This window comes from Melospiza georgiana, chromosome 25 (genome assembly GCF_028018845.1).
Source record: "Melospiza georgiana isolate bMelGeo1 chromosome 25, bMelGeo1.pri, whole genome shotgun sequence".
In the NCBI taxonomy this organism is placed as follows: domain Eukaryota; kingdom Metazoa; phylum Chordata; class Aves; order Passeriformes; family Passerellidae; genus Melospiza; species Melospiza georgiana.
The window spans coordinates 2,048,002-3,198,274 of NC_080454.1; the positions used below are offsets into that span (position 1 = coordinate 2,048,002).

Here is a 1,150,273-nt window from a genome sequence, read left to right on the forward strand (position 1 = left end):
CCTGAAACTGATAAGACCACAATTACTGAATATTCCTTTTGGGATACAGTTGGAAACACCATTTATATGTCTCAAACAAAACAGGACTTTTCTGTTACTAACTTCTTACCTTTATTTCATACAATAACAAAAACGATTGAAAAATCGAACTCTGAAAAAAGTTCCTAACTAACAGATCTTTCCTCTTCATATGCTAATTGTGCTGATAAGATAACAGGGGAATGTGCCTTGCAGGCCAGAGAGTCGCTGGCCTCTGCAGAGCTTTCTGAAACCCCCCCACCCCCCCGGCTCCGCTTCCTTCCCGTGTCCGGCCCCGCGGGCCCCGCTCCCTGTCCCTGCCGCCATACCCTCCGCTGCGACCACCCCTCCCCGTGCGCCGCTCTACCCCCTCCTCCCTCCCCCCGCGCCCGTGCTGCCGTTGCCGCCTCCCGCCGCCGCGATCCCGGTCCCCCCCACCCCCGCGCCGCCGTTCCCCGCCCCCGCTTGCTCCGTCGCGGTATCCCCCGCTCCCGCTGCTGCCCCCGCCCTGCCCCCCGCTCCCCCCGCCGCGCCTGCCGCGTTCCCCGGTCCCGTTATCGCCGCCACCCCACCCAACCCTGCGCTGCTATCCCCCGCCCCCGCGACCGCCCTCCCCGCCGTCACCGCCCCCGCTCCCGCCCCCCCCGAGACCGCCCCGGCCCTCCCGGCCCCTCCCGCCGCTTTCCTGAGCCATGCCCACGCCCTGTCCTCCTGCGCCGAGCCGCACACATGTGCAGTAACACCAGCTCACCCTATACCTGTAGTACCCCAAACCAGCGGCATTGCTTGCGTACCCCCAAACTCCCCAGGCGTGCATCCACAGCCCCCATACCCCCCCTGCCCCCATCCATCCCTCCAACCCCTGACCCAACCCTCCTGCCACCCGAACGGATCAGAGACCACCTGTGGCGTCACCCCCCCACCCAATCCGGTCCCTGCTGTCTTGCTACCCCTCATCCAATAGCGCCAACTTCTGACCAGTCACTGAAAACCATGAAAAATGCTTCTAAACGAAGAAAAAGGAATTCACGGGTAGCATATCCCTCACAGTGTTCCTCAGACAATGAGAGGTCTTCTGATGAATCTGATTTCGATGCGATTAATATAGACCCATAGGCTCTTATTAAGATAGAAGCTACAAAGTCTGGGAACTGGGACCTAGCACAGAAAATCACAGCCTTTCCAGTCAAGTACAGGCAAGGAAGGAATGGTGGGGAATCTAATATCAAGGCATGGAAACCAATTTCTAATAAAGAACTGGTACAATTGAGAAATATAGCCAAGGAACATGGACGTAGTTTACATATCTTTAGAAATTTCCTAGAAGCCATGTTCTCTGCACACGTCTTGCTTCCTCACGATGTAAAAAATATTTCACAATGCCTTCTGTCACCAGCAAAATATTTGTTATGGGATAGGCATTGGAAGAAACACTTAAAAACGTTATCAGATTCATATACTGCCGATGCTACTAAGACCAACTTCACAGTAGAACAATTGGCCAGTGAAGGAGACTTTCAAAAGCCTGCAGAACAAATGGAAACACTGAATAAAGAAGTGCTGCAGGATGTAGCAATTGCAGCGAAAACCTCCTTGCTTCTTATGCAGGATGAGTCAATGCCAACAATGCGTTTTTCTACTATAAAACAAGGTATTGAAGAAAGCTATATAAAATTTGTGGACAGACTTAGAGATGCTTTGAAGAAACAAATAGAGAGTACTGAGGCAAGAAAGGAACTCTTATGTAAGCTTGCTTTCAGCAACTCAAATGAGAAATGTAAGGCCCTTTTGAGGTCTTTACCTGTGGATACAGACCCCACTATAGAGCAAATGCTAGAATGCTGTACACGTCACCTGTCCACTGAAAATACGGTGGCCCAAGCAGTAGCTAAGGGTATTGCTGAAAGAGTTTTGGGTGCATATGCAGTCATAACCTCTAAGGAACAAGTTAAATGCTATCACTGTAGAGAGCTAGGACATTATATAAAGGACTGCCCGGAGAGAACACCCCCCCAATACCATTGGAATTATAATCAAAGAGCCCAACATCAGCAACGCTATCAATCGTGTCCTTTAAACCCCTTGAGGCACCTGTTCGACCTTCGGGCGCGGAATACAAATCAAAGGCCACCAAGACCCAATCATGCACAAACCCAGGCTGCTCCAGACCCAAAAGAGAAGCCCCAACCCACGGGACAACCCAGAGAGGTACCCGCCGGCAACTGGTAACTGCTTTGTCCATTGACTTTAATGATAAGAATGTTCACCATGTTCCTACAGGAAAATATGGATCTCAAGGGAGTCCTTTAGACATTTTAATTACAGGTGATTTTGTTAATACTCCAAAGGAAATCTTCATTGTTCCGGAAGTGCTGACAGTGCAGCCGGGACAAGAGATCCTCGTGCAGGTATACTGCATAGACTTACCATTTTTTCTTTCTAAGGGAACTCCAATAGCTCAGGCATTTTTACTCCCAAAGAATCACAGGGAACAGATTCCTCTCAACCCTACAGGTATGTGGGCACAAGTCATGGGACCATCCAAGCCTACCATCGAGTGCGGCCTCTCCCACAAAGGAGAGAAGACCCACCTGCCAGGGATGCAGGACACCAGTGCAGATGTGACCATCATCGCCCATTCAGATTGGCCAGCACACTGAGATCTACAACCTGTTGCAGGCATGATATCCGGGATTGGTGGAACTACAGTATCCATGAAGAGCAAGAACAACATCCTGGTTGAAGGGCCAGAAGGAAGCTGGCAACCACCCGTCCATTTGTGTTAAGGGCCCCCATCACCCTTTGGGGCAGAGACGTTCTATCCCAGTGGGGAGCTTCCATACGTATTCCCATTCAGGATTTCTGACTAGGGCCACTGAGTTGAGTGTGCTGCCAGAAATACCCTGTCTCACCTGGAAAAGCCACAAGCCAATCTGGACTGAGCAGTGGCCCCTAAAGAAAGCCAAGCTGCGCGCCCTAAACGCCCTCATGGAAGAACAGCTCAAAAAAGGCCACATAGTGGAGTCCAACAGCCCTTGGAACTCTCCAGTCTTTGTTCTACCAAAGCCTGGTACAAACAAGTGGAGGCTTCTCCACGACCTTCGCAGAATCAACGAGGTTATCGAGGACATGGGCCCTCTTCAGCCTGGCCTGCCCTCCCCATCAATGCTGCCTAGAGACTGGACACTTGCTATCATAGATATTAAGGACTGTTTCTTCAGCATACCACTGCACCCTGAGGATGCTCCACGGTTTGCTTTCTCCGTTCCCTCTATTAACAAGGAAGCTCCGCTCAAAAGATATCATTGGCGTTTTCTTCCTCAGGGATTAAAAAACTCACCGACTGTCTGCCAGTGGTACGTGTCTCACATCCTGTCTCCCATTCGGAAACCATTTCCAGACACCATCATCTATCACTATATGGATGACATTCTGGTGTGTGCCTCAGACAAAGCTTACTTGGACAAAACGGTCAAAAAGACTATTGAAGCCATTGAAAAGGCAGGAATGGAAATTCGTGAGGACAAAATCCAGTACACCAAGCCATGGACTTACCTTGGAGTCCAGATCCAGGAAAGAACCATCGTACCTCAGCAGATCGTCATCAACGACGACCCAAAAACCCTCAGGGACTTACACAGCCTGTGCAGATCCATCAACTGGGTACGTCCACTGCTAGGAATTACATCAGAGGACCTTGCTCCCTTGTTCAATCTTCTTCGTGGACCCAAGGAACTGGACTCTCCCTGCACTCTCACAGAGGAAGCCAGAGGTGCCATCATCAAAGTCCAGGAAGCCCTGTTTTCACACAAAGCCCATCGCTACGACCCCAATCTGCCTTTCCAGTTCATCATCCTGGGAAAAGCACCCAGATTCCATGGACTGATCTTCCAATGGGACCCTAAGCTGCGAGATCCTTTGTTGATACTGGAATAGGTTTAAACAAGTAGCCAGCCTACAAAGACAATTACCACCTACCAGGAGATTATAGCACACTTAACAAAAAAGGCTAGGACTTGTCTTTGCTGTCTTTCAGGTTGTGATTTTGAATGCATATATTTGCCAATAACCCTTAAAGACTTTGAGGATTTGATCAAGACCAATGTGAGTCTACAGTTTGCTCTGGACAGTTATACGGGTGAAACTTCATCAGACATCCCAGAACACAAGCTTTTCAACCAGAATGAAACTTTCCATTTGATTCCAAAACAAATACAAAGTAGAAATCCTCTCAAGGCTCTAACCCTATTTACAGATGGCTCAGGGTCATCCCACAAGTCGGTGATTACTTGGAGAGAACCCAAACACAAGAATGGCAATCTGACATGCAGACAGTAGAAGGATCACCACAGATTGCAGAACTAGCAGCTGTTGTCAGAGCCTTTGAAAAATTTAAAAACGAGCCTTTCAATCTGGTCACAGATTCAGCATATGTTGCGGGAATAGCTATGAGAGCAGAACATGCTCTTCTCAAAGAGGTCTCTAACCCAAAGTTATACCACCTGCTCTCTAAATTAATACACCTGATCTCCCACAGAAAGCAACCTTATCACATAATGCATGTGAGGTCTCACACGGACCTCCCAGGTGTTGTTGCAGAAGGCAACAGGAAAGCAGATGCATTAGTAATGGCAGCAGAAACTGCTAATGTTCCTAACATCTTTGCTCAGGCAAAGCTGTCACATGCGTTCTTTCATCAAAATGTACCTGCCCTTATGAGAATGTTTAAGCTCTCAAAGGATCAGGCAAAAGCTATCGTGGCTACCTGTCTGAACTGTCAAAACTACCAGATACCATCAATGGGTACAGGAGTCAATCCCCGAGGTCTGAATTGCTGTCAGCTGTGGCAGACAGATGTAAATTACTATGCACCTTTTGGAAGGTCAAAGTACGTGCATGTTTCGGTCGACACGTTCTCAGGAGCAGTGTTTGCATCATCACATGCAGGAGAAAAGATCATGCACACAATAAAACACTTTCTCCTCACTTTTGCCACCCTGGGTGTACCAAAGGAGATTAAAACAGATAATGGGCCAGCCTATACCTCCCACAAGTTGAAGGAGTTCTTCAATGAATGGGGCATAGCACACAAGACGGGCATACCTGTAAACCCCACAGGACAATCCATCGTGGAAAGGACACATCAAACCCTCAAAAGAGTCCTCGAGCAACAGAACAGGGACATGAAAATCACATCTCCAGTGGAGAGACTTTGCAAGGCTCTCTATGTCATCAACTTCCTGAACTGCACAGCATCAGACCCTGACCCACCAATACTTCGCCACTTTGCAAATACCACACAAGCAAAGCTCATGGAGAAACCACCTGTGCTTGTGAAGGACCCTGAAAAACACCAAATTTCAGGGCCTCATCAGTTGATTACCTGGGGTAGAGGTTATGCGTGCGTGCTACTTTGATCAGGTCCAAGGTGGTACCCAGGAAAACACGTAAAACCATACTCAGGCACAGTGAACACTACTGCAGACGAGGACAAGAACTGTCCTGAGGCAAACACAAGACCACCTCAAAACCAAACCAGCTCAGCCTGGAGACGAAGGCGTCGCCAAACGCTCACAAACACAAGAAGAGACCTGTGGAAGGGGCTAGCAGCGGTCCTGTTAGCTAAAGGAGCGAGAAGTAAGAAGAAGAAGAAGCTGATAAGGAGCTTTCTCCAAGGCCGTAACCAAGGAGATCGAGAGAAGGAAGATAAAAACATTCTGCAGCTGGATGAAGCATTTTTAGAAAGTTAGGTGGAGTCAGAGTAACTTTTCACCAATGGCATGGTATTGAATTATTGTGGCCAATAGCTAAGGTAGAGGAAGGGTAAACAACTGGAAAGTGTATAAAAGATCAGCCATTTTCATTAATAAACTGTTGCCAAGTGTCACTAACTGAGACTGCTTGTGGTCTCTGCTTTATGTCGTGACCGCCTTGACTGCGACATTTTGGTGACCCCGACGTGATAAGAACATAGTCGGTGGGGGCCCATACGGGGTCCTAGCAATTGGCAACCGTGACCCACTGGGACGTAGTGGGGGAGGCAGTGTTGGTGCAGCTGAGAGTGGCAGGTGGAAGCCACAGGGAGGTCCGGACCTGATTCCCTTCAATCAAGACACCTGGAAGTAGGTGAGCCACCAACTAGTAATAATGGGACAAAATTTATCTAAAGAGGAAGAAAGTGTTCTGTCTACATGGAAAGTTTTGTTAAGAAATAAGGGAATTAATACGTCAGACTATGAGCTTCGTAATATATTGCTGTGGACTAAATCACAGAATTTTGGCACTGATCCCAACACAGCATTTAGTGTTAAGGCATGGAAGAAAGTCAGGGACAGACTATGGCAAGTTATTCGAGCGGGAGATAAAACAGCTGTTGATTTAGCAGTAACCTGGAACTCGCTCTTTGACGTTTTAAAGGAATGGAGAATAGAGAGAGAAACGGAGCAAGAGGCGGACGAAGAGTCGGGGCTGATATCTGACGGGGGGGCGGAGGTAGAAGGGGGCCCTGATGGGGAACTTGGTGAAGAAAGTTTGGATGCCATGGGAGTTACCTGGCATGCTGCCAGAGCTTCTGGGAAAGCTGCCAAAGCTTTTGGGAAGGCTGCCAGAGCTTCTGGGAAAGCTGCCAAAGCTTTTGGGAAGGCTGCCAGAGCTTCTGGGCTGGGTGCCAAGGCTTCTGGGAAAGCTGCCAAAGCTTCTGGGAAAGCTGCCAAGGCTTCTGGGAAAGCTGCCAAAACTTCTGGGCAACCTGCCCTAGCCTCTTCTTATCAGACTCCTAAGCCTCCTTATCTCACACCTGTGCAGCAGCTCAAGATGGTGCCTGTATATACTACACCGCTACGCCAGTTAGCTGAAATGTCTTTAGCAGAGAGAAAGGTCCAGCCATCTGCCCCCCCGCTTCCCTCCTCTCTGGTCCAGCCATCTGCCCCCCCACTCCCCTCTGAGATGCTTGAACAACCTGCAAGGCTATATCCTCCTTTACCTGACAGTGACAACAACAGTGAGTCAAGTGATGAGTCGCCCGCAGTAACACCTGAGTTGGGGCAGGGAGCTCTGGTCTCTTCATCTCCTAAGAGCTCTAGTCTTACTGCCCCATGGACTTTGCCTCCATGCCAAGTCACTGTGCTTCCTCGACACCCTCAGGAGTTTTGGGAATTTGTTAGGAGGAAAGCAGTTGAAGAAAAGAACTGGGACATCATAGAAAGGTTAGGTGCTCCAAGAGTACCTCAGGAGAACAGTGCCATTGCAAATGTTGCTTGTGATAACCCTATGGCTTTTCCAGTTTTCAAAGCAGTTCCTGGAACAGGACAGAACGACAGTCATCATGTCTTCGCCTGGAGGGTTGTGCAAGACCTCCAATCAAAAGTAGCTCAATATGGTATTAATTCCTCAGAGGTAATGCAATTAATACGTGTGATTAATGCAGATTTGCTTGCACCTTATGACATCACTCATCTTGCTACAATTCTATTCCAGCCAGTACAATTTGGTGTATTTCAAGAAACTTGGAGGCGAGTGGCTGAGCGCACTGCTTTAACAAATATGCAGTTGCCTCAACACGACCCTCGTCATGCTGTGGGTGTTGATGCCCTAATGGGCTCTGGGCCTTTTGCTAATCCAGATTTACAGGCAAGGTGGGATCCTTCGATTTTGGCACAAGCTCAGCAAATTGGCATGAGTGCCTTAACTAAAACAATGGAAATGGCAGCTCCAAAACAGAAATATGTTACTATACAACAAGGAACAAGAGAACCATTTTTGCAGTTTGCAGAAAAACTTGCTGCCGCTATTGAGAAAGAAGTAGATGATGAAACTTTGCGAGACAAATTGTGTGTACAATTGGCTAAAGAAAATGCAAACCCAGATTGCGGAAAGATTATTGATACTTTGCCTGGGGAACCCACCTTGTCTGAGATGGTTACTGCTTGCTCGAAAGTTGGTTCAGTCGAGCATAAAATGGCAGCTCTTGCTGCAGTGTTAAGACCTTCAGCGAAGTGTTATAATTGTGGACAACAAGGGCACGTAAAGTCACAGTGTACTGTTGGGAAAACAACATTTAGGCCAAGTGCAAGTAGCGATGTTGTATGCAATCGTTGTGCTAAATCTGGGCACTATGCTAAGCAATGCAGAAGTAGATATCATGCAAATGGTCAGCTATTGCCGGGAAACCCAAAGAAGAGCGCGAAGGGGCGCGTGGGGAAACAAATACCCCAACAACCACAACAGCAAATGCGGGCCTTCCCAGCCCTGCAAAGCCACCCATTTGCGAACAATTCTCAGGGGCAACAAGCGGGTCCGCAGGGATTGATATACCCACCGCTGACACAGTAACCATTTTAACAAAAGAAATATGTAAAGTGCCTCTTGATGCCTATGGTCCGATAGGACGGGGATTAAGTGCGTTTTTGACAGGGAGATCAAGTACTACACTTAGAGGTATTCATGTGCGTCTAGGGCTTATTGATGCTGACTATTTAGGGCAGATTCATGCTATGGTATCCATTGATGACCCTCCTGTCACTATTCAGAAAGGAACTTGCATTGCTCAGCTTGTACCTTTTGTGAGTTCTGTTCCAAATGCAGTGGACCGAAGTCGCGGCACAGGAAGCTTTGGATCGACAGGAGTACCTCAAGTGTTTTGGACTGAGAAAGTAACAGAGAGCCGTCCAGAAAAGACATGCACTCTCACCGCCAGTGGATGTCATCCAGGAACTATATCAGTAACAGGTTTGATTGACACTGGAGCAGATGTCACAATACTCTCACGACTTTGCTGGCCTCAATCGTGGCCTCTCACTCATGCAAGTTTTGGACTCCTCGGGTTGGGTGGTGCTACAACAGGTGGCCTGTCAGCCATTGTAATTAATGTGAAACATCCTGATGGCCAACAAGCTAACATCAGACCCTATGTTGCCGATGCTCCTCAAAGTTTGTGGGGACGAGATTGTTTATCTCAATGGGGTGTCAAAATTACTACGGATTTTTAATGGGGGCCACTGTGTTGCAGGGCAATGAACGTCCAGTTGTACCCCTGACATGGTTGACAGATAAGCCTGTCTGGCCCCTGACTACTGAAAAGCTTACTGCCCTGCAAGAATTAGTTACAGAACAATTACAAGCAGGACACATTGAGGAATCATTCAGTCCCTGGAACACCCCCGTTTTTGTAATAAAAAAGAAATCGGGAAAATGGAGACTTTTACATGATTTACGGCAGATAAATGCTGTAATGGCAACAATGGGAGCCTTGCAACCAGGCCTTCCTACACCCACGATGATTCCACAAGAATGGCAAATAGTTGTCATTGATCTAAAAGATTGTTTCTTCACTATTCCATTGGCTGAGCAGGACAAAGAAAAATTCGCATTTATGGTGCCTTCTATAAATAATGCTGAACCTGATAAAAGATATCAATGGAAGGTACTCCCACAAGGCATGAAAAATTCACCAACTATTTGTCAATGGTTTGTGGCACAGGCCTTGTCAAAAGTGAGGGAGCAATTTAAAAACTGCTACTGCTATCATTACATGGATGATATCTTGTTGGCATCTGACAACAAACAACAGTTGTCAGCTCTTAAACAATGTGCTGTGACAAATTTGAAAGACTTTGGCTTGATTATTGCTCCAGAGAAAGTGCAGGAACACATGCCTTGGAAATACCTAGGTATGTTGGTGACCAACACTCAAGTTATGCCTCAACCTGTAAAGTTAGACATTGATGTTAAAACTGCTACTGATGTACAGAAATTGGTTGGTTTAATAGGTTGGATTCCATCATATTTAGGCATAACTAATCATCAGATGCAACCATTGTTTGATCTGCTGTCAGGCATCACTTCTTTCACTGATGAGAGGCAATTGACCTCAGCGGCAAAAAACACCCTAGAAGAAGTTGAATTAGCCCTAGCACACAAATTTGTTAACAGGATAGATCCCTCTGTTGGTGTTCAATTGTTTATTTTGAAAGACCATGAAATACCATGTGGAATACTGTGTCAATGGAATGATACTTGGGAAGATCAATTGCATATTCTGGAATGGATATTTTTATCTTTCAGATCCCGGAAAACAGCTCCAGGACTTTATGAGCTCTTTGCAGATATTATCATCAAGGGTCGCAGGCGTTGTCATGAGATTTTGGGACAGGACCTGTGACCATTGTGATACCTGTGCAACAGTGGTATTTTGAATGGTGCTTTCAAAATAATCATGAATTGCAATCTGCCTTATCTTGTTTTACAGGCCAAATCTCGTATCACTTGCCTTCTCATCCTGTTCTAACACTGACTAAAGAGATTCCTTTTGAAGGCAAGCAAATTTGTTCTCCTGTTCCGGTGGAAGGTATAACGGTTTTTACAGATGGGTCCAGGAAAACCAGAAAAGCAGCTGTGGCTTGGAGAAAGGATGATCACTGGGAATATCAGACAGTGATTCAGCAGGGATCTCCTCAACTGGTTGAACTTTCTGCTGTTCTTTTGGCTTTTACTTTGTTTCCTGGTTCTGTAAACATAGTTACTGATTCAGTTTATGTTGCAAATTTGGTTAAGCATTTAGATCAAGCAGTGTTGTATAATATTCAAGAGAAACCATTGTTTACTATATTAGTGAAGTTGTGGACAGTTATTGGTGCTCGAAAACATTCTTACTTTATCATGCACATTCGCAGCCATACATCATTACCGGGATTTTTTGCTGAAGGCAATGCCTATGTAGACTCTTTAGTAGCTGCTGCTGCAATCAAAACTGTACCCAATGTGTTGCAGCAGGCAATTTTATCCCATCAATATTTTCATCAGAGTGCTCAAGCTTTACAGCAGCAATTCAAATTGTCTACTGCTGAAGCAAAATCTATTCTTTCCTCTTGTCCCGACTGTCATATGACTCATGTCACTCAGTATTGTGGTACCAACCCTAGAGGTCTTTCTGCATTAGAAGAATGGCAAACTGATGTTACAAAAATGCCAGAATTTGGTCACTTTAAGTATGTGCATGTTTCAGTTGATACTTTTTCTCACGCAATGGTTGCTTCAGCATTCACAGGAGAGAAAACTCGAGATGCTATTCGTCATTTTTATCATGCCTTTTCTATTCTAGGTGTTCCATGTCATGTAAAAACAGATAACGGCCCAGCATATGCTTCGCGGAAAATGCAAGCATTCTTTCGTGCTTGGGGCATTGAGCATTCAACAGGTATTCCACATGTCCCCACAGGCCAAGCAATTATTGAAAGAGCTCACGGACTTCTTAAATGTCAGGTTCAAAAACAAAAAGGGGGAATGCAACAGGAGTCACCTGAAGTGAGATTAGATAAAGCTGTTTATGTGTTAAACTTCTTGCGTCCCCTACCTGACTCACAGTTATCTCCAATCTTTTGCCATTTTTCTTCTTTGAATTCTAAGCAACCAAATTTCCATAGAAATGTCAAGGTATGGGTCAAGGATTTGATTACTGGTATATGGTCTGGTCCAGTGGAACTGGTAACCTGGGGAAGGGGTTATGCTTGTGTTTTGACAGATAATGGTCCTCGATGGGTTCCTGCTCGCTGTATTAAACCTTACCTAGAGCGTGCAGGAAAGGACAGGATCGATGGCTCCGCAGCTGAAGCAGAACGTGCGGATGACACTGGCTAAGACCATACATCAGTACTTAAAGATGGATGAAGGAAGAATGGGAATTTTGTTGATGGTTGTGATTGTGATTTTGTGTGTCCCCTCTCTGCTTGGGTTTTTGCAAAGGGCCCTGCAAAAATCCATAGCAGCTGTATTTACAGGTCAAAAACAAAAAAGGGGGAATTGTGGAAGGGGCTAGCAGCGGGCCTGTTAGCTAAAGGAGCGAGAAGTAAGAAGAAGAAGAAGCTGATAAGGAGCTTTCTCCAAGGCCGTAACCAAGGAGATCGAGAGAAGGAAGATAAGAACATTCTGCAGCTGGATGAAGCATTTTTAGAAAGTTAGGTGGAGTCAGAGTAACTTTTCACCAATGGCATGGTATTGAATTATTGTGGCCAATAGCTAAGGTAGAGGAAGGGTAAACAACTGGAAAGTGTATAAAAGATCAGCCATTTTCATTAATAAACTGTTGCCAAGTGTCACTAACTGAGACTGCTTGTGGTCTCTGCTTTATGTCGTGACCGCCTCGACTGCGACAGAGACCGCCCCATTACATAGCAGCAGACAAAACAGAAAATTAAATAACAGACTGCTGTAATAGGCCACAGATAGCCTTAACAAAAAAGTGTTCTCTGAATTATGTGTTATTACACTGTGTTGTATTGTAAAAAACATTATTATTCCCTCTTCCTAACCTTAAAACCCCTTAACCTTCTACCCACTCCTCCTCCCGTAGTGTAGCTTAGAAATGAAAAGAAAAAAGGGGGGAGGAGGGGAACGCAGAAAAGAACAAGGCAGAAATCCCTTTCATCATAAAGATAACAAATTGTGCTTATATTCCCTATCAGAAGCCCTAATTCTGCCCAAAGATGAAAAATATTTCCATCGGTGCTGTCCTCACTGCTGCCTGGATGCTCTACACCGTACCACGTGTCTTTGGCTGGATTAGCCCTCAGCCCAGCCATAATGTTTGGGTAACCTTAGCAAAAACATTAAAACAAGACAACATGTGCTTGTCTATGGGAAGCATAGATAATCCACTTTCTACATGTCTAGTAGGAATTCCCTTTGTAGCAGACGATTGGCCTGTCTATAACTCAGAGGTTCTCCACACCACAGGTAAGAGACCCAATGGGGCTGATACTTGGGACGAGTGGACGAAAATTCTGCCAGATGCTCGAGAGGAACCCCAAGAATTGGATCTATTGGGATTCTCCAAGGCCACATATTGTGTCAAATTTTACTTTAGGTGTCCAAAAAACGATTGGCCAGAAATTGACCAACACAAAAACACATATCGAAAAGATGCGCCACCAATTAACAAAGCCTATAACCCATATGATTGGTGCAATTACACCGCTCGTGTAATTTCTGTGTCCTCTCTCCATCCCAAAGTATTACCCAAGGGATGGGATCTTGCCGCAACCAGGTCTACTGGAAAATGTTCCTTTACCTGTCCTTGACTGGGGGTGAAATGAGATGATCTTTTAGGTCCCTTCCAGCCCATGCCATTCCAAGACTCCATTAATCTATGACTTCATGGGACCCACTGGCTCCCAGGAGTGGAGTGGGGTGTGTTGCCTGGAAACAGGAGTTGTGTTGAGGAGGGGCCTCAGTCCTGCAAGGGATTCGGAAGGAGAAGGAGCCTGCTGGCTGCTCGTCCTTTTTATCATCGCTTTGCTCATTGCTTCTATCAACCCTTTTGTTCACCCTGTTTGTCATCCATTTTGCTCATCCCTGACAGACCCAACTGGGCAGAAGGCTTGTGACAAATCAGGGACAGAGTGTGTGCAGACATGGCAACATGCCAGGACCCACTCAGCCTCTCCCAGATGCTGGATGTCGCCATTGGGACACCAGAGAAGGGAGCCATTCACTTTGCAGCCATGAGAAAACTGCTGCAGGCCGTGCTGGAGAACCTGAACGTGCAGTATCTGACCAGTGAGGAGCCGTGGCCAGGGCAGCTGAGTGGCTCCTCACTTGCTGATGTTAATTATGAAGTGAAAGTATTTAAGAAAGAGATGGAAAACTACGAGAAACACATGTCCAAGGTAGAGGCTTTTCCCAGCCCCCCAGGCACTCCCCCACCAGACAGCCCCTCCCTGCTCCCTCAGACAGCAGTGCTTGGCTCTGCCCTCACTGCCCTGGCAGAGCCGCTGGCAGGGGCTCTTTGCTGTCTGGTCGGGCTGCAGTGCTCTGGCACTGAGCCCAGCTGGGGCAGGTGGCACTGGGACTCTCCCTGCTCACCTGGCTGTGCCAAGGGCTGCCCATGGCAGGATGGGGCTCTTTGGGGTGTTGCTGCCCTGGCTATCACCTCTGACATCCCTGTTTCTGGGCCTGTTTCACAGGTTCTTCATGAGGAGATTGGTGGGATAAAGGCAGAAACTTCCTGCATATCAGAGGACTTGAAGAAGTTCCAGGAGGCACAGGTTTGTGCAGATCACTGTGGTTCTAAGGTCATGTTTCCTAAACACCCTCACCAGAGACTTGTCTCTGACAATGCTTTCCCCTAGACCATGGAGATTTCCCAGCATCTTGAGGAGCTTTAAAAGTTAAAGTCTGGCCAGCGTCACATGGCAGGGGAAAGGAACAAGGTCCAGATGTCGCAGGACCAGGTGAACTGCTGCTGGGAGCAAGTTTTGGGTCTGAGACAGCAGCCTGTACCCTCTGCTCTGCTGGCTGGAGGCTCAGCACCCTTGGCCCTGCTTGATGCATGGACCGTGCTGCCTGCAGAGCCCTGCCAGCCTGGCTGAGCCTGGCCCTGCCCTGTCTCCAGGGCTCCACAAACCCCAGCAGGGGTCAAGGGCTTGCGGGTCCCCATTGACCCTCCCAGAGGCTCACTGCTACCACTGCTCTCCCCTAGGACATGGCTGTCACCCAGGATCTCTGTGAGGAGGTTGACAAGTTAAAGACAACCCACATCCTCATGGAAGAAGACATAAAGAAGCTTAAACAGTCTCTTGCCTTAGTGAGCTGTTGGGTCATGTAATCTTTGGGCTCTCATGGGGAACTTCAATGTGATTCCAAGAGCAGGTTTTGGGACCAGGGTCTCAGGACTGGGTGGAGGACCCTGGCTCTGCCCATGCAGCTAAAGGGCCCCCATGCTGGGACAACATGATGTCTGTGCCCTGACTCTACCGTCACTGACCTTTCCAGATGAAGAAACTGGGGGAGGACCTTAAAAAGCTGAGGGAGGATTTTGCCAAGTGGAAAGAAGAGAGCAGGAAGTAGATCTCTCAGCATATTGAGTAAGGGGACAGGAGTGGGTTTCATACCCTGGGGGGCTGGCAAGGGAGCCCAGGGGGTCTGGAGCATCCTGGTTTGTGGGCATGGGATGCCCAGCAGCCCTTCAGGGGTAACCCTGCCCTTGCCCCCATCCCGCTAGCCAGGGCTTTGGGGCAGGAGACAAAGTCACAGCTGAAGAAGATGGGAGAGCATCAGGAGATGAAGAATGCCATGCTGGAGGAGCTGGTGACTGAGACAGCCGACCAGCTGAACATGCAGGTGAGGAAGCATGAGGAACGTGCTCCTGGGGAAGCACTCCCACCACTCCTGGCTCAGTCCTGTTGGAGGTCCATGCCACATCCTCATGCTGTCTTGTGCTTTGCTGTAATCATTTGGGAGACCCAAACTGCCGAAATTGGCCTGGATCAGTCAGCAGCATGGACAGAAACTAAAGCCTTGATGCAAACGTCCTCTTGACATGGTGGGTTCATGGCCAATGGCTGAGTAATTGTCACAGTGGTTACAAGGGTCTTCAGGGTGAAAAGAGACGAGAATGTTGACTTCATGTTCAGAAGGCTTGATTTATTATTTTATGATATATATATTACATTATAACTATACTAAAAGAAATAGAAGAGAAAGTTCTCAGAAGGCTAACTAAGCTAAGAACAGAAAGGAATGAATAACAAAGATCTGTGTCTCCGCAGAGAGCGAGACCCAGCTCTGCCGTGAGTGGTCAGTAAATCTAAACATCTACAGGAGACCAGTCATGGATTCACCTGTTGCATTCCACAGCAGCAGATAACCATTGTTTCCACTTTGTTGCTGAAACTTCTCAGCTTCAGCAGGAAAAATCCTAACAAAAGCATTTTAATGAAAAGATGTCTGTGACAAGTAATGCGGGTCTTCCCCTGTGGAGCAGACAGACCCCTTTTGGTCAGCACCTTATGTTTTTTCATCCCGGGAGCAGGATCAGAAGCTGAGACAGGACATGGAAGCCAAGTTTTTGGAGATCCAAAGAGACTATGAGAAACTCAGCTTTGCCTCAAAGAGAATCCAAAAGGACTCTCAACAAAAGCAAAAAGATATCACGGTGTGTGGGTGAAACACCTTTTGGGTCAGAGCATCCCCCAAGATGATTCCAGGCAGGAGACAAAGTCATATCCAGGCAGGGATCACAAGAAATCTCCTACTGCCCTCCTCACAGCATTGTTCTGGTCCCAAGTGCCCTTCCTCGAGGTTTTTGGGCAAGGGGAGAGGGGTATGCTCCTACATCCTGGGGTGTGCCCCAATCTTGCTGTGGTGTCATGCATTCCTTTCTGTGCTGAAAGTTGCTGTTCCAGTCTCTGGAGAAGCTGCAGAAGGAGAAAGCAGATCAGCAGGACATGACGGTTGCAATGGACATGGTACAGTCTAAGGGGCCTCTGTGCCAGCCCAGAGCTTCCCAGGCAGGGTGACAAATGCCCCTTGTCCCTTGGGGTCTGGGTGGCAGAAATTGTCCCCTTAGGAGAGGGAATTTCCTGAGCTCATGGGGTCCCTCACCCTTCACATGGTGGGACCAAGCTCACAAGGGTGATGGGGCAAACGGGGCCACAGCAGCCTGAAAGGGGCATGATGGCCTGGAGGAAGCACTCCTCCCTCTGCCCCTCACACGCTGGCCCTGCCTGGCATTCCTCATCCCTTTCCCCACCGCTCTCCTGCTGTTCCACTCTGCCAGAAGGCAGACAAAGCTGCCTTGGACAGCAAAGTCGATTGCAGCCAGTTTGAAGAGAACATGGAGGAGCTGGATGAGAGGATGCAGGAGTTGCAGAGCCAGATTTCAGGCCAGGAGCAGCACTGGAACAATATGCAGCAGCAGTTCAGCAATGCAACTGAAGACAAGGTGAGGGGTACCTCGTTCCCACCATGAGGAACTGGCACCTTTGGGACTTGACAGCCTGCAGCAGCATCCCTCTGAGGATCCCTCTCCAGGCTTTTCCCTGGAGAGCTCCATGTCACATCCTGGAGCAGCTGGCTGAGGCTGTGCACCTGTTCACAGCTGGATCGCCTGGATCTGAAGACTTTCTGTAAACACCTGGAGGACTCCTGGAACAGGAACATGGAAGAACTCGAGGATAGGCTGTTGCGTGAAAACGCCGCTGGTATTAAGAAGTGAGTGCGATGGAGATTCTGATGGCTTTGGCAAACAACTGTTTCTGACAGCGATGGCAACTGCTCCTCCCAGGCAGGGCTGTCAGATGCAGTGACCCAGAACTGGGTCGTGCCCTGCCCTCCTGGCCGTGCAGACAGGGGGACTTTGGTGCCAGAGAGGGGCTGAAAGCGCTGCAGGGGCTGCTTGAGATGGTGGCATGGGTGCCTGTGCCCTTCACCTGGCATCAGCCAGCACCTTGGGGATGGGGAGAAACAGGCTCAACAGCCCACGGTTCACCCTGCAATGGCCGTGACCCTGTGCAGTGACCTGCCCAACACCTGGCTGCTGCAGGGAGCTGCTGCCTGTGTGCTGCAGGCCTGTGGCCCCAGGAGCTCAGCCAGCCCTCTTCCCTCACCCTCCTTAGGCAGCTGCCAGTCCCTTTCACGTGCCTGTCCTGTAACCGCATGCTCAGCGTGCAGGTTCCTGGCCAGTGAGTAGCACCCGTGCATCGCGGGCAGCGGGGCTGGCATGGGGGGAGATGGGTGCCAGCAATGACCCGCTGTGCTGGGCACATGGGTGACAGTGTCTGCTTGGGAGGGGCTGATGTGGGGAGCCCTCTCTGCAGCCCTGCCCATCAGCAGAGCCTGTGGGAGCTCATCCCAAGCGCTACAGGCAGCGAGATGCCATGGGCTACAATCCCATGGCTTTGGGGGTGCTGCCTCCAACAGGAACAGGTTCGTTGTCCCCGGCCACACACCTGTGACTCCTGCCCTCCCCAGGTACCCCAAAAAACTCCCGTATTTGCAGCCGATGCCCCCTAGCAAGGAGCCACCGCCCAGCCAAAGGTAAGGGCTCTGAGGACACATTCCCCGCGCCTGGGGTGCAGGGTAGCTCTGACACGGCAAGGAGGGCTCTGCACCTGGGCTGGGGCAGAGGAGCCTGGGGGGATGGGGCAGGGCAGGGGAGCAGAAGGCAGCTGTGGAGGGCCAGTGCTTGCCCCAGGGCTGGGGGCTTTTGAATTCCTTGCCTTGTACTGCCCTGTCTGGCCCACCTCTCTGTCCCAAGGTTGCTGAAAGCACATCTGATGAGCTGTGTCTGTTTTCAGTCTGAGCTCAGGCTTGCTGGGGAGTTGTGTGCCTCCTGTGAAGGGAGTTGCCAAAACTGATCCCTGCAGCTGAGACAGCCCAGTTCCTGCCAGCTGGTGTCCTGTGCACAGGGACCTGCCATGGCCATGGCCAGCACACCTGGCTGTGGGGACAGAGCCAGCAGATCAAGCCTGGTGGGATGGGCTTGGGGCTCCTGCAGCAGGTGGACAGGAGCTGGCAGGGACATGCCCCTGCAAGCAGCACTGCCAGTGCCCTGCCTGTCACAGCAGGGTGATGCCCTGCATGCCATAGGGCTGGGCACTGAGCCTCCTCTGTCCCATCACACAGGAGGCTGCTGGTCTGTGCCAGTGTCCCCCATATGCCGCAGATCTCTGGGGACCATCAAAGCAGCAGTTTCACGACGCAGAACATCAAGGCTTCCCCACATACAAGTGCACAGCTGCAGCCTCTCCTGGTACAGCTCAACAAGGTAGGTGTGATGAAAGTGGGGACACAGAATGGTAACTGAGGTTTGATGGCATTGCTGACTGTCCAGGGGGAATCTGTGCCTTCAGTGCCCAGGGAGACCTGGGTTAGGAGGATTATTGGGGGGTGCTGGATTGGGCGCTGCATTGCAGCCAGCTGCCCCCTCCTCCTCAGCCTAGTGTGACCCTGCTGCACGGTGATGGACACATCTCGAGGGGCTGTAATGACCAGCATCGTACGGCGATCAGGACACAGGATGCGTCAGACATGGCCCTGTCGGGGCAAGGGGGTCAGTGACGACAGGGGGCTGATTATCTGCAGGGTGCTAGCTGGGGGATGACTAGGGCTTTGCGTACAGAGATGGGTAATGTGGCATGGGTATTTTGTGTCTGGGGCAAGAAGGAAGGGACAGAATGGAGCAGGAGGACTGGCACATGGGGCAACTGAGCTTGGAGCTGGAGTAACGTGGGAGAACGGCCATGCCCAGTGTGGGACAAGAGCTTGAGTCCTGGTGTGGTGGGGCCAGCACCTGTGGCGGCTCACCCTTGTCCTTCACCGCCCAGACCCTGCCGCCTCAGGAGAGCACTGGCCAGGCACAGCTCCTCAACAGGTCTCATGGGCTCCAGGGCTCGAGCAGCCTCTCCAGCCTCGCCAGACATCAACAGCCCCCGGCCAGCTGGAAAGGACTCAGTGCCCAATGCTCGACCTGGGACATCTTGTCCAAAGCGAGAAACGCCTGCGACAACTGTCATAAGAAATTTGGCTTTTTACTTGTATATCGTTATTAAGTTAGTTGTATATAGTTATTAGGTTAAGAAAAACTGTTAAAATTAGGGGCAGAGCCTTGTCTCACAGCCTGTCTCTCCCCGGGCTCCCTGGTGCTCCTTCAGCTCCTTCCCCCCTGCTGTGGCTCTGCCCCCGGGCTGAGCAGATCGAGCCCCGGGCCAGGCCCTGAGGCCGCTGCTGCTCCCGCGGCGCCTGCGGGGCAGCCCTGAGGCTCCGGGCCGGCTGTGGGAGCAGGAGCCGCGCTGCAGAGCCCGCGGCCCTCACGGGCTGCGAAGGCACGGGCAGATGGCCATGGGGCCCGGCTGGCAATGCCGGCGCTGCTGCTCTCGGCTGCCGCCTGCAATCCTTACAGGCAGCCCTCATGCCGGCTCAGGAGCCGCTCGGAGCCGTGCCCAAGGGCTGGCCCCGACCCGCGGCCCCCAAGGGCACTTGTCCCTTCATCTCTGCACTGCCACATTCTGAGCTCATTTGTCAGTTCCCTCCTCCCCTTCCTTTCTGCGTGGCAGTGTTAGGGGAGGGCCCAGCGGCTTTCCTCCCGCACAGCCGGCAGCTCCCGGCCCACAGCTCCCTGGTGGGAGCCAGAGCTGCTTTCCACCCGGGCAGCCCCGCCGTGTCCCGCAGCCTGGGCCGGCTCCTGCCCACTGCCGGCGAGGCCCAGGGCTGGGCCCGGCCATCCCGGGCCAGAGCAGCTCCCTGGCCGGGAGAACACAGCCGGACATGGGGGGACACATGGCAACACACGGGGGACACACGGCGGGCACCGTTTCCCCGTGTCCCCATTGCCTCAGAGCAGCGCCGTGTGCGGGGCTGGCACGGACCCGGGCACAAAGGAATGTCTTTGCTGTCACCGGAGAAAGGACACGTCAGGGGTGCTGCTCACGGATGAGGTTGCTTGGGGCTGGGGGGGCTCTCCGACCTTCTCACACCTGCGGAGGTCGGGGCAGTCTCTGTCCCTCTCAGCCCTGGTGTGACCCCATCCGAACATCATCGGGGTCAGAGGGACAGGGACACCCCCAAACCCCCAGAAGGGCTGAACCCGGGATTTGATTTGGGGCTGAGGATTTAGGAAGGGGCTGGAATTGGGGCTGAGCTTGGAGATGGGGCTGAGATTTGGATTAGAGCTGGGATTGGGGTTAAGGCTAGACATGGGATTGGCTTTGGGCTGGGGTTGGGATTGGGTCTGGGGCTAGATGAGTGTGACACTGGGATGAGATTGAATACAGAATTGTGAGTATGTCTAAACATGGGGTGCGATTGAGACCAGGATCAGGGTCAGGTTTGGGACTGAGCTCACCCAGAACAGGACAGGGGGGATGTCACTGCAGGATGTCCCCGGCATCATCCCAGCCCTCCTCAGGCACCTCCAAACATGGCAGCTGGGTGCCCCAAGATCCAGGTGCTCCCACGCTGCCCCTCAGTACCAGGCAAGCATTCCCTGAGGGCAGCCCTGACTGTGACCACTGGGGCTCTGGGATCAGCCCTCACATCCCTGTGGGAGCAGCTGCAGACAGGATGAGAGATCCCTCCGCTGATTCTTGTGGAAAGGTGAAGCTCAGCTGCCCTTTTCTTCTGGTGCATCCTCCACTCCTCAGTTGAGGATGTCAAACTCCCCCGGAGCAGAAAAATCCTCATTCCCGGTTTTGTTGTGGCTGCAGCCTTGAACATCCATGCAGAATGAAGGGCTTTCTGACAGCCCTGCTGAATGACACCAGCAAGAGGTTTGTGAGAAGGGGAAGGAAATGTATTTTAATAGTAAATAAAAGGTGCAAAATTATTTCTTTCTGTCATATTCCTTTTCAGTCAGTTCCAGGTCTGTTTTCAGAGTGCCACCTTCTCAGCTGATTGTGTTTGTGCCCTCCTTTCTCCCCTCCCTTTCTCCGTCTGCTCTGCTTCTCTCTCTGTGTCTCCCTTGACCCAGGTCAGCTCCCACCAAAGACCCTGCCCTGATTTAATTCCCAATTCACGAGCTACAACAACCATGGGTGAAGTTATGAAGACTGGCAGTGAAATGTCACTGTAAGATCTTGCCCCATTTGGCTTTTCGCTTGTCCATAAGAGCTTTGTGTTCAAGAGCAGGAATATTATTTCCTGGCTGGGAACTGGAATTCCAGCCCCTGGGAGTTTGTGCCACTGATCCCAGAGGGGCATTCCCGAGGCTCCCAGGGTGCTGTTCCTGCCGTGCCGCCCAAGGAGCTGTGCAGGGCCAGGGCACAAGGTCCAGCAGCTCTGTTGGTTCTGCAGTGCCACAAGGGCCCCTGGTTCCATGAGTTTCTGTACTGTCAACAGCAGTTCCTTGGTTCCCATGATGCCCTGCTGTGTCACCATGGATATTTGGTGCCATAAAGTTCTTCAGTGTCACAATGGCCTCCCTCGCTGCATGAGCTTCCGCCGTGTCACAATGGCTTCCTTGGATGGGCATTGTCACCATGGACCATTGGCTCCATGCAAGCCTGCTGGGTCACCATGGACTCCTTGGTTCCATGAGGTTCTGGGGGTGTCTCCATGGTCTCCTTGGATCCACACTGTCACAATGGACCACTGGATCCACCTGGACCTGCTGTGTCACCATGGCCCCTTGGTTCCATGGGACCCCAGGGTCACAACTGACTCTTGCTTCCACGTCACCCCTCAGTGTCAAAATGGCCCCTTCCTTCCATGAGGAATATGAAAGTTTTGTAGAAACATTGAGCAAATCCTGCTCAACACACCTGGGAACATCTGTTTGCATTCAAGAGAGAGGTTAAAGGTGAGGATGGCACCAGCATCTTCCATCTGCAACAGAGATCCAGGGAAAGGACAGGGACAGAGAATTCAGCTGCAAGACTCAGAATTCTGCTTCCAGAGATCATTTCTGCTCACACTGTCCCTTGGAGAAAGGTGACACTATTCCAGGCAGCCTGGCCTGAGCAGGTGGTTCCTCAGTGGGGTTTGTTTTTTAGGAAATCTGCTCAGGCTTTTCCATTCTTTACTTTCCTTCAGCCAGGGCCTGTGTGCAGACAAAGCCCTGAGGAGAGCAGGGGGGACATGGTGCAATGGGCTGGGACATGGAGCTGCAGAACTCAGGGGAAAAGGTTCTGCTGCAGGGCACAGGGATGTCAGTGTCAAGTGGGCCATGTCAGACATGGTGAGGCTGGGGGTGAGGAACAGCTTGTCCAAACAGGGTCAGCCCTCAAGGGGCTCATTGTTCTCTGTGCCCAGACCTCCTAAGGAGACATTCAGCATTAGGATCACCTGGGGAATGTTTCTATCAGCTCTTCTCTGAACTGGGAAATAAAAAATACTCACTTGATTAAAGAAAACAAGTCAGGAGGTGCACTTTGAAATCTTCCTTCTTAAATGAACTCCAAACTGACTCCAGTGGGCTGCACTTGATCTGGACACATGAAGAGAGCTGAAGGAAGATAAAGAGCCCCCGAGGGCTTTCTGTATTTTGATGATCCCCGCAGTAGATTTGGGGCTGAGTCCAGGACCCTCAGGCACTGAGAGAAGACTGAAGAAGCATCTCAAGGAGTCAGAAGCAAAACTCCAAGTCCCTTGAAGCATCACTGGGTCCCACTGAGGGCAGGGAGTGCCAAAGGCTCCCCAGGGACTGCTGAGAGCAGATCCTTGAGGCTGGGATTGCAGGGAGTCAAAGGCTCTGAGCAGGGAACTGCAATGCTGAGCAGCAAGGCCTTAGATGGGTGGGGGAAGCAGAAAGGCCAAGCCCTGAGCCCAGCCTGGGACAGCAGGGCCTGTCCCTCACAGGGGGCTCGGGGCTGTTTGTGGGGCAGTGGGATGTGAGGGGCAGCAAGGACAAATGTCATAAACCTGTGTGGCGCTGCAGATCCTCATGGAACCAAGGGGCCAGTGGGACACTGTGGGGCCTCATGGAAACAAGAGGCCATTGTGAGCCTGCAGGGCTGGAACACCCCAGAACACTGAAATGCTGGGGGTAACCAAAGGTTCCTTTCCTTGAGTTTGGTGCAGAGGAGAAACACCAACCAGATGTTGTCAACATGGCCAGATGCAAAGAATAGTCTTGGTAGGAAGGGACCCACAAGGATCATCAAGCCCAGCTCATAAGTGAATGGCCCACACAGGGACTGAACCCACAAACTCAGTGATACCAGCACCATGCTCTAACCAACTGAGATAAGAGGTCAGAATGACACAAAATTTTACTGGCAAAATGTGGACAGTCAAGGAACTTTGGCAAAGGTTTTAATACAACATCCACTTCAACATAAACCTCTTATCATAGCATTAACTTCACTAACTTAGCCCATTTAACCTAAAAACCTTTAACTGTTGAGATGTTATGTTACCCAAAAATGTTCCAGGTAAGTAGGATTAGAAGGAGAAGAAATAGAGAACAACAGAAAGACAGAAGATCTTTAGAAAGACACACACATAGGAACCAGCTACTGGGGTTCCAGCATTGCTAACAGAGAAACTCCAGGAGAAGACAGGATCCAGATCATGGGCTGGCCTCATGCTCTGGCTTTTAAACTCCTTGGCCTTCATGGGCCCACCCCTGGGGTGGGACTGCCAATTGCTTGTCCAATATGAGCCAGGGTAACACCAGCTGCTACTGTGTGATTGATTGACAGCTCAGCCAATCAGAGTGGGGTTAGCACAGCATTTGCTATGTGATTGACAGCTCTGCCAGGCGAGGGCTGGGGGCGGGGCTGTGTCCCACCACAAACCAAGTCCTGACCCGGCCCTGGCCCCACACGAGCATTCCAACCATCCCAAGGTGTCTAGGGACATCGATGTCGTCCAGCCTCTGACAATGACCACGGTGACACTACGGAACCTCATGGAGCCATGGGTCGGTTGTGACAATGCGGGTCCAAGGACACTACGGAACCTCATGGAATCAGGGACACCATTGTGCAACTTAGGGGCAGTATGGATGCAAGGGTCAGTAATCAAATAGTTGGAGCCCATAGAAACAAGGAGCAATCGTTTCACAGTGGGGCTGCGTGGGGCCAATGGACCCTTGTGACTCTGTTGGGGCTCATGAAACCAAGAAGCCGTTGTGACATTGCCAGACCTCATGTAATCAAGGAGAATATTGTGACAGTGTGGGCACTCATGAAATCAATGGAACATGGAACCGGTCTGCCTGGTTTGGCCTCCTGGGGCCTGTCTGACAGGTCCCACTGAATTTGACATGTCAAGGGCCACTTCCCATCTGACCGTGAAGCACTGGGGCTCCATGATTTTATTCCTATGGGAAAGAAGTGTCTTTCTTGTCTAGGCACCCATGGCCAAAATTGAGATTCTGCATCTAAAATTCTCTATATCCAAGGGTTACTCCCAGACAAAATCTGCCTGTACAGTCCAGTCTGGCAAGACTTGGTGCCTGGTGACTGCCTCTAATCTGCCCCTCCACCACTGGGGCTCACTTGTTTCCTTCCTATGGAGACCATTGTGACACTGCTGAGGATTGTGGAAACGATAGGCCATGGTAACATAACGGGCCTTTGTGAAACCTGTTACACTGTAGGAAGTTGTGAAACCAAGGGGAACATTGTGACGCTGCAGGGTACCATGGATGCAAGGGGCCACTGTGACACTGTGGGGCCTCGTGGAACCAAGGACATCACTGGGGCTTTGTTGGGCCACATGGTCCCAGGGAGCCAGTGTGAAGCAGCAGGGCTTTGTGGAACCAAGAGGCCATTGCTGCATTTCAGGGCCTTGTGGAGCCAAAGGGCCGTTGTGATCCTGCGAGGCACTGTGTATCCATGGAGAGCATTGTGGCATTGCAAGGCCCCATGGAATAATGAAGACCATTGTGACACTGTGGGGCTCCATGGAACCAAAGGGCCACTGTGACCCTGCAGGGCCTCATGGAAGGAAGGGGCCATTGTGACATTGTGGGAATTTGTGGAACCAAGGGGATCATTGTGGTACCACTGGAGCCTATGGAACCAAGGGGCCATGGTGACACAGAGCGGGTTCATGGAACCAATAGAGCATTATAGCACGTGAGGCCTTGTGGAACTATGGAGACCATTAAGATCCTCAAGGACTTGTATAACCAAGGGGGCATTATGACACCAGAGGGCATCATCGAAGCAAGAGAACCATTGTGACACTGCAGGGCCCTGTGGAACCAAGGGAACATGAATAGGTGTGGCTGTCTTGGCCTCCCAGGGGTCACCTGACAGGTCTGGCTGACCTTGAAATGTAGAAGGCCACTCCCATGTGCCCCTGAAACACTGAGGCTCTGGGCTTTTCTTTGTATGGAAAAGAACTGTCCATCTTTTCCAGGCATCCATGGCCAAATTTAGGATTCCACTTCCAAATGTTTGTGTATACAAGGATTGCTGCCAGACAAAAGTTGCCAGGACAGACAAGTCTGGCTGGTCTTTGGCTCCTGAGGGGCAGCATTCACCTATTTTCCAAACACTGGAAAGGGCTCTGTGCTTTTCTTTTTATGAAAAAATATGCATCGCTCTTCTCCAGGCACAAATGTCTGAATTTAGGACTCCACATTCATAATTTCAAATATCCAAGGGTTGCTCAAAGCAAACCTGCCAGGACAGACAGGTCAGGCTTGCCTTGGCCTCTGGTGGTTGCCATTCATCAGCTCCTGAAACATGGAGGCTCCGTGGTTTCCTTCCTATGGAGACCAATGTGACATTTGAGAGCCTTGTGAAATGAAGGGGCCATCATGGCACTGCAGAGCCTCATGGAATCAAGGACATCTTTGTGGCTCTGTTGGGCCACACGGTCCCAAGGGGCCAGAGCAAAGCAGCGTGTGGAGAGTTTTTGTGCAGACATAGCTTGAGGGGAAAGGCCATGATCATATACAGCTGGTTAAGGAGTAAAAATGCAGCTGTAAGCAGTAAGTTCTCAGCCTTCTGATTACAAGAAAACAACAACACTGTGCCCTTGAGCAAGTAACTGTAAGACAATAATAACAGGATGTAAAAACAGGTACTAGTCTCAACAGAAAACCACAAAGCATCCTGAGACTATAGCTACAAAAAAGGAGCTGACATTTAACCTGTAGCCAATGATGAGCTTAGCTTTTGCAATATGTATGAGCTTAATTAACACTACTATAAAAGCATGTAAGACGGATCAATAAATTTGCGACTTGCTGATCATCGGATGTTTATGTCTCCCTTCGCTCCATCAGCAGCAATGTGGGAGTTAGCCCAGTTGCAACTCAGAATCAGCCAGATTTTACCCCAAAATAATTGGGCATGAATTTCAAGCCCTGGGAATCATCTGTTTAACTTAGGGTGAGCTTGAGAGTTCTCCAATAAGCCTTTAGTGTTGTTATGCTAACTTGTCTAAGTTACAGTCCCTTATTGGTTAATTGTTTCCCCTAGATGGTTATTGTTCTAGATGTTCTACCCCCAAGTGTGCATGTTGCTTCTCCTTTGTCTTTGGTCTTTGGATCCTCCCCCTCTTACTGTTCTCGATATCTCCATGTTTATTGTTTATCACCCTGTTATTCAAGTTCCTTTTAAAGAACTCCGTTGATGCTGCTCCTTTTCATTTTTGCCACCCTCATCCTGAAGTCAGGGAACCAGAGAGGTTTGTTGCAGCCACCTTCATGTGACATTTGGCACTCAAACAGGGACCATGACACTCAGGGCTCCTTGTGTCAGTCATGTCAGTTGGGGTTAGCTGATGAATAGGCCAGTGCTCCCCAAGATTTTGGATTGTACCTGGCCCGGCGGATTCATCGTTGCTTCAAGGGACCTTGCCCAGGATCAGCAGGGACAGCAACGGTTTTACCTGCATAGGATTGCAGGTGGGTTTGGGGAAATACAGGACATTTATTGCCTATTTTGCCGCTGTGTATTTACAATATGCACCCATGTCCCATAATTGATTTGGGGTGTTCCAGTGGCTCTTCCCCATAAGGCAGAGAAAGAGAAAAATGGGCAGCCAGATGTCAAAGTAAAAAAGGACCATATATGGATGCTTTAATTCTCACTGATCATGACATAATATTTTCAAAGAATGAAAAAAAATCAATCATGAGGTGGATCATTAAAAATTTTCCAGACTCAACTGCTGACAAAATCCATACCACTGAATTTTGGGACTCAGTGGGAGTTAAATGGTACAACCTTTCAATCAAAAGGGATCCCATTGCACCCCACATGCTCTGCATTTTCCACACTATCCTTGAGACCCTTCACCAGAAAGCAGTGTGTTGAAAATTCAATCCGATGGTCACTCCTAACTCAGGACCACCCCTCAAACCTGCCTTTCTCAGACCTTCCATGATGGTCCAAGATGGCAATGGCCATGCGGTCTTGGAGCATCATGCCCTGGAGACTCGAGATGAAAGGAGCCCAAATGGGGCTTGGGAGCCCAACCATCCTCCCTCCCTCTTGGCTCCTCCACTTCCTGCTACCACAACCTTCTCTTCCACCCTGAACAAACCTCCAGACTACACCCCCACAACTGCGGGTCATGCCCCACTGTCAATCATTCCACCTTCACCCTGGACCATGCCTCCAGTACTCCCCTCTGGAAGTCCGCAATCCTAAATCAAGGCCCTTCCTCTCTAACACCTGACAAAATGGCAGTGTCCTTTGCCTCACCCTCCAGCAACAATATAACCCCATGATCAAAGATACTAAGCCCAACTGTCACTCTATTTCTAATCCAAATGTTTCTGTTACAAGTTCTTCTTGCTCCCCAGAAGACAGTGTGGACTCCCCAGAGCCACTTTGCCCCTCAACCCCAGAAGATCCCTAGGAAAGGATCCGGAAAGAAACAGTTAAGGAAGGAGACTGGCAAATAGTCTTGAAACTCCTTGTTGCCCCTGTATGTTATGAAAGAAGGGGCCAGAATCCCAGGTATCAGCCATTTGTTTACGGGGAAATCTGTGTAGGGCAGCTAAAGACCATAGAAGGCATTTACCTTGTTTTAATGGCCTAATGAGGGCCATGTTTACAGCACATGTCTTAACCCTTATGATTTAAACTGTATTATGACCATGTTGTTGTCACTTACAGAATACACCCTGTGGGAAGGGGGATGGAAGTGTTTACTAAATCAATTAATAGCAGACTATGCTAATAATGAGGCAAGGGAAGAATTGACAATCAACCATCTAGCTGGAGAAGGACAACACAGCCTACAAGATGATCAAGCAGCAGGTATCCCCAGAGAATTATTGGATCAATAATATCAAAGAGATGGCTTTGAAAGCTTTAATCCAGTTATCAGATGGTAGCGCCCCCAGTTTGGACTATCTTGGGTGGCTGCAGCTAAAGCTTTAGGATAATTAGACCATATTGGGTGTCTGCTAAGTAAGCAAACCAATGCTAACTCCCTCGCATTGAGTGGCCTGCTCTCAGACATAGAGACCATCAGACAGGCCACCTTGCAGAACAGCAATAGAGTTTTTACTCTGGGCACATGGGCATGGCTGTGTAGACTCTGAGGGCATAGGTTGCCTGAACCTCTCCAGCCACAGCGAGTCAATCCACAAGAGCATTCAAGTACTGAAGGAAGGGTTCAAGAAGCTTCAAGTCAAAAACAAAGACTGGATCAAAAAACTCTTCCAATCCAAGGGACTAAAGGGTTGGATGATGTCGAGCTAAAACAGGACTATTCATTCTCTTAGTGGTTGTTGTTGTTGTATTGTTAATTGTCCCATGTTTGTTTGGATGCTTTTAGAAAGTCTTACAAAATTCTTTCAGTTCCATCTTTGTTGTAAAATAGAAAGGGGGAAGATACCCAACACAGGCTCCTCATGGACCCCTTGGAGGAGAGAATTGGCAGCCAGGATGGTACAAAAACCACTCAGTGTGGGAAGGAAACAAAAGTACCTAAAATTATTCCTAAATCCATTAAGTACCTTAAAAAACCTTGAGTATCTTTAGGCATTAATGAGCCCTACTGAGTGTCAGTAAAAAGCTCTCCAGGGACCCATTATAGCAGATAATTGGGGGCATGATTGCACAAACCTCTCACAGTCTGTATTAAATGGGAAACAGCAAGTAGCTTAAAATAACTGGAGTACCCTGAAGCATTAGTTAGCTCCACTGAGTGTTGTTACTGACAAAGCCTCTTCAGGGACTAATTACAGCAGATAATTTCAGGCCAGGATTGCAAAAACCTCTCAGAGACTCCAAGGCAAAAGCCAAACCCAAAGTCCTTTGAAAAACCTGCAGTCATTGCAGGGAGCATTCAGGAGCTCCCAGGGGCATTCCTGGCCAAGGCTCCCCAGCGACTCCTTCCAGCAGATCCTTGAGGCCACAGGGATGTGGGCTAGGGGGGGATGCTGAGGGCAGGACAAGGGGCTGACAGGTCCCAGCCTGGCTGGGGCTGTGCCAGGAGGCCCCAGGGCCTCAGCACAAGGTGTCTCATCACAGCCCTTGGTGGCACAGACCCTGCTGTGCCCCAGGGCACCAAGACTTGGCTTCTCTTTGTCCCCACCTGTCATCACTGCCTCCAGTTCTTGGCTCTGCCTGGGGCCTGGGGACACTTTCTCAGCGGTATCCCTCAGTGGGACCCATTAAAAATCCAAGAAACTTTGGAGTTGGATTCTGCCGTGGAGTTCTGGAGAGGTTTCTTCAGCTCCCTCTCAGGGACTGATGTTCAGGGCCTGAGCACAAAACCCCAGAGGCTCATTAAAGTCCTTGTGCTCTGTCTGTGCTGCTGAGCTGGGCTGGGCTCCTGGCACAGAGGAAGCTCCTGGTAAGCAAGAAGAGCTTCAAAAGCACATTTCTCTTGATGAGCAGCTCTTCTGCCAGCCCAGCAGGGCTGGGGCACTGCCTGCAGTCACCTCAGGCACAGCACAGAGGCACAGAGAGCTTCAATCAAGGGCTGGGAAGGTGCTGAGAAGTGCCTGGGGCAGAATCACTACCAGCCCTTGGCACAGGAACCTCTGGCTGCAGGACAATGCAGCTGCAGCTCCTGGAGCCATCTCCCAAAGTTGGAACCTCCCAATGCCTACAGACCCTGTGAGTACCTTCTCTGATTGTCTCTTGTGCAGAGCAGCCAGGGGTGCCCAGGGCTGTCCTGCAGAGCAGGGTCCTGCAGCCCAGGGCGCTCTGCTGTGGCAGGGACTCTGCTGCCTGCCAGGGACAGCTCTTAGCCAGCCCTGGCAGCTGCTCCCAGCGCTGGAGAGAAGCTCTAGGGGGAAGGAGCCACCCTGAGCAGGGCAGGGGCTGCTGCTGAGATGGGCTGGGTGGGGCAGGGCTGTTCCCAGCTCCAGACCAGTCTGGGCACAGCTCCAGAGGGCACTTCCCAAGGAAGGTAAGCCTGGGATTCCTGTAAAGATCAGGAGCTTTCCTGAGAGTGTTTTGAATTTCCTGCTTGGAGAAGGATGGAAAATTGGGGTGATGACAAAAAGATTTTTTCATTTTATACATTTTTCATATATTTGTAGCTCTATAAATTACTATTACATAGTATAAATCTATAATCCTTATTTAAGTCTATTCAACTCTTAATGAACTGTATTGCTATTATAATACTTCTATAGCTACAATCCTGTATTAACTCTATTATTTTCCCTAAGCTTTTTCTTTGATTTTAGAAAAATAAGCTGATTGTCTAAATGCATTCCTGAAATACATATAGTATACAATACATATAGTATCCTGTAAAGTCTTATTATCAGGAACAGGACCTACAAGAACATTGTGTTTTTTGACCAGAATGTGAGCAGTCATAACAAAAATTGAAGGCAAAGAAGCCCTTGGACTTACACCAATGGAATGAGCCAGGGCTATGTAACTGGGGTGAGTGAATCTCTTATTGGATGTTCCTGTTAAATTTTCTTTATTAATCAACCTTAATAAATTGTGTAAATCAGGGCCCGGGTGTGCCCCATCCCCACTGGGACACCTGGAAGCTTCCAGTAAGTGTCTGGTTTTTACTTTACTGTTCTAACACTGTTGCAAGGGGGTTTTTTTTGTTGTTGTTGTTTTTTTTTTTTTTTTGTTTTGTTTTTTTTTTTTGGTTTTTTTTTTTTTTTCTCTTTTGATTATAAAAAACAAGGGGATGAGAGAAGAAGAACAAGAATTGTAATCCCAGAATCCCAGGACATTCTGAGTTGAAAGGGACGCACAGGATCATACAACTAATGTTTGAACATTTACAGGGACTGCAGAACTGTAAATTAAGCAGGTCAGTCTCTCTGCTGGGAGCCTCCCAAAGGGCTCTCAGCCACTCCTCAGCCCTGGACAGCAGCAGCATCACCTTTGCAGGGCCCAGCAGGGCTCTCCTGAGCTGCCCTTGCCCAGCTGCACACAGAGCCTGCCCCAGCCAGGGCCCTGCACACAGGCAGGTTTCTGTAGGGCCCTGGCCAGGGCACACAGGCTGGGATGGGCTCTGTGAGCACTGGCAGGGACAAGGCTCCTCTCAGGAGGGCATGTCCAGGCCCAGGGAGATGCTCAGGGAAGGAGAGGGGGCTGAAGAGAGCAGTGCTGGGGGCAGGATGAGGGCACTGTTGGTGTGTGGGAGGTGCCGGGCACAGCTGGGCACAGGAACACTGTCCTGAGTGTCTGACTGTCTCTGTCCTGCCCTCTCAGGAACAGCACCACAACATCTTCTCTTGGTTCTGCATTGCCCTGATATTGTCACTGCTATCTGCTGCTCTCAGGGAGGCTCTGGGATTTGCAGCAGCTGAGTCAGGCACTGCCCTTGGCATTCTTGCCAGGCAGGGCTGTCCATGGGAATGGGGTGTCTGAGCTTCCTTGGCACCTGTGGGGCTGTGGGCAAAGCAGTCCATGGGAAAGGGGAATGAGCTGAGCCCCCTTCCTGAGATCCCATCATGGGCACAGCCAGGGATCTCCTTGCTGTGCCCTTCCAAGCTCTGAGTTGCCCTCCTGGGTGCAAATCTGTGCCAGAGCCTCTGGGAGTTCCCTGAATGTCACACAGGGAAGGGCAGAGCTGCCAGAGCTGAGGAAATGCTGTTGGGTTTGCCAAGGGAGCTGTGAGTGTCCTTGGCACAAGGGGGTGCTGAGAGCTTGCTCAGAGACCTTTAGAGAGGGTGAGATATTCGGGGATCCCTCTGCTCTGGGCAGGGTCTGGTTTATCCCAGGCTGACCCGAGAGTGTGATTGTGCTCTGATTGCAGCCAAAGGTGCAAAGCCAGGGCAGTTGGGAACAAGCCCATGCATCCCCTCACCTTCCCTGAGCCACAGGGAATCTTTGCCTCTCACATCTCTCAGTGGCAAACTCTGAGTGCAGCAGAAATGCTGGGGATTTCTGACCTCAGAGACCCAGGAATGATGTGTATATAGGAAAACAATTCCTAAAACCAACTTCTGCCATCTATTTCCATTAGAACTGGGAGTGCAGATGCTACCAAGCCTCTCAGCATTAGGAGTGATTTCCCGGACAAATCCTGAATATCCAGCCTTGCCCCTCTGCCACATGGCCACAAACCCAGGGCAGAGGGACAGGGATGGCTCCTTGAAAGGCCCCTCGCACAGACCTGGCTGCTCCTGGCACACTCAGCCAGCACAACTGGAGCTCAGGCAGGGACCTGGGTGAAGGATTTCCCAGAGCAGGAACAAGGGTGGGTGAGTCCCAGTGGGACAGTCTGCAGGGAATGGCCCAGGTGTGGCTCCAGGCAGCCTCTCCTGACTTTTCACTGTCCTTTCTCCATGAACAGTTCCCCATTTGCAGCCTCAGCAAATGTCCAACAGCAGCTCCATCAGCCACTTCCTCCTGCTGGCACTGGCAGACACGTGGCAGCTGCAGCTCCTGCACTTCTGCCTCTTGCTGGGCATCTCCCTGGCTGCCCTCCTGGGCAACGGCCTCATCATCAGCGCCGTAGCCTGCAGCCACCACCTGCACACGCCCATGTTCTTCTTCCTGCTCAACCTGGCCCTCAGCGACCTGGGCTCCATCTGCACCACTGTCCCCAAAGCCATGCACAATTCCCTCTGGGACACCAGGAACATCTCCTACAAAGGATGTGCTGCCCAAGTCTTTTTCTTTATGTTTTTCATTTCAGCAGATTTTTACCTTCTGACCATCATGTGCTACGACCGCTACGTGTCCATCTGCAAACCCCTGCACTATGGGACCTTCCTGGGCAGCAGAGATTGTGCCCACATGGCAGCAGCTGCCTGGGCCAGTGCCCTTCTCACTGCTCTCATGCACACAGCCAATACATTTTCTTTGCCCCTGTGCCATGGCAATGCCCTGGGCCAGTTCTTCTGTGAAATCCCACAGATCCTCAAGCTCTCCTGCTCACGTTCAAACTACAGGGAACTTGTGCACATTGCAGTTAGTTCCTGTTTAGCACTTTGCTGTTTTGCGTTCATTGTTTTCTCCTATGTGCAGATTTTCAGGGCTGTGCTGAGGATCCCCTCTGAGCATGGACGGCACAAAGCCTCTTCCACCTGCCTCCCTCACCTGGCCGTGGTCTCTCTGTTCCTCAGCACTGCTGTGTTTGCTCACCTGAAGCCCTCCTCCATGTCCTCCCCATCCCTGGATCTGGCCCTGTCAGTTCTGTACTCAGTGGTGCCTCCAGCCATTAACCCCCTCATCTACAGCCTGAGAAACCAGGAGCTCAAGGCTGCAGTGTGGAGACTGATGACTGGATGGTTCCAGAAACAATAAACGGCTGTAAAACTCTTGTCAATCATTTGCAATAAAAGTCATCTTTCATACTACTTGTTTGTTTAATTTTGGACGATGTGTTTCTTTGTTTCACTTTTTTTCATATTGTCCACAAAGAAATGTCATTCCTTATACCATTTCTCATTGTGTTTCTCTCCAAATTCCCTGTAGCCCCAGACTGTGTCAATGATGGGCCGCGCTCTGGGTGACTTTAAAGGAAATGAAGGATCTCCCAGCAGAGTTTGCACCAGAGGTGCCCCTCTTGCTGCCTTCTCTGGAGCTGCAGCAGCAATGTCTGTGTGCAGAGCTGGGGGCAGATCAGTGCTGGCCCAGCATCTGTGCCCAGCAGCAGCAGCACTTGGTGTTGCCAATGCTGCTGCCATGGCCCTGCCCCGCTGCCCTGGTGGCCCTGGTGTTGCTGCAGGGCCTGAGTGCTCTCGGGGCCGGGCACAGTCCTGGGGGTGGCAGTGCCGGGGCTGCAGCAGGGACAGGCCATGGGCACTGCTGGGGCAGTGCTGACGCCTCAGGCCAGGCCCTGGGGGCTCCAGGCTCCTTGCCCAGGCTCTCTCAAGGACACAGCCAGGCCAATGCTCAGCTCAGAAAAGCCCCGTGAGCAGCCCCAGGCTGGCCGGGGGCAGGCTGGGGGCAAACAGCATGGCTGGGGCTCTGCAAGGGCCTTGGGGCAGACGGGAAGGAGCAGCAGAGCAGGGGCTGATCCATCCCCAGTGCACTGGACAGCCCAGGGCAGCGTCCCAGAGCGTCCTCATGCAGCTGCCAACAACAATCCGCCTCTGCAGCCCTGGCCTCTCCTCCAGTTCACACAGGTGCCCCATCCTTGCAGGCACAGACACGGCAGCACTGGCTCAGCAGCCCCTGTTTGCATTGCATGCAGCAGGCAGGAGCACCCCCATGCTGTTGGTGTGGGGACATGAGCCTGAGGGAGCACAAATGCCATGAGGCCCTGGGGCCAGCAAGGGCTGGGGGTCACCAGGGAAACCACTCAGCTTTGTCCTGGCCTCTGCAGTCAGCCAGAACATTTGTTCCCATCAGCTGGGAGTTTCCTGTGCCACTGCAGACGCTGTTGCTCAGAGCCAGGGCTGCCTGGAAGCCACCCCCAAACTGCCCTGAGCATTTCCTTGGCTTCATCCTTGTTTTCTTTATTCTTCCTGCTACAAATTTCTTCCCATTGCCAACTCCAGTGGGCCCAGAACTGGACACAGCCATTGAGGTGCTGCCCAACCAGTGCCCAGCACAGGGGAAGAATCCCTGCCCTGCTCCTGCTGGCCACATCATTCCTGATCCAGGCCAGGAGCCATTGGCCTTCTTGGCCCCCTGGGCACACTGCTGGCTTATGTCCAGCCTGCTGTCCATCAGTGCCCCCAGGTCCCTTTCTGCCTGGCTGCTGTCCAGCCACTCTGTCCCCAGCCTGTAGCACTGCAGGGGTTGTTGTGGCCAAAGTGCAGGAGTCAGCACTTGGTCTTGTTCAACCTCACTGTGTTCGATTTGGGCCCTGGATCCAGCCTGTCCAGGGCTCTTTGCAGAGTCCTCCTATGCTCCAGTAGATCCACACTCACACCCAGCTTGGTGTCATCTGCAAATTTGCTGATGCTGGACTCAGAGATCATCAGTGCAGACATTGAAATCCACGCTGGCTGGCTCTGATCCCTCGGCCATCCTGTGGGCTCCCTGCGATGGCACTCAAGGTGATCTGTTCCATAACCTTGCTGGGCACCCAGGTCAGGCTGACAGGCCTGGAGTTCCCCAGCTCCTCCTTCCAGCCCTTCTTGGGGATGGGCTCACATTGGCACCTCCAGTCCTCTGGGACCTCCCTGGTGAGCCAGCAGTGATGGTGAATGATGGAGAGCAGCTTGGAGAGCTCATTCACAGCTCCCTCATACCCCTGGGATGGATCCCGTCTGATCCCATACACCCGTGAGCACCTGAGTAGCTCACCAGGTCACCAGGTGCTTCCTCCTGGATTACAGGGGGCTGTTTTGCTCCCTGTGCCCATTTACCAGCTCAGGAGAACTCTTGTCCTGAGGGCAACCTGTCTTTATATGGAAAATTGAGACAGACACTGTGTTCAGTAACTTAGCCATTTCCTTATCTTTGGTTACTATATTCTCCACTGCATCAAAAAAAGAGTAGAGGTTCTTCCTCTCCCTACTTTTGCTAAATTTTTTTTAATAAAAACAATTTAATATTCTTTTTTTTTTACAGAGGTGGCCAGGTTAAGCTCTAATTGAGCTTTCATCTCAGCTTTTCTTTCTGCATAATGTAAGGACATTCTTAAAGACTTCCTGAGTTGCTGGTCCTTTTTCCCCTGAGTTCCCAAAAAAGTTCCATGGGCAGCCAGGCCATATCGCTGGCCAGGGGCTATTTACAATTCACAAATAGGATGGGACAGCTAGGAACTTTCCTTGAGCTGTTTTATTTTTCAGCATCAGTCTCATTACATGGTTATGGCAATGGGAAGATGCCATCAGTCCACAGCCCAGGCAGTAGACAGAGAACTTAATGTTACAACTTATTTTAAAAGTTTTTTTACCAATCACACAAAGTAAAAGCATATTGACAGCAGTTCTAGCCAATCACTTTAAGCACATGTATCTTTGGTTAAAACAAAGCTTGCTTATTTCGAATACAATACCTGCATGTAAGCCTTAAAACACAATGCATAGAGCTCCATTATTAATCTTCAAACTTCCTAATATCTTGCTAGATAAACTGCTTTGTAGCTTAGGGAGTTATTCTAGACAAGCGTTAATACACAGTTCATTGTTCTATTTCTCCTTAGTTTTCTACTTTTTACATAATTTTCCTGCTGACCTATCTCATGACTACTGCTTAGCTCAAATCACAATTCTGCTGTCTCAGTGGCCTGCTTTTTGCAGCTTTCCAAAAACCCTCTGATTTTAAGGATTCCCACATGGCCAGTCATTTTCCTCACCAGCTCATCTTTTGCCACACTGGGACAGGCTGCTCTTTCCCCCTTATAATTACTTTCTTGAAATGTGTCCATCCTTCTTGGACCTCTTTTTTTAAGGGCTATTTCTCTTCAAAAATCAGGACCTGATTTGGTACTCCCCAAATCTGCATCCTAAATAGGCCAGAGTCTGCCCTTCCTAATTAAAGTGCAGAAATTTTATTGCTGCCCCTCCTTCTCTCACAGAAAATGGAAAACTTGATTATTTCATGGTCACTGTGCCCCAGGCAGCCTGCGAGCCCCACATCTGCCACCAGCCCTTCTCTGTTTGTGAGCAGCAGCAGACAGAGCTTTCCGTGGCAGTGGGAATGTTACCAAAATTTTGGTAAAACAGAAAATTACTTAATCCCAATGTAGCATAAAGAAGCAGCATTCTTTATTCAGCTAAATGCAAGGGGGATAGCTCCTCCCAAAGCCGTGCATGCTGAGTACAGGAAAGTTCTATTTATTTTCTGTATTTTGCACACATATGCATTGATTTTCCCTGACTAAACACACATTTAATAATAATTTCCCAAAATCATTAACATATTGCCCCTCTCCTTAACCCATGTGTTGTTCTGTCCTGGGGGTCTCTCTGGTGGTCCCTGGTGCTCGTGGGCCCCAATGTTCCAGTGGGCCTGGCTGAGCTGGCAGGACACTGAGGCTGCTGAACTTCCAGTTCCCCTTCTCACACTATGGGCATTGTGTGGTTTCCATAGGCCTGGGGTATTGGAGAACAAGCTCCAGGTGTAGGCTCAGCTGCTGGAGACAATTGATCATCTGGTAACATGAGGTCACAGAGGGCGCTATGACATCACAGAGCGGCTTATGTGAGGTCATGGAAAAGGTATGGCATCATGAACTGCCTCTGTGACATCACAGAGCCAACTGTGACATCACAGGGCAGAGGTCTGACATCACAGGTTCAACTATGACATCACAAAGTTGGCTGTGACATCAGAGACCAGCTGTGTGACATTAGGCAATGGGCTGTGACATCACAGAGCAGAGGTCTGACATCACAGGGCAGACTATGACATCACAGAGTTGGCTGTGACATCACAGAGCAGAGGTCTGACATCACAGAGCAGGCTGTGACATCCCAGCAGGGCTGTGTGACATCCCAGCAGGACTGTGTCAGGTCACTGGGTTGGTCACGCCGCCCCAGCTCCCCCTCACAGCTTCTCCCAACAACTCCAACGCTGTCCATGCCCAGCAGGGTCCCTGTCCCCCGGGATCCCCCCGGCCCACCTGGAGCCACAGCCTCCACCAAAGGATGTTCCACAGGATCCACCCCAGAGCCTGACATGGGGACAAGGGGCCAGGGCTGTGTGACCAGGACATCAAGGACAGGGATTATCCAGGTCACTGTGGCTTGGGTTGGGTTCCCCATGGCAGGAAAGATGTCTGGCAGCTGGAGCAGGGTCTGGGAAGGGCCTCCAAGGTGGGGCTGCAGCCCTTGCGCTGTGAGCAGAGGCTGAGGGAGCTGGGCTGGTCCAGCCTGGAGCAGGGAAGGCTGATGGGCTCCTCATCCCAGCCTGGCAGTGCCAGCCAGGAGGGGAGGGAGAACACAGAGCCAGGCTCTTCACAGGGGGCTGGGGGGAGACAAAAGCCAATGGGTGGAAGGGGAAAGAGGGGAGATCAGCCAGGACAGGAGGAGATGAAATGAGTCAGGCTGGTTTCAGCATTTCGTCAATACCAAGAGCAGCCTGACCTCCCTTCTCCATCCACCACTGACAGCTTTGCAAATCAGGAATTGTTGGAGCTGTTTTTCCCCCATTCCAGGGCGAGCATCCTGATACAAGAACTTAATTGTGTTTATATCTATCACACAGCCCCATTTGTCCAAAATTCCTTTTAATATGGAAATCACCTGTGGATGGTGCACTAATCAGACACTGCTAGGACATTGTACATAGCTCAGGAAAGAGGGTGATTGTTATTAAATTGTGTCCTGTTCAGCTGTGGTCTGTTGGCCAGGAAGAGAAACTTTGTGTGCCTCTGAGTCTCACCAGTTCCTAATCCCTCAAAAGACACAAACCTGATGAGTTGTGGTTCCCTCTCCAGTGGTGGCACTTGGACATCCCTCCATATCCAGAACAGAGCTCCCTTGTCCCAGAAAGTCCCTGGAAAAGGAAGAGTGAAGGAAACAGGACAGGCTGTGGGGATCAGGGACAGGGCAGAGCCAGGGAGAAGAATGATTTTTGCATTTGATGGAGCTGAGCCTTCCCTTGGCTTTGTTGGCTGGCAATAAATGAACATCCCTCTGTGTCTCGGGCAGCTCCTCCAAGGAAAGCAGGTGGGGGTTGGAGCCAAGGAGCTGAAAGCTGCAGGCGCAGCCTGGGCTGGAGGGAGATTTGCACAAGGCTGCTCTGAGTGCCAGGGCTTGGATGGGGGAAATGGTGGGGTGGGAGTAGGGACAGAGTCTGATTGACTGTCAGCCATGAAGGGTCTTGATTTTTATATCTATTCCAATTGTATGAGGAGGTACTTGGATTCAGTGTCAATTGGAGATTGCACATATCAGTGAATTAACAATAAAAAAATTACAGGACCTAAAAAAAATTTTCTTGCTGTCTTTTTAAATATAGTGTATTCACATTGAACAGGCCTCTGAAATCTGTCTAATCAAGATTTGGAAATTAAAATCAAATTATCCCCAGAGGCTTGGCTTGTGTTCTGAATGCTAATGAGCCCGGGGACACTGAATTTCTGCACTCAAGAGCTGAAGGCTGAACAAGCCTCTGCAGCAGGAAAATTCAGCAGCAGCCTCCAAGGTGCTGAGGATGTCAGCAGCCCCCACTGAGGCCATCTCTGCCCAGAGACCGTGGGGGAATGGGCAGACAAGGAGAGCGTCCCTGGGGCTGGGGCAGCACAACTCAGAGGCACCAGGGGCTCCAGCTGGGAAATGGAGTGTGGAATGTGTCTGGGAAAGCCCTGCCTGGGCTGTGCCAAGCAGGACAGACAAGACCTGACCCCTAAACGCCAAACAACTCTCTCAAGGTGATATTTAAAAGGAATTACAATTGCTTGTGTACTGTGAGTTGGACTCCCTAGAGATATACGAACTGGAGATTCTCAGGAACTCAAAACAACAAAACAGGCTTTACTGGCAACTTTGGAAAATCAGAGAAACTTTGGCAAAATGTTTTTTATGACACTGTAGTGCTTTTTGTTTGTTAATTATAGATCTTTCTAATCCTGAGATTTCTTAATTAATGTACTGATGAGTATGTTGTGTTTTAGTGCTGGTTAATTATTTATGTATTTATCTTGTTGTGAGATAGGACTACAAGAAAGGTATAGTAGGTTTAAAATTTTAAAAGGGTATAAATAAAAATTTATTAAAAGTAAAATTAAATAAAAGGTAGTAAGAATTAAAATAAATTTTTTAGAATACTTTTTTTCTTTTCATCTTCTTCATTTTACTGAAAATGTAAAGAAAGTAAACCAGAAATTTCTAGTCAGTTCACTATTTCTAGAATCGACTTTTTTAGTTTACTGTGGGGAGAAGGTTTCTTGTTAAGGTTATGGAGATTTTTTTACAAGAGGAAAAAATAGGTTGTTTTTTGTTCTTAGTTTTGTCATGGATAACAGTTGTCTGGGGATCTTTGTTATTGTGATGTTGTTTTTATTGCTACAAGCTTTTTTACAGCTTGTTGATGGGTCATGTCAACTTAAGGGGTATTGTTTTGAAGATGAGTTTTTTAAAGGTAAAATTTTTTATTATTTTCTTTTAAAATTATTTTTATATCTGACAATGGAGATCTTCTTTTGGGGACACTGGATTACTTTTTTCCCCCCTGTTTAAACTTTTTGTAAAATTACAGTTATTTTAACATTTATTTATTTAACATGCAGGTTTTTCTTTGATTAATTTGAAATATTTTGATTAATTTGAATTTTTTTTATAGTTTTATGTGTTATAAAGAAAAAGAGTTTTTCTTTATAGTTTATAAGACGATTTTAGTTTTAAGAGTAAGGTATTTTTTCTTCTTTTTTGGGGGAGGGATTTAACTTTTTACTGACTTTTATGGTTTTATGTTTTTCTTTTTTTATATTTATTTTTTTTTTTTTTAGTTGAGGGAGGATTGAAGTATTGAAAGGATTTACACCTGACCCACCAATAACTTGTGGGGGAAGTTGTGGTTGAGTTGTATTAGGATTGCTTTTATGACTATTTTGGGGCTTTTTATTGTGTTTAATATTAGTTGTAGGGTTATTTTGTATGGGTTGTCGGTTGTAGGAGTTTTTAGTTTTAATTGTGTTGGGGGAGGGGACTTGATGGTAAGATTTTAATTACTGTGGCCAGCTTTGTTCTGGTTGGGGTTTTGTAGCCTCTTTTGTTTTCCTGTTTAAGAGTTGTTGGGGTTTGGTTTGGTTAGAATAGGGCCAATGGAGGGGAGCAGTCTGGGGAGGGGGGAAGGGGCTCAGCCCATGGCAGGGTTGCTTGGTTTGGTTTGGTTTGGTTTGGTTTGGTTTGGTTTGGTTTGGTTTGGTTTGGTTTGGTTTGGTTTGGTTGAGATGGGGGCCAGGGCGAGGGCCCACTTCTTCTTTGTTGACTAGAAAAGAAAGAGGAGGTTCCTGGGTTTTTTAATCTTTAACATATGTGTTTCACAGAGGCGTGTTCAGTATCTCAGTGGTTTAACAGATTGTCAGTTACACAAAAAGTTTTGTACTACTTTTAAAAATTCTTCTCATGTCAAACTGCAACAGACATTTAATCAACAAAAACCACTTGTGAAAGCAATACCTTGGCCCATTCAACTTCACAAACTCAAAGCCTGTTCAATTTAGTGTTAATCAAAATTTGCAGGAGCACAGAAACAGAAGAAGATGACACAGAAAGAGAGCAAGGCAAAAAAGATACAGAGGAGCACACACGCAGCTACCAACTCCTGGATTCCATCAGTGTTCAGATGGAAATTCCAAGAGGAGGGAGGGTCAAGATGTGTGCTTGCCTTGTGGTCAGCCTTCAATATCCCTTGGTTTTCGTGGGCCCTTCCCCCAGGTGGGACCTGGGCTCATTTGATCCCTCAGGAGCTGGGCTGGGGCTGCAGAGGTGTCTGTGGAGCATTGCCTGTGCTGTGTCAGGGACTGGCAGACACTGCTGGGCTGGGACAGAGGCTCTGGGGGGATTGGGGTTCCAGGGCAGGGCAGTGTTGGGGTTCCAGGGCAGGACAAAGCTGGACCTGCTCCCTTCCTTCCCCCCACACATGAAATGTTTCGAGCCAACAATCTCCTCCAGTCTGTCACAATAGGGAATGTTGGAGGTGGAACCCAAATTCTGACCATGGGCACCTGGATGAGAAGGACAGTTCTTTTGCACAGGAGGGAAAGCAGAGACTCCCAGTGTTTGGAGAGCCTCACTAGGCCAAGTCCAGCCAGACTTGTCAGTAATGGCAGATTTTGTCTGGGAGCAGTCTTAGGATTTAGGGAACTTTGGAGTTGGAACCCTAGTCTCGGTCATGGGCACCTGGAGAGGCAGGACAGTTCTTTCCCATAGGAAGGAGGAATGGAGCCTTCCCCAATGTTTTGGGAACAGATGGGAGGTGAGTCATCTGAAACCATTGCCAGCCAGTCTTGTCCTGGCAATATTCCTGTGGGAACAATCCCTGGATAGAAGGAATGTGGGCAGTGAAATCCCAATTCTGGCCATAGGTGCCTGGAGGAGAAGGAGAGTTCCATAGGAAAGCATGGGGCCCCAGACTTTCAGCAGCAGATGAGAAAAAACCCTCAACATGCCAAGGTCAGCTGGACCAGTCAGGTGGCCCCCAGGAGGCCAAGCCAGCCAGACATGTTCTGTGTTCCCTTGGTTTTATGGGGCCCTGAAGTATCACAAGGGTGCCTTGGTTCCATGAGGCCTTGCAGTGTCACAATGGTCTCTGTGGTTCCCCAGGCCCGACAATATCATGTGACTCCTCTATTCCATGAACCCTGCAATGTCACAATGGACCTTTGGACCCTGGGGTTTTGCAGTGTCACGGTGGACTCTTGTGGCTCCTCAGTGTCACAATGGACCATTGACGACAGGAGACCCCTCTGTGTCACTCTGGAGCTTTGTTTCCATGCAGCCCTGCAGTGTCACATTGGTCTCCTGTAGTTCCCCAGTGTCACAATGGACCACTGATGACATGAGGCCCTGCAACGTCACAATGGACCTTTGGTTCCTTGCAGCCCTGCAGTGTCACAAAGGCCTCTTGGTTTCAAAAGGCCCCACAGGATCACAATGTTCCTCCTGGTTCTGTGGGGACCTCTAGGGCCAATATGTTCTCACTCGTTCCATGAGGCCTCACAGTGTCACAATGGTCTCCTTAGTTCCATGAGGCTGTGAAGTATCATAATGGTCTCTCCATGATTCTGTGAGGCCTTGCAATGTTACAATTGACCTTTGAATACATGGGGTGTCACAGTGTCACAATGATTCCTTGGTTCCATGACACTCCAAAGTGTCACAATGGTCCCCTTGGTTCCATGAGGCCCTGCAATGTCACAGGGCTCTCTATGATTTCATGAGTCCCTACAGTGTCACAAAGGTCCCTTGGTGCTGCATGGCCCCACAGTGTCACAATGGTGCCTTGGTCTTACAAGGCCCCACAGTGCCATATTGGCCCCTGTGTCTCAAGGGGCCCCACAGTGTCACAATGGCCCCTTGGTTCCATGACACCTCAAAGCGTCATAATGGTCTCCACAGTTCCATGAGGCCCCGCGGTGTCACAATGGACCCTTGGTTTGATGAGGCCTCACAGTGTCACAATGATCCCTGCATTCCTTGGAGCCACACAGTGTCAGTACAGTCCCCTTGGTTCCATGAGGCCCCATAGTGTCACAATGCTCCCTTGGTTCCATGGCCCTGTGCTGCTGCATTCCCCCCTCCCCTTCTCAGGCTGCCCTGCCAGCTGAGAAATGCTCCTTGGGCCTTGGCCTTGGCCAACAGCCCCTGGGCTCAGCTCCTCTGCAGCTCATCACAAACACTGTCTGCTCCAGGCACTGCTGCTGCCCAACCAGCTCCTGGTTCCTTAAGCAGCAGCCCTGGGAACTGTTTCTGTTCCCTCAGTGGCACAACATCCCTGTTCTCACACTGCCAAAGAAAGCTGTTGATGCCAAGTGTGACCAGGATGAGCCATTGCTGGGACTGCAGCCCCTTTCTTGGGGCCCGGCAAACAGCGCTCCAAAAGGAGCCCTTGAAGCTCTCCTGGGCCAGCGACTCCCTCTGACTGGGGCCTCTCCCAGCTGGGAATTCTCCTGTTTGCTGCACTCAGGGATCCTGAATAACGACGGAGCCTTGGCCAATCCGCCCACTCCTCCAGGGTCAACCCTTTGTCTGCTGGGGAGATGCCAAAGGATCCACTTTTGGCACTGGATTTAGTCAAATCCAGTGAGCATTTCCTGCCCTCAGGGGAATTGCTCAGAGGTGTCTTGCACTGACTCCTTCTGTCTGTGTGCACACAGGAATGCCTGTGCTGGGGAAATGTGGCAGAAATGCTGCTCTCTGAGGGATTTGGATAGCTGAGTCAGTCATGCCTGTAAGTAAGGTTAAGTCAAAAAGTCTAAGCTAAGGTAATTGCTGTGAAGAGTTGTTCTTTTGTTAAGTTGTTTAATATAAGTTATAAGCAGAGTTGAATACTTTTAAATGTTATTCCTCTGTTAAATGTCAAAGTCATAGGTTAGAAGTTAGGTTAAATACTGTTAAGTGCTGTTCTTTTGCACAATTGTGAAGTTTACAGTATCAGTCAAGGTTAAGTCCTGTTAAGTTTGAGCTCTCTTAAGTTTTTAGGAGGTATTCCTTTTATCCTTGCCCTGACTGCCCTTGTGTCACACACCACAGGGACAGTTCTCTGTTCATTTCTGGTTTGATTGCCAGGATTTGGTTTGGTTTTGTTGTTGCTTTGTTTCCTTGGTGTCCTAGAAGTCCAGTCAGGAGCAGAGTGACTCTCGCCAAGGAACTTTGTGCTGCTGTCCCTTAATATTAAACCTGTTTTTTGCTGATCCCTCGCCAGGGACTTTTCAGGGCTCTGAAGCCCTTTTTTGTATCAGAGTGAAGGAGCCCTGGCCCAGGCTCTGGCCCTGGGGGACATGGGGATGCTGCCGGGGGGTCCCTGTCCCCCTGTGCCACCCCCAGGGCCCTGGCCCCCATCCCTGTGTCAGGCTCTGGGGTCGATCTCATGGAACATCCTCTGGGGGAGGCTGTGGGGCCGGGGGCGGGGGGACCCGGGGGGAGAGGGGATCCCGCTGTGCACGCGCAGGTTGGACTGCTCTGGGGGGAGCTGTGAGGGGGGCCGGGGCAGAGTGACCTCCCCAAGGACCTCACACAGGACCTGTGATGTCACAGAACATCCTGTGATGTCACACAGCCTCCTGTGATTTCACAAAGCCTTCCTGTTATGTCACACCCTCCTGTTATGTCATGCAACCTGCTGTGATGTCACACAGCCCCTGTGATGTCACAGAGCCAACTCTGAGATGCCACCCTCTGATGTGATACAGCTGCTCTGTGATGTCACAGAAGTCTCTGTGATGTCACAGAGTCACCCTATGATTTCACAATCTGTACTGTGATGTCACCTCCTGCTCTATGACATTTCTCAGTCACCCAGTGATGTCACAACCCACTCTCTGATGCCCCAGTTCAACACTCGGTGATGGCAGAATTTGCTCTATGGCCTCATACCCTACTCTATGACATCACAGGCAGCTCTGTGCTGTCACAATCCCTTCAGTGATGTCACAAACCCTGTCTGTGAAGTGATACTGCCACTCTGTAATATTACAGCACACACTCTGACCTCACAGCCAGCTCTATGATGTCATACAGCCATGCCATGGTCTCACAGCCCGCTCTGTGGTGTCAAACAGTCCCCTCTATGATGCCATAGCTGCTCAATGACCTCACACAACAAACTCTGTGATGTCATAGCCCAATCTGTGACCTCACCCAGCCCACTTTGTGCTGTCACACAGCCCCTTGCTGACATCACAGCTGCTCTGTGCCTCTATGACACAGCCACAGAGGTGCTGCTGTGTCGGGACCATCCCACAGCCCCTGCCAGTGCTGAGCCCCTGTGAGCTCTGTCTGTGCCCTGCTGGTGTCCCTGAGGGGCCCTGGCAGTGCCCCAGCCCTGCTGGGCTGGGCACAGGAGCTGCTCCTGGCCAGAGCTGTCTCTCTGCAGCGCTGCCCTTGCCAGGAGCTGCCTCTGGGCCAGGAGCCCGGCCCAGCTCAGCAGCACAGACACAGCACAGGGACTTTAATGACCCTCTGGGGATTTGGTGCTCTTTGCATCAGACTGAGTCCCACAGACTGTTCCAAAAAAATTCTCAGAGACTCAAAAGGTAGTGAAACTGAAGTTTCTCATACTTTAAATAGATACATCTGAGGGACAGGCCTGGGAAAGTGTCCCTACATTCCAGGTACAGCAGAACACAAGTGGCAGGGATGACAGATGGGGACAAGCAAGGGAAAGGTGTCTCTGGTGCTGAGCAAACCTGCGCCTCTGTCCCAGCCCAGCAGTGGCTGCCAGTCCCTGGCACAGCACAGGCAATGCTCCACAGCCACCTCTGCAGCCCCAGCCCAGCTCCTGAGGGACCAAATGAGCCCAAGACTCACCTGGGGGAAGGGCCCAGGAAAACCAAGGGGTATTTGAGGCTGACCACAAGGCAAGCACACATCTTGACCCTCCCTCCTCTTGGAATTTCCATCTGAACACTGCTGGAATCCAGGAGTTGGTAGCTGTGTGTGTGCTGCTCTGTATTTTCTTGTATTACTTTCTCTCTTTCTGTGTTTTCTTTTCCTTCTTCGAATTTCCTCTTCTTGCCAATTTTGAGTAACTTAAAATTGATCAAGCTAAGAGTTTGTGAAGGTAAAGGGGCCAAGTTAAAGCTTTGAGAAGTGTTTTGTGTTGATTGAATGTCATATTAAACCTTTTCCCAATGTTTCTCTGATATTCTAAATTTTCCAGTAAAAGCTGTTTTGTTGTTTTGAGCTCCTAAGAATCTTTTGTTGGTATTTCTCCAGTGAGTCCAACTCAGAGTACGCAAAGAACTGTAATTAATTTTAAATTTCTCCTTGAGAGAATTGTTTGGGGCATGGGAGTCAGAGCTTGTGTGTCCTGCTTGGCACAGCCCAGGCAGGACTTTCCCAGCCACATTCCACACTCCATTGCCCAGCTGGAGCTGCTGGTGCCTCTGAGTTGTGCTGCCCCAGCCCCAGGGATGCTCTCCTTGTCTGCCCATTCCCCCACGGTCTCTGGGCAGGGATGGGGGAATGGGCAGACAAGGAGAGTGGGGGCTGCTGACATCCTCAGCACCTTGGAGGCTGCTGCTGAATTTTCCTGCTGCAGAGGCTTGTTCAGCCTTCAGCTCTTGAGTGCAGGAATTCAATGTCCCTGGGCTCATTAACATTCAGAACACCTTAACAAGCCAAGCCTGAGGGGAAAATTCGATTTAAGTGTTCAAATCTTTTGCGGTTAATTTGACAGATTTCAGTAGTGTGTTCAAAGTGAATGCATTATATTTAAAAATACAGTGAGAAAATATTTTTTACATCCTGTATAGGATTTTTTTCCTGTTCATAAATCGATCTTTGCAGTCTCCAATTGACACTGAATCCAAGTACCTCCTCATACAATTGGAATAGATATGGAAATCAAGACCCTCCATGGCTGACAATCAATCAGACTCTGTCCCTACCCCCACTCCACCATTTCCCCCATCCAAGCCCTGGCACTCAGAGCAGCCTTGCGCAAATCTGAGCTCCCTCCAGCCCAGGCTGCACCTGCAGCTTTCAGCTCCTTGGCTCCAACTCCCACCTGCTTTCCTTGGAGAAGGAGCTGCCCAAGAAACAGAGGGATGTTCGTTTAATGTCAGCCAACAAAGCCAAGGGAAGGCACAGCTCCATCAAAGGCAAAAGTCATTTCTCTGCTGGATATTAAATCCACTTTCCACATCAGGCAGCCTCAGAGCAATGGAAAACACCTTCTGTTCCTTGCACAGATCCCAATGTCCCCCCAAACCCTCCCTGCCCTGATTCTGCCCAGATTTGCTCTTTGCACACATGAGTCACAAGCTGAAGTCAGGAGCTCCCTCCATGCCCAGAGGGAGGAAAAGAGAGAAATAGGATGAAGAGCTCTCCTGTGCAGAGCCAAGGTCCAAGTGCCCCTGCAGTGGGAACCACAACTCATCAAGTTTGTGTCCTTTGGGCTCAGGGACTGGTGACACTCAGAGGCACAGAAAGGTTTCTTGCCAAAAAACACAAGTTGAACATTTGAACAGCTTAATAACCATCACAGCTCTTCCCTTAGCTCTCTGTGATGTGTCAGCAGCATCTGAAATGTGCCCCGTCCCCCAGGGATTTCTGTACATGAACAGTTTTAGACAAAGTCATAAGGTAGTTCTGTGATAGATAAAAACACAATTAAAAGGATATTTATTATATATTTATTTGAACTTCAGAAATATTGGGCAATTTCTTCCAGCTCAAAGCATGAAGCCAGTCAGTTGAGAGGCACTTGAATGACCAGAGAGCATCTAGAGGAGGAAATCAGCAGTAGAAGTACATAGATCCACCTGCTGTAAAGGAAGAGATGTTCTTAGTCATGGCCATTTCAACAGAAGAGCTGAAAACACCTGAAGGAAAATGGAGAGGAAGTAATAAACAGAACATTGGTCACAACAGTAGAAGACAAGATCAGTATTTTTCCTCCTGCCATCTGTACACCTCCAGGAAATTCCTGTTCCTGATGGGAAAACTGTTCCATTTCTTAACAGTACTTAAATGACCCAGATAATAAAGATTTGCTTGTATATTATGAAACTAACAGGTAATAAAAGCTGTGCCCCTATTCAGGCTGACATCAGTTATGTGCCCATGAACAGCCAGTGCCACTTGTGCCCTGAGGTGCCCAGCTGGGATTGGATCACTCAGAGAGCACTTGAGGGAGAGCAGAGCACCTTGTAAGCTGCAGGTCCCTGACAGCCCTGCAGGGCCCCTGTCCCATCAACATCTGCTCCGCTCCAGTCTGAAACAGGGCCCAGCATGGTGACGGGATCATCAGAGAGCTGAGGTGTGTGCTGGAATTACATCTGCTCTGCTCCAGTCTGAAACAGGGCCCAGCATGGTGACGGGATCATCAGAGAGCTGAGGTGTGTGCTGGAATTCAATGCCCTCCCCATTCCACAGCAGCCCTGCATTTCCCTCCTGCAGCCTTGGTCTCCAGCACAGCCATGGAGGCTCTTTGGGCTCTGGACTGTTGCTGCAGCCCCCAAGGGCAGCTGAGCTCTGCCTTTGGCACAGTCAGGCCTGGCCAGTGCAGGCCATGCTCAGCAATTGCTTGTGTGTGCCTGGCCTTGCTGTCAGCCCCGGCAGTGGCTGCATGGCCCCTTTGTGGCCCTGTGTTGGCCCACCCATGGTGGCCCAGCCCCTGTGCAGGCCCAGCCCAGGCCAGGAGCATTGCGGCTGGGAACGGCCCCTGTGCCGTGGTGCCCACAGCAGCCTTGGGGCTCTGTGCCCCATGACCTCCCTGCTGGGCAGCCTCTGCCAGCTCCTGCAGAGCCCCTGGCACCTGTGGGGCTGCACAGACAGCCCTGCCCCGGGCTCTGCCGGCCTCTGGGCCAGCAGAGAGGCAGCCAGGGCTGGCCATGGCCGGGAACAGGCCCTGAGCCCCGCAGGAGGATGGAGCTGGGTCACAGCCAAACTCAGCCCAGGCCAAAGCTGGGCTCAGCAGCCAGGGCTGCCAATGCATGGGCACAGAGGCTGGTGCTGACAGTTGTCCTGGGCCCCCTCCCTGCTCTGTCCATGCCTCCAAGGACACAGAGCAGCCTCCTCTCTGGGCCACTTGCCTGTTTGCAATGCCTTGCACAGGTGCTGGCCCTGCCCCACAAGGCCTGGCCTGAGTCCTGCCCCTGCACGCCCAGCCAGGCTGAGATGGACACTGATGGTTTCTGGGCCAGGCTCTCTGAGCCCAGCCCAGCTCCCTGCAAGCTCTGCCAGCTGCCCTGAGCTCTGGGCAGCACCAAGGGCCTCTCCCCAGCCCAGCCCAGCCGGCTCTGGCCCCACAGCTCTGCTCAGGCCAGGCTGCTCTGGGCACTGCCCCACGGCCTCAGCCCCTGGCAAGGGCACAGCAGCAGCTGCAGCTGCCACAGGACTCAGTCCCCGCCATGGGGGAAGGTGCTTGGCCAAGGCCAAAGGAGGCTCCCTGGCTGCCCTGCTCCCCTCGGGCTGAGGTGTTGAGAGCTCTGCAGCCCCTGCTGCCATCCCATCTGCCCAGGGCAGCACAAGAGCCCTGGCCTTGGGGCCCTCAAGAGCTGCTCCTGCTCCAGGCCCAGGGCCCATCCCAGAGCTGGGGCAGCCACAAAGCTGTGCCCATTTCTGTTCATTGCTGCTTTGATGGGGATGGATCCTCAGCCACTTGGAGGTTGCTGATGAATTTTACTCCTCCAGAGGCCTCTTCTTTCTTGAGCTACTCAGTTGAGGAATTCAGTGAAAAAGGCTATTAAACATTTGTTTAAAACATTTAAACAAGAAAACCCCGTGGGAAAATTTGAAGTTTTCAATTATTCTGTGGTTAATTAGTCAGATTTCAGATGTGTATTTAAAGTGAATATGGTATATTGAAAACTAAGCAGAGAGAACTGGTTTTGTCCAGTTTTCTTTTCTTGTTTATAGATTGGTATCAGCAATGTCCAGTTGATATTGACCCCTAACCCCTTCAAATGCAGTCTGAATAGATATGAAAATCAACACCCTTCATGGCTGACAATCAATCACACTTTGTTCCTACCCCCACCCCGCCATTTCCCTCACCCAACCCCTGGCAGTCAGAGCTGCTGAGGAATGGAGTCACATCCAGGGGTGTCCCCAGGGCTCAGAATTGGGGCCAGGTCAGTGAAATCTCTGTATTGCTGATCTGGATGAGGCCATCGAGGGCACCCTCAGTCAGTTCCCAGGTGAGCCCAAGCTGGGTGGGAGTGTGGCTGTGCTGGAGGGCAGGAAGCTCTGCAGAGGGATATGGACAGGCTGGAGCCATCCATGGGCCCAGGACAATGGGATGAGGTTCACCAAGGCCAATGGCCGGGTCCTGCCCTGGGCTCACAACCAGGCTCCAAATCCCTGGCTGTGTCCTGCCCCGATCCCCACAGCCTGTCCTGTTTCCTTCATCCCTGCATTGCCAGGGACTCTCTGGGACAAGGGAGCTCTGCTCTGGGGATGGAGGGAGGTGCAAATGCCACCATTGGAGTGGTAACCACAACTCATCAAGTTTGTGTCCTTTGGGGGTCTGGAACTGGTGACACTCAGAGGCACACAAAGTTTCTCTTCATGGCCAACAGACCACAGCTGAACAGGACACAATTTAATAACAATCACGCTCTTCCCTGAGCTATGTACAATGTCCCAGCAGTGTCTGATGTTCAATATCCACAAGTGATTTCCATACTAAAATGAATTTCAGACAAACGGCGTTTTGTGATAGGTATAAACACAATTAAGTTCTTGTATCAGGATGCTCCTTCTGGAGTGTGGGGAAAATGGCTCCAACAATTCCTGATTTGCTGAAAGCTGTCAGTGGTGGATGGAGAAGGGAGTCAGGCTGCTTTTGGTGTTGAGGAAATTCTGAAAGCATCCTGACTCATTTCATCTCCTCATGCCCTGGCTGATCTCCCCTCTTTCCCCTTCCACCCATCAGATTTTCTCTCCCACCAGCCCCCTGTGAAGAGCCTGGCTCTGTGTTCTCCATCCCCTCCTGGCTGGCACTGCCAGGCTGGGATGAGGAGCCCCTCAGCCTTCCCTTCTCCAGGCTGGACAAGCCCAGCTCCCTCAGCCTCTGCTCACAGCCCAAGGGCTCCAGCCCCACCTTGGAGGCCCTTCCCAGACCCTGCTCCAGCTGCCAGACATCTTTCCTGCCCTGGGGACCCAACCCAGGCCACAGTGATCTGGATAATCCCCGTCCTTGATGTCCTGGTCACACAGCCCTGGCCCCTTGTCCCCATGTCCGGCTCTGGGTGGATCCTGTGGAACATCCTTTGGTGGAGGCTGTGGCTCCAGGTGGGCCGGGGGGATCCCGGGGGACAGGGACCCTGCTGGGCACGGACAGCGTTGGAGTTGTTGGGAGAAGCTGTGAGGGGGGAGCTGCAGCAGAGTGACCAACCCAGTGATCTCATACAGCCCCCCCTGGGATGTCACACAGCCCCCCTCTGACATCACAGCCTTCTCTGGGATGTCACAGAGCGCCTCTGTGATGTCACAGCCTGCTCTGTGATGTCACAGCCTGCTCTGTGATGTCACAGACCCCCTCTGATGTCACAAAGATGCTCTCTGATGTCATACCAGAGTCTGTGATGTCATTGTATGCACTGTGATGTCAGACCTCTGCCCTGTGATGTCACAACCTTCTCTGTGATGTCACAGACCATTCTCTAATGTCACACAGCCCTTCTGGGATGTCACAGTCTGCTCTGTTATGTCACAGCCCACTCTGTGACCTCATGTTACCCGATGATCAATTGTCTCCACCAGCTGAGCTGACACCTGGAGCTTGTTCTCCGCAACCCCAGGCCTATGGAAACCACACAATGCCCATTGTGTGAGAAGGGGAACTGGAAGTTCACCAGCCTCAGTGTCCTGCCAGCTCAGCCAGGCCCACTGGAACATTGGGGCCCACAAGCACCAGGGACCACCAGAGAGACCCCCAGGAGAACAGGGGAGGGGAAATACATTAATGATTTCGGGAAAATGATTATCAGATGTATATTTAGTCTGGGACAATTAATGAATATGTATACAAAATACAGAATATAAGCAGAAACTTTCCTTTACTCAGCCTGCAGGGCTTTGGGAGGAGCTGTCCCCCATGCATGCCCCTGAATAAATAATGCTGCTTTTTAATGCTGCATTGGTGTTAAGGAGTTTTCTGTTTTACTGAATTTTTGGTAACACTCCCACTGGCAAGGAAAGCTCTGTCTGCTGCTGTTCACAAACAGAGAAGGGCTGGTGGCAGATGTGGGGCTCGGAGGCTGCCTGGGGCACAGTGACCATGAAATAATCAAGTTTTCAATGTTCTGTGAAAGAAGGAGGGGCAGCAACAAAACTTCTACACTGGAATTAGGAAGGGCAGACTTTGGCCTATTTGGGATGCAGATTTGGGGAGTAATGAATCAGGCACTGATTTTTTTTAAGGAAAACATCCCTTAAAAACAAAGGGGTCCAGGAAGGATGGACACATTTCAAGAAAGTAATCATAAGGTGGAAGGAGCAGGCTCTCCCAGTGTGGCAAAAGATGAGCTAGTGAGGAAAATGACTGGCCTGGCTGGGCGTGGAGATTTTGTGGGAACTCAAGGGTAACAAGAGGTGCATCAACTTTGGACAGAAGGTCAAGCAGCTTAGGAAATGTTTAAGGATGTTGTTAAGTCGTGCAGAAAAAAAACTTAAGAGGTGAAAGCTCAATTAGAGTTTAACTTGGCCACTTCTGTGAAAAAAAAATAGACAATGTTTCCACAATTAAATTAATAGCAAAACATGGGATAAGGAGAACCTCTACTCTTTATTGGATGCAGTGAGGAATATAGTAACTAAAGATAAGGAGAAGGCAGAGCTACCTAACATCTTGTTTCTCTCAATTTTCAATATTAGGGCAGGCTGTCCTCAGGACAAGTGCTCAGGTGAGCTGGTAAATGGGCACAGGCAGCAGAACAGCCCTTGTAATCCAGGAGGAAGCAGTTGGTGACCTGCTGAGCCACTCAGATGCTCACAGGTGTCTCTGGGAGCAGATGGGATCCATCCTAGGGGGATGTGGGAGCTGTGGATGAGCTCCCCAAGCTGCTCTCCATCATTTACCATCAGTGCTGGCTCAGCAGGGAGGTCCCAGAGGACTGGAGGTGCCAGTGTGAGCCCATCCCCAAGAAGGGCTGGAAGGAGGAGCTGGGGAACTCCAGGCCTGTCAGCCTGACCTGGGTGCCCGGCAAGGTTAGAGAACAGATCACCCTGAGTGCCATCACAGGGCACCCACAGGATGGCCGAGGGGTCAGAGCCAGCCAGCGTGGATTTCAGTGTCTGCACTGATGATCTGCATGAGGGGACTGAGTCCATCATCAGCAAATTTGCAGATGACACCAAGCTGGGTGTGAGTGTGGATGTGCTGGAGGGTTGGAGGGCTCTGTAGAGGGACCTGGACAGGCTGGATCCAGGGCCCAAACCCAACAAGGTGAGGTTGAACAAGTCCAAGTGCCGGGACCTGCATGTTGGCCACAACAACCCCTGAAACGCTACAGGCTGGGGACAGAGTGGCTGGACAGCAGCCAGGCAGAAAGGGACCTGCAGGGACTGATGGACACGAGGCTGGACATGAGCCAGCAGTGTGCCCATGTGGCCAAGTAGGCCAATGGCTCCTGGCCTGGCTCAGGAATGGTGTGGCCAGCAGGAGCAGGGCAGGGATTCTTCCCCTGTGCTCAGCACTGCTTGGGCAGCACCTCAAGTGCTGTTTGCAGTGCTGGGCCCCCAATTTAGGAAGGACATGGAGGGGCTGGAGCGTGTCCAGAGAAGGACAACAAGGCTATGAGGGGTCTGGAGCACAAGAGCTGTGAGGAGTGGCTGAAGGAGCTGAGGTTGTTTATCCTGGAGGAGGCTCAGGGGAGACAAGGTGGTGTCAGGGCACAGGGTGGACTTGATGATCTCCATGGCCTGTTCCACCCTTGCTGATTCTGGGATTCTCTGAAACCACCCTTGGAGCAGTTGCAGGATGAGCCCTGGGCCTCCTCTTCAGAAGCTCCAGCAGCCCAGGTCCCTCAGCTTCTCCTGCCAGCCCCAAAGCCCATCCTGTCAGTCCTGCAGAGCCTCTGCAGCTCCTCCTCACTGCTCAGAACAGGGAGCCCCAGAGCCAGACACAGCAGCCCAGATGTGCCCCCCTGGCCTGGGGTGCCTCTGGCAAGGGAGCAGCACCAGGCACTGCAGGAGCCTGCAGACTATTCCTGCAGAACTTGTAGGATGATCCTACTGCCCAAGGGACGTTCCCATATATAGTATAGGTGGCTTTTGAGTCCTACTAAAATATCTGTGTTGTACTTGAATATCTGTATATAGGCCTTGCCCAGGTAAGCCCCAGTTGTTCTTGATAGGTTGCAGCTGTGATGTCCTTCATTGGGCTGCAGCTGTGGCTAGTGAAGTTAACTGGGATAAAAGGGGGTGGGTTGGCCAGTCAGGGAGAGCCTTGTGGGTGCCCTGACTAAGAAGGACAAACATGCAGAAGGGGGAGTCTCTGCTGTGTAGATCTTTAGCTATAAGAAAACACCGAGGAGAGGAGGTATGGGACTTGAGAAATATGGGACTTTAGAAACAGTGTGGGACTCTAGAAATATAATAACAACACCCATGGGGCCAAGTCAGGAACTGCAATGGGGAGTGGGGCCAGAGAGGAAAGGGCAAATAGGGATGGGCTGTTTGCAGGGGAGGGAACAGGGGTGGGCAATGGGAAGACGTTTGTATCAGGAAGAGGAAAGAAAGCAAAGGTGAAGCCAAGGAAATGCTGAGGGCAGTTTGGGGGTGGCTGCCAGGCAGCCCTGGCTCTGAGCAACAGCGTCTGCAGTGGGACAGGAAACTCCCAGCTGATGGGAACAAACTTTCTGGCTGACTGCAGAGGCCAGGACAAAGCTTAATGGTTTCCCTGGTGTCCTCCAGCCCTTGCTGGCCCCAGGGGCTGATGGCATTTGTGCTCCCTCAGGTTCATGTCCCCACACCAACAGCATGGGGGGGCTCCTGCCTGCTGCATGCAATGCAAACAGGGGCTGCTGAGCCAGTTCTGCCGTGTCTGTGCCTGCAAGGATGGGGCACCTGTGTGAGCTGGGGGAGAGGCCAGGGCTGCAGAGGGGGGATGTTGTTGGCAGCTCCATCAGGACGCTCTGGGACGCTGGCCTGGGCTGTCCAGTGCACTGGGGATGGATCAGCCCCTGCTCTGCTGCTCCTTCCCTTCTGCCCCAGGGCCCTTGCAGAGCACCAGCTGTTGCTGTCCTCAGCTGCCATGGCAACCCTGGGACAAAGCAGTGCCAGGGCTGTTCCAGGTACAATTGCAGTGACACTTGTTGGTGCCACCAGGTGCCATGGCAACGGCCACGGGGACCCGTTCCTTGGTTTGGTGCCATGGCAACCAATGCCTGGCCCCTTGTGATGGTTGGTGGCCATGGAAAGCTGCCCTGGGTCAGGGCTGGTGTCAGTGCCCAGAGCCAGAGGGGAACCCTTGCTGGGGGCTGTGCCATGGCCACCTGCCCTGTGCCGCGCTGGCCGCTCTGGCACCAGGAACCAGCAGCCACCGGCACTGCCAGGGCCAAAGGCCAGGTCAGCCAGACAGAAAGGGGCAGGGCTGGGCACTGTTTCCATGGCAACTGGCACTGGGGGGGACACCTGGGTCACCTGGCCTGGCAGTTGCCATGGAAACCCCTGGCAGGGACTGAGGGCACAGCCCCTGGCACTGAGACACTGCTGGGCTGGGTGCTGAGCACAGGGCTGGGCACGCAGAGATGGTTTTGTTCTTGCTGAGCTGCAGCACAGCCAAGGCCTGTCCTGCCCCTCGTCCAGCCACGCTGGGGAGGGGCTGGGGCTGCGGGGGAGCTGGGCAGGGGACACAGCCAGGACAGGGGACCCCAACTGACCCCGGGCATAGCCCAGAGCAGAGCACATCATGCTTAGGGTGTGAAGGGGGGAACAGGGAGGAAGGGGGGAATTTTGGAGGGAGGGCGTTTGCCTTCCCAGGGAACACTTAGGCAAGAGGGGGCCCTGTTTCACCAGGGCCCGGGGTCACTACCAAAGACACAGACACCAACTGAAGGAATTGTGTCATTTATATCATGCAGAGCTGCCAAGATTTACAAAAGGATAAGCTCAGCAAAGCACATCATCATTAGCAAAGAATTACAAAAGAACCTCAGCAATCCCTCATAAGCCATCATTACATTTTTATGACCAATTCCTTGGTGAAACACCAGAGGTGTTTGTGGCAGACAAAGATTCTGGCTGACTATCAAGGTACACCTTACAGACATCAGCAGTACTTTAGTGACACCGTTCTTCATTCTTTTTTCTCAATCTCATTTGATTTAGGAACAAGAATTCTGTTGTCCATGGTGCTGGCACCTTTTTAATTCCAGAATAATGCCCCCAGACCCTTTGCTGTTCAGCTTTCCCATGCTGTCTGTGGCTAACAAGGCTTGGGGGGCCCTTTCCCCTCTGGCTGGAAGGGGCCGGGTCCCAGTCCCTGAGGGGCACCCAGGCTCCTGGATGGAATTCCTGTGCAAGTCCCTCAGTGTCACAGCAGCCTTCCCATGAAGCCCCGTGGATCAGAGCATTTTCCACAAGGGCCCTTGGGACAAACAGGGAGATTTGGTCTGGCAGGATGTGTAAAACAATATCCTGGCAGATATACTTGTTCTCACACAGAATCCCTGGCTGCAGGGACACATTCCCATTGTTCCTGCCCAGGGTTCAGGACTCAGAGTTGTCTTTCCTAGGAGCTGCTCCTTCAGCTGCCTCGGGAGGGCCTTTTGGCCTCTGGACCCACACTCTGGCTCCATTATTAGGGCTGCTGCATCCAAACCCTTTATCTCCACAAACGGTGGTGACTGGAGGTGGATCTCCTTTTTTCACAATCGTTCTTAAAATTGCAAAATCAATAATTGTGCTACCCTGTCATGGGGTTGAACAATCCAATCTTGTTTGTTATTGTTTACAGAATTACTGTAATTTCTCCTTGATATTCTGCATCATTTCCTCCTGCCATGACAGGAACACTTTGCAAGGCCAAGCTCCAAGGGAGCAGTTACCAAATTAAAGTGTCCTGGAGGATTCTGGAGTCCCGTTTCAGTACTGATAGCTCTCATTTGCTTTGAATTTTTCCTAATGAATTCCAATGCATGAAGGCCCAGCCCTGCAGCCTCTGGGCTGGCCCTGCCTGGGGCCATCACAGCCAGAACAATTTCCCAGGCAGCCCAAGTCTCACTGCCCATGGCTGGATTTGCAAACTGGGGGCAGCCGTGCACAGCCAGGGGGTTCCATTTCCCCAGTGGGCCATTGGGAAGGGCATGGAGCACATCTGGGAGATGGGTTCTCCATGGACAAAGGTTCCCATCTCCTCATTTTTCCAACTGCTCTTTTAACAACCCCTTCACCCGTGCAACCAATCCTGCAGCTTGTGCATAATCTGGTACATGAAGAACCCTGCAGGCAAAATCACTGTATTTTTCACAGGAACAGACAAAGCACTCTGCATCACAGTATCAGCAAACCCTGCAAAAATAGCCAATTTCCTCCCTTTCTCCCTTTTTCATTGTATACAATCTCAAAAAGTTGACCACTGACATTAGGGTCCTGGCCAATCCTGTTCTGTAGGGTATTTAGTGTTACATCCCTGAGCAGCCAAATCTACCAAATTAGTATTGTCAGCACTATTTCACATTATTATATAATTTTATACATAGATAGTGATATAGAAATATAGACAGATACAGACATAAATAAATATATATAAATAGATATATTGAAGTCCTATTATACTATAAATACATATATAATTATTATGTATATAGATATTTCACTTGCACAAATGCATCTGAGCTCAAGATTAAAACCTTCTTCTCTTGCTCCATGTGGGAGCATTCCAACCATAATTGTTTCTTCTGAAGGTGCTGTTTCCTATGTACTCACAACAAATTCATCTTCGTCTGCCCAAACCCACAAGGTCTTTTCAATTTCCATTTGCAATTTTTGGATGCATTTGAAGCCATCAATGAGTGCAGGTTCTTTTACCCGACTGCCCCACTGCCCATACAGGGATCCAACCTCAGCCCACTCCAGAGCCAGGGAACTCCAGGGAAGGGCTTCCCATCTGGGAATTTCTGATGGGACTGATTCCTCACACTGACACTGAACAAGTGACATTTTGTTGGGATCTGGCCAGACTGGGCCAGTTTTGTTTTACCAGTGGGCAGGGTCAGCACCAAAGACACAGACTCCAACTGAAGGAATCAGTGTCATTTCCTGCAGTTCAGAGCAGCAAAGAATCACAAAAGGAGCAGCTCAGCAATGCACCCAACCATCCCCACCAAAGATTGCCTGCAGTGATTAAGAAAGATCCAGCAGCATTTACCCTCAGCCTTTACCATCCCCCAGACCCACACAGCAGCTGGGGAAGCTGTCACAGCCAAGGGCTGCAGAGCCACTCCTGGGCACTGGGAATTCCTGCAGGTGCCTCCAGCCCCAGGTGAGGCTCCAACCCCGCTGGGAGAGGGCCCAGCTCTGACAGTGCTGAATGAACAAACTGACAGCACTGCTAGGGTGGCAACATCTGCTTTCATCCTCCTCTTGGGTCCCTCCCAAAGCCTGGCCAGGGCTCAAGGAGGAACCAAGGGAGCTGACATTGATCCTTCAGCCCCAAACAAGGCCAGATGTCAGATTTCATGGCCTTGTCTGGCTTCTAAATACACAAAGGTCAATACATGTCTCACTAATGAGTGGCTACATCTATTACAGGGCCTAATGACCATGCATATTTCATCAGGGAGCAGATACAAAGATAACCTTTGCTTGGAAGGTTCATCCAGAGGCCACCTTTGGCTCAGGGCCTGCTGTCCAGGCCTCACTCAGGGCTGGTGTCCAGGCCTTGGCACTTCAGGGACGTGGTTTAGTGCTGGGCTTTGCACTGCTGGGTGAGCGGCTGCACTGGGCGAGCTCAGAGGGCTTTTCCAAAAGAAAGGATTCTGTGATTCCATGATTCTATCCACTGCATTCAGCTGGGGCTATTTTAGCAGCATTACTTTGCTCCAAAAGTTCCCTCTTGCCCAGCTCCTGTGGCCTGAGGCTTCAGCTCCTTCAGCTCCTGGTGCTGAGCTGCTCATGCTGAACAAGACGACTCGGAGAGAAGAACACAGTCCTTGCAATTCCTTCTGGGACACGGAGAGGGGAGGCTGTGCAAACAGGAGCATTGTTTGCTGTGGCCTCCTCTCTGCCCTTCACACCTTTCACTGCTTTGAACCAGCCAAGAGCTTTCTCCAAGAGTGCAATGGAGCAGCTGTTCCTGCTCCCAGGCCTGGCTCTCTCCAGTCTCTGCCCTTGCCTGGTTCTGTCCCTCGTGCTGTGCCCTCTGTTCCCCCAGGGCTCGCTGGCTGCTGCTCAGGACTGTGGCACTGGCACAGATCCAGTGCTCCAGAGCCTCCTTTCTGTGCCCTTGGGGCTGCCTGGGCACAGCAGCCTTTTCCATCTGGAAGCTCCCCATGCACAGGGCGTGCCCAGCTCCGATCCCTGCACAGCCTCCAGGAGCCCAGGGCTGCCATCTCCAGTCCCTGCTGGCACTGGGGGCTCCCAGATGCCTCAGGCTGCTGTGACACCGCTGCACACGGGAGGCAAGAGGGGCAGGGGCTGTGTTCAAAGTCAGCTCCATCTGCTGCTGCTGCTGCTGCTGCTGCTGCTGCTGCTGCTGCTGCTGCTGCTGCTGCTGCTGCTGCTGCTGCTGTGGGGTCATTTGTGCAGCCCTGGCCCAGAGTCAGGGATCAGATCCTGCCAGTCTCTTCCAGCCCTGGCTGCTCAGAGTTTGGGCCTTGGAGCCTCAGGTGGCCAAAGGCAGCTGCTGCTGGTCCCTCTGTGTGCCCGTGTTCAGCAGTGCTGCTCCATCAGTCTGTACCCAGCAACGGGGAAAAGCCTCAGCCCTGCAGGGCCAGGAGCTGCCGGGCTCTGCCTGAGCAGCTCAGCCAGCAGGAAGGGAGCTGCTCCATACGGGAACCAGGAGCAAAGGACATTTCTTCTGTAGGACATGTTTTCTATTTAGAGGGAAAAAAAAGGAAAAAGGAAAAAACTAGGTAAATTGTAAAAGATAAGAATAAAATCCAAGTGCTAGTGAAAAAACATAACATAATATTAGTGAAAAAACCAAAACATAAATGCAAAGATACATTCTTTGCATTAAGAGGTAAATGATCTTTTTCAAAAGAGAACTCAGTTCTTTACATTGTATATGTGCTGATGGCATGGATCCATCTTACTGACCTCAGCAACCTCTTAAAAGATTTTGGGCTTTGTTTCCAACATTGGTATTTGAAACTGTGGTCGAAGCAAGAGGAAATTGCTTTGTGCCCTTCCAGCTCCAAGCAGGACTGGGAATGGAAACTCTGTCAAAGCCCAAATCCCTTAGAAGATGACCTTCCTTCTCAGCCTGGGAATGAGCTGCACATTCCCTTTGAAACTGTCAGGGATTTCAAAGAGAAACTAAGTCCCACTTACGGCTTTTTGCTCTGGTTTGGCAGTGCAGAAGGGCAATTCTCCATCCACCAGCTCCAGACTGCACTGCCTCAGGAGCACGGCCCACTCGCCAGCTTTGGCCCACTCGTGGCACTTCTAGAGAAGGAAGAAAGTGCAGTTGCACAATTCCAGCCAATAAAGAAGGAAGAATGGGACAGACAAAACACCCTGTACAGATCCAGGCATTCAGCTGGGACTGTGGAGAGTTTGGGTCCTTGCCAGTTGGATGTGTGTCCCCAGCTGCAATCTCTGGGCCTGCAGCAGAGTCTCACTCACCTGCCAAAGCAGAAAGCTCAGGCGCTGTGCTCGCAAGGGGCTCGTCTGATGCAGAGCTGTCAGAGCAATGTGAGGGCAGAGCCAGCCCAGCTGGGCCCAGGGCTGAGCCCAGCAGAGCCCTGGCAGAGCCCAGAGCAGCCTCAGCACCCGCAGAGCCCGGCTGCAAGGAGAGAAAGCAGAAACCGCCCGTCAGCTGAGGGCTCCTGTGCCCTTGTGCCAAGGCCTGCGGTGCCCAGGCCATGCTGGCTGTGCCCAGAGCTGTACCCAGAGCTTCCCATCCCTGCTGCCTTTGGCAGCAGAGCAGGAGGGCAGCACATGTGCCCAGCCTGCAGCCAGCCACGGCACATCCAGCCCTCAGCAGCTGCCCAGAGCAGGATGCTCCTGTGCTCGCTGCCATCTCCCAAAAGCTCTGATCCCACCCTGCCAAGCACACAGGGACCCACCTCACGCCAGCCACGTCTGCAAGAAAAGCTGCTCCCAAACCATGGCCCCAGCCTTCTCTAAGGGCACGGCCCATCCACGCCACAGCTGCTCCCCAGCACTTCCCCATCCACACTGGAACACCTGGAACGCTTCCTCTGGAAAAACAAACAACACATTATTGAAAAGAGATTAGATGCAAAAAGGGAAAACAAGGAAAAAGGGAAAAACTCTTATCTCTGTCGGGGCCTTGAGGAAGGCCCAACTCCTACATGGTAGGGAAAAACCCAGCAATGGCTGAGGGAAGCCCACATTTTCTCTCTTCCCCCCCTGCACTGCCCCCCAAAATCACAGTGATCCCAAAGCAAACAAGGGCTGCTTGTGGCCTCTGACAGCCCATTGCTCAGGGCTTGCCAGCGCCCCAGCCCCTCAGGGGCTGCCCCAGCCCGGCCAAGCTGCCCGGCAGCAGCGCCGCAGCCCCACAGCAGCTCCAGAGCAGCCCCACCCAGAGGCACCTGGGAGCCCTCAGCAAGGCAGCCAGCAGCACACGGGCAGGAGGATACAGAGGGTGGTTCCTTCCTGGCACAGGGCTTGTGGCCATCTCCGGGCACCGCTCTGGCTGGGATCCCCGCAGCCCCGGCCCCTGCCTAGCCGCTCTGTGGGCAGCACAAAGGCTTCAGCAGAACCATCACAGGCCAAGGGGCTTCTGGCCATTTCCCTTTGCCCACTGCACGCCTGGGCAGCTGGCTGAGCGCAAGCACCCTTTGCCCTCTTCGGGGCCTCACCACCCCTCAGCCTGCTGTGCTGCTGAGCACAAGCTCCCTTTTCACCCTTTCCTGCCTCTTGCCCTGCAGACCCTGGGCAGCAAAGAAAAGCTCCTGGCAGTCTGTGTATCATAACACAGTCTAGAATTGAGTTATTTACAATAATCTATAATATATACAAATACATATATAATGACATATACTCTATATTATTTATTTACAATCTAGATAAAAAATGGAAAAGAAGAAAAGAAAAATCTTCAAGAAAAGGAAAATTACCCCTGGCTCAGATTGCCCCAGAAAAGACAGCCTCCCAGATCAGCTCTCCTCCTCAGTCATCTGGCAGTGCAGCAGCCAAGCCCCGACAGGCGAGGCCGAGTCCGCCATGCCCTGCGCAGCTGATCGTGCAGCCTCCAGATGGTGGAATATTGCCCACGCTGTATTGCCCGGAGGACATGCAGTGTTTCAAGTGCCAGCTGTGACACGGCACTGCTCCTGTCCTCCGTCAGGGGTTCCAGGGCTGCAAGAGAGAGGAACAGAGGCACGGTCAGAGCCGGATCTGCGGGGAGCCCAGGAGAGCCCCCTGCCAGGGCCATCCCAGCCGGCTCTTGCCATGGCCAGGAAGGAGCAGGGAGCAAGGGGATCAGCCCAAAGCTGCTGGCCACCAATGGCCCACGTGGCCCTGAAAGCTCCGTGTGCTCTGCCCACGGGAGCAGAGCCCTCCGCAGCCGGGGCAGGGCTTGCAGCTCCCCCGGCAGCCCCCGCTGTCAGCCCGCTGCCCTCACTCACCAGTGCAGATCAGCTGCAGCTCTTGCTGCTGCCCCCTCAGGTGCCGCCCGGCCATGCCTGTGAACACAGAGCCTGTCACGGCCCCAGCAGCACAGCTCCCTGCCAGCAGCACTGCCGGTACTGTGGCCACACGGGCTGCTGGCCCGGCAGGGCTCAGCCCGGCCCTTGCCGCACGCTGCCGCCCCAGGGCACGGCTGCCAGAGGGCGGCAGCAGCAATGCCCAGGCCAGGCGGGGCTCCACGGCGCCCCAAGGCACGGCTGGCGCTGCCGGGGCAGCAGGCGGGGCTGGGGCCGAACTGCGGCGGGCCGGGGAGGGGAGGGGCAGCCCAGGCTCGGGACTCACCCATGAACCTGATGGCCGCCTCTCGCAGGGACTTCTGCGGGCTCTCCAGGTAGGGCAGGGCCCGGCGCAGGTGCTCGGCCGCTCGGCTCCTGTCCTCTGCCAGCTGCAGAGAGCGGCAGGAGGGAAGGGTTGGCGCGGGCTCAGCCCCTGGGCCGGGCGCTGCCTGCGCCCTGCCCCGGCCTCCCCTGCCCGCACAGCCCTGAGGCGTGGCCAGCAGCCGCTGGCCAAGTGCTCCCGAGGGGAAGGGGCAGAGGGCCGGCTGCTGCCCGGGGAGCCGCGGTGCCGCCCCGCTGCCCCGCCGGGCCGGGGCTCCATGGGCACCCGGCTCGGGCCCACGGGAGCCTGGAGAAGAGCCCACGGGGCCTCTGCGTGCAGTACCGGGCAGGGGCACAGCTGCCAGCCCTGAACACTGAGCACCGCCCTCAGGGGCCTTCTCCAGTCTGAGACTGGGGCTTGCAGGCCCTCCTTACCAGGAGCTCAGCGGACTTTGAGAGTTTCTCTTTCTTCACAGTTTTTTCAAGAGCTTTCCTTTTCAGGAACTTGACTGCACAAAGCAGCGTTTCCCGAGAAGTCTGGAGAGCAGCAGAGATGCGGAGATGGCCCCAGAGCCCAAGGCACAGGAGCTGCAGCCTGGAGGAGGCTGCAGTCCAACAGGCGCAGGGCAGGAGGCAGCCGAGCCCCCTGCCAGGGGGACAGCAGCAGCCCACGAGTCCTCACCTCTGCCACACGCAGATTCTCATTATGGCAATGGAAGAGCAGTGGGAGCAGGCTCTGCCACACTTGTGTCATCAGGGGCATTTTTCCTTCTTCTTCTACACCAGACATCAAGTTTTGAAAGACAGTCATGGAGAGCTGCTGCACCTGGCTGTCACCCTGTAGAACAGAAAGGCAGCAAGAGCTCAGCATCAGCTGGTTCTGGCTCACATTGGCACAGGCCTGCATCTCCACGGGGCACCAAGTGTGCGGGCAGCAATCAGTGGCCGTGGCTGGGGGCACAGAGCCTTACGTTGTCAAAGAGTGGCAGGAACACCTTAGCCAGCTGCAGGGCCATGGGGCTGGGTATCGGGGCACCATTATCCAGGAACAGATAGTCCAGTAGCATGGTGGTCACCCTGACCTGCGGGAGCTCCACGAGCCCTTCAGTCAGGCCCCGCATTCTTTCGGCCTGCGTGGAAGGCAAGTTTGTGAAAGGCCACCCTGCTGCCGCAGGGCCCAGAGGCCAAAGGCCTGTCCTGAAGCACTGGGGCAGCTGAAGCGGGAGGCAGGAGAGCTGGGAACAGCTGCCCCAGCGCCCGAAGGCCAGGCAAGGCCAAGCGACTGCGTTGCCCAGCCCCACACGGCCTGCACGGCTTCAGCCACTGCCCCCTTCTCACCAGCGGGGAATGGTCCCTGCGTGGGAGGAGGACCCTGAGCAGCTGGCTGCCAATGTCTGCACGCTCCCTCCGCAGCTGCCATGACAAGACATCCATGATGCTGTCCCTGCAGTCCCTCAAGTCCAGGCACTCGAGGACCTGCAAGGCACAGGGCAGTGACGGGGGAGCCGGCCGGCAGGAGCCCGGAGCCGCACGGGGCTGGGCCCAGGCAGCAGCGCAGGGCACGGGCACCGTCCCAGGCGTCTGAGAGGGCAGAGAGCTGGGAGGCAGCTCAGCCAGGTCATGTTGGCCTTCAGGCTCACCTCCGCAAGGAATGCCAGGGCAGGGAAATCCCAGTATGGCATCTCTTCACTGAGCATGTCAAGGAGGCAGCATAAGATGCTTTTACACAAGGGCCTGGATGCATGGCGCATCTCCCTGCAAGGCAGAAAATGGCATTAAGATCCTGAGCTGGGGGGCGGGGGGGGGAAGCCTCTCCCAGCACTGACTCACACGGTTCTTTTCTTTCCCCACCACCCACTGCCAGGGGACCTGGGCCCTTTGAGGTGTGGCCGCTCCTGGGCACCCCCTTTCCCAGCCTTTTCCAGTCTGCTTGGCTGTCCTTCGTCCCTTTGGCCCCAGCCATGGGGACTGTGTGGGACAGCCCAGGCACGGGGCACAAATGCCAGGAGCAATGAGGAGAAGGGGGGTCTCACCCGGCCAGCAGAGCCACAGCAGAGTGGTGGGTATCAACGCAGAGCAGCGTGTCCCAACCACGCTTGCCTTCCATTGACACCACCACCTGCTCACACTGGAGAAGGCAGAGCAGGGACTGCAGGGTCTGCACTGCAAACCTGTGGGCAGAGAGCAAAGCCCAGGTCACACCGGCAGCACTGGCTCCTTCACAGGCCACATGGCAGGGACAGGAGGAGTGGGATGGAACACCTGTTGGGGCTGGTGGCAAGGCCGTGCTCTTCCTGGCATTTCTTCCAAAAGGTATCCACCTCCTCTGGCATCTCTTCTGTGCTGAAGAACACTTGGAAGAGCAGATGCACAAACAGGTGGGGGAAATACAGGGCTCCTGGAGGATCTTCCACATCACCACGGTTGCCTGCAAGGGGCAAAGCCCCACGAGACAGCACTCAGTGCCAAGGTGTCCGTGTGGCAGAGCCTGAGCAGGGCAGGGAGAGACCCAGAGAGACCTTGGCAGGGGGAGCATGGGGCCTGGTGGGCCTGAAGCTGCCACTGGGCCAGGTTTCAGGCCAGCGCCTGAGGCAGGGAGATGCAGTGGGGGAAGGAGGAAGGACAGCTGCTGGAGAGGCAGCCTTGGGGCCAGCAAAGGCCAGTGTCAGAAACTCACAGCCAGGCCAAAGACACCCGTTTTGTCCCCATCGGAGGTGCACGTGCTGCACTTTGGCCAGCTCCCCAGCACATCCAGGAGTATCAGCAGCGCTGGCTCTGCAGTCCTGGGTGAGCACATGATGGTCTTCCACATGGAGATGGCAGCTCTGTAGGGTTAGAGCTCTGTCTCAGGGTGGGTCTCAGACACAGCACCGTGGCCTGGGCATCCCTAGGGGCCCGGGCTGAGCACCGGCGCTGCCTCTGCCCACTGGCCCTTGCCAGCAGCAGCCAGGCAGCCCAGCCCTGTGGGGACAGAGCCCTGAGGGCGGCAAGGCAGCATGGCAGCAGGCTCAGGGGCTGACATGCCAGGGCTGGGAAAGGCAGCAGCCAGAGTGCCCTGGAACTCTCTGTTGGTCACACACCTGGGCCAGGCAGGACAGGGTGATGGGCAGGGGAGGCCTGAGCCCTCTGGGCAGGTGGGCCCCATACCTGTCACAGGACGGGGCCACACGCAGGAGCGTCACCACTGCATCATCCGGGTGTGCTCTGGTGAGATTCAGCAGGGCCTTGTCCAGCCTGTCCTCAGCGGAATCATTGGCCACAAGCCACTGGTGGATGTACCTGACCATGGCGGGCACCTGGAGAAGGCAGGGGAGACTTGGAAAGCTGCCAGAGGGAGGAATGTCCCCAGCTGCCCCAGAGAAGTCCTTCCCTTCCCAGCGCACTGCCATGGCCTCAAGGCTTACAGTAAGCAGCAGGCGTGGCTTGGGAGGCCAAGCAATTGTTGGGAGGATGGAAGTCAGGCCACAGGATGCTTACTTGCTTTGCACGGGAAGGACCCTCCTCCACAAGCATATCCAGCAGGGCAGCACTGGTGTTGGTTTTGAAGATGGGAGGGTATGCTCTGAGCACAGTGCCCATGACGCTGGTCTCTTCCTCCCGAATCCTCTTCATGAATTTGACAACAATCTGTAGGAGAAGGGCAAGAAGCCAGGGATGTTGCATGGAGTGCTCCACACACGGTGCTGGGCTGAGCAGGGACAACAGGCCCAGCCCAGGTGGGGGTGGCTGCAGGTACCTGCGCTGTGCTGCGGAAGAGGCCACGGGTGCGTTCCTGCTCCTGTGTGTGCTCCAAGGCTGCATCTGGCAAAGAGCGAGCGCAGCCAGAGCTGAGGGGCTGCGGGAGAGGCCGGAGAGCACAGCCCAGCACTGTGCTACCCCGGCAGGGAGAGCTCCGGGATGCTCCAGGGCGATGGAGCACGGCCCCTGCAAGGTGTACACCCGGCCCCTCTTCTGTCCTGTCCGTGGGCATTTTCCCAGGGGATGGGATGGAATGGGATGGGGTGGGATGGGGCCAAGTTGGCTGCAGGCTCCAGCCCTGCAGCCCAGCTCTGCCACTCACCCTCCTGCGGTGGAATGAACGGCACCACCTCTTCAATCTCCTGAGCTGGGGTAGCTCCAGGGCCTTCTTCCTCCTCCTTCTCCACCCAGGCCAGCTTGGGCACTCTCGGGGCTCTCTGCTCCATGGCTGTGCCTGGAGCGCGCCCCAGCAGCGATCCCAGCCGGTGCCGCTCCTGCAGGGCCTCCTGCGCCTCACCTGCGGGCGGGACGCGGCGGTCAGCGCTCGGCCCGGGGCCAGCAACGGCCCCCGAGCGCCCCTCACCCGCCCCGGGCCGGCCATGCCCCGGCGTTCCATCTTCGGAACGCGGCACGGGAGGCTCGGGGCCGGCGGCCGCGCTGCCGAGCGGCGGAGCTCGGGCCGGGGAAGCCGCAGCGGAGGCGGCGGGAGTGGCCGCGCCGCCTGTGTCCTCCGCGGGCTCCGGGAGGAGCCGGGGCCGGGACCGGGGCCGGGACTGGAGCCTGCCTCGGGGCCGGGGCCGGGCTCGGGCCAGGCGGAGCCGAAGGGCGGCGGTGCCGCCCCGGCCCCCGGCACCGATGCCCGCCCGGCAGCGCCACCGCCAGCACGGCCAGAGCCGGGCGGAGGCGAGACCGCGGCGGGACGGCCGGGGCGGGGCTCGGGGCAGCCCCGCCCGGGGCCGGGGGCGGGCCGGGGGCATGGCCCGGCCCGGCAGGGGAGAGGGAGGCGGGGAGAGGAGAGGGACGCCGGGCAAGGGACCGCGGGAGAAGGGTGCCCGACAGCGGGAAAGGGAGAGAGAGGGAAAGAAAGAGAATAAGAGAAAGAAAGAGAGAAAACGAATCTGTTTTTGCTGCTTCTTCCGCTGCTGCTGCCGCCGCTGCTGCTGCTGCTGCCGCCGCTGCAACTGAGGCACCGGGGCCGTTCGTCCCCGTGTCCGTTCCCCACGAGCCCCACGAGCCCCACGTTCGAGCCCCGCGCGCCCCGGGGACAGCCCCTCCGTCTGCCCAAACACGGGAACTTTACAGCGCTGAGCCCGGATGCAGAGCCCTGACTCCTGCACGCTGGCACACCGATCCCCTCGCGTGCTGCTGTGCATTGTCCTTGCTGAGCGTCAAACACTGTCGGGCCACCTTCCCTTGGGGTAGGATTCCTACCTGACCCCAGCACTGCACTTACACCTCCAGTGTTGCTTTCCTGTAAAAACGGGAAGGAAAACTGTGTGTGGCTCATGGTATTTTAGAGCATCTAAAAATCACTAAGTCACCAATCTTAGAGGTGCAGTGCATCTGGAATTACTGGGATGGAGAAGTAGTGCAACATGGAAAAGGGGAGCATAGAAATTAATAGAGGAAAACATCTTGGATTGTTTGTTTCATTTTCATTTCCCTTCTGCAAAGCTGTTTCAGTTTTCCAGGAATCTTCTCCTGTCTGCTCTTCCCAAGAATCTCTCATGGAGAGCAATGTCGAGCTTCGGTCACAAGACTTTCCACCAGGAAATTATGCCACTGGTGAAATTTTCATTGTGACTGTTTGTGCTGGTTTAGGGCAAATTTTGGGAGGAAACCTCCAAAAGGGGTCTGTATAGAAAGCAAGTTCAAGCGACCTCTCCCCCTACTAGTTCAGGAAAAGACTTCCCTTGAGAAAAGTGAAAAAACCCCAGTTTATTTCACAAGTAAAGTATTCACAAGCATGAAAAATGAATAATATTAAATCAAACCTCTGACAGTGCTGAAGAGATGGCAAATTCAGAAAGTCCTTTTTGTGGGTTGTAGTTGGCTCACTCGGTCTCTCCTGAGTCCCTCTGGTGCTGGAATGCAGCGTCCCAGAGCTCGGGGGGCCACAGGTGTGAGCTGCTGCCGGTGTTTTTCTGGGTTTTCAGTCCAGAGCAGGTTTAAACAATTTCAAGAAAAAGGAAAGTCACAGTCCGTGGAACTTCTCTGCCTAAGCTAGCTAAAACCAAATTGCTAGACCTGGGCTGGGAAGGCAGAAAATTGCTGGACTTGGCTCTGCCAGAACAAGGGAATTTCCAGATCTGGGCACTGGTGGTGGCAGCAAACACCAGATCTGGGCAGTGCCAGGCCCAGTAATGTTGGAAATGAATTTGTAGAGAATTTTTAAGGTTTGATAGAAGGTTTCTATAGTATGTATACAAGTGTCATGATCCATCCTTACAAACGGGTTTTGTGGTAGTTTGTGGGTTGATCTCAGAGTGCAAAAAACACCGACACGGTGCAGGGAGTTGCTGCTATAACCAAAACAAATGTACCTTTATTGAATAACCACAGCAAAATGCATTGAGGAGGAACTGGGGGAAAAGGGAAAAATAAGGAAAAAGAGGGAGTGCAAAAAACACCGACACGGTGCAGGGAGTTGCTGCTATAACCAAAACAAATGTACCTTTATTGAATAACCACAGCAAAATGCATTGAGGAGGAACTGAGGGAAAAGGGAAAAATAAGGAAAAATAGGGAGGAAGAGAAAGGAAGGTATAGAGCTACCAACTGTTTTACTAGGCCAGGACTAGACCCAGAGCTAAGCAAACTCATTCAGCCAGGTGACATTCTGTAACATCAGAAGCTGGCAACCCTGAGGACTCGGCTGCCAAAAGGTTACAGTCTGCACTGGGCCCAGAAGTGTTTTTCCCTAAGGCAAAGCAAATTGAAATGTGAAGTTTAAAAGCTTCAAATGACTATGAAAGGAAACTGCAGAATAATTTCTGGAAGGGCATCATTGTCAATGATCATGCAGCCCACCAAGAGCTGGAGCTGAATCCAGAACTGCTTCTTCCAGCTGTGCAGGAATTCATTCCACTGGCAAGCACTGGTCCATGGGAACAAATGATCCCCTAGCTCTGGGCTGAATGGCACCCAGGCTGCAGTGCAGATTTGAGGAGCCCTTGTCACTTGTTATTGGCCTCCCAGTGCACTCATCCTTCTGCAAACAAGGTGCAAACAACACAGCTGGACTGCTGTTCCGGGTAAATATACATACAGGTGACTTTGCCAAAGCAGTGCATCATTTCCCAGTGAAATACACGACCTCTTCTTACCTATGGAATTGTGATTGAAGACACCTGTGAGCCAGATCTGTGGGAGATTGCAAAGGAGCAAAGCTTTGGGATTTGGGCACACTTCTCTTGGTTTCTTTGCTCAGGCCTTTGGTGAGCACAGAACACACCTAGGTAGAAAACCTTTGACTAGACAGGATCTTTTGGATCTATTGTCCCCCAAACATGTCAATGTGTGGCCCTGTTACAATGACAAGTTGAAAACAGCAGCACAAATGACACAAAGAAACCATGGCCAAAGAGGAAGAGGAGAGGCCCAATGAGGAAAGGATGTGGTGAGACACTGGCACACGGAGTGAGCTGCACTCCCATAATCTCTAGGCTAGCAGGTCATGGTCTCACATTCTCCTCCTGATTTATTTAAATGTTATTTATTTTTTTTTGTTTTTCATCATCAAAATAAAATATATACGATTAAAAATATGTCATCAAAACTTAAAGACAGAATCAAAAGACATTAATTCAAAACTACATCTAAAGATCAGAACATATGTACAGCTGTAACTATGAAGCCTAACACATCAATCCTAATCTGCAAACACTCTTCATACAGGCGGCAGCTTCTTCCTGAGCTTGGAGGAAAGAGAGCTCTTCTGGATGGGAGGCGAGGACTTTGTGGGTGAGGGAACATGGGAAGTGTCCGGAGAAAACTTCTCGGTAGGAATGTAACCAGCCAGATCTGCAAAATGGAGACACAAAGTTTAACAGAGAGGTAAAGTTTAACAGAGGCCACCATGTAAACCTAAAGCATCTGAAGCTCCATAATTCCTGGGACACATTTCCTGGAAATGTCCAAACAGCTGCACAGGGAAACATGCTCCTGCTGGCAGACACTGAGGCAGGCCAGGGCAAACCCTGAGCCACTTGCCCAGAGCTGGCACAGGCCCAGCCTGGCCTCTGGGCTGCCCTGGGACAGCAGGGAGCCCAGAGCCCTGTGCTCTCCAGGAATGGCTCAGCTGCACATGCACCCTCTTGTGTCGATGGAAGGAGACCCGGACACCAATTGGTTCATCGCAGGTCTGATTTATTGATCAATACAGCGGGTTAAATACAGTTCATGATAAGCTTCATACATATTGCAAAAGCTGAGCTCAGGATTGGTTAGTTACATATCAGCAACTACGCCTACTTGTGCATTTTTGTGGTTATTCTTTTGATACTTTCTGCATATTTTCAGCAAGAATCTCTCTTCCGTATCCTCATGTTGCGGCAAGGGCATCATGTCCTTGCCTATCATTGGTCACTGACTGCTGACTTCCCTTTCAAGCTTAACCAGCGGCATTATGTCAACATGGCCTTTCTCAGCTAACCAACTGTTAACAAAATCCTCCACACCCAGGCAGGACCAGAGCACGGGCAGGGCGTCGCGCTGGACGACTTCAGGGCTCCTGGCATGAACCCCCTGCACAAGCACTGCCGGGACAGAGACACAGCTCCTTACCCACCAGCCTCACTGCAAACAAGGATCTGCCTCTGCTTCTGCTTCTTGCCAGCCTCTCTGGCCAAGAGCAGCAAAACAGCACCCAGAGCCCCTTGGTCCAGAAACGGGCAAAGCAGCTGAGCATCCTGGAAACAGAACCACCCACCCCTCAGCACTAATTGCTCCAACCAGAGCCTTGTCCCTGCAGCAGACTTCCTACCTTTACTAAATTACTTCACAATCTCTTTCTGCATGAACAATGAATAAAATGTCCAATTGCCTTTGATTTCCATTAAGAAGTTGTCTAAACCCACACTGAAGATTTGGAAATGCACCATAGAGAGGAAATGGAGAGATTTCTAATAAAAGGGATGATTCAATTTTTGTAACTTTGATGTCAAGTACCAAATGTCTAATCTGGCTCTTCCCTGTGCTCAGTGGCACACAGCAAAGGGCAGGATTAGAACACACCTCTAAACTCCAGCCCACCAGAGATGGCTGCAGCCTGACAGCTGGATGAGAAACATCAGTGGCCAGCTGGGGTCTTTGGCAGAATGCTTTTGGGGCTTCCAACAAAGAGCTGTTTCAAACCTCAGGGCATCTCTAGAGAATTACCCAGACCCCATTGCCCTTGCATTTGGGCATCTCCACATTTTAATGCCATTTCCCCTCCCAATGTTAATGGCATTTTTTCCTATAATGTCCACTCAAATAGGGGCATAGAGAAAGAAAAATGCTACACAGGGGACTGAAATGTAACCAAAACACGAGTGTTTTTTCATATTGTCTCTGAAATCTCTCTGCCCATTTTCTGAACTGAACTGTATCAAACATAGACAAATGTTTACTACCAACATGATCCTTGCTTGGCAGATTTGGCTAAGAGATGAAAACCTGAAATGCTCTGGAGACCATTCTTATTTTCTGATCAGACAAAATGTTATTCAGCAGCAATTTAATATTCTGTGGCGGAAGAGACTTCATTTTCTCTACGCTGTTATTCCACCAGCAGTCATCAACATTGAAAGAGCTCCTGCAAGTACCCAAAACCAATTCTGCTAAGCAGGAAAGGGTTATGGTACATATTTTAAAATGGGAATGAATTTGAATTTAAATGCAATTAAAGACATCGGTGACTACTGAACGTGAGGAACAGCTGTCCGGTCCTGCTAAATCTCAGAGAGAACATCTGCTTTTTCTAAAGTAGTCCTAATTTATGGTTAATTCCTTTATTTGAAAAAGAGATCAAAAGAACTGCTAAACTTAATTCCCTATTGCTGGAGATCTACTTTATTCAAATGCTCTTTAAGGGCCTTTGACATTCCCAATCACTGAACATGCCCTTTTGAGATTCCTAATGAAGACACAAAGTGTATTAAGCCTTGCATTCAAAGATGTTGACATAGTTAACAGTGGATTTAGCCCCAGTTGAAGCAAGGCTATCTATCATTTTCTCTGCTATATATTGAGATTATCCTTTTTCCATTCTTTGGCTCTTGCTGACACAGCAAGCTCCTCTGAGGAATCAATTATCAGCTGCATGTGTAGCATTTTGGACAGCGCTGACACAGGCAGACACTGTTTGCACACCCTGAAAGGCTCAGTCCAAGGCCCCTCTGACAGCACAGGCAGGGAGCCTCAGCACTGCTTCTGTCCTGTGCCCCAGAGGCTGCCTTGCACTAAACCTGTGCCTCTGGTACCTCTGTTGAGTTCTGACCTAAGCTGTGACCCCCAGGCCCTGCACGGTTCAGCCTCAAAACTTTCCAAGAGAAAAACAAGAATTCTGTGAGGACAAAACAAAATGATGCCCTGAAACAGCATTTGCCACCATTTCCCCTCAAAGATCACAGATGTCCCTGAGCTCCCCAGAGAGGAGCCAGCTGAGGCATTTTTAGCCCTCCCTTTGCTGGAGGTGGTTCTGAGATGCCCCAGTGAGAGCTCAGCCCCAGGCCGAGCGCTGCCCCCATCTCAGGTGCTGCCCAGCTCTGCAGCAGCCAGGGAAAACCTGCCAAACCCACCTGCCTTGGCTATGGGGCAGCAGGGACAAGCTCAGCACCTCCTGGTTTGGAGGAGCTGCTCTGCTGTCTGCTCACAGGCATTCCCTGTAAATGCTCCCTGGGAAGAGCTCTGGGCTCAGAAGGGGAGGCCAAACCTGTGATACGCTCGGTGACATCCAGCAGGGCTTGGCCACTCAGGTGATTCCATTGGTAGCTGAACCCTTCAGCAGTGACACTTTATCTACAAGGGAAACACACGTTTCTGCTCACTTTTCTCAGGTCATAGGAGAAAGGGCAGGGCCAACCCCATTTTATAAAATTAAGTACATTTCTGCTGGTTTTTGAATCCTTTTCTTCTTTCCTTCCAGCCTACTTGGCCGGGTTTTAAATTCCAAAAGAAAAGCTCTCCTTTCACATTTGTAAATCCAAACTTGTCTGCTGTAGCAGGAGCTGTGTTAAAACATTTCACATCAGGGGCCTCAAGAGTTCAGTCACATGGAAGCAGTGAAAAGGTTTTGCATCCCAGAGCAAAAAGGAAGAGCCCCATACTTGGGACACAGAAAGGCACTGAGCCAGTGTGAGAGTCTGTCCGAATTTTCCCTCATCTCCGAATTTTCCTCAATTTTAAGAAAATTCAGTATTTTTAGTTCAAATTCACCCCAAAACCCCCAAAAAACACCCAAAAATCACCCAAAACAGCCCCAAAATCCCCCAAAACTCCTCCTTAATGGGGTCCCGGCACTCCCGCAGCCCCTCGGAGCAGCCTGAGGCCAGGCTGGGGTGAAAAATGGTGATTTTGGGAAAATTCAGTATTTATAGTTCAAATTCACCCAAAACCCCCCAAAAAACTACCCCAAAATCACCCAAAACAGCCCAAAAATCCCCCAAAACTCCCCCAAAATGGGGTCCCGGCGCTTGCGGAGCCCCTCGGGGCAGCCCGACACCAGGCTCGGGTGAAAAACAGTGATTTTGGGAAAATTCAGTATTTAGAGTACAAAATAACCCAAAAATCCCCCAAAAAACTGCCCCAAAATCACCCAAAACAGCCCAAAAATCACCCCAAAATCCCCTCAAAACCTTCCCCAAAGTTCCCTCCAAAATCACCCAAAACTCCCCCAAAAATCTGCCCCAAAAAACACCCAAAAATGACCCAAAAAAATCACCCAAAAATCCCCCAAAAATGCCCAAAAATCACCTGAAAATTTCCCAAAATCTGCCCCAAAACCCACCCAATAAACCACCAAAAATCCCCCAGAAATTGCCCAAAATTCACCCAAAACCTCCCCAAACCATCCAAAGACCCCCCAAATTTCGGGATTTCCCCCTGAATTTTGGGGTTTTTTATTGGATTTTTTGGATTTTTGGGGTTTTTGTTAATTTGGGGAGGGGTCCCCGCCCCCTCCCCTTTTTTCCCCCTAAATTTTGATGTTTTTCCCCAGAATTTTTTTGTATTTTCCCCCCAAATTTTGATGCTTTTTCTCCAGGATTTTGGGGGTTTTTCTCCCAAATTTCAGTTTCTTTGGGATTTTCTGATTTTTATGGTTTTTGGTAATTAGGAGAGGGGTCTCCGCCCTCCTTTACTGCCCCTATCTGCTCCCCTTTCCTGAGTGTTTCCCCTCCATTTTTGATATTTTTCTTCAGAATTTTTTTATTTTCTCCGGGTTTTTCCCCCAAATTTCCGTTTTTTGGGTTTGGGGTTTTTAGGGTTTTTGTTAATTTGAGGAGAGGTCTCTCCTCCCCTTTTACCTGCAGAGGATCCCCAGGCCGTGCTCGTGGGGCCCTCCCCTTTGCCCTTTCCCGTTCATTCTCCACCCAAATGTTGATGTTTTTTCCCTGTTTTTTTTTTGTTTTTTTTTTCCCCAAATTTCAGTTTTTTGGTATTTTTGGGTTTTTTGGGTTTTTGTTAATTTGAGGAGGGGTCTCTCCCCTCCTTTTACCTGCAGAGGACCCCCAGGCCGTGCTCGTGGGCCCCGTCGTGCTCGAAGCGCAGCAGCGCCGCCGCCCGTGGCACCAGGCCCTGCTGCACCAGGGTGGCTGCGGAAATTGGGGTGAAAAACGGGAAAATTGAGCAAATCCTGGAAACTGGGGGGAAATCTGGGGAGATTGGGGGGAAATTAAGGGGGATTTGGGGTGAAACCCGGGAAAATTGGGGTGAAATGTGGGGAACCCTGCGGCACCAGGCCCTGCTGCACCAGGGGGCTGTGGGAAAATTGGGGTGAAAAACGGGAAAATTGGGAAGTTCTGGGGAATTGGGGTGAAATTCGGGGATTTTGGGGCCATTTTGGGGGATTTTGGGGTAAAATTTGGGATGATTTTTTTGGGAATTTATGGGATCTTTGGGGTTTCCCTGCTGGGCTGGTGCTAAGGGGATTCCAGGGCTGGTTTTCGGGTGAGTTTGGGGCTTTTGGGGCTGGCTTTGGGGTGAATTTGGGGGTTTTTGGGGCTCTCACTGCTGGGCTGGTACCGAGGGCATTCCATGGCATTTTTTGGGGTGAATTTGGGGTTTTCTGGGGGGGATTTTGGGGTTATTTTGGGTATTTTTGGGGTCTCACTGCTGTGCTGGTACTGAGGGGATCCCAGGGCATATTTGGGGGTGAATCTGGGCGATTTTGGGGGGATTTTTGTGGGAATTTCCGGGATTTTTGGGGTTTCCCTGCCGGGGTGTTACCGAGGGGGTCCCAGCGCAGTTTTTGGGGTGAATCTGGGCGGTTTTGGGCTGACCTTTGAGGCGGGGGTGCTCCCTGAGCAGGCAGTGCAGCAGGAAGGCGGCGCGGGCCCTCGGGGGGGGTGGGGGCTCTGCAGGGCCCCCCCCAGCACCTCCAGCCCCCCCAGGGCCTCGAGCTGCTGCAAACCCTCGGGCTGGGCCCGCACCAGGCCTGGGGAGGGGAAAAAACGGCGTTAAAACAGCCAAAAACGGGAAAAATAGCACCAAAATTGACAAAAAACCACCCCAAAAGCCCCTAAAAACTTCTCAAACCTCCCCCCAAAAACATCCCAAAAAACCTCCAAAAAATGCTCCAAAAATCCCCTAAAATTTCCCCAAAAAAACCCCAAAATCCCCCAAAAATCCCTAAAAAATCCAAAAACTAAAAAAAAAAAAAAATCCAAAAAAGTCTCCCAAAAAATTCTTTAAAAAAATCTCCCCTCAAAAAAATCCCCAAATCCCCTAAAAATCCCCCAAAAATCTCAAAAAATCCCTAAAAAATCCCTAAAAAATCCCCCAAAAATCCAAAAAAATCACAAATAAATCACAAATAAATCCCAAATAAATCTTCCTAAAAATCCCTAAAAAACCTAAAAAAATCCCCCAAAAATCCCAAATAAATCACAAATAATCTCAAATAAATCTTCCTAAAATCCCTAAGAATAATAAAAAAGTCCCTAAAAAATGAAAAAGATCCCCCAAAAAATCTCAAAAAAACACATAAGAAATCACAAAAAATTCACAAGAAAACCTGAAACAACCCTAAAAAACAGCAAAAAATCAGAAAAAAAATTTTAAAAATCCCAGAAAAACCCTAAAAAATCAGAAAAATTCCCTAAAAAAATGGCTAAAAGATCCCAAAAAATACCCAAAAAATACCAAAAAAAAAACCCTTTAAAAATCCCCAAAAAAATCATTAAAACCCCCCCAAAAAAACCTTAAAATCCTCCCCTAAAAAATCCTCAAAAAATCACAAAAAAGTCACAAAAATTCACAAAAATATCACAAAAAAAGGCAAAAAACCCCTGAAAAAAATGCCAAAAAAAATCCCCAAATCCCTAAAAGATCCCAAAAAAACCCCAAAATGCCCAAATTCCCCCCAGACTCAGAGGAGACGGCGAAGAGCGTGGCGGGGCCCACGCGCGGGTCAGGGTCCCCCCGGAGCACTCCCAGCAGGGCAGGCAGAGCCCCCAGCGCCAGCGCCCGGCCCTGCGCTGCCGGAAGGTTCTGGGCACACGAGCCCAGGAGCCGCGCGGCCCTGGCGCGGAGAGGGGGCCAGCGGTGACCCAGCAGGTCCAGGACAACCTCCAGGCCCCCTAAAGAGCAGAATTCTGGGGAGAAACACCGAGAATTTGGGTTAAAATGGGAAAAAACGGGCTTCAAATGGCCCCAAACTCAGCCCCAGCCCAGCGGCCCTGGCTCAGAGGGGCTAGCGGTGACCCAGGAGATCCAGGACCACCTCCAGGCCCCCTAAAGAGCAGAATTCTGGGGAGAAATGGGACAGAAATGGGAAAAAACAGGGTTAAAACAGGAAAACGTGGGGCTAAATGGGGAAAAAATGGCACAAAATCCATCCCCAAACCAGCTATGAGTGACCCCAATGACCCCTGAGTGACCCTGAGTGACCAAAATGACCCCTGAGTGACCCCAGAGTGACCCCTGAGTGACCACTGAGTGACCCCAATGACCCCTGAGTGACCCTGAGTGACCAAAATGACCCCTGAGTGACCCCAGAGTGACCCTGAGTGACCAAAATGACCCTTGAATGACCCCAGAGTGACCACTGAGTGACCCCAGTGACCCTGAGTGACCCAAATCACCTCTTAATGACCCCAGTGACCCTGACTGCCCATCCCAGACCCTGAATGACCTCTGAATGACCCCAGAGTGACCCCAATGACCTTTAACCTCACCATTGGCATTGTCCAGGCTCTCGCAGAGGTCGCAGAGCTCCTCCAGGCCCTCTCGTGTTCCCCGGTGTCCCCCAGGCCCCGCTCGGGCGCCGCCTCCCCGGGACAGGGCCCGGCCAGGAGCCGCAGGCAGCTCTGGAGCTGAAAACCCCAGCCCGGGGGAGGTGTGTGGGGGAGGCAAGCTGACCAAAGCGAGATGTTTGCCTGCAGGTTGTGACCACTGGAGAAAGAAAACAATGGCTCTCACTTACTGCTGAGAACATGGACTACCTGTTACATCTGTTCCCTATTGTATCTGTTCCCCCCCCTCAAAATTTTCAGTAATAAAATCCTCTGAGTTAGCTAGAGCCTTTGAGATCTCCCCAGCGTAGCAGGCGGATCCTCGGCTGGACTGCACCAAAGGACTTCGTCTCTGCGTTGGTAGCTATATCCCCTCTCCCCCCCTCTTTCTCTCTTTCTCTATCTTTTCCTCTCCCTTAATCCCTCTATCGCATTTTTGCTGTGGTTATTTCAATAAAACCACATTGGATTTGATTTATCACTGCAAACCCCCTTGTACCGTGTTGGTTTTTGCACTCTGAGATCATTCCTATGAACCATCAGGTCATCTGTCTACTAGGACGGACCCTGACATTAAATTGGCATCACGGAAATGATTCTGATAGACAGAGGGATTTGCAGGCAAATCTCATGCTAAACTGAGTGCTCTGTCTCTGGAATTGGCACAAAAGGTCTCTCGATGCAAAACAGGGGTAACTGTCACTGTCACTACTGTTACTGATCTGATACCGGCACCTACACTGACACTGATACTGATCCTGATACTGATACTGATATTGATATTGATGCTGAACATGTCACTGTTATATTTGAATGAACCTGAACCTGTTACTGTTGTATTTGAGTTGAATCTGAACCTGTTACTGCTGTATTTGTGTACCTGGACTGTCTAAAAGGTAAGGGACAGACCTGAGGAAATTAAGCTGTAGCTTTTAGACAGATATTGTCCCTTCACCTACACAGGGGAGTGAGGGGAAGCCCAACGAGGCTGAGTGGCTTTCCCCCTGTTCTAAGTTCTGGTCCCCTCACAAAGAAAACATTTGTGTGCGTGTGTTCATGTGAGTGCGTATCTGTACTGTCTGGGAAGGAAGAGACAACTTGAAGCAACCAAACAGAGCCTCCCAGACTGATTCTGTCTCTTCAACTACCCAGGGAAGCAAGGGGACAGTGGAAAGACTGTGTGGTTTGTATAACTTAAGTCCCTGGTGTAGCTTTGGTCCCCTCACAAAATGACTAAGGACTTCAGTGCAAAAGGTAAAGCTGAATTTTATGCTCTGCTTGCTAAATACAATGCCACACCTTCTCCGGGGGGAGAAGAATGGGCAAGCTGCAATTGGTTTAACTTAGAAAATGTTATTGATAGAATATCTTCTTTGCAACATGAATCAAAATTCAAACTGGGCACAAATAAAACCATCCTCTGCTCAGTCTTGGGTGCCTGTCTCACAGCAGGCATAGAAACTCTCTTTAAGCGAAAAAGTGAGGAAAATGCTATCATAGACTCCCTCCAAAACCTAGTTGAAGTTTTGCAAAAACATTTGGATGAAGAAAGAAATGTAAATAAGTTGTTATGGGCTGCCCTGAGAGAGGAACATGTTAAAAATTCACAGAACTCTGATTCCTCAAAAGAAACAGAGGAGAAAGAAACTCCTCGCATTAATCAAAATTGCCCTCAAAAAGAATTAGCCCTGATGAAAAATTGCGGGAAACACTGCTGTAATAACATAAAACCTCTAATTAAAACAGAATGCAACTATATCAATAATGAAGATCTTAACCCGCAAAAAACCACTAAAGAAATCCCGTACACTGCTACTGAATTAAAAAAACTTGCAAAGCAGTACGGGCTTCTCCCCCAAAAATCTGAAACAGAACACATTTGTCAAGTGTCTCTCACTGGGGGAGATCAGATTCTCTTGTCAGAACAAGGAGCCGGCGGGTGCTGGGGATATGGGGTGTTCCTAACAACGGGAGACAGACACATCCCATGGTCCCTAACTCAGCACACAGCTCATTGGGCAGAGGGGCTTAACCCCTTGGCAAAAGGAGACCCTTTGGTTGGTACCCTTGACCAACTCCTGGAAAACATTCATAAATCCAGCTGCCTGCAAACAATCCATGAAAAGTAATTAATTCCTGGTTTTGAATCTCCATTCCAATCACCTGTAAAGCCTGAAATTATGACCTCTTTAACTCAAGGGCTTCCAGAAACACTTAAACCTACAGCAATTCTCCTCCAGAAAACCATAGTAGCTATGTCTCCTATAGAAAGACCAGAGAAACTTCTTAGTAACCAGAATGACCCTTTTGTTCCCCTTTATGACTTGCTGAGAAAAAGAATAAAATGGGATTGGACTTCTCAGAAGGAAACATTGCAATCGCTGATTCTTGAAGTGACAGCACACCAAGCACTGGACCCTATCCATCCCACAGACCCCTTTCAGGTGGAGTGGGGATTTCCCTCCTCACGGCTTTCCATTCCTATGTGGCAGCAGGGTCCTGAGGGTCGGACAAAGCCTGTTGGTTTTTATTCCCGTGGTTTCAAAGATGCTGAGAAAAGGTACACTACCTGGGAAGGGGGAGTGTTTGTGGTTGGCTTGGCTCCCAGGGAGATGGAGAAGAACTGGGCAATCCAAGAAACTGGGAGCTTGGGTAGCAGACAAAATAAACCTGCCTCTGTGACTAAAGCAACCCCTCCTCTCTCCCCCACTTCTGCTAACAGAGAGGAACAGGACAATGCCCAGGTTGGGGAACTGTTAACTGTTTGGTGTATTTTCCAAAGCGAGGGACAGAATTGCTTTCTTGTCTGTACTAACACCAAGTCCTATGCTATGTTTATACTTGGGTTGCTCCAGGCTGATGCTTTTAAAAGAGATACAGGAGATAATACTGTTAAAGCAATGCAAGGATGGTTTGGGATTTTCCTAAACCCACAGGAAATTCAACCTGACAACGTTTCTCACTCTACTGTCAAAAGTGTGCAGGATTGGGCAGAAGGTGAAAAGATTGAATGGACTTCTCACACCTCTTACTATAGATGGGGGGGTAAATGACTGTTCCAAAATCACTGCTTTTTGCCCGACAGCTCCAAGCATAATTCCCTCACTACAGGGACCAGATGATTTCAAGAACCCAGCACATTACCCTGGACAACCTGTTTTTGGTGGACCCTCTGCTGCTGTAGGGGAAGTACCACTGCTGTTCAAAACCTCTCTGACAATTCCATTGTTCTAACTTTTTCTGCCTCTTCATGGCAGTCTGTTGTGTTTACTTTTTCAGAAGAACTCCGAGGGACAAGAAGACCTGATAAACCATGATAACACTAGTGATGGACAACAGAAATAATGTTTTCCCTTCCCTTTACGGTAACACCAGGTGATGATATTATACATAACATGTAAATTACTTCAACTTGAATCAATTGGCTGTCACAATTAGAGATTTGATCAAATTACAGCAACCACTGCAGTCATTCTTACTGGCTTTTGTGAACACACCAGTGGTTGCTATCAAACATATTACCAAATTGGGAGAAGGTAAATCTAAATGATCACAAATTGATAATTGATGCACTTTGTGCTACACAAAACAATGTTTCTTTGGCTCTCAGCTATATCCAGACACAATTGTAGATGCAGACAGTTTTTGCTTCAATTATAAGAGAAGGTGAAGAAGGCACTTTTCCCACACAAATTTAGAAAATAATTTGGGACAGTGCCACTGACTTTGAAAGAGAATTCCAATCCTGGTGAAACCTACTGAATTTTACCTGTGACCCCATTTTAAATACAGCCACAGTTTTCGTGTTAACCATATGCAATACCTTAGTGCATTTAATTTTCCTTGTTATAGCATTAGAACTGAATTACGACTGAGCCATCTTTCTGAACATAGGGAATAGGCCCGTCAAATTAATAAGAAATGGCAAACTGGTAATTTGGAATCTTGTATTGTCTGAGAACAATAAGAGTTCATCTGTGAAAGCAATCCAATCATAGCTCAAGACATTTGTTAAGACATAGAGCAAAATATCTGTCACTTTGAGATTTGTCCTAATGAGACTTCTGAAACAGTTCTTATATACGTAGACAGTAGATGTGCATGTTTTAGAATTATTTGTGATTTTGTGCTCATATAAAATGTTATAGTAGATACTAAAAATCATTCAAAATTTTGTGCTTGTATCTTTACTAGGATTTCAGGATGTGATTTTTTCTTGTGAAGCTCCAGTCACTTCTCACTACCTATGGCAATCTAACTACACACTGATTCACAAACTGATGCCTACTCCTATTGAGCTGAATCTCACTTTGGTAAGACAACTGCTGCTCCATCAGAACTTGGTTGAAATCCTGGAGAAGATCAAGGAAAGTGGACAGGAGACCCTGGTGACTGTTCCTCATACCATGAGACAGATACACCGTGTCATGGAAAGAGTGAAGAAAGATGCTGAGCACAGGTGGTAGGATACTCTTTTTGGGTGGTCTCCTACTGTTATGAGTGTCCTAACAGTGTGTGTCATCCCATTGTTATCCTTTTAATCCTTTTGATTTTAATTCTGTTTGGTTTTATTTTTCTCAGCAATCCTAGTAGTTACAAATTAGAAGACGGTGAAACAGCTGACAAGATTGATGATATCTATAGTTGCTGCACACAATTTGGCTGATGTCCCCTGCACCGTGGAAATCCCCAAGACATTTGACACAAAGCAATTATGAATTAAGCATATGTGTGTTAGAGTAATCCAGATTTTCTTTTATGATTTTGTGAAAATTGTTTTTGATTTTTAGTGACTTCTTTTAGAAAATTATTTGAAGGTTAATGCTTATATGGTGATTTTTTTATTGCTTTGCTTTTGATTATTTGTGATTGTTTTAACCATTTCTTTGAAATTCTTATAAAAAGAATATTGTTTTAATTAATTAATCCTTTGTGAAAATTGTTATGATAATCAATATTAATTATGTTTGTTTATTGTCTCCCTTTTTCCCCTTCTTTTTCCTATCCTTTCTTTTCCTCCTTTTCTCTTTTCTCTCTGACATACTGTCTCTGCTTTTCCAGCAGAGACAGTACGGCAAGACTGATCAGCGACATTCTAGAGCTCTGCTGATGAAGATCCCTTCAAGACAATCGTGAGTCACGGGGTCGTGTGAGAGTCTGTCAGAATTTTCCCTCATCTGCCTCACGATCGTCCTTGAGAGACCACTGAAGAGAAGACCCCCCGTCTATATCTGGCTCTGAAGGAGAAAAGTCACACGCCATAGGCCCTGAGACCTGAAAGTTCAGTGTTAAGCTATTGTTTTCACAAGTGTGTTTGCTGTATGCTAAGAAGAGGGCACCGTGCCCCGTTTGCAACAATAGCAGCTTTGGAAGCTGTCCCACCTCTCGGCCTGGCTGGACTTCTCCTGAGTTTTGGGTGGACCCTCACCTGTTTTACAACCACCGTGACAGACAGACGGAGATGTGCGAAGCTTCTCCACCAAGGACTGAGACATGAAACTCCTAAAAGGCCCCTCTGCTCCTTCCAAGGACTGGGACTGAAACCCCCAGCCCGGGGAGGTGTGTGGGGGAGGCAAGCTGACCGAAACAAGATGTTTGCCTGCAGATTTTGACCACTGGAGCAAGAAAACAATGCCTCTAATTTACTGCTGAGAACATAGACTACCTGTTACATCTGTTCCCTATTGTATCTGTTTCCCCCCCCTCGCAATTTTCAGTTATAAAAACCTCTGAGTTAGCTAGAGCCTTTGAGATCTCCCCAGCGTAGCAGGCGGACCTCGACTGGACTGGACCAAAGGACCCAAAGACTTTGTCTCTGCGTTGGTAGCTATATCCCCGATATCTCTCTCTCTCTCTCTCTCTCTCTCTCTCTCTCTTTCTTTCTCTATCTTTTTCTCTCCCTTAATCCCTCTATCGCATTTTTGCTGTGATTATTTTAATAAAATTGCATTTGTTTTGATTATCACTGCAAACCCCCTTGTACCGTGTTGGTTTTTGCACCCTGAGATCATTCCTACAAACCATCAGGGTATCTGTCCACTAGGACGGATCGTGACACTCCCCCAGAGAAGAAGCTGAGGATGGAGACCAGAGAGGACAAATCCCCACAGCAGAACCTCGTGGAAGAGGCTGTTTTGAGTGACTCCACAGTGCAGAATTCCACTGGGGAGGAAAATCCCCAGAAATCCCCCATGACGATGGGCTCCAAAGCCAGCCCAGGGTGCTCCGAGGAGGAAAGACCCACCCTGTGCCAAGAAGGTGGACAAAGCTTCAGCCAGAGCTCAGAGCTGGTTGCCCCAGAGCAGCTTCATGATGGGGAGAAGCCCTACAAGTGCTTGGAGTGTGGGAAGAGCTTCAGGAAGAGATTCAACCTGATCAGCCACCAGAGGATCCACACTGGGGAACAGCCCTACGAGTGCTTGGAATGTGGGATGAGTTTCAGCCACAGGTCCGATGTGGTCGTCCACCACAGGTTCCACACCAGGGAGAGGCCCTACGAGTGTCCCCAGTGTCAGAAGAGGTTTCACACCAGCACCCACCTCCTTGTACATAAACGAATTCACACAGAGGAGAGGCCCTTCTGCTGCCCCAACTGCGGGATGGGCTTCAGACACACCTCCACCTTCGTCACCCACCAGCACATCCACACGGGGGAGAGGCCCTACGAGTGTCCCCAGTGTGGGAAGAGCTTCTCAGACCCGTCATTCTTTACCCGACACCAATGGAAGTACTGGTAAGGGAAGTCCTGCAAATGCCCTGACTGCAGGAAGAGATTCATGCACTGCTCCAACTCCATCCTCATCAGAGGACCCACAATGGTCAGAGACCTGGTGACCCACATTCCCTTTTATACAGTCAGAAGTGGCTGGTGTTCCTTTTATTTTGCCTTTAATTATCTTTGATTTATCTTCCTCCCTTCAAAACACAGAAAGTTGGAGTAAAAGTCAACAAATTCATCAAAGGCATTTAAAGCCTCACATTTTCCTTGTGTTTTGGGGAAATATTGGATTCTGGGAGACATCTGGGAGGATATGGCGGGGGGGTTTGGGGTATTTGGTTTAATTGTCTTTATTTCTTGGCACTCCAAAAGACGAGAGGGATTGATCTGTCAGCTCAAAACTGCTCAATGCCACTGAAAACTACTCAATCCCATCCTAGAATTCCTCGATTCCACAGCCCCTCAGGGTGGAATGGCGTTGGAAGGGGATTGGGTGAAGTGGGCTTCAAATCAGGAGGGGTGAGATGGGCATTAGGTGGGGCAGGATGGGTGGGATGGGGTTTGGGAGGTGGGAAATGGGGGAAGTACAGCTTGAGAAGGGGGTCTTGATGTCCAGGAGGAGTGGGATGGGTTGGGGTTGGGATTAGGACTGGGGAGGTGGGCTGGGGTCTGGAATGAGACAGCCAGAGTTTGGGGATGATGAAGGGAGGGCGAACCTGTTACTGAGTGAGTTTTTGAATAATCCACATTCCTGAAGAGATTTTGAGGTATCTCACATTTCTGAGGTGGTTTTGGGGCACTCCCCAGCTCTTGGGGGTTTCCTGAGAGCAGCTCCATGGAGCCCCATTGCCAGGGGTGGTTGCCTTGGGCCAAGCTCAGAGCTGTAGCCAGAGTCCGTTACCTCAGTGCTGGAAAGCAGAGAAATGATGAACGGCCCCAGACATCTCCAGTGGGTGTTTGGGGCAGGGAGAGTTCTGCATAGGTGGGGTGGTCACTGTCCCACCCCAGCCACTGCAGACTCTGGCCCAGCCCCAAGCTGTCTGCCAAGCCCCTGGCACCCCGAAAGTCACCCTCAGGAGTCACCCACCTGAGAGAGGGACCAGAGCAGGTCAGGCTGTGACACGGGTGTGACACTGACACATCCCACGGCCCCAGAGCTCACAGCAGCTGAGATCCAAGACTGACTGGGGATCTCTCTCTCCCTCTCTCTCTTTTCCTGACTTCCTTTTATCGAAATCTGGATAACTTGAAGTTGGACAAGTTAAGAGTTTGCTCAGTCAGTGCTTTGTCAAGTGATTTACTGTAATTCAATGCTGTTTCAGATCTCCCAAATACCTCATTCTCTGAAGTTTGCAACTAAAAGTTTGTTCTCCACCCTCCTGAGAAGTTTGCTGTTTTCTCCCCCTGGCCATCTGTCCTGCAGGCTGTGCCCCCTGTGCGTGCTGCTCCTCTGCCCTGGCCGGCTGCACTCGCCCATCTCGCTGTGCCCCAGCATTTCTCACCCAGCGTTTCTGTGCCCTCCCTGGGCTCCCTGCACCCAGCGCTGCCGGCTCCTGGCACACAGAGCCAGGGCAGGAGCCCACCCTGCCAAGGGGCTCTGGGGCAGGGTGGGGGCTGCGATGGCTTCTGAGCTTAGCAGCTGCTCCTGGCATGGTTCCATGGAGACCGAGCACAGCAACGCTGCTGAGCATTGTCCCTGCTGAGGGTCACACACTGCCAGGGCACATTCCCTGTCTGCAGGATTGCTGAGCATTGTCCCTGCTGAGGGTCACACACTGCCAGGGCACATTCCTTGCCTACAGGCTTCCAAGCGCTGCACTTGTGTCTCCAGCGTTGCTTTCCAACGAAAACAGGGGAATGCAAACTGTGCAGCTCATGGTATTTTAGAGTGTCTAAAACTTGCTAAGTCATTGATCTCAGAGGTGAGATGCATTTGGAATTAATGGCATGGAGAAGTAGTGTAAGATGGAAAAGGGGAGCACAGAAATAAATTGAGGAAAACATTTCACATTATTTCTTTCCGTTTTCATTTCACTTCTAGAAAGCTGATTCAGTTTCCCAGGAATCTTCTCTGTAATACTGTCTGCTCTTTTCAAAAACATTTCCTGGAGAATGAGGTCGAGCTCCTGTCACAAGATGTGCCACCACCTGCGGCTTCTCTTGGCTTTCCACACTGTGCCTGCAGCAGGACTCTTGCAGCAAAGCAGGACAAAGGTTTGGAGAACTTGACAACTTGTCTTTTCTTTTGCTGGTGGATTGGGGAGTTGTGCCATTGGTGAGGTTTTCATTGTTACTGTTCCAGGCTAAGAAAACAGGAGGTGGTACCAGGAATTGTTAGGGAATACAAGCCTGGCTGTAAACTGGGGGCAGCAGCACTGCAAAACACCTCTGGGCATCTCTGTTTCCTGCTGCTGGGAAGGAGCCGTGAAGCGAGTCGAGACGTTCTGGTTTCTGTTTCTCCTGGTGGATTTTTTAGTTTAATTCCACACTGCAGAGGCAATTTTTGTGATGGCCTCTGTCAGCTTATTCTATTTCATCAGTGCCAGCAACAGGGCTGTGTATGAGCACTGCAAATGTGGCCTGCGAGGCTTTAATTCCCCTCACCTTAGAGCTTGAGGTTGGTGAGCATTCCAGTATGTGTTGATCTTTATGCCTGCAACAAAAATACTGACATCACTGTCATGAAAGCACAGTGGGTAGCACCAACTGAAAGAGGCACTTGCAGTTTCATGGATAAAATTCAGGTGGCAAGCAGAAGAGGGCCAAGAGCAGCCATGATCCCCAATTCCCAAGGCAAAGGCACCAGCAGCCTCCTGCTGCCACCCCAGGGTGAGTAAAACAGTGCTGTGAACAGCTCTGGAATCCGATCCTTTCTTCCTCTGAGGGCTGGCTCGGGGCAGCACAGTCGGGCCCTGAGCAGTCAGGGCTGTGTGTGGGTGCTGGCTGCTCTGCTCCAGAATTGAGCTGGAAAAAGCTCTTGGGAGCCGAGGCAGGAGCAGGCGGGAAGGGGCCGGTGCTGCTGCTGCTCCTGGCCGGGAGCCCCGGCTGGGTTGCGCCGGCGCCCCCTGCGCTGCGGCTGCTGCTGCTGCCAGAGCCGGGCGGGACTCGGGGACAGGGAACCGACAGGGGGGACAGCAAAGGCCTGGCGGCTGCAGGGATGGTGGCGCTGGGGCCAGCGCCAGCACAGAGCTTCAGGCCACAGTTAACCCCGAGGGAAACGCTGGGGAAAGGCTCCATTTCAGCCTTTCTTTACTTGTCGCTGTAATGAAGGGACTGAAATGAAAGGAAAACAAGCAGGGCCCGACTCCTCCTTCTCTGGGAGGCGCCCCGCGTCTGGGGCTGTGAGGGGTTGTGAGGGGCCGTGAGGGGCTGTGAGGAACTGTGAGGGGTCATAAGGGGCTGTGAGGTGTCACTCTTGAGTCGAGAATGACACAGGAACAGGCGGGAGGCAGTTTGTAGAGAGAGCGAAAGAAGGTTTTATTCAAGAGAACCTTGTGGTTTCTATAGCGTGAGATGATTTATTCTGTTTGATTGGCTGGTTAACAAAAATACATTACACTGTGCTTGAGAAGAACAGAAAGACAAAGTAGAAGAATACCACCTGCAGATTGTTTATATTTTTTTTTTAACAAGTTATCACATCCCTACAACACCCTAAAAATTCTCACATGCTGCTGTGAGAAACACTTGCTGTTTCTCTCTCTCTCTCTTCCAGAGCATCCACAGTGAGGGGCTGTGAGGGGTCTTGGGGAACTGTGAGGGAGCCATGAGCTGTGGGAGGCTGTGAGGGGCCATGGGGAACTGTGAGGCAGTCATGAGGGGCTGTGAAGGGCCATGAGGGGCTGCAAGGAGCTGAGAGGGTCTGTAAGAGTCTGTGAGGGGCCATGGGGAACTGTGAGTGAGCCATGAGGGGCTGTGAGGGGCCATGGGGAGCTGTGAGGGGCCATGAGGGGCCATGGGGAGCTGTGAGGGGCTGTGGGAGGCCAGGCTCCTCATGGAACCAAGGATCCATTGTGACACTGTGGAACCAAGGAGATCCTTGTTGACAGTACAGAACCTCATGGAACCAAGGGGCCATTGTGGCATAGCAAGGCCTTATGGAACCAAAGGGACCATGGTGACACTATGGAACCTCATGGTACCACAGGTCCATTGTTACACAGCAGCCACAGCAGGGCTGCAGAACCAAGGAGATCATTGTGACACTAACACAAACTCACAGAATCAAGGCGTCCACGTTACACCAATGAACCTCATGGAGCAAAGGGTCCATTGTGACACTGTGGAACCAAGGAGACTGTTGTTGGCAGTACGAAAGCTCATGGAACCAAAAGTCCATTGTGACATTGTGGGGCCTCATTGAACCATGGAGACCATTAGGACACTTCAGGACCACTGGAACCAAGGGGCCATTGTGACACTGCAGGGCCTTGTATAACCAAGGGGTCCTTGTAGCATGGCAGGGCCTCATGGACTCAAGGGGATTAAAGTGACGCTGTGGGGCTCCATAAAGGGCTGTGGAGCTCCATAAGGGGCTGTGGGGGCTCCATGAGACCACAGGGCCATTCTGACGGTGGAATCAAGGATACCATTGTTACACTACAGAACAAAGGAGGCCATTGTGAACCAGCAGGGGAATCCACTGGGACTATTGTGACACTTCAAGGGCCATTGTGGAACAGCAGGGCCTCGTGGAAGCGATGAGACCATTGTGACATCCCATTGTGACAGGCCTCATGGGAGCAGGGGGCCATTGGGACACTGTGAGTCCCCATGGAAACAAGGGGCCAGTGTAACACATCCAGGCCTGCTGGAGCCAAGGGGCCACTGTGATCTCAGGGAACCCAATAGAACCAAGGGGCCATTTGGAGACACTGTGACCTCATGGAAGCAAGGGGCCATTGTGGCCTTGTACAGTCCCATGGCAAGAAGGAAACCATTTGGACACTGCAAGGCCTCATGGAAAGCAAGGGGCCATTGTGCCACTGCAGAGCCAAGGAGACCATTGTTATATCACTGGGCCTCATGGAAACAAAGATCTGTGGTGATCCTACAGGGCCTCATGAAACCAAGGGGCAATTTTGATGCTGCAGGGCCCCAAGGATCCAGGAACATGGAACAGATCTGGGTGGCTGGGCCTCCTGGGGGCTGCTTGACTGGTCCCGCTGGCCTTGGCATGTTGAGAGTTGCTTCTTATCATCCCCTGAAACCCTGGAGTTCTGTGCATTCCTTCCTGTGGGAAAGAACTGTCCTTCTCCTCCAGGGGTTCAAGGCTGAAATTGGGATTCCTCCCCCAAATCTGATTATATCCGACGATTATTCCCATATGAAACCTGACAGGACAGACTGCTCTGGCTGGCCTTGGCCTCTTAGGGGTCACCCCTCAAGTGCCTTCAAAACACTGGGGGCCCGTTCTTTTCTTCCCATTGAAAAAAACACTTTCAAGTCCAGCCATCCATGGCCAAAATTGAGAATCCGCCTCCAAAATTCTTTATATGGTTTTCCAATAGTACCTCCCAGACAAAAGCTGCCAGGGCTATCTAGATTCCCTTGGCTGCCCTGGTGGTCCTGGTGTTGCTGTAGGGCCTGAGTGCTCTCAGGACCGGGCACAGCCCTGGGGGTGACAGTGCCAGGGCTGCAGCAGGGACAGGCCATGGGCACTGCTGGGGCAGCGCTGAACCCTCAGGCCAGGGCCTGGGGGCTCCAGGCTCCTTGCCCAGGCTCTCCCAAGAACACACCCAGGCCGATGCTCAGCACAGAAAACCCCTGTGAGCAGCCCAGGCTGGCTGTGGGCAGGCTGGGGGCAAACAGCATGGCTGGGGCTCTGCAAGGGCCCTGGGGCAGATGGGAAGGAGCAGCAGAGCAGGGGCTGATCTATTCCCAGTGCGCTGCACAGCCCAGGGCAGCATCCCAGAGCGTCTTGATGGAGCTGCCAACAACATCCCCCCTCTGCAGCCCTGGCCTCTCCCCCAGCTCACACAGGTGCCCCATCCTTGCAGGCACAGACACGGCAGCACTGGCTCAGCAGCCCCTGTTTGCATTGCACAGAACAGGGGGAGCACCCCCATGCTGTTGGTATGGGGACATGAACCTGAGGGAGCACAAATGCCATCAGCCCCTGGGGCCAGCAAGGGCTGGGGGACACCAGGGAAACCACTCAGCTTTGTCCGGGCCTCTGCACTCAGCCAGAAAGTTTGTTCCCATCAGCTGGGAGTTTCCTGTCCCACTGCAGGTGCTGTTGCTCAGAGTCAGGGCTGCCTGGCAGCCACCCCCAAACTGCCCTGAGCATTTCCTTGGCTTCACCTTTGCTTTCTTTCCTCTTCCTGTACAAATGTCTTCCGATTGCCCACCCCTGTTCCCTCCTCTGCAAACAGCCCATTCTTTCTTGCCCTTTCCTCTCTGGCCCCACTCCCCATTGCAGTTCCTGACTTGGCACCATGGGAACGTCCCTTGGGCAGCAGGATAATCCTACAAGTGCTGCAGGAATTGTCTGCAGGCTCCTGCAATGCCTGGTGCTGCTCCCTTGCCAGAGACACCCCAGGCCAGGGGGGCACATCTGGTCTTCTGTGTCTGGCTCTGGGGCTCCCTGTTCTGGGCAGTGAGGAGGAGCTGCAGAGGCTCTGCAGGACTGACAGAATTGGCTTTGGGGCTGCCAGGAGAAGCTGAGGGACCTGGGCTGCTGGAGCTTCTGAAGAGGAGGCCCAGGGCTCATCCTGCAACTGCTCCAAGGGTGATTTCAGAGAATCCCAGAATCAGCAATGTTGGAACAGGCCATGGAGATCATCAAGTCCAACCTGTGCCCTGACACTGCCTTGTCTCCCCTGAACCTCCTCTTCTCCAGGATAAACAACCTCAGCTCCCTCAGCCACTCCTCACAGGACTTATGCTCCAGACCCATCACCAGCCTTGTTGCCCTTCTCTGGACACGCTCCAGCTCCTCCATGTCCTTCCTAAATTGGGGGCACCAGAACTGCAAACAGCACTTGAGGTGCTGCCCAAGCAGTGCCGATCACAGGGGAACAATCCCTGCCCTGCTCCTGCTGGCCACACCATTCCTAATCCAGGCCAGGAGCCACTGGCCTGCTTGGCCACCTGGGCACACTGCTGGCTCCTGTGCAGCCTGCTGTCCATCAGTCCCTACAGGTCCCTTTCTGCCTGGCTGCTGTCCAGCCCCTCTGGCACCTTGTTGAGGGAGGGAAGGGAAGGGAAGGGAAGGGAAGGGAAGGGAAGGGAAGGGAAGGGAAGGGAAGGGAAGGGAAGGGAAGGGAAGGGAAGGGAAGGGAAGGGAAGGGAAGGGAAGGGAAGGGAAGGGAAGGGAAGGGAAGGGAAGGGAAGGGAAGGGAAGGGAAGGGAAGGGAAGGGAAGGGAAGGGAAGGGAAGGGAAGGGAAGGGAAGGGAAGGGAAGGGAAGGGAAGGGAAGGGAAGGGAAGGGAAGGGAAGGGAAGGGTCCAGATCCAATCCTTCCTGAAATGTGGGGTTTGCTGGCACTGCCAGTGCCTTGATCCAAAAATTTCCCTATTCTGGCACAGCCCAAGTGCAGCAATTTGCTGGCACAGAAATCCAAAACCTGGCAACTTCCTGCTACTGGGTCTGGCACCGACCACATCTTGTGTTTGCTGCCCCAGTACCCAGATTTGGAAATTTCCTGGTGCCTGCACAGCCCAAGTCCAGTGATTTACTGGCACAGAAATCTAAAATCTTGGAAATTTTCAGGTTCTGACTCCAGCACCATCCAGATCTAGTGTTTGCTGGGACTGCCAGTGCCCAGATTAGGAAATTTCCCGGTGCCTTCACAGCCTAGGTCTAGCAATTTGGTTTTAGCTAGCTTAGGCAGAGAAGTTTCTTTGGACTGTGACTTTCCTTTTTCTTGGAACTGTTTAAACCTGCTCTGGACTGAAAACCCAGACAAACACCAGCAGCAGCTCACACCTGTCGCCCCCCCGAGCTCTGGGACGCTGCATTCCAGCACCAGAGGGACTCAGGAGAGACCGAGTGAGCCAACTACAACCCAAAAAAAGAACTTTCTGAATTTGCCATCTCTTCAGCACTGTCAGAGGTTTTATTTAATATTATTCATTTTTCATGCTTGTGAATACTTTACTTGTTAAATAAACTGGTTTTTTCCCACTTTTCTCAAGTCTTTTCCTGAACTAGTAGGAGGAGGGGCCGCTTGAACTTGCTTTCTAGACGGACCCCTTTTGGAGATTTCCTCCCCAAATTTGCCCTAAACCAGCACAAACAGTCACAATGAAAATTGCACCAGTGGCATAATTTCCTGATGGAAAATCTTGTGACAGAAGCTCGACCTTGTTCTCAATGAGAGGTTCTTGGGAAGAGCAGACAGAAGATTCCTGGAAAACTGAAACAGCTTTCCAGAAGCAAAATGAAAATGAAAGAAACAATCCAAGATGTTTCTCTTTATTTATTTCTGTGCTTCCCTTTTCCATGTTGCAACCCAGTAATTCCAGATGTACCTCACCTCTAAGATCGCTGACTTAGGGATTTTTAGACACTCTAAAATACCATGAGCCACACACAGTTTTCCTTCCCCTGTTTGTACTGGAAAACAACACTGGAGATGTAAGTGCAATGCTTGGGTCAGGTAGGAATCCTACCCCAAGGGAAGGTGGGCTGGCAGTTTCTGACCCTCAGCAAGGACAATGCACAGCAGCAAGCGAGGGGATCGCTGTGCCAGTGTGCAGGAGTCAGGGCTCTGCATCCGGGCTCAGCGCTGTAAAGTTCCCGTGTTTGGGCAGACGGAGGGGCTGTCCCCGGGGCGCGCGGGGCTCGAACGTGGGGCTCGTGGGGCGAGCGGGGAACGGACACGGGGACGAACGGCCCCGGTGCTTCAGTTGCAGCGGCGGCAACGGCGGCATCAGCAGCAGCAGCGGCGGCATCAGCAAACAGATAGTTTTGAATACTCTTTCTCTCTTTCTTCCTCTTTCTCTTTTTCTTTAATTTTCTCTCCCTTTGCCACTGTCGCGCACCCTTCTCCCGCGGTCCCTTGCCCGACGTCCCTCTCATCTCCGCGCCTCCCTCTCCCCGTGATGGGCCGGGCTATGCCCCCGGCCCGCCCCCGGCCCCGGGCGGGGCTACCCCGAGCCCGGCCCCGGCCGTCCCGCCGCGGTCTCGCCTCCGCACGGCTCTGGCTGTACTGGCGGTGGCGCTGCTGGGCGGGCATCAGTGCCTGGTGCGGGGGCGGCACCGCCGCCCTTCGGCTCCGCCTGGCCCGAGCCCGGCCCCGGACCCGACGCAGGCTCCAGTCCCGGCCCCGGCCCGGTTCCGGGCTCCTCCCGGGGCCAGCGGAGCACACACACGGCGCGGCCACTCCCGCCGCCTCCGCTGTGGCTTCCCCGGCCCGAGCTCCGCCGCTCGGCAGCGCGGCCGCCGGCCCCGAGCCTCCCGTGCCGCGTTCCCGGGAGCGAAGGCCTGGGCATGGCCGGCCCAGGGCGGGTGAGGGGCGCTCGGGGGCCGTTGCTGGCCCCGGGCCGAGCTCTGACCGCCGCGTCCCGCCCGCAGGGACGGCGCACGAGGCCCTGCTGGAGCGGTACCGGCTGGGATCGCTGCTGGGGCGCGGCGGCTTCGGCAGCGTCTTCGCGGCCACGCGGCTCTCGGACGGCGCCCTGGTGAGCGGCAGGGCCGGCGGCGGACGCAGGAGGAGGGGGCGGAGGAGGAGGGGATGCAGGAGGAGGAGGGCGGAGGATGCGGCTCGCAGTGCGGGCGGCGAGCTCACCCCGCTGCTGCCCTTGGCTTGCAGGTGGTCATCAAAAGGGTGCCACGGAACCGCGTCCGGCACAGGGGCGAGCTGGTGAGTGAGCGGAATCAGCGGCAGTAGCCGAGGCTGCCTGCCGGGGATGAGCCGGTGCCCGGCACGGTGGGAGACGGCAGGACGCCCCGAGGGAGAGCGGGCGTGGGGCCAGCACAAGGCGCAGGGCATCCCGGGCTGGCTGAGGGCTTCCCCAGGCCTGGCACGGCATCGGCCCCACTGACGGCATCGTGCTCCTCCCGCAGCCCGATGGCACCAGCGCACCCCTGGAGATCGTGCTGCTGGCCAAGGTGTCCACTGGCTTCCCCGGTGTGGTCCAGCTGCTGAAGTGGCTCAGGCTCCCCAACTACATCGTCATGGAGTGGCCAGAGCAGTGTCATGACCTGCAGCGCTTCATTCGGGCACGGCAGTTCCTGCCCGAGGAGGAGGTGCGGGAGCTGTTCCGCCAGGTGCTGGAGGCCGTGCGGCACTGCACCAGCTGCGGGGTCCTGCACCGCGAGATCAAACCAGGGAATATCCTGGTTGACCTGGACACCAGCCAGGCAAACTCATGACTTTGGCTGTGGCACCTACCTGCAAGACACAGTTTACACTCACTTTGCAGGTGAGCCCACGCAGGGCTGTGCTCCCACTGCTGACATCTCATGGCCCAACATCTCCCAGCCCAAGCTGGCTGTGGCAGCGGGGATTCTCCCTTTTGCTGCCAGTCAGGGCACTGTGTCTTCAGCTGAGTTGCTTTAGAGCGGGGCTGGGTGGGCAGCGATCTTCCAGCCCTGCTGGCAGCCTTTGCCAGCCACTCTGCCCAGGACTGGAGCAGCCAGCCCAACCAAAACCCCCGTGGGTGGGAGTAGCAGAGAGGCGGGGGCGAGAACCAAAGGTGGCCTCTGGCTGAATCTTCCAAGCAAAGGTTCTCTTTGTATCTGCTCCCTAATAAAATATGCATGGTCATTAGCAGTGTGATAGATGTAGCCACTCATTAGTGAAACATATATTGACCTTTGTGTATTTAGAAGCCAGACAAGGCCATGAAATCTGACATCTGGCCTTGTTTGGGGCTGAAGGATGAAAGTCAGCTCCCTTGGTTTCTCCTTGAGCCCTGGCCAGGCTTTGGGAGGGACCCAAGAGGAGCATGAAAGCAGATGTTGCCACTCTAGCAGTGCTGTCAGTTTGTTCATTCAGCACTGTCAGAGCTGGGCCCTCTCCCAGCGGGGTTGGAGCCTCACCTGGGGCTGGAGGCACCTGCAGGAATTCCCAGTGCCCAGGAGTGGCTCTGCAGCCCTTGGCTGTGACAGCTTCCCCAGCTGCTGTGTGGATCTGGGTGATGGTAAAGGCTGAGGGTAAATGCTGCTGGATCTTTCTTAATCTCTGCAGGCAATCTTTGGTGGGGATGGTTGGGTGCATTGCTGAGCTGCTCCTTTTGTGATTCTTTGCTGCTCTGAACTGCAGGAAATGACACTGATTCCTTCAGCTGGGGTCTGTGTCTTTGGTGCTGACCCTGCCCACTGGTAAAACAAAACTGGCACAGTCTGGCCAAATGCCAACAAAATGTCACTTGTTCAGTGTCAATGTGAGGAATCAGTGCCATCAGAAATTCCCAGCTGGGAAGCCCTTCCCTGGAGTTTCCTGGCTCTGGAGTGGGCTGAGGTCAGAGCCCCAGTGGAGCAGTGGGGCAGTCGGGTTAAAGAGGCTGAACCCCTGGATGTCTTCAAATGCATCCAAAAGCTGCACATGAAAAAGGAAAAGACCTTGTGGGTTTGGGCAGACGAGGGTGAATTTTATTAACAGCACCAACAGAAGGAAAAACTGTTGTTGAAATACTCCCACACAGAGTGACAAAAGGTTCAAATCTTGAGCTCAGGTTCATTTGTGCAAGTTTAATAATAATAGCAATACTACTACTACTACTACTACTACTACTACTAGTAATAACAATAACAATAACAATAACAATAATTGATTTTAATAGTTATATATAAGACAGTAATTTATATTTTTATCTATGTAATTAAAAGTTGACCCAGTGAAATATGGCTGACAATTATAATATGCCAGCTTTAGCCGCTCACTGTGACACTGAAAACCCCACAGAAAAGGTCTGGCCAAGACCCAAATGTCAGTGGTAAGCTTAGTGAGATTGTATACAAGGAATAAAGGAGGAAGGGATGAAATTTGCTATTTTTATAGGATTTGCTGATGCTGTGATGTGGAATGCTTTGTCTGTTACTGTGAAAAATGCAGTGATTAAGACTACTGGGTTTTTAATATCCCAGACAATTCACAAGCTGCAGGACTGGTTGAACAGGTGAAGGGGTTGTTAAAGGAGCAGTTGAAAAAATTAGGAGATGGGAACCTGTCCCAGATTTGCTCCATGCCGTTAACAATGGCCCATGGGGAAATGGAAACCCCCTGCATGGCTGCACCCAATTTACATTAATGAGCTAAATCAATTATTAGAAGAAATAATAAGTGATGCTGTTAAGATATTCAGTAGCACATGCTGTGAGCTCCAACAAACACAAATGGGGCTCTGCAGAACCTCACGGCCTTGGATTATCTGCTTGCTGGCCAGGGAGGAACCTGGGCTATTCCAGGACCGGAATGTGGCAGGAATGTCTATCAGTGCTCGGTTTGAGGTCCAACAATCAGGAATCACCTCGACAGAAAGATCAGGAGAACAGTGGCAGAAGGAAGAAAATTCTTCCTGGTGGGATTGGCTCCCAAATTAGAGGCTGCTGTGAAATAAATTTGCGGCAGTCACTGTGATCATTGCAGTGTGAGCACTTGGTGTGTTATGATTTAATGTTAGAGTTGTTGTGACACCTTGTGCTGGAAATGGAGTACTGAGACTTGTCTAAAGAGAGACACAGTCTCAAGAAAAATCAGAGGCATTTGATAAAGAACAGAGAATAGCAACTAATTAGGCATGTTTTAAAAGGAATGCAAATTATAGCTCTGAGTAATGAACTTGAACAGCACTTAATTGAAGAACAAGAGGCAATGCCTTTATACCTAATACCTAAATCTAAACTGTGTTATTGAAATTGTTCTGAAGGTTGCACTTCATCTGTAGGTCAAAGCACTGATTGAAGCACTGAGGCCTCACCAGGCCCTGACTGAGGCCTGAACAACGGGCCCTGAGGCAAAGCTGAGCTCCAGATGAACCTTCCAAGCAAAGGTTATATTTGTGTCTGCTCATTAATGAATTTATCTTAATGAATTTATATTTATATTGCTAATATTATTAGCAATGTGATCTCCGTAAGTGTTCATGGGTGAAATGTGGATTTATCTTTCTGTATTTAAAAATCAGACAAGGCCCCATCTGGCTTTGTTTGGGGCTGAAGGATCAAAGTCACCTCCCTTGGTTCCTCCTGGGCTCTGGCCAGGCTTTGGGAGGGACCCAAGAGGAGCATGAAAGCAGATGTTGCCACACCAGCAGTGCTGTCAGTTTGTTCATTCAGCACTGTCAGAGCTGGGCCCTCTCCCAGTGGGGTTGGAGCCTCACCTGGGGCTGGAGGCACCTGCAGGAATTCCCAGTGCCCAGGAGTGGCTCTGCAGCCCTTGGCTGTGACAGCTTCCCCAGCTGCTCTGTGGGTCTGGGGGATGGTAAAGCCTGAGGGTAAATGCTGCTGGATCTTTCTTAATCACTGCAGGCAGTCTTTGGTGGGGATGGTTGGGTGCATTGCTGAGCTTCTGCTTTTGTAATTTTTTGCAGACATACATCATATAAATTACACAATTTCTTCAGCTGGAGTCTGTGTCTTTGGTGCTGACTCTGCCCACTGGCAAAACTGACCCTGTGGGGCTTCACAGAACCAAGGGGCCCTTGTGACACTGCTGTGCCTTGTGTAACCAGGGGACCATGGTGACCCTGTGGGACTCCATAGAACTAAGGGGCCATTGTGACACTGTGAGCCCTCATGGATCCATGGAGACCATTCTGACACTGTGGGGACTTGTGGGGACAGGCTCCATTGTTTTCCTCTCCCTGGCACTGCCCAGTTCAGCCTTTCCCTGCCCCAGCCGCAGCCCAGCAGAGCAGCAGAGTCAGGTCTGGCCCGGCAGCAGGAACTGGAGGCCCTGGAGGTCAGGGACAGCCACTCTGTGTCTGGAATGCTCAGCAGATGCTCAGCTCGGGCAGCTCCTGCAGCCCCAGGGCCAGCCCTGCTGCCCAGCACAGCGCAGAGTTGGCCCCAGGGCTCCTCAGGCAGCTCCTGCTGGCCCAGGGACAGGGCAGCCTCTTGCCAGGGCTCCTCTGCACCCCCACGGGATCCTGCTCTGCTCCTGGCCCATGCCAGCTGCCCCCAGAGCCCTTCCCAGGGGAACACGTCTGCGCTGGCCCGAGCAGCCATTGCTGCAGCCCCTGCCCTGCTCCCCAGAGCCTGAGCTGGGGCTGCTGCTCCGCAGAGCACGGGAGCTGTGCTGCCTGGGGCCCTGGGTGCCTCTGCTGGGCTCTGCTGCTCAGCCTGGCACACAGAGGCAGGTGATGGTGCTCCCTGCACTGACCCCCTCCCACACAGGCTCTGCGCGGCCATGGAGGGGCTCAGAGGTGCCTGCCTTGTTCCAGGGCTGCCAGAGGGGCTCGGGGCTGCCCTGGATCCTCCTGGGGGAGCTCCCTGAGGGTCAGAGGAGTCAGTGCCCAGACCCCTTTCCCTGTGCCTGCTGTGTCCCTGGGCTGCAGAGCTCTCCTGGCTCACAGCAGACATTCAGTCCCTGATCTCAGGGTGACCCCACCCTGGCCAGGCCTGTGCCCAGTGAGCTCCACTCCCTGCTGGTCCCTGGCACACACACTGTCCCTGCCAATACTAACCAATAAGTGACCCTAAGGCATGGGGACTGGGGGACAGACATTTAGGACAGCATGTGGGGCAAGGCTTGGGGCACTGACCCCTGGCCGCTGGCTAATCACTCGACATTCTGGAGCAAAGCTTCTAGACGGAGGGGATGGGATGCTGAGTGATTGACAGAGAGCCAGGGTGGGGATTTGGGGATGATCTCAGCAAGGGAAAGGGATTATACAGGTAAAGGGAGGGAGGTACCATCTGGGATGAACCATTTGGGAAAAAGACGGGGATTCAAAAACAAAAGTATTGCAAAGTATTACAAAGTATAAAAACACACTATGAGACACCACCCAGATCTGGTGTTTGCTGCCCAAGCGCCCAGATCCGGAAATTTCCCAGGGCTGGCACAGCTCAAGTCCAGCAATTTGCTGGCACAGAAAGCCAGAATCTGGCAATTTCCTGATGCCAATACAGGTGCCCAGACCTGGTGTTAGCTGCCACTGCCAGTGCTCAGATCTGGATATTTCCCTGTTCTGGCAGAGCCAAGTCCAGCAATTTTCTGGCAAAGAAAGCCAAAACCTTGCAAATACCTGGTGCTGGCCCCACCCAGATCTGGTGTTTGCTGGCACTGCCAGTGCTCAGATCCAGCAGTTTCCCAGTGGCAGCACAGCCCAAGTCCAGCAGTTTGCTGGCACAGAAAGACAAAACCTTGCAATTTTCTGGTGGTAGCACCGGCAGCACCCAGATCTGCGGTTAGCTGGCACCGCCAGTGCCCAGATCTGGCAATTTCCTGGTGCTGGCACTACCCAAATGCAGCAATTGTCTGGCAAAGAAAGCCAAAACCCGGCACTGCCCAGATCTGGTGTGTTGGGGTTTGTTTAAAAGAGGAGGGAGACCTCGGCTTAAGGCCCTCTTTAGTTGGGGTCAGCAGGAGCTCCCGCCCATGATCCTCTTGTTCAGTTATGCAATTGTTACTAGAAAGTTCTGAGTTCTCTTTGCTACCATTGGTTACTTTATACTGCAAAAACTGTAAGATTCTTAATCCTTCCTTCCTCTTGGATCCTTCCCTCAGATCCCACCTTAACCCCTCCCCATAAATAAATGTATAAATATTCCTGCTAGACCCTGGACCCAGGCCTTTTTCTGCTTCTCTCTCTGTACTGTGTACGCCGTCCTGTTTGTTGTGTTTGCCTTCAGTAAAGTTCTGTTTCCAGACAACGAGATAAAAGCAGTCGCTGTCTGTAAAGTTGCCAGAGCTGGTTCTCAGGGAAACCACTGGTCAACAGTGCAGACGAGGACCAGAAGGTTTCACTGGTGTTTGCTGGAACTGCCAGTGCCCAGATCTGGAAATTTCCCTATTCTGACACAGCCCAAGTGCAGCAATTTGCTGGCGCAGAAATCCAAAACCTGGCAACTTCCTGCTACTGGGTCTGGCACTGCCCACATCTTGTGTTTCCTACACAGGAACCCAGATTTGGAAATTTCCCGATGCCAGCAGAGCCCAAATCCGGCAGATTTCTGTCACTGGCAACGACACCACCCAGATCAGGTGTTTGCTGGCAGTGCCAGTGCCCAGATCTGAAAACTTCCTGGTGCTGGCACAGCCCAAGCCCAGTGATTTGCTGGCACAGAAAGCCAAAGTTTGGAAATCTTCAGGTTCTGGCTCCAGCGCCACCATGATCTGGTGTTTGCTGGGACCGCCAGTGCCCAGATTTGGAAATTTCCCGATGCCTTCACAGCCAAGGTCCAGCAATTTGATTTCAGCCACCTCAGGAAGAGAAGTTCCTCGGACTGTGACTTTCCTTTTTCTTGGAACTGTTTAAACCTGCTCTGGACTGAAAACCCAGACAAACACCTGCAGCTCACACCTGTGGCCCCCCGAGCTCTGGGACGCTGCATTCCAGCAGCAGAGGGACTCAGGAGAGACCGAGTGAGCCAACTACAACCCAAAAAAAGAACTTTCTGAATTTGCCATCTCTTCAGCACTGTCAGAGGTTTTATTTAATATTATTCATTTTTCATGCTTGTGAATACTTTACTCGTTAAAAAAACTGGAGTTTTTTTTCACTTTTCTCAAGGGAAGTCTTTTCCTGAACTAGTAGGGGTAGGGGCCGCTTGAACTTGCCTTCTAGACAGACCCCTTTAGGAGGTTTCCTCCCCAAATTTGCCCTAAGCCAGCACAAACAGTCACAATGAAAATTGCACCAGTGGCATAATTTCCTGGTGGCAAATCTTGGGACAGAAGCTTGACCTTGTTCTCCATGAGAGATTTTTGGGAACAGCAGACAGGAGAAGACTCCTGGAAAACTGAAACAGCTTTCCAGATGTGAAATAAAAGAAACAATCCAAGGTGTTTTCCTCTATTTATTTCTATGCTCCCCTTTTCTATGTTGCATCCAGTAATTCCAGATGCACCTCACCTCTAGGATTGATGATTTAGTGATTTTTAGACACTCTAAAATACCATGAGCCACACACAGTTTTCCTTCCCCTGTTTTTACTGGAAAGCAACACTGGAGGTGTCAGTGCAGTGCTGGGGTCAGGTAGGAATCCTACCCCAAGGGAAGGTGCCCCGATAATGTTTGACCCTCAGCAAGGACAATGCACAGCAGCGAGCCAGGGGATCGCTGTGCCAGTGTGCAGGAGTCAGGGCTCTGCATCTGGGCTCAAGGCTACAAAGTTCCCGTGTTTGGGCAGACGGAGGGGCTGTCCCCGGGGCGCGCGGGGCTCGAACGTGGGGCGAGCGGGGAACGGATACGGGGACGAACGGCCCCGGTGCTTCAGTTGCAGCGGCGGCAGCGGCAGCAGCAGCGGCGAGAGCAGCAAAACACGCTTTCCCCTATTTTTCTTTCTCTTTCTCTTTGTCCCTTTATTTCTCCTTCTCTCCATTTCCCGCTGTCGGGCACCCTTCTCTCGGGGTCCCTTGTCCGGCGTCCCTCTCCTCTCAGCGCCTCCCTCTCCCCTACCGGGCCGGGCCATGCCCCCGGCCCCGGGCGGGGCTGCCCCGAGCCCCGCCCCGGCCGTCCCGCCGCGGTCTCGCCTCCGCCCGGCTCTGGCCGTGCTGGCGGTGGCGCTGCTGGGCGGGCATCAGTGCCTGGTGCGGGGGCGGCACCGCCGCCCTTCGGCTCCGCCTGGCTCGAGCCCGGCCCCGGACCCGACGCAGGCTCCAGTCCCGGCCCCGGCCCCGGCCCCGGCTTCTCCCGGGGCCCGCGGAGCACACCCGCGGCGCGGCCACTCCCGCCGCTCCCGCTGCGGCTTCCCCGGCCCGAGCTCCGCCGCTTGGCAGCGCGGCCTCCGGCCCCCAGCCGCCGGGGCCGGGGGCGGGTGGGGATGCCGGGCCCGGGGCGGGTGAGGGGCGCTCGGGGGCCGTTGCTGGCCCCGGGCCGAGCGCTGACAGCCGCGTCCCGCCCGCAGGGACGGCGCAGGAGGCCCTGCAGGAGCGGTACCGGCTGGGATCGCTGCTGGGGCTCGGCGGCTTCGGCAGCGTCTTCGCGGCCACGCGGCTCTCGGACGGCGCCCCGGTGAGCAGCGAGGCCGGCGGCGCGCAGGCGGAGGGGGCGGAGGAGGAGGGAGGAGGAGGAGAAGGTCGGGGCGCGGCGGGACGGGCGGCGAGCTCAACCCGCTGCTCTCCCTCGCTCGCAGGTGGCCATCAAACGCGTGCCGAGGGATCGCATCCGGCTCTGGGGCGAGCTGGTGAGTGAGCGGAGCCAGCGGCGGCAGCCGGGCCGTGCCGGGCGGCGAGGAGCCGGGGCCCGGCACGGTGGGAGCCGCCGTGAGCCCTGCGGGGAGAGAGGGCGTGGGTTGAGCGGGGCATGCAGAGCATCCCGGGCTGGCTGAGGGCTCCCAGAGCCCCAGCACGGCCTCGGCCCCACTGACGGCATCGTGCTCCTCCCGCAGCCCGACGGCACCAGCGCACCCCTGGAGATCGTGCTGCTGGCCAAGGTGTCCTGTGGCTGTGGCGGTGTCATTCAGCTCCTGGAGTGGCTTGAGCTCCCCGACAGCTTCCTGCTGGTGCTGGAGCGTCCGGAGCGGTGCCAGGAGCTCTCGGGTTTCCTGGCGGAGCGGGGGTTCCTGCCGGAGGAGGAGGCGCGGGGGCTGTTCCGCCAGGTGCTGGAGGCCGTGCGGCACTGCACCAGCTGCGGGGTCCTGCACCGGGACATCAAGCCCGAGAATGTCCTGCTCGACCTGGCCAGCGGGCAGCTGAAACTGATCGACTTTGGCTGTGGCGCCTTCCTCCAAGACACAGCCTACACCCAATTTGCAGGTGAGCCCTCGCAGGGGGTGCTCCTGGGCATCTCGTGGCCCAGCCTGGGTGCAGCACTGGGGCTTCCCCCTATTGCAGCCGGGATGGGATTGATGCTAGAGCCGAGTTGATTTGGGTGGGGTGTGAGGGCGGCCAGCTCCCAGCCCTGCTGACAGCCTTCAGCACCCACTGTGCCCTGGGCTGGGGCTGGAGCTGGGGCAGCCAGCCTGACACAAACCCCCATGGGGGCAGCAGAGAGGGGGGGGTCTGACCCCATTCCCCAGATGGTTTGGTGTGCAGGCGAGGAAGGGCTGGACTGCTCCGCTCTCCTTGTTCACCTTGGCTTATTAACATTTTTGGGGGCCATGCAGGTGGGGAGGAGAGTGGGTTTTCTCCACTACTGGGTGGGTTTTTCCTTTGTGTGTCATGGTTGGGCTTTCCCAGGGATTGTGCTGCCCTCTTCCAGTCCAGTGGCTTCTTTTCCAGCCACGAGTTAGTGCACAAGTCCCAAGTGCTGGCGAGAGGGCAGTGCTCACCCCGTGTGCCTCTGGGGCAGCCCCCACATGCCCAGGGATGCTGGAGCCAGGTTCTGGGAGCAGCAGCAGCCCCCTGCTGAGCTGTCTGTGTTCCACAGGAACCCTGTCCTACAGCCCACCAGAGTGGATCCAGCACCAACGCTACCACGGCGAGGCAGCCACGATCTGGTCCATGGGCCTCCTGCTGTGCCACCTGGTCATGGGGAAGCACCCGTTCAGGAGGGGCCAGGAGATCATCCGGGGGCGAATCTTGTTCCCACGATGGCTCTCTCGAGGTGGATCCTCATCTCTGGGCACGGGGGGAATACCAGTGCTGGGAGACAGCAGCGGGCTCATGGGCAAACCACTCTGGCAGCTGCTGAGGAGGTGGCACATGTCCTGCCCTCCTGCTGTCCTCCAAACAGAGCATCCATGGGGAAGTTTAGGCCCAGCTCTGGTCACACCCAGCATGACCTGGGCATGGGAACAGGAGGGCAACTTCTCCAACTGACTGGTGATTTCTGGTTTCTCTCCCCAGAGTGCCAAGATGTTATTAAGAGGTGTTTGTCCATGCAACCCTCGGACAGGCCATCCTTAGAAGAGCTTTTCTGTCATCCTTGGGTGAAGGGTGTTTCCCTGCCCTAGAAGACTGAAGAAATCCACGTGCACAGTTGGATCCAGGGACCTAGCAGGTACCAGCTCCACGCATCTCTTGGCAATCAGTGGGAAAGCAAACCAGGCTGGTTTTGTCCTGCCTGTAGCTCTGAGCAGGGGTCAGCAGAAGGGAGCATGCAGCTCTTGGGCTGGAGCTGAGCTGGAGACCCGGTGTGACAAGCACTGGTGGCCACCATCCCCCTGGTTTTGTTTGTATGGTTCATGGATGGCTGGGGCCCTAGGCAGAGCCCTGACAGCCTGGTCTGACCCCAGGGAAGGAGAAGGAGCCCCTGGAGAAGCTGTTCCAAATGGGGCTGGTGCTGGAGACACCAAGGACAACCTCAAGGATGATAATTTCTTCCTTGGCCTGGCCAGCTGAAGATGATGGACTTGGATTCTGGCACCTTCTTCAAAGCCAGGCTCCAGGTCCAATTTGCAGGTGAGTCTACAGGCATGGGGTTGCTCCCAGATCTGGGCATGGCACAGCTGGGCACCAAAGGTTCCCCCTTTGCTGGGGCAGACGCAATGAATTCTTCTGTCAGCTACCCAGCTGCTTTTTGACTCTGGGCAGCTGCTGAGGGCTGGATGTGCCCTGGCTGGCTGCAGGCTGGGCACGTGTCCTGCCCTCCTGCTCTGCTGCCAGAGGCAGCAGGATGGGCAGCTCTGGGCACAGCTCTGGGCACAGCCAGCATGGCCTGGGCACCGCAGGCCTTGGCACAAGGGGACAGGAGCCCTCAGCTGACAGGCACTTTCTGCTTTCTCTCCTTGCAGCCGGGCTCTGCGGGTGCTGAGGCTGCTCTGGGCTCTGCCAGGGCTCTGCTGGGCTCAGCCCTGGGCCCAGCTGGGCTGGCTCTGCCCTCACATTGCTCTCACAGCTCTGCATCAGACGAGCCCGTTGCGAGCACAGCGCCTGAGCTTTCTGCTTTGGCAGGTGAGTGAGACTCTGCTGCAGGCCCAGAGATTGCAGCTGGGGACACACATCCAACTGGCAAGGACCCAAACTCTCCACAGTCCCAGCTGAATGCCTGGATCTGTACAGGCTGTTTTGTGTGTCCCATTCTTCCTTCTTGATTGGCTGGAATTGTGCAATTGCACTTTGTTCCTCCTCTAGAAGTGCCACGAGTGGGCCAAAGCTGGCGAGTGGGCCGTGCTCCTGAGGCAGTGCAGTCTGGAGCTGGTGGATGGAGAATTGCCCTTCTGCATTTCCACACCAGAGCAAAAAGCTGTCAGTGGGACTTTGTGACTCTAAGAAATCCATGAAAGTTTCAATGGGAATGTTCCGCTCATTCCCAGGCTGAGAAGGAAGGTTGTCTTGTAAAGGATTTGGGCTTTGACAGAGTTTCCATTCCCAGTCCTGCTTGGAGCTGGAAGTGCACAAAGCAATTTCCTCTTGCCTCGACCACAATTAAAAATAACAATATTGGAAACAATCCTCAAAAACTTTTTAAAAAGACTGCCGAGGTCAGTAAGATGGATCCATGCCATCAGCACATTTACAAAGTAAATAACTGAGTTCTCTTTCAAAATATCAGTTGCCTCTTAATTCAAAGTTAGAGATGATTTTTCACTGCACACTTGGGGTTTTTTTTTATCTTTCACATTTTATATAGTTTTTGATTACTTTTTCCTTTTTTTTCCTGTCAATAGAAAACATGTCCTACAAAAAGAATGTCCTTTGCTCCTGGTTCCCATGTGGAGCAGCTCCCTTCCTGCTGGCTGAGCTGCTCAGGCAGAGCCCGGCAGCTCCTGGCCCTGCAGGGCTGAGGCTTTTCCCCGTTGCTGGGCACAGACTGATGGAGCAGCACTGCTGAACTCAGGCACACAGAGGGACCAGCAGCAGCTGCCTTTGGCCACCTGAGGCTCCAAGGCCCAAACTCTGAGCAGCCAGGGCTGGAAGAGACTGGCAGGATCTGATCCCTGACTCTGGGCAGACAGGGCTGCACAAATGACCCCACAGCAGCAGCAGCAGCAGCAGATGGAGCTGACTTTGAGCAGAGCCCCTGCCCCTCTTGCCTCCCGTGTGCAGCGGTGTCACAGCAGCCTGAGGCACCTGGGAGCCCCCAGTGCCAGCAGGGACTGGAGATGGCAGCCCTGGGCTCCTGGAGGCTGTGCAAGGAACGGAGCTGGGCACTCCCTGTCCATGGGGAGCTTCCAGATGGAAAAGGCTGCTGTGCCCAGGCAGCTGCAAGGGCACAGAAAGGAGGCTCTGGAGCACTGGATCTGTGCCAGTGCCACAGTCCTGGGCAGCAGCCAGGGAGCCCTGGTGGAACAGAGGGCACAGCAAGAGGGACAGAACCAGGCAAGGGCAGAGACTGGAGAGAGCCAGGCCTGGGAGCAGGAACAGCTGCTCCATTGCACTCTTGGAGAAAGCTCTTGGCTGGTTCAAAGCGCTGAAAGGCGGGAAGGGCAGAGAGGAGGCCACAGCAAACAATGCTCCTGTTTGCACAGCCTCCCCTCTCCATGTCCCAGAAGGAATTGCATGGACTGTGTTCTTCTCTCCGAGTCGTCTCGTTCAGCATGAGCAGCTCAGCACCAGGAGCTGAAGGAGCTGAAGCCTCAGGCCACATGAGCTGGGCAAGAGGGAGCTTTTGGAGCAAAGGAATGCTGCTAAAATAGACCCAGCTGAATGCAGTGGATATAATAATGGAATCACAGAATCCTTTCTGTTGGAAAAGCCCTCTGAGCTCACCCAGTGCAGCCGCTCACCCAGCAGTGCCAAGCCCAGCACTAAACCACATCCCTGAAGTGCCAAGGCCTGGACACCAATCCTGAGTGAGGCCTGGACAGCAGGCCCTGAGCCAAAGGTGGCCTCTGGATGAACCTTCCAAGCAAAGGTTATCTTTGTATCTGCTCCCTGATGAAATATACATGGTCATTAACACTGTGATAGATGTAGCCACTCCTTAGTGAAACATGTCTTGACCTTTGTGTATTTAGAAGCCAGACAAGGCCATGAAATCTGACATCTGGCCTTGTCTGGGGCCTGAAGGATCAAAGTCAGCTCCCTTGGTTCCTCCTTGAGCCCTGGCCAGGCTTTGGGAGGGACGCAAGAGGAGGATGAAAGCAGATGTTGCCACACTAGCAGTGCTGTCAGTTTGTTCATTCAGCACTGTCAGAGCTTGGCCCTCTCCCAGCGGGGTTGGAGCCTCACCTGGGGCTGGAGGCACCTGCAGGAATTCCCAGTGCCCAGGAGTGGCTCTACAGCCCTTGGCTGTGACAGCTTCCCCAGCTGCTCTGTGGATCTGGGTGATGGTAAAGGCTGAGGGTAAATGCTGCTGGATCTTTCTTAATCTCTGCAGGCAATCTTTGGTGGGGATGGTTGGATGCATTGCTGAGCTGCTCCTTTTGTGATTCTTTGCTGCTCTGAACTGCAGGAAATGACACTGATTCCTTCAGTTGGAGTCTGTGTCTTTGGTGTTGACCCTGCCCACTGGTAAAACAAAACTGGCACAGTCTGGCCAGATCCCAACAAAATGTCACTTTTTAAATGTAAATGTGAATAATCAGTCCCATCAGAAATTCCCAGATGGGAAGCCCTTCCCTGGAGTTCCCTGGCTCTGGAGTGGGCTGAGGTCAGAGCCCCGTGTGAGCAGTGGGGCAGTCGGGTAAAAGAAGCTGCCCCCCTGGATGGCTTCAAATGCATCCGAAAATTGCATATGGAAAAGGAAAAGACCTTGTGGGTTTGGGCAGACAAAGATGAATTTGTTAAGGGTGTATTGGAAACAGCACCTTCGGAAGGACAATTATTGTTGGAATGCTCCCACATGGAGCAAGAGAAGAAGGTTTTAATTTTGAGCTCAGATGCATTTGTGCAAGTGAAATATCTATATACATAATAATATATATGTATTTATAGTATAATAAGACCTCAATATATATATTTATATATGTCTGTATCTACCTATATCTATATTTTTATATCACTATCTATGTATAAAATTATAATAGTAATGTGAAGTAGTGCTGACAATACTAATTTGGTAGCTTTGGCTGCTTAGGGATGTAACACTAAATACCCTACAGAACTGGATTGGCCAGGACCCTAATGTCAGTGGCCAACTTTGTGAGATTGTATACAATGAAAAAGGAGGAAGGGAGGAAATTGGCTATTTTTACAGGGTTTGCTGATACTGTGATGCAGAGTGCTTTGTCTGTTCCTGTGAAAAATACAGTGATAAGGCCTGCAGAGTTTTTCATGTACCAGACTATGCACAAGCTGCAGGACTGGTTGAACAGGTTTTTAAAAGAGCAGTGTAAAAAATGAGGAGATGGGAACCTTTCCCCATGGAGAATCCATCTCTCAGATGTGCTCCATGCCCTTCACAATGGCCCACTGGGGAAATGAAACCCCCTGGCTGTGCACGGCTGCCCCCAGTTTGCAAATCCAACCATGGGCAGTGAGACTTGGGCTGCCTGGGAAATTTTTCCGGCTGTGATGGCCCCTGGCAGGGCCAGCCCAGAGGCTGCAGGGCTGGGCCTTCATGCATTGGAATTAATGAGGAGAAATTCAAAGCAAATGAGAGCTATCAATACCGAAACAGGAATTTAGATTCCTCCAGGACACTTTAATTTGGTAACTGCTCCCTTGGAGCTTGGCCTTGCAAAGTGTTCCTGTCATGGCAGGAGGAATTGATGCAGAATATCCAGGAGAAATTGCAGTAATTCTGTAAACCATAGTGACCAGGATTGGATTATTCAGCCCCATGACAGGGTAGCACAATTACTGATCTTGCAATTTTAGGAACGATTTTGAAAAAGGGAGATCCACTTCCAGTCACCACCATTTGTGGAGATAAAGGGTTTGCATCCAGCAGCCCTAATAATGGAGCCAGAGTGTGGGTCCAGAGGCCAAATGGCCCTCCCGAGGCAGCTGAAGGAGCAGCTCCTAGGAAAGACAAGTCTGAGTCCTGAACCCTGGGCAGGAACAATGGGAATGTGTCCCTGCAGCCAGGGATTCTGTGTGAGAACAAGGAGATTTGACAGGAGATTGTTTTACACATCCTGCCAGACCAAATCTCCCTGTTTGCCCCAAAGGCCCCTGTGGAAAATGCTCTGATCCATGGGGCTCCCTGTGAAGGCTGCTGTGACACTGAGGGACTTGCACAGGAATTCCATCCAGGAGCCTGGGTGCCTCTCAGGGACTGGGACCTGGCCCCTTCCAACCAGAGGGGAAAGGGCCCCCCAGGCCTTGTTAGCCACAAACAGCATGGGAAAGCTGAACAGCAAAGGGTCTGGGGGCATTATTCTGGAATTAAAAAGGTGCCAGCTCCATGGACAACAGAATTCTTGTTCCTAATTCGAATGAGATTGAGAAAAAAGAATGAAGAATGGTGTCACTAAAGTACTGCTGATGTCTGTAAGGTGTACCTTGAAAGTCAGCCAGAATCTTTGTCTGTCACAAACCCCTCCAGTGTTTCACCAAGGGATTGGTCATCAAAATGTAATGATGAGTTATGATGGATTGCTGAGCTTATCCTTTTGTAATTCTTTGCAGCTGTGCATGATATAAATTACAATTCCTTCAGTTGGTTTCTGTATCTTTGGTAGTGACCCTGCCCACTGGGGACACAAGGCCCCTTCTTGCCTAAGTGCTCCCTGGGAAGGAAAAAGCCTTCACTCCAAAATTCCCCCCTTCCTCCTTGTTTTCCCCCTTCACACCCTGAGCATGATGTGCTCTGGTCTGGGCTATGCCCGGGGTCAGTTGGGGTCCCCTATCCTGGCTGTCCCCTGCCCAGCTCCCCCGCAGCCCCAGCCCCTCCCCAGCGTGGCTGGACGAGGGGCAGGACAGGCCTTGGCTGTGCTGCAGCTCAGCAAGAACAAAACCATCTCTGCGTGCCCAGCCCTGTGCTCAGCACCCGGCCCAGCAGTGTCTCAGTGCCAGGGGCTGTGCCCTCAGTCCCTGCCGGGGGTTTCCATGGCAACTGCCAGGCCAGGTGACCCAGGTGTCCCCCCAGTGCTGGTTGCCATGGAAACAGTGCCCAGCCCCGCCCCTTTCTGTCTGGCTGACCTGGCCTTTGGCCCTGGCAGTGCCGGTGGCTGCTGGTTCCTGGTGCCAGAGCGGCCAGCGCGGCACAGGGCAGGTGGCCATGGCACAGCCCCCAGCAAGGGATCCCCTCTGGCTCTGGGCACTGACACCAGCCCTGAGCAAGGGCCCAGGGCAGCTTTTCATGGCCACCAACCATCACAACGGCTCCAGGCATTGGTTGCCATGGCACCAAACCAAGGAACGGGTCCCTGTGGCCATTGCCATGGCACCTGGTGGCACCAACGAGTGTCACTGCAATTGTACCTGGAACAGCCCTGGCACCGCTTTGTCCCGGGGTTGCCATGGAGCTGAGGGCAGCAGCAGCTGGTGCTCTGCAAGGGCCCTGGGGGAGATGGGAAGGAGCAGCAGAGCAGGGGCTGATCCATCCCCAGTGCACTGGACAGTCCAGGGCAGCGTCCCAGAGCGTCCTCATGCAGCTGCCAACAACATCCCCCCTCTGCAGCCCTGGCCTCTCCCCCAGCTCACACAGGTGCCCCATCCTTGCAGGCACAGACACGGCAGCACTGGCTCAGCAGCCCCTGTTTGCATTGCACAGAGCATGGGGAACACCCCCATGCTGTTGCTGTGGGATATGAACCTTAGGGAGCACAAATGCCATCAGCCCCTGGGGCCAGCAAGGGCTGGGGGACACCAGGGAAACCACTCAGCCTTGTCCTGGCCTCTGCACTCAGCCAGAAAGTTTGTTCCCATCAGCTGGGAGTGCCCTGTGAGTGCCATCCTGTGGGTGCCCTGTGATGGCACTCAAGGTGATCTGTTCCATAACCTTGCTGGGCACCCAGGTCAGGCTGCCAGGCCTGGAGTTTTCCAGCTCCTCCTTCCAGCCCTTCTTGGGGATGGGCTCACACTGGCACCTCCAGTCCTCTGGGAACTCCCTGCTGAGCCAGGACTGATGGTAAATGATGGAGCGCAGCCTGGGGAGCTCATCCACAGCTCCCTCATTGCCCTAGGATGGATCCTGTCTGATCCCATTCACCTGTGAGCATCTGAGTGGCTCAGCAGGTCACCCACTGCTTCCTCCTGGAATCCAGGGGCTGTTCTGCTGCCTGTGCCCATCTACCAGCTCAGGAGAACACTTGTCCTGAGGACATCCTCCCCTAATATTGAAAATTGAAAGAAACTAGGGGTAAAGTAGCTCAGCCTTTTCCTTATCTTTTGTTACTATATTCTTTACTGCAACCAATAAAGAGTAGAGGTTCTCCTACTCCTCCTTTTTGCTGTTATTTTTTTTTTATGAAAACATTTTTATTCTTTTTGCTGAACCCTCCAGGTTAAGTTTTATTAGAGTTTTCAACTCTCAGCTTTTCTTTCTGTATGACCCAGCAACACCCTTAAAGACTTCCTGAGTTGCTGGTCCTTTTTCCACCCCTGAGTCTCCAGAAAAGCTCCATGGGCAGCCAGGCCAGTCATTTTCCTCACTAGCTCATCTTCTGCCACACTGGGACAGGCTGCTTCTTACCCCTTATGATTACTTTCTTGAAATGTGTCCATTCTTCCTGGATCCCTTTGTTGTTAAGGGCTGTTTCCCTTAAAGCAATCAGTTCCTGATTTGGTATTCCCCAAATCTGCAGCCTAAACAGGCTAAAGTCTGCTCTTCCTATTTCCAGTGCAGAAGTTTTGTTGCTGCCCCTCCCCCTTTCACAGAACATTGAACACTTCATTATTTCATGGTCACTGTGCCCCAGGCAGCCTCTGAGCCCCACATCTGCCACCAGCCCTTCTCTGTTTGTGAACAGCAGCAGACAGAGCTTTCCTTGGCAGTGGGAGTGTTACCAAAAATTCTGTAAAACAGAAAATTCCTTAACCCCAATGTAGCATTAAGAAGCAGCATTCTTTATTCAGCTGGATGCACAGGGAATAGCTCCTTCCAAAGCCCTGCATGCTGAGTACAGGAAAGTTTCTGTTTATATTCTGTATTTTGCATACATATTCATTGATTGTCCTGGACTAAAAATACATATGATAATCATTTCCCCAAAATCATTAATATATTTCCCCTCCCCTTTACCCATGCATTCTCCTGTCCTGGGGGTCTCCCTGGTGGTCCCTGGTGGTCGTGGATCCCAATGTTCCAGTGGGCCTGGCTGAGCTGGCAGGACACTGAGGCTGCTGAATTTCCAGTTCCCCTTCTCACACAATGGGCACTGTCTGGTTTCCACAGGCCTGGGGTTGTGGAGAACAAGCTCCAGGTGTCAGCTCACCTGGTGGAGACAATTTATCATCTGGTACCATGTGGTCACAGAGTGGGCTATGACATCACAGAGTGGGTTAGGTGAGGTCATCGAGCAGCCATGGCATCATAATCTGCCTTTGTGACATCAGAGATCCAGCTGTGACATCACAGGGCAGAGGTCTGACATCACAGTGCAGACAATGACATCACAGACTCTGGTGTGACATCAGAGACCAGCTGTGCGACACTGGAGAATGGGCTGTGACATCCCAGAGGGCCTGTGTGACATCCCAGCAGGCTGTGTCAGGTCACTGGGTTGGTCACTCTGCCCCAGCTCCCCCTCACAGTTTCTCCCAACAACTCCAACGCTGTCCATGCCCAGCAGGGTCCCTGTCCCCCAGGATCCCCCCGGCCCACCTGGAGCCACAGCCTCCACCAAAGGATGTTCCACAGGATCCACCCCAGAGCCTGACATGGGGACAAGGGGCCAGGGCTGTGTGACCAGGACATCAAGGACTGGGATTATCCAGGTCACTGTGGCCTGGATTGGGTTCCCCATGGCAGGAAAGATGTCTGGCAGCTGGAGCAGGGTCTGGGAAGGGCCTCCAAGGTGGGGCTGGAGCCCTTGGGCTGTGAGCAGAGGCTGAGGGAGCTGGGCTTGTCCAGCCTGGAGCAGGGAAGGCTGATGGGCTCCTCATCCCAGCCTGGCAGTGCCAGCGAGGAGGGGATGGAGAACACAGAGCCAGGCTCTTTACTGGGGGCTGGTGGGAGACAAAAGCCAATGGGTGGAAGGGGAAAGAGGGGAGATCAGCCAGGGCATGAGACGATGAAATGAGTCAGGCTGGTTTCAGCATTTCCTCAACACCAAGAGCAGCCTCACCTCCCTTCTCCATTCACCACTGATAGGTTTGCAAATCAGGAATTGTTTGAGCTGTTATGTCCTCAGTCCAGGACAAGAATCCTGAACAAATACCTTAATTGTGTTTATATCTATCACAGAACCACCTTAGTCAAAAATTAATTTTAGTATGCAAATCAGTTGTGAACAGTGGAGTCATCAGACATGCTGGGACATTGCACATAGCTCAGGGAAGAGTTTGTAATTGTGTGATTGTTATTTTAATGGTGTAATTTTTATTAAGTTATATCCTGTTCAACTGTGGTCTGTTGGCTAGGTCCAGTGTGGGCTGGAGGGAGCTCAGATTTGCACAAGGCTGCTCTGAGTGCCAGCCTTGGATGGGGAAAATGGTGGGATGGGGGTAGGGACAGAGTCTGATTGTCAGCCATGAAATGTCTTGATATTCATACCCAGTCAAACTGCTTGAGGAGGTATTTGGATTCAATGTCAATTGGACATTGCACATTTCAATGAATTACTAGTAAAAAAAAAATTACAGGACCTAAAAAAATATTTTCTTGCTGTTTTTTTAAATTCAGGGTATTCACATTGAATTGGCTTCTGAAATATGACTAATTAACCACACATTTGATTTGAACGCTTAAATCAAATTATTCCCAGAGGCCTGGCTTGTTAAGGTGTTCTGAATGTTAATGAGCCCTGGGACACTGAATTCCTGCACTGAAGAGCTGAAGGCTGAACAAGCCTCTGGAGCAGGAAAATTCAGCAGCAGCCTCCAAGGTGCTGAGGATGTCAGCAGCCCCCACTGAGGCCATCCCTGCCCAGATACCGTGGGGGAATGGGCAGACAAGGAGAGCGTCCCTGGGGCTGGGGCAGCACAACTCAGAGGCAGCAGTGGCTCCAGCTGGGAAATGGAGTGTGGAATGTGGCTGGGAAAGCCCTGCCTGGGCTGTGCCAAGCAGGGCACTCAAGCCCTGACTTCCATCCAGTAGAAAACTCTGTCAAGGAGATATTTAAAAGGAATTACAATTGTTTCTGTATTCTGAATTGGACTTCCTGGAGAAATACCAACAAGAGATCCTCAGGAGCTCAAAACAACAAAACAGTCTTTACTGGTAACTTTGGAAAATCAGAGAATTTTTGGCAAAAGGTTTAATATGACATTCAATCAACAAAGAACACTTCTTAAAGCACTGACTTGGCCCATTCAACTTCACAAACACTAAGGTATTTGAATTTTACATTACTCAAATTTGCAAAAGGACCAAAATAGAAGAAAAGCACAGAAAGAGAGAGAGGCAAAAAGGATACAGAGGAGCATACACAGAGGTACCAACTCCTGGATTCCAGTAGCGTTCAGATGGAAATTCCAAGAGGAGGTAGGGTCAAGATGAGTGCTTGTCTTGTGGTCAGCCTGCAATACCCCTTCGTCTTCCTGGGCCCTTCCCCCAGGTGGGACTGTGGGTCATTTGGTCCCTCAGGAGCTGGGCTGGGGCTGCAGAGGTGGCTGTGGAGCATTGCCTGTGCTGTGCCAGGCACTGGCAGCCACTGCTGGGCTGGGATAGAGGCTCTGGGGGAATTGGGGTCACAGGGCAGGGCAGGGCTGGGGTTCCAGGGCAGGGGAGGGCTGGACCTGCCCCTTCCTCCCCTATTGGAATAAGATCCCAATATTACCAGGTAGATTGTGCCTGGGCTCGTCTGACCCCGGCTCCTGGGCCAAAGGCGGCAACTGTGGTGTTTCACCTCAGAGACACTTTTGGCTGGCTGGATGGTGTAGCTGAGCGCCGAAACAAGTCCAGGCTTGTAGAAACTCAGTTTGCCTCAGGTGCGAAGGCTTCAGGCTAAGGTGAGGAGGAAAAGGAGACAGATTCTGCTGGAGGGTTAATATCGAGAGTTTATTCCATGGTCACAGACGTCTGAATCTTAGGTAACATCTCCAACAGAATCCTGACCTCATGGCCTGAGTGACTTTTTAAGCTCCGGGGGAAGGGGGAGGGGAGGGACAGGTGAGCCACCAACCAGGTGGGAGGGGCAGGGTCTCAGGGAATGATGACACCCAGACAGGCCAATGACCTCTGGGCACAGGGGCATCTTTTGAACCTGAGCAACCACCTTGCTGGAATGTTAAGACTGATTGACAGCCCCGCAGGGGGCGAGGGGGAAGGGGAAGAGAGATATTGCCACACCTGGGAAGGGGCTGGGAAGTTTAAAACAGGAAATTGCAACACACTGCAACACTCCCCACACATGAAATGTCTTGAGCCAAGAAACTCCTCCACTCTGTCACAATAGGGAATACTGGAGGTGAAATCCCAATTCTGGCCATGCGCACCTAGATAAGAAGGACAGTTCTTTTCCTTAGGAATGAAAGCCCCAGTTCTCAGTAAATTTCTGGTTTGATTGTTTGGATTCTGTTTGGTTTTGTTGTTGCTTTGTTTCATTGTTGTGCCTGAAGTGTCCAGTCACCAGCAGAGTGACTCTTGCCAAGGAACTTTGTGCTGCTGTCCCTTAATATTCAGTCTGGTTTTTGCTGCTCCCTTGCTGGGGATTTTTTCAGCGCTCTCAAGGCCTCGTTGGTAACAGGGTGAAGGAGCCCTGGCCCAGGCTCTGGCCCTGGGGGACACGGGGACGCTGCCGGGGGGCCCCTGTCCATCTATTCCACCCCCAGGGCCGCAGCCCCCTGTCCCTGTGTCAGGCTCTGGGGTCGATCTCGTGGAACATCCTCTGGGGGAGGCTGTGGGGCTGGGGGCGGGGGGACCCAGGGGCACAGGGGACCTTGCTGTGCACGAGCAGGGTTGGACTGCTCTGGGGGGAACTGTGAGGGGGCTGAGGCAGAGTGACCTCCCCAGTGACCTCACACAGCCCCTGGGATGTCACACAGCCCCTGGGATGTCACACTACCCCCGTGATGTCACACAGCCACCTGTGATGTCACACTGCCCCCGTGATGTCACACTGCCCCTGTGATGTCACACAGCCCCTGTGGAATGTCACACTGCCCCTGTGATATCCCAGAGCCAACTCTGAGGCTCCACGCTATGATGTGATACAGCTGCTCTGTGATGTCACAGAAGTCTCTGTGATGTCAGAAAGTCACTCTATGATTTCACAATCTCTACTGTGATGTCACAGCCTGTTCTATGATGTTACACAGCCACCCAGTGTTGTCACAGCCCACTCCCTGATGTCACAGAGCCACCTTCTATGATGGCAGGATCTGCTCTATGGCCTCACACCCTACTCTATGATGTCACAGCCAGCTCTGTGATGTAACAACCCCCTCAGTGATGTCACAAAACCCTCTCTGTGATGTCATACTGACACTCTGTAAGGTCACAGCACATACTTTGACCTCACTGCCAGCTCTATGATGTCATGCAGCCATGCCATGATCTCACAGCCTGTTCTGTGTTGTCACAAAGTCCCCTCTATGACGCTGTAGCTGCTCAGTGACCTCACACAACAAATTCTGTGATGTCACAGCCCAATCTGTGACCTCACACAGCCCACTCTGTGCTGTCACTCAGCCCCTTGCTGACATCCCAGCTGCTCTGAGCCTCTATGACACAGCCACAGAGGCGCTGCTGTGACACAGCCCCCTCTGGGCCATCCCACAGCTCCTGCCAGTGCTGAGCCCCTGTGAGCAATGTCTGTGCCCTGCTGGTGTCCCTGAGGGGCCCTGGCAGTGCCCCAGCCCTGCTGGGCTGTGCTCAGGAGCTCCTCCTGTCCAGAGCTGTCTCTCTGCAGCGCTGCCCTTGCCAGGAGCTGCCTCTGGGCCAGGAGCCCGGCCCAGCTCAGCAGCACAGACACAGCACAGGGAATTTAATTAGCCTCTGGGGCTTTGGTGCTCTTTGCATCAGACTCAGTCCCTCAAAGTGTGCTCCAAAAACCTTCTCAGGGACTCAAAAAGAGGGTGAAACACTGAAGTTTCTCATGCTTTAAATAGATCCATCTGAGAGACAGGACTGAGAAAATGTCCCCAGGTTCCAGGTAGAGAAGAACACTGGTGGCAGTGATGACAGCAGGGGACAAGCAAGGGAAAGGTGTCTCTGCTGCTGAGCAAACCTTCGCCTCTGTCCCTGCAGGCTGTCGGCATCCCCCAGCTGCCCCACCTGGCTGGGCCCTTCCTTTGCTGACAGCTCTGCCTCCTGCCTGCCTCTGCCTGCCCACACAAAGCCTGGGGCTGCTCCAGGCTCCTGCTGGGGACATGCTGCACCACAGCCCTGCCCTGACAGGGAAATTCCTTTCTGCTGGTGTTCAGTCTGGACCTCCCAAGCTGCACTTGGTGCTATTACGTCTTCTTCAGTCTTATTCCTACTATGAAGAAAAGCTCCAGCCTCTCTGAAACCACCCATCCATCCCTCCCAGGCTATTCCCTTTCAGTCCTCAGTCTCTACACCACTGACCACAGAGGCCGCAGACTCTCCCTGCTGGTTTTGTGATGAGGCCTCCAAACCCCATTCTGGGAGATTTTTGAGTCCTCTCCAAGGTCTGTGAAAAGGGAAAAATAGCATTCGAAGTTATTTTCTCCTAAATCCTACAGTGACAGAAAACGAGTTAGTATTTTTAAACTGAATGGGGACAAATTAACATTTGTTAGAAGGAGGAAATATTTTACAATTAAGAAAGTGGCAGGAAACTGCAGCTGTTTTTCCAGAGAAGTGGATTCCCCATCCCTGGAATTGTCCAAGAGCAGGAGCTTTGTGCAACCTCTCCCATTGAAACCCGCTCATCCCCAGTGACAGAATTCCTGCATTGTGGGTTCTCTGATGTGCTGGGTGCCCTCACAAGGCTTCTGGACAGAATGTCTGCTGAGGGCAGCCAGGCTGCTGCAGGGGCAGTGACCTCAAAGCCATCACCATGGCAGCCCTGTCCCCTGGGCCTGGCTCTCCCCTTTTCTCTGCCCCTGCCTTGGCTCTGCTGCCATGAAGAGTTTTGTCATTAATATCTTGTCCCCAAGGTGCTGGGGCCAATGGCTTCCCAGTCAGGCTCCTGGGGCAGAAGTGGCTTTTCAGAGCCCAGCCAGGAATAAGCCCTGAGGCAGCAGCTCTGCGGTGGTGGCCACCAGGTCGGGCTGCCAAGGGAGGCTTCTGGCCATGGCCTGCAAGCAGCTGCTGCTGCCAAGGTGCCTTTGGTGCCTCAGGCTCTCCCTGGCACAGCTCCCAGCACGGCACTCTGCCCTTGTGCCCAAGCCCTTCCCTATGCTGGGGCTGGCCTGGGGCTTTTCCTGCAGCGGGACCTGCCCTGCTGATGGCACAGGAAAGGCAGTTCCTGCTGGAGCAGGAGGCTCTGCCTGCTATGGGCTCCAACAACTCCAGCAAGGCCCTGTTTGCAAAGCCCCCAGTAAGCAATGAAGGAGGGGTGTCATACTGCTTTGGGGGTGAATAATGCTGAAACCAGCCTGACTCCTCCATCTCAAAGTTCAACATCCTCAGAGGGAGCTGAAGCTGTGGCAGAGCTCGAAAAATCCCCAGAGAAAGGAACAACCAAGTGACACCACTGAGAGCTTCTGCAGAGCTGCTGAGCTGGCCCAGGCTGGGCACATCTGACTGACAGGGCAGCACCTCAGATGAGAAAAGCCCCATCCCAAATTTTAATGGCAGCATCTCCTGACATTTCCCTTCTTGAGGGGTGTGGGGATTCCTCCCAGTGGTGGGGACACCCTGAAGGTCACTGCTCCAGGCTGAGCCAAAGGGAATTGCCCATGGTCATTGGTCTGGGGGAGTGACATAAATCTCTGCTTAATTACAGATTTTCCTTAATACAGTTGCTTTGAAATAATTTCCTAGTGCTCTGTATAATATATTTTACGTCTCTTGCATCCTGGCATGAATATTTCTGGTTAAGGAAATTTTGTCTAATCATTACCATAATAGAGAAAATATATTTATATAAATATATCTGCCCATGACAGGAACCCTGTGAGTGTCTGGGACATCCCGGCTCTTTGACAGCCTGGGGACTCCTGGGATGTCACCATGGAGCCCCCATGAGTGCCTGTGACAGATCGGTGCCTTTGCAGCCCAAGGTGCCCTGGGATGCCAGCATGGAATGGCTGAGACTTCCTCTGACCACAGGGCTCTTTACCATCCCCAGAAAGCCCAGGGAGGTCTCCATGGAGCCCCTGTCTCTGCCTGGGACATTCCAGCTCTGGAACAGCCTGGAGACTCTTGGAATGTCCCCATGTGTTGCTATAGGACACAAAAGAACACAAGCGCACACCGCTGTTCTCATGGTGAAAAAAAAATGAAGTTTATTTTCTGACTCTGACATTTTTAGTTTCCCAAGAGTGACAGTGGATTGGAGGGTGACAGTGCCACCTCTCCAATGACACTGGACAAACTAAGAATCCATCAACTTTCTCCTCCTCCATAAAGGAATGCAAAACCAAAAGTTATTTACAGCAAGTGTGTGAGAAAGTTCGCTACAAGAATTTCAATATCTTAGAAAATCTTAAAAAATCAGGGCACCTCCCATGGAACCGCTCTGAGTGCCTGTGGCAACTCAGTTCTTAGCAGGCACCCATCACCAGAACGCATTGCTCTGGACAGCTTCCATGACAAACCTCCCCAGCCCCCTGTTGCTATGGTCAGTCTCTATGGCAACCCTCCCCAGCCCCCTGTTGCTATGGTCAGTTTCTATGGCAACCATCCCCAGCCCCCTGTTGCTATGGTCAGTTTCTATGGCAACCATCCCCAGCTCCCTGTTGCTATGTTCAGTTTCCATGGCAACCATCCCCAGCCCCCTGTTGCTATGGTCGGTCCCTTGGCAGCTCCATGGATACCCCATGCCAGGGATGGTTGCCATGGACACCAGCTCAGGCCTGCAGCCACAGCCCGTTGCCATGGCAACCATTGTCAGCCCCATCCCCAGGCTCATGGGATACCAGAACCACAGAATTGGCTGAGCTGGGAGGGACCCATCAGGATCCTCCAGTCCAACTGCTGGCCCTGCACAGGACACCCCAACAATGCCAGCCTGGGCCTGGCAGCGCTGTCCAAACGCTGCTGCAGCTCAGAGAGCCTTGGAGTTGGGACCCTTCCTGGGGAGCCTGGGCAGGGCCCCAGCAGCCTCTGGGCAAAAACCTTTTCCTGACATCCAACTGGAGCCTGCCCCGACTCAGCTGCAGCCGTTCCCTCCACTCCTGTCCCTGGGCACCAGAGGGAAGAGGTTCCCACAGCCCCAGCCAGGGACCCGCTCCCAAGGCTGTTGCCATGGCCACCAGGGCTGGCACCAGCTGGGATGCTCGGTTTTCAGGGGCTGGGGTTCAGGAATGGGATTCCCCAATTTTCTGCTCCTGCTAATACCGTGCTGCCCTCGCTGCCCTCCCACCTCCCATGGGAAGCACAAAAGGCAAAGATCCCGGGCTGGGATAAGAACAATTTATTGGGAACAGCAACCAGATAAGGAACAAACTGGAACAGCAACAACACTGGTAACAGAAAGGATCAGAAAAACTATTTACAGGGAAAACTACAAGACCACTGACTGTCTCTTTCCAGCCACATATTCACTCCTGCCTGGAAAGGATGCCCTTCTCCTCAGGAGAATTAGAGAGACAGTCCCTTTCCTGCCCCTAGCAATAACCTGATGTGGGAGTGAATATAATGACACAACCATGGCCAGACCCTCATGTTCTTGGACCCATATCATGTCATTGGCAGGGGCAGGAAAAGGGACAGCTGTCTTCCCAGCATTGATGACAGGGAACATGGATCACCAGGGCTCTTCCCAAAGGGGATCTTCCAATGGGGGATGAAGCTGGAGCAGTGCAAGAAGCTTTTCCTGCAGTGGGGGCATTTGCAGGGCTTCCCTTACCGATGCCTCTGTTGGTGTTTGGTCAAATGAGAGCTCTGGGTGAAGCTCTTCCCGCACTTGGGACACTCGTAGAGCCTCTCCCTGGTTTGGATGCACCAGTGGGTAACAAGGCTGATGTTTTCTCTAAAGCCCTTCCCGCACTCAGGGCAGCGGAAGGGCCTCTCCTCTGTGTGAATCCGCTGGTGCCTGATGAGAGTGGAAGTGGTGTGAAACATCTTTGGACACTCAAGGCACTCATAGGGCCGTTCCCCGGTGTGGATGTGTTGGTAGGTGACGAGCTCAGAGCTGCACCTGAAGCCCTTCCCACACTCCAAGCACTTGTAGGGCTTCTCCCCATCATGAAGCTGCTCCAGCTTCGGACCACCAGCTCTGAGCTCTGGCTGAAGCTCTGTCCACCTTCCTGGCCCAGGGTGGGTCTTTCCTCCTCAGAGCAACCCAGGCTGGGTTTGGTGCCCCTCGTCCTGTCGGACCTCTGGGACTTTTCCTCTCCATTGGATTCCTGTGCAGTAGAGCCGCTCAAAGTGGCCTCTTCCATGAGGTTCTGCTGTGGGGATTTGTCCTCCCTGGTCTCCATCCTCTTCTTCTTGCCTGCAGGAGGAAGGACAAGGACAGGATGGGATTTGCCTCTGTGCCACAGGGAAGGAGAAGGAGATGTCCCCTGTGCTTCTCCGGCAGGATGGCATTGGCAGCAGGGTTGTCCTGCAGCTCGGGGCCATGCTGGGCCGGGAGATGGAGCAGGAGAGAAGGGGAAAGGGGCACTGACTTCTTCCTCACCCGCCTGGGTGTCCGGGGGCATTGTCTCAGTTTAAATAGACAGGTGTCTTCTAAGGAAAGCAAGACCCTCCCTTGAAATGGAAAAAAGTAAACAGCCTCCTTCCTAACTGTTATAATTTTGAAATTATGGGGCTCTAAGACAACAGATATGGGACTAGGAATAACAGTTATGTAGCTGGAAAATTAAAATATAAATGCAATAGTACAGAGAAAAAACAACGACAGATTCAGAATACGACCTGACACCCTGTGGGTCACAGTGGCAGTGGCAGTCCCAATAAACAGTGGCTACAGTCCACCTGCAGTGACAGGTGTGACTCTGTTGAAGCAGGGATCCTGTAGGATGGTGGCGTTTTCCTCTGAAGATCCAGTGGTGGTGGTGTTTGGCCTGGTCTTCCTATGGGAATCCTGTGGAAAAGGCTGACTCTGGTCTTCCAGCCCTCTGATTATATCCAGGTAGGAATGCTTGGCTCCTCCCTCTGGGCGGAGCTTCTCACAATGGGATGATGGAATTTTAACAGTCATGCAGTGGCTCTCAATTGCCCATTAACAGAAGGTATCCCTGGGAGGGAGGATGGGTTTTGGAAGAGATAAAGAAAACTGCCCAATTAACAGAAGGTAACTGCCCCATCAGATAGGAATAGAATACACGCCCCATGTTCAACTTAAGATAGCTGGGAAATGCTTTGCAGCATTCTGTGTCTGTGTCTCTGTGTTCGTGTGTATTTTACACTCAAAGTCCCCCAAATTTCCAAGAAGTTTTCCCAGGGGTGTTGTCTTGTCCCTGTGTCCATCTGCACCTCCCTATGTCACTCTGTCACTGTCACCTCCACACACCTCTGAGCCCACTGGCGCCTTCCAGGTTTGCACTGAATCCCTCCCTCCTGCCCTCCAGCACCAGCAATGACCATGGCAGGGAGCTCAGAGCAGAAGCGCCCAGGCCAGGGCTAATGCCAGGATCAGAAGCACCTGGCAGAGGCAGGAGGAATCCCCCATTCCAGGGGGTGCAAGGGGGGCACCCGTGTCCCCTCCCAGCCCCAGGGCTACAGACCAGGGAGGAGATGCCTCTACTCTCTCAGCTGAATTGATCTCCTCAGCCCTTGGCCTGGGAAGTCTCTGGCTGGAGCACAATCTCTCGAGGAGAGTTCCCACAAGGAAGATAAAGAAAGGAATTGTTTCTTCCCTTTCTCTCATCCCTGCCCCGTGTGCTGATTTTCTTGTCATCTCTTAGCAAAACCAACAAAAAAGCATCTGCAATGAGGTGTTTCCCAGGGTCAGTTCCTAAATGGGGCCAAAGGAAGGTTTCCTGCCACAGAAAAAGTAAGCAATGTGGGATTTGTTCAGACAGTTGAAAACATGACAATTTCTAAGCACTGGAAATCCAGAGACTATAAAAACAGAATTTGCAGTTTTAATGGTCTCTCCCTCCTCCCACTGATTTGTCACATCCCAACTCCAAAGGAGCAGATTATGGAAAGAAGACTCCAACAGTGGGTGTTGGAGGCCTAATCCCAGAGACAGGAAGAAAGAGTTAAATTGGGAAAAGATCTCCAATTGTTTTCCTATCATAATGACGACAAATAGCTCTGTAGTCCATGTGCAATATCCAGATGAAGAGGCACGTTCCTGGTTTTTAATGCCAAATTGCAGTACTTTGGAACATCTTTCTGGATGAGAACAAACCACAGGCCAATAACTGACCCACTTTTTTTTTAATGATTTCCCAAATCAGAAATCATTAAATTCTACCAAGATGTCTTTCTCTGCAGGTGTCCCGGATTGCAAGGCAAGATGCATTCTATTTGCCATCTGTATGGCAGATTTCCTTATCACTTCCACAACCACTCCTCCCTCCTGGGGGGACATCTGCTGATAACAGGCTATTGAATGTCACTGCATGACTGATAAGAACTACAGCATCCCACTGGGAGATGCTCTGCCGAAAGGGAAGAGCCAAGCATTCTAGCCAGCTAGAATCTGGAGATTCTGGAATAGCAGCACAACTTCTCCACTGGATTTCCCAGAGGAACAGCGGCTGCCTCTTCTTCCACTGGATCCTCAGAGAAAGACTACACCCTTTTCTACAGGACCCCCTGCTCCAACAGAACCTGACACTCCAGGAGGACTGCAGCCACATTTCCAATTGGATTGCTACCAACACCCTGACCAACAGGGTGTCAGGTTGTGTTCTGACTCTCTAGGTGCTGTTTTAGTTTACTGCATTGTTTATTTTATCCTTTTATTTTCTTCTCTATGAAAGAACTGTTATTTCCTGCTCCCATATTTTTTGCCTGAGACCTCCCCTTAATTTAAAATTTCTAGCAATTCGGTGGTGGTGGGGATTTTACATTCTCCATTTCAGGGGAGGCTCCTGCCTTCCTTAGCAGGCACCTATCTTTCCAAACCAAGACAGCAGGACAGAAGGCACTTTGATTCCTTTTGTCCCAAGTTTCTCCTGAGTTCATGACTTCAGATGATCAGGAACAGCCACGACAGCACAAAAGCAGCTGCAATGAGCAGGATCAAATCCCCAGGTCACCATTAAATGCACTCGATCCACACCTGGCACAGCCCAGCAGCAATTCCTGCCTGTGCCCCCAGCTCTGGCTCAGCCTGAGGGGCATCACTCTGGTGTGTGCGGGGCCGGCTCCTGCAGGACACAGCGCTGGGAGCCGCTCTGTGTCCCGCAGCTTCAGCATCTCAGGCACCGCTCCACAGCTGTGGGGCTGTGCCACCACTGTTCCATGGCTGCAGTTCCTGTGCCACCACTGTTCCATGGCTGTAGCTCCTGTGCCACCACTGTTCCATGGCTGTAGCTCCTGTGCCACCACTGTTCCATGGCTGGAGTTCCTGTGCCACCACTGTTCCATGGCTGTAGCTCCTGTGCCACCACTGTTCCATAGCTGGAGCTCCTGTGCCACCACTGTTCCATGGCTGTAGTTCCTGTGCCACCACTGTTCCATGGCTGGAGTTCCTGTGCCACCACTGTTCCATGGCTGGAGTTCCTGTGCCACCACTGTTCTTCCTTTTCTATGCTCACTCCACTGCTGCTCAGAAGCTGTGCTGTGCTGTTTCAGCATGGTTCCTCTGCTCTTTCACGGCTGCTCCACTGCTGCTCCAACACTGCTCATCTCCCACTGTTCCACTGCTCCTTCTCTGATCCTCCCCTGCACCCCTGGTGTTCCACAGATGCTGCTTCTGTTCTAGTGCTGCTGCCACAGCTGCAGAGTCACAGAGTGGGGAACATTCAGGCAGCACCACTGTGGTGTCACAGAGACCGGGAAAATGGGACTGTCACAGCTGTGGTTTCTTAGAGAGGGGAACACTGGGGCTGCCACTGCTGTGGTGCCATAGTGAGGGGATCTTTATGGCTGACACCACAGTGGTATCATACACATGGGAACGCTGGGGCTTCCAGTGCTGTCTTGTCATTGAGAGGAGAATATTGGTGCTGCCTCTGCTCTAGAGTCATAGAGAGGAGAATGTTGGGGCTGCCAAAGCTGAGGTGTCACAGACAGGGGATGCTGGAGCTCCCACCACTGTGATATCACAGACAGGGCAATGTTGGGGCTGTCAAAGCTGTGGTGTCACAGGCAGGGGATGCTGGGGCTCCCACTGCTATGGTAACATAGAGAGGGGAGTGTTTGGGCTGCCATCCTTGTGGGCTCAAAGACAGGGGAACCTTGGGGCTGCTACCCCTGTTTTGTCATATCCCTGTTTTACATAGAGAGGGTAATCTTGGGGCTGCCACCGCTGTGGTGTCATACAGAAGTCAATGTTGGGACTGCCAACTCAGTGGTATCACAGAGAGGGGAATGTTGGGGGAGTCACTGCTGTGGTATCACAGACAGGGGAGCATTTGGGGCTGCCACCCCTGCAGGGTCATAGAGAGGGGAATGTTGGGGCTGCCACTGTGGTGCTGTCATAGAGAGGAGAACGCTGTAGGTGCCACCTCTGTGGTGTCACTGTCAGGGAAACACTGGAGTTGCAATTGCTTTGCTGTCATAGACAGGGGGACATTGGTATTGCCACTGCTGTCATGTCACAAACAGGGGAACTTTGAGGTTGCCACCACTGGGGTGTCACTGACAGGGAAACACTGGGGCTGCAAATGTTGAGGAGTCACAGAGAGGGGAATGTTGGAACTGCCACTGTGGCGCTGCCATAGAGAGTAGAACTTTGGACAACCATCCCTGCAGTGTCATAGAGAGGGGAACTTTGGGGCTTCCACTGCTGCGGTGCCACAGAGAAGGGGACATTGGGACTGCCACAGCGGTGGTGTCACTGGAAGAACTTTGGGGCTGCCACCACTGTGGTATCACAGACAGGGGAAGGTTGGGGCAGCCACTGCTGTGGTGTCAGAGAGAGAGGGATGTGGAGCTTCCACAGCTGCAGTGTCACAAAGAGGAGAAAGTTGTGGCTTCAACTGCTGTGGTGTTACAGAGAGGGGAACGTTGGGGCTGCTACTACTGTGTTTTCATAGACAGGGCAATGTTGGGTGTGCCACCGATGTGGTGTCAGAGAGATTGGAACATGGGTGCTGCCAGCACTGTTTTCTCATAGAGAGGGGAATATTTGATCTGTCACTGTGTTGGTGTCATACAGAGGGGAACGCTGGGGGTGCCACCTCTGTGGTGTCACAGAGAGGGGGAAGAGGGGTGGCACAGCTGTGTTGTCACAGAGACAGGAACACAGGGGCTGCAACCACTGTGGTGTCACAGAGAGGAGAATATTGTGGCTCTCACTATTGTGGTGTCACAGAGAAGGAATTTAGGGCAGCCACTGCTGTGGTGTCACAGAGAGTGGAATTTTAGAGCTACCACAGCTATGGTGTCACAGAGAGGAGAACATAGGAATTGCCACCCTTGTAGTGAGACAGAGAGGGGACCGTTGGAATTGTCTCTGCTGTGGTGTCACATAGAGGGGGACATGGTCCTGCCAGAGCCGTGGTGTCACAGAGTGGGGAACACTGTGGCTGCCACCCCTGTGGTGTCACAGACAGGGCAATGCTCAGTCTTGAACCGCTGTGGTATCATAGAGAGGGGAACATGTGTCACAAACACGGGAACACTGCCAAACCTCCCCTGGTGCTTTGCCCACTCCAGTGCTGCTCCTCTGTGACACTGCAGGGCCTCCTAGGGACATTGTCACACTGCAGTGTCTCCTGGGGACATTGTCACACTGCAAACCCTCATGGGACTATAGCGGCCGTGTGACACTCCAGGGTCTTGTAGAATCCAGAGACTCCTTTGGGACCATGGGCCTCCATGGAACCAAGAGGAGACTATGAAACTCTGGGGCTTCATGGAACCATCCATGGTGATACCTCAGGGCCTCATGGTTCCCAGGAATCCTTGTGACACTACAGGATGAAATGGAACCAAAGGGACACTGTGACACTGTGGTTCTCATGGAATCCAGAGGCCCTTTTGACTCAGTGAGACCAGTTGGAAACAAGGATCCTTTGGGATACCTCAGGGCCTTGTGGTATCCAGTGATCCTTGAGACATCATGAGGCCTCATGGAACCACAGGGACCCAGGAACACTGATGACAGAAGGCCTGACAATGTCACAATGGCCCCTTGCATGCAGCCCTGCAGTGTCACAAAGGCCTCTTGTTTCATGGTACCCCACAGTGTCACAATAGTCTCCTTGGTTCTGTGGTGCCCCACAGTGCCACAATGCTTTGCTTATTCCATGAGGCCTCATAGTGTCACAATGGTCTCCAGGATTCCAAGAGTCCCCTCAGTGTCATAATGGCTCCCTGGTTCCATGAGAATGTGAAGTGACTTAATGATCTTTCCATGGTTCCATGGTTGCATGAGGCCTTGCAATGTCACAGTGGACATTTGGTTCCATGGGGTCTCACAGTGTCACAATGGCCCCTTGTTTCCATGACAACCCAAAGTGCCATAATGGTCTCCACAGTTCCATGAGGCCCCTTGGTGTCACAATGGACCCTTGGTTTGATGGGGCCCCTCAGTGGCACAATAATCCCTACATTCCATGGAGTCACACAGTGTCAGTACTGTCCCCTTGGTTCCATGGGGCCCAGAATTGTCACCGTGGTCTCCATGGTTCCATGAGGTCCCAGAGTGTCACAATGGTCCCTTGCTCTCACAGGGCCCCACAGTGTCACAATGGTCCCTTGGTCTCACAGGGCCCCACAGTGTGACACTGGTCCCTTGCTCTCACAGGGCCCCACAGTGTCACACTGGTCCCTTGGTCTCACAGGGCCCCACAGTGTCACAATGGTCCCTTGGTTCCATGGGCCCTGTGCTGCTGCATTCCCCCCTCCCCTTCTCAGGCCGCCCTGCCAGCTGAGAAATGCTCCTTGGGCCTCGGCCTTGGCCAGTAGCCCCTGGGCTCAGCTCCTCTGCAGCTCATCACAAACACTGTCTGCCCAAGGCACTGCTGCTGCCCAACCAGCTCCTGGTTTCTGTAGGAGCAGCCCTGGGACCTGTTTGTGTTCCCTCAGTGGCATAAGATCCCTGTTCTCACACTGCCAAAGAAAGCTGTTGGGGCCAAGTGTGGCCAGGATGAACCATTGCTGGGACTGAAGCCCCTCTCTTGGGGCCCTGCAAACAGCGCTCCAAAAGGAGACCTTGGAGCTCTCCTGGGCCAGCGACTCCCTCTGAGTGGGGCCTCTCCCAGCCAGGAACTCTCGGAGCCTGGGCCGATCCCCCAACTCCTCCAGGCTCAGCCCTTTGCCCTTTGCTGGGGAGATGCCAAAGCATCCACAGGGAGCATTGCCTGCCCTCAGGGGAATTGCTCACAGGTGCCTTGCACTGACTCTTTGTGTCTGTGTGCACACAGGAGTGCCTGTGCTGGGGAAATGTGGCAGAAATGCTGCTCTCTGAGGGGTCTGAGTGCCTTGGATGGCTGAGCCAGTCAGGCCTGTAGGTAAGGGTGAGTCACAAACTGTAAGCTAAGTTAAGTGCTGCTAGGAGTTTTTCTTTTGCTAAGTAGTGAAGTTGAACATAAGTTATAAACTAAGCTGAATATTGTTAAGTGTTTTTCCACTGTAAAATCATTGAGTCCTAGGTTATAAGTAAGGTTAAGTACTGTCAAGTGCTGTTATTTTGCTAAATACTGAAGTCTAAGGTATCAATCAAGGCCTGTTAAATTTGAGTTCTGTTTAGCTTTTAGGCTGCATTCATTTTATCCTTGCCCTCACTGTCCTTTAGGCACACATTCAGGTGCACAAATTTCGACAGTTCTTAGTTCGAATTTCTGGTTTGATTGCCTGGATTTTATTGGTTTTGTTGTTGCTTTGTTTCCTTGGTGTGCCTGAAGTGTCCAGTCACCAGCAGAGTGACTCTTGCCAAGGAACTTTGTGCTGCTGTCCCTTAATATTCAGTCTGGTTTTTGCTGCTCCCTTGCTGGGGATTTTTTCAGCGCTCTCAAGGCCTTGTTGGTAACAGGGTGAAGGAGCCCTGGCCCAGGCTCTGGCCCTGGGGGACACGGGGACTCTGCCGGGGGTCCCTGTCCCCCTGTGCCACCCCCAGGGCCCCGGCCCCCCGTCCCCGTGTCAGGCTCTGGGGTCGATCTCGTGGAACATCCTCTGGGGTAGGCTGCGGGGCCGGGGGCGGGGGGACCCAGGGGCACAGGGGACCCCACTGTGCATGAGCAGGGTTTGACTGCTCTGGGGGGAGCTGTGAGGGGGGCCGGGGCAGAGTGACCTCCCCAGTGCCCTCACACAGTCCCTGTGATGTCACACTGCCCCTGTGATGTCACACAGCTCCTGTGATATCACACTGTACCCTGTGATGTCACAGAGCTCCCCTGTGATGTCACACGGCCCCTGTGATGTCCCACAGCCATCTGTGATGTCACACAGCCACCTGTGATGTCCCACAGCCTCCTGTGATGTCCACAGCCCACTGTGGAATGTCACAAAACCATCCTGTGTCACAGAGCCAACACTGGGATATCCCTCTTTGAGGTCATACAGCTGTGCTGTGATGTGACAGAAAGCTCTGTGATATAACAAAGGAACACAATGATGTCACTGTCCTGGGATGTCACAGCCTGTTCTGTGATGTCACTCAGACACCCAGTGATGTCACAACCAACTCTCTGATGTAACAGAGCCACCCTCCATGATAGTAGAGTCTGCAGTAGGGCCTAATACCCTACTCTGTGATTTCACAGCAACCTCTGTGATGTCATAACCCCTCAGTAATATCAGACAACCCTCTCTGTGATGTCATACTGCCACTCTGTAATGTCCGTGGAGCCCCGCCTGGCCTGGGCATTGCTGCTGCCGCCCTCTGGCAGCCGTGTTCCGGGCCGGCAGCGTGCGGCCAGGGCCGGGCTGAGCCCTGCCGGGCCAGCAGCCCGTGTGGCCACAGCCCCGGCAGCGCCGCTGGCAGGGAGCTGTGCCGCTGGGGCCGTGACAGGCTCTGTGTTCACAGGTATGGCCGGGCAGCGCCCGAGAGGGCAGCAGCAAGAGCTGCAGCTGATCTGCACTGGTGAGTGAGGGCAGCGGGCTGCCAGCGGGGGCTGCCGGGGCAGCTGCAAGCCCTGTTACGGCTGCAGAGGGCTCTTCTCCTTGTGCGGACATGGGGCGGCGTGGGCAGAGCACACAGAGATTTCAGGGCCACATGGGCCATTGGTGGCCAGCAGCTTTGGGCTGATCCCCTTGCTCCCTGCTCCCTCCTGGCCATGGCTAGAGCCGGCTGGGATGGCCCTGGCAGGGGGCTCTCCTCAGCTCCCCGCAGATCCGGGATCTGACCGTGGCTCTGTCCCCCTCTCTCTTGCAGCCCTTGAACTTCTGACCAAGGACATCAGCAGTGCCGTGTCGGATGTGGCACTAGAAACACTGTATGGCCTCCAGGCACTGCAGAGTGAGCGATATTCCCTCTTCCAGAGGCTGCAAGATCAGCTCCGCAGGACATGGAGGACACGGCCTCGTCTGTCGGGGCTCGGCTGGCTGCGCTGCTGCAGCTCTGCAGAGAGCTGATGCCAGAGGCTCTGTCTGCTGGGGCCACCTGAGCCAGTGGGAATTTTCCATTTCTTCAAGATTGTTCTTTTCTTCTTGTTGTTTTTTTTTCTTTAGTATATGAATATAGAGTGTGTTATAATACACAGACTCCCAGGAGCTTTCTTTTGCTACCCAGGATCTGCAGGGCATAGGGGAAGAGGGGGAGAAAGGTACCCTGGCTCAGCCAGCTTCCCAGGCATACAGTGGTCAAGGGAAAATGGCCAGAAGCCCCTTGTCCTGTGGTGGTACTGCTGAAGCCTTTGTGCTGGTGACAGAGCGGGTGGGCAGGGCCCGGGGCTGCGGGCATCCCTGCCAGAGCGGTGCGTGGAGATGGCCACAAGCCTTGTGCCAGGAAGGAACCACCCTCTGTATCCGCATCCTCTAGGTCCCCCCACAATGCCCCAGGACCCCTCCCCAGACCCCCCTGTGGAGAGCATTATTAATAATTGGTTAGCTGAGAAAGGCCACACTGATATAATGCCACTGGTTAAACTGAAGGAGAAAAGTCAGCAGTCAGCAAGCTAAAAGGAAGAGTCAGCAGCGACCTTGCTGCAACATGAGGATAGGGAGTAGAGATTAGTCCTGAATATATCCTAAGAATATGTAGAAAGTATCAAAAGTAGAACCATAGGAATGTAGAAGTAGGCGTAGGTGCTGATATGCAAGCTGACCAATCCTGAGCTCAACTTTTGCAATATGTATGAAGCTCATTATTAACTGTATTTAACCCGCCGTATTGATCAATAAAACTGAGCCTGTGATGGTCAAAATGATGTCCTGGTTCCCTTCCGTCGACAAATGGTGGAGAATGCGGGCATAACCGAATCTCTGCCCTTTTTCTCGGATTAAAAGAAAAAGGGATTACGCCACGGTCCGGAAGTTGGGTTTGGGTCCCAGCAGCCAGGACGGTGCCGGAATTTGAAGCACCCTAAAGGTTCACAACTGTGACTTAAGCCAATACGTGTCCGCCGGAGCCTGGAGAGCTGCAACAGCGCGCGCTGATTAATAGGTATGGATAGGCAAGCGGCATATGATTTATTTACCGCCTATTTAGAGCGGCGTGGGATAAAAGGGATAGATTTAAAAAGGGAGTTACCAGGGTTATTAGCTTATGGCCATGCTAAGGGTATCTTTTCTAATCCTCATACAGTTCATGAGTTATCAGAGTGGAGAAAGTTTGGGGAAATATTGTGGGATACAGTACTAGATGATGATAAGTCAGCAAAGAAATTCGGGAAGTTATGGCGGGTGGTGTATAACACGTTACTCCAGCAGGTCTCTGAGAGAAAGGCAGCAGAAAGGGCAACAGAAGCTCATAAGAGGAATATAGGGTATGGTCGTGAAGATGATCCCCTGGCACCTTCTGTAACTAAGGTACTTATGCCTAAGAGTCCCCAGCAAAGTGGTGTGGAGGATTTCTCTATAGGCGCAGTGGAACCGTCTGCACCTTTTCTGTCAGAGGGGGAGGGCGAGTCGGATGGTGGGGGGAGGGGCAAGCCAGCTTCGCCTCCTCCGCCAGCCTTGCCTCCGCCGCTTCCCCTCAATGAGCCGGCTCCGGTTACAGCTTCGGTGGGGGAGGGGCCCATTTCCCCGCCCGAGGCGGCTCCACCGGAGAGGCTGGTTCCTCCCCGCAGGTTGGCTCCGCTTGAGTCGGCTCCGGTTTCACTGTCAGCTCCAGCGGGGGAGGGGCGGCTCCCGCTTCCCCCGCGCGAGCCAGCCTCTGCTTCACTGCCCCCCCCGCGCGAAACCTCGGTGTCTGCACCGAAGCGCCAGCAGCATAGCACCCTTAAAGGGCCAGATCCCATCCCAGGGGCACACCGTGATCCATGGGGGGAGATGGCTAAACAGAGGAGGGAAGCTTGGGCTGCTTTGGCGAAGGAAGTAATGCAAATGGGGGATGGTGAGGCGGTGGAAATAGCTTCTAGTCTTGCATGTCCAGTTACATACACACCACAGTATGATGCACAGGGGAACCTTACGCATAATATAGCAGAATATACTCCCTTAGATTGGAAGCTGTTAACTCAGCTACGTTCTACGGTTAGTCAGTTTGGAGTAAAAAGTGAACCTGTTAAGCAAATGTTAGATTATCTTTTTAATACTCAGGTTTTATGTCCTAATGATTTAAGAGGAATAGTTCGGTTGATATTTACTCAGCATCAGCAGTTATTGTTTAATGCACATGACCCATTACATGGAGTAACAGTAAAGGAGCTGATGGGCTTAGAGGCATTTTTACGTACAGAGGCACAGATGATATTGGGAGCTGATAAACTTAGAGAGTCTATGTGGTTAGTGCGTGCTGCAATAGATATGGTTAAAGAGCCAGGAGGGTTACCAGCTTATATGGGTATTAAGCAAGGAAGGGAAGAATCATTTGAAAATTTTATCGATAGAACAGCTACTGCTATAGATCGGGCTGGTGTTGCAGGGCGCTATTGAAGCAGGTGTGCTTTGCAAAATAGCAATCCAGCAACCCAAAGAGTGTTAGCTAGTTTAGGGGCAAATTAGACTATTGAGGAAGCATTAGAGTGAATGGCATTAATGCCAACGGCTTCACAGGCATTTATAGCAGAAGCCTTAAAGGAATTAGGATTAGGGTTGCAAAAGCATAGTCTACTCAAAATCAGGTGTTAGCTGCTCTTGCTCCTCTCCAAAGCGGCTCACTGGCAGTCACGTAGAGGCTGGAGACCATTCATCAAGTGTTACCGATGCGGCAATGAGGGACAGACACAAGTTGCTGCCGTGACATCGGAGACACCAGCAGCTGCCGTGACATCACTGCTACCCCCTGTCTGCAACCCGCAACAACCGGGAGCCTCGGCTTGGATTTATCAGCAGCAGTAGACGTCACACTAATGACGAACCAGCCTGAGAGGATACCCACTGGAGTAAAGGGTCCTCTTATACTAAATGGACAAACATGTGGAGCATTATTGCTGGGACGTTCCTCTATAACTATGTTGGGATTATTTGTTTTGCCTGGTGTTATCGATGCGGACTTTACAGGGGAAATACAAATTATGGCTTACACCCTTTGTCCTCCGATTAAAATTACAAAAGGACAACGCATTGCACAATTGGTACCACTGTCACAAAAGACATCAGGAATACAATCATTTACTGGGCAAGCATGGGATGAAAAAGGTTTTGGCTCTACTGGTGTTACACTTTTAACTGTGGATTTACAAAATAGACCAAAACAAAAAGTTGAAATTACCTATGGGCATCAAAGCATAACCCTTTATGGATTATTGGATACAGGAGCAGATACTAGCATCATTTCTCCAGAAGCCTGGCCACAACATTGGCCTCTATTTCCCTCATCAAACATGCTCACAGGAGTGGGAGGATTTACATTGGCAAGCAGGTCGCCGTCTTTGTCTGTGTGCATTGAGAATCAACAAATATCTGCTGTGTTTTCAATTGTTCAACTGCCTCCTACAGTTTCCTGTTTAATTGGAAGGGACATTTTAACACAATTGGGAGTGGTGCTAACTAATCAGCACCCTTTGGGGTAATTGCCATTGCTTGGACTTTCCCCATTCCACTCACCTGGAAAACGGATACACCGGTGATGGTTAAGCAATGGCCATTAAAAGGGGAGAGTCTTATGCATGCCCATGAATTGGCACAGGAACAATATACAAAGGGACACCTGCGACTGTCCACAAGCCCTTGGAATACACCTATTTTTGTAATCAAAAAGAAATCAGGGAAATATCGTTTGATACATGATTTGAGGGCTGTAAATGACCAAATGGAACCAATGGGGGCCTTACAGCCTGGTCTTCCAAATCCAGCTATGATTCCAGAACACTGGCCATTTTTAATTATTGACCTAAAGGATTGTTTTTTCACTATTGGCCTGCATCCTGATGACATGAAGAGATTTGCTTTTACTTTACCAGCAATAAACCGTGGGGAACCAGATAAAAGATTTGAATGGACATCTCTTCCGCAGGGCATGCGCAACTCTCCCACTTTATGTCAGCTTTATGTTGATGCAGCATTACAGCCACTACGTCGTAAATGGCCAGCAACTATAATATATCATTACATGGACGATATTTTGTTTGCACAGCAACAGCCATTCTCCTCTTTACAGATTAACACCATTTAAAATACTCTTGCTGCATATTCACTTGTTATTGCTGCAGAGAAAATTCAGACTACAAAGCCCTGGAAATATTTGGGATGGACTTTGACGGATCAAATAGTGATACCACAAAAATTGGAATTACAATTGGACATTAAAACTCTACATGATGCACAGAAGTTGCTGGGAGACTTACAGTGGCTGAAGCCTATTGTGGGAATACCAAATCACTTATTAGAAGCCCTACGGCCTTTGTTAAAAGGTGTGGACCCTACTACTCCTGTACACCTGACAAAGGAGCATCATCTTGCCTTGCAGCAAATTAGTAACTGTGTACAGCAAGGGTATGTGTCTCGTCGACAATTCGACCACCCCATTGACCTTACTATTTGGAATAGCCCTTGCCACTTGCTTGGTGCTCTCTCTCAGCTGCAAAAGAAAACGGGGGAGATACGGGTGTTGGAATGGTTATCACCACCACTACAGCATAAGAAAACAATATCTTCAAAAATTGAACAATTGGCTGCATTAATCAAAAAGGGGCGTCTCAGAATTCTTGAAGTGGATGGTAGAGAACCTGCTACTATTAGACTGCCTATGGAAAAAGAAACCTTGGACTGGTACTTGATAAATTCAAAGAATTTACAAGAAGCATTATTGATGTCACCTGCTAAAGTAGAGACTAGTAAATTAGTGCCTAGAGTTTTGCAATGGATGACAGAATGGAACTGGATTACTCGACCTTTGAGAGAAGAAAACCCCATAGAAGGAGCTATTACAGTTTTTACAGATGCAGGAAAGAAATCAAGGCGTGCTGCTGTTACCTGGCAAGAAAAAGGACAATGGAAGCATCAACTCCTCACAGCAGACCTTGCAGATAGCTTACAAACTTTGGAATTGTTAGCAGTAGTATGGGCGGTGTCCAACTTACAGGAGCCTTTAAATGTGGTCACAGACTCTATGTATGTTGCAGGAGTAGTCAAACGAATAGAGGAAGCAGCAATTAAGGAAGTGAATAATAAACGATTGTATGAGTTACTGATACAGTTAAGGAAAGCTTTACGGGAAAGAGCAAACGGTACCCTTAAGCAGTATATTGAAAAACATCAAGATTTGACAGATCCACAAGCATGTTTGGCTAAGGTTTTGAATGTGATTAATCATTTATGCATTTTTGGGGAAGATGATACCCCCCCTGCAATGAAACATCATCCAAGGTCAGGTCAGGAAAATACTAAGGAAACAGAGGTCTGGGTTAAGTATAAGAACCCAAGCACAGGATTATGGGAAAAACCTGCAAAAGTATTATATTGGGGTCGGGGGTATCTTTGTGTTTCCTCACCTACAGGGCCTTTGTGGGTGCCTGCTAAGTGGACTAAACCTGTTTTTGATGCAGCCTCTTGTGGATCGCCTTACGGAGGAGGACAGGGAGCGACTGGGGAAGAAACTGCTTCTAGTCCTACAACCAATACTGTTTCAATTGAAGGGGTACTCGGAAGCGGTGGACAGAGCACTGACACGTCACTACCGGACGGTCCAGGAGTTGATTGGTTTCATTGACTCATTATCAACTTTTCATTTAACAGATCCAGCGAAACTACATTGCCTTGACTGTCACAATACACATTGTGCTGCCTGGATAGCTCTACGTTGTGGGGGTTGTAAAAGAACTTTTTGGATAGAACAATCATTATTACGGGATTTGTGGTGTCATACTTGTGAACACGAGCATACGTGGGGAAAAGCTGGCAAGATGAATTAAGGAGACAAACGGGGCAAAACACATATATAGCTTTAAATCTTTATGAGTCTCCTGAACAGAAGGTTCTTGCTTATTATCGATGGGAAATACAATGTATTGTAAATAGAATTAAGGTCCAAAGTAAATCACTCATAGTTTCTATAAGGTGTAGGAAATTAGTGCCTTTAACACAGCATTCAGTTGTAGGACCCTTCCAAGGGGATCCTGATAGAGCATTAGATTGCTGCATTGATAAGTTGCAAAAATTAAGTTTGAAAGTGGCAGGACCAGTGAAATTAGGAGCAGTAAGATTGAAGACAGATAAGAAAAAGAAGGCAAAAAAGGGAACGGTCTCATTTGAATAGGGGTATCAGTGATTGCTAATTAATTTTCTATGATTAGAACAATTTTACTGTTGTGGGACCCTCGGGAGGATATAGTTGTTGAGGAGGATAACGAACAAGAACTACGATTACGAAATAAGATACACCTTGTGTTAAAGAAAGACCTTGAGCTGTTAGCCTCATATAGTAAAAAGGCTGAAGAGGCTTTGCGATCACCACCATTGAATTGGTTGCTTTGGGTTGAAGATACACAATTTTATACTGGTCCTTACTTACATTCGCTTCCTTGTTATGTTTGCAAAAAGGATAAAGATAAATGCTATGCATGGGTAGCTTTGCATTGTGCAGATTGTAATCAGGTTTATTGGTATTCACAGAAGTCATTGGGATATTTATGGTGTACATCTTGTTTTGGAAAGTGGATTCGAAATCATATCTGGGTTAGAGCTCTTGAACAAAGTACTGGCCTGCCAGGACGGACAGGATTACAGCTCTTTGAGAGTGCAGAACAAGTGGTTATAGCATATCTTAGGTGGAAGTTACAGGAAAACCTTAGAATATTTGAAATCACTAGAGCCTCACGTATCATAGCAGCTCGCTGCAAAGCTGATTTGCCTTCAAACTTACCTCGTGCTATATTTGTGAGCAAGGATGCTGATTTAGAATTAGATCAGTATATTCAAGAATTGACTCAGCCTTACAATAGACAATCTAGCAAATCAGGGAAAAGACAGCGAAGAAAGAAAAAACAACGTAAGCAGAAGGAAGAAAAGTAGAAGCAAAGTAAGCAGAAAGAAAAATGAGGTTTGTTCTTGTTATACTGCTCAATGCTGTAGCAAGTGAAGCAGTAGGAGTAACACACTTTAGTCAACCAAGGGAAAATTTATGGGTAACACTTGCTAATCAAACTAACCAATCATCACTTTGTCTTAGTCTTGGAGGAGTCACTAACCCATTTCGAACATGCCTGGTGGGACTTCCGGTGTGGTCTCCTGGAGAATTTTGTAGTTTGATAAACAATCAAACCTTATGTATGTCTAACATGTCAAACATCACATTGCCAGTGCAACAGGGGTATACTGCAGGTCAGAGTGATGGCTATCATCAATGCTTACTAATCCAATCACTTAACACCTCTTTGCATTCTCCTCCTGAAGAATTGGATCTTTTTGGAAGTACAAATGCCAGCATATCTAACACTACAGCTGGTGGATGGTTTAGCTTCAAACTTTCGGGTGCTCAGAATTTAAACCAACCTAAAGAAACATGGGCCACCCTAGATTCATCCCTGAATGTGAGTGAATTCTCTCCACAGCATTACAGTCAATGTAACGGCACAAATATCACAGCACCAATGAAATTACCCACAGGAATATTTTTGATTTGTGGAGACAGGGCATGGAATGGTACACCAGCTAAACCACAAGGTGGACCCTGTTTTTTGGGAAAATTGTCACTGTTTCATCCTAATGTGTCCTTGCTAATGCAGCTGAGTCAAAATTCAAACAGGAGAAAACGTAGCATACATGACTTAGACTGCAACAAGATAGGAGATCCACGGTTTTGGGGCACATTCAAACAGGTGGTGGTTTCAACTATCTTACCAGGAGGATCTGCCAATAAAGCCATGAATTTAGCAAAACAATTAGGATGCTGGGCAAGGGATGAGCTGAACAAGACATCACAAATTCTAGACATGTTAACTGCAGATGTGCAAAGTGTTAACCATGCTGTTTTGCAAAATAGAGCTGCTGTAGATTTTTTGCTCTTAGCACAAGGACATGGATGTGAAGAGTTCGAGGGAATGTGTTGCATGAATCTGTCTGATCATTCGGTGTCCATTCACACTAAGATAAAAGAATTACAACAGGGACTTCACAAACTTAAGGAAGAAGACGGTTTAGGAATTGACGAATGGCTTAAAGGCTTAGGACTCGGACCGTGGCTGAGGAACCTTGTGATCTATGCTATAGGACTGCTGGGTGTAATTTTACTGTTTTTGCTTATTTTGCCTTGTATCTTTAACTGTATCCAAAACATGGTCAGCCGTACAATAGCAAAAACATGGCAAACTAATCTCCTTGCACAAGAAGAAAACGGGGGAAATGTGGAGAGCATTATTAATAATTGGTTAGCTGAGAAAGGCCACACTGATATAATGCCACTGGTTAAACTGAAGGAGAAAAGTCAGCAGTCAGCAAGCTAAAAGGAAGAGTCAGCAGCGACCTTGCTGCAACATGAGGATAGGGAGTAGAGATTAGTCCTGAATATATCCTAAGAATATGTAGAAAGTATCAAAAGTAGAACCATAGGAATGTAGAAGTAGGCGTAGGTGCTGATATGCAAGCTGACCAATCCTGAGCTCAACTTTTGCAATATGTATGAAGCTCATTATTAACTGTATTTAACCCGCCGTACTGATCAATAAAACTGAGCCTGTGATGATCAAACTGATGTCCTGGTTCCCTTCCGTCGACACCCCCCGAAACCCCCGCACTCTTCCCCGCCGCCCCTCGATCCCCTTTCAGGCCCCTCCCGTTCCTGTCCCGAGCCCGGCGGGTCCCGGCGGCGGTGGGGAAGGGAGCGCCGCTTCCGGCTCGCCTCTGATTGGCTGGGGCGGCGCGGGGGAGGCGGGCGTAGCTGAGGGGAGCCGCGCCGTGACTGGTTCGTTCGGGTACGTGCAGGGCGGCGATTGATTAGTTCGGCGGGGCGCGCCGCTATTGGCTGGGGGAGCCTGCGCACGCGGTGGCGGCGGGGGGGAAGCTTGAGCGAGTCTGGCGCATTCTCTGGTGGGTTTAGGGGGATCTGAGGGGAATTGGGAGGGTCTGAGGGCATTTTGGGGGATCGTGATAGGAACTGGGGGGGTTGTGAGTGCATCTGGGGGTTCTGTGGTTGGTCCGGGGAGAAATTTGGGGAGTTCGAGGAGATTTCTTAGGGTTTGGGGGAGATTGAGGGGTCTGAGGGGGATGTGGGGCAGTCTGATGGATTTGGGGGGGGTCTCAGGGGGTCTGGGGTGAATTCTGTGGGGAAATGGGGGGGTCTGAGAGTCCTGGGGAGGTTTTTGGGGTCCAGGGTGGTTCTGGGCCAACACTGGGGGAGCTCTGGGGGGTTTGGGGTTCCTGGAGGGGTCCCGGGGGAAGATTTGGGGGTTTCGGGGGGTCCCAGGCCCACCCTGAACCGGGGTCTGGGGGTTTCGGGGGGAGGGGGCACAGCAATTGTTCTCCCCCCCCCCGGTTTTTGGGGGGGTCTCCCATGGTGCCCCCTCCCCAAAGAGCTCCGAGGGCCCCCTGAAGTGGCTCCTGTTCCACCGGCTGGTGCCCCCTGATCCAGGACGTCCCCACTGAGTCTGGGGGGCTTCTGGGGGATTTTGGGGTTTTGAGAGGGTTTTTGGAGATTTCAGAGTTGCTATTTTGGGCTTTGTGGGATTTTTTTTGGGAGTTTGGGGGAAATTGTTGGGGTTTTGAGGAGAATTATTGGGTTTTGGGATGGTTAGAGGGTTTGGGGGGGTTTTGGATTTTGGGTGTTTTGTTGAGGTTGTAGGGGTTTTTTGGATGGGGAGGGGATTTATTGAAATTTTTGGGAGTTTTTTATAATTTTGGTGAGTTCCACTGGGATTTTCGGAGATTCTGTGGGGGTTTTGAGGGTTTTCTTGTAATTTTGGGGGATTTTGTGGGGTATTAGTGGAATTTTAGGGGGGCTTTGGGACACTGCCTGGGTGAGGGGAAGGGCTCAGAGGCACCAAAATCTCCTTGAAAACCCTGAAAGTCCCAATAAAACCAATTAAATCCCAAGTAAATCTCTCAAAATCTCATTAAAACACCTTAGAATCCCAATAACAGCCCACAAAATCCTTTGAAATCCCAATAACCCCAAAAATCCTGATTAAACTCCGCAAATCCCCCAAAAATGTCCCCAAAACCATAAATGTCCCACAAAATTTCCACCAAGATCAAAAAAAAATCCTGGCAACACCCAACCCCCCCCCCCCAAATCCCACCAAAAATCCCAGAAAAACCCAAATCCCCAACGAATCCCGCTAAATGCGACCACGATTCCAATAAAATGCCCCAAAATCTCCTAAAAATCCCAATAAAACCCCCAGAATTTCTGAGAATTCCAAAAATCCCAAAAAAATCCCAGTAAAACCCCCAAAATTAAAAACAAGCCACAAAAAATTCAATAAACCCCCAAATACCCCCAGAAAAACTCCCCCTCAAACTGCCAATAAAATCCCCCAAAATCCACAAAACCAGCCACTCCCAGTCCATCCCAGTATGATTCCAGTCGCTCTCATTGTGATCCCAGTGTAACCCAGTATGGACTCAGCTGCTCTCACTGTGATCCCAGTGTGATCCCAGTTGCTCCCAGCATAATTCCGGTTGTTCCCAGTTCCTCCCATGATGATCCCAGTTGCTCCAAGAATACTCCCAGTCCCTCCCAGCAGGGTCCCAGTTGTGTCCAGTTGCCTCCAGGGTAGATTCAGTTTCCCCCAGCATCGTCCCAGTTGCTCCCAGCATGATCCCAGCTGTTCCCAGTGTGGTTCCAGTCCCCCCAGGATGGTTAGAGACACTCCCAGTTTGTTTTAGTTACCTCAGAATGATCCCAGTCTTGCCCAGTTACTCCCAGTTTCCTCTAGCATAATCCCAGTTTCCATCTGTTGCTCAAAGGGTGGCCCCAGTTGCTCCCAGTTGCCCCAGTTATAGTCTCAGTCCTCTCAGCACGGTTCCAGTTCCTTCCAGCTGTTCCCAGTGTGTCACATTTTCCTCCCAACCTGGCCCAGTAGCTCCCAGTAAGCCCCAGTCAGGTTCCATTCACACCCAGTATAATCCCAGTATGAGGGTAAGCACTCCAGTATGAACCCAGTCACCTGCAGTCTAATCCCAGTGGCTCCCAGTCACTCCCAGTCTGATGCCAGTGCCCCCAGTGTGATCCCAGTTGCTCCCAGCATGGGCCCAGCTGTTCCCAGTGTGGTGCCATCACTCCCCTGTGGTTACAGACACTCCCAGTATGGTCCCAGTTGAACCCAGTTGTCCCTGCTCTAGTCCCAGTCACTCCCCAGATGATCCCAGTTGCTCCCAGCATGGTCCCACTCACTCCCAGTTGCTCCCAGTGTGGTCCCAATTCTCCCCAGCATGGTCCCAGTTGTTCCCAGTGTGGTTCCAGTCATTCCAGTATGGTTCCAGACACTCCCAGTATATCCCAGTTGTCCCCAGCATGTCTGTAGTCATTTCCAGGCACTGCCAGTGGCCCCAGTAAGGTGTCAGTTATCCCAGTATGATCCCCCAGTCATGCCCATTGTATCCCAGTTGCCTCCAGCATGCATCCAGTCCTTCCCAGTTCCTCCAGTTTGCTTGCAGCATCGTCCCAGTTTCTCTCAGCTGCTCCCAGTAGCACAAAGTGTGATCCCAGTTGCTCCCTTTCAACCCCAATAGGATCCCAGTAAGCTCCAGTTTGATCCCAGTCACATGCCAGCCCTCCCAGTGTTGTGCCAGTATAATCCCAGTTGCTTCCAGTCTCTCCCAGTATGGTCCCAGCTGCCTCCAGCATGGTTCCAGTTGCTTCCTAGATCAGCCCAGTCAGTCCCACTATGATGCCATTTGCTCCCAGTTGCTCCCGGTCAGGTCCAGTATGGGGGATGATGTGCAGGGTGTGTTCCCAGTCGCTCTCAGATCCTCCCAGTATTAGTCCAGTCCCTCCCAGTATGATCCAAAGATGAGCCCAGTGTGCTCCCAGTCCCTGCCACTATGAACCAGTTGTGCTCCACATGGTTCCAGTTGCTCTCTTTCACCTTCACTTTTGTTCCAGTCCCTCCCAGTATCTCCCAGTGTATCCCGGTTCCCTCCAGCATGTTCCCAGTCACTCCCAGTTGCTCCCAGTTGGGTTTTTGGGGGGATGTTTGGAGAATGAAGCAGTCCAAGGCTGAGCGGAAAAGGCCCCTTGGGGGGACATCGGGGGGTGCCGGTGGCGGCTGCCGGCAGAGGCAGCCTGGAGGAGCAGAGCCCTGTGTGCCCCAGGAGCCCAAAGGGGGGAGCCCAGAGAGGGGGGAGCGCCGCCATTGGCGGGAGCCTCAAGAGCCTGGAGAGGGGCAGGGAGGACTCCTTGGAGCCGCTGCAGCCCAGAGCAGAGAACGAGGGGAGAAGGGAGCCCGGGAGCCCAAACAGCCGCGGCATCCCGGAATGGGGAGAGCGAAGAGGGGGGAGCTTCTGGCATTGCTGGGACTGCCAGCAGCCTGGGCAGGGCGGGCACCGAGCACAAGGGGGACCCCGAATCCAAGCGTGACCCCAGCAGCTGGGACAGGGGGGAACCCCCGAACACCCGAGGGGAGGGACCAGAGGTGGGGAACCCCTAGGAGGCTTTTCCATGGCTGAATCTTGGTGTTTGGGAGGTTTTTATGGAGCTCAGATGGCCAGTGACTTGTAGAGATGGACTTGGGCAGAGGGAACTTCAAACTCAATGTGCCTATACCTTGTTGTCCTCAAACCAGGATTTCCCATTCGCAGTGCTTGGGAGGCTGCAAGGAAGAGGAAGATGCCCCAGGACACTGAGGCAGGTGAGGAGGAAGTCAGTGCCTCTTTCCCCTCTGTGCTGCTCCCTCTCCCAGCCCAGCACAGCCCCAGCTGCAGCTCAGCCCTGGGAGGATCTCCTTGCCCTTGTCTGTGGCACGGAGGCAAAGCCCATCCTGTCCTTGTCCTTCCTCGCCCAGAGCAGGAGCTGAGCATGGAGAGCAGGGAGGACAAATGCCCGCGGCAGAACCTGGTGGCAGAGGCCGTTTTGAGCGGCTCCATGGTGCAGGAAGCCAACAGGGAGGAAAAGCCCTGGAGATGCCGCACGAGGAGGGGCTGCAAACGCAGCCGGCTGGGATCTGAGGGGGAAAGAGCCAGCCTGGGCCGGGAAGGCAGCTGGAGATGGAGCCAGAGCTCGGAGCTGGTGCTCCATGAGCAGCTCCATGATGGGGAGAAGCCCCACACCTGCTTGGAGTGTGGGAAGAGCTTCAGGAGGAACTGCAACCTGATCAGGCACCAGAGGACCCACACTGGGGAACGGCCCTATGAGTGTGAGCAATGTAGGAAGAGGTTTAAGCCCAGTTCGAATCTCCTCGATCACCAGTGCACGCACACAAAGGAGAGGCCCTTCCGCTGCCCCAACTGCGGGCAGGGCTTCAGGTACAGCTCCTGTCTTGTTGTGCACCGACAAACCCACACTGGGGAGAGGCCCCACGAGTGTGAGGAATGTGGGAAGAGCTTCAGCCATAGCTCCCAACTGATCCGCCACCAAAAGATCCACATGGGGGAGAGGCCCTACGAGTGTTCCAAGTGTGGGAAGGGTTTCGGATCAAGTCAGATCTCCTCCGGCACAATTGGATTCTCACAGAGGAGAGGCCTTTCCAATGCCCCGGTTGTGGGAAGGGATTCCAGCACATCTACACAACTACACCCGCATCAAGCACCGGCGCATCTACACTGGGGAGAGGCCCTACGAGTGTCCCCAGTGTGGGAAGAGCTTCTCCAGCAGCTCTAACTTGACCCAACACAAACGGAGGCACCAGTAAGGGAAGCCCTGCAAGTGCCCCGAGTGCAAGAAGAGCTTCGTGCGCTGCTCCAGCTCCATCCCCCACTGGAGGAGGCACTTTGGGCACAGTCCTGGTCACTCACATTCCCTGTGATCCGTTTTGGGAACACACCTGGCTGCTTCTCCTTTTGGTTTGGCTTAAATTTTTTTCTCTTCTCCATGTCTTTGCACTCCAAAAGCCAAGAGGGATCAATCTGTCACCTCAAAACCACTCAAATCCCAATGAAAACAACTGCATTTTAACCCAACAGGGCTCAATCTCACCTCAAATTGCTTGTTCCCACCTCACAAAAACTCAGTCCTGTGCCAGACTCACTCCATTCCACAGCCACCAGGGTGAGTTGGGGTTGGGAGGTGATTGGTAGAAGTGGGATCCCAATTTGGAGCAGTGGGATGGGGATTGTGTGGGGTGGCTGGGTGGGATGTATTTGACAGTAAATAAAACTTTCAGAGTTACTGATTTCTGTCCCATTCATTTTCAGTCACTTCTGTGTGCAGAGTGCTGCCTTCTCAGCTGTTTCAATTCCTATAAAAATCTCATTTTTTAAATCATCTAACCCAAACAATTTAAAAACCAATATCCAAATAAAACCACGCACCCGAAATTAGAATTTTGAAAAAAAAAATTAATTTTTTAGAGTACTTAAGGATGTTGATAAAGTTTAATTGTTTGGTTCAAATGTGTGAGAAATTATAGTGGTGTTTGGTTTTGTGTTTAGTATATTTGTAATAGGAATTTTTTTTACTAAGGTGTGTTAGATTCTATGATAGTTTTTTAGATATTTTTTATCTAAAGTATATTGGTTACTGAGTTAAAACTTAAAAAAGGTATTTCTTTGTATATAATTTGTTTATTTATATTTTTTGGTAATGTTGTATTAATAGTTTACTGTTGTTTTGACTTGAGTCATTATTGGAGTATTGTAAGGAAGAGTTGAAATTATATTTCATTTTTATATTTCATTTTTATTCTGATATATTTAATTTTAATTATACTTTCTTCATTTTTAATTTGTTATAGTTTGCTGAGAGAATAGGAAGGAAGTTCAAGGGCAGGAACATTTTTTCCTGGCTGGGAACTGGAATTCCCAGGCGGCTGCAGGTACCAGAGGCCCGAGAGCTGGGAGGCAGCTCAGCCAGGCAGCGCTGGCCATCAGGCTCACCTCCACAAAGAACACCAGGGCAGGCAGATGCCAGCGGGGCTGCTTCCCGACGAGCAGGCTGAGCAGGTGCGAGGCCATGAAGGGACACAAGGGGGTCAAGCCACAGCGCATCTCCCTGCCAGGGGAAAAAGGCACCAAGGCCCTGAGCCTGGTGGGCAGACCTCTCCCAGGTGTGGTCTCACAGAGGTCTGATCTTTCCCCAGCACTCTGCAAGGGCACATGGGCCCCTTGGGAGATGGCTGCTGCTGGGCATCCTCCTCTCCCAGCCTGCTGCAGTCTGCTCGGCCCTCCCTCACTGACAAGGCCCTCTTGCTTACAGCCCCAGGGACTGTGTGGGCCACTCCGGGCAGGGGGCACAAATGCTGGTGGTGGCAGCGGGGACTAGGAGATCTCACCTGGCCAGCAGACCCACTGCATAGTGCTGGGTGTCGGCACAGAGCAGGCTGTCCCAGAGCTGCTTGTGCTCCAGAGCCACCAGCTTCTTGTCAAAGCCCAGGCCGGAGAGCAGAGCCTTCATGGTCTGCGCTGCAAACCTGTATGCCGAGCGAAGGCCAGGTCACTCTGGGAGCACTGGCCCTGGCCGCAAGGGTGTGGGAAGGGCAGGGTGACTGGCACCTGTTGGGCTTGCTGGGAAGGTTGTGTTCCTCCCGGCACGCTATCCAGAAGCGCTGGGTCTCCATGTCCTCTGGTCTCTGCTCCATGGTGGTGAAAATTTGCAAGAACAGAGCCACGAGCAGGTGGGGAGAATGAAGGAGGATTGCGTAGTGCCACTCGGGCATGCTTGCAATCTTCCACAGCACCAGAGTTGCCTGCAAGAGACAAAGCAGCCCGAGGCAGGACTCAGTGCCGAGGTGTCCATGAGGCAGGGCCTGAGGGGAGAGGCAAGGGGAGCACCCGGCCTGCTGCCCCTAGCCCAGCTTTCAGCCCAGGCAGGGAGCTGCAGGCCAGAGAGAGAGCATGGAGAGCTTCTGAGAAGGTGACCTGGAGGGCAAGCATAGGCCAACTCCAGAAACTCACAGCCAGGGCAAGGATGGCCTTCTTGTCCCCGCTGCAGAGGAAGCCGCCGTACGGTGGCTGCTCCTCTATCACAGAAAGCAGCACTAGAAGCACCTCCTCCACGGCTGCTTCTGAGGTCCCCATGGCTCTCCAGATCAGCGCAGCAGCTCTGTGGGACCAGAGCTGTGTGTCAGTACCAAGCCCTGTGCAGCTGCATGGGGCCGCGAGGGAGCATGGCAGCAGGCTCAGGAAACAGAGGGGCCCGAGGGTGCCGGTGCTCTCCGCCTGTCTGGCAGAGCCCACTGGACAGGCTGTACAGGGCGAGGGGCCCTACGGGCCGGTGAGCTCTGAGCTCTCGAGGCAGTTGTGCCCCGTACCTGTCACACGTTGGGGCACAGCGCAGGAGGCTCATCACCACGGGCGCAGGGTGTTCTTCAGTCAGGCTGACAATGGCCATTTGCAGCCCGGCATCCACAGACTCACAGGACGTGAGTCTCTGCAGCATGGCACTCACCACAGCTTGCACCTGGAGGAAGCAGCATGGGGAAGACTTGGAGTGCTGTCCAAGGGAGCAACTTGCCCAGCTTCCCCCAAGAAGTGCTTGCCTTCCCAGCACACTGGGATGGGGCTGAGGGGGCCCAGTGGACATGGCTTGAGGGGCCACGTTATCCTGAGAGGCCTTCAGCCCTGGCCCCAGGCTGCTGCAGAGAATAAAAACCCTTCTGGAATAACTCCAAAGTGGGTCCAGCACTCACAGTGAGCGTGGGCATGGCCTCAGTCTCTGGGATGCCCTGTGGGATGGTGTTGGTGGTGGCCATGCCCTCCGTCAGGGCCATGTCAGCCTCCTCCCAGCCCTCATCGGTTTCCCAGTCGGAGCTGGTAGCCAGGTCAGAGGAGGCTGTGCTGGCAGCAGCCTCTGCCCGCAGTTCGCTGGGCCTGGGGTCGGGCTCGGCCTTGCCCTTGGGTGCGGAGCCGCTGGCCTTTGTGTGCCGAAGGCGCAGGAGCCTCCGCAGTGTCTGCAGCAGAAGGAAGGGCAGGAAGAAAGGGACATTCCATGGCCTGCTCCAAGCGCAGGGCCCGGCCGAGCAGTGCCAGCAGGCCTGGCCCAGGGGGGATGGCTGCAGGTACCTGTGCTGCTCTGTGGAAGAGGCCATGGCTGGGCTCCTGCTCTTGAGTTGGGTCCCTGGCTGCATCTGTTAAAGAGCAAGCGCATCCAGAGCTAAGGGGCTGAGGGAGAGACTGGAGAACACAGCCCAGCCCTGCTCTGCCCAGGCAGGGAGAGCTCCACGGGAGCCCAGGGGATGGAGCACGGCCATCGAGGGGGCAGCCTCGGCCCCTGTCCCATCCCATCCATGGGCATGTCCACAGGGATGGGATGGGATGGGATGGGATGGGATGGGATGGGATGGGATGGGATGGGATGGGATGGGATGGGATGGGATGGGATGGGATGGGATGGGGCAGGGCCAGGCCAGCTGCAGGCACCAGCCCAGCAGCCCAGCTCCACCACTCACTGTCCTACAGCAGCTGCAACTGCTCTGGCTCTGCAGGCTTCTGCGCTGGGGCAGCTGCAGGGCCTTTGCTTTTCTTGCCCCCAAGTCCCTTGAACAGACTGAGCAGTCTGCCCGCTATCCTGCTGTCTAACCTTTCAAATGCCTTGGCAAAGGCCCGGGTAACCAGGGGCTGCAGTCTTGCCTTGAAGGCATCTGCAACAGAGGAGCCTCAGGAAGGCTACAGGACAGCAAGTCCTGCACTCGAGGGCTCCTGCCACAATGACAGGAGACTCCTGGTGAACAATGGAGGTCACCAAGTCCCACGGCCTGGCCACGAGGGCACCAGCCGCAGGGATGGGAGATGCCTCGGAAAAGCTCCGAGTCACCAAATGCCGAGGTCTGGCCGTGAGGCCAGCCGCAGGAGGAATGCCTTGGAAAAGCTCCAGGTCAGCAGCCAATGAGCCGGCTGTGCGGGGACACCTCACAGCACCGCTCTGTCACCTCCTGTCCCGTCGCGTGCACTGAGCACTGTGGCGTGGCCGTGTGGCTGCCAGCCCCTATGTCAGCGCATGCCACAAAGGGCTGCTAAGACACGCTGTCCCTTTCGGTTCCACAGGGAACCTGCTGCACTGTGTCACAAAGGGACATGCTGCCACATGCCCTGGGGCCACCCCCTCCCCACCCAAGGTGCCCCTGCTTGGAAGGAATCCATGGCCCCGAGTGTCTAACACAGCCCTGGACACACCACAACCCACCAAGTGCTCGAGGAAGGACTCTCCACGGTGCCCGCACAGCCCAGCTCGCTGCCGGCCCTGCAGCAGAGTGGCTTCTAGCAAGCAAAGGGCAAACGCATCTTGCCAAGAGTTAAAACACAGCAGATAGGGAAGATGGCATGAATGTGTGCATAAAGGTCTTTGAATTCATAGCTCTCTGAGAGGCATTTCGGGCTCTCGGCTGGACAGAGATGATCCCTCTCTGTCCTGTGCTCAAAGCGGGGGACACACCCTGCCGCTGTTGCTTGCCTTGGTCTCTGCAGGCCCAGGCAGATGCCAAAGCTGTTCTTCACAGCCTTCTCCCTTGCCACGCCCCTCTGCCAAGTGCAAGGGGCCTCAAGGACGGAAAGGAGCGCAGGGAGCCAAAGGGAGACAGCTGCACCTACCTCACTGGGGGCTCCTGGGGAAGCATTTTGCTTGAGAAGCAAGCCCCTCTCTTCCAAAGGCATTTCCCCAAATGTGTCCATTTCCCGGGGAACACCAACGCACACTTAAGAAACCCTGGCAAGGCTCTATTACTTCTGCACCTTGTAGCACAGGCACTCCAGCTCGAGCTCATCTTCCTTCTCCCGAGCCTGTTTCCTCGTGTCCATTGTGGCACGCAGCCATGGGCCCCTAGAAACAAGAACTGACCGCTGCCCCTTCAAGTGCCCGAGCTCCTGCCCGCACTCACGGCAGCAAAAGCAGGCTGTTCCCAGGCAGGGAGCAGAGCTCTGTTCCCACAGGAAGCTCTTGTGAGCCCCTTCCCCACTGTGCACGCAGCACTTCTGCCTGCCTGCCTGCCCAGAACGCTCTTGGCACAGCAGAGCACAAGCTGGCCGGCTCTGGGCTCAGCACAGCCCAAACACAGGCACGGGAAGACACAGCTGCGGCTGTTTTGCAGCCATGCCCCAGAGGGATGGGAAGGGGCCCCTGCCTCTGCTCTCACTGCCCTCTTCCTGTCCCTGTGTAGGGATGGAGCATTGCTGTGCTTTCAGGAAGCTCTTTGTGGAAACTTCCGCCATTGCAAGCTCCTTTGTCCTCCGTGGATGCCTGCACTGGAATCCCTCACGGCTGGGTTCAGAGCACACTCAAACTGGCTCTTCTACAACTCAGGGTCCTTGTCCCTTTCAGCGTGCTCAGCACGCCCTTTAACTCCACGCTACTGTGCAGCTGGAGCAGCGGGACAGGCACCTTTGCAGCCTGAGCTGCCCTTGTTCCTCTCTGTCCGTGCCCGGAACACAGCAGGCAGGAGAAGGGCAGCAGGGCCCTGCGTGTCCCCGGGCTCAGGTTTTGTGTCGCTTCAGCTCCATGGAGACGCGGGTCAAGTGAAAAACCCAAACAGTTTATTAAGGGGAAGCAAAGGGAAGGGGCGAGCTGGAAAATAAAATAGGGCATGGGCAGGGCCTGAGGGCTGCAGGGAGGGAGGTGCCAACAGGGAGAGAGATGGCAGGAGCTGCTGGAGCTTCGCACAGGCTCAGCTGGGAGCAGCCAGAGCCGTGCGTGGAGCTCCAGCTGGTCCCTTCTGCTCTGCAGATTCTCCCATCTTCGATGGGAACTGGAAATCATCGAAGGAGGCCCGTACAGGTATATCTGATGCAGGAGACAAATGAAGTTCTGCAGATCTTCCTTCGAATTTCATCTGAATCCATGTGTTCATGCATGATGGATTCTCATCTTCCTTCAGGGCTTGAAGAGCTGGAAGAGTGGAACAGAGCCACGGTCAGAGGCCAGATTGAGGGAATCCAAGGAAAGCCTCCTGCCAGGGCCATCCCAGCCGGCTCTTGCCATGGCCAGGAGGGAGCAGGAGACAAGGGCTTCGGCCGGAAGGTGCTGGCCACGGATCCCCGCCGTGTCCCCGAAAGCTCTCCGGGCTGTGCCCCTGCCACCCCTGGTCCGCACAGGCAGCAGAGCCCTGCGCAGCCCGGGCACGGATTGTAGCCGCGGAGCCGGGATGTGCAGCTGCCCCCGGCGGTGCTCGCTGCCACGCGGCTGCCCTGACTCACCCTCAGTGAGGACCCGGAGCTCCTCCTGCTGCCCCATCACGAGCACTGCGGCCACCCCTGGCAAGACAGAGCATGTGGCGGCGCCAGGCGGCACAGCTGCCCGACACGGGCGCTGCCAGCCCTGCAGCCGCACGCCCTCCTGGCGGGCAGGGCTGCTGCCGGGCCCTGCCGCGCGCTGCCGCCCCATCCAGAGGGCACGGCTGCGGGAGGGCGGCGGCAGCAATGCCCAGGGCGGGCGGGGCTGCAGCGGCCCGGGCGCGGCTCCCGCTGTAGCCGAGGCAGCAGCCGGGCCGGGGGCAGGGAGGGGCGCGGGGCTGCCGGCTCACCCATGGACCTGACGGCTGCCTCTCACAGGGGCCTCTGTGGGCTCTGCAGGTGCGGCAGGGCCCAGCGCAGGTGCTCGGCCGCTCGGCTCTCGTCCTGCAGCACTGCAGGGAGCGCCGGCAGGGATGGCTCGGCGCGGGCTCTGCCCCTGGGCAGAGTACTATACAGTAAACAGTACTATAATGTTAGGAATGAGAAGCATGACTAGGTCATTATTCAAGCAGCAATCAATTTATTAATTATTTTGGTAAAGTATGAGCAATACAGCGCTGAGTACAGTGGGGGAAGTTTTCCCTCCAACTGCACACGGATAGTTGAGGCTTACCAGTATTTATAGGGGCACTCCTAAGCTTTCTCAGCAGTTTCTAGTTCAAAGTTTTAGTCATCAGTAGTTTCTCTTCCCAATTTTTACATCACAATTCTATACAGTATTGTGATTATTTTTTCTCAGGATGTATCCCAGAAAAGGAATATCCCAGGTGGTGGGGGGTCCAACTTCTGAACGAAGAAAGAAGTCTCCCAGCTGGTGGGGTCCAGATTCCAGACATGGCTTTACCTTTTGATTGCAAGGACTATAAATCTCACAACAGTGATGTCCAGCTTCCCTTGGTCAAAATTGTTAGTCCTTGCGTTGATATTCATATTCATTTTTCAAGCTGCTTTTCACTGTTTTGTCAAGGCATAAGATAGGCATATTTCCTTTTTATATACTCTAAAGCTATAGTTTCAAAGATCCTTACTACAAGCAATATTCTGAAATTATACTTCAAAAGGTTATTATTGCAAAACTCTTTAAGGCTTAGCTACAAGCAGAAAGTTCCTGTCAAAAAGCAACATCCTCAAAGCTTTAATTCAAATGCTTCTAAATCAACTTAAGACTTATAAAAGCTAATTAGGAACAAAGGATAGGTTCAAAGGCTTTCTTGCATGCTTTACTTTCCTCAGTTATATTAGAATTCGTCTTTATAAGTGTCCCATGGTTGGTTTCCACACATATCAAAATCACAAATACACACGTTGCCGCCATGTACCTGACACAAAATACAGCTTTGTATTTGACAAAAGGAGAGAAAGGAGAGCAATTTAGAAAGATGCATCACCAATTGCCTAAATTGTTTATCATCTTGCAGATCTGCACTTGCTGGGGAGCCTGATTTTACACCAAGGACCTGGGGAACCATTCCCAGCAATTGGGAAAATCCGAGGTCGTCCACCCGCTCATAGATGAGGTCTCCAAATTTGCCCCGAAAGTGGGTCCAGCCTTTATAGGCCAAAAAGAGGAAGTACAAATGACTCAATTATATTTTCAGCCCAGAAAGCCCTGCAGCTGATGGCACACTTCACAATCAGCAGGGGACACAGCTTGGCCAAAGCCCAGACCTCTGCTGGGAGCCTTTCTCCTCAAACACCGTTCAGACAAACCTCCATGCAAGTCAGTTGGGAAAGTTTCTTCAAATGATCCATTTCTGGCACATGACTACACAGGGTTATGGGAAAGATTCTAAAGCAGCCGCTCTGGAGTCAAAGAGCCAGCACTAAGAGTCCTTGTCATCTCTTTGTAGCTAAATCACAATTTCGGGAGTTGAAGGAGTTTCGAACAAGCTAGAGAGCGGACCTCTGAGTGTTTTAGATTATGCCGTTTAATGTTTCTTCTCTTCTACACAGACAGGAAGGGTGAGTTTGGCTCACATGTCCACTGCATGGCTCAGAAGGTAACAAGACTTCAAGTTACAAGATCTTTAAATGATTTATTAGCCAATAAAACATTGCAACAATGATATGTATGTTTCTGACCCAATCCTTCAGTATTTCAACCCATGGACTCATGCTACAGTGTAAGATTTTTCAGCCAATCATGTTCTGACACACAAACCTACAGCACTGCAGTCTAAACTAGGTGTTTATGGTTGCAACTACTTTTATTTTCTCTATACCTTAAACTCTAAAATGATAAACTTTCCTCCACTTAGGTTAAGGTGTCTCTGTTTTATACTATGAATCTGCATTCTCGCTTCTAGCACCCAAGTTTGGAAGCCCTTTCCAAGGTCTCCGATCAAATCCTGTGTTTCATTCTAAGCTTTGCTGACAAGACCAAAGGTCTGAGATTTCCCTGCATTTGGGTTTCCAACAACACTGATGCTGTTAGTTCCAGAGTGCCCAGGATCCCTCTTGCAAGTCAACTCTGGCAGGAACAAGGCGGCTGCCGGGGGGCTGCTTGTGACCTCTGACAGCCCATTGCTCAGGGCTTGCCAGCGCCCCAGCCCCTCAGGGGCTGCCCCAGCCCGGCCAAGCTGCCCGGCAGCAGCGCCGCAGCCCCACAGCAGCTCCAGAGCAGCCCCATCCAGAGGCACCTGGGAGCCCTCAGCAAGGCAGCCAGCAGCACCCGGGCAGGAGGATACAGAGGGTGGTTCCTTCCTGGCACAGGGCTTGTGGCCATCTCCAGGCACCGGTCTCACAGGGATCCCCGCAGCCCCGGGCCCTGCCCACCCGCTCTGTCTGCAGCACAAAGGCTTCAGCAGTACCACCACGGGACAAGGGGCTTCTGGCCATTTTCCCTTGACCACTGAACGCCTGGGCAGCTGGCTGAGCCAAGGTACCTTTCTCCCCCTCTTCCCCTATGCCCTGCAGACCCTGGGTAGCAGAAGAAAGCTCCTGGGAGTCTGTGTATTATAACACACTCTATATTCATATACTAAAGAAAAAAAAACAAAAAGAAGAAAAGAACAATCTTAAAGAAATGGAAAATTCCCGCTGGCTCAGGTGGCCCCAGCAGACAGAGCCTCTGGCATCAGCTCTCTGCAGAGCTGCAGCAGCGCAGCCAGCCGAGCCCCGACAGACGAGGCCGTGTCCTCCATGTCCTGCGGAGCTGATCTTGCAGCCTCTGGAAGAGGGAATATCGCTCACTCTGCAGTGCCTGGAGGCCATACAGTGTTTCTAGTGCCACATCCGACACGGCACTGCTGATGTCCTTGGTCAGAAGTTCAAGGGCTGCAAGAGAGAGGGGGACAGAGCCACGGTCAGATCCCGGATCTGCGGGGAGCTGAGGAGAGCCCCCTGCCAGGGCCATCCCAGCCGGCTCTAGCCATGGCCAGGAGAGAGCAGGGACCAAGGGCACCGGCCCGAAGCTGCTGGCCACGGATCCCCAAGGTGGCCCTGAAATCTCTGTGTGCTCTGCCCACGCCGCCCCATGTCCGCACAACGAGCAGAGCCCTCCGCAGCCGGGGCAGGGCTTGCAGCTCCCCCGGCAGCCCCCGCTGTCAGCCCGCTGCCCTCACTGACCAGTGCAGATCAGCTGCAACTCTTGCTGCTGCCCCCTCAGGCGCTGCCCGGCCATACCTGTGAACACAGAGCCTGTCACGGCCACAGCGGCACAGCTCCCTGCCAGCGGCGCTGCCGGCGCTGTGGCCACACGGGCTGCTGGCCCGGCAGGGCTCAGCCCGGCCCTGGCCGCACGCTGCCGGCCCGGAACACGGCTGCCAGAGGGCGGCAGCAACGATGCCCAGGCCAGGCGGGGCTCCACAGACATTACAGAGTGGCAGTATGACATCACAGAGAGGGTTCTCTGATATTACTGAGGGGTTATGACATCACAGAGGTTGCTGTGACATCACAGAGTAGGGTATTAGGCCATACTGCAGAGTCTACTATCATGGAAGGTGGCTCTGCGACATCAGAGAGTGGGTTGTGACATCACTGGGTGTCTGAGTGACATCACAGAACAGGCTGTGACATCCCAGGACAGTGACATCATTGTGTTCCTTTGTGATATCACAGAGCTTTCTGTCACATCACAGCACAGCTGTATGACATCAAAGAGGGATATGCCAGTGTTGGCTCTGTGACACAGGATGGCTTTGTGACATTTCACAGTGGGCTGTGGACATCACAGGAGGCTGTGTGACATCACAGGTGGCTTTGTGAGATCACAGATGGCTGTGTGACATCACAGGGGCCGTGTGACATCACAGGGGAGCTCTGTGACATCACAGGAACAGTGTGACATCACAGGGGCAGTGTGACATCACAGGGATAGTGTGAGGTCCCTAGGGAGGTCACTCTGCCCCAGCCTCCCTCACAGCTCCCCCCAGACCAGTCCAACCCTGCTCGTGCACAGTGGGGTCCCCTCTCCCCCCAGGTCCCCCCTGCCCCTGGCCCCGCGGTCTTCCCCAGAGGATGTTCCACGAGATCGACCCCAGAGCCTGACACGGGGACGGGGGGCCGGGGCCCTGGGGGTGGCACAGGGGGACAGGGACACCCCCGACAGCATCCCCGTGTCCCCCAGGGCCAGAGCCTAGGCCAGGGCTCCTTCACCCTGCTACCAATGAGGCCTTGAGAGCGCTGAAAAAATCCCCAGCAAGGGAGCAGCAAAAACCAGACTGAATATTAAGGGACAGCAGCACAGAGTTTCGTGGCAAGAGTCACTCTGCTGGTGACTGGACACTTCAGGCACACCAAGGAAACAAGGCAACAACAAAACCAATCAAAATCCAGGCAATCAAACCAGAAATTCGAACTAAGAACTGTCGAAATTTGTGCACCTGAATGTGTGCCTAAAGGACAGTGAGGGCAAGGATAAAATGAATGCAGCCTAAAAGCTAAACAGAACTCAAATTTAACAGGCCTTGATTGATACCTTAGACTTCAGTATTTAGCAAAATAACAGCACTTGACAGTACTTAACCTTACTTATAACCTAGGACTCAATGATTTTACAGTGGAAAAACACTTAACAATATTCAGCTTAGTTTATAACTTATGTTAAACTTCACTACTTAGCAAAAGAAAAATTCTTAGTAGCATTTAACTTAGCTTACAGTTTGTGACTCACCCTTACCTACAGGCCTGACTGGCTCAGCCATCCAAGGCACTCAGACCCCTCAGAGAGCAGCATTTCTGCCACATTTCCCCAGCACAGGCACTCCTGTGTGCACACAGACACAAAGAGTCAGTGCAAGGCACCTGTGAGCAATTCCCCTGAGGGCAGGCAATGCTCCCTGTGGATGCTTTGGCATCTCCCCAGCAAAGGGCAAAGGGTTGAGCCTGGAGGAGTGGGGGGATCGGCCCAGGCTCCGAGAGTTCCCGGCTGGGAGAGGCCCTACTCAGAGGGAATGGCTGGCCCAGGAGAGCTCCAAGGGCTCCTTTTGGAGTGCTGTTTGTGGGGCCCCAAGAGAGGGGCTTCAGTCCCAGCAATGGTTCATCCTGGCCGCACTTGGCATCAGCAGCTTTCTTTGGCAGTGTGAGAACAGGGATCTTGTGCCACTGAGGGAACAGAAACAGGTCCCAGGGCTGCTGCTAAAGGACCCAGGAGCTGGTTGGGCAGCAGTAGTGCCTGGAGCAGACAGTGTTTGTGATGAGCTGCAGAGGAGCTGAGCCCAGGGGCTGTTGGTCAAGGCTGAGGCCCAGTGAGCATTTCTCAGCTGGCAGGGCGGCCTGAGAAGGGGAGGGGGGAATGCAGCAATAGCACAGGGCCATGGAACCAAGGGACCATTGTGACACTGTGGGGCCCTGTGAGACCAAGGGACCAGTGTGACACTCTGGGGCCCTGTGAGACCAAGGGACCATTGTGACACTGTGGGGCCCTGTGAGAGCAAGGGACCATTGTGAACACTGTGGGGCCTCATGGAACCATGGAGACCATGGTGACATTGCTGGGGCCCATGGAACCAAGGGGACAGTACTGACACTGTGTGACTCCATGGAATGTAGTGATCATTGTGACACTGAGGGGCCCCATCAAACCAAGGGTCCATTGTGACACCGAGGGGCCTCATGGAACTGTGGAGACCATTATGGCACTTTGGGGTGTCATGGAAACAAGGGGCCACTGTGACACTGTGAGACCCCATGGAACCAAATGTCCACTGTGACATTGCAAGGCCTCATGCAACCATGGAACCATGGAAAGATCATTAAGTCACTTCACAGCCTCATGGAACCAGGGAGCCATTGTGACACTGAGGGAGGGGACTCTTGGAATCCTGGAGACCATTGTGACACTACGAGGCCTCATGGAATAAGCAAAGCATTGTGACACTGTGGGGCACCACAGAACTAAGGAGACTATTGTGACACTGTGGGGTACCATGAAACAAGAGGCCGTTGTGACACTGCAGGGCTGCATGGAACCAAGGGGCCATTGTGACATTGTCAGGCCTTCTGTCATCAGTGTTCCTGGGTCCCTGTGGTTCCATGAGGCCTCATGATGTCTCAAGGATCACTGGATACCACAAGGCCCTGAGGTATCCCAAAGGATCCTTGTTTCCAACTGGTCTCACTGAGTCAAAAGGGCCTCTGGATTCCATGAGAACCCACAGTGTCATAGTGTCCCTTTGGTTCCATTTCATCCTGTAGTGTCACGAGGATTCCTGGGAACCATGAGGCCCTGAGGTATCACAATGGATGGTTCTATGAAGCCCCAGAGTTTCACAGTCTCCTCTTGGTTCCATGGAGGCCCATGGTCCCAAAGGAGTCTCTGGATTCTACAAGACCCTGGAGTGTCACACGGCCGCTATAGTCCCATGAGGGTTTGCAGTGTGACAATGTCCCCAGGAGACACTGCAGTGTGACAATGTCCCTAGGAGGCCCTGCAGTGTCACAGAGGAGCAGCACTGGAGTGGGCAAAGCACCAGGGGAGGTTTGGCAGTGTTCCCGTGTTTGTGACACAACAGTGGTGGCAACATCAACGTTCCCCTCTCTATGATACCACAGCGGTTCAAGACTGAGCATTGCCCTGTCTGTGACACCACAGGGGTGGCAGCCACAGTGTTCCCCACTCTGTGACACCACGGCTCGGGCAGGACCATGTTCCCCTCTATGTGACACCACAGCAGTGACAATTCCAACGGTCCCCTCTCTGTCCCACCACAAGGGACAATTCCTATGTTCTCCTCTCTGTGACACCATAGCTGTGGTAGCTCTAAAATTCCACTCTCTGTGACACCACAGCAGTGGCTGCCCTAAATTCCTTCTCTGTGACACCACAATAGTGAGAGCCACAATATTCTCCTCTCTGTGACACCACAGTGGTTGCAGCCCCTGTGCTCCCGTCTCTGTGACAACACAGCTGTGCCACTCCTCTTCCCCCTCTCTGTGACACCACAGAGGTGGCACCCCCAGCGTTCCCCTCTGTATGACACCAACACAGTGACAGATCAAATATTCCCCTCTCTATGAGAAAACAGTGCTGGCAGCACCAATGTTCCAATCTCTCTGACACCACATCGGTGGCACACCCAACATTGCCCTGTCTATGAAAACACAGTAGTAGCAGCCCCAACGTTCCCCTCTCTGTAACACCACAGCAGTTGAAGCCACAACTTTCTCCTCTTTGTGACACTGCAGCTGTGGAAGCCCCACGTCCCTCTCTCTCTGACACCACAGCAGTGGCTGCCCCAACCTTCCCCTGTCTGTGATACCACAGTGGTGGCAGCCCCAAAGTTCTTCCAGTGACACCACTGCTGTGGCAGTCCCAATGTCCCCTTCTCTGTGACACTGCTGCAGTGGAAGCCCCAAAGTTCCCCTCTCTATGACACTGCAGGGATGGTCGTCCAAAGTTCTACTCTCTATGGCAGCGCCACAGTGGCAGTTCCAACATTCCCCTCTCTGTGACTCCTCAACATTTGCAGCCCCAGTGTTTCCCTGTCAGTGACACCCCAGTGGTGGCAACCTCAAAGTTCCCCTGTTTGTGACATGACAGCAGTGGCAATACCAATGTCCCCCTGTCTATGACAGCAAAGCAATTGTAACCCCAGTATTTCCCTGACAGTAACACCACAGAGGTGGCACCTACAGCGTTCTCCTCTCTATGACAGCACCACAGTGGCAGCCCCAACATTCCCTTCTCTATGACCCTGCAGGGGTGGCAGCCCCAAATGCTCCCCTGTCTGTGACACCACAGCGGTGACTCCCCCAACATTCCCCTCTCTGTGATACCACTGAGTTGGCAGTCCCAACATTGACTTCTGTATGACACCACAGCGGTGGCAGCCCCAAGATTACCCTCTCTATGTAAAACAGGGATATGACAAAACAGGGGTAGCAGCCCCAAGGTTCCCCTGTCTTTGAGCCCACAAGGATGGCAGCCCAAATACTCCCCTCTCTATGATACCACAGCAGTGGGAGCCCCAGCATCCCCTGCCTGTGACGCCACAGCTTTGACAGCCCCAACATTGCCCTGTCTGTGATATCACAGTGGTGGGAGCTCCAGCATCCCCTGTCTGTGACACCTCAGCTTTGGCAGCCCCAACATTCTCCTCTCTATGACTCCACAGCAGAGGTAGCACAAATATTCTCCTCTCAATGACGAGACAGCACTGGAAGCCCCAGCGTTCCCATGTGTATGATACCACTGTGGTGTCAGCCATAAAGATCCCCTCACTATGGCACCACAGCAGTGGCAGCCCCAGTGTTCCCCTCTCTAAGAAACCACAGCTGTGCCAGTCCCATTTTCCCGGTCTCTGTGACACCACAGTGGTGCTGCTCGAATGTTCCCCACTCTGTGACTCTGCAGCTGTGGCAGCAGCACTAGAACAGAAGCAGCATCTGTCGAACACCAGGGGTGCAGGGGAGGATCAGAGAAGGAGCAGTGGAACAGTGGGAGATGAGCAGTGTTGGAGCAGCAGTGGAGCAGCCGTGAAAGAGCAGAGGAACCGTGCTGAAACAGCATAGCACAGCTTCTGAGCAGCAGTGGAGTGAGCATAGAAAAGGAAGAACAGTGGTGGCACAGGAACTCCAGCCATGGAACAGTGGTGGCACAGGAACTACAGCCATGGAACAGTGGTGGCACAGGAACTACAGCCATGGAACAGTGGTGGCACAGCCCCACAGCTGTGGAGTGACGCCTGAGATGCCGAAGCTGCGGGACACAGGGCGGCTCCCAGCGCTGTGTCCTGCAGGAGCCGCCCCGCACACACCAGAGCGATGCCCCTCAGGCTGAGCCAGAGCTGGGGGCACAGGCAGGAATTGCTGCTGGGCTGTGCAAGGTGTGGATTGAGTGCATTTAATGGTGACCTGGGGATTTGATCCTGCTCATTGCAGCTGCTTTTGTGCTGCCGTGGCTGTTCCTGATCATCTGAAGTCATGAACTCAGGAGAAACTTGGGACAAAAGGAATCAAAGTGCCTTCTGTCCTGCTGTCTTGGTTTGGAAAGATAGGTGCCTGCTAAGGAAGGCAGGAGCCTCCCCTGAAATGGAGAATGTAAAATCCCCACCACCACCGAATTGCTAGAAATTTTAAATTAAGGGGAGCTCTCAGACAAAAAATATGGGAGCAGGAAATAACAGTTCTTTCATAGAGAAGAAAATAAAAGGATAAAATAAACAATGCAGTAAACTAAAACAGCACTTAGAGAGTCAGAACACAACCTGACACCCTGTTGGTCAGGGTGTTGGTAGCAATCCAATTGGAAATGTGGCTGCAGTCCTCCTGGAGTGTCAGGTTCTGTTGGAGCAGGGGCTCGTGTAGAAAAGGGTGTAGTCTTTGAGGATCCAGGGGAAGAAGAGGCAGCCACTGTTCCTCTGGGAAATCCAGTGGAGAAGTTGTGCTGCTATTCCAGAATCTCCAGATTCTAGCTGGCTAGAATGCTTGGCTCTTCCCTCTTGGCAGAGCATCTCCCAATGGGCTGTAGTTCTTATCAGTCATGCAGGGACATTCAATAGCCTGTTATCAGCAGATGTCCCCCTAGGAGGGAGGAGTGGTTGTGGAAGAGATAAGGAAAACTGCCATACAGATGGCAAATAGAATGCATCTTGCCTTGCAATCCGGGACACTTGCAGAGAAAGACATCTTGGTAGAATTTGAATGATTTCTGATTTGGGAAATCATTAAAAAAAAAGTGGGTCAGTTATTGGCCTGTGGTTTGTTCTCATCCAGAAAGATGTTCCAAAGTACTGCAATTTGGCATTAAAAACCAGGAACGTGCCTCTTCATCTGGATATTGCACATGGACTACAGAGCTATTTGTCGTCATTATGATAGGAAAACAATTGGCGATCTTTTCCCAATTTAACTCTTTCTTCCTGTCTCTGGGATTAGGCCTCCAACACCCACTGTTGGAGTCTTCTTTCCATAATCTGCTCCTTTGGAGTTGGGATGTGACAAATCAGTGGGAGGAGGGAGAGACCATTAAAACTGCAAATTCTGTTTTTATAGTCTCTGGATTTCCAGTGCTTAGAAATTGTCATGTTTTCAACTGTCTGAACAAATCCCACATTGCTTACTTTTTCTGTGGCAGGAAACCTTCCTTTGGCCCCATTTAGGAACTGACCCTGGGAAACACCTCATTGCAGATGCTTTATTGTTGGTTTTGCTAAGAGATGACAAGAAAATCAGCACACGGGGCAGGGATGAGAGAAAGGGAAGAAACAATTCCTTTCTTTATCTTCCTTGTGGGAACTCTCCTCGAGAGATTGTGCTCCAGCCAGAGACTTCCCAGGCCAAAGGCTGAGGGGATCAATTCAGCTTAGAGAGTTGAGGCATCTCCTCCCTGGTCTGTAGCCCTGGGGCTGGGAGGGGACACGGGTGCCCCCCTTGCAGCCCCTGGAATGGGGGATTCCTCCTGCCTCTGCCAGGTGCTCCTGATCCTGGCATTAGCCCTGGCCTGGCTTCTCCTGCTCTGAGCTCCCTGCCATGGTCACTGCTGGTGCTGGAGGGCAGGAGGGAGGGATTCCGTGCAAACCTGGAAGGCGCCAGTGGGCTCAGAGGTGTGTGGAGGTGACAGTGACAGAGTGACATAAGGAGGTGCAGATGGACACAGGGACAAGACAACACCCCTGGGAAAACTTCTTGGAAATTTGGGGGACTTTGAGTGTAAAATACACACGAACACAGAGACACAGACACAGAATGCTGCAAAGCATTTCCCAGCTATCTTAAGTTGAACATGGGGCATGTATTCTATTCCTATCTGATGGGGCAGTTACCTTCTGTTAATTGGGAAGTTTTGTTTGTCTCTTCCAAAACCCATCCTCCCTCCCAGGAGATATCTTCTGTTAATGGGCCATTGAGTGCCACTGCATGACTGATAAAATTCCATCATCCCATTGTGAGAAGCTCCGCCCAGAGGGAGGAGCCAAGCAATCCTACCTGGATATAATCAGAGGGCTGGAAGACCAGAGTCAGCCTTTTCCACAGGATTCCCATAGGAAGACCAGGCCAAATACCACCACCACTGGATCTTCAGAGGAAAACGCCACCCTCCTACAGGATCCCTGCTTCAACAGAGTCACACCTGTCACTGCAGGCGGACTGTAGCCACCGTTTATTGGGACTGCCACCGCCACTGTGACCCACAGGGTGTCAGGTCATATTCTGAATCTGTCGGTGTTTTTTCTCTGTACTATTGCATTTATATTTTAATTTTCCAGCTACATAAATGTTATTCCTAGTCACATATCTGTTGCCTTAGAGCCCCATAATTTCAAAATTATAACAGTTAGGAAGGAGGTTGTTTACTTTTTTCCATTTCAAGGGAGGCTCTTGCCTTCCTTAGCAGACATCTGTCTATTTAAACTGAGACAATGCCCCCGGACACCCAGGCGGGTGAGGAAGAAGTCAGTGCCCCTTTCCCCCTCTCTCCTGCTCCATCTCCCGGCCCAGCATGGCTCCCGGCTGCAGGACAACCCTGCGGTCAATGCCATCCTGCCGGGGAAGCACTGGGGACATCTCCTTCTCCTTCCCTGTGGCACAGAGGCAAATCCCATCCTGTCCTTGTCCTTCCTCCTGCAGGCAAGAAGCAGAGGATGGAGACCAGGGAGAACAAATCCCCACAGCAGAACCTCATGGAAGAGGCCACTTTGAGTGGCTCTACTGCGCAGGAATCCAATGGAGAGGAAAAGTCCCAGAGGTCCCACAGGATGAGGGGCACCAAACCCAGCCTGGGTTGCTCTGAGGAGGAAAGACCCACCCTCGCCAGGAAGGTGGACAGAGCTTCAGCCAGGGCTCGGAGCTGGTGGCCCAGGAGCAGCTTCATGATGGGGAGAAGCTCTACAAGTGCTTGGAGTGTGGGAAGGGCTTCAGGTGCAGCTCTGAGCTCGTCACCTACCAACACATCCACACCGGGGAACGGCCCTACGAGTGCCTCGAGTGTCCAAAAATGTTTCACACCACTTCCACTCTCGTCAGGCACCAGCGGATTCACACAGAGGAGAGGCCCTTCCGCTGCCCTGAGTGCGGGAAGGGCTTTAGAGAAAACATCAGCCTTGTTACCCACTGGTGCATCCAAACCAGGGAGAGGCTCTACGAGTGTCCCAAGTGTGGGAAGAGCTTCACCCAGAGCTCTCATTTGACTAAACACCAACAGAGGCACCGGTAAGGGAAGCCCTGCAAATGCCCCCACTGCAGGAAAAGCTTCTTGCACTGCTCCAGCTTCATCCCTCATTGGAGGATCCCCTTTGGGAAGAGCCCTGGTGATCCATGTTCCCTGTCATCAGTGCTGGGAAGACAGCTGTCCCTTTTCCTGTCCCTGCCAATGACATGATATGGGTCCAAGAACATGAGGGTCTGGCCATGGTTGTGTTATTATATTCACTCCCACATGAGGTTCATGCTAGGGGCGGGAAAGGGACTGTCTCTCTCCCTCCCCTGAGGAGAAGGGCGTCCTTTCCAGGCAGGAGTGAATATGTGGCTGGAAAGAGACAGTCAGTGGTGTTGTAGTTTTCCCTGTAAATAGTTTTTCTGATCCTTTCTGTTACCAGTGTTGTTGCTGTTCCAGTTTGTTCCTTATCTGGTTGCTGTTCCCAATAAATTGTTCTTATCCCAGCCTGGGATCTTTGCCTTTTGTGCTTTCCATGGGAGGCGGGAGGGCAGCGAGGGCAGCGCGGTTTTAGCAGGAGCAGAAAATTGGGGAATCCCATTCCTGCACCCCAGCCCCTGGAAACCGAGCATCCCAGCTGGTCCCAGCCCTGGTGGCCATGGCAAAAGCCTGGGGAGCGGGTCCCTGGCTGGGGCTGTGGGAACCTCTTCCCTCTGGTGCCCAGGGACAGGAGTGGAGGGAACGGCTGCAGCTGAGTCGGGGCAGGCTCAGGTTGGATGTCAGGAAAAGGTTTTTGCCCAGAGGCTGCTGGGGCCCTGCCCAGGCTCCCCAGGGAAGGGTCCCAGCTCCAGGGCTCTCTGAGCTGCAGCAGCGTTTGGACAGCGCTGCCAGGCCCAGGCTGGCATTGTTGGGGTGTCCTGTGCAGGGCCAGCAGTTGGACTGGAGGATCCTGATGGGTCCCTCCCAGCTCAGCCAATTCTGTGGTTCTGGGATCCCATGAGCCTGGGGATGGGGCTGCCAATGGTTGCCATGGCAACGGGCTGTGGCTGCAGGCCTGAGCTGGTGTCCATGGCAACCACCCTGGCATGGGGTCTCCATGGAGGTGCGGAGGGACTGACCATAGCAACAGGGGGCTGGTGATGGTTGCCATGGAAACTGACCATAGCAACAGGGGGCTGGTGGTGGTTGCCATGGATACTGACCATAGCAACAGGGGGCTGGGGATGGTTGCCATAGAGACTGACCATAGCAACAGGGGGCTGGGGAGGGTTGCCATAGAAACTTTCCAGAGCAACAGGGGGCTGGGGAGGGTTGCCATGGAAACTGTCCAGAGCAATGGGTTCTGGTGATGGGTGCCTGCTAAGAACTGAGTTGGCACAGGCACTCAGAGGGGTTCCATCGGAGGTGCCCTGATTTTTTAAGATTTTCTAAGATATTGACATTCTTGTAGCGAACTTTCTCACACACTTGCTGTAAATAACTCATTGTTTTGCATTCCTTTATGGAGGAGGAGAAAGTTGATCGATTCTTAGTTTGTCCAGTGTCATTGGAGAGGTGGCACTGTCACCCTCCAATCCACTGTCACTCTTGGGAAACTATAAATGTTGGAGTCAGAAAATAAACTTCATTTTTTTTTTCACCATGAGAACAGCGGTGTGCGCTTGTGTTCTTTTGTGTCCTATAGCAAAACATGGGGACATTCCAAGAGTCTCAAGGCTGTTCCAGAGCTGGAATGTCACAGGCACAGACAGGGGCTCCATGGAGACCTCCCAGGGCTTTCTGGGGATGGTAAAGAGCCCTGTGCTCAGAGGCAGTCACAGCCATTCCATGGTGACATCCCAGGGGACCTTGTGCTGCAAAGGCACCGATCTGTCACAGGCACTCACGGGGGCTTCACGGTGACATCCCAGGAGTCCCCAGGCTGCCAAAGACCCAGGATGTCCCAGAAACTCACAGGGGTTCCTGTCATGGGCCGAGTGGGAGATTCAGGCAAAAGCTTTGTTTCTTCCTTGGAGAAATTCCTGCTGAGTCATGGGGTGGAGAAATGGCACACAGCAGCCACCATAGAACCCATAATACCCTCCAGAACCCCATGACTTCTAAAATTCCATCTCAGAGAGGAGACTGGGAGTGGATGGATCCAATCCCAGCCCCAGACATTGACAAAGGTGCAAAAGATTGAACAGGGGGAATTGAACTTGTCCCACAGGATTAATGATGGTATACCAGACAGATTTCTAGAAATTCTGATCATGCTTAGACAGAAAGATCTTGATCAGAGTTATTTCCTCCACAGCATTGGAGCTCTAACAATTAGAATATTCTTTCCTAGGAAGAAATTTTGAAGTCAACAGGGCCTGTCTGGAGTTGTTGGAGCCCACTGCAGGCAGAGTCTCCTGCTCCAGCAGGAACTGCCTTTCCTGTGCCATCAGCAGGGCAGGTCCCACTGCAGGAAAAGCCCCAGGCCAGCCACAGCACAGGGAAGGGCTCGGGCACAAGGGCAGAGTGCCGTGCTGGGAGCTGTGCCAGGGAGAGCCTGAGGCACCAAAGGCACCTTGGCAGCAGCAGCTGCTTGCAGGCCATGGCCAGAAGCCTCCCTTGGCAGCCCGGCCTGGTGGCCACCACTGCAGAGCTGCTGCCTCAGGGCTCATTCCTGGCTGGGCTCTGAAAAGCCACTTCTGCCCCAGGAGCCTGACTGGGAAGCCATTGGCCCCAGCACCTTGGGGATAAGATATGAATGACAAAACTCTTCATGGTAGCAGAGCCAAGGCAGGGGCAGAGGAAAGGGCAGAGGCAGGCCCAGGGGACAGGGCTGCCATGGTGATGGCTGTGAGGTCACTGCCCCTGCAGCAGCCTGGCTGCCCTCAGCAGACATTCTGGCCAGAAGCCTTGTGAGGGCACCCAGCACATCAGAGAACCCACAATGCAGGAATTCTGTCACTGGAGATGAGAGGGTTTCAATGGGCAATGTTTCACAAAGCTCCTGTTCTTGGACAATTATTGGGATGGGGAATCCCCTTCTCTGGAAAAACGGTTGCCATTTTGTGCCACTCTCATAATTATAAAATATTTCCTCTTTCTAACAAATTAAAATCTACCCTCATTCAATTTAGAAATATTGAGCCTGTCACTGCAAGATTTGGGAGAAAATGCATTTTACCACATTTTTCCATTTTCACAGTCCTTGGAGAGGAACCAAAAATCTCCCAAGATGGGATTTGGAGGCCTCATCACATAACCAGCAGAGATGGGCTGATGGCTCTGGGGTTGTTCCAGATTGCAAGGCAAGATGTACTCTATTGCCATCTCTATGGCTGTTGTCTTGTCAAGTGGACAGTTTTCCTTCTCTCTCTGACTGGACATCTGCTTATAATGGGCTATTGAATGTCACTGCATGACTGATAAGAACTACAGCATCCCATTGTGAGATGTGAGCCCAGAGGGAGGAGCCAAGCATTGCTACCCAGATATAATCTGGAGATTCTGGAATACCAGAACAGCTTTCTCCACTGGATTCCCCAGAGGAACAGCAGCTGTCTCTTCTTCCACTGGATTTTCAGAGGAAGAATACATCCTTTTCTACACGACCGCCTGCTCCAACAGAACCACACCTGACGCTGCAGGAGGGCTGCAGCCACATTTCCAATTGGACTGCCGCCAACACCCTGACCCACAGGGTGTCAGGTTGAGTTGTGACTCTGTCAATGTTTTTCCAATGTACTGCATTGTTTATTTGTTTAATTTTCTTCCCTAATAAAGAACTGTTATTTCCTGCTCCCATATCTGTGCCTGAGAGCCCCCTTTATTTCAAAATTATAACAATGTGGAGGGAAGAGGGCTTACATTTTCCATTTCAGGGGAGGCTCCTGCCTTCATTAGCTGACACCTGTCTTTTCAAACATTAACAAGGGGAAAGTTTCAAAGCCTCAGTTATACAGCAAATAAAGTTTGGAGGAACAAATAAAATGGGAATTGGGGATGTTCTATTAGTTCCAGAAGCAGGATAAAATTTATTAGGACAGGATTTACAGGTGCATTTTGACATTGTCTGGAGTGCTCCCAGAGAAAGGGAAAATGGTAGTTAAGCTTCTCCAATTAAGGGAAGAAATCGAGGAGAAAATCCAAGAGATGATTTGGGCAAAACCAAAAAACTGAGGTAAATTGAACATGAAACCTATAGTAATAAAAATAGTTAATGTGAACCATCCAGTTCAGCTATGACAATATCCACTCTCCCTGGAGAGGAGATGGGGACTGCAGCCACTGATCCTGGACCTACTTGTGGACAGGATCTTAGAACCATGTATGTCCCCCCATAATACACCCATATTACCAGTAAAGAAGTCAGATGGGACTTACAGGCTTGTCTAAGATTGGAGAGAAGTGAACAAAAGAACAGTGAATCGGTACCCAGTAGTGCCTAATCCCTATACACTCCTAAGTAACATCCCAGTGGTTTAGTGTGCTAGACCTAAAAGATGCTTTTTGGGCATACCCACTGGCAGAGGAAAGTGGGTTATATTTGCTTTTGAATGGGAGGACCCCGATTCTGGGAGAAAGCAACAGCTTCAGTGGACTGGGTTACTCCAAGGGTTTTCTCAATCCCCAAACTGTTGTTATCTTCTTCTATTTCATATTTCTAAAGTCCCATATTGCAACAAACATATTTCTAAAGTCTCGTACCTTCTCGGTGATATTTCTTGGGGGCAGTTCTTCACATCACAGACTTCACCTCCTTCTTGTTGCTGCTTCTTAGTCAGGGCTCCTTCCAGGCTCTCCCTGACTGGCCACGCCCAGCCCCTTTTATCCCAGTTTTCTTCACTAGCTACAGCTGCAGCCCAATTAAGGACATTGCAGCTGCAGCCCATCAAGAACAACAGGGGCTTATCGGGGCAAGGCCTATATACAGATATTCAAATACAATACAGATATTTTACTAGGCCTCCTACTATACCAAACCTCTTTGGTCAAGCCCTAGGAGAAGTAACACAACTCTTCTCCATTAAACCTGAAATAAAGCTCATCCAATATGTAAATTATTTGCTTCTCTCAGGATGGGAAGAAAAAGAAGTTTGGGAATCCACCATAGTGTTGTTAAATTTTCTGGGGCGCCAAGGACTTCAGGTATCAAAAGGGAAACTCGAATTTGTAGAAAGGGAAGTGAAATATCCAGGACATATGATTTGTCAAGGGAGCTGGGGGCTGAACCCTGAGAGAATTACAGGAATAGTCTCACTCCCACAGCCAAAAACTAAGAAAGAAGTCAAAAGGTTTTTAGGCCTGTTGGGATATTGTAGGCTATGGATTAGAGGATACACGCAGGCCATCCGGTTCTTGTGTGAAAAGTTAATTGGAGAGATTAGGTGGGAAAAAGACAATGAACAAACGTTTGAAGCTGTGAAGCAAAAATTAGTCAGTGCATCAGCCCTGAGTCTTCCTGCCTTAGACAAACCCTTCTATCTGTCTGTGGATATAGAAAAAGAGGTAACACATGAAGTGTTAGCCTAGGACTGAGGAGGATCCAGGAAACCAGTGGCCTATTTATCAAAATTACTAGAGCCTATCAGCCAGGGGTGGCCAGCCTGCATTCAGGTGCAGCAGTGACTTCCCTACTCATAGCAGAAAGCAAAAAATTAACCATTTAATTGAAAATTGAAGATATATGTCCCAGACTCAGTAACGAGTGTCCTGAGAAATGGCTCACTGATTCCCAAATGCTAAAGTATGAAGCCATCTTAATAGATGTTTTAGAGCTAATCGTCAGTAACCAACTCAACCCTGCCCCGTTTTTGTATGGAGAACCAGATGAGGCACTAATACATAATTGCCTAGAGGTTATAAACTGTCAGACTAGAGTAAGAGAGGATGTAACAGATCAACCACTCCAAAGTGAAAAACAATTGTACATCGATGGATCTTCACAGGTAATAAAGGGGCACAGGGTATTGGGGTATGCTATAGTGCATGAAGGGTTGGTAGCCATAGAAAAGATAAAGTTACTTTCCAACTGGTCAGCCCAGGCATTGAGTTGTATGCCCTAAAACAAGCTCTGGATATATTAGCACAGAAAAGGGGAACAATATATACAGACTGAAAATACACTTTTGGAATAGTGCATATATTTGGAAAAAATTGGGAAGAGAGGGGGCTATTAAATTCAAAGGGAAAGGGATTGATTCACAAAAAATTTCTTTTAGAAGAGTTAGAAACCTTACAATTACCAGAGGAAGTAGCAGTGGTGTATGTTAAAGGACATAAAAAAGGGGCAACTCAGGAGGAGCGAGGGAACAATTAGGCTGATCTAGAGGCTAAAAATGCAATTGAATCAGAGACAAAAGCACTAATAATAGTATTAACACCCATGAGAGAAATGCAAAAAGTCCCTGTATTCAGTGGGACAGAAGAGGAAGAACTCCTTAAAAGAGGAGCCAAGAAAGATAAAAAAGAGAAGTGGAGATTAGCAGATGGAAGGCAAATGTTGAATAAACTCCTGGCCAGGAAAATGCTAGAAGGCATACATGGAACAACACATTCGGGTACACAAGCACTAAGTGATCAATTTCTAAGGGATTTGGCATGCAAAGGAATTTTCAGAATACCTAAGCAAGTAACTGGAGGGTGTGTGATATGCCAACAAGTGAATAAGAAAATAATGAGGAAAACACCCAGAAGAGGGTGACAACTAGCCTTAGAGCCCTTCCAAAACATCCAAGTAGACTTTACTGAGCTTCCCCAGGTACAATGGTGGAAATTTTTGCCACTGATTGTAGATCATGTGACTCAGTGGGTAGAGGTGGTACCCACTGTGAAAGCCAATGCCAATGTTGTGAGTAAAACACTTCTAGAATCAATCATTCCCTGATATGGGATGGCAAACAGGATTGATTCAGACTGGGGAACTCATTTCACATTAAAGATACTGCAGAAAGTTGTTCAGGCCCTGGGAGTAAAATGGGAATTACACACTCCATGGCATCCACAGAGTTCTGGTCAGGTTGAGAGAATGAATCAAACTCTTAAAAGAGCTCTATTTAAGCTAATGAATGAAACCCAAGTGTCATGGATAAAATGTCTCCCTTTGGCCTTATTAAGAATTATTAAGAATTATTAAGAATTATTAAGAATTATTAAGAATTATTAAGAATTAGAACCCAACCCCAGTCAGATCTGGGGGTGTCACCCTATGAAATGATGTTTGGGTTTCCCTTTTGGACCTCACCCCAGAAGGTTGCCACCTATGAGGAAGGGGAAACCAATCCCAAGAAATTTGTTATGTCCATAGCACAAACCTTAGAAGGGCTAAGACATAAAGGGGCAATTACTTAATCTACCAGCCTGGATTGCAGAATCCATAATATTAATCCTGGGGATTGGGTGATGATCAAGCCACAGGGAGATCAGCCTCTAACTCCCCAGTGGGAAGGTCCCTTTCAGGAACTGCTCACCACCGAATTGGTCGTGTGAACTGCAGAGCAGGGATGGATTCATGGCAACAGAGTCAAAGGCGCAGTAGAAGAGCCCAAAAATTGGACTGTAACATCCAGGCCACGTGAAACAAGATTGACTCTCAAGCAGAGACTGAAAGACAACCAGAAAAACACCAAGACACCCAAAAAGTGGAGTCAAGCTTCCACCAACCAGCTTGAGAACTCTTCCTGTTTTAATGGATGAGAAATACCAGCATTTGTTGAGGGGAATACACAAGGGACTGTAAAAGGTAATGGGACAGCTTCTTTAAGAAAATAAGACAAAAGAAGGGAAACAAGACTGGGTTGGCCCCTTTGTTTGCTACCAAGAAGGCTCCATACCCCTGTTTGGGTAACAACCCCATAGGCATGGTAAGGTAGGGACAAAAGGCCATACCAGACCTCTATAATTCCTCAGTTGTCTTTTAATTCAACAGGGACTGGAGGGCAGGACTGAGTTGGCCTCTGTACTGACCCCTAAAATACACTGACTATGGAGAGCAGCCACATAGGCACGGTAGATGGGAGTCAAAGCCATACTGGACCTCTGGGATGCCATTTTGTGCATTCCAAATAAATGTGTCTAAGGAAAACCTGAGATTTTTTTCTCCTGCTCCCACTGTCCTTGGCCACATCAACAGATGCTGGTGTGACTCATTCAAGAGAGAGAGAAAATTTTTTTACTTAAATTGTTCGTGCAAAATGACTTCTACAAAAAGAAAAGGAGGTTTGTTATAGATGAGTAATTCTATGGTTGACTCTCACAGTTAAGGGGTGAATATTAAATATATGTTAAGAGAAGTTCTGTAGATGTATAATTATCCTTCCCCTCCCCCTTGCATTTTTATCGCAGGATGGCCTCAGTAGCTGGGGCATTTGGGAGGGTCAGCTTGTTACTATGGCAGCACCTGACCTCCAATCAAGGTGTAAGACAGTGATCTCCACCACTAGACAGAGAAAAAGGAGTTGATTGACAAGACTTTGGGAGGGGCTAGAGGTGTAAAAGAAAGAGTATCCATTTTGTAGATGAGCACATGGTGACTGAATTCTTTGCTTCCGGCACTGTATTCTTTTCTTTATTCAGTCTTCTGTTGTATTTGAAAAGATATGAAATCAAGAATCTTCTGTTGTATTTTGATAAGGACTTAATAAACCATTGAAAATATTGAAAGTGAAAATCATGTCTCACATGGGGTTGGGGAATCTGAGGCATGGCTGTCCACAATGGACTCCAGTTCCAATGTATAACTCTTCTGACATGGCCAGACCTCCTTAGGAGCAGCACTACATCAATATCAGGAACGGAATGCTGCAATCACCTCTTCTCAAAAGAGAAAAGTAATAAAAGACAGTCTTTAAAATAGGATTACATATTTCTTAGAAGCTCATTGAAATATTTCTCCGTAACTGTAAAAGGAAATCTTCCTGATGAACTGCTCCAGACCAGAGGGAAATCAAGGCAGAGCCATGGTTTGACAGGACTTGCCTGATCCTAATGAGTTCTGAGGTGCATTTCAAGCTGAGCCCTTGAACCTCAGGGCCTGAGAGGAGATTGCACAAACCTTTCCAGGAGTCAAAGTTAGAGGAAAGACCCAAAGTGTCTCAAAGCATGAATGGGTCCCACTGAGGTCCCTCTCCAACACAGGCTCCTCATGGACTCCTTGCAGGAGAGAATTGGAGGCCAGGATGGCACAAAAACCTCTCAGAGATGGAGAGTGGAGAAAGAAAAATCCAAAGTACCTTAAAACCTTGAGTACCTCAAAGCATTAATGAGCCCCACTGAATGTCAGTACAAAGCTCTCAAGGGACTCATTAAAATAGATAATTGGGGCCATGATTGCACAAACCTCTCACAGAGTCTGTATCCAAAGGGCAACACCAAGTATCTTAAAATAACTGAAGTACCTTGAAGTATTAATGACCCCCGATGAGTGTTGTTACTGACAAAGCCTCTCCAGGGACTTTAGTAGATAATTGGAGGCCATGAGTGCGCAAACCTCTCAGAGACTCCAAGGCAAAAGCCAAACCCAAAGTCCTTTGAAAAACCTGCAGTACCTGCAGGGAGCATTAAGGAGCCCCCAGGGCCATTCCTGGCCAAGGCTCCCCAGGGACTCCTTCCAGCAGATCCTTGAGGCCACTGGGATGTGGGCTAGGGGGGATGCTGAGGGCAGGACAAGGGGGTGACAGTGCCCAGCCTGGCTGAGGCTGTGCCAGGAGGCCCCAGTGCTTCAGGACAAGGTGTCTCCTCCCAGCCCTTGCTGGCATGGACCCTGCTGTGCCCCAGGGCACCAAGACGTGGCTTCTCTTTGTCCCCACCTGTCATCACTGCCTGCAGTTCTCTGCTCTGCCTGGGGCCTGGGGACACTTTCTCAGTCATGTCCCTCACTGGGACCAATTAAAAGTCTAAGAAACTTTGGAGTTGGATTCTGACTTGGAGTTCTGGAGAGGTTTCTTCAGCTCCCTCTCAGGGACTGATGTTCATGGCCTCAGCACAAAGCCCCAGAGGCTCATTAAAGTCCTGGTGCTGTGTCTGTGCTGCTGAGTTGGGCTGGGCTCCTGGCACAGAGGCAGCTCCTGTTAACTAAGAAGAGCTTCAAAAGCACATTTCTCTTGATGAGAAGCTCTTCTGCCAGTCCAGCAGGACTGGGGCACTGCCTGCAGCCACCCCAAGCACAGCACAGAGGCACAGAGAGCTTCAATCAGTCAGGGCTGGGAAGGTGCTGAGAAGTGCCTGGGGCAGAATGACTGCCAGCCCTTGGCATAGGAACCTCTGGCTGCAGGACAATGCCGCTGCAGCTCCTGGAATGATCTCCTAAAGCTGGAACATCCCAATGACTACAGACCCTGTGAGTACATTCTCTGATTGTCTCTTGTGCAGAGCAGCCAGGGGTGCCCAGGGCTGTCCTGCAGAGCAGAGTCCTGCAGCCCAGGGCACTGTGCTTGGGCAGGGACTCTGCTGCTGCCAGGGAACGCTCTCAGCCAGCCCTGGCAGCTACTGCCAGCACTGGGGGACAAGATCTGGGTGGGAGGAGACTGGTAAGGCTTGGAAGTGTTCTGCTTTGTGTGGTGAGAGGATGCTGCATTGTTCAGGGCCGCTCTTTGCATGGCATTTAACTGCAGCACATTTCCAAGTACATTATGCAGGGAGCATAGCAAGGCAGGGGCTGCGTAAAAGGGAAAATCCTGCTTTTTTAATATACTGCTCTGGGTTGCCCGGATGGAGCCTATAGATTTTCATCTCTCAGTTCAGAATGGAATAATAAAAACATTTTGTCTCAGATCTGAATAAAGCAGGCAGTGACAGATATCTGCACAGGGCCCCTTTGAGGCAGCATCAGTGTCGCTTTTCCAGCCTCCTCAGGGTTGCTCTGACATTCCTATCAGAGCCTGCAGAGCCAGAGCTGCCCCTGGGCAGTGCCAGAGCTGGGATGGGTCTTCAGGGCAGAGCTGAGCCCCCAGGGCTGGGCTGGGCTCTGGCAGCACTGGCAGGGCCCAGCCCTGAGCACAGGGAAGCAGCTGCTGGCAGGGACAGCTCTAGGCAGCAAAGCCCTGGGCCGGCAGTAGGGGGAAAGTGCCCCCAAGATGTGCTGGGATATTTAAAGTCCTCTCCAAACCCAACAATTCCATGATTATTTTTTCTTACAGATCCCCATGCCAAGACAGCTCAAATGTCCAACAGCAGCTCCATCAGCCACTTCCTCCTGCTGCCATTGGCAGACACGCGGCAGCTGCAGCTCCTGCACTTCTGCCTCTTGCTGGGCATCTCCCTGGCTGCCCTCCTGGGCAACGGCCTCATCATCAGCGCCATAGCCTGCGGCCACCAGCTGCACACACCCATGTTCTTCTTCCTGCTCAACCTGGCCCTCAGCGACCTGGGCTCCATCTGCACCACTGTCCCCAAAGCCATGCACAATTCCCTCTGGAACACCAGGAACATCTCCTACAAAGGATGTGCTACACAGCTCTTTTTCTTTCTCTTCTTTATTGGGGCAGAGTTTTATCTCCTGACCATCATGTGCTATGACCGCTACGTGTCCATCTGCAAACCCCTGCACTATGGGACCTTCCTGGGCACCAGAGCTTGTGCCCACATGGCAGCAGCTGCCTGGGCCAGTGCCTTTCTCTATTCGCTGCTGCACACAGCCAATACATTTTCCTGCCCCTGTGCCATGGCAATGTCCTGGGCCAGTTCTTCTGTGAAATCCCACAGATCCTCAAGCTCTCCTGCTCAAATTCCTCACTCAGGGAACTGGGGCTAATTGCAGTTAGTGCCTGCTTGCTATTTGGTTGTTTTGTTTTCATTGTTTTCTCCTATGTGCAGATCTTCAGGGCTGTGCGGAGGATCCCCTCTGAGCAGGGATGGCACAAAGCCTTTTCCACCTGCCTCCCTCACCTGGCAGTGGTCTCCCTGTTCATCAGCACTGTCATGTTTGCTCACCTGAAGCCTCCCTCCCTCTCCTCCCCATCCCTGGATCTGGCTGTGTCCGTTCTGTACTCAGTGGTGCCTCCAGCCCTGAACCCCCTCATCTACAGCCTGAGAAACCAGGAGCTCAAGGCTGCTGTGAGGAGACTGATGACTGGATGCTTTCAGGAACATTAAACTGCTGGTCAATTTCTGCAAATCACTTGTAATAAAACTAGTTTTTGATACTTCTTGTTGGTTTCATTTTGGAGATTTCTTTCCTTTGTTTTAGTTTTTCCATTCTGTCCACAAAGAAACATCATTGCCTGTGCCATTTCTCATTTTGTTTCTCTTCACGTTCCCTGTGGCCACAGACTGTGTCAATGGGGGACTGCACTCTTGGTGTATTTAAAGGAAGTAAAGGATGTCCCAGCAAAGTTTTCTGCAGAGATGCCCTTTTGTTGCTTTCTCTGGAGCTGCAGCAGCAATGTCTGTGTGCAGAGCTGGGGGCAGATCAGTGCTGGCACATCAGCTCTGCTCCTGCTGGCCACACCATTCCTGAGCCAGGCCGGGAGCCATTGGCCTTCTTGGCCACCTGGGCACACTGCTGGCTCATGTCCAGCCTGCTGTTCATCAGTCCCTGCAGGTCCCTTTCTGCCTGGCTGCTGTTCAGCCACTCCATCCCCAGCCTATAGCACTGGGGCCAAATTGCATGGCCTGGTACTTGGATATTTTAAACCTGAAATTGCTGGATTCAGCCCCTCAATCCAGCCTGTCCAGGTCTCTCTGCAAAGCCCTTCTATGCTCCCACAGATCAACACTCACATCCAGCTTGGTGTCATCTGCAAAGATGTCCTAGGTTCCAGGGGCCCCCTCAGTGTCACAATGGCCTCTTGGTTACACAAGGCCCTGCACTGTCACACTGTTCTCCTTGGGTCCATGAGACCATGCAGAGCAACAATGGTGTCCTTGGTTCCGTGGGGCCCCAAAATGTGACAATGGACTCCTTGGTTCCATGGGCCTTCACATGTTCTTGTTTGTGCTGCAGTTTCACAGTGGCCCCTTGGTTCCATGAGGCCCCAGGGTGTCACAATGGCCCCATGGGTACATGAGGTCCCACACTGTCACCATGGTCTCTGTAGTTCCACAAGTCCCCTCAGTGTCACAATGGACTCCTTGTTTCCACGAGGCCACACAGTGTCACAACGTTCTTCCAGATACCCTGAGGCCCCCTCGTGTCACAGTGGCCCCTTGGTGACACAGGATCCTGCACTGTCACAATGTCCCCTTAGTTCCATGAGGCCCTGCAGTGTCAGAATGGCCCCTTGGTTCCACTGGGCCCTGGAGTCTCCCAATGGTCTCCTTGGTTTTGCAGTGTCAAAATGGTCAAACCCCTTGGTTACACAAGGCCCTGCAGTGTCACAATGGCCTCTGTGGTTCCACAAGGACCCAGAGTGTCACAGTGCACTGCCTGGTTCCAATTGGCCCCAGTGGACCCCTGGTTCTGTGGGGCTGCACGGTGTCACCATGGTCCTCTTAGTTCCATGAGGCCTTGCAGTGTCACAATGGCCCCAGAGTGTCCCAATCATCACAGAATGACAGAATCAAATAGGCTGGAAAAGACCTTTGGGATCATCAAGTCCAACCAATGCCCTAATACTGCCTTGTCACACAGACCATGGCGCTAAGTGCCACTGAAGAGGGACAGGGACTCTGCCACCTCCCCCTGGCCAGCCCATTCCAATGCCCACTCACCCTTTCTGTGAAGAACTCCTTCCTATTTTCCAGCCTGAACCTCCCCTGGTGCCGCTTAAGACTGTGTCTTCTTGTCCTGCCCTCCAGCAGATCCACACTCACACCCAGCTGGGTGCCATCTGCAAGTTGTGAATGGTGGACTCAATGCCCTCACCCAAATCACCAGTGAAGATATTAAACAGGACTGGGCCCAGCACAGACCCCTGGGGGACACCACCAGTGCCTGGACACCAGCTGGGTGCAGCACCATCCCCACCACTCTCTGAGCCCAGCCTCCAGCCAGCTCTTAAATCTCCCAGCGAGGAGGGAACCTGCCCAAGCTGTGGGCTGCAGCTTTTCCAGGGAATGCTGTCAGAGACAGTGTCAAAGGCTTTGCTGAATCCCAGGCACACAACATCCACAGCCTTTCCTGCATCCACAGGTGGGTCACCTGGTCATAAAAGGAGATCAGATCACTCAGGCAGGACCTGCCACTCCTAAATCCATGCTAGCTGGCTCTGACCCCTTGGCCATCCTGTGGGTGCCCTGGGATGGCACTCAAGGTGATCTGTTCCATAACCTTGCTGGGCACCCAGGTCAGGCTGACAGGCCTGGAGGTCCCCAGATCCTCCTTCCAGCCCTTCTTGGGGATGGGCTCACACTGGCACCTCCAGTCCTCTGGGAGCTCCCTGCTGAGCCAGCACTGATGGTAAATGATGGAGCGCAGCCTGGAGAGCTCATCCACAGCTCCCTCATTGCCCTAGGATGGATCCTGTCTGATCCCATACACTTGTGAGCATCAGAGTGGCTCAGCTGGTCACCCACTGCTTCCTCCTGGATTCCAGGGGCTGTTCTGCTGCCTGTGCCCATCTACCAGCTCAGGAGAACACTTGTCCTGAGGGCAACCTGTCTTAATATTAAAAATTGAGACAAACAAGGTGTTAAGTAGTGTAACCTTTTCCTTATCTTTGGTTACTATATTCTCCACTGCATCCAATAAAGAGTAGAGGTTCACCTTATCCCATGTTTTGCTATTAGTCTATTTATAGAAACATTTCCTATTATTTTTCACAGAAGTGGTCAGGTTAAGTTCTAATTGAGCTTTCACATCTCAGCTTTTCATTCTGCATGACCTAACAACACCCTTAAACACTTCCTAAGTTGCCTGAGTTTCTATCCAATGCTGATGCTTCCCGCTTAACATTACTTTCTTGAAATGTGTCCATCCTTCCTGGGCCCCATTTGTTTTTAAGGGCTGTTTCCCTTAAAACAATCAGTACCTGATTTGGTATTCTATCGGTTTCTCGGCTGTTTTAATGACCTGGAAAGGCCCGGGGTGGCCTTGGGCAGCCCGCGCTCCAAAGGACGAGAAGAGGCTTCAGGTTTTTTCTTGGTCTTCAGTGTTTATTAGTTATTTATCTAAAAGATTTTCTCTCGGCCCGACAGAATCTGCACAGCAAGCCAGCCATGAGCACACTGAGAGCCCCCGGAGAGGTCACCTATCTTTATACTCAAAACTACGTATACAATATTTACCTATTTCCCCCAATACCTTTTACCCTTATTGACCAGTACACCTTTAGTAATAACCAATCCTAAAGTGCCAACATCACCACAGAAGATGGAGGCCAAGAAGAAGAAGAAGAAGAACAGGACACGCCCCAATTCCTCCATCTTACTTCTTTAGACCCCCCTGTACAGAAATCTTAAACCCTGTGTTTCACACTCTAATTAACTTATCCCTTCACCATTCACCCCAGTGAAATCCTCCCATCCTCATACAGGTGTCGTCTCTCGTGTAGGATCAAAGTCCAGCCACCAGACACTTCTGGCAACATTCCAGGACTCCCGAGCCCCCCCAAGGGTGGTCTCGGTCACTCTGCACATCATTCCTGAGGTGCTGAGATCCCACAGTATTCCCCAAATCTGCCTCCTAAACAGGCCAAAGTCTGCCCTTCCTAATTCCAGTGTAGAAGTTTTGTTACTGCCCCTCCTTCTTTCACAGAATATTGAAAACTTGATTATTTCATGGTCACTCTGCCCCAGGCTGCCTCTGAGCCCCACATCTGCCACCAGCCCTTCTCTGTTTGTGAACAGCAGCAGACAGAGCTTTCCTTGGCAGTGGGAGTGTTACCAAAAATTCAGTAAAACAGAAAACTCCTTAACCCCAGTGTAGCATTAAGAAGAAGCATTCTTTATTCAGCTGGATTAACAGGGGATAGCACCTCCCAAAGCTGTGCATGCTGAGTTCAGGAGAGTTTCTCTTTATTTTCTGTATTTTGCATACATATTCATTGATTGTCCTGGACTAAACACACATGTGACAATCGTTTCCCGAATATAATTAACATATTTCCCCTCCCCTTCACCCATGTCCTGGGGGCTCTCTGGTGGTCCCTGGTGGTCGTGGACCCCAATGTTCCCGTGGGCCTGGCTGGGCTGGCAGGACACTGAGGCTGCTGAACTTCCAGCTCCCCTTCTGACACAATGAGTGTTGTGTAGTTTCCATAAGCCTGGGTTTTTGAGAACAAGCTCCAGGTGTCAGCTCAGCTGGTGGAGACAATTTATCATCTGGTAACAAGAGGTCACAGAGTGGGTTGTGGCATCACAGAGTGGATTATGTGAGGTCATTGAGAGCTATGACATCATACACTGCCTCTGTGACATAACAGAGCCAGCTGTGACATCACAGGGCAGAAGTCTGACATCACAGTGCAGACTACGGCATCACAGACTCTGGTGTGACATCAGAGACCAGCTGTGTGACATTGGAGAATGGGCTGTGACATCCCAGAGCAGGCTGTGACATCCCAGAGGGGCTGTGTGACATCCCAGAGGGGCTGTGTGACATCCCAGCAGGCTGTGTCAGGTCACTGGGTTGGTCACTCTGCCCCAGCTCCCCCTCACAGTTTCTCCCCACAAGTCCAATGCTTTTCATGCCCAGCAGGGTCCCTGTCCCCCGGGATCCCCCCGGCCCACCTGGAGCCACAGCCTCCACCAAAGGATGTTCCACAGGATCCACCCCAGAGCCTGACAGGGGACAAGGGGCCAGGGCTGTGTGACCAGGACATCAAGGACTGGGATTATCCAGGTCACTGTGGCCTGATCTGGGTTCCCAGGGCAGGAAAGATGTCTGGCAGCTGGAGCAGGGTCTGGGAAGGGCCTCCAAGGTGGGGCTGGAGCCCTTGGGCTGTGAGCAGAGGCTGAGGGAGCTGGGCTTGTCCAGCCTGGAGCAGGGAAGGCTGAGGGGCTCCTCATGCCAGCCTGGCAATGCCAGCGAGGAGGGGATGGAGAACACAGAGCCAGGCTCTTCACAGGGGGCTGGGGGGAGAATAAAAAGCCAATGGGTGGAAGGGGAAAGAGGGGAGATCAGCCAGGGCATGAGACGATGAAATGAGTCAGGCTGCTTTCAGCATTTCCTCAACACCAAGAGCAGCCTGACCTCCCTTCTCCATCCACCACTGATAGATTTGCAAATCAGGAATTGTTTGTGCTGTTCTGTCCTCAGTCCAGGACAAGAGTCCTGATACAAGAACTCAGTTGTGTTTATATCTATCACAGAACCACACTAGTCAAAAATTAATTTTAGTATGCAAATCAGTTGTGAACAGTGGAGTCATCAGACATGCTGGGACATTGCACATAGCTCAGGGAAGAGTTTGTAATTGTGTGATTGTTATTTTAATGGTGTAATTTTTATTAAGTTATATCCTGTTCAGCTGTGGTCTGTTGGCTAGGTCCAGTGTGGGCTGGAGGGAGCTCAGATTTGCACAAGGCTGTTCTGAGTGCCAGCCTTGGATGGGGAAAATGGTGGGGTGGGGGTAGGGACAGAGTCTGATTGATTGTCAGCCATGAAAGGTCTTGATATTCATATCCATTCAAACTGCACGAGGAGGTACTTGGATTCAGTGTCAACTGGAGATTGCACATATCAATTTATGAACAGGGAAAAAAAATTAAACAGGATCTAAAAAATGTTTCCTCACTGTCTTTTAAAATAGAACATATTCAGTTGAATGCACTTCTGAAATCTCTCTTATTAACCACACAAGATTTGGAAACTGAAATCAAATTATCCCCAGAGATTTGGCTTGTTCAGGTGTTCTGAATGTTAATGGGCCCTGGGACACTGAATTCCTGCACTGAAGAGCTGAAGGCTGAACAAGCCTCTGGAGCAGGAAAATTCAGCAGCAGCCTCCAAGGTGCTGAGGATGTCAGCAGCCCCCACTGAGGCCATCCCTGCCCAGAGACCGTGGGGGAATGGGCAGACAAGGAGAGCGTCCCTGGGGCTGGGGCAGCACAACTCAGAGGCAGCAGTGGCTCCAGCTGTGAAATGGAGTGTGGAATGGGGCTGGGAAAGCCTTGCCTGGGCTGTGCCAAGCAGGACAGACAAGCCCTGACTTCCATCCAGTAGAAAACTCTGTCAAGGAGATATTTAAAAGGAATTACAATTGTTTCTGTATTCTGAATTGGACTTCCTGGAGAAATACCAACAAGAGATCCTCAGGAGCTCAAAACAACAAAACAGTCTTTACTGGTAACTTTAGAAAATCAGATAATTTTTGGCAAAAGCTTTAATATGACATTCAATCAACACAGAACACTTCTTAAGGCACTGACTTGGCCCAATCAACTTCACAAACTCTAAGCTATTTGAATTTTACATTACTCAAATTTGCAAAAGGACCAAAATAGAAGAAAAGGACAGAAAGAGAGAGAGGCAAAAAGGATACAGAGGAGCATACACAGAGGTACCAACTCCTGGATTCCAGTAGCGTTCAGATGGAAATTCCAGGAGGAGTAGGGTCAAGATGTGTGCTTTCCTTGTGGTCAGCCTTAAAAACCCCTTGGTCTTCCTGGGCCCTTCCCCCAGGTGGGACTGTGGGTCATTTGGTGCCTCAGGAGCTGGGCTGGGGCTGCAGAGGTGGCTGTGGAGCATTGCCTGTGCTGTGCCAGGGACTGGCAGACACTGCTGGGCTGGGATAGAGGCTCTGGGGGGATTGGGGTCACAGGGCAGGGCAGGGCTGGGGTTCCAGGGCAGGGGAGGGCTGGACCTGCCCCTTCCTCCCCTATTGGAATAAGATCCCAATATTACCAGGTAGATTGTGCCTGGGCTCCTCTGACCCCTGCTCCTGGGCCAAAGGCGGCAACTGTGGTGTTTCACCTCAGAGACACTTTTGGCTGGCTGGATGGTGCAGCTGAGCGCCAAAACAAGTCCAGGCTAGTGGAAACTCAGTTTGCCTCAGGTGCAAAGGCTTCAGGCTAAGGTGAGGAGGAAAAGGAGACAGATTCTGCTGGAGGGTTAATATCAAGAGTTTATTCCATGGTCACAGACGTCTGAATCTTAGGTAACAGCTCCAACAGAATCCCAACCGCATGGCCTGAGTGACTTTTTAAGCTCCGGGGGGAGGGGGAGGGAAGGGACAGGTGAGCCACCAACCAGGTGGGAGGGGCAGGGTCTCAGGCAACGATGACACCCAGACAGACCAATGACCTCTGGGCACAGGGGCATCTTTTGAACCTGACCAACCACACGATGGCCTTGCTGGAATATTAAGACTGATTGACAGCCCCGCAGGGGTCGAGGGGGAAGGGGAAGGGGAAGAGAGATATTGCTGCACCTGGGAAGGTGCTGGGAAGTTGACAACAGGAAATTGCAACACACTGCAACACTCCCCACACATGAAATGTCTTGAGCCAAGAAATTCCTCCACTCTGTCACAATAGGGAATACTGGAGGTGAAATCCCAATTCTGGCCATGCGCACCTAGATAAGAAGAACAGTTCTTTTCCGTAGGAATGAAAGCCCCAGTTCTCAGTAAATTTCTGGTTTGTTTGGATTCTGTTTGATTTTGTTGTTGCTTTGTTTCCTTGTTGTGCCTGAAGTGTCCAGTCACCAGCAGAGTGACTCTTGCCAAGGAACTTTGTGCTGCTGTCCCTTAATATTCAGTCTGGTTTTTGCTGCTCCCTTGCTGGGGATTTTTTCAGTGCTCTCAAGGCCTCGTTGGTAACAGAGTGAAGGAGCCCTGGCCCAGGCTCTGGCCCTGGGGGACACGGGGACGCTGCCGGGGGGTCCCTGTCCCCCTGTGCCACCCCCAGGGCCCCAACCCCCATCCCTGTGTCAGGCTCTGGGGTCGATCTCATGGAACATCCTCTGGGGGAGGCTGCGAGGCCGGGGGCGGGGGGACCTGGGGTGACAGGGGACCCTGCTGTGCACGAGCAGGGTTGGACTGCTCTGGGGGGAGCTGTGAGGGGGGCCGGGGCAGAGTGACCTCCCCAGGGACCTCACACAGGCCCCGTGATATCACACAGCCCCTGTGATGTCACACTCCCCCTGTGATGTCCCAGAGCCCCTGTGATGTCACACTGCCCCTGTGATGTCACACAGATCCCTATGATGTCACACTGCCCCTGTGATGTCCCAGAGCCAACTCTGAGACGCCACGCTATGTTGTGACACAGCTGATCTGTGATGTCATAGAAGTCTCTGTGATGTTAGAAAGTCACTATATGATTTCACAATCTCTACTGTGATGTCACAGCTTGCTCTATGATGTTACACAGCCACCCAGTCCCTGGGCACCAGAGGGAAGAGGTTCCCACAGCCCCAGCCAGGGACCCGCTCCCAAGGCTGCTGCCATGGCCACCAGGGCTGGCACCAGCTAGGATGCTCAGTTTCCACAGGCCGTGGTTCAGGAATGGGATTCCCCAATTTCCTGCCCCCGCTAAAACCGCGCTGCCCTCACTGCCCTCCCGACTCCCATGGAAAGCACAAAGGCAAAGATCCCAGGCTGGGATAAGAACAATTTATTAGGAACAGGAACAAGATAAGGGACAAACAGAACTGAAACAATATTGATAACCGAAGGGATAAATGAAACAGTTTACTGGGAAAACTAAAACACAACTCACTGGGTCTTCCTGTCCACAATTTCCCCTGTTTGGAAAGGACACCCTTCTTCTCAGGGAGAGAGAGAGAGAGAGTGTGTCCTTTTTCTGCACCTGGAAATTCTCTGAGGTGGGAGTGAATGTAATGATACTGCCATGTTAAGACCCTCATGTTTTTCAATGCCACATCATGACACTGGTAGGGGCAGGGAAAGGGACTGGTGTCTTCCCAGCATGGATCATGGGGACATGGATCACCAGCGCTCTTCCCAATGTGGGTTCTCCCATGGGGGATGAAGCTGGAGTGGTGGATGAAGCTGTTCCTGCATTTGTGGCATTTGCAGGGATCCCTTACTGGTGGCTCCGTTGGTGTCTGGTCAAGTGAGAGCTGGTGGTGAAACTCTTCCCACACTGGGGACATTCGTAGGGCCTCTCCCCAGTGTGGATGCGCCGGTGCTTGATGAGGTCGGAGTTGTGCTTGTAGCCCTTCTCGCACTCAGGGCAGAGGAAGGGCCTCTCCTCAGTGTGAATCCGCTGGTGCTGGAGGAGATTGGAGCTGCTCTGAAACCTCTTCTGACACTGGGGACACTCGTAGGGCTTCTCCCCAGTGTGGATGTGTTGGTGGGTCACAAGGTTGGATCTGTAGCGTAAGCCCTTCCCACACTCCCCACACTCATAGGGCCATTCCCTGGTGTGGATCATCTGGTGGCTGATCAGGTGGGAGCTCCGCCTAAAGCTCTTCCCACACTGCAAGCACTTGTGGGGCTTCTCTCCATCATGAAGCTGCTCATGGACCACCAGCTCTGAACTCTGGCTGAAGCTCTGCCCACCTTCCTGGCTCAGGGTGGCTCTTTCTTCTTCAGAGCACCCTGGGCTGGGTTTGGAGCCCCTCCTCCTCATGGGGGATGTCTGAGGTTTTTCTTCCCTGTTGGATTCCTGTGTGTTAGAATCACTTAAAGCGGCCTCTTTCACGAGGTTCTGCCATGAAGATTGTTCCTCCCTGGTCTCCACCCTCAGTTCCTTCCCTGGGGAAGGAAGGACAAGGACAGGATGGGATTTGCCTCCATGCCAGAGGGAAGGGGAAGGAGATTCCCCCAGTGCATCCCCGGCAGGATGGCATTGGCAGCAGGGTTGTCCTGCAGCCGAGGGCTGTGCTGGGCTGGGAGATGGAGCAGGAGAGAGGGGGAAATAGGAACTGACTTCCTCCTCACCTATCTGGGTGTCCTGGGGATCCTTCCTGTTCCTCACAGCCTCCTTCTCCATCCAATCAAGGTTTGGGAATGGGAAATCCTGTTCTGGGAAGAAAACAAAGGGTGCGCACATTGTCTTTTGTACTGCTTTGAAGGCAAACCTGGGGAGGATCTTAACCAGAATTACAATTTAAAAGGAAATGAAGATCAAGGCAATGATACAGAAACACTGCCTTAAACTGACCGAGTCAGGATATAACCTGACACCCTGTTGGTCAGGGTGGTGGCAGCAGTCCCAGTAGATGGTGGTGCAGTCCTGTTGGAGTGATGAACACGATTCTGTCGAAGCAGTGATCCTGTAGAAGGGTCTGGTCTTCCTCTGGAGGTCCAGTGGAGGTTATGGAGCTCTTGTCCTCTGGCAATCCAGTAGGCAAACTGCTCCTGGTGTAGCAAAGTGTCAGCTTATATCCAGGTAGGAATGCTTGGATCCTCCCCCTGGGCGGAGCATCCCACAATGGGAGGATGGAATTTTATCAGTCCTGCAGTGACACTCAATGGCCCATTCACAGGAGATATCTCCCCTGGAGGGCGTTGTGGAGAGCATTATTAATAATTGGTTAGCTGAGAAAGGCCACACTGATATAATGCCACTGGTTAAGCTGAAGGAGAAAAGTCAGCAGTCAGCAAGCTGAAAGGAAGAGTCAGCAGCGACCTTGCTGCAACATGAGGATAGGGAGTTGAGATTAGTCCTGAATATATCCTAAGAATATGTAGAAAGTATCAAAAGTAGAACCATAGGAATGTAGAAGTAGGCGTAGGTGCTGATATGTAAGCTGACCAATCCTGAGCTCAACTTTTGCAATATGTATGAAGCTCATTATTAACTGTATTTAACCCGCTGTACTGATCAATAAAATTGAGCCTGTGATGATCAAACTGATGTCCTGGCTCCCTTCCGTCGACAAATGGTGGAGAATGCGGGCATAACTGAATCTCTGCCCTTTTTCTCGGATTAAAAGAAAAAGGGATTACGCCACGGTCGAGGAAGTTGGGTTTGGGTCCCAGCAGCCGGGACGGTGCCGGAATTTGAAGCACCCTTAAGGTTCACAACTGTGACTTAAGCCAATACATGTCCGCCGGAGCCTGGAGAGCTGCAACAGCGCGCGCTGATTAATAGGTATGGATAGGCAAGCGGCATATGATTTATTTACCGCCTATTTAGAGCGGCGTGGGATAAAAGGGATAGATTTAAAAAAGGAGTTACCAGGGTTATTAGCTTATGGCCATGCTAAGGGTATCTTTTCTAATCCTCATACAGTTCATGAGTTATCAGAGTGGAGAAAGTTTGGGGAAATATTGTGGGATACAGTATTAGATGATGATAAGTCAGCAAAGAAATTCGGGAAGTTATGGCGGGTGGTGTATAACACGTTACTCCAGCAGGTCTCTGAGAGAAAGGCAGCAGAAAGGGCAACAGAAGCTCATAAGAGGAATATAGGGTATGGTTGTGAAGATGATCCCCTGGCACCTTCTGTAATTAAGGTACTTATGCCTAAGAGTCCCCAGCAAAGTGGTGTGGAGGATTTCTCTATAGGCGTAGTGGAACCGTCTGCACCTTTCCTGTCAGAGGGGGAGGGCGAGTCGGATGGTGGGGGTAGGAGCAAGCCAGCTTTGCCTCCGCCACCAGCTTCAGGCGGGTCGGATGGTGGGGGGAGGGGCAAGCCAGCTTCGCCTCCGCCGCCAGAGCTGCCTCCGCCGCTTCCTCTCAGTGAGCCGGCTCAGGTCACAGCTTCGGTGGGGGAGGGGCCCATTTCTCCGCCAGAGCTGGCTCCACCGGGGGGGCGGGCTCCTCCCCGCAGGCCGGCTCTGCTTGAGTCGGCTCCGGTTTCACTGTCAGCTCCAGCGGGGGAGGGGGGGCTCCCGCTTCCCCCGCGCGAGCCAGCCTCTGCTTCACTGCCCCCCCCCGCGCGAAAACTCGGTGTCTGCACCGAAGCGCCAGCAGCATAGCACCCTTAAAGAGCCAGATCCCATCCCAGGGGCACACCGTGATCCATGGGGGGAGATGGCTAAACAGAGGAGGGAAGCTTGGGCTGCTTTGGCGAAAGAAGTAATGCAAATGGGGGATGGTGAGGCGGTGGAAATAGCTTCTAGTCTTGCATGTCCAGTCACATACACACCACAGTATGATGCACAGGGGAACCTTATGCATAATATAGCAGAATACACTCCTTTAGATTGGAAGCTGTTAACTCAGCTACGTTCTACGGTTAGTCAGTTTGGAGTAAAAAGTGAACCTGTTAAGCAAATGTTAGATTATCTTTTTAATACTCAGGTTTTATGTCCTAATGATTTAAGAGGAATAGTTCGGTTGATATTCACTCAGCATCAGCAGTTATTGTTTAATGCACATGACCCATTACATGGAGTAATAGTAGAGGAGCAGATGGGCTTAGAGGCATTTTTGCGTACAGAGGCACAGATGATATCGGGAGCAGATAGACTTAGAGAGTCTATGTGGTTAGTGCGTGCTGCAATAGATATGGTTAAAGAGCCAGGAGGGTTACCGGCTTATATGGGTATTAAGCAAGGAAGGGAAGAATTATTTGGAAATTTTATCGATAGAACAGCTACTGCTATAGATCGGGCTGGTGTTGCAGAGCGCTATTGAAGAAGTGTGCTTTGCAAAATAGCAATCCAGCAACCCAAAGAGTGTTAGCTACTTTAGGGGCAAACTAGACTATTGAGGAAGCATTAGAGCGAATGGCATTAATGCCAACAGCTTCACAGGCATTTATAGCAGAAGCCTTAAAGGAATTAGGATTAGGGTTGCAAAAGCATAGTCTACTCAAAATCAGGTGTTAGCTGCTCTTGCTCCTCTCCAAAGCGGCTCACTGGCAGTCACGTAAAAAGGCTCGAGACCATTCATCAAGTGTTACCGATGCGGCAATGAGGGACAGATACAAGTTACCGCCGTGACATCGGAGACACCAGCTGCTGCCGTAACATCGCTGCTACCTCCTGTCTGCAACCCGCAACAACCGGGAGCCTCGGCTTGGACTTATCAGCAGCAGTAGACGTCACGCTAATGACAAACCAGCCTGAGAGGATACCCACTGGAGTAAAGGGCCCTCTTATATTAAATGGACAAACATGTGGAGCATTATTGCTGGGACGTTCCTCTATAACTATGTTGGGATTATTTGTTTTGCCTGGTGTTATCGATGCGGACTTTACAGGGGAAATACAAATTATGGCTTACACCCTTTATCCTCCGATTAAAATTACAAAAGGACAACTCATTGCACAATTGGTACCACTGTCACAAATGACATCAGGAATACAATCATTTACTGGGCAAGCATGGGATGAAAAAGGTTTTGGCTCCACTGGCGTTACACTTTTAACTGTGGATTTACAAAATAGACCAAAAAAAAAGGTTGAAATTACCTATGGGCATCAAAGCATAACCCTTTATGGATTATTGGATACAGGAGCAGATACTAGCATCATTTCTCCAGAAGCATGGCCACAACATTGGCCTCTATTTCCTTCATCAAACATGCTCACAGGAGTAGGAGGATTTACATTGGCAAGTAGATCGCCGTCTTTGTCTATGTGCATTGAGAATCAACAAATATCTGCTGTGTTTTCAATTGTTCAACTGCCTCCTACAGTTTCCTGTTTAATTGGAAGGGACATTTTAACACAATTGGGAGTGGTGTTAACTAATCAGCACCCTTTGGGGTAATTGCCATTGCTTGGACTTTCCCCATTCCACTCACCTGGAAAACGGATACACCGGTGATGGTTAAGCAATGGCCATTAAAAGGGGAGAGTCTTATGCATGCCCATGAATTGGTACAGGAACAATATGCAAAAGGGCACCTAAGACTGTCCACAAGCCCTTGGAATACACCTATTTTTGTAATCAAAAAGAAATCAGGGAAATATCATTTGATACATGATTTGAGGGCTGTAAATGACCAAATGGAACCAATGGGGGCCTTACAGCCTGGTCTTCCAAATCCAGCTATGATTCCAGAACACTGGCCATTTTTAATTATTGACCTAAAGGATTGTTTTTTCACTATTGGCCTGCATCCTGATGACATGAAGAGATTTGCTTTTACTTTACCAGCAATAAATCGTGGGGAACCAGATAAAAGATTTGAATAGACATCTCTTCCGCAGGGCATACGCAACTCCCCCACTTTATGTCAGCTTTATGTTGATGCTGCATTACAGCCACTACATCGTAAATGGCCAGCAACTATAATATATCATTACATGGACGATATTTTGTTTGCACAGCAACAGCCATTCTCCTCTTTACAGATTAACACCATTTAAAATACTCTTGCTGCATATTCACTTGTTATTGCTGCAGAGAAAATTCAGACTACAAAGCCCTGGAAATATTTGGGATGGACTTTGACGGATCAAATAGTGATACCACAAAAATTGGAATTACAATTGGACATTAAAACTCTACATGATGCACAGAAGTTGCTGGGAGACTTACAGTGGCTGAAGCCTATTGTGGGAATACCAAATCACTTATTAGAAGCCCTACGGCCTTTGTTAAAAGGTGTGGACCCTACTACTCCTGTACACCTGACAAAGGAGCATCATCTTGCCTTGCAGCAAATTAGTAACTGTGTACAGCAAGGGTATGTGTCTCGTCGACAACTCGACCACCCCGTTGACCTTACTATTTGGAATAGCCCTTGCCACTTGCTTGGTGCTCTCTCTCGGTTGCAAAAGAAAACGGGGGAGATACGGGTGTTGGAATGGTTATCACCACCACTACAGCATAAGAAAACAATATCTTCAAAAATTGAACAATTGGCTGCATTAATCAAAAAGGGGCGTCTCAGAATTCTTGAAGTGGATGGTAGAGAACCTGCTAATATTAGATTGCCTATGGAAAAAGAAACCTTGGACTGGTACTTGATAAATTCAAAGAATTTACAAGAAGCATTATTGATGTCACCTGCTAAAGTAGAGACTAGTAAATTAGTGCCTAGAGTTTTGCAATGGATGACAGAATGGAACTGGATTACTCGACCTTTGAGAGAAGAAAACCCCATAGAAGGAGCTATTACAGTTTTTACAGATGCAGGAAAGAAATCAAGGCGTGCTGCTGTTACCTGGCAAGAAAAAGGACAATGGAAGCATCAACTCCTCACAGCAGACCTTGCAGATAGCTTACAAACTTTGGAATTGTTAGCAGTAGTATGGGCGGTGTCCAACTTACAGGAGCCTTTAAATGTGGTCACAGACTCTATGTATGTTGCAGGAGTAGTCAAACGAATAGAGGAAGCAGCAATTAAGGAAGTGAATAATAAACGATTGTATGAGTTACTGATACAGTTAAGGAAAGCTTTACGGGAAAGAGCAAACGGTACCCTTAAGCAGTATATTGAAAAACATCAAGATTTGACAGATCCACAAGCATGTTTGGCTAAGGTTTTATATGTGATTAATCATTTATGCATTTTTGGGGAAGATGATACCCCCCCTGCAATGAAACATCATCCGAGGTCAGGTCAGGAAAATACTAAGGAAACAGAGGTCTGGGTTAAGTATAAGAACCCAAGTACAGGATTATGGGAAAAACCTGCAAAAGTATTATATTGGGGTCAGGGGTATCTTTGTGTTTCCTCACCTACAGGGCTTTGTGGGTGCCTGCTAAGTGGACTAAACCTGTTTTTGATGCAGCCTCTGGTGGATCGCCTTACGGAGGAGGACAAGGAATGACTGGGGAAGAAACTGCTTCTAGTCCTACAACCACTACTGTTTCAATTGAAGGGGTACTCGGAAGCGGTGGACAGAGCACTGACACGTCACTACCGGACGGCCCAGGAGTTGATTGGTTTCATTGACTCATTATCAAGTTTTCACTTAACAGATCCAGCGAAACTACATTGCCTTGACTGTCACAATACACATTGTGCTGCCTGGATAGCTCTACGTTGTGGGGGTTGTAAAAGAACTTTTTGGATAGAACAATCATTATTACGGGATTTGTGGTGTCATACTTGTGAACACGAGCATACGTGGGGAAAAGCTGGCAAGATGAATTAAGGAGACAAACGGGGCAAAACGCATATATAGCTTTAAATCTTTATGAGTCTCCTGAACAGAAGGTTCTTGCTTATTATCGATGGGAAATACAATGTATTGTAAATAGAATTAAGGTTCAAAGTAAATCAAATATAGTTTCTATAAGGTGTAGGAAATTAGTGCCTTTAACACAGCATTCAGTTGTAGGACCCTTCCAAGGGGATCCTGATAGAGCATTAGATTGCTGCATTGATAAGTTGCAAAAATTAAGTTTGAAAGTGGCAGGACCAGTGAAATTAGGAGCAGCAAGACTGAAGACAGATAAGAAAAAGAAGGCAAAAAAGGGAACGGTCTCATTTGAATAGGGGTATCAGTGATTGCTAATTAATTTTCTATGATTAGAACAATTTTACTGTTGTGGGACCCTCGGGAGGATATAGTTGTTGAGGAGGATAGCGAACAAGAACTACGATTACGAAATAAGATACACCTTGTGTTAAAGAAAGACCTTGAGCTGTTAGTCTCATATAGTAAAAAGGCTGAAGAGGCTTTGCGATCACCACCATTGAATTGGTTGCTTTGGGTTGAAGAACCAGAATTTTATACTGGTCCTTATTTACATTCGCTTCCTTGTTATGTTTGCAAAAAGGATAAAGATAAATGCTATGCATGGGTAGCTTTGCATTGTGCAGATTGTAATCAGGTTTATTGGTATTCACAGAAGTCATTGGGATATTTATGGTGTACATCTTGTTTTGGAAAGTGGATTCGAAATCATATCTGGGTTAGAGCTCTTGAACAAAGTACTGGCCTGCCAGGACGGACAGGATTACAGCTCTTTGAGAGTGCAGAACAAGTGGTTATAGCATATCTTAGGTGGAAGTTACAGGAAAACCTTAGAATATTTGAAATTACTAAAGCCTCACGCATCATAGCAGCTCGCTGCAAAGCTGATTTGCCTTCAAACTTACCTCGTGCTATACTTGTGAGCAAGGATGCTGATTTAGAATTAGATCAGTATATTCAAGAATTGACTCAGCCTTACAATAGACAATCTAGCAAACCAGGGAAAAGACAGCGAAGAAAGGAAAAACAACGTAAGCAGAAGGAAGAAAAGGAGAAGCAAAGCAAGCAGAAAGAAAAATGAGGTTTGTTTTTGTTATACTGCTCAATGCTGTAGCAAGTGAAGCAGTAGGAGTAACACACTTTAGTCAACCAAGGGAAAATTTATGGGTAACGCTTGCTAATCAAACTAACCAATCATCACTTTGTCTTAGTCTTGGAGGAGTCACTAACCCATTTCGAACATGCCTGGTGGGACTTCCGGCGTGGTCTCCTGGAGAATTTTGCAGTTTGATAAACAATCAAACCTTATGTATGTCTAACATGTCAAACATCACATTGCCAGTGCAACAGGGGTATACTGCAGGTCAGAGTGATGGCTATCGTCAATGCTTACTAATCCAATCACTTAACACCTCTTTGCATTCTCCTCCTGAAGAATTGGATCTTTTTGGAAGTACAAATGCCAGCATATCTAACACTACAGCTGGTGGATGGTTTAGCTTCAAACTTTCGGGTGCTCAGAATTTAAACCAACCTAAAGAAACATGGGCCACCCTAGATTCATCCCTGAATGTGAGTGAATTCTCTCCACAGCATTACAGTCAATGTAACGGCACAAATATCACAGCACCAATGAAATTACCCACAGGAATATTTTTGATTTGTGGAGACAGGGCATGGAATGGTATACCAGCTAAACCACAGGGTGGACCCTGTTTTTTGGGAAAATTGTCACTGTTTCATCCTAATGTGTCCTTGCTAATGCAGCTGAGTCAAAATTCAAACAGGAAGAGACGTAGCATACATGACTTAGACTGCAGCAAGATAGGAGATACACGGTTTTGGGGCACATTCAAACAGGTGGTGGTTTCAACTATCTTGCCAGGAGGATCTGCCAATAAAGCCATGAATTTAGCAAAACAATTAGGATGCTGGGCAAGGGATGAGCTGAACAAGACATCACAAATTCTAGACATGCTAACTGCAGATGTGCAAAGTGTTAACCATGCTGTTTTGCAAAATAGAGCTGCTGCAGATTTTTTGCTCTTAGCACAAGGACATGGATGTGAAGAGTTCGAGGGAATGTGTTGCATGAATCTGTCTGATCATTCGGTGTCCATTCACACTAAGATAAAAGAATTACAACAGGGACTTCACAAAGTTAAAGAAGAAGACGGTTTAGGAATTGACGAATGGCTTAAAGGCTTAGGACTCGGACCGTGGCTGAGGAACCTTGTGATCTATGCTATAGGACTGCTGGGTGTAATTTTACTGTTTTTGCTTATTTTGCCTTGTATCTTTAACTGTATTCAAAACATGGTCAGCCGTACAATAGCAAAAACATGGCAAACTAATCTCCTTGCACAAGAAGAAAACGGGGGAAATGTGGAGAGCATTATTAATAATTGGTTAGCTGAGAAAGGCCACACTGATATAATGCCACTGGTTAAGCTGAAGGAGAAAAGTCAGCAGTCAGCAAGCTGAAAGGAAGAGTCAGCAGCGACCTTGCTGCAACATGAGGATAGGGAGTTGAGATTAGTCCTGAATATATCCTAAGAATATGTAGAAAGTATCAAAAGTAGAACCATAGGAATGTAGAAGTAGGCGTAGGTGCTGATATGTAAGCTGACCAATCCTGAGCTCAACTTTTGCAATATGTATGAAGCTCATTATTAACTGTATTTAACCCGCCCTACTGATCAATAAAATTGAGCCTGTGATGATCAAACTGATGTCCTGGTTCCCTTCCATCGACAGGGCGTTATCAGGGCTGAGTCATGGAAGAGATAAAGAACACTGCCCCACCTGTTTATAGCAGTTGCTGAAGGTGGGGATTGAAAACATGCATTTGGTTACATCTTGCATGGGAACCTGAAACAGTGGGGTAATCCCTGCTCAGGGGGTGAACACCACCCCCCTTACCCAAACTGGCTCAGCTGTAAAACCCCCACCCTGGGAATGCCACGCATACAGGGGACAATGTCACACTTACCCTGCCCCAGGGGAGGTCTCTTTTTCCTGTCATTCCCTTCCTGTCCCCCCTTTTCCATCCCATTTACTTTTCAATAAAATTCATTTTGGGTTTGGTCTCATTATCACCTTAATTGGGGCAGAGGAATTTCTCTAACACTATTCTTAACCAGACTCACCAGACTGTGAAATTATTTTGGCACAGTGAGTTTAGGCACTGTTCTCTGATCCCAAGTGCCTTTGACAACAGCATGGTTCCTACCTCTGAGGAAGTTGTAGTTCTCTCTGGAGGAACTCTTTGAAACTGGGCTGCAGCTTCCTCTGAGTGACTTATGGGAGAATTGATGAGGTAAATCGCCTTTGTGGGCCTGGAGTGTAAAGAAAAGATTATGTTGTCCTTCTATTCCAGCGACATGATGAAGGTCTTCAGGGTGAGAGAAGTGGACGAGAATCTTGGTTCATGATCAAAAGGCTGGATTTATTGATATATGATATATAATACATTATAACTATACTAAAAGGAATAAAGAGAAAAGTTGCAGAGGCTTGCTGAGCTAAGAATAGAAAGAAGAGAATGAATAACAAAGTTCTGTGTCCAGCAGAAAGCAAGGACCAACTCTCCCGTGAGTGGTCAGCAAATCCAAACACTCACAGAATACCAATCACAGATGCTCCTGTTACATTCCACATCAGCAGATAATTATTGTTTGCATTTTTCTTCTGGGGCCCCAGCTTCCCAGAAAGGACAAATCCTAAAAGAGAGGATTTTATGAAAAAATGTCTGCAACATCCTTCCTTGAAATGTTTTTTCAAATCACAGGAGGAAAGGGAGCAAATGATACCAGCGAGACTGACAAGGTTCATTCACCCCAGGGTGAGGAACACAAGGCTGTTAAAAGTCCTACAAGAAGCTCAGCTCAAGTAGCTAAATTCCCAAATAACTCCTGAATTCCCATGCTTGAGTGCTTTGCGAAATGTGAGAATCATTTTTCTCTTCATCCCTGTCGCCTTTGTGACAGCTACAAAGAGTTTACTTTCCTTTTAATGATATCTGTCTTGGGCTGAATTTACACTTTTATCAGAACGTGCTAGCAGCTGAGCTGGAGCTGTGCAGGAACCAGTGGAACTTGGAATTGTCAAAAATTGCTTGCACAGTCAGTTTATTAATGTTTGGGATTTGTTTACATTTTCATCACATCTGACTTGTGGGAAAATCAAATATTCATCAAAGTAATTTATGCAGAGTCAAGTTTGATTTCTGCCAAATTATTTTGTCCAGTGCCCAGGGGATGCTCGAGGGGTCTCTGTGCCTCTCGCCCTGGGGGATGATTGGGAGGGGTTTGGGGGGCTTGTCCCTGTCCCTGTCACCTCAGGCCATTCCCCAGGGGGTCTCCATCATTCTCACCCAGAGAATGCCTGGAGGGTCTCCCTCCCTCTCATACCCTGTGCCAGGGGGTTCTCAGGACAGTCTCTGTCCCTCTCAGCCCAGGGGATGCTCTGGGGTCTCTGTCCCCTCACCCTGGGGGATGCTCGGGGGGTCTCCATCCCTCTGGCCTCAGGCAATGCCTGTGCAGGGCTGGGGACCAGGGGCTCTGTGTCCCTCTCACTGCTGAGGGTGCTCGGGGCTGGGGGGGCTCTCCGACCTTCTCACACCTGGGGAGGCCGGGGGGGTCTCTGTCCCTCTCAGCCCTGCTGTGACCCCACCCAAACATCATCGGGCTCAGAGGGACAGAGACACCCCCAAAGCCCCAGAAGGGCTGAACCTGGGATTTGGTTTGGGGCTGAGGGTTTAGGAAGGGGCTGGAATTGGGGCTGGGATTGGAGTTGTGTTGTGGTGTGCTGTAATGTCCCATTTTGGCCTTCCAGGTCACTTTCCCAGGTGTGCCAATACCTCTCTCCCTCCCCCCTTGCCCCCATGCTGAGTGAGTCCTGTCACTCAGACTTAACATTCCAGCAAGGTGTCGTGTGGTTGGTCAAGTTCATAGGATGCCACTCAGGCCCAGGGGTCATTGGCCTGTCTGGGTGTCATCTTCCCCTGAGACCCTGCCCCTCCCACCTGGTTGGTGGCTCACCTGTACCTCCCCTCCCCCTGTCCCTGAGCTTAAAAAGGTCATCAGACCATGCGGTCGGGATTCTGTTGGAGCAGCTCCTCACGTTCAGACTTCTGTAACCATGGAATAAACCTCTGGACATTAAACCCTCCAGCAGAATCCATCTCCTTTTTCTCTTCACCATCGCCTGAAGCTATTCCTCTTGAGGTAAACGGGGTCCTAACAAGCCTGGACTTGTTCAGTGCCCAGCTGCAACCACCAGCAAGCCGAGGTATCTCTGGGGTGACACACCGCAGTTGCTGCCTTTGGCCCAGCAGCGAGGGTCGGACCGGCCCAGGCACAATCTAACTGATAATATTGGGAGCTTTTTTTCCAATAGAGTTGGGGCTGAGATTTGGATTAGAGCTGGGATTGAGGTTAAGGCTGGACATGGGATTAGCTTTAGGGCTGGTTTTGGGATTGGGTCTAGGGCTAGACAAGTCTGGTACTGGGATGAGATTAAATACAGAACTGTGAGTGTGTCTAAACATGGAGTGAGATTGAGACCAGGATCAGGGTCAGGTTTGGGACTGAGCTCACCCAGGGCAGGACATGGGGGATGTCACTGCAGGATGTCCCTGGCGTTGTCCCAGCCCTCCTCAGGCACCTCCAAACATGAGGGGCAGCTGGGTGCCCCAAGATCCAGGTGCTCCCACGCTGCCCCTCAGTACCAGGCAAGCATTCCCTGAGGGCAGCCGTGACTGTGACCACTGGGGCTCTGGGATCAGCCCTCACATCCCTGCGGGAGCAGCAGCAGACAGGATGAGAGATTCCCCCGCCCCGTTTTTCCTGTGGAAGGGTGAAGCCCAGCTGCCCTTTTCTTCTGGTGCCTCCTCCTCTCCTCAGCTGAGGATGTCAAACTCCCCAGGAGCAGGAAAATCCCCATTCCCTGTTTGCTTGTGGCTGCAGCCTGGAACATCCACCCAGAATGAAGAACTTTCCAACAGCCCTGCTGAATGACACTGGCAAGAGGTTTGTGAGAAGAGGAAGAAATTGTATTTCGATAGTAAATAAAAGGTGCAAAATTATTCCTTTCTGTTATATTCCTTTTCAGTCAGTTCTGGTCTGTTTTCAGAGTGCCACCTTCTCAGCTGACTGTGTTTGTGCCCCCTTTCTCTCCTGCCTCTCTTTCCCTGCTCTCTTTCTCTCTCAGTGTCTCCCTTGACCCAGGGCAGCTCACACCAAAGACCCTGCCCTGATTTAATTCCCAATTCAGGAGCTACAACAACCATGGGGGAAGTTACGAGGGCTCGCAGTGAAATGCCACTGTAAGATCTTGCTCCACTTGGCTTTTGGCTCCTTCTTGACAGCTTTGCCCTCAAGGGCAGGAACATCTTTTCATAGCTGAGAACTGGAATTCCAGACCCTGGCAGTGTGTGCCGTGGATCCCAGAGGGGCATTCCCGAAGCTCCCAGGGTGCTGCTCCTGCCGTGCCTCCCAAGGAGCTTCTCTCCCAAGGGGAGTAGGTCCAGCAGCTCTGTGGGCTCCCAGAGCACACAGCAAAGGTGGCTTTGATGGACATTTTCCAGCACCTTCCCCTCTGGAAGCAGAGGGAGGGAGGAAATAGAAGCGACTCCTGGAAGGACTGTGGTGGGAAGGGACCCTGTCCATGGATTACGACCCCGCGAGGGAGAGACGCCTCTGCCGCACTGAAGGAGCGAATGAGAGCGTGGGAAAGCAACCGACGATTATTGAACGTGGACTGAACGGAACAAGAAATGGGGAGGAGGAAGGGAGAGAAAGAAAGCGGGAAGAGGTCTCAAAGAGACAAAGAAAAAGGAAAGAGGTCTCAGAGAACAGAAAGAAAAGGGAAAAGGCTCCCGCCCGGCCTCCGCAGCTCCCAGGAACACCCGCAGGGCGCAGCGTCTTTTACAATTCCAGCCAATCAGAGGACGCGGCAAACAATTTCCAGCCAACCAGAGCATTTCTCGCTGATGACTCACCGGTTGCCAGGCGGGCCCGCAGAGCCCGGCGGCCCCCGAGCGGAATTTGGGGCTCGGGCCGGGGGACGGATCCGCCCCGGGGGGGTCCCCGAGCCCCTGCCCAGCCCTGGGGCCGATCGGGGGCTCCCCCACCCAGCAGCCGGTGCTGCGGGGCCGCGGGGCAGAGCGGTGGGAAAGGGGGGTCCGGGCTGGCAGCGGAGGAAATGCGGGAGGAAGAGGAGAGAGAGGAGGAGCGGGAGCAGGAGCGGGAGAATCCCGGCACTCGCAGCGCCCGCACGCCGAGCCTGCAGCACCCCCTGCCCCGGGAGCATCGCCCCCAGCCCCGAGCCGCAGGTGAGGGCGGAGGCCGAGCTCGCCCCGGCTCCAGCCAGGGGTCTCCGGGAGGATTTTCTGGAGAGTGTTCGGAGCGGGCAGATCCCGGACTCGAGCCCCGGGTATCCCCGGGCTCCCCAAGAGGAGCTTTTTCGGGGGGAGAGGAGCCGCGATCGCCCCCCGGAGGGTCCCGGGAGTTCCACGTGGGGATGGCCCGGTACCGACGGGGCGGGACATTGGTTTTGGGGATCGCCGTGAGAGCCGGGGCTGTGGAACGGGGGACCCCCGGGGCGGGGAGAGGGAAAGGGGCGATACCGGAGCTGGGGGACCCCCGGCAGCCCGGAGATGAGGCCGGGACGGGACCCCCTGACCCTGACAGGGATGTCCTGGGGTGACTTCATGATGCTCGTACCCCATCGGTCTGTTTAGCCCAGAAATGAGTTCTGCACCATTAAGGCTGGTTCTGAGAGCAAAGGGGAGGAGGAAGAAGCAGCAGTTTGTTTTCATACACTGCATTCCTCTACATTCCAGCTGCTGGATGGACAGACAGCAGGACAGAGCTGTCCTTTGCTTTTAGTTAGTTTTTAGCTCGCTGAGGCAGAGAAGTTCCCTGGACTGTGGTTTTTCTTTTTCTTTGGAGCTGTTTAAATCTGCTCTGCACTGAACAGCCAGAACACCACGGGCAGCTTGCACCTGTGGCCCACCTGGCTGAGCCTGGGCCACAGCATTTCCAGTGCTGGAAGGACTGATAAGAGACTGATAAGACACTGATAAGACACTGAGTGTGCGGAGCTACAACCCAAGGAGGAACTTTCAGAGTTTGTCATATATTTTGGAGCAGCAAGAGGTTTTTTTGCTTAATATTGTTTAATTTTTGTGCTGGTAAATGCTTTGCCTGTAAAGTAATTTTTTTTTCCACTTTCCTCTAAGGAAATATTTTCCCAAACTGGCTGAGGGTGGGGCTGCTGAATCAGCATTCTAGAGGAAACTCCTTTTGGAGGGTTTCAACCAAATTTGCCCTAATCCAGGACAAGGTGGTAGAAAGAAGGGGGAACCCCAAGTAGCTGGACTGGGGTGAGGCTGGAGAGGGGAACCTTGGGACCCCAGAACCTCCCAGAATCCAAAAGCAGGACCCTGGAGAGGGGGGATCACCAGGACCCATGGGATCCCCACAAGCCCTGAGATGGGGGACCAACCATAACCCAAGAGGGATGAGACTGGAAATGGGAAACTCCTGGTGGCTTTTTTTATTTACTCTTTATTTTGGGACATCAGGTGACTTATAGAAATGGACGTGGGTGGGAGGAATCCCCAACCAAAGGCATTCATGTTGCCCGATTGATCAATGACACAAAACTCGGATAAGTTTTGTGGGTGCTTTATTAAGGGCCCGGGGAACTGGGGGACTCACGTCCCAAAGTCCGAGCCCCCAAATTCACATATGGGTGCTTCCCTCTTATACATGAGATTCACAACAAAGTCTCCAAGGAACAGTTTCCCGTTCCCCTTGCCTGGTCACAGACCCCTTGTGATGCATTCCTTGGTTCACAAACAAGATCATTAATCCTCTGCTTATCTTATTCTAAGAGCATTGTATGCTGCCTCTAGACAGGTTAGCATTCTTACTTTCTTGCACTAGTTTAATTATTATTAAATCTCTAAGACTACCTGCTAGGTAACACACAAAACCCAACACACACTTTCAATGGCTACAAAACTACTTTTTAACAAACCAGTTCACACACAACTCACTATAATTAAATATTTTGCTAAATTTCATTTCTTTTCCAACATTTCCCCCCTTTTGAGCATCCTTCAGTCCTGCTGCAAGGATGCTCAATCAACAGTAACATCTTCATAACGAGGTGGGGAGTGTTCCTCATTCTGCCGCCCGCGGGTCATCGCCTTCAGCAACCGGAGAGATCGCCTCTTTTCCTTTTCGATCACACCTAAGAGGCATCTATATACAATCCATATAGTCACTAAAAATACTAAAAACATTAGTACATACTGTATAGCAGACGTAATCCAGCCAGACAGGTGAAGCCCCAAAGAATCAAATACTGCTCCTATCCAATTATGCTGTGCTTCCCTTTCAATTTCCTTGGTTTTTGTTTCCACTTCTGCCAGTTGAGAAATATCTTTCTCAACTTCAAGTGTAACATTTGGAATGTGTACACAGCAATGATCTATTCTCCTACTCAGGTAACCACAAACTCCATGTTCCTTTAACAGTAGCAAATCCAATGCCATTCTGTTTTGTAGGGTCATTCTTGATGTAGCTTGCAATTGCAAATTTAGATCTTTAAATCCCTTCTTAGTAGCTGCTGCCAACCTTTCTGTCTGTCCTAACAAATTGTTGAGCATTTCCCTGTTTCGATATGTCGCTACCAGAGGGAATAATGACTCCAATATCCATCCAAATTGCACTCCTGAGCCAGGTTCATGCCACTGCTCCTCTAGGGATTCTTCCCTCTTTCTGAGTCCTTTCCTTTGGATCAATCTATTCTGTTTCCAGTATGGACACAATGTGGGAACCCCTAGGGTGATTTGTGTTACTGATCCATCTAGAGGTAAATGTGTGGTCCACTGTCCGTGTCCCAACACCCAGACTAGATTTCCAGGGCTATGCACAGTAGTATATCTGCAATCTATAGGTCCATCCATGGACTCTCTGCTAACCGTGTGATCATACTCCCTACACTCGCATCCCCACTTTAATGCCATTTTCACCGGTACCAATCCGATTCAGTCTTCCGGTGTATCACATGTAAAAACCTCAGTACAATTCCAATCCTCTTTCTGCGGTCTGAACTCTCGGGAAGATGTAGACGTGATAAGGGCCCTATAATGTGACTGATTCTTTACTCCTGACCATTGGATGCACCATTGTACTTCCCCAAGGTAATTATAGTGTTCCAAAACACTAGGTCCCCATAATGTCTTCCAACTATTCCAGGTGTCAAAATTCTGTGTGACATTCTGACAACTCATCTCATTTTGTTGGGATTTCGTTCTTATTCGTACTGTATTGCATGGCTCATCTATTGGGGTTGCAATTAAACACCTCCTGGTATTTTGAATCCAACCATAATGATTGGATTTCTTTTCACATTCCTCTCTAGTCATAGCCCGAATGGTCATACACGAATCCCTCCATACATCTACTGGTTTGGGAACTGACTGGCAGGACCATGAAACATTCTTGAATGTTTCAGGCATTTTGGTTACTGGTATTATTCCCCAGGGAATTTGTTCACCTGCAGCCTGTGGCAATGGCAGGCAAGCTGTTATTTTAGTCACATTCTGCATGATCCCAAAATCTCTGATTAATCCTACCACTAAATTTTCCTGCTCAGTATTTCGTTCTATTGTATCATTAACCTCCCGCCTACTCCTACCGTGTATCTGTAAGGATAACATCATTCTGTCATGCCTCCACCATGCATTTCCTATTCTAGGATTAGTGACACTCGACCACCCACAACCTTTGCCTTCCTTTCCCCACCAATTGGTCCCGTCCTCTATTCTGTCCCAGGTCAGTTCTCTATTTTGCTTCCACCATTTGACCCAAAGGTTCCTTTGATATCTTGATCTTACTAGGAAGGAACAATTTATTCTGAGAGGTGGCCCATCCCACATGTCCACTGCCATTGATACTGGATTAACCTTTATGTTTTCAGCACGATCCCCTGTCCATGGCAAAACCCTCATACTCACTCTTTTGTAATCAAAACTATCCCGTATTTTGACCAAACATATATATTCTCCTGTATCGTTTGTGGTTACCTTGGTAAGATTCAGTACCGTGTTTCCTTGTTGCTTATCCTGATCCCAGCCGACTCCTATCTTGCCTCGGCTTCTTTCAGACCCCCGTTGCCATATTGCAATAACTTCACCGGCCTCAACTTTCTGGCTGTCAAAGATAACACAAGTTAATTGAACATCCATCCCTTCCATGACTGTAACCTTTGTTTCTTCAACCTGTACTAGAGTAGACCCTTGAATGGGTAATACTCTCATGATCACTAGAAGTAATATAATTAAGAAGGCAGCTTTGCGCGGAAGATCATCCGGGTTGGAGACACTATCTGGGTTTCCCACTGGAACGGTGCCTTCTTTACCCTGGTGTAATGGATCCAAGCATCCATCCCCTGGACCTTCACCGCTGTGTAGGTCGTCATCATTACCTGGTGGGGTCTGCTCCATGATTCCCGTAGCGGATCCGTGATCCACTTCTTGACGTACACCTGGTCCCCAGGCTGGATGTCGTGGACAGAATTCTACAGCGTGAGCAGTCTATTCCACTGTAACGTATTTCTTAAAGAATTCAAGATCTTATTAAGTGACATAACATACTCTGCAATCGCCTGGTCCCCACTCACATGTACCTCCCCTTTTAATACAGTTGCATGATATGGTTTGCCATATAATATCTCATATGGACTTACGCCTACCTTTTCCCTTGGTTTAATTCGAATCCTGAGTAGGGCCAAAGGCAAAGCTTGAGGCCAGTGCAGTTTAGCTTCCTGGCAAATCTTTTGATTTGTCCTTTCAGGGTTTGATTCATCCTTTCCACCTTCCCACTAGACTGAGGTCTCCAGGGGGTATGCAAATTCCAGGTTATATCTAACATTCGTGCTAATTCCTGCACTACCCCGGCTATAAAATGTGGACCCCTATCTGATGACAATCCTAAAGGTACTCCAAATCTTGGTATTATTTCTTTTAACAAGGTTTTTACCACCTCCTTAGCCTGATTAGTTCTACATGGAAAAGCTTCCGGCCACCCTGAGAATGTACATACGTACACTAACAAGTATCTGTATCCCCGTGCCCTAGGCAATTCCGAAAAATCAACTTGCCAGTAATCTCCTGGTTGTGGCCCGACTTGCAACTTTCCCATTTGTATTTGTCTCCTAACTACTGGATTATTTTTCAAACATACTGGGCACATTGCATTAACTCTTTTTGCCATTGTTAACATCTGATTAGAGATTATCTCATTCTTCAAAAATTTTACCAATACTTCTGCCCCCCAATGACATTTATTATGTTCTGATTCCAAAATAAATTTCATTATGCGGGTAGGTACCACTATTTGTCCCATTGGTGTAACGTACTACCCAAGTTGATTCTTCTGTGCCCCTAGCAAGTTTATTAGTTTTCCATCTTCTATTGAATATTTGGGCTCCTGATTCAGGTATGGGGTAGCCGGATTTGTTCTTACCGGTACCTATGCCATTTGAGTCCATACTTCTCGTGCCACTTGCCGAGCTGTAACATCAGCAAATCGATTTCCTCTGTAAACGTCTCCTTCCGCAGTCTGATGTCCTCTAACATGCATTACTGCAACTTCTTTGGGACTGTGTACCGCATCCAGTAGCTGTAGCACTTCTTCCCGGTGCTTGATGTTGGTTCCCTGTGAATTCAAAAGCCCCCTTTCCTTCCATAACGCCCCATGTACATGAACCACACCAAAGGCATATTTAGAATCTGTCCAGATATTAACCCTTTTGTCCTTGCTCAAATACAGGGCTCTGGTGAGTCCAATCACCTCTGCCTTCTGGGCCGAAGTTCCAGGTAACAAAGCCTTTGCCTGTATTACCTGATCCAATGTTACCACTGCATACCCAGCATAGCGAGTCCCATTCTCGACAAAACTGGATCCATCAGTGTATAGTTCCCATTCAGGTTCTTCCGATGGTTCATCCTTTAGGTCGGGTCTGCTGGCATATACTTGTTCAATTACCTCTACGCAATCATGCACCAGTCCCTCAGCTTCCTGGTCACTGCGTAAAAACTCTGCTGGATTAACATGATTAGTAGTCCTTATTTCAATATCATCCTGTTCTCTCAGGATGGCCTGGTATTGCAACATTCGACTGGATGATAGCCAGTGACCCCCCTTTTGCTCCAAAACGGCCATGACCATATGGGGAACAAACACTTTCATTTTTGCCCCCAAAGTCAATTTCCGGGCCTCTTGAATAAGAATTATTGTTGCCGCCACGGCTCGTAAACACGAGGGCCACCCAGAACTTACCGAATCCAGTTGTTTAGAGAAGTATCCCACTGGCCTCTTCTAGGATCCCGCTTTCTGGGTGAGGACCCCCAATGCCAGTTTTTTGCCTCTCATTCACGTACAACTGGAATTCCTTGGTCACGTCAGGGAGTCCTAGGGCTGGGGCTTCCTTTAGTGCCTGCTTCAATTCTTGGAAGGCCTTCTTTTGCTGTGTCGTCCACTCCAACCGATGCTGCTTCAAGGCCTCATATAGTGGCTTGGCTAGGAGACGGAAATTCATGATCCACAGTCGACATCATCTCACTATTCCTAGAAAAGATCTCAATTCTTGATGGTTACGAGGCAAAGGAATAGCACATATTGCCTCTATTCGGTTTACTCTCAAACGTCTCTGCCCTTGTGTGATCACACAACTGAGGTAAATAATGCTATTTTTGACCAATTGAGCTTTTTCCTTAGAAACCCGATACCCTGCTTGGCCAAGCATGTTGAGTAATTTAATTGTTAATTCCACGCACATTTCCCTTTCCTTAGTAGCCAGAAAAATGTCGTCCACGTACTGCAGGACTACATACAAGGATGGGGATATTGTTACCTGGGTTATCTTCCATTCCTCCAGCTCCTTGGCCAGTTGGTTTCCAAAAATAGTAGGGGAGCATTGAAATCCTTGTGGGAGTCTCGTCCACATAAGCTGCTTCTTTCTCCCAAAATCAGGACTCTCCCACTCGAAGGCAAAATATTTCCTACTCTCTACTGCCAGTGGGATGCAGAAGAAGGCATCTTTAAGGTCAATCACTGAGAACCATTTAAACTCTTCTGATACAGATGTTAACAAAGTATAAGGATTAGCAACAACTGGATGTATGTCTTTCACTATTTCATTAATAGCTCTTAAGTCCTGTACCAAACGGTACTTACCATTAGGTTTCTTTACTGGAAAAATTGGAGTATTATACTCCGATTCACATTCCTGTAATATTCCTTGAACCAAAAATTGTTTAATTAACGGGGCTACTCTCCTCCTTGCCTCAAGCTTCAAGGGGTATTGCTTTATCTTCACTGGTCGGGCCCCTTCCTTTAGTTCCACCTTTACTGGCTGCGCAGCTTTAGATTTTCCGGGGACCCCTGACTCCCATACCCAGGGTACTACAGCCTGCTCAATTTCTTCTGGAATAGGAGAGGCATCCACTTCCTTGATTACAAAAATGCCTGCTATTTGTTCCTCAGGTATTTCTAATTTCACCTTTCCCCCTTCAAATATTATTTTCACATTAAGTCGGGACAACAGGTCTCTGCCAAGAAGGGGTGTGGGGCAGTTTGGCATATACAAAAATTGGTGATCTAATTCCTTCCCCTCAAACCTAAGATTTAAAGGTTGTAAAAATGGTTGTTCCTCTAGCTTCCCTGTTGCCCCCACCACCTGTACCGTTGTGTCACTCAAAGGTCCCAATCGTCTATTGAGTACAGAATAAGTAGCTCCAGTGTCTACCATAAATTCTTGATCTTTTCCATCTATTTCTAAAACTACCCTTAAATCCTTTTCTAGTTAGCTTTGATTCTAATAGTTTCCCAAAACTAGTGCTTGAGTGACTTCTGCTGGTCCTCCCGTGAATCCTCCCACAGGGGCATTTCCCATTGGGGCTGTCCTTAATCCCATGTTTCCCATGCCCATACCTCCTCTAACTGGGCATTCATTTTTCCAGTGTCCCAATTGTCGGCAAAATGCACACTGGTTTGGATCCAACCTCCCCATGTTAGGTGCAAACCCAAATCCTCCCCGACCTCTTGGCAACCCCCTCTGTCCGTGATTAGCTCTTCCCCGACCTCGACCCCTAATGGGTCTTCCTCCTGCCCCTGCCTGTTGCATTACAGCCAGACTACTAGCTTGTTGTCTTTTAGCAGTTTCTTTTTCCCTGTTGTTGTATACCTTCCAGGCTACCTCTAGCATTTTATCCAAACTTCTAGTATCCTCTCCTTCCAGCTTTTGTAACTTTTTCCTAATATCCTCTTGTGATTGCCCCATAAACAACAATGCCAATTGAAGTTTTCTTGATTGATCCTCTACATCTAAATTAGTAAACTTCCGAGCCATGTCTTTTAATTGTTCTAAAAAGGCAGACGGAGACTCATTCTTGTCCTGCTTGACCGAATACAACTTAGACCAGTTCATAGTCTTAGGTATTCCTGTCCTAATTCCTTCCACCAACAATTTCTGATATCGTTTTACAGCCCTTATTCCTCCCGTAGAGTTTGGGTCTCACTTAGGTTCCTCACTTGGTACCAATTCATCAACTGTCTCATTTAGTTGTCTCAACCGAATTTCCTCACGAGCCTTTTCTCTAGTGGCTCTAATACCATTTCCTTTTCCGTGGAATCTATTATAGTATCTAATAATAACTGTAAATCATTCCAGTCCGGATTCTGAGTCTTTATTACCATTTTAACCACCCTTGCCACCCTTTCAGGATCCTCCCGATAACTCCCCGCTGATTGCTTCCATATTACCAAATCCCCTGGGGAGAAAGGCACCTTTATAAGTATCCTTTCTCCCTGTGGTCCCACAGCTTCCTTCAACGGCGCAATTAACTGTGGCCCCTTCTGCCCCTTCCTTCCCTTGCGAGTCCGTCCTGCTACCGGAGTTCTTTTAACACTCTCATTCTTTTCAGCATCACCACCGTCACTATCACTCTCACTAGATCCCGTTTTTATAGCTATATCCGCAGGGGGAGCAGGGGGCACATTAGGAGCAACCGGAACCCTTGGAGGTGCTATACAATAAGACAAATCCTCCTCAATTGAAGGATACAAATTACGCTCCTTTCTTTCTTTACATCCCACACACTCCCTTTCACCATTCACTTCTAAAACAAAAATACTGCATTCCTTTTGCCATTCCTCTTTCCGATATAAAACGAAAAACAAATCCAAATATGGTATTTCATCCCATTTCTCATTTCTCCTTAAAAATTGCATCAAAGATTCCATTATCCCCAATTCCAGTGTACCATTCACTAGCCATCCCGCTTCCCCAATCTCATATTCAGGCCACCAATGATTACAATAATCTATCATTTTACTTTTATCCAATTCTTGATAATACCCTTCACTTTTCCACTGTTTCAATATACAACCTAATGGTGTATTTCCAGGTATTTTACCATTGGCTTGCACTAAGGTTTTAAAAGTTTTAAAAGACATCATATTACAACCTTTAATTCCACTATTAATCCCAATAAACCAATATACCTTAAACCAATATACCTTCTCGCCGTCCTTCCCTAAAACAAACAGGAGGCGAGTTCCGGTCCTGCGTCCTTAGACGTCTTATGGCCGGAGCCTAGGCTTTTTTTACCAACCACCAAATCCAAATCCAATTATCACCTTTTTTTTCCAATATAAAGCACCTTCGGGCTTACCTTAATGCAGTTTGTCCGACAGGCGCGGGGGGTCGGGCACGACCGATGACTCCCCGAGAAGTGCTCGGTGCCGGCTTGGAGTGGATCGGGACGTGAACCGCCCCAGCAGCCCTCGGAGTCCTGCCGCGGTCGCCAGAAAACTGTTGCCCAATTGATCAATGACACAAAACTCGGATAAGTTTTGTGGGTGCATTATTAAGGGCCCGGGGAACTGGGGGACTTACGTCCCAAAATCCCAGCCCCCAAATTCACGTATGGATGCTTTCCTCTTATACATGAGATTCACAACAAAGTCTCTAAGAAACAGTTTCCCGTTCCCCTTGCTTAGCCTCCAAGAAAGTCCTCCGTTCCCCTTGCCTGGTCACAGACCCCTTGTGATACATTCCTTGGTTCACAAACAAGATCATTAATCCTCTGCTTATCTTATTCTAAGAGCATTTTATGCTGCCTCTAGACAGGTTAGCATTCTTACTTTCTTGCACTAGTTTTATATTTATTAAATCTCTAAGACTACCTGCTAGGTAACACACAAAACCTAACACACACTTTCAATGGCTACAAAACTACTTTTTAACAAACCAGTTCACACACAACTCACTATAATTAAATATTTTGCTAAATTTCATTTCTTTTCCAACAATGAGACCAAACCCAAAATGAATTTTATTGAAAAGTAAATGGGATAGAAAAGGGGGGACAGGAAGGGAATGACAGGAAAAAGAGCCCTCCCCGGGGCAGGGCAAGTGTGACATTGTCCCCTGTATGCGTGGCATTCCCAGGGTTGGGGTTTTACAGCTGAGCCAGTTTGGGTAAGGGGGGTGGTGTTCACCCCATGAGCAGGGATTACCCCACTGTTTCAGGTTGCCATGCAAGATGTAACCAAATGCATGTTTTCAATCACCATCTTCATCAACTGTTATAAACAGGTGGGGCAATGTTCTTTATCTCTTCCATGACTCAGCCCTGATAACGCCCTCCAGGGGAGATATCTCCTGTGAATGGGCCATTGAGTGTCACTGCAGAACTGATAAAATTCCATCCTCCCATTGTGGGATGCTCTGCCCAGGGGGAGGATCCAAGCATTCCTACCTGGATATAAGCTGAGACTTGCCACACCAGGCGTAGCTTGCCTACTGGATTCCCAGAGGACAAGAGCTCCATAACCACCACTGGACCTCCAGAGGAAGACCAGACCCTTCTACAGGATCACTGCTTCGACAGAATCGTGTTCATTTCTCCAACAGGACTCCACCACCATTTACTGGGACTGCTGCCACCACCCTGAACAACAGGGTGTCAGGTTATATCCTGACTCTGTCAGTTTAAGGCAGTGTTTCTGTATCATTGCCTTGATCTTCATTTTCTTTTAAATTGTAATTCTGGTTTAGACCCTCCCCAGGTTTGCGTTCAAACCAGTACAAAAGACAATGTGTGCACCCTTTGTTTTCTTCCCAGAACAGGATTTCCAATTCCCAAACCTTGATTGGATGGAGAAGGAGGCTGTGAGGAAGAGGAAGGATCCCCGGGACACCCAGATAGGTGAGGAGGAAGTCAGTTCCTATTTCCCTCTCTCTCCTGCTCCATCTCGCAGCCCAGCACAGCCCCTGGCTGCAGGACAACCCTGCTGCCAACGCCATCCTGCCGGGGATGCACTGGGGGAATCTTCTTCCCCTTCCCTCTGGCATGGAGGCAAATCCCATCCTGTCCTTGTCCTTCCTTCCCCAGGGAAGGAACTGAGGATGGAGACCAGGGTGGAAAAATCTGCATGGCAGAACCTCGTGAAAGAGGCCGCTTTGAGTGATTCTAACGCACAGGAATCCAACAGGAAGGAAAACCTCAGACATCCCCCATGAGGAGGAGGGGCTCCAAACCCAGCCCAGGGTGCTCTGAAGAAGAAAGAGCCACCCTGAGCCAGGAAGGTGGGCAGAGCTACAGCCAGAGTTCAGAGCTGGTGGTCCATGAGCAGCTTCATGGTGGGGAGAAGCCCCACAAGTGCTTGGAGTGTGGGAAGAGCTTTTGGTGGAGCTCCCACCTGATCAGCCACCAGATGATCCACACCGGGGAATGGCCCTACAAGTGTGGGGAGTGTGGGAAGGGCTTCAGCTACAGATCCAACCTTGTGACCCACCAACGCATCCACACTGGGGAGAAGCCCTACGAGTGTCCCCAGTGTCAGAAGAGGTTTCAGAGCAGCTCCAATCTCCTCCAGCACCAGCGGATTCACACTGAGGAGAGGCCCTTCCTCTGCCCTGAGTGCGGGAAGGGCTTCAAGCACAACTTCACCCTCATCAAGCACCGGCGCATCCACACAGGGGAGAGGCCCTACGAGTGTCCCCAGTGTGGGAAGAGCTTCACCACCAGCTCTCACTTGACCAGTCACCAACGGAGCCACCAGTAAGGGATCCCTGCAAATGCCACAAATGCAGGAACAGCTTCATCCACCACTCCAGCTTCATCCCCCATGGGAGAACCAACATTGGGAAGAACCCTGGTGATCCATGTTCCCCATGATCCATGCTGGGAAGATACCAGTCCCTTTCCCTGCCCCTACCAGTGTCATGATGTGGCATTGAAAAACATGAGGGTCTTACCATGGCTGTGTCATTACATTCACTCCCACCTCAGAGAATTTCCAGGTGCAGAAAAGGGACACACTCTCTCTCTCTCTCCCTGAGAAGAAGGGTGTCCTTTCCAAACAGGGGAAATTGTGGCCAGGAAGACCCAGTGAGTTGTGGTTTAGTTTTCCCAGTAAACTGTTTCATTTATCCCTTCTGTTATCGATATTGTTTCAGTTCTGTTTGTCCCTTATCTTGTTCCTGTTCCCAATAAATTGTTCTTATCCCAGCCCGGGATCTTTGCCTTTGTGCTTTCCATGGGAGGCAGGAGGGCAGTGAGGGCAGCGCGGTTTTAGCAGGGCCAGGAAATTGGGGAATCCCATTCCTGAACCCCAGCCCCTGGAAACCGAGCATCCCAGCTGGTCCCAGCCCTGGTGGCCATGGCAACAGCCTTGGGAGCGGGTCCCTGGCTGGGGCTGTGGGAACCTCTTCCCTCTGGTGCCCAGGGACAGGAGTGGAGGGAACGGCTGCAGCTGAGTCGGGGCAGGCTCCGGTTGGATGTCAGGAAAAGGTTTTTGCCCAGAGGCTGCTGGGGCCCTGCCCAGGCTCCCCAGGGAAGGGTCCCAGCTCCAGGGCTCTCTGAGCTGCAGCAGCATTTGGCCAGCGCTGCCAGGCCCAGGCTGGCATTGTTGGGGTGTCCTGTGCAGGGCCAGCAGTTGGACTGGAGGATCCTGATGGGTCCCTCCCAGCTCAGCCAATTCTGTGATTCTGGGATCCCATGAGCCTGGGGTTTGGGCTGCCAGTGGTTGCCATGGCAACGGGCTGTGGCTGCAGGCCTGAGCTGGTGTCCATGGCAACCACCCCTGGCATGGGGTCTCCATGGAGCTGCCAAGGGACTGACCATAGCAACAGGGATCTGGTGATGGTTGCCATGGAAACTGACCATAGCAACAGGGGGCTGCTGATAGTTGCCATGGAAACTGACCATAGCAACAGGGGCCTGCTGATGGTTGCCTGCTTAAGATCAGATTTGTCACAGGCGCTCAGAGGGGTTCCTTGGGGACTTTCCAAGAGTCTCCAGGCTGTTCCAGAGCTGGAATGTCACAGGCACAGACAGGGGCTCCATGGAGACCTCCCAGGGCTTTCTGGGGATGGTAAAGAGCCCTGTGCTCAGAGGCACTCTCAGCCATTCCATGGTGACATCCCAGGGCACCTTGGGCTGCAAATGCACCGATCTGTCACAGGCACTCACGGGGGCTCCATGGTGACATCCCAGGAGTCCCCAGGCTGTCAAAGAGCCGGGATGTCCCAGACACTCACAGGGTTCCTGTCATGGGCAGATATATTTATATAAATATGTATTCTCTATTATGGTAATGATTAGACAAAATTGCCTTAATCAGAAATATTTATGCCAGTATGTTAGAGACGTAAAATATATTATACAGAGCACTAGGAAATTATTTCAAAGCAACTGTATTAAGCAAAACCCGTAATTAATCAGAGATTTATGTCACTCCCCTAGACCAATGACCATGGGCAATTCCCTTTGGCTCAGCCTGGAGCAGTGACCTTGAGGGTGTCCCCACTGCTGGGAGGAATGCCCACACCCCTCAAGAAGGGAAATGTCAGGAGATGCTGCCATTAAAATTTGGGATGGGGCTTTTCTCATCTGAGGTGCTGCCCTGTCAGTCAGATGTGCCCAGCCTGGGCCAGCTTAGCAGCTCTGCAGAAGCTCTCAGTGGTGTCACTTGGTTGTTCCTTTCTCTGGGGATTTTTCGAGCTCTGCCACAGCTTCAGCTCCCTCTGAGGATGTTGAACTTTGAGATGGAGGAGTCAGGCTGGTTTCAGCATTATTCACCCCCAAAGCAGTGTGACACCCCTTCTTCATTTCCCACTGGGGGCTTTGCAAACAGGACCTTGTTGGAGTTCTTGGAGCCCATAGCAGGCAGAGCCTCCTGCTCCAGCAGGAACTGCCTTTCCTGTGCCATCAGCAGGGCAGGTCCCGCTGCAGGAAAAGCCCCAGGCCAGCCCCAGCACAGGGAAGGGCTCGGGCACAAGGGCAGAGTGCCATGCTGGGAGCTGTGCCAGGGAGAGCCTGAGGCACCAAAGGCACCTTGGCAGCAGCAGCTGCTTGCAGGCCATGGCCAGAAGCCTCCCTTGGCAGCCCGGCCTGGTGGCCACCACTGCAGAGCTGCTGCCTCAGGGCTCATTCCTGGCTGGGTTTTGAAAAGCCACTTCTGCTCCAGGAGCCTGACTGGGAAGCCATTGGCCCCAGCACCTTGGGGACAAGATATTTATGACAAAACTCTTCATGGCAGCAGAGCCAAGGCAGGGGCAGAGGAAAGGGCAGAGGCAGGCCCAGGGGACAGGGCTGCCATGGTGATGGCTGTGAGGTCACTGCCCCAGCAGCAGCCTGGCTGCCCTCAGCAGACATTCTGGCCAGAAACGTTGTGAGGGCACCCAGCACATCAGAGAACCCACAATGCAGGAATTCTGTCACTGGGGATGAGAGGGTTTCAATGGGCAATGCTGCACAAAGCTCCTGCTCTTGGACAATTCCTGGGATGGGGAATCCACTTCTCTGGAAAAACGGTTGCAGTTTCCTGCCACTTTCTTAATTGTAAAATATTTCCTCCTTCTAACAAATGTTAATTTGTCCCCATTCAGTTTAAAAATACTAACTCGTTTTCTGTCACCGTAGGATTTAGGAGAAAATAACTTCGAATGCTATTTTTCCCTTTTCACAGACCTTGGAGAGGACTCAAAAATCTCCCAGAATGGGGTTTGGAGGCCTCATCACAAAACCAGCAGGGAGAGTCTGCGGCCTCTGTTGTCAGTGGTGTAGAGACTGAGGACTGAAAGGGAATAGCCTGGGAGGGATGGATGGGTGGTTTCAGAGAGGCTGGAGCTTTTCTTCATAGTAGGAATAAGCCTGAAGAAGACCTAATAGCACCAAGTGCAGCTTGGGAGGTCCAGACTGAACACCAGCAGAAAGGAATTTCCCTGTCAGAGCAGGGCTGTGGTACAGCACGTCCCCAGGAGGAGCCTGGAGCAGCCCAAGGCTCTGTGTGGGCAGGCAGAGGCAGGCAGGAGGCAGAGCTGTCAGCAAAGGAAGGGCCCAGCCATGTGGGGCAGCCAGGGATGCCGACAGCCTGCAGGGACAGAGGCGCAGGTTTGCTCAGCAGCAGAAACACCTTTCCCTCGCTTGTCCCCAGCTGTCATCACTGCCACCAGTGTTCTGCTCTACCTGGAACCTGGGGACATTTTCTCAGTCCTGTCCCTCACAGGGATCTATTTAAAGTACAAGAAACTTCAGTGTTTCACCCTCTTTTTGAGTCCCTGAGAAGGTTTTTTGAGCACACTTTGAGGGACTGAGTCTGATGCAAAGAGCAGCAAAGCCCCAGAGGCTCATTAAATTCCCTGTGCTGTGTCTGTGCTGCTGAGCTGGGCTGGGCTCCTGACCCAGAGGCAGCTCCTGGCAAGGGCAGCGCTGCAGAGAGACAGCTCTGGCCAGGAACAGCTCCTGTGCACAGCCCAGCAGGGCTGGGGCACTGCCAGGGCCCCTCAGGGACACCAGCAGTGCACAGACAGAGCTCACAGGGGCTCAGCACTGGCAGGGGCTGTGGGATGGCCCTGAGGGGGCTGCGTCACAGCAGCACCTCTGTGGCTGTGTCGTAGAGGCACAGAGCAGCTGGGATGTCAGCCAGGGGCTGTGTGACAGAACAGAGTGGGCTGTGTGAGTCACAGATTGGGCTGTGACATCAAAGAGTTTGTTGTGTGAGGTCACTGAGCAGCTACAGCGTCATAGAAGGGACTTTGTGACAACACAGAACAGGCTGTGAGGTCATGGCATGGCTGCATGACATCATAGAGCTGGCAGTGAAGTCAAAGTATGTGCTGTGACCTTACAGAGTGTCAGTATGACATCACAGAGAAGGTTTTGTGACATCACTGAGGGGGGTTGTTACATCACAGAGCTGGCTGTGACATCATAGAGTAGGGTGTGAGGCCATAGAGCAGATCCTGCCATCATAGAAGGTGGCTCTGTGACATCAGGGAGTGGGTTGTGACAACACTGGGTGGCTGTGTAACATCATAGAACAGGCTGTGACATCACAGTAGAGATTGTGAAATCATAGAGTGACTTTCTGACATCACAGAGACTTCTGTGACATCACAGAGCATCTGTGTCACAACATAGCGTGGCGTCTCAGAGTTGGGTCTGGGACATCACAGGGGCAGTGTGACATCACAGGGGCAGTGTGACATCATAGGGATCTGTGTGACATCACAGGGGTTGTGTGACATCACAGGGCCTTTGTGAGGTCCCTGGGGCGGTCACTCTGCCCCGGCCCCCCTCACAGCTCTCCCCAGAGCAGTCAAACCCTGCTCATGCACAATGGGATACCCTGTCCCCCCGGGTCCCCCCGCCCCCAGCCCCGCAGCCTCCCCCAGAGGATGTTCCACGAGATCGACCCCAGAGCCTGACACAGGCACGGGGGGCCGGGGCCCTGGGGGTGGCACAGGGGGACAGGGACCCCCCGGCAGCGTCCCCGTGTCCCCCAGGGCCAGAGCCTGGGCCAGGGCTCCTTCACCCTCTTACCAACGAGGCCTTGAGAGCGCTGAAGAAATCTCCAGCAAGGGAGCAGCAAAAACCAGACTGAATATTAAGGGACAGCAGCACAAAGTTCCTTGGCAAGAGTCACTCTGCTCCTGACTGGACACTTCAGGCACAACAAGGAAACAAAGCAACAACAAAACCAAACAGAATCCAAACAATCAAACCAGAAATTTACTGAAAACTGGGGCTTTCATTCCTAAGGAAAAGAACTGTCCTTCTTATCTAGGTGCCCATGGCCAGAATTGGGATTTCACCTCCAGTATTCCGTATTGTGACAGAGTTGAGGAGTTTCTTGGCTCAAGACATTTCATGTGTGGGGAGTGTTGCAGTGTGTTGCAATTTCCTGTTTTAAACTTCCCAGCCCCTTCCCAGGTGTGGCGATATCTCTCTTCCCCTTCCCCCTCGCCCCCTGCTGGGCTGTCAATCAGTCTTAATATTCCAGCAAGGCCATCATGTGGTTAGTCAGGTTCAAAAGATGCCCCTGTGCCCAGAGGTCATTGGTCTGTCTGGGTGTCATCGTTTCCTGAGATCCTGCCCCTCCCACCTGGTTGGTGTCTCACCTGTCCCTTCCCTCCCCCTCCCCCTGGAGCTTAAAAAGTCACTCAGGCCATGCGGTCGGGATTCTGTTGGTGCTGTTACCTAAGATTCAGACGTCTGTGACCATGGAATAAACTCTTGATATTACCCCCTGGCAGAATCTGTCTCCTTTTCCTCCTCACCTTAGCCCGAAGCCTTCCCACCTGAGGCAAACTGAGTTTCTACAAGCCTGGACTTGTTTTGGTGCTCAGCTGCACCATCCAGCAAGCCAAAAGTGTCTCTGAGGTGAAACACCACAGTTGCCGCCTTTGGCCCAGGAGCAGGGGTCAGAGGAGCCCAGGCACAATCTACCTGGTAATATTGGGATCTTATTCCAATAGGGGAGGAAGGGGCAGGTCCAGCCCTCCCCTGCCCTGGAACCCCAGCCCTGCCCTGCCCTGCCCTGGAACCCCAATCGCCCCAGAGCCTCTATCCCAGCCCAGCAGTGGCTGCCAGTCCCTGGCACAGCACAGGCAATGCTCCACAGCCACGTCTGCAGCCCCCAGCCCAGCTCCTGAGGGACCAAATGAGCCCAAGTCCCACCTGGGGGAAGGGCCCAGGAAGACCAAGGGGTATTTAAGGCTGACCACAAGGCAAGCACATACCTTGACCCTACCTCCTCTTGGAATTTCCATCTGAATGCTACTGGAATCCAGGAGTTGGTACCTCTGTGTATGCTCCTCTGTATCCTTTTCGCCTCTCTCTCTTTCTGTCCTTTTCTTCAATTTCGGTCCTTTTGCAAATTTGAGTAATGTAAAATTCAAATAGCTTAGTTTGTGAAGTTGATTGGGCCAAGTCAGTGCTTTAAGAAGTGTTCTGTGTTGATTGAATGTCATATTAAATCTTTTGCCAAAAATTCTCTGATTTTCTACAGTTCCCAGTAAAGACTGTTTTGTTGTTTTGAGCTCCTGAGTATCTCTTGTTGGTATTTCTCCAGGAAGTCCAATTCAGAATACAGAAACAATTGTAATTCCTTTTAAATATCTCCTTGACAGAGTTTTCTACTGGATGGAAGTCAGGGCTTGTCTGTCCTGCTTGGCCCAGCCCAGGCAGGGCTTTCCCAGCCACATTCCACACTCCATTTCCCAGCTGGAGCCACTGCTGCCTCTGAGTTGTGCTGCCCCAGCCCCAGGGACGCTCTCCTTGTCTGCCCATTCCCCCACGGTCTCTGGGCAGGGATGGCCTCAGTGGGGGCTGCTGACATCCTCAGCACCTTGAAGGCTGCTGCTGAATTTTCCTGCTCCAGAGGCTTGTTCAGCCTTCAGCTCTTCAGTGCAGGAATTCAGTGTCCCAGGGCTCATTAACATTCAGAACAGCTAAACAAGCTAAGCTTCTGGGAATAATTTGATTTAAGCGTTCAAATCAAATGTGTGGTTAATTAGTCAGATTTCAGAAGCCAATTCAATGTGAATTCCCTGAATTTAAAAAAACAGCAAGAAAATATTCTTTTTAGGTCCTGTAATTTTTTTTTTACTAGTAATTCATTGAAATGTGCAATCTCCAATTGACATTGAATCCAAGTACCTCCTCATGCAGTTTGACTGGGTATGAAAATCAGGACCTTTCATGGCTGAGAATCAATCAGACTCTGTCCCTACCCCCACCCCACCATTTTCCCCATCCAAGGCTGGCACTCAGAGCAGCCTTGTGCAAATCTGAGCTCCCTCCAGCCCACACTGGACCTAGCCAACTGACCACAGCTGAACAGGATATAACTTAATAAAAATTACACCATTAAAAAACAATCACACAATTACAAACTCTTCCCTGAGCTATGTGCAATGTCCCAGCATGTCTAATGAGTCCACTGTTCACAACTGATTTGCATACTAAAATTAATTTTTGACTAGTGTGGTTCTGTGATACATATAAACACAATTAAGTTCTTCTATCAGGATTCTTGTCCTGGACTGAGGACAGAACAGCTCAAACAATTCCTGATTTGCAAATCTGTCAGTGGAAGGGAGGTCAGGTTGCTCTTGGTGGAGGAAATGCTGAAAGCAGCCTGACTCATTTCATTTCCTCATGTCCTGGCTGATCTCCCCTCTTTCCCCTTCCACCCATTGGCTTTTGTCTCCCCCCAGCCCCCAGGTGAAGAGCCTGGCTCTGTGTTCTCCATCCCCTCCTCGCTGGCACTGCCAGGCTGGCATGAGGAGCCCCTCAGCCTTCCCTGCTCCAGGCTGGACAAGCCCAGCTCCCTCAGCCTCTGCTCACAGCCCAGGGGCTCCAGCCCCACCTTGGAGGCCCTTCCCAGACCCTGCTCCAGCTGCCAGACATCTTTCCTGCCCTGGGAACCCAGATCAGGCCACAGTGACCTGGATAATCCCAGTCCTTGATGTCCTGGTCACACAGCCCTGGCCCCTTGTCCCCTGTCAGGCTCTGGGGTGGATCCTGTGGGACATCCTTTGGTGGAGGCTGTGGCTCCAGGTGGGCTGGGTAGATCCCGGGGGACAGGGACCCTGCTGGGCATGGACAGCATTGGAGTTGTTGGGAGAAACTGTGAGGGGGAGCTGGGGCAGAGTGACCAACCCAGTGACCTGACACAGCCCCTCTGGGATGTCACACAGCCCCTCTGGGATGTCACAGCCTGCTCTGGGATGTCACAGCCCATTCTCCAATGTCACACAGCTGGTCTCTGATGTCACACCAGAGTCTGTGATGCCATAGTCTGCACTGTGATGTCAGACCTCTGCCCTGTGATGTCACAGCTGGCTCTGTTATGTCACAGAGGCAGTTTATGATGTCATAGCTCTCAATGACCTCACATAATCCACTCTGTGATGTCACAACCCACTCTGTGACCTCTTGTTACCAGATGATAAATTGTCTTCACCAGCTGAGCTGACACCTGGAGCTTGTTCTCAAAAACCCAGGCCTATGGAAACTACACAACGCTCATTGTGTCAGAAGGGGGAACTAGAAGTTCAGCAGTCTCAGTGTCCTGTCAGCTCAGCCAGTCCCACGGGAACATTGGGGTCCACGACCACCAGGGACCACCAGAGAGCCCCCAGGACATGGGTGAAGGGGAGGGGAAATATGTAATGATATTCGGGAAACGATTGTCACATGTGTGTTTAGTCCAGGACAATCAATGAATATGTATGCAAAATACAGAAAATAAAGAGAAACTCTGCTGTACTCAGCATGCACAGCTTTGGGAGGTGCTATCCCCTGTTCATCCAACTTAATAAAGAATGCTGCTTCTTAATGCTACACTGGGGTTAAGGAGTTTTCTGTTTTACTGAATTTTTGGTAACACTCCTACTTCCAAGGAAAGCTCTGTCTGCTGCTGTTCACAAACAGAGAAGGGCTGGTGGCAGATGTGGGGCTCAGAGGCAGCCTGGGGCACAGTGACCATGAAATAATCAAGTTTTCAATATTCTGTGAAAGAAGGAGGGGCAGTAACAAACTTCTACACTGGAATTAGGAAGGGCAGACTTTGGCCTGTTTAGGAGGCAGATTTGGGGAATACTGTGGGATCTCAGCACCTCAGGACTGATGTGCAGAGTCACCAAGACCACCCTTGGGGGGCTCGGGAGTCCTGGAATGTTGCCAGAAGTGTCTGGTGGCTGGACTTTGATCCTACACGAGAGACGACACCTGTATGAGGATGGGAGGATTTCACTGGGGTGAATGGTGAAGGGATAAGTTAATTAGAGTGTGAAACACAGGGTTTAAGATTTCTGTACAGGGGGGTCTAAAGAAGTAAGATGGAGGAATTGGGGCGTGTCCTGTCCTTCTTCTTCTTCTTGGCCTCCATCTTCTGTGGTGATGTTGGCACTTTAGGATTGGTTATTATTAACGGTGTACTGGTCAATAAGAGTAAAAGGTATTGGGGGAAATAGGTAAATATTGTATATGTAGTTTTGAGTATAAAGATAGGTGACCGCCCCGGGGGCTCTCAGTGTGCTCATGGCTGGCTTGCTCTGCAGATTCTGTCGGGCCGAGAGAAAATCTTTTAGATAAACAACTAATAAACACTGAAGACCGAGAAAAAACCTGAAGCCTCTTCTTGTCCTTTGGAGCGCGGGCTGCCCGTGGCCACCCCGGGCCTTTCCAGGTCATTAAAACAGCCGAGAAACCAACAGAATACCAAATCAGGTACTGATTGTTTTAAGGGAAACAGCTCTTAAAAAGAAATGGGGCCCAGGAAGGATGGACACATTTCAAGAAAGTAATGTTAAGCGGGAAGCATCAACATTGGATAGAAACTCAGGCAACTTAGGAAGTGTTTAAGGGTGTTGTTAGGTCATGCAGAATGAAAAGCTGAGATGTGAAAGCTCAATTAGAACTTAACCTGACCACTTCTGTGAAAAATAATAGGAAATGTTTCTATAAATAAACTGATAGCAAAACATGGGATAAGGTGAACCTCTATTCTTTATTGATGCAGTGGAGAATATAGTAACCAAAGATAAGGAAAAGGTTACACTACTTAACACCTTGTTTGTCTCAATTTTCAATATTAAGACAGGTTGCCCTCAGGACAGGTTGCCCTGTGTTCTCCTGAGCTGGTAGATGGGCACAGGCAGCAGAACAGCCCCTGGAATCCAGGAGGAAGCAGTGGGTGACCAGCTGAGCCACTCAGATGCTCACAAGTGTATGGGATCAGACAGGATCCATCCTAGGGCAATGAGGGAGCTGTGGATGTGCTCCCCAGGCTGCGCTCCATCATTTACCATCAGTGCTGGCTCAGCAGGGAGCTCCCAGAGGACTGGAGGTGCCAGTGTGAGCCCATCCCCAAGAAGGGCTGGAAGGAGGATCTGGGGACCTCCAGGCCTGTCAGCCTGACCTGGGTGCCCAGCAAGGTTATGGAACAGATCACCCTGAGTGCCATCCCAGGGCACCCACAGGATGGCCAAGGGGTCAGAGCCAGCTAGTGTGGATTTAGGAGTAGCAGGTCCTGCCTGAGTGATCTGATCTCCTTTTATGACCAGGTGACCCATCTGTGGATGCAGGAAAGGCTGTGGATGTTGTGTGCCTGGAATTCAGCAAAGCCTTTGACAATGACCAGGTGACCCACCTGTGGATGCAGGAAAGGCTGTGGATGTTGTGTGCCTGGAATTCAGCAAAGCCTTTGACACTGTCTCTGACAGCATTCCCTGGAAAAGCCGCAGCCCATGGCTTGGGCAGGTTCCCTCCTCGCTGGGAGATTTAGGAGCTGGCTGGAGTCTGGGCTCAGAGAGTGGTGGGGATGGTGCTGCACCCAGCTGGTGTCCAGGCACTGCTGCTGTCCCCCAGGGATCTGTGTTGGGCCCAGTCCTGTTTAATATCTTCACTGATCATCTGGGTGAGGGGATCGAGTCCACCATTCACAACTTGCAGATGGCACCAAGCTGGGTGTGAGTGTGGATCTGCTGGAGAGCAGGACAAGAAGACACAGCCTTAAGCGGCACCAGGGGAGGTTCAGGCTGGAAAATAGGAAGGAGTTCTTCACAGAAAGGGTGAGTGAGAATTGGAATGGCTGGCCAGGGGGAGGTGGCAGAGTCCCTGTCCCTCTTCAGTGGCACTTAGCGCCATGGTCTGTGTGACAAGGCAGTATTAGGGCATTGGTTGGACTTGATGATCCCAAAGGTCTTTTCCAGCCTATTTTATTCTGTCATTCTGTGATAATTGGGACACTCTGGGGCCATTGTGACACTGCAAGGCCTCATGGAACTAAGAGGACCATGGTGACACCGTGCAGCCCCACAGAACCAGGGGTCCACTGGGGCCAATTGGAACCAGGCAGTGCACTGTGACACTCTGGGTCCTTGTGGAACCACAGAGGCCATTGTGACACTGCAGGGCCTTGTGTAACCAAGGGGTTTCACCATTTTGACACTAGAACACCAAGGAGACCATTGGGAGACTCCAGGGCCCAGTGGAACCAAGGGGCCATTCTGACACTGCGGGGCCTCGTGGAACCAAGGGGACATTGTGACACTGCAGGATCCTGTGTCACCAAGGGGCCACTGTGACACGAGGGGCCTCAGGGGATCTGGAAGAACGTTGTGACACTGTGTGGCCTCGTAGAAACAAGGAGTCCATTGTGACACTGAGGGGACTTGTGGAACTACAGAGACCATGGTGACAGTGTGGGACCTCATGTACCCATGGGGCCATTGTGACACCCTGGGGCCTCATGGAATCAAGGGGCCACTGTGAAACTGCAGCACCAACAAGAACATGTGAAGCCCCATGGAACCAAGGAGTGCATTGTCACATTTTGGGGCCCCACGGAACCAAGGACACCATTGTTGCTCTGCATGGTCTCATGGACCCAAGGAAAACAGTGTGACAGTGCAGGGCCTTGTTAAACCAAGAGGCCATTGTGACACTGAGGAGCCCCCTGGAACCTATGACATCTTTGCAGATGACACCAAGCTGGATGTGAGTGTTGATCTGTGGGAGCATAGAAGGGCTTTGCAGAGAGACCTGGACAGGCTGGATTGAGGGGCTGAATCCAGCAATTTCAGGTTTAAAATATCCAAGTACCAGGCCCTGCAATTTGTCCCCAGTGCTATAGGCTGGGGATGGAGTGGCTGAACAGCAGCCAGGCAGAAAGGGACCTGCAGGGACTGATGAACAGCAGGCTGGACATGAGCCATCAGTGTGACCAGGTGGCCAAGAAGGCCAATGGCTCCTGGCCTGGCTCAGGAATGGTGTGGCCAGCAGGAGCAGAGCTGATGTGCCAGCACTGATCTGCCCCCAGCTCTGCACACAGACATTGCTGCTGCAGCTCCAGAGAAGGTAACAAAAGGGCATCTCTGCAGAAAATTTTGCTGGGACATCCTTTACTTCCTTTAAATACACCAAGAGTGCAGTCCCCCATTGACACAGTCTGTGGCCACAGGGAAGGTGGAGAGAAACAAAATGAGAAATGGCACAAGCAATGATGTTTCTTTGTGAACAGAATGGAAAAACTAAAACAAAGGAAAGAAATCTCCAAAATGAAACCAAAAAGAACTATCAAAAACTAGTTTTATTACAAGTGATTTGCAGAAATTGACCAGCAGTTTAATGTTCCTGAAAGCATCCAGTCATCAGTCTCCTCACAGCAGCCTTGAGCTCCTGGTTCCTCAGGCTGTAGATGAGGGGGTTCAGGGCTGGAGGCACCACTGAGTACAGAACGGACACAGCCAGATCCAGGGATGGGGAGGAGAGGGAGGGAGGCTTCAGGTGAGCAAACATGACAGTGCTGATGAACAGGGAGACCACTGCCAGGTGAGGAAGGCAGGTGGAAAAGGCTTTGTGCCGTCCCTGCTCAGAGGGGATCCTCAGCACAACCCTGAAGATCTGCACATAGGAGAAAACTATGAAAACAAAACAACCAAATAGCAAGCAGGCACTAACTGCAATTAGCCCCAGTTCCCTGAGTGAGGAATTTGAGCAGGAGAGCTTGAGGATCTGGGGGATTTCACAGAAGAACTGGCCCAGGACATTGCCATGGCACAGGGACAGGGAAAATGTATTGGCTGTGTGCAGCAGTGAATAGAGAAAGGCACTGGCCCAGGCAGCTGCTGCCATGTGGGCACAAGCTCTGCTGCCCAGGAGGGTCCTGTAGTGCAGGGGTTTGCAGATGGACACGTAGCGGTCATAGCACATGATGGTCAGGAGATAAAACTCTGCCCCAATAAAGAAGAGAAAGAAAAAGAGCTGTGTAGCACATCCTTTGTAGGAGATGTCCCTGGTGTCCCAAAGGGAATTGTGCATGGCTTTGGGGACAGTGGTGCAGATGGAGCCCAGGTCGCTGAGGGCCAGGTTGAGCAGGAAGAAGAACATGGGCGTGTGCAGGTGGTGGCTGCAGGCTATGGCGCTGATGATGAGGCCGTTGCCCAGGAGGGCAGCCAGGGAGATGCCCAGCAAGAAGCAGAAGTGCAGGAGCTGCAGCTGCCGCGTGTTTGCCAATGCTAGCAGGAGGAAGTGGCTGATGGAGCTGCTGTTGGACATTTGAGCTGTCTTGGCATGGGGATCTGTAAGAAAAGAAATCATGGAATAGTTGGGTTTGGAGAGAACTTTAAATATCCCAGCACATCTTGGGGGCACTTTCCCCCCACTGCCTGCCCAGGGCTCTGCTGCCTGGAGCAGTCTCTGCCAGCAGCTGCTTCCCTGGGCCCAGGGCTGGGCCCTGCCAGTGCTGCCAGAGCCCAGCCCAGCCCTGGGGGCTCAGCTCTGCCCTGAAGACCCCTCCCAGCTCTGGCACTGCCCAGGGGATGCTCTGGCTCTGCAGGCTCTGATAGGAATGTCAGAGCAACCCTGAGGAGGCTGGAAAAGCGACACTGATGCTGCCTCAAAGGGGCCCTGTGCAGATATTTCTCACTGCCTGCTTTATTCAGATCTGAGACAAAATGTTTTTATTATTCCATTCTGAACTGAGAGAGGAAAATCTATAGGCTCCATCCAGGCAACCCAGAGCAGTATATTAAAAAAGCAGGATTTTCACTTTTATGCAGCCCCTGCCTTGCTATGCTCCCTGTATAATGTACTTGGAAATGTGCTGCAGTTAAATGCCATGCTAAGAGCAGACCTGAACAATGCAGCATCCTCTCACCACACAAAGCAGAACACTTCCAAGCCTTACCAGCTGTCTCCTCCCACCCAGATCTTTTCCCCCAGTGTTGGCAGCAGCTGCCAGGGCTGGCTGAGAGCGTTCCCTGGCAGCAGCAGAGTCCCTGCCCAAGCACAACACCCCTGCTCTGCAGGAGAGCCCTGGGTACCCCGGGCTGCAGGACCCTGCTCTGCAGGACAGCCCTGGGCACCCCTGGCTGCTCTGCACAAGAGACAATCAGAGAATGTACTCACAGTGTCTGTAGGCATTGGGATGTTCCAGCTCCAGGAGATCATTCCAGGAGCTGCAGCTGCATTGTCCTGCAGCCAGAGGTTCCTGTGCCAAGGGCTGGCAGTGATTCTGCCCCAGGCACTTCTCAGCCCCTTCCCAGCCCTGACTGATTGAAGCTTTCTGTGCCTCTGTGCTGTGCTTGGGGTGGCTGCAGGCAGTGCCCCAGTCCTGCTGGGCTGGCAGAAGAGCTGCTCATGAAGAGAAATGTGCTTTTGAAGCTCTTCTTGGTTACCAGGAACTGCCCTGCCCAGCTCAGCAGCACAGACACAGCACCAGGACTTTAATGAGCCTCTGGGGCTTTGTGCTCAGGCCCTGAACATCAGTCCTTTAGAGGGAGCTGAAGAAACCTCTGCAGAAGTCAAAGTCAGAATCCAACTCCAAAGTTTCTTAGACTTTTAATTGGTCCCAGTGAGGGACATGACTGAGAAAGTGTCCCCAGGCCCCAGGCAGAGCAGAGAACTGCAGGCAGTGATGACAGGTGGGGACAAAGAGAAGCCACGTCTTGGTGCCCTGGGGCACAGCAGGGTCCGTGCCACCAAGGGCTGGGAGGAGACACCTTGTCCTGAAGCACTGGGGCCTCCTGGCACAGCCTCAGCCAGGCTGGGCACTGTCACCCCCTTGTCCTGCCCTCAGCATGCCCCCTAGCCCACATCCCAGCGGCCTCAAGGATCTGCTGGAAGGAGTCCCTGGGGAGCCTTGGCCAGGAATGGCCCTGGGGGCTCCTTAATGCTCCCTGCAGGGACTGCAGGTTTTTCAAAGGACTTTGGGTTTGGCTTTTGCCTTGGAGTCTCTGAGAGGTTTGTGCACTCATGGCCTCCAATTATCTACTAAAGTCCCTGGAGAGGCTTTGTCAGTAACAACACTCATTGGGGGTCATTAATGCTTCAAGGTACTTCAGTTATTTTAAGGTACTTGGTGTTGCCCTTTGGATACAGACTCTGTGGGAGGTTTGTGCAATCATGGCCCCAATTATCTATTTTAATGAGTCCCTTGAGAGCTTTGTACTGACATTCAGTGGGGCTCATTAATGCTTTGAGGTACTGAAGGTTTTAAGGTACTTTGGATTTTTCTTTCTCCACTCTCCATCTCTGAGAGGTTTTTGTGCCATCCTAGCCTCCAATTCTCTCCTGCAAGGAGTCCATGAGGAGCCTGTGTTGGAGAGGAACCTCAGTGGGACCCATTCATGCTTTGAGACACTTTGGGTCTTTCCTCTGGAAAGGTTTGTGCAATTTCCTCTCAGGCCCTGAGGTTCAAGGGCTCAGCTTCAAATGCACCTCAGAACTCATTAGGATCAGGCAACTCCTGCCAAACCATGGCTCTGCCTTGATTTCCCTCTGGTCTGGAGCAGTTCATCAGGAAGATTTCCTTTTACAGTTACAGAGAAATGTTTCAATGAGCTTCTAAGAAATATGTAATCCTATTTTAAAGACTGTATTTTATTACTTTTCTCTTTTGAGAAGAGGTGATTGCAGCATTCCATTCCTGATATTGATGTAGTGCTGCTCCTAAGGAGGTCTGGCCATGTCAGAAGAGTTATACATTGGAACTGGAGTCCATTGTGGACAGCCATGCCTCAGATTCCCCAACCCCATGTGAGACATGATTTTCACTTTCAATATTTTCAATGGTTTATTAAGTCCTTATCAAAATACAACAGAAGATTCTTGATTTCATATCTTTTCAAATACAACAGAAGACTGAATAAAGAAAAGAATACAGTGCCGGAAGCAAAGAATTCAGTCACCATGTGCTCATCTACAAAATGGATGCTCTGTCTTTTACACCTCTAGCCCCTCCCAAAGTCTTGTAAATCGACTCCTTTTCCTCTGTCTAGTGGTGGAGATCACTGTCTTAGACCTTGATTGGAGGTCAGGTGCTGCCATAATAACAAGCCGACCCTCCCAAATGCCCCAACTACTGAGGCCATCCTGTGATAACAATGCAAGGGGGAGGGGAAAGATAACTATACATCTACAGAACTTCTCTTAACATATATTTAATATTCACCCCTTAACTGTGAGAGTCAACCATAGAATTACTCATCTATAACAAACCTCCTTTTCTTTTTGTAGAAGTCATTTTGCACGAACAATTTAAGTAAAAAAATTTCTGTCTCTCTTGAATGAGTCACACCAGCATCTGTTGATGTGGCCAAGGACAGTGGGAACAGGAGAAAAAAATCTCAGGTTTTCCTTAGACACATTTATTTGGAATGCACAAAATGGCATCCCAGAGGTCCAGTATGGCTTTGACTCCCATCTACCGTGCCTATGTGGCTGCTATCCATAGTCAGTGTATTTTAGGGGTCAGTACAGAGGCCAACTCAGTCCTGCCCTCCAGTCCCTGTTGAATTAAAAGACAACTGAGGAATTATAGAGGTCTGGTATGGCCTTTTGTCCCTACCTTACCATGCCTATGGGGTTGTTACCCACAGCAGGGGTATGGAGACTTCTTGGTAGCAAACAAAGGGGCCAACCCAGTCTTGTTTCCCTTCTTTTGTCTTATTTTCTTAAAGAAGCTGTCCCATTACCTTTTACAGTCCCTTGTGTACTTCTCAACAAATGCTGGTATTTCTCATCCATTAAAACAGGAAGAGTTCTCAAGCTGGTTGGTGGAAGCTTGACTCCACTTTTTGGGTGTCTTGGTGTTTTTCTGGTTGTCTTTCAGTCTCTGCTTGAGAGTCAATCTTGTTTTACCTGGCCTGGATGTTACAGTCCACTCTTTGGGCTCTTCTACTGGGCCTTTGACTCTGTTGCCATGAATCCATCCCAGCTCTGCAGTTCGCACGGCCGATTCGGTGGTGAGCAGTTCCTGAAAGGGACCTTCCCACTGGGGAGTTAGAGGCTGATCTCCCTGTGGCTTTATCATCACCCAATCCCCAGGATTAATATTATGGATTCCGCAATCCAGGCTGGTAGATTAAGTAATTGCCCCTTTATGTCTTAGCCCTTCTAAGGTTTGTGCTATGGACATGACAAATTTCTTGGCATTGGTTTCCCCTTCCTCATAGGTGGCAACCTTGTGGGGTGAGGTCCAAAAGGGAAACCCAAACATCATTTCATAGGGTGACACCCCCAGATCTGACTGGGGTTGGGTTCTAATTCTTAATAATTCTTAATAATTCTTAATAAGGCCAAAGGGAGACATTTTATCCATGACACTTGGGTTTCAATCATTAGCTTAAATAGAGCTCTTTTAAGAGTTTGATTCATTCTCTCAATCTGACCAGAACTCTGTGGATGCCATGGAGTGTGTAATTCCCATTTTACTCCCAGGGCCTGAACAACTTTCTGCAGTATCTTTAATGTGAAATGAGTTCCCCAGTCTGAATCAATCCTGTTTGACATCCCATATCAGGGAATGATTGATTCTAGAAGTGTTTTACTCACAACATTGGCATTGGCTTTCACAGTGGGTACCACCTCTACCCACTGAGTCACGTGATCTACTATCAGTGGCAAAAACTTCCACCATTGTTCCTGGAGAAGCTCAGTAAAGTCTACTTGGATGTTTTGGAAGGGCTCTAAGGCTAGTTGTCACCCTCTTCTGGGTGTTTTCCTCATGATTTTCTTATTCACTTATTCACTGGCATATCACACACCCTCCAGTTACTTGCTTAGCTATTCTGAAAATTCCTTTGCATCCCAAATCCCTTAGAAATTGATCACTTAGCGCTTGTGTACCCGAATGTGTTGTTCCATGTATGCCTTCTAGCATTTTCCTGGCCAGGAGTTTATTCAACATTTGCCTTCCATCTGCTAATCTCCGCTTCTCTTTTTATCTTTCTTGGCTCCTCTTTTAAGGAGTTCTTCCTCTTCTGTCCCACTGAATACAGGGACTTTTTGCATTTCTCTCATGGGTGTTAATACTATTATTAATGTTTTTGTCTCTGATTCAATTGCATTTTTAGCCTCTAGATCAGCCTAATTGTTCCCTCGCTCCTCCTGAGTAGCCCCTTTTCTATGTCCTTTAACATACACCACTGCTACTTCCTCTGGTAATTGTAAGGTTTCTAACTCTTCTAAAAGAAATTTTTTGTGAATCAATCCCTTTCCCTTTGAATTTAATAGCCCCCTCTCTTCCCAATTTTTTCCAAATATATGCACTATTCCAAAAGTGTATTTTCAGTCTGTATATATTGTTCTTCTTTTCTGTGCTAATATATCCAGAGCTCGTTTTAGGGCATACAACTCAATGCCTGGGCTGACCAGTTGGAAAGTAACTTTATCTTTTCTATGGCTACCAACCCTTCATGCACTATATCGTACCCCAATACCCTGTGCCCCTTTATTACCTGTGAAGATCCATCGATGTACAATTGTTTTTCACTTTGGAGTGGTTGATCTGTTACATCCTCTCTTACTCTAGTTTGACAGTTTATAACCTCTAGGCAATTATGTATTAGTGCCTCATCTGGTTCTCCATACAAAAACGGGGCAGGGTTGAGTTGGTTACTGACGATTAGCTCTAAAACATTATCTATTAAGATGGCTTCATACTTTAGCATTTGGGAATCAGTGAGCCATTCCTCAGGATACTTGTTACTGAGTCTGGGACATATATCTTCAATTTTCAATTAAATGGTTAATTTTTTGCTTTCTGCTATGAGTAGGGAAGTCACTGTCACACCTGAATGCAGGTTGGCCACCCCTGGCTGACAGGCTCTAGTAATTTTGATAAATAGGCCACTGGTTTCCTGGATCCTCCTCAGTCCTAGGCTAACACTTCATGTGTTACCTCTTTTTCTATATCCACAGACAGATAGAAGGGTTTGTCTAAGGCAGGAAGACTCAGGGCTGGTGCACTGACTAATTTTTGCTTCACAGCTTCAAACGTTTGTTCATTGTCTTTTTCCCACCTAATCTCTCCAATTAACTTTTCACACAAGAACCAGATGGCCTGTGTGTATCCTCCAATCCGTAGCCTACAATATCCCAACAGGCCTAAAAACCTTTTGACTTCTTTCTTAGTTTTTGGCTGTGGGAGTGAGACTATTCCTGTAATTCTCTCAGGGTTCAGCCCCCAGCTCCCTTGACAAATCATATGTCCTGGATATTTCACTTCCCTTTCTACAAATTCGAGTTTCCCTTTTGATACCTGAAGTCCTTGGCGCCCCAGAAAATTTAACAACACTATGGTGGATTCCCAAACTTCTTTTTCTTCCCATCCTGAGAGAAGCAAATAATTTACATATTGGATGAGCTTTATTTCAGGTTTAATGGAGAAGAGTTGTGTTACTTCTCCTAGGGCTTGACCAAAGAGGTTTGGTATAGTAGGAGGCCTAGTAAAATATCTGTATTGTATTTGAATATCTGTATATAGGCCTTGCCCCGATAAGCCCCTGTTGTTCTTGATGGGCTGCAGCTGCAATGTCCTTAATTGGGCTGCAGCTGTAGCTAGTGAAGAAAACTGGGATAAAAGGGGCGGGGCTTGGCCAGTCAGGGAGAGCCTGGAAGGAGCCCTGACTAAGAAGCAGCAACAAGAAGGAGGTGAAGTCTGTGATGTGAAGAACTGCCCCAAAGAAATATCACTGAGAAGGTATAAGACTTTAGAAATATGTTTGTGACAATATGGGACTTTAGAAATATGAAATAGAAGAAGATAACAACAGTTTGGGGATTGAGAAAACCCTTGGAGGAACCCAGTCCACTGAAGCTGTTGCTTTCTCCCAGAATCGGGGTCCTCCCGTTCAAAAGCAAATATAACCCGCTTTCCTCTGCCAGTGGGTATGCCCAAAAAGCATCTTTTAGGTGATCACGCTAAACCACTGGGATGTTACTTAGAAGTGTATAGGGATTAGGCACTACTGGGTACTGATTCACTGTTCTTTTGTTCACTTCTCTCCAATCTTAGACAAGCCTGTAAGTCCCATCTGACTTCTTTACTGGTAATATGGGTGTATTATGGGGGGACATACATGGTTCTAAGATCCTGTCCTCAAGTAGGTCCTGGATCAGTGGCTGCAGTCCCCATCTCCCCTCCAGGGAGAGTGGATATTGTCATAGCTGAACTGGATGGTTCACATTAACTATTTTTATTACTATAGGTTTCATGTTCAATTTACCTCAGTTTTTTGGTTTTGCCCAAATCATCTCTTGAATTTTCTCCTTGATTTCTTCCCTTAATTGGAGAAGCTTAACTACCATTTTCCCTTTCTCTGGGAGCACTCCAGACAATGTCAAAATGCACCTGTAAATCCTGTCCTAATAAATTTCATCCTGCTTCTGGAACTAATAGAACATCCCCAATTCCCATTTTATTTGTTCCTCCAAACTTTGTTTGCTGTATAACTGAGGCTTTGAAACTTTCCCCTTGTTAATGTTTGAAAAGACAGGTGTCAGCTAATGAAGGCAGGAGCCTCCCCTGAAATGTAAGCCCTCTTCCCTCCACATTGTTATAATTTTGAAATAAAGGGGGCTCTCAGGCACAGATATGGGAGCAGGAAATAACAGTTCTTTATTAGGGAAGAAAATTAAACAAATAAACAATGCAGTACATTGGAAAAACATTGACAGTCACAATTCAACCTGACACCCTGTGGGTCAGGGTGTTGGCGGCAGTCCAATTGGAAATGTGGCTGCAGCCCTCCTGCAGTGTCAGGTGTGGTTCTGTTGGAGCAGGCGGTCCTGTAGAAAAGGATGTATTCTTCCTCTGAAAATCCAGTGGAAGAAGAGACAGCTGCTGTTCCTCTGGGGAATCCAGTGGAGAAAGCTGTTCTGGTATTCCAGAATCTCCAGATTATATCTGGGTAGCAATGCTTGGCTCCTCCCTCTGGGCTCACATCTCACAATGGGATGCTGTAGTTCTTATCAGTCATGCAGTGACATTCAGTAGCCCATTATAAGCAGATGTCCAGTCAGAGAGAGAAGGAAAACTGTCCACTTGACAAGACAACTGCCATAGAGATGGCAATAGAGTACATCTTGCCTTGCAATCTGGAACAACCCCAGAGCCATCAGCCCATCTCTGCTGGTTATGTGATGAGGCCTCCAAATCCCATCTTGGGAGATTTTTGGTTCCTCTCCAAGGACTAGGAAAATGGAAAAATGTGGTCAAAGGCATTTTCTCCCAAATCTTGCAGTGACAGGCTCAATATTTCTAAACTGAATGAGGGTAGATTTTCATTTGTTAGAAAGAGGAAATATTTTATAATTATGAGAGTGGCACAAAACGGCAACCATTTTTCCAGAGAAGTGGATTCCCCATCCCAGGAATTGTCCAAGAGCAGGAGCTTTGTGCAGCATTGCCCATTGAAACCCTCTCATCTCCAGTGACAGAATTCCTGCATTGTGGGTTCTCTGATATGCTGGGTGCCCTCACAAGGCTTCTGGCCAGAATGTCTGCTGAGGGCAGCCAGGCTGCTGCAGGGGCAGTGACCTCACAGCCATCACCATGGCAGCCCTGTCCCCTGGGCCTGCCTCTGCCCTTTCCTCTGCCCCTGCCTTGGCTCTGCTGCCATGAAGAGTTTTGTCATAAATATCTTGTCCCCAAGGTGCTGGGGCCAATGGCTTCCCAGTCAGGCTCCTGGAGCAGAAGTGGCTTTTCAGAGCCCAGCCAGGAATGAGCCCTGAGGCAGCAGCTCTGCAGTGGTGGCCACCAGGCCGGGCTGCCAAGGGAGGCTTCTGGCCATGGCCTTCAAGCAGCTGCTGCTGCCAAGGTGCCTTTGGTGCCTCAGGCTCTCCCTGGCACAGCTCCCAGCACGGCACTCTGCCCTTGTGCCCGAGCCCTTCCCTGTGCTGGGGCTGGCCTGAGGCTTTTCCTGCAGTGGGACCTGCCCTGCTGATGGCACAGGAAAGGCAGTTCCTGCTGGAGCAGGAGGCTTTGCCTGCCATGGGCTCCAACAACTCCAGCAAGGCCCTGTTGACTTCAAAATTTCTTCCTAGGAAAGAATATTCTAATTGTTAGAGCTCCAATGCTGTGGAAGAAATAACTCTGATCAAGATCTTTCTGTCTAAGCATGATCAGAATTTCTAGAAATCTGTCTGGTATACCATCATTAATCCTGTGGGACAAGTTCAATTCCCCTGTCCAGTCTTTTGCACCTTTGTCAATGTCTGGGGCTGGGATTGGATCCAGCCACTCCCAGTCTCCTCTCTGAGATGGAATTTTAGAAGTCATGGGATTCTGGAGGGTTTTATGGCTTCTGTGGTGGCTGCTGTGTGCCATTTCTCCACCCCATGACTCAGCAGGAATTTCTCCAAGGAAGAAACAAAGCTTTTGCCTGAATCTCCTACTCGGCCCATGACAGAAACCCCTGTGAGTGTCTGGGACATCCTGGCCCTTTGGCAGCCTGGGGACTCCTGGCATGTCACCGTGGAGCCCTCGTGAGTGCCTGTGACAGATCGGTGCATTTGCAGCACAAGGTCCCCTGGGATGTCACCATGGAATGGCTGTGACTGCCTCTGACCACAGGGCTCTTTACCATCCCCAGAAAGCTCTGGGAGGTCTCCATGGAGCCCCTGTCTCTGTGTGTGACATTCCAGCTCTGGAACAGGCTGGAGACTCTTGGAATGTCCCCATGTTTTGCTATAGGACACAAAAGAACACAAGCGCACACCGCTGTTCTCATGGTGAAAAAAAAATGAAGTTTATTTTCTGACTCCAACATTTATAGTTTCCCAAGAGTGACAGTGGATTGGAGGGTGACAGTGCCACCTCTCCAATGACAATGGACAAACTAAGAATCGATCAACTTTCTCCTCCTCCATAAAGGAATGCAAAACAATGAGTTATTTACAGCATGTGTGTGAGAAAGTTCGCTACAACAATTTCAATATCTTAGAAAATCTTAAAAAATCAGGGCACCTCCCATGGAACCCCTCTGAGTGCCTGTGGTAACTCAGTTCTTAGCAGGCACCCATCACCAGAACCCATTGCTCTGGACAGTTTCCATGACAAACCTCCCCAGCCCCCTGTTGCTCTGGACAGTTTCTATGGCAACCCTCCCCAGCCCCCTGTTGCTATGGTCAGTTTCCATGGCAACCATCACCAGCCCCCTGTTGCTATGCTCAGTCCCCTGGCAGCTCCATGGAGACCCCATGCCAGGGGTGGTTGCCATGGACACCAGCTCAGGCCTGCAGCCACAGCCCGTTGCCATGGCAACCACTGGCAGCCCCATCCCCAGGTTCATGGGATCCCAGAACCACAGAATTGCCTGAGCTGGGAGGGACCCATCAGGATCCTCCAGTCCAACTGCTGGCCCCGCACAGGACACCCCAACAATGCCAGCCTGGGCCTGGCAGCACTGTCCAAACGCTGCTGCAGCTCAGAGAGCCCTGGAGCTGGGACCCTTCCCTGGGGAGCCTGGGCAGGGCCCCAGCAGCCTCTGGGCAAAAACCTTTTCCTGACATCCAACCTGAGCCTGCCCCGACTCAGCTGCAGCCGTTCCCTCCACTCCTGTCCCTGGGCACCGGAGGGAAGAGGTTCCCACAGCCCCAGCCAGGGACCCGCTCCCAAGGCTGTTGCCATGGCCACCAGGGCTGGGACCAGCTGGGATGCTCGGTTTCCAGGGGCTGGGGTTCAGGAATGGGATTCCCCAATTTTCTGCTCTTGCTAAAACCGCGCTGCCCTCGCTGCCCTGCCGCCTCCCATGGAAAGCACAAAAGGCAAAGATCCCGGGCTGGGATAAGAACAATTTATTGGGAACAGCAACCAAATAAGGAACAAACTGGAACAGCAACAACACTGGTAACAGAAAGGATCAGAAAAACTATTTACAGGGAAAACTACAACACCACTGACTGTCTCTTTCCAGCCACATATTCACTCCTGCCTGGAAAGGACGCCCTTCTCCTCAGGGGAGGGAGAGAGACAGTCCCTTTCCTGCCTCTAGCAATAACCTGATGTGGGAGTGAATATAATGACACAACCATGGCCAGACCCTCATGTTCTTGGACCCATATCATGTCATTGGCAGGGACAGGAAAAGGGACAGCTGTCTTCCCAGCACTGATGACAGGGAACATGGATCACCAGGGCTCTTCCCAAAGGGGATCTTCCAATGAGGGATGAAGCTGGAGCAGTGCAAGAAGCTTTTCCTGCAGTGGGGCATTTGCAGGGCTTCCCTTACCGATGCCTCTGTTGGTGTTTGGTCAAATGAGAGCTCTGGGTGAAGCTCTTCCCACACTTGGGACACTCGTAGGGCCTCTCCCTGGTTTGGATGCACCAGTGGGTAACAAGGCTGATGTTTTCTCTAAAGCCCTTCCCGCACTCAGGGCAGCGGAAGGGCCTCTCCTCTGTGTGAATCCGCTGGTGCCTGACGAGAGTGGAAGTGGTGTGAAACATCTTTGGACACTCAAGGCACTCATAGGGCCGTTCCCCGGTGTGGATGTGTTGGTAGGTGACGAGCTCAGAGCTGCACCTGAAGCTCTTCCCACACTCCAAGCACTTGTAGGGCTTCTCCCCATCATGAAGCTGCTCCTGGGCCACCAGCTCCGAGCCCTGGCTGAAGCTCTGTCCACCTTCCTGGCCCAGGGTGGGTCTTTCCTCCTCAGAGCAACCCAGGCTGGGTTTGGTGCCCCTCATCCTGTGGGACCTCTGGGACTTTTCCTCTCCATTGGATTCCTGCTCAGTAGAGCCGCTCAAAGTGGCCTCTTCCATGAGGTTCTACTGTGGGGATTTGTCCTCCCTGGTCTCCATCCTCTGCTTCTTGCCTGCAGGAGGAAGGACAAGGACAGGATGGGATTTGCCTCTGTGCCACAGGGAAGGAGAAGGAGATGTCCCCAGTGCTTCCCCGGCAGGATGGCATTGTCAGCAGGGTTGTCCTGCAGCCGCGGGCCGTGCTGGGCCAGGAGATGGAGCAGGAGAGAAGGGGAAAGGGGCACTGACTTCCTCCTCACCTGCCTGGGTGTCCGGGGGCATTGTCTCAGTTTAAATAGACAGGTGTCTGCTAAGGAAGGCAAGAGCCTCCCTTGAAATGGAAAAAAGTAAACAACCTCCTTCCGAACTGGTATAATTTTGAAATTATGGGGCTCTAAGGCAACAGATATGGGACTAGGAATAACCGTTATGTAGCCGGAAAATTAAAATATAAATGCAATAGTACAGAGAAAAAACACCGACAGATTCAGAATATGACCTGACACCCTGTGGGTCACAGTGGCGGTGGCAGTCCCAATAAATGGTGGCTACAGTCCACCTGCAGTGACAGGTGTGGGTCTGTTGAAGCAGGGATCCTGTAGGATGGTGGCGTTTTCCTCTGAAGATCCAGTGGTGGTGGTGTTTGGCCTGTTCTTCCTATGGGAATCCTGTGGAAAAGGCTGACTCTGGTCTTCCAGCCCTCTGATTATATCCAGGTAGGAATGCTTGGCTCCTCCCTCTGGGCGGAGCTTCTCACAATGGGATGATGGAATTTTATCAGTCATGCAGTGGCACTCAATGGCCCATTAACAGAAGATATCTCCTGGGAGGGAGGATCGGTTTTGGAAGAGATAAAGAAAACTGCCCAATTAACAGAAGGTAACTGCCCCATCAGATAGGAATAGAATACACGCCCCATGTTCAACTTAAGATAGCTGGGAAATACTTTGCAGCATTCTGTGTCTGTGTGTCTGTGTTCGTGTGTATTTTACACTCAAAGTCCCCCAAATTTCCAAGAAGTTTTCCCAGGGGTGTTGTCTTGTCCCTATGTCCATCTGCACCTCCCTATGTCACTCTGTCACTGTCACCTCCACACACCTCTGAGCCCACTGGCGCCTCCCAGGTTTGCACTGAATCCCTCCCTCCTGCCCTCCAGCACCAGCAGTGACCATGGCAGGGAGCTCAGAGCAGGAGAAGCCAGGCCAGGGCTAATGCCAGGATCAGAAGCACCTGGCAGAGGCAGGAGGAATCCCCCATTCCAGGGGGTGCAAGGGGGGCACCCGTGTCCCCTCCCAGCCCCAGGGCTACAGACCAGGGAGGAGATGCCTCAACTCTCTAAGCTGAATTGATCCCCTCAGCCCTTGGCCTGGGAAGTCTCTGGCTGGAGCACAATCTCTAGAGGAGAGTTCCCACAAGGAAGATAAAGAAAGGAATTGTTTCTTCCCTTTCTCTCATCCCTGCCCCGTGTGCTGATTTTCTTGTCATCTCTTAGCAAAACCAACAAAAAAGCATCTGCAATGAGGTGTTTCCCAGGGTCAGTTCCTAAATGGGGCCAAAGGAAGGTTTCCTGCCACAGAAAAAGTAAGCAATGTGGGATTTGTTCAGACAGTTGAAAACATGACAATTTCTAAGCACTGGAAATCCAGAGACTATAAAAACAGAGTTTGGAGTTTTAATGGTCTCTCCCTCCTCCCACTGATTTGTCACATCCCAACTCCAAAGGAGCAGATTATGGAAAGAAGACTCCAACAGTGGGTGTTGGAGGCCTAATCCCAGAGACAGGAAGAAAGAGTTAAACTGGGAAAAGATCTCCAATTGTTTTCCTATCATAATGACGACAAATAGCTCTGTAGTCCATGTGCAATATCCAGATGAAGAGGCACATTCCTGGTTTTTAATGCCAAATTGCAGTACTTTGGAACATCTTTCTGGATGAGAACAAACCACAGGCCAATAACTGACCCACTTTTTTTTTTAATGATTTCCCAAATCAGAAATCATTCAAATTCTACCAAGATGTCTTTCTCTGCAGGTGTCCCAGATTGCAAGGCAAGATGCATTCTATTTGCCATCTGTATGGCAGTTTTCCTTATCTCTTCCACAACCACTCCTCCCTCCTGGGGGGACATCTGCTGATAACAGGCTATTGAATGTCACTGCATGACTGATAAGAACTACAGCATCCCATTGGGAGATGCTCTGCTGAAAGGGAAGAGCCAAGCATTCTAGCCAGCTAGAATCTGGAGATTCTGGAATAGCAGCACAACTTCTCCACTGGATTTCCCAGAGGAACAGCGGCTGCCTCTTCTTCCACTGGATCCTCAGAGAAAGACTACACCCTTTTCTACACGAGCCCCTGCTCCAACAGAACCTGACACTCCAGGAGGACTGCAGCCAAATTTCCAATTGGATTGCTACCAACACCCTGACCAACAGGGTGTCAGGTTGTGTTCTGACTCTCTAAGTGCTGTTTTAGTTTACTGCATTGTTTGTTTTATCCTTTTATTTTCTTCTCTATGAAAGAACTGTTATTTCCTCTTCCCATATTTTTTGCCCGAGAGCTCCCCTTAATTTAAAATTTCTAGCAATTCGGTGGTGGTGGGGATTTTACATTCTCCATTTCAGGGGAGGCTCCTGCCTTCCTTAGCAGGCACCTGTCTTTCCAAACCAAGACAGCAGGACAGAAGGCACTTTGATTCCTTTTGTCCCAAGTTTCTCCTGAGTTCATGACTTCAGATGATCAGGAACAGCCAGGACAGCACAAAAGCAGCTGCAATGAGCAGGATCAAATCCCCAGGTCACCATTAAATGCACTCAATCCACACCTTGCACAGCCCAGCAGCAATTCCTGCCTGTGCCCCCAGCTCTGGCTCAGCCTGAGGGGCATTGCTCTGGTGTGTGCGGGGCCGGCCCCTGCAGGACACAGCGCTGGGAGCCGCTCTGTGTCCCGCAGCTTCAGCATCTCAGGCGCCGCTCCACAGCTGTGGGGCTGTGCCACCACTGTTCCATGGCTGCAGTTCCTGTGCCACCACTGTTCCATGGCTGGAGCTCCTGTGCCACCACTGTTCCATGGCTGGAGTTCCTGTGCCACCACTGTTCCATGGCTGTAAGCTCCTGTGCCACCACTGTTCCATGGCTGGAGTTCCTGTGCCACCACTGTTCCATGGCTGGAGCTCCTGTGCCACCACTGTTCCATGGCTGCAGTTCCTGTGCCACCACTCTTCCATGGCTGCAGTTCCGGTGCCACCACTGTTCCATGGCTGGAGTTCCTGTGCCACCACTGTTCCATGGCTGGAGTTCCTGTGCCACCACTGTTCTTCCTTTTCTATGCTCACTCCACTGCTGCTCAGAAGCTGTGCTGTGCTGTTTCAGCACGGTTCCTCTGCTCTTTCACGGCTGCTCCACTGCTGCTCCAACACTGCTCATCTCCCACTGTTCCACTGCTCCTTCTCTGATCCTCCCCTGCACCCCTGGTGTTCCACAGATGCTGCTTCTGTTCTAGTGCTGCTGCCACAGCTGCAGAATCGCAGAGTGGGGAACATTCGAGCAGCACCACTGTGGTGTCACAGAGACCGGGAAAATGGGACTGGCACAGCTGTGGTTTCTTAGAGAGGGGAACACTGGGGCTGCCACTGCTGTGGTGCTATAGTGAGGGGATCTTTATGGCTGACACCACAGTGGTATCATACACATGGGAACGCTGGGGCTTCCAGTGCTGTCTTGTCATTGAGAGGAGAATATTGGTGCTGCCTCTGCTGTGGAGTCATAGAGAGGAGAATGTTGGGGCTGCCAAAGCTGAGGTGTCACAGACAGGGGATGCTGGAGCTCCCACCACTGTGATATCACAGACAGGGCAATGTTGGGGCTGTCAAAGCTGTGGTGTCACAGGCAGGGGATGCTGGGGCTCCCACTGCTGTGGTATCATAGAGAGGGGAGTGTTTGGGCTGCCATCCTTGTGGGCTCAAAGACCTTGGGGCTGCTACCCCTGTTTTGTCATATCCCTGTTTTACATAGAGAGGGGAATGTTGGGGCAGTCACCGCTGTGGTGTCACAGACAGGGGAGCATTTGGGGCTGCCACCCCTGCAGGGTCATAGAGAGGGGAATGTTGGGGCTGCCACTGTGGTGCTGTCATAGAGAGGAGAATGCTGTGGGTGCCACCTCTGTGGTGTCACTGTCAGGGAAACACTGGAGTTGCAATTGCTTTGCTGTCATAGACAGGGGGACATTGGTATTGCCACTGCTGTCATGTCACAAACAGGGGAACTTTGAGGTTGCCACCACTGGGGTGTCACTGACAGGGAAACACTGGGGCTGCAAATGTTGAGGAGTCACAGAGAGGGGAATGTTGGAACTGCCACTGTGGCACTGCCATAGAGAGTAGAACTTTGGACGGCCATCCCTGCAGTGTCATAGAGAGGAGAACTTTGGGGCTTCCACTGCAGCAGTGTCACAGAGAAGGGGACATTGGGACTGCCACAGTGGTGGTGTCACTGGGAGAACTTTGGGGCTGCCACCACTGTGGTATCACAGACAGGGGAAGGTTGGGGCAGCCACTGCTGTGGTGTCAGAGAGAGAGGGACGTGGGGCTTCCACAGCTGCAGTGTCACAAAGAGGAGAAAGTTGTGGCTTCAACTGCTGTGGTGTCACAGAGGGGAACGTTGGGGCTGCTACTACTGTGTTTTCATAGACAGGGCAATGTTGGGGCTGCTACTACTGTGTTTTCATAGACAGGGCAATGTTGGGTGTGCCACCGATGTGGTGTCAGAGAGATTGGAACATTGGTGCTGCCAGCACTGTTTTCTCATAGAGAGGGGAATATTTGATCTGTCACTGTGTTGGTGTCATACAGAGGGGGACGCTGGGGGTGCCACCTCTGTGGTGTCACAGAGAGGAGCAAGAGGGGTGGCACAGCTGTGTTGTCACAGAGACAGGAACACAGGGGCTGCAACCACTGTGGTGTCACAGAGAGGAGAATATTGTGGCTCTCACTATTGTGGTGTCACAGAGAAGGAATTTAGGGCAGCCACTGCTGTGGTGTCACAGAGAGTGGAATTTTAGAGCTACCACAGCTATGGTGTCACAGAGATGAGAACATAGGAATTGTCCCTTGTGGTGGGACAGAGAGGGGACCGTTGGAATTGTCACTGCTGTGGTGTCACATAGAGGGGAACATGGTCCTGCCCGAGCCGTGGTGTCAGAGTGGGGAACACTGTGGCTGCCACCCCTGTGGTGTCACAGACAGGGCAATGCTCAGTCTTGAACCGCTGTGGTATCATAGAGAGGGGAACGTTGATGTTGCCACCATTGTTGTGTCACAGACACGGGAACACTGCCAAACCTCCCCTGGTGCTTTGCCCACTCCAGTGCTGCTCCTCTGTGACACTGCAGGGCCTCCTAGGGACATTGTCACACTGCAGTGTCTCCTGGGGACATTGTCACACTGCAAACCCTCATGGGACTATAGCGGCCGTGTGACACTCCAGGGTCTTGTAGAATCCAGAGACTCCTTTGGGACCATGGGCCTCCATGGAACCAAGAGGAGACTGTGAAACTCTGGGGCTTCATGGAACCATCCATTGTGATATCTCAGGGCCTCATGGTTCTCAGGAATCCTCGTGACACTACAGGATGATGAAAGGGAACCAAAGGGACACTGTGACACTGTGGGTTCTCATGGAATCCAGAGGCCCTTTTGACTCAGTGAGACCAGTTGGAAACAAGGATCCTTTGGGATAACTCAGGGCCTTGTGGTATCCAGTGATCCTTGAGACATCATGGGGCCTCATGGAACCACAGGGACCCAGGAACACTGATGACAGAAGGCCTGACAATGTCACAATGGCCCCTTGGTTCCATGCAGCCCTGCAGTGTCACAAAGGCCTCTTGTTTCATGGTAGCCCACAGTGTCACAATAGTCTCCTTGGTTCTGTGGTGCCCCACAGTGTCACAATTCTTTGCTTATTCCATGAGGCCTCGTAGTGTCACAATGGTCTCCAGGATTCCAAGAGTCCCCTCAGTGTCACAATGGCTCCCTGGTTCCATGAGGCTGTGAAGTGACTTAATGATCTTTCCATGGTTCCATGGTTGCATGAGGCCTTGCAATGTCACAGTGGACATTTGGTTCCATGGGGTCTCACAGTGTCACAATGGCCCCTTGTTTCCATGACACCCCAAAGTGCCATAATGGTCTTCACAGTTCCATGAGGCCCCTTGGTGTCACAATGGACCCTTGGTTTGATGGGGCCCCTCAGTGGCACAATGATCCCTACATTCCATGGAGTCACACAGTGTCAGTACTGTCCCCTTGGTTCCATGGGGCCCAGCAATGTCACCGTGGTCTCCATGGTTCCATGACGTCCCAGAGTGTCACAATGGTCCCTTGGTCTCACAGGGCCCCACAGTGTCACAATGGTCCCTTGGTCTCACAGGGCCCCAGAGTGTCACACTGGTCCCTTGGTCTCACAGGGCCCCACAGTGTCACAATGGTCCCTTGGTTCCATGGGCCCTGTGCTGCTGCATTCCCCCTCCCCTTCTCAGGCCGCCCTGCCAGCTGAGAAATGCCCCTTGGGCCTCGGCCTTGGCCAACAGCGCCTGGGCTCAGCTCCTCTGCAGCTCATCACAAACACTGTCTGCTCCAGGCACTGCTGCTGCCCAACCAGCTCCTGGGTCCTTTAGCAGCAGCCCTGGGACCTGTTTGTGTTCCCTCAGTGGCACAACATCCCTGTTCTCACACTGCCAAAGAAAGCTGTTGGTGCCAAGTGTGGCCAGGATGAACCATTGCTGGGACTGAAGCCCCTCTTTTGGGGCCCCACAAACAGCACTCCAAAAGGAGCCCTTGGAGCTCTCCTGGGCCAGCGACTCCCTCTGAGTGGGGCCTCTCCCAGCCAGGAACTCTCGGAGCCTGGGCCGATCCCCCCACTCCTCCAGGCTCAACCCTTTGCCCTTTGCTGGGGAGATGCCAAAGCATCCACAGGGAGCATTGCCTGCCCTGAGGGGAATTGCTCACAGGTGCCTTGCACTGACTCTTTGTGTCTGTGTGCACACAGGAGTGCCTGTGCTGGGGAAATGTGGCAGAAATGCTGCTCTCTGAGGGGTCTGAGTGCCTTGGATGGCTGAGCCAGTCAGGCCTGTAGGTAAGGGTGAGTCACAAACTGTAAGCTAAGTTAAATGCTGCTAGGAGTTTTTCTTTTGCTAAGTAGTGAAGTTAAACATAAGTTATAAGCTAAGCTGAATATTGTTAAGTGTTTTTCCACTGTAAAATCATTGAGTCCTAGGTTATAAGTAAGGTTAAGTACTGTCAAGTGCTGTTATTTTGCTAAATACTGAAGTCTAAGGTATCAATCAAGCCTGTTAAATTTGAGTTCTGTTTACTTTTTAGGCTGCATTCATTTTATCCTTGCCCTCACTGTCCTTTAGGCACACATTCAGGTGCACAAATTTCAACAGTTCTTAGTTAATTTGTGGTTTGATTGCCTGGATTTTGATTGGTTTTGTTGTTGCTTTGTTTCCTTGGTGTGTCTGAAGTGTCCAGTCACCAGCAGAGTGACTCTTGACACGGAAATCTGTGCTGCCGTCCCTTAATATTCAGTCTGGTTTTTGCTGCTCCCTTGCTGGGGATTTTTTCAGTGCTCTCAAGGCCTCGTTGGTAACAGAGTGAAGGAGCCCTGGCCCAGGCTCTGGCCCTGGGGGACACGGGGATGCTGCCGGGGGGGTCCCTGTCCCCCTGTGCCACCCCCAGGGCCCCAGCCCCCCGTCCCCGTGTCAGGCTCTGGGGTCGATCTCGTGGAACATCCTCTGGGGGAGGCTGCGGGGCCGGGGGCTGGGGGACCCGGGGGGAGAGGGGACTCCGCTGTGCACGAGCAGGGTTGGACTGCTCTGGGGGGAGCTGTGAGGGGGGCCGGGGCAGAGTGACCTCCCCAGTGCCCTCACGCTACCCCTGTGATGTCACACATTTCCTGTGATGTCACACTGTACCCTGTGATGTCGCAGAGCTCCCGTGATGTCACACTGCCCCTGTGATGTCACACAGCCCCTGTGATATCACACTGTACCCTGTGATGTCGCAGAGCTCCCCTGTGATGTCACACTGCCCCTGTGATGTCACACAGCCATCTGTGATGTCACACAGCCACCTGTGATGTCCCACAGCCTCCTGTGATGTCCACAGCCCACTGTGGAATGTCACAAAGCCATCCTGTGTCACCGAGCCAACACTGGCATATCCCTCTTTGATGTCATACAGCTGTGCTGTGATGTCACAGAAAGCTCTGTGATATCACAAAGGAACACAATGATGTCACTGTCCTGGGATGTCACAGCCTGTTGTGTGATGTCACTCCGACACCCAGTGATGTCACAACCCACTCTCTGATGTCACAGAGCCACCCTCCATTATAGTAGAGTATGGCCTAATACACTACTCTGTGATGTCACAGCAACCTCTGTGATTTCATAACCCCTCAGGAAGCTCCCTCTGACCAACCAAAGCCCCCTCAGACTCCCTCATTCACCCCAAACCCATCGCACACCCCTGTGTTTCCCGTCGATGCCCCCAAAAATTCCAAATTTCCCCTCAGACACGCCCCAAACCGCCCCAGTTTCTCCCCGTCCCCACCTCAGCTCCGCTCTCCCCTCACAATCTCCCGCCCCTGCCGCGCGCCGGGACTCTCAAGAATGGCAAAGCGCCCCGCCCCGAGCCAACCAACCACCGCCCTGCAAGTCTCTGAAATAACCAATCACAGCATGGCTCCCCTCAGCAATGCCCGCCTCCCCCGCGCCGCCCCAGCCAATCAGAGGCGAGTCGGAAGCGGCGCCCCCTCCCCCGCCGCCGCCGGGACCCGCCGGGCTCGGGACAGGAACGGGAGGGGCCTGAGAGGGGATGGGGGGGGGCGGGGGAGGGTCTGGGGGGGCTTTGGGGAGGGGTCCGGGGGTTTGGGAGGGTCTGGGGGTCTGGGGAGGGGTCCTGGGGCGTTGTGGGGGGACCTGGGGGGTGCGGATGGCTCCTAAGAGGGGTCTCGCAGGGGGGCGGAGGGGTCGTGGGAGGGTCTGGGGGGGTTTTGGGGAGGGGTCTTAGAAAGGTCTTGGGAGGGTCTGGGGGTGTTGGGATGGTCCTGGGGGGAGTTTGGGGAGGGCTCTGGGGGGTGCTGAGGGTGTCCTGGGAGGGTTTTGGAGGTTTTGGGCAGGGGCTCTGGAAGGGTTTGGGGAGAGGGTCTGGGGGGGTCTCGGGACATCCAGGGCTGGGCCCGATTGGGGTCCGGGGGCAGGGTCCTTCCAGCCACAAGCATTCCAGCATTCTGTCAGGGACTCCCTGCCCTTCTTCCCTCTGCCCCCAGCTGCAGAATGTGCAGCAGAGCCACCTTTGCTGTCTGCTCGGGGAGCCCAGCCAGCTGCTGCAGCCTGACCCTGCCCTGCACATCTCCCCTGGCAGGCACGGCAGGAGCAGCGCCCCGGCAGCCTCAGCAATTGCCCTCTGACATCTCTGGCACTCACTGCCATGGGCTGCAATTCCAGCTGCCCGCAAGGAAAAGATGCTCCTGCCCTTCAAAGCCAAAGTCTGAAGGGGCCAAGACACGAGTGCAGCAAGATCTTACACAGACATTTCACTGCCAGCCTCCATAACTTCATCCAGGGCTGTTTGAGCACCTGGATTGGGAAGGGAAAAAAAAAATCAGGGGAAGGTCTTTGGCTGGGAGCTGCCACAGGTAAAGACAGACCCTGTGGAAGGGAAAAGGAGCAGACAAAGGAAGGCATGAGAGAAAGCAGGACACAAATGGCAAGCAGCTGAGAAGGTGGCACTCTGAAAACCAAACCTGGACTTATGGAACAGGAATGGGACAGAAAGGAAGAATTCTGAAACTTTATTTACTCGGCTTCTCTGAGCAATCTGTGAAGCCAGGACTTCACCATCCTGACAGGGAAGAAGCATTTTCTAGATCAAACCTGAATTTGATCCCTTTTACTCTGAGCCCAGTAAATCCCAAGGAAGTCATTTGTGGTCATTTTCATCAAGGGCCCAAGCTCTTGTTCCAGCACATCCAGCAAGCACCAGGCAGAACAGCACGGGAACCCAACTAACAGCTGAGGGACTCAGAACATGTCAACACCAGCAGGGCACATTGCTCATTTTTGCTCCAATAGAGTTGAGAAATGAAACCCTGGAGATGAGAGCTCTTTTTCAGAGCAGTAATTGCTAGTTGATGTTAATGAAGTTGATAGGGTCTGAATTTGAAGTGTTCGTCTGTTGTTAAACATTGAATGTTACACTTCTAGGACTTGCCTTTAGTCGCCGCTGTTCAGTGTTACCATTTTACCCTGTATTTGTATCTCTCTCCATCTCACTCTGTATTTGTGGCCCTTTCCGTCTCAGCCGGGTTTTGTAATCCCTTCCCATCCCAGACTGAATTTAAATAAGAGGCTGTGGGAACTCCATGAACCCTCTCCGAACAACAAACCAGCACATAAACAATGACTTTAACCTAGCAGAACCGCACTAAATCACCCACCCTTGAGCAGAGCCGGATTCCGCCCTGCCATCATAATTTTAATAGTGCTCAGCTTGGAGGATCCCCCTAAGCTCCGAGCCAACGTTGCCTTCCTAAGGACTCTGGTGAGGACGGAAGCCCCGGCTGTGCCGAGAGACAAAGCTGCGCTGCTCCTCCTCCTCCTCCTCCTGCTGCCGCTCAGCGCGGTCCTGTGGGAGCAGCGGCGCCGTGCGCAACCCCTCGGGTTCCGCACCCAGAGCTGTCTTTAATAATGGCCTTTTGAAAGGAGCTGCTCTCCTGGCCCTGTTCATCACACTGCCAGAGCCCCCAGAGCCCCTCCCCAAAACCTCCAAAACCCTCCCAGGACACCCTCAGGACCCCCCAGAGCCCTCCCCAAACTCCCCCCAGGACCATCCCAACACCCCCAGACCCTCCCAAGACATTCCTACGACCCCTCCCCAAAACCCCTCCAGACGCTGCCACGACCCTCCCCCCCCCCCCTCCCCGAGACACCTTTTAGAAACCATCCGCATCCCCCAGGTCCCCCCAGGACCCCTCCCCAAAGCCCCCCCAGACCGCCCGGACCCTTCCCCGCCCCCCCCCGATCCCCTCTCAGGCCCCTCCCGCTCCTGTCCCGAGCCCGGCGGGTCCCGGCGGCGGCGGGGAAGGGAGCGCCGCTTCCGGCTCACTTCTGATTGGCTGGGGGGCGCGGGGGAGGCGGGCATTGCTGAGGGGAGCCGCGCCGTGACTGGTTAGTTCGGGTACGTGCAGTGCGGCGATTGATTAGTTCGGCGGGGCGCGCCGCTATTGGCTGGGGGAGCCTGCGCACGCGGTGGCGGCAGGGGGGAAGCTTGAGCGAGTCTGGCGCATTCTCTGGTGGGTTTAGGGGGATCTGAGGGGAATTGGGAGGGTCTGAGGGCATTTTGGGGTATTGCGAGAGGAACTGGGGGGGTTGTGAGTGCATCTGGGGGTTCTGAGGTTGGTCCGGGGAGAAATTTGGGGAGTTCGAGGAGATTTCATAGGGTTTGGGGGAGATGTCTGGGGGAGAGGGGTCTGAGGGGGATGTGGGGCATCCTGATGGATTTGGGGGGGGGTCTCAGGTGGATCTGGGATGAATTTTGTGGGGAAATGGGGGGGTCTGAGAGTCCTGGGGAGGTTATTTGGGTCCAGGGTGGTTCTGGGCCAACACTGGGGGAGCTCTGGGGGATTTGGGGTTCCTGGAGAGGTCCCGGCGGAAGATTTGGGGGTTTCGGGGGGTCCCAGGCCCACCCTGAAGCGGGGTCTGGGGGTTTCGGGGGGAGGGGGCACAGCAGGGGTTTCCCTCCCCCCCCCGGTTTTTGGGGGGGTCTCCCATGGTGCCCCCTCCCCAGAGAGCTCCGAGGGCCCCCTGAAGTGGCTCCTGTTCCACCGGCCGGTTCCCCCTGATCCAGGACTGCCCCACTGAGCCTGGGGGGCTTCTGGGGGATTTGTGGGGATTTTGGGTTTTGAGAGGGTTTTTTGGGGAGGCTTTTTTGGGCTTTGGGGGATTTTATTGTGAGTTTAGGAGGAATTATTGGAGCTTTTGGGGGAGAATTACTGGGTTTTGGTGGGAGCTACGTGATTTGGGGAGTTTTAGATTTTAGAGCACTTTATTGGCGTTGTGAGGGGTTTCTTGGGAGGTGGGATTTATTGAAATTTTTGGGAGTTTTTTATAATTTTGGTGAGTTCCACTGGGATTTTCGGAGATTCTGTGGGGGTTTTGAGGGTTTTCTTGTAATTTTGGGGGATTTTGTGGGGTTTTAGTGGAATTTTAGGGGGACTTTGGGACATTGCCTGGGTGAGGGGAAGGGCTCAGAGACACCAAAATCTCCTTAAAAGTCCTGAAAGTCCCAATAAAACCCACAAAATCCTGATTAAATCTCTCAAATGCCACCCTAGACTCCCAATAACAGCCCACAAAATCCTTTGAAATCCCAATAACCCCAAAAATCCTGATTAAACTCCGCAAATCCCTCAAAAATGTCCCCAAAACCATAAATGTCCCACAAAATTTCCGCCAAGATCAAAAAAAATCCTGGCAACACCCAAAAAACCCCCCCCTGCAAATCCCTCCAAAAATCCCAGAAGAACCCAAATCCCCAATGAATCCCACTAAATGCGACCACGATTCCAATAAAATGCCCCAAAATCTCCTAAAAATCCCAATAAAACCCCCAGAATTTCTGAGAATTCCAAAAATCCCCAAAAAATCCCAGTAAAACCCCCAAAATTCAAAACAAGCCACAAAAAAATTCAATAAACCCCCAAATACCCCCAGAAAAACTCCCCCTCAAAATGCCAATAAAATCCCCCAAAATCCACAAAACCAGCCACTCCCAGTCGATCCCAGTATGATTCCAGTCGCTCTCAATGTGATCCCAGTGTAACCCAGCATGGACTCAGCTGCTCTCACTGTGATCCCAGTTGCTCCCAGCATAATTCCGGTTGTTCCCAGTTCCTCCCATTATGATCCCAGTTGCTCCAAGAATACTCCCAGTCCCTCCCAGCAGGGTCCCAGTCGTGCCCAGTTGCCTCCAGGGTAGATTCAGTTTCCCCCAGCATCGTCCCAGTTGCTCCCAGCATGATGCCAGCTGTTCCCAGTGTGGTTCCAGTCCCCCCAGTATGGTTAGAGACACTCCCAGTTTGTTTTAGTTACCTCAGAATGATCCCAGTCTTGCCCAGTTACTCCCAGTTTCCTCTAGCATAATCCCAGTTTCCATCTGTTGCTCAAAGGGTGGCCGCAGTTGCTCCCAGTATGATCCCAGTTGCCCCAGTTATAGTCTCAGTCCTCTCAGCACGGTTCCAGTTCCTTCCAGCTGTTCCCAGTTGCTCCCAGTGTGTCACATTTTCCTCCCAACATGGCCCAGTAGCTCCCAGTAACCCCCAGTCAGGTTCCATTCACACCCAGTATAATCCCAGTATGATTGTAGCCACTCCCAGTCTGATGCCAGTGCCCCCAGTGTGATCCCAGTTGCTCCCAGCATGGGCCCAGCTGTTCCCAGTGTGGTGCCATCACTCCCCTATGGTTACAGACACTCCCAGTATGGTCCCAGTTGAACCCAGTTGCCCCTGCTCTAGTCCCAGTCACTCCCCATATGATCCCAGTCCCCCCAGTATGGTCCCACTCACTCCCAGTTACTCCCAGTGTGGTCCCAGTTCTCCCCAGCATGGTCCCAGTTGTTCCCAGTGTGGTTCCAGTCATTCCAGTATGGTTCCAGACACTCCCAGTATATCCCAGTTGTCCCCAGCATGTCTGTAGCCATTTCCAGGCACTGCCAGTGGCCCCAGTAAGGTGTCAGTTATCCCAGTATGATTCCCCAGTCATGCCCATTGTATCCCAGTTGCCTCCAGCATGCATCCAGTCCTTCCCAGTTCCTCCAGTTTGCTTGCAGCATCATCCCAGTTTCTCTCAGTTGCTCCCAGTAGCCCAAAGTGTGATCCCAGTCCCTCCCTTTCAGCCCCAATATGATCCCAGTAGGCTCCATTTTGAACCCAGTCACATGCCAGCCCTCCCAGTGTTGTGCCAGTATAATCCCAGTTGCTTCCAGTCTCTCCCAGTATGGTCCCAGCTGCCTCCAGCATGGTTCCAGTTGCTTCCTAGATCAGCCCAGTCAGTCCCAGTATGATGCCATTTGCTCCCAGTTGCACCCGATCAGGCCCAGTATGGGGGATGATGTGCAGGGTGTGTTCCCAGTCACTCTCAGATCCTCCCAGTATTAGTCCAGTCCCTCCCAGTATGATGCAAATGTGGCCCCAGGGTGCTCCCAGTCCCTGCCAGAATAAACCAGTTTTGCTCTACATGGTTCACGTTCCTCTCCCACTCAGTTTTGTACCAGTCGTTCCCAGCATGTCCCAGTGTACCCCAGTTCCCTCCAGCATCTTTCCAGTTCCTTCCAGTATGATCCCATTTGCTCCCCAAGCACTCCCAGTCAACCTCAGTGTAGTGGCACTCACTGCCAGTATGATCCCTGTCACCTCCAGCATGATCCCAGTTCATCCCAGTATAAGCCCAGCAGTTTCCAATCACCCCCAGCATGCACCCAGTCACTCCCAGTTCCTCCCAGTTGCTCCTAGCGTGTTCCCAGTTGCTCACAGCTGCTCTCAGTCACCCTCAGCATAATCCTGTCACTCCCAGTATATCCCATTTGCCCATAACATGGTCTCAATTGCTCCCTGCCAGCTCCTACTCACTCCCAGTATGATCCCAGCATGATCCCAGTCTCCATCAGCGTGATCACAATCTGCCCTGGTATGGCAGTATGATTCCAGTATGATGTCCATACAAACCCAGTACCATCCCTGTCACTCCCAGTACAATCCCAGTATGATGTCAGTACAAAGCCAGCACAGTCCCAGTCACTCCCAGTACGATCCCAGTCCAGCCCAGTCCCTGGCAGTGCTGCCACTGCTGGGATCCCCCAGCCCTGTGTGCGTTCCCCCCTGGCGGATGTGCCAAGAGGAGCCCCAAGGGCTGGCAGTGCCCAGGTAGGGTCCCCAGCAAGGCCCAGTTGGGATGTGCAGCCCCCAGTGTGCCCAGTTTGCCTCTCCTTTGGCCCGGGCCGGGCTCCCCCCGCCCGCAGTGGCTGGGAGCAGCCGAGAGCCCCGCGCTGCCCATCCGGACCTGTCCCAGCTCCATCCCCGCTCTTGCCGCGGGCTGTGAGGGCTGCGGGAACGGGCACCGAGGGTGTGGCTGCTGCTGGGGGAGGAGGAGGAGGGAGGGAAGGGCAGGGATGAAGGGGGAGGAGGAGGTGGGGTTAGGAGGGAGGAGGAGAAGGGATGGAAGGGGAGGGACGGAAGAGGAGAAGTAGGTGGAGATAACACAGAGGAGCGGGAAGGGGGATGGAAGAGGAGGAGCGGGAGGAAGAGGAGGGGCAAAGGCGGATGAAGGCTGAGCTGAGGGAAGCACGCGGTCGCTCCGAGCCTGGCCTGAATTCGCAGCCCCCACCTGTGGGATCATCGCCCCAACCCCCCCCCTTCCCCATCGCGCAGGTGAGCGGGGAGGGGGAGTTCGGCCCAGATATCCCGGGGGGGTCCCTGGGTTGGGTTTTTGTGGGGATGTTTGGAGAATGAAGCAGTCCAAGGCTGAGCGGAAAAGGCCCCTCGGGGGGACATCGGGGGGTGGCGGTGGCGGCTGCCGGCAGAGGCAGCCTGGAGGAGCAGAGCCCTGTGTGCCCCAGGAGCCCAAAGTGGGGAGCCCAGAGAGGGGGGAGCGCCGCCATTGGCGGGAGCCTCAAGAGCCTGGAGAAGGGCAGGGGGGACTCCTTGGAGCCGCTGCAGCCCCGAGCAGAGAACGAGGGGAGAAGGGAGCCCGGGAGCTCAAACAGCCCCGGCATCCCGGAATGGGGAGAGCGAAGAGGGGGGAGCTTCTGGCATTGCTGGGACTGCCAGCAGCCTGGGCAGGGCGGGCACCGAGCACAAGGGGGACCCCGAATCCAAGCGTGACCCCAGCAGCTGGGACAGGGGGAACCCCCGAACACCAAAGGGGAGGGACCAGGGATGGGGAACTCCAGGGAGGCTTTTTCAGGGCCTAATCTTGGTGTTTGAGAGTTTTTTCTGGAGCTCAGGTGTCCTGTGACTTGTAGTGATGGACACAGGCAGAGGGACCTTCAAACGCAACGTGTGTTGGGGAAGATGAAACAAGGAAGCCTTATAAATATGATTGTCTCGCAAATAATTTTGGGAATATAGAAAGGAGAAGTAAGACTGGAATGGAAGCAAGCTTTTAGATACCTTAGTTAGTGAACAGTTGGAAAGCAATGGTGTGGCCTGACTGACGGTAATCCCCTTTGATGAAACAATTCCCTCTGCTTGCAGACAGGTCCCAGGGTCAGAGCAGACCCTACTAGCTCAGCAGAAGGGGTCCAAAGAGTAGTGTTCAGGGTTTAAAATGTAACACAGTATGGTGATGTCATGATTTTTATAGGATTTGTATCTTGTACTAGATTGGTTAGTGAGAAAGAGAATATTCAACAGAGAAGAAGATTTATTGTATTGTAACGGGAACCTTACTCTCTTATGCTCTTCCCCTCTTACTCTCTCACCCTCTCATCCTCTCTGCCCCTCTCTTCTCTCGGGCCTGCTCTGAGCTGTGCCTGGCAGCTCCAAGCAGGGCCCTGCACCCAGGCCCTTTGCAATAAACCGCAAGTTCCACGACCTGGCTGCAGAGATCTCTCGTCTCCGTCTGTCCCGAACATCCTACCCCCCGACACTCCTAGAAACGTGCTCATCCCTTATTTTCCACAAACCAGGATTTCCCATTGTGAGGAAGGCTGCGAGGAAGAGGAAGATGCCCCAGGACACTGATGCAGGTGAGGCGGAAGTCAGTGCCCCTTTCCCCTCTGTGCTGCTCCATCTCCCAGCTCGGCACGGCCCTGGTTGCAGCTCAGCCCTGGGGGGATCTCCTTGCCCTTGCCTGTGGCACGGAGGCAAATCCCATCCTGTCCTTGTCCTTCCTCGCCCAGAGCAGGAGCTGAGCATGGAGAGCAGGGAGGACAAATGCCCGCGGCAGAACCTGGTGGAAGAGGCCGTTTTGAGCGGCTCCACGGCGCAGGAAGCCAACGGGGAGGAAAAGCCCCGGAGATGCCGCACGAGGAGGGGCTGCAAACGCAGCTGGCAGGGATCTGAGGGGGAAAGAGCCAGCCTGGGCTGGGAAGGCGGCCGGAGATGGAGCCAGAGCTCGGAGCTGGTGCTCCATGAGCAGCTCCATGATGGGGAGAAGCCCCACACCTGCTTGGAGTGTGGGAAGAGCTTCAGGAGGAACTGCAACCTGATCAGCCACCAGAGGACCCACACTGGGGAGAGGCCCTATGAGTGTTCGAAGTGTGGGAAGGGGTTTCCAACCAGCTCCCGTGTCCTCCAGCACTATCAGAGTCACAGAGAGGAGAGGCCCTTCCAATGCCCCGACTGCGGGAAGGGATTCAAGCACAACTCCACCCTCTTCACCCACCGCAGCATCCACTCAGGGGAGAGGCCCTGCGAGTGTCCCCAGTGTGGGAAGAGCTTCTCCAGCAGCTCTACCTTGGCCAAACACCAACGGAGGCACGGATAAGGGAAGCCCTGCGAGTGCCCCGAGTGCGGGCAGAGCTTCGTGCGCTGCTCCAGCTCCATCCCCCGCTGGAGGAGGCACCTTGGGCACAGCCCTGGTCACTCACATTCCCTGTGATCCATGTTGGGAACACACCTGGCTGCTTCTCCTTTTGGTTTGGCCCCAATTTGGAGCAGTGGGATGGGGATTGTGTGGGGCTGGGTGTGTGGGATGTATTTGACTGCAAATAAAACTTTCAGAGTTACTGATTCTGTCCTATTTTCTGTAAGTTCTGTTTGCAGAGTGACGCCTTCTCAGCTGATTTAATTACTATTAAAATCCCTTTTTTAAAATCTAACCCAAGCAATCCAAAAACCAATATCCAAATAAAGCCACTCACCCACAATTAAATTTTTTAAAAGTAATTTTATTTGTTTTAGAGTACTTAAGAGAATTATTAAAGTTTAATTGTTGGTTAAAATTTCTGAGAAATTACAGTGGTGTTTGGGTTTGTGTTTAGTATATTTGTAATAGGAATTTTTTTGACTTAGATGTGTTAGATTCTATGTTAGTTTTTTAGATATTTTTTATCTAAAGTATATTGGTTACTGAGTTAAAACTTAAAAAAGGTATTTCTTTGTATGTAATTTGTTTTTTTTCTTTGGTAATGTTATATTAATAGTTTACTGTTGTTTTGGCTTGAGTCATTATTGGAGTATTGTAAGGAAGAGTTGAAATTATATTTCATTTTTATATTTTATTTTTATTCTAATGTATTTCATTTTAATTATAATTTATTGATTTTTAATTTATTATAATTTGTTGAGAGGATAGGAAGGAAGTTCAAGGGCAGGAACATTTTTTCCTGGCTTGGAACTGGAATTCCACACCCTGGGAGTGTGTGCAGGACCACAGACTGGGATCAAGTATGGGTTGGGATCAAATATGGACTGGGATCAAATATGGACTGGGATCCTGTGGGTTTGGACAGCACAGAGTGGGACCATATGGATCATGACCACACAGAAAGGGATCAAATGGACTGGGATCACATGGCCGAGGATCACGTGCACTGGGATCCTGTGGATCAGAAACCTCCAGACTGGGATAGGCTGGAGTGGGATCAAGTATGGACTGGGACTGTATGGACTGAGATCCAGTGGACTGGGACCACACAAACTGATCAAGTGGTCAGGGATCAAATATCGGCTTGGACCATATGGAGTGGGACCATATGGATCAGGACTGGGATAAACTGGGTTGAGATTTTATGGACTGGGATTGCACAGACTGGGATTGCACAGACTGGGGTCACACGGACTGGGAAAAAGCTTTGGCTGCCTTTGGCTGCCATGCACGTCGGAAGGCAATCACATCAAGTTGGCTTGATCCTGTTTGGGAGTCCCATTCCACTCTTCCCTCCGTGCTCCCGCCCCTTCCCCATCGTTCCCCCAGTCCCCAATCCCCTCCCCCGTGCTTGGTTTTGCGGGTTCCAGGCGCCTCCTGCTCCCTTTGGGGGTCCCGACCCCCCTTTGGGTTAATTTGGGGCCCTGCCCCCTTCTCACCGCGCCCTCCCCTCCCCCCGCGGCCGGGGGGGCCCCGAGCACCCCCAGTGCCACCAGTTCGGCCCCGGCTGCCCCCGCACGCCCCATCCCCATCGCCGGGGTCACCTCCCCCCGCCCCAAATTCCGCTCCTGGCAACTAATGAGTCATCAGCGACAAACGCTCTGATTGGCTGGAAATGGCCCCTGGAGCAGCGGCACAGGCACCTTTGCAGCCTGAGCTGCCCTTGTTCCTCTCTGTCCGTGCCCGGAACACAGCAGGCAGGAGAAGGGCAGCAGGGCCCTGCGTGTCCCCGGGCTCAGGTTTTGCGCCGCTCCAGCTCCACGGAGACACGGGTCAAGTGAAAAACACAAACAGTTTATTAAGGGGAAGCAAAGGTAAGGGCTGAGCTGGGAGGCAGAAAAGGGGATGGGCAGGGCCTGAGGGCTGCAGGGAGGGAGGTGCCAACAGGGAGAGAGATGGCAGGAGCTGCTGGAGCTTCACACAGGCTCAGCTGTGAGCAGCCAGAGCCGTGCGTGGAGCTCCAGCTGGTCACTTCTGCTCTGCAGGTGCTCCCATCTTCAATGGGCACTGGAAATCGCCGATGGACGCTGGTACATCTCATCCAGCTGATGAACAAAGTCGTGAACGTCTTCTTTCAAAGGTCATCTAAAGCAGTTTGCTCCTGCATGATGGATTCTCATCTTCCTTCAGGGCTTGAGGAACTGGAAGAGTGGAACAGAGCCAAGGTCAGAGGCCAGATTGAGGGAATCAAAGGAAAGCCTCCTGCCAGGGCCATCAGAGCCAGCTCTTGCCATGGCCAGGAGGGAGCAGGAGACAAGGGCTTCGGCCGGAAGGTGCTGGCCACGGATCCCCCATGTGTTCCTGAAAGCTCTCCGGGCTGTGCCCCTGCCACACCTGGTCCGCACAGGCAGCAGAGCCCTGCGCAGCCCGGGCACGGATTGTAGCTGCGGAGCCGGGATGTGCAGCTGCCCCCGGCGGTGCTCGCTGCCACGCGGCTGCCCTGACTCACCCTCAGTGAGGACCCGGAGCTCGTCCTGCTCCCCATCACGAGCACTGCGGCCACCCCTGGCAAGACAGAGCATGTGGCGGCGCCAGGCGGCACAGCTGCCCGACACGGGCTCTGCCAGCCCTGCAGCCGCACGCCCTCCTGGCGGGCAGGGCTGCTGCCGGGCCCTGCCGCGCGCTGCCGCCCCATCCAGAGGGCACGGCTGTGGGAGGGCGGCGGCAGCAATGCCCAGGGCGGGCGGGGCTGCAGCGGCCCGGGCGCGGCTCCCGCTGTAGCCGAGGCAGCAGCCGGGCCGGGGGCAGGGAGGGCGCGGGGCTGCCGGCTCACCCATGGACCTGACGGCCGCCTCTCACAGGGGCCTCTGTGGGCTCTGCAGGTGCGGCAGGGCCCAGCGCAGGTGCTCGGCCACTCGGCTCTTGTCCTGCAGCACTGCAGGGAGCGCCGGCAGGGAAGGCTCGGCGCGGGCTCTGCCCCTGGGCAGAGTACTATACAGTAAAGGGTACTATAATGTTAGAAATGAGAAGCCAGACTAGGTCATTATTCAAGCAGCAATCAATTTACTTTAATTTTTTCTATCCCTTAAACACTAAAATGCTAAACTTTCCTCCACTTAGTTTAAGGTGTCTCTATTTTATACTATGAATCTGCATTCTCGCTTCTGCCACCTAAATTTGGAACCCCTTTCCAAGATCTCCAATCAAATCCTGTGTTTAATTCTAAGCTTTGCTGACAAGACCAAAGGTCTGAGATTTCCCTGCATTTGAGTTTCCAACAACACTGATGCTGTTAGTTCCAGAGTGCCCAGGATCCCTCTTGCAAGTCAGCTCTGGCAGGAACAAGGCGGCTGCCGGGGGGCTGCTTGTGGCCTCTGACAGCCCATTGCTCAGGGCTTGCCAGCGCACCAGCCCCTCAGGGGCTGCCCCAGCCCGGCCAAGCTGCCCGGCAGCAGCACCGCAGCCCCACAGCAGCTCCAGAGCAGCCCCATCCAGAGGCACCTGGGAGCCCTCAGCAAGGCAGTCAGCAGCACACGGGCAGGAGGATACAGAGGGTGGTTCCTGCCTGGCACAGGGCTTGTGGCCATCTCCGGGCACCGCTCTGGCAGGGATCCCCGCAGCCCCGGGCCCTGCCCACCCGCTCTGTCACCAGCACAAAGGCTTCAGCAGTATCACCACAGGACAAGGGGCTTCTGGCCATTTTCCCTTGACCACTGTACGCCTGGGCAGCTGGCTGAGCCAAGGTACCTTTCTCCCTTTCTTCCCCTATGCCCTGCAGACCCTGGGTAGCAAAAGCAAGCTCCTGGGAGTCTGTGTATTATAACACACTCTATATTCATATACTAAAGAAAAAAAAAAAAAACAAAAAGAAGAAAAGAACAATCTTAAAGAAATGGAAAATTCCCGCTGGCTCAGGTGGCCCCAGCAGACAGAGCCTCTGGCATCAGCTCTCTGCAGAGCTGCAGCAGCGCAGCCAGCCGAGCCCCGACAGACGAGGCCGTGTCCTCCATGTCCTGCGGAGCTGATCTTGCAGCCTCTGGAAGAGGGAATATCGCTCACTCTGCAGTGCCTGGAGACCACACAGTGTTTCTAGTGCCACGTCTGACACGGCAATGCTGATGTCCACTACCAGCGGTTCAAGGGCTGCAAGAGAGGGGGACAGAGCCACGGTCAGATCCCGGATCTGCGGGGAGCCGAGGAGAGCCCCCTGCCAGGGCCATCCCAGCCGGCTCTAGCCATGGCCAGGAGGGAGCAGGGACCAAGGGCACCGGCCCGAAGCTGCTGGCCACGGATCCCCATGGTGGCCCTGAAATCTCTGTGTGCTCTGCCCACGCCGCCCCATGTCCGCAGAAGGAGCAGAGCCCTCTGCAGCCGGGGCAGGGCTTGCAGCTCCCCCGGCAGCCCCCGCTGTCAGCCCGCTGCCCTCACTGACCAGTGCAGATCAGCTGCAATTCTTGCTGCTGCCCCCTCAGGCGCCACCCGGCCATGCCTGTGAACACAGAGCCTGTCACGGCCACAGCGGCACAGCTCCCTGCCAGCGGCGCTGCCGGCGCTGTGGCCGCACGGGCTGCTGGCCCGGCAGGGCTCAGCCCGGCCATTGCCGCACGCTGCCGCCCCAGGGCACGGCTGCCAGAGGGCGGCAGCAGCAATGCCCGGGCCAGGCGGGGCTCCACGGCGCCCCAAGGCACGGCTGGCGCTGCCGGGGCAGCAGGCGGGGCTGGGGCCGAGCTGCGGCGGGCCGGGGAGGGGAGGGGCAGCCCGGGCTCGTGGCTCACCCATGAACCTGATGGCCGCCTCTCGCAGGGACTCCTGTGGACTCTGCAGGTAGGGCAGGGCCCGGAGCAGGTGCTCGGCCGCTCGGCTCCTGTCCTCTGCCAGCTGCAGAGAGCGGCAGGAGGGAAGGGTTGGCACAGGCTCATCCCCTGGGCCCGGCGCTGCCTGCGCCCAGCCCCGGCCTCCCCTGCCCGCACAGCCCTGAGGCGCGGCCAGCAGCCGCTGGCCAAGGGCTCCCGAGGGGAGGGGGCAGAGGGCCGGCTGCTGCCCGGGGAGCCGCGGTGCCGGCCCGCCCCGCAGCCCCGCCGGGCCGGGGCTCCATGGGCACCCGGCTCGGGCCCACGGGAGCCTGGAGAAGAGCCCGCGGGGCCTCTGCGTGCAGCACCGGGCCGGGGCACAGCTGCCAGCCCCGCACAGTGAGCACCGAGCTCGGGGGGCTTCTCCGGGCTGAGGCTGGGGCTCGCAGGCTGTCCTTACCAGACACTCGCTGAACTTCCACAGATTCTGCCTTTTCACCAGTCTTTCAAGATCCCTTCTCTTCAGGAACTCGGCCACACCAAGCAGCGTTTCCTGAGAAGCCTGGAGAGCAGCAGAGATGCGGAGATGGCCCCACAGCGCAGGGCGCAGGACCCACGTCTCTGTGCCATGGCCTGGAGGAGGCTGCAGCCCAGCAGGCACAGGGCAGGAGACAGCCGAGCCCCCTGCCAGGGGGACAGCAGCAGCCCACGAGTCCTCACCTGTGCCACAAGCCGCTTCTCATCATGGCAGTGGAAGAAGAGGGGCAGCAGGCTCTTGCGCAGGGGTGTCTTCAGGGCCTTTTTTTCCTTTTCCTGTGGAAGAGTCAGCAATGTTCGGAAGAGCAGTATGGAGATCAGCTGAACCTGCCAATTGTTCTGTATGGAAGGAAGAACAAAAGACCTCAGCATTGGCTGTACAGGGCTCAGCTTGGCACAGGCCTGCAAATCCACAGGGCACAAAGTGTCCGGACAGCACCCAGTGGCCGTGGCTGGGAGCAGTGAGCCTTACGTGGTCAATGAGTGGCAGGAGTGCCTCAAGCAGCTGCATGGTGATGGGACCAGGCATCAGCATGTCATTGTCCAAAATGATAAAGCTGAGGAGCATGACTGTCATGAAAACTATCTCTCCATCTGCATCCCACAGGAATTCCACAAGGCTTTCAGTCAGGCTCCACATTTTTTTGGTCTGTGAGGAGCACAAGTTTGTGAAACGCCATCCTGCTGCCACAAGGCCCAGAGGCCAAAGGCCTGTCCCAAAGCACTCGGGCAGCTGAACTGGGAGGCAGAAGAGCTGGGAGCAGCTGCCCCAGCACCCAAAGCCCTGCCAAGCCCAAGCGACTGCATTCCCCAGCCCAGCCTCAGCTGCTGCCCCCTTCTCACCATGGAGGGCTCCTCAATGAGCTCTAGAAGGGCCCTGAGTGCCAGGCGACGCCTCTCCCTGCACTCGCTCTGCAGCTGCCTTGACAAGATTTGCAGGACTCTTTTAGCACCACGTTCACTCAAGTCCAGGCACTCGAGGACCTGAAAGGCACAGGGCAGTGACAGGGACCCAGGCGGCAGGAGCCCAGGGCCGCACGGGGCTGGGCCCAGGCAGCAGCACAGGGTGCAGGCACCGTGCCAAGCAGCTGCGGCTCCAAGAGGGCAGAGAGCTGGGAGGCAGCTCAGCCAGGCAGCGCTGGCCATCAGGCTCACCTCCACAAGGAACGCCAGGGCGGGCAGCTCCCAGCGTGGCTCCTGTGTGCTGAGCAGCCGCAGCAGGTAGCGAGCGATCCGGGAACACAAGGGGATGGAGACACAGCACATCTCCCTGGCAGGAGAAAAAGGAGCCAAGACTCGGGCCCACGGGAGCCTGGAGAAGGGCCCGCGCGGCCTCTGCATGCAGCACCGGGCCGGGGCACAGCTGCCAGCCCCGCACAGTGAGCACCGCGCCCGGGGGGCTTCTCTGGGCTGCGGCTGGGGCTCGCAGGCTGTCCTTACCAGACACTCGCTGAACTTCCACAGATTCTGCCTCTTCACAGCAGCAATGGCAGCGCAGGGGGCGCCAGCCCGGCCCGGCCCAGCCGGGGCTCCCGGCCAGGAGCAGCAGCAGCGCCGGCCCCTTCCCCCCTGCTCCTGCCTCGGCTCCCAAGGGCTTTTTCCAGCTTTATTCGGGAGCAGAGCAACCAGCTCCCACACACAGCCCTGACTGCTCAGGGCCCGCCTGTGCTGCCCTGAGGCAGCCCTCAGAGGAAGAAAGGATCGGGTTCCAGCAGGGTTTTCAGCGCTCTTTCACTCACCCTGAGCTGACAGCAGGAGGCTACTGCTGCCTCTGCCTTGGCAATTGGAGATCAGGGCTGCTCTTGGCCCTGTTGTGCTTGCCACCTGAATTTTATCAGTACAACTGCACTTCCCGCTTTCAATCACTGCTGCCCACTGTGCTTTTGTGATGGTGAACTCAGTGTTTTTGTCACAGGCATCATGATTAGCAGAGACTGAAATGCTCAAAAGTCCTTGAGCACTAAGTCGAGGGGAATGAAAGCCTCACAGATCACTTTTGCAGCACTCAAACACCACCCTGCTGCTGGTGCTATTGAAATAGAATCAACCTACAGAGACCATCACAGAAATTGCCTCTGGAGTGGCAAATCAAATGAAAAAATCCACCAGGAGAACGAAAAAACAGAACTTGACTGCCTTCATTGCTTCCTTGGAGCAGCAGAAAATGGAGATGCCCAGAGGTATTTTGCACTGCTGCTGATCCCACTTGGAGCCCAGCCCTCTGCAGAGTCCCAGTGGGAACCTGAGCCTAGCCCAGGGAGCTCCCAGAGTGTCCTGGAGATTCTCTCTGCATTCGGTCAGGCTTGCATTCCCCAGCAAGTCCCAAAAAAAAACTCCTGTTCTCTTGGGTTAGAACAGGCACAATGAAAAATTCAGCAATGGCACAACTGCCCAGCCCACAAGGAAAAGTAAGAACAAGTTGCCAAGGAATCCAAACATTTGTCTTGCTTTGCTGCAGAAGTCGTGCTTCACTCACAGTGTGGAAAGCCAAGAGAAGCTGCAGTTGGGGGCACATCTTGTGACAGAAGCTGCGCCTCGTTCTCCAGGAAAGGTTCTTGAAAAGGGCAGACAGGACTGTGGAGAAGATTCCTGGGGAATTGAAACAGCTTTCCAGAGGTGAAATGAAAATGGAAAGGAACAATCTGAGATGTTTTCCTCTATTTATTCCTATGCTCCCCCTTTCCATGTTGCACTGCTTCTCCATGCCATGAACTCCAAATGCATCTCACCTCTCAGATTGGTGACTTAGCGAGTTTTAGACACTGCAAAATACCATGAGCTACACCCAGTTTGCCTTGCCCTGGTTTTGTTGGAAAGCAATGCTGGAGCCATCAGTGCAGTGCTCGGGTCGGGCATGAATCCTGCAGGCAGGGAATGTGCCCCGGCAGTGTCTGAGCCTCAGCAGGGACAGTGCACAGCAGCGAGCGGGGGATTTGCTGTGCCCTGTGCAGGAGTCAGGACTCTGGATCTGGGCTGAGCACGGCGAAGTTGCCGTGTTTGGACAGACTCAGGGGCTGCCCCGAGGGCAGCGAACGGGAGAGTTCCTGTCTGGGAGAGGCCCCAGCAAAAGAGGGGATCTTGTCCCTCCTCGAGGCCCTTTAAGGGTCTTCAGGTCCCTTTGAAGTGGAGGTTTTATCTTTTGAGGGTTTTTTGGGGGGGATCCCACCACTCCAAGGGTGTTTTTTCCTTCCCATTTTAGGGTGTTTGTGGGGCCGCAGCCACACAAGCCCCTTTCAAGGGGGGATCATGACAGCTTTAATTGGCATTTTTATGGGGCCCCCACTCCAAGCCCCTGTAGGGGATGTTTTGCCTCCCAGGGTGGATTTTTGGGGTTCTCTCTACCATCGCTGCTTTAAGGCCCCCACTATGGTCGGGTCCCACTATAAGTCTCCTAGAAAAGGCAACACTGCTCCCATTGATTCCGACAGTGGAGCCTGGGAGGGGGAGTTGGAGATCCTGGGAATGTTGGGGGTCCCAAGGGGATTTGGGGGTCCCGGGAGGGTTTGAGAGTCCCTGGGTGATGGCAATGGGGACTCAGTGCTGGATATAAACTGTTGTGAGGGGTTCCTGGGGAGGTTTTGTGTATACCGGGGATTTTGGGGGGTCATGGTGGATTTTTGGGGGTTCCCAAGGAGGGGTTTTTGGGTGTCCAAAGGGGGGATTCGGTGATGCCAGGGGGAACCCAAGGGTGTTTTGGGGTACCTGCCAGTGACAGAGATGGGGATCCCGTGCCAGGTATGAACCTTCTCAGGGGGATCTGGAGGGATGTTGGGGGACCTCCTGTAAGAATTTTGACGTCCTGGGAGGGTTTGGGGGGATCTGTATGGGGTTTTGCGGTCTTGGAGAGCTTTTGGAGAGCCCAGGGATGATTTTGGGGTGTTCCAGGGGGTTTGGGGTTCCTGGGAGGTTTTGGGGGTACCTAGGCAATGCTGGTGACAGAGCTGGGACCCCGTGCTGGGAATGAGCCCCCTCACTGAGCACAAGCAGCATCAGCGTGTTCAGGGGGATCCTGGGGGCCCGGGGGGTCACCCCAACCCCCAGGGGAACCCAAATGCAAAGGGACCCCCGAACTGCCCTCAGTGCTGGATCTGCTGCAGGCTGGGGGCACCAGCACTCAGCCCCCAGCCCCACCATCACAGTGGGGCTGTGGAAGAAATCTGGGAGGGCACGGACAGGTCGGGGGGGACCCCCCAAAATCCTGGGAATGGGGGAACACAGGGGAACTCCCAGGAATCCCCATGTGCGGCTTATGGGGGACCCAGGAGGAGTTTGGGGGGGCTGGGTGGGTCTTCGGGGACCCCCAGGCCTCTTGGGAGGTGGGAAAAACAGGGCGACCCCCCGGATGGGTTTGGGGGGAACCGGATTGGAGCCTCCAGATGCCGAATCCGATGTGGAGAACAACGCCGATGGCAGCGCTGACAGACACAGGGAGCACCAGGGTGAGATTCCCGCTGGATTCCGGCTCTGGGAAGCACGGCATGGTGAGGCGGGGAGGGGAACCCCCATCGCGCTGCTCCACATTCCCAAAGGGAGGAATAGGGGCCCAGGGGGTCTCTGGGTGAAGGAAAAGGGGGCTCTGGGGGCTGGGAGAGGCGGGATGGCCGGGAAGGGGCTATGGGGGTTGTTGGTGCCGGATAAGGGGGGCAGAGTGGAACCCATGCCCGGGAATGGGGGTGCGGGGGCCCCTCGGTGCTCCGGAACGGGCGATCACAGAGTCCCGGTGCCGGGGGTCCCCCTTAGCTCTCGCCGCCCCCTGGGCCCCAGGAGCGCCCCCAGCCCCAGCGCTGGAGCCATCGCGCTGCTCTGCTGCGGCCCCGCCCCCTGAGCCGCCTCCGGCCCCGCCATTGGCGCCGCTCTTTGCTGCCTGCCAATGGCGGCCCGAGTCTTTGGTGGCGTCACCGGTCACCGGGCAAAGGGAGGCCTGGGGGTGAGGTGCCCCGGGCTGGCCGGGAATGGGGTCCGGGGGTCCCCGGGCTCACGGAAACGGGGGATCCAGGGAGGATACCCGGGGAAGGGGGTGCAGGGGGTGTGGGGGCAGGATAAGGGAGTGCAGGGGGTCCTGCAGCTGTGGAAGGAGATGCGGGGGGTCCCAGTGCCCAGGAATGGGCATTCAAGGGGGTCCCCGGGGGGCTCCCCAAAGCCCCTGCCGGGGGGCAGCAGGAGCTGGCTCAGGAGCTCTGGGCAGAGAAAAGGGGGTGGCTCCGGCTTGGGGGGGACATGGGGGACTCACGTCCCCAGGGGGGACACGACCCCCGGGGACCCCCCCTCACCTTGTCCCGCAGGGGAGGCCGAGCCCTAGCCCGGGTAGACAAAGCCCCCGAGCCCTGGCAGCATCCTGGGGGCGTCCGGGTACGGGAGGGGCAGGATCCGGGAAACGGCGGCGGCTGCCGGGGGCCGCGGGTGCCTGGGAACCACGAACGCGGCGGCGGCGTCTGCGACAGCGGCGTGGCCTCAGCTGCCCGAGAACGCGGCCCTGGCTGGGTGTGCGCAGCCTGGGCTCCTGCAGGCGGCTTCAGTGGGCGATTCGCCAAGGGAGTTGTTCGCGGAGCATTGGCCTGCGCAGAGAATTCCTACACCCGCAGAGCATTGGCCTCTGCAAAGAGTTCGTCAACGTGCAGAGCATTGGCCACTGCAGAAGATTCTTGAATTTCCTTTGAAGATAAAGATTGACTAAAGTTGAGATTTTTGGTTTTGTCTCATCTGTGCTCTGAGAGAGAATGCCAAAGGGAAATACAGGACAGGATAGTGCCCGTCTTCTGGTGCAGCAGTTCAGTGGTGTGCCCAGCTGAGTGGATGAACAATATATGCTCTACTGATTGTGCTTTTTTTTGCACTGAAGAAATGTGACATTTTCTAAATGTACTAGTCTATACATTTTTTTCCTAAAACAATTGCTTAAACTGCTTAAAGATGAACAAGTTCTGTTCAAGTTTCAGTGGGTTGTTATCATCTGGTTATTAAAATTATTAGGGAGATGCCTCTGAATTGCTGCAGCAGCCTGGCTGCCCTCAGATGACATTCTGGCCAGAAGCCTTGTGAGGTCACCCAGCACATTAGAGAACCCACACAAAAGGAATTCCATCCTTGGGGAGGGAAAGCATTTCCCTATGTCAGGTTGCACAAAGCTCCTGCTCCTGGACAATTCCTTGGATGGGGCATCCACTTCTCTGGAAAAACAGTTGCAGTTTTGTTCCACTCTCATCATTGTAAATTATTTCTTCCTTCTAAGAAATGTAAATCCAGCCTCATTCACATTAGAGATATTGACCCTTGTTCTGCCCCTGCAAGATTTGCCTGAAAATACCTTTGACATCTATTTCCCCATTTTCACAGACCTTGGAGAGGACCCAAACATCTCCCAAGATGGGGTTTGGAGGCCTTATGACATCACCAGCAGGGAGAGGCTGCAGGCTCTGGGCTCAGTGGGGTGGAGACTGAGGATAGAAAAGGCATAGCCTGGCAGGGGCTGAAAGGTGGTTTAGAGAGGCTGGAGCTTTTCTTCCTGGAGGATATAAGCATGAGAAGGAAACAATGGCACCAAGGGCAGTTGGGGAGGCCCAGCCTGGGCACCAGGAGAAAGGAATTTCCCTGGCAGGGCAGCCAACTTGGACAGAACTTTGGCCATGGCTGCTGGCCCTGGGCCTGAGGCCACGAGGGGACAAGTGACCCTTCCAGGGCTGGGGCCTCATTGCCACCTTGTCCCTGCTCAGCAGCCTGGCAGGGGCCGCCCCATGCTCCTGCGCTTGCCATTGCACATCCCCACATGCCAGTGCCCATCCTGGGAAGAGCCCTGAGCAAGGAGGGAGGGACAGGATCTGCCTGGCCAGGGGCTGGGTCTCAGGCCTTGGCCTCAGCATTCCTCAAACACATCCAGCTTTGCTCAACATCAGAGACACCTTTGCCTTGTTTGTCCCCAGCTATCATCACTGTCTCCAGTGTTCTGCTCTGCCTGGAACCTGGGAACCCTTTGTCAGTTCTGTCCCTCACAGGGATCTCTTTAAATAAACTTCAGTATTTCAATCTCACTTTGAGTTCTTGAGAAGTTTTTTGAGCCCTCTCTGAGGGACTGAGTCTGATGCAAAGAGCACCAAAGCCCCAGAGGCTCATTAAAATCCCTGTGCTGTGTCTGTGCTGCTGAGCTCCTGGCCCAGAGGCAGCTCCTGGCAAGGGCAGCGCTGCAGAGAGACAGCTTTGGCCAGGAGTGGCTCCTGTACACAGCCCAGCAGGGCTGGGGCACTGCCAGGGCCCCTCAGGGACACCAGCAGGGCACCGACAGAGCTCACAAGGGCTGAGCAGTGGCAGGGGCTCTGGGATGGCCCCGAGGGGGCTGTGTCACAGCAGCACCTCAGGGGCTGTGTCACAGAGCCACAGAGCAGCGTGGATGTCAGGAAGGGGCTGTGTGACAGAACTGAGTAGGCTGTGTGAGAGCCTGGAGTGGGGTGTGACATCACAGAGCTAGCTGTGACATCATAGATGGTGGCTCTGTGATGTCACAATGTGGGTTGTGATGTAGAGTATGATATCGCAGAGGAGCTGTGTGATGTCACAGAGAAGGCTGTGACTTCATAGGGTGACTGTGACATCACACAGCAGCTGAATGACATCATATGGAGGCGGCATTACATACCAGAGTGGTTGCGTGACATCACAGGGGCTGTGTGACATCAGAGGGGCTGTGTGACATCACAGATGGCTTTGTGACATCACAGGGGCAGCGTGACCTCACAGGTGGCTGTGTGACATCACAGGGTCTGTGTGACATTGCAGATTGAAGTGTGACATCACAGAACAGCTGTGTGACATCACAGGGGCAGTGTTGCATCACAGGGGCAGTGTGACATCACGGGGTCTATGTGACATCATGGGGGCTGTGTGACATCACAGGTGGCAGTGTGACATCACAGGGGCAGTGTGACAATACAGGAAATGTGTGACATCACAGGGGCTGTGTGCTGTCACTGGGGAGGTCACTCTGCCCCGGCCCCCCTCACAGTTCCCCCCAGAGCAGTCCAACCCTGCTCGTGCACAGTGGGGTCCCCTGTCCCCCCGGGTCCCTCCGGCCCCAGCCCCGCAGCCTCCCCCAGAGGATGTTCCACGAGATCAACCCCAGAGCCTGACACAGGGACAGGGGGACGGGGCCCTGGGTGTGGCACAGGGGGACAGGGACCCCCCGGCAGCGTCCCCGTGTCCCCCAGGGCCAGAGCCTGGGCCAGGGCTCCTTCACCCTGTTATAGATAAATATCATAATATTGGCTTTTTGCAAATATTAAAATGGATTTCATATGTGTGATGTTAAAGTAACTTTGTTGTAAAGATATCGTTCTTATTTCTGTTGTTAATTAAGCTTAGTGGAATTGCTGCTTGTGTTAAACTGCCTGCTTGGATGGGATTAACATCCAATGCACACAGGACACCTGTACAGATCTGCCAACTATCAGCACTCACCGTCTGAAGGCAGAGTGGACCAAGGCCCAAAAACTGGAGGTGATAAAGAGAAGGAGCCAAAACCACAGCCAAGAAACACACATGCTCTGAAAAGGCAGACCCAAGGAGGGGCCATGTAAAATCTTTCCTGGAATATGTAAAGTAGTTTATGGATATGCATGAGGGTCTATGAATATGCAACAGGTTGATGTAAGGGGAAAGGTATTTCAGGGGGATCCCCGAAGGTAACAGGGTGCTCCTGGCTGAGTGCCAAGATGCACCTGGCCATAATAACCTTTGCTCCATGGTCCTGGTCTCCAATTAAGCTTTTAATAAACTTTGTACATTTTCACAGGAGAGTGAATGTTTTTTTCACAAATGGAATCTCAAGGAAACAAGGGTCAGTTGTTAAGCCAAGGCTCTGCTGTGACCAAGTGGGGCCTCATGGGACACAGGTGACACTGGGACATTGCCAGATCTAGTAGGAGCAAGGATCCACTATTGCACAGTGTTACAGATGAGTAATGTCATAGTTGGGTCTCACAATGAAGAGATAGATATCATGTGTATGTTGTGTAGTGTTGTTATTGTCATCTGTCTCCCATAGCACTCTTTCCCCTCCCCTTGTAATGGCCTTGGTGGTTGGGGCATTTGGGGAGGGCAGGTTTGTCACTAAGAGGCACTGCATGGCTGTTGAAGATTGCAATGCAAGTTGTTTTCCATTAGCATCTGTATGGCAGATTACCTTTGTCAAGTGGGCAGTTTGCCTTTATCTCTCTCTTTGAGTGACCACATTCACACCTCCCTGGGGAGGGGACATTGCTGATAACAGACTATTGAATGTCACTGTATGACTGATAAGAACTGTAACATCCCATTGTTAGATGCTCCGCCCAGAGGGAGGAGCCAAGCATTCCTACCCAGATATAATCCAGAAGATTTTGAGACACCAGCACGGCTTTCTCCACTGGATTCCCCAGAGGAACAGCAGCTGTCCCTTCTTCTACTGGATCTTCAGAGGAGGAATACATCCTTCTCTACAGATTACCCTCGCTCCAACAGAACCACACCTGATACTTCAGGAGGACTGCAGCCACATTTCCAATTGGACTGCTACCAACACCCCACAGGGTGTCAGGTTGGGTTCTGACTCTGTCAGTGTTGTTCCAATGTACTGCATTGTTTATTCTATAGTTTATTTTTTTTCTTATCTCTATTAAAGAACTGTTATTTCCTGCTTCCATATTTTTGCCTGAGAACCCCCTTAATTTAAAATTTATTGCAATTCGGGGACGTGGGGAGGGTTTACATTCTCCATTTCAGGGAAGGCTCCTGCCTTCCTTAGCAGACTCCTGGCTTTCCAAACCAAGACAGATTTTGGCGCCCAATGTGGGCCTCGAGGGCACAGAAACCAAAAGGGAATAACAGTTATTGAGTAATCTAATTTTTTGTGTGTGTGCTGCTATAGAAACCTCATTAAGCAACACCATGTGGTCCAGCTTGCCCTGGTTTGGGTGGCACGTGATCGTGGCTGTATTTCTGCCATTTGTAGGCCTTTATCTAAACAGGGTCCTATAACCAAGGCTACTGTGTCTGTTATCTGGCTTGTTTTATGGGTGAATAAGGTGAGGGATTCATGGATTTTTAACTTCCTCTGGAAAGCAGGCACATGGATTCATACCTATCACACACTAACTGTATGTTTTTAGGGTTACTTTAATAATGGCTCCTGCTGTAAAGAAATGACACCAGGAAAAATCTTCTCCCAACCCTTTAACCATCTCTTTGGGTCCGCCCCACCAGTTTTTGAAGGATTCAGATCCACTCTAAATACTAAAGATATCATACAGTGGCCAGTGTTGCTGATAGGCCTGTTCTATTTAGCATTTAGAGAGAAGGGAAGATTAACCTGGATAACTACCCTGACACCTACCCCAGAACCTAACAAAGCACCAGAGTCTAGGGATGCTGCTGCCCCAGAGCCTGACCCTGCTCCACAGCCCACCTCAGATACAAACCAGCCAGATTGGGTGGGGGGTTCGGTGAACGAGATACATGAGATGGACCAGATGCTGAAGGAATACACTTCCCCAGCTGGTGAGAAGCCCTCCCCCCACTTGGAAGAGAGAGAGTCTAATAGTGCAGCAGCAGAACCCACAGATGTTACAACTGTCCAGGTTCCAGCTGAATTGCAAAGGCAGACACAGCCAGCAGCAGTTGCCCCTGTGGAAACAAGGAGATTTAAGATGAAAGCAGATAGGGGAGGGCCCTCAAAACCCACCGAGGAACCAGAGGTTGTGATCATCACTGAGTCCCTGATGTACGAAAGTCTCTGTACTCTGCACAAAGACATTGTACAATGGGGATGTGAGGCTTATACAACCTGGTTACTCTGGGTCTGGGATCTTATGGGTACAGGCGTCCAGTTGGAGGGTGGTAAGGCAAGGAATCTGGGACCCTTTACCCAGGACTCAGGTAACAATCAGGTTTTTATAAGGGAGCCAGGGTCCCTTTCCCTCTGGGAGTGGCTTTTAATAAGTGTCAGGGAGAGGTTTGTTCACAGGGAAAGAATAGAGGACCACCGCCATAGAATGCGCTGGAAGACTCTTGAGGAAGAGATCCAACAGCTGAGAGAAGTGGCAATATTGGAGGTACTCTTTGGGAGGGATGGACAGTATGATAATGACCCGGACAAAGTCAGATGCACAGGGCAAATGTTGTGGAGCCTGGCAAATTTGGGGCCATCTCAATACACCACCTCTATTGCAATGATTAATGCCGACATCAACCGAGAGACAGTGGATTCTGTGGCCAACAATCTTAGGAATTATGAGAGTTTGATCAATGGCCCGATGCAGGCTCATATCTTTGTGCCATGGTACAAGAACTCAGAGAGGAGATGAGGGAGATGAGGGAGGAGGTGAGGAGGAACTATTACAGCGTCCTGAGTGGGTCGGTGCTGGTGAGAGAGAGACGGTGAATCTTGTTTCTTGATCAGAAGGCTGGATTTATTGATCTATGATATATAATACATTATGACTATACTAATAAGAATAAGAGGAGAGAAGTTTGCAGAGCTGCTAGGCTAGCTAAGAATAGATAGAAAGAATCCTACAACAAAGTTATGTCCAAGGACTCAGTCCCCAGCTTGCATTTTGTGATTGGCCCTTAATTATAAACAAGAAGCATGAGCCAATCAAGAAACCCCTGTTGCATTCCACAGCAGCTGATAATAATTGTTTACATTGTCTTCTGAGGCCTCTGCCCTCCAGAAGATGCAGAAATCCGAAAGGATTTCTGTGAAGAAATGTCTGCGACATCTCACCTTTCTAAATTGTATAAAATAAAAGAAAAATGCTGATGTGGAATGAACAGGAAATTCCTTCACCTATAAAATATAGAATACTAACAAATCACTAAGACAATCCTACAATATAAGAAAATTGCAAAAAACAATGCAAAGAGAATTTAAGTCCATGCAGCTGAGTTTCAGGAACAGTCCAAGAACCGAAGTTGTTTCCCTTGGAATATCTGAGAGTCCTTTTTGGTCCTGAAAACAAACTTGCTGCAAAAAGAATCCCATCAATAGTTATCAAAAAACCATTGACAGTCACAACACAATTTTGAACAATTTCAAACAATTTGAACAACCTTGGAATGTCCTTTTCTGGCCCTTCAATGCTTCAGTGCTTTAGAGCTGCTGCCCGCTATTTTCAATCTTTTTTATTTAATTTAAATTTTTTTTTTTTTGATTGAAAGCAAAAGAGCAGCAGCCGAGCAGAGCAGTGCCAGAGAAGGAAAGGCCCTGGGGGCCCTGGCCCATGATGGACCAGGAACCCCAAAATTGGCTCACAAAGGGGGACCAGGACTGGTAGGACAAACCAGAATCCCCAAAAACATAAGGAGGCCAGGCAGTGGGCCCAGCCCAGGAACTATCTGAGCCCAACGGCCCAAGCCAAACCCATAAAGCAGGCTCTGCATTCTCACAGGCCTGAACCCAGCTGCCAGCACAATGGCAGCATGGGTGGTGACACGCTTCCTTTCCCCAAAACCACTGAGGCATGCCAGCAGCAGGGAAATAGAAGCCTTCCCCAGCAATCCCATCTGGGGTCTGGAGACATTTGCTCCCCACAGCAAACCAGCTATGGTCTCCTCCAGCTGTGCCATCTTCCCCTGTACTGCATTGGGTTTGTCTCTCATCTGCCCCATGGCTTCATCATCCCCATCCCCTTCGGGCTGGGGATCAGAGGCAGGGCTCTCGGGATGCACCTGCCCCCCCATGCCACTAGAACACAAGAGAGGCGGCAGAGATGGCAGCCTCCATGGGACAGCAACCGACAAAACACTCTCCAACCCGCCGAGAATGCTGATCTTAAAAACAGGCAGCCGGACTGCCGCAACAGTGAGCTGGCAGGCAGCCCCTGCTCCATGGAAGGAGAGACCGACACCCTCTTCCCCTGTCCCAGCTTCCCCAGCAGGGGCAGCCCCGGGACAACCCAAAACACTCAGGCGGGAAATCACACTGGGTGTAGGCGCAGCCACGGGCTGCTCCGAGGGTCCTGCGGGTTCAGCGCCGTTTTCAGCACCATCCTGAACAGGGACCATCTCGGCTTGAGGCGATGAGGAGGCCGATGGAGGCGGCGGAGGGGCCGAAGGAATTTCCTCCTCCGCTGAGCCGTAAGCTGGAGACAGATCCTCGTCGTTGCCTAGCAAGAGCTCAACTGGAACTGGAAGTACTGTCCCTTCTGCCATGTCAGACGCAGGTGCTGGCAGGGGCGGGGAGACTGGTGAAGCCGTGGGCAGGACCACCTGGAGAGGCGGAGACGGGATCTCCTGGAGAGACGGCTCTGGCAGGGGCGGAGAAACCTCAGAGACCAGTACCGCCCCCATGTCTGAAGGAGGCAGAGTCTGAGAGGCCGGCTGTGTCTTGAGTGGCGCCGCCTCCTCCCATCCCCCCGGAGAGAGAGAAGGGGGAGGAGGAGAGCAGCTCATCTGCGCAGGCTCCTCCGGAGAAAGAGTAAAAAAAACTTCTTCGTGCGGCGAAGTTTCAGCCCCCCCCGCCATGAAGCAGTGGGGGCTGGGAAGCAGAATGTCCTCCCCCACTGGGTCTTCTCCCAGGGACGGTGGAAACGGGGCCTGTCATAACAGTTAGAAATCTATTGAAAGATAGCTGCTCTGCGTTTCAGAACTGGAAAAATCTTTATAAATGCTGAGTAGATAGAAGGCAAAACACGTCCCTGGCTCCAGACGAACTGAATAATCGAGTCCAGGCATTCCCAGACAAAAACATCCAAAGCATACAGGACATCAGTAAAGAACCCAAAAAGCTTTGCCCATCGAAAGAACTCATAGAGATCTGTTTTTGACAGAAAGAAACCATCTTCTCTATACCAGTGTTTCCAGAGGGCAATGATATTCTCCTCTGAAGGAGTAAAAGGAACCTCTTCCGGCAGGGCATGTGTCTGCCATACGAAAAGCCCCAAACTGCAAAGGGCTGGTTCATCAGGGATAGAAAACCCCACAGTACCTTTTGAAAGAGTCCAGCTTGCTCTGGCCAGCTCCAAAGGTCTGCTGCTCTTTTCCATCATCTTTCCTGAAGGTTTTCAAGAAGAAGGTTCTCTTTGTGGTCAGCCTTGGCTGTGAACTCTGTCCAAATCAGGATCTTCAGTTCTTCAGCTCCTGGCTTGAATCCACTTTTGTGGTCACTTCAAAGCAACCATCACAAGCTACACATACAGGATTTTTACCCAGTGCAGCAATTTTGCTCCTCTGGTCTTATCAAATTAATTTTTGCTCTGACACGAGGGGTCACCAGATATTACAGCGTCCTTAGTGGGTCGCTGCTGGTGAGAGAGAGACAGAGAATCTTGTTTCTTGATCAGAAGGCTGGACTTATTGATCTATGATATATAATACATTATGACTATACTAATAAGAATAAGAAGAGAGAAGTTTGCAGAGCTGCTAGGCTAGCTAAGAATAGATAGAAAGAATCCTATAACAAAGTTGTGTCCAAGAACTCAGTCCCCAGCTTGCATTTTGTGATTGGCCCTTAAATTATAAACAAGAAGCATGAGCCAATCAAGAAACCCCTGTTGCATTCCACAGCAGCTGATAATAATTGTTTACATTGTCTTCTGAGGCCTCTGCCCTCCAGAAGACGCAGAAATCCGAAAGAAAGGATTTCTGTGAAGAAATGTCTGCGAGAGAGGAACAGTACCCTCATTGCACCAGTGCGAGTCACAGGCCCCAGAGTCAGAGTCCAACGTTCCCCAGCTACAGAGAGAGGGTACACCCCATGAGCTGACCTGTGGTTTTTTCTGCGTGACCATGGGGAAGACATGGGAAGGTGGGATGGAAAACCCACTTCTGTCCTGGCAGCACGGGTGCGTCAACTCAAGGAGAGAAACACTAACCAAGGGAACTCCAGTAAAGTGAAGGTAGCCTCATCCTCCCATGACCAAGCTGCTGAGTATGATCTTTTAGATGCCCTGGAAGGTACCTCTACCATGTATGCCCAGGGTTAGAGGGGCCGTGCTTCTAGCCAGGGAGAGGCATGGGAAAACTGGATTTTCTGGACGGTGTTGGTCAGATAGCCTGGCACGTCAGAACCACAAAATTACAATGCTTTAGTTGATACTGGTGCACAGTGTACCCTAATGCCATCGGGACATGTGGAGGCCGAACCTGTTTCCATTGCCAGGTTGACAGGGGGATCACAGTAATTGACCCTGTTGGAAGCCGAGGTGAGCCTGACTGGAAAAGAGTGGAAGAAACATCCTATATTGACGGGCCCAGAGGCCCCGTGTATCTGGGCATAGATTTCCTCCGGAATGGCTATTACAAGAACACAAAGGGACTCAGATTGGCTTTTGGCATAGCTGCTGTGGAGGCAGAAAAACATCAAGCAGTTGAACACTTTGCCTGGACTATCAGAAAGCCCATATGCAGTAGGTCTCCTGAAGATGGAAGAGTAACAAGTGCCAATTGCCACCTTGACAGTGCACAGCTGGCAGTATCGGATGAATCAAGATACTGTGATCCCCATGCACAAACTGATCTGTGAGCTGGAGACCCAAATGGTGGTCAGCAAAACCCACTCACCCTTCAACAGCCCCATCTGGCCTGTGCACAAATCTGACAGAGAATGGACATTGACTGTGGACTATTGTGCCTTGAATGAAGTGACTCCACCGCTGAGTGCCGCTGGGCCGGACATGCTGGAACTCCAGTACGAGCTGGAGTCCAAGGTAGCAAAGTGGTACACCACTGTTGACATTGCTAACACATCTTTCTCCATTCCTCTGGCAGCAGAATGCAGGCCTCAGTTTGCTTTCACCTGGAGCAGCATGCAGTACACCTGGAACCGACTGCCCCAGGGGTGGAAGCACAGCTCCACCATCTGCCATGGACAGATCCAGAGTGCACTGGAGAAGGATGAGGCTCCAAAACACCTGCCGTACATCGATGACATCATTGTGTGGGGAACATGGCAATGGAAGTGTTTGAGAAAGGAGAGAGGATTATTCAGATTCTGCTAGAAGCTGGTTGTGCCATCAAGAAGGGCAAAGTCAAGGGACCTGCCCAAGAGATTCAGTTCCTGGGAGCAAAGTGGCAAGATGGATGGCGTCAGATTCCCCCTGAGGTCATCAACAAAATCACAGCTATGTTTCCACCATCCAGCAAGAAGGAGACACAAGCTTTCCAAGGCGCCATAGGCTTTTGGAGAATTCACATCTCCAAGTACAGCCAGATTGTGAGCCATCTTTACCTGGTCACCCACAAAAAGAACGCTTTCCACTGGTGCCCTAAGCAGCAACAAGCCTTCACCAAGACTAAGCAGGAGATCACTCATGCGGTTGCCCTTGGCCCTGTCAGGACAGGACCAGAGGTGAAGAATATGCTCTAGTCTGCAGCTGGGAACAATGGCTTGTCCTGGAGCCTTTGGCAGAAGCTGCCTGGGGAGACTCGAGGCCAACCACTAGGATTTTGGAGTTGAAGCTACAGAGCGTCTGAAGCCAAATACACTCCCACAGGGAAGGAAATCTTGGCTGCCTATGAAGGAGTTAAAGCCACTTTGGAGGTGATTGGCATGGAAGCACAATTCATTTTGGCACACCGACTTACCAGTGCTGGGGTGGATTTTTAAAGGAAAGCTTCCCGCTACCCACCACACCACCGATGCTACATGGAGCAAGTGGATTGCTCTGATCACACAGCTTGCCTGTATTGGAAACCTGAATCACCTATGGATTTTAGAGATAATTACAAACTGGCCAGAAGGGGAAAACTTCAGTCTCACTGATGAAGAAGAACAAGAGCACAGGCTGAAGAAGCGCCTCCTTACAACCATCTACCAGCAGAAGAAACACGCTATGCTTTTTTCACTAATGGTTCCTGTCACATTGTAGGGATGAACCGGAAGTGGAAAGCAGCCGTATGGAGCCCCACACAACAGGCTGCACAAGCTACCAAAGGAGAAGGTGGATCATGTCAATTTGCTGAACTCAAAGCTGATCAGCTGACCCTGGACATTGCTGAGAGAGAGAAGTGGCCAAAGCTCTACTTTTATACTGATTTGTGGATGGTAGCCAATGCTCTGTGGGGCTGGCTGGAAATGTGGAAAAAGACCAACTGGCAGTGTAGAGGAAAGCCAGTCTGGGCTGCTGATGAATGGAAGACATTGCCATTCAGTTGGAGAAGCTACCTGTGAAAGTCCGCCATGTGGATCATCATGTCCCCAAGAGTCAGGCTAATGAGGAACACTGAAAAAATGAACAGGTAGACCAGGCTGTAAAGATAAGGGTGTCCAAGATATATCTAGATTGGGAACATAAGGGAGAGTTATTCCTAGCTCAATGGGCCCATGATGCCTCAGGCCATCAGGGCAGGGATGCCACCTATAAGTGGGCACGAGACCGAGGGGTGGATCTAACCATGGACAGTATTTCTCAGGTTATCCATGACTGTGAGACATGTGCTGCCATCAAACAGGCCAAGTGAGAGAAGCCCCTGTGGTATGGTGGGCAGTGGTCCAAGTACAAGTATGGGGAGGCCTGGCAGATTGACTACATCATACTGCCCCAGACACACCAGGGCAAGTGCTACGTGTTGACCATACTGGAAGCCACCACTGGATGGTTGGAGACCTACCCTGTGTCTCATGCCACTGCCCAGAACACCATCCTGGGCCTGGAAAAGCAGGTCCTGTGGAGACATGGCACTCCTGAGAGGATTGAGTCAGACAACAGGGCCCATTTCAAGAACAGCCTTATCAACACCTGGGCCAGGGAACATGGCACTGAGTGGGTGTACCATATCCCCCATCATGCACCAGCTGTTGGGAAAGTTGAACAATGCAATGGACTACTTAAGACTACCCCGAAGGCACTTGGCAAGGGAACTTTTAGAAATTGGGAAGTGAACTTAGCATAAGCCACCTGGATGGTCAACACCCAAGGGTCAATCAATCAAGCTGGTCCTGTCCAGTCTGAACCCCTGCACACAGTGGATGGAGACAAAGTCCCTGTTCTACCCATGAAAGGTATTTTAGGAAAGACTATGTGGTGGATTATTCCCACCACAGGCAAAGACAAACCCATCCATGTGATTGTTTTTGCTCAAGGACCTGGTTACACTTGGTGGGTAATGCAGAAAGATGAAGAAAGCTGTTGTGTACCACAGGGAAACCTAGTCTTGAGTGAGAACTGTGTGTAAGGTTTCATTGTGATGCAGATGGAAATAGAATAAGGCGTGGATAATGTCCTAGACTGCAAGGTAATGTGTGTGTTCTATTCCTTTCTGTTAGAGGCGTGGCAGTTATCTTCTGTTAATTGGGAAGTTTTTCTTTATCTCTTCCATAAACCAGTCCTCCCTCAGAGGAGACATCTGCTGTTAATGGGCTATTAAATATCATTGCAAGACTGATATACATCATCCCACTGTGAGATGCTCTGCCCCAGAGGGAGGAACCAAGCATTCCTGACTGGATGTATTCTGAGATTTTGGGATGCCAGAACAGCCTTTCCATAGGATTCCCAGGGGAACAGCTGCCCCTTCCACTGGATTCTCAGAGGAGCAGCAGCCTTTTCCACTGGATTCCTACAGGAGCAGTTGCCTTTTCCACTGGATTCCCAGAGGAGCAGCAGACTTTTCCACTGGATTCCCAGAGGTAGACCAGACCTATCTACACCACCTCTGGATATTCAGAGGAAACCTACACCCTTCTACAGGACCACTGCTCCAACAGAACCACACCTGTCTGCCGAAGACTGCAGGAAGAATGCAGACACTATTTTCATTGCACTGCATGCAACACCCAGACCCCCAGGGTTTCAGGTTGTTTTCCAACTCTGTCAGCATTATTTTGTATTACTGCATTGTTTATTTATTTTTTTCTTCTTCAATAAAGAACTGTTATTCCTGCTCCCACATCTGTGCCTGAGAGGCCCCTTAATTTCAAAATGATAACAATCCAGAGGGAGGGGGTTTAATATTTTCCATTTCAGGGGCAGCTCCTGCCTTCATTAGCTGACACTTGTCTTTTCAAATCTTGACAAGGGGAAGGTTTCAAAGCCTCAGTTATAATGTAAATAAAGTTTGAAGGAGCAAATAAAATAGGAATTGGAGATGTTCTATTAGTTCCAGAAGCAGGGTGAAATTTATTAGGACAGGATTTACTAGTGCAGTTTGACATTGGAGTGCTCCCAGAGAAAGGGAAAACGGTAGTTAAGCTTCTCCAAGTAAGGGAAGAAAATGGGGAGAAAATTCATGAGATGATGTGGGCAAAAATGAAAAAGTGAGATAAATTACACATGAAACCTATAGTAATGAAAATAGTTAATGAGAACTATCCAGTTCGGGTACGACAGTATCCACTCTTCCTGGAGGGGAGATGAGGACTGCAGCCACTGATCCAGGACCTACTTGGGGAGGGGACCTTAGAACCATGTATATCCCTCCACAATATACCCATATTGCCAGTAAAGAAGTCAGATGGGACTTACAGGCTTGTCCAAGATTAAGAGAAGTGAACAAAAGAACAGTGAATCCGTACCCAGTAGTGCCTAACCCCTCTACACTACTGAGTAATATCCCCCAAGCACACCAGTGGTTTAGCATGACAGACCTAAAAGATGCTTTTTGGGTGTGCCCACTGCCAGAGGAAAGTAGGGGTATATTTACCTTTGAATGGGAAGACCCTGATTCTGGGAGGAAGTAACAACTTTGGTGGACCGGGTTATCCTAAGGGTTTTCTGAACCCCCAAACCTCTTTGGTCAAACCCTAAGAGGAGAAGTAATACAGCTCTTCTCCATTAAACCTGAGACAAAGCTCATCCAATGTGTAAATTATTTACTTCTCTCAGGACAGGAAGAAAAAGAAGTTTGGGAATCTACCATAGTGTTGTTAAATTTTCTGGGGGGCCAAGGACTTCAGGTATCAAAAGGGAAACTGAAATTTGTAGAGAGGGAAGTAAAATTCCTTGGACATGTGATTTGTCAAGAGACCTGGAGGCTGAATCCTGAGAGAATTATGGGGATAGTCTCACTCCCACGACCAAAACCTAAGAGGGAAGTCAGAAGGTTTTTAGGCCTGTTGGGATATTGTAGGCTATGGATTGAAGGATACATGAAGGCCATCCAATTCTTGTCTGAAAAGTTAGTGGAGGAAGAGATTAGGTGAGTAAAAGACGATGAACAAAAGTTTGAAGATTTAAAGGAAAAATTAGTCAGTGCACCGGAACGGAGTCTTCCTGCCTTAGTCAAACCCTTCTATCTGTTTGTAGATGTAGAAAGAGGGGTAGCACATGGAGTGTTAGCCCAGGACTAGGGAAGATCCGGGAAACCAGTGGCCTGTTTATCAAAACTGCTAGACCCTGTCAGCCGGGCGTGGCCAACCTGCATTCAGGCTGTGGCAGTGACTGCCTTACTCATAGCAGAAAGCAAAACATTAACTTTTTGGGGGAAACCTGAAGATATATATCCCAAACTCAGTAAGGAGTATCCTGAGCCAAAAGGCTGAGAAATGGCTCACTGATTCCTGAATGCTAAAGTATGAAGCCATCTTAAGAGATAATGGTTTAGGGCTGATTGTGAGTAACCAACTCAACCCTGCCCAGTTTTTGGATAGAGAACCAGATAAGGAACTAATATATAATTGCCTAGAGGTTATAAACTATGAAACTAAAGGAAGAGAAGGCCTAACAGATCAAGGACTCCAAGGTGGAAAGCAATTGTACATTGATGGAAATGATTGTACATTGATGGATCTTCACGGGTAATAAAGGAGCGCAGGGTATGGGGTACGCTATTATGCATGAAGGGTTGGTAGCTGTAGAAAAGGGAAACTGGTCAGCCCAAGGTGTGAGTTGTATGCCCTAAAAGGAGCTCTGGAAAGATTAGCATGGAAAAGGGGAACAATATATACAGGACTCAAAATACGCTTTTGGAATAGTACATACCTTTGGAAAAATTAGGGAAGAGAGGGTGCTATTAAATTCAAAGGGAAAGGGACTGATTCACAAAAAAATTGTCTTAGAAGAGTTAGAAACCTTACAATTACCAGAGTAAGAAGCAGTGGTGTATGTTAAAGGACATCAAAAACAGGCAACTCAGGAAGTGCAAGGGAACAATTTAGCGATTTAGAAGCTAAAAATGCAACTGAATCAGAGACAGAAAACTAATGATGGTATTAACACCTATGAGTGAAATGCAAAAAGTCCCCATGTTCAGTGGGACAGAAGAGGAAGAACTCCTTAAAATAGTAGCCAAGAAAGACAACAAAGGGAAATTGATAGTAGCAGATGGGAGGCAAATGTTGAGGCAAGCCCCTTGCCAAGAAAATGCTGGAAGGCATACATGGAACAACACATTGGGGTACACAAGTGCTAAGTGATCAACTTCTGAGGGATTGGGGTTGCATAGGAATTTTCAGAATAGCTAAGCAAATAATTGAACAGTGTGTGATAAGTTAACAAGTGAATAAGAAAATCATGAGGAAAACACCCAGAGGAGGGTGACAACTAGCCTTAGGTCCCTTCCAAAACATCCAAGTAGGCTTTACTGAGCTTCCCAAGGTACAATGGTGGAAGTTTTTGCCAGTTATAGTAGATCACATGATTCATTGGGTAGAGGTGGTACCCACTGTAAAAGCCAATGCCAATGTTGTGAATAAAACACTTCTAAAATCAATCATTCCCTGATATGGGATGGCAAACAGGATTGATTCAGACTAGGGAACTCATTTCACATCGAAGATATTGCAGAAAGTTTTCCAGGCCCTGGGAGTGAAATGGGAATTACACACTCCATGGCATCCACAGAGTTCCAGTCAGGGTGAGAGAATGAATTAAACTCTTAAAACAACTCTAGTTAAGCTAATGACTGAAACCCAAATGTCATGGATAAAATGTGTCCCTTTGGCCTTATTAAGAATTAAACCCAACCCCAGTCAGATCTGGGGGTGTCACCCTATGAAATGCTGTTTGCGTTACCCTTCCTGACCTCACCCCAGAAGGTTGCCACCTATGAGGAAAGGGAAGCCGATGCCAAGAAATAAGTTATGTTTATAGCAGAAACCTTAGAAGGGCTAAGACATAAAGGGACAATTCCTCAAAGTACCACCCTGGATTTCAGAATCCATAATATTATTCCCAAGAATTGGGTGATGATTAAGTCATGGAGAGATCAGCCTCTAACTCCTCAGTGGGAAGGTCCCTTTCAGGTATTGCTCACCACCGAATCGGCTGTGCGAACTGCAGAGCAGGAATGGACTCATGGCAACAGAGTCAAAGGCCCAGTAGAAGAACCCAAAGAGCTGACTATAATATCCAGGCTGGGTGAAACAAGACTGACTCTCAAGCAGAGACTGAAAGACAACCAGAAAAACACCAAGATGATCAAAAAGAAGAGTCAAGCTTCCACCATCCAGCTCGAGAACTGTCTTCCTGTTTTCATGGGTGAGAATTACCAGCATCTGTTGAGGAGAAGTACACAAGGAAATGAAAAAGGTAATGGGACAAAAAGGGTAATTATTTTCTTTAAGAAAATAAGACAAAGGAGGAGGGCAAGACCAGGTTGGCCCCTTTGTTTGCTACCAAGAAGGCTCCATAGTGCTGCTGCGGGTAGCAACCCCATAGGCATGGTAAGGTAGGGACAAAAGGCCATACCAGACCTCTATCATTCCTCAGTTGTCTTTTAATTAAACAGGGACAGGAGGGCAGGAACAAGTTGGCCTCTGTACTCACTCCTAAGATACACTGACTATGGGTAGCAACTACATAGGAGTCAAAGCCATACTGGACCTTTCCGATGCCCTTTCGTGCATTCAAAATGAGTGTGTCTAATGAAAAACTCAGATTATTTTGTTCTGTTCCCACTGTCCTTACCCATCTCAACAGATGCTGGTATGACTCAGTCAAGAGTGAGAGAAAATTTTTTACTTAATTGAGAAAAAAGACTTATAGAAAAAGAAAAGGGGGGCTTATTATAGATGAGTAGTCCTATGGCTGACTATCTCAATTAAGGTGTGAATATTAAATATATGTTGAGAAGTTTTGTGGATGTGTAGTTATCCTTCCCCTCTCCCTTGCATTGTTATCGCAGGATGGCCTCAGTAGTCGGGGACTGTGGGGGGCTTGGCTTGTTACTCTGGCAGCACCTGACCTCCAATCAAGCTGTAAGACAGTGATCTCCACCACTGGACAGTGAAGAAGGAGTCGATTGACAAGACTTTGAGAGGGGCTAGAGGTATAAAAGACAGAACATCCATTTTGTAGATGAGCACACAGTGACAGAATCCATTTCTCCCGGTACTGTATCCTTTTCTTTATTCAGTCTTCTGTTATATTATGATAAGATCTTAAAAAAAGCATTTAAATATTTGAAAGAGAAAATTGTTTCTCACATTAGGTTGGGGAATGTGGGGCAAGGTTGTCCACACTGGGTCAGGTCTCAAGGTGAAACTTCTCTGACCTGGCCAGACTTCCTTGGGAGTGGTACAACATCAATATCAATCACAGAATGCTGCAATCACCTCTTCCCCAAAGAGAACAGTAATAAAATACACTCTTTAAAACAGGATTACTTATTTCTTCTATGCTCATTGAAAGATTTCTCCACAACTGTAAATGGAAAGCTTCCTAGAGAAGAGCAGTAGAGCAGAGGGAAATGAAGGTAGAGCCATGGTTTATCAGGAGTTGCCTGATCCTTATGAGCCACACTGTGCATTTGGAGCTGAGCCCTGGAACCTCAGGGCCTGAGAGGAGGTTGCACAAACCTTTCCAGTAGTCAAAGTCAGAAGAAAAGCCGCAACGTGTCTCAAGGCATGAATAGGTGAGGACCACTGAGGTCCATCCCAAACACAGGCTCCTCATGGGCTACTTGGAGGAGAGAATTTGAGACCAGGTTGGCAAAAAATACTCAGTGTGGAAAGAAAAATCCAAAGTACCTTAAAAAACTAGAGTATCTCAAAGTATTAATGAGCCCCACTGAGTGTCAGTACAAAGCTCTTAAAAGACTCATTAAAGCGGATAATTGGAGCCATGATTGCACAAACCTCCCACAGAGTCTGTATCAAAAGGGAAACACCAAATACCTTAAAATTACTGAAGTAGCTTGAAGCATTAATGAGCCCACTAAATGTTGCTACTGACAAAGCCTCTCCAGGGACTAATTACAGCAGAAAATTGGAGGCCATGATTGAACAAAGCTCTCAGAGACTCCAAGGCAAAAGCAAAACCCAAAGTCCTTTGAAAAACCTGTAGTCTCTGCAGGGAGCATTCAGGAGCCCCCAGGGCCATTCCCGACCAAGGCTCCCCAGGGACTCCTTCCAGCAGATCCTTGAGGCCACTGGTATGTGAGCTAGGGGGGAATGCTGAGGGCAGGACAAGGGGCTGACAGTGCCCAGCCTGGCTGGGGCTGTGCCAGGAGGCCTCAGTACCTCAGGACAAGGTGTCTCCTCACAGCCCTTGGTGGCACAGACCCTGTTGTGACCCAGGGCACCAAGGTTTGGCTTCTCTTTGTCCCCACCTGTCATCAGTGCTTCCAGTTCTCTGCTCTGCCTAGGGCCGGGGACACTTTCTCAGTGGTGTCCCTCAGTGGGACCCATTAAAAGTTCAAGGAACTTTGGAGTTGGATTCTGCCTTGGAGTTCTGGAGAGGTTTCTTCAGCTCCCTCTCAGGGACTGATGTTCAGGGCCTGAGCACAAAGCCCCAGAGGCTCATTAAAGTCCTTGTGATATGTCTGTGCTGCTGAGCTGGGCTGGGCTCCTGGCACAGAGGCAGATCATGGTAACTAAGAAGAGCTTCAAAAGCACATTTCTCTTGATGAGAAGCTCTTCTGCCAGCCCAGCAGGGCTGAGGCACTGCCTGCAGACACCCCAGGCACAGCACAGAGGCACAGAGAGCTTCAATCAGTCAGGGCTGGGAAGGTGCTGAGAAGTGCCTGGGGCAGAATCACTGCCAGCCCTTGGACCTCTGGCTGCAGGACAATGCAGCTGCAGCTCCTGGAGCCATCTCCTAATGGTGGAACATCCCAATGCCTACAGACCCTGTGAGTACATTCTCTGATTGTCTCTTGAGCAGAGCAGCCAGGGGTGCCCAGGGCTGTCCTGCAGAGCAGGGTCTTGAAGCCCAGGGCGCTGTGCTGGGGCAGGGACTCTGCTGCCTGCCAGGGACATCTCTCAGCCAGCCCTGGCAGCTGTTCCCAGCACTGGGGGACAAGATCTTGGTGGGAGGAGACAGCTGGTAAGGCTTGGAAGAGTTCTTCTTTTGTGGTGAGGATGCTGCATTGTTCAGGACTGCTCCCAGCACGGCATTTAACTGCAGAACATTTACAAGTAGATTACACAGGGAGCGCAGCAAGGCATGGGCTACATAAAAGGGCAAATCTTGCTTTTTAACTAAACTGCTCTGAGTTGCCTGGATGGTAAATTCCACATAGATATTGATCTCCCAGTTCAGGTTGAGAATTAAAAAAAAAAAAATCACAGATTGAATACAAGAGGCAGTGAGAGAAATCAGCACAGGGCCCCTCACAGGCAGCATCAGTATTACCTTCCCAGCCTCCTCAGGGTTGCTCTGATGTTACCATCAGAGCCTGCATAGCCAGAGCTGCCCCTGGGCAGTGCCTGAGCTGAGATGGGTCTGCAGGGCAGAGCTGGGCCCCCAGGTCTGGGCTAAGCTCTGGCAGCACTGGCAGGGCCCAGCCCTGGGCATAGGGAAGCAGCTGCTGGCAGGGACAGCTTGAGGCAGCAGAGCCCTGGGCAGGCAGTGGGGGGAAAATGTCCTCTTTCTTCCCAACTATTCCATGATTACTTGTCCTCTCCAAACCCAACTATTCCATGATTACTTTTTTTACAGGTCCCCATGCCAAGGCATTGCAAATGTCCAACAGCAGCTCCATCAGGCACTTCTTCCTGCTGGCATTGGCAGACACGCGGCAGCTGCAGCTTCTGCACTTCTGCCACTTGCTGGGCATCTCCCTGGCTGCCCTCCTGGGCAACGGCCTCATCATCAGCGCCATAGCCTGCGGCCACCACCTGCACATGCCCATGTTCTTCTTCCTGCTCAACCTGGCCCTCGCTGATCTGGGCTCCATCTGCACCACTGTCCCCAAAGCCATGCACAATTCCCTCTGGGACACCAGGAACATCTCCTACTCAGGATGTGCTGCACAGGTGTTTTTCTTTATGTTTTTCATCACAGCAGAATTTTATCTGCTGACCATCATGAGCTACGACCGCTACGTGTCCATCTGCAAACCCCTGCACTATGGGACCCTTCTGGGCAGCAGAGCTTGTGCCCACATGGCAGCAGCTGCCTGGGCCAGTGTCTTTCTCTATTCACTGTTGCACACAGCCAGTACATTTTCTCTGCCCCTGTGCCATGGCAATGCCCTGGGCCAGTTCTTCTGTGAAATTCCCCAGATCCTCAAGATTTCCTGCTCCAAATCCTATATCAGGGAACTGGTGCTCATCACAGCTAGTGTGTGTTTAGGACTTGGTTGTTTTGTGTTCATTGTTTTCTCCTATGTGCAGATCTTCAGGGCTGTGCTGAGGATCCCCTCTAAACAGGGACGGCACAAAGCCTTTTCCACATGCCTCCCTCACCTGGCTGTAGTTTCCCTCTTCCTCAGCACTGTCATGTTTGCCTACCTGAAGCCCCCCTCCATGTCCTCCCCATCCCTGGATCTGGCCCTGTCAGTTCTGTACTCAGTGGTACCTCCAGCCCTGAACCCCCTCATCTACAGCCTGAGGAACAAGGAGCTCAAGGCTGCAGTGTGGAGACTGATGACTGGATGCTTTCAGGAACATTAAACTGCTGGTCAAATTTTGCAAATCACATGTAATAAAAGTCATCTTTGATACTTCTGCTTGGTTTCATTTTGGAGGTCTTTTTTCCTTGTTTTACTTTTTAATATTGTCCACAAAGAACTGTCATTGTCTGTGCAATTTCTCATTTGGTTTCTCTCCACCTTCCCTGTAGCCCAAGACTGTGTCAATGAGGGGCTGCACTCTCAGTGGTTTTAAAGGAACTAAAGGATCCCCCAGCAAAGTTTTCACCACAGATGCCCTTTTATTGCCTTCTCTGGAGCTGCAGCAGCAATGTCTGTGTGCAGAGCTGGGGGCAGATCAGTGCTGGCCCAGCAGCTGTGCCCAGCAGCAGCAGCACTTGGTGTTGCCAGTGCTGCTGCCGTGGCCCTGCCCCGCTGCCCTGGTGGCCCTGGTGTTGCTGCAGGGCCTGAGTGCTCTCGGGGCCGGGCACAGCCCTGGGGGTGGCAGTGCTGGGGCTGCAGCAGGGACAGGCCATGGGCACTGCTGGGGCAGCACTGACGCCTCAGCCCAGGGCCTGGGGGCTCCAGGCTCCTTGCCCAGACCCTCTCAAGAACACAGCCAGGCCAATGCTCAGCACAGAAACCGCCTTGAGCAGCCCCAGGCTGGCTGTGGGCAGGCTGGGGGAAAACAGCATGGCTGGGGCTCTGCAAGGGCACTGGGGCAGAAAGGAAGGAGCAGCAGAGCAGGGGCTGATCCATCCCCAGTGTGCTGGACAGCCCAGGGCAGCATCCCAGAGCATCCTGATGGAGATGCCAACAACATCCCCCTCTGCAGCCCTGGTCTCTCCCCCAGCTCACACAGGTGCCCCATCCTTGCAGGCACAGACACGGCAGCACTGCCTCAGCAGCCCCTGTTTACATTGCACAGAGCAGGGAGAGCACCCCCATGCTGTTGCTGTGGGGACATTGTTATGTTTTCCCAATTATCCCATCAAAAAAAACCCAAACAATATTAAAGGTAGCGACAATTTTGATTGAATAGTTTAGAAAATATATAAATAAGGGATAATTTGGTTCAAATAATAGCGCATAAGAAAAAACAACCTCTGGGTACAGAAGGCAGGGTTCAATGACCCTTGCCACTTCACGTACAAGCTTGCCAAGTAAAAGTTACCCCTTATATGCCATGTGTCAATACCATCTCCTCCTATTTTCAGTTCGTCACTTTTCTGTCTCCGCCTTCATTTCCACCTTTACCACGCATGCGCCACCACTCGGTTTGGTGGTCGCACAAGTCTTTGGGGGTCGTCACTAATGAAGGCCCTGTAGTCTTCTTCGTTGTCCATTAATTCACCTTTGGGTTACACATGCACACCAAGCCAGTACAATGTAAGCCAAGACTAACATATCACTGCATCTACATATCAAGGCAATAAATCCCTTGTAATTAGCATTTTCTTGGGACCGAACCAGGTTCTTGCTCATTTTTAGCAACTGTATCTTCAGCTTCTTTCCTGTGGTTCTCGAAAACATATGCTGAGAAGGGAGTGGGGGGTGGGTGGAGCCCCTCCTTTCATTCTCTTCTTTGGCATTACAACTTTTAACTATTAACTATTTTATTATTCTCAAATATTAATTACTGTATCAATATTGATTAATGTTTCAATTTCTATCAGCACGAATCATACCTATTTATTACAATTCCCCCATTTCTCTTTTTGATCATTATGATTCGTGCTGTATTTAAAAAGCTGTATCCTGATATCTTTTATATTTTTCAGAATTTTGGTTTTCTCGTTGTCTCTTTTCAGCTTCAAACTTTTCCAGCCTTTCTATTACTGTTTCTAGTCTTTCACACTCTCTTTCAAGTTTAGTTAGCATTTCCTGGTCTATTTCAATCTTTTTAGGTCCTTGTTCTTTAACAGGCATCAATTTAGCTTTTAATACCATTTTAGATCTTGGTTTTCCTTTTTCTGCTGACTCTGAATTTAGAGACATTGTTGTAATCTGCATCTTTTGAATCACTGAGTGAATTAGCCTAATAAAACACAAAATCAAACAAGGAAGAAACAGAAGTCTCAGAATTGAGCATAGCAACATGAAATCTAACTTTTTCCACCAAACATTTCCAAAGAGGTTACTCCACCAATCTGCTTTCAAGATTGAATTCCACTTCTGTACCGGCACATGAGCCACCCTTTTAATTTCCTGTGCAAATTCTGTGATAGCTTCCCCATAATCATCAATTTCTACACAGCATTCAAATTCATTAAGTCTTCCACAAACTCCTTCTTCTGCTAACAGATAGTCTAGGGTGATCCTGTTTTGGTACACAAATGCCCGCATTTGTGTATATTGCCTGGCCAACATTTTGAAAGCACCGGAGGTGTGATTTGACACCACCTCCACTACTGCTTGGAGCTTTATTAATCTATTCAACAGGTAAATTGGGGTCCTATATCCCCATGACCCATCCTGAGCCCATGTTGCTGGGTCATAATATGCTATAATTTGTTCTGCAGGCCATTCGTCCTCCCCCCAATTTTGATTCCCTCCTGCTGTTGGAAAATTTAAATTCAAATCTCCTTTATTCCACTGCAGGGTTTCATACAGTGGAGTTCCTAGCACATTGCTCCTAGACCTCAGTAAAACAAAGAAGGAGGGTTGTATTACTCCCAAAGTACAGGTTCCTCTCCATTTTTGAGGTAACTCTCTGTATGCTCGTTGCCCACAAATCCAATATATCCCATCTGAGGCTTTCCATTTCTGATCAGTTTTCTCCAGTTGTTCCAAATAAGACCTCAGGCTGTCGATGGATTGGCAGGGGTTAGCTGCAGGACTTTTGTACCAGCATAAATTAATCTGTTCATCCCATTCACAATTTATCTCTTTTATTGGTCCCCAATTTCTAACGGGATTTTCAGGTCGCCAAATTTTTGAACAATCATCCATATTAACCACCAATGTGGATTTACAAGGAGTGTGCCCTACTACTTTATTAAATTTCCTTCCTTCTCGAGTTATACAAATGATTCCAATTACCTGATGGCTTAAAATCCATCCTTCAGGTCACTTCAATGTTCCAGAAATTTGGGTGTGGTTCCACTTTAAAAATTGCTCTGGAGCTAAGCTCTCACCTTTCCACAGCCATCTTTTAGCCATTTTTAGACCTCCACAAATCCAACATTTGGATAATTCCAATTCCGTAGCAATCTCTTGCACCAATCCCGCAAACAGATTCTTATTCGAGGCTGGCAAATCCCAATCTTTGTAGTACTGTTTTAGCTGTTTATACAATTCAGCCAATGCTATTGACTCTTTTCTCCTGTTCTTTCCTCTATTCCCCTTTGATTCTTTTTCTTCTTTTATTTTCTCTTTCCATTTTTCTCTTAGTGCCCGGTTTCCCATGCCTATACTTGGATCATCTCCATTATCATTTCTTTCAAAACAAACGAATCTTTCATATTGAGGGCAGATTTCATCACCATGGGGATAAGGAGTTTGTCCATTATATCCCAAATTTTTCTCTACCCAATACATCTTTCCTTCCTTAATACAAACATCTATAACATTGCTGCGATTGTAGCAGGCAGAACTAACATATGGGTGTGTCACAAACACAGATTACATCTTGTCCTTAATCCACACAGAGTGATTGCAATAGTTGCAAATGTTGAAATTGCTGGGACTTGGTTTTTGCCTTGTTTGCTTTTTCATTGCCAAAACTCTGTCCAGTGTGGCTCTCTGGCTTTGGCCAACTGCCCAGGGTACCAGAATGATCACAGTGAAAATAATCCTCAGGAAATCTACCTTTCTACCTTTCTCAAGGCCCCTTGGGTTGCAACCAAGGGCCGAGATGCCAGTCTTCTTGGTAGCAAAGGTAATATCCCGGGATCTAGTCACCGGTGCTTTTAGTTTCCTCGGTACCCATAGCCCCACAGAGTTTGCTTGTCTCCTTTTAAATGCCATTTCCCAGTTCTAGCTGGTTAAAAAGCAATAATTAAAATGAAAAATAATTTAAATGAAAAGAACAGGGAAAAGGTTAGGCCGGAATACCATAAACTTGTATTTTCCAAAATTTCAGGGATGTGCCAACCACAATAAGATTTTTCTAATTATTTTCTGCTTCAAGGGCGGGGAGTTCATTACGTCGCCGCCTCCAATATGCAAACTCGCAGCACCAATATGCCCCTGCAATGTGCCTATTATGTGGCATATAAACTTCTTTTCCACAACAACTATCAATTTTGAGACACTGGTCTATAATATTATGAGTTGCTCCTTCTCTTATTTGTGCTATAGCCAATATAGCAAGAACTAATTGATCTAAGTTCCCTATTAATCCAATTGCTGCTGGAAGGGTCCCGTCTCCCAGTCTCAAAGGTATCAAAAAAAAAATCACTAGCAATGCGTTCTATAATTAGCTGGCTAAATACATAACCATAGCAAAGCAAGCAAATCAATTGTCTCTCCTTCTTCTCTTTTACTCTCCACCATGAGTTAAAACAAAGTGTGCAAACAATACATATGCGTGGATGACAGCCTAAACCATGTTTACCGCACTCCCAACATTTTACTTGTCTCTGAGCTCTTTTAACAACAGGTGTTATCAATCTCAGTTTCTAAAATTGCAGTTCTGTAATCAATTCTAATAATGTTGCTGGTGGGTGATCCTGGAGGAGATCTTCGATCTTTTTAGGCTATTCCCACCGATTCAGAAATTCTTTATTCTTTTTCCACCGGCGTTCTTCTGCCTCTGAGCTCAAGGGAATTGCGGTCCACAGCCTCTCCAGGATGCTTAGTTCCTTCTTAATAAATCAGGGTTAATATAAATCAACTTAAATCCCACCATATTATCACATTCTTGGAATTTCATGTTTCAAAAATATTTTAGCTATGTTTGAACTGTATTCCAAGTTGCTGGAAATGCTTTAACCCACTGAGTTAATTGATCCATTATAACTAACAAATATTTCCACCAACCCACTTTAAGCAAGTCTACAAAATCAACCTGGATCTTTTGAAATAGCGTGTAGGCTGTTTTGCATCTTCCAGAGGGAGGGCTCTTTAACACTTTCTTATTTACCTGTTGACAGGTAAGACACCCCTGGGTAATTTGTTTTCCAATTTCAAATATCCTTTTACACCCATAAAATTTTAAAAAGTAATCACAAAAGGCTCTTGTTCCCCAGTGTGTCCATCTATACAAGTTATCTAAGATCTAATGTGCCACTGGTTTTGGCATCATAATCCTGCCATCAGGAAAAACTCTCTTTCCCTCCTTAAATGTTACTCCTAATTTCCTTATAGCTGCCAGTTTTGCTAGCGGAAGGGAAAGTGTCGCCTGCTGAATTTCTATTTTTTTTGTAAGGTCATGATTTCAGCATGTCCCTTTCTTAAGGTCGCTCTTTTTGCTTCTTCGTCAGCCAAATTATTTCTCTGACTCTAATATCCCTCCCTCTCTGGTGTTCCTTTACATGAACTACTGCTATTTTCTTTGAGCCTTTTAATGCTTCAAGTATCTGAATTATCAATTCCCAGTGTATTAACCCTTTCCTTTCAGTGTTTATAAGTCCCCTTTCCTTCCAAATTTTTCTCAAAGTATGTACTACAGTAAAAGCATATTTGGAGTCTGTATAAATAGTCCCTTCTTGCCTTTTTAGTATTAATAATGTACGGAATAATGCATAAAATTCACAGGCTTTTGCTGACCAGGAGGGATGGAAGGGACCAGACTCCTTTATCCTAAACTTTTTCCTACTTCACTTGAATGCCAACCCGTGTCATTAATTTCTAGATTATCTTCTTCAGTTAAAGAATAAATTTTAAGTTTTCCTTCACAGGGTTTTATCTGTAAATGTAAGGCTATTATTAGATCTCTGCCTAACAAATTATTCTCGGCCTCTGGTATCAACAATAAATCATTTACTCCAAATTTGTCATCTGCTTCAATTTGCACTCCTTTTATTACAGGAACAGAGAAAGCCTCTCCTGTAATTCTGATTACTGAAACTTGCTCACAATTTATCTTGCATCCCTGGGGTAATTTTGTCACTGTCGACCAAGAAACTCCTGTATTTACTAAAAATACAACTTCTTCACTCTGAGGACCTACTTTTAGTTTTATTATCAAGGCCTCTTCTGGGTGTAATTCGGTCCTCTTCATTAAACAAAACTCTTGCCCTCTCTGATTCTCCTGAGAAGTTTTCTCATCTTGCTGTTTCTTTCTGCAATTTTTTTGCAGGTGCCCCTTTTTATGACAATAAAAACAGGTGGGTCCCGCACCCTTCAAAGTGGGGCAAGAATTTTTTAAGTGCCTTTTCTTGTGGCAGGAAAAATGCACAGGTCCTGTGTTCCTAAAAATAGATCCTGACATCCACTGCTTGTTTTTCCCTGCAGATTTTTCTGTATTCAAAGCTGCCTGCATTTCTTGAACTGCTGCCACCAAAATTCTGGCATCTGCTTTCTGCTTTTTTTTATTTCTCTTTACAAACACCCTTTGTGCTTCTCTCAGTAACTCTTGCAGTCCCCTGTCCTGCCAATCTTCTAATTTTTCCAGTTTTTTCCTGATGTCACTGCAAGATCTGGTCACAAACTGAATTTTTAACAGAACCTGCCCTACTGCAGTATCAGTATCTATACCTGAATATAATTGCAAGTCTCTTTTTAATCTTTTTAACCATTCTGCCGGCGACTCATATTTTTTCTGATGCTCACTCAAAACTTTTTCTATATTATGTCCTTTAGACACTGCCCTCTGAATTTCTTGATTTTCTTCCCTTCGGGATTCCCATTCATCCCAAAACCGTATTTTCATTCCCAGTGGGCTGTCCTGAGGAATGCTCTCCCCCTGAGAACCCCTCTCACGGTTCCCAGATACCTCAAACCACTGCGAATTTTTCACACAATCCGCAGCCCCTGGGTCAAGGAACTTACTCTTTCCCTGATCCATTTCTGGTGGCAACAAACTAAGAAATCTCTGGTACCAGGAGAGTCTTAGTTTCCCACACTCACCTCGTGGCTCAACTTCCTCAATTACTACTCTGTCACACTGCCTTTTCCATCTACCTGTTTTACTCCTATCTCTCCCTCTGCAATCTACTTGTTCCACTCCTCTCTCTCCCTCTTTCTCAATCTATTAGCCCCGTCCTCTCACCATCTAATCACATACTAAATTGCCTGCTACCAACCTCTCCAAGGAAATTGAACCTATTCATTCACTCTCTTTCTCAGTCTCCCTACTGAGTCAATCCCTCCAGCCCAAGGACCTTCCCACAGGTGCCTGGACCAGGGATCCCCTCATTCCCCCTGGGTCAAACACTCCCAGGGTCCCCACTCATTCACTTTTCTTTCGCTTTCCTCCTTTTCTGGCCGGTCTCCTCGCGGAGAACGTGAAAACGCGGTACTGGGAGGTCCCACTCCCTTCGGGAGCCCAGCCCCCATCTCAGACACTCCACACACACTCACACACACATACAGATGCCCCCCAACCCAAAACCCCGTGATATTCACAGCCTCCTTTTCTCACGAGGGTCTTTGTGCACAAAGCAGTTTTCTATGGGTACTCTCTCTCCTATAAGCAGGCACTCTAATGGGAGCCTCTCCTGTGTGCTTCCAATAACTAATTTACTTATGCGTTATTGTAAAAAGAACTCTCTTTTCCCAAGGGAGAGTGGTCTAGCCTTGGGACCACTTAAAAGTCTGGTGGGGAGCTTCTTCCCAGAAGCTATCCACCTCCCCGGAGTTAAAAGAGTTCCCGGGTATTGGCATCAAAATTGTTATGTTTGCCCAATTATCCCATCAAAAAAACCCAAACAATATTAAAGGTAGCGACAATTTTGATTGAATAGTTTAGAAAATATATAAATAAGGAATAATTTGGTTCAAATAATAGCGCATAAGCAAAAGATACTGCGAGGTACGGAGGGCAGAGTTCAATGACCCTTGCCACTTCACGTACAAGCTTGCCAAATAAAAGTCACCCCTTATATGCCATGTGTCAATGCCATCTCCTCCTATTTTCAGTTCATCACTTTTCTGTCTCCGCCTTCATTTCCACCTTTACCACGCATGCGCCACCACTCGGTTTGGTGGTCGCACAAGTCTTTGGGGGTCGTCACTGATGAAGTCCCTGTAGTCTTCTTCATTGTCCATTAATTCACCTTTGGGTTACACATGCACACCAAGCCAGTACAATGTAAGCCAAGACTAACATATCACTGCATCTACATATCAAGGCAATAAATCCCTTATAATTAGCAGTTGTTGGGACCGAACCAGGTTCTTGCTCATTTTTAGCAAGTGTATCTTCAGCTTCTTTCCTGTGGTCCTTGAAAACATCTGCTGGGAAGGGGGGCGTGGGTGGAGCCCCTCCTTTCCCTCTCTTCTTTGGCATTACAACTTTTAACTATTAACTATTTTATTATTCTCAAATAATAATTACTGTATCAATATTGATTACTGTTTCAATTTTTATCAGCACGAATTATACCTATTTATCACACCTTGATTTAAGGAAGTATCTTGGCAGTTACTCTTGGTGATATATCTTGCTTATTCTGCCCTTAAAGGAATGACTCAGTTCTGCAGTCTTTATTACACGCCCTATTCTAAAAGACTTTTATATGGTTTTCTCTCTCTCTGTGTTTTCACACTTGTTCAACAAGGTTTTCTTTTTAAGAATATTAGTCACAATATCCCAAAGGATTTAAAAATACTTAGGTATTTGTTCCATAAGTATTTACTAAAGAAAAATAATAATAATAAAAAAAACCCTGCATGCATGCTGGATATAAAATACAAACAGAAATAAACTTGAGAGTTCACCAAAAACCATAAGAAAAAAACCCATGTATTCTATAAAACCCAGAGTATTCATCTACAGTATACAAAAATGGGCATATTTTAGAAGAGAAAATTTATGCAATGGTTCTGCACAGAATTCTATGCTTTCAAGCTGTTTGCCCTTCAGGGGCAGTGCCATTCTCTGAACTGTAATGCTCTGAGCATGTTCTGCTCACCATGGCAGCTTTCTGCTCTCCCCTCGTACAGATCATCCTCCCAGCAAAGGGGGAGTGCAGCCACCACAACTCGCAGCACCTTCCCACACAGCAAGAACCTGAAGGACAGAGATGGCTTTCACCAGCTGCTGCGGGTTCTAATAGTGCCACCTCTCAGCTGCTGAAAGCCTGAATTTCTGTGTTGCAGTGTGTTAGTTAATTGAGTCAAATGTTCTGTTATACAGTGGTATGTTCAAATGTTCCCTGAGTTATTACAGTTAATTTCTCCCCTGTGTTATGCCCTCCTACCCAAGTGTCCCTCAAGGAATCCCCTCCCTCCTCACCAGATTTTTCCCTGTCAAGACAATACAGCCCCTTTGCCACATCCATCAGCCCAAACCCTACCCTTTGTTCCAGAAAGTTCCCTGTCCCTCACCGTAAGATCCAATCCCTATCCCAAAGCTCTCTCTTCCCCTTATTCTGATTTGTTGTAGCCCTCAAAACCGCACGCCAAGAGTCACTTATTGGTTACTATATGGTGTCCACCCCCTGTTTTGAAAGATTTTAAAATTCCGTGTACAGGGGTGCTGGGGATTCTTTCAACATTCCCTTTGGGAATTCTCACCTGCAGAACCTTCTCCTCGCCTCTCCTGATGAATTTGCTGCACTTTACACCACAGAAGAGCCTCCTCTGCTTCCTTCACTCGGCCCTCCAGGGGTCTCTACAGCTAGGCATTTGGCTTAGAGGTTCAGGCTCAGGCAAAACCCCGACCTAGCCAGGTCCCCACTCTTGCCATTGTCCCTGGAGCATCACAGAGCTAGCCAGGGCTGTGGAGAGCAGTGACAGTGACCCATGCCCTGGCATGTCACAGCCCCCAGAGCCACACCTGCCAGGCCACAAGCCTCAGCCCTGGTCCCCAGTGCCGGCCTCAGTGGCTCCTGGGCATCCTCACCCTGGGTGCAAAGGCAGCCTCAGGAGCCCCCAGGATGCTCTGGATTCAGGCTGCAGACACCCTAAAGCCAGCACTGAAAGGGACATGGATGGGGACTGCAGCTGGATCTTCCAGTGCTCACCACTCCTGACTACTCTCTAAGTGACCCAAACCTCATTTGCAGCACCTTGAGCGCATTGATCCTGCTTGCCCCTCCTGGATTGTGGTGTTCTCACATCATACACCAGCCCTTTGCAGGGAGTGACCAGCTCCCAGCTGCTCTGCTACCCTGGCCTTACTTTCTGTTTCCCAGGAATGAACTTAACAGATACACTCCTGAGAAACCTAGCACAACATTTGCTTCTCAGGAGCTCTTTGGCAAAAAAACTCCACTAATCCCTAGTTTTTGCACAGAGGAGGTCGTGACAAAGCATAAGGCACAGGCAGGACTCTGGCATACGAATTCCTGAGCCGCAGGATTCCACCCATTGTTGTTCCTAGCTGCTTTGCTGATATTTTAGAGCCAGTTCTGGACAGGGGCTGCTGCTGACAGGGTAGGAAAATTTGGAGAAGAAAAGGTGCAGCAGACAACCAAAAAAAGACAAGGGGGAAAACACTTAGAAATACAGAGCACCACAGAAGTCCTTGGAGATGGTTCAATAGAGAACGCCACCAGCAGTGAGCAGAGCCCGAGGTTGCTCCCTGGCACCCCAGGGGCTCCTCAGTCCCCTGCTGGTTTGTGTCTGATGCAGCCCTGCCTGGAAAGGGCTCCAGGCTCTGGTGTTCCCAGCTTGCTCCAGGCTACATTCTTAGCAGCACTGAAAGAAGAGGTGAAACAAAGACCCATTTTCTGTGCTGCCTGCAAACTCTTCTCCTTCAGTTCCACTGCCAGAGATCATCCCTCTGTCAGGTTGGCACTGTGCCTGCTGCATCCTTGTCCCTGTCCCTTGCATCAGCTCCTGCACATCAGCACTCGTACCCCACATCATGAATGGAGAGAGCTGTGTCAGAAGAGCAAGGATTGCATTTTTTTGGCCTTTCTAACAGATACAAGAAGCATGAGTCCAAATAACTTTCTTGCTTATTCCTGCCCTCCTTTTTGATAAGTCTTTTCTGCTTTAATGCAAAAGCCTATTTTCTTACATGGATGGAATTATCTGGAATTGGCAGTTGTTATGAACAAAAATTCAGTTGATTTTTTTCTGTGAGAAAAAAGTTACCACTACTGGTGGGCTGCTGCTTGTATTATGGTAATTACGGGTCGTTGTTGTTAATGGTTGTTTTTATATTAGTAAAAGCCCTGGCTGGGCGAGTTCATGGGCCTTCTCCGAGACAGTAACGGGTTGGGACCTTCCCGAACAGTGAGGAGAAGAGACCTGGAGGGGGGGGTTATGCAAAGTGACTCCAAGACCAGCATGCTGCGTAGGACCCCTACTCCAAACGCATGGAGAAAATCCCAAAAACAACGAGCCAAATAAGAGTTGAGAGACTGGAGTGATGTCTGGACATGAGGAGCCGAGCGCTGAGCCTGCAGAGATGCTGAACACCTTCGGAGCCCCTCTCGCCCTGAGCATGGGAGTCGTCCCGAAACCAGGAGCAGGCAGAGGAGAACAGAGGGAACTAACATCTGACGGGAACACCACGCTCTAAAGGCTCCCACGAGGACGTGATTGCCCAGCTCTGCCCCTAGTGGACAGAGCTGTGCTTATCCTCCTCCTCTGAGTCGCCCTGGGAGGGGCGATGGGAGACTGCAGCCCCGCCGAGCTGCCCAATCCTGAGCTGATCACTTTTAATAAAGGCATTAAAAGGAGAAGGAGTCTCCTGGCCTTGTTTATTTCAGCAGTAGCTTCAGGCTGTCAGGCACCATGAGAGTTTTCTCTTGTCTCTGATGAGGATTTGGTAAATTTTCCATTGGTCACTTGGTGGTGTCACCGTGGGCTTAGTTCAGCAGCCAGCTCTGCTGTCCCCAGGTGATGCATTGGGATGCCAAGTCCCTGAGGGCTGGAATTTGGGGTTGGGCGGGCTCGGAGCAGGCGGAGCCTGGGCCCGTGAGGAGCTGCTGCTGGCGCTGGCTGTGCTCAGCCCCCTGTGCCGAGCAGCTGCGGCCATGGAGACACAGGCGGGAGCTGTGGCCGAGGCCGGCAGGCTGCCCAGGCCGGCTCGCAGCTGCGAGGACGCCAGCAGCCTGTGCCCTGAGGCCGAGGCCATGGCGGGCTGTTTGCGGGCAAGGCTTTTCTGAGCCGGCTGCAATGTGCTGCCTCCCGTGTGGGCCCGGCTGCGGCAGAGGCAGGTGGGAGCGCGGCGGGGCTGGCAGCGGCGGGCAGAGGCTGCAGAGAGCAGCAGCCCGGCCGGGCCCGCTGCAGAGCGGCATGGAGCTGCCGGGCAACCTTCAGCCGTGTCTGTGTGCCCAGGGCAGGAGCAGAGGCCGCAGCAGAGGCAGGAGCCACGGCAGGAGCCGGCCATAGCGGCAGCTCGCCGTGCCCAGGGCCGCAGCCGCAGCTCTCCCCTGCCAGCCACAGCAGCAGCCGCTCGCCTCCAAGGCTCCGGCGCTTCCCAAAGAGGAGGGGCCCGGCCCCAGCACGCCCTGGAGCCCCGCAGCGAGAGCAGCCGCCGGCGCCGCAAAGGGCAGCGCAGAGGGCGCAGGGTGAGGAGGAGAGGAGGCTCACTCTAGGCCGGGCTGGGGCAGCTGTGCCCTCTCAGCCTTTGCCTTGAACCCTTTGCTTCTTTGTCATGAGCCCTGATCCCCGTCCTTGGCCAAGGGCCCCCACAGCCCTTTCCAGGGCTGCAGGAAAAGCTGCCTCAGTCACAGAATCACAGAATCACTGGCTTGGAAGACAGACACTTTCAAGATCATCGAGTCCAACCCATGCCCTAACATCTCAACTGAAGCACGGGACCGAGTGCCACATCCAGTCGTGTTTTAAAGGCTTGCAGGGATGGTGAGTCCACCAGCTCCCTGGAGGGGTCTGTCCCAGGAAGAACCAGGATAACACTGGGGCCTTCTACCCCCTGGAACTTGGAGCTCTGGAAGTTTGTCTTTCTGCTTAGGCAAAGGCCATGGAAAAGGACTGGGACAAGTAGTCACAAATTGAGTAGCCTACAGAGCTCTAAATTGATGTGCAAGCAATACAGAAAAGATAGAAAAGAAAAAAAGGCCAAACCCAAATGGCATCAGCAAAGCCTTGTGCATGAACACATAGCTGCAGAGGGTCTTCTCAGCCCTATTTCTTTGTATTTCTGGGAACCAGAGAAATCCTGCTTGAGCCTCTGGGGAGATGGGTTTGGGAGGTAAAAGTTCATTTCTTTTTTCTCCTTGGGGCAGCTCCTATTGCTAGCATCAGCTGAGCCTCTCTCCAGCCTGATGCCTGTTCTGATTGTTGCAGCAACACAACTGATGGCAGACAGAAGACACTGATGCTCGCAGAGATGTGACTTTTTCCAGTGCCAGCTGTTAGTGGCAGTCAGAAGAAAAACTCCTGAAAGCACAACTCCATTGGAAGATTGCCTTCCTTTTCATTCCGATGCTCTAGATCCACTTCTGAATTGTCAGTTGTTCGTTAAGGATGGGAAGTTCTCTTTCATTATTTTTTTCATGTGGTTTGGAACTGGAGGAAGCTCTCGTTCATTCACAAACTCCAGACCAAAGTGCCTTTGGAAGATGCCCCTCGTGGCAGTTTTTGCCCAGCCATGGTACTTGTGGATATAAGAAAGCAAGGGCAATGGTATTTGCAGCCAAAACCCAGCAAATCTTGGCTCAGCCAAAACATCCTGGGGAGATAGAGGCCTCCAGCTGTTCCTAGAAATTCAGCAGAGTTCCAGCAAATGGTTGTGTAGCACTAAGTGCAATCTCTTTGCCTGGATCAGAGCCTTGCTCAGCTGAAGAAGCAGAAAGATCAGCAAGGAGCTCCCAAAGGCCCCTCACATCATTTTGATTTTGCTCATCTTGTGTAAGTTCGCAACTAAACATGCATTTACATTTGAGCTAATGAGAGAAAAAAAAAAGTGAAAAGAGGCTTTATGGCAGGGCCATGACATTGCACAAGAGGAAGCACTGGTGTGCATTTCATTGGACCTCTCTCAATCCTATAAAAGTATTGTAGCCCTGATTTGAAATAGGCTGGTATGAACCAACTTGGAGAGACAGAGACTAAAATGGCTTATGGGTTTTTTTTTAAAAGTGAGAAAAACTACCCAAAGGGTGTTGTTTTGTGACATTTTAAAATATACTACCTCAAAATTACAAACTGCAATAAATTAGGAATTTAAAAAGATGTGTTTTGGTATATGAATAATAAAAACTCCAAAAATGTGCAGATATGAGTGCATGTTTTCATAAAAATCATGAAAATCTAGAGAAAAAAATACATGCCCTGAACTACAATACAAAGGCAGGTAGAACTGTACTTGAATGATCTCTTTTTAGATTGCTGGAGTTATTTCCTTGTGAAGAGGAGCTAGGGTATTGCTGAAGAAAAGTGGCACCAGCAGGAGGGGGCAGCGTGCCGTGCTCCGTGCAGAGGCTGCCAGGGGCTGCCCAAAGAGCGCCCTGCTGCAGCCAGAGCCCTCCTGGCCTGAGGCCTGGGAGCAAAGGGCCAGGGCAGGCACCTCCTCCTCGTCCTGACCCTGCCACTGCTCCCTGCTGCTGCTGCTGAGGGAAAGAGAAGACTCTCCTAAGGCTCCATGAACGAATGCACTTACACAGCCCTGGGGATGCCAGTGAAGGAAACCATGTGTCACATAATGCATGTGTGACCAGAGTCACCAAACACCACCTAAACATGGAATTGTTGCACCTCTCTAGGACAGGCAGAAATTTAAAGAATTAACTGGAGACTTCAGGGCACAAGAGGCCAGAGGAGGGAAACAACTCTGAAGGGAAAACCCATCATATCTGGAGGGGAAAACATCTCCGCCTGCTCAGAATCGGTTGAGGGAACATGTCTCTAATCCTCTCCAGAAAGGGATGCTTTAGGTGACCTTTGCACCTCCAACTGCCTTCGACCAGAGCCAGGAAGATTCAATTATGTAAATGTTACATAGATAGATAGATAGATAGATAGATAGATAGATAGATAGATAGATAGATAGATAGATAGATAGATTTAGTTACTGAAATCTGTCTTTACTGTCCTCTCTGTTGCTACAGATATCAGAACTTGGTAGCCAGTGCCACACTCAACTACAATCCTGAGATTGCTCTCCTGTTGCTTCAAAAAAGCACACTCTTGGGGAATGTGGAGCATGTAGGTCCTTACAGAAAGGGATCAGACCCAGAGCATTGCACTGGGAATTGCACTCTTTGTGCATCTGTGCTCGGGCAAGTTCTTCTCTTGGACTCGACCACACTGGTGGAGCTAAACTTGCTGGAATCAGAAATGCAGCCCAGCCCCTTCCAGCTCCTGTGACCTCTGAGGAGCAGCTGGAATGCAAGGGCATTGACCTTCTGCTGAATTCCCAAACACAACACACACTGATTCCCTGGGCTGCAAAAAGGCATGAGCACTACTAAGCTCAAAGTGATCTGTAAGGCCATACTGGCTGGCCTGGAACCACAACAGTTCCTTCTGCACCAAGGTCCCTGCACAGAATGATGTGTTCTCATGCAAAACTACTGCATTCTCCAGAAGTGATACCTTGGAAATTAAAATTCTAGCAGACCCAGTCCCAGTGCTATAAAAGGGCAGAAAATAATGATGAAAAGAACTAAAGAACTTTAGCTGGGAGAAGAAGAAAATGAACAGCCTCTTCCTCCAAGCAAACAAACAAAAAAAAAAAAAAAAAAAACAAGAAAAAAAAAGGGGGAAAAGTCATTTCCAAAAGTGGCTCAAATATTTGGATGCACTGAGGAGATGCTGAAGGCCCCTCACGAGGCTCCTGCTCCTGTTGTCCAAGCTAAAGCTTTCTCATCCTGACCAAACAAGCTCCCTTCTCAAACTTCTCAACATCCCTAGGATACTTTAACCCCCTATCCCACTGCCTAAGTATAACCAACTTCCTCAAAGGAGGACAGAACATCACATCCCACCTAATTGACCTCTCCTGATACAAAATAGTAGGTCCAGAGGGGCTGGCCAGCCTACAACTTACAGCAACGAAAACTGCCACCACCCTCCACTCAGGCCTAATCAAAGCTTGCTTAGGATCATTCACCTTATCCATTCTCATCATCCTCGTAGCCACATACAGAAATAACCAATGGCCCTCAACCTTCGTAAAAACCACCAAATCCTCAAAATCATCAACAACGCCCTAATCGACCTCCCAGCACCATCAAACATCTCAACATGATGAAACTTCGGGTCTCTAGGTAGGCGTTTGCCTAATTACTCAAATCGTCACAGGTCTTCTGCTAGCTATGCACTACACAGCAGATACCAATCTAGCCTTCTCCTCTGTCGCTCACATATGCCGAGACGTACAATTCGGCTGACTCATCCGCAACCTCCATGCAAACGGAGCCTCCTTCTTCTTCTTTTGCATCTACCCGCACATCAGCCGAGGACTCTACTACGGCTCATACCTAAACAAAGAAACTTGAAACATTGGAGTCATCCTCCTCCTAACCCTCATAGCAACCGCCTTCGTAGGATACATCCTACCATGAGGCCAAATATCATTCTGAAGAGCTACTGTAATCACAAACCTATTGTCAGCCATCCCTTACATCGGGCAAACACTAGTCAAATGAGCCTGAGGAGGGTTCTCTGTCGACAACCCCACACTGACCCGATTCTTCGCTCTCCACTTCCTCCTTCCCTTCGTCATCGTAGGCCTTACTCTCGTCCATCTCACCTTTCTCCCCGAAACAGCCTCAAACAACCTGCTAGGCATTCCCACAGACTGTGACTAGATCCCCTTCCACTCATACTACACCACAAAGACATCCTAGGATTCGTACTAATGCTCTTCCTGCTCGTCTCACTAGCCCTATTCTCCCTCAACCTCCTAGGTGACCCAGAAAACTTCACCCCAGCCAACCCACTAGTCACCCCTCCTCACATTAATCCCGAGTGATATTTCCTATTTGCTTACACCATCCTCTGATCCATCCCAAACAAACTAGGAGGCTTACTAGCTCTAGCCACCTCAATCCTCGTCGTATTCCTCACCCCACTACTACATACATCAAAACTACAATCAATACCCTTCCGCCCCCTATCACAAATCCTGTTCTGAACCCTAGTCGCCAACATCCTCATCCTAACCTGAGTAGGCAGCCAGACAGTAGGACACCCCTTCATCATCATTGGCCAACTAGCCTCATTCACATACTTCACAATCATTCTAATTCTGTTCCCTCTGATTGAGGCAATTGTCAGTGGGCTGTTGCACACTCACAGGAGCCTTGCTTTTTCCACTGTGTGAGCGCAGCCTGCAAACTTGCAGGGCAGTGTTAAAATGATTGAGTGAATTGCTCCTTTGGTTTTCGCTGCCTATGGCATTACTTATGGTGCCTATTTTATGACACATTTCACAAGTAAGTAGATGTTTCCTCTCTACTTAGGTTAGGGTGTATCCTTACCTGGCTTTTGTATGTCTTCCTGCTCTTTCTTAGTGACTGAATTTCTGATTTTGAAACAGAAAGAGCATTAGGATGCCACTGGTTTGGTAAAGCTCCTGTCAAGGCGTTCAGCTAAAAAGGGGGTGTCTGTAGCCACAGGGGCAGCTAGGTATATACATGCAAGTATCCGCGCTCCAGTGTAGGTGCCCCAGACACCCTAGTCAGGCAGATAGGAGTGGGCTCTGACACTCAGGGCTTCTGTGAAACAAGGCAACCTTCTGATGTCACTACGAGAAGGTGGCAACCTTTAAGTTTTTAAAGGTTTATTAAACCTTAAGAAAAGACTGTATAAGGAAAGATTGCAGCACTGGGAAGTCTCCATGATTAGCAGTCACATGCTCATCTACAAAAGGGATACTCTGCTTTTTTTACCCTTAGCCCCTCCCAATGTTTTGTCAGTCAATTCTTTCTCTACCGTCCAGTGGTGGAGATTACTTTCTTGCATCTTGATTGGAGGTCAATTGTTGTTACACCCCGCCTGCTGGTCACAAGCCAGCCCTCCCCAAATGCCCTGACTACCAAGACTATTACAAGGGGGATAAGAAAGAGGACTATGGGAGGACATATTACAATAACAGCACTTTACATTTGAACATAATATCTATCCACATAATATCTATCTCTTAATTGTGAGAGCCAACTATTACATTACTCACCTATAACGCACAGAAGCAGGAGAGAAGGCACTGGGTTGGCATAACAGCTGAAATCATTGCTAACAAATCTCCCCACATATTTGCACCTTTATTGGACATGGCCAGGACTCCTGTGAATGTACATCTCTGCCTTTCTTCCCCTTTGGAAGCAGTCAAACTGGCAACTCATGGGGAAACCAAGGGCTTTGTGGGGGCTGCATTGCTCTGTACACACCCAGGCCACCCGTGGAACAGAGCTTTGGTGCCTAAAAAGATCAACCAGAGGAAAACAGCTGGAGGAGGTTTCATTTGGACCTTTCTTAGCCGCTAACAGAAGTTGTCAAAATGAAAGTGACCAAGCAAGGCCTGATCCCTGCTGCCAGCTCAGGGTTAGAAAGGAGGCATTACTTGATTTCAGTGCTGGGTGCACAGGGAATCACTTCCCTAAGCCCTGCACACCCAGCAATCTCACCTAGTAGTTTGTATCCATGGAACTAAGACATATTCAATACTTTGCTGAAACTTACTGGCTAAACATTACCTCCAGTTTTTTGACATATTTCAATCACTTCTCAGAATTTATTGACATCAGAGTAGGAGTGTCCTGTAGCTCCCTGCTGGTCATTGTCACAGGTTCAGGTGACCCATGCACAAAATAACCCAGGACAAAACTGGGCTTGCAAAGCAAATTCATTCTATTAGTTGCAGGAGCATATAATACATACTGACCTCTGGATTCCCAAAAATCCACTGAACAGGAAAAGGAGTTGGAGCGTGGTGCTCGGCAGCAGGGGCAGGTAGGCAGTGCACTTCCAGGACATCCCCTGGATCAAAACGCTGTGCATCTCGTCCTTCTCAACCCTTCAGCCCAGAACTAGGCCTTGTATCGCCTGCTTAGGAGTGGAATTTTACAGCAGGAGTTAGAGCAGCAGCTCACACATGCCTGGCGTGTGAGATGAGGCCATGATGGCTCAGGATGACTCCATGACTCCCTGCCACCAAGGGCTGCATTGTGCATTGTTCTCCTTTCAAAGCTTGACTGCTCACCCATTGACCAATCCATTGTTTCTCTTTCAAGGGTCATGGTCCCACCTGCTAAACAAGACACTTTTCTTCATTGTCTTGTCAACCTGCTCAAACATGGATCAAATATGGCAGGGCCTGGGACACGACTTCAGTTCCTGACACAGTCATTTGGGAAATATTCCCATTCCTCAAACTCTCCTTTGGTGGTCAAGAGCCTCCTAAAACACTTTCTTCCTTTTGAATGCATTCCAGCTACCTTCTTAGCAGGACCACTCTCCTTATTCTCAAGGCCAAGATTGGCACTTGCACACAGTAAGCACGGCAGTGGGGGAATACATGGTTCAGCACTCCTGTTAAAGCTAAAGGAATTCAAAAGACTATGCCCTGTTTGTTAGACTAAATGCCTCTCCTTCCTATTCTGAGAATCAAACACCAGTGTTTCATCAATACACCCTGCAGGTGCTCTTGCTGAGTGAAGCCACATTGCTGTGTCAATAAAGCAGCCGGGACTCAGTTTCTTCATGCAGGAAAAGCCAATTCTTTATTCACATAACTCATTTTTATGCTGTTTTCACAGACTTGTGTTCAACTCCAGCTGGCTGGTAGTTTCCTTGCCACACAATTTATTGCTTAGAAGGTGTATTAGTGTGTACATGTTAAGACTCTCTCTTTTTAAGACTCACTGTTACTCAGGTGATTACATTTTTCTTTCGTGGATGCTCATGGGACAGGTTTCTTGTTTATTACAGATGCAAACAGTTTTCTTAGCACAATAGCTTGTGCTAACTGCACTCATGACTATTCCCATGGGAAGTTAGCTGGCTGCACGTAGAAGATGGAACAGGCCAGCTGGGAATTTACCACAGTGTGGTAAATAGGTATGATTCGTGCTGATAACAATTGAAACAAGAATCAATATTGATACAGTAATTAATATTTGTAAATATTAAAACAGGTAAAATTAGTAATGCCGAAGAAAAAGGGAGAGGAGGGGCACCATGCTCCCCCCCGCTCCGCAGATGTTCAGGAACAGGAGGAAAGCAAGAGATAATGGTTGCTAAAAATTAACAAATGGTTGCTAAAAATTAAACTCTCTGGTTGTGTCCCAGGAAAATGCTAATTATAAGGGATTTATTGCCTTGATACTCTGTCGAAGGAAGGAGACCAGGACACCAGATGGTTCATCACAGGTCCAGTTTATTGAAGAAAGCATCAAACACTTATACAGCAAATAATAAGCTTATGAATATTCTGTAAGCCAAGCAATCTATTGGTTAAACTATACCATCAGCTCTTCCTCATTCCTTTGGGCCTACGTTCTCTACTTCTCACATCTTGCTGTCCATTTCTTTATCATACTCAGCTAGGCCCAAGGACACGTTATCTTGCAGGTGCAAGATTTGGAATTAGCCACGGTCTTGTACTTTTCCATTCTCTAGTCAGCTAAATTCCCAACAGACACCTGCCTGCAAAAAGGCCTCTGCCCTAGTTAGGACATCTTTACCAAATTTATTCGGCTGTGTCCTCTCTCCTCAAGCCACTCTTTGACAAAACTCTCCACAATACTCAGATGTAGTAATTATGTTAGTTTTGGCTTACATTGTATTGGCTTGGTGTAACCCAAAGGTTAATTAAAGGACACAGAGGAGGACTACAAAATCTTCATCAGATGACCCCCAAAGACTTGTGTGACCACCAACCAAGTGGTGGCATATGGATGGTAAAGGTGATGATGAGGGCAGAGGTAGAAGTGTGAAGAATCGAAAATGGGAGGAGACGGCATTGACACATGGTATATAAGGACGAATATTCACTTGGCAAGCTTGTATGTGATGTGGCAAGGGTCCCAGAGGCCTGCACTCCGTACCCCGCAGTTATCTGTTGCTTATGCGCTATTATTAGAAACAAATTATCCCTTATTTTAATCAAATTATATTCTATCCAATTTTATATTTTTATATTTTAAATATTCAATTAAAATTGCTACTACTTTTAATATTGTTTGGGGGTGTTTTTATGACGGGATAATTGGGAAAACATAACAATAGGTAGGCCTGATTTTATAAGGCCTTTCTTTTCTAATAACTCTACCTGTGTGCAACACATTATGACTTTCTTTCAGAAATTAATGAAGAAAACACAAATTGCCTGCTGAAACCCTTCTGCCCCCTTCCAAATCAGTTTACTCCTCAAGCACATGCCTCAGGCACATCCCTGATGTGCCTCTCTCCCAGCAGCTCAGAGCTGCATTGCACAGTGCTTGCTGTGTGCCAGAGAGCACAAAGCAGGCTGGCCTGGTGGGCCTGAATATTTCTGGCAAACACTCTGCATCTCACACCTTTGCTCTGGCTCAGTGCAGAACTGCAGGATTGCAGGTGCTTCCTCCCAGAGCTGCGTGAGGCGCTGGCTCCTGCAGATGTGCCCTGCCAAGCTGTCCCTGCCTCACGCTGGCCTCGCTTCCCCTGGCACAAGTGCCAGGCCTGAAGGAGCTGCCCTGTGCTCCAGCCTGCCGAGCAGCCTGGCTCCCTGCCCCGGTGCCCAGAGTGCTGCACACACTGCTGGCCTTTGCCAGGAGTTGCAGGGCAGCCAGCAGAAGAGGAGGAATCCTCAGGCAGCCCAGCAGCCCGCGGCTGCCCTTGGCCTTTCTCTGCTCCTGGGCACACTCCAGACGGCCATGGCCTCCAGCCCAGCCACCTGCGCTTCCCCTTGGCAGCAGCCAGCTGCCACCTGGGCTCTGAGAGCGGAGGATTCGCCCGCTTCCAGCAAGAGGCACCCAGGGCCCGGCTGCTGCCTCTTGCAGCTCCAAGGGCCTCCTTCCAGCCTGCCTCTGCCGGGGCTCAGGCTGCTCCGGCCTCTGCCGGGGCTCTGCTGGGGCTCCAGCCCGGGCAAGGCCGGGCCTGCTCTCACCTCACAGGCACTGACAGCTCTGCACCACAGGAGACCTTCCCGAGCACCCTCTCTGATCTTTCTGCTTTCTCACTTGAGCAAGGCTCTCCTCCAGCCAAAGAGATTATTGCATTTAGGGAGCCCCAATGCTCTCCAGTCACAGCTGAAGGCCTGCATCTGTATAAGATGTTTGGGCTGCCCCATTCTTCCTGTGCTTTTGCCTTTAAATGCCATTGCCCTTTCTGCCTAAAATAGAAGTACCAAAGATGGCCAAAAACAGACCAGTGGGCCATATTCCAAAGGCAGTGTGGTCTGGAGAGGATGAATGAAGAACATCCTTCCCCACTTTCACACCATGCCAAAGACACTGTTTCTCTTTCCACCTTTAAGAAACAACAGACAATTCAGAAGGAATTCTCGAGTTTATTTGCAGAGTGAGAAGGAAGGGAATCTTCAAGGTGAGTTGTGGTTTCAGAAACTTTATTGATTTTCAATCCTACTCTGCAGTCCTATTAGACAATCCTACTCTAACCCTAACCCTTACCTTAACCCTTACCTTAACCCTAATCCTTATCCTTATCCTTATCCTTATCCTTATCCTTATCCTTATCCTTATCCTTATCCTTATCCTTATCTTTATCCTTATCCTTATCCTTATCCTTATCCTTATCCTTATCCTTATCCTTATCCTTATCCTTATCCTTATCCTTAATCTAATCCTAATCCTAATCCTAATCCTAATCCTAATCCTAATCCTAATCCTAATCCTAATCCTAATCCTAATCCTAATCCTAACCTACAATCCTACTCTAAACTGATTGAGGAATAAATGGTCCTGATGTGATTATCACATTCTTGTCTCCTTCCTCTTCTTCACTGAAACAATCAGTGGCACCAGGCTGGACGCAGGCTCAGCAAATCTTACAAATGGATGCTGCCCAAAGGGAAAAAAAACAGATCAACAAAAAACAATGAACCATGACTTTCCAAGCTCAGTGCTTCACAGGATTCCTCCTGCTCCTAGAAGGATGCAGGAAGAGGAACAATGGGACTGTCTACACCTCCATCTTTATGTGCAGACTTTGCCATCACAGGCAAACCTGGCCCAGAATCCCACTCATCCATTTATACAGGTGTCTTCATCTTGCTGAGATTTTAGCCCTGCCAGTGGTCTAGAAATGGTGCTTTCTGTCCTTGGAGTTTCTTCTTTTCAGGAAACTCTAAAGCCTCTCATTGGTCCCTCTCTTTGAAAGACAGGCACTGTGCTGATTCCCACAGGGACAGAAAGCAGTGTCTACCTTTCCATGCCCTGCCCCTCGTGTGCTGGATGGCTCCTTCCTTCCCAGCAGGGCCAGCCCAGTGGCACTGGGCCCTGCAGTTCCCTCTCTGCCACACAACCTGGCAGTAACCCTGGCACAGTTCCCGTCTGCTTGAGCGTGCCAGGCAGCAGATGGGGCTGGGACAAGTCCCTCCCAGCTGTCCCTGTTTGTGTGGCAGAAACCTCTGAGGGTGGGCTGGGGGGCACAAACCGGGGCCCCTCAGAGTGAGCCCCCCACAGCCCCTCCTGCCCACAGCCAAATCTCTGACTGCTCAGCTGTGACTGGCTTCCTTGGGTTCCTCCACCACCATTTCACGTCTCTGAACCCACATTGCTCTACTTCAATTCTTTTGCCATTACATAAAACTGAACACCCCACCAAATTACAAAAGAAGGTGACAGAAATAGCCAGAGGACCTCTCTGATTCAGGAAATGCAGAGAGAGGTGGGGTTGCTCAGTTTTGTCAAGAACAGGCCCCAGGGAGACTTTATTGCCACTTTCCAAAACTTCAGAGTGGCTTTGAGGAAAGTGGAGGACATCTTTTTAAACAGGGCCAGTTACAATAGGATGTGGGTGAATATTTTTTAACACAAATAGGATCTAATCAGAACTTGTTTACTCGGAGCATGGTGTGACCCTGGCACAGCTTGCCCCAAGAGCTTGTAGGTGCCCCATCCCTGCAACCATTCCGGCTCCAGTGGGAAAGGGCTCTGAGAAACTTGATGTCTTTAAAGATGTCCCTGCTCATTGCAGGACACTTGCACCAGAGGACATTTGCAGGGCCCTGCCAGCCCAGCCCAGTCTAGGATTCCTCACTGTTTTCATTTGAAGAGCACCAAGAGTGGAGGTGAGGAGGAAGGGGGCTCATCTGCTGCCTTGGACTTGAGTGGAGGAGGAGCCCATCCCTCAGAGCCTGTTTCACCTGCAGCCCCTTCACATTTTACCTGCAGGAGCTCCTTGGCAGACCAGCGCCGCACCTCGTCTCTCTGCAGGCAGCAGCTCAGGAAGTCACGCAGGCAAGATGAAAATAGGTTGGGCTGCTGCAGCTTTTGTCTTCCTCCTGTGGCTATCAGGAGTTGGGGCTGGGGAAAAAGGAGACACCAGGCTCCACCTGCTTCTTTCCCATCTGTCACTGCTCTCCCAGATCCCATTGATTAAGCTCCACTCTGCAGTGGCAGTTTCTGCCCTGGCACAGACCCAGAGATGTCTTTCCTTTACCAACCGAAAAACCCAAACCCTGATGCAGCCACAGCCTCTCCAACATCTCACAGATCTTGCCTTGGCAGCTGATTACATTGACTGACCTAATTAGTGGGAACTACATCAGCACAAGCACATTTCCTTCCCTGACGATTCATACCAGCTTGAGAGGCTTTTTGGAAGAAGGACTTTGCTATACTGACTCTACTGTATCCAAGGGTTAGTACATGGAAAGTATTTCTGCAGTGCTTCTTGGTCCCTTAAGCACCGCTGCCACAAAACAAACCTAATCAAGCTTTTTGCTTTGTTCTTGAAAAGAATGGGAATTGGAGGGAAAGAAAGGAAATCCACCAGGTATTCCTCAGGTAAGGAAACAAATCTTTGGAATCTCATCTTCAACACAGACACATTATGATCCATGCACAAATGTACTGGGATGAAAACGCCTGCTTGGACACACAGGAGCCACCTGCAGCTCTGTTTCTCAGCAGTCTGAAAATTTCTGCTTTCCTTACATGGAAAAGGAAAACCTTTCATGGTCAAATCAGAAGGAGAGGTTCCATCCCTACGGTCACCCTCTACTCATTTGGCTACTCGAGTCAATGCATGAATGGTAGGCCCATCCCAGAAAGTGCCAGGAAACAAATGGGAGGTTTTGGCAGGCTCTCCACATCACCAGGCTCTGGCTTGGTGACGGGCAGAACGTGACTTGGGCTGGGAGAGAAACACGGTCACTGAGTGTTTCAGCAGCACTGCACAAGAAGCAGAAGAGACTCTGTGGCCTTTACACCCTCATGCCCAGGTTTCAGGCACGTTTCCCAGTGAGAAGAAACTGCACAGGGGGTTAAGTTCCTCTCTAAAAACCAGTGCCTTAGCAACTTTCTTGTGTTTGGGCTTCGTTTCTTCATTTCTGGAAATGGAACACCAGTTCTGAGAGGCTTGCCTTCTGGTTTTAGGGGCATCTTCACAGACAGACAAGTGGGAACAACTTGAAACCCAAAGCAAATGTTGCCTGAGAAGAGCTGGGTAATGTTTGCCTGTGGTGAGGCTTGAGCTGTCTGGCAATCCCCTTCCATGATGTGCAGAAACATCCAGCTGCTCCCCAGAACTCAGTCCCTCTGGGCACGCAGGCCTCTGGAAACACCTGAGGATTCCAGCCTTTCTCCTGCTCAAGAGCATCTAACCTAAGCTGAGCTCCAGTTTCTTCAGCAAGGCCAAGGATGCTCACTTCCATGCAGCTGACAGTGTCCATGGAGCTCAGCAGGTCTTTCTGATACTCCTCAGGCCAAGGAATTACAGTGTAGATTGGCAAGACATCAGCTGATCCTTATCCAGCGTGGTTCATGTGGAACCAAGCTCTAACATGCTGACAAGTCAGGGGGAGAGAGCTCATTCTGCTTTTGCAAGATGGTATTTAGAAACATAAGACACCAACTTGGAACTATTCAAACCTCAACTTGCAGAATCCATCTCAAATAGACAAAAATAACAATGGCAAGAGGCCTTGGAGTCTCCATAAAAATGCCCACCACTGTCATGATAACTCTGTGCTCATGGCACTGAAATAGATGGTGACCAAAGAGACTTTGCTATTATCCTCTTTAACCCAAAGGAGAATTTCAAAGCCAGAAATGGCAATGCACTCCCCTTGTGTACAAATAATTTATGCGGCTTTCTGTCCTTTTCCCACATCACCAGAGGTGACAAAGAGGGTTTTATCCTGACTCTCCGCTGAGCTCAGCCACTGGCCATGGTGGGGAGCTGGAGCTCTCCCTGTCATTATAACAGTGCAGGCCAGGGATGGCCCTGCTCCTATGGTAAAGAAACACAGCACCGGTGTCAACTGCCCACGCTGGATCCCAGCCCAGGCACCTGCCTGCATCATCAACTTGTCAAAGTACCAAGAAACAGCCAAGGGTTTGGCAAACAATTCTAACTGCAGTTGGAGAAAAACACATCCAAAACTTATCCAGGCCACCCACACACGTGACTGAACAATGTACAGACGACTTGAAAGCCTGAAAGTTTCAACAACCACAGGATTTGGAAAAGATGCTACAGAATGGAAGAGAAGAGCTGCATTTAAAAAATGAAAAAGCAAGCAGAACTGCTTGGGCATTGCTTTGGTAGTAGGTTTTTTTCTCTTTTCCTTTTTTGTTTACTTTTCTTTTTCCTTTTTTTCTTATGTTTTCTATAAAATTGAAACTGGGAAGGTCTAACCTCTATTTCTCAGGATATTTATCACATGTCTCCCCTCTCCACTGAAAAATTCTTGTCCTTCAGAAACAGAGTTCCGACATTGTTCAAAAAACAAGTGGGAAATGTAAGGCACGGCTGGAGGCCAAAATGGCAGGTTTCTGAACTGGTTAGGTTTCTGAACTGCCACTTCCCTTTCTGATACAACCAAAGCTACAGCAGATGCTGATGTGTTGCAGGGGCATTTTTAGAAGGAGACCTTGGTGGAAGTGGAACCAGCAGATGGCAATGGGATTTTGTCCAATGTCACACAGAACATGGGACAGCTGAGAAAGACCTTGGGATCAGTGAGTATTTGCACCTTACCAAGACAGGAGTTGCATTCCAGGAAGGAACTTCTCGTTCCACTATTTCGATGCCCACGATTCCCAAAGACCATATGTCCACTTTGGGGCCACATGGTTGACCTGTCACCACTTCAGGCGCCAGCCACCCAGCAGCGCCGGCCACGGAGCTCCGTCTGCCCTGCTCAGGGCTGAGCTGAGCAAAGAGGCCAAAGTCAGCTGTGGAGAAAAAAACAAACCGTGAAAGCCAGCTCCAATTAGGAAACCAAGCAAAAGAATTCCCCACTCTCAGGCTAAGAATGTGCTGCTGGATCTCCTGGAGAACTGTCCACACTCGATTTCCTTGGGGCTTTAGCCAAGGGAGTATGGAATTGGCCACTTCCAAAAAAACCCAGGTTTCTTAATGCTGCTCACAGCAGTGGACTTCATTCCCCTAAAGCTTTAGATTGTAGATCCCTCTGTCTAGAAGGGACACACACAGAGCAAGGCCACTCTTGACTGCTTGTGGTTCCTTCTACCTCTGTGCACGTTGCAACTGTGCCCTCAGCTTGCAGCAGGGGTCCCTGCACTGCCACCAGCACCATTTTTGGGGAGCTGGCAGTCACGCCAAGCAGCCCCACACCCACATCCCTTGAACGCTGCACCTGACCAAGAATATACTGACCCAGCTTGACAGAACCGTCAGTTCTGAGAAGGATGTTGCTGCTCTTCACATCTTGGTGGATGACATGGTTTGAATGAAGAAAATCCAGTCCTTGCAGGCACTGAGCGAGAAAACAGAAACAGGAGGGCAAAAATGAGTGATGTGATTTCATCACAAAAGAAAGGAAACAAAGAATCGAAAAGATTGCCTCTCCAGGGGAATGGGGAGTAAGGGCAGAACAGTAATGGCCACTGAGAGGAAGAGCTTGCTGCTCCAACACCTGCAGAGCAGGACCTTTCTGAGAAAAGGCACGTCAGCTTTTGAAAGAGCAACAGCACCTGCTGTTGCAGACTGTTGCCTGCAAACCAGCCAGGACGACTCCTGCTGCAGTGGACCTGCTTTTTCCATGCAGAGGACAAAGGAGGGGTTTGGAAAGGAAAAGTCCCTCCCTTTGGTGTTTAGTGGATCACTTTTGGGTGGGAGGCTGCATGACAAGGATTTTCTTGCTGGCCTCAGCACAGGCTTGGAAGTATCACACCAGTCACTTTTGGAAGCAAAGAGCATTTTGGCTGCACTTCTATCCTTTTCAGCTGAGGACTCTGAGAAATGAGTATTTTTTCTTTTCTGGTCATTTCAAATCCTGCCACCAGCACCTTTCCTTTTACAGGCAAGGAATGCAGTGAAGACAGACTCCAGGCAAACATTTAGAGAGGCAAGGTGGAGAACAGCAAATACAAATACAAGAGACAGAGTGAGAATACAACAGCAGGAGATAAGAGTACTGGCACTGAGTACAGTGAGTACAGGGGCACTGGCAGGCCTTTCACTTGAGATGCTTTTACTTGCCCATAGCATACCAGCAACACAGAAACAAAGCTTGGCACAGGAAATCACTCCAGCTCTGAGGCCCTGTTTCCCAGACAATCCTGCCCAAGCCCTTGGAAACACAGATGGGATTGCTGACCTCCCGACTGATGGCTGCCATCTCATCTTCAGACAGGCAGGTCTGGCTGATGATGTCGCTCAGGACACCTCCATCCATGTACTCCATAACCAGGGACAGTTCCTCACCCACAAGGTAGCTGAAAGAGGGAAACAAGGGCATGGAGATGAATGTACATGGCTAAGTTGCTGTTTGGAAAAGACAGGTTGGTTCTTCTTTTCAGGTCCCTTTGAGACAAAGACAAAATAAAGGAAGAGACATTCCCTCTTGGCTGTGCATTGTTTGCCATCTGTGCAGTCTCAAGGAGAAAGGCGCAGCTGCAAAAAAGGAGATGTCTTAGATGGGCAGCAAGCAAAATGTGCAGTTTAGTAACAGCCCAGATAAAAAAAACCTGTCATGCATGGTGTTTCTGGAAAAAAAGCACCTAGTCTTCCTGGCATGCATAGCAATGGAAAACAGTGGCAACAATCCAAGGGAAATCCTTGTTAGTTTACCTGGACGTAAGAAGACACTTGAATAAAATCAAGCTCCAAAACAAAGTGGTGGCTGTGAATGTAGAGATCATTGATTTAGTAAGACACAACTCATCTGGGTTTTTGAACAATTTTCAAATACCATGTGCCAGCGAAGACTAATGCAGACAAAATGCAATCTCTTCCCATCCACTGGAGATGAAAAGAGCAATAATAATTAGCCAATAATTACAGCTCTATTTTCTGCCAGTGACCAAAGTGGGATTTTACCTTGCATGTTTGCAACATGCAAACAAACATTCATGGGACAAAAGCACAACTCACCTGTCTAAACAGTTGACCAGGTTGGGATTCCTGTTCACCTTCACGACCATGAGTTTGTTGACTTTTAGTTCCTTCTTCCTCAGTCCTTGAAGCTGTATTTTCTTGATGGCCACCTAAAACGACATTGAAAATCAGTAACTTGAGACGTTGGTGGCATGAGACCACAAGGCACGTGGAGCGAGTGATTTTGCAATGACACAGCTGAGCTGTGCCAAACTGCCTTGTGATTAGGCACTGCAGTAATCAGGAACTGACATTCCAACAGCCCATTTCTCTGCTCCCTTTGGAGCCAGTTACAGGACACGTGGGGCCACTGACATTTTGCCTTGACCACTTGGTAACAGCAATGTCTCAGTTATCACCCACAAACCTCTGACCACACTCTCTGCTGCTTTGTTTGGGACTCAGAAGAAGTAATCCATGCCTTAATAATCTGTGGATACATCTTGGGCTATGGGCAGGGCTTAGGGCTTTCAGGGACGCCTTGCTGATCTCTCCCTATGTGCAGTTCCCAAGTGCAGCACTGCAGGTGGCTAAGGAACTACCAGTAACTTTCAGATGGATTTGCTGGCAGCCAGAAATGAGAATTCAAGACTCTGAAGCTGTAGCCCCAAAGAACAGTGAGGTGCTCGAAGGTAGCGCCTTTGTTTTAGCAATTGAGAGCGAGTGAGCGCGTCCTTCTCTGAAAGGAACCGCTGCCCTCCGTGCCTTCCTTCCGGCAGCTGAGGAGGACAAAGTCCCAGATGTGTTCTGTGGGCTGGCACCAGTCTGTGCTTCTTGTGCCTTTTCAGCACAGCTCTGCCCAAAGCTCCAGCCACAGCTCACACCAGAGGGGAAAGCCCTCAAGTGCAGCAGAGTCTGCAGGGGCTGTTGACATTTACCTCTCCTCCTGTGGCAGTGTCGAGCGCTCTATAAACGTCTCCAAAAGTCCTAGAAACAAAACAGAAGCAGAGAGAGGAGAAGCCATTTAGATCTTGCAGTGAAAGCCAGCCCACACAGGTGATCTGTGCTGTAAATACCGCAGATCTGCAGGACACTGGAAGCAATGAGATGTGTTTGACAATGCCTTCTGAGCACACTGAGAAATTCTGATCAGCATTGAAAATCTAAGCCCAGTGCCTGAACACATTTGCAGCTTGTCTGACTTCACACTTGATACCTATTCCGCCAGCAAAACATCTGATGAATAGTTTTGTAAAATTAACATTGCTTGGACTCACCCACTGCCAATATTTTCCAGTTCAATGTATTTTAGAATAGGATTTTCCATCTTCACCATTCTCCCTGAGGGAAACAAAATGCAAGATGTTCACTTCAAAGCAGAGATCTCACCTTCTAGGAGATACAAAAGGCAGCCCCACTGTCTGGAGCTCTGAGCCCTCCCTTGGTGGACAGCTGGCTAACAACAACAGGAACAGGAACTGGAACACCAAGAAAAGAACAGCAGGCCCCCAGCACAAGTGGCTGGCACAGAGACTGATTTCCAGCATCCTTTTAAGTGAGAGACCTCTTGACAGCAGGCACACAGGGAAGCACAGGGAGATACATTCAGAGGAGACTGAGACCAGAAGAGAATACCTACCAAGGCAAGTAAGTTTGTCATCTAGAAACATTTAGGAGTGCTGGAACTAACAGTGCCTTTGTTTTCTTGGGAATAAACACTGTGAGATTTATAAAAGGTTTCCTACTTGCTAAGATTAAGTGCACCAGGACATCTAGAATCAATTCCTCTGAACAGACGCCAAGTTCAGAACAGGAGGAATATTGCCAAGTCTTCCCATCTTTTCCACCTTGCAGCAGTTTGCCAGAAGAATGCCTCTGTGTTTGTAAACCAGAGCAGCTCATGCTAGAACCTATCCCCACGGGGCTTTCAGCATCAGGACCCTCACCCTTTATGAGCAGGCTGAGCCCAAAGATGCCCTTGCCCGTGCCCCATGTGAAGAACCGCGCCGCTTCTCTTCACCCTGACAGCGCAGATCAGTCGCTCCCATTGCACTCGCCCTCTCGGCACCGCACACGTCCCCATCTTTTCAACTCAGCACAGCGGGCACAGAGGACAGCAGTGCTCCTCAGGCGTCCCTGTGACACAGAGAGCTGCCCAGAGGAGATGCTGACCCTCTTGTGAGTCCAGGCCGTGCGAGGCAGAAGCCGGCCCAGAGCAGGGGCTGCAGCCTCAGGCAGCTCCGCACTGCAGCAGCCGGGCAGCAGCGGGACCCTCGCAGCTAAGGAAGGCTCCAGCCTCTGCATTCCCACAGCCCTCAGGGACATGGCAGTGACCACAACAAGGCTGGCAAAGCCCAAGCATGAGCACTGACAGGCACTGATGGGAAGAAGCCAGAGTCAGCCTGAGCCCCGGACAAGCTGTTGCCCCCATTCAGGACACAACAGGATGTGCTTTGAGATCAGCCACACTGAGGCGCAGATCGGAGCCCTTTTTGTCCCAACAGGTGATGGTAGACACAGAATCCACTGGGCTCTCTTCTCAACCCTACCAGATCTTATCTGAGAACACAGCACTGGCAGCTGTTCAAGGCAAGAAGCAGATTCATTGGGTTGTGCTGCAGAATCACAAAGGGCTTGATGTGTTCTCCTAGAGACTGATCTCAGCAGGACTTCTGCCAGTGGCTAGGACTCAAGCAGTCACAGCCTTCTGCTGATCCAGGAACAATCCCTGCTTCTACCTTTGGCAGAGAGGGAAGCCCAGGCAAACTCCAGCCAGTCTAAGCTGCCCTCAGAGGCAGCAGGAACACCCAGAGCTCTCTCTTGCTGCCTCGGAGCACTGCCAGCACTTCTGTGACACTAAACTGAGGAGAACCTTTGGTACAGCTATGCTGACACATGCACACAACACACTGTCCCTCAGATAAGAAAGATACCAGATGTACTCTGCTGCTCCAGGGAGTCACTCACCATCTCCTGTCGCTGAGCAGCAGCTGGGTCAGCACGGCAGGTGAACCAAGGGCTCAGGCTCCATTTCTTCAGCTGGAGAGCACAGGTTCCTTGGGACAGCGCTGCTGCTTCTGCTGCAGCTTCAGTGTCAGAATCGGTGTAGATCTGAGACAAGAATTGAGTTGATGTCAGGAAGGTGTGGCAGAGATTGCCCTGAAATGCAAGAGAGATTGCCATTTGAAATGCAAGCCCTTAGGAAGCTGCTGTCAGCCACATGCAGAGCTCCTCAACTGGATTGCTTTGGATGTCCCCTTGTGAAACCAAATGGTCAAAACTAAAGGCTGCTTTTACTCGAGTTAATAGCCAGTTTCTTGTTCTAAAGGATGACTGCAGCAACGACCGCTCCATTTCCTCCCAAAGACTCCTTTCCCCCTCCTAGGTCTGCAGATACATTTGCAGCTCCTCATTCTAATGTTCTACCTCCTGCCATGAAATTCTCTTTTCCTGCACCTTCCTCGGGACGTGCTTATCCTGCAGCATCTCTGGGTGGGTCAGTTCCTGGGCCTCGTGCCAGCCTCGGGGCTCTTGGTTGCCTGTCATTTTCTGGAACTCTCTGCAGGCTGCCAGGTAGGATGGTGACACTTCCACCTTAAGTCAAACAGAACAAAGCAGTCAGAGACTACAGCTTGTCCCCGTCAGCCAGGAGACATTGACTGGGAAGAAAGTAAAGGACAGGAGCAGATCTGCAAGGGATACAGACAGCTTGTAGCTCGTATTCCAAATCTATGTGAGTGACCATGTTTGCCTGCAAAAACACCTCAAGAAACAAGGCCACCTGGAAGAAGCCAGCAGGAGTTCATTCGGATGACTGCTGGCTAAATGGCCAAGGGAGTAATGCCACTGTCTAGAGCATCAGCTGAGATCCAGCAGAGCAGGAAGTGTCCTTGAGAGCAGCTCTGACAGAGGCCTCATCAGGATGGCACTCAGAGGCATCACCCACCCCTGCTGCTCTGCACTGGAAAGGCAAGGAGGGCAGAAACCACCCTTGGGTGACTGCAGTGCTGATTGCTATTTCCCTCACTTGCTTTTCTAGAGCCTTTTGCTCCTGAAGGAGGCAATTCATTTTCTCTTTGATAATTTTAATTTTTTCGTCTGGCCTCTTCTTCCTTGCCTTGGTCCTAGCCTCAGTTTCCTGCAGCTGTGCCTGCATCTGTTTATCAATTTTCTGTAAACAACAATGGAAAGGATTCTCTCTCATGAGTGGAGTGGCTGCCATTCCTTCATTCACCTGTTTTTGATTACCCCTGTGCCTAGGGAGATTCTTCTCCTCTTGGATGTCTTCATTCCTCCTCTTCACTGCCATGATGGCACTCTGACCTTCAGGCAGCTCTGCTTGTGGCTCTGCCTTGATGTTCTGTACACACAAAAGCAGAGCAAGTGACTGAGAGCTGCCATCAGGCTCAGCTTTTCCCTCTTTTAGCCTCAAAATCACATTTATTCAGTCCCTTCTTTCTGCTTCCCTACCCAGCTCTGCTTCCGCTGTAACCATCCTGTCCCAGGGCTGATCTCTGCAGATTGCAAGGCTCTGTGCTTCCATTGCCTGTGGGACTCCTGGCCTCCTCAGTCCCAAGAGCTCTGGTTTATGCCCCTCTCCCTGCCCTTCCCTCTGTGCCCTGGCCACTCAGGCTTACCTGGCCATTCTCCTGTGGCTCTTCCACCTGCTGCCTGAGCTGCTCTTCCTGCTCTCGGGCTGCGAACAGCTCTCCCTGAGTCTGGCATGGCAGCTCAGATGAGGCAGTGTGCTCCTGCTCTTTCTCTAGAAGCACCTGCACAGAAAGCAAGAGAAGATGGGTTTCAGCTTCCCATACGCCCTTTGTGGGCCAAGACTCACAGGCTGCTGGGCTCACACGTTCCCAAAGCACTGTGCTGCTGCTCTCCTGGATCGTTCTCTGCCCGAGGGGAGGCACAGCTTCCAAAGTGACCCTGGCCCTACAATCAGGGGCCATCTGGGACTGAAGCTCCAGCAGCCTCTCAGGCAGCTGACAGGGAAGGGGTGGCATTTCTCAAGGGTCTGGTGAGGGCCTCCCTCTGCTTCTGCCGTGTTCTGTTTGTCTCTCCTGAAGGGATGCCTTTAGGTGAGCTTTGCATCTTCCACTGCTTTGGAGCAGTCAGGAAGATTTAAATAGATAGATAGATAGACAGACAGATCTCACTTTTATAATCTCTCTTTACTGTACTGTGGTATTTACATTCTTTGAATGGAGACAGATATAATTCTCTCTCCTAGGTTTTTTTTAAGGGAAGGTAGTGAGAAACTTAGAGAAGAAGAGAAAACAATTCTAATCTCTACTGGCTGTTCTTGTTTTTTAGTACATGAAGAATGTGTTTTAGTGATTGTTTTCTGAAAGTGATTTGTTAGTTGGATTTTAGTGATAGTTGTTTAGATTGATTAGCTAATTAGATAAAAGGCTGCCTGGAGACAGTCACGAGTTTTTCTTTAGTAGCTTTTTAGTGAAGTATCTCTTTAGTATAGTTTTAATATAGTACTAGTGTAATATAACATAGCTTAAGAAAGCATTTTTTTAACCTTCTAAATCATAGAGCCAAAGCACATTATTCCCCACGTGGGGGTCACCCTGAATCAATTCTGTCCTTTCTGTCGCTACACACATCAGCACTCGGTAGCAGTGCCCTGATCAGCAGCCATCCTGAATTTGCTCTCCTGTTGCTTCAGTAACCCACACTCTTGGGGAATCTGGAGCGTGTGGGTCCCTATGGAATGCAACCAGACCCAGAGCATTGCACTGGGAACTGCACTCTTTGTGCCTCTGTGCTCGGGCAAGTTCTTTGCTTGGACTCGCCCACACTGATGGTGCTAAAGTGGCTGGAATCAGAAATGCAGCCCAGCCCCTCCAGCTCCTCTAATCTCTGAGCACCAGCTGGAATGCAAGGGCATTGATTTCCTACTCAGTTCCCAAACACAACACACACTGATTGCCTGGGCTGCCAAAAGACAAGGGAGCTGTTAACTTGAAAATGATGGGCAAGCCCTACTGGCTGGTCTGTTGGAAAAGAAATGAAATTTAGCAAAATATTTAATTATAGTGAGTTGTGTGTGAACTGGTTTGTTAAAAAGTAGTTTTGTAGCCGTTGAAAGTGTGTGTTGGGTTTTGTGTGTTACTTAGCAGGTAGTCTTAGAGATTTAATAAATAATTAAACTAGTGCAAGAAAGTAAGAATGCTAACCTGTCTAGAGGCAGCATACAATGCTCTTAGAATAAGATAAGCAGAGGATTAATGATCTTGTTTGTGAACCAAGGAATGTATCACAAGGGGTCTGTGACCAGGCAAGGGGAACGGGGAAACTGTTTCTTGGAGACTTTGTTGTGAATCTCATGTATAAGAGGGAAGCATCCATACGTGAATTGGGGGGCTCGGACTTTGGGACGTGAGTCCCCCAGTTCCCCGGGCCCTTAATAAAGCACCCACAAAACTTATCCGAGTTTTGTGTCATTGATCAATCGGGCAACAGTTTTCTGGCGACCGTGGCAGGACTCCGAGGGCTGCTGGGGCGGTTCGCGTCCCGATCCACTCCAAGCCGGCACCGAGCACTTCTCGGGGAGTCATCGGTCGTGCCCGACCCCCCGCGCCTGTTGGACAAACTGCATTAAGGTAAGCCCGAAGGTGCTTTATATTGGAAAAAAAGGTGATAATTGGATTTGGATTTGGTGGTTGGTAAAAAGCCTAGGCTCCAGCCATAAGACATCTAAGGACGCAGGACCGGAACTCGCCTCCTGTTTGTTTTAGGGAAGGACGGCGAGAAGGTATATTGGTTTAAGGTATATTGGTTTATTGGGATTAATAGTGGAATTAAAGGTTGTAATATGATGTCTTTTAAAACTTTTAAAACCTTAGTGCAAGCCAATGGTAAAATACCTGGAAATACACCATTAGGTTGCATATTGAAACGGTGGAAAAGTGAAGGGTATTATCAAGAATTGGATAAAAGTAAAATGATAGATTATTGTAATCATTGGTGGCCTGAATATGAGATTGGGGAAGTGGGATGGCTGGTGAATGGTACACTAGAATTGGGGATAATGGAATCTTTGATGCAATTTTTAAGGAGGAATGAGAAATGGGATGAAATACCATATTTAGATTTGTTTTTCGTTTTATATCGGAAAGAGGAATGGCAAAAGGAATGTGGTATTTTGGTTTTAGAAGTGAATGATGAAAGGGAGTGTGTGGGATGTAAAGAAAGAAAGGAGCGTAATTTGTATCCTTCAATCGAAGAAGATTTGTCTTATTGTATAGCACTTCCACGGGTTCCAGTTGCTCCTAATGTGCCCCCTGCTCCCCCTGCGGATATAGCTATAAAAATGGGATCTAGGGAGAGTGATAGTGATGGTGGTGATGGTGAAAAGAATGAGAGTGTTAAAAGAACTCCGTTAGCAGGGCGGACTCGCAAGGGAAGGAAGGGGCAGAAGGGGCCACATTTAATTGCGCCGTTGAGGGAAGCTGTGGGACCACAGTGAGAAAGGATACTTATAAAGGTGCCTTTCTCCCCCAAAGATTTGGTAATATGGAAGCAATCAGCGGGGAGTTATCGGGAGGATCCTGAAAGGGTGGCAAGAGTGGTTAAAATGGTAATAAATACTCAGAATCCGGACTGGAATGATTTACAGGTATTATTAGATACTATAATGGATTCCACGGAAAAGGAAATGGTTATTAGAGCCACTAGAGAAAAGGCTCGTGAGGAAATTCGGTAGAGACAACTAAATGAGACAGTTGATGAATTGATACCAAGTGAAGAACCTAAGTGAGACCCAAACTCTACGGGAGGAATAAGGGCTGTAAAACGATATCAGGAATTGTTGGTGGAAGGAATTAAGACAGGAATACCTAAGACTATGAACTGGTCTAAGTTGTATTTGGTCAAGCAGGACAAGAATGAGTCTCCCTCTGCCTTTTAAGAACGATTAAAAGACATGGCTCAGAAGTTTACTAATTTAGATGTAGAGGATCAATCAGGAAAACTTCAATTGGCATTGTTGTTTATCAATCACAAGAGGATATTAGGAAAAAGTTACAAAAGCTGGAAGGAGAGGATACTAGAAGTTTAGATAAAATGCTGGAGGTAGCGTGGAAGGTATACAACAACAGGGAATCCCACTGGCAGTAGAGAGTAGGAAATATTTTACCTTTGAGTGGGAGAGTCCTGATTTTGGGAGAAAGAAGCAGCTTATGTGGACCAGACTCCCACAAAGATTTAAATGCTCCCCTACTATTTTTGGAAACCAACTGGCCAAAGAGCTGGAAGAATGGAAGATAACCCAAGTAACAATATCCCATCCTTGTATGTAGTCCTGCAGTACGTGGACGACATTTTTCTAGCTACTAAGGAAAGAGAAATGTGCGTAGAATTAACAATTAAATTACTCAACATGCTTGGCCAAGCAGGGTATCGAGTTTCTAAGGAAAAAGCTTAGTTGGTCAAAAATAGCGTTATTTACCTCGGTTGTGAGATCACACAAGGGCAGAGACGTTTAGGAGTAAACCGAATAGAAGCAATATGTGCTGTTCCTTTGCCTCGTAACCATCAGGAATTGAGATCTTTTCTAAGAATGGTAGGATAGTGTCGACTGTGGATCATGAATTTCGGTCTCCTAGCCAAGCCACTATATGAGGCCTTGAAGCAGCATCGGTTGGAGTGGACGACACAGCAAAAGAAGGCCTTCCAGGAATTGAAGCAGGCACTAAAGGAGGCCCCAGCCCTAGGACTCCCTGACGTGACCAAGGAATTCCAGTTGTACGTGAATGAGAGGCAAAAACTGGCATTGGGGGTCCTCACCCAGAAGGTGGGATCCTAGAAGAGGCCAGTGAAATACTTCTCTAAACAACTGGATTCGGTAAGTTCCGGGTGGCCCTCGTGTTTACGAGCCGTGGCGGCAACAATAATTCTTATTCAAGAGGCCCGGAAATTGACTTTGGGGGCAAAAATGAAAGTGTTTGTTCCCCATATGGTCATAGCCGTTTTGGAGCAAAAGGGGGGTCACTGGCTATCATCCAGTCGAATGTTGCAATACCAGGCCATCCTGAGAGAACAGGATGATATTGAAATAAGGACTACTAATCATGTTAATCCAGCAGAGTTTTTACGCAGTGACCAGGAAGCTGGGGGACTGGTGCATGATTGCATAGAGGTAATTGAACAAGTATATGCCAGCAGACCCGACCTAAAAGATGAACCATTGGAAGAACCTGAATGGGAACTATACACTGATGAATCCAGTTTTGAGTCGAGAATGGGACTCGCTATGCCGGGTATGCAGTGGTAACATTGGATCAGGTCATAGAGGCAAAGGCTTTGTTACCTGGAACTTCGGCCCAGAAGGCAGAGGTGATTGGACTCACCAGAGCCCTGTATTTGAGCAAGGACAAAAAGGTTAATATCTGGACAGATTCTAAATATGCCTTTAGTGTGGTTCATGTACATGGGGCGTTATGGAAGGAAAGGGGGCTTTTGAATTCACAGGGAACCAATATCAAGCACCGGGAAAAAGTGCTACAGCTACTGGATGCGGTACATAGTCCCAAAGCAGTTGCAGTAATGCATGTTAGAGGACATCAGACTGCGGAAAGAGACATTTACAGAGGAAATCAATTTGCTGATGTTACAGCTCGGCAAGTGGCACGGGAAGTATGGACTCAAATGGCATTGGTACCGGTAAGAACAAATCCGGCTACCCCATACCTGAATCAGGAGCCCAAATATTCAATAGAAGATGGAAAACTAATAAACTTGCTAGGAGCACAGAAGAATCAACTTGAGTAGTACGTTACACCAATGGGACAAATAGTGGTACCTACCCGCATAATGAAATTTATTTTGGCCTCAGAACATAATAAATGTCATTGGGGAGCAGAAATATTGGTAAAATTTTTGAAGAATGAGATAATCTCTAATCAGATGTTAACAATGGCAAAAAGAGTTAATGCAATGTGCCCAGTATGTTTGAAAAATAATCCAGTAGTTAGGAGACAAATACAAATGGGAAAGTTGCAAGTCGGGCCACAACCAGGAGATTACTGGCAAGTTGATTTTTCTGAATTGCCTAGGGCACAGGGATACAGATACTTGTTAGTGTACGTATGTACGTTCTCAGGGTGGCCGGAAGCTTTTCCATGTAGAACTAATCAGGCTAAAGAGGTGGTAAAAACCTTGTTAAAAGAAATAATACCAAGATTTAGAGTACCTTTAGGATTGTCATCAGATAGGGGTCCACATTTTATAGCCGGAGTAGTGCAGGAATTAGCACGAATGTTAGATATAACCTAGAATTTGCATACCCCCTGGAGACCTCAGTCTAGTGGGCAGGTGGAAAAGATGAATCAAACCCTGAAAGGACAAATCAAAAAGATTTGCCAGGAAGCTAAACTGCACTGGCCTCAAGCTTTGCCTTTGGCCCAACTCAAGATTCAAATTAAACCAAGGGAAAAGGTAGGTGTAAGACCATATGAGATATTATATGGCAAACCATATCATGCAACTGTATTAAAAGGGGAGGTACATGTGAGTGGAGACCAGGCGATTGCAGAGTATGTTATGTCACTTAATAAGATCTTGAATTCTTTAAGAAATACGTTACAGCAGAATAGACCGCTCACGCTGGAGAATTCTGTCCACGACATCCAGCCTGGGGACCAGGTGTACGTCAAGAAGTGGATCACGGATCCGCTACGGGAATCATGGAGCAGACCCCACCAGGTGATGATGACGACCTACACGGTGGTGAAGGTCCAGGAGATAGATGCTTAGATCCATTACACCAGGGTAAAGAAGGCACCGTTCCAGTGGGAAACCCAGATAGTGTCTCCAACCCGGATGATCTTCCGCGCAAAGCCGCCTTCTTAATTATATTACTGCTAGTGATCTTGAGACTAGTACCCGTTCAAAGGTCTACTCTTGTACAGGTTGAAGAAACAAAGGTTACAGTCATGGAAGAGATAGATGTTCAATTAACTTGTGTTATCTTTGACAGCCAGAAAGTTGAGGCCGGTGAAGTTATTGCAATATGGCAACGGGAGGCTGAAAGAAGCCGAGGCAAGATAAGAGTCGGTTGGGATCAGAATAAACAAGGAAACACGGTACTGAATCTTACCAAGGTAACCACAAACGATACAGGAGAATATACATGTTTAGTCAAAATACGGGATAGTTTTGATTACAAAAGAGTGAGTATGAGGGTTTTGCCATGGACAGGAGATCGTGCTGAAAACATAAAGGTTAATCCAGTATCAATGGCAGTGGACATGTGAGATGGGCCACCTCTCAGAATAAATTGTTCCTTCCTAGTAAGATCAAGATATCAAAGGAACCTTTGGGTCAAATGGTGGAAGCAAAATAGGGAACTGACCTGGGACAGAATAGAGGACGGGACCAATTGGTGGAGAAAGGAAGGCAAAAGTTGTGAGTGGTCGAGTGTCACTAATCCTAGAATAGGAAATGCATGGTAGAGGCATGACAGAATGATGTTATCCTTACAGAGACACGGTAAGAGTAGACGGGAAGTTAATGATACAATAGAACGAAATACTGAGCAGGAAAATTTAGTGGTAAGATTAATCAGAGATTTTAAGATCATGCAGAATGTGACTAAAATAACAGCTTGCCTGCCATTGCCACAGGCTGCAGGTGAACCAATTCCCTGGAGAATAATACCAGTAACCAAAATGCCTGAAACATTCAAGAATGTTTCATGGTCCTGCCAGTCAGTTCCACAACCAGTAGATGTATAGAGGGATTTGTGTATGACCATTCGGGCTATGACCAGAGAGGAATGTGAAAAGAAATCCAATCATTATGGTTGGATTCAAAATACCAAGAGGTGTTTAATTGCAACCCCAATAGATGAGCCATGCAATACAGTACGAATAAGAACGAAATCCCAACAAAATGAGATGAGTTGTCAGAATGTCACACAGAATTTTGACACCTGGAATAGTTAGAAGACATTATGGGGACCTAGTGTTTTGGAACACTATAATTACCTTGGGGAGGTACAATGGTGCATCCAATAGTCAGGAGTAAAGAATCAGTCACATTATAGGGCCCTTATCACGTCTACATCTTCCCAAGAGTTCAGACCACAGAAAGAGGATTGGAATTCTACTGAGGTTTTTACATGTGATACACCGGAAGACCGAATCAGATTGGTACCGGTGAAAATGGCATTAAAGTGGGGATGCGAGTGTAGGGAGTATGATCACACGGTTAGCAGAGAGTCCATGGATGGGCCTATAGATTGCAGTTATACTACTGTGCATAGCCCTAAAAATCTAGTCTGGGTGTTGGGACACGGACAGTGGACCACACATTTACCTCTAGATGGATCAGTAACACAAATCACCCTAGGAGTTCCCACATTGTGTCCATACTGGAAACAGAATAGATTGATCCAAAGGAAAAGACTCAGAAAGAGAGAAGAATCCCTAGAGGAGCAGTGGCATGAACCTGGCTCAAGAGTGCAATTTAGATGGATATTAGAGTCATTATTCCCTCCAGTAGCGACATATCGAAACAAGGAAATGCTCAACAATTTGTTAGGACAGACAGAAAGGTTGGCAGCAGCTACTAAGAAGAGATTTAAAGATCTAAATTTGCAATTGCAAGCTACATCAAGAATGACCCTACAAAACAGAATGGCATTGGATTTGCTACTATTAAAAGAACATGGAGTTTGTAGTTACCTGAGTAAGAGAATAGATCATTGCTGTGTACACATTCCAAATGTTACACTTGAAGTTGAGAAAGATATTTCTCAACTGGCAGAAGTAGAAATAAAAACCAAGGAAATTGAAAGGGAAGCACAGCATAATTAGATAGGAGCAGTATTTGATTCTTTGGGGCTTCACCTGTCTGGCTAAATTACGTCTGCTATACGGTATGTACTAATGTTTTTAGTATTTTTAGTGACTATATGGATTGTATATAGATGCCTCTTAAGTGTGATCGAAAAAGAAAAGAGGCGATCTCTCCAGTTGCTGAAGGCGATGACCCGTGGGCGGCAGAATGAAGAACACTCCCCACCTCGTTATGAAGATGTTTCTGTCAATACTGTTGATTGAGCATCCTTGCAGCAGGACTGAAGGATGCTCAAAAGGGGGGAAATGTTAGAAAAGAAATGAAATTTAGCAAAATATTTAATTATAGTGAGTTGTGTGTGAACTGGTTTGTTAAAAAGTAGTTTTGTAGCCGTTGAAAGTGTGTGTTGGGTTTTGTGTGTTACTTAGCAGGTAGTCTTAGAGATTTAATAAATAATTAAACTAGTGCAAGAAAGTAAGAATGCTAACCTGTCTAGAGGCAGCATACAATGCTCTTAGAATAAGATAAGCAGAGGATTAATGATCTTGTTTGTGAACCAAGGAATGTATCACAAGGAGTCTGTGACCAGGCAAGGAGAACGGAGAAACTGTTTCTTAGAGACTTTGTTGTGAATCTCATGTATAAGAGGGAAGCACCCATACGTGAATTGGGGGGCTCGGACTTTGGGACGTGAGTCCCCCAGTTCCCCGGGCCCTTAATAAAGCACCCACAAAACTTATCTGAGTTTTGTGTCATTTATCAATCGGGCAACAGGTCTGGCACCAGAATAGCTCGTTCTGCACCAACATCCCTGCCCCAAACTATGTGTTCTTGTGCAAAAATACTGCATTATCCAGAACTGACTCCTTGAACACTAAAATTCTAGCAGAATTTCTGCCAGTGCTGTAAAAGGGCAGGAAAGATTGAGAAAAAAGCTCCCTTGCTCCCTGGAGAAGGAGAAATTGCACAAGGCTTCTCCTTCTAGCAAACAAACAAATCAACAAAATATGAAAGTGTCACCTACTCCAGTGTCTAAAGCACTTGGATGCAGTGAAGGGATGTTTGGCAGGGAAACAGCCCTCGTGCTGAGCATTGGCTCTATGGATCCAAGGCAGGGATCAATGGCAGGCTGCCTGAAGGTCCCTCATGAGCCCCCATTGTCCAGGCTAAAGCTCCCTCAGCACCTCCTCCCTGGCCTTGTGCTGCACCCCTTGCCCAGCTCCCCTGTCCCTCTGTGCCCACGCTGCAGCCCCTCCATGACTCTCTGCTTCCCAGGGCCCACAGCTGCACACAGCACTCCAGCTGTGGCCGCAGCGCTGCCCAGCACAGGGCCACGCTCCCTGCCCTGCTCCTGCTGCCCCACTGCTGCTGGCACAGCCACCGTGCCCTTGGCCTTCTTGGCCCCCTGGCCCCACGCTGCCTCATCTTCAGCTGCTCACGGCCGCCAGCCCTGCGTCCTTTGGGCCCACGCAGCTCCCCAGCCACAAAGGTGCCCATTGCACTTCAGATACTGCAGGCACCATTGCAAGGTGTACATCCTGGGTTTAGCATTACAAGACAGCAGTCAAGGACTTGCAGCTTTGCTCCCACTCTAGGCTCCAATGCAGTTTTCAAATGTGGTTTTCAAAGCATACTACACAATAGAAGGTATCGACAGACACATGCAGTGTCTGGTTTTTGCCTCAGAAGAAGGGTTCAGAACTACTCCCTTTGTTTCTTTTGCCACGCCTGACAAGAATGCCCCCCCCCAGCTTCATGGACAACACAGTCATCTCCTTGCAGCTTATCAAAGACCAAGAAACAGGCAGACTCAGAGCACCTATCTGCTCTGCTACTGGCTGCTCTGCCTGAAGGGGCAAAAGAGCAACCTGGCAACAAAGGCACCAAAATCCCTGACTTCAGGCAGCAACTCTACATCCCCAGTGTGTCTCTGAAATACTCCCAAGTAAGCACACCCAAGAAGTTTGTGGAGACAAAGCACCAGAAAGAACTTGTGTGGTCAGATCAACATTTTTTTGTGCCTGCAGCTACTTGGCCAGTCTGTGCAGGGGGGCAGGTCTCTCCACGCCTCAGTGTCCCCTGTGTGTCCAACAAGGCTGAGCACAGTGTCTGACATGCTCCCTCCTCTGGGAACAGGGAGCCTTCATGCTTCAGGCTGGCCCCTATCAAAATGCCAGGAAGCTGGTGCCTAAAGGTGACAGACCAAAGCCCATTGTCCAGCTGTCACAGGCTGGGGGCAATCACTGGGTCCTGGCAGGACTCCAGCACTCAGCATCCTCAGCCAGCAACAGCAAGTGCTGGCTGGTCAGAAACTTGCAGCTCTGCCCTGCACTAAAGACAGCAGCACACACAGCTGGCACTTACTGGCTCAGAATGTTCAGGCTGTGCTGTGAGCACAGCTGGAGGCTGGCGCTCATCCACCTCATTTGCCTCCTCTTCGGCCTCCTCTCCATGAGCAGAGGGAGCCAGGGGAGAGACTGCTGTTGGTTCTGTGATCTGTGGACAGACAGCAGTGTGAGGGACATAAAGTTACCTATAATTTATAACCTTATTTCTATTCAGCACTTTATGCTATTCAGCTCTATTTCTACAACCAGCTCTGCTAAGGACAAATCAGAAACTTTGGTAACAATGGGATTCTAAGTCACTGCAACTAAATTTAAATGGGCTAATTCAACAGAATTGCTAATAGTTCTGAATTAGACATTCTGCCCTGGCTACTATCAAGAAGCAACATTCTCTCTGCAAAATGAGCTTTTCATTCCTTGAAAGTTCTGAAATGGAAAATTGGGAAATAACCAGCGATGCCTTTGTTATTGCTGCTGCAGACATGGAAATGGATTTTCTTTCAGCCTGCCCAGCTGGCCCTCTACACTCTACTGCCACAGGCCAAGCTCACAGCTTGCTCTACAATTCCTAAGCACCAGGAACATGAAATGCTCCTTTCTCACTCACCTCAGGATCAGCACCTCTGAATACACGCTTCAGGTGACCTGGAGTGGGCAAGGGAAAATGAACAAGTGCTGTGAGAAAACTGCCTGGGCTGCTGAATCCCACAGAAGAGAAGTCAACCCAAACAGAGAGTATTTTTCTTTATCAACATCCCTCCACATGACATAGTTCCTTCACACAGCCAGCAAGAGATCAGGACAATAATCTTGGTTGTGCCTACACTTTGGCCTGTCTAGTCAGTAAATGAATACAAACATGATCAAGAAAATGCAAATTGTTCTTCAACACTCAATGCTTCTGTTCTGTCCAACAGATAAAGCAGCTTTTGTTCTCTTGTCTTTCAGGTACTTTTTTAAAAAAAGAAGTTGCATGCACTAATTCCCATTAAGTTGCTGAAAACAGTCACCCAGAAAACCTTGCCCCGAATCCCCCTGAGCTGTGGCAGTTCTATTGTGAAACAGCACAGCAGCAGCTCCAGGCTCAGGAGCAGACACTCACTGCTTTGGCATTTGCACTTCACTGCAAAGGGAATCACTCTTTTAGCACTCAGTCAAGGGTCAAAACGGACAGTCAAATCCTTTCATTACAAAATTTAGAATAAAAGAAGCTTTCCCTGTGTTCTGGGGAGAACTACAAAGTCTTTAGAAGGCCTTCTGAGAAGGCCTCCCAGGCTGCATTTTGGAAGTTGTCCTGCTTGTCCCAGCAAACTGAGGAAATGACAGACTGTGCTGCCACAGACTCTCCTGTGGAGGGAATGGAGCCCTGCAGGTTCCCTTGCAAATGCTGCCCCTGTGGCTACAGACACCCCCTTTTTAGCTGAACCTCTTGACAGGAGCTTTACCAAACCAGAGGCATCCTAATGCACTTTCTCTTTCAAAATCAACTCAGTCACTAAGAAAGAGCAAGAAGGCATGCAAAAGCATGTCAGGCTAGGTTACACCCTAGCCTAAATAGAGTTGAAACCTCTACTTACTTGCCAGGCTGGTAATGAAATAGGTGGAATAAACAGTGCCATACATGGTGCAAACTGCAGCAGCAAGTTGCTCAATCATGGTAGCACTGTGCTTCAAGTTTACTCCAACCAAGACTCCGTCAGTGTGCAGCTGCACGCTGACAAATGCCACAATCAGGAGGATGCTCCTGATCTGAGCAACCCCTAGGACTGCTCTGGCACTGAGGCCTTCCATGCACCAAGGCAACCTTCTGATGTCACCACGACGATGTGGCAACCATGCCCTGATATCACAAAGCAAAGTATGACAAAGCAAAGCATCACAAAGCATGTTAGTCTGTGAATTTATGCAAAGCAATCACCAGCCTTTCCTACAGCAAACACAAAATGGCCTCGGAAGTTCTCCTCTGACACAAAGCAGCACAAACTCCCCCCATGGGCCAAACCCTGTTGTTCAGGGATCCAAGAGGAACTCCAAAAGTGCCCCAAGCACCTACAGCCTGTACCCCAACTGAGCACTCAGATGGGACACAAGAAAAGGAAACCAGACCAAGAAAATGGCCCACAGCATTGTACAGAACCAGGAGAGAAAGCACTATTGGCATAGCAGCTGAAGTAATTCCTAACAAATCACCCCATATATCTGCATGTTTACAGGATGTTTCCAGGGCTGCTGTGTATGTACAGCTCTTCCTCTGCTCCTTCTTCCCCTTTGGCAGCAGTCGAACTGGCAGCATCTGCCCGCCAGCAGCAACTGCTCCAAGCTGGGAACGCCACTGGCGGTGCTGATTTCCAGAGGCTTCTGTGTGCCAGGGGGAGCCAAGGCAGGAGCGAGTTGAACGGTGCTGGTGCTGCTGCTGCTCTGTGCCAGAGAGCCCTGGCTGGGCAGGGCACGGTGCCCACTGCGCTGTGGGCTCCTTCTCCTGCCACAGCTGGGCACACCTGGCAACAAGGCATGACAACCTGTGGGCAAGTCAAGGGGTTTCTGGGGCTGCACTGCTCTGCACACACCCAGCACACCTGCAGCAGAGAATTTTAACCCTCAAACAGGTAAACCAAAGGGAAACAGCTGGAAAAGATTTCATTCCAACCATTCTTTATGCTTCAATAGAAATGACCAAAATGAAAGTTACCGAGCAGGGCCGATGCACACTGCCAGCTCAGTGTGAGAAAAGAGGCATTACTTTATTTCAGCGCTGGGTGCCTGAGAATCACTGCCCTGAAACATGCACATCCACGTGTTGTTATCCATGGAACTAAGACATGACTTTCATTACTTTTATTCATTACTTTGCTCAAACTCGCAGGCTAAACATTCTCACAAAGTATTTGACATGTTTAAATCACTTCCCCAAAGTTACTGACATTTAGAGTAGGGGTCTCTTGAGGGTCTCTGCTGGCCATGTGGTGAACATCCCATTCCTCAAATTCTCCTCCCACGGTTAGGAGCCTTCTTCTCCTTGAATGCATTGCAGCTACCTCTTCAGTAGGCTCACTGTCTTTATTCTCAAGGCTAAGACATCCACTTGCACACATCAACCACTGGTGTGAGGGAAGGTACAATCAAGCACTGCCTGGAAAGCTTAACAAATTCACAATTTGTTGCAGGTCAACTCTTCCCCAATGTCTCCTGTTCCTTCTCTGGGAATCAAACACAAGCATTTTGTGATCCCTGAGCCCAGGGCCGCCTCCAGCCCTCCTGTCACCCAGCAGCCCTTCTCTCCTCACAAACAGCAGGCCCAGCAGTGCCTTCCCTCGCTGGCTCAGTCACCAGCTGTGTCAGGAGTTCTCTGTCACACACTCCAGGACCATCCTGGACTGTTTGCTCTCCGCTGCACTCTGTTGCCAGCAGACATCCCCACCCTGTTCCATGCCCCGTGCAGAACCCTGCACCTGCTGTCCATGGGCACCTGGCAAGGGAGGCACTCACGGCAGAGAGGCACCAGCTGCCCTGGGCAGGAACCAAAACCCTCTGGGGCACAGCTGCTGGCCTGTGTCTGGCACAGCTCTGCACGCCCCACTCCTCACGGGCTCTGGGCTGGAAATGCAATTGCACTTTCTGCCCCATGGAGAAACACCAGGGCTGCACAAACAACGGCCAGCAGGCCACATCCCAAAGGCACTGCAGCATGGAGTTGAGAAGGAAGAAGACCCTTCCCCAATTCCTAACCATACCAAAACCACCATCATTGGGACTTTTAATCTTCTGAATGTAGAGTTGATTCACAGGGTGACAAGGGAATCTTCCAATGGAGTTGAAGCTTGGTAGAGTTTGTATTCTGAGTCCTACTCAGACTGTTGACTTGAAAATTTATTTTAAAATATTTTTTAAAAGGCTGTGCAGTCATATGGTTTTTTTCTAATACCAAAATGCCTAGATGAAATGTACTGGCATTTTAATTGCATCCAAACTGATTAGTCGGTAAAAGCTTTCCTGCAGAATAGCCACTAAACAAGAAATTCAAATCTGTGGACTGTTGAATTTGCAAATTTCTACTAAACTTATCAGACAATGAGGCATTTTTAGGTAGATCATTAAGCAAATTAATTCCTATGGATAACTTGATTTGGATAAACCTGTTGATTTCAAATTAAATTCAGCAGCATCAAGTGAAAAATCCTTTGTTTGTTTGGAAGAGGATTTTTTTTTTTTTAATCGACATTTCAGAAGGGAGCCTGCCTTTGTGCAGGCACAGGAAGAGTGAGCATTGAACCAAATTGACTTCCAACACAATGGGCCAACCCCCAAAAGAGTCCAATTTTTTCTGTTGATTCCTTTCCAAGCACTTGTTGCCTACCAGTTTGCATTATTCCCATTTATGGTCAAGACTAAGGAATTTGGAATTTTGGACTGCTGCTCAGTGTGGTAGCACCCATAACCTGCCTTGGGCTATTGAAAACAAAGAGTTGGCATCACTGAATCTCTGGTCTGTTTCCATCTGTAAGTTAGGAAATGTTTCCATAAGCCTTGGTAGCAGTGATCCTGGTTCTAACTTCTGTTTTAAACAGGGAATTTCCTGCTTTATATTCTAAAGATTGATGAGGTTTCTCTATGTCTTTGTAAGGGATGGAAAACCAGAAGGCTGAAGGCCCATCTGTCAGGGAGCCGGTGAAGGAGAGGAACGATGGCTCAGAGGAGCCCCAGGCCACGTTGTCTGCTGGCAAATGGTACTGAGCAATTTTCTTAGATGTGACAAAGCGCATGACAGGCTTTACATGTCTCTTCGTCAGGAAAAACTTTCTGGCAGAAATGACCATTGCCACAGATTGTTTCCTTTCCCTACTCTAGGATAAAAAGTGCCTACTTCTGCATTGTGCTGAACACAACTTCTCTGGAGGGGTGTCCACAAAAATGGAGAGACAAAAAGACACCCATTGGCTGCAGCTCAGACGATCCAGTGCCGTGGCAAGGGCAGTGTTGTGGAGGCTGGGAGAGGGCCAAGTTTCTGCTACCTGACTTGGGACAAGTAAATTCAAACAGTGTTATAATCATATTGTTGTATATCATATTTCCAGAGTCTCATACCTTTTGGGCAGGTTTCTCACAGCAGCTCTTCACAGCAGTGTTGTTGTTGCTTCCCAGCCAGAGCTCCTCTGCAGCCCTCCCTGAATGCCTCATCCCCTTTTATCCCAGCTACCTCCACGGGCCAAAGCTGCTGCCCAATTAAGGACATCACAGCTGCAGCCCATTTACAATAACTAGAATCAGGGCAGGGTCACTTATACAATACAGAGATCCTATAAAACAGAGCTTTTTTTTCATCTGAATGGAGTAATTTTCAGATGGGTGTTTTGATGAGAAATCTCAGTCTGGAAGCAAGATGCTATTCCACAAAGATGCAGTTCTCATCTGTAAGGTTTGGCCTGGCTGAATCATGGTTTTCTTTCCCTCAAACAGTACCAAGTTTGAGTAGTAAGTAGCAAGGCAATTCCTGAACAACTTCAGTCAACAGGTGTCTCAATGTGGACTTTTTGCCTTGATATTCCTGTCCTTCGTGTAATTTGCTTGATGGACAGCATGTTTGGTTTATTTCCCCCTGTGCTGCAATCAGCATTTAAGACAGGAATTGCTCCTTGCTGTCTCTTCATGGCAGTTGCAGAGCTACTTGTACCTGTTCTCCTCTGATAGCAGAGAGGATTTATTTAGCTCTGTCCTGCTCAGCAGTGGCAGGAAAGTGACCACATGCCTCAGTAGCACAGCTGGCATCTTCCTGTGCTCATGGAAGAGACAGGTTGATCAGGAGAATTGTTCCCAGTGGGGTTGTGAAGCTGTGCATCTACTCTCCAGGGAAGTGTGAGCGGAGTTCTGGGATGTCTGGTTTTGTTTTTATCTCTGTTACTGATTTTCTGAATCCTTAAAATATGGCCCTGTTTATCTGTTCAGATGCATCTGAGCTACTTTTCCAGATTGTCATGCCTGGTTGTAGAGACGCTTCTCCAGAGTGATGAGTTTCCTTATTCTAAGACACACACGTCCCATATGAGGAGGCATTTAAACTTGGCGGTAGTGTCTCTCTTTCTCCACAAAGCAATGTGACCTGTGTGCCCTGGCAGCCATCTGAAGATAGATCAGATGCATCTCATCCTTGGTTTTCCTGAGTGAGCACTGGTGAGCATGTCACTGGCAGATTGTCTGCCGTAATGATTATAATGAGGTCCACGTTGTTCTTCAGAGCCTCAGGATTTTCCAGCTTGAAATCACATAATTAGGAAAGCTGCTCAAGATGTTTTGCTCACAATTAACTGAAGGTATTGTCTGTGGCTGCAGCTCTCTCCACAGAGAGCACCAGGCAATACTTTGCCAGGCATTGTCCTGGGGAAGATGTTAGAAGATCAGAGAAAAGGATGAGAAACAATTCTTATCTTCACTTGCTGCACCCGTTGTTGTGAACATGTGGAATGTGATATGGAGATTTATTTACCAAAGGGTAATTTCTTAATTGGTCACTGGTGATGGTGTTTTGGATTCAATTGACCAATCTGGTCTGTCTCTATCAGACTGTCTCTAAGGCCAATGAGTTTCAGCATAGCATAGCATAGTGATTGATCAGCCTTCTGGAATCATGGAGTCAATGCTAATTATTTCCTCGACAGGGATGCCATGCTACGATAATTATAACCAACAGGTCCTCATTTGGTTTTTTTTTCCAGGGTGAAATCTCCCTCTGATGGACACCTCCTACCCCATGCACAAGCCCAGGTCACATCACCTCCAGCTGTGGAAGAAACAGAGTTGCTCCAGAAGCTTTACCATCTCCTGGAAGCCAAGGGGTTTCAGACATGGATGGAAGGAGTGGAACTCCTCCAAGACCTGTGCAAAAACAGCCCCCAGCTCATCTCCACTAACATTGCCCAAGTATGTAGGGTATCTTCACTGCTCCTTTCCTTTAGCTCCTTTCCTAAGCCTGTAGCAGCAAAGTTAATTCAGTGTGTCTTGGCACTCTGTCCTGGCTGTTTGGGACACGCTGGTCCCTCTTACCCAGACAAATGTAATTCAGGTCCAGGCTTCAGGACAAGTTGTTTCAGTCCAGCTGTATTTGTCTGGCAGGTGCCTATTGATGCTGTTCATCAGATGATGGCAGAATTTTCTGCTGGCGTAACTGCTGCTCTCTCCTACTCCCAGCTGGGTGAAGTGAAGGGAGTCCAGCCCCTGAAAGCATGGAAATTGTTCTGTAGACCAAAAATGGGTTTGCATAGGGAAGAGAAGTATCAGGCTGGGTTGGTTTAAACCCAGCTGCTTTTTTTAAGAACACTTCTATATACTCCATCTTGTCTTACACAGGCACAGCTCTGGCTACTCATTTCCATCCTTGTTCCTTTTCCTCTTGGTAAAGACAGTGCTCACCCTTCTTGGGGGTCTGTTTTTCTCTTTGGAAAAGGAGGAAAACAGCTAAGGACTCATCTCTGCCTTGTCCTCCCAGTATCTGCTTTTTCCCTTTTTCCAGCAAAAGGTGCCTGATAATGAGGCTGTCAAGGGACTGAATCTGCTCTAATGAGAGCTGTACAGCACATGACATTTCAGAAGTCTACTTGTTACTTAGAGAAATGGTCTGGATCCTGGAAGAGTTGATCAGAGCCCTGCACTTCTCCAGACACTGGCTCTGAGACAAACAAAAGAAAACTTAGATCTCCTCCAGCCATAGTTTTGGCAAAATCATAATTGCCCTCAGTACTTGAGGCAACTGTATAGAAAAACAGGCATTGTAAACATCTGCTTCCATTCAAAGCAAATGTACTCTTTAGCATTAATAAATGGAATTAATTTAATGATTTATAGATGGAGAGAAATACCATAGGAACTATTCTGTCCCCAGCCAAACCTCTTAAAAACAGAAGAAAATCTTTCAACCAGCATGAGGTTGCACCACCATTCCAGTGAGTGGCCCACAGGAAAACAGTGAAATTGTGCAAGCGAGTGCTGACCTGACAGAAAGAATCACTTTCATCTTTGACATTGCTGACTGCTACATCCACTCTTCAAACAAGGACATTTGAATCCAGCTTTCACCTTGCTTGTTCTCTTCACAGATTTTTGAATATTTTGTCCTGAGAATATCTGACAGCCACAAGAAAGTGAAGCAGAGGGCGCTGGACATGCTGGCTGAAATCACAGGAGCCCTGAAAGATGCCTTGAACCCGGTGATCATTGGTTTGGTGAAGGGAATAACAAAGAACCTGAACTCAAAGGATCCCAGGGTTGGTGGGGCAGCTGTGAAAGCACTGGGAGAATCCACTGCTCATTTGGGTGAGGCTGAGCCCTGGCAGGGACTCTCCTCAGCTTCGTCTCTGTCCCTCCTGCACAAGAGAGCGCTGAGTGCCTTGACAGCTGCTCTTGTCTGTGGAACACTGCAGCTGACACCCACCAGAGGCTGTGCAGGTGCAGTCCTTATGCACCATCCCCAACAGGCTGGAATGGGATCAGCATTTCCCAACAGTCCCAGGAGCCCTTGGCTCTGTGCTGCTTGTCTGAAGAGCAAGTCCTGGACTGCAGCTCTGCTACAGTTCAGAGGCAAAGGGGGTTTGGAGTTTGCTTGGGCCCCGTCTGACTTCCCAAATGAACAGCTTTGCTGTTGGCATGAAGGGACACTGAGCCATCAGAGCTTCTGCAGGGCAGCCACCCGGGAGGCTCTACATTAGAGGCATTAGCTGTTATGAACAAAAACTCGGTTAATATTTTTCTTATGAGAAAAAGTTTTCAAAAAGGCAGCCAGACCACTGGCTCTGCCCAAGTTCTGTGTGTTTTGTTATTGTAATCACGGGTCGTTGTCGTTAATGGTTGTTTTTGTATTAGTAAAAGCCCTGGCCGGGGCGAGGTAATGGCCCTTCTCCTGGGTGGGGACCTTGCCCGAAGCTAAGTTGTACCTTTCCCAGAATAGTGAAGACACCTGAGAAGGTGGGGGGGGGTTATGCAAAGTGACTCGCAAGACCAGAATGCTTTGTGAGACCCCCATCTCCAAACTCATGGAGAAACCCCAAAAACAACGAGCCACAGAAGAGTTGAGAGACTAGAGTGATGTCTGGACGTGAGGAACCGAGTGCTGAGCCTGCAGAGATGCGGAACACCTTCGGACCCTCTCGCCCTGACCATGGGAGTTGACCCCGGAGCTGAGACCAGGCCGACTGAGTGGGAGAAATAACATCCGACACCATCTTATGGGATCAGGAGACCCAAAAAGGCTCCCAAGAGGATCTGATCCCCAGCTCTGTCCCTGGTGGACAGAGCTGCGCGTATCCTCCTCCTCTGAGTCGCCCTGGGAGACGACGGACGCTGCAGACCCGTCGAGCCGCCCAATCCTGAGCTGATCACTTTTTAATAAAGGCATTACACAGGAGAAGAAGTCTCCTGGCCCTGTTTATTTCAGCTGGGGGCTCTCGTCCGGGATAGCCACGCCGCAAGAGGACTCAGGACTGGCCATCTTGGATCTTCAGAGGACAGCTGGCTACCAGGACCAGAGGGACCGGCTCAGGACAGCGACGCAGAGGAGCACCGGAGCACCGGACTGGTGAGAAACTCGGTGGCGGGAGCAGGAGACGTGCGCATGTGTGTGTGAGTGAGACGAGGGCCGGCAGCCGGACCTTCGAAGCGAGAGTGGACCCCTCATTACTGCGGTTCCGTCTTTTCGCGAGAAAAGCGGCCAGGAACAGGGGGACGCGAGTGGAATTAGTGTGAGTGAGTCGTCTCCCAAGGGGGAATAAAGGGCCCCCCCACTCCGGGCGTGCGGAGTGAATTACTGTGTATGAGTGGCACGCACCCCAAAGTCCTGACAAAGGGAGGTCAGGCACTTTTGTAAGTCTCGAGAAGGATTCGAGTAAGATTTGTCAGTCCCGAGAAGGATTCGGGTGGTTCACAAGCCCTGCAGGCAAAGTAAGTCCTGACAAAGGGAGGTCAGGCACTTTTGTAAGTCTCGAGAAGGATTCGAGTAAGATTTGTCAGTCCCGAGAAGGATTCGGGTGGTTCACAAGCCCTGCAGGCAAAGTAAGTCCTGACAAAGGAGTCAGGCACAAACCCCAGCGAAGGAGGCTGCGGTTTGCTTTTAAGTCCTGATACGGTGAAGCCTAAAAATGGGCAGGTTAGGCAAACTAAAAATCAGGCAGTTGTTTCTCCTGACTGAGGGTGTCAGGCACGACCCGGATTCTTGGCCGTGGCTTCGTGTGTTTAAGTCCCGATAGATGTAAGACCTGACGCTGGGAAGTTGGGCAATCAAGAGATTGGGCAGTTGTTTCAGTATAAAGTCCTGAGCATCAGGCAGTAAATTTGAAGTTCAGTGGAGGAGGCTGGAGCTCCTCAAGAAAGGTTTTTTTTGAAATTCCCGGTCAGTAGAGGCACCTTCGGGATTTTTTTATTGAGACTTGAAAAATGGGATGTTGTAGTAGTAAAAAGACTGGCAAGAGACTGAGGGATATACCTCCTAGTAGTCCCTTAGGAGAACTGTTAGTAAAATGGGATTCTATAGAGGCCACGAAGGGATTAGATAAAGTGAAAATGATCCATTATTGTATGGAAGCGTGGCCAGAATTAGAGTTGCAAGGAGGATGGCCTTGGTGTGGGACAAAGGATAAGTGGATGTGCCAACAATTAAATAATTATCTGACAGCTCGAGGGGATACTGATCCTGAGCAATTATTGTATGTAGCTTGCTGGTTAAAGAGTGCTGTTGGGGATGAAGGGGTGCGAATTTGTAAGGTACAGAGGAAGAAAGAGGGGAATGAAGGAGGGGATGATAGAACTAGTAAAAGATGGGACCCCCTGGATTATTTGCCTCCTTCTACCCCTCCACCTTATAATCCTCTTCTTCAAGCACCTCAAATGGCAGGTCCGGTTCCTCCCCCGGCTGCCATCTCATTACCACCTGCTCAAACTCCTCCTTCTACCTCTTCAGCTTCTGCTATGATGAACCCAGTATCTCCTCCAGTTCCTTCTGCACCACCACAAGTGCCTACTCCACCTGCTGCATTCTCCACCCCTTCTCCAGCTCCGCTTAATATCTACTCAGGCTCTTCTCCCCCTCCTATTGCTGTCCCTTTACCTCCTTCTACCTGGGACACAAATGCCTCCTCGCCCAGTAGACAGCTATCAGCAAATACACCTGCTGATGGGCAGAAAGTTCAGGGTAACCCAGAAAACCCACAAAGTAGTTTGGCATCTGAAGATGGGCCATACTGTAGCACCAGATCCAAGACCTCCAAGGCAGAGAGACTCTTTCCCCTCAGAGAGGTTCCTATGGGAGGAGTGGCGGGAGGTGTTGGCTTTGTGAATGCTCCTCTAACTGCTTCTGAGGTGAGGGGATTCAAGAAAGAGTTGGGGCATTTAGTTGAGGACCCAGTGGGCATAGCCAAACAAGTGGATCAATTTCTAGGTCCAAATATCTACACTTGGGGGGAAATGAATTCCATCCTGAGTATATTATTTTCCCCAGAAGAGGTCCAGATGATAAGGGCGGCTGGCATAAAAATTTGGGAGAAAGATAACAGTCCAGGACCCCAGGTGCCAACAGGTGAACAGAAATTGCCACTAACGGAGCCCAACTGGAACCCTAATCAGGAGGAGGGTAGGAAGGCCATGATGGAATATAGGTCTTTGATAATACGGGGGATCAAAGAGTCAGTTCCCAAAGGAACTAATACCCAATTGGCATTTGAGGGTACACAGGAGAAAGATGAAGCTCCTGCTGCCTGGCTTAATCGCCTAAGGCGGAACTTTCAGTTGTACTCTAGAATAGACCCAGACACCCCGGAAGGTCAAATGCTACTAAAAGTCCAATTTGTTACCAAATCTTGGCCTGATATACGGAGAAAACTGGAAAAGATGGAAGATTGGCAAGAGAAGAACATTAATGAGTTATTAAAAGAGGCACTGAAGGTGTATTTAAGGAGGGAGGAAGATAAAGCAAAGGCCAAGGCTAAGATCATGGTTGCTGTAGCTAGAGAAAGTGCAGGGTGGGCGGGTCCACCACCAGGAGGAGGCAAGGATAAGTCAGTACTGTCAGGTACAAGAGGGATGGAGACACCTCAAGGCCCTTTGAGAGAGCGACATTGCTCTTACTGTGGAAAGGCAGGACACGTCATGAGGTTTTGTAGAAAACTCAGTCTTGATGAGGCAATAGCCAGGGAACAAGATAATTTAGGGAAGATCCTTAAAGGTGACGATTAGAGGGTCAGGGGCTTTTTACTATAGGGGACCTGATGTAACATCTAGAAGAGCCCTTGGTAAACTTTGAAGTGGGACCCTTAAATGAAGAATTAGAATTTTTGAGTAGATACAGGAGCAGATAAGTCCTGTCTCAACAAAGTACTAAGAAGTATAGTATAGTATAGTATAGTATAGTATAGTATAGTATAGTATAGTATAGTATAGTATAGTGAAAAACATCTGAAGTTAGACAAAAAACAACTAGGTAGAAAGGATATCCAATAGCACCAAAACTGGCCAGTAATACTTAACTTGTAATAAGTGATGTGAAAGTAAAAGGTACCTTATTGTTGTCTTGTTGTGTGCGTGAGAGTGAGTCACAAAGTCAGCCTCAACTTCCCGGGCACGTGGGAAGGGGGCAGTGGAAGTGTGTGTATGTGTGACCTGCAAACCAGGCTTGTGTCCCCCAGGCGGGTGGGGGCTGTGGCCAAAGAGTGTGTGTGACTTGCAAACGAGACTAGTGCTCCTCAGGTGTGTGAGGGAGCCGTAGCTGTGAGAGTGTGAGTGACACGCAGACAGCCTCACAGGTGAATGTGCACGAGAGGCAACCAGAGCCAGGGCCCTTCCAAGAGGCCCAGGGATACTGAGACCTGTGGGCCAACCCCAAGGTGAGGGGAGCCACAGTGATTTTCTAGCAATAATGATCCAGTTTGTGTCTTGAGGGTGTGAAGGAATGTGTGAGAATAAATATAGACAAATTAGAATAGAGGTAATGTAGATTGTGCATTATAAGTTTAACCACATCTCCTTAGAGGGAAGTGTATTGTGTAGAAGAATGGCGTAAGAAAAATTCAAGTGTAAGGGGTTGAAAGAAGTATTTAAGCTGTAAGTGAAAGTGAGAAACAGAAGCAAGAGATAAATAGATAAGATCTTGAAAAATAGAACAGAAAAACCAGTGAATTAAATACACAGAAAAATAGGGGAATAAAAATACTTTGGGAGTTAAGTTAGCTGAGAAATACAACTCCTTGCAAAATACAGAGTATGTAGAAGTTGATGAGAGAAACATGCAAGCTATGGAAAAAGAGAAATTAACCAATAACATTAAACAGAGAAACTGAGTTTTGATAAAATCATTAAATTGCAGACCACTAATGCCTGTGTTTGAAAGCCCGTTTCAGGTACTCTTCATTACTAACTCGACTGTGCAGACCAAAAGGAAAAGGTTGGACTCACATCACTCTCACCCCCTGGCATTGGACCAGGATTCAACACCAGTTTTTTTTTTCCCTCTGGCATTCTGGCACTGGACTAGACTGCATCCCATTCTCCCTCTGGCATTGGACCAGACTCCACCCCTTTCTCCTTCTGGAATTGGGCCAGAGGCAACACCACTCACCTCCGGGCACTGGATAAGGATTCATCCACATCACAAGCTAAATCACCTGAGTACACTGTGGTAAAAGGACCAAAAGATTTAAAGTTGACTCTCAGAAGGAAGAGTCAAAAAGACTGAACTGTGTGGAAAAAAAAAATTGTTAAGAGTTCGAATATTGCTTAAAATGTTTTAAGACTGTTCTGTGTAAACTATGTTGGTAAAAAGTTTGACTGTAAATAAGTAATTCTAGTTAAGTTCCCCAATTTATTTCTAAAGACTCCAGGTTAATCCTCTACAGAACACTCTCCTGGGAGGGGAAACCAAAATTGGTAGGGAACAGACCAAGAGAGGTTTAACCAGAGAAACGGGTAGAAGGGACTCTAAAGAGCTTGGAAGCTTTTCCTCAGTAAAATTCCCCTAGAGGCAAGGCCGGGTGGGCAGGCTGTGTGAGATGACCCATACCGGACTCTTGGGAAGGGTAGTGCTGATGGCTCTGATTGCTGGTGGTGCTCTGGGGAGCCCAGCTGAGCCGTGCAATGAATGCTACCAAGCCCGCTGTGAGGAGGAAGTGAGCTCCTTGTCGAGAGTCCACATCAGTTCTAACCCTGATTGTGTTAACCTCTCCCAATTGGTCTTTTATCAAAAAAATATGAGAGTGTATTGGATAATATACAATACTGCCACTTTTAGGCAGCCACTCCTAGGAGAGTGCCCTATAGGGGAAGCCTGGTTGTGCTTTAAATGGGATGCTGCTGAAACAAGCTCAGCAGATATAGTAAAAAGCAAAGAAATGGTGAAAATGGTAAGAAAAATTGTTTGTTACAAGTATTTATATGAGTGTACTGGAAAAGAGATAAACCCCTTTAGGAACACATTTCAGGGGAGCCTTAAACCCCTAGATTTGATCTTGTCTGGCAGCTGCACCGCTAGAGTGATAAAACCAATTTTCTTGTTGCCCAAAGAAACTGGATCAAGTTTGGGAGTTCCTATATATAATGATTTGGGAGAAATTAAACAGAACAGGCACAGTGAAATAGAAATTGAGAAAATCCAAAATTGTAAAAGCCAAATTCGGATCCCAATATCTATGTTAAACAAAGTTATCTGGCTCCAGGCAGTATTAAAAATAAAGAATTCAATTATTAAGAACATTTCAAACGAAATAAAAAGGTTAGCATGTGTAAATAATGAAGATCAAACTCCTACACTTGATCCCAGTGGGTGGGAGAACCTAGAGATATTCAAAAAGGATGTGTGGGAAAAGGTCGTTTTTCTCGCTGTGTGTGCACTTGGAGGATTGCTATTTTTACTATGCTTATTTATCTGTTTCACTAAAATAGTGTTTACCATGAAGACAAACCTGAAGAAACCAAAGAAAGTAACAAGGTTAAGTAACCGCGATTACCAAAGTGCACAAGAGATTTATAGTAGATTCAAAACAAAAATCGGGAGTTGATGCGAGCTTAGAGTTTAAGCTCGATCAAAGAAAAAGAGGGGGGACTGTTATGAACAAAAACTCGGTTAATATTTTTCTTATGAGAAAAAGTTTTCAAAAAGGCAGCCAGACCACTGGCTCTGCCCAAGTTCTGTGTGTTTTGTTATTGTAATCACGGGTCGTTGTCGTTAATGGTTGTTTTTGTATTAGTAAAAGCCCTAGCCGGGGCGAGGTAATGGCCCTTCTCCTGGGTGGGGACCTTGCCCGAAGCTAAGTTGTACCTTTCCCAGAATAGTGAAGACACCTGAGAAGGTGGGGGGGGGTTATGCAAAGTGACTCGCAAGACCAGAATGCTTTGTGAGACCCCCATCTCCAAACTCATGGAGAAACCCCAAAAACAACGAGCCACAGAAGAGTTGAGAGACTAGAGTGATGTCTGGACGTGAGGAACCGAGTGCTGAGCCTGCAGAGATGCGGAACACCTTCGGACCCTCTCGCCCTGACCATGGGAGTTGACCCCGGAGCTGAGACCAGGCTGACTGAGTGGGAGAAATAACATCCGACACCATCTTATGGGATCAGGAGACCCAAAAAGGCTCCCAAGAGGATCTGATCCCCAGCTCTGTCCCTGGTGGACAGAGCTGCGCGTATCCTCCTCCTCTGAGTCGCCCTGGGAGACGACGGACGCTGCAGACCCGTCGAGCCGCCCAATCCTGAGCTGATCACTTTTTAATAAAGGCATTACACAGGAGAAGAAGTCTCCTGGCCCTGTTTATTTCATTAGCTGCCTATTTTCCACTTTTCTTCTTTGTCTTCTATTTTCAAAGGGGAACTTGTGATTCACCAAGTTCATTTCTTTAGAACAAAGAGGTATAAACCCAGCTGTCAATGATGCCTTGTTCCACCTGTTGTTTTGCATGGGGCAAGATGGCCACAGCAATTAACTACATAGGCAAGGGCTGCTCTAAATTCCTTTGCCACACACATTTATGTCAGCTCTGAAAATTCCATACTGGGGGAATATGCCTGAAAAAAGGCGTGTTGAAGAGGCTGGTCTTCAAGAGGAGTTTCCACTTTCTCCTCCTCAGCTGCTCTGTGATCTCAGGAACTGCCTGACTCAGTGCCTTTCTATGTCCCAAGTATGGGGCTCTTCCTTTGTGCTCTGGGATGCAAAACCTTTCCACTGCTTCCATGTGACTGAACTCCTGAGGTCCCTGATGTGAAATGTTTTAACACAGCTCCTGCTACAGCAGACAAGTTTGGATTTACAAATGTGAAAGGAGAGCTTTTCTTTTGGAATTTAAAACCCTGCCACGTATGCTGGAAGGAAAGAAGAATAGGATTCAAACATCTGCAGAAATGTGCTTGATTTTATAAAATGGGGTTGGCCCTGCCCTTTCTCCTATGACCTGAGAAAAGTGAGCAGAAACGTGTGTTTCCCTTGTAGATAAAGTGTCACTGCTGAAAGGGTTCAGCTACCAATGGAATCACCTGAGTGGCCAAGCCCTGCTGGATGTCACCGAGCGTATCACAGGTTTGGCCTCCACTTCTGAGCCAAGAGCTCTTCCCAGGGAGCATTTACAGGGAATGCCTGTGAGCAGACAGCAGAGCAGCTCCTCCAAACCAGGAGGTGCTGAGCTTGTCCCTGCTGCCCCATAGCCAAGGCAGGTGAGTTTGGCAGGTTTTCCCTGGCTGCTGCAGAGCTGGGCAGCACCTGAGATGGGGGCAGCGCTTGGCCTGGGGCTGAGCTCTCACTGGGGCATCTCAGAACCACCTCCAGCAAAGGGAGGGCTAAAAGTGCCCCAGCTGGCTCCTCTCTGGGAAGCTCAGGGACATCTGTGATCTTTGAGGGGAAATGGTGGCAAATGCTGTTTCAGGGCATCATTTTGTTTTGTCCTCACAGAATTCTTGTTTTTCTCTTGGAAAGTTTTGAGGCTGAACCGTGCAGAGCCTGGGGGTCACAGCTTAGGCCAGAACTCAACAGAGGTATCAGAGGCACGGGTTTAGTGCAAGGCAGCCTCTGGGGCACAGGGACAGAAGCAGAGTGCTGAGGCTCCCTGCCTGTGCTGTCACAGTGGCCTTGGACTGAGCCTTTCAGGGTGTGCAAACAGTGTCTGTCTGTGTCAGCGCTGCCCAAAATGCTACAAATGCAGCTGATAATTGATTCCTCAGAGGAGCTTGCTGTGTCAGCAAGAGCCAAGGAATGGAAAAAGGATAATCTCAATATATAGCAGAGAAGATGATTGATAGCCTTGCTTTAACTGGGGCTAAATCCACTGCTAATTATGCCAACATCTTGAAATGCAAGGTTTAATACACTTTGTGTCTTCATTAGGAATCTCAAAAGGGCATGTTCAGCGATTGGGAATGTCAAAGGCCCTTTAAAGAGCATTTGAAAAATACAGATCTCCAGATAGGGCATTTAGTTTTGCACTTCTTTTGATCTTTTTTTCAAATAAAGGAATTAACCATAAATTAGGACTACTTTAGAAAAAGCAGATGTTCTCTCTGAGATTTAGCAGGAACAGACAGCTGTTCCTCACATTCAGTAGTCACCGATGTCTTTAATTGCATTTAAATTCAAATGAATTGCAATTTTAAAATGGGTACCATAACCCTTTCCTGCTTAGCAGAATTGGTTTTGGGTACTTGCAGGAGGTCTTTCAATGTTGATGTCTGCTGGTGGATTAACAACATGGAGAAAATGAAGTCTCTTGTGACAGAATATTAAATTGCTGCTGAATAACATTTTGTCCGATCAGAAAATAAGAATGGTCTCTAGAGCATTTCAGGTTTTCATCTCTTAGCCAAATCTGCCTGTTGCAAGGAGCCTGTTGCTAGTAAACATTTGTCCATGTTTGATACAGTTCAGTTCAGAAAATGGGCAGAGAGATTTCAGAGACAATATGAGAAAACACTCGTGTTTTGGTTACATTTCAGTCCCCTGTGTAGCATTTTTCTTTCTCTATGCCCCTATTTCAGTGGACATATAAGAAAAAGTGCCATTAACATTGGGAGGGGAAGTGGCATTAAAATGTGGAGATGGCCAAATGCCACAGCAATGAGTTCTGGGTAATTATCTAAGACACCCTGAGGTTTGTAACAGCTCTTTGTTGGAAGCCCCAAAAGCATTCTGCCAAAGACCCCAGCTGGTCACTGATGTTTCTCATCCAGCTGTCAGGCAGCAGCCATCTCTGGTGGGCTGGAGTTTTGACGTGTGTTCTAATCCTGCCCTTTGCTGTGTCCCACTGAGCAAAGGGAAGAGCCAGATTAGGCATCTGGCACTTGACATCAAAGTTACAAAAATGGAATCATCCCTTTTATTAGAAATCTCTCCATTTCCTCTCTATGGTACATTTCCAAATCTTCAGTGCGGGTTTAGACAACTTCTTAATGGAAATCAAAGGCAATTGGACATTTCATTCATTGTTCATGCAGAGATTGTGAAATAATTTAGTAAAGGTAGGAAGTCTGCCACAGGGACAAGGCTCTGGTTGGAGCAATTAGTGCTGAGGGGTGCGTGGTTCTGTTTCCAGGATGATCAGCTGCTTTGCCCGTTTCTGGACCAAGGGGCTCTGGGTGCTATTTTGCTGTTCTTGGCCAGAGAGGCTGGCAAGAAGCAGAATCAGAGGCAGATACTTGTTTGCAGTGAGGCTGGTTGGTAAGGAGCTGTGTCTCTGTCCCGGCAGTGCTGGTGCAGGGGGTTCATGCCAGGAGCCCTGAAGTCGCCCAGCGCGACGCCCTGCCCGTGCTCTGGCCCTGCCTGGGGAACAAGGCGCTGCCTGTGCGGAGCACCAACGTCCGCACCGTGGCCACCAAGCTGGCCTCTGCCCTCTGCAAGGTGATGGGCACCCAGCTGAAGGAATGTGCTGCCAGCAAGCCTCCACATGTGTGGGAAAACCTCTCCAGAATGCTGGGCTGGTGAAGGCGAGATGTTCTCCAGAAGGCTGAAGAAGCGCTGAGTTGGACACCTCTGGATTTGCCTTTTGAGCTGTGCCAAAAATGACAAAATCCTAAGGAAGGGTGTGCATCTGCCCCCACTCTCTCCATTGCCCTTCCTAGTCATGGCATGGGGGGCCTGAAGCAACTCCAGATGGAGGACAAGATGAAGGGCAGTCATGGCTCAGCCTCACACAGAGGTGAGGGGGGAGCTGGGCCAATCTCTGCTGGGAGGAAGGGACTTGTGGCAGCCCAGAGAGGCTGTGCACATTGCCAGGGAACAGCTGTGCCCTGCACGTGCCCCTGCAATGAGCTGTGCTGCTGCCAGTGCCCCTGGAGCTGTGGGGCTGCTGAGCTGTGGGGCAGGCACAGGAGCAGGAGGGTGCATGTGCAGCTGAGCCATTCCTGGGGAGCACAGGGCTCTGGGCTCCCTGCTGTCCCAGGGCAGCCCAGAGGCCAGGCTGGGTCTGTGCCAGCTCTGGGCAAGTGGCTCAGGGTTTGCCCTGGCCTGCCTCAGTGTCTGCCAGCAGGAGCATGTTTCCCTGTGCAGCTGTTTGGACATTTCCAGGAAATGTGTCCCAGGAAATATGGAGCTTCAGATGCTTTAGGTTTACATGGTGGCCTCTGTTAAACTTTGCCTCTCTGTTAAACTTTGTGTCTCCATTTTGCAGATCTGGCTGGTTACAGTCCTACCGAGAAGTTTTCTCCGGACACTTCCCATGTTCCCTCACCCACAAAGTCCTCGCCTCCCATCCAGAAGAGCTCTCTGTCCTCCAAGCTCAGGAAGAAGCTGCCGCCTGTGTGAAGAGTGTTTGAAGAATAGGATTGATGTGTTAGGCTTGATAGTTACAGCTGTACATATGTTCTGATCTTTAGATGTAGTTTTGAATTAATGTCTTTTGATTCTGTCTTTAAGTTTTGATGACATATTTTTAATCGTATATATTTTATTTTGATGATGAAAAACAAAAATAAATAAATAACATTTAAATAAACCAGGAGGAGAATGTGAGACCATGACCTGCTAGCCTAGAGATTATGGGAGTGCAGCTCACTCCGTGTGCCAGTGTCTCACCACATCCTTTCCTCATTGGGCCTCTCCTCTTCCTCTTTGGCCATGGTTTCTTTGTGTCATTTGTGCTGCTGTTTTCAACTTGTCATTGTAACAGGGCCACACATTGACATGTTTGGGGGACAATGGATCCAAAAGATCCTATCTAGTCAAAGGTTTTCTACCTAGGTGTGTTCTGTGCTCACCAACGGCCTGAGCAAAGAAACCAAGAGAAGTGTGCCCAAATCCCAAAGCTTTGCTCCTTTGCAATCTCCCACAGATCTGGCTCACAGGTGTCTTCAATCACAATTCCATAGGTAAGAAGAGGTCATGGATTTCACTGGGAAATGATGCACTGCTTTGGCAATCACCTGTATGTATATTTACCCGGGACAGCAGTCCAGCTGTGTTGTTTGCCCCTTGTTTGCAGAAGGATGAGTGCACTGGGAGGCCAATAACAAGTGACAAGGGCTCCTCAAATCTGCACTGCAGCCTGGGTGCCATTCAGCCCAGAGCTAGGGGATCATTTGTTCCCATGGACCAGTGCTTGCCAGTGGAATGAATTCCTGCACAGCTGGAAGAAGCAATTCTGGATTCAGCTCCAGCTGTTGGTGGGCTGCATGATCATTGACAATGCTGCCCTTCCAGAAATTATTCTGCAGTTTCCTTTCATAGTCATTTGAAGCTTTGAAACTTCACATTTCAATTTGCTTTGCCTTAGGGAAAAACACTTCTGGGCCCAGTGCAAACTGAAACCTTTTGACAGCAAAGTCCTCATGGTTGCCAGCTTCTGATGTTACAGAATGTCACCTGGCTGCATGTGTTTGCTTAGCTCTGGGTCTAGTCCCGGCCTAGTAAAGCCCAGGCAGGGTGGCACGTTGCAGGGAAAACTGGTCCATGAGCTTATGGGGTTGCCATCAGCAGCAGAGTGAATGTGCCCTTTGGGGATTCCTCTGGAGACAAAATTAGGGACCTACCCCATGCCACAATATTCTCTTAGATCTTTCTAAAATATCCTAGGAAAGGCTGTGAAACTTCACATCTCCTTGCACACCCACTGTTTGAAGAGGGGCATTTTGGTCCCTCCTCAAAGTCATTGCTCTTGCACATCAGAAACATGAACATCCACCAACAGGAGTGATGCATGGTCCTGCTGCTGCTGCTTCAGAGCTCTGGGAAGGTCAGACCGGGGAGTTACCAATATGAGCACTTAATTAGCATTTCATGCTCCTTCAAGCTGTTCAGATCTCAGGGCTCTTTGTTACAAAGCAGCCACTGCACCATCTCTAGGGAAGAACAGGAAATGGGAAACAGCCACTGCCAGCCTTGCAGGGGTGTGGGGGAAAACCTGAAGTGTCTGCATCAAAAGATGAATGGGAAGAGTGTAATTGCCAAAGCAAACGCTTCATTAGGATAGCAGGAGCAGTTCTTTACTGCATGCTTGCATGAAGATCATTTGGGATCTCCTTTTTGTATCTCATGCAGAAAAGGAGCTCTTAATAATACCACACTACTTAAACCAGATTGGGATGCAGCTCTGTAGTGGTTCACAATGAAGCAGACTGCCTGCTGTGTCACTGCCAGCCCTGCGGAGCCTGCGAGGGACCAGAGTGTATCCCATGCCTGTTTTGCCTCCAAGCAGAGCTTGGTTTTCCTTATTAGTGTGGAGTAAATACAAGAGTAATAAAATGGACAATTAAACTGGCCACTTTGGAGGATATGCTCATGCTTTCACACATCAGTCCTGTACCTCATGCTCCCAAGGCTTTTTACTCAGCATTAAATATTTTAACAAAAAAACATCAGCTCTCATGTTACATCTGAATAAAACTGCACAAGATCATCAAGAATTCTGCTGTCAGGAACAAGACAAGAGCCTTCCGACACTCACTTGCAGCTGTCCTGGATTGCTGCAGCCCTTTGTGAAAAGCTGCAGCAGACAGAGTGTTTGGAGTTGGTTTGGGCCTTTATGAAAGATCTGTGGAGCAGTGTGCAGGGCTCTCCTGGCAGGAAACTGTTTGTCCAAGCCCAGGGACACGGTGCCGGCAGGAGCGGAGCGGCCCCGCTCCCAGCCCGAGAGTCTGTGAGCTGAGCCACGCCGGGGAGAAAAGGCAGCGAGGGGCTCCAGCCCAGCTGCTTCACTGCCCTGCCCGCCCCATGGAGCTCTGCCGCGGGAGAAAGCCGATGCCGGACGAGCCCCCGAGCTTCCATCAGCTGCTGGAACTGCTCCGTGACAGCTCCCGTTCTTCCGAGAGAGACCCCAGCGCCTTCTTGTAACGCGTGTCATGGGGGGATTCTGTTTGTTAATAAACTGTTGGGGGTTTTCCACTTCCATCCATTAGTAATAATTTCCTATTGCTGGAAATGGACTGTTGGAACACTTCAGAGGAAATGATTTATTGCACAATATCCTGTTTGAAGTTGTCTGAGACTGTGTGAGACAGATGGCTTCACACAGGAGCATCCCCAAGGCTGCTGAGGGGAAGGCACAGAGGAAGACAAACCCAGTATTTCTGAGGGAAACTCCTTGACACCAAACCAACCTGAGTTGTCAAACAGCAGACCTGATGTTTCGAGACATGGGCCACAGGGGAAACCTTGCAGTGTGTTTGGTCCAGGCTGGGTTATGCTCGAGGCAAATGTGTTTCAGTGTGTTGGATAATACTCTTTTCTTGACCTAGAGATAGGGACACTGAGAGGTGTTTTAAAAACTTTTATTCCATTTTCAGTCTTATGAGAAGGGTGAGACAATACAGATGTTATAATTCACGCCATCACAATCAGAAGCCAACTATTTCCTAATTATAATACATTATAATTAGTTTTTTTGGTCTATCAGTCTTTTGCCATGCCACGTTGTGAATGCCTTAAAGCCTATTATTAAAACTGCCCCTCGTGGGTCCCACTATAATGCATCTTTCATAGCTCTGTTTTTCCAAAATCTTATTTGCAAGGCCATCTTTTGGAACTTTTTTTCACCTCCATTTGTCTCTCAACAATATCTGTCCTATTCCATGGCATTTTTAAGTCAGCATTTCTTGTCTCAAGGTTTATATACAGATTCATACTCTGTGGGCATTCTACTAGGCCCTAAAAGATTTCTAGATATCCATTTCCCACATCAGTGCACTTGGCTCCTTCTCTCCTCATTGTGCCTGGCAAGCACAGGAGCCCAGAGCTCCTGCAGAACCCATCCCAGCACTCAGTGGGAGCAAACTTGTGTCCAGTCCTCACCTGGAGCTGTGGTGCTCAGCATTCCACCACACTGCAATGAGGAACTGTTCCTGCTCTTTCAGAAGGAGCGAAGGAGCTTTGGCCTTCAGATCAATTGTCTGCAGGCTCCTGCAGTGCCTGGTGCTGCTCCCTTGCCAGCGGCACCACAGGCCAGGGGGACACATCTGGGCTGCTGTGTCTGGCTCTGGGGCTCCCTGTTCTGGGCAGTGAGGAGGAGCTGCAGAGGCTCTGCAGGACTGACAGGATGGGCTTTGGGGCTGGCAGGAGAAGCTGAGGGACCTGGGCTGCTGGAGCTGCTGAAGAGGAGGCCCAGGGCTCCTCCTGCAACTGCTCCAAGGGTGGTTTCAGAGAATCCCAGAATCAGCAAGGCTGGAACAGGCCATGGAGATCATCAAGTCCAACCTGTGCCCTGACACCACTTTGTCTCCCCTGAGCCTCCTCTTCTCCAGGATAAACAACCCCAGCTCTCTCAGCCACTCCCCACAGCTCTTGTGCTCCAGACCCCTCCCCAGCCTTGTTGCCCTTCTCTGGACACACTCCAGCCCCTCCATGTACTTCCTAAATTGGGGGCACCAGGACTACAAACAGCACTTGAGGTGCTGCCCAAGCAGTGCCAAGCACAGGGGAACAATCCCTGCCCTGCTCCTGCTGGCCACACCATTCCTGTTCCAGCCAGAAGCCATTGGCCTGCTTGCCCACCTGGGCACACTGCTGGCTCATGTCCAGCCTGCTGTCCATCAGTCCCTGCAGGTCCCTTTCTGCCTGGCTGCTCTCCAGCCCCTCTGGCACCTTGTTGAGGGAGGTGGGCAGGGAGGGAACAGGTCCAGATCCAGTCCTTCCTGAAATGTGGTGTTTGCTGGCACTGCCAGTTCCCAGATTTTGATATTTCCCTATTCTGGCACAGCCCAAGTGTAGCAACTTGCTGGCAAAGACAGTCAAAACCAAGCAAGGACCTGGTACCTGCAGCAACCCGATCTCGGATTTGCTGACACCCCCAGTACCCAGATCGGGAATGTTTCAGATGCCTGCACAGCCTAATTCCAGCAATTTGCTGGCAGAGAAAATAAGCATCTGGCAATTTCTCAGTGCCGGCACATTCCACACCAAGATCTGGCAGTGCCCACATCTGGCAATTTCCCTCTTCTGGCACCACCCATATCCAGAATTTGCAGGCAAAGAAAGCTAAAACCTGGCAATTTCCCCTTGCCAGCACCGCCCAATCTGGAGTTTGTTGGCAGCAGGATCCCAAGAAAGATGGAAGGAAAGAAGGAAAGAAAAGAGGAAGGCATCCAGACCCAGTCCTTCCTGGAGCCTGGAGCCTGAAATGGGCTGTTTGCTGGCACTGCCAGTGCCCAGATCTGGAAATTTCCCTATTCTGGCACAGCCCAAGTGCAGCAATTTGCTGGCACAGAAACCCAAAACCTGTGGCAGCTTCCTGCTACTGGGTCTGGCACCGCCCCCACATCTTGTGTTTCCTGCACCAGAACCCAGATTTGGAGATTTCTCAGTGCCAGCAGAGCCCAAATCTGGCAGATTTCTGTCGTTGGCAATGACACCACCCAGATCTGGTGTTGGCTGGCAGTGCCAGCGCCCAGGTGTGAAAACTTCCTGGTGCCGGCACAGCCCAAGTACGGGGATTTGCTGGCACAGAAAGCCAGAGTTTGGAAATCTGCAGGTTCTGGCACCAGCATCATCCAGCTCTGGTGTTTGCTGGGACCGCCAGTGCCCAGATTTGGAAATTTCCCGATGCCTTCACAGCCCAGGTCTAGCCATTTGGTTTTAGCTAGCTTAGGAAGAGAAGTTCCTTGGACTGTGGCTTTCCTTTTTCTTGGAACTGTTTAAACCTGCTCTGGACTGAAAACCCAGACAAACACCGGCAGCAGCTCACACCTGTGGCCCACCAAGCTCTGGGACGCTGCATTCCAGCGCCAGAGGGACTCAGGAGAGACCGAGTGAGCCAACTACAACCCACAAAAAGGACTTTCTGAATTTGCCATCTCCACCACTGTCAGAGGTTTTATTTAATATTACTCATTTTTCATGCTTGTGAATACTTTACTTGTTAAATAAACTGGGGTTTTTTCACTTTTCTCGAGGGAAGTTTTTTCCTGAATTAGTAGGGGGAGGGGCCATTTGAACTTGCTTTCTAGACGGACCCCTTTTGGAGATTTCCTCCCAAAATTTGCCCTAAGCCAGCACAAACAGTCATCATGCAAATTTCACCAGTGGCGTAATTTCCCGGTGGCAAATCTTTTGACAGAAGCTTGACCTTGTTCTCCATGAGAGATTCTTGGGAAGAGCAGACAGGAGAAGATTCCTGGAAAACTGAAACAGCTTTCCAGAAGTGAAATGAAAATGAAAGAAACAATCCAAGATGTTTTCCTCTATTTATTTCTATGCTCCCCTTTTCTATGTTGCATCCCAGTAATTCCAGATGCACTGCACCTCTAAGATTGGTGACTTAGTGATTTTTAGACACACTAAAATCCCATGAGCCACACACAGTTTTCCTTCCCCTGTTTTTACTGGAAAGCAACACTGGAGGTGTAAGTGCAGTGCTGGGGTCAGGTAGGAATCCTACCCCAAGGGAAGGTGGCCCGACAGTGTTTGACGCTCAGCAAGGACAATGCACAGCAGCAAGCGAGGGGATTGCTGTGCCGGAGTGCAGGAGTCAGGGCTCTGCATCTGGGCTCAGCGCTGCAAAGTTCCCGTGTTTGGGCAGACGGAGGGGCTGTCCCCGGGGCGCGCGGGGCTCGAACGTGGGTCTCGTGGGGCGAGCGGGGAACGAACACGGGGACGAACGGCCCCGGTGCTTCAGTTGCAGCGGCGGCAGCGGCGGCAGCAGCAGCGGCGGCAGCAGAAGCGGCGGCAGCAGCAAAGAGATATTTTGAATACTCTCTTTCTTTCTCTTCTCTCTTTCTTGCTCTCTCTCTCCCTTTCCCGCGTCGGGCACCCTTCTCTCGGGGTCCCTTGCCCAACGTCCCTCCCCTCTCCCCGCCTCCCTCTCCCCTGCGGGGCTGGGCCATGCCCCCGGCCCGCCCCCGGCCCCGGGCGGGGCTGCGCCGTGCCCGGCCCCGGCCGTCCCGCCGCGGTCTCGCCTCCGCCCGGCTCTGGCTGTACTGGCGGTGGCGCTGCTGGGCGGGCATCAGTGCCTGGGGCGGGGGCGGCATCGCTGCCTTTTGCCTCCGCCTGGCCCGAGCCCGGCCCCGGCCCCGGCCCCGGCCCCGGACCCGACCCCGGCCACAGCCCCGGTCCCGGCCCCGGTCCCGGCCCCGGCCCCGGCCCCGGCCCCGGCCCCGGCCCCGGCCCCGGCTCCTCCCGGGGCCCGCGGAGCACACACGCGGCGCGGCCGCTCCCGCCGCCTCCGCTGCGGCTTCCCCGGCCCGAGCTCCGCCGCTCGGCAGCGCGGCCGCCGCCCCCGAGCCTCCCGTGCCGCGTTCCCGGGAGCGAACGCCTGGGCATGGCCGGCCCGGGGCGGGTGAGGGGCACTCGGGGGCCGTCGCTGGCCCCGGGCCGAGCGCTGACAGCCGCGTCCCGCCCGCAGGGACGGCGCAGGAGGCCCTGCTGGAGCGGTACCGGCTGGGATCGCTGCTGGGGCGCGGCGGCTTCGGCAGAGTCTTCGCGGCCACGCGGCTCTCGGACGGCGCCCCGGTGAGCGGCGGGGCCGGCGGCGGGCGCAGGAGGAGGGGATGGAGGAGGAGGAGGAGGGCGGAGGGCGGAGGATGGGGCTCGCAGTGCGGGCGGCGAGCTCACCCCGCTGCTGCCCTTGGCTTGCAGGTGGCCATCAAAAGGGTGCCACGGAACCGCGTCCGGCACTGGGGCGAGCTGGTGAGTGAGCGGGGCCAGCAGCCGGGGCTGCCGGCCGGGGATGAGCCGGGGCCCGGCACGGTGGGAGCCGCCAGGACGCCCCGAGGGAGAGCGGGCGTGGGGCCAGCGCAGGGCGCAGAGCATCCCGGGCTGGCTGAGGGCTTCCCCAGGCCTGGCATGGCATCAGCCCCACTGACGGCATCGTGCTCCTCCCGCAGCCTGACGGCACCAGCGCACCCCTGGAGGTCGTGCTGCTGGCCAAGGTGTCCACTGGCTTCCCCGGTGTGGTCCAGCTGCTGGAGTGGCTCGAGCTCCCCAACTGCATTGTGATGGTGCTGGAGCGGCCAGAGCAGTGTCAGGACCTGCAGCGTTTCATTCGGGCACGGCAGTTCCTGGCCGAGGAGGAGGCACGGGAGCTGTTCCGCCAGGTGCTGGAGGCCGTGCGGCACTGCACCAGCTGCGGGGTCCTGCACCGGGACATCAAGCCAGAGAACATCCTGGTTGACCTGGACACCGGGCAGGCCAAACTGATTGACTTTGGCTGTGGCACCTACCTGCAGGACACAGTCTACACTCACTTTGCAGGTGAGCCTACACAGGGCTGTGCTCCTGCTGCTGACATCTCATGGCCCAACATCTCCCAGTCCAAGCTGGCTGTGGCAGCGGGGATTCTCTCTTTTGCTGCAAGTCAGGGCACTGAATCTTCAGCTGAGTTGCTTTAGAGCGGGGCTGGGTGGGCAGCCATCTTCCAGCCCTGCTGGCAGCCTTTGCCAGCCACTCTGCCCAGGACTGGGGCTGGGCTGGGGCAGCCAGCCCGACCAAAACCCCTGTGGGTGGGGGTAGCAGAGAGGGGGGCTGGAACCTGTGCCCCAGCCACTTTGGTGTGCAGATGAGAGGAAGGGCTTGGGCTGCTCCACTCGCCCTGTTTGCCTTGGCTTCATTATATTTTTGGGGCAATGCAGGCAGGGAGGATATGGGCAGGTTTTTTCCCCAGCATGGAGTGGGTTTTTCCTTTGCATGTCATGGTCGGCCTAGCCAGGGCTGCCCTCTTCCAGCACCAAAGGCTTCTTTTCCAACCCTAACTTTGTGTACAAGTCCCAGATGCTGGCGAGAGGGCAGTGGTCACCCTGTGTGCCCCTGATGCAGCCCCCGCACACCCAGGGATACTGGGGCCAGGCTCTGGGAGCAGCAGCATCCCCCTGATGAACTCCATCTGTATTCCATAGGAACACTGTCCTACAGCCCCCCAGAATGGAACGACTTTGGCTGGTACCATGGCGAGGCAGCAACGGTCTGGTCCCTGGGCATCCTGCTGCACCAGATGGTCTGCGGGGAGCACCCTTTCAGGAGGGGCCAGAACCTCAGCTGGGGCCAGCTCCCGCTGCCACAACGGCTCTCTCAAGGTGGATCCTCTTCTCTGGGCATGAGGGGAATGCCAGTGCTGGGAGCCAGCAGCGGGGTCGTGGGCATCCCACTCTGGCAGCTGCTGAGGGGGTGGCACATGTCCTGCTCTCCTCCAAAACAGGGAATTGATGGGAAAGTTTAGGCCCAGCTCTGAGCACATCCAGCATGGCCTGGGCATGGGAATAGTGGGGTAAAGCAGACAGGAGCCTTCTCTGGCTGACTGTCACTTTCTGCTTTCTCTCCCCAGAGTGCAAAAACCTGATCAGGTGGTGTTTATCCGTGAACTCCTTGGACAGACCCGCACTGGAAGACCTGTTTTGTGATCCTTGGATATGGGATATTCCTCTGCCATAGAAGAAGGGAGAGAGCCACAGGCACACTTTGATCCAGAGCCCTGGTAAGTTCCTACTCCACATATGCCTTGGCAATGAGAAGCAAAGGAACCCAGAGCTTTTTGTGCTGCCAGTGTCACTGCACCGGGGTCATGGGATGGGAACACACAGCCCTTGTGCTGGAGCTGAGCTGCTCTGCCCAGCACTGGTGGCCGCCATCCCAGCTGGTTTTGCTTGTCCTGGTTCCGTGACAGCTGGGGCCCTGGGCAGAGCCCTGAGAGCCTGGTCTGCCCCCAGGGAAGGAGAAGGAGCCCCTGGAGAAGCTGTACCAGGTGGGGATGCTGCTGCTGCTGCTGCTGCTGCTGGAGACAGCGAGGGTGACATCAGGGATGACAAGCTCTTCCTCAGCCTGGCCACGGGAGGCTGAAGGTGATGCACTTTGATTCTGGCACCTTCTTCAAAGGCAAACTCCACAGGGAATTTGCAGATGAGTCCCCACCCGAGGAAATTCTGCCAGATGTGGGCATGACCCTGCGTGGCGGGGAAACAAAGGCTCCCCCTTTGCTGGGGCAGATGCAGCTCATTCTTCAGTGGCTGCCCAGCTGCTTTTGGCAGGGCTGGGAGGATGGGCTGGGGTGGGTACAAAATGGGAGTGGGCTCCTGGCCCTGCCAACAGCCCCCAGCACCCACCGTGCCCCGGGCTGGGGCTGGGGCTGGGGCAGCCAGCCCGACACAAGCAAAGCCCCATGGTGGGAGCAGAGGTGGGGCTCCAGAACCTGTGCACAGCTGCTTTGCTGTGCAGGCAAGGAAGGGCTGGGCTGCTCCACTGCCCTTGTTTGCTCTGGAGTCACCGTGATTTTGGGGGCAGTGCAGGGGGGAAGAGAGAAAGTGTGGGTTTCTCACAGCCATGGCTGGGTTTTTCCCTACCATGTAGGGGTTGGGCCTTCCTCAAGGCCCTGACAGAGATAAGAGTTTTTACCATTTTTCTTGTTTTCCCTTTTTGTCTCTAAACTCTTTTCAATAATGTGTTGTTTGTTATTCCAGAGGAAGCATTCAAGGTGGTCCAGTGTGGATGGGGAAGTGCTTGGGAGCAGCTGTGGCGTGGATGGGCCGTGCCCTTGGAGAAGGCTGAGGCCATCGTTTGGGAGCAGCTTTTCTTGCAGCCGTGGCTGGCGTGAGGTGGGTCCCTGTGTGCTTGGCAGGGTGGGATCAGAGCTTTTGGGAGCTGGCAGCGAGCACAGGAGCATCCTGCTCTGGGCAGCTGCTGAGGGCTGGATGTGCCGTGGCTGGCTGCAGGCTGGGCACATGTCCTGCCCTCCTGCTCTGTGCCAAAGGCAGCAGGGATGGGCAGCTCTGGGCACAGCTCTGGGCACAGCTCTGGGCACAGCCAGCATGGCCTGGGCACCGCAGGCCTTGGCACAAGGGCACAGGAGCCCTCAGCTGACGGGCGGTTTCTGCTTTCTCTCCTTGCAGCCGGGCTCTGCGGGTGCTGAGGCTGCTCTGGGCTCTGCCAGGGCTCTGCTGGGCTCAGCCCTGGGCCCAGCTGGGCTGGCTCTGCCCTCACATTGCTCTCACAGCTCTGCATCAGACGAGCCCGTTGTGAGCACAGCGCGTGAGCTTTCTGCTTTGGCAGGTGAGTGAGACTCTGCTGCAGGCTCAGAGATTGCAGCTGGGGACACACATCCAACTGGCAAGGACCCAAACTCTCCACAGTCCCAGCTGAGCGCCTGGATCTGCACAGGGTGTTTTGTCTGTCCCATTCTTCCTTCTTGATTGTCTGGAATTGTGCAATTGCACTTTGTTCCTGCTTTAGCAGTGCCACAAGTGCACCAAAGCTGGCGAGTGGGCCGTGTTCCTGAGGCAGTGCAGTCTGGAGCTGGTGGATGGAGAATTACCCTTCTGCACTTCCAAACCTGAGCAAAAAGCCGTAAGTGGGACTTTGTGTCTCTAAGAAATCCCTGACAGTTTCAAAGGGACTGTGCAGCTCACTCACAGGGTGAGAACGAAGGTCATCTTCTAAAGGATTTGGGCTTTGACAGAGTTTCCATTCCCAGTCCTGCTTGGAGCTGGAAGGGCACAAAGCAATTTCCTCTTGCTTTGACCACAATTTCAAATACCAATGTTGGGAACAAAGCCCAAAATCTTTTAAGAGGCTGCTGAGGTCAGTAAGATGGATCCATGCCATCAGCACATTTACAATGTAAAGATCTGAGTTCTCTTTTGAAAAAGATCATTTACCTCTTAATGCAAAGAATGTATCTTTGCATTTATGTTTTGGTTTTTTCACTAACATTGTGTTATGTTTTTCAACTAACACTTGGATTTTATTCTTATCTTTTAAAATTCATCAATTTTTTTCCTTTTTCCTTTTTTTCCCTCTAAATAGAAAACATGTCCTGCAGAAGAAATGTCCTTTGCTCCTGGTTCCCGTGTGGAGCAGCTCCCTTCCTGCTGGCTGAGCTGCTCAGGCAGAGCCCGGCAGCTCCTGGCCCTGCAGCGCTGAGGCTTTTCCCTGTTGCTGGGCACAGACTGATGGAGCAGCACTGCTGAACACGGGCACACAGAGGGACCAGCAGCAGCTGCCTTTGGCCACCTGAGGCTCCAAGGCCCAAACTCTGAGCAGCCAGGGCTGGAAGAGACTGGCAGGATCTGATCCCTGACTCTGGGCCAGGGCTGCACAAATGACCCCACAGCAGCAGCAGCAGCAGCAGATGGAGCTGACTTTGAGCACAGCCCCTGCCCCTCTTCCCTCCTGTGTGCAGCAGTGTCACAGCAGCCTGAGGCACCTGGGAGCCCCCAGGGCCAGCAGGGACTGGAGATGGCAGCCCTGGGCTCCTGGAGGCTGTGCAAGGAACAGAGCTGGGCACTCCCTGTCCATGGGGAGCTTCCAGATGGAAAAGGCTGCTGTGCCCAGGCAGCTCCAAGGGCACAGAAAGGAGGCTCTGGAGCACTGGATCTGTGCCAGTGCCACAGTCCTGGGCAGCAGCCAGCGAGCCCTGGGGGAACAGAGGGCACAGTAAGAGGGACAGAACCAGGCAAGGGCAGAGACTGGAGAGAGCCAGGCCTGGGAGCAGGAACAGCTGCTCCATTGCACTCTTGGAGAAAGCTCTTGGCTGGTTCAAAGCGCTGAAAGGTGTGAAGGGCAGAGAGGAGGCCACAGCAAACAATGCTCCTGTTTGCACAGCCTCCCCTCTCCGTGTCCCAGAAGGAATTGCATGGACTGTGTTCTTCTCTCCGAGTCAACTCGTTCAGAATGAGCAGCTCAGCACCAGGAGCTGAAGGAGCTGAAGCCTCAGGCCACAGGAGCTGGGCAGGAGGGAACTTTTGGAGCAAAGGAATGCTGCTAAAATAGCCCCAGCTGAATGCAGGGATAGAATCATGGAATCACAGAATCCTTTCTGTTGGAAAAGCCCTCTGAGCTCACCCAGCGCAGCCGGTCACCCAGCAGTGCCAAGCCCAGCACTAAACCACGTCCCTGAATTGCCAAGGCCTGGACACCAGCCCTGAGTGAGGCCTGGACAGCAGGCTCTGAGCCAAAGGTGGCCTCTGGATGAACCTTCCAAGCAAAGGTTATCTTTGTATCTGCTCCCTAATGAAATGTGCATGGTTTTTAGCACTGAGATAGATGTAGCCACTCATTAGTGAAACATGTATTGATCTTTGTGTATTTAGAAGCCAGACAAGGCCATGAAATCTGACATCTGGCCTTGTTTGGGGCTGAAGGATCAAAGTCAGCTCCCTTGGTTCCTCCTTGAGCCCTGGCCAGGCTTTGGGAGGGACCCAAGAGGAGGATGAAAGCAGATGTTGCCACCCTAGCAGTGCTGTCAGTTTGTTCATTCAGCACTGTCAGAGCTGGGCCCTCTCCCAGCAGGGTTGGAGCCTCACCTGGGGCTGGAGGCACCTGCAGGAATTGCCAGTGCCCAGGAGTGGCTCTGCAGCCCTTGGCTGTGACAGCTTCCCCAGCTGCTGTGTGGGTCTGGGGGATGGTAAAGGCTGAGGGTAAATGCTGCTGGATCTTTCTTAATCACTGCAGGCAATCTTTGGTGGGGATGGTTGGGTGCATTGCTGAGCTGCTCCTTTTGTGATTCTTTGCTGCTCTGAACTGCAGGAAATGACACTGATTCCTTCAGTTGGAGTCTGTGTCTTTGGTGCTGACCCTGCCCACTGGCAAAACAAAACTGGCCCAGTCTGGCCAGATCCCAACAAAATGTCACTTGTTCAGTGTCAGTGTGAGGAATCAGTTCCATCAGAAATTCCCAGCTGGGAAGCCCTTCCCTGGAGTTCCCTGGCTCTGGAGTGGGCTGAGGTTGGATCCCTGTGTGAGCAGTGGGGCAGTCAGGTAAAAGAAGCTGCACCCCTGGATGGCTTCAAATGCATCCAAAAATTGCAAATGGAAAAGGAAAAGACCTTGTGGGTTTGGGCAGACAAAGATGAATTTGTTGAGAGTACATTGGGAACAGCACCTTCAGAAGAAACAATTATGATTGGAATGCTTCCACATGGAGCAAGAGAACAAGGTTTTAATCCTGAGCTCAAATGCATTTGTGCAAGTGAAATATCTATATACATAATAATTATATATGTATTTATAGTATAATAAGACCTCAATATATCTATTTATATATATTTATTTATGTCTGTATCTATCTATATTTCTATATCACTATCTATGTATAAAATTATATAATAATGTGAAATAGTGCTGACAATACTAATTTGGTAGCTTTGGCTGCTCAGGGATGTAACACTAAATACCCTACAAAAGAAGGATTGGCCAGGACCCTCATGTCAGTGGTCAACTTTTTGAGATTGTATACAATGAAAAAGGGAGAAAGGGAGGAAATTGGCTATTTTTGCAGGGTTTGCTGATACTGTGATGCAGAATGCTTTGTCTGTTCCTGTGAAAAATACAGTGATTTTGCCTGCAGGGTTTTTCACATACAAGATTATGCACAAGCTGCAGGATTGGTTGCACGGGTGAAGGGGTTGTTAAAAGAGCAGTTGGAAAAATGAGGAGATGGGAACCTTTGCCCATGGAGAACCCATCTCCCAGATGTGCTCCATGCCCTTCACAATGGCCCACTGGGGAAATGGAAACCCCCTGGCTGTGCATGGCTGCCCCAATTTGCAAATCCAGCCATGGGCAGTGAGACTTAGGCTGCCTGGGAAATTGTTCTGGCTGTGATGGCCCCTGGCAGGGCCAGCCCAGAGGCTGCAGGGCTGGGCCTTCATGCATTGGAATTCATTAGGATAAATTCAAAGCAAATGAGAGCTATCAGTACTGAAACAGGAGTTCAGATTCCTCCAGGACACTTTGATTTGGTAACTGCTCCCTTGGAGCTTGGCCTTGCAAAGTGTTCCTGTCATGGCAGGAGGAAATGATGCAGAATATCAAGGAGAAATTACAGTAATTCTGTAAACAATAACAAACAAGATTGGATTGTTCAACCCCATGACAGGGTAGCACAATTATTGATTTTGCAATTTTAAGAACGATTTTGAAAACAGGAGATCCACCTCCAGTCACCACCGTTTGTGGAGATAAAGGGTTTGGATGCAGCAGCCCTAATAATGGAGCCAGAGTGTGGGTCTGGAGGCCAAAAGGCCCTCCCGAGGCAGCTGAAGGAGCAGCTCCTGGGAAAGACAACTCTGAGTCCTGAAACCTGGGCAGGAACAATGGGAATGCGTCCCTGCAGCCAGGGATTCTGTGTGAGAACAAGTAGATCTGCCAGGAGATTGTTTTACACATCCTGCCAGACCAGATCTCCCTGTTAGCCCCAAGGGCCCCTTTGGAACATGCTCTGATCCATGGGGCTCCATGGGAAGGCTGCTGTGACCCTGAGGGACTTGCACAGGAATTCCATCCAGGAGCCTGGGTGCCCCTCAGGAACTGGGACCCAGCCCCTTCCAGCCAGAGGGGAAAGGGCCCCCAAAGCCTTGTTAGCCACAGACAGCATGGTAAAGCTGAACAGCAAAGGGCTTCGGGGCATTATTCTGGAATTAAAAAGGTGCCAGCTCCATGGACAACAGAATTCTTGTTCCTAACTCAAATGAGATTGAAAAAAAAGAATGAAGAACATTGTCACTAAAGTACTGCTGATGTCTGTAAGGTGTACCTTGATAGTCAGCCAGAATCTTTGTCTCCACAAACACCTCTAGTCTTTCACCAAGGAATTGGTCATGAAAATGTAATGACGGTTTATGACGGATTGCTGAGCTTCTTTTGTAATTCTTTGCTAATGATGATGTGCTTTGCTGAGCTTATCCTTTTGTAAATCTCTGCAGCTGTGCATGATATAAATGACACAATTCCTTCAGTTGGTGTCTGTGTCTTTGGTCGTGACCCTGCCCACTGGTGAAACAGGGCCCCTTCTTGCCTAAGTGTTCCCTGGGAAGGCAAAAGCCCTCTCTCCAAAATTCCCCCCTTCCTCCCTTTTCCCCCCTTCACACCCTGAGCATGATGTGCTCTGGTCTGGGCTATGCCCGGGTTCAGTTGGGGTCCCCTGTCCTGGCTGTCCCCTGCCCAGCTCCCCCGCAGCCCCAGCCCCTCCCCAGCGTGGCTGGACGAGGGGCAGGACAGGCCTTGGCTGTGCTGCAGCTCAGCAAGAACAAAACCATCTCTGCGTGCCCAGCCCTGTGCTCAGTACCCGGCCCAGCAGTGTCTCAGTGCCAGGGGCTGTGCCCTCAGTCCCTGCCAGGGGTTTCCATGGCAACTGCCAGGCCAGGTGACCCAGGTGTCCCCCCAGTGCCGGTTGCCATGGAAACAGTGCCCAGCCCCACCCCTTTCTGTCTGGCTGACCTGGCCTTTGGCCCTGGCAGTGTCGGTGGCTGCTGGTTCCTGGTGCCAGAGCGGCCAGCGCGGCACAGGGCAGGTGGCCATGGCACAGCCCCCAGCAAGGGATCCCCTCTGGCTCTGGGCACTGACACCAGCCCTGAGCAAGGGCCCAGGGCAGCTTCCCATGGCCACCAACCACCACAACGGGGCCAGGCATTGGTTACCATGGCACCAAACCAAGGACCGGGTCCCCGTGGACGTTGCCATGGCACCTGGTGGCACCAATTCCAGGTACAATTGTCACTGGAATTGTACCTGGAACAGCCCTGGCACCACTTTGTCCCAGGGTTGCCATGGCAGCCGAGGACAGCAACAGCTCTGCAGGCAAGTGGCCATGGAACCTGGCTTCAGAAATGGCTCCTTGGGCTGGTTTCCAAGGAAACCTGAACTGATAGGGGTTGCCATGGCACCCAAACCCAGCAGTGGGGTCATTGCAGTGTCCATGGCAACAGTCCCTTGCAATGGCACCACTGTGTGTTGGGATGATGATCCACCCTCACAGCTGGCCCAGGGCAGGTCTGGAGTGCTCCTGGTGGCACCTCGGGCTTGGCACACACTTAAGGAGGATGTCTGTTTGCAATGGGGAAACTCAGGAGTTTTAGATTGCTTCAAAAATCAAAGAAGGCAAATCCCTCTTTGGCTGTGTGCAGCCACTTCTCCAAGCAAAGCAGGTTCCAGGTGAGTGAGGAGAGACACAATGGGCTTGGGGAAAGTGGAGCAAGGTTGTCAACACTGGCTCAGAGCTCAAGGCACCGCTTCTCTGAGCAGGCCAGACCTCCTTAGGAGAGTCCCTGCATCAATATCAGTCACTGAATGCTGCAATCACCTCTTGTGTAATAGGAACAGCAATAAAAGACACCCTTTAAAATAGGAATACATATTTCCTGGAAGCTCTTTGAACTATTAGTCCATAACTGTCAAAGGAAAACCTCCTAATGAACTACACTGGAGCAGAGGGAAATCAAGGCAGAGCCAGGGTTTGTCAGGACTTGCTTGATCCTCATGAGCCTCACTGTGCATTTGGAGTGAGCCATTGAACCTCAGGGCCTGGGAGGAGATTGCACAAACCTTGCCAGGAGTCAAAGGCAGAGGAAACACCCAAAGTGTCTCCAGGCATTCATGGCTCCCACTGAGGCTCCTCCCACAGGCTCCTCATGGACTCCTTGGAGGAGAGAATTGGTGGCCAGGATGGCACAGAAACCCTTACAGACAGTGTGGAAAGGAAAATCCAAAGCACCTTCAACACCTTGAGTCTCAAAGCATTAATGAGCCCCACTGAGTGTCAGTACAAAGCTCTCCAGGGACTAATTAACGCAGATATTTGGGGCAATGATTGCACAAACCTTTCCCAGAGTCTGTATCCAAAGGGAAACACCATGTACCTTAAAAGAACTGAAGTAACTTGAAGCATTAATGAGCCCCACTGAGTGGTGTTACTCAGAAAGCCTCTGCAGGGAATAATTACAGCACATAATTGGAGGCCATGGCTGCACAAAGCTCTCAGAGTTTCCAAGGCAAAAGCAAAACCCAAAGCCCTTTCAAAAACCTGCAGTACCTGCAGAGAGCATTAAGGAGCCCCCAGGGCCATTCCTGAGCAAGGCTCCCCAGGGACTCCTTCGAGCAGATCCTTGAGGCCACTGGGATGTGGGCTAGGGGGGGATGCTGAGTGCAGGACAAGGGGCTGTCAGTGCCCAGCCTGGCTGGGGCTGTGCCAGGAGGCCCCAGTGCCTCAGGACAAGGTGTCTCCTCACAGCCCTTGGTGGCACAGACCCTGCTGCTGTGCCCCAGGGCACCAAGAACTGGCTTCTCTTTGTTCCCACCTGTCAGCACTGCCTGCAGATCTCTGCTCTGCCTGGGGCCTGGGGACACTTTCTCTGTCGTTTCCCTGTACACGACAGTACAAGAAACTTCAGAGTTTGAATAGAACTGAGTTCCTGAGGGTTCTTGAGGGTTCTGTGACATCACAGAGCTGGCTGTGACATCACAGAGCTGGCTGGGAGGCCATAGAGCAGTGTCTGCCATCATAGAGGGTGGCTCTGAGGCATCAGAGAATGGGTTGTGACATCACCTGGTGGCTGTGTAACATCATAGAGGAGGCAGTGACATCACAGAACAGATTGTGACATCACAGGGTGACTTTGTGACATCAGTCTTCTGCGATGTCACAGCACTGCTGTATGAAATCACAGGGTGACATAGAGTTGACTCTGTGACGTCACAGGGTCAGTGTGATATCAGGGTCAGTGTGACATCACAGGGGCTGTGTGACATCATGGGGGCAGTATGACATCACAGGGGTTGTATGACATCACAGGGGCTGTGTGAGGTCACTGGGGAGGTCACTCTGCTGTGGCCCCCCTCACAGTTCCCCCCAGAGCAGTCCAACCCTGCTCGTGCACAGCGGGGTCCCCTGTCCCCCCAGGTCCCCCTGCCCTCGGCCCCGCAGCCTCCCCCAGAGGATGTTCCACGAGATCGACCCCAGAGCCTGACACAGGGACGGGGGGCCGGGGCCCTGGGGGTGGCACAGGGGGACAGGGACACCCCGGCAGCAGCGTCCCCGTGTCCCCCAGGGCCAGAGCCTGGGCCAGGGCTCCTTCACCCTGGTACCAACGAGGCCTTGAGAGCGCTGAAAAAATCCTCAGCAAGGGATCAGCAAAAATCAGATTTAATATTAACCAACAGCAGCACAAAGTTCCTTGGCAAGAGTCACTCTGCTCCTGACTGGGCACTTCAGGCACACCAAGGAAACAAAGCAAAAACAAAACCAAACAAAATCCAGGCAATCAAACCAGAAATTAACCTAGAAGTGTCCCTCTGTGTGTGTGTGTGTGTGTGTGTGTGTGTGTGTGTGTGTGTGTGTATGTGACACAAGGACAGCAAGGGCAAGGATAAAAGGAACACAGCCTGAAAGCTTAACAGACCTCAAACTTAACAGGACTTTACTAATACATTAACCTTAACTGATACTTTCAACCTCACAGTTTAGCAAAAGAGCAGAATATAACAGTATGTAACCTAACTTAAACCTATGACTTCGCAATTTAATAGAGGAATAACACTTAACAATATTGAACTTAACATATAACTTATACTAGAGGTAACCGCTTAGCAAAAGCAAACTTCTCAGCAGCATTTTACTTCATTTAGGCCTTGTGATTTAACCTTCCCTACAGGCCTGACTGACTCAGCTATCCAAGGCACTCCAACCCCTCAGAGAGCAGCATTTCTGCCACATTTCCCCAGCACAGGCACTCCTGTGTGCACACAGACACAAAGAGTCAGTGCAAGGCACCTGTGAGCAATTCCCCTGAGGGCAGGAAATGCTCCCTGTGGATCCTTTGCCATCTCCCCAGTAAAGGGCAAAGGGTTGAGCCTGGAGGAGTGGGGGGATCGGCCCAGGCTCCGTCGTTGTTGGGGATCCCCGAGTGCAGCAAATGGGAGAGTTCCCGGCTGGGAGAGGCCCCACTCAGAGGGAGTCGCTGGCCCAGGAGAGCTCCAAGGGCTCCTTTTGGAGTGCTGTTTGCAGGGCCCCAGGAGAGGGGCTTCAGTCCCAGCAATGGCTCATCCTGGCTGCCCTTGGCACCAACAGCTTTCTTTGGCAGTGTGAGAACAGGGATGTTGTGTCACGGAGGGAACAAACTCAGTTCCCAGGGCTGCTCCTACAGAAAGCAGGAGCTGGTTGGGCAGCAGCAGTGCCTGGAGCAGACAGTGTTTGTGATGAGCTGCAGAGGTGCTGAGCCCAGGGGCTGTTGGCCAAGGCTGAGGCCCAAGGAGCATTTCTCAGCTGGCAGAGCGGCCTGAGAAGGGGAGGGGGGAATGCAGCAGTGCAGGGCCCATGGAACCAAGGGACCATTGTGACATGGTGGGGCCCTGTGAGACCAAGGGGCCATTGTGACACTGTGGGGCCCTGTGAGACCAAGGGACCACTGTGACACTGTGGGGCCTCATGGAATCATGGAGACCACTGTGACATTGCTGGGCCTCATGGAACCAAGGGAATTGTAGTGATACTGTGTGGTCCATGAATGTAGGGATCATTGTGACACTGGCAGGCCCCGTCAAACCAAGGGTCCACCATGACTCTGTGGACCCTCATGGAACCAGTGAGACCATTGTGACCCTGGGGTTCCTTACAGAACCAAGAGGACCATTGTGATACTGTGGGGCCTTGTGAATCCAAGAGGCCTTTGTGACACTGCAGGGCTGCATGGAACCAACCATTGTGACATTGTGGGGCCTCGTGTTATAATTGGTCCATTGTGACACTGTTGACCCAAAGGAGAACATTGTGACACTAGAAAATCCCAGGGTCCAAAGGACCATTGTGACATTTCAGGGCTCATGGAACAGAGGAGTCACGTGATATTGTGGGGCCTGGAGAGCTTCCGAGACCATTGTGACACTGCAAAGCCTCATGGATTCGTTGGGACCATTGTGACACCACTGGGCCTTATGAAACCTAGGGACCACTGTGACAATGCTGGACTTCATTAAACCAAGGGTCCATTGTGACACTGCAGGTCTTCTTGTAATCAACAGGCAATTGTGCCTGACTGGTCCAGATGACCTTGGCACATTGAGAGTCTCCTCATCTGCTATTGAAACACTGGGGCTCTGTGCTTTCCTTCTCATGGAAAAGAACTGGCCTTCTCCTCCAGACACCCATGGCCAGAATTGGGATTTCACCTCAAAAGTTCCATATATCCAGAGATTGTTCCAATAGGAAGATTGTCAGGACAAATCTGGCTGGTAATGGTTTCACAAGGGTCACCTTTCATCTGTCCCCAAAACTCTGGGGAAGGCTCTGTGCTTTCCTTCCTTTGGGAAAGAACTGTCCTTCTAGTCCAGGTGCCCATGTCCAAGATTGGGATTTCACCTCCAACATTCCCTGTTGTGAGAGACTGGAGATTGTTGGCTGAAAACATTTTGTCGGGGGTGGGGAGGGAGGAAGGGGCAGGTCCAGCCTTGCCCTGCCCTGGAACCCCAGCCTTGCCCTGTCCTGGAACCCCAATCCCCCCAGAGCCTCTATCCCAGCCCAGAAGTGTCGGCCAGTCCCTGGCACAGCACAGGCAATGCTCCACAGCCACCTCTGCAGCCCCAGCCCAGCTCCTGAGGGACCAAATGAGCCCAAGTCCCACCTGGGGGAAGGGCCCAGGAAGACCAAGGGGTATTTAAGGCTGATCACAAGGCAAGTACACATCTTGACCCTACCTCCTCTTGGAATTTCCATCTGAAATGTGCTGGAATCCATGAGTTGGTATCTCTGTTTGTGCTCCTCTGTGTTTTTTTGCCTTTCCCTCTTTCTGTCATTTCCTTCTATTTCTGTCCTTTTGTAAATTTGAGTAGTGTAAAATTCAAATAGCTTAGAGTTTGTGAAGTTGAATGGGCCAAGTCAGTGCTATAAGTGTTTCTGTGTTGATTGATTGTTGTTTTAAACCAGTTGCTAAAATTTCTCTCATTTTGTAAAGTTGCCAGCAAAGTCTGTTTTGTTGTTTTGGGGTCCTGAAAATCTCTTGCTGGTATTTCTCCAGTATATCCTACTCAGAGGACACAAACAATTGTAATTCCTTTTAAATGTCTCCTTGAGAGAGTTTTTTGGGGAATGGGAGTCAGGGCTTGTCTGTCCTGCTTGGCACAGCCCAGGCAGGGCTTTCCCAGCCACATTCCACACTCCATTTCCCAGCTGGAGCCGCTGCTGCCTCTGAGATGTGCTGCCCCGGCCCCAGGGACGCTCTCCTTGTCTGCCCATTCCCCCACAGTCTCTGGGAAGGGATGGCCTCAGTGGGGGCTGCTGACATCCTCAGCAACCTGGAGGCTGCTGCTGAATTTTCCTGCTCCAGAGGCTTGTTCAGCCTTCAGCTCTTGAGTGCAGGAATTCAGTGTCCCAGGGCTCATTACCATTCAGAACACCTGAACAAGCCAAGCCTCTGGGAATAATTTGAGTTTAATTTTCAAATCTTTTGTGGTTAATTAGATGAATTCCAGGAGTCTATTCAAGGTGAATAGATTCTATTTAAAAATACAGTGAGAAAAGATTACTTAGGCCAAATTTAGGGGTTTTTCCCTGTCAATTTATTGATACGTTCTATCTCCAGCTGACACTGAATCCAAGTACCTCCTCATGCAGTTTGAATGGATATGAAAATCAAGACCCTTCATGGCTGACAGTGAATCAGACTCTGTCCCTACCCCCACCCCACCATTTCCCCATCCAAGCCCTGGCACTCAGAGCAGCCTTGTGCAAATCTGACCTCCCTCCAGCCCAGGCTGCACCTACAGCTTTCAGCTCCTTGGCTCCAACTCCCACCTGCTTTCCTTGGAGAAGGAGCTGCCCAAGACACAGAGGGCTGTTCATTTATTGTCAGCCAACAAAGCCAAGGGAAGGCACAGCTCCATCAAATGCAAAAGTCATTCCTCTGCTGGATATTAAATCCACTTTCCACAGCAGACAGTCTCAGAGCAGTGGAAAACACCTTCTGTGCCCAGCACAGATCTCAAGGTCTCCCCATACCCTCCCTGCCCCGATTCTGCCCAGATTTTCTCTTTGCACACACAAGTCACAGGCTGAAGTCAGGAGCTCCCTCCATGCCCACAGGAAGGAAAAAAATGAAAGGGGATGAAGAGCTCTCCTGTGCAGAGCCCCTGCAGTGGGAACCACAACTTATCAGGTTTGTGTCCTTTGGGCTCAGTGACTGGTGACATTCAGAGGCACAGAAGGGTTTCTTGCCAAAAAACCACAATTTGAACAGGATACAGTTTAACATTGCAGCAAACAGAGTTCTCCATGATGTCCCAGCAGCATCTGACATGTCCACCATCCCCAAGGGATTTCTGCACAGGAACAGTTTCAGACAAAGACATAAGAAAACGCAGTTCTGTGATAGATATAAACACAATAAAGATGTTGATTATTGATATATTTATTTGCACTTCAGAATGATTGGGCAACTTCCTGCAGCTCAAAGCATGAAGCCAGTCAGTTGAGAGGCATGACCAGCGAGCATCTGGATGAGGAAATCTGGGAGCAATGGGAAGCATAAATATCCAGCTCGTCTAGTGAAGAGATGTCCTTAGACATGGCCATTTCAAGCTTGAAACCCCAAATGGAAAACAGAGATTTATATAATAGAATTGATACTGGTGACACCAGTAGAAAGCAAGATCAGTACTTCTTCTTCTGCTATCTGTACACCTATCTGTACACCTCCAGGAAAACCCCGTTCCTGGTGGGAAAACTTTGCCATTTCTTAACAATACTGAAATGACCCAGATGATAAAGTTGTGCCTGTATATGATGAAACTAACAGGTATTAAAACCTGTGCCCCTTTCCAGGCAGACATCAGCTGTGTGCCCGTGAAAAGGCAGGGCCACTTGTACCCTGAGGTACCCAGCTGGGATTGTATCTCTCCAAGAGCGCCTGAGGGAGAGCAGAGAACCTTGCAAGCTGCAGGGCCCAGACAGCCCCGCAGGGCTCCTGTCCCGTCAACATCTGCTCTGCTCCAGTCTGAAACAGGACCCAGCGTGGTGCCGGGATCATCAGAGAGCTGAGGTGTGTGCTGGAATTCAATGTCCTCCCCATCCCGCAGCAGCCCTGCATTTCCCTGCTGCAGCCTTGGTCTCCAGCACAGCCATGGAGGCTCTTTGGGCTCAGGACTGTTGCTGCAGCCCCCAAGGGCAGCTGAGCTCTGCCTTTGGCACAGTCAGGCCTGGCCAGCGCAGGCCATGCTCAGCAATTGCTTGTGTGTGCCTGGCCTTGCTGTCTGCCCCAGCAGAGGCTGCGTGGCCCCTTTGTGGCCCTGTGATGGCCCAGCCATGGTGGCCAAGCCCCTGTGCAGGCCCAGCCCAGGCCAGGAATGGCCCCTGTGCCGTGGTGCCCACAGCAGCCTTGGGGCTCTGTGCCCCATGGCCTCCCTGCTGGGCAGCCTCTGCCAGCTCCTGCAGAACCCCTGGCACCTATGAGGCTGGCACAGACAGCCCTGCCCCGGGCTCTGCGGGCCTCTGGGCCAGCAGAGAGGCAGCCAGGGCTGGCCATGGCTGGGAACAGGCCCTGAACCCGACAGGAGGATGGAGCTGGGCCACAGCCAAACTCAGCCCAGGCCAAAGCTGGGCTCAGCAGCCAGGGCTGCCAATGCATGGGCACAGAGGCTGGCGCTGACAAATGTCCTGGGCCCCCTCTCTGCTCTGTCCATGCCACCAAGGGCACAGAGCAGCCTCCTCTCTGGGCCCCTTGCCTGTTTGCAATGCCTTGCACAGGCGCTGGACCTGCCCCACAAGGCCTGGCCTGAGTCCTGCCCCTGCACTCTCAGCCAGGCTGAGATGGACACTGATGGTTTCTGGGCCGGGCTCTCTGAGCCCAGCCCAGCTCACTGCAAGCTCTGCCAGCTGCCCTGAGCTCTGGGCAGCACCAAGGGCCTCTCCCCAGACCAGCACAGCCCAGCCGGCTCTGGCCCCACAGCTCTGCTCAGGCCAGGCTGCTCTGGGCACTGCCCCATGGCCTCAGCCCCTGGCAAGGGCACAGCAGCAGCTGCAGCTGCCACAGGACTCAGCGCCAGCCATGGGTGAAGGTGCTTGGCCAAGGCCAAAGGAGGCTCCCTGGCTGCCCTGCTCCCCTCAGACTGAGGTGCTGAGAGCTCTGCAGCCCCTACTGCCATCCCATCTGCCCAGGGCAGCACAAGAGCCCCGGCCTTGGGGCCCTCAAGAGCTGCTCCTGCTCCAGGCCCAGGGCCCATGCCAAAGCTGGGGCAGCCAAAAAGCTGTGCCCATTTCTGTTCATTTCTGCCCTGATGGGGATGGGTTCTCAGCCACTTGGAGGTTGATGATGAATTTTATTTCTCCAGAGGCCTCTTTTTTCTTGAGGTCTTCCGTTCAGAAATTCAATGTAAAAGGCTAATAAATATTTGTTCCAAACACACCTGAACAAGAAAAGCCCTTGGAAATAATAAAATTTTTTTGCTTTTTGGTTAATTAGACAGATTACAGAAGTCTATTTAATGTGAATATACTGTATTTAAAACAATGCAGAGAGAATTGTTTTTTCCTGTTTTCTTATTTTGCTCATAGATTGATATCAGCAATGTCCAATTGATATTGATCCCCAGCACCTCTTCATGCAGTTTGAACAGATATGAAAATCCAGACCCTTCATGGCTGACAATCAATCATACTTTGTCTCTATCTCCTCCCCACCATTTCCCTCATCCAACCACTGGCACTCAGAGCAGCTGAGGAATGGAGTCACATCCAGGGGTGTCCCAAGGGCTCAGAACTAGGGTTAGGTCAGTTCAATCTCTTTATTGCTGATCTGGATGAGGCCATTGAGAGTACCCTCAGTCAGTTCCCAGGTGAGCCCAAGCTGGGGGGGAGTGTGGCTGTGCTGGAGGGCAGGAAGCTCTGCAGATAGATCTGGACAGGATGGAGCCATGGGCCCAGGACAATTGGATGAGGTTCACCAAAGCCAAGGGCCGGGTCCTACCCTGGGCTTACAACCACCCCAAATCCCTGGCCCTACCCTGCCCCTGATCCCCACAGCCTGTCCTGTTTCCTTCATCCCTGCATTGCCAGGGACTTTGTGGGATAAGGGAGCTCTGCTCTGGCTATGGAGGGAGGTCCAAGTGCTACCACTGGAGTGGGAACCAGAACTCATCACGTTTGTGTCTTTTGGGGGGTGTGGAACTGGTGACACGCAGAGGCACAGAAAATTTCTCTTCATGGCAAACAGGCCCCAGTTGAACAGGACACCATTTCATAACAATCACAATCCTCCCTGAGATATGTGCAACGTTCCAGCAGCATCTGATGAGTCCACCATTCACAGGTGATTTCCATACTAAAATTAATTTCAGACAAAAGAACAATTAAGTTCTTGTATCAGGATGCTCGTCCTGGAGTGGGTGCAAAACAGCTCCAACAATTCCTGATTTGCCAAGCTGTCAGTGGTGGATGGAGAAGGGAGGTAAGCCTGCTCTTGCTGTTGAGGAAATGCTGAAACCAGCCTGACTCATTTCATCTCCTCATGCCCAGGCTGATCTCCCCTCTTTCCCCTTCCACCCATTGGCTTTTGTCTCCCACCAGGCCTCCCTGTGAAGAGCCTGGCTCTGTGTTCTCCATCCCCTCCTCGCTGACACTGCCAGGCTGGCATGAGGAGCCCCTCAGCCTTCCCTGCTCTGGGCTGGACAAGCCCAGCTCCTTCAGCCTCTGCTCACGGCCCAAGGGCTCCAGCCCCACCTTGGAGGCCCTTCCCAGACCCTGCTCCAGCTGCCAGACATCTTGCCTGCCATGGGCAACCCAATCCAGGCCACAGTGACCTGGATAATCCCCGTCCATGATGTCCTGGTCACACAGCCCTGGCCCCTTGTCCCCATGTCAGGCTCTGGGGTGGATCCTGTGGAACATCCTTTGGTGGAGGCTGTGGCTCCAGGTGGGCCGGGGGGATCCCGGGGGACAGGGACCCTGCTGGGCATGAACAGCATTGGAGTTGTTGGGAGAAGCTGTGAGAGGGAGCTGGGGCTGAGTGACCATCCCAGTGACCTGACACAGCCCTGCTGGGATGTCACACAGCCCATCTGTGATGTCACAGCCTGCTCTGTGATGGCACAGCCCATTCTCTAATGTCACACAGCTGGTCTCTGATGTTAGAGCCAAATCTGTGATGTCACAGTCGGCTCTGGAATGTCAGACCTCTGCCCTGTCACAGCTGGCTCTGTGATGTCACAGAGGCAGTATATGATGTCATAGCTGCTCAAACACCTTACCTAACCCACTCTGTGATGTCATAGCCTCATCTGTGACCTCATGTTACCAGATGATATATTGTCTCCACCAGGTGAGTTAACACCTGGAGCTTTTTCTCCAAAGCCCCAGGCCTATGGAAACCACACAATGCCCATTGTGTGAGAAGGGGAACTGGATGTCCACCAGCCTCAGTTTCCTGCTAGCTCAGCAAGGCCCACCAGAACATTGGGGTCCACGACCACCAGAGACCACCCCAGGATAGAAGAACACATAGGTGAGGGGAGGGGAAATATGTGAATGATTTTGGGGAAATGATTATCATATATAGGTTTTGTTTAGGACAATCAATGAATAAATGTGCAAAATACAGAAAATAAACAGAAACTTTCCTGCACTCAGCATGCACAGCTTTGGGAGGAACTATCCCCCATGCATCCAGCTGAATAAAGAATGCTGCTTCTTAATGCTGCATTGGTGTTAAGGAGTTTTCTGTTTTTCCAAATTTTTGGTGACACTCACTGCCAAGGAAAGCTCTGTCTGCTGCTGTTCACAAACAGAGAAGGGCTGGTGGCAGATGTAGGGCTTGGAGGCTGCCTGGGGCACAGTGACCATGGAATAATCAAGTTTTCAATGTTCTGTGAAAGAAGGAGGGGCAGCAACAAAACTTCTACACTGGAATTAGGAAGGGCAGACTTTGGCCTGTTTAGGATGCCGATTTGGGGAGTACCAAATCAGGTACTGATTTTTTTAAAGAGAATCAGCCCTTAAAAACCAAGGGGTCCAGGAAGGATGGACACATTTCAAGGAAGTAATCTTAAGGGGGAAGGAGCAGCCTGTCCCAGTGTGGCAAAAGATGAGTGATTGAGGAAAATGACTGGCCTGGCTGGTCATGAAGCTTTTGTAAGAACTCAGGGGAAAAAAGAGAGAGCATCAACTTTGGACAGAAGGTCAGGCAACTTAAGAAATGTTTAAGGATCTTGCTAGGTTAAGCAGAAAGAAAAGCTGAGACATGAAAGCTCAATGAGAACTTAACCTGGCAGCTTCTGTAAATAAATGCAAAATATTTTTATAAAAAAAATTAAACCAAAGGGAGGGATAAGGAGAACCTCTATTCTTTATTGCATGCAGTGGAGAATATAGTAACTAAAGATAAGGAAAAGGCTGACCTACTTAACACCTTGTTTCTCTCAATTTTCAATATTAGGACAGGTTTACCTCAAGAAAAGTGTTCTCCTGAGCTGATAGTTGGGCACAGGGAGAAGAACAGCCACCCTGTAATCCAGGAGGAAGAAGCTGGGGACCTGCTGAGCCCCTCAGATGCTCACAGGTGTCTCTGGGAGCAGATGGGATCCATCCCAGGGGGATGAGGGCACTGGTGGATGAGCTCCCCAAGCTGCTCTCCATCATTTACCATCAGTGCTGGCTCAGCAGGGAGGTCCCAGAGGACTGGAGGTGCCAGTGTGAGCCCATCCCCAAGAAGGACTGGAAGGAGGAGCTGGGCAACTCCAGGCCTGTCAGCCTGACCTGGGTGCCCAGCAAGGTTATGGAACAGATCACCCTGAGTGCCATCCCAGGGCACCCACAGGATGGCCGAGGGATCAGAGCCAGCCAGTGTGGATTTCAGTATCTGCACTGATGATCTGCATGAGGGGACTGAGTCCAGCATCAGCAAATTTGCAGATGAGACCAAGCTGGGTGTGAGTGTGGATCTGCTGGAGGTAGGAGGGTTCTGCAGAGGGACCTGGACAGGCTGGATCCAGGGCCCAAATCCAACAAGGTGAGGTTGAACAAGTCCAAGTGCCGGGTCCTGCACTTTGGCCACAACAACCCCTGCAGTGCTACAGGCTGGGGACAGAGTGGCTGGAGAGCATCCAGACAGAAAGGGACCTTGGGCACTGTTGGACATCAGGCTGGGCATGAGGCAGCAGTGTGCCCAGGTGGCCAAGAAGGCCAATGGCTCCTGGCCTGGATCAGGAATGGTGCGGCCAGCAGGATCAGAGCTGATGGACTCAGCACTGATCTGGCCCATGCTCTGCACTCAGACAGTGCTGCTGCAGCTCCAGAGAAGGGAACACAAGGGGATCACTGCAGAAAACTTCGCTGGGAGATCATTTAGCTCCTTTAAAGACACCAAGAGCACAGCCCCTCATTGAAAAATACAGTCTGTGGACACAGGGAAGGTGCAGAGAAACAAAATGAGAAATGGCATAAGCAATGGTTTTACTTTGTGGACAATAATAAAAACTAAAACACAGGGGAAAAAAAGGACAAATCCAAAAGAACTATCCAAGATGATTTATATTAAAAATTATTTATATTACTTGGCCTGTCCCTGCTGCAGCCCTGACACTGCCACCCCCAGGGCTGTGCCCGGCCCCGAGAGCACTCAGGCCCTGCAGCAACACCAGGGCCACCAGGGCAGCGGGGCAGGGCCACGGCAGCAGCACTGGCAACACCAAGTGCTGCTGCTGCTGGGCACAGCTGCTGGGCCAGCACTGATCCGCCCCAGCTCTTCACACAGACATTGCTGCTGCAGCTCCAGAGAAGGCAACAAAAGGGCATCTCTGCAGAAAACTCTGTTGGGACATCCTTTATTTCCTTTAAAGTCACCAAGAGCGCAGCCCCTCATTGACACAGTCTGTGGCCACAGGAAAGTTGGAGAGAAACAAAATGAGAAATGGTACAAACAAAGACATATATTTGTGGACAATATGAGAAAACTAATATAAAGGAAAAAAAAATCTACAATCAAACCAACAATAAGATAACTTATATTACAAGTGGTTTGCAGCAATTGGCCATCAATTTTATGTTCCTGAAAGCATCCAGTCATCAGTCTCCACACTTCAGCCTTGAGCTCCTGGTTCCTCAGGCTGTAGATGAGCGGGTTCAGGGCTGGAGGCATCACTGAGTACAGACCTGACAGGGCCAGATTGAGGGGTGGGGAGGAGATGGAGGGGGGCTTCAGGTAAGCAAATGTGGAAGTGCTGACAAACAGGGAAACAACACCCAGGTGAGGGAGGCAGGTGGAAAAGGCTTTGTACCGTCCCTCCGCAGAGGGGATCCTCAGCACAGCCCTGAAGATCTGCACATAGGAGAAAACAATGAACACAAAACAACCAAATACCAAACAGACAGTAACAGCAAGAAGACCAAGTTCCCTGAGGTAGGATTTGGAGCATGAGAGCTTGAGGATCTGTGGGTTTTCACAGAAGAACTGGCCCAGGGCATTGCCATGGCACAGGGCCAGGGAAAATGTATTGGCTGTGTGCAGCAGAGCATTGAGGAAGGCACTGGCCCAGGCAGCTGCTGCCATGTGGGCACAAGCTCTGCTGCCCAGGAGGGTCCCGTAGTGCAGGGGTTTGCAGATGGACACGTAGCGGTCGTAGCACATGATGATCAGAAGGGAAAGCTCTGCTGAGATGAAGAACACAAAGAAAAAGAGCTGTGCAGCACATCCCTTGTAGGAGATGTTTCTGCTGTCCCAGAGGGAATTGTGCATGGCTTTGGGGACAGTGGTGCAGATCATGCCCAGGTCGCTGAGGGCCAGGTTGAGCAGGAAGAAGAACATGGGCGTGTGCAGGTGGTGGCCACAGGCTACGGCGCTGATGATGAGGCCATTGCCCAGGAGGGCAGCCAGGGAGATGCCCAGCAAGAGGCAGAAGTGCAGGAGCTGCAGCTGCCGCGTGTCTGTCAATGCCAGCAGGAGGAAGTGTCTGATAGAGCTGCTGTTGGACATTTTCTGTGTCTTGGCATGGGGATCTGTAAGAAAAGTAATCATGGAATAGTTGGGTTTGGAGAGGACTTTAAATATCCCAGCACAGCCTGGGGGCACTTTCCCCCCGCTGCCTGCCCAGGGCTCTGCTGCCTGGAGCTGTCCCTGCCAGCAGCTGCTTCCCTGTGCCCAGGGCTGGGCCCTGCCAGTGCTGCCAGAGCCCAGCCCAGCCCTGGGTGCGCAGCTCTGCCCTGCAGAACCCTCCCAGTTCTGGCACTTCCGGGGGCAGCTCTGGCTCTCCAGGCTCTGATGGCTCTGTCAGAGCAACACTGAGGAGGCTGAAAAACAAAACTGATGCAGCTTCTAAGGGGCCCTGTGCAGGTTTCTGTCACTGCCTGGCTTAGTAACATCTGAGAAAAAGCTATTTTCTTTTTCTGAACCTTAACTGAGAAATTCATATCAATGTGCAATTTTTCATGCTGGCAACAGAAAGCAGTAGATTAAAAAAGCAAGATTTTCCAATTTATGCATCCCCAGCCTTGCTGTGCTCCCTGTATAACCTACTTGGAAATATTCTACAGTTAAATGTCATGCTGGGAGCAGTCCTGAACAATGCAGCATCCTCACCACACCAAGAAAACAATTCCAAGCCTGACCAGCTGTCTCCTCCCACCCAGACCTCGTCCCCCCATGCTGGGAGCAGCTGCCAGGGCTGGCTGAGAGCGTTCCCTGGCAGGCAGCAGAGTCCCTGCCCCAGTAAAGCACCCTGGGCTGCAGGACCCTGCTCTGCACGACAGCCCTGGGCACCCCTGGCTGCTCTGCACAAGAGACAATCAGAGAATGTACTCACAGGGTCTGTAGGCATTGGGGTGGTCCAGCTTTAGGAGATGGCTCCAGGAGCTGCAGCTGCATTGTCCTGCAGCCAGAGGTTCCTGTGCCAAAGGGCTGGCAGTGATTCTGCCCCAGGCACTTCTCAGCACCTTCCCAGCCCTGACTGATTGAAGCTCTCTGTGCCTCTGTGCTGTGTCTGGTGTGGCTGCAGGCAGTGCCCCAGCCCTGCTGGGCTGGCAGAAGAGCTGCTCATCAAGAGAAATGTGCTTTTGAAGCTCTTCTTGGTTACCAGGAGCTGCCTCTGTGCCAGGAGCCCAGCCCAGCTCAGCAGCACTGACACAGCACAAGGACATTAATGAGCCTCTGGGGCTTTGTGCTCAGACCCTGAACATCAGTCCCTGAGAGGGAGCTGAAGAAACCTCTCCAGAACTCCAAGTCAGAATCCAACTCCAAAGTTTCTTGGACTTTTAATGGGTCCCACTGAGGAGCACAACTGAGAAAGTGTCCCCAGGCCCCAGGCAGAGCAGAGAACTGCAGGCAGTGATGACAGGTGGGGACAAAGAGAAGCCAAGTCTTGGTGCCTTGAGGCACAGTTGGGTCTGTGCCAATAAGGGCTGGGAGGAGACACCTTGTCCTGAGGCCCTGGGGCCTCCTGGCACAGCCCCAGCCAGGCTGGGCACTGTCAGCCCCTTGTCCTGCCCTCAGCATTCCCCCCTAGCCCACATCCCAGTGGCCTCAAGGATCTGCTGGAAGGAGTCCCTGGGGAGCCTTGCTCAGGAATGGCCCTGGGGGCTCCTTCATGCTCCCTGTAGGGACTGCAGGGTTTTTCAAAGAACTTTGGGTTTGGTTTTTGCCTTGGAGTCTCTGAGAGGTTTGTGCAATCATGGCCTCCAATTATCTGCAGTAATTATTCCCTGGAGAGGCTTTGTCAGTAACAACACTCAGTGGGGCTCATTAATACTACAGGGTACTTCAGTTATTTTAAGGTACTTGGTGTTTCCCTTTTGATACACACTGTGTGAGAGGTTTTACAATCATGGCCCCAATTATCTGGTTTAAAGAGTCCCTTGAGAGCTTTGCACTGACATGTAGTGGGGCTCATTAATGGCTTGAGATACTCAAGGTTTTTAAGGTACTTTATGGATTTAAGTATACTTTTAGGTACTTTTAAGGAATTTCCTTCCAAAATTGAGTGTCTGAGAGGTTTTTGTGCCTTCCGGACCTCCAGTTCTCTCCTCCAAGGAGTCCATGAGGAGCCTGTGTTGGGTATCTTCCCGCTTTCTGTTTTACAACAAAGACAAAACTGAAAGAATTTTGTAAGACTTTCTAAAAGCATCTAAACAAACATGAGACAATTAACAATACAACAACAACTAGGAAAATTAAATGTCCTGTTTTAGATAGACATCATCCAACCCTTTTATCCCTTGGATTGGAAGAGTACATTGAACCAGTCTTTGTTTTCCACTTGAAGGTTCTGGAACTCTTCATTCAGTACTTGAATGCTCTTGTGGATTGACTCGCTGTGCCTGGAGAGGTTCATGCAACACATGCCCTCAGAGTCTACACAGCCATTCCCATGTGCCCAGCGTAAAAACTCTATCGCTGTTCTGCAAGGTAGCATGTCTGATGGTCTCTATGTCTGAGAGCAGGCCACTCAGTGTGAGGGAGATAGCATGGGTTTGCTTACTTAACAGGCACCCAAGATGGTCTGATTGTCCCAAAGCTTTAGCTGCAGCCACCCAAGGAAGTCCAAATTTGGGATGCCACCATCCAATACCTGGATTAAAACTTGCAAAGCCATCTCTTTGATATCATCCAATACTTCTCTGGGGATACATGCTGCTTGATCATCTGGTAGGCTGTGTTGTCCTTCTCCAGCTAGATGGTTGATTGTCAATTCCGCCCTTGCCTCATTATTAGCATACTCATTGCTATTAGCATAATAAACACTTCCATCCCTCTTCCTACAGGGTGTATTCTGTAAATGAAAACAATGTAATATATTTTAAATCATAGGTGCCAGAATTTTGAAGCATGCTCGGGGTTCACATCGGTGACCTGAGCCATACGTGCTGCCGGAGCCTGGAAAGCTGCAAGAGCGCTCACGAAAGAGGTATGAAAAGGCAAGCAGCATATAAGTTATCCGCCGCGTATCTAGAATGGCGAGGGAAAAGGGGATAGATTTGTTATTAGCCTTTGGATACGCTGAAGAAACTTTCCTTAACCCACATGAACTCTCGGAATGGAGGAAATCTGGGGATATACTGTGGGAAGCAGTGTTAGAAGATGATAAGTCAGCAAAGAAACCGAGCAAGCCATGGCGGGTTATATACAATACACTTCAGCATGTCTCTGAGTGCACAGCAGCAGCCGTGGCTCAGGGCGGCTGCAGGGCTGTGCCGCTCCGAACTCCGCATGGGCGCAGCGGCAGGAGCGACGGCAGCCACAGGAGGGCTCGCTCCCTCCGACACAAGCGCCGCGGGACCGGAGCACTTCTTCCAGCGGGAGCACTCTCCCTCCGCCCCGCAGCTGGCAAAAGCTTCAGTGTGAGACCTAACAGCATAATAAATGTGACTCTTGTCAACAAAAGAAAGATTCCTACTGCAATTAAGAGACCAGTGAAAATAAACAAACGACACCAAGGACCGTTGCGGCAGCGTTTCTCACCCAAGTTAAAAAGACTTTTTGTTCTTCCTAGCAGAGACTGTAAAAGAGACTTTAAATATCAGAAGCCCAAATAACTCAGTCAGTGAAACATCAGACTCTAAAATTATATTTTGAAAAATTTAAAATTGTTAAAGATGTGTTAAAGTGATTGTAGAAATAAGAGGTAATGAGTGTGTTTTTTGTATTTTTTAAGCTTGGTTTAGATGTGATAGATATAAAAGCAAGCACTGAATTCAAAAGAATTTTTTCACAGGTATACCTTGAACAAATTTCTTAAGTTTAAATGCATTCAAGTATAAAAATGCTGCACCAAACACGTGAAGAAAGTTTTTTTAGCTTGGTATTTTAGAATCAGGCCTGTAAGTAAGTTATAGTAAATGCTATATTCTATTTCTATAGTAAGTTTTATCTGTTGTTAAGTAGTTAAAGTTAAATTATCTATTAAGTGTTATTAAGTTTAAGTAAAGCTAGATTCTGTTTAAATTATATTAGGTTTAAGTTATTTAGAATTTAAAGTCAGTTAAGTTTTGTAAAAGTTTTGTTAGATTTAAGTGATTTTACATGTAAGTTCTGTTGATTTAAAAATCTGTTAAGTTTAAGTAAAGGTAAGTTTAAGTAAAGGTAAGTTTAAGTACATGTTAAGTACTATTAAGTTTAAGTATTTTAAGTTTAGGTGTTATTAAGTTTAAGTAACGTTAGACAGATTTATGTTTTTATGATAAGCGTTTATTTTATGACTTGTGTGCAAAGTGTTGTTGTGAACATCAGAGAAACTCTAGTTAAAAGAGACAATCAGAAACATTTGTGAGTAAAGCTGTTCCTGTTTGAAGTATATCTGCTGTTTGAGAATAGAAAGCCAACGACGCAGATGAAATCTGTGCACATGTTACTCCTTTAGCTTACTTTTGTAGGTTGTATTAGCACACCTGAGTTTTGTTTGAGCCTTGTACCATATAGAATCCCTCGTGTATCTATCGTATAGTATATCCTATAAATAGTGACAGCCTTTTCGGTTTGTTTCCCTAGCTTAGATCCCTTATAAGAGAGAAACCTTGCTAGATGAGAATACTGTTTAGCTGTTAGAATTGCTGATTTTTGTGTTGTAAAGAGTGTGACACAGTTAGCCCATAGAATTTTGCTTTTCATAAAAAATAAAAACAGGGGAGATGTTGGGAATTTAGCTGCTAGAGACTGGAAAAGTACAAAGCCGTGGCTAATTCCAAGTCCTGCACCTGTGAGATAGCGTGTCCTTGGGCCTAGCTGCAGTAGGATAACAAATAGTGAAAGAGACATGAGAAAAGAGAGATGTAACCCCTAAAGAATGAGGAAGAGTTCATGGTATAGTTTAACCAATAGATTGCTTGGCTTACAGAATATTCATAAGCTTATGATTTGCTGTATAAGTGTTTGATGCTGTGATAAATAGGTATGATTTGTGCTGATAAAAATTGAAACAGTAATCAATATTGATACAGTAATTAATATTTGAGAATAATAAAATAGTTAATAGCTAAAAGTTGTAATGCCAAAGAAGAGAGGGAAAGGAGGGGCTCCACCCACCCCCCCCTTCCCAGCAGATGTTCACAAGGACAGGAGGAAAGAAAGAAGCTGAAGATACAGTTGCTAAAAATGACCAAGAACCTGGTTGGGTCCAAGAAAATGCTAATTTTAAGGGACTTATTGCCTTGATATGTAGATGCAGTGATACGTTAGTCTTGGCTTACATTGTACTGGCTTGGTGCGCATGTGTAACCCAAAGGTGAATTAAAGGACAACGAAGAAGACTACAGGGCCTTCATCATTGACGACCCTCAAAGACTTGTGCGACCACCAAACCGAGTGGTGGCGCATGCGTGATAAAGGTGGTAATGAAGGCGGAGACAGAAAAGTGATGAACCAAAAATAGGAGGAGATGGCATATCAGGGGTGACTTTCACTTGGCAAGCTTGTACGTGAAGTGGCAAGGGTCATTGAACCCTGCCCTCCATACCCCACGGTTGTTTTTGCTTATGCGCTATTATTTGAACCAAATTATCCCTTGTTTATATATTTTCTAAACTATTTAATTAAAATTGTTACTACTTTTAATACTATTTGGCCTTTTTATGATGGGATAATTGGGCAAACATAACAATGCTTTCTTTAATAAATTGGACCTGTGATGAACCACCTGGTGTCCTGGTCCCCTTCCTACGACATGGGCCCTGCCAAGCTGTCCCTGCCTCACGCTGGCCTCGCTTCCCCTGGCACAAGTGCCGGGCCTGAAGGAGCTGCCCTGTGCTCCAGCCTGCCGAGCAGCCCGGCTCCCTGCCCCAGTGCCCAGAGTGCTGCACACACTGCTGGCCTTTGCCAGGAGTTGCAGGGCAGCCGGCAGAAGAGGAGGAATCCTCAGCCAGCCCAGCGGCCCGCGGCTGCCCTTGGCCTTTCTCTGCTCCTGGGCACACTCCAGACGGACATGGCCTCCAGGCCGGGCTGTGCCTAGCACGGCTGCGCTTCCCCTCGGCAGCAGCCAGCTGCCACCTGGGCTCTGAGGGCGGAGGATTCGCCCGCTCCCAGCAAGAGGCACCCAGGGCCCGGCTGCTGCCTCTTGCAGCTCCAAGGGCCTCCTTCCAGCCTGCCTCTGCCGGGGCTCAGGCTGCTCCGGCCTCTGCCGGGGCTCTGCTGGGGCTCCAGCCCGGGCAAGGCCGGGCCCGCTCTCACCTCACAGGCACTGACAGCTCTGCCCCACAGGAGACCTTCCCGAGCACCCTCTCTGATCTTTCTGCTTTCTCACTTGAGCAAGGCTTTCCTCCAGACAAAGAGATTATTGCATTTAGGGATACAAATCCAAGTGGCAGGAGCCCAAATGCTCTCCAGTCACAGCTGAAGGCCTGCATCTGCACAGGGTGTTTGGGCTGCCTCATTCTTCTTTTGGTTTTGCCTTCAAATGCCATTGCCCTTTCTGCCTCAAACAGAAGTACCAAAGCTGGCCAAAAACAGACCAGTGGGCCATATTCCAAAGGCAGTGTGGTCTGGAGAGGATGAATGAAGAACATCCTTCCCCACTTTCACACCATGCCAAAGACACTGTGTCACCTTTAAGAAACAACAGACAATTCAGAAGGAATTTTTGAGCTTATTCGCAGAGTGAGAAGGAAGGGAATCTTCAAGGTGAGGTGTGGTTTTAGAAACTTTATTCATTTCCAATCCTACTCTGCAGTCCTATTAGACAATCCTACTCTAACTCTAACTCTAACCCTAACCCTAACCCTAAACCTAACCCTAACCTGAACCCTAATCCTAATCCTAATCCTAATCCTAACCTACAATCCTAGTCTAAACTGATTGAGGAATAAATGGTCCTGATGTGATTGTCACGTTCTTGTCTCCCTCCTCTTCTTTACTGAAAAAATCAGCGGCACCAGGCTGGACGCAGGCTCAGCAAATGTTACAAATGGATGCTGCCCAAAGGGAAAAAAAACTAATCAACAAAAAACAATGGACCATGACTTTCCAAGCTCAGTGCTTCACAGGATTCCTCTGGCTCCTAGAAGGATACAGGAAGAGGACCAATGGGACCATCTACATCTCCAACTTTATGTGCAGGACTTTGCCATCACAGGCAAACCTGGCCCAGAATCCCACTCATCCATTTATCCAGGTGTCCTCAACTTGCTGAGATTTTTGCCCTGCCAGTGCTCTAGAAATGGTGCTTTCTTTGTCCTTGGAGTTTCAACTTTTCAGGAAACTCCAAAGCCTCACACTGGTCCCTCTCTTTGAAAGACAGGCACTGTGCTGATTCCCACAGGGACAGAAAGCAGTGTCTACCATTCCATGCCCTGCCCCTCGTGTGCTGGATGGCACCTTCCTTCCCAGCAGGGCCAGCCCAGTGGCACTGGGCCCTGCAGTTCCCTCTCTGCCACACAGCCTGGCAGTAACCCTGGCACAGTTCCCGTCTGCTTGAGCGTGCCAGGCAGCAGATGGGGCTGGGACAAGTCCCTCCCAGCTGTCCCTGTTTGTGTGGCAGAAACCTCTGAGGGTGGGCTGGGGGGCACAAACCAGGGCCCCTCAGAGTGAGCCCCCCACAGCCCCTCCTGCCCACAGCCAAATCTCTGACCCCTAGGCTGGGACTGGCTTCCTTGGGTTCCTCCACCACCATTTCATGTCTCTGAACCCTGCATTGCTCTACTTCAATTCTTTTGCCATTAGATAAAACTGAACACCCCACCAAATTACAAAAGAGGGTGACAGAAACAGCCAGAGGACCTCTCTGACTCAGGAAATGCAGAGGGAGCTGGAGTTATTCCATTTTGTGAAGAACAGGCCCCAGGGAGACTTTATTGCCACTTTGCAAAACTTCAGAGTGGCTTTGAAGAAAGTGGGGGACATCTTTTTTAACAGGGCCAGATACAATAGGATGGGGGTGAATATTTTTAAACACAAATAGGATCTAATCAGACCTTGTTTACTCGGAGCATGGTGTGACCCTGGCACAGCTTGCCCCAAGAGCTTGTGGGAGCCCCATCCCTGCAACCATTCCAGCTCCGGTGGCAAAGGGCTCTGAGCAACCTGATCTCTTTAAAGATGCCCCTGCTCATTGCAGGACACTTGCACCAGAGGACCTTTACAGGACCCTGCCAGCCCAGCCCAGTCTAGGATTCCTCACCATTTTCATTTGAAGAGCAGCAAGAGTGGAGGTGAGGAGGAAGGGGGCTCATCTGCTGCCTTGGACTTGAGTGGAGGAGGAGCCCATCCCTCAGAGCCTGTTTCACCTGCAGCCCCTTCACATTTTACCTGCAGGAGCTCCTTGGCAGACCAGCGCCGCGCCTCGTCTCTCTGCAGGCAGCAGCTCAGGAAGTCACGCAGGCAGGATGAAAATAGGTTGGGCTGCTGCAGCTTTTGTCTTCCTCCTGTGGCTATCAGGAGCTGGGGCTGGGGAAAAAGGAGACACCAGGCTCCACCTGCTTCTTTCCCATCTGTCACTGCTCTCCCAGATCCCATTGATTAAGCTCCACTCTGCAGTGGCAGTTTCTGCCCTGGCAGAGACCCAGAGATGACTTTTCTTTACCAACCAAAACCCCAAACCCCGATGCAACCACAGCCTCTCCAACATCCCACAGATCTTGCCTTCGCAGCTGATTTCGTTGACTGATCTAGTTAGTGGGAACTACATCAGCACAAGCACTTTTCCTTCCCTGAGGATTCATACCAACTTGAGAGGCTTTTTGGAAGAAGGACTTTGCTATACTAACTCTACTCTATCCAAGGGTTAGTATACGAAAAGTATTTCTGCAGTGCTTCTTGGTCCCTTAAGCACAGCTGCCATAAAACAAAATGAATCAAGCTTTTTGCTTTGTTCTTGAAAACAATGGGAATTGGAAAGAAAGAAAGGAAATGCACCAGGTATTCCTCAGGTAAGGAAACAAACATTGGGAATCTCATCTTCAACACAGACACATTAAGATGCATGCACAAATGTACTGGCATGAAAACACCTGCTTGGACATACAGGAGCCACCTGCAGCTCTGTCTCTCAGCAGTCTGAAAATTTCTGCTATCCTTACATGGAAAAGAAAAACCTTTCATGGTCAAATCAGAAGGAGAGGTTCCATCCCTACGGTCACCCTCTGCTCAATTGGCTACTCAAGTCAATGCATGAATGCTAGGCCCATCCCAGAAAGTGCCAGGAAACAAATGGGGGGTTCTGACAGGCTCTCCACATCACCAGGCTCTGGCTTGGTGACGGGCAGAATGTGGCTTGGGCTAGGAGAGAAACACGGTCACTGAGTGTTTCAGCAGCACTGCACAAGAAGCAGAAGAGACTCTGTGGCCTTTACACCCTCATGGCCAGGTTTCAGGCATGTTTCCCAGTGAGAAGAAACTGCACAGGGGTTTAAGTTCCTCTCTAAAAACCAGTGCCTTAGCAACTTTCTCGTGTTTGGGCTTCTTTTCTTCATTTCTGGAAATGTAACACCACTTCTGAGAGGCTTGCCTTGTGTTTGAGGGGCATCTTCACATACAGACAAGTGGGAACAACTTGAAACCCAAAGCAAATGTTGCCTGAGAAGAGCTGAGGAGTGTTTGCCTGTGGTGAGGCTTGAGCTGTCTGGCAATCCCCTTCCATGATGTGCAGAAACATCCAGCTGCTCCCCAGAACTCAGTCCCTCTGGGCACGCAGGCCTCTGGAAACACCTGACGATTCCAGCCTTTCTCCTGCTCAAGAGCATCTAACCTAAACTGAGCTCCAGTTTCTTCTGTAAGGCCAAGGATGCTCACTTCCCTGCAGCTGACAGTGTCCATGGAGCTCAGCAGGTCATTCTGATACTCCTCAGGCCAAGGAATTACAGTGTAGATTGGCAAGACATCGACTGATCATTATCCAGTGTGGTTCATGTGGAACCAAGCTCTAACACGCTGACAAGTCAGAGGGAGAGAGCTCATTCTGCTTTTGCAAGATGGTATTTAGAAACATAAGACACCGACTTGGAACTATTCAAACCTCAACTTGCAGAATCCATCTCAAATAGACAAAAATAAAAATGGCAAGAGGCCTTGGAGTCTCCATAAAAATGCCCACCACTGTCATGATAACTCTGTGCTCTTGGCACTGAAATAGATGGCGACCAAAGAGACTTTGCTATTAGCCTCTTTAAGCCAAAGCAGAATTTCAAAGCCAGAAATGGCAATGCACTCCCCTTGTGTACAAATAATTGATGCAGCTTCCTGTCCTTTTCCCACATCACCAGAGGTGACAAAGAGGGTTTTATCCTGACTCTCAGCTGAGCTCAGCCACTGGCCATGGTGGGGAGCTGGAGCCCTCCCTGTCATTAGAGCTGTGCAGGCCAGGGATGGCCCTGCTCCTGTGGTAAAGAAACACAGCACCGGTGTCAACTGCCCACGCTGGATCCCTGCCCAGGCACCTGCCTGCAAGCTCATCAACTTAGTAAAGTACCAAGAAACAGCCAAGGGTTTGGCAAACAATTCTAACTGCAGTCAGAGAAAAACACATCCTACACTTATCCAGGCCACCCACACACGTGACTGAACAATGTACAGATGACTTGAAAGCCTGAAAGTTTCAACGACCACAGGATTTGGAAAAGATGCTACAGAATGGAAGAGAAGAGCTGTGTTTAAAAAAGGAAAAAGCAAGCAGAACTGCTTGGGCATTGCTTTGGTAGTAGGTTTTTTTCTCTTTTCCTTTTTTGTTTATTTTTCTTTTTCCTTTTTTCCTATGTTTTCTATGAAATTTAAACTGGAAAGGTCTAACCTCTATTTCTCGGGATATTTATCGCATGTCTACCTTGTCCACTGAAAAATTCTTGTCCTTCAGAAACAGAGTTCCAACATTGTTCAAAAAACAAATGGGAAATGTCAGGCATGGCTGGAGGCCAAAATGACAGGTTTCTGAACTGGTTAGGTTTCTGAACTGCCACTTCCCTTTCTGATACAACCAAAGCTACAGCAGATGCTGATGTGTTGCAGGGGCATTTTTAGAAGGGGACCTTGGTGGAAGTGGTGCCAGCAGATGGCAATGGGATTTTGTCCTATGGCACACAGAACATGGGACAGGTGAGAAAGACAGTGGGATCAGTGAGTATTTGCACCTTACCAAGACAGGAGTTGCATTCCAGGAAGGAACTTCTCGTTCCACCATTTCGATGCCCACGATTCCCAAAGACCATATGTCCACTTTGGGGCCACATGGTTGGCCTGTCACCACTTCAGGTGCCAGTCACCCAGCAGCGCCGGCCACGGAGCTCCGTCTGTCCTGCTCAGGGCTGAGCTGAGCAAAGAGGCCAAAGTCAGCTGTGGAGAAAACAACAAACCATGAAAGCCAGCTCCAATTTGGAAACCAAGCAACTGAATTCCCCACTCTCAGGCTAAGAATGTGCTGTTGGATCTCCTGGAGAACTGTCCATGCTCGATTTCCTTGGGGCTTTCCAAAAAATCCCAGGTTTCTTAACGCTGCTCACAGCAGTGGACTTCATTCCCCTGAAGCTTTAGATTGTAGCTCCCTCTGTCTGGAAGGGACACACACAGAGCAAGGCCACTCTTGACTGCTTGTGGTTCCTTATACCTCTGTGCACATTGCAACTGTGCCCTCAGCTCGCAGCAGGGGTCCCTGCACTGCCACCAGCACCATTTCTGGGGAGCTGGCAGTCACTCCAAGCAGCCCCACACCCACATCCCTGGAACACTGCACCTGACCAAGAATATACTGACCCAGCTTGACAGAACCGTCAGTTCTGAGAAGGATGTTGCTGCTCTTCACATCTTGGTGGATGATGTGGTTTGAATGAAGAAAATCCAGTCCTTGCAGGCACTGAGAGAGAAAACAGAAAGAGGAGGGCAAAAATGAGTGATGTGATTTCATCACAAAAGAAAGGAAACAAAGAATCTAAAAGATTCCCTCTCCAGGGGAATGGGGAGCAATGGCAGAACAGTAATGGCCACTGAGAGGAAGAGCTTGCTGCTCCAACACTTGCAGAGCAGGACCTTTCTGAGGAAAGGCACGTCAGCTTTTGAAAGAGCAACAGCACCTGCTGGTGTAGGCTGTGCCCTGCAAACCAGCCAGGGTGACTCCTGCTGCAGTGGACGTGCTTTTTCCATGCAGAGGACAAAGGAGGGGTTTGGAAAGGAAAAGTCCCTCCCTTTGGTGTTTAGTGGATCACTTTTGGGTGGGAGGCTGCATGGAATAGATTTTCTTGCTGGCCTCAGCACAGGCGTGTAAGTATCACACCAGTCACTTTGTGGAAGCAAAGAGCATTTTAGCTGCACTACTATCCTTTTCAGCTGAGGACTGTGAGAAATGAGTATTTTTTCTTCGCTGGTCATTTCATATCCTGCCACCAGCTCCTTTGCTTTTACTGGCAAGGAATGCAGTGAAGACAGACTCCAGGCAAATGTTTAGAGAGGCAAGGTAGAGAACAGCAAATAAAAAGACAAATACAAATACAAGAGACAGAGCGAGAATACAACAGCAGGAGATAAGAGTACTGGCACAGAGTACAGGGAGTGAAGGGGCACTGGCAGGCCTTTCACTTGAGATGCTTTTACTTGCCCATAGAATAGCAGCAACACAGAAACAAAGCTTGGCACAGGAAATCACTCCAGCTCTGAGGCCCCTGTTTCCCAGACAATCCTGCCCAAGCCCCTGGAAACACAGATGGGATTGCTGACCTCCCGACTGATGGCTGCCATCTCATCTTCCGACAGGTAGACCTGGCTGATGACATCGCTCAGAGTGCCTCCATCCATGTACTCCATAACCAGGGACAGTTCCTCACCCATAAGGTAGCTGAAAGAAGGAAACAAGGGCGTGGAGATGAATGTACATGGCTAGGTTGCTGTTTGGAAAAGAAGGGTTGATTCTTCTTTTATGGTCCCTTTGAGACAAAGACAAAAAAAAGGAATAGACATTTCCTCTTGGCTGTGCATTGTTTGCCATCTGTGCAGTCTCAAGGAGAAAGGCACAGCTGCAAAAAAGGAGATGTCTTAGATGGGCAGTAAGCAAAATGTGCAGTTTAGAAACAGCCCAGATAAAAAACCTGTCATGCATGGTGTTTCTGGAAAAAAGCACCTAATCTTCCTGGCATGCATAGCAATGAAAACCAGTGGCAACAATCCAAGGGAAATCCTTGTTAGTTTACCTGGACATAAGAAGACACTTGAAAAAAATCAAGCTCTAAAACGAAGTGGTGACTGTGAATATAGAGATCATTGATTTAGTAAGACACAAATCATCTGGGTTTTTGAACAATTTTCAAATACCATGTGCCAGTGAAGACTCATGCAGACAAAATGCAATCTCTTCCCATCCACCGGAGATGAAAAGAGCAATAATAATTAGCCAATAATTACAGCTCTATTTTCTGCCACTGACCAAAGTGGGATTTTACCTTGCATGTTTGCAATATGTAAACAAACAATCATGGGATAAAAGCACAACTCACCTGTCTAAACAGTTGACCAGGTTGGGATTTCTATTCACCTTCATGACCATGAGTTTGTTGACTTTTAGTTCCTCCTTCCTCAGTCCTTGAAGCTGTATTTTCTTGATGGCCACCTAAAATGACATTGAAAATCAGTAATTTGAGAGGTTGGTGGCACGAGACCACAAGGCACGTGGAGCGAGTGATTTTGCAATGACACAGCTCAGCTGTGCCAAACTGCCTTGTGATTAGGCAGTGCAGTAATTAGGAACTGACATTCCAACATCCCATTTCTCTGCTCCCTTGGGAGCCAGTTACAGGACATGTGGGGGCACTGACATTTTGCCTTGACCACTTGGTAACAGTGGTGTCTCAGTTATCATCCACAAACCTCTGACCACACTCTCTGCTGCTTGGTTTGGGATTCAGAAGAAGTAATCCATGTCTTAATACTCTGTGGATACATCTTGTGATATGGGCAGGGCTTAGGGCTTTCAGGGACGCCTTGCAGATCTCTCCCTATGTGCAGTTCCCAAGTGCAGCACTGCAGGTGGCTAAGGATCTGCCAGTAACTTTCAGATGGATTTGCTGGCAGCCAGAAATGAGAATCCAGGACTCTGAAGCTGTAGCCCCAAAGAGCAGTGAGGTGCTCGAAGGCACCACCTTTGTTTTAGCAATGGAGAGCGAGTGAGCGCGTCCTTCTCTGAAAGGAACCGCTGCCCTCCGTGCCTTCCTTCCAGCAGCTGAGGAGGACAAAGTCCCAAATGTGTTCTGTGGGCTGGCACCAGTCTGTGCTTCTTGTGCCTTTTCAGCACAGCTCTGCCCAAAGCTCCAGCCACAGCTCACACCAGAGGGGAAAGCCCTCAAGTGCAGCAGAGTCTGCAGGGGCTGTTGACATTTACCTCTCCTCCTGTGGCAGTGTCAAGTGCTCTATAAACGTCTCCAAAAGTCCTAGAAACAAAACAGAAGCAGAGAGCGGAGAAGCCATTTAGATCTTGCAGTGAAAGCCAGCCCACACAGGAGATCTTTGCTGTAAATGCCTGCAGGACACTGGAAGCATGAAGATGTCTTTGACAATGCCTTCTGAGCACACCTAGAAATTCTGATCAGCACTGACAATCTAAGCCCAGTGCCTGAACAGATTTGCAGTTTGTCTGACTTCACACTTGATACCTATTCCACCAGCAAAACACCTGATGCATAGTTTTGTACCATTAACATTGCTTGGACTCACCCACTGCCAATATTTTCCAGTTCAATGTATTTTAGAATAGGACCTTCCATCTTCACCATTCTCCCTGAGGGAAACAAAATGCAAGATGTTCACTTCAAAGCAGAGATCCCAGCTTCCAGGAGATACAAAAGGCAGCCCCACTGTCTGGAGTTCTGAGCCTCCCTTGGTGGACAGCTGGCTAACAGCAACAGGAACAGCAACTGGAACACCAAGAAAAGAACAGCAGGCCCACAGCACAAGTGGCTGTCACAGAGACTGATTTCTAGCATCCTTTGAAGGGAGAGACCTCTTGACAGCAGACACACAGGGAAGCACAGGGAGATACATTCACAGGAGACTGAGACCAGAAGAGAATACCTACCTAGGCAAGTAAGTTTGTCATCTAGAAACATTAAAGAGAGCTGGAAATAACAGTGCCTTTGTTTTCTTGGGAATAAACACTGCGAGATTTAGAAAAGGTTTCCTACTTGCTAAGATTAAATGCACCTGGACATGTAGAATCAATTCCTCTGAACAGATGCCAAGTCCAGAACGGGAGGAATATTGCCAAGTGTTCCCATCTTTTCCACCTTGCAGCAGTTTGCCAGAAGAATGCCTCTGTGTTTGTAAACCAGAGCAGCTCATGCTAGAACCAATCCCCACGGGGCTTTCAGCATCAGGACCCTCACCCTTTATGAGCAGGCTGAACCCAAAGACGCCCTTGCCCGTGCCCCACGTGAAGAACCGCGCCGCTTCTCTTCTCCCTGACAGCGCGGATCAGTCGCTCCCATTGCACTCGCCCTCTCGGCACCGCACACGTCCCCATCTTCCCAACCCGGTACGGCGGGCACGGGCACAGAGGACAGCAGTGCTCCTCAGGTGCCCCTGTGACACAGAGAGCTGCCCAGAGGAGATGCTGACCCTCCTGTGAGTCCAGGCCATGCGAGGCAGAAGCTGGCCCAGAGAAGGGGCTGCTGCCTCAGGCAGCTCCGCGCTGCAGCAGCCGGGCAGCAGCGGGACCCTCCCAGCTAAGGAAGGCTCCAGCCTCTGCATTCCCACAGCTCTCAGGGGCAGGGCCGTGACCACAGCAAGGCTGGCAAAGCCCAAGCATGAGCACTGACCGGCACTGATGGGAAGAAGCCAGAGTGAGCCTTAGCCCCGGACAAGCTGTTGCCCCCATTCAGGACACAACAGGATGGACTTTGAGATCAGCCACACCCAGGCACAGATCAGTGCCCTTTTTGTCCCAACAGGTGATGGTAGACACAGAATCCACTGGGCTCCCTTCTCAACCCTACCAGATCTTATCTGAGAGCACAGCACTGGCAGCCGTTAAGGGCAAGAAGCAGATTCATTGGGTTGTGCTGCAGAATCACAAAGGGATTCATGTGTTTTCCTAGAGACTGATCTCAGCAGGGCTTCTGCCAGTGGCTGGGACTCAAGCAGTCACAGCCTTCTGCTGATCCAGGAACAATCCCTGCTTCTGCCTTCAGGAGAGAGAAGGGAAGCCCAGGCAAACTCCAGCCAGTCTAAGCTGCCCTCAGAAGCAGCAGGAACACCCAGAGCTCTCTCTTGCTGCCTCGGAGCAATGCCAGCACTTCTGTGACACTAACCTGAGCAGAACCCTTTGGTACAGCTGTGCTGACACGTGCACACAACTCACTGTCCCTCAGACAAGAAAGATAGCAGACGTACTCTGCTGCTCCAGGGAGTCACCCGCCATCTCCTGTTGCTGAGCAGCAGCTGGGTCAGCACGGGAGGTGAACCAAGGGCTCAGGCTCCACTTCTTCAGCTGGAGAGCAAAGGCTCCTTGGGATGGCACTGCTGCTTCTGCAGCAGCTTCAGTGTCAGAGTCGGTGTAGATCTGAGACAAGAAATGAGTTGATGTCAGGAAGGTGTGGCAGAGATTGCCCTGAAATGCAAGAGAGATTGCCATTTGAAATGCAAGCCCTTAGGAAGCTGCTGTCAGCCACATGCAGAGCTCCTCAACTGGATTGCTTTGGATGTCCACTTGTGAAACCAAATGGTCAAAACCAAAGGCTGGTTTTACTCGAGTTCATAGCCAGTTTCTTGTTCTAAAGGATGACTGCAGCAACGACCGCTCCACTTCTCCCAAAGACTCCTTTCCCCCTCCTAGGTCTGCAGATACATTTGCAGCTCCTCATTCTAATATTCTACCTCCTGCCATGAAATTCTCTTTTCCTGCACCTTCCTCGGGACGTGCTTATCCTGCAGCATCTCTGGATGGGTCAGTTCCTGGGCCTCATGCCAGCCTCGGGGCTCTTGGTTGCCCGTCATTTGCTGGAACTCTCTGCAGGCTGCCAGGTAGGATGGTGACACTTCCACCTCAAGTCAAACAGAACAAAGCAGTCAGAGACTACAGCTTGTCCCTGTCAGCCAGGAGTCATCGACTGGGAAGAAAGGAAAGAAAAGGACAGGAGCATTCACAAGGGATACAGACAGCTTGTAGCTTGTATTCCAAATCTATGTGAGTGACCATGTTCACCTGCAAAAACACCTCAAGAAACAAGGCCACCTGGAAGAAACCAGCAGGACTTCATTCGGGTGACTGCTGGCTAAATGGCCAGAGGAGTAATGCCACTGTCTAGAGCATCAGCTGAGATCCAGCAGAGCAGGAAGTGTCCCTGAGAGCAGCTCTGACAGAGGCCTCATCAGGATGGCACTCAGAGGCATCACCCACCCGCTGCTGCTCTGCACTGGAAAGGCAGGGCAGGCAGAAACCACCCTTGGGTGACTGCAGTGCCTAGTGCTATTTCACTCGCTTGCTTTTCTAGAGCCTTTTGCTCCTGAAGGAGGCGATTAATTTCCTCTTTGATTATTTTAATTTTTTCGTCTAGCCTCTTCTTCCTTACCTTGATCCTAGCCTCAGTTTCCTGCAGCTGTGCCCCCAGCTTTTCGTCAATTTTCTGTAAACAAGGGAAAGGACTCTCTTTGATGAGTGGAGTGGCTGCCATTCCTTCATTCACCTGTTTTTGTGGATTGCCCCTCTGCATGGGGAGATTCTTCTCCTCTTGGATGTCTTCATTCCTCCCCTTCACTGCCATGATGGCACTCTGAGCTTCGGGCAGCTCTGCTTGTGGCTCTGCCTTGATGTTCTGTGCACACAAAAGCAGAGCAAGTGACTGAGAGCTGCCATCAGGCTCAGCTTTTCCCTCTTTTAGCCTCAAAATCACATTTATTCAGCCCCTTCTTTCTGCTTCCCTACCCAGCTCTGCTTCCACTCTAACCATCCTGTCCTGGTGCTGATCTCTGCAGATTCCAAGGCTCTGTGCTTCCATTGCCTGTGGGACTCCTGGCCTCCTCAGTCCCAGGAGCTCTGGTTTATGCCCCTCTTCCTGCCCTTCCCTCTGTGCCCTGGCCAGTCAGGCTCACCTGGCCATTCTCCTGTGGCTCTTCCACCTGCTGCCTGAGCTGCTCTTCCTGCTCTCGGGCAGGGAACAGCTCTCCCTGAGTCTGGCATGGCAGCTCAGATGAGGCAGTGTGCTCCTGCTCTTTCTCTAGAAGCACCTGCACAGAAAGCAAGAGAAGATGGGTTTCAGCTTCCCATACGCCCTTTGTGGGCCAAGACTCAAAGGCTGCTGGGCTCACACGTTCCCAAAGCACTGTGCTGCTGCTCTCCTGGGTCATTCTCTGCCCGAGGGGAGGCACAGATTCCAAAGTGACCCTGGCCCTACAATCAGAAGCCATCTGGGACTGAAGCTCCAAGAGCCTCTCAGGCAGCTGACAGGGAAGGGGTGGCATTTCTCAAGGGTCTGGTGAGGGCCTCCCTCTGCTTCTGCCGTGTCCTGTTTGTCTCTCAGTAGTGACTGACTCCCCGCCCTGTCCCACAGCTCCATCCTGGCTCTGCAGGGGCTTCCTGGGTGAGCTCACTCCTCGTGAGAGACACTTCTGGAGTTCACGTTCTCTTCAGGCCTGCGCCAGCATTTCTGCCTTCCTGACATCTACACTCTTGTTAGAAAACCGGGTCATTCAGGAGATAAGGATGCATGCAAAGATCTCTGATGGAAGTCAGAGAACCCCTATGGCCACCTCAGTATATGGAGGAGGACCAAGGTGTTTCTTCTCCCTCTTTTGTCGACTGAGAATTCTTACCAGCAGTAACAGAGTTTCTCATAGGGCCCCATTAATGAATTCACTCACACAGCCCTGGGGATGCCAGTGAAGGAAACCATGTGTCATGTAATGCAAACCATGTGTCATGTAATGCGTGTATGAGCAAAGTCACCAGAACCCAGCTACAGCATGGGATAGTTCCACTCCCTTAGGACATGCAAAAATTTAAAGGACAAATGAAGGCTTCAGGTCAGAAAAGGCAGGAGCAGGAAAACATGAGGGGAAAAAACAACCATCTCTGGAGGGGGAAACATCTCTCCCTGCTCAGGATCAGTCAATGGAACTTGTCTCTACTCCTCTCCTGAAGGGATGCCTTTAGGTGAGCTTTGCATCTTCCACTGGTTTGGAGCAGAGCCAGGAAGATTCAAATAGACAGACAGATAGACAGATCTCACTTTTATAATCTCTCTTTACTGTGCTGTGGTATTTACATTCTTTGAACAGAGAGAGATATAATTCTCTCTCCTAGGGGTTTTTTAAGGGAAGGTAATGAGAAACTTAGAGAAGAAGAGAAAACAATTGTTATCTCTACTTGCTGGTCTTGTTGTTTAGTACATGTAGAATGTGTTATAGTGATTGTTTACTGAAAGTGATTTGTTAATTGGATTTTAGTGATAGTTGTTTAGCTTGATTAGCTAATTAGATAAAAGCTGTGTTGTGACTGTCTGGAGACAGTCATGAGTTTTTCTTTAGTAGCTTTTTAGTATAGTATCTCTATAGTATAGTTTTAATATAGTACTAGTGTAATATAACATAGCTTGAGAAAGCATTTCTTTAACCTTCTAAATCATAGAGTCAAAGCACATTATTCCCCACGGAGGGGTCACCATGAATCAATCCTGTCCTTTCTGTCACTACACACATCAGCACTCGGTAGCAGTGCCCCAATCAGCAGCCATCCTGAACTTGCTCTCCTGTTGCTTCACTAAGCCACACTCTTGGGGAATCTGGAGTGTGTGAGTCCCTATGGAATGCAACCAGACACAAAGCATTGCACTGGGAACTGCACTCTTTGTGCATCTGTGCTTGGGCAAGTTCTTCTCTTGGACTTGACCACACTGATGGTGCTAAAGTGGCTGGAATCCGAAATGCAGCCCAGCCCCTCCAGCTCCTCTAATCTCTGAGCACCAGCTGTAATGCAAGGGCATTGATTTCCTGCTCAGTTCCCAAACACAACACATACTGATTGCCTGGGCTGCCAAAAGACACAGGAGCCATTAACCTGAAAGTGATGTGTTTCTGCCAGTGCTGGAAAAGGGCAGGAAAGATTGAGTAAAAGCTCCCTTGCTCCCTGGAGAAGGAGAAATTGCACAAGGCTTCTCCTTCTAGCAAACAAACAAACAAATAAACAACAAAATATGAAAGTGTTACCCACTCCAGTGTCTAAAGCACTTGGATGCAGTGAAGGGATGTTTGGCAGGGAAAAAGCCCTCGTGCTGAGCATTGGCTCTATGGATCCAAGGCAGGGATCAATGGCAGTCTGCCTGAAGGTCCCTCATGAGCCCCCATTGTCCAGGCTAAAGCTCCCTCAGCCCCTCCTCCCTGGCCTTGTGCTGCACCCCTTGCCCAGCTCCCCTGTCCCTCTGTGCCCACGCTGCAGCCCCTCCATGACTTTCTGCTTCCCAGGGCCCACAGCTGCACACAGCACTCCAGCTGTGGCTGCAGCGCTGCCCAGCACAGGGCCACGCTCCCTGCCCTGCTCCTGCTGCCCCACTGCTGCTGGCACAGCCACCGTGCCCTTGGCCTTCTGGGCCCCCTGGCCCCACGCTGCCTCATCTTCAGCTGCTCACGGCCGCCAGCCCTGCGTCCTTTGGGCCCACGCAGCTCCCCAGCCACAAAGGTGCCCATTGCACTTCAGATACTGCAGGCACCATTGCAAGATGGCCTTCCTGTTCTACCGCCTCATGTTCCAAGTAGATATCATAAAGTTTGATAGGAATAGGATTCTAAGTGACTCTGTTTAAATTAAAATTATCTAATTCAACTGTACAGGAAATCACTCTTAATTAAATTTTTCCTATCTGCTGTCAGCAAGCGTCGTTCTCTTTTCAAAACTCGGTTTTTAGTTCTTCAAACTCTGAGAAGGAAATTCAAAAATATCTATTGCTGCCTTTGTTACTTTTGTTTCAGGCATGAAAATGGATTTTCTTTCAGCCTCCCTAGCTGGCCCTCTACAGTCTACTGCTACTGGCCAAGCTCACGCCTTCCTCTGCCATTCTTAAGCACCAGGAACATGAAATGTTCCTTTCTCACTCACCTCAGGATCTTCAGCACTGCTGAATACACGCTTCAGGTGAGCTGTAGTGGGAAGGGAAAATGAACCAGCTTCTGTCAGAAAACTGCCTGGGCTGCTGAATCCCACAGAACAAGTCCACCTAAACAGAGATGATTTCCCTTTGCACAATGTTGCTCCAGGAGACACAATTAATTTGCACAGCCAGCAAGAGATCAGGACAATATTCTTGGCTGTGCCTACACTTCAGCCTGTTTAGCCAGTAAATGAATACAAACATGACCAAGAAAATGCAAATTCTTCTTTAACACTCAATGCTACTGTTCTACCAAACACATAAAACTGCTTTTTAAATCCTCTTCTTGAGGACGTTTTGTTTTTTTTTTAAATCAGTTGCATGCACTAATTCTCATCAACTTGCTTGAAACAGTTGCCTGAAAAAGCTTCCCCAAAATCCCCCTGAGCTGTGGCAGACACTCACTGCTTTAGAGTTTGCATTTCCTTGCAAAAGGAATCACTATTTAAGCATTGGGTAAGAGGTCAAGTTAGACAGTCAAATCCTTTCATGACAAAATTTAAAAAGAAAGAAGCTTTCTCTGAATTCTGGGAACAACTGCAGAGTTTTTAGAAGCCCTTCCAAGAAGCTCTGCCAGTCTACATTTTCAAAGGTGTCTTGCTTGTCCCAGCAAACAGAGGAAATGACAGACTCTGCTGCCACAGACTCTCCCGTGGAGGGAATGGAAGCCCAGAAGGTTCCCTTGCAAATGCTGCCCCTGTGGCTACAGACACCCCCTTTCAGCTGAACTTCTTGGCAGGAGCTTTACCAAACCAGTGGCATCCTAATGCTCTTTCTCTTTCAAAATCGGAAACTCAGCCACCAAGAAAGAGCAGGAAGACATACAAAAGCTACGTTAGTATACACCCTAACCTAAGCAGAAGGGAAAACTCTACTTACGTGCAAAATGTGTAAGGTAATACATGGAAAAAGAAATGCCATAGGCAGCAAAAGCTGCTGTGGCCAGATGGTGAAACATTGTCATTTTTGAAGGTTAGGTAAATAATAAAAAAACAAGCCTCTTGTCAATGGGCAGCTACCCACTGACAAATTCCCCAATGAGGAAAGTTCTCCTGATGTGAGGAAGGCCTAGGGCTGCTCTGACACTCAGGCCTTCTGTGCACCAAGGCAACCTTCTGATGTTACTACGACAAGGTGGCAACCATGCCCTGACATCACAAAGCAAACACTCCATGTTGGTCTGTGAACTTATGCCAAGCAATAACCAACCTTCCCTACAGCAAACACAAAAGAGCCTGGATACTACTTCTCTGTCAAAAAGCAGCACAAATTCCCACGTGGGCCAAACTCTGTTGTTCAGGGATCCAAGAGGAACTCCAAGGGTGCCCCAAGCACCTACAGCCTGTAACCCAGCTGAGCATTCAGATGGGACACAAGCAAAGGAAACCAGACCAAGAAAATGGCTCACAGCATTGCACATGTGAGAAATGACTCTCACTTTTAAAATTTTAAAGGTTTAGTAAACCTTAACAAAGGACTGAATAAGGAAAACTTGCAGCATTGGGAGTCTCTGTGACTATCTGATGTGCTGCTTATCTACAAAAAGTATGCTCTGCCTTTTATACCCTTAGCCCCTCCAAAAGTTTTGTCAGTCAACTCTTTCTCTGCTGTCCATTGGTGGAGATTACTTTCTTGCATGCTGACTGGAGGTCAGGTGTTGTTACACCCTGCCTGCTGGTCACAAGCCAGCCCTCCCCAAATGCCCTGACTACCCAGGCTATTACAAGGGGGACGGGAAAGAGGACTATGGGAGGATATATTACAATACCATCACTACACATTTGAACATCCACATAACATCTGCTTCTTAATTGTCAGAGCCAACCATTGCATTACTTGTCTGGAACACACAGAACCAGGAGAGAAGCCACTGTTGGCATCACAGCTGAAATGTTTCCTAACAAATCTCCCCACATATTTGCTCCTTTATTGGACATGCCCAGGGCTCCGGTGCGGGTACATCTCTGCCTTTCTTCCCCTTTGGCAGCAGTTGAAATGGGAGCATCTGCCCGCCAGCAGCAGCTGCTCCAAGCTGGGAACGCCGCTGGCGCTGCTGATTTCCAGAGGCTTCTGTGTGCCAGGGGAAGCCAAAGCAGGAGCGGGTTGAACGGTGCTGGCGCTGCTGCTGCTCTGTGCCAGAGAGCCCCGGCTGGGCAGGGCACGGTGCCCACTGCGCTGCGGGCTCCTTCTCCTGCCACAGCTGGGCACACCTGGCAACAAGGCATGATCACCTGTGGGCAAGCCAAGGGGTTTCTGGGGCTGCACTGCTCTGCACACACCCAGCACACCTGCAGCACAGAATTTTAACCCTCAAACAGGTAAACCAAAGGGAAACAACTGGAAAAGATTTCATTTCAACCATTCCTTATGCTTCAATAGAAATGACCAAAATGAACGTTACCGAGCAGGGCCCGATCCACACTGCCAGCTCAGTGTGAGAAAAGAGGCATTACTTTATTTCAGTGCTGGGTGTGTGAGGAATCACTTCCCTGAAACATGCACACCCACGTGTTAGTATCCACGGAACTAAGACACTACTTTCATTACTTTTATTCATTCCTTTGCTCAAACTCACAGGCTAAACATTCTCACAAAGTGTTTGACATGTTTAAATGAGTTCCCCAAAATTACTGACATTTAGAGTAGGGGTCTCTTGAGGGTCTCTGGTGGTCATGGGGTGAACATCCTGTTCCTCAAATTCTCCTTCCATGGTTAAGAGCCTTCTTCTGCTTGAATGCATTGCAGCTACCTCCTCAGTAGGCCCACTGTCTTTATTCTCAAGGCTAAGACATCCACTTGCACACATTAACCACTGCTGTGAGGGAAGGTACAACTAAGCACTGCCTGTTAAAGCTTAACAAATTCACAATTTGTTGCAGGTCAACACTTCCCCAATGTCTCTCGTTCCTTCTCTGGGAATCAAACACAAGAATTTTGTGATCCCTGAGCCCAAGGCTGCCTCCAGCCCTCCTGTCACCCAGCAGCCCTTCTCTCCTCACAAACAGCAGGCCCAGCAGTGCCTTCCCTCACTGGCTCCGTCACCAGCTGTGTCAGGGGTTCTCTGTCACACACTCCAGGACCATCCTGGACTGTTTGCTCTCCGCTGCACTCTGTTGTCAGCAGACATCCCCACCCTGTTCCATGCCCCTTGCAGAACCCTGCACCTGCTGTCCATGGGCACCTGGCAAGGGGAGGCACTCACGGCAGAGATGCACCAGCTGCACTGGGCAGGAACCAAAACCCTCTGGGGCACAGCTGCTGGCCTGGGTCTGGCACAGCTCTGCACGCCCCACTCCTCACGGGCTTTGGGCTGCAAATGCAATTGCACTTCCTGCCTCATGGAGAAACACTAGGGCTGCACAAACAACGGCCAGCAGGCCACATCCCAAAGGCACTGCAGCATGGAGCTGAGAAGGAAGAAGACCCTTCCCCAATTCCTAACCATACCAAAACCACCATCATTGGGACTTTTAATCTTCTGAATGTAGATTTGATTCACAGGGTGACAAGGGAATCTTCCAATGGAGTTGAAGTTTGGTAGAGTTTTTATTCTAAGTCCTACTCAGACTGTTGATTTGAAAATTTATTTTAAAATATTTTTTAAAAGGCTGTGCAGTCACATGGTTTTGTTCTAATACCAAAATGGCTAGATGAAATGTACTGGCATTTTAATTACATCCAAACTGATTAGTCTGTAAAAGCTTTCCTGCAGAATAGCCACTAAACAAGAAATGAAAATCTGTGGACTGTTGACTTTGCAAATTTCTACTAAACTTATCAGACAATGAGGCATTTTCAGTCAGACCATAGAGTAAATTAATTCCTATGGATAACTTGATTTGGATAAACCTGTTGATTTCAAATTAAAACTGCAGGCACATACTAAGTGGAAATCTGAATACTCACTTCTATGAGTTCTGAATTATTAGATAGTCATTGTCTGCCATATTAACAGAAATTATCATTCTGGCTATATTTTTACTTACAGTCAGCTCTTCAACACTCTTTGTAACACCAGAAAGAGAGTTTGTAGCAATGTGAATCATGGGTTGGTGGAGCATTGCAGAAGGCTCCTATGTCAGCACTAGATGTTCACATTTACCATGGCATCCCTTCTTGCCTTTAATTCCAAGCTACAGCTCAGTTCCTGCAGTATAGATTCACACTTGTAGTCTGTATTTGCAGCTGGTTCTTACTTCCCTGTCCAGAAATAAATCATGCTTGGATCTCAAATCAAAATAAAATGAGGAGAGAGTCAGGTTCTGGATAGGTATAGCAAAAACTAAGAGATTTTTTTTGCAAATATGTTGAAAAGTTGTTTGTACATGCTGCAAAAACAGCAGATTAAAGACTTGCACTCTAACTTGCAAGCTGAGGTTTGCCTGTTCTCTCTGGACTGATTTCTTGAGGCCAGACACTGAACCTAATCAGTAAGAAAATCAAAACCACAGGAGTAGTTTGGAGAATATTGTAAATTATTCTGTCATGATGTTTTTTGCCTAAAAGTTCTGGCCATCATCCAATTGGAGTAATTAGAGGAGATCGAAGCCATCATACTGTGCCTGTGCACACAATTCCTTCCCAGGAGTAATCCATGAAGCAACGCTGACAAATCCACACCAGCAGCTGCTGCCACACAGCCATGAAGCAGAGAATTTGTATTTCTGCTACACTTGGACAGCTGAAGATGCCTCTGCTGAGCTAATTTTAGTGACTGCCCACCACAGATGAGACCTTGTGGTCAGTCTCCAGCAAGTGAGGGCAGTTAATATTCTGCCTAGATGAAGTAAGTCTAGCAATACATAGACCATGGAGCCTGAGGAAAGCCAGCAGCTGTGGGAGATTTATTTTCTTTCCGTATCTTTCTTTTTACTAATTTATTGCAGGCAATTATTTAAAGAATGGAATCTTTTGGCATACCATTGGCTGGAAGGTTGGTCAATCTTCCGTTCATGACTCCTCTGAAAGCATCACCCTAGTGTTTTTATCAGTAGCTCTTCCATCATCATGGCTCACACAGCATTTCCTGCAGCTCTTGCTGGAGTCAGGGAAAGGCACCAGGAGAAGGGGGAGGAAGCTGTGTGCAGAGACTGTGTCAGCTGAAGAGACATTTGTTTCCTCTGATTTGGCTGAATGGCTGCAGGAACCTTGCTGGCACTGCTGGCGGGGTGGCCTTTGGCAGGGCTGGGCAGAGTCTGGGGCCCAGGATCCCTCCTCTCGGTGGGACACCAGGGTGAGCAGCCCCTGTCCCAGCCAGGAGCAGAGGTTCTGTGGCTCTGCCCTGGGCACAGGGACCTGCCACTGCCGTGAGCTCCTGCCGCGGCTCCTCTGGGGCAGCTCCTGCTCTGCAGCGATGATGGGCGCAGCTGGGGGGGGCTGCAATGGAGGGGGGCTTCCAATGGGCTCTGCTGGTCTGCCACACTGGAGCCAGCAGAGCTTCTGGAAGGAGTCTCCTCTTGTGAGCTGCTGGAGCTGGCACTGGCCACAGAGCCGCTGTGTTCATCCCTGACAGGCCCAGAGCACAGCAGCCTCTGGGCCTCCTTGCTGCACGATGGCATTGAGGAGGCCATGGACCAGAGGTTCAGTATGTGTGACTCAGTTTCCTGATAAACTGTGCTAAGAAAACCCTGCATCCCTCCTGCCTGATCTAAGACACTCCAAGAAATCTGTTGGCACTTTTGGAACTCAGAATTGTTTGAATTTTGAACAATTGTCCTATGAGCGCTTTTGATTGTTTTTGTCATTTTGTGTTGATTCAGTTGATCCTTCAGAGAAGCTTTCCTAATAATATAAAACAGGAGGAATTGTGGAGACCCTGGGGGGGCATTCCCTGGTCTAGGGAGGCACAAGAAGCTTCCCTCAAAAAGCTGTTAGACCCCATTGGCTCCTTCCCCTGTTCCTGTGTCTGTTCCTGTGCTCCTGAGCCACACCTTCCCTATTCCCTGATCGGCCCCCTTATCTTTGTACTGCCTCAAGATCAGGGTCAGCCCCCAGGCCCCTGTGGAGACAAAGTGAGACCCTCTGTGTGTGGGTGCTGGGAGCTGAACATCTCCCTGCATGGCTGAATAAAACATCTGTGGAGATTATGCAAAGGTCCTTTTTGCTTCTTTACCCTGGACTATGCTAGCAGCAATTCAGACTGCTAGAGAGGAGAAGCTGCAGTACTGGCACCAAGGTTTTGGCAACTTGACCATAGGCACAGAGGGCGTGCAGGATGCTGCTCTATGGATTCCTTAACCAGCCATCTCTGGTGCTGGCATATTCCCTGCAGCTTCTGGTGCAGCCAGGGCCACCTTTGGTCCAGTAGATGACATTGTTATTTGAAAAATTCGGCCCACTCCTTGGGCAGGAGGCCATCCACAGCTCTGGTCCTGCAGCCCCTGCTCAGCTGGGGACAGTGTTCCCTGTGGGGAAGATGGAGCAGCCATCACAGGGTCTGGGGGGCTGCTTTCAGCAAGGTGGCCAGGCTCTCTCCCTGCTGGACTCTAGCAATTGTTTGGGGGAGCTGATGGCAAATTGTATGTATTCCTGTTCATCCTACTCAGAAAACCTGACAGCTTCTATCATTCTTCTGCAGAGTGGGCATGCTGGATTTCTCTTTGTCTGCTGCAGGATGCAGCCCAGGCAGAACTGGTGGTGACAGGGCAGAGAAAAATTCACATCCTTCTTAGTGCCCTGGCAGATGGGGCAGCTCCGTTCTGTCCCCATGGCCATGTCTGTCTGTCACAGCAGCAGGGAAGAGCTGAGGGCCATGAGCTGCTCTCATTGGCAATCTTGCTTGGCCAGAGCCCAAGCTCCAGCCAGAGTGGTCCAGGCTCTGTCAGTGCCCAAACATGAGCAGAAAGGGATGTTGTATCACAATCTATTCCTTGGTGAAGGAGGTCCATAGCAGCCTCAAGAGGCACCTCAGACACTCAACAGTCAAGGCAGTAACATATGGACAGGACACAGATGGCAGTTCATGGCTGGGAGAGCATTCGTAGACATATCCAAGGACAAATTTCCCAGGAACTCTCCACAGCTCTGGGATCTGCCCATCAGCTCTGTCAGAAGCTTCAGCAGAACCACCAAAGTCCTAAAAAGCAGCTCCCAGACACTTTTCCTACCATCCTGCCTGAGTAGCCGGGTTGCTTGCTGCAAAACACTCTTTTTCTCCTCTTCCCCAATGCCCTGTGGACACTTGCGGCCAAAATAAAAAGCTCCTTGCCCTCTGTGTGATGTGATAATACAGTTTTTATATTTCCATGCTGGGATGAAAGAAAGCTGTGCTGTGGGTCAGGAGAGGCCAGGACCCACTTGTCCTTCCTGCAGGCTGAGGTGGTCCCAGCAGACATCCTGCTGCTTTTTTGGGAATGTGTGAGAGGGAGTGGAGGGGGTGACAGAGAGCCCGAGATCACAGAGTGGAAACTCAGCTCCAGAGTGGCAGTGCAGACTCTCCCTGCTGAATGCCTGCTGGGGCTGGCAAAGAAGGAAAATGCCCCAATAACAGCCCGGTGGCGCTGTGTCTCAGGGACAGGTACAGGGAGGTGACAACAAACAGCAGCATGGCTCCGTCGCACAGCTCCTAGGAAGCAGTGACACAGGGACCTCATGTGTCAGAGATTTCAGAAAGGCTGTCTTCTCAAATGGCCACTCTAAAACCCCTCTCTTTGCCTCTTGGGTTTGTGAATGCTTTTGACAGCCACAGCATCCTGGGGCAACGCGTTCCACGATTTCATTAAGCACTCCTTGAAAAGCACCTCCCATTGTTCAGCTGAGCTGCCAGCCTGGTCATTTCAGAGGGTGCTGCCTTGGTGGAGAGAAAAATCAATCTTCTGCCTTCCAGGGAGCTGAAGGAGAAGGGACTCTTCACCATCCAACACCTGGCTGGGTCCCATTCAGAGGTCCTGCTTTGTAGACTTGGTGAAGTTTGTTTGGCAGTTACCAGAGAGGTGAGAACATTGTTCTGAATTGTCCCCCATACTTCAGACACGGTGTGTAGAGTAGGTATGTGCTTGTTCATCTCCATGTGTGCTCAGGGTCTACCGTCATTTCTGGTTTTAGACCTGAGATTTCTAATGTCTCTCAGCTGTCTGTAGGATCTGTGGGTACATGCAGCTGTATTTACTGGCAGGTCGGGTATCTGACACTCATCTTTGAGTGTGGTGCCTTCATAATGCAATGTGCAAATGCAGAAACTGAGACACTAATGATGTTATTTGCCAGAGTCCCAGTCTCTGCCCAAGCTATAATTCAACACTGCAAATTATTCTGTAGACCTGAGCCTGTGTTTTCTGTTTCCTGGCTGAGTGTTTCAGCTGCTGGTGTTGATTTTTTGAACAGGAGCACCTAACTCTTTTACCTTTATGACTTTTTCCTTAATGATTTGAAAGCAGCTCTTTATTTATTTTCTAGTAAAAGGGCCTAAAATCGAAGCTCTGGACATTTAAGAAGGGTTAAGTAGAACCCCTAATGAAATTTTTATTTACGCCTGCAGTGAGCAGGTCTGAGGCCAGAAATTGGTGCCAGAGTAAGTACCTTTCTGTGCTTGTGCTCTCCTGCTCTTCCTGTCCTTGTATGCTCCCCTGGACACAGTGGGATTTGTTGTCATTTCCTGGGACTTCTGTTGAAGGCAACTGGTTTTCTTTTCAAGGTGATTCTTATGTTTCCCCTCCTGGCTTCCCCACGTGACCAACCTCCGTTCCAAGGTGTCCTCCTCTGCCATTGTCACTCTGGGAGAGCTCTCTGTGACCTTGAAGAAGGACATGGACTCTGAGGTGGATGAGGTTGCTCGGGTCCTTCTCCAGATGGTGTCCAACTCCCCAGAATTTGTTCAGAAAGCAGCCAGTCAGAGCCTGGGGATCATGGTGGAGAATGTGACTCCTGCACGAGCAATGACTGCTCTCATGGACATGGGAGCCAAGTAGGTTCTTCTTCTTTTAGTGATGTTCTTCACCTTTGTGTGTGTGGGAGGGAGAAGGGATGAGACAGAGAATGGGAATGCTGGGAGGGAAGGGTCCTGTATCTTGCATCTTCTGTGAACTCAGTGACTTGACTCTCAAACCAACCTCACTTCTTTCCTCTTGTCACCTATTTCTGCCCTCCTGCAGCCCATTAGTTCTCGGAATCACAGAAGTGCAGAATATGGGGAGTTGGATGGGCCCATCAGGACCATCGAGTCCAGCTCCTGGCCTTGCCCAGAACAGCCCAAGGGTCACTCCAAGTGCCTGAGATTGCTGTCCAAATGCTCCTTCACCCCTGTCAGGCTTGGTGCTGTGACCACTGTCCTGGGGAGCCTGTTCCAGTGCCCAGCCACCCTCTGGGTGAAAAACCCTTTTTCCTGATATCCAAACTAAAGCTCCTCTGACTCAGCTTCCTGCTGCTTCCTGGAGTTCTCCCAGTCTGTCAGATTTTCTTAGATGTAGTGACTGATGGGGAAGGGAAAGTGCCTGCAAAGGCCAAGGATAGAGCCTTGTGCTTTTGTGGGAAGAGGGACAATTGCAATTGCAGCTGTGAGCAGTGTTTGGTATTTCACAGTGCTAACCACAGAGGCCCTGGGAAAACCACGTCTCCTCATGATGCCACTAACTTGAGAAATGAGGAGGGTCCTTGCCCCCATGGAGCACATGGGGGACAATCTGCTGGGCGTGGCACAGCCTGCACAGAAGGTGCAGCTCCTGCCAAAGGAGTCTTGTATGACTGTCATGGCCTTAGAGCTCTACTTTCTATGCAAACTGATGTTTCATGTTAGCCTTGAGATGATGAATCAATTTACAGGCACCTTCACAGGCTGACTGCCATGGGACAGTTGAAGCAAATGCTGCCTTAAATGTTGGTGCTGGGCCTGATAGTTCCCAATAGACACTCTCTAGAACAGGACAGCCTGGCTAAACTGCCTGCCACACTTTCCTCAGCTTTGCAATAGGGTAAAACATTCAGATGGATCCATTGCCAAGCCCCACAGAAGAAACAGGCTGCATTGCTGGATATTCTGCAACTTCATAGCCCACAATGTGTTTTCCCTGCATTTGTTGTTTTCCAAAGTTCTGCAGATTTGGGGATACATGGGTGAAAAGAGCCTCAATCCTGCTGCAGGTCTCTGTGGTGTGCATCTGCCCCTGCTCTCTCCATTGCCCTTCCTACTCATGGCATGGGGGGCCTGAAGCTGCTCCAGATGGAGGACAAGGTGAAGGCAATCATGGCTCAGCCTCACACAGAGGTGAGGGGGGAGCTGGGCCAATCTCTGCTTGCAGGAAGGGTCTTGTGGCAGCCCAGAGAGGCTGTGCACATTGCCAGGGAACAGCTGTGCCCTGCACGTGCCCCTGCAATGAGCTGTGCTGCTGCCAGTGCCCCTGGAGCTGTGGGGCTGCTGAGCTGTGGGGCAGGCAGAGGAGCAGGAGGGTGCATGTGCAGCTGAGCCATTCCTGGGGAGCACAGGGCTCTGGGCTCCCTGCTGTCCCAGGGCAGCCCAGAGGCCAGGCTGGGCCTGTGCCAGCTCTGGGCAAGTGGCTCAGGGTTTGCCCTGGCCTGCCTCAGTGTCTGCCAGCAGGAGCATGTTTCCCTGTGCAGCTGTTTGGACATTTCCAGGAAATGTGTCCCATGAAATACAGAGCTTCAGATGCTTTAGGTTTGCATGGTGGCCTCTGTTAAACTTTGCCTCTCTGTTAAACTTTGTGTCTCCATTTTGCAGATCTGACAGGTTACAGTCTTACCGAGAAGTTTCCTTGGGACACTTCTCTCACCCACCAAGTCCTTGCCTCCCATCCAGAAGAGCTCTCTTTCCTCCAAGCTCAGGAAGAAGCTGCCGCCTGTATGGAGAGTGTTTGAAGAATAGGATTGATGCGTTAGGCTTGATAGTTACAGCTGTACATATGTTCTGATCTTTAGATGTAGTTTTGAACTAATGTGTTTTGATTCTGTCTTTAAGTTTTGATGACATGTTTTTAATTCTATATATTTCATTTTGATGATGAAAAAAAGTAAATAAATAAACAAAATTGAAAAAACCAAGAGGAAAATGTGAGACCAGCCGAGAGATTATGGGAGTGCAGCTCACTCAATGTGCCAGTGTCTCACCACATCCTTTCCTCATTGGGCCTCTCCTCTTCCTCTTTGGCCATGGTTTCTTTGTGTCATTTGTGCTGCTCTTTGTTACTTAGCATTACAACAGAGTCACCTGTTGACCTGTTTGAGGGACAATGGATCCAAAAGATCTTGTCTAGTCAAAGGTTTTCTACCTAGGTGTGTTCTGTGCTCACCAAAGGCCTGAGCAAAGAAACCAAGAGAAGTGTGCCCAAATCCCAAAGCTTTGCTCCTTTGCAACCTCCCACAGATCTGGCTCACAGGTGTCTTCAATCACAATTCCATAGGTAAGAAGAGGTCATGGATTTCACTGGGAAATGATGCACTGCTTTGGCAAAATCACCTGTATGTATATTTACCCAGGACAGCAGTGCAGCTGTGTTGTTTGCCCCTTGTTTGCAGAAGGATGAGTGCACTGTGAGGCCAATAACAAGTGACAATGGTTCCTCAGATCTGCACTGCAGCCTGGGTGCCATTCAGCCCAGAGCTAGGGGATCATTTGTTCCCATGGACCAGTGCTTGCCAGTGGAATGAATTCCTGTACAGCTGGAAGAAGCAATTCTGGATTCAGCTCCAGCTGTTGGTGGGCTGCATGATCATTGACAATGCTGCCCTTCCAGAAATTATTCTGCAGTTTCCTTTCACAGTCATTTGAAGCTTTGAAACTTCACATTTCAATTTGCTTTGCCTTAGGGAAAAACACTTCTGGGCCCAGTGCAAACTGAAACCTTTTGACAGCAAAGTCCTCGTGGTTGCCAGCTTCTGATGTTACACAATGTCACCTGGCTGCATGTGTTTGCTTAGCTCTGGATCTAGTCCCGGCCTAGTAAAGCCCAGGCAGGGTGGCACGTTACAGGAAAAACTGGTCCATGAGCTTATGGGGTTGCCATCAGCAGCAGAGTGAATGTGCCCTGTGGGGATTCCTCTGGAGACAAAATTAGGGACCTACCCCATGCCACAATATTCTCTTAGATCTTTCTAAAATATCCTAGAAAAGGCTGTGAAACTTCACATCTCCTTGCACACCCACTGTTTGAAGAGGGGCATTTTTGTCCCTCCTCAAAGTCATTGCTCTTGCACATGAGAAACATGAACATCCACCAACAGGAATGATGCATGGTCCTGCTGCTGCTGCTTCAGAGCTCTGGGAAGGTCAGACCTGGGTGTTACCAATATGAGCACTTAATTAGCATTTCATGCTCCTTCAAGCTGTTCAGATCTCAGGGCTCTTTGTTTCAAAGCAGCCACTGCACCATCTCTAGGGAAGAACAGGAACTGGGAAACAGCAACTGCCAGCCCTGCAAGGGTGTAGGGGAAAACCTGAAGTGTCTGCATCGAAAGATGAATGGGAAGAGTGTAATTGCCAAAGCAAACACTTCATTAGGATAGCAGCACCAGTTCTTTACTGCATGCTTGCATGAAGATCATTTGGGATGTCCTTTTTGTATCTCATGCAGAAAAGGAGCTCTTAATAATACCACGCCACTTAAACCAGATTGGGATGCAGCTCTGTAGTGGTTCACAATGAAGCAGACTGCCTGCTGTGTCACTGCCAGCCCTGCTGAGCCTGCGAGGGACCAGAGTGTATCCCATGCCTGTTTTCCCTCCAAGCAGAGCTTGGTTTTCCTCATTAGTGTGGAGTAAATACAAGAGTAATAAAATGGACAATTAAACTGGCCACTTTGGAGAATATGCTCATGCTTTCGCATGTCAGTCCTGCACCTCATGCTCCCAAGGCTTGTTACTCATCATAAAGTATTTTAACAAAAAAACCTCAGCTCTCATGTTACATCTGAAGAAAATTGCACAAGATCATCAAGAATTCTGCTGTCAGGAACAAGACAAGAGCCTTCCGACACTCACTTGCAGCTGTCCTGGATTGCTGCAGCCCTTTGTGAAAAGCTGCTGCAGACAGAGTGTTTGGAGTTGGTTTGGGCCTGTATGAAAGATCTGTGGAGCAGTGTGCAGGGCTCTCCTGGCAGGAAACTGTTTGTCCAAGCCCAGGGACACGGTGCCGGCAGGAGCGGAGCGGCCCCGCTCCCAGCCCGAGAGTCTGTGAGCTGAGCCACACCGGGGAGAAAAGGCAGCGAGGGGCTCCAGCCCAGCTGCTTCACTGCCCTGCCCGCTCCATGGAGCTCTGCCACGGGAGAAAGCCGACGCCAGACGAGCCCCCGAGCTTCCATCAGCTGCTGGAACTGCTCCGTGACAGCTCCTGTTCTTCTGAGAGAGACTCCGGCTCCTTCTTGGAATGCGTGTCATGGGGGGATTCTGTTTGTTAATAAACTGTTGGGGGTTTCCACTTTCATCTATCAGTAATAATTTCCTATTGCTGGAAAGGGGTTGTTGGAACCCTTTAGAGGAGACAACTTATTGCACAATATCCTGTTTGAAGTTGTCTCAAACTGTGTGAGACAGATGGCTTCACACAGGAGCATCCCCAAGGCTGCTGAGGGGAAGGCACAGAGGAAGACAAACCCAGTATTTCTGAGGGAACTCCTTGACACCAAACCAACCTGAGCTGTCAAACAGCAGACCTGATGTTTCGAGACATGGGCCAAAGGGGAAACCTTTCAGTGTGTTTGGTCTAGGCTGGGTTATGCTCGAGGCAAAGGTGTGTCAGTGTGTTGGATAATACTCTTTTCTTGACCTAGAGATGGGGACACTGAGAGGTGTTTTAAAAACTTTTATTCAATTTTCAGTCTTATGAGAAGGGTGAGACAATACAGATGTTATAATTCACACCATCACAATCAGAAGCCAACTATTTCCTAATTACAATACATTATAATTAGTTTTTTTGGTCTATCAGCCTTTTGCCATGCCACGTTGTGAATGCCTTAAAGCCAATTATTAAAACTGCCCCTCGTGGGTCCCACTACAATGCATCTTTCATAGCTCTGTTTTTCCAAAATCCAATTTGCAAGGCCATCTTTTGGAACTTTTTTCCAGCTCCATTTCTCTCTCAACAATATCTGTCCTATTCCATGGCATTTTTAAGTTAGCATTTCTTGTCTCAAGGTTTATATACAGATTCATACTCTGTGGGCATTCTACTAGGCCCTAAAAGCTTTCTAGATATCCATTTCCCACATCAGTGCACTTGGCTCCTTCTCTCCTCATTGTGCCTGGCAAGCACAGGAGCCCAGAGCTCCTGCAGAACCCATCCCAGCACTCAGTGGGAGCAAACTTGTGTCCAGTCCTCACCTGGAGCTGTGGTGCCCAGCATTCCACCACACTGGAATGAGGAACTGTTCCTGCTCTTTCAGAAGGAGCTAAGGAGCTTTGGCCTTCAGATCAATTGTCTGCAGGCTCCTGCAGTGCCTGGTGCTGCTCCCTTGCCAGAGACACCCCAGGCCAGGGGGACACATCTGGGCTGCTGTGTCTGGCTCTGGGGCTCCCTGTTCTGGGCAGTGAGGAGGAGCTGCAGAGGCTCAGCAGGACTGACAGGATGGGCTTTGGGGCTGGCAGGAGAAGCTGAGGGACCTGGGCTGCTGGAGCTGCTGAAGAGGAGGCCCAGGGCTCATCCTGCAACTGCTTCAAGGGAGGTTTCAGAGAATCCCAGAATCAGCAAGGGTGGAACAGGCCATGGAGATCATCAAGTCCAACCTGTGCCCTGACACCACCTTGTCTCCCCTGAGCCTCCTCTCCTCCAGGTTAAACAACCCCAGCTCTCTCAGCCACTCCCCACAGCTCTTGTGCGCCAGGCCCCTCCCCAGCCTTGTTGCCCTTCTCTGGACACACTCCAGCCCCTCCATGTCCTTCCTAAATTGGGGGCACCAGAACTACAAACAGCACTCGAGGTGCTGCCCAAGCAGTGCCCAGCACAGGGGAACAATCCCTGCTCTGCTCCTGCTGGCCACACCATTCCTGAGCCAGGCCAGGAGCCATTGGCCTGCTTGCCCACCTGGGCACACTGCTGGCTCATGTCCAGCCTGCTGTCCATCAGTCCCTGCAGGTGCCTTTCTGCCTGGCTGCTCTCCAGCCACTCTGTCCCCAGCCTGTAGTGCTGCAGGGGTTGTTGTGGCCAACATGCAGGGCCCAGGTACTTGGACTTGTTCAACCTCATCTTGTTGGGTTTGGGCCCTGGATCCAGCCTGTCCAGGTCCCTCTACAGAGCCCTCCTTCCCTCCAGCAGATCCACACTCACACCCAGCTTGGTGTCATCTGCAAATTTGCTGATGATGGACTCAGTCCCCTCATGCAGATCATCAGTGCAGACATTGAAATCCACGCTGGCTGGCTCTGATCCCTGGGCCATCCTGTGGGTGCCCTGTGATGGCACTCAGGGTGATCTGTTCCATAACCTTTCTGGGCACCCAGGTCAGGCTGACAGGCCTGGAGTTCCCCAGATCCTCCTTCCAGCCCTTCTTGGGGATGGGCTCACACTGGCACCTCCAGTCCTCTGGGACCTCCCTGCTGAGCCAGGACTGATGGTAAATGATGGAGAGCAGCTTGGGGAGCTCATCCACAGCTCCCTCATCCCCCTGGGATGGATCCTATCTGCTCCCAGAGACACCTGTGAGCACCTGAGTGGCTCAGCAGGTCACCAACTGCTCCCTCCCGGATTACAGGGGCTGTTCTGCTCCCTGTGCCCATCTACCAGCTCAGGAGAACACTTGTCTTGAGGACAGCCTGTCCTAATATTGAAAATTGAGAGAAACAAGATGTTAAGTAGCTCTGCCTTCTCCTTATCTTTAGTTACTATATTCCTCACTGCATCCAATAAAGAGTAGAGGTTCTCCTTATCCCATGTTTTGCTATTAATTTAATTGTGGAAACATTGTCTATTTTTTTTTTTTACAGAAGTGGTCAAGTTAAACTCTAATTGAGCTTTCACCTCTTGAGGTTTTTTTTCTGCACGACTTTACAACATCCTTAAACATTTCCTAAGCTGCTTGACCTTCTGTCCAAAGTTGATGCACCTCTTGTTACCCTTGAGTTCCCACAAAAGCTCCACGGCCAGCCAGGCCAGTCATTTTCCTCACTAGCTCATCTTTTGCCACACTGGGACAGGCTGCTCCTTCCACCTTATGATTACTTTCTTGAAATGTGTCCATCCTCCCTGGACCCCTTTGTTTTTAAGGGATGTTTTCCTTAAAAAAAATCAGTGCCTGATTAATTACTCCCCAAATCTGCATCCCAAATAGGCCAAAGTCTGCCCTTCCTAATTCCAGTGTAGAAGTTTTGTTGCTGCCCCTCCTTCTTTCACAGAACATTGAAAACTTGATTATTTCATGGTCACTGTGCCCCAGGCAGCCTCCGAGCCCCACATCTGCCACCCGCCCTTCTCTGTTTGTGAACAGCAGCAGACAGAACTTTCCTTGGCAGTGGGAGTGTTACCAAAAATTCAGTAAAATAGAAAACTCCTTAACACCAATGCAGCATTAAAAAGCAGCATTATTTATTCAGGGGCATGCATGGGGGACAGCTCCTCCCAAAGCCCTGCAGGCTGAGTAAAGGAATGTTTCTGCTTATATTCTGTATTTTGTATACATATTCATTAATTGTCCCAGACTAAATATACATCTGATCTGATATATAATATTTATATATGAAATATAATATTTATAATATATTATATTATATTATATTATATTATATTATATTATATTATATTATATTATATTATATTATATTATATTATATTATATTATATTATATTATATTATATTATATTATATATATGATCTGATAATAATTTTCCCCAAATCATTAATGTATTTCCCCTCCCCTGTTCTCCTGGGGGTCTCTCTGGTGGTCCCTGGTGGTCGTAGACCCTGATGTTCCAGTGGGTTCCTGGCTGAGCTGCAGGACACTGAGGCTGGTCAACTTCCAGTTCCCTTTCTCACACAATGGGCACTGTGTGGTTTCCACAGGCCTGGGGTTGTGGAGAACAAGCTACAGGTGTGAGCTCAGCTGGTGGAGACAATTGATCATCTGGTAACATGAGGTCACAGAGTGGTCTGTGACATAACAGAGCAGACTGGGACATCCCAGAAGGGCTGTGTGACATTAGAGAATGGTCTGTGACATCACAGAGAAGACTGTGACATCACAGTGCATACAATGACATCACAGACTCTGGTATGACATCAGAGAGCAGCTCTGTGACATCAGAGGGGGTCTGTGACATCACAGAGCAGGCTGTGACATCACAGAGGCGCTCTGTGACATCCCAGAGAAGGCTGTGATGTCAGAGGGGGGCTGTGTGACATCCCAGGGGGGGCTGTATGAGATCACTGGGTTGGTCACTCTGCCCCAGCTCCCCCTCACAGTTTCTCCCAACAAGTCCAATGCTGTTCATGCCCAGCAGGGTCCCTGTCCCCCGGGATCCCCCCGGTCCACCTGGAGCCACAGCCTCCACCAAAGGATGTTCCACACGATCCACCTCAGAGCCTGACAGGGGACAAGGGGCCAGGGCTGTGTGACCAGGACATCAAGGACGGGGATTATCCAGATCACTGTGGCCTGGGTTGGGTCCCCAGGGCAGGAAAGATGCCTGGCAGCTGGAATAGGGTCTGGGAAGGGCCTCCAAGGTGGGGCTGCAGCCCTTGGGCTGTGAGCAGAGGCTGAGGGAGCTGGGCTGGTCCAGCCTAGAGCAGGGAAGGCTGAGGGCTCCAGAGTGCTGGGTGAGGTCACAGATTGGGCTGTGACATCACAGAGTTTGTTGTGTGAGGTCATTGAGCAGCTATGGCATCATAGAGTGGACTGTTTGACACCACAGAGCGGGCTGTGAGACCATGGCATGGCTGTATGACATCATAGAGCTGGCTGTGAGGTCAGAGTGTGTGCTGTGATATTACAGAGTGGCAGTATCACTTCACGACAGGGTTTGTGACATCACTGAGGGAATTGTGACAGCACAGAGCTGCCTGTGATGTCATAGAGTAGGGTATGAGGCCATAGAGCAAATTCTGCCATCACCGAGTGTTGAACTGGGGCATCAGAGAGTGGGTTGTGACATCACTGGGTGACTGAGAAACGTCATAGAGCAGTAGGTAACATCACAGTACAGATTGTGAAATCATAGGGTGACTCTGTGACATCACAGGGGCTGTGTGACATCACAGGATGCTCTGTGACATCACAGGGCCTGTGTGAGGTCCTTGGGGAGGTTACTCTGTCCCGGCCCCCCTCACAGCTCCCCCCAGAGCAGTCCAACCCTGCTCATGCACAGCAGGGTCCCCTGTCCCCCCGGGTTCGCCCTGCCCCCAGCCCCGCAGCCTCCCCCAGAGGATGTTCCACGAGATCGACCCCAGAGACTGACACGGGGATGGGGGGCCGGGGCCCTGGGGGTGGCACAGGGGGACAGGGAGCCCCCGGCAGCATCCCCGTGTCCCCCAGGGCCAGAGCCTGGGCCAGGGCTCCTTCACTCTGATAAAAAAAAGGGCTTCAGAGCCCTGAAAAGTCCCTGGCAAGGGATCAGCAAAAAACAGGTTTAATATTAAAGGACAGCAACACAAAGTTCCTTGGCAAGAGTCACTCTGCTCCTGACTGGACTTCTAGGACACCAAGGAAACAAAGCAATAACAAAACCAAACCAAATCCCGGCAATCAAACCAGAAATGAACAGAGAACTGTCCCTGTGGTGTGTGACACAAGGGCAGTCAGGGCAAGGATAAAAGGAATACCTCCTAAAAACTTAAGAGAGCTCAAACTTAACAGGACTTAACCTTGACTGATACCGTAAACTTCACAATTGTGCAGAAGAACAGCACTTAACAGCATTTAACCTAACTTCTAACCTATGACTTTGACATTTAACAGAGGAATAACATTTAAAAGTATTCAACTCTGCTTATAACTTATATTAAACAACAAAAGAACAACACTTCACAGCAATTACCTTAGCTTAGACTTTTTGACTTAACCTTACTTACAGGCATGACTGACTCACCTATCCAAATCCCTCAGAGAGCAACATTTCTGCCACATTTCCCCAGCACAGGCACTCCTGTGTGCACACAGACAGAAGGAGTCAGTGCAAGACACCTGTGAGCAATTCCCCTGAGGGCAGGGAATGCTCACTGGATTTGACTAAATCCAGTGCCAAAAGTGGATCCTTTGGCATCTCCCCAGCAGACAAAGGGTTGAGCCTGGAGGAGTGGGGGGATCGGCCCAGGCTCCGTCGTTATTCAGGATCCCCGAGTGCAGCAAATGGGAGAGTTCCCAGCTGGGAGAGGCCCCACTCAGAGGGAGTCACTGGCCCAGGAGAACTCCAAGGACTCCTTTTGGAGCGCTGTTTGCCAGGCCCCAAGAGAGCGGCTGCAGTCACTGCAATGGCTCATCCTGGTCACACTTGGCATCAATAGCTTTCTTTGGCAGTGTGAGAACAGGGATGTTGTGCCACTGAGGGAACAGAAACAGTTCCCAGGACTGTTGCTAAAGGAACCAGGAGCTGGTTGGGCAGCAGCAGTGCCTGGAGCAGACAGTGTTTGTGATGAGCTGCAGAGGAGCTGAGCCCAGGGGCTGTTGGCCAAGGCCAAGACCAAGGAGCATTTCTCAGCTGGCAGGGTGGTCTGAGAAGGGGAGGGGGGAATGCAGCAGCACAGGACCATGGAACCAAGGGACCATTGTGACACTATGGGGCCTCATGGAATCATGGAGAGCACTGTGATATTGCTGGGCCTCATGAAACCAAGGGGACTGTAGTGACACTGTGTGGCTCCATGGAGTGTAGAGATCATTGTGACTCTGTGAGGCCTCATCAAACCAAGGGTCCATTGTGACACCACGGGGCCTCATGGAACTGTGGAGAACATTATGACGCTTTGAGGTGTCATGGAACCAAGGGGCCATTGTGACACTGTGGGGCCCTGTGAGACACAGGGGCCAATATGGCACTGTGGGGCCTTGTAAGACCAAGGCACCATTGTGACACTGTGGGGCCATGCAGCACCAAGGGACCTTTGTGACACTGTAGGGACTCATGGAATCATAGAGAGCCCTGTGACATTTCGGGGCCTCATGGGAACAAGGGGAACATTGTGACACTTTGGAGTGTCATGGAACCAAGGGATCATTGTGACACTGTGACACCCCATGGATTCAAAGGTCAATTGTAACATTGCAAGGCTTCATAGAATCATGGAGAGACCATTAAGATACTTCACAGCCTCATGGAACTAAGGAGACCATTGTGACACTGTGAGGCCTCATGGAACCAGTGAGAACATATTGGCCCTAGAGGTCCCCACCGAACCAGGAGGAACATTGTGATCCTGTGGGCCCTTTTGAAACAAAGAGGCCTTTGTGACACTGCAGGGCTGCATGGAACCAAAGGTCCATTGTGACACAGAGGGGTCTCCTGTCGTCAATGGTCCATTGTGACACTGAGGAGCCACAGGAGTCCACCGTGACACTGCAAAACCCCAGGGTCCAAAGGTCCATTGTGACATTGCAGGGTTCATGGAATAGAGGAGTCACGTGATATTGTCGGGCCTGGGGAACCACAGAGACCACTGTGACACTGCAAGGCCTCATGGAACCAAGGCACCCTTGTGATAATTCAGGGCCCCATAAAACCAAGGGAACACAAAACATGTCTGGCTGGCTTGGCCTCCTGGGGGCCACCTGACTGGTCCAGCTGACCTTGGCATGTTGAGGGTTTTTTCTCATCTGCTGCTGAAAGTCTGGGGCCCCATGCTTTCCTATGGAACTCTCCTTCTCCTCCAGGCACCTATGGCCAGAATTGGGATTTCACTGCCCACATTCCTTCTATCCAGGGATTGTTCCCATAGGAATATTGCCAGGACAAGACTGGCTGGCAATGGTTTCAGATGACTCACCTCCCATCTGTTCCCAAAACATTGGGGAAGGCTCCATTCCTCCTTCCTATGGGAAAGAACTGTCCTGCCTCTCCAGGTGCCCATGACCGAGACTGGGATTCCACCTCCAAAGTTCCCTAAATCCTAAGACTGCTCCCAGACAAAATCTGCCATTACTGACAAGTCTGGCTGGACTTGGCCTAGTGAGGCTCTCCAAACACTGGGAGTCTCTGCTTTCCCTCCTGTGCAAAAGAACTGTCCTTCTCATCCAGGTGCCCATGGCCAGAATTTGGGTTCCACCTCCAACATTCCCTATTGTGACAGACTGGAGGAGATTGTTGGCTCGAAACATTTCATGTGTGGGGGGAAGGAAGGGGGCAGGTCCAGCTTTGTCCTGCCCTGGAACCCCAGCACTGCCCTGCCCTGGAACCCCAATCCCCCCAGAGCCTCTATCACAGCCCAGCAGTGGCTGCCAGTCCCTGGCACAGCACAGGCAATGCTCCACAGCCACCTCTGCAGCCCCCAGCCCAGCTCCTGCGGGACCAAATGAGCCCAAGGCCCACCTGGGGGAAGGGCCCAGGGAGACCAAGGGGTATTGAAGGCTGACCACAAGGCAAGCACACATCTTGACCCTACCTCCTCTTGGAATTTCCATCTGAACACTGCTGGAATCCAGGAGTTGGTAGCTGTGTGTGTGCTCCTCTGTATCTTTTTTGCCTTTCTCTCTTTCTGTGTCATCTTCTTCTGTTTCTGTGCTCCAGCAAATTTTGATTAACATTAAATTGAACAGGCTTTGAGTTTGTGAAGTTGAATGGGCCAAGTCAATGCTTTCAGAAGTGTTTTTTGTTGATTGAATGTCTGTTACAGTTTGACATGAGAAGAATTTTAAAAAGTAATACAAAACTTTTTGTGTAACTGAAAATCTGTTAAACCACTGAGATACTGAACACGCCTCTGTGAAACACATATGTTAAAGATTAAAAAACCCAGGAACCTCCTCTTTCTTTTCTAGTCAACAAAGAAGCAGCAGGCCCTCGCCCTGGCCCCCATCTCAACCAAACCAAACCAAACCAAACCAAACCAAACCAAACCAAACCAAACCAAGCAACCCTGCCATGGGCTGAGTCCCTTCCCCCCTTCCCAGAGCACCCCCCTCCATTGGCCCTATTCTAACCAAACCAAACCCCAACAACTCTTAAACAGGAAAACAAAAGAGGCTACAAAACCAGAGCAAAGCTGGCCACAGAAATTAAAATCTTACCATCAAGTCCCCTCCCCCAACACAATTAAAACTAAAATCTCCTACAACCAACAACCCATACAAAATAACCCTACAACTAATATTAAACACAATAAAAAGCCCCAAACCAGTCATAAAAGCAATCCTAATACAACTCAACCACAACTTCCCCCACAAGTTATCGGTGGGTCAGGTGTAAATCCTTTCAATACTTCAATCCTCCCTCAACTAAAAAAAATAAAATAAAATAAAAAAAAAACCATAAAACCATATAAAAGTCAGTAAAAAGTTAAATCCCTCCCCTAAAAAAGAAGAAAAAATACTTTAATCTTAAAACTAAAATCTTCTTGTAACTTATAAAGAAAAACTCTTTTTCTTTATAACACATAAAACTATAAAAAAAATTCAAATTAATCAAAATATTTCAAATTAATCAAAGAAAAACCTGCATGTTAAATAAATAAATGTTAAAATAACTGTAATTTTATAAAAAGTTTAAACAGGGGGAAAAAAAGTAATCCAGTATCCCCAAAAGAAGATCTCCATTGTCAGATATAAAAATAATTTTAAAAGAAAATAATAAAAAATTTTACCTTTAAAAAACTCATCTTTAAAACAATACCCCTTAAGTTGACATGACCCATCAACAAGCTGTAAAAAAGCTTGTAGCAATAAAAACAACATCACAATAACAAAGATCCCCAGACAACTGTTATCCATGACAAAACTAAGAACAAAAAACAACCTATTTTTTCCTCTTGAAAAAAAATCTCCATAACCTTAAAAAGAAAAACTTCTCCCCACAGTAAACTAAAAAAGTCAATTCTAGAAATAGTGAACTGACTAGAAATTTCTGGTTTACTTTCTTTACATTTTCAGTAAAATGAAAAAGATGAAAAGAAAAAAAAATGTATTCTAAAAAATTTATTTTAATTCTTACTACCTTTTATTTAATTTTACTTTTAATAAATTTTTATTTATACCCTTTTAAAATTTTAAGCCTACTATACCTTTCTTGTAATCCTATCTCACAACAAGATAAATACATAAATAATTAACCAGCACTAAAACCCAACATACTCATCAGTACATTAATTAGGAAATCTCAAGATTAGAAAGATCTATAATTAACAAACAAAAAGCACTACAGTGTCATAAAAAACATTTTGCCAAAGTTTCTCTGATTTTCCAAAGTTGCCAGTAAAGCCTGTTTTGTTGTTTTGAGTTCCTGAGAATCTCCAGTTCGTATATCTCTAGGGAGTCCAACTCACAGTACACAAGCAATTGTAATTCCTTTCAAATGTCTCCTTGAGAGAATTGTTTGCCGTTTAGGGGTCAGGGCTTGTGTGTCCTGCTTGGCACAGCCCAGGCAGGGCTTTCCCAGCCACATTCCACACTCCATTTCCCAGCTGGAGCCCCTGGTGCCTCTGAGTTGTGCTGCCCCAGCCCCAGGGACGCTCTCCTTGTCTGCCCATTCCCCCACGGTCTCTGGGCAGGGATGGCCTCAGTGGGGGCTGCTGACATCCTCAGCAACTTGGAGGCTGCTGCTGAATTTTCCTGCTCCAGAGGCTTGTTCAGCCTTCAGCTCGTCAGTGCAGGAATTCAGTGTCCCCAGGCTCATTAGCATTCAGAACATCTTAACAAGCCAAGTCTCTGGGAATGATTTGATTTTAATTTCAAAATCTTAATTAGACAGATTTCAGAGGCCTGTTCAATGTGAATACACTATATTTAAAAAGACAGCAAGAAAATTTTTTTTTAGGTCCTGTAATTTTTTTATTGTTAATTCATTGATACGTGCAATCTCCAATTGACACTGAATCCAAGTACCTCCTCATGCAGTTTGAATAGATATAAAAATCAAGACCCTTCATGGCTGACAGTCAATCAGACTCTGTCCCTGCCCCCACCCCACCATTTCCCCCATCCCAGCCCTGGCATTCAGAGCAGCCTTGTGCAAATCTGAGCTCCCTCCAGACAAGGCTGCGCCTGCAACCTTCAGCTCCTTGGCTCCAACTCCACCTGCTTTCCTTGGAGCCAAGGAGCTGCCCGAGACACAGAGGGATGTTCATTTATTGTCAGCCAACAAAGCCAAGGGAAGGCACAGCTCCATCAAATGCAAAAGTCATTCTTCTCCCTGGCTCTGCCCTGCCCCTGATCCCCACAGCCTGTCCTGTTTCCTTCACTCTTCCTTTTCCAGGGACTTTCTGGGACAAGGGAGCTCTCTTCTGGATATGGAGGGATGTCCAAGTGTCACCACTGGAGAGGGAACCACAACTCATCAGGTTTGTGTCTTTTGAGGGATCAGGAACTGGTGAGACTCAGAGGCACACAAAGTTTCTCTTCATGGCCAACAGACCACAGCTGAACAGGACACAATTTAATAACAATCACCCTCTTTCCTGAGCTATGTACAATGTCCCAGCAGTGTCTGATTAGTGCACCATCCACAGGTGATTTCCATACTAAAAAGTAATTTTGGACAAATGGAGCTGTGTGATAGATATAAACACAATTAAGTTCTTGTATCAGGATGCTCGCCCTTGAATGGGGGAAAAACAGCTCCAACAATTCCTGATTTGCAAAGCTGTCAGTGGTGGATGAAGAAGGGAGGTCAGGCTGCTTTTGGTGTTGACGAAATGCTGAAAGCATCCTGACTCATTTCATCTCCTCATGCCCTGGCTGATCTCCCCTCTTTCCCCTTCCACCCATTGGCTTTTGTCTCTCCCCAGCCCCCCTGTGAAGAGCCTGGCTCTGTGTTCTCCATCCCCTCCTCGCTGACACTGCCAGGCTGGCATGAGGAGCCCCTCAGCCTTCCCTGCTCCAGGCTGGACCAGCCCAGCTCCCTCAGCCTCTGCTCACAGCCCAAGGGCTCCAGCCCCACCTTGGAGGCCCTTCCCAGACCCTGCTCCAGCTGCCAGACATCTTTCCTACCCTGGGGACCCAACCCAGGCCACAGTGATCTGGATAATCCCTGTCCTTGATGTCCTGGTCACACAGCCCTGGTCCCTTGTCCCCATGTCAGGCTCTGGGGTGGATCGTGTGGAACATCCTTTGGTGGAGGCTGTGGCTCCAGGTGGGTCAGGGGGATCCCCGGGGACAGGGACCCTGCTGGGCATGAACAGCATTGGACTTGTTGGGAGAAATTGTGAGGGGGAGCTGGGGCAGAGTGACCAACCCAGTGACCTGACACAGCCCTGCTGGGGTGTCACACAGCTCATCTGGGATGTCACAGCCTGCTCTGTGATGTCAGACCTCTGCCCTGTGATGTCACAGCCAACTCTGTGATGTCATAGTCTGCCCTGTGATGTCAGACCTCTGCCCTGTGATGTCACAGTTGGCTCTGTGATGTCACAGAGGCAGTTCATGATGCCATAGCTTTTCCATGACCTCACATAAGCCGCTCTGTGATGTCATAGCGCACTCTGTGACCTCATGTTACCAGACGATAAATTGTCTACACCAGGTGAACTGACACCTGGAGCTTGTTCTCCACAACCCCAGGCCTATGGAAACCACAGAATGCCCATTGTGTGAGAAGGGGAACTGGAAGTTCAGCAGCCTCAGTGTCCTTCCAGCTCAGCCAGGCCCACTGGAACATTGGGGCCCACGAGCACCAGGGACCACCAGAGAGACCCCCAGGACAGAACAACACATGGGTTAAGGAGAGGGGCAATATGTTAATGATTTTGGGAAATTATTATTATATGTGTGTTTAGTCAGGGAAAATCAATGCATATGTGTGCAAAATACAGAAAAGAAACAGAAACTTTCCTGTACTCAGCATGCACGGCTTTGGGAGGAGTTATCCCCCTTGCATCCAGCTGAATAAAGAATGCTGCTTCTTTATGCTACATTGGGATTAAGGAATTTTCTGTTTTACCAAAATTTTGGTAACACTCCCACTGCCAAGGAAAGCTCTGTCTGCTGCTGTTCACAAACAGAGAAGGGCTGGTGGCAAATGTGGGGCTCGGAGGCTGCCTGGGGCACAGTGACCATGAAATAATCAAGTTTTCCATGTTCTGTAAGAGAAGGAGGGGCAGCAATAAAATTTCTGCACTTTAATTAGGAAGGGCAGACTTTGGCCTTTTTAGGATGCAGATTTGGCGAGTACCAAATCAGGTCCTGATTTTTTGAAGGGAAACAGCCCTTAAAAACAAAGAGGTCCAAGAAGGATGGACACATTTCAAGAAAGTAATTATAAGGGGGAAAGAGCAGCCTGTCCCAGTGTGGCAAAAGATGAGCTGGTGAGGAAAATGACTGGCCATGTGGGAATCCTTAAAATCAGAGGGGTTTTGGAAAGCTGCAAAAAGCAGGCCACTGAGACAGCAGAATTGTGATTTGAGCTAAGCAGTAGCCATGAGATAGGTCAACAGGGAAATTATGTAAAAAGTAGAAAACTAAGGACAAATAGAACAATGATCTGTGTATTAACGCTTGTCTAGAACAACTCCCTAAGCTAAGAGAAGTTTATCTAGCAAGATATTAGGAAGTTTGAAGATTAATAATGGAGCTCTGTGCATTGTGTTTTAAGGCTTACATGCAGGCATTGTATTCGAAATAAGCAAGCATTGTTTTAACCAAAGATACATGTGCTTAAAGTGATTGGATAGAACTGCTGTCAATATGCTTTTACTTTGTGTGATTGGTAAAAAAACTTTTAGAATAAGTTGTAACATTAAGTTCTCTGTCTACTGCCTGGGCTGTGGACTGATGGCATCTTCCCATTGCCATAACCATGTAATGAGACTGATGCTGAAAAATAAAACAGCTCAAGGAAAGTTCCTAGCTGCCCCATCCTATTTGTGAATTGTAAATAGCCCTGGCCAGTGATATGGCCTGACTGCCCATGGAACTTTTTTGGGAACTCAGGGGAAAAAGGACCAGCAACTCAGGAAGTCTTTAAGAATGTCCTTACATTATGCAGAAAGAAAAGGTGAGAGATGAAAGCTCAATTAGAGCTTAACCCGGCCACCTCTGTAAAAAAAAGGATATTAAATTGTTTTTATAAAAAAATTATAGCAAAAGTAGGGAGGGGAAGAACCTCTACTCTTTTTTGGATGCAGTGGAGAATATAGTAACCAAAGATAAGGAAACGGCTAAGTTACTTAACACAGTGTCTGTCTCAATTTTCCATATTAAGACAGGTTGCCCTATGGACAAGAGTTCTCCTGAGCTGGTGGATGGGCACAGGGAGCAAAACAGCCCCCTGTAATCCAGGAGGAAGCACCTGGTGACCCGGTGAGCTACTCAGGTGCTCACAGGTGTGTGGGATCAGAGGGGATCGATCCCAGGGGGATGAGGGAGCTGGGTGATGAGCTCTCCAAGCTGCTCTCCATCATTCACCATCAGTGCTGGCTCATCAGGGAGGTCCCAGAGGACTGGATGTGCCAGTGTGAGCCCATCCCCAAGAAGGGCTGGAAGGAGGAGCTGGGGAACTCCAGGCCGGTCAGCCTGACCTGGGTGCCCAGAAAGGTTATGGAACAGATCACCCTGAGTGCCATCACAGGGCACCCACAGGATGGCCGAGGGGTCAGAGCCAGCCAGCGTGGATTTCAATGTCTGCATTGATGATCTGGATGAGGGGATTGAGTCCAGCATCAGCAAATTTGCAGATGACACCAAGCTGGGTGTGAGTGTGGATCTACTGGAGCATAGGAGGGCTCTGCAAAGAGCTCTGGACAGGCTGGATCCAGGGCCCAAATCCAACACAGTGAGGTTTAACAAGACCAAGTGCTGACTCCTGCACTTTGGCCACAACAACCCCTGCAGCACTACAGGCTGGGGACAGAGTGGCTGGACAGCAGCCAGGCAGAAAGGGACCTGCAGGGACTGATGAACAGCAGGCTGGACATGAGCCAGCAGTGTGCCCAGGTGGGCAAGAAGGCCAATGGCTCCTGGCCTGGCTCAGGAATGGTGTGGCCAGCAGGAGCAGGGCAGGGATTCTTCTCCTGTGCTCAGCACTGCTTGGGCAGCACCTTGAGTGCTGTGTACAGTTCTGGGCCCACTGGAGTGGGCAATGGGAAGAAATTTGTAGCAGGAAGAATAAAGAAAACAAGGATGAAGCCAAGGAAATGCTCAGGGCAGTTTACGGGTGGCTGCCAGGCAGTCCTGGCTCTGAGCAACAGCGTCTGCAGTGGGACAGGAAACTCCCAGCTGATGGGAACAAACTTTCTGGCTGACTGCAGAGGCCAGGACAAAGCTGAGTGGTTTCCCTGGTGTCCCCCAGCCCTTGCTGGCCCCAGGGGCTGATGGCATTTGTGCTCCCTCAGGTTCATGTCCCCACACCAACAGCATGGGGGTGCTCCTGCCTGCTGTGTGCAATGCAAACAGGGGCTGCTGAGCCAGTGCTGCCGTGTCTGTGCCTGCAAGGATGGGGCACCTGTGTGAGCTGGGGGAGAGGCCAAGGCTGCAGAGGGGGGACGTTGTTGGCAGCTCCATCAGGATGCTCTGGGACGCTGCCCTGGGCTGTGCAGCACACTGGGGATGGATCAGCCCCTGCTCTGCTGTTCCTTCCCATCTGCCCCAGGGCCCTTGCAGAGCCCCAGCCATGCTGTTTACCCCCAGCCTGCCCACGGCCAGCCTGGGGCTGCTCACAGGGGTTTTCTGTGCTGAGCATTGGCCTGGGCATGTTCTTGAGAGAGCCTGGGCAAGGAGCCTGGAGCCCCCAGGGCCTGGCCTGAGGCGTCAGCGCTGCCCCAGCAGTGCCCACGGCCTGTCCCTGCTGCAGCCCCAGCACTGCCCCCCCCAGGGCTGTGCCCGGCCCCAAGAGCACTCAGGCCCTGCAGCAACACCAGGGCCACCAGGGCAGCGGGGCAGGGCCACAGCAGCAGCACTGGCAAGACTGTGGTGGTTTGACCAGGAAGAAGTGGGAATTCTGGGATGCTGTGGTCAAACCAATGGGTGCTTGGATTTTGATATTGGTACCTGATGTAGCCAGTGGTATTTTGGACACACCTCCGAGAACACACAGGGGTTAAAAGCAGAGCTTCGGCCCTGGGAGGCTGTCTTGGGACTTCGAGGGACGGAGGTCGAATCTCTCTTCCCCCATCCAGCCGCTGCTGCTGGGTGGGGGAGGGGCAGCCATGCGGTAGGCCTGGGCCTGGACAGAGATGGGAGGTGAGGAGGCCTTGGAGGATGGAAGGGTGGAGGAGCCCCAAGAGACATCGGGCAGCCATTCCCCCGCCTTGGAGACAGACAGACAGACAGAGAGTGCAGCCTGTGTCTGTGTGCCGTTACCTTGAATTCAGTAAACATGTGCTGGCAGCAGGCAGCCCGGCTGAGGAGATGGGGGAGGGGGGGGGGGGTGCAGCCAGGAGTCCAGCCGCTTGGAGGAGTTTTTAACCCTTTTTTGGACAATGAAAACCTTACAGAACATTAACCCTTCCTAGACGAGTGATAAGAGTGGAGGAGGACGAAGGAAATGAGCGAGTGATGGAGGTCTGGACCGAAGAGAGAGAGAGAGTGAGAGATGAGGGAAGATTGGAGAAGAGGGAGTGGCATTTTATGCTGGACTGTTTTGTGTAGCCATGGACAGAGCCATGTTTCCGTGTGATACAGAGACTGAGTCCAGGGGGAGAAATGTCCCAGTGCCAAAGAAGATTCAGTGTGGGTACCCCTCGGCCCCAGGGGGTATATAAAATATGGGGGGGATAGATGTCCCAAACGTGAGAAGGTGAGATACTGTGCTTCTCTGGAACTGGACAAAGCATCCTTAAAAAGACAACCCTGGAAGCAGTCCTGATCCCTGTTCAGACGGAAAAGGCCACCACGACACAGGGAAGGACTCCCTCTCCTCTTGAGGAACTGAAAGTTTGATCATTCTAAAGGGTGGTGCTGGACCCAGAACTGTTGATTTTGGAGGATGTATTGTGTTGGGAATTTAGGGGGGAGGAGGAGGAGAGTGTTTTTTGGGAGGTTTTCATTTTCCTTGTGTTTCTTTTTTTTTCTTTTGTGTGTAGTTTAGTAATTGTTTGTGTGTAGTTTAGTTAATAAACTTTTCTTAACGTTTTAGCTGGAGCCTGCTTTGCTTATTCCTGGTCACATCTCACACAGACACCAGGGAGAAGGTGTACTCATGGGGGCTCTGGCTTTGCCAGGGCCAAACCATGACAAACACCAAGTGCTGCTGCTGCTGCTGGGCACAGCTACTGGGCCAGCACTGATCTGCCCCCAGCTCTGCACACAGACATTGCTGCTGCAGCTCCAGAGAAGGCAACAAAAGGGGCACCTCTGCAGAAAACTTTATTTGGAGATCCTTTAGTTTATTTAAAGACACTGAGAACACAGCTCCTCATTGACACAGTCTGGGGCTACAGGGAAGGTGGAGAGAAACAAAGTAAGAAATGGCAAAACCAATAGCATTTCTTTTGGACAATCTTAAAAAAAAAATTAAAATAATGAAAAACATCAACCAACCACCAAACGCAACAAGAACAATCAAAGATGACTTTGATTACAAATGATTTGCAGAAATTGGCCAGCAGTTTAATTTTTCTGATATCCTCCAGTCACCAGTCTCCACACTGCAGCCTTGAGCTCCTGGTTCCTCAGGCTGTAGATGAGGGGGTTCAGGGCTGGAGTCACCACCGAGTACAGAACTGACAGGGCCAGATCCAGGGATAGGGAGGACATGGAGGGGGGCTTCAGGTAGGCAAATATGCCAGTGCTGACAAACAGAGAGACCACGGCTAGATGAGGGAGGCAGGTGGAAAAGGCTTTGTGCCGTCCCTGCTCAGAGGGGATCCTCAGCACAGCCCTGAAGATCTGCACATAGGAGAAAACAATGAACACAAAACAACTAAAAGCTAAACAGACACCAAGCAATGAAATCCAAATTTTTCTGAAGGTGGAGTGTGAGCAGGAGAGCTTGAGGATCTGTGGGATTTCACAGAAGAATTGGCCCAGGGCATTGCCATGGCACAGAGGCAGGGAAAATGTATTAGCTGTGTGGATGAGAGCATTAAGAAAAGCACTGGCCCAGGCAGCTGCTGCCATGTGGGCACAAGCTCTGCTGCCCAGGAGGGTCCCGTAGTGCAGGGGTTTGCAGATGGACACGTAGCGGTCATAGCACATAATGGTCAGAAGGGAAAACTCTGCTGCAATGAAGAAGATAAAGAAAAACACCTGTGCAGCACATCCTTTGTAGGAGATGTCCCTGGTGTCCCAGAGGGAATTGTGCATGGCTTTGGGGACAGTGGTGCAGATCATGCCCAGGTCGCTGAGGGCCAGGTTGAGCAGGAAGAAGAACATGGGTGTGTGCAGGTGATGGCTGCAGGCTACGGCACTGATGATGAGGCCGTTGCCCAGGAGGGCAGCCAGGGAGATGCCCAGCAAGAGGCAGAAGTGCAGGAGCTGCAGCTGCCGCGTGTCTGCCAATGCCAGCAGGAGGAAGTGCCTGATGGAGCTGCTGTTGGACATTCCTTCACTCTGGGCATAGTGAACTGCTGAAAGAAGACTTTGACAAGCTTGGACAGATTTCCTTGAGTCCATCCTATGCTCTTTCATTAGGAATCCCCTCAAAATATTTATCTTGTTTTGAAGGAAATTTTCTTTAATTTCTTTTTTTTTGATTTTGGATTTCTGCTCCTTCTGAGTTACTGCTTTATCTTCAGCATTGCTCTCAGGCTGAACACTGGGGAGCACAGAGGGAAAACAGGCTCGCTGTGCCCTAGTGCAGTCAGACCTGCTGGTCCCACACAGGTGCCCTTTGTTCATTTAACCTGTCTCTATTTCAGCATGATCACACTTAAATCTTTCTTGAAAAATACAGTGGACTCTTGGAATTCTCCAGTTTAAAAATAACTTTATCCAAACCCTTCTCTCTTTCCCTATGCAGCTTAACAGGATGGGATACCAAGGGCTGGTCTGGCTCTCTGCTGCCTGGAGTTGTGCCTACTGGGAGCTGTTTCTCTCTATCCAAGCCTTGTGCCTGCCAGTGCTGCCAGAGCCCAGCCCAGCCCTGGGGGCTCAGCTGTGCCCTGCAGACCCCTCCCAGCACAGGGCACTGCCCAGGGGCATCTCCCTGGCAGCAGGGCCTTAAGGGTAGGGCAGACAAACAGAGATGCTGCAAGCCAAGGTGCTGCTGCTGCTGTCTTTAGGGAGAGGAGAGTGAGGAGGCACTTTCTGAGGGAGATCTGAGGCCCATCTGCTGATGCCCAGGGTGACAGTGCAGGAGTGTCAGTGACACAGCCAAAGCTGACAGCCCCTTTCCCTTCCCTTGAGGAGAAAGCTGAGAGCAGCCCTGGCCATGCAGCACCATCTCCAGAGCAGGAGGAATCTGCCCTGATGGGGGTGGCTCCTTCCACCTCCAACTTCTCCCCTGCAGCGTCCATGGGGAGCTGCCAGGCAGGCTGAGAGCTGCCCCTGGCAGGTGGCACATGCCCTGGGCTGGCCAAGAGCCCTGAGGGCTGCAGGAGCTGCTCTGCAGGACAGCCCTGGGAAGCCCTGGCTGCAGCCCCAGCTTAACCCCGTGCAGCCGTCCCTGGCAGCAGGAGCTGTCCTGCCCTGTCCCTGTGATGGTGCCCAGGGCAGCCCCGCTCTGCAGCACATCCTCCTCCTCCTCCTCCTCCTGTGCCACAGAGAAACTGGGATAGTCCTCCTGACACATCCCCCAGGCTGTGGGGTGTGCTGGCTTCAGGGGATCCCTCCAGGAGCACGGGGGACATTGCCCTGCACCCACACACTCACCATGCACAGGGCTGTGAAGATCTTTCCCCAAGTGAAGTCTCAGCTTAATGTCTTCCCAATCCTGATTGCCTTCAGCCTGTCTCTGCCTGGCTCCTGTCCCCTCAGTGCCTGCAGGCAGAGCCCTCAGCCCTGCTGGGCTGGGAGAGGAGCTGGTCCTGGGAAGAGCTGTTCCTTTAAAGCTCAGCAGCACAGACACAGCACAAGGACTGAAATCAGACTCTTGGGGATTTGGTGTTATTTACATCAAACTGAGTCCCTGAGAGAGTGTTCAAAAAACTTCTCAACAACTCAAAATTAAATTGAAACTCCAAAGTTTTCCAAGTTTTAATGGGTACCTCTGAGAGACACAAATGAGAAATTTTCCCCTGGTTCCAGTTAGAGCAGAACACTGGAGGCAGTGATGACAGCTGGGGACCAACAAGGCAAAGGTGTCTCTGGTGCTGAGCAAACCTGGATGTGTTTGAGGAATGCAAAGAGCCCAGGCCTGAGCCCCAGCCCCTGGCCAGGCAGATGCTGTCCCTCCCTCCTTGCTCACGGCTCTTCCCAGGATGGGCACTGGCATGTGGGGATGTGCAATGTCAGGGACAGGAGCATGGGGCGGCCCCTGCCAGGCTGCTGAGCAGGGACAAGGAGGCAATGAGGCCCCAGCCCTGCAAGGGTCACTTGTCTCCTGCTCCTGCCTCAGGCCCAGGCCCAGCAGCCATGGCCAAAGTGCTGCCCAAGTTGGCTCAGGCAGGGCTGTCTTGCAGCTGCTGCCCATCCCTGTGCCCTGTGCAGCCCAGGCTGTCCCACGGTGTCCCTGCCCTGCGCCTCTGTCCCTGCAGGCTGTCAGCATCCCCCGGCTGCGCCACCTGGCTGGGCCCTTCCTTTGCTGACAGCTCTGCCTCCTGCCTGCCTCTGCCTGCCCACACAGAGCCTGGGGCTGACCCAGACTGCTTGAGATGTGCTGTGCCACAGCCCTGCCCTGGGAGGGAAATTAATCTCTCCTTGTTTCCATTCTGGGTCTTCACAGCTGCACTTGGTGACATTATTTCTATCTCGGGTTCATTTCCACTATGAAGAAGAGGTCCAATATATTTGAATCCACCTTTGTCATCCTCACAGGCTGTTCTTGTTCTGCCCTCAGTCTCCACTGAACCCAGGACTTCCAGTTCCCATACAGTGATCATGTTCTTGGGGCCTCCAAATCCCATCCTGGGAGATCTCTGGGCCTTCTCAAAGGTGCTCAGCCCTGGAGATGTGATTTAAGTCCAGGAATGGCTGAGTACATTTTTGCCCAAGATTGTATTGGGGAATATAATACAGAATAATACACTGTATCTTTTAAGTGACTGAGGGCAGATTTAGATTTTCTGTAAGGATGAAATATTTTTTGATGATGGTGGCAGGACACTGGCATAGGCTGCCCTCAGAATTGAAACCCCATCACTGGATGTGTTTAAGGTCAGGGGCTTTGTACAACCTGAACGAGTGAAGGTGCTCCTGGGTAATGGGAGTTTTACCAGAGACTCTTTTCGGTCTCTTCTAACTCAAACCATTTTACACTTCTTTGGTTCTTATATCCCAACTGCTTCTCCAGAGGGCTGCAAATACCTATGCACACCCTGCCAGCATTTTAATGTGGCCTAATTCCCAACACTTTCATAAAAAGGAAAGAATTGCCATATTAGGGACATGAATTGCCATGTTTATGGAGGAATCATTAAAAGCCCCAAAAGTAAAGAAACTGAAAGGAAGGACCAAAATCTCAGTGTGAAAGATTCACCAAGTGGGATATTGGCAGAGACTCTGATGGTGACCTCCCAGCTGAGGATGGGGGTTTCTGTCTTGGGGTCTGAGTATCAGGATGGAAGGTCGATCCCAGGAGGAGTCCCTGTGCATTTTCCTCCCCCATGGCTCTGCCCTTCCTGATCCAGCAGCTGTGGGGCAGCAGAGCAGGGGCAGTGCAGGGACAGGCCTGGTTCTGACAGGGCTGTTGTGGTTTAGGAATGGTGCTCCCAATTTACTACACCTACTACCAAGACCAGGTGTCGCCCCAGATTTATATTCCCACCATTGCCCCCCCACACCACAGGGGCTTTGCCTGGCCTGGCCCTGATTGATCTCAGCCCATATTTCACAGTCAGGGATAACCTGGAGATGGTGTCCAGGGTTCACCCTTGTGTGGCCAATCCAGACCCCCCTGAGGCACTTTAATCCTGGCCGCCCCATCCTCCTGTCCGTTGTTGTGATGCTCTTCAGTGCCCAACTCTTGGGCACGTGAGCATCCACAGGAGCGAGTTTCACAGCCAAGTTCTCCCCCAGACAGAGATGTCTTACCCCAGTCCAGCAGCCCAGCCGGGTTTCCCTCTGTGCTCCCAACTGTCCCTTTTCCATGGTTCCAGCCACCCCAGAGAGCATTTCCCACCATCCCCGAGTCAGTGCAGAGGTGCAGCACTGGCCATTTCTCGTGCTCAGAGCTCCAGGGATGGTCCCAGTGCTGCAGTGACTGCAGGAAAGGGGACCCCACAATGGGACATTTCTTGGTCAGATACAGACAGGAAGAGTGACAAACTGTCTGTGACTCAGGTTTTGGCCTCGCAGCCCCCACTGTGGTTTGCAGGGAGCTGCGGTGTGGCTCGGCCCTGGCTGTACCCAGCAGTGCTGGCCTGGGAGAAGGTGTTGGTGCCAGCTGGCCCAGGGAGCTGCAGCGTGTGGGGAACGAGTTCCTCCTGGCCTCCTGCCTAGGGTGACACTGCAGGGCCTCATGGAGCCGAGGGGCCATTGTAGCACTTCAGGGCCCCATGGAATTAAGGGGACTCTTTGGACATTGTGGGGCCTTGTGCGACTGAGGCCATCGTGACACTTTAGACACTGTGAAACTACACGGCCTTGTGGAACTGACACTGAAATCACCCAAAAAGAAACTAACACAGTTTGAGTATCAAAAAGCATTCATTTTTATTGCAGCACTGATCACTTGGAGGAGCCTTCCTCCATCATGCGAACAGAGGTTTTATGACACACACAAGTTCCATATTTATGAGCTATTCCTCTGTGATGCTCTACATCTGGCCTGTAGGCCACACAGTATAAATAATTCCAACTTCATAAGTGATTTATTATATAATTACCTTGCTTATGTAATTCGACCAGTAAGAGCAGGCCCAGGCCATTGGAGACTCAGGCTGCTATTGGCTGGTTAGCTGAGTAGTAGCTGGCTCAGCCAATGAGGATTACCTTCATGGGCCTTCTTATCTATATAAGGAAGTTAGATCTCAATAAAGCTGCCTGTTGCTGCATGGACACTCACAGTCTAGTCACCGGTCTCCACGGGCAGGAGTTACTCCACTCTCAGCCATGCAGAGTGCTGCCAAAACCTGGCACCACTGAGCACCAAGATGGCCTCGCTGGTGCCAGGAAAGCTCAGCAGCACCTTTCTCTCCCAGCAGCACAACACTGGGACAGACACTGAGCAGCCACCAGCAGCTGACTACTGCTGGGAGACAAAAACCCCAGAACTGGGGGGTTTACAGTGCAGAAAAAACGTGGAGGCACTTTTCTGATGATGCCTACTCTCATCAAGGCTTCATCCAGGAAGAGGAATAGATAAGCTAAACTTATTTCTGGATAAACCATGTTATTTCCACCCTGAGGACCTGAGGCTAGCACAGGAGCCAGCAGAGGCCTTTTAGACAGCAAAACATTTTTGCCCATTTTCCCAGGCTGGCTCACGGTCACACCTCACCCATGTGGCTCCAGAGTTCTTGCTGTGTCCCACGGGCAGGTTATCCCTTCACATCTGCTCTCGCAGGCTCCAGTGCCCTCCTGGAGCGCCTCCCCGGCTGTCCCAGCACAGCTCAGCACAGCTCAGCTCGGGGTTCCACACGCCACGGGGCCGGGACACCTCAGAGCTGCTCCTTCAGGCGGGTCACCGCCATCGGTCATCGGCTGAAGGCCTAAAGAGAGGACAGCAGAAACATCACAAATAAGCCATTAGTTCCATCTGTATTCACAAAGCTCAACAGCAGCGGCCTGGCTTGTGGCAGAGGACAAAAGCCAGCACACCGAGCGAAAGGCTGAGGAATTAATGCTGAACCGCACAGCCGAGCAACATCCCCAGTCCCCCAGCCGAACAGATAAATAGGAGACAGTGAGTATTTCAGGTGGCGCCTTCCTGCCCCGGAGCCCCGGTCTCCAGCCCCGCTGCCGCCGCCACCCGTGCCCTGTACCCCGCCCCCCCTCACCTCATGGCGGTGGTGGCCCCTCATGGCGAGGGAGCTCGGCCCGCCAGAGCTGCTCCTTGCCCTCACGGCAGCGAGCTGAACGAGCCCAGCCCGCCAGAGCTGCTCCTTGCTCTCATGGCGGCGAGCTGAAGGAGCCCAGCCCGCCAGAGCCCCTCCCTGCCCTCATGGAGAGGGAGCCCGGCCCGCCAGAGCCGCTCCTGGCCCTCATGGCGGCGAGCTGAAGAAGCCCAGCCCCCCAGAACCGCTTCATCTCCACACGGCGGCAGGGGCAGAAAAGGCGCAGTCCTATCCACGCTGCCGGGGTGATTCCACAGACACCGCCCCGCTCGCTTCGGCCGCTCCCCCCGGGGCGGGGAAAAACCCTCGGTAATCAGGCACCGGGAGGGACTTTAAGATCGTCTCGTCCCACTCCCTGCCATGGGCAGGTACACCTTCCACTGTCCCAGGTTGCTCCAGTCCCTGTCCGACCTGGCCTTGGACACTTCCAGCATCCCTGACAGAGCCGGAGCAGGAACACGATCTGTGGAGCTGGGAGAACTGAACTCAAGCACCGGCTCATGGGAAGCAGAGGGCTGGTGAGCTGCCTCTGCTTGCCCCTGATGTGTCCCACTTCGGGCACAGGAGCTAGAAGTGTCAGCTCAGAAACAGCTGCCAGCAACAAAAATCCAGCCCTGAAATAAGCAGAGAAAAAGCTGTGGTGCTGCCAAGTGCCTTGCTGGGAGAAGCACAATTCCACACCTTCCCTGACCTCCACTGGATGCTGTAACATCAGCCCAGTGCTCTGTGTATCCATGTCTGGGCACAGCAGTGTAACTGTAACTCCCTCGCTGGGGATCCATTCAAAGGAAGTTTTTCTCTGGGCTTTGTACTCCATTGAGACGCTTGAAGGCCTTTCCAGAAAGCCTGGCATCCCTCCCCCATGCTCCTCATGTGCTTATGCTCTCAGAGCTCAGCAGTGAACTCAGCTGGAGCTGCGCCTTGCCTCAGGCAATCATCCACTCCAGCTCTGTCTTCTTCAAATGTTTCATGGTCTATTTTCAGCCCAAGCAGGCAGCTATTCTTCCTGGATGTCGGGTGCTCCTCTCCAGCTCAGCCTGACCCTGCCTTGTCCTGGGAAGCTCCGGGCTTGTTGTGCCCAGGACACTGCTGTGTGCAGGGACAGAGGCTGGTGCTGAGCAGAAGGAGCTCGGTGCTTCCCCTGTCACTGATGAACCTGGTGAGGAACAGGTTTCCCAGCTATGCCCAGTGCACACAGCAAAACCTGTCTGGGGAGAGACAGGTAAGAGCAGACACAGAACACTTCATGCTCTTGTTCCTGGGGGTCTCGCTGCCCATGGCCAAGGGCACATGCCCACACAGGCATGGATGATGACTCTGCCAAGACCCTAAGCCACAGCTTCAGTTTAGAACTGTTTAATTCATTAGCCCAGCATGGGGCCCAAATTAATATGCTTTGTGTCTTTAATAAGACATTTTCAGCAGGATTGGGGAGATACTTCAAAAGCTTCCTGAATGCCAAATACCAGAACTCAGCAACTCTCAGTGCCAGGACCAGTCTCTCACTTCCCAGTACAGATTCCCTCTGTGTGCACAGCTTTTTCTCTGCTTGCTGGCCTTGGAGGGGGGCTCAAACAAAGGCCTGCACATCATTTGTGAACTTTGGGTGAAAAGCATCAAACCAGATGAAACACAGCAGAGCCGCTCTGCCATGGGGGTGAAGCCCTTTTCTGTCACAGGAATGTGCTCTCTGCATTAGCTGCAGCCAGTCCCTGTTGTTCATCTTGGCTTGCTGACCACTAAACAGAGCCTCCTTTTCTCCTGCAAGTGTCCTGGCAAGGCCTGAAAGGACTGAGAAGCTTTGTTCCAAGCCAGATTAGAGATATGAGTTACTACAAAACAAAAGCCCAGCAAGCCTCCTGGAGAGTTCCTCTAGTCCAGACACAGCCTCCCCTGAGCTCCCTGCATCCCAGCACAGCCCTGCAGCTTGTGTTCAAAGCAACTCAACTGGCTCCAGAAGCCTGGGTAACCTCTGTCGAGTGAATGTTCAGTTGCAGCATAAAGGAGGAATCACATCTGAGTGATTTTGCTCCCATAAATTAGCAGGATGGGTTAAACCAGGACATGAGCACTGTCTGCTGGCACAGTGCATCCACTCAAGAGATCTGCACTGGCATGGAGCTGTAGTGCTTCAAAAGACGTGTGCTCCAAGCCTGGGGTGGGACATCCCCCATGTAGCTGATGTCTGCAGCTCCTGTGGCAGCAAGAGAGATCCTTTACTGTCACCTCAGCCCTGAACACACCCGTGCCCAGGGCTCACTGCCTGCCCCCCGTCACTGCTCAGCTCTGGCACTGCAGGGCTGCTACTGTGATCCTTCTGTACCAATCAGATTTTGGCTCAACACCATTTGGCCACACTGTCAGTCACTGGAGAAAAAGACAGAGTAGTACCGTGGGAAGAGGAAGAAAATTCAGTAAACCTATGGAAGAAAAGATCTGTGGATGTACATCATCATTTATCATGGTGGTCACCTCCAGCCCCACAGCCAAGCACGTTCAGGCTTTGGTGAGAAGAACTTTTATCCTCCTGGTGTCTGTCATGGCTGGGGCCCGTGATGATGACACCTCATGGGTGTTGGTGCTTGCACTGCCCTGTGAGTGACACCAGCCTTGCTTGGCTCCCACACAGCAGAAGGCAGGGCAGCCATGGCCTCGATGGTGCCTTTTCCTCTTTGAGGTGCTGCACCCAGGTCAGGGATACCCCACACATGAGCACAGACTGGGAGAAGAGCTCATTGACCAGCAAAGAAGGACTTGGAGGATATAATGGATGAAAAGCTGGACATGAGCCAACAGTGGCAGCCCAGAAACTCCCCTGTGCTGGGCTGCACCCACAGAGGAGTGGGCAGCAGGTGAGGGGAGGATGGTCCCCCTCTATTCTGCCCTTGTGAGATACCCCTGCAGAGCTGCTCCAGCATCAGAAGGACCTGGAGCTGTTGGAGCAAGTCCAGAGAGGCCATGGAGATGCTCCCAGGATTGGAGCCCCTCTGCCATGGAGCCAGGCTGGGAGAGCTGGGGGTGCTCACCTGGACAAAAGAAGGCTCCAGGGAGAGCTCAGAGCCCCTTCCAGGGCCTAAAGGGGCTCCAGGAGAGCTGGAGAGGGACTGGGGACAAGGGATGGAGGGACAGGACACAGGGAATGGGTCCCACTGCCAGAGGGCAGGGATGGATGGGATATTGGGAATCAGGAATTGTTCCCTGTGAGGGTGGGCAGGCCCTGGCAGGGTGTCCAGAGCAGCTGTGGCTGCCCCTGGATCCCTGGCAGTGCCCATGGCCAGGCTGGACATTGGGACTGGGAGCAGCCTGGGACAGTGGGAGGTGTCCCTGCCATGGCAGGGGGAGGAATAAAATTATTTTTATGGTTTCTTCTGACCCAACCCATTCTGTAATTCCATCATCTCCTCTGCCTCCACAGAGGGGCCATTTCCACTTCCCCACTGCCATCACAAGATGGCATTCCAGACCTAAAAGCTGAGCTGGCTCAGCTGATACTTGGAGATCTTTTCCAGGCCCTGGGGTGTCCAACCCCAGAAGAAGCTGTGGATTTAACCCTGCCTGCTGAGCTCTTCTGCCAGGTCTCAGCCCTGACACTGCCTTTTAATCACATTCTTTAACGCCAGGGCTGTGCTTTAATAAGCTGCACTGAAACACTGCTGCCGTTACTGTGTAACCTCTGAGCCATCTAATTGCACTGAGTTAAGCCAGTTACAGCTTTGACAGTGAATGTCATGCAGAGCACTTTAATCTTGACCTGCAATACCTCGGGCTCTTGCAGGGCCTCCTCTGCCTCCGAGGACACGCTGCTAATCAGACCGAGCCAGGATGTAGTTTCAGACATGGACAAAGGGAGCCAAGGGCAAATCATGAGCAAAATGAATCTGACTCATTTTGTTACAAAGCAGTGTTGAAGGTAGAGCTGCCTTTTCTTTGCCTGAGAATTTTTTGGGAGAGTAGTGAGAATAATTTGTTTCAATAATTTATAACTTCAAAATAATAACAAAAAAAAAAAAAAAGGAGAGAGAAAAATCATTCTTCTTAGATATGTTTTTTAAAAAGAAAGCTTATTTTGAGTTAGGTGCATAAAGCACTGGTGCAGTGTGTTATCCCCTGTGTCTGCTCCCATGTGTGAGTGGGTGCTCCAGGCTTCACCCACCAGTTGCTCCCTGCAGGAAGAACCCATGATCCAACCATCTCCCTACCTGGCCAAGGGCCTGCAGCCTCCCACCGGGGCTTGGTGCCATGTCCTGGGTGCCAGCTCTGCCAGCACAGCTCCCCGGGGGTGGCAGTGGGGCAGGATCTGCTGCTCAGCTGCCTCGGAGGCTGTGTCCCTCTGGGCAGCTCAGGAAAGGCTGCTCCGGCTGCTCCTTGCAGGGAGCTGGAGCAGCAACCTCACTTGATCGGGGGAAAGAGCAGTCAGGAAAGGTTACATAACCCCGATCAGGCTGCCAGAGGGGCGGTGCAGCAGCAGCAAGGGCAGTGCCACTCTGGATGTGGCTGGGCAGGAGCGTGCCCTGCCTGTGGGACCCTGCCTGTGGGACCCTGCAGCCCCTCTGTCCATTCACTCTTGCCTGGGTCTCCTGGCCCTGTCAGAGCTTGCTGGTTTTGTTGTTCAAAATGCCCTCGGGCAGCTCGAGGAGCCCGTGCAGTTCCCTCTGTTCTGGGCTGAAACTGCTGCACAGCAACTCCTTTTTCCATTTCATCTCTGGCAGAGCCCTTGAGCTTTGCTCCCTTCCTCTTCCACCCTCCTCTCCTCCTTCTGAGCTTCTCCTTGGCCCAGTCTCCTTCCCTGGAGTCCCCTTCTGCTCCCAGCTCCTATTTAACCCCCATCTTTTCTGTCCTCTCCTTCAGTGCTCCTTGCCAGAGGACAGATCACAAACCACAAGCTCTGCTATTCATCTACAAGATCCCAAGCCACTGTCTCAGATAAGGGTGATCTGCTAATCGTGTGGAGAGGATCCCCCAGGACGCAAACCCCTGCTGGGATCTGTGGCAATTCCATGGCATCAGCCACAGGGTCAAACGTACAAGGGGGGGTTGCAGCTGCCTTGCCCGACTGTGGGCACCACAAGCAGCCTGCCTCAGGAATTGAGACCTGCACAAGGCCCACCAAACACACCTGCGTCCTTCCAGTGCCCCACCAGGTCTCCTGGCAGCAAGGAATTTGCTTTAGTTCTGTGAGTTTTATAAAGCCTGACTCAAATCCCAGGGATTTCAGGCAGTGCTGACACGCAGAGTGGGGTGGTGTGAGCACAGCCCTGGGGTCAGGTGCTGGGGCAGATGGGTGGGCACGTCAACATCAACCCAATGTTTTAGAGCAGAGCTAACTAGGAACAGCTTATTCAATTAAGAAAAAAAGAAAACCAATAATCATTCTTAATTAGGACAGAAACCTCCAGATAGGCTTTTTTAAAGAAAATGCCTAAAAATACAATTTTTGCTTTGATTTGAAAACTATTTTTTGCTCTTCAGACTGTAAGATAAAACAATTTGAATTGATGATGCATTTCACAGCAAAAATACATCCCTTTTCATCTTGAAAATGCTGAAATGAGTTGTTACAAAATTTTCAACTTTTACCCCCTTTCTTAAAAAACAAAATTTTTAATTTAGATGAAATGTCTTTTTTTTTTTTTTTCCTAATGGAAACGCTTGATTACATTTTTACCCAACAGTTCTAATTAGAATTAACAATTACAGCTGATTCTTGGTGGGGTGATAAACAGCTGGACTGCACAGCCCTCTCCACTCTGGGACTTCCAAACAAGCCCCAGCCCTGGCAGTTTAGCCTTCTGCAACATTTTAGACTTGTCTAGTCACTGGAATTTATTTTTCTTTCTTTTTTTTCCCACCCTTTCTCCTCTGAGGGTTAGATTTTACCAGTGCAGCATCTCTAACAGTCAGGGAACTTCACAGTGAGTTGAGATCGCATTGATTTCTCGAGGAAGAAGCCGCATACTAATTTTTCCTGCTTTCCTCCCTTGAGGAACACAGGTAACAGCTCCAGGAAGGCAGCTGGGTTTGTAGATATTATGTTTACCCACTGGCTGACAGGGAATTCTGAGGTCTGTGGGACCATCATGGGACACAAGGAGACTTTGGCTGGTCTGGTGCAAGGCTGGATTTGCTGAGAAAGAACGTGGGATTAAAGCAGAACAGGTTAAACCTGAGAGAAGCGTCAGGTGAAGATCAGGGGATGGATCAGTCCATGCTATGCTGCCAGAGCTTCCCCCTGCCTCCAGGATGATCCTCACAATCCAGCTCTGCAGGGTGAGGAAAGGAACACTGGAGCAGCAAATGAAGAGGAAATGACTGTGGTGGAGGGGAAGGGAAGATGTCAGAGTCTGCTCTTAAACCCCCAAACCCTCTATTCCAGGCACGGAGGCAAGTTTGTCCAGCCTTTGCAGGCAACCTCCAGAGAGCCAAGAGGCACTGGGACATCCTCTTTCAGGGGACTGGTGTCCCCAGTGCCACTGTGACTCCTGGACTGCCATGTCCAGTGCTTTTCATGCCTGCTCATGCCTGGGCTGGCTCCATGCTGTTAATGGCTGATCTCTCCCTGGAAACAAGCCCATGGCCTTTGCCTGTCCCACCTCGCCCCTCCCACTCCCCTGCCAAACAGTTATGACCTTCTTGGACAAACCTGAGATAGTATTAAATGAGAGGGAGGTTTTCATACACAAATGTCCCTGTGATTAATGGATTAGGAGATTCTGTGCAAATTAAAGCCTTTCTTCATACTTTGCACATCCAGCCCTTCAGCTGTTGTTCTTTCCCTTCTAGTCCTTTACAGAAGTCCCTGTGGGCCTTGCTTGCCCCATTCTTTTTGCTGCAGTTTTCTCCCCACAGTGACCCAGGGATTTCCCCCAAATCCTTGTGCCCGCTGAGTCCTGGGCAGACCCTGCTGCTCCTGAATCAGCACTGTGGAGAGGAGGATGCTGTGAGCACAGCTTGTTTATACACAGAATCAGCCCAAGAGAGGGGCTGTAAATGCCTTTTTATTTCCATATTTATCATTGCAGCTCAGATGGATGAGGAACCCAATGGAAAGTTTAGATGAAACAGAGAAGAAATGAAAAACTGTTGGCAAGCAGCGGCTCAGCTGAGACTGGCAGCCTCAAGGGCTTCCAGAAGGAAAAAGGCTTTCAATTCCTGCACTGCTGCTCCGTAACAACCCAATTCCCCTGCCAGGCCAGGAGGAGTGGGGCAGCTGAGGAACCCTGCCCTCCTATGATCCCACCCCAGGGAGATAGACCTGAGACCCCAAAGCAGCACGTTTGGTCTTGCTGATGTTTGGCAGGGCTGATTTCTTCCCAGAGCAGCAGCAGAGTGTGGGTGTGGAGGCTCCGTGAGGATCTCCAGGTGATGGGCACTGTGGTCACCCATGCCATGGTGGAAAGGAGCCACAAAGGCTTTGCTGGACACCTTTGGAACATCCAGTGCTGGGTGCTGGTGATGGATGATGAATTTAAAGCCCATTTTTGCAGGGAATAATGGCTCATAACCATCCCCTCTCCTTTAGTGGTGTGACACTGCTGAGATGGGTGGTCTCATTTCCACCTTAGGGGAGGCGTTTTATTAATTGTCCCTGGCCTTGCTCCTGAGCCCGTGTGTGCTGTGATGTGGACGTGCTTCAAATGCAGTGACAAGGAGGTGGCAGCCAGGATGTGGCTCCTGGGGGAGGCAGCCAGAGAGGCAGGGATGGTGCTGCCCACAGCTGACCAGTGATCTGAAACCCTCAGCCCTGGGAGGGAGTGACTGCTCCAGGCCAAGGGAGTCTGACTTTGCTGGGGGATAACCAGGACTGTGTGTCTGTGACCGGGCTCTGTTCCATGGGGAGGAGGCAGGGGATTGAATTGTCCCCTTGCTGCCTGCATGGCCCTCTGTGCTGGCCAATTTTTCACCTAAATCCTGGCTTGAGCACCCATAAAGGCCCCTGCCCAGATCATCTGGCATGATGGCTTCTAGAAAAGCGTCCCTAGGGTCACTGTCCCTGCCTAGTCACAGCTGAGCTGGTGGCACTGAAAACTTGAGTTTCCATTCACATCCCTCCTGTACCTGCAGGTCCCTGTGCCCTCACTCTGGGCTTTATTCTCCTCCCTGCTTTCCCCTCATTTGTGCCTGGCTCTGGAGGAGAGCACTGGGAATTGATCACTGTGTTGGCTTCGCTGATTTAATCCAAATTTAACCAGGCGGGAGAGAGCGAGGGCAGCCCGGGGGCCCGGCATGCTGTGAAGAACCTGTCAGTGCCGAGTGGTGCCATTAATAACGGGGGTGAAAGGCGGCAGCCCCCCGGCATCGCCCCTCTCACCCTGGCACAGCTCCCACGGGGACAGAGCTGTCCTGGGGACACGGCACAGGCACTGTCAGGGGCTGTCACCCGGTGGGCGCTGAGCCCTTAGTGCCAGGACAGAGCTGTCCTGGGGACACGGCACAGGGACCCTCGGGGGCTGTCACCTGGTGGGTGCTGAGCCTGAGCTGTGCCAGGACAAAGCTGTCCCGGGGACGCGGCACAGGCACTGTCAGGGGCTGTCACCCGGTGGGCCTGACCCTGAGCTGTGCCAGGACAGAGCTGTCCTGGGGACATGGCACAGGGACCCTCGGGGGCTGTCACCCAGCGGGTGCTGAGCCCTCAGTGCCAGGACAGATCACTCCTGGGGACATGGCACAGGGACTGTCAGGGGCTGTCACCCGGCAGGCCTGACCCCGAGCTGTGCCAGGGCTGCATGGGCAGCAGCTCACCCGCGAACCCCGAGCTGCATCCCCGCCGGCAGAGCCCTTCTAGAGCAGGGATGGCCCCGGGCTCTTCTAGAGCAGGGATGGCCCCGGGCTCATTGCATCCCACTTATGGCTCCAGAGCCCCCGAGGGACTGATGGCAAAAGCCTTTGGATGAGTCTCTTATTTTGGCAGTGAATGAAACAGGATTTGTGCTGCTGGTGATAAGAGACTGCAAGATGGACTCATCTGATCCTCACAGCAATTCAGAGAGGCTGATGCTGACATGGCAGAACAGGTCCTACAATAGTCTTCACGTCCCAGCACACAAAATGGGTGAGAAAAAGCATTTTTAAAAGTGACTTGGGAAACTCTGCAGTTATGATGCTATCCTATCTCAAGCCCAGGGTTCCCCTCTGGTCTCTTTGGAGTCACAAGTACTTAAAAAATGCTCTGCTCTGAACTCAGGCTGGGTCATGACTCAGGTCTTGGGCTGTAAAAATGCATTTCATTGTGTCAGCAGGAAAGTGGCAACGGGCAGCGCTCTGGCAGCAGTGAGGCTGGCCAGGGCAGGCTGTTCAGCAATTACACCCACTGGAGCCCAAATTCCATTTCATATTTTGCTACAGCACACAAAAAAGGTTCAGGGGAAGGAAAGGCTGAAGGGGAAAAGTGTTTCACTTAAAAATCCTGGTAGGACTCTATGCAGTGGCTTGTCTGGCCACAAATCCATCTGTTTTGGTGCAAGTGCAAAGCCTGGACCTGCCACCTGGAAATGTGACCTCAAGAGTCTCCTGTAGCCTGTGGAGTTTGCTTTGTACCCAGAAGAGACACCTCTCATGCTCATCCTGGCATCCTTCCAGAGAGAAAAGAGCAACTGAACCCTCTGGATGTCTGTGCCTTGCTGTGGGCCTTGTCTCTGGGTCTTCCCCCAACCAAAACTACTTGCAGGTACTTTTAGTATGAACCCATCACCAAAAACTAAGTTACCTGTCAAGGGCAGCACTATGAGGCTTCACAGCATTGGCACCTTGGGACTTAATTTTGCTTGTGGACTTAAATGTCCAGTTATGTATCTGGGAGTGTTTAGCTGTTGTGACCAAATTTGGGACACATTGCCACAACTGAGTCACTGGAGAAGCCAAACAGCCTTGAGAGGAGAGGAGCCTGGTGGCTCCAGATGAGCATATGGCAGTCCTGGGAGCAAAAACACCTTTGCCAGAGGAACATCTGGATTCCTTAAAGGAAGGGGTTTAACCAGGAGGGATCAATTCCACAAAGAAAACTTGGATTGCTTAAAGGAAGGGGTTTAACCAGGAAGGATCAACTCCATGAAGAAAATCTGGATTCCTTAAAGGAAGGGGTTTAACCAGGAAGGATCAACTCCATGAAGAAAATCTGGATTCCTTAAAGGAAGGGGTTTAACCAGGAAGGATCAACTCCATGAAGAAAATCTGGATTGCTTAAAGGAAGGGGTTTAACCAGGAGGGATCAATTTCAGGAAGAAAACCTGGACTGCTTAAAGGAAAAGGTTTAACCAGGAGGGATCAATTCCATGAAAAGCAGCTGCCCTGTTCCACTGCTGTCCAGGACAGAGCAATGCTGTGGGATTGGGACAGGGGCTCAGTGCCTGTTAAAGCCCTGGGCACTAAGGAAGCCCAGGAGCAGCTGCAGGCAGAGGCAGCTGAGGGATTCCTGCTGCCTCCCACCAACGCTGCCGCGATTCATCAATTACCTATCTGCTCAGTCCTTTTCTCCATCCTTTTACAATCTAAATAGCACATTTTATAGTTGCTGCTAAGTGATGTGATCAACATCAATTACCTACTAAAAGAGAACCAAGTCTTGATTTAAAATTAAGTGCTGCATTTTCCCATGTTCTTTATATATAGCCAACAGAATAATTGCAGTGACATAAAAACTAATTTCACAACTCCACAATTAGGCCTCCCCCCTAGTAATGTGATTGTCTTTAAGTATACTGATGAAAAATTACTCCCAGTCCCAAATTACTCTCTCACACCCATCTTCTCTAATACCTTTTGAAAAAGCCCTTCATCCCATCAGACCAGAGAGAGGAACTCCAGATGCAGAAGGTGATACATGCAGAGTGTATTTTCTTATCTCTTAGATGTGGGAGCAGTTTCAGATGTGGGATTTGGTTGGGATTGCCCAGGGATGCAGCAGTGCTCCTCTCTGGATGGACTGAGCATCTCAGTGAGGCTTCCCAAAGTGCCTGGTGTGCAAGCAGCCTGAGACAAGCAGGGGGAAAATCTCCTTCTCGGTGCCCCAGCTGACATTTGGCTCCTGGGCTGCAAGCAGAGAGACCAGTCCTGCCTGGCTGCCAGCCTTGGCTTGGTGTGTGGAGCCCAAAAGGAGAAGGAAGAGGATGAAGTACAGCAGTACTTCCCCCATCCAAAAGCCAGGAGTTACACCCAGGCAGCAATCACGTAGCTGCCTGAGAAACTATAAACCTCAACAAAAATCATAAACATCTATAAAGCTCTGGTGTACTCCTGACAGGCTTTGAGGGATTTGATTCCAGATTATGTTTTTGAGATGTTTACAACCAACCTGGAAAGATTGAAAATATTCAATTACTGGCAAGGAGAGCTGAGATTTGCTTACAGTCAATCTCCTGCCTCCAGGATCTCTGTGGGTGCCAGCAGTGAAACACAGCTTGGGTGAGCAGAGCCGTGGGGACAGTGGCCCAGGGACAGGTCCCCTGATGTCACTGAGCATCTTTCACTAGATGATTAAGCATTGCAGGTTTCATTTTGGGGCTGGCACATTGGTTTTGGCTGCTGTGCAGTGGATCCCATGGCCTGTTCCTCAGCCACAGCCCAGCCCTCACCAGGGAGGGCTGAACAGCTCGTGGCTGATTTTCCATCATCTCTGCAATGCCATCACTCAGTTGCAGTTGGGAGAGGGGTGGGAAATGCTTTGGCATGATTTTAATAAGCAGAATGCTTTGAGTTAATGAGGTGAGGGGACCAGTGAGCTCCCTGTGCCTTCTCTGACTTTCTCACCTCATTTCAGCGTCAACCAGGGGTGCCAAGACTGAGAATTTACACCCTTGTGTTTACCTGAAACCTCACTACCTTCCTCAAAACCTGTGAAAAATAAAGGGGGTGCTGAAGTAGCCTGTGGCAGGGATGATGTGATGTGTAAAGCCAATATCTCCAGATCATTGCAAATATTCCCTCCTGATCCCAGGCATCCATCCCAGATATTCCCACCTTGTCACCAGCCCAGAGCACTGGGCGCCACCTCCAGCTCTTCCTTGGACATGTGCAGGGCAGGAGACTCCAACACCTCCCTGGGCAGCCCCTGCCAAGGCCAGACCACCCTTTCCACGGAGAAATTCCTCCATTAGTCCAACCTAACACGATGCACAGAGGCGCGCCAAAGGAGGCGTTCACTCCTGAGGGACAGATCCTCCAGGATGGGGTTGCTGCCCGGGACACGCCGTTCCCACAGCCAGAGAGGCTCCCACAGCCCAGGGTGCGGAAACGGCTCAGCCCGGCTAACCCAGCCCGGGACACGGCTCAGATCGGCCCGGGACACGGCTCAGATCGGCCCGGGACACGGCTCAGGCTCAGGCTCAGCCCGGGACACGGCTCAGATCGGCCCGGGACACGGCTCAGGCTCAGCCCGGGACACGGCTCAGATCGGCCCGGGACACGGCTCAGGCTCAGCCCGGGACACGGCTCAGGCTCAGCCCGGGACATGGCTCAGATCGGCCCGGGACACGGCTCAGGCTCAGGCTCAGCCCGGGACACGGCTCAGGCTCAGCCCGGGACACGGCTCAGATCGGCCCGGGACACGGCTCAGGCTCAGGCTCAGGCTCAGGCCGGCGAATCCAGTCCGGGACACACGGCGGGGCCGAGACAGCGCCGCCACCGCCGCCTCACAGGGAACAGGCGGGGCCAGGATCAGGGGGCGGGGCCAGGACCAGGGGGCGGGACCAAGGGCGGTGGTGACAGACAGGCAGGGGTCAGGGGGTGTGGCCAAGAGTGGGGCCGTGCTGAGTGAGTAGGGCGGGGCCAGGGGCGGGGCCAGTGGCAGGAGCTCGTGCAAGGACGGCGCTGATTGGCTAGAGCGGGGCCGGGGCGGGGCAGCTGGGGCCGGGCGGCGCGTGCGCAGTGGTGAGTCGGGGTGGGGGGGGTAGCAGGGGGCGGTGGTGCTGGCGGCCCGTGAGGGCCGGGGCGCAGCTCCGGGTCGAGGATCTGCGATCCGGGACGGAGCCCTGGTCCCGGTCCGGGGGTACCCACTGCTGCCTCCCTGCTTTGCCCTCGCGCGAGCGGACCCGGCGGTAAGGCCTTGCCGGGTGGAGGCTGCCCGCCGACCCGGTTCCCCTCATTGGCTGTGGCCGGGCCGTTGGGGACGTTGCGTGTGCGGCCCCGGAGGCTCGGCAGGACGGGCAGCCTGTGCGGCTGGAGTGCTGCAGCAAACGCGTGCCCTGTGAGGGGCACTTAGGCACACAGTCGGAGCAGGGCAGGTGTTCCTTACATTCAGGGCTTTTAAACAAAAATCTTACACGTGAGTTTCCCACAACGGGCACAGTTTGGATCCTGCCTGGAGCACGAGGCTGCGTGACCTCTGGCCTACTGTGTGCCCAGGCTGCTGTGGAATAAAAACGTGCTGGAAAAATTGAAGTAGCTCTGGGATATTAAAATGAATGTTTCTTCAGGGTGTGCGCTCTGTAACACGAGGTCTGAATTTTAAAACTGGTTTAATTGTTTTGGTACAAGCCTGTATATGGTTTTCTGGCAGGAGAACTGGTGAAACGATGCATTCCACAAGGCCAGGAAGGAGAACGCTGAGTAAATGGGATTTTGTATATAAACACTGTTTGGAATGTTGCCTTAAAATGTTTAAGTTCAGTGGTTGACTAACACTTGCATTAGGAGTGAGCTTTGACAGAGCTCTGATGCTGCCCACCTTCAGGAGGGTCTGGGTTTACACCAAGCTCTATAGACACAATTTCTTAAGTTAGTTATTCTGCAGTGTTTCTTTGCTAGAACTAACCCTGTCTGAGTGCAGCGCAGAGGCAGAGCTGCCTGCGCTGGTGCTGCTCAGTGTGCCTGCCAAAGGAGGGTGATCAGCAGAGGCATTTCTCTGGTGGAGCTGTCTGTGGAAGAGGCTGGTCCGTGCACAGCCTGGCAGGAGCCTTTTAAGTGCAGATAAGTGTCCAGAGGATGTTAGAAGATGGTGACATGCCCTGTCATTACCCAACGTGCTGCCGCAGTGCTCCTGCTCCCTGTGATCATTTGAATTCATTTGTTCTCTGGGAGTAGCACTGTTAAGGGATGCACTTCTAAGTTTCTGTCTTTTCTTTCCCCCAATCCTGCCTTAAAATGACCCAGCCTGATCCACTTAGTTTTTCAGCAGCCTCTAGGGTATTTCTGTGGTGGAAGTATCCAAAATGCTGTCCCAGAAACTTCAGTGTAGGAGTCCAGCTACCAGAGGTGGGAGAGCAGTGTTGCGAGTTCCTGGAGGCTGCAGTCTGTGTGACCATGTATTTACTAAATTTGAAAGGATACAAATATGATTCTTGGTAAGAAATCAGCTGGAAACAATTCCTGGTGAACTGTCAGAACAGCCTTTGAACCCACAGTGTTGTCCCTGTGTCCTGAAGCAGCACAAGAGCAGGGCTGGTGCTACTGCCACCACCTTCTTCATTTTTACAGTGGAGAATTCCTTTGGCCTGAGCAATAAAACACCTGGCAAACTCCAGCACCCCCACACCTGTCTCTGCTTCTGCTTGGGTTGAGCAGATGGGGTTGAATGCACAGCAGCCATACCTTGAGAATTTGTGAGGCAGTGGATTATTTGGATAAATTTAGGGATAATAGTCAGCCTTTCCATGTGCTAATCCTCTGTGCTACTGACTCCCTCCGTGGCTTTTGTAACCCATCTCAGCTCTTACACCCAGCATTCTCCTCTGAGAAATAACGCTCCACTTGGGCTCGTGAGGGAGGTGAATCAGCTTTAATTAAAATTTGTCGAGCACTTTGTTGATAAGTTCTCAATAGCTGGTTGCTATTTTTTATGAGCACACAGATATTCTTAGCACCTGCAGTGGGAAGTGACACAAGGCTGGGGATCTCTGGGAAGCAGCCCTGCCAAGGGAGACGGCGCCTGCTCACCGTGAGATCCATTCTGGCTGTGGTTCACGAGGCAGCTCAGCAATACCCCAAATCCCTCTGAGTCTTTGGGAAATGTGAAACGTTCCTGAGAGCTAAGCCCTGCTTTTGCATGAGATTTGTAGCTTTTGCCCCCTCGCTGGGTTTCTCCCAAGCTGCTGGTTGGGTTTGGTGCAGCTGTGTTCTGGTGTCACCTGCTTTGTAACACCTTGTGGCAATGGCTTTTAACAACTGTCCCCTCAAATTAAGGTGTCTGGGGTGGGCAGGGCTGAGTGATGGCCCCTGTGGGCTTCAGGCATTGCAGAGGTCAGTGGGGTGGAAGGGGAGGAGGGAAGCTAGGAAACCATGCCCTCCCCCAGGGCAGCATCCCCTTCCCTGCTGGCTTCTCTGCTGCAGCAGCAGGTGGCAAATGAAGCTTGATGAGCTCTGTTAGTGAGGGATAAGGAAGGCGTGAATGGAAACGGCCACAGCAGTGCTGGCTCTGTGTAGTGTGGGTGCCCCTCAGCAGGATGAGGAGCTCTGTTGTATTTTGGGGAAGAGAAGGCTGTTCATTTGGCTTTGTCACTGCTGTAGGAGTAGCCAGATGGAGGATGCTGAAAGGAAATACAGGGCTGGAACAGCCTCCTTGTCCGTGCCCCTGTCCTGAGCCAGGTGAGAGATGCTTGGCTCCAGGCTGGGCAGTGCTGGATGGTAGTGCAGATCTGGACAGGGCCCAGTTCCCTCTGGGCCTTGATGGAATCCCACTCTCAGAGCCTGACAGCCCATCTAACTTGTCCTTGCAGCAAACTGAGCAGCCAGTTTGTGTCTTGCCTTCATAGAGTGGGGAGTCCTGTGGCTGGTTTTCCTTGTGAGTAAACCCTGTTAAAATCTGAGAGCTGGGACTGGCCCTGGAGGGAGCAGGGATGGAGAAACCCCTCCACAGCTGGTGTAGGGCAGCATGTTTTATACTGCTGACTGCTCTGCTGGCTGCCCAGACCCTCTGGTTTGTGTGTACCTCAAAGCTGATACCAGCACAGAGCCCAGAACTGGGTATTTTATGTTTCTGGATCACAGAGGGGAGTTCAGCTCTTTGGAGCTGTGGTGTCACAGTGCTGGCACATTTCGTGTGGTCCCCAGTTTTCCCTAGGTTCCCTCTGTCTGGAGAACTTTCCCCTGGACTCTGTTTGTGTGCTTGATCTCTGTTTGTGCTGTTTCCAAGTACACTTCTTTGCATTGTTTTCTTAGCTTTTCTTTCTATTGATTTATTGGTGTTTTGGGAACTTTTCTTCAGTTTATCAATTCCGATCATGACCTCCAGAGTGCCTCCAGCTCTTAACTCCTGGGCATCCTTTCAGGTTTTATAAAAGTGCTTTCTCTTCTTTGTTCAAACTATTAATGGAAAGGTTGAACAGAAGCAGACCTGGGCTGAGCTCCCAGGGCTCATACACAAGGATTTCTCTTGTGGTGACAGGGAATTGCTGATGGCTACCCCTCAAATGTGTGGGGTTGAGTTGCTTTGGTTGGTCTTTTTTTTTCTTATTAATGAGCACTGAGCCTCGTGAAGGTGAGCTTGCCCAGACCCAGCTCCTCTGGCTATTGAAAGCATCAGATGGATAGAGTGAAAAACCTGCTTTGTGCTGGTCACAGGTGTGATGGGCAGGTATCTGTAGGGGAGGATTGTGTTGTGCTCTCCTTCTGAAGGCTGAGGTGATTTTTAAGAGCTTTCATGAACTTTGTTCACCTGGGGCTTCTTGCTGATGCTTGCTGAGGCTGTCACAGCTCTGGGACAATCCTCAGCCCTGCTTCCCACTCAGAGCTGCCTCAGCAGTGGGCTGTGCATGGGGGAAGTTGTGTCCAGCATCTCCTGCTCCCCTTTTCTCTCTATAAGTCTCTCCTCAGTGAGAGTTGGGCTTGTCTGTATGTGGCTAAGGTAGCAAAAATGCATTTTTCTCCTCAAGCAATTCCAAGTTCCTTGTGTGATTGCTCTTCTCTGGAAAAGATAAAACTACCTGCTCTGGAGAAATTAATGACGCTCATTTTTATTCCTAAATAGTGTGTCATGGTGGGTGTGGTTGCAAGACACCTCACTGCACCAGGCCTCTGCTGTCACCTCAGTGTCAACTGCTTAAGGAAGAGCTGAAATAGATTTCACTGGAGCAAACATCTCTGCCTAGCTCTACCCTCCCTGAGTTCTGTGAGTGCTGAGCTGCTGGGCTCAGCTGCCTGAGGTTCAAGAATTGGTCCTTTTCTGAAGTGCTATTCCATCTTTCTTTGCACATGGGTGTAACTGTGGGGCGAAATTTGGGCCCCACTGAATTTAGGGACAACACAGGATGTTCATGTCTTCCTCCTCTCCAGGCTGGTAACTTGTGGTACCCAGCTGTTCAATCCAGCTGTGCTTCAGGGACACCATCAACAGGATGGAGATGCTGTGCCCTCTTTCTGTTGGTCTGTGGCTGATGGTAGAGTCATGGAATCATGGAACATTCTGAGTTGGAAGGCACCTACAAGCATCATTGTGTCCAACTTGGTGGATGCCCTGACCTAATTTCAGTTCCAGGGCAGAAAATTCAGTCTCCCTAAAACCTTCCTATGGCTTCTGTTGGATTCTTCCTCACTTTTCTCCAGGGGACTGTGTGCTGTAGTTAAATATGGATGGAAAGGTCGTGTTCCACTCTGGATTACAGCTGAATCTCAGTGGTGGATAAATTGCATCCCAAGTCTAGCTTGCAAATCCCTTTGGGCTTCATGGGCTGCAGGAAGCTGTATTTTATTCTGGATGTGTGTTTGCTGATAATTCTATAGGATTTGCAGACAGCAGGTTGTAAGAGCCCTGATTATGCTGGTTCCCTGTGCAGTCAGACTCTGCCTAAATAATTCAAGTGCCTGCTGCAGAGAGAGGGAAAGGAAGATGGAAGGATGATTTAGAAATCTCTGGAGCAGATGGGAAAAAGATGCATATGTTGATCTGAAGGAGATACCAAGCCACATATATGTCTTCCAGCATCTAAATAAAAGTCAGGATTTTTTAAATGGTTGCCTACTTAAAGCCCAAATAATTCCTTTAACAGCAGGTTTTAAAGGTTTAACCTAATTTTAGAATTTTTATTTCAAGTGTCCTTCCATAAAATTAACTTTTTGAATGCAGAATGCTTTAACATCTTCCGTGTTGGTGCTCATTTTCAAGAAATCTCTGCACAGTTATTTCTTATGTACCAGTTAAATCTATCAGCCAACAGATGTCAAGTGTAGCAAAAATGCTATAATAATATTATGGTCTAATAATAGTTATAATGATTCTAATTACCTGGTGCAGCTTTAAAGAGAGGCAGATTCAGAGATGAGTGCAAAGGAGGTGTTTAACCTTGAACTGCAGAGGCAGGGCTCTTCCAGAGGTGCCTGTGCTGCGCCCTCTCCTCCCCATCAGACATCCCCCTCCCTCTATTTCCTCCAGCAGACTGGGAGCAGCACTCTGGTGTGTTTTTAATGTTCAGACCTCATTCTGGCTGTGCTCACAGAGTGCTGGTGAGCTGAGGATGAGCACGTTTCCTGCAGTACCTGGGAGCGTGAAGCCTGCTTGTTTTCAGCCTCTGTCTGCCCTGCTCCTGGCGTGCTCCCACAGCCTGATGATTGTGGCACTCGAGGATTGCTCCCACCCTCGGGAGCTGCAGAGCCTCAGCAATCTCCATCCTCTCTGCAAGTTGCTTGTGCTGCTCTTAACCATTAGGGGTGGCTTTGCCACAGCCTGGGAAGCACAAAGCCAGAGTCTCCTGATGGAGAGCATTGGGGGTGTGCAGGTGAGTGGCTGAGAGTTGTTGATCCCTACAGAGGCTTTGCTGTGGGGGTAGCAGAGCACTGGGCTGGTGCTTGAGTGCTGCGCTTGCCTTGCCTTCGACAGGCTGGCCCCACAGAGCCTGGTCAGAGTCTCCTTCCCCAGCTGCTCCATGTGCCAGCCCTGTTACATCACTCTGGGAGTGCCCTTTCACCGCTATTTTTCCTTTAGGAAGGATGCTGGGCTGCATTTGCTGTGTTCCTGTGGTTTTTGCCCAATGTTGCTGAGTGCTGTTAGTGCCTTGGGGTGCCAGTGCTCATTGTGGCTGCAGTGTAATGGATCCCCTTGTGTCACAGCTGCTCATTTAATCCTGTGACATGAGGGGTGAGGAGTCCCTGGCTCACAGACCAGCAGCCTTTCCACAGAGGAAGCTCTGTGTGGGCTGGAAGTTGACAGCTTTCAATGATTATATGCTGAACCTTCTTCCTATAAATAATTGATTCACAGGCTGATGAGAACTACAGGAACTTGTCTCTCAGTTGCTGCTCCCTGGCATGGACAGCAGCTGGAAATGTGCTGTTTTCCTATAAAATGGATCCAGAGGTGCCCTTGCTAGGTTTTCTTTATTTCCAGCCTGTTGATAGGCTGACCTGCTCTGCTTCTCAGGGACGCCCTGCCTGCCAACACCTGCAGCACACCTTGTGCCAGGCCTGGTGCTGCTGAGAGCTCTGCCACCTGCAGCCTTTCCCTGGGGGCTGTTCAGCCTCTCCCTTGGGCAGGATCAGCCTCTCCCTTGGGCACGTTCAGCCTCTCCCTTGGGCACGTTCAGCCTTTCCTTTGGGCACGTTCAGCCTTTCCCTTGGGCAGGTTCAGCCTTTCCTTTGGGCACGTTCAGCCTTTCCCTTGGGCACGTTCAGCCTCTCCCTTGGGCACGTTCAGCCTTTCCTTTGGGCAGGTTCAGTCTTTCCTTGGGGCACATTCAGCCTTTCCTTTGGGCACGTTCAGCCTTTCCTTTGGGCACGTTCAGCCTTTCCCTTGGGCAGGTTCAGCCTTTCCTTTGGGCAGGATCAGCCTCTCCCTTGGGCAGGTTCAGCCTCTCCCTTGGGCAGGTTCAGCCTCTCCCTTGGGCAGGTTCAGCCTTTCCTTTGGGCAGGTTCAGCCTTTCCTTTGGGCAGGTTCATCCTCTCCCTTGGGCACGTTCAGCCTTTCCCTTGGGCACGTTCAGCCTTTCCCTTGGGCAGGTTCAGCCTTTCCTTTGGGCACGTTCAGTCTCTCCCTTGGGCAGGTTCAGCTTCTCCCTTGGGCAGGTTCAGCCTTTCCTTTGGGGAGGTTTGCCTTCTTGCTGGAGTCAGTGTGTTTGTGTGTGTGTGTTGGTGCATCACCATGGAGATGAGGCCACAGGAGCTGCAGGGCGCAGCCTTTTCCAGGCTCACATGAAGAAGGATGCGTTAACGGGCTCCTCTTATTTAGGGAAAATGATTTCTTGGAGTAAATAAATTGTCAGAGAACACTTGGCATCAGCTCAGGTGCTATTAAGGAGAAGATCTCTTGAAGCCAGAGCTGTAAGGCTCATACAATATTCACCTGCTTTGCTGTGTTCCACATCAGGCATTGCTGCTGTGCCCAATGCTGACTCACTGACACACTTGTGCTTTTACTTACCCCGAGATAACAAAGCTCCTGTTGCTTTTCTCCTCCCTGTGTAGGTATTTGTCATCCTGCCACAACAGCACCTTCCTGGATCCCTTTCCTTGCCCACTGAGTGTCCAGGCTTTCAGTGCTTTGAGTGGTTACAAGGCTTCACCTCCCATGGCTGCTGCTGCTTTGGCCGGGTTTGGGGAGGATGGGGAGGGTGTGTGGCTGCAGTGAGTTCTCCCCCATGCAGAAACACCTCTCTGGGCTGAGCACACCCCAAAACCCTGTTCTGGTCATGCAGACATTCTTGGGGGGTTGGGACACTGCCCTTTCTGTGTGCCTGCCCTGGCACACTCTTTCCTTTCTAGTTTCTGGCACACAGAACCCTCCCAACAAGGTCTGGAAGGGCCCTGTGGCAACTCTGCCTCATTGCCTCCACGTCTTATTCCAGACTTCATCTGTAAACATCTCTTTGCCTTTGCTAAAAACACTGTCTCTTAATTTCTCTCTGCAGGAGTATTATTTAATTTGTAACGGTTTTAGGACGTTATTTGAAAAATCCGATATGAAGCTGTATTTCATTTACTGTAATGATCCACTAATGCAGGCATATTTCAAAGGCAGGCAATGCAGTACTGTGGGGTTTAATTAAATTTTGTTTTTCAACTGAGCATCAATAGACAGACAGTAACAAATGGTGGACAATATGCATACAGAACGAAATCTCTTCATTTTCCTTTTCAAGACTGTGGAGGTGAAAATGTATAGCCCTTAAAATGGACTTGGCCTGCTCACAACTGCTGCTTTAGTGTATTTAACTCACTTCAGGAGGAGTTTTTTCTTCTTACTCTGCCTTAATTAATTTTCTTGCTGTCTTCCTGCCCACAAAATAAACTCTCACACTGTGGAAAATTTCCAGCAGGAGCCGTGGGTGATCGAAGTGCTTCTGCAAGTTCTGCATGTAGTTTTGAATACTGTGTTGGTACCTAGTGTGTGATGGCTCCTCCAGATGGGCCCTCCTGAGGGTGACAGAACAGAAGGGCTGGGTGTGAGGTTCCTGTCTCTGGGAACTGGACATGGCATGTGCCAGCCTTGGAGAGGGAGGGAAAAATGGTGTTGCTGCCATGGTTGTACTCAAATCAGGAATCAGTCAGTGGCTCTGGAGTGCATTTTGTTCCTCTTCTCCCAGCAAGTGTGGGGTAATCAAGTACAGAGTGTATGTGGGGAAGCTCGGGCAGAGTGTTCCACATCAGCAGGAGGTTTCTGGGAACCATCTGAGTGCTCACAGCATGGCACTTGGACACGTGTTCTTGGGTAAAGAAATTTGTCACGGGTGCTGTTAATGGGCTCCTTTGTTCAGATTTGAGGAGCAGGGTGAGATGGGCTGGCTGAGGCAGATTTGGTTTCTCCAGGTGTCTGGAGAAATTACCATTGTTCAGGAACAGAACCAGAGTTTGCTGAGGAACCCGATGTGAGTGTGACTCCCACTGCCCTCCAGCCCTTTGATTCTCTCAGAAATCTCCCAAAGGCAGAGAGCTGAACAAAGCATTATTTTTTCAGAGGCAGAGTCTCCATTCAGAGATGTGAGTTCAAGCCATGTCCTGGGTTGATGCCTAAGGCTTTGCCTGCTTAACCTGCCTTCAAAGGCTGGGGGCAAGGGCTGTGCCTGGAGCTGGCACTGCTTTCCGCCGCTGAGCTGGGCTGGGTCACAGTCCAGAGAGCTGCTGGCTGGAAACTGGAGCGTGCAAAGGCTGGGAATCTGTGGGAACCTGACTCCTGATGTATGTGCAGCTGTACCTGCCTGAAAAGCATGGCTGGAAATGACAGACTGGAGGCTGTAACCTCCTCCTCCTCCCTGGGATCTCAGTGTAACACTTGCCGTTCCAGGCACAGCCTGTGTTGTTTGCTCCTTGCTGGAAGCAGCACTGTGAGTCCTTTGCAGCTCTCCTGGTGCCTGGGCCAGCTGAGGGTTGTGTTCTGAGCTGGTGAGAGGCTCCTGGAGCAATGGATGGGGTCCTGTGCTCCTGCCAGTCCCTGTGGCTGGAGAGGAGTCCTGGCACAGATAGAAGGGGTATAAATAGAACTCGTCATCAGGCACCAGATGCTGTTTAAATAAACTGGAAAAACCCCTCACAGCTGAGGTTTGTACTGGCCCTGCTAATGCTGGGGGAATGCCCCATGCCTGAATCCTTGTTCTTCCCTTGTTCCTTGCTTTACGCTGCCAGATTTCCCATTTGCTCACTTCGTTTTGTTGATAGGCAGTGTCAAGGTTCTGTTGCTGGGGTTTGGGGCAGGATGTTGTTTTCTGGTGACTTGAAGCAACACGTCCAGCTTCTCCTGTCCTTCCTTTGCATCTCCTGCCTTTCTGCCTGTGGCTGCTCTCACTGTGCCATAAACTAATCTCCTTCCAGCTAGGAACTTCAGGCCTCTTGCAGACTCACTTTTATGGGGCCATTATCCATCATCTATAGAAGGAGAGGCTTTCCTGGCTGTGGCAGGGCTCAGGTGGCTGCTCCCAGATGGAGCACACTGGATCATCTGGAGCCAGTGGCTGAGCCCTGGGCTGAGGGATGTGCCCTCTGCAGACCAGGGAGTGCTTGAGCCTGGTCTTTGCACGAGCAGGTGAGTGATTTGAGATCCTCACAGTACTGCTGGCATGATTTATTCTTGCAGAAGTGCCCACAGCAACTTCAGGGGTTTGTTCTGCCCAGCAGGATCACAGACAAGGGCATGCTTGGGCCCTGTGCTTTAGTGGCTCTTGAAGGACTGTGCAGCAAACAGGACCTGCAAGGGGCCTCAGCACAGGGGCACAAGCCCAATGCATGGGGAACTACAGTGGTGCTTGGGAGTGAACAAAAATAAGTCTATTTAAAATGAAAAAGTAGTAATCTGTAATGCAGTTTTGAGGGAATTATTGTAGCAGGAGAGCATGGGCTGGCTGGGAGGGGAGAAGCACTTGCTCAGACAAGTGATAATCATTGCAGCCCATTCCAGACACCTGGCAAATACCAGCCTTCCTCAGGCCTCCCTGGGATGAGCGATGTGCTGTGCCACTGGATGAAGAATGTGGAGTTTCTGGACTATGTGGAGTGCTAATTTAAACACCAAACCCTTGTTCCTGATGGGAGCTGCTGGTGTCTGCCTGGTGTGGGGTGCTGCACGGGATCTGCAGTCTCACAACAAGGAGTGTGCTGGGCTCCTCAAGCACTCGGGGCTGACACGGCCGGCTTGCTTCCTTGGATTTCTCCTCTGGAGTTTGGCAGCCGTCTGCTTCAGGGAGCACAGTGGCCTCATAAGAGTTTATTTGATCTGACACATGACAAACTGTTTCTGCTGGCAGCTGCTTGAGGCACAGTCTGTTCGCTGGCAGCCGCGGCTCTGCGGGCGCTGGGAAGTGGAGGAAGGCAGCCCTGCCTCCTCCTCTTAGGAAACATCAGTGCAGAGAGCGTTGCTGTGACCCCCCTGCCATCCCCGCCTCCTTTCTGCTGCTTGGTAACGGTGCTGCTGGCATGGATTATTAATGGTGTTTGTGTGCTGGGTGTGTCTGCAGGTGCTGGTTGTGGCTCCCATGGCGGGGCAGAGGAGAACCTGTGTTCTGGAATCAGACCCAGTTGCCACTAAAAACACTTTAAGTTCCTTTTTTTAGGACACCCTTTTAGCTCTGCAATGAGCAGCAGAATATTACATTCCTCAGCAGAATAAAAAGTACATGTCCCCTGTGAGATAGTGTCAATACATTTTGTCTGTTCTATTACCCGCAGTTTTCAGAATATGTCCCCTAAGCATTTTAATCTTGTTTTCCAGAGGTGTCTCAGAGTGAGGAATTGCTCCTATTTGCAACTTTGGGAATGATTACTTGTTCATTAATTTCTTCCCTTTCCTGCTGTCCATCTGTTATTGCTTCCAAGAGAAAAAAAACCTCTCTGTAAATCTCCTCCAAAACAGGGCTGAGTGCCTGATTAGACAGAGAGTTATGTGTGCTGGGAATGTGTTCCCAGGAGATCATCCTGGAGCTGTGCATGGAGCCCTGGGTGCTGCTGTTCTATGCCCTTGGGCACACAGAACCCACCAGGTGATGCCTTTTCCTTGGTCTTAAAATGAGGAGCCAGACACAGTTAGGGGATAAAGGGTTTTTATCTTGGTATTTAATAAAGATCTTTATGGTGCACCACTTCACCAAGGTGGAATGTGCTGAAATGCACACACATGGTATACAATTTATAGACCTTGCAAATTAGCATATTTAACAAAGATGCCTCAATGAGAGGCTTGAAGGAATAGCCTGATATCTTCCTATTTCAAAGTATTTCTCACTAGATGGGCCTAATTTTAGTTTACAGGATGTATTTTAGAGGGGATCTTGGTTTCTCAAGATAGCTTAGGGCTTTCTGGCCTCCAGCTGAGAGGCCTTTTGGATATTTGGTTTTCTGACCTAACAGAATGCCAGAATGCCTAACTTATGGTAAGTGATCAGAAATAAGGAATTACAAGTGTGCATATTAGGGGCACTGAGAATACATAAAAGGTACATAAAAGAATGGCGAAAAGTCCTCATGGCATCATGGGTGCCTGGACTGGCTCCCTGCTCCTTGCCCTGGGATGAACAAGCCCAGCAGGCAGCATGTGCCAGGGCAGCCAGGCACACCTGGGGCACACCTGGAGCACACCTGGAAACACCTGGAGCACACCTGGGGCACACCTGGAGCACTCCTGGGTCACACCTGGGTCACACCTGGGTCACACCTGGAGCACTCCTGGAGCACTCCTGGGGCACACCTGGGGCACACCTGGAGAACACCTGGGGCACACCTGGAGCACACCTGGGGCACACCTGGAGCACACCTGGGGCACACCTGGAGCAGTCCTGGGGCACACCTGGGAAACACCTGGAGCACTCCTGGAGCACAGTGGCAAGGCAGGAGCTGGAGTCAGGGCAGCTCCAGCACCCAAGCAGGGCTTTGCTGCTGCTGTGCTTTGCCTGAGTGCCGGGGCTGTTACGAAACAGGAATGAGATGGGAGAATGCAGAGCAGTTCCTGCTGCCACGCTTTTGTCCAGCAGCTAAAAGCCTGTTCAGAGGGTTTTGTGGAAGCCTTGTTTGCTTTGGTCTTTTTTTGCTCTTTCTTTAAGTACAGACTTGAAAGAGCTGGAGACTGGATGCCACTGTAGTTATTGTTTCTTCCTGAATAGCACAATAAATGTGCCATTTGTCAGGGTCCTTGCCTCAGAAAACATGTGGCCTGTTCCCACTGCTGTTCCCTTTGACATATGAGGAACTGCCCCTGCCTGCCTCTGGGTGCATGGAGATTTCTCACTCCCTCATTGGGGTCAGTGCTAAAACTTGTCTTGACGTGTGACGTGTGTGGTCACTGGAAGTCACTGTGGAGGCTGTCACTGAAACAGCCTGGATTCACAGAGCAGCTTCATTTAGATGGCAGCTGATGGAGGAGCTCTGCAGAACGGCTGGGTAGGAAACCTGTGTGCAGGAGGGGACAGCTGAGAGCTGCAGTTATCGTGGGAGAAGCTCAGACATGTACAGACGTGGTGTGGCAAACCTGTGGTGGATGTGCCATGTCCCACCTGCCATGGCACCACCAGGATGCGCAGGCAGCTGCTCAGGATGTTCTGGTGTCTCACAGCAGAGAGGAAGGTGCTGCAGGTGCCTCTTGGATCAGAGCTGAGGGTGTGTGAGGGAACAGCCTGCTGCTCGCTCTGACAGCAGATTTCGAGCTCTTGGCTTTGCCAATCACCTCACAGCAAGCACCAAGACATGGGAGTGAAAGTCCCTGTGTCCTTTGGCTGCTGCTTGGGTGTTTGCAGAGCCAGCAGGTCCAGTGACAGCCAGGACTGTCAAAGGAAGAACCCTCTGTGGAGCAGTGCTGCTCAATACTGAGATATGCCAGTCCATGAAATGGCTCTTTATAGGGTGTCTCACCAAAAGGATTTTCCTTTTGAGTGTCTGGATCTCCTGCTGTTGGTCTGAGCTCCAGATGAGAAACAGTGCTTTCACTGAAAGGTACTGAGGTTACAAACAGAGTAATTGTCCCTTAGAAGGGAAAATTGTGGAGGAAACCCACTCAGAACACGTCTCTGTTCTTCCTCAGAGCAGGTTTAGGAGTGCTGTGGCTGAGGGGCAATGGGGATGGAGCTGAAGTTCTGCTGAGTGAACCCCAAGGCTCTGAGGAGCAGGGAGCCTGGTCATGGAGCCCAGGAGGGACCTGGGAGCTTTACTGGCTCTTTAGTTCTCTCTCCACAACCCGTGAATGCAGATCTCCTGGGGCAGCAGAGCGTTCCTTGTGAGGGGAGCCCATGGTGCTGCGGTTCCAGTGGCACATGCAGGGTCCCATGGCAGTGCAGGCAGTCACAGGAAAGCTGTTTCATAACCTCTGCTGTGATTCATGAGATGTTCAGAGACAGGTTCTCCACTTAGTCAACGTTTTATAAGGATTTAAGGCTGAGGAGCTCTTTGAAGCACCGATGCAGCTTGTTCTGCCATGACAAGGTGGAGATGAACGCTGGCGTGACTTCCATTCCCAAGGAAAATGCTCTTTTGCACAGATCACAAGCTGTGGCTCTGCTGCTGTTTGAAGAGACCTGAGGAATCTCAGATCCAGGCACTCTGTACCACATCAAAGCCTTCCCATCTGAAGGTGAGGTGATGGGGAGCTCCAGCTGCATGTCCTTCGTGTTTGGGCAGCAGAAGGAAAGAAGGTCCCTGAACCAGGAGTTGCTTGGAGGATCAAAGCTCTGCTTAGCAGAGGCTGACAGGGCAAAAAGCCAGGATGGCAGCAGGAAGGACAAAGCCTGCAGAAGATCTGGGCCATCTGATAGCAGACCTCCAGAGGGGCCTGGGAGACCTGCTGCTGTGCTGGAGGAGGCAGACCTGCAGTGTCCTGGGCTTGACTGGAGCCATTCCGTGGTGCCTGAGGGATTGTTTAATTAAAAAGAATGCTGCACCATCACATTTCAACTGTTTTCTCCACACATTGCTGCAAGTAACATCTAAAATAGCTCTAAAAGGCAACAAACCATTCCCCAAAGCAGGGGTGGCAGATGAACAACATGAGAGGGAAGGAATTATGTTCTCTTTCTGCTTTGTGTCTGTGCATTTGCTTCTGCATTTGCAGGCCTTGGGGCTTGTTTTAATTTAAATTTCCTTAGGAAAAACCCTGTTGAAGGAATGCTGCCTGCAGTGGCTGGCTGTTCTGCTTTGGCTTTGTCCTGGGGAAGCTTTGATGGTTGGGGAGCAAGAGTTGCTTTTCAGTCTTGGTGGGAAATGCCTGGATAGAGGAACGGCAATGACCACAAGAGTCACTTCTGGATGGTGGGACTGGCAATCTCTCAGCTCTCCCTTCATACTCATTCCTGTCCCAGGGCTTATTTAATTGCTGAACAAAGGCATCCTCTGCAACCACTGAGAAAGGACCAGTGCAGGGACGGAAAAAAAGCAAACTTGCATCAAGCCTTTGATCCAAGCACAGCAAGCTACTGCTGCTGACCTCAGTGTTTGTAACCATGGTGTCAGTGTTGGAATGGAGCAGCTGAGCCCCAGCGTGGGCACTGATGTGTCCAGATTGATGCAGGGACTGGGGACAAAGCCAGGACTGGTCCTGAGGGAGCCTGTGTGGCAGCAGGTTGTGTTCATCCCCAGAGAGCTCCTTCCTTCCTCCCCTTCAGGGGTGGGTTTGAGATTGGCTTGTTAGGGCTTTATCCCAGGTTTTGCTGCCAGTCTGGCAGCTCCTGACTGGGTTTGACCCACGAGGTGGATCCCAGTGGCCTCTGCCTTTTCATCTGGGAGCTTGCCACAAAACTGGAAGCATGTGGGAGCCAAGCCAGGGCTGGACGTCCAGCCAGGCATTCCATGAGCTCAATCCACAAGCTGCTTTGCCATGTTATTCCTGCGCACATACCCAGGGCATGCAGCAGGTGAGCCCCACGTTTGCTGCCCGTGTGCCATCCTGCTCGCTGCTGCTCCCGGTCCCCTGGCTTGTCACAGGGAGTCAGAGCTGTCACCACCGACTGGCGCTCTGTGGAGAGGTGAGAAAATGCATTTTTCATGAAGCTCACAGCTCGTGGCTGCTGGCAGATCAATAGGGCAGCTGGAGGAGTCCTTTGCGTGCCCACTGTTGGGGCAGCTCTGTGCCAGTGCTCTGCGGGGACTGGCAGGGGTTCCTTGGCTTGGCACTCCCCGTGGGAAGGAAACCTGCAGGCTGAGCTGGGGCTCCTGACTGAGATTCAGCCAGGGGCAGGGATGGTTGTGCTGGGCAGGCAGAGTGGTGTGGCTGCTGCTGTGGGAGTCGTGTGCTGGATCCATCGCCGCTGGATTTCTGTAACACTGAGCAGGAATTTTTTTTTTCATGGTTTCTTAACCTCTTAATTGAGTTTCTTTACAGGAAAGCTGGCATCTGGTAGGGGAAGGAGGTTGTTATTCCCTATGAGAACCATGGGTGAACAGCAGGAACTTGGAAAATACAAAAAGCTGTTTCCAGAGAGGCTGGGAACAAGCCAGTTAAATCTTTGGCAATTCGTGGGCCCAGCTGCAGTGGGACATCGGGATTCTCTGGGACCTTGTTAGTGCAGCATGTGCTTTCTTTCCTGTTAGATTCTCCAAGCTTGGGAAAGCAGAGGGGATAAAAACACACGGAATGCTGGGAGACTCCTGGGATAGTGTGAGGCAACGTGTCACCTTGCAAATAGGAACTGGTGGAAAGGAGGGGGGGAGAAAACATCACTCATTGTCTGTGCTGTGCATGGGAAATTGCAGCAAGGAGTGGGAGAAGGGAATAGGTATAGGTATAGGTATGGGTAGGATGAGAGGTGTTTTGGCTGGGATTCGGGGTGGTGGGGAGGCGAAGAGGAAGGGAAAACTGTTTCATGTGGTGGAGGTCAGGCAGTGTGACAGCTTTTAGAAAGATGTTTGTCCTGAAGGTCCCTGTGCACTCTCATCTCCAGGCAAGTCCTGAAGTCCTAAATTGGAGCAAATCAGCACCAGTGCTCTGGTGTGGGCCCAGAGGTCCCTGCCAACCCCAGAGCTCTGAGGAGTCAGTGTCATGTGGTGTGCAGGCAGAGCAGAGCCCTGCGAGAGCAGCTGCCAGAAATTCAGAGAGATGCGCTGCTTATAAATAATAAATGATAAATTCAGCCTCTGATCTCCGAGGCACGCTCTGCTTCTGCACACTCCATGCTGGCAGAGAAGATTCCCCGTGCTGGACTCAGCAGTCTGTCTCTGGCGTGGAGGGTCTGGGGGAGGCAGCTCATGGAATTGGGGTCGTGCTGAGCCCCGGTGGAGCGTGGGCCCTTCTGCCAGCAGCACTAATGAGCGTGGCCCCTGTGCCACGGCCGCTAACGAGGGTGAGGGCAGCCTTGCTCAGCCTTCACACCACCCCCACTCAAAGCTGTGCTGCTGCCCTCTGGAGAGCAGCGTTTTGTGTGAATGCAGCTTGCTGAATGAATGAATGAAGTCAATTTAAATGATAGACTAAACGATGCTTAGTGTTAAACTGTGCGAGCTGGATAAACAGCAGGGTCAGGATTGCTGTGGCCGCGTAGAAGGGGCGGTTCTGGCTTTATCCAACACACAACAACGCCTCCCTTGCTCTTGGGGGAGCTGTGGCAGTGCTGGTGAAGCTGCTGGTGCCAGGAGCTGCCCCACCGTGCCCAGGCACTGCTGGGCTGTCTCCTGCTGCTGGACACATCCCTGTCCTGCTCCTGGCACCTGGCAGGGCTGTCGGAGCTGTGTTGGGTGGTGTCATGGCCAAGCTGCTGCTCGAGGGGCTGATGAGAGCTGATGGCTGCACAGGTAGCCTGGAGGGGTTATTAATATTTATTGTTATTATTTGTTAGCAGCGGTTACAAAGGTTGCATGAGTGCTCAGTAGATGCCAAGCTCTGTAAACATGTGCTTGTGCCATGGTTATCCTGCCCCTGCCACCCTGTGCCTGTGTTACAATTCCCTCCTGTGGGCTGGTTCAAGTTTGGAGCAGGACCTGCTGCCCCTGCTCAGGCTGGGCCCAGCCAGCCCAGTTTATTCCTACCAGCCTCAAAGTGTGGCTTCCTTGCTGTGTGGGTTCTCTGTAGGCAGCAAGAAGGTGTTCCCACAACTTTTCCCTTTGTGTAGGAATGTTTTTAACATGCCAGAGCAGAGTCCTAGTAGGAGTAAATGATGAGGAGCAGGCAAGAAGAATAAATGTTTTTTTAAAGCCATTTCATAGGCGACATGAATGGAATGGTCTGTGTGGCAGCTACACCCTCTCCACTGGGATCCTGGAGGTGTGAGGGGGCTGGCAAACAACTGCTGCTCCCTGGGCTGCCCTGCCTGGCTGGGGCTTTGTGCCCAGGTGGGACCCTCTGGCAGGGCTGGGGGCTCTCACTGGAGTGGGGCTGGGACACCCACTGGAGGCACAGGGGTGCTTTCCTGAGGACAGGATGCCTGGAGGAGCAGAGCTGCTGGGATCATCCTGGGCATTGGCCTCGGGTGATGGTGAGTGCAGGTTGTCCTGTGTGAAAGCACAGGGTTGTGCACACCCAGCTCGTGACTGGGGAAGGGCATTAGAGTGTGGCCTCCCAGTAATCCTCTGTGGCCTCCCAATAATCCTCTCTTTGCCGTCCAGCTGTTTCCTGTCCTAGGCATAGGCTGAATTTCAGCTCCAAGCCTCCTCTTTCTCCTGCTGGTGTAGCTGTGCGGTTGGCAAGCAGGAGGGACAGCTGGCCACAGGGTGCTCCCAAGGTGTCTGTAGCACACCAGCAAACATGAGTGCTCCTCACAGACCTGGGGACCCTCTTGCTCAGAGGAGGGAAATCGCAGGTCAGGTCAGCTGCATTTCCTTCTCTTTGTCTGTGGCACTGCACATCACTCAGCCTGTCACAGGGGCTCGGCCCTGGATGCCACCATTGGAAGGACATTGTGTGTGAAGGGGATCTCAGCTCGCTGTGAGTGCACTCTGTGTCCTGAGAGCCTCTCCAGTCCCACAGCCCCCGTGCACGGCTGGCTGGAGCTCATTCCCTGAGCTGCTGTTGCCCAGGAAACTTCTCCTTCAGCCTCAGAGGCTGTGAGTGCCGCCAGGGCTTTGTGCCCTGCTTCAGCTGGAGGTGCCTGGGGGTTCCCATCCCTGCCCTGCTCTCACTGAGGGAGCTCTGTTGGTGCTTTGTGCTGGATGGCACAGTGTGCTGCTGGTGCTCCCCTTGCCATCTCAGTGAGGCTGGCTGGACAGAAACCTGCCCTGAGTTAACCTGCAGACAGTTTGTAAGGCTGTAATACCAGTACTGCTCCCTCAGGTCATCCCTAGGTGAAAACAAGGATTAGCTTATTGGTATTGCTTATTCTTGGAGATAATTGGTGTTTCTGTATCAGCACTGGGGTGGCAGCAGGAGCAGGACAGTGCCTGTCCCCTGTGCTGGCACTGCTGAGGGACCTCCAGTCTTGTGTCCAGTTCTGAGCTCTCATGGCAAGACAAACATGGAGGGGCTGGAGCATGTCCAGGGAAGGGAACAGAGCTGGGAAGGGGCTGGAGAGTCCCAGCAGTGTATGGAACTGTGAGGAGCAGCTGGGAAAAGGGCTCAGCCTGGAGAAAAGGAGGCTCAGGGGAACCTTCTCCAGGAGGGAGGAGCCAGGTTGGAGTCAGGCTCTGCTCCCAGGGAATGAGGGACAAGAGAAGAGGAAATTGCCTACAGGCTCAGGGTGGGCACAGCAGGAATTTCCCCGTGGAAAGGGGGCTCAGGGATTGGGAGGGGCTGCCCAGGGGGGTTTGGAGTTCCCATCCCTGGAGGTGCCCAGGAAGGGCTGGAGGTGGCACTGAGGGCTCTGGGCAGGGGACGAGGTGGGCATCAGGCACAACTTGGACTCAATGGTCCTGGCAGTCTCTTCCAAGCTCAGTGATTCTGGAATTCTGCTTCCAGCTGGCTGCAAAGCCAGAGGCTGATGTTGGGGCTGAGGGGCTCTGGGATGTCTGTGTGCTCTCCTGGAGCAGCATGTCAGGGCTCAGATGAGGCTCCTGGAGGATTTCTTGGAGTGGCACAGGACGGGCAGTGTGGGCTCTGTGCTGGGCTGTGGGGGCAGTGCTGCCAGCAGCAGGAGGCATCAATGACATGTGCTCCTCTCACTGGCTGCCTTGGGGCTGTCACCTGTGGCTGTGGGAGCTGCATTCCTGGGGCTGTGCAGCCCCCTGTGCACAGCTCTGCCCTCACTGGAATGTCCCTGCTAATGGGGAGCACAGCTCTGGGCTGTTTCTGCTGCTGTTGGTGCAGACCAGGATTTCTGGAGCTGTGGAGCAGAACCTCCCAGCCAGCAACATCCCCATCTCTGACAGGAGGGTTACTGCCAGCAGAGGAGACTTCTCAGAGTCTGACCCTTTGCTCTTTCCCTAGTGCCTGATTTTGTTTGACAAAAAGGATTATTGAGAAAAAACCAACCCCTCCACTCTGCACAAGGGGAATTTGTGACCTTCCTAGTCCAGTTTTGCTGCTGCCTGGCTGCTGTACGTGCTGGATCCCCAAAGATGCCCTCAAATCCAAGCAAACATTCCGTGTGCAGGTGGGGTCACCATGACCACCCTTTCTGCTTCACAGGCTGTGAGAGTTGTTTCTGGAAATCCACTGTATCCACAGAACATTCTGTGTGGAAATCCTCTCCTGCTCTCATTGTGCCCACAGAACATTCTGTGTGGAAATCCTCTCCTGCTCTCTGTGTGTGTCTGTCTGTAAGGAGATGTCAGCCTGTGCAGAAGCTCCTCTCCAGGAGCTCCAGAGCCCCTGTTGCACATGTCGGCTCCTCCTGCCTACCTGGGACTGAGCAAAGTGCTAATTGTTGTGCAGATGTCATCTGCCAGGCAGGCAGGAGGCTGGAGGCTTGGAAGAGGCTGTGCTGTCATTTGCTAGCAGCCTCCTCGGTACACGTGAGCTGTGTTTTTATTGGGAGTGTGCGTTTGCTTTCAGCCACTGCTTTGTTGAATTTTTCTTTCTTTTTTTTTTTTTTTTTTTTTTTTTTTCTCTTTTTATTTCCAGGCTTGCAGATAAAGTTTGAGGGATACATCTATTTTTCATTATTCCAGTTTTGCTGCTTGTTTTATAACTGAAAAAACCTCAATCAAACCAAGAAACCTGTTCCTGTGTAAAAAGCTTTAGTTTGTTCTGAGGTGAGAGGGAATTAATTGTGTGTTGTGGTGACACTGGACTGAGGTCAGGACCGTAGGACTGTCCAGAAGGGCACAAGGATCACGATCTGGGAGCAGAGGGAGTTTGAGGCTGTGCATTGTGCTCTGGGTGTGCCAGCTCAGGAGCCTGGGTGTTGGTTGTAGCCTGGATTTGCTTGGCCATGTCCCAGGAGAGAGCTGGAGGCTCTGGCCACAGGTTGACTTATGAAAACAGGGAGCTTTTCTTTTACTCCAGCTGTGGTTTAATAAGGGCTTGTGGGCCCTTGAGATGGTTCTTTGACCCTTTAGGAAAGAGGAGACACTGAAGTAGGAACTGGGAGGTGATGCTTTCCTGAACTGTGTGAGTTAAGCAGGGGGATGCTCATTGCTCAGGCATGCTGTGGGTGTCAGAAATCCAGATCTGTTCCAAAACCAATTAATGAGAAAAATCCAGTTGATGTGGTCGAGGAAGAGAAAAATCCAGTTGATGTGGCTCAAAGGAAGAGGCTGCTGCCAGGGAAGACCCTGGCTCAGGAGTTTTTGGAGGCTGCAGAAGTACATCAGGTGCACTGTTACCTCTGCTCTGTCCCTCTCCTGGTTTCCTCTTCCTTTTCTGGCAAAAACCAAGCAGGGAGAGGAAGAAATAACAAAGTGGAGTGTAGGGACAAGGTACCAGTGAAAGGGTGGAAGGAGAGGAGGGTTCCCTCCACGTCCCTGAAGGCTTCTGGGGGCAGAGGCTCTTTGGTGCCGGGAGCTGGTGGTGGGTGCTGCTGTGAGCAGGTTTTCTGCTTTGTGGGACACAAAGTGGTTGCTTCAGTGAGGGAGAGCTCTGCTATCTGATGTGCCACCCTGACGGACAGCAAAGCAAGATATTTCGGACTGTGTGTAGGGGAGGAACTTCTTTAAAACCTGGATAGGAGCAGGAGCAGACTTGATGGAGGGATGGGTAATGAAGGAGTGTTTGAACGGAACTAATCAGTCCTATCTTCTTTCCAAAGACCTCATTTAGTTTAATTTAGCAGCGTGTAAATTTAGAGCCAATCAAAGGAAATACTTGTGCAGCCTGTGTGCTGGCAGGCTGCTGCACTCCCTAGCCCAGCAGAGAGCTGAAGGCTGCAGGTGGATCCCGAGCCTCGTGTGAGGCACTGGGGGCACACGTGTGTGTGCTCACACGCAGGGTGGGCACAACTGCTCTGTGCCCGGGCACTGGCACCCACAGCAGCAGCAGCAGCAGCAGCAGCAGCCTTCATTTCCCCGTGATGTGCTCTGTGCCCCATCAGGGTGGCTCTGTGCCCCATCAGGGTGACTCTGTATCCATCAGGGTGGCTCTATACCCATCAGGGTGGCTCTGTGCCCCATCAGGGTGGCTCTGTACCCATCAGGGTGGCTCTGTGCCCCATCAGGGTGGCTCTGTGCCCCATCAGGGTGGCTCTGTACCCCATCAGGGTGACTCTATACCCATCAGGGTGGCTCTATACCCATCAGGGTGACTCTATACCCATCAGGGTGGCTCTATACCCATCAGGGTGGCTCTGTGCCCATCAGGGTGGCTCTGTACCCATCAGGATGGCTCTGTACCCATTAGGGTGGCTCTGTACCCATCAGGGTGGCTCTGTACCCATCAGGGTGGCTCTGTACCCCATCAGGGTGGCTCTGTGCCCCATCAGAGTGGGTCTGTGCCATGGCTCTGCTCCCTGGAACACCTGAGCATGGTCAGAGCCAGCTCCTGGCCCCATGGCTGGGCTGAGCCTCTGCTCTGAGCAGCAGGGAAAGCCTTGTGCTGTAGGAACCACTGAGTAAACCTTGCTGACCTCTGCAAAATGTTGTTTTCCTCAAGAAAAACCTACATATGGATTAGATGAACCCCTGCTTCTTGGACAGCTGGTCGTTTTGTTTAATTTGAATTAACGCAGCTGCTTCAGTGCTTAAAATGAGGCACAGGCATAAAAAGCCTTCACAGTATTGCACGGCTTTTTATTTTTCCCTCCAGTTGTCATCCATGGCACTGACACAGAGATTTTAAACAAGTCTTGCAGGTCTCCTCATATTTTCCAGGAGAGATATCATCCCCTGTGGGGTCAGTATGAGTTCTTGGCATTTCCTGTCACAAACCCCATTAGCAGTGAGCCCCACGAGTCCCTGTGCTCACACCTCGAGGTGTTGTGCCTCCTGCCATGTCACACCCCTGATCCCACGCTGTGTTGCAAAGTGTTGTGTAAAGAGTCCTGAAACCTGCAAAAAATGGAAAAAAAAATACTGTTGGGTTTGTTTTGCTTTGCGTTTCAGGCTGGTGGCAATGTCTCCTTGGGCCAGGCTCCTCTCCAGCACCTCCAGGGTCAGCCTGCTGCTGCTGCTGGGCTCTGTGCTCCTCTCCTGCTCCAGCCTGGGACAGAGAGTGCCTGTAAGTTTTGGCTGCTCCACTTGACTTCAGACTGATAAAACACAGATGCTTTTTGCCTTTAAGGAAATGCCCATTATTCTTTAGGAAATGTCTTTCTCCTGCTTGAATTATGAAAACAAAGCAGAAAGGGTTCTGCTGATTTCTGTGTAAATGAAGAATCGCTTGTGTGGTGCTGCCCGTTTTTGCTAGAAATGCTAATGAAAATGGGGTATTGCAATGCAACTGCGGCCAGGCAGTGACAGCAGCACTTAAATGAACCAAGTCACATCCTTTTATCCTTACTGAGTGTTTAAACCCCACACTTTTCCTGAGCAGAGCTGGTAAACATCAGCTGTCTCTGTTAAGTGTTTGAACAGATCCAGCACTGGGAGGCCTGGTGGTAAATTTACAATAGCCTGTATCACTAACTCCCTCTTGGATAATCACAGAGCTGTGGAAATCAGCTAAGTAATAACTGCTCCACTCACTCTTTTTTAGTCCTGTTGAGTCTTGGCTCAGAAAATGTTAACATTGATTTTCATCTGCAGAACCTGGGCTTTTATGGCTGTGATTGTTCCTGAGCTTTAACCATTTGTTATAATTTAAACAATTCCAAGCCCCTGATGCACTCAGCAAAAGCAGGAGTTAAGATCTGGTTCCTCGTGCATTTCTGAAATCGCAGCCGCTTTCCACAGCTGAAATAAAAACATTCTGTGGGTTTGTCAGCCTTCCTTGTGTGTTAGTTACCACAATCATGGAATTGTGCAATTGTGTAGGTTGGGAGAGACCTTTGTGATCATTGAGTACAACCTTTAACCCAGTGCTGCCAAGGCCACCACAGCCCACATCCCCAAGTGCCACATCCACACTGTTGTTGCTACTCTGCGTGTTTTGCTCAGGTTGACATTTCTGTTGCTCAGAAAGACTCTTCTAGGCTGGAAACGGATATTTATATGCAGAGCATCCAAATTCTGACAGAAAATGTGCATGCATTTTTTCCCAAAGAGTGGAAGAACTGAAGGCAGAATGTGTCCCAGAATTTTCCAGTTAACCTCTGAATTTACCTACATTTTTCCCAGTGAAAACATCCTAAGGATTAAGAACCAAACACTTCATGAAGTGAGCTGTAACTCCATTTTAATTGCCAACAATTAGGACTAATCATTCCCTGTAGGGTGGTTAACTCAAATTCCTCAGTGGTGACTGAATTGGTGATCTCAGAAGCTGAAAATATTCCCTTCAGCAGGCACTGAGCTGTGGGGATGATGAGCCTGGACCAGTTCATCTGTTCGTGCTGGAACCAGAACAGCCCAGACCCAGAGTCAGTGCCTGGTGTGAGAGTACAGGTCATTTCTGTGCACTCTCCAGAGTTTTTTGTGACTCCCACCAGCTCCCTAGGGAGGCTTTCCATTGAACACCAAGGTTTCCCTCACAGCAAGGATTTTTTTCCCTGCTGTTCTTCCCTTGGTGTAACATCGAGCCGCTCGTGCTGGCTGCTCTCCCACACCTCTGCCAGCCTCGTGCTGCACTTGCCATGGAGGTGGTGATTAAATCCCTGCCTCATTGTTTTAAAAGCCTTGGAGAACACTGGAAGAGGGTGGAGAAGAGGATCCTCACATTTGTATCATGTGGGCAGCTTGGTGTGTTTTTTCCCATGTCCTATTTTGGAAACAGCTGAACTATTTTAGCTGAAATCTTCTCCTAGCCTGAAATAAGTGCATTTAAGAAAAAGAAAAAAAAAAAAAAAAAAAACAACCCAACAAAGCCCAAAAAAACTCACCAAACCCCAAACCAACCAACAAGCCTTGAGGCATTCCACTCGTATGGAAAATTTCAGCTGAAAAGTTAAAAGTTTGACATATTTTTAGGCAAGGGAAAATGGGGTCTTACAATCTTACAATGTTATACAACCCTAATAATAGCCAGGGCTCCTGCCTCTGACTGAAATACAGGTAAGGCTCTGTGAGAGCTGGTTTGAAACCTGCAACCTGCTCTGGAATAGGAAATAAGCTGCGTTGCTTTGTTCAGCACAAATGTCATGCTAGTTATGCATATTTAACCTTTAATATACTTTAAATCTAAATTTAACCATGTGGAAAGAATAAAAAAAAAAAATCTGCTGGTGAGGGAAAAAATTTTGTATTCTCAGCCAGCACTAAATTACCCAGATGCAATTGCTAATGAGCTGAATCTCTTCTCTCCAAAAGGAGTTTGCCCTTACAAAAATAGAAGAGAGCGACATAAAAGATGACAGTGGGAAGGAGCTGGGGACCGAGGATGACGCTGATCCTGAAGACCTGGAAATGTTTTACCCCACGGGTCAGTGGCAAACCCTGCATCCAGGTAACTGCTAATTACAGCATGCCTCTGGAACCCACCTGCCAGCACTGACAGGAGCCTTGCAGATGCTCCAAGAGCTGTTTGTGCCCATGACAATGTGTGCTTTTGCTGGTGCTCACACAGAGAGGAGGACTCAGTGACCCAGTGCAGGGACTGGAGGTGGTGAGCAAAGTGTCCAAGGAGGGGAGAGGTTGCTCCAGGGCTTTCAGGTCACTGGAGCAGGAGGAGTGGGCTGCCAGCCCCTGTGGGTGGGGGGCTGTCTCTGTCACTGGCTCCACAGCCCTTTCTCTCTTCATTTGTCAAGGGCCAGGTTTTATAACGTTTGTTGGCACGTGGATTCCCAGGTCTGCTGTGCTCCGGTGTGGCGCTGCTCAGTGGCAAGCTGATAGGAGCTGTCACTGGAGCACTGCACAGCTTTTTAACAATGGCTTTTCTGTTCCTCGCCTGTTTGAAAGCTAGCTTTTATTTCCATCTGTGCAACCACAAAAAATCTCTTCCCTTTCTTTGGGTTGGTGTCTTTCATTAGACATGCCTGGGACTCTGTGGTGAGAGGAGCCCAGCAGAGCAGCTTGGCCTCTGTGTGCTGAGAAGGCTCTGGAGGGGCCAAACCCATTCAAACACACACAGATGCACATGTGCATACATATTTCAACAATTAGCCTGTCTCTGGGATCCTGAACGAGCTGTTTAATCCACTTGTGCTTTGGTGTCCTCATGTATATGCAGGTGTAATACCTTCCCACCTCACAAGGGTGAACTAAGTAGTAATTAATTTTTATAACGTGCTCTGAATTTAAGAGCTTTATCCTGTGCTCAGTATTATCATTGAAAGAATAAGTATGGGTTCCATTTGTCTTGAAATTTCTGCCAGATATAGCAGAATGACTTTTCCAAATGTAAATCTTTGTATAACATAAATGGCTACAAAAGCCCCTGCGTTCCACAGAGCTGCAGTATATACTTATATTCCATTTCTGTACCATTATGTATGGAAGGCGTGTGGTGTCCCTACTCATTATTCAGCCCGGAAGATCCCCACCAGCTTTGCTGGAGCAGAACATGTACATACTTGCAATCATTAGAAACCTCATTGCAGGGTTTGTTCACAAGCACCTTCTCCACTCAGGTGCCTTATTCTGCTTCATTTTTGTAGTTATTCCATGTTGGGCACATGCAGTGAAGGGCTTGTGGAAATGGGGAGCTTGTCAGTATTCACAGAGGAGAGTAATTTTGGTTACTCTTGTAGAGACTTAAATGGTGTCCTGCCTCATGTTCTGACTGCTACAGACCCCAGCACTGGGGACGTGGCACAAAGAGGAGCCGGCCTTGGTCTCCTGCTGCCAGCCTGGGTTTCTGTCTCCTGGGGTTCTTCTGCAGTGAAATCCCTGTGAGGACTGGCACTGACACCTTCAGCACGTGTTAGCCAAGGCTGGGGCCCTGCTGCCAGCATGAGCCCATCCCTGTAGCCTCTGGCCACACTTTCCCAGTGTGAGCTCAGCTCTGGCTGGCAGGGAGCTGACTGGCACAGCTGCTGCTGTGGCTGCACAGGGATTCACCTTTTGGTGCTGCAGCAGAGCCACGCACCTTGGCAGCGTGTCCATCCCACTGGTTCTGCATGTTGCCATGTTTTCCATGTGGCTGCACTCACTGACAGCTGAGCAGAGCCTGGCTGGGCTCAGGGTTTGCCTGCTGCTGCCCATGTCTCCAGGACACCCCCACTCCCTCTCCCGTTGTATCCCTGCGGCAAACTAGGCCAGTCTCTCTGGGGGAAGCAAATTCAAGTGTTTGAATTTAGAATTTGGATCTACAGTTCTGAGCACTGGGAGGGAGCTTGGAGCTGCATTTCCCCCATCTCACTCCTGTTTCAACTTGTTCCTGTTCTGAGCTCATGCAGGATTTTGTGCTTCTCTACAATGGTGCAGCAGCTCATCTTTTATAGATGTGTTCCCAGTTTTCCTCTGCTGAGTTTCCAGTTCCCTGTTGCTAATTGCATCAATCTACATTTCCACCGGGACTGCAGCAGTGTCATCAGCCTGTAACCTGTCAAATCCCTCCCCAAATTCCATTGTTGTTGTGTCTGTAATGCTTTGGGCGCTTGTTCCTCGCTGTCTACAGTGTGAGCTGGATTTTGATCAAGTGCTTCCTTGCACTATGAGCACACTTCAAGCTGCTGGAGGTGGCTGGATGCAAACACAGAGAGACAGTTGCCCTAAGAGCTGTGCTGCCTGTAATTTGGAAGCAAGATCAGTTGTCTCTTCTGCCAGGCAGCCGGAGCTGACAGCTCTGGAAAGGTTGGTGAAACTTCCCAAAGCCCATTAACACTTTGTTAGGCATTGCTTCTTTCTCACTTGGTACTAAATAATGCACCAGGTGCAGGCTCAGACTGAAGGGAGATGTGTGCCCCAGAGAGGCTTCCAGCACCTCTGCTATTAGACTTTTGGGCATCATCTGTGGGGCTTTATTGGAATATGAATCCCAATATTACCAGTTATATTGTGCCTGGGCCGGTCTGACCCTCGCTGCTGGGCCAAAGGCAGCAACTGTGGTGTATCACCCCAGAGACACCTTTAGCTTGCTGGTGGTTGCAGCTGGGCACTGAACAAGTCCAGGCTTGTTAGGAACCCCGTTTACCTCAGGAGAAAGGCTTCAGGCGATGGTGAAGAGAAAAAGGAGATGGATTCTGCTGGAGGGTTATATCCAGAGGTTTATTCCATGGTTACAGAGGTCTGAATATGGGCAACTGCTCCAACAGAATAGGGACCACATGCTCTGATCACCTTTTTAAGCTCTCGGGGCAGGGGGAGGGGAGGGGACAGGTGAGCACCAATCAGGTGAGAGGGGCAGGGTCTCAGGGGGGGATGACACCCAGACAGGCCAATGACCTCTGGGCCTGAGGGGAATCCTTTGGAAGTGACCAACCACACAACGCCTTGCTGGAATGTTCAGCCTGATTGACAGCCCAGCAGGGGGCGAGGGGGGGAAGGGGAAGAGGGGTAGTGGCACACCTGGGGAAGGGACCCGGAAGTTAAAACAGGCTATTACAACACACTACAACAGGGCTTTTCCTTCTGTCCATGTTGGAGTCCACAGGAACCTGGAGGTTTTTTGGGGTTTAGTGAGTGGGATTGCTTTTTCCTCTGAATGAAGGTTCACACCCCTGCTGTGACTCCTCATGGTCAGGTAACAGAGTTTGTTAAAGTTGTGCTTCCTCTGCAGTCTTTTTTCTTTCAGAATACACTTTCTCCATGTGACGATACCCTTGGGAGCTGGAACATATTTTACTTTTGTTGTTTGGGCACCAAATTTCCCAATATTTTGTTCAGCATTCCTGACGATGATTGGAAGTTGGATTTCTCTGGCCATCTAGTTGTATCACTGAGCAGCAGATTTTCCACCCAGCAGTGGTGGGAAATTTTCCACCCAGCAGTGGCTCCTCTGGGAAGAGTTTGCTGTGAAGATTCAGAGCAAGGATATTAGAGGCAGGGGTTTAATTGGGAAAGGAAAAGGGCATTAATCGCCCCCCAGCAGTGATTGAAATAAACAGGGCCAGGAGACTTCTTCTCCTGTGTAATGCCTTTATTAAAAAGTGATCAGCTCAGGATTGGGCGGCTCGACGGGTCTGCAGCATCTGTCATCTCTCTCAAGGCGACTCAGAGGAGGAGGATATGCGCAGCTCTGTCCACCAGGGGCAGAGCTGGGGATCAGATCCTCTTGGGAGCCTTTTGGGTCTCCTGATCCCATAAGATGGTGTCGTCAGATGTTGCCCCTCCCACTCAGTCGGCCTGGTCTCAGCTCCGGGGTCAACTCCCATGGTCAGGGCGAGAGGGTCCGAAGGTGTTCCGCGTCTCTGCAGGCTCAGCACTCGGTTCCTCACGTCCAGACATCACTCTAGTCTCTCAACTCTTAGGTGGCTCGTTGTTTTTGGGGTTTCTCCATGAGTTTGGAGATGGGGGTCCCACAAAGCATTCTGGTCTTGCGAGTCACTTTGCATAACCCCCCCCCCCACCTTCTCAGGTGTCTTCTTTATTCTGAGAAAGGCAAAACTTAGCTTCGGGCAAGGTCCCCACCCAGGAGAAGGGCCATTACCTCGCCCCAGCCAGGGCTTTTACTAATACAAAAACAACCATTAACGACAGCGACCCGTGATTACAATAACAAAACGCACAGAACTTGGGCAGGGCCAGTGGTCTGGCTGCCTTTTTGAAACTTTTTCTCATAAAAAAATATTAACCGAGTTTTTGTTCATAACAGTCCCCCCTCTTTTTCTTTGATCGAGCTTAAACTCTAAGCTCGCATCAACTCTTAATTTTTGTTTTGAATCTACTATAAATCTCTTGTGCACTTTGGTAATCACGGTTACTTAACCTTGTTACTTTCCTTGGTTTCTTCAGGTTTGTCTTCACGGCAAACACTATTTTACTGAAACAGATAAATAAGCATAGTAAAAATAGCAATCCTCCAAGTGCACACACAGCGAGAAAAACTACCTTTTCCCACACTTCCTTTTTGAAAATCTCCAGGTTCTCCCACCCACTGGGATCAAGTGTAGGAGTTTGATCTTCATTATTTACACATGCTAACCTTTTTATTTCGTTTGAAATGTTCCTAATAATTGAATTCTTAATTTTTAATACTGCCTGGAGCCGAATAATTTTGTTTAACATAGATATTGGGATCCGAATTTGGCTTTTACAATTTTGGATTTTCTCAATTTCTATTTCACTGTGCCTGTTCTGTTTAATTTCTCCCAAATCGTTATATATAGGAACTCCCAAACTTGATCCAGTTTCTTTGGGCAATAAGAAAATTGGTTTTATCACTCCAGCGGTGCAGCTGCCAGACGAGATCAAATCTAGGGGTTTAAGGCTCCCCTGAAATGTGTTCCTAAAGGGGTTTATCTCTTTTCCAGTACACTCATATAAATACTTGTAACAAACAATTTTTCTTACCATTTTCACCATTTCTTTGCTTTTTACTATATCTGCTGAGCTTGTTTCAGCAGCATCCCATTTAAAGCACAACCAGGCTTCCCCTATAGGGCACTCTCCTAGGAGTGGCTGCCTAAAAGTGGCAGTATTGTATATTATCCAATACACTCTCTTATTTTTTTGATAAAAGACCAATTGGGAGAGGTTAACACAATCAGGGTTAGAACTGATGTGGACTCTCGACAAGGAGCTCACTTCCTCCTCACAGCGGGCTTGGTAGCATTCATTGCACGGCTCAGCTGGGCTCCCCTGAGCACCACCAGCAATCAGAGCCATCAGCACTACCCCTCCCAAGAGTCCGGTATGGGTCATCTCACACAGCCTGCCCACCCGGCCTTGCCTCTTGGGGAACTTTACTGAGGACAAGCTTCCAAGCTCTTTAGAGTCCCTTCTACCCGTTTCTCTGGTTAAACCTCTCTTGGTCTGTTCCCTACCAATTTTGGTTTCCCCTCCCAGGGGAGTGTTCTGTAGAGGATTAACCTGAGTCTTTAGAACTAAATTGGGGAACTTAAATAGAATTACTTATTTACAGTCTTAAACTTTTTACCAACATAGTTTACACAGAACAGTCTTAAAACCTTTTAAGCAATATTAGAACTCTGATACCAATTTTTTTCCACACAGTTCAGTCTTTTTGACTCTTCCTTCTGAGAGTCATCTTTAAATCACAGTATACTCAGGTGAATTAACTTGTGAAGCAGATGAATCTCGTCCAGCGCCGGGGGGTGAGAGTGATGTGGACTCTGGTCCAATGCCAGAGGGAAAAACTGGGACTCTGGCCCAATGCCAGAAGGACAAAGGGGTGGAGTCCGATCCAATCCTAGAATGCCAGAGGGAAAAAAAAAACTGGTGTTGAATCCTGGTCCAATGCCAGGAGGTGAGAGTGATGTGAGTCCAACCTTTTTCTTTTGGTCTGCACAGTCGAATTAGTAATGAAGAGTACCTGAAACGGGCTTTCAAACACAGGCATTAATGGTCTGCAATTTAATGATTTTATCAAAACTCAGTTTCTCTGTTTAATGTTATTGGTTAATTTCTCATTTTCCATAGCTTGCATGTTTCTCTCATCAACTTCTACATACTCTGTATTTTGCAAGGAGTTGTATTTCTCAGCTAACTTAACTCCCAAAGTATTTTTATTCCCCTATTTTTCTGTGTATTTAATTCACTAGTTTTTCTGTTCTATTTTTCAAGATCTTATCTATTTATCTCTTGCTTCTGTTTCTCACTTTCACTTACAGCTTAAATACTTCTTTCAACCCCTTACACTTGAATTTTTTTCTCTTTTTTTTTTCTTACGCCATTCTTCTACACAATACACTTCCCTCTAAGGAGATGTGGTAAAACTTATAATGCACAATCTACATTACCTCTATTCTAATTTGTCTATATTTATTCTCACACATTCCTTCACACCTTCAAGACACAAACTGGATCATTATTGCTAGAAAATCACTGTGGCTCCCCTCACCTTGGGGTTGGCCCACAGGTCTCAGCATCTCTGGGCCTCCTGGAAGGGCCCTGGCTCTGGTTGCCTCTGGTGCACATTCACCTGTGAGGCTGTCTGCGTGTCACTCACGCTCTCGCAGCTACGGCTCCCTCACACATCTGGGGAGCACTAGTCTCGTTTGCAGGTCACACACACTCTTTGGCCACAGCCCCCACCAGCCTGGGGGACACAAGCCTGGTTTGCAGGTCACACATACACACACTTCCACTGCCCCCTTCCCAGTGCCCGGGAAGTTGAGGCTGACTTTGCTTGTGACTCACTCTCACGCACACAACAAGACAACAATAAGGTACCTTTTACTTTCACATCACTTATTACAAGTTAAGTATTACTGGCCAGTTTTTGGTGCTATTGGATATCCTTTCTACCTAGCTGTTTTTTTCTAACTTCAGATGTTTTTCACTATACTATACTATACTATACTATACTATACTATACTATACTATACTTCTTAGTACTTTGTTGAGACAGGACTTATCTGCTCCTGTATCTACTCAAAAATTCTAATTTTCTTCATTTAGGGTCCCACTTCAAAGTTTACCAGGGGCTCTTCTAGATGTTACATCAGGTCCCCTATAGTGTAAAGCCCCTGACCCTCTAATCGTCACCTTTAAGGATCTTCCCTAAATTATCTTGTTCCCTGGCTATTGCCTCATCAAGACTGAGTTTTCTACAAAACCTCCTGACGTGTCCTGCCTTTCCACAGTAAGAGCAATGTCGCTCTCTCAAAGGGCCTTGAGGCGTCTCCATCCCTCTTGTACCTGACAGTACTGACTTATCCTTGCCTCCTCCTGGTGGTGGACCCGCCCACCCTGCACTTTCTCTAGCTACAGCAACCATGATCTTAGCCTTGGCCTTTGCTTTATCTTCCTCCCTCCTTAAATACACCTTCAATGCCTCTCTTAATAACTCATTAATGTCCTTCTCTTGCCAATCTTCCATCTTTTCCAGTTTTCTCCTTATATCAAGCCAAGATTTGGTAACAAATTGGACTTTTAGCAGCATTTGACCTCCCGGGGTGTCTGGGTCTATTCTAGAGTACAACTGGAAATTCCGCCTTAGGCGATTAAGCCAGGCAGCAGGAGCTTCATCCTTTTCCTGTGTACCCTCAAATGTCAATTGGGTATTAGTTCCTTTGGGAACTGACTCTTTGATCCCCCGTATTATCAAAGACCTATATTCCCTCATGGCCTTCCTCCCCTCCTCCTGGTTAGGGTTCCAGTTGGGCTCTGTTAGTGGCAATTTCTGTTCACCTGTTGGCACCTGGGGTCCTGGACTGTTATCTTTCTCCCAAATTTTTATGCCAGCCGCCCTTATCATCTGGACCTCTTCTGGGGAAAATAATATACTCAGGATGGAATTCATCTCCCCCCAAGTGTAGATATTTGGACCTAGAAATTGATCCACTTGGTTGGCTATGCCCACTGGGTCCTCAACTAAATGCCCCAACTCTTTCTTGAATCCTCTCACCTCAGAAGAAGTTAGGGGAGCATTCCCAAAGCCAACACCTCCCGCCACTCCTCCCATAGGAACCTCTCTGAGGGGAAAGAGTCTCTCTGCCTTGGATCTGGTACTACAGTACGGCCCATCTTCAGATGCCAAACTACTTTGAGGGACATCTGGGTTACCCTGAACTTTCTGCCCATCAGCAGGTGTATTTGCTGATAGCTGTTTACTGGGCGAGGAGGCATTTGTGTCCCAACTAGGAGGAGGTAAAGGGACAGCAATAGGAGGGGGAGAAGAGCCTGAGTAGATATTAAGCGGAGCTGGAGAAGGGCTGGAGAATACAGCAGGTGGAGTATGCACTCGTGGTGGTGCAGAAGGAACTGGAGGAGATACTGGGTTTATCATAGCGGAAGCTGAAGAGGTAGAAGGAGGAGTTTGAGCAGGTGGTAATGAGATGGCAGCCGGGGGAGGAACTGGACCTGCCATTTGAGGTGCTTGAAGAAGAGGATTATAAAGTGGAGGGGCAGAAGGAGGCAAATAATCCAGGGGGTCCCATCTTTTACTAGTCCTATCATCCCCTCCTTCATTCCCCTCTTTCTTCCTCTGTACCTTACAAATTCGCACCCCTTCATCCTCAACAGCGCTCTTTACCCAGCAAGCTACATACAATAATTGCTCAGGATCAGTATCCCCTCGAGCTGTCAGATAATTATTTAATTGTTGGCACATCCACTTATCCTTTGTCCCACACCAAGGCCATCCTCCTTGCACCTCTAATTCTGGCCAGACTTCCATACAATAATGGATCATTTTCACTTTATATAATCCCTCCATGGCCTCTATAGAATCCCATTTTACTAACAGTTCTCCTAAAGGGACTACTGGGATGTATATACCTCAGTCTCTTGCCAGTCTTTTTACTATTACAACATCCCATTTTTCAGGTCTCAATAAAAAAAAGTCCCGAAGGTGCCTCTACTAACCGGGAATTTCAAAAAAAACCTTGTTTGAGGAGCTTCAACCTACTCCACTGAACTTCAAATTTCTGCCTGATGCTCAGGATTTTATACTGAAACAACTGCCCGATCTCTTGATTGCCCAACTTCCCAACATCAGGTCTTACATCTATCGGGACTTGAACACACGAAGCCTCGGCCAAGAATCCGGGTCGTGCCTGACACCCTCAATCAGGAAAAACAACTGCCTGATTTTTTAGTTCACCTAACCTGCCAATTTTTAGGCTTCAAGTATCAGGACTTAAAAGCAAACCGCAGCCTCCCTCGCTGGTGTTTGTGCCTGACTCCCTTTGTCAGGACTTACTTTGCCTGCAGGGCTTGTGAAACACCCGAATCCTTCTCGGGACTGACAAATCTTACTCGAATCCTTCTCGAGACTTACAAAAGTGCCTGACCTCCCTTTGTCAGGACTTTGGGGTGCGTGCCACTCATACACAGTAATTCACTCCGCACGCCCGGAGTGGGGGGGCCCTTTATTCCCCCTTGGGAGATGACTTCACTCACGCTAATTCCACTCGCTTTCCCCTGTTCCCGGCCTGCCCCTTCGCAGGAGTCAGGAAACGCGGTACTGAAGGGTCCCTCTCACTTCGAAGGTCCGGCTGCCAGCCCTCGTCTCACTCACACACACATGCGCACGTCTCCCACTCCCGCCACTGGATTTCTCACCAGTCCGGTGCTCCGGTGCTCCTCTGTGTCGCTGTCCTGAGCCGATCCCTCTTGGTCCTCGTAGCCAGCTGTCCTCTGAAGATCCAAGATGGCCAGTCCTGAGTCCTCTTGCGGCGTGGCTATCCCAGACGAGTCCCCAGCTGAAATAAACAGGGCCAGGAGACTTCTTCTCCTTTTTAATGCCTTCATGAAAAGTGATCAGCTCAGGATTGGGTAGCTCGGCAGGTCTGCAGCTTCCTGTCGTCTCTCCCAAGGCAACTCAGAGGAGGAGGATATGCACAGCTTTGTCCACAAGGGGCAGAGCTGGGGATCAAGTCCTCGTGGGAGCCTTTAGGGCCTGCTGATCCCTTTCCAGTTGTTGTTCTCCCAGCCAAGTTGGCCCGGGCTCACTGCCGGGGACGACTCCTCCGGTCAAGGCAAGAGGGACTCCGAAGGTGTTCCGCGTCTCTGCAGGTTCAGCACTCGGCTCCTCACGTCCAGACATCACTCCAGTCTCTCAACTCTTATTTGGCTCGTTATTTTTGGGGTTCCTGCACGTTTGGAGTAGGGGTCCCACAGCATGCTGGTCCTTGGAGTCACTTTGCATAGTCCCCCCCCCCACCCTCTCAGGTCTCTTCACCCTTCAGGGAAAAGTACACCTTAGCCTGGAGCAAGGCTCTGCTAATACAAAAGGAGCGATTAGCCACAACAACCCATGATTACAATAACAAAACACGAAGAACTTCAGCAGCTACAGTGATCTGGCTGCCTTTTTGTAACTTTTTCTCACAAAAAAAAATATTAACCGAATTTTTGTTCATAACAGGAGCCGCGGCAGGAGCCGGCCATAGCGGCAGCTTGCCGTGCCCAGGGCCGCAGCCGCAGCTCTCCCCTGCCGGCCACAGCAGCAGCCGCTCGCCTCCGAGGCTCCGGCGCTTCCCGAAAACGAGGGGCCCGGCCCCAGCATGCCCTGGAGCCCCGCAGCGAGAGGAGCCGCCGGCGCCGCAAAGGGCAGTGCAGAGGGCGCAGGGTGAGGAGGAGGAGATGAGGCTCGCTCTGGGCCGCGCTGGGGCAGTTCTGCCCTGTCAGCCTTCGCCTTGAGCCCTTTGCTTCTTTGTCATGAGCCCTGATCCCCGTCCTTGGCCAAGGGCCCCCACAGCCCTTTGCAGGGCTGCAGGAAAAGCTGCCTCAGTCACAGAATCACAGAATCACTGGCTTGGAAGACAGACACTTTCAAGATCATCGAGTCCAACCCATGCCCTAACACCTCAACTGAAGCACGGGACCGAATGCCACATCCAGTCGTGTTTTAAAGGCTTGCAGGGATGGTGAGTCCACCAGCTCCCTGGAGGGGTCTGTCCCAGGAAGAACCAGGATAACACTGGGGCCTTCTACCCCCTGGCACTTGGAGCTCTGGAAGTTTGTCTTTCTGCTTAGGCAAAGGCCATGGAAAAGGACTGGGAAAAGTAGTCACAAATCGAGTAGCCTACAGAGCTCTAAATTGATGTGCAAGGAATACAGAAAAGATAGAAAAGAAAAAAAGGCCAAACCCAAATGGCATCAGCAAAGTCTTGTGCATGAACACATAGCTGCAAAGGGTCTTCTCAGCCCTATTTCTTTGTATTTCTGGGAACCAGAGAAATCCTGCTTGAGCCTCTGGGGAGATGGGTTTGGGAGGTAAAAGTTCATTTCTTTTTTCTCCTTGGGGCAGCTCCTATTGCTAGCATCAGCTGAGCCTCTCTCCAGCCTGATGCCTGTTCTGATTGTTGCAGCAAAACAACTGATGGCAGACAGAAGACACTGACGCTTGCAGAGATGTGACTTTTTCCAGTGCCAGCTGTGAGTGGGAGTCAGAAGAAAAACTCCTGAAAGCACAACTCCATTGGAAGATTGCCTTCCTTTTCATTCCGATGCTCTAGATCCACTTCTGAATTGTCAGTTGTTCGTTAAGGATTGGAAGTTCTCTTTCATTATTTTTTTCATGTGGTTTGGAAGTGGAGGAAGCTCTCGTTCATTCACAAACTCCAGACCAAAGTGCCTTTGGAAGATGCCCCTCATGGCAGTTTTTGCCCAGCCATGGTACTTGTGGATATAAGAAAGCAAGGGCAATGGTATTTGCAGCCAAAACCCAGCAAAGCTTGGCTCAGCCAAAACATCCTGGGGAGATAGAGGCCTCCAGCTGTTCCTAGAAATCAGCAGAGTTCCAGCAAATGGTTGTGTAGCACTAAGTGCAATCTCTTTGCCTGGATCAGAGCCTTGCTCAGCTGAAGAAGCAGAAAGATCATCAAGGAGCTCCCAAAGGCCCCTCACATCATTTTGATTTTGCTCATCTTGTGTAAGTTCACAACTAAACGTGCATTTGCATTTGAGCTAATGAGAGAAAAAAAAAGTGAAGAGGCTTTATGGCAGGGCCATGGCATTGCACAAGAGGAATCACTGGTGTGCATTTCATTGGACCTCTCTCAATCCTATAAAAGCATTGTAGCCCTGATTTGAAATAGGCTGGTATGAACCAACTTGGAGAGACAGAGACTAAAATGGCTTATGGGGTTTTTTTTTAAAAGTGAGAAAAACTATCCAAAGGGTGTTGTTTTGTGACATTTTAAAATATACTACCTCAAAATTACAAACTGCAATAAATTAAGAATTTAAAAAGGTGTGTTTTGGTATATGAATAATGAAAACTACAAAAATGTGCAGATATGAATGCATGTTTTCATAAAAATCATGAAATTCTAGACAAAAAAAATACATGCCCTGAACTACAATACAAAGGCAGATAGAACTGTACTTGGATGATCTCTTTTTAGATTGCTGGAGTTCTTTCCTTGTGAAGAGGAGCTAGGGTATTGCTGAAGAAAAGTGGCACCAGCAGGACAGGGTAGCGTGCCGTGCTCCATGCAGAGGCTGCCAGGGGCTGCCCAAAGAGTGCCCTGCTGCAGCCAGAGCCCTCCTGGCCCGGGGCCCGGGAGCAAAGGGCCAGGGCAGGCGCCTCCTCCTCGTCCTGACCCTGCCACCGCTCCCTGCTGCTGCTGCTGAGGGAAAGAGGAGACTCTCCTAAGGCCCCATGAACGAATGCACTTACACAGCCCTGGGGATGCCAGTGAAGGAAACCATGTGTCATGTAATGCATATGTGACCAGAGTCACCAAACACCACCTAAACATGGAATTGTTGCACCTCACTAGGACAGGCAGAAATTTAAAGAATTAACTGGAGACTTCAGGGCACAAGAGGCTAGAGGAGGGAAACAACTCTGAAGGGAAAAACCATCATATCTGGAGGGGAAAACATCTCCGCCTGCTCAGAATCGGTTGAGGGAACATGTCTCTAATCCTCTCCAGAAAGGGATGCTTTAAGTGACCTTTGCACCTCCAACTGCCTTCAACCAGAGCCAGGAAGATTCAATTATGTAAATGTTACATAGATAGATAGATAGATAGATAGATAGATAGATAGATAGATAGATAGATAGATAGATAGATAGATAGATAGATTTCGTTACTGAAATCTCTATTTACTGTCCTCTCTGTTGCTACAGATATCAGAACTTGGTAGCCAGTGCCACACTCAACTACAATCCTGAGATTGCTCTCCTGTTGCTTCAAAAAAGCACACTCTTGGGGAATGTGGAGCATGTAGGTCCTTACAGAAAGGGATCAGACCCAGAGCATTGCACTGGGAACTGCACTCTTTTTGCATCTGTGCTCAGGCAAGTTCTTCTCTTGGACTCGACCACACTGGTGGAGCTAAACTGGTTGGAATCAGAAATGCAGCCCAGTTCCTGTGACCTCTGAGGAGCAGCTGAAATGCAAGGGCATTGACCTCCTGCTGAATTCCCAAACACAACACACACTGATTCCCTGGGCTGCCAAAAGGCATGAGCACTACTAAGCTCAAAGTGATCTGTAAGGCCATACTGGCTGGCCTGGAACCACAACAGCTCCTTCTGCACCAAGGTCCCTGCACAGAATGATGTGTTCTCATGCAAAACTACTGCATTCTCCAGAAGTGATACCTTGGAAATTAAAATTCTAGCAGACCCAGTCCCAGTGCTATAAAAGGGCAGAAAATAATGATGAAAAGAACTTTAGCTGGGAGAAGAAGAAAATGAACAGCCTCTTCCTCCAAGCAAACCAACAAAAAAAAAAAAAAAAAAAAAAAAAAAAAAAAAAAAAAAAACAAGAAAAAAAAAGGGGGAACAGTCATGTCATTTCCAAAAGTGGCTCAAATATTTGGATGCACTGAGGAGATGCTGAAGGCCCCTCACGAGGCTCCTGCTCCTGTTGTCCAAGCTAAAGCTTTCTCATCCTGACCAAACAAGCACCCTTCTCAAACTTCTCAACATCCCTAGGATACTTTAACCCCCTATCCCACTGCCTAAGTATAACCAACTTCCTCAAAGGAGGACAGAACATCGCATCCCACCTAATTGACCTCTCCTGATACAAAATAGTAGGTCCAGAGGGGCTAGCCAGCCTACAACTTATAGCAACCAAAACTGCCACCACCCTCCACTCAGGCCTAATAAAAGCTTACTTAGGATCATTCACCTTATCCATTCTCATCATCCTCGTAGCCACATACAGAAATGACCAATGCCCTCAACCTTCGTAAAAACCACCAAATCCTCAAAATCATCAACAACGCCCTAATCGACCTCCCAGTGCCATCAAACATCTCAACATGATGAAACTTTGGGTCTCTAGTAGGCATTTGCCTAATTACTCAAATCGTCACAGGTCTTCTGCTAGCTATGCACTACACAGCAGATACCCATCTAGCCTTCTCCTCTGTCGCTCACATATGCCGAGACGTACAATTCGGCTGACTCATCCGCAACCTCCATGCAAACGGAGCCTCCTTCTTCTTCATTTGCATCTACCCGCACATCAGCCGAGGACTCTACTACGGCTCATACCTAAACAAAGAAACTTGAAACATTGGAGTCATCCTCCTCCTAACCCTCATAGCAACCGCCTTCGTAGGATACATCCTACCATGAGGCCAAATATCATTCTGAAGAGCTACTGTAATCACAAACCTATTGTCAGCCATCCCTTACATCGGGCAAACACTAGTCAAATGAGCCTGAGGAGGGTTCTCTGTCGACAACCCCACACTGACCCGATTCTTCGCTCTCCACTTCCTCCTTCCCTTCGTCATCGTAGGCCTTACTCTCGTCCATCTCACCTTTCTCCCCGAAACAGCCTCAAACAACCTGCTAGGCATTCCCACAGACTGTGACTAGATCCCCTTCCACTCATACTACACCACAAAGACATCCTAGGATTCGTACTAATGCTCTTCCTGCTCGTCTCACTAGCCCTATTCTCCCTCAACCTCCTAGGTGACCCAGAAAACTTCACCCCAGCCAACCCACTAGTCACCCCTCCTCACATTAATCCCGAGTGATATTTCCTATTTGCTTACACCATCCTCTGATCCATCCCAAACAAACTAGGAGGCTTACTATCTCTAGCCACCTCAATCCTCGTCGTATTCCTCACCCCACTACTACATACATCAAAACTACAATCAATACCCTTCCGCCCCCTATCACAAATCCTGTTCTGAACCCTAGTCGCCAACATCCTCATCCTAACCTGAGTAGGCAGCCAGACAGTAGGACACCCCTTCATCATCATTGGCCAACTAGCCTCATTCACATACTTCACAATCATTCTAATTCTGTTCCCTCTGATTGAGGCAATTGTCAGTGGGCTGTTGCACACTCACAGGAGCCTTGCTTTTTCCACTGTGTGAGCGCAGCCTGCAAACTTGCAGGGCAGTGTTAAAATGATTGAGTGAATTGCTCCTTTGGTTTTCGCTGCCTATGGCATTACTTATGGTGCCTATTTTATGACACATTTCACAAGTAAGTAGATGTTTCCTCTCTACTTAGGTTAGGGTGTATCCTTACCTGGCTTTTGTATGTCTTCCTGCTCTTTCTTAGTGACTGAATTTCTGATTTTGAAACAGAAAGAGCATTAGGATGCCACTGGTTTGGTAAAGCTCCTGTCAAGGCGTTCAGCTAAAAAGGGGGTGTCTGTAGCCACAGGGGCAGCTAGGTATATACATGCAAGTATCCGTGCTCCAGTGTAGGTGCCCTGGACACCCCAGTCAGGCAGATAGGAGTGGGCTCTGACACTCAGGGCTTCTGTGAAACAAGGCAACCTTCTGATGTCACTACGAGAAGGTGGCAACCTTTAAGTTTTTAAAGGTTTATTAAACCTTAAGAAAAGACTGTATAAGGAAAGATTGCAGCACTGGGAAGTCTCCATGATTAGCAGTCACATGCTCATCTACAAAAGGGATACTCTGCTTTTTTTACCCTTAGCCCCTCCCAATGTTTTGTCAGTCAATTCTTTCTCTACCGTCCAGTGGTGGAGATTACTTTCTTGCATCTTGATTGGAGGTCAATTGTTGTTACACCCCGCCTGCTGGTCACAAGCCAGCCCTCCCCAAATGCCCTGACTACCAAGACTATTACAAGGGGGATAAGAAAGAGGACTATGGGAGGACATATTACAATAACAGCACTTTACATTTGAACATAATATCTATCCACATAATATCTATCTCTTAATTGTGAGAGCCAACTATTACATTACTCACCTATAACGCACAGAAGCAGGAGAGAAGGCACTGGGTTGGCATAACAGCTGAAATCATTGCTAACAAATCTCCCCACATATTTGCACCTTTATTGGACATGGCCAGGACTCCTGTGAATGTACATCTCTGCCTTTCTTCCCCTTTGGAAGCAGTCAAACTGGCAACTCATGGGGAAACCAAGGGCTTTGTGGGGGCTGCATTGCTCTGTACACACCCAGGCCACCCGTGGAACAGAGCTTTGGTGCCTAAAAAGATCAACCAGAGGAAAACAGCTGGAGGAGGTTTCATTTGGACCTTTCTTAGCCGCTAACAGAAGTTGTCAAAATGAAAGTGACCAAGCAAGGCCTGATCCCTGCTGCCAGCTCAGGGTTAGAAAGGAGGCATTACTTGATTTCAGTGCTGGGTGCACAGGGAATCACTTCCCTAAGCCCTGCACACCCAGCAATCTCACCTAGTAGTTTGTATCCATGGAACTAAGACATATTCAATACTTTGCTGAAACTTACTGGCTAAACATTACCTCCAGTTTTTTGACATATTTCAATCACTTCTCAGAATTTATTGACATCAGAGTAGGAGTGTCCTGTAGCTCCCTGCTGGTCATTGTCACAGGTTCAGGTGACCCATGCACAAAATAACCCAGGACAAAACTGGGCTTGCAAAGCAAATTCATTCTATTAGTTGCAGGAGCATATAATACATACTGACCTCTGGATTCCCAAAAATCCACTGAACAGGAAAAGGAGTTGGAGCGTGGTGCTCGGCAGCAGGGGCAGGTAGGCAGTGCACTTCCAGGACATCCCCTGGATCAAAACGCTGTGCATCTCGTCCTTCTCAACCCTTCAGCCCAGAACTAGGCCTTGTATCGCCTGCTTAGGAGTGGAATTTTACAGCAGGAGTTAGAGCAGCAGCTCACACATGCCTGGCGTGTGAGATGAGGCCATGATGGCTCAGGATGACTCCATGACTCCCTGCCACCAAGGGCTGCATTGTGCATTGTTCTCCTTTCAAAGCTTGACTGCTCACCCATTGACCAATCCATTGTTTCTCTTTCAAGGGTCATGGTCCCACCTGCTAAACAAGACACTTTTCTTCATTGTCTTGTCAACCTGCTCAAACATGGATCAAATATGGCAGGGCCTGGGACACGACTTCAGTTCCTGACACAGTCATTTGGGAAATATTCCCATTCCTCAAACTCTCCTTTGGTGGTCAAGAGCCTCCTAAAACACTTTCTTCCTTTTGAATGCATTCCAGCTACCTTCTTAGCAGGACCACTCTCCTTATTCTCAAGGCCAAGATTGGCACTTGCACACAGTAAGCACGGCAGTGGGGGAATACATGGTTCAGCACTCCTGTTAAAGCTAAAGGAATTCAAAAGACTATGCCCTGTTTGTTAGACTAAATGCCTCTCCTTCCTATTCTGAGAATCAAACACCAGTGTTTCATCAATACACCCTGCAGGTGCTCTTGCTGAGTGAAGCCACATTGCTGTGTCAATAAAGCAGCCGGGACTCAGTTTCTTCATGCAGGAAAAGCCAATTCTTTATTCACATAACTCATTTTTATGCTGTTTTCACAGACTTGTGTTCAACTCCAGCTGGCTAGTAGTTTCCTTGCCACACAATTTATTGCTTAGAAGGTGTATTAGTGTGTACATGTTAAGACTCTCTCTTTTTAAGACTCACTGTTACTCAGGTGATTACATTTTTCTTTCGTGGATGCTCATGGGACAGGTTTCTTGTTTATTACAGATGCAAACAGTTTTCTTAGCACAATAGCTTGTGCTAACTGCACTCATGACTATTCCCATGGGAAGTTAGCTGGCTGCACGTAGAAGATGGAACAGGCCAGCTGGGAATTTACCACAGTGTGGTAAATAGGTATGATTTGTGCTGATAACAATTGAAACAAGAATCAATATTGATACAGTAATTAATATTTGTAAATATTAAAACAGGTAAAATTAGTAATGCCGAAGAAAAAGGGAGAGGAGGGGCACCATGCTCCCCCCCGCTCCGCAGATGTTCAGGAACAGGAGGAAAGCAAGAGATAATGGTTGCTAAAAATTAACAAATGGTTGCTAAAAATTAAACTCTCTGGTTGTGTCCCAGGAAAATGCTAATTATAAGGGATTTATTGCCTTGATACTCTGTCGAAGGAAGGAGACCAGGACACCAGATGGTTCATCACAGGTCCAGTTTATTGAAGAAAGCATCAAACACTTATACAGCAAATAATAAGCTTATGAATATTCTGTAAGCCAAGCAATCTATTGGTTAAACTATACCATCAGCTCTTCCTCATTCCTTTGGGCCTACGTTCTCTACTTCTCACATCTTGCTGTCCATTTCTTTATCATACTCAGCTAGGCCCAAGGACACGTTATCTTGCAGGTGCAAGATTTGGAATTAGCCACGGTCTTGTACTTTTCCATTCTCTAGTCAGCTAAATTCCCAACAGACACCTGCCTGCAAAAAGGCCTCTGCCCTAGTTAGGACATCTTTACCAAATTTATTCGGCTGTGTCCTCTCTCCTCAAGCCACTCTTTGACAAAACTCTCCACAATACTCAGATGTAGTAATTATGTTAGTTTTGGCTTACATTGTATTGGCTTGGTGTAACCCAAAGGTTAATTAAAGGACACAGAGGAGGACTACAAAATCTTCATCAGATGACCCCCAAAGACTTGTGTGACCACCAACCAAGTGGTGGCATATGGATGGTAAAGGTGATGATGAGGGCAGAGGTAGAAGTGTGAAGAATCGAAAATGGGAGGAGACGGCATTGACACATGGTATATAAGGACGAATATTCACTTGGCAAGCTTGTATGTGATGTGGCAAGGGTCCCAGAGGCCTGCACTCCGTACCCCGCAGTTATCTGTTGCTTATGCGCTATTATTAGAAACAAATTATCCCTTATTTTAATCAAATTATATTCTATCCAATTTTATATTTTTATATTTTAAATATTCAATTAAAATTGCTACTACTTTTAATATTGTTTGGGGGTGTTTTTATGACGGGATAATTGGGAAAACATAACAATAGGTAGGCCTGATTTTATAAGGCCTTTCTTTTCTAATAACTCTACCTGTGTGCAACACATTATGACTTTCTTTCAGAAATTAATGAAGAAAACACAAATTGCCTGCTGAAACCCTTCTGCCCCCTTCCAAATCAGTTTACTCCTCAAGCACATGCCTCAGGCACATCCCTGATGTGCCTCTCTCCCAGCAGCTCAGAGCTGCATTGCACAGTGCTTGCTGTGTGCCAGAGAGCACAAAGCAGGCTGGCCTGGTGGGCCTGAATATTTCTGGCAAACACTCTGCATCTCACACCTTTGCTCTGGCTCAGTGCAGAACTGCAGGATTGCAGGTGCTTCCTCCCAGAGCTGCGTGAGGCGCTGGCTCCTGCAGATGTGCCCTGCCAAGCTGTCCCTGCCTCACGCTGGCCTCGCTTCCCCTGGCACAAGTGCCAGGCCTGAAGGAGCTGCCCTGTGCTCCAGCCTGCCGAGCAGCCTGGCTCCCTGCCCCGGTGCCCAGAGTGCTGCACACACTGCTGGCCTTTGCCAGGAGTTGCAGGGCAGCCAGCAGAAGAGGAGGAATCCTCAGGCAGCCCAGCAGCCCGCGGCTGCCCTTGGCCTTTCTCTGCTCCTGGGCACACTCCAGACGGCCATGGCCTCCAGCCCAGCCACCTGCGCTTCCCCTTGGCAGCAGCCAGCTGCCACCTGGGCTCTGAGAGCGGAGGATTCGCCCGCTTCCAGCAAGAGGCACCCAGGGCCCGGCTGCTGCCTCTTGCAGCTCCAAGGGCCTCCTTCCAGCCTGCCTCTGCCGGGGCTCAGGCTGCTCCGGCCTCTGCCGGGGCTCTGCTGGGGCTCCAGCCCGGGCAAGGCCGGGCCTGCTCTCACCTCACAGGCACTGACAGCTCTGCACCACAGGAGACCTTCCCGAGCACCCTCTCTGATCTTTCTGCTTTCTCACTTGAGCAAGGCTCTCCTCCAGCCAAAGAGATTATTGCATTTAGGGAGCCCCAATGCTCTCCAGTCACAGCTGAAGGCCTGCATCTGTATAAGATGTTTGGGCTGCCCCATTCTTCCTGTGCTTTTGCCTTTAAATGCCATTGCCCTTTCTGCCTAAAATAGAAGTACCAAAGATGGCCAAAAACAGACCAGTGGGCCATATTCCAAAGGCAGTGTGGTCTGGAGAGGATGAATGAAGAACATCCTTCCCCACTTTCACACCATGCCAAAGACACTGTTTCTCTTTCCACCTTTAAGAAACAACAGACAATTCAGAAGGAATTCTCGAGTTTATTCGCAGAGTGAGAAGGAAGGGAATCTTCAAGGTGAGGTGTGGTTTCAGAAACTTTATTGATTTTCAATCCTACTCTGCAGTCCTATTAGACAATCCTACTCTAACCCTAACCCTTACCTTAACCCTTACCTTAACCCTAATCCTTATCCTTATCCTTATCCTTATCCTTATCCTTATCCTTATCCTTATCCTTATCCTTATCCTTATCCTTATCTTTATCCTTATCCTTATCCTTATCCTTATCCTTATCCTTATCCTTATCCTTATCCTTATCCTTATCCTTATCCTTAATCTAATCCTAATCCTAATCCTAATCCTAATCCTAATCCTAATCCTAACCTACAATCCTACTCTAAACTGATTGAGGAATAAATGGTCCTGATGTGATTATCACATTCTTGTCTCCTTCCTCTTCTTCACTGAAACAATCAGTGGCACCAGGCTGGACGCAGGCTCAGCAAATCTTACAAATGGATGCTGCCCAAAGGGAAAAAAAACAGATCAACAAAAAACAATGAACCATGACTTTCCAAGCTCAGTGCTTCACAGGATTCCTCCTGCTCCTAGAAGGATGCAGGAAGAGGAACAATGGGACTGTCTACACCTCCATCTTTATGTGCAGACTTTGCCATCACAGGCAAACCTGGCCCAGAATCCCACTCATCCATTTATACAGGTGTCTTCATCTTGCTGAGATTTTAGCCCTGCCAGTGGTCTAGAAATGGTGCTTTCTGTCCTTGGAGTTTCTTCTTTTCAGGAAACTCTAAAGCCTCTCATTGGTCCCTCTCTTTGAAAGACAGGCACTGTGCTGATTCCCACAGGGACAGAAAGCAGTGTCTACCTTTCCATGCCCTGCCCCTCGTGTGCTGGATGGCTCCTTCCTTCCCAGCAGGGCCAGCCCAGTGGCACTGGGCCCTGCAGTTCCCTCTCTGCCACACAACCTGGCAGTAACCCTGGCACAGTTCCTGTCTGCTTGAGCGTGCCAGGCAGCAGATGGGGCTGGGACAAGTCCCTCCCAGCTGTCCCTGTTTGTGTGGCAGAAACCTCTGAGGGTGGGCTGGGGGGCACAAACCGGGGCCCCTCAGAGTGAGCCCCCCACAGCCCCTCCTGCCCACAGCCAAATCTCTGACTGCTCAGCTGTGACTGGCTTCCTTGGGTTCCTCCACCACCATTTCACGTCTCTGAACCCACATTGCTCTACTTCAATTCTTTTGCCATTACATAAAACTGAACACCCCACCAAATTACAAAAGAAGGTGACAGAAATAGCCAGAGGACCTCTCTGATTCAGGAAATGCAGAGAGAGGTGGGGTTGCTCAGTTTTGTCAAGAACAGGCCCCAGGGAGACTTTATTGCCACTTTCCAAAACTTCAGAGTGGCTTTGAGGAAAGTGGAGGACATCTTTTTAAACAGGGCCAGTTACAATAGGATGTGGGTGAATATTTTTTAACACAAATAGGATCTAATCAGAACTTGTTTACTCGGAGCATGGTGTGACCCTGGCACAGCTTGCCCCAAGAGCTTGTAGGTGCCCCATCCCTGCAACCATTCCGGCTCCAGTGGGAAAGGGCTCTGAGAAACTTGATGTCTTTAAAGATGTCCCTGCTCATTGCAGGACACTTGCACCAGAGGACATTTGCAGGGCCCTGCCAGCCCAGCCCAGTCTAGGATTCCTCACTGTTTTCATTTGAAGAGCACCAAGAGTGGAGGTGAGGAGGAAGGGGGCTCATCTGCTGCCTTGGACTTGAGTGGAGGAGGAGCCCATCCCTCAGAGCCTGTTTCACCTGCAGCCCCTTCACATTTTACCTGCAGGAGCTCCTTGGCAGACCAGCGCCGCACCTCGTCTCTCTGCAGGCAGCAGCTCAGGAAGTCACGCAGGCAAGATGAAAATAGGTTGGGCTGCTGCAGCTTTTGTCTTCCTCCTGTGGCTATCAGGAGTTGGGGCTGGGGAAAAAGGAGACACCAGGCTCCACCTGCTTCTTTCCCATCTGTCACTGCTCTCCCAGATCCCATTGATTAAGCTCCACTCTGCAGTGGCAGTTTCTGCCCTGGCACAGACCCAGAGATGGCTTTCCTTTACCAACCGAAAAACCCAAACCCTGATGCAGCCACAGCCTCTCCAACATCTCACAGATCTTGCCTTGGCAGCTGATTACATTGACTGACCTAATTAGTGGGAACTACATCAGCACAAGCACATTTCCTTCCCTGACGATTCATACCAGCTTGAGAGGCTTTTTGGAAGAAGGACTTTGCTATACTGACTCTACTGTATCCAAGGGTTAGTACATGGAAAGTATTTCTGCAGTGCTTCTTGGTCCCTTAAGCACCGCTGCCACAAAACAAACCTAATCAAGCTTTTTGCTTTGTTCTTGAAAAGAATGGGAATTGGAGGGAAAGAAAGGAAATCCACCAGGTATTCCTCAGGTAAGGAAACAAATCTTTGGAATCTCATCTTCAACACAGACACATTATGATCCATGCACAAATGTACTGGGATGAAAACGCCTGCTTGGACACACAGGAGCCACCTGCAGCTCTGTTTCTCAGCAGTCTGAAAATTTCTGCTTTCCTTACATGGAAAAGGAAAACCTTTCATGGTCAAATCAGAAGGAGAGGTTCCATCCCTACGGTCACCCTCTACTCATTTGGCTACTCGAGTCAATGCATGAATGGTAGGCCCATCCCAGAAAGTGCCAGGAAACAAATGGGAGGTTTTGGCAGGCTCTCCACATCACCAGGCTCTGGCTTGGTGACGGGCAGAACGTGACTTGGGCTGGGAGAGAAACACGGTCACTGAGTGTTTCAGCAGCACTGCACAAGAAGCAGAAGAGACTCTGTGGCCTTTACACCCTCATGCCCAGGTTTCAGGCACGTTTCCCAGTGAGAAGAAACTGCACAGGGGGTTAAGTTCCTCTCTAAAAACCAGTGCCTTAGCAACTTTCTTGTGTTTGGGCTTCGTTTCTTCATTTCTGGAAATGGAACACCAGTTCTGAGAGGCTTGCCTTCTGGTTTTAGGGGCATCTTCACAGACAGACAAGTGGGAACAACTTGAAACCCAAAGCAAATGTTGCCTGAGAAGAGCTGGGTAATGTTTGCCTGTGGTGAGGCTTGAGCTGTCTGGCAATCCCCTTCCATGATGTGCAGAAACATCCAGCTGCTCCCCAGAACTCAGTCCCTCTGGGCACGCAGGCCTCTGGAAACACCTGAGGATTCCAGCCTTTCTCCTGCTCAAGAGCATCTAACCTAAGCTGAGCTCCAGTTTCTTCAGCAAGGCCAAGGATGCTCACTTCCATGCAGCTGACAGTGTCCATGGAGCTCAGCAGGTCTTTCTGATACTCTTCAGGCCAAGGAATTACAGTGTAGATTGGCAAGACATCAGCTGATCCTTATCCAGCGTGGTTCATGTGGAACCAAGCTCTAACATGCTGACAAGTCAGGGGGAGAGAGCTCATTCTGCTTTTGCAAGATGGTATTTAGAAACATAAGACACCAACTTGGAACTATTCAAACCTCAACTTGCAGAATCCATCTCAAATAGACAAAAATAACAATGGCAAGAGGCCTTGGAGTCTCCATAAAAATGCCCACCACTGTCATGATAACTCTGTGCTCATGGCACTGAAATAGATGGTGACCAAAGAGACTTTGCTATTATCCTCTTTAACCCAAAGGAGAATTTCAAAGCCAGAAATGGCAATGCACTCCCCTTGTGTACAAATAATTTATGCGGCTTTCTGTCCTTTTCCCACATCACCAGAGGTGACAAAGAGGGTTTTATCCTGACTCTCCGCTGAGCTCAGCCACTGGCCATGGTGGGGAGCTGGAGCTCTCCCTGTCATTATAACAGTGCAGGCCAGGGATGGCCCTGCTCCTATGGTAAAGAAACACAGCACCGGTGTCAACTGCCCACGCTGGATCCCAGCCCAGGCACCTGCCTGCATCATCAACTTGTCAAAGTACCAAGAAACAGCCAAGGGTTTGGCAAACAATTCTAACTGCAGTTGGAGAAAAACACATCCAAAACTTATCCAGGCCACCCACACACGTGACTGAACAATGTACAGACGACTTGAAAGCCTGAAAGTTTCAACAACCACAGGATTTGGAAAAGATGCTACAGAATGGAAGAGAAGAGCTGCATTTAAAAAATGAAAAAGCAAGCAGAACTGCTTGGGCATTGCTTTGGTAGTAGGTTTTTTTCTCTTTTCCTTTTTTGTTTACTTTTCTTTTTCCTTTTTTTCTTATGTTTTCTATAAAATTGAAACTGGGAAGGTCTAACCTCTATTTCTCAGGATATTTATCACATGTCTCCCCTCTCCACTGAAAAATTCTTGTCCTTCAGAAACAGAGTTCCGACATTGTTCAAAAAACAAGTGGGAAATGTAAGGCACGGCTGGAGGCCAAAATGGCAGGTTTCTGAACTGGTTAGGTTTCTGAACTGCCACTTCCCTTTCTGATACAACCAAAGCTACAGCAGATGCTGATGTGTTGCAGGGGCATTTTTAGAAGGAGACCTTGGTGGAAGTGGAACCAGCAGATGGCAATGGGATTTTGTCCAATGTCACACAGAACATGGGACAGCTGAGAAAGACCTTGGGATCAGTGAGTATTTGCACCTTACCAAGACAGGAGTTGCATTCCAGGAAGGAACTTCTCGTTCCACTATTTCGATGCCCACGATTCCCAAAGACCATATGTCCACTTTGGGGCCACATGGTTGACCTGTCACCACTTCAGGCGCCAGCCAGCCAGCAGCGCCGGCCACGGAGCTCCGTCTGCCCTGCTCAGGGCTGAGCTGAGCAAAGAGGCCAAAGTCAGCTGTGGAGAAAAAAACAAACCGTGAAAGCCAGCTCCAATTAGGAAACCAAGCAAAAGAATTCCCCACTCTCAGGCTAAGAATGTGCTGCTGGATCTCCTGGAGAACTGTCCACACTCGATTTCCTTGGGGCTTTAGCCAAGGGAGTATGGAATTGGCCACTTCCAAAAAAACCCAGGTTTCTTAATGCTGCTCACAGCAGTGGACTTCATTCCCCTAAAGCTTTAGATTGTAGATCCCTCTGTCTAGAAGGGACACACACAGAGCAAGGCCACTCTTGACTGCTTGTGGTTCCTTCTACCTCTGTGCACGTTGCAATTGTGCCCTCAGCTTGCAGCAGGGGTCCCTGCACTGCCACCAGCACCATTTTTGGGGAGCTGGCAGTCACGCCAAGCAGCCCCACACCCACATCCCTTGAACGCTGCACCTGACCAAGAATATACTGACCCAGCTTGACAGAACCGTCAGTTCTGAGAAGGATGTTGCTGCTCTTCACATCTTGGTGGATGACATGGTTTGAATGAAGAAAATCCAGTCCTTGCAGGCACTGAGCGAGAAAACAGAAAGAGGAGGGCAAAAATGAGTGATGTGATTTCATCACACAAGAAAGGAGACAAAGAATCTAAAAGATTCCCTCTCCAGGGGAATGGGGAGTAAGGGCAGAACAGTAATGGCCACTGAGAGGAAGAGCTTGCTGCTCCAACACCTGCAGAGCAGGACCTTTCTGAGAAAAGGCACGTCAGCTTTTGAAAGAGCAACAGCACCTGCTGTTGCAGACTGTTGCCTGCAAACCAGCCAGGACGACTCCTGCTGCAGTGGACCTGCTTTTTCCATGCAGAGGACAAAGGAGGGGTTTGGAAAGGAAAAGTCCCTCCCTTTGGTGTTTAGTGGATCACTTTTGGGTGGGAGGCTGCATGACAAGGATTTTCTTGCTGGCCTCAGCACAGGCTTGGAAGTATCACACCAGTCACTTTTGGAAGCAAAGAGCATTTTGGCTGCACTTCTATCCTTTTCAGCTGAGGACTCTGAGAAATGAGTATTTTTTCTTTTCTGGTCATTTCAAATCCTGCCACCAGCACCTTTCCTTTTACAGGCAAGGAATGCAGTGAAGACAGACTCCAGGCAAACATTTAGAGAGGCAAGGTGGAGAACAGCAAATACAAATACAAGAGACAGAGTGAGAATACAACAGCAGGAGATAAGAGTACTGGCACTGAGTACAGTGAGTACAGGGGCACTGGCAGGCCTTTCACTTGAGATGCTTTTACTTGCCCATAGCATACCAGCAACACAGAAACAAAGCTTGGCACAGGAAATCACTCCAGCTCTGAGGCCCTGTTTCCCAGACAATCCTGCCCAAGCCCTTGGAAACACAGATGGGATTGCTGACCTCCCGACTGATGGCTGCCATCTCATCTTCAGACAGGCAGGTCTGGCTGATGATGTCGCTCAGGACACCTCCATCCATGTACTCCATAACCAGGGACAGTTCCTCACCCACAAGGTAGCTGAAAGAGGGAAACAAGGGCATGGAGATGAATGTACATGGCTAAGTTGCTGTTTGGAAAAGACAGGTTGGTTCTTCTTTTCAGGTCCCTTTGAGACAAAGACAAAATAAAGGAAGAGACATTCCCTCTTGGCTGTGCATTGTTTGCCATCTGTGCAGTCTCAAGGAGAAAGGCGCAGCTGCAAAAAAGGAGATGTCTTAGATGGGCAGCAAGCAAAATGTGCAGTTTAGTAACAGCCCAGATAAAAAAAACCTGTCATACATGGTGTTTCTGGAAAAAAAGCACCTAGTCTTCCTGGCATGCATAGCAATGGAAAACAGTGGCAACAATCCAAGGGAAATCCTTGTTAGTTTACCTGGACGTAAGAAGACACTTGAATAAAATCAAGCTCCAAAACAAAGTGGTGGCTGTGAATGTAGAGATCATTGATTTAGTAAGACACAACTCATCTGGGTTTTTGAACAATTTTCAAATACCATGTGCCAGCGAAGACTAATGCAGACAAAATGCAATCTCTTCCCATCCACTGGAGATGAAAAGAGCAATAATAATTAGCCAATAATTACAGCTCTATTTTCTGCCAGTGACCAAAGTGGGATTTTACCTTGCATGTTTGCAACATGCAAACAAACATTCATGGGACAAAAGCACAACTCACCTGTCTAAACAGTTGACCAGGTTGGGATTCCTGTTCACCTTCACGACCATGAGTTTGTTGACTTTTAGTTCCTTCTTCCTCAGTCCTTGAAGCTGTATTTTCTTGATGGCCACCTAAAACGACATTGAAAATCAGTAACTTGAGACGTTGGTGGCATGAGACCACAAGGCACGTGGAGCGAGTGATTTTGCAATGACACAGCTGAGCTGTGCCAAACTGCCTTGTGATTAGGCACTGCAGTAATCAGGAACTGACATTCCAACAGCCCATTTCTCTGCTCCCTTTGGAGCCAGTTACAGGACACGTGGGGCCACTGACATTTTGCCTTGACCACTTGGTAACAGCAATGTCTCAGTTATCACCCACAAACCTCTGACCACACTCTCTGCTGCTTTGTTTGGGACTCAGAAGAAGTAATCCATGCCTTAATAATCTGTGGATACATCTTGGGCTATGGGCAGGGCTTAGGGCTTTCAGGGACGCCTTGCTGATCTCTCCCTATGTGCAGTTCCCAAGTGCAGCACTGCAGGTGGCTAAGGAACTACCAGTAACTTTCAGATGGATTTGCTGGCAGCCAGAAATGAGAATTCAAGACTCTGAAGCTGTAGCCCCAAAGAACAGTGAGGTGCTCGAAGGTAGCGCCTTTGTTTTAGCAATGGAGAGCGAGTGAGCGCGTCCTTCTCTGAAAGGAACCGCTGCCCTCCGTGCCTTCCTTCCGGCAGCTGAGGAGGACAAAGTCCCAGATGTGTTCTGTGGGCTGGCACCAGTCTGTGCTTCTTGTGCCTTTTCAGCACAGCTCTGCCCAAAGCTCCAGCCACAGCTCACACCAGAGGGGAAAGCCCTCAAGTGCAGCAGAGTCTGCAGGGGCTGTTCACATTTACCTCTCCTCCTGTGGCAGTGTCGAGCGCTCTATAAACGTCTCCAAAAGTCCTAGAAACAAAACAGAAGCAGAGAGAGGAGAAGCCATTTAGATCTTGCAGTGAAAGCCAGCCCACACAGGTGATCTGTGCTGTAAATACCGCAGATCTGCAGGACACTGGAAGCAATGAGATGTGTTTGACAATGCCTTCTGAGCACACTGAGAAATTCTGATCAGCATTGAAAATCTAAGCCCAGTGCCTGAACACATTTGCAGCTTGTCTGACTTCACACTTGATACCTATTCCGCCAGCAAAACATCTGATGAATAGTTTTGTAAAATTAACATTGCTTGGACTCACCCACTGCCAATATTTTCCAGTTCAATGTATTTTAGAATAGGATTTTCCATCTTCACCATTCTCCCTGAGGGAAACAAAATGCAAGATGTTCACTTCAAAGCAGAGATCTCACCTTCTAGGAGATACAAAAGGCAGCCCCACTGTCTGGAGCTCTGAGCCCTCCCTTGGTGGACAGCTGGCTAACAACAACAGGAACAGGAACTGGAACACCAAGAAAAGAACAGCAGGCCCCCAGCACAAGTGGCTGGCACAGAGACTGATTTCCAGCATCCTTTTAAGTGAGAGACCTCTTGACAGCAGGCACACAGGGAAGCACAGGGAGATACATTCAGAGGAGACTGAGACCAGAAGAGAATACCTACCAAGGCAAGTAAGTTTGTCATCTAGAAACATTTAGGAGTGCTGGAACTAACAGTGCCTTTGTTTTCTTGGGAATAAACACTGTGAGATTTATAAAAGGTTTCCTACTTGCTAAGATTAAGTGCACCAGGACATCTAGAATCAATTCCTCTGAACAGATGCCAAGTTCAGAACAGGAGGAATATTGCCAAGTGTTCCCATCTTTTCCACCTTGCAGCAGTTTGCCAGAAGAATGCCTCTGTGTTTGTAAACCAGAGCAGCTCATGCTAGAACCTATCCCCACGGGGCTTTCAGCATCAGGACCCTCACCCTTTATGAGCAGGCTGAGCCCAAAGATGCCCTTGCCCGTGCCCCATGTGAAGAACCGCGCCGCTTCTCTTCACCCTGACAGCGCAGATCAGTCGCTCCCATTGCACTCGCCCTCTCGGCACCGCACACGTCCCCATCTTTTCAACTCAGCACAGCGGGCACAGAGGACAGCAGTGCTCCTCAGGCGTCCCTGTGACACAGAGAGCTGCCCAGAGGAGATGCTGACCCTCTTGTGAGTCCAGGCCGTGCGAGGCAGAAGCCGGCCCAGAGCAGGGGCTGCTGCCTCAGGCAGCTCTGCGCTGCAGCAGCCGGGCAGCAGCGGGACCCTCCCAGCTAAGGAAGGCTCCAGCCTCTGCATTCCCACAGCCCTCAGGGGCAGGGCAGCGACCACAACAAGGCTGGCAAAGCCCAAGCATGAGCACTGACCGGCACTGATGGGAAGAAGCCAGAGTCAGCCTGAGCCCCGGACAAGCTGTTGCCCCCATTCAGGACACAACAGGATGTGCTTTGAGATCAGCCACACTGAGGCGCAGATCGGAGCCCTTTTTGTCCCAACAGGTGATGGTAGACACAGAATCCACTGGGCTCTCTTCTCAACCCTACCAGATCTTATCTGAGAACACAGCACTGGCAGCTGTTCAAGGCAAGAAGCAGATTCATTGGGTTGTGCTGCAGAATCACAAAGGGCTTGATGTGTTCTCCTAGAGACTGATCTCAGCAGGACTTCTGCCAGTGGCTAGGACTCAAGCAGTCACAGCCTTCTGCTGATCCAGGAACAATCCCTGCTTCTACCTTTGGCAGAGAGGGAAGCCCAGGCAAACTCCAGCCAGTCTAAGCTGCCCTCAGAGGCAGCAGGAACACCCAGAGCTCTCTCTTGCTGCCTCGGAGCACTGCCAGCACTTCTGTGACACTAAACTGAGGAGAACCTTTGGTACAGCTATGCTGACACATGCACACAACACACTGTCCCTCAGATAAGAAAGATACCAGATGTACTCTGCTGCTCCAGGGAGTCACTCACCATCTCCTGTCACTGAGCAGCAGCTGGGTCAGCACGGCAGGTGAACCAAGGGCTCAGGCTCCATTTCTTCAGCTGGAGAGCACAGGTTCCTTGGGACAGCGCTGCTGCTTCTGCTGCAGCTTCAGTGTCAGAATCGGTGTAGATCTGAGACAAGAATTGAGTTGATGTCAGGAAGGTGTGGCAGAGATTGCCCTGAAATGCAAGAGAGATTGCCATTTGAAATGCAAGCCCTTAGGAAGCTGCTGTCAGCCACATGCAGAGCTCCTCAACTGGATTGCTTTGGATGTCCCCTTGTGAAACCAAATGGTCAAAACTAAAGGCTGCTTTTACTCGAGTTAATAGCCAGTTTCTTGTTCTAAAGGATGACTGCAGCAACGACCGCTCCATTTCCTCCCAAAGACTCCTTTCCCCCTCCTAGGTCTGCAGATACATTTGCAGCTCCTCATTCTAATGTTCTACCTCCTGCCATGAAATTCTCTTTTCCTGCACCTTCCTCGGGACGTGCTTATCCTGCAGCATCTCTGGGTGGGTCAGTTCCTGGGCCTCATGCCAGCCTCGGGGCTCTTGGTTGCCTGTCATTTTCTGGAACTCTCTGCAGGCTGCCAGGTAGGATGGTGACACTTCCACCTTAAGTCAAACAGAACAAAGCAGTCAGAGACTACAGCTTGTCCCCGTCAGCCAGGAGACATTGACTGGGAAGAAAGTAAAGGACAGGAGCAGATCTGCAAGGGATACAGACAGCTTGTAGCTCGTATTCCAAATCTATGTGAGTGACCATGTTTGCCTGCAAAAACACCTCAAGAAACAAGGCCACCTGGAAGAAGCCAGCAGGAGTTCATTCGGATGACTGCTGGCTAAATGGCCAAGGGAGTAATGCCACTGTCTAGAGCATCAGCTGAGATCCAGCAGAGCAGGAAGTGTCCTTGAGAGCAGCTCTGACAGAGGCCTCATCAGGATGGCACTCAGAGGCATCACCCACCCCTGCTGCTCTGCACTGGAAAGGCAAGGAGGGCAGAAACCACCCTTGGGTGACTGCAGTGCTGATTGCTATTTCCCTCACTTGCTTTTCTAGAGCCTTTTGCTCCTGAAGGAGGCAATTCATTTTCTCTTTGATAATTTTAATTTTTTCGTCTGGCCTCTTCTTCCTTGCCTTGGTCCTAGCCTCAGTTTCCTGCAGCTGTGCCTGCATCTGTTTATCAATTTTCTGTAAACAACAATGGAAAGGATTCTCTCTCATGAGTGGAGTGGCTGCCATTCCTTCATTCACCTGTTTTTGATTACCCCTGTGCCTAGGGAGATTCTTCTCCTCTTGGATGTCTTCATTCCTCCTCTTCACTGCCATGATGGCACTCTGACCTTCAGGCAGCTCTGCTTGTGGCTCTGCCTTGATGTTCTGTACACACAAAAGCAGAGCAAGTGACTGAGAGCTGCCATCAGGCTCAGCTTTTCCCTCTTTTAGCCTCAAAATCACATTTATTCAGCCCCTTCTTTCTGCTTCCCTACCCAGCTCTGCTTCCGCTGTAACCATCCTGTCCCAGGGCTGATCTCTGCAGATTGCAAGGCTCTGTGCTTCCATTGCCTGTGGGACTCCTGGCCTCCTCAGTCCCAAGAGCTCTGGTTTATGCCCCTCTCCCTGCCCTTCCCTCTGTGCCCTGGCCACTCAGGCTTACCTGGCCATTCTCCTGTGGCTCTTCCACCTGCTGCCTGAGCTGCTCTTCCTGCTCTCGGGCTGCGAACAGCTCTCCCTGAGTCTGGCATGGCAGCTCAGATGAGGCAGTGTGCTCCTGCTCTTTCTCTAGAAGCACCTGCACAGAAAGCAAGAGAAGATGGGTTTCAGCTTCCCATACGCCCTTTGTGGGCCAAGACTCACAGGCTGCTGGGCTCACACGTTCCCAAAGCACTGTGCTGCTGCTCTCCTGGATCGTTCTCTGCCCGAGGGGAGGCACAGCTTCCAAAGTGACCCTGGCCCTACAATCAGGGGCCATCTGGGACTGAAGCTCCAGCAGCCTCTCAGGCAGCTGACAGGGAAGGGGTGGCATTTCTCAAGGGTCTGGTGAGGGCCTCCCTCTGCTTCTGCCGTGTTCTGTTTGTCTCTCCTGAAGGGATGCCTTTAGGTGAGCTTTGCATCTTCCACTGCTTTGGAGCAGTCAGGAAGATTTAAATAGATAGATAGATAGACAGACAGATCTCACTTTTATAATCTCTCTTTACTGTACTGTGGTATTTACATTCTTTGAATGGAGACAGATATAATTCTCTCTCCTAGGTTTTTTTTAAGGGAAGGTAGTGAGAAACTTAGAGAAGAAGAGAAAACAATTCTAATCTCTACTGGCTGTTCTTGTTTTTTAGTACATGAAGAATGTGTTTTAGTGATTGTTTTCTGAAAGTGATTTGTTAGTTGGATTTTAGTGATAGTTGTTTAGATTGATTAGCTAATTAGATAAAAGGCTGCCTGGAGACAGTCACGAGTTTTTCTTTAGTAGCTTTTTAGTGAAGTATCTCTTTAGTATAGTTTTAATATAGTACTAGTGTAATATAACATAGCTTAAGAAAGCATTTTTTTAACCTTCTAAATCATAGAGCCAAAGCACATTATTCCCCACGTGGGGGTCACCCGGAATCAATCCTGTCCTTTCTGTCGCTACACACATCAGCACTCGGTAGCAGTGCCCTGATCAGCAGCCATCCTGAATTTGCTCTCCTGTTGCTTCAGTAACCCACACTCTTGGGGAATCTGGAGCGTGTGGGTCCCTATGGAATGCAACCAGACCCAGAGCATTGCACTGGGAACTGCACTCTTTGTGCCTCTGTGCTCGGGCAAGTTCTTTGCTTGGACTCGCCCACACTGATGGTGCTAAAGTGGCTGGAATCAGAAATGCAGCCCAGCCCCTCCAGCTCCTCTAATCTCTGAGCACCAGCTGGAATGCAAGGGCATTGATTTCCTACTCAGTTCCCAAACACAACACACACTGATTGCCTGGGCTGCCAAAAGACAAGGGAGCTGTTAACTTGAAAATGATGGGCAAGCCCTACTGGCTGGTCTGTTGGAAAAGAAATGAAATTTAGCAAAATATTTAATTATAGTGAGTTGTGTGTGAACTGGTTTGTTAAAAAGTAGTTTTGTAGCCGTTGAAAGTGTGTGTTGGGTTTTGTGTGTTACTTAGCAGGTAGTCTTAGAGATTTAATAAATAATTAAACTAGTGCAAGAAAGTAAGAATGCTAACCTGTCTAGAGGCAGCATACAATGCTCTTAGAATAAGATAAGCAGAGGATTAATGATCTTGTTTGTGAACCAAGGAATGTATCACAAGGGGTCTGTGACCAGGCAAGGGGAACGGGGAAACTGTTTCTTGGAGACTTTGTTGTGAATCTCATGTATAAGAGGGAAGCATCCATACGTGAATTGGGGGGCTCGGACTTTGGGACGTGAGTCCCCCAGTTCCCCGGGCCCTTAATAAAGCACCCACAAAACTTATCCGAGTTTTGTGTCATTGATCAATCGGGCAACAGTTTTCTGGCGACCGTGGCAGGACTCCGAGGGCTGCTGGGGCGGTTCGCGTCCCGATCCACTCCAAGCCGGCACCGAGCACTTCTCGGGGAGTCATCGGTCGTGCCCGACCCCCCGCGCCTGTTGGACAAACTGCATTAAGGTAAGCCCGAAGGTGCTTTATATTAGAAAAAAAGGTGATAATTGGATTTGGATTTGGTGGTTGGTAAAAAAGCCTAGGCTCCAGCCATAAGACATCTAAGGACGCAGGACCGGAACTCGCCTCCTGTTTGTTTTAGGGAAGGACGGCGAGAAGGTATATTGGTTTAAGGTATATTGGTTTATTGGGATTAATAGTGGAATTAAAGGTTGTAATATGATGTCTTTTAAAACTTTTAAAACCTTAGTGCAAGCCAATGGTAAAATACCTGGAAATACACCATTAGGTTGCATATTGAAACGGTGGAAAAGTGAAGGGTATTATCAAGAATTGGATAAAAGTAAAATGATAGATTATTGTAATCATTGGTGGCCTGAATATGAGATTGGGGAAGTGGGATGGCTGGTGAATGGTACACTAGAATTGGGGATAATGGAATCTTTGATGCAATTTTTAAGGAGGAATGAGAAATGGGATGAAATACCATATTTAGATTTGTTTTTCGTTTTATATCGGAAAGAGGAATGGCAAAAGGAATGTGGTATTTTGGTTTTAGAAGTGAATGATGAAAGGGAGTGTGTGGGATGTAAAGAAAGAAAGGAGCGTAATTTGTATCCTTCAATCGAAGAAGATTTGTCTTATTGTATAGCACTTCCACGGGTTCCAGTTGCTCCTAATGTGCCCCCTGCTCCCCCTGCGGATATAGCTATAAAAATGGGATCTAGGGAGAGTGATAGTGATGGTGGTGATGGTGAAAAGAATGAGAGTGTTAAAAGAACTCCGTTAGCAGGGCGGACTCGCAAGGGAAGGAAGGGGCAGAAGGGGCCACATTTAATTGCGCCGTTGAGGGAAGCTGTGGGACCACAGTGAGAAAGGATACTTATAAAGGTGCCTTTCTCCCCCAAAGATTTGGTAATATGGAAGCAATCAGCGGGGAGTTATCGGGAGGATCCTGAAAGGGTGGCAAGAGTGGTTAAAATGGTAATAAATACTCAGAATCCGGACTGGAATGATTTACAGGTATTATTAGATACTATAATGGATTCCACGGAAAAGGAAATGGTTATTAGAGCCACTAGAGAAAAGGCTCGTGAGGAAATTCGGTAGAGACAACTAAATGAGACAGTTGATGAATTGATACCAAGTGAAGAACCTAGGTGAGACCCAAACTCTACGGGAGGAATAAGGGCTGTAAAACGATATCAGGAATTGTTGGTGGAAGGAATTAAGACAGGAATACCTAAGACTATGAACTGGTCTAAGTTGTATTTGGTCAAGCAGGACAAGAATGAGTCTCCCTCTGCCTTTTAAGAACGATTAAAAGACATGGCTCAGAAGTTTACTAATTTAGATGTAGAGGATCAATCAGGAAAACTTCAATTGGCATTGTTGTTTATCAATCACAAGAGGATATTAGGAAAAAGTTACAAAAGCTGGAAGGAGAGGATACTAGAAGTTTAGATAAAATGCTGGAGGTAGCGTGGAAGGTATACAACAACAGGGAATCCCACTGGCAGTAGAGAGTAGGAAATATTTTACCTTTGAGTGGGAGAGTTCTGATTTTGGGAGAAAGAAGCAGCTTATGTGGACCAGACTCCCACAAAGATTTAAATGCTCCCCTACTATTTTTGGAAACCAACTGGCCAAAGAGCTGGAAGAATGGAAGATAACCCAAGTAACAATATCCCATCCTTGTATGTAGTCCTGCAGTACGTGGACGACATTTTTCTAGCTACTAAGGAAAGAGAAATGTGCGTAGAATTAACAATTAAATTACTCAACATGCTTGGCCAAGCAGGGTATCGAGTTTCTAAGGAAAAAGCTTAGTTGGTCAAAAATAGCGTTATTTACCTCGGTTGTGAGATCACACAAGGGCAGAGACGTTTAGGAGTAAACCGAATAGAAGCAATATGTGCTGTTCCTTTGCCTCGTAACCATCAGGAATTGAGATCTTTTCTAAGAATGGTAGGATAGTGTCGACTGTGGATCATGAATTTCGGTCTCCTAGCCAAGCCACTATATGAGGCCTTGAAGCAGCATCGGTTAGAGTGGACGACACAGCAAAAGAAGGCCTTCCAGGAATTGAAGCAGGCACTAAAGGAGGCCCCAGCCCTAGGACTCCCTGACGTGACCAAGGAATTCCAGTTGTACGTGAATGAGAGGCAAAAACTGGCATTGGGGGTCCTCACCCAGAAGGTGGGATCCTAGAAGAGGCCAGTGAAATACTTCTCTAAACAACTGGATTCGGTAAGTTCCGGGTGGCCCTCGTGTTTACGAGCCGTGGCGGCAACAATAATTCTTATTCAAGAGGCCCGGAAATTGACTTTGGGGGCAAAAATGAAAGTGTTTGTTCCCCATATGGTCATAGCCGTTTTGGAGCAAAAGGGGGGTCACTGGCTATCATCCAGTCGAATGTTGCAATACCAGGCCATCCTGAGAGAACAGGATGATATTGAAATAAGGACTACTAATCATGTTAATCCAGCAGAGTTTTTACGCAGTGACCAGGAAGCTGGGGGACTGGTGCATGATTGCATAGAGGTAATTGAACAAGTATATGCCAGCAGACCCGACCTAAAAGATGAACCATTGGAAGAACCTGAATGGGAACTATACACTGATGAATCCAGTTTTGAGTCGAGAATGGGACTCGCTATGCCGGGTATGCAGTGGTAACATTGGATCGGGTAATAGAAGCAAAGGCTTTGTTACCTGGAACTTCGGCCCAGAAGGCAGAGGTGATTGGACTCACCAGAGCCCTGTATTTGAGCAAGGACAAAAAGGTTAATATCTGGACAGATTCTAAATATGCCTTTAGTGTGGTTCATGTACATGGGGCGTTATGGAAGGAAAGGGGGCTTTTGAATTCACAGGGAACCAATATCAAGCACCGGGAAAAAGTGCTACAGCTACTAGATGCGGTACACAGTCCCAAAGCAGTTGCAGTAATGCATGTTAGAGGACATCAGACTGCGGAAAGAGACATTTACAGAGGAAATCAATTTGCTGATGTTACAGCTCGGCAAGTGGCACGGGAAGTATGGACTCAAATGGCATTGGTACCGGTAAGAACAAATCCGGCTACCCCATACCTGAATCAGGAGCCCAAATATTCAATAGAAGATGGAAAACTAATAAACTTGCTAGGAGCACAGAAGAATCAACTTGAGTAGTACGTTACACCAATGGGACAAATAGTGGTACCTACCCGCATAATGAAATTTATTTTGGCCTCAGAACATAATAAATGTCATTGGGGAGCAGAAATATTGGTAAAATTTTTGAAGAATGAGATAATCTCTAATCAGATGTTAACAATGGCAAAAAGAGTTAATGCAATGTGCCCAGTATGTTTGAAAAATAATCCAGTAGTTAGGAGACAAATACAAATGGGAAAGTTGCAAGTCGGGCCACAACCAGGAGATTACTGGCAAGTTGATTTTTCTGAATTGCCTAGGGCACAGGGATACAGATACTTGTTAGTGTACGTATGTACGTTCTCAGGGTGGCCGGAAGCTTTTCCATGTAGAACTAATCAGGCTAAAGAGGTGGTAAAAACCTTGTTAAAAGAAATAATACCAAGATTTAGAGTACCTTTAGGATTGTCATCAGATAGGGGTCCACATTTTATAGCCGGAGTAGTGCAGGAATTAGCACTAATGTTAGATATAACCTAGAATTTGCATACCCCCTGGAGACCTCAGTCTAGTGGGCAGGTGGAAAAGATGAATCAAACCCTGAAAGGACAAATCAAAAAGATTTGCCAGGAAGCTAAACTGCACTGGCCTCAAGCTTTGCCTTTGGCCCAACTCAAGATTCAAATTAAACCAAGGGAAAAGGTAGGTGTAAGACCATATGAGATATTATATGGCAAACCATATCATGCAACTGTATTAAAAGGGGAGGTACATGTGAGTGGAGACCAGGCGATTGCAGAGTATGTTATGTCACTTAATAAGATCTTGAATTCTTTAAGAAATACGTTACAGCAGAATAGACCGCTCACGCTGGAGAATTCTGTCCACGACATCCAGCCTGGGGACCAGGTGTACGTCAAGAAGAGGATCACGGATCCGCTACGGGAATCATGGAGCAGACCCCACCAGGTGATGATGACGACCTACACGGTGGTGAAGGTCCAGGAGATAGATGCTTAGATCCATTACACCAGGGTAAAGAAGGCACCGTTCCAGTGGGAAACCCAGATAGTGTCTCCAACCCGGATGATCTTCCGCGCAAAGCCGCCTTCTTAATTATATTACTGCTAGTGATCTTGAGACTAGTACCCGTTCAAAGGTCTACTCTTGTACAGGTTGAAGAAACAAAGGTTACAGTCATGGAAGAGATAGATGTTCAATTAACTTGTGTTATCTTTGACAGCCAGAAAGTTGAGGCCGGTGAAGTTATTGCAATATGGCAACGGGAGGCTGAAAGAAGCCGAGGCAAGATAAGAGTCGGTTGGGATCAGAATAAACAAGGAAACACGGTACTGAATCTTACCAAGGTAACCACAAACGATACAGGAGAATATACATGTTTAGTCAAAATACGGGATAGTTTTGATTACAAAAGAGTGAGTATGAGGGTTTTGCCATGGACAGGAGATCGTGCTGAAAACATAAAGGTTAATCCAGTATCAATGGCAGTGGACATGTGAGATGGGCCACCTCTCAGAATAAATTGTTCCTTCCTAGTAAGATCAAGATATCAAAGGAACCTTTGGGTCAAATGGTGGAAGCAAAATAGGGAACTGACCTGGGACAGAATAGAGGACGGGACCAATTGGTGGAGAAAGGAAGGCAAAAGTTGTGAGTGGTCGAGTGTCACTAATCCTAGAATAGGAAATGCATGGTAGAGGCATGACAGAATGATGTTATCCTTACAGAGACACGGTAAGAGTAGACGGGAAGTTAATGATACAATAGAACGAAATACTGAGCAGGAAAATTTAGTGGTAAGATTAATCAGAGATTTTAAGATCATGCAGAATGTGACTAAAATAACAGCTTGCCTGCCATTGCCACAGGCTGCAGGTGAACCAATTCCCTGGAGAATAATACCAGTAACCAAAATGCCTGAAACATTCAAGAATGTTTCATGGTCCTGCCAGTCAGTTCCACAACCAGTAGATGTATAGAGGGATTTGTGTATGACCATTCGGGCTATGACCAGAGAGGAATGTGAAAAGAAATCCAATCATTATGGTTGGATTCAAAATACCAAGAGGTGTTTAATTGCAACCCCAATAGATGAGCCATGCAATACAGTACGAATAAGAACGAAATCCCAACAAAATGAGATGAGTTGTCAGAATGTCACACAGAATTTTGACACCTGGAATAGTTAGAAGACATTATGGGGACCTAGTGTTTTGGAACACTATAATTACCTTGGGGAGGTACAATGGTGCATCCAATAGTCAGGAGTAAAGAATCAGTCACATTATAGGGCCCTTATCACGTCTACATCTTCCCAAGAGTTCAGACCACAGAAAGAGGATTGGAATTCTACTGAGGTTTTTACATGTGATACACCGGAAGACCGAATCAGATTGGTACCGGTGAAAATGGCATTAAAGTGGGGATGCGAGTGTAGGGAGTATGATCACACGGTTAGCAGAGAGTCCATGGATGGGCCTATAGATTGCAGTTATACTACTGTGCATAGCCCTGGAAATCTAGTCTGGGTGTTGGGACACGGACAGTGGACCACACATTTACCTCTAGATGGATCAGTAACACAAATCACCCTAGGAGTTCCCACATTGTGTCCATACTGGAAACAGAATAGATTGATCCAAAGGAAAAGACTCAGAAAGAGAGAAGAATCCCTAGAGGAGCAGTGGCATGAACCTGGCTCAAGAGTGCAATTTAGATGGATATTAGAGTCATTATTCCCTCCAGTAGCGACATATCGAAACAAGGAAATGCTCAACAATTTGTTAGGACAGACAGAAAGGTTGGCAGCAGCTACTAAGAAGAGATTTAAAGATCTAAATTTGCAATTGCAAGCTACATCAAGAATGACCCTACAAAACAGAATGGCATTGGATTTGCTACTATTAAAAGAACATGGAGTTTGTAGTTACCTGAGTAAGAGAATAGATCATTGCTGTGTACACATTCCAAATGTTACACTTGAAGTTGAGAAAGATATTTCTCAACTGGCAGAAGTAGAAATAAAAACCAAGGAAATTGAAAGGGAAGCACAGCATAATTAGATAGGAGCAGTATTTGATTCTTTGGGGCTTCACCTGTCTGGCTAAATTACGTCTGCTATACGGTATGTACTAATGTTTTTAGTATTTTTAGTGACTATATGGATTGTATATAGATGCCTCTTAAGTGTGATCGAAAAAGAAAAGAGGCGATCTCTCCAGTTGCTGAAGGCGATGACCCGCGGGCGGCAGAATGAAGAACACTCCCCACCTCGTTATGAAGATGTTTCTGTCAATACTGTTGATTGAGCATCCTTGCAGCAGGACTGAAGGATGCTCAAAAGGGGGGAAATGTTAGAAAAGAAATGAAATTTAGCAAAATATTTAATTATAGTGAGTTGTGTGTGAACTGGTTTGTTAAAAAGTAGTTTTGTAGCCGTTGAAAGTGTGTGTTGGGTTTTGTGTGTTACTTAGCAGGTAGTCTTAGAGATTTAATAAATAATTAAACTAGTGCAAGAAAGTAAGAATGCTAACCTGTCTAGAGGCAGCATACAATGCTCTTAGAATAAGATAAGCAGAGGATTAATGATCTTGTTTGTGAACCAAGGAATGTATCACAAGGAGTCTGTGACCAGGCAAGGAGAACGGAGAAACTGTTTCTTAGAGACTTTGTTGTGAATCTCATGTATAAGAGGGAAGCACCCATACGTGAATTGGGGGGCTCGGACTTTGGGACGTGAGTCCCCCAGTTCCCCGGGCCCTTAATAAAGCACCCACAAAACTTATCTGAGTTTTGTGTCATTTATCAATCGGGCAACAGGTCTGGCACCAGAATAGCTCGTTCTGCACCAACATCCCTGCCCCAAACTATGTGTTCTTGTGCAAAAATACTGCATTATCCAGAACTGACTCCTTGAACACTAAAATTCTAGCAGAATTTCTGCCAGTGCTGTAAAAGGGCAGGAAAGATTGAGAAAAAAGCTCCCTTGCTCCCTGGAGAAGGAGAAATTGCACAAGGCTTCTCCTTCTAGCAAACAAACAAATCAACAAAATATGAAAGTGTCACCTACTCCAGTGTCTAAAGCACTTGGATGCAGTGAAGGGATGTTTGGCAGGGAAACAGCCCTCGTGCTGAGCATTGGCTCTATGGATCCAAGGCAGGGATCAATGGCAGGCTGCCTGAAGGTCCCTCATGAGCCCCCATTGTCCAGGCTAAAGCTCCCTCAGCACCTCCTCCCTGGCCTTGTGCTGCACCCCTTGCCCAGCTCCCCTGTCCCTCTGTGCCCACGCTGCAGCCCCTCCATGACTCTCTGCTTCCCAGGGCCCACAGCTGCACACAGCACTCCAGCTGTGGCCGCAGCGCTGCCCAGCACAGGGCCACGCTCCCTGCCCTGCTCCTGCTGCCCCACTGCTGCTGGCACAGCCACCGTGCCCTTGGCCTTCTTGGCCCCCTGGCCCCACGCTGCCTCATCTTCAGCTGCTCACGGCCGCCAGCCCTGCGTCCTTTGGGCCCACGCAGCTCCCCAGCCACAAAGGTGCCCATTGCACTTCAGATACTGCAGGCACCATTGCAAGGTGTACATCCTGGGTTTAGCATTACAAGACAGCAGTCAAGGACTTGCAGCTTTGCTCCCACTCTAGGCTCCAATGCAGTTTTCAAATGTGGTTTTCAAAGCATACTACACAATAGAAGGTATCGACAGACACATGCAGTGTCTGGTTTTTGCCTCAGAAGAAGGGTTCAGAACTACTCCCTTTGTTTCTTTTGCCACGCCTGACAAGAATGCCCCCCCCCAGCTTCATGGACAACACAGTCATCTCCTTGCAGCTTATCAAAGACCAAGAAACAGGCAGACTCAGAGCACCTATCTGCTCTGCTACTGGCTGCTCTGCCTGAAGGGGCAAAAGAGCAACCTGGCAACAAAGGCACCAAAATCCCTGACTTCAGGCAGCAACTCTACATCCCCAGTGTGTCTCTGAAATACTCCCAAGTAAGCACACCCAAGAAGTTTGTGGAGACAAAGCACCAGAAAGAACTTGTGTGGTCAGATCAACATTTTTTTGTGCCTGCAGCTACTTGGCCAGTCTGTGCAGGGGGGCAGGTCTCTCCACGCCTCAGTGTCCCCTGTGTGTCCAACAAGGCTGAGCACAGTGTCTGACATGCTCCCTCCTCTGGGAACAGGGAGCCTTCATGCTTCAGGCTGGCCCCTATCAAAATGCCAGGAAGCTGGTGCCTAAAGGTGACAGACCAAAGCCCATTGTCCAGCTGTCACAGGCTGGGGGCAATCACTGGGTCCTGGCAGGACTCCAGCACTCAGCATCCTCAGCCAGCAACAGCAAGTGCTGGCTGGTCAGAAACTTGCAGCTCTGCCCTGCACTAAAGACAGCAGCACACACAGCTGGCACTTACTGGCTCAGAATGTTCAGGCTGTGCTGTGAGCACAGCTGGAGGCTGGCGCTCATCCACCTCATTTGCCTCCTCTTCGGCCTCCTCTCCATGAGCAGAGGGAGCCAGGGGAGAGACTGCTGTTGGTTCTGTGATCTGTGGACAGACAGCAGTGTGAGGGACAGAAAGTTACCTATAATTTATAACCTTATTTCTATTCAGCACTTTATGCTATTCAGCTCTATTTCTACAACCAGCTCTGCTAAGGACAAATCAGAAACTTTGGTAACAATGGGATTCTAAGTCACTGCAACTAAATTTAAATGGGCTAATTCAACAGAATTGCTAATAGTTCTGAATTAGACATTCTGCCCTGGCTACTATCAAGAAGCAACATTCTCTCTGCAAAATGAGCTTTTCATTCCTTGAAAGTTCTGAAATGGAAAATTGGGAAATAACCAGCGATGCCTTTGTTATTGCTGCTGCAGACATGGAAATGGATTTTCTTTCAGCCTGCCCAGCTGGCCCTCTACACTCTACTGCCACAGGCCAAGCTCACAGCTTGCTCTACAATTCCTAAGCACCAGGAACATGAAATGCTCCTTTCTCACTCACCTCAGGATCAGCACCTCTGAATACACGCTTCAGGTGACCTGGAGTGGGCAAGGGAAAATGAACAAGTGCTGTGAGAAAACTGCCTGGGCTGCTGAATCCCACAGAAGAGAAGTCAACCCAAACAGAGAGTATTTTTCTTTATCAACATCCCTCCACATGACATAGTTCCTTCACACAGCCAGCAAGAGATCAGGACAATAATCTTGGTTGTGCCTACACTTTGGCCTGTCTAGTCAGTAAATGAATACAAACATGATCAAGAAAATGCAAATTGTTCTTCAACACTCAATGCTTCTGTTCTGTCCAACAGATAAAGCAGCTTTTGTTCTCTTGTCTTTCAGGTACTTTTTTAAAAAAAGAAGTTGCATGCACTAATTCCCATTAAGTTGCTGAAAACAGTCACCCAGAAAACCTTGCCCCGAATCCCCCTGAGCTGTGGCAGTTCTATTGTGAAACAGCACAGCAGCAGCTCCAGGCTCAGGAGCAGACACTCACTGCTTTGGCATTTGCACTTCACTGCAAAGGGAATCACTCTTTTAGCACTCAGTCAAGGGTCAAAACGGACAGTCAAATCCTTTCATTACAAAATTTAGAATAAAAGAAGCTTTCCCTGTGTTCTGGGGAGAACTACAAAGTCTTTAGAAGGCCTTCTGAGAAGGCCTCCCAGGCTGCATTTTGGAAGTTGTCCTGCTTGTCCCAGCAAACTGAGGAAATGACAGACTGTGCTGCCACAGACTCTCCTGTGGAGGGAATGGAGCCCTGCAGGTTCCCTTGCAAATGCTGCCCCTGTGGCTACAGACACCCCCTTTTTAGCTGAACCTCTTGACAGGAGCTTTACCAAACCAGAGGCATCCTAATGCACTTTCTCTTTCAAAATCAACTCAGTCACTAAGAAAGAGCAAGAAGGCATGCAAAAGCATGTCAGGCTAGGTTACACCCTAGCCTAAATAGAGTTGAAACCTCTACTTACTTGCCAGGCTGGTAATGAAATAGGTGGAATAAACAGTGCCATACATGGTGCAAACTGCAGCAGCAAGTTGCTCAATCATGGTAGCACTGTGCTTCAAGTTTACTCCAACCAAGACTCCGTCAGTGTGCAGCTGCACGCTGACAAATGCCACAATCAGGAGGATGCTCCTGATCTGAGCAACCCCTAGGACTGCTCTGGCACTGAGGCCTTCCATGCACCAAGGCAACCTTCTGATGTCACCACGACGATGTGGCAACCATGCCCTGATATCACAAAGCAAAGTATGACAAAGCAAAGCATCACAAAGCATGTTAGTCTGTGAATTTATGCAAAGCAATCACCAGCCTTTCCTACAGCAAACACAAAATGGCCTCGGAAGTTCTCCTCTGACACAAAGCAGCACAAACTCCCCCCATGGGCCAAACCCTGTTGTTCAGGGATCCAAGAGGAACTCCAAAAGTGCCCCAAGCACCTACAGCCTGTACCCCAACTGAGCACTCAGATGGGACACAAGAAAAGGAAACCAGACCAAGAAAATGGCCCACAGCATTGTACAGAACCAGGAGAGAAAGCACTATTGGCATAGCAGCTGAAGTAATTCCTAACAAATCACCCCATATATCTGCATGTTTACAGGATGTTTCCAGGGCTGCTGTGTATGTACAGCTCTTCCTCTGCTCCTTCTTCCCCTTTGGCAGCAGTCGAACTGGCAGCATCTGCCCGCCAGCAGCAGCTGCTCCAAGCTGGGAACGCCACTGGCGGTGCTGATTTCCAGAGGCTTCTGTGTGCCAGGGGGAGCCAAGGCAGGAGCGAGTTGAACGGTGCTGGTGTTGCTGCTGCTCTGTGCCAGAGAGCCCTGGCTGGGCAGGGCACGGTGCCCACTGCGCTGTGGGCTCCTTCTCCTGCCACAGCTGGGCACACCTGGCAACAAGGCATGACAACCTGTGGGCAAGTCAAGGGGTTTCTGGGGCTGCACTGCTCTGCACACACCCAGCACACCTGCAGCAGAGAATTTTAACCCTCAAACAGGTAAACCAAAGGGAAACAGCTGGAAAAGATTTCATTCCAACCATTCTTTATGCTTCAATAGAAATGACCAAAATGAAAGTTACCGAGCAGGGCCGATGCACACTGCCAGCTCAGTGTGAGAAAAGAGGCATTACTTTATTTCAGCGCTGGGTGCCTGAGAATCACTGCCCTGAAACATGCACATCCACGTGTTGTTATCCATGGAACTAAGACATGACTTTCATTACTTTTATTCATTACTTTGCTCAAACTCGCAGGCTAAACATTCTCACAAAGTATTTGACATGTTTAAATCACTTCCCCAAAGTTACTGACATTTAGAGTAGGGGTCTCTTGAGGGTCTCTGCTGGCCATGTGGTGAACATCCCATTCCTCAAATTCTCCTCCCACGGTTAGGAGCCTTCTTCTCCTTGAATGCATTGCAGCTACCTCTTCAGTAGGCTCACTGTCTTTATTCTCAAGGCTAAGACATCCACTTGCACACATCAACCACTGGTGTGAGGGAAGGTACAATCAAGCACTGCCTGGAAAGCTTAACAAATTCACAATTTGTTGCAGGTCAACTCTTCCCCAATGTCTCCTGTTCCTTCTCTGGGAATCAAACACAAGCATTTTGTGATCCCTGAGCCCAGGGCCGCCTCCAGCCCTCCTGTCACCCAGCAGCCCTTCTCTCCTCACAAACAGCAGGCCCAGCAGTGCCTTCCCTCGCTGGCTCAGTCACCAGCTGTGGCAGGAGTTCTCTGTCACACACTCCAGGACCATCCTGGACTGTTTGCTCTCCGCTGCACTCTGTTGCCAGCAGACATCCCCACCCTGTTCCATGCCCCGTGCAGAACCCTGCACCTGCTGTCCATGGGCACCTGGCAAGGGAGGCACTCACGGCAGAGAGGCACCAGCTGCCCTGGGCAGGAACCAAAACCCTCTGGGGCACAGCTGCTGGCCTGTGTCTGGCACAGCTCTGCACGCCCCACTCCTCACGGGCTCTGGGCTGGAAATGCAATTGCACTTTCTGCCCCATGGAGAAACACCAGGGCTGCACAAACAACGGCCAGCAGGCCACATCCCAAAGGCACTGCAGCATGGAGTTGAGAAGGAAGAAGACCCTTCCCCAATTCCTAACCATACCAAAACCACCATAATGGGGACTTTTAATCTTCTGAATGTAGAGTTGATTCACAGGGTGACAAGGGAATCTTCCAATGGAGTTGAAGCTTGGTAGAGTTTGTATTCTGAGTCCTACTCAGACTGTTGACTTGAAAATTTATTTTAAAATATTTTTTAAAAGGCTGTGCAGTCATATGGTTTTTTTCTAATACCAAAATGCCTAGATGAAATGTACTGGCATTTTAATTGCATCCAAACTGATTAGTCGGTAAAAGCTTTCCTGCAGAATAGCCACTAAACAAGAAATTCAAATCTGTGGACTGTTGAATTTGCAAATTTCTACTAAACTTATCAGACAATGAGGCATTTTTAGGTAGATCATTAAGCAAATTAATTCCTATGGATAACTTGATTTGGATAAACCTGTTGATTTCAAATTAAATTCAGCAGCATCAAGTGAAAAATCCTTTGTTTGTTTGGAAGAGGATTTTTTTTTTTTTAATCGACATTTCAGAAGGGAGCCTGCCTTTGTGCAGGCACAGGAAGAGTGAGCATTGAACCAAATTGACTTCCAACACAATGGGCCAACCCCCAAAAGAGTCCAATTTTTTCTGTTGATTCCTTTCCAAGCACTTGTTGCCTACCAGTTTGCATTATTCCCATTTATGGTCAAGACTAAGGAATTTGGAATTTTGGACTGCTGCTCAGTGTGGTAGCACCCATAACCTGCCTTGGGCTATTGAAAACAAAGAGTTGGCATCACTGAATCTCTGGTCTGTTTCCATCTGTAAGTTAGGAAATGTTTCCATAAGCCTTGGTAGCAGTGATCCTGGTTCTAACTTCTGTTTTAAACAGGGAATTTCCTGCTTTATATTCTAAAGATTGATGAGGTTTCTCTATGTCTTTGTAAGGGATGGAAAACCAGAAGGCTGAAGGCCCATCTGTCAGGGAGCCGGTGAAGGAGAGGAACGATGGCTCAGAGGAGCCCCAGGCCACGTTGTCTGCTGGCAAATGGTACTGAGCAATTTTCTTAGATGTGACAAAGCGCATGACAGGCTTTACATGTCTCTTCGTCAGGAAAAACTTTCTGGCAGAAATGACCATTGCCACAGATTGTTTCCTTTCCCTACTCTAGGATAAAAAGTGCCTACTTCTGCATTGTGCTGAACACAACTTCTCTGGAGGGGTGTCCACAAAAATGGAGAGACAAAAAGACACCCATTGGCTGCAGCTCAGACGATCCAGTGCCGTGGCAAGGGCAGTGTTGTGGAGGCTGGGAGAGGGCCAAGTTTCTGCTACCTGACTTGGGACAAGTAAATTCAAACAGTGTTATAATCATATTGTTGTATATCATATTTCCAGAGTCTCATACCTTTTGGGCAGGTTTCTCACAGCAGCTCTTCACAGCAGTGTTGTTGTTGCTTCCCAGCCAGAGCTCCTCTGCAGCCCTCCCTGAATGCCTCACCCCCTTTTATCCCAGCTACCTCCACGGGCCAAAGCTGCTGCCCAATTAAGGACATCACAGCTGCAGCCCATTTACAATAACTAGAATCAGGGCAGGGTCACTTATACAATACAGAGATCCTATAAAACAGAGCTTTTTTTTCATCTGAATGGAGTAATTTTCAGATGGGTGTTTTGATGAGAAATCTCAGTCTGGAAGCAAGATGCCATTCCACAAAGATGCAGTTCTCATCTGTAAGGTTTGGCCTGGCTGAATCATGGTTTTCTTTCCCTCAAACAGTACCAAGTTTGAGTAGTAAGTAGCAAGGCAATTCCTGAACAACTTCAGTCAACGGGTGTCTGAATGTGGACTTTTTGCCTTGATATTCCTGTCCTTCGTGTAATTTGCTTGATGGACAGCATGTTTGGTTTATTTCCCCCTGTGCTGCAATCAGCATTTAAGACAGGAATTTGCTCCTTGCTGTCTCTTCATGGCAGTTGCAGAGCTACTTGTACCTGTTCTCCTCTGATAGCAGAGAGGATTTATTTAGCTCTGTCCTGCTCAGCAGTGGCAGGAAAGTGACCACATGCCTCAGTAGCACAGCTGGCATCTTCCTGTGCTCATGGAAGAGACAGGTTGATCAGGAGAATTGTTCCCAGTGGGGTTGTGAAGCTGTGCATCTACTCTCCAGGGAAGTGTGAGCGGAGTTCTGGGATGTCTGGTTTTGTTTTTATCTCTGTTACTGATTTTCTGAATCCTTCAAATATGGCCCTGTTTATCTGTTCAGATGCATCTGAGCTACTTTTCCAGATTGTCATGCCTGGTTGTAGAGACGCTTCTCCAGAGTGATGAGTTTCCTTATTCTAAGACACACACGTCCCATATGAGGAGGCATTTAAACTTGGCGGTAGTGTCTCTCTTTCTCCACAAAGCAATGTGACCTGTGTGCCCTGGCAGCCATCTGAAGATAGATCAGATGCATCTCATCCTTGGTTTTCCTGAGTGAGCACTGGTGAGCATGTCACTGGCAGATTGTCTGCCGTAATGATTATAATGAGGTCCACGTTGTTCTTCAGAGCCTCAGGATTTTCCAGCTTGAAATCACATAATTAGGAAAGCTGCTCAAGATGTTTTGCTCACAATTAACTGAAGGTATTGTCTGTGGCTGCAGCTCTCTCCACAGAGAGCACCAGGCAATACTTTGCCAGGCATTGTCCTGGGGAAGATGTTAGAAGATCAGAGAAAAGGATGAGAAACAATTCTTATCTTCACTTGCTGCACCCGTTGTTGTGAACATGTGGAATGTGATATGGAGATTTATTTACCAAAGGGTAATTTCTTAATTGGTCACTGGTGATGGTGTTTTGGATTCAATTGACCAATCTGGTCTGTCTCTATCAGACTGTCTCTAAGGCCAATGAGTTTCAGCATAGCATAGCATAGTGATTGATCAGCCTTCTGGAATCATGGAGTCAATGCTAATTATTTCCTCGACAGGGATGCCATGCTACGATAATTATAACCAACAGGTCCTCATTTGGTTTTTTTTTCCAGGGTGAAATCTCCCTCTGATGGACACCTCCTACCCCATGCACAAGCCCAGGTCACATCACCTCCAGCTGTGGAAGAAACAGAGTTGCTCCAGAAGCTTTACCATCTCCTGGAAGCCAAGGGGTTTCAGACATGGATGGAAGGAGTGGAACTCCTCCAAGACCTGTGCAAAAACAGCCCCCAGCTCATCTCCACTAACATTGCCCAAGTATGTAGGGTATCTTCACTGCTCCTTTCCTTTAGCTCCTTTCCTAAGCCTGTAGCAGCAAAGTTAATTCAGTGTGTCTTGGCACTCTGTCCTGGCTGTTTGGGACACGCTGGTCCCTCTTACCCAGACAAATGTAATTCAGGTCCAGGCTTCAGGACAAGTTGTTTCAGTCCAGCTGTATTTGTCTGGCAGGTGCCTATTGATGCTGTTCATCAGATGATGGCAGAATTTTCTGCTGGCGTAACTGCTGCTCTCTCCTACTCCCAGCTGGGTGAAGTGAAGGGAGTCCAGCCCCTGAAAGCATGGAAATTGTTCTGTAGACCAAAAATGGGTTTGCATAGGGAAGAGAAGTATCAGGCTGGGTTGGTTTAAACCCAGCTGCTTTTTTTAAGAACACTTCTATATACTCCATCTTGTCTTACACAGGCACAGCTCTGGCTACTCATTTCCATCCTTGTTCCTTTTCCTCTTGGTAAAGACAGTGCTCACCCTTCTTGGGGGTCTGTTTTTCTCTTTGGAAAAGGAGGAAAACAGCTAAGGACTCATCTCTGCCTTGTCCTCCCAGTATCTGCTTTTTCCCTTTTTCCAGCAAAAGGTGCCTGATAATGTGGCTGTCAAGGGACTGAATCTGCTCTAATGAGAGCTGTACAGCACATGACATTTCAGAAGTCTACTTGTTACTTAGAGAAATGGTCTGGATCCTGGAAGAGTTGATCAGAGCCCTGCACTTCTCCAGACACTGGCTCTGAGACAAACAAAAGAAAACTTAGATCTCCTCCAGCCATAGTTTTGGCAAAATCATAATTGCCCTCAGTACTTGAGGCAACTGTATAGAAAAACAGGCATTGTAAACATCTGCTTCCATTCAAAGCAAATGTACTCTTTAGCATTAATAAATGGAATTAATTTAATGATTTATAGATGGAGAGAAATACCATAGGAACTATTCTGTCCCCAGCCAAACCTCTTAAAAACAGAAGAAAATCTTTCAACCAGCATGAGGTTGCACCACCATTCCAGTGAGTGGCCCACAGGAAAACAGTGAAATTGTGCAAGCGAGTGCTGACCTGACAGAAAGAATCACTTTCATCTTTGACATTGCTGACTGCTACATCCACTCTTCAAACAAGGACATTTGAATCCAGCTTTCACCTTGCTTGTTCTCTTCACAGATTTTTGAATATTTTGTCCTGAGAATATCTGACAGCCACAAGAAAGTGAAGCAGAGGGCGCTGGACATGCTGGCTGAAATCACAGGAGCCCTGAAAGATGCCTTGAACCCGGTGATCATTGGTTTGGTGGAGGGAATAACAAAGAACCTGAACTCAAAGGATCCCAGGGTTGGTGGGGCAGCTGTGAAAGCACTGGGAGAATCCACTGCTCATTTGGGTGAGGCTGAGCCCTGGCAGGGACTCTCCTCAGCTTCGTCTCTGTCCCTCCTGCACAAGAGAGCGCTGAGTGCCTTGACAGCTGCTCTTGTCTGTGGAACACTGCAGCTGACACCCACCAGAGGCTGTGCAGGTGCAGTCCTTATGCACCATCCCCAACAGGCTGGAATGGGATCAGCATTTCCCAACAGTCCCAGGAGCCCTTGGCTCTGTGCTGCTTGTCTGAAGAGCAAGTCCTGGACTGCAGCTTTGCTACAGTTCAGAGGCAAAGGGGGTTTGGAGTTTGCTTGGGCCCCGTCTGACTTCCCAAATGAACAGCTTTGCTGTTGGCATGAAGGGACACTGAGCCATCAGAGCTTCTGCAGGGCAGCCACCTGGGAGGCTCTACATTAGAGGCATTAGCTGTTATGAACAAAAACTCGGTTAATATTTTTCTTATGAGAAAAAGTTTTCAAAAAGGCAGCCAGACCACTGGCTCTGCCCAAGTTCTGTGTGTTTTGTTATTGTAATCACGGGTCGTTGTCGTTAATGGTTGTTTTTGTATTAGTAAAAGCCCTAGCCGGGGCGAGGTAATGGCCCTTCTCCTGGGTGGGGACCTTGCCCGAAGCTAAGTTGTACCTTTCCCAGAATAGTGAAGACACCTGAGAAGGTGGGGGGGGGTTATGCAAAGTGACTCGCAAGACCAGAATGCTTTGTGAGACCCCCATCTCCAAACTCATGGAGAAACCCCAAAAACAACAAGCCACAGAAGAGTTGAGAGACTAGAGTGATGTCTGGACGTGAGGAACCGAGTGCTGAGCCTGCAGAGATGCGGAACACCTTCGGACCCTCTCGCCCTGACCATGGGAGTTGACCCCGGAGCTGAGACCAGGCCGACTGAGTGGGAGAAATAACATCCGACACCATCTTATGGGATCAGGAGACCCAAAAAGGCTCCCAAGAGGATCTGATCCCCAGCTCTGTCCCTGGTGGACAGAGCTGCGCGTATCCTCCTCCTCTGAGTCGCCCTGGGAGACGACGGACGCTGCAGACCCGTCGAGCCGCCCAATCCTGAGCTGATCACTTTTTAATAAAGGCATTACACAGGAGAAGAAGTCTCCTGGCCCTGTTTATTTCAGCTGGGGGCTCTCGTCCGGGATAGCCACGCCGCAAGAGGACTCAGGACTGGCCATCTTGGATCTTCAGAGGACAGCTGGCTACCAGGACCAGAGGGACCGGCTCAGGACAGCGACGCAGAGGAGCACCGGAGCACCGGACTGGTGAGAAACTCGGTGGCGGGAGCAGGAGACGTGCGCATGTGTGTGTGAGTGAGACGAGGGCCGGCAGCCGGACCTTCGAAGCGAGAGTGGACCCCTCATTACTGCGGTTCCGTCTTTTCGCGAGAAAAGCGGCCAGGAACAGGGGGACGAGAGTGGAATTAGTGTGAGTGAGTCGTCTCCCAAGGGGGAATAAAGGGCCCCCCCACTCCGGGCGTGCGGAGTGAATTACTGTGTATGAGTGGCACGCACCCCAAAGTCCTGACAAAGGGAGGTCAGGCACTTTTGTAAGTCTCGAGAAGGATTCGAGTAAGATTTGTCAGTCCCGAGAAGGATTCGGGTGGTTCACAAGCCCTGCAGGCAAAGTAAGTCCTGACAAAGGGAGGTCAGGCACTTTTGTAAGTCTCGAGAAGGATTCGAGTAAGATTTGTCAGTCCCGAGAAGGATTCGGGTGGTTCACAAGCCCTGCAGGCAAAGTAAGTCCTGACAAAGGAGTCAGGCACAAACCCCAGCGAAGGAGGCTGCGGTTTGCTTTTAAGTCCTGATACGGTGAAGCCTAAAAATGGGCAGGTTAGGCAAACTAAAAATCAGGCAGTTGTTTCTCCTGACTGAGGGTGTCAGGCACGACCCGGATTCTTGGCCGTGGCTTCGTGTGTTTAAGTCCCGATAGATGTAAGACCTGACGCTGGGAAGTTGGGCAATCAAGAGATTGGGCAGTTGTTTCAGTATAAAGTCCTGAGCATCAGGCAGTAAATTTGAAGTTCAGTGGAGGAGGCTGGAGCTCCTCAAGAAAGGTTTTTTTTGAAATTCCCGGTCAGTAGAGGCACCTTCGGGATTTTTTTATTGAGACTTGAAAAATGGGATGTTGTAGTAGTAAAAAGACTGGCAAGAGACTGAGGGATATACCTCCTAGTAGTCCCTTAGGAGAACTGTTAGTAAAATGGGATTCTATAGAGGCCACGAAGGGATTAGATAAAGTGAAAATGATCCATTATTGTATGGAAGCGTGGCCAGAATTAGAGTTGCAAGGAGGATGGCCTTGGTGTGGGACAAAGGATAAGTGGATGTGCCAACAATTAAATAATTATCTGACAGCTCGAGGGGATACTGATCCTGAGCAATTATTGTATGTAGCTTGCTGGTTAAAGAGTGCTGTTGGGGATGAAGGGGTGCGAATTTGTAAGGTACAGAGGAAGAAAGAGGGGAATGAAGGAGGGGATGATAGAACTAGTAAAAGATGGGACCCCCTGGATTATTTGCCTCCTTCTACCCCTCCACCTTATAATCCTCTTCTTCAAGCACCTCAAATGGCAGGTCCGGTTCCTCCCCCGGCTGCCATCTCATTACCACCTGCTCAAACTCCTCCTTCTACCTCTTCAGCTTCTGCTATGATGAACCCAGTATCTCCTCCAGTTCCTTCTGCACCACCACAAGTGCCTACTCCACCTGCTGCATTCTCCACCCCTTCTCCAGCTCCGCTTAATATCTACTCAGGCTCTTCTCCCCCTCCTATTGCTGTCCCTTTACCTCCTTCTACCTGGGACACAAATGCCTCCTCGCCCAGTAGACAGCTATCAGCAAATACACCTGCTGATGGGCAGAAAGTTCAGGGTAACCCAGAAAACCCACAAAGTAGTTTGGCATCTGAAGATGGGCCGTACTGTAGCACCAGATCCAAGACCTCCAAGGCAGAGAGACTCTTTCCCCTCAGAGAGGTTCCTATGGGAGGAGTGGCGGGAGGTGTTGGCTTTGTGAATGCTCCTCTAACTGCTTCTGAGGTGAGGGGATTCAAGAAAGAGTTGGGGCATTTAGTTGAGGACCCAGTGGGCATAGCCAAACAAGTGGATCAATTTCTAGGTCCAAATATCTACACTTGGGGGGAAATGAATTCCATCCTGAGTATATTATTTTCCCCAGAAGAGGTCCAGATGATAAGGGCGGCTGGCATAAAAATTTGGGAGAAAGATAACAGTCCAGGACCCCAGGTGCCAACAGGTGAACAGAAATTGCCACTAACGGAGCCCAACTGGAACCCTAATCAGGAGGAGGGTAGGAAGGCCATGATGGAATATAGGTCTTTGATAATACGGGGGATCAAAGAGTCAGTTCCCAAAGGAACTAATACCCAATTGGCATTTGAGGGTACACAGGAGAAAGATGAAGCTCCTGCTGCCTGGCTTAATCGCCTAAGGCGGAACTTTCAGTTGTACTCTAGAATAGACCCAGACACCCCGGAAGGTCAAATGCTACTAAAAGTCCAATTTGTTACCAAATCTTGGCCTGATATACGGAGAAAACTGGAAAAGATGGAAGATTGGCAAGAGAAGAACATTAATGAGTTATTAAAAGAGGCACTGAAGGTGTATTTAAGGAGGGAGGAAGATAAAGCAAAGGCCAAGGCTAAGATCATGGTTGCTGTAGCTAGAGAAAGTGCAGGGTGGGCGGGTCCACCACCAGGAGGAGGCAAGGATAAGTCAGTACTGTCAGGTACAAGAGGGATGGAGACACCTCAAGGCCCTTTGAGAGAGCGACATTGCTCTTACTGTGGAAAGGCAGGACACGTCATGAGGTTTTGTAGAAAACTCAGTCTTGATGAGGCAATAGCCAGGGAACAAGATAATTTAGGGAAGATCCTTAAAGGTGACGATTAGAGGGTCAGGGGCTTTTTACTATAGGGGACCTGATGTAACATCTAGAAGAGCCCTTGGTAAACTTTGAAGTGGGACCCTTAAATGAAGAATTAGAATTTTTGAGTAGATACAGGAGCAGATAAGTCCTGTCTCAACAAAGTACTAAGAAGTATAGTATAGTATAGTATAGTATAGTATAGTATAGTATAGTATAGTGAAAAACATCTGAAGTTAGACAAAAAACAACTAGGTAGAAAGGATATCCAATAGCACCAAAACTGGCCAGTAATACTTAACTTGTAATAAGTGATGTGAAAGTAAAAGGTACCTTATTGTTGTCTTGTTGTGTGCGTGAGAGTGAGTCACAAAGTCAGCCTCAACTTCCCGGGCACGTGGGAAGGGGGCAGTGGAAGTGTGTGTATGTGTGACCTGCAAACCAGGCTTGTGTCCCCCAGGCGGGTGGGGGCTGTGGCCAAAGAGTGTGTGTGACTTGCAAACGAGACTAGTGCTCCTCAGGTGTGTGAGGGAGCCGTAGCTGTGAGAGTGTGAGTGACACGCAGACAGCCTCACAGGTGAATGTGCACCAGAGGCAACCAGAGCCAGGGCCCTTCCAAGAGGCCCAGGGATACTGAGACCTGTGGGCCAACCCCAAGGTGAGGGGAGCCACAGTGATTTTCTAGCAATAATGATCCAGTTTGTGTCTTGAGGGTGTGAAGGAATGTGTGAGAATAAATATAGACAAATTAGAATAGAGGTAATGTAGATTGTGCATTATAAGTTTAACCACATCTCCTTAGAGGGAAGTGTATTGTGTAGAAGAATGGCGTAAGAAAAATTCAAGTGTAAGGGGTTGAAAGAAGTATTTAAGCTGTAAGTGAAAGTGAGAAACAGAAGCAAGAGATAAATAGATAAGATCTTGAAAAATAGAACAGAAAAACCAGTGAATTAAATACACAGAAAAATAGGGGAATAAAAATACTTTGGGAGTTAAGTTAGCTGAGAAATACAACTCCTTGCAAAATACAGAGTATGTAGAAGTTGATGAGAGAAACATGCAAGCTATGGAAAAAGAGAAATTAACCAATAACATTAAACAGAGAAACTGAGTTTTGATAAAATCATTAAATTGCAGACCACTAATGCCTGTGTTTGAAAGCCCGTTTCAGGTACTCTTCATTACTAACTCGACTGTGCAGACCAAAAGGAAAAGGTTGGACTCACATCACTCTCACCCCCTGGCATTGGACCAGGATTCAACACCAGGTTTTTTTTTCCCTCTGGCATTCTGGCACTGGACTAGACTGCATCCCATTCTCCCTCTGGCATTGGACCAGACTCCACCCCTTTCTCCTTCTGGAATTGGGCCAGAGGCAACACCACTCACCTCCGGGCACTGGATAAGGATTCATCCACATCACAAGCTAAATCACCTGAGTACACTGTGGTAAAAGGACCAAAAGATTTAAAGTTGACTCTCAGAAGGAAGAGTCAAAAAGACTGAACTGTGTGGAAAAAAAAAATTGTTAAGAGTTCGAATATTGCTTAAAATGTTTTAAGACTGTTCTGTGTAAACTATGTTGGTAAAAAGTTTGACTGTAAATAAGTAATTCTAGTTAAGTTCCCCAATTTATTTCTAAAGACTCCAGGTTAATCCTCTACAGAACACTCCCCTGGGAGGGGAAACCAAAATTGGTAGGGAACAGACCAAGAGAGGTTTAACCAGAGAAACGGGTAGAAGGGACTCTAAAGAGCTTGGAAGCTTTTCCTCAGTAAAATTCCCCTAGAGGCAAGGCCGGGTGGGCAGGCTGTGTGAGATGACCCATACCGGACTCTTGGGAAGGGTAGTGCTGATGGCTCTGATTGCTGGTGGTGCTCTGGGGAGCCCAGCTGAGCCGTGCAATGAATGCTACCAAGCCCGCTGTGAGGAGGAAGTGAGCTCCTTGTCGAGAGTCCACATCAGTTCTAACCCTGATTGTGTTAACCTCTCCCAATTGGTCTTTTATCAAAAAAATATGAGAGTGTATTGGATAATATACAATACTGCCACTTTTAGGCAGCCACTCCTAGGAGAGTGCCCTATAGGGGAAGCCTGGTTGTGCTTTAAATGGGATGCTGCTGAAACAAGCTCAGCAGATATAGTAAAAAGCAAAGAAATGGTGAAAATGGTAAGAAAAATTGTTTGTTACAAGTATTTATATGAGTGTACTGGAAAAGAGATAAACCCCTTTAGGAACACATTTCAGGGGAGCCTTAAACCCCTAGATTTGATCTTGTCTGGCAGCTGCACCGCTAGAGTGATAAAACCAATTTTCTTGTTGCCCAAAGAAACTGGATCAAGTTTGGGAGTTCCTATATATAATGATTTGGGAGAAATTAAACAGAACAGGCACAGTGAAATAGAAATTGAGAAAATCCAAAATTGTAAAAGCCAAATTCGGATCCCAATATCTATGTTAAACAAAGTTATCTGGCTCCAGGCAGTATTAAAAATAAAGAATTCAATTATTAAGAACATTTCAAACGAAATAAAAAGGTTAGCATGTGTAAATAATGAAGATCAAACTCCTACACTTGATCCCAGTGGGTGGGAGAACCTAGAGATATTCAAAAAGGATGTGTGGGAAAAGGTCGTTTTTCTCGCTGTGTGTGCACTTGGAGGATTGCTATTTTTACTATGCTTATTTATCTGTTTCACTAAAATAGTGTTTACCGTGAAGACAAACCTGAAGAAACCAAAGAAAGTAACAAGGTTAAGTAACCGTGATTACCAAAGTGCACAAGAGATTTATAGTAGATTCAAAACAAAAATCGGGAGTTGATGCGAGCTTAGAGTTTAAGCTCGATCAAAGAAAAAGAGGGGGGACTGTTATGAACAAAAACTCGGTTAATATTTTTCTTATGAGAAAAAGTTTTCAAAAAGGCAGCCAGACCACTGGCTCTGCCCAAGTTCTGTGTGTTTTGTTATTGTAATCACGGGTCGTTGTCGTTAATGGTTGTTTTTGTATTAGTAAAAGCCCTAGCCGGGGCGAGGTAATGGCCCTTCTCCTGGGTGGGGACCTTGCCCGAAGCTAAGTTGTACCTTTCCCAGAATAGTGAAGACACCTGAGAAGGTGGGGGGGGGTTATGCAAAGTGACTCGCAAGACCAGAATGCTTTGTGAGACCCCCATCTCCAAACTCATGGAGAAACCCCAAAAACAACGAGCCACAGAAGAGTTGAGAGACTAGAGTGATGTCTGGACGTGAGGAACCGAGTGCTGAGCCTGCAGAGATGCGGAACACCTTCGGACCCTCTCGCCCTGACCATGGGAGTTGACCCCGGAGCTGAGACCAGGCTGACTGAGTGGGAGAAATAACATCCGACACCATCTTATGGGATCAGGAGACCCAAAAAGGCTCCCAAGAGGATCTGATCCCCAGCTCTGTCCCTGGTGGACAGAGCTGCGCGTATCCTCCTCCTCTGAGTCGCCCTGGGAGACGACGGACGCTGCAGACCCGTCGAGCCGCCCAATCCTGAGCTGATCACTTTTTAATAAAGGCATTACACAGGAGAAGAAGTCTCCTGGCCCTGTTTATTTCATTAGCTGCCTATTTTCCACTTTTCTTCTTTGTCTTCTATTTTCAAAGGGGAACTTGTGATTCACCAAGTTCATTTCTTTAGAACAAAGAGGTATAAACCCAGCTGTCAATGATGCCTTGTTCCACCTGTTGTTTTGCATGGGGCAAGATGGCCACAGCAATTAACTACATAGGCAAGGGCTGCTCTAAATTCCTTTGCCACACACATTTATGTCAGCTCTGAAAATTCCATACTGGGGGAATATGCCTGAAAAAAGGCGTGTTGAAGAGGCTGGTCTTCAAGAGGAGTTTCCACTTTCTCCTCCTCAGCTGCTCTGTGATCTCAGGAACTGCCTGACTCAGTGCCTTTCTATGTCCCAAGTATGGGGCTCTTCCTTTGTGCTCTGGGATGCAAAACCTTTCCACTGCTTCCATGTGACTGAACTCCTGAGGTCCCTGATGTGAAATGTTTTAACACAGCTCCTGCTACAGCAGACAAGTTTGGATTTACAAATGTGAAAGGAGAGCTTTTCTTTTGGAATTTAAAACCCTGCCACGTATGCTGGAAGGAAAGAAGAATAGGATTCAAACATCTGCAGAAATGTGCTTGATTTTATAAAATGGGGTTGGCCCTGCCCTTTCTCCTATGACCTGAGAAAAGTGAGCAGAAACGTGTGTTTCCCTTGTAGATAAAGTGTCACTGCTGAAAGGGTTCAGCTACCAATGGAATCACCTGAGTGGCCAAGCCCTGCTGGATGTCACCGAGCGTATCACAGGTTTGGCCTCCACTTCTGAGCCAAGAGCTCTTCCCAGGGAGCATTTACAGGGAATGCCTGTGAGCAGACAGCAGAGCAGCTCCTCCAAACCAGGAGGTGCTGAGCTTGTCCCTGCTGCCCCATAGCCAAGGCAGGTGAGTTTGGCAGGTTTTCCCTGGCTGCTGCAGAGCTGGGCAGCACCTGAGATGGGGGCAGCGCTTGGCCTGGGGCTGAGCTCTCACTGGGGCATCTCAGAACCACCTCCAGCAAAGGGAGGGCTAAAAGTGCCCCAGCTGGCTCCTCTCTGGGAAGCTCAGGGACATCTGTGATCTTTGAGGGGAAATGGTGGCAAATGCTGTTTCAGGGCATCATTTTGTTTTGTCCTCACAGAATTCTTGTTTTTCTCTTGGAAAGTTTTGAGGCTGAACCGTGCAGAGCCTGGGGGTCACAGCTTAGGCCAGAACTCAACAGAGGTATCAGAGGCACGGGTTTAGTGCAAGGCAGCCTCTGGGGCACAGGGACAGAAGCAGAGTGCTGAGGCTCCCTGCCTGTGCTGTCACAGTGGCCTTGGACTGAGCCTTTCAGGGTGTGCAAACAGTGTCTGTCTGTGTCAGCGCTGCCCAAAATGCTACAAATGCAGCTGATAATTGATTCCTCAGAGGAGCTTGCTGTGTCAGCAAGAGCCAAGGAATGGAAAAAGGATAATCTCAATATATAGCAGAGAAGATGATTGATAGCCTTGCTTTAACTGGGGCTAAATCCACTGCTAATTATGCCAACATCTTGAAATGCAAGGTTTAATACACTTTGTGTCTTCATTAGGAATCTCAAAAGGGCATGTTCAGCGATTGGGAATGTCAAAGGCCCTTTAAAGAGCATTTGAAAAATACAGATCTCCAGATAGGGCATTTAGTTTTGCACTTCTTTTGATCTTTTTTTCAAATAAAGGAATTAACCATAAATTAGGACTACTTTAGAAAAAGCAGATGTTCTCTCTGAGATTTAGCAGGAACAGACAGCTGTTCCTCACATTCAGTAGTCACCGATGTCTTTAATTGCATTTAAATTCAAATGAATTGCAATTTTAAAATGGGTACCATAACCCTTTCCTGCTTAGCAGAATTGGTTTTGGGTACTTGCAGGAGGTCTTTCAATGTTGATGTCTGCTGGTGGATTAACAACATGGAGAAAATGAAGTCTCTTGTGACAGAATATTAAATTGCTGCTGAATAACATTTTGTCCGATCAGAAAATAAGAATGGTCTCTAGAGCATTTCAGGTTTTCATCTCTTAGCCAAATCTGCCTGTTGCAAGGAGCCTGTTGCTAGTAAACATTTGTCCATGTTTGATACAGTTCAGTTCAGAAAATGGGCAGAGAGATTTCAGAGACAATATGAGAAAACACTCGTGTTTTGGTTACATTTCAGTCCCCTGTGTAGCATTTTTCTTTCTCTATGCCCCTATTTCAGTGGACATATAAGAAAAAGTGCCATTAACATTGGGAGGGGAAGTGGCATTAAAATGTGGAGATGCCCAAATGCCACAGCAATGAGTTCTGGGTAATTATCTAAGACACCCTGAGGTTTGTAACAGCTCTTTGTTGGAAGCCCCAAAAGCATTCTGCCAAAGACCCCAGCTGGTCACTGATGTTTCTCATCCAGCTGTCAGGCAGCAGCCATCTCTGGTGGGCTGGAGTTTTGACGTGTGTTCTAATCCTGCCCTTTGCTGTGTCCCACTGAGCAAAGGGAAGAGCCAGATTAGGCATCTGGCACTTGACATCAAAGTTACAAAAATGGAATCATCCCTTTTATTAGAAATCTCTCCATTTCCTCTCTATGGTACATTTCCAAATCTTCAGTGCGGGTTTAGACAACTTCTTAATGGAAATCAAAGGCAATTGGACATTTCATTCATTGTTCATGCAGAGATTGTGAAATAATTTAGTAAAGGTAGGAAGTCTGCCACAGGGACAAGGCTCTGGTTGGAGCAATTAGTGCTGAGGGGTGCGTGGTTCTGTTTCCAGGATGATCAGCTGCTTTGCCCGTTTCTGGACCAAGGGGCTCTGGGTGCTATTTTGCTGTTCTTGGCCAGAGAGGCTGGCAAGAAGCAGAATCAGAGGCAGATCCTTGTTTGCAGTGAGGCTGGTTGGTAAGGAGCTGTGTCTCTGTCCCGGCAGTGCTGGTGCAGGGGGTTCATGCCAGGAGCCCTGAAGTCGCCCAGCGCGACGCCCTGCCCGTGCTCTGGCCCTGCCCGGAGAACAAGGCGCTGCCTGTGCGGAGCGCCAACGTCCGCACCGTGGCCATCAAGCTCGCCTCTGCCCTCTGCAAGGTGATGGGCACCCCGCTGAAGGAATGTGCTGCCAGCAAGCCTCCACATGTGCGGGAAAACCTCTCCAGAATGCTGGGCTGGTGAAGGTGAGATGTTCTCCAGAAAGCTGAGGAAGCGCTGAGTTGGACACCTCTGGATTTGCCTTTTGAGCTGTGCCAAAAATGACAGAATCCTAAGGAAGGGTGTGCATCTGCCCCCACTCTCTCCATCACATTTCCTAGTCATGGCATGGGGGGCCTGGAGCAGCTCCAGATGGAGGACAAGGTGAAGGCAATCATGGCTCAGCCTCACACAGAGGTGAGGGGGGAGCTGGGCCAATCTCTGCTGGCAGGAAGGGTCTTGTGGCAGCCCAGAGAGGCTGTGCACATTGCCAGGGAACATCTGTGCCCTGCATGTGCCCCTGCAATGAGCTGTGCTGTGCCAGTGCCCCTGGAGCTGTAGGGCTGCTGAGCTGTGGGGCAGGCAGAGGAGCAGGAGGGTGCGTGTGCAGCTGAGCCATTCCTGGGGAGCACAGGGCTCTGGGCTCCCTGCTGTCCCAGGGCAGCCCAGAGGCCAGGCTGGGCCTGTGCCAGCTCTGGGCAAGTGGCTCAGGGTTTGCCCTGGCCTGCCTCAGTGTCTGCCAGCAGGAGCATGTTTCCCTGTGCAGCTGTTTGGACATTTCCAGGAAATGTGTCCCAGGAATTATGGAGCTTCAGATGCTTTAGGTTTACATGGTGGCCTCTGTTAAACTTTGCCTCTCTGTTAAACTTTGTGTCTGCATTTTGCAGATCTGGCTGGTTACAGTCCTACCGAGAAGTTTTCTCCGGACACTTCCCATGTTCTCTCACCCACAAAGTCCTCGCCTCCCATCCAGAAGAGCTCTCTTTCCTCCAAGCTCAGGAAGAAGCTGCTGCCTGTATGAAGAGTGTTTGAAGAATAGGATTGATGCGTTAGGCTTGATAGTTACAGATGTACATATGTTCTGATCTTTAGATGTAGTTTTGAATTAATGTCTATTGATTCTGTCTTTAAGTTTTGATGACATACTTTTAATGGTATATATTTTATTTTGATGATAAAAAAAAAAAAATAAATAACATTTAAATAAACCACGAGGAGAATGTGAGACCATGACCTGCTAGCCTAGAGATTATGGGAGTGCAGCTCACTCCGTGTGCCAGTGTCTCACCACATCCTTTCCTCATTGGGCCTCTCCTCTTCCTCTTTGGCCATGGTTTCTTTGTGTCATTTGTGCTGCTGTTTTCAACTTGTCATTGTAACAGGGCCACACATTGACATGTTTGGGGGACAATGGATCCAAAAAATCCTATCTAGTCAAAGGTTTTCTACCTAGGTGTGTTCTGTGCTCACCAAAGACCTGAGCAAAGAAACCAAGAGAAGTGTGCCCAAATCCCAAAGCTTTGCTCCTTTGCAATCTCCCACAGATCTGGCTCACAGGTGTCTTCAATCACAATTCCATAGGTAAGAAGAGGTCATGAATTTCACTGGGAAATGATGCACTGCTTAGGCAATCACCTGTATGTATATTTACCCGGGACAGCAGTGCAGCTGTGTTGTTTGCCCCTTGTTTGCAGAAGAATGAGTGCACTGGGAGGCCAATAACAAGTGACAAGGGCTCCTCAAATCTGCACTGCAGCTTGGGCGCCATTCAGCCAAGAGCTAGGGGATCATTTGTTCCCATGGACCAGTGCTTGCCAGTGGAATGAATTCCTGCACAGCTGGAAGAAGCAATTCTGGATTCAGCTCCAGCTGTTGGTGGGCTGCATGATCATTGACAATGCTGCCCTTTCCAGAAATTATTCTGCAGTTTCCTTTCATAGTCATTTGAAGCTTTTAAACTTCACATTTCAATTTGCTTTGCCTTAGGGAAAAACACTTCTGGGCCCAGTGCAAACTGTAACGTTTTGGCAGCAAAGTCCTCATGGTTGCCAGCTTCTGATGTTACACAATGTCACCTGGCTGAATGAGTTTGCTTAGCTCTGGATCTAGTCCTGGCCTAGTAAAACATTTGGTAGCTCTATACCTTTCTTTCTCTTCCTCCCTCTTTTTCCTTATTTTTCTCTTTTCCCCCAGTTCCTCCTCAATGCATTTTGCTGTGGTTATTCAATAAAGGTACATTTGTTTTGGTTATAGCAACAACTCCCTGCACCGTGTCGGTGTTTTTTGCACTGTGAGATCAACCCACAAACTACCACAAAACCTGTTCATAAGGACGGATCGTGACACTTGTATACATACTATAGAAACCTTCTATCAAACCTTAAAAATTCTCTACAAATTCATTTCCAACATTACTGGGCCTGGCACCGCCCAGATCTGGTGTTTGCTGCCACCACCAGTGCCTAGATCTGGAAATTCCCTCGTTCTGGCAGAGCCAAGTCCAGCAATTTTCTGGTAAAGAAAGGCAAAATCTGGCAATTTCTGCTGCCGGCACCGGCAATGCCAAGATCTTGTGTTTGCTGCCACTGCCCGTACCCCAGTCTGGACATTTCTTATTCAAACACAGCCCAAGTGCAGCAATTTTTTGGAAAAAGAAAACAAAAGGCAGCAATTTCCTGGTGCCAAGACTGTCACCACCCAGACCTGGTGTTTGATGGCACCGCCCATGCCCAGATCTGGACATTTCCCTGTGCTGCCACAGCCCAAGTGCAGCAATTTGCTGGCAAAGAAAGCAAAACCAGGCAAATACCTGGTGCCTACACTATTCCAATCTTGTGTTTGCTGACACCGTCAGTGCCCAGATCCGGAATTTTTCAGATGCCTGCACAGCATAATTCCAGCAATTTCCTGGCACAGTAAGTTAATTTTTGGCAATTTCTCAGTGCCAGCACAACCCAAATGCAGCAATTTTCTGGCAAAGAAAGCCAGAACCCAGCAGCTTCCCAGTGCTGGCACCAGCACCACCCAGATCTGGTGTTTGCTGCGCAAGTGCCCAGATCTGGAAATTTCCCAGTGCTGGGAAATTGTCCAAGTGCAGCAATTTGCTGGCACAGAAAGCCAAAACCTGGCAACTTTCTGCTAGTGGGTCTGGCACCGACCACATCTTGTGTTTGCTGCCCCAGTACCCAGATTTGGAAAATACCTGGTGCCAGCACAGCCCAAGTCCAGTGATTTGCTGGCACAGAAAGCCATAATTTTGAAATTTGCACGTTCTGGCTCCAGCACCATCCAGCTCTGGTGTTTGCTGGGGCCGCCAGAGCCCAGATTTGGAAATTTCCCGATGTCTTCACAGCCCAGGTCTAGCAATTTGTTTTTAGCTAGCTTAGGCAGAGAAGTTCCTTGGACTGTGACTTTCCTTTCTCTTGGAATTGTTTAAACCTGCTCTGGACTGAAAACCCAGACAAACACCAGCAGCAGCTCACACCTGTGGTCCACCGAGCTCTGGGACGCTGCATTCCAGCACCAGAGGGACTCAGGAGAGACCGAGTGAGCCAACTACAACCCACAAAAAGGACTTTCTGAATTTGCCATCTCTTCAGCACTGTCAGAGGTTTGATTTAATATTATTCATTTTTCATGCTTGTGAATAGTTTACTTGTGAAATAAACTGGGGTTTTTTCACTTTTCTCAAGGGAAGTCTTTTCCTGAACTAGTAGGGGGAGAGGCCGCTTGAACTTGCTTTCTAGACGGACCCCTTTTGGAGGTTTCCTCCCAAAATTTGCCCTAAACCAGCACAAACAGTCACAATGAAAATTTCACCAGTGGCATAATTTCCTGGTGGAAAGTCTTGTGACCGAAGCTCGACATTGCTCTCCATGAGAGATTCTTGGGAAGAGCAGACCAGAGAAGATTCCTGGAAAACTGAAACAGCTTTCCAGAAGGGAAATGAAAATGAAACAAACAATCCAAGATGTTTTCCTCTATTAATTTCTATGCTCCCCTTTTCCATGTTGCACTACTTCTCCATCCCAGTAATTCCAGATGCATAGCACCTCTAAGATCTGTGACTTAGTGATTTTTAGACGCTCTAAAATACCATGAGCCACACACAGTTTTCCTTCCCCTGTTTTTACTGGAAAGCAACACTGGAGGTGTAAGTGCTGTGCTTGGGTAAGGTAGGAATCCTGCCCCAAGGGAAGGTGGCCCGACAGTGTTTGCCCCTCAGCAAGGACAATGCCCAGCAGCAAGCGAGGGGATCGCTGTGCCAGCGTGCAGGAGTCAGGGCTCTGCATCCGGGCTCAGCGCTGCAAAGTTCCCGTGTTTGGGCAGACGGAGGGGCTGTCCCCGGGGCGCGCGGGGCTCGAACGTGGGGCTCGTGGGGTGAGCGGGGAACGGACACGGGGACGAACGGCCCCGGTGCCTCAATTGCAGCAGCGGCAGCGGCGGCGGCAGCGGCGGCAGCGGCAGCAGCGGCGGCAGCGGCGGCGGCAGCAGCAGCGGAAGAAGCAGCAAAAACAGATTCGTTTTCTCTCTTTCTTTCTCTTATTCTCTTTCTTTCTCTCTCTCTCCCTTTCCCTCTGTCGGGCACCCTTCCCTCGGGGTCCCTTGCCCGACTTCCCTCCCCTCTCCCCGCCTCCCTCTCCCCTGCCGGGCCGGGCCATGTCCCCGGCCCGCCCCCGGCCCCGGGCGGGGCTGCCCCGTGCCCGGCCCCGGCCGTCCCGCCGCGGTCTCGCCTCCTCCCGGCTCTGGCCGTGCTGGCGGTGGCGCTGCCGGGCGGGCATCGGTGCCGGGGGCCGGGGCGGCACCGCCGCCCTTGGGCTCCGCCTGGCCCGAGCCCGGCCCCGGCCCCGAGGCAGGCTCCAGTCCCGGCCCCGGTCCCGGCCCCGGCTCCTCTCGGGGCCCGCGGAGGACATAGGCGGCGCGGCTGCTCCCGCCGCCTCCGCTGCGGCTTCCCCGGCCCGAGCTCCGCCGCTCGGCAGCGCGGCCGCCGGCCCCGAGCCTCCCGTGCCGCGTTCCGAAGATGGAACGCCTGGGCATGGCCGGCCCGGGGCGGGTGAGGGGCGCTCGGGGGCCGTTGCTGGCCCCGGGCCGAGCGCTGACAGCCGCGTCCCGCCCGCAGGTGAGGCGCAGGAGGCCCTGCAGGAGCGGCACCGGCTGGGATCGCTGCTGGGGCGCGCTCCAGGCACAGCCATGGAGCAGAGAGCCCCGAGAGCGCCCAAGCTGGCCTGAGTGGAGAAGGAGGAGGAAGAAGGCCCTGGAGCTACCCCAGCGCAGGAGATTGAAGAGGTGGTGCCGTTCATTCCACCGCAGGAGGGTGAGTGGCAGAGCTGGGCTGCAGGGCTGGAGCCTGCAGCCAACTTGGCCCCATCCCACCGCATCCCATCCGATCCCATCCCCTGGGGAAATGCCCATGGACAGGACGGAAGAGGGGCCGGGGGTACGCCCTGCAGGGGCCGTGCTCCATCCCCTGGGGCGTCCCGGGGCTCTCCCTGCCGGGGTAGCACAGGGCTGGGCTGTGTTCTCTGGCCTCTCCTGCAGCCCCTCAGCTCTGGCTGCGCTCGCTCTTTGCCAGATGCAGCCCTGGAGCGCACACAGGAGCAGGAACGCACCCGTGGCCTCTTCCGCAGCACAGCGCAGGTACCTGCAGCCCCCCCCACCTGGGCTGGGCTTGTTGTCCCTGCTCAGCCCAGCACCGTGTGTGCAGCACTCCATGCAACATCCCTGGCTTCTTGCCCTTCTGCTACAGATTGTTGGCAAATTCATGAAGAGGATTCGGGAGGAAGAGACCAGCGTCATGGGCACTGTGCTCAGAGCATACCCTCCCATCTTCAAAACCAACACCAGTGCTGCCCTGCTGGATATGCTTGTGGAGGAGGGTCCTTGCCGTGCAAAGCAAGTAAGCAGCCTGTGGCCTGACTTCCATCCTCCCAACAATTGCTTGGCCTCCCAAGCCACGCCTGCTGCTTACTGTAAGCCTTGAGGCCATGGCAGTGTGGAGGCAAGGGAAGTACTTTTCTGGGGCAGCTGGGCACATGACTCCCTCTGGCAGCTTTCCAAGTCTCCCCTGCCTTCTCCAGGTGCCTGCCATGGTGAGGTACATCCACCAGTGGCTTGTGGCCAATGATTCTGCCGAGCACAGGCTGGACAAGACCCTGCTGAATCTCACCAGAGCACACCCGGATGACGCAGTGGTGACGCTCCTGCGTGTGGCCCCGTCCTGTGACAGGTATGGGGCCCACCTGCCCACAGGGCTCAGGCCTCCCCGGCCCATCACCCTGTACCACCTGGCCCAGGTGTGTGACCAACAGAGAGTTCCAGGGCACTCTGGCTGCTGCCTTTCCCAGCCCTGGCATGTCAGCCCCTGAGCCTGCTGCCATACTCCCTTGCCGCCCCTCAGGGCTCTGTCCCCACAGGGCTGGGCTGCCTGGCTGCTGCTGGCAAGGGCCAGTGGGCAGAGGCAGCGCCGGTGGTCAGCCCGGGCCCCTAGGGATGCCCCGGCCATGGTGCTGTGTCTGAGACCCGCCCTGAGACAGAGCTCTAACCCTGCAGAGCTGCCATCTCCATGTGGAAGACCATCATGTGCTCGCCCAGGACTGCAGAACCAGTGCAGCTGATACTCCTGGATGTGCTGGGGAGCTGGCCAGAGTGCAGCACGTGCACCTCCGATGGGGACAAAACGGGTGTCTTTGGCCTGGCTGTGAGTTTCTGACACTGGCCTTTGCTGGCCCCAAGGCTGCCTCTCCAGCAGCTCTCCTTCCTCCTTCCCCCACTGCATCTCCCTGCCTCAGGCGCTGGCCTGAAACCTGGCCCAGTGGCAGCTTCAGGCCCACCAGGCCCCGTGCTCCCCCTGCCAAGGTCTCTCCGGGCCTCTCCCTGCCCTGCTCAGGCTCTGCCACACAGACACCTGGGCACTGAGCGCTGTCTCGGGGGGCTTTGTCCCTTGCAGGCAACCGTGGTGATGTGGAAGATCCTCCAGGAGCCCTGTGTCCCACGTGTAGTGACGCTCTATTTCCCCCACCTGTTTGTGCATCTGCTCTTCCAAGTGTTCTTCAGCGCAGAAGAGATGCCAGAGGAGGTTGATACCTTCTGGAAAAAATGCCAGGAAGAGCACAGCCTTGCCACCAGCCCCAACAGGTGCTCCATCCCACTCCTCCTGTCCCTGCCATGTGGCCTGCGAAGGAGCCAGTGCTGCCAGTGTGACCTGGGCTTTGCTCTCTGCCCACAGGTTTGCAGTGCAGACCCTGCAGTCTCTGCTCTGCCTTCTCCAGTGTGAGCAGGTGGTGGTGTCAATGGAAGGCAAGCGTGGCTGGGACACGCTGCTCTGCGTTGATACCCACCATTCTGCCGTGGCTCTGCTGGCCCAGTGAGACCCCCCTTCTCCCCATTGCTCCTGGCATTTGTGCCCCGTGCCTGGGCTGTCCCACACAGTCCCCGTGGCTGGGGCCAAAGGGACGAGGGACAGCCAAACAGACTGGTAAAGGCTGGGAAAAGAGGCTGCCTAGGAGCAGCCACATCTCAAAGGGCCCAGGTCCCCTGGCAGTGGGTGGTGGGGAAAGACAAGAACCGTGTGAGTCAGTGCTGGGAGAGGCTCCCCCCCCCCCGCCCCCCAGCTCAGGATCCTAATGCCATTTTCTGCCTTGCAGGGAGATGCGCCATGCATCCAGGCCCTTGTGTAAAAGCATCTTATGCTGCCTCCTTGACATGCTCAGTGAAGAGATGCCATACTGGGATTTCCCTGCCCTGGCATTCCTTGCGGAGGTGAGCCTTAAGGCCAGCATGACCTGGCTGAGCTGCCTCCCAGCTCTCTGCCCTCTCGTCGCCACAGCCGCCTGGGACGCTGCCCATGCCCTGCGTTGCTGCCTGGGCCCAGCCCCGTGCGGCTCCGGGCTCCTGCCGGCCGGCTCCCCCGTCACTGCCCTGTGCCTTGCAGGTCCTCGAGTGCCTGGACTTGAGGGACTGCAGGGACAGCATCATGGATGTCTTGTCATGGGAGCTGCGGAGGGAGCGTGCAGACATTGGCAGCCAGCTGCTCAGGGTCCTCTTCCCGCGCAGGGACCATTCCCCGCTGGTGAGAAGGGGGCAGTGGCTGAAGCCGTGCAGGCAGCGTGGGGCTGGGCAACGCAGTCGCTTGGCCCTGCCTGGGCTTTGGGCGCTGGGGCAGCTGCTCCCAGCTCTCCTGCCTCCCGCTTCAGCTGCCCCAGTGCTTCAGGACAGGCCTTTGGCCTCTGGGCCCTGCAGCAGCAGGGTGGCCCTTCACAAACTTGCCTTCCACGCAGGCCGAAAGAATGCGGGGCCTGACTGAAGGGCTCGTGGAGCTCCCGCAGGTCAGGGTGACCACCATACTACTGGACTATCTGTTCCTGGATAACGGTGCCCCAAAACCCAGCCCCATGGCCCTGCAGCTGGCTAAGGTGTTCCTGCCACTCTTTGACAACGTAAGGCTCTGTGCCCCCAGCCACGGCCACTGGCTGCTGCCCGCACACTTGGGTGCCCCGTGGAGATGCAGGCCTGTGCCAATGTGGGCCAGAATCAGCTGCTGCTGAGCTCTTGCTGCCTTCCTGTTCTACAGGGTGACAGCCAGGTGCAGCAGCTCTCCATGACTGTCTTTCAAAACTTGATGTCTGCTGTAGAAGAAGAAGGAAAAACACCCCTGATGACACAAGTGTGTGAGAGCCTGCTCCCACTGCTCTTCCACTGCCATAATGAGAATCTGCGTGTGGCAGAGGTGAGGACTCGTGGGCTGCTGCTGTCCCCCTGGCAGGGGGCTCGGCTGCCTCCTGCCCTGCGCTGTTGGACTGCAGCCTCCTCCAGGCTGCAGCTCCTGTGCCTTAGGCTCTGGGGCCATGTCCGCATCACTGCTGCTCTCCAGACTTCTCGGGAAACGCTGCTTTGTGCGGTCAAGTTCCTGAAAAGGAAAGCTCTTGAAAAAACTGTGAAGAAAGAGAAACTCTCAAAGTTCACTGAGCTCCTGGTAAGGAGGGCCTGCAAGCCCCAGCCTCACTCTGGAGAAGGCCCCTGAGGGCGGTGCTCAGTGTGCGGGGCTGGCAGCTGTGCCCCGGCCCGGTGCTGCACGCAGAGGCCCCGCGGGCTCTTCTCCAGGCTCCCGTGGGCCCGAGCCGGGTGCCCATGGAGCCCCGGCCTGGCGGGGCTGCGGGGCGGGCCGGCACCGCGGCTCCCCAGGCAGCAGCCGGCCCTCTGCCCCCTCCCCTCGGGAGCCCTTGGCCAGCGGCTGCTGGCCGCGCCTCAGGGCTGTGCGGGCAGGGGAGGCCGGGGATGGGCGCAGGCAGCGCCCGGCCCAGGGGCTGAGCCCGCGCCAACCCTTCCCTCCTGCCGCTCTCTGCAGCTGGCAGAGGACAGGAGCCGAGCGGCCGAGCACCTGCGCCGGGCCCTGCACTACGTGGAGAGCCCACAGGAGCCCCTGCGAGAGGCGGCCATCAGGTTCATGGGTGAGTCCCGAACCCGGGCTGCCCCTCCCCTCCCCGACCCGCCGCAGCTCGGCCCCAGCCCCGCCTGCTGCCCCGGCAGCGCCAGCCGTGCCCTGGGGCGCCGTGGAGCCCCGCCTGGCCTGGGCAATGCTGCTGCCGCCCTCTGGCAGCCGTGCCCTGGGGTGGCAGCGTGCGGCAAGGGCCGGGCTGAGCCCTGCCGGGCCAGCAGCCCGTGTGGCCACAGCGCCGGCAGCGCCGCTGGCAGGGAGCTGTGCCGCTGTGGCCGTGACAGGCTCTGTGTTCACAGGCATGGCCGGGTGGCGCCTGAGGGGGCAGCAGCAAGAGCTGCAGCTGATCTGCACTGGTGAGTGAGGGCAGCGGGCTGACAGCGGGGGCTGCCGAGGGGAGCTGCAAGCCCTGCCCCAGCTGCAGAGGGCTCTGCTCCCGTGGGCAGAGTACACGGAGCTTTCAGGGCCACGTGGGCCATTGGTGGCCAGCAGCTTTGGGCTGATCCCCTTCCTCCCTGCTCCCTCCTGGCCATGGCAAGAGCCGGCTGGGATGGCCCTGGCAGGGGGCTCTCCTGGGCTCTCCACAGATCCGGCTCTGACCGTGCCTCTGCTCCTCTCTCTTACAGCCCTGGAACCCCTGACAGAGGACACAAGCAGTGCTGTGTCACAGCTGGCACTTGAAACACTGCATGTCCTCCGGGCAATACAGCGTGGGCGATATTCCACCATCTGGAGGCTGCACAATCAGCTGCGCAGGGCATGGCGGAGTCGGCCTCGCCTGTCGGGGCTTGGCTGCTGCACTGCCGGATGACTGAGGAGGAGAGCTGATCTGGGAGGCTGTCTTTGCTGGGGCAACCTGAGCCAGGGGTAATTTTCCTTTTCTTGAAGATTTTTCTTTTCTTCTTTTCCATTTTTTATCTAGATTGTAAATAAATAATATAGAGTATATTTCATTATATATATATTTGTATATATTATAGATTATTGTAAATAACTCAATTCTAGAATGTGTTATGATACACAGACTGCCAGGAGCTTTTCTTTGATGCCCAGGGTCTGCAGGGCAAGAGGCAGGAAAGGGTGAAAAGGGAGCTTGTGCTCAGCAGCACAGCAGGCTGAGGGGTGGTGAGGCCCTGAAGGGGGCAAAGGGTGCTTGCGCTCAGCCAGCTGCCCAGGCGTGCAGTGGGTAAAGGGAAATGGCCAGAAGGCCCTTGGCCTGTGGTGGTTCTGCTGAAGCCTTTGTGCTGGTGACAGAGCGGCTGGGCAGGGCCCGGGGCTGCGGGGATCCCAGCCAGAGCGGTGCCTGGAGATGGCCACAAGCCCTGTGCCAGGAAGGAACCACCCTCTGTATCCTCCTGCCCGTGTGCTGCTGGCTGCCTTGCTGAGGGCTCCCAGGTGCCTCTGGATGGGGCTGCTCTGGAGCTGCTGTGGGGCTGGGGCGCTGCTGCCGGGCAGCTTGGCCGGGCTGGGGCAGCCCCTGAGGGGCTGGGGCGCTGGCAAGCCCTGAGCAATGGGCTGTCAGAGGCCACAAGCAGCCCTTGTTTGCTTTGGGATCACCGTGATTTTGGGGGGCAGTGCAGGGGGGAAGAGAGAAAATGTGGGCTTTCCTCAGCCATGGCTGGGTTTTTCCCTACCATGTAGGAGTTGGGCCTTCCTCAAGGCTCTGACAGAGATAAGAGTTTTTCCATTTTTCCTTGTTTTCCCTTTTTGCATCTAATCTCTTTTCAATAATGTGTTGTTTGTTTTTCCAGAGGAAGCGTTCCAGGTGGTCCAGTGTGGATGGGGAAGTGCTGGGGAGCAGCTGTGGCGTGGATGGGCCGTGCCCTTGGAGAAGGCTGAGGCCATGGTTTGGGAGCAGCTTTTCTTGCAGATGTAGCTGGCGTGAGGTGGGTCCCTGTGTGCTTGGCAGGGTGGGATCAGAGCTTTTGGGAGCTGGCAGCGAGCACAGGAGCATCCTGCTCTGGGCAGCTGCTGAGGGCTGGATGTGCCGTGGCTGGCTGCAGGCTGGGCACATGTGCTGCCCTCCTGCTCTGCTGCCAAAGGCATCAGGGATGGGAAGCTCTGGGCACAGCTCTGGGCACAGCCAGCATGGCCTGGGCACCGCAGGCCTTGGCACAAGGGCACAGGAGCCCTCAGCTGACGGGCGGTTTCTGCTTTCTCTCCTTGCAGCCGGGCTCTGCGGGTGCTGAGGCTGCTCTGGGCTCTGCCAGGGCTCTGCTGGGCTCAGCCCTGGGCCCAGCTGGGCTGGCTCTGCCCTCACATTGCTCTGACAGCTCTGCATCAGACGAGCCCGTTGCGAGCACAGCGCCTGAGCTTTCTGCTTTGGCAGGTGAGTGAGACTCTGCTGCAGGCCCAGAGATTGCAGCTGGGGACACACATCCAACTGGCAAGGACCCGAACTCTCCACAGTCCCGGCTGAACACCTGGATCTCCCCAGGATGTTTTGTCTGTCCCATTCTTCCTTCTTCATTGGCTGGAATTGTGCAATTGCACTTTGTTCCTCCTCTAGCAGTGCCACGAGTGGGCCAAAGCTGGCGAGTGGGCCGTGCTCCTGAGGCAGTGCAGTCTGGAGCTGGTGGATGGAGAATTGCCCTTCTGCACTGCCATACCAGAGCAAAAAGCCGTAAGTGGGACTTAGTTTCTCTTTGAAATCCCTGACAGTTTCAAAAGGAATGTGCAGCTCATTCCCAGGCTGAGAAGGAAGGTCATCTTCTAAGGGATTTGGGCTTTGACAGAGTTTCCATTCCCAGTCCTGCTTGGAGCTGGAAGGGCACAAAGCAATTTCCTCTTGCTTTGACCACAGTTTCAAATACCAATGTTGGAAACAAAGCCCAAAATCTTTTAAGAGGTTGCTGAGGTCAGTAAGATGGATCCATGCCATCAGCACATTTTCAATGGAAATAACTGAGTTCTCTTTTTCAAAAGATCATTTACTTCTTAATGCAAAGAATGTAACTTTGCATTTATGTTTTGGTTTTTTCACTAATATTATGTTATGTTTTTTCACTAAAACTTGGATTTTATTCTTATCTTTTACAATTAACCTAATTTTTTTTTCTTTTTTCCTATTTTTTCCTTTCAATAGAAAACATGTCCTGTCAAAGCAATGTGCTTTGCTCCTGGTTCCCGTGTGGAGCAGCTCCCTTCCTGCTGGCTGAGCTGCTCAGGCAGAGCCCGGCAGCTCCTGGCCCTGCAGGGCTGAGGCTTTTCCCCGTTGCTGGGCACAGACTGATGGAGCAGCACTGCTGAACACGGGCACACAGAGGCACCAGCAGCAGCTGCCTTTGGCCACCTGAGGCTCCAAGGCCCAAACTCTGAGCAGCCAGGGCTGGAAGAGACTGGCACGATCTGATCCCTGACTCTGGGCAGACAGGGCTGCACAAATGACCCCGCAGGAGCAGCAGCAGCAGCAGCAGATGGAGCTGACTTTGAGCAGAGCCCCTGCCCCTCTTGCCTCCCGTGTGCAGCGGTGTCACAGCAGCCTGAGGCACCTGGGAGCCCCCAGTGCCAGCAGGGACTGGAGATGGCAGCCCTGGGCGCCTGGAGGCTGTGCAAGCAATGGAGCTGGGCACGCCCTGTGCATGGGGAGCTTCCAGATGGAAAAGGCTGCTGTGCCCAGGCAGCTCCAAGGGCACAGAAAGGAGGCTCTGGAGCACTGGATCTGTGCCAGTGCCACAGTCCTGAGCAGCAGCCAGCGAGCCCTGGGGGAACAGAGGGCACAGCAAGAGGGACAGAACCAGGCAAGGGCAGAGACTGGAGAGAGCCAGGCCTGGAAGCAGGAACAGCTGCTCCATTGCACTCTTGGAGAAAGCTCTTGGCTGTTTCAAAGCGCTGAAAGGCATGAAGGGCAGAGAGGAGGCCACAGCAAACAATGCTCCTGCTTGCACAGCCTCCCCTCTCCGTGTCCCAGAAGGAATTGCATGGACTGTGTTCTTCTCTCCAAGCCGTCTCGTTCAGCATGAGCAGCTCAGCACCAGGAGCTGAAGGAGCTGAAGCCTCAGGCCACAGGAGCTGGGCAAGAGGGAGCTTTTGGAGCAAAGTAATGCTGTTAAAATAGCCCCAGCTGAATGCAGTGGATATAATCATGGAATCACAGAATCCTTTCTCTTGGAAAAGCCCTCTGAGCTCACCCAGTGCAGCCGCTCACCCAGCAGTGCCAAGCCCAGCACTAAACCATGTCCCTGAAGTGCCAAGGCCTGGACACCAGCCCTGAGTGAGGCCTGGACAGCAGGCCCTGAGCCAAAGGTGGCCTCTGGATGAACCTTCCAAGCAAAGGTTATCTTTGTATCTGCTCCCTAATGAAATATGCATGGTCATTAGCACTGTAATAGATGTAGCCACTCATTAGTGAGACATGTCTTGACCTTTGTGTATTTAGAAGCCAGACAAGGCCATGAAATCTGACATCTGGCCTTGTTTGGGGCTATATGGTCAAAGTCACCTCCATTGGTTCCTTCTTGAGCCCTGGCCAGGCTTTGGGAGGGATGCAAGAGGAGGATGAAAGCAGATGCTGCCACACTAGCAGTGCTGTCAGTTTGTTCATTCAGCACTGTCAGAGCTGGGCCCTCTCCCAGCGGGGTTGGAGCCTCTCCTGGGGCTGGAGGCACCTGCAGGAATTCCCAGTGCCCAGGAGTGGCTCTGCAGCCCTTGGCTGTGACAGCTTCCCCAGCTGCTGTGTGGGTCTGGGGGATGGTAAAGGCTGAGGGTAAATGCTGCTGGATCTTTCTTAATCACTGCTGCAATCTATGGTGGGGATGGTTTGGTGCATTGCTGAGCTGCTCCTTTTGTGATTCTTTGCTGCTTGGAGCTGCAGTGAATGACACTGATTCCTTCAGTTGGAGTCTGTGTCTTTGGTGCTGACCCTGCCCACTGGTAAAACAAAACTGGCACAGTCTGGCCGGATCCCAACAAAATGTCACTTGTTCAGTGTCAATGTGAGGAATCAGTCCCATCAGAAATTCCCAGGTGGGAAGCCCTTCCCTGGAGTTCCCTGGCTCTGGAGTGGGCTGAGGTTGGATCCCTGTGTGGGCATTGGGGCAGTTGGGTAAAAGAGGCTGCACCCCTGGATGGCTTCAAATGCATCCAAAAATTGCAAATGGAAAAGGAAAAGACCTTGTGAGTTTGGGCAGACAAAGATGAATTTGTTAAGAGTACATAGGAAACAGCACCTTCAGAAGGAACAATGATTGTTGGAATGCTCCCACATGGAGCAACAGAAGAAGGTTCTAATCTGGAGCTCAGATGCATTTGTGCAAGTGAAATATTAATATAATAAATAACTATATATATATATTTATAGGATAATAATACCTTAATATATATATTTATCTTTTATATATGTCCATATCAATCTATATCTATATTTCTCTATCACTGTCTACATGTAAAATTATCATAATGTGAAGTAGTGCTGACAATGCTAATTTGGTAGCTTTGGGTGCTGAGGGATGTAACACTAAATACCCTACAGAACAGGATTGGCCAGGACCCTAATGTCAGTGGCCAACTTTGTGAGATTGTGTACAATGAAAAAGGAGGAAGGGAGGAAATTGGCTATTTTTACAGGGTTTGCTGATTCTGTGATGCAGAGTGCTTTGTTTGTTCCTATGAAAAATACAGTGATTAAGCCTGCAGGGTTTTTCATGTACCAGACTATGCACAAGCTACAGGACTGGTTGAACAGGTTGTTTAAAGAGCAGTGTAAAAAATGAGGAGATGGAACCTTTGCCCATGGAGAACCCATCTCCCAGATGTGCTCCATGCCCTTCACAATGGCCCATGGGGGAAATGAAACCCCCTGGCTGTGCATGGCTGCCCCCAGTTTGCAAATCCAACCATGGGCAGTGAGACTTGGGCTGCCTGGGAAATTGTTCTGGCTGTGATGGCCCCTGGCAGGGCCAGCCCAGAGGCTGCAGGGCTGGGCCTTCATGCATTGGAATTAATGTGGAGAAATTCAAAGCAAATGAGAGCTATCAATCCTGAGACAGGAATTCAGATTCCTCCAGGACACTTTAATTTGGTAACTGCTCCCTTGGAGCTTGGCCTTGCAAAGTGTTCCTGTCATGGCAGGAGGAATCGATGCAGAATATCAAGGAGAAATTACAGTAATTCTGTTAAACTATAGTGACCAGGATTGGATTATTCAACCCCATGACAGGGTAGCACAATTACTGATCTTGCAATTTTAAGAACGATTTTGCTAAAAGGAGATCCACCTCCAGTCACCACCGTTTGTGGAGATAAAGGGTTTGGATGCAGCAGCCCTGATAATGGAGCCAGAGTGTGGGTCCAGAGGCCAAATGGCCCTCCCGAGGCAGCTGAAGGAGCAGCTCCTAGGAAAGACAACTCTAAGTCCTGAACCCTGGGCAGGAACAATGGGAATGTGTCCCTGCAGCCAAGGATTCTGTGTGAGAACAAGTAGATCTGACAGGAGATTGTTTTACACCTCCTGCCAGACCAAATCTCCCTGTTTGCCCCAAGGGCCCTTGTTGAAAATGCTCTGATCCACGGGTCTCCATGTGAAGGCTGCTGTGACACTGAGGGACTTGCACAGGAATTCCATCCAGGAGCCTGGGTGCCCCTCAGGGACTGGGACCCGGCCCCTTCCAGCCAGAGGGGAAAGGGCCCCCCAAGCCTTGTCAGCCACAGACAGCATGGTAAAGCTGAACAGCAAAGGGCCTGAGGGCATTATTCTGGAATTAAAAATGTGCCAGCTCCAGGCACAACAGAATTCTTGTTCCTAACTCCAATGGGATTGAGAAAAAAGAATGAAGAATGGTGTCACTAAAGTACTCCTGATGTCTGTAAGGTGTACCTTGAAAGTCAGCCAGAATCTTTGTCTGTCACAAACCCCTCCAGTGTTTCACCAAGGGATTGGTCATCAAAATGTAATGATGAGTTATGATGGATTGCTGAGCTTATCCTTTTGTAATTCTTTGCAACTGTGCATGATATAAATGACACAATTCCTTCAGTTGGTGTCTGTGTCTTTGGTAGTGACCCTGCCCACTGGGGACACAGGGCCCCCTCTTGCCTAAGTGTTACCTGGCAAGGCAAATGCTCTCCCTCCAAAATTCCCCCCTTCCTCCTTGTTTTCCCCCTTCACACCCTGAGCATGATGTGCTCTGGTCTGGGCTATGCCCGGGGTCAGTTGGGGTCCCCTGTCCTGGCTGTGTCCCCTGCCCAGCTCCCCCGCAGCCCCAGCCCCTCCCCAGCGTGGCTGACGAGGGGCAGGACAGGCCTTGGCTGTGCTGCAGCTCAGCAAGAACAAAACCATCTCTGCGTGCCCAGCCCTGTGCTCAGCACCCAGCCCAGCAGTGTCTCAGTGCCAGGGGCTGTGCCCTCAGTCCCTGCCGGGGGTTTCCATGGCAACTGCCAGGCCAGGTGACCCAGGTGTCCCCCCAGTGCCGGTTGCCATGGAAACAGTGCCCAGCCCTGCCCCTTTCTGTCTGGCTGACCTGGCCTTTGGCCCTGGCAGTGCCGGTGGCTGCTGGTTCCTGGTGCCAGAGCGGCCAGCGCGGCACAGGGCAGGTGGCCATGGCACAGCCCCCAGCAAGGGATCCCCTCTGGCTCTGGGCACTGACATCAGCCCTGAGCACGGGGCCAGGGCAGCTTTCCATGGCCACCAACCATCACAACGGGTCCAGGCATTGGTTGCTATGGCACCAAACCAAGGAACGGGTCCCCGTGGCCATTGCCATGGCACCTGGTGGCACCAACGAGTGTCACTGCAATTGTACCTGGAACAGCCCTGGCATCGCTGTGTCCCAGGGTTGCCATGGCAGCCGAGGACAGCATGGCTGGGGCTCTGCAAGGGCCCTGGGGCAGACGGGAAGGAGCAGCAGAGCAGGGGCTGATCCATCCCCAGTGCGCTGCACAGCCCAGGGCAGCATCCCAGAGCGCCTGATGGAGCTGCCAACAACATCCCCCCTCTGCAGCCCTGGCCTCTCCCCAGCTCACACAGGTGCCCCATCCTTGCAGGCACAGACACGGCAGCACTGGCTCAGCAGCCCCTGTTTGCATTGCACAGAGCAGAGGGAGCACCCCCATGCTGTTGGTGTGGGGACATGAACCTGAGGGAGCACAAATGCCATCAGCCCCTGGGGCCAGCAAGGGCTGGGGGATGGCAAGGAAACCACCCGGGTTTGTCCTGGCCTCTGCACTCAGCCAGAAAGTTTGTTCCCATCAGCTGGGAGTGCCCTGTGAGTGCCATCCTGTGGGTGCCCTGTGATGGCACTCAAGGTGATCTGTTCCATAACCTTGCTGGGCACCCAGGTCAGGCTGACAGGCCTGGAGGTCCCCAGATCCTCCTTCCAGCCCTTGTTGGGGATGGGCTCACACTGGCACCTCCAGTCCTCTAGGAGCTCCCTGCTGAGCCAGCACTGATGGTAAATGATGGAGCGCAGCCTGGGGAGCTCATCTACAGCTCCCTCATTGCCCTAGGATGGATCCTGTCTGCTCCCATTCACCTGTGAGCATCTGAGTGGCTCAGCAGGTCACCCACTGCTTCCTCCTGGATTCCAGGGGCTGTTCTGCTGCCTGTGCCCATCTACCAGCTCAGGAGAAACTTGTCCTGAGGATATCCTCCCCTAATATCGAAAATTGAAAAATACTAGGGGTAAAGTAGCTCATCCTTTTCCTTATCTTGTGTTAGTATATTCTCCTCTGCAACCAATAAAGAGTAGAGGTTCTCCTACTCCTCCTTTTTACTATTATTTTTTTATAAAAACATTTTTATTCTTTTTGCAGAACCCTTCAGGTTAAGTTTTAATAGAGTTTTCAACTCTCAGCTTTTCTTTCTGTATGACCCAGCAACATCCTTAAAGACTTCCTGAGTTGCTGGTCCTTTTTCCACCCCTGAGTCTCCAGAAAAGCTCCATGGGCAGCCAGGCCAGTCATTTTCCTCACTAGCTCATCTTCTGCCGCACTGGGACAGGCTGCTCCTTCCCCCTTATGATTACTTTCTTGAAATGTGTCCATCCTTCCTGGATCCCTTTGTTGTTAAGGGCTGTTTCCCTTAAAGCAATCAGTACCTGATTATGTATTCCCCAAATCTGCAGCCTAAACAGGCCAAAGTCTGCCCTTCCTATTTCCAGTGCAGAAGTTTTGTTACTGCCCCTCCCTCTTTCACAGAACATTGAACACTTCATTATTTCATGGTCACTTTGCCCCAGGCAGCCTCTGAGCCCCACATCTGCCACCAGTCCTTCTCTGTTTGTGAACAGCAGCAGACAGAGCTTTCCTTGGCAGTGGGAGTGCTACCAAAAATTTAGTAAAACAGAAAATTCCTTAACCCCAATGTAGCATTAAGAAGCAGCATTCTTTATTCAGCTGGATGCACGGGGGAGAGCTCCTCCAAAAGATGTGCATGCTGAGTACAGGAAAGTTTCTGTTTCTATTCTGTATTTTGCATACATATTAATTGATTGTCCTGGACTAAAAATACATATGATAATCATTTCCCCAAAATCATTAATATATTTCCCCTCCCCTTTACCCATGCATTCTCCTGTCCTGGGGGTCTCCCTGGTGGTCCCTGATGGTCGTGGACCCCAATGTTCCAGTGGCCCTGGCTGAGCTGGCAGGACACTGAGGCTGCTGAACTTCCAGTTCCCTTCTCACACAATGGGCACTGTGTGGTTTCCACAGGCCTGGGGTTGTGGAGAACAAGCTCCAGGTGTGAGCTCACCTGGTGAAGACAATTTATCATCTGGTACCATGTGGTCACAGAGTGGGCTATGACATCACAGAGTGGGTTAGGTGAGGTCATCGAGCAGCCATGGCATCATAGTCTGCCTTTGTGACATCAGAGATCCAGCTATGACATCACAGGGCAGAGGTGTGACATCACAGTGCAGACTATTTCATCACAGACTCTGGTGTGACATCAGAGACCAGCTGTGTGACATTGGAGAATGGTGTGTGACATCCCAGAGCAGGCTGTGACATCCCAGAGGGGCTGTGTGACATCCCAGCAGGGCTGTGTCAGGTCACTGGGTTGGTCACTCTGCCCCAGCTCCCCCTCACAGTTTCTCCCAACAACTCCAACGCTGTCCATGCCCAGCAGGGTCCCTGTCCCCCGGGATCCCCCCGGCCCACCTGGAGCCACAGCCTCCACCAAAGGATGTTCCACAGGATCCACCCCAGAGCCTGACATGGGGACAAGGGGCCAGGGCTGTGTGACCAGGACATCAAGGACGGGGATTACCCAGGTCACTGTGGCCTGGTTTGGATTGCCCAGGACAGGAAAGATGTCTGGCAGCCGGAGCAGGGTCTGGGAAGGGCCTCCAAGGTGGGGCTGGAGCCCCTGGGCTGTGACCAGAGGCTGAGGGAGCTGGGCTGGTCCAGCCTGGAGCAGGGAAGGCTGAGGGGCTCCTCATGCCAGCCTGGCAGTGCCAGCCAGGAGGGGAGGGAGAACACAGAGCCAGGCTCTTCACAGGGGACTGGGGGGAGACAAAAGCCAATGGGTGGAAGGGGAAAGAGGGGAGATCAGCCAGGGCATGAGGAAATGAAATGAGTCAGGCTGCTTTCAGCATTTCATCAACACCAAGAGCAGCCTGACCCGCTTCTCCATCCACCACTGATAGATTTGCAAATCAGGAATTGTTTAAACTGTTCTGTCCTCAGTCCAGGACAAGAATCCTGATACAAGAACTTAATTGTGTTTATATCTATCACAGAACCACACTAGTCAAAAATTAATTTTAGTATGCATATCAGTTGTTAACAGTGGACTCATTAGACATGCTGGGACGTTGCACATAGCTCAGGGAAGAGTTTGTGTAATTGTTATTTTAATGGTGTAATTTTTATTAAGTTATATCCTGTTCAGCTGTGGTCTGTTGGCTAGGTCCAGTGTGGGCTGGAGGGAGCTCAGATTTGCACAAGGCTGCTCTGAGTGCCAGCCTTGGATGGGGAAATGGTGGGGTGGGGGTAGGGACAGAGTCTGATTGATTGTCAGCCATGAAGGGTCCTGATTTTCATACCCAGTCAAACTGCATGAGGAGGTACTTGGATTCAATGTCAATTGGAGATGGCACATTTCAATGAATTACTAGTAAAAAAAAAATTACAGGACCTAAAAAAATATTTTCTTCCTGTTTTTTTAAATTCAGGGTATTCACATTGAATTGGCTTCTGAAATCTGACTAATTACCCACACATTTGATTTGAACGCTTAAATCAAATTATTCCCAGAAGCTTAGCTTGTTTAGCTGTTCTGAATGTTAATGAGCCCTGGGACACTGAATTCCTGCACTGAAGAGCTGAAGGCTGAACAAGCCTCTGGATCAGGAAAATTCAGCAGCAGCCTCCAAGGTGCTGAGGATGTCAGCAGCCCCCACTGAGGCCATCCCTGCCCAGAGACCGTGGGGGAATGGGCAGACAAGGAGAGCGTCCCTGGGGCTGGGGCAGCACAACTCAGAGGCACCAGCGGCTCCAGCTGGGCAATGGAGTGTGGAATGTGGCTGGGAAAGCCCTGCCTGGGCAGGGCCAAGCAGGACACACAAGCCCTGACTTCCATCCAATAGAAAACTCTGTCAAGGAGATATTTAAAAGGAATTACAATTGTTTCTGTATTCTGAATTGGACTTCCTGGAGAAATACCAACAAGAGATCCTCAGGAGCTCAAAACAACAAAACAATCTTTACTGGTAACTTTGGAAAATCAGAGAATTTTTGGCAAAAGGTTTAATATGACATTCAATCAACAAAGAACACTTCTTAAAGCACTGACTTGGCCCATTCAACTACACAAACGCTAAGCTATTTGAATTTTACATTACACAAATTTGCAAAAGGACCAAAATAGAAGAAAAGCACAGAAAGAGAGAGAGGCAAAAAGGATACAGAGGAGCATACACAGACGTACCAACTCCTGGATTCCAGTAGCGTTCAGATGGAAATTCCAAGAGGAGGTAGGGTCAAGATGAGTGCTTGTCTTGTGGTCAGCCTGCAATACCCCTTGGTCTTCCTGGGCCCTTCCCCCAGCTGGGCCTTGGGCTCATTTGGTCCCTCAGGAGCTGGGCTGGGGCTGCAGAGGTGGCTGTGGAGCATTGCCTGTGCTGTGCCAGGGACTGGCAGCCACTGCTGGGCTGGGATAGAGGCTCTGGGGGGACTGGGGTTCCAGGGCAGGGCAGGGATGGGGTTCCAGGGCAGGGGAGGGCTGGACCTGCCCCTTCCTCCCCTATTGGAATAAGATCCCAATATTACCAGGTAGATTGTGCCTGGGCTCGTCTGACCCCGGCTCCTGGGCCAAAGGCGGCAACTGTGGTGTTTCACCTCAGAGACACTTTTGGCTGGCTGGATGGTGCAGCTGAGCGCCGAAACAAGTCCAGGCTTTTAGAAACTCAGTTTGCCTCAGGTGCGAAGGCTTCAGGCTAAGGTGAGGAGGAAAAGGAGACAGATTCTGCTGGAGGGTTAATATCAAGAGTTTATTCCATGGTCACAGACGTCTGAATCTTAGGTAACAGCTCCAACAGAATCCTGACCGCATGGTCTGAGTGACTTTTTAAGCTCCGGGGGGAGGGGGAGGGAAGGGACAGGTGAGCCACCAACCAGGTGGGAGGGGCAGGGTCTCAGGCAACGATGACACCCAGACAGACCAATGACCTCTGGGCACAGGGGCATCTTTTGAACCTCACCAACCACACGATGGCCTTGCTGGAATGTTAAGACTGATTGACAGCCCAGCAGGGGGTGAGGGGGAAGGGGAAGAGAGATATTGCCACACCTGGGAAGGGGCTGGGAAGTTTAAAACAGGAAATTGCAACACACTGCAACACTCCCCACACATGAAATGTCTTGAGCCAAGAAACTCCTCCACTCTGTCACAATAGGGAATACTGGAGGTGAAATCCCAATTCTGGCCATGGGCACCTAGATAAGAAGGACAGTTCTTTTCCGTAGGAATGAAAGCCCCAGTTCTCAGTAAATTTCTGGTTTGATTGTTTGGATTCTGTTTGGTTTTGTTGTTGCTTTGTTTCATTGTTGTGCCTGAAGTGTCCAGTCACCAGCGGAGTGACTCTTGCCAAGGAACTTTGTGCTGCTGTCCCTTAATATTCAGTCTGGTTTTTGCTGCTCCCTTGCTGGGGATTTCTTCAGCACTCTCAAGGCCTCGTTCATAACAGGGTGAAGGAGCCCTGGCCCAGGCTCTGGCCCTGGGGGACACGAGGATGCTGCCGGGGGGTCCCTGTCCCCCTGTGCCACCCCCAGGGCCCTGGCCCCCCGTCCCCGTGTCAGGCTCTGGGGTCGATCTCGTGGAACATCCTCTGGGGGAGGCTGCGGGGCTGGGAGCGGAGGGACCCAGGGGGACAGGGGGCCCCACTGTGCACGCGCAGGTTGGACTGCTCTGGGGGGAACTGTGAGGGGGGCCGGGGCAGAGTGACCTCCCCGGGGACATCACACTGCCCCTGTGATGTCACACAGCCCCCGTGATGTCACACTGCCCCTGTGATATCACACTGTACCCAGTGATGTCACAGTGCCCCTGTGATGTCACACATCCCCTGTGATGTCACACATCCCCTGTGATGTCACACAGATCCCTGTGATGTCGCACATCCCCTGTGATGTCACACTGCCCCTGTGATGTTCCAGAGCCAACTCTGAGACGCCACGCTATGATGTGATACAGCTGCTCTGTGATGTCACAGAAGTCTCTGTGATGTAAGAAAGTCACTTTATGATTTCACAATCTCTACTGTGATGTCACAGCCTGCTCTATGATGTTACACAGCCACCCAGTGTTGTCACAGCCCACTCCCTGATGTCATAGAGCCACCTTCTATGATGGCAGGATCTGCTCTATGGCCTCACACCCTACTCTATGATGTCACAGCCAGCTCTGTGATGTAAAAACCCCCCTCAGTGATGTCACAAAACCCTCTCTGTGATGTCATACTGACACTCTGTAAGGTCACAGCACATACTCTGACCTCACTGCCAGGTCTATGACATCATGCAGCCATGCCATGATCTCACAGCCTGTTCTGTGATGTCACAAAGTCCCCTCTATGACGCTGTAGTTGCTCAGTGACCTCACACAACAAACTCTGTGATGTCACAGCCCAATCTGTGACCTTACACAGCGCACTCTGTGCTGTCACACAGCCCCTTGCTGACATCCCAGCTGCTCTGAGCCTCTGTGACACAGCCACAGAGGTGCTGCTGTGACACAGCCCCCTCTGGGCCATCCCACAGCCCCTGCCAGTGCTGAGCCCCTGTGAGCTCTGTCTGTGCCCTGCTGGTGTCCCTGAGGGGCCCTGGCAGTGCCCCAGCCCTGCTGGGCTGGGCACAGGAGCTGCTCCTGGCCAGAGCTGTCTCTCTGCAGCGCTGCCCTTGCCAGGAGCTGCCTCTGGGCCAGGAGCCCGGCCCAGCTCAGCAGCACAGACACAGCACAGGGAATTTAATTAGCCTCTGGGACTTTGCTGCTCTTTGCATCAGACTCAGTCCCTCAAAGTGTGCTCCAAAAACCTTCTCAGGGACTCAAAAAGAAGGTGAAACACTGAAGTTTCTCATACTTTAAATAGATCCATCTGAGAGACAGGACTGAGAAAATGTCCCCAGGTTCCAGGTAGAGAAGAACACTGGTGGCAGTGATGACAGCAGGGGACAAGCAAGGGAAAGGTGTCTCTGCTGCTGAGCAAACCTTCGCCTCTGTCCCTGCAGGCTGTCGGTATCCCCGGCTGCCCCACCTGGCTGGGCCCTTCCTTTGCTGACAGCTCTGCCTCCTGCCTGCCTCTGCCTGCCCACACAAAGCCTGGGGCTGCTCCAGGCTCCTGCTGGGGACATGCTGCACCACAGCCCTTCCCTGACAGGGAAATTCCTTTCTGCTGGTGTTCAGTCTGGACCTCCCAAGCTGCACTTGGTGCTATTAGGTCTTCTTCAGTCTTATTCCTACTATGAAGAAAAGCTCCAGCCTCTCTGAAACCACCCATCCATCCCTCCCAGGCTATTCCCTTTCAGTCCTCAGTCTCTACACCACTGACCACAGAGGCCGCAGACTCTCCCTGCTGGTTTTGTGATGAGGCCTCCAAACCCCATTCTGGGAGATTTTTGAGTCCTCTCCAAGGTCTGTGAAAAGGTAAAAATAGCATTCGAAGTTATTTTCTCCTAAATCCTACCGTGACAGAAAATGGGTCAGTATCTTTAAACTGAATGGGGACAAAATAACATTTGTTAGAAGGAGGAAATATTTTACAATTAAGAAAGTGGCAGGAAACTTCAGCTGTTTTTCCAGAGAAGTGGATTCCCCATCCCTGGAATTGTCCAAGAGCAGGAGCTTTGTGCAACCTCTCCCATTGAAACCCGCTCATGCCCAGTGACAGAATTCCTGCATTGTGGGTTCTCTGATGTGCTGGGTGCCCTCCCAGAGCTTCTGGCCAGAATGTCTGCTGAGGGCAGCCAGGCTGCTGCTGGGGCAGTGACCTCACAGCCATCACCATGGCAGCCCTGTCCCCTGGGCCTGGCTCTGCCCTTTCCTCTGCCCCTGCCTTGGCTCTGCTGCCATGAAGAGTTTTGTCATAAATATCTTGTCCCCAAGGTGCTTGGGCCAATGGCTTCCCAGTCAGGCTCCTGGGGCAGAAGTGGCTTTTCAGAGTCCAGCCAGGAATGAGCCCTGAGGCAGCAGCTCTGCAGTGGTGGCCACCAGGTCGGGCTGCCAAGGGAGGCTTCTGGCCATGGCCTGCAAGCAGCTGCTGCTGCCAAGGTGCCTTTGGTGCCTCAGGCTCTCCCTGGCACAGCTCCCAGCACGGCACTCTGCCCTTGTGCCCGAGCCCTTCCCTATGCTGGGGCTGGCCTGGGGCTTTTCCTGCAGCGGGACCTGCCCTGCTGATGGCACAGGAAAGGCAGTTCCTGCTGGAGCAGGAGGCTCTGCCTGCAATGGGCTCCAACAACTCCAGCAAGGTCCTGTTTGCAAAGCCCCCAGTGGGAAATGAAGGAGGGGTGTCACACTGCTTTGGGGGTGAATAATGCTGAAACCAGCCTGACTCCTCCATCTCAAAGTTCAACATCCTCAGAGGGAGCTGAAGCTGTGGCAGAGCTGGAAAAATCCCCAGAGAAAGGAACAACCAAGTGACACCACTGAGAGCTTCTGCAGAGCTGCTGAGCTGGCCCAGCCTGGGCACATCTGACTGACAGGGCAGCACCTCAGATGAGAAAAGCCCCATCCCAAATTTTAATGGCAGCATCTCCTGACATTTCCCTTCTTGAGGGGTGTGGGGATTCCTCCCAGTGGTGGGGACACCCTGAAAGTCACTGCTCCAGGCTGAGCCAAAGGGAATTGCCCATGGTCATTGGTCTGGGGGAGTGACATAAATCTCTGCTTAATTACAGATTTTCCTTAATACAGTTGCTTTGAAATAATTTCCTAGTGCTCTGTATAATATATTTTACATCTCTTGCATCCTGGCATGAATATTTCTGATTAAGGAAATTTTGTCTAATCATTACCATAATAGAGAAAATATATTTATATAAATATATCTGCCCATGACAGGAACCCTGTGAGTGTCTGGGACATCCCGGCTCTTTGGCAGCCTGGGGACTCCTGGGATGTCACCGTGGAGCCCCTGTGAGTGCCTGTGACAGATCGGTGCCTTTGCAGCACAAGATCCCCTGGGATGTCACCATGGAATGGCTGTGACTGCCTCTGACCACAGGGCTCTTTACCATCCCCAGAAAGCCCTGGGAAGTCTCCATGGAGCCCCTGTCTGTGCCTGTGACATTCCAGCTCTGGAACAGCCTGGAGACTCTTGGAAGGTCTCCAAGGAACCCCTCTGAGGGCCTGTGACAAATCTGATCCTAAGCAGGAAACAATCACCAGCCCCCTGTTGCTATGGGCAGTTTTTGTGGCAACCATCACCAGCCCCCTGTTGCTATGGTCAGTTTCCATGGCAACCATCCCCAGCTCCCTGTTGCTATGGTCAGTTTCCATGGCAACCATCACCAGACCCCTGTTGCTATGGGATGTTTCCGTGGCAACCATCACCAGCCCCCTGTTGCTATGGTCAGTTTCCACGGCAACCATTCCCAGCCCTCTGTTGCTATCGTCAGTTTCCATGGCAACCATACCCAGCCCCCTGTTGCTATGGTCAGTTTCCATGGCAACCATCACCAGACCCCTGTTGCTATGGTCAGTTTCCATGGCAACCATCACCAGACCCCTGTTGCTATGGGATGTTTCCGTGGCAACCATCACCAGCCCCCTGTTGCTATGCGCAGTTTCCATGGCAACCATCACCAGCCCTCTGTTGCTATGTTCAGTTTCCATGGCAACCATCACCAGACCCCTGTTGCTATGCTCAGTCCCTCGGAAGCTCCATGGAGACCCCATGCCAGGGGTGGTTGCCATGGACACCAGCTCAGGCCTGCAGCCACAGCCCGTTGCCATGGCAACCATTGGCCGCCCCCATCCCCAGGCTCATGGGATCCCAGAACCACAGAATTGGCTGAGCTGGGAGGGACCCATCAGGATCCTCCAGTCCAACTGCTGGCCCTGCACAGGACACCCCAACAATGCCAGCCTGGGCCTGGCAGCGCTGGCCAAATGCTGCTGGAGCTCAGAGAGCCCTGGAGCTGGGAGCCTTCCCTGGGGAGCCTGGGCAGGGCCCCAGCAGCCTCTGGGCAAAAACCTTTTCCTGACATCCAACCTGAGCCTGCCCTGACTCAGCTGCAGCCGTTCCCTCCACTGCTGTCCCTGGGCACCAGAGGGAAGAGGTTCCCACAGCCCCAGCCAGGGACCCACTCCCCAGGCTTTTGCCATGGCCACCAGGGCTGGCACCAGCTGGGATGCTCGGTTTCCAGGGGCCGGGGTTCAGGAATGGGATTCCCCAATTTCCTGCTCCCGCTAAAACTGTGCTGCCCTGGCTGCCCTCCCGCCTCCCCTGGAAAGCACAAAAGGTAAAGATCCTGGGTCTGGATAAGAACAATTTATTGGGAACAGCAACGAGATAAGGAACAAACAGAAGAGAAAAAATATTGATAACAGAAGGGATAAATAAAACTGTTTATGGGGAAAACTACAACACAGCTGCCTGGCTCTTCCCAGCAACATATTTCCCCCACCTGGAAAGAACACCATTCTTCTCAGGGAGAGAGAGAGTCCCTTTCCTGCCCCTGGCAATGACTTGAGGTGGGAGTGAGTGTAATGACGCAGCCATGGCCAGACCCTCATGTTCCTCAGTTCCACACCATGTCATTGACAGGGGAAGGAATAGGGACAGGTGTCTTCCCAGCATGGTTCATAGGGAACATGGATCACCCAGGGTCTTCCCAACGTTAGACCTCCATGGGGGATGAAGTTGGAGCAGTGCACGAAGATCCTCCTGCAGTTGGGGCATTCGCAGGACTTCCCTTACTGGTGACTCTTGTGGGTGTTTTGTCAAGTTGAGGCTATGAGTGAAGTTCTTCCCACACTGGGGACACTCGTAGGGCCTCTCCTCTGTGTGGATGCATTGGTGGGTGATGAGGTTGGAGTTGTGCTTGAAGCCCTTCCCACAGTCAGGGCAGCGGAAGGGCCTCTCCTGTTTGTGAATGTGCTGGTGGCAGCAGAGATGGGAGCTGGTCCGAAACTTCTTCTGAAACTGGTGACACTCGTAGGGCCTCTCTCCAATGTGGATGCGATGGTGCTTGATGAGGTTGGAGTTGCAGTTAAAGCCCTTCCCACGCTAAGGGAAGCAGAAGGGCCTCTCCTCTGTGTGAATCTGCTCATGCTGAAGTAGACTGGAGCTACTTTGAAACCTCTTCTGACACTGGGGACAGACGTAGGGCCTCTCCCCAATGTGGATGCGTTAGTATCTGATGAGTTCTGACCTGTAGCTGAAGCCCTTCCCACATATCCCACACTCGTAGAGCCATTCCCCAGTGTGGATCTTCTGGTGGCTGATCAGGGTGCTGCTCTGCCTGAAGCTCTTCCCACACTCCAAGCACTTGTGGGCCTTCTCCCCACCTGCCCATCAGCCACCAGCTCCGAGCTCTGGATGAAGCTCTGTCCACCATCCTGGCTCAGGGTGGGTCTTTTCTCCTCAGAGCACCCTGGGCTGGGTGTGCAGCCCCTCCTCCTGTGGGATCTAAGGGGATTTTCTTCCCCAGTGGAATTCTGCACTGTGGAGTCACTCAAAACAGCCACTTCAACGAGGTTCTGCTGTGGGGATTTGTCCTCTCTCATCTCCATCCTCAGCTTCTTGTCTGGGGGAGGAAGGACAAGAAGAGGATGGGATTTGGCCCCACGCCAGAGGGAAGGGGAAGGAGATCCACTCAGTGTATCCTCATCAGGATGGGATTGTCCTGCAGCTGGGGGCCATGCTGGGCTGGGAGATGGAGCTGGAGAGAGGGGGAAAGGGGCACTGACTTCCTCCTCACCTGCCTGGGTTTCCTGGGGCATGTTCATTTCCTTGCAGCCACCTCCTCCATCTGGAAAAGGTTTTGGGATGGGAAATCCTGTTTTGGGAGGAAAACAACAGATGAGCACATTGTTTTTTCTACTGGTTTGAAGGCAAACCTGGGGAGGGTCTAAGCCAGAATTACAATTTAATAAGAAAATGAAGATCAAGGCAATGATACTGCTGCCACCACCCTGACCAGCAGGTTATATCCTGACCCTATCAGTTCAAGGCAGAAACACTGCCTTGAACTGATAGGGTCAGGATATAACCTGCTGGTCAGGGTGGTGGCAGCAGTCCCATTAAATTGTGGCTGTAGTCCTGTTGGAGTGATGAACGTGTTTCTGTCAAAGCAGTGATCCTGTATAAGTGTCTGGTCTTCCTCTGAAGGTCCAGTGATGGGTATGAAGCTCTTGTCCTCTGGGAATCCAGTAGCCAAGCTGCTCCTAGTGTTGAAAGCATCAGCTTATATCCAGGTAGGAATGCTTGGATCCTCCCCCTAGGTGGAACATCCCACAATGGGATGATAGAATTTTATCAGTCCTGCAGTGACACTCAATGGCCCATTCACAGATGATATCTCCCCTGGAGGGCGTTATCAGGGGTGAGTCATGAAAGAGATAAAGAACACTGCCTTGCCTGTTTATAGCAGTTGATGAAGATGGGGATGGAAATCATGCATTTGGTTACATCTTGCATTGCAACCTGAAACAGTGGGGTACTCCCTGCTCAGGGGGTGAACACCACCCCCCTTACCCAAACTGGCTCAGGTGTAAAACCCCCATCTCAGGAAGGGCACACACACACAGGGGACAATGTCGCACTTGGCCTGCTCCAGGGGAGGTCTCTGTCCCTTGTCACTACCTTGCTGTCCCTCCTTTTCCCTTTCTTTCCATCTCTCTCTCTACCTCACATTTACTGTTCAATAAAATCCACTTTGGATTTGGTCTCATTAGCACTTTAATTGGGGCAGAGGCATCTCTCTTAGAATTTTATTGACCATATTGCAATATTATTTTGGCACAGTGAGTTCAGGGCACTTCTGTCTGACTCCAAGTGCCTTTGACAACATCATGGTTCCCTCCTTTGAGGACACTGTGGTTCTTTCTGGAAGAACTCTTGGTAACTTTGAAACAGTCCCGCCTTCCTCCTGGGGAACTTATGGGAGAAATGATGAGGAAAATGGCTGGTGTGGTTGGCCTTTGGAAAAAAAAAATATTTTGTTGTCCTTCCTTGGAAAGTTTGTTAAAATCACTGGAGGAGAGGGAGCAAATTATATCTGATTGACTGATAAAGTTCATTTACTCCAAGGGGAGGAACACAAGGCTGCTGAAAGTCCCAGAAGAAGCCCAGCTCAAGTAGCTAAATTCCCAAATAACTCCAGCCAGGGGTCTCCAGCAGGATTTTTTGGAGAGTGTTTGGAGCCGGCAGATCCCGGACTTGAGCCCCAGATATCTCCAGGCTCCCGGAGAGGAGCTTTTTCGGGGGGAGAGGAGCCACAATCACCCCTTTGCAAGGTCACAGGGGGTCCACGTGGGGATGGCCCAGTACCGACGGGGGAGGACATTGGTTTTGGGGATCCCCGTTAGAGCCGGAGTAGTGGAACAGGGGACCCCTGGGGCGGGGAGAGGGGAAGGGGCGATACCGGAGCTGGGGGACCCCCGACAGCCCGGAGATGAGGCGGTGACGGAACCCCCTGGCCCTGTCAGGGGCATGTCCTGGGGTGACTTCATGATGCCCGTACCCCCAGTTGGTCTGTTTAGCCCAGAAATGAATTCTGCACCTTTAAGGCCATTTTTGTGCGTGAAGTGTGGGAGGAAGAAGCGGCAGCTCTTTTTCAGAAACTGCTTTCACTTTGCTTCATTTCCTCCACATTATGGCTCCTGGATGGACAGGATGGACAGACAGACAGCAGGACAGAGCTCTCCTTTGCTTTTAGTTAGTTTTTAGCTGGCTGAGGAAGAGAAGTACCCTGGACTGCTCTTTTTCTTTTTCTTTTTCTTTTTCTTTTTCTTTTTCTTTTTCTTTTTCTTTTTCTTTTTCTTTTTCTTTTTCTTTTTCTTTTTCTTTTTCTTTTTCTTTTTCTTTTTCTTTTTCTTTTTCTTTTTCTTTTTCTTTTTTCTTTTTCTTTTTCCTTTTCTTTTTCTTTTTCTTTTTCTTTTGAGCTGTTTAAACCTGGTCTGGACTGAACAACCAGAACACTACCAGCAGCTCCCACCTGTGGCCCACTGGGTCGAGCCTGGGCCACGGAATTTCCGGCACTGGGGGTACTGATGAGAGATTGATAAGAGTCTGAATGAGCTGAGCTACTGCCCACAGGGGGACTTTCTGAGTTTGTCATCTCTTTATGTTTTATTGTTTATTATTGTTCATTTGTTGTGTTGGTGAATGCTTTGCCTGTTAAATAAACAGTTTTTTCCACTTTTCTCCAAGGAAATATTTTCCTGAACTACCTGGGGGAGGAGCTGCTTGAATCTGCTTTCTAGAGGAAACCTCTTTTGGAAATTTTCTCCCAAATTTTCCCTGAACCAGTGTAGGGTGGTGGAGAGAGGGGGGGAGCCCCAAGTGGCTGGACTGGGGGGAGGCTGGAGAGGGGGAACACAAAACCCCTCAGAATCCCTAAGTAGGACCCTGGAGAAGGGGGATGCCCAGGACCCCATGGGATCCCCAGCAGCCCTAAGATGGGAGACCACCAGAACAACAGAGGAATGAGACTTGAAAGAGGGAACTCCTGGTGGCTTTTTTGATTCACTCTTGATTTTTGGAGGTTTTTATGCACATCAGGTGACTTCTAGAGATGTACTTGGGTGAGAGGAATCCCCAGCCCAAGGCATTCAAACCTTGTTTTTCCCCAAACCAGGATTTTCCCCAAACCATCCTGCAGTGACATCCCCCCTCTCCCACTGTGGGTGAGCTCAGTGCCAAATCTGACCCTGATCCTGGTCTCAATCTCACTCCACATATAGACACGCTCCAGTTCTGTATTTAATCACATCCCAGTCCCAGACTCGTCTAGCCCCAGACCCAAGCCCAACCAAGGCCCTAATGCCAATCCCATGTCTAGCTTTAACCCCAATTCCAGCTCTAATCCAAATCTCAGCCCCAACTCCAACCCAGCCCAAATTCCAGCCCCTTCCTAAATCCTCAGCCCCAAACCAAATCCCAGATTCAGCAATTCTGGGGGTTTGGAGGTGTCTCTGTCCCTCTGACCCCGATGATGTTTGGGTGGGGTCACACCAGGGCTGAGAGGGACAGAGCTGGCCTCCCCAGGTGTGAGAAGGTTGGAGAGCCCCCCCAGCCCTGAGCACCCTCAGCGGTGAGAGGGACACAGAGCCCCTGGTCCCCAGCCCTGCACAGGCATTCCCTGAGGCCAGAGGGATGGAGACCCCCCGAGCATCCCCCAGGGTGAGGGGACAGAGAGCCCCGAGCATCCCCTGGGCTGAGAGGGACAGAGACAACCCCGAGCACCCCCTGGCACAGGGGTGAGAGGGAGGGAGACCCTCCAGGCATTCCCTGGGGTGAGAATGATGGAGACCCCCTGGGGAATGGCCTGGGGTGACAGGGACAGGAACAGTCCCCCAGAACCCCTCCCAAGCATCGCCCAGGGTGAGAGACTTAGAGACCCCTGAGCATCCTCTAGGCACTGGACAAAATAAACTTGGCAGAAATCAAACTTGACTCTGCATAAATCACTTTGAAGAATATACTCTCTTCCCACGAGTAACTTGTGATGAAAGCACAAAGAAATCCCAAACATGAATAAACTGACAATCCAAGCAATTCTGTGGCAATTCCAAGTTTCATTGGTTCCTGCACAAATCCAGCTCAGCTGCTAGCAGGTTCCAATAAAAGAAAAGTGGAAATTTGGCCCAATACAGATTTTTAAAAGGAAGGGGAAGCCTGTGTAGCTGTCACAAAGATGACAGGGATGAAGGGAAAAATGATTCTCACATTTGGCAAAGCCCCTAAGCCTGGGAATTCAGGAGTTATTCGGGAATTTAGCTACTTGAGCTGGGCTTCTTCTGGGACTTCAGCAGCCTTGTGTTCCTCATTGTGGTGAGAATGAACCTTGTCAGTCTCGCTGGTAACATGTGCTTCCTTTCCTCCAACGATTTTAACAAACTTTTCATGGAGGGACAAAAAAATATTTTCGTTACATGGGCCACAACAGCCACTTTCTTCACCAGTTCTCCCATAACTTGCTCAGAGGAAGCTGCATCCAAATTTCCAAGAGTTCTTCCGGAAAGAACCACAGCGTCCTCAAAGGAGGGAACCATGATGTTGTCAAAGGCACTTGGAGTCAGACAGAAGTGCCCTGAACTCACTGTGCCAAAATAATATTGCAATATGGTCAATAAAATTCTAAGAGAGATGCCTCTGCCCCAATTAAAGTGCTAATGAGACCAAATCCAAAGTGGATTTTATTGAACAGTAAATGTGAGGTAGGGAGAGAGATGGAAAGAAAGGGAAAAGGGGGGACAGCAAGGTAGTGACAAGGGACAGAGACCTCCCCTGGAGCAGGCCAAGTGCGACATTGTCCCCTGTGTGTGTGTGTGCCCTTCCTGAGGTGGGGGTTTTACACCTGAGCCAGTTTGGGTAAGGGGGGTGGTGTTCACCCCCTGAGCAGGGATTACCCCACTGTTTCAGGTTGCAATGCAAGATGTAACCAAATGCATGTTTCCAATCCCCATCTTCATCAACTGCTATAAACAGGTGGGGCAGTGTTCTTTATCTCTTTCATGACTCACCCCTGATAACGCCCTCCAGGGGAGATATCATCTGTGAATGGGCCATTGAGTGTCACTGCAGGACTGATAAAATTCTATCATCCCATTGTGGGATGTTCCACCTAGGGGGAGGATCCAAGCATTCCTACCTGGATATAAGCTGATGCTTTCAACACTAGGAGCAGCTTGGCTACTGGATTCCCAGAGGACAAGAGCTTCATACCCATCACTGGACCTTCAGAGGAAGACCAGACACTTATACAGGATCACTGCTTTGACAGAAACACGTTCATCACTCCAACAGGACTACAGCCACAATTTAATGGGACTGCTGCCACCACCCTGACCAGCAGGTTATATCCTGACCCTGTCGGTTTAAGGCAGTGTTTCTGTATCATTGCCTTGATCTTCATTTTCTTATTAAATTGTAATTCTGGCTTAGACCCTCCCCAGGTTTGCCTTCAAACCAGTACAAAAAATAATGTACTCATCTGTTGTTTTCCTCCCAAAACAGGATTTCCCATCCCAAAACCTTTTCCAGATGGTGGAAGAGGCTGTGAGGAACATGAAGGAACCCTGGAAATTCAGGCAGGTGAGGAGGAAGTCAGTGCCCCTTTCCCTCTCTCTCCAGCTCCATCTCCCAGCCCAGCATGGCCCCTGGCTGCAGGACAACCCTGCTGCCAATGCCATCCTGCTGGGGATGCACTGGAGGGAATCTCCTTCCCTGGGGCAGAGAGGCAAATCCCATCCTTTCCTTGTCCTTTCTCCCCCACACAAGGAGCTGAGGATAGAGACCAGGGAAGAAAAGTCTCCTTGGCCGACCCTTGTGGAAGAGGCCATTTTGAGCAACTCTAGTGCACAGGAATCAAACAGGGAAGAAAAGCCCCGGAGATCCCTCAGGAGAAGGGGCTGCAAACCCACCCCAGTGTGCTTTGAGAAGGAAAGACCCTGAGCCAGGAAGGTGTACAGAGCTTCAGCCAGACCTCAAAGCTGGTGGCCCAGGAGCGGCTTCATGATGGGAGAAGGCCCACAAGTGCTTGAATTGTGGGAAGAGCTTCAGGCAGAGCAGCACCCTGATCAGCCACCAGATGACCCACACTGGGGAGAGGCCCTACGAGTGTCCCGAGTGCCAGAAGAAGTTTCAGAGCAGCTCTAATCTCCTCTACCACCAGCGAATTCACACGGATATGAGGCCCTTCCTCTGCCCAAACTGTGGGAAGGGCTTCAACTGCAGCTCCCACCTCATCAGGCACCTGTGCATCCACACAGGGGAGAGGCCCTACGAGTGTCCCCAGTGTGGGAAGAGGTTTCAGACAAGCTCGAATCTCTGCCTGCATGAGTTCATTCACACAGAGGAGAGGACTTTCTGCTGCCCCAACTGTGGGAAGGGCTTCAAGTGCAGCTCCCAGCTCATCACGCACTGGCGCATCCACACAAAGGAGAGACCCAATGAGTGTCCCCAGTGTGGGAGGAGCTTCGCCCAGAGCTCTCACCTGACCAAACACCAATGGAGGCACCAGTAAGGGAAGTCCTGCAAATGCCCCAAGTGCAGGAGGAGCTTTGTGCACTGCCCCAACTTTATCCCCATTGGAGGATCTATATTGGGAAAAGCCCTGGAGATCCATTTTCCCTCTGATCCATGCTGGGAAGACACTTGTACATTTTCCTGTCCCTGCCAATGATATGATGTTGGATTGAAGTACATGAGGTTCTGGCCATGTTCATGTCATTACATTCACTCCCACCTCTGGTCATTGCCAGGGGCAGCAAAGGGACTCTCTCTCCCCTGAGGAGAAGGATGTTCTTTCCAGGTAGGAGGAAATTGAGATTTGAATTTTGAATGATGTTGAATTTTTCCCTGCAAATCCTTTTTCCTCTCCGTTCTGTTACCAGTGTTGTTTCTGTTTCTGTTTGTTCCTTTTCTCGGTGCTGTTCCCAATAAATTGTTCTTATCCCAGACTGAGATCTTTGCCTTTTGTGCTTTTCATGGGAGGCAGGAGGGCAGCAAGGGCAGTGCGGTTTTAGCAAGAGCAGGAAATTGGGGTATCCCATTCCTGAACCCCGGCCCATGGAAACCGAGCATCCCAGCTGGTCCCAGCCATGGTGGCCATGGCAACAGCCTTGGGAGCGGGTCCCTGGCTGGGGCTGTGGGAACCTCTTCCCTCTGGTGCCCAGGGACAGGAGTGGAGGGAACGGCTGCAGCTGAGTCGGGGCAGGCTTAGGTTGGATCTCAGGAAAAGGATTTTTCCCTGTAGCCTGCTCTGCGGCCACGGGAGCTGGACAAATGCCAGCTAGTCGCTCCCGGTGTGTGGCCAGAGGAGACCATAAGATCTGCCACTCCTGGGTTCTCCTCAAAAACCCTCGGGTAGTGGTGCCGTCTGCGGCATGGGTGGCGCAGGCAAGAGTGTGGCTATGAAGTCCCGAGATAAAGGAAGGAGGGAGTGCACACTCGTGTGGATGCCAAGGTGCTTTATTTCCCAGGCGGGACCAGTGATGGGTGTCAGAGGAGGACGGCTTAGGGAGGCACTGATAAAGGGAATGAGTGAGGCAGGAGGAGACACGAGGTGACCCATAAATGAAGCTCAGGGAAGGAGTGTGGGACACAGCTTAACCAGTAAGGATTACATAGGGGAGGGAAGAGGCTCTGGAGGCAAATTATACCTTGAGTAAGGGATGATTGACACAGAAGGTTCTCGAAATAAAGAGGGGTGGTTACAATGATATACAGGGGAAGTGGGCAGCACCAGAAGGGAGGAAATAAACTTATAAGGGCATGAAGGGAAGGATCAAGGGATCAGTCACCTTGAGGGACAAGCCATTGGTGGGAAAACAAGGGGTAACAAACTTAGGGAGAAACCATTATGAGGGAAGTACATGGGGGGAACTGAGGACCAAACCATATTTTTAACTTATAAAAGGGATAACCGACTTTACAACCGAACTCATATAACCATTTTAAAATATGATGCCACAGAGCAGTTAGACCAGTTTTTGGGGCCCAATATTTATACATGGGAAGAGATGCAATCATTAATGATTATGTTGTTCACACCAGAAGAAAGACACATGATCCGAGCGGCTGGGATACAAATATGGGAAAGGGAGCATGTGCAAGGACCTCCTGGGGATATGAAAATGCCCATAGTGCATCCTGCCTGGGAGCACCACTGCACTGGGGGAAGGCAAGACATGGAGGAATATAGAACATTGATTATAAGAGGTATCAAAGAGGTGGCTCCATGGAATTAAAATCTCATAAAGCTTTTGATGAGCAGCAAAGGAAGTAAGAAACCAGGACAGAGTGGCTAGAAAGATTGAGAAGGAATATGAGGCAATATTCAGGGGTTGACCCTGATACAGTGGCTGAACAGATCTTACTAGAGATAAATTTCGTCACTCACATTTGGCCAGATATATGGAGAAAGTTAGAAAAGCTCGATGGTGGGCAAGAAAGGAGGTTAGAGGATCTTTTAAGAGAAGCACAGAAGGAGTATGTAAAGAGGGATGAAGAGAAGGCCAAGGCAAAAGCCAAGGTAAGGGTAACTGCCATTAGGGAAGGAAACCAACACATAAAGAACTACCCAGGTAAGGGAGGGGGATTCCAAGTGCAGGAAGATAGATGGAGGGGGGATGCAGCACCTTGGACTGGGCACAAAAAGGAGAATTTGGGAAATAAGGGAACCCAGGACCAGTTTGATTTTACTGTAAAGGGAGAGGACATATCAGAAAGGATTTCCCCCAGAGGGAAAAGGAGCTGAGGATCTATGAGACTGAGCAAAAAGGAGAAGTGGAAGATTAGGGGTGTCACGGGCTCTACCTCCTGGGGACAGAATACCATCAGAAGCACTTGATAACTTTAAAAATATATTCCCAGGAGGAAGCATTTGAATTCTTAGTAGAAACAGGGTCTGAATGAACTTGTGTTTGCAGAATCCCAAAGGGGTGCAAAACGGGTCAAGATACTGTGTAAGCAGTAGGTGCTAAAGGGGACGGGTTCCAGGTCTCAGTTATAAAGCAAATAAAGTTTGAAGGAAAAAATAAAATAGGATTTGTGGATGTTCTATTACTTCCAGAAGCAGGGTGAAATTAATCAGGATGGGATTTACAGGTGCAGTTTGACATTGGAGTTCTGCTAGAGGAAGGGAAAACGGTAGTTAAGCTTCTCTAATTAAGAGAAGAAGATGAGGACGAAATTCATGAGATGGTGTGGGCAAATGCAAAAAACCCTGGTAAACAGAACATAAACCTATAGTAATAAATAGTTAATGAGAACCATCCAGTTCAGGTATGACAATATCCACTCTCCCTGGAAGGGAGACAAGGATTGCAGCCACAGATCCAGGACGTACTTGAGGATGAGACCTTAGAACCATGAATGTCCCCCCAAAATACACCCATATTACCAGTAAAGAAGTCAGATGGGACTTATAGGCTTGTCCAAGATTTGAGAGAAGTGAACAAAAAAACAGTGAATCGGTACCTAACCCCTCTACACTACTGAGTAATATCCCCCCAGCACACCAGTGGTTTAGTGTCATAGACCTAAAAGATGCTTTTTGGGCAGGTCTACTGGCAGAGAAAAGCAGGGATATATTTGCTCTTGAATGGGAGGACCCTGATTCTGGGAGTAAGAAACAGCTTTGGTGAACTAGGTTTTCCCCAAGGGTTTTCCAAATCTCCAAAGCCCTAGGAGAAGTAACACAATTCTTCTCCATCAAACCTGAGATAAAGCTCACCCAATATGTAAATTATTTCCTTTTCACAGGACAGGAAGAAAAAGAAGTTTGAGAATCCACCATAGTGTTGTTAAATTTTCTGAGGGACCAAGGACTTTGGGTAACAAAAGGGAAACTCAACTTTGTAGAGAGGGAAGTAAAATTCCCTAGGACATGTGATTTGTCAAGGGAGCTGGTGGCTGAACCCTGAGAGAATTACAGGGTTAGTCTCACTCCCACCGCCAAAAACAAAGAGAGAAGTCAGAAGGTTTCTAGGCTTGTTGGGATATTGTAGGCTATGGATTGAAGGATACACACAGGCCATCTGGCTCTTGTATGAAAAGTTAGTGGAAGAAGAGATTAGGTGGGGAAAAGATGACGAACAAATGTTTAAAGCTTCAAAGCAAAAATTAGTCAGTTCACCAGCACTGAGTCTTCCTGCCTCAGACAAACCCTTCTATCTGTTTGTAGATGTAGAAAGAGGAGTAGCATATGGAGTGTGAGCCCAGGACTGGGGAGGATCCAGGAAACCAGTGGCCTATTTTTCTAAATTACTAGACCCTGTCAGCTAGGAGTAGCCAACCTGCATTCAGGCTGTGGCAGAGACTGCCCTACTCCTAGCAGAAAGCAAAAAATTAACCTTTTGGGGGAAAATTGAAGATATATATCCCAAACTCAGTTAGGAATATCCTGAGCCAAAAGGCTGAGAAATGACTCACTGATTCATGAGTGGTAAAGTATGAAGCCATCTTAATAGATAATGGTTTAGAGCTAATTGTGAGTAACCAACTCAACCCTGCCCAGTTTTTGTACGGAGAACCAGATGAGGAACCAATACAGAATTGCCTACAGGTTATAAACTATCAAACTAAACTAAGAGAGGACCTCTCAGATCAACCACACCAAGGTGGAAAACAATTGTACATCGATGGATCTTCACAGGTAATAAAGCGGCACAGGATATCGGGTTACACTATAGTGCACAAAGTGTTGGTGGCCACAGAAAAGGGAAAGTTACCTTCCAACTGGTCAGCCTAAGTGTGGGAGCTGCATGTCCTAAAATGAGCTCTGGAAATATTAGCGTAGAAAAGGGGAACAATACATACAGACTCAAAATATGCTTTTGGAATAGTGCATACATTTGGAAAAATTTGGGAAGGGAGGGGGCTATTAAATTCAAAGGGAAAGGGACTGATTCACAAAAAACTTGTTTTAGAAGAGTTAGAAACCTTACAATTACCAGAGGAAGTAGTGGTGGGATATATTGAAGGACATCAAAAGTGGCGCAAGGGAACAATTTAGCTGATTTAGAAGTTAAAAATGCAATTGAATCACAGGCAGAAAAACTAATAACAGTATTAACATCCATGAGACAAATGCAAAAAGTCCCTGTATTCAGTGGGACAGAACAGAAAGAACTCCTTAAAATAGGAGCCAATAAACATAACAAAGGGAAATGGAGATTAGCAGATGGAAGGCAAATGTTGAATAAACCCCTGGCCAAGAAAATGATAGAAGGCATACATGGAACAACACATTGGAGGACAGAAGTGCTAAGTGATCAATTTCTAAGGGATTGGGGATGCATAGGAATTTTCAGAATAGCTAAGCAAGTAACTGAAAAGTGTGTTATATGTCAACAAGTGAATAAGAAAATAATGAGGAAAACACCCGGGGGAGGTGGCCTTATGGCCCTTCCAAAACATCCAAGTAGACTTTACTGAGCTTCTCCAGGTACAATGGTGAAAGTTTTTGCCACTGATAGTAAATCACGTGACTCATTGGGTAGAGGTGGTACCCACTGTGAAAGCCAATGCCAATGCTGTGAGTAAAACACTTCTATAATCAATCATTCCATGATATGGGATGGCAAACAAGATTGATTCAGACTGGGAACTCACTTCACATCAAAGATATCGTAGAAAGTTGTTCAGGCCCTGGGAGTGAAATGGGAATTACACACTCCATGGCATCCAGAGTTCTGGATAGGTTGAGAGAATGAATCAACTCTAAAAAGAGCTCTAGTTAGGCTCATGATCGAAACCCAAATGTCATGAATAAAATGTCTCCCTTTGGCCTTACTAAGAATTAGAACCCAACCCCAGACAGATCTGGGGGTGTCACCCCATGAAATGATGTTTGGGTTACCCTTCCTGATCTCAGCCCAGGAGGTTGCCACCTATGAGGAAGGGGAAGCCAATGCCAAGAAATAAGTTAGGTCCCTAGCATAAACCTTAGAAGGGCTAAGGCATAAAGGGGCAATTCCTCAAATTACCACCCTAGATTTCAGAATCCATAATATTAATCCTGGGGATTGGGTGATGATTAAGCCATGGAGAGATCAGTCTCTAACTCCTCAGTGGGAAGGTCCCTTTTAGGTACTGCTCACCACCACATTGGCCATGTGAACTGCAGAGCGGGGATGGACTCATGCCAACAGAGTCAAAGGCCCAGTAGAAGAACTCAAACATTGGACTGTAACATCCAGGTCAGGTGAAACAAGATTGGCTCTCAAGCAGAGACTGAAAGACAACCAGAAAAACACCAAGATGCCCAAAAAGTAGAGTCAAGCTTCCACCAACCAGCTTGAGAACTGTCCTCCTGTTTTAATGGGTGAGAATTACCAGCATCTGTTGACGACAGTACACAAGGGACTGTAAAAGGTAATGGGACAGCTTTTTCAAGAAAATAAGACCAAGGAAGAAGGGCAAGACCAGGTTGGCCCCTTTGTTTGCTACCAAGAAGGCTCCATAGCCCTGCTGTGGGTAGCAACCCCATAGGCATGGTAAGGTAGGGACAAAAGGCCATACCAGACCTCTTTCATTCCTCAGTTGTCTTTTAATTCAGCAGGGACTGGAGGGCTGGACTGAGTTGGCCTCTGTACTCACCCCTAAGATACACCAACTATGGGTAGCAGCCACATAGGTATGGTAGATGGGAGTCAAAGCTATACTGGACGTCTGGGATGCCCTTTTGTCCATTCCAAATAAGTGTGTCTAAGGAAATCCTGTGATTTTTTTTTTCTCCTGGTTCCACTGTCCTTGCCCACATCAACAGATGCTGGTATGGCTCATTCAAAAGATAGAGAAAATTTTTGACTCTATTGTTTGAACAAAATTACTTATAGAAAAGGGGGGTTTCCTATAGATAAGTAATTCTACAGCTGACTCTCACAATTAAGGAGTGAATATTAAATATATGTTAAGGGAAGTTTTGTAGATGTATAGTTATCCTTCCCCTCCCGCTTGCATTGTTATCACAGGACGGCCTCAGTAGTCGGGGTATTTGGGAGGGTTGGCTTGTTACTATGGCAGCACCTGACCACCAATCAAGGTGTAAGACAATGATCTCCACCACTGGACAGTGAAGAAGGAATCGATTCACAAGACCTTGGGAGGGGGCTAGAGGTATAAAAGACAGAACATCCATTTTGTAGATAAGCACATGGTGACTGAATCCTTTGCTTCTGGTGCTGTGTTCTTTTCTTTATTCAGTCTTCTGTTGTATTTTCATAAGGTCCTAATAAACCATTTACATTTTTGAAAGTAAAAATCATTTCTCACATGGGGTTAGGGAATGTGGGGCAAGGTTGTCCACACTGGGTCAGCTCTCGGGATAAAACTTCACTGACATGGCCAGACTTCTTTAGGAGAGACCCTGGACCAATATCAATCACAGAATGCTGCAATCACCTCTTGTATAATAGGAACAGCAAAAAAGGCACCCTTTAAGATAGAAATACATATTTCTTAGAAGCTCTTTGAAATATTTCTCTGTAACTATAAAAGGAAATCTTCCGGCTGAACTGCATTAGAGCAGAGGTAAATCAAGGCAGAGCCATGATTTGTCAAGACTTACCTGATCCTAATGAGCCCTGCGGTGCATTTGGAGCTGAGCCCTGGAACCTCAGGGCGTGAGAGGAGATATCAAAATCTTTCCAGAAGTCAAAGTCAGAAGAAAACACCAAAATGTCTCATGGCATGAATGGATCCCACTGAGGTCCATCCCCAACACAGGCTCCTCATGGACTCCTTGGAGGAGAGACTTGGAGGCCAGGATGGCACAAAAACCTCTCAGATATTCAGAGTGGAAAGGAAAATCCAAAGTACCTTAAAAACTTTGACTACTTCAAAGTATTAATGGGCACCACTGAGTGTCAGTACAAAGCTCTGCAGGGATTAATTAAAGCAGGTAATTGAGGCAATGATTGCACAAAGCTCTCACAGAGTCTGTATCAAAAGGGAAATACCAAGTACCCTAAAAAACTGAAGTACCCTGAAGCATTAATGAGCCCCACTGAGTGTTGTTACTGACAAAGCCTCTCAAGGGACTAATTACAGCGGATAATTGGAGACCATGATTGCACAAACCTCTCAGAGACTCCAAGGCAAAAGCCAAACCCAAAGTCCTTTGAAAAACCTGCAGTCCCTCTGGGGAGCATGAAGGAGCCCCCAGGGCCATTCCTGAGCAAGGCTCCCCAGGGACTCCTTCCAGCAGATCCTTGAGGCCACTGGGATGTGGGCTAGGGGGGAATGCTGAGGGCAGGACAAGGGGCTGACAGTGCCCAGCCTGGCTGGGGCTGTGCCAGGAGGCCCTAAGGCCTCAGGACAAGGTGTCTCCTCACAGCCCTTGGTGGCACAGACCCTGCTGTGCCCCAGAGCACCAAGACTTGGCTTCTCTTTGTCCCCAGCTGCCATCAGTGCCTGCAGTTTTCTGCTCTGGCTGGGGCCTGGGGACACTCTCTCAGTTGTGTCCCTCACTGGGACCATTAAAAGTCCAAGAAACTTTGGAGTTGGATTCTAACTTGGAGTTCTGGAGAAGTTTCTTCAGCTCCCTCTCCAGGACTGATGTTCAGGGCCTGAGAACAAAGCCCTAGAGGCTCATTAATGTCCTTGTGCTGTGTCTGAGCTGCTAAGCTGGGCTGGGCCCCTGGCACAGAGGCAGCTCCTGGTAACCAAGAAGAGCTTCAAAAGCACATTTCTCTTGATGAGAAGCTCTTCTGCCAGCCCAGCAAGGCTGGGGCACTGCCTGCAGCCAGCCCGGGCACAGCACAGAGGCACAGAGAGCTTCAATCAGTCACGGCTGGGAAGGTGATGAGAAGTGCCTGGGGCAGAATCACTGCCAGCCCTTGGCACAGGAACCTCTGGCTGCAGGATAGTGCAGCTGCAACTCCTGGAGCCATCTCCTAAAGCTGGAACATTCCAATGCCTACAGACCCTGTGAGTATAACTCTGGGTATTTCTGCTGCAGGGGAGGTGAAATGCTTATGAAGCTCTGACATGCTGAGGGGTTCTGATCAATCATAGAATATTTCCAAAACAAGGATTTTGATAAAAATGAGGAAATTTCGTAAGATTTTGTATTCAATTTCCTACTACTGGAGAGTGCCCTGGAGGGGGGATTAATATTAAAGGATGATTATGAATTATTTATTATTAATTTTGATAAGTGGCGCCTGAGACAACCAAACTGTTACTTTTAGTGTCCAGGAGGTTCACAGGATATCCCTAATGTGCTTTAAGCCACTCTGCTCATGGACAGCACCAGCATCCCCTTTGCTGGAGCCATCAGGCTCAGTCTGAGCTGTCCTTTCTCCAAGCTGCAAACAGAATCTGCCCCCAGCCAGTGCCCTGGAAACAGGCAGGGTTCTGTGGGCAAAGGAGAGTGCACAGAGATTTGGGCTCTGTGAGTGCTGGCAAAGGAGAGTGCACAGAGATTTGGGCTCTCTGAGTGCAGGCACAGGGAAACACCTGCAGGAGGAAAATCTCCAGGAAGCAGAGACAAGATCAGGCAAGGAGAGAAAACAAAACCCAGCAATGCTGTGGTAGGGAGAGTTGAGAGATGCCCACAGGATCCCCTCTAGTGCAGCCCCTTCCTCTAAACAAGCCCCCTCCCTCCTGTGCCCCAGCCAAGCCTCTGCCCTAAGGGCTGGGGCTCCAAGGTGTGCAGGCCCTCCTGTGCAGGCAGAGCTGCAGCAGAGCCATGGGGCAGCTCTGCAGCCCTGGGCCCAGTTCCCTCTGAAGAGCACAGGGCTTGGAGCAGCTGACCAGCCCTGGGAGCTCTGGAAGGGGGGCACAGCTGGCTCAGAGTGATGCTATCCTCAGTGCCTGGCTCTGGGCAATGCTGTCAGTGCAGCCAGGGAAGGAGCTTCATCTCCCTCAATCCAATGCCATCATAAGGACACTTGGGAGTTTCTCTGAGATTTCAGTCCAAGCTGGGGGCTTCAATCCAGGGTGAAAACCTGTCCTAGAGCATCTCTGAGTTATAAGATTGATGGGAAAGGCAGAGGTGTTGTGACACTGAAAATGCTGCTGGGTTGGTGAAATGAGCAAAGTGAGTCCTTGGCTACAAATTTGGAGATGGGCTGTGGAGGATCCATCTGCTCTCAGCAGTACTTGGGGGTTATTAAGAGAAATGTGGAAGTGTGAATATCCTCCATTTGAGAAAAGTGAAAGTCCACAGAAACCCCAAACTGCATGAAGTGAAAGCATCTCCCCTCACTGTCCATTCATCATCTTGCTGCAGAGAATTCCCTCTGTTCTACCAGAGGGCAGAAAAAATGCTGAGGGTTTCTGATATGCCAGAATACCAGGAGAGACATTGGGGGAGAGATTAAAAAGAAAACTTCCAAAGTCTTAAACACAAAAGCATGTCCATGTATGTTACAGTGCGTGGTATATGGGAAATGGCTTTGATTTTGCTTGCAGCTTTCTCCTCTAACACTTCAATTTCCTTTTTTCCATGAACAGGTCCCCATGTGCAGCCCCAGCAAATGTCCAACAGCAGCTCCATCAGGCACTTCCTCCTGCTGGCATTGGCAGACACGCGGCAGCTGCAGCTCCTGCACTTCTGCCTCTTGCTGGGCATCTCCCTGGCTGCCCTCCTGGGCAACGGACTCATCATCAGCGCTGTAGCCTGTGGCCAGCACCGGCACACGCCCATGTTCTTCTTCCTGCTCAACCTGGCCCTCAGCGACCTGGGCTCCATCTGCACCACTGTCCCCAAAGCCATGCACAATTCCCTCTGGGACACCAGGAACATCTCCTACACAGGATGTGCTGCTCAGCTCTTTTTCTTTGTGTTCTTCATCTCAGCAGAGTATTTCCTCCTGACCATCATGTGCTATGACCGCTATGTGTCCATCTGCAAACCCCTGCACTATGGGACCCTCCTGGGCAGCAGAGCTTGTGCCCATATGGCAGCAGCTGCCTGGGCCAGTGCCTTTCTCACTGCTCTCATGCACACAGCCAATACATTTTCCCTGCCCCTGTGCCATGGCAATGCCCTGGGCCAGTTCTTCTGTGAAGTGCCCCAGATCACCAAGCTCTCCTGCTCTTACTCTTACCTCAGGGAATTAGGGCTTCTTGCTGTCAGTGCCTGTTTGGCATTTGGTTGTTTTGTGTTCATTGTTTTCTCCTACGTGAAGATCTTCATGGCTGTGCTGAGGATCCCCTTTGAGCAGGGACGGCACAAAGCCTTTTCCACCTGCCTCCCTCACCTGGCTGTTGTCTCCCTGTTTGTCAGCACTGTAATGTTTGCCTACCTGAAGCCCCCCTCTATGTCCTCCCAATCCCTGGATCTGGCCCTGTCACTTCTGTACTCGGTAATGCCTCCAGCCCTGAACCCCCTCATCTACAGCCTGAGGAACAAGGAGCTCAAGGCTGCAGTGTTGAGACTGATGACTGGATGGTTTCAGGAACATTAAACTGATGGCAAATTTCTTCAAAAAACTTGTAATAAAAATCATCTTTGGTACTTCTTTTTGTTTTCATTTTGGAGACTATTTTTATTTGTTTTCTTTGTTGACATTGAATTGTTATTCTTCATATTGTCCAGAGAAAAATGTCATTGTTTGTACCATTTCTCATTTTTGTTTCTCTCCACCTTCCCTGTTTTCACAGACTGTGTCAATGAGGGGCTGCGCTCTCAGTGCCTTTGAAGGAACTAAAGGATCTCCCAGCAAAGTTTTCTGCAGTAATGCCCTTTGTTGCCTTCTCTGGAGGTGCAGCAGCAATGTCTGTGTGCAGAGCTGGGGGCAGAGAAGTGCTGGCCCAGCAGCTGTGCCCAGCAGCAGAAGCAGCACTTGGTGTTGCCAGTGCTGCTGCCGTGGCCCTGCCCCGCTGCCCTGGTGGTCCTGGCATTGCTGTAGGGCCTGAGTGCTCTCGGGGCCGGGCACAGTCCTGGGGGTGGCAGTGCCGGGGCTGCAGCAGGGACAGGCCATGGGCACTGCTGGGACAGCACTGACACCTCAGCCCAGGGCCTGGGGGCTCCAGGCTCCTTGCCCAGGCTCTCTCAAGAACACACCGAGGCCAATGCTCAGCAAAGAAAGCACCCATGAGCAGCCCCAGGCTGGCCGTGGGCAGGCTGGGGGCAAACAGCATGGCTGGGGCTCTGCAAGGGCCCTGGGGGAGATGGGAAGGAGCAGCAGAGCAGGGGCTTATCCATCCCCAGTGCGCTGGACAGCCCAGGGCAGCATCCCAGAGCGTCCTGATGGAGCTGCCAATAACATCCCCCCTCTGCAGCCCTGGCCTCTCCCCCAGCTCACACAGGTGCCCCATCCTTGCAGGCACAGACACGGCAGCACTGGCTCACAAGCCCCTATCTGCATTGCACAGAGCAGCGGGAGCACCCCCATGCTGTTGCTGTGGGGACATGAACTTGAGGGAGCACAAATGCCATCAGCCCCTGGGGCCACCAAGGGCTGGGGGATGGCAGGGAAACCACCCGGGTTTGTCCTGGCCTCTGCAGTCAGCCAGAAAATTTGTTCCCATCAGCTGGGAGTTTCCTGTGCCACTGCAGACACTGTTGCTCAGAGCCAGGGCTGCCTGGCGGCCACCCCCAAACAGCCCTGAGCATTTCCTTTGCTTCACCTTTGCTTTCCTTTCTTTTCATGTTACAAATATCTTCCCATTTCCCATCCCTCTTCCCTCCTCTGCAAACAGCTCATCCCTGTTTGCCTTTTCGTCTCTGGCTCCAATGCCCATTGCAGTTCCTGGCTTGGCACCATGGGAACGTCCCTTGAGGGGCAGGATCCTCCTACAAGTGCTGCAGGAACTGTCTGTAGATTCCTGCAGTGCCTGGTACTGCCCCCTTGCCAGAGGCATGCCAGGCCAGGGGGGCACAACTGGGCTGCTTTGTCTGGCTCTGGGCCTTCCAGTTCTGGCCAGTGAGGAGGAGCTGCAGAGGCTCTGCAGGACTGACAGGATGTGCTTTGGGGCTGGAAGGAGAAGCTGAGGGACCTGGGCTGCTGGAGCTTCTGAAGAGGAGGCCCAGGGCTCCTCCTGCAACTGCTCTAAGGGTGGTTTCAGAGAATCCCAGAATCAGCAAGGTTGGAAAAACCTTGGAGATCACCAATCCAACCTGTGCCCTGGCACTGCCTTGTGTCCTCTGAGCCTCCTCTTCTCCAGGATAAACAACCCCAGTTCCCTCAGCCATTCCTCACAGGACTTGTGCTCCAGACCCCTCCCCAGCCTTGTTTCCCTTCTCTGGACATGCTCCAGCCCCTCTGTGTCTGTTCTAAATTTGGGGGCCCCGAAGTGGACACAGCACTCGAGGTGCTGCCCAACCAGTGCCCCCAAGCACAGGGGAAGAATCACTGCCCTGCTCCTGCTGGCAACATCATTCCTGATCCAGGCCAAGAGCCATTGGCCTTCTTGGCCACCTGGGCACACTGCTGCCTCATGTCCAGCCTTCTGTCCATCAGTCCCCACAAGTCCTTTTCTTCATGGTTGCTGTGCAGCCTCTCTGTCTCAAGCCTGTAGTGCTTCATGGGTTGTTGTCGCCGAAGTGCAGGACCTGGCACTTGGACTTGTTAAAGCTGACCTTGTAGGATTTGGGCCCTGGATCCAGCCTGTCCAGGGCCCTGTGCAGAGCCCTCCTACCTTCCAGCAGATCCACACTCAAAGCCAACTTGGTTTCACCACAGTTCCATGAGGCCCCAGAGTGTCACAATGGTCTCCATTATTCCATGAGGCCTTCCATTGTCACAATGTCCCTTTGGTTCCATGGGACCCCTTGGTGTCACAAAGTCACTTGGATCCTTGGTGCCCGCAGTGTCACAATGACCCTTGGTTCCATGAGGTCTGGCAGTGCAGCAATGCTCTCCTTGGTCCCAGAATTTCACAATGGCCTCTTTGTTCCAAGGGCCACCACGGTGTCCAACATGTTTCCTTAATTCCATGAATACCTGAGGAGCAGCACTGGCCCATTGGTTCCATTGGGTCCTACTGTGTCACAATGGCCCCATCATAACACCAGGTCCTTCTCTGTCACAATGCTCTGCATGGTTCCACAAAGCCCTGCGGGATCAGTGTAAGCGGACACAATATGGGTAAATGAAGGTAATGTAGAATGTAATCTTATCCCCCAAAGAGTTGCAGCTGGACCGTATTACTAAAGATTAGGAACAGGCCGGATGATAACAGGCAACACCTGTAACCAATAAGAACTAGGGCATAAAAGAGTGGATTGGTGGGGAGAGGAGTCAGATGGCTGCTGAAGGGCCAAGAACAGTGAGTGCTTAGAGGAATTGCCTGCAAGAAACTTTGAGGAGGTACGCACATCTGAGGCTATGGAATCCTTGCACCATAATGATAATAGAACTGTTGTAATATATAAGACAACAAACCAAGATAGTCCTGGCAGCTTTTGTCTGTGAGCTATCCTTGGATATAAGGAATTTTGGCCATGGATGCCTGGACTTGAAAGATGTCTTTTTTCATGCGAAGAAAAGAACAGGTCCCCAGTTCTTTGAAGGCAGATGAGAGGTGGTCCCCAAGAGGCCAAGGCCAGCCAGAGCAGTCTGTACTGGCAGGTTTCATAAGGGAATATGATCAAATTTGGAGGAGGAATCCCAATTTCGGCCATGAACCTCCTCCCATTTCAAAGGAGAAGGAAAATTCTTTCCCACACAAAGGAAAGCTCAGAACTCCAGGGGCTGATGAGAAGCAACCCTCAACATGCTAAGGTCAGCTGGGCCAGTCAGGCAGCCCCCAGGGGGCCCAGCGAGCCAGACCTGTCCCATGTTCTTGCCTCCTTGGGGCCCTGCAGCATCACCATGGCCCCTTGGTTCCATGAGGCCCTGTAGGTTCACAACAGATCCTTGTTTCCACGAGGCCCAGTGATGTAACAATGGTCTCTTTGGCTCCACAGTGGCACAATGGCCCCTTGCTTCCACAAGGCCTTTCAGTGTCAAAATGGTTTCCTTGTTTCTATGGGACTGCACACTGCCACAATGGCCTATTGGTTCCATGAGGTCGCAGTCTCAAAATGGCCCCTTGTTTCTATTGGGTTCCCCAGGATCAGAATGGCCCCTTGGTTCTACCAGGCCTGGATGTTTCACACTGGCCCCTTTCTTCCATGAGACGTTGCAGTGTCACAGTGGTTGCCTTGGTTCTGTGAGGCCCTGTGATGTTCCAATGGCCCCTTGGTTCCATGGGGACTCGGAGTGTCAGAATGGTCTCACTGGTTCCATGAAGCTCCTCAGTGTCACAGTGGTCTCTTTTGGTTCTGCAGTATCACAATGGCACCTTGATTCCATGAAGCCCTGAAGGATGGAATGGCCCATTGGTTCCACTGGGCTCCTCACTACCACACAAGTTCTCAGTTCCACAGAGCCCTGCAGTGTCACAGTGCTCTCCTTGGTTCCATGGTGCCACACAGGGTCACAAGGGTCCCTCAGTTCTACAAGGCCACATAATGTCACAATGTCCCTTTGCTCCCATGAGGCCGTGCCATGTCACAATGGTCTCATCGGTTCCATGAGGCCTTGCACTTCCGCAGTGGCCCTTGGTGTGACTACAGCATCCCCAAAACTCATTTTCTCTCAAACCACGACACTGTGGAGAAGGTTCTTGCAATAGCAGAACAGCTTTCCGGAAGTGAAATGAAAATGGAAAGAAACAATCCAAGATGTTCACATCTACAATTTATTCCTTTCCTTACATGTTCCCCTGCAGGGTGCGGAGGTTCAGGGACATCACACCATAAAATATGATCCAGTGAAGCCAAATTTATTATCTGTAAAAGGCTATATTTATAATAAATCTCTACTGTCCATGCGTCTCTAGCTAATACATGATTGGTTAATCCTAGCTGTTAACATGTCTAAAAAAGCATGCTGATTGGATCATCTAATTTTTCACGCATCTTGCTCTGGTTGTCTGGCCCACCCATGGCTCAGTTTCCCAAGCTTGCTGACAAACTTGCTGAATCCTGATGACTCTTCTTCTTGTATCTTTTTCAAGGATATACCGACCCCATTTCTGAATATGTCTATCATTCAATTGTTTGTGAACACGACCATTGTCCATTAGTATAAGCAGGCTGGATTGTGCATCGGCTGAATATGGCCATTGTCTTGCAAAAACTCCTCAACCTGCAAAATATCCTCGACAGATCCTCCCTGGGATATCACATAGCCCCCCTCTGTGATGTCACAAAGCCCCCCTGTCATGTCACAGTGTCCCTGTTGTGCCACACAGGTCCCTATGATGTCACACAGCCACCTGTGATATCATAGCCCACTCTGGGATGTCACAGAGCACACTTGTGATGTCACAGAACCAAATACGGGGTGTCACTCTGTGATGTCATACAGCTGTGCTGTGATGTCACAGAAGACTTGGTGATGTCACAAAGTCACCCTGTGATGTCACAGTGTATTCTGTGATGTCACAGCCTGCTCTATGATGTCCTACAGCCACACAGTGATGACACAACCCACTCTCTCATGTCACAGAGCCACCCGCTACGATGGCATAGTCTGTTCTATGGCTCTACTCTATTTTGTCACAGTCAGATGTATGATGTCACAATCCCCTTAGTGATGTCACAAAACCCTCTCTGTGGCATCATACTGCCACTCTGTTCTGCTGAGCTGGGCCGGGCTCCTTGCCCAGAGGCAGCTCCTGGCAAGGGCAGTGCTGCAGAGAGACAGCTCTGGCCAGGAGCAGCTCCTGTGCACAGCCCAGCAGGGCTGGGGCACTGCCAGGGCCCCTCAGGGACACCAGCAGGGCACAGACAGAGCTCTCCCCAAAGCCCCTCTAGGGCTTTAGTGCTCTTTGCATCAGACCCAGTCCCTCAGAGTGTGCTCAAAGAACTTCTCAAGAACTCAAAATCAGATTCAAAGTCCAAACTTTCTTTGACTTCTAATGGGTCCCACTGATGGGACTCATGTTCCCAAAGGTCACAACTCATGTGATAATGTTATGGATATGAACAAGGCCAAACTTTCTCCAGAGAAAGAGGTTCTCATTTATTAAAATAGCTACAAGGAACGGAGTGCCCAGGATAAGCCCAGGCACCCACACAGCGAGCCAAAAACGAAAACAGTGCGCTCACCCCAAGTGCACTAGGTTCTCCCAAACAACAAATACCCCAAAAGAAGAAGAACCCTGACCCAAACGAACTCCCCACATTTATAGTCTCCCCCGAGTCCAGGATTGGTGCATTTTGGATCCTCATGATGATTGGTCCATTTCCGTCCATTTCCAGGCTTCTCATTGGTCTTTACCACCGTTCATTCTGGACCAATCATTTCTGCAGGGCTTCGAATGATTGGTCAGATGTTTCATCCAATCTCTCTTCGACCTTGCCTTCCCCCATCAGAACCCTGTTTCACCAAACCCTGGACCCTTCTAGCATATTCTTATAAGCCCCTCCCCTTTAACATAATACAAATAATAGAACATAATTAATACAATATAATTTAACTAAATCCTATTTTAACTTAACTTTTACCTATAACAACTCCCCCCTCTAAAACTTTGATGGGCTTTAGCCCGCATCAATCAATTGACAGTTATTGAATTACTCTCTTGACCAGTCTTTTAATCAGTTTGTTAACATGTTTCCTCTTCAGTCATGTATAGTCGTCTCAATGTCTGGTAAATCTTTTTCATAAGCCACATGACTTACTTCTCCTTTAATTGATTTCCTTTCTGATCCATTTTTCTTTCATAGGGCATTCCCCCAACAAGTTCTGTTTAAAAATTCCCCTATTTTCGAATTGCCAATACACTCTGCTGTCCTCTATACAGGTGGTTAACGATAAAAAGTTGATACAATTGGGGCTTGGATTTGAGTGTGTTCTGAGGATGGCTGTCCGAGACTCTCCTGCATACAGAGAATGATAGCACTTTTCACACGGTTGTATCTCCCCCTATTCATGCTGATAAGTAGGAGGATCAATAGAACTGGGGGTCCGGTACAGGCTACTCTCCCATTCATGTCTCCTCTCCATAGAGGATCAGCGACTCTTGTTGGTAAGAGTATATCCTGATCCTGTCTTGCCTCCCCCTTCTCTTCTCTTTCCTTACTACTTGTGCTGTTCTTACTGGTTACTGTTGCAGGAGTCTACTTCCCCTTTTGTATCAACCTGTTCTTTCTTTCTTTTGGAGCCAGATTGCTAGGTGCATGGGAGAATGCTCTATCGCTTCTCAGATCACAGGATGAGTAGCAGGGAATATCAGAGATTAAAACATGGTTTTGATAATTCATATAATATCACTTCATGTATAAATACCATCTCCTTGAGTTAAAAGAATGTTAAAAACTTCAATTGAATATCTTATAATAAATCTAACAGAGTTCTTATTATAACTTATAGCTTATGTGGTTCTTATGGAATTCCTGATGTCTTCTTTAATTTATCTGTAATGGAAATAAATGTAATGATCATCCCTCAGGAGCAGAAACCAGCCCTTTTACTCTGGTGACATGTGTCCATCCTCGTTCTTGCGTCCTAATGGCTGTTTCCATGATGAGTAAAACTTGAAATGGACCTTCCCATTTTGGAGTTAGTGGTTGTTCTTTCCAGGTCTTAATTAACACCCAGTCACCAGGCTGGAATTTGTGGATTTCAAAATCAAGAGTAGTAGTTTGAGGAAGGTATCCCTTGTTCCTTAATTCCTCTAAAGTGCAGGTTATGGTCTTTACATATTTTCTCACACCTAATTCTCCTTCTTCATAGGTTCCCATATTACCTGGAGTAGTTAAGAAAGGTAAACCAAACATCATTTCATATGGAGAAATTCCTATATCTGCCCTTGGTTTTGTCCTTATTCTCAATAATGCCAGAGGGAGACATCTTAACCAATTCATTTTTGTTTCTTCTGTTAATTTTGTGAGAGTTATCTTAAGAGTCTGGTTCATTCTCTCTACTCTCCCGGAACTTTGAGGTCTCCGTGGGGTATGAAATCTCCAGATGATATTCAAGGCCTCTGTTATTTGTTGTAATATCTTGGTGGTAAAATGAGCACCTCTATCAGAGTCAATAGTATTAATCATTCCATATTGGGATATGATTTGTTCTAATAAAGTTTTACTTACAGTCTCTCGGCCGTTGCTCTTGTGGTTGGGTACGCTTCCACCCAATGAGTTAGATGATCTATTATCACCAGTAAATACTTATATCTCTGTACTTGTGGTAATTCTGTAAAGTCTATCTGTACACATTGAAATGGCCTTTTCGCTAATTCTCTACCTCCTTGAGGTAATTTTCTCATTACTTTTCTATTTATCTTCTGACATACTATGCATTCTTGAGTTATTATCTTGGCAATTTCCCACACCCCGATACACACATAAGTTCTCATAAAGTGATCGTGTAAAGCTTGAATACACCAATGGGTTGAGACATGTAGGTCCTCTAATATCTTTCTGGTTAATGCCTTGTTTAATACTTGTCTACCGTCTGGCATCTTCCAGTCTCCTTTTCCATTTGGACTGCACCATATTTTAGTAATTCCTCTTGTTCTTTTTCATTAAATATAGGGATCTCCTCCTTTTCTTGATCTTTCTCATTCCCATCTCCTACTTCATTTAACCTGAAGATCTTTTCAGAATCTTCTAGAGCGGCCCTTTTTGCAGTTACGTCTGCCATGTTGTTCCCTTTTATTTCTCTAGTATCGCCTTTTTGATGTCCCTTTATATGTACCACTGCAATTTCTTTTGGTCTTTTCAAGGCTTCTAACACTGCCTTTATGAGGCCTTCATGAATTAGGGCTTTTCCCTTTGAGTTGACAAATCCTCTCTCTGCCCAGATATTCCCAAAATTATGTACTACCCCATAGGCATATTTAGAGTCAGTGAATATGGTACCACTCCTTTGATCAAGCCATTTTAGCCCTTTTAATAATGCATATAGTTCACAGCATTGTGCAGACCAACTATTGGGAAGCTTTCCTTTTTCTATGACTGTCATCGTATGTCCATTTACAATAGCATACCCTGATACTCGCTTACCATCTACTACCCGTGATGAACCAGTATATCTCTAAACAGTATATCTCCTTCAGGCAAAGGTAGTTCTAATAAATCTTCTCTAACTTTTAGCTGCAAATCTATGGTTTCAAGGCAGTGATGTTCCAATTCTTCTTTTGGTTCTCCATATAAAAATCGTGCAGGATTTTGGATCCTTGTTGTTGTCAATTCTATATTTTCACTTTTGTTTAATATCAATTCATATTTTAAAAGTCTGCTATCTGAAATCCATTGGCAGGCTTTCTTACTTAGTATACTTTTTATATCATGGGGAGTATACACCTTGATCTTGTTTCCTAGTGTTAACTTGTAACCTTCCTCCACAAGAGTCACAGTTCCAGCCACTGCCTGGAGACAAGTGGGCCAGCCTCTAACTACCGGATCCAGCAACTTGGAGAGATAAGCAATGGGTTTTCACACCCCACACCATTCTTGTACAATAACTCCATAAGCTATTCCTTCTTCTACATTGACAAATAGTTCAGTCTATTTAAATCTGGCAAACTTAGCACTGGAGCATCTGCCAACTTTTCTTTTAGGTCTTCTAACTTTTTCTCATTATTTTCATCACAACTTATGGGCTCATTTTAAACTAATTTATCATATAGAAACTTAACTAATTTTGTGTGTCCATCTATCCACAATTTACAATACCCAATTAATCCTAGTAATTTTCTCACATCTGTTTTTGTTTTTGGTGCTGGCAATAATAGTATTCCCTGAATTCGGTCAGCATCTAATCTCTTATATCCTTTCCCAATTATATGGCTTAGATACTTTACTTCTGATTCCACAAATTGTAACTTTCTTTTAGATACTTTTAACCCCTTTCCTCCTAGGAAGTTCAGTAAATTAACAGTTGTTGTTTGTACCTCTTCTTTCTGTTCCCCAGAAATTAATAGATCATCTACATACTGTAGGATTTGAGATCCTTCTTCAGGTATAAACTGTTTCATTAGTTCTTCTAGAGTTTGGCCGAATAGGTTTGGTGACTCTGTGAATCCCTGAGGCAACCGTGTCCATTGTAATTGTTGTTTTCTCCCGGTTTCCTCATCTTCCCATTGAAACGCAAACCATTTTCTACTTTCTTTCTCAAGCAGACAGGACCAAAAAGCATCTTTTAAATCTATAACACTAAACCATGCATGTCCCGATGGTACTTTGCTCAATAAATTATAGGGGTTGGCTACCACTGGATATCGAGTAACAGTTTGCTTATTTACTTCTCGTAGATCTTGGACTAATTGATATGAACCATCGGGTTTCTTTATGGGCAATACTGGGGTGTTATGTGGAGACATGCATGGTTCTAAAATTCCTTCTTTAATTAAGTCTTTAATTACAGGTGTTAATCCCCATTTCCCTTCTACAGAAATTGGATATTGTTTAACTCTTATTGGGGGAATGTCAGGTTTCATTTTGATTTCTATAGGTGGAATTTCCAACAGTCCATGACCCCCTCCTTCTGCCCACACTCTCTGATCTATCTCTCTCTCATCTTCTTCTTTTAAAACTATCATTTTTACTACCATACGTTTACCTTCAGGGACTACCCCTATTCTTAACTGCACTTGTAAATCCCGGCCTAAGAGGTTAGAGTCTAATTCAGGCATGTACAGCAGGTCAGCACAGCCTTCTCTGAAACTTCCTTTTATAGGTACTTCTTCAATAATGGGTACTTCAAAAGGGTTATTCTCAGCACCTTTAACTTTACAGGTTTGGTTACTTAATTTGCATGCCTTGGGAATCTTTGAAATACTTGAACGATCTGCTCCAGTATCCACTAAAAATGCCATTTCCTTGCTCTGAGGGCCTATTACTAGGTTTACCAGGGGCTCCTTTTGATGTCCAACATCATCCCTCAGAGCGTAGAGCCCCTCACACCCCTAGTCCTCTCCTTCCAGCCTTCTCCCTAAGGTGTCTGGTTCCTGAGAAATAGCCTCATCCATCTTTCTTTTTCTACAGAAATTTCTGGTATGTCCTTTCTTACCACAATAAAAGCACATGACTTCTGCCCAAGGTGGTTTTTTTTTGGGCCAAAGGGACTTATTATCTCTGTCTAGCTCATACCTTCTACTTGGCTGATCTTTAAACCCACTTATTCTTGGACCTGTGTACTCACTTTTTCCATCATCTGGTGACTCACTATTCCCAAATCTAGCACTCCCTCTAGCCACTGCTACCATAATTTTTGCTTTTGTCTTGTTCTTCTCCTCATCCCCCCTTAGATATACTTTTTGCACCTCTCTTAATAACGCGTTCATTCCTCTTTCATGCCAGTCATCTAACTTGTCCAATTTCCTTCGTATATCCACCCAGGCCTTAGTTACAAATTGAATTTTAACTAAAGCTTGTCCTTCTGGACTATCTGGATCCACACTTGAGTGCAACTGAAAGTTTTGTTTTAATCCTTCTAACCAAGTGCTTGGTGATTCATCTCGCTCCTGGTGACTATCAAATGCCAATCTTGCATTATTTGTTCTTGGGACTGCCTCACTTATCCCTCTTACAATTACTGTCTTATATTGTCTCATGCTCACTCTTCCCTCTTCCTGGTTTGGATCCCAATTAGGTGGGTTAACAGGCATTTTATCTTCTCCTCTAGGACCCCCTCTATTTTCTCTTTCCCAAATCCTCATACCTGCAGTACAAATCATTTGTATTTCTTCGGAAGAGAACAGTATTTCTAGGATAGAATTTAATTCCTCCCACGTAAAGATGTTAGGCCCTAAGAATGGGTCTAATTGTTGGGAGATGCCTATTGGGTCTTCTAATAAAGTCTTGATTTCTTTCCTAAAATTTCTAACTTCAGAGGCAGTTAATGTGTCATTCACAAAACCAATACCACCTCTGCCCCCCCCCCCCCCATAGGCACTTCTCTTAGAGGAAACAACTTTTCAGTTCTCCCACATTCACCTTGAATTTTCTTTGCTTGGAATCTTGTATTATATTGATGGCTTCCTACATGCTCATCTGGTTCAATTAATTTCTTTTCCTCTATATCTTTACAACAACAGGCCTTTTTCACTCCCTGACCTTTTGTTTGCAAACTTTCCTCCTGCTTGTGACTCTCAGTATGTTGGGGTACAGGGGATAAATAAAAAGGAATGTTTTGTGATGTTCCAGGAATAAGAATAGGGGAAGAAGTATTTGGATTATGGGCTGCAATATGGGGGAAAAATAAAAAGGAGTATTTTGGAAAGTTTTGGGAGCCAAGATTGGGGTATGGACACTCTGAGTGGTACTAGAGACCAGTGTCTGGGTACTTGAGGAACTGGAGGGAATCTGCAAAACTGAAGGAGTACTAGAATGGGCAGGTTCTGGTATATTTGGGAAAGGAGATGATACAGAAGAGGGGATGCTGGGAGCAGGACAACTTGAATTAGAAGGTTGAGGTGATTTTAAAACTCCTGTGGGAGTAGATACTGAAATTGCATCCACCTCGTGAGATGGTACTGAGGGGTACAAGGTTGGAGGGGGAGGAGGAGGGTGGTCTATAGGAGAAGTCAGTTAAGGAGGTAATGGGAGGTCATCTAAGGGATCAGGAGGGGGAGGTAGAGGAAGATAGTCTAAAGGATCCCACCTCCGTTCTGGTAGTTTAGTTTCTTCTTTTTCTTTTTCTCTGGATAATTTATGTAATTTTATTTCCTCTTCCTGTTTGTCCCTTTCTAACCAACATTTAGCATATCTAATCTCTTCATCACAAGGTTCTATTCTGGTATTGACATATCAAATTAATGCTATACATAGCCATCTTTCTTTTGTCCCGTACCAAGGCAAATAAATAGGTCCTTCAGCAATACTCTCTTTAGGCCATATTTCTGTACAGTATCTTATAATTTTTCTCTTATCTAGATCCTTCATTCCCTCATTAGTATCCCAATTTATTAAAAGTTCACCTAAAGGACTACTAGGAAGTATTTTCTTAAAAACATCCTTCCCTTTTCTCTTCCTGCTGGCACTTTTCCCAGTACACTGTCCCATCTTTAACTAGCAATTGGTATCCAAATATTTTTTTTTTTTCAATAAGGGATATGTATTAGTTACAAATGAGGAAGAGAAAATAAATATTAATTATTGTGAAAAATATAATAATAATGGTTACTTAAAAAAAAGTTCCTTATCATAAGAGACAAGACACTTTAAAGAAGTATTTGATGCGGGAAACGAAATAAATATGGCGGCTTTGGTGGGAAACAAAACAAAAAGGTGGCCCAAATAAATATTTAGTGTGGGAAACAAAAGAAATATGGTGGTTTAACAAGGATTTTAGAATAATAATGTTAATTTAAATGAACACTTATAACCTAAGAAGAAATATAATATCTATCATTTTAGTGGGAAAACTAAACAATAGTGATGGCTATTTCAAGAAATTAAATAACTTACAACCACCTGCTCAACTAAATATAAAATAGATGCAGCAAGCTACTTACTCTACACAAGTGGCCTCTGCACACCACACTCAACCACGTACAAATTGGCTTCAATGAGCCGCTTACTCAAAATGCCACTTTACACCGCACACAAAAATCAAAATGGCCACTTCTCAGCCCAACGCATAGAAAACTCAAAATGGCCGCTTCTCGGCCTGCCTCACAACAAACTCAAAATGGCTGCTTCTCGGCCCACCTCACAGCAAACGCAAAATGGCCACTTGTAGGCCCACCTCACAACAGACTCAAAATGGCCGCTTCTCGGCACACCACACAGAAAACTCAAAAATTCCTAAGGAATGGTCGAAGGACTTTTGGCCTGCCCTCACCTCCAAACCTCATTCCTTAGGGGCCCTGACTCTTAACATACAAACAAAAAAAAAGAAAAAAATTCTCCCTAATGTGAGCTGGTTCTAACCTCCCCCTCAGCCCTAGTGACTGAAAGGGCCCTTCCACAGCCGGTGGCCCACACTCCCCCCTGTGGGTCACCGTCCCTGTGAAGTATTTTTCAGCCACCCCTACGACCCCCTTTAGCTGGGATCCTAGCTCAGGATGAGCCTACTTCCCCTCTATGACCCCCTTTCCACTGGGGTCCTAGTTCGAGGGGACCCTACTCCCCTTGGGTTGTGCACCCGCCCCTTCCCCAGCCTCAGAAAAGGGGCACTCCCCTACACGGTGGCCACTTTATTCAGTGGTCTCCGTATAGAAGTATTTTCTCCCACCCCCAAGGTCCCAGTTCCTCAGAGAGTAGACTCCCCTGGTCTATCCCTGAGGAACAGCCCTCCAGGTGGTTTGAGCTAGTGGTCGGAGCTCTACCCCTCACTGGGCAAGTCCGCCCCACTAACCCCCCTCGGGTACCACTATGACCCCCCAATGGGATCCTAGTTCAGGGTACCGAGTGTGTCCCCCTCTATGACCCCCCAATGGGATCCTAGTTTGAGGGGTACAACTCGGGCCAATGGCTCAAACCACCCCTAGGAGCCTCCAATCACTGGAGGAACGGGAGCCTGAGCAGGTAAGGGCAGCTATAGGTGGGTACTCCCCGTCTCCCCTACTCCTGGGGGTCCATAGGGGTACAAACACTCCACAACAATACTCGCTTCCCTCCGTTACTGGGAGGACTGCACTCGTTTCGGGGGTGAGCTGGGGGTCAGCCTCTTTCTCCGGGCGACAACAGATAGAACAAGAGGACACAGTCTCAAGCTGCGTCAAGCGAGATGTAAGTTAGAATTAAGAAGGAAATATTTCACAGAAAGAGTGGTCAGATACTGGAATCATTTACCCAGTGAGGTGGTGGAGTCATCATCCCTTGAAGAATTCAAAAAAAGACTGGATGTGGCACTTGCTGCCATGATCTAGTTGAACAGTTAGAACATCGGCTGGACTTGATGATCTTATAGGTCTCTTCCAGCCTTGAACTTCTGTGATTCTGTGATTCTGTGATTCTGTCTGTACTCACGGCCCCCATCTCATTCACTCACACGCACTTTGCACCCCCTATTGCCTTAAACCCCACTCACGTTGCTCTGAGGCCACATGAGCCCCGCTCCCTCTCGGAGGGCTCTCACCTTTTGGGTCGCTGTGTTCCTTGCAGCCTCGGGTATAGGCGTAAACCCTTCTGCAGTCCGACGTAGTCCAGTCTCTGGCAGCCAAAAAAGGTGGCTGGACGCGTCTCCCAGGTCCTGGGCTACCCCGGACTATTTCAGGGCATGGCCTATCCCGGACGAGTCCCCAAAAAAGGGGTTACGGATATGAATGAGGCCAAACTTTCTCCAGAGAAAGAGGTTCTCATTTATTAAAATAGCTACAAGGAATGGAGTGCCCAGGATAAGCCCAGGCACCCACACAGTGAGCCAAAAACGAAAACAGTGCGCTCACCCCAAGTGCACTAGGTTCTCCCAAACAACAAATACCCCAAAAGAAGAAGAACCCTGACCCAAACGAACTCCCCACATTTATAGTCCCCCTCGAGTCCAGGATTGGTGCATTTTGGATCCTCATGATGATTGGTCCATTTCCAGGCTTCTCATTGGTCTTTACCGCCGTTCATTCTGGACCAATCATTTCTGCAGGGCTTCGAATGATTGGTCAGATGTTTCATCCAATCTCTCTTCGACCTTGCCTTCCCCCATCAGAACCCTGTTTCACCAAACCCTGGACCCTTCTAGCATATTCTTATAAGCCCCTCCCCTTTAACATAATACAAATAATAGAACATAATTAATACAATATAATTTAACTAAATCCTATTTTAACTTGACTTTTACCTATAACAACTACATCCCCAGGTTCCATTCAGAGCAGAACAGCAGAGACAGTGATGAGAGCTGCTGGGGACAAGCAAGGCAAAGGTGTGTCTGGTGCTGAGCAAACCCGAATGTGTTTCAGGAATGCAAAGGGCCAAGGCCTGAGCCCCAGCCCCTGGCCAGGCAGATCCTGTCCCTCTCTCCTTGCTCAGGGCTCTTCCCGGGATGGGCACTGGCATGTGGGGATGTGCAATGGCAAGGGCAGGAGCATGGGTAGCCCCTGCCAGGCTGCTGAGCAGGGACAAGGAGACAATGAGGCCCCAGGCCTGCAAGGGTCACTCATCCCCTCGTAGTCTCAGGCCCAGGCCCAGCAGCCATGGCCAAAGTGCTGCCCAAGTTGGCTCTGTCAGGGCTGTCTTGCAGCTGCTGCCCATCCCTGTGCCCTGTGCAGCCCAGGCTGTGCCACGGTTTCCTTGCCCTGTGCCTCTGTCCCTGCAGGCTGTCAGCATCCCCCAGCTGCCCCACCTGGCTGGCCCCTTCATTTGCTGACAGTTCTGCCTCCTGCCTGCCTCTGCCAGCCCACACAAAGCCTTGGGCTGTAGCATTTTATGTTTTATATGGGCTTTGTTGTAAAGTTGGTTATTTTTTATAAGTTTAAATTTTGGTTTGACCCTCGGTTCCCCCCACATTCTCCCTCCTAATGGTTTGTTCCTCCCACCTTTTACCTGTCAGTCGTTGTAACCATCCCCTTTCATTTCGAGAGTCTTCTATGTCAATCATCCCTCACCTAACATATGATTGATCCTCTGAGCCTTTTCCCTCCCCTGGGCCCTTCCTATCGGTTCAGTTGTGTCCCTCACTCCTCCCCTGGGCTTCGTTCATTGGTCCCTCGTGTCTCCTTCCATTACCCCCTTCCCCTTTTTAAGTGCCTCTCTAACGGCTTTTCCCTGACACCATCACTGGCCCCGCCTGGGTCAAATAAAGAGTCTTGGCATCTACATGCGTGTCCACTCCTTCATTCCTTTACCACAGTTCTTCTCAGTCCTGCTCTCGCCTGCATCACCACGCCACAGACGCAGCCACTACTCAGGGTTCTCTTAGAGAACCTGGGAGTGGCGGGACCTGTAGTCTCCACTGGTCAATCTGGGAGTGGCTAGCCGGCTGGTCAGCTCCAGTGGCCGCGGAAGCGAGACTGCATTGGGCTGCTCCAGGCTCCTTCTGGGGGACGTGCTGCACCACAGCACTGCCGTGGCAGGGAAATTCCTTTCTCCTGATGTCCAGTCTTGGCCTCCCCAGCTGCCTTTGGTGCCATTGTTTCCTTCTCATGCTTATATCCTCTATGAAGAAAAGCTCCAGCCTCTCTGAAACCACCCTTCAATCCCTCCCAGGCTACTCCTGTTCTCTCCTCAGTCTCCATCCCACTGAGCCCAGAGCCTGCAGACTCTCCCTACTGGTTTTGTGATGAGACCTCCAAACCCCATCCTGGGAGATTTTTGCATCCTCTCCAACATCTGTGAACATGGAATAATAGTGGTCAAAGATATTTTCTCCCAAATCTCGCAGTGAGAGTAAAAGGGTCAATATCTGTAAATTGAATGAGGGTGGATTTACATTTGTTAGAAGAGGAAATATTTTACAATTATGAAAGTGGCATGAAACTGCAACTGTTTTTCCAGAAAATTGGATGCCCTATCCCAGGAATTGTCCAAGAGCAGGAGCTTTGTGCAACCTGACCCAGTGAAGCCCTCTCATCCCCATGGACAGAATTCCTGTAGTGTGGGTTCTCTGATATGCTGGGTGCCCTCACAACGCTTCTGGCCAGAATGTCTGCTGAGGGCAGCCAGGCTGCTGCAGGGGCAGTGACCTCACAGCCATCACCATGGCAGCCCTGTCCCCTGGGCCTGGCTCTCCCCTTTCCTCTGCCCCTGCCTTGGCTCTGCTGCCATGAAGAGTTTTGTCATTAATATCTTGTCCCCAGGATGCTGGGGCAAATGGCTTCCCAGTCAGGCTCCTGGTGCAGAAGTGGCTTTTCAGAGCCCAGCCAGGAATGAGACCTGAGGCAACAGCTCTGCAGTGGTGGCCACCAGGCTGGGCTGCCAAAGGAGGCTTCTGGCCACAGCCTACAAGCAACTGCTGCTGCCAAGGTACCTTTGGTGCCTCAGACTGTCCCTTGCACAGCTCCCAGTACGGCACTCTGCCCTTGTACCCAAGGCCTTCACTGTGCTGGGGCTGGCCTGCGGCTTTTCCTGCAGCGGGACCTGCCCTGCTGATGGCACAGGAAAGGCAGTTCCTGCTGGAGCAGGAGGCTCTACCTGCAGTGGGCTCCAACAACTCCAGCATAGCCCTGCTGACTTCAAAATTGCTGCCTAGAGCACTATATTCTAATAATGGTTATAGCTCTTGAACTGTGGAGTAAATAACTCTGGTTAAGATGTTTCTGTCTGATTATGATCAGAATCAATCAGAGATGTATTTATGTAAATTTATCTGGTACTCTATCAATCCTGTGGGACAAATTGGGTTAAAGTTCAATTTCACCTGTCCAATCTTTTACACCTTTTTACAAAGTCTGGGGCTGGGATTGGATCCAGCTGCTCCCAGCCTCCTCTCTTGGAAGGAATTTTAGACATTTAGGGGCCCTGCAGGGGTTTGAGGATCCATGGTGGCTGTTGGGTGTCATTTCTCCATCTCATGACTCAGCAGGACTTTCTCTAATAAAGAAATAAAGCTTTTGCCTAAGCTCCTACTGTGCCCATGGCAGGAACCCCTGTGAGTGTCTGGGACATCCCAGCTCTTTGGAAGCCTGGGGACTCTTGGGATGTCACAGTGGAGCCCTCATGAGCGCCTCTAAAAGATGGGTGCCTTTGCAGCCCAAGGTTCCCTAGGATGTAACCATGGAATGGCTGTGACTGCGTCTGACCACAGGGCTCTTTACCATCCCCAGAAACCCCTGGGAAGTCTCCATGGAGTGTCTGTCTCTGCCTGTGACATTCCAGCTCCTGAACAGCCTGGAGACTCTTGGAAAGTCCCCATGGAATCCCTCAGAGGGCCTGTGACAAATCTGATCCTTAGCAGGCAACCATCACCAGGACTCTGTTGCTATGCTCAGTTTCCATGGCAACCATCACCAGCCCCCTGTTGCTATGCTTAGTCCCTTGGCAGCTCCATGGAGACCCCATGCCGGGGGTGGTTGCCATGGACACCAGCTCAGGCCTGCAGCCAGAGCCAGTTGCCATGGCAGCCATTGGCAGCCCCATCCCCAGGCTCATGGGATCCCAGAACCACAGAATTGCCTGAGCTGGGAGGGACCCATCAGGATCCTCCAGTCCAACTGCTGGCCCTGCACAGGACAGCCCAACAATGCCAGCCTTGGCCTGGCAGCGCTGTCCAAACACTGCTGGAGCTCAGAGAGCCCTGGAGCTGGGACCCTTCCCTGGGGAGCCTGGGCAGGGCCCCAGCAGCCTCTGGGCAAAAACCTTTTCCTGAGATCCAACCGGAGCTTGCCCCGACTCAGCTGCAGCCGTTCCCTCCACTCCTGTCCCTGGGCACCAGAGGGAAGAGGTTCCCACAGCCCCAGCCAGGGACCCGCTCCCAAGGCTGTTGCCATGGCCACCATGGCTGGGACCAGCTGGGATGCTCGGTTTCCATGGGCCAGGGTTCAGGAATGGGATTCCTGAATTTCCTGCTCCCGCTAAAACTGTGCTGCCCTGGCTGCCCTACCATCTCTTGTGGAAAGAACAAAAGGCAAAGATCCCAGGATGGGATAAGAACAACTTATTCGGAACAGCAGCAAGATATTGAAAAAACAAGAACAGAAATAGTACTGGTAACAGAAGGGATAAAATAAAGGGAAAACTACGAGACAACTTGTGAAGGTCTGCCCGAAATGAACTGGTGTCGAACGTTTTTTTTTTGCAGTAACAAATCAACAAACTGCAATTTTATTGAATATAACCACAGCTAAATATGCGTTTAGTTAGGGGATCCGGAGAAGAGAAGGGTAAGACAAGGAAAAAAGGGGGGAAAGAAGGTCAGAGAATGGGGTATAGCTACCAAAACGTGATGTCTTCGGGGTTCCGCCGCTGAAACTCGCTGGTGCACGTCTTGGGGAGTACTCAAAGGGCAGTCGAACCAAACCCCAATATATATACTGTTCTTGGTTGGAGGAAGGGTGGCTGAAATTATGTTTCCATGGAGGGGAGAAGAATTGGAACAGGAGGAGGGGGTGAGACAGTTCCATTGTTTTCATGGCCGAATGCTCACAGGTACGTTAGGTTTTTTGCCCCTCCCTTAGTTGGGAGGGAGTATAGTCCCAGCCTCTGGAAGGAGGTTGCCAGGGGGGTGCCATGGGGGTGCCATGGGGGTGCCAATAGGGTGCCAGAGGGGTTCTTGGTTCCTTGATGAGGGGATTCGCATCTCTGTTGGTCCGTCACGGTGGTTGAAGACAGGCAAGAGGGGTCTTCTCATGGAGCGGGGAGGGTGCCACCCCAGAGCTCAATCCAGCCAGCTCAGGAGTTTGGAAGAAAGTCCAATTCAATTGTCCAGAAAAGGGCAACATGCTCCCTTCGAGTACAGCATGGCGTGTTCTGCAAACATCACTTGTGAACACACTAGCTAAGCAGGAGACATTCTTTCCCAACTGGCTCAGCAGTTTTAACCCTTTGGTAGTCTTTTCGCATGACAATTGTGAGGCAAAAAATGAAGGATTTTCGGATGGACTTCTACACAACTGAATGTCCCTTCCCAGCCACAATTTGCCACTGGCTCGTAAGGACACCCTTCTCCTCAGGGGAGAGAGAAAGAGAGAGAGAGAGTCCCTTTCCTGCCCCTGGCAATGTCCTGAGGTGGGAGAGAATGTAATGACATGGCCATGCCCAGATCCTCATGTGGTTCTTCAGAGCCACATCATGTCCATTGGCAGGAGCAGGAAAGGTACAAGTGTTTTCCTGGCATCATGGGGAACATGGATCACCAGGGCTCTGCTTAACCTGGGTCCTCCCTGAGGGTTGAAGCTGCAGTAGTGCAAGAAGCTCCTCCTGCACTTGGGGCATTGACAGGGCTTACTTTTCAGGTGCCTCCTTTGGTGTCTGGTCAAGTGAGAGCTCTGGGCGAAGTTCTTCCCACACTGGGGACACTCATAGGGCCTCTCCCCTGTGTGGATGCGCCGGTGCCTGATGAGGTGGGAGCTGTGCTTGAAGCCCTTCCCACAGTCGGGGCAGAGGAAGGTCCTCTCCTCTGAGTGAATCTGTTGGTGGCGGAATAGATTGGAGCTGGTCTGAAAACTCTTCCCACACTCAGGACACTTGTAGGGCCTCTCCCCAGTGTGGATGCATTGGTGGGTGATGAGGGCAGATCTGCAGCTGAAGGCCTTCCCACACTCTGCACACTCGTAGGGCCATTCCCTGGTGTGGATCATCTCATGGCTGATCAGGGTGCTGCTCTGTCTGAAGCTCTTCCCACACTCCAAGCACTTGTGGGGCTTCTCCCCATCATGAAGCTGCTCCTGGGCCATCAGCTCCGAGCTCTGGCTGAAGCTCTGTCCACCTTCCTGGATCAGGTTGAGTGTTTATTCCTCAGAGCACCCTGGGCTGGGTTTGCAGCCCCTCCTCCTGCAGGATCTCTGGGGATTTTCCTCCCCATTAGAATTCTGCACTGTGGAGTCACTCAAAACAGCCACTTCAATGAGGTTCTGCCAAGGAGATTTTTCTTCCCTGGTATCCATCCTCAGCTTTTTGTCTGGGGAAGGAAGGGCAAGGAGATGATGGGATTTTCCTCCATGCCAGAAGGAAGGGGAAGGAGATTCCCCCAGTGCATCCCTGGCAGGACGGTCTTGGCAGCGAGGTTGTCCTGCAGCCAGGGGCTGTGCTGGGCTGGGAGATGGAGCAGGAGAGAGGGGGAAAGGGGCACTGACTTCCTCCTCACCTGCCTGGGTGTCCCAAGGCTCCTTCCTCTTCCTCGCAGCCTCCTCCTCCATCCAATCAAGGTTTGGAAATGTGAAATACTGTTCTGGGAAGAAAACAAAGGGTGCGCAAATTTTCTTTTGTTCTGGGGTCTGTGCTGGGCTGGGAGATAGAGCAGGAGAGAGGGGGAAAGGGGCACTGACTTCCTCCCAGGGTGTCCTGGGGCATGTTCCTCTTTCTGACAGCCTCCTCCTCCATCCAATCAAGGTTTGGGAATGGGAAATCCTTATTTTGGAAGAAAACAAGCAGTGAGTACACTGTCTTTTCTACTGGTTTGAAGGCAAACCTGGGGAGGGTCTAAGCCAGAACTACAATTTAATAAGAAAATGAAGATCAAGGCAATGATACAGAAACACTGGCTTCAACTGACAGTCAGGATATAATCTGACACCCTGCTGGTCAGAGTGGTGGCAGCAGTCCCATTTCAATGGTGGCTGTAGTCCTGTTGGAGTGATGAACGTGATTCTGTCAAAGCAGTGGTCCTGTAGAAGGGTCTGGTCTTCCTCTGAAGGTCCAGTGGTGGTTATGGAGCTCTTGTCCTCTGGGAATCCAGTAGGCAAGCTGCTCCTAGTGTTGAAAGTTTCAGCTTATATCCAGGTAGGAATGCTTGGCTCCTCCCCCTGGGCGGAGCATCCCACAATGAGATGATGGACTTTTATCAGTCCTGCAGTGACAAACAATCTCATTCACAGAAGATATCTCCCCTGGAGGGCGTTATCAGGGGTGAGTCATGGAAGAGATAAAGAACACTGCCCTGCCTGTTTATAGCAGTTTATAAAGGTGGGGATTGAAAACATGCATTTGGTTACATCTTACATTGCAACCTGAAACAGTGGGGTAATCCCTGCTCAAGGGGTGAACACCACCCCCCTTACCCAAACCGGCTCACGTGTTAAACTCCCACCATGGGAAGGCCACACACCCAGGGGACAATGTCACACTTGCCTTGCTCCAGGGGAGGTCTCTGTCCCTTTCACTCCCTTGCTCTCCCTCTCTTCTCTTTCTTTCCATCTCTCTTTCTGCCTCACATTTACTGTTCAATAAAATCCACCTTGGATTTAGTATCATTAGCACCTTAACTGGGGCAGAGGCATCTCTCTAACAATTTTCTTTACCAGATTGTGACATTATTTTTACACAGTGAGTTTAGTTACTGTTCTTTGACCCTAAGTGCCTTTGACAACAGCATGGTTCCCTCCTCTGAGGAGGTTGTGGTTCTCTCTGGAGGAGCTCATGGAAACTTGGACACATGTTTCTTCTGAGCAACTTATGGGAGAACTGATGAGGAAAATGGCTGTTGTGGGCCTGGAATGCAAAGAAAATATTTTGTTGTCCTTCCTTGAAAAGTTTGTTAAAATCACTGGAGGAAAGGATGCAAATGTGACCCGCAAGATTGACAAGGTTCATTCACCCCATGGTGAGGAACACAAGGCTGCTATAAGTCCCACAAGAAGCTTAGCTCAAGTCGCTAAATTCCCATGTAACTCCTGAATTTCCAGGCTTGGATTCTTCACCAAATGTGAGAATCATTATTCTCTTCGTCCCTTTCACCTTAGTGACAGCTACAGAGAGCTTCCCCTTTTTTTAAATAATCTGTATTGGGCCAAATTTTCTCTTTCTTTCGTTGGAATCTGCCAGCAGCTGAGCTGGAGCTGTGAAGGAACCAATGAAACTTGGAATTGCCACAGAATTGGTTCTATTATTGGTTTAATAATATTTGGGATTTGTTTTCATTTGTTTTCATCACATGTGACTTGTGGGAAATCAAATATTCATCAAAGTATTTTATGCAAAGATTGATTACTGCTAAGTTTATTTTGTCCAGTATCGAGGGGATTATCAAGGGTCTCTATGCCTCTTGCCCGGGGGGATGCTTGGGAGGGGCTTGCAGCAGTTGTCCCTGTCCCTGTCACCCCAGGCCTTTCCCAAGGGAGTCTCCATCATTTTCACCCCAGGGAATTCCTGGGGGGTCTCCCTCCTGCTCACCCCTGTGCCAGGGGAGGGCTCGGGGAAGTCTCTGTCCCTCTCAGCCCAGGGGATGCTTGGGGGTCTCTGTCCCCTCACCCTGGGGGATGCTCGGGGAGTCTCCCCATCCCTCTCAGCCGTGCTGTGACCCCACCCAAACATCATTGGGGTCAGAGGGACAGAGACACCTCCAAAGCCCCAGAATTGCTGAACCTGGGATTTAGTTTGGGGCTTAGGGTTTAGGAAGGGGCTGGAATTGGGGCTGGGCTTGGAGTTGGGGCTGTGATTTGGATTTGAGCTGGGATTGGGGTTAAGGCTAGACATGGGATTGGCTTTAGGGCTGGGGTTGGGATTGGATCTGGGCTTAGATGAGTCTGGTGCTAGGATGAGAAAAAATACAGAACTGTGAGTGTGTCTAAACATGGAGTGAGATTGAGACCAGGATCAGGGTCAGATTTGGCGCTGAGCTCACCCAGAGTGGGACAGGGGGGATGTCACTGCAGGACGGTTTGGGGAAAATCCTGGTTTGGGGAAAAACAAGGTGTGAATGCCTTGGGTTTGTTGGAAAAGAAATGAAATTTAGCAAAATATTTAATTATAGTGAGTTGTGTGTGAACTGGTTTGTTAAAAAAGCAGTTTTGTAGCCGTTGAAAAGTGTGTTGAGTTTTGTGTGTAACCTAGCAGGTAGTCTTAGGGATTTAATAAATAATTAAACTAGTGCAAGAAAGTAAGAATGCTAACCTGTCTAGAGGCAGCATACAATGCTCTTAGAATAAGATAAGCAGAGGATTAATGATCTTGTTTGTGAACCAAGGAATGTATCACAAGGGGTCTGTGACCAGGCAAGGGGAACGGGGAACTGTTTCTTGGAGGCTAGGCAAGGGGAACGGGGAAACTGTTCCTTGGAGACTTTGTTGTGAATCGCATGTATAAGAGGGAAGCACCCATACGTGAATTTGGGGGCTCGGACTTTAGGGACGTGAGTCCCCCAGTTCCCCGGGCCCTTAATAAAGCACCCACAAACTTATCCGAGTTTTGTGTCATTTATCAATCGGGCAACAGTTTTCTGGCGACCGCGGCAGGACTCCGAGGGCTGCTGGGGCGGTTCGCGTCCCGATCCACTCCAAGCCGGCACCGAGCACTTCTCGGGGAGTCATCGGTCGTGCCCGACCCCCCGCGCCTGTTGGACAAACTGCATTAAGGTAAGCCCGAAGGTGCTTTATATTGGAAAAAGGTGATAATTGGATTTGGATTTGGTGGTTGGTAAAAAAAGCCTAGGCTCCGGCCATAAGACGTCTAAGGACGCAGGACCGGAACTCGCCTCCTGTTTGTTTTAGGGAAGGACGGCGAGAAGGTATATTGGTTTAAGGTATATTGGTTTATTGGGATTAATAGTGGAATTAAAGGTTGTAATATGATGTCTTTTAAAACTTTTAAAACCTTAGTGCAAGCCAATGGTAAAATACCTGGAAATACACCATTAGGTTGTATATTGAAACGGTGGAAAAGTGAAGGGTATTATCAGGAATTGGATAAAAGTAAAATGATAGATTATTGTAATCATTGGTGGCCTGAATATGAGATTGGGGAAGCGGGATGGCCGGTGAATGGTACACTGGAATTGGGGATAATGGAATCTTTGATGCAATTTTTAAGGAGGAATGAGAAATGGGAGGAAATACCATATTTGGATTTGTTTTTCGTTTTATATCGGAAAGAGGAATGGCAAAAGGAATGTGGTATTTTGGTTTTAGAAGTGAATGATGAAAGGGAGTGTGTGGGATGTAAAGAAAGAAAGGAGCGTAATTTGTATCCTTCAGTCGAGGAAGATTTGTCTTATTGTATAGCACCTCCGAGGGTTCCGGTTGCTCCTAATGTGCCCCCTGCTCCCTCTGCGGATATAGCTATAAAAACGGGATCTAGTGAGAGTGATAGTGATGGTGGTGATGGTGAAAAGAATGAGAGTGTTAAAAGAACTCCGTTAGCAGGGCGGACTCGCAAGGGAAGGAAGGGGCAGAAGGGGCCACATTTAATTGCGCCGTTGACGGAAGCTGTGGGACCACAGGGAGAAAGAATACTTATAAAGGTGCCTTTCTGCCCCGGGGATTTGGTAATATGGAAGCAATCAGCGGGGAGTTATCGGGAGGATCCTGAAAGGGTGGCAAGGGTGGTTAAAATGGTGATAAAGACTCAGAATCCGGACTGGAATGATTTACAGGTATTATTAGATACTATGATGGATTCCACGGAAAAGGAAATGGTTATTAGAGCCACTAGAGAAAAGGCTCGTGAGGAAATTCGGTTGAGACAACTAAATGAGACAGTTGATGAATTGGTACCAAGTGAGGAACCTAAGTGGGACCCAAACTCTACGGGAGGAATAAGGGCTGTAAAACGATATCAGGAATTGTTGGTGGAAGGAATTAGGACAGGAATACCTAAGATTATGAACTGGTCTAAGTTGTATTCGGTCAAGCAGGACAAGAATGAGTCTCCGTCTGCCTTTTTAGAACGATTAAAAGACATGGCTCGGAAGTTTACTAATTTAGATGTAGAGGATCAATCAGGAAAACTTCAGTTGGCATTGTTGTTTATGGGGCAATCACAAGAGGATATTAGGAAAAAGTTACAAAAGCTGGAAGGAGAGGATACTAGAAGTTTGGATAAAATGCTGGAGGTAGCGTGGAAGGTATACAACAACAGGGAAAAAGAAACTGCAAAAAGACAACAAGCTAGTATTCTGGCTGTAATGCAACAGGCAGGGGCAGGAGGAAGACCCATTAGGGGTCGAGGTCGGGGAGGAGCTAATCACGGACAGAGGGGGTTGCCAAGAGGTCGGGGAGGATTTGGGTTTGCACCTAACATGGGGAGGTTGGATCCAAACCAGTGTGCGTTTTGCCGACAATTGGGACACTGGAAAAATGAATGCCCGGTTAGAGGAGGTATGGGCATGGGAAACATGGGATTAAGGACAGCCCCAATGGGAAATGCCCCTGTGGGAGGATTCACGGGAGGACCAGCAGAAGTCGCTCAAGCACTAGTTTTGGGAAACTATCAGAATCAAAGCTGACTAGAAAAGGATTTAAGGGTAGTTTTAGAAATAGATGGAAAGGATCAAGAATTTATGGTAGACACTGGAGCTACTTATTCTGTACTCAATAGACGATTGGGACCTTTGAGTGACACAACGGTACAGGTGGTGGGGGCAACAGGGAAACTAGAGGAACAACCATTTTTACAACCTTTAAATCTTAGGTTTGGGGGGAAGGAATTAGATCACCAATTTTTGTATATGCCAAACTGCCCCACACCCCTTCTTGGCAGAGATCTGTTGTCCCGACTTAATGTGAAAATAATATTTGAAGGGGGAAGGGTGAAATTGGAAATACCTGAGGAACAAATAGCAGGCATTTTTGTAATCAAGGAAGTGGATGCCTCTCCTATTCCAGAAGAAATTGAGCAGGCTGTAGTACCCTGGGTATGGGAGTCAGGGGTCCCCGGAAAATCTAAAGCTGCGCAGCCAGTAAAGGTGGAACTAAAGGAAGGGGCCCGACCAGTGAGGATAAGGCAATACCCCTTGAAGCTTGAGGCAAGGAGGGGAGTAGCCCCGTTAATTAAACAATTTTTGGCTCAAGGAATATTACAGGAATGTGAATCGGAGTATAATACTCCAATTTTTCCAGTAAAGAAACCTAATGGTAAGTACCGTTTGGTACAGGACTTAAGGGCTATTAATGAAATAGTGAAAGACATACATCCAGTTGTTGCTAATCCTTATACTTTGTTAACATCTGTATCAGAGGAGTTTAAATGGTTCTCAGTGATTGACCTTAAAGATGCCTTCTTCTGCATCCCACTGGCAGTAGAGAGTAGGAAATATTTTGCCTTCGAGTGGGAGAGTCCTGATTTTGGGAGAAAGAAGCAGCTCATGTGGACGAGACTCCCACAGGGATTTAAATGCTCCCCTACTATTTTTGGAAACCAACTGGCCAAGGAGCTGGAGGAATGGAAGATAACCCAGGTAACAATATCCCCATCCTTGTATGTAGTCCTGCAGTACGTGGACGACATTTTTCTGGCTACTAAGGAAAGGGAAATGTGCGTGGAATTAACAATTAAATTACTCAACATGCTTGGCCAAGCAGGGTATCGGGTTTCTAAGGAAAAAGCTCAATTGGTCAAAAATAGCGTTATTTACCTCGGTTGTGAGATCACACAAGGGCAGAGACGTTTGGGAGTAAACCGAATAGAGGCAATATGTGCTATTCCTTTGCCTCGTAACCATCAGGAATTGAGATCTTTTCTAGGAATGGTGGGATGGTGTCGACTGTGGATCATGAATTTCGGTCTCCTAGCCAAGCCACTATATGAGGCCTTGAAGCAGCATCGGTTGGAGTGGACGACACAGCAAAAGAAGGCCTTCCAGGAATTGAAGCAGGCACTAAAAGAGGCCCCAGCCCTAGGACTCCCTGACGTGACCAAGGAATTCCAGTTGTACGTGAATGAGAGGCAAAAACTGGCATTGGGGGTCCTCACCCAGAAGGTGGGATCCTGGAAGAGGCCAGTGGGATACTTCTCTAAACAACTGGATTCGGTAAGTTCCGGGTGGCCCTCGTGTTTACGAGCCGTGGCGGCAACAATAATTCTTATTCAAGAGGCCCGGAAATTGACTTTGGGGGCAAAAATGAAAGTGTTTGTTCCCCATATGGTCATGGCCGTTCTGGAGCAAAAGGGGGGTCACTGGCTATCATCCAGTCGAATGTTGCAATACCAGGCCATCCTGAGAGAACAGGATGATATTGAAATAAGGACTACTAATCATGTTAATCCAGCAGAGTTTTTACGCAGTGACCAGGAAGCTGGGGGACTGGTGCATGATTGCGTAGAGGTAATTGAACAAGTATATGCCAGCAGACCCGACCTAAAGGATGAACCATTGGAAGAACCTGAATGGGAACTATACACTGATGGATCCAGTTTTGTCGAGAATGGGACTCGCTATGCCGGGTATGCAGTGGTAACATTGGATCGGGTAATAGAGGCAAAGGCTTTGTTACCTGGAACTTCGGCCCAGAAGGCAGAGGTGATTGGACTCACCAGAGCCCTGTATTTGAGCAAGGACAAAAGGGTTAATATCTGGACAGATTCTAAATATGCCTTTGGTGTGGTTCATGTACATGGGGCGTTGTGGAAGGAAAGGGGGCTTTTGAATTCACAGGGAACCAACATCAAGCACCGGGAAGAAGTGCTACAGCTACTGGATGCGGTACACAGTCCCAAAGCAGTTGCAGTAATGCATGTTAGAGGACATCAGACTGCGGAAGGAGACGTTTACAGAGGAAATCGATTTGCTGATGTTACAGCTCGGCAAGTGGCACGGGAAGTATGGACTCAAATGGCATTGGTACCGGTAAGAACAAATCCAGCTACCCCATACCTGAATCAGGAGCCCAAATATTCAATAGAAGATGGAAAACTAATAAACTTGCTAGGGGCACAGAAGAATCAACTTGGGTGGTACGTTACACCAATGGGACAAATAGTGGTACCTACCCGCATAATGAAATTTATTTTGGAATCAGAACATAATAAATGTCATTGGGGGGCAGAAGTATTGGTAAAATTTTTGAAGAATGAGATAATCTCTAATCAGATGTTAACAATGGCAAAAAGAGTTAATGCAATGTGCCCAGTATGTTTGAAAAATAATCCAGTAGTTAGGAGACAAATACAAATGGGAAAGTTGCAAGTCGGGCCACAACCAGGAGATTACTGGCAAGTTGATTTTTCTGAATTGCCTAGGGCACAGGGATACAGATACTTGTCAGTGTACGTATGTACGTTCTCAGGGTGGCCGGAAGCTTTTCCATGTAGAACTAATCAGGCTAAGGAGGTGGTAAAAACCTTGTTAAAAGAAATAATACCAAGATTTGGAGTACCTTTAGGATTGTCATCAGATAGGGGTCCACATTTTATAGCCGGGGTAGTGCAGGAATTAGCACGAATGATAGATATAACCTGGAATTTGCATACCCCCTGGAGACCTCAGTCTAGTGGGCAGGTGGAAAGGATGAATCAAACCCTGAAAGGACAAATCAAAAAGATTTGCCAGGAAGCTAAACTGCACTGGCCTCAAGCTTTGCCTTTGGCCCTACTCAGGATTCGAATTAAACCAAGGGAAAAGGTAGGCGTAAGTCCATATGAGATATTATATGGCAAACCATATCATGCAACTGTATTAAAAGGGGAGGTATATGTGAGTGGGGACCAGGCGATTGCAGAGTATGTTATGTCACTTAATAAGATCTTGAATTCTTTAAGAAATACGTTACAGTGGAATAGACCGCTCACGCTGGAGAATTCTGTCCACGACATCCAGCCTGGGGACCAGGTGTACGTCAAGAAGTGGATCACGGATCCGCTACGGGAATCATGGAGCGGACCCCACCAGGTGATGATGACGACCTACACGGCGGTGAAGGTCCAGGGGATGGATGCTTGGATCCATTACACCAGGGTAAAGAAGGCACCGTTCCAGTGGGAAACCCAGATAGTGTCTCCAACCCGGATGATCTTCCGCGCAAAGCCGCCTTCTTAATTATATTACTGCTAGTGATCATGAGACTAGTACCCGTTCAAGGGTCTACTCTTGTACAGGTTGAAGAAACAAAGGTTACAGTCATGGAAGGGATGGATGTTCAATTAACTTGTGTTATCTTTGACAGCCAGAAAGTTGAGGCCGGTGAAGTTATTGCAATATGGCAACGGGGGGCTGAAAGAAGCCGAGGCAAGATAGGAGTCGGTTGGGATCAGGATAAACAACAAGGAAACACGGTACTGAATCTTACCAAGGTAACCACAAACGATACGGGAGAATATACATGTTTGGTCAAAATACGGGATAGTTTTGATTACAAAAGAGTGAGTATGAGGGTTTTGCCATGGACAGGGGATCGTGCTGAAAACATAAAGGTTAATCCAGTATCAATGGCAGTGGACATGTGGGATGGGCCACCTCTCAGAATAAATTGTTCCTTCCTAGTAAGATCAAGATATCAAAGGAACCTTTGGGTCAAATGGTGGAAGCAAAATAGGGAACTGACCTGGGACAGAATAGAGGACGGGACCAATTGGTGGGGAAAGGAAGGCAAAGGTTGTGGGTGGTTGAGTGTCACTAATCCTAGAATAGGAAATGCATGGTGGAGGCATGACAGAATGATGTTATCCTTACAGAGGCACGGTAGGAGTAGGCGGGAGGTTAATGATACAATAGAACGAAATACTGAGCAGGAAAATTTAGTGGTAGGATTAATCAGAGACTTTGGGCTCATGCAGAATGTGACTAAAATAACAGCTTGCCTGCCATTGCCACAGGCTGCAGGTGAACCAATTCCCTGGGGAATAATACCGGTAACCAAAATGCCTGAAACATTCAAGAATGTTTCATGGTCCTGCCAGTCAGTTCCCAAACCAGTAGATGTATGGAGGGATTTGTGTATGACCACTCGGGCTATGACTAGAGAGGAATGTGAAAAGAAATCCAATCATTATGGTTGGATTCAAAATACCAGGAGGTGTTTAATTGCAACCCCAATAGATGAGCCATGCAATACAGTACGCATAAGAACGAAATCCCAACAAAATGAGATGAGTTGTCAGAATGTCACACAGAATTTTGACACCTGGAATAGCTGGAAGACATTATGGGGACCTAGTGTTTTGGAACACTATAATTACCTTGGGGAAGTACAATGGTGCATCCAATGGTCAGGAGTAAAGAATCAGTCACATTATAGGGCCCTTATCACGTCTACATCTTCCCGAGAGTTCAGACCGCAGAAAGAGGATTGGAATTGTACTGAGGTTTTTACATGTGATACACCAGAAGACCGAATCGGATTGGTACCGGTGAAAATGGCATTAAAGTGGGGATGCGAGTGTAGGGGGTATGATCACACGGTTAGCAGAGAGTCCATGGATGGACCTATAGATTGCAGATATACTACTGTGCATAGCCCTGGAAATCTAGTCTGGGTGTTGGGACACGGACAGTGGACCACACATTTACCTCTAGATGGATCAGTAACACAAATCACCCTAGGGGTTCCCACATTGTGTCCATACTGGAAACAGAACAGATTGATCCAAAGGAAAGGACTCAGAAAGAGGGAAGAATCCCTAGAGGAGCAGTGGCATGAACCTGGCTCAGGAGTGCAATTTGGATGGATATTGGAGTCATTATTCCCTCCGGTAGCGACATATCGAAACAGGGAAATGCTCAACAATTTGTTAGGACAGACAGAAAGGTTGGCAGCAGCTACTAAGAAGGGATTTAAGGATCTAAATTTGCAATTGCAAGCTACATCAAGAATGACCCTACAAAACAGAATGGCATTGGATTTGCTACTGTTAAAGGAACATGGAGTTTGTGGTTACCTGAGTAGGAGAATAGATCATTGCTGTGTACACATTCCAAATGTTACACTTGAAGTTGAGAAAGATATTTCTCAACTGGCAGAAGTGGAAACAAAAACCAAGGAAATTGAAAGGGAAGCACAGCATAATTGGATAGGAGCAGTATTTGATTCTTTGGGGCTTCACCTGTCTGGCTGGATTACGTCTGCTATACAGTATGTACTAATGTTTTTAGTATTTCTAGTGACTATATGGATTGTATATAGATGCCTCTTAGGTGTGATCGAAAAGGAAAAGAGGCGATCTCTCCGGTTGCTGAAGGCGATGACCCGTGGGCGGCAGAATGAAGAACATTCCCCACCTCGTTATGAAGATGTTACTGTCAATACTGTTGATTGAGCATCCTTGCAGCAGAACTGAAGGATGCTCAAAAGGGGGGAAATGTTGGAAAAGAAATGAAATTTCGCAAAATATTTAATTATAGTGAGTTGTGTGTGAACTGGTTTGTTAAAAAAGCAGTTTTGTAGCCGTTGAAAAGTGTGTTGAGTTTTGTGTGTAACCTAGCAGGTAGTCTTAGGGATTTAATAAATAATTAAACTAGTGCAAGAAAGTAAGAATGCTAACCTGTCTAGAGGCAGCATACAATGCTCTTAGAATAAGATAAGCAGAGGATTAATGATCTTGTTTGTGAACCAAGGAATGTATCACAAGGGGTCTGTGACCAGGCAAGGGGAACGGGGAACTGTTTCTTGGAGGCTAGGCAAGGGGAACGGGGAAACTGTTCCTTGGAGACTTTGTTGTGAATCGCATGTATAAGAGGGAAGCACCCATACGTGAATTTGGGGGCTCGGACTTTAGGGACGTGAGTCCCCCAGTTCCCCGGGCCCTTAATAAAGCACCCACAAAACTTATCCGAGTTTTGTGTCATTTATCAATCGGGCAACAGGTTGGGGATTCGTCCCACGCAAGTCTATCTCTAGAAGTCACCTGATGTGCATACAAACCTCCAAAAATCAAGAGTGAATCAAAAAAAGCCCCAAGTAGTTTCCCACATCCAGTCTTATCCCTCTGGGGTTCTGGTGGTCCCCCATCTCAGGGCTCGTGTGGATCCCATGAGTCCTGGGGAGCCCTCCGCTCCAGGGTCCTGCTTAGAGACCCTGGGGGGTTCTGGAGTCCCAGGGTCCCCCTCTCCAGCCTCCCCTCAATCCAGCCACTTAGGGTTCCCTCTTCTCTCCACCACCACCCTGTCCTGGTTTAGGGCAAATTTGGTTGAAAACCTCCAAAAGGAGTTTCCTCTAGAATGCAGATTCAGCAGCCCCACCCTCACTAGTTTGGGAAAATATTTCCTTAGAGAAAAGTGGAAAAACCTGTTTATTTAACAGGCAATGCATTCACCAGCACAAAAATTGAACAATATTGAGCAATAAAACCTCCTGCTGCTCCAAAAGAGATGACAAACTCTGAAAGTCCCTTCTTGGGCTGTAGCTCATCTCACTCAGTCTCTTATCAGTATTTTATCAGTCTCTTATCAGTCCCTCCAGAGCTGGAAATACCACAGCCCAGGCCTGGCCAGGTGGGCCACAGGTGGGAGCTGCTGGTGGTGTTCTGGGTGTTCAGTCCAGAGCAGGTTTAAACAGCATGAAAAAAAAAAAGAAAAACCACAGTTGGGAGAACTTCTCTGCCTCAGTGAGCTAAAAACTAACAAAAAGCAAAGAGGAGCTGTGTCCCCCTGTCTGTCTATCCCTCCTGTCCGTATAGGAGCCGTAATGTAGAAGAGTGAGTGCAGTGTTTGAAAACAAACTGCAACTTCTTCCTCCTCCCCTTCACTCTCAGAACCAGCCTTAAAGGTGCAGAACTCATTACTGGGCTAAACGTACCGATGGGGGTACGAGCATCATGAGGTCACCCCAGGACACACCCCTGTCAGGGTCAGGGGGTCCCGTCCCCGTCTCATCTCTGGGCTGCCGGGGGTCCCCCAGTTCTGGTATCGCCCCTTCCCCTCTCCCCACCCCAGGGGTCCCCTGTTCCACAGCCCTGGCTCTCATGGGCATCCCCAAAACCAATGTCCCGCTCCGTCGGTACTGGGTCATCCCCAACATGGACCCCCTGGGACCCTCCCGAGGGGCGATCACAGCTCCTCTCCCCCCGAAAAATCTCCTCTTAAGGAGCCCGGAGATATCGGGGCTCGAGTGTGGAAAATGCCAGCTCCGAACACTCTCCAAAAAATCCTCCCAGAGCCCCCTGGCTGGAGTTATTTGGGAATTTAGCTACTTGAGCTGGGCTTCTTGTGGGACTTCCAGCAGAGTCGTGTTCCTCTGGAGTAAATGAACTTTATCAGTCACGCTAATATAATTTGCTTCCTCTCCTCCAGTGACGTTAACAAACTTTTCAAGGAAGGACAACAAAATATTTTCTTTACACAGGGCACCCAGAACAGCCATTTTCCTCATCAGTTCTCCCATAAGTTCCCCAGGAGGAAGGAGGGACTGTGTCCAAGTTTCTAAGAGTTCCTCCAGAAACAACCACAACCTCCTCAGTGGAGGGAGCCATGATGTTGTCAAAGGCACTTGGGGTCGGAGAACAGTGCCTAAACTCATTGTGCCAAAATAATGCTGCAATCTGGTTAAGAAAAAAGTTAAAGAGGTGCCCTGCAGTGGCCCAAGTGTGACATTGTCCCCTGTATGCATGGCCTTCCCAGGGTGGCGGTTTTACACCTGAGCCACTTTGGGTAAGGGGGAATGGTGTTCACCCCTTGAGCAGGGATTACCTCACTGTTTCAGGTTGCAATGCAAGATGTAACCAAATGCATGTTTTCAATCCCCACCTTTATAAACTGCTATAAACAGCTGGGGCAGTGTTCTTTATCTCTTCCATTACTCAACCTGATAACACCCACCCGGGGAGATATCTTCTGTCAATGGGCCATTGAGTGTCACTGCAGGACTGATAAAATTCCATCATCCCATTGTGGGATGCTCCGCCCAGGGGGAGGAACCAAGCATTCCTACCTGGATATAAGCTGAAACTTTCAACACTAGGAACAGCTTGCCTACTGGATTCCCAGAGGACAAGAGCTCCATAACTACCACTGGACCTTCAGAGGAAGACCAGACCCTTCTACAGGACCACTGCTTTGACAGAATTGCGTTCATCACTTCAACAGGACTGCAGCCACCATTTAATGGGACTGCTGCCACCACTCTGACTAGAAGGGTTTCAGGTTATATCCTGACTCTGTCAGTTGAAGCCAGTGTTTCTGTATCATTGCCTTGATCTTCATTTTCTTATTAAATTGTAATTCTGGCTTAGACTCTCCCCCAGGTTTGCCTTCAAACCAGTACAAAGTTCACTGTGTTCATCCCTTGTTTTCTTCCCAAAACAGAATATCCCATTCCTAAAACTTGGCCAGATGGAGGGAGACACCTCAAGGAAGAGAAAGATGCCCCGGGACACCCAGGCAGGTGAGGAGGAAGGCAGTGCCCCTTTCCCCCTCTCTCCTGCTCCATCTCCCAGCCCAGAAAATCCCCTGGCTGCAGGACAATCCTGCTGCCAACGCCGTCCTGCTGGGATGCACTGGGGGATCTCCTTCCCCTTCCCTGTGGCGTGGAGGGAAATCCTATCCTGTCCTTGTCCTTCCTCCCCCAGGGAAGGAGCTGAGGATCGAGATCAGGGATGACAAATCCCCACGGCAGAACCTCATGGAAGAGGCCATTTTGAGCAGTTCCATGGGACAAGAATCCAATGGGGAGGACAAGCCCTGGAGATCCCCCATGAGGAGGAGGAGCTCCAAACTCAGCCAAGGGTGCTCTGAGGAGGAAAGACCCACCGTGAACCAGGAAGGTGGAGAGAGTTTCTGCCAGAGCTTGGAGCTGGTGGTCCATGGGCAGCTTCATGATGGGATGAAGCCCTACAAGTTCTGGGAGTGTGGGAAGAGCTTCAGGCAGAGCAGCACCCCGATCCGCCACCAGATGATCCACACTGGGGAATGAGCCTATGAGTGTGTGGAGTGTGGGAAGGGCTTCAGCTACAGCTCCCACCTCATCACCCACCAATGCGTCCACACCGGAGAAAAGCCCTATGAATGTCCCAAGTGTGGGAAGAAGTTTAGGATCAGCTCAGAACTCCTGCTGTACCAGCGGATTCACACTGAGGAGAGGCCCTTCCACTTCCCCAAATGTGGGAAGGGCTTCAACTGCAACTCCAAACTCATCAGGCATGGGTGCATCCACACTGGGTTGACGCCCTATGAGTGCCCCAAATGTGGGAAGAGGTTTCAGACCAGCTCCAGTCTCCTTCTCCATGAGCGGATTCATACAGATGAGAGGCCCTCCGCTGCTCTGACTGCGGGAAGGGCTTCAAGCACAAATCCACTCTCGTCACCCACCAGCGCATCCACACTGGAGAGAGGCCCTACGAATGTCCCCAGTGTGGGAAGAGCTTCACCAGCAGCTCTCACTTGACCAGACACCAGAAGAGGCACTGGTAAGGGAAGCCCTGCAAGTGCTCTGACTGCAGAAGGAGCTTCCTGCACTGCTCCACAGGAGGATCAACGTTGGTCAGAGCCCTGGTGACCCACATTCCCTGTGATCCATGTTGGGAGGACACCTGGCTGTTCATTGTTTTGGTTTGGCCCTAATTTTGTCCTGATATGTGTTTATCACTTAAAACCACCTGAAATAGGAATAAAAGAAAGTTATTTATTAAAGATTTCTAAAGTCCCACCATAGAACAGGTATTTCAGACGGACTTTATGGTTTAAAGACATATTCTGGGGGATTAGTGGGTTCTTGGCGGATTTCAAGAAGTGTTCTCCATCTCCTTGCACTCCAAAACTCAAGATGGTTTGATCTGTCACCTCAAAATGTCTCAATCCAACTGAAAACAATTCAATCTTACCTCAAGGGGCACAATCTCACCTCAAATTGGCTTGTTTCCACCTTAAAAATCTCAGTCCAATGCCAAAATTACTCAATTCCACAGCCTCCAGGGTGAGATGGGATTGGAAGCAGATTGGGAGAAGTTGGATCCAAATTTAAGGGAGTGGCTTGAGGATTGTGTCAGGCTGGGTGTGTGGGATGTATTTTGACAGTAAATAAAACTTTCACAATTATTAGTTTCTGTCCCATTCATTTTCTATCAATTCCAGTTTGTTTTTCAGAGTGCCACCTTCTCAGCTGATTGTGTTTGTGTCCTCCTTTCTCTCCTGCCTTTCTTTGCCTGATCTGTTTCTCTCTCAATGTCTCTCTTGACCCAGGACAGCTCCCACAAAAGCCCCTGTCCTGATTTAATTCCCAGTCCATGCGCTACAACAACCATGGGTGAAGTTATGAAGGATGGCAGTGAAATGTCATTGTAAGATCTTGCTCAACTTGGCTTTTGGCTCCTTCTTAAGAGCTTTGCCTTCAGAGTCAGGAACATATTTTCCTGGCTGGGAACTGGAATTCCAGCCCCTGGGAGTGTGTGCCATGGATCCCAGAGGGGCATTCCCGAGGCTCCCAGGGTGCTGCTCCTGCCATGCCTCCCAAGGAGCTGTGCAGGGCCAGGGAACAAGGTCCAGCAGCTCTGTTGGTTCTGCGGTGCCACAAGGGCCCCTGGTTCCATGAGTTTCCCTACTGCCAACAGCAGTTCCTTGGTTCCCATGATGCCCTGCTGTGTCACCATGGATATTTGGTGCCATGAAGTTCTTCAGTGTCACAATGGCCTCCCTCGCTCCATGAGCTTCCACAGGGTCACAATGGCCTCCGTGGATGGGCAGTATCACCATGGACAATTGGCTCCATGCAGCCCTGCTGGGTCACCATGGACTCCTTGGTTCCATGAGGTTCTGGAGGTGTCTCCATGGTCTCCTTGGATCCACAGTGTCACAATGGACTGCTGGATCCATGTGGCCATGCTGTGTCACCGTGGCCCCTTGGTTCCATGGGACCCCAGGGTCACAATTGACTCCTTGCTTCCACATCACCCCCTCAGTGCCAAAATGGCCCCTTCATTCCATAAGGAAGACAAAACTTCTGTAGAAACATTGAGCAAATCCTGCTTAACACACCTGGGAACATCTGTTTGCATTCAAGAGAGAGGTTAAAGGTGAGGATGGTACCAGCAGCTTCCATCTGCAACAGAGATCCAGGGAAAGGACACAGGCAGAGAATTCAGCTGCAAGACTAAGAGAATTCTGCTTCCAGAGATCATTTCTCCGCACACTGTCCCTTGGAGAAAGGTGACACCTTTCCAGGTCAGCCTGGCCTGAGCAGGTGGTTCCTGAGTGGGGTTTGTTGTTTCGGAAACCTGCTCAGGCTTTTCCATTCTTTCCTTCCCAACAGGAAAACTTCTCCTGGGCCTGTGTGCAGGTAGAGCCCTGAGGAGAGCAGGTGGGACATGGTGCAATGGGCTTGGACATGGAGCTGCAGAGCTCAGAGGCAAGGTTCTGCTGCAGGGCACAGGGATGTCAGTGCCACGTGGGCCATGTCAGACATGGTGAGGCTGGGGGTGAGGAGCAGCTTGTCCAAACAGGGTCAGCCCTCAAGGGGCTCATTCTTCTCTGTGCCCAGACTTCCTAAGGAGACATTCAGCATGAGGATCACCTGGGGAATGCTTCTATCAGCTCTACTCTGAACTGGAAAATAAAAAAATACTTGATTAAAGAAGAAAAGTCATGAGATGCACTTTGAAATCTTTCTCTTGAAAAGAATTCCAAACTGACTCCAGGGAGCTGTAGAAGCCCTGAAGACCTGAAAACCATTGAAGCCAGAGAAAGAGCCCTGAAGTGCTTTCTGTATTTTAATCAAACCCATGGTGGATTTGGGGCTGAGTCCAGGACCCTCAGGCACTGAGAGAAGGCTGAAGAAGCTGCTCAAGAAGTCAGAAGCAAAACTCCAAGTCCCTTGGAGCATCACTGGGCCCCACTGAGGGCAGGGAGTGCAAAAGGCTCCCCAGGGACTGCTGAGAGTAGATCCTTGAGGCCAGGATTGCAGGCAGCCAAAGACTCTTGCAATGCTGAGTAAGGCCTGGGCTGGTTGGGGGAAGCAGAAAGACCAAGCCCTGAGCCCAGCCTGGGACAGCAGGGCCTGTCCCTCACGGGTGGCTTGGGGCTGTTAGTGGGGCAGTGGGATGTGAGGGGCAGCAAGGACAAATGTCATAAACCTGTGTGATACTGCAGATCCTCATGGAACCAAGGGGCCAATGGGACACTGTGGGGCCTCATGGAAACAAGAGGCCATTGTGAGCCTGCAGGACTGTAACACCCCAGAACACTGAAATGCTGGGGGTAACCAAAGCTTCCTTGACTTGAATTTGGTGCACAGGAGAAACACCAACCAGATATTGTCAACATTGACAGATGCAAAAAATATTCCTGCTAGGAAGGGACTTAAAATGATCATCAAGTCCAGCTCTTAAGTGAATGGCCCACACAACAATTGAACTCACAGCCTTGGTGATATCAGCACCATGCTCTAACCAACTGTGCTAAGACATCAAAATTACACCAAATTTTACTGGAAAAATAGATACAATCAAGGAACTTTGGCAAAGGGTTTAATACAACATTCACTTCAACATGAAACTCCTATTGTACCATTAACTTAGCCATTTAACCTAAAAACCTTTAACCCTTAAGAGGTTACCCAAAAATGTTCCAGGTAAGTAGGATTAGAAGGAGAAGAAATAGAGAATAACAGAAAGACAATGTTGTCACATTATGTCACAGTACAAGCTGGTTTGTACTGCGCAATTAATTCATCTCTAAATAAGAAACCCAACTGGCTCCATAAAACCAACCCCTGCGTTGACTGACAGGGGTCAGTCAACCTCAACTAATTACAGAACCTCAACTAATTACATTGCATCCTAGCTGCAGACGTCTCACTGGTCCAGGAGCTGGGCAGTCTAAAAGATCAGACCACTGGGCTATCCAGACCAGGTTTTTCCTCTTTATAAAGAGGAGCTGGAGGAATAAATGCTCTCTGTTGCCACATGGACATCGGGTGAGTGGTTGTCTTTGTTGCCAACCCACTCTGCTTCACAATCACAAGACAGACTGTCTATAGAAAGACATGCACATACATACCAACTTCTCATGGAACCATGGGTCAGCTGTGAGAATGCAGGTCCAGGGACACCATGGTGACACTATGGAACCTCAAGGAGCCATGGCTCAGTTGTGACAATGCAGGTCCAGGGACACCACGGTGACACTACAGAACCTCATGGAGCCAACGGGGCCATGGTGACACTGTGGAGCCCCATGGAACTGAGCAATCCATTGTGACTGATAGGCAAGATGTCTTTACAGACAATTTGATGGGTGAATGTAGGGGTGTTAACATCCTTGAATTGGGTCTTAATGTTTCTACTAACTTCAAGCAACAGGTTTATTACAGAGCCCAGATGGCTTGGCTTCTGAAACAGGCGAGTGGGTCTGCATGAGCTTGAGTTAATGAACTTTGGGTAAAATGATGGGTTCAAGAGGGGAATACGAGGTTGCGGATTCAGGAGGGCTGTACCTTCCTCATACCTCAACCAATAGGGAATAGAAGAGGGCAACATGCAGCCAGGAGCTTAGGATAAAAAGAGGCTACACCGTCTGAAACCTCGAAAGAGAAAACCCCGTGGGCATGTGCCCTGGTGGATTCTCTCCCTTTATTCCATTAAAGTTGAAGGACTCCTCTCTCTCCTTTATGGACACTCGCTTTTCATAGGGTGATTTTCCGTACATGACACTCTGGAACATCACAGAACCAAGGAGCCATTGTGACACATCAAGACCCTGTTGGAACAGAAAAACCATTGCTGACAGTACAGAACTCATGGAACCAAGGGGCCATTGGAACAATGCAGATCCAAGGACACCATGGTGACACTATGGAACCTCATGGAATCAGAGAGACTATTGTGACACTCTGGTACCTCACAGAATAAGGGGGACCATTACGAAATTCAGGACCCCTGTGGAACCAAGGGCCAAGGATGAAGCTGTGGGGCCTCATGGAACCAAGGTGACAGGGAACAGGTGTGGGTGGTTTGGCCACCCAGAGGCTGCTGGACAGGTCTGGCTGACCTTGGCATGTCAAGGCTGCTTCTCATCTACCCCTGAAGCACTGGGCTCTGGGCTTTCCTTCCCATAGGAGAGAACTGTCCTTCCCCTCCAGGAGCTCATGGCGAAAACTGGGATTCCTCCCCCAAATTTTCTTATATGCAAAGATTGTTTCCAGATGAAATCTGCCAGGAGAGACACATCTGGCTGCCTTGGCCACCCAGGGGCCACCTCTCATCTGCCTTTGAAACACTGGGATCATGTGCTTTTCTTTCTTATGGGAAAAAAACCATCCATCTTGACCAGGTGCCCATGGCCAAAATTGAGAATCTGCCTCCAGAATTCCCTATATCCAAGGATAGCTCCCAGTCAAAAGCTGCCAGGACTGACAAATCTCGCTGGCCTTGGCTTCCTGAGGGCTGGCAATCATCTGCCTCTGAAACACTGGGGCTTTGTGCTTTCCTTCCTAATGAAAAGGACTTGTCTTCCTGTCCAGGCACCCACAGCCAAATATGAGATTCCACCTCCAAAACGCCCTATGTCCAAGGAGAGTCCGTAGATGAAAGGTGCCAGGACAGACAGGTCTGGCTGTGTTGGCCTAAGGGTGACCACCTCTCATCTTCTTCCAAAACACTTAGACTTGGCATTTTTCTTTCCTATTGATAAAAACCATCCATCCTGACCTGGTGTCCATAGCCAAACTTGGAATTCTACCTCCAAAACTCTGTACATCCAAGGATTGCTCCCAAGTGAAAGCCAGACAGGTCTAGCTGCCCTTGACGCTTGGGAGCTGTCCCTCACCTGCCTCGAAACACTGTGGCTCAATGCTTTCCTTCCTCTGGAAAAGAACCATCCTTCTTCTCAAGGAGAACAAGGTCAAAATTGAGATTTCTCTTCTGAAATTCCATATATCCAAGGACTCCTTCATGACAAAAGCTGCCATGACAATCAGGTCTGGCTGGCTTGGGAGCCAGGAGAGGAGCCACCTGTCTCCTCTTCTGCCTTTGAAACACTTGGGCTCCGTGCTTTCCTTCCTATGAAAAAGAACTGTTGTTCTTATCTACAAAGAAATGGCCAAAATTGGGATTCCACCTCCCAAATTCCCTATATCCAAGGGTTACTTTCATACAAAAATGACTAGAACAGAGAGGTCTTGCTGACTTAGGCCTCTGATGGCCACCTTTCGTCTGCCCCTCAAATACCAGTGTTCCCTGCTTTCCTTCCTATGTAAAAGAACCGTCCTTCTCCTCCAGGTGTCCATGTCTGAAATTGGGATTCCATCTCCAAAATTCTGTATATCCAAGGGTTGCTCCCAGGTAAATCTGTCAGTACCATCAAGTCTGGCTGGCCTTGGCCTCTGGTGGCTGCCCCTGCAACACTGGGGCTGGGTTCTTTCCTTCCCATGGAGATCACAGGGACACTGTGGGGACCTCATGGAACCAGGGGGATCATTGTGGCCCCCCTGGAGGCCATGGAACCAAGGAGATCATTGTGGCCCCACTGGAGCCCATGGAACCAAGGGGCGTTGGTGACACAGAGGGGCTTCATGGACCCAGGGACCATTATGGCTCTGTGGGACCTCATGGAACCATGGAGGCCATTGTGACCCTTCAGGGCCACGTGTCACCAAGGGGGCAGTATGACACCTTAGGGTCTCATGGACACAAGACACCATTGGGACACTGTGGGACCCCATGGAACCCAGGGAACATGGAACAGCTCTTGCTGGCTTGGCCTCCCAGGGGCCACTTGACAGCTCTGCCTGATCTTGGGATGTCAATGGCTGCCTCTCATCAGCTCCTGGAGCACTGGGACTCCGTGCTTTCCTTGCTATGAAAAGGAACTCTCTGACTTTTTAGATGCCCATTGCCAAAACTGGTACTCTCCCTAAAAAAATTCCTATTTGCAAGGGTATCTCACAAAACAAAACCTGCCCACCCTGGCTGGCCTTGGTCTCTGGTGGTCACCTCTCATCTGCCCCTGAAACAGAGGGTCTCCGTTCCTTCATTCCTATGGAAGAGAACCAGTCTTCTTGTCCAGGGACTGTGGCCAAAATTAGAATTTGGCCTCCCAAATTCCGTATATCCAAGGACTGCTCCCATACAAAAGTAGCCAGGACAGACAGGTCAGGCTGGCCCTATCCTCTGGTGATTTTCTTAGACTATGAGCTGAATGTTTTTATTTGGAAACACCTTGGTGGGGACCAAGAGATGTCCCAACAAGGGGTTTGGAGGCCTTGGGCACATGAGCACTGTATAGGGACAAAGGAGCTCTTTGCTCAGTGGGGTGGAGACTGAGGACAGAGGAGCAGAGCCATGAGAGTGTTTAAAGGGAAATTTCAGGGATGGTATATCCTTTTGACATTGTGGAAAACAGCCAGAGAGAGAAAGAATTAATGCCAAGGGCAGCTGGGGAGGCCCAGACTGGCACCAGGAGAAAGGAATTTCCCTGCCAAGGCAGGTCTGTGGTGCAGCACGTCCCCAGCAGGAGCCTGGAGCAGCCCAAGGCTTTGTGTGGGCTGGCAGAGGCAGGCAGGAGGCAGAGCTGTCAGCAAAGGCAGGGCCCAGTCAGGTGGGGCAGCCAGGGGATGGCAACAGCCTGCAGGGACAGAGAAGCAGGGCAAGGACACTGTGGGACAGCCTGGGCTGCCCAGGGCACAGGGATGGGCAGCAGCTGCAAGACAGCCCTGCCAGAGCCAACTTGGGCAGCACTTTGGCCATGGCTGCTGGGCCTGGGCCTGAGGCCAGGAGGGGACAAGTGACCCTTGCAGAGCTGGGGCCTCATTGCCTCCTTGTCCCTGCTCGGCAGCCTGGCAGGGGCTACCCCATGCTCCTGCCCTTGGCATTGCACATCCCCACATGCCAGTGCCCATCTCGGGAAGAGCCCTGAGAGAGGGACAGGATCTGCCTGGCCAGGGGCTGGGGCTCAGGCCTTGGCCCTTTGCATTCCTGAAACACATCCGGGTTTGCTCAGCACCAGACACACCTTTGCCTTGCTTGTCCCCAGCTGCTATCACTGCCTCCAGTGTTCTGTTCTGACTGGAACTTGGGGACACTTTCTCACTTGTGTCTCTGACAGAAATCTCTTCAAATACAAGAAACTTCAGTGTTTCAATGTAATCAAGTTCTTGAGTGTTCTATGAGATCACAGAGCTGGCTGTGATGTCACAGAGTAGGGTGTAATGCCATAGAGCAGACTGCCATCATAGACTGTGTCTCTGTGGCATCAGAAAATGGGTTGTAACATCACCAGGTGGCTGTGTAACATCATAGAGGAGGCTGTGACATCACAGAACAGACTGTGACATCACAGGGTAACTTTGTGACATAGCAGTCTTCTGTGACATTGCAGCACCGCTGTATGACATCACAGGGTACATCATAGAGTTGGCTCTGTGACATCACATGGGCTTTGTGTCATCTCAGGAGGCTTTGTGACATCACAGTGGGCGTCGTGATGTCACAGGGGTAATATGATATCACAGAGATAGCTATGTGACATCCCAGGAGGCTGTGTGAAATCACAGGACGCTGTTTGACATCACAAGGGCTGTGTGAGGTCACTGGGGAGGTCACTATGCCCCAGCACCCCTCACAGTTACCCCCAGAGCCGTCCAACCCTGCTCGTGCACAGCAGGGTCCCCTGTCCCCCCGGGTTCCCCCACCCCCGGCCCCACAGCCTCCCCCAGAGGATGTTCCACGAGATCAACCCCAGAGCCTGACATGGGGATGGGGTCCAGGGCCCTGGGGGTGGGAAAGGGGGACAGGGACACCCTGGCAGTGTCCCCGTGTCCCCCAGGGCCAGAGCCTGGGCCAGGGCTCCTTCACCCTGCGACCAACGAGGGCTTGAGAGCGCTGAAAAAATCCCCATCAAGGGAGCAGCAAAAACCAGATTTAATATTAAGGGACAGCAGCACAAAGTTCCTTGGCAAGAGTCACTCTGCTCCTGACTGGACACTTCAGGCACATCCAAGAAACAAAGCAACAACAAAACCAAACCAAATCCAGGCAATCAAACCAGAAATGAGCTGAGAACTGTCCCTGTGTGTGTGTGTGACACAAGGACAGTGAGGACAAGGATAAAAGGAATATGGCCCAATAGTTTACCGAGCTCAAACCTAACGGGACTTAACTTATACTTAACCTGAACTGATACCTTAAAAGAACAGCACTTAACAGTATTTGACCTGACTTATAACCCATGACTTAGCAATTTAACAGAGGAATAACACCTAACAATATTTAACTTAACCAATAACTTAAATTAAACTTAACAACTTAGCAAAAGAGCAACTCTCAGAAGCATTTAACTTAATTTAGACCTTGTGACTTAACCTTACTTAGAGCTATCTGGATATCTGACTGACTCAGCTATCCAAGGCACTCAAGCCCCTTGGAGAGCAGCATTTCTGCCACATTTCCCCAGCACAGGCACTCCTGTGTGCAGACAGACACAAAGAGTCAGTGCAAGGCACCCAGGAGCAATTCCCCTGAGGGCAGGCAATGCTCCCTGTGGATCTGTTGGCATCTCCCCAGAGGGTGAAGGGCTGAGCCTGGAGGAGTGGGGGGATTGGCCCAGGCTCCGTCGTTGTTGGGGATCCCCGAGTGCAGCAAACGGGAGTGTTCCCGCCTGGGAGAGGTCCCACTCAGAGGAAGTCGCTGGCCTAGGAGAGCTCCAAGGGCTCCTTTTGGAGCACTTTTTGTAAGGCCCCAAAAGAGGGGCTTCAGTCCCAGCAATGGCTCATCCTGGCTGCACTTGGCATCAACAGCTTTCTTTGGCAGTGTGAGAACAGGGATATTGTGCCACTGAGGGAAGAAAAATAGTTCCCAGGGCTGCTCCTACAGAAAGCAGGAGCTGGTTGTGCATCAGCAGTGCCTGGAGAAGACAGTGTTTGTGATGAGCTGCAGAGGAGCTGAGCCCAGGGGCTGTTGGCCAAGGCTGCAGCCCAAGGAGCATTTCTCATCTGGCAGGGCGGCCTGAGAAGGGGAGGGAGGAATGCAGCAGCACAGGGCCCATGGAACCAAGGGACCATTGTGACACTGTGGGGCCCTGTGGGACCAGGGGACCATTGTGACACTGTCTGGCCCCATGGAATCATGGAGGGCACTGTGATACTGCTGGGCCGATGGCCTGAGGCATCATGGGCCCATCGAGCTAGGAATAACTCTCCCTTGTGTTCCCAATCTAGGTCTATCTTGGACACCCCTATCTTTGCAGCCTGGTCTACCTGTTCATTGTTTTGGTGTTCCTCATTAGCCCGACTCTTGGGGACATGGGCATCTACATGGCGAACTTTCACGGGTAGCTTCTCCAACTGAATGGCAGTGTCTTCCATTCATCAGCAGCCCAGACGGGCTTTCCTCTACACTGCCAGCTGGTCTTTTTCCACATTTCCAGCCAGCCCCACAGAGCATTGGCTACCATCTATGAATCAGTATAAAAATAGAGCTTTGGCCACTACTCTCTCTCAACAATGTCCAGAATCAGCTGTACAGCTTTGAGTTCAGCAAATTGACTTGATCTATCTTCTCCTTCGGTAGCTTATGCAACCTGTTGTGTGGGGCTCTGTACAGCTGCTTTCCACTTCCAGTTCATCCCTACAATACGACAGGAACCATCAGTGAAAAAAGTGTAGCGTGTTTCTTCTGCTGGTAGATAGTTGTATGGTGGTGCTTCTTCAGCCCATGCTCTTGTTCCTTTTCATCAGTGAGACCAAAGTTTTCCCCTTCTGACCAGCTTGTAATTATCTCTAAAATGCCAAAGTGATTCAGGTTTCCAATACAGGCACACTTTGTGATCAGAGCAATCCACTTGCTCCATGTAGCATCGGTGGTGTGGTGGGTAGCGGGAACCTTTCCTTTGAAAATCCACCCCAGCACCGGTAAGTCGGGGAGCCAGGAGGAGTTGTGCTTCCATGCCAATCACCTCCAAGGCGGCTTGAACTCCTTCATAGGCAGCCAAGATTTCGTTCTCTGTTTGAATATAGTTGGCTTTGGACCCTCTGTAGCTTTGACTCCAAAATCCTAGTGGTCAGCCTTGAGTCTCCCCAGACAGCTTCTGCCAAAGGCTCCAGGACAAGCCATTGTTCCCAGCTGCAGAATAGAGCATGTTCTTTACCTCTGGTCCAGTCCTAACTGGGCCAAGGGCTACTGCATGAGTGATCTCCTGCTTAATCTGGGTGAAGGCTGGTTGCTGCTTAGGGCCTCGGTGGAAAGTGTTCTTTTTGCACGTGACAAGGTAAAGACAGCTCACAATCGGGCTGAACTTGGAGATGTGCATTCTCCAAAAGCCTATGGCGCCTTGGAAAGCTTGTGTCTCCTTCTTGCTGGATGGTGGAGACATAGCTGTGATTTTGTTGATGACATCAGGGGGAATCTGATGCTGTCCATCTTGCCACTTTACTCCCAGGAACTGGATCTCTCGGGCAGGTCCCTTGACTTTTCCCTTCTTGATGGCACAACCGGCTTCTAGCAGAATCTGAATAATCCTCTCTCCTTTCTCAAATACTTCTGTTGCCGTGTTTGCCCACACAATGATGTCATCAATATATTGCAGATGTTCTGGAGCCTCACTTTTTCCAGTGCAGCCTGGATCAGTCCATGGCGGTTGGTGGGGCTGTGCTTCCACCCCTGGGGCAGTCGGTTCCAGGTGTACTGCATGCCCCTCCAGGTGAAAGCAAACTGAGGCCTGCATTCTGCTGCCAGAGGAATGGAGAAAAACACATTAGCAATGTCTATAGTGGTGTACCACTTCGCTGCCTTGGACTCCAGCTCATACTGGAATTCCAGCATGTCCGGCACAGCAGCGCTCAGCAGTGGAGTCACTTCCTTCAATGCACAATAGTCCACAGTCAATCTCCATTCTCTGTCGGACTTGCGCACAGGCCAGATGGGGCTGTTGAAGGGTGAGTGGGTCTTGCTGACCACCCCTAGGCTCTCCAGCTCACAGATCATTTTGTGGATGGGGATCACAGCATCTCGATTAGTTCGTTACTGCCAGCAGTGCACTGTTGAGGTGGCAACTGGCACTCGTTGCTCTTCCACCTTCAGGAGACCTATTGCAGATGGGTTTTCTGACAGTCCAGGTAAGGTATTCAACTGCTTCAACCTCCTGTCTACTCCTTCTACCGTTTTCTGCCTCTACAGCAGCTATGCCTAAAGCCCATCTGAGTCCCTTTGGGTCTTTGTAATAGCCATTCCGGAGGAAATCTATGCCCAGAATACATGGGGCCTCTGGGCCAGTCACAATAGGATGTTTCTTCCACTCTTTTTCCAGCCAGGCTCACCTCGGCTTCCAACAGGGTCAATTGCTGTGATCCTGTCACCCTCTCAATGGCAACAGGTTCCGCCCCCGCATGTCCCAATGGCTTTAGGGTACACTGCACACCAGTATTAACTAAAGCATCATATTTTTGTCGTTCTGTTGTGCCAGGCCATCTGATCAACACCGTCCAGAAGATCCAGTTTTCCCATGCCTCTCCCTGGCTAGTGACAGGGCCCCTCTAACCCTGGGCATACATGGTAGAGGTACCTTCCAGGGGATCTGAGAGATCTCAGAAGCTCGGTCATGGGGGGCTGAGGCTACCTTCACTTTACTAGAGTTCCCTTGGTTATTGTTTCCCTCCTTGAGTTGATGCACCCATGCTGCCAGGACAGAAGTGGGTTTTCCCACCTTCCCATGTCTTCCCCATGGTCATGTAGAAAAAAACCACAGATCAGCCCATGGGGTGTACCCTCTCTCTGTAGCTGGGGAACGTTGGACTCTGACTCTGGGGCCTGTGACTTGCACTGGTGCAATGAGGGTTCTGTTCCTCCTCACCTCCTCCCTCATCTCCCTCATCTCCTCTCTGAGTTCTTGGACCACGGCAAAAAGACATGAGCTTGCATCGGGCCATTGATCATACTTTCATAATTCCTAAGCTTGTTGGCCACAGAACCCACTGTCTCTTGGTTGGTATCGGCATTAATCGTTGCAATAAAGGTGGTGTATTGAGATGGCCCCAGATTTGCCAGGCTCCACAACATTTGCCCTGTGCACCTGACTTTGTTGGGGTCATTATCATGCTGTCCATACCTCCCAAAGAGTCCCTCCGATACTGCCACTTCTCTCAGCTGTTGGATCCCTTCCTCAAGAGTCTTCCAGCGCATTCTATGGTGCTATGTTGAAAGCGAAGGGAGACAACCCATCTTTGTTGATCAGCATTGACTCCGATTTATTGAACCAATCAATCACCTTTTATAAGAGTGTTAATTAAGTTCATGCATATTGCAAAATCTGAGCTCACGATAGGCTACAGAGAAAACTCTAACCCCTCCTTTTGTTTACAATACCTATGGTTTGTTTATTGAAACCAAGATTTGTCTTCTCAGCGTGATACGAAAAGTTCTCAAAACTTTCATATCTGTTCCCAGAGCAGCCAAGGACAGGATCTTTACTTGTTATGAGAAGACTGTCTGAGAATCCTGCTGTTTATAAAAAATATGCCTGAGAACCCAGCTGTTTACAAAATCAAGCCTGGGAACTGCTGCTTTACAGCTGCCTTTTACTTTTCCATCAGTTGTATACTTTCATGGTCTCTTTCCTTAAGCCATGTCTGAGCAAAATTCTCCAACAGTGCTGGTCCTCCATCCTTTCCCTGTGAACAAACTTCTCTCTGACACTTATTAAAAGCCACTCCCAGAGGGAAAGGGACCCTGGCTCCCTTACAAAAACCTGATTGATCCCTGAGTCCTGGGTCAAGAGTCCCAAATTCCTTGCCTCACCACCATACAGCTGCACACCTCTACCCATAAGATCCCAGACCCAAAGTAGCCAGGTTGTATAAGCTTCACGTCTCCATCGTACAATGTCTTTCTGCAGATTATGGAGACTTTCGTATGTCAGGGACTTGGTGATGATCGCAACCTCTGGCTCCCCTGTGAGTTGTGAGGGCCCTCCCCTATCTGGGTGCTCTGCTTTTGTCTTAGATCTCCATGTTTCTACAGGGGCAACTGCTGCTGGCTGTGATTGCCTTTACAATTCAACTGGAACCTGGACAGTTGTAACATCTGCGGGTTCCACTGCTGCACTATTAGACTCTCCCTCTTCAAGGCAGGGGGACGGCTTCTCACCAGCTGGGAAAGTGTATTCCTTCAGCACCTGGCCCATCTCCTTAACCAGACCCTCCACCCAATCTGGGTGATTTGTATCTGAGGTGGGCTGTGTGGCAGGGTCAGGCTCTGGGGCAGCAGCATCCCTAAACTCTGGTGGCGTGTTAGGTTTTGGGGTAGGTGTCAGGGTGGTTATCCAGATTAGTCTCTTCTTCCCATTAAATGCTAAATAGAGCAGGCCTATTAGCAACAACAGCCACTGTATGATATTATTAATATTTAGAGTGGATCTGAACCCTTCAAAAACTGGTGGGGCAGACTCAAAGAGATGGTTAAAGAGTTGGGAGAAGATTTTTGCCCGGTGTCATTTCTTTAGAGCAAGTGCCATTATTAAAGTTACTCCAAAACCCTACAGTTAGTGTGTGATAGCTGTGAATCCATGTGCCTGCTTTCCAGAGGAAGTTAAAAATCCATTAATTCCTCACTTTATTCACCCATAAAACAAATCGGGTAACAGCCACAATAGCCTTGGTTATAGAACCCATGTTTAGATAAGGGCCTATAAATGGGAGAAATACAGCCACGATCACGTGCCACCCAAACCAGGGCAAGCAGGACCACATGGTGTCACTTAATGAGGCTTCTATAGCCACACAAAAAAAAAATAGATTACTCAAGAACTGCTATTCCCTTTTTGTTTCTGTGCCCTCGAGCTGCACATTGGGCACCAAAATCTGTCTTGGTTTGCAAAGACAGGAGTCTGCTTAGGAAGGCAGTAGCCTCTCCTGAAATGGAGAATGTAAACCCTCCCCACCCCTCCAAATTGCTATAAATTTTAAATTAAGGGGCTCTCAGGCAAAATTATGGGACCAGGAATTAACAGTTCTTTAATAGGGAAAAGAAAAAAAAAGAATAAAATAAACAATGCAGTACACTAGAACAACACTGACAGAGTCAGAACCCAACCTGACACCCTGTGGGTCAGGGTGTTGGTGGCAGTCCAATTGGAAATGTGGCTGCAGCCCTCCTGAAGCATCAGGTGTGGTTCTGTTGGAGCAAGGAGGATATGTAGAGAAGGATGTATTCGTCCTCTGAAGATTCAGTGGAAGAGACAGCTGCTGTTCCTCTGGGGAATCCCATGGAGAAAGCCATGCTGGTGTCTCAAAAACTTATGGATTATATCTGGATAGCAATGCTTGGCTCCTCCCTCTGTGTGGAGCATCTCACAATGGGATGCTATAGTTCTTATCAGTCATGCAGTGATATTCAATAATCTGTTATCAGCAGATGTCCCCTCACAAGGAAGGTGTGAATGTGGTCACTCAAAGTGAGAGATAAAGCAAACTGCTCACTTGACAAAAGATAATCTGCCATACAGATGGTAATTGAAAACATCTTGCATTGCAATCTTCAACAGAGCTAATTCCCTCCCACTGGCTGCGACTTTTCTCATAACCTTCTGGTTCACTTTTTGACAAATTAAACACCCTTTTGTAATTGCTTTTGCTAGGTCATTTACATCTATGCACAGGTTATTTCTTAGGAAATGATCACATAGTCTTTGGACTCCCCAGTGGGTCAATTTATGTAGCTCTGTTAGCACTGTCTGAATAAGTGCTTTGTTTAAAAACACCCATCCATCCAAGGTTAACCACTTCCCTCATTGCCTTTGGTGTAACTTTAAATCTTTTATAACTTCCAATTCCTTTTCACTAAATATGGGTTCCTCTCTTCTTTTTCCCCTGTCAATTGTGCTCTCTGCTTTAAAAACATTCACTGGATCCCCTGGTTCTAAAGCTGCTTCTTTTGCTATCTCATCAGCCCGTCGGTTTCCTCTAACTTCAAAATTGTCTCCTTTTTGGTGCCCTTTTATATGGACCACTGCTATTTCTGTTGGTTTCTGTAATAATTCTAATACGGACTTGACCAGGTTCTCACGGGCTAAGCTTTTTCCTTTTGAGCTTAGATATCCAGGCTCCTCCCGTATTTTCCCAAATCTGTGAACTATCCCAAATGCTTATTGGGAATCTGTATAAATGGTTCTCTGGTCTCCCTCCAGTAAGTCTAATCCTCTTCTCAGGGCATATATTTCACAACTTTGGGCTGACCAGTTTGGGGGTAATTTCCCTTTTTCACCAATTTGTAAAATTTCTCCATCTATGATGGCATAACCTGAAGCTCTTTTTCCATCTACTACCCTTGAAGAGCAATCTGTGAACATGATTCTTCCAGTTGCTAGAGGTGGATCTTCTAAATCCTCTCTTAATTTTGTTTGGAGGTTAATCAATTCAAGACAATCACGTTCTAAGTTTTCTATAGGCTCTCCCATAAGGAATTGTACTGGATTGAAGGCATTTGATGTGATGAATTCTAAATCATCTGTGTTCATTGGTATTATGTCATATTTTAATATTCTTGCATTGGTTAGCCACTGCTGAGCTCTCTGTTTCAGCACTTTTTTAAGATCGTGAAGAGTATGTACTTTAATTTTTCCTTGTAAGGTCAATTTTTGGGTCTCGTCTGTCAGGATAACAGTCACTGCTACTGCTTGTATACAAACTGGCTAGCCTCTAGCCACTGAATGTAACAACTTGGAGATGTAAGTCGCAGGTCTCCTGCAGCTTCCCTACTCTTGAGTTAGTACACCATAGGCTATACTCTCATCAGCACTCACAAACAGATCAAAGCCCTTCCTGAGGTCTGGTAAGCTTAGGACTGGGGCAGAAGACAACTTGTCTTTTAAGCTCTCCAGTTGTTGATCCTCTTCTGCTGTCCAAATTATGAGGTCTGGACCTACTAACTTACTGTATAAAAATTTTACACTTCATGTGTATTGATCTAACCAGCAGTATCCAAACACACCTAGGAGTTTTCTCACATCTCTTTGTTTTGGAGCTGGGAGAACACTTGTGTCCCAATTAGGAGGAGGTAAAGGGACAGCAGTAGGAGTGTTGCCCGATTGATAAATGACACAAAACTCGGATAAGTTTTGTGGGTGCTTTATTAAGGGCCCGGGGAGCTGGGGGACTCACGTCCCTAAAACCCGAGCCCCCAAATTCACGTATGGGTGCTTCCCTCTTATACATGCGATTCACAACAAAGTCTCCAAGAAGCAGTTCCCCGTTCCCCTTGCCTAGTCTCCAAAAAACAGTTCCCTGTTCCCCTTGCCTAGTCACAGACCCCTCGTGATAAATTCCTTGGTTCACAAACAAGATCATTAATCCTCTGCTTATCTTATTCTAAGAGCATTGTATCCTTCCTCCAGACAGGTTAGCATTCTTACTTTCCTGCACTAGTTTAATTATTTATTAAATCCCTAAGACTACCTGCTAGGTTACACACAAAACCCAACACACTTTCAACGGCTACAAAACTACTTTTTAACAAACCAGTTCACACACAACTCACTATAATTAAACATTTTGCTAAATTTCATTTCTTTTCCAACATTTCCCCCCTTTTGAGCATCCTTCAGTCCTGCTGCAAGGATGCTCAATCAACAGTATTGACAGTAACATCTTCATAACGAGGTGGGGAATGTTCTTCATTCTGCCACCCGCAGGTCATCGCCTTCAGCAACTGGAGAGATCACCTCTTTTCCTTTTCGATCACACCTAAGAGGCATCTATATACAATCCATATAGTCACTAAAAATACTAAACACATTAGTACATACTGTATAGCAGATGTAATCCAGCCAGACAGGTGAAGCCCCAAAGAATCAAATACTGCTCCTATCCAATTATGCTGTGCTTCCTTTTCAATTTCCTTGGTTTTTGTTTCCACTTCTGCCAGTTGAGAAATATCTTTCTCAACTTCAAGTGTAACATTTGGAATGTGTACACAGCAATGATCTATTCTCCTACTCAGGTAACCACAAACTCCATGATCTTTTAACAGTAGCAAATCCAATGCCATTCTATTTTGTAGGGTCATTCTTGATGTACCTTGCAACTGCAAATTTAGATTTTTAAATCCCTTCTTAGTAGCTGCTGCCAACCTTTCTGTCTGTCCTAACAAATTGTTGAGCATTTCCCTGTTTCGATATGTCGCTACCGGAGGGAATAATGACTCCAATATCCATGCAAATTGTACTCCTGAGCCAGGTTCATGCCACTGCTCCTCTAGGGATTCTTCCCTCTTTCTGAGTCCTTTCCTTTGGATCAATCTATTCTGTTTCCAGTATGGACACAATGTGGGAACCCCTAGGGTGATTTGTGTTACTGATCCATCTAGAGGTAAAAGTGTGGTCCACTGTCCATGTCCCAACACACAGACTAAATTTCCAGGACTGTGCACAGTAGTATATCTGCAATCTATAGGTCCATCCATGGACTCTCTGCTAACCGTGTGATCATACTCCCTACACTCGCATCCCCACTTTAATGCCATTTTCACCGGTACCAATCCGATTTGGTCTTCCGGTGTATCACATGTAAAAACCTCAATACAATTCCAATCCTCTTTCTGCGGTCTGAACTCTCAGGAAGATGTAGACGTGATAAGGGTCCTATAATGTGACTGATTCTTTACTCCTGACCATTGGATGCACCATTGTACTTCCCCAAGGTAATTATAGTGTTCCAAAACACTAGGTCCCCATAATGTCTTCCAGCTATTCCAGGTGTCAAAATTCTGTGTGACATTCTGACAACTCATCTCATTTTGGTGGGATTTCGTTCTTATTCGTACGGTATTGCATGGCTCATCTATTGGGGTTGCAATTAAACACCTCCTGGTATTTTGAATCCAACCATAATGATTGGGTTGCTTTTCACATTCCTCTCTAGTCATAGAGGTCATACACAAATCCCTCCATACATCTACTGGTTTGGGAACTGACTGGCAGGACCATGAAACATTCTTGAATGTTTCAGGCATTTTGGTTACCAGTATTATTCCCCAGGGAATTGGTTCACCTGCAGCCTGTGGTAATGGCAGGCAAGCTGTTATTTTAGTCACATTCTGCATGAGCCCAAAGTCTCTGATTAATCCTACCACTAAGTTTTCCTGCTCAGTATTTCATTCCATTGTATCATTAACCTCCTGTCTACTCCTTCTACCGTGTCTCTGTAAGGATAACATCATTCTGTCATGCCTCCACCATGCATTTCCTATTCTAGGATTAATGACACTCGACCACCCACAACCTTTGCCTTCCTTCCCCCACCAACTGGTCCCGTCCTCTATTCTGTCCCAGGTCAGTTCCCTATTTTGCTTCCACCATTGGACCCAAAGGTTCCTTTGATATCTTGATCTTACTAGGAAGGAACAATTTATTCTGAGAGGTGGCCCATCCCACATGTCCACTGCCATTGATACTGGATTAACCTTTATGTTTTCAGCACGATCCCCTGTCCATGGCAAAACCCTCATACTCACTCTTTTGTAATCAAAACTCTCCCGTATTTTGACCAAACATATATATTCTCCCGTATCGTTTGTGGTTATCTTGGTAAGATTCAGTACCGTGTTTCCTTGTTGTTTATCCTGATCCCAACCAACTCCTATCTTGCCTCGGCTTCTTTCAGCCCCCCGTTGCCATATTGCAATAACTTCACTGGCCTCAACTTTCTGGCTGTCAAATATAACACAAGTTCATTGAACATCCATCCCTTCCATGACTGTAACCTTTGTTTCTTCAACCTGTACTAGAGTAGACCCTTGAACGGGTACTAGTCTCATGATCACTAGCAGTAATATAATTAAGAAGGCAGCTTTGCGCGGAAGATCATCCGGGTTGGAGACATTATCTGGGTTTCCCATTGGAACGGTGCCTTCTTTACCCTGGTGTAATGGATCCAAGCATCCATCCCCTGGACCTTCACTGCCATGTAGGTCGTCATCATCACCTGGTGGGGTCCGCTCCATGATTCCCGTAGCGGATCCATGATCCACTTCTTGACGTACACCTGGTCCCCAGGCTGGATGTCGTGGACAGAATTCTCCAGCGTGAGCGGTCTATTCCACTGTAACGTATTTCTTAAAGAATTCAAGATCTTTTTAAGTGACATAACGTACGCTGCAATCGCCTGGTCCCCACTCACATGTACCTTCCCTTTTAATACAGTTGCATGATATGGTTTGCCATATAATATCTCATATGGACTTACGCCTACCTTTTCCCTTGGTTTAATTTGAATCCTAAGTAGGGCCAAAGGCAAAGCTTGAGGCCAGTGCAGTTTAGCTTCCTGGCAAATCTTTTTGATTTGTCCTTTCAGGGTTTGATTCATCCTTTCCACCTGCCCACTAGACTGAGGTCTCCAGGGGGTATGCAAATTCCAGGTTATATCTAACATTCGTGCTAATTCCTGCACTACCCCAGCTATAAAATGCGGACCCCTATCTGATGACAATCCTAAAGGTACTCCAAATCTTGGTATTATTTCTTTTAACAAGGTTTTTACTACCTCCTTAGCCTGATTAGTTCTACATGGAAAAGCTTCCGGCCACCCTGAGAACGTACATACGTACACTAACAAGTATCTGTATCCCTGTGCCCTAGGCAATTCAGAAAAATCAACTTGCCAGTAATCTCCTGGTTGTGGCCCGACTTGCAACTTTCCCATTTGTATTTGTCTCCTAACTACTGGATTATTTTTCAAACATACCGGGCACATTGCATTAACTCTTTTTGCCATTGTTAACATCTGATTAGAGATTATCTCATTCTTCAAAAATTTTACCAATACTTCTGCCCCCCAATGACATTTAATATGTTCTGATTCCAAAATAAATTTCATTATGCGGGTAGGTACCACTATTTGTCCCATTGGTGTAACGTACCACCCAAGTTGATTCCTCTGTGCCCCTAGCAAGTTTATTAGTTTTCCATCTTCTATTGAATATTTGGGCTCCTGATTCAGGTATGGGGTAGCCGGATTTGTTCTTACCGGCTTACAATCGTACCAATGCCATTTGAGTCCATACTTCCCATGCCACTTGCCGTGCTGTAACATCAGCAAATCGATTTCCTCTGTAAACGTCTCCTTCCGCAGTCTGATGTCCTCTAACATGCATTACCGCAACTGCTTTGGGACTGTGTACCGCATCCAGTAGCTGTAGCACTTCTTCCCGGTGCTTGATGTTGGTTCCCTGTGAATTCAAAAGCCCCCTTTCCTTCCATAATGCCCCATGTACATGAACCACACCAAAGGCATATTTAGAATCTGTCCAGATATTAACCCTTTTGTCCTTGCTCAAATACAGGGCTCTGGTGAGTCCAATCACCTCTGCCTTCTGGGCCGAAGTTCCAGGTAACAAAGCCTTTGCCTCTATGACCTGATCCAATGTTACCACTGCATACCCGGCATAGCGAGTCCCATTCTCGACAAAACTGGATCCATCAGTGTATAGTTCCCATTCAGGTTCTTCCAATGGTTCATCTTTTAGGTCAGGTCTGCTGGCATATACTTGTTCAATTACCTCTACGCAATCGTGCACCAGTTCCCCAGCCTCCTGGTCACTGCGTAAAAACTCTGCTGGATTAACATGATTAGTAGTCCTATTTCAATATCATCCTGTTCTCTCAGGATGGCCTGGTATTGCAACATTCGACTGGATGATAGCCAGTGACCCCCCTTTTGCTCCAAAACGGCCATGACCATATGGGGAAAAAACACTTTCATTTTTGCCCCCAAAGTCAATTTCCGGGCCTCTTGAATAAGAATTATTGTTGCCGCCATGGCTCGTAAACACAAGGGCCACCCGGAACTTACCGAATCCAGTTGTTTAGAGAAGTATCCCACTAGCCTCTTCCAGGATCCCACCTTCTGGGTGAGGACCCCCAATGCCAGTTTTTGCCTCTCATTCATGTACAACTGGAATTCCTTGGTCAGGTCAGGGAGTCCTAGGGCTGGGGCCTCCTTTAGTGCCTGCTTCAATTCCTGGAAGGCCTTCTTTTGCTGTGTCGTCCATTCCAACCGATGCTGCTTCAAGGCCTCATACAGTGGCTTGGCTAGGAGACCGAAATTCATGATCCACAGTCGACACCATCCCACCATTCCTAGAAAAGATCTCAGTTCCTGATGGTTACGAGGCAAAGGAATAGCACATATTGCCTCTATTCGGTTTACTCCCAAATGTCTCTGCCCTTGTGTGATCTCACAACCGAGGTAAATAACGCTATTTTTGACCAATTAAGCTTTTTTCCTTTCCAACCTGATACCCTGCTTGGCCAAGCATGTTGAGTAATTTAATTGTTAATTCCACACACATTTCCCTTTCCTTAGTAGCCAGAAAAATTTCGTCCACGTACTGCAGGACTACATACAAGGATGGGGATATTGTTACCTGGGTTATCTTCCATTCCTCCAGCTCCTTGGCCAGTTGGTTTCCAAAAATAGTAGGGGAGCATTTAAATCCCTGTGGGAGTCTCGTCCACGTAAGCTGCTTCTTTCAAAATCAGGACTCTCCCACTCAAAGGCAAAATATTTCCTACTCTCTACTGCCAGTGGGATGCAGAAGAAGGCATCTTTAAGGTCAATCACTGAGAACCATTTAAACTCCTCCAATACAGATGTTAACAAGGTATAAGGATTAGCAACAACTGGATGTATGTCTTTCACTATTTCATTAATAGACCGTAAGTCCTGTACCAAATGGTACTTACCATTAGGTTTCTTTACTGGAAAAATTGGAGTATTATACTCCAATTCACATTCCTGTAATATTCCTTGAACCAAAAATTGTTTAATTAACGGGGCTACTCCCCTCCTTGCCTCAAGATTCAAGGGGTATTGCTTTATCCTCACTGGTTGGGCCCCTTCCTTTAGTTCCACCTTTACTGGCTGCGCAGCTTTAGATTGTCCGGGGACCCCTGACTCCCATACCCAGGGTACTACAGCCTGCTCAATTTCTTCTGGAATAGGAGAGGCATCCACTTCCTTGATCACAAAAATGCCTGCTATTTGTTCCTCAGGTATTTCCAATTTCACCCTTCCCCCTTCAAATATTATTTTCACATTAAGTCGGGACAACAGGTCTCTGCCAAGAAGGGGTGTGGGGCAGTTCGGCATATAAAAAAATTGGTGATCTAATTCCTTTCCCCCAAACCTAAGATTTAAAGGTTGTAAAAATGGTTGTTCCTCTAGCTTCCCTGTTGCCCCCACCACCTGTACCGTTGTGTCACTCAAAGGTCCCAATAGTCTATTGAGTACAGAATACGTAGCTCCAGTGTCTACCATAAATTCTTGATCCTTTCCATCTATTTCTAAAACTACCCTTAAATTCTTTTCTAGTCAGCATTGATTCTGATAGTTTCCCAAAACTAGTGCTTGAGCGGCCTCTGCTGATCCTCCCGTAAATCCTCCCACAGGAGCGTTCCCCATTGGACCTGTCCTTAATCCTATGTTTCCCATGCCCATACCTCCTCTAACCGGGCATTCATTTTTCCAGTGTCCCAATTGTCAGCAAAACGCACACTGGTTTGGATCCAACCTCCCCATGTTAGGTGCAAACCCAAATCCTCCCCGACCTCTTGCCAACCCCCTTTGTCCGTGATTAGCTCCTCCCCGACCTTGACCCCTAATGGGTCTTCCTCCTGCCCCTGTCTGTTGCATTACAGCCAGAATACTAGCTTGTTGTCTTTTTGCAGTTTCTTTTTCCCTGTTGTTGTATACCTTCCATGCTACCTCCAGCATTTTATCCAAACTCCTAGTATCCTCTCCTTCCAGCTTTTGTAACTTTTTCCTAATATCCTCTTGTGATTGCCCCATAAACAACAATGCCAATTGAAGTTTTCCTGATTTATCCTCTACATCTAAATTAGTAAATTTCCGAGCCATGTCTTTTAATCGTTCTAAAAAGGCAGACGGAGACTCATTCTTGTCCTGCTTGACCGAATACAACTTAGACCAGTTCATAGTCTTAGGTATTCCTGTCCTAATTCCTTCCACCAACAATTCCTGACATCATTTTACAGCCCTTATTCCTCCCATAGAGTTTGGGTCCCACTTAGGTTCCTCACTTGGTACCAATTCATCAGCTGTCTCATTTAGTTGTCTCAACCGAATTTCCTCACGAGCCTTTTCTCTAGTGGCTCTAATAACCCCTTCCTTTTCCGTGGAATCCATTATAGTATCTAATAATACCTGTAAATCATTCCAGTCTGGATTATGAGTCTTTATTACCATTTTAACCACCCTTGCCACCCTTTCAGGATCCTCCCGATAACTCCCCGCTGATTGCTTCCATATTACCAAATCCCCGGGGCAGAAAGGCACCTTTATAAGTATCCTTTCTCCCTGTGGTCCCACAGGTTCCCTTAACGGCGCAATTAACTGTGGCCCCTTCTGCCCCTTCCTTCCCTTGCGAGTCTGCCCTGCTAACGGAGTTCTTTTAACACACTCATTCTTTTCACCATCACCACCATCACTATCACTCTCACTAGATCCTGTTTTTATAGCTATATCCGCAGGGGGAGCAGGGGGCACATTAAGAGCAACCGGAACCCTCGGAAGTGCTATACAATAAGACAAATCTTCCTCGACTGAAGGATACAAATTATGCTCCTTTCTTTCTTTACATCTCACACACTCCCTCTCATCATTCACTTCTAAAACCAAAATACCACATTCCTTTTGCCATTCCTCTTTCCGATATAAAACGAAAAACAAATCCAAATATGGTATTTCCTCCCATTTCTCATTCCTCCTTAAAAATTGCATCAAAGATTCCATTATCCCCAATTCCAGTGTACCATTCACCGGCCATCCCGCTTCCCCAATCTCATATTCAGGCCACCAATGATTACAATAATCTATCATTTTACTTTTATCCAATTCCTGATAATACCCTTCACTTTTCCACCGTTTCAATATACAACCTAATGGTGTATTTCCAGGTATTTTACCATTGGCTTGCACTAAGGTTTTAAAAGTTTTAAAAGACATCATATTACAACCTTTAATTCCACCTTTAATCCCAATAAACCAATATACCTTAAACCAATATACCTTCTCGCCATCCTTCCCTAAAAAAAAAACAGGAGGCGAGTTCTGGTCCTGCATCCTTAGACATCTTATGGCCGGAGCCTAGGCTTTTTTTACCAACCACCAAATCCAAATCAAATTATCAGCTTTTTCCAATATAAAGCACCTTCGGGCTTACCTTGGCAGTTGTCCGACAGGCGCGGGGGGTCGGGCACGACCGATGACTCCCCGAGAAGTGCTCGGTGCCGGCTTGGAGTGGATCGGGACGCGAACCGCCTCAGCAACCTTCGGAGTCCTGCCGCGGTCGCCAGAAAACTGTTGCCCGATTGATAAATGACACAAAACTCGGATAAGTTTTGTGGGTGCTTTATTAAGGGCCCGGGGAGCTGGGGGACTCACGTCCCTAAAACCCGAGCCCCCAAATTCACGTATGGGTGCTTCCCTCTTATACATGCGATTCACAACAAAGTCTCCAAGAAGCAGTTCCCCGTTCCCCTTGCCTAGTCACAGACCCCTTGTGATAAATTCCTTGGTTCACAAACAAGATCATTAATCCTCTGCTTATCTTATTCTAAGAGCATTGTATCCTTCCTCCAGACAGGTTAGCATTCTTACTTTCCTGCACTAGTTTAATTATTTATTAAATCCCTAAGACTACCTGCTAGGTTACACACAAAACCCAACACACTTTCAACGGCTACAAAACTACTTTTTAACAAACCAGTTCACACACAACTCACTATAATTAAACATTTTGCTAAATTTCATTTCTTTTCAAACAGGAGGGGGAGAAGAGCCTGAGTGCATGTTAAGTGGAGCTGGAGAAGGGGTGGAGAGTGAAACAGGTGGAGTAGGCACTTGTGGTGGTGCAGAAACAACTGGAGGAGCCATAGGGGGTGGTGAGGGAGTGGCCACCAGGGGAGATACAGGGTCTACCACAGAGGAAGCCAAAGAGGTAGGAGAAGGAATTAGAGCAGACAGTAATGGGATGGCAGCTGGGGGAAAAGCCAGATCTGCCATTTGAGGTGCCCGAGGAAGAGGATGATAAGGTGGAGGGGGAATCAGGAGGCCAGTAGTCCAGGAGGTCCCAACTTTTACTACTCTCTCCAACTCCAGCATCCCCTCTTTCATTCCCCTCTTTCTTCCTCTGCACCTTACAAATTCACACACCTTCATCCCCAATAGCACTCTTTAGCCAACAAGCCACTTATAATAATTGCTCGGGATCAGTATCTCCTCGAGCTGTCAGATAGTGACTCAATTGTTGACACATCCACTGGTCTTTTGTCCTACACCACGGCCATCCTCCTTGCACATCTAACTCTGGCCAGACTTTTACATAGTAATGAATCATCTTAACCTTATCTAATCCCTCCACGGCCTCTATAGAATCTCATCTCTCTAGCAGTTGACCTAAGGGACTATGAGGGGGGTATATTCCTCAGTCTTTTGCCTCTCTTCTTACTACTATATCCTCCCATTTTTTCAGCCTCAACAGAAAAAAATCACAAAGGTGCCTCTACTCGAAAAGAATGTACTAAAAGGTGACTCAAGAAAAATCTTATTTGAAGAGTCTCTGCTTTCTCCATTGAACTTCAGATTTGCCTGACCCCTTTATTCAGGACTTTAAAAGAAAAGTACTGCCTGATTTCTAGTTTGCCTAATTTCCCTAATGCTAGGACTTAAGTATCAGGACTTAAAAAACTTGAGATCCTGGCTTCCCCCGCCGAGACTTGTGCCTGATCTCCTTTGTAAGGACTTAATTTGCCTGCAGGACTTGTGGGCTTGCCTGAATCCTTCTCGGGACTTGTGATTTGCCTGACTTCCCCCTGTCAGGACTTTCAGGGTGTGTGCCACTCATACTACTATTTCCTCCACACGCCCGGTGGGGGGCCCTCTACTGCTTAGGAGGCAACTCACTCACGCTGATTCCACTCACTTCCCCCCTTTCCCGGCTGGCCCCCTCGCAGGGGTTAGGAACCCCACTACTAAGGGGTCCATACTCAGGCCGAGGGTCCGAGCTGCTCACTCACACACACTCGCTTGCCCCCTACTCCTGCCACTGGACACTCTCACCAGTCAAGTGCTCCTCTGCATCACTAGTTCTAAGCCGATCTTCTCTGGTCCTGATAGCCAGCTGTGCTGGAGGTCCATTGTGGGTGGCCATCCCAGTCCTGGTGTCCTCTTCAGGCATGGCTATCCCAGACGAGTGCCAAGCTGAAATAAATAGGGCAGGAGATCTTTCTCCTTTTAATGCCTTTATTAAAAATCAGCTTGCATGGGAAGAACCAACTGGTCTCATGCCGCCACTGCTTCCAGGAGTGACACGGAGGAGGAAGAAAAAGTGTAGCTTTGCCTGCTGGTCTGCAGGCAGAGCTGGGACTTCCGTCCTCTCAAGAGCATCAGGAGATTCCCAGTTTTTAGGTTAGACATTCGAGGTCCTCTGTTCAGCCGACATCTTTTTAGGTCAGGGTGGGGGGTATAAAGGGTCTTAGCCGATGGTGGATTCTGTTCCTCACGTCTAGACATCACTTCAATACCTCAATTCTGTGTTGGCTCATTGTTTTTAGGGGTTTTTGTAACGTTTGGTGAGGGGTTTCTTCATTTCCATGGTAGCCCAAATATCATTTGAATGTCAACCCCGATGTCCCCTCCTTTTCACCATCCAGGTGCCATCCTCCAGGAAGCAGCAGGGTGCCATTTGACAAAAGGGGGAATTCTTAACCATTAAGAACAGGTAGTTAACAAAAATGACAGGTGACTACAATAACAAACGGTTAGAACTCCACCGTGGCAGCAACTAGCCCAACTTGTGAACTCTGAAGCCTTTTAAAAAATATGGCCAACTTCTCTATTAATGACATCTTATGTAATAACAAAAAGTAATAAAAAACACTGCTCAAAAAAGGAACACCTATTTCCGAGAAGCTCTTTGAAATATTTCTCCATACCTGCAGAAGGAAACCTTCCTAATCAACTGCACTAGAACAGAGGGAAATCAAGGCACAGCCAGGGTTTGTCAGGAATTCTTGATCCTAATGAGCCCCATAGAGCATTTGAAGCTGAGCCCTTGAACCTCAGGGTCTGAGAGGAGACTGCACAAAACTTTCCAAAAGTCAAAGTCAGAAGAAAACCCCAAAGTGTCTCGAGGCATGAATGGGTCCCACTGAGGTCCATCCCCAGCACAGGTTCCTCATGGACTCCTTGGAGGAAAGAATTGGAGGCCAGGATGGCACAAAAACCTCTCAGAGACTCAGTGTGGAAGGGAAAACCCAAAGTACCTAAAAAACCTTGAGTATATCGAAGTATTAATGAGCCCCACTGAGTGTCAATACAAAGCTTCAAGGGACTCATTAAAGCAGATAATTGGGGCCATGATTGCACAAACCTCTCACAGAGTCTGTATCAAAAGGGAAACACCAAGTACCTTAAAGTAACTGAAGTACCTTGAAGTATTAATGAGCCCACTGAATGTTGCTACTGACAAAGCCTCTCCAGGGACTAATTACAGCAGAAAATTGGAGGCCATGATTGCACACACTTCTCACAGAGACTCCAAGGCAAAAGCCAAACCCAAAGACTTTGGAAAACCTCCAGTCCCTGGGAGCATTAAGGAGCCCCCGCCCAGGGCCATTGGTGAGCAAGGCTCCCCAGGGACTCCTTCCAGCAGATCCTTGAGGCCACTGAGATGTGGGCTAGGGGGGATGCTGAGGGCAGGACAAGGGGCTGACAGTGCCTCAGGAAAAGGTTTCTCCTCCCAGCCCTTGGTGGCACAGATCCTGCTGCTGTGCCCCAGAGCACCAAGACTTGGCTTCTCTTTGTCCCCAGCTGTCATCACTGCCTCCAGTTCTCTGCTCTGCCTGGGGCCTGGGGACACTTTCACAGTTGTGTCCCTTAGTGGGACCCATTAAAAGTCCATGAAAGTTTGGAGTTGTATTCTGACTTGGAGTTCTGGAGAAGTTTCTTCAGCTCCCTCTCAGGGACTGATGTTCAGGGCCACAAAGCCCCAAAGGCTCATTAAAGTCCTTGTGCTGTGTCTGTGCTGCTGAGCTGGGCTGGGCTTCTGGCACAGAGGCAGCTCCTGGTAACCAAGAAGAGTTTCAAAAGCACATTTCTCTTGATGAGAAGCTCTTCTGCCAGCCCAGCAAGGCTGGGACACTGCCTGCAACCACCCTGGGCACAGCACAGAGGCACAGAGAGCTTCAATCATTCAGGGCTGGGAAGGTGCTGAGAAGTGCCTGGGGCAGAATCACTGCCAGCCCTTGGCACAGGAACCTCTGGCTGCAGGACAATGCAGCTGCAGCTCCTGGAGCCATCTCCTAAAGCTGGAACATCTCAATGCCTGCAGACTCTGTGAGTACAATTCTGAGTATTTCTGGTGCAGGGGAGGTGAAATGCTCATGAAGCTCCGACATGCTGAGGGGTTCGGATCAGTCATGGAGTATTTACAAGGCAAGGATTTTGATAGAAAATAGGATATTTCCTAAGACTTTGTATTTAGTTTTCTACTATTAGAGAATGGCAGGAAGGGAGGGTTTAAATTTTAAGGTAGTATAAATTATCAATTATTTTTTTGTCAATGCTTGAGACATCCAAACTGTTACTTCTAGTTACCAATTGGTTCCCAGGGGATCCCTAATGTACTTTCAGCCACTCTTCCCATGAACAGCAGCAGCATCACGTTTTCTGCACTCATCAGGCTCAGCCTGAGCTATACTTTCTCCAAGCCGCAAACAGAACCAGCCCCCAGCCAGTGCCCTGCAAACAGGAAGGGTTCTGTCAGACCAAAGAGAGTGCACAGAGATTTGTGGTCTGTGAGTACTTGCAGGGAGAAATCAGGTACAGGGAAACACCTGCAGGAGGAAAATCTCCAGAAAGCAGAGAGAAGATCAGGCAAGGAGAGAAAACAAAACCCAGAATTGCTGTGGTAGGGAGAGTTTAGAGATGTCCACAGGATCCCTTCCAATGAAGTCCCTCCCTCTGAACAAGCCCGCTCCCTCCTGTGCCCCAGTCAAGCCTCTGCCCTCAGGGCCGGGGATCCAAGGCGTGCAGCCCCTCCTGTGCAGGCAGAGCTGCAGCAGAGCCATGGGGCAGCTCTGCAGCCCTGGGCCCAGTTCCCTCTGCAGAGCACAAGGCTGGGAGCACCTCCCCAGCACTGGGGGCTCTGGCAGGGGACACAGCTGGCTCAGGGTGACACTGTCCCCAGTGCCTGGCTCTGGGCAATGCTGTCAGTGCAGCCAGGGAAGGAGCTGCATCTCCCTCAATCCAATGTCATCATAAGGAAACTTGGAAGTCTCCCTGAGTTTTCAGTCCAAGCTCGGAGCTTCAATCCAGCAAATGTGTCCTAGAGCATCTCTGACTTATAACATTGATGGGGAAAGGCAGTGGTGTTGTGACACTGAAAATGCTGTTGGGTTGGTTACCTGAAGATAGTGAGTCCTTCGCTACAAATGTCGAGCTGGGCTGTGGTGGATCCATCTGCTCTCGGCAGTATCTGAGAGGGGAAGCATGGGAAGGTGATCACCCTCCACCTAAGAAAGCTTAATCCCAAAGAATCTTTGAACAAGTCACAATGACAGGCCATCTTCCCTCAGTCTCCACTCATCATCTTGCCCCAGGGAAATCACTCTGTTCTCCCTGAGTGCAGCAGAAATGCTGAGGGGTTGATATTCAAAACTACCAGCAGAGACATGAGGGAACTTATAAAGAAAACCTCAGAACTCCTAAATACTAAAAGCCATGTCTGTCTGTGACAGAGAAGGATGTATGGGAAATGGCTTTGATTTTGGTTACAGCTGTCTCCTCTAAATCTTCACTGTCCTTTCATGCATGTGCAGCTCCAGCAAATGTCCAACAGCAGCTCCATCAGGCACTTCCTCCTGTTGGCATTGGCAGACACCCGGCAGCTGCAGCTCCTGCACTTCTGCCTCTTGCTGGGCATCTCCCTGGTTGCCCTCCTGGGCAACGGCCTCATCATCAGCGCCGTAGCCTGCGGCCACCACCTGCACACGCCCATGTTCTTCTTCCTGCTCAACCTGGCCCTCACTGACCTGGGATCCATCTGCACCACTGTCCCCAAAGCCATGCACAATTCCCTCTGGGACACCAGGAACATCTCCTACACAGGATGTGCTGCTCAGCTCTTTTTTTTTGTTTTCTATGCTATAACAGAATTTTATCTCCTGACGATCATGTGCTACGACCGCTACGTGTCTATCTGCAAACCCCTGCACTATGGGACCCTCCTGGGCAGCAGAGCTTGTGCCACCATGGCAGCAGCTGCCTGGGCCAGTGGCTTTCTCAATGCTTTGCTGCAAACAGCCAATACATTTTCCCTGCCCCTGTGCCGAGGCAATGCCCTTGGACAGTTTTTCTGTGAAATCCCACAGATCCTCAAGCTCTCCTGCTCCATGTCCTATGTCAAGGAAGTTGGTCTCATTGCTGTTAGTGTGTGTTTAGCATTTGGTTGTTTTGTGTTCATTGTTTTCTCCTATGTGCAGATCTTCAGGGCTGTGCTGAGGATCCCCTCTGAGCAGAGAAGGTACAAAGCCTTTTCCACCTGCCTCCCTCACCTTGCTGTGGTCTCTCTGTACCTCAGTACGGCAGTGTTTGCCTACTTGAAGCCCCCCTCAATGTCGTCCCCATCCCTGGATATGGCCATGTCAGTTCTGTACTCAGTGGTGCCTCCAGCCCTGAACCCCCTCATCTACAGCCTGAGGAACCAGGAGCTCAAGGCTGCAGTGTGGAGACTGATGACTGGATGCTTTCAGGAGCATTAAACTGCTGGCCATTGTCTGCAAATCACTTGTAATAAAAGGCATCTTTGATATTTCTTGTTTTCATTTCTGAGGTAATTTTTCTTTGTTTTATTTTTTCCATATAGTCCACAAATAAATGTCATTGTATATGCCATTTCTCATTTTGTTTCTCTCCACCTTCCCTGTGGCCACAGACTGTGTCAGTGAGGAGTTGTGCTCACGGTGGCCTTAAAGGGACTAAAGGATCTCCCAGACAAGTTTTCTGCAGAGATGCCCTTATGTTGCCTTCTCTGGAGCTGCAGCAGCAATGTCTGTGTGCAGAGCTAGGGGCAGATCAGGGCTGGCCCAGCAGCTGTGCCCAGCAGCAGCAACACTTGGTGTTGCCAGTGCTGCTGCCGTGGCCCTGCCCCACTGCCCTGGTGGCCCTGGTGTTGCTGCAGGGCCTGAGTGCTCTCGGGCCGGGCACAGCCCTGGGAGTGGCAGTACCAGGGCTGCAGCAGGGACAGGCCATGGGCACTGCTGGTGCAGCGCTGACGCCTCAGGCCAGGGCCTAGGGGTTCCAGGCTCCTTGCTCAGGCTCTCTCAAGAACAGGGAGAGGCCAATGCTCAGCACAGAAAAGCCCCGTGAGCAGCCCCAGGATGGCCATGGCCAGGATGGGGGCAAACAGCATGGCTGGGGCTCTGAAGGGCCCTGGGGGAGATGAGAAGGAGCAGCAGAGCAGGGGCTGATCCATCCCCAGTGTGCTGGACAGCCTAGGGCAGCGTCCCAGACCATCCTCATGCAGCAGCCAGCAACATCCTCCCTCTGCAGCCCTGACCTCTCCCCCAGCTCACACAGGTGCCCCATCCTTGCAGGCACAGACCAGCAGCACTGGCTCAGCAGCCCATGTTTGCATTGCATAGAGCAGGGGGAGCACCCCCATGCTGTTGCTATGGGGCAATGAACCTGAGGGAGCACAAATGCCATCAGACCCTGGGTCCAGCAAGGGCTGGGGGACATCAGGGAAAGCACTCAGCTTTTTCCTGGCCTCTGTAGTCAGCCAGAAAGTTTGTTCCCATCAGCTGGGAGTTTCCTGTGCCACTGCAGATTCTGTTGCTCAGAGCCAGGGCTGCCTGGCAGCCACCCCCAAACTGCCTTGAGCATTTCCTTTACATCACCTTTGCTTTCTTCACTCCTTCCTGCTATAAATTTCTTCCTACTGCCCACCCCTGCAAACAGCCCATCCGTGGTTGCCCTTCCCTCTCTGGCCCCACTCCCCATTGCAGTTCCTGACTGGGCACCATGGGAACGTTCCTTGGGGAGCAGGATCATCCTACAAGTGCTGCAGGAATTTTCTGCAGGTTCTTGCAGTGCCTGGTGCTGCTCCCTTGCCAGAGGCACCCCAGGCCAGGGGGAAACATCTGGGCTGCTTTGTCTGGCTCTGGGGCTCCCTGTTTTGGGCAATGAGGCGGAGCTGCAGAGGCTCTGCAGGACTGACAGGATGGGCTTTGGGGCTGGCAGGAGAAGCTGAGGGACCTGGGCTGCTGGAGCTTCTGAAGAGGAGGCCCAGGGCTCCTCCTGCAACTGCTCCAAGGGTCGTTCCAGAGAATCCCAGAATCAGCAAGGTTGGAAAGGTGTGGGACGTCACCAAGTCCAACCCTGCCCTGGCACTGCTTTGTCTCCCCTGAGCCTTCTCTTCTCCACGATAAACAACCCCCCATCTCCCTCAGCCATTCCTCACAGGACTTGTGTTTCAGACCCCTCTACAGCCTTGTTGCCCTTCTCTAGACATATTCCAGCCCCTCCATGTCCTTCCTAATATGGGGGCCCAGAACTGGGCAGAGCACTCGAGGTGCTGCCAAACCAGTGCTGAGCACAGGGGAAGAATCACTGCCCAGGTCCTGCTGACCAAACCATTCCTGATCCATAGGAGTGCCAGGGGTTGGATGAGGGAAATGGTGGGGAGAGGGTGGGGACAAAGTATTCATGATTGTCATTCATTAATGGTCTTCACTTTCATTTCTTTTCTGACTGCATTATAAGTTGCTGGGGGTCAATATCATTTGGACATTGATGATGTCAATCTATAAATAGGAAAAGAAAGCAGGACACAATAATTGTCTCTGCATTATCAGTAGTGTATATTGCAGTGTCAAATTGTCTCCTTGGTTCTACAGAGCCTCTTGGTTCAATGAGGCCTTGAAGTGTCACTGTGGTCTCCAGTATTCCATGAGGACCTGCAATGTCACAATGAACCTTTGGGTCCACGTGTCCCACATTGTCCCATGAATCCTTAGCTCCATGGAGCTCTGTAGTGTCACAATTTTCTCTATGGTTCAATGGCGCCATATAGTGCCACAATTGCTCTTTGGCCCAACAGAGCCTATAGTGTCACAATGGACTCCTTGGTTCCATGGGGACACAAAGTGCCACGATGGCCCTTTGGCTTCACAAGGCCTCAAAGTGTAAAAATGGCCTCCATGGTTTCATGAGGCTGTTCTGTGTCACAGTGGACCCTCCACTCCATGATGCCCCAGAGTATCATAATGGCCTCCTTGGTTCTGCACATTAAGAATGCTCCTGGTTCACTTGGAGCCCCACAGTGTCACTATTGATCTTGCAGTGCCACAATGGTCCTTTGGATCCATGAGGCTCCATGTGTCACAATGGCCTCCTTGATTCCATGATGCCCTGTAGAATAGCAATGTCCTCCTTGGTTCAATGCTTCTGTGTAGCACAGCAATGGTCTCCTTGGTTCCACGATACCTTGTAACACAGCAATGGCTTTCTTGGTTCCATGATGCCCCATATGACAGCAATTGTGTCCTTGGTTCCATGATGTCCCATAGCACAGCAATGGCCTTCTTAGTTCCATGGTGTCAGAATGGCCCCTTTGTTCCATGGAGCCCGACAGTGTCACTGTGGTCCCCTTGGTTCCATGAGGCCCTGCCATGCTACGATGGCCACTTGGTTACAATGGGTTCCAAAGGTTCATAATGGTCTCTGTGGTTCCATGAGGCCCTGGAATATCCCAATGGACCCTTGGTTCCAAGGGAGCCCACAGTGTCACAAGGCTGCCTTAGTTCAATGAGGCCCTGCAGTGCTGTAGTGGCCCCTTGGTTCTAGTAGGCAGAGCAGAATCAGAATGGCCCCTTGGTTCCATGGAGCACCACGGTGTCACCATGGTCCCATTGGCTCCACAGGGTCCACAGTGTAACAATGGACCTTTGGTTCCATGAGGTTCCACTGCATCACAATAGACTTTGGTTCCATGAGGTTCCTCGGTGTCTCAATGGCCCCTTGGCTCCATTTGGCCCCACTGTGTCACAGTGGCAAGGGGTTCCATGAGGCTCCACAGTGTCAAAATAGTCTCCTTGGTTCTGTGAAACCCTACAGAGCCACAATGGACCCTTTGTTCCATGAGCTTCCACACGATCAACAATGGTCTGAGTTCCCCAGGGTCACCATGGATCTTTTGTTCCATGAGGTTCTATAGCATAACATGACCACCTTGATTCCAAAGGTTCTGCAGTGTCACAATGGACCATTGGTTCCATGCACCCCCAAACTCTCAAAATGACCCCATGGCTCCATGAACTTCCATACTGTCAGCAATGGTCTCCTGGGTTCCACGAGGCCTTGTTCTAATACAATGGATTGTGGTTCCATGAGGTTCCACTGCATCACAATGGACCCTTTGTTCCATGAGGTTCCAAGTGTCACAGCTAGATCCTTGGTTATGTCAGCTTCTGCTGTCACCAAATGTCCAAAATATCAGAGTAAGAGTTCTTAACACTAATTTGCTGTTTGAGATAGCATCATTTATTCACGCCTGAGATCCAGCAGGTGATAACTCCTCACATGGACATGATTGTACAAGTGTTATTGCTTATATACAGTCACTATGTGTGTATTAAAATTTACCCATTTCCATAAAACCCACCCCAAGTTCTCAGATTCAGTCCTTGCTTTTTCTATCACTGCATTCTTGAGCCAGATGTCTTCTTCTTCTCTTCCAACCATTCTTGCTGGGAAAGCAGCCCCTGAATGCCTTGTTCCCGTGCTACAAGCTCACAGGCACAGTAAAAATTAATGAATCATTTTGACAATATGCCCCAAGGCTTTGTGTGGGCAGGCAGAGGCAGACAGGAGGCAGAGCTGCCAGTAAAGGAAGGGCCCAGCCAGGTGGGGCAGCCGGGGGATGCTGACAGACTGCAGGGACAGAGGTGCAGGGCAGGGACACTGTGGGACAGCCTGGGCTGCACAGGGCACAGGGATGGGCAGCAGCTGCAAGACAGCCTTGCCAGAGCCAACTTGGCCAGCACTTTGGCCATGGCTGCTGGGCCTGGGGCCACGAGGGGACAGGCCTGGGGCCTCATTGCCTCCTTGTCCCTGCTCAGCAGCCTGGCAGGGGACACCCCATGCTCCTGCCCTTGGCATTGCACATCCCCACATGCCAGTGCCCATCCCGGGAAGTGCACTGAGCAAGGAGGGAGGGACAGGATCTGCCTGGCCAGGGGCTGGGGCTCAGGCGTTGGCCATTGGCATTCCTCAAACACATCCAGGTTTGCTCAGCACCAGAGACACCTTTGCCTTGTTTGTCCCCAGCTGGCATCACTACCTGCAGCGTTCTGCTCTAGCTGGAACCTGGGGACACTTTCTCACTTGTGTCCCTGACAGGGATCTCTTCAAAGTACAAGAAACTTCAGTGTTTCAATAGAACTGAGTTCCTGAGGGTTTTGTGACATCACTGGGTGGGTTTTAACATCACAGAGCTGGCTGTGAGGCCAGAGTAGGGTTTGAGGACATAGAGCAGAGTCTGCCATCATACAGGGTGGCTTTGTGGCATCAGAGAGTGGGTTGTGACATCACCTGGTGGCTGTGGAACATCACAGTGGAACATCACAGAGCAGGATGCGACATCACAGAGCAACTTTGTGATATCACTCTTCTGTGACATTGCAGCACTGCTGTATGGCATCACAGGGTGACATAGAGTTGGCTCTGTGACATCACAGGGGCAGTGTGACATCACTGGAGATGTGTGACATCACTGGAGTAGTGTGACATCACAGGGGCAGTGTGACATAACAGAGATGATTGTGTGACATCACAGAGATGATTGTGTGACATCACATAGGCTGTTTGAAATCACATGGGCAGTGTGACATCACAGGAGGCTGTGTGACGTCACAAGGGGCTGTGTGACATCACAGGGGCAGTGTGACATCACAGGGGCAGTGTGAGGTCCCTGGGGAGGTCACTGCCCTCGTCCCCTTCTCAGCTCCCCCCAGAGCAGTCCAACCCTTCTTGTGCAAAGCGAAGTCCCCTGTGCCCCTGGGTCCCCCTGCCCCTGGTGCCGCAGCCTCCCCCACAGGATGTTCCATGAGATCGACCCCAGAGCCTGACACGGGGACAGGGGGCCAGGGCCCTGGGGGTGGCACAGGGGGACAGGGACCCCCTGGCAGCATCCCCGTGTACCCCAGGGCCAGAGCCTGGGCCAGGGCTCCTTCACCCTGCTACCAAAGAGGCCTTGAGAGCGCTGGAAAAATCCTCAGCAAGGGAGCCGCAAAAAGCAGATTGAATATTAAGGGACAGCACAGCAAAGTTCTGTGGTAAATAGGTATGATTGATGCTGATAAAAATTGAAATAGTAATCAATATTGATACTGTAATTAATATTTGGGAATAATAAAACAGTTAAAAGTTGTAATGCCAAAGAAGAAAGGGAGAGGAGTGGTTCCACCCCTCATCCCAGCAGATGTTCAAGGACAGGAGGAAGCAAGAGATAAAAGTTACTAAAAATTAACAGAAAGAAGGGACAATCTGGTTGGGTCCCAGGAAAATGCCAATTATAAGGGATTTATTGCCTTGATACTTATATGCAGTAATATGTTGGATTTGGCTGACATTATACTGGCATGGTGTGCATGTGTAACCCAAAGGTGAATTAAAGGAGAAAGAGGAAGAGGAGAGGTCTTCATCCAAAATGACCCCCAAAGACTTGTGCGACCACCAAACCGAGTGGTGGCGCAAGCATAGTGAAGGTGGTGATGAGGGTGAAGGTAGAAGTGTGAAGAATTGAAAATGGGAGGAGATGGCATTGACACATGGCATATCAGGGAAGAATCTTCACTTGGCAAGCTCGTACGTGAGGTGGCAAGGGTCCAAGATGAGACAGAGTAGAGATCCATTCTGAATTAGGTGAAGTGTCTAGGAGAGCTGAAAAGTCTGTGAGGCCAAAGCTGAAGGAAAAACTCTCATGTCTTTTGAGGAGAGTTTTCTCCGCAGGTGTCTGGCGCTGTAAATAAACATACCGAGCTTTACAACTTTTATAAAGTTGTGAGGTTTCTTCTTTTCTCTGCAAAACATTATGGCGAGCCAAGCTGGGAGTTCTCTGTCCCCATAGGGGCAGGGGGGATAGACATACCTCCAAGGGGTGCCCCAGGATTTTTTTCCTGGTGGGGCTCTGCTTGTCTCAACTTGCCTCCTGCGAGGACAGACAAGGACCTGCTCGCCTGCGGAGGAAGATACGGTATGTACTGAGGGGCCCCTGTGGGGGGGAAAGGAGAGCAAGGGAGTAAATCACTCAGAGACGTCTGGGTACAGCTGATGGAGCAGCTATATTAGAGACAGGGTTCATCGTTCTGATAGAGCAGACTGCTGAACCCGTGTGTGTTTTGTTTGTGTGTGTGTGGTGTCCGGACACTGTGTCGCTGTATGGTTAATGCATTGTGTGGTCAGTGCACTGTGTTTCTAATCGTGCAAGTGTATAAGTGTATGGTGTTTAAAAGAGAGTAGATCTACAGTGTCCTACAGTGCAGGGGAGGGGGGTGAGTACTGGCCGTGTTTGAAGCAGCCGAGTGAGGCCTGAGGTGCCGGCTGCAGCAGGCTGTGGGAGCAGGGAGAGAAGTGCCCTGTGGAGACGCGAGTGGAGGAATGTCAGTGATGGTATTTATTGTGTTTAAACGTAGTGATTTGTGTAAATTTGGTACATTTTAACCGTGAGTACGAGCTCAGAGAGTTCTTTTGCCCTGGATGTTTGTACTTGATCTCCAGACTGTGTGCTGTTATTTTGACTGTGTCTAGGAAAAACTGATGAGAGTAAATGCTGAATTATGGTATGCTGTGTTGTGTTGAGAAAAGTGGGCACTTTGAGTGATGTGTCCTTTCCCAGTGATTTTGTGTAGTGATTTTCTTCCACTGCATTGTGGTAATTTGATTCTCGGATTGTATAGTGGTGTTCGTGGAGATTTTAAGACTTTGTTTGCAACAAGAGTAGCATTTTAAACAGAAGAACTATGGTATGGTGATTTATGCTTAACTATGATAAAGCAAATTAAGGAATTCCAAGAATTCTCCCCGAATTCGTCCCCCCACAGCAATTCAAGCCTTGGCTCCAGTGAATTTGAGGTTAAGGGGGAGGGGGACGTGCATGTGTGTCTGTGTCTGTGAGCATATCAGAGTTTTAGCTGTGACAAGCACAGCCTTTTTGCAAGGCAAAAAACCAAGTGTAAGTAGACACAGTGCTTAATTAGATTGTGCAAGAAGAGAACTAGAAAAGACTGATATTTTGGAAAACAGAGTTTAGATAGAAGAGATGAATGAGTTTATGAGACTTCAGCTGGTACTGTAGTAAGTCTGGACTAAGAACAGCCTGCTGTAGGGATTTAGAGTTCTCTGTAATAAACGGAATAGCCTGCCTTTGCGGGCAATTTCGGGGAGCCTTTGGTGCATCAAGAGGCTGGCATGCTGCATTAAGTATTATTGCAGTGCAGAGTTTGTGAGAAACGCTGGTATTGCTGTTCTAATGAGCGTCAGAGCACATGCCCTGAGTGTAAATTAAAGGTTTCTGATCAAGCTGATTCAGAACCTAAGATCTTAAAGCTTGTGTGTGGGAATCACATCTGATGCCACCTGGAGCTGTGTGTGTGTAGGAGGAAAACTGAGAAACTACTGTGAAGGTCTGTAAAAAAGGTTTGAGTGGAAGCGAGATAGGGCAAGGAGAAAGAGATAATGAGAACTGACCAGAGCAAAGAGGTTCCTGAATTAGCCAGTTTTAGGAGGGGCTCACTGGGAGAGGGTTGCCAGTAAGAACAGCTCAGAAAATAAAAAGATTTATAATACTTCATTGCAGTTAGTACTGTTTTAAAATAGGAAGATAAACGGGATAGAGTTTTTTGCATGCTGATATGTCTTTTTGTTTCAAGAAATCACCTAGAATGGCAGAGACTGTGAGATCAGACCGCCCTCTGGTCTTGGCCCTTGAAAAGAAAAACAAGGCAAAGAGAAAGCAAATCAAACTTGTTGTTCAGCATGCAGCATAAGATAGCAACATATGAAGTCAAACAAATATTATCATGCTGAAATGCAAAGCGATCACAGTTCGCAAAATGAGTACATATGATTTGTTAAAGGCTCCTCCTAAGGTAAGGGAGGAAGGATAAAGATGACCTCCCCAAAAGGGAAGAAGACTTAGGCCCCAAAAGTATACCCACTCGAACCCATCCCCCTCCTGGCAGTTCAATTTCATCCAGAACTAGGATGTAACAGACTCCTCTGCGAGAGGCAGTGAGATCAGAAGAAAGAAAAGGGTAAAATTTTAGTCGACACAAGGGCCATCAATTCAATTTTAAATAAAGCTTTAGTACCTGTGGAGAATGTTTATGTTGTAGTGTGGGGAACAACTGACCAGTCTGAGAAGGCATACTTTTGCAAACCTTTAAAGTAAAATGTGTACCATGTGTACTTAGAAGCTTTTGTACATACTCAATTTGCTAAACATTCTCAAATGAGAAAGGTTACTCTGGAGGCAAATGATATAAAGATATTAGGCTTAATATTAACCGACATTGAAATTAAGAAAGACATTAGTAAGGAGATATTAGAATAAGTAAGTAAGTGTTTTCGAGTGTATGGGCCTCTGCTGTACCGGGAGAGTGAAAAATGCCCCCGCATAGTAATCAAGCTTAAGGAAAGAGCACAACCAGTGAGAATTGAGTAGTACCCTCAAAAGGAAGATAGGGAATAATTGATAGTACCAATAATTGATAGTACTGGATTGAGGGCTGTCAATAAGGTAATACAGAATTTATACCCTGTGGTAGCAAATCCATATACTTTACTAACTTGTTTAACACCTGAGCTAACCTGATTCACAGTTTTAGGCCTAAAAGATGCCTTCTTTTGCCTCCCTATCTACGAAGCCAGCAGAAAATTTTTGCATTCAAACACAACTCACATGGTCCATGTGCCTGAAGGCTTCAAAAATTCCCCACTCCGATTGGAGAACAGCTTGCAAAGACCCAGAGTCCCAGGAAGCTCCACAAGAGGAAAGGAGGCTGTTGCAGTACGTGGATGATCTTCTAGTAGCCACTCAGACGAGGGAAGCATGTGTGGCCTGGACAGTAAGCCTTTTGAATTTCCTAGGACTCCAAGGATATGGAGTCTCAAAGAAAAAGGCACAGGTAGTGAAACAGAAGGTAATCTACCTGGGGTAAGAAGTGAGTGCTGAGCAGCAGACTTTAAGGCAGGGAAGCCATATGCCAAACCCCAAAACCCCAGACAACAAAGGAGCTCCGAACCCTCTTAGGCATGGCAGGGTAGTGCCGGCTGTGGGTTTATAATTATGGACTGCTCGTCAGATCCCTCTATGCTCTTATTGCCAATGGAAACAGAGATCTCCAGGGGACAAAAAGAGCCACATGGGCCTTTTACCAGCTAGAGAGTGCCCTCATGTCAGCTCCAGCTTTGAGACTTCCAGATGTAAGTAAACCATTCTTTCTATTTTTCCATCCAAGGAATTGCCCTGAGAATACTGGCTCAGGACTTGGGTCCATACCAAAGAGCAGTTGCTTACTTCTCTAAGCAACTAGATGCAACAGCCAATGGCTGGCCAGGTTGCCTCAGAGGTGTAGCAGCAGTTGTGCTGAATATTCAAGAGGCATGCAAGTTTGCCCTAGGACAAAAAGGACTGTGCTTGTGTCCCACACAGTGTCCGCAGTACTGGCAGTAAAGGGCAGCCACTGGTTCTCACCAGAGGTTCCTGAAATACCAGGCCATCATAGTAGAGCAAGATGATGTAGAGAGAGTAGTGACTAATATTGTCAACCCAGTTTCTTTTCTCAGTGGAATCAAGGAGAAGCAGTACACCACGATTGCCTGGAGACCATTGAAGACACTTACTCCAGGTACCCAGACTTGAAAGACACTCCTCTGGACGATGCAAGGCCCTGGTTCACTGACAGGAGCAGCTACATTGCCAGTGGAAAGCAACATGCAAAGTACACAGTGACTACCTGCAGAGAGATAATAGAGTCTGGACCCTTACCAACAACTACCTCTGCACAAAAGGCCGAGATAAATGCATTGACCCATGCCTTAGAAATAGGAAAAGAAAATAAACATCTATACAGACTCGAAATATGTATTCAGAGACATGCATGCACATGGAGCCATCTGGAAGCAGAGGGGACTGCTAACCTCACAAAGAAAGAAGAGACAATCTGGCTGCTGGAAGCAGTTCAGCTACCTGAAAAGGCATATTAAGGCACACCAGAGAGTAAGCTCAGAATTGGAGGAAAGAAATGAGCTGGCAGATGGAGAGGCAAAGAAAGCAGCAAAAGGTTAAGGTAATTATGGATAGATTTTCCTTGAAGGTAAGCCAGAATACAATAATACTAATCAAAAGGGACAGGGGTGGGCTACCATTGAAAGAGAGCTAGTAATCCCTTCTCATTTTCGTGGTTACTAGTGAAGGAGGAGCACTAAAAAACACACTAGAGCCTAACTACTTAAAAGCTTTTATAAAGTGTGGCTCCTTTTCCAAAATGACCAAGGCTGCCAGTGATACAGAGTGCATTGAAATGAAGTGCTGACTTTGAAGTAGTAATTTCCACAGGCTTTCTAGAACACACATCTGATTGAAAGAATCGTTGTCAGGAATTTATATGCCACTATCACTCAGGTAAGCTGACAATGTGATCCTTGCCTCCAGACTAACCCCAAAAATAACCCTGGGCCGAAACTCAGTCAGACTGGGAGAGACCATGGGCCTAGACAGCAGTGGCAAATTGACTTTTCAGAACTCCCAAGGAAAGGAGGGTATCAGTATTTACTGGTATTGATAGATACACTTTCAAAGTGGCCAGAAGCATTCCATACAAGAACTACCAAAGCTCGAGAGGTGACCAGGGTATTATTACAAGAAATAATACCAGGCTTCAGAGTTCCAGCCACAGTATCCTTGGATAGAGGATCACATTTCATTTCCAAAATAGTGGAACAGATTAGTGGCCACCTGGGCATAGCCTGGGAACTTGACACTCCATACCGCCCCAATCAAGCAGTCAGGTAGAGAAAATTAATCATTTGATTAAGCATCAGATTATAAGACTGGGGCAGGAAGTTAATAAAGCTGAATTCTTTTTGAAATGCTTTATGAAAGGCCATATGGAATACAAAAGGGAATGTCCACCCATATTGGGGAGGTAACACTGGCTACCTACATGGTGGCTTTAAGCAAACAGCTCAGAGAAATTGAGAAACATGTGGCTGTAACTTGGAACAGGGAGCTAGATAGACCAGTACATAACATACAGCCTGGGGATTAGGTACATGTTAAGCCTTTTGCAGAAAAGACTTTGGAACCACAGTGGGAGGGACCACTGCAAGTACTTCTCACCACCTTCATTGCAATCAAGATCAAGGAACAGAATGCCTGGATCCATCATTCTCGAGTGAAGAAGGCCCAGAAGCCCCTTGGAGTGACACCAGGATACACTGAACTGAGACTAAAACTTACTCGGGCAAAATGAGTGTATTGCAGTTGCGGGTAGTTCATACTTTCATTTACAGAATTGTTTTGTATGTAATTATAACTGAAGTTTTAGAACTAGAGAGTACCTCTATCCAAAGCGATGCTGAATGGCTTTGGTCCCAGGCTTTTAATCAGTATACTAGATCCATGGGAGAACTTTCTGAGATAAAAGATTTAAACCTATCCACTGTAATAATCCATGGGTGTCATGGTTTGACACTGGCACAATGCCCATGCCTCCAGGAAAGTACCCTCTCCCTGGTTTCTGCTGTGAGATGTGACCAGGAATAAGTAAAGCAGGCTCTCATTTGGAAATAAAGAAAACTTTATTAACTAAACTACAAGAAGATAACTAAAATAACTAAACTACAAGAGGGAAAAAAAACCACACAAGGAAATTGAAAACTTCACAAATACATCTCCTCCTCCCCAACTCTCCAATACAATACATTCCGCAAATCAACTCTCAGTCTGGCACCACCCTTCAAACAATCAATCTTCAGTTCATTAAGGAGAAGGAGTCCTTCTTGCACCATGGGCTTTCTGTCACATGTGGCACCGCCTGGAGATCATTTGCCATCATGACATGTTCCTTCTATGCCCAGTGCTCTCACCACTGCGCATGGACCAGGGCTGCTTCTAGGGTTCCTCTTTTAAGGATGCCTTGTCTCATTCCAAAAAAGGCAGTTTCAACTTCAGGACACCTGCCCCCCCCACATTTTTTGCAGCCCCTGGGGCTAAGGGGTACCCACATGGAACCCTCCTTGTTCTCAGGCCTGGCCTCCCCCTGGAATCCAGTCTCTGTATCACGAGGAAACAGTCCATGGCTATACAAAAAAGAGTCCAGCAAAAAATGCCACTCCATCTTCTCCATTCCACCAACATCTTTCTCTCTGGCCCAGACCTTCATCACTTGCCCATTTCCTTCTTCATCCTCTACTCTTATCTCTCTTCTAGGAAGGGTTAATGTTCTGTAAAGTTTTCATTGTCCACAAAGGTTTAAAAGCTCCTACAAGCGGCTGGACTCTTTCTCGGTGCACCCCCTCTTCTTCTTCTCAGCCGCACTGCCTGCTGCTGGCACATGTGTGTCAAGTTTCAAGGTAACACAGTGTCGTGGTTTGACCGGAAATGGGACATCTGGGATATGTTGTTTTTGCTGTGGTTACCAATGGGTGTTCGGATTTTAAGATGAGCACCTGGTTTGACCAGTGGGGTATTGGATCCGCCTCTTGAGACTACAAAACCAAGGAGTTAAAAGCAGGGCTCTTTTCCTTCAGAGCTCTCTTTGGATTTCCGGTGGGAAGGAGTTGGGTCTCTCTCCCCCGGCCCAGTTGCTGGCTGGGCTGGGGCAGGGGAGGGCCACGTGGTCCACCTACGGTAGGCCGGACTCGGTGGAAGAGTGGAGGGAGCATTGAGTGACCTGTTTATTTCTCCCCCCCCCCCGCCTTTTTGGAGACAGAGAGAATGCAGCCTGTGCTTGAACTGTTACCTTGAAACTTGATATCATGTGCCGGCAGCACGTCTGGGAGGAGAAGGGAGGGGGGGCAGCGAGCAGCCCAGCGGCTTGGGAGAGCTTTTAACCCTTGTGGATAATGAGAACTTCACGGAACATTACCTTTCCTAGGAAAGGGATAAGAGTGGAAGATGAAGGAAGAAACAGGCCAGTAAGGGGCTCTGGCAAAGAGAAAGAGAGATGTTGAAGGAATGGAGGAAGATGGAGTGGCAATTTTGCTGGACTCTTTTGTTGTATATCCATGGACTGTTTCCTGGTGATACAGAAGCTGCATTGCAGGGGGAAGCGGAGGCTCGGAGTCAAGAGAGTTTGGTGTTGAGACCCCTCGGCCCCAGGGGGTATAGAAGAAATGGGGGGGACAAAGGTCCCAGAGATGAGACTGTGCTCTGCTTGGAACAAGATGAGGCATCCTTAAAAAGGTCCACCCTGAAAGCAGGCCTCTGCCCCATCCCATGCCTGGTGGTGAGAGCACCTTGGCATGGAAAGGAGATGTCACGAGATAGCAAGACTCCGGGCGGTCCTAATTGTGACAAGAAGTCCGTGGTACAAGGAAGGACTCCGTCTACTCTTCATGAGCTGAAGATTTGATTTTCTAAAGGGTGGTGCCAGACCGAGTGTGGATGATTTTGGGAAATGTAAATGTATTGGGGATCTGGTAGGAGGAGGAGGGGGAAGTGTTTCTGTGTAGTTTTCATTTTCCTTGTGTTTTTTTTTCTTTTTCCTTTGTAGTTTAGTTAATAAAGTTTTTTTCCTTTTTCCTTAAGCTGGAGCCTGCTTTGCTTATTCCTGGTCGCATCTCACAGAAGACATCAGAGAAAGTGTATTTTCATGGGGGCATTTGGCCTTGTGCCAGTGTCAAACCTTGACACACAGTCACAAGCACAGGCTGCACTCTGTCTCCAAGGAGGAGGGGGGGGGTGGGGGGACGGACGGGCTGCCCGCTGACTCCCAGTACTTCTGTCTTCCACCCTTCCACCCTCAGAGGGGCCAGGCCTACCTCTCCTGGGAGGTGTGGCTTTGCCCCTCCCCCGCCCAGCAGGAGAGCTGGGCAGGGGAGGTCTGACCTGCTTCCCTAGCCGGAAATCCAAAGAGAACCTCCCAGGGAGAAGCCCTACTTTTAACACTGTGTTCTCAGAGGCAGATCCGATGTCCCAATGGCCACACTAGGTGCCAATAATAAAATCTGAGCACTCATTGGTGGACCACAACATATCCCAGAAAACCTACCTCCTCAAACCACGTAATTCTGTCCCTACCCCCAACCCACCATTCCCCCATCCAAGCCCTGGCACTCAGAGCAGCCTTGTGCAAATCTGAGCTCCCTCCAGCTCAGGCTGCACCTGCAGCTTTCAGCTCCTTGGCTCCAACTCCCACCTGCTTTCCTTGGAGAAGGAGCTGCCTGAGACACAGAGGGATGTTCATTTCTTGTCAGCCAACAAAGCCAAGGGAAGGCACAGCTCCATCAAATGCAAAAGTCATTCTTCTCCCTAGATCTGCCCTGCCCCTGCTCCCCACAGCCTGTCCTGTTTCCTTCATCCCTGCATTGCCAGGGACTTTCTGGGACAAGGAAGCTCTGCTCTGGCTATGGAGGGAGGTACAAATGCAACCTGGAGTGGGAACCACAACTCATCAGGTTTGTGTCCTTTGAGGAATCAGGAACTGGTTAGACTCAGAGGCACAGAAATGTTACTCTTTATTGCACACATAAAATATGTGAAAATAATAAAAATTGATAAATATAACAGCACTTCCCTCAGCTCCTTGTGATATCCCAGCAAAATCTGACATGTCCACCACCCACAGGGATGGCCATACAGAAAGGATTTTAGGCAAAAACTTAAGAAGAAATTAGAGAAAAGATAAAAATACAACTAAGATGCTGAGTGAGGAGTTATTTAAATTCCTGAAAGATTGGCCAACTCCCTGAAGCTCAAAGCATGAAGCCAGTAAAGGAAGACACATTGGAATGACCAGAGAAAAGGAGCAGGAGGAAATCTGGGAGCAACAGGAAGGACATAGATCAAGCTGCTCTAAATGAACACATGTCCTTAGATGTGGCCATTTAAACGGGAGAGCTGGAAACAGCTGAAGGAAGAGGGCCATGAAATATTAGACTGAATGTTGGTGGAAAAAGGTAGAAGGGAAGATCAGTGTTTCTTCTCCTGCCATCAGTAGAAGAATCCAGTAGATCCAGGAAATTCCTGTTCCTGGCAGGAAAACTTTGCCATATCTTAAAAGTACTCAAATGTCCCAGATAATAACGATTTGCTTGTAATTTGCTTGTATACTATGAAACTCACTGGTAGTGACACCTGTGCCACTTTCCAGGCAGACATCCATTGTGTGCCCATGAACAGGAAGTGCCACTTGTGCCCTGAGGTGCCCAGCTGGGATTGGATCTCTCCGAGAGCACCTGAGGGAGAGCAGAGCACCTTGCAAGCTGCAGGTCCCTGACAGCCCCACAGGGCTCCTGTCCCATCAACATCTGCTCTGCTCCAGTCTGAAACAGGGCCCAGCATGCTGCCGGGATCATCAGAGACCTGAGGTGTGTGCTGGAATCAATGCCCTCCCCATCCTGCAGCAGCCCTGCATTTCCCTCCTGCAGCCTTGGTCTCCAGCACAGCCATGGAGGCTCTTTGGGCTCTGGACTGTTCCTGCAGCCCCCAAGGGCAGCTGAGCTCTGCCTTTGGCACAGTCAGGCCTGGCCAGCGCAGGCCATGCTCAGCAATTGCTTGTGTGTGCCTGACCTTGCTGTCAGCCCCGGCAGCGGCTGCGTGGCCCCTTTGTGGCCCTGTGAAGGCCCAGCCATGGTGGCCCAGCCCCCGTGAAGGCCCAGCCCAGGCCAGGAGCATTGCGGCTGGGAATGCCCCTTGTGCCGTGGTGCCCACAGCAGCCTTGGGGCTCTGTGCCCCATGGCCTCCCTGCTGGGCAGCCTCTGCTAGCTCCTGCAGAGCCTGTGGCACCTGTGGGGCTGCACAGACAGCCCTGCCCCAGGCTCTGCCAGCCTCTGGGCCAGCAGAGAGGCAGCCAGGGCTGGCCATGGCTGGGAACAGGCCCTGAGCCCTGCAGGAGGATGGAGCTGGGCCACAGCCAAACTCAGCCCAGGCCAAAGCTGGGCTCAGCTGCCAGGGCTGCCAACACATGGGCACAGAAGCTGGTGCTGACAAATGTCCTGGGCCCCCTCCCTGCTCTGTCCATGCCACCAAGGGCACAGAGCAGCCTCCTCTCTGGGCCACTTGCCTGTTTGCAATGCCTTGCACAGGTGCTGGCCCTGCCCCACAAGGCCTGGCCTGAGTCCTGCCCCTGCACACTCAGCCAGGCTGATATGGACAATGATGGTTTCTGGGCCAGGCTCTCTGAGCCCAGCCCAGCTCCCTGCAAGCTCTGCCAGCTGCCCTGAACTCTGGGCAGCAGCAAGAGCCTCTCCCCAGCCCAGCCCAGCCGGCTCTGGCCCCACAGCTCTGCTCAGGCCAGGCTGCTCTGGCCACTGCCCCACGGCCTCAGCCCCTGGCAAGGGCACAGCAGCAGCTGCAGTTGCCGCAGGACTCAGCCCCAGCCATGGGGGAAGGTGCTGGGCCAAGGCCAAAGGAGGCTCTCTGGCGGCCCTGCTGCCCTTGGGCTGAGGTGCTGAGAGCTCTGCAGCCCCTGCTGCCATCCCATTTGCCCAGGGCAGCACAAGAGCTTCGCAGCCCTTGGGGCCCTCAAAGGCTGTTCCTGCTGCAGGCCCAGGGCCCATCCCAGAGCTGGGCAGCCAAAAAGCTGTGCCCATTTGTGTTCATTGCTGCTCTGATGGGGATGGATCCTCAGCCACTTCGAGGTTGCTGTTGAACTTTACTATTCCAGAGGCCCCTTCTTTCTAGAGCTCTTCAGTTCAGGAATTCAGTGGAAAAGGCTCATATATTTGTGATATGTCAACAAGCGAATAAGAGAATCATGAGGAAAACACCCAGAGGAGGGCAAGAACTAGCCTTATGTCCCTTTCCAATTATCCAAGTAGACTTTACTGAGCTTTCCCAGGTACAACAGTGGAAGATTTTTTCCAGTGATAGTAGATCATGTGACTCATTGGGTAGAGGTGGTACCCACTGTGAAAGCCAATGCCAATGTTGTGAGTAAAACACTACTAGAACCAATCATTCCCTGATATGGGATGGCAAACAGGATTGATTCAGACAGGGAAACTCATTTCACATTGAAGATATTGCAGAAAGTTGTTCTGGCCCTGGAGTTAAATAGGAATTACACACTCCATGGCATCCACAGATTTCCAGTTAGGGTTGAGAGAATGAATCAAGCTCTTATGTTAGCTCTAGTTAAGCTAATGACTGAAACCCAAATGTCATGGATAAAATGTCTCCCTTTGGCCTTATTAAGAATTAGAACCCAACCCCAGTCAGATCTGAGGGTGTCATCCTATGAAATGATGTTTGGGTTACCCTTCCTGACCTCACCCTAGAAGGTTGCCACCTATGAGGAAGGGGAAGCCAGTGCCAAGAAATAAGTTATGTCTATAGCACAAACCTTAGAAGGACTAAGACATAAAGGGGCAATTCCTCAAACTACCACCCTGGATTTCAGAATCCATAATATTAATCCTGGGGATTGGGTGATGATTAAGTCATGGAGAGATCAGCCACTAACTCCTCAGTGGGAAGGTCCCTTTCAGGTACTGCTCACCACTGAATTGGCTGTGCGAACTGCAGAGTGGGGATGGACTCATGCCAACAGAGGCAAAGGCCCACTAGAAGAACCCAAAGAGTGGACTGTAACATCCAGGCTGGGTGAAACAAGATTGACTCTCAAGCAGAGACTGAAAGACAACCAGAAAAACACCAAGACGCCCCAAAGCAGAGTCAAACTTCCCCCAACCAGCTTGAGAACTGTCTTCCTGTTTTCATGGGTGAGAATTACCAGCATGTGTTGAGGAGAAGTACACATGGGGATATAAAAGGTAATGGGACAGCTTCTTTAGGCAAAAAAGTAAAGGAAGACTGGGTTGGCCCCTTTGTTTGCTACCAAGAAGGTTCCATAGCCCTCCTGCGATCACCAACTCCGTAGGCATAGTAAGATGGGGACAAAAGGCCATACCAGACCTCTGTCATTCATCAGTTGTTTTTTAATTCAACAGGGACTGAAGGACAAGACTGAGTTGGCCTCTGTACTGACCCCTAAGATACACTGACTATTGGTAGCAGCCACATAGACACAGTAGATGGGAGTCAAAGCCATACCGGACCTCCGTGATGCCCTTTTGTCCATTCCAATTAAGTATGTCTAAGGAAAATTTGAGGTTTTTTCTCCTTTTCCCACTGTCCTTGCCCATATCAACAGATGCTGGTATGACTCATTCAAGAAAGAGAGAAAATTTTTTTGCTTCATTATTTGAGCAAAATGACTTAGAGAAAAAGAAAAGGGGGGGTTGTTATAGATGAGTAATCCTATGGTTGACTCTCACAATTAAGAGGTGAATATTGAGTATATGTTAAGAGAAGTTTTGTAGATGTATAGTTATCCTTCCCCTCCCCCTTGCATTGTTATCACAGGATGGCCTCAGTAGTTGGGACATTTGGGAGGGTCGGCTTGTTACTATGGCCGCACCTGACCTCCAATCAAGGTGTAAGACAATGATCTCCACCACTGGACAGTAAAAAAGTAGTCTATTGACAAGATTTTGGGAGGGGCTAGAGGTGTAAAAGACAGAGCATTCGTTTTGTGGAAAACCACATGACGACTGAATCCTTTGCTTCTGGTGCTGTATCCTTTTCTGTATTCAGTATTCTGCTGTATTTTGATAAGGTCTTAATAAAGCATTTTTTTTGAAAGTAAAAATTGTTTCTCACGTGGCGTTGGGGAATGTGAGGCAAGGATGTTCACACTGGGTCAGCTCTCAATGTAAAACTTCTCTGACCTGGCCAGACCTCCTTAGGTGTGGCCCTACATCAATATCAATCACAGCATGCTGAAATCACTTCTTCTCTAAAGAAAACAGTAATAAAATACACTGTTTAAAATAGGATTACATATTTTTTAGAAATGTTTCGCCATAACTATAAAAGGAAACCTTCCAAATGAACTACATGAGATCAGAGGAAAATCAAGGCAGAGCCATGGTTTGTCAGGACTTGCTTGATCCTAATGAGCCCCGTGGTGCATTTGGAGCTGAGCGCTGGAACTTCAGGGCCTGAGAGGAGATGGCACAAACCTTTCTAAAAGTCAAAGTCAGAAGAAAACCCCAAAGTGTCTCGAGGCATGAATGGGTCCCACTGAGGTCCATCCCCAACAGAGGCTCCACATGGATTCCTTGGAGGAGAGAATTGGAGGCCAAGATTGCACAACAAGTCTCTCAGATACTCAGTGTGGAAAGAAAAATCCAAAGCACCTTAAAAACCTTGACTATCTTTAAGTATTAATGAGCCCCACTGAGTGTCAGTACAAAGCTCTCTCAATTAAAGCAGATAATTGGGGCCATGATTTCACAAACATCTCACAGAGTCTGCATCAAAGGGGAAAAACCAAATACTTTAAAATAACTGGAGTACCTTGAAGCATTAATGAGACCACTGAGTGCCATTGCCTATAAAGCCTCTCCAGGGACTAATTACAGCAGATAATAGGAGGCTGTGGCTGCACAATCTTTCTCACAGAGTCTGTATCAAAAGGGAAACACCAAAAACCTTAAAAACTGAAGTACCATGCAGAACTAATAAGCCCCACTGAGTGCTGTTACTGACAAAGCCTCTCCAGGAATTAATTACAGCAGATAATTGGAGGCTATGATTGCACAAATCTCTCAGAGACTCCAAGGCAAAAAAAAACCCCAAAAAAATTCTTTGAAAATGCTGCAGTCCCTGAGAGCATTAGGGAGCCCCCAGGGCCATTCCTGAGCAAGGCTCTCCAGGGACTCCTTCCAGCAGATCCTTGAGGCCACTGGGATGTGGGCTAGAAGGGGAATGCTGAGGGCAGGACAAGGGGCTGACAGTGCCCAGCCTGGCTGGGGCTGTGCCAGGAGGCCCCAGGGCCTCAGGACAAGGTGTCTCCTCACAGCCCTTGGTGGCACAGACCCTGCTGTGCCCCAGGGCTCCTCTTTGTCCCCACCTGTCATCACTGCAGTTCTCTGCTCTGGCTGGGGCCTGGGGACACTTTCTCAGACGTGCTTCTCAGTGGGACCCATTAAAAGTCCAAGAAAGTCTGGAGTTGGATTCTGCCTTGGAGCTCTGGAGAGCTTTCTTCAGCTCCCTCTCAGGGACTGATGTTCAGGGCCACAAAGCCCCAAAGGCTCATTAAAGTCCTTGTGCTGTGTCTGTGCTGCTGAGCTGGGCTGGGCTCCTGGCACAGACGCAGCTCCTGGTAACCAAGAAGAGCTTCAAAAGCACATTTCTCTTGATGAGAAGCTCTTCTGCCAGCCCAGCAGGGCTGGGGCACTGCCTGCAGCCACCCTGGGCACAGCACAGAGGCACAGAGAGCTTCAATCAGTCAGGGCTGGGAAGGTGCTGAGAAGTGCCTGGGGCAGAACCACTGCCTGCCCTTGGCACAGGAACCTCTGGCTGCAAGACAATGCAGCTGCAGCTCCTGGAGCCATCTCCTAAAGCTGGAACATCCCAATGCCTACAGAGCCTGTGAGTACATTCTCCGATTGTCTCTTGTGCAGAGCAGCCAGGGGTGCCCAGGGCTGTCCTGCAGAGCAGGGTCCTACAGCCCAGGGCGCTGTGATGGGGCAGGGACTCTGCTGCCTGCAAGGGACAGCTCTCAGCCAGCCCTGGCAGCTGCTCCCAGCAGTGGGGGACAAGATCTGGGTGGAAGGAGAGAGCTCGTAAGGCTTGGAAGTGTGCTCCTTGTATGTTGTGGATGCTGCATTGATCAGGACTGCTCCCAGCATAGCATTTAACTGCAGAACATTTTCAAGTAGATTTTAGAGGGGGCACAGCAAGGCAGAGGCTGCATAAAAGGGAAAATCCTGCTTTATTAATCTACTGCACTGGGTTGCATGGATGAGAAATTGAACATAGATATTATTCTCTCAGTTCAGGCATAGAATTTATAAAAAAACCCCTCTCAGATCTGAATAAACCACGCAGTGACAGACATCAGCACAGGGCCCCTCACAGGCAGCATCAGTGTTGCTTTTACAGTCTCCTCAAGGTTCCTCTGAAGTTTTCATCAGAGCCTGCAGAGCCAGAGCTGCTGCTGGTCAGTGCCAGAGCTGGGAGGGGTCTGCAGGGCAGAGCTGAGCTCCCAGGGCTGGGCTGGGCTCTGGCAGCACTGGCCGGGCCCAGCCCTGGGCACAGGGAAGGAGCTGCTGGCAGGGACAGCTCCAGGCAGCAGAGCCCTGGGCAGGGAGTGGGGGCAAGAGCCCCCAAGCTGTGCTGGGATAATTCAATTCCTCTCCAAACCCAATTATTCTGTCATTACTATTTTACAGATCCCCATGCGAAGGGACAGCAAATGTCCAACAGCAGCTCCATCAGGCACTTCCTCCTGCTGGCATTGGCAGACACGCGGCAGCTGAAGCTCCTGCACTTCTGCCTCTTGCTGGGCATCTCCCTGGCTGCCCTCCTGGGCAACGGCCTCATCATCAGCGCCGTAGCCTGCGGCCACCACCTGCACACGCCCATGTTCTTCTTCCTGCTCAACCTGGCCCTCACTGACCTGGGATCCATCTGCACCACTGTCCCCAAAGCCATGCACAATTCCCTCTGGGACACCAGGAACATCTCCTACATAGGATGGGCTACACAGGTCTTTTTCTTTCTGTTCTTCATTTAAACAGAGTTTTATCTCCTGACCATCATGTGCTACGACCGCTACGTGTCCATCTGCAAACCCCTGCACTATGGGACCCTCCTGGGCAGCAGAGCTTGTGCCCGCATGGCAGCAGCTGCCTGGGCCAGTGCCTTTCTCAATGCTCTCGTGCACACAGCCAATACATTTTCCCTGCCCCTGTGCCATTGCAATGCCCTGGGCCAGTTCTTCTGTGAAATCCCACAGATCCTGAGGCTCTCCTGCTCACACTCCTACCTCAGGGAAATTTGGCTTCTTGCTGCAAATGTCTGTTTAAATTTCGGTTGTTTTGTGTTCATTGTTTTCTCTTATGTGCAGATCTTCAGGGCAGTGCTGAAGATCCCCTCTGAGCAGGGACGGCACAAAGCCTTTTCCACCTGCCTCCCTCACCTGGCCGTGCTCTCCCTTTTCCTCAGCACTGGCACATTTGCCTACCTGAAGCCCCCTTCCATGTCCTCCCCATCCCTTGATCTCACCTTGTCAGTTCTTTATTTGGTGGTGCATCCAGCCCTGAACCCCCTCATCTACAGCCTGAAGAACCAGGAGCTCAAGGCTGCTGTGAGGAGTATGATGACGGGATGGTTTCAGAAACATTAAACTGCTGGCCAATCTCTGCAAATCACTTGCAAAAAAAGTCATCTTTGATACTTCCTGTTGGTTCAGTAGTGAGATTTTTTTTTCTTTATTTTTCTTTTTCCATATTGTCTAAAAAGAAATGTCATATTTATTCCATTTCTCATTTTGTTTCTCTCCACCTTCACTGTGGCCAGAGATTGTGTCCATGAGGGGCTGTGCTCTTGGTGGCTTTAAATGAACTAAAGAATCTCCAAGCAGAGTTTCCTGCAGAGATGCCCTTTTGTTGCCTTCTCTGGAGGTGCAGCAGCAATGTCTGTGTGCAGAGCTGGGGGCAGAGCAGTGCTGGCCCAGCAGCTGTGCCCAGCAGCAGCAGCACTTGGTGTTGCCAGTGCTGCTGTCGTGGCCCTGCCCCGCTGCCCTGGTGGCCCTGGTGTTGCTGCAGGGCCTGAGTGCTCTCGGGGCCGGGCACAGCCCTGGGGGTGGCAGTGCCGGGGCTGCAGCAGGGACAGGCCATGGGCACTGCTGGGGCAGTGCTGACGTCTCAGGCCAGGCCCTGGGGGCTCCAGGCTCCTTGCCCAGGCTCTCTCAAGAACACACCCAGGCCAATGCTCAGCACAGAAAGGCCCTGTGAGCAGCCCCAGGCTGGCTGTGGGCAGGCTGGGGGCAAAAAGCATGGCTGGTGCTGTGCAAGGGCCCTGGGACAGATGGGAAGGAGCAGCAGAGCAGGGGCTGATCCATCCCCAGTGTGCTGGACAGCCCAGGGCAGCATCCCAGAGTGTCCTGATGGAGCTGCCAACAACATCCCCCCTCTGCAGGCCTGGCCTCTCCCCCAGCTCACACAGGTGCCCCATCCTTGCAGGCACAGACACGGCAGCACTGGCTCAGCAGCCCCTGTTTGCATTGCACAGAACAGGCAGGAGCAACCCCCATGCTGTTGCTGTGGGGACATGAACCTGAGGGAGCACAAATGCCATCAGCCCCTGGGGCCAGCAAGGGCTGGGGGACACCTGGGAAACCACTCTGCTTTGTCCTGGCCTCTGCAGTCAGCCAGAAAGTTTGTTCCCATCAGGTGGAGTTTCCGGTCCCACTGCAGACGCTGTTGGTCAGAGCCAGGGCTGCCTGGCAGCCACTCCCAAACAGCCCTGAGCATTTCCTTTGCTTCACCTTTGCTTTCTTTGCTCTGTATGGTACAAATTCTATCCTATTGCCAACCCTTGTCCCCTCCCCTGCAAACAGCCCATCCCTGTTTGCCCTTTCCTCTCTGGCCCCACTCCCCATTGCAGTTCCTGACGGCCCCATGGGAACATCTCTTGGGCAGGAAGATCATCCTACAAGTGCTGCAGGAATTGTCTGCAGGCTCCTGCAGTGCCTGGTGCTGCTCCCTTGCCAGAGGCACCCCAGGCCAGGGGGGCACATCTGGGCTGCTGTGTCTGGCTCTGGGGCTCCCTGTTCTGGGCAGTGAGGAGGAGCTGCAGAGGCTCTGCAGGACTGACAGGATGGGCTTTGGGGCTGGTAGGAGAAGCTGAGGGACCTCAGCTTCTCCTGAGTCTGGCCAGGCCTGACTGTGCCAAAGGCAGAGCTCAGCTGCCCTTGGCAGCTGCAGGTACAATCCAGAGCCCAAAGAGCCTCCATGGCTGTGCTGGAGACCAAGGCTGCGGGAGGGAAATGCAGGGCTGCTGTGGGATGGGGAAGGCATTGAATTCCAGCACACACCTCAGCTCTCTGATGATCTTGGCACCGGGCTGGGCCCTGTTTCATACTGGAGCAAGAGTGACACAAAACTACAACTAAGATGCCTTTGTCTATATACCTTCCTTTATGGCAATCCCTTGTTGATAGTGGACATGTCAGATGTTGCTGGGATGTCACAAGGAGCTGAAGGAAGAATTGGGATGTTTCTTAAATTTTATCATGTTCACATTTTTTATGTTGGCCATGAAGAAAAACATTTTTGTGTCTCTGAGTCTCACCAGTTCCTGGTCCCTCAAGGGACACAAATCTGATGAGTTGAGGTTCCCACTACAGGGGCTGCACTTGTACCTCCCTCTATAGCCAGAGCAGAGCTCCCTTGTCCCAGAAAGTCCCTGGCAATGCAGGGATGAAGGAAACAGGACAGGCTGTGGGGAGCAGGAGCAGGGCAGAACCAGGGAAGAGTAATGACTTTTGCATTTAATGGAATTGTGCCTTCCCTTGACTTTGTTGGCTGACAACACATCCCTCTGTGTCTCGGGCAGCTCCTTCTCCAAGGAAACCAGGTGGAATTGGAGCCAAGGAGCTGAAAGCTGCAGGTGCAGCCTGGGCTGGAGCGAGCTCAGATTTGCACAAGGTTTCAGGGCTTGGATGGGGGAAATGGTGGAATGGGGTTAGGGACAGAGTGTGATTGATTGTCAGCCATGAAGGATCTTGATTTTCATATTTATTCAAACTGCATAAGGAGGTACTTGGATTCAGTGTCAGTTGGAGACTGCACATATCAGTTTATTAACAGGGAAAAAAAAACTAAACAGGACCTAAAAAATGGAGTGTGGAATGTGGCTGGGAAAGCTCTGCCTGGGCTGTGCCAAGCAGGACACACAAGCCTGACCCCCATTCCCCAAACAATCTCTCAAGGAGGCATTTAAAAGGAATTCGAGTTGTTTGTGTCCGCTGAGCTGGACTCCCTGGAGAAATACCAACAAGACATTCTCAGGAGCTCAAAACAACAAAACAGCCTTTACTAGCAACTTTAGAAAATCAGAGAAGCTTTGGCAAAAGGTTTAATAGGACATTCAATCAAAAAATGAAAAAACACTTCCCAAAGCATGAATTTGGCCCATTCAACTTCACAAACTCTAAGCCTGTTCAATTTTAAGTTACTCAAAATTTGAGAGAAGAGGGAATTAGAGAGAAAGACAAATAGGATACAGAGAAGCACACACGCAGCTACCAACTCCTGCATTCCAGCACTGCTCAGATAGAAATTCTAAGAGGAGGTAGGGTCAAAATGTGTGCTTACCTTGGGATCAGCCTTAAATACCCCTTGGTCTTCCTGGGCCCTTCCCCCAGGTGGGACTTGGGCTCATTTGGTCCCTCAGGAGCTGGGCTGGGGCTGCAGAGGTGGCTGTGGAGCATTGCCTGTGCTGTGCCAGGGATTGGCAGACACTGCTGGGCTGGGATAGAGGCTCTGGGGGGATTGGGGTTCCAGGGCAGGGCAGGGCTGGGGTTCCATGGCAGGGCAAGGCTGGACCTGCCCCTTCCTCCCTCACACACAAAATGTTTCAAGCCAAGAATCTCCTCCAGTCTGCCACAACAGGGAATGTTGGAGGTGGAACCCAAATTTGCCCATGAGCAGCTGGATAAGAAGGACAGGCCTTTTCCATAGCACAGAGCCCCAGTGTTTGGAAGGCAGGTGAGAGCCTCACTAGGCCAAGGCCAGCCAGACTTGTCAGGAATGGCAGATTTTTTCTGGGTGTCATCTTTGGATTAAGGGAATTTTGAGATGGAACCCAATCTCGGCCATGGGTGCCTGGAGCAACTGACAGTGACTGAGTCTACACTGAGGGCAACTGGGATTGACTTGAACCATGCTGGGGGAGACTGGGATCAGAGTGAACTCATACTGGGATCATATTTGGAGTGACTGGGTCAATGCTAGGCGCCACTGAGAGCAACTGGGATCAGATTGGGACCGGCTAGGACCATGCTGGGAGTAACTGGGATCATACTGGGAGGAAATGGCACCATGCTGACGGTGACTGTGGTCATTCTGGGATGATACTGGAAGTGACTAGGTGAAGGCTGTGGGCAACTGGGATCATGCTGGGGCAACCAGGATATACAGGAAGTGACTGGAATCATGCTGGAGGTGACTGGGAGCTACTGGGAGCGAATAGAAACACACTGGGGGCAACTGGGATATACTGGGTGAGACCAGAAGTGACTGGGATCACAGAGGAACCATAAAGGAAGTTAGTGGAAGAATACTGGGAGTATCTGGAAGTGACTGGAATTATACTGGGTAACTTAGAATGACTGGGACCATACTGGGGGCAAATGGCACTGTACTGAGAGTGACTGGGTTCATACTGGAATCATAGTGGGAGGGACTGGAACCATACTGGGAGTGCCTGGAACTATAGTAGGGGTGAATGGGAACACCTGAGACCATGCTGGGATCATACTGGGAGTGACCGTGATGATACTGGGATCATACTGAGTGTAACTGGAAGTGACTGGGAGCATCCTGGGGGTGACTGAGAACCACAGGGCCCATGCTGGGAGTGACCTGGGGGGAACTGGGGGAATTGGCCCAGCTGGGGCTCAGGGTTGATCTCCCCCAGGGCTGCCCTGGGTCCTGCTGCCACCCCTGGCCCCACAGAGCCGAGGGAAAAGGGACAGCTTAGGGATAGGGGACACGGACGAGGACAAGCTGAAGGACAGGGGACAGCTGAGGGACAGGGGACAGCCACGGAACATGGCTGTCCCTGGACACTGAGGGATGAGGGACACTGAGCTCCAGCACTTTGGGCTGTTCCCTTGGTCTGCCCGCACAGGCCCAGGGGCAGAATCCCCTCCAGGAACTGTTGTTTGCTTTGAGCTTTGCTCTGGAATTTTCCCCAGGAGCCCCTGCAGCGGCTGCAGCAGGGCCGGGTGCCCGGGGCCACCAGAGCTGCTCTGGCAGTGCCCTCCTGCCCCGGGCAGGGACAGAACAGCCAAGGAAAGGCTCGTGCTGGGCTCAGGGCAGGGACAGGGCACTCCCCTGGTGCTGCCACGGGCACAGCAGAGCCGGCCTGGGCAAAGGATTGGGATTGATGTCCCATGGAATCCCAGCAGGGATTACTTCTCATTGCACTGCTGGCATTGCATTGGTCATCCATTCAAATCATTTCCCCATGGAATTCCCATGGCAGTGGGTTAGGGGGGGATCCATCCGTGGAATTCTCACCCGACTGGAATGAGAGTGAGATCTGGCCATGGAAATTCCATGGCAATTCCTGCATTCCCAAGTCCCCCATTGCTGAATCCCCCATCCTCATAGGAATTGCCCTTCCCCTCCCACACCCACCTTTGTGCTCCAGAGCCACCCAACCCCATCTGACATATTTCCACCCAGGTGTGTCCCAGGTAATGCTTCATCTGCTCCACCATGATCCCTTTGGATTCCCAGCACCTCTGGCTGATTCAGGTGGCACCACTGGACACTGCAAAGCTCCTGGATCGCAGCTGGAAGGAGATGAAATCCCAGCCCTTGTAGCCATACCGGTGGGATCCATAGACGCTCCATTGGACAGGAGGTCACAGCTGGAAACCACTTGCAGCATGTGGAGACCTGAGAAGGATAGAACAGATCCATGGAATTGTGTCCCAGCCCCAGGGAGCCCCTTGGGTTCCCATCCCAGCCCCACATATCCCCCCCATCCCCAGATATCCCATCCCAGCCCCTCAGAGCCCTCCATTCTCACAGATCCCAACCCAGCCCAGGCTCCCCCCACTCCCCCCACTCTGGTTGTACCCGCCCCGTCTCCAGGGAACTGTCGGCCACGGGCCGGGTCCTGTCCTTGAGCCAGTGCTGGATATCCCAATATCCCAGCCCTGGCTATCCCAGTATCCCAGCGCTGGCTATCCCAACATCCCGGCCCTGCCTATTAAAATATCCCAGCTCGGGCTATCCCAAAATCCCCACCCTGGCTATCCCAATATCCCAGCTCTGGCCATCCCAGTATCCCAGCTCTGGCCATCCCAATATCCCAGCCCTGGCCATCCCAGTATCCCAGTGCTGGCTATCCCAACATCCTGGCCCTGCCTATTAAAATATCCCAGCTCTGGCCATCCCAAATCCCCACCCTGGCTATCCCAATATCCCAGCTCTGGCCATCCCAGTATCCCAGCTCTGGCCATCCCAGTATCCCAGTTCTGGCAATCCCAATATCCCATCCCTGGCTATCCCAGTATTCCAGCCCTGGCCATCCCAATATCCCAGCCCTGGCCATCCCAATATCCCAGCCCTGCCATCCCAATATCCCAGCCCTGGCTACCCCAATATCCCAGCTCTGGCCATCCCAATATCCCAGCCCTGGCTATCCCAATATCCCAGCTCTGGCCATCCCAATATCCCAGCCCTGGCTACCCCAATATCCCAGCTCTGGGTATTCCAATAGCCCAGCTCAGCTCCTCCCACCATCCCTGCTTTCTGTGGCTCTATCTGGCCCTGCTCGCTGCCCCAGTGCTCCCAGGGGGTCCTGTCCACATCCCACACAATCAAGGACTGGGGACCCCCGGGCCAGGCTCCGACAGCGCCACTTCCCGGTATTGGAGGGAGGGGAGAACAGGGGGACATGGTGATTTGGGGGAGCTGGGGGGCTGAAAGTGAGAGTTTGGGGATCCAGGGGGTTCCACAGGCCAAGAAAAAGGCGGACATGATAGGGGCCTGAGTAAATATATGTATTGCAGTAAAAGATCTCTGTATTGTATAAGTGACCCTGCCCCGATTCGAGTTATTGTAAATGGGCTGCAGCTGTGATGCCCTTAATTGGGCAGCAGCTGTAACCCGCGGAGGTAGCTGGGATAAAAGGGGATGGGGCAGTCAGGGAGAGCTGGAGAGGAGCCCTAATGAAGAAGCAGGAGCAATGCTGCTGTGAAGAGCTGTGTGTGAGAAAATACTGAGAGAAGGTATGAGACTAGAAATATGAACTACAACAATATGTGTACAACAGGACATGAAGAGCTGGCAGAGCTGGGAAGGAGGTTCAGGGGCTCAGAGTCAAGGAAAGGGGTGAAGGGACGGGGAGAGCTAGGACTGGGAAAACAAAAGAGGCTACAAAACCCCAACCAGAAAAAAGCTAGCCACAGCTATTAAAATCTTACCACCATGTCCCCTCCCCCCTAACACAACTAAAACAAAAAACTCCTACATCCTACAACTCATACAAAATAACCCTACAACTAACCACAAAAAAACTCAAAAACTAACCATAAAACTAATCCTAACACAACCCAACCACAACTTCCACCACAAGTTACTGGTGGGTCAGATATTAACCCTTTCAATACTTCAATCATCCCTCAAGTAAAAGAAAAAAAACAAAATAGAAACATTAAAAAAAACCCCATAAAAATGTCAAATTACTTACTTTCTTCAAGTAAGGAAGAAATAAATACCCAATAAAAAAGAAGAAAAAATACCTTAATCTTGAAACTAAAATCCTCTTATAATCTATAAAGGAAAAACTCTTTTTCTTTTTAACACATAAAACTATTAAAAAATTTAAATATTCAAAACAACATTAAAAAACCCCCTCCATATTAAAATAAATTATAAAATAACTGCAATTTCATATAAATCCAGGCAGAAAAAAAAGTAATCTAGTACCCAAAAGAGAAGATCTCTATTTCCAGAGATGAAAATATTTTAAAAAGCAGATAATAAAAACATTTACCTTTAAACAACTCACCTTTAAAACAATACCTCATAAGTCTACATGACCCACCAATAAGCTGTAAAAAAGCTTGTAGCAATAAAAGAACTTCACAATAACTAAGTTCCTCATACAACTGTTATCCATGACAAAATCAAGAACCACAAAAAAATTATTTTTTCCTCCTGTAAAACAACTCTATAAACTTAACAAGAAAAACTTCTTTCCCTAAAACTAAAAAAAGACAATTCTAGAAATAGCAAACTACTAGAAATTTTTAGTTTAGTTTCTTTACATTGTCAGGTTAAAAAAAAAAATTGTAAGGAAAAAAAAGTTTTCTAAAGAATTTAATTCTTACTACCTTTTTTTTTTTATTTGCTTTTAACAAAATTTTCTTATACTCTTATAAAATTTTAAGCCTACTTTACCTTTCTCATAATGCTATCTCACAACAAAATAAATACATAAATAATTAACCGACACTATAACAAACCACACTCATCAATACATTAATTAAGAGATCTCAAGATTGGAAAAAATCTTAAATTAACAAACCAAAATCACTACAATGTCATGATAAACCATTTGCCAAAGTTTCTCTGATTTTCTAAAGTTGACAGTAAAGGCTGTTTGGTTATTTGGAGCTCCTGAGAATCTCTTGCTGGTATTTCTCCAGTGAGTTCAACCACAGGACACAAACAATTGTAAATCCTTTGAAGTGTGTCTTTGAGAGAGTTGTTTGGTGGGATGGGAGTCAGGGCTTTTGTGTCCGGCTTGGCACAGCCCAGGCAGGGCTTTCCCAGCAACATTCCACACTCCATTTCCCAGCTGGAGCCGCTGCTGCCTCTGAGTTGTGCTGCCCCAGCTCCAGGGACGCTCTCCTTGTCTGCCCATTCCCCCATGGTCTCTGGGCAGGGATGGCCTCAGTGGGGGCTGCTGACATCCTCAGCACCTTGGAGGCTGCTGCTGAATTTTCCTGCTCCAGAGGCTTGTTCAGCCTTCAGCTCTTCAGAGCAGGAATTCAGTGTCCCAGGGCTCATTAACATTCAGAACACCTTAGGAACCTAAGCCTCTGGAGTTTGATTTAAGTGTTGATTTGGTTTAAGTGTTCAAATATTTGTGGTTAATTTGATAGATTTCAGTAGTGTGTTCTAAGTGAATGCCTTATATTTAAAAAGACAGTGAGAAAACATTTTTTAGGTCCTGTTTGGGACTTTTTCCTGTTCATAAATCAGTCTGTGCAGTCTCTTATTGACACTGAATCCAAGTAGCTCCTCATGCAGTTTGCATAGATATGAAAATCAAGACCCTTCATGGCTGACAATCAATCAGACTCTGTCCCTACCCCCACCCCACCATTTCCCCCATCCAAGCCCTGGCACTCAGAGCAGCCTTGTGCAAATCTGAGCTCCCTCCAGCCCAGGCTGCACCTGCAGCTTTCAGCTCCTTGGCTCCAACTCCCACCTGCTTTCCTTGGAGAAGGAGCTGCCTGAGACACAGAAGGATGTTCATTTCTTGTCAGCCAACAAAGCCAAGGGAAGGCACAGCTCCATCAAATGCAAAAGTCATTACTCTGTGGGATATTGAATCCACTTTGCACAGCAGACAGTCTCAGAGCAATGGAAAACACCTTCTGTGCCCAGCACAGATCCCAAGGTCCCCCCAAACCCTCCCTGCCCTGATTCTGCCCAGATTTGCTCTTTGCACACACGAGTCACACACTGAAGTCAGGAGCTCCCTCCATGCCCAGAGGGAGGAAAAGAGAGAAAGGGGATGAAGAGCTCTCCTGTGCAGAGCCAAGGTCCAAGTGCTCTGGGATGTCCCAGCAGCATCTGACATGTCCACCATCTCCCAGAGATTTCTGTACAGCAACAGTTTCAGACAAAGACAAAAGAAATGGTAATTCTCTGAGATAGACACACAATTAAGATGTTGACTAATATGCTATTTATTTGACCTTCAGAAAGATTGGGCAATTCCCTGAAGCTCAAAGCTGAAACCAGTCAGCTGAAGGGCACTTGAATGACCAGAAAGCACCGGGAGGAGTGTTGAGGGTTTTTTGCAGGACAATGGACTTATGCAACATATGCACAATCCAGCCTTCATAGAAACTGAGTAAGGTCACTATGCCCTTGAAGGACACAAAAGGAGAAGAACACACTCAGAAGCAGACGGTTCAGGATGCAAAGGCAGACAAGAAAACCGCAGTGAGATGCATGAAGAAGAAAGACTAACTAAAATTACCTCAAATATCAAAATGCGTGTGCAAAAAGGATTTAACCAATCATGTATTAGCCTGAGGTGTGAACAATAGAGAACAGTATAAATATGGCTTGCTTTTTGTAATAAATTGGTTTCACTTGATCATATTGATCATGGTGTGATGTCCCGTTAATGATCCTCTGCACCTGGGGACCAGAAATGCATGCAAGCCTCAACCCCAAGAGACATTATGAATTCAAACAACATGGCCATTAACTGCTTTATACCAACACAGAGTAATGGCAACTAAAATGCAGTCAGAACAGGGTTTTTTCCACTCTCTCTCAAGCCCCGCGTGTTGGGCACCAAATTTTGTCCTGGTTTAGGGCAAATTTGGGAGAAAACCTCCAAAGGGGCCCCTCCAGAAAGCAAACCCACACAGCCCCTCCCCCCAACTGGTTCGGGAAGGATTCCCTGGAGAGAAGTGGAAAGAACCTGTTTATTTAACAGGCACAGCCTCCCCAGCACGCAAAATGAACAATACCAGGTGATACCACTCTTTCACCACTCTGAAAAAGATGACAAATTCAGAAAGTCTCTCTTGGGAGTGGTCGCTCTGTTATCAGTCCCTCTGGTGCAGGAGTAGCTGCTGCAGCCACAAGGTGCAAACTCTCGGTGTTTCCCAGGTCCCAGTCCAGAGCAGGCTTGAGTGGTTCCAAAAAAGGGAAAGGAAAAACAGTCCAGGGAAAAATTTGGACTGCTTAGCTAAACTAACTAATGAGCAGAAGCAAAAGCAAGAGCAAAGCAAAAAGCCAAGCAAAAAGCAAAAGCAGCACCATGTACTGCCCTGTCTCTGTGTCCCGCCAGCCGTGGGGGAGCGGCTGATAACAAAACCAAAACAAAACTTTCCTCTTCAGAGCCAGTCTTGAAGGCACAGAACATAATATCCAGCATAAAGAGAACACATGAATGGGGATACAAGCATCATAACGTCACCCTAGGACAGCAAAGTTATTCCAAACTGCCTCCCAGCAGCCCCTCCTCACCGATGCCATCTGCTGGGGCTGTGCCAGCTTCAGGAGATGCCTCCAGGGCCTGCATTACCTGTGTGAAAAATGCATATTGTATGACTCGTTTTTCACAAATATTAAAATGAATATTATATGTGTTGTGTTAGAAAGTTATGTTGTACGAATTTTCTTAAGTAGTGTCTTAAATCTAGTCTTAGGGTATAACATAATGTTAAAATAGAAACCATGCTATGTGAGATACTTTTTTAAAGAAAGGACTCACAGTGAGATAGCAGCCACAGGACACCTAAATCTTTCAGAGAAAGATAATTTATTGCTCTCTTATCAGAACAAACAAACTTCTTCCCGCCTGCTCTGACATGGAGATGCCGTCAAGATTCAGAGGAAGAAGCTGACACTGACCAGACAGAAATCTGTGTTTGAATGGAATTTGTGCATCATGGATGAGGTGTATGAATATGTAACAGGTTATTGTTTTTAAGGGTTGATCCTCTGTTAAAGTGTGTCTTTTTTCAGGCTTATTTTGCCCAGAAAAAGGTACTTGGACATCCATAACGCTTTGTTCTTATTGTCTTGTATTGTCCTAAAACTCAATTGTCCAAACTTTTACTACCCTAATTATATGACTCTTTTTATAACAATTTAATTACTATTAAACTTTGAAAATTTTAAAAACAAGTTATTGGCATTTTTCACTCAGTGTCTGACACACAACATCCCATGTAGCAATGTTTCTGGGGGAGCCATTTACAACACGGGGGGGTTACAGGATGTGAAAAACACCAATCACTTGTTTTTTAAAAATTTAAAAGTAATAAAATGGTTATAAAAATAGCAATATAATTAGAGTAATAATAATTTGGGTAATTTGGATTAATATTTGCGAAAAGCCAATCATAAAATACTCATTTTTCCCACAGGAGGACTGGGCTCCCCCAGTTATTCCCTGCACAGGCGGGACCCCTCCCTTCCCCTCAGAGCTCTCCCGCGCTGAGGGGCCGCTGCCGCTTCCCGCCCTTCGCGCCCGCCCTCAGCGGCCGCCGGGAGCTGGGGCCGCCCCGGCCGCCCTTTTATCGGAGCCATGGAGAAGGAAAACCGCTTTAAATTGTTCATGCCGCGGCGCCTGAGCGCTGGGCAGGTGTCTGCGGGCAGATCCCAGGTGAGCCCTCGGCCGCGGGGCCGCTGAGGGCGGTCCATACCACACACACCCCGGCCGCCCCCTCGGGCTGTGCTGCTCTGGAGGCCGCGGCTGAGGAGGGGACGGGGGGAAAGCGCAGGGGCCCTTCCCTGGGGACACGGGGACAGTGCTGGGCCCGGGGAATGCCCCGGCAGAGCCCCGGGCTGGAGCACACACATACCTGCCCCTTGTCCTGGCCTGGAGCACACTGGAGCACACACACACGTCCCGGCATAGGCCGGGACGGCTTTTGCACTCGACTCATTTCTGTGCGTGTGCCTTGAGTGGCGTATGCACAGACATCTTCGGTTTGAATTTCAAAGACTTTTGTTGTTGTTTTCTATCAAAACTGAAGGAAATCATCTTCTCGAGTATCCGCTCTGTGTTGTCAGTCCGTGTTTGATGTGGGTAATTCAGCCCAGAGAGCGAGCAGGGCTCTGTCGCATGCCGGGCTCTGTGTACAAATCACCAACGGGACGGGACTGCTGAGGAACTGCCTTGAGCTGTTTTATTTTCCAGCATCAGTCTCATGGAATGGTTATGATAATGGGAAGATGCCAGCAGCTCACATCCCAGGCAGCAAAGAACTTAATGTTACAACTTACTTTAAAAGTAAAAAACTTTTAAATACCAATCACACAAAACAAAAGCATATTGACAGCAGTTCTACCCAACCATTATACGCACATGTACCTTTGGTTAAAACAATGCTTGCTTATTTTGAATACAATACCTGCTTGTAAACCTTAAAACACAATGCACACAGCTCCATTCTTAAGCTTTAAACTTCTTAATACCTCCCTAGATAAACCTTTCTGTAACTTAGGGAGTTATTCTGGCCAAGCATTAATACACAGACCATTGTTCTATTTGTCCTTACTTTTCTACTTTTTACATAATGTCCTTACTTTTCTACTTTTTACATAATTTTTCCACTGACCTATCTCATGGCTGCTGCTTGGCTCTGATCACAGTTCTGCTGTCTCTGAGGCCTGCCTCTTGCAGCTTTCCCAAAACCCTCTGATTTTATGGATTCCCACAGGCCCCGCTCAGATCCTCACACTGGCATTGGTGTCTTGGTCTCGCCAGATCAGGTGTGCAGTGAAAATGTTCTGTCCCCACACTGAGTTATGAGAATGCAACAAGTTATTTTTTCATGTCAAAGCTCCTTATGAAATATGTTGAGATTCAAACAGGATATTCTGACATCAGATGAGTTAGCTGTTTACAGGATGAACTTCTGTGACTGAAAAAACTTATAAAAGAGTATTTTCATGCTGAAACATAATCAGATGTGGTTTAGAAGTGCCCTTGGAAGTAAAGCAAAGAAATATCAACTACTGGTCTTCAAAAAAGTAGTCTCCTTGACTCCTTTGCCATGCAGCAGTGCCCAGACAGGCAGGAGCTGCTGAGTTCCCTGCATTGAAAGCTCCCCTTTGGCCACAGTCTGTAAATCAAACTGCAGGACACCAACAGTTTGATCAACCACTGGGAAGTAAAAAGTGAGTTCCAAAGCCATTACCAGTACCATGGGCTTTGAAAATTGTAGGCAGCTGTTTTATTAATGATAAATTCTATTTTCACATCATCTGTAGGGATTTTTTCCCTTGAATTTTACAATTCATTTTTTACAAATCTGCCCATAAGGAACTAATTCTTAAATTTGTGCAGGGTTTCAACAGGTGCTCAGATGATGACTTTAAGTTGCCATTCAATGTGTCGAGCCGTGGCAAAATCACTGATTCAGGTACGATTGGAATATTTGCCATGCACCTTCTTTAGATTTGTATATATTGTCAAGTTTTAATTTTCATGAGTAGTCTCACAGTTTCATATCTGTAACTGTTAAATACAGTTTCACTGTTACTTTATTTAGAAATACAGTGATCAAAATCTCTTCCTGTTTCAGATACAATTTCACAGCAAGTGAAACTTTTCTCTGAAGTAGATGAAGAGGTCAGCTAAGTATCAACTCTGCACATCTCATTCCTTGGGGTCTTTTGAATTTGTTCCCAAACAGTGCCTAAAGCTAAAGGAAGTAGTCAAAAGGGAATAATGTTTTCTGTCTCCTGTTTAAAGCTGAATCACTTAGAGGAGATATTTGTGATTTAGTGAACATGCCTGGAAAAAAATCTTTAAAAATTAAGGTGATTGCAATATTGTTGTTGTTTTTTCTTTGTTTCAAGTGCCTGCAAAGTCTATGAGCTTTAATTAGAGTAAGATTTAAACACTTAAGCATCCTTGTGGAACTGGTTCTGAATATTCTGTTGAGGGGCAGAAGGGTTGAAGTCAGAGTATTCTTTGGAAAACTGAAGTGGATTATCCCAATTGCCTTGTCTGGCTTTATTTTATCTGTAAAACAATGAATTCAGTAGTTTCCTCAAGTACTGGGTTCTTTTCACAGTGTCTCTACCAGCACATCTCTGCTTTAGCACAACTCAGTACAGCTCATTTTTTTTGCAATAGCTTCTGTACTTTGCAACTACAAAACACTGTTTGCTACCACAAAATAAAACACATTTCTTGTGCTCTCTCTGCTGATTTTCATATCTCTGACAACTTTTTAGACTTTTTTAATCCTAAGCTATTGAAGTACCATCAGGACTGTAACAAAACTGTGGTGCAGCCAGAACAAGGATGTTGTTTGGGGCTGTTGTAAGTGAACCAAAGGGCCCTTGGGGCTTGTGTGTTGTTCTCCCTGCCTCAACCACTGGCCCAGCACTGCTTGTAGGGCACTTTCAAGGTGTTCTAAGGGCACAGGGGTGGTGGTTTTCCTTCCTGCTCCGTGTGTGAGCAGAGAACTGCTGGGACACTTGGATATTTATAAACCCATGGGTCCAGATGGGATCCATGCCAGGGTGATGAGGGAGCTGGCAGATGAGCTTGCCAAGCCTCTCTCCATCATTTATCAGGAGTTGTGGCTCACTGTGAGGTTCCAGATGATTGGACACTGGCCAGTGTGACACCCATGTACAAAAAAGGTAGGAAGGAGGATCCTGGTAATTCCAGGCCAGTCAGCCTGGCCTCAGTAGCAGGTGAGATAATGGAGCAGTTCACACTGAGTGCTATCACACTGCACTCCCAGCATGGCCAGGCTATCAGACCCAGCCAGCATGGCTTTACCAAGGGTGGGTCATGTCTGACTAACCTGGGCTCCGTCTGTGAGCAGGTGACCGCCTGGTGCATGCAGGAAAGGCTGTGGGTGTTGTGTATCTGGGCTCCAGCAAGGCCTTTGGCACTCTCTCCCACAGCACACTCCTGGAGAAGCTGCAGCCACGGCTGGGCCAGGAGCTCTCTGTGCTGGGCTCAGAACTGGCTGCATGGCCGGGCCAGAGAGTGATGGTGAATGGTGCTGCATCCAGCTGGCAGCCAGGCACCAGTGCTGTCCCTCAGGGCTGTACTGGGACCAGTTCTGTTTAATATTTTTATAGATGACATGGATGAGGGCATCGAGTCCTTCATCAGTAAATTTGCAGAGGACACTAAGCTGGGAGCTTGTGTTGATCTATTGGAAGGAAGGAGGGCTCTGCAGAGAGACTTAGATCAGTGGGATGGATGGGCAGAGTCCAGCGGCATGAAGTTCAATAAGTCCAAGAGCTGAGTTCCACATTTTAGCCACAGAAGTCCCCTACAATGTTCCAAGCTGGGGACAGTGTGGCTGGACAGTGCTCAGGCAGAAAGGGCCCTGGGGGTGCTGGGGACAGCTGGTTGAACATGAGCCAGCAGTGTGCCCTGGTGGCCAAGAAGGCCAATGGCTCCTGGCCTGGATCAGGAATGGTGTGGCCAGCAGGAGCAGGGAGCTCATTCTGCCCCTGTATGGGCACTGCTGAGGCTGCACCTTGAGTGCTGTGTCCAGTTCTGGGCCCTCAGCTTAGGAAGGACGTTGAGATGCTGGAGCACATCCAGAGGAGGGCAGCAAGGCTGGGGAGGGGTTTGGAACACAAGCCCTGTGAGGAACGTCTGAAGGAGCTGGGGCTGTTTAGCCTGGAGAAGAGGAGGCTCAGGGGTGACCTTATGGCTCTCTGCAGCTTCCTGCAGGGAGGTTGGAGCCAGGTGGGGTCGGGCTCTTCCACCGGGCAGCACTGACAGAACCAGAGGACACAGTCTCAAGCTACAGCAGGGAAGGGATAGGTTGGATATTAGGGAAAAAAATTTCACTAAAAGAATAATGAAGCACTGGAATGCTCTTCCCAGGGAGGTGGTAGAATCACCATCTCTGGATGTGTTTAAAAAAAGCCTGGACTCTTGGTGCTGTAGTTGAGGTGTCAGGGCATAGGTTGGACTCGATGATCTGAGAGGTCTCTTCCAACCTCATTATTCTGTGATTCTGTGATTCTGTGTGTGTCCATGGCAATATCACAGATACTCCTGGGCAAAGTCTCTGAAGCTGCTTCTACTTAACTCAGCAGTGTCTGTCAGAAGGAGAGGACAGAAATGGGGTGAAGAACCTGCTAGAACAAATTTTGGCTTCACTGATAATTCTGGCAAAATTTTTATTGATTTTGGTGGACTGCAGTTATCCGTGTCTTTAAGCCCATCTATTTGGTGATGTCTGAAGTGGGTTAGGGATATTTCATTGTATTTGTTTCTCCTATGTGCTCTGTAATGCCTTTTGATACAGAGGATGCACAAAGATTTAAACTTGGGCTCCTGATCATATATAAGCTTGTATCACCATCTGTGGAAAAAATATTACTCTTGTGATGTTTCTAAGAGATAAATACATTATCTACAACAGTATTAATTAGATATTATATACTATTAATTAGATAGTGTTTGAGATTAAATTGTGGAACCTGTTTTAATAGAATCCAGAAACAATGAATGAATTGTTCTCAAAACTCTACACAAGAGGCTGAAAATATCAAGCAGTGGAAACTGACTGTGGAAAGTGAACTAAACCAGAAAGAAAGAAAACTCCAAGAGAACAGAAAGATTATTGAAGCACAGAATAAAGCCATTCAAGAACTGCAGGCCAGTATTGTATAGTGTACATTGAATAGATGAAGTTCAGTGCTTCCTGATTCAGTATGACACTATTATTGATACAATTAAATATTAAAGACTGTTGCAGTTTGGTTTGTGTCTTGAGAAAATGATTATTTTGAGAAGTTGCAGGCACCTGTCCTGTGTGAGGGTGTGTATGAAGAATATACCTGTAAGTGTCTCATTTGCTGGTAAATTATTGTTCATTAATTATTGCATCTTTCATGCAAAAGATGACTCAGCGTGTAATACCAGATAAAACAGACTTCTGTCTACTGATGCCCAAAATTACTTTTTCATGAGGGATTTGAGAAGTCAAAGTGCATTTCTAATAGATTTTTCAATAACAGTGTCTTTTTGCATTTGTTCCCTTTGAAATCAGATTGAAAATGAGAAACTCCATTTGAAACTGGAAGATGAGATATGTGAAAATAAAGATCTCTTGAAAGAGTAAGTAATAGAACCAAGGATATATTTTTGTGGTGGAAATAATCAGTTTCCATGTGGGCAGTTTTATGTAGCTGTTAAATTTTGAAGGTCATTTCCATTGTTACTCCTTAGGTGCACAAAGCACTGTGCACTCCTGTGCAAACATGATATTTTTCCCTCCCTTAGAGCTGCTGCTTCGAGGCATCTGTGTAATCTGCTCAAGGAAACCTGTACTCACTTCACAGAGAAGACCAGCAAATGTAAATGCTTTTTTAGTTTTTATTTATCAGAGTAAATGTGCTTCTAGCTTGCTCTAAATTCACAAACAGAAGAAAGAAGAAGAAATTTCTTGTGCTGTTCAGAAAAGTTCTCCAGTTGAGATCGACTGGATGTGGCTCTCAGAATGAGAAATGAATTTTAAGTGGCTCACAAAATTGGAAGTGAAGCCCCAGGTCTAACAGACTGGTGGTTTGTAATGCTGAATGCAGAGGGCTTTTGAAGGCAGTGAGATTGTTTGCTGCAAGGTTGCCAGCCTGGGAGCTCTTTGGGTGCCCAAACAGTGCTCCAGGTTTGAGGCAGTGCCCACAGCCCCGACTGGCACTGGAGCCACTGCAGAGCAGGGCAGGGCTCCTCAAGGCTGCCCAGCCCATTGAAGCTTTGCAGTCCCATCCACACTCTGGGAATATATTCAGACATAGGAAGTGACACTTCATGCCTGGTTTTAGGCAGTAGAATCTACTCTGAATTCCCAGCACTCTGGAACAAATTTTCAGAGCTGACATTTCCTGTTTTCAGCCATCACACATTTGTGGGGAAAAAGGGTCTGAACCCCAAGGTGTAATGAGTAACTGGAATACTTCTCATGAAACGGAACAAGCCAAGACAGTTGGATAACTTATTGAAGTTTAAATTCTTGAGGTTTTAAAATATGTTATTGATTGGGAATTTTACTTTATATGCAATTTAGAATTGTTATTATAATCATTAGAATTTTACTAACTTGATCCTGGATACTTAAGAAGTGTCTATTTCTTTTTAGCCTTAATTCTATAAACACTTGTATATAGTTGTACTGTTCTTTTTTGATAGCTGTTTCTTTTACTGTTCTCTTTTTAATTGTTTTCTTAGGAAAAAAGAGTATCAATTACAAAAGTGAAAGGAAAGAAGGAAAATATGGACATGGAGTGTTGCAATTTTATAATGAAAGCTCTGTGGTTATAGGTATCTGCTGATAAGAAGAAATTCCATGCTAAACCCTAGATTACAGTTTATAAATACTAACAGTTTTGATACATAATTATTCAACAGCATTATTACTATAATAATTAATATGGTCGCATAAACTGATCCAGAATTACACTTTTCACAGAAAAAAATATCTTAGGAAGGAAATTTAAAAGCTGAACTTGCTTAATGTGTCAATGAAACAAACATTTTCCCTAGAGTCTGTAACTTTTGGCACCATGCTTCATAATGACTTATTTAGTAAGAATGGAGCTGATAATTTCTTTGTTAATTCATTACGCTGATTCAATACAATGGCTTGGCCAGCAGGCATTCTTGTTCAAAAGAAAAACTTTCTCATATGTTCTTGCTTTGATAGATGAACAGGAAAAGGAAGCAACAATACAATTGTATGAGGAACTTCACAGCAACATAGAAGTAAGTGAGCAAGCTTGATGAAAGGAATGTGAGTTATGTGAGCTGAGCTGAGTTCCATGTTTATGTTGGGATACTGTTTTTATCCATCATGTGTGGGTCTCATGTCATGTGTGATGCAGGAAGTTGGGTTTTCAATCCCTTTTCAAGAATTATTTTTGTGTTTTATCAAACGCATTCAATGGAGAAGGTGCAGCAGTGTGTGGGATGTAGATCCCTGTGATCTGGGTGATGTGTGCTTAGTGCTGGGTCACTGCCACAACTTCTGGCTTTTTTTGGGCTCTTTTTCACCTCCCTGCTGGTTCCTCAGAATGGCTGAGGTGGGCAGCAGCCCCTGGAGAAGTTCCAGGGTTTCCAGTATTGAACTTCAAATATTAATTTTTGTTTTTAGAGAATGACAGTGGCATTTGAAGAGCTTCGTGTGCAAGCAGAGAACAACAGATTGGAAATGAGTTTCAAATGTGAGAATTCTGTTTATTGAGTTTATGCAGCTGGCTCAGTTTTGTACTTCATAGCTTATGTCACTCATGCAGTGTCAGGGCAGAGAAATGTGAAGGGCTGGAATGGTGAGCAGCTCACACTGAGACACTGGGACCCTTCTTTTATTCATGCTGCCTTTGGTCACTGCCTGGCCCCTTCTGTTGCTGTTCCAATGGGCCAAAGCTGGAACTTTATTTCTCAAATAGTCACTCAAAATTGAAGTTTTGTCTGTGAAGTACAGTCTAGAGATCAATACTTACTTCCCATAGTTTGTTTATTTAAATGACAATGCACTAGTGTATAGCTACAGAAACTTTAGCTAAATGCTCGCTCTCTGTATGTATAGCCTGCTATGTTCCTGTTTCATTCTCACATGCTCTTTTCTGTTTGTATTTTGATTATAAAATCAAACATTGCCTCAGCAATTACTCTTGGGAAACAAATGGTACAGCTGTACAATTCCAGGCAATCTTAAAGTGGAAGTTGTATTGAACTTGGAGTATATTTCAGCTAGAATGTTAACTATGGATGTTACTGTATCTCTAAAGTAAAGGAAGAAGCAGAAAAAGTGGACAAGTTTGAGAAAGAATGCAAACTGGAAGTCAGTCAAAAGGAAAAGCAGGTTTGCTCATTTTACCACCTAAGATGTAGAGCTTTGATTGTGCCTAAAGGGGCAATGCAAGAGGCAAGAAATCTTTCTGGGTATTAGTAAAAAAGACAAAATAACATCTGAAGCTGCATTTAAGTCAAATTCTGCTAAGTTTAGTGATGTTTCAGTACCTTTAGTCTACTGGAATTTATGGTTTGATTTTGAATTGGAGAACTTTTTTGTTTAGATTTATGTGACTTGATCAATATTTGGCTAAGATTATATCTAGCCAAATATTATCTATCTATCTATCTATCTATCTATCTATCTATCTATCTATCTATCTATCTATCTATCTATCTATCTAATCTAACTTGAATGACAGCAAAATGGCTGCTTACCATACCTAGAGTACAAATGAAAATTAATATCTGTCCATTTTCCAGACTTCATGATGATATTTCTTGCATTTTCCTAGATTTCAGCTCTTACCATACAGAGAGATGAAAAAGATGATGTCATAAAAGACATCAAGGCTCAGCTGCAGACGTCACAAAATAAGATTGCTGACTTAATGGAAGCAAAATGTAAGAGTTCTGCCTGCTGTGTTTAAATGTAATTGTTTCTAGAATTGAAATGTAATTGTTTATGATTGTTTATTTATTAGATGTAATTGTTTATAGAAGCGTAGGAAACAGGGCCATGATAGTCTTATTCTGTTGCTGGTTGGCAGCAGAATTTTGGGACTTTGAAGGCCTTATTTTTGTTTGGAGCAGGAGCTGCTCATGTGGGAGCAGGACTGGCAGGGCAGTTTTTAGGGGGAGTCAAGCAGTGAGAGCTTTTGAAAATTGCAAGGGGAAAATGTGTTGCTTCAGTTTTGCAAATGTACAGTCAGGCAGATGTCACTGAGGACACTTTTCAGAACTTGATTTTCAATATTTTTAAGCCATCCATATTCAAATTTGATATATTACTTCATAGTATATGATGTCAGTACCATTGGTCTCTGTTAAATTCTTTAAATGTATGTAATTTTCCATTTTTAGCAGCATTTTTTAGTAAATATCCTATTTTAAAAATATAAACATCTTTTTTTGTTTAGTACATAATGAAGAAATGTTAAAGGAATCCCAGGTCAGTAAAGAACATTTGAGGGCAGAGCTGGAAGAGGCTAAAATTTCATTGCAAAAGGCAGAGGTACCCCTTGCCTATAGTTTTACAGTAGAAATAGACTGGATGAGTATTTGCATAAATAATTATGGATACTTTAGACATGAAACAGCTGTAGCTGTTTGTTGCAAAACATTTGTAGAAATGATATCATGTCTTGAAGGTTACTCAAAAGAACTTGTAAACTGAATTCCAGACTACAGTGAAAACATTAATTCAGGTCACTGGAGAAAAGGAAGAGCAGGAGGAAGAATGTAAAAAACTGAAGGCTTTGCTTGCAGCCCTGACAGAGGAGTTTGAGACTTCTGTTGCCAATTTGAAAAGCTTGCTGAAAGAAGAGCAAGATAGGTAAATTAATGAGTTTAAATTCCAAGAGCGATCTTACAGGTTGCAGTCTATGACAAAATCAAGAACAACTGAAAATGAAGCTGAAATTTGGAGGTTTTTCTCACACAGTGGTCTAAATGCAGATAATTTAATGTAATTTTTTTTTTGTTTGTGATAGTTGATACTGTATATAAAGTAAATTTTTGCCCCCTCCAACTTTCATAATTCTCTCTTTAGGAAATACAGATTTCTGTAGGTATATATTTGTTTACTTTTATTTCTGCTGTTCTGAGGTTGTACAAGTGAAATTTGATGTGTGTTGCAGGCAGATATATCATCTGCCTGGTGAAAGGTAAATGTTCTTAAAGTGCTTGTGGTAAGACTTTGTCTTCTTGTCCTGTAAGTTTCAAATGCAGTGCTTTGTACTCTACATTTGGGGTTTTTAATTTACCATTTCCTTAGATTAAAGAAATCTGAAGATGATTCAAAGCTGCTTACCTTGGAGCTCCAGAATAAATCTGCTGAACTGGGTAAGGGTTGCAGAAAGGCACAAAATGAGCTGGGCAGTAATAAAAATGTTTTCTGCTGTTGTCTGGAAATGGACTGTCTCTGGTAGTTGGGAAATGATTTTACAGTGCCTGCACCTGTCAGGAATGCCTGGATTTATTTTTACTCAGCTGATCACTTTTCTTTGGGGGTCGTTGGTGCTGGCAGCAGCCAAAGGGCAGTGCTGTGCACAGCTCCAATAGTCAGACCATTCATGCATGTATTCCTCTGGAGGTAATTTTGGTTTGCAGCTCAGAGCAGCAGCACTGCAGGTGCCAGGAGTGACTTCTGCAGCAGAGATAAAACCCTCCCATGGAGGTTTCTGTGACCCTCCCCATGCTGGAAGTGGAATGATGCTGGCAGGGGTTGTCTTTAAATATCATCAATTTGATATTTATCCCTTGGTTTCTAGGGATGTGCTCCTTAGTCCCCAGAGTAAGCGCTCTGCCTTGCTGTTGAGAACTTGTAAAAAATCCCAGAATTGTGAATGTGCACATAGAAACCATTTGGAAGTTAGCAACAACTGGTTTCCTTTCTCAGCATATCCATGAAATACCTTCAGCAGTTCAGATTTTTTTTCTGGAACAATGCAGGTGCATCAATACTTGGAGAATACTCTAGTCTTACAGTCCATGGTTTATTTGAAGCTATAATTGTGGACAACATAATAGGCTCTAAATTTTATTTAAGATAAATATTTAGTTTCTCTTCAGATATAGATTTGCTAATGTCTGAATCATTTTTTCAAGTCTACATTTAGATTAAGTCAAAAATTAGCTTTTCAGTTTCTTAACCTTATCCAGCAAGTTCTGAGAACTGGGTATTGCAAAAGGGGAAATGTTTTATCCTGCCTGCTAAATAGGAAAAATCATTTCTATTCCATTAATTTTACATTCCATGTGCTGTAGAAGAGATGACTAAAGTAAAATGTGATAAAGAAGTGCAACTTGAAGAGCTGTCAGAAACTCTGGTAAATGTTCATTTTATTAATCTCATGGCATTTGCTCTTCATATGAAATTCCTCTTGCTTTGTAAGTATCTTAAATGTCATAAGTAAACTCCATCTAGTCAACCTTAACATTTCTACTAAACTTTCTCACACACAATTTCAGTGCTTTCTTTGAAGAACTTCTTCATTGCCTCTGTTTTCCTTGTCTCCTGTGTTTTTGGTTTTTCTTGTCTCACATGTTTTTGGTTTTCCTTCTCAAGGCTTTTGGTTATTTCCTTCTTTGTTCATGCCCATTCAAAGGCCACTCCCTCTGGATATAAAGTTTTCCCATTTTTTCTTCCTTCCAGGAAGGTGATTAGCTCTGGCCTCTGTGAACCCTTCTGTGCTGTGACACAGGCCCATTTTCTGTCACAGAAGTCTGAGCTATATGAAGTACACTCTTAACAGAGGTTTATTTTCATTATGATTTTATATTTACAAGCCTAACAAGAATCCATATCAACGAAAGTTAAGATAGTCTGAAGTCAGGTGTGCATTTTACTGTGTCTGCGTGTTGTTATAATCTGTGCATTGAGTGTTCTGAACTGAGTTTCACTCATTTTCTAAAGTGGGCAAATTGGAGGACTTTTATTGAAGAAGAATCTTGAGGCTACTGTGGAAAATTTGCAGAGAGAGAAAAATGTGGAGAGAGAAATGAAAATGCTCTCCAAATGAGAGAGGTCTGAAGCAGGGCAATAGTAACATGTTTTTAGAAATAGTGAAGTTACACATCATGACTTGGATTCAAGTTTATACATAGAAACAGCACCCAGAGCAGGGTCCCAGCCCAGGTAATGAAACTCACAGCAGGGGACAGACATGAACAGCACTGGTGTCACAGTCCACTGTCTCACACCACTTCCAGATCCCAGCAGAGACTGGAAAGATCCAATCTGGATAATCCATGGCATGGATGTTGTTGGGTTCTTCTGAAAGCCTTGTGCTCTTAGCTCACATCTAAAAACCTCCAGCAGTTGGAGTTTGCACATGGATACTGAAAACTCTTCCTTTTCATTTTGCAGAAAGAATTCCAGGATTTGAAAGCACAGCTGACATGTACAGCTGAGAAGGAACAAGATTATTTAAAGCAGCTTGTGACTCTGAAAACAGATCTTGAAAAAGAGGGGTATGACCATTTTGAAAATAGAATATTGAATTCGTTTTGGTGTAATATAGAAGTTGCTTTAATCCACAGTGAAATGAACTATGATTGTTTTGAACCACATATATGCCATTAATTATATACTTACATTTCTAAATTCCACTTTCTCTATTTGTATGTATTCTATGGCATATGTAGTTGTTCCATATCTCTCTGACTTATTTAACAAGAAGAGAAAGTTTCTGAATTCATTGTTAATCTTGCTTTGAATTACATCACCTTCACTAACCATTATATTTATATAAAAGTTGACTCTGATTTTCTTTCCTTCTTCTGTCACCTTTTTACATCTCTCTGACTCTGCTGCAAAGCTTATATTTGTAGATAAAGACCTGGACTTCTTTCAGCATGGAATAACACTTGATAATGGGTATGTTTAATTTAAAAGGAGATTTCAAAATGCACTTTCTTATTCCTCTTGGCCATTTGTTTTAAATTAGGTTAAAGAATGAACAGCTAACAGTGTATCTCAGTAAGCTTTCACTAGAGAAAGAACAAACAGCACAAGAGAAAAATGCTGTGGCTTCAGAACTCCAGAAACTGCAAGAACAACAAGAGGCCAGTTGTAAACTTCCAGCTTTCTTGAAAGGACAATACTCAATTTGACAAATTACTCAGTTTTACAAATTAGATGATGAGCTGCAACATGACTTGGTTCTGTAGAGTACCTGAGCTATTTTTTGTGTTTGAATTGGAAAGGAAGCGTATTTACACTTGTGAACAAGGCAGGTCAGTGTGCTTTGGATGTCTTTGAGGTTTTTAAGAAGTCACTTTGAATTTTATTTCTTTGCTGACACATGGGTCTTTATTTAGGATAGTAAGAAAAAAGAAGAAAATACAAAGCAGTTAGTTGAAAACCTAGAAGAGGCAAATAGCCAGCTAAGGCAAGTAAAAACAAATATTAATAACTGATATTGTTAAAGGACTTAAATAATTGGTTGTGTTCATATGCTGCTTTCTGGGATATTTTGATTAATGTTTTTCTAGATTACATAGCTAAACAGAAACTATTCAGAATTGCTGTTGGCCAAGTAGAAATTTTCTCAGATTAGAAATACCAATTGCTACAGGAACAATGTTTGCCATCATTTTGTATTACATTGTAGGAGCTGTCTTGTTTTGCATTAGACATCTCAGGTGGGAAGGAAATTCAAATGGAAGCTGAAGGTTATGGATTAAACGTGACAAGGCAAAACTGGATCAGAGTTACTCTCTGTATCCCCAGTTCAGTAGGCAGCTCCCATGTTTCACAGCTGCATTGCAATAGTCCAGGTCAGGATGTATTTTCCTTGGGTTCCTGGAACATCTTTTCCTACTTAAAAGAAGTATGGACAGTTCACATATTGACTTACTGGGCATGTTGCTGCATTTTAAGAACATTTTCATTGAGCAGCTTATGAAGTTCCCATCAACATTAGCAGCTCTTTTTAGAAAATAAAATATGGGTTTATTAGTAGTACTGAAAATAAGTTAAAAACAATAAATAAATATTTACTAATGCTTGTTAATTTGGCACTTAGAAATGAACTGGAGTCTTTGAAGGAGAAAATGGCAAAGCCAGGTGAAGAGATGAAAAGTACACTGGATGAAAGAGAAGAAAATGTATGTCCTGTGTCATGAAAATATCTTAAAGAAGCTGGAGGACAGCATTCAGTGTAAGATCTTTGTTGGGGTTTTTCCTGCACAGCTCTGCCTGGGGGATGTGATCTCTGCCAGAGGTTTCTTCTTTCCCAGCTGCTGCCAGCTGTGCCCTTGTGTGTCCACATGTGAGCCCTGGTATTTCAAAAGACAAGCACAGTCACTGGGATGTTCACTCTGTGCTGAAAGTTTAATATTAAAGATTTGTTTGTTTTCAGACAAACGCTTTTCTGTTTTTTCATACACCCACTCAGTGATGGATGGGCTCTGGATTAGCTTTTTATATGTAGTGTGAGTTTGAGCTTAAATAGATTCAAACATTTTTACTTTTCTTTCTATTGGTTCAAAGCAACCTGGGGTTTTTAGCAAATTTCAAAATTTCATTGTAAAAGTCAAAGATTTACAATTGTCATTTCAGGTTAAGAGTATTGAAAATGAAACTTCAAGAGAGGAAATGCCATTGAAGATTCTAGAGAATAATTGGGAAAATTCATTTTTTCATGGATGTAGGGAACTTGATACAAGTGCATTTTTTAAATTGTGAAGATACTGGGGTTTTTTTCTTGTTCTTTCTTAACTCTATAACCACTAAGGAACTGGTTCACTGCTATTAATTAACATCTTATGGTACTTTATGGCTAAAACTCTGATTATTCTAACATGTCAGCTGGTGTTTCAGTCCCATTGGAACAAACCAGACTGGTGCAAGGGCAGGTTTGAGAACATCTACAGGAATTGCTCACATAGGGAGCCATTTGTAGAACTTACTAATTCATGTCTGAAATATCTCTTTCAGATGAATAATTTAAAGAAACAGATGGAAAATAAAACCAAATGCATTGAAGAGTTGCAGCAGGAGGTGTGTTGAGATTTTAAATGTCACAAATACATAAACACATTATAGTTTGGGTTGCTTTTCAGCAGGTTTGTGTCTGCTGTGATGTCTTTAGATACACCTATGTAATTTAAAAATTCTCCTTTCTTATCCCAACCCTGAGCAAACTAGGGAGTCATCTTAGGGATCACTTAATTTGTTAAATGAGCCTTAATTTGAAAAAAGCAATTACAAAAATAATATCTTTAATAAACTTCTGCTCTTTTTCATTTAGTGCATAGTGTTATTTATGTACTTGTAATGAGTACCTCAGTTACCACTAGTAGAAAAGAATTCTGCACTGGCACAAACTGTAGTAACTTCACTGTAAAAATAAATAACTTGTGGTTTTGGTCATGAACATCTTCACACTTTCTGTCAGCAGCATCTTAGTTTTAATTCCCATTCTGCACCTTATTTGTTATTCCCTGCTGCTGCTCAGGAGGAGCCTTTCTTAAGGCCATGAAGAAATAGTAATTATCACAGAAATTAGCTGAGCATTCATTTGTTTGAAGAATTGTTCTGGAACCTGAGCTGCACAACAGCTGAGAGGTATTTGCCTGATGAAAGCTGGAATTTCTTGATGCAGTTAAACCATGACATAATTCTATTAATTTATTAAGATACAGTGCTTGTTTTGTTTTATTTCAACAGAATAAGGTGCTGAAGAAGAAAATTACTGCAGAAAGCAAGAAAAGCAATACTTATGAAGGGAAGGTAGGTTTAAATAACATCATGTAGAAGACGAGGTGAGTGTTTTTAAGTCCCACTGTAAATAATGATAATACTTATTAAATACATTCTGAACTGGTTTTTGGATCTGGGATACAGACTTTGCCAGAATGAGCTCATAGTTTTTAGAAGATGCTTCCATTTTTAATCATTGGGCGCTGACTATTGGACATTTAAGAGATGGATTCACATTGCAATTAATGGTGTTTCCAATCTGTTCCTTTACTTTTTTTTCTTTTGTTGATAGTGGACTGAACAGGGTTCAGCAACCTCATTGTAACAGAAAAGCATTTAAAAGACATATATGTATATGTGTGTGTGTATATATATATATATGTATATATATATATATATGTGTGTATATATATATATGTGTGTGTGTATATATATCTTTTTAGGCTGTTCTTTAAATGTGTTCTGCAGTGGCAATCCCTCTGATGGGAATATTGTGTCCAGCTTTGTGTACTGCACTTGGAGCAAAGTGGACTTTTTTGAGGATATTCATATGATAAACTTAAAAGGAAAAACTGTAATCAAAATGCACTGCTGGGAGAAAAATGTACCATAAAACCTGTGAAAATCTGATACAGATTTACAAGAGAGGGAATAAAATCTCCATCTGCATTTGTTTTTTTCTGAGGCATTCAGAGCATTTAGGGTGACTGCTTAGGGCAGTCTTCCCCATTGTGCTGTTGCCATTGTTCCTTTGAGTATTTTCTAACTCACTTCAGGCCAAAGTTCAACTCTTTATTAAATAAAAAGCTGAACTTTAAATAGGAAACACTTTAATCATATACCTGAAAAGTAACAGTGTTTGTGCTCAAAAATAAGAGGTAAGAAAAAATCATCAACATAGTAATTCCTAAACAAATAACAGCAGCAATTCTGCATTCTCCAAAGGTGAATAAATTGCAGTTAGAGATGGAAAATATGAACAAGCAACATAAGGAAGAAGTTGACATCTATCAAAAAGACATAGAAACAAGAAAAGTAAATGAAAATAAACTTCGTGAAGAGGTGAGAGGTGTTAATTTTTACTGCAATTTAAATTTTTTTAATGTAAAATATTTTTATGAAGCTTTATTGGCCAGACTCCTTGCTCATATTTCAGTCTTATCAACATAAATGGAACTTGTTGTGTTTGCCTGTGAGCAAAGCTTTAGTACATTAGGTGCTGAAGTTGAAGTATTTGAATTTGTCTTTGAAAATCAGAACTCCATTGAAAATTCTTTCTTTCAAGATATAATTCAAAGAAATTCTACCCTTGGTTGCAGTCAGCCCAGTTACATTAGATTATAACTTCTCCCATATTAGTATTTTTCTGCCCACACATTTTCTGATGGCAATAATAAGAAATGTTAGGGCAGAGTGCTTGAAATGTACTTTTGGTTTGCAGTGAGCTTGCCTGCCATGGCTGTACCTTTGATCTTGCCCATTTTAACAATCTGCAGAAAAGATGAGGGATTGCAAAGGGATCTTGAAAGCAAATAAAGCCCAAGTGGGACTGCAAACTTTGTACCCACAGGGGGAAGAAGAAATTAAGATTTAAAGATTTTAAAAAAATATATTGTTATGTTGATTAATGAAATGCAATTTATTACTGGCAGGTAGAAAAGATGAGGTTGCTTTATGAGGAAACTGCAATGATACAGAGAAACTGATGCCAGATGTCAGCACAAGATAACTGAGATGGTGGCACTGATGGAAAAGCACAAGGTCAGAGATTTTCCTGCTTTCTGTGGTTTGCAATGGGTGATACCATGTCAATACCATGTTTATAACTTGTGACACCACATTAATGACCTTTCAAAAGCAGAAACAGGCCTGAGTCTTGGAAAAGGAAGATGAATACATGCTGGACTTTGCATCACCTAAAATCAAATTCATTTGAAGATTTTGAAAAGATTCCTATGGGCAGATAAATTCCAGTTGTCTAAACTTCTGGGATTTTTAGATTTTTTTCAATTCAGGCTTCCTTTGATACCATCTGAATGCAATATTTTTCAGTATCAGTTTGGCCTCTTTCTCAAAGGTTACCTAGTGACTGTCAGCAGCTTAGCCTGACACGTTTTAGTTTACCTTTCTATTCCTCATTTTGCAATATCTTTAGCAGATACATTAATAAAGATGACACAGCTGGTTCTTAGTGCTGAGCACATATTGCTGCACAGAAATAAAACTGTGCCAGTCCACAAAATAATAGTTGAATTGAGCATTTCCTGTTTTACAGTTTCTGCAGAAGCATCAATGCACCTTTTCTTTATGAATCTTAAGAGCCTGGTTTGAAAAAATGATGTTTAAAGACTGGATAACTCTATAATTGTAACATTTAGTCACATGTTTTGAGCTTGTTTGTTGGTTTGGTTTTTTTACTACAGAATGAATATGATAAAATGGTTGAAGAAAAAGATGCAGAGTTAAAAGTATATAAAATGAAACAGCAAAAACAGTTCTCATCAGAAGGAGCCCTGGTAAGGAGCACTTTGCAATGGTCAATAATTCAGTGAAGGGGCTGATGTCCTTGTGTAGTGGTTTTATACTGGCTAAGTGCCAGGCACACACAAAAAAACATTCACTGATTTTTCTCTGCTATTGTTGAGCAGAGGAGGGGAAAGAAAAATTCAAGGACTGAGTTGAGATAAGGATTAGGAGAAAAACACTTTGAGGGTAAAGCAGATTCAAACTTAAATAGTATCAAAAAATTATTATTAATAGAATTAAAAGTGAGTAATGAGAATTAATATAAACCTTTAAAACACCTTTTTTTCCAATCCCTCCTTCTTGCCCACTGTCAGCACAGAGAGACAAAAGATGTGATCTTCAATCAGTTTGTGACTTCTAAAAATCTTTTTTCAGTTTGCTTAGAGAGTTTCTTTTTCCTGCTGTGCTCTGGGGTCTTTCCCACCAGAGACATTCTCTGGGAACTTTTCCAGTGTGGTTTGAATTTTTACCAGTAGCAGTGCCACCCAACCTGCTGCAACAGATCTTATTCTGGGCACTAAAAACTCCAAATGTTTCTAAAAATAAATTGCAGTAACAGTGTGTTTCTGTCTGCTCCTCCAGATAGTGGGTCATGTTCTGACTCCCCACTTTGAATAGGAAACTTTTGTTTTAAATATTTAGATTGTGCCCTCTCACCCCTGCTCTCCCAAGGGTTTTAAGGTATTACCTTGAACACTTATGATCAAATACCTGTTTCTGACAGTGCTTCAGTCTTTGTTAAACAAGCTAAAGCAAAGCTTCAAGTATAGGGCTGAAAAGCAAATAGAATTATCTTTTGTATCTAATGAGTGTCCCTGTTAATTACTGTCTCACTTGGGACTGTTTTCCTTTTTCTGGGCTGTGCATAGTTAACCCTGTCCTTTATTTAATGGTTTGTAGGAAAATGAGCTGTCATGTTTGAAAAAGGAACTGTCATCCCTTAAGGAACAACTGAAAGCAGAAGTGGAAGAAAAGGTGGAGTTTTTTATTCCCTGAGCACTGGGGGTGACAGGTGTGGCCTGGGCTTGTGCTGTGGGAGAAGTTGGGTAAGAAATGAAACTGAACAGAAAAACAGTGACTTTGGAATTCTGGAGTTGTGCTAAATCTGGTCATAGATTTGTGTGAACTTTGTAACAGTCTGTGATTATAGATTATATATAAATAAACAAACAACAAAACAAAACTCTCTTTTATTTTTGGTAATTTTAACTGTCTAAAGCAAAAAAGTTCCCTAAACTGCAGGGTTTTTTTCAGTGACTTTTGAATGCTGGGGTTGTACTAAACCTGGTCACATTTTTCATATTTTTGTGTGAACTTTGTAATAGTCTGTGATTATAGACTGTGCTCTGTCATTACACCAAGAAGATTTTTAACAACTGAAATCAAATAAATATTTCCTTGCTGTCACATAACTCTTTTGTAGGAGAATCTTGTAAAAGAGCACTCTGGCAGTATGATTCCTGACAGTGAAAAGAAACACAAGGTAACTTCAACTTTTTAATTGCTTTTACAATTTGGTAATATTTATATTTGTAGAATCAATTGAAGTGCCATGAGAATTTATTTACATTCAACAAAAGACATTGGAATGCTTTTGACTTCAAACTTTTTAAATTATAGAAAATACAAACTTATGATCCTAGGACTCCTAAATCTTGTTTAGATCTATACAGTGAATCTATTCATGTAAAAAATAGAAAGTCTCCAAATTATATTCCTAAAATTAAAAAATTAAAAGTAAAAATAAAAAATGTGTTCATCAGAACAGGAAGTCCCTTGGACAGTCCAACATTGAAGTTTTGTAACTCCTAACAGTGAATTTTTCTTGTTGCATTTTTCTGCCTGTATTTTTTACTTCTCTGTAGATGATTTTTTTTTTCCCCCTGGGATAAGAAGGGATTTTAAAGGGTCACACCATTCCATGGAGAGATTAGACAGCAGTTTCTGGAAGGGCTGCCAGCGTGTAATTTTTCTTGCTCAGTTGTTGATTTTTTATGTCTCTAGAATTGTTTTACTTAGTCTTACAAAAGTCCATTTGTAAAGGCACTTTTCCTCTATGGAAGAGAAAAAAGCTGATATAGCTGTAAAAATGGTCAAAGTAGTCCTGACTGCAGAACTTACCCTTCTTCCCTGTCAGGAGTTCACTTGTGGTTTTCATATTGGAACAATGGAATCCAGCACCATTTTGATGTTATCTGTCTAAAAAAGGACTGCACTGGACCATTCAATGCTTCTCAGTTTCACTTCTAGTGAAAAAACTATTTTAAGTAACACCAATCTTGATGTAGCTATCAATCTTTCTCTGAAAGCCTTTTCCTGCAGTTTTGTTTGTTCCCATTTTCGTTGATGTTTGATAGAGTCCAATGTAGTGGCTACAGTTCAGAATAACCTGAATTTCTGCATATAAGCACGGAGAACTTAAATACAATGTGCCATGAAACTCAGCTCTTCCATAGCTTCCTCTTCATTCTCCTCATATGGCAACAAAAATAATATAAAAAATTATATTTCCACCCCACCCCACTTTGTTTGGGTCTTTGCTCCACGTTTGGATGGAAAGAGAAGAGTTCCACCATTTCTCTCAGGTGAATTCTTGGACACTCAGACTGTAAACTGGGTCCTGAGTTTGGCTTTAGATTCCATATTTACCCCATAAAATATGATCTAAAAATAGAAACATTTTCTTTCCCGGACATGTTATAAAGACTCCTCCAGTGGATAAAATGCAGAGTGGAAGAAGCACAAACCTGCCTGCAGGGCAGAGCAGCAGGAAAAAGCAGAAAGTGCTTGTGCAGCTGGACACTGAGTCAGACAGCTCTGAGCACACTGACCTCCCCGTAAGAGTCAGAGAACAAATCATGTGCTGAGCAGCTCTTTGTGCTCACTGCTGGGGCTGAGAATGGAAATAAAGAGTTTGGGCTCCCACATTCCAGCCAATATTTATCTGTATATTTTTAATTTATTGGTTCTTTCTGGAATTGTCATTGTATGTACATAATTAACATTCTTTTTATTGAACTTTATGCCTCATAATGACATCTTAACTTTTTTTTTCATAGTTTAATATCCTTAGGGGGGAAGAGAAAGTATTTTTAATATAGTGTGACTAAGTAACTTTTAATTTAACTTTTAACTTTTAATTTAATAGAGCACAGTCTCGGAAGAAGAAATGTTTAAAAATTTGTACAAAGATTATCCACAAGCTTCACAAGTACATTCCACAGCACCAAAAAAGGTATGTTAGCCTTTCCTAAGATTAAATCAAGCAGTTAATCAGATTGTTTACAGAAACTAAAGGATGGCTTTATTTTCCTTCCCAGAGCCCAGCTCCATGCAGTGTGAAATCTCCAGGCTCTGCTCTGAAACTCAAAACCATGAGGAGAATGTGCGAGGCGGGCTGGGCTTCGTTTTCCAAAATGGACAGAAAAAGGAAAATTAAGGATGCTGTAAAGCTCTTTGCTTAAAATGCAGAAATGCCCAGTGCCCTGGCACTGCTTGCAGGGTTGTTTTTCTCTCAGAGTTGGTTGCATTTTTCTGTCATACTCAGTGTGTTTAATACTATGTTCATTCCTTTACACATATAAACTTTAGAGATCCATAACTGCAACCCTTGCAGAGCATTTTCCACCTTTCCTCGTGCTTCAAAATGTTGGGACAAAAATTGGCCAATTTTAAATTTGGAAATAAACAGAACTACATAGAAAGTTGTTTCAAAGCTGTTTCTAGCATTAGAAATTCTAGTTTTAAATAACTTCTGTTCTTTTACATTTACTCTGTTTCTCTTAACACATAAATACTTAGTGGAGAAAATGTAGCTGTTAAATGTATGTTCTTTTACTGAAGTCCTCTTGCTTTTTCCTGCATTTTAATGGCTGTTAGACTTGTCTTTTAGATTGTTTTATTTTCAGTATGTTAAAATGGTTTTGAAACGTCTAAAATTTCAGTAGAATTAATTGTATTTAAAAAGATTTCAGCTTCATAAGGAGTGAAAGATGCATCTTATAAGATTGTGAAGACAATGTTAAGATGCCATTAAATTGTTTATCTGAAATATAAAGTGTGGGACTATTTGTTGTTGCTTTACATATTTGAACACAGACAGAAATCACCCACTGGCCTTCCTAGGGACCAGCAAGGATAGTTTAGAACATCTATTTCTGTATTAATCCTTGATTAATCTTGGTTTCACAACAATGACAAACCCTACTTCAGAGCCTAGACATAACAAGAAAACTACAAGTACATCTTAAAATATCATGAAAAATCAAAAATCCCAAATGCAGCTGAAGTGGGAAGCAAAACATATTTGTTTTTTTCTTTTTGTGTAGTCTTAGGGATAGGCCAGTAGTTTGGGTTCCTTATGTTGAGCTGTTGAGCAGTGATGTAAATGAGATTTGCTAATGTATGTAGCTAACAAATATTGTGCAAAGACCTGGAAGAATATGCCGTGCTTTCCCCATGAGCACCTGAAAGTGAAAAATGGAAGTTTGTACTGCCCACTTCTAGACTCAAACAGTAACTAATCAATTAGAGCCTTGGTATTTTTTAGGGACATGAATCCATGGTATATCACATAATTCTCCTGATCCTGTGAGTGTGTCCTGTGAGGTGCTGTGTCAATCACCTGAAAAAGGACAAAAATATTGCCAGCAACACTGCAGAAAGCTTGCATGAAATGCAAACAGCAGGGGAGGGTGTAAAATTACATCTGCCCCTTTCTGTGCCTGTTTTTATTAATGGATGAGGGTGCCCTGCTTGTGGCCATGGCAGCAGTGCACAGCTCCATCTCTCCTGTCTCTCTCTCTGGCCTCAGGCCCAGTTCCCTGGAGCACCCATGGGGGAGAATCCAGGGAGTGAAAGAGACAAAGGGCCCAAACTCCTGGGCTCAGGCACAGACAGGTCTATGGGGGAAGGAAAAGCTGTGCAAGGAAGCAAAGCCAGGAATTCATTCCCTGCTTTCCACGGGCAGGTGAGTGTTCGTCCGTGCCCAGGTGAGCAGGGCTCCAGCCCAGGCAATGGTGACCTGGGGGCACAAATGCCATCACTGCCAGCATCCCCCCCTTTCTGCTCCTTCCCCCTCTTTCCAGACTGATCCTTCTTCCACACGCTCTGGGAATGCCCTGGGCTCGAGTCAGGGTCCCTGTCCCAGCTGTGTTTCTGCCCCTTTCTGCTGCTCCCCCAGCCCCTCGCTGCTAGGGCAGGATGAGGAACAGGAAAGGCCTCGGCTCTGGGCAGGAACAAAAACGTCCTGGAACCTTCCCTCTGTTTCCAGGCCAAACCCAAGCCCTGCCCCAGAGAAGCCCCTGGAAAGGAAGTTCAGCCTCCCCAGCCCAAAGCAGCGCTCAGAGCCCATCCCAGCCCCAGGCACTGCCTTCCCCAGAGCGTCTCCTCTAGGGCAGAGATGGCCCAGCAAGTGCCAGGCCGGTGGTGATTGCAGCTCGGGGGAAAACAGGCGGGAGGGGATCCGTGCTGGGAGTACCAGTGGTGCTTTATGGGCCAGCACACCCAAGGGCTCCAGACACAGAGAACCAGGAACAAAGCAGTGTCCATGGTTTTATATGGGACAAGGGAGGTGGAGCTTTAGTGTTGCCATGATATTTTCTGAAAAATCCCTTTGCCAGGAGTTTTCTCCTGAGAAGCTGAGAAGCCTCAGAGGAAAAGAAAAACAATAATTATCTGCTGCTGAGGAATGCAACAGGTGCATCTTTGATTGGTCCATGTTGGTTGTTTCTAATTAATGGCCAATAACAGTCGGCTGGCTCGGACTCTCTGAGAGTCACGAGCTTTTGTTATCATTCTTTTCTATTCCTTGCTGGCCTTCTGATGAAATCCTCTCTTCTATTCTTTGAGTATAATTTTAATATATCATTTTCTTTTAATATATTATAAAATAATAAATCAGCCTTCTGAAACATAGAGTCAAGATTCCCATCTCTTCCCTCATCCTGGGGCCCCTGCAAACACCACCACACTTTGGCTCTGAGGACCAATGGGCAGAGGGAACAAGGGCGGTGCAAGGCGGCACAAAAGGGCAACAACCAACTGGGATTCAGGGGAGGATCTGCAGGGAACCGGAACCAATGGGAAAGTGGGAGTGGGGAACATTCTGGAACTGGGGAGGAGAACAAGGATGATGTAACTTGGGTCACCAACATATAATGGACATGATGCCAGCAGGACACACACTAGGGGACAATGTCACCACACCTGTGGGGACGCTGCCACCAGGACGCCTCCAGTGACACCAGCATGGCCCCTGTGGGTGAAACTGACCCTTGCCCTGTCCCCAGAGGCAGTTGGGGTCCCCTGAGCACAGTGGTCCTGGGACACCCTGGTGGCTGTCACTCACTCCTGGGCCACTTGTCACCAGCTGAACAAGCTCCCATCCTGCCCTGCTGGGGGGTGACATTTGGCTGGGACACCACAATGGTAGCGGGGGGGCCGTGGTGGCAGGAACTGCATCAGGCAGTGCCATGGCTGAGATGAAGGTGCTGGTGGCACTGTGGTGGCACAGGTGGTGGCACTGATGCTGTCCCAGTTCATGTCCCCATCCATGTTCATGTCCTCCCATGTCACCATCCATGGCTGTGTCCCCCCATGTCCCTGTCCATGGCCATTTCCAACCCTGCCAGGACCCTGCTCCAGCGTGGGCTCCTCTCTGCAGGGTTTGCAGCTCCCTGTCAGGTCCCTGCTCCAGCACAGGCTTCTCATGGGCTCCCAGCCCCTACTCAGGCCCGCCCGGCTCCAGCACGGGCTCCTCCAGGTGCTGCAGGTGCATCTCTGCTCTCCGGGCCCTCCATGGGCTGCAGGGGCCCAGCTGCCTCCCCAGGGGCTGCCCAGGGAATCTCAGGGCAATCAGCTCCAGACCCTGGAGCAGCTCTTGCCCCTCCTGCTGCCCATCCTGCCCTGGGCTGTGCAGAGTTGTTCCTCTCAGTGTTCTCACCCTGCTCTTCCCTGTTCACAGTTACACCTACACCATCACCCATTTCCTGAAATCTCTCACCGCAAAGGTGTCACCACCATTTCCAACTGGCCCAGCCTTGGCCAGCAGCTGCTCCATCCTGGAGCCGGCTGGAATTGACTGTGGGACGCAGAGGAGCAGCTGCTTCCAGCAGCCTCTCACAGAAGGCGCTCCTAGAGCTCCCCTTACCAAAACCTGGCCATGCAAACCAAGTATAGCATGGCAGGGTTTTTATTACCATTATTGATTCTTCTTATTGCTATTGTGGCTATTATTGCTATTAACATTAAGCTATTATTTTTATTACTACTAATATTTTTTAGTATTTTTGACTCTTTAAGTAGTGGCTATAGTAGAACTCAAAACAAAAGTTCTTCATTGCAAGTATAAGTTATAATTCTGTCAGCCTCTTGCCCTGCCCTGTTCTTTGTCATTGCTGTGTGTGAAGCTGCTGCTGCCTGGGTTCCCTATTTCCCTGGTTTGGGAAATTCCATGGCATTGCTCACATGTCAGAAAGAGAGGGCTCATTCCAATCAAATGGATTGCCTGAGCTCTTCTAGTCCCAGTGCTGGAAGCTTGTTTTCTAATGTTGTTGGCTTTCTCAGCTTCTGTCAACATTTGTGATTTTATAGCAAAATGTTCTGGGATGTGATTTTGCAAGATTCTCTAATCGGATTTCAGCTTTGCACTTGGATTCCTGGATGGTGTGTCAGAGCTGAAGGCAGCAGTTTGGGTGGGAAGCCTTCAGTGGGAGCTGGGGTTGCATCAGCAGTAGCTGGTTGTGCCCATGTGTGAAAAACACCTGTCCTGGTTTAGGGCACATTTGTTAAAGAACCTGCAAAGGAGGGCCCCTCCAGAAACCAAACCCACATGGCCCCTCCCCCCAACTGGTTCGGGAAGAATTCCTCGGAGAGAAGTGGAAAGAACCTGTTTATTTGACAGACACAACACCCCCAGCACACAAAATGAACAATACCAGCTGACACTGCTCTGAGAAAGATGGCAAAATCAGAAAGTCTCTTTCAGGGGTGGTTGCTCTGTTCTCAGTCCCTCCGGCACTGGGGCAGCTGCTGCAGCCAAACGGTGCAAACCCTCGGTGTTCCCAGGTCCCAGTCTGGAGCAGGTTCGAGATGGTCACAGAAACAGGAGAGGAGAAACAGTCCAGGAAGGAATGTGGACTGTTTAGCTAGAACTAGCTAATAAGCAGAAGCAAAAGCGAGAGCAGAGAGAAAGCAAGCAAAGCAGAGAAGCCAAAAGCAAAAAGCAAAAAGCGAAAGTAGCCCTAAGTACTGCGTGTCTCTGTGTCCCTGATAAGAGAAACCCAAACAAAACTTTCACTCCTCAGAGTTGGTCTTAAAGGCACAGAACAGATGAATGGGGATACAAGCATCATAACGTCACCCCAGGACAACGCCAATCACTTGTTTTTAAAATTTTTAAAAGTTTAATACTATTAAATGGTTATAAAGAATAGTGACACAATTAGAGTAATAACAATTTGGACAAATTGAATTAGGACAATATGAGATAATAGAAGCAAAGAGTTGCGGACATCCGGGTACCTTTTCTGGGCAGCACAAGCCCGAAAAAGGACACCCGTTAACAAAGGACTAACCCTTAAGAACAATAACCTGTTACATATTCATAGACTTCATACATGATGCATAAATTCCATTCAAACACAGGATTCTGTCTGGTCAGTGTCAGCTTCTTCCTTCTAATCCTAACAGCGCCTTTGAGGTGAGAAGAAGTTCGTTTCTTCTGATAAGAGAGTAATAAATTCTTCTTCTCTGAAAGATCTAGGTGCCCTGTGGCTGCTATATCGCTGCAAGTCCTTTCTTTTAAACAAAGCATCTTACATAGCATAGTTTCTATTTTAACAATTTTTATAACCTAAAACTATATTTAACGCAGTACTTAAGAAAATTAATTCAGCATTGCTTTCTAACACAACACATATAACATTCATTTTAATATTTGCAAAAAGCCAGTCATAAAATACATGCATTTTTCACAATTCCCACTCTTATTCTTTGTAAATCATTTGGCTTGAGCAATATTTCTTATCTATTTGTATCTTCTGGACTATGGCAAAATAAAACAGGGGATTACACAAGGAAGAAATACAAAAACAGTTGTAACACAAAATGAAAGATCTTAATTTCTTCTAATACATTACCCCACCAGCTAGATTTTAACATTGTTTTCTAATTTTTGGGCTGGTACCTGGGTTAATATATGCATATATATTTTTCTTCTTTGATTTCTTTTGCTTTTTCTAGAATGACTTTTCTGTGGTCATCAATTTTCAACAATCTGATATATTGAACTTTCCACAAACACCCCGTTCTTTGGCCAATAAATAGTCCAAAGCCAACCTATTTTGATACCCTACAATTTTTGTTTGGCTTAGCTGACTTAATATTAACTCAAATGCTTGGGCAGCCTTATTTGCTACCATTTCTGTAACTGCTTGGAGTCTTGTAATACGACTCAACAGATAATTTGGAGTCAATACAGAGTTAGATTGCTGTGCTGATTTTACATTTTTGTTTATTATTTGTTTTTTTACCAAATCTTGAACCGTATCTTCAAGATTAAATTTAAAACAAATCCATCTCTCTCCTTTTGGACATTCAGTTCTAAATCTATTACCACTTTTTCTTAAATTTCTTGTAATCCAATAATTTACTCTGTTTTGCCTACAGGTTTCTAATTTGGATGGGTTAGAACAGTTGCTGTTGACATAGGTGTGTGTAATAAAAGACGAACTTTGGTTTCTTTCCATGTGATGCTTTCTGTAGTATTTTTGACACAATCTTGCTCGTATCCCAAAAGGGAAAAGACAACAAATGAGTGCCAGAAACAGGAATAACAGAGGTCCAGTATGGCTTATACTTCCACCTCTCATGCCTGTGAGGTTGCAACCCACAGCAGGTGTATTTGATCTTCTCAGTGGCAAAATACAGAGGCCAATCTGGTCTTGCCCTCTCTTTCCTTATCACTTTGTCTTAACTCATTTCTAAGCAAATTTTTTTGACACTCTTTAACTGTTGTCTGAAATAAACAGGGCCAGGAGACTTCTTCTCCTTTTTAATGCCTTTGTTAAAAGTGATCAGCTCAGGATTGGGCAGCTCGGTGGGGCTGCAGTCTCCCGTCCTCTCTCCCGGGGCAACTCACAGGAGGAGGATAAGCACACCTCTGTCCACTAGGAGCAGAGCTGGGGAATCACATCCTCGTGGGTAGCTTTTAGGGCGTGGTGATCCCGTTCGTTAGTTTTCTCTGTTCCTTCCTCCCTGCTCCCGGTTTCGGGACGACTCCCATGCTCAGGGCGAGAGGGGCTCCGAAGGTGTTCAGCATCTCTGCATGCTCAGCACTCGGCTCCTCATGTCCAGACATCACTCCAGTCTCTCAACTCTTACTTGGCTCGTTGTTTTTGGGGTTTTCTCTATGCGTTTGGAGCCGTAGTCCCCCACAGCATGCTGGTCCTGGAGTCACTTTGCATAAACCACCCCCCCAGGTCTCTTCTCCTCACTGTTTGGGAAGGTCCCCACCCGTTACTGTCTCGGAGAAGGTCCATTACCTCGCCCCAGCCAGGGCTTTTACTAATACAAAAACAACCATTAACAACAACGACCCGTAATTACCATACACAGGCAGCAGCCCAGCAGTAGTGGTAACTTTTATTCTCACAGAAAAAAATCAACTGAATTTTTGTTCATAACAGTCCCCCCTCTTTCTCTTTGATCGAGCTTAAATTTTAAGCTCGCATCAACTCACAATTTTTTTGTTTTGAATCTACTATAAATTTCTTGTGCACTTTGGTAATCATGGTTACTTAACCTTGTTACTTTCCTTGGTTTCTTTAGGTTGGTCTGCACGGCAAATACTATTTTATTGAAACAGATGAATAAACATAGTAAAAAGAGCAATCTTCCAAGTATACACACAGCGAGAAAAACTACCTTTTCCCATACATCTTTTCTGAAAATCTCCAGGTTCTCCCACCCGCTGGGATCAAGTGTAGGAGTTTGATCTCGATTATTTACACGTGCTAATCTTTTTATTTCGTTTGGTTCCTAATAATTGAATTCTTTATTTTTAATACTGCCTGGAGCCGGATAACTTTGTTTAACACAGATATTGGGATCTGAACCTGGCTTTTACAATTTTGGATTTTCTCAATTTCTATTTCACTTTCCCTGTTCTGTTTAATTTCTCCCAAAACATTATATATAGGAACTCCCAAACTCGATCCAGTTTCTTTGGGTAATAAGAAGAAAATTGGTTTTATCACTCTAGCAATGCAGCTGCCAGACCAGTCTCCTGACAATTTGGTGTGTGTTGCAGTATCAGAGATCAAACCTAGGGGTTTAGAGCTCCCTTGAAATGTGTTCCAAAAGGGGTTTATCTCTTTTTCAGTACACTCATTCATAAACTTCATGGTGAGTACACTTGTCTCTTTCTTTTTTCTCAACAGACTCTAATTTGTTTGGATCTCTTGGGATCCACTGGGTGACTGAATACTCCACTGCTAAATACTTGTTACAAACAATTCTTACCATTTTCATCATTTCTTTTCTTTTTACTAGATCTGCTGAGCTTGTTTCAGCAGCATCACATTCAAAACACAACCAGGCTTCTCCTATAGGGCACTCTCCTAGGAGTGGCTGCCTAAAAGTGGCAGTATTGTGTGCTATCCAATACATTCTCTTATTTTTCTGATAAAGGACCAATTGGGAGAGGTTAACACAATCAGGGTTAGAACTGATGTGGACTCTCGACCTGGAGCTCACTTCCTCCTCATAGAGGGGTTGGTAGCATTCACTGCACGGCTCAGCTGGGCTTCCCAGAGCACCACCAGCAATCAGAGCCATCAGCACTACCCTTCCCAAGAGTCTGGTATGGGTCATCTTTCACAGCCTGCCCACCCGGCCTTGCCTCTTGGGGAATTTTACTGAGAAGAAGCTTCCAAGCTCTTTAGAGTCCCTTCCACCCACTTCTCTGGTTAAACCTCTCTTGGTCTGTTCCCTGCCAATTTTGGTTTCTCCTAGGGGAGTGTTCTGTAGAGGATTAACCTGGAGTCTTTAGAATTAAATTGGGGAACTTAACCAGAATTACTTATTTACAGTCTTAAACTTTTTACCAACATAGTTTACACAGAACAGTCTTGAAACATTTTAATCAATGTTAGAACTCTTGATACCAATTTTTTCCCACAAAGTTCAGTCTTTTTGACTCCTTCTTCTGAGAGTCAACTTTCAATCACAGTATACTCGGGTGAATTACCTTGTGATGTGGCTGAACCCTTATCCAGTGCCCAGAGGTGAGTGGTGTGGACTCTGGCCCAATGCCAGAGGGAAAAACTGGGAGTCTGGCCCAATGCCAGAAGGAGAATGGGGTGGAGTCTGGTGCAATGCCAGAATGCCAGAGGAAAAAGAACTGGTGTTGAATCCTGGTCCAATGCCATGGGGTGAGAGTGATGTGAGTCCAACCTTTTTCCTTTGATCTGCACAGTTGAATTAGTAATGAAGGGTACCTGAAATGGGCTTTCAAACACAGGCATTAATGGTCTTCTATTTAATGATTTTATCAAAACTCAGTTTCTCTGTTTAATGTTATTGGTTAATTTCTCTTTTTCCATAGCTTGCATGTTTCTCTCATCAACTTCTACATACTCTGTATCTTTCAAGGAGTTGTATTTCTGTTAGCTAACTTAACTCCAAAAGTACTTTTATTCACCTATTTTTCTCTGTATTTAATTCACTGGTTTTCTGTTCTATTTTTCAAGATCTTATCTATTTATCTCTTGCTTCTGTTTCTTACTTTCACTTAGACCCTAAATACTTCTTTCAACCCCTTACACTTAATTTTTTTTTTCTTTTTTTCTTACACCATTCTTCTACACAATACACTTCCCTCTAAGGAGATGTGGTAAAACTTGTAATGCACAATCTACATTACCTCTATTCTAATTTGTCTATATTCACTCTCACACATTCCTTCAGACCCTCAAGACACAAACTGAATCCTTATTGCTAGAAAATCACGGGTCCCTATAGCCCACCCCTCACCTTGGGGTTGGCCCACAGGTCTCAGTATCTCTGGGCCTCCTGGAAGGGCCCTGGCTCTGGTTGCCTCTGGTGCACATTCACCTGTGAGGCTGTCTGCGTGTCACTCACGCTCTTACAGCTACAGCTCCCTCACACATCTGGGGAGCACTAGTCTCGTTTGCAGGTCACACACACTCTTTGGCCACAGCCCCCCACCCGCCCGGGGGACACAATCCTGGTTTGCAGGTCACACACACACACACTTCCACTGCCCCCTTCCCACCTGCCCGGGAAGTTGAGGCTGACTTTGCTTGTGACTCACTCTCACACACACAACAAGACAACAAAAAGGTACCTTTTACTTTCACATCACTTATTACAAGTTAAGTATTACTGGCCAGTTTTGGTGCTATTGGATATCCTTTCTACCTAGGTGTTTGTCTAACTTCAGATGTTTTTTCACTATACTATACTTTTTAGTACTTCGTTGAGACAGGACTTATCTGCTCCTGTATCAACCAAAATTTCTGCCTGATGCTCAGGACTTTATACTGAAACAACTGCCCAATCTCTTGATAGCCCAACTTTCCCAACGTCAGGTCTTACATCTATCGAGACTTGAACACACGAAACCTCGGCCTAAGAATCCGGGTCGTGCCTGACTCCCTAAGTCAGGAAAAACAACTGCCTGATTTTAGTTTGCCTAACCCACCAATTTTTAGGCTTCACCATATCAGGACTTAAAAGTAAACCACAGCCTCCTTCGCTGGGGTTTGTGCCTGACTCCTTTGTCAGGACTTACGTTGCCTGCAGGGCTTGTGAGCTACCCGAATCCTTCTCGGGACTTACAAATCTGCCTGACTTCCCTCTATCAGGACTTACTTTGGGTGCGTGCCATTCATACAAATATTCTCTCCGCACGCCTGGGGTGCTTATTATCAGTGTATGTTTTATCAAATGGAAAGTGAATTAGAGGTTGAATTTGGTGTCCTAAATTTGCAGTTTGGTGCATCTTAGTGATTACAAGGAAATGCATTTTAAAAATTATTACATAGAAATCTGTTTTCAGTGCTCATGTGAAAAAGAGGATAAATGGAAGTAAACACTGATGTTCTTTTTAAAATCTGTTTATCGAGCGAGGAGGCATTTGTGCCCCAACTAGGAGGAGGTAAAGGGATAGCAATTGGAGGGGGAGAAGAGCCTCAGTGGATATTAAGTCGAGCTGGAGAAGGGGTGAAGAATGCAGCAAGTGGAGTAGGCACTTGTGGTGATGCAGAAGGAACTGGAGGAGCTGAAAGGGGTGGTGAGGGAGTGGTTACCGGAGGAGATACTGGGTTTATCACAGGGGAAGCTGAAGAGGTAGGAGGAGGAATTTGAGCAGGTGGTAATGAGATGGCAGCTGGGGGAAGAACTGGACCTGCCGTTTGAGGTACTTGAAGAAGAGGATTATAAAGTGGAGGGGCAGAAGGAGGCAAATAATCCAGGGGGTCCCATCTTTTACTAGTCCTATCCTCCCCTCCTTCATTCCCCTCTTTCTTTCTCTGTACCTAACAACTTCGCACCCCTTCATCCTCAACAGTGCTCTTTACCCAGCAAGATACATACAGTAATTGCTCAGGATCAGTATCACCTCGAGCTGTCAGATAATTATTTAGTTGTTGGCACATCCACTTATCCTTTGTCCCACACCAAGGCCATCCTCCTTGCACCTCTAATTCTGGCCACACTTCCATACAATAATGGGTCATTTTCACTTTATCTAATCTTTCCGTGGCCTCTATAGAATCCCATTTTACTAACAGGTCTCTTAAGGGACTACTGGGATGTATATACCTCAGTCTCTTGCCGGTCTTTTTACTATTACAACATCCCATTTTTCAGGTCTCAAGAGTAAAAAAAATCCTAAAGGTGCCTTTACTGACCAGTAATTTAAAAAAAAACTTGTTTGAGGAGCTTCAGCCTCCTCCACTGAACTTCAAATTTCTGCCTGATGCTCAGGACTTTATACTGAAACAACTGCCCAATCTCTTGATAGCCCAACTTTCCCAACGTCAGGTCTTACATCTATCGGGACTTGAACAGACGAAGCCACGGCCAAGAATCCGGGTCGTGCCTGACTCCCTAAGTCAGGAAAAACAACTGCCTGATTTTAGTTTGCCTAACCCACCAATTTTTAGGCTTCACCGTATCAGGACTTAAAAGCAAACCACAGCCTCCTTCGCTGGGGTTTGTGCCTGACTCCTTTGTCAGGACTTACTTTGCCTGCAGGGCTTGTGAGCTACCCGAATTCTTCTCGGGACTGACAAATCTGCCTGACTTCCCTCTGTCAGGACTTACTTTGGGTGCGTGCCATTCATACAAATATTCTCTCTGCACGCCCGGGGGGGTTGGGGGGGCCTTTTTTCCCCCTTAGGAGACGACTCACTCACACTAATTCCAAGCACCCAAGCACTGCCCCATGTTCCTGGCCGGCTTTCTCGCGAAAGACCGAAAACGCAGTACTAAGGGGCCCACTCTCAGGTCGAGGGTCCGGCTGCCGGCCCTCGTCTCATTCACACACACCCGTGCTCATCTCCCACTCCCACCACCGGATTTCTCACCAGTCCAGTGCTCTGGTGCTCCTCTGCGTCGCTGCTCCTGAGCTGATCCCTCTGGTCCTTGTAGCCAGCTGTCCTTGAGGTCCAAGATGGCCAGTCTTGAGTCCTCTTGCAGCATGGCTATCCCGGACGAGCTCCCAGCTGAAATAAACAGGGCCAGGAGACTTCTTATCCTCTTTAATGCCTTTGTTAAAAGTGATCAGCTCAGGATTGGGCAGCTCGGTGGGGCTGCAGTCTCCCGTCCTCTCTCCCAGGGCGACTCAGAGGAGGAGGATAAGCACAGCTCTATCCACTAGGGGCAGAGCTGGGGAATCACGTCCTCGTGGGAGCCTTTAGGGCGTGGTGATCCCGTCTGATGTCAGTTTTCTCTGTTCCTTCCTCCCTGCTCCCGGTTTCGGGACGACTCCCATGCTCAGGGCGAGAGGGGCTCCGAAGGTGTTCAGCATCTCTGCATGCTCAGCACTCGGCTCCTCACGTCCAGACATCACTCCAGTCTCTCAACTCTTATTTGGCTCGTTGTTTTTGGGTTTTTCTCTATGTTTTTGGAGCCATAGTCCCCCACAGCATGCTGGTCCTGGAGTCACTTTGCATAAACCACCCCCCCAGGTCTCTTCTCCTCACTGTTTGGGAAGGTCCCCACCCGTTACTGTCTCGGAGAAGGTCCATTACCTCGCCCCAGCCAGGGCTTTTACTAATACAAAAACAACCATTAACAACAACGACCCGTAATTACCATACACAGGCAGCAGCCCTACAGTAGTGGTAACTTTTTTTCTCACAGAAAAAAATCAACTGAATTTTTGTTCATAACATGGTCTCTTACTGTTCTTCAGGCATCTCTCATTCAACAGGCATTAATAATTCCCATCCACAAAACCAAGTCAGTTCTTTAACACTTTTTGCAATAAGAGCATAAATTTTGTGAACTACAACACTAATTACTCTCACAATTTTTACTTATAACCCAGCTAGCATGTCTAGTATTGGAATGAATCAAATAAAGTTTACTAATGGAAATGGTAATTCCTCTTCTCCTCTGTACAATTCTCAGCCTAAGGTCAGAATACAAAAACATTCTTGATCCTTCTATCTGAAGTTTTCCTCCCCCAAGGAGATGTTTTATTCAGGTAGTGCTCAAAACTAGTGATATAAGCGTTATCTTATTTCTTAATTCAGTGTTATTCTTTGAACATTTCTTGGATCATTTGGGTTTTCTCAAACTCTTGCCACTCAGTCCCCATTGGAAAGTCAGTTCGGTATCACACAGTCTAAATGTGATAGTCTGTTCCTCAGGTTTCTTCACAAGTCCTTTGATTCTGCTGGCATGAATTCACTCTCTTTCCATGATTTTGATTGTTGCTTCAGTAGTACGTGGAAAGGACTTCTTAATAGCATAGTAATAAAAGAAAGATAATACTGCATTAACTTTTACTATTCGCTTTCCTTCTAAACTTTCTGGGTTTAGCTAAAAGCTTTCTCTACAGCAGCCTCTTCTTCAGGAAAAAATCCTTCTCGTTAACAACAAACAAAAGAACCACAAAAAAAAAGAAACCAAAAAACGTTCTTACTTAAGAAAAACAAACCGCTTTGTGAGGTTTGGAGAGTCATCAATCTCTGCTTTGATTTTATCTTTTAGTGCTAGTCCCCCTCCCCCTCTCTTTCTCTTCACGGCCTTGCTATCAGTGCTGTTCTTGGCCCTTCCCCTGCTGCTGCCATTTCGCTGCAGGGCAGGAGCAGAGGAGAGCAGCCCCAGGCATGGGGACCCTGGGGGCATGCCTTGGATCTCTTTAACCCTCTCTCTCTCTTCTCTCCTTTTCTCTTCTCTCTCTCGGCCCACTTCCTGGGCCAATGCTGCCATCCTGGACTCGGGACCCCGACAGTCTGGGAGCCCCCCCGGCAGCTCTGCCACAGAGCCAGCCTGCTCCTAGCCGGCAAACCATCCTCTGCTACCAAATTGTGAAAAACGCCAATCACTTGTTTTTAAAATTTTTAAAAGTTTAATAGTAATAAAATGGTTAAAAAGAACAGTGACACAACTAGAGTAATAAAAATTTGGACAAATTAAATTAGGACAATATGAGATAATAAAAGCAAAGAGTTACGGGCGTTCGGGTACCTTTTTTTGGGCAGCATGAGCCTGAAAAAGGACACCTGTTAACAAAGGACTAACCTTTAAAAACAATAGCCCATTGCATATTCATACATGATGCATAAATTCCATTCAAACACAGGATTCTGTCTGGTCAGTGTCAACTTCTTCCCTCTAATCCTAACCATGCCTTCAAGGTGGGAAGAAGTTTGTTTCTTCTGATAAGAAGGCAATAAATTCTTCTTCTCTGAAAGACTTCAGTGTCCTGTGGCTGCTATCTCACTGCAAGTCCTTTCTTTAAAAAAAGTATCTCACATAGCATAGTTTCTATTTTAACAATTTTTATAACCTAAAACTATATTTAACGCAGTACTTAAGAAAATTAATTCAGCATTGCTTTCTAACACAACACATATAATATTGATTTTAATATTTGCAAAAAGCCAATCATAAAATACATCTATTTTTCACACCATGTGAGCAGGGACACCAGAGATGCCATGCCCGGGATGTTGTGCCCATGTGAGCAGACACACCAGAGATGCCGTGACTGGGATGTTGTGCCCATGTGAGCAGAGATAACAGAGATGCCATGACCAGAAGGTTGTGCCTGGCTGGAGCCCGCAGTGCCCGACTGGAGGGAGCTGCGCTGGAGCCGTAGGTTGTGCCGGGGGCGGGCAGGGGCCGCAGCCCTGGGCAGGGCCCGGCCATGGACACTGACCCTGGGCCGGGCAGGGGCTCGGGGCCCTGTGGCACCGGGCGCTCGGGGCCTGCTCCCAGTGGGGCCGTGGGGGAGCTGGAGCAGTGAGAGAGCCCAGGCCGAGCATCAGCCCCGGGGTGGGCATGGCTGGGAGGGGGCCCGGCCCGGGGGTCCCGCAGAGCCTCCCTGCTCCAGAGCCGCGGCTGCGGCAGCACCGGGGGCAGCACCGGGAGCTTTGGGGCGCGGAGGAGCCACGGGCGGGCTTTCCAAGGTCTCCTTCGGGCGGGTTTTTGTCCCGGTGCGGGGCAATGCCCGGGCCTGGGCGGGCTGGGGCCGCTGCCGAGCGCTGCTGCCTTTGCCCGGAGCCCCCGGGCAGAGCTCTCTGCTCAGGGCTGGGAGAAACACGGTAACTCTACTGGGAAAATTCAAAGAGTTTAATAAAGGACAAGGGGAGACAAGGAGCATGGAGCAAAGGTTATTATGGCCGGGTGCATCTTGGCACTGAACCTTTTTATCTTCGGGATATCCCTTAAATACCTTTTCCTTCCATCAGCCTGTTGCATGTTCATGGACCCTCATGCATAGTAAACTTTTTTCCCAAACTAGTTTCCATATTCCAAGAACTGTTTAGCATGGCTCTTCCTCGGTTCCACCTTTTTAGAGCATGCACATGCCTTGGTTGTGGTTTTGGTCCTTTTTTATCATCATCTTCAGTTTTGGCCACGGCCCACACTGCCTTCAGACAGTGAGTGCTGATGGCTGCCACATCTGCACCAAGTGTCTTCATCTCATGTTCATTGGATGTTATCTCATCCAAGCAGGCATTTTAACACAAGCATACTTATATCAGCTATTTCACTATTATGTCTAAGCTTATAATTAACAACAGAAATAAAAACTGTATCTTTATAACAAATGTTGTAGTGCATTTTATACTTTGTAATACTTGGAAGTAGTTTTGTTTTTTATCCCCATATTTTTCCCAAATGATTTATTCCAGACTGTACCCCCCTCCCTTTACCTGTGTAAACCCTTCCCCTTGCTGAGATCACCCCCAAATCCCCACCCTGGCTCTCTGTCAATCACTCAGCATCCCATCCCGTCCATCTAGAAGCTTTGCTCCAGGATGTCGAGTGATCACCCAGCATCCAGGGGTCAGCGCCCCAAGCCTTGCCCCATATGCTGTCCTAAATATCTGTCCACCAATACCCATCCCTTAAGGTCACTTATTGGTCAGTAAAATGTTATCTCCTTTCAGTTTCCACCTCCCTTTAAATGTAACCTTGGCACATCTCCCGGGGCTCTCAGCAGGAGCCCCCTGAGGTGCAGGGGCTCCTTTGGGACTCCTAGAAAAAAACCTTGGATTAACCCCTGCTAAGACCCAGCCCTTTATCTCCTACCAATGTCTCTGGTGTCTCTCCTGCAGCAAAGGCGCCCAGCCCAGGTGCCCTCAGCACCCTCGGGGCACAGAGAGCGTCTCCCCACTGTCGGCCATGTTGGGGCTGCCCCTGGTGTCTGCCAACTCGGGACTGGCCAGGGATCCTGAGGGGCTCCCACAGAGACAGAGACAGTGCTGCTGGTGGCAGCACCAGGAAGCTGCTGGGCTTGGGCTTTCCTTGCCAGCAAATTGCGTCACTTGGGCTGTGGTGGCACAGGGAAATGTCCAGATCTGGGCATGGGCGGTGCCATCAAACACCAGGTCTGGGTGGTGATAGTCTTGGCACCAGGAAATTGCTGCCTTTTGTCTTCTTTTTCCAAAAAATTGCTGCACCTGGGCTGTGTTGGAATAAAAAATGTCCAGACTGGGGTACGGGCAGTGGCAGCAAACACCAGACCTTGGCATTGCCAATGTCGGAAGCGGAAATTGACAGATTTTGTCTTTCTTTACCAGAAAATTGCTGGACTTGGCTCTGCTGGAACAAGGGAATTTCCAGATCTGGGCACTGGTGGTGGCAGCAAACACCAGATCTGGGCAGTGCCAGACCCAGTAATGTTGGAAATGAATTTGTAGAGAATTTTTAAGGCTTGACAGAAGGGTTCTATAGTATGTATGCAAGTGTCGTGATCTGTCCTTATGAACGGGTTTTGTGATGGTTTGTGGGTTGATCTCAGAGTGCAAAAAACACTGACACGGTAGAGGGGATTGCAGTAATAATCAAAACAAATGTACCAGTATTGAATAACCACAACAAAATGCATTGGGGAGGAAGTGGGGAAAAGGGAAAAAGAGGGAGGAAGAGAAAGGAAGGTATAGAGCTACCAAACGTAGAAACAGTGAAGTTCTTCAATGTCCAGCCAATGGAGTTCACCAGGTCACGTCCGGGGAGATCTCAGGTTGCAGTTCATCCGAACTCTATTATACTCTTTTTTTTTGATGGGGGAAGGGGTAAAACTTGAAACCAAATCAAAGGTAGTCTATTGTATTTTTTGGGGAAAAAATGGTATTTAGAGAAGGGTACACACAGTCCATGTTCTCAGCAGTGGGCGAGAGCCATTGTCTTCTTGGTCCACTGCTCACACCTGTAACATCCATCTTGCTTTGGTCAGTTTGCCTCCCCCACACACCTCCCCCAGGTTAGGGGCCTCAGTCCCAGTCCTTGGAAAGTGTGTGGGGGGGCCTTTTCACGTAGGGATTTCATGTCTCGGTCTTTGATGGAGAGGCCTCTTACATCTCAGTCTGTCTGTCATGGCAGTTGTAAGACAAGTGAGGGGTCTTCTGTGGGGGACCACCCAACACTCAGGAGAAGTCCAGCCAGGCCGAGGGGTGGGACAACTTCCAAGGGTAGTGTTGCAAAAAGGCAAGCTGCCCCCTTCTTCCTTTCATTGGGTTCAGTGTAGCATACAGCAAACACACCTGTGAACAATAGCTTAGCAATACCAGGAGCTGTGCTCAGGTCTCGGGGCCCTTGGCATGTAACTTTCTCCAACAGGGCCAGAAACTTCAGACAAGGGTCTTTTCTTCCGTGGTCCCCAGTGATAAATGTGAGGCAGATGAGAGAAACTTCGGACAGAGTATTACACCTGCATTACATGGATGATGTAGTAATCTGTGCTTCCATCAACACTTATTAGACACAGCACTTTCCAAGACTGTCACAGCTGTCGAAAGTGCGGGGTTTCTGATAGCTCAGGACAAAATCCAGCTATCAAGCCCATGGAAGTACCTCGGGTTTTTAATCACAGGAAGGACCATTGTGCCTCAAACCTCAAGCACTCCCAGACATTAAGAGACATGCAACAGCTGTGCGGCATCATCACGTGGATCTGACCTCTCCTGGGCCTCACCACAGAAGAACTGGCACCGCTCTTGGACCTTCTACGAGGAGATGGTGACCTGACTTCCCCACGCTCGTTAACGCCAGAAACCTGTGAGGCTTTGGAGAGAGTTGTCAACGCTATCAAACACTGCCAGGCACATCGGACAGACCGGTCCCTTCCCCTCAGCCTCGGCATTTTTGGTAAGTGCCCACACTTCCATGCATTGCTCTTTCAGTGGGATGATACTGCAAAAAACCCACTCGTCATCATCAAGTGGCTTTTTCTGCTGCACCAACCACATAAAACAGTCACCACCCCACCAGAACTTGGAGCCAAACTTATTATTAAAGGCTGACATCGCTTCCGGACCCTCGCAGCTTGTGATCTGGTGTGCATTTACCTCCCTTATACTTTGGAACAATTGGATTCTCTATTACAAACAAATGAACATCCGCAAATTTCATTAGACAGCTATCCCAGAAAAGTTTCAATTCATTATCCTAAACACAGACTTTTTAAAGATTCGCTGCATTTGGCCCCAAAATCATATAAAAGTAAAACTCCACTCAAAAACGCTATCACCAAGTTCACTGATGGCTCAGGCAAATCTCACAAGTCAGTGTTCACCTTGAGGGACCCTGACACTCAGAAGGAGGAGTCTGATATCCAGGTTGTTGAAGGTTCCCCCCCGACTGCAGAACTTGCTGCAGGTGTGAGGATGTTTCGAACATTTCAACAACCCTTCAAATTAGTCACAGATTCTGCATTTGTCACCGGGATAGCAGAGCAGGCAGAGCATGCCCTGCTCAAGCAAGTCCAAAATAGAAAATTATACAGCTTTCTCTCTGAATTAATTTGGTTCATCTCCCACAGACAGCAACCTTATCACATCCTGCATGTCCGGTCGCACACAGAGCTGCCAAGATACATCACTGAGGGCAACCGGAGAGCAGACTTGTTAGCAATGGCAGCAAGTGCCACCCACATTTCCCTTGCTGCACCGCATCTTTCAACAGGCTCGTCTAAGCCATGCATTCTTCCATAAGAATGCTCCAGCTTTAGTACGTCAATTTAAGATTTCCACAGACCAAGCCAAGGCAATTGTCTCCACCTGCCCCAATTGCCAATTGCTCGCCCTCCCTACCATAGGGACAAAACAAAGAAAATTACAGTGACAACTAACTTGACCATTCATATTTCTATCAGTGCTCGAACAGTTGATAACTGATTCACTTGAGGACCAGATGGCCACTCCCAAGACACCCCGAAATACCTTAACAGCTGCTGCCACCGTCATTGTGCTCCTGTGCATCCAAACAGCGGTTGGATGGGTTGTGCCACAACCAACAGAAAACGTATGGGTCACACTGGCAAAATCTCTCAAGCAAGATAACTTTTGCACGGCCATGGGACGTGCAAATGACCCATTGTCTACATGTCAGGTGGGAATCCCCCTGTCGCCAAATGAATATCCCTATGCAGGTAAGAAGCCCACCCCGGTAGACACCTGGGACGAGTGGATGAAGATCTTACCACATGCACCACAGGAGCCCAAAGAACTAGACCTACCAGGCTCCTCAAAGTGACTTATTCTGTAAACTTTTTCTACGAGCAACCCTAACAAAATTGGCATGAGAAATCCAAACCACAGATGATAGTGAGAAAAGATATATCACCAATTTATGAGAGATACAATGTCGTTGACTGGTACAATTATACTGCCAAAACATTGTCTAAGTCCTCTCCGTTTCCCAGAGTGCTTCCCAAGGGAGTGTTTCTCATCTGTGGGGAGGGGGTGTGGCCAGGGATCCCCTCAAAGATCAAAGGGGGCCCCTGCAGCCTTGGTCAGCTTACTACCCTCACCCCAAACACTACCCAAATTAAAAACTGGAAACGAGAAACTCAATTGGCACGCCAAAAAAGATCGTACTCCCAATTCAATCAAAATTGTGATGACCAAATTTATAATTGGGGCAAGACGAAGAGGGTGGCTGTTTCCATCTTTCTACCATGGGTTGCAGCTGTGAAGGCCCTCGGTGAGCTTTCTCACCTGGAGTGCTGGCTTAGTAAGCAAACCAACGCTACGTCCCCTGCCTTATCAGACCTTCTAGTGGACGAGGAAACCACCAGACATGCCACCCTTCAGAACAGAGCAGCCATCACCTTCCTGCTGCTCTCCCATGTCCATGGTTGTGAAGATTTCAAACGGCTTTGTTGTTTCAACCTGCCATCGAAAAGCACATCGATCCAGGCCAACATCAAACAAATACAAGAGCAAATTAAGTCTCTTCTTACTGAAAATAAAGTTGTGGACATGATGGACAAAACGCTCATGCAGTGGGGTGTTCCTGTGTGGGTGGCCCCCATTCTTAAAAGTTTCTTGTGGGTCCTTCTCATAGTTGTTATTGTTTCAGCAGCACTGATGTGTTTTAAGGAAAGAATTGACAAAACACTGGGAAATGTTTATTTAATAAATAAAAAAGGGGGAGATGTGGAAGACAGTCATGGAGAAGAGGAACCTGGAATGCCATGGGAGGACACCACTGTTTCAGTTAAGGTGAGAGACTGGCACAATTCCCCATGGTTCTTTGCCTGTTAATGTTAATGTGCTGCTGTCAATCGACTGCTGTTCGTCCCCCAGTTCCAGAAAGTTCTGTACTCCCCGTTCCTCCATTGGCTTTCTCTGAGAGACCCCTCCCACTCTGCTCCCCCATTGGTGAGTCCCGTGTCACCCCACCTTAACTCCACCCCTGACTCCCTCCCCCATTGGAAAATTTGTGCCCTGACCCCTCCTGCCGTCCTCCAATTATATACCCTGGCCCCAGCCCTGATCCTGGCTGTTCGCTTCTGGTTCCCTTCAGTAGAGGTTGTGTTCCTGCTTGCTCCTGTTTCCCTCTTCACCCTCACTTCACCTGGACCCTTGGATTTTCCCTTAATAAACCTGGCTGGATCTGCTCTGCGAGGAGTCCTCTCGTCCCTCTGGTGAAGCTTTGATTGCACCATCCGGGCTCAGGGTCTGCTGGGCTGGGGGAGTTGTCAAGGCAGCCCCAAGTGGAGACGCTTTTGGTGCTGCAGGCACCTGACAGCACCTGCATGGGGAAGCTGCTCTGGCCACCTGCTCAACCAATTCCTTTTCCCAAGCAGCAGCTCCCAGCGTCCTCCTCTGAAGCCCAGAGATGGAGGGAGCACCTGCCCTCAGCCCTGTCCTTTACCGCATCCCAATTCTCATGGAATGTCCCCCCTCGGAAAGAAACTCCCAGAGAAGAGAAGTGACCAAATCCCCTCCTCCCCTGAGCTTGATCACTTCTTTTGTTTCTTAAGGACCCAGTCCATCAGAGCAGTGGTATTGCACTGACAGCTGGGACACCAGCGGGCGATCACCCCACACTGCCCAGTGTGCACCAGGCTCAACAAGGTCTGCTTCCCCCCTGATTCCACCAGGCCTCTTCCCTTGGCTGTGGTTTTGCTGGATAGTGGGTCAGGACAGTGAGAATCTCCTTCATCCATTCATTCACCGTTTAGGACCCTGCAGACACTTCCTTAAATTTCTCTCCAAGGTGACCTCAGCCCACCAATGATGTCACAGCTCTTGTCCATCTGGTCAAGAATCTCCCATGAGGACACTCTGGTCTCTCCTCCAATGGCACAAAGCACCAAACCCCTGAGAAAAATCTTCTCCCTTGGGCCCTGTGCCTCCTTGGGTGAGTTCCAGAGCAAACAGTCAAGGCAGTGGCCTGAAATGCTTTCCCAGCTGGGTCATAACACTTCTCTGATGGATCCACTTTGTGCCTGGGGAAAGAGATGTGCAGAACCCTTCACTAATGCCCCGGAATGTCAAACAGGAATCACAGCCTTGGACAGCTTTCAGGAACCACCTCACTGTGGATTTTCCTTCCTGGAGGCCCAGGATGTCTAAATGTCCTCCTGGTGCCTCAGGGCCTGGGTAAATAGGCCCAGAGATGTCAGAGATGCTGGCAGGGCACCAATACCCCTCCTCCTCACAGGGCACCTCTGTTACCCCAGTTAGCTCCGAGTGGCTGCCTGGGGACAGGTGCCCACTTCCCCATGTCCCTGGGATGGGCACATCCTGCTCAGGGCCAGTGCTGGCCTGGGCCCAGAGCCAGGGCCATGACCCAGGTGCCCTGGGAGGGCTCTGTGGCTGCAGGTGTGACAGGATGAGGGGCAGGACAGGGCATATGCTCTGGGCATGGAGCTTGGTCGGGTTTGGCATCTGCAGGGAAAGGGATATAGGGTTATGTGGATGTGGGAATTTTCACTCCTGAGCCATTCCCCAACCCTCAGCCTTGTCTTCAGGTGATCAGCATTGCCCAGTGCTCCCCAGTGACTGCAGTGACTGAGATGCCAATCAGCAACCTGATCACATGTCCCTTGTTCCCCTTGTTCTCCCACATGTTGGGTTTGGGGCCGGGCTTAGCTCTGGGGTGTCCCCCAGGGAAAGCTCTGGGAGGGGAGGGGCAGCAGGAGGTGGGGGATCTGGCCCTGGGGGCTGTTGGAGGATGGATTGTGTTGGACTGGGGGTTGTCCCCACAGGGTCCCCAGGTGCCTTTGGCTCCCTGCCTGCCCCCCTTGGCCCCCCAGGTGCCTGGGCCCTTCCAGAGGCATCTGCCCCATGCAGGAAGCTGGAGGGATGCCGGGCGAGGGGGCTGGATCTGTGCCTCAGGTGGGGTGGGACAGACTCTGTGCCAGGGCTGGGCTTGTGGCCACGGCTGGGGGCTGTGCCAAGCTGGGCTTTGGCCTAGGGGCTGGCACGGAGGGTGCAGGGAGGAGTCCCGGCAGGGATAAAGGTGCTCCTCACCTGCTGCAGCCTCAGGCAGCGCTGCCCAGAGCCAGAGTAAGATGAAGGTGGCTGTGCTCAGCGTGGCCCTGCTCTTCTCCATCCTGCTGTGCCCCCCGGCACAGGCCAAGGTGAGGCACCAGCCAAACACTGTCCCCACATCCTGCCCTTTCTGGCCTCCCATCCTACCCTTTTGGTCCCTCCTCTGTGTCTCATTCAGGGTCCCCAGGTGCCCTCCCACTGACATTCCTGAGGCCTTTCCTTCCATGCCCCCCCTCAATCCTTTGCCTTTCTTCCTGGCCACTGCAGAGGGGTCTCCCTGTACAATTCCCTGACTCATCTCCCACTCCCACACCATCTCCCAGTACTGTTGGTTTTGTCCCCACCCGTCCTCGTCCTCGTTCTTCTGTCCCCACGAAGCCCCTCCCTTGCACTCCCATGTCCCTACATTTCAATTCCTTTCTCCTCCCGTGTACCTCACACCCTGCTCCTTCCACACCCCCAGCCCTGTCCCCTGGGCCCTCAATTGACCCCAGATCAGTGTCTTTGGGTCTCCCCCCACCTCAAACAGATCTCCTTGGAGGCCCTGAATTCCCATCCCTCTGCCTGTGCCCTGCTCCCTACCCCCATAGGGACAGCCACACAAGGTCCAGTCCAGACCCTGCCTTTGTTCTCCTTTCCAGGCACTCCTGGAAGGAACCCAAGATGATCTAACGGAGGTGAGTGGGCTGCTGGCATTGGAGGGCATCCCCTCAGCGAACTGGGGGGCAGTGGTGTCCCCTCCATCCCTTGCTGGCACCGGGGACATCCCAGTGACCAGCGAGGTCTCATGGTCTCTCTGCAGTTGGATTTAAAATTGGATTTAGACAATGTCGCGGTCCTGGAGACGCCTCTGGTGGGTACCACGAGTTCTGCCGGTGTCAGACCCTCCCCTTGCATGGCCACCACAGCCCAGGCCATCCCAGTCTGTCCCAGTGCACCCCTCCTGACAGCCCAGACAATGGCCTGCCCCAGGGCTCCTCCCCAGGGAATCCTTTGCCCAGGGCCCTGCTGCATTCCATCCCTGTCACCCCAGGACCCCCTGGATGAGCCAGGACGCAGCCCCTGCCCCAGCTGTGCCTCTTGGCCCGGAGCCCAGTGCTTCTGGGCAGCAGCACAGCAGCTCCTGCACCCCACTGCTGCCACAGCCCCTTCCCCAAGGCCCCCCTGCTCTCCCCTGCCTCCCAGTGCAGCCTGGTGCCCCCAGTGTGTCTCTAACGCTGCCTTTGTCCCCAGCCCCCTGTGGCTGAAGAGCTGCAGGCTCTCCTGCGGCAGAAGCGCCTGGCTGCCGCTCTCCATGGATAGGTGAGCAGCACTTGGTGCTCCTTTGGCTCCCACATGATCCTGTGGGGACCCTGGGGTGTTCTGGGTGGGCAGAGTTTGGGGCCAGCAGAGGGACAGAAAGGAGCTTTCACTGATTTTTTCTTGGGGGTGCTGCTCCGAGCAGCCCCCAAGTCTTTCCTTGCACTTGGGCAGCTCTGGGAACCCCACAGTCCCCCTGGGGGCATTTCTTAGGCCAGTTTTGGAGCATCCCAGGGCTTAGGGGGTCTGGGAACCCTGTGGATCTGAGGGGCCAAATCCTGTCCTGGGTTTATCCAGACGTCAATTCTTTTCACCCTCCAGAAACAGGGGTGGGCACACGGCCCCTCACCTGTCCCAGGGGATACAGGGGATCACATTTTGGGCTCTCTGTCTTAGGTTGGTGAAAACCATGTCCTGTCCCCCTCCAGTGGCATGAGGAGATGATCACCTCTGGAGAAATCACCTGATCCCCTGTGAGCCCTGGGCCTTTTTCTTCAAATGAGAAATAAACCCTTTCAGCAAAGCTACACTCTGTGTTTGTGTGTCTGTGTCCATGTGTGTGTCCCAAAGGAAATTTCCCTAAATCTCAAAGAGGCAAGTTTCCCCCAGAGGTGTTTCTTGTCCCTGTGTCCATCTGCACATCCTGTCACTCTGTCACTGTCACCTCCACACATCTCTGACCCCGCTGGCACCTCCCAGGTTGGCGCTGAACTCCTCCCTCCTGCTCCCCACCCCCAGCAGTGACCATGGCAGGGAGCTCAGACCAGGAGCACCCAGGCCAGGGATAGAGAAGGAGCATCTGGCAGAGGCAGGAAGAATCCCCCATTCCAGGGGGTGTGGGGTGCATGGGGGGCAGCTGTGTCCCCTGCCAGCCCCAGGGCTGCAAACCAGGGAAGAGATGTCTCAGCTGCCTCAGCTGAATCGCTTCCCTCAGCCCTTGGCCTTGGCCATCTCCGGCTGCAGCACAACCTCCACAGGAGATTTTCCACCAGGAAGACAAAAGAAAGGAATTGTTTCTGCCCTCTCCCTCATCCCTCCCTTTGCATTGATTTTCTTGTCATCTGTTAGCAAAACCAACAAAAAAAGCATCTTCACTGAGGCGTTTCCAAGAGTCAGTTCCTAAATGGGGCCAAAGGAAGGTTTTCTGCCAGGGCAAAAGTGAGAAATGAGGGATTTGGTCAGAGAAAACTATCAATGCCGGTTTCTAAACACTGAAACCCAGAGGTTACAAAAATAGAGTTTGCAGTTTGAATGGTCCATTTTCCTCCCTCTTCCCTCTGCTCATTTGTCCCATCCCAACTCCAGTGGAGCAGATTCTGGAAAGCAGATCTGCAGGGAGTGTTGGAGGCTTCATCCCAGAGAGAGGAAGAAAGAGTGAAATCGGGAAAAGAATTCCAGTGATTTTCTCGATCATAACAACCACAAATAGCTCTGTACTCCAAGTGCAATATCCAGGTGATGAGGCACGTTGCTCATTTTTAATGCCAAAGCACAGCACTTTGGAAATTGCTCCTTGGACTAGAACAAACCACAGGCCAATAACTGACCCAGTTTGGTTCCTAAATCAGGAATCATTAAACTTCTCCCAAGCTGTATTTCCCTGCAGTAAAGAAGGCAGTTGATTGCTTTTGTCCTGAGTATCTCCTGAGTTCATGACTTCAGGTGGACTGGAACTGTCCCAGCATCACTAAAGAGGCCACAATGAGCAGGATCAAACCCCCAGGGCACCATTAAGTGTTCTCCATCCGTGCCTTCCAGAGCCCAGCAGCAATTCCTGCTGCTGCCCCTGCTCTGGGTCAGCCTGATGGGATTGCTCTGGTGTGAGGGGCCGGCTCCTGCAGGACACAGCGCTTGGAGCTGCTCCATGTCCCGCAGCTTCGGCATCTCCGGCGCTGCTCCATGGCTGTGGGGCCTGTGCCACCAACATGCCACCAACGTGCCACCAATGTGCCACCAACGTGCCTCCAATGTGCCAACAAAGTGCCACCAGTGTGCCACCAATGTGCTACCAATGTGTCACCAGTGTGCCACCAATGTGCCACCAACATGCCTCCAATTTGCCACCAAAGTGCCACCAGTGTGCCACCAGTGTGCCACGTATGTGCTACCACGGTGTCACCAATGTGCCACCACTGTTCATGGCTGTGTTTCCTGTGCCACCACTGTTCCACCTTTTCCATGGTCACCCCATTGCTCCTCAAAAGCTGCTCCACTGCTGCTCTGGCGATGTTCCAGCACAGTTCCTCTGCTCGTCCACCATTGCTCCACCACTGCTCCAACACTGCTCTACCACTGCTCATCCCCCGCTGTTCCAGAGCTCTCTCTCTGCTCCTCCCCTGCTCCCCTGCTGTTCCACGGCTGCTGCTTCTGTTCGAGTGCTGCTGCCACAGCTGCAGTGTCACAGAGAAGGGAACGTTTGGGCAGCAACCACTGTGGTGTCACAGAGACTGGGACAACGGGACTGCCACAGCTGTGGTGCCACAGAGACCAGGACAACAGGACTGCCACAGCTGTGGTGTCACAGAGAGGGGAACACTGGGGCTGCCAGGGCTGTGGGGTCACAGAGAGGGGAAGGTTGGGGCAGCTGCTGCTGTGCTGTCATGGAAGGGAACACTGGGGCTGCCACTGCTGTGGTGTCACAAACAGGAGAACATTTGGGGCTGCCATCCCTGCAGTGTCATAGAGAGGGGAAGGTTTGGCCTGCCCCTGCAATGCTGTCATTGACAGGAGAACGCTGGGGGTGCCACCTCTGTGGTGTCACAGACAGAGGAACACAGGGGTTGCAATCGCTTTGGTGTCATAAACAAGGGGACGTTGTATTGCCACTGCTGTCATGTCACAGAAAGGGGAACACTGAGGTTGCCACCACTGTGGTGTCACTGACAGGGGAACACTGAGGCTGCAAATGTTGAAATATCACAAAGACGGGAATGTTGGAACTGCCACTGTGGTGCTGTCATAGAGAGTAGAACTTTAGACAGCCACTCCTGCAGTGTCATAGAGAGGGGAACTTGGGGGCATCCACCACTGCGGTGCCACAGAGAGGGGGACACTGGGGCTGCCACAGCAATGGTGTCACTGAGAGAAATTTTGGGCTGCCACCACTGCAGTGTCACAGACTGGGGAACACTGGGGCTGCTCCTGCTGCAGTGTCACAGAGAGGGGAATGTTGGGGCTGTGTTTTCTGTGTTTTCATAGACAGGGGAACGTTGGGGCTGCCACCGATGCGATGTTGGAATGTTGGGGCTGCCACCACTGCTTTCTCATAGAGAGGGGAATCTTTGGTTTGCCACTGTGTTGGTGTCAGACAGAGGGGAATGCTGGGGGTGCCACCTCTGGTGTCACAGAGAGGGGGACTAAGGGTGTCACAGCTGTGGTGTCACAGATAAGGGACTTAGGGCTGCCCTAACTGAAGTGTCACAGAGAGGGGACAGTCAGGATTGCCACCACTATGGTGTCACAGAGAGGGGAATGTTGGTGCTGCTACTGCTCTGGTGTGACAGAGAAGGGAATGTTGGGGCAGCCATTGCTGTGGGGTCATAAAGAGTGGAATTTTAGGGCTGCCACCCTTGTGGTGTCACAGAGACAGGACATGGTACTGCCACACCTGTAGTGTCACAGAGTGGGGAGCATTGTGGCTGTCACCGCTGGGGTGTCACAGAGAGGGGAACGCTGCCAAACCTCCCCTGGGGCTGTGCCCACTCCAGTGCTGCTCCTCTGTGACACTGCAGAGCCTCCTGGGGACATTGTGACACTGCTAGGATTCATGGGGACATTGTGACACTGCAGGGACTCATGGGGACATTGTGACACTGCAGTGTTTCCTGAGGACACTGTGACACTGCATGGCCTCCTGGGGACATGGTGACACTGCCAGGACTCATGGGATCACAGGGGCTCTGTTACACTCTGGGCCCTTGTAGAATCCAGAAGCCCCTTTGTGGCCATGGGCCCTTGTGGAACCAAGAGGAGATGCCAACCTGTGGGGCCTCATGGAAACATCCACTGTGATCCCTCAGGGCCTCATGGTTCCCAGGAACCATTGTGACACTGCAGGACTAAGTGGCACCAAGGGGACATTGTGACACTGTGGAGTTCATGGAACTAAGGGGATGCTGTGACACTCTGGTGCCTAAAGATGTTCATTGTGACCCTGTGGCTTGTGGAAACAGGGGGACACTGTGACACTGTGGGGTCTCAGGGAATCCAGAGGCCCTTGTGACAAAGCAATGCCAGTTGGAACCAAGGATCCATTGGGATACCTCAGGGCCTTGTGGTGTCCAGGGGTCTTTGTGACATTGTGAGGCCTCATGGAGCCAAAGGGGCCCTGGGATTCTGTGGGGCCTCATGGAGCCAAAGGGGCCCTGGGATTCTGTGGGGCCTCATGGAGCCAAAGGGGCCCTGGGATTCTGTGGGGCCTTGTGGAGCCAAAGGGGCCCTGGAATTCAGTGGGGCCTCATGGAGCCAAAGGGGCCCTGGAATTCAGTGGGGCCTCATGCAGCCAAAAGGACCCTGGGAGTCTGTGGGGCCTCATGGAGCCAAAGGGGCCCTGGTGACACGGCGGCCACTCGGAGATGTCTGCAGCCAGCCCTGTCTCCTGGCCTGTGCCAGGAGTGGCCACTCCCTGTCCGCCCTTGGGGCCGGTTTGGCTGGTGGTACAAGCAGGGCTGCTCTCTCCCAGAAGCAGCAGCTGCTCTGTGCAGCCACTGATGTTGTCTTGAGCTGAGAAACCCAGAGCCAAGGAAAGAGAGAGATCACTTGTGCAGGTTCCCAAAAGGATTTAATCTCTGAGAGGGTGCAGGGACAAGTGACAGCAAATCCAGTGTTTTCTAGTGGGAAGTATTTTACCCAGTTCCATACAGATTCTGGTTCTGGGTCAGTCCCACAGCAGCTTTGGGGAGTGTTTAGGTCAACAGGATCTCCCCAGGCTGCAGCTGGAGCTTGGGGCCTCCTTCCAAACTACAGCACAGTAAAAATATTTACTAAGGTCACAATGAAAAATCCTCTGCTGAGCCTTCTTTAGTTCCCTCAACTCCTAATTCTGATTGTAAAATGTTATTTAGGAAGATCAGACTAATCAAAATCAGGACACCTTTGTGGATTTTTGTAAAAATGTATTTTGAAGCTTTAAGACGAGGGATTTTCACTGAAGTCATTAATCCTTTTACAAGTTTTCCAGCATCCTGTTGTTTTGACTTTCCACTCTTATCTCCTGCCAACTTTTACCTGCCCAGAGCCAATTGTTTTGCTGACAGGTGCCATGCCCATGTACCATTTTCTGAGCATCACCTGCATGAAGCCTCAGGGGCTCACTAAGGAAAACTCACTCCTTCATATTCTCTGCAGAACCAGGAAAGATCTTGCTTTGAAGATCTCTTGCCCAATAGAAAAAATAGGTTTTTATTCAAACCTACTCTATGTGCCATCACTGGTGTAATTTTGACTCAGAGAAATCTGTTTATTTTCTGTTCTTAAATCAGGAGTGAGCAGCTCCATGAGCAGCACCACAGCAGAGGAAACACAAACAGGCTGTTACTCAAACACCATCTCTGAAGGGATTGTGCTCTGCTTTTCAGATGAGATTAAGAGCTCAATTACAGTAGAGAAAAAGGTTTTCATTAAATCACATATAGAACATAATAAGGACAAATTACAAAGCTCTTCAGAAGCAAATCTGTGTCAGACTGCTGGGTAAGGAGGGCCTTTAGGGGAGGTCTTCAGAGGTTTCTCCTGCCCTTCTGAAGAAATGAGTCCTACGCACCTCATCTCACCATGTTTTTGAGGAAAGCTCACAACCAGAATCCTATGGAGCATCCAGTGTGCAAATCCCATGGACAGAAATATCCGCTGGCCTCTGGATTTGCAGATGTGAACCTGGAGGTGAGGGACTGGATGCTTTTCCCTCCCCAGAAACCCAAGGCACTGCATGGCAGAGCTCAAAGTGGCCAGCAAAGGGTTACCCAGAATCCTGCACGTGGGAAAGGGCAAGTCCAGGTTCAGTCACAGAGTCATCATCACTTGATTTTGTTCCCTTGTTATTTTGCTCTCCTGGAATGTATTATGGTTAATGAAAGGCAGTTAGCTAATTGGATGGTAAGCAGGTGCTGGTTAAAAAAACCAAACCACTGTTCCCCTTTGAAATGCCAGACAGGAGATTAATTGAAATTCCCTTTGAAAAGATATCCCCAAACCTCCTAACCTGTTGATGAAAACAGTCAAAGAAAAGTCAAGGAGAAAAGAACAAACAATGTTTTTCAGGAGGCTTCACAACTGAGGCAACTGCAACACCCATCAAGCATTAGAATTGAGGATTGCCATTGCCACACCAGGAAGCCTTTCAAAGTCTCAAAATCTTTCACTGAACAGCAGCGCCAGAATGCCCCAAAGCTGAATAACAATCCCATGAAGGCATAATATTTCCACCAAGACCAGGATGAGATGAGTAGGAGAGGATGACTGGGGCTCTTCAAAAGCCAGACTTCAGAGCTGAGACAGGATTTAATCCTGATATCCCTCTGGTTATCCAGAAAATGATCAAGACATGTGAGGGAGCTCAGAAAGCCAGAGTGCTCAAAAAAGCAGCATGTACACAGAAGGAAGAAGAGAAAATACAGCTGGATACTTCCTAATGCTCTTCTTTGGACTGACCTGGTGCAGTGAGTCACAGAAAATTTGCTCTAAACATGGGTGGCAGAACTGAAAATGCTCACTGGTAAGTGTGGAGTAATGGCTACATGACAGAGGTCACGTAGACATTTGCTTGTCAGCCGACCAGGAGCTGGGAAAGTACCAAACACAGCTAGTTTGAGTTTTTGCACCTGCAAGATAGCGTGTCCTTGGGCCTAGATGGGTATGATAACAAGTGGACAGAGAGACGTGGGAAATAGAGAATGTAGGCCCAAAGGAATGAGGAAGAGTTGATGGTGTAGTTTAACCAATAGATCGCTTGGCTTACAGAATATTCATAAGCTTATTATTTGCTGTATAAGTTTCTGATGCTCTCTTCAATAAACGGAACTTGCTGTTGACTCATATTGACTGTCCGAGTCTCCCCTCACCAACAAATGGCTCATCCCCAACAAAGGCCTCATTCTGCAACAAATGGTGCCCGAACAGCGACCCTATGGACTTTACAGACTCTACAGACCCTACAGACTCTACGGACTTTTCAGAAGATTTGGGCCTGCCAGCCACGGTCGGTGCAGTATTTGGGTGTCAGTCCGGACGCAGCCCGGGAGGCACAAAAAGCAGGCCCTGCCTTAGGCGACCCTACAGAGGAGTCCTGGAAAAAGAAGAAAGGGCGGGCTTCAGTGCCCTGGCGACCTCACAGGAGAGTCCAGCTGATTGAATGCCATCGACGTTTTGCAAAGGGCTGCAGCAGCGCTGACTATCAGGTTAGAAGGTAATGGAAAGGCAAGCGGCTAATCACCTTTTTAGATGCTTTTTAGAGAAACGAGGATTACAGGGTATAGATTTGCTTTGTAGAAAAGCTGGGACTATAGACTGTCGACTTGGGAAGAGAATTCCCCAGATTGCTGCATATAGACTTGCAAAAACGTGCGTTGTGGTGCTGGTGCTGCAAGTACATGCACAGTGGACCAGCGACCCTGCTGTGATGGCGGTAGCAGCCGCAGCTCGGGGCACCTGCAGGGCTGTGCCACTCCGAACTTGGCATGGGCGCTGCGCCATGGGGAGCAGCAGCGGCGAACAGCTCACCTGAGGGGGCAGCAGCGGCTCCAAGCGGCGGCAGGCACAGGCGGCTCGCCTGAAGCGTCAGCGGCGGGGGAAGCGGAGCCCCGCCACAGGAGGAGCCACCCACACCGCCGCAGATGCTGCGCTGCAAGTCCGGCACACGCAGTGAGTCAGCCTACGGCGCGTCTCACGAAACAAGAAGCCCAGCGCGGGGGTTTCACCTGCTCCGACAAAAGCGGCGCAGGACCAGAGCGCTTTTCCAGTGCGAGCGCTTCTCCCTCCACCCCGTGGCCGGCAGGGGCCTTAGTTTCGACTTGGCAACCTAAACAAACTGTACCTTAACAGACTCCAAGTACAGCTGCGTGGCTCAGCCGGTGCTGCCATGGACAGTGTCTCCGGCGCGCAAACCTCGGTGTGGCCAGCCGGTGCTCGGCGAGCAACAATACAAACAGCCACAGAGCCCGAGCGAGGCGGGCGGTGCCGTGCCTGCAGTGCGGTGCGGTGCGCACCGGCGAGGCTGGGTGCACGGAACTCAGCGGTGGGCGGGCAGCCCGTGGCGGGGCCCACCGTTCCCTGCTGGCAGCCTGAAGCGGCGGCGACGGCACAAAGAGGGCGCAGTGCGGTGGGGGGAGGCCCCCAGCGCGGGGCCGCTACTTGCGCCGCCAAAATGCTGCGCTGCGTCCAGCAGCAGCTCTGTTAACCCACCGCACCACAGCGACACGAGCAGCAGCGGCCCGATCCCAGGGCCTTCCAAGCGTGACTACTTTCCCACCTCCGCCCCGAGGCCAGCAAAAGCTTCAGTTTTAGACCTAATAGCCATAATAAATGTGACTCTTGTCAACAAAAGAAAAGATCCATACTGCAATTAAGAGACTAGTGATAATAAATAAGTGACACCAAGGAGCATTACTATCAAGACGTTCTTCACCTAAGTTAAAAAGACTTTTTGTTCTTCCTGGCAGAGACTGTTCAAAAGAAATCAGCGTGGTGAATGCGTGGGCCAAATTTCGGGCGATTTGGCTTAGCATCCATTATTGCTGCCTTTATATCACCTGTATTAACATAGACTTTAACATCAGAAGCCCAGATAACTCAGTCGGTGAAATATCAAACTCTGAAACTGTATTTTGAAAAATTTAAAAATGTTAAAGATCTGTTAAAGCGATTGTATAAGTAAGATGTAATAGGTGTACTTTTTGTATTCTTTGAGCTTTGCTTGGATGTAGTAGATGTAAAAGCAAACACTGAATTCAAAAGAATTTTTCCACAGCTATACCTTGAACAAACTCCTTATGTTTAGGTGCATTCAAGTGTAAAAATGCTGCGGCAAACACATGAAAGAAGTTGTTTTAGCTTAGTATTTTAGAGTCAGGCCTGTAAGTAAGTTATAGTAAATTCTACATTCTATTTCTATAGTAGGTTCTATCTGTTGCTAAGTAGTTTAACTTAAATTATCTATTAAGTGCCATTAAATGTTAAATACTGTTAAGGTTAAGTTTTGTTAAGTTTATGTCCTGTTAGCTTTAAGTGCTGTTCAGTTTAGTTTCTGTTAAGTGTTATTAAGTTTAGGTGAAGTTAGATTCTGTTACATTTAAATTATATTAAGTCTAAGTTATGTAGAATTTAAAGTCAGTTGATTTCTGTTAAAGTTCTGTTAAATTTAAGTGATTTTACATGTAAATTCTGTTGATTTGAAAATCTGTTAAGTTTAAGTTCTGTTAAGGTTAAGTTTTGTTAAGGTTAAGGTCTGTTAAACTTAAGTTCTGCTAAGTTAAAGTTCGTTGAGATTAATTTCTGTTAAGTTTAAGTAAAGATAAGTTTAAGTGATGTTAAGTTCTGTTAAGTTTAAATATCTTAATTTTAAGTATTTTAAGTCTAAGTGCTATTAAGTTTAACTGATGTTAGATAGATTTATGCTTTTATTCTAGGCATTTATTTTATGACTTGTGTGCAAGGTGTTGTCGTGAACATCAGAGAAACTCTAGTTAGAAAGGACAATCAGAAGCATTTGTGAGTAAAGCCATTCCTGTTTGAAGTATATCTGCTGTTTGAGAATGGAAAGCAAAGTTGCCAGACAATCGACGCAGATGAAACCTGTGCACATGTTGCTCCTTTAGCTTATTTTTGTAGGTTGTACTGGCACACCTGAGTTTTGTTTGAGCCTTGTAGCAACATAGAATCCTTTTTGTATCTGTTGGATGGCATATCCTACAAATAGTGATAGCCTTTTCGGTTTGTCTCCCTGGCTTAGATCCCTTGTAAGAGAGAAACCTTGCTAGTTGAGAATACTGATTGTAATGTAATAGTTGTTAGAATTGCCTATTCTTGTATTGCAAAGAGTGTGATGCAGTTAACCCATCAAACCTTGCTTGTTCCACAAGAAAACAGGGGAATTGTGGAGAAATGGCTACATGACAGAGGTCACGTAGACATTTGTTTGTTAGCCAACCAGGAGCTAGGCAAGTACCGAACACAGCTAGTTTGAGTTTTGCACCTGCAAGATAGCGTGTCCTTGGGCCTAGCTGAGTATGATAACAAGTGGACAGAGAGACGTGGGCAATAGGGAATGTAGGCCCAAAGAAATGAGGAAGAGTTGATGGTATAGTTTAACCAATAGATTGCTTGGCTTACAGAATATTCATAAGCTTATTATTTGCTGTATAAGTGTCTGATGCTCTCTTCAATAAAAGGAACTTGCTTATCACTCATATTGAGTGTCCGACTCTCCCCTCACCGACAAATGGCTCATCCCCGACAAAGGCCTCATTCTGCAACAAATGGCTGCACGAACAGGGACCTAAAGGAAGTTTGAACTTGAGACCCATTCTGCAACAGCTTGGAGCGTGGGAAGAGCTTCAGATGGAGCTCCGACCCGATCAGCCACCAGATGATCCACACCAGGGAATGGCCCTACAAGTGTGGGGAATGTGGGAAGGGCTTCAGCTGCAGCTCCGCCCTCGTCACCCACCAACTCATCCACACTGGGGAGACGCCTTATGAGTGTCCCCAGTGTCAGAAGAGGTTTCAGACCAGCTCCAATCTCCTCCTGCACCAGCGCATTCACACAGAGGAGAAGCCCTTCTGCTGTCCTGACTGCGGGAAGGGTTTCAAGCACAACTTTACCCTCATCAGACACCGGCGCATCCACACTGGGGAGAGGCCCTACGAGTGTCCCCAGTGTGGGAAGAGCTTCTCACAGCGCTCGTTCTTTACATGACACCAAAAGAGTCACCGGTAAGGGCAGCCCTGTGAGTGCCCCAACTGTAGGAGAAGCTTCATACACTGCTCCAGCTTCATCCCCCATGGGAGGACCCACATTGGTCAGAGCCCTGGCGATCCACATTCCCTGTGATCCATGTTGGGAAGACAGTGGGCTGGTTATTCTTTTGTTTTGGCCCTAATTTTCTTTGGATTCATTTTCATCCGTTTAAAACAGAGAAAATTGGGGTAAAAATCAATAAATTCATCAAGGGCATCTAAAGCCTCACTTCTTACTTGTGTTTCAGGGGAATCTGGGATTCAGGGAGATAACTGGGAGAATTTAGGGGTTTTGGGGGTATTTGGTGTACTTGCTTCCCTTTCTTGGCACTGAAAGAGACAAGAGGATTCAATCTGTCACCTCAATGCCACTGAAAACTACTCAATCCCACCCCAAAATTCCTTGATTCCACAGCTCTTTGGTGTGGAATGGGGTTGGAACGGGATTGAGCAAAGTGGGCTTCAAATCAGGTGGGTTGAGATGGGCATTAGGTGTGGCAGGATGGGTGGGATGGGGTTTGGGAGGTGGGAAATGGGGGAAATATGGCTTGGGAAGGGGGTGTTGATGTCCAGGAGTGGTGGGATGTGTTGAGGTTGGGTGGGATTGGGGAGGTGGGTTGGGGTCTGGAATAAGACAGCCAAAGTTTGGGGATGATGAAGAGAGGGGGACCTCATTACTGAGTGAGTTTTTTTAATAATCCACATTCCTGAAGAGATTTTGAGGTATCTCACATTTCTGAGGTGGTTTTTGGGCACTCTCCAGCTCTTGGGGGTTTCCTGAGAGCAGCTCCATGGACCCCCATTGCCAGGGGTAGTTGCCTGGGGCATGAGCTCAGAGCTGTAGCCAGAGTCTGTTGCCTCAGTGCTGGAGAGCAGAGAAATGATGAATGGCCCCAGACATCTGCAGTGTGTGTTTGGGGGCAGGGAGAGTTCTGCATAGGTGGGGTGGTCACTGCCCCACCCCAGCCACTGCAGCCTCTGGTGCAGCCCCAAAGTGGCTGCCAAGCCCCTGGCACCCCAAAAACCCCACCTGAGAGAGGGACCAGAGCAGGTCAGGCAGTGACACAGGTGTGACACTGAAACGTCCCACGGCTCCAGAGCTCACAGCAGCTGAGATCCAAGACTGACTGTGGATCTCTGTCTCCCTCTCTCTCTTCTCCTGACTTCCTTTTATTGAAATCTGGATAACTTGAAGTTGGAAAGGTTAGAGTTTGCTCAGTCAGTGCTTTGTCAAGTGCTTTACTGTAATTCAATACTGTTTAAGATTTCCCAAGTACCTCATTCTCTGAAGTTTGCAACTAAAAGTTTGTTCTCCACCCTCCTGAGAAGTTTGTTGTTTTCTTCCCCTGGCCATCTGTCCTGCAGGCTGTGCCCCCTGTGAGTGCTGGTCCTCTGCCCTGGCCGGCTGCACTCGCCCATCTCGCTGTGCCCCAGCATTTCTCACCCAGCGTTTCTGTGCCCTCCCTGGGCTCCCTGCACCCAGCGCTGCCGGCTCCTGGCACACAGAGCCAGGGCAGGAGCCCACCCTGCCAAGGTGCTCTGGGGCAGGGCGGGGGCTGTGATGGCTCTGGAGCAGGAGCTCAGCAGCTGCTCCTGGCATGGTTCCATGGAGACCGAGCACAGCAACGCTGCTGAGCATTGTCCCTGCTGAGGGTCACACACTGCCGGGGCACATTCCCTGCCTGCAGCATTGCTGAGCATTGTCCCTGCTGAGGGTCACACACTGCCGGGGCACATTCCCTGCCTGCAGGATTGCTGAGCATTGTCCCTGCTGAGGGTCACACACTGCCGGGGCACATTCCCTGCCTGCAGGGTTGCTGAGCATTGTCCCTGCTGAGGGTCACACACTGCCGGGGCACATTCCCTGCCTGCAGCATTGCTGAGCATTGTCCCTGCTGAAAGTCACACACTGCCGGGGCACATTCCCTGCCTGCAGAATTCGTGCCTGACCCAAGCACTGCACTGATGGCTCCAGCACTGCTTTCCAACAAAAACAGGGGAAGGCAAACTGTGCAGGTCATGGTATTTTAGTGTGTCTAAAACTCGCTAAGTCATTGATCTTAGAAATGAGATGCATTTAAAACTCATGGCATGGAGAAGTAGTGCAAGATGGAAAAGGGGAGCATAGAAATAAACTGAGGAAAACATTTCAGATGATTTCTTTCCATTTTCATTTCACTTCTGGAAAGGTGGTTCAGTTTTCCAGGAATCTTCTCTGTAATCCTGTCCACTCTTTTCAAAAACCTTTCCTGGAGAATGAGGTCGAGCTCCTGTCACAAGATGTGCCACCAACTGCGGCTTCTCTTGGCTTTCCACTCTGTGCCTGCAGCAGGACTCTTGCAGCAAAGCAGGACAAATGTTTGGAGAACTTGTCAACTTGTCCTTTCTTTTGCTGGTGGACTGGGGAGTTGTGCTATGGGTAAGGTTTTCATTGTTACTATTCCAGGCTAAGAAAACAGGAGGTGGTACAAAGAATTGTTAGGGAATACAAGCCTGGCTGAATGCAGAGAAAGAATCTCCAGAGCCTGCAGCCAGAAGTGGAGAGTTGCATGATGATCATTCCAACCTGTCACTGGACATCTTGAAAGTTATCTGGAATGTGAAAATGCTCTGACAGAGGGAATTTGTTTCTGAATTCAGTGTGGATGTCCACATCTGGTGCGTTGGTGCATAAATCAACAGCACAATCAGTTCATGATAAGCACCAGAACAAGATGGACCTCTCAGAGTAGCTGACTGAAACAATCTGAAAAGGAGAAATGCCGGGAATGACTGGGTGAACCTTGCCTGGAAGAAGGGTGAATTTTTCTAATAATTACTAATCCATTCCCTCGTCTTTTGGCTTTCTTAGCAAGGCCATTTGCATCCCAGATTCCCCATGAAGTGAGAAGCCTGAGCTTGTGGAAGTGCCTGAAAGATGCCCTGTTCCTCTGCAGGGACACTCAGGCTGGAACAGGACTGGAGCCCTCTCTGAGGAAGCCTCCTCCACGCTGGAATTTGTGCCGTGCTGGGAGAGGAGGAGGAGGGGGAGAAGGCTGGTGCTGTGTGGCAGGAGCAGGAGGTTTGGGTCACAGGACATTCCGTCTGCGCTGCTGCTCCACAATGGGCGGCCGTGCCCGGGGCTCTGGGCCTGGCCCCGTGTGCGCTGAGCTGCCTGGGCTGGGCTCAGGTTCCCACTGGGACTGGGCAGAGCCTGGGCTCAAACTGGGGGCAGCAGAAGTGCAGAACACCTCTGGGCATCTGCACTTCCTGCTGCTGGGAAGGAGCAATGAAGCGAGTCAAGAAGTTCTGGTTTCTGTTTCTCCTGGTGGATTTTTTGATTTAATTCCACATTGCGGAGGCAAATTCTGTGACAGCCTCTGTCAGCTTATTCTATTTCAACAACGCCAGCAACAGGGCTGTGTTTGAGCGCTGCAAATGTGGCCTGTGTGACTTTAATTCCCCTCATCTTAGTGTTCAGGGGCTGGTGAGCATTCCAGTATCTGCTGATCTTTATGCCTGTGACAAAAATACTGACTTCACTGTCATGAAAGCACCGTGCGTAGCACCAACTGAAAGAGGTACTTGCATTTTTATGGATAAAACTCAGGTTGCAAGCAGAGGAGGGCCAAGAGCAGCCATGATCTGCAATTCCCAAGGCAAAGGCACCAGCAGCCTCCTCCTGTCACCTCAGGGTGAGTCAAACAGAGCTGAAAATGACGCTGGTACCTGATCCTTTCTTCCTCTGAGGGCTGGCTCAGGGCAGCACAGGCGGGCCCTGAGCAGTCAGGGCTGTGTGTGGGTGCTGGCTGCTCTGCTCCAGAGTTCAGCTGGGAAAAGCCCTTGGGAGCCGAGGCAGGAGCAGGCGGGAAGGGGCCGGCGCTGCTGCTGCTCCTGGCCGGGAGCCCCGGCTGGGCCGGGCCGGCGCCCCCTGCGCTGCGGCTGCTGCTGCTGCCAGAGCCGGGCGGGACTCGGGGACAGGGAACGGACACGGGGGGACAACAAAGGCCTGGCGGCTGCAGGGATGGTGGCGCTGGGGCCGGGACCAGCACAGAGCTTCAGCCTGCAGTTAACCCTGAGGGAAACGCTGGGGAAACGCTCCATTTCAGCCTTTCTGCACTCGTGGCTGTGAAGGGACTGAAATGAAAGGAGAACAAGGAGGGCCCAACCTCTACTCCTGCCTTGGATGGAGCCCCGGGCCTGAGGCTGTGAGGGGCCGTGAGGGGATGTGAGGGACCATGAGGGGCTTTGAGGGGCCATCAGTCATGAGACGCCTTGAAGGGCCTTGAGAGGCCATGAGGAGCAATGGGGAACTCAGAGAGGCCTTAAGGGTCTGTGAGGGGCTGTGGGGAGCCAGGCACCTCATGGAACCAAGCGGCCATCATGTGCCAGCAAGGTCTTGTGGAACCATCCGGACCGTGGTTACACTATGGAACCTCATGGTATCACAGGTCCATTGTTACACAGAACCCACAGCAGGGCTGCAGAACCAAGGAGATCATTGTAACACTGCACAACTGTGCAAATCTGCGAGCCTACCAGGTGAAAAACAGTAGCAATGCTCTGGAAAGACACACCACAGGCTCCAGGCACACCTCATAGCTCAGGGTGAGAAAAAAGGCTTCCCCATGGTGCTCTGCAGCACTATGTTAATTTGTCCCACTTTTGTCCTCCCCATTGGCCTTCTCTACCCCTTTCACACTTATAGGTTCATGTTCTGGCGAGTTCTCCCTTCCCATTGGTGTGTAATCCTGTCCATCTACCCTGGCATTCCCTACTGGTCCCTTCCCAGTGTACCACCCCTGAGACCTCAGCCCATTGGAGCTCTGGTGCTCCTCTGCACCCTCTTTCCCTCCATTTATACCCTGGACAATCCTTTGTCTTTGGCCTCTGGACACTTTCAGCGTTTCTCTGTGTGTGTCTGTGTGTCTGTGTGTGTGTATCTGTGTGTCTGTGTCTGTGTCTGCGTGCTGGTGCTCTCGTGGTTCCTACCCATTGGTACAAGAGATACTCGGGGAAGTGTCCAGACCACCTAAGACTGCAGCAATAACTCATTTTTTTCATTTACTCTGTGGTGTAAATGAACCATTCTGTCTAATCATGATCAGAAAAAAATCAGAGCTGTATTTATATAAATTTATCTGGTATTCTATGATTAATCCTGTGGGACAAATAGCATTAAAGTTCAATTCCAACTTCCAATCTTTTACACCTTTGACAAAGACTGGGGCTAGGATTGGACCCAGCCATTCCTAGTCTCCTCTCTTAGAAGGAAATTTAGAAGTCTAGGGATCCTTCACGAGTTTGAGGATCCATGGTGGCTGTTTGGTGTAATATCTGCACTTCATGTCTCAGCAGGAGTTTCTCCAATAAAGAAATAAAGCTTTTTGCTGAAGCTCCCACTGTGCCCATGACAGGAACCCCTGTGAGTGTCTGGGACATCCCGGCTCTTTGGCAGCCTGGGGACTCCTGGGATGTCACTGTGCAGCCCCCGTGAGTGTCTGTGACAGATCGGTGCCTTTGCAGCCCACAGTCTCCCTGGGATGTCACCATGGAATGGCTGTGACTGCCTCTGACCACAGGGCTCTTTACCATCCCCAGAAAGCCCTGGGAGGTCTCCATGGAGCCCCTGTCTCTGTCTGTGACATTCCAGCTCTGGAACAGCCTGGAGACTCTTGGAAAGTCCCCATGGAACCCCTCTGAGGGCCTGTGCCAAATCTGATCCTTAGAAGGCAACCATCACCAGGACCCTGTTGCTATTGTTAGTTTCCATGACAACCATCACCAACTCAGGCCTGCAGCTGGAGACCATTGCCATGGCAACCATTTGCAGCCCCATCCCCAGATCCATGGGATCCCAGAACCACAGAATTGGCTGAGCTGGAGGGACCCATCAGGATCCTCCAGACCAACTGCTGGCCCTGCACAGGACACCCCAACAATGCCAGCCTGGCCCTGACAGCGCTGTCAAAACGCTGCTGGAGCTCAGAGAGCCCTGGAGCTGGGACCCTTCCCTGGGGAGCCTGGGCAGGGCCCCAGCAACCTCTGGGCAAAAACCTTTTCCTGACATCCAACCTGAGCCTGCCCCAACTCAGCTGCAGCCGTTCCCTCCACTCCTGTCCCTGGGCACCAGAGGGAAGAGGTTCCCACAGCCCCAGCCAGGGACCCGCTCCCAAGGCTGTTGCCATGGCCACCAGGGCTGGGACCAGCTGGGATGCTCGGTTTCCATGGGCCAGGGTTCAGGAATGGGATTCCCCAATTTCCTGCCTCCGCTAAAACCGCGCAGGCCTCGCTGCCCTCCTGCCTCCCATGGAAAGCACAAAAGACAAAGATCCCGGGCTGGGAAAAGAACAATTTACTGGGAACACCAATGAGATAAGAAAAAAATAGGAACAGAAACAATATTGACAACAGAAGGGATAAATAAAACTGTTTACAGGGAAAACTACAACACAACTCACTGGGTCTTCCTGGCCACAATTTCCCCTTCCTGGGAATTTCACCCTTCTCCTCAGGGAGAGAGAGAATCCATTTCCTGCCCTGGCAATGACCTGAGGTGGGAGTGAATGTAATGAGAGGGCCATGGCCAGACCTTTTTTTTTTTCCATCCCAAATCATTACATTGTCAGGGACAGGAAAAGGTACAGGTGTCTTCCCAGCATGGATCATGGGGAACATGGATCATCAGGGGTCTTCCCAACGTGGATACTCCAATGATTTGAGTTGGGGCAGTGCACAAAGTCCTCCTGCACTTGGGGCATTGGAGGCCTTCCCTTACCGGTGCCTCTGTTGGTGTCTGGTCAAGTGAGAGCTCTGGGTGAAGCTCTTCCCACACTGGGGACAGTCGTAGGGCCTCTCCCCTGTATGGATGCATCGGTGGGTGATGAGGTGGGAGTTTTGCTTGAAGCCCTTCCTGCAGTCAGGGCAGTGGAAGGGCCTCTCATCCGTGTGAATCCGCTCATGCAGGAGGAGAATGGAGCTGGTCTGAAACCTTTTCCCACAGGTGGGGCACCTGTAGGGCCTCTCCCCAGTGTGGATGCGCCGGTGCCTGATGAGGTTGGAGTTGTGCTTGAAGCCCTTCCCGCACTCAGGAAAGTGGAAGGGCCTCTCCTCTGAGTGAATCCACTGGTGCTGGAGGAGACTGGAGCTGGTCCGAGACCTCTTCTGGCACTGGGGACACTTGTAGGGCCTTTCCCCAGTGTGGATCCTCTGGTGGCAGATCAAGAGGGACTTCTGTCTGAAGCTATTCCCACATTCTACACATTCACAGGGCCATTCCCTGGTGTTGGTCCTCTGGTGGGAGATCAGGTTGGAACTCTAGCTAAAGCTCATGCCATGTTTCCCACACTCATAGGGCCTCTCCTGGTTGTGGATGAGCCTGTGCCTGATGAGGGCAAAGTTGTGCTTGAATTCCTTTCCCACAGTCAGGGCAGTGAAAGGGCCTCTCCTCAGTGTGAATCCGCTCATTGCAGGTGGAGATTTGAGAAGGTCTGAAAGCTATTCCCACTCTGGGGACACTAGTAGGGCCTCTCCCCAGTGTGGATGTGCTGGTGGGTGACGAGGTAGGAGTTGCCCTTGAAGCCATTCCCACACTCAGGACAGTGGTATGGCCTCTCCTCTGAGTGAATCCACTGGTGCTGGAATGTGACGGTGTTCACAGGGGTCCCAGGATGAGGGAAGAGACGCAGATCTGACTCCAAGTTTCAGAAGGCTTGATTTATTGTTTTATTATATATTACATTAAAACTATACCAAAAGAATAGAAGGCAGGATTTCATCAGAAGGCTAGCTAAGAATAGAATAGAAAAGAATGATAACAAAGGTGTGTGGTTGGGCTCTGTGTCCGAGCCAGCTTCACTGTGATTGGCCATTGATTACAAACATCCAAGCAGAAAATCAAGGTTTACATTTTGTTCCTGAGGCCTCCAGCTTCTCAGGAGGTAAAATGCTAAGGAAAGAATTTTTCATATAAGATGTCTGTGACACTGGAGGAAATCGGAGCTCGTCCAAAACCTCTTCTTACACTCGGGACACGCATAGGGCCTCACCCCAGTGTGGATGCATTGCTGGATTACGACTTCTGAGCTGCAGCTGAAGCCCTTCCCACACTCCCCACACTCGTAGGGCCATTCCCCAGTGTGGATGATCGGGTGGCTGATCAGGGTACTGCTCTGCCTGAAGCTCTTCCCACACTCTGAGCACTTGTGGGGCTTCTCCCCACCGTGAAGCTGCTCATGGACCACCAGCTCCGAGCTCTAGATGAAGCTCTGTCCACCTTCCTGGCTCAGGGTGGGTCTTTCCTCCTCAGAGCACCCTGGGCTGGGTTTCCAGCCCCTGCTCCTGTGGTATCTCTGTGGCTTTTCTTCCCTGTTGGATTCCTGTGTACTAGAGTTGCTCAAAACAGCCTCTTCCATGAGGTTCTGCCACCCATCATCACCTCCTTGTCTGGGGGAGGAAGGACAAGGAGAGGATGGGATTTGCCTCCATGCCAGAGGGAAGGGGAAGGAGATCTCCCCAGTGCATCCCCGGCAGGACAGCGTTGGCAGTGGGGTTGTCCTGCAGCTGGGGGCCATGCTGGGCTGGGAGACAGAGCAGGAGAGAGGGGGAAAGGGGCACTGACTTCCTCCTCACCTGTCTGGGTATCCCAGGGCTCCTTCCTTTTCCTCGCAGCCTCCTCCTCCATCCAATCAAAGTTTGGGAATGGGAAATCCTGTTTTGGGAAGAAAACAAGGGATGAGCACATTGTCTTTTGTACTGGATTGAAGGCAAACCTGGGGGAGAGTCTAAGCCAGAATTACAATTTAATAAGAAAATGAAGATTAAGGCAATGATACAGAAACACTGCCTTAAACTGACAGAGTCAGGATATAACCTGACACCTTGTTTATCAGGGTGGTGGCAGCAGTCCCCTTAAGTGGTGGCTGCAATCCTGTTGGAGTGATGAACCTGATTCTGTTGAAGCAGATCCTGTAGAAGGGTCTGGTCTTCCTCTGAAGGTCCAGTGGTGGTTCTGTAGCTCTTGTCGTCTGGCAATCCAGTAGGCAAACTGTCCCTGGTGTTGCAAGCCTCAGAATATATCCAGGTAGGAATGCTTGGTTCCTCCCCCTGAGTGGAGCATCCCACAATGGGATGATGGAATTTTATCAGTCCTGCAGTGACACTCAATGGCCCATTCACAGAAGATATCTCCCCTGGAGGGAGTTATCAGGGCTGAGTCAGCAAGTGATAAAGAACACTGCCCCACCTGTTTATAGCACTTGATGAAGATGGGGATTGAAAACATGCATTTGGTTGCATCTTACATTGCACCCTGAAACAGTGGGGTAACCCTGCTCAGGGGGTGAACACCATCCCCCTTACCCAAACTGGCTCAGGTGTAAAACCCCCACCCTGGGAAGGCCACACACACACAGGAGACAATGTCACACTTGGCCCTGCCCCAGGGGAGGTCTCTGTCTCTCTCACTCCCTTGCTGTCCCCCCTTTTCTCTTTCCTTCCATCTCTCTCTCTACCTCACATTTACTGTTTAATAAAATCCACGTTAGATTTGGCTTCATTATCACCTTACTTGAGGCAGAGGAATCTCTCTTACAATTTTCTTTACCAGATTGGGACATTATTTTGGCACAGTGAGTTTAGGCACTGTTGTCTGACCCCAAGTGCCTTTGACAACAGTATTGTTCCCTCCTCTGAGGAGGATGTGGTTCTTTATGGAGGAACTCTTGCAAACTTGGATGCAGCTTCCTCTGAGCAACTTGTAGGAGAACTGATGAGGAAAATGGCTGTTGCGGGTGGCCAGTGTAAAGGACATATTTTGTTGTTCTTCCTTGAAAAGTTTGTTAAAATCACTGGAGGAAAGGGAGCAAATGATACCAGCAAGACTGGCAAGGTTTATTCACCCAACAGTGAGGAACACAAGGCTCCTAAACATCCCACAAGAAGCCCAGCTTGCGTAGCTAAATTCCCGAATAACTACTGAATTCCCAGGTTTGTGTTCTGTGCTTCAGATTCCCACACATTTAACTTAAAATCCTTTAACCCTTTACATGTGAAGTTACCCAAAAATGTTCCAGGTAAGTAGGATGACAAGGAGAAGGAATAGAGAACAACAGAAAGACAGAAGATCTATAGAACAACACACACATAGGTACCAACTGTTGGGTTCCAGCAACACCAACAGAGGAACTCCAGGAGAAGGCAGAACCCAGACCATGGTCTGGCCTCATGCTCTGGCGTTTAACCCCCTGGGCCCTCATGGGCCCGCCCCTGGGGTGGGACTGCCAGTTGCTTGTCCAATCAGAGCCAGGGTAGCACCAGCTGCTAGTGTGTGATTGATTGATTGATTGATTGATTGATTAGCAGCTCAGCCAATCAGAGCTGGGTTAACACCGCCCCTGCTGTGTGATTGACAGCTCTGCCAGGCCAGGGCTGGGGGCAGGGCTCTGTCTTACCACAAACCAAGGCCTGACCTGGCCCAGGCCCCACACGGGCATTCCGAGCATCCCAAGGTGTCTTGGGATATCGATCTCATCCAGTCTCTGACAGCGACCACGGTGACACTTTGGAACCTCATGGAACCACGGGTCAGTTGTGACAAAGGAGATCCAAGGAAATGATGGTGAGACAATGGAATCCAGGAATCATGGAATCAACGAGACCATTGTGCAACTCAGAGGCCCTATGGAAGCAAGGGTCAGTGATCGAACTGTGATGTCCATATAAACAAGGAGCCCTTGTGACACAGTGGGGCGGCATGGAGCCAAGGGACTGCTGTGACTCTGTTGGGACTCATGAAACCAAGAAGCCATTGTGACATTGCAAGACCTCATGGAATCGAGACCATTGTGACAATGTGGGGATCCATGAAATCAAGGGAACATGGAACAGGTCTGCCTGGATTGGCCTCCTGGGGGCTATCAGGGCCCACTGAATTTGATGTGTCAAGATCCACTTCCCATCTGACTGTGAAGCACTGGGGCCCTGTACTTTTATTCCTATGGAAAAGAACTGTCTTTCTTGTCCAGGCACCCATGGCCAAAATTGGGATTCTGTGTCTAAAATTCTCTATATCCAAGGGTTACTCCCGGACAAAATCTGCCCATACAGTCAAGTCTGGCTTGACTTGACCTCTGGTGGCTGCCTCTCATCTGCCCCTCCACCACTGGGGCTCACTTGTTTCCTTCCTATGGAGACCATTGTGACACTGCAGGGCATTGTGGAACCAATGGGCCATAGTGATACTGCAGGCCCTTGTGGAACCTGTTACACTGTAGGAACTTGTGGAACCAGGGGAACATTGTGACACTGGAGGGTACCATGGATCCAAGGGGCCACTGTGACACTCTGGGGCCTTGTGGAACTAAGGACATCTTTGTGGGTCTCTTGGGCCGCATGGTCCCAAGGGGCCAGTTGGAAGGAGCAGGGCTTTGTGGAACCAAGAGGGCATTGCTGCATTTCAGGGCCCTGTGGAGCCAAAGGGCCGTTGTGATCCTGCAGGGCACCATGGATCCATGGAGACCATTGTGGCATTGCAAGGCCCCATGGAATCATGGAGACCATTGTGACACTGTGGGGCCCCATGGAACCAAAGGTACACTGTGACCCTGCAGGACCTCATGGGAGCAAGGGGGCCATTGTGACACTATGGGAACTTCTGGAAACAAGGGGATCATTGTTGCACTACTGGGCTCCAATGGAACCAAGGGGCCATTGGACACAGCAAGGCTTCATGGAACCAATAGGCCATTGTGACACTATGGGCCTTGTGGAACCATGGAGACCATTAAGATCCTTAAGGAATTGTGTAACCAAGAGGCCATAAAAACACCTGAGGGCATCATGGAAGCAAGAGAACCATTGTGACACTGCAAGGCCTCATGGAAGAAAGGAGCCATTGTGACACTGCAGGGCCCTGTGGAAGCAAGAGAACATGAAATAGATGTGGCAGCCTTGGCCTCCCAGGAGTCATCTGACGGGTCTGTTTGACCTTGGAATGTGGAAGGCCACTCCCATCTGCCCCTGAAACACCGGGGTTCTGGGCTTTTCTTTTTATGGAAAAGAACTGTCCGTTTTTTCCAGGTATCAGGCCAAAATCAGGATTCCACCTCCCAATCTTTGTGTATCCAAGGATTGCTCCCAGACGAAAGCTGCGGGACAGACAAGTCTGGCTGATCTTTCACTCCTGAGGGGCAGCATTCACCTGTTTTCCAAACACTTGAAAGGAATCTGTGCTTTTCTTTTTGTGAAAAAAAAAAAAAACAACAAACCCTCTTATCCAGGCACAAATGTTTTAAATTAGACTCCGCATCCATAATTTCAAATATCCAAGGGTTGCCGGAAGTAAACCTGCCAAGACAGGAAGGTCAGGCTTGCCTTGGCCTCTGGTGACTGCCATTCATCAGCTCCTGAAACATGGAGGTTTCCTCCATGGTTTCCTTCCTATGGAGACCAATGTGACTTTTGGGAGCCTTGTGAAATGAAGGGGCCATTGTGGCACCACAGAGCACTATGGATACAAGGGACCAATGTGACTCTGTGGCGCCTCATGGAACCAAGGACATCATTGTGGCTCTGTTGGGCCACATGGACTCAAGGGGCCAGTGCAAACAAGCGGTACGGTAGTTAGGGCAGCTGTAACTCAGAGTCAGCCAGATTTTACCCCAAAAGAATTTGGCATGAGTTTCAAGCCCTAGGAATCATTTGTTTTACTTAAGGTGAGCTTGAGAGTTCCCCCATAAGCCTTTAGTGTTGTTATGCTAAGTTGTCCAAGTTCTATTCCCCTATTGGTTACTTGTTTCCCCTAAGGAGTTATTGTTCTAGAGTGTTCTACCCCCAAGTGTACATGTTTTTGCTTCCTCTTTGTTTTGGATCTTTGGATCCTGCCCCTCATACTGTTCTCAACTTCTCCATTTTTATTGTTTTTCACCCTGTTATTAAAGTTCCTTTTAAACAACTCCATTGATCCTGCTCCTTTTCCTTTTTGCCACCCTCACCCTGAAGTCAGGAGAACCAGAGAGATTTGTTGCAGCCGCCTTCATCGTGACATTTGGCGTCCGAACAGGGACCATGACATTCAGGGCTCCCTGTGTCAGTCATGTCAGCTGGGGTTAGCTGATGGATAGGCCAGCGCTCCTTGGGATTTTGGATTGTGCCGGGCCTGGCGGATTCATCGTTGCTTCGAGAGACCTTGCCCAGGATATGCAGGGACAATGACAGTTTCACCTGCATAGGATTGCAGGTGGGTTTGGGGAAATGCAAGACATTTATTGCCCATTTTGCCACTTTGTTTTTACAAGATGCACCCACATCCCATTATTGATTTGGGGTGTTCTGGTGGCTCTTCCCCATAAGGCAGAGAACAGGAAAAATGGGCAGCCAGATGTCCAGAGTAGAAAGGAGCATATATGGATCCTTTCATTCTCACTGATCATGGCATCATATTTTCAAAGAATGAATTAAAATCAGTCATGAGGTGAATATTTAAAAGTTTTCCAGAGGCCTCTGCTGACGAAATCCATACCACTTGATTTTGGGACTCAGTGGGAGTTAAACTGTACAATCTTTCAATCAAGAAGGACCCCATTGCACCCCGCATGCTCCCCATTTTCCACACAAAATTTGAGACCCTTCACCAGCAAGAAGCATGTTGAAAACTCAATCCATTGGTCACTCTTAAAGTGGGACCTCCCCTCAAACCTGCCCTTCTCAGATCTTTTATGGTGGTCCAAGATGGCAATGGCCACATGGTGTTGGAGAATCATGCCCTGGAGAGTCAAGATGGAAGGAGCCTGAATGTGACTTGGGAGCCCGACCATCCTCCCTCCATCTTGGGTCCTCCACTTCCTGGTACCACAACCTTCTCTTCCGCCCTGAACGAACCTCCAGACTCCACCCCCATGACTGTGGGTCACACCCCCACTGTCAATCAATTCCACCTTCACTCTGGGCCATACCACCAGAACTCCACCCTTGAAGTCTGCCATCCTAAATCAAGGCCCTTCCTCCCAACCCCTGACAAAATGCAGTGCCCTTTGCCTCACTGTCTGGCCACAATATAACCCACATGGTCAAGTATATTAAGGCCAGCTGTCACACTATTTCTAATCCAAATATTTCTGTTCCAAGTTATTCTTCCTCCCCAGAAGAGAGTTTCAATTCCCCAGAGCCACCTTGCCCCTCAAACCCAGAAGATCCCTAGGAAAGGGTTTGGAAAGAAGCAGTTAAGGAAGGAGACTGGCAAATAGTCTGAAAACTCCTCGCTGCCGCCGCATGTTATGAAAGAAGGGGGCAGAATCCCAGGTATCAGCCATTGGTTTATGGGGAAATCAAGGATCTGTGTAGGGCAGGTAAAGACCATAGGAAGGACTTACCTTGTTTTAATGGCCTAATGAGTGCCATGTTTACAGCATATGTCTCAACCTGCTGTGATTTAAAATATATTAGGACCATGTTGTTGTCACCTACAGAATACACCCTGTGGGAAGGGGGATGGAATCAATTATTAGCAGACTATGCTAATAATGAAGCAAGGACAGAATTGACAATCAACCATCTAGCTGGAGAAGGACAACACAGCCTACCAGATGATCAAGCAGCAGGTATCCCCAGAGAAGTCTTGGATGATATCAAAGAGATGGCTTTAAAAGCTTTAATCCAGGTATTGGATGGTAGCATCCCCAATGTGGACTGCCTTGGGTGGCTGCAGCTAAAGCTTTAGGACAGTTAGACCATCTTGAGTGCCTGTTAAGTAAACAAACCAATGCTACCTCCCTCACATTGAATGGCATGCTCTCAGATATAGATTGCATCAGACATGGCACCTTGCAGAACAGTGATAGAGTTTTTACTCTGGGCACATGGGCATGGCTGTGTAGGCTCTGAGGGCATGTGTTGCATGAACCTCTCTAGCCACAGTGAGTCAATCCACAAGAGCATTCAAGTATTGAAGGAAGGGCTCAAGAAGCTTCAAGTGGAAAACAAAGACTGGGTCAAAAAACTCTTCCAATCCAAGGGACTAAAGAGTTGGATGATGTCAGGCTAAAACAGGACATTTAACTCTCTTAGTGGTTGTTCCTGTATTGTTAATTTTCCCATGTTTGTTTGGATGCTTTTTGAAAGTCTTAAAAAATTCTTCCAGTTCCATCTTTGCGGTAAAACAGAAAGGGGGAGGATACCCAACACAGGCTCCTTATGGACTGCTTGGAGGAGGGAATTAGAGGCCAGGAAGGCACAAAAACCTCTCAGAGACTCAGTGTGGGAAGGAAACACCTTAAAAGTACCTAAAAGTATTCTTAAATCCATAAAGTACATTAAAAACCTTGAGTATCTCAAGGTGTTAATGAGCCCTACTGAGCGTCAGTACAAAGCTCTCAAAGGACTCATTAAAGCAGATAATTGGGGCCATGATTGCACAAACTTCTCACAGAGTCTGTATCAAAAGGGAAACACCAAGTACCTTAAATAACTGAAGTACCTTGAAGTAGTAATGAGCCCCACTGAGTGTTGTTACTGACAAAGCCTCTCCAGGGACTAATTACAGCGGATAATTGGAGGCCATGATTGCACAAACCTCTCAGAGACTCCAAGGCAAAACCCAAAGTCCTTTGAAAAACCTGCAGTCCCTGCAGGGAGCATGAAGGAGCCTCCAGGGCCATTCCTGAGAAAGACTCCCCAGGGACTCCTTCCAGCAGATCCTTGAGGCCACTGGCATGTGGGCTAGGGGGAAATGCTGAGGGCAGGACAAGGAGCTGACCGTGCCCAGCCTGGCTGGGGCTGTGCCAGGAGGTCCCAGGGCCTCAGGACAAGGTGTCTCCTCACAGCCCTTGGTGGCACAGACCCTGCTGTGCCCCAGAGCACCAAGACTTGGCTTCTCCTTGTCCCCAGCTGTCATCACTGCCTGCAGTTCTCTGCTCTGCCTGGGGCCTGGGGACACTTTCTCAGTGGTGTCCCTCAGGGGGACCCATAAAATGTCCAAGAAACTTTGTAGTTTGATTCTGGCTTGGAGTTCTGGAGAGGTTTCTTCAGCTCCCTCTCAGGGACTGATGTTCAGGCCATGAGCACAAAGCCCCACAGGCTCATTAAAGTCCTTGTGCTTTGTCTGTGCTGCCGAGCTGGGCTGGACTCCTGGTAACCAAGAAGAGCTTCAAAAGCACGTTTCTCTTGATGAGCACCTCTTCTGCCAGCCCAGCAGGGCTGGGGCACTGCCTGCAGCCACCCCAGGCACAGCACAGAGGCACAGAGAGCTTCAATCATTCAGGGCTGGGAAGGTGCTGAGAAGTGCCTGGGGCAGAATCACTCTAGCCCTTGGCACAGGAACCTCTGGCTGCAGGACTATGCCTGGAGCCATCTCCTAAAGCTGGAACATCCCAATGCCTGCAGACCCTGTGAGTACATTCTCTGATTGTCTCTTGTGCAGAGCAGCCAGGGGTGCCCAGGGCTGTCCTGCAGAGCAGGGTCCTACAGCCCAGGGCACTGTGCTGGGGCAGGGACTCTGCTGCCTGCCAGGGACAGCTCTCAGCCAGCCCTGGCAGCTGCTCCCAGCACTGGGGGACAAGATCTGGGTGGGAGGAGACAGCTGCTAATGCTTGGAAGTGTCCTCCTTGTGTGGTGGGGATGCTGCGTTGTTCAGGGCTGCTTCTAGGGTAACATTTAACAGTGGAACATTTCCAAGTAGGTTATACATGGAGCATAGTGAGACAGGGGCTGCATAAAAAGAGAAAATCACGCTTTTTTGCTCTACTGCTCTGGTTTGCCAAAATTGGATTTTGCCCACAGATGTTAATCTCTCAGTTAATGCTGAGGGGAAAAAAATTCTCTCAGATCTCAATAAACCAGGCAGTGAGAGAAATCAGCACAGGGCCCATCACAGGCAGCAACAGTGTCACTTTTCCAGACTCCTCAGGGTTGCTCTGATGGTGCCATCAGAGCCTGCAGAGCCAGAGTGGCCCCTGGGAAGTGCCAGAGATGGGAGGGATCTGCAGGGCAGAGCTGAGCCCCAAGGGCTGGGCTTGGCTCTGGCAGCATTGGCAGGGCCCAGCCCTTGGCACAGGGAAGCAGCTGCTGGCAGGGACAGTTCCAGGCAGCAGAGCCCTAGGCAGGCAGTGGGGGGAAAGTGCCCCTCAGTCTGTGCTGAGATATTAAAAGTCATTTCAAAACACAACTATTGCATGATTACCTTTTTTACAGATCTCAATGCCAAGACATTGCAAATGTCCAACAGCAGCTCCATCAGGCACTTCCTCCTGCTGGCATTGGCAGACACGCGGCAGCTGCAGCTCCTGCACTTCTGCCTCTTGCGGGGCATCTCCCTGGCTGCCCTCCTGGGCAACGGCCTCATCATCAGCGCTGTAGCCTCCAGCCACCACCTGCACACACCCATGTTCTTCTTCCTGCTCAACCTGGCCCTCAGCGACCTGGGCTCCATCTGCACCACTGTCCCCAAAGCCATGCACAATTCCCTCTGGGACACCAGGGACATCTCCTACATAGGATGTGCTGCTCAGCTCTTTTTCTTTATGTTCTCCATCACAACAGATCTTTCCCTACTGACCATCATGAGCTACGACCGCTACATGTCCATCTGCAAACCCCTGCACTACGGGACCCTCCTGGGCAGCAGAGCTTGTGCCCACATGGCAGCAGCTGCCTGGGCCAGTGGCCTTCTCAATGCACTGCTGCAAATGGCCAATACATTTTCCCTGCCCCTGCGCCATGGCAATGCCCTGGGCCAGTTCTTCTGTGAAATCCCACAGATCCTCAAGCTCTCCTGCTCCAAATCCCAGCTCAGAGAACTTGGGCTCATCGTTGTTATTTCCTGTTTAGGTTTTGGCTGTTTTGTATTCATTGTTTTCTCCTACGTGCAGATCTTCAGGGCTGTGCTGAGGATTCCCTCTGAGCAGGGATGGCACAAAGCCTTTTCCACCTGCCTCCCTCACCTGGCCGTGGTCTCTCTCTTTGTCAGCACTGCCATATTTGCCTACCTGAAGCCTCCCTCCATGTCCTCCCCATCCCTGGATTTGGCCCTGTCAGTTCTGCATTCAGTCGTGCCTCCAGCCCTGAACCTCCTCATCTACAGCCTGAGGAACCAGGAGTTCAAGACATCTCCCAGGGCTCTGATGTCTGGATCCTTTTCAGCTACCACACACTTCCAGCTTCCTTCTGTCATTGGGCCCTGGTGCACATCATGACAGGCCAAGTTTCTCCTTATTTATATTTCTTCAAATTCTGATGCTGTTGTCTTCAAAGCACAGATGGTATTCATTACTTCCAATTTCAAATTATCCCTCTTTTTGTGATTCAGAAACTTCATGTAAATCAGGATTCTCACATTGTATTTATTTGAAATAAATGAACTTGCAACAGTATTTGTGTTCTTCTACTATTGCCATTAGAGCAGCAATGAACAGAAATTGGCACAGCTTTGTTGCTGCCCCAGCTTTGGCATGGGCCTGGGACCTGGAGCAGGAGCAGCTCTTGAGGGCCCCAAGGTCAGGGCTCTTGTGCTGCCCTGGGCAGATGGGATGGCAGCAGGGGCTGCAGAGCTCTCAGCACCTCAGGCAGAGGGCAGCAGGGCAGCCAGGGAGCCTCCTTTGGCCTTGGCCAAGCACCTTCCCCCATGGTGGGGCTGAGTCCTGTGGCAGCTGCAGCTGTTGCTGTGCCCTTGCCAGGGGCTGAGGCCGTGGGGCAGTGCCCAGAGAAGCCTGGCCTGAGCAGAGCTGTGGGGCCAGAGCCGGCTGGGCTGGGCTGGGGAGAGGCTCTTGGTGCTGCCCAGAGCCCAGGGCAGCTGGCAGAGCTTGCAGGGAGCTGGGCTGGGCTCAGAGAGCCTGGCCCAGAAACCATCAGTGTCCATCTCAGCCTGGCTGAGCGTGCAGGGGCAGGATTCAGGCCAGGCCTTGTGAGGCAGGGCCAGCGCCTGTGCAAGGCATTGCAAACAGGCAAGTGGCCCAGAGAGGAGGCTGCTCTGTGCCCTTGATGGCAGGGATGGAGGAGGGAGGGGGTCCAGGACATCTGTCAGCACCAGCCTCTGTGCCTTTGACTTGGCAGCCCTGGCTGCTGAGCCCAGTTTTGGCCTGGGCTGAGTTTGGCTGTGGCCCAGCTTCATCCTCCTGCAGGGCTCAGGGCCTGTTCTCGGCCATGGCCAGCCCTGGCTGCCTCTCTGCTGGCCCAGAGGCTGGCAGAGCCTGGGGCAGGGCTGTCTGTGCAGCCCCACAGGTGCCACGGGCTCTGCAGGAGCTGGCAGAGGCTGTCCAGCAGGGAGGCCATGGGGCACAGAGCCCCAAGGCTGCCGTGGGCACCACGGCACAGGGGCCGTTCCCAGCCGCAATGCTTCTGGCCTGGGCTGGGCCTGCACAGGGGCTGGGCCACCATTGCTGGGCCAGCACAGGCCCAGCCGCTGCTGGGGCCGACAGCAAGACCAGGATTGCACAAGACATTGCTGAGCATGGCCTGCGCTGGCCAGACCTGACTGTGTCAAAGGCAGAGCTCAGCTGCCCTTGGGGGCTGCAGGAACAGTCCAGAGCCCAAAGAGCCTCCATGGCTGTGCTGGAGACCAAGGCTGCAGGAGGGAAATGCAGGGCTGCTGCAGGATGGGGAGGGCATTGAATTCCAGCACACACCTCAGGTCTCTGATGATCCCGGCAGCATGCTGGGCCCTGTTTCAGACTGGAGCAGAGCAGATGTTGAGGGGACAGGAGCCTTGCAGGGCTGTCAGGGACCTGCAGCTTGCAAGGTGCTCTGCTCTCCCTCAGGTGCTTTCGGAGAGATGCAATCCTAGCTGGGCACCTCAGGGCATAAGTGGCACTGCCTGTTCATGGGCACACAACTGATGTCTGCCTGGAAAGGGGCACAGGTGTTAATACGTGTTTGTTTTTTTGTCTACAAGCAAATCTTAATTATCTGGGTCTTTTGAGTATTTCTTAGAATTGGCAAAGTATTCCTGCCAAGAGAAGGAATTTCCTGGATTTCCTGGATTCTTCTACTGATGGCAGGAGAAGGAATACTGATCTTCCCCTCTACTCTTGTCACCAACATTCAGTCTAATACGTCATCACCCTCTTCCTTTAGGTGTTTCCAGCTCTCCTGTTTAAATGGCCATGTTTAAGGACATGTCTTCATTTAGAGCAGCTGATCTATGTCCTTCCCTTCTGTCCCAGTTTTCTTCCTGCAGCTGTTTTCTGACCATTCCAATGAGTCTCCCTTGACTGGCTTAATGCTTTAACCTTAAGGGAGTTGCCTACTCTTTCAGAAGTTTAAATAACTCCTTAGTCAGCATCTTAGTTGTAGTTTTATCTATTCTATCACCTCTTATTATGTCTTTGTCTAAAGTGATTCCTTTATGGCTATCCCTTGTGGATGATGGACATGTCAGATATTGCTGAGATGTCACAAGTAACTGAGGGAAGTGTTTTGATGTTTATTAAATTTTATCACGGTCACAATTTTTATGTTGGCCATGAAGATAAACCTTTCTGTGTCTCTGAGTCTCACCAGTTCCTGGTCCCTCAAAGGACAGAAACCTGATGAGTTGTGGTTTCCACTCTGGGGGCTGCACTTGGACCTCCCTCCATCCCTAGAGCAGAGCTCCCTTGTCCCACAAAGTCCCTGGCAATGCAGGAATGAAGGAAACCAGACAGGCTGTGAGGATCAGGGGGACGGCGGACCCAGGGAGAAGAATGACTTTTGCATTTGATGTAGCTGTGCCTCCCCTTGGGTTTGTTGGATGACAATGAATGAACATCCCTCTGCATCTCAGGCAGCTCCTTCTCCAAGGAAAGCAGGTGGGAGCTGGAGCCAAGGAGCTGAAAGCTGCAGGTGCAGCCTAGGCTGGAGGGAGCTCAGATTTGCTGAGCTGCTCTGAGTGCCAGGGCTTGGATGGGGGAAATGGTGGGGTGGGAGTAGGGACAGAGTCTGATTGTTTGTCAGCCATGAAGGGTCTTGATTTTCATATCTACTCAAATTTATGAGGAGATACTTGGATTCAGTGTCAATTGGAGATTGCACATAGCAATAAAAAACCCAGGAAAACAAAACTAAATAGGACCTAAAAAAATCTTCTCGCTGTCATTTCAAATATCATGCATTTACTTTGAATACGCTACTGAGATCTACCTAACCACACAAGATTTGAAAATTAAAATCCAATTATTCCCAGAGGCTTGGCTAGTTAAAGTGTTCTGAATGTTAATGAGCCCTGTAACACTGAATTGCTGCACTGAAGAGCTAAAGGTTGAACAAGCCTCTGGAGCAGTCAAATTCAGCAGCAGCCTCCAAGTTGCTGAGGTTGTCAGCAGCCCCCAATGAGGCCATCCCTGCCCGGAGACCATGGGGGAATGGGCAGACAAGGAGAGTGTCCCTGGGGCTGGGGCAGCACAACTCAGAGGCACCAGCGGCTCCAGCTGGGAAATGTGAAATGTGGCTGGGAAAGCCCTGCCTGGGCTGTGCCAAGCAGGACAGACAAGCCCCGACTGCCATCCTCCAAACAACTCTCTCAAGGAGACATTTTAAAGGAATTACAATTGCTCTATACTTTGGTTTTATGTACTAGAGAAATACCAACAAGAGGTTCTCAGGAGCTCAAAACAACCTAACAGCCTTGACTGGCAAATTTAGAAAATCAGAGAAACTTTGGCAAAAGGATTAATATGACATCCAGTCAATAAAAAACACTTCTCAAAGCATTGACTTGGCCCATTCAACTTCACAAACTCTAAACCTGTTCAATTTTAAGTTAATCAAAATTTGCAAGAGGACATATATAGAACAACTAGACACAGAAAGAGAGAAAAATAAGATTTAGAGAAGTGCACACACAGCTACCAGCTCCTGGATTCCAGTGGTGTTCAGATGGAAATTTCAAGAGGAGGTAGTGCCAAGATGTATGCTTGCCTTTTGGTCAGCTCTCAATACCCCTGGATCTCCCTGGGCCCTTCCCCCAGGTGGGATTTGGGGTCATTTGGTCTCAGGAGCTGGGCTGGGGGCTGCAGAGGTGGCTGTGGAGCATTGCCTATGCTGTGCCAGGGACTGGCAGACACTGCTGGGCTGGGATGGAGGCTCTGGGGGGATTGGGGTTCCAGGGCAGTGCTGGGTTTACAGGGTAGGGCAAGGATGGACCTGCTTCTTCCTCCCCCATACACAAAATGTTTCCAGCCAACAATCTCCTCCAGTCTCTCATAACAGGGAATGCTGGAGGTGGAAATAGCAATTCAGGTCATGTGCACTTGGCTGAGAAGGGCAACTCTTTTCTATAGGAAAGAAAGCACGCAGCCCCAGTATTTGGAAGGCAGGTGAGAGCCTCACTAGGGCAAGGCCAGCCAGACTTGTCAGGAATGGCAGATTCTGTCTGGGAGCAGTCTTTGGATTTAAGGAAATTTGGAGGTGGAATTCCAATCTCAGCCATGGGCACCTGGAGAAGCCGGACAGTTCTTTTCCATGGGAAGGAAAGCACAAAGGCTTTCCACAATGTCACATGACTCCTCTATTCCATGAGCCCTGCAATGTCACAATGGACCTTTGGGCCCTGGAGTTTGCAGCATCACAATGGTCTCATTAGGCTCCACAGTGTCACAATGGACCATTGATGACAGGAGGTCCCTCTGTGTCACCTTGGAGCTTTGGTTCCACACAGCCCTGCAGTGTCACAATGAACCCTTGCTTCAATGGGGTTCCACAATATCACCATGGCCCTAAGGTTCCATGCATCCCTGCAGCATCACAATGGTCTCCTTTGGTTGCCCAGTGTCACAATGGACCACTGATGACACGAGGCCCAGCAATGTCACAGTGCTCTCCATGATTCCATGAGGCCCCACAGTGTCACTATGGTCCCTTGGTCTCACAGGGCCCCACATAGTCACAATGGTCCCTTGGTCTCACAGGGCCCCACAGTGTCACAATGGTCCCATGGTTCCATGGCCCTGTGCTGCTGCATTCCCCCCTCCTCTTCTCAGGCCGCCCTGCCAGATGAGAAATGCTCCTTGGACCTCGGCCTTGGCCAACAGCCCCTGGGCTCAGCTCCTCTGCAGCTCATCACAAACACTGTCTCCTCCAGGCACTGCTGCTGCCCAACCAGCTCCTGCTTTCTGTAGGAGCAGCCCTGGGAACTGTTTTTGTTCCCTCCGTGGCACAACATCCCTGTTCTCACATTGCCAAAGAAAGCTGTTGATGCTGAGTGTGGCCAGGATGAGCCATTGCTGGGACTGAAGCCCCTCTCTTGGGCCCCTACAAACAGTGCTCCAAAAGGAGCCCTTGGAGCTCTCTGGGCCATCGACTCCCTCTGAGTGGGGCCTCTCCCAGCTGGGAACTCTCCCATTTGCTGCACTCGGGTATCCCCAACAATGACAGAGCCTGGGCTGATCCCCCTCCCCTCCAGGCTCAGCCCTTCACCCACTGGGGAGATGCCAACGTATCCACAGTGAGCATTCCCTGCCCTCAGGGGAATTGCTCACAGGTGCCTTGCACTGACTCTTCATGTCTGTGTGCACAAAGGAATGCCTGTGCTGGGGAAATGTGGCAGAAATGCTGCTCTCTGAGGGGTTTGAGTGCCTTGGATAGCTGAGCCAGTCAGGCCTGTAAGTTAGGTTAAGTCACAAGGTTTAAGCTAAGTTCAATGCTGCTAAGAGTTCTTCTTTTGCTAAGTTGTTATGTTTAATATAAGTTAAGTTAAATATTGTTAAGTGTTATTCCTCTGTTAAATTGCTGAGTCATAGGTTATAAGTTAGGTTACATACTGTTAAGCTCTGTTCTTTTCTAACTTGTGAAGTTGAAGGTATCCGTTAAGGTTAAGGTATCAGTTAAGTCCTGTTAAGTTTGAGCTCTGTTAACCTTTTTGACTGTATTCCTTTTATCCTTGCCCTCACTGTCCTTGTTTCACACAGACACACAGGGACAGTTCTGGATTCATTTCTGGTTTGGTTGCCAAGATTCTGTTTGGTTTTGTTGTTGCTTTGTTTCCTTGCTGTGCCTGAAGTGTCCACTCAGGAGCAAAGTGACTCTTGCCAATGAACTTTGTGGTGCTATCCCTTAATATTAAATCTGGTTTTTGCTGCTCCCTTGCTGGGGATTTTTTCAGTGCTCTCAAGGCCTCGTTGGTAGCAGTGTGAAAGAGCCCTGGCCCAGGCTCTGGCCCTGGGGAACATGGGGACGCTGCCGGGGGGTCCCTGTCCCCCTGTGCCACCCCCAGGGCCCTGGCCCCCCATTCCGGTGTCAGGCTCTGGGGTCGATCTCGTGGAACATCCTCTGGGGGAGGCTGCGGGGCCGGGGGCAGGGGGACCAGGGGGGGACAGGGGACCCTGCTGTGCACGAGCAGGGTTGGACTGCTCTGAGGGGAGCTGTGAGGGGGTCTGGGGCAGAGTGACCTCCCCAGCGACCTCACACTGCCCCTTTGATGTCACACAGCCCCTGTGATATCACACAGACCCTGTGATGTCACACAGCCCCTGTGATGTCACACAGTCAGCTGTGATGTCACACAGCCCCTGTGACGTCACAGCACATGCTGGGATGTCACGAATCCCCCTTGTGATGTTACAGAGCCAATGCTGGCATATCACTCTGTGATGTCATACAGCTGCCTCCTGGGATGTCTCAGAAGACACTGTGATGTCACAAACTCACCCAGTGATGTCACTGCATGTTCTCTGATATGACAGACTGTTCTGTGATGTTACTCAGACACCCAGTGATACCACAACCCACTCTCTGATGCCACAACGCCACCTTCCATGATTGCAGAGTCTGCTCTATGGTGTCACATCCTACCCTATCATGTCCACGCCACCTCTGTGATGTCACAATCCCCTCAGTGATGTCACACAATCCTCTCTGTGATGTCATTCTGCCACTCTGTAATGTCACCGCACACATTTTGACCTCACAGCCTGCTATATGATGTCATACACGCATGCCATGATGTCACAGCCTGCTCTGTGATGTCACACAGTCCCCTCTATGATGGTGTAGCTGCTCAATGACCTCACACAACAAACTCTGTGATGTCATAGCCCAATCTGTGACCTCACACAGCCCCTTGTTGACATCCCAGCTGCTCTGTGCCTCTATGACACAGCCACAGAGGTGCTGCTGTGACACAGCCCCCTCTGGGCCATCCCACAGCCCCTGTCAGTGCTGAGCCCCTGTGAGCTCTGTCTCTGCCCTGCTGGTGTCTCTGAGGGGACCTGGCCATGCCCCAGCCCTGCTGGGCTGTGCACAGGAGCTGTCTCTCTGCAGCCCTTGCCAGGAGCTGCCTCTGGGCCAGGAGCCCAGCCCAGCTGAGCAGCACAGACACAGCACAGGGACTTTAATGAGCCTCCTGGGCTTTAGTGCTCTTTTCATCAGACCCAGTCCCCCAAAGTGTACTCAAAGAACTTCTCAAGAGCTCAAAATCAGATTCCAAGTCCAAAATTTCTGTAGCTTTTAATGGGTCTCACTGAGGAACAGGACTGAGAAAGTGTCCCTGGGTTCCAAGGAGAGCAGAACACTGGAGGCAGTGATGACAACTGGGGACAAACAAGGCAAAGGTGTCTCTGGTGCTGAGCACACCTGGATGTGTTTGAGGAATGCAAAGGGCCAAGGCCTGAGCCCCAGCCCCTGGCCAGGCAGATCCTGACCCTCCCTCCTTGCTCAGGGCTCTTGCCGGGATGGGCACTGGCATGTGGGCATGTGCAATGCCAAGGGCAGGAGCATGGGGCGGCCCCTGCCAGGCTGCTGAGCAGGGACAAGGAGGCCATGAGGCCCCAGCCCTGCAAGGGTCACTTGTCTCCTCATGGCCTCAGGGCCAGGGCCAGCAGCCATGGCCAAAGTGCTGCCCAAGCTGGCTCTGGCAGGGCTGCCTTGCAGCTGCTGCCCATCCCTGTGCCCTGTGCAGCCCAGGCTGTCCCACGGTGTCCCTGCCCTGCGCCTCTGTCCCTGCAGGCTGTCGGCATCCCCCGGCTGCCCCACCTGGCTGGGCCCTTCCTTTGCTGACAGCTCTGCCTCCTGCCTGCCTCTGCCTGCCACACAAAGCCTTGGGCTGCTCCAGGCTCCTTCTAGAGGATGTGTTGCACCACAGCCCTGCCCTGGCAGAGGAATTCCTCTCTCCTCCCCAGTCTGTCCCTCATGCTGCATTCCGCCACAGCGAGGGGCACAACAACTCCCTTGGGCCCTGGAGTCTCAGACCTCAGGCAGCCACTGTTGACCGACAGGGACAGGAAGGCAACAGGACGGTTTCTGCTTTACCAAAACCCAGAATCCTTTACTCTGACAGGGACCAAGATAAGAAATGAGGGGGTAGGGTCATGGGTTTTACATGACGGGGTAGGGTGGAGTTTAGTGTCAGGGTCCAATAGCAGGAGGAGCAGGGGACTGCAAAGGGGTGGATAGAGGAGGACAACCAATGGAAAAAATAAGGCAGGGACACTGCAGTAGAATTTAAAGCAATGAGGGCACAGAAAAGGAAGAACATTCTGGGGCCATTCCTATTTTGACCAGATGAGGTGGAGTGTCTTTTCCTGGGCTTGCAGGGCCAGGGCCCACAGGGTGGAGGGGTGGAATCTTCATTAAATCATGCCCCTCGCCCCATGCTCTCTGTCTGGGTAGAATCCTCACCTCCTGGGGCGGGGCACTCCACACCCATGGTGCCATTCTTTCTTTCTCTGTGTGTTTCATACAATGAAGGAAAACTCCAGCATCTCTGGAGCCACCCTTCAATTCCTTTCAGGCTACTCCTGTCCTCAGTCGGCACACAAGTGAGCCCAGAGCCATCAGACTCTATATCCTGGTTATGTGATGAGGCCTCCCAGCCCCATCTTGGGAGATATTTTTTTGTGCCCTGTGCAGCCCAGGCCGTCCTACGGTGTCCCTGTGTTAGCGTTCAAAAACACATAATCACGGAGCGATTATATGTGGTGCTTTTTATTAAGAGCTCTGGGAATCAGGTATATTCAACCCAAATCTGACTCCGACCATACATCCGAAATGATCATGTTTTATACTCTATCGTTACATAACTTTCATGTTAATTATTAAACTTATATTGTTCTACTGCATACATGAATTTAGCCCCTCTCTGAATTTCCAACATAGTTTCTCACTATTCTTCTTATGGTTACATAATAATTACATTTAATTACTAAACAATCATCACATCTAACAATTATATAATTTTTCATACTGCTTACGCAGGTGCAGTTGATCTGGGAAAGCACAAAGCCTAACATTTTAGATTCTATCTTTAACTTTTTCCAGGGTTCCACTATCATTCTCCCCACTTTGAAAGCATTTTCACTTCACTATAGGTGTAAATGTTTTCACTTGATACAGTCCTTTATTCCTCAGTTCGTACTTGGTTCTTCAAATCCAGGGTTGATGTAAACGTTGTCATGGATGCTGTTACGAACTGGAGAACCAGAAGATGGTGGGCGTGGATCTCGTGTTAGTGCCTTCATTATCCTCTGGTTCCAGGATGTTTTCTTCTGTATCTCTCCCTTTAAGATGCTGTAAACTAACCAAATTGCTAAGAATACAATTAGTAAGATTATCACACTCTCAATGATCGATTTAATCCATGAATTCACATTCCACCCTAATCCTTTAAAGATTTTTCCTAACCAGCTTGTAGCCAAATCCTTTTGCTCTTCTTGTGCTTCATGATCTATTTGTTTCAACTGATTGATGTCATATTCTACATCTGCAGTTACATTTGGGATATGAACGCAGCAATGATCAACTCGTCCCTTTAAAAATCCACATACTCCATGCTCTTTCAGGAGTAACATATCTAGGGCCAATCGATTTTGTAAAGTCATTTTTGTGGTGGCTTGTAACTGTATATTTAATTCTTTAAATCCTTCCCAGGTGACTCTTGCCAGTCTACCTACCTGACCTGTAAGTTTGTACAGCATCTCTCTGCTCTTATAGTTTGCTATAGGACCAAGCAATGACTCTAGGGCCCATCCAAATTTCACTCCACTAGAGGGTTCTTGCCAAGTGTCATCTGGATTTTCATTGTCTAGAACTTCTCGTCTTGCTCTTATCTGCAGAAGTTCATGTTTTCCATTAAATGGGGACCTTTTCCAAATTGGACATAAGGTTGGCAGGCCTAAAGTAATCTTCTTTACTTTCCCATCTATAGGCAGATGTGTTGTCCAGGTACCATCACTTGCTGCCCATACAAATTGTCCTGGACCTCGGATTGTAATCCTGGTACACCCTATAATTACTTTATAATTCACTCTGCCTTGTTTATGTTTGATCCCTCTGCAAGCACAACCAATTTGTAGGGCTATTTCCAGGGGTGGCATCTGTTTTATCTCTTCATCATCTGAAGTGCAGTTGTAAGTTTTATTACATGCCCACCAACTTACTTTGTCTGCCCTCGTTCTGCTACTAGTGTCAGTATTTGTTATTGCTGGATCTGTTTCATTCTCCGGGCCTTCCCACTTAATACACCAAGGGGTGTTTGCCATATATTGGAATCTTTGAAGAATACTCACAGACCATGCACTGTCCCAAGGTTCTATCTGATCTTTCTTATCCTTGGCCTCACATTCCCATACCAGAGTTGTTTCTGTAACTTGCCTCAATTCGGGTACCAGTTTACATGTAATTGTTTTGTTCTTTTGTATTTCAGGCAGTTTTGATGTTATGTTTCCCCAATTTACTGGGTCTCCTGCTGCCTTTGTTATTGGCAGGCAGGCAGTTATTCGGCTGGTGTTTTGCATTTTGGCAAAATCTTTGACTAATCCGATCATTACATTCTCAGCCCGAACTGCATGAGAAACCTTTATCACCTGTGTTTCCGTTTGTACCTCTCTCTTCATTCTAGAATGAAGAGTGGTTGGTTGATCATTTTGCATTCCACATCCCAAAGATATTAATAACCATAACGTTAGCACAATTACTGATAGCATTCTGAAAGCAATTAAATATGTCTTATCTGCAGCCTTTGCTCATTCCAGAGTTTATACAGTCTGTGATCCAGGATGGACTTTCTTCACTCGGGTATAGTGGATCCAGGGTTCCACGCTGGCTACTTTGACTGCTGTAAAGGTGGTCAGTAGTACCTGATGGGGTCCACTCCACTTTTCTTTCAGCGGTTCCTCGTTCCAGTTCTTGATGTACACCTCGTCTCCTGGATGTATGTTATGAACTGGGTTCTCGAGAGTCAGTGGTCTATTCCACACGAGGATACTCCGGAGCCGAGCTAAAGTTTTCCCGAGAGACAGAAGATAATTATACACTTCCTGCTTTCCTGTGACATGTACATGGGGGTTAGGCTCAGGAGATTCATATGGTTTCCCATACAATATCTCCTAAGGACTGACTGACATCCCACTCCTAGGCTTTATCTGAATCCTCAACAGTGTTATTGGCAAAGCCTGGGGCCACTGCAATTTGGCTTCTTGGCATATTTTACTGATTTGCCTTTTTAGTGTCTGATTCATCCGCTCTACCTGTCCACTTGACTGGGGTCTCCACGGCGTGTGGAGGTCCCAATTTATCCCCAGCAATCTACTTACCTCTCTTACTACTGTAGCTATGAAATAGGGTCCCCCATCTGATGATATCCCTAGGAGTACCCCAAACCTGGGAATAATCTCCTGTAGTAACCACTTAACTGTTTCCTTTGCTTGGTTCGTGCGACAGGGAAGGGCTTCTGGCTACCCAGAGAATGTGTCCACCCCATCTAACAGGTATTTGTATCCTCGAGTCCTTGGTAGTTCTAAAAAATCTACCTGCCAATAGTCTCCTGGCTCTATTCCTATCCTAATTCTTCCTAGCTGTGCCTGTCGCCTGGCCACTGGGTTGTTTTTCAAGCAGATATCACATTTTGACATTACTGATTTTGCCATTGTTAACATCCGTACTGAAATTAAACTCTGCTTTAGCAATTTTACCAATGCCTCTGCTCCCCAGTGACATTCGTTATGTTTAATTTGTAGAACTTCTCTCATTATCAAGGGGGGTACCACTATTTGTCCTTGTGCAGTTACATACCATCCCTGTGAATTCTTTTGTGCATTTAGCAAACGTGCCAGTCTCTCATCTTCTACTGAATATTTTGGTTTTGGAGGCAAATTGAATTGGGATACATTAAGCTTCAAAGGTATCAATGCCATTGTTGTTTGTACCTTTCGAGCAACCTGTCGGGCTGCCCAGTCTGCCAGTCTGCCTTTCGATTTCCCTCACAGATTTTGGAGTTTCCTGATTGGTGTGCTTTGCAGTGTATGATTGCCACTTGTTCAGGTTTTTGTACTGCCTTTACCAATTGCAGGATTGCATCCTGATGTTTAATGTGCATATCCCGAGAAGATAACAGTCCTCTTTCTCTCCACAGTGCTCCGTGTACATGCACCACTCCAAAAGCATATTTTGAGTCAGTCCAGATATTTACCTTTTTCCCTTCATTTAATTCTAGTGCCCTGGTTAAAGCAACCAGTTCTGCCCTCTGGGCAGATGTATTTGGTGGTAATGCCTTTGCCTCCGCTACTGTATTGACTGTTGTTACCGCATATCCAGCGTATCTGATTCCATTTTCCACAAAGCTACTCCCATCTGTAAACAGCTCCCACTCCGGCTGCTCTAGTGGGACGTCTTTCAGGTCTTCTCTTGCTGAATAGGTGTACTCTATTACTTCTACACAGTCGTGTTCTAATGGCCCTTCTTCAGTTGTGGTACCTAGGAACAAAACTGGATTCAAAAGGTTAGTTGTTTTTAATGTGACATCATCCTGCTCAGTCAGGACTACCTGGAATTTCATCATCCTGCTGGGAGATAGCCAATGGCCCCCCTTTTGTTCTAAGACAGTGGTTACTATGTGTGGTACATAGACATCTATGTGCCTTCCCATAGTAAGTTTCCTGGCTTCTTGTATCAGGATCACAGTAGCTGCGACTGCCCCCAGACATGGGGGCCACCCGGCACTTATGTTGTCAAGTTGTTTGGAAAAGTAGCCCACCGGCCTTTTCCAGCTTCCCAGACGTTGGGTCAGGACTCCTAGTGCTAGGCGCAGCCTTTCATGTACAAACAGCTGAAAATCTTTAGACAGATCAGGTAACCCTAATGCTGGAGCAGTTGTCAGTGCTTCCTTTAATTTTAGGAAGGCTTCTTTCTGTGGTTTGCCCCAGGTGAATGGCTGTGTCTTCTGAGCTTCATACAGGGGTTTTGCAATCAGTCCATAGTCCATGATCCACAAGTGACACCATCCTGCCATCCCGAGGAAGACTCGCAGCTCATGTAAATTCTGGGGGTCTGGAATAGCACAAATAGCTTGGATACGATTAGTACCTAGTTTTCGTTGCCCTTGTGAAATTTCACATCCCAGATGAATCACAGTCTGTTGTGCGATTTGTGCCTTTCCTCTGGATACTTTATAGCCTCCCATCCCCAGTGAATTTAAAATCTCAATGGTTACCTTTATACAGGTTGCTCTTTCTTCTGTAGCTATTAGTATATCATCAACATACTGCAACAATAAGTATTGGTCTCTTGGTACTTGCCCATTTTCAGTCCAAATCTCCAGTTCCTTTGCCAGTTGGTTTCCGAATAGGGTCGGCGAGTTCTTGTAGCCTTGTGGTAATCGTGTCCAAGTGAGCTGGGTCTTTCTTCCATTCCCTGGGTTTTCCCACTCAAAGGCAAATAGTTTCCTACTTTCTTTGTCAAGGGGGATGCAGAAAAAGGCATCTTTTAAATCAATTACGGTAAACCATTTATATATCTCCTTTACGGATGTTAGCAATGTATAAGGATTTGTTACCACTGGATAAATGTCCTTTGTTATTTTATTTATTGCTCTCAAATCCTGCACTAATCTATATTCACCATTTGGCTTCTTTACTGGAAATATTGGTGTATTAAATTCTGATTCACATTCTTCTAAAATTCGGTATTTCAAGAATTTCTCAATAATCTTTACTATTCCTTGCCGTGCTTCTGGTTTTATGGGATATTGTTTGACTTGTACAGCCCTTGCCCCTTCTTTTAACTCTACATGCACTGGTTGTGCCAATTTAGATTTCCCTGGTATATCCGTCTCCCATACAGAGGGAATCACTGCATCTTCTACCTCCCCAGGGATAGAGGGGACAGGTTTTTCTTTGATCATTAATATCTGTCCCATCTTTGATTCAGGTAGTTTCATTATAAGCTCTCCATTTTCAAAGGTATTACCGCATCAAATTTTGCTAGCAAATCTCTCCCTAAAAGCGGAATTGGACACTCAGGTACATATAAGAATTCGTGTGTCATGACCTTGTTTCCAAAACACAAATTTAGGGGTTGCAGGAAAGGCCGTTTTTCCTCTTTCCCTGTAGCGCCAACTATTGTCGTTTCCTTGTCCCCAATTTGTCCTTCCAAATCATTCAATACAGAAAAACTAGCTCCTGTATCTATTAGAAATCTGACCTCTTTATGCCCTAACTGTATATTTACAACAGGTTCCTTAACTTGTTCTACCGGTTCTACGTCTAGTCAGCTGGTATACTCCCCCAGGACCATCTCCTTGGTAGCCTGCTGGAACTGATTGCCCTGGTCAAACTGGTTATTCAAACTTGGGCAATTTCGCTTCCAATGCCCCTCCTGCTTACAATATGCACACTGATTCAGGCTTAACCCCTGGGTAACTGGTCTCCTACCCGGACCATTCCTGTTACGCCCCCTGAAATTTGGGTTCCCTCTCCCCTGTATTACTGCCAAAAGATTCTGCTGCTGCCTTTTACTAGCTTCTTTTTCCCGATTGTTGTATACCTTCCAAGCGACCTCGAGTAACTTATCCAAATTCCTTAATTCTTCCCCTTCTAATTTTTGCAATTTTCTACAAATGTCATCCTGTGGTTGGCCCAAGAATATGAGAGCAAGCTGAACCTTTGCTTGCTCTGTATCCATTTGGAGGTCTGTATATTTCCTTGCTACCTCCTTAAGCCTCTCCAAAAACGCAGTGGGAGATTCCTTCTTTTCCTGTCGAACCTCATAGAGTTTGGACCAATTTATAGTTTTGGGTACAGCATTCTGAACTCCTATTTGGATCCACTCTTGGTATTTCCGTAATCTCCTTATATCACACGATAAATTAGGGTCCCAGTTTGGATCCTCAATTGGGAAATTCAGATCTAAGTTCCCTGTTACCAGCCCATTTCTAATATCTTCTCTTGCCCTCTCTTTGGCTGCCTTAAGTACCATTTCTTTTTCAGTAGAATCCATCAGAGTATCTAATATCACCTGTATGTCATCCCAGTCAGGATTTTGCGTTTTCATAACCATTTTTACTACGCGTGCCACTTTATCAGGATTTTCTCTATAAGTTCCAGCTGACTGTTTCCAAATTACTAAGTCTGCCGGGGAAAAAGGCACTTTTACAAATACTGGCCCTTCCACTCCGACACCTTGTCACAAGGGGGCAATCACAGTCTGGTTTTGTTTGCTTATGCCATCTCTATGCACAATTGGAGCAAGCTTTGCCCGACCCCAGGTTCTATGAGCTATTGGGGTCACTGATTCATTACCATCACTATCTTTTTCACTCACATACCTCTTTCCCCTTTCTATCACAGTTAGGTTTTGCTCATCTTCCGAGGAAGAGGGGTCAGGTGATGATGGGAGAGGAGGATAAAGAGGGAAAGGTGTACTAGATGAGACAGGTTCAGGGGTAGGTGGATGAGGAGCAGGTAGTGGGATAGGGACAGATGAAACAGGTGGGATAGGGTTAGGTTCTCTTGTTCCTACTGGAGCTACTTGTAAATCAATATCTGTATAATTTTCTCTACTCAAGCTTTCTCTTTACGCCAAGTGTTCTAAACAACGTTCCTCACAAACCCCACACTTTGCAGATGTTTTTACCATTAATAATCCACATTCATTCTGCCATTCTGGCTTTTCCGTAAGTAGAAAAACAGATCAACATATGGGACTTCATCCCATTTTCCTTCTTGTTTACAAAACGACATTAACTGCAAAATAGTGTTACATTGCAGAGTACCGTATTTTGGCCATTTTTCACCATTCTCCAAGGCATATTCTGGCCACCATGAATTACAATAATCAATCAACTTAGTTTTACATAATCCTTCTCCAAAGTTACCTTGTTTCCAATGTGCTAATAAGCACCCCAAAGGAGAATTTTGCGGGATAGGGGTGTTACTGCCCAAAATCCCTTTAAGTTTCTCCATTTCAAAAATACCACAAATGCCGAACCTGCAAAGCTTTCGCGATTGTCTTACGGAACGGCGCCTAGGCTTACACCAACAGGAATTCCTTTAGCCCAACCAAGCGTAGCTTTCGCTGCATCTTATTGGCAGGCACCCAAACCAAAGTAAAAAGCACCTTACATTTCTCCCGGGGACGTTTGTGAGCGGCGGAAGCAGTCGCGGCCGATGGGCTCCCTGAGAATCCCTCGGTGCTGGCTGGAGCGTGATCGAGTTGCGAACTCGCTCAGCAGCACTCATAAGGGTCCCATCTGGGTCACCAAAATGTTAGCGTTCAAAAACACATAATCATGGAGCAATTATATGCGGTGCCTTTTATTAAGAGCTCTGGGAATCGGGGTATATTCAACCCAAATCTGATTCCGACCATACATCCGAAATGATCATGTTTTATACTCTATCGTTACATAACTTTCATGTTAATTATTAAACTTATATTGTTCTATTGTACACATAAATTTAGCCCCTCTCTGAATTTCCAACATAGTTTCTCACTATCCTTCTTATGGTTATATAATAATTACAGTTAATTACTAAGCAATCATCACATCTAACAATTATATAATTTATCATACTGCTTACGCAGGTGCAGTTGATCTGGGAAAGCACAAAGCCTAACATTTTAGATTCTATCTTTAACTTTTTCCAGGGTTCCACTATCAATTTCAGGGTTCCAGGGTGAATTTTTGGGGTTCCCACGTTGGATTTTCAGGGTTCCTCGGCTCCGTCCCCCATCCCCAGCACCCTGAGGGCGCAGTCGAGCGCGGGGGCGCTGTGGGTCGGGCACCCCATGGACATGACGGCCCCGTGGGGCCCCAGGAACCGGGGCAGGGCCTGCAGGGCTGGGGGGCTCCTGGGGCGGATTTTGGGGTTCAGGGATGGATTCTGGGGTTCCCAGGATTTCATTGGTTCCAGGCTGGGTTTGAGGGGTTGGATTTTGGGGGTTCCAGGTTGGATTTTTGGGGTTCCAGGTTGGATTTTTGGGGTTCCTGGGACGGATTTCAGGATTCCAGGTGTCTCTACGTTTCACGTTGGATTTTATTGGTTCCAGGTTGGAATTTGGGCGTTCCTGGGATGGATTTTTGGGGTTCCCCGGTTCAATTTTGGGGTTCCCAAATTTCAGGGTTTCGGGTTCGATTTCGAGGTTTCCAGGATGGATTTTGGGGTTCCAGGTTTGACAGGTCCAATGTTGGACATTATTGGTTCCAGGACGGATCTCCAGGGTTTCGGGTTGGATTTTGGGGTTTCCAGGCTGGATTTTCGAGATTTTACACTGGATTTTGGGGTTTCTGGGTGAAATTTTGGGGTTTCCACGTCGGATTTTCACTTTTCCTCACTTCCACTCCCCATCCCCACCACCTTGAGGGCGAAGTCGAGCGCGGGGGCGCTGTGGGTCAGGCACCCCATGGACACGACGTCCACGTGGGGCCCCAGGAAGCTGCCCAGGCTCTCCAGGCCGATGCCCCCGCTGGCCTCCACCAGCACCCGCGGGTGCGCGGCCTTGACACGCGCGGCCGCCGCGTGCAGCTCCTGGAAACGGGGGGAAAACGTCAAAAAACCCAAAATTTGGGGTTCATTGGATGAGTGGGGGTCCGGTTCATTGGGGTTGGGCGGGATTCAAACCCAAAATTGGGGTGTCCCTGCTCAAATTTGGGTTTTCCCCATAAAAATCCCCACAAATCCGGGGATTAGTCCACCCAAAATTGGGGTGTCCACCCCCAAATTCCCCTTAAAGCAGAAACACCAAAAAAATTGGCATTTTTCACCCAAAAATTTGGGGTCTCTCCCACCCAGAAAAATCCCAAATTTGGGATTTTCAACCTAGAATCTGCCCAATTTCAGTCCCTAGAAAAACCCATTAATTCTGGGATTATTTAACCCAAAATTAGGGTGCCCACCCCCAAATTCCCCTTAAACCAGAAACACCAAAAATTTGGGATTTTTCACCAAAAAATTTGGGGTCTCTCCCACCCAGAAAAATCCCAAATTTTGGGATTTTCAACTTAAAATCTGCCCATTTTCGGTCCCTATAAAAACCCATTAATTCTGCAATTATTTAACCCAAATTTCGGGTGCCCACCCCCAAATCCCCACTCAACCAGAAACCCCAAAAATTCGGGGTTTTCCACCCAAAATTTGGGGTCCGAACCACTGAGAAAAACCCCAAAACTTGGGATTTTCAATCTAAAATCTGCCCAAATTCGGTCCCTATAAAAACCCATTAATTCTGGGATTATTTAACCCAAAATTGGGGTGCCCACCCCCAAATTCCCCTTAAAGCAGAAACACCAAAAAAATTGGGATTTTTCACCCAAAAATTTGGGGTCTCTCCCACCCAGAAAAATCCCAAATTTGGGGGTTTCCAACCCAAAATTTGCCCAGTTTGGGTCCCCAGAAAAAATGATCAATTTTGGGATTGTTCCACTTAAAACTGGGTGTTCAAAATTGGGGTGCCCACCCCCAAATCCCCTTCAAACCAGAAACCCCAAAAATTCGGGGTTTGCAACCCAAAACCTGCCCAGTTTCGGTCCCACTTCTTGGGTTTATCCCAATTTCTTTTTGCTTATTTCCCCATTTTTTTGGTTTTTTCCCATCTTTGGGGGGTTTATCCCCATTTCAAGAAGTCCACAGCCCCATTTTTGGGGTTTTTCTTCCTATTTTTTGGGGTTTGTCTCCATTTTTTGGGGTTTCCCCACATTTTGGGGGGGTTTATCTCAATTTTTTGGGTTTTTTTTCCCCTCCATTTTTTAGGGTTCATTCCTTTTTATTTGTTTGTTTGTTTTTCCCATTTTTGGGGTTTCATCCCAATTTTTGGGGCTTATCCCAAATTTTTGCAGCATGTCCTCATTTTTTTGGTTTTTTTTTCCTTTTTTTTGTTTTTATTCCCATGTTTTTTTATTTTTTCCCACTGTTTGGTTTGGGTTTTTCCATTTTTCTGGGGTTTTCCCCCATTTTTTGTGGTTTTTCCCCATTTTTTTGGGAATAATGCCATTTTTTGGACTTTATCCCTATTTTTGGTGTTTATCCCCATTTTGGGGGCTTTTATCCCCATTTTTTGGAGTTTTACCCCCATTTTGCGGGTTTTATCCCAATTTTTTGGCATTTATTCCATTTTTTTGGGTTTTTTCTCAATGTTTAGACTTTACCCCAGTTTTTTGGCGGGTTCATCCCCCCTTTTTGGGATTTTTTCCTCATTTTTCGGGGGTTTTCCACCTTTTTTTTTTTTGTCGATTCCCCATTTTTGGGGTTTATCCCAAATTTTTTCATATCTGCCCCCCCCCTTTTTTTGGGGGGGGGATTTATCCAAATATTTTTTTATTTTTCCCATTTTTATGGGTTTCTCCCCATTTTTGGAGTTTATCCGAGTGCAGATCCCGGTAAAGGGGGACAATGTCAGTGAACCCCAAAATTTGGGTTTCGGTTCATTGGGGTTGGGCGGGATTTGAACCAAAATTGGGGTGTCTCTGCTCAAATTTGGGTTTTTCCCATAAAAATCCCCACAAATCCGGGGATTGTTCCACCCAAAATTGGGGTGTCCCTGCTCAAATTTGGGTTTTCCCCATAAAAATCTCCACAAATTTGGGGATTTGAACCCAAAATGGGGGTGTCCACCCCAAATTCCCCTTAAACCAGAAACACCAAAAATTTGGGATTTTCCACCCAAAATCTGGGGTCCGACCCACCAATAAAAACCCCAAAATTTGGGATTTTCAACCCAAAATTTGCCCAATTTGGGTCCCTAAAAAAATTATCATTTCTGGGATTATTTGACCCCCCCAAAAAACTCGATTTTTTGCAGTTATCTCCCCCAAAATTTCACCGTTTTTCCCCAAATTTTCACCTTTTTTCCCCAAATTTTCACCTTTTTCCCAAATTTTCACTGTTTTTCCCCAAACTTTCGCCTTTTTCCTCCAGGAATTCCACCTTTTCTCCCCCAAAATTTCGATTTTCGGGGTTCCCGAATTTTGGGGCTGCCCCGTGGGCTCAGAGCTCAAATCTCCACCACCCCCACCCCAATTCTGGGCACATTTTTGGGGTTTTCTCCCCCAGATTTTCACCTTTTTTTCCCAAATTTTCGCCGTTTTCCCCAAAATTTTCACCTTTTTCCCCCAAATTTTCACCATTTTTCCCCCAAAATTTCGATTTTCAGAGTTCCCCAATTTTGGGGCTCCCCCATGGGCTCAGAGCTCAAATCTCCACCACCCCCACCCCAATTCTGGGCACATTTTTGGGGTTTTCTCCCCCAAATTTTTGCCTTTTTTCCCCAAATTTTCATCGTTTTTCCCCAAATTTTCACCCTTTTCCCCCAAATTTTCACCTTTTCTCCCCCAAAATTTCCATTTTCGGGGTTCCCGAATTTTGGGGCTCCCCCGTGGGCTCAGAGCTCAAATCTCCGCTACCCCCACCCCAATTCTGGGCACATTTTTGGGGTTTTCTCCCCCAAAATTTCACCTTTTCTCCCCCAAAATTTCGGGGTTCCCCGATGTTTTGGGGCTGCCCCGTGTGCTCAGAGCTCAAATCTCTGCCACCCCCACCCCAATTCTGGGCACATTTTTGGGGTTTTCTCCCCCAAATTTTTGCCTTTTTTCCCCAAATTTTCACCGTTTTTCCCCAAATTTTCGCCGTTTTTCCCCAAAATTTCGCCATTTTTCCCCCAAAATTTCGATTTTTGGGGTCCCCCGATGTTTTGGGGCTCACCTCTGGGCTCAGGTTGTCGAGCAGGACAACATCGGCCCCGGCCTTGGCCGCTTCCAGTGCCTGCTCGGCGCTCGCGCACTCCACGCCCAATTTCCGCGTGAAGCCCCCGGCCCGGCGCGCCTCCACAATCAGCTGTGGGACCCCAAAATAAACCCAAAAATTAGGGATTTGCCCCCAAAATTTGGGTTTTTCTATTCAAAATTAATCCTCAAAAATTGGGGATTTCTACTCAAAATTTATCCCCAAAAATTTGGAAATTAATCCCCAAAAATTGGGTTTTTCTATTCAAAATTAATACCCAAAAATTGGGGATTTCTACTCAAAATTAATCCCCAAAAATTTGGAAATTATTCCCCAAAAATTGGGATTTTTTCCCGAAATGAATCCCCCAAAATTCGGAAATTAATGCCCAAAATTTGGGAATACTTACTCAAAATTAGTCCCCAAAAATTGGGATTTTCCCCTGAGATTCATCCCCAAAAATTGAGAATTTGACTCCCAAATTAATACCCAAAAATTGGGGATTTCCACTCAAAATTTAAACCCAAATATTTGGAAATTAATCCTCAAAAATTGGGGATTTGTATTCAAAATTAATCCTCAAAAACTGGGGATTTCTACTCAAAATTTTTCCCCGAAAATTTGGAAATGAATCCCCAAAAATTGGGAATTTCCCACCCAAAAATTGGGAATTCCTACTCAAAATTAGTCCTCAAAAATTGGGATTTTCCCCTCAAATTCATCCCCAAAAATTCAGAAATTAATCCCCAAAAATTGAGAATTTGACTCCCAAATTAATACCCAAAAATTGGGGATTTCTACTCAAAATTTATCCCCAAAAATTTGGAAATTAATCCCCAAAAATTGGGATATTTTTCCCCAAATGAATCCCCAAAAATTTGGAAATGAATCCCCAAAAATTGGGAATTTCCCACCCAAAAATTGGGAATTCCTCCTCAAAATTAGTCCCCAAAAATTGGGATTTTCCCCTCAAATTCATCCCCCAAAATTCAGAAATTAATCTCCAAAAATTGAGAATTTGACTCCCAAATTAATACCCAAAAATTGGGGATTTCCACTCAAAATTTAAACCCAAATATTTGGAAATTAATCCTCAAAAATTGGGGATTTGTATTCAAAATTAATCCTCAAAAACTGGGGATTTCTACTCAAAATTTTTCCCCGAAAATTTGGAAATGAATCCCCAAAAATTGGGAATTTCCCACCCAAAAATTGGGAATTCCTACTCAAAATTAGTCCTCAAAAATTGGGATTTTCCCCTCAAATTCATCCCCAAAAATTCAGAAATTAATCCCCAAAAATTGAGAATTTGACTCCCAAATTAATACCCAAAAATTGGGGATTTCTACTCAAAATTTATCCCCAAAAATTTGGAAATTAATCCCCAAAAATTGGGATATTTTTCCCCAAATGAATCCCCAAAAATTTGGAAATGAATCCCCAAAAATTGGGAATTTCCCACCCAAAAATTGGGAATTCCTCCTCAAAATTAGTCCCCAAAAATTGGGATTTTCCCCTCAAATTCATCCCCCAAAATTCAGAAATTAATCTCCAAAAATTGAGAATTTGACTCCCAAATTAATACCTAAAAATTGGGGATTTCTACTCAAAATTTAAACCCAAAAATTTGGAAATTAATCCCCAAAAATTTGGGGTTTCCTATTCAAAATTAATCCTCAAAAACTGGGGATTTCTACTCGAAATTAATTTCCAAAAATTTGGAAATTAATCCCCAAAAATTGGGATTTTCTATTCAAAATTAATACCCAAAAATTGGGGATTTCTACTCAAAATGAATCCCCAAAAATTGGGAATTTCTATTCAAAAAATTGGGAATTTCTACTCCAAATTAATCCGCAAAAATTGGGAATTTCCCCGTAAATTAATCCCCCAAAATTGGGAAATTCTACTCAAAAATAATCCCCCCAAAATGGGGAATTTTCCCCTCAAATTAATCTCAAAAAATTGGGGATTTTTCCCAAAATTAACCCCCAAAATTTCAGAAATTAACCCCAAAAATCGGGAATTTCTACTCAAAATTTCCCCCCCCCCCCAAAAAATTGGGGATTTCTATTAAAAATTAATCCCAAAAATTGGGAATTTTCACCCCAAAAATTGGGATTTTTTTCCACCAAAATTATCCCCAAAAATTGGGAATTTCTACTCAAAAATTGGCAATTTTCCAGCAAAATTAATCCCCAAAAATTCAGAAATTATTCCTCCCAAATTGAGAATTTCTACGCAAAATTAATCCCCAAAAATTGGGAATTTTTCCTCAAAATTAATCCCCAAATTTGAGAATTTCCCCCTAAATTAATCCCCCCAAAATAGGATTTTCTACTCAAAATTAATCCCAAAAAATTGGGAATTCCTACTCAAAATTAATCCCCAAATTTGAGAATTTTCCCCCAAATTAATCCCCCAAAAATAGGATTTTCTACTCAAAATTAATCCAAAAAATTGGGAATTTCTACTCAAAAAATTGGGAATTCCTACTCAAAATTAATTCCCCTAAATTTGGGAATTTTTCCTCAAAATTAATTCCCAAATTTGAGAATTTTCCCCCAAAGTAATCCCCAAAAATTGGGAATTTCTACTCAAAATTAATCCCCAAAAATTGGGATTTTCTACTCAAAATTAATCCCCAAATTTGAGAATTTCCCTCCAAATAAATCCCCAAAAATTGGGATTTTCTACTCAAAATTAATCCAAAAAATTGGGAATTCCTACTCAAAATTAATTCCCCAAAAAATTGGGAATTTTCCCTCAAAATTAATCCCCAAATTTGAGAATTGCCCCCTAAATTAATCCCCCAAAAATAGGATTTTCTACTCAAAATTACTCCAAAAAATTGGGATTTTCTACTCAAAATTAATTCCCTAAAAATTGGGGATTTCTACTAAAAAAATTGGGAATTTCTACTCGAAATTAATTCCCAAAAAATTGGGAATTTCCCCACAAAAATTGCAAATTTTCCCCGGAAAAATTGGCAATTTCCCCCCAAAATTAATCCCCAAAAATTGGGAATTTCCCCCAAAAATTTCCCCAAATTTGGGGTCCCCCCACACCCAAAACCCCCAAATTTTGGGGTCCCCACCTTTGCCAGCGCTCTGGCATTGTCCCGATCCCCCACAAATTTGGCCCCCAAATTTCCCCCATTTTTACCCCCAATTCGGGGTCCCCACAACTGGAACCCCCCAAATTTTGCCCCCAAATTTTGGGTTTCCCCACCCCATTTTCCACCCATTTTTTTTTCCCATTTCTCCCCCATTTCCACCCAAATTTCCCCCATTTTACCCCAAATTTTTCCCCATTTCCCCCCCAAATTTGAGTGTCCCCACAACCAGAACCCCCCAAATTCTGCCCCCAGATTTTGCCCCCATTTCCCCCCAAATTCGGGGTCTCCCCTCCTCATTTCTCCCCCATTCCCCACCAATTTTCCCCCCCATTTCTCCCCCATTTTCCACCCAAATTTTTCCCATTTCCCCCCACATTTCGGGGATCCCCCTTCCCATTTCCCCCCCAAATCCGGGGGTTCCCACAACCAGAACCCCCCAAATTTTGCCCCCAAATTCGGGGTCTCCACACTCATTTCCCTCCCATTTTCCACCCATTTGTCCCCCAATTTTTTCCCCATTTCCACCCAAATTTTTCCCATTTCCACCCAATTTCGGGGTACCCCACAGCGAATTTCACCCCAAATCCCCCCAAAATTGGGGGTCCTTACCCGTTTAACCCCTTCCTGTCCCTCACTCACTTCCACCACCGCTCTGTGCTTGTCCTTGAGCAGCCCGGACCCCCCATTTCCCCCCCAAATTTCCCCTCATTTTACCCCAAATTTTTTCCCCATTTCTCCCCATTTCCCCCCCAAATCCGGGGGTCCCCACAACCAGAACCCCCCAAATTTTGCCCTCATTTCCCCACAAATTCGGGGTCTCCTCTCCCCATTTCTCCCCTCATTTCTCCCCTATTCCCCCCCCAGTTTTTCCCGCCATTTCTCCACCATTTTCCACCCAAATTTTTCCCTCATTTTCCCCCAAATTTAGGGGTCTCCCACAACCAAAACCGCCCCAAAACCCCCCAAAATTTCGGGGTCCTTACCCGTTTAACCCCTTCGTGCCCTCCTCCGCCCATCTCGGCCACGGCCCTGTGGTTGTCCTTGACGAGGCCGAACGCCCCCAGCCCCTCCCAAATTTCCCCTCATTTTACCCCAAATTTTTCCCCAAATCCAGGGGTCCCCACAACCAGAACACCCCCAAACTCTGTAGGGTCTCCCCACAACTAAAACTGCCCCAATTCAAGGGTCCCCCCACTCATTTCCCCCCCAATTTCGGGGCTCCCCCACCCCAAAACCCCCCAAAATTCGGGGTGCTCACCCGTTTAACCCCTTGCTGTCCGCTGTCACTCTCTCTGTGATTGTCCCCCCAAATTTCCTCCCCATTTTCCACCCATTTTTCCCCCATTTCCACCCACATTTCGGGGTTCCCCCGACCCAAAATTTCGGGGTCCTTACCCGTTTAACCCCTTCGTGCCCGCCGCCCATCTCGGCCACGGCCCTGTGGTTGTCCTTGACGAGGCCGAACGCCCCCAGCCCCTCACGGTGCCCCTGCGCGCCGCCCACGCCCAGCGCGTACTTCTCGGCCGCCCTGAAGCCGGGCGTGCACTTGCGTGTCCCCGCCACGACCCCTCCCCAGTTTCGGCTCTCGGCGACGCCCCGGGCCCGGGCGGCCATGGAGGCCACGCCGCTGCAGCGGCCCAGGACGTTGAGGGCCGTGCGCTCGGCCAGGAGCAGCCCGGAAACGGGGCCGCGAACCTCAGCCAGCAGCGCCCGGCCCGGGCCCAGCCGGGAACCTTCTGGAACCTTCCAGAGCACGGAGCAGCCCGACACCGCGAAAACCGCCTCAGCGAACGGGCAGCCGGCCAGCACCCCGAAAAACGGGGGGGTTTTGGGGTTAAATGTGGGGGTTTCGGGGTTAAATCGCGGGGTTTCGGGGTTTTTGACGAGGATGTGGGCGCGGATCTCGGCGTTCCCCAGCGGCGCCACGGTGGGGTCGGGCCAGGGCGCGTCCTCGTCCAGCCAGGAGTGCGCCAGGGCCCGCAGGCGGTGCGGGGGAGGGGGGGGCGGCCAGGGGGTCCCCAAAAGGTTCGGGGGGTTCGGGGGTCCCGGGGGGTTCGGGGGCGCAGAGCTGGACATGGTGCGGAGAGACCTGGGGAGAGAGAAAGGGGAATTAGGGGGGGGATATTGGGGTCCTTGGGGGGCATTTTGGGGGTCTTTGGGGAGTCTCTGTGAGAATTTGGGGGTCCCAGAAGGGTCCTTGAGAGGATTTGAGGGTCCCAGGAGGGGATTTGGGGTAATGGGGAGGGGTCTTCGAGGGGTTAATGGGGTCCCAGGGGAGATTTTGGGGTTCCCATTGGGATCTCTGGGGAGATAATTGGGTCTGGGGGGGATAATTGGGGGTCCTAGGAGGGTCCTTGGGGGGATTTTGGGGTCCCAGGAGGGGATTTAGGGCGATGGGGAGGGGGCTTGGAGGGGATTTGGGGGGTCCTTGAGGGGATTTTGGGATCCCCATTGGGATTTTTGGGGAGCTATTTGGGTCTGGTGGGGATTTGGGGGTCCCAGGAGGGGGCTTGGAGAGGATTTAGGGGTCCCAGGAGGGTCCTTGAGGGGATTTTGGGGTCCCCATTGGGATCTATGGGGAGATATTTGGGTCTGGGGGAGATTTGGGTGTGTGGGGAGGGGGCTTGGAGGGGATTTTGGGGTCGGTTTCGGGGGATTTTGAGGGGATTTTGGGGGTCCCAGGAGGGTCCTTGGGCGATTTTGGGGCTCTTTGGGGGATCCTGGAGGGGATTTTGGGGTCCCTGGGGTATTTGGGGCAATGGGGAGGGGGCTTGGAGGGGATTTGGGGGGTCCTGGTGGGGATTTTGGGGTCCCAGGTGGGGATTTGGGGTAATGGGGAGGGGGCTTCGAGGGGTTAATGGGGTCCCAGGGGGGATTTAGGGGTCCCCATTGGGATCTATGGGGAGATTTTTGGGTCTGGGGGCGATTTTGGGGTCCCAGGGGGGATTTTGAGGGATTTTGGGGTCCCAGGGGGGTATTTGGGGTCCCCATGGGGATCTCTGGGGAGATTTTTGGGTCTGGGGGGATTTGGGGGGTCCCAGGAAGGTCCTTGAGGGGCTTTGGGGGTCTTAGGGGGGTCCTGGAGGGGATTTGGGGGTGCGGGGAGGGGTCTGGGGGGGATTTTGGGGGTCCCAGGGGAGTCCTTGAGGGAATTTTGGGGTCCCCATTGGGATTTAGGGAGAGATTTTGGGTCTGGGGGCGATTTGGGGGTCCCAGGAGGGTCCTTGGGGGATTTTGGGGTGTGGGGAGGGGGTTTTGGGGAGATTTAGGGGGTCCTTGAGGGGGTTTTGGGGTCCCAGGAGGGGATTTGGGGTAATGGGGAGGGGGCTTCGAGGGGTTAATGGGGTCCCAGGGGAGATTTTGGGGTCCCCATGGGGATCTCTGGGGAGATTTTTGGGTCTGGGGGCGATTTTGGGGTCCCAGGGGGGATTTTGAGGGATTTGGGGGTCCCAGGGGGGTATCTGGGGGGTCCTTGAGGGGGTTTTGGGGTCCCCCTTGGGGTTTTTGGGGAGGTTTTGGGTCTGGGGGGGATTTTGGGGGTCCCTGGGGGGATTTGGGGGCGCTGAAGAGCAAATTTGGGGTCGGGTTGGGGGATTTGGGCCAATTTGGGGCCGATTTTTTTCCACTTTTTTCCCCATTTTGGGGATTTTTGGCCGATTTTGTGCCAATTTGGGTCAATTTGGTGCCGATTTTTGCCTTTTCCCCCCTTTTTTTGGGATTTTTTGGTGATTTTGGAGTTAATTTGTGTCAATTTTTGCCAATTTGGTGCCGATTTTTCCCCTTTCTTTCTGGTTTGGGGTATTTTGGGGGGATTTTAGTTTAATTTTTGCCAATTTTGTGCCGATTTTCTCCCCTTTTTTTTGGTTTTGTGGCTTTTAAATAATTTTGTGCCGATTCTTTGCCTTTTTTCCCCTTTTTTAGGATTTTGGGGTAATTTTGGGGTGAATTTGTGTCAATTTTTCCCAATTTTGTGCCAATTTTTCCCCTTTCTTTCTGGTTTTGGGTGGTTTGGGGTGATTTTTGGTTATTTTTTTCCAATTTTGTGCCGATTTTTCCCCTTTTTTCCATTTTAGGGAATTTTTGATAATTTTGTACCAATTCTTGCCAATTTAGTGCCGATTTTTCCCCTTTTTTTTCTGGTTTTGGGGCTTTTTAGCTGATTTTTTTGTCAAATTTTGCCCATTTTGTGCCGATTTTTTGCCTTTTTTTCTGCTTTTGGGCCAGTTTCTGCTGATTTTGTGTAATTTCAGCCGATTTTATGCCAATTTTTCCCATTTTTGCGCTGATTTTCCCCCTTTTTTCCGGTTTTGGGGCAATTTAAGCCGATTTTATGTCAATTTTTGCCATTTTTGTGTCGATTTTTCCCCCTTTTTTTCCCTTTTAGGGATTTTTGGATTATTTCGTGACAATTTGAGTCAATTTAGTGCCAATTTTCGCCCTTTATTTAAATTTTGGGAGATTTTAAAATAATTACGTGTCAATTTTTTGCCACTTTTGTGCCGACTTTCCTCCTTTTTTCCTGATTTTGGGCAATTTAGGGCGATTTTGAGTAATTTTAGCTGATTTAGTGCAGATTTTTCCCGATTTTGTGTATTTTGGGATGGTTTTGGGTGATTTTGTGTCAATTTTTGCCAATTTTGTGCCGATTTTTCCCCCTTTTCTGGTTTTGGGCCGATTTCTGCTGATTTTGTGTAATTTCAGCCGATTTTATGCCAATTTTTGCCAATTTTATGCCGATTTTTCCCCTTTTTTTCCGATTTGGGCCGATTTCCGCTGATTTTGTGTAATTTCAGCCGATTTTGTGCCAATTTTCACCAATTCTGCGCCGATTTTTCCCCCTTTTTTCCGGGTTTGGGCCGATTTCTGATGATTTTGGGTTATTGTAGCCGATTTTATGTCAATTTTTGCCAATTTTGTGCCGATTTTTCCCCTTCTTTCCCGTTTTGGGCCGATTTCCGCTGATTTTGTGCAATTTCAGCCGATTTTGTGCCGATTTTTGCCCTTTTTGCCCCAAATCCCGCGGTCCCGGGGCCGTTTTGGGCCCGGCCCCGCCCCCTCCCCTCACGCGCCCCTCCCCCACTCACCGAGCGCGCGCCGGGCCCGACTGAGGCCCCGGGGGGGGGAGGGGGGGGAATCTTACCCGGGGGGGCGGGGCCACAGCGCGGGCGCTGATTGGCTGCCGCCGCTGATTGGCTGCCGCCGCTGATTGGCTGCCACGCCACCCAAAAAAAAAAAAAAATTCCGAAAAAACCCAAAAATAAACCCGGAAGTGTTTGGGGGCGGGGGGGAGGGGAAATGGGGGAGGGGAAGTTGGGGAAAAATGGGGGGAAATTGGGAAAAATTGGGAAAAATTGGGGGAAAATGGGGAAAAATTGGGAAAAATGAGATTTGGGGACATTGGGGAAAATTGGTAAAAAATGGGAAAAATGAGATTTGGGGACATTGGGGACATTGGGGGAAAAATGGGGAAAAAATGGGGAAAATTGGGGGAAAAATGCAGAAAAAATGGGGAAAATTTTAAAAAATGAGATCTGGGGACATTGGGGGAAAATGGGAGAAAATTGGGAAAGTTGGGGGAAAGGTGGAGAAAAATCGGGGAAAATTTAGAAAATGAGATTTGGGGAAAATTGGGGAGATTGGGGGGACATTGGGGAGAAATTGGGGGAAAATTGGGGGAAATTTAGAAAAATGAGATTTGGGGACATTGGGGACATTGGGGACAATGAGAAAAAAATGGGAAAAGTTGGGGGAAAACCGGAGAGAAATTGGGGAAAATTTAGAAAAAATGAGATTTGGGGACATTGGGGAAAAATTGGGGAAAAATTGGGGAAAAATTGGGGGAAAATTGGGGAAAATTTAGAAAAATGGGATTTGGGGACGTTGGGGACATTGGGGGAAAAATGGAAAAAAAATGGGAAAAATTGGGGGGAAATATATTATATTATATTATGTTATGTTATGTTATGTTATGTTATGTTATGTTATGTTATGTTATGTTATATTACATTATATTATGTTATATTATATTATATTATATTATATTATATTATATTATATTATATTATATTATATTATATTATATTATATTATATTATATTATATTATATTATATTATATTATATTATATTATATTATATTATATTACATTGTATAGTATTATATTTTATTATTTTATATTTTATTTATTTTATTTGATTTTAATTATTTTTATTCCATTTTATGTTTTAATACAATTTTTATTTTATTGTATTAATTATTTATTTAATTGTATTTTATTTTATTATATTTTATTTTATCTTATTTTATTTCATTTCATTTCAATTTTATTTTATTTTATCTTATTTAATTTAATTTCATTTTTATTTTATTTTATTTTATTTTATTTTATCTTATTTCATTTCATTTCATTTCATTTTAATTTTATTTTATTTTATTTCATTTTATCTTATTTCATTATTTTATTTTATTTTATTTTATTTTATTTTATTTCATTTTATTTTATTTCATTTTATTTTATTTCATTTTATTTTATTCTGTCCTTCCCCAGCAAAACTCGGTTTTCTTCAGATTCCAAATTCCAAAATCCATCAGGGGCCAGAAATGCTCTGCAAACACAAACCCAAAAACAGATTTGGGTTTTATTTATTTTTATTTCATTTCATTTCATGTTTTAATCCATTTACATTTTATTATATTATATTGTATTATATTATATTGTATTATATTATATTATATTATACTATATTACATTACATTGTATAGTATTATATTTTATTATTTTATATTTTATTTATTTGATTTGATTTGATTTATTATTTATTTTTATTTCATTTTATGTTTTAATAATTTTTTATTTTATTTTATTGTATTTATTATTTATTTTATTGTATTTTATTTTATCTTATTTTATTTTATCTTATCTTATTTCACTTCATTTCATTTTTATTTTATTTTATTTCCTTTCATTCATTTTATTTTATTTTATTTTATTTTATTTTATTTTATTTTATTTTATTTTATTTTATTTTATTTTATTTTATTTTATTTCTTTTGATTTCATTTTATTCTGTCCTTCCCCAGCAAAAATCGATTTTATCTCTGGTTTTCTCCAGATTCCAAATTCCAAATTCCGTCCTGGGCCCAGAAATGCTCTGCAAACACAAAAACCCAACAAACAGATTTGGGTTTTATTTATTTTTATTTCACTTCATGTTTTAATACATTTATATTACATTATATTATATTATATTATATTATATTATATTATATTATATTATATTATATTACATTACATTACATTACATTACATTACATTACATTACATTGCCTTATATTACATTATATTATATTATTATATTATATTTTGTTATATTATATTATATAGTATTTTATTATATTTTATTTTTTATATTTTATTTCTTTTATTTGATTTTATTTATTATTTATTTTTATTTCATTTTATGTTTTAATACATTTTTATTTTATTTTATTGTATTTATTATTTAATTTATTGTATTTTATTTTATCTTATTTTATCTTATTTTATTTTATCTTATTTCATTTCATTTCATTTCATTTTAATTTAATTTAATTTTATTTTATTTCATTTTTTCTTATTTTATTTCAATATTTTATTTTATTTTATGTTATTTTATTATATTTCATTTATTTTATTCTGTCCTTCCCCAGCAAAACTCGATTTTATCTCTGGTTTTCTTCAGATTCCAAATTCCAAATTCCGTCGTGGGGCCAGAAATGCTCTGCAAACACAAAAACCCAACAAACAGATTTGGGTTTTATTTATTTTTATTTCACTTCATGTTTTAATCCATTTACATTATATTATATTATATTATATTATATTATATTATATTATATTATATTATATTATATTATATTATATTATATTATAATACATTATACTATATTATATTATACTATACTATATTATATTATACTATACTATATTATATTATACTATATTACATTACATTGTAAAGTATTTTATTTTATATTTAATTTATTTTATTTTATTTATTATTTATTTTTATTTCATTTTATGTTTTAATAGATTTTTATTTTATTTTATTGTATTTATTATTTATTTTATTTTATTTTATTTTATTTTATTTTTTTATTTTATTTTTTTTATCTTATTTTATTTTATTTCATTTCATTTCATTTTTATTTTATTTCATTTCATTTCATTTCATTTTATCTTATTTTATTTCATTAATTTATTTTATTTTATTTTATTTTATTTATTTTATTTTATTTTATCCTATTTTATTTTATTTTATCTTATTTCATTTCATTTTATTTCATTTTTATTTTCTTTTATCTTATTTCATTTCATTTCATTTTTATTTTATTTCATTTCATTTCATTTTCATTTTTTTATTTATTTCATTTTATCTTTTTTTAAATTTAATTTAATTTAATTTAATTTAATTTAATTTAATTTAATTAATTTAATTTTATTTAATTTTATTTTATTTTATTTTATTTTATTTTATTTTATTCTATTTTATTTTATTTTATTTTATTCTGTCCTTCTCCAGCAAAACTTGATTTTATTTCTGGTTTTCTCCAGATTCCAAATTCCAAATTCCATCCTGGGGCCAGAAATGCTCTGCAAACACAAAAACCCAAAAACAGATTTGGGCTCTGCAAACACAAACCCAACAAACAAATTTGGGTATTTCAGGGCATTTATGGCCCCGAGCAAAGGGCAAACCCAGCCCAGGGAGGAGAGGTTGGGAGAAAATCAATCCAGCAATAAAATCAATCGATAAAATCAATCAATCAATAAAATCAATCAATCGATACATTAAATCGAACAATAAAATCAGTTCAACAATAAAATAAATCGAAATAAATGAATCAATTGATAAAATCAATCCATTGATAAATTAAATCAAACAATAAAATCAATCGATAAAATCAATCAATCAATAAATTACATTGAACAATAAAATTAATCCAACAATAGAATCAATCGAACAATAATTTAAATCAGTCGATAAATTGAATCGAACAATAAAATCAATCGAACAATAAAATAGATGGAAATAAATAAATCAAACAATCAAATAAATCCATTAAATAAATTGAACAATAAAATAAATAAGTCAATAAAATCAATCGAGCAATAAAATAAATCAATCGATAAAATCTAGCAATCGATAAATTAAATCGAACAATAAAATCAATCCAGCAATAAAATCAATAAAAATAAATAAATCAAACAATAAAATAAATCAATTAAATAAATCAATCAATGAAAAAAATAAATCAATAAATTAAATTGAACAATAAAATCAATCCAAACAATAAAATAAATCAATTAAATCAATCCAAACAATGAAATAAATCAATCAATAAATTAAATTGAACAATAAAATCAATCCAAACAATAAAATCAATCGAACAATAAAATAGATGGAAATAAATAAATCAAACAATAAAATAAATCCATTACATAAATCGAACAATAAAATAAATAAGTCAATAAATTACATCGAACAATAAAATCAATCCAACGATAAAATCAATCCGGCAATAAAATCAATCAAAATAAATGAATCAATCAGTAAAATCAATAAATCGATAAATTAAATCGAACAATACAATGAATCCAAACAATAAAATCAATCAATTAAATAAATCAAACATTAAAATATATAAATCAATAAATTAAATCAAACAATAAAATCAATCAAACAATAAAATAAATCCATCGATAAATGAAATCGAACAATAAAATCAATCCAATGATAGAATTAATTGAACAATAAAGTCAATTGATCAATAAAATAAATCAATCGATAAAATCAATCAATTGATAAATTAAATTGAACAATAAAAACAATCCAACAATAAAATCAATCAAAAAATAAAATCAATTGAGCAATAAAATCAATCGATAAATTGAATCGAACAATAAAATCAATCCAAACAATAAAATCAATCGAACAATGAAATAAATGGAAATAAATAAATCAAACAATAAAAATAAATCCATTAAATAAATCAAACAATAAAATAAATAAGTCAATAAAATCAATTGAACAATACAATCAATCAACAATAAAATAAATCCATTAAATAAATCAAACAATGAAATAAATCAATCAATAAATTAAATTGAACAATAAAATCAATCGAACAATAAAATAAATCAATCGATAAATTAAATTGAACAATACAATCAATCCAACAATAAAATCAATTGAACAATACAATCAATCAAGCAATAAAATAAATCAATCGATAAAATCAATCAATCGATAAATTAAATCAAACAATAAAATCAGTCCAAACAATAAAATCAATTGATCAATAAAATAAGTGAAAATAAATAAATTAAACAATAAAATAAATCCATTAAATAAATCAAACAATAAAATAAAGAAGTCAATAAAATCAATTGAACAATACAATCAATTGAGCAATAAAATAAATCAATCGATAAAATCAAGCAATCGATAAATTAAATCGAACAATAAAATCAATCGAGCAATAAAATCAATAAAAATAAATAAATCAAACAGTAAAATAAATCAATTAAATAAATCAAACAATGAAAAAAATAAATCGATAAATTAAATTGAACAATAAAATCAATCCAAACAATGAAATAAATCAGTTAAATAAATCAAACAATGAAATAAATAAATCGATAAATTAAATTGAACAATTAAGTCAATCCAAACAATAAAATCAATCGAACAATAAAATAAATGGAAATAAATAAATGAAACAATAAAATAAATAAGTCAATACATTAAATCGAACCATAAAATCAATCCAAACAATAAAATAAATAGAACAATAAAACAAATGGAAATAAATAAATCAAATAATAAAATAAATCATTAAAATCAATCAAACAATAAAATCAATCAATCAATCAATAAAATCAATCCATCAATCAATCAAACCAATCAATCAATCAATAAAATCAATCCATCAATCAAACCAATCAATCAATCAATCAATAAAATCAATCCATCAATCAAACCAACCAATCAATCAATAAAATCAATCCATCAATCAAACCAACCAATCAATAAAATCAATCCTTCAATCAAACCAATCAATCAATCAATCAATCAATAAAATCAATACATCAATCAAACCAATCAATCGATCAATAAAATCAATCCATCAATCAAACCAACCAATCAATCAGTAAAATCAATCCATCAATCAAACCAACCAATCAATCAATAAAATCAATCCATCAATCAAACCAATCAATCAATCAATAAAATCAATCCATCAATCAAACCAACCAATCAATCAATAAAATCAATCCATCAATCAAACCAATCAATCAATCAATAAAATCAATCAATCAATCAAACCAATCAATCAATCAATAAAATCGATTCCTCGGCGGGGGCCGGGACACGCGATGGGCGGGGGGGCCACGGAAGGGACAAAAGGGGGGCGGACAATGGGGGCCCCTCCCTGCCCTCCAGTCCCCCCCCAGCCCTTTTGGACCCTCCCAGTCCATCCCAGTCCCTCCCAGTCCATCCCAGTTCCCTCCCAGTTCCCTCCCAGTCCCTCCCAGTCCATCCCAGTTCCCTCCCAGTCCATCCCAGTTCCCTCCCAGTCCCCCCCAGTTTGTCCCAGTCCCTCCCAGTCCATCCCAGTCCATCCCAGTTCCCTCCCAGTCCCTCCCAGTCCCTCCCAGTTCCCCCCCAGTTCCTCCCAGTCCCCCCCAGTTCCCTCCCAGTTCCCTCCCAGTCCACCCCAGTTCCCTCCCAGTCCATCCCAGTCCATTCCAGTTCCATCCCAGCACTCCCCTCCTGCCAAAAGGGGCGTGGCCAGAGCTGTCAATCAAAGCCGTTCATTGCCCCGCCCCTGGCTTGGGGTCAGGGTGGTGGCCAAGGGGTCACTGGCGGGGTCAGGGGGTCACTGGGGTCCATGAGGGGTCACTGGGGTGGTCAGGGGGTCCATGAGGGGTCAGTGGCGTGGTCAGGGGGGGCTCAGGAGGGTCCATGGGGGTCCATGAAGGTCACTGGGGTCACTGGGGTCCCTGAGGGGTCAGTGGGGTCACTGGGGTCACTGGGGTCCATGAGGGGTCACTGGGGTGATCAGGGGGTCACTGGGGTCAGTGGGGTCCATGAGGGGTCACTGGGGGCTTCAAGGGGGTCCATGGGGTGCTCAAGGGGTCACTGGGGTGGCCAAAGGTTTCGTGACGAGTCCATGGGGTGGTCCCGGGGGTCCGTGGGGTGGCCAAGGGGTCCCGGGGGTCCCTGAGGGGTCCCGGGGGTCCGTGGGGCCCTCCAGGGGGTCCTGAGCACCCAGGGGGGCTCAGTGGGGTCAGGGGGGTCCATGGGGGGGTCCTCAAGGGGGTCCAGAGGGTCCATGGGGGGGGTCAGGGGGGTCCCTGAGGGTCCTGGGGTGGTCCCAGGTGGTCCATGAGGGGTCAGGAGGGTCCATGGGGGTCCATGAAGGCCCTGAGGGTCCTGGGGTGGTCCCTGAGGGTCCCGGGGTGGTCCCAGGGGGGTCCATGGTGGGTGGGGGGCTCAGGAGGGTCCATGTTGGGGTCCTCAAGGGGGTCCTGAGGGTCCATGGGGGGCTCAGGAGGGTCCATGGGGTCAATGGGGTCCCTGGGGGTCAAGGGGAGTCCATGGGAGTCCATGGGGGGGTCCATGGGGGGCTCAGGAAGGGTCAAGGAGGGTCCATGGGGGGGTCCATGGGGGGGGTCCGTGAGGGTCCTGGGGGTCATTGAGGGGCTCAGGAGGGTCCATGGGGGGCTCAGGAGGGTCCATGAAGGTCCTGGGTGGTCCCTGAGGGTCCGTGGGGGGCTCAGGAGGGCCCATGTTGGGGTCCTCAAGGGGGTCCTGAGGGTCCATGGGGGGGTCAGGAGGGTCCAAGGGTGACCATGGGGGGCTCAGGAGGGTCCATGGGGGTCCATGAAGGTCCTGGAGGTCGTTGAAGGGGTCAGGGGGGTCCATGAGGGTCCATGGGGGGGGGTCCTGGGGGTCATTGAGGGGTCAGGAGGGTCCATTGGGGTACCATGAAGGTCCTGGGGGTCCCAGGGTGGTCCCTGAGGACCAGGGGGGTCCAAGGGTGGCCATGGGGGTTCAGGGGGATCCATGGGGGGGTCCCGGGGTGGTCCCTGAGGGTCCTGGGGTGGTCCCAGGTGGTCCATGGGGGGGGGTCATGAGGGTCAGTGAGGTGGTCACTGGGGTCCGTGGGGTGGCCAAGGGGTCACTGGGGTCCCTGGGGTCACTGGGGTCACTGGGGTGGTCAGTGGGGTCACTGGGGTCCATGAGGGGTCACTGAGGTGGTCAAGGGGTCAAGGGGGTGAGACAGAGTAAAGATCCATTCTGAATTAGGTGAAGTGTCTAAGAGAGGTGAAAAGTCTGTGAGGCCAAAGCTGAGGAAGAACTCGCATGCCGAGACAGCAAAGAGACAGAGAAAGAAAAATAGAAAAGACCACAAGGTCGATTTGCCCCCGACTTAGAAATTCCTTTGATAAAGAAGAACTGGTGCTAAATGTCACGCGGAATGAATATGTATAAACTTATTGTGAAACTGTATGCATATGCATTTGGAAGGGGGATAAAAGAAGACCTGAGGTCTTCAGAGGCACGCATGCCTTGTTGGGGGACTTGAGTCCGGCGCGCGCCGTAAATACACATACCAGGCTTTACAACTTTTATAAAGTTGTGAGGTTTCTTCTTTTCTCCGCAAAACATTATGGCGAGCCAGGCAGGAGTTCTCTGTCCCCGTAGGGGCAGGGGGGATAGACGGACCTCCAAGGCGCGCCCTAGGATTTTTTCCTGGTGGGGCTCCGTTCGTCTCAACTTGCCACCTGCGAGGACAGACAAGGACCTGCTGGCCTGTGGAGGAAGATACCATATGTACTGAGGGGCCTCCGGGGGAGGGAAAGGAGAGCAAGGGAGTAAACCACCCAGAGACGTCTGGGTACAGCTGATGGAGCAGCTGTATTAGAGACGGGGTTCATCGTTCTGATAGAGCAGACCGCTAGTGGCTCTGGGGGTGAGCCGGGTGAACCCGTGTATGTGTGTTGGGGGTTCATAGTTCTGATAGAGCAGAACTGTTGAGCCCATGTGTGCTTTGTTTGTGTGTGTGTGATGTCCGGACACTGTGTTGCTGTATGGTTAATGTGTGCATTGTGTGGTCGGTGCACTGTGTTTCTAATCGTGCAAGTATATAAGTGTATGGTGTATAAAAGAGAAAAAATCTACAGTGCGGGGGGGTCAGTACTACCCGTGTTTGAAGCAGCCGAGTGAGGCCTGAGGCGCCGGCTGCAGCAGGCTGCGGGGGCAGGGACAGAAGTGCCCCGCAGAGAAGTGAGTGGAAGAATGTCAGTGATGGTATTTATTGTGTTTAAATGTAGTGATTTGTGTAGATCTGGTACATTTTAACCATGAGTATGAGTATGAGCTCAGAGAGTTCCTTTGCCTTGGATGTTTGATTTTGATTGTGTCCAAGAAAATTGATGTGAGTAAATGCTGAATTATAGTATGCTGTGTTGTGTTGAGAAAAGCGAGCACTTTGAGAGATATGCCCTTTCCCAGTGGTTTTGTGTGGTGATTTTCTTCTGCTGCATTGTGGTAATTTGATTCTCATTGTATAGTAGTGTTTGTAGAGATTTTAAGATTTTGTTGCAACAAGAGTGGCATTTTACATAGGAGAACTATAGTACGGTGATTTATGCTTAATTACGATAGAGTTAAAGGAATTCCAAGAATTCCCCCCCTCACAGCAATTCAAGCCTTGGCTCTAGCGAATTTGAGATAAAAGGAAGGTGCAAGTGCGAGTGTTTGTGTCTGAGGGCATATCAGAATTTCGGCTGTGACTAGCACAGCCTTTTTGCAAAGCAGTAAAACAAGTGTAAGTAGACACAGGGCTTAATTAGATTGTGCAAGAAGAGAACTAGAAAAGACTGATATTTTGTTTGCTCAGAACATAGTGTCTATGTCACGTTTTTGATTAGCATGCTGTGTGAAGTGACAGTGGCTGTCCCCTGGGCACAGGGACAGCTCTGGCTGCCCCGTCTCCCCAGGGAACACGGGAATGGCCTGTGAGCAAAAGCTGGATGTGCAGTTATTGTTGCAGTGCGGTGTTTATGAGAAACACTGGTTTTGCTGTTTTGCTGTTCTAATAAGTGTCAGGGCACATGTAAATTAGAGGTTTCTGGTCAAGCGGATTCAGAACCTAAGGTCTTAGAACTTGTGTGTGGGAACCACATCTGATACCTGCCACCTGGAGCTGTGTGTATAGGAGGAAAGTTGAGAAACTACTGTGAAGGTCTGTAAAAAGGTTTGAGTGGAAGCGAGATAGGGCAAGGAGAAATAAATAATGAGAACTGACCAGAGCAAAAAGGTTCCTAAATTAGCCCCTTTTGGGAGGGGCTCACTGGGAGAAGGCTGCCAGTAGGAGCAGCTCAGAAAATAAAAAGATTTATAATACTTAAAAAAAATTTATAATATAAAAAAATTTATAGTACTGTTTTAAAATAGGAAGATAAATGGGATAGAGTTTTGTATGCTGAAATGTCTTTGTGTTTTAAGAAATCACCCAGAATGGCAAAGAGACTGTAAGATCAGACCGCCCTCTGGTCTTAGCCCTTGAAAAAGGAAAACAAGGCAAAGAGAAAGCAAATCAAACAGGTTGTTCAGCATGCAGCATAAGATAGCAACGTATGAAATCAAGCAAAGATTATCATGCTGAAATGCAAAGCAATCACAGTTCACAAAATGAGTACATATGATTTGCTAAAGGCTCCTCCCAAGGTAAGGGAGGAAGGGTAAAGATGACCTCCCCAAAAGGGAAGAATTTTTGTTGACACAAGAGCCATATATTCAGTTTTAAATAAAGCTTTAGTACCTGTAGAGAATGTTTATGTTGCAGTGTGGGGAACAACTGAACAACTGGCCAGTCTGAGAAGGCATACTTGTGCAAACCTTTAAAGTAACATGTGTACTATGTGTACCTAAAAGCTTTTGTACAATTTGCTCAATTTGCTAAACATTCTCAAATGAGAAAGGTTACTCTGGAAGCAAATGACATAAAGATGTTAGGCTTAACATTAACAGACACTGAAATTAAGAAAGACATTAGTAAAGAGATATTAGAATAAGTAAATAAATGTTTTCAAGAGTATGGGCCTCTGCTGTATCAGGGAGAATGAAAGATGCCCCCCATGGTAATCAAGCTTAAGGAAAGAACACAACCAGTGAGAACTGAGTAGTACCCTCAAAAGGAAGATAAGGAAGGAATCAGCCCAATAACTGATAGTACTGGATTAAGGGCTGTCAATAAGATAACACAGAATTTATACCCTGTGGTAGCAAATCCATATACTTTACTAACTTGTTTAACACCTGAGCTAACCTGGTTCACTGTTTTAGGCCTAAGAGATGCCTTCTTTTGCCTCCCTATCCACGAAGCCAGCCAGAAAATTTTTTCATTCAAACACAAGCTCACATAGTCCATGTGCCTGAAGGCTTCAAGATTCCCCACTCCGATTGGAGAACAGCTTGCAAAGACCCAGAGTCCCGGGAAGCTCCACAAGAGGAAAGGAGGCTGTTGCAGTACGTGGACGATCTTCTAGTAGCCACTCGGATGAGGGAAGCGAGAGAAGCCTGGACAGTAAGCCTTTTGAATTTCCTAGGACTCCAAGGACGCAGAGTCTCAAAGAAAAGGCACAGGTAGTGAAACAGAAAGTAATCTACCTAGAGTAAGAAGTGAGTGCAGAGCAGCAGACTTTAAAGAAAGAGAGGAGACTGCTGACCTCACAGAGAAAGAAGAGACAATCCAGCTGCTAGAAGCAGTTCAGCTACCTGAAAAGGCATATTAAAGCACACTAGAGAGTGAGCTTAAAATTAGAAGAAAGAAATGAGCTAGCAGATAGAGAGGCAAAGAAAGCAGCAAAGGGTGAAGTACAGATTTTCCTCGAAAGTAAGCCATAATACAATAATACTAACCAAAAGAGACGTACAACTGCAAGGGGTGGGCTACCATTGAAAGAGAGCTAGTAATCCCTTCCCATTTTCGTGGTTACTAGTGAAGGAAGGGCACTAGAAAACACACTAGGGCCTAACTACTTAAAAGCCTTTTATAGAGTGTGGCTCCTTTCTCAAAATGACCAAAGCTGCGAGTGATACAGAGTGCATTGAATTGAAGTGTTGACTTTGAAGCAGTAATTTCCACAGGCTTTCTAGAACACACATCTGATTGAAACAATCGTTGTATCGTTGTCAAGAATTTATATGCCACTATCACTCAGGTAAGCCGACAATGTGATCCTTGCCTCCAGACTAACCCCAAAATACCCCCCGGCCAAAACTCGGTCAGACTGGGAGAGGCCATGGGCCTGTACAGCAGTGGCAAATTAACTTTTCAGAACTCCCAAGGAAAGGGGGGTATCAGTATTTACTGGTATTAATAGATACATTTCCAGGGTGGCCAGAAACATTCCCCACCAAAACTGTCGAAGCTCAAGAGGTGACCAGATTATTTTTACAAGAAATAATACCACGCTTCAGAGTTCCAGCCACGATATCCTCAGATAAAGAATCACATTTCATTTCCAAAATAGTGCAACAGATTAGTAGCCATCTGAGCACAGATTAGGAACTTCACACCCCATACCACCCCCAATCAAGCAGCCAGGTGGAGAGAATGAATCATTTGATTAAGCAGCAAATCATAAGACTGGGGCAAGAAGTTAATCTACCCTAGCCCAAGCTCCTCCACTACCACTATTGCAAATTCAAACTAAACCTTGAGATAAAGGAATGCTAAGTCCTTTTAGAATGCCTTATAGAAGACCATATAGAATACAAAGGGAATGTCCATAATGTCCACCTACATGGTGGCATTAAGCAAACAGCTCAGAGTAATTGAGAAACGTGGCTGGAACTCGGAGCAGGGAGTTAGATAGCCTGGGGATGATGTATATGTTAAGTCTCTTACAGAGAAGACTTCAGAACCACAGTGAGACAGACCACTGCAAGTACTTCTCACCGCCTTCACTACAATCAAAATCAAGGAGCAGAATGCCTGGATCCATCACTCTCGGGTGAAGAAGGCCCAGAAACCCCTTAAGGAGTGACGCCAAGAGACAATGAACTGAGATTAAAACTTACTCGGGCAAAATGAGTATATTGCGGTCAGGAGTAGCTCATATTTTAGTTTGTAGAATTGTATTGTGTGTAATCATAACTGAAGTTTCAGAACTTGAGAGTACCTCTGTTCAAAGTAATGCTAAATGGCCTTGGTCCCGGGCATTTAATTAGTATACTAGATCCATAAGAAAACCTTGTGAGATAAAAGATTTAAACATATCTACTGTAGTAATCCACGAGAATCAGGTACGTGAAGAGCAAGAATAGTAAGAACAAGAACTGTAGACTCTTCAAAGAATCAGAAGAGAAGAAATCAAAGTAGAGTGCCAAGTCATCAATAGGGTAGCTTATGAGAGACCAGATGTAATTAGTGTCTGAACCTCCCCAGGTGTATATGAACACCAGGAAGTCTGTGGTAACCTAAGTGAATCAGACTGTTGGTGTAATTTCACCTTGATACAGCCTGTAGAAGTGACCTGCCTTTGAGCTCGAATTACTATCAGACTTTCATTTGAATTCAAAGTGGACACTGCACTTTTTACCACAGCAGGGCCTTATACACCCCATACTAGTTCAGACCCTACCCAAACTCCAAACTTGAACCTAACGTAATAAAGAATGTGACTGAACAACAGCTCCTTAGGTCATTTTCCAAGCCGGTTGGCTGAACACTCAGGCAATGACTGGTAAAGGGTGCTGAACTGCAGGTAGTAAATTAACCCAAGCAAGAAAGGTGATTTTCTTTATTTATAGCTATCCCTTTTCCTACTGAGGTTTGGATCAGTGATTGTCCCAGTCTGAGGCAGTTAGATTCTGCTTAAAAGAGGTAGAGAGAGATCCCCCCTCAGAGCTCAGCAGCAGGCTGTAAGATTTTGAGCATCACTTTTGTGCTAAGTGTTTCAAGTAGCAGAAACCTGATCCCAGTTTCTTCTGAGGCACTGCAATGAATTTAAGCTCTTCTCTCAGACTTCCCCTTCATTATTTACTTAAAGCTTGGACCTGAAGCTAAGGGCAAAGTGAGTGAAGTTTTGTAGACCAAGAGAGACATTCCTGCTTGCCACACATCTGGGAAATCAAGTGCTCTAGAGGGGGAAGGAGATTCCTGAAGTCTCTACACTTCAAAATAAACATCTGCCTCAAATATGACCTAAACCTCTGTCAGATACACTTGTGAAGTGTGTCTGAATTTGCAGTGTGAGCCCAGCACATCCCTCTGGCAGGGAGGGATGGTCATAAACAGAAAGCAGTTCCTGTTCCCCATAACAAACATCTAACTGGCATATTAGAGACAAGATTAAGAGTTTTAAATGGAATTGATTCAGAAATACTGGTGAATAAACTAGCTACTGCAGCAAGTAGCCTAACAAAATTGAAGCAGCCTTTATAGTAATCTCTATTGGCATTAAGAACTAGCCAGTGACAGATTTCAAAAGTACTGCCAAAGTAAAGAAGTATGAAAAGGCCAGAGACCAAGACCACAAGTTGATAGTAGAAGCACTTAGTATAGTACAAAATAATGTATCTTTAGCTTTCAGTTGTATACAAGCACAGTTATGGATACAAGCAACAGCAGCTCTGATCATATGGGAAAGGGGTGAAAGTAATTTTCCAGCTAAAATTCAAGAAATTGTGTAAGATAATGCAATTGATGTTGAAAAGAAGTTTCAAACCTGGCAGACTATGGTGAATTTCACCTATGATCCTGTTTCTAATGTAGCAACTGCCTTTGTGCTTACCATACATAATGCCACTGTTTATGATATCCATCCCATCATTGCTCTCAGATCAAACCATGAAAAAGCAATACTCTATCCTTCAGAACATGGAGTGTGGGCACGAAAGATGAATGGAAAGTGGCAGACAGTAAACTTAGAATCCTGCACTGCTAGAGAACAGATGGGATTCATTTGTGAAAGCAATACTATTAATGCTCAAGATGTGTGTTTAGACACTGAGCAGAGTATTTGTCACTTCAAAATTCATCCAGTCACTGAGCAGAAAACTGTGCTCGTATATACTGGAAAAGGGGGTATGCTTGAGAACTGCTTGTGCTGCTGTACAAATTGATAGCAATGATGTTATTCTGTCTAGTAGAAACCATTCTAATCTCTGTATATGTAATTTTGTAAGATTATTGGATGTGATCTTTAAGTAGTCACCAACTGCAAATAGAATCTTTAATAAGTTGTGCCACCCCATTGTAGTTTTACTACTATTAGTTAGAGTAAGCTTAAGATTATCTATTATATTGTTAATTTAGAACTAGAGAATGCTACAACAAATAGCTGTACTAACATCTTTGTCAAAAGCACATGGTGAAGCACTAAAAGACACTTACTGTTGTGAAAGTTTTCATTAAGTAAAAGAATTTACTTATTTCCTAGGAAAGGGGGGAATGAGACAGAGTAAAGATCCATTCTGAATTATGTGAAGTGTCTAAGAGAGGTGAAAAGTCTGTGAGGCCAAAGCTGAAGGAAGAACTCGCATGCCGAGACAGCAAGGAGACAGAGAAAGAAAAACAGAAAAGACCACAAGGTCGATTTGCCCCCCGACTTAGAAATTCCTTTGATAAAGAAGAACTGGTGCTAAATGTCACACGGAATGAACATGAATGAACTTATTGTGAAACTGTATGCATATGCATTTGGAAGGGGGATAAAAGAAGACCCGAGGTCTTCAGAAGTACGCATGCCTTGTTGGGAGACTTGCGTCCGGCGCGCGTCGTAAATAAACATACCGGGCTTTACAACTTTTATAAAGTTGTGAGGTTTCTTCTTTTCTCCGCAAAACAGCTGCCACCACCCTGAAAAACAGGGTGTCAGGTTATATCCTGACTCTGTCTGTTTAAGCCAGTGTTTCTGTATCATTGCCTTGATACTTATTTTGTTACTGAATTGGAATTCTGGCTTAGACTCTTCCTCAGGTTTGCCTTTAAACCAGTACAAAGCTCATTGTACTCATCCCTTGTTTTCCTCCCTTGTTTTAGGAATATCCCGTTCCTAAAACTTGGCCAGATGGCGGAAGACACCTCAAGGCAGATGAGGATGCCCCAGGACACCCAGGCAGGTGAGGAGGAAGTCAGTGCCCCTTTCCTCCTCTCTCCTGCTCCATCTCCCAGCCCAGAAAATCCCCTCTATGCAGGACAACCCCGCTGCCAACGCCATCCTGCTGGGGATGCACTGGGGGGATCTCCTTCCCCATCCCTCTTGCACGGAGGGAAATCCCATCCTGTCCTTGTCCTTCCTCTACCAGAGAAGGAGCTGAGGATCAAGATCAGGGATGACAAATCCCCACAGCACAACCTCATGGAAGAGGCCGGTTTGAGTGGCTCCATGGGAAAAGAATCCAATGGGGAGGAAAAGCCCTGGAGATCCCCCATGAGGAGGAGGGGCTCCAAACTCAACCCAGGGTTCTCTGAGGAGGAAAGACCCACCCTTAGCCAGGAACGTGGACAGAGCTTCAGCCAGAACTCGGAGCTGGTAGTCCAGGGGCAGCTTCATGATGGGCAGAAGCCCCACAAGTGCTTGGAGTGTGGGAAGAGCTTCAGGCAGAGCAGCACCCTGATCAGCCAGAGGATCCACGCTGGGGATTGGCCCTATGAGTGTGGGGAATGTGGGAAGGGCTTCAGCTCCAGCTCTGCCCTTGTCATACACCAACGCATCCACACGGGGGAGAGGCCCTACGAGTGTCCCCAGTGTGGGAAAAGCTTCACCCAGATCTCTGTCTTAACCAGACACCAACGGAGGCACCTGTAAGGGAAGCTCTGCCAATGCCCCAATGGAGGAGGACTTTTGTGCACTGCCCCAGCTTCATCCATAGTTGGAGGATCCATGTTGGGAAGAGCCCTGCTGATCCATTTTTCCTTCTGATCCATGCTAGGAAGACACCTGTCCCTTTTCCTGCCTCTGCCAATGACATGATGTGGGATGGAAGAACATGAGGGTCTTGCCATGACTGTGCCATTACATTCACTCCCACCTCAGGTCATTGCCAGGGACAGGAAAGGGACACTCTCTCTCTCTCTCTCTCTCTGTCCCTGAGGAGAAGGGTGTGCTTTCCAGGCAGGAGGAAATACACGGCCAGGCAGACCCAGTAAGTTGTGTTTTAGTTTTCCCTGTAAACAGTTTTATTTATACACTCTGTTATCAATATTGTTTCTGTTCCATTCGTTCCTTATCTCATTGTTGTTCCCAATAAATTGTTCTTATCCCAGCCCGGGATCTTTGCCTTTTGCGCTTTCCATGGGAGGCGGGAGGGCAGCGAGGGCAGCGCGGTTTTAGCAAGAGCAGGAAATTGGGGAATCCCATTCCTGAACCCTGGCCCCTGGAAACCGAGCATCCCAGCTGGTGCCAGCCCTGGTGGCCATGGCAAAAGCCTGGGGAGCGGGTCCCTGGCTGGGGCTGTGGGAACCTCTTCCCTCTGGTGCCCAGGGACAGGAGTGGAGGGAACGGCTGAAGCTGAGTCGGGGCAGGCTCAGGTTGGATGTCAGGAAAAGGTTTTTGCCCAGAGGCTGCTGGGGCCCTGCCCAGGCTCCCCAGGGAAGGCTCCCAGCTCCAGGGCTCTCTGAGCTCCAGCAGCGTTTGGACAGCGCTGTCAGGCCCAGGCTGGCATTGTTGGGGTGTCCTGTGCAGGGCCAGCAGTTGGACTGGAGGATCCTGATGGGACCCTCCCAGCTCAGCCAATTCTGTGGTTCTGGGATCCCATGAGCCTGGGGATGGGGCTGCCAGTGGTTGCCATGGCAATGGGCTGTGGCTGCAGGCCTGAGCTGGTGTCCATGGCAACCACTCCTGGCATGGGGTCTCCATGGAGCTGCCGAGGGACTGACCATAGCAACAGGGGGCTGGGGATGGTTGCCATGGAAACTGACCATAGCAACAGGGGGCTGGTGATGGTTACCATGGAAACTGACCATAGCAACAGGGGGCTGGGGATGGTTGCCATGGAAACTGACCATAGCAACAGGGGGCTGGTGATGGTTGGCTGCTAAGGATCAGATTTGTCACAGGCCCTCAGAGCGGTTCCTTGGGGACTTTCCAAGAGTCTCCAGGCTGTTCCAGAGCTGGAATGTCACAGGCACAGACAGGGGCTCCATGGACACCTCCCAGCGCTTTCTGGGGATGGTAAAGAGCCGTGTGGTCAGAGGCAGTCACAGCCATTCCATGGTGACATCCCAGGGGACCTTGTGCTGCAAAGGCACCGATCTGTCACAGGCACTCACGGGGGCTCCACGGTGACATCCCAGGAGTCCCCAGGCTGCCAAAGAGCCAGGATGTCCCAGACACTCACAGGGGTTCCTGTCATGGGCACAGTGGGAGCTTCAGGCAAAGTTTATTTCACAAGCTCCTGTTGGGTCGCATGGTGCAGAAAGGATCCCCAATAGCCCCCACAGATCCCCAAATGATCCTTGAATCAGAGATGACACAGACTCAGATCAGAAGGCTGAGAGCTAAAAGCCACCCATTTATTCAATCATCTTCTTTTATATCTTGGTCTGCTACAGATGGACATCATTGGTCATTTAATCAACACCTTTCACATGATTGGCCAATTAAGACAACACCCTTCAGTAAACAACTTTATGGAAAAGAGCCAACTTATTTCAAACATTGTCAGGGCACCAGTGATTGATGTTTGTTTTATGTTGGGATTTTCTGTGGGCTCCCAGCATGGGGGAAAACCTCCTTTAGCAGTTCTGTGCCAGGTAAAAGGAGATGCACGGGGCTTTTTCAGTCTTCAGCTTCTTGTTTATTGTTATCATATCTAAAGGTTTGCATGCTATGCACACCAGGCTCAGCGTGCTGGAAAAGCACCGCATAATGGCCCCAAAATGTACGGTTTCAAGGTCTTTTAAAGTTGTCTGATCCAATTAATTCTTAAAACATACATTATTTCTACTTATCTGCCAATAACTCATTCCTTGACTGTCCACATGACCTCTGCACTGTGCTTTCCTTGATCAATGACCCTGTGCTACCAACACTGCAGAAAATGGAGTAGATGAAGAAGAATTCAGGGTCTTACACCCCAATTCCTCCATCTCGTTTCCTATCTACACAATATTAAAAATCCCAAACCTAAATTTCTCACACAAGAGACATAGTATACTACCCTCTAATCTATTTCACACTTTGGTAAATTCTAATCTACCTCAAAGTCCGGGAAGTCCTCTCCATGGGCAAAGGTTAAAGGCAGTGTTTCTCTGAGGGTCAGAACCCCTCAGAGCAGACAGAGAAATATTCCCTGTGCCTTGGATTCCCACATATTTAACCTAAAATCCTTTAACCCTTAACATGTGAAATTACCCAAAAATGTTCCAGGTAAGTAAGTTTAGAAGGAGAAGAAATAGCAAACAACAGAAAGACAGAATATCCAGAGAAAGAGACACACAGAGGTACCAACTGCCAGGATTCTAGCATTGCCAACAGAGAAACCCCAGGATAAGGCAGGATCCAGAGCACGGGCTGGCCTCGTGCTCCGCATTTTAACCCCCTGGGCCTTCATGGGCCTGCCCCTGGGGTGGGACTGCCAATTGCTTGTCCAATCAGAGCCAGGGTAGCACGAGCTGTTAGTGTGTGATTGGTTGACAGTTCAGCCCAATCAGAGCTGGGTTACCACTGCCTGTTTTCTGATTGATTGACAGCTCAGTCAATCAGAGCTGGGTTCACATCAACCCCTGCTGTGTGATTGACATCTCTGCCAGGCCAGGCCTGGGGGCGGGGCTCTGTCCCACCACAAACCAAGGCCTGACCCCGCCCTGGCCCTACACGGGCATTCCGAGCATCCCAAGGTGTCTCGGGACATTGATCTCATGCAGCCTCTGACAGCGATCACAGTGACACTACGGAAACTCATGGAACCATGGGTCAGTTGTGACAATGTGGGTCCAGGGACACCACGGTGACAGTGGGGAACCTCATGGAACCAAGGGGCCACGGTGACACTGTGGTGCCTCATGGAATCAAGGAGACCACTCTGAAACTCGGGGGCCCCAAGGAACCAAGGATCCATGGTGACCTTGTGGAGCCCACAGTGTCGTGGAGAAGCCCCTGTGACACAGGGAGGGCACATGGAGCCAAGAGGCCATGGTGACACATTAGGGCTTTGTGGAACCACAAAGCCATTGTGACATTGCAAGGCCTCATGGAAGTACAGGGCCATTGTGACATTGCAGAAGCAAGGGGATCATTGTGACACTCCAGGGCCTCATGGAACCAAGGGAATATGGAAAAGGATTCCTCCAGGAGGAATGGCCTCCCAGGAGCCACATCTCTCCTCTTCTGCCTTTGAAACACTTGGGCTCGGTGCTTTCCTTCCCATGTTAAAGAACAGTCCTTCTTATCTAGGCAGAAATGGCCAAAATTGGGTCTCCACATCCCAAATTCTCTATATCCAAGGCAAAAGTACCAGGACAGAGAGGTCTGGCTGGCCTAGGCCTCTGATGGCCACCTTTCATCTGTCCCTCAAACACCAGTGTTCTGTGCCCTCCTTCCTAAGGAGAAGAATCGTCCTTCTCCTCCAGGTGTCCATGTCTGAAATTGGGATTTCAACTCCAAAATTCTATATATCCTAGGGCTGCTCCCAGTACCATCAAGTCTGGCTGGCCTTGGCCTCTGGTGGCTGCCCTTGCAACACTGGGACTGGGTTCTTTCCTTCCCATGGAGATCACTGGGACACTGTGGGGACCTCATGTAACCAAGGAGATCATTGTGGCACCACTGGAGCCCATGGAACCAAGGGGCCATGGTGACACGGCGGGGCTTCATGGAACCCAGAGACCATTTTGGCTCTGTGGGGCCTGATGGAACCATGGAGACCATTGTGACCCTTCAGGGCCTGGTGTCACCAAGGGGGCATTATGACACCTCAGGGCCTCCTGGAAGCAAGGGACCATTGGGACACTGTGGGGCCCCATGGAACCCAGGGAACATGGAACAGGTCTGGCTGGCTTGGCCTCCCAGGGGCCCCCTGACAGGTCTGGCTGATGTTGGGATGTCAAGCGCTGCCTCTCATCAGCTCCTGGAGCACTGGGGCACTGTGTTTTCCTTCATATGAAAAAGAACTATCTTTTCAGATGCCCATTGCCAAAATTGATACTTTTCCTAAAACAATTTCTGTATGCAAGGGTATCACTCAGAAAAAAATCCTGCCAGCTTTAGCTGGACTTGGCCTCCAGTGGTCATCTCTCATCTGCCCCTGAAACACTGTGACTCTGTTCCTTCATTCCTATGGAAAAGAACTATCTTTCTTGTCCAAGGGCCATGGCATAAATTACAGTTTGGCCTCCCAAATTCCATATATCCAAGGATTGCTCCCAGCGAAAAATAGCCAGGACAAACAGGTCCGACTGGCCCTGTCCTCTGGTGATTTTTTTAGACTCTGAGCTGAATGTTTTCATTTGAAAACACCTTGAAGAGGGCTCAGAGATCTCCCAAGGTGGAATTTTGAGGCCTCGGGCACATGAGCACTACATATGGATAAAGGAGCTCTTTGCTGTTGTGGTGGTTTTGCATCACAGAAGTGATGTCCTAAGAGAAGCTGCTAGCAGCTTCCTGTCTGACTGACAAAAAATCAATCACTAATAAGCTTTGAGAATTGACCATCTGTTAAACAACTAAGTGTCATGGGGTGACAGCCTTTATCCCAATATCATGTGTTATGTCTGGCAGCTGTGCCTTTTCTCTCTTCCTCCCCCCCACCCCCGGCCGTCTTGCTGCGGCGGGGCGGGGAAGAGAGGAGGGAGTGTGTGACCGGGCACTTTCACTTTTGGCTTTTGGCTGCTTGGCTTGGCTAGCCGCTTGCTTGCTTGCTTTCTGCTTTCTGCGCTGTTTTTTTTTTTTTTTTTTTTTTTTTTTCCTTTTCTTTTGTTCCCTCTTTCTTACCCTCCCCTGAAGATACTGGACCGGCTCCGGACCTGACCTGAGACGTCCAGGACACCTGGAGTTCGCGAGAGAAGCTCAGCGCCCTCCACAATACAGCCTGTTTTCTTTTCTTTTCTTTTCTTTTCTTTTCTTTTCTTTTCTTTTCTTTTCTTTTCTTTTCTTTTCTTTTCTTTTCTTTTCTTTTCTTTTCTTTTCTTTTCTTTTCTTTTCTTTTCTTTTCTTTCTTTTCTTTTCTTTTCTTTTCTTTTCTTGGGGAGTGTTCTTTTGTTACTTGTAAATAAATAGGTTTTGTTTTCCACTTTGCTCCTCCGAGAAATTCCTTCCCGAACTCGGTGTTGCGGGAGGGGTGGTTGGAGGTTTGTTTTGTTTTGGGGGGGCTCCCTTTTGGAGATTTCCCCTAATTTGTCCTAAACCAGGACAGTATATTTTTTGGTGCGTTGGCCAGGAAACGGAGGCCAAAGACAGTGGAAAAAAAAATCTATAACAATAATATTTTGGTTTTGGTTGTTTTGTGGGCATATTGGTAATTCATAATGTCATTTGGAGTGGAAGCTTGCCGGTATTTCTGGTCCCTAGTGGTTTTTGAAGTTTTAATACCTTTGTGGTCCCTAGAGTTATTTCCTTACCCAAAAATAGCTCTGGTGTTGTCCCTAATAAGTAGCTTTTGTAAGCGGGGGGCACTAACCAGAATAGTCATTGGGCTGGTCTTATGTGTGATGATATGTCGGATAAAAATGCTGGACTTTATTTCAAGAATGTATGGATTGTTGTTATGGCTGTGTAGTCAGTTTGTTTGGGGAGAAGAAGGGGAAGGGGCTTTTCAGCCTTTGTCTTCCTTCTTGTCCTCCAAATTGTTGACATCTCTATTAGAAAATGCTGAATTTCCCCTGAGTTTGAAAGAAACCATCTTTCTGGCATTTAATTTATTAAGTCTTTTCTATACTGTCTGGAGTGTATATAAAATGAAAGCTGAGATTTCTAGAGGGGTTAGAGAGACTCCTGATTCAGGAGTAAAACAAAGCAGGAAAAATCTTGACTGGAGTCGGAAATGGGAGGATATGGGCCAGACTTTAAAGGAATTTTCTGATCCTATAGACTGGGACTTTCCATCTGATCAAATTCAGAACCCAGTCGAGGTGGCAAAGTATTTGAGGGAGAAGTGCCATAGTAATACTAAGGAGGAAAGGATTACTGCAGTGAGCTGGGCCTTGGCGTTTTTTTACCGTACTCTGCTAGATACTGTGGAGCAGCAGATAGCAGAAAGGGAACAGGGAGATAAGTTAGTTACTATCCCAGTGACCCAGGCTGCAGCAAACATCCCAGGCTCCAGGCTAGCAGCTGAATCAGACAATAGGCCCCAACCCATGGCTGTTGCAGTTAATACAAGAGGTGGAAAGTGTAAAGGCAAGACCGATCGAAAGGTGGAGGATGATGATGATGATGCAGGAGAAGGACCCTCACCAAAATCAGAGGCCACATCAAGGGGCACAGAATCTGGAGCTAATATTGACTCCTTTTCTCTGAAGGACCTCAGAGGCCTAAGAAAGGATTACAGACGACAACCTGACGAATCTATAATTAGTTGGTTAGTCCGCCTTTGGGATGCTGCAGGGGAGGTTACGATTTTGGATGGTACTGAAGCGAGGCATTTGGGATCCCTGTCACATGATCCTGTCATCGATCAAGGTATGATGAGGGGGGCTAACCCTCACAGCCTCTGGGAACGGGTCCTAAGAAGCGTAGCAGAACGATACCTGTGTACAGATGATCTCTATATACAGCAGACACGGTGGAAGACCATAGAACAGGGGATCCAACGCCTGAGAGAGCTCATTTTCTCAGATGACACAACAACTAGGAATCCGGACCTGGTACCCTGCACACCTGTAATGTGGAGGAAACTTGTGCGACTTGGGCCACCTGAATACGCTTCTGCCCTAGCAATAATGAAGCGGGATGATACATATGAGACTGTGCTCGATATGGCAAAGAAGCTTCGAGCGTATGCAGATGCTGTGCATGGCCCAACTCATGCCAGAATTGCAGCAGTGGAAACCCGACTGCAGAAACTAGAGGACAAAATAGAGGAGAATCATAAGAAACTCCGGGAAGAGATTAAGGAGGACCTTATTCAAATCTCAGCTGTACAAATTAGAGGCCCTGGTGTCCAACGCTGGCGCTCCTTTGATGGGGAGAGAAGGTACATCCCACGGGCTGAGTTATGGGTTTTTCTGCATGAGTCTGGAGAAGACATGAGGAGATGGGATGGAAAACCCACCGCTGCTTTGGCACAACGGGTGTGTGATTTGAAGAAAAGAGAAAGTATCACCAAAAAGAGAGCAGCTCCGTCGCTCGTAGCCGAGATGTTAAGTATGCTGATGACGATGACATGTCTGATCCCCTTGAAGGAACTTCTAAGGCATACGCCCAAGGAAAGAAAGACAATCTGGCTTAGAGGGGCCCTGCCTCCAGCCAGGAAGAGGCACGGGAGAACCGGGTTTTCTGGAAGGTGTGGATCAGATGGCCTGGCACATCAGAGCCACAAGACTATGAAGCATTGGTTGACACTGGATCACAGTGTACCTTAATGCCATCGGAACACATGGGGACAGAACCTGTTTCCATTGCTGGAGTGACGGGGGGATCACAACAGTTGACTTTGTTGGAAGCTGAGGTGAGCTTGACTGGGTAGGAGTGGCAAGAACATCCGATTGTGACTGGTCCAGAGGCTCCGTGTATTTTGGGCATAGACTTCCTCCAGAATGGCTATTACAAAGATCCTAAGGGATTCAGGTGGGCTTTTGGAATAGCTGCAGTGGAGATAGAGGGTATTAAACAATTGAATACCTTGTCTGGACTATCAGAGAACCCATCTGCAGTAGGACTCTTGAAGGTAGAGGAGCAACGAGTGCCAATTGCCACCTCAACAGTGCACCGCAGGCAGTACCGGACGAATTGAGATGCCGTGATCCCCATCCACAAAATGATCCGAGAGCTGGAGAGCCAAGGGGTGGTCAGCATGACCCACTCACCCTTCAAAAGTTCTATTTGGCCTGTGCGAAAATCTGATGGAGAATGGAGACTGACTGTGGACTATCGTGCCTTGAATGAAGTGACTCCACCACTGAGTGTGGCTGTCCTGGACATACTGGAACTGCAGTATGAGCTGGAGTCCAAGGCAGCCAAGTGGTACGCGACCATCGATATTGCTAACGCGTTTTTCTCCATCCCTCTGGCAGCAGAATGCAGGCCTCAGTTTGCTTTTACATGGAGGGGAGTGGAGTATACCTGGAACCGACTGCCCCAGGGGTAGAAACACAGTCCTACCATCTGTCATGGACTGATCCAGGCTGCACTAGAAGAGGGTGAGGCTCCAGAACATTTACAATATATTGATGATATCATTGTTTGGGGGAACACGGCGATAGAAGTGTTTGAGAAAGGAGAGAAGATAATTCATATTCTCTTGGAAGCCGGATTTGCCATTAAGAAGAGCAAAGTCAAGGGACCTGCCCGAGAAATTCAGTTCTTGGGGGTGAAGTGGCAAGATGGACGGCGTCAGATTCCTGCGGATGTTATTAACAAAATCACTGCTATGTCCCACCAACTGATAAGAAGGAGACACAAGCTTTCTTAGGTGCTATAGGTTTCTGGAGAATGCACATCCCTGAGTATAGTCAGATTGTGAGACCCCTTTATCTGGTTACCCGCAAGAAGAACGACTTCCACTGGGGCCCTGAGCAGCAGCAAGCTTTCGGCCAGATCAAGCAGGAGATCGCTCATGCTGTAGCCCTTGGCCCAGTCAGGACGGGACCAGATGTGAAGAACGTGCTCTACTCTGCAGCTGGGCGCCATGGTCTGTCCTGGAGCCTTTGGCAGAAGGTGCCTGGTGAGACCTGAGGCCAACCATTGGGATTTTGGAGTCGGAGCTACAGGGGGTCTGAAGATAACTATACCCCAACAGAAAAGGAAATCTTGGCTGCCTATGAAGGAGTCCAAGCCACCTCGGAGGTGATTGGTACAGAGGCACAACTCCTTCTGGCACCCCGACTACCGGTGCTGGGATGGATGTTCAGAGGAAAGGTTCCCTCTACCCACCATGCCACCAGTGGTACTTGGAGTAAGTGGATTGCCCTCATTATGCAGCGCACCCGAATTGGGAAGTTAAATGGCCCTGGGATTCTGGAAATAATTACAAATTGGCCCGAAGGTGAAAGCTTTAGTGTCGCGGATGAGGAACAAGAGCCAGTGACCCGGGTTGAGGAAGCTCCACCATACAATCAGTTGCCAGTAGAAGAAACACGTTACGCTCTATTCACCTGCGCGAGGGCGTATTTGGCCTGAGTGTCTGGCTAGCTGAGTGCTGAAGGGAGGTGGCCGACACCCCCGGCGCATACACTGCCAGCCCCCCTTGGCGTCGCGGCCTCAGGCTGGGCTGGATGCGCGGTGTGGACAGGAGCGCAGAGGAACGAAGAAAAGAGGTGTCCACAGGCTGGGGGCTAACTCCGGTTTATTGGTGGCTCGACGGGAGGTACAGAACAGGAGGGTGCCAACCAGCAAGTGGCAGCAAGAAGGGGCGGGAGGTACAGTTTTAAAACGAAGGGGTGGAGAGAGGAGGGGAGCCCAACTAGCCAATCGGGGAAGGGTACAAACATAATTGACATAGGGGACTAACCAATAAATACAACATAAAGGAGGGGCCCCGGGACCACAGCCAACCACAGTCCCCAGAGAGGAGAAGATTCTGGAAGCCTGGGAGGAGTGGGGGGTGATTGACTGGGCCCAGGGAGGAGGAAAAACTTACTTATAAGGAGAATAAGGGAGGGGAGATTACATAACAGGGGCGATTGACTGTTGAGGGGGAAGGGGGTAACCATGGAAACGACCCCACCGGGAAGGCAGTGGCGGGAAAACCAGGGGAGGGAGGAACCATTTCACAGAACTGGGGGGAGAATACATAAAATGGGAAAATAACTGGGGAAATTAAACAACACAACACAACATTCACCGATGGTTCTTGTCGCGTCATAGGGATGAAACGGAGGTGGAAAGCAGCTGTATGGAGTCCCACTCAACAGGTTGCAGAGGCTACTGAAGGAGAGGTTGAATCCAGTCAATTTGCTGAAATCAAAGCTATTCAACTGGCCCTAGGTATTGCAGAGAGAGAGAAGTGGCCAAGGCTCTATTTGTATACCGATTCTTGGATGGCAGCCAACGCTCTATGGGGATGGCTGAAGAGATGGAAAGAGGCGAACTGGCAGCACAGAGGAAAACCAATTTGGGCTGTGGAAGAGTGGAAAGATATCACTACTCGGTTAGAGAAGTTACCTGTGAAGGTTCACCATGTAGATGCCCATGTCCCCAGAAGTAGAGCTAATGAAGAGCAGCAAAACAACCAGCAAGTACATCAGGCTGCAAAGATAGGGGAGTTGAAGATAGATCTCAACTGGGAGCATAAGGGAGAGTTATTCTTAGCACGATGGGCCCATGATGCCTCAGGCCACCAGGGTAGAGATGCCACCTATAAGTGGGCACGAGACCGAGGGGTGGTGTCGTGGGTTGACAGCCTTTATCCCAATATCGTGTGTTGTGTCTGGCAGCTGTGCCTTTTCTCTCTTCCCCCCCCCCCGGCCGTCTTGCTGCGGCGGAGCGGGGAAGAGAGGAGGGAGTGTTTGACCAGGCCTTTTTTGCTTTTGGCTTTTGGCTGCTTGGCTTGGCTAGCCGCTTGCTTGCTTGCTTTCTGCTTTTTGCGCTGTTTTGTTTTCCTTTTTTTTTGTTCCCTCTTTCTTACCCTCCCCTGAAGATACTGGACCAGCTCCAGACCTGACCTGAGACGTCCAGGACACCCGGAGTTTGCGAGAGAAGCTCAGTGCACTTCACAACACAGTCTGTTTTCTTTTCTTTTCTTGTGTTGGGGAGTGTTCTTTTGTTACTTGTAAATAAATAGGTTTTGTTTTCCACTTTGCTCCTCCGAGAAATTCCTTCCCGAACCCGGTGTTGGGGGAGGGGTGGTTGGAGGTTTGTTTTGTTTTGGGGGGCTCCCTTTTGGAGATTTCCCCTAATTTGTCCTAATCCAGGACACTAAGGAAACTGTAGACGCTTCTGTGAAGACATATGTTAAAGATGAGAAAGCCTGGGAGGGTTTCTTTCCCTTCTGGCTGGCAAAAAGATAACAAGGGTGACCCGGCCCCGTCTCAGCCAGACCGGTCCGGGCGGCTCCTGCCGTGGGGCCGGGCCCCTTTCCAGGGACCTCGCCAGGCCCCATCGGCTGCCAGGCAGGGCAGGGGAGGCTGCGGGGCCGAGGCCCGGCCGGGCCATGGCTGCAGTTGTGAACATCTCGGCACTGCTGAGCCCTGCCCCGCCACCAGCCTGGGCCCAGCCACGATCCGTCGGGCCCCAGGAGCAGCCCCAGGCCGGGCCAGCTTGGCCAAGATTCTGCCACCGTTGGGGTTCACCCGCAAGCCTCAGGCAGGGGGAGGAGAAGCCATCAGCCCTGGGCCGTGCTGCTGCTGTGCTCTGGCCTGGATGCTGAGATCCTGGCCCTCCCCTCAGTGTGGCCCATCCTGACACAGCCCCAGCGCAGCTGCTGCAGAAACCTCCATCGGCCTCAAGCACCGAGCCCGGAACCATCTGCAGGCTCTGGGTGAGATATTAACTCTTTCAGTGCTTCCATCCTCCCTCGAATGAGAGAAAAGGACAAAGTGCAGGCACATAGAGGAGCAACATGAAGACACCGAGGTCAGTGAAGAGGAAGTTGAGTCCCAGATGGGAGGGATGAGGAGATGCCTTGATCTTGGGGCTGAAATCCTCTTATAAAGCTATGGAGAAGGATGTAATTGATACATCAGACTATCTTTTTCCCCTATAACACATAAGGGAGATGAGTTGTTCAGCAAAGGCCTCCACGCTAAAGTAAGCAAATGTTGAAGTAGCTGTGATCCCATAAGAAGTTTGAACAGAGAAAGAGAGCAGAGTGATGAGACCCGTGCCCTCACAGAGAGAAGATCTCTCTTCTCAGAGATGAAGATGATTTCAGAAATTGATGAGGAGAACGTTTGCTCTTAAACAGCTCATCTTTAAACCAATACCCCATAATTTGACATGGCCCATAAACACAACTGTAAAAGAGCTTTGAAAACCTGGGAGGTACGTCACAATTGAAGATTTTTCTGGGCAGTGGCTATTCATGGAAATTGAGAGCCACAAGAGAAGTGTTTCTTCTGGAGAAGTCTCCATAGCATGAAAGAGAGACTCCTCTCCCTAAGTGAACTCAAGAAAGACTATTCTAGTTGGGGTAAACTGACTGAAAATTCTAGGTTTGTCTCTTTATATTGTCAGTAAGAAAGAAAAGGTTGTAGGGAGAGGAGAAGTGTTCTGAAAGTTTTGTTCTTATTACTCTTTCTTTTAGTTGCTATTAATGAACTTTTCCTTATACCCCCTTAAAGTTTTGAGCCTGCTTTGCTATTCTCCTAATCTTATCACACAGGAGGAAATGAGTAAGTATATTCTAGTGAGTGCACTGGTAATTAGCCAACACCGAACCCACTACAATAATTGCTGCATTCTCCAAGAAATCTCAAATTGGTGAACCAAAACCACTACAGAAATATTTCTGATGAAATGCATTAGAGCAGAGGGAAGTCAAGGCAGAGCCATGGTTTGTCAGGACTTGCTTGATCCTAATGAGCCCTGAGGTGCATTTGGAGCTCAGCCATGGAACCTCAGGGCCTGAGAGGAGATTGCTCCCAGTGCTGGGGAGAAGCTGTGGGGGGAAGGAGCCACCCTGAGCAGGGCAGGGGCTGCTGCTGAGATGGGCTGGGTGGGGCAAGGCTGCTCTCAGCTCCAGACCAGCCTGGGCACAGCTCCGGAAGGCACTTCCCAAGGAAGGTAAGTCTGGAAAGATCAGGAGCTTCCCTGAGAGTGTTTTCAATTTCCTACTTGGAAAAGGATGGGAATGATAGGGTGATGACAAAAAGATTTTTTCATTTTATACATTTTTCATATATTTCTAGCTCTAGAAATTACTATTACATAATTATGAATCTATAATCCTTATTTAAGTCTATTAAACTCTTAATGAACTCTATTATTATTATATACTTCTATAACTATAATCCTGTATTAACTGTATTTTTTTCCATAAGCTTTTTCTTCGATTTTAGAAAAATAAGCGGATTGTCTAAATGTATTCCTTAAATACATATAGTATACAATACATATAATATCCTGTAAAGTCTTATTATCAGGAACAGGACCTACAAGAACATTTTGGTTTTTGACCAGAATGTGAGCAGTCATAACAAAAATTTAAGGCAAAGAAGCCCTTGGACTTACTCCAATGGATTGAGCCAGAGGTGTGTAACTGGGGTAAGTGAATCTCGTATTGGATGTTCCTATTAAATTTTCTTTATTAATCAACCTTAATAAATTCTGTAAATCAGTGCCCAGGTGTGGCCCATCCCCACTGGGACACCTGGAACCTTCCAATAAATGTGTGTTTTTTACTTTACTGTTTTAACACTGTTGCAAGGGGGTTTTTTTCTCTTTTGATTACAAAAAACAAGGGGATGAGAGAAGAAGAACAGGAATTGTAATCCCAGAATCCCAGGACATTCTGAGTTGAAAGGGAGACACAGGATCATACAACTAATGTTTGAACATTTACAGGAACTGCAGAACTGTAAATTAAGCTGGTCAGTATCTCTGCTGGGAGCCTCCCAAAGGGCTCTCAGCCACTCCTCAGCCCTGGACAGCAGCAGCATCACCTCTGCAGGGCCCAGCAGGGCTCTCCTGAGTTGCCCTTGCCCAGCTGCACACAGAGCCTGCCCCAGCCAGGGCCCTGCACATAGGCAGGTTTCTGTAGGGCCCCGGCCAGGGCACACAGGCTGGGATGGGCTCTGTGAGCGCTGGCAGGGACAAGGCTCCTCTCAGGAGGGCATGTCCAGGCCCAGGGAGATGCTCAGGGAAGGAGAGGGGGCTGAAGAGAGCAGAGCTGGGGCAGGATGAGGGCACGGTTGGTGTGTGGGAGGTGCCAGGCACAGCTGGGCACAGAAACACTGTCCTGAGTGCCTGGCTGTCTCTGCCCTGCCCTCTCAGGCACAGCACCACAACATCTCTTGGTTCTGCCCTGCCCTTATATTGTCACTATTATCTGCTGCTCTCAGGGAGGCTCTGGCATTTGCAGCAGGTGAGTCAGGCACTGCCCTTGGCATTCCTGCCCGGCAGGGGTGTGTCCATGGGAATGGGATGTCCAAGATTCCCTGGCACCTGTGGGGCTGTGGGCAAAGCAGGCCATGGGAAAGGGGAATGAGCTGAACCCCCTCCCTGAAATCCCATCGTGGGCACAGCCAGGGATCTCCTTGCTGTGCCTTTCCAAGCTCTGAGCCACCCTCCTGGTTCAAATCTGTGCCAGAGCCTCTGGGAGTTCCCTGAATGTCCCACGGGGAAGCACAGAGCTGCCAGAGCTGAGGAAATGCTGCTGAGTTTGCAGCACAAGGGGGTGCTGAGACCTTGCCCAGAGACCATTAGAGAGGGTGAGATATTCAGGGATCCCTCTGCTCTGGGCAGGGTCTGGTTTATCCCAGGGTGACCCAGGAGTGTGATTGTGCTCTGATTGCAGCCAAAGGTGCAAAGCCAGGGCAGTTGGGCACAAGCCCATCCAGCCCCTCACCTTCCCTCAGCCACAGGGAATCCTTTGCCTCTCCCATCTCTCAGTGGCAAACTCTGAGTGCAGCAGGAAGGCTGGGGATTTCTGACCTCAGAGAGTCAGAAATGATGTGTGGGTAGGAAAAAATTCCTTAAACCAGCTCCTGCGATCCATGTCCTAAAAAACTAGGAGTGCAGATGCTACCAAGCCTGTCTTCATTATGAGTGATTCCCCTGCCAAATCCTGAATATCCAGCCTTGTCCCTCTGCCACATGGCCACAAACCCAGTGCAGTAGGGCAGGGATGGCTCCTTGAGGGCCCCCATGCACAGGCCTGGCTGCTCCTGGCACACTCAGCCAGCACAACTGGAGCTCAGGCAGGGACCTGGGTGAAGGTTTTCACAAACAAGGGTGGGTGAGTCCCAGTGGGACATGCTACAGGGAATGGCCCAGGTTTGGCTCCAAGCAGCCTCTTCTGACTTGTCAATGTCCATTCTATCCATGAACAGGTCCCCATGTGCAGCCCCAGCAAATGTCCAACAGCAGCTCCATCAGCCACTTCCTCCTGCTGGCATTGGCAGACACGCGGCAGCTGCAGCTCCTGCACTTCTGCCTCTTGCTGGGCATCTCCCTGGCTGCCCTCCTGGGCAACGGCCTCATCATCAGCGCCGTAGCCTGCGGCCACCACCTGCACACGCCCATGTTCTTCTTCCTGCTCAACCTGGCCCTCAGCGACCTGGGCTCCATCTGCACCACTGTCCCCAAAGCCATGCACAATTCCCTTTGGGACACCAGGGACATCTCCTACAAAGGATGCGCTGCACAGCTCTTTTTCTTTCTCTTCTTTATTGGGGCAGAGTTTTTTCTTCTGACCATCATGTGCTACGACCGCTACGTGTCCATCTGCAAACCCCTGCACTACAGGACCCTCCTGGGCAGCAGAGCTTGTGCCCACATGGCAGCAGCTGCCTGGGCCAGTGCCTTTCTCTATTCGCTGCTGCACACAGCCAATACATTTTCCTTGCCCCTGTGCCATGGCAATGTCCTGGGCCAGTTCTTCTGTGAAATCCCACAGATCCTCAAGCTCTCCTGCTCAAATTCCTCACTCAGGGAACTGGGGCTCATTGCTGTTAGTGCCTGCTTGCTATTTGGTTGTTTTGTTTTCATTGTTTTCTCCTATGTGCAGATCTTCAGGGTTGTGCTGAGGATCCCCTCTGAGCAAGGACGGCACAAAGCCTTTTCCACCTGCCTCCCTCACCTGGCTGTGGTCTCCCTGTTCATCAGCAGTGCCATATTTGCTCACCTGAAGCCTCCCTCCCTCTCCTCCCCATCTCTGGATCTGGCCCTGTCAGTTCTGTACTCAGTGGTGCCTCCAGCCCTGAACCCCGTCATCTACAGCCTGAGGAACCAGGAGCTCAAGGCTGCTGTGAGGAGACTGATGACTGGATGCTTTCAGGAACATTAAACTGCTGGTCAATTTCTGCAAATCACTTGTAATAAAACTAGTTTTTGATACTTCTTGTTGGTTTCATTTTGGAGATTTCTTTCCTTTGTTTTAGTTTTTCCATTCTGTCCACAAAGAAACATCATTGCTTATGCCATTTCTCATTTTGTTTCTTGCCACGTTCCCTGTGTCAATGGGGGACTGCACTCTTGGTGTATTTAAAGGAAGTAAAGGATGTCCCAGCAAAGTTTTCTGCAGAGATGCCCTTTTGTTCCTTCTCTGGAGCTGCAGCAGCAATGTCTGTGTGCAGAGCTGGGGGCAGATCCGTGCTGGCACATCAGCCCTGCTCCTGCTGGCCACACCATTCCTGAGCCAGGCCAGGAGCCATTTGCCTTCTTGGCCACCTGGTCACACTGATGGTTCATGTCCAGCCTGCTGTTCATCAGTCCCTGCAGGTCCCTTTCTGCCTGGCTGCTGTCCAGCCACTCCATCCCCCGCCTATAGCACTGGGGCCAAATTGCAGGGCCTGGTACTTGGTTATTTTTAACCTGAAATTGCTGGATTCAGCCCCTCAATCCAGCCTGTCCAGGTCTCTCTGCAAAGCCCTTCTATGCTCCCACAGATCAACACTCACATCCAGCTTGGTGTCATCTGCAAAGATGTCCTAGGTTCCAGGGGCCCCCTCAGTGTCACAATGGCCTCTTGGTTACACAAGGCCCTGCACTGTCGCACTGTTCTCCTTGGGTCCATGAGACCATGCAGAGCAACAATGGTCTCCTTGGTTCTGTGGGGCCCCAAAATGTGACAAAGGACTCCTTGATTCCATGGGGCTTCACATGTTCTTGTTTGTGCTGCAGTTTCACAGTGGCCCCTTGGTTCCATGAGGTCTCAGAGTGTCACAATGGCCCCATGGGTACATGAGGTCCCACACTGTCACCATGGTCTCTGTAGTTCCACAAGTCCCCCTAGTGTCACAATGGACTCCTTGTTTCCACGAGGCCACACAGTGTCACAACGTTCTTCCAGATACCCTGAGGCCCCCTCGTGTCACAGTGGCCTCTTGGTGACACAGGATCCTGCACGGTCACAATGTCCCCTTAGTTCCATGAGGCCCCGCAGTGTCAGAATGGCCCCTTGGTTCCACTGGGCCCTGGAGTCTCCCAATGGTCTCCTTGGCGTTCTAGTGTCAAAATGGTCAAACCCCTTGGTTACATAGGGCCCTGCAGTGTCACAATGGCCTCTGTGGTTCCACAAGGACCCAGAGTGTCACAGTGCACTGCCTGGTTCCATTTGGCCCCAGTGGACCCCTGGTTCTCTGGGGCTGCTTGGTGTCACCATGGTCCTCTTAGTTCCATGAGGCCTTGCAGTGTCACAATGGCCCCAGAGTGTCCCAATTATCACAGAATGACAGAATCAAATAGGCTGGAAAAGACCTTTGGGATCATCAAGCCCAACCAATGCCCTAATAATGCCTTGTCACACAGACCATGGCGCTAAGTGCCACTGAAGAGGGACAGGGACTCTGCCACCTCCCCCTGGCCAGCCATTCCAATTCTCACTCACCCTTTCTGTGAAGAACTCCTTCCTATTTTCCAGCCTGAACCTCCCCTGGTGCCGCTTAAGGCTGTGTCTTCTTGTCCTGCCCTCCAGCAGATCCACACTCACACCCAGCTTGGTGCCATCTGCAAGTTGTGAATGGTGGACTCGATCCCCTCACCCAGATCACCAGTGAAGATATTAAACAGGACTGGGCCCAGCACAGACCCCTGGGGGACACCAGCAGTGCCTGGACACCAGCTGGGTGCAGCACCATCCCCACCACTCTCTGAGCCCAGACTCCAGCCAGCTCCTAAATCTCCCAGCGAGGAGAGAACCTGCCCAAGCCATGGGCTGCAGCTTTTCCAGGGAATGCTGTCAGAGACAGTGTCAAAGGCTTTGCTGAATTCCAGGCACACAACATCCACAGCCTTTCCTGCATCCACAGGTGGGTCAACTGGTCATAAAAGGAGATCAGATCACTCAGGCAGGACCTGCCACTCCTAAATCCATGCTAGCTGGCTCTGACCCCTTGGCCATCCTGTGGGTGCCCTGGGATGGCACTCAAGGTGATCTGTTCCATAACCTCACTGGGCACCCAGGTCAGGCTGACAGGCCTGGAGGTCCCCAGATCCTCCTTCCAGCCCTTCTTGGGGATGGGCTCACACTGGCACCTCCAGTGCTCTGGGACCTCCCTGCTGAGCCAGCACTGATGGTAAATGATGGAGCGCAGCCTGGAGAGCTCATCCACAGCTCCCTCATTGCCCTAGGATGGATCCTGTCTGATCCCATACACTTGTGAGCATCTGAGTGGCTCAGCAGGTCACCCACTGCTTCCTCCTGGATTCCAGGGGCTGTTCTGCTCCCTGTGCCCATCTACCAGCTCAGGAGAACACCTGTCCTGAGGGCAACCTGTCTTAATATTGAAAATTGAGACAAAAAGGTGTTAAGTAGCTCTGCCTTTTCCTTATCTTTTGTTACTATATTCTCCACTGCATCCAATAAAAAGTAGAGGTTCACCTTATCCCATGTTTTGCTATTAGTTTATTTATAGAAACATTTCCTATTATTTTTCACAGAAGTGGCCAGGTTAAGTTCTAATTAAGCTTTCACATCTCAGCTTTTCATTCTGCGTGACCTAACAACACCCTTAAACACTTCCTAAGTTGCCTGAGCTTCTATCCAATGCTGATGCTTCCCGCTTAACATTACTTTCTTGAAATGTGTCCATCCTTCCTGGGCCCCATTTGTTTTTAAGGGCTGTTTCCCTTAAAACAATCAGTACCTGATTTGGTATTCCCCAAATCTGCTTCCTAAACAGGCCAAAGTCTGCCCTTCCTAATTCCAGTGTAGAAGATTTGTTACTGCCCCTCCTTCTTTCACAGAATATTGAAAACTTGATTATTTCATGGTCACTCTGCCCCAGGCTGCCTCTGAGCCCCACATCTGCCACCAGCCCTTCTCTGTTTGTGAACAGCAGCAGACAGAGCTTTCCTTGGCAGTGGGAGTGTTACCAAAAATTCAGTAAAACAGAAAACTCCTTAACCCCAGTGTAGCATTAAGAAGAAGCATTCTTTATTCAGCTGGATGCACAGGGGATAGCTCCTCCCAAAGCCGTGCATGCTGAGTACAGGAGAGTTTCTGTTTATTTTCTGTGTTTTGCATACATATTCATTGATTGTCCTGGACTAAAAACACATGTGACAATCGTTTCCCAAATATCATTAACATATTTCCCCTCCACTTCACCCATGTCTTGGGGGCTCTCTGGTGGTCCCTGGTGGTTGTGGACCCCAATGTTCCCGTGGGCCTGGCTGAGCTGGCAGGACACTGAGGCTGCTGAACTTCCAGTTCCCTTCTCACACAATGAGTGTTGTGTAGTTTCCATAGGCCTGGGGTTGTGGAGAACAAGCTCCAGGTGTGAGTTCACCTTGTGTAGGCAATTGATCATCTGGTACCATGTGGTCACAGAGTGGGTTGTGACATCACAGAGTGGATTATGTGAGGTCATTGAGAGCTATGACATCATACACTGCCTCTGTGACATAACAGAGCCAGCTGTGACATCACAGGGCAGAGGTCTGACATCACAGTGCAGACTATGGCATCACAGACTCTGGTGTGACATCAGAGACCATCTGTGTGACATTGGACAATGATCTGTGACATCCCAGAGCAGGCTGTGACATCCCAGAGGGGCTGTGTGACATCCCAGAGGGGCTGTGTGACGTCCCAGCAGGGCTGTGTCAGGTCACTGGGTTGGTCACTCTGCCTCAGCTACCCCTCACAGTTTCTCCCAACAACTCCAACACTGTCCATGCCCAGCAGGGTCCCTGTCCCCCAGGTTCCCCTCGGCCCACCTAGAGCCACAGCCTCCACCAAAGGATGTTCCACAGGATCCACCCCAGAGCCTGACAGGGGACAAGGGGCCAGGGCTGTGTGACCAGGACATCAAGGACTGGGATTATCCAGGTCACTGTGGCCTGGGTTGGGTTCCCCAGGGCAGGAAAGATGTCTGGCAGCTGGAGCAGGGTCTGGGAAGGGCCTCCAAGGTGGGGCTGGAGCCCTTGGGCTGTGAGCAGAGGCTGAGGGAGCTGGGCTGGTCCAGCCTGGAGCAGGGAAGGCTGAGGGGCTCCTCATGCCAGCCTGGCAGTGCCAGCGAGGAGGGGATGGAGAACACAGAGCCAGGCTCTTCACAGGGGACTGGGGGGAGACAAAAGACAATGGGTGGAAGGGGAAAGAGGGGAGATCAGCCAGGGCATGAGGAAATGAAATGAGTCAGGCTGCTTTCAGCATTTCCTCAACACCAAGAGCAGCCTGACCTCCCTTCTCCATCCACCACTGATAGATTTGCAAATCAGGAATTGTTTGTGCTGTTCTGTCCTCAGTCCAGGACAAGAGTCCTGATACAAGAACTCAGTTGTGTTTATATCTATCACAGAACTACACTAGTCAAAAATTAATTTTAGTATGCAAATCAGTTGTGAACAGTGGACTCATCAGACATGCTGGAACATTGCACATAGCTCAGGGGAGATTTTGTAATTGTGTGATTGTTATTTTAATGGTGTAATTTTTATTAAGTTATATCCTGTTCAACTGTGGTCTGTTGGCTAGGTCCAGTGTGGGCTGGAGGGAGCTCAGATTTGCACAAGGCTGCTCTGAGTGCCAGCCTTGGATGGGGAAAATGGTGGGGTGGGGGTAGGGACAGAGTCTGATTGATTGTCAGCCATGAAAGGTCTTGATTTTCATACCCAGTCAAACTGCATGAGGAGGTACTTGGATTCAGTGTCAACTGGAAATTGCACATTTCAATTTATGAACAGGAAAAAAAAATTAAACAGGACCTAAAAAATGTTTCCTCACTGTCTTTTTAAATAGAACATATTCAGTTGAATGCACTTCTGAAATCTCTCTTATTAACCACACAAGATTTGGAAACTGAAATCAAATTATCCCCAGAGATTTGGCTTGTTAAGGTGTTCTGAAAGTTAATGAGCCCTGGGACACTGAATTCCTGCACTGAAGAGCTGAAGGCTGAACAAGCCTCTGGAGCAGTGAAATTCAGCAGCAGCCTCCAAGGTGCTGAGGATGTCAGCAGCCCCCACTGAGGCCATCCCTGCCCAGAGACCATGGGGGAATGGGCAGACAAGGAGAGCGTCCCTGGGGCTGGGGCAGCACAACTCAGAGGCACCAGCGGCTCCAGCTGGGCAATGGAGTGTGGAATGTGGCTGGGAAAGCCCTGCCTGGGCTGTGCCAAACAGGGCACACAAGCCCTGACTTCCATCCAGTAAAAAACTCTGTCAAGGAGATATTTAAAAGGAATTACAATTGTTTCTGTATTCTGAATTGGACTTCCTGGAGAAGTACCAACAAGAGATCCTCAGGAGCTCAAAACAACAAAACAGTCTTTACTGGGAACTGTAGAAAATCAGAGAATTTTTGGCAAAAGATTTAATATGACATTCAATCAACACAGAACACTTCTTAAAGCACTGACTTGGCCCATTCAACTTCACAAACTCTAAGCTATTTGAATTTTACATTACTCAAATTTGCAAAAAGACCGAAATAGAAGAAAAGGATAGAAGGAGAGAGAGGCAAAAAGGGTACAGAGGAGCATACACAGAGGTACCAACTCCTGGATTCCAGTAGCGTTTAGATGGAAATTCCAAGAGGAGGTAGGGTCAAGATATGTGCTTGCCTTGTGGTCAGCCTTCAATACCGCTTGGTCTTCCTGGGCCCTTCCCCCAGGTGGGACTGTGGGTCATTTGGTCCCTCAGGAGCTGGGCTGGGGCTGCAGAGGTGGCTGTGGAGCATTGCCTGTGCTGTGCCAGGCACTGGCAGCTACTGCTGGGCTGGGATAGAGGCTCTGGGGGAATTGGGGTCACAGGGCAGGGCAGGGCTGGGGTTCTAGGGCAGGGGAGGGCTGGACCTGCCCCTTCCTCCCCTATTGGAATAAGATCCCAATATTACCAGGTAGATTCTGCCTGGGCTCGTCTGACCCCTGCTCCTGGGCCAAAGGCGGCAACTGTGGTGTTTCACCTCAGAGACACTTTTGGCTGGCTGGATGGTGCAGCTGAGCGCCAAAACAAGTCCAGGCTTGTAGAAACTCAGTTTGCCTCAGGTGGGAAGGCTTCGGGCTAAGGTGAGGAGGAAAAGGAGACAGATTCTGCTGGAGGGTTAATATCAAGAGTTTATTCCATGGCCACAGACGTCTGAATCTTAGGTAACAGCTCCAACAGAATCCTGACCGCATGGTCTGAGTGACTTTTTAAGCTCCAGGGGGAGGGGGAGGGAAGGGACAGGTGAGCCACCAACCAGGTGGGAGGGGCAGGGTCTCAGGGAATGATGACACCCAGACAGACCAATGACCTCTGGGCACAGGGGCATCTTTTGAACCTGACGAACCACACGATGGCCTTGCTGGAATGTTAGGACTGATTGACAGCCCAGCAGGGGACGAGGGGGAAGGGGAAGAGAGATATTGCCACACTTGCGAAGGGGCTGGGGAAGTTTAAAACAGGAAATTGCAACACACTGCAACACTCCCCACACATGAAATGTCTTGAGCCAAGAAACTCCTCCACTCTGTCACAATAGGGAATACTGGAGGTGAAATTCCAATTCTGGCCATGGGCACCGAGATAAGAAGGACAGTTCTTTTCCTTAGGAATGAAAGCCCCGGTTCTCAGTAAATTTCTGGTTTGATTGTTTGGATTCTGTTTGGTTTTGTTGTTGCTTTGTTTCATTGTTGTGCCTGAAGTGTCCAGTCACCAGCAGAGTGACTCTTGCCAAGGAACTTTGTGCTGCTGTCCCTTAATATTCAGTCTGGTTTTTGCTGCTCCCTTGCTGGGGATTTTTCAGCACTCTCAAGCCCTCGTTGGTAGCAGGGTCAAGGAGCCCTGGCCCAGGCTCTGGCCCTGGGGAACATGGGGATGCTGCTGGGGAGGTCCCTGTCCCCCTGTTCCACCCCCAGGGCCCCGGCCCCCCGTCCCTGTGTCAGGCTCTGGGGTCGATCTCGTGGAACATCCTCTGGGGGAGGCTGCGGGGCCGGGGGCGGGGGGACCCAGGGGGACAGGGGACCCCGCTGTGCACGGGCAGGGTTGGACTGCTCTGGGGGGAACTGTGAGGGGGGCCGGGGCAGAGTGACCTCCCCAGGGACCTCACACTGCCCCGTGATGTCACACAGCCCCTGTGATGTCACAGTGCCCCTGTGATGTCACACAGCTCCTGGGATGTCACACTGCCCCTGTGATGTCACACGTCCCCTGTGATGTCGCACTGCCCCTGTGATATCACACAGCCCCAGTGATGTCACAGTGCCCCTGTGATGTCACACATCCCCTGTGATGTCACACTTCCCCTGTGATGTCACACAGATCCCTGTGATGTCACACATCCCCTGTGATGTCACACTGCCCCTGTGATGTTCCAGAGCCAACTCTGAGACGCCACGCTATGCTGTGATACAGCTGCTCTGTGATGTCACAGAAGTCTCTGTGATGTCAGAAAGTCACTCTATGATTTCACAATCTCTACTGTGATTTCACAGCCTGCTCTATGATGTTACACAGCCACCCAGTGTTGTCACAACCCACTCCCTGATGTCACAGAGCCACCTTCTATGATGGCAGGATCTGCTCTATGGCCTCACACCCTACTCTATGATGTCACAGCCAGCTCTGTGATGTAACAACCCCCCTCAGTGATGTTACAAAACCCTCTCTGTGATGTCATACTGACACTCTGTAAGGTCACAGCACATACTTTGACCTCACTGCCAGCTCTATGATGTCATGCAGCCATGCCATGATCTCACAGCCTGTTCTGTGATGTCACAAAGTCCCCTCTATGACGCTGTAGCTGCTCAGTGACCTCACACAACAAACTCTGGGAAGTCACAGCCCAATCTGTGACCTCACACAGCGCACTCTGTGCTGTCACACAGCCCCTTGCTGACATCCCAGCTGCTCTGAGCCTCTGTGACACAGTCCAAGAGGCGCTGCTGTGACACAGCCCCCTCTGGGCCATCCCACAGCCCCTGCCAGTGCTGAGCCCCTGTGAGCTCTGTCTGTGCCCTGCTGGTGTCCCTGAGGGGCCCTGGCAGTGCCCCAGCCCTGCTGGGCTGTGCACAGGAGCTGCTTCTGGCCAGAGCTGTCTCTCTGCAGCGCTGCCCTTGCCAGGAGCTGCCTCTGGGCCAGGAGCCCGGCCCAGCTCAGCAGCACAGACACAGCACAGGGACTTTAATGAGCCTCTGGGGATTTGGTGCTCTTTGCATCAGACTCAGTCCCTCAAAGTGTGCTGAAAAAACCTTCTCAGGGACTCAAAAAGAGGGTGAAACACTGAAGTTTCTCATACTTTAAATAAATCCATCTGAGGGACAGGACTGAGAAAATGTCCCCAGGTTCCAGGTAGAGCAGAACACTGGTGGCAGTGATGACAGCAGGGGACAAGCAAGGGAAAGGTGTCTCTGCTGCTGAGCAAACCTTCGCCTCTGTCCCTGCAGGCTGTCGGCATCCCTGGCTGCCCCACCTGGCTGGGCCCTTCCTTTGCTGACAGCTCTGCCTCCTGCCTGCCTCTGCCTGCCCACACAAAGCCTGGGGCTGCTCCAGGCTCCTGCTGGGGACATGCTGCACCACAGCCCTGCTCTGACAAGGAAATTCCTTTCTGCTGGTGTTCAGTCTGGACCTCCCAAGCTGCACTTGGTGCTATTAGGTCTTCTTCAGGCTTATTCCTACTATGAAGAAAAGCTCCAGCCTCTCTGAAACCACCCATCCATCCCTCCCAGGCTATTCCCTTTCCGTCCTCAGTCTCTACACCACTGACCAGAGAGGCCGCAGACTCTCCCTGCTGGTTTTGTGATGAGGCCTCCAAACCCCATTCTGGGAGATTTTTGAGTCCTCTCCAAGGTCTGTGAAAAGGGAAAAATAGCATTCGAAGTTATTTTCTCCTAAATCCTACAGTGACAGAAAATGGGTCAGTATCTTTAAACTGAATGGGGACAAATTAACATTTGTTAGAAGGAGGAAATATTTTACAATTAAGAAAGTGGCAGGAAACTGCAGCTGTTTTTCCAGAGAAGTGGCTTCCCCATCCCTGGAATTGTCCAAGAGCAGGAGATTTGTGTAGCCTTGCCCACTGAAACCCTCTCATCCCCAGTGACAGAATTCCTGCATTGTGGGTCCTCTGATGTGCTGGGTGCCCTCCCAGAGCTTCTGGCCAGAATGTCTGCTGAGGGCAGCCAGGCTGCTGCAGGGGCAGTGGCCTCAAAGCCATCACCATGGCAGCCCTGTCCCCTGGGCCTGGCTCTGCCCTTTCCTCTGCCCCTGCCTTGGCTCTGCTGCCATGAAGAGTTTTGTCATTAATATCTTGTCCCCAAGGTGCTTGGGCCAATGGCTTCCCAGTCAGGCTCCTGGAGCAGAAGTGGCTTTTCAGAGCCCAGCCAGGAATGAGCCCTGAGGCAGCAGCTCTGCAGTGGTGGCCAACAGGCTGGGCTGCCAAGGGAGGCTTCTGGCCATGGCCTGCAAGCAGCTGCTGCTGCCAAGGTGCCTTTGGTGCCTCAGGCTCTCCCTGGCACAGCTCCCAGCACGGCACTCTGCCCTTGTGCCCGAGCCCTTCCCTGTGCTGGGGCTGGCCTGGGGCTTTTCCTGCAGCGGGACCTGCCCTGCTGATGGCACAGGAAAGGCAGTTCCTGCTGGAGCAGGAGGCTCTGCCTGCAATGGGCTCCAACAACTCCAGCAAGGCCCTGTTTGCAAAGCCCCCAGTGGGAAATGAAGGAGGGGTGTCACACTGCTTTGGGGGTGAATAATGCTGAAACCAGCCTGACTCCTCCATCTCAAAGTTCAACATCCTCAGAGGGAGCTGAAGCTGTGTCAGAGCTGGAAAAATCCCCAGAGAAAGGAACAACCAAGTGACACCACTGAGAGCTTCTGCAGAGCTGCTGAGCTGGCCCAGCCTGGGCACATCTGACTGACAGGGCAGCACCTCAGACGAGAAAAGCCCCATCCCAAATTGTAATGGCAGCATCTCCTGACATTTCCCTTCTTGAGGGGTGTGGGGATTCCTCCCAGTGGTGGGGACACCCTCAAGGTCACTGCTCCAGGCTGAGCCAAAGGGAATTGCCCATGATCATTGGTGTGGGGGAGTGACACTAATGTCTGCTTAATACAGTTGCTTTGAAATAATTTCCTAGTGCTCTGTATAATATATTTCATGTGTCTTACATCCTGGCATTAATATTTCTGATTAAGGCAATTTTGTCTAATCATTACCATAATAGAGAATACATATTTATATAAATATATCTGCCCATGACAGGAACCCTGTTAATGTCTGGGACATCCTGGCCCTTTGGCAGCCTGGGGACTCCTGGGATGTCACCATGGAACCCCCATGAGTGCCTGTGACAGATCGGTGCCTTTGCAGCACAAGGTCCCCTGGGATGTCACCATGGAATGGCTGAGACTGCCTCTGACCACAGGGCTCTTTAACATCCCCAGAAAGTCCTGGGAGGTCTCCATGGAGCACCTGTCTGTGCCTGTGACATTCCAGCTCTGGAGACTCTTGGAAAGGCCTCAAGGAACCCTTCTGCGGGCCTGTGACAAATCTGATCCTAAGCAGGCAACCATCACCAGCCCCCTGTTGCTATGGTCAGTTTCCATGGCAACCATCACCAGCCCCCCTGTTGCTATGGTCAGTCCCTCGGCAGCTCCATGGAGACCCCATGCCAGGGGTGGTTGCCATGGACACCAGCTCAGGCCTGCAGCCACAGCCCGTTGCCATGGCAACCACTGGCAGCCCCATCCCCAGGCTCATGGGATCCCAGAACCACAGAATTGGCTGAGCTGGGAGGGACCCATCAGGATCCTCCAGTCCAACTGCTGACCCTGCACAGGACACCCCAACAATGCCAGCCTGGGCCTGGCAGCGCTGGCCAAACGCTGCTGGAGCTCAGAGAGCCCTGGAGCTGGGACCCTTCCCTGGGGAGCCTGGGCAGAGCCCCAGTAGCCTCTGGGCAAAAACCTTTTCCTGACATCCAACCGGAGCCTGCCCGGACTCAGCTGCAGCCGTTCCCTCCACTGCTGTCCCTGGGCACCAGAGGAAAGAGGTTCCCACAGCCCCAGCCAGGGACCCGCTTCCAAGGCTGTTGCCATGGCCACCAGGGCTGGGACCAGCTGGGATGCTCGGTTTCCAGGGGCTGGGGTGCAAGAATGGGATTCCCCAATTTCTGCTCTTGCTAAAACCGCGCTGCACTCACTGCCCTCCCGCCTCCCATGGAAAGCACAAAGGCAAAGATCCCGGTCTGGGATAAGAACAATTTATTAGGAACAGGAACAAGATAAGGGACAAATAGAACTGAAACAATATTGATAACAGAAGGGATAAATGAAACAGTTTACTGGGAAAACTAAAACACAACTCACTGGGTCTTCCTGGCCACAATTTCCCCTGTCTGGAAAGGACACCCTTCTTCTCAGGGAGAGAGAGAGAGAGAGAGAGAGAGAGAGAGAGAGTGTGTCCCTTTTCTGCACCTGGAAATTCTCTGAGGTGGGAGTGAATGTAATGACACAGCCATGTTAAGACCCTCATATTTTTCGATGCCACATCATGACACTGGTAGGGGCAGGAAAAGGGACAGGTGTCTTCCCAGCATGGATCATGGGGAACATGGATCACCAGGGTTCTTCCCAATGTGGCTTCTCCCATGGGGGATGAAGCTGGAGTGCTGGATGAAGCTGTTCCTGCATTTGTGGCATTTGCAGGGATCCCTTACTGGTGGCTCCATTGGTGTCTGGTCAAGTGAGAGCTGGTGGTGAAGCTCTTCCCACACTGGGGACACTCGTAGGGCCTCTCCCCTGCGTGGATGCGCCGGTGGATGATGAGGGTGAAGTTGTGCTTGAAGCCCTTCCCGCACTCAGGGCAGAGGAAGGGCCTCTCCTCGGTGTGTATTCGCTGGTGCTGGAGGAGATTGGAGCTGCTCTGAAACCTCTTCTGACACTGGGGACACTCGTAGGGCCTCCCCCCAGTGTGAATGCATTGGTGCCTGATGAGTTCTGACCTGTAGCTGAAGCCCTTCCCACATTCCCCACATTCATAGGGCCATTCCCCAGTGTGGATGATCGGGTGGCTGATCAGGGTTCTGCTCTGCCTGAAGCTCTTCCCACACTCCAAGCACTTGTGGGGCTTCTCCCCATCATGAAGCTGCTCATGGACCACCAGCTCTGAACTCTGGTTGAAGCTCTGTCCACCTTCCTGGCTCAGGGTTGCTCTTTCTTCTTCAGAGCAACCTGGGCTGGGTTTGGAGCCCCTCCTCATGGGGGATGTCTGAGGTTTTTCTTCCCTGTTGGATTCCTGTGCGTTAGAATCACTCAAAACGGCCTCTTTCACAAGGTTCTGCCATGCAGATTTTTCCTCCCTGGTCTCCATCCTCAGTTCCTTCCCTGGGGAAGGAAGGACAAGGACAGGATGGGAATTGCCTCCATGCCAGAGGGAAGGGGAAGGAGATTCCCCCAGTGCATCCCTGGCAGGATGGCATTGGCAGCAAGGTTGTCCTGCAGCCAGGGGCTGTGCTGGGCTGGGAGATGGAGCAGGAGAGAGGGGGAAATAGGAATTGACTTCCTCCTCACCTATCTGGGTATCCCGAGTCTCCTTCCTCTTCCTCACAGCCTCCTTCTCCATCCAATCAAGGTTTGGGAATGGGAAATCCTGTTCTGGGAAGAAAACAAAGGGTGCGCACATTGTCTTTTGTACTGGTTTGAAGGCAAACCTGGGGAGGGTCTAAACCAGAATTACAATTAAAAAGAAAATGAAGATCAAGGCAATGATACAGAAACACTGCCTTAAACTGACAGAGTCAGGATATAACCTGACACCCTGTTGTTCAGGGTGGTGGCAGCAGTCCCAGTAAATGGTGGTGCAGTCCTGTTGGAGAAATGAACACGATTCTGTCGAAGCAGTGATCCTGTAGAAGGGTCTGGTCTTCCTCTGGATGTCCAGTGGTGGCTAGGGAGTTCTTGTCCTCTGGGAAATCAGTAGGCAAGCTGCTCTGGTGTAGCAAAGTGTCAGCTTATATCCAGGTAGGAATGCTTGGATCCTCCCCCTGGGCGGAGCATCCCACAATGGGAGGATGGAATTTTATCAGTCCTGCAGTGACACTCAATGGCCCATTCACAGGAGATATCTCCCCTGGAGGGCGTTATCAGGGCTGAGTCATGGAAGAGATAAAGAACACTGTCCCACCTGTTTATAATGGTTGCTGAAGGTGGGGATTGAAAACATGCATTTGGTTACATCTTGCATGGCAACCTGAAACAGTGGGGTAATCTCTGCTCAGGTGGTGAACACCACCCCCCTTACCCAAACTGGCTCAGCTGTAAAACCCCCACCCTGGGAAGGCCAAACACACATGAGACAATGTCACATTTACCCTGCTCCAGGGGAGGGCTCTTTTTCCTGTCATTCCCTTCCTGTCCCCCCTTTTTTATCCCATTTACTGTTCAATAAAATTCATTTTGGGTTTGGTCTCATTATCACCTTAATTGGGGCAGAGGAATCTCTCAAACACTTTTCTTAACCAGTCTCACCAGACTGTGAAATTATTTTGGCACAGTGAGTTTAGGCACTGTTCTCTGACCCCAAGTGCCTTTGACAACAGCATGGTTCCCTCCTCTGAGGAGGTTGTGGTTCTCTCTGGAGGAACTGTTTGAAACTGGGCTGCAGCTTCTTCTGAGTGACTTATGGGAGAACCGATGAGGTAAATTGCCTTTGTGGGCCCGGAGTGTAAAGAAAATATTTTGTTGTCCTTCTATTACAGCGACCTGATGAAGGTCTTCAGGGTGAGAGAAGTGGACGAGAATCTTGGTTCATGATCAGAAGGCTGGATTTATTGATATATGATATATAATACATTATAACTATACTAAAAGGAATAAAGAGAAAAGTTGCAGAGGCTTGCTAAGCTAAGAATAGAAAGAAGAGAATTAATAACAAAGTTCTGTGTCCAGCAGAAAGCAAGGACCAACTCTCCCGTGAGTGGTCAGCAAATCCAAACACTCACAGAAGACCAATCACAGATGCTCCTGTTACATTCCACATCAGCAGATAATTATTGTTTGCATTTTTCTTCTCAGCTGACTGTGTTTATGCCCTCTTTTCTCTCCTGCCTCTCTTTCCCTGCTCTGTTTCTCTCTCAGTGTCTCCCTTGACCCAGGGCAGCTCACACCAAAGACCGTGCCCGGATTTAATTCCCAATTCAGGAGCCACAACAACCATAGGGGAAGTTATGAAGGCTCGCAGTGAAATGCCACTGTAAGATCTTGCTCCACTTGGCTTTTGGCTCCTTCTTGACAGCTTTGCCCTCAAGGGCAGGAACACCTTTTCATAGCTGAGAACTGGAATTCCAGACCCTGGCAGCATGTGCCGTGGATCCCAGAGGGGCATTCCCGAGGCTCCCAGGGTGCTGCTCCTGCCGTGCCTCCCAAGGGGAGAAGATCCAGCAGCTCTGTGGGCTCCCAGAGCACACAGCAAAGGTGGCTTTGATGGACATTTTCCAGGGACTGGGGTGGGAAGGGACCCTGTCCATGGATTACGACCCCGCGAGGGAGAGACGCCTCTGCCCATTGAAGGAGCGAATGAGAGCGTGGGAAAGCAACCGACGATTATTGAGCGTGGACTGAACGGAACAAGAAATGGGGAGGAGAAAGGGAGAGAAAGAAAGCGGGAAGAGGTCTCAAAGAGACAAAGAAAAAGGAAAGAGGTCTCAGAGAACAGAAAGAAACAGGAAAAGGCTCCCGCCCGGCCTCCGCAGCTCCCAGGAACACCCGCAGGGCGTAGCGCCTTTTACAATTCCAGCCAATCAGAGGACGCGGTAAACAATTTCCAGCCAACCAGAGCATTTCTCGCCGATGACTCACCGGTTGCCAGGCGGGCCCGCAGAGCCCCGCGGCCCCGGAGCGGAATTTGGGGCTCGGGCCGGGGGGACGGATCCGCCCCGGGGGGGTCCCCGAGCCCCCTGCCCAGCCCTGGGGCCGATCGGGGGCTCCCCCACCCAGCAGCCGGTGCTGCGGGGCCGCGGGGCAGAGCGGTGGGAAAGGGGGGTCCGGGCTGGCAGCGGAGGAAATGCGGGAGGAAGAGGAGGGAGAGGAGGAGCGGGAGCAGGAGCGGGAGAATCCCGGCACTCGCAGCGCCCGCACGCCGAGCCTGCAGCACCCCCTGCCCCGGGAGCATCGCCCCCAGCCCCGAGCCGCAGGGGAGGGCGGAGGCCGAGCTCGCCCCGGCTCCAGCCAGGGGTCTCCAGGAGGATTTTTTGGAGAGTGTTCGGAGCCGGCAGATCCCGGACTCGAGCCCCGGATATCTCCGGGCTCCCTAAGAGGAGCTTTTTCGGGGGCAGAGGAGCCGCGATCGCCCCACAGGAGGGTCCGGGGGGTCCACGTGGGGATGGCCCGGTACCGACGGGGCAGGACATTGGTTTTGGGGATCCCCGTGAGAGCCGGGGCTGTGGAACGGGGGACCCCCGGGGCGGGGAGAGGGGAAGGGGCGATACCGGAGCTGGGGGACCCCCGGCAGCCGGGAGATGAGGCGGGGACGGGACCCCCTGACCCTGACAGGGGTGTCCTGGGGTGACTTCATGATGCTCGTACCCCATCGGTCTGTTTAGCCCAGAAATGAGTTCTGCACCTTTAAGGCTGGTTCTGAGAGCGAAGGGGAGGAGGAAGAAGCAGCAGTTTGTTCTCATACACTGCATTCCTCTACATTCCAGCTGCTGGATGGACAGACAGCAGGACAGAGCTGTCCTTTGCTTTTAGTTAGTTTTTAGCTCGCTGAGGCAGAGAAGTTCCCTGGACTGTGGTTTTTCTTTTTCTTTGGAGCTGTTTAAACCTTCTCTGGACTGAAAAGCCACAACACCACTGGCAGCTCGCACCTGTGGCCCACTGGGATGGGCAAGGGCCGAGGAGGCATTTCCAGCGCTGGACGGACTGATAAGAGACTGATAATAGACTGATAAGACACTGATAAGACACTGATAAGGCACTGATAAGACATTGAGTGCGCTGAGCTACAACCCAAGGAGGAACTTTCCAAGTTTGTAATATATTTTGGAGCAGCAGGATGTTTTATTGCTTAATATTGTTCAGTTTTTGTGCTGGTGAATGCTTTGGCTGTAGAATAAAGTTTTTTTCCACTTTCCTCTAAGGAAATATTTTCCCGGACTGGCTGAGGGTGGGGCTGCTGAATTGGCATTCTAGAGGAAACTCCTTTTGGAGGGTTTCAACCGATTTTGCCCTAAACCAGGACAGGGTGGTCGAAAGAAAGGGGAACCCCAAGGGGCTGGACTGGGGTGAGGCTGGAGAGGGGGACCTTGGGACCCCAGAACCTCCCAGAATCCGAAAGGAGGACCCTGGAGAGGGGGGATCCCCAGGCCCCATGGGATCCCCACAAGCCCTGAGAAGGGGGACCAACCATAACCCAAGAGGGATGAGACTGGAAATGGGAAACTCCTGGAGGCTTTTTTTATTTACTATTGATTTTTGGACATCAGGTGACTTCTAGAAATGGACGTGGGTGGGAGGAATCCCCAACCCAAGGCATTCACACCTTGTTTTTCCCCAAACAAGGATTTTCCCCAAACCTTCCCACTGTAACATCCCCCCTGTCCCACTCTGGGTGAGCTCAATCCCAAACCTGACCCTGATCCTGGTCTCAGTCTCACTCCACGTTTAGACACACTCACAGTTCTGTATTTAATCACATTCCAGTGCCAGACTTGTCTAGCGCCAGGCCCAATCCCAACCCCAGCCCTAAAGCCAATCCCATGTCTAGCCTTAACCCCAATCCCAGGTCTAATCCAAATCTCAGCCCCAACTCCAACCCAGCCCCAATTCCAGCCCCTTCCTAAACCCTAAGCCCCAAACCAAATCCCAGGTTCAGCCCTTCTGGGGGTTTGGGGGTGTCTCTGTCCCTCTGACCCCGATGATGTTTGGGTGGGGTCACAGCAGGGCTGAGAGGGACAGAGACCCCCCCGGCCTCCCCAGGTGTGAGAAGGTGGGAGAGCCCCCCCAGCCCTGAGCACCCTCAGCGGTGAGAGGGACACAGAGCCCCTGGTCCCCAGCCCTGCACAGGCATTGCCTGAGGCCAGAGGGATGGAGACCCCCCGAGCATCCCCCAGGGTGAGGGGACAGAGACTGCCCTGAGCATCCCCTGGGCTGAGAGGGACAGAGACTGCCCTGAGTACCCCCTGGGCTGAGAGGGAGACCCCCCCAGGCATTCCCTGGGTTGAGAATGATGGAGACCCCCTGGGGAATGGCCTGGGGTGAGAGGGACAGGAAAAATCCCCCCAAGCCCCTGCCAAGCATCCTCCAGGGCGAGAGGCACAGAGACCCCTTGAGCATCCCCTGCGCACTGGACAAAATAAAGTTGGCAGAAATCAAACTTGACTCTTCATAAATCACTTTGAAGAATATTTGATTTCCCACGAGTCACTTGTGATGAAAGCGCAAACAAATCCAAATGTGAATAAATTGGCAATCTAAGCAGTGATGTGGCAATTCCAATATTCGTTGCTTCCTGCACAGCTCCAGCTCAGCTGCTGGCAGGTTCCGATAAAAGGAAACTGGAAATTTGGCCCAATACAGTTTATTAAAAGGAAGGGAAAGCTCTGTGTAGCTGTCACAAAGGTGACAGGGATACGGAGAAAAATGATTGTCATATTTGGTAAAGCCCTCAAGCCTGGGAATTCAGGACTTATTCAGAAATTTAGCTACTTGAGCTGGGCTTCTTGTGGGACTTTCAGCTGCCTTCCGTTCCTCACCATGGGGTGCATGAACCTTGTCAGTCTCGATGGTATCATTTGCTCCCTTTCCTCCAGTGATTTTAACTTTATAAGGAAAGACAGCAAATTATTTTCTTTACACTGGCCACCCATAAAAGCCATTTTCCTCATCATTTCTCCCATAAAGAAATAAAGCTTTTATAAGCTCCATAAGCTTCCCAGGAGGAAGGAGGGACTGTGTCCAAGTTTGCAAGAGTTCTTCCAGAGAGAACCACAACCTCCTCAGTGGAGGGAACCATGCTGTTGTGAAAGGCACTTGGGGTCAGAGAACAGTGCCCTGAACTCACTGTGCCAAAATAATAAGGCAATATGGTTAAGAAAATTGTTAGAGAGATGTCTCTGCCCCAATTAAGGTGCTAACACGACCAAATCCAAAATGGATTTTATTGAACAGTAAATGTGAGGTAGAGAGAGAGTTGGAAAGAAAGAGAAAAGATGAGAGAGCAAGGGAGTGACAAGGGACAAAGACCTCCCCTGGAGCAGGGCAAGTGTGACATTGTCCCCTGTATGCCTGGCATTCCCAGGGTGGGGGTTTTACAGCTGAGCCAGTTTGGGTAAGGTGGGTGGTGTTCACCCCCTGAGCAGGGATTACCCCACTGTTTCAGGTTGCCATGCAAGATGTAACCAAATGCATGTTTTCAATCCCCACCTTCAGCAACCATTTCTGTATCATTGCCTTGATCTTCATTTTCTTTTTAATTGTAATTCTGGTTTAGACCCTCCCCAGGTTTGCCTTAAAGCCAGTGCAAAACTCAATGTACTCATTCCTTGTTTTCCACCCAAAACAGGATTTCCCATTCCCAAACCTTTGCCAGATGGAAAAGGAGGCTGTGAGGAAGAGGAAGGATCCCCAGGACACCTGGGCAGGTGAGGAGGAAGTGAGTGCACCTTTCCCCCTCTCTCCTGCTCCATCTCCCAGCCCACGATGGCCCCCAGCTTCCGGAAAACTCTGCTGCCAACGCTATCCTGCTGGGGATGCACTGGGGGGATCTCCTTCCCCTTCCCTGCAGGACGGAACCAAATCCCATCCGCTGCTTGTCTTTCCTCCCCCAGACCAGAAGCTGAGGATTGGAAACAGGGAGGACAAATCCCCACAGCAGAACCTCGTGGAAGAGGCCATTATGATTGACTCCAGGACACAGGAATCCAACGGGGAGGAAAATCCCCAGAGATTCCACAGGAAGAAGGGCTCCAAACCCAGCCCAGTGTGCTCTGAGGAGGAAAGACCCTCCCTTAGCCAAGAAGGTGGACTGAGCTTCAGACAGAGACCAGAGCTGGTGGTCCATGAGCAGCTTCATGATGGGGAGAAGCCCCACAAGTGCTTGGAGTGTGGGAAGAGCTTCAGGCAGAGCAGAACCCTGATCAGCCACCCGATCATCCACACTGGGGAATGGCCCTATGAATGTGGGGAATGTGGGAAGGGCTTCAGCTACAGGTCAGAACTCATCAGGCACCAATGCATTCACACTGGGGGGAGGCCCTACGAGTGTCCCCAGTGTCAGAAGAGGTTTCAGAGCAGCTCCAATCTCCTCCAGCACCAGCGAATACACACCGAGGAGAGGCCCTTCCTCTGCCCTGAGTGCGGGAAGGGCTTCAAGCACAACTTCACCCTCATCATCCACCGGCGCATCCACGCAGGGGAGAGGCCCTACGAGTGTCCCCAGTGTGGGAAGAGCTTCACCACCAGCTCTCACTTGACCAGACACCAATGGAGCCACCAGTAAGGGATCCCTGCAAATGCCACAAATGCAGGAACAGCTTCATCCAGCACTCCAGCTTCATCCCCCATGGGAGAAGCCACATTGGGAAGAACCCTGGTGATCCATGTTCCCCATGATCCATGCTGGGAAGACACCTGTCCCTTTCCCTGCCCCTACCAGTGTCATGATGTGGCATGTAAAAACATGAGGGTCTTGCCATGGCTGTGTCATTACATTCACTCCCACCTCAGAGAATTTCCAGGTGCAGAAAAGGGACACTCTCTCTCTCTCTCTCTCTCTCTCTCCCTGAGAAGAAGGGTGTCCTTTCCAGACAGGGGAAATTGTGGCCAGGAAGACCCAGTGAGTTGTGTTTTAGTTTTCCCAGTATACTGTTTCATTTATCCCTTCTGTTATCAATATTGTTTCAGTTCTGTTTGTCCCTTATCTTGTTCCTGTTCCTAATAAATTGTTCTTATCCCAGCCCGGGATCTTTGCCTTTTCTGCTTTCCAGGAGAGGCGGGCGGGCAGCAAGGGCAGTGCAGTTTTAGCAAGAGCAGAAAAGTGGGGAATCCCATTCCTGAACCCCGGCCCATGGAAACCGAGCATCCCAGCTGGTCCCAGCCCTGGTGGCCATGGCAACAGCCTTGGAAGCGGGTCCCTGGCTGGGGCTGTGGGAACCTCTTTCCTCTGGTGCCCAGGGACAGGAGTGGAGGGAACGGCTGCAGCTGAGTCAGGGCAGGCTCAGGTTGGATGTCAGGAAAAGGTTTTTGCCCAGAGGCTGCTGGGGCCCTGCCCAGGCTCCCCAGGGAAGGGTCCCAGCTCCAGGGCTCTCTGAGCTCCAGCAGCGTTTGGACAGCGCTGCCGGGCCAAGGCTGGCATTGTTGGGGTGTCCTGTGCAGGGCCAGCAGTTGGACTGGAGGATCCTGATGGGTCCCTCCAGCTCAGCCAATTCTGTGGTTCTGGGATCCCATGAGCCTGGGGATGGGGCTGCCAATGGTTGCCATGGCAATGGGCTGTGGCTGAAGGCCTGAGCTGGTGTCCATGGCAACCACCCCTGGCATGGGGTCTCCATGAAGCTGCCAAGGGACTGACCATAGCAACAGGGGGCTGGGGATGGTTGCCATGGAAACTGAACATAGCAACAGAGGGCTGGTGATGGTTGCCACGGAAACTGACCATAGCAACAGGAGGCTGGTGATGGTTGCCTGCTTAGGATCAGATTTGTCACAGGCCCGCAGAAGGGTTCCTTGAGGCCTTTCCAAGAGTCTCCAGGCTGTTCCAGAGCTGGAATGTCACAGGCACAGACAGGGGCCCCATGGAGACCTCCCAGGGCTTTCTGGGGATGGTAAAGAGCCCTGTGGTCAGAGGCAGTCTCAGCCATTCCATGGTGACATCCCAGGGGACCTTGTGCTGCAAAGGCACCGATCTGTCACAGGCACTCATGGGGGTTCCATGGTGACATCCCAGGAGTCCCCAGGCTGCCAAAGGGCCAGGATGTCCCAGACATTAACAGGGTTCCTGTCATGGGCAGATATATTTATATAAATATGTATTCTCTATTATGGTAATGATTAGACAAAATTGCCTTAATCAGAAATATTAATGCCAGGATGTAAGACACATGAAATATATTATACAGAGCACTAGGAAATTATTTCAAAGCAACTGTATTAAGCAGACATTAGTGTCACTCCCCCACACCAATGATCATGGGCAATTCCCTTTGGCTCAGCCTGGAGCAGTGACCTTGAGGGTGTCCCCACCACTGGGAGGAATCCCCACACCCCTCAAGAAGGGAAATGTCAGGAGATGCTGCCATTACAATTTGGGATGGGGCTTTTCTCGTCTGAGGTGCTGCCCTGTCAGTCAGATGTGCCCAGGCTGGGCCAGCTCAGCAGCTCTGCAGAAGCTCTCAGTGGTGTCACTTGGTTGTTCCTTTCTCTGGGGATTTTTCCAGCTCTGCCACAGCTTCAGCTCCCTCTGAGGATGTTGAGCTTTGGGATGGAGGAGTCAGGCTGGTTTCTGCATTATTCACCCCCAAAGCAGTGTGACTCCCCTCCTTCATTGCTTACTGGGGGCTTTGCAAACAGGACCTTGTTGGAGCCCATTGCAGGCAGAGCCTCCTGCTCCAGCAGGAACTGCCTTTCCTGTGCCATCAGCAGGGCAGGTCCCGCTGCAGGAAAAGCCCCAGGCCAGCCCCAGCACAGGGAAGGGCTCGGGCACAAGGGCAGAGTGCCGTGCTGGGAGCTGTGCCAGGGAGAGCCTGAGGCACCAAAGGCACCTTGGCAGCAGCAGCTGCTTGCAGGCCATGGCCAGAAGCCTCCCTTGGCAGCCCGGCCTGGTGGCCACCACTGCAGAGCTGCTGCCTCAGGGCTCATTCCTGGCTGGACTCTGAAAAGCCACTTCTGCTCCAGGAGCCTGACTGGGAAGCCATTGGCCCAAGCACCTTGGGGACAAGATATTAATGACAAAACTCTTCATGGCAGCAGAGCCAAGGCAGGGGCAGAGGAAAGGGCAGAGCCAGGCCCAGGGGACAGGGCTGCCATGGTGATGGCTGTGAGGTCACTGCCCCTGCAGCAGCCTGGCTGCCCTCAGCAGACATTCTGGCCAGAAGCTCTGGGAGGGCACCCAGCACATCAGAGAACCCACAATGCAGGAATTCTGTCACTAGGGATGAGAGGGTTTCAATGGGCAAGGTTGCACAAAGCTCCTGCTCTTGGACAATTCCTGGGATGGGGAATCCAATTCTCTGGAAAAACATTTGCAGTTTCATGCCACTTTCATAATTGTAAAATATTTCCTCTTCTAACAAGTGTAAGTCCACCCTCATTCAGTTTAGAGATATTGACCCTTGTTTTGTCACTTCAAAATTTGGGAGAAGATATCTTTGATCACTATTTTTCCATTTTCACAGACCTTGGAGAGGACTCAAAAATCTCCCAGAATGGGGTTTGGAGGCCTTACTACATAACCAGCAGGTAGAGTGATGGCTCTGGGCTCAGTGGTGTGGAGACTGAGGACAGAACAGGAATAGTCTGGGAGGGATGGAAGGGAGGTTTCAGAGAGGCTGGAGCTTTTCTTCCTGGAGGATATAAGCATGAGAAGGAAATGATGGCACCAAGGGCAGTTTGGGAGGCCCAGGGTGGACACCAGGAGAAAGGAATTTCCCTGCCAGGGCAGGGCTGTTGTGCAGCATATCCCCCAGTAGGAGCCTGGAGCAGCCCCAGGCTTTGTGTGGCAGGCAGAGGCAGGCAGGAGGCAGAGCTGTCAGCAAAGGAAGGGCCCAGCCAGGTGGGGCAGCCGGGGGATGCCGACAGCCTGCAGGGACAGAGGCGCAGGGCAGGGACACCGTGGGACAGCCTGGGCTGCACAGGGCACAGGGATGGGCAGCAGCTGCCAGACAGCCCTGCCAGAGCCAACTTGGGCAGCACTTTGGCCATGGCTGCTGGGCCTGGGCCTGAGGCCACGAGGGAATATGTAACCCTTGCAGGCCTGGGGCCTCATTGCCTCCTTGTCCCTGCTCAGACGCCTGGCAGGGGCCGCCCCATGCTCCTGCCCTTGGCATTGCCCATCCCCACATGCCAGTGCCTATTCTTGGAAGAGCCCTGGGCAAGGAGGGAGGGACAGGATCTGCCTGGCCAGGGGCTGGGGCTCAGGCCTTGGCCCTTTGCATTCCTGAAACACATCCAGCTTTGGTCAGCAGCAGACACACCTTTCCCTTGCTTGTCCCCAGCTGCGATCACTGCCTCCAGTGTTCTGCTCTCCCTGGTACCTGGGGACACTTTCTCAGTCCTGTCACTCACAGGGATCTATTTAAAGTACAAGAAACTTCAGTATTTGAATCTCACTTTGAGTTTCTGAGAAGCCTTTGAGCCTATTCTGGGGGATGGGTCTGATGCAAAGGGCACCAAAGCCCCAGAGGGTCATTAAAGTCCCTGTGCTGTGTTGTGCTGCTGAGCTGGGCCGGGCTCCTGGCCCAGAGGCAGCTCCTGGCAAGGGCAGCGCTGCAGAGAGACAGCTCTGGCCAGGAGCAGTGCCTGTGCACAGCCCAGCAGGGCTGGGGCACTGCCAGGACCCCTCAGGGACACCAGCAGGGCACAGACAGAGCTCTCAGGGGCTCAGCACTGGCAGGAGCTGTGGGATGTCCCCTCTGTGGCTGTGTCATAGAGGCACAGAGCAGCTGGGATGTCAGCAAGGGGCTGTGTGACAGCACAGAGTGGGCTGTGTGAAGTCACAGATTGGGCTGTGACATCACAGAGTTTGTTGTGTGAGGTCATTGAGCAGCTATGGTGTCATAGAGGGGAGTCTGTTACAACACAGAGCAGGCTTTGACATCATGGCATGGCTGTGTGACATTATAAACAGGCTGTGGGATCAAAGTGTGTGCTGTGATATTATAGTTTCAGTGTGATATCACAGAGAGGGTTTTTTGGCATCACTGAGAGGGGTTGTGACATCACAGAGCTGTCTTTGACATCATAGGGTAGAGTGGGTGGCCATTGAGCAGATCCTGCCATCATGGAGGATGTCTCTGTGACATCAGAGAGTGAGTTGTGACATCACCAATTGTCTGTGTAACATGATAGCGCAGGCTGTGACATCACAGAACAGACAGTGACATCACAGGATGGTTTTGTGACATCACATTCAGCTGCATGACATTCCAGGGTTAGATCCCAGAGTTGGATCACTCTGCTCCTGACTGGACACTTCAGGCACACCAAGGAAACAAAGCAACAACAAAACCAAAAAAAATCCAGACAGTCAAACCAGAAATGAACAGAGAACTGTCCTTGTGTGTTTGTGTGACAAAAGGACAGTGAGGGCAAGGATAAAAGGAATATGGCCTAAAGCTTAACAGAACTCAAATTTAACAGGACTCAAATTTAACTTACACTTTAACCTTAACCGATATTGTAAACTTTACAATTTAGCAAAAGAACAACACTTAACAGGATTTAACATAACTTAAAACCTATGACTTCACAATTTAACAGAGGAATAATACTTAACAATATTCAACATAGCCCTTAACTTCTATTAAATATAACAACTTAGCAAAAGAACAACTCTTACAGCATTTAATTTAGCTTAGACCTCCTGACTTAACCTCACTTACTAATATCTGGATATCTGACTGACTCAGCTATCCAAGGCACTCAAACCCCTCAGAGAGCAGCATTTTTGCCACATTTCCCCAGCACAGGCACTCCTGTGTGCACACAGACACACAGAGTCAGTGCAAGGCACCTGTGAGCAATTCCCCTGAGGGCAAGAAATGCTCACTGTGGATCTTTTGGCATCTCCCCAGCAGTCCAAGGGTTGAGCCTGGAGGAGTGGGGGGATCGGCCCAGGCTCCGTCGTTGTTGGGGATCCCTGAGTGCAGCAAACGGGAGAGTTCCCGGCTGGGAGAGGCCCCACTCAGAGGGAGTCGCTGGCCCAGGAGAGCTCCAAGGGCTCCTTTTGGAGCGCTGTTTGCAGGGCCCTAAGAGAGGGGCTTCAGTCCCAGCAATGGTTCATCCTAGCCACACTTGGCATCAACAGCTTTCTTTGGCAGTGTGAGAACAGGGATCTTGTGCCACTGAGGGAACAAAAACAATTCCCAGGGCTGCTCCTACAGAAAGAAGAAGCTGGTTGGGCAGCAGCAGTGCCTGGAGCAGACAGTGTTTGTGATGAGCTGCAGAGGAGCTGAGCCCAGGGGCTGTTGGCCAAGGCCGAGGCCCAAGGAGCATTTCTCAGCTGGCAGGGTGGCCTGAGAAGGGGAGGGGGGAATGCAGCAGCAGAGGGCCATGGAACCAAGGGACCATAGTGTAACTGTGGGGCCCTGTGAGACCAAGGGACCATTGTGACACTGGGGTCTTGTGAAACCAAGGGACCATTGTGACATTGTGGGGGCCTCTGAGGCCAAGGGACCATTGTGAGACTGTAGGGCACCATGGCACCAAGGAGACCATTGTGACTCTGAGGGATCATGGAGACCATTGTGACACTATGAGGCCCCATGAAATAAACAAGGCATTGTGACATTGTGAGGCCTCATGGCATCAGTGAGACCATTGTGCCATTGTGACCCTGGGGGTCCCTACAGCACCAAGAGGACCATTGTGATACTGTGGGGCCTTGTGAAACCAAGAGACCTTTGTAACACTGCAGGGATGCATGGAACCAAAGCTCTAGGGTGACACAGAGGGGCCTCTAGTCATCAGTGCCCATTGGGACAGTGTGGAGCCAAAGGAGACCATTGTGACACTGCAAACCTTCAGGATCCAAAGGTCCATTGTGACATGGGCTCATGGAACAGAGGAGTCACGTGACATCATGGGGCCTGTGGAACCACAGAGACCATTGTGACACTGCAAGGCCTCATGGAATTGTTGGGACCATTGTGACACTGCAGGGCCTTATGAACCTTGCGGCCACTTTGACACTGTGATACCCCATTGAACCAAGAGTCCATTGTGATACTGCAGGTCTTCTTGTAATCAAGGGCATCATTGTGACACTATGGGGCCCCATAAAACCAAGGGAACACAGAACAGGTTTGGATGGTTTGGCCTCCCATACACTGCCTGACTGGTCCAGCTGACCTTGGCATGTTGAGGGTCTCTCCTCATCTGTTGCTGAAACACTGTGGCTCTGTGCTCTCCTTCCTATGGAAAAGAACTGTCCTGCTATAGGCACCCATGGCCAGAATTGGAATTTCACCTCCAAATTTCCTTATATCCAGTGATTATTCACGTAGGAATTATGCCAGGACAAGATTGGCTGGCAATAGTTTCATGGGGCTCACCTCCCCTCTATCCACAAAATACTGGGCAAGGCTTTCTGCTTACCTTCCCATGCAAGAGAACTGTCCTGCTTTCTCCAGGTACCCATGGCCAAGATTGGGGTTCCACTTTCAAAATTTCCTAAATCCAAAGACTGTTCCCAGACAAAATCTGCCATTCCTGACAAGTCTGGCTGGCCTTGGCCCAGTGAGGCTCTCACCTGCCTTCCAAATACTGGGGTTCTGTGCTTCTCTTCCTATGGAAAAGAACTGTCCACCTTGGCCAGGTGCCCATGGCCAAATTTGGGTTCCAGCTCCAAGAGTGCCTATTGTGACAGAGTGGGGGAGATTGTTGGCTAGAAACATTTCATGTGTGGGAGAGGAAGGGGCAGGTCCAGCCCTGCCCTGCCCTGGAACCCCAATTCCCCCAGAGCCTCTATCCCAGCCCAGCAGTGGCTGCCAGTCCCTGGCACAGCACAGGCAATGCTCCACAGCCACCTCTGCAGCCCCAGCCCAGCTCCTGAGGGACCAAATTAGCCAAAGCCCCACCTGGGGGAAGGGGCCAGGAAGACCAAGGGGTATTGAAGGCTGACCACAAGGCAAGCACACATCTTGACCCTACCTCCTCTTGGAATATCCATCTGAACAGTGCTGGAATCCAGGAGTTGGAAGCTCTGTGCGTGCTTCTCTGAATCTTTTTTGTCTTTCTCTCTTTCTGTGTCTTCTTCATCTGTTTCTGTGCTCCTGCAAATTTGGATTAACAAAAAATTGAACAGGTTTAGAGTTTGTGAAGTTGAATGGGCCAAGTCAATGCTTTGAGAAGTTTTTTTGTTGGTTGATTGTCTGTAGTAGTTTGACATGAGAAGAATTTTAAAAAGTAATACAAAAGTCTTTGTGTAACTGACAATCTGTTAAACTACTAAGATACTGAACACGCCTCTGTTAAACACAAATGTTAAAAACTGAGGAACCTCCTCTTTCTTTTCCAGTCATCAAAGAAGCAGAAGACCCTGGCCCTGGCCCCCATCTCAACCAAACCAAACCAAACCAAACCAAACCAAACCAAACCAAACCAAATCAAACCAAGCAATCCTGCTGTGGGCTGAGCCCCTTCCCCCCTCCCCAGGCCACCCCCCCCTGCAATCTGTCCCATTCTAACCAAACCAAACCCCAACAACTACCAAACAGGAAAACAAAAGAGGCTACATAACCCCAACCAGTACAAAGCTACCCACAGGTATTAAAATCTTACCACCAAGTCCCTTCCCCCCAAAACAACTAAAACCAAAACCCCTACAAGCTACAATCCATAAAAAATAACACTACAACTAAAATTAAACACAAAAAACACCAAAATGATCAATAAAACAAATTCTAACACAACCCAATCACAACTTCCACCCCAAGTTACTGACAGGTCAGGTGTTAACCCTTTCAATACTTCAATCTTCCCTCAAGTAAAAGAAAAATCAAAATACAAGCATACAAAAAACCAATATAAGCTCATCAAAGTCAGTAAAGAAGAAATGAAATCGTAAATAAAAAAGAAGAAAAAATACTTTTATCTTAACGCTAAAATCATCCTATAAACTATAATGAAAAAATTGTTTTCCATTATAACACAGAAAACTAAAAAAAAATCAAAATACACAAATTAATATAAAATAAAAACCTCCATGCTAAAATAAACAAATGTTAAAAAAACTGTTATTTCCTCAAAATTTTAAACAGAAAAAAAGCAATCCATTATCGCCAAGAGAAGATCTCTATCCCCAGATATGAAAATAATTTTAAAAGTAAATAAGAAAAAGTTAACCTTTAAAGAATTAATCTTTAAAACAATACCCCATAAGTCAACATGGCCCATCAGCGAGCTGGAAAAATGCTTGTAGCAATAAAACCTGCCTCACAATAACAAAGTTCCCCAGAAAACTTTATTCCATGACAAAATTAAAACCCCAAAAACCCTGTTTTAACCTCTTGTAAAAAAATCTCCATAACCTTAACAAGAAAAACTTCATTCCCAAAGTAAACTAAAAAAAGACTATTCTAGAAATAGTGAACTAACTAGAAATTTTCAGTTTACTTTCTTTACATTGTCAGTAAAAAAAAAAAAAAGAAAGTTGCAAAGGAAAAAAAAAGTGTTCCAAAAACTTTACTTTAATTCTTATTGCCTTTGTACTTGTATTTCCATTTAGTAAAATTTTCTTTTATGCCCTTTTCAAAGTTTTAGGCCTACTTGACCTTTCTCATAATCCTATCTCACAACAAAAAATAAATAAATAATTAACTGACACTAAAACCCACCACACACATCAATCCATTAATTAAGAAATCTCAAGATTAGAAAAATCTTAAAATAACAAACCAAAACCACTACGAAGCCATAATAAATCTTATGCCAAAGTTTCTCTGATTTTTTAAAATTTCCAGTAAAGGCTGTTTAGTTTTTTTGAGCTCCTAAGAATCTCTTCTGTTGTTTCTCCAGTGCATCCAACTCAGAGGCCACAAACAGCTGTAATTCCTTATAAATGTCTCACTGAGAGAGTTTTGGGGGGATGGGACTCAGGGCTTGTCTGTCCTGCTTGGCACAGCCCAGGCAGGGCTTTCCCAGCCACATTCCACACTCCATTGCCCAGCTGGAGCCGCTGGTGCCTCTGAGTTGTGCTGCCCCAGCCCCAGGGACGCTCTCCTTGTCTGCCCATTCCCCCACGGTCTCTGGGCAGGGATGGCCTCAGTGGGGGCTGCTGACATCCTCAGCACCTTGGAGGCTGCTGCTGAATTTTCCTGCTCCAGAGGCTTGTTCAGCCTTCAGCTCTTGAGTGCAGGAATTCAGTGTCCCAGGGCTCATTAACATTCAGAACACCTTAACAAGCCAAGCCTCCGGGAAAAATTTGATTTTTGTTTCCAAATCTTTTGTGGTTAATAAGAGAGATTTCAGAAGTGGATTCAACTGAATATGTTCTATTTAAAAATACAGTGAGAAAACATTTTTTAGGTCCTGTTGAGGTTTTTTTTAACCCCTGATAATAGAAAACTCCAATTGACACTTATTCCAGGTACCTCCTCATGCAGTTTGAATAGATATGAAAATCAAGACCCTCCATGGCTGACAATCAATCAGACTCTGTCTCTCCCCCACCCCACCATTTCCCCCATCCAAGCCCCGGCACTCAGAGCAGCCTTGTGCAAATCTCAGCTCCCTCCAGCCCAGATGGCACCTGCAGCTATCAGCTCCTTGGCTCCAACTCCCACCTGCTTTCCTTGGAGAAGGAGCTGCCCGAGACACAGAGGGATGTTCATTTCTTCTCAGCCAAAAAAGCCAAGGGAAGGCACAGCTCCATCAAATGCAAAAGTCATTCCTCTGCTGGAAATTAAATCCACTTTGTACAGCAGACAGTCTCAGAGCAATGGAAAACACCTTCTGTGCCCAGCACAGATCCCAAGGTCCCCCCAAACCCTCCCTGCCCTGATTCTGCTCAGATTTGTTCTTTGCACACACAAGTCACATGCTGAAGTCAGGAGCTCTCTCCATGCCCAGAGGGAGAAAAGAGAGAAAGGGAATGAAGAGCTCTCCTGTGCAGAGCCAAGGTCCAAGTGCAGCCCCTGCAGTGGGAACCACAACACATTGGGTTTGTGTCCTTTGGGCTCAGGGCCTTGTGACACTCAGAGGCACAGAAAGGTTTCTTGCCAAAAAATGTTAGCGTTCAAAAACATAATCACATAGGGATTATATGTGCTGCTTTTTTATTGAAGAGCTCTGGGCATCAGGGTATTACCCAAATCTGATTCCGACCATACATCCGAAATGATCATGTTTTTATATGCTATCATTATATAACTTTCATGTTAATTATTAAACTTTTATTTTTCTACTGTATACATAAATTTAGCCCCTCTCTGAATTTCCAACATAGTTTCTCATTATTCTTCTTATGGCTATATAATAATTATATTTAATTACTAAACAATCATCACATCTAACAATTATATAAATTTTTCATACTGCTTACGTAGGTGCAGTTGATCTGGGAAAGCACAAAGCCTAACATTTTAGATTCTATCTTTAACTTTTTCCAGGGCTCCACTATCATTCTCCCCCCTTTGAAAGCATTTTCACTTCGCTATAGGTGTAAATGTTTTCACTTGATACAGTCCTTTATTCCTCAATGAAGGAATACTTGGTTCTTGGTTCATACTTGGTTCTTCAAATCCAGGGTTGATGTAAACACTTTCCTGGATGCTATTACGAACTGGAGAACCAGAAGATGGTGGGCATGGATCTCGTGTTAGTGGCTTTATTATCCTCTGGTTCCAGGACGTTTTCTTCTGTATCTCTCCCTTTAAGATGCTGTAAACTAACCAAATTGTTGATGGGGTCCACTCCACTTTTCTTTCAGCGGTTCCTCATTCCAGTTCTTGATGTACACCTCTTCTCCTGGATGTATGTTATGAACTGGGTTCTCGAGAGTCAGCAGCCTTTTCCACACGAGGATACTCCGAAGGCGAGCTAAAGTTTTCCCAAGAGACAGAGCATATTTATACACTTCCTGCTTTCCTGTGATGTGTACATTAGGGTTAGGCTCAGGAGATTCATATGGTTTCCCATACAATATCTCCTAAGGACTGACTGACATTCCACTCCTAGGCTTTATCCGAATCCTCAACAGTGCTATTGGCAAAGCCTGGGGGCACTGCAATTTGGCTTCTTGGCATATTTTACTGATTTGCATTTTTAGTGTCTGATTCATCCTCTCTACCTGTCCACTTGATTGGGGTCTCCACGGTTTGTGGAGGTTCCAAGTTATCCCCAGCAATCTACTTACTTCTCTTACTACTGTAGCTATGAAATGGGGTCCCCTATCTGATGATACCCATAGGGGTACCCCGAATCTGGAAATAATCTCCTGTAGTAACCACTTAACTGTTTCCTTTGTTTGGTTCGTGTGACAGGGAAGGGCTTCTGGCCACCCAGAGAATGTGTCAACCCCCAATAACAGGTATTTGTATCCTCGGGTTCTTGGTAGTTCTAAAAAATCTACCTGCCAATAGTCTCCTGGCTCTATTCCTAACCAAATTCTTCCTAGCTGTGCCTGTTGCCTGGCCACTGGGTTGTTTATCAAGCAGATATCACCTTTTGACATTACTGATTTTGCCATTGTTAACATCCGTACTGAAATTAAACTCTGCTTTAGCAATTTTACCAATGCCTCTTCTCACCAGTGACATTCGTTATGTTTAATTTGTAGAACTTCTCTCATTATCAAGGGGGGTACCACTATTTGTCCTTGTGCAGTCACATACCATCCCTGTGAATTCCTTTGTGCATTTAGCAAACGTGCCAGTCTCTCATCTTCTACTGAATATTTTGGTTTTGGAGGCAAATTGAATTGGGATACATTAAGCTTCAAAGGTATCAATGCCATTGTTGTTTGTACCTCTCGAGCAACCTGTCGGGCTGCCCAGTCTGCCTTTCGATTTCCCTCACAGATTTTGGAGTTTCCGATTGGTGTACTTTGCAGTGAATGATTGCTACTTGTTCAGGTTTTTGTACTGCCTTTACCAATTGCAGGATTGCATCCTGATGTTTAATGTGCATACCCCGAGAAGATAACAGTCCTCTTTCTTTCCACAGTGCTCCGTGTACATGCACCACTCCAAAAGCATATTTTGAGTCAGTCCAGATATTTACCTTTTTCCCTTCACTTAATTCTAGTGCCCTGGTTAAAGCAACCAGTTCTGCCCTCTGGGCAGATGTATTTGGTGGTAATGCCTTTGCCTCCGCTACTGTATTGACTGTTGTTACCGCATATCCAGCGTATCTGGTTCCATTTTCCATGAAGCTGCTCTCATCTGTAAACAGCTCCCACTCCAGCTGCTCTAGTGGGATGTCTTTCAGGTCTTCTCTTGCTGAATGGGTGTACTCTATTACTTCTACACAGTCGTGTTCTAATGGGCCTTCTTCAGTTGTGGTACCTAGGAACAAAGCTGGATTGAAAAGGTTAGTTGTTTTTAATGTGACATCATCCTGCTCAGTCAGGACTACCTGGAATTTCATCATCCTGCTGGGAGATAGCCAATGGCCCCCCTTTTGTTCTTAGACAGTGGTTACCATGTGTGGTACATAGACATCTATGTGCCTTCCCATAGTAAGTTTCCTGGCTTCTTGTCAGGATCAGGATCACAGTAGCTGAGACTGCCCACAGACATGGGGGCCACCCAGCACTTATGTTGTCGAGTTGTTTGGAAAAGTAGCCCACTGGCCTTTTCCAGCTTCCCAGACGTTGGGTCAGGACTCCTAGTGCTAGGCGCAGCCTTTCATGTACAAACAGCTGAAAATCTTTAGACAGATCAGGTAACCCTAATGCTGGAGCAGTTGTCAGTGCTTCCTTTAATTTTAGGAAGGCTTCTTTCTGTGGTTTGCCCCAGGTGATTGGCTGCATCTTCTGAGCTTCATACAGGGGTTTTGCAATCAGTCCATAGTCCATGATCCACAAGCGACACCATCCTGCCATCCCAAGGAAGACTCGCAGCTCATGTAAATTCTGGGGCTCTGGAACAGCACAAATAGCTTGGATACGATTAGTACCAAGTTTTTGTTGCCCCTGTGAAATTTCACATCCCAGGTAAATCACAGTCTGTTGTGTGATTTGTGCCTTTCCTCTGGATACTTTATAGCCTCCCATTCCCAGTGAATTTAAAATCTCAATGGTTACCTTTATACAGGTTGCTCTTTCTTCTGTAGCTATCAGTATATCATCAACATACTGCAACAATAAGTATTGATCTCTTGGTACTTGCCCATTTTCAGTCCAAATCTCCAGTTCCTTTGCCAGTTGGTTTCTGAATAGGGTGGGACTGTTCTTGTAGCCTTGTGGGAGTCATGTCCAGGTGAGCTGGGTCTTTCTTCCGTTCCCTGGGTTTTCTCACTCAAAGGCAAACAGTTTCCTACTTTCTTTGTCAAGGGGGATGCAGAAAAAGGCATCTTTTAAATAAATTACGGTAAACCATTTATATATCTTCTTTATGGATGTTAGCAATTGTGGAGAGTTTAGTTCAAGCATGGCTTAAAGAAAAAGGCCATGAAGCCATGCAATTGAGAGAAAAGTAACAGGTAGTTGTGAAGCAGTTCCCAGCCTGATTTCTATAAACAATTAGACTCTCTCAGGCATCACTGTATCAACAATAAGGTTCTGAGGCAGTCTTCCCATAACAAGCAAAACACCTTCTCTGGGAAAAGATGGCACCCTGGGAACAGATATGGAAGTTTTGGGAACCTCTCATATCACAGTGGGAACACTGGTTTTATTTTGTGTAAACAATCAACGGTATTGTAAAACAAAAGGAGTGGTTAGAGTTTTCTCTGTTAGCCTATCATGAACCGGGATTTTGGAATATGCATGAAGTTCGTTAACACTATACTGGCTGATCGATCAATAAACTCGAGTCTGATGCATCACAGGATGGTCGTTCTCCCCTCACTTCAACAAATGGTGACACCCGGACGTGATAGCGGACACCACGACGATCGCGAACACCACGGGGATTGCGAACACCACGAGAAGTGAGGACTGGTTCGGGCTCCGAAGCAGCCGGAGCGGCAAATAAGCGCGAAACCAGAGCGGAGGAAAAAAGCCGCCGATACGCACTGTGCCCTGGCGACCATATAGATGGGACCAGCCGATACGTGCGGCACGAGGCCTGGAAAAGCTGCAAAGTGAAAGTGCGCACTTAAAAGAGGTTTGGAAAGGCAAGCCGCATATGAACTTTTTATTATGTTTTTGCAAAAAAGGCAAATTAAGGGAATAGACTTACAGAAGGAATTGCTAGGTCTTTTGGCTTATGGTCTGGAACGGGGAGTCTTTGTGAATCCCCACACAGTTCACGAGTTGTCGGAATGGCGTAAATTTGGTGATTTATCATGGCAGGCTACGTTAGACGATGATAAAACTGCTAGGAAAATGGGTAAATTATGGCAGGTCATTAACACCGAGCTGTTGCAGTTTCAGGCGGAAAAGAGGGCTGCCCATCAGGCTACTGCCGCTCATGATCGTAATAAAGAATACGATCAAGACAAGGAGTTTGATAAAGAGTCGGGGACCCCTCTCGGCCTCGCAATGAGGACAGTTTTGTTACCAGCCTTGCCACCTCCCTCGGCAAGCCAGGCTGTGAGCCAGGCTGTGAGCCAGGCTCCGAGCCAGGCTCTGAGACAGGCTGCGAGCCTGGCTACAAGCCAGGCTCTTAGCCAAGCTCCACAGAGCACTTTACTACCCGCTGCGCCGCTTCCACCGCCTCCTTTAACAAGCCAGCCCCCCCTAACGAGCCAAGCTCCGCACGGTGCTCCGCAGGGTGCTTTGTTGCCCGCTTTGCTGCAGGCTATGCATAGCCCTTCTGAGTCTCCCGTATCTCTTGCATTGCAGCAGCTAGAGCCAAAAATGTATGCTCCGTTCCCGAAAAGCAATCAGAGCCCTGGGTTGGAAAACGATCAAGCGGCGATGATTGCCCGGGAAAGATGGGATGCGTGGGCAGCTCTTGCCAAAGATGCCGTGGAAAAGGGAGACCAGGAGTTGATAAGCTTGGCGAGCGAACTGGCTTGTCTGGTTATTTTCACCCCTCAGGCCGGAGGAGGCATTCAAGCTACAATCAGTGCTTTAGACTGGAAGATGTTATCTCGGTTGCGAGCCACTGTTAGCCAGTTTGGTTTTAAAAGCGAACCAGCCAAGCAAATGCTCAACTATATTTTTGACACCAGTATTCTTCTTATTAATGATTGTCGTGGCATAGTTAAATTACTCTTTACCCAACATCAGCAATTGCTGTTTAACGCCCATTGGCAGGCACTCGTAAATGATTGCGTGGCAGTACAAAGGCAGCAGGGTGACCCCCTCCATGGCGTCACTGTTAATGAGCTTATGGGTCCGGGACCATTCCTTCGCACTGAGGCACAAGCTTTAATAGGTCAAGAAAAGTGCCGGGAGGCAATGAGGTTAGTCAGACTCGCAATAGAAAGGGTAAAGGAACCAGGAGGGATACCAGTATATATGGGAATTAAGCAAGGCAGAGAAGAATCATTTGGCGCTTTTATTGATAGAGCTGCAGCTGCAATTGAGAGGGCAGGAATAGCAGAATATATGTGCGGGGCCCTTCTCAAACAGCGTGCGATCCAAAATTGTAATTCTGCCACTAGAAACATACTTAATACCTTAGGAGCAAATTGGACTATAGAGGAGGCATTAGAGAGGATGGCTCTTGTGCCAACCGGGCAGCAGGCTTTAGTGGTAGACGCAATTAAACAGCTAGGAGTAGGCTTGCAAGAACAGGCAAAGTCTTCTCAGACTCAGGTTTTAGCCACGCTTGCACCTCTTCAAGCGTCAGCCGCATTTGCAGCATCAAGTAAAAGGGACCGCATGAAATGTTTTCGCTGCGGAGGCTTTGGCCATACGCGCCAGGAGTGCCAGGCTGCTGGAGTCTGGTGCCAGAAATGCCGTATGGATAATCATCATACAAGCGCTTGTAAGTGGAGGTCGGGAAACTTCTCCAGGAGCGCGTATTCCCGCAGCAGCCACGTCCAGACACAAGTTGCCACTGCAGAGACAACACCCCCCCGTGCCTTCAACCCTCCACAGCAGGGGGCCTCCAACCCTCCGCAGCAGGCAGTCTCCAACCCGCCGCAGCCGGGAGTCTCGAGCCCGCCACCGCAGGGAGCCTCGGCATGGACCTGGCAGCCACAGTAGACATAACGCTAATGACTCTGCACCCGCAAAAAATCCCTACGGGGGTTCAAGGACCTATTATTATACAAAACAAAGCGGTGGGTGCGCTACTATTTGGGAGATCTTCTGCATCTATGTTAGGACTGTTTGTTTTACCTGGCGTTATTGACGCGGATTACACGGGAGAAATTATGGTCATGGTTTACACCCCTTTTCCTCCTCTTCAAATAAACAAAGGACAAAGGATTGCTCAGCTGGTACCACTTGAGCAAATGACGAAAGGAATACAACCCATAAAAACCCAAGAAAGGAGAGACAGCGCTTTTGGTTCTACAGGAGGACTTACTTTGTTAACTTTAAATCTTGCCGAGAGACCGAAGAAAAAAGTTGAGATAGAATTTAATGGACAGAAAAGGTCATTTTCAGGTCTGCTGGATACTGGAGCAGATTCCAGCATTATTAGTCCTAACTGCTGGCCTCATCACTGGCCCTTGCAGCTGGCAGCCACTGCAGTATCCAGGGTAGGAGGATTTACCCTGGCGAGCCGCTCACCCCCCCTTCAAGTTCATATCGACGGGAAGCAGCTGACGGCAACTTTTTCACTGGTGCAGTTACCACCTACTGTTCAATGCCTTATAGGTCGGGACATTATGGCTCAGCTAGGGGTTGTTCTAACAAATGAACACCCTTTGGAGTAAAAGCCATTGCTTGGACTTTCCCAATTCCTATCACCTGGGTCGATGACACCCCGGTATGGGTTAAGCAATGGCCTTTGAAAGGGGAAAGTTTGCAACACGTACATCAGCTCGTTTCAGAACAGTTTCAACAGGGACATTTGCGTTTGTCTACCAGCCCCTGGAATACTCCAATTTTTGTAATTAAAAAGAAGTCAGGAAAATACAGACTGCTCCATGATTTGCGTGCTGTTAATGATCAGATGGAACCTATGGGCTCATTACAAGCTGGATTACCTAACCCAGCCATGATCCCGATGGATTGGCCTTTGCTGATTATTGATCTTAAGGACTGCTTTTTTACTATCGCCCTTCACCCGCAGGATATGCGACGATTTGCCTTCACATTACCTGCGATTAACAAAGAAGCACCCGATCAGAGGTTTGAATGGACGGTTCTTCCGCAGGGCATGCGGAACACCCCCACCTTGTGTCAGCTTTATGTCAGTGCAGCTTTGCAACCTCTTAGAAAGCAATGGCCTAATACAGTAATATATCATTACATGGATGATGTATTGTTTGCTCAGCCGATGCCTTTCACACAACAACAAGTCCAGGAAATAAGAACAACACTGGCACAATATTCTTTAGTAGTAGCTCCTGAGAAAATTCAAACAACTGCTCCCTGGAAATATCTGGGATGGTCTATGACAGAACAAATTGTTAAACCTCAAAAGCTGCAATTAAAAACAAAAATAACTACCTTAAATGATGCTCAGAGATTCTTAGGTGATTTACAGTGGTTAAAACCGATGGTAGGAATACCTAATGAACTGCTTGATGAGCTGCGTCCACTGTTAAAAGGAACTGATCCAACTCATCCGGTGTGCATCACTGATAAGCAACAGCGGGCCATTCAACAAATTATGGACTGTGTTATGCATGGACATGTTCATCGAAGGGATCCAGATGTACCCATAGATCTTACCATCTGGAAAGGCCCACAATAGCTTTTGGGAGCACTTACACAATGTAAAAAAGAAACAAGGGAAACACGGATATTAGAATGGATCTCCCCCCCACTACAGCAAAGCAAGACTCCAAGACTCTTCTTCAAAACATTGAAATGTTAGTGAACTTGATAAAGAAGGGCAGAGAAAGGATGCTGCAGGTAGCTGAGTTAGAACCAGCTGCCATCAAGATACCAATGAAGAAGGATACCTTGGACTGGTATTTGACAAATTCAGAGGAAATGCAGGAAGCCCTTTTGGGTGCATGTTGCCCTATTGAAACACACCAGCTTCGACCAGTGTTCATTCAATGGATAGGGGACTGGGACTGGATAACTCGTCCAAAGCGAGAGAATTCTCCTATCTCAGGTGCTATTACTGCATTTACAGATGCTGGCAGGAAATCAAGAACTGCTGCAATAACCTGGCAAGAAAAGGGAGTATGGAAGCATCATATTCTGCAAGCAGAAGCAGTGGACAGCCTACAAACCATAGAACTGTTAGCAGTGGTATGGGCAATGGTACAATTTAAGGAACCTTTGAATGTTGTTACAGACTCTCTGTATGTAGCAGGAGTTGTAGCAAGAATTGAAGATGCTTCCATAAAAGAGGTGCAAAATCAAAGACTATATGAACTACTATTGCATCTAAAAAGAGCTACAAGATCCAGGGAACATGCCTATGCTGTAATACATATTAGAAGTCATAAATGGAAGGTTGGTTTAGGTGAAGGGAACGATAGGGCAGATAGATTGGTTACCATTACCCAAAGTACACCTCTGTCAAGTCACCAATTGGCTCGAGAAGCTCACTCAATGTTTCACCAGAATGCAAAAGGCTTAAGCAGAGAATTTAAGATAACACTCTCAGAAGCAAAAGCTATTGTGAGGGCTTGCCCGACTTGTAGTCATCATAATGGGGGAAGTGGTTTAGGCCTAGGAGTAAATCCACGAGGCCTGCAAACAAATGAATTGTGGCAAATGGACGTTACACATGTCCCTAGTTTTGGCAACCTAAAGTATGTACATGTGTCCGTTGATACTTATAGCAAATATATATGGGCAACAGCTCAGTCAGGAGAAAAAGCTATACATTTAGAAAGACATCTGTACAGTTGCTTTGCAGTGATGGGTACACCAAAAAGAATTAAAACAGATAATGGTTCTGCCTATACCAGTCATAGAATAGGGAAATTCTTAAGAAATTGGGGGATTGAACATGTTACAGGTATTCCTAATTCCCCAACAGGACAGGCCATCATTGAAAGGGCACATGGTACCTTAAAGAAGTATTTAGCCAAGCAGGAAGAAGTAACTGACCCCCACTCTAGATTACTAAAAAGCTTATTTGTGATCAATCATTTGTGTTTGTTTGGTGATGTAGGGCAGCCCACAGCAGAGCTACACTATAAGCCACAAGAAACTGGTGAACAGGAAAAAGAAGTATGGGTAAAATACCGAGATCCCAAGACAGGGCTATGGAAGGATCCTGCTAAGGTCCTGTTCTGGGGAAGGGGATATCTTTGTATTTCCACCCCTACAGGAGCATTGTGGGTACCTGCCAAGTGGACTAAACCTGTTCTTGATGCAGCGGCTGGTGGATCAACTCACAGAAGAGGACAAGGACCGTCTGGAGAAAAAGCTGCTCCTGATCCTGAGACCACTACTGCTTCAACTAAAGGGACACTCAAAGGCGATCGACAGGGCCATAACACGCCGTTGCCGGACGACCAGGGAACTGATTGACATTATTGAATCATTATCATCTTTCCATATAAAAGGACCGGCAAAAGAGAACTGTCTTGAATGTCACAGCCCAAATTGTGCTGCTTGGGTTGCACTGTGTTGTGGGGGTTGTGATAGGACCTTTTGGGTGGATCAGTTGTCACTTTTTCATTTATGGTGTAATACCTGTAATCATAGACATACCTGGGAACATAATTGGGAGTGGGCACTACGGAATGAAACAGGACTAAACACTGCCTCAGCTTGAGATCTTTATGAATCGCATGAGCAGAAAATCTTGGCTTATTATCGGTAGGAGGTACAGTGTATTTTGAAAAGGCTTAAAGCTCAAAGTGCATCATATATAGCCTCTGTAAGGTGTAGAAAACTGGTGCCTTTAACACAACATTCCGTTGTAGGGCCTATAAAAGGAGATCCCAATCAGGCATTAGACAACTGCATTAGAAGGTTACAAAGGTGTGGTCTTCAGGTCTCGGGAACAGTAAGGTTAAAAACTGATAAGAAAAGGAAGGTCAAAGTAAAACCAGAAAAATGAGGTTTACTTTTATTATATTACTTGGTGTACTGGTAGCTGAAGAATTAAAGGTAACACATTTTAGTCAACCTAGAGATAATGTATGGATAACACTTGCTAGACAGATTAATCAGACATCGCTTTGTCTCAGCATTGGAGGAGTTACTAACCCTTTTCGAACATGTTTGGTAGGGCTTCCAGTATGGTCTCCTCAAGAATTCTGCAGTCTTATTAATAACCGTGCCTTATGTATGCGCAGTATGGTAAATATTAAATTGCCTGTACAAAAAGGGTATACTGCCAGTCAGAGTGACGGCTACCGTCAATGCCTGTTAATTCAATCACTTAATACTCCTTTGCATTCTCCACCTGAGGAGTTGGAGCTTTTTGGAAGTGCAAATGCTGGCATGACCAGCACTCCCAATGGTGGGTGGTTCAGCTTTGATTATTCTAATCCTCAAAAGATGAATCAGCATAAACAAACATGGGCTACTCTGGATTCATCTCTAAGGCCAGACATAGTGTCTAAACAATTTTACAACCAATGTAAAGGCTCTAGCATCATGACACCTAAGAAATTACCTACAGGAATATTTCTAATTTGCGGAGATAGAGCCTGGAACGGTATACCTGCCCAACCTCAGGGTGGACCTTGCTATTTAGGCAAGTTATCACTATTCCACCTTAATATATCTGTGTTAATGCAATTAAGTCATAAGATAAACAGGCAAAAGCGTAGCTTACATAATTTAGACTGTAGTCAAATAGGAGATCCATGGTTCTGGAGTAAATTTAAACAAGTGAAGGTTTCAGCTTTCCTACCATGGGGTGCTGCAAGCAAAGCATTGACTCTAGCAAAACAAATAGGGTGTTGGGCTAAGGGTGAATTGAATAAAACTTCACAGATATTAGATATGTTAACTGCAGATGTACAGAGTGTTAATCACGCTGCTCTGCAAAATAGAGCTGCCATAGATTTCTTACTATTAGCACAAGGCCATGGGTGTGAAGAGTTTGAAGTGATGTGTTGCATGAACTTATCTGATCATTCTGTATCTATTCATGCTAAGTTAAAAGAGCTACGGCTAGGGCTTAACAGCCTTAAGGAAGAAGAAGGATTGGGTATTGATGAGTGGCTTAAAAGTTTCGGATTGGGACCATGGCTAAGAAACCTTGTAACATATGCTATAGGGATATTAGGGGTACTCTTATTGCTTTTACTTATATTACCTTGTTTCTGTAGCTGTATCCAAAAGATGGTTAGTAGGATGATAGAGAAAACCTGGCAAAAAAACCTCCTTTCTCTCAAAGAAAAAAGCGGGGGAAGTGTGGAGAGTTTAGTTCAAGCATGGCTTAAAGAAAAAGGCCATGAAGCCATGCAATTGAGAGAAAAGTAACAGGTAGTTGTGAAGCAGTTCCCAGCCTGATTTCTATAAACAATTAGACTCTCTCAGGCATCATTGTATAAACAATAAAGTTCTGAGGCAGTCTTCCCATAACAAGCGAAACACCTTCTCTGGGAAAAGATGGCACCCTGGGAACAGATATGGAAGTTTTGGGAACCTCTCATATCACAGTGGGAACACTGGTTTTATTTTGTGTAAACAATCAACGGTATTGTAAAACAAAAGGAGTGGTTAGCCTATCTCTGTTAGCCTATCATGAACCGGGATTTTGGAATATGCATGAAGTTCGTTAACACTATTATTTAAACTGGCTGATCGATCAATAAACTCGAGTCTGATGCATCACAGGATGGTCGTTCTCCCCTCACTTCAACAAGCAATGTATAAGGATTTGTTACCAGTGGATAAATGTCCTTTGTTATTTTATTTATTGCTCTCAAATCCTGTACTAATCTATATTCACCATTTGGCTTCTTTACTGGAAAAATTAGTGTAATAAATTCTGATTCACATTCTTCTAAAATTCGGTATTTCAGGATTTTCTCAATAATCCTTACTATTCCTTGCCGTGCTTCTGGTTTGATGGGATATTGTTTGACTTGTACAGCCCTTGCCCCTTCTTTTAACTCTACATGCACTGGTTGTGCCAATTTAGATTTCCCTGGTATATCCGTCTCCCGTACAGAGGGAATCACTGCATCTTCTACCTCCCTTGGGATAGAGGGAACAGGTTTTTCTTTGATCATTAATATCTGTCCCGTCTTTGATTCAAGTATTTTCATTATAAGCTCTCCATTTTCAAAGGTTATTACTGCATCAAATTTCGCTAGCAAATCTCTCCCTAAAAGCGGAATTGGACACTCAGGTACATATAAAAATTCATGTGTTATAACCTTGTTTCCAAAACACAAATCTAGTGGTTGCAGGAATGGCCGTTTTTCCTCTTTCCCTGTAGCGCCGACTATTGGCATTTCCTTGTCCCCAATTTGTCCTTGCAAATCATTCCATACAGAAAAAGCAGCTCCTGTATCTATTAGAAATCTGACCTCTTTATGCCCTAACTGTATATTTATAACAGGTTCTTTAACTTGTTCTTCCGGTTCTAAGTCTAGTCAGCTGGTATACTCCCCCAGGACCATCTCCTTGGTAACCTGCTGGAACTGATTGTTCTGGTCAAACTGGTTATTAAGGATTGGACACAATTTCGCTTCCAATGCCCCTCCCGCTTACAATACGCACATTGATTCAGGCTTAACCTTTGCATGACTGGTCTCTTACCGTGGATATTTCTTTTACGTCCCCTGAAATTTGGGTTCCCTTCTCCTTGTATTACTGCCAATAGATTCTGCTGCTGCCTTTTACTAGCTTCTTTTTCGCGATTGTTATATACCTTCCAAGCAACCTCAAGTAACTTATCCAAATTCCTTAGTTCTTCCCCTTCTAATTTCTGCAATTTTCTGTGAATGTCGTCCTGTGATTGGCCCAAGAATATGAGAGTGAGCTGAACCTTTGCTTGTTCTGTATCCATTTGGAGGTCTGTATATTTCCTTGCTACCTCCTCAGGCCTCTCCAAAAACGCAGTGGGAGATTCCTTCTTTTCCTGTCGAACCTCATATAGTTTGGACCAATTTATAGTTTTGGGTACAGCATTCTGAACTCTTATTTGGATCCACTCTTGATATTTCCGTAATTTCCTCATTTCGCACAATAAATTAGGGTCCCAGTTCAGATCCTCAATTGGGAAATTCAGATCTAAATTCCCTTTTACTAGCCCATTTCTAATATCTTCTCTTGCCCTCTCTCTGGCTGCCTTAAGTACCATTTCTATTCCAGTAGAATCCATCAGAGTATCTAATATTACTTGTATGTCATCCCAGTCAGGATTTTGAGTTTTTATAACCATTTTTACTATGCCTGCCATTTTATCAGGATTTTCTCTATAAATTCCTGCTGACTGTTTCCAAATAACTAAGTCTGCCAGGGAAAAAGGCACTTTTACAAATACTGGCCCTTCCACTCCGACACCTTGTCGCAAGGGGGCAATCACAGTCCGTTTTTGTTTGCTTATGCCTTTTCATTGCACAACTAGGGAAAGCTTTGACCGACTCTGGGTTCTGTGGGCTATTGGGGTCACTGATTCATTACCATTGCTATCTTTTTCACTCATATACCTCTTTCTCCTTTCTGTCACAGTTAGGTTTTGCTCATCTTCCAAGGAAGCGGGATCAGGTGATGATGGGAGAGGAGGATAAAGAGGGAAAGGTGTACTAGATGAGACAGGTTCAGGACTAGGTGGGTGAGGAACAGGCAATGGGATAAGGACAGATGAAACAGGTGGGATAGGGCTAGGTTCTCTTGTTCCTATTGGAGCTACTTTTAAATCAATATCTGTTTAATTTTCCCTACTCAGGCTTTCTTTTAATGCCAAATGTTCTAAACAACGTTCCTCACAAACCCCACATTTTGCAGATGTTTTAACCATTAATAATCCACATTCATCCTGCCATTCTGGCTTTCCCCGTAAATAGAAAAACAGATCAACATATAGTACTTCATCCCATTTTCCTTCTTGTTTACAAAACATCATTAACTGCGAAATAGTGTTACATTGCAGAGTACCATATTTTGGCCATTTTTCACCGTTCTCCAAGGCATATTCTGGCCACCATGAATTACAATAATCAATCAACTTAGTTTTACATAATTCTTCCCCAAAATTACCCTGTTTTCAATGTACTAATAAGCACCCCAAAGTAGAATTTTGCGGGATAGGGGTGTTACTGCCCAAAATCCCTTTAAGTTTCTCCATTTCAAATACACCACAAATGCCGAACGCACAACACTTCCGTGATTGTCTTATGGAACGGCGCCTAGGCTTGTACCACCAGGAATTTCTTTAGCCCAACCAAGTGTAGCTTTCACTGTGTCTTATTTGGCAGGCATCCAAAACCGAACCAAAGTAAAAAAAAAAGCACCTTACCTTTCTCCCGGGGACGTTGTGAGCGGTGGGAGCGGTTGCGGCCAATGGGCTCCCCAACAATCCCTCGGTGCCGTCTGGAGTGTGATCGAGTCACGAACTCACTCAGCAGCACTCACAAGGGACCCATCCGGGGTCGCCAAAATGTTAGCGTTCAAAAACACATAATCACATAGGGATTATATGCGGTGCTTTTTATTAAGAGCTCTGGGTGTCAGGGGTATATTCAACCCAAATCTGACTCCGACCATACATCCGAAATGATCATGTTTCATACTCTATCGTTATATAATTTTCATGTTAATTATTAAACTTATATTGTTCTATTGTATACATAGATTTAGCCCCCCTCTGAATTTCCAACATAGTTTCTCATTATTCTTCTTATGATTATATAATAATTATATTTAATTGCTAAACAATCATCACATCTAACAATTATATAATATATCATACTGCTTACACAGGTGCAGTGATCTGAGAAAACACAAAGCCTAACATTTTCAAAGACTATCTTTAACATTTCCCAGGGCTCCACTGCTGGAATTCATAAAGCTAGAGGGTTTTAAGGAAATGGTTAAAAAGAGTAGGCCTCAGACAGAAGTTTTGTTAGCATTGCAAATACAGCAAAAAAGTTTTCTAAGCAGCAGAGCATACATGGCAAATAACAACAGACCTCTGTAGAACTAGCTTATGGATTGCAACAAGGTTATTTAATGTATATCTTCAGAAGGTTAGTATGAATAGAGCTCTGTTCTTTGTCTCAGATGAACAAGTCTTTGTTTTACCTACCGTTACATGGGTTTCATATGATTGGATAGAATTCTTGTCAATATGTGTTGCTCTATGTGTGATTGGCTGAAATCTAGGCTGAGATGGTTTTATGCTATGCTGTAATGCCACACCTCCTTGGCATTCCCTGTGGATCAGTGAGCTGTTAACATCCTGTCTCCATTGTCTAACAATGTGCTGAGACTGATATGTTGAATAAAAAGTACATGTCACTGGTCCGGATGTCCCGTTCCGTTTGTGATTGTATATAGTCTTGCTGGTTGCAGAATGGAGTGCCTCGTTATACGTAGCACTCCACTATCAAGGGGACAAGTTCCATCAGCTGTTGGTTCTGCAGTGCCACAAGGCCCCCTGGGTCCATGACTTTCCTTACTGCCAACAGCGGTTCCTTGGTTCCCATGATGCCCTGCTGCTGTGTCACCATGGAGATTTGGTGCCATGAAATTCTTCTGTGTCACAATGACCTCCCTCGCTCCATGAGCTTCCGCAATGTCACAATGGCCTCTTTGGATGGGCAGTATCACCATGGACCATTGGCTCCATGCAGCCCTGCTGGGTCACCATGGACTCCTTGGTTCCAGGAGGTTCTGGGAGTGTCTCCATGGTCTCCTTGGATCCACACTGTCACAATGGACCACTGGATCACGTGGCCCTGCTGTGTCACCATGGCCCCTTGGTTCCATGGGACCCCAGGGTCACAATTGACTCCTTGCTTCCATGTCACCCCCTCAGTTTCAAAATGGCCCTTTCATTCAATGAGGAATACAAAAGTTTTGTAGAAACATTGAGCAAATCCTGCTGAACACACCTGAGAACATTTGTTTGCATTCAAGAGAGAGTTTAAAGGTGAGGATGGAACCAGAAGCTTCCATCTGCAACAGAGATCCAGGGAAAGGACAGGGACAGAGAATTCAGGTGGAAAACTCAGAGAATTCTGCTTCCAGACATCATTTCTGCTCACACTGTCCCTTGTAGAAAGGTGACACCATTCCAGGCAGCGTAGACCGAGCAGGTTGTTCATGAGTGGGGATTTTTGTTTAGGAAACCTGCTCAGGCTTCGCCATTCTTGCCTTCCCAAGAGGAAAACTTCTTCAGGGCCTGTTTGCAGGCAGAGCCCTGAGGAGAGGAGGTGGGACATGGTACAATGGGCTGGGACATGGAGCTGTGGAGCTCAGGGGACAAGGTTCTGCTGCAGGGCACAGGGATGTCAGTGCCAGGTGGGCCATGTCAGACATGGTGAGGCTGGGGGTGAGGAGCAGCTTGTCCAAACAGGGTCAGCCCTCAAGGGGCTCATTCTTCTCCATGCCCAGACATCCTAAGGAGACATTCAGCATCAAGATCGCCTGGGTAATGCTTCTATCAGCTCTTCTCTGATCTGGAAAATAATAAAGTACTCACTTGATTAGTAAAAATGTCATGAGGTGTACTTGGAAATCTTCCTCCTTAACAAAACAACAAACTGAGTCCAATCAGCTGCACAAGCCCAGGAGACTTGAAGACCACTGAAGGTACGAGGGCTTTCTCTATTTCATTGAGCCCCACAGTGATTTAGGGGCTGAGTCCAGGACCCTCAGGAACTCAGAGAAGGTTGAAGAAGCTGCTCAAGGAGTCAGAAGCAAAAGTCCAAGTCCCTTGGAGCATCACGGGGCCCCACTGAGGGCAGGGAGTGCCGAAAGCTCCCCAGGGACTGGTGAGAGCAGATCCTTGAGGCCAGGATTGCAGGGAGCCAAAGGCTCTAAGCAGGGAATTGCAATGCTGAGCAAGGCCTGGGCTGGCTGAGGGAAGCAGAAAGGCCAAGCCCTGAGCCCAGCCTGGGACAGCAGGGCCTGTCCCTCACAGGTGGCTTGGGGTTGTTTGTGGGGCAGTGGGATGTGAGGAGCAGCAAGGACAAACATCATAAACCTGTGTCACACTCCAGATCCTCATGGAACCAAGGGGCCAGTGTGACACTGTGGGAAGTTGTGGAACCAAGAGGATCATTGTGGTACTGTTGGGGCCCATGGAACCAAGGAGCCAGTGTGACACTGTGGGGCCTCATGGAAACAAGAGACCACTGTTAGCCTGCAGGTCTGTAACACCCTAGAACACTGAAATGCTGGGGGTAACCAAAGGTTCCTTTCCTTGAGTTTGGTGCACAGGAGAAACACCAACCAGATATTCTCAACATGGGCAGATGCAAAGAATAGTCTTGGTAGGAGGGCACCCACAAGGATCCTCAAGTCCAGCTCTTAAGTGAATGGCCCACACAGGGATTGAACCCACAGCCTCGGTGATACCAGCACCATGTTCTAACCAACTGAGCTAAGAGGTCCAAATGACACAAAATTTTACTGGCAAAATGTGGACAGTCAAGGAACTTGGGCAAGGGGTTTAATACAACATCCACTTCAACATAAAACTCTTAGCAACGCATTACCTTCATTAACTTAGCCCATTTAACCTAAAAACCTTCAACCCTTAAGATGTTTAGTTACCCAAAATATTCCAGGTAAGTAGGATTAGATGGAGAACAAATAGAGAACGTCAGAAATACAGAAGATCCATAGAAAGATACACACATAGGTACCAACTGCTCAGCTTCCAGCTATACCAACAGAGAAACCCCATTAGAAGGCAGGATCCAGACCTTGGGCTGACCTCGTGCTCCGGCTTTTAACTCCCTGGGTCTTCATGGGCCCACCCCTGGGGTGGGACTGCCAGTTGCTTGTCCAATCAGAGTCAGGGTAGGCACCAGCTGGTAGTGTGTGATTGATTCACAGCTCAGCCAATCAGAGTGGAGTTGGCACAGCATCTGCTATGTGATTGACAGCTCTGCCAGGCCAGGGCTGGGGGCAGGGCTCTGTCCCCCCACAAACCAAGGCCTGACCTGGCCCTGGCCCCACACGGGCATTCCGAGCATCCCAAGGTGTCTCGGGACATCGATCTCATCCAGCCTCTGACAGCGACCACGGTGACACTATGGAACCTCATGGAACCAGAGGTCAGTTGTGACAATGCGGGTCCAAGGGCACTACGGAACCTCATTGCTGCATTTCAGGGCCTCATGGAGCCAAAGGGCTGTTGAGATCCTGCAGGGCACCGTGGATCCATGGAGAGCATTGTGGCATTGCAAGGCCCCATGGAATCATGGAGACCATTGTGACACTGTGGGGCCCCATGGAACCAAAGGAACATTGTGACCCTGCAGGGGTTCACGCTTCCATGAAGCCATTCTGACACTATGGGAAGTTGTGGTGACAAGGGGATCATTGTTGCACTACTAAGCCCCAGTGGAACCAAGGGGCAATGCTGACACAGCGAGGCTTCATGGAACCAATAGACCATTATGACACTGGGACCTTGTGGAACTATGGAGACCATTAGAATCCTTAAGGACTTGTGTAACCAAGGGGCCATTATGACACCTGAGGGCATCATGGAAGCAAGGAGCCATTGTGACACTGCAGGGCCCTGTGGAAACAAGGGAACATGAAATAGGTGTGGCTGCCTTGGTCTCCCAGGGGTCACCTGACAGGTCTGGCTGACCTTGGAATGTGGAAGGCCACTCCCATCTGCCCCTGAAACCCTGGGACTCTGGACTTTTCTTATTATGGAAAAAAACTGTCCTTTTTTTTCCAGGTATCCAAGGCCAAACTTTGGATTCCACCTCCAAATTTCTGTGTATGCAAGGATTGCTGCCAGACAAAAGCTTCCAGGACAGACAGGTCTGGCTGGTCTTTAATTCCTGAGTGCTCTGTGCTTTTCTTTGTATGGAAAAAAATCATCCTTCTGCAGGCAGAAATGTCTGAAATTAGGATTCCACATTCATAATTTTGAATATCCAGGGGTTGCTCCAAGCAAACCTGCCAGGACAAACAGGTCAGGCTTGCCTTGACCTCTGGTGGTTGCCGTTCGTGAGCTCCTGAAACATGGGGGCTCCATGGTTTCCTTCCTATGGAGACCAATGAGACACTTGGGAGCCTTGTGAAATGAAGGGGCCATTGTGACACTGCAGAGCACCATGGATCCAAGGGACCATTGTGACACTGTGGAGCCTTGTGGAACCAAGGACATCATTGTGGCTCTGTTGGGCCACATGGTCTCAAGGGACCAGAGCAAAGTCAGGTTTGAGAGTTAGCTCAGCTGTAACTCAGAGTCAGCCAGATTTTACCCCGAAAGAACTGAGTGCGAGTTTCAAGCCCTAGGAATCATTTGTTAGGGTGAGCTTGAGAGTTCTCCCATAAGCCTTTAGTGTTGTTATGCTAAGTTGTCCAAGTTCTATTGCCCTATTGGTTTCATGTTTCCCCTATATGGTTATTGTTCTAGAGTGTTCTACCCCCAAGTGTACATGTTGTTGCTTCCCCTTTGTCTCAGGTCTTTGGATCCTTGTACTGTGCTCAACTTCTCCCTTTTTATTGTTTTTCACCCTGTTACTAAAGTTCCTTTTGGGCAACTCCATCAAACCCACCCCACTCCTTTTCATTTTCACCACCCTCACCCTGAAGTCAGGGAACCAGAGAGGTTTGTCACAGCCACCCTCATTGTGACATTTGGTGCCTGAATAGGGACTATGACATTCAGGGCTCCCTGTGTCAGTCACGTCAGCTGGGGTTAGCTGATGGATAGGCCAGCACTCCCCGGGATTTTGCATTGTGCTGGGCCCGGTGGATTCATCATTGCTTCAAGAGACCTTGCCCAGGATCTGCAGGGACAACGACGGTTTCACCTGCATAGGGTTGCAGGTGGGTTTGGGGAAATGCAAGACATTTATTGCCCATTTTGCCCCTGTGTTTTTACAATATGCACCCACATCCAATAATTGATTTTGGGTGTTCCGGTGGCTCTTCCCCATAAGGCAGAGAAAGAGAAAAATGGGCAGCCAGATGTCCAAAGTAGAAAGGAGCATATATAGATGGTTTAGGTTAGTTCTCACTGATCATGACAAAATATTTTCAAAGAAAAAATTAAAATCAATCATGAGGTAGATCATTAAAATTTTTCAAGAGGCCTTTGCTGATGAAATCCATACCACTGAATTTTGGGACTCCATGGGAGTTAAATTGTACAACCTTTCGATCAAAAGGGACCCCATTGCACCCTGCATGCTCCCCATCTTCCAGCACACTTGACCAGCAAGCAGTGTGTTGAAAACTCAATCCATTGGTCACTCCTAACTCAGGACCTCCCCTCAAACCTGCCTTTCTCAGACCTTTCATGCTGGTCCAAGATGGCAATCGCCATGCTCTTGGAGCATCATGCCCTGGAGACTCAAGACAGAATGAGCCCAAATGTGGCTCAAGAGCCTGACTATCCTCCCTCCATATTGGCTCCTCCACTTCCTGCTACCACAACTTTCTCCTCTGCCCTGAACAAAGCTCCAGACTCCACCCCCACAACTGCGGGTCATGCCCCCACTCTCAATCATCCTCTCCACCCTAGACCATGCCTCCAGTTAAGGAAGGAGACTGGCAAATAGCCTCAAAACTCCTCATTGCCCTGTTACGTTATAAAAGAAGGGGGCATAATTCCAGGTATCAGCCACTGGTTTACAGGGAAATCAAGGATCTTTGTAGGGACGCTAAAAACCATAGGAAGGACTTACCTTGTTTTAGTGGCCTAATAAGGGCCATGTTTACAGCACATGTGTCAACTGCCTATGATACAAAAGATATTATGACCATGTTGTTGTCACCTACAGAATATACCCTGTGGGAAAGAGGATGGAAGTGTTCACTAAATCAATTAATAGCAGACTATGATAATAATGAGACTAGGGCAGAATTGACAATCAACCATCTAGCTGGAGAAGGACAACACAGCCTACCAGATGATCAAGTGGCAGGTATCCTCAGAGAAGTATTGGATGATATCAAAGAGATGGCTTTGCAAGCTTTAATCCAGGAATTGGATGGTAGCACCCCCAGTTTGGACTACCTTGGGTGGCTGCAGCTAAAGCTTTAGGACAATTAGACCATCTTGGGTGCCTGTAAGCAAGCAATCCAATGCTAACTCCCTCACATTGAGTGGCCTGCTCTCAGACATAGGGATCAGACATGCCACCTTGCAGAACAGCAATAGAGTTTTTACTCTGGGCACATGGACATGGCTGTGAAGACTCTGAGGGGTGCTTTGCATGAACCTCTCCAGCCACAGTGAGTCAATCCACAGGAGCATTCAAGTATTGAAGGAAGGATTCTAGAATCTTCAAGTGGAAAACTCAAGTGGAAAACAAAGACTGGTTCAATAAACTCTTCCAATCCAAGGGACTGAAGGGTTGGATAATATCTAGCTAAAACAGGACTACTAATTCTCATAGTGGTTGCTAATTGTCTCATGTTTGTTCGGATGCTTTTAGAAAGTCTTAAAAAATTCTTTCAGTTTCATATTTGTTGTAAAACAGAAAGGGGGAAGATACTCAACACAGGATCCTCATGGACGCCTTGGAGGAGTGGGACCAATTAAAAGTTCACGAAAGTTTGGAGTTGGATTCTGACTTGGAGTTGTGGAGAGGTTTCTTCAGCTCCCTCTCAGGGACTGATGTTCAGGGCCTCAGCACAAAGCCCCAGAGGCTTTAAAGTCCTTGTGCTGTGTCTGTGCTGATGAGCTGGGCTGGGCTCCTGGCACAGAGGAAGCTCCTGGTAACCAAGAAGAGCTTCAAAAGCACATTTCTCTTGATGAGCAGCTCTTCTGCCAGCCCAGCAGGGCTGGGGCACTGCCTGCAGCCACCCCAGGCACAGCACAGAGGCACAGAGAGCTTCAATCAGTCAGGGCTGGGAAGGTGCTGAGAAGTGCCTGGGACAGAATCACTGCCAGCCCTTGGCACAGGAACCTCTGGCTGCAGGACAATGCAGCTGCAGCTCCTGGAGCCATCTCCTAAAGCTGGAACATCCCACTGCCTACAGACTCTGTGAGTACAATTTGAGTATTTCTGGTGCAGGGGAGGTGAAATGCTCTTGAAGCTCTGACATGCTGAGGGGTTCTGCTCAGTCATAGAATATTTACAAGTCAAGGATTTTGATAGAAAATAGGATATTTCCTAAGACTTTTTATTCAGTTTCCTACTATTGGATAATGTCAGGAAGAGAGGGTTAAATATTAAAGGTAGTATGAATTATTAGTTAATATTTTGCCAGAGCCTGAGACATCCAAACTGTTCCTTTTAGTGATCAATAGGTCCACACGAGATCCCTAATTTGGTTTTAGCCACTCTACCCATAGACAGCACCTGCATCACCTTTGCTCTTGACCATCAGGCTCAGTCTGAGCTGTCCTTTCTCCAAGATGCAAACAGAACCTGTCCCCAGCCAGTGCCCTGCAAACAGCCAGAGTTCTGTCAGTCCAAGGAGAGTGCACAGAGATTTGGGGTCTGTGAGTGCTGGCAAGGAGAGATCAGGAACTAGGAAAGACCTGCAGGAGGGAAAATCTCCAGGAAGCAGAGAGAATATCAGGCAATAAGAGCAAATAAAACACAGAAAATTGGTAGCAGGGAGAGATTAGAAACGTCCACAGGATCCCCTCCAGTGCAGCCCCTACCTCTGAACAAGCCCCCTCCCTCCTGTGCCCCAGCCCAGCCTCTGCCCTCAGGGCCAGGGCTCCAAGGCGTGCAGCCCCTCCTGTGCAGGCAGAGCTGCAGCAGAGCTGTGGGGCATGTCTGCAGCCCCGGGCCCAGTTCCCTCTGCAGAGCGCAGGTCTGGGAGCAGCTGCCCGGCCCTGGGGGCTCTGGCAGGGGGGCACAGCTGGCTCAGGGTGATGCTGTCCCCAGTGCCTGGCTCTGGGCAATGCTGTCAGTGCAGCCAGGAAAGGAGCTGCATCTCCCTCAATCCAATGCCATCATAAGGAAACTTGGAAGTCTCCCTGAGATTTCAGTTCAAGCTGGGAGCTTCAATCCAGGGTGCAAACCTGTCCTAGAGCATCTCTGATTTATAAGATTGATGAGGAAAGGCAGAGGTGTTGTGACAGTGAAAATGCTGCTGGGTTGGTGAAATGAGCAAAGAGAGTCCTTGGCTACAAATGTGGAGCTGGGCTGTGTGCGATCCATCTACTCTCAGCTTTTAAGGGAAGCACAGGGAGGTGATCACCCTCAATCTGAGAAAGGTTAAAGCCCAAAGAAACTCTGAAAAGGTACAAACAACACACTATCTCCCCTCACTCTCCACTCATCATCTGGCCTCAGGGAATTCACTCTGTTCTACCAGAAAGCAGCAGAATTGATGAGGGTTTCTGCTTTCCAACAATACCAGGAGAGACATGGGGGGAGATTGAAAAGAAAACCTCAGAACTCTTAAACACAAAAGCATGTCCATGTATGTTATAGAGGATGGTATCTGGGAAATTGCTTTGATTTTGGTTACAGATATCTCCTTTAAATCTTCACTATCCATTTCCCCATGAACAGATCCCCATGGCCAGCCGCAGCAAATGTCCCACAGCAGCTCCATCAGGCACTTCCTCCTGTTGGCATTGCCAGACACGCGGCAGCTGCAGCTCCTGCACTTCTGCCTCTTGCTGGGCATCTCCCTGGCTGCCCTCCTGGGCAACGCCAAAGCCATGCACAATTCCCTCTGGGACACCAGGGACATCTCCTACACCGGATGTGCTGCTCAGCTGTTTTTCTTTGTGATCTTCATGTCAGCAGAGCTTTCTCTCCTGACCATCATGAACTATGACCGCTACATGTCCATCTGCAAACCCCTGCACTCTGGGACCCTTCTGGGCAGCAGAACTTGTGCCCACATGGCAGCAGCTGCCTAGGCCAGTGCCTTTCTCAATGCTTTCATGCACACAGCCAGTACATTTTCCCTGCCCCTGTGCCATGGCAATGCTCTGAGACAGTTCTTCTGTGAAGTCCCCCAGATGCTAAAGCTCTCCTGCTCACACTCAAACCTCAGGGAACTTGGGCTCATTGTGGTTAGCCTTTGTTTATCATTTGGCTGTTTTGTGTTCATTATTTTCTCCTATGTGCAGATCTTCAGGGCTGTGCTGGGGATCCCCTCTGAGCAGGGACAGCACAAAGCCTTTTCCACCTGCCTCCCTCACCTGGCTGTGGTGTCCTTGTTTATCAGCACTGGCATATTTGCTCACTTAAAGCCCCCTTTCCTTTTCTCCCCATCCCTGGATCTGTCAGTGTCAGTTCTGTACTCCGTGGTGACTCCAGCTCTGCACCCCCTCATCTACAGCCTGAGGAACAAGGAGCTCAAGGCTGCAGTATGGAGACTGATGACTGGATGGTTTCAGAAACATTAAACTGCTGGCCAATATCTGCAAATCACTTGTAATAAAAGTTTATCTTTGATAGTTCTTGTTGGTTTCATTTTGGAGGTTCTTTTGTTTTGTTTTACTTAATATTGTCCCCAAAGAAATGTCACTGTTTTTGCCATTTCTCATTTTGTTTCTCTCCACCTACCCTGTGGCCTAAGACTCTGTCAATGAGGGGCTGCACACTCGGTGGCTATAAAGAAACTAAAGGATTTCCCAGCAAAGTTTTCTACAGAGATGCCCTCTTGCTGCCTTCTCTGGAGCTGCAGCAGCAATGTCTGTGTGCAGAGCTGGGGGCAGATCCGTGCTGGCCCAGCAGCTGTGCCCAGCAGCAGCAGCACTTGGTGTTGCCAATGCTGCTGCTGTGGCCCTGCCCCGCTGCCCTGGTGGCCCTGGTGTTGCTGCAGGGCCTGAGTGCTCTCGGGGCCGGGCACAGCCCTGGGGGTGGCAGTGCCAGGGCTGCAGCAGGGACAGGCCATGGGCACTGCTGGGGCAGCGCTGACGCCTCAGGCCAGAGCCTGGGGGCTCCAGGCTCCTTGCCCAGGCTCTCTCAAGAACATGCCCAGGCCAATGCTCAGCACAGAAAAGCCCCGTGAGCAGCCCCAGGTTGGCCGTGGGAAGGCTGGGGGCAAACAGCATGGCTGGGGCTCTACAAGGGCCCTGGGGGAGATGGGAAGGAGCAGCAGAGCAGGGGCTGATCCATTGATCCATCCCCAGTGCACTTCACAGCCCAGGGCAGCGTCCCAGAGTGTCCTGATGGAGCTGCCAACAACATGCCCCCTCTGCAGCCCTGGCCTCTCCCCCAGCTCACACAGGTGCCCCATCCTTGCAGGCACAGACACGGCAGCACTGGCTCAGCAGCCCCTGTTTGCGTTGCACACAGCAGGGGGAGCACCCCCATGCTGTTGCTGTGGTGACAGGAAACTGAGGGAGCATAAATGCCATCAGCCCCTGAGGCCAGCAAGGGCTGGGGGACACCAGGGAAACAACTCAGCTTTGTCCTGGCCTCTGCAGTCAGCCAGAAAGTTTGTTCCCATCATCTGGGAGTTTCCTGTCCCACTGCTGATGCTTTTGTTCAGAGCCAGGGCTGCCTGGCAGCCACCCCTAAACTGCCCTGAGCATTTCCTTTGCTTCACCTTTGCTTTCTTTACTCTTTCTTTGTACAAATTTCTTCCTATTGGCCAGCCCTTTTCTCTGCCCTGCAAACAGCCCATCCCTGTTGGGCCTTTCCTCTCTTGCCCCAGTCCCCATTGCAGTTCCATACTTGGCCCCATGGGAAGGTCCCTTGGGGAGCAGGATCATCCTACAAGTGCTGCAGGAATTGTCTGCAGGTTTCTGCAGTGCCTGGTGCTGCTCCCTTGCCAGCGTCACCCCAGGCCAGGGGGGCACATCTGGGCTGCTGTGTCTGGCTCTGGGGCTCCCTGTTCTGGGCAGTGAGGAGGAGCTGCAGAGGCTCTGCAGGACTGACAGGATGGGCTTTGGGGCTGGCAGGAGAAGCTGAGGGACCTGGGCTGCTGGATCTTCTGCAGAGGAGGCCCAGGGCTCATCCTACAACTGCTGCAAGGGTTCTTTCAAAGAATCCCAGAATCATTAAGGTTGGAAAACACCTTGGAGATCATCAAGTCCAATCTGTGCCCTGAAACTGCCTTGTCTCCCCTGAGCCTCCTCTTCTCCAGGATAAATAACCCCAGCTCTCTCAGCCACTCCTCACAGGACTTGTGTTCCATACCCCTCCCCAGCCTTGCTGGCCTTCTCTGGACACGCTCCAGACCGTCCATGTCCTTCCTGAGTTGAGGGCCCAGAATTGGACACAGCACTCGAGGTGCTGCCCAAGCAGTGCCCTGCACAGGGGAAAAATCGCTGCCCTGTTCCTGCTGGCCACACCATTCCTGATCCGGGCCAGGAGCCATTCTTCTGTCCTGGGGGTCTCCCTGGTGGTCCCTGGTGGTCGTGGACCCCAATGTTCCAGTGGGCTTGGCTGAGCTGACAGGACACTGAGGCTGCTGAACTTCCAGTTCCCTTTCTCACACAATGGGCATTGTGTGGTTTCCATAGGCCTGGGGTTGTGGAGAACAAGCTCCAGGTGTCGGCTCACCTGGTGTAGGCAATTTATCATCTGGTAACATGAGGTCACATAGTGGGCTGTGACATCACAGAATGGGTTATGTGGGGTCATTGAGAGCTATGACATAATAGACTGCCTCTGTGACATCACAGAGTCAGCAGTGACATCACAGGGCAGATATCGTACATCACACAGCAGACTATGACATCACAGACATGGCTGTGACATCCGAGACCAGCTTTGTGACATGACAGAGTTAGCTGTGACATCACAGTGCAGGCTGTGACATCCCAGAGGGGCTGTGTGACATCCCAGCAGGGCTGTGTCAGGTCACTGGGTTGGTCAGTCTGCCCCAGCTCCCCCTCACAGTTTCTCCCAACAACTCCAATGCTGTCCATGCCCAGCAGGGTCCCTGTCTCCCAGGATCCCCCCGGCCCCCCTGGAGCCACAGCCTCCACCAAAGGATGTTCCACAGGATCCACCCCAGAGCCTGACAGGGAACAAGGGGCCAGGGCTGTGTGACCAGGACAGCAAGGATGGGGATTATCCAGGTCACCGTGGCCTGGTTTGGGTTGCCCAGGGCAGGAAAGATGTCTGGCAGCTTGAGCAGGGTCTGGGAAGGGCCTCCAAGGTGGGGCTGGAGCCCTTGGGCTGTGAGCAGAGGCTGAGGGAGCTGCGCTGGTCCAGCCTGGAGCAGGGAAGGCTGAGGGGCTCCTCATCCCAGCCTGGCAATGCCAGCGAGGAAGGGATGGAGAACACAGAGCTGTGTGAGAACACAGGGGCCTGGGGGTAGAGAAAAACCAATGGGTGGAAGGGGAAAGAGGAGAGATCAACCAGGACAGGAGGAGATGAAATGAGTCAGGCTGCTTTCAGCATTTCCTCAACACCAAGAGCAGGCAGACCTCCCTTCTCCATCCAACACTGACAGCTTTGCAAATCAGGAATAGCAAAGGGGACACCAGCCTTTCCCCAGGGGAGGCGCGGCTCTTTTGCACACAGCCAGTGCCTCTCGGCTGAAAACTTTCAAACTCAGTGTTTTTCTGGGGCACGGCATTTTTTGCAGGCTGATTCACGTTTGATCGGGGACTTCCTGCTGGGGTTTGGGGCACCTGACTCCCCCGGCACAAGCCAGTGGCATGGGAGAGGTGGCTCCTGGAGGTTCTGCCTCTGGCCACAAGCCCGGAGGGGGTGAGGGTGGTGCTGAGGAAACAATGGCATTTGAAAGCGGGAACAATGGCATTTGAATCGTGGCAGGGAGAGGGGCAGTGGACAGCAGGCATTGCTCTCTTGTTCTGGGGAAAGAAGACCCCGTGATCCAGGATGGAGATCCCTGGGAAAGCTTCTCCTTCCCAGCCGCCAGCATGCACTGGTGGTTCTGGGGGGAGAGGGAAAAAGCGTCCGGTCACTCCTGCTGGCAAGGCACTGGCAGCACGGTGGGGATGGGCTGTGAGAACAAAGACCCTGCCCTGCAGGCCAGGTCTGGGCTGTTTGGCCTGCCCACCCTTGGGTTTGGGGGCTGTGATCCCCCTACCTGGACCCGGGGCACCGTTCTGTGGAAGGTGGACAGAGCTACCAGCTCAGAGTACTGGAAAGCCACGAGTCAGACTCAGCCCAAGTGATTCAATTAAGGACAGTGGCCAAGGCATTCCAGAAATTTTCTCAATATTGTTTGATGAATATCAATGGATTTCTTTTAATAGTTACTAGTGATTTTTCTTCAGCCGTTCTTTGTTTCAGGATTCTGCAAGTCTGTTTCAGGACCAAAAGGGACCTTCAGGGATGTCAAAGATCAACATCTCCAATGACTGGGATTGTACTGGGATGCTACAGGGATCATACTGGGAACAGCTGGGCCCATGCTGGGGCAGACTGCGATCACACTGAGGGAGACTGGGATCATACTGGGACAGAGTAGGCACCTGCAGGTGGCAATTGAGACCATATTGGGGACAGATGGGATATACTGGGAGTGACTGGGATCATTCTGAGGGTGAACAGGAGCAGCTCTGAGCAACTGGGATCATGCAAGGAGCAACTGGGAGGAACTGGGAGTGACTGGGTGCATGATGGGGGTGATTGGAAGCCACTGGGCTTATCCTGGGATGAACTGGTACCATGCTGGGAGGGACTGGGATCATATGGGGAGTGACTGGGACTACAGAAGGGACAGCAGGGTTCAACTGGGATCACACTGGAAGGAACAGGGAGCAACTGGAACCATGATGGGGGCAACTGGGATCATACTGGGTCATACTTGGAGCAACTGGGACTGCACTGAGGATGACTGGGAGTGGCTGTGAGCAACTGGGATCAGGCTGGAAGCAACTGAGGACAACTGGGACTAACTGGGAACCTGCTGGGAGTATTTGGAATATGCTGGGAGTGATTGAAACCACAGTGGGGGTAAATGGGAGCAACTGGAACCCCACTGGATGATAATGGGAGCAGCTGTGCCCATGCTGGGGTCATACTGGAACTGACAGGCATAATACTGGGAGTGACTTGAAAAGCATTAGGAATATCTGAGAGTGACTGGGATCCTACTGGAACCAGACTGGGAATGACTGGAAAGGTGCTGGCTCTGATTGGAATCATACTGGAGGGAGCAACTGGGCCCCACACTGGGCGTGACAGGGAGTCACTCGGAGCATGACTGGAATCATGCTGGGAGGATCTGGGAGTGACTGGGGCCATACTGGGGGTGGCTGTAACCATACCAGTGTGGACTGGGTGCAACTGGAATCATCCTAGGAGCCACTGGGATTACAGCAGGTGAAAATGGATCCTGACTAGGGGGTACTGGAAGCTACTGGGCCCATGTTGAGAAGAAAATGTGGCACATTGGGAGCAACTGGGATCAACTGGAAGGTACTGGAACCATCCTGAGGGGATTAAGGACACAACTGGCACAACTGGGTGTGAGACTCTATCCAAAAATTCCCTCATCTACCTCACGATTGTCATTGGGGACCACTGAAGAACAGACCCCCCTGTCTTAAATCTCTGGCCCTGTGGGAGAAAGTCACATGCTAAGGGCCCGGAGACCTGAGAGCATTGCTAAGCTATTGTTTCACAGATGTGTTTACTGTATGCTACACTGAGCTCAATGAAAAGAAGAGAAAGACATTCTGCCCTTTTTGCAACAATAGCTCTGGGATTTTCTCCCACCTCTTGGTCTGGCCAGACTTTTACTGAGTTTTGGGTTGCCCTCCAAAGAAGACCCCTTGTCCTGGGGCAATGTTATGATGCTTGTATCCCCATTCATCTGTTCTGTGCCTTTAAGACCGGCTCTGAAGAGTGAAAGTTTTGTTTGGGTTTCTCTTATCAGGGACACAGAGATGGGCAGTACATAGGGCTGTTTTGGCTTCTTGCTTTCGGCTTGCTGCTTTGCTTGCTCTCTTTCTGCTCTCACTTCTGCTCTGCTTTGGCCTCTGCTTATTAGCTAGTTTAGCTAAACAGTCCAATTCCTTCCTGGACTGTTTCTCCTCTCCTTTTCTTCGACCATCTCGAACCTGCTCTGGATTGGGACCTGGGAACACCGAGGGTTGGCACCGTTTGGCTGCAGCAGCTGCCTCAGCGCCGGAGGGACTGAGAACAAAGCAACCACCCCCGAAAGAGACTTTCTGATTTTGCCATCTTTCTCAGAGCGGTGTCATCTGGTATTGTTCATTTTGTGTTCTGGAAGGTGCTGTACCTGTCAAATAAACAGGTTCTTTCTACTTCTCTCCGAGGAATTGTTTCCTGAACTGGTTGGGGGGAGGGGCCGTGTGGATTTGCTTTCTGGAGGGGCCCTCCTTTGGAGGTTCTCTACCAAATTTGCCCTAAACCCAGACAAAATATTGTTGCCCAATCGTGGGGCTCGAGAGAGAGTGGAAAAACCCTGTTTTGACTGCATTTTGGTTGCTATTACTCTGTTTTCGTTTAAATCAGCTAATAGCCATGCTTTTTGAATTCATAATGTCTACTGGGGTGAAGATTTGCATGCATTTCTGGTCCCTAGGGTTTTTTGAGAATTTAATACCTCTATGGTCCCTAGGTTTATTTTCTTATCCAGAAATAGCTTTAGTATTGCCCTTAATACGTAGGTTTTACATCAGAGAGGCAGTGACCAGAGTAGCTATCCTGCTGGGCTTGGTGGCAATGATGTGCAAGAAGTTTATAAACATGCTAGGGTCTGCTCCAGGTATGAATGGTTCATGGCTATGGTTATGCATCCAGTTTGTTCGAGGAGCAGCAGGGAATGAGGTTTTTCAGCCTCTGCTTTCCTTCTTCTCCTATGAATCAGTTGCATCACTAGTGAAGGATGTTCAGTTTCCCCTCAATGTTAAAGAAACCATCTTTCTGGTATTCAGTCTGGTAACCTTCCTCTATAGAGCCTGCTGCTTCTCTAGAATGAGGGCTGAGATTTCTAGATGGGCTGATGAAACCCCTGACTACAGGAGTAGACCCCGGTGTGGAAAATCCTAAGTGGTGTGGGAAATGGGAGGATATGGGCCAAATCCTGAAGGAATTCTCTGACCCTATAGTCTGGGATTTTCCCCATGAACAAATTCAGAACCCAGCTGAGGTGGGAAAATATCTGAAAGAGAAGTACTAGGATGAGCCTAAGGAGAGGATAGTCATTGCAGTGAGCTGAGCCCTGGCATATGGTTATCGCACACTGCTAGATACTGTCGGGCAGCAGACAGAGGGAGGGGGGCAGGGAGATAAATCAGCAACTATCCCAGTGACTCAGGCAGCAGCCAACAGCGCAGGCTCGAAGCCAGCAGCCAAACCAGATAGCGAGCCTAAGCTAGCAGCTAAAACGATGGCTGTTGCTACCAGCACTAGAAGTGGGAAATGCATGGACAAGACCAATCGACCAGTGGATGATGATGATGATGATGATGATGAAGGAGAAGGAACCTCAATGCCTCCTGACATAAAATCAGGAGTCAAAGCAGCAGGTGTAAAATCAGATGCAAATATTGAGTCCTTTTCCCTGAAGGACCTGCGTGGCCTAAGGAAGGATTACACCCAACGACCTGATGAATCCATAATTAGTTGGCTGGTCTGTCTCTGGGATGCTGCAGGTGAGGCTACAATTCTGGATGGCACTGAAGCCAGGCATTTGGGATCCCTGTCACAGGATTCTGCCATAGACCAAGGAATGATGAGGGGGGCTAACTCTCACAGCTTCTGGGAACGCGTCCTAAGAAGTGTAGGAGAAAGATACCTGTGCGCAGACGATCTCTATATGTAGCAAACTCAGTGGAAGACAATAGAGCAAGGGATCCAATGCCTGAGAGAAATGGCAGTGGCAGAGATTATCTTCTCAGACGATATAACAACTAGGAACCCAGACTTGGTAACATGCACGTCTGTGATGTGGCGAAAACTTGTACAACTTGGGCCACATGAATATGCTTCTGCCTTAGCCATCATGAAGAGGGATGAGAGGGATGAGACTGTGCTTGACATGGCAAGGAAGCTCCGAGCATATGCAGATGCTGTACATGGCCCAACACATACCAGAATCGCAGTGGTAGAAACACGTCTGCAGAATTTAGAGGATAAGATAGAGAAGAATCATAAGAAGCTTTGGGAGAAGATTAAAGAAGACCTTCTCCAAATTTCAGCAGTACAGATCAGAGGTTCTGGTATCCAAGGCAGATGTTTCCCAGATGGTGAGAGAAGGTACACCCCACGAGCTAAGCTGTGGTTCTACCTGCGTGGGGAAAACATGAGAAGGTGGGATAGGAAACCTACTGCTGTTCTGGCACGACGGGTGCGTGAACTGAAGGAAGCCAACAGAAGGAAAGCAGCTCCAGTTGCCTGTAGCCGAACGGCCAGGTATGATGATGATGACATGTCTGATCCCCTTGAAGAAACATCCAAAACATATCCCAGGGAAAGAAGGATAACCAGGCTTAGAGGGGCCCTGCCTCTAGCCAGGTAGAGGCCAGGGAAAATCGTGTTTTCTGGTCTGTGTGGATTCGTTGGCCTGGCACATCTGAACCACAAGAGTACAAAGCTTTGGTTGACACTGGTGCGCAATGTACATTGATCCCATCAAGACATGTGGGGACAGAGTCCAATTCTATTGCTGGTGTGACAGGGGGATCCCAGGATTTCACTTTGGTGGAAGCTGATGTGAGCCTAATGGGAAATGAGTGGAAGAAGCATCCTATTTTGACTGGCCCAGAGGCCCATGTATTTTGGGCATAGACTACCTTCGAAGTGGGTATTTCAAAGACCCAAAAGGACTCAGATGGGCATTTGGAATAGCTGCTGTAGAGACAGAGGGCATCCAGCAATTGAACACCTTGCCTGGGTTGTCTGAGAATCCATCTGCAGTAGGATGCCTGATGGCAGAAGAGCAACAAGTGCCAATTGCCACTTCCATAGTGCATCGATGACAGTATAGAACCACTTGAGATGCTGTGATCCTCATCCATAAGATGATCCGAGAGCTGGAGAGCCAAGGGGTGCTCAGCAAGACCCACTCACCCTTCAACAGCCCCATTTGGCCTGTGCGAAAATCTGAAGGAGAATGGAGATTGACTGTGGACTACCGTGCCTTGAATGAAGTGACTCCACCACTGAGTGCTGCCATGCCAGACATATTAAAGCTCCAGTACGAGCTTCAGTCCAAGGCAGCAAAGTGGTACGCCACTATAGACACTGCCAATGCATTTTTCTCCATTCCTCTGGCAGCAGAATGCAGGCCTCAGTTTGCCATCACATGGAGGGGTGTGCATACACCTGGAACCGACTGCCCCAGGGGTGGAAGCACAGCCCCACCATCTGCCATGGACTGATCCAGGCTGCATTAGAAAGAGGTGAGGCTCCAGAACATCTGCAGCATATTGATGACATCATTGTGTGGGGGAACACAGCTGCGGAAGTGTTTGAGAAAGGGAAGGAAATCATCCAGATCCTCCTGGGAGCTGGTTTCGCCATTAAAAAGAGCAAAGTCAAGGGACCAGCTCGTGAGATTCAATTCCTGGGAGTGAAGTGGCAAGATGGACGGTGTCAGATTCCCACAGATATCATCAACAAGATCACAGCAATGTCTCCACCCACCAGTAAGAAAGAGACACAAGCTTTCTTGGGTGCCATAGGTTTTTGGAGGATGAATATTCCCGAGTACAGTCAGATCGTGAGCCCTCTTTACCTGGTCACCCGCAAGAGGAACAATTTCCTGTGGGGCCCTGAGCAGCAACAAGCCTTTGTCCAGATCAAGCAGGAGATTGCTCATGCAGTAGCCCTTGGCCCAGTCAGGACAGGACCAGAGGTGAAGAATGTGCTCTACTCTGCAGCCGGGAACCATGGCTTGTCCTGGAACCTTTGGCAGAAGGTGCCTGGGGAGACTCGGGGTCGACCACTGGGATTTTGGAGTCGAGGCTGCAGAGGCTCTGAAGCCAACTACACTCCCATAGGGAAGGAAATCTTGGCTGCCTATGAAGGAGTCCAGGCTGCCTTGGAGGTAATAGGCACTGAAGTACAACTCCTCCTGGCACTCCAACTACCAGTACTGGGGTGGATGTTCAAAGCAAAGGTTCCTTCCACTCATCATGCCACCAGTGCTACATGGAGCAAGTGGATTGCTCTTATCACTCAGCGCGCCCGTATAGGTAAACAGAATCGCCCTGGGATTTTGGAGATAATTACAAATTGGAAAGAAGGTGAGAATTTTGGTGTCACAGATGAAGAACAAGAACCAGTGACACGTGCTGAAGAGGCTCCTCCCTATAACCAACTGCCCCCAGAGGAAACACGCTACGCTCTTTTCACTGACAGTTCCTGTCGCATCATAGGGATGAACCAGAAGTGGAAAGCAGCCGTATGGAGCCCCACACAATAGGTTGCACAAGCTACCGAAGGAGAAGGTGGATCAAGCCAACTTGCTGAACTCAAAGCTGTTCAGCTGGCTCTGGACATTGCTGAGAGAAGTGGCCAAAGCCACTACCTTTATACTGATTCATGGATGATAGCCAATGCTCTGTGGGGATGGCTGGAGAGGTGGAAAAAGGCTAACTGGCAACGTAGAGGGAAACCAATTTGGGCTGCTGATGAGTGGAAAGACATTGCTACCAGGGTAGGGAGGCTACCTGTGAAAGTCCGCCATGTAGATGCCCATGTACCCAATAGTAGGGCCAATGAGGAGCACCAAAACAATGAGCAGGTAACCAAGCTGCAAAGATAGGGGTGTCCAAAATAGACCTAGTTTGAGAACATAAGAGAGAGTTATTCCTAGTTCGATGGGCCCATGATGCCTCAGGCCACCAGGGCAGAGATGCCACCTATAAGTGAGCATGAGATCGAGGGGTGGATCTAACCATGGACAGTATTTCTCAGGTTATCCATGACTGTGAGACATGTGCTGCCATCAAGCAGGCCAAGCAAGTGAAGCCCCTCTGATACGGTGGGCGGTGGTCCAAGTACAAGTATGGGGAGGCCTGGCAGATTGACTCCATCACACTGCCCCAGACACGCCAGGGCAAGCGCTACGTGCTGACCATGGGGGAAGCCACCATAGGATGGTTGGAAACCTACCCTGTGTCTCATGCTACAGCCTGGAACGCCATCCTGGGCCTTGAAAAGCAAGTTCTGTAGAGACATGGCAACCCTGAGAGGATCAAGTCAGACAACGGAACTAATTTCAAGAACAGCCTTATCAACACCTGGGCTAGGGAACATGGCATTGAGGGGGTGTACCATATCCCCTACCATGCACCAGCTGCAGGAAAAGTGGAGAGGTACAATGGACTACTAAAAACCCAGTTGAAAGCTTTGGGTGGGGGATCTTTCAAAAATTGGGACAAGCATTTAGCAAAGGCCAACTCGTTAGTTAACACCCGACGTTCCACCAATCGAGCAGGTCCTGCCCGGTCTGACTCCCTGAATGTAATAGAAGGAGATAAAGTCCCAGTGGTACATATCAGAGGTTTGTTAGGGAAGACTGTGTGGATCAATTCTGCCTCGAGTACAGACAAACCCATTCATGGGGTTGTCTTTGCTCAGGGACCAGGTTGCACGTGGTGGATAATGCAAAGAGATGGAACAACACGATGTGTACCTCAGGGAGATCTGATTGTGGGGTAAGAATGATGTGCAATATCACTGTTCATTGGATGTTACTACCATTGTCTGTACATTAAACCATACAGACATGAGATAGAGGGAAATGTGTAAGTGTCGAAGGTCTGAGCAAGTGATAGATGGAGCTTTAAGCGACTAAAGTGAAAAGGGGGAATCCTGCACCTCTGTAATATAGGGCCTGGATTCAGTGGTCCAGAGTGGGGATGTGATGAAGGCATGATGGGTATTGCTTGTAAATTTTAGGGGAACAGAGGGAAATTTTGTATGAATAATGCATGATGTGTTGTATGTTGATGATATGGGGATAAGGGGTGGAATGTCCTGGGGTGACATTATGATGTGTTTTTCCCCATTCATATGTTCTGTGCCTTTAAGACCGGCTCTGAAGAGTGAAAGTTTTGTTTGGGTTTTTCTTATCAGGGACACAGAGATAGGCAGTACATAGGGCTGTTTTCGTTTCTTGCTTTCGGCTTGCTGCTTTGCTTGCTCTCTTTTCTGCTCTCACTTCTGCTCTGCTTTGGCCTCTGCTTATTAGCTAGTTTAGCTAAACAGTCAAATTCCTTCCTGGACTGTTTCTCCTCTCCTTTTCTTCGACCGTCTTGAACCTGTTCCGGATTGGGACCTGGGAACACCAAGGGTTAGCACCATTTGGCTGCAGCAGCTGCCCAGCACCGGAGGGACTGAGAACAGAGCAACCACCCCCAAAAGAGACTTTCTGATTTTGCCATCTTTCTCAGAGTGGTGTCATCTGGTATTCATTTTGTGTGCTGGGGATGCTGTACCTGTCAAATAAACAGGTTCTTTCTACTTCTCTCCGAGGAATTGTTTCCCGAACCGGTTGGGGAGAGGGGCCGTGTGGATTTGCTTTCTGGAGGGGCCCTCCTTTGGAGGTTCTCTACCAAATTTGCCCTAAACCAGGACACCCCTCTGCTCATTTGCAATCACCAGACAAACAGATGTAAGAAGCCTCTTCACCAGAGAAAAAGTGAGACATGAAATCCCTATGTGAGAAGGCCCCCTCTCACACTTTCCAAGCACTGGGACTGAAACCCTCAACCCGGGCGAGGTGTGTGGGGGAGGCAAGCTAACCAAAGCAAGATGGATGTTGCAGGTGTGAGCATTGGACCACAAAGACAATGCCTCTTGCCCACTGCTGAGAACATGGATTGTGTGTACCCTTCTCTAAATACCATTCTTTCCCCCAAAGATACAATAGACTACCCTTGATTTGGTTTAATGATCTATTCCCCTTCCCCTATCAAAAAAGAGTGTAACTAGAGTACAAATGGACTGCACCTCTGAGATCTCCCTGGATGTGTCCTGGTGAACTCCATCAGCTGGACATCGAGGGACTTCGCCATTGTAGGTTTGGTAGCTATATACCCATTCTTTTTCCTCCCTCTTTTCTCTTATTTTTTCCTCTTTTCCCCGATTCCTCCCCAACGCAATTTTGCTAGGATTATTTCCATAGAGGTGCATTTGTTTTAATTATCACTGCAAACCCCCTTGTACCATGTTGCTTCTTTTGCACTCTGAGATCGCGAACCATCATGAAACCCGTTCGTAAGGATGGATCATGACACCAGGTCACTGTGGCCTGGTTTGGTTTCCCCAGGGTAGGAAAGATGTCTGGCAGCTGGAGCAGGGTCTGGGAAGGGCCTCCAAGGTGGGGCTGGAGCCCTTGGGCTGTGAGCAGAGGCTGAAGGAGTTGGGCTGGTCCAGCCTGGAGCAGGGAAGGCTGAGGGGCTCCTCATCCCAGCCTGGCAGTGCCAGCCAGGAGGGGATGGAGAACACAGAGCCAGGCTCTTCACAGGGTGCTGGGGGGGGGACAAAAGCCAATGGGTGGAAGGGGAAAGAGGGGAGATCAGCCAGGACAGGAGGAGATGAAATGAGTCAGGCTGGTTTCAGCATTTCGTCAACACCAAGAGCAGCCTGACCTCCCTTCTCCATCCACCACTGACAGCTTTGCAAATCAGGAATTGTTGGAGCTGTTTTGCCCCCATGCCAGGACAAGCATCCTGATACAATAACTTAATTGTGTTTGTATCTATCACAGAGCTGCATTTGTCTGAAAGTAATTTTAGTATGGAAATCACTTGTGGATGGAGGACTCATCAGACACTGCTGGGACTTTGCACATGGCTCAGGGAAGAGCATGATTGTTATTAAATTGTATCCTGTTCAACTGTGGTCCGTTGGCCATGAAGAGAAACTTTCTGTGCCTCCGAGTCTCACCAGTTCCTGGTCCCTCAAAGGACACAAACCTGATGAGTTGTGGCTCCCTCTCCAGTGGCTGCACTTGGACATTCCCCCCATACCCAGAGCAGAGCTCCCTTAAACCCACAAAGTCCCTGGCAATGCAGGGATGAAGGGTGCAGGACAGGCTGTGGGGATCAGGGGCAGGCTAGAGCCAGGGAGAAGAATGACTTTTGCATTTGATGGAGCTGTGCCTTCCCTTGGCTTTCTTGGCTGACAATAAATGAACATCCCTCTGTGTCTCAGGCAGCTCCTTCCCCAAGGAAAGCAGGTGGGAGTTGGAGCCAAGGAGCTGAAAGCTGCAGGTGCAGCCTGGGCTGGAGGGAGCTCAGATTTGCACAAGGCTGCTCTGAGTGCCAGGGCTTGGGTGGGGAAAATGGTGGGGTGGGGGTAGGGACAGAGTGTGATTGATTGTCAGCCATGAAGGGTCTTGATTTTCATATCCATTCAAACTGCATGAGGAGGTACTTGGATTCAGTGTCAATTGGAGATTGCACATATCATGAAATTACCAGGAAAATAAAACTATCAGGACCTTAAAAAATTTTCTTCCTGTCTTCTTAAATATCCTGTATTCACACTGAATACACTACTGAGATATACTTAACTACAAATTACTTGGAAACTGAAATATAATTATTCCCAGAGGCTTGGCTTGTTAAGGTGTTCTTAATGTTAATGAGCCCTGGGACACTGAATTCCTGCACTGAAGAGCTGAAGGCTGAACAAGCCTCTGGAGCAGGAAAATTCAGCCGCAGCCTCCAAGGTGCTGAGGATGTCAGCAGCCCTCACTGAGGCCATCCCTGCCCAGAGACCATGGGGGAATGGGAAGACAAGGAGAGCGTCCCTGGGGCTGGGGCAGCACAACTCAGAGGCACCAGCGGATCCGTCTGGGAAATGGAGTGTGGAATGTGGCTGGGAAAGCCCTGCCTGGGCTGTGCCAAGCAGGACAGACAAGCCCTGACTCCCATCCCCCAAAAAACTCTCTCAAGGAGTCATTTAAATGGAAACTCAATTGTTTGTGTCCTCTGAGTTGTATGTGCTGGAGAAATAGCAACAAGAGACTCTAAAAAGTTCCAAAGAGCAAAACAACCTCTACTGTCAACTTTAGAAAATCAGAGAAACTTTTGCAAAAGGTTTAATATGACATTCAATCAACAAAAAACACAGCTCAAAGCATTACCATACGCCATTCAACTTCACAAGCTTCTAGCCTGTTCAATTTTAAGTTACTCAAAATTTGCAAGAGGACATATATAGAAGAAGTAGACACAAAAAGAGAGACGGACAAAAAAAATACAGAGAAGCACACACACAAACAAACACAAAGAACTTATCCACTCCTGGATTCCAGCAGTGCTCAGATGGAAATTCCAAGGGGATGTAGGGTCAAGATATGTGCTTGCCTTGTGGTCAGCCATGAATACCCCTTGGTCTTCCTGGGCCCTTCCCACAGGTGGGGCTTGGGGTCATTTGGTCTCTCAGGACCTGGGGTTGGGGCTCCAGAGGTGGCTGTGGAGCGTTGCCTGTGCTGTGCCAGGGACTGGCAGACACTGCTGGGCTGGGATAGAGGCTCTGGTGGGATTGGGGTTCCAGGGCAGGGCATGGCAGGGCTGGACCTGTCCCTTCCTCCCCGGCTCACAAAATGTTTCCAGCCAAGAATCTCCTGCAGTCTTTCACAACAGGCAATATTGGAGGTGGAAATCCCAATTCTGGCCATGGGCACCTGACTAAGAAGGACAGTTCTTTCCCATAGGAAGGCAAGCACGGAGCGCCAATGTTTCAGCAGCTGATAAGAAGAGACCCCCAACATGCCAATATGAGTTTGATCAGTCAGGCAGTCAACAGGAGGCCAAACCAGCCAGTGCTGTTCCATGTTCCCTTGCCTTTATGAGGCCAAACAGTGTCACAACAGTTCCTTGATTCCATGGGGTCCAGCAGTGTCACAATGGCCTCTTGATTACAAGAAGACCTGCAGTGTCACAAGGGACCCTTGGTTGTATGGGGTCCAGCAGTGTCACAGTGGCGCTTTCATTTCATAAGACCCTGAAGTGTCACAATGGTCTCCGTGGCTCCCCAGGCCCCACAATGTCATGTGACTTCTCTGTTCCATGAGGCCTTGCAATGTCACAAAGGCCTCTTAGTTTCATGAGGCCCCACAGTATCACAATGGTCCTCTTGGTTCTGTAGGTATCTCCATTGTCACAATGGTGTCTCTGGTTCCATAAGGCCTCACAGTGTCACAATGGTCCCTTGGTCTCACAGGACCCCACAGTGTCATAATGATGCCTTGGTCTCACAGGGCCCCACAGTGTCACAATGGTCCCTTGGTCTCACAAGGCCCCACAGTGCCACAATGGTCCCTTGTTTCCATGGGCCCTGTGCTGCTGCATTCCCCCCTCCCCTTCTCAGCCCGCCCTGGCGGCTGAGAAATGCTCCTTGGGCCTCGGCCTTGGCCAACAGCCCCTGGGCTCAGCTCCTCTGCAGCTCATCACAAACACTGCTGCCCAACCAGCTCCTGGTTTCTCTAGAAGCAGCCCTGGGAACTGTTTTTGTTCCCTCAGTGGCACAACATCCCTGTTCTCACACTGCCAAAGAAAGCTGTTGGTGCCAAGTTGGGCCAGGATGAAGCATTGCTGGAACTGAAGCTCCTCTCTTGGGGCCCTAAAAACAGTGCTCCAAAAGAGCCCTTGGAGCTCTCCTGGGCCAGTGACTCCCTCTGAGTGGGGCCTCTCCCAGCCAGGAACTCTCCTGTTTGCTGCACTCGGGGATCCTGAACAACGACAGAGCCTGTGCTGATCCCTCCATTCCTCCAGGCTCAACCCTTCACCCACTGGGGAGTTGCCAAAGGATCCACAGTGAGCATTCCCTGTCCTCAGGGGAATTGCTCACAGGTACCTTGCACTGACTCTTTGTGTCTGTGTGCACACAGGAGTGCCTGTGCTGGGGAAATGTGGCAGAAATGCTGCTCTCTGAGGGGCTTGAGTGCCTTGGATAGCTGAGTCAGTCAGATATCCAGATAGCTGAAAGTAAGGTTTAAGTCATGAGGTCTAAGCTAAGTTCAATTCTCCTAAGAGTTGTTCTTTTGCAAAATTGTTACGTTTAATTTAAGTTATTAGATAAGTTTAATATTGTTAAGTGTTATTCTTCTGTTAAATTGCTAAGTCATAGGTTCTAAGTAAAGTTAAATACTGTTAAGTGCTGTTGTTTTGCTAAACTTTGATATTTAAGGTATCAGTTACATTTAAGGTGTAAGTTAAGTCCTGTTAAGTGTGAGGCCTGTTAAGCTTTAGGCCATATTCCTTTTATCCTTGCCCTCACTGTGCTTATGTCATACACACACACAGGGACAATTCTCAGTTCATTTCTGGTTTGATTGCTTGGATTTGATTTGGTTTTGTTGTTGCTTTGTTTCCTTGGTGTGCCTGAAGTTTCCAGTCAAGAACAGAGCGACTCTTGCCAAGGAACTTTGTGCTACTGTCCTTTAATATTAAATCTGGTTTTTTGATGATCCCTGGCCGGGGATTTTTCAGGGCTCTCAAGGCCTCGTTGACACCAGGGTGAAGGAGCCCTGGCACAGGCTCTGGCCCTGGGGAACACGGGGACGCTGCTGGGGGGTCCCTATCTCCCTGTGCCACCCCCAGGGTCCGGGCCCCCCATCCCTGTGTCAGGCTCTGGGGTCGATCTCGTGGAACATCCTCTGGGGGAGGCTGTGGGGCCGGGGGCGGGGGGACCCGGGGGGAGAGGGGTCCCTGCTGTGCACAAGTAGGGTTGGACTGCTCTGGGGGGAGCTGTGAGGGGAGCTGGGGCAGAGTGACCTCCCCAGTGACCTCACACAGCCCCTGTGATGTCACACTGCCACCTGTGATGTCACATGGCTCCTGTGATGTCATAGAGCCAGCTCTGGGATGTCAGCCTGGAATGTCAGGCAGTTGCGCTGTGATGTCACAAAAGACTCTGTGATGTCAGAAAGCCACAATGTGATGTCGGAATCTGTTCTGTGATGTCTCAACCTGCTCTATGATGTTACACAGCCAGCCAGTGATGTCACAACCCATTCTCTCATGTCACAGACCCATACTCTATTATGGCAGGATCTCCTCTATGGCCACAAACCCACTCTATGATGTCACAGAAGCTATATGATGTCACAACTCCCTAAGTGATGTCACAAACCCCTCTCTATGATGTTATACTGTTATGAGTAGAAAAGTTGCCCATTTTATTAAAAGGTTGCAGAGTTCCCAGGTTGGGCTAGTTGCTGCCAGGGTGGAGTTCTAACTGTTTGTTGGTGTAATCACCTGTTGTTAATAGGTTTTTTTAACTACCTGTTGTTGATTGTTGGGAATTCCCCTTTTTGTGGAGAGGCACCCTGCTGCTTCCTGGAGGATGGCACCTGGGACAGTGAAGAGGATGGGACAACCAAGTTGGCATGCAAATGGCATCAGGGTTGGCATGCAAATGAGGAAGCCCCTCACCAAACTTAGCCAAAAACCCCTAAAAACATCAAACCAACATGGAATTGAGGGATCAAAGTGATGTCTAGACATGAAGAACAGAATCCAGTGTTCGCTAAGACCCTTTTTACCCCTCACCCTAACCTAAAAACATGGTGGCTGGAAAGAGGACCTCAAATGTCAAACCAAAATATTGGGAATCCCCTGGTGCTCTTCTGAGGAAGGAACCCCCAGCTCTTGTTATGAATAAGAAGCTTGACAAGGCCAATATTCAAGCAGCACACAATTTATTTATTAATATGGTAAAGTATGAGCAATACAGCGCTGGGTACAGTGGGGGAAGTTTTCCCTCCAACTGCACACCGATAATTGAGGGCTACAGGTATTTATAGGGGTACTCACCAGGTTTTTTCCGCAGTTTCTATTTCCAATCTTTTACTCATCAGCAATTTTTATTCCAAATTATTACATCACAATTCTATACACTATTGTGATTTTAATTTCTCAGGATGTATCTCAAAGGAGTATCCCCAGATGGTGACAGTCCAGTTTCCGAAAGAGGAAAGACGAATCCCATCTGGTGGGGTCCAGATCCCCAAATGTGTGTCCACCTTTTAATTGCAGAGACTATAGATCTCATAACAGTGATGTCCAGCTTCCCTTTGGTCGAAACCATAAACCCTTGAGGTGATGTTCATCTTCCTTTCTCAAGCTGTTTTTCTCTGCTTCAATGAGGCGTGAGATAAGCATATTTCCTTTATATATATTCCAAAGCTATAGTTTCAAGGATACAAGTAATATTCTAAAATTATACTTCAAAAGGTTATTATTGCAGAGCTTTTTATGGATTAAATGCAAGCAAAAAGCAACATCTTTAACACCTTAATTCCAATGCTCCTAAATCAACTAGGGTTAATTGCAAACAAAAGATAGGTTCAAAGGCCTTTTTTCATGCTTTATTTTCCTCAGTTATTATTAGAATTCACAGCTCTCCCATTGTCGGGGTCCACACATTTTGCATTCACAAATACACATGTCGCTTGTTTGTAGCTGACACAAAACACAGCTTTGCATCTCACAGTCCCCCTCTGCTTGTATAAATTATCATTTATCTTACTCATTCGTGTCTGTGCTTCAAATCTGGCCAAAACTTTGGAATGTTTCTCTTTTTGATCTCTTTTCTTTAATTTCATTATTTTGTTTATCTTAGCTGTTTTCTCAAATTGACCAACTTCTCTGGTGGCCAATTCCGAGTCGGTTACTGTAATCTGCATGCTTTGAATAACTGAGTGGATTAGTCAGATAAAACATGGAGTAAGGCAAGGTAGAAACAATAACCCAGCTAATGAGCACAATATCAGGAACCCTATTTTCTTCCACCAAGTTCCTCCTCCAAGCATCTGGTCCCACCATGAGGCTTGAAAAATGGAATTCCATTTTTGGACAGGGACATGAGCCACCCTTTTGATCTCTGCTGCCAAATCCCGGATGTTTCTCCGTAATCATCAATCTCAACCTTTCCGTCTACAGGGCAGTTCGCTGTAAGCTTTTTGTCCACAAATCTAATATATACCATTTGGGGCTTTCCATGGGTCATTTACACCTTCAGATTTTCAATTTTCTCCAACCCAGTATAATTTGCCACCCAGAGTGCACATCTTTAATTGGTTATGGTCATAGCACACTTCACTAACATGGGAATGTGCCATGAACATTGATTCCATTTTTCCCCTGAACCAGACAGTATGATTGCATTTGTCACAGACAGCCGGAGCAATAGGCTGTGATCCTGCAGCTCGCTCGTGAATTATGTGGAGTTCAGGAGCGAGGCTACTAAGGCCCATTGCCTGGGATGCAATGATCAATACAGTGAAAATAATCCTCAGAGGGTTTAACTCTCTACTTCTTCAAGGCCCCTTGGGTTGCATCCAAGGGCCGAGATGTAGATCTTCTCAGTAGCAGAGTTTATACCTTGGGATTTAGTCACTGATATCTTTCGTTTCATTTTTGTCTTTTGCCTCGTGAGGCTTCAGATCTCTATTTATTGTTGTTGTGGTCCGATTCTTTTTAATTTAGGCCAGTTTGCCCCTGAGTTCGGGGGATGTGCGACTACAATAGGGTTGGTGTATGTGCCTCCCCCTCTTCCAGCGATGCTTGGCTTCCTGCCACTCTTCTGCTTTAATTTGATATTCATCCGGTATCCAATGCTCTTGTCACGCTCTACTTTTTCTAATTTGGCCTTTGGTACTTCTTGCAAATCAATTTCTGCTCTTGTACTGTGTACCCACATTCTCTACCAATCTTTATCACCTGTTTTAATATATTCTTTCCTTACTGCCACCCACAAAGTTTTGTCAGTTTCTTTCTCTTTTTCTTTCATACAGTTACAGCAGAGAGCATTAGGGATCTGTCCCCTTGATAGGTTTGTATACCAAAATTCTTCACACTCTATACACTTAAAACAACGCCATGGATAACACTTACAGTTTGGAGTAGTACATTCTACCTCTGGTGAGTACAATTGGTTTTGCAGCTTAAGGTAGGAGTGTTTTTGTGACATATATCAGTCTCTTTTTAACTTGATTTTCAGTTCTCTGGGGGTAGATGCAATTCTCCACTGGGATTCAGCAGGCGTCTCTGTCGGTGGTTCCATCTCTGTCGGTGGTTCCGCTGGTCCTTTGACCCACGACACGTGGGTCCAGCCTTTTACTGCAGTTCGGACAGCTGTATCGGTGGTCAGCAGAGTTAAATATGGACCTTCCTACCTAGGAGACAAACCGTCTTCCTTCCAGCTTTTAATCAGCACCCAGTCACCTGGTTTTATTTGATGTATGCTAAATCTGAGAGGGGCTGATTGAGCAATTACCTCTTTTTCCCTTAGTTTTAGGACATGCTGTCCCATCTTCTGGATGTATTTTTGAATAGTCATATCGGCTATGATTACTGATGTTTGGGGTACTTCCTGGGAATAAGGCACTCCATAAAGCATCTCACATGCAGAAAGTCCCGTATCTGCATTTGGAAGTGTCCTTATTTTAAGCAATGCTAAAGGTAAACATTTTGCCCATGGCATTTGGGTCTCAATCGTTAATTTTGTTAACTGCTGTTTTATAGTTTGGTTCATTCTTTTCACCCTCCCAGAGCTCTGGGGATGCCAAGGGGTGTGATATTCCCAAGAAATCCCCATAGCTTGTGTTACTCCTTTTGTGATGCTGGAAGTAAAGCGGGAGCCCTGATCAGAATCATTTGCCCTGATAATCTTAAATTGAGGAATGATTTGTTCCAACAATATTTTAACCACAAACTTCGCTGTGGCTCAGGCAGCCGGGTAGGCCTCCATCCAATGAGTTAGTTTATCTACTAATACTAGCAAGTATTTCTGTCTGCCCACCCTTGGTAATTCAGTATAATCCACCTGAACCCTTTCAAATGATTGGTAGGCTATTTTTCTACCACTGGTTGAAGCTTGTCTCATTACCTTTCTGCTAACTATTTGACAAGTCAAATACCGCTGTGTTATTTGTTTTGCTAGCTCAAAATTTCCAATACATCTATAATATTTTAAAAAATGATCACATAAGGGTCTTTTTCCCCAATGAGTACGTTGGTGTAACTGGCTTAGAATCCTTCTAGTGTAAGTCTTAGGTAAAATCTCTCTCCCGTCTGGCAGTACCCATTTTCCCAGCTCTTTCTTAGCTTCTAGTCTTTTTATAGCTTCCTCCTCTTGAGTGCTGTAACTTTTTGGCAGCTCCTCTTGAATTTCCGCTATGGTGTTCAGCTGGATAGTTTCTTTTAATTTACATGCTGCTTCCTTAGCAGCTTGGTCATCTGTGTTGCTTCCTCTCACTAAGCAGCTTGACCCATGTTGATGACCTCTTACATGTACTACAGCTGTTCTCTTAGGTCTTTTCAGGGCTTCAAGCACTCTGAATTTTAACTCCTGATGGATCGGGTTTCTTCCCTTGAGTGTTTATCAAACCTGTTTCCATCCAGATTTTTCCAAATGTGTCTACAATTCCAAAGGCATATTTTGAGTCTGTGTAAATAGTCCCCACCTTATCTTTTAAAAGTTCTAAAGCTCAGTATAAAGCAAATAATTCACAAGCTTGTACTTATTTTTCCTCTATTTATTGCAGACATATTTTCTCCTTCTACAATAGCGTATCCTGAATTTCTTTTCCCTTCTATCACCCTTGATGAACCAGCGATAAAATATTTTTCCCCACTAGATAGCTCTGTCTCACTTAAATCTGGTCTCATGTACAGGCAGTCCCTGAGGCCAGAGGGATGGAGACCCCCCGAGCATCCCCCAGGTGAGGGGACAGAGACCCCCGAGCATCCCCTGGACTGAGAGCGATAGAGACTGCCCTGAGTACCCCCTGGCACAGGGGAGAGGGAGGGAGAACCCCCAGGTATTCCCTGGGGTTAGAATGATGGAGACCCCTGGGGAATGGCCTGGGGTGACAGGGACTGGGACAAACCCCCTAGGGAATGGTCTGGGGCAGGGTAAAACCTCCCAAAGCACACCCCAGGGTGAGCGGCACAGAGGCTCCTCAATCAACCCTGGGCACCGGAAAAAGTAATGTTCTTTCATGTCAGAAATCAAAATTAATCTTAGATAAAATGCCTTGAATTTGCTTTTCCCACAAATCATTTGTGATGGAAATGCAAACAAATCCCAAAATTTTATAAACTTACAATAGAAGCTATTTTGTGGCAAATCCAAATTCCATTGGTCCTGCACAGCTCCAGCTCAGCTGCTGGCACATTCTGATGAAAGAAAAGTCGAAATTAGACCCAATACGGATTATGAAAAGGAAGGGGAAGCTCTGTGTAGCTGTCACAAAGGTGACAGGGACAAAGAGAAAAATTATTCTAACATTTGGCAAAGCCTCCAGCCATTGAAAGAGAGCGACAGGGACAGAGATCTCACCTGCGCAGGGCAAGTGTGACATTGTCCCATGTGTGTGTGGCCTTCCCGGGGTGGGAGTTTTACACCTGAGCCAGTTTGGGTAAGGAGTTTGGTGTTCACCCCCTGAGCAGGGATTACCCCACTGTTTCAGGTTGCAATGCAACATGTAACCAAATGCATGTTTTCAATCCCCATCTTCATCAACTGCTATAAGCAGGTGGGACAGTGTTCTTTATATCTTCCATGAATCATGCCTGATAACGCCCACCAGGGGGGATATCTTCTGTGAATGGGCCATTGAGTGTCACTGCAGGACTGATAAAATTCCATCCTCCCATTGTGGGATGCTCCGTCCAGGGGGAGGAACCAAGCATTCCTACCTGGATATAAGCTGACACTTTGCTACACCAGGAGCACCTTGCCTACTGGATTCCCAGAGGACAAGAGCTCCATAACCACCACTGGACCTCCAGAGGAAGACCAGACCCTTCTACAGGATCACTGCTTTGACAGAACCACGTTCATCTCTCCAACAGGACTGCAGCCACCATTTAATGGGACTGCTGCAACCACCCTGAACAACAGGGTGTCAGGTTATATCCTGACTCTGTCAGTTTAAGGCAGTGTTTCTGTATCATTACCTTGACGTTCATTTTCCTCTTAAATTGTAATTCTGGCTTAGATCCTTCCCCCGGTTTGCCTTCAAACCAGTATAAAACTCAGTGTGCTCATCCCTTGTTTTTCTCCCAAAACAGGATTTCCCATTCCCAAATCTTGATCAGATGCAAGAGGAGGCTGCGAGGAAAAGGAACATGCCCTGAGACACCCAGATAGGTGAGGAGGAAGTCAGTGCCCCTTTCCCCCTCTCTCCTGCTTCATCTCCCAGCCCAGCATGGCCCCTGGCTGCAGGACAACCCTGCTGTCAACCCCATCCTGCCAGGGATGCTCTAAGGGAATCTCCTTCCCCTTCCCTGTGGCACGGAGGAAAATCCCATCCTCTCCTTGTCCTTCCTTCCCCAGGGAAGGAGCTGTGGATGGAGACCAGGGAGGAAAAACCTCCATGGAAGAACCTCGTGGAAGAAGCTCTTTTGAGTGACTCCACTGTGCAGAATTTCACTGGGAAGGAAAATCCCCAGAGATCCTGCAGGAGCAGGGGCTGGAAACCCAGCCCAGGGTCCTCTGAGGAGGAAAGACCCACCCTGAGCCAGGAAGGTGGACAGAGCTTCAGCCAGAGCTCAGAGTTGGTGGTCCATGAGCAGATTCATGATGGGGAGAAGCCCCAGAAGTGCTTGGAGTGTGGGAAGAGCTTCAGGCAGAGCAGCACCCTGATCAGCCACCAGATGATCCACACTGGGGAATGGCCCTATGAGTGTGGGGAATGTGGGAAGGGCTTCAGCTGCAGATCTGCCCTCATCAGGCACCAACGCATCCACACTGGGGAGAGGCCCTACGAGTGTCCCCAGTGTGGGAAGAGCTTCACCCAGAGCTCTCACTTGACCAAACACCGATGGAGGCACCGGTAAGGGAAGCCCTGCATATGCTCTGACTGCAGGAAGAGCTTTATGCACTGCTCCAATTCCATGCCCTACAGAAGGATCCATGTTGGTCAGATCCCTGGTGACCCACATTCCCTGTGATCCATGTGGGGAGGACACCTGGCTGGTTATCCTTTTGGTTTGGCCTTAATTTTCTTCTGATTTTTCTTTATTGCCTAAAAACACCTGAAATAGGATTAAAGGAAAGTTATTTATTAAAGATGTTTCAAGTCCCACCTTATAACATGTATTTCAGATGGAATTTATGGTTTAAAGACATATTCTGGGGGATTAGTGGGTTCTTGGAGGATTTCAGGAAGTGTTCTCCATCTCTTTGTACTCCAAAAGTCTTAATGGATTGATCTGTCACCTCCAAATGTCTCAATCCCACTGAAAACAACTCAATCTTACCTCAAAAGGGCTCAATCCCACCTCAAATTGGCTTGTTCCCACCTGATAAAGACTCAGTCCAATGCCAAATTTACTCAGTTCCACAGCCTCCAGGGTGAGATGGGATTGGAAGGAGATGGGGAGAAGTGGGATCCAAATTTGAGGCTTGGGGATTGGGAATTGTCTGGGGCTGGGTGGGTGGGATGTATTTTGATAGTAAATAAAACTTTCAGAATATTGATTTCTGTCCCATTCATTTTCTGTCAGTTCCAGTTGGTTTTTCAGAGTGCCACCTTCGCAGCTGATTGTGTTTGTGTCCTCCTTTCTCTCCTGCCTCTCTTTCCCTGTGCTGTTTCTCTCTCAGTGTTTCCCATTACCAGGGCAGCTCCCACCAAAGATCCTGCCCTGATTTAATTCCCCATCCATGAGCTACAACAAACGTGGGTGAAGTTATGAAGTCTGGCAGTGAAATGTCACTGTAGGATCTTGCTCCACTTGGCTTTTGGCTCCTTCTGAAAAGCTTTGCCCCCCAGCGCAGGAACATCTTTTCCTGTCTGGGAACTGGAATTCCTGCCCCTGGCAGTGTGTGCCATGCATGCCAGAGGGGCATTCCTGAGGCTTCCTGGGTGCTGCTCCTGCCGTGCCTCCCAAGGAGCTGGGACAAGGTCCAGCAGCTCTGATGGTTCTGCAGTGCCACAAGGGCCCCTGGTTCCATGAGTTTCCCTACTGCCAACAGCGGTTCCTTGGTTCCCATGATGCCCTGCTGTGTCACCATGGATATTTGGTGCCATGAAGTTCTTCAGTGTCACAATGGCCTCCCTCGCTCCATGAGCTTCCACAGTGTCACAATGGCTTCCTTGGATGGGCAGTGTCACCATGGACCATTGGCTCCATGCAGCCCGCTGTGTCACCATGGACTCCTTGGTTCCATGAGGTTCTGGGGGTGTCTCCGTGGTCTCCTTGGATCCACACTGTCACAATGGACCACAGTATCCATGTGGCCCTGCTGTGTCACCATGGCCCCTTGGTTCCATGGGACCCCAGGGTCACAAACTGACTCCTTGCTTCCACGTCACCCCCTCAGTGCCAAAATGGCCCCTTCATTCCATGAGGAACAACAAAAGTTTTGTAGGGACATTAAACAAATCCTGCTTAACACATGTGGGAACATCTGTTTGCATTCAAGAGAGAGGTTAAAGGTGAGGATGGCACCAGCAGCTTCCATCTGCAGCAGAGATCCAGGGAAAGGACAGGGACAGAGAATTCTGCAGGAAGCAGATCTGCTGGGAGGGGCGCAGGGCTTTCGGCCAACTGGCAACACCTTGTGTTGAAGGCCTTTGGTAGCCGAAATGGCTTCCTTCCAGTTGGCCCCATGTCCAGTTCTGGGGGCGAAATTTGATGTCAAGGTGGGACCTATCACAGGGAGGTACCCAGAGAAAAGGCAGGAAAGGGGGATGAGGGCAGGAGGGAATCTGAAATGGACATCTCCCTAACAGAAGTATTGCCATCTTGTGATTTATTGGAAGGGGGATTAGGTCTAGGGGATGAAGGAATGTTGTCAAGGGTGTATCTCAGGGCAGCATGGCCACTACCACCCTGTGGAGAGGACAGAAAAGGAGGGAAGATGGCAGACAGCAGATGGCTTGTGTGTGCCAAAGGGCAGGCTCCATCTCCCATCCTGTTCTCAGGGAACGTGGGTTCAGAAATGTGGGGGGTGGGTTGAATAAACCAGGACAAAGGGTTTGAACCATGAACTTGTTAAATGATCCTATAAATTGAATGAAACAACAGATAAAATTTCCCAACTTTTAACATCGCTTGTGTTTGTAAAATATAAATTTTTCCCCAACAACATCCCAAAATGATAACTGAAAGATAGGATCAACAGAGATATCAGGAAACTCCTTAAACAACCAGTGAACAAAATATTTTAAACTCTCCTGAGAAAATGAACTCCCCTCTAAGTTTAAAACTCTCCAAAATTTAACAAAAGCATCCTTTTCAGCTTGGGACTGATTATTTCCCATAGTTTCCCCCAATGGAAGAGGGATTTCCCACTCGCAGGAGCAGAAAATCAAAAGCCTGAACCCCTGGGAGCTCTCTGCCCCTCAGTCACTCACTCTCAGTCTCACAGGCAGAATCTTCAGCCAAAGTGGGGCTTGTGGGGCTGTCAGTGAAGTTGGTCCCACAGATGTTGAAGGGATTGTTAACTTCTTCTTCAATGAGATTCGATAAAACTGAAGTCTCACTTCAGTGTTGTGGCTGACCTGAAGGGGAAGAGCTTCCAGTGACGTCTGGCTGGCAGGATCACCGCTGGAGACGCTCACAGGGAACTCAACAAATCAGGTCCCTATTCGGGTGCCATGTGTAGCACCATGGCTCTACTGAGGCCCTTGGAGGTCCAGCACTCATGACCCCAAAGCTCACTGCTACCTTAGAAAGCTGACAGAATAGGCAGGATGGATCTTTGTATTTTCTCCAGAAAACTGGGTTTATTGGTACAGGAACAGGCTACACAGCTGAACAGGCTCCAGGAATGACACTGGGAGGAGGTTTGTGAGAAAATGAAGAAATTGTATTTTGATAGGAAACAAAAGGTGAAAAAATTATTACTTTCTGTCCTATTCATTTTCAGTCAGTTCTGGTCTGTTTTCAGAATGCCATGTTCTCCGCTGATTGTGTTTGTGTCCTCCTTTCTCTCCTGCCTCTCTTTACCTGCCCTGTTTCTCTCTCAGTGTCTCCCTTGACCCAGGGCAGCTTCCACCAAAGACCCTGCCCAGAGTTAATTCCCAATCCACGAGCTACAACAACCATGGGTGAAGTTATAAAGGCTGGCAGTGAAATGTCACTGTAAGAACTTGCTCCACTTGGCTTTCAGTCCCTTCTTAAGAGCTTTGCCTTCCAGGGCAGGAACATCTTTTCCTGTCTGGGAACTGGAATTCCAGCCCCTGGCAGTGTGTGCCACTGATCCCAGAGGGGCATTCCCGAGGCTCCCAGGGTGCTGCTCCTGCCGTGCCTCCCAAGGAACTGTGCAGGGCCAGGGGACAAGGTCCAGCAGCTCTGTGGGCTGCAGAGCACACAGCAAAGATGGCTTTGCTGGACATTTTCCAGCACCTTCCCCGCTGGAAGGAGAGGGAGAGAGGAAATGGAAGTGAGTCTCCAACAAAATCCTGGAAGGATTGGGCTGGGAAAGGACCCTGCCCATGGGTTAGAATTTCGCGAGAGAGAGACGCCTCTGCCCCAGTGAAGGAGCGAATGAGACCATGGGAACGCAACCTGCGGATCTGCTCGAACTTGGATTGAACTGAACAGAAAATGGGGAAGAGAGAAGGAGAGAAAGAAATCGGGAAGAGGTCTCAAAGAGCGAAAGAAATAGGAAAGAGGTCTCAGAGAACAGATAGAAATAGGAAAAGGCTCCGGCCTGGACTCCGCAGCTCCCCTGAACACTCGTAGGGTGCCGCGCCTTTCACAATTCCAGCCAATCAGAGGACGCGCTAAACAATTTCCAGCCAACCAGAGCCTTTCTTGCTGATGACTCACCAGTTGCCAGGCAGACCCGAGAACCCAGCAGCCCCGGAGCGGAATTTGGGGCTCGGGCAGGGGATACGGATCCGCCCCGGGGGGGGTCCCTTAGCTCCCTGCCCAGCCCTGGGGCCAGTCCTTGGAAGGAGCACAGGCGCCTTTTCACATGGAGGTTTCATGTCTCAGTCCTTGATGGACAGGTTCCTTACAGCTCAGTCTGTCTGTCACGGTGGTTGTAAAACAGATGAGGATCTTCTGTGGGAGGCCACCCGAAACTCAGGAGAAGTCCTGCCAGGCTGAGAGGAGGGACAGCTTCCAAAGCTGACACTATTGCAAACAGGGCACGGTGCCCCTTTCTTAGCATACAGCAAACACACCTATGAAAACAATAGCTCAACACTGAGCTTTCAGGTCTTTGGTGTGTGACTTTTCTCCTTCAGAGCCAGAGATTCTAGACGGGGGGTGGGGGGTCTTCTCTTCAGTGGTCCTCAAATGATGATCGTGAGGCAGATGAGGGAAAATTCAGACAGACTCTCACACATAGTGACACTGCAGAACCAAGGAGACTGATGCTGGCAGCATGAAAGCCTATGGAACCAGAAGTCCATTGTGACATAGCAAGGCCTTGTGGAACCAAGGGTCCCTTGTTAAACTGTGTGGCCTCATGGAACCATGAGCCATTGTGACAGTGTGGCCACACAGAGCCAATGGGCTAATGCGACACTACGGATCCAAGGAGGCCATTGGGACTGAGGAACCTCATGGAACCTAGAGTCCATTGTTCCACTGTGCGGCCCTGTGGAACCAAGGGGAGCACAGTGACACTGTGGTGTCGCAGACATTTCTCCACAGAAATCCCTTCTTTCGGATTTCTGTGTCTTCTGGAGGCCAGAGGCCTCGGAAGACAAAGTAAACAATTATTATCAGATGCTGTGGACTGTAACAGGAGTTTCCTGATTGGCTCATTTTCTATGTTTATAATTAAGGGCCAATCACAAAGTGGAAGCCAGGGGACTGAGTCCTTGGCCGCAGCTTTGTTGTAGATTCTTTCTATCTATTCTTAGCCTAGCCTAGCTGCTCTGCAAACCTCTCACTATATTCTATTTAGCATAGTTATAATGTATTATATATAATATCTTAATAAAACAAGCCTTCTGATTCAAGAAACAAGATTCACCGTCTCTCTCTCACCAGCTGCAACCCACACAGGCGTGGTAATATCTGGTGACCCAACATGTCAGAGCAGTAATACTGTGGGGCCTCATGGAACAATGGAGACTGTTCTGACACTTTGGGACCCACAGGAACCAAGGGGCCATTAGAGCATGGCAGGGCCTGGTGGAATCAAGGGGACTGCAGTGAACTCTGTGGGTGTCCATGGGATGAAGGGTCCAGTGGAACCAGGGGTACCATTGTGACACTCTGGGGCATCATAGAACCAAAGGTCCATTGTGACACAGCGGGGCCTCATGGAACCTGGAGGCCATTTTTACACTTGGAGGCCTTGTGAGACCAAAGGGCCATTGTGGCACTTCAGAGCCTTGTGGAGCCAAGGGGACCATAGTGACACTGTGGGGCTCTGTGAAACCAATGGTCTGTTGTGACACTGCAAGGCCTTATGGGATCATGGAGACCATTGTGACACTTGGAGGCCCCATGGAAGCAAGGAAGCACTGGGACACTGTGGGATCTTGGCAGGCCAAGGGGCATTTGTCACACTGTGTGGCACCATGGAACCAAGGAGGCCATTGTGACACTGCAGGGCCCCTGGAACTAAGGATTCATGGAACAGTTCAGGACCCCATGGAACCAGAGGTCCATTGTGACATTGTGGGGCCTCATGGAATCCTGGAGGCCATGATGACACTTGGAGGCCTCGTTGGATCAAGGGACTCTGCAGGGCCTCATGGAACCAAGGAGGCCCTTCTGACACTGAGTCCGCATGGAACCAAGGGTCCATTGTGACACTGTGGCACCAAGGAGACCCCTGTGACACTGCAAGGCTTCATGGAAGCAAGGGACCATTGTGACACTCTGGAGCCCCATGGAAACAAGAGGCCAGTGTTACACATCTGGGCCTCATGGAACCAAGGATCCAATATGACACCTCCACTGTGACACTGCAGAGCCCCATGGAAACAAGGGAACAGGGAACTGGTCTGGTTGGCTTGGCCTGACTGCTCCAACTGCCCTTGGCATGTCGAGGGTCTCTTCTCATGTACCCCTGAAACCCTGGGGCTCTGGGCTTTCCTTCAACTGAAAAAGAACTGCCCTTCCCATTGAAGCATCCATGGTCAAAACAGGATTCCCTCTCCAAAATTCCCAATATCCAGGGATTGCTCCCAGACAAAAGCTGCCATTGCCAATGAGTCTGGCTGCCCTTGTCTTCCTGAGATCTGGGTCTCACCTGCCCTCAAACACTGGGTCTCAGTGCTTTCCTTCCTACAGAAAAGTACAATCCTTCTCCAAGTGCAGGTGGCTGAAACTGGGACTCCACCTCTAAAAGTCCCTTTCCTGGTTTAGGGCAAATTTGTTAAAGAATCTGAAAAGGAGGGCCCCTCCCCCCAACTGGTTCAGGAAGAATTCCTCGGAGAGAAGTGGAAAGAACCTGTTTATTTGACTGGCACAGCACCCCCCAGCACACAAAATGAACAATACCAGATGACACCGCTCTGAGAAAGATGACAAAATCAGAAAGTCTCTTTCGGGGGTGGTTGCTCTGTTCTCAGTCCCTCCGGCGCTAGGGCAGCTGCTGCAGCCAAACGGTGCAAACCCTCGGTGTTCCCAGGTCCCAGTCCGGAGCAGGTTCGAGATGGTCACAGAAACAGGAGAGGAGAAACAGTCCAGGAAGGAATTTGGACTGTTTAGCTAGAACTAGCTAATAAGCAGAGGCCAAAGCAGAGCAGAAGCGAGAGCAGAAAAGAGAGCAAGCAAAGCAGCAAGCCGAAAGCAAGAAGCAAAAAAGAGCAGCCCTATGTACTGCCCGTCTCTGTGTCCCTGATAAGAGAAACCCAAACAAACCTTCCACTCTTCAGAGCCGGTCTTAAAGGCACAGAACATATGAATGGGGATACAAGCATCATAACATCACCCCAGGACAGTCCAATATCCAAAGATTGCTCCTACACAAAAGCTGCAATTTTAGACAGGTAGGGCTGGCCTTGGCCTCCTGGCTCTCACCTGCCTTCCAAACACAAGGACTCTGTGCTTTTCTTTTCTGTGGAAAAGAACTGACCTTCTCCTCCAGGCTGAAACTGGCTGAAATTGGGATTCCACATGCAAAATTTGCAATATCCAAGATTTGCTCCCAGACAAAGCTGCCAGGATCGACTGGTTTTTCTCAGCTTGGCCTCTGGTGACTATGGTTCATCAGCCCTTGAAACACTGGGGCTCTGTGGTTTCTTTCCTGTGGAGACCATGGTGACATTGTGGGATAATGTTGAACCAAGGGATCATTGTGACACTGCTGGGCCTTCAGAAATGAAGGGATCATTGTGACACTGGGAGGACGCCGTGGCACCAAGGCCATCACTGTGGCACTGCTGGGCCACATGGTCCCAAGGGCCCAGTGTGGAGCAGCAGGGCTTTGTGGAACCAAGAGGCCATTGTTGCATTTCAGGGTCTCATGGAGCCAAAGGGCCGTTGTGATCCTGCAAGGCACCATGGATCCATGGAGAGCACTGTGGCATTGCAAGGCCCCATGGAATCATGGAGACCCATTGTGACACTGTGAGGCCCCGCGGAACCAAAGGGCCACTGTGACCCTGCAGGGCCTCATGGAAGCACAGGGCCACTGTGACACTACAGAAGCAAGGAGAACATTGTGATACTGCAGGGCTTCATGGAACCAAGGGAACATGGAACAGGTCTGGCTGGTTTTGCCTCCCAGGGGCCACCTGACAGGTCCAGCTGATCTTCGCATGCTGAGGGCTGCTTCTCATCAGTCTCTGGAGAACTGGGGCTTGGTTCTTTCCTGCCTATGGAAAAGAACCATCCATCTGTCCAGGTACCCATGGCCAAAATTGATATTCCCCCTGAAAATTCCCTATATGCAAGGGTTCTCTCAGAAAAAGCTGCCAGGAGAGAGAGCTCTGGCTGGCCTTGGCCTCTGGTGGTCACCTCTAAACTGAAGGAAGCCCTGAGGAAAGTATCTGAACAGGTTTGACTACTGGAACATCAATGAATCTCTTCTCCTCTGAAAAACTCAGATGCTCTTCTAATAATATATGCCTTTTTTTCTCATGGTGTATTACGCATGAAATCTTATTTTCAGCTAGATAATATTATTCTTATCCCTCTACCAGTGTTATCTGACACAAAACACCTTGTCTAGATATGGATCCATGTCACCTGTACAGGCAAACACAAGAAAGAATCCAGCAGGAATGAATTGTGTTTGCTCCCATCTGTCCCATCTCCTCTGGAGCTGGAATTGCAGCCCCAGCACTTGGCAGGGCTCAAGGGCTCACAAGCTCAGCTCCCATCCAGAGAACTTGCAGACCCTGGGCTGCTCTTCTTGGCCCATGCACACTCAACCAGGCTGAGATGGACACTGATGGTTTCTGGGCCAGGCTCTCGGAGCCCAGCCCAGCTCCCTGCAAGCTCTGCCAGCTGCCCTGAGCTCTGGGCAGCACCAAGGGCCTCTCCCCAGCCCTGCCCAGCTGGCTCTGGCCCCACAGCTCTGCTCAGGCCAGGCTGCTCTGGGCACTGCCCCATGGCCTCAGCCCCTGGCAAGGGCACAGCAGCAGCTGCAGCTGCCACAGGACTCAGCCCCAGCGATGGGGGAAGGTGCTTGGCCAAGGCCAAAAGAGGCTCCCTGGCTGCCCTGCTCTGCTCTGCCTGAGGTGCTGAGAGCTCTGCAGCCCCTGCTGCCATCCCATCTGCCCAGGGCAGCACAAGAGCCCCGGCCTTGGCGCCCTCAAGAGCTGCTCCTGCTCCAGGCCCAGGGCCCATGCCAAAGCTGGGGCAGCCACAAAGCTGTGCCCATTTCTGTTCATTGCTGCTCAGATGGCGATGGATCCTCAGCTACTTGGAGGTTGATAATGAATTTTAATCCTTCAGAGGCTTCTTCTTTCCTTAGCTCTTCAGTTCAGGAATTCAGTGAGAAAAGCACAAAATATTTTTTCAAAACACCTGAACAAGACAAGCTTCTGGGAATAATTTAAATTTTCAATTCTTCTGTGGTTAATTAGACAGACTTCAGAAGTTAATTCAAAGTGTATATATTGTATTGAAAACAATGCAAAGTGAACTGCTTTTTCCTGTTTTCTATTCCTGTTTACAGATCGATACCAGCGATGTCCAATTGATATTGACCCACCGCATCTTCTAAAGGAGTCTGAACAGATATGAAAACCAAGGCCCTTCATGGCTGACAATGAACAAAATTTTGTCATCACCCCCTCCCCACCATTTCCCTAATCCAACCCCTGGCTCTCCTATGGATCAGGAATGGTGTGGCCAGCAGGAGCAGGGCAGTGATTCTTCCCCTTTGCTGGGCACTGCTTGGGCAGCACCTCGAGTGCTGTGTCCAATTCTGGGCCCTCAACTCAGGAAGGACATGGACGGTCTGGACCGTGTCCAGAGAAGGGAAACAAGACTAGGGAGGGGTCTGGAGTACAAGTCCTGTGCAGAGTGGCTGAGGGAGCTGGGGTTGTTTATCCTGGAGAAGAGGAGGCTCAGGGGAGACAAGGCAGTGTCAGGGCATAGGTGTGACTTGATGATCTCCAACCTTGTTGATTCTGGGATTCTCTGAAAGAACCCTTGGAGCAGTTGCAGGAGGAGCCCTGGGCCTCCTCTTCAGGAGCTCCAGCAGCCCAGGTCCCTCAGCTTCTCCTGCCAGCCCCAAAGCCCATCCTGTCCATCCTGCAGAGCCTCTGCAGCTCCTCCTCACTGCCCAGAACAGGGAGCCCCAGAGCCAGACACAGCAGCCCAGATGTGCCCCCCTGGCCTGGGGTGCCTCTGGCAAGGGAGCAGCACCAGGCACGGCAGGAGCCTGCAGACAATTCCTGCAGCACTTGTAGGATGATCCTGCTGCTCAAGGGACGTTCCAATGGGGGCAAGTCAGGAACTGCAATGGGAAGTGGAGCCAGAGAGGAAAGGGGTAACAGGGATTAGCTGTTTGCAGGAGAGGGAACAGGGCTCAGCAATAGGAAGAGATCTGCAGCAGGAAGAGTAAAGAAAGCAAAGGTGAGGCCAAGGAAATCCTGAGGGCAGTTTGGGGGTGGCTGCCAGGTAGCCCTGGCTCTGAGCAACAGCATCTGCAGTGTCAGAGGAAAGTCCCAACTGATGGGAACAAACTTTCTGGCTGACTGCAGAGGCCAGGACAAAGCTGAGTGGTTTCCCTGGTGTCCCCCAGCCCTTGCTGACCCCAGGGGCTGATGGCATTTGTGCTCCCTCAGGTTCATGTCCCCACACCAAAAGCATGGAAGTGCTCCCCCTGCTCTGTGCAATGCAAACAGGGGCTGCTGAGCCAGTGCTGCCGTGTCTGTGCCTGCAAGGATGGGGCACCTGTGTGAGCTGGGGAAGAGGCCAGGGCTGCAGAGGGGGGATGTTGTTGGCAGCTCCATCAGGACACTCTGGGACGCTGCCCTGGGCTGTGAAGCGCACTGGGGATGGATCAGTCCCTGCTCTGCTGCTCCTTCCTCTCTGCCCCAGGGCCCTTGCAGAGCACCAGCCATGCTGTTTGTTCCCAGCCTGCCCACGGCCAGCCTGGGGCTGCTCACGGGGCTTTTCTGTGCTGAGCATTGGCCTGGGCATGTTCTTGAGAGAGCCTGGGCAAGGAGCCTGGAGCCCCCAGGCCCTGGCCTGAGGCGTCAGCGCTGCCCCAGCAGTGCCCATGGCCTGTCCCTGCTGCAGCCCCAGCACTGCCACCCCCAGGACTGTGCCTGGCCCTGAGAGCACTCAGGCCCTGCAGCAACACCAGGGCCACCAGGGCAGTGGGGCAGGGCCACGGCAGCAGCACTGGCAACACCAAGTGCTGCTGTTTCTGGGCACAGCTGCTGTGCCAGCACGGATCTGCCCCCAGCTCTGCACACAGACATTGCTGCTGCAGCTCCAGAGAAGGCAACAAAAGGGCATCTCTGCAGAAAACTCTGCTGGGAGTTCCTTTAATTCCTTTAAAGCCAATTAGAGCAAAGCCTCTCATTGACAGAGTCTGTGGCCACAGGGAAGGTGGAGAGCAACAAAATGAGAAATGGCACAAACAATGACATTTATTTGTAGATAATATGAAAAAACCCCACAACCAAACCAACAAGTATCAAAGATGATTTTATTACAAGTGATTTTATACATTGGCCAGCAGTTTAATGTTATCAAAACCATCCAGTCATCAGCCTCCTCACAGCAGCCTTGAGCTCCTGGTTCCTCAGGCTGTAAACGAGGGGGTTCAGGGCTGGAGGCACCACTGAGTATGAAACTGACAGGGCCAGATCCAGGGATGGGGAAGACATGGAGGGCGGCTTCAGGTAGGAAAACATGACAGTGATGAGGAACAGGGAGAGCACAGCCAGATGAGGGAGGCAGGTGGAAAAGGCTTTGTGCCGTCCCTGCCCAGAGGGGATCCTCAGCACAGCCCTGAAGATCTCCACATAGGAGAAAACAATGAACACAAAACCACACAATGAAAAACTTCCAGTAACCACAAGAAGCCCCACTTCCCTGATGTAGGATTTGGAGCAGGAGAGCTTGAAGATCTGGGGGGCATCACAGAAGAACTGGCCCAGGGCATTGCCATTGCACAGGGGCAGGGAAAATGTATTGGCCGTGAGCATGACAGCATTGAGAAAGGCACTGGCCCAGGCAGCTGCTGCCATGTGGGCACAAGCTCTGCTGCCCAGGAGGGTCCCATAGTGCAGGGGTTTGCAGATGGACACGTAGCGGTCGTAGCACATGACAGTCAGGAGGAAATACTCTGCTGAGATGAAGAACAGAAAGAAGAAGAGCTGAGCAGCACATCCAGTGTAGGAGATGTTCCTGGTGTTCCAGAGGGAATTGTGCATGGCTTTGGGGACAGTGGTGCAGATGGAGCCCAGGTCACTGAGGGCCAGGTTGAGCAGGAAGAAGAACATGGGCGTGTGCAGGTGGTGGCCGCAGGCTACAGCGCTGATGATGAGGCCATTGCCCAGGAGGGCAGCCAGGGAGATGCCCAGCAAGAGGCAGAAGTGCAGGAGCTGCAGCTGCCGCATGCCTGCCAATGGCAGCAGGAGGAAGTGCCTGATGGAGCTGCTGTTGGACATTTGCTGTCTTTTGCCATGGGTATCTGTTCATGCATAAAGGACAGGGAAGAGTTAGAGGAGATATCTCTAACCAAAATTCAAGCCATTTCCCATACTCCCTCCTCTGTAACACACACAATTTTGCTTCTGTGTTTAAGTGTTCTGAGGTTTTCTTTTTGAGCTTCCCCCATGTCTCTCCTGGTATTCTTGGATGTCTGAAACCCTCTACATTCTTTCTGCAATCAGGAAGAGCAGCGAGTTCTGTGAGGCAAAGTGATGAGAGGAGAGTGAGGGGAGATGATCTGGCATTCTGACCTGTTCAGATTTTATGTGGGCTTTAAATTTGCCCAGGTAGATTTAAATCAATTTCCCATGTTTTTCTCAAAAATGCCACCAGGTATTGCTGGGAGCAGATGGATCCCACACAGCCCAGCTCCACATTTGTAGCCAAGGACTCACATTGATTACTTCACCAATCCAGAATAATTTTCTGTGTCAGAACACCTCTGCCTTTCCCCATCAATCTTATAACTCAGAGATGCTCTAGGACAGGTTTGCACCCTGGATTGAAGCTCCCAGCTTGGACTGAAATCTCGGGGAGACTCCCAAGTGTCCTTATGATGACATTGGATGAGGGAGATGCAGCTCCTTCCCTGGCTGCACTGACAGCATTGCCCAGAGCCAGGCACTGGGGACAGCGTCACCTTGAGCCAGCTGTGCCCCCCTTCCAGAGCTCCCAGGGCTGGTCACCTGCTCCAAGCCCTGTGCTCTGCAGAGGGAACTGGGCCCGGGGTTGCAGAGCTGCCCCACAGCTCTGCTGCAGCTCTGCCTGCACAGGAGGGGCTGCACGCCTTGGAGCCCCGGCCCTGAGGGCAGAGGCTGGGCTGGGGCACAGGAGAGAGGGGGCTTGTTCAGAGGGAGGGGCTGGACTGGAGGGGATCCTGTGGGCATCTCTCAACTCTCCCTGCCACAGCATTTCTGGGTTTTGTTTTCTTTCCTTCCCTGATCTTCTCTCTGCTTCCTGGAGATTTTCCTCCTGCAGGTGTTTCCCAGTGCCTGATCTCTCCCTGTCAGCACTCACAGAGCCCAAATCTCTGTGCACTCTCCTTGGTCTGACAGAACCCTGCCTGTTTGCATGGCCATGGCTGGGGCACGTTCTGTTTGCAGCTTGGAGAAAGGAGAGCTCAGACTAAACCTGATGGGTCTAACAAAGGTGATGCTGGTGCTGTCCATGGGCAGAGTGGCTGAAAGCATATTAGGGATCTCCTGTGAACCTATTGATCACTAAAAGTAACACTTCAGATGTCTTAGACACTTGACAAAATTAATAACTAATAATTCATACTACGTTGAATATTTAAAGCTCTCTTCCTGCCATTCTCCAATAGTAGGAAACTGAATTAAAAGTCTCAGGAAATTTCCTCATTTTTATCAAAATCCTTGACTTGGAAATATTGTATGACTGAACCGAACCCCTCATCATGTCAGAGCTCCATGAGCATTTCATCTACACCACACCAGATATACTCAGAGTTGTACTCACAGAGTTTGTAGGCATTGGGATGTTCCAGCTTTAGGAGATGGCTCCAGGAGCTGCAAGTGCAGCCAGAGGTTCCTGTGCCAAGGGCTGGCAGTGATTCTGCCCCACGCACTTCTCAGCACCTTCCCAGCCCTGACTGATTAAAGCTCTCTGTGCCTCTCTGCTGTTCCCGGGGTGGCTTCAGGCAGTGTCCCAGACCTGCTGGGCTGGCAGAAGAGCTGCTCATCAAGAGAAATGTGCTTTTGAAGCTCTTCTTGGTTACCAGGAGCTGCCTCTGTGCCAGGAACAGCTCAGCAGCACAGACAGAGCACAAGGACTTTAATGAGCCTCTGGGGCTTTGTGCTCAGGCCCTGAACATCAGTCCCTGAGAGGGAGCTGAAGAAACCTCTCCAGAACTCCAAGGCAGAATCCAACTCCAAAGTTTCTTGAAGTTTTAATAGGTCCCACTGAGGGACACGACTGAGAAAGTGTTCCCAGGCCCCAGGACGAGCAGAGAACTGGAGGCAGTGCTGACTGGTGGGGACAAAGAGAAGCCAAGTCTTGGTGCCCTGGGGCACAGCAATAGGGTCTGTGCCAGCAAGGGCTGGGAGGAGACACCTTGTCCTGAGGCACTGGGGCCTCCTGGCACAGCCCCAGCCAGGCTGGGCACTGTCAGCCCCTTGTCCTGCCCTCAGCATTCCCCCCTAGCCCATATCCCAGTGGCCTCAAGGATCTGCTGGAAGGAGTCCCTGAGGAGCCTTGCTCAGCAATGGCCCTGGTGGCTCCTGAATGCTCCCTGCAATGACTGCAGGTTTTTCAAAGGACTTTGGGTTTTGCTTTTGCTTTGGAGTCTCTGAGAGGTTTGTGTAATCATGGCCTCCAATTATCTGATTTAATTCGTCCCTGGAGAGGCTTTGTCAGTAACAACACTCAGTGGGGATCATTAATGCTTCAAGGTACTCAGTTATTTTAAGGTATTTTGTGTTTCCCTTTTGATACATACTCTATTAGAGGTTTGTGCAATCATGGCCCAATTATCTGCTTTAATGAGTCCCTTGAGAATATTACATTGACACTCAATGGGGCCCATTAATGCCTTGAGATACTCAAGGTTTTAAAGGTACTGTGTGGATTTAAGAATACTTTTAGGTACCTTTAAGGATTTTCTTTCCCACACTGAGTCTCTGAGAGGTTTTTTTGCCATTCTGGCCTCCAATTCTCTCCTCCAAGGTGTCCATGAAGACCTTGTGTTGGGTATCTTACCCCTTTCTGTTTTACAACCATAATGAAACTGAAAGAATTTATTAAGACTTTCTAAAAGCATCCAAACAAACATGGGACAATTAACAATACAACAACAACCAGTAAGAGAATTAATAGTCCTGTTTTAGCTAGACATCATCCAACCCTTTAGTCCCTTGGATTGGAAGAGTTTATTGACCCAGTCTTTGTTTTCCACTTGAAGCTTCTTGAACCCTTCATCACTACCCGAATGCTCTTGTGGATTGACTCGCTGTGGCTGGAGAGGTTCATGCAACACATGCCCTCAAGAGGCTACACAGTCATGCCCATGTGCCCAGAGTAAAAACTCTATCGCTGTTCTGCAAGGTGGCATGTCTGATGGTCTCTATGTCTGAGAGCAGGCCACTCAATGTGAGGGAGGTAGCTTTGGCTTGCTTACTTAACAGGAGCACAAGATAGTCTAATTGTCCTAAAGCTTTAGTTGCAGCCACCCAAGGTAGTCCAAATTGGCGGTGAAACCATCCAATACCTGGATTAAAGCTTTCAAAGCCATCTCTTAGATGTCATCCAATACTTCTCGGAGGATACCTGCTGCTTGATCATCTGGTAGGCTGTGTTGTCCCTCTCCAGCTAGATGGTTGATTGTCAATTCAACCCTCGCCTCATAATTACCAGTCTGCTATTAATTGATTTAGTAAACACTTCCATCCCCCTTCCCACAAGGTGTATTCTGTAGGTGACAACAACATGGTCATAATACATTTAAATCATAGGGGGTTAAGACATGTGGGGTAAACACGGCCCTCATTAGGCCATTAAAACAAGGTAAGTCCTTTATGTGGTTTTTAGCTGCCATACCCAGCTCCTTGATTTCCCCATAAACCAGTGGCTGACACCTGGGATTCTGCCCCCTTCTTTCATAATATACAGGGGCAATGAGTATTTTCGAGACTATTTGCCAGTCTCCTTCTTTAACTGCTTCTTTCTGGATCCTTTTCTAGGGATCTTGTAGGGTTGAGAAGCAAAGTGGCCCTGGGGAATCCAAACTGTCTTTTGGGGAGGAAGAATAATTTGGAGCAGAAATATTTGGATTAGAAATAGTGTGACAGTTGGGCTTATTATCTGTGACCACAGGTCATATTGTTGCTGGAGGGCGAGGCAGTGGGCACTGCCATTTTGTCAGGTGTCGCCGACTGACACGAAAGGACACAGGCACACACCGCTTTCAGGTGAAAGGAAAAAGGGAAGTTTTATTCTCTGACTCCACTATTTATAGTTTTACAAGGGTGACAGTGGATTGGAAGGTGACAGTGACACCTCTGCAATGCCACAGGTCAAACCGACAGTCCATCAAATCTCTCCTCCTCCAAAAGGAATGAAAAACAATGAGTTGTTTACAGAAAAAGTGTGTGGGAAAGTTCACTACAAGAATGTCAACATCAGAAGGCTTAGAAAATCCTAGAAAACCAGGGCAACAGGTTGTTGAGGAGGAGGGGCCTTTATTTAGGATGGCGGACTTCCAGGTTGGCATTCTAGAGGCATGGCCCGAGGTGAAGGTGGAAGGATTGACAGTGGGGCATGATCTGCAGTTTTTGGGGGTTGAGTCTGGAGGTTTGTTCAGGGCGGAAGAGAAGGTTGTGGTAGCAGGAAGTGGAGGAGCCAAGACGGAGGGATGATGGTCAGGCTCTCGAGCCACATTTGGGCTCCTTCCATCTTAACTCTCCAGGCATGATAATCGAAGACAGCATGGCCATTGCCATCTTGGACCAATGTGGAAGGTCTGAAAAATGCAGGTTTGAGGGGAGATCCCAAGTTAGGAGTCACCAATGGATTGAGCTTTCAACACACTGCTTGCTGGTGAAGGGTCTCAAGGATAGTGTGGAAGATGGGGAGGATGCAGTGTGCAAAGGGGTCCCTTTTGATTGAAAGGTTGTACGATTTAACTCCCATTGAGTCCCAAAACTCAATGGTATGGATTTTGTCAGCACTGGAGTCTGGAAAATTTTTAGTGATCCACCTCATGAGTAATTTTAATTGGTTCTTTGAAAATATTTTGTCATGATCAGTTGGAATTAAAGCATCCATATATGCTCCTTTCTACTTTGGACATCTGACTGCCCATTTTTTTCTTCTCAGCCTTAGGGGGAAAGCCACTGGAACATCCCAAATCAATTATTGGACGTGCTTGCATATTGTAAAAACACAATGGCAAAATGGGAAATAAATGTCTTGCATTTCCTTAAATCCACCTGCAATCCTATGCAGGTGAAACCGTCGTTGTCCCTGCTGATCCTGGGCAAGGTCCCTTGAAGCAACGATGAATCTGATGGGCCAAGCACAATCCAAAATCCTGGGGAGCAGTGGCCTATCCATCAGCTAACCCCAGCTGACATGACTGACACAGGGAGCCCTGAATGTCATGGTCCCTGTTCGGACGCCAAATGTCACGATGAAGGCGGCTGCAACAAACCTCTCTGGTTCCATGACTTCAGGGCGAGGGTGGCAAAAATGAAAAGGAGCAGGTTAGATGGAGTTGTTTAAAAGGAGCTTTATTAACAGGGTGAGAAACAATAAACAAGGAGAAGTCAAGAACAGTATGAGGGGCAGGATCCTAAGACCTCAAATAAAGGGGAAGCAACAACATGTACACTTGGGGCTAGAACACTCCAGAACAATAATTATATAAGGGAAAAAGCAACCAATAGGGGGGAGAACTTGGACAGCTTAGCATAACAACATTAAAGGCTTATGGGGGAACTCTCAAGCTCACCCTAACTTAAACAAAAGATTCCCAGGGCTTGGAACTCCTGCCAAATTCTTTTGGAGTAAAATCTGGCTGACTCTGAGTTACAGCCCGGCTAACTAATGTACCGCTGCTTTGCACTGGCCCCTTGGGACCATGCGGCCCAACAGAGCCACAATGATGTCCTTGGTTCCACGAGGCCCCGCAGTGTCACAATGGTCCCTTGGATTCATGGTGCTCTGCAGTGCCACAATGGCCCCTTCATTTCACAAGGCTCCCAAATGTCACACTGGTCTCCATAGGAAGGAAACCACAGAGCCTCATGTTTCAGGACCTGATGAACGGCAGCCACCAGAGGTCAAGGCAAGCCTGACCTGTCTGTCCTGGCAGATTTGCTCTGAGCAACCCATGAATATTCAAAATTATGAATGTGGAATCCTAATTTCATACATTTGTGCCTGGAGAAGGATGATTTTTTCCATACAAAGAAAAGCACAGAGCCCTTTCCAGTGTTTGCAAAACAGGTGATTGCTGGCACTCAGGAGTTAAAGACCACCCAGACCTGTCTGTCCTGGCAGCTTTTGTCTGGGAGCAATCCTTGGATACACACAAATTTGGAGGTGGAATCCAAATTTTGGCCAAAGATACCTGGAAAAGATGGACAGTTCTTTTCCATAAAAAGGAAAGCCCCGAGCCTGAGTTATTTAGGGGTGGATGAGAGTGGCCTTCCATATTCCAAGGTCAGCCAGACCTGTCAGATGACCCCTGGGAGACCAAGGCAGCCACACCTATTTGGTGTTCCCTTGTTTCCACAGGGCCCAGCAGTGTAACAATGGCTCCTTCCTTCCATGAGGCCTTGAAGTGCCACAATGGTTCTCTGGCTTCCATGATGCCCTCAGGTGTCATAATTTCTCCTTGGTTACACAAGTACTTAATGGTTACAAAAAAATCTTAATAGTGTCCATGGTTCCACAAGGCCCCACAGTGTCCTAATGGTCTTTGGGTTCCATGAAGCCCCTCTGTGTCAACATGGTCCCTGGATTCCATTGAGGCCCAGTAGTGCAACAATAATTCCCTTGTTTCCTCAACTTCCCATAGTGTCACAATGACTCTTTCCATGCGGCCCTGCAGGGTTACAATGGCCCTTTGGCTCCACAAGGTCCTGAAATGCAGCTATGGCCTCTTGGTTCCACAAAGCTCTGCTGCTTCACACTGGTCTTTTGGAACCATGCCGCCCAACAGAGCCACAATGATATCCTTGGTTCCATGAGGCTCCACAGTGCCACAATGGTCCCTTGGTTCCACGAGGCCCCACAGTGTCACAATGGTCCCTTGGATCCATGGTGTTCTGCAGTGTCACTATGATGCCCTGCATTTCACAAGGCCCCAAAGTGTCCAAATGGTCTCCATGGTTCCTCAAACTCCACAGTGTCACAGAAGCCCCTTGGATCCATGGTACCCTGCAGGGTCACAATGTTCCCCTTGGTTCCACAAGTTCCTACACTGTAACAGGTTCCACAAGTGCCTGAAGTGTCACCATGGCTCGTTGGTTCCACAATCCTCTGCAGTGTCACAATGGTGTCCAAAGGAAGGAAACAACTGAGCCCCAGTGGTGCAGGGGCAGATGAGACGCATTCATCAGAGGCCAAGTCTAGCCAGCCTTGACTGTACGGGCAGATTTGTTCTCGGAATAACCCTTGGATATAAGGAATTTTAGATGCAGAATCCCACTTTTGGCCATGGGTGCCTAGACAAGAAAGACAATTCTTTCCCACAGGAATAAAAGCAAAGAGCCCAGTGCGTCATGGTCAGATGGGAAGTGGCCCTTGACATGTCAAATTCAGGGGGACCTGTCAGACAGCGCCCAGGAGGCCAAACCAGGCAGACCTGTTCCATGTTCCATTGACTTTATGGGTCCTAACACTTTCACAATGGTCTCCTTAATTCCATGAGGTCTGGCAATGTCACAATGGTTTCTTGGTTTCATGAGCCCCAACAGAGTCACAAGGGTCCATTGGCCCCATGCAGCCCCGCTGTGAAACAATGGCTCCTTTTATATATGAGTCCCACAGTTTCATCATTGACCCTTCCTTCCATAGGGCCCCTGACTTGCACAACAGTACCCTTGATTCTTTGAGGTTCTGTAGTGTCACCATTGTGTCCTTGGACCTCCATTGTCACAACTGACCCATGGTTCCATGAGGTTCTATTGTGTCACCATGATCGCTGTCAGAGGCTGGATGAGATCGATGTCCTGAGACATCTTGGGATGCTCAGAATGCCCGTGTGGGACCAGGGCCGGGTCAGGCCTTGGGTTGTGGTGGGACAGAGCCCCACCCCCATCCCTGGCCTGACAGACATGTCAATCACAGAGCAAATGCTGTGCTCACCCCTCTCTGATTGGCTGAGCTGTCAATCAATCACACACTCATAGCTGGTGCTTCCCTCCCTCTGATTGGACAAGCAACTGGCAGTCCCACGAAGGCTGAGGGGCTTAAAAGCCAGAGCACAAGGCTGGCCTATGGTTTGGATCCTGTGTTCTACTGGGGTTTCTCTGTTAGTGATGCTGGAACCCCAGTAGCTGGTACCTATGTGTGTGTCTTTCTTTAGTTCTTCTGTCTTTCTGTTGTTCTCTATTTCTTCTCCTTCTAATCCTACTTACCTGGAACATTTTTTGGTAACTTCACATGTTAAGGGCTAAAGGTTTTTGGGTTAAATGTGTCGGAATCCAAGGCACAGGGAATATTTCTCTGCTCTGAGGCATTCTGACCCCCAGAGAAACACTGCCTTTCACCTTTGCCTGTGGATGTCGAAGGAAGGGGACCAGGACACCAGATGGTTCATCACAGGTCCAGTTTATTTAAGAAAGTATCAAACACTTATACAGCAAATAATAAGCTTATGAATATTCTGTAAGCCAAGCAATCCATTGGTTAGACTATACCATGAACTCTTCCTCATTCCTTAGGGGTTACATCTCTCTTTTCTCATATCTCTTTCACTATTTGTTATCGTACTACAGCTAGGCCCAAGGACACACTATCTAGCAGGTGCAGAACTTGGAATTAGCCACAGCTTTGTACTTTTCCATTCTCTAGTCAGCTAAAATCCCAACATGTGGAAAGAACTTCCAAGACTTTGGGTTAGATTAGAATTTACCAAAGTGTGAAATAAATAATACATAATAGTATAGTATGTCTCTTGGGTGAGAAATTTAGTTTTTGGGATTTTTAGTATGGTGTAGATAGGAAGCAAGATGGAGGAATTTGGGTGTAGTCCCTGTCTTCTTCTTCATCTACTCCATTTTCTACAGTGTTGGTGGAAGATAGTGATTCGTCAAGGAAAGCACAGTGCGGAGATTATGTGGACAGTCAAGGGATGAGTTATTGGTAGATAACTAGAAATAACATGTGTTTTAAGAGTTAATTGGATGAAACAACATTAAAAGACCTTGAAACCATATATTTTGGGGCAATTTTGGGGTTCTTTTCCAGCGTGCTGAGGCTTGTGTGGACAGCAATGCAAAACCTTAGATAAGATAACAATAAAGAAAAAGATGAAGACCAAAAACGTCCCGTGCATCTCCTTTTACCTGGCACAGAATTGCTGCTGGAGGGTTTCCCCTGCCCAGAAAGGCCCAACATAAAACAAACATCAATAACAAGTGCCCTGACAATATTTGTAATACGTTAGCTTTTTTCCATAAAGTTGTTTACAAAGGGTGTTGTCTTAATTGGCCAATCATGTGAAATGTGTTGATTGAAGGGCCAATGAGGTACACCTGTAGCAAACCAAGGTATAAAAGAAGAGGACTGAAAAAATGGGTGGCTTTTAGCCCTTGGCCTTCTGATCTCAGTCTGTGTCATCTCTGATTCAACAGTCACATTTGGGGATCTGTGCGAGCTATTGGGGATCCTTTCTACACCTCGTGACCCAACAGGAGCTTCTCAAGTAAACTTTGCTGGAAGCTCCCACTGTGCCCATGACAGGAAGCCCTGTGAGTGTCTGGGACATCCCGGCTCTTTGGCCGCCTGGGGACTCCTGGGATGTCACCGTGGAGCCTCCATGAGTGCCTGTGGCAGATCGGTGCCTTTGCAGCCCAAGGTCCCTTGGGATGTCACCATGGAATGGCTGTGACTGCCTCTGACCACACGGCCCTTTACCATGCCAGAAACCCCTGGGAGGTGTCCATGGAGCCCCTGTCTCTGCCTGTGACATTCCAGCTCTGGAACAGCCTGGAGGCTCTTGGAAAGTCCCCATCGAACTGCTCTGAGGGCCTGTGACAAATCTGATCTTTAGCAGCCAACCATCACCAGCCCCCTGTTGCTATGGGCAGTTTCCATGGCAACCTTCACCAGGCCCCTGTTGCTATGCTCAGTCCCTTGGCAGGTCCATGGAGACTCCATGCTGAGGTGGTTTCCACGGACACCAGCTCCGGCCTTCAGCCAGATCCTTTTGCCATGGCAACCATTGGCAGCCCCCATCCCCAGGCTCATGGGATCACAGAATTGGCTGAGCTGGGAGGGTCCCATCAGGATCCTCCAGTCCAACTGCTGACCCTGCACAGGACACCCCAACAATGCCAGCCTGGGCCTGGCAGCGCTGTCCAAACGCTGCTGGAGCTCAGAGAGCCCTGGAGCTGGGACCCTTCGCTGGGGAGCCTGGGCAGGGCCCCAGCAGCCTCTGGGCAAAAACCTTTTCCTGACATCCAACCTGAGCCTGCCCTGACTCAGCTGCAGCTGTTCCCTCCACTCCTGTCCCTGGGCACCAGAGGGAAGAGGTTCCCACAGCCCCAGCCAGGGACCCGCTCCCAAGGATTTTGCCATGGCCACCAGGGCTGGGACCAGCTGGGATGCTCGGTTTCCAGGGGCCGGGGTTCAGGAATGGGATTCCCCAATTTCCTGCTCTTGCTAAAACCGCGCTGGCCTCACTGCCCTCCCGCCTCCCATGGAAACCACAAAGGCAAAGATCCCGGTCTGGGATAAGAACAATTTTTTGGGAACAACAATGATATAAGGAACGAATGGAACAGAAACAATATTGATAACAGAGTGTATAAATAAAACTGTTTACAGGGAAAACTAAAACACAACTTACTGGGTCTGCCTTGCCACGTATTTCCTCCTGCCTGGAAAGCACACTCCTCTCCTCAGGGACAGAGAGAGAGAGAGAGAGAGAGTGTCCCTTTCCTGTCCCTGGCAATGACCTGAGGTGGGAGTGAATGTAATGACACAGTCATGGCAAGACCCTCATGTTCTTCCATCCCACATCATGTCATTGGCAGAGGCAGGAAAAGGGACAGGTGTCTTCTAGCATGGATCCGAAGGAAAAATGGATCACCAGGGCTCTTCCCAACATGGATCCTCCAACTATGGATGAAGTTGGGGCAGTGCACAAAAGTCCTCCTGCATTGGGGCATTGGCAGAGCTACCCTTCCAGGTGCCTCCGTTGGTGTCTGGTTAAGACAGAGATCTGGGTGAAGCTTTTCCCACACTGGGGACACTCGTAGGGCCTCTCCCTCTCCCCAGTGTGGATGTGCCGGTGCCTGATGAGGTTGGAGTTGTGCTTGAAGCCCTTCCCGCACTCAGGGCAGCGCAAGGGCCTCTCATCCGTGTGAATCCGCTTGTGCCGGAGAAGACTGGAACTGCTCTAAAACCTCTTCTGACACTGGGGACACTCGTAGGGCCCCTTCCCAGTGTGGATGCGTTGATGTATGACAAGGGCAGAGCTGGAGCTGAAGCCCTTCCCACATTCCCCACACTCATAGGGCCAATCCCCAGCGTGGATCCTCTGGCTGATCAGAGTGCTGCTCTGCCTGAAGCTCTTCCCACACTCCAAGCACTTGTGGAGCTTGTGCCCATCATGAAGCTGCCCCTGGACTACCAGCTCCAAGTTCTGGCTGAAGCTCTGTCCACGTTCCTGGCTAAGGGTGGGTCTTTCCTCCTCAGAGAACCCTGGGTTGAGTTTGGAGCCCCTCCTCCTCATGGGGGATCTCCAGGGCTTTTCCTCCCCATTGGATTCTTTTCCCATGGAGCCACTCAAACCGGACTCTTCCATGTGGTTCTGCTGTGGGGATTTGTCGTCCCTGATCTTGATCCTCAGCTCCTTCTCTGGTAGAGTAAGGACAAGGACAGGATGGGATTTCCCTCCGTGAAGAGGGATGGGGAAGGAGATCCCCCCAGTGCATCCCCAGCAGGATGGCGTTGGCAGCGGGGTTGTCCTGCATAGAGGGGATTTTCTGGGCTGGGAGATGGAGCAGGAGAGAGGGGGAAAGGGGCACTGACTTCCTCCTCACCTGCCTGGGTGTCCTGGGGCATCCTCATCTTCCTTGAAATGTCTTCCGCCATCTGGCCAAATTTTAGGAATGGGATATTCCTAAAACAAGGGAGGAAAACAAGGGATGAGCACAATGAGCTTTGTACTGGTTTAAAGGCAAACCTGAGGAAGAGTCTAAGCCAGAATTCAAATTCAGTAACAAAATAAGGATCAAGGCAATGATACAGAAACACTGCCTTAAACAGACAGAGTCAGGATATAACCTGACACCCTGTTGTTCAGGGTGGTGGCAGCAGTCCCAGTAAATGGTGGCTGCAGTCCTGTTGGAGAGATGAACACGATTCTGTCGAAGGAGTGATACTGTAGAAGGGTCTGGTCTTCCTCTGGAGGTCCAGTGGTGTTTAGGGAGTTCTTGTCCTCTGGGAATTAAGTAGGCAAGCTGCTCCTGGTGTAGCAAAGTGTCAGCTTATATCCAGATAGGAATGCTTGGATCCTCCCCCTGGGCGGAGCATCCCACAATGGGAGGATGGAATTTTATCAGTCCTGCAGTGACACTCAATGGCCCATTCACAGGAGATATCTCCCCTGGAGGGCGTTATCAGGGCTGAGTCATGGAAGAGATAAAGAACACTGTCCCACCTGTTTATAATGGTTGCTGAAGGTGGGGATTGAAAACATGCATTTGGTTACATCTTGCATGGCAACCTGAAACAGTGGGGTAATCCCTGCTCAGGGGGTGAACACCACCCCCCTTACCCAAACTGGCTCAGCTGTAAAACCCCCACCCCAAAAAGGCCACACACACAGGGGACAATGACACACTTGGCCCCCTCCAGGGGAGGTCTGTTTCACAGGCTGGGCGACTTTGCCAAATGTTAGAATAATTTTTCTCTTTGTCCCTGTCACCTTTGTGACAGCTACGCATAGCTTCCCCTTCCTTTTCATAATCCGTATTGGGCCTATTTTCCACTTTTCTTTTTTTAGAATGTGCCAGCAGCTGAGCTGGAGCTGTACAAGACCAAAGGAATTTGGATTTGCCACAAAATAGCTTCTATTATAAGCTTATAAAATTTTGGGATTTATTTGCCTTTCCATCACAAGTGACTTGTGGGAAAAATATATTCAAGGCATTTTATCTACGGTCAATTTTGATTTCTGACAAGAAAAAACATTACTTTGTCTGGTGCCCAGGGGATGCTTGTGAAGCCTCTGTTCCTCTTGCCCTGGGAGATGCTTGGGGGGGTTTTTCCCTGTCCCTGTCACCCCAGGCCATTCCCCAGGGGGTCTCCATCATTCTCACCCCAGAGAATGCCTGGAGGGTCTCCCTCCCTCTCACCCCTGTGCCAGGGTGTACTCAGGGCAGTCTCTGTCCCTCTCAGCCCAGGGGATGCTCGGGGGTCTCTGTCCCCTCACCCTGGGGGATGCTCAAGGGGTCTCAATCCCTCTGGCCTCAGGGAATGCCTGTGCAGGGCTGGGGACCAGGGGCTCTGTGTCCCTCTCACCGCTGAGGGTGCTTGGGGCTGGGGGGGCTCTCCGACCTTCTCACACCTGGGGAGGCCGGGGGGGTCTCTGTCCCTCTCAGCCCTGGTGTGACCCCACCCAAACATCATCGGGGTCAGAGGGACAGAGACACCCCCAAACCCCCAGAAGGGCTGAACCTGGGATTTGGTTTGGGGCTGAGGATTTAGGAAGGGGGTGGAATTGGGGCTGGGATTGGAGTTGGGGTTGAGATTTGGATTAGTGCTGGGATTGGGGTTAAGGCTAGACATGGGATTGGCTTTAGGGCTGGGTTTGGGGTTGGGTCTTGGGATAGATGAGTCTGAAACTGGGATGAGAATAAATACAGAACTGTGAGTGTGTCTAAATGTGGAGTGAGACTGAGACCAGGATCAGGGTTTGGGATTGAGCTCACCCAGAGCCCAATGATGTTTGGGTGGGGTCACAGCAGGGCTGAGAGGGACAGAGACCCCCCCGGCCTCCCCAGGTGTGAGAAGGTCGGAGAGCCCCCCCAGCCCCGAGCACCCTCAGCGGTGAGAGGGACACAGAGCCCCTGGTCCCCAGCCCTGCACAGGCATTCCCTGAGGCCAGAGGGATTGAGACCCCTTGAGCATCCCCCAGGGTGAGGGGACAGAGACCCCCAAGCATCCCCTGGGCTGAGAGGGACAGAAACTGCCCTGAGTACCCCCTGGCACAGGGGTGAGAGGGAGGGAGACCCTCCAGGCATTCTCTGGGGTGAGAATGATGGAGACCCCCTGGGGAATGGCCTGGGGTGACAGGGACAGGGACAAACCCCCAAACCCCTGCCAAATATCCCCCATGGCGAGAGGCACAGGGACCCCTCGAGCATACCCTGGGCACTCGACAAAATAATTTGGCAGAAATCAAACTTGACTCTGCATAAATCACTTTGATGAATATTTGATTTTCCCACAAGTCAGATGTGATGAAAATGCAAACAAATCCCAAACATTAATAAACTGACAGTACAAGCCATTTTGTGGCAATTCCAAGTTCCACTGGTTCCTGCACAGCTCCAGCTCAGCTGCTAGCACGTTCTGATAAAAGTGTAAATTCAGCCCAATACAGATATCATTAAAAGGAAAGTAAACTCTGTAACTGTCACAAAGGCGACCAGGGATGAAGAGAAAAATGATTCTCACATTTCACAAAGCACTCAAGCCTGGGAATTCAGGAGTTATTTGGGAATTTAGCTACTTGAGCTGAGCTTCTTGTAGGACTTTTAGCAGCCTTGTGTTCCTCACCATGGGGTGAATGAACCTTGTCAGTCTCGCTGGTATCATTTGCTCCCTTTCCTCCTGTGATTTTAAAAAAACATTTCAAGGAAGGATGTCACAGACATTTTTTCATAAAATCCTCTCTTTTAGGATTTGTCCTTTCTGTGAAGCTGGGGCCCCAGAAGAAAAATGCAAACAATAATTATCTGCTGATTTGGAATGTAACAGGAGCATCTGTGATTGGTCTTCTGTGAGTGTTTGGATTTGCTGACCACTCACGGGAGAGTTGGTCCTTGCTTTCTGTTGGACACAGAACTTTGTTATTCATTCTCTTCTTTCTATTCTTAGCTTAGCAAGCCTCTGCAACTTTTCTCTTTATTCCTTTTAGTATAGTTATAATGTATTATATATCATATATCAATAAATCCAGCCTTCTGATCATGAACCAAGATTCTCATCCACTTCTCTCACCCTGAAGACCTTCATCAGGTCACTGTAATAGAAGGACAACAAAATATTTTCTTTACTCTCCAGGCCCACAAAGGCGATTTACCTCATTGGTTCTCCCATAAGTCACTCAGAGAAATCTGCAGCCCAGTTTCAAAGAGTTCCTCCAGAGAGAACCATAACTTCCTCAGAGGAGGGAACCATGCTGTTGTCAAAGGCACTTGGGGTCAGAGAACAGTGCCTAAACTCACTGTGCAAAAATAATTTCACAGTCTGGTGAGTTTGGTTAAGAAAAGTGTTAGAGAGATTCCTCTGCCCCAATTAAGGTGATAATGAGACCAAACCCAAAATGAATTTTATTGAAAAGTAAATGGGATAGAAAAGGGGGGACAGGAAGGGAATGACATGAAAAAGAGCCCTCCCCTCCCAAGTGTGACATTGTCCCCTGTATGCGTGGCATTCCCAGGGTGGGGGTTTTACAGCTGAGCCAGTTTGGGTAAGGGGGGTGGTGTTCACCCCCTGAGCAGGGATTACCCCACTGTTTCAGGTTGCCATGCAAGATGTAACCAAATGCATGTTTTCAATCCCCACCTTCAGCAACTGTTATAAACAGGTGGGACAGTGTTCTTTATCTCTTCCATGACTCAGCCCTGATAACGCCCTCCAGGGGAGATATCTCCTGTGAATGGGCCATTGAGTGTCACTGCAGGACTGATAAAATTCCATCCTCCCATTGTGGGATGCTCCGCCCAGGGGGAGGATCCAAGCATTCCTATCTGGATATAAGCTGACACTTTGCTACACCAGGAGCACCTTGCCTACTGGATTGCCAGAGGACAAGAACTCCCTAACCACCATTGGACCTCCATAGGAAGACCAGACCCTTCTACAGGATCACTGCTTCAACAGAATCACCTTCGTCTCTCCAACAGGACTGCACCACTATTTACTGGGACTGCTGCCACCACCCTGAACAACAGGGTGTCAGGTTATATCCTGACTCTGTCAGTTTAAGGCAGTGTTTCTGTATCATTGCCTTGATCTTCATTTTCTTTTTAATTGTAATTCTGGTTTAGACCCTCCCCAGGTTTGCCTTCAAACCAGTACAAAAGACAATGTGCGCACCCTTTGTTTTCTTCCCAGAACAGGATTTCCCATTCCCAAACCTTGACTGGATGGAGAAGGAGGCTGTGAGGAAGAGGAAGGATCCCCAGGACACCCAGATAGGTGAGGAGGAAGTCAGTTCCTATTTCCCCCTCTCTCCTGCTCCATCTCCCAGCCCAGCACAGCCCCTGGCTGCAGGACAACCCTGCTGCCAACGCCATCCTGCCGGGGATGCACTGGGGGAATCTCCTTCCCCTTCCCTCTGGCATGGAGGCAAATCCCATCCTGTCCTTGTCCTTCCTTCCCCAGGGAAGGAACTGAGGATGGAGACCAGGGAGGAACAATCTTCATGGCAGAACCTTGTGAAAGAGGCCGCTTTTAGTGATTCTAACGCACAGGAATCCAACAGGGAAGAAAAACCTCAGACATCCCCCATGAGGAGGGGCTCCAAACCCAGCCCAGGGTGCTCTGAAGAAGAAAGAGCCACCCTGAGCCAGGAAGGCGGGCAGAGCTTCAGCCAGAGTTCAGAGCTGGTGGTCCATGAGCAGCTTCATGATGGGGAGAAGCCCCACAAGTGCTTGCAGTGTGGGAAGAGCTTTTGGCGGAACTCCCACCTGATCAGCCACCAGATGATCCACACCGGGGAATGGCCCTACAAGTGTGGGGAGTGTGGGAAGGGCTTCAGCTACAGATCCAACCTTGTGACCCACCAACGCATCCACACTGGGGAGAAGCCCTACGAGTGTCCCCAGTGTCAGAAGAGGTTTCAGACCAGCTCCAATCTCCTCCAGCACCAGCGAATTCACACTGAGGAGAGGCCCTTCCTCTGCCCTGAGTGCGGGAAGGGCTTCAAGCACAACTCCGACCTCATCAAGCACCGGCGCATCCACACTGGGGAGAGGCTCTACCAGTGCGCCACATGTGGGAAGAGATTTCAGACCAGTTCCAGTCTCCTCCAGCACCAGCGGATTCACACAGATGAGAGGCCCTTCCACTGCCCTGAGTGCGGGAAGGGCTTCAAGCACAACTTCACCCTCATCATCCACCGTCGCATCCACACAGGGGAGAGGCCCTACAGATGTCCCCAGTGTGGGAAGAGCTTCAACACCAGCTCTCACTTGACCAGACACCAACGGAGCCACCAGTAAGGGATCCCTGCAAATGCCACAAATGCAGGAACAGCTTCATCCACCACTCCAGCTTCATCCCCCATGGGAGAACCCACATTGGGAAGAGCCGTGTTGATCCATGTTCCCCATGATCCATGCTGGGAAGACACCTGTCCCTTTCCCTGCCCCTACCAGTGTCATGATGTGGCATTGAAAAACATGAGGGTCTTACCATGGCTGTGTCATTACATTCACTCCCACCTCAGAGAATTTCCAGGTGCAGAAAAGGGACACTCACTCTCTCTCTCCCTGAGAAGAAGGGTGTCCTTTCCAAACAGGGGAAATTGTGGCCAGGAAGACCCAGTGAGTTGTGTTTTAGTTTTCCCAGTATACTGTTTAATTTATCCCTTCTGTTATCAATATTGTTTCAGTTCTGTTTGTCCCTTGTCTTGTTCCTGATCCTAATAAATTGTTCTTATCCCAGACCGGGATCTTTGCCTTTGTGCTTTCCATGGGAGGCGGGAGGGCAGTGAGGGCAGAGCGGTTTTAGCAAGAGCAGGAAATTGGGGAATCCCATTCCTGAACCCCGGCCCCTGGAAACCGAGCATCCCAGCTGGTCCCAGCCCTGGTGGCCATGGCAAAAGCCTTGGGAGTGGGTCCCTGGCTGGGGCTGTGGGAACCTCTTCCCTCTGGTGCCCAGGGACAGGAGTGGAGGGAACGGCTGCAGCTGAGTTGGGGCAGGCTCAGGTTGGATGTCAGGAAAAGGTTTTTGCCCAGAGGCTGCTGGGGCCCTACCCAGGTTCCCCAGGGAAGGGTCCCAGCTCTAGGGCTCTCTGAGCTCCAGCAGCATTTGGCCAGCGCTGCCAGGCCCAGGCTGGCATTGTTGGGGTGTCCTGTGCAGGGCCAGCAGTTGGACTGGAGGATCCTGATGGGACCCTCCCAGCTCAGCCAATTCTGTGGTTCTGGGATCCCATGAGCCTGGGGATGGGACTGCCAATGGTTGCCATGGCAATGGGCTGTGGCTGAAGGCCTGAGCTGGTGTCCATGGCAACCAGCCTTGGCATGGGGTCTCCATGGAGCTGCCAAGGGACTGAGCATAGCAACAGGGAGCTGGTGATGGTTGCCATGGAAACTGACCATAGCAACAGGGGGCTGCTGATGGTTGCCTGCTTAAGATCAGATTTGTCACAGGCCCTCAGAGGGGTTCCTTGGGGACTTTCCAAGAGTCTCCAGGCTGTTCCAGTGCTGGAATGTCACAGGCACAGACAGGGGCTCCATGGAGACCTGCCAGGGCTTTCTGGGGATGGTAAAGAGCCCTGTGGTCAGAGGAAGTCTCAGCCATTCCATGGTGACATCCCAGGGGACCTTGTGCTGCAAAGGCACTGATCTGTCACAGGCACTCACGAGGGCTCCACGGTGACATCCCAGGAGTCCCCAGGCTGCCAAAGAGCCGGGATGTCCCAGACACTCACAGGATTCCTGTCATGGGCAGATATATTTATATAAATATGTATTCTCTATTATGGTAATGATTAGACAAAATTACCTTAATCAGAACTATTTATGCCAGGATGTAAGAGACGTAAAATATATTATACCGAGCACTAACAAATTATTTCAAAGCAACTGTATTAAGCAAAACTTGTAATTAAGCAGAAATTGGTGTCACTCCCCCAGACCAATGATCATGGGCAATTCCCTTTGGCTCAGCCTGGAGCAGTGACCTTGAGGGTGTCCCCACCGCTGGGAGGAATCCCCACACCCCTCAAGAAGGGAAATGTAAAGAGATGCTGCCATTAAAATTTGGGACGGGGCTTTTCTAGTCTGAGGTGCTGCCCTGTCAGTCAGATGTGCCCAGGCTGGGCCAGCTCAGCAGCTCTGCAGAAGCTCTCAGTGGTGTCACTTGGTTGTTCCTTTCTCTGGGGATTTTTCCACCTCTGCCACAGCTTCGGCTCCCTCTGAGGATGTTGAACTTTGGGATGGAGGAGTCAGGCTGGTTTCAGCATTATTCACCCCCAAAGCAGTGTGACACCCCTCCTTCATTTCCCACTGGGGGCTTTGCAAACAAGGCCTTGCTGGAGTTGTTGGAGCCCATTGCAGGCAGACCCTCCTACTCCAGCAGGAACTGCCTTTCCTGTGCCATCAGCAGGGCAGGTCCCGCTGCAGGAAAAGCCCCAGGCCAGCCCCAGCACAGGGAAGGGCTCGGGCACAAGGGCAGAGTGCTGTGCTGGGAGCTGTGCCAGGGAGAGCCTGAGGCACCAAAGGCACCTTGGCAGCAGCAGCTGCTTGCAGGCCATGGCCAGAAGCCTCCCTTGACAGCCCAGCCTGGTGGCCGCCACTGCCGAGCTGCTGCCTCAGGGCTCATTCCTGGCTGGGCTCTGAAAAGCCACTTCTGCTCCAGGAGCCTGACTGGGAAGCCATTGGCCCAAGCACCTTGGGGACAAGATATTAATGACAAAACTCTTCATGGCAGCAGAGCCAAGGCAGGGGCAGAGGAAAGGGCAGAGCCAGGCCCAGGGCACAGGGATGCCATGGTGATGGCTGTGAGGCCACTGCCCCAGCAGCAGCCTGGCTGCCCTCAGCAGACATTCTGGCCAGAAGCACTGTGAGGGCACCTGTAGATTTCCACGTGGCTGATTTAGGCTTGTTGGTTTTCTGTTTCTCCTGCTGGCTGATTTATGTCCGGAGATAGCTCAGGGATGCCACTTGCTCGGTTTCTCGGCTGTTTAGGTGGCCTGGAAAGGCCCAGGGTGGCCTTGGACAGCCCGGCGCTTCAAAGGACAAGGAGAGACCCCTGATCTTGTTTTGGTCAGGGTGTTTATTAATTGTTTATCTAAAAGATTTTCTTTCAGCCCGACAGAGGTCTGCACAGCAAGTCAGCCATGGGCACACTCTGCACCCCTGGGGCGGTCACTTATCTTTATACCCGAAGTTACGTATACAATATTTATAATTTTTCCCCAATACCTTCTACCCTTATTAATCGGTGCACTTCTAGTAAAGACCAATCCCAAAGTGCCACCATCACCACAGAAGATGGAGGCCAAGAAGAAGAAGAAGAAGAACAGGACACGCCCCAATTCCTCCATCTTACTTCTTTAGACCCCCCTGTACAGAAATCCTAAACCCTGTGTTTTACACTCTAATTAACTTATCCCTTCACCATTCACCCCAGTGAAATCCTCCCAGTCCTCATAAAGGTGTCATCTCCTGTGTAGGATCAAAGTCCTGCCACCAGACACTTCTGGCAACATTCCAGGACTCCCGAGCCCCCCAAGGGTGTTCTTGGCCACTCTGCACCTCCATCCTGAGGTGCTGAGATCCCACAGGCACCCAGCACATCAGAGAACCCACACAACAGGAATTCTGTCCTTGGGGATGAGAGGGTTTCACTGGGTCAGGCTGCACAAAGCTCCCGATCTTGGGCAATGCCTGAGATGTGGCATCCAATTCTCTGGGAAAAAAGCTGCAATTTTGTGACACTCTCATAACTGTAAAATGCTTCCTCCTTCTAACAAATGTAAATCCACCCTCCTTCTGTTTAGAGGTATTGACCTTTCTTCTGTCACTGCAAGATTTAGCAGAAAATAAATTTGACCACTATTTTTCTATTTTCACAGACCTTGGAGAGGTACTAAAAATCTCCCAAGATGGGGTTTGAAGGCCTCATCACAAAACCAGCAGGGCAAGGCTGATGGCTCTGGGCTCTGATGTGGAGAATGAGGACAGAACAGGGAACTTGGGAGGGATTGGAGGGTGGTTTCTGAGGGGCTGGAGCTTTTCTTCATAGAGGATATAACCATGAGAAGGAAATAATGGCACAAGTACAGCTGGGGAGGCCCAGACTGGCACCAGGAGAAAGGAATTTCCCTGGCAGGGCAGGGCTGTGGTGCAGCACGTCCCCAGCAGGAGCCTGGAGCAGCCCAAGGCTTTGTGTGGGCAGGTAGAGGCAGGCAGGAGGCAAAACTCTCAGCAAAGGAAGGGCCCAGCCAAGTGAGACAGCCGGGGGATGCCGACAGCCTGCAGGGACAGAGGCGCAGGGCAGGGACACGGTGGGACAGCCTGGGCTGCACAGGGCACAGGGATGGGCAGCAGCTGCAAGACAGCCCTGCCAGAGCACACTTGGGCAGCACTTTGGCCATGGCTGCTGGCCCTGGGCCTGAGGCCACGAGGGGACAAGTGACCCTTGAAGGTCTGGGGCCTCATTGCCTCCTTGTCCCTGCTCAGCAGCCTGGCAGGGGCCGCCCCATGCTGCTGCCCTTGCCATTGCACATCCCCACATGCCAGTGCCCATCCCGGGAAGAGCCCTGAGCAAGGAGGGAGGGAAAGGATCTGCCTGGCCAGGGGCTGGGGCTCAGGCCTTGGCCCTTTGCATTCCTCAAACACATCCAGGTTTGCTCAGCACCAGAGACACCTTTGCCTTTCTTGTTCCCACCGTTCATCACTGCCTCCAGTGTTCTGCTCTGCCTGGAACCTGGGGACACTTTCTCAGTTGTGTTGCACAGATGGAGCTATTTAAAGTATGAGAAACTTCAGTGTTTCAATCTCTTTTTGAGTTCTTGAGAAATTTTTGAGCCCTCTCTGAGTGACTGAGTCTGATGCAAAGAGCACCAAAGATCCCGAGGGTCATAAAGTCCCTGTGCTGTGTCTGTGCTGCTGAGCTGGGCTGGGCTCCTGGCCCAGAGGCAGCTCCTGGCAATGGCAGCCCTGCAGAGAGACAGCTCCGGCCAGGAGCAGCTCCTGTGCACAGCCCAGCAGGGCTGGGGCACTGCCAGGGCCCCTCAGGGACACCAGCAGGGCACAGACAGAGCTCACAGGGGCTCAGCACTGGCAGGGGCTGTGGGATGGCCCAGAGGGGGCTATGTCACAGCAGCACCTCAGTGGCTGTGTCACAGAGGCACAGAGCAGCTGGGATGTCAGCAAGGGGCTGTGTGACAGCACAGTGTGAGCTCTGTGCGGTCACAGATTGGGCTGTGACATCACAGAGTTTGTTGTCTCAGGTCATTGAGCAGCTACAGCATCATAGAGGGGACTCTGTGACAACACAGGGTAGGTTGTGACATCATGGCATGGCTGTATGACATCATAGAGCAGGCTGTGAGATCAAATTGTGTGCTGTGATATTATAGAGTTTCAGTGTGACATCACAGAGAAGGTTTTGTGGCATCACTGAGAGGGGTTGGGACATCATAGAGCTGTCTGTGACATCATATGGTAGAGTGTGTGGGCATTGAGCAGATCCTGCCATCATAGAGGGTGGCTCTGTGACTTCAGAGAGTGGGTTGTGACATCACCAATTGGCTGTGTAAATTCATAGAGCAGGCTGTGATGTCACAGAACAGACAATGACATCAGAGGATGGTTTTGTGACATCACATTCAGCTGTATGACATTCCAGGGTTACATCCCAGAGTTAGATCTGTGACATCACAGGGTCAGTGTGACATCACAGGGACTGTGTGACATCACAGGGTCTGTGTGACATCACAAGGGCAGAATGACATCACAGGGGCTAGATGAGGTCACTGGGGAGGTCATTCTGCCCCAGCCTCTCCCACAGGTCCCCCCAGAGCAGTCCAACCCTGCTCGTGCATGGCGGGGTCCCCTGTCCCCCCAGGTCCCCCCCCGCCCCCGGCCACGCAGCCTCCCCCAGAGGATGTTCCACGAGATCAACCCCAGAGCCTGACACGGGGACAGGGGGCAGGGGCCCTGGGGGTGGCACAGGGGGACAGGGACCCCCCAGCAGAGTCTCCGTGTCCCCCAGGGCCAGAGCCTGGGCCAGAGCTCCTTCACTCTGGTACAAGCGAGGCTTGAGAGCACTGAAAAATCCCCAGCAAGGGATCAGCAAAAAACAGATTTAATATTAAGTGACAGCACCACAAAGTTCCTCAGCAAGAGCCACTCTGCTCCTGACTGGATACTTCAGGCACACCAGGGAAACAAAGCAACAACAAAACCAAACCAAATCCAGGCAATCAAACCAGAAATTAACCAAGAACTGTCCCTGTGTGTCTGTGTGTGACAACAGCCATTGTGACACTGTGAGAACCCATGGAGCCAGATATCCATTGTGACTTTGCAAGGCCTCATGGAATCATGAAGACACCACTAAGAGAGCGTGATGGACCCAAGAGGCCATTGTGACACTGTGGGGCACCATGGAACCAAGGGGCCATTGTGACACTGAGTGGACTGATGGGATCATGGAGACCATTGTGACACTATGAGGCCCCATGGAATAACCAAAGCATTGTGACACTGTGAGGCCTCATGAAACCAGTGAGACCATTGTGACCCTGGAGGTCCCCACAGAACCAAGAGGACCATGGTGATACTGTGGGGCCTGGTGAAACCAAGAGGCCTTTGTGACACTGCAGGCCTGCATGGACTATAGGTCCATCGTGACATTGCAGGGCCTCGTGTCATCAGTGCTCCATTGTGACACTGTGGAGCCAAAGGAGACCATTGTGACACTGCAAACGCCCAGGATCCAAAGGTCCATTGTGAAATTGCAGGACTCATGGAATAGAGGAGTCACATTACATTGTGGGACCTGTGGAACCATGGAGACCATTGTGACACTGCAAGGGCACATGGAATCAGTGGGACTATTGTGACACTGCAAGGCCTTCTGGAACCTAGGGGCCATTGTGACATTGTGGGACTCCAATGAACTAAGGGTCCATTGGATCCAACTGCAGATCTTCCTGTAATCAACAAGTCCTTGTGACACTATGCGGCACCATAAAACCAAGGGAACAAAGAACAGATCTGTCTGGTTTGGCCTCCCAGGAGCCACCTGGCTGGTCCAACTGACCTTGACATATTTAGGGTCTCATCTGCTATTGAAACAATTGGGCTCCATGCTTTCCTTCCTATGGAAAAGATCTGTTCTTCTCCTCCATGCATGCTTGGCCAGAATTGGAGTTTCATCTCCAAATTTCCTTATATCCAGGGATTGTTCCCATAGGAATATTGCCAGGACAAGCCTGGCTGGCAATGGTCTCCCAAGGGTCACCTCCCATCTGGCCCCAAAACACTTGTCAAGGCTCTATGCTTTCCTTCCAATGGGAAAGAACTGTCCTGCTTCTCCAGATGCCCATGGCTGAGATTGGGTTTCCACCTCCAAAATTGCCTATATCCAAAGACTGGTCCCAGAGAAAATCTGCCATTACTGACAAATCTGGCTGGCCTTGGCCCAGTGAGTCTCTCACTCACCTTCCAAACACTCGGGCTCTGTGCTTTCCTTCCTATGGAGAAGAGCTGCCCTTCTAGGTCAGGTGCCCATGGCCAGAATGGGATTTCACCTCCAGCATTGCCTGTTGTGACAGACTGGAGAAGATTGTTGGATCAAAACTTGTTGTGTGTGGGGGAGGAAGGGGCAGGTCCAGCACTGCCCTGCCCTGTGACCCCAATCCTCCCAGAGCCTCTATCCCAGCCCAGCAGTGTCTGCCAGTCCCTGGCACAACACAGACAATGCTCCACAGCCACCTCTGCAGCCCCAGCCCAGCTCCTGAGGGACCAAATGACCCCAAGTCCCACCTGGGGGAAGGGCCCAGGAAGACCAAGGGGTACTGAAGGCTGACCACAAGGCAAGCACACGTCTTGTCCCTACCTCCTCTTGGAATTTCTATTTATTTTAACACCATTGGAATCCAGGAGTTGGTAGATCTGTGTGTGCTTCTCTGTATCTTTTTTGTCTTTCTCTCTTTCTGTGTCTTCTTCTAATTTCGTTCTCTTGTAAATTTTAATTGACATAAAATAGAACAGGATTACAATTCGTGGAATTGGATGGGCCAAGGTATTGCTTTGAGAAGTGTTTCTGTTGATTGTTTGTCGTATTGAACATTTTGCAAAATTTTTCTTGATTTTCCAGATTGCCAGTAAAGGCTGGTTTATTGTTTTGAGTTCCTGAGAATCTCTTTTTGGTACTTCTCCAGTGCGTCCAACTCAGAGGACACAAACAACAGTAATTCCTTTTAAATGTCTCCTTGAGAGAGTTGTTTGGGGGATGGCAGTCAGGGCTTGTCTGTCCTGCTTGGCACAGCCCAGACAGGGCTTCCCCAGCCACATTCCACGCTCCATTTCCCAGCTGGAGCCCTGGTGCCTCTGAGTTGTGCTGCCCCAGCCCCAGGGACGCTCTCCTTGTCTGCCCATTCCCCCATGGTCTCTGGGCAGGGATGGCCTCAGTGGGGGCTGCTGACATGCTCAGCAACTTGGAGGCTGCTGCTGAATTTTCCTGCTTCAGAGGCTTGTTCAGTCTTCAGCTCTTCAGTGCAGGAATTCAGTTTCCCAGGGCTCATTAACATTCAGAACACCTCAACAAGCCAAGCCACTGGGAATATTTTGATTAAAGTTACAAAAAATTTTGTAGTTAAGTAGCTCTCAGTAGTGTATTCAAAGTGAATACATGATATTTGAAAAGACAGCCAGAAAATATTTTTTTAGGTCAAGTTTAGTTTAGTTTCCTGTTAATTTATTGATATGTGCAGTCTCCAATTGACACTGAATCCAAGAACCTCCTCATGCACTTTGAATAGATATGAAAATCAAGACCCTTTATCACGGACAATCAATCAGGCTCTGTCCCTATCCCCAGCCTGCCATTTCTGCCATCCAAGGCCTGGCACTCAGAGCAGCCTTGTGCAAATCTGAGCTCCCTCCAGCTGCACCTGCATCTTTCAGCTCCTTGGCTCCAACTCCAACCTGCTTTCCTTGGAGAAGGAGCTGCCCGAGACACAGAGGGATGTTCATTATTGCCAACAAAGCCAAGGGAAGGCACAGCTCCATCAAATGCAAAAGTGATTCCTCTGCTGGATATTAAATCCACTTTCCACATCAGACAGTCTCAGAGCAAAGGAAAACACCTTCTGTGCTCAGCATAGATGCCAAGGTCCCCCAAAACCTTCCTGCCCCAATTCTTCACCGAATTGCTCTTTGCACACACGAGTCACAGGCTGAAGTCAGGAGCTCCCTCCATGCCCAGAGGGAGAAAAGAGAGAAAGGGGATGAAGAGCTCTCCGGTGCAGAGCCAAGGTCCAAGTGTCCCTGCAGTGGGAGCCACAACTCATCAGGTTTGTCTTTTGGTTTCAGGGCCTGGTGACACTCAGAGGCACAGAAAGGTTTCTTGCCAACAAACACAAGTTAAACATTTGAACAGTTTAAAATCCATAACAGCTCTTCCCTCAGCTCTCTGGGATGTCCCAGCAGCATTTGACATCTCCCCAGTCTGCTCTGCTCCAGTCTGAAACAGGGCCCAGCATGGTGCTGGGATAATCAGAGAGCTGAGGTGTGTGCTGGAATTCAATGCCCTCCCCATCCTGCAGCAGCCCTGCATTTCCCTCCTGCAGCCTTGGTCCACAGCACAGCCATGGAGGCTCTTTGGGCTCTGGACTGTTCCTGCAGCCCCCAGGGGCAGCTGAGCTCTGCCTTTGGCACAGTCAGGCCTGGCCAGAGCAGGTCATGCTCAGCAATTGCTTGTGTGTGCCTGGCCTTGCTGTCAGCCCCGGCAGCGGCTGTGTGGCCCCTTTGTGGCCCTGTGCAGGCCCAGCCCAGGCCAGTAGCATTGCGGCTGGGAACGGCCCCTGTGCCGTGGTGCCCACAGCAGCCTTGGGGCTCTGTGCCCCATGGCCTCCCTGCTGGGCAGCCTCTGCCAACTCCTGCAGAGCCCGTGGCACCTGTGGGGCTGCACAGACAGCCCTGCCCCGGGCTCTGCCGGCCTCTGGGCCAGCAGAGAGGCAGCCAGGGCTGGCCATGGCCGGGAACAGGCCCTGAGCCCCGCAGGAGGATGGAGCTGGGCCACAGCCAAACTCAGCCCAGGCCAAAGCTGGGCTCAGCAGCCAGGGCTGCCAAGGCCTGGGCACAGAGGGTGGCGCTGACAAATGTCCTGGGCCCCCTCCCTGCTCTGTCCATGCCACCAAGGCCACAGAGCAGCCTCCTCCCTGGGCCACTTTCCTGTTTGCAATGCCTTGCACAGGCACTGGCCCTGCCCCACAAGGCCTGGCCTGAGTCCTGCCCCTGCACACTCAGCCAGGCTGAGATGGACACTGATGGTTTCTGGGCCAGGCTCTCTGAGCCCAGCCCAGCTCCCTGCAAGCTCTGCCAGCTGCCCTGAGCTCTGGGTAGCACCAAGGGCCTCTCCCCAGCCCAGCCCAGCCGGCTCTGGCCCCACAGCTCTGCTCAGGCCAGGCAGTTCTGGGCACTGCCCCACGGCCTCAGTCCCTGGCAAGGGCACAGCAGCAGCTGCAGCTGCCACAGGACTCAGCCCCAGCCATGGGGGAAGGTGCTGGGCCAAGGCCACAGGAGGCTCCCTGGCTGCCCTGCTCACCTCGGGCTGAGGTGCTGAGAGCTCTGCAGCCCCTGCTGCCATCCCATCTGCCCAGGGCAGCACAAGAGCCCTGGCCATGGGGCCCTCAAGAGCTGCTCCTGCTCCAGGCCCAGGGCCCATGCCAAAGCTGGGAAAGCTGCAAAACTGTGCCCATTTCTGTTCATTGCTGCTCTGATGGGGAAGGATCCTCAGCCACTTGAAATTTGCTGTTGAATTTTACTCCTCTAGAGGCCTCTTCTTTCTTGAGCTCTTCAGTTCAGGAATTTAGTGACAAAGGCTCATAAATATTTATGCAAAACTCTTGAAAAAGAAACGCCCCTGGCAATAATTTAAGTTTTCAATTGTTCTGTGGTTAATTAGATAGATTTCAGAAGTGTATTCATAGTGAATATACAATGTTGAAAAAAATGCAGAGAGAACAGTTTTTTTCCTGTTTAGTGTTCATTTCCTAAATATAAATTGGTATCAGCTATGTCCCGTTGGTATTGTGATAAATAGGTATGATTCGTGCTGATAAAAATTGAAACAGTAATCAATATTGATACAGTAATTAATATTTGAGAATAATAAAACAGTTAATAGTTAAAAGTTGTATTGCCAAAGAAGAGAGGGAAAGGAGGGGCTCCACCCACCCCCCCCTTCTCAGCAGATGTTCTCAAGGACCACAGGAAAGAAGCTGAAGATACAGTTGCTAAAAATGACTAAGAACTTGGTTGGGTCCAAGAAAATGCTAATTATAAGGGACTTATTGCTTTGATATGTAGATGCACTGATACGTTAGTCTTGGCTTACATTGTACTGGCTTGGTGTGCATGTGTAACCCAAAGAAGACTACAGAGCCTTCATCAGTGACGACCCCCAAAGACTTGTGTGACCACTAAACCGAGTGGTGGCGTATGCGTGGTAAAGGTGGTGAGAAGGGCAGAGATAGAAAAGTGACGAACCGAAAATAGGAGAAGATGGTATTGACACATGGCATTTAAGGAGTGACTTTCATTTGGCAAGCTTGTACGTGAAGTGGCAAGGGTCATTGAACCCTGCCCTCCTTACCCCGCGGTTGTTTTTGCTTATGCGCTATTATTGGAACAAAATTATCCCTTGTTTATATATTTTCTAAACTATTTAATTAAAATTGTTACTACTTTTAATATTGTTTAGCCTTTTTTATGATGGGGTAATTGGGCAAACATAACAATTTTGGTGCCAATACCCGGGAACTCTTTTAACTCCGGGGAGGTGGATAGTTTCTGGGAAGGAGCTCCCCACCTGACTTTTAAGTGGTCCCAAGGCTAGACCACTCTCCCTTGGGAAAAGAGAGTTCTTTTTACAATAACGCATAAGCAAATTAATTATTAGAAGCGCGCAGGAGAGGCTCCCATCAGAGTGCCGGCTTATAGGAGAGAGAGTACCCATAGAAAACTGCTTTGTGCACGAAGACCCTTGTGAGAATAGGAGGCTATGAGTATCACAGGGTGTTGGGTCGGGGGGCGGCTGTATGCATGTGTGAGTGTGTGTGGAGTGTCTGAGATGGGGGCTGGGCAGTCCCAGACCCCTGAAGTTATTGGGACCTCCCAGTACCGCGTTTTCGCGTTCTCCGTAAGGAGACCAGCTGGAAAAGGAGGGAAGTGAAAGAAAAGTGAATGAGTGGGGACCCTGGGAGGGTTTGACCCAGGGGGAAGGAGGGGATCCCTGGTCCAGGCACCTGTAGGAAGGTCCTTGGGCAGGAGGGATTGACTCAGTAGGGAGACTGAGAGAGTGAATGAATAGGTTCAATTTCCTTGGAGGGGTTGGTAGCAGGCAATTTAGTATGTGATTAGATGGTGAGAGGACGGGGCTAATAGATTAAGAGGGAGAGAGAGGAGTGGAACAAGTAGATTGCAGAGGTAGACATAGGAGTGGAACAAGTAGATTGAAAAGGTAGTGTGACAGAGTAGTAGGTGAGGAATTTGAGCCACGAGGTGAGTGTGGGAAGCTAAGACTCTCCTGGTACCGGAGATTTCTTAGTTTGTTGCCGCCAGAAATGGATCAGGGAAAGAGTATATTCCTTGACCCAGGGGCTGCAGATTGTAGGAAAAATTCGCAGTGGCTTTGTTGGAAAAGAAATGAAATTTAGCAAAATATATAATTATAGTGAGTTGTGTGTGAACTGGTTTGTTAAAAAGTAGTTTTGTAGCCGTTGAAAGTGTGTGTTGGGTTTTGTGTGTTACTTAGCAGGTAGTCTTAGAGATTTAATAAATAATTAAACTAGTGCAAAAAAGTAAGAATGCTAACCTGTCTAGAGGCAGCATACAATGCTCTTAGAATAAGATAAGCAGAAGATTAATGATCTTGTTTGTGAACCAAGAAATGTATCACAAGGGGTCTGTGACCAGGCAAAGGGAACGGGGAAACTGTTCCTTAGAGACTTTGTTGTGAATCTTATGTATAAGAGGGAAGCACCCATACGTGAATTTGGGGGCTCGGACTTTGGGACGTGAGTCCCCCAGTTCCCCGGGCCCTTAATAAAGCACCCACAAAACTTATCCGAGTTTTGTGTCATTTATCAATCGAGCAACAGTTTTCTGGCGACCGCGGCAGGACTCCAAGGGCTGCTGGGGCGGTTCGCGTCCCGATCCACTCCAAGCCGGCACCGAGCACTTCTCGGGGAGTCATCGGTCGTGCCCGACCCCCCGCGCCTGTCGGACAAACTGCATTAAGGTAAGCCTGAACGTGCTTTATATTGGAAAAAAAGGTGATAATTGGATTTAGATTTGGTGGTTGGTAAAAAGCCTAGGCTCCGGCCATAAGACGTCTAAAGACGCAGGACCGGAACTCGCCTCCTGTTTTTATTTTTAGGGAAGGACGGCGAGAAGGTATATTGGTTTAAGGTATATTGGTTTATTGGGATTAATAGTGGAATTAAAGGTTGTAATATGATGTCTTTTAAAACTTTTAAAACCTTAGTGCAAGCCAATGGTAAAATACCTGGAAATACACCATTAGGTTGTATATTGAAACGGTGGAAAAGTGAGGGGTATTATCAAGAATTGGATAAAAGCAAAATGATAGATTATTGTAATCATTTGTGGCCTGAATATGAGATTGGGGAAGCGGGATGGCCGGTGAATGGTACACTGGAATTGGGGATAATGGAATCTCTGATGCAATTTTTAAGGAGGAATGAGAAATGGGATGAAATACCATATTTAGATTTGTTTTTCATTTTATATCGGAAAGAGGAATGGCAAAAGGAATGTGGTATTTTGGTTTTAGAAGTGAATGATGAAAGGGAGTGTGTGGGATGTAAAGAAAGAAAGGAGCGTAATTTGTATCCTTCAGTCGAGGAAGATTTGTCTTATTGTATAGCACCTCCAAGTGTTCCGGTTGCTCCTAATGTGCCCCCTGCTCCCCCTGCGGATATAGCTATAAAAACAGGATCTAGTGAGAGTGATAGTGATGGTGGTGATGGTGAAAAGAATGAGAGTGTTAAAAGAACTCCGTTAGCAGGGCGGACTCGCAAGGGAAGGAAGGGGCAGAAGGGGCCACATTTAATTGCGCCATTGAGGGAAGCTGTGGGATCACAGGGAGAAAGGATACTTATAAAGGTGCCTTTCTCCCCCGGGGATTTGGTAATATGGAAGCAATCAGCGGGGTGTTATCGGGAGGATCCTGAAAGGGTGGCAAGGGTGGTTAAAATGGTAATAAAGACTCAGAATCTGGACTGGAATGATTTACAGGTATTATTAGATACTATAATGGATTCCACGGAAAAGGAAATGGTTATTAGAGCCACTAGAGAAAAGGCTCGTGAGGAAATTCGGTTGAGACAACTAAATGAGACAGTTGATGAATTGGTACCAAGTGAGGAACCTAAGTGGGGCCCAAACTCTACGGGAGGAATAAGGGCTGTAAAACGATATCAGGAATTGTTGGTGGAAGGAATTAGGACAGGAATACCTAAGACTATGAACTGGTCTAAGTTGTATTCGGTCAAGCAGGACGAGAATGAGTCTCCGTCTGCCTTTTTAGAACGATTAAAAGACATGGCTCGGAAGTTTACTAATTTAGATGTAGAGGATCAATGAGGAAAACTTCAATTGGCATTGTTGTTTATGGGGCAATCACAAGAGGATATTAGGAAAAAGTTACAAAAGCTGGAAGGAGAGGATACTAGAAGTTTGGATAAAATGCTGGAGGTAGCGTGGAAGGTATACAACCACAGGGAAAAAGAAACTGCAAAAAGACAACAAGCTAGTATTCTGGCTGTAATGCAACAGGCAGGGGCAGGAGGAAGACCCATTAGGGGTCGAGGTTGGGGAGGAGCTAATCACGGACAGAGGGGGTTGCCAAGAGGTCGCGGAGGATTTGGGTTTGCACCTAACATGAGGAGGTTGGATCCAAACCAGTGTGCCTTTTGCCGACAATTGGGACACTGGAAAAATGAATGCCCGGTTAGAGGAGGTATGGGCATGGGAAACATGGGATTAAGGACAGCCCCAATGGGAAATGCCCCTGTGGGAGGATTCACAGGAGGACCAGCAGAAGTCGCTCAAGCACTAGTTTTGGGAAACTATCAGAATCAAAGCTGACTAGAAAAGGATTTAAGGGTAGTTTTAGAAATAGATGGAAAGGATCAAGAATTTATGGTAGACACTGGAGCTAGTTATTCTGTACTCAATAGACGATTGGGACCTTTGAGTGACACAACGGTACAGGTGGTGGGGGCAACAGGGAAGCTAGAGGAACAACCATTTTTACAACCTTTAAATCTTAGGTTTGGGGGGAAGGAATTAGATCACCAATTTTTGTATATGCCAAACTGCCCCACACCCCTTCTTGGCAGAGACCTGTTGTCCCGACTTAATGTGAAAATAATATTTGAAGGGGGAAGGGTGAAATTAGAAATACCTGAGGAACAAATAGCAGGCATTTTTGTAATCAAGGAAGTGGATGCCTCTCCTATTCCAGAAGAAATTGAGCAAGCTGTGTACCCGGGGTATGGGAGTCAGGGGTCCCCGGAAAATCTAAAGCTGCGCAGCCAGTAAAGGTGGAACTAAAGGAAGGGGCCCAACCAGTGAGGATAAAGCAATACCCCTTGAAGCTTGAGGCAAGGAGGGGAGTAGCCCCGTTAATTAAACAATTTTTGGTTCAAGGAATATTACAGGAATGTGAATCGGAGTATAATACTCCAATTTTTCCAGTAAAGAAACCTAATGTTAAGTACCGTTTGGTACAAGACTTAAGGGCTATTAATGAAATAGTGAAAGACATACATTCAGTTGTTGCTAATCCTTATACTTTGTTAACATCTGTATCAGAAGAGTTTAAATGGTTCTCAGTGATTGACCTTAAAGATGCCTTCTTCTGCATCCCACTGGCAATAGAGAGTAGGAAATATTTTGCCTTCGAGTGGGAGAGTCCTGATTTTGGGAGAAAGAAGCAGCTTATGTGGACGAGACTCCCACAGAGATTTAAATGCTCCCCTACTATTTTTAGAAACCAACTGGCCAAAGAGCTAGAGGAATGGAAGATAACCCAGGTAACAATTTCCCCATCCTTGTATGTAGTCCTGCAGTACGTGGACGACATTTTTCTGGCTACTAAAGAAAAGGAAATGTGCGTGGAATTAACAATTAAATTACTCAACATGCTTGGCCAAGCAGGGAATCGGGTTTCTAAGGAAAAAGCTCAATTGGTCAAAAATAGCGTTATTTACCTCGGTTGTGAGATCACACAAGGGCAGAGATGTTTGGGAGTAAACCGAATAGAGGCAATATGTGCTATTCCTTTGCCTCGTAACCATCAGGAATTGAGATCTTTTCTAGGAATGGTGAGATGGTGTCGACTGTAGATCATGAATTTCGGTCTCCTAGCCAAGCCACTATATGAGGCCTTGAAGCAGCATCGGTTGGAGTGGACGACACAGCAAAAGAAGGCCTTCCAGGAATTGAAGCAGGCACTAAAGGAGACCCCAGCCCTAGGACTCCCTGACGTGACCAAAGAATTCCAGTTGTACGTGAATGAGAGGCAAAAACTGGCATTGGGGGTCCTCACCCAGAAGGTGAGATCCTGGAAGAGGCCAGTGAGATACTTCTCTAAACAACTGGATTCGGTAAGTTCCGGGTGGCCCTCGTGTTTATGAGCCGTGGCGGCAACATAAATTCTTATTCAAGAGGCCTGGAAATTGACTTTGGGGGCAAAAATGAAAGTGTTTGTTCCCCATATGGTCATGGCCGTTTTGGAGGAAAAGGGGGGTCACTGGCTATCATCCAGTCGAATGTTGCAATACCAGGCCATCCTGAGAGAACAGGATGATATTGAAATAAGGACTACTAATCATGTTAATCCAGCAGAGTTTTTACGCAGTGACCAGGAAGCTAAGAGACTGGTGCACGATTGCGTAGAGGTAATTGAACAAGTATATGCCAGCAGACCCGACCTAAAGGATGAACCATTGGAAGAACCTGAATGGGAACTATACACTGATAGATCCAGTTTTGTCGAGAATAGGACTCACTATGCCGAGTATGCAGTAGTAACATTGGATCGGGTAATAGAGGCAAAGGCTTTGTTACCTGGAACTTCGGCCCAGAAGGCAGAGGTGATTGGACTCACCAGAGCCCTGTATTAGAGCAAGGACAAAAGAGTTAATATCTGGACAGATTCTAAATATGCCTTTAGTGTGGTTCATGTACATGGGGCGTTATGGAAGGAAAGGGGGCTTTTGAATTCACAGGGAACCAACATCAAGCACCGGGAAGAAGTGCTACAGCTACTGGATGCAGTACACAGTCCCAAAGCAGTTGCAGTAATGCATGTTAGAGGACATCAGACTGCGGAAGGAGACGTTTACAGAGGAAATCGATTTGCTGATGTTACAGCTTGGCAAGTGGCACGGGAAGTATGGACTCAAATGGCATAGGTACCGGTAAGAACAAATCCGGCTACCCCATACCTGAATCAGGAGCCCAAATATTCAATAGAAGATGGAAAACTAATAAACTTGCTAGGGGCACAGAAGAATCAACTTGGGTAGTACGTTACACCAATGGGACAAATAGTAGTACCTACCCGCATAATGAAATTTATTTTGGAATCAGAACATAATAAATGTCATTGGGGGGCAGAAGTATTGGTAAAATTTTTGAAGAATGAGATAATCTCTAATCAGATGTTAACAATGGCAAAAAGAGTTAATGCAATGTGCCCAGTATGTTTGAAAAATAATCCAGTAGTTAGGAGACAAATACAAATGAGAAAGTTGCAAGTCGGGCCACAACCAGGAGATTACTGGCAAGTTGATTTTTCTGAATTGCCTAGGGCACAGGGATACAGATACTTGTTAGTGTACGTATGTACATTCTCAGAGTGGCCGGAAGCTTTTCTATGTAGAACTAATCAGGCTAAAGAGGTGGTAAAAACCTTGTTAAAAGAAATAATACCAAGATTTGGAGTACCTTTAGGATTGTCATCAGATAGGGGTCCACATTTTATAGCCGGGGTAGTGCAGGAATTAGCACGAATGTTAGATATAACCTGGAATTTGCATACCCCCTGGAGACCTCAGTCTAGTGAGCAGGTGGAAAGGATGAATCAAACCCTGAAAGGACAAATCAAAAAGATTTGCCAGGAAGCTAAACTGCACTGGCCTCAAGCTTTGCCTTTGGCCCTACTCAAGATTCGAATTAAACCAAGAGAAAAGGTAGGCGTAAGTCCATATGAGATATTATATAGCAAACCATATCATGCAACTGTATTAAAAGGGGAGGTACATGTGAGTGGGGACCAGGCGATTGCAGAGTATGTTATGTCACTTAATAAGATCTTGAATTCTTTAAGAAATACGTTACAGTGGAATAGATCGCTCACGCTGGAGAATTCTGTCCACGACATCCAGCCTGGAGACCAGGTGTACGTCAAGAAGTGGATCACGGATCCGCTATGGGAATCATGGAGCGGACCCCACCAGGTAATGATGACGACCTACACGGCGGTGAAGGTCCAGGGGATGGATGCTTGGATCCATTACACCAGGGTAAAGAAGGCACCAGTCCAATGGGAAACCCAGATAGTGTCTCCAACCCGGATGATCTTCCGCGCAAAGCCGCCTTCTTAATTATATTACTGCTAGTGATCATGAGACTATTACCCGTTCAAGAGTCTACTCTTGTACAGGTTGAAGAAACAAAGGTTACAGTCATAGAAAGGATAGATGTTCAATTAACTTGTGTTATCTTTGACAGCCAGAAAGTTGAGGCCAGTGAAGTTATTGCAATATGGCAACGGGGGGCTGAAAGAAGCCGAGGCAAGATAGGAGTCAGTTGGGATCAAGATAAACAACAAAGAAACACGGTACTGAATCTTACCAAGGTAACCACAAACGATACGGGAGAATATACATGTTTGGTCAAAATACGGGATAGTTTTGATTACAAAAGAGTAAGTATGAGAGTTTTGCCATGGACAGGAGATCGTGCTGAAAACATAAAGATTAATCCAGTATCAATGGCAGTGGACATGTGGGATGGGCCACCTCTCAGAATAAATTGTTCCTTCCTAGTAAGATCAAGATATCAAAGGAACCTTTGGGTCAAATGGTGGAAGCAAAATAGGGAACTGACCTGGGACAGAATAGAGGACGAGACCAATTGGTGGAGAAAGGAAGGCAAAGGTTGTGGGTGGCACTAATCCTAGAATAAGAAATGCATGGTAGAAGCATGACAGAATGATGTTATCCTTACAGAGACATGGTAGGAGTAGACGGGAGGTTAATGATACAATAGAACGAAATACTGAGCAAGAAAATTTAGTGGTAAGATTATTCAGAGATTTTGAGATCATGCAGAATGTGACTAAAATAACAGCTTGCCTGCCATTGCCACAGGCTGCAAGTGAACCAATTCCCTGGAGAATAATACCAGTAACCAAAATGCCTGAAACATTCAAGAATATTTCATAGTCCTGCCAGTCAGTTCCCAAACCAGTAGATGTATGGAGAGATTTGTGTATGACCATTCGGGCTATGACTAGAGAAGAATGTAAAAAGAAATCCAATCATTATGGTTAGATTCAAAATACCAGGAAGTGTTTAATTGCAACCCCAATAGATGAGCCATGCAATACAGTACGAATAAGAATGAAATCCCAACAAAATGAGATGAGTTGTCAGAATGTCACACAGAATTTTGACACCTAGAATAGTTGGAAGACATTATGGAGACCTAGTGTTTTAGAACACTGTAATTACCTTGGAGAAGTACAATGGTGCATCCAATGGTCAGGAGTAAAGAATCAGTCACATTATAGGGCCCTTATCACGTCTACATCTTCCCAAGAGTTCAGACCGCAGAAAGAGGATTAGAATTGTACTGAAGTTTTTACATGTGATACACCGGAAGACCGAATCGGATTGGTACCGGTGAAAATGGCATTAAAGTAGAGATGCGAGTGTAGAGGGTATGATCACACGGTTAGCAGAGAGTCCATAGATGGGCCTATAGATTGCAGATATACTACTGTGCATAGCCCTGGAAATCTAGTCTGAGTGTTGGGACACGGACAGTGGACCACACATTTACCTCTAGATAGATCAGTAACACAAATCACCCTAGGGGTTCCCACATTGTGTCCATACTAGAAACAGAATAGATTGATCCAAAGGAAAAGACTCAGAAAGAGAGAAGAATCCCTAGAAGAGCAGTGACATGAACCTGGCTCAGGAGTGCAATTTAGATAGATATTAGAGTCATTATTCCCTCCAGTAGCGACATATCGAAACAGGGAAATGCTCAACAATTTGTTAGGACAGACAGAAAGGTTAGCAGCAGCTACTAAGAAGGGATTTAAAGATCTAAATTTGCAATTGCAAGCTACATCAAGAATGACCCTACAAAACAGAATGGCATTAGATTTGCTACTGTTAAAGGAACATAGAGTTTGTGGTTACCTGAGTAGGAGAATAGATCATTGCTGTGTACACATTCCAAATGTTACACTTGAAGTTGAGAAAGATATTTCCCAACTGGCAGAAGTGGAAACAAAAACCAAGGAAATTGAAAGAGAAGCACAGCATAATTGGATAAGAGCAGTATTTGATTCTTTGGGGCTTCACCTGTCTGGCTAGATTACGTCTGCTATACAGTATGTACTAACGTTTTTAGTATTTTTAGTGACTATATAGATTGTATATAGATGCCTCTTAGGTGTGATCGAAAAGGAAAAGAGGCGATCTCTCCGGTTGCTGAAGGCGATGACCCGCGGGCGGCAGAATGAGGAACACTCCCCACCTCGTTATGAAGATGTTACTGTCAGTACTGTTGATTGAGCATCCTTGCAGCAGGACTGAAAGATGCTCAAAAGGGGAGAAATGTTGGAAAAGAAATGAAATTTAGCAAAATATATAATTATAGTGAGTTGTGTGTGAACTGGTTTGTTAAAAAGTAGTTTTGTAGCCGTTGAAAGTGTGTGTTGGGTTTTGTGTGTTACTTAGCAGGTAGTCTTAGAGATTTAATAAATAATTAAACTAGTGCAAGAAAGTAAGAATGCTAACCTGTCTAGAGGCAGCATACAATGCTCTTAGAATAAGATAAGCAGAAGATTAATGATCTTGTTTGTGAACCAAGAAATGTATCACAAAGGGTCTGTGACCAGGCAAAGGGAACGGGGAAACTGTTCCTTAGAGACTTTGTTGTGAATCTTATGTATAAGAGGGAAGCACCCATACGTGAATTTGGGGGCTCGGACTTTGGGACGTGAGTCCCCCAGTTCCCCGAGCCCTTAATAAAGCACCCACAAAACTTATCCGAGTTTTGTGTCATTTATCAATCGAGCAATAGTTTGAGATATCTGAGAACCGTGAGGGGGGTTCTCGGGGGGGAGTGTTCCTCAGGACAGCCCACTGGGGATGTTAATACGGTTTTGGGATGAATGGGAATCCCGAAGGGAAGAAAATCAAGAAATTCAGAGGGCAGTGCCTAAAGGACATAATATAGGAAAAGTTTTGAGTGAGCATCAGAAAAAATATGAGTCGCCGGCAAAATAGTTAAAAAGATTTAAAAGAGACTTGCAATTATATTCAGGTATAGATATTAATACTGCAGTAGGGCAGGTTCTGTTAAAAATTCAGTTTGTGACCAGATCTTGCAGTGATATCAGGAAAAAGCTGGAAAAATTAGAAGATTGGCAGGACAGGGGACTTCAAGAGTTACTGAGAGAAGCACAAAGGGTGTTTTTAAAGAGAAATGAAAAAATGCAGAAAGCAGATGCCCGAATTTTGGTGTCAGCAGTTCAAGAAATGCAGGCAGCTTTGAATACAGAAAAATCTGCAGGGAAAAACAAACAGTGGATGTCAGGATCTATTTTTAAGAACACAAAACCTGTGCATTTTTCCCGCCACAAGAAAAGACACTTAAAAAATTCTTGCCCCACTTTAAAGGGTGCGGGACCCACCTGTTTTTATTGTCATAAAAAGGGGCACCTGCAAAAAAATTGCAGAAAGTAACAGCAAGATGAGAAAACTTCTCAGGAGAATCAGAGAGGGCAAGAGTTTTGTTTAACGAAGAGGACCGAATTACACCCAGAAGAGGCCTTGATAATAAAGCTAAGAGTAGGACCTCAGAGTGAAGAATTTGAATTTTTAGTAAATACAGGAGTTTCTCGGTCGACAGTGACAAAATTACCTCAGGGATGTGAGATAAGTAGTGAGCGAGTTTCAGTAATCGGAATTATGGGAGAGGCTTTCCCTGTTCCTGTAATAAAAGGAGTGCAAATTGAAACAGATGACAAATTTGGAGTAAATGATTTATTGTTGATACCAGAGGCCTGTGGTAGATAGGGGCAGGCGCTCGGAAAATCTTGCGATGTCACGGAAAGCAGCAGGATTCCTCTCCCCCTAACGCCTAGTGATAAGGGATCACCCAAGGGTGTAGTCCCCCTTAACATTAGTAACTTTCCACTCCTTACTAACCAATTACAGTAAGGTAAGACCCCCTGACGTAGAGAAAAACCTTCCCGAGTATGAAACCTGACAAGACGGGACAATAAAGGCCTTTAGACCATCCACCATATTGGTGTCTGCGTGCATCTTTGGCCCGAGTGACCCTGGTCAGTGGGTCGCCGTGCCGTTTCCTCAGAACCAGGTCGCCTTGCCTTGCATCAGAAGGCAACAGAGGCCGAGAATAATATGTTAGGCAGAGATCTAAAATTAGCCTTAAATTTACAGATAAAACCCTATGAAGGAAAACTTAAAATTTATTCTTTAACTGAAGAAGATAATCTAGAAATTAATGACACGGGTTAGCATTCAGGTGAAGTGGGAAAAAGTTTAGGGTGAAGGAGTCTGGTCCTCTTAGTCCCTCCTGGTCAGCACAAGCCTTTGAATTTTATGTATTACTCTATGCATTATTAATACTAAAAAGGCAAGAAGGGACTATTTATATAGACTCCAAATATGCTTTTAGTGTAGTACATGTTTTTAGAAAAATTTAGAAGGAAAGAAGAAGACTTATAAACACTTAAAAGAAAGGGTTAATACACAGGGAATTGATAATTTAGATACTTGAAGCTTTAAAAGGCTCAAAGAAAATAGCAGTAGTTTATGTAAAGGAACACCAGAGAGGGAGGGATATTAGAGTCAGAGAAATAATTTGGCTGATGAAAAAGCAAAAAGAGCGACCTTAAGAAAAGGACATACTGAAATCGTGATCTTACAAAAAAAAAAAAATAGAAATTCAGCAGGAGATACTTTCCCTTCCACTAGCAAAACTGGCAGCTATAAGGAAATTAGGAGTAACATTTAAGGAGGGAAACTGAGTTTTACCTGATGGCAGGATTATGATGCCGAAAACCAGTGGCACATTAGATTTTAGATAACTTGTATAGACAGACACACAGGGAAACAAGGGCCTTTTGTGATCACTTTTTAAAATTTTATGGGTGTATAAGGATATTTGAAATTGGAAAGCAAATTACCCAGAGGTGTCTTACCTGTTAAAAGGTAAATAAGAAGGTGTTAAGAAGTCCTCCCTTTGGAGGATGCAAAATAGCCTACAGGCTACTTGAAAAGATCCAGGTTGATTTTATAGAATTGCTTAAAGTGGGTCAGTGGAAATATTTGTTAGTTATAATAGATCAATTAACTCAGTGGGTTAAAGCATTTCCAGCAGCTTGGGCTACAGTTCAAACAGTAGCTAAAATATTGTTGAAACATGATTTATATTAACCCTGATTTATTAAGAAGGAACTAAGCATCCTGGAGTGGCTGCGGACCACAATTCCCTTGAGCTCAGAGGCAGAAGAACACCGGTAGAAAAAGGAATAAAAGACTTTCTGAATCAGTGGGAACGGCCTAAAAATATCGAAGATCTCCTCCAGGGTCACCCACCAGAAACATTATTGGAACTGATTACAAAATTGCAATTCCAGAAACTGAGATTGATAACACCTGTTGTTAAAAGAGCTCAGAAAAAAGTAAAATGTTGGGAGTGCGGTAAACATGGTTTAGGGTGTCATCCATGGATATGTATTGTTAGCACACTTTGCTTTAACTCATGGTGGAGAGTAACTAAGAGACAAAAAAAAGAAAGACAATTGATTTGCTTGCTTTGCTATGGTTATGTATTTAGTCAGCTAATTATAGAACACATTGCTAGTGATTTTTTTGGATACCTTTGAGATTGAGAGACAGGACCCTTCCAGCAGCAATTAGATTAATAGGAAACTTAGATCAATTGATTCTTGCTATATTGGCTATAGCACAAATAAGAGAAGGAGCAACTCATAATATTATAGACCAGTGTCTCAAAATTGATAGTTGTTGTAGAAAAGAAGTTTATATACCACATAATAGGCACATTGCAGGGGCATATTGGTGCTGTGAGTTTGCCTGTTGGAGGTGGCGACTTAATGAACTCCCCGCCCTTGAAGCAGAAAATAATTAGAAAAATCTTATTGTGGTTGGCACATCCCTGAAATTTTGGAAGATACAAGTTTATGGTATTCCGGCTTAATCTTTTCACTATTCTTTTTGTTTTAATTATTGCTTCTTAACCAGCTAGAACTGGGAAATGGCATTTAAAAGGAGACAAGCAAACTCTGTGGGGCTATGGGTACCAAGGAAACTAAAAGCACCAGTGACTAGATCCCGGGATACCTTTGCTACCAAGAAGACTGGCATCTCGGCCCTTAGTTACAACCCAAGGAGCCTTGAGAAAATAGAAAGGTAGATTTCCTAAGGATTATTTTCACTGTGATCATTCTGGTACCGTTGGCTGTTGGCCAAAGCCAGAGAGCCACACTGGACAGAGGTTCAGCAATGAAAAAGCAATCAGAGCAAAAACCAAGTCCCAGCAATTTCAACATTTGTGATTATTACAATCACCCTGTGTGTGTATTAAGGACAAGATTGAATCTGTGTTAGTAACACACCCATATGTTAGTTCTGCCTGCTAGAATTGCAGCAGTGTTATAGATGTTTGTATTAAGGAAGGAAATATGTATTAGATAGAGAAAAATTTGAGATATAATGGGCAAGCTCCTTATCGCCATGGTGATCAAATTTGTCCTCAATATGAAAGATTCATTTAGTTTAAAAGAAATTATAATAGAAAAGATCCAAGTATAGGCATGGGAAACCGGGCACTAAGAGAAAAATGGAAAGAGAAAATAAAAGGAAAAAAAGAAACAAAGGAAAATAGAGGAAAGAACAGGAGAAAAAAGTCAATAAAATTAGCTGAATTGTATAAACAGCTAAAACAGCACGACAAAGATTGGGATTTGCCAGCCTCAAATAAGAATCTGTTTGTGAGATTGATGCAAGAGATAGCTATGGAATTGGAATTATCCAAATGTTGGATTTGTGGAAGTCTAAAAATGGCTGAAAAATGGCCGTAGAAAGGTGAGAGCTTAGCTCCAGAGCAATTTTTAAAGTGGAACCACACGGAAATGTCTGGAACATTGAAGAGACCTGAAGGATGGATTTTAAGTCATCAAGAAATTAGAATCATTTCTATAACTTGAGAAGGAAAGAAATTTAATAAAGTATAGGGCATACTCCTTGTAAATCCACATTGGTGGTTAATATGGATAATCGTTTAAAAATTTGGCGACCAGAAAACCCCGCTAGATATTGGGGACCAATAAAAGAAATAAATTGTGAATAAGATGAACAGATTAATTTATGCTGGTACAAAAGTCCTGAAGCTAACCCCTACCAATCCATCGACAGCCTGAGGTTTTATTGAGAACAACTGGAGAAAACTACTAAGAAATGGAAAGCCTTAGATAGAATATATTGGATTTGTGGGCAACGAGCATACAGTGAGTTACCTCAAAAATGGAGAGAAACCTGTACTTTGGGGAGAATACAACCCTCCTGCTTTGTTTTACTAAGGTCTAGGAGCAATGTGCTAGGAACTCCACTGCATGAAACCCTGCAGTGGAATAAAGGAGATTTGGATTTATATTTTCCAACAGCAGGAGGGAATCAAAAATGGGAGGAGGATGAATGGCCTGCAGAACAAATTATAGCGAATTATGACCCAGCAATATGAGCTCAAGATGGGTCATGCGGATGTAGGACCCCAATTTACCTGTTAAATAGATTAATAAGGCTCCAAGCAGTAGTAGAGGTGGTGTCAAATCACACGTACGGTGCCTTAAAAATGTTGGTCAGGCGATATACACAAATGAAGGCATTTGTGTATCAAAACAGGATAGCCCTAGACTATCTGTTAGCAGAAGAAGGAGGAGTTTGTGAGAGATTTAATGAATTTGAATGCTGTATAGAAATTGATGATTATGGGAAAGCTATCACAGAACTTGCAGAGGAAATTAAAAGAGTGGCTCATGTGCCGGTACAGAAGTAGAATTCAATCTTGAAAGCAAATTGGTGGAATAACCTTTTTGGAAATGTTTAGGACAAAAAATTAGAGTTCATGTTGTTATGCTCAATTCTGGGACTTTTGTTTCTGCCTTGTATGATTTTGTGTTTTATTAAGCTAATTCACTCAGTGATTCAGATTTCAACAATGTCTCTAGATTCAGAATCAGCAGAAAAAGGAAAACCAAGATCTATAATGGTATTAAAAGCTAAATTAACACCTGTTAAAGAACAAGGACCTAAAAAGATTGAAATAGACCAAAAAAATGCTAACTAAACTTGAAAGACAGTGTGAAAGACTAGAAGCAGTAATAGAAATGCTAGAAAAGTTTGAAGCTGAAAAGACACAGCGAGAAAACCAAAATTCTGAAAAATATAAAAGATATCAAGGTACAGCTTTTTAAATACAGCACAAATCATAATGATCAAAAAGAGAAATGGGGGATTTGTGATAAATAGGTATGATTCATGCTGATAAAAATTGAAACAGTAATCAATATTGATACAGTAATTAATATTTGAGAATAATAAAACAGTTAATAGTTAAAAGTTGTAATGCCAAAGAAGAGAGGGAAAGGAGGGGCTCCACCCACCCCCCCCCCCTTCTCAGCAGATGTTCTCAAGGACCACAGGAAAGAAGCTGAAGATACAGTTGCTAAAAATGACCAAGAACCTGGTTGGGTCCAAGAAAATACTAATTATAAGGGACTTATTGCTTTGATATGCAAATGCACTGATACGTTAGTCTTGGCTTACATTGTACTGGCTTGGTGTGCATGTGTAACCCAAAGGTGAATTAAAAGACAACGAAGAGGACTACAGGACCTTCATCAGTGATGACCCCCAAAGACTTGTGTGACAACCACATCGAGTGGTGGCGCATGCGTGGTAAAGGTGGTGAGGAGGGCGGAGACAGAAAAGTGACAAACCGAAAATAGGAGGAGATGGTATTGACACATGGCATTTAAGGGGTGACTTTCATTTGGCAAGCTTGTACGTGAAGTGGCAAGGGTCATTGAACCCTGCCCTCCGTACCCCGCGGTTGTTTTTGCTTATGTGCTATTATTGGAACAAAATTATCCCTTGTTTATATATTTTCTAAACTATTTAATTAAAATTGTTACTACTTTTAATATTGTTTAGCCTTTTTATGATAAGCCTTTTTATGTTTAGCCTTTTTATGGGATAATTGGGCAAACATAACAGTATTGATCTCTAGCACCTTCTAATGCAGTCTGAATAGATATGAAAATCAAGATTCTTCATGGCTGACAATCAATAACACTTTGCCCTTACCCTCTCCCCACCATTTCCCTTATCCAACCCCTGGCACTGTTATGGATCAGGAATGGTGTGGCCAGGACGACCAGGACAATGATCTTCCCTCTGTTATTGGCATTGTTTGGGCAGCGCAATGTTAGGTCACAGGCTGCCCAGGGAGATGGGTGAGTCACCAACCCTGGAAGTGCCTAAGGAAAGACTGGATGTGGCACTCACCACGATGGTCTGGGTGACAAGGTGGTGTTGAATTCCAGGTTGGATTTGATGCTCTCCAAGGTCTTTCCCAGCCTGGTGGATTCTCTGATGATTGTGACACTGCAGGGCCCTGGGGAAGCAAGGGGCCATTTTGACACTGGGGGCCAGGTGGCACTAAGAGGACCATGGTGACACTGTGTACGACATGGCAGCACAGAGCCAAGGGGCCATTGTGACACTGTGGAACCAAGAAGAGCATTGCTGCGTGGTGCTCAGGACAAGGTGAGAGATGAGAATCTGACTCCATGTTCTCAGAAAGCTGATTTATATTATATTATATTATATTATATTATATTATATTATATTATATTATATTATATTATATTATATTATATTATATATTATTATGATATGATATGATATGATATGATATGATATGATATGATATGGTATGATATGATAAATATGTGCCCCCCTGGCCTGGGGTGCCTCTGGCAAGGGAGCAGCACCAGGCACTGCAGGAGCCTGCAGACAATTCCTGCAGCACTTGTAGGATGATCCTGCTGCCCAAGGGATGTTCCCATGGTGCTAAGGGAGGAACTGCAATGGGGAGTGGGGCCAGAGAGGAAAGGGCAAACAGGGATGGGATGTTTGCAGGGGAGGAAACAGGGCTGGGAAAAAAGGAAGAGTACAAGGGAAGAGTAAAGAAAGCAAAGGTAAAGGAAAGGAAATACTGAGGGCAGTATGGGGATGGCTGCCAGGCAGCCCTGGCTCTGAGCAACAGTGTCTGCAGTGGGACAGGAGACTCTCAGCTGATGGGAACAAATGTTCTGGCTGACTGCAGAGGCCAGGACAAAGCTGAGTGGTTTTCCTGGTGTCCCCCAGCCCTTGCTGGCCTCAGGGGCTGATGGCATTTGTGCTCCCTCAGGTTCATGTCCCCACAGCAACAGCATGGGGGTGCTTCCCCTGCTGTGTGCAATGCAAACAGGGGCTGCTGAGCCAGTGCTGCTGTGTCTGTGCCTGCAAGGATGGGGCACCTGTGTGAGCTGGGGGAGAGGCCAGGGCTGCAGAGGGGGGATGTTGTTGGCATCTCCATGAGGATGCTCTGGGACGCTGCCCTGGGCTGTGCAGTGCACTGGGGATGGATCAGTCCCTGCTCTGCTGCTCCTTCCCATCTGCCCCAGGGCCCTTGCAGAGCTCCAGCCATGCTGTTTGCCCCCAGCCTGCCCACGGCCAGCCTGGGGCTGCTCACAGGGGTTTTCTGTGCTGAGCATTGGCCTGGCCGTGTTCTTGAGAGAGCCTGGGCAAGGAGCCTGGAGCCCCCAGGGCCTGGCCTGAGGCGTCAGCGCTGCACCAGCAGTGCCCATGGCCTGTCCCTGCTGCAGCCCCGGCACTGCCACCCCCAGGGCTGTGCCCGGCCCCGAGAGCACTCAGGCCCTGCAGCAACACCAGGGCCACCAGGGCAGCGGGGCAGGGCCACAGCAGCAGCACTGGCAACACCAAGTGCTGCTGCTGCTGGGCACAGCTGCTGGGCCAGCACTGATCTGCCCCCAGCTCTGCACACAGACATTGCTGCTGCAGCTCCAGAGAAGTCAACAAAAGGGCATCTCTGCAGAAAACTCTGCTGGCAGATGCTTTAGTTCCTTTAAAGCCACCAACAGTACAGCCCCTCCTTGAAACTGTCTGTGGGTACAGGGATGGTGGAGAGAAACAAAATGAGAAATGGCACATATAAGGGCATTTTTTTGTGGACGTTATGAAAAAAGCAAAACAAAGAAAAAAATCCCCAGAGCTGAACCAACAAGAAATAAAAAAGACGACTTTTATTACAAGAGATTTACAGAAATTGGTCAGCACTTTAATGTTTCCAAAACAATCCACTCATCATTCTCCACACTGCAGCCTTGAGCTGCTGGTTCCTCAGGCTGTAGATGAGGGGGTTCAGGGCTGGATGGACCACCAAGTACAGAACTGACAGGGCCAGATCCAGGGATGGGGAGGACATGGAGGGGGGCTTCAGGTAAGCAAATGCTGCAGTGGATACAAACAGGGAGAGCACAACCCTTGAAGAATTCAAAAAAAGACTGGATGTGGCACTTGCTGCCATGATCTAGTTGAACAGTTAGAACATCGGCTGGACTAGATGATCTTATAGGTCTCTTCCAGTCTTGAAAATTCTGTGATTCTGTGATTCTGTGAAAAGGCTTTGTGCTGTCCCTGCTCAGAGGGGATCCTCAACACGGCCCTGAAAATTTGCACATAGGAAAAAACAATGAACATATAAAAAACAAATGATAAACAGGCACTAACAGCAATGAGTCCCAGTTTTCTGAGGGCATTGGTGTGTGAGCAGGAGAGCTTGAGGATCGGGGGCACATCACAGAAGAACTGGCCCAGGGCATTGCCATGGCACAGGGGCAGGGAAAATGTGTTGGCTGTGTGCATGAGAGCATTGAGAAAGGCACTGGCCCAGGCAGCTGCTGCCATGTGGGCACAAGCTCTGCTGCCCAGGAGGGTCCCGTAGTGCAGGGGTTTGCAGATGGACATGTAGCGGTCGTAGCACATGATGGTCAGCAGATAAAACTCTGCTGAGATGAAGAACACAAAGAAAAAAGCTGTGCAGCACATCCTTTGCAGGAGATAGTGCTGGTGTCCCAGAGGGAATTGTGCATGGCTTTGGGGACGGTGGTGCAGATCATGCCCAGGTCAGTGAGGGCCAGGTTGAGCAGGAAGAAGAACATGGGTGTGTGCAGGTGGTGGCCGCAGGCTACGGCGCTGATGATGAGGCCGTTGCCCAGGAGGGCAGCCAGGGAGATGCCCAGCAAGAGGCAGAAGTGCAGGAGCTGCAGCTGCCTTGTGTCTGCCAATGGCAGCAGGAGGAAGTGCCTGATGGAGCTGCTGTTAAACATTTGCTGTGGCTGCACATGGGGACCAGTTCATGGACAGTTAAGAGTTAGACGAGATAACCAAAACCAAAGCCATTTCACATACAGCCTCCTTTGTATCAAACACAGATGTGCTTCTGTGTTTAAGTGATCTGGGGTTTTCTTTTTAAGCTGCGGCCATGTCTGACCTGATATTCTTGGATATCAATCCCTAGACTTTCTGCTGCCCTCTGGTAGAACAGAGTGAGTTCCCTGAGGCAAGATGGTGACTGGAGACTGGGGGAAGAGGGTGTGTCACTTCATTCTGTTTGGAGTTTCTTTGGGCTTTCATTTTTCACAAATGGAGGATGTTCACACTCCCATGTTTCCCTTACAAAACACCCAGGTGCTGCTGAGAGCAGATGGATCCACCACAGCCCAGTTCCACATTTGTAGCCAAGGACTCACTTTGCTCATTTAAGACACAGCATTTTCAGTGTCAGAAAACTTCTGCCTTTCCCCATCAATCTTAGAACTCAGAGATGCTCTAGGACAGGTTTGCATCCTACACTGAAGCTCCCAGCTTGGACTGAAATCTCAGGGAGCCTTCCAAACGTCCTTATGATGGCACTGGATTGAGGGAGGTGCAGCTCCTTCCCTGGATGCACTGACAGCATTGCCCAGAGCCGGGCACTGGGGACAGTGTCACCCTGACCCAGCTGTGCCCCCTGCCAGAGCCTCCAGTGCCAGGCATCTGCTCCCAGCCCTGTGCTCTGCAGAGGGAACTGGGCCTGGGGCTGCAGAGCTGCCCCACGGCTCTGCTGCAGCTCTGCCTGCACAGGAGGGGCTGCACGCCTTGGAGCCCAGGCCCTGAGGGCAGAGGCTGGGCTGGGGGACAGGAGGGAGGGGGCTTGTTCAGAGGGAAGGGCTGCACTGGAGGGGATCCTGTGGGCATCTCTAAACTCTCCCTGCCACAGCATTTCTGGGTTTTGTTTCCTCTCATTGCCTGATCTTCTCTCTACTTCCTGGAGATTTTCCTCCTCCAGGTGTTTCCCTTTGCCTGATCTCTCCCTGCCAGCAGTCACAGACCCCAAATCTCTGTGCACTCTCCTGACCTTCCTGTTTGCAGGGCACTGGCTGGGGGCAGGTTCTGTTTGCAGCTTGGAGAAAGGACAGCTCAGACTGAGTCTGATGGGTCCAGCAAAGGTGATGCTGGTGCTGTCCATGGGCACAGTGGCTGAAAGAACATTAGGGTTCTCCTGTGAACCTATTAATCACGAAAAGTAACAGTTCAGATGTCTCAGGAACTTGTAAAAATTCATAATCAAACTTTAATATTTATCTCCCATCCCTAGCATTCTCCAGTAGTAGGAAACTGAGTACAAAGTATGAGGAAAGGTCCTTATTTTTGTCAAAATCTCTGTCTTGGACATATTGTATGACTGATCAGAAACCCTCAGCATTTTAGACCTTCATGAGCATTTCACCTCCCCTGTACCAGAAACACCTAGAGTTGTATTCACAGAGTCTGTAGGCATTGGGATGTTCCAGGTTCAGGAGATCACTCCAGGATCTGCAGCTGCATTGTCCTGCAGCCAGAGGTTCCTGTGCCAAGGACTGGCAGTGATTCTGTCCCAGGCACTTCTCAGCACCTTCCCAGCCCTGACTGATTGAAGCTCTCTGTGCCTCTGTGCTGTGCCCAGGGTGGCTGCAGGCAGTGCCCCAGCCCTGCTGGGCTGGCAGAAGAGCTGCTCATCTCTCTGATGAGCAATGAGAGAGAATGTGCTTTTGAAGCTCTTCTTGGTTACCAGGAGCTGCCTCTGTGCCAGGAGCCCAGCCCAGCTCAGCAGCACAGACACAGCACAAGGACATTAATGCGCCTCTAGGGCTTTGTGCTCAGGCCCTGAACATCAGTCCCTGAGAGGGAGCTGAAGAAACCTCTCCAGAACTCCAAGGCAGAATCCAACTCCAAAGTTTCTTGGACTTTTAATGGATCCCACTGAGGGACATGACTGAGAAAGTGTCCCCAGACCCCAGGCAGAGCAGAGAACCGGAGGCAGTGATGACAGGTGGGGACAAAAAGAAGCAAAGTCTTGGTGCCCTGGGCCACAGCAGGGTCTGTGCCACCAAGGGCTGTAAAGACACACCTTGTCCTGGGCCTCCTGGCACAGCCCCAGCCAGGCTGGGCACTGTCAGCCCCTTGTCCTACCCTCAGCATCCCCCCTAGCCCACATCCCAGTGGCCTCAAGGATCTGCTGGAAGGAGTCCCTGGGGAGCCTTGCTCAGCAATGGCCCTGGAAGCTCCTGAATAGTCCCAGGGACTGCAGGTTTTTCAAAGGACTTTGGGCTTGGCTTTTGCCTTGGAGTCTCTGAGAGGTTTTCTGCAATTCTGGCCTCCAATTATCTGCTGTTATTAGTCCCTGGAGAGGCTCTTTCAGTAACAACATTCAGTGGGACTCATTAATACTTCAGGGTACTTCAGTTTTTTCAGGTACTTGGTGTTTCCCTTTTGATACAGACTCAGTGAGAGGTTTGTGCAATCATGGCCCCAATTATCTGCTTTAATGAGTCCCTTGAGAGCTTTGCATTGACAGTCAGTGGGGCTAATTAATGCCTTGAGATACTCAAGGTTTTAAAGGTACTTTATGGATTTAAGAATACTTTTAGGTGCTTTTAAGGATTCTCCTTTCCACACTGAGTCTCTGAGAGGTTTTTCTGCCATCCTGGCTGCCAGTTCTCTCCTCCAAGACATCCATGAGGAGCCTGTGTTGGGTATCTTCCCCCTTTCTGTTTTACAACAAAGATGGAACTGAAAGAATTTTGTAAGTCTTTCTAAAAGCATCCAAACAAACATGGGACAATTAACAATACAACAACAAGGACTAAGAGAATTAATTGTCCTGTTTTTGCTAGATATCATCCAATCCTTTCATCCCTTCCATTGGAAGAGATTATTGACCCAGCCTTTGTTTTTCTTTTGAAGCTTCTTGAACCCTTCTTTCAGTACCTGAAAGCTCTTGTGGATTGAGTCGCTGTGGCTGGAGAGGTTATGCAACACATGAACCTCAGATTCTAAACAGCCATGCCCATCTGCCCAGACTAAAAACTCTATCGCTATTCTTCAAGGTGGCATGTCTGATGGTCTCTATATCTGAGAGCAGGTCGCTAAATGTGAGGGAGATAGCATTGGTTTGCTTACTTAAGAGGACCCAAGATGGTCTAATTGTTCTAAAACTTTAGCTGCAGCCACCCAAGGTAGTCCAAATTGGGGCTGCTACCATCCGATACCTGGATTAAAGCTTTCAAAGCCATCTCTTTGATATCATCCAATACTTCTCTGGGGATACCTGCTGCTTGATCATCTGGTAGGCTGTGTTGTCCTTCTCCAACTAGATGGTTGATTGTCAGTTCCACCCTTGCCTCATTATTGGCATAGTCTGCTATTAATTGATTTAGTAAACACTTCCATCCCCCTTCCCACAGGGTGTATTCTGTAGGTGACAACAACAATGGTCATAATATATCATAGAGAGTTAAGATGTGCTGTAAACATGGACCTCATTAGGCCATTAAAACAAGGTAAGTCCTTCCTATGGTCTTTAGCTGCCCTACACAGATCCTTGATTTCCCCGTGAACCAATGGCTGATACCTGGGATTCTGTCTCCTTCTTTCATAGAGGGGCAACCAGGAGTTTCGAGACTATTTTCCAGTCTCTTTCCTTAACTGGAGGCATGGCCCTGGGTGATGGTGGAATGATTGACAGTGGGGCCTGACCTGCAGTTGTGGAGGTGGAGTCTGGATGTTCATTCACAGCATAAGAGAAGGTTGTGGTAGCAGGAAGTGGAGCAACCAAGTTGGAGGTAGGATGGTCGGGTTCCCAAGCCACATTTGGGCTCCTTCCATCTTGAGTCTCCAGGGTATGATGCTCCAAGACCCCATGGCCATTGCCATCTTGGACCATCGTGGAAGGTCTGATAAAGGCAGGTTTGGGGAGAGGTGCCGAGTTAGGAGTGACCAACGGATTGAGTTTTCAACACACTGCTTGCTGGTGAAAGGCCTCAATGATGGTGTGGAGGATGGGGAGCATGTGGGGTGCAATGGGATCCCTTTGATTGAAAGGTTGTACAATTTAACTTCCACTCAGTCTCAAAATTCAGTGGTATGGATTTCGACAGCAGAGGTGTCTGGACAATTTTTAATGATCCACCTCATGACTGATTTTTTTTCGTTCTTCGAAAATATTTCATCATGATCAGTGAGAATTAACCTTAAGCATCCATATACGCTCCTTTCTACTGTGGACATCTGGCTGCCCATTTTTCTTTTTCTGCCTTATGGGGAAGAGCCACCACAACACCTCAAATTAATTATGGGACATGGGTGCATATTGTAAAAACACAGTGGCAAAATGGGCAATAAAGGTCTTACATTTCCCCAAACCCATCTGCAATCCTATGCAGGTGAAACCGTTGTTGTCCCTGCTGATCCCGGGCAAGGTCCCTTGAAGCAATGATGAATCCGCCAGGCCCGGCACAATCCAAAATCCCAGGGAGCGCTGGCCTATCCATCACTTAACCCCAGCTGACATGACTAACACAAGGAGCCCTGAACGTCATGGTCCCTGTTTGGGTGCCAAATGTCACAAGGAGGGTGGCTGCAACAAACCTTTCTGGTTCCCTGACTTCAGGGCAAGGGGGGCAAAAATGCAAAGGAGCAGGATCAATGGAGTGGCTTAAAAGGAACTTTTGTGATACAGGATGAAAAACAATAAACATGGAGAAGTGGAGGACAGTACCAGGGGCAGGATCCAAAGACCCAAGACATAGGGGAAGCAACAACATGTACATTTGGGTCTAGAACACTCTAGAACAATAACCATATAGGAGAAACAAGTAACAAATAGGGGAGTATAACTTAGAATAGTTAGCATAGCAACACTAAAAGCTTATGGGGGAACTTTCAAGCTCACCCTAAGTTAAACAAACCATTCCATGCTTGAAACTCACACCCAATCCTTTTGGGGTAAAATGTGGCTGACTCTGAGTTACAGCTGGGCTAACTCCCGCACTGCTGATTTGCACTGGACCCTTGGGACCATGCGGCCCAACAGAGCCACAATGATGTCCTTGGTTCCATGAGGCTCTACAATGTCACAATGCTCCCTTGGATCCATGGTGCTCTGCAGTGTCACAATGGCCCCTTCATTTCACAAGGCTCCCAATGTCACATTGGTCTCCATAGGAAGGAAACCACAGAGCCCCCATGTTTCAAGAGCTGATGAACGGCAGCCTCCTGAGGGTAAGGTAAGCTTGACCTGTCTGTCCTGGCCGGTTTGCTTGGAGCAACCATTGGATATTCAAAATTATGAATGTGGAATCCTAATTTCAGACATAGTGCCTGGAGAAGGATGACTTTTTTCCATACAAAGCAAAGCACAGAGCCCTTTCCCATTTTTTGGAAAACAGGTGCATTCTGGCACTCAGGTGTTAAAGACCAGCCAGACCTGTCTGTCCTGGCTGCTTTTGTCTGGCAGCAATCCTTGGATACACAGAAATTTGGAGTTGGAATCCAAATTTTGGCCCTGGATACCTGGAAAAGATGGACAGTTCTTTTCTATACAAAGGAAAGCCCAGAGCCCCAGTGTTTCAGGGGCAGATGGGAGCAGCCTTCCACATTCCAAGGTCTGCCAGATCTCTCAGGTGACCGCTGGGAGACCAAGGCAGCCTCACCTATTTGGTGTTCCCTTGGTTCCACAGGGCACTGCAGTGTCACAATGGCTCCTTGCTTCCATAAGGCCCTAAGGTGTCATAATGGGCCCTTAGTTACCCAAGTCCTTAAGGATCTTAATGGTCTCCATGGTTCCACAAGCACAAGGCCCCACAGTGCCATAATGGACTTTGGGTGTCCAATGGCCCCTTGCTTCCATTCGGGCCCAGTAGGGCAACAATGATCCCCTTGTTTCCACAACTTCCCATAGTGTCACAATGACCCCTTCCCTCCTTGAGGCCCTTCAGGGTCACAATGGTCTCCATGATTCCATGGGGCCTTGCAATGCCACAGTGCTCTCCATGGATCCACGGTGCCTCGCAGGATCACAACAGCCCTTTAGCTCCACAAGGCCCTGAAATGCAGCAATGGCCTCTTGGTTCCACAAAGCCCTGCTGCTTCACACTGGTCCCTTGGGACCACACGGCCCAAGAGTGACACAAAGACATCCTTGGTTCCATGAGACCCCACAGTATCACAACGGCCCCTTGGATCCAAGGTACCCTGCAGTGTCACACTGATCCCTTTGGTTCTACAAGTTCCTACAGTGTAACAATGCCCTTTGGCTCCACAATGCCTCTCAGTGTCAAAGTAGTTTCCATAGGAAGGAAAGAACTGAGCCCCGGGTCAGATGAGAGGCAGTCACCAGAGGCTGAGGCTAGCTAGACTTGACTGTATTGGCAGATTTTGTTTGGGAGCAACCCTTGGATATGGGGAATTTTAGAGGTGGAATCCTAATTTTGGCCATGGGAGCCTAGAAAAGAAAGACATTTCTTTACCACAGAAAGGAAAGCTCAGAGCCCCAGTGCTTCATGGTCAGACGGGAGTGGCCCTTGGCATGTCAAATTCAGTGGGACCTGTCAGACAGTCCTAAGGAGGCCAAACCAGACAGATCTATTCCATATTCCCTTGATTTCATGGATCCCCACACTATCACAGTATTCTCCTTGATTCTATGAGGTCTTGCCATGTCACAATGGCTTCTTGGTTTCATGAGACCCAACAGAGTCACAGAGTTCCCTTGGCTCCATGCGGCCTCGCTAAGTCACAATGGCTTCTTGTTTCTCTGGGCCCCAGTGTTTGATTACTGACCCTTCCATCCATAGGGGCCCCTGAGTTGCACAACAGTCTCCCTGATTCCATGAGGTTCCGTAGTGTCCTTGGACCTGCATTGTCACAACTGACCCTTGGTTCCATGAGGTGCTGTAGTGTCACAGTGGTGCCCTTGGATCTCCATTGTCATAACTGACCCATGGCTCCATGAGGTTTTGTAATGTCACTGTGGTCGCTGTCAGAGGCTGGATGAGATCGATGTCCCGAGACACCTTGGGATACTCGGAATGTCCGTGTGGGGCCAGGGCCGGGTCAGGCCTTGTTTTGTGGTGGATCAGAGTCCCGCTCCCAGCCCTGGCCTGGCAGAGCTTTCAATCACACAGCAGGGGCAGTGCTAACCCAGCTCTCATTGGCCAAGCTGTCAATCAATCACAAACTAGCAGCTGGTGCTACCCTGGCTTTGATTGGACAAGCAATTGGCAATCCCACCCCAGGGGCGGACCCATGAAGGCCCAAGGGGTTAAAAGCCGGAGCACGAGGTCAGCCCATCGTCTGGATCCTGCCTTCAAATGGGGTTCTTCTGTTGGTGATGCTGGAGGGTGAGTAGTTGGTACCTATATGTGTGTCTTTCTATGGATCTTCTGTCTTTCTGATGTTCTCTATTTGTTCTCCTTCTAATCCTAATTACCTGGAATATTTTGAGTAACTTCACATGTTAAGGGTTAAAGGTTTTTAGGTTAAATCAGCTAAGTTAATGAAGTTAATGCTTTGATAAGAATTTTCTGTTCAAGTGAATGTTGTATTAAATCCTATGCCAAAGTTCCTTAACTGTCCACATTTTGCGAGTAAAATTTTGTGCAATTTTGATCTCTTAGCTCAGTTGGTCAGAGCATGGTGCTGATATCACCAAGGCTGTGGGTTCAATCCCTGTGTGGGCCATTCACTTAAGAGCTGGACTTGATGATCCTTGTGGGTCCCTTGCTACCAAGAATATTCTTTGCATCTGGCCATGTTGAGAATATCTGCCTGGTGTTTCTCCTGTGCACCAAACTCAAAGGAAGGAACCTTTGGTTACCCCCAGCATTTCAGTGTTCTGGGGTGTTGCAGCCCTGCAGACTCACAATGGCCTCTTGTTTTCATGAGGCCCCACAGTGTCCCACTGGCCCCTTGGTTCCATAAGGATCTGCAGTGTCACACAGGTTTCTGACATTTGTCCTTGCTGCCCCTCAAACCCCAATGCCCTACAAACAGCCCCGAGCCACTCTTGAGGGACAGGCCCTGCTGTCCCAGGCTGGGCTCAGGGCTTGGCCTTTCTGCTTCCCCCAACCAGCCCAGGCCTTGCTCAGCATTGCAGTTCCCTGCTCTGAGCCTTTGCCTGCCTGCACTCCTGGCCTCAAGGATCTTCTCTCAGCAGTCCCTGGGGAGCCTTTGTCACTCCCTGCCCTCAGTGGGGCCCAGTGATGCTCCAAGGACCTTGGAGTTTTGCTTCTGACTCCTTGAGCAGCTTCTTCAGCCTTCTCTCAGGCTGAGCCCTGAACTCAGCCCCAAATCCAAGGTGGGGATCATCAAAGTACAGAAAGCCCTTGGAGGCTCTTCCTTCAATTGTCTTCCAAGTGTCCAGGTCTTCTGCAGCTGATTAGAGTCAGTTTGGAGTTCTGTTAAGGAGGAAGATTTCAAAGTGCACCTCATGACTTTTCTAGTTTACTCAAGGTAATATTTTTTATTTTCCAGTGCAGAGAGTAGCTGATAGAAGCATTCCCCAGGTGATCTTGATGCTGAATGTCTCCTTAGGAGGTCTGGGCACAGAGAAGAGTGAGCCCCTTGTGGGCTGACCCTGTTTGCTGAGCTGCTCCTCACCCCCAGCCTCACCATGTCTGACATGGCCCACCTGGCACTGACATCCCTGTGCCCTGCAGCAGAACCTTGTCCCTTAGCTCTGCAGCTCCATGTCCCAGCCCATTGCACCGTGTCCCACCTGCTCTCCTCAGGGCTCTGCCTGCACACAGGCCCAGGAGAGATTTTCCTGTTGGGAAGGAAAGAATGGCAAAGCCTGAGCAGGTTTCCTGAACAACAAGCCCCACTCAGGAACCACCTTCTCAGTACAGACTGCCTGGAATGGTGTCGCCTTTCTACAAGGGACAGTGTGAGCAGAAATAATCTCTGGGAGCAGAATTCTCTGAGTCTCCCACCTGAATTCTCTGTCCCTGTCCTTTCCCTGGATCTCTGTTGCAGATGGAAGCTGCTGGTGCCATCCTCACCTTTAACATCTCTCTTGAATGCAAACAGATGTTCCCAGCTGTGTTAAGTAAGATTTGCTCAATGTTTCTACAAAATTTTTGTACTCCTCATGGAATGAAGGGGCCATCTTGACACTGAGGAGGTGACGTGGAAGCAAGGAGCCAATTGTGACCCTGGGGTGACATGGAACCAAGGGGCCATGGTGACACAGCAGGGCCACGTGGATCCAGTGGTCCATTGTGACACTGTAGATCCAAGGAGACCATGAAGACATCCCCAGAACCAAGGAGTCCATGGTGACCCAGTGGGGCTGCATGGAGCCAATGGTCCATGGTCACACTGCCCATCCAAGGAGTTCATTGTGACACTGCAGAAGCTCATGGAGCAAGGGAGGCCATTGTGACACTGAAGAACTTCATGGCACCAAGCATCCATGGTGACACAGCAGGGCATCATGGGAACAAAGGAACTGCTGTTGGCAGTAGGGAAACTCATGGAACCAGGGGCTGTTGTCACACTGCAGAACCAATAGAGCTGCTGGACCTTGACCCTGGCCCTGCATAGCTACTTGGGAGGCTCGGCGGAAGCCTCAGGAATGCCCCTCTGGGATCCATGGCACACACTGCCAGGGGCTGGAATTGCAGTTCCCAACCAGGAAAAGATGTTCCTCCCCTGGGAGGCAGAGCTCTTTAGAAGGAGCCAAAGGCCAAGTGGAGCAAGATCTTAGAGTGACATTTCACTGCCAGCCTTCATAACTTCCCCCCTGGTTGTTGTAGCTCCTGGATTGGGAATTAAATCAGGGCAGGGTCTTTGGTGGGAGATGCCCTGGGTCAAGTGAGACACTGAAAGAGAAATAGATCAGGCAAAGAGAGGCAGGAGAGAAAGGAGGACGCAAACACAATCAGCTGAGAAAATGGCACTCTGAAAAACAGACCAGAAATGACTGTAAATGAATGGGACAGAAATCAATAGTTCTGAAAATTTTATTTACTATCAAAATAGATAGCATGCACCCACACCTACACAATCACAATTCCACACCCTCAAATTTGGATCCCACTTCTCCCAGTCTGTATCCAATCCCATTTCACCCTGGACATTGTGGAATCAAGTAGATTTGGCATGGGACTGAGTTTTTCTTGGGTGGGAATAAGGCATTTAGACATGGATTGAGCAATTTTGGGGTAAAATTGAGGTACTTTCAATTGGATTGAATCATTTTGAGGTGACATACCAATCTGTCTTGAATTCTGGAGTGCAAGGGTACGGAGAACACTTGCTGAAATCCCCCAAGAACCCACAAATCTTCCAGAATATGTCCCAAACCCATAAATTCCTGGTCAAGTAACTGTTAACTGATGGAACTTTAGACATCTTTGATAAATTTTTTTCTTTTTAGTCCTATTTTAGGTGTTTTTAAGTGATAAAAAAAATCAAGAAGAAATTGGGGCCAAATCAAAAGGATTACCAGCCAGGCGTCCTCCCAGCACAGATCACTGAATGTGGTTCACCAGGGCTCTGCTCGACGTGGATCCTCCCATGGGAAATGAAGCTGGAGTGGTGCATGAAGCTCTTCCTGCAATTGGAGCATTTCCAGGGCTTCCCTTACTGGTGCCTCTGTTGGTGTTTGGTCAAGTGAGAGCTCTGGGTGAAGCTCTTCCCACATTGGGGACACTCTTAGGGCCTCTCCCCATTGTGGATGCGCCGGTGCCTGATGAGGGTGGACTTGTGCTTGAAGCCCTTCCCACAGCTGGGGCAGTGGAAGGGCCTCTCCTCTGTGTGAATCCACTGGTGCTAGAGGAGATGGGAGCTGGTCTGAAACCTCTTCCCACACTGGGTGCACTTGTAGGGCCTCTTCCCAGTAGGGATGCACTGGTGGATGATCAGCTGGCACCTCTGACTTAAGTTCATCTCACATTCTCCACACTTGTATGGCCTTTCCCCAGTGTGGATCCTGTCATGGTGGATCAAATGGGACTTCTGCCTGAAACTCATGCACATTCCCCACATTCATAGGGCCTCTCCCCAGTGTGGATGCGTTGGTGCCTGATGAGGGTAGAGCTGCAGCTGAAGCCCTTCCCACATTCCCCACACTCACAGGGCCGTTCCCTGGTGTGGATTGTCTCGTGGCTGATCAGGGTGTTGCTCTGCCTGAAGCTCTTCCCACACTCCAGTCACTTGTAGGGCTTCTCCCTATCATGAAGCTGCTCATGGATCACCAGCTCCAAGATCTGACTGAAGCTCTGTCCACCTTCCTGGCTCAGGGTGAGTCTTCCTCCTCAGAGCACCCTGGGCTGGTTTTGCAGGATCTACCAGGCTTCTCTTCCCATTGGATTCTGGTGCCCTGGAGCTGCTCAAAGTGGCCTCTTCCATGAGGTTCTGTAGCGGGTGTTCAGAGGTTCTGTCCTCCCTGGTGTTCATCCTCAGCTCCTTGTCTGGAGGAGGAAGGACAAGGACAGGATGGAATTTGCCTCTGTGCCACAGGGAAGGGGAAGGAGATTCCCCCAGTGCATCCCTGGCAGGACACGGGGGTGGCAGCAGGGTTGTCCTGCAGCCAGGGGCTGTGCTGGGCTGGGAGATGGAACAGGAGAGAGCGGGAAAGGGGCACTGACTTCCTCCTCACCTGCCTGGGTTTTCCAGGGCATTGTCTCAGTTTGAAAGACAGATGTCTGCTAAGGAAGGCAGGAGCCTCCCTTGAAATGGAAAATATAAACCCCCTCCCTCTGAATTATTATAATTTTTAAATTAAGGTGCTTTTAGACAAAGATATGGCAACTGGAATACCAGTTCTTAACTAGGAAAATTAAAAATACAAATGCAATAGTACAAAAAAAAACCACTGACAGGGCCACAATATGACCTGACACTCTGTTTGTCAGGGTGTTGGTAACAGTCCCATTGAATGGTGGCTGCAGTGCTCCTGCAGTGACAGGTGTGGTTCTGTTGGAGCAGGGATCATGTAGAAGGGTCTAGTTTTCCTCTGAAGGTCCAGTGGCGGTGTAGATGGGCCTGGTCTTCCTCTTGGAATCCAGTGGATAAGAAAGCTGCTCCTCTGGGAATGCAGTAAGAAGAGGCTCCCTGTGGTGTTTGAAATCTCAGATTATATCCAATTAGGAATGCTTGGCTCCTCCCAGAGGGAGGAGCCTCTCACAACGGGATGATGTAATTTTATCAGTCATGCAGTGACACTCAATGGCCCACTCACAGAAGATATCTCCCCAGATGGAAGATTGGTTTTGGAAGAGATAAAGAAAACTGCCCAATTAACAAAAGATAACTGCTCCACAGATAGGAATAGAATACACACACTCATTTCCAGTCTAAGACAGTTGCTCAAGCGTTGGTGTCATGGACAGAATTTTGGATTCATTGATCATGGGGCTACTTTTACAGCACCTGGCCTGCTGGAACCTGATGGGCTCCATCTCTCTGTTAAGAACAGAAGGTTTTTAGCTTGTGAACTGGCAGAACTTGTTGAGAGAGCTTTAAAGTAGATTTGAAGGAGTAAGGGGATGCAGCTGGGCTGTCTGGAAGCAGGCCCAAGGGTGGTAAGCTTCAGTTAGAAGTGAAATCAGCAGCCCAGCTGAGGTGCACGTATACCAGTGCAGGCAGCATAGGTAACAAACAAGAGCTGGAGGCCATGGTGCAACAGCAGAGCTGTGATGTAATTGCCATCAGGGAAACGTGGTGGGATGACTCACATGTTTGGAGTGCTGCTCCGGATGGCTACAGGCTCTTCAGGAGAGACAGGAAAGGAAGAAGAGGTGGAGGGATGGCCCTTTATATTAGGGAGGCTTTAGACACCATAGGCATTGAAACTAATGATGATGAAGTTGAATTCCTATGGGTGAGAACTAAGGGGAAGGCCAACAAGGCTGACACCCTACTGGGAGTCTGTTATTGTCCACCCAACCAGGAAGAAGTGGTGGACAACTCATTCTATAAGCAGCTACGGAATGTTTCAGGTTCATCAGTTCTTGTTCTTGTAGGTTCTTGTTCCTGCTGGACATTTGCTGGGAGCTCAATACAGCTGAAAAAAGGCAGTCCAGTAAATTTTTAAAGTTTGTGGAGGATAACTTTTTGTCATAGCTGGTGAGTGAGCCCAGCAGGGGAGGGACAGTATTAGATCTGTTGTTTGTAAATAGAAATGGTCTGGTGGGAAATGTAGTGGTCGGAGGCTGCCTGGGGAACAGTGATCATGAAATTATAGAGTTCTCAATATTTGGTGAAGTCAAGAGGAACATTAAGAAGACTTTTACATTGGACTTCTATAGGGCAGACTTTGGCCTGTTTAGGAGTTTTATTCAGAGAGTTCCTTGGGAAGTAGTCCTTAAAAATAAAGAAGTTCAGGAAAAGTGGACATGCTACAAAACAGAGATCTTGAGGGCACAGGAACAGACTATCACTGTGTGCCAAAAGGTGAATCAACAAGGCAAACATCCAGCCTGGATGGGTGAGGAGGTTTTGGAGGAACTCAGGAATAAAAAAAGCACGTATCATCTTTGGAAAGAGGGTCAGATCTCTCAGGAAGTATTTAAGAGGGCTGCTGGAGTATGTAGGAAAAAAATTAGGGTGGCTAAAGCTCAGTTTGAACTTAGAATGGTGACTTTTATAAGGGATAATAAAAATGTTTTTATAAATATACTACTGGTAAAAGGAAGAGTAAGGCCAGCCTTTGTTGAATGAGGGAGGGAACTTAGTAACTGCAGATGAGGAGAAGGCAGCAGTGCTTAATGCCTTCTTTGTCTTAGTCTTTAGTGGTAAGATGGCTCAGGACAGCTGTGCTTCTGGGCTGGTAGATGGGGTCAGGGAGCAGAATGGGCCCCCTGTTATCCAGGAGGAGGCAGTCAGAGAACTGCTGAGCTGCTTGAATGTTCATAAATCTATGGGACCAGATGGGATCCACCCCAGGGTGTAGAGGGAGCTGGCAGATGAGCTTGCTAAGCTGCTCTCCATCATTTAGCAGCAGTCCTGGCTCACTGGGGAGGTTCCAGATGCCTGGAAGCTGCCCAATGTGACACCCATTCACAACAGGGGTGGGAAGGAGGATCCTGGTAATTATAGGCCAGTCAGTCTGACCTCAGTACGTGGTGAGGTGATGGAACAGTTTATAGTGAGTGCTATCACACAGCCCTTATAGGATGGCCGAGGGTATCAGATCCAGCCAGCAGGGGTTTAGGAGGGGAAGGTTGTGTTTGACCAACCTGGTCTCCTTCTATGACCAGATGACCCTCCTGGTGGATGCAGGAAAGGCTGTGGATGTTGTGTGCCTCGACTCCAGCTAGGCCTTTGGCACTGTCTGCCACAGCACACTCCTGGAAAAGCTGCAGCCCAGGGCTGGGATAGGAGCACTCTGTGCTGGGCTCAGAACTGGCTGGATCAGAGAGTGATGGTGAATGGTGCTGCATCCAGCTGGCAGTCAGGCACCAGGAGTGTCCCTCAGGGCTCTGTGCTGGGGCCAGCTCTGTTCAATATTTTTATAGACAACATGGATGAGGGGATTGAGGTTTTCTATTGTAAATCTGCAGATGACACTAAGCTGAGAGCATGCGTCCATCTGCTTGAGAGATAGGAAGGCTCTGCAGAGAGACCTGGAACAGTTGGATGGATGGGCAGAGTCCAATAAGATGAAGTTTAATCAGTCCAAGTGTCAAGTCCTGCATTTGGCCACCATAACCCCCTGCAGCACTATAGGCTGGGGCTTGTGTGGCTGGACAGTGCCCAGGCAGAAAGGGACCTTGGGGTACTGGTCAACAGCAGCTGAACATGAGCCAGCAGTGTGCCCTGGTGGCCAAGAAGGCCAATGGCTCCTGGCCTGGATCAGGAATGGTGTGGCCAGCAGGAACAGGGAGGTCATTCTTCCCTTGCACTTGGAACTGGTGTACCTGGCATTCTTCCCTTGTACTGTATCTGGAGTGCTGTGTCCAGTTCTGAGCCCCCCAATTTGGGAGGGACACTGAGGGGCTGGAGCGTGTCCAGACAAGGGCAGCAAAGCTGGTGAGGGGTCTGGAGCACAAGTCCTCTGAGGAGTGGCTGAGGGAGCTGGGGTTAATTAGCCTGGAGAAAAGGAGACTCAGAGGTGACCTTATCCCTCTCTAGATCTTCCTGAAAGGTGGTTGTAGCCAGGTGGCGGTCGGTCTCTTTCTCCAGGTAACAACTGACAGAACCAGAGGACAGAGTTTTAAGTTGTGCCAGAGGAAATTTAGGTTGGATATTAGGAAAAAGTTTTTGACACAAAGGGTGATAAAGTATTACATTGGTTTGCCTGGGGAGATGGTAGAGTCATCATCCCCGAATGCATTTAAAAAAAGATTGGATGTGGCACTGGGTGCCATGGTCTAGTTGAGTTAGTGTTGGGGCTGGGTTGGACTCGATGATCTTCAAGGTCTCTTCCAACCCAGTAATTCTGTGATTGTGTGACTCAATGATCGCAATGGGTGCCTCCCAGCTCAGCGCCTCCTGCAATTCTCACCCTTTGGCTCAGCCTTTGTGTGCCCTTGAGGTGCTGGCAGAGCTGTTGGGGACAGGGCAGGAGCAGGGCAGCCCCAGCATTCCCCTGTGTGTGACACCCCAGCGGTGACAGCCCCAGCGTTGCCCTGTGTGTGACACCCCAGCAGTGACAGCCCCAGCATTGGCCTGTCTGTGAGTGACACCCCAGTGGTGACGGCCCCAGTGTCCCTGTGTATGACCCCCCAGCAGTGACAGCCCCAGCATTCCCTCCCTGCAGTCGCTCCAAGAGAAGCATCCAGAGCCGCGTCCAGTCCATGGAACTGAGTGGCCACTGCCCACCCCGGCCTGGGCTGATGTGGATTCCTCTGCACACAGCTCGGGGAAGGTACCCCTGGCCACCTCCACAGTGCCACAGGCAAGTGTCAGACACAGTTACAGAACTCTGCCCAGAACTTCTAGGAAGAGATAATTTTAAAAAACCCCAAAACCATAAGTGCCATAAAATACAAACAAAAAAAAAAATAAAAAACAAAACCCAAACAAAACCATATCAAAAAACCATATCAAAACAAAAGAAATCCCAGCACCCTAACCAACCAAACAAACCAAAACAACAACACAAACAAACCAACTAAAACAGAACAAAGAACGAAAAACAAATCAAGCGAAACCAAAAACAACAAAAAAACCTCAACCAAATCAAGAAAAAGAACTCCCCCAGTAGAGCTGTTCTGTCCGTCAGTTGTCACACCTGCACTCACAAAAGACCTGGGCTGCAATGAGGATTCCTGGGGCACATGTGCAGGAAAAGCAGGTTTAGGTCATGCTCTCAGCAGAATTGTTCTCAGCTGAGCCAAAAAGCCCCCTTTGGCAGGTGCAGGGCCATTGGAAATGCAGAGCCTCAGCCCACAGGGCAGAAAAGGGCTCTGAGTTCCCCTCCCCTCACACTAAACCCTGTTCCCAGGGTGCTGCTCTGCCTGAAGCTCTTTCCACGCTGCAAGAACTTGTAGGGTTTCTCCCCATTACGAAGCTGCTCACGGACGACCGGCTCCGAGTTCTGGCTGAAGCTCTGTCCACCTGCCTGGCTCAGGGTGGGTCTTTCCTCCTCAGAGCACCCTGGGCTGGGTTTGCAGCCCCTCCTCCTGTGGGATTTCTGGGGATTTTCCTCCCCGTTGGAATTCTGCACTGTGGAGTCACTCAAAACAGCCTCTTCCACAAGGTTCTGCTTTGGGGATTTGTCCTCTGTAGTCTCCATCTTCAGCTTCTTGTCTGGGGGAGGAAGGACAAGAAGAGGACGGGATTTGCCTCCACTACAGAGGGAGGGGGAAGGAAATCCCCCTACTACATCCCCATCAGGACGGGGTTGTCCTGTAGCCAGGGGCCGTGCTGGGCTGGGAGATGGAGCAGAGAGAGGGGGAAAGGGGCACTGGCTTCCTCCTCACCTGCCTGGAGTTCCTGGGGCATGTTCCTTTTCCTTGCAGCCTCGTCCTCTGTCCAGTGAAGGCTTGGGGATGGGAAATCCTGTTTTTGGAGGAAAACAACAGATGAGCACATAGCTTTTGTACTGGTTTGAAGGCAAGCCAGGGAAAGGGTCTAAGTCAGAATTACAATTTAATAAGAAAATGAAGATCAAGGTACTGATACAGAAACATTGCCTTAAACTGACAGAGTCAGGATATAACCTGACACCCTGTTGGTCAGGGTGGTGGGAGCAGTCCCAATAAATGGTGGCTGCAGTCCTGATGGAGTGATCAACGTGATTCTGTGAAAGCAGTGATCCTGTAGAAGGGTCTGGTCTTCCTCTGAAGGTCCAGTGGTGGTTATGGAGCTCTTGTCCTCTGGGAATCCAGTAGGCAAGGTGCTGCTGGTGTTGCAAGCCTCAGCTTATATCCAGGTAGGAATGCTTGGATCCTCCCCCTGGGCGGAGCATCCCACAATGGGAGGATGGAATTTTATCAGTCCTGCAGTGACACTCAATGGCCCATTAGCAGAAGATATCTCACCTGGAGGGCATTATCAGGGCTGAGTCATGGAAGAGATAAAGAACACTGTCTGGCCTGTTTATAGCAGTTAATGGAGATGGTGATTGAAAACATGCATTTGGTTACATCTTGCATGACAACCTGAAACAGTGGGGTAATCCCTGCTCAGGGGGTGAACACCACCCCCCTTACCCAACCTGGCTCAGCTGTAAAACCCCCACCCTGGGAAGGCCACACACACAGGGGATAATGTCATACTTGCCCTGCTCCAGGGGAGGTCTCTGTCCCTTGTCATTCCATTGCTCTCTCCTCTTTTCTCTTTCTTTCCAACTCTCTCTCTACCTCACATTTACTGTTCAATAAAATCCACTTTGAATTTGGTCTTGTTAGCACCTTAACTGGGGCAGAGGCATCCCCCTAACAATTTTCTTAACCATATTGCAATATTCTTTATTCACAGTGAGTTGCGGACACTGTTCTCTAACTCCAAGTGCTTTTGACAACAGCATGGTTCCCTCCACTGAGGAGGTTGTGCTTCTTTGTGGAAGAACTCTTGGAAACTTGGATGCAGTCTCTCCTTCCTTCTGGGGAACTTATGGGAGAAATGATGAAGAAAATGGCTGTTGTGGGTGGCCAGTGAAAAAGAAAATATTTTGTCTTTCTTCCTTGAAAACTTTGTCAAAATCATTGGAGGAAAGGGAGCAAATATTACCAGCGAGACTGACAAGGTTCATTCTCCCCACGGTGAGGAACACGAGGCTAAAAGTTCTACAAGAAGCCCAGCTCAAGTAGCTAAATTCTCAAATAACTCCAGCCAGGGGTCTCCAGGAGAGTGTTCAGAGCCAGCAGATCCCGGACTCGAGCCCCAGATATCTCTGGGCTCGCTAAGAGGAGCTTTTTTGGGGAGAGAGGAGCCGTGATTGGCCCTCAGGAGGGTCCCGGGGGTTCCATGTGGGGATGGCCTGGTACTGACAGGGCGGGACTTTGGTTTTGGGGATCCCTGTGAGAGCCGGGGCTGTGGAACGGGGAACTCCCAGGGCGGCAAGAGGGGAAGGGGGTGATACCGGAGCTTGGGGACCCCCGGCAGCCCAGAGATGAGGTGGGGACGGGACCCTCTGACCCTGACAGGGGTGTGTCCTGGGGTGACTTCATGATGTTCGTACCCCCATTGATCTGTTTAGCCTAGAAATGAGTTCTGCACGTTTAATGCTGGTTCTGAGAGCGAAGGGGAGGAGGAAGAAGCACAAATTTGTTTCATACACTGCACTCACTACTCCACATTCTAGCTGCAGGATGGAGAGACAGCAGGACAGAGCTCTTCTTTGCTTTTAGTCAGTTTTTAGCTCTCTGAGGCAGAGAAGTTCCCTGGACTGTGGTTTTTCTTTTTCTTTGGAGCTGTTTAAACCTGCTCTTCACTGAACACCCAGAACACCACTCGCACCTCGCACCTGTGGCCCACCTGGCTGAGCCTGGGCCATGGCAGTTCCAGCACTGGAGGGACTGATAAGAGACTGATAAGGGACAGATAAGAGACTGATAAGCGACTGATAAGACACTGACTGAGCTGAGCCACAGCCCAAGGAGGGACTTTCTGAGTTTGTCATCTATTTTGGAGCAGCATGAGGTTTTATTGTTTAATATTGTTCATTTTTTTTTTGTGCTGATGAATGCTTTGCCTGTTAAACAAACAGGTTTTTTCCACTTTTCTCCAAGGAAATATTTTCCCAAACTGGCAGAGGGAGGGGCTACTTGAATCAGCTGTCTAGAGGAAACCCCTTTTGGAGATTTTCTCCCAAATTTGCCCTAAACCAGGACAGGGTGGTGGAGAGAAGGGTGAACCACAAGTGGCTGAATTGGGGGGAGGCTTGAGTGGGGGACCCTGGGACCTCAAAACCTCCCAGAATACCTAAGCAGGACCCTGGAGATGGAGGACCACCAGAACACACAAGGGATGAGACTGGAAATGGGAAACTCCTGGTGGCTTTTTGTTTATACACTCTTGATTTTTGGACATTAGGTGACTTCTAGAAATGGACTTGGGCAAGAGGAATCCCCAACACAAGGCATTCACACCTTGCTTTTCCCCAAACCAGGATTCTCCCCAAACCATCCCACTGTAACATCCCCCCTGTCCCACTGTGGGTGAGCTCAGTCCCAAACCTGATCCTGACCCTGATCCTGGTCTCAATCTCACTGCATGTTTAGACACACTCAGTTTTTTATTTAATCTCATCCCCATCCCAGACTCGTCTAGCCCCAGACCCAATCCCAACCTAAAGCCCTAAAGCCAATTCCATGTCTCGCCTTAACCCCAATCCCAGCTCTAATCCAAATCTCAGCCCCAACTCCTACCCCAGCCCCAATTCCAGCCCCTCCTAAATCCTCAGCGCCAAACCAAATCCCAGGTTCAACCCTTCTGGGGGTTTGGGGGTGTCTCTGTCCCTCTGACCCCGATGATGTTTAGGTGGGGTCACAGAAGGTCTGAGAGGGACAGAGACCCCCCCTGGCCTTCCCAGGTGTGAGAAAGTCGGAGAGTCCCCCCAGCCCCGAACACCCTCAGCGGTGAGAGGGACACAGAGCCCCCGGTCCCCAGCCCTGCACAGACATTCCCTGAGGCCAGAGGGATGGAGACCCCCTGAGCATCCCCCAGGTCGAGGGGACAGAGACCCCTGAGCATTCTCTGGGCTGAGAGAGACAGAGACTGCCCCAAGCACCCCCTGGCACAGGGGTGAGAGGGAGGGAGACCCCCCAGGCATTTCCTGGGTGAGAATGGTGGAGAAACCCTGGGGAATGGCCTTGGGTGACAGGGACAGGGACAACCCCTGGGGAATGGCCTGGGGTGACAGGGACAGGGACAACCCCTGGGGAATGGCCTGGGGTGACAGGGATAGGAAACCCCCCCTCAAACCCCTCCCAAGCATCCCCCAGGACGCGAGGCACAGAGACCCTTGAGCATCTCCTGGGCACTGGACAAAATAAACTTGGCAGAAATCAAACTTGACTTTGCAAAATCACTTTGAAGAATATATGCTTTTCCCACAGGTAACTTGTGATGAAAACGCAAACAAATCCAAAACATGAATAAACTGACAATCCAAGCAGTGATGTGGCAATTCCAATATTCATTGCTTCCTGCACAGCTCCAGCTCAGCTGCTGTCAGGTTCAGATAAAAGGAAAGTGGAAATTTGGCCCAAAACAGGTTATTAAAAGGAATGGAAAGCTCTGTGTAGCAGTCACAAAGGTGACAGGGATCAAGAGAAAAATGATTTTCACATTTGGTAAAGCCCCCAAGCCTGGGAATTCAGGACTTATTTGGAAATTTAGCTCCTTGAGCCGGGCTTCTTGTGGGACTTTCACCTGCCTTGTGTTCCTCACCGTGGGGTGAATGAACCTTGTCAGTCTCGCTGATAACATATGCTCCATTTCCTCCAGTGATTTTAACAACTTTATAAGGAAAGACAGCAAATTATTTTCTTTACACTGGCCACCCATAAAAGCCATTTTCCTCATCATTTCTCCCATAAAGAAATAAAACTTTTATAAGTTCCATAAGCTCCCCAGGATGAAGGAGGCACTGTGTCCAAGTTTCCAAGAGTTCTTCAGAAAGAACCACAACCTCCTCAATGGAGGGAACCATGCTGTTGTCAAAGGCACTTGGGGTCAGAGAACAGTGCCCTGAACTCACTGTGCCAAAATAATATGGCAATATGGTTAAGAAAATTGTTAGAGATGCCTCTGCCCCAATTAAGGTGCTAACGCGACCAAATCCAAAATGGATTTTACTGAACATTAAATGTGAGGTAGAGAGAGAGTTGGAAAGAAAGAGAAAACAGGAGAGAGCAATGGAATGACAAGGGACAGAGACCTCCCCTGGAGCAGGGCAAGTATGACATTATCCCTTGTGTGTCTGGCCTTCCCAGGGTGGGGGTTTTACAGCTGAGCCAGTTTGGGTAAGGGGGGTGGTGTTCACCCCCTGAGCAGGGATTACCCCACTGTTTCAGGTTGCCATGCAAGATGTAACCAAATGCATGTTTTCAATCACCATCTCTATCAACTGCTATAAACAGGTGGGTTAGTGTTCTTTATCTCTTCCATGACTCAGCCCTGATAATGCCCTCCAGGGGAGATATCTTCTGCTAATGGGCCATTGAGTGTCACTGCAGGACTGATAAAATTTCATCATCCCATTGTGGGATGCTCCACCTGTTGCCATCTGATGCAAGGCAAGGCGACCTGGTTCTGAGGAAACAGCACGGCGACCCAAACTCTCCAGGGTCGCTCGGGCCAAGAACACACGCAGACACCAACGTGGTGGACAGTCCAAAGGCCTTTATTGCCCCGTCTCATGGGGTTTTATAATCTGGGAGGTTTTCTCTACGTCAGGGGGTCTTACCTTACTGTAATTGGTTAATAAGGAGTGGAAAGTTACTTGTGTTAGGGGGGTCTATATTCTTGGGTGATCCCTTATCACTAGGCGTTAGGGGGAGAGGAATCCTGCTGCTTTCCGTGACATCACGAGATTTTCCGTACGCCTGCCCCTATGTACCACATCTCCCCCCATCTTTTTCACAAATGAATGAGGTAGTCATATACATAGGTACTGAGATGAGGCATGAGGTTGTTGACAAAGAAAGGGGTTTGGTAAACCTGGGTAAGATTTTTGCCAAGAAAGCTTAGAAAATCTTGTGACTGGCAGTGTTCCCTCCTCGAATTCACAGCAGTTGTTGCCGGCCTATGAACAGGATGTTGGCCCATTCTAGGCGGGTCTGAATGAATGAGACTAGCTTGTTCAGCAGGCATGGTCCGAAGGTAATAGCTAAAAGTAGCATTGCCAATGGACCTATTAGGGTAGAAATTAGGGTGGTTAGCCATGGTGATCAATTGAACCAGGACTCGAACCAACCCTGTTGGGCATTCCTTTCTTTCTGTCTCTGAGCCAGTCTTTTTCAGAGTTCTGCCATGGAGTCTCTCACGACTCCCTTGTGGTCTGCATAGAAGCAGCACTCCTCCTTCAAGGCAGCACACAGGCCCCTTTGCTGCATGAATAGGAGGTCTAGTCCTCGCCTGTTCTGCAAGACTACTTCTGAGAGTGAGGAGACTGACTTCTCTAGAAAGGAGATGGATTTCTCGATCCTCTGCAGGACCTCGTCAATCATTGCCTGCAGCTGTGACAGTCCTTGGTGCTGGGTCGCCAAGGCTGAGACTCCTGTGGCCGTTCCGGCTGCTCCTAGGCCCAGCAGCATTGCAATAGTTATACCTGTTACTATTTCTCTTTTGTGGAGCCGGCTGGGTTCCTCAAAAAGGTGATACACTTCTTCATCTGTTTGGTACAGGACCCTAGGAACAATCAGAACTTGGACATGGAAGTCGTTAGAGTCATCGAATTTGGCAAGGAACACACAGGGACTCACTCCAGATCGCTGGCAAACCCACATCCCAGATGCCGATGGGACTACCCACTTATTGTTTTTCCTGTTGGGTTTGACAACTTTGGTGCAGACGCTGCCTTTCCGCCTAGCTAGGGTTGCATTGCCAAAGCATCTGCCCTGGCCTGTGACTTGACTCAGGGTGATTCCTTTGAGGGGGGTGTCCCATCTACATTGGTTGGGTGCATCTGCTGTGGAGTAACTGAAGGGAGTGTTTAAAGCGACTCCTTAGTAAAAGGGAGGTTCAACATCGTAACAAAGCCAGCAGGATTCGATTAGGTTAGGGTTAGATTCGTTCAGGGATAGGAAGGTAGCTTCTAACATACGAAGGATTGGGTCTGAGTCTGACTCGGCTGAACGGCCTATCTGAAAGGCTTCCGCATGGCTGGTTGGGATATCAGCGACCCTTGTGGGCAAGGCTTTGGGGTGGGTCGCGTTTCTCCCTTTCGGCACGCTTTTAATCACTTTGTTGGGTCTGACCACTCGGGGTGGCGATGGTCGGAGCCTAATAATTCGCACATTCACCCTCTCTTTTGACCCTTGAAGGACTACTGTCCACGTTCTGCCTATTGCCCAACTGGGCTGATGCGGCTGCAAGACCGCATGTTGTAGTTAGTGCATGTCCGAATTTTTGGGACTTTATGGCAATTTCGATGGAAGTTTCCATGAAAGAAGAGGGGTGTTTTGCAACCAATGGGTGCCCAGGTGAACTGTAAGAATTTGTTGGGCTCTTGTGGCTCCCACCCAGGCCCTGACGGTCTGGCATCTCTGATGATGGTTTCGCAGCCCCAGTGCCCACAATGTCCCCACCTGGGTGATTGCAGTAGCTTTTCCCAGGGCTTGAAGCTGGGCACCAGTAGGATAGGTACATGTGTGTGGAGTGTGGGGAATGGGGTTCTACCTTTGGTTGTCCTGGAAACAGGTCGGTGATGGGGAGCACGAAGGATGGGGTGTTCGGTGAGGTGATTTCTCTGAGCACCTTGTCACTACTAAGGTGTTGCATGACCCACCTGAATGGCTGATGGGGGTAGTGATCTGGGCTGGCTAGCCCTCTGGCAACAAGCCCCAACAGCAAAATCACACAGAAACACCGTTGATGCTTGGGTCCCACCCGTGCGGGTCTCTCGGGCGCTGCCTGGTGGCTTGGTGGTCTGTCGTTTTCCTCTGGAATGGGGATGTACGCGTCCTGAGGACATCCCACGAGGATGTCCTGTAAACAGAAACTCGCAACTCTCATCAATCTCATTCTGCTCATTGTGAAGGTCGGGCTTGATTGACTTAAGTGGACACCACCTGATTTTGCCATCCTTTTTGACAGCTGCATACCCCTTCCCCGTGAGCATCAGCCTCCAGCCCCATTCCCATTCGCCTAGCTCGTTTCTAATTACAACCTGCGGGCCCTCCTCTAGTGTTCGAGTGGCCCAGTGTTTTTGAATGGGACTGTTTTTTTTCATCTCCCCTAGGGAATTGATTCAATGCCAGCAGAGCGGTTGCCAGTATATGTGCCTGATGTCCTGGGGGAATGGCATTGGCAAAACCCTCTGCTTTTGCCAACACTTCTATCTTGGTTTTCAGGGTCTGATTTGCTCTCTCGACTATGGCCTGCCCGGTACTGTTATACAGGATACCTTGCACTAATGTGATGCCTCATTTTAAGGCGAACTCTTGCACTGGTTTAGAAGGGAAATTGGAACCGTTGTCAGTTTTGATCTGTTTGGGGATACCAAGCCAGGCCATGGCTGTCAGCCAGTGCTGAATTGTGGCCTTGGAGTTTGTTCTGGGGTGCTCTGTGGCTATGATCGTTCCGCTATAAGTGTCTCTTGTCACTGAAAGCCGTGTTCGGGGCTTCAGCAGTTCACACCAAGTGAAGTCTGACTGCCAGATTTCTGAGGGCTTGAGACCTCTCGGGTTGACCCCACAGGTCCATAGGGGTGACTTCTGGCAATGAGGGCAGGTGGCTACCACATGTTTTGCGTCCGCCGTCGAGATTTCGCATCTCTTCGCTAGTGCTTTGGCTCCGATGTGGAGTGACTCGTGCAGTTGATGGGCTTCCTGCAACGTCCATACGCCTTTTGCTGCGGCGTCCGCTTTGTCGTTGCCGATCTGGAAGTAACCTTTGACTGGGTTGTGGCTGTTGATGTGAATGACTGACACGGTGCCCCCTCGCGAGGAGAGTGCTTCTTCTAGCATTAGGGCTGCTGCTGATGTTGACACTCCTGGTCCTGCCATGGCTAGGCAAAGCTATGCCACAAATATAGAGTCCGTTAATATGTTGAGGTGTTCTTCTTGGAAGAGTCCGCATGCCAAGACAACTGCTGCTGCCTCCAGCTGTTGCACTGACAGTGTGGGGTCACATGCTTTGACGCAATGCCATTGGTCTTCTGCCTGCCACACTGCTGCTGCGGTTGAAGTCGTGGAGGAAGCGTCTGTGAAGACCGTTGGTCCTGGCTGCAATCGATCCATGACCTTTGGCAGTGTGTCCATGTCGACTACGGTCAGCAGCTGAGTCCAGGGTGGTCTGGAGGAGTAGGAGATTTCTCCTCCGAAGCTGGTGAGAGCAAGGGCCAGGTATTCCGATATTGTGGCTGACTCCGAGGTCAGTTGCTTGCGGAAAGGGAGGTGGATGCTTGTCGGCTCTGTTCCTAGGTGTCTCAAGGCGAGTTTCCTGCCTTTCATGATGAGGTTAGCAATGCATTCGATTCCCGGGGAAAACGCATGAGCAGGTCTTCCGAGCACCACCCATTGAATCGGTCGGGCCTTTTCAGAAGGTCCTTGGGCCAGTGCTCCCATTCCCCCCTTCGGTGTAAAGTGGATGTATAGGTCCAGCGGCATGGCTGGGTTCCACCTGGCAAGTGTGCCAGTGGACGTCTGGCTTTCAATGAAGTCGAGGGAGCTCGTTGCCTGCAGTGTCAGCTCCTTGGGTTCCCAGGGGTGCTTTCCTTTCAGGAGGTCATATAAAGGGTCCATGACCTCGGGAGGAACTAGGATGATGTTGTGAAGCCACTGTAGTGATCCCACCAGGCGTTGCACGTCGTGGAGTGTTTTGTTGTCTCGACAGACCTTCACCTTGGGGGATGTCATGTAGGAGCTTGTTATCCCTACTCCCAGGAAGGTCACGCAGGGTCCTCTCTTGATCTTTGCGCTTGCGATCTCAAAGCCGTTGGCCTGGAGGGTTTCCGTGATTGTGGACACCAGGTGATCTACTTGGCTTGCCGATGGTGCAGCAACTAAGATGTCGTTCATGTATTGAATGATGGTTGCAGTGGGATAGGAGTGTTGGACTGGCATCAGTGCTTTGTCCATGGTGATTTGGCATATGACAGGGCTGTCAACAAGACCTTGTGGAAGTACGCTCCATTGGAAGTGGAGGTTGGGCCGCTCACCGTTTCGAAACGCCATGGAAAAGGCAAACCGTTCTCTGTCCTCAGGGTGCAGGGGTATCGAAAAGAAACAGTCCTTGATGTCCAGCACTGTGCACGGCTGCCCTTTGGGGATGGCTGAGTTTGCAGGAAGCAGTGTCTGGACTGGACCCATGGGTCGGATCGTCTTGTTCACTTCTCTCAGGTTGTGGATGAGGCAATAGCCTTCTCCAGACCTTTTGGGGATCACAAATACAGGGGTGTTCCACAGGCTGACGGAGGGTTCTATGTGACCCTTTTGCAGTTCACTGTCAACCAGTTCCAGCAAGGCTGCCATTCGAGGCTCTGTCAGGGGCCACTGTTCGACCCATATGGGGTCTGGTGATTTCCAAGTCAATTTGATTGGCAGCGGCGGGTGTACGGCAGTGGCCCTCAGGATAAATTTGTAATCCGGAATCCTAGCAAGGAAAGAACATCCCTTCCCAACAGGGGTGGAGAATTTTGCAAAATGTAGGGGTAGATTGCTACTGTCTGTTCTGGTCCCTTTTTTGTGTGAAGTGTTAAACCACCAACTGGGTGCTTTTCCACGCCCGGGACTGCCCTCCCACTCCGTTCACTGGAGGGACTTCTTTGAATTGCCAATGCCCGGGCCAATGCGCTTGGGGAATAATCGTGCAGTCTGATCCCGTGTCCGCCCAGAACTGGAGCCCTACAATGTGGGGATCCTGACTGCCGTAAAGGTGGCATGTCCCCCACACCATCAGGGGCTCCTTCCCTATTCTCATGGCCAGGGCCACCCAGGGATCCCGCTCTGGGGCGTCCCCTGCTGGTCCTGTGACACCGGCACGGCTTGTGGCGGTGGAGGGTGCGAAAGCATTACTGGTGGTGTTGTGCAATTCTGCCATTGCGTTGTAGATGGGGATGTAAAATTGACTGCTCCCTGTGGGGGCATGGGGTATGAGGGTCCCCTGCCCCACTGGGGGTCGCTGTAGCTTGGCCACTGCACATTCCACGTGGGAGGGGGCTGAACACGGCCTGGCTGCCCCCTCCCTTTTCCGTTTCCCTGAGGCCTGGATCTCCATGCCTTAGCTAAATGTCCCTTCTTCCCACATGCCCAGCACGGTCCCCTAAATCCCCCTTGGCGTGGTGGAGCAGCTGCTGATAGGCGCCTTGGCTGGTGGCAGTTTACTGCCAAGTGGCCTGCCTGGCCACACTTAAGGCACGCCATCACACTGGTTATTGCAGTGTGGACTGCTGCTTGGATGGGAGCAAGGTGTTCCTCCTTTGCAACGTGTCTGATCATGTCAGCTATGCTAGCCCCAGGTGGCAGTGATCTTAGAATGTCCTTGGTGGCTGAGTTGCATTGCTGGCGTAGGCAGTCTGCCAGCACGGGACCCTTAGCCTCTGAGGGTAATGAGGAGGAATCTAATGCTGCCTGAAGCCTGTCCACAAACTGAGTGAAGCTCTCACTTTCACTCTGTCTTATGGTGGACCACGGGGCAGGTTTAGCCACTACTTTGGAAGCAGAACGAATGGCCTCTCGGGCAGCCCGGGTGGTTGTCATAACTTCATGGGCCCTTAATCCCTCAGCCTGGGCCTGGGGGGTGATCATAGCGGGGTCTTTACCCATCAATCTCTGTATACTGGAGCCATGCAGTGGATGGTCAGGTCCCGTTATCTGGGCTAGCTCCTTTGTGCATTGATCCTCCCACTCTTGTTTAAAAACAATCCTTCCTGCCCCATCAAAAATCATTCTGCACGTCTGCTTGATGTCAAAGGGAAGCATGTCATCCCCCCCAAAAATGCCGTCAGTAAGTGTGGTAACCATTAATTCCCTTGTCTGCAATTGCTTTAATAATTGCCTGTACTTCTTTTGGATTCACTGGAGAATAGGTCCTTCTTTGGTTTTCGCCTGCTTCCCCCCCCCACGGACTGGGAACACTAGATTGGCTGAAGGGGTGTACTCAGTGCAGGCTATCTTTATTTTTCGCCAGTCTGTAAGTGGGGTTCAGTCTTTCTCTGATGACCCCTTCACCCATGCGGGAGTGCTGTGATTAATAACCTTACGCGCCGTTGCTCTCTCCCTGTTAAAGCTAGAATCCGAATCGGAGCTCCCCAATTCCCTCTCGGACTCAGAGGTTGAATCCGAGTCCAAGACGGAAGTTGACTGGTCGAGCATTTCCGGGTTGCTCTGCCTTTTTCCTGGGCTCTGACCCCACCGCCTCCTGCGGGGGGCGGACCATTCCCTCCCCCTGGGGTCTCCCCACCTCCTACTGGGGGAGGTCCTTGCCTTACACGGGCTTAATTTGAATAGAGCGCTCTGATTGCTCTTACACTCCACCGCGGGGACGGCCCCCCCCCCCCCCCTCGCTCACCTGTGCATGCGATGTTAAGCAGGCTGACTCCATTTCTGCCCTTTTCCCCCTCTTCTCTTCCACTCTGACCACGCGGTTCATCGCCACTTTCGAACCCATACGGTGGCGGAGAGATTTTATCGATCTGGGCGGTTTCTGACCATCCTGCCGCTTCCCGCGCCTCCTCCGCCAGCCCCCCCCAAAAACACTGTGCCCGTTGCTCTGCCTCCTGCGTCGGGTCGACAGTCGTTGGGGGGGGAAGGGTAGAGGAGCCGCAGTTTTGTCAAGAGGCTCCGAGGGGGAGCTAGGATCTGGCGGGCTCCGCAGGGGGGTTGGGGGGTCTCCCAGGGGTTCCGGGGGCTCAGGCTCGGGAGGAGGTGGGACGCGCCTAGCCCCCACATATCCCCGTCTTCAATCTGATCACTTTCTGGGGTGGTCTGTGTCGCTGCTCCCACCCCCAACTGCGGAATGGCTATTAAACAATTTCTCGCAGCTTTCCAGGTTTCTTGCTCTTGTTGAGCTTTTTGCAGAGCCCAGATGACTCTGCCCCACAATTTTAGGGCTTTCCCCGAGCCTGAGGACATGGTATCCTCGGCCAGAGTTTTCGTACAATTATCCCACACCCCCGGATGTAGGATATCTACAGGGCTTTCTATAGCCCCAAGCTTAATCAATCTCGGCAATGCAAGGGTTAAATCTCAACTTTACATTGTATACCCCAGTGTATATTCATTTCTGTTACGACCTTCACAAGCGATTCCATGATCCAAGCTGGTCCGGAGGCGTCCCTCCTGTGAAGGTCCGCCCGAAATAAACGGGTGACGAATGATTTTTGGGTGCAAAATAACCAACACAAGAGGCACAGGGGTTTTGCAGTAACAAATCAACAAGGTATAGTTTATTGATTATAACCACAGCTAAGTATGCGTTTGGTTAAGGGATCCGGGGAAGAGAAGGGTAAAACAAGGAAAAAGGGAGGAAAGAAGGTCAGGGAATGGGGTATAGCTACCAAAACGTGATGTCTTCGGGGTCCCGCCGCCGAAACTCGCTGGTGCACGTCTTGGGGAGTACTCAAAGGACAGTCGGACCGAACCCCAATATATATACTGTTCTTGGTTGGGGGAAGGTAACTGAAATTAGGTTTCCATGGAGGGGAGAAGTCCATTGTTTTCATGGCCGAATGCTCACATGTACGTTAAGTTTTCCCCCCTCCCTGAGTTGGGAGGGAGTACAGTCCCAGTCTCTGGAAGGAGGTTGCCATGGGGGTGCCATGGGGGTGTCAATAGGGTGCCAGAGGGGTTCTTGGTTCCTTGACAAGGGGATTCGCATCTCTGTTAGTCTGTCATGGTGGTTGAAGACAGGCAAGAGGGGTCTTCTCATGGAGCGGAGGGGAACCACCCCAGAGCTCAGTCCAGCCAGCTCAGGAGTTTGGAAGAAAGTCCAGTTCAATTGTCCAGAAAAGGGCAGCATGCCCCCTTCGAGTACAGCATGGCGTGTTCTGCAAACATCACTTGTGAACACAGTAGATAAGCAGGAGACTTTCTTTCCCAACCGGCTCAGCAGCTTTAACCCTTCGGTAGTCTTTTCTCATGACAATTGTGAGGCAAAAAAAAATGAAGGATTTTCGGATGGACTTCTACACGACCCCGTGACTCACGATTGTCTTGAGGAATCTTCATCAGCAGAGCTCTAGAGTGTCTTCGAAACTCGTTGCACGTTGGTAGCATAACCCCGGAAAAGTAAGGATGACAGGAGAGAGGGGAATAAAAGGGGAAGAGAAGGAAAAGAAAAAGGGAAAAGGGGAACCGACAAACATAAACATAATTAATCATCGATCATCATAACAACTTCACACATGGTTATTTGTTACAACAATCTCAAAAAATTATGATTAATTTTAACAATTTCAAAAAAAAAAAAAATATTAATCAATTAAAAGCAATATCATTTGTTTAACAGTTTCAAAATGATTAAAACAAATCATAAATAATCAAAACAACAAACAAATCATAATATAATCATCGTCTTTTAAAATTATTTACTAAAAATTAAAGTAACTTTCTGTAAGTCATACTTGATATTTAAGAAGTTGTTCTGAAGCACATATGCCTGATTCATAACCTTTTTGTATCAAGTGTTTTGGGGACATCTATTGTATGGAGTACATCAGCTAAGCGGTGTGCATTGACTACAGCTGACAGTTTCTTAAGCTTTTTCATCATTCTCCAATTCAAAATGAATAGGGCTGCTGACAAGATAAAGCCAAGCGTAACTAGGATCAAAAGAACAACAATTGGATGGCACACACTGTTCAGAACACCTGTGGCAGTAGGTGACCACCCGAAGAGAGTATCCCACCACCTATGCTCAGCATCTTGCTTTACCCTCTCCATAACCCGGTGTATTTGTCTCACGTTGTGATGAACAGTCACCAGGGTCTTCTGTCCGCTCTCCTTGATTTTCTCGAGGATGTCAATCAGGTCTTGATGGAGCAATAGTTGTCTCACGAGGGTGAGGTTCATTCCGATAGGAGTAGGCATCAGCTTCTGGATCAGCGTGTAGTTGGATTGCAGTAGATGGTGAGAAGTAACTGGAGCTTCATAAGAGAAATCGCATCCTACTATCTTAGTAAAGTTACAAGCACAAAAATTTGAATGATTCTTTGTATCTACTACAACATCTTCTACAAAGACAGAATCACATGTCGTTCTAAAGCATGCACAGCCATTGCCTATGTATATAAGAACTGTCTGGGTATCCTCATGTGGACGAATCTCGAAATGACAGATGTTCTGCTCTGTGTCCAAACAGATATCCTGAGCTACAATTGCGTTGCTTTCACAGATAAACCCTTGCTGTTCTCGGACAACACAAGTTTCCAGGTTAACAGTTTGCCATTTGTCATCAACCTGATGGGCCCATCCCCTATGTTCAGTAGGATAGAGAACAGCTCCGTCATGGTTTAATCCTAATGCAATAACAGGGAAGACCAAATGTACAGAAGCATTGCGTATCGTTAGGACAAAAGCAGTGGCTGTGTTTGAAATGGGATCATAGGTAAAGTTCACCAGGTTCCACCAGGATTGGAATTCTCTTTCAAATTCAGTGGCACTGTCCCAGATTATTTTCCGAATTTCTGTGGGGAAGGTGCCTTCCTCGCCCTCTCTTATGATTGCAGCAGAGACAGATTGCATCCACAATTGTGCCTGGACACAGCTGAGGGCTAAGGAAACATTGTTCTGTGTAGCACTAAGTGCATCAATTACCAATTTGTGATCATCCACATTCACTCTTTCCCAATTTGGCAAAATGTTTGAAAGCAGCCACTGGTGTGTCCCTAAGGCTGACAGAGATGACCTCAGTGGTTGCTGCAGTCCGGCCAGATCTCTAGTTGTAGCAGCCAATTTGTTCATTAGTACTTCAGAGTCAATGCTATTCAGAATTCCCAATCCTGTACCCACAACACCGGTCACATCCCTTGGTGTCCTCTTAAAGGAGCTTCGTTTCCGAAGCCAAGTGGTCCAGCCTTCAAAAGAGGTTTGCAGGAACGGAGAACAGGCTGGTTCAATATCTGAAACATTGTTCTGCATTAGCAATTTGACTTGTTTGAGAGACCATGCCGGATTGAACAATATTTGTTGTTGGCCAGTTTTCCTGATCACATAAGGTCCAATCTCGAAAATTATTGGTATGAGTATGACCGGTGGTATGGGTGTAGAGGTAACAGTGGTGACAGTGGGAGCAGTGGTTTCAACATTAATTATAAATTTAAAAGAAAGGCCTTGAGTATCTTTGGCCCAGAGACAAATTACCTCTGTAGTGCCGGTTAATGTGAAACTGTACCAGCAATCCCGTACGCTTGGGTGTGTGCAGATTTGCTGTTGTTCGTTTTCCCGATCTGTGGAAACACTGATTGACCTTGCTTTGCTGTAATTAGACCCGTTAACCATTCGGCACCCAACACTAATTTTTTCACCCACTACTCCATGAACCTGCCAGGTTCTGCGTCTTTCCCATTCTTGTCTGGTGTACAGCATATCCTCATGTGTAACTACTGTTAGCAAGTTCAGACCCGTGACATCTCCCATAGATCCGGTGGATTGCAGGAAGGCATGAGACCAGGGCCACTCGAAGGAGTTCCCTGCTGCTCCTGCCATTCGGGATGTGAAGTTAGAAAAAAGGCTCTCACTTAGGGTCTGAGAGAGTGTGATTACAGCACTCGGTGTGGGTTTTGGTGCAGTGTTTATCTTAAATGTGTAAACCAAGCCTCTCAGTCCTAATGGACTAGCTGTGTCATTCTCCCAGCAACATGTCACGTAAGTGGGTTTGGCCAAAGTAAAACTGTACCAGCAATCAAGTGATTCATCATTACAATCTTTTGTAATTGCAACATTGGTGGTTTTGGCACTAGAAACATAACTACCAACATGTTCCTGGCGACAACACAGAGTAAGGGGACTTTCTATTTTGGAACAACCCCATTTCTTTGTGGGACACAATCTTGCTGAGGGGATGTTCAGATAATTCTTTCCACCTGCTTCCATAAAATTTCCAGCAATTATGATGGAGGTGGCCTTTTCATGGAGGGTTCCTTCCACTTTTCTGCATGTTACCACAATTGACTCACCAACCGTTCCCGTCAGGGTTCTCATCAACTCATTCTGGTCCCACCTCCACTCATTCGGGCGGTATACCTTGGAGTCATGCTGCACTAGGGTTGCCAGGCTCGGGTAACGGCCCTTGGGATAGGTTCCAAGGGCACTGGTGTGCTGAACAATGGCTTCAAGCCACAGCTGCTCACCAGGGGGTTGTCCATGAAATTGCGGTAAAATGCAGAAAAGTATTAGCAAGGTTATCATGTTTTCAGACGACTCTCATGTCCCTCGGGGTTCACCTGTAAAAGCAAGAACAACAAAAAATCCTGCCACTGAGAGGCAGAAAGGAGTTTAAAATGAGGGGATTATCCAGCGTGTGTGTATGCGGTGCTCTTTTCCAAGAGCGTCAGAGGCTACCCATGCATATTTATTCAGAGGGGTTTTCAGCACAAGTGGTACCTCGCCCACCGAGGGGAGGTCCACTAAGACAGGTTGTCCAGGGTAATGCGATGGATTGTTTGCATCGTCAGGACCTTCCAGCGAAGGGATGATGCTTGGAGGTGTGGGGTAAAAGGCAGTGACTTTGGGGCAACCATTCACTCCCCACCTGCTATTTACCCCTTTAACAGCCTCCCACAGTCGACAGTCCCAGCTTGCTTTGTGGGGCTTAAGGAACCGCTTTAAAAGGCCATTTGTCCTTTCTACGATCCCGTTAGCCTGAGGGTAGTAAGGAGTGTGAAAGGTCCACTTTATGCCTTCCGCTTTGGCCCAATCCTGAACCACCTTGGCAGTAAAGTGAGACCCGTTGTCAGACTGAATTTCTTGTGGCTTTGGAAAAGTTCCAAACCACCCCTGCAAAGCTTTGACTGTATTTTCACCTGTGGCCCTTTTAAAAGCATCAGCTTGTACTAACCCAGATACAATTTCCACTCCTACTAACACAAAATGTTTACCTCCTGATTTCTTAAAAGGACCAATATAATCTATCTGCCACGCATCCCACAAGCCTTTGCCTTTCCTCAAATGCAGAGGGTCATCCTCTAAAGGATGCCTCTCCAGTCGCTTGCGGCACTGTTCGCAGGCCGATATGCACGTTTTACACATTTCTCTGGTGACTGGCCAGCCGCGGGCGTGTGCTTCCTGGTACAGATCTTTGGCACCTGTGTGCTGCCTTTTTACATGTAACCATTCTAACAGTTGATTCCAATCCTCTGAAATAGTTTCTTTTTTCAGGGGGCTAAGCCTTGCTAGTTCATCAGCTTTGTTGTTCCATTCACCTGCTTGATTCCCATCAGTTTGATGAGAAGCTACCCAACCAACCAAAAAGTTTCCTTTACTGGCGATTTCTAGGATTTCTTTCCATTTATCTTTCTGCCAAACTGGGATTCTGTTAACTTCCCAGCCATTCTGTTGCCAGAAAGGGAGCCACTCAGTGCAGCCTTTGTATACCGCATATGAATCAGTGTAGATGTAAACAGGAGAAGTGTTTTGTGCCTCACGCTGGAAGACACTCCAGAGGGCTATGAGTTCTCCTACCTGAGCGCTGCCCTCCCCTTCTGTGATAATCTTTTCACCAGATGAAATTTGTAAGGCAGCCGCCTTATATCTCCAAATTTTTCCTTCCCGCTTTGAGGAAGCATCTGTAAACCAACAGTTTGCTGCTATTTCGGGTGAGAATGGTGGTGCTATTTTTATTACAGAAGCAGGTTTGTCTTGGCTACTATCTAGGCTCTCAGTGTCTTGTATGGCTAAGAATTTTGCAGCACCTTCTGTGACAGAAAAGCTATTGCAGTAATACTCTATTTGAGCATACCATTTCCTGACTGATGATTTTTGAGCTATGCCGTCAGGTGGAGGGGTCCCATTTGTGACAGCTTTAATTACCTTGAAGGGACCTCTCAAGATGATAGCTTGCTGCCGTGTGATTTTCTCTACTTCAATGAGAGCTAAGCTAACAACAAACAATCCTTTTTCCCAGGTAGTGTATCTTTTTTCAGCATCTTTAAAACCACGGGAAAAGAAGCTGACAGGCCTTGTTGGGTCTTCAGGACCTTGCTGCCAGATGTGTATTGATAACCCTGAGGAGGCAAATCCCCATTCCACTTGGAAAGGGTCTTTAGGATGGATGGGCCCCAATGCCTGATGTGCAGTGGCTTCAAAAATCAATAACTGCAGTGCTTCCTCCTGAGAAGCAGTCCAATCCCATTTTATTCCTTTCCTCAGTAAATTGTAAAGGGGCCTAGCAATGATTGAGAAATCTGGGATGTGTTTCCTCCAGAATACTAACAGTCCTAAGGCTTGCTGGAGGTCTTTTTTGTTTTCAGGCATTTTCATCTGCTCTAGAGAAGTTAGAGTGTCAGGTGGGATGCATGTGCTGCCAGATCGCCACCAAATTCCCAGGAACTTCACTTCCTGAGAAGGTTTTTGGATTTTCTCTGAAGGGATCTTTAAATCAAGGCTCTCCAGATGAGAGATTATATTCTGCTGGAGATCCCCCACCTCTTTAATTTCCTCTCCTCCTACCAAAATGTCATCAATGTATTGGTACACAGCTACAGTGTCAGGTTTAGGTATCTTTTCTAATTCTTTTGCTAAGGCATGATGTGCTAGTGTTGGAGAGTGTTTGTATCCCTGAGGGAGTCTGGTGAATGTGTACTGTTGTCCCTCCCATGTGAATGCAAAGCGATCCATGTCCTCTGGCTGTATAGGTATCATGAAGAACATGTCTTTGACATCTATGGTTGCCATGATTGTGTGAGCCTTTTCTTGTATTGATGTTATCAGTTCAGCTAAATTTGGAACTGCTGCAGTCAGAGGGTCAGTGTTGGCATTCAGCCTACGGTAATCAACCGTAAGCCTCCACTTCCCGTTAGGCTTTCGGACAGGCCACACGGGTGAATTGTATGGGGAGTGTGTGTTAACAATTATTCCTTGATCACGCAATTCCTGAATAACTGGTTTGATGCCTTCTCTAGCTCCAGAAGGCAAGGGATACTGTTTCACATTGATTGTTTTACTGTAAGGCAGTGCGGGTGCAGTTTGAAGCAGTCTAATGTTTAGTTGTGGAGTGCCAAAAGACCAGAGGAAACCCTCGGTGTCTTCCCACTGTCTTCCTGCAAGGACATCCATCCCTAGCAGATTATTCGGTATGTCCCCAATTACCATTTTGATAATCAATTGATTTTCTTCTCCAGGGAGTGTTATTTTGACTAAAGCAATGTTCATGGGTTCTATGGTTCCTAAAGCATTAAGAACGCAGCATTGCTTTTTTGTTGGAACGACTCCACACTTCTGGGCATCTCTATGTGTTAATGCAGAGATCTGGGCTCCCGTATCAACAATGTAGGTTACCAGAACTTTTTTAGGACCCGTGATTGCTGTAATTAACATGTCTCCTGATTTATTTTTTGTGAGCCTTCGTAAGTAAACCCAATCTCCACCCCTTCGCTCACCTGTAAGCGGTGGAGATATTAGTTTCCCGAAAGCTCTGTTGGTGAAGTTTCGTTGTTTGTGATTTGGGGCACGGGCGGGTGGGCAGTTACGTTGCTTAGATTCTGTGAAAGAAGTTGCGAAAGAGTTACTTCCGGCTTACTGCTGGTGCTTTTCAGGAGACACGCAGCCAGGGTTTCACTGTCCAAGTTCTGTGAAAGAAGCTGAGAAAGAGTTAATTTTGGCTCACTGGCTGTGTTCTGTGGGAGAGGCTGAGATGCAGCTTCACTGCCCAGGTTCCGAGGAAGAGACTGTGAAAGGGTTAACTTTGGCTCATTGCTTGTGTTCTGTGTGAAAGACTGTGATGTATTGTGTGTACTGAACTGTGTACTGGTAGGAGTATTTGTTAGTTTCTGGTGAGGGAGGGGGATCGGGGCACTGGGCTGGGTATTTGTCCTTCTAAAATTCCAGTTAGTTATGATTTTCTGCAATTTTTCAAGTGGTAAACCATCCATTATGTCCCGGGGAACCCCTTTCTTTATTCCCAGCATCCACCAGCGTTGTCTGTTGGAAATCTGTTTTCTTGGTTCTATGTTTTCAGCGTTAGGGGTTCCCATAAACCGGACACCTTTTGTTTTTTCAGATTTTTCTTCCAGGGTTTTTACAGGCCCATACTGTCTACAATAGTTTATTAAATCAACTGCTACCTCACCCCATGTCCAAATCTTGCGGTTACTGTTAGATGTATCAGATGGTGTTGTGGGAGCCTGTGTTGGTGTGTAGGGTGAAGGTGCAGTGTCAGTGGATTCAGACTGATCAGTGGAGTTGTTAAGAAGTCTTTCTAATCTATCTATTGGGCTTAGAGCCATAACTGTTTTCTGAATAGTGATTGCGGTTGATTTCAGTGTTTCTGGAAGCCCACGAATTAAAGGGGTCATAATTTCAGGCTTCACAGGCAATTGCATTGGGGATTCAAAACCAGGAATTAATTTTTTCTCATGAATCATTTGCAAACATGCAGCTTTTTGTACACTTTCTAGGATTTGGTCAGGGGTAGTGGCAATTGCTAAGGGATCACCCCTTTCCAGGGGATTTATTCCTCCAGCCCAATAGGCTGCACGTTGTGTTAGAGACCAGGAGTCACGCTTATCCCCCGTTGTTAGGAAAACACCGTGTCCCCAGTAACCACTGGCTTCTTGTTCAGTTAACTTAATCTGGTCTCCACCAGTGAGAGAAACACGGAACACATATTCTGTTTCTGATTCGTGGGGGAGGCGACCGAATTCCTTTTTCAATTTAGCTAATTCGGTAGCGCTGAATGGTGTTTGTTTGGTTGTTATGTGGGGATCCATGTCTTCATCATTAATGTAATTGTATTCAGTTTTAATAAAAGGTCTCAAATGAGGACAACAATTTTCCCCACAAATTTTAGCTATTTCAGATTCTTTTTGTTTTGCTGCCTCAAGTTCTTTGTAAGGATAAATCTTTTTAATGCAAGGTGTTACTTTTTCTTCCTCCTCTGTAGAGGAGTTGATTTTGTGTATGGCTTTGGTGTGTTCTTCCCTAAGAGCAGCTCGCAGTGTGTAAATTTCATTTCTGTCTTCATTTAACTGTTTTTGCAAAATTTCAACCAAATTTTGAAGGGAATCTATAATTACCATTTCCTCAGTTCTCCGTTTACAGCGGTTTTCTATGGCTGCAGTAAGGCATGCTCCAAGAACTGAGCAAAGAATGTTTTTATTTTTACCCATTTTGAATTTTGATTCATGTTGCAGAGAACATATTCTATCAATGACATTTTCCAAATTAAACCAATTGTTCTCTGCCCAAGTTTCTCCACCAGATGACGGTTTGGCATGGTATTTAGCAAGCAAGGTGTAAAAGTCAGCTTTTGCTTTAGGATTGAGATTTTCACTCATTTTTGTGTGAAGGGACTAGGACTATACCAGGGAGCTGATTTGCGAACTCAAGTTACACAATCATACAGACTTTTGTTCCACTCTGTCTCCCTAGATAGCTGAAGAAACCAAATCTGTCTGGAAGGTACTGTTTTAATTGCTTCAGATTGTCCCTTCCTTTCCAGACAGTCTAGACGCACACACTCACACACACACACACAAATGTTTTCTCTGTGAGGGGACGAGAAACCTAGAACAGGGAAAAGCCACTCAGCCTTTGCTGTGCCGCCCCTCGCTCCCTGTGTAGGTGAAGGGACAATATCTGTCTAAAAGGCACTGCTTAATTACTTCAAGTCTGCCCCTTCCCTTTTAGACAGTCCAGGTACACAAAATACAGCAGTAAAAAACAGTAACAGGTTCAAATTCAGCTCAAAAACAACAATAACAAGTTCAGATTCAACTCAAAAACAACAGTAACAGGTTCATATTCAATTCAAATACAACAACAACAACAGTATCAATATCAGTAACAGCATCAATATCAGGATCAGGAGAAGTATCAGTGTCAGTGTCCGTGCCGGTAAAATCAGTATCAGAAATGACAGTAACAATTTCCCCTGCTTTTGCACCGAAAGATCTTTTGTGTCAATTCCGGAGCCTGTGTGCTCAATCGAGCATGAGATTTGGCTTTGGCATGTGTAGTCTGCGAGAGGTTACAAACCACACAAAACCTGCAAAATCTCACTGGCTGCTGGAATCCTGTCCGTGACGCCAATTATGTGAAGGTCCGCCCGAAATAAACGGGTGACGAATGATTTTTGGGTGCAAAATAACCAACACAAGAGGCACAGGGGTTTTGCAGTAACAAATCAACAAGGTATAGTTTATTGATTATAACCACAGCTAAGTATGCGTTTGGTTAAGGGATCCGGGGAAGAGAAGGGTAAAACAAGGAAAAAGGGAGGAAAGAAGGTCAGGGAATGGGGTATAGCTACCAAAACGTGATGTCTTCGGGGTCCCGCCGCCGAAACTCGCTGGTGCACGTCTTGGGGAGTACTCAAAGGACAGTCGGACCGAACCCCAATATATATACTGTTCTTGGTTGGGGGAAGGTAACTGAAATTAGGTTTCCATGGAGGGGAGAAGTCCATTGTTTTCATGGCCGAATGCTCACATGTACGTTAAGTTTTCCCCCCTCCCTGAGTTGGGAGGGAGTACAGTCCCAGTCTCTGGAAGGAGGTTGCCATGGGGGTGCCATGGGGGTGTCAATAGGGTGCCAGAGGGGTTCTTGGTTCCTTGACAAGGGGATTCGCATCTCTGTTAGTCTGTCATGGTGGTTGAAGACAGGCAAGAGGGGTCTTCTCATGGAGCGGAGGGGAACCACCCCAGAGCTCAGTCCAGCCAGCTCAGGAGTTTGGAAGAAAGTCCAGTTCAATTGTCCAGAAAAGGGCAGCATGCCCCCTTCGAGTACAGCATGGCGTGTTCTGCAAACATCACTTGTGAACACAGTAGATAAGCAGGAGACTTTCTTTCCCAACCGGCTCAGCAGCTTTAACCCTTCGGTAGTCTTTTCTCATGACAATTGTGAGGCAAAAAAAAATGAAGGATTTTCGGATGGACTTCTACACCTCCCGCTGTGGTCAGACCTGCAGCCACAGCCGCCGACCTCTCTCCAGGCGAATACCCATTCCCCTGGCGCTGATCGGCTCCCGGAGTTTCAGCACCAGTTGTTGCCTTCTGATGCAAGGCAAGGTGACCTGGTTCTGAGGAAACGGCATGGCGACCCAAACTCTCCAGGGTCGCTCGGGCCAAGAACACACGCAGACACCAACATGGTGGACAGTCCAAAGGCCTTTATTGCCCCGTCTCATGGGGTTTTATAATCTGGGAGGTTTTTCTCTACGTCAGGGGGTCTTACCTTACTGTAATTGGTTAATAAGGAGTGGAAAGTTACTTGTGTTAGGGGGGTCTATATTCTTGGGTGATCCCTTATCATTAGGCGTTAGGGGGAGAGGAATCCTGCTGCTTTCCGTGACATCGCGAGATTTTCCAAACGCCTGTCCCTATCTACCACATCCACCCAGGGGGAAGATCCAAGCATTCCTACCTGGATATAACCTGATTCTTGCAACACCAGTAGCAGCTTGCCTACTGGATTCCCAGAGGACAAGAGCTCCATAACCACCACTGGACCTTCAGAGGAAGACCAGACCCTTCTACAGCATCACTGCTCTGACAGATTCACGCTTATCTCTCCAACAGGACTGCAACCACCATTTAAAAGGACTGCAGCCAGCACCCTGACCAACATAGTGTCAGGTTATATACTGATTCAGTCAGTTTAAGGCAGTCTTTCTGTATCATTGCCATTATCTTCATTTTCCTCCTAAATTGTTATTCTGGCTTAGACTCTCCGCCAGGTTTGCCTTCAAACCAGTAAGAAAAAAAATGTGCTCATCTGTTGTTTTCCATCAAAGACAGGTTTTCCCATTCCCAAAACTTTGCCAGATGGAAGTGGAGGCTGCAAGGAAAAGGAACATTTCCCGGGACACCCAGGCAGGTAAGGAGGAAGTCAGTGCCCCTTTCCCCCTCTCTCCTGCTCCATCTCCCAGCCCAGCACTGCCCCTGGTTTCAGGACAAACTCAGTGCCAACTCTGTCCTGCTGGGGATGCACTGGGGGGATCTCCTTCCCCTTCCCTATGGCATGGAGGCAAATCCCATCCTCTCCTTGTCCTTCCTCCCGCAGACAAGGAGCTGGAGATGGAGACCAGGGAGGAAAAATCCCCGTGGCAGAACCTCATAGAAGAGGCTGTTTTGAGCAGCTCCATGGCACAGGAATCCAACAGGAAGGAAAAGCCAGAGAGATCCCACAGGAGGAGGGGCTGCAAAGCCAGCCCAGGGTGCTCTGAGGAGAAAAGACCACCCTGAGTGAGGAAGGTGGACAGAGCTTCAGCCAGAGCTTGGAGCTGGTGGCCCATGTGCAGCTTCATGATGGGGAGAAGCCCCACAAATGCTTGGAGTGTGGGAAGATCTTCAGGCAGGGCAATACCCTGATCAGCCACAAGATGATCCACACTGGGGAAATGGGCTTGTGAGTGTGGAGAGTGTGAAAAGGGCTTCAGCTGCAGCTCTGCCTTTGTCAACCACCAGCAGATTCACACCAAAGAGTAGCCCTCCCGCTGACCTGACTGTGGGAAGGGCTTCAACTGCAACTCCAAGCTCATCATTCACCAGCGCATCCACACTTGGGAGAGACCCTACCAGTGTCCCACGTGTCAGAAGAGGTTTCACACCAGCTCCAATCTCCTCCTGCATGAGCGGATTCACACAGATGAGAGTCCCTTCCGCTGCCCTGACTGTGGGAAGGACTTCAACCACAAATCCACCCTTGTCATCCACCGGCGCATCCACACTGGGGAGAGGCCCTACGAGTATCCCCAGTGTTGGAAGAGCTTCTCTGACCGCTCATTCTTTGACCGACATCAATGGAGGCACCGGTAAGGGAAGCCTTACGAGAGACCTGACTGCAGGTGGAGCTTCATGAACTGCTCCATCTCCATCCCCATTGGAGGACGCACAATGGTCAGTGCCCTGGTGACCCACATTCCTTGTGATACACAGTGGGAAGTGATTTGTTTTCCTTTTTCTTTGCCTCTTATTTTCTTTTGATTTATCTCCCTCCCTTCAAAACACAAATAATGAGGATAAAAATTGACCCAATTTATCAAAAGCATCTAAAGCCTCGAATTTTACTTGTGTTTTGAGGGAAACTTGGATTATTGGAGATATCTGGGAGGATATGGGGGGTTTTGGGGGTATTTGGTTTGGTTTTCTTTATTCTTGGCACTCCGAAAGATGAGAGGGATTGTTCTGTCAGCTCAAAACCACTCAATGCTACTGAAAACTACTCAATCCCACCACAAAATTCCTCGATTCAACAGCCCCTTGGGGTGAAATGGGGTTGGAAGGGGATTGGGTGAAGTGTAATGCAAATCAGGAGGGGTGAGATGGGCATTGGGTGGGGCAGGATGGGTGAGATGGGGTTTGGGAGGGGTGAAATGGGGAAATACAGCTTGGGAAGCGGTCTTGATGTCCAGGAGTGGTGGGATGTGTTGGGGTTTGGACTGGGGAGGTGGGTTGGGGTCTGCAATGAGGCAGCCAAAATTTCGGGAAAATGAAGGGAAGGGAAGCCCATTACTGAGTGAGTTTTTGGATATTCCATGTTTATGAAGAGTTGCTGGGGTATCTCATGTTTCTGAGGTAGTGTTGGGGCACTCCCCAGCTCTTGGGGGTTTCCTGAGAGCAGCTCAATGGAGCCCCATTTCCAGGGGTGGTTGCCATGGGCATGAGCTCAGGGATGTAGCCAGAGTCCGTAGCCTCGGTGCTGAAGAGCAGAGAAATGATGAATGGCCCCAGACATCTCCAGTGTGTGTTTGCAGACCTGTGAGCTTACTGAGGAGAGGTCAACTGCAATCCCCTGGAGAGATGCACCTTAGTCTCCGGGTGTTCCTCAGAGCTCAGGGTGAGGAAAGAAGCTTCACCCATGGTGCCTTGCAGCACTATATTAATTTGTCTCAATTATTTCCTCCCTATTGCAGCATTGGCCTTTCCCACCCCTTTTACCCTTATATGTTCATGTTCTGATGAGTTCTCCCTTCCCTGTAATTCCATTGGTTTATGTCTCTGGCAATCCACCCTGGCATTTCCTATTGGTCCCTTGCCTGTGTACCACCCATGAGCCCTCAGACCATTGGATCCCTGATGCTCTTCTGCACTCTCTCTTTTCCTCATTTATAACCTAGATCCTCCTTTGGCTTTGTCTTTGGTCCTGGACTTCTTCAGCATTGCCTGAAATAAAGCACATTGGAACTCCATTCCTGGAACCTCCCGTGTCTTCACTGCCGACCTGCTCTGTGTGTGTGTCTGTGCGTGCGTGCGTGCATGCGTGCGTGTGTGTGTGTGTGTGTGTGTGTGCGTACTGGGGCTCTCGTGTCTTCTGCCTGTTGGTGCAAGATGCTCTCAGGGAAGTTGCATATACCACCACCGCAGACCACAACAGTGGCACCTGAACAGGGACCTTCGTCTGGTACCCCTGGAGAGCATCTCCAGCATGGCTACAATCTAAGTCGCCTTTGGGTCAGCCACAAGCCTAAGACAACCTCTGAATTTTATCTGGGCATGCTGAGGGGAGAGACCTGGAACCCTCCCAAAGTCGTGGGCTGGAGGATTGCTTTCCTTGACACACCCCCACGAGATCCTTTGTTGACGCACTGCTGGGTGAGTATGTTTCAGTCAGAGTCACCCTTTTTTTTTTGTTTTCTCATTTTAACTTGTGGGTGGAAAGACTGCAGAATGGGGACAAAACTCGTTCCACAACGGGAGATTTATATCCAAGTTACATTAGCCCTAGTTGCTCAGGAAATTCATTTTTCAAAGGAGAATTTGAAAGCTTTTGTTCATTTTCTTTTCAAATATTTTATGTTACAAGGGAATCAGTTTAATCACTTGAGATTTGGGGTACAGTTGGGATCAAGTTATTTGTTTTATATGGAGGGAAATTTTAAAGTAGAGAAGTTTTATTGTCTTTTTCATTCCGTTTATGGCAAAAAGTTTTATCTTCTTTTTTGTTCTATTTATAATTCAGTTTACAAATCAGGGGAAAATTTGGGAAAAGTTTTGGGTCCTCACTTCAAAACCCCTTCCCTTCCTCCTCTCCCCAAGCCCCTAAACCCTCTTCCCTGCCTGAGAAGCAATCAGCAGGTGGATGTCGCTATTGAGCACAGGCTTGCTGCTGTCTCCCTGACACCTCCCAATCTCCTCTCTCCCCTTACCACGACAGCATTGGCCATGCTGCTCTGGACCTTCCCCTCAACCTTCTTCCTATGCCCGCATACCCTCTTTCATCTCCCCCAGTGGCCATTACCCCACAAAATGGCACTGGCAATGTGGCAGCCCTGCCATTTTGTCCCCTCCTGATCCAAGTTTTCCCACCCTCACACCCCAAAATGGCCACTTTCCTGCCTCTCCTCTGCCCTTTCCTGCTCCTCCATCATTGGGCTCCTCTCCTGTGACACATTCCCCTCCACCCATCACATCAATTGTCGCTCCTGCATCAGGAGCCCCCCTTTCCATCAGTAACACCCTTCCCAACGTGAGCTCTGCCTTTCCCCTCGTGGTCTCCACCTCCTCCACCCCAGGCTCCACCCCTGGCAGCCATGACACTTCTGGCTCCCACATGACCTGATCTGGAAGTGGACATGATGGTGACTGGAAGGCAGCCATCTTGGCTCCCAGCAGCCCACGACCCAGGGCCGCACTGGTTATCCAGGAGCACCACTCCTCTACCAGCAGGCCCTCTTCCTCTGTAGAAGACAGTGATCCCTCAGACTCTAGCACCGAGCCTGAGGATCACTGGGCAGGGGTGTGGGAACAAGCTGCTAGGGAAGGTGATTGGTAGGTGACAGGGAGATTGCAGACCCTTGAGGCCCCTGTCCAATCCAAAAGAGGAAGGAACCCAAAGCAGGAATCCATGCCTGATACAAAGTGTTGCAAGGCATGCAGGGACTGAGAGAGGGGGTCCCTGTCCTAAAAGAATAACAAGCCATGCCAAAAGCTGTGATGACAAGCACAAATGGCGTGAAAAAAAAGAACAAAAGACACAGTGGATAGACACAAACCAATAACCTGAAAAAGAAAACAGCTCTACACTGCCTGAACAATGCAACTTCCTATTGGTCTTGCATTCCACAAAAAAAGATGTTGTTTAATTATTCCTACCCATTCAATTATTTCGTTGTATCCTAATCTTATGTACTATTTCCTTTTTGAGTTATTACTCTAGTACTATTATGACTTATAGCTATTGCTGTGTTAGTTATGTTCCCTTATTTTGTAAGGTGTTTGCAGAAATCCATAGGGAAAGCTTTTTAACTTAGAAAAAAATCGAGGGTTGTGGAAGCCTGTGAGCCTAATGGGAAGAGGGCAACACAAATGCCCTGGAGAGATGCACCTTAGGCTCTGGGCATTCCCCACAGCTCAGAGTGAGAAAAGAAAATTCCCCTATGGTGCTCTGCAGCACTGTGGTAATTTGTTCCAGTTCTGTCCTCCCCATTGTCCCGTTGGCCTTTCCTGCCTCTATTACCTTCATATGTTCATGTTCTACAGAGTTCTCCCTTCTCTGTCTTCCCTTTAGTTTATGTCCCTGCCCATCCACCCTGGCATTTCCCTCTAAGTCCCTTTCCCTGTATAGCACCCCTAAACCCTTAGATTCCTGATGGTCTCCTCCACCCCCTCTTTTCCTGTATTTATACCCTAAAACCTCTTTTGTCATTGTCTTTACCCCAAGACCCCTGGAGTGTTAGACCTTAAAAAACCCTCCTTAGAACTCCATGCCTGCACCTTCCCATGTCTTCACTGGTGAGTTGCTGCGTGTGTTTGTGTCAGTGTGTGTGTGTGTGTGTGTGTCGGTGTGTGTGTCGGTGTGTGTGTGTGTATGTGTATGTGTGTGCGGGTGCTCTTGCACCTCCGACCCATTAGCACAAAACACTCTCAGGGAAAGTTACTTCCACCATCACAGACCACAGCTGTGCCCCTTGGGACCAAGAGGCCATTGTGACGCTGTGGAACCAAGGAGAGCATTGCTGCACTGCCAGACCTCATGGAACCAAGGATCCATTGTGACACTGCAGGGCCAAAGGATCCAAGGGACATTGTGAAACCAAGGGGGTCCCATGGAACCAAAGGGACATTGTGACACTGGGAAGCCTCATGGTTTCACGGAGACCATTGGGACACTCTGGGGCCTCATGGACCCGTGGTGACACCAATTTGTCTGGGAGTGTTGATCTGCTGGAGGGTAGGAGGGCTCTGCACAGGGCCCTGGACAGGCTGGATCCAGGACCCAAATCCAACAAGGAGAGGTTTAAAAAGTCCAAGAGGGTTCTGCACAGGGCACTGGACAGGCTGGATCCAGGGCACAAATCCAACAAGGTGAGGTTTAACAAGTCCAAATCTGTGTCCTGCTTTTTGGCCACAACAACCCCTGGAGCCCTACAGGCTGGGGACAGAGTGGCTGGACAGCAGCCAGGCAGAAGGGGACCTGCAGGGACTGATGGACAGCAGCCTGGACATGAGCCAGCAGTGTGCCCAGGTGGGCAAGAAGGCCAATGGCTCCTGGCCTGGCTCAGGAATGGTGTGGCCAGCAGGAGCAGGGCAGGGATTCTTCCCCTGTGCTCAGCACTGCTTGGGCAGCACCCCAGGTGTTGTGTCCACTCCTGGGCCCCTAATTTAGGAAAGACGTGGAGGGGCTGGAGCGTGTCCAGAGAAGGGCAACAAGGCCAATGAAGGGGTCTGGAACACAAGTCCTGCGAGGAGTGGCTGGGGTTGTTTATCCTGGAGAAGAGGGGGCTCAGGGGAGACAAGGTGATGTCAGGGCACACCTTGGATGGTCTCCAAGGTCTTTTCCAACCTTGCTGATTCTTGGATTCTTTGGAACCACCCTTGGAGCAATTGCAGGATGAGCCCTGGGCCTCCTCTTCAGAAGCTCCAGCAGCCCAGGTCCCTCAGCTTCTCCTGCCAGCCCCAAAGCCCATCCTGTCAGTCCTGCAGAGCCTCTGCAGCTCCTCCTCACTGCCCAGAACAGGGAGCCCCAGAGCCAGACATAACAGCCCAGATATGCCCCCCTGGCCTGGGGTGCCTCTGGCAAGGGAGCAGCACCAGGCACTGCAGGAGCCTGCAGACAATTCCTGCGGCACTTGCAGGATGATCCTGCTGCCCAAGGGACATTCCCATGGTGCCAAGCCAGGAACTGCAATAGGGAGTGGGGCCAGAGAGGAAAGGGCAAACAGGGATGGGCTGTTTTCAAGGGAGGAAACAGGGCTGGGAAAAAAGGAAGAGTACAAGGGAAGAGTAAAGAAAGCAAAGGTAAAGGAAAGGAAATACTGAGGGCAGTATGGGGATGGCTGCCAGGCAGCCCTGGCTCTGAGCAACAGTGTCTGCAGTGGGACAGGAGACTCTCAGCTGATGGGAACAAATGTTCTGGCTGACTGCAGAGGCCAGGACAAAGCTGAGTGGTTTTCCTGGTGTCCCCCAGCCCTTGCTGGCCTCAGGGGCTGATGGCATTTGTGCTCCCTCAGGTTCATGTCCCCACAGCAACAGCATGGGTGTGCTCCCCTGTTCTGTGCAATGCAAACAGGGGCTGCTGAGGCAGTGCTGCCGTGTCTATGCCTGCAAGGATGGGGCACCTGTGTGAGCTGGGGGAGAGGCCAGGGCTGCAGAAGGGGGATGTTGTTGGCATCTCCATGAGGACACTCTGGGACGCTGCCCTGGGCTGTCCAGAGCACTGGGGATGGATCAGCCCCTGCTCTGCTGCTCCTTCCTATCTGCCCCAGGGCCCTTGCAGAGCCCCAGCCATGCTGTTTGCCCCCAGCCTGCCCACAGCCAGCCTGGGGCTGCTCACAGGGGTTTTCTGTGCTGAGCATTGGCCTGGGCTTGTTCTTGAGAGAGCCTGGGCAAGGAGCCTGGAGCCCTCAGGGCCTGGCCTGAGGCGTCAGCCCTGTCCCAGCAGTGCCCATGGGCTGTCCCTGCTGCAGGCCCAGCACTGCCATCCCCAGGGCTGTGCCCAGCCCCAAGAGCACTCAGGCCCTACAGCAACACCAGGGCCACCAGGGCAGTGGGGCAGGGCCATGGCAGCAGCACTGGCAACACCAAGTGCTGCTGCTGCTGGGCACAGCTGCTGAGCCAGCACTGATCTTCCCCAGCTCTGCACCCAGACATTGCTGCTGCAGCTCCAGAGAAGACAAGAAAAGGGGGCTCTCTGCAGAGAACTTTACTGGGACATCCTTTAGTTCCTTTAAAGCCATCAAGATTGCAGCCACTCTTTGACACAATCTGTGGCCAAACAGAAGATGGAGAGAAACAAAATAAGAAATGGCACAAACAATGACATTTCTTTGTGGACAACATGAAATAACTAAAGCAAAGAAAAAGAACTTCCAAAATGAAACCAAAGAGAAGTGTCAAAGATTACTTTTATTACAAATGATTGATTTTAACTGGCCAGCAGTTTAATGTTTCTGATACCATCCAATCATCAGTCTCCTCACTGCAGCCTTGAGCTCCTGGTTCCTCAGGTTGTAGATGAGGGTATTCAGGGCTGGAGGCACCACCGAGTACCGAACTGACAGGGCCAGATCCAGGGATGGGGACGAGATGGAGGGGGGCTTCAGGTAGGCAAGCGATATGGTGCTTACAAAGAGGGAGACGACAGCCAGGTGAGGGAGGCAAGTGGAAAAGGCTTTGTGCCATCCCTGCTCAGAGGGGATTCTCAGCACAGCCCTGAAGATCTGCACATAGGAGAAACCAATGAACACAGAACAACCAAACACCAAAAAGCAGTAACACCAAGAAGCCCCAGTTCCCTGAGGTGGGATGTGGAGCAGGAGAGCTTGACGATCTGTGGGATTTCACAGAAGAACTGGCCCAGGGCATTGCCATGGCACAGGGGCAGGGAAAATGTATTGGCTGTGTGCAGCACTGAATAGAGAAGACCACTGGCCCAGGCAGCTGCTGCCATGTGGGCACAAGCTCTGCTGCCCAAGAGGGTCCCGTAGTGCAGGGGTTTGCAGATGGACACGTAGCGGTCGTAGCACATGATGGTCAGGAGGGAAAGTTCTGTTCCCATGAAGAAGATAAGCAGAAATATTTGGGCAGCACATCCTGTGTAGGAGATGTCCCTGGTGTCCAGAGGGAATTGTGCATGGCTTTGGGGACAGTGGTGCAGATGAATCCCAGATAAGAGAGGGCCAGGTTGAGCAGGAAGAAGAACATGGGCATGTGCAGGTGGTGGCTGCAGGCTACGGTGCTGATGATGAGGCCATTGCCCAGGAGGGCAGGCAGGGAGATGCCCAGCAAGAGGCAGAAGTGCAGGAGCTGCAGCTGCCGCGTGTCTGCCAATGCCAGCAGGAGGAAGTGCCTGATGGAGCTGCTGTTAAACATTTGTGCTGCCTTGGCATGGGAATCTGTAAAAAAATCAATCATGGAATAGTTGGGTTTGGAGAGGTCTTGAAATATCCCAGCACATTCTTGGGGCACTTTCCCCCCACTGCCTGCCCAGGGTTCGGCTGCCTGGAGCTGTCCCTGCCAGCAGCGCCTTCCCTGTGCCCAGGGCTGGGACCTGCCAGTGCTGCCAGAGCCCAGCCCAGCCCTGTGGGCTCAGCTCTGCCCTGCAGAGCCCTCCCAGCTCAGGCACTGCCCAGGGGTAGCTCTGGCTCTGCAGGCTCTGATGGCAAAGTGAGAGCAACCCGGAGGAGGCTGGAAAAGCGACACTGATGCTGCCTCTAAGGGGCCTTGTTCTGATATCTGTCTTTGCTGGCTTTATTCATATCTGAGAGAAATTTTTTTTTCCACCTTAACTGAGAGATTAATATCTGTGTGCAGTTTCGAATTAAGGCAAGCCAGAGCTGTAGGTGAAAAAAGTAGAAATTTCCCTTGTCTCCAGCCCCTGACTCGCTGTGCTCCCTGTATAATCTACTTGGAAATGTTCTGCAGTTAAATGCCATGCTGGGAGCAGTCCTGAACAACGCAGCATTCTCCCCACACCATGAGAACACTTCCAAGCCTTACCAGCTGTCTCCTCCCACCCAAACCTTGTCCCCCAGTGCTGGGAGCAGCTGCCAGGGCTGGCTGAGAGCTGTCCCTGGCAGGCAGCAGGGTCCCTGCCCCAGCACAGCGCCCTGGGCTGCAGGACCTTGTTCTGCAGGGCAGCCCTGGGCACCCCTGGCTGTCGGTTTCCCGGCTTTTTAGGTGGCCTGGAAAGGCCCGGGGTGGCCTTGGACAGCCCGACGCTTCAAAGGACGAGAAGAGGCTTCAGATCTTTTCTCGGTCTCGGTGTTTATTAACTGTTTATCTAAAAGATTTTCTCTCGGCCCGACAGAGGTCTGTACAGCAGCCAGTCATGAGCACACTGAGAGCCCCCGGGGCGGTCACCTATCTTTATACTCGAAATTACGTATACAATATTTATCATTTTTCCCCAATACCTTTTACTCTCATTAACCAGTGCACTTTTAGTAATAACCAATGCGAAAGTGCCAACATCACCACAGAAGATGGAGGCCAAGAAGAAGAAGAAGAAGAACAGGACACGCCCCAATTCCTCCATCTTACTTCTTTAGACCCCCCTGTACAGAAATCCTAAACCCTGTGTTTCACTCTAATTAACTTATCCCTTCACCATTTGCCCCAGTGAAATCCTCCTATCCTCATACAGGTGTCGTCTCTCGTGTAGGATCAAAGTCCAGCCACCAGACACTTCTGGCAACATTCCAGGACTCCCGAGCCCCCCAAGGGTGGTCTCGGTCACTCTGCACATCAGTCCTGAGGTGCTGAGATCCCACATCTCCCCCTTCTGTTTGCACCAAGAAGAACTCTTTTGCTATCTGATTCATGACACATTTTAAACATGCAAATATGCATGGGATGACAAGTATGAGGACTAGGGGAACTATTAAAACATAGAACCCTACCCTTAAAATTCCTCTCCAAATGGGAGAGATGTCAAAGAATTCTACCAGCTGATCGATCCATGATCCTGTGATCTCGCCAAGCTTATTTATGCTGTCCTTTATATTTTTAATACTTTCATGAATTGACCTTGAATGATCTGAGAGGTTCATGCAGCACATCCCTTCAAACTCTTCACACCCATGTCCATGAGCGAGCAATAGATAATCAATCACCGCTCTGTTTTGAAGAGTCGCCTGTCTTACACCATTGATGTCTTTTAACATGTCATCCAATGCGACAGACACAGACCATGCATGTTTGCTCAACCAACAACCCATGCGGTCGACTTGAGTCAAGGCTACCCCGATGCTGTTTGAGGTGAGAAGATTGCTGTAGCAATTCTTACTGCCTTGTCCCAAGAAAATATTTTGTCATTGCAATCTGCCGCATAATGTTGTATTGATCTTTTCTCTTTGTGTTTTCTCTTCCTTAACATGTTCAAATCAGGCGATAACATTCAAATTTCCCCAATGCTGCATGGACCTCCCGTGGCATTAGCAGGAATGCCGTGCCAAATTCTGTCCCCGCAAATTAAGAACAAACCCCGTGGCAATTGTACTGGGACTTGGACCGATCCTCTGGCAGTTTTCTCTGTATATTTACACCATACTGATGCATTCTTATAGAATTCATGATTGGGAGTCAAGTCGATAGTTTTCACCTTTGTGACCTTCGGAGTTTCAAACTGCATTCAGAGTTCCATTGTCATGGACCCAAAAATCTCCAATTCCTGAGGTTCTGTCGAAGCCACAGGAAGTAGATGTGTCCAAGCACACCACTCTTTCACAGGATCTTTAATGACCTGCGAAATGTTAACTGCAGAGTGCCCTGGAACTGGCCATTCGTCCACTGGCAATCCAACCATGCATGCTGAAAATGGTTTCCCTGGCCTCGAATGTGTCAGGCAAATACTATCTAAATTCACTGCCTGAGCTAAAGTCTCCCATACATTTTGCTTTGGTTGACTAACAGGTAAATTTCCTCCATGGCTTACTGCAATGAATGAATGATGCACATAAGCATCATGAAACTCATTACTTCGCTTTCATGTGAAATCATTGTTTTGCTTTTCATTCAAGGCCCTAAAGAAAATTCCCCAAAGTCCTTAGTCTCTTTTTATTTCTCTTCTGAGTCACTCTTAGCAGTCTGAGTCTCGACTTCGGTCTGAGTACTCGTCTCTTTGTTTCTCGGATCAGCGTTCTTGTGTTCTCGCGTTCGGAATGGCTTCACGTGTCACGCTGACACCCACTTCAGACCTCGATCTGTGGAAACACAAGCGAAACCCTTGCCCCAAGTGATTAGTTTGAAAGGACCCTCTATTTGTCCTGTCTCTGGGTTTCTGATCAAAACTAAAGGATTTTCCCTTAGCTTTGATTGTGTGCTGTTTAGAAAATATCTCACGATTGGTGGATTAGGTTCTGAGGATGAGCTATTTAGGAAATTCAACACATACAGTGCCTTATTTAATTTCATGTGAGGTGTTGCCTCTGGCTCACCCCTTCTCTGTCTGTCCAGAAGGGATTTCAGGGTGTGATGTGTTTCTTTCAATGATCGCCTGACCTGTGGGCGAATGTGGAATACCAAACGTATGTCTGACACCCCATCTTTTCAGGAATCTGTCAAGCATCCTGCCAGTATACGTTGGACCATTATCTGTTTTTATCTCCTGAGGCACACCTAATGCTGCGAATGCTTGCAGCAAATGTCGGCAAGCATGGTCTGCTCTTTCCCCTGCTGAAGCAAAGACTGCACCAGAGAATGTATCTACAGAAACATGAACATTTTTGAGCCTCCCAAAGGATGGATACTTCGTGACATCAGCTTGCCATAATTGAAGACTTTGCAGTCCCCGCGGATTGATTGCTCCGGTAGAAGAAGGTGGCTGCACAAGCTGACAGTCTGGACAAGCACTAATGATCTCCCTCGCCTGACTCTTTGTGAGACGAAAGGACTCCATCAGCGCTTGCACATTCTGATGAAAGAATGCATGACTTAATCTTGCCTGCTCAAAAATGTCCGGCAGTGTTTGCAAAATGGGCATTGTCAACCTGTCTGCCCCAGCATTCCCTTCCGCTAAAAATCCCAGAAGTGTTGTGTGCGCTCTAATGTGTGTGATAAAATACTCTCTTTCCCTGCTCTCTAGCAGTGTTTTCAAGCTCGTCAGATATGAGTATAAAACCTCATTACTGACTTCTTTCAAGAGCGAACCTTCCAATCTCTTGACCACACTCGCAACATATGCAGAATCTGTCACCAGATTGAGAGGTTGTTTGAATAACTGAAATGCTCGGACAACGGCTGCCAACTCCACAATTTGTGGAGAGCCCTGAATCATCCTCACGTCAGATTCCCAATCCCCTGTCGTTGAGTCTCTACACGGCATCACTGACATGTGTGTCTTCCCTGAGCCATCCGTGAACACTGTGATCCCGTCCAAAGGTTCTTCACTTATTCTTGGTTTTGCTTTGTAGCATATTTGCGATTGCAGTATTCTATGTTGTGGAAAGTGGACTGTGCAAGTTCCTGGGAACACTAACAACGCGATTGCTAAGTCTTTCGATTGTTGCATTGCCCAATCGAAATAGTCTCGCTTCAAAGGTAATCTGATGACTGAGAATTCTCTTCCTGCCATTGTCAGCAACCTTGTTCTCGCCTTTATGCTGATTTGTGCTGCCATCTCTAAATCTGTGAGAATTGTTTTTGCGGGCCTGTGTGGTAGGAAAATCCACTCTATGATTATCAGAGTCCTTTTGTGATTCGTCCCATTGGAAGATCAAACCATGGAACTGTGTCTTCTTCCCCAGCACTGCCAACTGAAAAGGCAACGTTGGAGCAAATCGATGTGCCTGCCTTTTCTGTATCGCGTCTGTGACTTTCTCCAACTACTTTTTCGCTTCTGGCGTGAGTGTCCTGGGAGACCGAATGTGTGTGTCTCCTCTCAAGAGATCGAGCAACGCTGGAATGTCGCTGTTTGTGATTCCCAAAACTGGCCTCATCCAGTTGATTTCTCCCAAAAGCTGTTGCAAATCATGCAAATTGTTGATCTTGGTGCTGATCTCCATTTTTCGAGGTTTTATTGTTCTCTCTGAAATTTTCCACCCTAGATATTTCCAAGGCACAACCTCTTGAATCTTCGAAATGCTGATTTCCAGACCTGCCTTTTGCACCTCTGCGATCACACAGTCACGAGCTTCTTGCAGCTCCTGTTGTGTTGATGCTGCAATGAGCAAATCGTCCATGTAATGAATGATCTTCACCTTCGGAAATTTCTTCCGCGCTGGTGCCAAAGCTCGTGCCACGTACCATTGACAGATCGTCAGAGAATTTTTGAGGCCTTGTGGAAGAACGACCCAAAGGTACCGCTGCAGAGGCGTTTCCTTGTTGATACTCGGAACTGAAAAGGCAAATCTCAGAGCATCATCTGGATGGAGTGGAATACTGACAAAACAATCCTTGAGGTCAATGATCACAAGCTGCCAATCTCTGGGAATCATTGAGACAGATGGAAGTCCCAACTGAAGTGGCTCCATGTCTTCTATGACTTCGTTGATCTTCCTGAGATCATGTAACAACCTCCATTTGCCCGACAGCTTTTTCTTGATGACAAACACTGGAGAATTCCAAGGGCTGTCCGTTGGCTTGATGTGTCCCTTCTGCAATTGTTCTTGGACCAGGTCTTTCAATGCACTCAATTTTCTCCGCTCAAGGGGCCACTGATCCACCCAAACTGGATCATCTGTTTTCCATGTCAACTTCAATGTGGCGAGTGCTGCAGTGACCCCTATTAAAAATCCACTTCAATCTTCGCGCCACATTGTGCCAAAAGGTCCCGACCCCAGACGGCGATCGGCTTTTGGATGACAAAAGGACGAATGATCGCCGTCTTGTCTCCTGGTCCCGTGACAACGACAGAATTCTCACTTTGCAGACACAGAGATGCTCCCCCTATGCCTGAGAGAGAACCCAATTGCGCGACCAAGCTCCAACTGCTTGGCCAAAAGATGTACGATATTACCGTTACATCCACCCCTGTGTCGAGCATACCTCTGATCGCTATTGTCCTGTCCCCACATGTCAATTGGCATGTGAGCGTGGGTCAATCTCGACCTATGTTCTTCACCCATGTTGTATGTACTTCAACATGTTCTTTCATAGGGAAACCTTCTTCATCGAAGATTGACATGACCTCTCCAACTGCGTGTGGCGGCAATGCGAAAACTCTCGCAACCACAGTATTTTCCGGTACAGTCAATGGTGGACGAAGCGCTCTTGCCAAAACTGTTAATTCTGTATTTTTGTCCACTGACACAACCGTTGGACAAACAATGAGTCCAAGAATACTGCATTTATCTTGTCCAACTATCAAGAAATCTTGTTTCTTGTATGAATCCCCGCGGACACCCGTTGGTATCTCTGCATGACTTTCATCTAGAAAGCATACTAGTTTTGAAGCTGCCAATGCACACTGTGCCCCTGGTGGGAGGAGGTCTGGGTCACTGTGGAATCGACTGAGGGTTTTGCTGAGGGCATCTGCTTGTCGCTCACTGATGATTGCCCTGTCTGCTCTTGTGACACCGCCAGTACTTGTGTCTGAGCGTGCTGGTGGGTTACGGCCGCGCTGCGCTATGGGTTTCCCGGATGCAGTAACGGATTTCCGTCCACGTCTGCCTGGGAATAACATTCTTTCACAGAGTGTCTTCCTTTTCCGCACCGCGCACAAATTGGCCTTTCCGCCTTCTGTGCTGGCGCTGGTGTATGTGTTCGTGGACAATTCCTTTTCATGTGCCCAAACTCCCCACATTTGTAGCACTGTCCTCTTGGGGGATTGTTCTTTTTCTGCATCGTCGCAAGAACTTTGTTGATGTTCTCGTCCTGTTGATGGAGTATTTTTTCGAGCATCATCTCCAATGTCTTGTCCTCTGTTTGCCTTTCTGAATGTCCCTTGAACTGTTCTTCCCATTCTTCTCTTAATTCGTTCTTCACAATCGCTGCGACATGCTGAGGTGTTCCCACCTTGCTGCATGCCTCCACCATCTCTGCCAAGGATGGCCGTCCTGGCATGGCGCTAATCACCCGTTGACAAGCCGGGTTGGCATTGCCGAAAGCCAAGCTCTCCAAGAGAGGCCTCTTCGCTTCTTCTATCGTCACCTGTCTATCCACGGCTTGCGTGAGTCGATTGATGAACGACATGAATGGCTCTGTGGGACCTTGCCTGATGCAAGAGAACGGAACATCCGGAGCTCCTGTTGGTGTAATCTGCATGATTGCCATTCGCGCTGCTTCTTTGATGTCGCTTAACACTCTTTGTGGAAGCTGCGCTGCTTGTTCCCCTGGGTTGTCATCTGGAGGATCCCCTGCTAACTGCCCTTCTGTGAGGTTCGCGTTTGGCCCACCTTGACATCTATTCCGCAATTCAGAAAGATATTTTCTCCACCTATTTTCCCAGACGAGACTCTGTGTGTCAGTGAGAATCATTGCCACAATACTTCGAATATCATATGGCGTGAGGTCATATGTGGTGAATGTCCCTCTTAGTAGCTGTTTGAAGTATTGTGAGTTCAGCTCAAAAGATTGAGCCACCTTCCCTAAGTCTTTGAGTGTCTCATGACCCATCCTTTCCCACCTTGGATTCTATCCCTGGGCATCATATGTCATCGGCATTGTCAGATCTCCTGATCCCGGAAATAAATGCTTTTCTTTTTCCAATGCTTTTCTGATTCGCTTCCAATCCATCATCTTCACCAGCTCTTGAAATTCCTCTTCTTGAGGTTCCATTGGGATTTGCATGAATAATGGTGTTGTGGATGTCATCGGTGATTCATCGTGCCTCATTTTTCGCCTTGAGGTTTTTGGTCTCACTCCTAAATCCGAAAAGGAAACTCGAGGATCCTGTTGATATTTCTTTTTTGCTGTATCAAATGAATGCAAGAAGCTTTTTGCTGCTTCTGCTGCTGACAGCATCCATGTTGGAACACCTTCCGATGCTGTGATCCTTATGACATCTCCTCCTTGTAGCTGTGCTTCATCTCAACTTTCATCGTCTTCACGAAATCCCAAAGTCGATGGATAATCCCTTTGTTGTGTTAACATTGTCTTCTTTGAAGTGCTTTTCTTTTTGTATAATGTTGGGAAAAATTGCTGCATTGTTGCAGTCTCGCCACGAGATAGTGCTGTGGCTCCACCGAACAGTTCCGGCATGTCGTGCACTTCTGTCCTCCTCCCACTAGGTAGGGCTGTAACCAGCCTCCCCAGCTCGGATGACGGAATGAGCTCGACTGCCCCTTTTCCTCTTCTGGTCGACTGCCGTGTCGGCGATCTCATTTGAGACCGTGTTTGCCTGGCTTTTAATTCAGCTGAAAATGGAGTTCGAACACCAGAACGTCTCCCTTGAATGGATGAGCCTTGGACTCCAAGGGTTTCAACTAAAGGTACCAAGTCTGGAGAGGGTGTGGAGCCCCGGGACGTAGGATCCTGAGCACGGCCCCTCCTCGCCTGAGACGTCACAGGGGACCTGGCCCGCCCCCGCCCGCGTTCTGCTCTCCATGCATGCGTGCTCTCCGAGCCGCTCCCTGTCTCTCCCGAGCTGACGTCACTCTCTCCCCTTTGTTCCACCTCCAAACTCTCCTCCCCTTGGTCTGTCCCTGACTCTGTCTCCTCCTTCTCTGACGCTGTGTCCACTCCTCCCACCGGTGTGTACAGCCCGCCTCCCGCCGGCCCCCGGGTCCGCTCCGCGATTCGGGCCGACCGCCGCACCAGGTCTGTTGTCACAACCGCGTGCCTCCTGTGTCTCTCTACGGTGGCCCTTTGGGGCTGCACAGTTTCCCCCAATTCACCGCCCATGTTTGCCACTTCTGCACTGGTTTGTGATTTCCCCCCCGGGTTTTTGCGAATTTTGCCCGCCACGCGCGTCTCTGCTATCCTGCCGGCCGGGGCGGACGCCACCCCCGGCGTTGCACTGACAAAAGCCGCACCGGAATTCGTGTCTCCCGTTATCTCTTCACTCGCGTCCCCCGCCTGCACCGCCGCAGCCTGGCCGCAAGTAAGCGCCCCCCCCGATCCCTTCTCTCCCCCCTGCGTCCCCCCTTCCAATCCTGACTCCCCTGTACTCTCGGGGGTTTCAGGACGCTTTAGGACTTTCCTGGGGTTTCTGGGTTTTGGGACCGGGGGCTTTGATACTATTTCCTGCTCTCTTTCCTCGAGAGCCCTTTCCCCCTGGCTTCTTGAGGCCAGAACTAATTTTTTCTCAGAGCTTTGCTCCCCCCCTCCTTCTGAGGGTGCCGCAACTTTTCATTGCTTTTCCAGTCTTCTCGACTGCACCGAAATGCCTTCTAGCATTATTCTTGCTGGCGAGAGCAGCTTTAACGCTGTCTCATCTTTTTTTGTTGCTAAGAGATATAAATGTCTTTTAATTTCTTGCCAAAACCCCACTTCGAATAGCAGGCATGTTTCTGCAAGTGGATAATTGAGCCTTGCCCACAACAATACCTGTTTTAATTCCTTCTTTGAGATCCCTTCTGTGTATGATTCAGCCATGCCTTGCAAGGCGGACAAAATTTACCGCTGTTCCTGGGTGAGTGTGCCCCCCATGTTCTTATTTTTGACCTTCTCACTGAATCTGCCATCAGAGTAGTCCGAAGGCTCCCGGTCTCCGTCCAGCAGGTCACGAGAGAAAGATCCAGAGGCGCCTTTCTGGTTCCGGTCCGGGCTGCTCTGCTACGAACTTTCTTCAGCAGAAGCTGAGAGATGTAATTCTCAGTGACTGCTGTTTTTTGCAGACTCTCCTGGCCGTTTTTCTTTTTTTTCTTCTTTCTTCAGGCTTCTCTCCTCAGGAGTTATCAGCGCTCTCCTGGGAACTCATCCTAGGCCGGAGCTGCCCTCTTGGCTCTTCAGCTCTTCAGCTATTCAGGGCTTATCCCCCCTTGAAAGGTTGGTGGGGAGTAGCCCACGCAGCGAACGCCACTTGTCGGTTTCCCGGCTGTTTAGGTGGCCTGGAAAGGCCCGGGGTGGCCTTGTACAGCCCGTGCTTCAAAGGACGAGAAGAGGCTTCAGATCTTTTCTCGGTCTCGGTGTTTATTAACTGTTTATCTAAAAGATTTTCTCTCGGCCCGACAGAGGTCTGCACAGCAGCCAGCCATGAGCACACTGAGAGCCCCCAGGACGGTCACTTATCTTTATACTCGAAATTACGTATACAATATTTATCATTTTTCCCCAATACCTTTTACCCTCATTAACCAGTGCACTTTTAGTAATAACCAATCCCAAAGTGCCAACATCACCACAGAAGATGGAGGCCAAGAAGAAGAAGAAGAAGAAGGACAGGAAATGCCCCAATTCCTCCATCTTACTTCTTTAGACCCCCCTGTAAGGAAATCTTAAACCCTGTGTTTCACTCTAATTAACTTATCCCTTCACCATTTACCCCAGTGAAATCCTCCTATCCTCATACAGGTGTCGTCTCTCGTGTAGGATCAAAGTCCAGCAATCCAGACACTTCTGGCAACATTCCAGGACTCCTGAGCCCCCCAAGGGTGGTTTCGGTCACTCTGCACATCAGTCCTGAGGTGCTGTGATCCCACACCTGGCTGCTCAGTACAAGAGACAATCAGAGAATGTACTCACAGGGTCTGTAGGCACTGGGATTTTCCAGGTTTAGGAGATCGCTCCGGGAGCTGCAGCTGCACTGTCCTACAGCCAGAGGTTCCTGTGCCAAGGGCTGGCAGTGATTGTGCCCCAGGCACTTCTCAGCACCTTCTCAGCCCTGACAGGTTGAAGCTCCCTGTGCCTCTGTGCTGTGCCCGGGGTGGCTGCAGGCAGTGCCCCAGCCCTGCTGGGCTGGCAGAAGAGCTGCTCATAAAGAGAAATGTGCTTTTGAAGCTCTTCTTGGTTACCAGGAGCTGCCTCTGTGCCAGGAGCCCAGCCCAGCCCAGAAGGACAGACACAGCACAAGGACTTTAATTGAGCCTCTGGGGCTTTGTGCTCAGGCCCTGAACATCAGTCCCTGAGAGGGAGCTGAAGAAACCTCTCCAGAACTCCAAGTCAGAATCCAACTCCAAAGTTTCTTGGACTTTTAATGCTTCCCAGATAGGGACATGACTTAGAAAGTGTCCCCAGGCCCCAGGCAGAGCAGAGAACTGGAGGCAGTGATGCCAGGTGGGGACAAAGAGAAGCCAAGTCTTGGTGCCCTGGGGCACAGCAGGGTCTGTGCCACCAAGGGCTGTGAGGAGACACCTTGTCCTGAGGCCTGGGGCCTCCTGGCACAGCCCCAGCCAGGCCGGACACTGTCACCCCCTTGTCCTGCCCTCAGCATCCCCCCCTAGCCCACATCCCAGTGGCCTCAAGGATCTGCTAAAAGGAGTCCCTGGGGAGCCTTGCTCAGGCATGGCCCTTGGGGCTCCTTAATGCTCCCTGCAGGGACTGCAGGTTTTTCAAAGGACTTTGGGTTTGGCTTTTGCCTTGGAGTCTCTGAGAGGTTTTCTGCAATAATGGCATCCAATTATCTGCTGTAATTAGTCCCTGGAGAGACTTTGTCAGCAACAACACTCAGTGGGGTCATTAATACTTCAGGGTACTTCAGTTATTTCAGGGTTATTTGTGGTTTTCCTTTTGATACAGACTCTCTGAGAGGTTTATGCAATCATGGTTCCAATTATCTGCTTTAACGAGTCCCTTGAGAGCTTTGTACTGACACTCAGTGGTGCCCATTAATGCCTTGAGATACTCAAGGTTTTTAAGGTACTTTATGGATTTAAGAATACTTTTAAGGATTTTCCTTCCCATACTGAGTCTCTGAGAGGTTTTTGTGCTATACAGGCCTCCAATTCTCTCATCCAAGGAGTCTGTGAGGATCCTGTGTTGGGTATGTTCACCCTTTCTGTTTTAAAACAAAGATTGAACTGAAAGAATTTTGTAAGATTTTCTAGAAGGATCCAAACAAACATGGGACAAGTTACAATACAATAACAACTAAGATGATTAATAGCCCTCTTTTAGCTGGATATCATCCAACCCTTTAGTCCCTTGGATTGGAAGTCTTTGTTTTCCACTTGAAGATTCTTGAAATACATGACCTCAGAATCTACACAGGCATGCCCATGTGGCCATAGTAAAATCTCTATAGCTGTTCTGCAAGGTGCTCTGTCTGGTGGTCTCTATGTCTGAGAGTAGGCCACTCAATGTGAGGAAAGTAGCATTGGTTTACTTACTTAAGAGACACCCAAGATGGTCTAATTGTCCTAAAGCTTTAGCTGCAGCTACCCAAGGTAGTCCAAAGTGGGGGTGCTACCATCCGATACCTGGATTAAAGCTTGTAAAGCCATTTCTTTGATATCATCCAACACTTCTCTGGGGACACTTGCTGCTTGATCATCTGGTAGGCTGTGTTGTCCTTCTCCAGCTAGATGATTGATTGTCAATTTTGCCCTTACCTCATTATTAGCATAATCTGCTATTAATTGATATTGTAAACACTTCCATCCCCCTTCCCACCTAAAGAGGGTGTATTCTTTAGGTGGCAACAATATGGTCATAATATATTTTAAATCATAGGGAGTTAAGATGTGCTGTAAACATGGCCCTCATTAGGCCATTAAAACAAGGTAAGTCCTTCCTGTGGTCTTTAGCTGCTCTACATAAATCCTTAATTTCCCCGTGAACCAATGGCTGATACCTGTGATTCTTCCCCCTTCTTTCATAACATACCAGGGTAATGAGGGGTTTTGAAAGTATTTGCCAGTCTCCTTCCTTATGTAGAGGCATGGCCCAGAGTGGAGAGGATGACTCACAGTTGGGGCATGACCCACAGTTTTTGGGGTGGAGTCTGGAGGTTTGTTCAGTTCAGGAGAGAAGGTTGTGGTAGCAGGAAGTGGAGGAGCCAAGACCGAAGGAGGATGCTCAGGCTCCTAAGCCACGTTCAGGCTCCTTCTATCTTGACTCTCCAGGGCATGATGCTCTACGACAGCCTGGCCATTGCCATCTTGGACCATCGTGGAAGGTCTGAGAAAGGCAGATTTGAAGGGGGGTCCCCAGTTAGGAGTGACCAACAGATAGAGTTTTCAACACACTGCTTGCTGGTGAAGGGTCTCAAGAATGTTATGGAAGATGGGAAGCATGCGGGGTGCAGTGGGGTCCCTTTTGATCAAATGGCTGTACAGTTTAACTCCCACTGAGTCTCAAAATTCAGTGGTATGGATTTCGTCAGCAGAGGCATCTGGAAAATTTTTAACGATACACCTCATGATTGATTTTAGTTCATTCTCTGAAAATAATATGTCATGATCAGTGAGAATGAAAGCATCCATATATGCTCCTTTCTACATTAGACATCCAGCTGCCCAGTTTTCTCTGTCTCTGCCTTATGGGGAAGAGCCACTGGAACACCCCAAATTAATAATGGGACTTGGGTCCATAATGTAAAAACACAGTGGCAAAATGGGCAATAAATGTCTTGCATTTCCCCAAACCCACCTGCAATCCTATGCAGGTGAAACCGTTGTTGTCGGTGCAGATCCTGGGCAAGGTCCCTTGAAGCAACGATGAATCCACCGGGCCCAGCACAATCCAAAATCCTAGGGAGCGCTGGCCTATCCATCAGCTAACCCCAGCTGATGTGACTGACACAGGGAGCCCTGAATGTCAGGGTTACTTTTCGGGCGCCAAATGTCACAATGAGGGTGGGTGCGACAAACCTCTCTGGTTCCCTGACTTCAGGGTGAGGGTGGTAAAAATGAAAAGGAGTGGTTTCGATAGAGTTGCCCAAAAAGAACTTTAATAACAGGGTGAAAAACAATAAACATGGAGAAGTCGAGCACAGTACGAGGGGCAGGATCTTAATACCTGAGACAATGAGGAAGCAACAACATAGACACTTGGGACTAGAAAACTAGAACAAAAACCATATAGAAGAAACAAGTAACCAATAAACAAATAGGGGAATAGAACTTGGACAACTTAGCATAACAACACTAAAGACTTATGGGGGAATACTCAAGCTCACCCTAAATTAAATGAATGATTCTTGGATAGAACCTCACTCCCAGTTCTTCTGGGGTAAAATATGACTCACTCTGAGTTACAGCCAGGCTAACTCCTACATTGCTGATTTGCACTGGCCCCTTGGGACCATGCGGCACAGCAGAGACACAATGATGTCCTTGGTTCCATGAAGCTCTACAGTGTCACAATTGTCCCTTGGATGCATGGTGCTCTGCAGTGTCACAATGGCCCCTCCATTTCACAAGGCTCCCAAATGTCACATTGGTCTCCATAGGAAGGGAACCATGGAGCCGCCATGTTTCAGGAGCAGATGAATGGTGGCCCCCTATAGGTGGCCATTGAATCTTAGTATGTATTGTATAGGTGGCTTTTGAGCCATAGTAAAATATATGTATTGCATAAGTGGCCTTGCCCCGATCCTAGTTGTTCTAAATGGGCTTCAGCTGTGATGTCCTTAATTGGGTGGCAGCTGTGGCTAATGAAGATAACTGGGATAAAAGGGGGTGGGTTGGACAGTCAGGGAGAGCTTTGGGAGAGCTCTGATGAAGAAGCTGGAACAACACTGCTGTGAAGAGCTTCTTGTGAGAAAACCACCCAGAAGGTGTGGGACTCTCGAAACATGATAATAACGCCACCAGAGGTCAAGGCAAGCCTGACCTGTCTGTCCTGGCAGGTTTGCCAGGAGTAACCCTTGGATATTCAAATTTATGAATGTGGAATCCTAATTTCAGACATAGTGCCTGGAGAAGTGTCGGTTTCTCGGCTGTTTTAATGACCTGGAAAGGCCCGGGGTGGCCTTGGGCAGCCCGCGCTCCAAAGGACGAGAAGAGGCTTCAGGTTTTTTCTCGGTCTTCAGTGTTTATTAGTTATTTATCTAAAAGATTTTCTCTCGGCCCGACAGAGGTCTGCACAGCAAGCCAGCCATGAGCACACTGAGCGCCCCCAGGACGGTCACTTATCTTTATACTCAAAACTATGTATACAATATTTACCTATTTCCCCCAATACCTTTTACCCTTATTGACCAGTACACCTTTAGTAATAACCAATCCCAAAGTGCCAACATCACCACAGAAGATGGAGGCCAAGAAGAAGAAGGACAGGACACGCCCCAATTCCTCCATCTTACTTCTTTAGACCCCCCTGTACAGAAATCCTAAACCCTGTGTTTCACTCTAATTAACTTATCCCTTCACCATTTACCCCAGTGAAATCCTCCCATCCTCATACAGGTGTCGTCTCTCGTGTAGGATCAAAGTCCAGCCACCAGACACTTCTGGCAACATTCCAGGACCTCCGAGCCCCCCACGGGTGGTCTCGGTCACTCTGCACATCAGTCCTGAGCTGCTGAGATCCCACAGAGAAGGATTTTGTTTTTCCATACAAAGAAAAGCACAGAGCCCTTACCAGTGTTTGGAAAACAGGTGAGTTCTGGCACTCAAGATTTAAAGACCAGCCAGACCTGTCTGTCCTGGCAGCTTTTGTATGGTAGCAATCCCTGGATGCACAGAAATTTGGAGGTGGAATCCAAATTTTGGCCATGGATGCCTGGAAAAAATGGACAGTTATTTTCTATACAAAGGAAAGCCCAGAGTACCAGTGTTTCAGGGACAGATGCGAGTGGCCTGCCACATTCCAAAGTCAGCCAGACCTGTTAGGTGACCCCTGGGAGACCAAGGCAGCGACATCTATTTCATGTTCCCTTGGTTCCACAGGGCCCTGCAGTGTCACAATGGCTCCTTGCTTCCATGAAGCCTTTCAGTGCCACAATGATTCCCTTGCTTCCATGATGCCCTCAGGTGTCATAACGGCCCCATGATAACACAAGTCCTTAAGGATCTTAATGGTCTCCAGGGTTCCACAAGGCCGCACAATGTCATAATTGTCTATTGGTTCCATGAAGTCCCGCTGTGTCATCATGGTCCCTTGGTTCCATTGGGGCCAGTAGTGCAACAGTTCCCTTGGTTCCACAAGTTCCCATAGTGTCACAATGGCCCCTTCCTTCCACAAGGCCCTGCAGGGCCACAATGTTCCTTTGGTTCCATGGGGTCCCACAGTGTCACAGTGGTCTCCATGATTCCATGGGGCCTTGCAATGCCACAATGCTCTCCATGGATCCACGGTGCCCTGCAGGATCACAACAGCCCTTTGGCTCCATGAGGCCCTGAAATGCAGCAATGGTCTCTTGGTTTCACGAAGTCCTGCTGCTTCACACTGACGCCTTGGGACAGTGCGGCACAACTGGGCCACATGGTCTTGGTTCCAAGAGAACAGAAAGATGTCCTTGGTTCCATGAGGCCCCGAAGTGTCACAGTGGCCCCTTGGATCCATGGTACCCTGCAGGGTCACAATGTTCCCCTTGGTCCACAAGTTCCTACAGTGTAACAGGTTCCACAAGGGCCTGCAGTGTCACCATGGTGATTGGTTCCACAATGCCCCGCAGTGTCACAATGGTCTCCAAAGGAAGGAAACAAGTGAAACAAGTGAGCCCCAGTGGTGCAGGGGCAGATGAGAGGCAGTCACCAGAGGACAAATCTAGCCAGACTTGACTATATGGGCAGATTTTGTCTGGGAGTAACCCTTGGATATAGAGAATTTTAGATGCAGAATCCCAATTTTGGCCATGGGTGCCTAGCCAAGAAAGACAGTTCTTTCCCATAGGAAGGAAGGAAAGCCCGGAGCCCCAGTGCTTTACAACCAGATGGGAAGTGGCCCTTGACATGTCAGATTCAGTGGGACCTGACAGCCCCCAGGAGTCCAAACTAGGCAGACCTGTTCCATGTTCCATTGATTTCATGGGTCCCCACATTGACACAGTGTTCCCTGATTCCATGAGATCTTGCAATGTCACAATGGCTTCTTGGTTTCATGAGCCCCAACAGAGTCACAAGGGTCCTTTGTCTTCATGCGGCCCCTCCATGTCACAATGGCTCCTTTTTTATATGAGCCCCACTGTTTAATCATTGACCCTTGCTTCTATAGGGCCCCTGAGTTGCACAATGGTCTCCTTGATTCCATATGAGCTTTCATACTCACACCATAGTCTCCGTGGACCTCCATTGTCACAACTGACACTTGATTCCATCAGTTTCTGTAGTGTCACCGTGGTCCCTGTCAGAGGCTGGATGAGATCAATGTCCTGAGACACCTTGGGATGCTCGGAATGCCCTTGTGGGGCCAGGTCCAGGTCAGGCCTTGGTTTGTGGTGGAACAGAACCCCTGGCCTGGCAGAGCTGTGAATCACACAGCAGGGGCTATCCTGTCCCACCTCTGATTGGCCCAGCTCTCAATCAATCACACACTAGCAGCTGGTGCCTACCCTGGCTCTCATTGGACAAGCAACTGGCAGTTCCACCCCAGGGGCGGGTCCATGAATGCCCAGGGTATTAAAAGCCGGAGCACGAGGCTAGCCCAGGGTGTGGGTCCTGCCTTCCCCTGGGGTTCCTTTGTTATTGAGGCTGGAACCTGTGCAGTTGTTACCTATGTGCGTGTCTTTCTATAGATCTTCTGGTTTTCTAATGTTCTCTATTTCTTCTCCTTCTAATCCTACTTACCTGGAACATTTTTGGGTAACTTAACATCTTAAAAGTAAAGGTTTTTAGGTTAATGGTCTAAGTTAATGAAGTTAATGCTTTGATAAGAGGTTTTTGTTGAAGTGGATGTTGTATTAAATGCTTTGCCCAAGTTCCCTGATTGTCTATCTTTTGCAAGTAAAATTTGGTGCAATTTTGACCTCTTAGCTCAGTTGGTCAGAGCATGGTGCTGGTAACACTCAGGCTGGGGGTTCAATCCCTGTGCGGGCCATTCACTTAAGAGCTGGACTTGATGATGCTTGTGGGTCCCTTGCTACCTAGAATATTCTTTAACATCTGTCTGTTATCTGGTTGATGTTTCTCCAGTGCACCAAACTCAAGGAAAGGAAGCTTTGGTTACCCCCAGCATTTCAGTGTTCTGGGGTGTTCCAGTCCTGCAGGCTCACAATGGCCTCTTGTTTTCATGAGGCCCCACAGTATCCCACTGGCTCCTTGGTATCATGAGGAGCTGCAGTGTCACACAGGTTTATGGCATTTGTCCTTGCTGCTTCACATCCCACTGCCCCACAAACAGCCCTGAGCTACCCGTGAGGGACAGGCCCTGCTGTCCCAGGCTGGGCTCAGGGCTTGGCCTTTCTGCTTCCCCCAACCAGCCCAGGCCTTGCTCAGCATTGCAGTTCCCTGCTCTGAGCCTTTTCCTGCCTGCAATCCTGCTCTTAAGGATCTTCTCTCAGCAGTCCCTGGGGAGCCTTTGTCACTCCCTGCCCTCAGTGGGGCCCAGTGATGTTCCAAGGGACTTGGAGATTTGCTTCTGACTCCTTAAGCCACTTCTTCAGCCTTCTCTCAATGCCTGAGGGTGCTGGACTCAGCCACAAATCCACTGTGGGAATCAATAAAATAGAGAAAGCCCTCAGGGGCTCTTTCCCTTCCTTCAGTGGTTTTCAAGTCTCCAGGGCTTGTGCAGCTGATTGAAGTCAGTTTGTTGTTCTGTTAAGGAGAAAGATTTCAAAGTACACCTCATGACATTTTTTTTTAAACAAGTGAGTATTTTTTTTTTAATTTCCAGATCAAAGTAGAGCTCATAGAAGCATTTCCCAGGTGATCTTGATGCTGAATGTCTCCTTAGGAGGTCTGTGCACAGAGAAGAATGAGCCCCTTGAGGGCTAACCCTGTTTGGACAACAGGGTTGCTCCTCACCCCAAACCTCACCATGTCTGACATGGCCCACGTGGCACTGACATCCCTGTGCCCTGCAGCAGAACTTTGTCCCCTGAGCTCTGCAGCTCCATGTCCCAGCCCCTTGTGGAATGTCCCACCTGCTCTCCTCAGGGCTCTGCCTGCACACAGGCCCAGGAGAAGTTTTCCTGTTGGGAAGGAAAGAATGGAAAAGCCTGTGCAGGTTTCCTGAACGAACCCAACTCAGAAACCACCTGCTCAGCCCAAGCTGCCCTGAATGGGGTCACCTTTCTCCAAGGAATAGCAGAAATGATCTCTGAAATCTCTGTGAGCAGAAATGATCTCTGGAAGCAGAATTCTCTGAGTCTTGCAGCTGTATTCTCCGTCCTTGCCCTTTCCCTGGATCTCTGTTGCAGATGGAAACTGCTGGTGCCATCCTCCTCTTTAACCTCTCTCTTGAATGCAAACAGATGTTCCCAGGTGTGTTCAGCAGGATTTACTCAATGTTTGTACAAAACTTTTGTGTTCCTCATGAACAAAGGGGCCATTTTGGCACTAAGGGTGTGATGTGGAAGCAAGGAGCCAATTGTGACCCTGGGGTGACATGGAACCAAGGGGCCATGGTGACACAGCAGGGCCACGTGGATCCAGTGACACTGTGGATCCAAGGAGTCCATTGAGACACCTCTAGAACCTCATGGAACCAAGGAGTCCATGGTGACCCAGTGGGGCTGCATGGAGCCAATGGTCCATGGTGACACTGCCCATCCAAGGAGTTCATTGTGACATTGCAGAAGCTCATGGAGCGAGGGAGGCCATTGTGACACTGAAGAACTTCATGGCACCAAGTATCCATGGTGACACAGCAGGGCATCATGGGAACAAAGGAACCACTGTTGGCAGTAGGGAAACTCATGGAACCAGGGGCTGTTGTGGCACTGCAGAACCAACAGAGCTGCTGGGCCTTGTCCCCTTGCCCTGCACAGCTCCTTGGGAGGCTCGGCAGGAGCAGCACACTGGAAGCCTCAGGAATGCCCTTCTGGGATCCATGGCACACACTCCCAGGGGCTGGAATTCCAGTTCCCAGCCAGGAAAAGATGTTCCTGTCTCTGAAGGCAAAGCTCCGAAGAAGGAGCCAAAAGCCAAGTGGAGCAAGATCTTAGAGTGACATTTCACTGCCAGCCTTCATAACTTCCCCCCTGGTTGTTGTAGCTCCTGGATTGGGAATTAAATCAGGGCAAGGTCTTTGGTGGGAGCTGCCCTGGGTCAAGGGAGACACTGAGAGAGAAGCAGATCAGGCAAAGAAAGGCAGGAGAGAAGAAAGGAGGACACAAACCCAATCAGCTTAGAAGGTGGCACTCTGAAAAACAGAACTGGAACTGATGGAAAATGAATGGGACAGAAACCAATAGTTCTGAAAGTTTTATTTACTGTCAAAATACATCCCACACATGCAGCCCCCCACAATCCCGATCCCACACCATCAAATTTGGATCCCACTTCTCCCAGTCTGTATCCAATCCCATCTCACCCTGGAGGCTGTGAAATTGAGTAATTTGAGCATGGGACTGAGTTTTTTTGAGGTCAGAACAAGGCAATTTGTAATGGGATTGAGCCCCTTGGGGGTAAGATTGAGGTGTTTCAGTGGGACTGAGTCATTTTGAGGTGACAGATCAATCCATCTGTAGTTATGTAGTGCAAAGATATGGAGAACACTTCCTGAAGTCCCCCAAGACCCCACAAATCTTCCAGAATATGTCCCAAAACCATAAATTCCTGGTCAAGTAACTGTGAACTGATGGAACTTTCAACATCTTTGATAAATTTCTTTGTTTTTAGTCCTTTTTTTAGGTGTTTTTAAGTGATAAAGAAAAATCAAGAGGAAATTGGGGCAAAACCAAAAGGATAACCAGCCTTGTGTCCTCCCAGCAGAGATCACTGAATGCAGGTCACCAGGGCTCTGCCCAATGTGGATCCTTCTATGGAGGATGGAGCTGGAGCAGGGCACAGAGCTCTTCCTGCAATTGAGGCCTTTGCAGGGCTTCCCTTACTGGTGATTCCATTGGTGTCTGGTCAAGTGAGAGCTCATGGACAAACTCTTTCCACACTGGGGACACTCGTAGGGCCTCTCCCAAGTGCGGATGTGCCGGTGGATGGTGAGGTGAGACTTGTGCTAGAAGCCCTTCCCACAGCTGGGGCATTGAAAGGGCCTCTCATCGGTGTGAATCTGCTGGTAGAGGAGGAGATTGGAGCTGGTCTGAAACCTCTTCTGACACTTGGGGCACTCATAGGGCCTCTCCCCAGGGTGGATGTGTTGGTGGGTCACAAGGTTGGATCTGCAGCTGAAGCCCTTCCCACACTCCCCACACTTGTAGGGCCATTCACCAGTGTGGATCATCTGGTGCTGATCAGGTATAAGCTCTTCCTGAAGCTCTTCCCACACTCCAAGCACTTTTAGGGCTTCTCTTCCACAAGGTTCTGCCACGGAGATTTGTCCTCCCTGGTTTCCATCCTCAGCTCCTTGTCTGGGGGAGGAAGGACAAGGAGAGGATGGGATTTCCCTCCATGCCAGAGGGAAGGGGAAGGAGATTCCCCCAGTACATCCCCAGAAGGACGGGGTTGGCAGCAGGGTTCTCCTGCAGCCAGGGGCCATGCTGGGCCGGGAGATGGAGCAGGAGAGAGGGGAAAAGGGGTACTGACTTCTGTGGAGAGTATTATTAATAATTGGTTAGCTGAGAAAGGCCATACTGACATAATGCCGCTGGTTAAGCTGAAGGAGGAAAGTCAGCAGTCAGCAAGCTGAAAGGTCAGCAGTGACCTTGCTGCAACATGAGGATAGGGAGTAGAGATTATTCCTGAATATATCCTGAGAATATGTAGAAAGTATCAAAAGTAGAACCATAGGAATGCAGAAGTAGGCGTAGGTGCTGATATGTAACTGACCAATCCTGAGCTCAACTTTTGCAATATGTATGAAGCTCATTATGAACTGTATTTAACCCGCCATACTGATCAATAAAACTGGGCCTGTAATGATCTAATTGATGTCCTGGTCTCCTTCCGTCGACAGACTTCCTCCTCACCTGCCTGAGTTTCCCAGGGCATTGTGTCAGTTTGAAAAGACAGGCGTCCACTAAGGAAGGCACGAGCCTCCCTTGAAATGGAAACTGGAAAAACCTTCTCCCCCAAATTATTATAATTTTGAAATTAAGATGCTCTCAGGCAAAGATATGAGAATTGGAATAACAGTTCTTAACTACGAAAATTAAAAATAAAAAATTAAAAGTGCAATAGTACAAAAAACCCGCTGGCAGGGTCAAAATATGACCTGACACCCTGTGGGTCAGGGTGTATGTAGAAGTACCATAAAGTGTGGCTGCAGTACTCCGTGATTGACAGATGTGCTTTTGTTTGAGTAGTGATTTTCTGGAAGGGTGTAGTCTTCCTCTGAAGGTCCAATGGTGGTGTAGATGGGCCTGATCTTCCTCTGGGAATCCAGTGGAGAAGAAAGCTGCTCCTCTGGGAATCCAGTAGGAAAAGAGTCACTGTGGTGTTCGAAATCTCAGATTATATCCAGGAGGAATGCTTGGCTCCTCACTGTGGGTGGAGCTTCTCGCAGTGGGATAATGTAATTTTATCAGTCATGCAATGAGACTCAATGGCCCATTGACAGAAGATATTGCCCTGGTGGGAGGATTAGTTGTTGAAGAGACAATGTAAACTGCCCAATTCACAGATGATAACTGCTCCACAGATAGGAATAGAATACACACACCCAATTCCAACCTAAGGCAGTGGCTCAAGGGTTGGTGTCATGGACAGAATTTTGCATTCTTTGATCACGGGGCAACTTTTATAGCGCCTGGCCTGCTGGAACAAGATGGGCTCCATCTCTCAGTTAAGGATGGAAGCTTTTTAGCTCATGAACTGGCAGAACTTGAGAGAACTTTAAACTAGGTTTGAAGGGGGAAGGGGATGCAGCTGGGCTGTCTGGAAGCAGGTCCAAGAGTGGTAAGCCTGAGTTAGGAGTGAAATCAGCCCAGCTGGGGTGGATGTATACCAGTGTATGCAGCATGGGTAACAAACAAGAAGAGCTGGGAAGCCATGGTCCAACAGCAGAGCTGTGATGTAATTGCCATCAGGGAAATGTGGTGGGATGACTCACATGGCTGGAGCACTGCACTAGATGGCTACAAGCTCTTCAGGAGAGACAGGAAAGGGAGAAGAGGTGGAAGGGTGGCCCTTTATATTAGAGAGGCTTTGGACACCACAGGTATTGAAACTAACGATGATGAAGCTGAATACCTATGGGTGACAATTAGAGGGAAGGCCAACAAGGCTGACATCCTACTGGGAGTCTGTTATTGTCCACCCAACCAGAAAGAAGAGCTGGACAACTCATTCTATAAACAGCTAGAGAATGTTTCTGGATCATCAGCTCTTGTTCTTGTAGGCAACTTCAACCTGCTAGACATCTGCTGGGAGCTCAATACAGCTGAAAAAAGGCAGTCCAGGAAATTTTTAGAGGGTTTGGAGAACAATTTTTTGTCACAACTGATGGGTAAGCACAGCAGGGGAGAGACTGTGTTAGATCTGTTGTTTGCAAGCAGAGATGGTCTGGAGGGAGATGTGGTGGTTGGAGGTCGCTTGGGGAACAGTGATAATGAAATTATAGAGTTCCCAAATTTTGTTGAAATCAGGATGAACATCAATAAGAATTTTACATTGGACTTCCATAGGGCAGACTTTGGTCTATTCAGGACACTTATTCAGAGAGTTCCTTGGGAAGCAGCCCTTAAAAACAAAGGAGTTCAGGAAGGGTGGGCATGCTTCAAAACAGAGATCTTGAGGGCACAGGAACAGACTCTCCCTGTGTGCGAAAAGACGAGTCGATGAGGTAAATGGCCAGCCTGGATGGGTAAGAAGATTTTGGAGGAACTTAAGAATAAAAAGAGGAGGTATCCTCTTTGGAAGGAGGGTCAGGTCCTGCAGGTAGTGTTTAAGGGGGCCACTAGAGCATGTAGAAAAAAACAAAACTAAAGAGCTCAGCACTTGAAATTGCTACTTTTGTAAATGTCTTAAGTTGAAAGATGTAGCTGGTGTAGCATTGTGTGTTTTATACGGGTTTATTGTAAAGTTGGTTATTTTTAGAAGTTTAAATTTTGGTTTGACCCTTGGTTCCCCCCACGTTCTCCCTCCTCATGGTTTGTACCTTCCACCAGTTACCTGTCAATCATTGTACCAACCCCCTTTCCTTTCTAGAAATTTCTATGTCAATCTTCCTGTACCTAACGTATGATTTGTCCCCTGAGCCTTTTCCCTCCCTTGGGCCCTTCCTATTGGTTCTGTGTGTCCCTCGTTCCATCCCTGGGCTTTGTTCATTGGTCCCTTGTGTCCCCGTCTGTTACACCTTTGCCTTTTATAAGTGCCTCCCTAACGGTTTTTACTTGACACCATCACTGGCCCCGCCTGGGTCAAAGAAAGCACCTTGGCTTCCACACACATGTCCACTCCTTCCTTCCTTTGCCTCAGCACTTTGCAAGTCCTGCTCTCGCCTGCATCACCACACAGCAGATGGAGCCACTACTCAGGGGTTCTCACCGAGAACCTGGGAGTGGCAGAATTCACAGTCTCCACCGGTTACTCCAGGAGTGGCTAGCCGGACCTGTCAGCTCCAGTGGCCGAGGAAGTGAGACTGCAGCTGGGGTTGTATTCTATTCCTATCTCTTAGAGGTGGGGCAGTTATGTTGTCTTAATTGGGCAGTTTTCTTTATCTCTTCCACAAACCAATCCTCCCTCTGGGGAGGTATCTTCTGTTAATGGGCCATGAGTGTCACTGCATGACTGATCAAAATTTACATCATCCCATTGTGAGATGCTCCACCCAGAGGGAGGAGCCAAGCATTCCTACCTGGATATAATCTGAGATTTTGGGACACCAGTACAATCTTTCCAATGGATTCCCAGAGGAGCTGCGTTTTCCGCCGCGGATTCCCAGAGAAGCAGTTTTCTTCTCCACTGGATTCCCAGAGAAAAATCAGGCCCATCTACACCAACACTGGGCCTTCAGAGGAAAACTACACCCTTTTACAGGATCCCTGCTCCAACAGAACCACATCTGTCACTGCAGGAGCAGTGCAGCCACCATTCAATGGGACCGCTACCAACACCCTGACCAGCAGGAATTCTGACTCTGTCAGTAGGTTGGGGTTTTTTTGTTTGTTTGTACTATTACATTTGTATTTTTAGTTTTCCTAGTAAAGAACTGTTATTCCTATTACACTATTTTTGACTAAGAGCCTCTTAATTTAAAAATTATTGTAATTATGAGGTGGGGGGGTTTACATTTTCCATTTCAAGGGAGGCTCCTGACTTCCGTAGTGAACACCTGTCTTTTCAAACCAAGATATTAACCTTTAGGGTTATGGAAAAAACTGAAAATATATACCCCACACTCAGTTAGAAGTATCCTAAGCCAAAAGGCTGAAAATAGCTCACTGATTCCTGTATGTAAATTATGAAGTGATCCTAACACATAATGATTTAGAGCTAATAGCGAGTAACAAACTCAACTCTGCCCAGTTTTTGTATGGAGAACCAAGTGAGGAACTAATACATAATTGCCTAGAGGTTATAAACTATCAAACTAGAGTAAGAGAGGACCTAACAGATCAACCACTCCAAGGAGGGAAATGATTGTGCATCAATGGATCTGCACGGGTAATAAAGGGGCACAGGGTATCAGGGTACACTATAGTGCATGACGGGTTGGTAGCCATTTAAAAGAGAAAGTTACCTTCCAACTGTTGAGCCCAAGCGTGTGAGCTATATGCCCTAAAGGGAACTCTGGAAATATTAGCACAGAAAAGATACAGACTGAAAATACGCTTTTGGCATTGTGCATATCTTTGGAAAATTTTGGGAAGAGAGGGGGCTATTAAATTCAAAGGGAAAGGGACTGATTAAAGCGTTAGAAACCTGACAATTACCAGGGAAGTAGCAGTGGTATATGTTAAAGGACATAAAAAGAGGGCTACTCAGGACACATGAGGGAACAATTTAGCTGATTTAGAAGCTTAAAATGCAACTGAATCAGAAATAGAAAAACTAATATTAGTATTAAACCCCATGAGAAAAATGAAAAAAATCCCTATATTCAGTGAGACAGAAAAGGAAGAACTCCTTAAAATAGGAGCCAAGAAAGATAATGAAGGGAAGTGGAGATGAACAGATGTGAGGCAAAAGTTGAATAAACCCCCTTGCCAAGAAAATGCTAGAAGGCATACATGGAACAGCACACTGGGGTACACAAGTGCTAAGTGATCAATTTCTAAGGGATTGGAGTTGCATAGAAATTTTCAGAATAGCTAAGGAAGTAACTGAATGGTGTGTGATATGTCAACAAGTGAATAAGAAAATCATGAGGAAAACCCCCAGAGGAGGGTGAGAACTAGCCTTAAGGCCCTTCCAAAACATCCAAGTAGACTTTACTGAGCTTCCCCAGGTACAACGGTGGAAGTTTTTTCCAGTGATAGTAGATCACGTGACTCATTGGGTAAAGGTGGTACTCACTGTGAAAGCCAATGCCAATGTTGTGAGTAAAACACTTCTGGAATCAATTATTCCCCAATATGGGTCAGTAAACAGGATTGATTCAGACCAGGGAACTCAATTCACATCAAAGATATGAAAATCAAGACCCTTAAGTTGTATTTTTGATAAGGTCTTAAAAAACCATTTAAATTTTTGAAAGTGAAAATGTTTTCTCACATGGGGTTAGGGAATGTGAGGAAAGGTTGTCCACACTGGGTCAGCTCCAGAGTACAACTTCTCTGACCTGGCCAGACCTCCTTAGGAGTGGCCCTACATCAATATCAAGCACAGAATGCTGCAATCACCTCTTATCTAAAGAGAACAGTAATAAAATACACTATTTGAAATAGGATTATATATTTCTTAGAAGTTCATTGAAATATTTCTCCATAACTGTAAAAGGAAAACTTCCTGATGAATAGGACAAGACCAGAGGGAAATCAAGGCAGAGCTGTGGTTTGTCAGGACTTGCTTGATCCTAATGAGCCCCATGGTGCATTTGGAGCTGAGCCCTGGAACCTCCAGGCCTGAGAGGAGATTGCACAAATCTTTCCAGGAGTCAAAGTCAGAAGAAAACCTCAAAGTGTCTCAAAGCATGAATGGGTCCCACTGAGGTCCATCCCAGCACAGAATCCTCATGGACTCTGTGGAAGGGAGAATTGGAGGTGAGGATAGCAGAAAAATACTTCTCAGAGATTCAGTGTAGAAAGGAAAATTCAAAGTACCTTAAAAACCTTGACTATCTCAAAGCATTAATGAGCCCCACTGACTGTCAGTACAAAGCTCTCAAGTGACTCATTAAAGCAGATAATTGGGGCCATGATTGCACAAACCTCTCACAAAGTCTGAATCAAAAGAGAAACACCAAGTACCTTAAAATAACTGAAGTACCTTGAAGTATTAATGAGTCCCAATGAATGCTGCAACAGAAGGAGAATCTCCAGGGACTAATTAAAGTAGATAATTGGAAGCCATGATTGTAAAAACCCCTCAGAGGCTCCAAGGCAAAAGCCAAACCCAAAGTCCTTTGAAAAACCTGCAGTCCCTGGGACTATTCAGGAGCCCCAGGGCCATTGCTGAGCAAGGCGCCTGGCTGGGGCTGTGCCAGGAGGCCCCAGGCCTCAGGACAAGGTGTCTCCTCACAGCCCTTGGTGGCACAGACCCTGCTGTGGCCCAGGGCACCAAGACTTGGCTTCTCTTTTGTCCCCACCTGTCATCACTGCCTCCAGTTTTCTGCTCTGCCTGGGGTCTGGGGACACTTTCTCAGTCATGTCCCTCAGTGGGATCCATTAAAAGTCCAAGAAACTTTGGAGTTGGATTCTGCCTTGGAGTTCTGGAGAGGTTTCTTCAGCTCCCTCTCAGGGACTGATGTTCAGGGCCTGAGCACAAAGCCCTAGAGGCGCATTAATGTCCTCGTGCTGTGTCTGTGCTGCTGAGCTGGGCTGGGCTCCTGGCACAGAGGCAGCTCCTGGTAACCAAGAAGAGCTTCAAAAGCACATTCTCTCTCATTGCTCATCAGAGAGATGAGCAGCTCTTCTGCCAGCCCAGCAGGGCTGGGGCATTGCCTGCAGCCACCCTGGGCACAGCACAGAGGCACAGTGAGCTTCAATCAGTCAGGGCTGGGAAGGTGCTGAGAAGTGCCTGGGGCACAATCACTGCCAGCCCTTGGCAAAGGAACCTCTGGCTGTAGGACAGTGCAGCTGCAGCTCCTGCAGTGATCTCCCCAAGCTGGAGCATCCCAATGCCTACAGACCCTGTGAGTACATTCTCTGATTGTCTCTTGTGCAGAGCAGCCAGGGGTGCCCAGGGCTGTCCTGCAGAGCAGGGTCCTGCAGCCCAGGGCACTATGCTGGGGCAGGGACTCTGCTGCCTGCCAGGGACAGCTCTCAGCCAGCCCTGGCTGCTGCTCCCAGCACTGGGGAACAAGGTTTGGGTGGGAGGAGACAGCTGGTAAGGCTTGGAAGTGTTCTCCTTGTGTGGTGAGGATGCTGCATTGTTCAGGACTGCTCCCAGCATGACATTTAACTGCAGAACATTTCCAAGTAGATTATACAGGGAGCACAGCGAGTCAAGGGCTGCATATAAGGGAAAATCCTACTTTTTTTAATGTACTACCCAGGCTTGCCTGGATGGGCAGTTGTCTATAGATATTCGTCTCTGGTTCAGGTTTAGAAAAATAAATAAATGCTATCTCAGATCTTAACAAACCAGGCTGACAGAAATCAGCACAGGGTCTCTACGAGGCAGCCTCAGTGTTGTTTTCCCAGCCTCCTCAGGGTTGCTCTGACCTTGCCATCTGATCTCGCAGAGCCAGAGCTGCCCCTGGGCAGTGCCTGAGCTGGGAGGACTCTGCAGGGCAGAGCTGAGCCCCCAGGGCTGGGCTGGGCTCTGGCAGTACTGGCAGGTCCCAGCCCTGGGCACAGGGAAGCAGCTGCTGGCAGGGACAGCTCCAGGCAGCAGAGCCCTGGACAGGCAGTGGGGGGAAAGTGCCCCCAGGCTGTGCTGGGATATTTCAAGACCTCTCCAAACCCAACTATTCCATGATTACTATTTTTACAGATCCCCATGCCAAGGCACCACAGCAAATGTTCCAACAGCAGCTCCATCAGCCACTTCCTCCTGCTGCCATTGGCAGACACAAGGCAGCTGCAGCTCCTGCACTTCTGCCTCTTGCTGGGCATCTCCCTGGCTGCCCTCCTGGGCAACGGCCTCATCATCAGTGCCGTAGCCTGCAGCCACCACCTGCACACGCCCATGTTCTTCTTCCTGCTCAACCTGGCCCTCAGCGACCTGGGCTCCATCTGCACCACTGTCCCCAAAGCCATGCACAACTCCCTCTGGGACACCAGGAACATCTCCTACACTGGATGTGCTACTCAGGTATTCTTCTTTCTCTTCTTTATGTCAGCAGAATATTCTCTCCTGACCGTCATGTGCTATGACCGCTACATGTCCATCTGCAAACCCCTGCACTACGGGACCCTCCTGGGCAGCAGAGCTTGTGCCCACATGGCAGCAGCTGCCTGGACCAGTGCCTTTCTCAATGCTCTGCTGCACACAGCCAACACATTTTCCCTGCCCCTGTGCAATGCCCTGGGCCAGTTCTTCTGTGAAATTCCCCCAATTCTCAAACTCTCCTGTTTAAATTCCCACCGCAGGGAACTGGGAATTCTTGCTGTCACTATGTGTTTAGTATTTGGTTTTTTTGTATTCATTGTTTTCTCCTATGTGCAGATCTTCAGGGCTGTGCTGGGGATCCCCTCTGAGCAGGGACGGCACAAAGCCTTTTCCACCTGCCTCCCTCACCTGGCCGTACTCTCACTGTTGGTCATTACTGGCATATTTTCCTACTTGAAGCCCCCCTCCATGTCCTCCCCATCCCTGGATCTGGCCCTTTCACTTCTGTACTCAGTGGTGCCTCCAACCCTGAACCCCCTCATCTACAGCCTGAGGAACCAGGAGCTTAAGTTTGCAGTGAGGACACTGATGACTGGATGGTTTCGGAAACATTAAACTGCTGGCCAATTTCTGCAAATCATTTATAATAAAAGTCATCTTTGATACTTCCTGTTTCTTTGTTTGTGGATTTTTTTTCCTTTTGTTTTACTTCTTTCATATTGTCCACAGATAAATGTCATTGTTTGTGCCATTTCTCATTTTGTTTCTCTCCATCTTCCCTGTGGCCACAGAGAGTGTCAATGAGGGGCTATGCTCTTTGTGGCTTTAAAGGAACTAAAGGATCTCCCAGCAAAGTTTTCTGCAGAGATGCCCTTTTGCTGCCTTCTCTGGAGCTGCAGCAGCAATGTCTCTGTGCAGAGCTGGGGGCAGATCAGGGCTGGCCCAGCAGCTGTGCCCAGCAGCAGCAGCACTTGGTGTTGCCAGTGCTGCTGCCGTGGCCCTGCCCTGCTGCCCTGGTGGCCCTGGTGTTGCTGCAGGGCCTGAGTGCTCTCGGGGCCGGGCACAGCCCTGGGGGTGGCAGTGCCGGGGCTGCAGCAGGGACAGGTCAAGAAATATAAATAATTTGTAATATAAGTAATCTGTAATATAAATAATCTTTGATAGCTCTTTTGGATTTGTTCTTTTTTTCCCTGGGTTTTAGTTTTTATTATTGTCCACAAAGTAAAAGCATTGTTTGTGCCATTTCTCATTTTGTTTCTCTACACCTTCCCTGTGCCCACGATCTGTGTCAATGAGGGGCTGTGCTCTTGGTGTCTTTAAAGGAGCTAAAGGATCTCCCAGCAAAGTTTTCTGCAGTGATCCTCTTTTGTTTTCTTTTCTGGAGCTGAAGTTGCAATGTCTGTGTGCAGAGCTGGGGGCAGATCAGTGCTGAGTACATCAGCTTTGGTCCTGCTGGCCACACCATTCCTGATCCAGGCCAAGAGCCATTGGCCTTCTTGGCCACCTGGGCACACTGGCTGCCTCATGTCCAGGCTGCTGTCCATCAGTCCCTTCAGGTCCCTTTCTGCCTGGCTGCTGTCCAGACACTCTGTCCCCAGCCAGAAGCACTGCAGGGGTTGTTGTGGCCAATGTGCAGGACCCAGCATTCAGGTTGTCCACGGCCCTCTGCAGAGCCCTCCTACCCTCCAGCAGATCAACACTCACACCCACTGTGGTGTCACCTGCAAAGATATCCTTGGTTCCAAGGGGGCCCTCAGTGTCACAATGGCCTCTTGGTTACACCAGGCCCTGCACTGTCACACTGGTCTCCTTCATTCCATCGGCCCCAAAATGTGACAATGGACTCCTTGGTTCCATGGGGCTTCACAGTGTCACAATGTTCTCGTTGGTGCTGCAGTTTCAAAGTGGCCCCTTGGTTCCATGAGGCCCCAGAGTGTCACAATGGCCCCATGGTCACATGAGGTCCCACACTGTCACAATGGTCCCTGTGTTTCCACAAGTCCCCTCAGTTTCACACTGGACTCCTTGTTTCCCCAAGGCCACACAGTGTCACAACATTCTTTCAGATTCCTTGAGGCCCCATGGTGTCACAGTGGCCTCTTGGTTCCACAGGATCCTGCAGTGTCACAATGTTCCCTTGGTTCCGTGAGGCCTCACAGTGTCAGAACGCCCCCTTGGATCCACTGGGCCCTGGAGTCTCGCAATGGTCTCCTTGGTTTTGCAGTGGCAAAATGGTGAAACCCCTTGGTTACACAAGGTCCTGCAGTGTCAAATGTCCCCTTGGTTCCATGAGGCCCTGCAGTGTCACAATAGCCCCAGAGTGTCCCAATCATCAGAGAATGACAGAATCAAATAGGTTGGAAAAGACCTTTGTGATCATCAAGCCCAACCAATGCCCTAATACTGCCTTGTCACACAGACCATGCCACTAAGTGACACTGGAGAGGGACAGGGACTCTGCCACCTCCCCCCAGTCCAGCCCATTCCAGTTCCCACTCACCCCTTCTGCGAAGAACTTCCTCCTATTGTCCAGCCTGAACCTCCCCTGATGCAGCTTAAGGCTGTGTCTTCTTGTCCTGCCCTCCAGCAGATCCACACTCACACCCAGCTTTGTGCCATCTGCAATTTGTGAATGCTGGACTCGATCCCCTCAGCCAGATCATCAGTGAAGATATTAAACAGGACTGGGCCCAGCACAGATCCCTGGGGGACACCAGCAGTGCCTGGACACCAGCTGGGTGCAGCACCATCCCCACCACTCTCTGGGCCCAGCCTCCAGCCAGCTCTTAAATCTCCCAGCGAGGAGGGAACCTGCCCAAGCCATGGGCTGCAGCTTTTCCTGGGAATGCTGTCAGAGACACTGTCAAAGGCTTTGCTGAATTCCAGGTACACAACGTCCACAGCATTTCCTGCATCCACAGGTGGGTCATCTGGTCATAAAAGGAGACCAGGTTGGTCAGGCAGGACCTGCCACCCCTAAATCCACACTGGCTGGCTCTGACCCCTCGGCCAGCCTGTGGGTGCCCTGGGATTGCACTCAGGGTTATCTGTTCCATAACCTTGTCGTGCACCCAGGTCAGGCTAACAGGCCTGGAGTTCCCCAGTGCCTCCCTCCAGCCCTTCTTGGGGATGGGCTCACACTGGCACCTCCAGTCCTCTGGGCCCTCCCTGCTGAGCCAGCACTGATGGTAAATGATGGAGCGCAGCCTGGGGAGCTCATCCACAGCTCCCTCATCCCCCTAGGATGGATCCCATCTGATCCTATACAACTGTGAGTATCTGAGTGGCTCAGCAGGTCACCAACTGCTTCCCCCTGGATTACAGGGGCTTTTCTGGTCCCTGTGCCCATCTACAAGCTCAGGAGAACACTTGTCCTGAGGTAAACCTATCCTCATATTGAAAATTGAGACAAACAAGGTGTTAAGTAGCTCAGCCTTCTCCTTATCTCCAGTTACTATATTCTCCACTGCATCCAATAAAAAGTAGAGGTTCTTCTTCTCCATTCTTTTGCTATAATTTTTAAATAAAAACTCTTTTTTTTTCTTCACAGAAGCCACTAGATTGAATTCTAATGGAGCTTTAACCTCTCTAGTCTTCTTTCTGTATAACCTAACAACATCCTGAAACACTTCCTGAGCTGCTGGTCCTTTTTCTCCCTGAGTTCCCACAAAGGCTCCATGTCCTGCCAGGCCAGTAATTTTCCTCACCTGCTCATCTTTTGCCATACTGGGACAGGCTGCTCCTTCCCTCTTAAGGTTACTTACTTGAAATGTGTCCATCCTTCCTGGATCCCTTTGTTTTTAGGGATGTTTCCCTTAAAAAAAATCAGGACCTGATTTAGTACTGCCCAAATCAGCGTCCTAAACAGGCCAAAGTCTGCCCTTCCTAATTCCAGTGTAGAAGTTTTGTTGCTGCCCCTCCTTCTTTCACAGAACATTGAAAATTAATTATTTCATGGTCACTGTGCCCCAGGCAGCCTCTGAGCCCCACACCTGCCACCAGCCCTTCTCTGTTTGTGAACAACAGGAGACAGAGCTTTCCTTGGCAGTGGGAGTGTTACCAAAAATTCTGTAAACCAGAAAACTCCTTAACACCAATGCAGCATTTGGATGCAGCATTCTTTCTTCAGCTGGATGCACGGGGTACAGCTCCTTCCAAAGTCATGTATGCTGAGTGCAGGAAAATTTCTGTTGATATTTTGTATTTTGTATACATATTCATTTATTGTCCTGGACTAAACATATATATAATGATCATTTCCCCCAAATCATTAACATATTTCCCCTAACCTTTTACATGTGTTCTTCTGTCCTGGGGGTCTCTCTGGTGGTCCCTGGTGCTCGTGGACCCCGATATTCCAGTGGGCCTGGCTGAGCTGGCAGGACACTGAGGCTGCTGAACTTCCAGTTCCCTTCTCACACAATGGGCATTGTGTGGTTTCCACAGGCCTGGGGTTGTGGAGAACAAGCTCCAGGTGTGAGCTCAGCTGGTGGAGACAATTGATCATCTGGTAACATGAGGTCACAGAGTGGGCAATGACATCACAGAGTGGGTTATGTGAGGTCATTGAGAACTATGACATCATATACTTCCTCTGTGACATCACAGAGCCAGCTGTGACATTACAGGGCAGAGGTCTGACATCTCAGAGCAGGCTGTGACATCACAGAGGGCTGTGTGACATCCCAGCAGGGCTGTGTCAGGTCACTGGGTTGGTCACTCTGTCCCAGCTCCCCCTCAGTTTCTCCCAACAACTCCAATGCTGTTCATGCATAGCAGGGTCCCTGTCCCCCGGGATCCCCCCGGCCCACCTGGAGCCACAGCCAAAGGATGTTCCACAGGATCCACCCCAGAGACTGACAGGGGACAAGGGGCCAGGGCTGTCTGACCAGGACATCAAGGACGGGGATTATCCAGGTCACTGGGGCCTGGGTTGAGTTGCCCAGGGCAGGAAAGATGTCTGGCAGCTGGAACAGGGTCTGGGAAGGGCCTCCAAGGTGGGGCTGGAGCCCTTGGGCTGTGAGCAGAGGCTGAGGGAGCTGGGCTGGTCCAGCCTGGAGCAGGGAAGGCTGAGGGGCTCCTCATCCCAGCCTGGCAGTGCCCGCAAGGCGGGGATAGAGAACACAGAGCCAGGCTCTTCACCGGGGGGCCTGGTGGGAGACAAAAGCCAATGGGTGGAAGGGGAAAGAGGGGAGATCAGCCGGTGCAGGAGGAGATGAAATGAGTCAGGCTGGTTTCAGCATTTCCACAACACCAAGAGCAGCCTGACCTCCCTTCTCCATCTACCATGGACAGCTTTGCAAATCAGGAATTGTTCAGGCTGTTTTGTCCCCACTCCCGGACAAAATGGCCTGTTTATATCTATCTCAGAACCACATTTGTCTGAATCAATTTTAGTATTGTTAAGCTGTTCTGAATGTGAATGAGCCCTGTGAATTCCTGCACTGAAGACATCAAGGCTGAACAAGCCTCTGGAGCAGTACTTGGATTCAGTGTTAATTGGAGATTGTGCATATCAATGAATTAACAGAAAAGAAACCTAAACAGGAACTAAAAACTCTTTTCTCACTGTCTTTTTATATGGAATATATTCAGTTTGGATATACTACTGAGATCTGTCTAATTAACCACAAATTATTTGAAAATTAAAATTAAATTATTTCCGGAGGCTTGGCTTGTTAAGATGCACTGAATGTCAATGAGCCCTGGGACACTGAATTCCTGCACTGAGGAGCTGAAGGCTGAACAAGGCTCTGCAGCAGGAAAATTCAGCAGCAGCCTCCAAGTTGCTGAGGATGTCAGCAGCCCCCACTGAAGCCATCCTTGCCCAGAGACCGTGGGGGAATGGGTAGACAAGGAGAGCGTCCCTGGGGCTGGGGCAGCACAACTCAGAGGCACCAGCGGCTCCAGCTGGGAAATGGAGTGTGGAATGTGGCTGGGAATGCCCTGTCTGGGCTGTGCCAAGCAGGACAGACAAGCCCTGACTCCCATCCACAAACAGCTCTCTCAAACAAGAAGACATTTAAAAGGGATTATAGTTGTTTCTGTACTGTGAGTGGACGTACTGGAGAAATACTGACAAGAGATCCTCAAGAGGTCAAAACAACAAAACAGCCTTTACTGGTAATTTGAGAAAATTAGGGAAACTTGGCAAATGGTTACTATGGCATTCAATTAAAAAAAAAAAAAAAAAAAACAAAACACTTATCAAAGCTTTAAATTGGCCCATTCAAAATATCAAATTTTAAGCCTGTTCAGTTTTGACTTAGTCAAAATTTACAAGAGAACATAAATAGAAGAAATTGACACAAGGAGAAAAAGAATATATGGAGAAGCACATACACAGGTACCAAGTCCTGGATTTCAGCACTGTTCATATGGAAATTCCAAGAGGAGGTAGGGTCAAGATGTGTGCTTGCCTTGTGGTCAGCCTGCAGTACCCCTTTGGTCTCCCTAGACCCTTCCCCTACGTTGGACTTGGGCTCATTTGGTCCCTCAGGACTGGGCTGGAGGCTGCAGAGGTGGCTGTGGAGCATTGCCTGTGCTGTGCCAGGGACTGGCAGACACTGCTGGGCTGGGATAGAGGCTTTGGGGGGACTGGGGTTCCAGGGCAGGGCAGGGCTGGGGTTGCTGGGCAGGGCAAGGCTGGACCTGCCCCTTCCTCCCCACACATGAAATGTTTCTAGCCAACAATCTCCTCCAGTCTGTCACAATAGGCAGTGTTGGAGGTGGAACCCAAATTTGGCCATGGGCACCTGGCTGAGAAGGAGAGTTCTTTTCCATAGGAAGGAAAGCACAGAGCCCCAGTGTTTCCTTAGCAGATGAGAAGTGACCCTCAACATGCCAAGGTCAACTGGACCAGTTAGGTGACCTTTGGGAGGCCAAGCCAGCCAGACCTGTTTCATGTTCTTTTGGGTTTATGGTGCCCCATTGTGTCACCATGGGACAAAGGTCCCCTGCCGTGTCATAATGGTGCCTTGATTCTATGGGATCCAGCAGTGTCACAATAGACCCTTCTTTCGATTGGGTTCCACAGTGTCACAATGGCCCCGAGGTTCCAGAAGACCCTTCAGTGCCACAATGGTCCCAACAATTCCATAAACCCTTGCAGTGTCCCAGTGGTCTCTGTGGATCCCCAGGCCCCACAGTGTCACATGACTCCTCTGTTTTTTAAGCCCTGCCATGTCACAATGGTCTCCTTTGATTGCCCAGTGTCACAATGGACCACTGATGAAACGAGGCCCTGCTATGTCACAATGTCCCTTTGGTTCCATGCAGCCCTGCAGTGTCACAAAGGCTGCTTGGTTTCACGAGGCCCCAAAGTATCACAATGGTCCTCTTGGTTCTGTGGGGATCCCCAGGGTCACAACTGTTTCACTGGTTCCATGAGGCCTCACAACAGTGTCACAATGATTTGCTTGTTCCATGGGGCCTCATAGTGTCACAATGGTCTCCATGATTCCATGAGTCCTCTTAGTGTCACAATGGCCCTTGGTTCCATGAGGCTGTGAAGTGTTTTAATGGTCTCTCCACTGTTTCATTACGCCTTGCAATGCCACCATGAACCTTTGGCTCCATGGGACCTCACAGTGTCACAATGACCCCATTTGTGCCATGACACCCCAAAGTGTCATAATGTTCTCCACAATTCCATGAGGCCCCATGGTGTCACAATGGACTCTTGGTTTTATGGGGCCGCTCAGTGTCACAATGATCCCTACATTCCATGGAGTCACAAAGTGTTAGTATGGTCCCCTTGGTTCCATGAGGTCCAGCAATGTCACAGTGCTCTCCATGATTCCATGAGGCCCCACAGTGTCACAATGATCCCTTGGTCTCACAGGGCCCCAGTGTCACAATGGTCCCTTGGTTCCATGGCCCTGTGCTTGTACATTCCCCCCTCCCCTTCTCAGCCTGCCCTGCCAGCTGAGAAATGCTCCTTGGGCCTGGGCCTTGGCCAACAGCCCCTGTGCTCAGCTCCTCTACAGCTCATCACAAACACTGTCTGCTCCAGCCACTGCTGCTGCCCAACCAGCTCCTGCTTTCTGTAGGAGCAGCTCTGGGACCTGTTTGTGTTCCCTCAGTGGCACAACATCCCTGTTCTCACACTGCCAAAGAAAGCTGCTGATGTCAAGTGCGGCCAGGATGAGCCATTGCTGGGACTGAAGCCCCTCTCTTGGGGCCCTGCAAACAGCGCTCCAAAAGGAGCCCTTGGAGCTCTCCTGGGCCAGCGACTCCCTCTGAGTGGGGCCTCTCCCAGCCGGGAACTCTCCCGTTTGCTGCACTCGGGAATCCCCAAACAATGGAGCCTGGGCCGATCCCCCCACTCCTCCAGGCTCAACCCTTTGTGCGCTGGGGAGATGCCAAAGCATCCATAGTGAGCATTTCCTGCCCTCAGGGGAATTGCTCACAGGTGCCCTGCACTGACTCTTTGTGTCTGTGTGCACACAGGAGTGCCTGTGCTGGAGAAATGTGGCAGAAATGCTGCTCTCTGAGGGGTTTGAGTGCCTTGGATAGTTGAGTCAGTGAGGCCTGTAAGTGAAGTTAAGTCACAAGGTCTATGCTAAGTTAAATGCTGCTAAGAGTTGGTCTTTTCCTAACTTGTTAAGTTAAATTTAAGTTATTATATAAGTTGCATATTGTTAAGTGTTATTCCTCTGTATATTGCTAAGTCATAGGTTTTAGGTTAGGTTAAGTATTGTTAAAAGTTGTTCTTTTGCTAAATTGTGAGGTTGAAGGTATCAGTTAAAGTTAAGGTATAAGTTAAGTCCTGTTAAGTTTGAGCTCTGTTAACATTTTGGGTTGTATTCCTTTTATCCTTGCCCTTAGTGTCCTTTAGTCTGCCCCCTCCCTCGGTTCTTTCCCAGCCAAAGGGACAGTTCTGGGTTCCTTTCTGGTTCGATTGCCCAGATTTTGTTTGGTTTTATTGTTTCTTTGTTTCTGTCTCAGGCTCTCGGTTCGATCTTGTGGAACATCCTCGGGGGGAGGTTGCAGCGCCGGGGGGACCCAGGGGGACAGGGGACCCCGCTGTGCACGAGCATGGTTGGACTGCTCTGGGGGAAACTGAGGGGGGCCGGGGCAGAGTGACCTCCCCAGTGACATCACACAGCCCGTGTGTCGGCACACAGATCCTGTGATGTCACACAGGCCCCCATGATGCCACACAACTCTTTTGCAATGTTACATAGACAGCAGTGAGGTCACAGTCCACTCTGGGATGTGATACAGCACCCTTGTGATGTCACAGAACCAACTCTAGGATGTCACCCTGGAATGTCATGCAGCAGTACTGTGATGTCACAAAAGACTCTGTGATGTCAGAAAGCCACAATGTGATGTCAGAATCTGTTCTGTGATGTCAGAATATGTTATGTGATGTCACAGCCTGCTCAATGATGTTACACAGCCAACCAGTGATGTCACAACCCATTCTCTCATGCCACAGAGCCACCCTCTATGATGGCACGATCTCCTCTATGGCCTCACACCCTACTCTATGATGCCATACAACCTGTATGATGTCACAACTCCCTCAGTGATATCACAAACCCTCTCTGTGATGTCACACTGTTATGAGTAGAGAAGTTGCCCATTTTATTAAAAGGTTCCAGAGTTCACAGGTTGGGCCAGTTGCTGCCAGGCTGGACTTCTAACTGTTTGTTGTTGTACTCACCTGTTGATAATAGTTTTTCATTAACTCCCTGTTGTTGATGGTTGGGAATTTCCCTTTTTGTCAAGCGGCACCCTGCTGCTTCCTGGAGGATGGCACCCGGGAGGATGAAGAGGAGGGGACAACCAAGTTGGCAGAGAAATGACATCGGGGTTGGCATGCAAATGAGGAAGCCCCTCACCAAATCTAGCCAAAAACCCCTAAAAACAACAAAGCAACATGGAATTGAGGGATCAAAGTGATGTCTAGACCAGAAGAACAGAATCCAGTGTCCGCTAAGACCCTTTTTACCCCTCAACCTAACCTAAAAACATGTTGGCTGGAAAGAGGATCTCAAATGTCAAACCAAAATACTGGGAATCACCTGGTGCTCTGGTGAGGAAGGAACCCCCAGCTTTGCCTGCAGACCAGTGGAAAAAGCTGCACTCTTTCTCCTCCTCTGTGCCACTCCTGGGGGCAGAAGCGGTGTGAGACCAAGCAGATCACCCCACCTGAGCTGATTTTTAATAAAGACATTAAAAAGGAGAAAGATCTCTTGCCTGATTTATTTTTTTTATATTAAAAAACCAATACATAAAATAAACAGGGCCAGGAGACTTTTCATTTTTAATGCCTTTATTAAAAGTGATCAGCTCAGGATTGGGCAGCTCGGCGGGGCTGCAGTCCCCTGTCGAGGATATGCACAGCTTTGTCCTAAAGGGGCACAGCTGGGGATCAGGTCCTTGCGGGAGCCTTTTAGGGCGTGATGATCCCTTCGTTGTTCGTTTTCCTGTTCCCATCTGCCCGGTCTCGGCACCGGGGACAACTCCCTTGGTCAGGACAAGAGGGACTCCGAAGGTGTTCCGCATCTCTGCAGGCTCAGCACTCGGCTCCTCACGTCCAGATATCACTCCAACCTCTCAACTCTTAGTTGGCTCGTTCTTCTGGGGTTTTCTCAGTACGTCTGAAGCCGTAGTCCCCCACAGCGTGCTGGTCCTGGAGTCACTTTGCATAGCCCCCATCCCCCCCCCCCCCCCCATCCCCAGGTCTCTTCACATTTTGGGGAAAAGTACAACTTAGCCTCCGGCAAGGATCTGCTAATACAAAAGGAGCAATTAGCCACAACGACCCGCAATTACAATAACAAAACAGGCAGAACTAGCAGCAACAGTGCTCTGGCTGATTTTTTTGTAACCTTTTCTCACAAAAAAAAATAGCAGAATTTTTGTTCATAATGATACATTTTTAGGAAGCAAAAAAATTATTAGTCGTTGGCTCTAAGTACTACAATTCCCTTCATTCATTAGTTGATCTCCATTGGCTATTTATTTATTCCTCTTTATGGTAACTAGTAATATTTGAGGTTTTTTGTCGTCTTTTTTATCATCTTTTTCTCAGAAAGGGTCAAGGGAGGCACTTTGGGGTCCCTGGAGACATTTCTGGGGCACATTTGGGGCATTTTTGGGTCTGGAGAGGGAATTCAGAGAGAACTTGAGGGTCTGGAGGACACTTGGGGGAGCCGGGTGGGCACTTGGAGGGGCACTCAGGGAACCTGAGGGACAGTTCGGGGTCCGGGGCAGCACTTGGGGGTCCAGGGGGTCCTTGGAGGTCAGGGAGGGGAATTTGGGGCCCTTCAGGGTCTGGACGGGCCTTGGGGGGCTCTGACGGGGCTCGCTGGGGCGCGGGGGGTGATGGGAGTTGTAAATGCGCGGGTCTAATGCAGTTAAACGGGGCCGCGGAGCATCATGGGGGTTCGAGGCGCAGCTGCAATGGCTCTCAGTGGGGCGCGGGGCATGACGGGAGATAAAGTCCCGGCTGGAACAGCACTGGACATGCGCCGTGGAGCATGATGGGAGCTGTAGTCCTGGAAGTGGCTCGAACGCTTTGTTTGGGGGTCTGGGAAGGTTCTTGGAGGACAGTTCTGCATCAGAGCCACGAATTGAGATCCTCGGGGGAACATAAATGGTTCGGGAGCCCTTCGGGGGAGCTCAGGGAGCTCCAACTGGGCTCTTTAGGGTGTGGGGCACGGCAGGAATTTCGGGCACGGGACTGTGTTCTGAGGGGCTCTGGGACCGCCAGGGATGAGAGGAGATGAATTCCCAGAAGTGGCTGTACAGGGCATCTGTGGGGTTGGGAGCACTCAGGGTATCTGGGGATGCTTTTGGGGGGTCCCAAATGGGCACTGAGGGGGCACTGAGGGATCCTGGAGGGTCTGGGGGACACTTCAGGCACAAAGGGGTGGCGGATCCCAGGGTTCTGTGGAGTGCAGGGCATGACGGGCATTGTAGTCCCGGCTCCAATGGGGCTCAATGAGGCCACAGGGCATGATGGGAGTTGTGGCTACTGTAGGCACCGTCCCCAACGCCGATCTCTGGCGCTGATTGGCTTCGGGCGGTGATGGGCAGGAGTCTCGGCAACTGGGATACGGTGGAGGCGGGAACAGCCCATTCAACTTCTCCACTCCCTCCCACTACAGCCCAGTTCATTCCCAGTACAGACCAATACAACCCCAGTAGAGCTCAGTTCATCCCAAGTAGAACCAAGTACAAACCCAGTGCGCCTCCAATCCCTCCCAGTACAGTCCAGTCCCTCCCAATAAAACCTGAGTTTATTCCCAGTCCCTTCCAGTTCATCCCAATCACATCCACAGGATGCCCCAGTGTCCCCAGTCTTCTCCGCAATGGCCCCAGTGTCCCCAGTATGTCCCAGTATCCCCCAGGGTCACTCCCAGTATGTTCCAGTCTCTCCCACAGCTGTTCCCAGTGTTCCCAGTATGTCCCAGTCCTCCCCAGTGTTTCCAAGGACAGTTTAATTTCTCTCGGTGGCCGTGGCAGCCAAAACCAGCAGTGGGGTCAGTGCAGTGCCCATGGCCACAGCCCCTTGCAGGGGCCCAGTGCAGCTTGGGCTGATGATCCACCCTCACAGCTGGCCCAGAGCAGCTCTGCAGTGGCTTTGGTGGCACCTGGAGCTGGCACACACGTGAGCAGTGTGTCTGTTTGCACTGGGGAAACTCAGCAGTTTGAGATTGCTGCAAAAAGTACAAAACGGGAAAACCCCTCTCAGCCTGGGTGCAGCCAGCTCTGCAAGCACAGCAGGGCCCAGGGCAGTGAGGACAGACAGGATGGGGCTGGGCAATGTGGAGCAAGGTTGTCCACACTGGGTCAGAGCTCCAGGCACAAGTTCTGTGAGCAAGCCAGAGCTGCTGAGGAGAGACCCTGGGTCAATATCAATCACAGAATGCTGCAATCACGTCTGCTCGAAAGAGAAATTTAATCAAAGACACCCTTTAAAATAGGAATGTGTATTTTATTACTGTTCTTTGAAATCTTTCTCCAAAACTAGACTAGGAAAACTTTAATGACCCTCTCAGGGCTTTGATGTTGTTTACATCAGACTCAGTCCTTGAGTGTGTCTTGAAAAAATTTCTCAAGTACTCAAAGTTAAATTTAGACTCCAAATTTTCCAGAAGTTTTAATGGCTCCCACAGAGGGACACCACTGGAAAGTGTCCCCACGTTCCAGTTAGAGCAGAACACTGGAGGCAGTGATGACAGCTGGGGACAAGCAAGACAAAGGTGTCTCTGGTGCTGAGCACACCTGGATGTGTTTCAGGAATGCAAAGGGCCAAGGCCTGAGCCCCAGCCCCTGGCCAGGCAGATGCTGTCCCTCCCTCCTTGCTCAGGGCTCTTCCCGGGATGGGCACTGGCATGTGGGGATGGGCAATGGCAAGGGCAGGAGCATGGGGCGGCCCCTGCCAGGCTGCTGAGCAGGGACAAGGAGGCAATGAGGCCCCAGCCCTGCAAGGGTCACTTTTCTCCTGCTCCTGCCTCAGGCCCAGGGCCAGCAGCCATGGCCAAAGTGCTGCCCAAGTTGGCTCTGGCAGGGCTGTCTTGCAGCTGCTGCCCATCCCTGTGCCCTGTGCAGCCCAGGCTGTCCCACCGTGTCCCTGCCCTGCGCCTCTGTCCCTGCAGGCTGTCGGCATCCCCCGGCTGCCCCACCTGGCTGGGCCCTTCCTTTGCTGACAGCTCTGCCTCCTGCCTGCCTCTGCCTGCCCACACAGAGCCTGGGGCTGATACCCAAAGAGTTCATTCCATTTTTCCCCTGCCTGTGAACTTTCAGCACAGGAACAAGGCATGCAGGGGGTGCTTTCCCAGCAAGGATGGTTGGAAGAGAAGGAGACGACATCTGGCTCAAAGATGCGGGGAAAGAGAAAACAAAGGCTGAGTCTAGGAACTTGGGGTGGGTTTTATGGAAATGGGTAAATTGTAATTTGCATTTAGGGACTGTATATAAGTAACACACTGGTAGAATTCCATGTTCACATTTTTAGGAGTTATCCCATGTTGAACCTGAATAAATGATACCCTCTGAAATAGCAAATTAGTGTTCAGGACCCTTATTCTGATATTTCAGAGATTTGATGACAGCAGGGCCTCACGGCATCAAGAAGCCAGCTGTGACACTGTGCAAACTCATGGAACAAAGGGTCTATTGTGACACAGCAGAACCCCATGGAACCAAAATCCATTTTGGCCATTGGGGCCTCATTGAACCAATGGTCCATTGTGATACTGCGGATCCAAGGAGACCATCGTGACCCTGAGAAATCTCTTGGAACCAAGGGGCCATTGTGACACAGCAAGGCCTGGTGGAACCATGAGTCCATTGTGACACTGCAGAACCTCACGGAACCAAGGTGACTGTGTTCTACTGTGGAACCTCATGGAACAAAGGGTCCATGGTGACACTGCAGAACCAAGGAGACTGCTGCTGACAGTGTGAGAGCTCATGGAACCAGAAGTCCATTGTGACACAGGACAGCCTGAGGGAACCAAGGGTCCCTTTTTAAACTGTGTGGCCTCATGGAACCATGAGCCATTGTGACACAGCGTGGCCACACAGAGCCAAGGGGCCACTGCAACACTGCGGTTCCAAGGAGACCATTGGGACTGAGGAACATTATGGAACCAAGAGTCCATTGTTCCACTGTGGGGCCCTGTGGAACCAAGGGGAGCACAGTGATACTGTGGGGCCTCATGGAACAATGGAGACTGTTCTGACACTTTTGGACCCACTGAAACCAAGGGGCCATTAGAGCATGGCAGGGCCTGGTGGAATCAAGGGGACTGCAGTGAACACTGTGGGTGGCCATGGGATGAAGGGTCCATTCTGACACTGTGGAACCAAGGATACCATTGTGACACTCTGGGGCATCATGGAACCAAAGTTGCCTTGTGACACAGCAGGGCCTCATGGAACCATGGAGGCCATTTTTGCACTTGGAGGCCCAGTGGAACCAAAGGACCATTGTGGCACATCAGAGCCTTGTGGAGCCAAGGCGACCATAGTGACACTGTGGGGCTCCGTGAAACCAATGGTCTGTTGTGACACTGCAAGGCCTTATAGGATCATGGAGACCATTGTGACACTACAGGCATCACTGAACCAAGGGACCATAGTGACAATCCAAGGCCTCATGGAAGCAAAGAACAATTCTGACACTACAAGGTCTCATGGAAGAAAGGAACCATTGTGACACTGCAGTCCCGGCAGGCCAAGGGGCAGTTGTCACACTGTGTGGCACCATGGAACCAAGGAGTCCATTGTGACACTCCAGTGCCCCCTGGAACTAAGGACTCATGGAACAGTGCAGGACCCCATGGGACCAAAGGTCCATTGTGACATTGTGGGGCCTCATGGAATCCCTGAGGCCGTGATGACACTTGGAGGCCTCGTTGAATCAAGGGGCCTTGCACTGCCTCATGGAACCAAGGAGATCCTTCTGACACTGTGAATCCCCATGGAAGCCAGGGACCATTGTGACCCTGCAGCACCAAGGAGACCCCTGTGACACTGACAGGCCTTATGGAAGCAAGGGACCATTGTGACACTGGAGCCCCATGGAAACAAGAGGCCAGTGTGACACATCTGGGCCTCATGGAACCAAGGATCCAACATGACACCACCACTGTGACACTGCAGGGCTCCATGGATACAAGGCAACAGGGAACTGCTCTGGTTGGCTTGGCCTGACTGGTGCAACTGCCCTTGGCATGTCAAGGGTCTCTTCTCTTGTACCCCTGAAACCCTGGGGCTCTGGGCTTTCCTTCAAATGGAAAAGAACTGCTCTTCTCATTCAAGCATCCACGGCCAAAATGGGATTCCCCGTCCAAAATTTCCAATATCCAGGGATTTCTCCCACATAAAAGCTGCCATTACAACACGTCTGGCTGATCTTGTCTTCTTGAGAGCTGGGTCTCACCTTCCTTCAGACACTGGGGCTCAGTGCTTTCCTTCCTATGGAAAAGAAACATCCTTCTCAAGGTGCCCGTGGCTGAAATGGGGATTCCTCCTCCAAAAGTCCTATATCCAATGATTGCTCCTATACAAAAGCTGCCCTTACAGAGAGGTATGGCTGGCCTTGGCCTCCTGAGGGCCAGCTCTCACCTGCCTTTCAAACACAGGGGCTCCACGCTTTCCTTTCTGTGGAGAAGAACTGGCCTTCTCTTCCAGGGAGAAGTGGCTGAAATTGGGATTCCACATGCATGATTTCAAATAAGCAAGAGTTGCTACCAGACAAAGCGGCTAGGAGAGACAGATCTTGGCCTCTGATCACTGCAGTTCATCAGCCCCTGAAACACTGGGGCTCTGTGGTTTCCTTCCTGTGGGGACCACTGTGATACTGTGGGGCCCATGGAACCAAAGGGCCACTGTGACCCTGCAGGGCCTCACGGAAGCACGGGTCCATGTTGGGATTTTTGCTGACTAGAGAATGGAAAAGTACAAAGCCGTGGCTAATTCTAAATCTTGCACCTGCAAAGATAATGTGTCCTTGGTCCTAGCAGAGTATGATAAAAAAATAGACAGTGAGACGTGAGAAGTAGAGAACGTAGGCCCAAAGGAATGAGGATGAGGTAATGGTATAGTTTAACCAATAGATTGCTTGGCTTTCAGAATATTCATAAGCTTATTATTTGCTGTATAAGTGTTTGATGCTTTATTTAATAAACTGGACCTGTGATGAACCATCTGGTGTCCTGGTCCCCTTCCTTCCACAGGGCCATTGTGACACTGCAGAAGCAAGGGGAACATTGTGACACTGCAGGGCCTCATGGAACCAAGGGGAGATGGAACAGGTCTGGCTGGTTTGGCCTCCCAGGGGCCACCTGACAGGTCCAGCTGATCTTGGCGTGCTGAGGGCTGCTTCTCATCAGCCCCTGGAGAACTGGGGCTCTGTGCTTTCCTTCCTATGGAAAAGAACTCTCCCACTTTCAGGTGCCCATGGCCAAAAATGATACTCCCCCTGACAAATTCCCTATATGCAAGAGTTGTCGCAGACAAAAGCTGCCAGGACAGAGAGCTATGGCTGCCCTTGGCATCTGGTGGTCACTTCTCATCTCAGGGAAGCCCTGAGGAAAGTATTTGAACAGGTATGACTACTGGAACATCAATGAGTCTCTCCTCCTCCGAAAAACTCAGATGCTGTTCTGATCATATGTGCCTTTTTTTCCTCAGTGTGTATTATGCATGAAATATAATTTTCAGCTAAATAATATTATTCTTCCCACTCTACCAGTATTATCTGAAACAAAACACCTCCTCTGCGTATCCAGGTCACCTGTATAAGCAAACACAAGAAAGAATCCAGCAGGAATAATTTGTCTCTGCTCCCATCTGTCCCATCTCCTCTGGAGCTGGAGGTGCAGCCCCAGCACTTGGGAGGGCTCAAGGGCTCACAAGCTCAGCTCCCACCCAGAGAACCTGCAGACCCTGGGCTGCTCTTCTTGGCCCCTGTACGCTCAGCCAGGCTGAGATGGACACTGATGGTTTCTGGGCCAGGCTCTCTGAGCCCAGCCCAGCTCCCTGCAAGCTCTACCAGCTGCCCTGAGCTCTGGGCAGCACCAAGGGCCTCTCCCCAGCCCAGCCCAGCCAGCTCTGGCCCCACAGATCTGCTCAGGCCAGGCTGCTCTGGGCACTGGCCCCACAGCCTCAGTCCCTGGGAAGGGCACAGCAGCAGCTGCAGCTGCCACAGGACTCAGCCCCAGCCATGGAGGAAGGTGCTGGGCCAAGGGAAAGGAGGCTCCCTGGGTGGCCTGCTCTCCTCCAGTGCAGGGCCCTGGGGCAGCAAGGGGCCATTGTGACACTGCAGGGCCAAGTGGAATGAAGAGGATCACAGTGACGTTGTTTACTGAAGGCACCATAGAACCAAGGCCCCATTGTGACACTCTGGGTCCTCATGCAACCATGGAGGCCACTATGACACTGCAGGGCCTTGTTGAACCGAGGGGCCATTGTGACACTACAGAAGCAAGGAGACCTTTGTGAGACCCTGGGGCCCAGTGGAACCAAGGGGCCATTGTGGCACTGCAGGGACTTGAGGAGCTAAGGGAACAATTGTTACAGTCTGGTGCCCCCATGGAACCAAGGGTCACCTGTGACACTGCAGGATATTGTGTGAGCATGGGTCCATTGTGACACTGCACCACCAGGGAATCCGTTGGGGCACTCTGGGGCCTCATGGGACCAAGGGACCACTGTGACACTGTGTGGCCTTGTGGTACCATGGAGGTCACTGTGACACTGCAGGACCCCGTGCAATGATGGGGCCATTGTGACACTGCAGGGCCCCATGGAACCAAGGGGCCAGTGTTGCTCTGGAGACAGTCATGAAATGAAGGAAACATGTTTGACACCATGGTGGCCCTTGGGACCAAGAGGCCATTGTGACACTGTGGGACCAGGGAGAGCATTGCTGCACTGTGAGACCTCATGGAACCAAGGGACATTGTGACACTGCAGGGCCCAAGGATGCAAGGGACTTTGTGACACTAAGCAGTCTCATGACACCATGGAAACCCTTGTGACACTTCAGGGCCTCATGGAACTGTGGTGACCAAGTTGGCTGCAAGTGTTGTTCTGCTGGAGGGTAGGAGGGCTCTCGGCAGAGGGACCTGGACAGGCTGGATCCAGGACACAAATCCAACAAGGTGAGGTTTAACAAGACCAAGTGCTGGGTCCTGCACTTTGGCCCCAACAACCCCTGCAGTGCTACAGGCTGGGCACAGAGTGGCTGGACAGCAGCCAGGCAGAAAGGGACCTGCAGGGACTGATGGACAGCAGGCTGGGCATGAGGCAGCAGTGTGCCCAGGTGGGCAAGTAGGCCAATGGCTCTTGGCCTGGATCAGGAATGGTGTGGCCAGCAGGAGCAGAGCTTCTGTGCCAGCCCTGAGCTGCCCCCAGCTCTGCACACAGACATTGCGGCTGCAGCTCCAGAGAAGGGAAAAAAAGTGAAATCTCTAAGGAAAACTCTGCTAGTAGGTCCTTTAGTTCCTTTAAAACCACTGAGAGCACAGCTCTTCATTGACACAGTTTAGGGCCATACTGAATGTGGAGAGAAACAAAATAAAAAATGGGATAATGACATTTCTTTCTGGACAATATTAAAAAAAACAAAAACAAAACAAAACAAAGGAATGAAAAGAATAAACCAACCTCAAAACCCAACAAGAAGTATCAAAGATGACTTTTATTACAAGTGATTGGCAGAAACTGGCCAGCAGTTTAATGTTCCTGAAACCATCCAGTCATCATTTTGCACACTGCAGCCTTGAGCTCCTGGTTCCTCAGGCTGTAGATAAGGGGGTTAAGGGCAGGAGGCACCACCGAGTACAGAACTGACAGGGTGAGATCCAAGGATGGGGAGGAGATGGAGGGGGGCTTCAAGTATGCAAAACTGGAAGTGCTGACCAACAGGAAGACCACGGCCAGGTGAGGGAGGCAGGTGGAAATGGCTTTGTGCCGTCCCTGCTCAGAGGGGATCCTCAGCACAGCCCTGAAGATCTGCACATAGGAGGAAACCATGAACACAAAACAACCAAATGATAAACAGACATTGACCACAATAATTCCATGTTCCCTGAGTTTGGAGTGTGAGCAGAAGAGCTTGAGGATCTGTGGGATTTCACAGAAGAACTGGCCCAGGGCATTGCCATGGCACAGGGGCAGGGAAAATGTATTGGCTGTGTGCAGCAGAGCAGTGAGAAAAGCACTGGCCCAGGCAGCTGCTGCCATGTGGGCACAAGCTCTGCTGCCCAGGAGGGTCCCATAGTGCAGGGGTTTGCAGATGGACACGTAGCGGTCATAGCACATGATGGTCAGGAGGGAAAGCTCTGTCCCAATGAAGAAGACAAGCATAAATAGCTGAACAGCACATCCTGTGTCGGAGATGTCCCTGGTGTCCCAGAGGGAATTGTGCATGGCTTTGGGGACAGTGGTGCAGATGGAGCCCAGGTCAGAGAGGGCCAGGTTGAGCAGGAAGAAGAACATGGGCGTGTGCAGGTGGTGGCCGCAGGCTACGGCGCTGATGATGAGGCCGTTGCCCAGGAGGGCAGGCAGGGAGATGCCCAGCAAGAGGCAGAAGTGCAGGAGCTGCAGCTGCTGGGTTTCTGCCAATGCCAGCAGGAGGAAGTGGCTGAATGGAGCTGCTGTTGGACATTTGCTGCCTTAGGAAATGGTTTTCTGCTGAGGAGGAAAAGGCAGGACAGAGCTGGGCTCGACACAGAGCAAGATATATTGCATATCTTACAGCAATTCAACATTCAGGGTCTCTCTTTTTGGAACCACTTCTCTGCATTTTCTCCTCACCTGGGACCTGGATTTTTCAGGCATTGAGACCAGGGGCTCCCAAACAGGCTCCAGAGGATTCCTTCTTTTTGTTCAGTGAGAGGCAACTGAGAAGGCTGGGTAATCACCAATTAAATGGACTCCTGAAACACCAGAATGCTCTTCAGTCCTGCTGTTTGCAATTTGCCCATCTGAAGAACTGAGCTGAGAAAATTCCTTGTATTTTTTCATCCAGCTGCACCTGCCACATATAGGCGTGGTTGTGGGTGTCTGAAATCCCTGACATTTCTAAAGCACTGCAGGTGAAACCATGTGGGTGTGAGAGGCACACAGATGGACTCTCAGTGCAGGGACAAGAGAGTAGCTCTGCCCATCAGGGCTGTTCTCAGCTGTCCCTTGCTGGCAGCTTGGAGCTGAAGGAGAGGCACCCAGAGGAGTTCCCCCAGAGAGAAACAGGGCAGTGCTGAGGGCAGAGGGGTCTGGGGTCAGAGAGCATATGGACTGAGCCCTCGCCTTCTCCCAGGGTGCCTCATGAGGATCTCAGCTTTCTCCTGCCAGGCTGGTGCACAGAGGGATCATTGCAGCTGCCCAGGTGCAGCTGCCCAGCAGCATTTCCCTGGCCCTGCCACTGAGCTGTCTCCTCCATGGGGATCCCAGGCAGCCCAGAGACAACACAGGAGAGCTGTGCCCTTCTGGAGGGCACCCTGCAGCCCTGCAGGACACCCAGGGAATCAGCTGAACGGCCCTGAGGGCACCTGGGCACTCTGCTCCCACAGACACATCTCCACAGCAGGATCCAAAGGGTCCCGGTCTGGACGGGCACCTGCCAGCCCCAAACCTGCCAGCCCCAAACCCTTGCTCTGCCTCAGAAACCAAATGGTGGTAACAAGGACAGCACAGGCACCTGGAGATGGCAGAGAATGTCACAATGCTCCTGCCAGCGGACAGCAGGGACACAGAGACTGATGGAAATCAGGGGCTTGTCCTTCCTTCCCTGGGCTCTGGCTGCTGCAGGGGCTCTGCACAGCCGAGCCCCCGTGGGATGAGGGCAGGGGCTCTGTTTAGGATGGGAAAGGAGCCCAGGGAGGAGCTGCTGGGAGAAGGTGCCTGAGCCACAGGGACAGCAGGGAGGTGCCACATCCCCCTGTCCAGCATGTGTGGCAGCAGCTCCCTGTCCCTCCCTGCCCGTGTCTCTGCTGAGTGGGGCTGTTGCTGCCAGCAGCGTCTCCTTGTGCCCAGCTCCTCTCCCTGCCAGGGCTCACAGAGCCCATCCCCACCCCACTGCCCTGGGGCAGCTCTGCCTGTACAGGGACCTGTCCTGTGCCTCTGAGGGGGCAGCAGGGAAGCCTTGCTCTGGAGCTTGTTCTGCTCCACACCAGGACATCCAGGAGAGCCACCCTGACAGGTCCTGTCAGTGCTGGCACTGTCAGAGACACTTCCAGGAACTCACCTGCATTGCCTTGCAGCCAGAGACTCACCGTGTCCAGGGGCTGTGCAGATTTCTCCCCTGAAGGGGTCTCTCCTGTCGGCCCACCCCACCCTTTTAACCTCTTTGTCACTTGTGCTGCCTGCCCTTGCTGCCTGCAGGTACTGCCCTGTCTGCCCTATGGCCGCCTCCTCTGCAGAGGAGGAACTGGGTGAGGGCTTGCAAAAGATCATGGAAACTGTGGGATGTGCCAGCCTTAGGAGAAGCCTCCAGGAATGGAAGTTTTACTTTCCTAGAGGCAGAGAATTATTCATTTAAACCCTGGGAAGATTTGTCCCCTGGCAAGAGCTCAATCACCCTCCCAGCCCAGGCTGCCTTTGCTCTTTCTGTGCCTCTGTGCTGTGCCTGGGTGGCTGCAGGCAGTGCCCCAGCCCTGCTGGGCTGGGAGAGGAGCTGCTCCTGGCCAGAGCTGTCTCTCTGCAGCACTGCCCTTGCCAGGAGCTGCCTCTGGGCCAGGAGCCTGGCCCAGCCCAGCAGCACAGACACTGCGCAAGGACTTCTCTTGTGGGTTGGGTGCTGCGTCCCTGAACATCAGTCCCTGAGAGAGAGTTGAAGAAATCTCTCAAGAATTTAAAGTCACAATCAATCTGCAAAGTTCCTTGAAGTTTTAATGGGTCCCACTGAAGGACGCAAAAGAGAAGGTGTCCCCAGGTTCCAGTCAGAGCACAACACTGGAGGCAGTGATGACAGCTGGGGACAAACAAGGCAAAGGTGTCTCTGGTGCTGAGCACACCTGGATGTGTTTCAGGAATGCAAAGGGCCAAGGCCTGAGCCCCAGCCCCTGGCCAGGCAGATGCTGTCCCTCCCTCCTTGCTCAGGGCTCTTCCCGGGATGGGCACTGGCATGTGGGGATGTGCAATGGCAAGGGCAGGAGCATGGGGCGGCCCCTGCCAGGCTGCTGAGCAGGGACAAGGAGGCAATGAGGCCCCAGGCCTGCAAGGGTCACTTTTCTCCTGCTCCTGCCTCAGGCCCAGGGCCAGCAGCCATGGCCAAAGTGCTGCCCAAGTTGGCTCTGGCAGGGCTGTCTTGCAGCTGCTGCCCATCCCTGTGCCCTGTGCAGCCCAGGCTGTCCCACGGTGTCCCTGCCCTGCGCCTCTGTCCCTGCAGGCTGTCGGCATCGCCCGGCTGCCCCACCTGGCTGGGCCCTTCCTTTGCTGACAGCTCTGCCTCCTGCCTGCCTCTGCCTGCCCACACAGAGCCTGGGGCTGACCCAGACTCCTTCTGGGGGATATGCTGCACCACAGCGCTGCCGTGGGAGGGAAATTCCCTTCTCTTTGGGTCCTGTCTGGCCCTCCCTATCTGCCCTTTGCATTAATTCTTTCTTTCTTTCTCTGTCTGTTCTCTACTATGTCAAAAGGAGCCACCATCTCTGAAACCACCGTCCAGTCCCTTCCAGGGCTCTCCTCTGCTGTCCTCAGTCTCCACCCCACTGAGCACAGAGATGCTTTGTCCTATATTGTGCTCATGTGCTTGACGCCTCCAAACCCCACCTTGGGAGATCTCTGGGCCCTCTCCAAGGTGTTGGCAAATGTAAACATTCTGCTCATAGTCTAAGAAAATCACCTCAGGACAAGACCAGACAGACTTGTGTGTCCTGGCTACCTTTGCCGTGGAGCAATCTTTGGATAGATGGAATATTTTAGGCCGAATTTCAGTTTTGCCCATGGGCACTTGATGTGAACAACGATTCTCTTCCATTGGAAGGAAAGCAGAGGCCCAGTGTTTCAGGGGCAGATGAGCAGCAGCCACCAAGGGCCAAGGAGAGCCAGACCTTTCTGGAATTGCAGCTTGTGCCTGAGAGAAATCCTTGGATACACAGAATTTGGGAGGTAGAATACAAGTTTTGGCCACTGGTCCCTTGATGACAAGGCCATTTCTTTTCCATCTGAAGGAAAGCAGAGAGCCCCAGGGTTTGATGGTAGATGAGAAGCAGCCCCTGGGAGGCCAAGCCAGCCAAACTTGTCTCTCCTTGCAGCTTTTGACTGGGAACTCCACGGCACCTGGACGAGGAGACTGTTCTATTTCCATCCCAAGGAAGACATAGAGCCCCAGTGTTTCAGGGTAGATGACAGGTGGCCATCAGAGCCCACAACACCAGCAAGAGCTGGCAGGTTTTGTCTGGGAGAAACCCTTCATGTAGTGATTATTTCAGGAGGAGTAGCAATTTTGGCTGTGAGGGAATAAGAAGATTCTTTTCCATAGGAAGGAAAGCACAGAACCCCAGTGCTTCAGGGGCTGATAAACTGCAGGCACCAGAGACCAAGGCCAGCCAGTCCTGTCTGTAATGGCAGCTTTAAGGTAGGAGCAATAATTGGATATAGGACTTTTGAAGGTGGAATCCCAGTTTCAGCCATGGGCACCTGGTGAAGAAGGATGGTTCTTTTCTCTTAGGAAAGAAAGGGTGGAGCCCCAGGGTTTCAGGGCAGAATTCAGGCAACCACCAGAAGCCAAGGCCAGCCAGACCTGTCTGTACTGGGAGATCTTGTCTGGGAGAAAAAACCCTTGAATGCAGGAATGTTGGAGAACAAGTACCAGTTTTGGTCATGGGTGCTTGTGCAGGAGAGAGATTTCTTTTCTTCCATAGGAAGGAAAGCACTGAGCCCCAGTGTCTGAAGGAGGGTAAGACCCAGCTCTCAAGAAGACAAGGTCAGCCGGACATGTTGTAATGGCAGCTTTTATGTGGGAGAAATCCCTGGATATTGGAAATTTTGGACGGGGAAACCCATTTTGGCCGTGGATGCTTGAATGAGAAGAGAAGTTCTTTCCCATTTGAAGGAAAGCCCAGAGCCCCAGGGTTTCAGGGGTACATGAGAAGAGACCCTCAACAAGCCAAAGGCAGTTGCACCAGTCAGGCCAAGCCAACCTGACCTGTTCCCTGTTCCCTGGGATCCCTGGGGCCCTGCAGTGTCATAGTGGAGGTGTCATATTGGATCCCTGATTCCATCAGGCCCAGATGTGTCACACTGGCCTCTTGTTTCCAGTGTCACAATAGTCCCTTGGTTCCATGAGGCCTTGCAGTGTCACAGGTGTCTCCTTGGGGCTGCAATGTCACAATGGACCCTTGGTTCCATGGGGACTCACAGTGTAAGAATGGTCTCTTTGGTTCCATGAGGCCCTGCAGAGCCCCTTGATTCAACGAGGCCTCCAAGTGTCATCACGGCCTCCAGGATTCCATGAGGCCCCACAATGTCACAATGGACCTTTGGTCCCATGGGGTCCTGCACTGTTCCATGAATCCTTAGTTCCAGGGGGCACTGGAGTGTCACAATGGACTCCTTGGTTCCATGGTGCCACACAGTGTGACAACTGCCCCTTGGCCTGCCAGCAATCCAGAGTGTCACAGTTGTTCCTTGCTTCCATGAGGCCTTGCTGTGCCACAATGGTCTCCATGATCCCATAAGGCCTTGCAGTGTCACAACAGACCATTGGTTTCATGGAGCCCTATAGTGTCACTGTGGTGCCTTTGGCTCCACAAGTCTCTGAAATGCCACAATGGCCCTTTGGTTCCATAAGGCCTCCAAGTGCAAAAATGGCCTCCATGGTTCCATGAGACTCTGCTGTATCGCAATGGCTCATGGTTCCATGAGGCCACACAGTTTAAAAAGTGACCCTTGGTTCCCTCAGGCCGTCCTGTGTCACAATGGACTTCTGGTTCCATGAGCTCTCACATTGCCAGCAGCAGTCTCCGTGGTTCTGCAGTGTCACCATGGACCCTTTGTTCCATGAGGTTCCGCAGTAGAACACAGTCACCTTGGTTCCGTGAGGTTCTGCAGTGTCACAATGGACTCATGGTTCCACCAGGCCTTGCTGTATAACAATGGCCCCTTGGTTCCAAGAGGTTTCTCAGGGTCACAATGGTCTTCTTGGATCCACAGTATCACAATGGGCCATTGATTCAATGTGGCCCCAATGTGCCAAAATGGATTTTGTTCCATGGGGTTCTCCTGTGTCACAATGGACCCTTTGTTCCACAAGTTCGCTAAGTGTCACAGCTGACTCCTTTGTTCTGTGAGGCCCCGCCATCACCAAATCTCCAAAATATCAGAATAAAACTCCTTAACACAAATTTACTATTTAAGTGGATATCATTTATTCAGGCCTGAGGTCTAGAGAGGGATAACTCCTAACCTTATGTGGACATGTAATTCTATCAGTGTCACTAAATGTGTATTACAATTTATCCATTACCAGAAAACCCACCCCAAGTTCCGAGTTTCAGTCCTTCTTTTATCTATCACTGCATTCTTAAGCCAAAAGCCTTCTTCTTGCCCTCCAACAATCTGTGCTGGGAAGGCAGCCCCTGCCTTCCTGTGCTTAAAGTTCATAGGCACAGTAAAAATTGAATTACTCTTTTGAATTAAGCTTTTGGTATTGAATTGAATTAAGAGTTTGGTATCAAGGCTAAGGGTTTGTGTGGGCCGGCAGAGGCAGGCAGGAGGCAGAGCTGTCAGCAAACGAAAGGGGCCAGCCAGGTGGAGCAGCCGGGGGATGCCGACAGCCTGCAGGGACAGAGGCAGAGGGCAGGGACACCGTGGGACAGCCTGGGCTGCACAGGGCACAGGGATGGGCAGCAGCTGCAAGACAGCCCTGCCAGAGCACACTTGGGCAGCACTTTGGCCATGGCTGCTGGGCCTGGGCCTGAGGCCACGAGGGGACAAGTGACCCTTGCAGGGCTGGGGCCTCATTGCCTCCTTGTCCCTGCTCAGCAGCCTGGCAGGGGCCGCCCCATGCTCCTGCCCTTGCCATTGCACATCCCCACATGCCAGTGCCCATCCCGGGAAGAGCCCTGAGCAAGGAGGGAGGGACAGCATCTGCCTGGCCAGGGGCTGGGGCTCAGGCCTTGGCCCTTTGCATTCCTGAAACACATCCAGGTGTGCTCAGCACCAGAGACACCTTTGCCTTGCTTATCCCCACCTGGCATCACTGTCTCCAGTGTTCTGCTCTACCTGGATATTTTTTCTGTTGGGTCCCTGACCGGGATATCTTAAAAGTACAAGAAACTTCAGTGTTTCAATGCAACTAAATTCTTGAGGGTTTTGTGACATCACTGAGGGGGTTGTGACATCATAGAGCTGGCTGTGATGTCACAGAGTAGTAGGTGAGGTCATAGAGTAGATTCTGCCATCATAGAAGGAGGCTCTGTAGCATCAGAGAATGGGTTGTGACATCACTGGGTGGCTGTGTGACATCACAAAACAGGCTGTGACATCACAGAACTGACGGTGACATCACATGATGACATTGTGACATCACAGTGACGTCTGTAACATCACAGAGCAGCTGTATCACATCATAGGGTGGCATCTCAGAGTTGGGCTTGTAACATCACAGGGGCTGTGTGACACCACAGGGATGCTGTGTGACATCACAGGGGCTGTGTGACATCACAGAGGCTGTGTGAGGTCACTGGGGAGGTCACTCTGCCCCAGTCCCCCTCACAGTTCCCCCCAGAGCAGTCCAACCCTGCTCATGCACAGCAGGGTCCCCTGTTCCTCTGGGTTCCCCCGCCCCCGGCCCCGCAGCCTCCCCCAGAGGATGTTCCATGAGATCGACCCCAGAGCCTGACTCGTGGACAGGGGGCCAGGGCCCTGGGGGTGGCACAGGGGGACAGGGAGCCCCTGGCAGCATCCCCGTGTCCCCCAGGGCCAGAGCCTGGGCCAGGGCTCCTTCACCCTTTTATGAACAAGGCCTTGAGAGTGCTGAAAAAATCCCTGGCAAAAGATCAGCAAAAACCAGATTTAATATTAAGGGACAGCAGCACAAAGTTCCTTGGCAAGAATCACTCTGGTCCTGACAGTGTTTGTAGGGCCCCAAGAGAGGGGCTTCAGTCCCAGCAATGGTTCATCCAGGCTGCACTTGGCATCACCAGCTTTCTTTAGCAATGTGAGAACAGGGATGATGTGCCACTGAGGGAACAAAAACAGTTCCCAGGGCTGCTCCTACAGAAAGCAGGAGCTGGTTAGGCAGCAGCAGTTCCTGGAGCAGACAGTGTTTGTGATGAGCTGCAGAGGAGCTGAGCCCAGGGGCTGTTGGCCAAGGCTGAGGCTCAAGGAGCATTCCTCAGCTGGCAGGGCAGCCTGAGAAGGGGAGGGGGGAATGCAGCAGCACAGGGCCCATGGACCCAAGGGATCATTGTGACATTGTGGGGTCCTGTGAGACCAAGGGACCATTGTGACACTGTGGGGCCCTGTGAGACCAAGAGACCATTGTGACACTGCGGGACCCTGTGAGACCAAGGGACCATTGTGACACTGTCGGGCCCTGTGACACCAAGGAACCATTGTGACACTGTGGGGCCTCATGGAATCGTGGAGACCACTGTGACATTGCTGGTCTTGATGGAACAAAGGGGGCTGTACTGACACTGTTGGGCTCTATGGAATGCAGGGATCATTGTGTCACTGTGAGGCCCCAGCAAACCAAGTGTCCATTTGTGACACCACGAGGCCTCATGGAACTGTGGAGACCATTATGACACTTTGGGGTGTGATGGAACCAAGGGGCCATTGTGACACTGCAAGACTCCATGGAGCCGAAGGTCACTTGTGACATCGCAAGGCCTCATGGAACAATGGAGACACTATTAAGTGACTTTATAGCCTCATGGACCCAAGGGGCCATTGTGACACTGTGGGGCACCAAGGAGACCATTGCCACACTGAGGAGACTCATGGGATCGTGGAGACCATTGTGACACTATGAATCCCCATGGAATAAGCACAGCATTGTGATACTGTGAGGCCTTGTGGAACCAGTGAGACCATTGTGACCCTGGGGATCCGCACAGAACCAAAAGGATCATTGTGATACTCTGGGGCCGCGTGAAACCAAGAGACATTTGTGACACTGCAGGCCTGCATGGAACCAAAGGGTCATTGTGACATTGCAGGGCCTGATGTCATCAATGGTCCATTGTGAGACTGTGGAGCCAAAGGAGACCATTGTGACACTGCAAACCCCCAGGGTCCAAAGGCTCATTGTGACATTGCAGGGCTCATGGAATAGAGGAGTCATGTGACACTGTGGGGCCTGGGCAAAAATGGAGACCATTGCGACACTGCAAGACTTAATGGAATTGTTGGGACTATTGTGACACTGCAGAGCCTTCTGGAACCCAGGGACCACTGTGACCCCGTGGGACCGCGTTGAACCAAGAGTCTGTTTTGACACTACAGGACTTCTTGTAATCAAGGGAACCATTGTGACACTGTGGGACTCTATGGAAACAAGTCACCATTTTGGCATTGTGTGGCCACATGAATGCATTTTGGCTCTATGGGGCCCCACAGAACAGGTCTGGCTGGTTCAGCCTCCCAGGGGCCACCTGACTGGTCCAGCTGACCTTGGCATGTTGAGGGTCTCTTATCTTCTGCTGCTGAAACACTGGGATTCCATGCTTTTCTTGCCATGGAAAAGAACTCTCCTCCTCCTCCAGGAACCTGTGGCCAAAATTGGGATTTCACCTCCAAATTTCCTTATATCCAGAGATTGTTCCCATAGGAATATGGCCAGGACAAGTCTGGCTGGCAATGGTTTCACAAGGATCACCTCCCAATGGTCCTTGAAACACTGTGGAAGGCTGCGTGCTTTCCTTCCTATGGGAATGAACTGTACTGCTTCTCTAGGCACTCATGGCCAAGATTGAGCTTCCACATCTAAAATTCCCTATGTTCAAAGAATGCTTCCAGACAAAATCTGCCATTCATGACAAGTCTGGCTGGCCTAGGCCTGGTGAGGCTCTCACCTGCCTTCCAAACACTGGGGCTCGATGCTATGGAATAGAACTGTCCTTCTCATCCACGTGCCCATGGCCAGAAGTGGGATTTCACCTCCAACATTGTCCATTGTGAAAGACTGGAGGAGACTGTTGGCTGGAAACACTTCGTGTGAGGGGAGGAAGGGGCAGGTCCAGCCTTGCCCTGCCCTGGAACCCCAGCCCTGCCCTGCCCTGGAACACCAATGCCCCCAGAGCCTTTATGTCAGCCCAGCAGTGTCTGCCAGTCCCTGGCACAGCACAGGCAATGCTCCACAGCCACCTCTGCAGCCCCCAGCCCAGCTCCTGAGGGACCAAATGAGCCCAAGTCCCACCTGGGTGAAGGGCCCAGCAAGATCAAGGGGAACTGAAGACTGACCACAAGGCAAGCACACATCTTGACCCTACCTCCTCTTGGAATTTCCCTCTGAACACCACTGAAATCCAGGAGTTGGTAGCTCTGTGTGTGCTTCTCTAAATCTTTTATGTTTTTCTCTCTTTCTGTGTCTTCTTCTTCTGTTTCTGTGCTCCTGGAAATTTTGATTAACAATTAATTGAACAGGCTTAGAGTTTGTGAAGTGGAATGGGCCAAGTCAATCCCTTGAGAAGTGTTTTTTGTTGACTGAATATCTGTCATAGTCTGACGTGAGAAGAATTTTTAAAAGTAGTAGAAAAGTTTTTGTGTAACTGACAACCTGTTAAACCACTAAGATACTGAACACGCCTCTGTGAAAGACATATGTTAAAGAAAAAAAAAACCAGGAACCTCCTCTTTCTTTTTCAGTCAACAAAGAAGCAGTGGGCTCTGGTCCCGGCCCGCATCTCAACCAAACCAAACCAAACCAAACCAAACCAAACCAAACCAAACCAAACCAAACCAAACCAAGCAGCTCTGCCATGGGCTGAGCCCCTTATCCCCTCCCTAGGCTGTCCCCTCCCCATCGGCCCCATTCAAACCAAACTAAACCCCAACAACTAACAAACAGGCAAACAGAAGAGGCCACAAAACCCCAACCAGAACAAAGCTACCCACAGCTATTAAAAATCTTACCGTCAAGTCTCTCCCCACCCCCCCTAACACAATTAAAACTAAAAACTCCTACAACCTTCAACCCATACAAAATAACCCTACCACTAAAATTAAACACATGAAAACCAAAAAATCAGCCATAAAACTAATTCTAACACAACTTCCACCACAAGTTACTGGCGGGTCAGGTGTTAATCCTATCAATACTTCAATCCTCACTCAAGTAAGGGAAAAAACAAAATACAAACCTTAAAAAAAAAAAAAAAGGTAAAACCATCAAAGTCAGTAAAGAAGAAATTAAATCCCAAATAAAACAGAAAAAAATACCTTAAACCTAAAAGTAAAATCCGCTTATAAACTATAAAGAAAAAACTCTTTTTCTTTATTACACATAAAACTATAAAAAATTAAAATATTTAAAACAAAAAACTCTACATTAAAAAAACAAATGGTAAAATAAATGTAATTTCATAAAAAGTTTAAGCAGAAAAAAATAGCAATCCAGTACCCCCAAGAGAAGATCTGTATTTCCAGAGTTAAAAACAATTTTAAAAGTAAATTATGAAAACATTTACCTTTAAAGAACTCATCTTTAAAACAAAACACCATAGGTCTACATGGCCTATCAACAAGCTTGTAAAAAAGCTTGAAGCAATTATAAAAATAGATTATTAATAACAAATTTCCCCCAGACAGCTGTAATGCATGAGAGAATTAAGAACCAGAAAAAACCTAATTTTTCCCCTTATAAAAATCTTCATAACCTTAACAAGAAAAATTTCTCACCCTAAGTAAACTAAAAAAAGACTATTCTAGAAATAGTAAAATAATTAGAAATTTTAAGTTTACTTTGTTTCCATTGTCAGTAAAAAGAAAAAGTTATAAAGAAAAAAAAACGGTTCTGAAGAGTTTGCTTTAATTCTTAATACTTTTTTTCCTTAGCCTGCATTTAATGAAATTTTTTATACCCTTTTAAAAATTTTTAGCCTATTTTATGTTTCTCAGACTCCTACTTCAGAACAAAACAAATACATGGATAATTAACTGACACTAAAACCCATAACAATCCCACACCTAATCAATACATTAATTAAGAAAACTCAAGAAAAGAAAAATCTTAAATTGACAAGCGAAAACCAAGACAATGTCATAATAAACTTTTTGCCAAGTTTCTCTGCTTTTCTAAAGTACTCAGTAATAGCTAGTTTGTTGTTTTGAGCCCCTGAGAATCTCTTTAAATGTCTCCTTGAGAGAGTTTTTTAGTGGATGGGAGTCAGGGCTTGTCTGTCCTGCTGGGCACAGCCCAGGCAGAGCTTTCCCAGCCACATTCCACACTCCATTTCCCAGCTGGAGCCCCTGGTGCCTCTGAGTTGTGCTGCCCCAGCCCCAGGGACGCTCTCCTTGTCTGCCCATTCCCCCACGGTCTCTGGCCAGGGATGGCCTCAGTGGGGGCTGCTGACATACTCAGCACCTTGGAGGCTGCTGCTGAATTTTCCTGCTCCAGACGCTTGTTCAGTTTTCAGCTCTTCAGTGCAGGAATTCAGTGTCCCAGGGCTCATTTACATTCAGAACACCTAAACAAGCCAAGCCTCAGGGAATTGTTTGATTTCAGTTTCCAAATCTTTTGTGGTTAATAAGAGTGATTTCTAAAGTGCATTCAACTGAATATGCTCTATTTAAAAAAGTGAGAAAACATTTTTTGGTCCTGTTTAGGGTTTTTTTCCCCCCTGTAAATAGCAATATTCAATTAGCACTGAATCCAAGTACCTCCTCATGCAAAAGTTTGAATAGATATGAAAATCAAGACCCTTCATGGCTGACAATCAATCAGACTCTGTCCCTACCCTTACCCCACCATTTCCCCCATTCAGGCCCTGGCACTCAGAGCAGCCTTGTGCAAATCTGAGCTCCCTCCAGCCCAGGCTGCTCCTGAAGCTTTCAGCTCCTCGGCTCCAACTCCCACCTGCTTTCCTTGGAGAAGGAGCTGCCCAAGACACAGAGGGATGTTCATTTCTTGTCAGCCAACAAAGCCAAGGCAAGGCACAGCTCCATCAAATGCAAAAGTCATTCCTCTGCTGGATATTAAATCCACATTCCACAGCAGACAATCTCAGAGCAATGGAAAACACCTTCTGTGCCCGGCACAGATCTCAAGGTCCCCCCAAACCCATCCTGCCCTGAATCTGCCCAGATTTGCTCTTTGCACACACGAGTCACAGGCTGAAGTCAGGAGCTCCCTCCATGCCCAGAGGGAGGAAGAGAGAGAAAGAGGATGAAGAGCTCTCCCGTGTAGAGCCAAGGTCCAAGTGCCCCTGCAGTGGGAACCACAACTCATCAGGTTTGTGTCCTTTGGGCTCAGGGCCTGGTGACAATCAGAGGCACAGAAAGGCTTCTTGCCAACAAACACAAGTTGAACATTTGAACAGTTTAATAACCATCACAGATCTTCCCTCGGATCTCTGGAATGTCCCAGACGCATCTGACATGTCCACCATCCCCAAAGGATTCCTATGCAGGAACAGTTTTAAACATAGGTATAAGAAAAGGTAATTCTGTGATAGATATAAAGACAATTAAGATGTCACCTTATGTGATATTTATTTAAACTTCAAAAAGTTTGGGCAACTCCCTGAAGCTCAAAGCATGAAACCAGTCAGTTGAGAGGCACTTGAATGACCAGAGAGCATCTGGTGGAGGAAATCTGGGACCAATGGGAAGAACAAATATCCAGCTGGTCTAGTGAAGAGATGTCCTTAGACATGGCCATTTCATCAGGAGAGATGAAAGCACTTGATGGAAAAGAGAGAGAATAAATGATAGACTGATTATTGGTGACACAAGTAGATGGGAAGATCAGTATTTCTTCTCCTGCCATCAGTACATTGCCAGGAAATCCCTGATTCTGATGGGAAAACGTTGCCATTCCTTAAGAGTACTCAAATGACACAGAAAATAAAGATTTTCTTGTATAATATGAAACTAACAGGTATTAAAACCTGTGCCACTTTCCAGGCAGATATCAGCTGTGTGCCCATGAACAGGCAGTGCCACTTGTGCCCTGAGGCGCCCAGCAGGAACTGGACTCCTCTGAGACCACCTGAAGGAAACCAGAGCACCTTGCAAGCTGCAGGTCCCTGACAGACCTGCAGAGCTCCTTTCCCATGAAAATCTGCTCTGCTCCTGTCTGAAACAGAGCCCAGCAAGGTGCTGGGATCATCAGAGAGCTGAGGTGTGCGCTGAAATTCAATGCCCTCCCCATCCCACATAAGCCCTGCATTTCCCTCCTGCAGCCTTGGTCTCCAGCACAGCCATGGAGGCTCTTTGGGCTCTGGACTGAGCCTGCAGAACCCAACTGCAGCTGAGTTCTGCCTTTGGCACAGTCAGGCCTGGCTAGTGCAGGCCATGCTCAGCAAAGTCTTGTGTGTGCCTGGCCTTGCTGTCAGCCCCGGCAGCAGCTGCGTGGCCCCTTTGTGGCCCTGTGCTGGCCCAGCCATGGTGGCCCAGCCCCTGTGCATGCCCAGCCCAGGCCAGGAGCATTGCGGCTGGGAACGGCCCCGGTGCTGTGGTGCCCACAGCAGCCTTGGGGCTCTGTGCCCCATGGCCTCCCTGCTGAGAAGCCTCTGCCAGCTCCTGCAGAGCAAGTGCCACATGTGGGGCTGCACAGACAGCCCTGTCCCGGGCTCTGCCGGCCTCTGGGCCAGCAGAGAGGCAGCCAGGGCTGGCCATGGCTGGGAACAGGCCCTGAGCCCTGCAGGAGGATGGAGCTGGGCCACAGCCAAACTCAGCCCAGGACAAAGCTGAGCTCAGCAGCCAGGGCTGCCAATGCATGGGGACAGAGGCTGGCACTGACAAATGTCCTGGGCCCCCTCCCTGCTCTGTGCATGCCACCCAGGGCACAGAGCAGCCTCCTCTCTGGGCCACTTGCCTCTTTGCAATGCCTTGCACAGGCGCTGGCCCTGTCCCACAAGGCCTGGCCTGAGTCCTGCCCCTGCACGCTCAGCCAGGCTGAGATGGACACTGATGGTCTCTGGGCCAGGCTCTCTGAACCCCGCCCAGCTCCCTGCAAGCTCTGCCAGCTGCCCTGAGCTCTGGGTAGCACCAAGGGCCTCTCCCCAGCCCAGCCCAGCCGGCTCTGGCCCCACAGCTCTGCTCAGGCCAGGCTGCTCTGGGCACTTCCCCACGGCCTCAGCCCCTGGCAAGGGCAGAGCAGCAGCTGCAGCTGCCACAGGACTCAGCCCCAGCCATGGGGGAAGGTGCTTGGCCAAGGCCAAAGGAGGCTCCCTGGGTGCCCTGCTCCCCTCTGCCTGAGGTGTTGAGAGCTCTGCAGCCCCTGCTGCCAACCCATCTGCCCAGGGCAGCACAAGAGCCCCGGCCTTGGGGCCCTCAAGAGCTGCTCCTGCTCCAGGCCCAGGGCCCGTGCCAAAGCTGGGGCAGCCACAAAGCTTTGCCCATTTCTGTTCATTGCTGCTCTGATGGGGATGGATCCTCAGCTACTTGGAGGTTGCTGTTCAATTTTACTCCTCTAGAGGCCTCTTCTTTCTTGAGCTCTTCAGTTCAGGAATTTAGTGACAGAGACTCATAAATATTTATGCAAAACTCTTGAAAAAGAAAAGCCCCTGGGAATAATTTAAGTTTTCAATTCCTCTGTTGTTAATTAGATAGATTTCAGAAGTGTATTCAAAGTGAATATACTATGTTGAAAAAAATGCAGAGAGAGCTGCTCTTTTCCTGTTTAGTGTTCATTTCCTGAACATAAATTGGTATCACTATGTCCAGTTGGTATTGATCTCTATCATCTTCTTATGCAGTCTGAATAGATATGAAAATCAAGATTCTTCATGGCTGACAATCAATAACACTTTTCCCTCACCCTCTCCCCACCATTTCCCTTATCCAACCCCTGGCACTCCTATGGATCAGGAACAGTGTGGCTGGGACGACCAGGACAGTGATCTTCCCTCTTTTCTTGGCATTCGTTAGGCAGCACAGTGTTAGGTCACAGGCTGCCCAGGGAGGTGGGTGACTCACCAACCCTGGAAGTGTTTAAGGAAAGACTGGATGTGGCACTCACCTCCATGGTCTGTGTGACAAGTTGGTGTTGGGTCCCAGGCTGGACTTGATGCTCTCCAAGGTCTTTTCAAGCCTGGTGGATTCTCTGATGATTGTGACAGTGCAGGGTCCTGGGGAAGCAAGGGGCCATTGTGACACTGTGGGGCCTGGTGGCACTAAGTGGACTGTCGTGACATTGTGTACGACATGGTAGCACAGAGCTAAGGGGCCATTGTGACACAGGAACCAAGAAGAGCATGGCTGTGTGGTGCTCAGGATGAGGTGAGAGACTAGAATCTGACTCCATGTTCTCAGAAAGCTGATTTATATTATAATATAATATATATAATATAATATAATATAATATAATATAATATAATATAATATAATATAATATAATATAATATAATATAATATAATATAATATAATATAATATAATATAATATAATATATATAATATAATACTATATTATATTATATATATTATATTATATATAATATATATTATATATAATATATAATATATATAATATATATAATATATATATAATATATATATAATTATATATATATAATATAATACTATATTATATTATATATATTATATTATATATAATATATATTATGTATATTATATATATTATAATTATATTATATTATATTATATTATATTATATTATATTATATTATATTATATTATATTATATTATATTATATTATACTATATAATACTATATTATATAATACTATATTATATTATATTATATTATATTATATTATATTATATTATATTATATTATATTATATTATATTATATTATATTATACTATATTATATTATATTATATTATATTATATTATATTATATTATATTATATTATATTATATTATATTATATTATATTATATTATACTATATAATACTATATTATATAATACTATATTATATTATATTATATTATACTATATAATACTATATTATATAATACTATATTATATTATATTATATTATATTATATTATATTATATTATATTATATTATATTATATTATATTATATTATATTATATTATATTATATTATATTATATTATATTATATTATATTATATTATATTATATTATATTATATTATTCTTTTCAAAAACTATGCTTTAGAAAAAGAAGAATAGAGACAGAAGGCTTAACAAGAATGATAATGAAAACTCACTACTGACTCCTCAGAGTCCAATACAGCTGATGGTGATTGGTCATTAAGTTAAAACAATTTACATGTTTGGATAAACGATCTCCAGACCACATTCCAGAGAAGCGAAACACGGAGAATCTGAGGCTTCTCATCTTCACAGGAGAAGAAATCCTGGCAAAGGGAATTTTCAGAAAATATCACATTGACATTGGTACACTGCCAGACCTCATGGAACCAAGGATCCATTGTGACAATGCAGGGCCTCTGGGGACCAAGGGCCATTGTGACACTGCAGGGGCCCAGGGATCCAAGGGACTTTGTGACATCAAGGGTCCCATGGAACCAAAGGGACATTGTGACACTGGGAGGCCTCATGGAACCCTGGTGACACCAAGTTTTCTGGTAGTGTTGATCTGCTGGAGGGTTGGAGGGCTCTGCACAGAGCCCTGGACAGGGCGGATCCAGGGGCCAAACCCAACAAGGTGAGGTTAAACAAGTCCAAGTGCTGGGTCTGGCACTTTGGCCACAACAACCCCTGCAGCACTACAGGCTGGGGACAGAGTGGCTGGACAGCAGTCAGGCAGAAAGGGACCTGCAGGGACAGATGGACAGCAGGCTGGACATGAGCCAGCAGTGTGCCCAGGTGGGCAAGAAGGCCAATGGCTCCTGGCCTGGATCAGGAATGGTGTGGCCAGCAGGAGCAGGGCAGTCATTCCTCCCCTGTGTTCAGCACAGCTTGGGCAGCACCTCAAGTGCTGTGTCCAGTTCTGGGCCCCCCAATTTAGGAAGTACACGGAGGGGCTGGAGCATGTCAAGAGAAGGGCAGCAAGGCTGGTGAGAGGTCTGGAACACAAGTGCTGTGAGGAGTGGCTGAGAGAGCTGGAGAAAAGAAGACTCAGGGAGACAAGGCAGTGTCAGGGGACAGGTTGGACTTGATGATCTCCAAGGTAGTTTCCAACCTTGCTGATTCTGAGATTCCCTGAAACCACCCTTGGAGCAGTCGTCGCAGGATGAGCCCTGGGCCTCCTGTTCAGAAGCTCCAGCAGCCCAGGTCCCTCAGCTTCTCCTGCCAGCCCCCAAGCCCATCCTGTCAGTCCTGCAGAGCCTCTGCAGCTCCTCCTCATTGCCCAGAACAGGGATCCCAAGAGCCAGACATAGCAGCCCAGATGTGCCCCCCTGGCCTGGGGTGCCTCTGGCAAGGAAGCAGCACGAGGCACTGCAGGAGCCTGCAGACAATTCCTGCAGCACTTGTAGGATGATCCTGCTGCCCAAGGGATGTTCCCATGTTGCAAGTCAGGAACTGCAATGGGGAGTGAGGCCAGAGAGGAAAGGGCAAACAGGGATGGGCTGTTTGCAGGGGAGGGAACAGAGGTGGGCAAGAGGAAGAAATGTGTACCAGGGAAGAGTAAAGAAATCAAAGGTGAAGCAAAGGAAATGCTCGGGGCAGTTTGGGAGTGGCTGCCAGGCAGCCCTGGCTCTGAGCAACAGTGTCTGCAGTGGGACAGGAAACTCCCAGCTCATGGGAACAAACTTTCTGGCTGACTGCAGAGGCCAGGACGAAGCTGAGTGGTTTCCCTGGTGTCCCCCAGCCCTTGCTAGCCCCAGGGGCTGATGGCATTTATGCTCCCTCAGGTTCATGTCCCCACACCAACAGCATGGGGGTGCTCCTGCCTTCTGTGTGCAATGCAAACAGGGGCTGCTGAGGCAGTGCTGCCGTGTCTGTGCCTGCAAGGATGGGGCACCTGTGTGAGCTGGGGAAGAGGCCAGGGCTTCAGAGGGGGGATGTTGTTGGCAGCTCCATGAGGACACTCTGGGACGCTGCCCTGGGCTGTGCAGCACAGTGGGGATGGATCAGCCTCTGCTCTGCTGTTTCTTCCCATCTCCCCCAGGGCCGTTGCAGAGCCCCAGCCATGCTGTTTGCCCCCAGCCTGCCCACGGCCAGCCTGGGGCTGCTCATGGGGCTTTTCTGTACTGAGCATTGGCCTGGGCGTGTTCTTGAGAGAGGCTAGGCAAGGAGCCTGGAGCCCCCAGGCCCTGGCCTGAGGCGTCAGCACTGCCCCAGCAGTGCCCATGGGCTGTCCCTGCTGCAGCCCCAGCACTGCCACCCCCAGGGCTGTGCCAGGCCCCAAGAGCACTCAGGCCCTGCAGCAACACCAGGGCCACCAGGGCAGCGGGGCAGGGCCACAGCAGCAGCACTGGAAACACCCAGTGCTGCTGCTGCTGCTTGGCACAGCTGCTGGGCCACCACTGATCTGCCCCCAGCTCTGCACAGAGACATTGCTGCTGCAGCTCCAGAGAAGGCAACAAAAGGGCATCTGTGCAGAAAACTCTGCTGGGGGATCCTTTAGTTCCTTTAAAGCCACAGGGAGCGCAGCCCCTCATTGATGCAGTCTGTGGCCACAGGGAAGGTGGAGAGACACAAAATGAGAAATGGCACAAACACTGACATTTAGTTGTGAACATTATGAAAAAAAGTAAAACAAAGAAAAGCAACCCCCAAAATGAAACTATCAAGAAGTATCAAAGATGGCCTTTTTTACAAGTGATTTGCAGAAACTGGCCAGCAGTTTAATGTTTCCTGAAACCCTGAAACCATCTAGTCATCTGTCTCCACACTGCAGCCTTGAGCTCCTGGTTCCTCAGGCTGTAAATGAGGGGGTTCAGGGCTGGAGGCACCACTGAGTACAGAACTGACAGGGCCAGATCCAGGGATGGGGACGAGATCAAGGGGGGCTCCAGGTGAGCAAAGATAACAGTGCTGATGAACAGGGAGACCACGGCCAAATGAGGGAAGCAGGTGGAAAAGGTTTTGTGCCGTCCCTGCTCAGAAGGGATCCTCAGCACGATCCTGAAGATCTGCACATAGGAGAAAATAATGAACAAAAAACAACCAAATGATAAAGAGGAGCTAACAGCAATGAGCCCCATTTCCCAGAGTTGGGATTTGAAGCAGGAGAGTTTGAGGATCTGTGGGATTTCACAGAAGAACTGGCCCAGGGCATTGCCCTGGCACAGGGGCAGGGAAAATGTATTGGCTGTGTGTGCGAGAGCAGTGAGAAAGGCACTGGCCCAGGCAGCTGCTGCCATGTGGGCACAAGCTCTGCTGCCCAGGAGGGTCCCGTAGTGCAGGGGTTTGCAGATGGACACGTAGCGGTCGTAGCACATGATAGTAAGGAGAGAAACCTCTGCTCCAATGAAGAACGTAAAGAAAAAGAGCTGAGCAGCACATCCAGTGTAGGAGATGGTGCTGGTGTCCCAGAGGGAATTGTGCATGGCTTTGGGGACAGTGGTGCAGATGGAGCCCAGGTCAGAGAGGGCCAGGTTGAGCAGGAAGAAGAACATGGGCGTGTGCAGGTGGTGACCGCAGGCTACGGCGCTGATGATGAGGCCATTGCCCAGGAGAGCCGCCAGGGAGATGCCCAGCAAGAGGCAGAAGTGCAGGAACTGCAGCTGCCGCGTGTCTGCCAATGCCAGCAGGAGGAAGTGGCTGATGGAGCTGCTGTTGGACATCTGCACTGCCTCCAGGCATTGGAACCTTTTGAAGGAGGAATTACAGTGATATTTAAGAGGGATTCATCACAGAAAAGTCAAAGCCATTTCTCATAGACCCTTTCCTGCCACTAAACACCTGCCCTTTTCTATGTCTAGGGGAACTTTCCTCACTTCTGTTGCTGGAGCCACAATTGCTGCTGGCCAATGCTGTGTCAGGAGCTAGATCTTGATCTGCAGGACACCTGGGAGTCAGCCCTGACCCCCAGTCAGTGCAGGGGGACAGTTAGGGCAGGGGAACTTCCTGCTGTTTGGACTTGGATAAAGAATCTTCTCCTAAAGCAGAGGAGCTGTATGGGTGAAGGGATGGGGATTGCAGGAGGCAGAATGAGAGATTCTGGTGCACCTGGGGAGAGCTGATCATCCAGTGAGGTGGGAAGATTGTCCGAGGCTCAGCGCAGACTGAGGGGAGCTGCTCTGTCCCTCTCTCCTGTTCCAGCTACCCTGGGCTTGCACCTTTCTGAGATCCACTCCCGTGTTACCCTGGACAGCCCGGAGACACAGCTGAGAGCAGAGGGATCCCTGGCACACAAAGTGGCTCCTGCCTTTCCCAGAGTCAGGAGAGTGGGCTCATTGCCAGCCTCCCAGGCTGCCCTGCCCAGAACTCCCTGGGCACAAGGAGCTGGGACACCCCATTGCTGTGCTCAGCCTGCACAGGAGGAGCCCAAGGGCTGGGCCTGGCCCTGCAGCTGGAACTGGCATTGCAGAGAGCCCCCTCAGCAATACCAGCAGCACCTGGGCAAGGTAAGGAGAGAGAGAGAGCTGGGCCTGAGGAAAAGCCTTTCCCTGGCCAGCCCTGCCCAGCCCCTGCCAGGCAGCAGCAGGGCAGGACAGTGGCCCTCAGGCCCTGGTCAGCAGGGAATGGGCACATGGCCGCAGAGATGACCTTCATCTGCTCTGCCAGCCCAGGAAGGATTGAGGGCCCCGAGCTCCTGGGCTGAGGGCTGTGCTGGCTGCGAGGGGACACAAGAGCTGTGCTGCTCAGAGCAGTGTCTGCCCTGCAGGACAGGCCCGGCAGGTGCCACATCTGCCCTGCAGCAGGGCCTCCCTCAGCACCACCTCCCTCCCTCCCTCCCTGCCCACGGCTCTGCTGCTGGAACTGTCCCAGCCCCAGCTGCTCCTGTGGCCCCAGGCTCCTTCCCTGCCAGAGCTGCCAGAGCCCAGCCCAGCCCCTGGGCCAGCCCTGCCCTGCAGCTGCTTGGCCCTGCAGGGATTAAAGAACAGCTCCCCCAGCCTGGGCATCATGGGAATGTGATGCTGGATGGGTCTGGAAGCTGGGCTGGTGCAGGCACTTCATGAGGTGCCCAGGAATCCTCAGGGTGATGGTTTAAGTCTCAGCCCCTGCTCTGCCCTGCACAGCTGAGTTTCCATTGCCACCAAGCTGAGCCAGGGAAAAGTGGCACAGATTCAGGAAAGCAGAGACCCAAGCAGGAAACTCCTGCCCTCAATGAGCTTATGAAAAGTCCCCTCAGAAATGAGCTGGGCATGAGCTGGAGCTCTGAGCAGCCCTGGCTGCAGCCCCAGCTTCATCCCCTGCAGCCGTCCCTGGCAGCAGGAGCCATCCATCCATCCCTGTCTCTCTGATGGTGCCCAGGGCAGCCCTGCTCTGCAGCACATCCTCCCTCCCCGCCCCCCCCCACCCCGCCTCCACCACAGAGAATCTGGGAGAGTCCTCCTGACACATCCCTCAGGCTGTGGGGTGTGCTTGCTTCAGGAGATCCCTCCAGGAGCACAGGGGACATTGCCCGGCACACACACACTCACCATGCCCAGGGCTGTGTAGATGTTTCCCCAAGTGAAGTCTCAGCTTAATGTCTTCCCAGTCCTGATTGCCTTCAGCCTGTCTCTGCCTGGCTCCTGTCCCCTCAGTGCCTGCAGGCAGAGCCCTCAGCCCTGCTGGGCTGGGAGAGGAGCTGGTCCAGGGAAGAGCTGTTCCTTTAAAGCTCAGCGGCACAGACACAGCACAAGGACTTTAATGAGCCTCTTGGGGCTTTGGTGTTGTTTACCTCAGATCCAGTCCCTGAGAGAGTGTCCAGAAAACTTCTCAAGAACTCAAAATTAAATTGAAACTTCAAAGTTTCTTGAAGTTTTTATGGGTCCCACAGGTTCCAGGTAGAACAGAACACTCGAGACAGTGATGACATCTGGGGACAAGCAAGGCAAAGGTGTCTCTGGTGCTGAGCACACCTGGATGTGTGTCAGGAATGCAAAGGGCCAAGGCCTGATCCCCAGCCCCTGGCCAGGCAGATCCTGTCCCTCCCTCCTTGCTCAGGGCCCTTCCCGGGATGGGCACTGGCATGTGGGGATGTGCAATGGCAAGGGCAGCAGCATAGGGCGGCCCCTGCCAGGCTGCTGAGCAGGGACAAGGAGGCAATGAGGCCCCAGACCTGCAAGGGTCACTTGTCTCCTGCTCCTGTCTCAGGCCCAGGCCCAGCAGCCATGGCCACAGTGCTGCCCAAGTTGGCTCTGGCAGGGCTGTCTTGCAGCTGCTGCCCATCCCTGTGCCCTGTGCAGCCCAGGCTGTGCTACAGCGTCCCTGCCCTGTGCCTCTGTCCCTGCAGGCAGTTGTCATCCCCCAGCTGCCCCACCTGGCTGGGCCCTTCCTTTTGCTGACAGCTCTGCCTCCTGCCTGCCCCTGCCTGCCCACACAAAGCCTGGGGGCTGCTCCAGGCTCCTGCTGGGGATGTGCTGCACCACAGCCCTGCCCTGGGAGGGAAATTCCTTTCTCCTTGTTCCCAAACTGGGCCTCCCCAGTCACCCTTGGCATTGATTTTTTTCTATTCAGGCTGTTCTCTACTTTGTCAGAATTATTCACCAACTCTGAAAGCACGCTTCAGTCCCTGCCAGGGCTCTCCTCTGCTGTCCTTGGTCTCCACCCCACTGAGCACTTTAGCCCTATACAGTGCTCATGAGCTAGAGGCCATGGGCACCTGGACAAGAGGGACAGTTCCATTCTACAGGAAGGAAACCACAGAGCCCCAGGGTCCTGAAGGCAGATCAGAGGCAGTCACGAGAGGCCAAGGCCAGCCAGACCTGTCTTTCCTTACAGCTTTTGTCTGAAAGCAACCCTTAGATATTTGTGGAGTTTTGAAGGTGGAATTTCATTTAAGCCATGATTGCTTGGACCAGAATGGCTGTTCTTCTCCACATGAAGGAAAGGGCAGAGCCCCAGTGTTTCAAAGGCTGATTGGAGGCAGCCCCAAGGAGGCCAAGGCAAGCCAGACCTGTTTGTCTTGGCAACTTTTGTCTGGGAGCAGTCCTTGGGTAAATGGAGCTTGGGAGGCCAAATCCCAGTTTTGTCCATGGGCACCTGGACAAACCTGGACAGTTTTTTTCCATAGGAAGGAAAGTACAGAGCCCCAGAGTTTCAAAGGCAGAGGAGAGCTGGCCCTCAGGAAGCCAAGGGAACCTAGACAGTCCTGGCAGCTTTTGTCTTGGAGCTGTCCTTGGATATAAGGAATTTTGGAGGCAGATTCCCAATGTTGGCTATGAATGCCTGCACTTGAAAGATGATTTTTCCTTGAAAAAAAAAAGCACAGCCCCCCAGTGTTTTGAAGGCAGATGAGAAGTGGCCCCCAAGATTCCAAGGCCACCCAGAGCTGTTTGTTCTGGCAGGTTTCATACAGGAATCATCCTTCGATATAACTTAATTTCGATGTGGAATCCCAATTTCACCCATGAACCCCTGGAGAAGTGGGAGAGTTCTTTCCCACAGGAAGGAAAACACAGAAGTCCAGGGTTTTAGGGGCAGATGAGAACCAACCCTCAACATGCCAAGGTCAGCTGGACCAGTCAGGCCAAGTCAACCAGAACTTTTCCATGTTCTTGGATCCTTGGGGTCCTGCAGCATCACAATTGCCCCTTGGTTCCATGAGGCCCCATAGTATCACAACAGATCTTTGTTTCCCCAAGTTCAGAGATGTCACAATGGTCTCTGTGGGTCCCCACTGGCACAATGGACCCTTGCTTCCATGAGGCCTTGCAGTGTCAAAATGGTTTCCTTGGTTCCAGGGAACTGTGCAGAGTACCACAATGGCCCCTTGGTTCTGTTGGGCTCCCCAGGATCACAATGAACCTTGGTTCCAAAAGGCATGGCTATGGCACACTGGCCTCTTGCTTCCATGAAATCTTTCAGTGTCACGATTGCTTTGGTTCCATGAGGCCCTGTGGTGTCACACTGGCCCCTTGGTGCCATGGGGACTCAGAGTGCCAGAACAGTCTCATTGCTTTTATGAGGCCCTGCAGTGTCACAAAGAGTTCCTTGGTTCCTTGGTTCCACAAGGCCCTGCAGAGCCCCTTGACTCAACACGGCCTCAAAGTGCCATAATGGTCTCCAGGATTCTATGACGCCCTGCAGTGTCACAAGGGCACCTTGGTTCCATGAAGCCCTGAAGTATGGAATGGCCTCTTGATTCCATTGGGCTCCTCTCTGTTACATGAGTTCCTGGTTCCACCAAGCTCTGTAGTGTCACAGTGCTCTCCTTTGTTCCAGAGAGTCAGAACGTCCCCGTGGTCTCATAGAGCCCCACTATGATCCCCTTGATTCCATGGGGCCCTGCTGTGCTACAATGACCCCTTAGTTAAATGAGGCCCTGCAGTGTCATGATGGCCCCTTGTTTCCAGTGGGTCTTGAAGTGTAATAACGGTCTCCATGGTTCCATGAGGCCCCGGAATGTCACTATGGGCTTTTGGTTCCATGAGCTTTTGTACAGCCAACAACAGTCTCCTTGTCTCCACAGTGTCATAATGGATCTTTTGTTCCATGAGGTACCTGGCCTCCCACAGCCTCTCAGAGACCTCCTCCCCGTCAAGGTCCCCAACAGCCCTTCATAGCCCCTCAAAACTCCTCCTGGCCCCTCATGACACTTCACAGTTCCATCATGGCCCATCACAGTCCCTCACAGCCTCCCACAGCTTCTCACAGCCTCTCACAGCCCCTCACAGCCTCCCACAGCTCCTCACAGCCCCTCACGGCCCCTCACAGCCCCTCACAGACCCAGGCCCGGGGCTCCTCCTAAAGGAGGAGGGGTCAGGCCCTGCCTGTTCTCCTTTCATTTCAGTCATTTCACAGCCACGAGTGCAGAAAGGCTGAAATGGAGCCTTTCCTGAGTGTTTCCCTCGGGGTTAACTGCGGGCTGAAGCTCTGTGCTGAAGCTCGCCCCAGTGCTACCATCCCTGCAGCCGCCAGGCCTTTGCTGTTCCCCCGTGTCCGTTCCCTGTCCCCGAGTCCCGCCCGGCTCTGGCAGCAGCAGCAGCCGCAGCGCAGGGGGCGCCGGCCCGGCCCAGCCGGGGCTCCCGGCCAGGAGTTGCAGCAGCGCCGGCCCCTTCCCGCCTGCTCCTGCCTCGGCTCCCAAGGGCTTTTCCCAGCTGAACTCTGGGGCAGAGCAACCAGCACCCACACACAGCCCTGACTGCTCAGGGCCCGCCTGTGCTGCCCTGAGCCAGCCCTCAGAGGAAGAAAGGATCGGGTTCCAGCGCTGTTTTCAATGCTCTTTTACTCACCCTGAGCTGACAGCCGGAGGTGCTTGTGCCTTTGCCTTGGGAATTGGGGATCATGGCTGCTCTTGGCCCTCTTCTGCTTGCAACCTGAATTTTATCCATAAAACTGCAAGTGCCTCTTTCAGTTGGTGCTACGCATGGTGCTTTCATGACAGTGAAGTCAGTATTTTTGTCACAGACATAGAGATCAGCAGATACTGCAATGCCCTCCAGCCTCTGAGCCCTAAGGCGAGGGGAATTAAAGCCACACAGGCCACATTTGCAGTGCTCAAACACAGCCCTGTTGCTGAAGCTGTTGAATAAGCTGACAGAGGCCACCACAGAAATTGCCTCCATAGTGTGGAATTAAATCAAAAAATCCATCAGGAGAAACAGAAACAAGAACCTCTCAACTCGCTTCATTGCTCCTTCCCAGCAGCAGGAAATGCAGATGCCCAGAGGTGTTTTGCACTGCTGCTGCCCCCAGTTTGAGCCCAGGCTCTGCCCAGTCCCAGCAGGAACCTGAGCCCAGCCCAGGGAGCTCAGCACACACGGGGCCAGGCCCAGAGCCCCGGGCACGGCCACCCATTGTGGAGCAGCAGCGCAGACGGAATGTCCTGAGGCCCAAACCTCCTGCTCCTGCCACACAGCACCAGCCTTCTGCCCCTCCTCCTCTTCTCCCAGCACGGCACAAATTCCAGCTTGGAGGAGGCTTCCCCAGACAGGGCTCGGGCTCCTATTCCAGCCTGAGTGTCCCTGCAGAGGAACAGGGCATCTTTCAGCCACTTGCAGAAGCTCAGGCTTCTCACTTCATGTTGAACCTGGGATGCAATTGACCTTGCAAAGAAAGCCAAAAGCCAAGGGAATGGATTAGCAATTACTGGAAAAAATCCTTCTTTCTGGCAAGGTTCACCAGGTCATTCCCTGCATTCTCCTTTTCAGATTCTTTCAGTCAGCTGCTCTGGGAGGTCCAGCTTATTCTGGTGCTTATCATGAACTGATTGTGTTGTTGATTTATGCACAAAGGCACCAGGTGTGGAATCATCTACACTGAATCAGAAACAAACTCCCCCGTCAGAGCATTTTCACATTCCAGATAATTTTCAAGATGTCCAGTGACAGGTTGGAATGATTACCACACAACTCTCCACTTGTGGCTGCAGGCTCTGGAGATTCTTTCTATGCATGCAGCCAGGTTTGTATTCCCTAGCAATTCCAAGTATTGGTACCTCCTGTTTTCTTAGCCTCGAACAGTACCAATGAAAACCTCAGTAAAGGCACTACACCCCAGTCCACCAGGAAAAGAAAGGACAAGTTGTCAAGTCCTCAAAACCTTTGTCCTGCTTTGCTGCAGGAGTCCTGCTGCATGCACCGTGTGGGAAGGCCAGAGAAGCTGCAGTTGGTGGCACATCTTGTGACAGGAGCTCAACCTCTTTCTCCCGGAAAGGTTTTTGAAAAGAGCAGACAGGATTGCAGAGAAGATTCCTGGAAAACTGAAACAGCTTGAAATGAAAATTCAAAGAAACAATTCAAAATATTTTCCTCAATTTATTTCTATGCTCCCTTTTCCATCTTGCACTACTTTCCTATCCAGTTAATTCCAAATGGATCTCACCTCTGAGACTGGTGACTTAGTGAGTTTTAGACACTCTAAAATACCATGAGCTGCACACAGTTTGCCTTCCCCTGTTTTTGTTGGAAAACAACGCTGGAGCCATCAGTGCAGTGCTTGGGTCAGGCACAAATCCTGCAGGCAGGGAATGTGCCCCAGCAGTGTGTGACCCTCAGCAGGGACAATGCTCAGCAATCCTGCAGGCAGGGAATGTGCTCCGGCAGTGTGTGACCCTCAGCAGGGACAATGCTCAGCAACCCTGCAGGCAGGGAATGTGCCCCGGCAGTGTGTGACCCTCAGCAGGGACAATGCTCAGCAATCCTGCAGGCAGGGAATGTGCCCCGGCAGTGTGTGACCCTCAGCAGGGACAATGCTCAGCAGCGTTGCTGTGCTCGGTCTCCATGGAACCATGCCAGGAGCAGCTGCTGAGCTCAGAAGACATCGCAGCCCCCGCCCTGTCCAGAGCCCCTTTGCAGGGTGGGCTCCTGCCCTGGCTCTGTGTGCCAGGAGCCGGCAGCGCTGGGTGCAGGGAGCCCAGGGAGGGCACAGAAACGCTGGGTAAGAAATGCTGGGGCACAGCGAGATGGGCGAGTGCAGCCGGCCAGGGCAGAGGAGAAGCACGCACAGGGGGCACAGCCTGCAGGACAGATGGCCAAGGGGAGAAAACAACAAACTTCTCAGGAGGGTGGAGAACAAACTTTTAGTTGCAAACTTCAGAGAATGACGTACTTGGGAAATCTGAAACAGCATTGAATTACAGTAAATCACTTGACAAAGCACTGACTTCTCAAACTCTAACCCATCCAACTTCAAGTTATCCAGATTTTGAGCAGAGGAAGTCAGGAGAAGAAAGAGAGGGAGAGAGAGATCCACAGTCAGTCTTGGATCTCAGCTGCTGTGAGCTCCGGGGCCTGGGACGTGTCAGTGTCACACCCATGTCACAGCCTGACCTGCTCTGGTCCCTCTCCCAGGTGGGGTTTTTGGGGTGCCAGGGGCTTGACAGCCACTTTGGGGCTGGGCCAGAGGCTGCAGTGGCTGGGGTGGGGCAGTGGCTGCCCCACCTATGCAGAACTCTCCCTGCCCCCAAACACACACTGGAGATGTCTGGGGCTGTTCATTATTTCTCTGCTTTCCAGCACTGAGGCAGCAGACTCTGGCTACAGTTCTGAGCTCATGCCCAAGGCAACCACCCCTGGCAATGGTACTCCATAATGCCATTCCCAGGAACCCCCAAGAGCTGGGGAGTGCCCCAAAACTGCCTCAGAAACATGAGATACCTCAAAATCTCTTCGGGAATGTGGATTATTAAAAAACTCACTCAGTAATGGGCTCCCCCTCCCTTCATCATCTCCAAACTTTGGCTGTGTCACTCCACACTCCAGCCCACCTCCCCAGTCCGAACCCCAACTCATTCCACCACTCCTGGACATCAAGACCCCCTTCCCAAGCCATATTTCCCCCATTTCCCACATCCCAAACCCCATCCCACCCATCCTGCCCCACCTAATGCCCATCTCAACCCTCCTGATTTGAAGCCCACTTTGCTCAATCCCCTTCCAACACCATTCCACACCAAAAAGGTGTGGAATCGAGGAATTTTGGGGTGGCATTGAGTAGTTTTCAGTGGCATTGAGGTGACAGATTGAACCCTCTTGTCTCTTTCAGTGCCAGGAAAGGGAAACAAGTACACCAAATACCCCCAAAACCCCCAAATTCTTCCAGTTTTCTCCCTGAATCCCAGATTCCCCTGAAACACAAGTAAAAAGTGAGGCTTTAGATGCCTTTGATGAATTTATTGATTTTTACCACAATTTTGTCTGTTTTAAAGGGATGAAGATGAATCCAAAGAAAATTAGGGCCAAAACAAAAGAATAGCCAGCCCAGTGTCTTCCCAACATGGATCACAGGGAAAGTAGATAGCCAGGGCTCTGACCAACATGGGTCCTCCCATGGGGGATGAAGCCGGAGCAATGCACAAAGCTCTTCCTGCAGTTGGGGCACTCACAGGGCTGCCCTTACCGGTGACTCCATTGGTGTTGGGTAAAGAACGAGCGGTCTGAGAAGCTCTTCCCACACTGGGGACACTCGTAGGGCCTTTCCCCAGTGTGGATGCGTTGGTGCCTGATGAGGGTAAAGTTGTGCTTGAAGCCCTTTCCACAGCGGAAGGTCCTCTGCTCTGTGTGAATGCGCTGGTGCAGGAGGAGATTAGAGCTGGTCTGAAACCTCTATCACATTGGGGACACTCGTAGAGCCTCTCCCCAGTGTGGATGCGCTGGTGCCTAACAAGGTTGCAGTTGTGCTTGAAACGCTTCCTGCACTCAGGGCAGAGGAAGGGCCTCTGCTGTGTGTGAATCTGCTGGTGGTGGAGGAGATTGGAGCTGATCCGAAACCTCTTCTGACACTGGGGACACTCCTAGAGCCTCTCCCCAGTGTGGATGCATTGGTGGGTGATGAGGGCGGAGCTGCAGCTGAAGCCCTTCCCACACTCCTCTCACTCATAGGCCCATTCCCCAGTGTGGATCCTCTGGTGGCAGATCAGATTGAATCTCTTCCTGAAGCTCTTCCCACACTCCAAGCACTTGTAGGGCTTCTCCCCATCTTGAAGCTGCTCATGGGCCACCAGCTCTGAGCTCTGGCTGAAGCTCTGTCCACCTTCCTGGCTCAGGGTGGGTCTTTCCTCCTCAGAGGACCCTGGGCTGTGTTTGGAGCCCATAATTGTGTGGGATTGCAGGGCTTTTCCTCCCCGTTGGGTTCCTGCACTGTGGAGTCACTCAAAATCACAGAATCACAGAATCACAGTATTTTCAAGACTGGAAGAGACCTATAAGATCATCAAGTCCAGCCGATGTTCTAACTGTTCAACTAGATCATGGCAGCAAGTGCCACATCCAGTCTTTTTTTGAATTCTTCAAGGGATGGTGCCTCCACCACCTCACTGGGTAAATGATTCCAGTTTCTGACCACTCTTTCTGTGAAGTATTTCCTTCTTACTTCTAACTTACATCTACCTTGACGCAACTTGAGACTGTGTCCTCTTGTTCTATCCGTTGTCGCCCGGAGAAAGAGGCCGACCCCCAGCTCACTACAGCCACCCTTCAGGAAGTTGTAGGGAGTGATGAGGTCACCCGTTAGTCTCCTTTTCTCCAGGCTGAACAACCCCAGCTCCCTCAGTCGCTCTTCATATGGCTTGTGTTCCAAGCCCTTTATTAGTTTCGTTGCTCTCCTCTGGACACGCTCAAGTAACTCAACGTCCCTCCTAAAGTGAGGGGCCCAGAACTGGATGCAATACTCCAAGTGAGGCCTCACCAGTGCCGAGTACAGGGGAAGAATGACCTCTCTGTTCCTGCTGGCCACTCCATTTCTGATACTGGCCAGGATGGCATTGGCCCTCTTGGCTACCTGGGCACACTGCTGGCTCATATTCAATCGACTGTCAACCAGCACCCCCAGGTCCCTTTCCACCTGGGCACTATCCAGCCACTCCATCCCCAGCTTGTATCGATACAGGGGATTATTATGGCCGAAGTGCAATACTCGGCACTTGGACTTATTGAAGCTCATCCCATTTGATTCTGTCCATATGTCCAGCCTTTCCAAGTCTCTCTGAAGAACCCTACACCCCTCTAGTTGATCTACACTCATTCCCAATTTGGTATCATCAGCGAAACTACTAATAAAAGACTCTAAGCCCTCATCCATATCGTCAATAAAAATATTGAACAAAGCTGGTCCCAACACAGACCCCTGAGGAACACCACTGGTGACTGGTTGCCAGCTAGATGTGACACCATTCACCAGCACTCTCTGGGCCCGGCCATCCAGCCAGTTCTGAACCCAGCAAAGGGTATTCCTATCCAGACCACGGCCAGCTAGCTTGTGTAGGAGTATGCTATGGGATACAGTGTCGAAGGCCTTGCTGAAATCCAGAAAAACAACATCTACAGCCTTCCCTGCATCCACTAGCCGGGTTACCTGGTCATAAAAAGTGATCAGGTTAGTTAGACATGATCTACCCCTCCTAAATCCGTGCTGGCTGGGTCTGATACCCTGGCCATCCTGCAAATTTTGCATGATGGCACGTAATATGAGCTGTTCCATTATTTTGCCAGGTATAGATGTTAGACTGACTGGTCTATAATTGCCAGGATCATCCTTTGCGCCCTTTTTGTGAATGGGTATCACATTGGCCAGCTTCCAGTCATCCGGAACCTCACCAGTAATCCATGACTGTTGGTAAATGATAGAGAGTGGCTTTGCAATCTCATTTGCCAGCTCTCTCATCACCCTGGGGTGGATCCCGTCTGGTCCCATAGATTTGTGAATGTCCAAGCATTTCAATAGTTCTATAACTGCCTCTTCTTGGATACTGTGGGGACCATTCTGTTCCCTAAAACCATCTACCAGTCCAGACGGACGGGAGTCTTGAGGGCAAGTCATCTTCTCTTTAAAAACCGAGGTAAAATAGGCATTAAACACTTCTGCCTTCTCCTCGTCTGTAAATACTAAATTCCCACCTGTGTCCATTAAGGAACAAAGGCTAGTCCTACCTTTTTTCCTACTATTAATATATTTATAAAAACATTTTTTGTTATCCTTAACAGCGGTCGCTATCCTGAGTTCAAACTGGGCTTTGGCCTCCCTAATTTTTTTCCTGCATACTCTAGCAGCCCTCTTGAATACATCCTTGGAGACCTGACCCTTTTTCCAACTCTGATACGTCCTCTTTTTATTCCTAAGCTCTTCCAAGATCTCCTTACCCAGCCAGGCTGGACGTTTGGCCCGTTGACTGATCTTTCAGGATACAGGAATGGTTTGTTCCTGCGCCTTCAAGATCTCTGCCTTGAAGTAAGCCCACCCTTCCTGAACTCCTTTATTTTTAAGGGCGGCTTCCCAAGGGACACTCTGAATTAATCTCTTAAACAGGCCAAAGTCCGCCCTCCGGAAGTCCAATGTACGAGTTTTACTCGTGCTCCTCCTAATATCGTCAAGTATTGAAAACTCTATTATTTCATGATCACTCTGCCCTAAACGACCTCCAACCATCACATCCCCCACCAGCCCATCCCTGTTTGTAAATAACAAATCTAATGTAGTCCCTTCCCTGGTGGGTTCATCTACCAGCTGTAACAAAAAGTTATCTTCCATAGTTTCTAAGAATTTTCTTGATTGCCTCTTTACTGCTGTGTTAAATTCCCAGCAGATATCTGGTAGATTAAAGTCACCAACAAGAACAAGGTTTGATGCTCTTGAAACGTTGCACAACTGCTTATAGAATAGATCGTCGACTTCTTCTTCTTGATCAGGTCGACGATAACAGACTCCCAATGTGATGTCGGCGTAGTTGGCCTTCCCCTTAATTCTTATCCATAAACATTCGACACCTTCTTCCTTTGTTTCAATTTCAATGGCATCGAAGGTTTGCTTAACATAAAGAGCTACGCCACCTCCTCTTCTTCCTTTTCTATCTCTCCTGAAGAGTCTGTATCCTGGCCTCTTCCACAAGGTTCTGCTGGGGGGATTTTTCCTCCCTGATCTCCATCCTCAGCTCTTTCCCTGGGGGATGAAGGACAAGGAGAAGATGGGATTTGCCTCTGTGCCACAGGGAAAGGGAAGGAGATCCCCCCAGTGCATCCCTGGTAGGACGGGGTTGGCAGCAGGGCTGTCCTGCAGCTGGGGGCTGTGCTGGGCTGGGAGATGGAGCAGGAGAGAGCGCGAAAGGGGCACTGACTTCCTCCTCACCTGCCTGGGTGTCCCAGGGCATCTTCCTCCAAGCCTTCTCCTCCTCCATCTGGCCAAGGTTTGGGAATGGGAAATCCTGGTTTGGGGAAGAACAAGGTGTGAATGCCTTGGGCTGGGGAGTCCTCCCACCCAAGTCTGTTGTGGTGTGCTGTAATGTCCCATTTTGGCCTTCCAGGTCATTCCCCCAGGTGTGCCAATACCTCTCTCCCTTCCCCCTTGCCCCCATGCTGAGTGAGTCCTGTCAATCAGGCTTTACATTCCAGCAAGGCATCGTGTGGTTGGTCAAATTCAAAGGATGCCCCTGTGCCCAGAGGTCATTGGCCTTTCTGGGTGTCATCTTCCCCTGAGACCCTGCCCCTCTCACCTGGTTGGTGGCTCACCTGTACCTCCCCTCCCCCTGTCCCTGAGCTTAAAAAGGTGATCAGACCATGTAGCTGGTGTTCTGTTGGAGCAGTTGCTCATGTTCAGACCTCTGTAACCATGGAATAAACCTCTGGACGTTAAACCCTCCAGCAGAATCCTCTCCTTTTTCTCTTCACCATCGCCTGAAGCTATTCCTCCTGAGGTAAACGGAGCTCCTAACAAGCCTGGACTTGTTCAGTGCCCAGCTGCAACCACCAGCAAGCCAAGGTATCTCTGGGGTGATACACCGCAGTTGCTGCCTTTGGCCCAGCAGCGAGGGTCAGACTGGCCCAGGCACAATCTAACTGGTAATATTGGGAGCTTTTTTTCCAATACAAGTCCATCACGAGAAGTCATCTGGTGTCCATAAAAACCTTAAAAAATCAAGAGTGAATCAAAAAAAGCCATCAGGAGTGTCCCATTTCCAGTCTCTGGGGTTTTGATGGTCCCCCATCTCAGGGCTGCTGGGGATCCCATGGGCACTCAGGATTCCCCCTCTCCAGGGTCCTGCTTAGGGATGCTGGGGGGTTTTGGGGTCCCCCTCTTCAGCCTCACCCCAGTCCAGTCACTTGGGGCTCTCCCCTATTCCCCCCACTCTGTCCTGGTTTAGGGCAAATTTGGGAGAAAATCTCCAAAAGACTTTCCTCTAGAAAGCAGATTCATGCGGCCCCTCCCCCAACCGGATTGAGAAAATATTTCCATGGAGAAAAGTGGAAAAAAAATGTTTATTTTACAGGCAAAGCATTCACCAGCACAAAAATTGAACAATATTAAAAAATAAAACCTCTTGCCGCTACAAAAGAGATGACAATCTCAGAAAGTCCCTCTGTGGGCTGTAGCTCCACTCACTCAGTCTGTTATCAGTCTCTTATCAGTCTGTTATCAGTCCCTCCAGCACTGGAACTGCCTCATCCCAGGCACAGCCAGGTGGGCCACAGGTGGGAGCTGCCAGTGGTGTTCATGGTGTTCAGTCCAGAGCAGGTTTAAACAGCTCCAAAGAAAAAGAAAAACCACAGTTGGGGGAACTTCTCTGCCTCAGTGATCTAAAACTAACTAAAAGCAAAGGAGAGCTCTGTCCTGCTTTCTGTCTGTCTGCAGACAACTGATACATTAGGTTTTAAATTTTTCTCTTCTGTTTTGGTGTGCAGCTTTTAGCTTCATATTAAGTGTTACTGGGATCTTTTGACAAGGTGGTGAAGACAAAACAATCCTGTTCTAGCTGGAGACTCAAGGACAATCTCTTCAAACTTCAGGCCCAAAGCATAAGCAACGTGAAAAGAAGATAGCAGACAAGCAAGGAAGGAAGATGTAACTTCATCATTTGAAACTATTAATTGAGCAGTTAACTTCTATATACAAATGGACTAAAACTTGTTTAAATGTGAGATCTCATGACCAAGCCCTCTTCTGCTCCCATCTTGGAGCCATCCAGGCAGAGCCACAGCTGTGGCTCCTGTGTGGCCAGGGTGTGAAGGCATTTCAATAAAAATCAACTTTATTCCTCTTAACTCCATGTGGTCTCTGTTCCAGCTCCTTAAGGCACCGCAACAGTCCAGAAGCCAGAATGTGGAGGAGTGAGTGCAGTGTATGAAAACAAACTGCTGGTTCTTCCTCCTCCCCTTCACTCTCAGAACCAGCCTTAAAGGTGCAGAACTCATTTCTGGGCTAAACGGACCATTGAGGGTACGAGCGTCATGAAGTCACTCCAGGATATGCCCCTGTCAGGGTCAGGGGGTCCCATCCCCACCTCATCTCCGGGCTGCCCAGGGTCCCCCAGCTCCGGTATCGCCCCTTCCCCTCTCCCCGCCCCGGGGTCCCCCGTTCCACAGCCCCAGCTCTCACGGGGATCCCCAAAACCAATGTCCCGCCCCGTCGGTACCGGGCCATCCCCACGTGGCCCCCCCCGGGACCCCCCGAGGGGCGATCGCGGCTCCTCTTCCCCCAAAAAAGCTCCTCTTAGGGAGCCCGGAGATATCCGGGGCTCGAGTCCGGGATCTGCCGGCTCCGAACACTCTCCAAAAATCCTCCCGGAGACCCCTGGCTGGAGCCGGGGCGAGCTCGGCCTCCGCCCTCACCTGCGGCTCGGGGCTGGGGGCGATGCTCCCAGGGCAGGGGGTGCTGCAGTGTCATGGTTTGGGCCTGGCACAGAGCCAGTGCCCCCATGAGAATACCTCCTCCCTGGTGTCTGCTGTGAGATGTGACCAGGAATAAGCAAAGCAGGCTCCAGCTTAAACATAAAGAAAACTTTATTACCTAAACTACAAGAAAAGAAGAAAAAAACCTATAAGAGAAAAAAAATGGAAAACCTTACAAAAAAGCACTTTCCTCCTCCCCACCACCAAGATTTCCCAATCCAATACATTCCCCCAAAATCACCAACTGCCCAGTCTGGCACCACCCTTTTGGATATTCAAACTTCAGTCCATGAAGAGGAGAGGAGTCTTTCTTGCACCATAGGCTTCCCCTGGAAACACGCTGAAACTCATGTGCTTCCCTTTCACTCAGCATCGCCCGGAACGTCCTTTTGCTGCTTGTGACATCTTCCTTCCATGCTCAGTGCTCTCACCACTGGCATGGACCAGAGCTGTTTTTAGGGTTGTCTTTTAAGGATGCCTTGTCTCACTCCAAAAAGGCACAGTCTCTGCTTTGGGACATCTCTCCCCCCCATTTTTATCCAACCCCCTGGGGCCGAGGTGTCCCTCCTGGTTCTGAGGCACTGCCTCCCCATAAGTGCAGCCTCTGTGTCACAGGAATAAAACTGGTTCAGTCTATGGCTACACAAGAAAAGTCCAGCCAAAAGGCCACTCCAATCATCTCTCCCCACTCAGCCAAGCTTCTTCACATCCTTCGGGCCAGGTCCTTGTCTCATCTCATCTCTTATCTCCCTTCTTATTCAGCTCCAAGGAGGATCAGCATTTTTGCAGGGTCCCAATCATGAAAGAAAGGGGTTAAAAATTTCAGTCTCTGTCTGTCCCAGAGCTCCGGCACTCCCACATTTGCTGCTGCTCCGGCTGGCTGGGCACCTCCTCCCTCACTGCATTCCCCCCCTTTCTCCTCCTGGGCCAGCTGCTCTCACATTCCTTGTCGCCGGCTCTCCCTCTCTCTCTCTGGGGGGGAATGGCTGCCCGATGTCTCTTGGGGCTCCTCCACCCTTCCATCCTCTAGGGCCTCCTCACCTCCCATCTCTGTCCAGGCCCAGGCCTACCACATGGCTGCCCCTCCCCCGCCCAGCAGCAGCGGCTGGATGGGAGAAGGGAGATCCGACCTCCGTCCCTCGAAGTCCCAAGAGAGCCTCCCAGGGCCGAAGCTCTGCTTTTAACCCCTGTGTGTTCTCGAAGGTGTGTCCAGATCCCACTGGCCACATCAGGTGCCAATATCAAAGTCCGAGCACCCATTGGTTTGACCACAGCATCCCAGAATTCCCACTTATTCTTGGTCAAACCACCACATGCAGGCTCAGCGTGCGGGCGCTGTGAGCGCTGCGATTCTCCCACTCCTGCTCCTCTTCTCTCTCCTCTTCCTCCCGCATATCCTCCACTCCCAGCCTGGACCCCCCTTTCCCACCGCTCTGCCCCGCGGCCCCGCAGCACCGGCTGCTGGGTGGGGGAGCCCCCGATCGGCCCCAGGGCTGGGCAGGGGGCTCAGGGACACCCCCGGGCCGGATCCGTCCCCCCGGCCCGAGCCCCAAATTCCGCTCCAGGGCCGCAGGGCTCTGCGGGCCCTCCTGGCAACCGGTGAGTCATCGTTGGGAAAAGCTCTGGTTGGCTGGAAACTGGTTAGCGCCTCTTCTGATTGGCTGGAATTGTGAAAGGCGCTGCGCCCTGCGGGTGACCCTGGAAGCTGCAGAGTCCCGGCCAGAGCCTTTTCCTATTTCTTTCTCTCTGAGAACATTCCTGATTTCTTTCTCTCCCTCACTCCTTTCCATTTCTTGTTTAGTACAATCCAAGTTCGAGCAGATCTGCAGGTTGCGTTCCCATGGTCTCATTTGCACCTTCACTCAGGTGTGAGAAGACCGGAGAGCCCCCCCAGCCCTGAGCACCCTCAGCGGAGAGAGGGACACAGAGCCCCTGGTCCCCAGCCCTGCACAGGCATTCCCTGAGGCCAGAGGGAGGGAGACCCCCCGAGCATCCCCCAGGGCGAGGGGACAGAGACCCCCGGGCATCCCCTGGGCTGAGAGGGACAGAGACTGCCACAAGCACCCCCTGGCACAGGGTAGAGTGAGGGAGACCCTCCAGGCATTCCCTAGGGTGAGAATGATGGAGACCCTCTGGGGAATGGCCTGGGGTGACAGGCACAGGGACAGCCCCTGGGAATGGCCTGGGGTGACAGAGACAGGGACCCTCCCAAGCTCCTCCCAAGCATCCCCCCAAGGTGAGAGGCACAGAGACCCCTTGAGTATCCCATGAGCACTGGACAAAATAAACTTGGCTGAAATAAAACCTAACTCTGCATAAATCACTTTTAAGAATATTTGGACTTCCCACAAGGAACTTGTTATGAAAGCGCAAACAAATCCCAAACATGAATAAACTAACAATCCAAGCAATTCTGTGGCTATTCCAAGTTTCATTGGTTCCTGCACAACTCCAGCTCAGCTGCTGGCAGGTTCTGATTAAAGAAAAGTGGAAATTTAGCCCAATACAGATTATTAAAAGGAAGGGAAAGCTCTGTGCAGCTGTCACAAAGGTGACAGGGATGAAGAGAAAAATGATTCTCACATTTGGCAAAGAACCAAAGCCTGGGAATTCAGAAGTTACATAGGAATTTTGCTACTTCAGCTGGGCTTCCTGTGGGACTTTCAGCATTCTTGTGTTCCTCATTGTGGGGAGAATGAACCTTGTCAGTCTTGCTGGTAACATTTGCTCCCTTTCCTCCAGTGATTTTAACAAACTTTTCAAGGAAGGAAAATAAAATATTTTCTTTTTCACTGGCCACCCACAACAGCCATTTTCTTCATCTGTTCTCCCATAAGTTGCTCAGAGGAAGCTGCATCCAAGTTTCCAAGTGTTCCTCCAGAGAAAACCACAACCTCCTCCCTGGAGGGAACCATGCTGTTGTCAAAGGCACTTGGGGTCAGACAACAGTGCCCTGAACTCACTGTGCCAAAATAATGTTGCAATCTGGTTAAGAAAATTGTAAGAGAGATTCCTATGCCCCAATTAAGGTGCTAACAAGACCAAATCCAAAGTGGATTTTATTGAATATTGAATGTGAGGTAGAGAGAGAGAAGAAAAGAAAGAGAAAAGGGGGAGAGCAAGGGAGTGACAGGGACAGAGACCTCCCCTGAAGCAGGCCAAGTGTGACGTCCCCTGTGTGTGTGGCCTTTCCAGGGTAGGGGTTTTACACCTGAGCCAGTTTGGGCAAGGGGCGTGGTGTTCATCCCCTGAGCAGGGATTACCCCACTGTTTCAGGTTGCCATGCAAGATGTAACCAAATGCATGTTTCAATCCCCATCTTCATCAACTGCTATAAACAGGCCAGACAGTGTTCTTTATCTCTTCCATGACTCAGCCCTGATAATGCCCTCCAGGGGATATATCTTCTGTGAATGAGCCATTGAGTGTCACTGCAGGACTGATAAAATTCCATCATCCCATTGTGGGATGCTGCGCCCAGGGGAAGGATCCAAGCATTCCTACCTGGATATAAGCTGAGCCTTGCTACACCAGAAACACCTTGCCTACTGGATTCCCACAGGACAAGAGCTCCATAACCACCACTGGACCTCCAGAGGAAGACCAGACCCTTCTACAGGATCACTGCTTTGACAGAATCACGTTCATCACTTCAACAGGACTACAGCCACCATTTATTGGGCTGCTGCCACCACCCTGACCAACAGGGTTTCAAGTTATATCCTGACTCTGTCAGTTTAAGGTAGTGTTTCTGTATTATTGACTTGACCTTAATTTTCCTCTTAAAATGTAATTCTTTTCTTAGACCCTTCCCCAGGTTTGCCTTCAAACCAGTATAAAACTCAGTGTGCTCATCCCTTGTTTTTCTCCCAAAACAGGATTTCCTATTCCCAAACCTTGATCAGATGCAAGAGGAGGCTGCGAGGAAAAGGAACATGCCCTGGGACACCCAGGCAGGTGAGAAGGAGGTCAGTGCCCCTTTCCCCCTCTCTCCTGCTCCATCTCCAAGCCCAACATGGCCCCTGGCTGCAGGACAGCCCTGCTGTCAACCCCATCCTGGCAGGGATGCTCTGAGGGAATCTCCTTCCCCTTCCCTGTGGCACGGAGGCAAATCCCATCCTCTCCTTGTCCTTCCTTCCCCAGGGAAGGAGCTGAGGATGGAGACCAGGGAGGAAAACCCTCCATGGAAGAACCTCGTGGAAGAGGCTCTTTTGAGTGACTCCACTGTGTAGAATTCCACTGGGGGGGAAAATCCCCAGAGATCCTGCAGGAGCAGGGGCTGCAAACCCAGCCCAGGGTCCTCTGAGGAGGAAAGACCCACCCAGAGCCAGGAAGGTGGACAGAGCTTCAGCCAGAGCTCAGAGCTGGTGGTCCATGAGCAGCTTCATCATGGGGAGAAACCCCAGAAGTGCTTGGAGTGTGGGAAGAGCTTCAGGCAGAGCAGCACCCTGATCAGCCACCAGATGATCCACACCAGGGCATGGGCCTATGAGTGTGGGGAATGTGGGAAGGGCTTCAGCTGCAGATCTGCCCTCATCAGGCACCAATGCATCCACACTGGGGAGAGGCCCTACGAGTGTCCCCAGTGTGGGAAGAGCTTCACCCAGAGCTCTCACTTGACCAAACACCAATGGAGGCACCGGTAAAGGAAGCCCTGCAAATGCTCCGACTGCAGGAAGAGCTCCGACTGCTCCAACTCCATGCCCCACAGAATGATCAATGTTGGTCAGATCCCTGGTGACCCACATTCCCTGTGATCCATGTGGGGAGGACACCTGGCTGGTTATCCTTTTGGTTTGGCCCTAATTTTCTTCTGATTTGTCTTTATTGCTTAAAAAGACCTGAAATAGGATTAAAGGAAAGTTATTTATTACAGATGTTTCAAGTCCCACCTTATAACATGTATTTCAGATGGAATTTATGGTTTAAAGACATATTCTGAGGGATTAGTGGGTTGTTGGAGGATTTCAGGAAGTGTTCTCCATCTCTTTGTACTCCAAAAGTCTTAATGGATTGATCTGTCACCTCCAAATGTCTCAATCCCACTGAAAACAACTCAATCTTACCTCAAAAGGGCTCAATCCCACCTCAAATTGGCTTGTTCCCACCTTATAAAAAACTCAGTCCAATGCCAAATTTACTCAGTTCCACAGCCTCCAGGGTGAGATGGGATTGGAAGGAGATGGGGAGAAGTGGGATCCAAATTTGAGGCTTGGGGATTGGGGATTGTCTGGCACTGGGTGGGTGGATGTATTTTGATAGTAAATAAAACTTTCAGAATATTGATTTCTGTCCCATTCATTTTCTGTCAGTTGCAGTTTGTTTTTCAGAGTGCCACCTTCGCAGCTTATTGTGTTTGTGTCCTCCTTTCTCTCCTGCCTCTCTTTCCCTGTGCTCTTTCTCTCTCAGTGTTTCCCATTACCAGGGCAGCTCCCACCAAAGATCCTGCCCTGATTTAATTCCCCATCCATGAGCTACAACAAACGTGGGTGAAGTTATGAAGTCTGGAAGTGAAATGTCACTGTAGGATCTTGCTCCACTTGGCTTTTGGCTCCTTCTTAAAAGCTTTGCCTCCCAGCACAGGAACATCTTTTCCTGGCTGGGAACTGGAATTCCAGCCCCTGGCAGTGTGTGCCATGGATCCCAGAAGGGCACTCCCGAGGCTCCCAGAGTGCTGCTCCTGCTGTGCCTCCCAAGGAGCTGTGCAGGGCCAGGAGACAAGGTCCAGCAGCTCTGTTGTTTCTGCAGTTCCACAAGGGCCCCTGGTTCCATGAGTTTCCATACTGCCAACAGTGGTTCCTTGGTTCCCATGATGCCCTGCTGTGTCACCATGGATATTTGGTGCCATGAAGTTCTTCAGTGTCACAATGGCCTCCCTCACTTCATGAGCTTCCACAGTGTCAAAATGGACTCCTTGGATGGGCAGTGTCACCATGGACCATTGTCTCCATGCAGCCCCGCTGTGTCACCATGGACTCCTTGGTTCCAGGAGGTTCAGGAGGTGTCTCCATGGTCTCCTTGGATGCACACTGTCACAATGGACCACAGTATCCATGTGGCCCTGCTGTGTCACCATGGCCCCTTGGTTCCATAGGACCCCATGGTCACAACTGAATCCTTGCTTCCACGTCACCCCCTCAGTGCCAAAATGGCCCCTTCATTCCATGAGGAACAACAAAAGTTTTGTAGGAACATTGAGCAAATCCTGCTTAACACATGTGGGAACATCTGTGCATTCAAGAGAGAAGTTTAAGGTGAGGATGGCACCAGCAGCTTCCATCTGCAACAGAGATCCAGGGAAAGGACAGGGACAGAGAATTCAGCTACAAGACTCAGAGAATTCTGCTTCCAGAGATCATTTCTGCTCACACTGTCCCTTGGAGAAATGTGACACCATTCCAGGCAGCCTGGACTGAGCAGGTGGCTCCTGAGTGGGGTTTGTTGTTCAGGAAATCTGCTCAGACTTTTCCATTTTTTCTGGTTTGAAAGCAAAACCAGTGAGCGACTCCAAGTCAGAATTACAATTTATTAGGAAAAGAAAAAAAAAAAACCCAAAATGCATTCAATAATACAAAAGAAAAAACATTGACAAAGTCAGAATACAACTTGACACCCTGTTGGTCAGGGTGTTGTTAGCAGTCCAGTTGGAATGGTGGCTGCAGTCCTCCTGGAGTGGCAGATGTGGTTCTGTTGGAGCAGTGATCCTGCAGAAGGGCGTAGTCTTCCTCTGAAAATCCAGTGGAAAAGGCAGCTGTTGCTCTGGGAAATCCAGTGGAAAGGCAGCTTGTTTTGTCCCAAGCCCCAGATAATATCCAGGTGGGGATGCTTGTCTCCTTCCCCCTGGGCATAGCATCTCACAATGGGCTGATAGCATTCTATGAGTCATAAGGTGGGTCCATTGAACAGAAATGGCTCCTGGAGGGAGTTATCTCTTAGTCATGGGGAAAGGCATTGATGGGCCTATTAGCAGGAGATAAGGAATAAAACAATGCCCCTCCTGCTTTCAACAGCTCTTGAGGATGGAAATAGAATATATCTTTATATTGTAACCTAGGACCTCTATCACTGATAGAAGAGTGGGACGAAATAACTTCATATTTGGTGTCATTTTGAGCTCTGCTGGGAGTTTCCCAAGGGCTGGTAGTGCTGTTGGCTTCAGGAACAGTTTGGGCAATGACTGTGGGACTGAGGGCTGGGTGAAAAATGAGAACGGCTGTTATTCTCCATGAACAGGTCCCCATGCCCAGCCACAGCAAATGTCCAACAGCAGCTCCATCAGCTACTTCCTTCTGCTGGCTGTCTTTTGCTACATGTCCAGTTTTCCCACAGTTATAACAGTTTCCACTGCTTTTATTACATTTTCTATTGTGGAGAAGCACATTTGCTGCAACCAGCGCTTCCATTGCACCCTGGCCGGTGGCCTTGGCTAGGCTGGAGTCATGATCTGAGACCGCTTGGTGGGTGCAAACATCAACCATCTGAGAGATGGTCAACTCAGGGTCAAGGGGGAGGCTGTGCAGAACCTTTCTGCAGTCAATACTGGCATTACAGAAAGCTAATTTGCTAATAAGGTAATCCCGGACCTTTTGATTGTCGACCTGTTTTTCCAGCACTTTCATAAGGTGATCGACAAACTTGATATCGCTCTTGTCCAGGCATTGGCGAATGTCAGTGAAGTCAGTGTGGGGTGTAGAAACATCAGGTGTTTGGAGGAGGGTGGACCATGCAGCACCTTTGAGATCTTCCAGTATTGACTGGGGGAGGACTTCAGCCTGATACTGCAGTCTAGTATACTCTCCTTTCCTGGTAATGCGGTCCATTGTGAGGTGTTGTCACCCTTCTTCCTCAACATAATCTTTTGGCAACTCATTAACTTTATTTATACAAACTCCTTTCCACAAAATAAATTTGTCAGGTGACAATATAATTTTCATACACTGTTTTAAATTTTATGGTACCATCGTGTGGGCAGTTAATGGCATGTCCAGCAAATGGTTAAAATAGGGAGAATCCCTCCCATAATCCTTTGCAGCCTTTACTAAATCCTTCATTTCCCTATTAGAATACATTCCCACTGAGGTTTTGGCCCGTGTTTATACTGCACAGGTGCCACCTGAATCTTGGATACCACCTCCCAGTCCCCCTTCTTTGCAGCTTTTCGTCGCATCCTCTGCCAAGAATCCTTGGGCTCATCCTCACTCTTGGATAAGCTATCGCTCTCTTCCTCTGTAGAGGAAGGAGATCTGCTGGCAGAGGCGCAGGGCTTTTGGCCAACTGGCAACACCTTGTGTTGAAGGCCTTTGGTAGCCGAAATGGCTTCCTTCCAGTTGGCCCCATGTCCAGTTCTGGGGGCAGAATTTGACGTCAAGGTGGGACCCATCACAAGGGAGGTACTCAGAGAAAAGGCAGGAAAGGGGGATGAGGGCAGGAGGGAATCTGAAATGGACATCTCCCTAACAGGAGTATTGCCATCTTGTGATTTATTGGAAGGGGGATTAGGTCTAGGGGATGAAGGAATGTTGTCAAGGGTGTATCTCAGGGCAGCACGGCCACTACCACCCTGAGGAGAGGACAGAAAAGGAGGGAAGATGGCAGGCGGCATATGGCTTGTGTGCGCCAAAGGGCAGGCTCCATCTCCCATCCTGTTCTCAGGGAACGTGGGTTCAGAAATATGGGGGGCGGGTTGAATAAACCAGGATAATGGGTTTGAACCATGAACTCGTTAAATGATCCTATAAATTGAATGAAACAACAGATAAAATTTCCCATCTTTTAACATCGCTTGTGTTTGTAAAATATAAACTTCTCCCCAACAACATCCCAAAATGATAACTGAAAGATAGGATCAACAGAGATATCAGGAAACTCCTTAAACAACCAGTGAACAAAACATTTTTAACTCTCCTCAGAAAATGAACTCCCCTCTAAGTTTAAAACTCTCCAAAATTTAACAAAAACATCCTTTTCGGCTTGGGACTGATTATTTCTCATAGCTGCCCCCAATGGAAGAGGGATTTCCCACTCACAGGAGCAGAAAATCAAAAGCCTGAACCCCTGGGAGCTCTCTGCCCCTAAATCACTCACTCAGTCTCACAGGCAGAATCTTCAGCCAAAGTGGGGCTTGTGGGGCTGTCAGTCAAGTTGGTCACACAGATGTTGAAGGGATTGTTAACTTCTTCTTCAGTGAGATTTGATAAAACTGAAGTCTCACTTCAGTGTTGTGGCTGACCTGAAGGGGAACAGCTTCCAGTGACGTCTGGCTGGCAGGATCACCGCTGGAGACGCTCACAGGGAACTCAACAAAGCAGGTCCCTATTCGGGTGCCATGTGTAGCACCATGGCTCTACTGAGGCCCTTGGAGGTCCAGCACTCATGAGCCCAAAACTCACTGCTACCTTAGAAAGCCAACAGAATAGGCAGGATGGATCTTTGTATTTTCTCCAGAAAACTGGGTTTATTGGTACAGGAACAGGCTACACAGCTGAGCAGGCTCCAGGGATGAAGACAGGGTGTAGGCTGAGGGAACAGGGCCTTATATGGGGTAGTGAGGGTGGAGCTGAGGGTCAGGGTCCAATGGATATGGGGAAAATGGTGCAGAGGATGGGTCACAGGTTAGATCAGCCAACAGGGAAACAAGGGTCAAGGAATGTCGCAAACTAGGGCAAATGGAGGGACAGAGAGAGAAGAACATTCTAGGACTAAACAAACGTGAGCAATAGGAGCTGAACTAGGGTAATTAGGCCAATGGGCCAATGGGGTAACATAACGTGACATAAATCAGCATGTGCCTGAAAAGATCAAGAAGAAAGCATCTCACCCTAACCTGAAAGCATAGTCCTCTTATCTGGAACCAGTCCTCCATGTCTGGGGGATTGAGACTCTTATGGTAGGCCTCTGGGCCTCCACACACCCTCACAGCTGGCCCAGGGCAGGTCTGGAGTGATCTTGGTGGCACGTGGGCTTGGCACACATGTGAGGAGGGTGTCTGTATTCAATGGAGAACTCAGGAGTTTTAGATTACAAAAATAAAAAAAGAAAACCCCTCTTTGCCTGAGTGCAGCCAGTTCTCCAAGCTAAGCCGGCCTCAAGTGACAAAGGAGGGACAGGATGGGGTTGGCGAATGTGGAGTAAGGTGGTCCACACAGGGTCAGACCTCAAGGCACAGCTTCTCTGATCAGGCCAGACTGCTTGAGGAGAGCCCCTGAGTTACTATCAGTCACTGAATGCTGTGATCACCTCTGCTCTAAAGAGAACAACATATCTATAAAAGAAGAATGTGGATTTATTAGAAGCTCTTTGAAATGTTTCTCCATAACTATACAAGAAGAAATTCCTAGAGATTTGCACAACAGAAGATGGAAGTCAAGGCAGAGCCATGGTTATCAGGACTTGCTTGATCATAATGAGCCTCGTGGTGAATTTGGAACTGAACCCTGGAACCTCAGAGCATGAGAGGAGAATGCACAAACCTTTCCAGGAGTCAAAGTCAGAGGAAAAACTCAAAGTGTCTCAAAGCATGAATGGGTCCCACTGAGGTACATCCCAACACAGGCTCTTCATGGACTCCTTGGAGAATTGGAGGCCAGGATGGCACAAAAACTTCTCAGAGACTCAGTGTGGAAAGGAAAATCCAAAGTACCTTAAAAACCTTGAGTATCTCAAGGTATTAATGAGCTCCACTGAATGTCAGTACAAAGCTTTCAAGGGTCGTTAAAGCAGATAATTGGAGCCATGATTGCACAAACCTCTCACTGAGTCTGTATCAAAAGGGAAATGCCAAGTACCTTAAAATACCTGAAGTACCCTGAAGCATTAATGAGCCCCACTGAGTGTTGTTACTGACAAAGCATCTCCAGGGACTAATAACAGCAGATAATTGGAGGCCATGATTGCACAAACCTCTCAGAGACTCCAAGGCAAAAGCCAAACCCAAAGTCCTTTGAAAAACCTGCAGTACCTGCAGGGAGCATTCAGGAGCTCCCAGGGGCATTCCTGAGCAAGGCTCCCCAGGGACTCCTTCCAGCAGATCCTTGAGGCCACTGGGATGTGGGCTAGGGGGGGATGCTGAGGGCAGGACAAGGGGCTGACAGTGCCCAGCCTGGCTGGGGCTGTGCCAGGAGGCCCCAGGGCCTCAGGACAAGGTGTCTTCTCCCAGCCCTTGGTGGCACAGACTCTATTGCTGTGGCCCAGGGCACCAAGACTTGGCTTCTCTTTGTCCCCACGTGTCATCACTGCCTCCAGTTCTCTGCTCCATCTGGGGCATGGGGACACTTTCTCAGTTGTGTCCCTCAGTGGGACCCATTAAAAGTCCAAGAAACTTTGGAGTTGGATTCTGACTTGGAGTTCTGGTGACGTTTCCTCAGCTCCCTCTCAGGGACTGATATTCAGGGCCTCAGCAAAAAGCCCCAGAGGCTCATTAAAGTCCTTGTGCTGTGTCTGTGCTGCTGAGCTGGGCTGGGCTCCTGGCACCAAGGCAGCTCCTGGTAACCAAGAAGAGGTTCAAAAGCACATTTCTCATGATGAGCAGCACTTCTTCCAGCCCAGCAGGGCTGGGGCACTGCCTGCAGCCACTCCAGGCACAGCACAGAGGCACAGAGAGCTTCAGTCAGTCAGGGCTGGGAAGGGGCTGAGAAGTGCCTGGGGCAGAATCACTGCCAGCTCTTGGCACAGGAACCTCTAGTTGCAGGACAATGCAGCTGCAGGTCCTGGAACCATCTCCTAAAGTTGGAACATCCCAATGCCTACAGACTCTGTGAGTACAACTCTGGGTGTTTCTGGTGCAGGGGAGGTGAAATGCTCATGAAGCTCTGACATGCTTAGGGGTTCTAAAAAGTCATAGAATATTTCCAAGACAAGCTTTTTAATAAAAGTGAGGAAATTTACAAGGAGTTCAAGTATTCAGTTTCCTACTATTGGAGAATGTCAGGAAGGGAGGGTTAAATATTAAAGATAGTATGAATTGCTAATCATTATGTTCTTCAAGTCCCTGAGATATCCGAACTGTTGGTTTTAGCGATCAATAGATTCACAGGAGATCCATAAAGTGCTTTCAGCCACTCTGCCCAGGGAGAGCACCAGCATCACCTTTGCTGGACCCATCAGGCTCAGTCTGAGCTGTCCTTTCTCCAAGCTGCAAACAGAACCTGCCCCCAGCCAGTGCCCTGCAAGCAGCCAGGGTTCTGTCAGGCCAAGGAGAGTGCACAGAGATTTGGGGTCTGTGAGTGCTGGCAGGGAGAGATCAGGCACAGGGAAACACCTGCAGGAGGGAAATCTGCAGGAAGCAGAGAGAAGATCAGGCAAGGAGAGAAAACAAAACACAGCAATGCTGTGGCAGGGAGAGTTTAAGATGTCCACAGGATCCCCTCCAGTGCAGCCCTTCCCTCTGAACAAGCCCCCTCCCTCCTGTGCCCCAGTCAAGCCTCTGCCCTCAGGGCCGGGCCTCCAAGGCGTGCAGCCCCTCCTGTGCAGGCAGAACTGCAGCAGAGCCATGGGGCAGCTCTGCAGCCCCGGGCCCAGTTCCCTCTGCAGAGCACAGGGCTGGGAGCAGCTGCCCGGCACTGGGGGCTCTGGCAGGGGGGCACAGGTGGCTCAGAGTGATGCTGTCCCCAGTGCCCGGCTCTGGGAAATGCTGTCAGTGCAGCCGGGGAAGGAGCTGCATCTCCCTTCGTCCAATACCATCATAAGGACACTTGGTGGTCTCCCTAAGATTTCAGTCCAAGCTGGAACTCCAATCCAGGGTGCAAACCTGTCCCAGAGCATCTCTGAGTTGTATAATTGATGGGGAAATCAGAGGTGTTCTGACACTGAAAATGCTGCTATTGGGTTGGTGAAATGAGCAATGTGAGTCCTTGGCTACAAATGTGGAGCTGGGCTGTGGTGGATCCATCTGCTCTCAGCAGTACCCAGGGGTTTTTAAGAGAAATGTGGGAGTGTGAACACCCTACATTTGAGAAAACTGAAAGTTCACAGAAACTCCAAACAGAATGAAGGGACAGACCATCTCCCCTAACTCTCCACTCATCATCTTGCCTTATGGAACTCACTCTCATCTACTGGAGGGCAGAAATAATGCTGACGGTTTCAGATATCCAAGAATACCAGGAGAGACATGGGGGGAGCTTATAAAGAAAACTTCAGAACTCTTAAACACAAAACCATGTCCATGTATGTTACAGAGGATGGTATATGGGAAATGGCTTTGATTTTGGATACAAATATCTCCTCTAACATTTCACTTTCCTTTTCTCCATGAACAGGTCCCCAAGTGCAGCCCCAGCAAATGTCCAACAGCAGCTCCATCAGGCACTTCCTCCTGCTGGCATTGGCTGACACGTGGCAGCTGCAGCTCCTGCACTTCTGCCTCTTGCTGGGCATCTCCCTGGCTGCCCTCCTGGGCAACGGCCTCATCATCAGCGCCGTAGCCTGCAGCCACCACCTGCACACGCCCATGTTCTTCTTCCTGCTCAACCTGGCCCTCAGCGACCTGGGCTCCATCTGCACCACTGTCCCCAAAGCCATGCACAACTCCCTCTGGGACACCACGACCATCTCCTACACTGGATGTGCTGCTCAGCTCTTTCTTTTTGTTTTCTTCATCTCAGCAGAATTTTTCCTGCTGACCATCATGTGCTACGACCACTACGCATCCATCTGCAAACCCCTGCACTACGGAACCCTCCTGGGCAGCAGAGCTTGTGCCCACATGGCAGCATCTGCCTGGGCCAGTGGCTTTCTCTATTCACTGCTACGCACAGTCAGTACCTTTTCCCTGCCCCTGTGCCATGGCAATGCCCTGGGCCAGTTCTGTGAAATCCCCCAGAACCTCAAGCTCTCACATTCCAAATCCTACCACAGGGAACTTGGGCTCATTGCATTTAGTGTCTGTTTGGTGTTTGGTTCTTTTGTGTTCATTGTTTTCTCCTATGTGCAGATCTTCAGGGTTGTGCTGAGGGTCCCCTCTGAGCAGGGACAGCACAAAGCCTTTTCCACCTGCCTCCCTCACCTTGCTGTGGTCTCCCTGTTCATCAGCACTGCAGTGTTTGCCAACCTGAAGCCTCCTTCCCTGTCCTCCCCATCCCTGGATCTGGCAGTGTCAATGCTTTACTCGGTGGTTACTCCAGCCCTGAACCCCCTCATCTACAGCCTGAAGAACAAGGAGCTCAAGGCTGCAGTGAGGAGACTGATGACTGGATGCTTTCAGGAACATTAAACTACTGCGCAATTTCTGCAAAACACTTGTAATAAAACTAGTTTTTGATACTTCTTGTTGGTTTCATTTTGGAGATTATTTTCCTTTGTTTTAGTTTTTTCATATTGTCCAAAAAGAAATGTCATTCCTTGTGCCATTTCTCACTTTGTTTCTCTCCACTTCCCTGTGGCCACAGACTGTGTCAAAGGGGGGCTGCACACTTGGTGGCTTTAAAGGAACTAAAGGATCTCCCAGCAGAGTTTTCTGCAGAGATGCCCTTTTGTTGCCTTCTCTGGAGCTGCAGCAGCAATGTCTGTGTACAGAGCTGGGGGCAGATCAGTGGTGGCACAGCAGCTCTGCTCCTGCTGGCCACACCATTCCTGAGCCAGGCCAGGAGCCATTGGTACAGAGCTGGGGGCAGATCAGTGGTGGCACAGCAGCTCTGCTCCTACTGGCCACACTATTCCTGAGCCAGGCCAGGAGCCATTGGCCTTCTTGCCCACCTGGGCACACTGCTGGCTCATGTCCAGCCTGCTGTCCATCAGTCCCTGCAGGTCCCTTTCTGCCTGGCTGCTGTCCAGCCACTCTGTCCCCAGTCTGTAGTGCTGCAGGGGTTGCTGTGGCCAAAGTGCAGGACCCAGCACTTGGATTTGTTAAACCTCACCTTGTTGGATTTGGGCCCTGAATGCAGCCTGTCCAGGGCCCTGTGCAGGGCCCCCCTACCCTCCAGCAGATCCACACTCACACCCAGCTTGGTGTCATCTGCCAAGATGTCCTTGGTTCCATGGAGCCCCTCAGTGTCACAATGGCCTCTTGGTTACACCAGGCCCTGCACTCTCACACTGGTCTCCTTTGTTCCATGGGTCCCCCAAATGTGACAATGGTCTCCTTGGTTCCATGGGGCTTCACAGTGTCACAGTGTCCTTGTTGGTGCTGCTTTTTCACAGTGGCCTCTTGGTTCCATTGGGCCCCAGACTGTCACAATGGCACCATGGTCACATGAGGTCCTACACTGTCACCATGGCCTCTGTGTTTCCACAAGTCCCCTCAGTATCACAATGGACTCCTTGTTTCCACAAGGCCACACAGTGTCACAACATTCTTCCAGATCCCTTGAGGCCTCATAATGTCACAGTGGTCCTTTGGTTACACAGGATCCTACAGTGTCACAATGTCCCCTTGGTTCCATGACATCCCGCAGTGTCAGAACGGCCCCTTGGTTCCACTGGGCCCCGGAGTCTCCCAATTGTGTCTTTGGTTTTGCAGTGTCAAAATGATGAAACCCCTTGGTTACACAAGGCCCTGCAGTGTCACAATGGCCTCTGTGGGACCACAAGGACCCAGAGTGTCACAGTGCACTCCCTGGCTCCATTTGGCCACACAGCACCACAGTGGACCCCTGGTTCTGTGGGGCTGCATGGTGTCACCATGGTCCTCTTAGTTCCATGCGGCCCTGCAGTGTCACAATGGCCCCAGAGTGTCCCAATCACCACAGAATGACAGAATCAAATAGGTTGGAAAAGACCTTTGTGATCATCAAGCCCAACCAATGCCCTAATACTGCCTTGTCACACAGACCATGCCACTAAGTGACACTGGAGAGGGACAGGGACTCTGCCACCTCCCCCCAGTCCAGCCCATTCCAGTTCCCACTCACCCCTTCTGCGAAGAACTTCCTCCTATTGTCCAGCCTGAACCTCCCCTGATGCAGCTTAAGGCTGTGTCTTCCTGTCCTGCCCTCCAGCAGATCCACACTCACACCCAGCTTGGTTCCATCTGCAATTTGTGCATGGTGGACTCGATCCCCTCACCCAGATGATCAGTGAAGATATTAAACAGGACTGGGCCCAGCACAGATCCCTGGGGGACACCACCAGTGCCTGGACACCAGCTGGGTGCAGCACCATCCCCACCACACTCTGGGCCCAGCCTCCAGCCAGCTCTTAAATCTCCCAGCGAGGAGAACCTGCCCAAGCCATGGGCTGCAGCTTTTCCAGGCAAAGCTGTCAGAGAGTGTCAAAGGCTTTGCTGAATTCCAGGCACACAACATCCACAGCCTTTCCTGCATCCACAGGTGGGTTACCTGGTCATAAAGGGAGACCAGGTTGGTCAGGCAGGACCTGCCACCCCTAAATCTACGCTGGCTGGCTCTGATCCCTCGGCCATCCTGTGGGTGCCCTGTGATGGTACTCAGGGTGATCTGTTCCATAACCTTGCCAGGCACCCAGGTCAGGCTGACAGGCCTGGAGTTCCCCAGCTCCTCCTTCCAGCCCTTCTTGGGGATGGGCTCACCCTGGCACCTCCAGTCTTCTGGGACCTCCTTGCTGAGCCAGGACTGATGGTAAATGATGGAGCGCAGCCTGGGGAGCTCATCCACCAGCTCCCTCATCTCCCTGGGATGGATCCCATCCGTTCCCATACACCTGTGAGCATCTGAGTGGCTAAGCAGGTCACCAACTGATTCCTCCTGAATTACAGAGGGGGCTGTTTGCGCCCTGTGCTCATCTACCAGCTCAGGAGAATACTTGTCCTAAGGACAACCTGTCTTAATACTGAAAATTGAGACAAACTAGGTGTTAAGCAGTTCAGCCATTTCCTTATCTTTACTTACTATCTTCTCCACTGCATCCAATAAAGAGTAGAGGTTCTCCTTCACCCTCCTTTTGCTAAAAAAAAATTATACAAACTTTTTTTTTCTTTAAAGGATGGGTCAGGTTAAGTTTTGATTGAGCTTTCACCACTCTAATTTTCTTACTGATAACCTAAAGACATCCTTAAACACTTCCTGCCGTGCCAGTCCTTTTTGCCCGAGTTCCCACAAAAGCTCCATGGGCAGCCAGGCCAGTAATTTTCCTCACTAGCTCATCTTTTGCCATACTGGGACAGGCTGCTCCTTCCCGCTTAAGATTACTTTCTAGAAATGTGTCCATCCTTCCTGGATCCCTTTGTTTTTAAGGGCTGTTTCACTTAAAAAAATCAGGACCTGATTTGGTACTCCCCAAATCAGCATCCTAAATAGGCTGAAGTCTGCCCTTCCTAATTCCAGTGCAGAAGTTTTGTTGCTGCCCTTCCTTCTTTCACAGAACATTGAAAACTTGATTATTTCATGGTCACTGTGCCCCAGGAAGCCTCTGAGCCCCACATTGCCACCAGCCCTTCTCTGTTTGTGAACAGCAGCAGACAAGAGCTTTCCTTGGCAGTGGGAGTGTTACCAAAAATTCATTAAAATAGAAAACTCCTTAACACCAATGCAGCATTAAAAAGCAGCATTCTTTATTCAGCTGGATGCATGGGGGATAGCTTCTTCCAAAGCTGTATGTACTGAGTACAGGAAAGTTTCTGTTTATATTCTGTATTTTGCACACATATTCATTGATTGTCCTGGACTAAACACACATATGATAATCATTTCCCCAAAATCATCCTCTCCCCTTTACCCATGCATTCTTCTGTCCTGGGGGTCTCTCTGGTGGTCCCTGGTGCTCATGGACCCCAATGTTCCAGTGGGCCTGGCTGAGCTGGCAGGACACTCAGGATGGTGAACTTCCAGTTCCCTTCCCACACAATGGGCACTGTGTGGTTTCCACAGGCCTGGGGGTGTGGAGAACAAGCTCCAGGTGTCAGCTCACCTGGTGGAGACAATTTCTCATCTGCTAACATGAGGTCAAAGAATGGGCTGTGACATCACAGAGTGAGTTATGTGAGGTCATCAAAAAGCCATTATAGACTGCCTCTGTGACATCACAGGGCAGGTATCTGACATTCCAGAGCAGACTGACATAACAGAGTTGGTTGTGACATCCCAGAGGGGCTGTGTGACGTCCCAGCAGGGCTGTGTCAGGTCACTGGGTTCGTCACTCTGCCCCAGCTCCCCCTCACAGTTTCTCCCAACAAGTCCAGTGCTGTTCATGCCCACTGGGGTCCCTGTCCCCCGGGATCTCCCCAGCCCACCTGAAGCCACAGCCTCCACCAAAGGATGTTCAACAGGATGCACCCCAGAGCCTGACATGGGGACAAGGGACCAGGGCTGTGTGACCAGGACATCAAGGACGGGGATTATCCAGGTCACTGTGGCCTGGGTTGGGTTCCCCAGGGCAGGAAAGATGTCTGGCAGATGGAGCAGGGTCTGGGAAGGGCCTCCAAGGTGGGGCTGGAGCCCCTGGGCTGTGAGCAGAGGCTGAAGGAGCTGGGCTTGTCCAGCCTGGAGCAGGGAAGGCTGAGGGGCTCCTCATGCCAGCCTGGCAGTGCCAGCCAGGAGGGGATGGAGAACACAGAGCCAGGCTCTTCACAGGGGGCTGGGGGGAGACAAGAGCCAATGGGTGGAAGGGGAAAGAGGGGAGATCAGCCGGGACAGGAGGAGATGAAATGAGTCAGGCTGGTTTCAGCATTTCCTCACCACCAAAAGCAGCCTGACCCCCTTCTCCATCCATCACTGACAGATTTGCAAATCAGGAATTGTTGTGAGCACTTTTGCTGCCACACCAGGACAAGTATGATGATACAAGAACTTAATTGTGTTTATATCTATCACAGAACCATGTTTCTCTGAAATTAATTTTAGTATGGAAATCACTTGTGGATGTCCGACTCATTAGATGCCGCTGGGACTTTGCACATAGCTCAGGGAAGAGTGTGATTGTTAATAAATTGTGTCCTGTTCAACTATGGTCTGTGGGCCATGAAGAGAAACTTCCTGTGCCTCTGAGTCTCACCAGTTTCTGACCCCCAAAGGACACAAAACTGATGAGTTGCTCCTCCCTCCATGGCCAGAGCAGACCTCCCGTGTCCCAGAGAGTCCCTGGAAATGCAGGTTGAAGGAAACAGGACAGGCTATGGGGATCAGGGGCAGGGCACAGCCAGGGATTTGGGATGGTTGTGAGCCCAGGGTAGGACCATGCCCTTGGCCTTGGTGAACCTCATCCAACTGTCCTGGATACATGGCTCCAGCCCATCCAGATCCCTCTGCAGAGCTTCCTGCCCTCCAGCACAGCCACGCTGCCACCCAGCTTGGGCTTACCTGGGAACTGACTGAGAGTGCCCTTGGTGGCCTCGTCCAGATCAGAAATAAAGAGATTGAACTGACCTGGCTCCAGTCCTGAGCCCTGGGGACACCTCTGGATGTGACTCCATTTATCAGCTGCTCTGAGTGCCAGGGGATGGATGAGGGAACTGGTGGGGAGAGAATAGGAACAAAGTCTAATTGATTGTCAGCCAAGAAAGGTCTTGATTTTCATATTTATTCAGGCTGCAGTAGAAGGTTCAGAGGATCAACATCAATTTTACATTGCTTGAATCAATCTATAAACCAAAAAAGCAAACAGGACAAAACAATTGTTTATTCATTTTTTTAATGTAGTATATTCACTTTCATTAAACATCAGAAATCTGTCTAATTAACCACAGAAGAATTTAAAACTTAGAATTATTCCCAGGGGCTTTTCTTGTTTGGGTATTTTTGCACTAATGTTTATGAGCTTTTTTCACTGAATTCCTGAATTGAATGAAGAGATCCAAAAAGAAGAAACCTCTGGAGTAAGTAAATTCATCAGCAACCTCCAAGTAGCTGAGGATCCATCCCCATCAGAGCAGCAATGAACAGAAAAGGGCACAGCTTAGTGGCAGCTTTGGCACGGGCCCTGGGCCTGGAGCAGGAGCAACTCTTGAGGGCCCCAAGGCCGAGGCTCTTGTGCTGCCCTGGGCAGATGGGATGGCAGCAGGGGCTGCAGAGCTTTCAGCACCTCAGTCCAAGGGGAGCAGGGAAGCCAGGGGGTCTCCTTTGGCCTTGGCCAAGCACCTTCTCCCATGGCTGGGGTTGAGTCCTGCGGCAGCTGCAGCTGCTGCTGTGCCCTTGCAAGGGGCTGAGGCCATGGGGTCAGAGCCCAGAGCAGCCTGGCCTGAGCAGAGCTGTGGGGCTAGAGCCAGCTGGGCTGGGGAGAGGTCCTTGGTGCTGCCCAGAGCTCAGGGCAACTGGCAGAGCTTGCAGAGAGCTGGGCTGGGCTCAGAGAGCCTGGCCCAGAAACCATCAGCGTCCATCTCAGCCTGGCTGGGCGTGCAGGGGCAGGATTCAGGCCAGGCCTTGTGGGGCAGGGCCAGCGCCTGTGCAAGGCATTGCAAACAGGCAAGTGGCCCAGAGAGGAGGCTGCTCTGTGCCCTTGGTGGCATGCACAGAGCAGGGAGGGGGCCCACACATTTGTCAGAACCAGTCCCTGTCCCCAGCCCTTGGCAGCCCTGGCTGCTGAGCCCAGCTTTGTCCTGGGCTGAGTTTGGCTGTGGCCCAGCTCCATCCTCCTGCGGGGCTCAGGGCCTGTTCCCGGCCATGGCCAGCCTTGGTCGGCCTCTCTGCTGGCCCAGAGGCCGGCAGAGCCCGGGGCAGGGCAGACTGTGCAGCCCCACAGGTGCCAGGGGCTCTGCAGGAGCTGGCAGAGGCTGCCCAGCAGGGAGGCCATGGGGCACAGAGCCCCAGGGCTGCTGTGGGCACCACGGCACAGGGGCTGTTCCCAGCTGCAATGCTTCTGGCCTGGTCTGGGCCTGCACAGGGGCTGGGCCACCATGGCTGGGCCAGCACAGGGCCACAAAGGGGCCACGCAGCCGCTGCCGGGGCTGACAGCAAGGCCAGGCACACACAAGACATTGCTGAGAATGGCTTGCGCTGGCCAGACCTGACTGTGCTGAAGGCAGATCTCAGCTGCCCTTGGGGGCTGCAGGAACAGTCCTGAGCCCAAAGAGCCTCCATGGCTGTGCTGTAGAACAAGGCTGCAGGAGGGAAATGCAGGGCTGCTGTGGGATGGGGAGGGCATTGAATTCCAGCACACACCTCAGCTCTCTGATGATCCCCGCACCATGCTGGGCCCTGTTTGAGACTGGAGCCGGGCCAATGTTGATGGGACAGAAGCCCTGCGGGGCTGTCAGGGACTTGCAGCTTGCAAGGTGCTCTGGTCTCACTTAGGTGTTCTCAGAGAGATCCAATCCTAGCTGGGCACCTCAGAGCACAAGTGGCACTGCCAATTCATGGGCACACAGCTGATATCTGCCTGGAAAGAGGCACAGGTTTCAATACCTGTTAGATTCATACTATACAAGAAAATCTTTATTTTCTGTGTCATTTGAGTACTCTTAAGGAATGGCAACGTTTTCCCACCAGAAACGGGGATTTCCTGGAAGCGTACTGATGGCAGGAGAAGATTTCCCATCTACTTGTGTCACCAATAATCAGTCTATTATTTGATCTCTCTCTTTTCCATCAAGTGCTTCCATCTCTCCTGGTGAAATGTCCATTTCTAAGGACATCACTACACTAGACCAGCTGGATATTTGTTCTTCCCTTTGGTCCCAGATTTCCTCCACCAGATGCTCTCTGGTCATTCAAGTTCCTCTCAACTGACTGGTTTCATGCTTTGAGCTTCAGGGAGTTGCCCAATCTTTCTGAAGTTTAAAAAAATATCACATATGGCGACATCTTGATTGTCTTAATATCTACCACAGAATTACCTTTTTTTATATGTATGTCTAAAACTGTTCCTGCATAGGAATCCTTTGGGGATGGTGGACATGTCAGATGCCACTGGGACATCACAGAGAGCTGAGGAAAGAGCTGTGATGGTTATTAAACTGCTCAAATGTTCAACTTGTGTTTGTTGACAAGAAACCTTTCTGTGCCTCATATTGTCACCAGGCCCTGAGCCCAAAGGACACAAACCTGATGAGTTGTGGTTCCCACTGCAGGGGCATTTGGACCTTGGCTCTGCACAGGAGAGCTCTTCATCCTCTTTCTGTCTTTTCCTCCCTCTGGGCATGGAGGGAGCTCCTGACTTCAGCCTGTGACTCGTGTGTGCAAAGAGCAAATCTGGGCAGAATTGGGGCAGGATGGGTTCGGGCAGAACTTGGGATCTGTGCTGGGCACAGAAGGTGTTTTCCATTGCTCTGAGATTGTCTGATGTGGAAAGTGGATTTAATACCCAGCAGATGAATTACTTTTGCATTTGATGGAGCTCTGCCTTCCCCTGGCTTTGTTGGCTGACAAGAAATGAACATCCCTCTGTGTCTCGGGCAGCTCCTTCTCCAAGGAAAGCAGGTGGGAGTTGGAGCCAAGGAGCTGAAAGCTGCAGGTGCAGCCTGGGCTGGAGGGAGCTCAGATTTGCACAAGGCTGCTCTGAGTGCCAGGGCTTGGATGGGGGAAATGGTGGGGTGGGGGTAGGGAAAGAGTCTGATTGATTGTCATCCATGAAGGGTCTTGATTTTCATATTTATTCAAACTGCATGAGGAGATACTTGGATTCAGTGTCAATTGGAGACTACACATATTTTTTTATGAACAGGAAAAAACCTAAGCAGGACTTAAAAAAAGTTTCCTCATTATCTTTGTAAATAGAATATATTCCGTTTGAACACACTACTGAAATGGGTCATATTAACCACAGATGATTTGGAAACTGAAATCAAATTATTCCCAGAGGCTTGGCTTGTTAAGGTGTTCTGAATGTTAATGAGCCCTGGGACACTGAATTCCTGCACTGAAGAGCTGAAGGCTGAACAAGCCTCTGGAGCAGGAAAATTCAGCAGCAGCCTCCAAGTTGCTGAGGATGTCAGCAGCCCCCTCTGAGGCCATCCCTGCCCAGAGACCGTGGGGGAATGGGTAGACAAGGAGAGCGTCCCTGGGGCTGGGGCAGCACAACCCAGAGGCACCAGCGGCTAACAGTGGAATGTGGCTGGGAAAGCCCAGCCTGGGCTGTGCCAAGCAGGACACAAAAGCCCTGACTCTCATTCCCCAAAGAACTCTCTCAGTGAGACATTTGAAAGGAATTGCAATTTTTTGTGTCCTCTCAATTGGATGTACTGGAGAAAAACTGACAAGAGATTCTCAGGAGCTCAAAACAACCAAACAGTCTTTACTGAGAACTTTAGAAAATCAGAGAATCTTTGGCAAATGGTTTAAAATGACAGTCAGTCAACAAAACACACTTCTCAAAGCATTAACTTGGCCCATTCAACTTCACAAACTTTATGCCAATTCTATTTTATGTTAATCAAAATTTGCAAGGAGAAAGAAATAGAAGAAGTAGACAGAGAAAAAGACAAATAAGATACAGAGAAGCACCCACACCTGGATTCCAGTGCTGTTCAGATGGAAATTCCAGGAGGAGGTAGGGTCGAGATGTGTGCTTGCCTTGTGGTCAGCCTTTAATACCCCTTGGTCTTCCTGGGCCCTTCCCCCGGGCAGGACTTGGGCTCATTTGGTCCCTCAGGAGCTGCGCTGGGGGCTGCAGAGGTGGTTGTGGAGCATTGCCTGTGCTGTGCCAGGGACTGGCAGACATTGCTGGACTGGGATAGAGGCTCTGGGGGGATTGGGGTTCCAGGGCAGGGCAGTGCTGGGGTTCCAGGGCAGGGCAAGGCTGCCCCTTCTTCCCCCACACAAAATATTTTGAGCCAACAATCTCCTCCAGTTTTTCACAATAAGGCAATGTTGAAGGTGGAACCCAAATTTGGCCATGGGCACCTGGCTGAGAAGGACAGTTCTTTTCCATAGGAAGGAAACCACAAAGCCTTTGCCAGGGTTCTGGGGACAGATGAGACGTGACCCTTGTGAAACCACTGCCAGCCAGACTTGTCTTGGCAATATTCCTATGGGAACAATCCCTGGATGCAAGGGAATTTGGTGGTGAAATCACAATTCTGGCCATGGGCACCTGGAGGAGAAGGACAGTTCTTTTCCATAGGAAGGAAAGCACAGAGCCCCAGTGTTTCATTAGCAGATGAGAAGCGACCCTCAACATGCCAAGGTCAGTTGGACCAGTCAGGAAGTCTGAGGAAAGTGAAGGGAGACTTACACGTCTGATCAATGATCATCGGTCTCAGATTTATTGATCCAGCTTACATACTTTTATAGTAGTGTTAACTAAGCTCATATTGCAAAAACCGAGCTCATCATTGGTTACAGATTACATGCCAACCCCTCCTTTGTTGCCAATACCTGTGGTTTCTTGTTGAGGCTAATACTTGTTTTCCTCATCCTGCTGTTGACTTGTTATTGACCATCCTCAAGGACTCCATGTTTTCCACCATGTTTTTCTCATCACTTAACCAAGGACACAGTGTTTATTGTTTTTCTCATAAGGAAAAAGGCTGAGAACTTACTACTTACAGCTGCTTTTTACTGCTTAACCAGCTGTATATTATCATGGTCTTTTTCTATAAGCCATGTCTGAACAAAACTCTCCAAGCAGTCCATGGGAGGCCAAATCAGTCAGACATGCTCTGTGTCCCCTTGGTTTTAAGAGGCCCCATAATGTCACAATGGTGCCTTGATTCCATGGGGTCCAGCAGTGTCATAATGGACCCTTGGTTCAGTGGACACGCACAATGTCAAAGTGGCCCCCAGGTTCTAAAAGGCTCCAAGTATCACAATGGTCCCAATAATTCCATGAGGTCCTGCAGTGTCACAACGGTCTCTGTGCTTCCCCAAGCTCCACAATGTCACCTGACTCCTCTGTTCCATGAGCCCTGCAATGTCACAATGGACCTTTGGACCCTGGGGGTTTGTGGTGTCACAATGGTCTCCTTTGACTCCACATGTGTTAAAATGGACCACTGATGACAGGAGGTCCCACACTCAACCCTTTGCCTGCTGGGGAGATGCCAAAGGATCCATGGGGAGCATTTCCTGCCCTCAGGGGAATTTCTCACAGGTGCCTTGCAGTGACTCTTTGTGTCTGTGTGCACACAGGAGTGCCTGTGCTGGGGAGATGTGGTAGAAATGCTGCTCTCTCAGGGGCTGGAGTGCCTTGGATAGCTGAGTCAGTCAGGCCTGTAAGTGAAGTTAAATCACAAAGTCTAAGTTAAATGTTTCTAAGAGTTGTTCTTTTGTGGAGTTGTTACTTTTAATATAAGCTATTAAGTAAGTTAAATACTGTTAGGTGTTATTCTTCTGTCAGATTAGTAAGTCATGGGTTATAGGTTAACCAAATACTGTTAAGTGCTGTTCTTTTAAGGTGTCTGTTAAGGTTAAGGTATTACGTTCAGTCCTGTAAAGTTTGAGCACTGTTAAGCAAGTATTCCTTTTACCCTTTCCCTCACTGTCCTTGTGTCACATACACACACAGGGACAGTTCTCAGTTCATTTCTGGTATGATTGCCTGGATTTTGTTTGGTTTTGTTGTTGCTTTGTTTCCTTGGTGTGCCTGAAGTGTCCAGCCGGGAGCAGAGTGACTCTTGCCAAGGAACTTTGTGCTGCTGTCCCTTAATATTAAATCTGGTTTTTGCTGATCCCTTGCTGGGGATTTTTTCAGCCCTCTCAAGCCCTCGTTCATAACAGGGTGAAGGAGCCCTGGCCCAGGCTCTGGCCCTGGGGGACATGGGGACGCTGCTGGGGGGTCCCTGTCCCCCTGTGCCACCCCCAGGGCCCCGGCCCCCCCCAGGGCCCTGGCCCCCCATCCCCGTGTCAGGCTCTGGGGTCGATCTCGTGAAACATCCTCTGGGGGAGACTGTGGGGCTGGGGGCACGGGGGACCTGGGGGGACAGGGGACCCTGCTGGGCACAAGCAGTGTTGGACTGCTCTGGGGGGAGCTGTGAGGGGGTCCGGGGCAGAGTGACCTCCCCAGTGACCTCACACAGCCCCTGTGATGTCACACAGCCCCTGTGATGTCACACAGACCCCTGTGGTATTACACAGCTGCTCTGTGATGTCACAGAAGACTCTGATATCAAAGTGTCACACTGCGATGTCACAGCTTGTTCTGTGATGTCACAGGTTGCTCTATGATGTTACACAGCCACCTGGTGATGTCACAATGTGCTGGTTTGACCAGGAAGAAGTGGGAGAGTTATTCCTAGCTCGATGGGCCCATGATGCTTCAGGCCATCAGGGCATGGATGCCACCTATAAGTTGGCACTTTGGAGCTGCTTCCCTTTTGGAACTTCCTCTCTGAGTCCACTCCCTCATGTCAAAGAACACCTCTCTATGATGGCAAGATCTGCTCAATCGGCTCATACTATGATGTCACAGAAAGCTGTGTGATGTCACAGTCCCCTCTGTGATGTCACAAAACCCTCTATGTGATGTCATACTGACACTCTGCAATGTCACAGAACACATTTTGACCTCATATCCTGCTCTATGATGTCACACAGTCATGCCAAGATCTCACAGCCTGTTCTGTGATGTCACAGAATCCCCTCTATGATCCAGTAGCTACTCAGTGACCTTACACAACAAACTCTGTGATGTCACAGCCCAATCTGTGACCTCACACAGCCCACTCTGTGCTGTCACACAGTCCCTTGCTGACATCACAGCTGCTCTGTGCCTCTATGACACAGCCCCAGAGGTGCTGCTGTGACACAGCCCCCTCGGGGCCATCCCAGAGCCCCTGCCAGTGCTGAGCCCCTGTGAGCTTTGTCTGTGCCCTGCTGGTGTCCCTGAGGGGCCCTGGCAGTGCCCCAGCCCTGCTGGGCTGTGCACAGGAGCTGCTCCTGGCCAGAGCTGTCTCTCTGCAGCACTGCCCTTGCCAGGAGCTGCCTCTGGGCCAGGAGCCCGGCCCAGCTCAGCGGCACAGACACAGCACAGGGACTTTAATGACCCTCTGTGGCTTTGGTGCTCTTTGTGTCTGCCATGGCCAAAGTGCTGCCCATGCTGGCTCTGGCAGGGCTGTCTCGCAGCTGCTGCCCATCCCTGTGCCCTGTGCAGCCCAGGCTGTCCCACAGTGTCCCTGCCCTGCGCCTCTGTCCCTGCAGGCTGTCGGCATCCCCCGGCTGCCCCACCTGGCTGGGCCCTTCCTTTGCTGACAGCTCTGCCTCCTGCCTGCCTCTGCCTGCCCACACAAAGCCTGGGCCTGATACCAAAAGGGTTCATTCCATTTTTACCCTGCCTGTTAACTTTCAGCACAGGAACAAGGCATGCAGGGGCTGCTTTCCCAGCAAAGCTGGTTGAAAGAGAAGAAGAATACATCTGGCTCAAGGGTGCAGGGATAGAGAAAAGAAGGAGTGAATCTGGGAACTTGGGATGGGTTTTATGGAAATGGGTAAATTTTAATATATACATAGTGACTGTATATAAGTGATACACTGGTAGAATCACATTTCCATGCAAGCAGTTATCACCCACTGGACCTCAGGCGTGAATAAATGCTGCTCTCTTGAACACCAAATTAGTGTTAAGGAGTCATATTCTGATATTGTGGACATTTGGTGAGAGCAGAGGCTCACAGAACCAAGGATCCAGTTGTGACACTTGGAACCTCATGGAACAAAGGGTCCATTGTGATGCAGTGGAACCCCATGGAACCAAAAGTCCATTGTATCAGAGCAAGGCCTCATGGAACCCAGGAGACCATTGCTGACAGTAGGGAAGTTCATGGAGCCATGTCATTGTGAGAGTTTGGGGCTGCATGGAACCAATGGTCCATTGTGCCACTGCAGAACCTTCTGGAATCAGAGTGGTCATGTTATGCTATAGACCCTCATGAAACAAAGGATGCATGATGACACTGCAGTGCTCAGAGCATAGTTTACAGTGTGAAAGCTAATGGAACCAAGGGTTCATTGTGGCTCTGTAGGGTTTCACAGAACCAAGGAGACCATTTTGACACTGCAGGTCCTCATGGAACCCCCTGACACTGACACAGCAGGGCCAAATGGAGCCAAGGGGCCATTGAGACACTGAGAAACCTCATTGAACCAAAGTTTATTGTGATGCAGTGGAACCTCATGGAACCAGTGGGACTATGGTGACACTGTGGTGCTCCATGGAACCAAGAGGCCATTCTGATTTTGCTTTGCCTCATGGAACCAAGGGGTCACTATGACACTGCAGAGCCTCATTGAACTTAGGCAGCCTTGTGACACTGTGGCCCCCCTTGGAACCAAGGGTCCGTTGAGATATTGCAATGCCTCATGGAAACATGGAGACCATTATGAGCCTTTGGAACCCATTGTAGGCAAGGGACCATTGTAGCATTGCAGGGCCTCATGGAATCAAGGGGACCACAGTGACACTATGGGGATCCATGGAACAAAGGGGCCATCCTGACACCATGGAACAAGAAGACCATTGGTGTGCTATGGGGCATCATGGAACCATTGTGAGGATGCCATTGTGACACATGGGGCCTCATGGAACCAAGGGACCATTGGGGCAATGCATGGCCTCATGGAACCAAGGGCACAATAGTGACAGTGTGAGGCTCCAAGGGACCAAGGGGGCATTCTTAAAGTGCAGAACCAAGGAGGCCGTTGTGACACTCTGGGGCATCATGGAGTTGAGGGTCCATTATGACACAGAACTGCCTTGTGAAACCATGGAGGCCATTTTCACACTCTGAGGTCTTGTGAAGCTAAAGGGCCTTTGTGGCACTTTGCATCCCCAGGGAATCAAGGAGTCCATTGTGACACTATGAGGCCCTGTTGGGCCAAAGGGCAATTGTGGCACAGTGTGGCACCATGGAACCAAGGAGACAATTGTGACACTACAGGGCCCCATGGAACCAAGGATTCATGGAACAATGTGAGACTCATGGAACCAAAGGTTCATTGTAACATTGCAGGGCCTTATGGAATACTGAAGACCATTGTGACACTTCAAGGCCTCATTGAACTAAGGGGCTCTGCAGGACTTTTTGGAACAAAGGAGACCGTTTTGACACTGCAGAGCCTCATTGAACCAAGCTTCCATTGTGATACTGCAGTAGCAAGGAGATCACTGTGGCACAGTGAGGCCTTATGGAAGCAAGGGGGGAACAATTTTTATGTTACGAGACCCAATGGAAGCAAGGTGAAAGTGTGTGACACAGCTGGGCCTCCTGCAGCCAAGGGGCCATTGGGATCCTGAGGACCCCAAAAGAACCAAGGGGCCTATGTGACACTCTGCAGTACCAAGGAGCACTGCGACACTGCAAGACCTCATGGAAGCAAGGGGCCATTGTGACACTGTGGAGCCCCATGGAAACAAGGGGCCAGTGTGACACTGCAGAGCCTCAGGGATCTAAGGGAACAGGTAACAGCTCTCATTGGCTTGGCGTGACTGGCTCAACTGGCCTCAGCGTGTTGAGGGTCTCTGTTCTCATGTGCCCCTGAAACACCGGGGCTCTGGGCTTTCCCTTCTGTGGAAAAGAACCATCTCTCCTGCCCAGGCACCCATAGCCAAAATTGGTACTTCTCCAAAATTCCCTATATGCAAGGGTGTCCTAGGTTGACTATATGATGCTTTTAACCCCAATCGTCTTGTTCTGTTTATGCTGAATAATAAGTTTTGCACCTTTAAGACTTGTTCCAGAGAGTGAAGGGGGGAGAGAAGAAGCGTGCAGTTTGTTATCAGATACTGCACTCACTCCTCCACATTCCTGCTCCTGGACTGTGTTGTCTGTGGATGGACAGAGAGCAGGACAGAGCTCTCCTTTGCTTTTATTTAGTTTTAGCTAGCTGAGGCAAAGAAGTTCCCTGGACTGTGGTTTTTTTTCCTTTTCCTTTGGACCTGTTTAAACCTGCTCTGAACTGAACACCCAGAAAAGCCCCGGCAGCTCCCACCTGTGGCCCACTGGACTGGGCCTGGGCCGCAGCATCTTCACCACCAGAGGGACTGATAAGAGACTGAGTGAGCTGAACTGCAACCTGGAGAGAGGATTTTCTCAGTTTTACATCTCTTTTTGCAGCAGCAAGGTGTTTTGTTGTTTAATATTGTTTAGGTTTTATTGTTTAATAAACAGGTTTTTTCCGCTTTTCTCCAAGGAGATATTTTCTCCTGGACCAGTTGGGAGGAGGAGCCGATTGAATCTGCCTTCCTAGAGGAGCCCCTTTGGGGGTTCTGTCCCAAATTTTCCCTGAACCAGGACAAATACATCTATTGGTGCCCAATGTGGGGCCCGAGAAAGTGGAAAAAAAAGCTTTGTTGATTGCATGTTGGTTGTGCTTGCTCTGTAATGATTTAAAGCAGTCAGTACCCATGTTACTTGAATTCGTAATGTCTCTTGGGGTGGAGGCCTTCATGTGGTTCTGGTCTCTAGACTTTTTGAGGTTTCAATACCTTTTGGGTCACTAGGATTATTGTACCTAACACGTAATTTCTACACTAGAGGGCACAGATTGGAATAGCTGTGTGCTGGCTTTGGTGGTAATGATTTATAGGGCGTTTACAAAGATACTGGAGTCCATTTACGATATGTATGGTTTATTATTTCTTTGTCCTACCCTGCATCCCAGTTCCAGTAGTATGTTTTGGGAATTTATTAGCAATTGCACCCAATTTGTTAGAGGAGGAGCGGGGAATGAGACTTTCTAGCCTTTCCCTTCCTTCTTCTCCTTTGAATCCATTATGTCACTTTGAGAATGTTCAGTTTCCCCTGAATGTTAAAGAGACGATCTTTCTGATATTTAATCGGGTAAGCTTCCTCTATATGGTCTGCAGCTTCTCTAGAATGAGGGCTGAGATGTCCAGAGGAGATGGTGAGACCCCTGACCCAGAACCAGATGCAGGCATGGAAAATCCTAAAAATCCTGAGTGGTGTGGAGAATGGGAAAATATAGGCCAAACCCTGAAGGAATTTTCTGATTCTGTAGACTGGGATTTCCATGTGAAAAAATTCAGAACCCAGCTGAGGTGGGGAAATACCTTGGAAAGAAATGCCGTGATAACTCTAAAGAGAAAAGGCTCTTTGCAATGAGCTGGGCCCTGGCGTATGCTTATCACACTATGCTAGATACTGTCGGGCAGCAGACAGAGGCAGGGGGGCAGGGAGATAAATCAGCTATCCCAGTCACTCAAGCGGCAGCCAACACCCCAGGCTCGAAGCCAGCAGCCAAACCAGATAGTGAGCCTAAGCCACTGGCAGTTGCTGCAGGAAAGAAGCACATGAGCAAAACCAATCGGCCAGTGACTGGAAATGATGATTTGGAAGAAGGACCCTCAACACCAACTACTGAGACAAAAGCCAAAGTTAACAGAGCTGACACAGCATCAGAAGCCGCTATTGAGTCCTTTTCCCTGAAGGACCTTTGTGGCCTAAGGAAGGATTACATTAATGAATCCATAATTAGTTGGCTGGTCCGTCTCTGGGATGCTGCAGGCGAGGCTACAGTTCTGGATGGCACTGAAGCAAGGCATTTGGGATCCCTGTCACAGGATCCTGTCATCGACCAAGAAATGATGAGCGGGGCTAACCCTCACAGCCTCTGGGCACGGGTCCTGGAAAGTGTAGCACAAAGATACCTGTGTGCAGATGATCTCTATATACAGCAAACACAGTGGAAGACCATAGAGCAAGGAATCCAACACCTGAGAGAAATGGCAGTGGCAGAGATTGTCTTCTCAGATGAAGCAACAACTAGGAACCCAGACTTAGTACCATGCACGCCTGTGATGTGGCAAAAACTTGTATGACTTGAGCCACAAGAATATGCTTCTGCCTTAACCCTAATGAAGCGGGATGAGACCGTGCTGGATATGGCAAGGAAGCTCCGAGCATATGCAGATGTTGTGCATGGCCCAACACATGCCAGAATTGCAGCGGTAGAAACATGTCTGCAGAAATTAGAAGATAAGATAGAGGAGAATCATAAGAAGCTTAGAGAGGAGATTAAAGAAGACCTTCTCCAAATTTTAGCAGTACAGATCAGAGGTTCTGGTATCCAAGGCAGATGTTTCCCAGATGGAGAGAGAAGGTACACCCCACGAGCTGAGCTGTGGTTCTACCTGCAATATTGTGGAGAAAACATGAGAAGGTGGGATGGAAAACCTACTGCTGCTCTGGCACGATGGGTGTGTGAATTGAAGGATAAGAGGGCTGAGACAGGGAATTCCACCAAAAGGAAAGCAGCTCCAGTTGCCCATAGCCGAACTGCCTGTATGATGATGATGATGATGACATGTCCGACCCCCTTGAAAGAATATCTAAGACATATGCTCAGGGAAAGAAGGATAATCAGGCTTAGAGGGGCCCTGCCTCAAGCCAGGTGGAGGCTAGGGAAAATCGTGTTTTCTGGTCTGTGTGGATTCGTTGGCCTGGCACATCGGAACCACAAGAGTACAAAGCTTTGGTTGATACTGGTGCAAAATATACATTTATCCCATTGAGGTATGTGAGGACAGAGTCTGTTTCTATTGCTGGTGTGACAGGGGGATCACAGGATTTCACTTTGCTGGAAGCTGATGTGAGCCTGACTGGAAATGAGTGGAAGAAACATCCTATCGTGACTGGCCCAGAGGCCCCATGTATTTTGGGCATAGACTACCTTTGAAGTGGCTATTTCAAAGACCCAAACGACTCAGGTGGGCATCTGGGATAGCAGCTGTAGTGGTGTTCCGGGCTGTGGCATGAGACACAGGGTGGGTTTCCAACAACCCAGTGGTGGCTTCCACCATGGTCGGCACGTAGCGCTTGCCCTGGCGTGTCTGGGGCAGTGTGACGGAGTCAATCTTCCAGGCCTCCCCTCCCATACTTGTACTTGGACCACTGTCCACCATACCACAGGGGCTTCACTCGCTTGGCCTGCTTGATGGCAGCACACGTCTCACAGTCATGGATAACCTGAGAAATACTGTCCATGGTTAAATCCACCCCTCGGTCTTGTGCCCACTTATAGGTGGCATCTCTGCCCTGATGGCCTGAGGCCATCATGAGCCCATCAAGCTAGGAATAGCTCTCCCTTATGTTCCCAATCTAGGTCTATCTTGGACACCCCTATCTTTGCAGCCTGGTCTACCTTCTCTTTGTTTTGGTGCTCCTCATTAGCTCTACTCTTGGGGACATGGGCATCTACATGGTGGACTTTCACAGGAAGCCTCCCTACCCTAATAGCAATGTCTTTCCACTCATCAGCAGCCCAGATTTGTTTTCCTCTATGCTGCCAGTTGGCTAACTTTCCACCTCTCCAGCCATCCCCACAGAGCACTGGCTACCATCCATGAATCAGTTTAAAGGTAGAGCTTTGGCCACTTTGCTCTTTCTGCAATGTCCAGGGCCAGTTGAATGGCTTTGAGTTCAGCAAGTTGACTTGATCCACCTTCCCCTTCGGTAGCTTGTGCAACCTGTCGTGTGGGGCTCCATACGGCTGCTTTCCACTTCCGGTTCATCCCTACGATGCGACAGGAACCATCAGTGAAAAGAGCGTAGTGTGTTTCCTCTGGTGGCAGTTGGTTATAGGGAGGAGCCTCTTCAGCACATGTCACTGGTTCTTGTTCCTCTTCATCTGTGACACCAGAATTCTCACCTTCAGGCCAATTTGTAATTACCTCCAAAATCCCAGGGCAATGCAGTTTACCTATATGGGCGTGCTGAGTGATAAGAGTAATGCACTTGCTCCATGTAGCACTGGTGGCATGGTGAGTGGAAGGAGCCTTGCCTTTGAACATCCACCCCAGCACCGGTAGTCAGGGTGCCTGGAGGAGTTGTGCTTCCGTGCCTATTACCTCCGAGGCAGCCTGGACTCCTTCATAGGCAGCCAAGATTTCCTTCTCTGTTGGAGTGTAGTTGGCTTCGGACCCTCTGTAGCTTCGACTCCAAAATCCCAGTGGTTGGCCTCGAGTCTCCTCAGTCACCTTCTGCCAAAGGCTCCAGGACAAGCCATGGTTCCCAGCTGCAGAGTAGAGCATCTGGTCCCATCCTGACCTGGCCAAGGGCTACTGCATGGGCAATCATCTGCTTGATCTGTGCAAAGGCTTGTTGCTGCTCAGGGCCCCACTGGAAGTTGTTCTTTTTGCAGGTGACCAGGTAAAGAGGGCTCATGATCTAACTGTACTCAGGAATATGCATCCTCCAAAAACCTATGGCACCTAGGAAAGCTTGTGTCTCTTATTGGTGGGTGGAGACATTGCTGTGAACTTGTTGATGACATCCGTAGGATTCTGACACCGTCCATCTTGCCACTCCACTCCTAGGAAATAAATCTCACGAGCTGGTCCCTTTATTTTGCTCTTTTTATTGGGGAAACCAGCTCCCAGGAGGATTTGGATGATTTTCTTTCCTTTCTCAAATACTTCCGCAGCTGTGTTCCCCCACACCATGACGTCATCAATAAATTGCAGATGTTCTGGAGCCTCACCCTTTTCCAGTGCAGTCTGGATCAGTCCATGGCAAATGGTGGGGCTGTGCTTCCACCCCTGGGGCAGTCGGTTCCAGGTGTACTGCACGCCCCTCCGTGTGAAAGCAAACTGAGGCCTGCACTCTGCTGCCAGAGGAATAGAGAAAAATGCATTGGCAATGTCTATAGTGGCGTACCACCTTGCTGCCTTGGACTCAAGCTCATACTGGAGCTCTAATATGTCTGACATGGTGGCACTCAGATGTGGAGTCACTTCATTCAATGCATGATACTCCACAGTCAATCTCCATTCTCCTTCAGATTTTCACACAGGCCAGATGGGGCTGTTGAAGGGTGAGTGGGTCTTGCTGTCCACCCCTTGGCTCTCAAGCTCTCAGATCATCCTATGGATGGGGATCACAGCATCTCGAGTGGTTCTCTACTGTCATCAATGCACTATGGAAATGGGTATTGGCACTCGTTGCTCTTCTCCCGTCAGGCATCCTACTGCAGGTGGATTCTCAGACAGCCCAGGCAAGGTGTTCAACTGCTGGATGCCCTCTGTCACTACAGCTGCTATCCCAAATGCCCACCTGAGTCCTTTGGGTCTTTGAAATAGCCACTTCAAAGGTAGTCTATGCCCAAAATACATGGGGCCTCTGGGCCAGTCACGATAGGAAGTTTCTTCCACTCATGTCCAGTCAGACTCATATCAGCTTCCAGCAAAGTGAAATCCTGTGATCCCCCTGTCACACCAGCAATAGAAACAGTCTCTGTCCCTACATACCTCAATGGGATAAATGTAAATTTTCACCAGTATCAACCAAAGCTTTGTACTCTTGTGGTTCCGATGTGCCAGGCCAACGAATCCACACAGACCAGAAAACACGATTTTCCCTAGCCTCCACCTGGCTTGAGGCAGGGCCCCTCTAAGCCTGATTATCCTTCTTTCCCTGAGCATATGTCTTAGATATTCTTTCAAGGGGGTCGGACATGTCATCATCATCATCATCATACAGGCAGTTCGGCTATGGGCAACTGGAGCTGCTTTCCTTTTGGTGGAATTCCCTGTCTCAGCCCTCTTATCCTTCAATTCACACACCCATCGTGCCAGAGCAGCAGTAGGTTTTCCATCCCACCTTCTCATGTTTTCTCCACAATATTGCAGGTAGAACCACAGCTCAGCTCGTGGGGTGTACCTTCTCTCTCCATCTGGGAAACATCTGCCTTGGATACCAGAACCTCTGATCTGTACTGCTAAAATTTGGAGAAGGTCTTCTTTAATCTCATCTCTGAGCTTCTTATGATTCTCCTCTATCATGTCCTCTAATTTCTGCAGACATGTTTCTACCGCTGCGATCCTGGCATGTGTTGGGCCATGCACAGCATCTGCATATGCTCGGAGCTTCCTTGCCATACCAGCACAGTCTCATCCCTCTCATCCCGCTTCATTATGGCTTAGGAAGAAGCATATTCGTGTGGTCCAAATCACACAAGTTTTCGCCATATCACAGACGTGCATGGTACTAAGTCTGGGCTCCTAGTTGTTACTTCATCTGAGAAGACAATCTCTGCCACTGCCATTTCTCTCAGGTGTTGGATTCCTTGCTCTATGGTCTTCCACTGTGTTTGCTGTATATAGAGATCATCTGCACACAGGTATCTTTGTGCTACACTTTCCAGGACCCGTGCCCAGAGACTATGAGGGTTAGCCTCCCTCATCATTTCTTGGTCAATGACAGGATCATGTGACAGAGATCCCAAATGCCTTGCTTCAGTGCCATACAGAATTGTAGCCTCTCCTTACAGCATCCCAAAGACAGACTAACCAACTAATCATGGATTCATCAAGTCGTTGAGTGTAATCCTTCCTTAGGCCACAAAGGTCCTTCAAGGAAAAGGACTCAACAGTGGCTTCTGACCTTGCAGCTCTTGCTTTTGATTTTATGTCAGGATTTTATATCTAATTTTATGTCAGGAAGCATTTAGGGTCCTTCACCTGCATCATCATAATTCATTTTCGATTGGTCTTGTCTGTGCAATTTCTGCTTCTCGTGCTGGTAGCAACAGCCATTGGTTGATGCTTATTGTCTGGTTTAGCTGCTGGCTTAGGCTCACTATAGGGTTTAGATGCTGGCTTAGGCTCACTATCTGGTTTGGCTGCTGGTTTCGAGCCTGGGCTGTTGGCATCAGCCTGAGTGACTGGGATAGCTGCTGATTTATCTCCCTGCCCCCCTGCCTCTGTCTGCTGCCCTACAGTACCTAGCAGTGTGCAATAAGCATACGCCAGGGTCCCGCTCACTGCAATGATCTTTTTCTCCTTAGGGTCATCATGGTACTTCTCTTTCAGGTATTTCCCCACCTCAGCTGGGTTCTGAATTTGATTTGTTCATGGGGAAAGTCCCAGACTATAGGGTCAGAAAATTCCTTCAGGATTTGGCCCATATTTTCCCATTTCCCACACCACTCAGGATTTTCCATGCCTGGGTCTACTTCTGGGTCAGGGGTCTCATCAGCCCATCTAGAAATCTCAGCCCTCATTCTAGTGAAGCAGCAGACTGTATAGAGGAATGTTACCAGACTGAATACCAGAAAGATGGTCTCTTTAATATTCTGGGGAAACGGAACATTCTCCAACAGGGAGGTAACAGATTCAGAGGAGAAGAAGGAAAGCAAAGGCTGAAAAGTCTCATCCCCTGCTCCTCCTCTAACAAACTGCATGCCTAACCATAGCCATGAACCATTCATACCTGGAACAGACCCCAGCATGTTTATAACTTCTTACAATTTATTATCACCAAGGATGCCTATTCTGGTCACGGCCCCTCTGCTGTACAAACTACATATTAGGGACAGTACTAGAGCTATTTCTGGATAAGAAAATAAACCTAGGGACCATAGAGGTATTAATATCCCAAAGAAACCTAGGGACCAGAAATGCATGCAAGCCTTCACCGCAAGATATTATGAGTTCAAAAGCCATGGTTATTAACTGTTTTATAACAATACAGAGTAATGGAAACCAAAATGCCTTCAAAACAGTGCTTTTTCCACTCTCTACTTGGGCCCCACATTGGGCACCAAATTTTGTCCTGGTTTAGGGCAAATTTGGGAGAAAATCTCCAAACGGGGGTGTCTCCAGAAAGCAAACTCACATGGACACTCCCCAAAGCCAGTTTGGGAAAGATTCCTTGTAGAGAAGTGGAAAGAACCTGTTTCCTGTTTATTTAACAGGCACAGCATCCCTCAGCACACAAAATGAACAATAACGGAAGACACCACTCTTTCACCACTCTGAGAAAGATGACAAATTCAGAAAGTCTCTCTTGGGGGTGGTCGCTCTGTTATCAGTCCCTCCGGCACTGGGAGTCCAGAGCAGGTTCGGGATGGTCGAAAAAAGGAAAGCAGGAACAGTCCAGGAAGAAATTTGGACTGTTAGCTAAACTAGCTAACGAGCAGAAACAAAAGCAAGCAGTAGCAAAGCAGAAGCAAGAGAGGGAGAGAGCAAAGTGAAAAGCAAAAGCAGTAAAAGCAAATGCCGCAGTCTCTGTCCTGCCAGGCTGATAAGAAAACCCAAACAAAACTTTCACTCTTCAGAGCCAGTCTTAAAGGCACAGAACATAATATCTAGCATTAACAGAACACGTGAATGAGGATACAAGCATCATAACGTCACCCTAGGACAAGGCCTCAGTTTGCTTTCACATGGAGGGGAGTGCAGTACCCCTGGATCCAACTGCCCTGGGGGTAGAAGCACAGTCCTGCCATCTGCCACGGACTGATCCAGACTACACTAGAAAAGAGTGAGGCTCCAGAACACCTGCAGTACATCGATGACATCATTGTGTGAGGGAACACAGTTGCGGAAGTGTTTGAGAAAGGAAAGAAAATCATCCAAATCCTCCTGGGAGATGGTTTCGCCATTAAAAAGAGCAAAATAAAGGGACCAGCTCATGGGATTCAGTTCCTAGGAGTGAAGTGGCAAGATGGATGGCATCAGATTCCTAGAGATGTGAACTCTGCAACCTTTTAAAAAAATGGGCAACTTTTCTACTCATAACAGTATAACATCACAGAGAGTGTTTTGTGACATCACTGAGAGAGTTGTGCTATCACACAGCTTCTGTGACATCATAGAGTAAAGTGTGAGGCCACAGAGGAGATCCTGCCATTAGGAGGGTGGCTCTGTGACATCAGAGACTGGGTTGTGACATCACTGGCTGGCTGTGTGACATCATAGAGCAGATTCTTACATCACATAGTGGACTTCTGATATCACAGAGTCTTTTGTGACATAACAGTGCAACTGCATGTCCTTCCAGGCTGACATCCCAGAGTTGGCCCTGTGACATCACAAGGGTGCTGTGTGACATTGCAAAAAAGCTGTGTGGCATCACTGGGGCCTCTGTGAAATCACAGGATGCTGTGTGAGATCGCGGGGGCTGTGTGAGGTCACTGGAGAGGTCACTCTGCCCCGGCCCCCCTCACAGCTCCCCCCAGAGCAGTGCAACCCTGCTCATGCACAGCGGGGTTCTCTGTCCCCCGGGGTCCCCCTGCCCCCGGCCCCGCAGCCTCCCCCAGATGATGTTTCACGAGATTGACCCCAGAGCCTGACATGGGGATGGGGGGCCGGGGCCCTGGGGATGGCACAGGGGGACAGGGACCCCCCGGTAGCGTCCCCGTGTCCCCCAGGGCCAGAGCCCGGGCCAGGGCTCCTTCACCCTGTTATGAACGAGGGCTTGAGAGCGCTGAAAAAATCCCCAGCAAGGGATCAGCAAAAACCAGATTTAATAATAAGGGACAGCAGCACAAAGTTCCTTGGCAAGAGTCACTCTGCTCCCGGCTGGACACTTCAGGCACACCAAGGAAACAAAGCAACAACAAAACCAAACAAAATCCAGGCAATCAAATCAGAAATTAACCTAGAACTGTCCCTGTGTGTGTGTGTGTGTGTGTGTGTGACACAAGGACAGTGAGAGCAAGGATAAAAGGAATACAGCCTAATAGGTTAACAGAGCTCAACCTTAACAGGACTTAAGCTTAACAGATACCTTTATTTTCACAATTTAGCCAAATACAACAGCTAACAGTATTTAACCTAACTTATAACCTATGACTTTGCAATTCAACAGAGAATTAACATTTAAGAGTATTTAACTCAGCTTAAAACTTATATTAAATACAACAACTTAGCAAAAGAACAACTTTTAGAAGCATCTAACTTCACTTAGACTTTGTGAGTTAACCTTACCAACAGGCAATGTTTCATCCTGGCCACACTTGGCATCACCAGCTTTCTTTGGTAGTGTGAGAACAGGGATGTTGTGCCACGGAGGGAACAAAAACAGTTCCCAGGACTGCTCCTACAGAAAGCAGGTGCTGGTTGGGCAGCAGCAGTGCCTGGAGCAGACAGTGTTTGTGATGAGCTGCAGAGGAGCTGAGCCCAGGGGCTGTTGGCCAAGGGCAAGCCCCAAGGAGCATTTCTCAGCTGGCAGGGCGGCCTGAGAAAGGGAGGCGGGAATGCAGCAGCACAGAGCCCATGGAACCAAGGGACCATTGTGACACTGAGGGGCCTCACGGAATCATGGAGAGCACTGTGACATTGCTGGGCCTCATGGAACCAATGGGACCGTACTGACACTGTGTGGCTCCATGGAATGCAGGGATCATTGTGACACTGAGAGACCCCATCAAGCCAAGCGTCCATTGTGACACTGTGGGGCCTCCTGAAACCGTGGAGACCATTGGTCTCACAACGGTAAAAAAGGTCCCTTGTGATGTTGCAAGGCCTCATGGAACAATGAGGAGACCATTAGGACACTTCACAGCCTCGTGGAACCAAGGAGACCATTGTGGCAATATAGGGCACCATTGAATCAAGAACACCGTTGTGACACTGTGGGGCACAATGGAACCAAGGGGCCATTGTGACACTGCAGGGACTCATGGAATAATAGAGACCATTGTGACACTATGATTGGCCATGGAATAAGCAAAGCATTGTGACACTGTGAAGCCGCATGGAACCAGTGAGACTACTGTGACCTTGGGGTTCCCCCCAGAACCAAGAGGACCACTGTGATACTGTGGGGCCTCATGAAACCAAGAGGCCTTTGTGACACTGCAGGGCTGCATGGAACCAAAGGTCCATTGCGACATTGCAGGGCCTTGTGTCATCAGAGGTCCATTGTGACACTGGGCAAACAAAGAAGACCATTGTGACACTGCAGGGATGCATGGAACCAAAGGTGTAGGGTGACACAGAGGGGTCTTCTGTCATCAGTGGTAAATTGTGGCACTGTGGAGCCAAAGGAGACCATTGTGATACTGCAAGGCCTCATGGAATAAGTGGGACCACTGTGAAACTGCAGAGCCTTCTGGAACCTAGGGGCCACTGTGACACTCTGGGACCCCATCAAACCAAGGGTCCATTGTGACACTGCTGGACACCCTGGAAACAACTCACTACCAATGTGGCACTGTGGGGCCTCGTGGATCCAAGGGGCCATTGTGACACTGTGGGGCCCCGCAAAATCAAGGGAACACAGAACAGATCTGGCTGGTTTGGCCTCCCAGGGGCCCCTACACTGGTCCAGCTGACATTGGCATGTTGAAGGTCTCTTCCTTTCTTCTGCTGAAACACTGGGGCTCCCTGTTTTCTGTCCTACGGAAAAGAACTCACCTTCTCCAGATACCCATGGCCAGAATTGGAATTTCACGTCCAAATTTCCTTATATCCAGGGATTGTTCCCATAGGAATATTGCCAGGACAAGTCTGGCTGGCAGTGGTTTACCAAGGGTCACTTCTCCTCTGTACCCAAAACATTGGAGAAGGCTCCATACATTCTTTCCTATGGCAAAGAACTGTCCTGCTTCTACAGGTGCCCATGGCTGAGATTGAGATTTCACCTCAAAAATTCCCTAAATCCAAAGAATGCTCCCAGACAAAATCTGCAATTCCTGACAAGTCTAGCTGGCCTTGGCCTACTGAGGCTGTCACCTGCCTTCCAAACAGTAGGAATCTGTGCTTTCCTTCCTATGGAAAAGAACTGTCCTTCTCAGCCTGGTGCCCATGGCCACAATTGGGATTTCACCTCTGACATTGCCTGTTGTGACTGATTGGAGGAGATTATTGCTTCAAAACATTTCATGTGTGGGGGAGGAAGGGGCAGGTCCAGCCTTGCCCTGCCCTGGAACCCCAGCCCTGCCCTGCCCTGGAACCCCAATCCCCCCAGACCTCTATCCCAGCCCAGCAGTGTCTGCCAGTCTCTGGCACAGCACAGGCAATGCTCCACAGCCACCTCTGCAGCCCCCAGCCCAGCTCCTGAGGGACCAAATGAGCCCAAGTCCTACCTGGGGGAAGGGCCCAGGAAGACCAAGGGGAATTGAAGGCTGATCACAAGGCAAGCACACATCTTGACCCTACCTCCTCTTGGAATTTCCTTCTGAGCAGCACTGGAATCCAGGAGTTGGTAGTTGTGAACAGGCTTGAAGTTTATGAAGTTGAATTTGCCATGTTAATGCTTTCAGAACTGCTTTTTGTTGATTGAATGTCATATTAAACCTTTTGCCAAAGTATTTCTGATTTTCTGAACTTTCCAGTAAAGGCTCTTTTGTTGTTTTGAGCTCCTGAGAATCTCTTATTGCTGTTTCTCCAGGGAGTCCAACTCAGAGTACACAAACAATTGTAATTCCTTTTAAATGTCTCCTTAAGAGAATTGTTTGGAGGATGGCAGTCAGGGCTTGTCTGTCCTGCTTGGCACAGCCCAGGCAGGACTTTCCCAGCAACATTCCACACTCCATTTCCCAGCTGGAGCCGCTGGTGCCTCTGAGTTGTGCTGCCCCAGCCCCAGGGACGCTCTCCTTGTCTGCCCATTCCCCCACGGTCTCTGGGCAGGGATGGCCTCAGTGGGGGCTGCTGACATCCTCAGCACCTTGGAGGCTGCTGCTGAATTTTCCTGCTCCAGAGGCTTGTTCAGCCTTCAGCTCTCCAGTGCTCCAGAGGCTTGTTCAGCCTTCAGCTCTTCAGAGCAGGAATTCAGTGTCCCAGGGCTCATTAACATTCAGAACACCTTAATAAGCTAAGCTTCTGGGAATAATTTGATTTAATTTCCAAATCTTTTGTGGTTAAGTAGATCTCAGTAGTGTATTCAAAGTGAATGCATGATATTTAAAAAGACAGTGAGAATAGATATTTTAGGTCTTGTTTAGTTTTGTTTTCCTGCTCATAAATTGATATGTGCAGTCTCCAATTGACGCTGAATCCAAGTACCTCCTCATGCAGTTTGAATAAATATGAAAATCAAAGCCCTTCATGGCTGACAATCACTCAGACTCTGTCCCTACCCCCACCCCACCATTTGCCCCATCCAAGCCCTGGCACTCAGAACAACCTCCTGCAAATCTGAGCTCCCTCCAGCCCAGGCTGCGCCACCAGATTTCAGTTCCTTGGCTGGCACTCCCACCTGCTTTACTTGGAGAATGAGCTGCCTGAGACACAGAGGGGTGTTCATTTATTGTCAGCCAACAAAGCCAAGGGAAGGCAGAGCTCCATGAAATGCAAAAGTCATTCCTCTGCTGGATATTAAATCCACTTTCCACAGCAGACAGTCTCAGAACAATGGAAAACACCTTCTGTGCCCAGCACAGATCCCAAGGTCTCCCCAAACACTCCCTGCCCCAATTCTGTCCAGATTTGCTTTTTGCACACACAAGTCACATGCTGAAGTCAGGAGCTCCCTCCATGGGCAGAGGGAGGAAGAGAGAGAAAGGGTATGAAGAGCTCTCCTGTGCAGAGCCAAGGTCCAAGTGCAGCCCCTGCAGTGGGAACCACAATTCATCAGGTTTTTGTCCCTTGGGCTCAGGGACTGGTGACACTCAGAGGCATAGAAAGGTTTCTTGCCAAAAAACAGAAGTTGAACATGATACAGTTTAATAACCATCACAGCTTTTCCCTCAGCTCTCTGGGATGTCCCAACAGCATCTGACATGTCCCCTATCCCCCAGAGAATTTCTGTACAGGAACAGTTTTAGACAACGACATGGGTATGGGTAATTCTGTGATAGATATAAACAGAAGTAAGATGTTGGCTAATGTGATATTTATTTTGACTTCAGAAAGATTGGGCAACTCCCTCAAGCTCAAAGCATGAAATCAGTTGGTTGAGAGGCACTTGAATGACCAGAGAGTATCTGGCGAAGGAACTCTGGGAGGAGAAGGACATACATAGGATCCAGCTGGTATAGTGAAGCGATGCCCTTAGACATGGCCATTTAACGAGAAGAATTGAAAACACCTGAAGGAAGAGGGATAGGAAATAATTAACAGAATATTGGTGACACCAGTCAAAGGCAAGATCACTATTTTTTCTCCTCCTATCAGGGCACCTCCAGGAAATTCCCGTTCCTAGTAAGAAAACGTGCCATTTCTTAAAAGTACTCAAATGACTTAGATAATAAAGATTTGCTTGTACGTTATGAAACAAACATGTATTAAAACCTGTGCCCTTTCTAGGCAGTCATCAGCTGTGTTCCCGTGAACAGGCAGTGCCACTTGTGCCCTGAGGTGCCCAGCTGGGATTGGATCTCTCCCAGAGCACCCGAGGGAGAACAGAGCACATTGCAAGATGCAGGTCCCTGACAGCCCCACAGGGCTCCTGTCCCATCAACATCTGCTCTGCTCCATTCTCAAACAGGGCCCAGCCTGCTGCCAGGATCATCAGAGAGCTGAGGTGTGTGCTGAAATTCAATGCCCTCCCCATCCCACAGCAGCCCTGCATTTCCCTCCTGCAGCCTTGTTCTCCAGCACAGCCATGGAGGCTCTTTGGGCTCTGGACTGTTCCGGCAGCCTCCAAGGGCAGCTGAGCTCTGCCTTCAGCACAGTCAGGCCTGGCCAGCACAGGCCATGCTCAGCAATTGCTTGTGTGTGCCTGGCCTTGCTGTCAGCCCCGGCAGCGGCTGCGTGGCCCCTTTGTGGCCCTGTGCTGGCCCAGCCATGGTGGCCCAGCCCCTGTGCAGGCCCAGCCCAGGCCAGGAGCATTGCGGCTGGGAACGGCCCCTGTGCCGTGGTGCCCACAGCAGCCCTGGGGCTCTGTGCCCCATGGCCGCCCTGCTGGGCAGCCTCTGCCAGCTCCTGCAGAGCCCGTGGCACCTGTGGGGCTGCACAGACAGCCCTGCCCCGGGCTCTGCCAGCCTCTGGGCCAGCAGAGAGGCCAGCCAGCGCTGGCCATGGCCGGGATCAGGGCCTGAGCCTGGCAGGAGGATGGAGCTGGGTCACAGCCAAACTCAGCCCAGGCCAAAGCTAGGCTCAGCAGCCAGGGCTGCAAATGCATGGGGACAGAGGCTGGCAGTGACAAATGTCCCGGGCCCCCTTCCTGCTCTGTCCATGCCACACAGGGCACAGAGCAGCCTCCTCTCTGGGCCACTTGCCTGTTTGCAATGCCTTGCACAGGCGCTGGCCCTGCCCCACAAGGCCTGGCCTGAGTCCTGCCCCTGCACGCTCAGCCAGGCTGAGATGGACACTGATGGTTTCTGGGCCAGGCTCTCTGAGCCCAGCCCAGCTCTCTGCAAGCTCTGCCAGCTGCCCTGAGCTCTGGGCAGCACCAAGGGCCTCTCCCCGGCACAGCCCAGCCCAGCTCTGGCCCCACAGCTCTGCTCAGGCCAGGCTCCTCTGGTCACTGGCCCCATGGCCTCAGCCCCTTGCAAGGGCACAGCAGCAGCTGCAGCTGCCACAGGACTCAGCCCCAGCCATGGGGGAAGGTGCTTGGCCAAGGCCAAAAGAGGCTCCCTGGCTGCCCTGCTCCCCTCGGCCTGAGGTGCTGAGATCTCTGCAGCCCCTGCTGCCATCCCATCTGGACAGAACAGCACAAGAGCCCCGGCCTTGGGGCCCTCAAGAGCTGCTCCCGTTCCAGGCCCGAGGCCCATGCCAAAGCTGGGGCAGCCACAAAGCTGTTCCCATTTCTGTTCATTGCTGCTCTGATGGGGATGGATCCTCAGCCACTTGGGGATTGCTGGTGAATTTTCCTACTCCAGAGACCTCTCCTTTCTAGAGCTCCTCAGTTCAGGAATTTAGTGAGAAAAGCTCAAAAATATTTGTGAAAAGCACTCAAACAAGAAAAGCCCCTGGCAATAATTGCAGTTTTAAATTCTTCTATGGTTAATGAGATGATTTCAACAAGTGTATTCAAAGTGAATATACTATATTCAAAACAATGCAGAGAGAACGGTTTTGTCCTGGTTTCTTTTCCTGTTTGTAGATTGGTATCAGCAATGTCCAATTGATATTGACCCCCAGCACCTTCTAATGCAGTCTGAAGAGATATGAAGATGAACAACCTTCAATGGCTGACAATCAATCTGACTTTTTCCCCACTCCCTCCTCACCATTTCCCTCATCCAACCCCTGGCACTCCTATGGATCAGGAATGGTGGGGCCAGCAGGAGCAGGGCAGTGATTCTTCCCCTGTTCTGGGCACTGGTTGGGCAGCACCTTGAGTGCTGTGTCCAGTTCAGTGCCCCTCAATTCAGGAAGGACACGGAGGGGTGGGAGCATGTCTCTTTTCTCAGGGTGCAGTGACAGGATTAGAGGATAAAGCCTTATGATGCACCAGGGAACCTTTAGATTGGACATTTGAAATATTCTTCACAGAAAGGGTGATTGGGCATTGGAATGGGCTGCCCAGAAAGGTGGGTGAGTCACCATCCCTGGAAGTGTGTAAGGGAAGACTGGATGTGGCACTGAGTGTAGGAATGTGCCCCTTGTTGACAAAGCGACCAAGTTATCCTTTGTCTCCTTAAAAAGGAAAAAAGCCCAGAAGTTTCTCTCCTCAATTTGGTAAAAAGACACCTCATAGGAGCTTCGGGGCTTCACCTTAAAACTCAAGCCACCCAATTAGAGAGAAGCCAAAAGATTCCACCAAAGTAATTCACTAGAAAAAGAGAACAAAACAAATCCCCACTTTTGTTGGGTGGTTTTAGGAGGAGCAAGAACCTCTTGCGCCTAGCTCAGGTTTTCTCTGCAATAGCTTTGTAATTTTGCCTTTTATTAAAACTTTTCTATTTCCAACACTACGTCAGAAGCCATCCGACTAATTTATTGACATTTGAGGTAGCTGGGCTATCTCAAGTGTGATAGGTTCTCTGAGAACTCATACAACCTAGCTCAAAAAGAAACCACATAAACTGAATGCCATGGTCTGTGTGACAAGGTGGTGTTGGGTCCCAGGTTGGACTTGATGCTCTTCAAGGTCCTTTCCAGCCTGGTTGATTCTTTGATGATTTTGACACTGCAGGGCTTGGGGGACAGAGGGCCATTGTGACACTGCGGGGCCCAAGAATCCGAGGGGCTTTGTGACACCAAGGGGTCCCATGGAACCAAAGGGACATTGTGACACTGAGAGACCTCATAGACTCATGGAGAGCATTGGGACACTCGGGGCATCATGGAACAGTGCGACACCAAGTTGGCTGGGAGGGTGGATCTGCAGGAGGGTAGGAGGGCTCTGCACAGGGCCCTGGAAAGGATGGATGCAGGGTCCAAATCCAACAAGGTGAGGTTTAAAAAGTCCCAGTGCTGGGTCCTGCACTTTGGCCACAACAACCCCTGCAGCATTACAGGCTGGGGACAGAGCGGCTGGAGAGCAGCAAGGCAGAAAGGGACCTGCAAGGACTGATGGACAGCAGGCTGGACATGAGCCAACAGTGTGCCCAGGTGGCCAGGGAGGCCAATGGCTCCTGGCCTGGATCAGGAATGGTGTGGCCAGCAGGAGCAGGACAGGGATTGTTCCCATATGCTGGGACCTGGTTTGGCAGCACCTCAAGTGCTGTGTCCAGTTCTGGGCCCCCCAATTTAGGAAGGACATGGAGGGGCTGGACCATGTCCCAAGAAAAGCAACAAGGACGGGGAGGGGTCAGGAACACAAGTCCTGTGAGTAGTGGCTGAGGGAGCTGGGGCTGTTTATCCTGGAGAAGAGGACCTTAGGGAAGACCAGGCAGTGTCAGGTCAGAGGTTGGACTTGGTGATCTACAGGGCCTTTTCCAACCCTTGCTGATTCTGGGATTCTCTGAAACCACCCTTGGAGCAGTTGCAGGAGGAGACCTGGGCCTCCTCTTCAGAAGCTCCAGCAGCCCAGGTCCCTCAACTTCTCCTGGCAGCCCCAAAGCCCATCCTGTCAGTCCTGCAGAGCCTCTGCAGCTCCTCCTCACTGCCCAGAACAGGGAGCCCCAGAGCCAGACACAGTAGCCCAGATGTGCCCCCCTGGCCTAGGGTGCCTGTGGCAAGGGAGCAGCACGAGGCACTGCAGGAGCCTGCAGACAATTCCTTCAGCACTTGTAGGAATTGTCCTGCTCCCCAAGGGATGTTCCCACGGTGCCAAGTCAGGAACTGCAATGGGGAGTGGGGCCAGAGAGGAAAGGGCAAACAGGGATGGGCTGTTTGCAGGGGAGGGAACAGAGGTGGGCAATGGGAAGACATTAGTATCAGGAAGAGGAAAGAAAGCAAAGGTGAAGCCAAGGAAATGCTGAGGGCACTTTGGGGGTGGCTGCCAGGCAGCCCTGGCTCTGAGCAACAGTGTCTGCAGTGGGACAGGAAACTCCCAGCTGATGGGAACAAACTTTCTGGCTGACTGCAGAGGCCAGGACAAAGCTGAGTGGTTTCCCTGGTGTCCCCCAGCCCTTGCTGGCCCTAAGGGGCTGACAGCATTTGTGCTCCCTCAGGTTCATGTCCCCACAGCAACAGCATGGGGGTGCTCCCGCCTGCTGTGCGCAGTGCAAACAGGGGCTGCTGAGCCAGTGCTGCCGTGTCTGTGCCTGCAAGGATGGGGCACCTGTGTGAGCTGGGGGAGAGGCCAGGGCTGCAGAGGGGGGATGTTATTGGCAGCTCCATCAGGACACTCTGGGACGCTGCCCTGGGCTGTGTAGCACACTGGGGATGGATCGGCCCCTGCTCTCCTGCTCCTTCCTGTCTGCCCCAGGGCCCTTGCAGAGCCTCAGCCATGCTGCCCACAGCCAGCCTGGGGCTGCTCACAGGGGTTTTCTGTGCTAAGCATTGGCCTGGGTGTGTTCTTGAGAGAACCTGGACAGGGAGCCTGCAGCCCCCAGGCCCTGGCCTGAGGCGTCAGCACTGCCCCAGCAGTGCCCATGGGCTGTCCCTGCTGCCGCCCCGGCACTGCCACCCCAAGGGCTGTGCCCGGCCCCAAGAGCACTCAGGCCCTACAGCAACACCAGGGCCAGCAGGGCAGCGGGGCAGGGCCATGGCAGCAGCACTGGCAACACCAAATGCTGCTGCTGCTGGGCACAGCTGCTGGGCCAGACCTGATCTGCCCCCAGCTCTGCACACAGACGTTGCTGCTGCAGCTCCAGAGAAGGCAACAAAATGGCATCTCTGCAGAAAACTTTGCTGGGACATCCTTTGCTTCCTTTAAAGCCATAGAGAGTGCAGCCCCTCACTGACAAAGTCGGTGGCCACAGGGAACGTGGAGAGATTCAAAATCAGAAGTGGCACAAACAATGACATTTATATGAGGACAAGATTAAAAAAATAAAACTAAGGAAAAAAACTAACCAAACCAACAAGAAATTTTAAATATTAATTTTATTACAAGTGATTTGTCGAAATTGGCCAGCAGTTAAATATTCCTGAAACCATCCAGTCATGAGTGTCCTCACTGCAGCCTTGAGCTCCTGGTTCCTCAGGCTTTAGATGAAGGGGTTCAGGGCAGGAGGCACCACTGAGTACAGAACTGACAGGGCCAGATCCAGAGATGGGGAGGACATGGAGGAGGGCTTAAGGTGGGAAAATGTGCCAGTGCTGAGGAACAGGGAGATAACGCCCAGGTGAGGGAGGCAGGTGGAAAAGGCTTTGTGCCATCCCTGCTCAGAGGGGACCCTCAGCACAGCCCTGAAGATCTGTACATAGGAGAAAACAATGAACACAAAACAGGCTAATGCTAAAAGGGAGCTGACAGTCATGTGCCCCAGTACCCTGAGGTTGGAGTGTGAGCAGGCAAGCCTGAGGATGTGAGGGATTTCACAGAAGAACTGGCCCAGGGCATTGCCATGGCACAGGGGCAGGGAAAATGTATTGGCCGTGAGCATGACAGCATTGAGAAAGGCACTGGCCCAGGCAGCTGCTGCCATGTGGGCACAAGCTCTGCTGCCCAGGAGGGTCCCGTAGTGCAGGGGTTTGCAGATGGACACGTAGCGGTCGTAGTACACAACTGTCAGTAGATAAAATTCTGCTGAGATGAAGAAAACAAAAAGAAAGAGCTGAGCAGCACATCCAGTGTAGGAGATGGTCGTGGTGTCCCAGAGGGAGTTGTGCATGGCTTTGGGGACAGTGGTGCAGATGGAGCCCAGGTCGCTGAGGGCCAGGTTGAGCAGGAAGAAGAACATGGGCGTGTGCAGGTGGTGGCTGCAGGCTACGGCGCTGATGATGAGGCCGTTGCCCAGGAGGGCAGCCAGGGAGATGCCCAGCAAGAGGCAGAAGTGCAGGAGCTGCAGCTGCCACGTGTCTGCCAATGCCAGCAGGAGGAAGTGCCTGATGGAGCTGCTGTTGGACATTTGCTGTGTCTTGGCATGGGGATCTGTAAACAATGAAATCATGGAATAGCTGGGTTTGGAGACGACTTTAAATATCCCAGAACAGCTTGGGGGCACCTTCCCCGCACTGCCTCCCCAGGGCTCTGCTGCCTGGAGCAGTTCCTGCCAGCAGCTGTTTCCCTGTGCCCAGGGCTGGGCCCTGCCAGTACTGCCAGAGCCCAGCCCAGCCCTGGGGGCTCAGCTCTGCCCTGCAGAGCCCTCCCAGCTCAGGCACTGCCTAGGGGCAGCTCTGACTCTGCAGGCTCTGATGGAAACTTCAGAGCAACCCTGAAAAGGCTGGAAAAGTGACACTGATGCTGCCTGTAAAGGGCCCTGTGCTGATTTCTGTCACTGCCTGCTTTATTCAAATCTGTGAGAAATTTTTTGTTTTTTAGTTTTTCAACCGGAACGGCAAGATGAATATCTATGTGCAATTTCCCATCCAGGCAACTCAGAGCATTAAAAAACAAAGGCAAGATTTTCCCTTTAATGCAGTCCCTGCCTTGCTGTGCTCCCTGTATAATCTACTTGGAAATGTGCTGCAGTTAAATGCCATCCGAGAAGCAGTCCTGAGCAATGCAGCATCCTCCCCACAAAAGGAGAACACTTCCAAGCCTTACCAGCTGTCTCCTCCCATCCAGATCTTGTCCCCCAGCACTGGGAGCAGCTGCCAGGGCTGGCTGAGAGCTGTCCCTGGCAGGCAGCAGAGTCCCTGCCCCAGCACAGCACCCTGGGCTGCAGGACCCTGCTCTGCAGGACAGCCCTGGGCACCCCTGGCTGCTCTGCACAAGAGACAGAGAATGTACTCACAGAGTCTGTAGGCATTGGGATGTTCCAGCTTTAGGAGATGGCTCCAGGAGCTGCATCTGCATTGTCCTGCAGCCAGAGGTTCCTGTGCCAAGGGCTGGCAGTGATTCTGCCCCAGGCACTTCTCAGCACCTTCCCAGCCCTGACTGACTGAAACTCTCTGTGCCTCTGTGCCTCTGTGCTGTGCCCAGTGCGGCTGCAGGCAGTGCCCCAGCCCGGCTGGGCTGGCAGAAGTGCTGCTAATCAAGAGAAATGTGCTTTTGAAGCTCTTCTTGGTTACCAGGAGCTGCCTTGGTGCCAGGAGCCCAGCCCAGCTCAGCAGCACAGACACAGCACCAGGACTTTAATGAGCCTCTGGGGCTTTTTGCTGAGGCCCTGAATATCAGTCCCTGAGAGGGAGCTGAGGAAACGTCACCAGAACTCCAAGTCAGAATCCAACTCCAAAGTTTCTTGGACTTTTAATGGGTCCCACTGAGGGACACAACTGAGAAAGTGTCCCCATGCCCCAGATGGAGCAGAGAACTGGAGGCAGTGATGACACGTGGGGACAAAGAGAAGCCAAGTCTTGGTGCCCTGGGCCACAGCAATAGGGTCTGTGCCACCAAGGGCTGGGAGGAGACACCTTGTCCTGAGGCCCTGGGGCCTCCTGGCACAGCCCCAGCCAGGCTGGGCACTGTCAGCCCCTTGTCCTGCCCTCAGCATCCCCCCCTAGCCCACATCCCAGTGGCCTCAAGGATCTGCTGGAAGGAGTCCCTGGGGAGCCTTGCTCAGGAATGCCCCTGGGGCCTCCTTAATGCTCACAGAGTTTTTCAAAGGACTTTGGGTTTTGCTTTTGCCTTGGAGTCTCTAGGAGGTTTATTGCAATCATGGCCTCCAGTTATCTGCTGTAATTAGTCCCTGGAGAGTCTTTGTCAGTAACAATAGTCAGTGGGCTCATTAATGCTTTAAGGTACTTCAGTTATTTTAAAGTATTTGGTGTTTCACTTTTCATACAAACTCTATGACAAGTTTGTGCAATCATGCCCCCAATTTTCTGCTTTAATGAGTCCCTTGAGAGCTCTGTACTGACACTCAGTGGGGCTCATCAATGATTTGAGATACTCAAGGTTTTTAAGGTACTTTGGAATTGCCTTTCCACATTGAGTCTCTGAGAGCATTTAGTGCCATCCTCTGCCTTCATTTCCCTCTGCTCTCATGCAGTTCATCAGGAAGTTCTCTGCAGTGGTTTTGGATCACCAATATGAGATTTCTTAGCCAATGCATTAGTGTGGTGGGGTAAGTGTGGGCTAATTACCTGTGCACTCACTAGAATATTCTTACTGATTTTCTGAGATCAAATTAGGAGAAAGGCAAAGTGGGCTCAAAACTTTAAAAGGGTATAAAGAAAAGATTATTAATAGTATCTCAAAGAAAGAGAAATAAGAATCAGAACAAAACTCTTAGAATACTTCTCCTCTCCCTTCAAACTTTTCTTTGTTGCTGACAATGTAATTAGACAAAACCTAAAAGTTTAAGTCAGTTTATCACTTCTGTAAGAGCCTTTCTTCAGTTCTCCTTGGGAGAGGAATCTCTCTTTCATTCTATGGAGACTTCTTCATAAGAAAATAATTCTCTCATTGCTCTCAGATTCAGTGAATAGCAGCTGCCCAGCAAATCTGCAGTTGTGAAGTCCCTCTCATTTTTTCCACAACTTTTCCCACAGCTGTGTTCATGGGCCATGTCTGCTTATGGGGTATTATTTTAAAGATGAGCTGTTTAAGAGCAAAGGTCCTCTTCACCTATTTCTGAAATCATCTTCATCTCTGAATACAGAGAACTTCTTCTCTTCATGAGGGCACAGGGTCTCAACACTCTTCTCTCTTTCTCTGTTCAAACTTCTCATGCGATCACAGCTACTTCAACATGTGCTTACTTTAGCGTGGAGGCCTGTCACGTTAAGGGCTCCCAGCTGGGTAATAATAGACATTGACTCAATGATTCACAGAAGGCTGATCAATAATCTTCATTAACAAACCCATACTTTTATACCCTAGTTTGCTACAAGTTGACCTAATTGATCCTCCAATCCAAATACCATCACAATTGGCTAATTAAGAACCCACCCTTTGGTAAACAAATCTCTGCAACACATTGAACTTGTTTAAATACCAGGTGCAGCAAGTCAAGCTGAGAATCTTTTCTTTTTTCTGATCTTCTCCAAAGGCTTTTCCAAAACAATGCCTGGGAAAGTTGTGTTTCTCTCTGTGGCCAGAGAGCTGCTGCCATAGAAGCTGAACAAGTCATTTCCTCATACTTTTCAATGCCTTATAGAGAAAAAGAGAGTCTGATGTATCAATTACATCCTTCTCCATAGCTTTACAAGAGGATTTCAGCCCCAAGATCAGGACATCTCCTCATCCCTTCCATCAGGGACTCGACTTCCTCTTCACTGACCTTGGTGTGTTCATGTTGCTCCTCTGTGTGTCTGCACTTTGTCCTTTTCTCTCACTCGAGGGAGGATGGAAGCACTGAAAGAATTCATATCTCACCCGGGGCCTGCAGATGGTTCCATGACCCCGGCTGGGCTCGGTGCTTGTGGCTGGAGCTGTTTTACAATGGAGGTTTCTGCAGCGGCTGTGCTGGGGCTGTGTCAGGATGGGCCGTGCGGGGGGAGGGCCAGGATCTCAGCAGCAAGGCCGGAACACAGCAGCAGCACGGCCGGGGCCGATGGCTTCTCTTCTCCCTGCCCGGGGCTTGCAGGCAAGCCCCAGCGGTTTTTTCATCTTCAAAATGTGTTTCCCCAGAGGCATGTAAATTTTCCTTAGTGGTTTAGCAGACTGTCAATTCTGCAAGCTATTACTGATTGGTTTTTTGTCAGTCACGGAGGACATTCCTAGCATCTTCTCTTAGAACATCACTTCTGTGATGCAAAACCGCCACAAGAGCACAGAGCTCCTTTGTCCATATGTAGTGGTCATGTGCCCGAGGCCTCCAAATCCCTCCTTAGGAGCTCTCTGGGCCCTCTCCAAGGTGTTTTCAAATGAAAACATTCAGCTTTTACTCTAAGAAAATCACCAGAGGACAGGGCCAGCCCGACCTCTCTGTCCTGGCTACTTTTGTCTGGGAGCAATCCTTGGAAATACAGAATTTGGGAGGCCAAATTCTAATTTTGGACATGGTCCCTGGACAAGAATGCCAGTTCTTTTCCATAGGAATGAAGGAAGAGAGCCCCAGTGTTTCAGGGACAGATGAGAGGTGACCACCAGAGGCTAAGGCCAGCCAGAGCTGGCAGATTTTGTTCTGAGAGATACCCTTGCATATAGGAAATTTTTAGGGAGAGTACAAATTTTGGCAATGCATATCTGAAAAGAGGAATGGTTCTTTTCCATAGCAAGGAAAGCACAGAGCCCCAGTGTTCCAGGAGCTGATGAGAGGCAGCCTTTGACATCCCAACATCAGTCAGACCTGTCAGGTGGCCCCTGGGAGGCCAAGTCAGCCAGACCTGTTCCATGTTCCCTGGGTTCCATGGGGCCCCACAGTGTCCCAATGGTCCCTTGCTTCCACAAGGCCCTGAGGTGTCATAATGCCCCCTTGGTGACACCAGGCCCTGAAGGGTCACAATGGTCTCCATGGTTCCATCAGGCCCCACAGAGTCATAATGGTCTCTGGGTTCCATGAAGCCCCACTGTGTCACCATGGCCTCTTGGTTCCATGGGCTCCAGTGGTGCCACAATGATCCCCTTGGTTCCAACAGGTCCCCACAGTGTCCCGGTGATCTCCATGGGAAGGAAAGAACCCAGCCCCAGTGTTGCAGCGGCAGCCACCAGAGGCCAAGGCCAGTCAGACTTGATTGTACTGGCAGATTTTGCCTGGGAGCAACCCTTGGAATTTTAGAGGTCCAGTTTCAGACATGGACACCTAGAGAAGAAGGATCGTTCTTTTGATAGGAAGGAAAGCACAGAACACCAGTGTTTTAGGGGCAGATGA

General features: G+C 49.5%; 14 protein-coding genes, 1 long non-coding RNA gene and 3 pseudogenes across 16 annotated transcripts; 12 read left to right on the plus strand and 6 right to left on the minus strand.

The window, feature by feature from the left end:
• Window positions 1-32,957: 32,957 nt before the first annotated feature.
• Window positions 32,958-33,335, plus strand: LOC131093466 (olfactory receptor 14I1-like; the record flags this gene model as incomplete). Its single annotated transcript, XM_058040623.1, has 1 exon — window positions 32,958-33,335. A coding segment is annotated over exon 1 (378 nt), but the record flags the coding sequence as incomplete, so codon positions are not given.
• Window positions 33,336-102,789: 69,454 nt separating this feature from the next.
• On the plus strand, window positions 102,790-105,926 carry LOC131093332 (serine/threonine-protein kinase pim-1-like). Its single transcript, XM_058040492.1, has 7 exons — window positions 102,790-102,963; window positions 103,137-103,709; window positions 103,831-103,881; window positions 104,086-104,452; window positions 105,066-105,242; window positions 105,485-105,638; window positions 105,874-105,926. The coding sequence occupies exons 1-6, from the start codon at window positions 102,790-102,792 to the stop codon at window positions 105,589-105,591; spliced, it is 1,449 nt and encodes a 482-aa protein (XP_057896475.1). The 3' UTR covers window positions 105,592-105,638; window positions 105,874-105,926.
• Window positions 105,927-122,489: 16,563 nt separating this feature from the next.
• LOC131093333 (zinc finger protein 850-like) lies at window positions 122,490-750,574 on the minus strand (annotated as a pseudogene).
• LOC131093447 (olfactory receptor 14A16-like) lies at window positions 224,314-225,270 on the minus strand. The gene has a single exon (XM_058040612.1). It carries the CDS (start codon window positions 225,244-225,246, stop codon window positions 224,314-224,316), a length of 933 nt encoding a protein of 310 aa, XP_057896595.1. The 5' UTR covers window positions 225,247-225,270.
• Window positions 253,227-254,681, plus strand: LOC131093442 (zinc finger protein 774-like). The gene is made up of 2 exons (XM_058040607.1): window positions 253,227-253,521; window positions 253,675-254,681. Exons 1-2 carry the CDS (start codon window positions 253,500-253,502, stop codon window positions 254,259-254,261), a joined length of 609 nt encoding a protein of 202 aa, XP_057896590.1. The 5' UTR covers window positions 253,227-253,499; the 3' UTR covers window positions 254,262-254,681.
• LOC131093448 (olfactory receptor 14C36-like) lies at window positions 285,423-286,370 on the plus strand. The gene has a single exon (XM_058040613.1). It carries the CDS (start codon window positions 285,438-285,440, stop codon window positions 286,368-286,370), a length of 933 nt encoding a protein of 310 aa, XP_057896596.1. The 5' UTR covers window positions 285,423-285,437.
• Window positions 309,214-332,706, minus strand: LOC131093396 (serine/threonine-protein kinase PAK 3-like). Its single transcript, XM_058040548.1, has 11 exons — window positions 332,493-332,706; window positions 331,523-331,560; window positions 330,932-331,063; window positions 320,389-320,523; window positions 319,779-320,111; window positions 315,809-315,921; window positions 315,033-315,150; window positions 314,090-314,189; window positions 313,448-313,644; window positions 310,630-310,767; window positions 309,214-309,300 (listed from the first exon to the last, which is right to left on the minus strand). The coding sequence occupies exons 1-11, from the start codon at window positions 332,704-332,706 to the stop codon at window positions 309,214-309,216; spliced, it is 1,605 nt and encodes a 534-aa protein (XP_057896531.1).
• Window positions 353,089-359,703, plus strand: LOC131093464 (serine/threonine-protein kinase pim-1-like). Its single transcript, XM_058040622.1, has 6 exons — window positions 353,089-353,177; window positions 357,111-357,789; window positions 357,916-357,966; window positions 358,164-358,530; window positions 359,172-359,348; window positions 359,597-359,703. The coding sequence occupies exons 1-6, from the start codon at window positions 353,089-353,091 to the stop codon at window positions 359,701-359,703; spliced, it is 1,470 nt and encodes a 489-aa protein (XP_057896605.1).
• LOC131093446 (TOG array regulator of axonemal microtubules protein 2-like) lies at window positions 410,799-539,612 on the plus strand. 2 transcript variants are annotated; one of them, XM_058040611.1, is made up of 3 exons: window positions 410,799-410,936; window positions 412,066-412,199; window positions 539,394-539,612. In XM_058040611.1, exons 1-3 carry the CDS (start codon window positions 410,821-410,823, stop codon window positions 539,525-539,527), a joined length of 384 nt encoding a protein of 127 aa, XP_057896594.1. In that variant the 5' UTR covers window positions 410,799-410,820; the 3' UTR covers window positions 539,528-539,612. The 2 variants fall into 2 exon arrangements, 1 of the variants encoding a protein (XP_057896594.1); XR_009115570.1 differs by lacking the exons at window positions 410,799-410,936; window positions 412,066-412,199 and adding an exon at window positions 538,848-538,923.
• LOC131093461 (uncharacterized) lies at window positions 452,003-477,121 on the plus strand. The gene is made up of 3 exons (XR_009115575.1): window positions 452,003-452,102; window positions 474,733-474,847; window positions 477,034-477,121. It is a non-coding gene; the product is annotated as an uncharacterized LOC131093461 (long non-coding RNA).
• LOC131093397 (serine/threonine-protein kinase PAK 3-like) lies at window positions 498,098-521,591 on the minus strand. Its single transcript, XM_058040550.1, has 11 exons — window positions 521,378-521,591; window positions 520,408-520,445; window positions 519,817-519,948; window positions 509,273-509,407; window positions 508,663-508,995; window positions 504,693-504,805; window positions 503,917-504,034; window positions 502,974-503,073; window positions 502,332-502,528; window positions 499,514-499,651; window positions 498,098-498,184 (listed from the first exon to the last, which is right to left on the minus strand). Exons 1-11 carry the CDS (start codon window positions 521,589-521,591, stop codon window positions 498,098-498,100), a joined length of 1,605 nt encoding a protein of 534 aa, XP_057896533.1.
• On the plus strand, window positions 583,533-584,465 carry LOC131093422 (olfactory receptor 14J1-like). The gene has a single exon (XM_058040587.1). It carries the CDS (start codon window positions 583,533-583,535, stop codon window positions 584,463-584,465), a length of 933 nt encoding a protein of 310 aa, XP_057896570.1.
• On the plus strand, window positions 650,937-651,875 carry LOC131093449 (olfactory receptor 14J1-like). Its single transcript, XM_058040614.1, has one exon. It carries the CDS (start codon window positions 650,943-650,945, stop codon window positions 651,873-651,875), a length of 933 nt encoding a protein of 310 aa, XP_057896597.1. The 5' UTR covers window positions 650,937-650,942.
• LOC131093323 (synaptonemal complex protein 1-like) lies at window positions 686,228-707,848 on the plus strand (annotated as a pseudogene).
• A 27,410-nt stretch (window positions 750,575-777,984) lies between the features above and the next one.
• Window positions 777,985-797,493, minus strand: LOC131093334 (nicotinate-nucleotide pyrophosphorylase [carboxylating]-like). The gene is made up of 5 exons (XM_058040493.1): window positions 797,300-797,493; window positions 786,518-787,202; window positions 781,975-782,106; window positions 778,633-778,806; window positions 777,985-778,110 (listed from the first exon to the last, which is right to left on the minus strand). The coding sequence occupies exons 1-5, from the start codon at window positions 797,491-797,493 to the stop codon at window positions 777,985-777,987; spliced, it is 1,311 nt and encodes a 436-aa protein (XP_057896476.1).
• A 24,795-nt stretch (window positions 797,494-822,288) lies between these two features.
• LOC131093420 (olfactory receptor 14J1-like) lies at window positions 822,289-823,221 on the plus strand. The gene has a single exon (XM_058040585.1). The coding sequence runs from the start codon at window positions 822,289-822,291 to the stop codon at window positions 823,219-823,221; it is 933 nt and encodes a 310-aa protein (XP_057896568.1).
• Window positions 823,222-841,046: 17,825 nt separating this feature from the next.
• LOC131093335 (zinc finger protein 271-like) lies at window positions 841,047-1,003,788 on the plus strand (annotated as a pseudogene).
• A 75,599-nt stretch (window positions 1,003,789-1,079,387) lies between these two features.
• Window positions 1,079,388-1,080,095, minus strand: LOC131093336 (olfactory receptor 14J1-like; the record flags this gene model as incomplete). The annotated part of the gene is made up of 1 exon (XM_058040494.1): window positions 1,079,388-1,080,095. A coding segment is annotated over one exon (708 nt), but the record flags the coding sequence as incomplete, so codon positions are not given.
• Window positions 1,080,096-1,150,273: the final 70,178 nt, after the last annotated feature.

Coding starts and splice junctions, on each gene's coding strand:
- LOC131093396 (XM_058040548.1), bottom strand. CDS start 332,706: ATGGAAGGCCTCAGTGCCAGAGCAGTCCTAGGGGTTGCTCAGATCAGG. Junction 320,112..320,388: donor AGCCACAGGAGAATGGCCAG/GTAAGCCTGAGT, acceptor TTGTGTGTACAG/AACATCAAGGCAGAGCCACA. Junction 309,301..310,629: donor CTGCCAAGGAGCTCCTGCAG/GTAAAATGTGAA, acceptor CCCTTTGGGCAG/CATCCATTTGTAAGATTTGC.
- LOC131093332 (XM_058040492.1), top strand. CDS start 102,790: ATGCACAGCAGCGAGCCAGGGGATCGCTGTGCCAGTGTGCAGGAGTCA. Junction 103,882..104,085: donor TCCGGCTCTGGGGCGAGCTG/GTGAGTGAGCGG, acceptor CTCCTCCCGCAG/CCCGACGGCACCAGCGCACC. Junction 104,453..105,065: donor AGCCTACACCCAATTTGCAG/GTGAGCCCTCGC, acceptor TGTGTTCCACAG/GAACCCTGTCCTACAGCCCA.
- LOC131093446 (XM_058040611.1), top strand. CDS start 410,821: ATGGTGTCCAACTCCCCAGAATTTGTTCAGAAAGCAGCCAGTCAGAGC. Junction 410,937..412,065: donor CTCATGGACATGGGAGCCAA/GTAGGTTCTTCT, acceptor AAAGTTCTGCAG/ATTTGGGGATACATGGGTGA. Junction 412,200..539,393: donor TGCTCCAGATGGAGGACAAG/GTGAAGGCAATC, acceptor TGCATTTTGCAG/ATCTGGCTGGTTACAGTCCT.
- LOC131093420 (XM_058040585.1), top strand. CDS start 822,289: ATGTCCAACAGCAGCTCCATCAGCCACTTCCTCCTGCTGGCATTGGCA.
- LOC131093442 (XM_058040607.1), top strand. CDS start 253,500: ATGCCCCAGGACACTGATGCAG. Junction 253,522..253,674: donor GCCCCAGGACACTGATGCAG/GTGAGGCGGAAG, acceptor TTCCTCGCCCAG/AGCAGGAGCTGAGCATGGAG.
- LOC131093448 (XM_058040613.1), top strand. CDS start 285,438: ATGTCCAACAGCAGCTCCATCAGGCACTTCTTCCTGCTGGCATTGGCA.
- LOC131093397 (XM_058040550.1), bottom strand. CDS start 521,591: ATGGAAGGCCTCAGTGCCAGAGCAGTCCTAGGGGTTGCTCAGATCAGG. Junction 502,529..502,973: donor TGACGGTTCTGTCAAGCTGG/GTCAGTATATTC, acceptor TTTTCTCCACAG/CTGACTTTGGCCTCTTTGCT. Junction 498,185..499,513: donor CTGCCAAGGAGCTCCTGCAG/GTAAAATGTGAA, acceptor CCCTTTGGGCAG/CATCCATTTGTAAGATTTGC.
- LOC131093422 (XM_058040587.1), top strand. CDS start 583,533: ATGTCCAACAGCAGCTCCATCAGGCACTTCCTCCTGCTGGCATTGGCA.
- LOC131093464 (XM_058040622.1), top strand. CDS start 353,089: ATGCCGGACGAGCCCCCGAGCTTCCATCAGCTGCTGGAACTGCTCCGT. Junction 353,178..357,110: donor AGAGACCCCAGCGCCTTCTT/GTAACGCGTGTC, acceptor TCGGGGTCCCTT/GCCCAACGTCCCTCCCCTCT. Junction 358,531..359,171: donor AGTCTACACTCACTTTGCAG/GTGAGCCTACAC, acceptor TGTATTCCATAG/GAACACTGTCCTACAGCCCC.
- LOC131093334 (XM_058040493.1), bottom strand. CDS start 797,493: ATGGACCCTCTGGACCCCCTTGAGGACCCCCCCATGGACCCCCCTGAC. Junction 787,203..797,299: donor CGAAACCTTTGGCCACCCCA/GTGACCCCTTGA, acceptor CTCTCTCCCCAG/GTCTCTCCGCACCATGTCCA. Junction 778,807..781,974: donor TCGACAACCTGAGCCCAGAG/GTGAGCCCCAAA, acceptor CCCCGTTTCCAG/GAGCTGCACGCGGCGGCCGC.
- LOC131093447 (XM_058040612.1), bottom strand. CDS start 225,246: ATGTCCAACAGCAGCTCCATCAGCCACTTCCTCCTGCTAGCATTGGCA.
- LOC131093449 (XM_058040614.1), top strand. CDS start 650,943: ATGTCCAACAGCAGCTCCATCAGGCACTTCCTCCTGTTGGCATTGGCA.